Here is a 1114579-nt window from a genome sequence, read left to right on the forward strand (position 1 = left end):
GTCCTGTAAATCTATATTTCCTCAATATTTTTAACTAGCACTGGTAATAACTCACCATTAAGAGTTTTTTGTTTTGTTTTTTCATGTTGCAGGTATTATGGATGAAGGTTATTTAGAGGAGAAGCATGGAGGTACTCAAACAACTGTACAATACAGCTCTATAGAGCATCTTATTACATAGGAACATACTTCATATTCAATATTTCTTCTTGATCATCCTACATTGCTGCTGATCGTTTCTGGATTGACAGCATGACTATTTTACTATAAATGCTCTGTTATCCTATATTGAAGAAAGAGTCAAAGCATATTTTGCTCAAAGGGAAACACTCAGTACAGATTCTAGCCAAGGAGTGTGGAGCCTAGGATTTTAGGTGTATATCATGAACCAGGATTCTAGTTTACTGAGTAAAGGTCTGTTTTTGGCACAGTTCATCCAATCTGAACTTCCTGATTTAGTTTGATGTCATGTCAGGAAAAAAGCAAGTCAGAACAATACAAAATTACTAATGGCAGTGATAAAATTCTACTTGGCTACTAGTGTAAAAGGTAAAATTGCAAAAAGATTCATAGACCACAAAATTAAGAATTAGCTTTAAGAAGATGCTGCCTTTTGCCATCCCATGTCAAGGAGAAGTAATGGAATTAAGGTCCAAGTTGTGGAGCATGAGGGCTAGACACCACATTTTAAATTTCTTCAATAAAGCTTACTGAAAACATGAGGTTTTATTGTCAGTTGCAGGATCTTCCTATCTAAAGATAGTACAGTTAATAACCCAGAGCAGAAAACCTATAATAAATCACGCCTATTATCTTAGGGTGTATAGTAATGTAAATTAAATGTATAATATATTTAAATACAGTACAGTGATGGTTTCTCACAGTACGGGGTTGAAATGACTGTCAGATTTAGGGCTGGAACGAAGTTAATACATTAACACCATATTTATGATAGAATACATTTGTCCCTCAGAGAAAGTGCTGACAGCAGTTTCTTTAACACCTGGGAACAGGAATTCAGTTTAAAAGAGAAGATGGACAGAGCGTGCAAACTCTGCATGGATTTTCCTCTTTTTGGACACTTAAGACTGTTTTTATTTAGAAAGACCAGATTGTTCAAACCTTACTCCCATTATACAGTAAACAGTCTCAGTGGCACTACTCACAGAATAAGGTACCATTCAGCATAAGGGTGAAAGAATTTAGCTCTCAAGCTGGTGTGACCTAAGGTTTAGTGAGGCCGGTTTGTAAATACTCAGACTAGAAATGACCAAGTTCTAGCTGTATGCCACAATACTATGTACCATCCTGAACTTATTTGAATCTGTCAGGGTGAACGTATTTATTCAAACGAGATGTGAGATTTAGTATGAATGAGCGCTGAGAAAGGATAAGTTAGCAGAGAGTGGCTAAAGCTATCAGGCATGCAGTTTAAAAACTTCAGCTAAATTTATTCTTTGTTAGCACCTGGAGTCTGCTGGCGGAATGACACAATGTGTTAAATTGGGCTAATTAGTCATTGAATCACACTGAGGAAATTTGTGGGGCCCTGATTCCAACACTAAAACAGCTTCGGAGGGAGACGGGATGAAGACTGTCCTTGGCTGACAGCACTGTTGCAATGAAATGGAGTATGGTTTGTAGAAAATCTATGTAGCTGATTCCTGAATCTTCATGAACCAGAGCCTTTACTGTTCAGGTTTTATAAAATGAAGTGAAATAAAAAAATCACTATGACGGTAAAACTCTAAATATTGGTGTAACATTATCTAATCCCATCACTATAGTATTAATACCAGAAACAGTTGCCTTCTCCAGCAATCAAGAGTTTCCAGTAAAAGCCTAATGGTTTACAACATTTAGATCTGCTTCTGTACATTAGTAATTTATTGAAGCCAATTAAATTTATTCACTTCGTCTTCCAAGTGTTTTTCAGACATTTTTATGAGATAATAGGAGACTCAACAATTTGCACTTATATACCAATAAGCACCTTAGTTTAATCTTTTAATTCAGATTTTTTCAGGGGTCCAAGAACAACTCTGCCCATTTGCCCATAACAAGCTCATTTTTCCATCTGGATTCCCAATTTTCAGTCCATCTACCTGAGTAAGAAGGAGCAAGGGAAAAGGCGATGGTCACAATAAACAGGACTGGTGAGTCTTACATGATAAGCAACGTTGAAATGTTACCTGGCTGTGTAACTGCACATTTATTTTCCATTCTTGGATCCCTGCTCAGAATAAATTTTGCTACAAAGCAAGAATTATTTTGGAAAATTATAAATGACCCTAATCAAGGCTGTGATGCTAAAAACTAAAACTTTTTCCCATGTAGCTTTCTCACTTGCCAAAAACAAAGTTCCATATTCCTTGTCACCGCAAGTTGCAGTCATATCACATCACATTCACCCTTCAGCAAGGTCTGCCTAGTTTACCAAGGTTTTTGTTGACTGAATGATATCAGGTAACAAAATGCAGTTATCTTGAAATGCACACCTGTTAGGCAGTCTAAGCATTGTGTGTGCGTATATATATTATTTTTCTCCAAAGATCACAAACTGTCCGAGGCATTTTTCTCTGATAAAGACGACAAGCTGAATGAGGTATCATCAGGCTCTGGAGATGCGTGATTGAAATCCATCTCTTCTAATTCAGGAGGTAAATCTGACAGCAGTGCCTATGTTAAAAAAAAAAATTTTAAATTAGTATTTGGACACATTTTTCAAATTTCATGTTAACTCATTAAGTACTTTGTATAGTAAAGGATCACTTTTTATGATTTTTTCACTGATAATGGTGAAATTCCCAATACTAAAGAAGAAACAGAATGCTATCCAGAAATGATGTAACCACTGTACTATTGCCAGATAACAAGTTTACTGCTTGCAAGCACAGAGGAAAACAGTGATATCTCAGCTATAAAATGAAGACATAAGTAGTGATGGCAAATTACCATATTTCAAAATAGAAACTACCGTATCCTGAGATGCATACAGAGGAGACTATCCAACGGTGAACCTCCCACCATCAGTAGTTGAAGAGGGAAATTAATAATTTCATCTTGGGACACAAGAAAAATGCCTTAATATACTGGCAAGTGACTCCTTTCTACTCCTGCAATGTCTGTTCATCACAGTGATATCTTTTCTATTGTAGTTCTTCCATTAACAGTTACACTTTTCTAGTTTGTATGATATATATTTATTTTAGATTTTCTTTGTACCTTAGAGTGAATACATTCAAGGACAAACTAAAGAAGTTTAGCCACTACATTTTTTTCCTGAATAAAGACATTTTTAGGATGATTATATTTTACAATATATATGCAGACTTGCTAATTGTTTCAGTTACAAGAAATACTACAAACCATACCCTTTGCCCACAAAGAAAAAGAAACTACATATATGGAAGGATTCCCAGAATGTTTTCATGAAATTAGATCTGTTCTATGGTTTATATGCTGTAACAAATGAATAGCTTGACTCTGCACTATTGATTTATAGGTGCGTCAAAAGCAGAAACTATAATTTTTTAAGAAATACTGACAGTTGGCTTATGTAAGATAAATGTCTGAACTTACTGTTTAAATGTGGAGTACTTATTTTTATTGTCAATATTTATATTAAAATAGCACCAGTTGGGATTGGGGCCCCATTGTGCTGGGGTCTATACGAACACAGAAGAGACAATCCCTGCCTTGGAGGGCTTACAGTCTAAAGATTTGCAGACAGGTATTTTCTTGGTGCCTTGATAGCTCCAGATGTAGGTAATAGGTTATAGGTTATGAAGCCTTTGTAGATAACTGGCTCAAATCCATCCTTGAATGGTAATGATTACCTGTCATCGCCAACTGACAACTGCTTGCTGTTTTTACATGTAATAAATTGGTGGCCTCATTCTAGTCCCTAGTGAATGGGTATCGTCTTGATAACTGATACTTGCATCCTTACTGGCAGTCTCTGTAGCAAAGCCAACATTAAATCAGCATGTAGAGATGGTTCCTCCTGAACAAGGCAGACACACATTTGCAGAGCAATATAGAGGAAACTTGCCCTGCTGCTGCCAGTGCTAGTCCTGTTTTGTGAGTAAACTCATCTCAGTTATCAGAACTGCCAATCTGGCACATTTCACAAATGGGAAATGAAAATAAAAAAATAATATTTTAGGATTTACATTTTACTTTAGTAATCGTTTTTTGCAAAGCATATTCTGTTTATAAGATCATTTTTAAGACCACTAGTACTCCTAATCAACTTCTAGGTTACTGTGGATGCAGATTTAAATTAACTAATGTAAGTAATATTTGAGTTTTAAGATTACATGGTTTTCATATCACTTTATATCTGAAGTGATTTAGGAGCTTAAGTCCAATTGAATTTCAAGTGTCAGCCTCTTTTGAGAATAGGACTTAAGCTCCTAAATCACTTCAGATCTTATGAAAATTCTACTAGAAATATAAAGTGATATGAAAACCATGTAATCTTAAAACTCAAATATTACTTACATTAGTTAATTTAAATCTGCATCCACAATAACCTAGAAGCTGAAGTCCCAATCTCAAAAGAGGCTGACACTTGAAATTCAATTGGACTTAAGCTCTTATGAAAATTTTACTCCATATCTTTAATTTCCAGAAGGCAGGTAGGTTGATTCCTTTTTCTGATTGTAAGTTTGACACAAATGTAAATATAAGGGTAACAGATTTAAAACGTGTACATAATTCTCTTTTAATATGCATCCAGATTTTTGCATCCTTCTGAAAGGAACTGTACTGAGTTGCACTGACTTCAAAAGCAGAAATGTCCAATGTTATTTCTAGTATAAAATTCATTTGAAAAATATGATTATTTTAATGCAAAATTTAAAATTTTCAAGTAGGACAATTAATTACTACATTATAATGAATATATAAAAAATGGAATATATAAGACCATCTCTACGGATCTGATCCTACATCATGTGCATAAGCGATATGGGACTGGGCCGTATGTACAACGTCATTAGTAGTTTGCTGTAATTGATGTTTCAGTTTCATAGTTTGTGACATCTCCAGGACTCCAAATTAAGCTTTATTGTACATTGTCAGCTGTGCTCATTCCTTAAATTAAATACTGTAATAAACAAGGAGCATTATTACTTTAAAAGAAGTGATGATTAGAATGTATAAATTTAGCTTCAAAATGTTGCACTATTTTTTAACATCAAAAACTATGTAACAAGAAGAGATATTGGAGATTTGATATTTTTTGTACAGCAGTATTCATTTACTGTATGTGGACAATCCCCACAACTTACAGTTTGTGACTGGAAAGCTGAACAAGCATACACACACTCCTCAATCACTATTCAACCTGTGCACATAAGCCCTGATCCAACAAAGTACCACAGCATGTGCTTAAAGTGAAGTAATGTATTAAAATGTTTTGCTAGATTGGGGCCATAGTTCCACCTAACAAACTGAGGAGGAAAATGGTAAGGTTTTTATGAATGACTAGAAGAAACCGCACTATCTTACTGGCATCACATTATGCATTACCACAGAATACCAGATCCTCAGCGGGTATATGTCTGCATTGACATCCTTGGAGATCACACCAGCTTACATCAGCTGAAGATCTGGCCTTCCGAAAGCTACTTGACACGGTACAAAAATAATGATTCCTCAGAGCAAACTAAGACTAAAGAGAGTAGTTAAGGCACTGGCAGGAATTGATGAGATCTGGTTTTTATTCCTGGCTCTGCCACAGACTTCTTATGTAACCTTGGGCAAGTCACTTATTGGTCTGGGCCTCTGTTCCCTCACTGGAAAATGAAGATAATACTTTCGCTCTCTTATCCTTTGCCTGTATTGTCTGTTTAGACTGCAAGATCTCAGGGGCAGGAACAGTCTTACTGTGGGGATGTCCACACTGCAATTAAACACCCGAGGTTGGCTCAGGTCGTGAGGCTGTAAAATTGCAGGGTAGACATTTGGGTTCAGGTTGGAGCCCGGGCTGCGGGACCCTCCCCCTCACAGAGAGTCCCACGAGTGTTTAATTGCAGTGTAGACATACCCTGTGTGTTCATACAGTGTCTATCACCATAGGGCCCCAATCTGAGTTGGGGCCTGTAAGCACTACCATAATATAAATAAGTAAGAAAATGACAAAAGACAAAGAAAAAAAAAAAGTCTGACATAGTTGCTGCCTACTTCTTAGACTTACCTGCTGCTGTTCTTTATCATCTGATTTGATAGCAAGTATCAAGCTCCTCGTGAATGTCTGTAGTTCAAAATATTTCTGTTTGTGATTCTCCAATTCATTTTCAATGAACCTAACTTCTTCATTCTGAGGGGAAAAAATAGATATAATTCTCCAAATAAGAATTAGTATTGGATAAAATTATGAATCAAATGTACCTATATTCAAATAAAAGGGAATAACAGTGAGTTTCTTATTGTTATGATAAAAGTAAAATAGGGTAAAATCAAATAATTCTAGAGAATAAATATTCCCTGTGAAAGTATCATCATGGAAAAATTCCTCAGGGTTAGCATTGTCTGACCTTATTACTTTGGTTTGATAATTAGGCACTAAGACAGAACAAGGCATTTTTTATGAGGCTTTAGAAATTCACACAATTGGGGCATTCTAACTGGCTGTGAGTGATGTCATACTAGGCCTATAATGCCCAGTAAATGCATAGACCAAACCATTTCTTCTGATCCTATATAAACTCCATTTATTTATTTGGCATATGCAATCGACGATGTTCAAGGCACGAAGACCTCCAGGAAGCGGAGTCATTTTGCATATTAACTCCATGCATAATAGCAATCACACTAGAGACAAAGCATTCAGGGGAATTATTGTACACCTCTAGAGCACTTTTAATAAGCACTGTCTTTTGGTCCCATAGAGGAGAATCTCACCTTTAATATCACCTTAAAGGAAGTTTCTACCTCTCTCCCTAGCAAAGATACTCTTGAAAATGTAAACCAACTGTGTGAGACAGACAGCAGCGAGGCGCCACTATTGCCGCAGGAAGCTTGAAATGGAAAGAGGTGAGGGAAAAATCCCTAAAATTCCCTAATTCCATGGCACCCAGAAACACATATGTTATGTGGAGTCAGCTAAGTTTGTACACCAAAGGATCACCTCAATAACCTTCCTCAAAATCTTAAGGTCAGCCATGTAAATAGTGATGCATTCAAGGTAATCTGTTTTGTTTGGAGAATGGGAAGGAAATTTTTTCAAAGGCCCGGCCAAAATACTAAAGCTTGTCTGCTTCTTAACTTTCTGAGGTTGGGTCTGAGCCAGACACTGCTCATTCAGACAGCTACTGAGCCACAAGTTGGATCCACTATTGCTGCTCCTGGCACCAATCCACCAGCTGCTCCAGGAGAGTACAAGGAGAAGAGCTGGGATCAAACTGGTGCTACACAGAGTGGAGGTCTTGAAGCCTGCCTCTCTTCCGCCATTGTTTGCCTGCCCATAGTTTGGGGATAGTATCGTAGATGTGATCACAGGATATGTGGGTGAGGTATTTATTAGTCCAATCACAGATATTACTTCATCCACCTTGTCTCTCACTGTTTACAGAGACAGTATTAGAGAGGAGTCTATAAACTGTTTTTCCCTACCAACCCTGACTCCTACCCAAGAAAAACCTCTTCTTTATCTGCTTCTGCACTAGTTAGGAGACACCAACCTACCTAATTCAAAAGCCAGAGTACTCATCCCTAACCAATAACCTAGCCCATCATTGGAAGGGACCTGCTCATAATTGCCAAATCATTCCACAGCCGATCTATTGCCACCAATGCCGATACAGGTGATGCCAATGATTCTTTGCACATTTAACTCCCCTTTCCATGCCTCCAATAGCTATTCCTTGGATAAGTGAAATCCAACCTAGGAAAATAGTGGCTGGAAATTTTCATCATCTGATTGCTTAAAATAGCCTATATGAAATGAGCTGGTGGTTTCTCATTCCCAGTTTCCACTATCCACATCACCTCAGATACCACAGTGACAGGCACACTGTAAATACCCAAATAGAAAAGAAAAACCACCACAACTGACATCCTCATTAACAGGCTCAACAAAACAGCAGTGTACTAGTCTCTTTCTCTCAAGATGGTCCCTTCATGTCAGATTTGTGGCATACTGGTAAGGGAGTGTGGGGAAGCATTGACAGTGCCAACACGGTAGATAAACAAGAGGGCTTCAGCCAGGCATTTCTCAGCCATTCTATAAACAATGAACAACATATATTATTGGATTTACAAAGCACAAGTTTCATATCTAGATGGCAAATCTTTTAAATCAAAAGTTCAGATTTAACTTCAGGTTCAGTAAGTACTTCAGCTAATTCCCACATACACCTTACTAGACTTACTGCACTGTATATATTCTAAGTTAATTTCTTGAACATAAAAATATAATTTCCCCATGGTATTTCCCTTTGCAAAGATCAGGTTATGTGAAGATTATATGTAGTTAACTACCTGTGTTCTGTTTAGATTTTCAAGATTAAGAAAATGGTGTGTCTGCAAAAGGTGTCCAAATGATGGCGCTGAACACCAGTTTTCCACAGGATAACAACAGATAGCAATATGCACAAACTACATCACAGCCAGTGCAAGATTTCTCCCATACATAGTCTTCAGCCCTCCTTGCCACATGTGCCTCAATTCTGTTCTGGAAGACTCAGTTTTAGGGATGAGAGGGGAATTTGGTCTCCATGCCAATTTAGCATTTTCTTTTTGCTGTGACTCCCAAGAGATTGTCAGCTTTTGGTAGCAGTTTTTGGGATATAGATTCACGTCTGCTAGAAACTGAACTGAGAACATCAAATTATTTTGCAACCATGTTTTTCTCTTCCTACATTTATTCATTGCCTAGCTAAGAATTTCTGAATGCAAAGTTAATAATACTCCACACATACACACAAAGTGCTTTCACGGTTATGCTGTTCATTAAACTCCTGGGAGAAATATGTATAAAACTTCACAATATAGAGCACCTAGAAATAAAGAATTAATAATTAGCACTAGGAAGCTTGAATGCTAGTGCCATAATAGTGATGTTACAAAGTAATTCTTTCAACAAACATTGGACTTAACATTCCATTAAAATAAACACAGCAAAACATTATTATTTCAGTTAACATTACATGTTCTTTTCTTTGAAAAAAATTTAAGCCTTCCTAAATTAAAGGAGTGTAGGTAAACTGCATACACTATATATTTCAACAACCAGACATGATTGTGTTTTTCTTATTGGATGGATAAAATGCAAATCAGAACTCAAAGTGGCTCTTTTTGATCTAATAATTTTTGAAGGCATATCCTAGTTATTTGGCTCAAACTGTAAATTAATTTGAAAAATCATCTTCTGTGAATGTATAAATGTGCATGTTTGCAGATTTGAGATGTGGAATTGTAGTTTGCTACAGATACCAGAATTTGTAGCTGTTTTGTACATTCCTCCTGTGCATAACTTATGATGAACAAATTATAAAGTACAACTATTCTAACAGCAAGAAATTAAGGAAATTGTGTTAGCACGATTTTATTTTTCCCTTTATTATTCAATATAAAAAGCCAAATTTCAAAATCATTTAAAATTAGGTCCACACATCTGTTCACATGATCATTTGGGCCTGCAATGATGCATATAAACCAATTCCTACAGAAACTTTCAGGTTTTCATGGTAACAAATGATTGCATGTGCAAATTTAGAAGTCTAGTTAAAAGGCATCTGAAAACTTTGCCAAAAGAGTGTGCAAAAAAGTTCTGCAGAATAGGCATTCATTTATTTTATTGTATTATTTTAAAAACCTGTGAGACTTAATAGTATGTTCTGGACATGAACGTTTTGCATACAGATTTGTTACAGACTGGCTATCATTTCACATTAATAAAACCTGTATTTCAGTTAAGCTTAAGTGATAACCAATTTCCCGTCTATGCCTAACAAGCAGGGATGAATTTTCAGCAGACCCAATCGTGGTTGATGTAGCTATTTTTGTGTACAAAACACATTTTCCATGAACAAAATGGACAGTTAAACATGCATTTGCCATTATGCAAGCCCTAATGCAACTGACAAACATTGTGAGCTGACTTTTAGAGGCTTGCCAAAGAGTTGGTCCTAACAATACATTTAATATAGTAGCTTAAAGAAAATATTCTCTTTTGGTAGGAAAATCAGCTTACTGGGATTTGTTACTGATGAAAGCTTGCAAGTCAGCTATTTACTCAGGGCTTTGGTCCAGTAAAAGCTAGCATGCATATTTATGCAGAGAACATGTGACCATGAAGACTAATAGTTTATGTCAAAACGTAATAAAAACAAACAAGATTCTGTAGGGCATGCTGTCACAACAAGCCATTCAGTTCAGTGACAAGTGACATTAAGAAAAGGTCATTCGCCATCCATATTCATCCTGCATTGCCCTTACCCGGAACACACTGCCCAGAGGATTCATTTTTGTGCCCCAAAGGGTATAGTCTGTTTTACTTTTTAAAATAATTTATTGTTTTAGAAACAGGTTCTATTCTAATAAAATCTGTATATTTTACAAACAAGGAAGTTACAAATTTGTCAGTTTCACACAGAAAACACAAAGCATAAAATGAAGCCATATAATAAAAGTATAACCTTTACAATTTTGGCAGAAGATCCTGAATGTCAGGGTATCCAGCATTTTTTTCATGTTCCTATTTCAAAGACAACTCTATATAGTCATTTTATAACCAGAATGGGCAGCAATGTTGTTATACTGTGGTCTACATTATTAAAGCCATTGCTTTCTCGGACCTGCCTGCTTTATTAGAGGACTCTAGCTGCTTTGTTGCCTCCCAATTCTGGCAGTATTAGGCTATATATTTAAAATAAAGCCCAAAAGAACAGACTCCTAGCACAAAGAAAGTTTGTATTTGATGAAAACGCAGATTTCTCTTAAAAAGATAAATGAAAAAGATGGTGTGTTTTAAATGCTAAATAAATTGCCTTGGTGTGAGACACCCACTGGAAGCTGCTAGAATCATAGTAATTTAGCTGCTATGAAGGACTGATGCTGCTGTTTCTTTCTGTATTCCTTTCATTTTGCAGAAACAAGGATCCAGTGGCTAAGAACCCACAAATAGATGATCGAGCTACTATCACGGCCTGAATGCGGAACAGAGGCCTTCTTGTGGTTGGGGTGAATTCCACCCTTCCATGCTCCTCCCTGCAAAAAACCTGTTTGAGCTTTCTGTGTAAAGGGAACGTCTCTCTCAGCATTACAAGATCTCAATCACTTACCTTATAATCCAAAAGAGAGCTCATCTGATCCACTTCGGAATTACTAATCATATCACTTTCTTCATCATCTATAATTTCAATTTTCTGAAACAGAAGTGAAAGGTATTTCATTCAGAAAACTAAATTCTTGAATTTCTAGCTTACTAATAGAAGTCTCTACGTTACTCTACTATTAGACCTAAGAAACAATAATTGCACCTCTCAAATTATAATGGAAGGAAGAGTCCTAAGTGTATTTCTTTTGCCTATTTACAAATTATTTTGAATTTCTGAGTACCCATTAGATGGCGATCATGCACTCTGTTCATATGCAAAGCTCCAGGGAGGAAGCTACCTGAGGCAGTGTACACTCAAAGTTAGGACAATGTTGCCATGGTGACTCACTTTGTTTACTGTGGAGGAGCTAGCTGCTGCCATATTTTTGTTGATTAAATTGCATACTGCATTCTCCTTGCACCCTGCACAGGTGGCCTTGGGGGAAAATTTATTTCTTCCACAGACTCTTTGTGGGAGATGTCATACCAGCCATGTGGAATGTTTATTCCTCTAGAATCAGAAGGCAAGAGACACTATGATGAATGACTGCAAACCAAGGGATTTCCTACTGGCAAGTCTTGCCTGGTTTAATTCTTGCCCTTCTATAGTAAAATCTCTCTTTTTTAAAAAATGGTTCCTTGTCTAGTCTGTTTTAGGACTTTGGCAACAATATTGTGATAGCTCCAGGAATTGACCCAGTCTTTTTTGAGTAAAATGATCTGACAGGGATGAGACTCAAATTTCCTATGCCTCTTCTCCCTCTTCCAGCACCATTAGAAACAGAGAAATTAGTGGTAGGAAATTAGGGAGTTCAATTATATATTGTGAACGAAAAATACATTTGTCTCCACCTGTTGAAACTCTGAGTCTAGATGTATGGAGACTAAGAGAAGGGTCATCATCCAAGAGGAAGAACATCCTCCTTTTGTAAACATTCTAAGACAATAAACCTCTGTTAAGGTAAAGACAGGTTGAGAGTACATATAAGTGATTTATGGGTAGAGTCCAACTTGTGGGCAGACGGAGGTGTGTAGGTGAAGGGATTCCTTCCTGGACACCATATGATGTTTCCAGTGAAGGTATAAAGGGGACATGAGGACAGTAGGGAGATTTTGAGGGGATAGCAAATAGGGGGATTCCCCCTTCATTTCCTGCAGAAGTCTGCATTAGAAGAACTCCAGGCCTGATCATAGCAGTCCCTTCCAATGCTCCACCTCCCATAAGCATTTGGGGGCTTGCTGGGGCCCCCTAACATCTACTGCAGGTACTGGCATGTTCTTTGGGGCCAACCAACTCCTCCCACAACAAATCTCAGGAGACAGGTTCAGGTTCTAACAAGCTAAACTTGTTGTCCGATGAGCCTACATTGGATCTTCAGCCTTCTGAGGAGCCTCTATTGGTTCATCAGGGGGCTGGCTGACTTAATTCCCCCCCCCCCCCCCAACAGATCCTGATTACTATCTGAGCTCTAACCATCAATCCTGAAGCCAATATTCCTTGGTTTGTGGAATTCAGATTTGGGGAGGAGCAGGAAAGCTAAAATCCAGTTTATGACAGAAACTCAATTGTGACTAGGGTGACCAGATGTCCTGATTTTATAGGGACAGTCCCGATTTTTGGGTCTCTCTCTTATATAGGCTCCTATTACCCCCCAGCCCCTGTCCCGATTTTTCACACTTGCTGTCTGGTCACCCTAATTGTGACTTAACTATGGAGATCTCACACATCACTGATTCTAAGGTATTTAAATTTTACCATAAAAATTAACACATTTTCCCTAAATTCTATAACCTACTGCCCTTTTTATGTGTTTATTTTTATACCCTAATCATTTGAAAATGATCTAATTTAAACACTGTTCTATTAAACAGCAATAAAATTGGTTAAATTTATTATACCTTAGCTCACAGAGATTAAATACTGATTGAAACAGTAGAATAAAAGCCTGCCCTACACCATTATCTTCCTCACTGATCGCACCACCTTCAAAAGCCGAGAAATATACAGATTCAGTAATTTCAGTTTGCAGTTTATCTCCTTGATTTATTGGCAAGAATGCCAGCCTCCTATCACAAACTGATTTATATTCATTCCATCTGCTGGAAATCTAATTTAAATATGAATAAAAATAAAAACTACCTCATGGGCACTGTAAAAACCTATAAACGTGACATGCTTTGTTCTGTCATAACACACTTTCAATATCATTCTTCTCACCTCACTGAGTTTTTTCTCAAAAATATAACACATTGGAAAATACCACATAAGTGCTAAATACTGTCAAAATAAACATTTTTCAACATGAAATATGGTAGCAATACTGTATTGTGATTGAAAGAATTTATGTTTAACACAGGATTAACACTGGCCTTTTACATTCTTAATTAGATCTATGTTTGAAAAGTGTAAATCCCCCAATTTTTCACAGAATTAAAGGAAAAACACTCAGACAAAAATCTTACTACTTGACAGAATTAAAAATAAATTGATAGTAAAAGTATATGAACCAAATTCATCAACAGCAGAAGTAAGGCTACCTCAGTGTAGTCAATGGAGTTGTACCTAATTACTCAATGGTGAATTTGTCCCTATATTGTCATGCAGTACACACTGGGCTTTCCAAGACACAAAATTATTAAACACATTATAGTGAGGCATGTACCGAGGACACTGGGGCATCTGGTCTCTGAGGTTCACAGAACATCTCAGGCTAGCTGTAACCAAATAAGGCATCAGTACTCGGAGGAGCTCCGTATGGCACCTCTGCAACCACACAGAAGTTCCTTGCTGGCTCAGGGCCTAACCATTCAACCTGAATTTAATTGTTTCAGGCCTAGCTAGTACACCAGAACTAAGCAGGACAAAACACTGTTTCGGCACTTCCACATGTCCCTATACACAGAGCATAACTCTACTGAAGCGACAATGTTCCAGAGCTGAGTAGAGTGGAAGAATTACTCAGGACTTCGGAGATGAGAAAGACTAGAATGTAGTAATGCAGTTACACTAAGTAGCCTCCTAAAACACAAGATTTCTACTCATTAAATTATATGGAAAATATTTTTAATTTTTTGATTGAATATGCACAATTCTATCAATAACTGCTTATTTTTAGTATTCAAGTTATAAAACAGGGTTCTTTTTAACGACATGAAACTGAAATCTTCACTAACTTAGAAATACTGCCTTTGGAAGACAGTTTATACAGTAATAATTAAGAAGGTCTAATTGGTAGGATATGGAAAGTGTACATACCACATTATCTGCAGATAATGTATTTTGGTCCTCTTCTTTGTGACCAATTTCTTCATTTTGAATAACTTCACTGGTTTCTTCTGCAGAAATAAATGAGCTATTATATCTTTCTCGGAGTTCTAGCTTTAGTACCCTAATGCCCTTTTTATGGAATTCCTTTAAGATATATTTATGTGGTGATGTCTTCTTTGACTTCTAAGCCAAAGTTTATTTGTAATTAAGAAGATTGCATATAATTAATGTTTGACACAAACATTTCAAATCACATTTATACCAATCACTGCCTAAGACAGACAGACATTATTCTTGTCAGTTACTCTCCTACATTATACACCAATTTCTCACTGCTCATAGCTTCAGGCTTGGGTTTTGAAAGGAGCTTAAGGGAGTCTGGCACCCAACACCCACTGAATTTCAACAGGAGTTGGGTGTCAAACTCCCTAAAATCCCAGCCTAAAAGATTAGGGTACATATATGTGTGGGTTTGTCTGTCTGTGTATCTCACTCACATGCATGCATACACCCCCATATTGGTGCACTGGAACCACTAAGCCCTGGTCTACACTACAAAATTATTTCGGTATAACTACATCGCTCAGGGGTGTGAATAATCCACACCCCTGAACAATGTAGTTATACCAACCTAAGCAGTGGTGTAGAAAGCGTTATGTCAGTGGAAGAGCTTCTCCCACCAACATAGCTACTGCCTCTCACGGAGGTGGAGATATTAAGCTGATGGGAGGGCTCTCTCCTGTCACCTTAGAATGTCTTCACCAGAAGCACTACAGCAGTGCAGCTGTGCCACCGCAAGTTTGTAGTGTAGACCTGCCCTGAAATTAATCCTGAAAACTGAAAAAAACAATATAGTGGGATCAGGATTTGGCCATACTGAAATCAGTGACAATACTCTCATTTATTTACTTAATCTCATTTTTGACCTATGCTATTTATTTCCTCTCCACAGGGTTTCCCTCACACAAGGAGTACAGAATCTCCCCTCCCGCTTTTTTTCCCCCCAAAGGTCCCCATTGTTCTAATCTAACACTGGGAATTTATATAGGCAGAGTTACATCTCTCAGAAGTGTGAAAAATCCACACCCCGGAGAGACATAGCTATGCCGACCTAACCCCCAGTGTAGACAGTGCTAGGTCAACAGAAGAATTCTTCCATCAACCTAGCTACCATGTCTTGGATTACCTATGCCAATGGCAGAACCCATGTGCCACTGCAGCGGTTTAAGTGTAGACATACCCTAAAACATTCTGCAGTTTGATTCTGTCCTCCTACACTTTTGATATCTTTCCAATTTTAACATCATCTACAAATCTAATCCTGGTTGAATTTACATCAAAGAATCTCTTGAAAAAGACATTAAATGGTGCTTCTTTGTTTTGTTTAGTTGGGGCTTGTCTACACTTAGAATGTTGCAGCAGCACTTCAATGAAGATGTTACTTATGCTGACGGGAGGGGTTTTCCTGTCGGCGTAGGTAATCCACCCCCCTGAGAGGCGGTAACTAGGTCGATGGGCGATTCTCCTGTCAACCCAGCGCTGCCTACACCCGGAGTTAGGCTGGTTTAACTGCATCGCTCATGGGTGTGGATTTTTCACATCCCTGAGCAAAGTAGTTATACCAACCTAATTTCTTAGTGTAGACCAGGGCTTGGTCCCAGTATCTCCAGAAATTCAAAGAGAATCCTGGCCAAGGCTATCACTAACAGGAAGGGCCACTGAATGAAGACTGACAGTTGCTTCAGCAATGTGATTAAAGAATCTCTTCCAACTACCTGGTAGTTTTCAACAATGCAGCGATCCACGGATTCCAGACTGAGAAACCACTGCAACAGATATTGATCTGAGGTTTCATGTTGTAATGCAATGACTGTATGCCTACATGTGTTTTAATGCTGGGAAATAATGTTATAGAAAAGGGGAAAGAGCCTAACTCATTAAACTACATAAGCAAAGCTACAGATTCAAGTACAGGAAATGTCATCTATAAGAGAAGGAACAATTTCTAGCTTTGTAATTATACCAAGCCACTTTCATCAAACACAGGATGTTAAAAACATAGGTCATATAAGTTAGCCTTTGATAGTTGCACAGGTTATTAATTAAGCAAATAGCTTAGTATATTTCAGAAAAGGATTAGACGTTAATATAAAACAAGAACAAACATCTGCAACAGTAATATTTAGAACAAAATTAGAAAGGTTATCAATCAATCACACTTCAGGGCACAAGCCAATTTCCAGCAATTCCACAATATCAGAAAGAAATCCTACCAACTGTTTTTATATTGTATACCGAGGTGTATTAGCAGGATTTCTTGCCTTTCTTGGTGGCATCTGGCTTGACTATTTTTAAACAGAACAGCTGATTGGATGGCTCCTTGGTTTGTACCTGCATGGCAATCCCTATATTCCCAGTTAATTCATACTGCTCTAATTGCAGAGACATACATTCACAGTAACTATGAATCTGTGCAAGGCAGCCGCTTCAGTTCAGGAAGCCGCATAGCTCCTTTGGGGCCCTGAATCACCCCAGGGTCATTGTGGAAAACAAGGGAGACATCTGTATTATTTTATATGAATAGGATATGTATCTCAGTTTTACCAGTTGGATATTTAATTGGCTCACAGACTTTTGTTGTTTGAACTCACTTCTCTGACTGCAATGTAGCATTAATGTTTTGTTTTGATGAAGCTGTTTTGTGTCATTTCAATCGCCTGCTTGTCACAGGCTTCTGGAGAAAGTTCTTGCAGGTGCTGAAAGCAGTTGAGCCTGTCAATTTACCACTGGTGGTAAACAGTTGGGCTGCAGTCCAGAGATCTAGTCTAAGGGTGGTAGGACCAAGTGGTTCCACCCAGAGAAGGGTGAAGGAAGCAAAAGCTGTCACCAGAGGGGTGCACATGAGGGGGGACTGAAAAAGGCTCTAAAGCGTAGCTTGCCCTGTAATCTCAACAGTCACCATTTGCTTAGTTTGACCAGTGAATCCAAATTTCCAGCATGAAGAACCAGTTCTTCAATTAGTGTAAATTGGCACAGCTCACTGACCTCAGAGCTGCACCAATTTACACCTAATGTGGATATAACTAACGTAGTATGGACAAAAGTGCCAGTTAATGTTACTAGTGAACCCTAACATTTTCCATTTTCTGATTTTGATAAAGTATATACCCTTAATTTTGCATCAAGTTATGGTTTTGATTTTTGTTTTTTCATCAGCTACTTTTAAAGAGGAGCAGCCCTCACCAGCTTCATTCCACTTATTTCACTTACCTAGTTAGTTCTTTTACTTCTGGGGGAATTTTGAACCATTGCACGTGCGCCCAATTCATGTGCCACGCATATATTATTTTTTTTGGGCAGAAAATAGCTTCTCTAGAAAGTTACTGAAGTTCTGCCTTTTGCCCACTAGAGGGCGCTATGGTGCTAGCCCAGAGCAGCCTCAGCAGAAAATAACTTCGGCTTGAAAGTTGATGCAGTTTGTGGCCTTTTTCCTACCAGAGGGCACTGTGGCGCTGGAACAGAGCCACCACTCCTGGCTAGCTAAAGAAGAGAAAGACCCTGTAGTGCCTTCTTCACAGCACAGGGGTGAGGGAGGTGCAGGGCCACATGGGGATTGGGGGAGGGGGTGCCGGGCCACATGGGGATGGGGGGAGTGGCGGGACACATTTGGGCAGGGGGTTCAAAGACACATGGGGGTGCAGGGACACAGAGACGGGGCAGATGTGCCTGACTGAATCGGAAAGGCTAGGGGTCAGCCAGGATCTGCATGGGGGACACTCCCTAACAAACCCTCCCTGCCCCCCCCCCCAAAATCTGTTCCATACTTTTCCCACCCATAACCAACAACCCCAAGTTCACACCCAGGCTCCTTCCCAGCAATTACACTTCCCTCTCCCTCAGCTCCTCTGTTACCCCTGACTCCCCCAAGCCTTTGCACGGCTTCTGAGCAGTGCAGGAAATATAGTTCTGTATTGTAGTTTAAATGAATTATTACTCAGAGTTCTGTATTAATATGCCTAGTAAGGAATCTATTTGTCAAAAAACATTTCCTGAATCTTTTTTGTGGTCTCTATTGTTATAGACATACTTGCTGATGGGTATTTTGAAATAAATGACCAAAAATAACAAACTGGTGTGATTATATGGTGTTATTTTGGCAAATAAAATATGCAGAATATTAAAATATTGTGTGCAGAATTTTTAATTTTTTGGTGCAGAATTCCCCCAGGAGTAGTTCTTTTCAACTCTCTGAATGTCCTTTTGGAACCTATAGTTGTATTTTCCAAAGAAGTTAAAAGGGTGATTACACAGTTCTGACAAAACAGCTGCTGTGTGTAATTCTGGACTACTTATCTTCTCCAGGAGTGTCAGCTCTTTTTTCAAACCCTCATTGATATAATTAGCCTCTCTCTCTCCTCTCATAAAGTCTTTATTATGGGTTTAGCAGACTGGAGACTCAAAGCTAAGTGACAGTCAGTGCCAATAGAAGAAATAATGTCTGCAACCCAATAATAAAACTGAAATAATCATTTTGGCATACAAATAGATTCCAGTTTTAAGGATTATCAGAGTCAAAGTCCACTACTATATCTAAGGTTTTAGTTGCAATTTAGTCCAACAGCTTTTCCACAGACTTGGGGAGGGTCTAATAAAATAGTTTACTTATTCTTAATGAATCCATTTTAATTTTCCATAAAGGTTCTCTTTACTGCCTCCTAACCTATTTTGAACTACTTTCTGGTTTGTGGCTGGTAGGAAAATAATCTTTATGTTGAATATAAAAATCTCTCATTTTTGTTACTAAGGAAATCCTGTGTTTGTCCATAGCTCCATAAGCTTTATTATAATCATATTCTCCTTGCCCGGATCCCTTACAGCTCTGTGTTCAGCTTCAAAAGGCCTAGCTCAATAAATATTGAGTCATCCTTCACTTTAAATGGCATAACATTCACTTTTTTTCTTTTAAATAAACATCCTACTGGACCAGTTCCTTCTCCCTCAGGCAAGTTAAGGATTCTCGTACTTTGGCATCTTCCTTGGATTTCAATCAGTTCTACCCAATTCTGTATCATCTTATTCTATTTATAGTTGAATTTGACAAAGACATCACAAGTTTGTTCCCAACAGTTCTCAATGTCTCTAACTCTTTCCTCTATACCATTCAAACAAATTGACAAGATCATATGTGGCATACAAAACTGCAACAGTGTGCACTAAAACAGACTTCCTTTTAGTTTAGCGAGCCCAGGGTTTATTGATCACTTCTAATCAGAAGCGCTGGGAGCAATTAGTTCAACTTTTGAAGCCAGTGAAACGTGCAAAGGTGGCAGTTCATCTCCTTTAGGGCCCAGAGTTTTAATTTAAAAAAGTGACACAGAAGACTGGGTTTGGTCATTCTATTCTGTGAGACAGAGCAAATGAGTTGATCGTCTAATTCCCATTTAACACTCAAACTCATGAAATTGCAGGGGTGGGAAAACAAATTCACACACACACACACACACACACACACACACACACACACACACACTCTTTAGGTGCCCTCTAAACAGCCCAGTGCTACTGACTTTACTGCCTAATTCTCTGCATTGTTACCAGGCTGTTTAAAGAGGCTTTAATACTATTGTAGGTATGTTTGGACAGGACCTGTTTTGGTTGTGTTGTAACTCTAGTTAAACAACATGATTGTGTATTTGAGTTGATCTAGAGCAGGTATTCTCAACCTACTTGCAGCCCAATCAGCACACAGCTGTGGCCCATGTGACATTCTCAGGGCCGTAACTAGGGCGGAGCGGGAGCGGCACCCGCCCCAGGCACAGAGTCAGCAGGAGGGGAGTGCAAAAATGGGGCAGTGCAGGATTAGGCCCAGCGTCAGCCCCCTCCCTCAGGATTGGGCCCAGCAGCATTGGCAGGAGGCCCCCCAGACTCTGCAAGATTGCAGGTCCATTGACCCCCAGCTAGAGTAGGCTCCCCAGCACTAGGACCACAGTGGCAGGCGGGGAGGGCGGGCTGGGCAGTGGAGCTACTGCTGAGGTAGGAGACCAGCCTGCACAGAGAGGAGGATGCAGAGGGGTAGGACCGCGGGGAGGGGGGTGCAGCCGGTGCATGGGGGACAGACTCTAGGTTGGGGACTGCTGGCTGGGGGCAGTCCCTGGATGGGGGGCTAGATACTAGGGCACAGTCCCTGAATGGGAAGGTTGAGTGCTGGGGGGCTGTCCTTGAGGGGGCTGGGTGGGGAACTGGATGAAGGAGGGGACAGTCCCTGGGAGCGGGGGAGCGGTCAGCACTCAGCACTGGACAAGGCACTCTGTCTCTGCAGGGCAGGCACGTGTGCCAGCCAAGTGTTGGGTGGTGGTGGGGGGGGTCTGGATGCTGGGGGTACAGTTCCAGCTGGGTTGGGTGATGGGGGGCAGTCCCTGGCTGGGGGTTCAATGTGGGGAGGGGCTGGGGGGCAGTCCCTAGATGGGGGGGCTGGGCGCATGGGGAGAAGTCCCTGGCTGGGGGGGGCGCCATCTTTGCAGGCAGGCTCCGCAGCTGTGCTGCCAGCAGCAGCGAGGAAGGGAGGGTGGCAATACACCATACCATGCCACGCTTACAGTAAATTAATTCATTTTAACAGTTAATGTTTTGACTTATTTTGCTAATTTAAAATGCTCTTGGTAAACATTTGCCAGTGTTGAAATGAAAGGTACTATATCAGTTTGAATCATACTGCTGTCATTAACAAATACTAAACCTTATTTTATTTTTTTTAGATCTACTAGTAGTATATATATATTGTGTGGATGTGGCCCACATAACACACAGAGAGCTGCATATGCGGCCCACAATGGTAAATAGGTTGAGAACCACTGATCAAGAGGAACTGACAGGTCTACTTATTTTAGTGTTTTAGAAAATAAATTGTTAAAGAGTGCTCAGAGCGCTGAATGGGTGCTCTTATTACAGTTTGTATAAATCTACATAATAGCTCAAAAACTTGCCTCCGCCACCTTGGCAAGGACAATGCCAAATGACTGTAATTTTAAAAATACTAGTTTGAGTTTCAGAAAGCTGTTCATTTCCTAGGTAAAAAAAGCAACTGTTTCAAACACTTCAGAATGTACACACCAGAGAGGGATGAAAAGCACACAAATTGCAAAATATAATTAACAAAACAGTGCAATTGCAGTTTCAAATACCTTGTGAACTTCCTTCAGATAAGCAGATTGATACTTCATCATTCCTATCATTATCATCTCCCACTTCAGTAGCAGTTTCCTCTCCTGGAGTAAGTGCTGATTTAGCACCAGATTCAGGACGGTCACAGAAATCAGCAGGGCCTCCTCTAGGGGGTGGGACTTCAATCCCCATTAAACGATATTTTCGTCTTCGATTCCCAATCCAAGTCTTACAGAGAGAAATACAAATGGATGATATCAGAAATAGTAACAAAAGTCACAGTCCTAAAACCATGTGTAATGAACATTTCTGTGTGACAGGGAGAGGGCAAGATCCTTGGCCCAATTTTCCCTGCTTTACCACATGCCAGTGGAACAAAGCAGCCCAAAATATAGTGGAGCTGGCCACCTTGGGATTTCCCACAGCATATTGTAAATCCTCCAGTGGTATAGCTCTATCTCATTCCCCTCCACAAAGAGGACATAGCCAGAGAAAACTGGGCAGAGCCAGAGCACCACTATGCTTTGGCTTTCCACTGTTGTAAAAATAGCCTTTAGGAGGAGTTGTCAGTGAAACTGCCCAGGGAGGTTGTGGAATCTCTATCATTGGAGATTTTAAAGAGCAGGTTAGATAAACACCTCTCAGGGATGGTCTAGATCAGGGGTGGGCAAACTACGGCCTGGAGGCCGCATCTGGCCCTTCAGACATTTTAATCTGGCCCTCAAACTCCTGCTGGGGAGCGGGCTCCGGGGCTTGCCCCGCTCCATGTGTGCCGTGGCTTCCCACGGCTCCCAGAAGCAGCAGCATGTCCCCTCTCTGGCTCCTATGCACAGAAGCAGCCAGGGGGCTCTGCACGGTACCCCTGCCTCAAGCGCTGCTCCTGCAGCTCCTATTGCCCAGCAACCGTGGCCAAAGGGAGCTGCAGGGGCGGCGCCTGCGGATGGGGCTGTGCGCAGAGCCGCGCCTGCATGTAGGAGCCGGAGGGGGACATGCCACTGCTTCTGGGAGCTGCTTGAGGTAAGTGCCGCCCTGAGCCTGCACCCCTGACACCCTCCAGCGCCCCAACCCTCTGCCCCAGCCCTGATCCCCCTCCCACCCCCCAAACCCCTCGCTCCCACCCTCCTGCACCCCAGAGCCTGCACCCCCAGCCAGAGCCCTCACTCCCCCACCTGCACCTCAACCCCCTGCCCCAGCCCAGAGCCCCCCCCCGTACCCTGAACTCATTTCTGGCCCCACCCCAGAGCTTGCACCCCCAGCCAGAGCCCTCACTCCCTCCACATCCCAACCCCCAATTTTGTGAGCATTCATGGCCCGCCATACAATTTCCATACCCAGATGTGGCCCTCGGGTCAAAAAGTTTGCCCACCCCAGTCTAGATAATACTTAGTCCTGCCTTGAGTGCAGGGGACTGAACTAGATGACCTCTCAAGGTCCCTTCGAGTCCTATGATTCTGTGTGTGTTGAGAGCAACCTTTAGGCCACTCCAAACTATGCAGGAACCTGGACAGTCTCAGGGTCAAGTAATCTTAAAGGTGACTTAAAATCAGACAACACAACTTTACATTCCTTTCACATAATCCAAGCCCTGGTCTACACTACAGGGTTAGGTTGAATTTAGCCGCGTTAGGTCGATTTTATATATTTTATATAGAGCTACACAAGCAACTCCATTCTGTCGACCTAAAAGGCTCTTAAAATCGATTGCTGTACTCCTCCCCAGCGAGGGGAGTAGCGCTACAATCGACCTTGCTGGGTCGAATTTGGGGTAGTGCGGATGCAAATCAACGTTATTGGCCTCTGGGAGCTATCCCAGAGTGCTCCAATGTGACCGCTCTGGACAGCACTTTCAATTCCAATGCACTAGCTACATACACAGGAAAGGCCCCGGGAACTTTTGAATTTCATTTCCTGTTTGGTCAGCGTGGCGAGCTCAGCAGCACAGGTGACCATGCAGTCCTCCCAGAATCGTAAGCAAGCTCCACCATGGAGCGAACGGGAGACACTGGATCTGATTGTTGTATGGGGAGAAGAATCTGTGCAGGCAGAACTCCGATCAAAAAGAAGAAATGCTAATATATATGCCAAAATCGCACAGGGCATGATGGACAGAGGCTACAACAGGGACACACAACAGTGCCACGTGAAAGTCAAGGAGCTCAGGCAAACCTACCAAAAGACAAAGGAGGCAAACAGTCACTCTGGGTCAGAGCCCCATACATGTTGCTTCTATGATCAGCTGCATGGCATTCTACGGGGGGATCCTACCACTACCCCACCACTGTCCGTGGACACCTGCAAGGGGGGAGTCTCACGCAACACGGAGGAGGATTTTGTGGATGAGGAAGAGGAGGAGGAGGAGGAGAATGCGCAGCAGGCAAGCGGTGAATCCATTCTCCCCGGCAGCCAAGACCTTTTCATCACCCTGGAGCCAATACCCTCCCAAGGCGGGATCCCCGAACCTGAAGGCGGAGAAGGCCCCTCTGGTGAGTGCACATTTGTAACTACAGTACAGGGTTTAAAAGCAATAGTGTTTAATGTTTGATTTGCCCTGAAGACTTGGGATGCATTCGTGGCCAGTACAGCTACTGGAAAAGTCTGTTAATGTATCTGGGGATGGAGCGGGAATCCTCCAGGGACATCTCCATGAAGCTCTCCTGGAGGTACTCTGAAAGCCTTTGCAGAAGGTTTCTGGGGAGGGCTGCCTTATTTCGTCCTCCACGGTAGGACACTTTACCACACCAAGCCAGTAGCAAGTAGTCTGGAATCATTGCAGCACAAAGCATGGCAGCGAATGGTCCTGCATTTTGGTCACATTGAAGCAACATTCGGTCTATATCTTTCTGTGTTAGCCTCAGGAGAGTGATATCATTCATGGTCACCTGGTTGAAATAGGGGAATTTTTGTAAGGGAACAGTAAAAGGATCCCATTCATGCTGGGCTGTTTGCGTTTGGCTAAAAGGGATCATCCCTGAGACTATCCACGCAGCGGGGAGAGGGGTGAAGGGATCATCTCAAATAGCCACGCGGAGGGGTGGGGGGAGGAGTGTGCTGCACATCCACCCGAAAACCACAGCCCCTCCTTTTAAATGGCAAACCCAACCGGCATTGCTTGCTATGGGAAAGGAGGGCACTGCAATTTGAAAACATTCCCACATGTTATGAAGGCGTTAGAAGCCAAATCCGCATATCCTTTGGCGTACCATGGCTGCCTGGAAACCGAATTCTGTTGCCCAGCCGTGTGTGATGTGTCACCATACCAGCAGGCACTCAATATAAAAGGCAAAATGCAATCTTGTACCTAAAGCACATGTGCTGTCTGCTGTGAATTGCTTGATTCACTGTGAAAGAGTCTCACTTTTGTTCTCAGAAATGTATCATCTTAAATTTTACCCTCCCTTTTTATCCCCCCACAGGTGCAAATGTTTCTATGCTCCCCCTATCATCTCTGTCCCTGAGGTTATCGCAGATTAGAAGGCGAAAAAAACGCACTCGTGATGATATGTTTTCCGAGCTCATGCAGTCCTCCCGCACTGATAGGGCACAGCTGAATGCATGGAGGCATTCAGTGGCAGAGTCCAGGAAAGCATTAAGTGAGCGCGATGAGACGAGGCAGGATGTAATGCTGAGGCTAATGGGGGAGCAAACGGACATGCTCAGGCATCTGGTGGAGCTGCAGGAAAGCCAACAAGAGCACAGACCGCCGCTGCATCCACTGTACAACTGCTTGCCCTCCTCCCCAAGTTCCATGTCCTCCTCACCCAGACGCCCAAGAACGCGGGGGGAGGCTCCGGGCACCCAGCCATTGCACTCCAGAGGATGGCCCAAGCAACAGAAGGCTGTCATTCAAACAGTTTTGATTTATAGTGTGGCTACAATAAGCAATGTGGCCTTGTCCTTCCCTCCTCCCCAACCCCACCCTACCCCACTCGGGATACCTTATCAGTCATCTCCCTTTTTTTTTTTAATTAAGAAAGAATGCATGGTTTCAAAACAATAGTGACTTTATTTCCTTTGCCAGCTGTGATTGAAGGAGGGAGGGTGCTTGGCTTACAGGGAGTTAAAATCAACAAAGAATGCGGGTTTACATCAAGGAGAAACACATACAACTGTCACACCGTAGCCTGGCCAGTCATGAAACTGGTTTTCAAAGCCTCTCTGATGCGCAGCGCGCCTACCTGTGCTCTTCTAATCGCCCTGGTGTCTGGCTGTTCAAAATTGGCAGCCAGGCGATTTGCCTCAACCTCCCGCCCTGCCATAAACGTCTCCCCCTTACTCTCACAGATATTATGGAGCACACAGCAAGCAGTAATAACAATGGGAATATTGGTTGCGCTGAGGTCTAACCTAGTCAGCAAACAGCGCCAGCGAGCTTTTAAACATCCAAAGGCACATTCTACCACCACTCTGCACTTGCTCAGCCTATAGTTGAACTGTTCCTTACTACTGTCCAGGGTGCCTGTGTATGGCTTCATGAGCCATGGGAGCAAGGGGTAGGCTGGGTCTCCAAGGATAACTATTGGCATTTCAACATCCCCAACAGTAATTTTCTGATCTGGGAAGTAAATCCCTTCCTGCAGCTGCTCAAACAGCCCGGAGTTCCTAAAGATGCGAGCGTCATGCACCTTTCCCGGCCATCCCACTTTGACGTTGGTGAAACGTCCTTTATGATCCACCAGTACTTGCAACACCATTGAGAAGTACTCCTTGCGGTTTATGTACTGGTTGGCAAGGTGGTCCGATGCCAAGATAGGGATATGCGTTCCGTCTATCGCCCCACCACAGTTAGGGAAACCCATTGCAGCAAAGCCATCCACTATGACCTGTACATTTCCACATTTCCCAGAGTCACTACCCTTGATAGCAGAACGTCAGTGATTACATTGGCTACTTGAATCACAGCAGTCCCCACAGTAGATTTGCCCACTCCAAACTGATTCCCGACTAACCGGTAGCAGTCAGGCATTGCAAGCTTCCACAGTGATATCGCCACTCGCTTCTCAACCGTCATGTCAGCTCTCATCTTGGTACTCCTGCGCTTCAGGGCGGGGGAAAGCAACTCACAGAGTTCCAGGAAAGTGGCCTTACACATGTGAAAGTTTCGCAGCCACTGGGAATCATCCCATACCTGCAACACTACGCCATCCCACCAGTCTCTGCTTGTTTGCCGGGCCCAGAATCGGCGTTCCACTGTATCAACCAGCCCCACTTCCGCCATGATGTCCCAATTGCAACAGCCCGTACTTTCAGGAACGTCTGTGTCCATGTCCTCATCACAATCGTCCTTGTGCTACCGTCTCTTAGCCAGGTTCTGCACATACTGCAGTATAATGCACAAGGTGTTTACAATGTTCGCAACAACAGCGGTGAGCTGAGCGAGTTCCATGCTTGCTGTGCTATGGTGTCTGCACAGCTAACCCAGGCAAAAAGGCGCGAAATGATTGTCTGCAGTTGCTTTCACGGAGGGAGAGGAGAGTGACGACATGTACCCAAAACCATCTGCGACAATGTTTTTGCCCTATCAGGCATTGGGAGCTTAACCCATAATTCCAATGGGCAGCGGAGACTGCGAGAACTGTGGGATAGCTTCCCACAGTGCACCACTCTGTGAGTCCATGCTAGCCACGGTAGTGAGGACACACTCCGCCAACTTAATGCACTTAGTGGGGACATACACAATCAACTGTATAAAATTGATTTCTAAAAATCGACTTCTATAAAATCGACCTAATTTCATAGTGTAGACATACCCCAAGTCACCACACCTCTCAGCAGATAAAGATTTACACTTAAAAGTATACAAGTATGACCAGATAGATGGTAAGAGACATGCTTATTCTTTTTCCTAAATTACATACAAAAACATTAAAAGAACATTATTAAGATTGCAAAGTTAAGCATTCAAAATTTAAAAATGCCAAAATTAAGGTTGCCCGTGGCTTCTTGTCTGATCTGTCTCTTCCCTCCCCACCCACATTGGCTCTCAGACTCAGTCTCTGACCCAGGCTCTGCATCCAGTGTTGGTCATCCCTTTACAACCCCTCCCTATCTCAATGTTCCAGCCTCTTTGCCCAGCCAGTCTCAGTCTTTCTTCCCACCTAATCTCCCATCACCTCCATTCCTCCCCAAACTGGTTCCTCATCCCAGTCTCATTGCCCAACCAGTCCCAGCTTCTCCTCGAGCTCAGAGTCTTGGTCTCCACATCCAGCCAGTCCCTGTTTCTTGCCTCTCCAGTCCCAGTCTCAACCAAATTTCTTATTCCAATCCACTCCACTCCTCTTCTTCCCCTCCAAAATCTGGCTTTTTGTTTCCTCTGTATTCAAATCAGACAACTTCTTCCTCCGTGCTACCTGGGTGTCATCAGGGGAGTCACTGAAAGCACAGAAGACACAAGGTCTCTGGGATTAGTTCCCATGCCCAGCTCCATCCTGACTTTGGGATGGCACAGGCAGAGTCTGGTCAGATGTATGAGCTGTGAGGGAATGGAGCACGCTCAGTTGCTTTGTGTGGAAGGCACAGGCAGAGTCTGGTCAGCACTAGGAGCTGAGAGGCACTGTAACATGATCAGTGAAGATAGAATCTTCAGATATTTTTAGCAGCTATAATCAAGAAGTCTCTAATGAACATGTGCAATTGGGATTTACTTCAAAGGTTTATTATTTGTCCAAAATCGGGCAGATTTTCACAGAGATGGAAAAGGCACATCCCATGATAAATTTCAAGTCCTGGCTCCAAAGCATGGGGGTACTAAAGCGTTAAAAAAAAAAGTTGCCAGAATTTTTTAACATTGGCAAAACAATGTATTTTTCCTTGCCTCATTCTCAGAAACAGCTCAACTGTTTTGGCTGAAATAAAAAAAAAAAAAAAAAAAATAGAAAAAACCTGAAGAAGACACCCAGCATGGAAAATTTGAGCCCAAAGTGTTAAAGTTTTACAAAGATATAAGACCCTATTTTCAGTTTCTTATAATGCAAAGTGTCCAGCAACTTTAATAACAGACAGGGATACCAGCTTTACCTACAAGACTATGCCATGCTGTGTGTAGCTTTTTTCAAAATTAATTACCTTTGAAACAAAACTACTTTAAAAAGTTAAAATTGTTTACTCTTCACATTGTTTCTGATGATCCCTTGCTCTTGGATAATATGACCCTTCCCCTAATCTACATTTTCATATTAAAGAACGTACAATAGTTTCAAAAATGGGCAAATTAGAGCATTTTAAACACAGTGAGTATAATTTGAAGTTAAGGATTTTCTCATAAAATAATTTGCCATATCTTTAACTTCCTTATGCTTATGGCAGCAATGCATGGTGCTAACTACTGTAGGGTTTCTGCAACATTACCACAATTTATCTTTCCTTTATTTAAGAGTGAGTCTGCCTCTTTATTCCCTATCACAGTGAATTACTGAAAAAAATCCAGCAAGAAGTTATTGGAACATATGGACAAGGCAGACTGTTTATTTTTCTTTTTGATGAGTCATTTCTGCTTTCAAAATTCTGCCAAAATAGAACCGTGCATTCACTACTGTACGTTGAACATGCCCCTTGAAATACATGTATCTACTTCTGTGGAATCCAAACTTAAAATTAGAAAAGAAAATATATGCCATGTATTTACAGGCTTTCCTATAGCAAACACCACTCTATAATGAACATTTTGGAGCAGTGCATTGAGAAATGCACCTAAATATATACATTTCTCTTTTCCGTAAACCAATTGGCTTCACCCCAAGGAGGAATACTGATCTAAACAACATATTCTAATTGAATTTCTTCATTATACTATCTCCTTGAAAAACTCAAATCAACACTCTACAAAGAATGCAAACTTTAATTACTTACAAAACCCCATTGTCATGCATCTGTCCTCTATTCCTCAAATTATTTCGGATTATGAAATTGTGCAAAGAAGGTTGTTTTTTTTTTTCTAGTCATCATCCTTGTGCTCCAAGACATTCAGATGTCTAAGAGCCCAGGTCATCACCATGAAAGCTCTTCTAATGTAAAACACTGAACTTTGGCATGAATGAATAAATCAGTCAAGAGAAGGAGGATTAAAAACAAACAAACTTCTAATTAGACTCAAAAAGCTAGGTAATTAATCAAAAAAGAAATTAAATAAGTATTGGACAATTTAATGAGGCTTTGGTACAGAGTTCATGTGTCTGAGAATACCACAAAATAACCAGCATTGCTTCTGGTGCCTTGAAAATCCATGAAAGGCCATCTGGGGGTGTCAAAACATATGTAAGATTAATGTACAGCCTGCAGTCACTCTATGTGACCACAATCGCTTTGGAAGCACTGGAGCCAGGGGACAAACTAAACCATTGAACCTGAAAGGACTAAATCTGATGGAATTTGATGGTGCACAGGGGTGAAATGTCATTCTTATGTGAGAAAGAAAAAGCAATAGATTTTCCTCATATTCTTTGCACTAAAGAATTCTAATTATATATGGGGCCATGCTTATAGATCACCTATGTGTGCATTTCCAGAACAACAACATTTCTTGTTGGGGACAAATCATTAAGAAAAAATGATCCCCCTTAAAAACCTACTGCAAGGGGGTAAAGCTGTGGGGAGGGGAACTGAATACAATTAAAACAAAGTAAAATGAAAAAAAAGACATAAAATGTGAAAATTGTGTACGTACATTGAACCATTAATTTTGATCACACTTCTTCACAAACTGAAAGAACATAGGGAATATTTGTTTTAGTTTCATGTAACTATACCTGAGTGCTATGATGCAAGTTTGGTACTTACTTTTTTGAAACAATGTAACCAATTAAATTATTAATTCATTGATTACAGGAATTACTCCCAAATAAAATCTTTGTTAGCCAATAGTTAAGGCTGAGAAGTACTACTCTAAACAATGTGCTCAATGAAAACAATATTTTAAAAAACAAACACGCAGTCACCAGCTAAGGTTAAACACATAGTTCTGACACCCGACTTAAACGAAGGCATAGACCGCAAATCTGTGTCTGTTAAACAATCTTAAAAAAAAATCTCTACCCTTGCAGTGCTGCCAGCCTCCAATCTTTCATGATTTGTGCCTTTCATAGCTAGGCCCTGTTCCTGAAAAAACCTCTAAATGATAACTTCTGTTGTTCTGATATGAAGGACATTTGAAAAGGGCTTTCAGAAGTTTGCTGGTTATGGTGAAAGTCTTCTTCCATTTTAAAATGTCCATGTATTGACCCAGTAGCAACACCACATCAATTGCCTTATCTCCTTTTAAATTTGGAGAGTGGTGTACTGTTAGGCCTAGAAGATTTATACACATAGGAACACTAGCTCTGTGCTGAAAAATACTTGTAATTGTCACATCAATTATACTGGTGTTTACATATCACAGCACCTTCAAAACCCTAACACATATAGACACATTTTTTTAATGAGGAAGAGGGACTGATAGCCATCTCAGTCCTACTGGTACAATCAGGAATTGGTAAAATATACATTAGTTTGTTTATGGTTGTAAAGTAGAGCAGAGTTTGCTCAACTGTTGTATGATTAAGAGCAGTGCATTCCAGATGTTGTTACCCCAAAAACAGATTTAGGGTACCCCTAGAATAGCTCACCTACTAACCAATCTGTTTTCCTGACATATGGGTCTCCAGGGTGGCTAAGGAAATACCTGGAGGACACAGCCACAGGCTTCTGATAAATGACTGACACAAAGACAGTGTTCTTTTCAAAACAAGGCACCTTTTTATTGGTGCAAATAATAATCCCTAATACAATAATAATCTAAAACACAAATGTCTTATAGCAAGTTAAAGAACACCCCAAACCATACTGCCTTACAGTTGAGATGATCCTAAGTGATGCGCCCTGCTTACGGTGATCAGTTGTTCAGAGGTTGCTGACAGCAGTTTTAAATGTTCTTTAAATCTTACATATATACATTCTCTTTACAAATAGCACAACACAAACACACATCTTTATTAACCCAAGCGCACACATACACACTGTTACTCACTACACTATATTATTCTGTAATATTGTCTGACAGACTTACTCCACGCTTGCTGAGTGTTTCTCCTGAACTCTCTGTTTGCTTCCCTCTGCTGCTGTGTTGTTTTTACTTCTTCTCCCACTGCTGCTGGACCGGGCAGGATACTCTGCTGTTGCTGTCAACAGACTGCTCAGGCAAGCTTTGCTCTTCTTCTATGTCCTTCTTGCCTGTCAGCTCCTACTCTCTCCTCCTATCAGCCCACTGACACGCTGACTATCCTGCCAGAACTTTTTAGACACCTTTGATAATATCTTCCTGTAAGATCTTTACTGCACATGCTCACTGCCAACATTCCATCCATGCTCACTGCCAGTTCTATTTTTAGCATGCAGCTGTTGTTTACCTCAGGGTTATGATCTGCTGACCTTTCCCCTACTTTGGTTTTTCCACCAATTCTATGTTGTTTACCTCAGCCGACCTTTCCCCTACTTTTGAAGTATCATGTAGGGTGACCAGATGTCCCGATTTTATAGGGACAGTCCTGATATTCTGGGCTTTGTCTTATATAAGCTCCTATTATCCCCTATCCCGATTTTTCACACTTGCTATCTGGTCACCCTAGTGTCATGTAGCCTGCAGTTTCCAACGGTGGAGTGACTCTTGCTTATTCAAAAGGAGGTCAGGAATACAAAATGGAATCTGGGGAATTTCTCTGGTATCAATGTGATTACTACTGATGGGATTGTTTGTCTTGACTATATAGGGACAAGGGTGAGGCAAGAAGCGGCTTTCTTCCATCCAGACCCATCTTTTACAGTCAGTGTACTGCTGCCCAATTACAAATGCCATAGATGGTAGTCAAATACACTAGACAATTTCTATTATTGAACATGCTCTTCTTATGAACACAAGTCCTGATGCTGAAAGCAAAACCACACAGCCAGACCCCTGCACCCATACAATACTCCACTGAGTTCAATTCACAGGCATCCTGAGGCATATTATGACTTGCAGAACTGAGGGATCAAAGGGCTTAACCCATCATACTCTATCCAAGATGTCCTATTAAATAAATAATTGGGCTCATAATGCCTAAAAAAAATATTGATTTACTAATCTCCAAAGCAGTGGTTCTTAACCTGGCGTGCACACACCCCCTGGGGGTGCGAGATGCCCTTTCTGGGGGTGCGAGACATGCCAGATTTTTTTAGAAGGTAAATCATCGAAAACACAAATTAAGCACAGGCATGTAAGTACAACTACTTTGTTTCATCAAACCTATGTATTTATTAACATTATACATTTTTTAACAATTACTGGAATATACAAACAAAAAATACATCTAGGTTTAAAGAACTGACCTACTTCAATGATTTTTGATAAAGGGTGCGAGAACATATTTTGAGAACCAAAGGGGTGCAGGCTGCAGTAAAGGTTAAGAACCACTGCTCCAAAGAGTGCAGTACCATGCTCAGTATCTGATCATTTCCATATACCAGCGTAAAACACCCAAATATTTGAGAAAGGATAATACTTTTGCAGTAGCCTAAATCCCAGCGTATTATGTATTACCTGTCCCTCTTTTAGCACCTCCAGGCTCAAAAAAATCCCAACACTATTAAATGTGAATGTAGAGAGCTGTCTCAGTAATTAACCTTTCAAAAATGAATTAATGTACATGACTATATTTTTCAGTTCTAATGTTTTCTATTTTAACAAGTACTGGTCTGTACTTAATATGACACTAGAGTGCCTCCAAGGGCACAAAGGGATTTAAGTAAATTTACATAAAAGGAAATAAAAATGTTTTGGTCACATAATGGTAAAAAGCCTTTAATCCAAAAATTCAAGAATTACAACAAATGAAACATTCCTTTAAATGCTTGTATATATTTCAATTTATTACTGATATGATGAAAATTTCATGCACGCCCCCCCCCCCCCCCAGTTTATAAACACTACTTAACTAAATAATAAATATTTTCATTATTGTGGTGCTTAGTAGAGCACCTAAAGAAAGATGATGAAACATCAAGTTAACTAAAATGAAAGATCATCATACAGTTAGCTTGGACTCAAGATAAAAAAAATAATCCTGTGACTAACACCTACTTGTCAGAACCATGAAAAGTGAAGGTCAAAGTAACTTGTCACGTCCATCTTCCTGCTAATAAAAGACTGTTCTCTACACTATATTGTCCTGCATTTTTCTCCAATTACTCTCAAACAGTCAGGCAAAAGAACTTCCACCACTTGGTTTGGCAAACTAGTTCAATATTTGTAAACTGTTCCAACTGCGCTCCCTCTTAGTCATCACACAGCCAAACTAAACACATTACATTTTTTGAACTCTTCTCAGAAGTCAATTCCTCTATCCCTAATTGCTCTAAATTCCTCCCAACTTTCTATTAGTCAGGGCTCAGAATTCTAGGCTTTACTTTAGGCAGAGTCTCATTAGTATTGAATGAGGAGATTATCACTTTCCTAACCCATGGGCATGATGCATCTGTATAAACTCTACCCATATGTGACCACCATGTTGATCACAATTCTGCAGCTCTGCCTTCTGCTGTAGTATCCAGATTTCAAGTTCAAGGTAGAACAGATCCTGAAATCCAGATATTTTAGAATACCCCCAGGATTGCAATCTTCTCTACACCTCTGGAACATCTGTCCACTGTGTCCAGTATCATTTTAGTATTTTCTTCAGTTACATTGCATGGCTCTCTAAAATGATCAACCACATCAACACTGTATTCATTTTTCTTCCCTAAGGAAATCATTGATGACTATGTGGACTACTAAATGGAAATTCCCCAGCATCCCTCAGGATATCCTTTGCCCTCTTTGTCACATCTTATTCTGGTTCCTACAAAGTATTTCCCCCCACCCATTTTGATCAATTTTTTTCCACGTAATTTTTATTTTACACCAAAAGCATTCTCTTATCCCTAGAGGCACTTCGTATTTTAGTCCCATCATAATTGCTAGTTCTTTTCAATCTGCTGGGATACTCCTGCTCATTTAAAATCTTATATAAATTCCACTCTAAATGGAATGTCAAATGTTTTGTAAAGCTGCTCTTGCTGATGATCAATAAAAAAAGAACAAAAAAAAAAAAAACCCAAAACACCTCACCTGAGGGCTTTTATCTATATATAGACTGGTGAAAGAGCAAGAGTACATCCTAACAGGCCATTCATTATTTAATATGTGAAATATATTTCTGGCTACCTCATGCAATTTTAAAAGGTTTTTTATCTGTGCTATTTTTGCTTCTGAAACAAGATAACGGAGAGACTGTACATTTCTTACCCGCACTATTTCACAGTCAACATTTAATTCTGCAGCAACAGCTTCAATTTTTTCTCTGCAGACTGAGCCCAGGCTGGTCATGCCATTGTCCCAGTATTTCTTGAGAGTGGCTAAATCTCGGTCACTAAACTGCGTGCGGTCCTGTAGCTGTAAGACAAGAAGTTATGATTATAACAAGATATAAAAAAAGGCTTTCAGGTGATACTGCCTTGTTCACAAACGAAGTACTTTGGAATTACAAAACCAAAAATCACTTCATGGCCTTCCATTTCCTTAGCTTTTCTGTTCTTTAAATTCTCTCATATTGGTTTCCCTGAAGATGTCAATTTTTCAATCTATTAGATTGGCACAGAGTTCTCTGGGATTCACCTCTGTTGGTGGTTTTAGAACCAATGGAAGTTTTAAATGTGTTAGCATTGTTTAATTCTACCTTATTTGATTTGCTTTATTTCACTTTTATAAGGTTTCATGAGTAATCATGGGGTATTTTTTGCTTCAGCTGTTTACTTTCTCTTCACCCCATTATGCGTATTATTTCTTGGGGCGGAGAAAGTTGCCTCTTTTTTTTTTTTTTTTGCCAGAACCCTTTTATCTTACTGAAACCTACAATACATGCATAATTCAAAGGATTCCAAGTCCCCTAAAGGGAATCCTTTTATGTTTATATGGTAGGCTCTGGAGTTTAAATTGTTTTCACTATTTTATTTATGATTTACCAAATGTTGTGTTTTGATAAAACTGCACATGATAGTTGACAACAGATATAAACAAGGACATTGGAAAATGATTTCGAGGTTACCTGCCATTTCCTTGATTTGTATGGTTGTGTATTGAAAATGTATGTATGTCGTACTGCACTGCAAGTAAAACCATTAGCTCCAGTAACACTTGTTAGTCCAACTATCTTAATCATTGTTTCCACTTCCTCAAATAGATTTGCCAACAAATAGATTTGCCACCTCTTGCTGCGAAGAATCCATAGACAGCTACTTTTGAAGTCTACATAAAGAGATAGCAGAAACACATCTGCAGATGCTTAGTTACTTATTATTTACATCAATTACTGGAATTATATATTTGAAACCAAGATTTCTATGTCAGAGGAAAAGAGAATTTTCAAATAAAAAGCTATTAAAACATTAATTTTAAAATGAGTCATCAAAATTAGTGGAACCAAAATTATCACTAAGATTTTTGATAGAATCCAATATTGTCATCTGCCTCTTTAGTTATAAGTCTCTGTTTTCTCCCTTTTCAAATAAATGCTTAACGAGCCATTAAAAGAACTTCAGCGCTAAATTAATATAAAATAGGTGTGCCAAAATATAGTCTGTTTTCTAGAAAAATAATGTCCTGTTTAGAGTGATTATGTAATTCAGCATATGTGTAGTGTAGTATTAACAAATTATATTTACTACCAAAAAAATACTCCAAATACTCCCTTGCTATGTACAGTTTCATCCATCTAGGTACAGTCAATTCAGAACCTTTCTTCACAATCTACCATTCAGAAGTGAAAGGGAAGAGGAAAGCCAACTTCCTAACGGACTCTGTTCTGAGACTGAGGGCTCTGCAAATATCTGAACTGTTCCATGTTTTCCCTGTGGACTTAATTTGAGCAAAATGACAGAGTAGATACTTCCAAGCCCATTGATCAAATACCCCCTTTTTATACCTACTAAGATGGGGTGTTTTGGGCTTCTACAAATGACTGGAGGTGTTCTGCCACATTCTCATTCTGCCTGCCTGGAACTGTGGGAGGATAAGGGGCAGCCCAGTGACTGAAGGAAGGGAAGGATCTGCTGAAGGTAAGAGGAGGTGCATGATGGAAGACATTTAAGAACGTTTCAGGAAAAACATGGGGACATATAGACAGCTCATAGCTCAGCGGTTGTCAAACTTTTGTATTGGTGACCCCTTCTCACACAGCAAGTCACTGAGTGTGATGACCCCGCCCCGCCCGTAAATTAAAAACACATTTTTTATATTTAATATTATACATGCTGGAGGTGAAGCAGGTTTGGGGGTGGAGGCTGACAGATCACGACCCCCCCAAGTAATAACCACATGACCCCCTGAAGGGTCATGACCCCCAGCTTGAGAACCCCAGTCATAGCTAGTTCAACTTCTACGCTGATTTTTTTTTAAAAACCTTGATGGTAAAGTAGTACTGCATCTGCTCCTGGGGATACCATAAGAACCATTGCTGCAGCTACTTGCCACTCAGGCAGTTCTACATGGTCTTTGCCTGAGAGTTGGCCGACAGCAGAGGAGAGGGAACCAGGATTTGTGGATTGTCTTCTAAGTGATTGGACCCTCTGGCTGCTGGAGAAAAATCCCTGGGAGCAAACCATGCAGCTGTCTTTCAATGTAAGGATTCAGTTCATGGTCATGAACTGATACCACTTCACTTTCTCCCCTATACTGTTGTTACTTGGGGGTAGAGAAGAGGGAAGCCACTACTGTATCTCCACCCTCCTCTTTGAGATAAAGGAAAACCTCCAGGAGTTAAATTAACCAATTCCAAGTTGTAGCAAGGCTCAAAGTCCAGTTTAGATATCTGGTTCCCAATGTTTCACAATATTCTAGGAAGACAGTTCTCTTGCTGCAAGGAAACAGAGCAATATGGCAGTTTTTTCAAGGTGAAGGTGCTAAAACACAACCACTGCAAGACACGTCAGGTTCTGTCGCTAAAATTAAACCACCTAACAGTATATACCTACAACCTTATGCCAGCATTCTATTACCCATAAGAACATAAGAATGGCCCTACTGGGTCAGACCAAAGGTCCATTTAGCCCTGTGGCCAATGCCAGGTGCCCCAGAGGGAATGAACAGAACAGGTAATCACCAAGTGATCCATCCCCTGTCGTCCATTCCCAGCTTCTGGCAAACAGAGGCTAGGGACATCATTCCTGCCCATCCTGGCTAATAACCACTGATGGACCTATCCTCCATAAATTTATCTAGTTCTTTTTTGAACCCTATTATAGTCTTGGCCTTCACAACATCCTCTGGCAAGGAGTTCCAAAGGTTGACCACCAACACAACACATAGCTAGACCAAACATCCACTACTAACAGTGTTAGCGGCGGTTAATTTTGCAATGAGATGTGTGGTGTGAAGAATTGGGGGCAGAGTTAAAGTTGCAGTGTATAGTAAATTGTGAGAACAGTAGGATGATTCCGGGGGGAGGGAGAAGAGAGAAAGTATAGAGGGTAAGTTCTGTTAAGTAACCTAACTTTTCATTTCCTCGCTTTTGTGGGTTTGAGCCAGGTAGGTTATGTGTGTAGCAACCCTAACTACATACAATGGTGTTTTGTGTTTTAAAATATGAATGAATGAAGTAGGGAGTGTTAACTCTCTTTCCCTGGATAACTTGTGACAGACATTAATAGTGTGCTTTCCCTCTGACAAATTAAGAAACACTGAAGTAGCAATTCAGCCCAAGTACCGAATCTTGTTTTAATTTTTTTACATTAATAAACAGAATATTTTAAAGTGATGAATGTATCTGTGGCACTGACATTTCCCACAGCGCATTTTAAAAAAAAGCCCTGCTGTTGTGACCACAATAGTAGAGATGGGCAAGCCAAATAAGACTCCAGTCTGCCTTGAGCAGAATGCTTGGCTGTGTGTCAATGAAAGAGGAATAGTAAAGACAGACAAGTGAGAGAGAACATTTTGGCATTACTTCCTGGGGGCCACAATGACCTCACACTTGTCTATTGCCTGTCCTTCAGTGCTTATACTTGTACAGCCAATGCCATCTCCTTTTGCCCTACCCATATGTACAGTGACCCTTTCTAGCTATATAAGCACTCTGCATGATGTGTTAGCAATCTCCTAGAATTGTTTTTATAGAATTTTTATTAGAGAAATCAAATTACTGTAGTTTGCTCCCTGTCACTGTTAAGCACCACAGACAACAGAAACAAAGTACCTAGTGGGCCGCTGCATGTGTGTTGGGGGGTGGGGGGAAGTCTGAACGGACTTGATCAAAGAAAATATGTCTTAAAGTAAAACTGGGGGAAATGTCCTTTGGCAACATCCCTACAGAAACCTTGTTTTTCCCCACTTACTGCTGCCATGCAAAAGAAATTTAAGACAGTTTTAGTTTTACCTCCTTGTCAGAAAAAAACTCTAGTCTTTAAGCTGCCACTAGCCATATAACATTTTGCTTCATTTACATGTCAAATCAGGTATTTTAAATTGCTACAGTACATCTCCTTCAAGAGCAAGTATAAGGAAAAGCATGCTGATATTGCTTCTAGGCAGAAGAAGGGGGGACAAGTTTCTTCACCTGACAACCAAAATAGGAAATAAAAATCACTCTAAGGATTCCAGATAGCACAGGCAAATCTGAGGGTGGAGGGAAAGAAATATATTTAAACACAAGACAGTACTCAGATAGAAAATGGTTCTTACTAGGAAAGTTTTACATCACAATGGAAATACACGTTTCTCTCAAAACCTTGAAAGGGGAAGCCTCATCACAAGACCCTAGAACCCCAGTTCTAGCAAGACCTTTGCATGTGCAAGCCATCTCTTGCTTCTCTTCTGCTTTAACTTTTGTTTCCTCCTCCTACATCTCTGTCACTTTTTGGTCCAAGTCTTTGCTTTATACTTCCAGGTATCAAATGATGGCTAAATATTTACCCCCTGTAATTAAATTTATCAATTTTGTTATCCATATTCTGAAAAGCAGATTGTGAGACAGTTTTCTGGTGAAAAGCTTCAAAATTAGCTTCAAAAAGCAGTCCTAGTGAACAAACTGAGTCAACAACTCTGCCAGACTCTGCGTTATATGCTGCTTATACCAGGGGTTCTCAACCTTTTTCTTTCGGCGGCCCACTCAACATGCTATAAAAACTCCATGGCCCACCTGTGCCACAACAACTGTTTTTCTGCATATAAAAGCCAGGGCCAGCATTAGGGGGTAGCAAACAGGGCAGTTGCTTGGGGCCCCACAACACAGGGCGCCCCCACAAAGCTATATTGCTCAGGCTTTGGCTTCCACCCCGAGTGACGAGGTTCAGGGCCCTGGGCTTCAGACCCATGCGGCGGGGCATCGGCTTTCTGCCCTGGGCCCCAGTGAGTCTACCACTGGCCCTATTTGGCAAACCCCCTGAAACTTGATCGCCCCCCCCCAGGGGGCCCCGGACCCCTGGTTGAGAACCACTGGCTTATACAATGGCCTTGTGTGTGTAAAGGCAACATTTTTTGTAAGAAATGATCCAGTTTGCATATTATGGCACTGCTAGCATTCAGCCAAGTGTCACAGAATACTCACAACATATCTAAAAGTTTTGGTGCAAAACTAATACCTAAAGTTGGTAAGATCCATTAAATTTCAATGGCACTTTCCTACCATGTTACTGTCTTTTGAGCACTGGCTCTGACTTCCCAACTTTTATGCATTTGTTGAAGATGTTTCAGAGCAAATGTACCAAAGCTATACAGGATTAGTATAACTTCATTTTAAATACTCAAGTTATTAAATAAAATCAATATTAAATAATTAGAATTTTTAAATATCAGTGTAATTACTTCTGGATATTATATGTTGGTAGCTTCCATAAAAGGAGATGTTTACACCTAAAAAATACCATTTACCCAAGTTGGTTTCTTTAAAGTAGGCTGAATTTGCATTTATTGCCTCTGAAATTCACTGTAATAAACCATATTAAAAACCTCCACCTCACTAAAATATTAATTTCTTTCTTTTACCCAAAACGTACATATGATAATCCAGAATTACCTTCCTATTCTTTAAAGATACAATCTACTTCATTCTGATGTACAGATCAAACCTATATCCTGAGAAATGAAAGACTCAATTGAACAATTTTATGAAGTTTCTATTAGGAAAAAACGGTTACTTACCTTCTGTAAAAGACGGTTACTCACCGTTGTAACTGTTGTTCTTCGAGATGTGTTGCTCATATCCATTCCAATTAGGTGTGCGCGCGCCGCGTGCACGATCGTCGGAGAATTTTCTACCCTAGCAACACCCGGTGGGTCGGCTGTGGAGCCCCCTGGAGTGGCGCCTTCATGGCGCTGGATATATACCCCAGCCGACCCAGCGCCCCCTCAGTTCCTTCTTGCCGGCTACTCCGACAGTGGGGAAGGGGGGTGGGTTTGGAATGGATATGAGCAACACATCTCGAAGAACAACAGTTACAACGGTGAGTAACCGTCTTTTCTTCTTCGAGTGCTTGCTCATATCGATTCCAATTAGGTGACTCCCAAGCCTTACCTAGGTGGTGGGGTCGGAGTGAGACATTGCTGTGTGCAAAACTGCTGACCCGAATGCAGCATCGTCTCTGGATTGCTGCACCAGCGCATAGTGAGCGGCGAATGTGTGGACTGACGACCAAACTGCAGCTCTACAAATGTCCTGGATCGGGACTTGAGCCAGGAAGGCAGTCGAGGAGGCCTGGGCCCTCGTGGAGTGAGCGGTGAGGCGCGGCGTCGGGACACCGGCCAGGTCGTAGCAAGCACGAATACAGGACGTGATCCAAGAGGACAGGCACTGTGAGGAGACCGGTGAGCCTTTCATCCGGTCGGCCACTGCAACAAAGAGTTGTATCGTCTTCCTAAACGGCTTTGTACGGTCAATATAGAAAGCCAGGGCCCTGCGTACGTCCAAAGAATGCAAACGCTGGTCTTGGCGAGTAGCGTGCGGCCTAGGATGGAAGACCGGGAGAAATATATCCTGGTTCACGTGAAAAGGTGAGACTACCTTGGGAAGAAAGGCAGGGTGGGGGCGAAGCTGCACCTTGTCCTTATGGAAAACAGTGTATGGGGGCTCGGACGTAAGCGCCCTGAGTTCAGAAACGCGCCGTGCTGAGGTGATGGCTACAAGGAAGGCTGTCTTCCAGGATAGGTACAGGAGTGAACAGGTAGCCAATGGCTCGAACGGAGGCCCTGTGAGCTTGGAGAGAACCAGGTTGAGATCCCATGTCGGAACCGGCTGGCGTTGCTGTGGGTACAGTCAGTCTAAGCCCTTGAGGAATCTAACGACCATCGGGTTAGAGAAGACCGAGGAAGCGAGTTCTCCTGGGTGGAACGCCGAAATAGCGGCGAGGTGAACCCTGATTGAAGATATCGCCAAGCCCTGCTGTTTTAGGGATAGGAGATATTCAAGTATGAGAGGAATAGGCGCCTGCAAGGGGGATGTAGCTCGTTGCTCGCACCAACAGGAGAAACGTTTCCACTTTGCTAAGTAAGTGGTCCGTGTAGAGGGCTTTCTACTTCCCAGCAGAATCTGCTGGACGGGCTGCGAGCATTGCCGCTCTGTCCGATTCAGCCATGGAGCATCCACGCTGTGAGGTGGAGCGATTGCAGGTCGGGGTGACACAGTCGGCCGTGGTCCTGAGAGATGAGGTCGGGGCACAAGGGAAGCGTGATCGGTGCTTGAACCGAGAGCTCTAACAGTGTGGTGTACCAGTGTTGCCTTGGCCAAGCTGGAGCGACTAGAATTACCCGTGCCTGGTCTCTGCGTAGCTTGAGCAGTACCCTGTGGACCAGTGGAAATGGAGGGAAAGCGTAGAACAGGTGGTCTTTCCAGGTTAGAAGGAACGCGTCCGACAGAGAGCCCAGAGCTCGCCCTTGTAGGAAGCAGAATTGTGGCCCGGAGATATGGACCGGTGCCGAGTCCCTTGTGGCGGGTGCGGTGCCGAAGGCGGCCAGTGCCGTGAGGACTTGTCTGAATCAGCTCGCGGTGCAGTACCAGTGGGGGCCGCCGGGGCGCTGCGCACCGAGGCGCTCGGCGCCGGGGCTGGGCGCGCCGAGGGAGGATCCGGGCTAAGTGCCGCCTCCATTAGGAGCTGCCGAAGTCTAAAGTCCCGCTCCTTTCTTGTTCTTGGTTTGAAGGCCTTACAGATCTGACACTTATCTGCCTGATGGGATTCTCCGAGGCACTTCAGACAGGAGTTGTGCGGGTCACTCGTCGGCATAGGCTTAGCGCAGGACGCACACGGCTTAAAGCCAGGAGCCTTGGGCATGAGCCCGGCTATGCGCCGGGGGAAAAAGGGGGGAGAACAACCCCCTTAACCCCCTGCTAACTATATACAATTATCACAAAACTAAAATGAATAACTATCTAAAGAGTAAAAACAACTATAACTAGAACTATCTACAAGAATTGAAGAGTAAGCTAGGGAGAGTGGAGAACAGCTATGCCGCGCTCCACAGTTCCAACGACCGTCAGGGGCGGTAAGAAGGAACTGAGGGGGCGCTGGGTCGGCTGGGGTATATATCCAGCGCCATGAAGGCGCCACTCCAGGGGGCTCCACAGCCGACCCACCGGGTGTTGCTAGGGTAGAAAATTCTCCGACGATCGTGCACGCAGCGCGCGCACACCTAATTGGAATCGATATGAGCAAGCACTCGAAGAAGAACTGTTGTTCTTCGAGATGTGTTGTTCACGTCCATTACACATTAGGTGTGCGCGCGCCGCGTGCACGAACATCGGAAACTTTTTCCCTCAGCGACTCCCGTCGGGCCTGCAGGGTCTCCCCTCCCGCCAGAGCGGCGCCCCACTCGAGCGTATATATATCCCTGCCGGCCCGACCCTCCCTCGGTTCCTTCTTGCCGGTGACTCCGACAGAGGGGAAGGAGGGTGGGAAGTGTAATGGACGTGAACAACACATCTCGAAGAACAACAGTTACAGAAGGTAAGTAACCGTTTTTTCTTCTTCGAGTGATTGTTCACGTCCATTACACATTAGGTGACTCACAAGCTTACCATTGGAGGAGGGTAGGAGTCAAGGAATAACTGATTGAAGCACAGCCCTGCCGACAACCGCATCCTCTCTGGTCTGATGATGGATCGCGTAGCGGGCTGTGAACGTATGCACCGACGACCAGGTGGCTGCTTTGCAGATTTCCTGGAGCAGAACCTGTGCCAAGAAGGCCGCCGAGGACGCTTGGGCCCTAGTTGAGTAAGCCCTGATCTCCGGGGCTGGTACGTTGGCGAGCTCGTAGCACGTGCGTATGCAAAGCACAATCCATGCCGACAAGCGTTGCGTTGAAATAGGTTGGCCTCTCATTCGCTCCGCAACGGCAATAAACAGCTGAGTCGATTTGCGGAATGGCCTGGTGCGGTCTAGATAAAACGCCAAGGCCCGACGGACATCCAGGGTATGCAGGCTGCGGTGGCTGGGGTCCGTATGGGGCTTGGGGAAGAACACCGGTAAACAAATGTCCTGCCCCATATGAAAGTGCGTGACCACTTTTGGAAGGAATTTGGGGTGCGGCCTCAGTTGCACCTTATCCTTATAAAAAACTGTATAAGGAGGTTCCGAAGTGAGGGCTCTCAATTCCGATACCCTCCTAGCCGATGTGATGGCCACGAGAAACGCTACCTTCCATGAGAGGTGCAGGAGGGAGCAAGAGGCTAGGGGTTCAAAGGGCGGCCCCATGAGCTTAGTGAGGACCAGGTTGAGGTTCCACGCGGGGACCGGTGGGCGCGAGTAGGGAAACACCCTCTCCAACCCCTTGAGGAATCGGACTACTGTGGGGTTGGAGAACACCGAAACCCCCAACTCCCCAGGGTGGAACGCCGATATGGCAGCCAGATGCACCTTAATTGAGGCGGGGGCGAGCCCTTGATGCTTGAGGTGTAGCAAGTAGTCTAGAATTGATGGGGTTGAGGCTCACACCAGTGGGAGAACCGTTTCCATTTGGCAAGGTAGGTCGCTCTTGTGGAGGGCTTTCTACTACCAAGGAGGACTTGCTGGACCTCATGAGAGCACCCGTGCTCCCTATCGTTTAGCCAGAGAAAAACCACGCCGTGAGATGCAGCGACGGTAGGTTCGGGTGGAGCAGGCGACCTCGGTCTTGTGTGATGAGGTCGTGATGGAGGGGGAGGGTTATCGGAGTGGACACGGACAGTTCCAACAGGGACGTGAACCAGTGCTGACGTGGCCACGCCAGGGCAATAAGGATGACTGTCGCCTTGTCCCTGCGGGTTTTGAGGAGGACCCTGTGGATGAGCGGGAATGGGGGGGAAGGCATACCCCAGGCTCCCGCCCCACGGGATTGCGAAGGCATCTGCCAATGAGCCCGGACTGCGGTTCTGGAATGAACAAAACTGGGGGCATTGGCTGTTGTCCTCGGTGGCGAAGAGATCCACCTGGGGAAACCCCCACCTCCGGAAGATTGAATGCAGGACGTCCTGCTTCAACGTCCACTTGTGCATGAGATAGGACCGGCTGAGGTGGTCCGCTAGTCCGTTTTGGACCCCCGGGAGATATGTCGCTAGTAAGTGGACTGAATGGGCTATGCAAAAGTCTCAGAGGCGGAGTGCCTCGTGACAGAGGGGAGAGGACGGGGACCCGCCCTGTTTGTTTATGTAGAACATGGCGGTAGTGTTGTCCGTCAGAACCGACACGCTGTGGCCTTATGGTAGCGTGAAAGGTTTGGCAGGCGAGGCGAACCGCCCTTAGCTCCTTCAGGTTGATATGAAGCAACTTTTCTTCCCTGGACCACAAGCCCTGAGTGCGCAGGTCCCCCAGGTGCGCCCCCCAACCCAGGTCCGACGCGTCTGTTACTAACGTCAGAACGGGCTGTGGGGCGGCGAAAGGGACTCCCGCGCAAACCTGCTGCCGATCAAGCCACCAACGGAGGGCGTTCGACACCCGAGCCGGGATAGTCACGACCAGGTCTAAGGGGTCTCTGTTGGGGCGATATGCTTGGGCCAGCCACAACTGCAGCGGCCTGAGTCTGAGGCGGGCGTGTCCGACTACGTGGGTGCAGGCCGCCATGTGCCCCAAGAGTTGTAAGCAACATCTGGCCGTGGTTGTGGGGAATTGCTGGATGGAGCTCACGGCCTTCTGAATGGCCAGGAACCTCGACACGGGGAGACTCGCCCGTGCCGCCACTGAGTCCAGGACTGCCCCTATGAAGTCCAGTCTCTGCGTAGGGACCAGTGATGACTTGGGTACATTGACCAGTAGACCGAGTTCGTGGAACACCTGTAGCATCAATGCCACATGGGAGCGAACCTCGGCCTCCGACTGGCCCGCTAGGAGCCAGTCATCCAGGTATGGGTAGACGCGCATCCTTCTTTTTCGAAGAAAAGCTGCTACCACGGACATGCATTTCGTGAATACGCGCGGGGCTGTTGCCAGGCCGAAAGGCAAAACTGTAAATTGGAAATGGCGCTGGCTGACAGTGAAGCGCAGGAACCGCCGGTGGGCCGGTCGGATAGCGATGTGAAAATAGGCATCTTTCATATCGAGGGCAGCGTACCAATCCCCCGGATCCAGGGATGGAATGATGGTACCAAGGGAGACCATACGGAAACGTGGTTTGAGCAAGTATTTGTTTAGCTTGCGTAGGTCCAGAATAGGACGAAGGCCCCCTTTTGCTTTGGGAATGAGGAAGTATCTTGAATAGAACCCTTTCCCTTTGAGGTCCGGAGGAACCTCTTCCACTGCTCCTATTGTGAGGAGGGCCTGCACCTCTTGCAAGAGGAGTTGCTCGTGAGAGGGGTCCCTGAAGAGGGACGGGGTTGGGGGGTGGGAGGGAGGGGACGAGGAGAACTGAAGGGTGTATCCTGCCTCCACCGTGCGTAGGACCCAGCGGTCCGATGTTATACGTGACCAAGCACGGTAAAAACGGGACAGGCGGTCCCTGAAACACAGGGGGGGATCTGGAACAGAGGTTGGTACACTGTCCTCGATCGCAGCTTCAAAACCCTTGTTTGTTTCCCGGCTGCGGTTTGTTTTGGCCCTGATTTTGGCCTTGGTTGGGCGTGTTGTTGCGTCTACGCCTGTTATCCCTGCCCCTCCTGCGGTACGGCTCCTGTCTAGGACGAGGGTGGTACTGCCTCTGCGGAGGTTGGGGCTTGAAGGGCTTCCTCTGCGTCACTGGGGTGTGCATCCCCAACGACTTGAGGGTAGCTCGAGAGTCCTTAAGGCTGTGTAGTCTGGCATCCGTTTGGTCCGAAAACAAGCCTGAACCCTCGAACGGAAGGTCTTGGAGGATGTTTTGCACCTCTGGGGGAAGGCCGGAAGCCTGCAGCCATGCCAAGCGTCTCATTACCACTCCTGACGCAACTGTCCTAGCGGCTGCGTCAGCGGAGTCAAGTGAGGCCTGTAAGGAGGTTTTGGCCACCGCCTTCCCTTCGTCTACTAAGGCAGCAAACTCGGGTTGCGAGCCCTGAGGCAAGGCTTCCTTGAACTTGGACACCGATGCCCAGGAGTTGAAATTGTGCCTGTTCAGGATCGCTTGTTGGTTCGCGATCCGCAGCTGGAGGCCTCCGGACGAGTAGACCTTTCTCCCAAATAAGTCCAAGCGTTTTGCCTCCTTGGCCTTGGGGGCCGGGGCCTGTTGGCCATGTCGCGCCCGTTCGTTGACCGCGGAGACGACCAGCGAACATGGGGTTGGGTGGGAGAATAGGAAATCAAACCCCTTGGATGGGGCGAAGTATTTCCTCTCTACGCCCTTTGCCGTAGGCGCCGCGGAGGCTGGTGTTTGCCATACGGTCTTGTAATTAGATTGGACCGTTTTTATGAGCGGGAGCGCAATCCTGGAGGGGCCTTCCGGGCTTAGAATGTCGACCATAGGGTCTTCCTGCTCTACGGTTTCCTCTGCCTGCAACCCCAAATTGAGGGCTACTCGGCGGAGCAGGTCCTGGTGTGCCCGATGGTCAATCAGGGGAGGACCGGACACTGTTGTGCCCGCCACGGCTTCGTCTGGTGAGGAGGAGGAGGTCATGGCCTTTTGTGCGTCCTCTTCCTCCTGTAACTCCTCATCAGCAGGGTGCTCCTCCGGAGTGCGTTCTCTGACGTGGGCCTGAGACGGTGCCGGGCTCGGTGCCGAGTCGGCCCTTTCCCTTTCTGGCGGCCTGGATACCGTGGACTCCCTGCGGGAGGGTGGGCGCCACCGTGGGGAGCGGGACCGGTGTCCTGAGGGGCCCGATCTCGAGGTTCTGGATGGGGGGCCTTGTTGATGGTAGGCCCAAGGGGTCCAGAATGGCCATTGCCCTGGGTGGCCCCACTGTGGTTGCCAAGAGGCTTCGTGCTCCCTACTGGCCTGCGCTCTGTGGGCATATTTGCTGGAATGGCCCGAGTCCACCTCCGAAACTATGGACGGTGATCTAGAGGGCCACGGCGGTGCCGTGGGGCGGTGCCGGTCCGGGGTTGGAGAGCGGTGCCTTTGTGACCAGGACCGGGAGTAGCGCCGTGCCGACCTGGACCTGGACCTGGATCGGTACCGGTGGCCCCGGGACCGGGAGCGGCTGCGGGAGGACGGTCTCAGGGATCGCGCGACCGAAACGTCCCGGTGCCTGCTCGAGCAGGGCTGCTGGGCCGGTGCCTCGCGTCTGCTGGCGGAGCTCGACCGGGATTGGCGCTGCGAACGGTGCCAAGATGGTGACTGTGATGGGCGCATCATCGCCGGCTTGCCTTTGGACGGCAGTCTCGGCGGAATGTCCTTAGCGCGGAGGGTGCCTTCAGCGGACAATTCAATGAGGTCCTTTGCTGCCTCAAATGTGTCCGGGGTGGAGGGCTGTTCCAACAGTTCCTCCAGCCCTTCCTCCTCACTCGACGCGCCTATCCCGGGGCTCGACGGGCCTTTCGGCACCGGAGCCACTGGCACCGGGATCTGTGTTGGGACCGCAACGGCTTTATTGGCACTTGCGGTCTTCGCGGGCGCTACCCTCTTGTGCGGGGAACGTCCTCGGGCCTTGGGTTGGCCCTTCGGCTTAGCCGGCGAAGAGGACCGGTGCCGGGGGTGTTCCCTCCGAGCCGGTGCCATAGGCTTAGGTTGCCCCGCCGGCATCGGATCCCGAACCGATGCCGGGGCACTCCGCACCGAGGTTGACGGTGCCATAGAAGTGGAGGGCTGTAACGCCGACTCCATGAGCAGCTGCTTAAGGCGAAAGTCTCTCTCTTTCTTAGTCCTGGGCTTGAAAGCCTTACAGATCTTGCAGCGCTCCTTTTGGTGTGCTTCCCCCAGGCAACGGAGACACGATTCATGTGGATCACTCAATGGCATAGGCTTGCGGCACGTGGCACAAGCCTTGAAGCCTTGGGCGCGCGGCATGCCCCGCCGCCCAGGGCCGGTGCCGGGGTTAGCCAAACACCTAACACAAAGAGTTTAAGCCTTTGTAAAGAACTGATAACTGCTAGCTTAACACTAACTACTAACTACTAACGAACTGATAACTGTAACACTAATTACTATGCTAAGGGACACTCTCAGATGAGAGACAGAGTTGTTCCAACGTCGCCACGGACAGTAAGAAGGAACTGAGGGAGGGTCGGGCCGGCAGGGATATATATACGCTAGAGCGGGGCGCCGCTCTGGCGGGAGGGGAGACCCTGCAGGCCCGACGGGAGCCGCTGAGGGAAAAAGTTTCCGACGTTCGTGCACGCGGCGCGCGCACACCTAATGTGTAATGGATGTGAACAATCACTCGAAGAAGAATCTATCATTCATTAATTTTGTCTCATTGTATTTGCCATGATAACAAGATGGCTTTTATAGAAGTTATGTCTTCTTTCATGAAAATCTGAAATTTGATCAGTATCAGAGGCAAGACCTGATTTAATTTAAATTAATGAAATTGCTTAAAAACAAATACGCTCTCTGCCCCTCATAAACTCTATCACTGAGACTTAGAGGGGAAAAACAAATACTTTAATAAAACATTTTATTAGTGCATGCAGATTATCAATCTCAAAACCTACTAAAATAGTCTTATTTCAATGTACTTTTTTACTCATTTCAGACAACCGAATAATACAATGTACCTGTGTTTTTATCCATTATTTCTTCTTGATTTTAGGACACATACCCCTCCATGTTCTCATGTTGTATCTTTAAATACTCCATAAATTATATTTAACCATAGTAACAGAAGTTACTGCCTGTTTCTTTATAAAAGGGATAGCTCAACTTCTGGCCATATGTATTACTCAAACCTATAAAATTCAATTTTTACTTTATTTCATTCCAGAAGTCAGAATGCCCTCCCTTTTTAAACACAGGAGACATACTGACCCATTAGCGCTATGCCAGATTAGCTTCATTATTACACATTCACAAAAACCTAACAGCCTTGTTCCAAGTGTTTGGATTAAAAATCTACATCCTTTATAGGATTCCTGTAATGGATAGCTATATCTGGAGAACAGATCTATAATTCTGTACTACACTCAGAAGTGAAAGTAAGCCGGTACGCCCCGGTACGGCATACCAGCAAGAGCCGGTTTGCCGTAGCAGGGGCTGGAACCCCAGGCCCTTTAAATTGCCACCAGAGCCCCACTGCTGGAGCCCTGGGGTAGGGCTGCGGGGCTCTGGGGGCTATTTAAAAAGTCCGGGGCTCCCGCTGCTTCTATCGCCTCGGCCCTTTAAATAGCCGCTGGAGCCCCACTGCCACTACTCCAGGGTTCCGGCGGCCATTTAAAGGGCCGGAGCGGTAGAAGCAGTGGGAGCCCCGAGCCCTTTAAATAGCCCCCAGAGCCCAGGGGTAGCGGGGGGCTCCAGGGGCTATTTAAAGGGCCTGGGGCTACAGCTGCCTCTGCCGCCCTGGTCCTTTAAATAGCCACTGGAGCCCCGCCGCTTCCCCGGCTATTTACAGGGCCGGGGCGGTAGAAGCAGGGGAGCCCCGGGCCCTTTAAATAGCCCCCAGAGCGCCGGGCTGCTGCTGCTACCCGGGGGGGGGGAAATCGACTTACCTTACAGGGTGGGCTGGGGCTGGCTCTGACTCCCTCAGCCACGCCCCTTCCGGACTTACTTTCATCCCTGACTACACTTCTCCCTCAGAAGCCATCATACATTCCAGCCCCCATTAATAGGTAAATTAGTGGGGACACTCCACCCGACCCTCACTATGAAAGTGTGGGTGTGGGAGTGCATTTTATTTTTAGAAATGGAGTTACTGGTTAACAACCACCACAAACAACTTCAGCGTGTGGGGGAGGAGATTGTCCACTTAGAATCCACACATACCTAGGGGAGCACATTGGACTAAGCGGCTACTAGGTCTTGACTCTCCCTAGAGTTACATAAAACCTAAAACCTTATAGAACCTATAAGGTGGCAGTTGAGCAGCCTCTGATGAGATTGGAACCTGATAGGTGGGAGAGGCATGCAAGAAGTCTGGGGACAGCCTGGAACAATAGGTCAAAAATAGTTGTGAACTGCCTATCTTCATTTAAGAATGTTGATATACTGCCAACTATTTCACTGATGATTTTAGAACAGGGGTGGGCAAACTATGGCCTGCGGGCCGCATCCGGCCCATCAGACCTTTTAATCCGGCCCTCGAGCTCCAGCTGGGGAGCAGAGTTGGGAGCTTTCCCCACTCCAGTGCTCCTGCACCCCAAACCCCTCATCCCCACCCCAGTCTGCACCCCCAGCTGGAACCCTCATCCTCCCTGTGCGCCCCAATCCCCTGCCCCTGCTGTCCCTCCATACAATTTCCATACCGAGATGTGGCTCTCAGGCCAAAAAGTTTGCCCACCCCTGTTTTGGGATAAGCATTCAACCAGGATACTCATCTCCTAGTCTCAGGGCTGGTCTACACACAGTTTTTGCACTGATTTGGCTATACTGGCTTAGAAACCAAGCCAATGCAGTTATATCAATATAAAAGTGTTATCTAGCCCTAACAATAAACACTTTTATATTTATAGAACTGCATCCATACTAGGTCATTACACCAATGTAACTGTATAAATTTCTAATCCAACATAGTTAAATCAGTGCCAAAAAAAAAAAAAAAGGAGGTACTGTCTATAAACAAACTGCCTTCTGGGCTTCTTGAAGGCTATAACTGCCAATTGTCCCACTACAGAGTTTCCAAACCCATCAACTTCCACCCCCATCTGCCAACCCCATAACTATAATTCAGTTATGTGTTTTCAATACAAAAATTTGCAAGATACTGAATGCTGAAAGTTCAAGGTCAAAGTAAAGTAAATACTAAAAAAAGCAGGTTGGGGAAATAATGAGGGACTCTATAGAGATGTACAGGAATCTTCGAGGAGGAAAGAAGAGTTAATAAGTGATCCAAAGATTACAGCAAAGAACCATAAACCCGGAGAATCCTAACAGTAATTCAAAATATATATCAACCATTGTGACATTCTATTCAGGTTCATACATGGCACTCATTGCTGTGCAAACATAAAAACCTTCTCCTACTGTTGTTCTTCAAGGTGTTTTGCATGTGTCCATTACATTAAGTGCGTGTACATCCCATGTACCTGTGCCAGAGGATTTCACCTTGCAATACGCAAAGGGGCAGCCATGCCTTCACCCTGGTGTTACTCATGCACCAAGTTGAGACTATTAAGGGGCAGAGCTGCCCTGTGTGTCCTCCAGTTCCTTCGTACCGGACTTTTAGATGATAGACTCCGCTGTATTGCAGAAGGAGGGTGGGTCAGGTAACGGACACATGCAACACATCTCAAGGGTGACAGGTACACCAAGATGAGTAACTGTTTTTTCTTCTTCGAGTAACTGCATATGTCCATTACACCAGATGACTCCCAAGCAGTTTCTGGGGGAGCTAGGAGTCTTAGTGGAAGAGAGAACTCTTTCCTTACGTTAGCATCTTCTCTTGATGTGATTGTAATGTCTAGCAAAAGTGTGGACTGAAGACCATGTTGCCGCTCTATACAGACATCCACGACAGGAACATTTCCCACAAATACCATAGAGACTGTGTGTGCAGAGAGCTTTTCAACAAGCATGATGCCCTGGATCTTGTAGCACATAATTCAGCTAGTGATCCACTTGGAAAGTCGTACTGTTACAGGATGCCTTCTTATTCATTCTGAGTAGGAGACAAACAACTGGGAGGAGACACAAAAGGCTTTGTTCTTTTCAGATAAAAAGCTTGTGCTCAGCAAACATCCAGAGTGCAGAGCTTTTGCTCATCTTTTTGAGTATGAGGCCCTGCAAAGAAGATTGGTAAATATATATAGATAGGTTGGGGTGGAATCAGATACTACTTTGGAGAGAAACTTAGGTTTAGCCTAAACTGTACAGCATTCTTGTAAAAAAACTATATGGACAGTCACTAGAGCAGGAATCGGCAATCTTTGGCCCGCGGCCCGCCATGGTAAGTACCCTGGCGGGCCGCAGGCCAAAGGTTGCTGATCCCTGCACTAGAACATGTAATTCCCCCATTCTTTTTGCTGAGGCAATGGCTATTAGATAAGCCACCTTTGCAGAAAGGTGTAACAAATGGTAATTAACAGTTCGAAAGGGAGCCCATAAGGGCTAATAACACTAAGTTCAAATCCCAGTATGGAGTGGGGTCCCTGATAGGAGGGAACAATCTTTCTAGGCCTTTAAGAAACCGTTAAGGTGGTCATAAGGTTGGAGAACGCAGTCCCATGACGTGAGGGTGAAACTCCAAAATTGTGATCAGGGTGCACTTTTATATAGAGCTGATCACCAAAACTGACTCTTAAGTGTAAGAAATAATCAAAAATCTTTTGAATGGTAGATTGCATAGGAGACCCAGGGGATATTTATTTTGTAATTAAATGCCCCAGGTCTAGCCCATGTCAGCTGGCTCAGGCTTGCGGCACTCAGGCTGCGGGCTATAAAACTGCAGTGTAGACGTTCAGGCTTGGGCTGTAGCCCAGGCTTTGTGACTCTGCAAGGGGGGGAGGGTCCCAGGGTCCAGCCTGGACCCAAAACATCTACCCCACAATTTTACAGCCCCACAGCCCGAGCCCTGTGAGCCTGAGTCAGCTGATATAGGCCAACCACAGGTGTTTAATTGCAGTGTAGGCATACCCACCCAGATAAAGAAATGTTTCTATTTACTAAGGTACGTGGCACTTGTGGATGGTTTCCTACTTTTTAAGTAGGACTAACTAAAACGTGCACATTCACTGCAATCTCCACTGAAGGAACAAACAGACAGTATGCTCCGATCGACCACGGGTGGTAGGAAGGACCTGAAGGATGAGCAGGACGGCTCCACCCCTTTATAGCCTCGGCTCGGAGCAAAGGAACATCAGTGAGCAGACATGGCCACCGCTAGAGAAAACTCTGGCACCATTGCATGAGATGCACACATCCGTGGTGTAATGGACATATGCCATCACTCTAATAACTTTGCATACAGAGCATGTGATTGTTCAGTCAAGAATTGGTCAAATCAAAAAAATTTCACTGGAACACTTAAAAGCATTTCTCTTCAGTGAGGGTTATATTCATGCCACTGTACAGAGATGTAAGGCTGAACTACACTTACATATCCAGCTAACTCAGCCACATAGGGTAAGTTTTTAAGACCAGAAAGAATGAACAGAGAATAGGTTTTCAGGTAGGATGAGGACAAATCCCATGGGTACACTTTGGCCAAAATTTTCGAACCTGAATGTTTAAAGGTAGGCAATTCAGTCCATAGCTAGGCAAGGCCACAAGTGCCCTGATTTTTGAAGGTGCTGAGCACCCATAATTCATTAACTCTGTGCCATCCACTCCCAGTCTCCTCTCCTCATAGGAGACTTGTCAGGAATGTGTCGAGGAGGCCCTCTGGCAATCTCCAGCCAGCAGAGCAGCCCCCCTGGGGCCACTGCATCCAAAGCGTGTAACAGCAGTCCTGAGGCTGCTCTTATTGATGCCAAAGGAGGACAAAGGTGGCTTTAATCCATATTTGCTTTCCCACATGGGGTCCTGAGCTTGAAGATCTGACTATATATGTCATTTCCATTTCTCCTTCTGAAGACTTGTTACAGATGGAAACCTAAAACCATACTGAAAGACTTGTGAATATTCTTTTAGAATGAGTGCAATTTATGCATCATGCCATTCAATTAAAATGCAAGCAAGAAACCAAGTATGTAGGAGTTACTTCAAAATGAACCCTAGTATCTGCCACAGAAAATCCTAGTTTAAAAGCTGATGAAGTGGCTAGTGTTAAAGCTGTATATCATAAGAAAAAATTAGTTGTTTAGATGAAACTACATTTCTCACCTCAATTCCCAGGGTTTGTTTTCCATACCAGGTCCTCCACACGTGCACATACAAACTTGCCACTTGTGTACACAAATGACAGAAGCATCAGCATATATAATCCACGCATTGAATTTCTAACAGTTTTATTTCTTTTCTTCTGTAAATTGCCAATTACTTATATTTATTGTTAAAACTCTCAAAGGAAACAGATCTCACAGGAAGCACCAATATGATTTCCTATCTACAGCAACAGGTATGGAAAAAGACTGTGGTTTTGACTCTAGAACAGTTCCTCAGAAGGGCCTGTGGATACTATTACAGATAGCAGAAAGTCAAATGACATAAGTCTACAAGGAAACTTCACAACAACATTTTCTATTTTTGCTTTCCTTCCTCATTTTTTATCAGTAAGAGATTGTTGTTTTTTAAAGGTGATCTACCAAGTATGTGTGTGTGTGTGTATACGGGCAAGTATCCTTTTTGTGATTATTTCTTTTAATTTATAATGACATGAAGAGGAACCCATCTGCTACTCGGGGCACCTTTCACAAACAAACAATGCATTAGGGTTTTTTGCTTTCTTTTAAATAAAAATTTTCTGTCTGAGACACACGAGGAGCGTCAATTCTTCTCTGTCCTGGGAGGTCTCCTCGGAGGACAGATGCAGATTGTAAACTTTTCTTATCCCTTAACTGAAGGGATCGGGTGTTGGATGTTTAATATATTACCTCCCAAGTGTTTCAGATATTTGAATTAAACAGATGTTATATATAGCCTACTATTTTTCTTGATTGCAAAGTCATTTTTTTTCTTTAGAGATAAACTGAGGGTTTGTCCACACATAGACTTGTTCCTGAATAATCAGGAACAACTCCATGTGGAGACAACCCGTAAATTTAAAGGCTGCCAGAAATACCACTTCAAATGAAGTTCAACTGTACACCCTAAATACCTATCTAACACTGTACAGCTTTCTATTTTTCTCCAATTTCTCTCTACACAACTCTATTTAGAACCCTTCCCTAGATTATTCTGAATCACAACACAAAATTAGATATTTTGTTTTCCTACCACATGTTCAGAAAAATACAAATTATTTTGTCCTTTTCTTGGATCTCATTAGAATACAATTTGCCTTGTGCAAATTGAGAGATTATGTGAAAGATGGGAAACTGCTGTCATTCATTAGACTAGTAAACCTGCAACAGTCAAAAATGTACTGATTCAGGCTATTTAACAACACAAATTAATATCAAGATAGTTAACCAAGATTACTAAACTGCATTCTTGGCACACACATTATTGTATTTCCAGAGCAGATTTACAGTTACTACATAAGCTAAAAAAGTTATGGATCTACATCAGCACATTTTAGTTCCTGTACATGACAAGCTAATCTACAATCTAAGATTTCATTTCATGTAAATTAAAATGATATAAAGCAAAATAAATAAAAACAGAAGTATATTTCAAAGCTTATTTAAAGGATTATCTAAGATTTAGGAGAACAAGAACATTCTAAAATTAGTTTAAAAGTAATGTAAACTGTAGGTAAAAAGTTTCATTTTGAGAGAGCTCACTTGGAGCGGTCTTCATTGCTCTTTCCATTAGCAGGGCTTTTTTTTTTTTTTTTTTTAAAATGAAAACAAAGTCTCAGGCCTGGTCTACACTAGGCGTTTATGTCGAATTTAGCGCCGTTAAATCGAATTAACCCTGCACCCGTCCACACCACGAAGCTATTTAGTTCGACATAGAGGTCTCTTAAATTCGACTTCTGTACTCCTCCCCAACGAGGGGAGTAGCGCTAAATTCGACATGGCCATGTCGAATTAGGCTAGGTCTGGATGGAAATCGACGGTAATAGCTCCGGGAGCTATCCCACAGTGCACCACTCTGTTGACGCTCTGGACAGCAGTCCGAGCTTGGATGCTCTGACCAGCCACACAGGAAAAGCCCCGGGAAAATTTGAATTCCTTTTCCTGTCTGGGCAGTTTGAATCTCATTTCCTGTTTGGACATCGTGGCGAGCTCAGCAGCACTGGCAACGATGCAGAGCTCTCCAGCAGAGATGGCCGTGCAATCCCAGAATAGAAAGAGGGCCCCAGCATGGACTGATCGGGAAGTCTTGGATCTGATCTCTGTGTGGGGCGATGAGTCCGTGCTTTCCGAGCTGCGCTCCAAAAGACGGAACGCAAAGATCTATGAGAAGATCTCTAAAGCCATGGCAGAGAGAGGATACAGCCGGGATGCAACGCAGTGCCGCGTGAAAATCAAGGAGCTGAGACAAGGCTACCAGAAGACCAAAGAGGCAAACGGACGATCCGGATCCCAGCCCCAGACATCCTGTTTCTACGAGGCACTGCATTCCATCCTAGGTGCGGCTGCCACCACTACCCCACCACTGACCGTGGACTCTGAGGATGGGATATTGTCCACGGCCGGTTCCTCGGACATGTTAGCGGACGGGGAAGATGAGGAAGGAGATGAGGAGGACGAGGCAGTCGACAGCGCTTACCAAGCTGATTTCCCCGACAGCCAGGAGCTCTTCATCACCCTTACAGAGATCCCCTACCAACCCTCCCCAGCATTTAACCCGGACACAGATTCAGGGGAAGGATCAAGCAGTAAGTGTTTTAAACATCTAAACATTTATTTTTAACAAAACTGGAATATTAAGAATAAGAACAATGTGTTCTTCATGATTTCTTTACCCTGGGCGCTTAAGTATTCAGTTCCAATTATTTAAAAAAAATCTAACAGTGTCCGGTTGTGCATGATTCTGCTGCCCAAGCTGCTCCACTCTTTAGTCCCTGCCACTGCAGCTATATTAAAATGCGGTCTATATGTCCGGGGATAGAGCTGAAATCCTCCACGGACATCTCGAGGAAGCTCTCCTGGAGGTAATGGGAAAGCCTGTTCATCAGGTTCCTGGGGAGAGCGGCCTTATTGGGTCCTCCGAAGTAGGAGACGTTCCCGCGCCAGGAGATCCTCAAGTACTCCGGGATCATTGCCTTGCACAGCATGGCGGCATAGGGCCCTGGTCTTTGCAAGCTTTCCCGAAGCATCCTTTCCTTATCGCTGTCCGAGATCCTCATTATTGTTGTGTCGCTCATGATGACCTGCTTTGAATTAGGTAGGGGACTGTTAGTAGTGGGACTGCTTGCAAGTTCCTTTACAGAACTGTAACCGCTGGTTTACAGCCACGCGGTGGAGGCGGGAGAGGGGCAACATACAGGGATCTTTCCCTGGGACATCCGCGAGGGGGTGGGACAGGGCCAGAGTTCATGCTTGGCCGATTGCTGGCAGCAGAGACTGGCATTGCTTTCAATGTGAAAGGAGGCCAGTGGTACTACTAAAGTTTTAAGCAGCCACAAGTCTACGGCTTACCATGTCTGCCTGCTACAGAAATTCCGGTGTCCTGCCCCACTTCCCAGATCGGCAGTGCAAGACCCCAGGCACTGAAGGCGAGGTCCGAAAATTCGACCTTGTCCTGAGTGCGCATGTGATAGGTGCGGTGCATGGTCTTGTTCACAGAGAAAGACTATGTTCTTTGTTCACAACTACATTTATGTTTCGGAGGAATTCACTACCTTTTTCTCATTCCCACAGCCACATCTGCAACTGTCTCCCAACCCAGCCTGGCATCACACTCCCAGAGGCTAGCGCACATTAGGCGGAGGAAGAAGAAGACGCGAGAGGACATGTTCTCAGAACTAATGGGCTGCTCCCGAGCCCAGGCAGCACAGCAGAACCATTGGAGGGAGAATTTGTCCCAAATGCACCGGACACACATGGAACGTGAGGAGAGGTGGCGGCAGGAAGACCAGCAGGCGACTCAAACGCTGCTTGGACTTCTGAGGGAGCAAACGGACACGCTCCGGCGCCTTGTTGATGTTCTGCAGGAACGGAGGCAGGAGGACAGAGCCCCGCTGCAGTCTATCAGTAACCGCACTCCCCCGCCACCAAGTCCCATACCCCCCTCGCCCAAAGTCCAAAGAAGGAGGGGCGGCAGAGTCCGTGAAAACTCTCACTCGACCCCTGCAGACTGCTCAAGCACCAGAAGGCTGTCATTCCCCAAAATTTGAAAAGTCCTTTCCTGCCCGCCTCACCCAAGCCCCCGTCCAAGTTTCACCCCCCAGTTTCATGTGTGGTTGTTAATAAAAAATACGTTTCTGTTCATTTCTGTTTCAATCATGTTCTTTTGTGGGAGAGTCTGTCTCAAGGGGGGGGAAGGGGCTTGGTAATTGGACAGGACAGTCACCTTTAGCAGGGTACAGAGGCGGGGGCAGGTCCAGAAGCAGGGCACATACACAGTGCAGTGACTAGTTACCCTGGTCAATCTGGGAGGTGGTTTTCATGTTCTGTGCGTGGGGGGGGGGGGGGGTTGCTCTGTGACTTTGTGGCGGGGGAGGGCAGTTACAGATCTTATGCAGCGGTTCTTGTCCTGGATCACAGAGCCACGCAGCAGGGGATCTGTAACCCTCCTCCCCCTGCCATAAAGTCACATAGCCCCCACATACACGCAGTCCCGCTCAGGAGGTCTGGCAGGCTCCGTTGAAACAACCAGTCCGCCACTGCGAATCCTGTCATTCCTGGAGTTTAGAAGGATCATTTGCATCAGTACACTACACCCGCTCCCCACCACAGTCTGCGTCCCAGGTTTAAAACATTCCCGCGAAAACAGTAATCAAGACAACGGTGTTCATTAACAAAATAAAACTGATTTTATTTTTTTTGGAAGGGGGTGGAGGGGGTCTGTAACTGGAGAGGATAGTCAACGTTAACTGGGTAAAGAAACGGGGGCAGGTTCAGCTTCTCTGTACAGAAACTTAAAAGTCACTGGTTACCCTGCTCACTGTGGAACCTAGCTTTCAAAGCCTCCCGGATGCACAGCGCGTCCCACTGGGCTCTTCTAATCGCCCGGCTGTCTGGCTGGGCGTAATCAGATGCCAGGCTATTTGCCTCAACCTCCCACCCCGCCATAAAGGTCTCCCCCTTGCTCTCACAGAGATTGTGGAGCACACAGCAAGCTGCTATAACAATGGGGATATTGGTTTCGCTGAGATCACAGCGAGTCAGTAAGCTTCTCCATCTCCCCTTGAGACGGTCAAAAGCACACTCCACCACCATTCTGCACTTGCTCAGCCGGTAGTTGAACAGTTCTTTTTCAGTGTCCAGGGCGCCAGTATAGGGCTTCATGAGCCAGGGCATTAGCGGGTAGGCTGGGTCCCCAAGGATCACTGTAGGCATCTCCACATCCCCAAGACTTATTTTGTGGTCCGGGAAGTAAATACCTTCCTGCAGCCGTCTAAACAGACCAGAGTTCCTGAACACGCGAGCGTCATGAACCTTGCCCGGCCACCCGACGTTGATGTTTGTAAAACGTCCCCGATGGTCCACCAGTGCTTGCAGCACCATTGAAAAGTAGCCCTTTCTGTTAATGTACTGGCTGGCCTGGTGCTCCGGTCCCAGGATAGGGATGTGAGTTCCATCTATAGCCCCACCGCAGTTTGGGAATCCCATCGCGGCGAAGCCATCTATGATGACCTCCACGTTTCCCAGGGTCACTACCTTTGAGAGCAGTACCTTAACGATTGCGTTGGCTACTTGCATCACAACAACCCCCACGGTAGATTTGCCCACGCCAAAGTGGTTCGCGACAGACCGATAGCTGTCCGGCGTTGCAAGCTTCCAGAGGGCTATGGCCACTCGCTTCTGGACAGTCAGGGCTGCTCGCATCCGGGTGTCATTGCGCTTCAGGGCAGGGGACAGCAACTCACAAAGTTCAAGGAAAGTCCCCTTCCGCATGCAAAAGTTTCGCAGCCACTGGGATTCATCCCAGACCTGAAGCACTATGCGGTCCCACCAGTCCGTGCTTGTTTCCCGTGCCCAGAATCGCCGTTCCACAACATCCACATGACCCATTGTCACCGTGATGTCCTCGGCGCTGGGTCCCGTGCTTTCTGACAGGCCTGTGCTACTCTCAGACTTCAGGCCCTCACCGCGGTGCCGTAGCCTCCTCGCCTGGTTTATCTGCATCTGCCTCTGGTAAAGGTGGATGATAACCTGCGAGGCGTTGACAACGGCCACAACTGCAGCGATGGTCGCAGCGGGATCCATGCTCGCAGTGCTGTGGCGTCTGCGCTGGCACTGACCGGAAAATTGCGCGAACTGATTTCCCGCCGGCGCTTTCAGGGAGGGAGGGAGGGCGGTAGTGACGGACGGATGACGACAATTACCCAAATGCACCCTCGACCCTTTTTTTTTACCCAGAAGGCATTGGCGGCTCGACCCAGAATTCCAATGGGCAGCGGGGACTGCGGTAACTGTGGGATAGCTGCCCACAGTGCACCGCTTCCAATGTCGACACTTTCCCCGTTAGTGTGGACTCACAAAGTCGAATTACTGTCCTTAGTGTGGACACACACGTTCGACTTTGCAATATCGATTCTACATTTTCTATTTAAGAGAAACCGAACTACCCTCGTAGTGTAGACATACCCTTATTCTGCATTTCTAAAGAGCTGTGCTGAGCTATTTTTCACTCCACTGGGTTTCCCAGTTGCTCTTTGTGACATCAGTCTGTCACTAGAGTTATTCTACCATTGAAAATATACTGCATTCTGACTTAGAGGAAGGACTGCTAATAGCGACTTTAAAGTATCTTACTATTACATTGTTTCTGAAACTGACTGCTGTAAATTATGCAAACTGCTGTAAAACAAATTAGCTTCTCTGTACAAAGCAGTAATGAAAGCCAAAGAAGGGACATACAGACAAGTTAAACCTACAGTATAAAAGAACCCCTCAACTTTCTACCCCTGATGAAGTAGCCTATCAGAAGACAGAGATCTTGCCATGGGCCCCAAACCCACTTTTTTTTTTTTTTTTTTAATATATATATATATATATATATAAAAAACATGAGTTTTTTGATTAGATGGGAAGTGAATGCCAGAGCCAAGCACCTCACCACCAACCTTGTGATGCTTAACTCTAGGGACTGTAACTCCATTCTTCACAGTGGTACATGAGGAAAACAATGGTTTCTGAGGCCATTACACAAAACTAATCCATCCTGACATTGTATTTATGGAACACGACTATTCCCCAGGAAAATAATGCCAGAGAATATGTGCACATTCCAGCAGTAGGAAATCAGGAGAAGAACTACTTCCGTTTTGGTTTCATTCAGAGAATTATTTTTTAAAAATATGTACATACACGTGCACACATGCAGTCAGCGTCAGCTCAGGAGACCGAGGACTTCTCTACACTACAGTGTTAGCTAGAAATATAACTTGAGTGCTGCCCCTAATCAGATTCCCACTCATGCACAAAAATCTCCAGCTCAAGCGCTGCCTGGCCCATCAGAGAGCATGTGAATTGTTAATCATGCCTATTATGGTAGTGCCAACCAACCATGAACGGGGCCCCATTGTTGTAGGCACTGTACAAAATACAGAGTAGTACATGGCTCCTTTCCCCGAGAGCTTACAAAAAAGCTTGAGTCCTGCTAATGATGCAGCTACTCTGTGCTGCTCATACTACCACTTGGTGCTGCTCAGATGTTGTTTTGCAGTGTTACCATGCTCATTTGAACTAAGCAAACTCGAGAGTAGTTAACTGAAGTGTAGATAACTCAGGCTAACATTGCAGTGAAGACAAACCTTGAAGCAAAAACATTCTTGTGACAAGAGTAGTAAAGAGATGAAACATGTGTTTATGAAGCCATGTCTGAGATAAATGGGCTGTGGAAATTTCCTCCTGTAGGTGCTAGCAGCCACTACAGAAATGAGCCAGCTCAATTTTGAGTTAATTAAATACTTACTCTATGTGGGAACACTGGATGCAGTCAAATTGGATGGGTCATTAACAGCAAACAGGCAAATACTTACTTGTCTTTTATAAAAAGTGAGGGATGGGGAGAAAATTAAGTTAACCGTCCTTTCTGGTTTGACAGACAACTTTTTAACTGTGCACTCTCACATCCCTGACCATCCTATTACATCCCCAAAGCACCTTTATAGCCTCATACGGTATCTTTTCTACATTTCTAGTATGAGCTATGTTCCTATATAAAGTACCCTTGATACTATCCCATACTCTCCATATTGTGGTACTCCACAACATGTGCAACCATTATCCACCCACACCAGAACACACTCTCCTCCAGATTGCTCTCCCTTTGTATCATTATCTCATCTCTTATCCTTCATATATTGGCTAAGAACGATTACTCTCATATCTTACCTTCTCACTAACGAGATCACAACATATCTATCTTACCCTCTATGTACATTCTATAAACACCCACCCTTCCAACCACTATTTCACTGTGAACCACAATACATCCCATCGCCTGAACATTTCGAAGTCTAAAACATTTCGAAGTGACATTTTTCTAGAGGTCATTAAAAAAAAATTCTAATGTTTTTCCATGCCTTTACTTGGCCCATTTGCTGCTTCAAGTGAAATGTACTTACTGCTCTTTTTCTGGAACACCCTGTAATCCAAGGCACAGTAAGGTTTCCTGAAATCTGTGGAAGCAAAAAAACCAATTATCAATAATGCACATGCTCAGACTGCTGGTATGGCAAATAATACTATGCATACAGCTTTTGCATGACTTGTGCAAAATAATCCAGCTTCAAGAGTGTGTATTCATTGTGATAAGTGTCTATCCAGATCTCAATACGCTTCCTTCCTGCTTAAGAAAAACGTTTGCAAGATTTTCATAGGCGGGGCGGCTCTATGTTTTTTGCCTCCCCAAGCACAGCTGTCAGGCGGCTTTCGGCAGCACGCCTGCGGGCGGTCCGCTGGTCACACAGATTTGGCAGCATGCTTGCGGGAGGTCCGCCGGTGCCGTGCCTTCAGCGTCCCCGCCGCTGAATTGTCGCCGAAGCCGCAGGACCGGCGGACCTCCTGCAGGCATGCCGCCGAACGCAGCCAGACTGCCGCCCTCACAGCGACCGGCAGGCCGCCCCCGGCACGCGCTTGCTGCGCTGGTGCCTGGAGCCGCCCCTGTTCATAGGGGGCCAAATTCTGTTTGTGTTATTGATGTGAGTAGCCTGATTACTGTGGGACTTCTCTGACGAGCTAGGTGAGCAGAGTTGCTCTCATTGACCTAAAGTTTCAGGACTGACTTTGTACTATATTATAGTAACACCAGTCCTTAAACAATTTTTTTTTTACATGTTGTGGAAATCAAAACATTTACAGAGCTCTTACTGAAAGAGTATCAAATTTATTCTGTAGCACTGGCCAAAATACAGTTTTTTATTATAGTCTGTGGAACAGAACTACTAAATTAGGATAATATCCTAAATCAGCCAGCCAATCTCCCATTAATAAAAACGACCACAATACTGAGTGCTGCTGACTACCTACTACTATCATTGAGTTACAAAGGTTTAGCACCTCTTTGGATCAGGCCCAGTGGGAGATTTGCACAAAGACTATGGGTAGAATATGGTCCTTAGTAATAACTATTGTTTTAGAGCCAATTTGCTTAGTCAGAAGTAACACCTCAACAAGATGAAAGTAAAAGTCAAAATTTGGAAAATAGTTGCTTCAAGCTAGACAAAGTTACACCGACACATTCAGAGGGTTGTATCTTCGCAACCATGAAGCCTAGAAATTTGAAATGAAAACTTGAATTCTATATCATTTGAGTTTGTCATAGGCCCATCAAGCAGGCTGGATCTGGCTCATGGGCCAAGTGCACGAAACCACTCACTGCCAAAACATACCTTCCAATTGTATCTGTTTATGTGTACTGCTTTTCATGTAATGTGCCAGGGACATTAATAAATAAACCAGATTCAAAACAGTTGGTTTTCAGCATCAAACTTTTCTAGATAGCAGAATTTGCATTTTAGAGTAATAAGTGATAATTTTCAGGGGATCTCTCTTCTTGATCACCACAGATTCCCACCCTTCCAAAGAGGTATTTGCTTACATAAACCTGAAGTGTACTTCTTTCTCTCTCGGACTCAAACATGCAGGGTATGAAATAACATTCTAGGCTGGTTTTGGATTCTGGTACAAGCATTTTTTATGCACAACAGAAACTGAAGAGACTCTCAAACAGTTTAATAAAAGGAAGAAAAGAAAGCCATCATAGATTTAACTCACCTATTTCAAAATATGGTAAATATAATACTTCCCTCTTTGAATTATATTCATCATTAAAAACATTTACTAATTTCTGAACAAATGCATATCCAAAACTATAATTATATCTTCCACAGCTAAAAGTTGTCCTTTATACTTGCTACCTAAGACACTTTTGTACAGAAAATACCCTTTAAGAGTTTCCAAACTTCCTGTTTAGCGAGCCATCTTCTAGCTCAGTGGTTCCCAAACTTTAACAACCTGTGAACCCCTTTCACTAAAATGTCAAGTCTCACGAACCCCCTCCTAAAAATGAATATTTCCAGGGATTTTCTCCTTTACCTGAGTATAAATTATAAAAGCAGTGATCTTGGAAGTGTAAAATTTGTTTTTATGACATGCTTATTACACACTATTTATTAATTTTTATCATTACAGTATTTTTATTACATTATGAAAACGGCAACACTCTTCCAAGATCTCACTTTTGTAGCTTGTATCACTTTGAATAAGCCTGTTATAAGACAAGGCTCCTATGCTTCATCAAGGAGTATCAGATGTGTGACAGTGCGAAGGTATTTAAGAAGCCAACTTAAAGAGTTCTTCCTACACAAGCATTCAGGACTTGAGCAGTCCAGGCAAACAACGCACGTTACAACAAAGCTTAAACTTGTTCTTCATAATAATTTTAAAAAACAATACTAGCTGCCTATTTACTTTAAAAAACAGCAAAAAATATCCACCTCCCTTTCCATTTCTTATAAGGAGTTTTGAAGTTTAAATCTCCTCAGTGTGATAGATGTGCTTGCTTTGATCTGCTTAGCTCTTGGAAGTCCAGGGGCTCCAGGCTGCTGGCCCCATGCTGCCCAGGGGCCCTAGGGACAGCTCTGTCCGCCATTAGGGAATTTTTTCACGGGAACCCCCTGTAACAGTTTGCAAACCCCCAGTGGTTCACGAACCCCAGTTTGGGAAACACTGTTCTAGCTTGATCAGGATGCCCTCTCACGTTGGACCACAAAGGAATAGGGTTGCCAACTTTGTCATATTTAAAAAATGGACACTCCTGCAGGAGTGCTGGAACCCCCCTGCCACCTCTTCCCCATAAGGTCCCACCCGTCCCGTCTCTTCCCCCAAGGCCTTGCCCCCATTCACGCTCTTCCCTCCGAAAGGGACTCACCTGCAGAGCCAGGGCTGGGACCTGCAGCTGCCCAACACAGGTAGGAGGCGGCCCTGGCTGAGTAGGGGCTGGTGCAGGTGATGACCCAATGCCTCCCCATCTGCAGTAACTGGACTTTGGTTACTGCAGATCTGACTGGACACTGAGGAGGTCCGCTTTTCAACCGGACTTTCCGGTCAAAACCCGGACACCTGGCCACCCAAGGCACTGGTTCTCAAACTTTTCTACTGGTGACCCCTTTCACATAGCAAGCCTCTCAATGCGACCCCCCCTTATAAATTAAAAACACTTTTTATATATTTAACACTATTATAAATGCTGGAGGCAAAGTGGGGCTTGGGCTAGAAGCTGACAGCTCATGACCCCCCCGTAATAACCTTGTGACCCCCTGAGGGGTCCTGACCCCCAGTTTGAGAACCCCTGCTATAAGGGGAGGGAAACAGGAAAGTCAACATCACCAGTGTTTTTGTCAAAATACCATTCTGTGGTTGCTGCAGGCACACATTGTCCTTTTCATAGTTTCATAGATTCTAAGGCCAGAAGGGGTCATTGTGAACATCTAGTCTAACCTCCTGTATAGCACAGGCCATAGAACTTCCCCAAAATAATTCCCAGAGTGTATCTCTTAAAAAAATAAATCTTGATTTAAAAATTGTCAGTGATGGAGAATCTACCGCAATCCTTGGTAAATTGTATCAAATGATTACTTACTCTCACCATTATGAAAGGTAAAGGCAATGTTTGTATTTACATAGTATCTGCAGTTTATTAGGCAGAGTTTTCAATTACAAAACAAGAAAAAAAAAATCAAGAATTTAAAGATACTATGTATATTGTTAACATTTGTCCACCAATTCATTTTAACATACTTTTAAGAAACTAAACCAAACTGTTACACTGCTTATGTGACTCACATTAATTTTTAGGGGCTGGACTGCAATACTCATACTCAAGAAGAACAGTATCTAGCTCCTTGTGCAATCACACTGGATTTAAATGGGACTATTCAATTTGAGTAAGAGTATCAGAACCTGGCCCTACATTAACACAGTAATTCAAATACACAAACACACAAAAGCTGATATTTACAAAGAATTGTCTTAATTGACATAAATCACGTTAGACAATAAAAGGCCCCACATCATACTTAAAAAAAAAAAAAAAAAAAAAAAAAGTAAAACAAGCACCATTCTCTACTACAGGTGGTGGTAGCAATTTCTACATCTGTTAGTCTATTATTAATTTCAGATAAATCTAGAATTTCTATCTTGACATTTTCATGTGTTCAACAACTCTTCATAAGAGAAACAAAGTAGGACAAGTTCCTTTTTTCAAAAAGAATGTAGAAAAAACATAACCCATAATTGCCATATCACTAAATAAACTAATGGCTTTATAACTAACATTTTAAAAAGGTATCCCAGCCCTCGTCTGTACCTGGCTGCAATGTTTTACTTTTTCATGTACAAAATAAGGGCAAATTACAGACAGCACAGTACAGTATTAACAATAATGTTTCCAAACAGGGAAAGCTAATGTATTAAACAAAAAAGTACCTCATGTTCATTTAAATTTAACTAAAATGAAATCCTAATATTTTCTACAAAGAAGCTTAAATACATAATTTCACTTTACCTTCCCCCCCCCCCACAAAAAAAGAAAAGACAGACATTAATTTAGCCCTGCAAGTCATGCAACTTGGTAAAATTGCCTTGCTCCATGATTAAAAAAGTCTTAAGACACTGATTATTCATTTTTAATAGTTTGAACAGAAAATTGCTGATGAATAAATAACTGGATAAATAATTCCAAAGAACCCCTTTGTGTCATGAAAATTGATTATTAAATTTGTTCTTGTGTTAGATTAACATAAATTTGATTAAATGATTTCAATTGGGGAGGTTATGACTAATTGCTAATGTTTAACAGTAATGAATTCATCAGGACACAAATCATCACTTCTTGCTCTTAATCACTATCTGTTATAATAACTGAGCATTCAAACAATTCAGTAACTCAAGCTTCATAAATTTCTGAATCCGAAGGATTTCCCAGGAATTTAAGAATAAGGATATTCATTCCCAGGTTGATGAATTAAATTATACTACACTCGAGCAATAATATGAACAGTAAATGACAGCATATGCTAGAGTGTCAGACCACTAAAATCTAAAAGCTTTTTCTTTTTTCCCAGGTTCTTTCTAATGCCTCTCCAAAAGAGCAATAAAAGCCGACACTGAAAAACCATTACCAAATATTCTTTATGTTCCCACAAGCTCTTAATATGTAAAAGCATAGTATGTCACAAATATTCATGGCAGTAGATTCTCTTAATGGGATACCATCCTGGCTCTTAGCCAAAAAGCCAGCCTATCTTGACAGTTTTCTCATTATGAAATTATTGCCCTCAAGAAACACCCTATGTGGGGAAAGGGTCAGAGATGGAATTGGTTATTGGCTTGTTGGGGTGCTCTACTATATAATAATGCATTTGATTTTGAAGGATGATCAGAGCTTTAGACACGTGTCTTTTTGTTTTAGGTATTAAAAACAAATCAAATTTAAAAGTGGATCCTTGCCACATACAAAAATGTATATAAGAAAATAATCAACACAACTTAACTTATGCACTACAGTAATTTAAGTGGTAAATATTCTAGAAGCCCCACTTGAGGAAGTGATAGGCTGCTTGCGACTCAGGAACCTCTTGGTGCCAAATGGCAGAAGGCATAGGGCTTAATATGGTTTGGGATCCCCTGGGTCTAGTACCTACATACTTATTTCAAAGAGTGTCATTTAAGGTCTCTACTGAAAGCCTCTTTCACAATGATCATCACTGAAAAGTGTATGTACAGTAATATGTATGGAGTTATGTATATATGCTGAAAACTGTTTTTAAGGCACACAAGACAGGTCACCAGAAGGTGATAAACTGGTTCTGTTCAGGCAAGAGATAAGAGACACTTATCTTCGTGGGACACATTTGTGTGTCTTACAATAGAAGTCTGATGGAACATGGTATCACCAGCTAATCAAGATTGCAAAGTTTACAAGAGACCACAAAAACTACAGGAAGAAATACACGACAGCAGGGTTTCCAGTTTATGACTAAGAACAAAGAATTAGTTTGGTATATCAGAAGAATGCAAGGAGTCATGATAATTTTCACCTAGTGAGTACGCTGACAGTGGGCTTGCTTCATGAACAAAAAAAAAAAACACAACCCTGGCTGTAATACACTGGAAGGATGTTGGGTGAGCTTTTGCTCTTATGACACAATGTCTTATTAGTTAAGTTTAGGCTCTAGTAGGCAATTTTATTTTATATGTAACCCTCTGTTTCCAGTATTTGTGCTTGCTATCATTGGAATCTCTGTTCTTTGTTAAATAAACTTACACTTGCTTTCTATTAGCATTGGAGTGAATTAGCCTGCTGCCTTGGACTGAGCTGGCAACCTGCTAGGCAGCATCACAGGGGGAACAGCTGTTGTGTTTTTTATTTTGTTTTTTTGTTTTTTTCATGGTGCCTTTGACCCTGCGCCCATTAATTAACCCTAGATCAGACGGATGTATTAGTGTGTAATAGGGATATAAATATCATTTAAAAAGTTAACCAGTTAAACCATTAAAATTATATTGTTTAACTGGTTAACCGATTAAAGGGAGAGGGGCCGGGGGCCCCTGCTCCAGCTGGTTGGTGCAGCTCAGGGCTGCTGCTGGGGCTGGCCCCGCTAGCACGGGGCTCAGGCTCCTCCATCAGACCGGGCACTGGGGTTGGCAGGCCGGTGCAGCTGGGGCTGCGCCAGCCCGCCCAGGGCTGGGGGTTAATGGTTGGGCTGCCTTATCCGTTAAGACTAATGCTTACCAGTTAACCGTTTAGTATTTTACATCCCTAGCGTGTAGATGAGAATTTATTTAATGTGTGAAACTGCATGAAAACTAATGAAGGATTGTTTCTGGCTATCACATTGTTCATGAAAACTAATGAAAGATTGTCTGGATTGCTGTAACTGAATGCATTGTGCATGTATGTGCAACTGAATTGCCCATCAAACGGGATTGAACTGTAAATGAAGAAGCACGTTAACTTCAAAGTATAGGTCGTTATGTTCAACAATGGAAAATCCTTTGTTGACTAAACACAGACAAAGTTTGTGGGAGGGCTCATGCTATGATGGGAAGTTGCCAGATTGCCTTCCGGGGAAAGCAGCTATAAGAAGAAACCCTAGGAGTGATCCAGTATCTCTGGACTGATGGATTCTGACAGGGGGGAATCCTGAGTGATTGGACAGAGATCACCAAAGCCATTTTGGGTAACCCTGAGAGACTTATGGAGGAGAACTAGCATACTACAGCTCTGCCATCATTTGGCATTCAAACTCTAACTCACCTGTAATGTATTTTACCTGCTTTAACGTCTCAATAACTCATTTCTTCTTCTTAGCTAATACATCTTTAGTTAGTTTACTAGAGAAATTGGGTACGGCTTTGACTTTGGTGTGAGATCAAGAACATCCAATGACATGGGGTAAGTGACTGGCCCTTTGGGGTCAGGAGTGATCTAATGTGCAGTGACTTTTGGTTTTAATAACCTTTTATCACAAATTCCAGTTTGTCTTGGTGGTAAAGTAGGGGTTGGAGAGCCTAAGGAGGACTGTCTGCGGCTCCATGCTAAGATTAATACAGTGATCCAGGAGTTCACAGTTGTTACTGGCTTGGTGAAATATAATAATAAAATATACCACCAGTTTGGGGTGTCTGCCTTGTTTTCTGACAGTCTGACCTGAGATTGGCACACACATCTATGAGCCATACTAGTCACAGTGACACCCCGATTCCTGGCCTTGCCAAAAACTGCACGTTGCAAAACATTCATGAGGGACATACACAAAAGTCAGAGGAAATACAGAGGCAAAACTGGTCCCTTTCTAAGGCCCACTGACTAGGATACACCTTGTTTTCATCCCACTAGCCATAGAAACAAAGGGAATGAAAAGGAATGCCTAATGAGGAGCCAGGTTTGATTGTAATAGTTCAATTGCATTTGTTAGTTTTTCTGACACAACTGTAATAAATCTGTACAAGTTATAATGATTGGGATGTTCTGATCTGTATTATACCGTATCTTACCATACTGCAGGCACCATGAACTAGCATGAGGAGTCTCAACATCTTCCAAAAGGGGAAACAAAACAGACCAGGTGGGTGAGGTAATATCTTTTATTGGACTTCTGTTGGTGAGCGAGACAAACTTTTGAGCCACACAGAGTTCTTTTCAGGTCTGGGAAAGGTACTCCCAGCTTCACAGTAACATGCAAGGTGGAACAGATTGTTTAGTGTAAGTCGTTAGCTACTATGATCTCTTACAATATGTTCTAACTACTTACGCTAAACAATCTGTTCCACCTTGCTTGTTGCTGTGAAGCTGGGAGTACCTTTCCTAGACCTGAAAAGAACTCTGTGTGGGTCAAAAGCTTGTCTCGCTCACTAACAGAAGGTTGGTCCAATAAAAGATATTACCTCACCCTCCATGTCTCTCTAATATCCTGGGACCGATATGGCTACAACTACACTGCACACAAAGGGCAAGTCAGTTTTCATTCAAAAGGGATGCATTCCTAGGGGATATACTTTGGAAAAGAATATACTGAACCACTGGTAACTAGTACAAAGCCATACTATTAAGACTAAACAGAAAGACTCCCTTTCCCAGGAACAAAAGAATCCTTTGAAATAGGCTGATACTGTATGAAGTCTTCTTACAGCAATATGAGGAAGAACTGGTCTATTTGTGCAGTAGAAAAAAAACTGACTCAAGCTTCCTGATTATAAAATAATAATGGAGATGCATTTTATGGGAAGGCTGGTTACAGGTTTGCTAATTTCTCAAGTGAACAGCTGGCCTAATGCTTAACAAGTTAATGAGGACTTTTGATATCTAGTTTCTAAGACCAATGATGAGGAGACACCAAAAAGAATCTCCCAGTGCCACCATGTCATGAACTAAACCAAGAATGCCATTGGCTTGCAACAAAGTGAAGAAAAACAAGAAAATACATTTAGATATGTGAAGTTTCAAGTTACCAATTCTTAAGCTGTACAGCCTGCACTTTTGCAGCTTTTAACAGCTCACGGCTAGACAAAAATATGTTTACAGGCTTTTCTTCATTTTCACAAAATCTGTTTTTTCTTAAGTAAAGGCACTTTGTTTAAATAACATTCTGATCCAAATTTGCACTTTAACAGCAAGTGCTAATTGACCATCTCTCGAGAGGAGAAAAGCTCTATCCATTAAGGGAGAGAAAGGATAAATAAGCATAGCACATGCACCCAAAATGGCAAGGAGATTGCTTGGGAGGATTTGCAATTCCTATTCATAAAGGTCACAAAAACTATGGACAAGGTCTATGCTAGCACATAATGGGCCTTCAAAACTTGCGACTGCCACAGAACTGTGACATTCCTGGTAGTATCTTATGATGAAAAGTGTCATTTATTTGAAGAGTTAAACTACAGTAGTGAGAAAAGTATTTAGAAGAAGGTGTTGAACTTCTGGGATGCCTCAGCTTTACCATTAGGAGACTACAGTTCCTCTGAAAGAGGAACAGCAACCAATGTCATGTCAGGAGACAATGCTCAAAGCTATCTCCTCATCATGATCATCAAGAGCACCTTAACTCAGGCTCCAGGCTCTGCGCTATGCTGGAAAGCACAGCAGTTCTGCCACTTTCAAACCAACTCTGATGCTTCCTGCAGTTTCTCTTCCTCCAACAAATGGATCCACAATGGTTTGCAATGCTCCAGCCACTGTTGGACACAGGTCTTTCTTCTGCCCCCCAGTAACCTGCACTCACATTTCTCTTCTCTCTTTACCCCTGTAAGCATATTTTATGGACATGAGATGCAACCCAGGTCCTGGAGATGCCCTCATTACATCTCCTGTAACACAAATGGTGCAAACTAAACTGCAAGGGTGAAGGACTCACACCTTTGCAACTGGTGTCTGCCAACACCCTGACTAGTTGGAAGGAGATCCCAATCCCCATAAAAAAAACAGGAAGCAAAAGAGTAGATGGTAGCTTGGTGAGGGGGGAAGGAGGAGGAACTGATGCTTACCATTTCTAACAATGAATCCAAAACTTTCATTTCAAGGAGAGGGGATGGGTGCACTCAAAAAGGAGGGAGTGACTGATATGATTTGCCCTACATGCCAAACTCAGCTCATAGCACGTAGGAGAAAACCTGAAACAGTGCCAAGGAACAGGGTAAACTTTCATCAATGGATCAGGATATATTAGTCTACATTCTCAGCTTTCACAGAAGAAGACTGTCTTGAAAATCTGAAAGGCAAAAATAAATTTACAGATTACCTGGTAGTTGTTTTGGTTTTGCGACAGCCTCAGTTGATTTGAAGATGTAAAATGAGGAGAAAAGTTACTTCTTGATGGATTAGCACTACTATACAGTGTACTGGATGGTGTATGTAATGAGGTCCGTGGAGGCAAGCGGTAGTCTCTGTTATGATATAATACATTGTCAGGCAAGTCCCTGGCATTCACCATCTGTGAACTGCAGCTCACATTTCTGCCTGGTCCAGACAAAGCTGTGCTTTGGTTCTCCACTCGAAGGGAACTGCTATTTTCACAAAATCTTGAATAACTTTGTATTTGTGCTCCCATAGATGCAAGCTCTTCCTCTCTAGCATATTCATCATCAGCATCTCCTGTTTCCATTGCAATGGACAGGCAACTGCCTTCGACCGAACAAGGCTTCTGTGTTGTATTTCCTCCCATAATTCTTTGAGGTTGATCAGTAACTGCCAAGGAAAAAACTTCACGAATTTCCAAGTTTTGTGTGCTACAAGAAGGGTCTCGAACATTAGCTCTTTGTCCAGATGGGATGTGTGATGCAAGGGCTGTGTGTTCTGGTTTGTGTAACCTCTGACACCCCACTGGTTCAGCTTTACATGGTCTGTGGCATATTATTGGCTTTTGAGGTAACACTAACTCTGCAGTCTGGACTGATGAACCACCATAATTTTTCTTAGTATGATTGTATATGGAGTTTGCAGAATTCAACACACTTGTTTGTCTTGACAAAATAATAGTTTTTTCCCCCAGGAGCAGCGAAGCACCTTTACAATGTGGTGCTTGTCGTCCTATAGGGATATGCTGCTGCTGAAATTCTGTATCACTTTTTCCAGGTGGTCTCTGAATAGAGTTTTTATGTATCTCAGTCATTGAAGCATTAGTCTGTTTCGTGGATCCCTGCCTGCTGGATGAACTAGCTGGGCTATATATACCAGTTACTATTACATCATTGTTAGATGATGTCCAAGAAGACTGCTGGCTTTGGGATCGAGCAATGTTTACCACATTTCTGACTGCTACTTCTGGAGGCACTGTAGGGGTGCTAGGAACAGTTCTGGGTGGGGTGCCTCCAGATTCTGCAACATTCTTGCTGCTCATCTTTCTTCTTTTATTGCCAACCCAAGTCTGCAAATACAAAATATTAATATATAAGAATGTTAGCCACAGTCCGTTTTTTAATATTCAAAGCCTCAATATGGCAAAGACTTCAGCATGTATATAAGTCTTTACAATTAAGATTTAAATTACTAATATATTAGAAATGGGTAGCAATCAAAATTAATTGTAGGGGGGAGGGGAAAGAGACATGTCTTGATTATGCAAAAATCAAAACCACAAATGATGGGGATCCAGGTCCCATTTTATCCAAATGCCTTCAGTTCAGTAGAGTGAAGATTTCCAATTCTGGCCCACCTCAGAAAAGAATATACAACCTGTTGCATCTCCCCTCTTGTCCCAAAATTATCTTTGCATAAATATGGCAGAAGCTTGTGGTTTTCTCCTCCACATACTTGGACTTGGTTTTACCTTTCATTTATTATTGTGAAGAAAAAACAAATAAATATACACTAGGTGTTTAATTCCTTCCCCTTCCCAATTTCAACTTTTACATCTAGTGAAAATAAGGTACTCCTGAAACCAGTAACTATACTGAGAGATTCAGTATAATCAGTATCTTTACTATCCAATAGCTGAGGAGATGTTTTCAAAATTGCCATACTACAGACACTTCTATCTTCTCTTATTTTTTAATTTAATAAAAAAAAAAAATACAAGTGTAGTCCTCAAAGTACCAATGAATCCCAAGACAGGGGAAAACTTTTCCAATAGAAAGGGACTGAACTGAAGATTGGTCAAAAAAGAATTGTAAAAATGTTTGTCTTTTTAATTTAACTTTTTAAATCATATACCTCAAGAGCTGCTTTTAGTGAGAAATTGATTTGATTTCACAAATATAATACAGACTAAGGGGATTAGGTTCAACAGACAGAATAATTTCCCATTACAGATATTACTGTAACGAACAGTGAAAATATATGGAATTATATACAAGATATTTAAAACAGTGGAGGCGGTTTTATGCAAAAGTCTCTTTTGAAGAGAACAAGCTAGAGCTCTTTAGTGATTTTGTACTTAAGTTCCAAAAAACCCATTACTGGTTTCAAACAAAATACGTCAAGTAGGAAAACTTGCTCTGAAGCTAATGAATAAAATATATATTTAAGAAAGGTAGTGGGGAACACTAACTTCAGCATTTCAACAAAGTGTTGCTAAAAGAACAGGAGTACTTGTGGCACCTTAGAGACTAACAAATTTATTTGAGCATAAGCTTTCGTGGGCTACAGCCCACTTCATCGGATGCGTAGAATGGAACATATAGTGAGGAGATATATATACATACAGAGAACATGAAAAGGTGGGAGTTCCCCTACCAACTCTAAGAAGCTAATTAATTAAGATGAGCAGGAGAAAAAACACTTTTGTAGTGATAATCAAGATAGCCCATTTAAGACAGTTTGACAAGAAGGTGTGAGGATACTTAACATGGGGAAATAGATTCAATGTGTGTAATGGCTCAGCCATTCCCAGTCTCTATTTAAGCCTTAGTATCTAGTTTGCATATTAATTCAAGTTCAGCAGTTTCTTGTTGGAGTATGTTTTTGAAGCTTTTCTGTTGCAAAATTACCACCTTTAAATCTGTTACTGAGTGGCCAGAGAGGTTGAAGTGTTCTCCTACTGATTTTTTAATGTTATGATTCCTGATGTCAGATTTGTGTCCATTTATTCTTTTGCGTAGAGACTGTCCGGTTTGGCCAATGTACATGGCAGAGGGGCATTGCTTATTAGAAGCAGCAGGTGTAGGTGCTGGCTCTGTGAGTACTCCAGGGCTGAAGCACCCACGGAAAAAAAAAATGGTGGGGGCAGTCCCTCTATCAGAGCCTCCTCCTCCCCCCAGTGCCTCCCGTCAATCAGCACCTCCCGCCCGCTATGGAACAGCTGATTCGCGGCGTGCAGGAGACACTGTGAGGGAGGGAGGAGGAGCGGGGGAGGGGCGGGAAGAGGCAAGGTGGCGGTGGGGCCTTGTGGGAAGGGGTGGAGTACGGGCGAGGTGGGAGGGGAGCACCCCTCTGACACATTAGAAAGTTGGCGTCTATGACAGCATGTATGATGTTACAATATCAGTACTACACAAACAACCTTTACCATGAAAGAGGTGGGATTAATTTATAAACTCATAAGAGTTTCATATTAAGTTGTCTGCAGTGTTGTTGTAGCCATGTTGGTGTCAGGATGGGTGAGAGAATATCTTTTATTGAATCAACTTCTGTGCTACACTGGCAATTTACAGCGCTGCAACTTTCTCGCTCAGGGATGTGAAAAAACACACCCTTGACAGCAGCAAGTTTCAGCACTGTAAAGCGCCAGCATAGACAGCGCACCAGCGCTGCGAGCTGCGCCCTTCGTGGAGGTGGTTTTTTAGAGTACTGGGAGCATTGCCAGGGTAGACTAACCCAGAGCTCTTCAGGTCTGGGAAAGGTACTCAGAGTCACAGCTAAACAGAAGGTGAAACAGATTGTTTAACATAAGTAGTTATCATGTATTGTAAGAGACCATTTAAGGTGAAGTGGCCACTTAACACCTCTGCAGTCATAGAACCAAAAAATAATAATAATAATAATAATAATAAGGTGTTTAATAGGTTACAGATTGTAGTAATAAGCCATAAATCCAGTATCTTTATTAAGACCATGATTTTTACTGTCTAGCAAAGTTATGAATTCAAACTCCCAGGCTTAAATTAAAATGTAGACAAAGGTGCTGAACATGCCTATCACAACATGTGCCCCAATAACAAGTATGTGGGTGAAACCAGACAATCACTATGCTCTTGAATGAACTCTCACAGAAAAAATTGTAAAAGACAAAGACACAATATCACAATTTTCAGACCACTCCATATCTGACCTCTCAGGCCTCATCCTCAAAGGAAACATGCACAACACATTTAAAAGATGCTTAAATTTATAACTTTGCTAGACCCTAAAAATAACGGTTTTAATAAAGACACTGGATTATGCCTTATTACAACAGTCTGTAACCCACTAATCCTCCTTTTTTTGTCCTATGACTGCAGCGGTGTTAATTGTCCACTCCACATTGAATGGTCTCTTACAATATGTTAACTACTTATGCAAAACAACCTGTTCCACCTTCTCTTTAGCTGTTTCAGAGTAGAAGAAGTGGGCTGTAGCCCACGAAAGCTTATGCTCTAATAAATTTGTTAGTCTCTAAGGTGCCACAAGTACTCCTGTTCTTTAGCTGTAACATTTTTGTACCTTTCCCGGACCTGAAGAAGAGCTGTGTAGCTCAAAAGCTTGTCTCTCTCACCAAAAGAAGTTGATCCAATCAAAGTTACTACCTCACCCATCCTGTCTCCTGCCTATTGATGCCTAGTCTACACTAGAAAAATCAGGTTGGCTTAACTATGTTGGTCAGGCTAAAAAAAATCCACACCCCTGAGCAGCGGCGTTAAGCCACCCTAAGTCCCCATGTAGACAGCGGTAGGCTGACAGAAGAATTCTTCCATTGACCGAGCCAATGGGAGAACCCCTCCCATTATGTAAGTCGCATCAAGACTGAAGCACTACAGTGGCACAGCTGCAGTGGTCCAGCTGTAGCACTAGGGTAACCAGATGTCCCGATTTTATCGGGACAGTCCCGATTTTGGGGGGGGAGGGTTCTTATATAGGCACCTATCACTCCCCACCTCCTGTCCCGATTTTTCACACTTGCTGTCTGGTCATCCTATGTACCACTAGCATTTTAAGTGTACACAAGCTCTAAGTTGGACTTCAGATTTGTAACTGTCGATTTCTGCTAATTTATATGCTCCAGTATAAAGAGGAGAGTTATGGATATAAGGAACCACCAGAAAATAAGGGCTTCCTTCTGCTCACATTCAAGTTAGTGACAAAACTCCTTAGACATCTATGGATGCAGGATCAGACTGTAAATGTGTACATAGAGCATATAGTGCAATTTTTTTTGCTGTGCCACTTCACTGATCTTTGGTGTGAAGCAAAATGGTGACCAGTTAACTCAAACAAGAGCTGAAAATTTAACAAAAACAAGTGATCAGTTTTACACAGAACAAAAGGGAGGTTTTATTCTGTACTTTGGATTTTATACAAGTATTTAAAAATAAAAATAAAAAGGCAGCCAACCGCACCTTACATTCTGATACACCCACATAGTTGTTTATGGTTTTTTAATATTTGAACCTCATATCTATGGAAATTCACTGGAAATCTCACCCCAATACAAAAGTAGTCTGACGCTCATGTTAACAGAAGAGAGCAGTTTTCTGCATTACCATCCATCTACTAGCATATATCATGCAAAATACAGAATGATACCAATGATGACGTCTCATTTTACAAGTTCTAATGATCAGTATAAAAACATAAATTTAACAATTGTAATGATATGTAGCCCCCGATCCAGCAAAGCACTTAAGTTAAGCACATGATTAAGCATGAAAATCATCTCATTGACTTCAATAGTTACATATATAAGTGCTTGGATTAGCAAGGGCTTATATTCCTCGCATAATGTTTTTAGTTCTGCTCTCTTCTTAAGAGGAAAAAACAAAAACAAGCAGCCTACAACCCAAACATGACTAGCCACAAGTTTCAGGAAAAAGCAAATTAATCTCTCCCCCAACTGGCTCACAATCACAGACATTAATTTGAAATGGAGATCTGAACACTTAATGCATCCTGTGGTACTATTTGTTTTACTACTACTCAGATAATATCCTTCTCAAATTGAAATTATATCAAAAGAAAAACTGTAAAATATATAAAAAAACCCAGCTTGGAACTAATAGAAAAATCACCTCATCATTCAGCAAAATTAATACTCAATTGTCAAATCAAACAGTTATTTTAAAACATATACAAGAAATTGAAGTAAAACTGCTTTGGTAAAATACTTTACAGCTACAGTTATGTTAACTATTAAAGAAATAGCTTATTTCTGAACTTTCTGTGTTGGGAATGTCCAAATCCACTTTGGTTTGAATGCTTAAATATCTCAACAAAGAAAAAAATTCTCTTTCTTTCCAGTACTGGCTGTACAGGTCCTAATTTGGAAAGAAACAATATATTGCATCATCTACTTTTGTGATAAAGCTTGTGCTTGTTTTTAAAATGGTATCATGACGCAAAAGAAGTCATTAAAGAGAATCTCAGAATAAGTCTTTACCTTATCCCTAAGCCAATTCAAGAATTTGTCAAGATGGCAATATACTAACACATAAAACTGATCAAGACTCAATACAGAGATTAACATCAGAGACACGATTGTATTTTCTGTATGACTTTTACATTATTTTTTTTCCCCCCAGTACTGTGTTAGCATCTGTGCATCCCTACTGAGATCTAGGTCCTACTGTGCTAGGCACTGTACACAGTAAGAGATAGTCTTTGCTTCTACAATCTAAACAGACAAGTTAGACAAGGAGGGGTGGGGATTACAAAATGCCAGCAGAGCAAGAGGCATGTTGGTCTGCAAATGGCATGTTACTGCCACAATTTTTGTGGAAATGCTTTTGTCAGGAAGGCGATGGCTAAACAGACAGAAAACTGAAGGAAGAATGGACCTGCAGGGAACAGAGTAAAGGGGATTGGAGAAGAAAGAAGAGGGATGGAAGGCAGGGAGTAAGTACTACAGGTAGAGTGAGGCAAAGAGACTGTGAGGGACCTGAAGCAAACAGCCAGTCAGCACAGGGGAGAGAATGTCCAGAACAAAAACTATTGAAAGCATCCAAAGTTCCCTACTGCAGCTATTTGTCTGCTCCTGCCAATCTGAGTTTCTGGTGGGCTTCCTAGGGTTTTTTTTCCCCCCCTTTCCTGAGCTCAGGTTTCTCCAGAGAGGCAAGGATACTTAGAAGCTGGTGCCCCTGGAAGGGGGGATGGGGCACGATGGGAGGGAAGGAGCGCTCCCCTACATGGTTCTGGGTCCACGTGGTTGGGAATAACTAAATGGGTCTTATCTCCTTCCTCCCTCCCACACAGTGTTGTAGATGTACCCACTGCAGCTGCTTGTATCTGCTCCTGCCTGCTTGATTATTGTATCAACTTCTCAATTATTGCTTCGTGATTTCTACTTCCTTGTGAAACATTATATAACAAAATGGCTCTTCTTTCATAGGGGGAGCATTATCCCACTCCCTTGGAATTCAGTGTCTTCAGAAGAGACCCCAGAAGCACTAAGCTACTCAATGATATTATTGTTTAGTGATAACTGTGATACCAATAAGCAGCAATGCCATCTATTTATGACAAGGAACACAAACCTGGGAAGACAGCAGTTTTATAGATCTCTTTCAATGTCATTTTTAAAGGATACAAAATTTCTATTCTATTTCAAAGTGGTTTCCTGATATAAACAGCATTCACTTTATGTGATATATAATCTAGGTTTTCAGCAGAAAAACCCTATTGGAATTTAACTTTCTTGAAGGGATCCCTGCTGCTTGCACAGCATGAAAGTCCCTACTAATACTTCAATAACGTAAAAGTGTTCATAGGAACACAGACTACAAGCAGCCCTCTCTCAGGAAAAAATGAGCATATATTACAGCTGAGGATGGAAGCCTTTTTTAAAAAAAATAAAGTTAATGATTCCATCCCCTACAGATATTTTATGTAAACAAATGTACTTGTTAAATAATTATGTAAATTCAAGTGTGGAAGGCCTCAGTACTTACCCTGACTACACTGAAGTCCAGCTTAGTTTCTTGTGCACACTGTAATATGAGCTGAAAGCAATTTTTACTTTGATTTGTCATTCCATTTTCATAATAACGCTGTAATATCCTTTGTTGTTCTACAGTAAATACAGAACGCAGATTCATCTAAAAATAAAAGAAGATACTCTGAAAGTTGGAATAAATATTTTAATACTTGTAGAAATTACTCATATATCCAAACAATCATAAAACTAGTGTACACATCTCACTTTTTTCCTAAAAAAAAAATTCATCCATACTGATATTTTTATTTACTTTTCAGAACTTCTGATACGAACTATGTTAGTGGTTTTCCTTTATGAGATGGATTTAACCTGAGCTGTTAAACTATATAACCAAAAAAGGCTGTCACCTTGTTATAGCAATACTAAGTAAAAACCTCTTCTAACTAATTTCAGTTAAAAAGGCTTCTTCCTGAAGATGCCAATGTGGCTTGTAACAACCAGTAAATTCTCTACGGAGCAGCACAAACTATGAGATGAAATCAAACTGTCACCTTGGGGGCAGTGAAAACTCATCAAACATTTAACCAAGACTGTAAAGGTCTGGTCTACACTTAAATGCTATGTCACTCAGAGCTGTGAAAAATTTCACATCCTGAATGCAACAGTTAGATCCACCTAACCCCTGATATAGAAGCTGTTAGGTCAATGGAAGAATTCTTCTGTCAACCTATCTTCTGCTTCTCAGAGAGATAGATGAACTACACTGACGGAAAAAACCTTAGTCGACGTAGGAAGTGTCTACACTGTGGCACTGCAGCGTCATAGTGTGCTGCTGTAGTGTAGACATGCCCTAAGGCAACTTTGCTAAATCTCCATAAAAACGTACTAGCCCAGGCATAAAGTCTACATGTTCACCTTTTCCATAAAATTAAGAATATACACTCCACATAAACCTAATGCTATTTTACATTATCATCCAAAAAACCATCACTCCTGGCAAGATGAAGTTGTTATCTCAAAGGATATTTTCACTTTATCACCATTTAACATTTTATGGCCTGATCCTACTATCCTTATGCAGCTAAAACATTAGTGGGAATTTTGAGTGCACATGCAATTCAGGACTGGGCCCTTTATTTGGTTTTAAACAAAAGGTGGCAGCGGGAGAAGAGCAAGATAGCATATGATGGCAGTTTTGGAAGTAGCTGATATAGTGCCTCAGGAAGCAAAGAACACCTGACCATACAAATTCTTTTTAAATTTTAAGTAAATGCAAAACACAGTAAAAAGAAAAACAAAACAAAAAGTCCATCTTGTGGGAAAAGAGAAAAAAAAATCAATCCCAGATAGTGGGATATTTTAGGGAGAAAGTTGTTACAATAATTTTTGTACATGAATTACAAAATAAAATTTAAAACATCTAAACATTTAAATTGTTTGTAGATATTAGACAGAATCTTCACTATGACCACAATCAATCATTAGTTTCCTATAAAGTAAAAAAACTTCATGTAGAAACAACAAATTCAGCTTGTTTTATACAAAACAGAACATTAGACTCTGACATTCCTGAACAAGAGAACAAACTGGACCCTCAGCAAAATAAGTCTTTAAAATAAAATAATAAAAAAAAAATAATCATGTTACATTTAACTGAAAACACTGTGCCTTTACAAACTAGCAGGCTGAAAAACTATAGATTTATTTTCTTTAAATGTATGTGTCAAAACAATACGATTGGAATTTTTTTTAATACTGTGATCTGAAATCTGTCCAACTTCAGCAGGGTGCTTCACCACCAATATTATCAGTCATTAATGTTTAGGACTCGTGGTAAAATTCTACTATTTCCCTAGGCCAGAGTATATTTTCCTCCAAATGCTAATAATGGGAAAAAGAGGCATTTTCACAAAGATTTTGTATGTGGCTTTCAAAAATTAGGTGATTAATTCCTTTCCTTCCAACAGTGCATGCTGAAGATGATTTGTCCATACCATATTTCACCTCCCCTCCCATCCCTTACCTCAGACTGTCAGTCTAACAGAAGTTATGTTGTTTACAGCACTAACAGACCTGCCAAGTGTCATGCATTTTTGCACTGAGGTCTATCATGCACCAGGCAGAAAGAGTAAAATGTCACACACTGAGGGGGAGGGATAGACCATCCCTCCCAATACTCTGTAGCCTAGAGGAATGTACAACAAACTACAAGGCAAGAGATATGAGAGCCATCTCTTCCGCTAATAATGAGCAAGACTTCACACCCTTTTCATAAGAGAGGCAACTATCATTCATCCATTTTACAAATAAGGTAACAGAGTTTTCATAAGGCCACCACAAGTAGAGCTAGAAATAGAACCCAGTTCTCTGATATGACAGACCTAAATTTCATCCACTGATTCACACTGCCTTTCTGAAGAAGTATTTGTAACCCTGGGTCTCTTTGTCCCTATCTGGAGGCTAGATCATGTGTACAAGTTTATGAGTCTTCTGCTGCCTCGATATGAATGGAACTCAAGTGATGGAGATCCCAGGTTCAGTTCCTACAGATGACCAAATTGATCTGTTAGACTTGGTGATGCTGGCTCTCACAACTAGAACCGACTCTCATCACAGAGCCAGAAGCCAAATCCTTATAACTCAACATGCCACTGTATGTCGTACTCCTGAGGGCATTCTGTGCAAAAAAATTAAAAATTCTGCAAGTTTTATTTGTCAATAAATAAATGCAGAGGCTCCAGCATGGCAGTGGGGAACACAGGCCACTGGCTGCACGAAGGTGGAAGATCAACCTGCAGGTCCCCCCACCCCACCCCTGGGACACAGACTCAACGGCGAGGCTGCACAAAACCCTGACACAGCACAAGGCTTGGACCTGCCCCAGAAACACCCTGGGGCCCTGCCCCTCTGCGCCAGGTGTGGGGAAGGCAGGCTCAACCAGGCAGGATCCAAGTGTGAAGGAGCTCAGTGTGGAGGATGCAGGTGAGGGGATTCTGTGTGGGACAATCTGAGTGCAGGCAGCTCAGTGGGGGGTCTAGGTATGGAGAGGATCTGGATGCACAGAGGCTCGTTGTGGGGGTTCCAGGTGCAGGGGTTGAGGTTCAGTGGGGTGGGGTTTGGGTATGGAGGCTTAGGGAGGTTCTGGTTGTACAGGGTAAGGCTTGGAAGGGGTGTCTGGGTATGGGAGATCCAGATGCACAGGGGCTGGGTGGATGGGGGAGCAGCTCCCCATACAATGACCCCTCCCCCCCACAGCTGATGAGTGATGGGGGCAGGAAGCAGGGGAGGATACTGAGCTTCCTGCAGCTTGGGGAGGTTTCTGCGGGTGGGTCTGACACAGCTCCAGCCACTCCTTGCAGGGGAAGAGGAAGGCCTGTCCTCTCCTGCCTCCAGCCCAGCCAGGACTAGCAGCTGATCCCGGCTCAGGATAGGAGCCACTGGCTTGGGTGTCCCCAACCTCTCTGCTGGCTGCTCCAGGTGCCTGAAATGATGTACCTGCACTGCTAGGGAGTGGTGCGTGACTGCTCTTGTAGCTTCCCTGTCACAAAGTCATTTTTCTGCAGGGAGGCAAAGAAATCTGTAGCGGACATGAATTCTGCGCATGCGCAGTGGTGCAGAATTCCCCCAGGAGTAATGTCACAAACAGTTGTATAACTGGAAAAGCATGTTATGTCTCCTTCTATGGGCTGCTTCACTTAAATGATAAGAGCATGCTTGCCCTAGCAGTTCCTCTTATAAAGCATGTAGAAGAGGTCTCTCTGTGGATCTGAATATCGTGGGGTCAAGTCCTGATGATCACCTATATGGGAAGGGGGAGGGAGAAATATAAGTTTGTGTGAGGACCCTAAAATAGTTTTTGAAGTAATTTTATATTGCAAAATGTTGCATTTAGAAGTGAATTAAGATCTATGCTAGTATTTGTTTTATTCTTTTTTTTAGTACCTGTATATTTTAGATAACGGTAGATATCTCTAGGATGTAGCATTTAATTATAGAGTTTATTCTTGCTGTTCTCCGAACAATGTGGGAGATTTTGCCTGTGAGTGCAGAGTTGGTGACCCTGCCTATGTAATCCCCCAAAGGGTAAAAATGTACTAAAAGAAACATACTTTCAGGAATTCTACCTCAGTCTCAAAATGGCCATGGAGTTGGAACTACCTGTTACTCTTAAAAGAATTCTCCCCCTCCCAACATATCTGTGCTGGGATATGCTGGCAGCCGGAGTGTGTAAGAAGCTTGCCCCTGCTTCTGCTGCAGTTGCTCTACTGAGAGAGAACTTCATCCATCAGGGTTCTCAAGCACATGCCTCTCACCTGCACTGAACTTGTACAATTTTTATGGTGTTTAATAGTTATATGTGAATTTCCGTACACATAAGTTAGCCTATTTAAATAATTTGCATAAAATATCATACATGGTGCTGCACAAATGTGGCAACTGTACACTATGCCCTAATCCTGCCAGGACAAGCAGTACGCGGACCCTTGCACAGAACCCCACAAAAAGTCACTAAATGATCAAATGAACCCCCTCTGCAACGGTTCTTGATAATCAACAGACATAACAAACAGAGTAAGTCAGGAGGCTTTCCAAGGTGGGTAGGATTCTTACTCCTGATATTACTTTCAACAGTAGCTTTGCAGGATTACTATCTGAACAGATTCACAGAACATACTTCCTGCCAGGAAGACTATTAGATAACCCTAGAGATATTTCGGAATCAAACTATATAGCAGGGTTATGTTTTGAATCATTAACTTACTTGGAGGTTTTGGTTGCCCAAGGAATGCAGGATCCAGCCCTAAGAGAACAGATGAGCATTAGTTCACTTGAGCAATTTGCATCTAAGGTTTATTGAATAAACCCGCTAAGAGCAAGAACCAACAAATGGGTCTGCATTGATTTCTCCCCCTTAATTTTAGTATCTTTTCATTTACTAAATTTCTATGGATGACAAATCCATTCATTCAAAGACCTATCCAATGATACTCCTAGTCAATGGAGAGAGAAATAAAGACAGAATATCCACTTTATCCACACCACTCTGCCAATTAATCTGTCCTAATTTTTAAATACTGTCCTTTTCCAGAGGCAGAACAAATTTAGGCTTAATCTCATTTAATATAAGGTTCTTTAGAGAGCAGAGTATTATCTAAATTAAAAATTGTGACATTACAATACAGATTTCAGCTGAGACCAAACTTATTTAAATTTCAGAAATTATATTAAATTGAACGGAAATCTTAGAAACGAAAGAGCAGTGATTTTATCCCTTTAGTTTATATATATATATATATATAAACACACACACACACACACACATACATTTAAGTTTATATATAATGTTTTAAACTAATAGTACAACAACTTAAATTATGCATTATCTGGATATTTCCCCCATGTCCATTTTCTTGTCCAACATATATCTAATGTGGTTAGTGAATGACAGCTGCAGATGTGAAGACTTTTCTCTAGGTTATCCTGCAACTTAGTTTGTTGCACAAGCAGTGTTCCACTTGACTCTGAGCTGAAATTTTCAGTGATAAAACTCTGAAAGAAAACCAGATCAATGAAAACACAAAAAAGTCTCTCAAAATTATTTAAACCCAAAGGAAATTAACAGGATGGCGACAGGACTGCTGCTTTGTTGAGCCATTCTGATATTAGTGCTTGAATATTGCATTGTAGTTACCGCTAAGTCATACTAGCAAGTGGATTTTTTTTAGTTTCAGCCATGATACAAGAAGAGTTGTAGCATCTCACTGAGAAAAATGAACCAAGATCTGGGATGGAGGTCTTAGGAAAAACCTAGAAATGACCAAACAGGAGAGAAAGCTTAAACTGAAGTTCATAATTGGTTGTTATTTGAGTTAAAAATAAAGCAAAACTGAGGAATGAGGAAAGTTTGGAGTCTATGTTCATAGCAAAATAGAAAATACACTGTCTCACAAGACAGTAGAAGAGAATTTAAAAAAAAGTTGCACCCGTCTTGCTAGTCTCAATTTAGGAACTGAATAGTAAGCAAAAATAAAGTTTTCCATTTGGAGATCCTTTTGGCCATGAGCATAATGCCAAAAAGCGACACTATTTGTGACATTAACAGGAGGAAGCCCTGAACATTCAGTCATACAAGGTATGCCAGTTGTCATTCTGTTTTAAAAAGTATCCAAGGTGCAATCAGCAATATTTCTTTTCCAGTTATTAAAATAAGTGTAGTTGGAAGTCAGTTTACACCTAGTGCTTTTCACACTGGATTTTTGCCAGTAATTCACACTTCAGAAATATAGCAATGTAACTCATAGCTAGAGACTCAAGTACCTATTTAAAATGTTAAACTTTATAAAAAGTTATCAGATTTGAGGGAACTATATTAACTTTCAAGAGCTGCACTGAGAAAAATGAGAAGCATTTTCTTTTAAATACCTTAGTTAAGTTAAATAGACCAAGTGAAAGTCATCCTGCAAAATACAAGAGCTGCAGTGAGTCAAATTTCACATATTTGGACTAATGAGGGTTTCAAAGTACTGACATGGAGAGGGAAAAAACCCCTAAAACCCACAAAAATAAGTATGTACAGAATGTCTATGTTATATCAATAAATGCTGAGTAAACAAACACCATATATGTACAAGCCTAGCAGCTATTGTAAAATAAGCCAACATTAGTTACTTAACAATATAAAAATCCATAGGTTCTTGTACACAGTGACAGCTCATTAGAAGTGCAATTTTACTGCCTTGGATTTTTTCATAAACAAACATCCAGTTTTATTTGGAAGTCAATAACTGCCCTTAAAAACTGAGCACTAAAATAAAGAGGCTCCCAAGTACTGTCAGAAAACAAAACTGAAAAATCAATATCAAATATATTTGCTGATACCAAAACCTCACAAAATTTAACTGTTTCCTGTCTCCAATACATGTTCTAAAATGCATCATTTAGATTGGGCACTACCTCACTATTTCACAATGAAGAAAACTTCAGTACACTGTAATAGAGTTCTCCAGCAGAAAACTTTAAAATTTCAGAATACCCTAAACCATAACTCCCACAACTATGTTTATGAAGAATAACCCATTAAATGAAAACAATTTCTCTAAGATCTTTATGGTTTCTCAAAGGTCTGTATTTCACTTATTTCCTTTTGAGAAATATAATCAGCTTGTATTAACTAGATAATTGCTACAGATACATAAAAGTCTGAGGTGTTATTATTTAGCCTCTAACCTTATTCGGGAAGTCCACTGATAAGCAGGGGGAAATGTGTATACAAATCCATGTACAAGACATCTTTAACTTACAGTTAAGTTTGCTTTAGTGCATTTCCTATCACTGCAATAATTAAAAAAAAAAAAAAAAAACTCAGCAGTTAAGACAACATTAACACCCAGATCAGCCTCAAATACAGACTCCTCAGTTTAAACCCACTCCATTTCCAATTACAGCCACCCACAAAGCACATATCCAATTCCTCACAATTTCACCTTAACTTGGATCTCAGACTTTCAAGTTAGAAACATGGGCTTTTGACTTCAGCAAGATTAAAATAACAATGTTACTGTGAAGTGTGCATCTGAAGAATTGGATGTCTGTATTGTTGGTAGTTGTAATTGAAAGGGAGTTTCTTCAGAGCAGAAGAGTCTGTGAATTTGGATATTATGTTTAGGTGACAAGGCGTGAGAGTTGAGGTTGCATTGGTTATTTTTTCTTGAAGCAGGATAACGATAATGAGGAAATAATTAGAACAGTTGCACCATTTGCTTATCTTGCTAGTAAGATAAGACAGTTTTCACCAAGTGTGATGTTTGCTAAATGTTATGGTGTCGAAGCACAATTGATAAATACCGTAATTATATTTCACACCATTTATAATCTGTTTTAACATTGTATTATAAGTGTGGAATTTAGAACTCAGTTTTATGTCTAACATGTCAGTGCTGACATACTTGTTTGTATCTGTATTTGCTTTCCCCATGTTTGACAAAAGGTGATTGACCTAAACAGTCAATATAAGCTAGGTAGTGGGTCTCCCTACTGGTTCTGTAGCCCCTGCTGCTCACTTATCCTGAGCCTGGATGACCAGCCCCACTACTCCCCTTGCTTCATTTAGAGAGGCTTTTTCTAAATGTAATAAACACACAAAAAAACAGTCTACAGAGAGAGGTTAAGTGAGGGGATCTAAGTGAAACCAAAGAACCAGTGAGCCAGGCACCGGGGCCAATGAACTGACCTAGGCAAAAAGGATGGTGAGTATCAGGGGCCAGAAAGTCAAGCTCCATCCTCTTGCAGTTTCTCTGAAGCTATGTTTAGTATGAACATTAAGAGTCAAATCTAAATGTTTTTGTGAGGTCTGCCCAAGCAGTACCCAACCTTTCATGAACCACAGTAGGTTCTCTACATGCAGAAGCTTCCTCTGCAGCAGTACTGAAACTTCATTTCTCAAGCATCTTCGGCTACAACTCCCCCCCTTTCTCCAACTATCAATGTGCCCTATTTGTAGCAGGAGCTAGGACAGGTGGGAGTGGGGGAAAAAGAGATTCAGGTAAACTGGCCTGAGAAACAAAGCACATAGCTACTGTTGGAAGGTAAGTTCCTAATAGAGTGAATCTCCTATGGCTTGCCTGAGCAGACCACCACTCCCTCCACTTTTAGGCTACGTCTATACTATGGACCTTACAGTGGCACAGCTCTACCGCTACAATTGTCCTGCTGTAAGGTCTAAGGCCTTGGCTACACTTGCGAGTTACAGCACTGTAAAGCTGCCCCCAGCACTGTAACTCACTCCCCGTCCACACTGGCAAGGCATTTGCAGCGCTGTATCTCCATAGTTGCAGCGCTGCATGTACTCCACCTCTCCAAGAGGAATAGCGAGTATTGCGCTGCCGCTGCAGCGCTGCGGCGCCAGTGTGGCCGCCCAATGCGCTGTGAATGGCCTCCAGAATTATTCGGCAGTATCCCACAATGCCTGTTCTAGCCACTCTGGTCATCAGTTCAAACTCTACTGCCCTGGCCTCAGGTAACCAACCATGTGACCCACCCTTTACATTTTAAAAATCCCCTTCCTGTTTGCTCAGCCCCGCGTGGTGTGGAGTGCTATCAGCGAATCTTTATAGGTGACCATGCCTCCACGCGCCAAGCGAGCCCCAGCATGGAGCAATGGCGAGTTGCTGGACCTCATCAGTGTTTGGGGGGAGGAAGCTGTACAGTCCCAGCTGCGCTCCAGCCGTAGGAATTACGATACCTTTGGGAAGGTATCAAAGGACATGACGGAAAGGGGCCATGACCGGGATGCCCTGCAGTGCAGGATTAAAGTGAAGGAGCTGCGGAGTGTCTACCGCAAAGCCCGCGACGCAAACGGCCGCTCGGGTGCTCCCCCCGCGACCTGCCGATTCTACAAAGAGCTGGATTCAATACTTGGGGTTAACCCCACCTCCACTCCGAGCACCACCATAGACACTTCAGAGCCGGTGGGGGGGGGGAGGAGGAGGAGGAGGAAAACGGGAGTGATGGTGGTGGGCCGGATGGAGACACCCCAGAATCCCTGGAGCCATGCAGCCAGGAGCTCTTCTCAAGCCAGGAGGAAGGTAGCCAGTCGCAGCAGCCGGTACTTGGTGGAGGACAAACAGAAGAGCAGGTTCCCGGTAAGCGGTTTTTTGTTTTTTTTCGGGAAGGAATTTTTTCGGTGTGGGCTCTTTGGGAGAGGAGGGTTAGGCATGCATGCCTAGATGCGGAATAGTGCATTGATGTGGTTTATCACATCGCGGTAATCGGCCTCAGTAATCTCCTCGAATGTCTCATCCAGAACGTGTGCAATGCTATTGTGTAGACCCTGTGTGTTTTCTACTCCTTAAGTGCGGGGGGAATCATTACTCTGTCTGGTATAAACAATGCTGCCTCTGTTAAATGTTGCATTTTGCCTATACAACTGCATCAACCTTGAGACTTCAGCCGTCCCTCTTACCGCCAGCTCAGAGACTGCAAAGACTCAGGAAGAGACCGCGAAAAAGCAAAGAAGACATGCTGCAAGAAGTGATGCGGCAATCTATTAAAGAGAAGAGAAAGCACAGAACTGGAGGGAGAGAGAAAGCAGGATCCGCCAGGAAAATGCAGCGCACCGGCGGCAAAGCACCGCGCACCGGCAGCAAAGCACTGATAGGCTCATAAGCATCCTGGAGCGCCAAGCAGACGCTATCCAGGAGCTGGTAGCCATGCAGAAAGAGGAGCAGTACCGCAAACGCCACCCCCCCTACAGCCCTTGTCCCAAAACTCTTTCCGTTGTGCCCCACTGTCACCTCCAACCCACTTTCCCCAACTTCCGTGTTCTTCACGCCACCCGCTGCCTCCAACACCAGTATCTTCACCACCCAGCCCTGAAAACCACGACCCTTACCCTCTGCACTCAACCCCCATCACCATGCAGTATAGCTATCCTGAAGTGCAGCACTCACTGCACAGCACACCAGACAGGACATACGCGAATCTGTGATTGCACTGTTCCCCACTCCACCCCCTTGTTTCTTTTCAATAAATGGATTTTTTGGCTTTGAAAACAGTCTTTATTATTGCATAAAGTAAAAGACTCCTTAGCCCAGGAAATAAACAGGCACTGCAAGTCTGCTTGTCTGCTTAGCAAACACTGATTCCTAAAGATTGGAACTACTGCACTTCACTCCCGTGCAGGGCACCAGATATCACTGCTGGTTTTCAGCCTCAAATTGCTCCCTCAAGGCATCCCTAATCCTTGCAGCCCCGCGCTGGGCCCCTGTAATAGCCCTTGCTCTCTGGCTGTGCAAATTCAGCCTCCAGGTGTTGAACCTCGGAGGTCCATGCCTGAGTGAAGCTTTCACCCTTCCCTTCACAAATATTATGGAGGGCACAGCACGCGGATATAACCGCGGGGATGCTGTTTTCGGCCAAGTCCAGCTTCCCATACAGAGATCGCCAGCGGGCCTTTAAACGGCCAAAGGCACACTCCAGTCATTCGGCACCGGCTCAGCCTGTAGTTGAACCGTTCCTTGCTGCTATCAAGGCTCCCTGTGTAGGGTTTCATGAGCCACGGCATTAACGGGTAAGCGGGATCTCCAAGGATCACAATGGGCATTTCAACTTCCCCTACCGTGATCTTCCGCTCTGGGAAAATAGTCCCGGCCTGCATCTTCCTGAACAGCCAAGTGTTCCGAAAGATGCGTGCGTCATGCACCTTTCCGGGCCAGCCTGTGTTAATGTCAATGAAACGCCCACGATGATCCACAAGCGCCTGGAGAACCATAGAGAAATACCCCTTCCGATTAATGTACTCGGATCTAGGTGGGGTGGTGCCAGAATAGGAATGTGCGTCTCATCTATCACCCCTCCACAGTTAGGGAACCCCATTTGTGCAAAGCCATCCACTATTTCCTGCACGTTACCCAGAGTCACGGTTCTTCTGAGTAGGATGCGATTAATGGCCTTGCAAACTTGCATCAACACGATTCCAACGGTCGACTTTCCCCACTCCAAACTGGTTTGCGACCGACCGGTAGCTGTCTGGAGTTGCCAGCTTCCAGATTGCAATAGCCACCCGCTTCTCCACTGGCAGGGCAGCTCTCAATCTCGTGTCCTTGCGCCACAGGGTGGGGGCAAGCTCCTCACACAGTCCCATGAAAGTGGCTTTTCTCATCCGAAAGTTCTGCAGCCACTGCTCGTCATCCCAGACTTCCATGACGATGGGTGCTTGTTTCCCGAGCCCAAAAGCGGCGTTCCACGGTGCTGAGCATGTCCATGAATGCCACAAGCAATTTCGTGTCGTACGCGTTACGCGGCTCGATAGCATCGTCGGACTCCTCACCCTCACTCTCACTTTGGATCTTAAGGAATAGTTCGACAGCCAAACGTGACGTGCTGGCGAGACTCGTCAGCATACGCCTCAGCAGTTCGGACTCCATTTCCCGCAGACAGATCGCGCTGCACAGAAACCATTGAAAGATGGCACCAAAGGTGGATGGAAACAAAGGGATTTCTGGGATGCGAAGCGATGCATCACGGGGCATTGGGACAGGACCCAGAATCCCCCGCACCCATGCCCCCTTCCCATAACCCACGGCGCCAGAATGGGAAAAGGTGCTCTGTGGGATAGCTGCCCATAATGCACCGCTCCCAATAGCGCTGCAATTGCCGCAAATGTGGCCAGGACAGTGCGCTGGGCAGACTGCAGCGCTTTCCCTACTCAGCTGCACGAAGTCAGGTTTAACTCACAGCGCTGTACATCTGCAAGTGTAGCCAAGGCCTAAGATGTAGCCACTCTTTGACAGCAGCAGAGAGCTCTCCTGCCAGCATAATGAAACCACCCCCAACAAGTAGTGTTAGCTATGTCAGCAGGAGAGCCTCTTCTGCTGACATAGTGCTGTCCACAGCAGCACTTTTGCCAGTGACACTTATGTCGGTCAAGGGTGTGGCTTTTTCACACCCGTGACCAACAAAAGTTTTACTGACAAAAGTGGTAGTATAGACAAAGCCGTAGATAATCTTATTTGGTATATAGGACTAGGGCTCCCTTTGTGGAAGGTTCTTGTATTTTGTATAAGGGAGACTGGGTGGAACCTAGAGACATATAATTAGGAACAAAGGTGTGTATCTTGGTGTGATTCTATAGAGGTTTTTAAGGTCAGGCTTGACAAAGCCCTGGCTGGGATGATTTAGTTCGGAATTGGTCCTGCTTTGAGCTGGGGGTTGGACTAGATGACCTCCTGAGGTCCCTTCCAACCCTGATATTCTATGATTCTATAAAACCACAGCAGGAGGGCCATCGAAAAGACAATAGAAAATGGGAGTCCTCCATGAAGATTCACTCAATGGCAAAAGATATATCAGTTACTACAAAGCAGTCAAATGACTGTTTGTATTTTAAGGTGGTTATTTTTTGTTTTTTTTCCCCCCAGAATTTAAATGGAATTCAGTTTTTCAACTATGAAGCCTTGTGCGTAATTTCAAGTTTCTGACTTTTGAGATTGGGATGTTATAGGAGCCCTAAGCATTAAGATCTCTAGATGGTTTTAAAAATGTTAAGCCTTTTAGGATAAACACACTGAAAGCTCAGAGTTTGAAAAAAATGCCTAGAAAATTAAAATTTGTCCTTCTTCAAATAGTCCATTGATCAGATTGATTTCTCATAATTATATTTAAAAGGATATACACTTCAGTGCAAAACTCAACACAACCTTAACTATGGAGCTGCTAGGAGCCTCTATAGTCTTAAACAAAGAAATCATAATTTAAAAAGAAAACACAGGTTAAGTTAGTGTGTTGATAGTCAAGAAAAGAGAGTGTTACCATTAATGGACATAATGGAAGCATCAGGGCTTGAAGTACAGTACTCATTCCCTGCCATTACTCCATACATTTTAACAGGTTAACCTTAACCCCACAGAATTCTTCTTTCTTTATTACAATTTATCTTTTCACATGCCATATTGGCCTGTAAATATTCCCTCATATTTATTATAGTCTGGATACACAAAGCAGATACAGTAGATACAATGCCACTCTTTATGCTCTACTTTTGACAATGCAGATTTCCAGAAGTGATACTGATCTCCAAAGAGTCTGATATAAAAAACCTAAAAATGAGACAATTGCAATCAGTAAAACGTATTTAAAGATACATACATAGACAAAATAAATTGCCAGTACAGATGCTTAGTATCAGCCATAGAATTAGAGCCCTGCATTTTAAAATTATATTCATTCGCTTCCCTTTCAATTCCCAGTCAACAGTTCAAAAGTTTTCTGTTCTACGTTTGCCATAAAATCAGTTAAAAAAAAAAAAAAAACACAGGACACACAGTCTGTATGCAAGCATACAAGGGACCAAACTTACAATAACGTTCAATAGAACCTGAATATTATATATTCTGTGAGTTACATAAAGGAGGGGCAGCAGTTATCTATAATAATCAGAACTCCAAATAACTAGAAACTAACATGTGGTATTCTAATTGATTTGATACTGTTGCTTTTAACTACAGTAAAAGCTGTTTTATCTGGCACTTCACCAACTGGAAAGCTCTATAAATTGGCATTTCTGATCTTCATTGAAATTCCGATTTATAGTCCGGCTGGCCAGCAGGAAGTTGGGGCTGAGGGGTGGGGTGCGGGGCATGGGTTCTGGGAGGGAGTTTGGGTGCGGGAGGGGGCTTGGGGCAGCAGGTTCAGGTGCAGGAGGGAGTGCGGGGTGCCAGATAAGGGGGATGCTCAGCTCAGGTGGCTCCCCACAAGTGGCGACCTGTCCTGGCTGCTCCTAAGCCAGGGGTGGGCAAACTATGGCCCGCAGGCCACATCCGGCCCGTCGGACCTTTCAATATGGCCCTCGAGCTCCTGCTGAGGAGCAGGGTTGGGAGCTTTCCCCACTCCGGTGCTCCAGCCGGGGAGCGGGGCCGGGGGCTTGCCTTGCTCCGCTCATGCAGCAGCTCCATGCGGCTCCCGGAAGCAGGGGCAGCCTCATGTTGCCCTCATGTTGCCCTCGCCCCAGGCGCCAGTTCTGCAGCTTCCATTGGCATGGGAGCCGGAAACGGGACGCTGTTTCCAGGAACCACTTCAGGTAAGGGCCGCCCGGATCCTGCACCCCTGAGCCATGCCCCAACTGCCTGCCCCAGCCCTGATCGCCCTCCAAACCCTTTGATCCCAGACCGGAGCACCCTCCTGCACCCCAAACCCCTCATCCCCAGCCCCACCCCAGAGTCTGCACCCCCAGCCGGAACCCTCATCCTCCCTGTGTGCCACAACCCCTGCCCCAGCCGGCCCTCCATACAACTTCCATACCGAGATGTGGCCCTCAGGCCAAAAAGTTTGCCCACCCCTGTCCTAGGCGGAGGCGGCTCTGTGCGCTGTTCCCACCCCAGGCACTAGCTCTGCAGCTCCCATTGGCTGGGAACCGCAGCCAATGGGAGCTGTGGGGGTGGCACCTACAGGCGGAGACAGCGCACGCCTGCGCCTAGGAGCAGCCAAGACAGGTCGCTGCTTGCGGGAAGCCGCCCGAAGTGAGCACCTCCCGGATCCGGCACTCAGCTCCCCCTCCTGCACCCCAACCCACTGTCCCGAGCCCCCTCCTGCACCCAAACTCCCTCCCAGAGCCCTCATCTCGCACACCCTCCTGTGCTTCAACCCCCAGCTCCACACCCAAACTCCCTCTCTCTTAGTTAACCAGCATTTTTCACTTACCGGCACCCGCCATTTCCCCAACAAGCTGGATAAAACAGCTTTTACTGTATATTGACTAGGAGTATAGAAACATCTTTTTTCTCTACCTAAAGTACTCACTGTGTAATAGGCTACAGTCACTGAACTACCAGCATTTTAGCTTTTAGAACTCAATCCTTTATCGAAGCTGAGCATGTGTGGATCCAACTAGAGTTGGCCCCAATCCTGCTAACACTTATGCATGTACTTAACTTTACTCATGAAAGTTCTAATGACATCAACTGGATTAGTCACCTGCTTAAAGTTAAGCTTGTGCATAAGTTTGCACCATCGTTGCCTACTTCATAAAACTACGATACTCCAAACAAGCAAGGAATAATTAACTACAATTGCTCCAAAGGTGTAGGTTATTTTAAAAGGTCACCATCAGAAAAGGTCTGCCTAAAATTTCGGTTTTATAAAAAGTTCTAAGAGACAATTTACTAAATGTAGATACCAACAGAATTTTTTCCATGAAAACTGTTTTGAATAATACTACCAGAAGTCAGAAAGTTCTCATGGTAGACTAGCCTGTTTTCATTTCCAATCTGAGAGAAATGCAAAAAAACATACTGTAGTAAGAAGTATCCTGCAGACACTTAGGCAAATGCTTACGTTTAAGCATGAGTAGTCCCATTACGTCCACTAGGCGTATCCAAGCTATGTACATGCTTAAATCTTAGCAGGATCAGGGCCTACATGATAAATCCAAGTCAATCATGAATGGTGTGGAGAAAGTGAATAAGTGTTATTTACTCCTTCATATAACACAAGAATCAGGGTCACCCAGTGAAATTAATAGGCAGCAAGTCTAAAACAAACAAAAGGAAGTATTTCTTCCCACAACCCCGCATTGGCCTGCTAAACCCAGGGTTGTGAGTTCAATCCTTGAGGGGGCCACTTAGGGATCTGGGGCAAAAATCAGTACATGGTCCTGCTAAGTGAAGGCAGGGGGCTGGACTCGATGACCTTTCGGGGTCCCTTCCAGTTCTATGAGATAGGTATATCTAACCCAGAGTCAACCATGGCACTCGTTGCCAGGGTATGTTGTAAAGGCCAAAACTATAATAGGGTTCACAAAAGAATTAGATAAGTTCATGGAGGATAGGTTCCTCAATAGCTATTAGCCAAGATGGTTAGAGATGCAACCCCATACTCTGAGTGTCCCTAGCCTCTGATGCCAGAAGCTGGGATTGGATAATAGGGGATGGATCACTTGATGATTGCCTGTTCTGTTCATGCTCTTGGAAGCACCTGGTATTGGCCACTGTTGGAAGACCGGATACTGAACTAGATGGATCATTGGTCTGATCCAATATGGCCGTTCTTACTTTACTCATTACTCAAAATAGTGGTTGTACTCATGTGCAAAGCAAAAAGTAATTGGTTCTTAGTTTACTCTATCTGCAGGATTAAATATTTGTAAATAAACTATTTGTAAATAATTTAAAGGAGCATATGGGAAGATAGCACACTCAGTGCTATAAACCTTTTAAGAGTCTAACTGCTAAGAGCCACAAAACAGGATCTTCATTTAGAAACACTAATAAATATAAAGATTGACATTCAGCTTCTGCAACAAAGTGTTGGTAAAAAAATAGGTAATTAATGGCAAATCTGATCAAAACATTTTAAAGTAAACCATGCTTGACAAAACAGGTATTTCTTTAGGCCTGCATCTTGCAACAATTTGAACATATCCATGACACACGAGTACTCCTTCTGAAGCAAATACAGTACTCAGACATTTCACAGCTCACCTGCACAGGGAATGTTATAAGCATAGTTATACAGTAATAACTCCCCATGTGGTCACTCGATTCCTTATGTAGATTGTGCATATTCTTAATACATTACAGTATCAAGGGCCTTATTAAACAGGGTGACATATCTCAGGCTTCTAGGATGCAGCATGAAGCAATTTTCTTTATCCACTGCCTATTGATGCTCCTAAACCAAGGGTCACACTATCAGCACCTCAAAACACAGGCTAGAAAACCTGCATGCCACCCACCATCTCCCTTCACCAGCAAACACCCAAGGACTAAAATGTCACAACAGCAGCAATTGGAGCAATGTTATTTGCCCAGTCTCTCCACCACCATCACCCCGCCTTCTGCAGGTGCTCTCTTACACCTCAAAGAGAGCACACAGCACCCTCCACAACCCCTCCCGCCCCAAGACAAGGGAGAATGAGTTTCAAATTATTCTCTTGCCACCCCCACCATCCCCACTGTATGGCCCCAGGGGGCTTGTACACAGCTGCACCCCACTGCCTAGGCTGCCATGCTACCAGCAGTAACTATTTATACAGCCAAGCCAGAAAAGGGGATCCAGGCAGGATGGACACCCCCAATCCCAGCCCACGCACCCTGCCCTGACACTAGACGATTACAGCTAGAAAACAGCCTCAGTGAGTCCTAACAGCCCACTACAAGGCAACGCAAGTAGCCCTCATTGCGCATGCGCAAAATTTTCCAACGGCTTAAAGACGCCTTCACTGTGCAAACGCCCATGGCCCAGCTACTAGGACGCAGTAACGTGCGCGGAGTTGCAATCAGTGCCTCGCACTCCGGCCGGTTAAAGTGAGAAATCACTCAAGCGAACGTGAATACGCATGCGCAGTCAGTCCAGCAGCGCTCAACAACCTCAGAGCATGCGCAACTGTCAGCCCATACGAGAATACATCGGTCGTACGCATGCGTACTTCCTTCGCAACGCCGAATGGGGCTAGCCAGCGTCTGCCGCAGCAGAACCGAGCCGTAGTGCGCATGCGTGCCTGAGTTTGCTCTACGAGCACCAGCCCAAGCGGCCGCCCTCCCCCACATCCAGGCCCCCAGCCAAGGGGCATCTTCCCCAGCCCCAGCCAGGGCTGGCTGCCCTGCCTGCCCAGGCTGAGCGCTTCGGCGCTTCCCCTCCCTCCGTGGGGGCTCACACACATACCCCGCCCCCCGCGCACAGTGCCGGACTTACCGTGCTCTGTGGGGCGGGCGGAGTTGGTCCGGGGGGCTCCGGATTCAGCCGGTTTCGGCTGGGTCGGTCCCGGCGTCACACAATGAAATCAGCGCCTCCGATCATTAATTCTCATCATGATCGTGACGTCAGCGCAGACAGCGGCCAATGAAAGCCTAAGATCAGCGCCGGCCGGGACAGTCCTTGCCCCCGCCCCTCCCGCCAGGGGGAGCGCCTGGTTCAGGGAACAGCCCGCCTGAGGCGGGAGGGGAGGGGAGGCTAGTACAGGGAACAGCCGCGCTGCTGCGGGTGGTGGGGGGGGGTCTCCTGCCTCAGGAAACAGCCCCGCCCAGCTCCGGATCGGAGCGCGAGGCACAGCGAAGAGGCGGGGCACAGATGAACGGAAGGCAGCGGGAGCAGTCTGCCTCCTCCCCAGCCTACGGGGGCCGGGCTGCGCCCCTCGCCTCCTTGGGGGAACGCCCCTGTCCCGCAGCACCCCCAGCGGCCCCGCTGCGCAGCTGCCGGGGGACTCTTCCTACTGCCTGCCTGCCTGGGCCGCGGGCGCTTCCGCCGCGCAACCTGTGCGCAGCCGCGCTCATCACCGCGTGTGAGTGGCAGTTTGGCCGGCGCGCTGCTGCCGCCTTCGCCACGCGTGTGCGAGCCCGGCCGGCATTGCCCTCGACCCCTCCCCTCCCAGGGAGCAGCCCCGCTTCCGCCGCGTGGCGCTGTCATGGGTGGGGGAGGAATTAAGTGTTTCACGCGCAGAGGTTAGCCGGGGATGGACAGGACTGACAGCCTTGCAGAGTTCTCAGCCCTGCTTGGCTTGGGAGAGGAGCCTTGCACGGGGGCAGTGGTGGATATTCCTCCCCTGTTACTCGCCCCCCTCCGCGCCTTGGGGCAGTAAGTTCTCCTGAACAGTTGGGAGGGCTGGCTCAATCATGGAGTCTGAAATACCTGGGCTTTCCTAACGACTCCTTTGCCTTCTAGTAGGGGCAACTGACCCCTTCCTCCACCTGTGAGAGAGAAGTCTGGTATAACGTTTTGTGTGTATCTTTCAGATGAGACTCAACGTCAAAGCCCTGCCTGCTTTATGTGGGCATCAAAAGTCTTGTGGTACTTCTCATACAAGTGAAGTGTTTTGTCTCACTATTCTCAGCCACCCCACCGCTTAAGGTTTCCACTGTTGTTAAGGTGATGTTTCACCATCCCTGGGGTGGCTGTATTCCAGTGCTGTATTCATATAAACCCTGAACCTGCGAAGACCCACACTGATGCAGACCCTCACCTTCACCTGAAGACGCATTGAAATGACAGGAACACACTGCAGTCAATGAGACCACGCACAAGCATGAGGCATCTTACCAGCTCATCTGTTTGCAGGATTGGGGCTAGAGAAAAATCTTTAGAATCATTGAAGGTCATGTAAAATTATTATTTGCGGCTTATATCGCAGCAGCCAGAAGTCCCAATCAAGATTAGGAGCCTATTGTGCAAATTCAGACAGATACAGGCTCCCTGCCTCAAGAGCTTACATTCTAAGGCCTGGTCCACACTAACCCCCCACTTCGAACTAAGGTACGAAGTACCTTAGTTCAAACTTACCGCGGGTCCAGACGCGGCAGGCAGGCTCCCCCGTCGATGCCGCGTACTCCTCTCGCTGAGCTGGAGTACCGGCGTTGACGGCGAGCACTTCCGGGATCGATTTATCGCGTCTACACAAGACGCGGTAAATCGATCCCAGAAGATCGATTGCTTACGGCCAGACCAGGAAGTAAGTGTAGACCTGCCCTAAGACCCTGATCCTAAAAAGATTTATGCAGGGGCTTAACTTTATGCACATGATTAGTACCAATAACTTTAATTGGAGTACTTGGGCATAAAACTTTGCAGTAATGGGGCCAAAGAAAGCATGTCTTATATGTAGGGTCAGTGTCAGGTTTGCATATAGATTACAAATTTAGAGATCATACACATTCAGAATTTATTTTTAGTGCATGTTAGTGAAAGAAAGTTTTAAGTACTCAGATATGATGTATAAAACAATAATCATATAAAGAGAAAAATATTTCCAGACTTGTGGAAGCTGTAATAGACTAAATGTCTTATTGGAACACACACTGAAAAACCTTAAGATATATTTTAAAAACTGTCTTGCAATGTATTCAAAATAAGGGAGCCTCTGATAAAGGGACAAAGCTGCATCTCAGAGTGGGTTCAATTCTGTACTTGTTATGCAGGCAAAACTCATTTAATTTAATGGAAGTTTTGCCTCCGAGGGCTGCAGGACTGAGTTCATATTGATTTTTCTGTGGGGTCTCAAATGAACAACTATTATATAGCTCCTAAAATAACTCTAATTTTAATGAACCTTTCAACATCTAGCAAAATTTTAAAAGGGGTGAATCCATACAGAATTCTTTTATATGGAATGGAGAGTCTATATGATTTTTTTTGTTTGTTTTTTGAATGTATGATTGAGTCCCTTTAGCTAATAAAATATTTTGCTGTTTTAATGTACATTTCTAGAAGATGTAATAGCCCATACATCAGTATGCAACATTTCCGATGGCCCAAACTGGGACCTAGGATGACAATCATCTCTATATATACCCCTTTCTTAGGGTTAAATGGAGTTTTCTGCTTGTGTAAGCAGAGGGAACTGTTATCCAGTAGATAGCTTTTCTCCCACAGGAGAGAGAGATTTGTAGATTTTATTTTGTGAAAAGCTGGAAGGTTTTTCAGTTGCTGTAAGATTGTTCTGTGCTTCAACATTTCAGAGACCTTTACACAAAATCAATCATTTTAAACCTGTTAAACACAGATGCAAAAAATACTGACAATATACTTAAATATAACTTTTATAAATATAATCACGTTTGAGACAGTTGAGAGAGACAAAATTTCATTTTAATGAGATTATAAAACATAAAAATATAAAAAATAAAAATCATATAAAAGGCAGTACAAGGCTATGTGTAAAGTAAGCATTTTTATGTGTGGGAAATTCAAATTATTTTCTGCTAGTTTTTCTATTGTGAGGATAATGAGAATATTTCCTACTGTGATATAATAAGATAATATGCCATCTGCTGGCAAACCATGTAATATCTTAGCTGCATAAATTTAAACACTGATTTTGAGATTTTGCAACTATATTTTCATGCTACCTGAAGTTTTTCGAAGAATAATTTTACTGTTTCTAATCATAAGTTTTTGGCATATGTATGCCAAAGTGTCCAGTACACTTGCTTGAGCACAAAATATCTTTCTAGAGGTATTAAAATACGTCTCTTTCAATTTTTCAGCAAAAACAAGCACTCCCCTACAAGTTAAGCTTCTGTAAAAAGCTCCATCATATCTTCCTTCAAATCCTTCCTCCAGACACCCCTCTTCTGCCACACCTATAGGGAATTAGCCAATTAATAAAGCCTAGTTGAGCAGATGGGAATAGCTGAATTCACTTTATTTTATGTATTTATAATTTCAAGAGCCAGATTCTCCAGTCCCCCAGTATCATTCTGTGCTACATACACTTATACAGCATAAAGAGAACCTAAAGCACCTGGAGATTCCCTTTGGGTGCATTACTGCTGGGATAAAACTGGTGATGGTTCTGCTGCCTCCTACACCAGAACCATCTCCCAGTATAAGGGAACAGGGCAGGCATAGTAGGAGAGGAAATGAGAGGGGGCATGATAAGCAAAAGCTCCACTATGGCTAATTCTCCTCTGGCTTAAGGTACCTGAAGAACCTCATGGCATCTGCAGCTGAGAATCAGAGAGCTGGGAATGGTTCCCTGAAAGCCTTCCTTCTCCATTGAGACCAGGCAGAGAATCAAGCCCCAAATGTATATAATTGTATATGTTTGATAATCTCCTCCCCCACTTTTTGTATGTCACTTGTTTTCTTAGGTCCAAATCCTGTACTACTCTGGGCTGACAATCGATGCAGCAGGGATCAATTTAGCGGGTGTAGTGAACACCCACTAAATTGATGGCAGAGCACTCTCCCGGTACTCCAGCTCTCCAAGAAGAGTAAGGGAAGTCGACCAGAGAGCGTCTATTTATACGTCTATTCACGTAGCTGGAGTAGCATAACTTAGGTCAATTTACCTCTGTAGTGAAGACAAGCCTTAAGTGTAGACTTTGCGGCAAAAGATTCTGATCCTGCAAACAATTATTTATGTACTTAATTTTACATGTCCCCTTTGGGAGAAAAATTAAAATTAAGGACATCTGTGTTTGCAGGTGGAGGGTCTAGATTACAAATGCTTTGAGGCAGGGACCATGTCTTTGTATGTGGTGATAGTGTCAAACACAAAAGGACCCCAATTTGATTGGGGCTCTTGGTACTATGCAGTATAATTATTAAATCATAATAATATTCCCCTTTCTTTCTAGAGGTTTGGATCTGAGTTGTAGAAATTCACTACACGTTTGGCATACCAATCTATGTCCAAAGTTTGAAGTCTTTTCATTCAAAAGTCGTTTGCTTAGTCTTTGTTGTGAGAAGGACATCTTCTATTATTTTAAAATCTCTATAAGATGTTTGACAATATACATTTAATTCACTCCTCCTTTAATAGTTAAAATATTTGTTTGAATATCTTTTGCAAAAGCACAATAGCACCTCTTCCCCTCCTCGCCTTCTCTTAATGTGTAGTGAGAACACTTTTCATGTCATTTTCACAAACTGTGGTCAAGTGTTATACCTGGATCTTGACCCTATGCTAGCCAAAGGAACTACCTGATTGCTGAAGAAAGGGAGGTACTAGCTAGGAAAAGGACACCAAGATGCTTCCATATTCTTCAGCTACCACAATTCTATTAAGGAAACATTTACCCCTTTAAATATAATGGAAGGCTGGAGTTCAGATCTATGCCCCCTCCAATTTAATGTACTCTGGATAGAATAAGGTACTGCTGCCTTTTCTTTTCCTGACAATTTGATAATCACTCCCAAATTCTACTGGCCCTAGAAAATCTTGACTTGGTTGGCAGGATGGCACACAAGCATATGTTATTCAGCTATCTGAATGGAAAGAGGATATAGTTAGAGAAAACATCCAGTAGGGGGACAATATAATTATTCACTTCTGTAGTGCTTTCCATCTGAGGATATCAAAGTGGTTTACAAATTTTAATTAAGACTTATAACAAGCTTGTCACCTTATTTATTGTCTATACATTTTGTATGTAATAATCCTTAATCTTTTATTATGCTGCTGCTTTCCCTTTATATATTCCCCTTCCTTCTCCAATGAGCTTTTAACACTTGCTATGAAAAAATAAATAAAACAGCCCCCATAAAAACCTCTACACTTGAGGACATCACAGAAAACTTTGTTTGGGAATTCCTTGTAGTGCTGAGCCAGAGAGCCAAGAATCCAAATTTTGACACATTTTGTCTCTTATTACCTGAGGACAGGGGAACCACAATGGTTTTAAAATGTATCATATTGTATAAACATCTGTGATGTTCCCCTCTGGTGTTGTCTGGATCAGTGATCTGCTAGGTGACTCCAATCCTTGACTCTGGGAGCCAGCCATACCCTGCTCTGCTGTGAGAACCCCCACTCCTGGGCTGTTCACACGCAGCCTCTGGCATGTAAGCTGCTCCCAGCTACTTGCAAGTGAATGACACTAGCCAATATTTCTGGTCCCAGACGCAACCCTAGAAACCTCCATCTTGCAGTGTCCAGTTATGCCCGCTGGATGCTGCAAGGTTATATGAGTTTGTCAATTTAACAAAGAAATTGATATGTAGCAGGCTTGTTATTCCAAGGGGAGCCTCTGACACACTGAAAACCAAACGCACTGCTTCAGGTAGAATAAACAAACAGATTTATTAGCTATAAAGATAGATTTTAAGTGATTATAAGTCAAAGCACAACAAGTCAGATTTGGTCAAATGAAATAAAAGCAAAATGCATTCTAAGCTAATCTTAACACTTTCAATGTCCTTAAAAACTTAGATGCTTCTCACCACGGGCTGGCTGGTTACTTTTCAGTCAGGTTCTCCCCTTTGATCAGTGTTTCAGTCACTTGGTGGTGGTGGTGGTTTCTGTAGATGTAGGTGGAAGAGAGAGCATGGCAAAATGTATCTCCCTTTTATCATGTCCTTTCTTTCCTCTTGGCTTTGCCCCCCCCCCTTCAGAGTCAGGTGAGCATTACCTCATCGCAGTCCCAAACTGATCAAAGGAAGGGGGTGACTCCCTCGAGGGTCTAACAGATTCTTTTGTTGCTGCCTAAGCCAGGGTCCATTGTTCCTGTGAGGCTGGGCTGGGTTTGTCCCATCCATGCCCTGACGAGGTGTGAACTGCCTCTCTGTTCTTGGAGAGTTTTTGCATGGGCTTGCTTTAAGCCATGAGGATACATTTTCAGCCTCATAACTATATACATGAAATTATAACCTATAACCTTACTATAACATTACTGTAAGAATTACTATAATATCACTATAACAACCATGCTCAGTGCATTATGAGCCTTTCGAAGACACCCAACATGACAAACTTGTATTGGATACCACACAAGCATTTTATAAAGATGAACATGGTAGGGTGTTCCCCCGAGGTACAGAGCATCACATCATCACCGTGGTTTTCTGCTTTGGAATGATACAATATCTCTTAAATTCCCTGAAGAAGAAGAAGAAGATACAATGTTCTTTGATAAAATACTCTTCCTTAATACAGAATGAAACATGTCAAAGGTCCTTTCCTGTTCTGGACTGAGAATAGGTTCACAGCTGCTATTTCTATACTTCGTATCAAACAACCAGAAATATATTTAATCTAATATGCACACTTGTGGCCACATAAAAAAACTATACTTCACAGTAGTAGAAGTTTGCCGAGGTATACAAGTTCATGATGGAGCTGAAGCTTAAGAGGTCTGTATTCAATAAGTGGAATAGAAAAGTGTAAAGGGGAGGAAAGGCAAAGAAGAAAAAAGGATCAGTGAATTTTTAAAATTAACTAATTGTGGTAATTTTTTTCTTTCACTATAGACAGTCCCTGGGCTTTGTTTTACAGTGTAAAAAAGCAAATTGAGAAGCATAGACTCTGGGGGAGGGAAGGCAGGAGAAGGGGAATTAAGAGTAAAAGCTACCTATCACGAAAGCCTTGAGACATCCTTGAAGCTAGCAGCTATAGATCATGATTTTTGTTTTGAACTTCAACTTGATGCTTTGGACAAAAATGCATATGTAAATACACCTCTACCTCGATATAATGCTGTCCTCGGGAGCCAAAAAATCTTACTGCATTATAGGCGAAACCGCGTTATATTGAACTTGCTTTGATCCACCAGAGTGCGCAGCCCCACCCCTCGGAGCACTGCTTCACTGCGTTATATCCGAATTCGTGTTATATAGGGTAGCATTATATCAAGGTAGCAGTGTATATACAGTGCGCTTGGTTGCTTAAGACAGGAGCTGAGTGACTTACTCCAAAGGACCGTTTATGCTATTTACTCACATCCCTGGTACTGCCTCTCATGGGAACATAAGCCCTCTGTGACTAACTGTATTAATTATTGTGACACAGACATGCTCTGGCAGGTATATTACGTCTGTGTCTGACCATTTTCTTGATATTACACTGAAGGGGGTAATACCGTGTGTTCTCTGCTGAGAGCTAAGAACTAGCTGGTTGTCACACTTACTGCGAGATGTTTGTATGTGAAACAATTTTAGTTACATAATATGTATGATATTATTTTCCAAAACTGGAAGTGAAACTTACCACCTGAGGCAGAGGAGTCCCAGAGTTAACCCAGTCAGCACTGAGAAGGAGGGATGTCCTTTGCTTGCTGTTTGGACCAGGTGGAGACTTGAGCATTTACAAAAACACACCCCAGGAGAGCTCTCTGAAGAGGAGCCCCCCACCTTGGCTAAAAGACAATGCCAATGTATAAGAGCAGAAGCAATGGGCCAAGTTGTGATCCTTTATAGGTGGAGATTCTCTGCCAGTGAGGGTAGCTCATGAAAGAGGGATCCCAGCTCTCTGGGCTGGACAAGTGCTGCAAGGACTAACCTTTGGGTGAGAAATACCTTATTAGACTAGGAAGTAACTTGTTTATAAGTATAGGCTATAGATTGTCTTACATTTTTGTTTTACTTGCAACCTTATGTTTCAAAACCCTTATATTTGCCTTAATTTGAATCTCTAACTCAAGCTTTGTTAAATAATCTTCAGTTTGGTTTTACTATAGGCACATCTAAATGCCTTATGCTAAGGAGAGTGCTGAACAGGCATGCACCAGGGAACAGGCATGTACTGCTTCCACAGAGGCTGCAGATCAGTACATTGCAGGTGTCCAGAAGAAGGATGTATGCATTGCTAACCTGCATAGGGAAAGAGTGGGGGTTGTGGATCTCAGAGCTGCATACCTGAATTTCTAGTTGTCAGAGGCTGGAGCACAGGTAGGACTCCCTCCTGCTGTAAGCAGGTGGTAGTGATTGCCCTTGGCACCTCAGATAACCCCAGAATATGTCTCACTTATTACATGAGATGAGGTGAAATATCTGTTCTTCTACTCCATCCAAACCATACACTTGCCAATTTATTATAGCACAGCTAGGTGAGAAGTTAGAAAAAGGAAGGGTTGTCCAGTGATTAATGGCACTAGTCTAGGAAGTGGGTTCAGTTCCCTGTTCTGCCATAGACTTCCTGTGTAATCTTGGGCAAGTCATTTAGCCCCTCGTTGCCTCAGTTTGCCATATGTAAAATGGGGATAATAGCCCTTCCCTTCCTCACAGAGGTGTTAGGAGGATAAATACATAAAAGATTGAGATGCTCAGGTACTGTTTCTACCTACTTGTGTCTCAGACATAAATAGATACAGTAGCGATTCGGAAGATACGTATTAGGTCACTGAGCCCATTGCCTTGTAAGGGTACGGTCCTTAAAGAGAGAATTTTAAAGCAATGGCAAAAAACTACATCTCTTTTTCCAAATGTTGGCACTTGCCCACCTGTTCTCAAAGTAATTAGTTGTGCTGGGCTTCTGCTAGATGCCTCTTTTCTCTGAACTTTCAGATAGCCCAAGTATCAAGAAAATTCCCTTTTCATCTCTGTTTGGCCAAGATAGTATGCCAATTCTTTCTAGATGGAGGCCTAGCGACCATCATCAATGCCTTTGTTATCTTAAAGTGATGCCCACTCCAACTTACTCTATCTGGGACTAACTTTGATGCACTTAAAAGCTTCAGGTAGTGTAGAATGTAGCTGTCTGCCTTTCAGATAGGACAGATCAAAAGGATCATGTTGCTTCTTTGCTCTATATTCTACACTGCCTGCCAATTCACTTCTGGATGAAATTCAAGTAACTTTCTACTGTCTGTAAGCCTTAACGGGCTTAGGGTCCCAGTTACTTCACAGATGAGCTCTTTTCCGGAATGCCACCATGACAAGGGTACTCAGAAAGAATTGTTTTAGCTGACTATTCTAAGTAAGGTTGAAACACATAGCAGGCAACATTGGATACATTTGCCTCCGGAGCTTGACCTCTCTGAAAAAACGTGATGCTGAACCTGGATATATTTACAGTAAAAGGCTAAACACATCACCTCGTTCAGAGTTTTGCACCTCAAATGCCTATATGGGTCTTTGAATCTCCAGGCACTTATTGTTCAAGTTGCCATTTGCCATCTATAGTGATTGCTGGGGAGCTGGACCAGCTACTGTGGAAGTTTAGGAAGTTATATTAAAGATCTTTATGGAACCACTTTAGTATTGTGAAATGCACCCATATCACGATACTGGGCATCCTTGAACTTAAAAATAAAATAAAATAGACTCATAGACTCATAGACTTTAAGGTCAGAAGGGACCAATATGGTCATCTAGTCTGACCTCCCGCATGATGCAGGCCACAAAAGCTGACCCACCCACACAGAATCTACCAGCCTGCGACCCCTGCCCTATGCTGCGGAGGAAGGCGAAAAACCTCCAGGGCCTCTGCCAATCTACCCTGGAGGAAAATTCCCCGAGCATACAGGCAAGATTCAACAGCCGGACCCTCATTTTAGCAGCGATGGCACGTTGATGCCTAATTGACTAAAATCACGTTATCCCATCAAATCATTCCCTCCATAAACTTATCAAGCCTAATCTTGAAGCCAGAGAGGTCTTTCGCCCCCACCGTTTCCCTCGGAAGGCTGTTCCAAAATTTCACCCCTCTGACGGTTAGAAACCTTCGTCTAATTTCAAGCCTAAACTTCCCCACGGCCAGTTTATATCCATTCGTTCTCGTGTCCACATTAGTACTGAGCTGAAATAATTCCTCTCCCTCCTTGGTATTAATCCCTTTGATATATTTAAAGAGAGCAATCATATCCCCCCTCAGCCTTCTTTTGGTTAGGCTAAACAAACCGAGCTCCTCGAGTCTCCTTTTATAGGAAAGGTTTTCCATTCCTCGGATCATCCTAGTGGCCCTTCTCTGTACCCGTTCCAGTTTGAGTTCATCCTTTTTAAACATAGGAGACCAGAACTGCACACAGTACTCCAAATGAGGTCTCACCAGCGCCTTGTATAACGGAAGCAGCACCTCCCTGTCCCTACTAGAAATACCTCGCCTAACGCATCCCAAGATCGCATTAGCTTTTTTCACAGCCACGTCACATTGCCGACTCATTGTCATCCTGAGATCAACCAGGACTCCGAGGTCCTTTTCCTCCTCCGTCACTTCCAACCTATGCGTCCCCAGGTTATAACTAAAATTCTTGTTAGTCATCCCTAAATGCATCACCTTACACTTCTCACTATTAAATCTCATCCTATTACTATTACTCCAATTTACAAGGTCATCCAAGTCTCCCTGCAGAATATCCCGATCCTTCTCCGAATTGGCAATACCTCCCAACTTTGTGTCATCCGCAAACTTTATCAGCCCACTCCTACATTCGGTTCCGAGGTCAGTAATGAATAGATTAAATAAAATCGGGCCCAAAACTGAACCTTGAGGAACCCCACTGGTGACCTCCCTCCAACCTGACAGTTCACCTTTCAGTACCACCCGCTGCAGTCTCCCCTTTAACCAGTTCTTTATCCACCTCTGGATTTTCATATCGATCCCCATCTTTTCTAATTTAACCAATAATTCCTCATGCGGCACAGTATCAAACGCTTTACTAAAATCGAGGTATATTAGATCCACCGCATTTCCTTTATCTAGAAGGTCTGTTACTTTCTCAAAGAAGGAGATCAGGTTGGTTTGGCACGATCTGCCTTTCGTAAACCCATGTTGTAATTTGTCCCAATTGCCATTCACCTCAAGGTCCTCAACTACTTTCTCCTTCAAAAATTTTTCCAAGACCTTGCATACTACAGAAGTTAAACTAACAGGCCTGTAGTTACCCGGGTCACTTTTTTTCCCCTTCTTGAAAATAGGAACCACATTAGCTATTTTCCAGTCCAACGGTACCACCCCTGAGTTTACAGATTCATTAAAAATTATCGCTAAGGGGCTTGCAATTTCTCGTGCCAGCTCCTTCAATATTCTAGGATGAAGATCATCCGGTCCGCCCGATTTAGTCCCATTTAGCTGGTCAAGTTTGGCTTCCACCTCTGATACTGTAATGTCAATCGCCCCTCCTCTATTCCCCTCTGTCCCGCTCCCTCTATTCCTAAGCCCTTCATTAGCCTTATTAAAGACCGACGCAAAATATTCATTTAGATATCGTGCCATGCCTAGATTATCCTTAATCTCCACTCCATCTACATTCTTCAGCGGTCCCACTTCCTCTTTCTGTGTTTTCTTCCTATTTATATGGCTATAAAATCTCTTACTATTGGATTTAATTCCCCTCGCGAGGTCCAACTCTACCCGGCTTTTGGCCTTTCTCACCGCATCCCTACATGCTCTGACCTCAATAAGGTAGGTTTCCTTGCTGATCTCTCCCCTCTTCCATTCTTTGTACGCTTTCTGTTTTTTCTTAATCGCCCCTTTGAGATGCCCGCTCATCCAGCTGGGTCTAATTCTCCTGCCTACTAACAGTTTGCCCTTTCTCGGGATACAGGCCTCGGACAGCTCGTGCAACTTGAGCTTGAAATAATCCCAGGCGTCATCTGCCTTTAGATCCCTAAGTATGTTAGCCCAATCCACTTCCCTAAGTAGTTGCCTTAATTTATTAAAGTTGGCCTTTTTGAAATCGTAAACCTTAGTCACAGTTTTATTTGTGTTAATCCTTCCATTTAGTTTAAACCGAATTAGCTCATGGTCACTCGAGCCAAGGTTGTCCCCTACAACCATTTCCTCAACGAGGTCCTCACTACTCACCAGCACCAAATCTAAAATGGCATCCCCCCTCGTCGGTTCAGCTACTACTTGATGAAGGAATTCATCTGCTAGCACGTCTAGGAACATCTGAGCCCTATTATTGTTACTAGCATTTGTTCCCCAATCTATGTCCGGGAAGTTAAAGTCCCCCATGATTACACAGCTCTTATTAGTTTTTACTTCCTTAAAAACATTAAATAGTTCTCTGTCCGCATCCATGCTAGATCCTGGCGGTCTATAGCACACCCCAAGCACTATCTCAGGGGAGGCTCTAGTAGTTCTTTTTCCCAGTGTAATTATTGCCCATACAGACTCCGTCTTATCCATTCCATCACTTATTATTTCTTTACATTTCAGCTCATTATTGACATACAATGCCACACCCCCACCTTTACCTTTTTTCCGGTCATTCCTAAACAGCACATACCCTTCCATACCTGTACTCCAGTCATGACTACTGTTCCACCAAGTTTCGGTTATTCCTATGATATCCGGTTTTATTTCTTGGACCAGGAGCTCCAATTCCTCCATTTTGTTACCTAGGCTTCTCGCATTCGTGTATAAACATCTAACTGTATGCTGTCTATCCTTTCTCCCATTAGATATGCAATTTGGTACGCACCCCGTACTGTCCATCCGCCCCCTCTTTCTCATGTCCAATTCCCTACCCCTACCTATATCTGTGCTTATCTCTTCGCCCTCTTTTTCAGTGTTGGAATCTGGCGTGGAGATTAACTGGACATCTCCCAACCGTCTAAATAATAATCATAATATAATAACCGTTATTTATTATAAATAAATAAATAATATCACGTATCAGTGTAATGCCCAACTTTGATCTTTTTGTAGAGTTTAAGGACAGAAGGAGCCATTAGACCATCTAATATGACCTCCTATACAAAATACCCCTATACTAAGCCCAAAGACTTTAGACTAAAGCATTTCAGTCCTCAAGGAACTAAACTATGTGTCACAAGTAGAAAACAGGAGACACCAAGCTGCCATGGCAGGGAGTTGATTAGATGAGGTATGCTCAGAGGATCCCAGCAGATGAACCATATCCCAAGCTACAAAGAAAGGCCAAAAAAAAAAAAAAAAAAAACCAAACCCCACACAAAAAAAACAAGGGTCCCTGCCAATTTGTCCTGGAGAAAATTCTGTCTCAACCCCAAATCCAGTAATCAGTATGAGCATTAAAGCAAGACACACCAACCAGGTATCTAGAAAGAAGATTCTCTGTAGCACCTTAGCAAACTGTTCCACCTGGTCTGGTGTCACATCTCTAGTTGTGGCCAATCACTTATGCTTCAGAGGAAAGTTAAAAAAAATCCAAGAACACATCTAGTCAATTGTGCATCAGGGGGGAAAAATTCCTTCCTGACCCCTGTAGGTAACCTGCTCAAGCCCTGAAGCATAAAGATTTAATTATTCTCATGATCTTAAACGAATAGCTGCAAATGTTATGAGCATGTTGAGGGTAATGCAGACAACTACAATATTTTCCAAATATTCTAATTACAAAAATCCCAGCTATTATAAAATATTACTTAATAACAATAATACTTCATACTTATGTAGCTACTTGGATATAAGAACACAATTTGTCCCAATATTCCCCTGTCCCCAGAATCTTTTGCCTAGTGTAAAACAACCCTTCATCAATTATTCTTATCCCACCTGACTTATACTGTCCTTTCAGATTTACCCTTGCCCTCTAAAATTTGTAAGATAAGTACATGCAAAGGTCAAAATAACATTACTAGAAGGTTTTAAAATCCAGTTTCTTATTCAAGGGTGCAGTTTTCAATAAGCTCATAAGCATTTGTTATTTTGACCTTTGCATATAATTTTGCAAAAGTATTGGGGAGTGACTCTGGGCAAACAGAACAGCTGTTAGGCAGTTGTGACTCAGGGACCCTTGGTGACAACTGGCAGAGGGCACATGGGTGTATAGGGTTTTACAGGGGTCCCCAAGGTTGGATATCTGCATAACAGTTCACCAAAGGGTGGCATGTGAATTCTCTAGCAGGAGCCAGTTGCCCACTGATTATCATAATCATTTGCAAAATGTACGTACAGATAACATTAAGGAGTTATGTATGTATACTGAATGTTGTGTTCTTAAGGTGTTGGTGTTAAGGCAGGTCACCAAGAAGTGACATGCCTTGGAAATGTTCCTTTCAGGGAGGAGGTAACCACCTAATCCCTTGCTTGGCCATTTGTGTATTGTATGCCTATTTGCATATTGAGCCAAGTGAGAATTGACAGGTTGCAAAATCTACAAGAGAGGAAATCTACAGGAAGAAACAAACAGCAGGGGGTGTCCTGTTTATGAGCAAAGATAAAGAATTGATCTGGTATATCTTGCAGAGTAATGAGACAAACTGAATCCTTCATCTAGGAGGCAAACCGACAGCATCCATGTCTCATGAAAGAAGGATCACAGCCCATCTAGCTGTAAAGCACTGCAAGCATTTTGGGTGAGCAATACTTTATTAGACATGAGAGTAGCTTGTTACGTAAGTCAAGACTCTAGAATGAACGTTATAATTTGATTTTCTATATAATCATTTGTTTCCAATACTTCCACTTGCTACTACTTGAACCTCTATGCTTTGTTAAACAAACATATTTGTTTTCACTATAAACAAATCAGGGTGCTGTGAGTTAAGCGGAGCAGTGATCTGAGGTGTACTGCTTCTTTGGAAGCAGTGGATTTGTGAAAACTGAGAGTGTGCAGTTGAACTAGGGGTTAAATGTTCCAGGGAGATGCTCAGGAGGCTCAAGAGTTGGAGTGTGCCTATTGCTAACCTATAGAGTAACAGCAATCCTATGAGGCCTAGAAGGGAGTACTTGTATTGCCTGAGGCTGATGGAGTTGGGGAGCTGACCCACAGCAGGAACAGACAAGGCTTCCTCACGCTAAGGGCAGGTGGTAATCAGGTGGTAAAGGGCAGGTGGTAATGTCCCAGCATTCAATAATGTCTCTGAAATAGCTTTGGATATTAAAATATGTTTTACTGAGACAGGAAGTATTAGCCAGGATATGGGGTTTATTCCCTGTTTTCTTAGTGAAGCATTCAATCCAATATTTAGATCCAAATGTCTAGCTCCCTAAAGTTTGGGACAAGTTTTAGACACTGAGTTTTGGCTTTTCCCCATATAAAGACCAGAGACATTTGCAAAATGTGGATCTAACTCTCTGTTTGGTTTTCAAACATCTCAAAAATATAGGGGGGTATGGATCCAGGGGCTTACTTCAGGGGCTCCTCCATTATACGGGTCACCAAGGGATCTTTAACTTCCACCTAGACAGCTATCAGAGGTAGACAGAAAGGAACTCAGTTTAGTATCTTACCTGAAAGTCTGAACAACCAACAGTGCACTCCATTGCACCACAGAAGAGCTTTGCATGTTTTCCATATAATTTATAATTGAGGCCAAATTTTCCAAAATTGTAAGCGCATATACCATATTTGAACATGCAAACAGACATTTGCACATGCAAACAGACATTTGCATGTACAGAATGGATTGTCAACTGCTTGAGTGCGTATTGAATATTGGTATTGACAATCACACGTGTAATCGTTCAAATGCAGAATTCAGAGACATCAGGTCTGGAGAATTTTACTCGCTGCTTGAGTAAATTGTCTGTGTACATTCAATTATAATAATTAATTTGGACCAAGTTAAGATCCACATTGCCAGGATTTAGGAATACAGTACAGACCGTGTGATTGGTTTCATTTAATAATTTTTGATAGAAAGCCCACACAAATCCACTAATCACCCAAAAGCTTTCTTAGGGCACAGTAGTAATACATAAATTCATTATGGGAATGCTTGGTAAAGGCGTCTCAGCTCACCTTGGACGACTTCAACAATTACTGAAGTAAGCAGAATCAGAAAAAGGATAATAGTTGGTATTTGGAAAGGGCACACACATAATTACATACTCTAGTCATGTCTTTCTAACATAATAGTGAACATACAGCGGTACTGGATATCTCAGAGTACAAATAGCTGAGTGGTAGGAAGCTGATAAGAATCTTGAGTTTTACAAACAGAAAATAATCTATTTGGTATAATTTGGGGGAAAGAATAACACTGCTCTACAGCCAAAATGCTTCTGAAATAAATGTAGTCAAACTTTACTAATTCTGGGTCACTGAGAAAGAAAATGATGCTTAAAATTGTTGATTGGCTCTAGTTTTCAAGATATGCTATTGGGTCAGTATATACGACCCTTGACTTGGGAATGGCAGAGGATAAGTGAGTTATAAAGGGAAGGGATCTCAATTTAAACCAGAAATGACTAAAATACATCTTTGACTGGATCTATGAATAAATCTATGACTGGGTTTGGACAGTACTTGCTTTTTAGGCAAAACAATGAATGATGCAATCTGAAGCTGGTATTGCGTCATACCTGATATGAATTGCATCATGTTATTCCTAGAAGTCATGGATGATGCAATCATAACGAAGCTTACATCTCTCTGCTGAACAAATTGCCCTATATCAGCTCTAGAAAGCATACAGGGTCGTGCTCTCTTATTTGTCAGTGTTTGATTTTGCAAAGGGACACATTTCTGTTTAGCCAAAGTGAGCAGAGATGCCTCGTACTTGTGTGAGCAGTGCAGATAACTTCTGCTATGTTTGTGGTGAAGTGACTTTTGCATTACAAAAGCGCAGTATAACCACTATGGTTAAGAAAGCCTATCACCTTTCTTTTGGCTGCAAAATTGGAGATCAGGACAAGAGGTGGGCCCCACACATATGCTGCAACACTTGTGCAACAAATCTTCGCCAGTGGTTGAACAGGAAAAGGAAATCTATGCCTTTTGCAGCGCCAATGATTTGGAGAGAGCCAACAGATCATACCAGCAATTGTTACTTCTGCATGGTGCCTCCAGTTGGGAAAGGTGTGTCAAAGAAGAAAAAGTGGACTGTGCATTATCCAAACATTCCATCAGCTATACGCCCAGTACCCCACGGAGAAGGACTGCCGGTTCCTGATGCACCAGAATCATTCTCACTTGAGTCAGACGAGGAAGAGGAAGAGGATGAAACTTCTGGTCCTGAACCATCAATGTCACAGGACCCACATTTTCTCCCATCCTCCTCCTCTGAACCACACCTCATAACACAAGGTGAACTGAATGACCCTGTCAGAGATTTGGAACTACCCAAGAGTAAGGCAGAGCTGTTGGGCTCCAGACTACAGCAGTGGAATCTCCTGGCAGGTGATGTTAGGGTTTCCATGTTCCGTGACCGTCAAAAGGATCTTGTCCCATTCTTCTTCATGGAAGGTGATCTTGTAGCCTGCAACAACATCGATGGTGCGATGGCAGCCCTCAACATCGTTCACGATCCAGATGAGTGGAGACTGTTCATTGATTCATTGAAGACGAGCCTTAAAGCTGTTTTACTGCATAATGGCAATGTTTTGCCATCAATTCCAGTTGGTCATGCAGTCCATATGAAGGAAACCTATGACAACATGAAACAACTTTTGAGGTGCATACACTGTTGTTGGTCATAGTTTATGCACCTCAAAAGTTGTGGCACCTCAACATCAGTGGCAGCTTTGTGGCGATCTGAAGGTTGTTGCTCTCTTGCTTGGTCTGCAGACTGGATACACAAAGTACTGCTGTTTTCTCTGCGAATGGGATAGTCGTGCAAGAGATTCCCACTACATCAAGAAAGATTGGCCACTCCGACAGTCATTGGAGCCTGGGAGGAAAAGTGTTCAGCATCCACCAATTGTTGAATCAAGGAAGATTTTGTTACCACCCTTACACATCAAGCTGGGTCTGATGAAGAACTTTGTCAAGGCCATTGACAAAACACAAGCAGCTTTCAAGTACCTCCGTGGAAAATTTCCAAGGTTAAGTGAAGCTAAGATAAAGGAAGGTGTCTTTGTTGGTCCTCAGATTCGTGAACTTCTTCGAGATGATGCATTTGACCATGCACTGCGTGGCAAGGAAAAGGCGGCATGGAAAGCCTTCCAGTTAGTGGCAATAAATTTTCTCGGAAACAACAAGGCAGACAACTACAGGTTGTTGGTGGAAAACTTCCTCAAGGCATACAAAAGCCTTGGTTGCAACATGTCACTAAAGATACATTTTTTGCACTCTCATCTAGATTTTTTTCCACCGAACTGTGGAGCAGTGAGCGATGAGCACGGCGAGCGATTTCACCAGGACATTGCAACAATGGAGAAACGCTATCAGGGCAAATGGAGCCCATCAATGCTTGCAGACTATTGCTGGACAGTGACAAGAGATGCTCCATTTAATGAATACAAGAGACAAGCCAAGAAGCGCCGAGTAGACACTGAATAGGACTAAACTATGTACAGAATAGTTTTTTGCCTTTTGTTTCATAATAAATTTTATTTATATAACCCTTTTGCTGATTTTTAAAGTGTTACATAAACAGGACAGGTGAAATATTATCATGTAAAGCAACCATAAACACATGAAAAGACCTAGGTTTACAATTTATGATTAAAACTCTACTATCTACACAATATACATAGACATAAAATGTAAAAACTTAAATATCTTAGAAACAGTAGCCAATCAGTTGTTTTAATTGTCATATTTGAATTCAGCACATCAAAATACATAATAAATAGCACATTTTATCTCTGAAGCAGACGACTTCTCAAAAATTGTAGACCAGTGTAATCAATCTCCTTCTATAAATGTCCAAAAGCCAAAGCTATTACAACAAACAAGAAATGCATCCCAGCAAGCCTCTGCTTGATGTATTTGCCTTGGAGCACCTGCATTACTGTAATTGTCTGGGCTTCATAATTAATGAGAACTGTTGGAGCATATCAAAACCCCCAAGCTTCAGCTTCCACTGACTTTGATATAGCTAACCTCTAACTCAGGAAACACAAAGACAGACAGCGAAGTATTGGTAAGCAGTTGTGTATTAGACAATCACTTGCAATTCTGGAGGACATTCCATTTACAAGCCCAAAATACAGGGTTGTGCAAGAGCAAACATAAAAAACAGACAAAATCATTTGAGATTCTAGAAAGCTCTTTGTTTTTGTTCACTAATGTAAAACACGACATTGAAATAAGCAAACGAGAAATAATAACTGTGTTAGTTCAGTAGGCAAAGAATAAAACAGGAAAATAACTGTTCTTTAATTAACTTTGGCCCCAGACCCCATGTATGGACAGGATCTCTAGCTGTGGTTGAGATTAAGTTAATGCAGCTGAGGAAGATGGGGGTGGGAGGAGGGGCACAAAAGTGGCTTCATGATTTCTTTGTGGCTTCATGATACTGGAGTTCAGGGGACTGAATCAGCCTCCAGCTTGACTGTGAGCAGCCTCAGACTGCACATTTGCTGAATTGGTAAGCATTAATGTTTTAAGTCACTTTATTTAAGATAAATATTTGTAAGTGAACATACTCTGTTTTTTGTTTGGAGTCTTGCTGTAGACATGTTGGTCCCGTGATAAGAGAGAGGAGGTGGGTGAGGCAATACCATTTACTGGCCCAACTTCTGTTGGTAAGAGAGACAAGCTTTCAAACTTACACAGAGCTCTTCTCCAAGTCTGGGAAAGGTACTTAGAGCAGTTCTACACTTAAAACACTGCATAGGCACAGCTGCACTGAGCAACGTAATTATACCATAGTAATTCTGTAGTGTAGACCAGGGCTTAGAGCAGTGGTTCTCAACCTGTGACCCAATCAGCACACAGCTGCGGCCCATGTGACATCCTCAGGGCCAAACAGGTAGTATATATACACTGTGTGGATGGGGCCCACATAACACAGAGAGCTGCATATGCAGCGTACAATGGTAAATAGGTTTAGAACCACTGGTTTAGACTGTCAGGCCTAAATACAAGATGGACCAGATGGGAGTTCATTTTGAATGCTCTCTTGTACTATGTATTAAGTGGTCAATTAACACTTCTGCAGTGATAGGACAAAGGAGGGTAAGTGGGTTACAGACCTTTCTAATGAGCCATAAATCCAGTGTCTTTACTGAGTCTATGATTTTTAGTATCTAACAAAGTTATGATTTAAGGTCCCAGGCTCATCTTTTGAAAGTGTGCAGATTTCCTTTGAGGATGAGGACTGAGGAGTCAGCTATGGTGTTATGGGGGGGAGGCTGTTGATCATCCTAGCAGTGGACATATGACTCTATTGATCCAAAAACTACCCCAGACATACCAAGAAATCTTATCTACAGCCAGGCTCTCAGATACCACAGAATATGCTCCAAAGAGAAAGTCCAGGGTACACACCTTAACGCACTTAAAATCACCTTCAGCAAACAAGGACACACCACCAGAGAAGTAGATCACATCATGGAATGGGCCACCCAAATACCCCCAGAGAGCCTGTTTTAATACGGCGCAAAAAACAACAAAGAACAAACCTCCAACTGCACGCCCCTTGTTGTCACCTATCACCCCTCACTGCAATCCCTAAGGGGTATCATTAAACAATTACAACCCATACTCAATGGGGAGCACATCCTGAAAGAAATCTTTCCTGAACCCCCCCTTTTCTGGCCTTGAAACAACTCCTGAACTCTGGAGCTTATTTCTGATGATGAGCTTGTCTACAGACCAGGACACACCAACTCAAAAGCAGCACCAAAACCTATCCTAAGAAAAGAAGCAAAATCTGCAGACATATCTCCACTGCTATCATGATCAATATCCCTTCAAAATGCACCTTTCAAGATCCATGGGTCCTATACATGTCTATCACCACATGTGCCATACCTCATCCAGTGCACTAAATTTCCCAACAACGTGGGTGAAGCCGGACAGAGGCTACATTCTCAAATGAACAGAGAAAAATGATAAAAGACAAAAACACCATGTCACCCAGGAGCAAACACTTTTCACAAAAAAATCACTCCATATCAGACCTCTCAGGCCTCATTCCCAAAGGAAATCCCTTCAAAAAACTAGCCTAAATTCATAATTTTGCTAGATACTAAAAATCATGGACTCAGTAAAGATACTGGATTTATGGCTCATTACAATGATCTGTAATCCACTAACCCCCTCTATTTGTCCTATAACTGCAGGAGTATTAACTGCCCACTTTACCTCAAATGATCTCTTGCAATATGTGTTAATTCCTTATGCTTAACAATCTGTTCCACCTTGTATTTAGCTGTGATGCTCTAAGTACCTTTCCCAGACCTGAACAAGAGCTGTCTGTAAGCTTGAAAGCTTGTCTCTTTCATCAACGGAAGTTGGTCCAATGCTTCACCTACCTTGTCTCGCTGAGGCCTTGTCTACACTACAAAGTTTTGTCGATAAAAGGCAGCTTTTGTCGACAAAACAGTGGATGCGTACACACTGTGATGCAACTTTTGGCAGCAAAAATGCCCTGTTTTGGTGACAAAATAATACCACCCCAATAAGAGACATAAGGCTTTTTGTGCAAAATTTCTGTCGACAAAGTCCCAGTGTAGCCACCACACTTGATTTTATTGCTTTCATTGGCCTCCAGGAGGTGTCCCACAATGCCCATCCTGACCGCTCTGGTCAGCAGTTTGAACTCCACTGCCCTGCAGCCAAGTAAACAACCATCTGCCCCTTCCCCTTAGAGACCCCAGGAATTTTGAAATTCCATTTCCTGTTTGCTCAGTGTGGAGAGGTTTCATTGCATCTTCCCAGGTGACCATGGCAGGTTATCGCAGCAAATGCTCTCCTGCTTGGACCACTGTGGATCTGCTGGATCTGCTCAGTATATGAGGAGAGGAGGCTGTGCAGTCCCAGCCGTGCTTGAGCAGTAGGAATTTTGATACCTAGGGGCGGACTTCTCGAGGCTTGTGTGAAAAGGGCTATGATCAGGACATGCTGCAGTGCAGAGTGAAGATAAAGGAGCTGAGGCAGGCATATCAAAAGGCGAGTGAGGCAAACCGTCACTCCAGTGCTGCACCTAAGACCTGTCAGTTCTATAAGGAGGTGACCCCAGCTCCACTGCCAAGAGCCCCGTGGATACTTCGGCGGGCCTGGAGGTGGCAGAAAGAGGACCTAACCTGGAGGACGAAGTCATCGACGAAGAGGTGGAGTTAGACGATGATGTGGAGCTCCCAGTGGGGTCACCCAGTGGGGCAGACAGCCAGGAACTGTTCACCACTATGAAGGTGTCTAGCCAGTCTCAGCAGTTGCTCTCCGGGGAGCAAGAAGCAGGAGAGGAGATGCCTGATAAGTGGCTGTGGCTTGTGTAGTGTGGAGGTGGGTTCAGGGTATAGAAATGTGGGAGGATGGTTGTGTTTCTGTGTGCTGGACATTCCCCTGTGTAGCTAATCAGTATGGCGGAACAGGGAGTTGCTGCACACTGAGATCTCATGGGAATCCTCCAGAGAGATCTCCAGGAAAGTTTCCTGGAGGTACTCGGAAATCCTCTGCCAAAGGTTCCTTGGCAGAGCTGCTTTGTTCCTTCCCCCATTGTAGGAAATTTTCTCACGCCATTCGGCAATAACATGTGCAGGGACCAAAGCAGCACACAGGCGAGCTGTAAAGGGACCAAGGGCAGAAGCCACAAGCATGTAGTAGATGTACCCTCGCTTCCTTGCTTACCCTCAGCAGTGAGATATCTGCTACAATGACCCCCACCTGTGGAAAAGTGTGGGAGAATTTTCGAATTTTTTCCCTGGTCAGCTGTACTGCAATCCTTGCAGAGTGCCCTTTTCCCCCACCTTGCTTTGGGTGTTCGCAGAGATGTGTGCTTGCCAAAGGTCAGTGAGAAAGTGATTGTTATGTTACAAATGGTGTACTTTACTGAAATGTTTTAATGTTATGCATGAACTTAACTATCATGCTTCTGTGCATTGTTCCTTCTGCTTCGGCAGATGTGGCTTTCAGGAATACCGCCCCCCACACACCGTCTGAGTGTTTCCGCCAGATAAGAAAGTGCCCAAGACACAGCAAAGAAGATATGTTCCAGGAGGTACTGCACTTCTCCAGTGCAGAGAAAAGGGAACACAAGGGAGTGGAGGGAAGCTGAAAGGCAGAACAGAAAAGAAAATCAGGAGTTTGTTAAGGACGCTACTGAGCGGATGATTAAAGTCATGGAGGAGCAAAAGCAGATGCTGAAGTCCTTAAAAATGCTGCAGACTGAGCAAATGCATGCCCATCCTCCCCTGCAGCACATGCCTCTCCAAACTCTGCCCACACAGTCCTTTCTGCTTTCCGGGACTTCTCGGTTTCCCCTTCACTCCACTCCCTCGGACAATTTTCAAAATGATAGCTGGACCTACACACAGCTCTGAAAGTCTGCTCTTCCCTGGTACCTCCTTTCCCACCAAGCATATTTGTGTGTGTGTGTGTGTGTGTGTGTGTGTGTGTGTGTGTGTGTGTGTGTGTGTGTGTGTGTGTGTGTGGGCAGGGTGTGGTTTCTTGTGCAATAAAAGCAAAGTTTTTGAATGGTAACATCTTTATTTGTGTCTTACAAATTGAGATAGCAGGCACTACCAATACATACACAGGCAGTTTAATCATTTGCTTATTGGAATGTAAGGTCGCAAATGTCACCATTGCTTCCTACGAAAACTACATGTAATGTAACATTGCAGCACCAGTCACAGAAATAAACATTACTGGTTCTCATTTTCAAAGTGTTGCCTCAAAGCCTCCTTGATTCAAATTGCCCCCCTCTGGGGCCCTCTGATAGCCCGTGGAATCTGGCTGCTCTAAATCAGCAGCCAAGCAGTCTGCCTCAACACTCCACTCTGAATAAACCTTTCACCCTTAGCTTCACAAAGATTATGCAACATACAACACACGGTTATGACCAGGGGAATATTATCCTCACTGAGGTCTAACCTGCCATAAAGGCATTGCTAGCGTGCCTTTAATCTGCCAAGGCACATTCCACTGTCATCCAGCATCTACTGAGCCTGTTGTTGAACCGCTCCTTACCATCATCCAGGTTTCCCATGTAAGGTGTTATGCGCCACAGCTTTAAGGGGTATGCCGGGTTTCCCAGGATCATTATGGGCATTTCAACATCCCCCACTGTAATCTTGTGGTCTGGAAAGAAAATCCCCACTTGCAGGTTACTATACAGTCCGGTGTTCCTGAAGATGTGTGCATCATGCACCTTCCCAGACCACCCCACGCTGATGTCAATGAAACGGCCACGGTGATCCACAAGCACCTACCACACCATGGAGAAGTATCCCTTCCTATTGATGTACTCCGTCACAAGGTGGTCTGGTGCCAAAATTGGAATATGTGTGCCATCTATCACCCTTCCACAGTTAGGGAAACCCATTTCTGCAAAGCCATCCACTATTTCATGCACGTTTCCCAGAGTCACGGTCCTTCGTCGCAGGATGCGATTAATTGCCCTGCATACTTGCATTAACGCAGACCCATCGGTCAACTTCCCGACTCCAAATTGATTCGCAACCAGCTGGTAGCAGTCTGGAGTCACCAGCTTCCACACAGCAATTGTCACACACTTCTCTACCAATAGGGCAGCTCTCGTTCTGGTGTCCTTGTGCCGCAGTGCTGGGGCTAGCTCCGCGCACAGTTCCAGGAAGGTGGCTTTCCACATCCAAAAGTTCTGTAGCCACTGCTCATCATCCCACACCTGCATGACGATACGATCCCACCATTCAGTGCTTGTTTCCTGAGCCCAAAAGCGACGGTTCACCCTCTGCAGCTGTCCTGTGAATGCCAAAAGCAATCTAAAGTGGCTCCCTATCCACATCATACAGCATGTCAGTCAATTGGGAGTCTTCTTCAGTTAGGAACTTTGCAATGAGCTGCACTGTCATCCGCAATGTCTTCATGACAGTTATCAGAGCATAGGAGAGCAGTGCGGGATCCATCCCTTCTCACAAAGATGCCAGGGTGCACAGCAAACTAGAGCAGTTGAAAAATGCCACGAAAGAAAGCCAGAATCCCATGGAATGCTGGGACAGAAAGCAATGCATCATGGGACCTTGAGCCCAGTCCCAAGATGTGCCGCAATCCACTCCGCCTTTCCGCAAGACCTAGTGGCAGAAGGTGTCGAGCTGGACTGTAGGATAGGTACCCACAGTGCACTGCTCACACTGTCGATGCTAGTGCCCCAAGTGTGGATGCGCTCTGCTGACAGAGGGAGTGAGTGTGAACATGCAATACCGATTTTTATTATAGCGCTTTTTGAGTGTCGACATAACTTTTGTGGACAAAATTCTGTAGTGTAGACAAAGCCTAACATTATTTTTGACATGACTTGAAAAAAAATCTCACCAGCAATACTGTTATCTGTGCTCTTCAGAAACATTTAAACCTTTCATACTAAGTATCAAGCTGTTCCTTTTGATTGAAATTCTGGCAAATGTAGGGAAATTAGCATAATCCACTCCCCCAGTACAAATAGGCACATATTGACTGTTCAAGTGATGTTAATATGTGACCATACTCTGGTTCAGACCAGCCATACACATAGTCCCATCATCCTTTCTATTTTTGCTATGAATAAAAATAACATGGTGAGGGAGAGGAGTGGAGTAGGAAGCTGTGAGCGCAGACCATTGCTTAATGTAAATGTAATGCCAACAGACCCCGGTCGTCATTGGGCAGGTTTGAACCTGGGACCTCTAGAGCTTAGTGCATGAGCCTCTATCGCATGAGCTAAAAACCAACTGGCTCTTAGTTATGGTTGTAGAGCAGAGTCATTTGATCTCTCTCTCTAAGTGGTCTCAGTGCCACTAGATGGGACAGAATACCACACCCTGGAGATGTGTGGGTTACATAAACAGCTACATGTGTGTATGAACGTTAGAGCTGTTTGGGAAAATTCTGATTAAATATTTTTTCATTGCAATGTGCAGTTCATGGAAATCTAAACAGTTTGATTTTTATGAAGTTCCAATGGAACTCTGCCTGATTTTCTGCCAACTTGCCTGCCCACCTGGCTCCCTGCCAGCATACCTGCTAGACTGCTTTGGAGTCAGGGCCTCAGGGTTTCCCTGGTCCGTGACTGTAATTCAGGCAGTGACAGATAATGCTTGGAAGTAGGGAATTCCAGGGCCATGGCTCCAAGGCTGGGGTTCATTACCTTTCACAGAGGATTTTGAAATTGTTGGTTTTCATTCTGCATCTGAACAAAACCAAATGTTGAAATATCAAAATCCTCCATAAAATGGAATTACCTTTCTCCAACAGCTCTAATGAAAAATGTGTATCACACCTACTCATGGTCTTGCCTCATTGCACCCTTCCACGATATTTGCTGCGGACCTAACTTCTCCATCATTTTCCAGAGGAGGTAGAATCAGGACACCCAACTTCTGCTGCACGCCCAAGTGTTGTCTACTGATCTTCTGCCATGCATTGCTTACCGGAATTTGGCTTATTAATTTCAAGCTTTCAAAGTTGTTTCATGACCAGCATAAAACTGATTCTCTTTTTAAATATAAGTAGAGTCACTTGAATACCTGGATTTTCAGACAGCTTAGTTGTGCAACTGCATACATAAAACATGTGCAAACTTTGTGAATTCAGGTACAAATTGGTAACTGAGCATGAATACATATAATTAGCTGTTTATACACTCAGTTACCCTATTTGCACCTGTAGTCATAGTAATTGGACATGGAAATTGCACACACATTTTGTGCCATTAAGCTGTAAGAAAAACAAGGACTGTCAGTCTCTCCCTGCTGTTGGGTGCCTTCTGAAATCTGTGTGTCTTGACAAAAATGCGGCTTGAAATTGCATCCGAAGAAGTGGGTTGTAGCCCACGAAAGCTTATGCTCTAATAAATTTGTTAGTCTCTAAGGTGCCACAAGTACTCCTGTTATTTTATCAATTTAATGTACATCTCCACAGATAGATAAACCTTCCATGTGTACAAAATACATGAATGCTTGATTGGAAGTAGATTTTGTTTTGGAAACTGGAGGCCATGGGAGCGTAGATGGTTCAAGTGACTGGTAACAAGATACAGAGCAGGTTTACCCCACAACATTTTATTGGATTAGACAGGACTAGTACAAGTAACTAGGAGGGGAAAAAATAGATATGGGTGAAACTGAAATGTTGCCACAGTAATTATTCTTCATAATAAAATAAACACAAATCCTGATTGTACCACTGTATTTCAGGATTATTTGAGGGAAATACATCTATTTATATTTTTTAAAAACATGGAAAGCATCACTAATACAGAACACAAAAGTATGATGGGAGATAATAAGCAGGCTGAAAATGGAACAAGAAAAAGATATCTGTGAAAGGTTAAAAAATATAAGGGACCTAGTTCTAAACTTGGCCTTAACACAGTCTCTAATTTTGTACCCACAGTTATGTGCTGACACAATTACTTTCCTTTAAATGTTTAAATCCTGATTTTTCCAGGAATTCGGGTACTTAGAATTCCAAGTGATAGTAATAATAATAAAATAACAGATTGCCAGCTCTTGTAGGCATGCTCTATAATAGGCATACTCAGCATGTAGGTCCCAGATCTGCAAAGTATTTAAGCACATGCTACAGTCTATCCCTATTCAGCAAACCCTTAAGCATGTACCTAAGTCCCACTGAAATCAATAAACTTAAATATGTCCTAAAGTGCTTTACTGAACAGGGATGGGGCCATAGTGCTTATTTATATGTTGGCTTTGTGTGGTTTTATTGCCTGCTCCAAACCAATGTAACTGAGAATTCTTCTAGTGTCTGATGCTAGACATGCCAGTGATGTAGAGATTTTTTCTTCAGTCCACAGTTGCAGTGATTTCTGATGTTTTTTTCAGGTCAGTTGGTCTCAGAATCATAATTTGGAAGGATTCTGTAGTGAGTCATGTAGCTCATCTTCTCTGCGTTGTGGCAAGAGCACAAAGCATAATGACATCCATCCCTAACAGGTGACTGCCTAGTCCAGTCCTGAATTCTCTAGGAATGATAATTCTCCCACCTCCCTTTTTGGGAACCCCAGATTTTCAATAAAATGAGTTGTTAGCATGCTGAGAAATCTATTGCATAAAGCAGTGGTTTTCAACCTCTCTTTCATTTGCAGACCCCTAAAAAATTTCAAATGGAGGTGCAGACCCCTTTGAAAATCTTAGACATAGTCTGCAGTCCCCCCCAGGGGTCCACGGACCACAGTTGAAAACCACTGTTCTATGGTAATGACAATCTTTCGTGAGTCCCATAGGCATAGTCTGTGGACCCCCAGGGGTCTGCGGAACACAGGTTGAAAACCACTGCCCAACAGCATATGAACAGAAAGAATGAAAATCTAGTGGCACCTTAGAGACTAACAAATTTATTTGGGCATAAGCTTTTGTGGGCTAGAACCCACTTCATCAGATGTATGAAATAAAAGATACAGGAGCAGGTATAAATACATGAAAGGATGTGGGTTGCTTTACCAAGTGTTAAGTCAGACAAACGAGATAAATCAATTAACAGCAGGATACCAAGGGAGGAGAAATAACTTTTGAAGTGGTAAGAGAGTGGCCCATTACAGACAGTTGACAAGAAGGTGTGAGTAACAGTAGGGAGAAATTAGTATTGGGGAAATTAAGTTTAGGTTTTGTAATGACCCAACCACTCCCAGTCTTTATTCAGGCCTAATCTGATGGTATCTAGTTTGCAAATTAATTCCAGTTCTGCAGCTTCACGTTGGAGTCTGTTTTTGAAGTTTTTTTGTTGAAGAATTGCCATTTTAAGGTCTGTTATTGAGTGACCAGAGAGGTTGAAGTGTTCTCCGTTGATTCCTGATGTCAGATTTGTGTCCATTTATTCTTTTGCATAGAGACTGTCCACTTTGGCCAATGTACATGGCAGAGGGGCATTGCTGGCACATGATGGCATATATCACATTGGTAGATGTGCAGGTGAACGAGCCCCGGATGGTGTGGATGATGTGGTTAGGTCCTATGATGGTGTCCCTTGAATAGATATGTGGACAGAGTTGGCACTGGGGTTTGTAGCAGAGTTTGGTTCCTGGGTTGGTGTTTTTGTTGTGTAGTTGCTGGTGAGCATTTGCTTCAGGTTGGGGGGCTGTCTGTAAGCGAGGACTGGCCTGTCTCCCAAGGTCTGTGAGAGTGAGGGATCGTCCTTCAGGATAGGTTGTAGATCCTTGATGATGCCCTGGAGAGGTTTTAGTTGGGGGCTGTTACTTTCTTTGTTGGCCAATATGTTAATCACACCTTCTTGACAACTGTCTGTAATGAGCCACTCTCTTACCACTTATTTCTCCTCCCTTGGTATCCTGCTGTTACTTGATTTATCTTGTTAGACTGATTTAACACTTGGTAAAGCAACCCACATCCTTTCATGTATTTATACCTTCTCCTGTATCTTTTACTTCATACATCTGATGAAGTGGGTTCTAGCCCATGAAAGCCCAAATAAATTTATTAGTCTCTAAGGTGCCACAAGGACTCCTCATTTTTTTTGCTGATACAGACTAACACGGCTACCACTGAAACCTGAAAATCTAGTGTCATTCAATTAAATTAGCCACATATAGGCATTGAAACATAACCCATTTTCAAACTTGTTTTCCTGGATATTAAAACAGCCAGAAACAAGAAAAGAGGAAGCCAAATTGAGGGTTACATTGTGTGCATGGTTTGTCTTTTTTTAACTCCTTTGGGATTATTTGCTCTGTTTGAACCATTCTGTTTTGATTTTAGGTTTCCTTTCAACCTCTGGCAAGTGGATTACGATATCGTTTTGGGGTTTCATATACACAGGACTCTTTCAGTAGTGGAAAAAGGAAGGTGCTTCTCTTTTCTAATTTAGATGCTTTTTTACTAAATTTCTCGACAGAAAGCTCCCTACATTTAAAAGCAGTTACCATGCTTTGCTTTTTAGATATGTTTTACTTTGGTGTTTTCAATCTTTCTTTTTTAATTTTATTTAATAAAGAACAATACACACACAGTTCATTAGTAAGTCAGACCATTTCTACTGCTTACTTTTTTGTCTTACACTGGAATTCATAGACTGTCTTGGATTGTGACAGGGTATATTATTCATGTGGCTCCCAGAACTATCAGGAAGGAGGCTGGGCCAGGATGCCCCAAGGTTTCAGTATAAGGCTATATGCCAGCAGGCAAAGGTTAATGGACAAGGACCAAAGTCAGCTGGAGCCCATTAACACTTGCCTTCTAGCATATGGTTCTAGTCTGGAAGGGGGTTTCTTAGCCAGGCTTCTTTCCTGAGGATCCCAGGCCCCAAGCTGATAACATACTTTGTTACATGGCCCAAAATAAACACATTTTTATTTAGAGATTTTTCCATGAAAATATCAGTTATACATAGGAATATTTTTCCATTCATGAAATGTGACTGATTTTATTTTATTTATTCTTTTCAGGCTGTGCTAGTGTTTTGACCAATCAGTTATCGGTGGATGACTTATTCAAATGAAATAAGGAACAAAATATTTCTATCAAGAATAGCATGTTTTCCCTACTCTTCTGAACAGCTTTCAGCAGATTGAGAGACTCCATAAAACAGTTTGGAAATCTGTTTGTTTTTAAAAATGATACCAAATGTTCTGTACTGTACTCAATAACTTATGTTAACAGATACAAAGAAATGGATGAGCATATCAACTAAATTATATATTTTTATTGAAGATTAGATTTCCCCTTGTCTAAAATGCATTTGTGGGATACCAGCTAAATATTCCTGACCCTGGGCTTTAACTTGAACATCATTCACCTTTTGTTTTTGTTTAAGATGGTACCAAAAAGGCTGGGCCAAAATTTTCAGCTTGGATGTTTAAAGTTAGGACACCTAAATCCACATTTAGGCACCTAAGTCATTTGCCTGATTTTCAGAGAAGATGGGCACTGGGTCTCAAACAGAAATAAATTGATTTAAATACCCAATTGATCACGACTTTGTGAAATTTAAATGAGAAGATTATATTTTGTTGTTTGTCTTTTGTCTGTTTAATGGAATATAGGAATTGCCATACCAAATCAGAGCAACAGTTCATCTAGCCTGGTATCCTGTTTCTGACAGTGGTGAATAAAAGAAGCCAAGCAATGGAATAACCTTCCAATAGCAGAAGTTTCTTCCTAACAATCAATTTTCTCCCATCAATCAGTGGTTGCTTTATGCCCTGAAGCATGATGGTTTATAGCTCTTATATTTTTGTTTTATCTCTATCTAAAGTATCTGTGGACGTTTTCATTGTCCATATAAATATCCAATCCTTTTTTTAGTCCTACTAAGCTCTTGGTCTTAAGATATCTTGTGGCAATGACTTCCACAATAATTGTTGTTGTATACTTTTATCAATTAAAAATTGGTTATCAAATTTGTTGATTTCACCTTATCCTTTTACTATAGGAAGGGTAAATAGGGTGCCCATTTATCTTCTCTACACCATTTATTTTGAATATCTCTATCATATCCTTTTTATTCCTTTCCTGTCTAAACTAAACAGTTCCAATCTTCTCTCCTCATACAGAAGTGTGTCTGTGCCTTTCTTCATTCATCACCCATCTCTACACTTCTTCATTTTGGTACTGTATATATTATATATTAGAGAAAGAGAGAGAGAGACCAGCACTGAACACAGTACTCCAACTGAGGACATATCATCAATTTATATAACAGTATAATCATATTTTCAGTATTCTTTTCTATCCCATCTATTCTAATATTTTGTTTGCTTTTTAGATCACTGGTGTACACTGAATAGAAGTTTTCCTTGAGCTGTCCACTACAACATCCAGGTCTTTTTTCCTGAGCAGTTGGTTAATTTAGAACCCAGCAATATGTCTGAGTAGTTCAAATTATTCCTTCCAACATGCATTAATTTGCATTCGTCAACACTGAATATCATTTACAATTATGATACCTATTTCTCTAGCTTTGTTAAGTCCCCCTTGGAATTTTCAGTCTTCTCCGGTCTTGACTGTCCTAAATAATTTGCCCCTAAATAACTTTACCTCTCACCTTTTGACTATTTAGTTTAATAATCTCTCAGTATTTTGTCAAAGACTAATTAAGGCATTAGATTAGCACCTTTGATAATCTCGTAATCAGATTATGTAAAATCTAAATATTCTTTGGCTTCCCACAGACCAGCATGTCATGAACATGTTTATTCTGCAGGGTACTCTGCTGGCTGGCATGGAAAGCATATGAGTGCTGTTGTGCCAGATGAACACGCATCTGATTTTAGAACACGCTGTACACATGAAAGGCCTCATCCTGCCCCCACGAATGGTAATGGCAACGTTTTTCTTTATTTAAATGGGTACAGGATTGGGCCAATGCTTGCTAGTCCTTTTCAGAGAACCGACTCAAAACTACGCTGTGTAAAACACTGCAGTGAAATCCAAATCCTTGTGACTTTCATTTGGTTTTGGGTTTCAAGTTAATCAAAAAGGTTAAAAAAAGTCTTTGTGCTGTAATGCAGTACTGTTTCAAAGCACACCAGAAGGGTCTAATGTGGTGCTGTTTGAAGCAGTAATACATTAAAGCGCATTAAATAACCTTTAGTGCACACCAGCAGGGTCTACACAGACCACTTAATGTACAACTTGTTAGTGTGCTTTAGAAATCACATTCATGTAGATCACATTACCCCTCTGTGTAGACAAACCCTTGGTCCTGGCTCTGGTAACCTGGCTCATTTGACTAATGTTGCTTCAGCCTTGTGCTGCTGTCTCCAGATTCATTTTACCTTCACATCTAAACCCTATGAGATTTTAGTGGAAGCAACAATAGTTGTCTACTGTCCTGACATTAGGCAAGCTTATGATAAACCTACTCATGAACTGTAATGAGTAGAGATTACTAAAAAATACATTTCTTTTATCAGTTACTTTTCACATTTTTAACCTCTTCATAATTTTATCAGATTGTATGTGGGCATGTAGTACACAGTTGGTCTGACATACTGAATACTCCAAATGTCCAAAAAGAAGTCAAACCTGTTGTCCAAAATAAGGACCATTTATCTATGTGTAATAGTCCGGTGAGGGGGTTTGCGCCCTCTTAAGGGCCGTCGGGTGCCAGGCCGCCTCACTACACGGCCGAATCAGACCTCGGTGCGGGAGGTCTCGGGGTTCCTCCCCTTAGGCAGGGGCTAGACAAAAGGCTCCCTGCCGCTGCAAGGAGCTCCAGCCCTCAGTCAGGGCTGGGCAGTATACCAGTCCTAAGCTCCGGGTCAGGCAGCCGGAGCTGAGCACTTGCCCAGTCAAATAAGCCCGTATGCTAGCTCAGGGCGGGGTAATACCCCAGGGTTCAAGGGGCTCCGGTCCTGGTAGCGGGAGCGGAGCGGAGCGGAGCACTCACAAAGTCAGGAAGCCCCGGCCTTTAGTCGGGGCGGGGCTACAACCAATAGTTCAGGGGGCTCAGGTCCTTGCAGCAGGAGCTGAGCACAACAAAGTCAGTAAGCCCAGTCCCTCAGGGAGTGAGCAGGCAGGTAACGGCACCCCAGGCCCTGGGTCAGGGCGGGGCAGCAAACACTCTGCCTAGGCTCAGGCCCTCAGGCAGGGTTGAGCAACAAAGTCAGTAGTTTAAGCCCAGGCCCTCAATCAGGGCGGGGCAGCCAAAACAGCAGTTCTAGGCTCAGGCCCTCAGGCGAGCTCCCTCCCACCCGCGCTTCAAGCCATCCGGTGGAGCGCGGGTCCGCTGCTCTATCTCGGCGTCTACCTTTCCGCCACGCATCCTTCTCCGCCGGAGAACTGGCAGGATTTGGAGGCCAGGGTGGGTGAGCGGTTGCGGAGCTGGACGGGACTGCTCCGGTGTCTCTCCCTGCGGGGGAGGGCGCTGGTGCTGAACCAGCTCGTCCTGTCCATGCTCTGGCACCGACTCAACACCCTGAGCCCTACCCCGGGACTCCTGGCCAGGCTCCAGAGGTTAGCCCTGGAGTTTTTCTGGCCGGGACTGCACTGGGTCTCTGCTGGGGTTCTGAGTCTCCCCCTGGAGGAGGGGGGACAGGGCCTGGTCTGCCTTTGTAGCCAGGTCCATGTCTTCCGCCTCCAGGCCCTGCAGAGGCTCCTTTATGGTGCAGGTAGTCCGGCATGGAGCACGTTGGCGCACGCCTTCCTCCGCCGCCTTCGAGGGCTCCGCTACGACCGGCAACTCCTTTTTCTCCACCCGAGAGGTCTTCCGCGAGACCTCTCGGAGCTGCCGGTCTTCTACCAGGACCTTCTCCGGACCTGGAAGCTTTTCTCGGCGACCAGGTCCACTGTGGCCACCGAGGGCGCAGATCTCCTCGCGGAGCCCCTGCTATACAATCCTGATCTCCGTGTACAGGTGGCGGAGTCACCCTCGGTGAGCCGGAGGTTGATCCCGGCAGGAATCACTAGGGTCGGAGACCTCCTGGACTACGCCGGAAGGGACTGGGTGGATCCCCGCGCGCTTGGTCGGCGCATGGAGCTCTCCACCCTCACGACCCCTCTGCGTGTGCTCCAGGAGGTGGGCGCTGCACTGTCGCCTCCCGCTCTCAGCTTCCTGTGGCGGGCCCTGCGGGAGGGCGTTCCCCGCCCGCCCCTCACCCCGGGCCCTCCGGATCTTTTTATCGGGCCCCTGTTCCGTGAGCCCCCCCGGCTCCCACGCTCCCACAATCTGAGCCGGCTGCCTGCTCTGCAGCCAGTCCAGTTTTGAACCGCGCCCAGAGACCACCTGTACACGCTCGTGCTCCACACGTTGCATTTTCTCACCCTCGTGTCCCGCCCCGACACCAAATGGCGGGACTATTTGATACCTGTGGAGGGTGAGAAACCCCGGTGGGCCAGTCTTTATTCCACCTTGATTCCACGGCCCGCCGGGGATGTTGGTTGGCGGCTCCTCCACGGAGCCGTGAGCACGGGCGTGTACCTAGCGAAGTTCACCCCCATTCCCGAAGCCTGCCCATTCTGCGGCATACGGGAGACCCTGGCGCATGCTTACCTTGAGTGCGCCAGGTTGCAGCCCCTATTTCGGCTCCTCCAGAACCTCTTGTTGAGGTTCTGGCTGCATTTTTCCCCTCACCTGTTTATTTATGCTCACCCTATTCGTGGCCCCACGAAGTCGCGAGACCTTCTCGTCAACCTCTTCCTGGCCCTAGCCAAGCTCACCATCTATAATACCAGGGAGAAGATGTTGGACGAGGGGGTGCTCTGCGACTGTGGGGCCTACTTTCGTACCTTTTTGGTTTCACGTCTCCGGGCGGAGTTCCACTGGGCAGCGTCCACTGGCTCCCTTGCCTCCTTTGAGGAGCAGTGGGCGCTGTCCGGGGTTCTTTGCTCGGTGTCCCCATTTGGTTCCCTGATTTTGAACCTTTGATTGTCACCTCACTTCCTGTTTTTTTATTAGTTGTCCCACGGAATTACTTGGTTCTGGGTCCAGTGGTCCCTCCCGCTGGGCTGGGGGAGGGGCCTTTAGTAGTGGGCGGGTGAGCCCGCCCACCTCCCGGTCAACCAATATGACCTCACTACACTATGGTAATGATTTGTATGGAAGAACAAGTTCTGCAGGATGTTAGTGATGATGGTACAGGTGGGTCTGGGGCTGAACAAACTATTATAGAGCTGTGATGTAAAACAGAGTTTGCCACTAATGTTCAAAGAGTGTGTGGAGGGCATCTGAAAACATTCCCCAGCAATGTTTACTTGCACATGCAATGTTCTCTGGCCAAGGAGAGGGATGTAGGGTAGCAGTGAGTAACTCCATTTAGCACACATATTGTAAAAGTTATACCAGGCAATTGCATTGCATTTTAAAATTGTTAGGATTTAGACCACTGAAAACATTGGTCTAGAAAACACTCCAGGAACATAAAAGCTCCTAAGTAAAGTTCTATTAATTGCAACTTTTGTTCTGTATTTTACTGCAAAGACATCAGTCCTTGCCTGCCCCAAATCCCAACTACATTGCAGAAAGTTGGCCCCAGTTACATGCTCAACCTCTGGGCCCTGGTATAGTCATGCCTCTCACCTCCAGAGTGCCTCTTAGTGTCCAGGTGTGGTGTTTCAGGGATTTTCTCAGACTAGTGGCCCCTTTTATCATTCTGTTACCACAACAGTCTGCCATTGACTGTGGCCAAGCCCTCCAGCCAGGATAGTCTCCGTTCATTCTCCTTTCAGGGTTAACACAAAAGTCTAAAAAATAAAACCAAAAGTCTAATATTATTTTAAACCCAGCCTTCAACCCCCATATGGGGCTCACAGTTCTCAGCCTCTTCCACTTCCGGTGCTCAAACCTTCCCTATTGATCTGGGGGAGGGCAGACCTTTGATCCCTCTGCCACTTCGCTGAGCTGCTCTGACCTTCACCCTACATGTCAATGTCTTCACTAGGTATCTCGACTCTGCCATGCCACAGTTTCTCCTTAACCAGCTATGAAGGTACTTTCTCAAAGACCACTGCCAACCTTTTTCTGCAGCATTTCGGCTGTATTGTGAGCAGTCCCTCGGTCTCTGGCCTTTAGAGCAGTTGCTATCTCCCTCCTCTAGACAGGAGTTTCCCCTCAGCCTTCTCTCTGGGGCTGACAGTTGTGTTCCATGCAGTCTCCAGCAATATCTCCCTCCTCCAAGCAGGAGTTCCCCCTCAGCCTCATTCCTGGAGCTGGGGTCTGTGTCTCTTGCCTTGCAATAGTCAGTTTGGGTATGTCTACACTGAAATAAAACATCCGGGGCTGGTCCACATCAGCTGATTCGGGCTCATGGGGCTTGGACTGCAGGGCTATAAAATTGCAGTGTAGACATTTGGGATTGGGCTGAAGGCCAGCCTCTGGGACCCCGGGAGGAGAGAGAGTCCCAGAGCCTGGGCTCCATCTGAAGCCCGAACATCTACACTGCTGACATGGGGCAGCTGTGGATGTTTTATTGCAGGGTAAACATACCCTTACAAGGCTTTCACCATCTCCCTTCAGATGAGCACTTTCCAGTCAGGAGGGTTCAGCAGGCCAGCCTTCTCCTGCCAGTGTCTGCTTGCTGTGAAGGAAGAGATGCTGGTCCCCTTCTCCCAACTCCTTCCCAGTTGATTGGGTGCGAGATGAGTCTTGCCCGCCCTCTCAGCATGGCTTCAGTCCCTTATAAGGTACAGTGTCAGGATTCCTTCCCCAAGCACCATTCATTCCCAGGACTATTAGGTCTCTCACTACATCTATTGGACCCTTCCAAACACTTAAAGGAGTCATTCCAGGTGGCAGGGTGGGGCTATAGCCCTCCATGGCAGACTACCCCATCACAGTTTTCTTCTGTTCATTGCAGAAATAGAGAGTTTAGAGTCTGGGACTTCCTAGACCGTGGTATTACAGACACAATGGACCAGATTCAGGCCTGGTGTAAGCAGGTGTGACTCCATTAAAACCAGGCCTGAGTCTCACCCAGTATCCCTTTCCGGACAATAGATTATGTCAAGACATTATATGGACCAACAGGTTGAGCATATTTATAGAACAATATATTTAAAATTGGTCAAATTATGCAAAGGGAAATACTTGTAAAAATTACAGTAACTAAAATGAGAGAAAATACAATTAACATTTTGATTTGTCTAGGAGAGCATTTATACTGTAGAAGGCATATGTGTAATAATTTACAGAAATAGTTTGAATCACATCATCTTTGCCACTGAACATATTCAGACGCCTCTGTCTGCATGCTCTCCCTCTCCCTGGCTCAAAGCAAGATTGAAAATCCTGATTTGACATCAGAGACAAGGCTCTTCTGTAAATTAGTAATTTTGATTGGACTATCTTTGGTTGCCAAGGGAACCCTTTTTCTCAATGTTTACCTAATATAAAGAATAACACAATGGGGATATTTTCCAATTGTCCTGGAGACTTTCCTAAAGAGTGTGCACAGAATGCCCTGAGCATTCACACAAATGGTCCTGCTGGATGAAAAGTTTATAGTTTTCAGTACCTTACCAGAACATTCAAATGAATGCTGAACCCCAGGAAACAGCACAGGATTTCTAAAGGCAGAATGTTTCTTTCAGGTGCGACACTGATTTCAAAGAGAAGGGCTTTGTGGGGGTCAGCCTACCTGACTCAGACTGCTGCAATGGAGAATATTGCAAAGAACCCTTTATCTGCTTCTGGACTGAGTTTCAAATACTGTTTCATGATATATAATAAATGTGAAATACACATTTCACATTACTGATTTTTTTATGCTGAAGCCTTCTTATGAATCATCATAATATTCTGGAGCAACATTTTTTAGATTAGTTGCTTAAGTTAAAGTAACCATTGCTTTTTTGACAGACATTATGGTATTTAAAACAAAACTGTCAGCTATATTTGCTACCTGGCACACTTCCCCCACCACTCCAATATTTTAAATTAAAATAAAAAGTTGTAAGTCATGAGAGCAGGCCACAACATACCACATTTCTTGTGCACCCAGCACTCATTTTTTTACATGGGTGTATGAGGAAAGCAAGATTGGACCAAGACTAATTAGCTTTTATTTTGTTTAAATTAGTGATGCAAAGGGCAGCCTGGTGCCTAATGGATGTGTTGGGAACTGCTGCTTGGGGAACCTAGATTTCACTGTCATTCCTGATCTTACGTTTTCAGGATGGCAGGGACTGGGAGCACTGCAGAAGTAGTACGCTCACCCCCTGAACCAAGGGAGTATTTCAAGTTATTTCACATCAACTCCACATGTTTGGGGGCTTTTAAAATGAGGATGATAATTATTACTATTTGTATTACATTAGTGCCCAGGGCCCCAGATGAGTTCAGGGCCCCAATTAGGCTATGTGGTGACCATGCTCATAGTAAGAAAGTCCCTGCCTTATAGAGTTAAAAAACAATCTATATGACAAGACAAAAGAAGGTGCTATTATCTCCATCTTACAGATGCGGAACTGACACAGAGATTAAGTGACTTAGCTGAGGTCACACAGGAAATCAATAGCAGAGCTAGGAACTGAACCCAGATCAACTGAGTCCAAACCCTGTGCCTTAAGCACAAAACAAATCTTTCTTTCGAGGGGATCCAGCCCAGTATTTCCTAGCCCGAAGGAAAGGTATATAAATATTAGTATGGGCCACATCTACCAAGGCCCTTCTTAACCACATCCATAATATTTGCACATGCAACTGTTTGCAAATTAACACATTATTTGTTTGTACAACATGCGCTCTTGTGTTGACAATAAATGTGTTGACCAGTTTCAAATGATTTAAATCAAGGAGCTACATATAGTTGCTTGCTCACTTAGATAATGTGAGAATCTGAGCAATGTAGTATACACGTGCTGGCAGAGTAGGGCTGTAGATGATTAAGACTCAGAGAAATAAGTCTGCTGCTTTGATATTTTTAGAGAGTGCCATTTAACCACGATACAGTACTCTATTTTTGGAACCTTTTTTTCTGACAAACCCTGCAAAGAATAACTCTGGGTTGTGAGTTTAGAAGCGCTCTTAAGCAGTAATGCAGGTGACATATTTAAACAATATTATACTGGAGCCCTTTGAAAGACTTAATTCTGTTCCTTCCAATCTATTCTAGTGATTAAGCAAGAGACTGGGAGATTTGCATTCTATTCTCTTCTCTGCCAGTGATTCTGGAAATTTTCTAACCGCTTTTTGGTCATCTGAGTTGTCTGAAAATCTCGTCACATGTTAAGGTACAGGAGGCGTCCGGATTCTTAAACCTCAGCTGGGTAGTCAGCCATTGGACTTTTCAGAACCCCTCTCCCCAGTGCATCCATGCCATTCTCTGAACACTATTTTGTGTGTGGACAAAGTGCTCCAGGTGAGAGTATTCAGACAACTTCCTTGTGCTCAGCCATAAGCTTTGAAAATTGCCTCACTAGGCAGCTTCCACTTGTATTTACAGGTGGACAGTCAAATGGTTGTTTGTACCCACAGAAGTTTTTTAAAATGTAGGTGTAACCCTGTGCTTTTGGTTCCCCCATCATAGTCTTGAAATGCCTTGACAGACTTGGATAAATGCACAAGATAGGTGCAGAGTATTATCAATAAATATTAATCATGATGCAAGTAAAATTGACATTGTAGGTGTTTGTGTCAATTTCAAGTTAATTCCAGTTAATGACCTTTGAAGGTATTTCTCCATAGGACATTCGGATGACTGTGTCAGTTGGAGACATGTTACTGGCAAGGAATATCCCCAGAATAACAAGCAGGATTCATCTACTTTGTAGTCAAATGGTGGTTTGGAATTAAGCATTTAATTTTAACAGTTTCTTTGGGGGACTTTAAGCTTACAGAAAATATTTTATAGAATCATAGAAATGTAGGACTTCAAGGGACCTCAATAGATCATCCAGTCCAGTCCCCTGCACTGAGGCAGAACTAAATATTACCTAAATATTGTTTAATCTGTTCTTAAAAACCTCCAATGATGGAGATTCCACAACCTCCCCAGAAAATTTGTTCCAGTGTTTAACTATCCTTACAGTTGGGAAATTTTTCCTTATGTCTAACCTAAATCTCCCTTGCTGCAATTTAAGCCTATTACTTCTAGCCCAGTCCTCAGTGAATAAGGAGACCAATTTATCACCCTCCTCTTTATAACAACCTTTTATGTACTTGAAGAGTGTTATCATGTCTCCCCTCCCCCCGTCTTCTCTTCTCTTGACTAAACAACCCCTTTTCCCCCCAATTTCCCCCCATAGATCATGTTTTCTAGACTTTAATCATTTTTGCTGATCTCCTCCGAACTTTCTCCAATTTGTCTACATCTTTCCCAAAGTGTGGTACCCAGAACTGGACACAATACTCCAGCTGAGGCCTTATCAGTGCTGAATAGAGTGGAAGAATTATTTCTCATGTCTTGTTTACAATACATCCCAGAATGATGTTCACTTTTTTCTTTGCAACAGTAATAGGTTGTTGACTCATATTTAGTTTGTGATCTACTATAACCCCAGATCCTCTTTCTGCATTATTCCTTCCTCAGCAGTCATTTCCCATATGGTACAGTAACTCCTCACTTAAAGTCATCCCAGTTAACGTTGTTTTGTTGTTACGTTGCTGATCAATTAGAGAACATGCTTGTTTAAAGTTGCGCAATGCTCCCTTATAACGTTGTTTGGCAGCCGCCTGCTTTGTCCACTGCTTGCAAAAAGAGCAGCGCATTGCAGCTGACTGGTGGGGGCTTGGAACCAGGGTGGACCGGCAGCCCCCTCATCAGCTCCCCACTCCCCTAAGTTCCCTGTGCGGCAGCTGCCCAGCAGGCTATCAATTGCCTGCAGTTCAGCTGTCCCTCCCCCTCCCCACTGCCATGTGCTGCTCCTGCCCCCTGCCTTGGAGCTGCTCCCAGAAGCCTCCCGCTTGCTGTGCAGGGGGGGGGGGGCTAATGTCAGAGGGTCCCTCTCCCCCCTGCTCCTGCCCCCTGCTTACCCCATCTCCATAGAGCAGAGAGGGGCAGGAGGACAGGACAGGGCTCAGGATGGAGGGAGCTTGCTAGCAGCAGCTGCTGTCTCAACTTGCTGATCTACTTAAAAGGCAATGTACTTAGAGTGGAGTCAGCATACTTAAAGGGGCAATGCACATCTCTTGCTCTCTCACACACAGGGTGTGTGTCTCTCTCTGCCATGCTGTCTCCCCTCCCTCCAATTGTGCTGCCTTGCAGAGTGTGAGGCTACATTAACAACGTGTTAACCCTTGAGGGCTCAGCCGAGTGCTAGTTCATCATTCAGCACTAAGGCATTTCCTGGGAAATATTCCACCCTCTGACTCCACCACCTCAACCAAGCTTCACAATCATCATTGCTATGTACAGTATTCAATTGTTTGTTTAAAACTTATACTGTATATATATAGTCTTTTGTCTGGTGAAAAAAATTTCCCTGGAACCTAACCCCCCCCTATTTACATTAATTCTTATGGGGAAATTGGATTCGCTTAACATCGTTTTGCTTAAAGTTGCATTTTTCAGGAACATAACTACAATGTTAAGCAAGGAGTTAGTGTATTTGTGCAATTGATTATTCCTTCTTAAGTGCAGTACTTTGCATTTGCCCTTATTTGTGCTGATATATTTACAGCTTTTAAACTGAAGCAAAAGATTTTTATTAGACTTCTAATAACTGTACCCAATAGTTTTCCCCTCTAGGTTTGTTTAAAAGTTTGGAAGCAAATTAGTGTAAGCTAAGTTTGCTCCAGTTAACTTTCAGTACTGAGAGAAGTAAGCTGAACAGCCAAATTCACATAGATTTTACACCATATTATAGGGTTACCATACGTCCGGATTTTCCCGGACATGTCCGGCTTTTTGGGCTACAAATCCCCGTCCGGGGGGAAATCCCAAAAAGCTGGACATGTCCGGGAAAATCGGGACATGCAGGGCCGGCGGTGCTGGGCCGGGGGCCGGGCCGGGGGCCGGCGGTGCCGAGCCGGGGCCGGGGGCCGGCGGTGCCGAGCCGGGGACCGGGCCGGCGGTGCCGAGCTGGGGGCCAGGGGCCGGGCCGGCGGTGCTGTGCCGAGCCGGGGGCCGGGCCGGCGATGCTGGGCTGGGCCGGCGGTGCCGAGCTGGGGGCCGGGGGCCGGGCCGGGGACCGGGCCGGCGGTGCGGTGCCGAGCTGGGGGCCGGTGCCGGGGGCCAGGCTGGCGGTGCCGAGCCGGGGGCCGGGGGCCGGGGCCGGGGCCGGGGGCCGGGGGGTGCTGAGCTGGGGGCCAGGCCGGGGACCGGCAGTGCTGGGCGGGCCGGGGGTGCTCGGCCGGGGGCCCGGGGGCCGGGCCGGGGACCAGCAGTGCTGGGCGGGCCGGGGGTGCTCGGCTGGGGGCTGGCCCGGGGCCGGCACCCCAGAGCCCGAGCCGACCCAGGCTAGAGACGCCGGGGGGGCCAGACTGGGCCGCGCCTCCTCCCCCCACACCCCCCTTACCTGCTTCAGGCTTCCCGCGAACATTTGATTCGCGGGAAGCAGGGGAGGGGGCGGAGTTGGGGCGGGGACTTTGGGGAAGGGGCGGAGTTGGGGCGGGGGGCGTGGGCGGGGCGGGGCCGGGGCCCCGTGGAGTGTCCTCCTTTTGGAGGCTCAAAATATGGTAACCCTACCATATTAAACAGACATCAATCCTGGTAGTAGGTCCTTGAGGCGGAAAGTGTGACAGGTGGGAAAGTTGTGGAGGAACAAAATTATCAAAACATCTCTTTTTCCTGGGGTGGGGTGGCCAGGGGCCAGTGCCATCCAAATAATAGGTGGCTACCGCTCGGAAGATGCTCATTACAAGAGCATCTTGGAAGTGCTGAGTTAAGTTCTGATCAAGTGACTACCGAAGTGAAAGGAAAGACTCCCACTGATTTCAGTGGTCATTGGGTCAGGCCCTTAGAGCACTCCTCAGCAGCCTCTACTTGTCGGACCCCCAGCTACTAATTAAATCTGCCCAGACAGAAAGAAAACCCCAAGAAAGAGCAGCAGTAATGGAGGCACCACTACTTGCTCTCCCTCTTGATGACTGCCCCTGGGATGAAGGGGCCTAACTGTTGCAAGGAGACAGTGTACATATCCATGTGCTACCATTCGTAAGACTGGCCCTTCAGGTTTAATGTCTGTGGGCCAAATGTCTTTTAACTGTGCACACCAGAAAACGTGCAGGAAAACTTAATGCTGTTGCTCCAGCTCACAGCACAAGACCTCAATCCTGTCTCCACTACTTAGAAGCACTCCGTACTTTTCAGGATCGTGCGCTATATGAATACTGTATGGCTATATAACAACTGCCTTTTATATATGTTACACACACACACACACACCTCTGCATTTACCTCTGTAGGATTTGATCCCCCACCAGTGAAATAAAAGGGAGTTTTGACTTCAGTAAGAGCAGGAGCAGGCCCTACGTCCTCTAGTCTAAGAAGCTAGCTGCCAAGTGGTAGATTCTATTGCTGTGCATATCATTAAACAGCATTTAGGCTACATCTACACTATGAGCTGGGATGTGATTCACAGCTTGTGTACATATACTTGTGTTAGATCTCACTGAGCTAGCTCATGTATAAATAGTAGCATAGCCACAATAGCATGGGCAGTGGCACTGGCAGCATGGCGAGTACGTACCCATCAGTTTCAAGGCAGGTTGTACTCAGCATGGCTAAGCTATGCTGTTGTTGTTGCTGCTTATTCTGCTGTGGTTACACTAGTATTTATACTAGCACAAGCTCAATGAGAGCTAGTGCAAGTATGTGTAGGTGAGCTGGGAATCACACCCCTCGCTTGTATCATAGATGTACTCTTAGTGCGTGCTACACTGCCTGTCTGTTGGATCTCTATTTATAAAAGTTCACATGCTGTTTTTCTTAATTTCAAAACCATTTATATTTTCATTCTAAAATGTACATTACAATTATAATGAGATATGTATCCCACTGGGGAAGTGCATCAAAAGATGTATCAAAAATTAGTTTATTAATTTGCATTAAATTAGCATATTTCAAAATTTCCAATATATTAAATAAACAGACAAACCAGAAAGACCATCTCCCTAATTTAGTTTTGTACAACTCCATCCACTCCCATTTTTATGTATAGCCTTGCAAAAAAGTAGCAAAACTGGAAACAAATTACTCTTTTAAAACAGATTATAAAGATCTTTATATAAAAGGGGAGAAAGACTAATATTTTTCATCTCAAATACAGTTTAAGTTTCACTATGATACTATTGGAAGTAGACAATACAAACCCTGAAATTGTAGTGTATTACAAGTGCTACCGTAACTTTAATTAGAAGACACATAATATGATACATAAATTAGGAAAACTTGGCAACTCATCAGAAAGGACTGAAGCCAGTACTTAAACAAAACAGTATCATAAAAATTGTAATTCTAAATGCCTGAGTCTAGAAATACAATGGAGAATGAATTTAGAGATAATAGCTGGCAGTGATGAATGTTAACACTTTTTATGGATAGATTAAATTATAGTCATTTCAAATAATTTTTCCAACATTTTCAACTGACTTGAAAGAAAAAAAGAAAGGATTGTGTGGTCATTTCCTTTCATCCAAAATGTAAGAAATTCTTAAATGAATATCTTACATGATAAAAAATATTAATGGCTCTCAGGCTAACCTTTGGGGAACTTGAATGAGGCATCAAAGTAGAAAAGGCATGTGGTGGATTGAAATATGTTGCTAAGTTTTTTTACTCAAACTTGATCCATATGACACAGGAGAGAAAGAGAGTGCTTGTAACAAGCAGCTATTAATCCTGCTTGGGAGCGTTAAGTGGGTTCTGCTGACTCACTGAGCTAGGTAGCTCATTACCCTACCAAGATATAATAAGGAATGTGGCAGTAGTTCTTTAGTGAGAGGGGATCTAGAATAACAACTGAGTGAGCAGTCAAGTGGGAGGCACCTTTGTCTCAGCCAAGCCCAGGGAGAAGGATTGAGCTAAATTTTGTGTGACCTTATTTTTAATTTCTGTGCTAATCAAACCAAACCCTATATAGGAGTGAGCTTGGACTCTACATGGTGTCTGAACTGTATTTGAGAGCAGGTTGGGAATGGTGCCTCTGAACAGTAGTCATCGGAGTCAGTAAATAGCCCTGCCATGCAGCAGGCACATGATAGCCTTTGTTACCTTCCCCCATGTTGTGTAATTGAGAACAGGAAATGAATATCAGTTTCTTAACTACACTCTTCTTTGTTTCCCCTTTATTGAAGCACCTGGTCACAGTGCTAACCCTGTGAAGAAAGGCTTTTTAGCTGAAAGTGACTGCTGCTGCTACTGCACTCTAAGCTAAATAAAACTTCAGGAGACTCCCTACCTCTCCCCGCCCCTTTCAGATAAAGTCTTTGTGTTCCAAAAATGTGGATTCTGCTGGGAAACTAATGGAGAATATTAAAAATAAAAGAGTGGGAATAAGTGGCTCAGGGAATTGGTAATGGACACATAACAGGGCTGTAAGTGCAAGGCCAGGTCTGACTAGTACCCCCTGTTACAGGGTCTTGTCTTCTTGATAAGGTCACCGTTCTAGTACTTGTAGTCACTAGGAAGAATGTCCAAGCATGCGACTAGGCAGAGAGCAATATCTGCTAGAAGAGGCTAGAAATAAAAAAGGATGGCTGTTGCTCAGCCTGAAGGTAGACCTGGGGAAAAGCAGGGAGCCTCCATGTGGAGACCTGACAGGAAACAGATGTGTTGTTAGGTCTCTCCTGGCAAGGACCTGGGAAAGTAGCCTGTGTCTGGCTATGGTCAGAAACTGGTAAGTGTGCCAAGGACTGCCTGGAACTATTGCAGACCCCTGAAGCCAAAAGGAGTGACATGACTATTCCCAGTCCTTAGTGGGATGACTGTGGAGGATTGTTGGGCAGCTGAAGCCTAAAAAGAGTGTTGTGAATCTGACACAGGAAATGAAAGGACTACTTCTGCGCTCTGGAGAACTATGGTGATGCCTGACATAAGGCTGGAAGGTCTATATGCAGGCCCTAGTTTGAGGGCTGTGGAAGCCTGAGGACAACTGATTCTATAAAACAGACCTCTGAAGAGGAGATTATATTTTGGGACTCTAGTCATGTGCTATGTAATTATGCCAGAGGGACAGGAAGCGAGGGGAGAGAGATTAAGAGGACTCTGTAAAAGAAACAGTCTCAGCTCTTGGCCACTAGTTCATATCTACTTTCAGCTGATGTAGATAATGTTATTACCTTGTAAAGCAGGGCTAGTCTATTTTTTGCCAAGTCCAAATTTCTTGGTCAAGGTATAGTCAAGGTCCAGACTCCAGAGAAACATATTTCACACCATAATAATAAATAAATAATAATAATAATTAATAAAAGTAAATAAAATATTTTGTGGTCCATTCAAAAGTGTCTGCGGTCCAGATTTGGCCCTCGGTCTGCCTATTGACTACCCCAGTGTAAAGGCTTGTGGTTATCTGGGTGAGTTTTGAAAAGAGAAGAAAGAATTAACATTACCTGTTTTAGAAAAATGAGAACAAAACTATCACTACCTGTAAGAGATGAGAGTGAGTAGAATGATGTGAAACTAAAGCAGCAAGCTCTGGTTGAAGAATTTGGATGAGGGGAATAGCTGCTCAGCAGTGAAACAAAACAGAGGTGCTTGGGTAAGAGAGCAAGCAGGAAAGAATGTAGTCATCTTCATAGCCTGTTTGGATTTAGAGCTGATACATTCTGGCAGAAAGGCAGAGGGAAAACTCCAAACACTCAATTTTACCACTGTCTTTCTCAGCAGTGATGCAAGTGGTTCCCAGGTTACCTTAACCTGTTAAGAAAAGTTCCAATTCTGCATTTAAACCAGAAGATTCAGTTGGTAGCCACTTATAGAAATATTAACACAGTGAAGAGTTCCAGGAGTGAGCATGACACAAGGTTGAGATACATGACTAGAGCAAGGCCAGATTAGCAGGTACAAGGAGCCTGTGAGATAATCTTTAGGTTGGTAAAAAGTTATTTACTGCCACATCTTGTCAAGTGACTACTGAATCTGCGTGTCTACATTTCTGAACACTCCACTGAAACAACAAAAATCTCCACTTTAGTAACCTGCTGGGAGAACTTTGTAGGCCAGAGCTCATGCAAAGCAGGGAACAAGCCATGCTGATAGCCTCGGAAAGCTGCCAGTCGCTAAGCAAATGCCTACTCACCCAACAGCTCGTTTTTGGCCTGACTAGATGTGACTAATGTTTGAGTATAAAGTGGAGGTAAACATCTTTGGACACTTAACTGAGACACCACAAAGACCCAGTGGTAGCAATGATTGGAGGAGAAGCCAGAACAAAGCAGGAGGCCATCTCAGAGATGCTTTGAGAGAGACTATAAATACTGCTGTGAACAGCTACTTGGAGACACGAGACACAGAGGTTTGGTCTGAGAAGGCAGGGAAGCAGTGTAGATGGCATAGTTAGGACTCTTTGTGCACCTAACACACAAATCTCAGACTTCACTTGCCAGCTGCCGCTTATTGCCATCTAAACAATTCCATCAAAAGTCTTTGCAAGGCAAAATAGCTGTTTAATTTTGAAGCCACCACTGTAATATGGTTTTGAAGTTACTTTAACAAGCTTTGCAACTGACTGACACAGAACAGGGTGAAAGAACTGAATGTCATTTTCTCTTTATACTTCTGCAAAAGAACCCTTCTTTAAATCAAGGGCCAGATTGTGCCCTTGTGCTCTCCTGAGTGAAGAGACTGCTGCCCGCTTGTTTCCTGCCCTCAAAGTAGGTTTACCCATTAGTGTCAAAATCAGTCCCTAATATTGTCACATGGCCCAAATGCTATAGCCAATATTGGGGGCCATGCTGGGTTGTTTCCATTAGGAAGAAAATTTGATAATGAGTCACATATCTCTAGTGCAATCCTGTTTATTTACAAAGACTGTACTCAAAGTCCTGTTTTCCTGAACAGAGTAGGAACAGACAACAGCAGGCAGTTTCTTTTCTTACTGTTCCCAAACCTGCCTTTCCAGCCAGTCCTGTGCCCCAAGGAGCTCTGTCCATGCTCCCTCTCAGGGCCATGTTCACGACTGCATCTCTCACTGTCTGCTGGCATTCTGGTTACTTTCTGCCCCTGACACCCATACAGACAGACAAGGCTGCCACCAACCAATGCCCCAGCCCCTGCATTTGCAACTGGTCTTCAAAGAAACCCTTCTTATTCTCCCTGAGTTAGTTCTTGCTCAGGCCCTCCCATGTGGCCCAGTGCCCTGGGCAGTGGCTTCTATTGTTTCAGCTATCTAATTCCATAAGAGAATAAATTGCTTTTTCCATTTAGCATGAATGAAGTGTGGCTACCACCCCCATCATCTTTAACAAGGCCTATGATTGCCTATAGATCAAAGTAATGTCTTCTGGCAGCCATTAATATCTTTCCGAATAATACTATTTTCAGACTAACAAACTCCTTGCTCATTATTTAGGAAAGAAAATGACTGAGGGTTTGATTACTTGGGAGTAACTAGGGAGTTTCCTGTTAATAGTTAGGAACATTATTAATGTTGTCACTAGTTAATAATTGCAATTGCCTTTTCTGAAGTAATCTGATTGGTTAATCAAATCCAGTGACAGACAGACAATTTACTGATTGCAAATGCTTAATGTCCCGGGGCTAGGTTAAATGATTCTTGTGTAGTAAATGTACTGATCTTGTGCAAAACCAAAGGGATTAATACTTTCCATTCATTTACGGCAAAGGTAAATGGCAGTTATGTTCAAAAATTAATACTGCAATTGATGATAAACAGGAACTGCTGTTCCTGTTTACAATGTTGTATAACAATGTTGTAAACTTTTTCCTACAGAGAATAAAGTTAATGGTCACTCAGTATTTTAAAATTCATAGATTCACAGATTTTAAGGCCAGAAGGAGCCATTATGATTATCTAGTCTGACCTCCTGTATAACACAGGCAATAGACCCTCACACAGTAATTCCATCATCAAACCAATAACTTCTGTTTGGTTATAGCATATCTTTTAGAAAGAGATCCAGTCTGCACTTTAATAACTCCCACTTTCACCGCCACCAGCACTTTGATCCTGGGACTTCCGGTACCATAAGCAAGAGCCCTACCCCCATGTGTAGGCCAACAGGTAAACTAGAGTATGTGAGTTAATCCTTTCTGCAGATTTATTATGTTAACCTAGTTTGGCAACCATCTGCTACTCAAAATAAGTGTGCACATGCTTAGCTGCCCTGGGGGCTAGCAGTGATGCAAGCTTCATAAATCTCCATGTAACTGGCCTCTAACTCTGGTAAGACTGATAATTATATAACTGTATGAAATTCAGCTCCAGGTCAGTTCCTAGTAGATTAATACCTACATTGTACTTGGCAAGGTTGCAATTTAAAGTAAGAGGGGTGGGGAGAGCATCTGGGAACAAAACTCTCCCTTCTTCTGCTCAAAGCGGAGGGAGTGCTCTCCTCTCCTCTCCCTTTCTCTGGCTCGGGCTCCCATTTCCTCATTGAATGAGAACTCATGGGGAAAAGGACTCTTAGATGGAAGCAGAGGAAGAAGTTGTTCTCAGTCTAGATACTTTCCTTGGACTCTCATCTTCGCCATTCGTTTTTGGAGAAGCAGAAACATTTGACTGGAGAAGAGCATATTTGTTCCTTGTTTGCTCTGCTATGTAACCATTCTGCCATGTATTATTGGTAATAACAAAGGCTGGGTTCAAATAGCTAGGGATTCCTCTTAAAACTGACAGACACCCACACAGAATCTATGGGATCAATAATACCTTCCTTGGCATCCTTACTAGGCAATGCTGCCCCAGTGGCAAACATAGAATCTGCGTATGAAGCAATGAAAGCTTTATAAGGGAGGGGGAAGGGAATACAGCAACAATATTTTTATATAAAGGATAAATGAAACCCCTGCCCCAGTAACTTTGGCAGTAGTCTATTCACTCACTTCCCCACGCACCAGTTCAATGTCCATCCAGCACATCATTTCCCCCTCATCTCCCAGTAAACCCCACTCACCTTTGGTGTCAGCAGGTATGTAGTACCAGAGATGTACAGCAGCAAGCTACTCTCCAGGCCCTTGAGAAGTGCTGTCTGGTCCTGTTCTGAAATTCCATCACTAACTCAGCTATCGAGATTTCAGTTGTATGTAGGAGGAGCCTCACCCAGGTTCACTGATTTCTATGTCTGTCCTCTGCAGACTCACCGAAGTGCCCTCCTAAAGGCACAGGATCTTCAGTAGAGAAGAACTAATAGTATATGGAAAATGTGAGCAGAGTCCTTGCCCCATGTTTAAGGCACTCTCTTACCTCAGTTCTACTACCCAACCAATTCTGAGTTTGTGTACTGATATGGTGACTCCCATAGTGTCACTAAAAGAATTCTGGGTAGAAATCTTATACCAAAGACGCTTTCTCTATAGCCATACTTCCTTCTGCTCACCAAGAGCTCCCCCTCTCCCTGAAAAGAAGAGGGAGGTAATGAGAGTACAGATCTTTCTGTAGGTGTGGCCTGAAGCTCTAGAGGGAACAGGAACTCCTGAGAGATAATTTCTTGTCTCCATTTTTTCTCCATCCTAACAATTTTTATATTCTTTAACCACTACACACGTTAGAAATCTTAACAGAGTGTCAAATCCCAATTAAAAAGGAAAGCATGTGTAAAATGAATTAGTTTTAAAAAAATCCACTAAACATCTAAATTCCACCCCAAACCCCCCTACTAAAAAGTTAACTTCTTTGATGATTTTTAACTTACTTTACCTTCACAATGTTTGTCTTATTATCTTTGGTTCTAAGCTAAAAGCAAGAAAGCCCTATGGCAAGCAGCCATCATTTTGTGTCCCATAGAAACACTGGACCAGAGACTGAAGTTTGGAACTGAAGGACCAGACCAGGAGATCTAGTTAAAGTGGACCAGGAGATCAGAAAGCAACTACTATTATGGAAAGTGGAAAGACTTTCTGGTGGCCTGGAATGTGGTAACTTGGCCCCTTTACCAAATCTGTCTTGTTTGCCTTTTATTATTTGTATGATACAAATATATGTCCAGACACTATAAGTGACAATAATTGTCTGAAATAGTATAAATTAAGGTGAAAATTGAATCTAAATTGGATAGACTTGTGACTCAGTTTCCCAACTTTTACCCCCAACACAGACCAAGAATTAAAGAACTAATCCTGCTCCCATTGAAATAAATGGAAATATTCATAGGCTGTGCACTGGTAGATAAGGTCCCGTGGAAAAATCTAGCAGATAGAGGAGTTCAGGAGAGCTTGCCATTTCTTAAGGAGACAATATTAAAGACAGCTGCAAACTATCCTGATGCCAAGGGAAGATAGGAAGAGTAGTACAAGGTCAATATGGCTCCATCCAGAGATCTTTGAAATAGACAAATTGCTAAGAAGGAGTACAAAATCACAAGCATGTAGGAACAAAAGCACAAATGTGGGAAAACATCAGAAAGGCTAAGACTCAAAATGAGTTACACCTAGCAAGGACCATAAAAGGCAATGATAAGAAGTTCTTTAAATACCTTTGAAGCCAGAGAAGAGTGAAGGAAAGTATAGGTCCTCTACTTAGTTGGGAAGGAAAGCTAGAAGGCTAAGGTGTTTAATGCTAATTTTGCTTCAGTCTTCACTAAAAAGGTTAATAGTGATCAGACATTCAATATAATTAATATTAACAAGCAGAAAAGAATGCAAGCCAAAATAGGGAAAGAACAGGTTAAAAGTATTTAGATAAATGTGATGTACTCAAGTCAGCAGAGCCTGATGAAATTCATTCTAGGGTACTTAAAGAACTAACTGAAGCAATCTTGGAATGGTTAGCAATTACACTGCTCTACAGCCAAAATGCTTCTGAAATAAATGTAGTAAAACTTTACTAATTCTGGGTCACTGAGAACGAAAATGATGCTCAAAATTGTTGATTGGCTCTAGTTTTCAAGATATGCTATTGGGTCAGTATATACGACCCTTGACTTGGGAATGGTGGAGGATAAGTGAGTTATAAAGGGAAGGGATCTCAATTTAAACCAGAAATGACTAAAATACATCTTTGACTGGATCTATGAATAAATCTATGGCTGGGTTTGGACAGTACTTGCTTTTTAGGCAAAACAATGAATGATGCAATCTGAAGCTGGTATTGCGTCATACATGATATGAATTGCATCATGTTATTCCTAGAAGTCATGGATGATGCAATCATAACGAAGCTTACATCTCTCTGCTGAACAAATTGCCCTATATCAGCTCTAGAAATCATACAGTGTCGTGCTCTCTTATTTGTCAGTGTTTGATTTTGCAAAGGGACACATTTCTGTTTAGCCAAAGTGAGCAGAGATGCCTCGTACTTGTGTGAACAGTGCAGATAACTTCTGCTATGTTTGTGGTGAAGTGATTTTTGCATCACAAAAGCGCAGTATAACCACTATGGTTAAGAAAGCCTATCACCTTTATTTTGGCTGCAAAATTGGAGATCAGGACAAGAGGTGGGCCCCACACATATGCTGCAACACTTGTGCAACAAATCTTCGCCAGTGGTTGAACAGGAAAAGGAAATCTATGCCTTTTGCAGTGCCAATGATTTGGAGAGAGCCAACAGATCATACCAGCAATTGTTACTTCTGCATGGTGCCTCCAGTTGGGAAAGGTGTGTCAAAGAAGAAAAAGTGGACTGTGCATTATCCAAACATTCCATCAGCTATACGCCCAGTACCCCACGGAGAAGGACTGCCGGTTCCTGATGCACCAGAATCATTCTCACTTGAGTCAGACGAGGAAGAGGAAGAGGATGAAACTTCTGGTCCTGAACCATCAATGTCACAGGACGCACATTTTCTCCCATCCTCCTCCTCTGAACAACACCTCATAACACAAGGTGAACTGAATGACCTTGTCAGGGATTTGGAACTACCCACGAGTAAGGCAGAGCTGTTGGGCTCCAGACTACAGCAGTGGAATCTCCTGGCAGGTGATGTTAGGGTTTCCATGTTCCGTGACCGTCAAAAGGATCTTGTCCCATTCTTCTTCATGGAAGGTGATCTTGTAGCCTGCAACAACATCGATGGTGTGATGGCAGCCCTCAACATCGTTCACGATCCAGATGAGTGGAGATTGTTCATTGATTCATCGAAGACGAGTCTTAAAGCTGTTTTACTGCATAATGGCCATGTTTTGCCATCAATTCCAGCTGGTCATGCAGTCCATATGAAGGAAACCTATGACAACATGAAACAACTTTTGAGGTGCATAAACTATGACCAACATCAGTGGCAGCTTTGTGGCGATTTGAAGATTGTTGCTCTCTTGCTTGGTCTGCAGACTGGATACACAAAGTACTGCTGTTTTCTCTGTGAATGGGATAGTCGTGCAAGAGATTGCCACTACATCAAGAAAGATTGGCCACTCCGACAGTCATTGGAGCCTGGGAGGAAAAGTGTTCAGCATCCACCACTTGTTGAATCAAGGAAGATTTTGTTACCACCCTTACACATCAAGCTGGGTCTGATGAAGAACTTTGTCAAGGCCATTGACAAAACACAAGCAGCTTTCAAGTACCTCCGTGGAAAATTTCCAAGGTTAAGTGAAGCTAAGAGAAAGGAAGGTGTCTTTGTTGGTCCTCAGATTTGTGAACTTCTTCGAGATGATGCATTTGACCATGCACTGTGTGGCAAGGAAAAGACGGCATGGAAAGCCTTCCAGTTAGTGGCAATAAATTTTCTCGGAAACAACAAGGCAGACAACTACAGGTTGTTGGTGGAAAACCTCCTCAAGGCATACAAAAGCCTTGGTTGCAACATGTCACTAAAGATACATTTTTTGCACTCTCCTCTAGATTTTTTTCCACCGAACTGCGGAGGAGTGAGCGACAAGCACGGCGAGCGATTTCACCAGGAAATTGCAACAATGGAGAAACGCTATCAGGGAAAATGGAGCCCATCAATTCTTGCAGACTATTGCTGGACAGTGACAAGAGATGCTCCATGTAATGAATACAAGAGACAAGCCAAGTAGACACTGAATAGGACTAAACTATGTACAGAATAGTTTTTTGCCTTTTGTTTCATAATACATTTTATTTAGATAACCCTTTTGCTGATTTTTAAAGTGTTACATAAACAGGACAGATGAAATATTATCATGTAAAGCAACCATAAACACATGAAAAGACAATTTATGATTAAAACTCTACTATCTACACAATATACATAGACATAAAATGTAAAAACTTAAATATTTTAGAAACAGTAGCCAATCAGGTGTTTTAATTATCATATTTGAATTCAGCACATCAAAATACATAATAAATAGCACATTTTATCTCTGAAGCAGACGACTTCTCAAAAATTGTAGACCAGTGTTATCTTTGAGAACTCATGGAGGACAGGTGAAGTCCCAGAGGACAAGAGAAGGGCAAACATAGTACCTATCTTTAGAATGGGGAACAAAGAGGACCCAGCGAATTATAGAATGGTCAGCCTAACTTCGATATTTGGAAAGATACTGGCACAAATTATTAAACAATCAATTTATAAGTATCTAGAGGATAATAGGGTTATAAGGAATAGACAGCATGGATTTATTGAGAACAAATCACACCAAACCAACCTAATTTCCTTCTTTGACAGGTTTACTGGCTTAGTGGATGCGGCAAAGCTGTAGACTTATATATCTTTATTTTAGTAAGGCTTTTGAGACAGTCCTATATGACATTCTCAGAAGCAAATTAGGAAAATGTGCTCTCGATGAAATTACTATAAAGTGGGTCCACAACTGGCTGAAAGACCATGCTCAAAAAGTAGTAATCAACAGTTCTCTGTCAAACTGGGAGGATGTATCCAATGGGATTCCTTAGGGGTCAGTCCCGGGTCTGGTACTATTCAATATTTTCATTAATGACTTTGATAATGAAGTGGAGTGTATGCTTATAAAATTTGTGAATGACACTAAGCTCAGAGGGGTTGCAAGCACTTTGGAGGACAGCATTAGAATTCAACCAACCTTGACAACTTCCAACTGTAAAGGTAGTTAAACACTGGAACAAGTTACCTAAGGAGGTTGTGGAATATCCATCGTTAGAGGTTTTTAAGAACAGGTTAGACAAACACCTGTCAGAAATGTTCTAGATAATACTTAATTCTGCCTCAGTGCAGGGAACTGGACTAGATGGCCTATTGAGGTTCCCTTCCAGCCCTACATTTCTATGATTCTATAAAAGGGAGTCATAATCCAGCCTTAACCTTTAGTTTGTAAATTCATGTCAACATAAGGTAAAAGTATTTTGATTAAACAAGCATGCCTGCTAACCCCAGTATTGTCAACTCGCATGATTTTACCATAACTCCAGCAATTTGGGGGGCATTTTTAACATGTTTTATGAAAGGCTGCCAACTCACAAATTTTCCCTTATTCAAAATAACCACCATCCCCTATTACTGTCAATGGGGCTGAAGCCAGCAAGATGGCCACCGTTTCCCTACAATCTATCTGCATGTGGAAGTGAGGCTGACCTTAATAAAGCTGGCTGCTACCTCCCACTCTTTTCAATGAGACTGAGAGGGGTAAACAGTGAGGTGGCAAAGTTTGCAGATGATACTAAACTGCTCAAGATAGTTAAGACCAAAGCAGACTGTGAAGAACTTCAAAAAGATCTCACAAAACTAAGTGACTGGGCAATAAAATGGCAAATGAAATTTAATGTGGATAAATGTAAAGTAAATGTACATTAGAAAAAATAACCCCAACTATACATACAATATGATGGGGATTAATTTAGCTACAACTAATCAGGAAAGAGATCTTGGAGTCATCATGGATAGTTCTCTGAAGACGTCCCCGCAGTGTGCAGTGGCAGTCAAAAAAGCAAAGAGGATGTTAGGAATCATTAAAAAAAAGGATAGCAAATAAGACGGAGACTATCTTATTGCCCTTATATAAATCAATGGTATGCCCACATCTTGAATACTGCGTACAGATGTGGTCTCTTCATCTCAAAAAAGATATACTGGCATTAGAAAAGGTTCAGAGAAAGGCAACTAAAATGATTAGGGGTTTGGAACGGGTCCCATATGAGGAGAGATTAAAGAGGGTATGACTTTTCAGTTTGGAAAAGAGAAGACTAAGGGGGGATATGATAGAGGTATATAAAATCATGAGTGGTGTGGAGAAGGTGAATAAGGAAAAGTTATTTACTTGTTCCCATAATATAAGAACTAGGGGCCACCAAATGAATTAATGGGCAGCAGGTTTAAAACAAATAAAAGGAAGTTCTTCTTCACACAGCGCACAGTCAACCTGTGGAACTCCTTGCCTGAGGAGGTTATGAAGGCTAGGACTATAACAGGGTTTAAAAGAGAACTAGATAAATTCATGGAGGTTAAGTCCATTAATGGCTATTAGCCAGGATGGGTAAGGAATGGTGTCCCTAGCCTCTGTTTGTCAGAGAGTGGAGATGGATGGCAGGAGAGAGATCACTTGAGTGGAGGGATAGCTCAGTGGTTTGAGCATTGGCCTACTAAACCCAAGGTTGTGAGTTCAATCCTTGAGGGGGCCACTTAGGGATCTGGGGCAAAATCAGTATTTGGTCCTGTTAGTGAAGGCAGGGGACTGGACTCAATGACCTTTCAAGGTCCTTTCCACTTCTAGGAGATAGGATATCTCCATTAAAAAAAAAAATTACCTGTTAGGTTCACTCCCTCTGGGGCACCTGACAGGATACTGGGCTGGATGGACTTTTGGTCTGACCCAGTACGGCCTTTCTTATGTTCTTAAGCCATGCAAGCAGGCAAAATGGCTGCCACTGTATGGTTCAGTAGGCTAGGCAGGACTCAGACTGTGAGGAGCAGCAGAGACTCTTTTAAAGGTAGATGGTGAGAGTGAGAGGGAGCAAGCAGGCAGATTAAGGGGTTGCAGGGGAATGAGGTGCAGGAAAAGAAGTCCCCTCCTAGCAGCCAGGAAAAGGCAGTGACACAGTATTGCAAACAAAGCATGAGTCCTGGGATTTTGGAGTCTGCAGGAGGAGCTCTCACAATGACACAAGAAGCTCCTCCAAAGCCACGTTTTCCAGGGCTGGGCAGAGCTCTGTGAAGGAGCTTCAGGGCTGTGGACACAGGCCTGCCCTGACACTGAGCCTGACCTTCAGCAAAGACAGTGTCCCAGGGAAGCAGAAGGCAGGGGAGTGGGGAAATCAGGGAAGTGGTTCATCTGAGAGCTGGGCAGAGGAGAAGCCCTGGGGCAGTGGAAGGCAGAGTGGGGAGATAGGGAAATGGGGCTGCTAGATCCAAGGTAAAGAAGTCCTGGGGCAGCAGGAAGCAGAGACGTGTTGCTGTAGGGTCAAGAGAGTAATAAGAAATAGATGGCACTTTCCCTATGTTAGGGGTGAGGAAAGGGTAAGCGGAGTCTCCATGTGAATAGCCAGGGAGAGGTGTGCATTTTTGTGTGCATTAAAGATTGACTTTTCAACTGATATTATCATAAACACATTGGCAGAGGAGAGTTAAAAAGTCAAAAGACTAAAAAATGTTTCCTTTCTTTAAAAAAATTTTTTTAGGTCAATCTCATGATTCTTGAGGGTCTGACTTATTTTTGATCTTGTGAGGTTGGCAACACTATGGGGTCTATTCTCTGGTAAGCCACAAAAAATGCAACATGATTTTTTTTCTCTTCATAGCACAAGTTTTGTGGCTCTGTCATACCAAAGATAGATTTCTGCCCTTCCAGATCTGACACATTCAACTCCTCAAGAGTTATGGGGAGCAGAAAAGAGACTGCAGTAAAGAGTAAAGAATGGTACAAAATAGGTCAGGACTGACCCAAAGGAATAACTCAGCTATAATCTGTTTTTTTTTAAAAGAACATTTTCCAAGAAGCGCTGTGTAAGATGGAGCAGATGCTACAGCCATGAATGTCACATGATAAGAAAGCTTTAATGATAGCCGAAAGGCCAACACTGTCATGTCCTTACAGCATTGGCTTTATATTTGCATTATTAGAGTAAATAAATACCTTATTATAAAATGTCTTGATGTATATCATTACATAACACCTTTTCAATAAAACTGAAACAGGGCATTCATGATTACATGGAACCTTAAACAAACATTGCATATCTATATTTGTCATAACAGCTATGAAATAAAGTGCTTGAGATTTGCATGGAATAATGTATTTGTATTTATTTATTTATATATTTATAGGATTTTATAAAATATGGTGTAATTCCTATAGAGTGATTACCAGGACAATTACTACCAGATGAAATACATGAGAAATATAAATGAATAGTGTGGGTGTCATTTTAACTAACTACTGAACTGCATTCAAGCATAATCCTTAATTGGAACGTTATCACCTGCCATGAAATCTACAAGAACATTTAACTACTTAAAGGTGTGACCAGGAAGACACAGAGAAAAATGTTAACTTCATTAATGACATCACACATACAAGACAGTGTTCTCAAACCAAAGGTGTACCAGCATCCCTGGATAGATGAGAGGGTCTGAAACTTCTAGACATGCCAGTGCACTTTGGCCTCTTCACTAAGATTGCTACCAAGGGTGCCAATGGTGATCCGAAACCACCAACTCATTCCATTCTTACAGGACATGGTGTCAAAAGTCAAGACTTTTGGAACCAGCAAAATAAGAGAGAGAGAAAATGCCAAAGTTCACCCTTCACAGGAATGTCAGTGAATAAGCCCATGAGATGGCTTGAAGAAGCACTTCACCGAGTTCTGAACCACAGTGAAGCTTATCACTGTGGCAAAATTCAGGTCAGATCTTTAATTTATGCACTGGAGATTGAAGTTAAAATGATTTTTAAATATTTTCTCTTTGCTGAGGAATGAGATAATAACAATGTCATTACTCTTAAAAACTTTAAGCATTTCATTCCAATGAATAGTATGTAAACTAGCATGCTTGTATCAATAGTTGCAGAAACCCAGAGAAAGGGTGGAATCCTTTATAAAGACTCTATATGAACAAGCAGAGCATGGTGATTTTGGCATCACTAAGGAAGATGGCATAAGAGATTATCTAGTAGTGAGCATATCAAACAAGGCACTTTCAGAAAAATTACAGGTATGTCTGAGCTAGCACAAGAATGGGTGGTGCATAGCAATATGAGTTAATGAAAATGTCAGTCACCCAGGAAAAAAGCAGCAGCAGAACAGTGCAAGAATTCCCATGGGGGAAGTTGAAAGCAGCATTTAAAAAAATGCCTTTGAAGGCCTGATCCAAAGCCTTCTAAAGTGAATGGAAAGAGATCCATTGGCTTTGATGGGCTTTAGATCAGACCCTCAGGTCCTTAGGAAGAAATACATGTCAGGTGTGGCAAGGAAGAACTCAGGGCAGACAACGTCTCCCAGACAGTGGAAGCATGTGTAGGAAATGTAAGATAAAAGGACATTGGGAGGGTGTCTGTCACATTAAAGAAATCAGGGAGACAGTCCAAGCAAGGGTGACTAATGCTTATTTCCTGTAAACTCTTGTCCAAAGATACCATTCACACACAAGCATGAACTGTTAATCTAAAGTTTTGCAACAGTGCTTTTAAACTGAAAAATGATTCAGGGCAGAGTGACTGATTTGTAAAAAGTCTTTTAAAGAGATGCCACCCTAGCCCCAAACTGGAGCAGCCTGGGATAGCATTTAATAGCCCAAAGGAACATTTATGTTGCTGGGGAAAAAAAACGAGGAGTCCTTGTGGCACCTTAGGCCTGGTCTACACTAGGAGTTTATGTCGAATTTAGCACCGTTACATCGAATTAACTCTGCACCCGTTCACACCACGAAGCTATTTAGTTCGACATAGAGGTCTCTTAAATTCGACTTCTGTACTCCTCCCCAACGAGGGGAGTAGCGCTAAATTCGACATGGCCATGTCGAATTAGGCTAGGTCTGGATGGAAATCGACGGTAATAGCTCCGGGAGCTATCCCACAGTGCACCACTCTGTTGACGCTCTGGACAGCAGTCCGAGCTTGGATGCTCTGACCAGCCACACAGGAAAAGCCCCGGGAAAATTTGAATTCCTTTTCCTGTCTGGGCAGTTTGAATCTCATTTCCTGTTTGGACATCGTGGCGAGCTCAGCAGCACTGGCAACGATGCAGAGCTCTCCAGCAGAGATGGCCATGCAATCTCAGAATAGAAAGAGGGCCCCAGCATGGACTGATCGGGAAGTCTTGGATCTGATCGCTGTGTGGGGCGATGAGTCCGTGCTTTCCGAGCTGCGATCGAAAAGACAGAATGCAAAGATCTACGAGAAGATCTCTAAAGCCATGGCAGAGAGAAGATACAGCCGGGATGCAACGCAGTGCCACGTGAAAATCAAGGAGCTGAGACAAGGCTACCAGAAGACCAAAGAGGCAAACGGACGCTCCGGATCCCAGCCCCAGACATCCCGTTTCTACGAGGCACTGCATTCCATCCTAGGTGCGGCCGCCACCACTACCCCACCACTGACCGTGGACTCTGAGGATGGGATATTGTCGACGGCCGGTTCCTCGGACATGTTAGCGGACGGGGAAGATGAGGAAGGAGATGAGGAGGACGAGGCAGTCGACAGCGCTTACAATGCTGATTTCCCCGACAGCCAGGATCTCTTCATCACCCTTACAGAGATCCCCTACCAACCGTCCCCAGGCGTTAACCCGGACACAGAATCAGGGGAAGGATCAGTCAGTAAGTGTTTTAAACATGTAAACATTTATTTTTAACAGAACAGGAATATTAACAATATTAACAATGGGTTTTTCATGATTACTTTGCCCTAGGCGCTTCACGTTTCAGTCCTTGGCAGTGCAACTACTGAAAAAAAATCTAACAATGTCCGGTTTAGCATGATTGTTTTGCCCTAGGCGCTCTACTGTTTAGTCCCTGCCAGTGCAGCTACAGTAAAATCCGGTCTATATGTCCGGGGATAGAGCAGAAATCCTCCTGGGACATCTCCACGAAGCTCTCCTGGAGGTAATTGGAAAGCCTTTGCATCAGGTTCCTGGGGAGAGCGGCCTTATTGGATCCTCCATGGTAGGAAACGTTTCCGCGCCAGGAGACAAGCAAGTACTCGGGGATCATAGCCTTGCAGAGCATGGCGGCATACAGCCCTGGTCTTTGCAGGCTTTCCCGAAGCATCCGTTCTTTCTCTGTCTCTGAAATCCTCATCAGAGTGATGTCGCTCATGGTGACCTGCTTTGAATTAGGTAGGGGAATGTTAGTATTGGGACTGCTTGCCTGTTCCTTTACAGAACTGTAACCGGCGGTTTAGAGCCACGCGGTGGAGGCGGGAGAGGAGCAGCATACAGGGATCTTTCCCTGGGACAGCCGCGAGGGGGTGGGACAGGGGCAGAGTTCATGCTTGCCGGATTGCTGGCAGCAGGGACTGGCATTGCTTTGAACGTGAAAGGAGGCCAGTGCTATTATTAAAGTTTTAAGCAGCCACAAGTCTACGGCTTACCATGTCAGCCTGTTACCCAAATTCCGCTGTCCTGTCCCGCTTGTCTGATCTGCACTGCAAGACCCCAGGCACTGAATGCGAAGGCTGAAAATTCGACCTTGTCCTGAGTGCGCATGTGATAGGTGCTGTGCATGGTCTTGTTCACAGAGAAAGACTATGTTCTTTGTTCAACCAAAAATTTATCTTTCTGAGGAATTCACTCCCTTTTTCCCATCCCACAGCTGCGACTGTCTCCCGAAATACCCTGGCATCACAGTCCCAGAGGCTAGCGCAGATTAGGCGTAGGAAGAAGAGGACACGGGAGGACATGTTCTCGGAACTTATGGGCTGCTCCCGAGCCCAGGCAGCCCAGCAGACCCAGTGGAGGGAGAACTTGTCCCAAATGCACCGATCACACATGGAACGGGAGGAGAGGTGGCGGCAGGAAGACCAGCAGGCGACTCAAACGCTGCTTGGACTAATGAGGGAGCAAACGGACATGCTCCGGCGCCTTGTGGATGTTCTGCAGGACCGGAGGCAGGAGGACAGAGCCCCGCTGCAGTCTATCTCTAACCGCCCTCCCCCGTCACAAAGTCCCATACCCCCCTCACCCAAAGTCCCAAGAAGGAGGGGTGGCAGAGTCCGTGAAAACTCTCACTCCACCCCTGCAGACTGCTCAAGTACCAGAAGGCTCTCATTCCCCAAAATTTGATAAGTCCTTTCCTTCCCGCCTCACCCAAGCCCCCGTTCAAGTTTCATCCCCCAGTTTCATGTGTAGTTGCTAATAAAAAATATGTTTCTGTTAATTACTGTTTCCATCATGTTCTTTTAGAGGAGAGTCTGTTTGAAGGGGGGGGAGGGGGTTGGTAATTGGACAGGACAGTCACCTTTACCAGGGTACAGACGCGGGGGCAGGTTCAGCAGCAGGGCACACACACATTGCATTCACTAGTTACCCTGGTCAGTCTGGGAGGTGGTTTTCAAGTTCGGGGGGGGGGGGGGTCCTTATCCTGGATCACAGAGCCACGCAGCAGGGGATCTGTAACCGTCCTCCCCCTGCCACAAAGTCACATAGCCCCCACACACAGAGTCCCGAACAGGAGGGGTGGCAGGCTCCGTTGAAACAACCAGTCCACCAGTGCGGAGCCTGTCATTCCTGGAGTTTAGAAGCGTCCTTTGCATCACTACACTACACCCGCTCCCCACCACAGTCTGCGTCCCAGGTTCAACACTTTCCCGCGAAAAGAGTAATAAAGAAAACGGTGTTCATTAACAAATTTCAAGTGATTTTATTTTTAAACGTGTGTTGGAAGGGGGGGAACAGGGTGAACGGGGTATGTAACTGGAGAGGATAGTGAACATTTACTGGGTAAAGAAACGGGGGCAGGTTCAGCTTCTCTGTAAACAAACTTAATAGTCACAGGTTACCCTGCTCACTCAGGAACCTAGCTTTCAAAGCCTCCCAGATGCACAGCGTGTCCCACTGGGCTCTTCTAATCGCCCGGCTGTCTGGCTGGGCGTAATCAGCAGCCAGGCTATTTGCCTCAACCTCCCACCCCGCCATAAAGGTCTCCCCCTTGCTCTCACAGAGATTGTGGAGCACACAGCAAGCTGCAATAACAATGGGGATATTGGTTTCGCTGAGATCAGAGCGAGTCAGTAAGGTTCTCCATCTCCCCTTGAGACGTCCAAAAGCACACTCCACCACCATTCTGCACTTGCTCAGCCGGTAGTTGAAGAGTTCTTTTTCAGTGTCCAGGGCGCCTGTATAGGGCTTCATGAGCCAGGGCATTAGTGGGTAGGCTGGGGCCCCGAGGATGACTATAGGCATCTCCACATCCCCAAGAGTTATTTTGTGGTCCGGGAAGTAAATACCTTCCTGCAGCCGTCTAAACAGACCTGAGTTCCTGAAAACACGAGCGTCATGAACCTTGCCCGGCCATCCGACGTTGATGTTTGTAAAACGTCCCCTATGGTCCACCAGTGCTTGCAGCACCATTGAAAAGTAGCCCTTTCGGTTAATGTACTGGTGGTCCGGTCCCAGGATAGGGATGTGAGTTCCATCTATAGCCCCACCGCAGTTTGGGAATCCCATCGCGGCGAAGCCATCTATGATGACCTCCACGTTTCCCAGGGTCACTACCTTTGAAAGCAGTAGCTCAACCATTGCGTTGGCTACTTGCATCACAACAACCCCCACGGTAGATTTGCCCACACCAAAGTGGTTCACGACTGACCGGTAGCTGTCCGGCGTTGCAAGCTTCCAGAGGGCTATGGCCACTCGCTTCTGGACAGTCAGGGCTGCTCGCATCCGGGTGTCCTTGCGCTTCAGGGCAGGGGACAGCAACTCACAAAGTTCAAGGAAAGTTCCCTTACGCATGCGAAAGTTTCGCAGCCACTGTGATTCATCCCAGACCTGCAGCACTATGCGGTCCCACCAGTCCATGCTTGTTTCCCGGGCCCAGAATCGCCGTTCCACAACATCAACATGACCCATTGCCACCATGATGTCCTCGGCGCGGGGTCCCGTGCTTTGTGACAGGTCTGTGCCACTCTCAGACTTCAGGTCCTCACCGCGCTGCCGTAGCCTCCTCGCCCGATTTCTCAGCATCTGCCTCTGGGAAAGGTGGATGATAAGCTGCGAGGTTTTGACAACGGCCATAACTGCAGCGATGGTCGCAGCGGGCTCCATGCTCGCAGTGCTTTGGCGTTCGGGCTGTCACTGACCAGAAAAGTGCGCGAACTGATTTCCCGCCGGCACTTTCAGGGAGGGAGGGCGGGAGTGACGGTTGGATGACGACAGTTACCCAAAACCACCCTCGACACATTTTTTTCCCCAGAAGGCATTGGGGGCTCGACCCAGAATTCCAATGGGCAGCGGGGACTGCGGGAACTGTGGGATAGCTGCCCACAGTGCACCGCTTCCAATGTCGACGCTTTCCCCGTTAGTGTGGACTCACAAAGTCGAATTACTGTCCTTAGTGTGGACACACACGTTCGACTTTGTAATATCGATTCCACATATTCGATTTAAGTAAAATCGAACTACTCTTGTAGTGTAGACATACTCTTAGAGACTAACAAATTTGTTAGTCTCTAAGGTGCCACAAGGACTCCTCGGTTTTTTTGCTGATACAGACTAACACGGCTACCACTGAAACCTGGCATTATGCTGCTGGGTCATTCTAATTCCGTACTAGGTACACAGACAAGTAGAATGTGTTTAATATCTTTCTCCACTGTATATAGCCTTCTAGATGGAACCAGTACTATTGAAAGTAGACTTGCAAAACTCAGAGGATGTTGAAATAGTGCTCAGTGAAAATGTCCTGCTTGAAGGGCAGATTCTATTGAAAGAGACATCCGTATCCTATGGACTCAATACACATTGTAAAGTGCCAATCCCACTGCGTCCAAAAGTGAAGGAAGAATTGAATGGGGTGTAAAAGAATCATATAATAGAACACATCAGTGAACTAAGAGTGGTGTGCCCCTCTGGTGACTGTTAATGAAAATAATAGGTATTTCTATGTCTGCGTAGACCTAAAGAAGCTTCCTGAAAAAATAAGGAGGGAAAGCTAAAGTCTTTCCACTGTGGAAGATACAGGGGCCAGATGGTCAGTTTGGGTAAATTAGCATAGCTCTATTGAAGTCTCCGCGCACCCTCCCCCCCGAAAAAAACAAAAACTCTACAAGGGTAAAAAGAATGCATGCATGAGTCCAGCAGCAGAGTGGTGGCTATCCAATTTATTGCACTGAATGCAGCATGTATGATTACTTACTTCATGGGAAGGTGGCATACGAGTGCACGCAGTGCAAGCTGCTCTTGGCCCTCAGAGACACAGTATGGCTCATGAGGCCAGAGTGGCTTAATTGGAGGAGCTAAGGAGACAGAGGTACATAGATGAGACTTTCAGGAACACAATAGAGTGGTCCCACCCCAACTCTGACAGCCTCCATGCTGTTAAGGAGGATGAAAGTCTCAGGGAAGGAGAGCATCAGCCTGGAGCAGAGAGAAACTATCCTATAGTTTTCAGTTTCCTATAGTTGGGACCCTCCTTTTGGATGATGTCATGGAATCCTCTTGCACTGAGGATATCCTTCCAGGGGATGGAGCTGAGGTTACTAGGAAGAGCCAAGTAATAGTAATAGGGGATTTGATTATTAGAAATATAGGCATCTGGGTTTGTGATGACCAGGAGAACCACATAGTTAATTGCTTGCTGGGAGTGAAGCCTGCAGATGTCACTAGATATGTAGACTCAGACATATGTGCAGTGCAGGTGAGGAGCTGGTCATGGTTAAGGCTATGTTTTAGTCACGGGTATTTTTAATAAAAGTCATGGACAGGTCACGGGCAGTAAACAAAAATTCACAGTCCGTGACTTGTCCATGACTTGTACTATATACACCTGACTAAATATTTGGGGGAGCGCTGGGGGGTGGCACCCAAGGGGCACCACAGGGAAGGGGGAGGGGTGGCCCGGGGGTGCCATGAGGAAGGGGGCCGGGGCAGTGGCCTGGGGGTGCTGCAGGAGGGCACGGCCTGGGTGCGCCACGGGTGTTAGGGGGAAGGCGTGTGGCAGTGCGTGGCCCGGGACCTCTGCTGGTGCTGTGGGGCGGGCGGTGGCACATGACCAAGGACCCCCGCTGGCACTTGGAGGGGTGGGGGAGTTGGCGGGGCTGGAAAGCTCCCTACCTGGCTCCACACCTCCCTGGAGTGTCAACATCCCCCTCCTTCAGCTCCTAGACAGAGGTGTGGCCAGACAGCTCTGTGCGCTGCCTCCGCCCTGAGCGCTGTCTCTGCAGCTCCCATTGGCCAGGAATCGATTTAGATAATGGCATGGAGAGTACACTTATAAAGTTTGCGGATGATACCAAGCTGGGAGGGGTTGCAAGTGCTTTGGAGGATAGGATTAAAATTCAAAATGATCTGGAGAAACGGTTTGAAGTAAATAGGATGAAATTCAATAAGGAAAAATGCAAAGTACTCCACTTAGGAAGGAACAATCAGTTGCACACATACAAAATGGGAAATAACTGCCTAGGAAGGAGTACTGCGGAAAGGGATCTGGGGGTCATAGTGGCTCACAAGCTAAATATGAGTAAACAGTGCAACGCTGTTGCAAAAAAGCAAACATCATTCTGGGATGTATTAGCAGGAGTATTGTAAGCAAGACACAAGAAGTAATTCTTTCGCTCTACTCCACGCTGATTAGGCCTCAACTGGAGTATTGTGTACAGTTCTGGGCACCACATTTCAGGAATGATGTGGACAAATTGGAGAAAGTCCAGAGAAGAGCAACAAAAATTATTAAAGGTCTAGAAAACATGACCTATGAGGGAAGATTGAAAAAATTGGGTTTGTTTAGTCAGGAGATGAGAAGATTGAGAGGGGACATAACAGTTTTCAAGTACATAAAGGTTGTTACAAGGAGGAGGGAGAAAAATTATTCTTCTTAACCTCTGAGGAAAGGACAAGAAGCAATGGGCTTAAATTGCAGCAAGTGTGGTTTAGGTTGGACATTAGGAAAAACTTCCTAACTGTCAGAGTGGTTAAGCACTGGAATAAATTGCCTAGGGAGGTTTGTGGAATCTCCATCATTGGGGATTTTTAAGAGCAGGTTGGACAAACACCTGTCAAGGATGGTCTAGATCAGTGGTTCCCAAACTTGTTCCGCCACTTGTGCAGGGAAAGCCCCTGGCAGGCCAGGCTGGTTTGTTTACCTGCCGCGTCCGCAGGTTCGGCCGATCGCGGCTCTCTGTGGCCGCGGTTCGCTGCTCCAGGCCAATGGGAGCTGCTGGAAGCGGCGGCCAGTATGTCCCTCGGCCCACGCCGCTTCCAGCAGCTCCCATTGGCCTGGAGCAGCGAACCACGGCCACTGGGATCCATGATCGGCCAAACCTGCGGACGCGGCAGGTAAACAAACCAGCCTGGCCTGCCAGGGGCTTTCCCTGCACAAGCGGCGGAACAAGTTTGGGAACCACTGGTCTAGATAATACCTAGTCCTGCCTTGAGTGCAGGGGACTGGACTAGATGACCTCTCGAGGTCTCTTCCAGTTCTATGATTCTATGATTTTTAAACTAAGGACTGGGGGAAAGTTGACAGGTGCAGAGGATCACTCAGTTTGGGTGGAAACATCCCTTAGGGATGAATTTATTAATGGGGGGACACCCTATCCTAATAAAGAGGATAAGAAAGAAAGTAAAGTACAGGTAGGAGCTAGTGAGGAATAATCAAATGTAAACGAGTCCCACTTACATATAACACGTGAAGGCAAGCAACTGCATATTGACAAAATGTATAGGTGTTTCTATATAAATGGTAGTTATCCAAATACTAAGATAGGTGAATTAGAATGCCTGACATTAAATGAGGATATTGATATAATTGGCATAGAGGAAGCTGGTGAAACTAATATAATCAGTGGGACATGATAAGATCAGGGTACAAAATATATAGGTATTAGGGCTGTCGATTAATCATAGTTAACTCATGTGATTAACTCAAAAAATTAATCGTGATTATAAAAATTAATTGTGATTAATCGTAGTTTTAATTGCACTGTTAAGCAATAGAATACCAAGCAAAATGTATTAAATATTTTTTTATATTTTTCTACATTTTTAAATTTATTGATTTCAATTACAACACAGAATACACAGTATACAGTGCTCACTTTATATTATTATTTTTGATGACTAATATTTGCACCCTAAAAATGATAAACAAAAGAAATAGTATTTTTCAATTCACTTCATACAAGTATTGTAGTGCAATCTCTTTATCATTAAAGTGCAATTTACAAAAGTAGATTTTTTTTTACATAACTGCACTCAAAAACAAAACAATGTAAAACTTTAGAGCCTACAAGTGCACTCAGTCCTACTTCTTGTTCAGCCAATTGTGAAGACAAACAAGTTTGTTTATCTTTACGGGACATAATGCTGCCTGCTTATTATTTACAATGTCACTTGAAAGTGAGAACAGGTGTTCGCACTTTTGTAGCCAGCATTGCAAGTTATTTACATGCCAGATATGCTAAACATTCATATACCCCTTCATGCTTCAGCCACCATTTCAGAGGACATGCTTCCATGCTGATGATGCTTGTTAAAAAAATAATGTGTTAATTAAATATGTGACTGAACTCTTTGGGGGAGAATTGTATGTCTCCTGCTCTGTTTTACCTGCATTCTGCCATATATTTCAGGTTATAGCAGTCTCGGATGATGACCCAGGACATGTTGTTTGTTTTAAGAATACTTTCACTGCAGGTTTGACAAAACGCAAAGAAGATACTGTGACTCACCACTGTGGAGTCTCCTGCTGGATGTCCCAGGGATCAGCTCTGCTAGCCAGTGCGCCCTCTTCTGGTGCTGTCTTGCCCGCTATCACCTCCAGTCCTAGACCCGTGTCATCCCAAAAACTGCGGCGTCCTCTTCAGCTGTGTCACACTCAGTTCTCCCCCCCTTTCTGGTGGAACAGCAGTCCACTGTCCAGCCACTGTCCAGCCACTTCCTGGGTGGCAATTGGGGGAAAGTGGAGGAACCCAGGCCCGCCCACTACTCTGGGTCCCGGCCCAGGGACCCTGTAGATGGCAGCCACGTGCTGCATCCCCTACAACTCCACAGTCTACTTTCCTGGGCTACTTCCCCGCAGCCCCAGCACTTTCTTTGTCTTTGTCTTAGGGCCTCAGCATGCCAGCAGTCAGCCGGGAGCTCGCTCTTGCTCCCCTGATCCTGCCTAGCACTGCCCTGTCCAATGTGTTAGCTGTGTTCCGCCTGCAAGGCAGCCAGACCTCCTCCCTTGTCGAGCTCCAAAGAGTGACTGACCTGATCTGCCCTGCGGCTCTTCTTATATGGGTTTGCCTGGTCCTGACTGGCTGCTCCCTGCAGCCCCTCTCCAATAGGCTATCCCCTGCACAGCCTTCTTAGGGTCCTCTCCAATTGGCTGCCCATTGCACAGCCTCCCTAGGGTTCTATTAACCCTTTATGGGCTAGGGTGCGGCAGACGCTGCATCACAGGTACTAATGTGAGATTTCTAAAGCTAGCTACCGCACTCAACCCAAGGTTTAAGAATCTGAAGTGCCTTCCAAAATCTGAGAGGGATGAGGTGTGGAGCTTGCTTTCAGAAGTATTAAAAGAGCAACACTCCTATGCGGAAACTACAGAACCCAAACCACCAAAAAAGAAAATCAACCTTCTGCTGGTGGCATCTGACTCAGATGATGAAAATGAACATGCGTCGGTCCGCACTGCTTTGGATCGTTATTGAGCAGAACCTATCATCAGCATAGACGTATGTCCTCTGGAACGGTGATTGACGCATGAAAGGACATATGAATCTTTAGGGCATTTGGCATGTAAATATCTTGTGACGCTGGCTACAACAGTACCACCATGTGAACAGGGCCGGCTCCAGGGTTTTTGCTGCCCCAAGCAGCAAAAAAAAAAAAAAAAAAAAAAAAAGCGATTGCGATCTGCGGAACTTTGGCAGCAGCTCTACTGCCGCCGCTTCATTCTTCGGCAGCAATTCGGTGGCAGGTCCTTCACTCGGAGAGGGAGTGAGGGACCCGCCGCCGAATTGCCGCCGAAGAGCCGGATGTGCCACCCCCCTCCGTTAGCCGCCCCAAGCACCTGCTTGCTGAGCTGGTGCCTGGAGCCGGCCCGGCACATGAATGCCTGTTCTCACTGTCAGGTGACATTGTAACCAAGAAGTGGGCAGCATTATCTCCTGCAAATCTAAACAAACTTGTTTGTCTTCACGATTGGCTAAACAAGAAGTAGGACTGAGTGGACTTGTAGGCTCTAAAGTTTTACATTGTTTTAGTTTTGAATGCAGGTTTGCTTTTACGTATTCTACATTTGTAAATTCAACTTTCATGATAAAGAGATTGCACTACAGTACTTGCAATGGGGGAATTGAAAAATACTATTTCTTTTTTTTTTACAGTGCAAATATTTGTAATCAAAAATAAATATAAAGTGAGCACTGTACACTTTGTATTTTGTTGTAATTGAAATCAATATAGTTGAAAATGTAGAAAACATCCAAAATATTTAAATAAATGGTATTCTATTCTTGTTTAACAGCGTGATTAATTGCGCGATTAATCACGATTAATTTTTTTAATCGCTTGACAGCCCTAATAGGAATGAGAATGAGAACGAGAGTAGGTTGCACTGATGTGAGTGTATCACTATATGTGAAAGGAGTCAAGGCAAATAAAGTAAAAATCTTAAATGAATGAATTAAATGTACCGTAGAATCTCTATGGAGAGAAATCCCATGCTTGAATAAGAGTATAGCAGTAGGAATATACTACTGACCCCTGACTATGAAATGCTCAGGGAGATTAGAGAGGCTGCAAAGGCAGAAAATGCAGTAATAATGGGGGATTTCAACTAAATTCATATTAACTGAGTGTATGTCACCTCTGGAAGGGATGCAGAAATAAAATTTCTAGACACCATTAATGACTGCTTCTTGGAGCAGCTTGTCCTGAATTCACAAGGGAAGAGGTAATTCTTGATTTAGTCCTAAGTGGAGCACAGGATCTGGGTCTAGAGGGTGACTATAGCTAAAATGCTCAGTTATAGCGACCATAATGCAATTAAATTTAACATCCTTGTAAGGGAAAAAGTGCCAGAGGAACCCACCGTAGTAACATCGAACTTCAAAAAGGGGAACTATACAAAAACGAGGAAGCTAGCTAAATGGGAATTAAAAGGAACAGTCTCAAGGGTTAAATGGCTGCAAACTGCTTGGAGACTATTTAAAAACACCAGAATAGAGGCTCAAATTAAATGTGTACCCCAAATCAAAAAAACAGTAAGAAGACCAAAAAAAAAAAAAAAAAAAAGCCATCATAGCTAATCAGCAGAGTAAAAGAGGCAGTTAGAGGCAAAAAGGCATCCTTTAAAAAATGGAGGTCAAATCCTAATAAGGATAATAGAAAGGAGCATAAATTCTGGCAAGTCAAGTGTAAAAGTATAGTAAGGCAGTCCAAGAGAGAATTTTAAGAACTAGCTAAGGACACAAAAACTAACAGCAATTTTTTTTAAGTACATCAGATGCAGCAAGTCTGCCAAACAGACAGTGGGGCCACTAGACGATCAAGGTGCTAAAGGAGCATTCAAGCAAGACAAGGGTCATCGCGGAGAAGCTAAATGAATTCTTTGCATTGGTCTTCACTGCAAACGATGTTGGGGAGATCTGCACACTGGAGCCATTCTTTTTAGGTGAGAAATCTGAGGAACTGTCCCAGATTCAGGTGTCAGTACAGGAGGTTTTGGAACAAAATGATAAATTAAACAGTAATAAGTCACCAGGACCAGATGGTATTCACCCAAGAGTTCTGAAGGAACTCAAAAATGGAATTGCAGAGCTATTAACTGTGGTATGTATGCTATTGCTTAAATTAGCCTCTGTATCAGATGACTGGAGGGTAGCTAATTTTTTAAAAAGGCACCAGAGGTGATTTATAGACTGGTAAGCCTGACTTCAGTACTAAGCAAATTGGGTGAAACTATAGTAAAGAACAAAATTATCAGACACTTAGCTAAACAGGATAATTTGGGGAAGAGTCACATGGCTTTTTAATAAGGAAATCATGCCTCACCTATCTATTAGATTTCTCTGAGGGAGTCAACAAGCATGTGGACAAGGGTGATCCAGTCAATCCAGTGTACTTGGACTTTCAGAAAGCCTTTAACAAGGTCTCTCATCAAAGGCTCTTAAGCAAAGCAGACAGTTATAAGAGCAGGGGCAGGCCTGACGGCCGCATCGGGTTTCATAAATTGTATGGAGGGCTGGTTGGGGAGGGGGTCCTGGCCCAGCCACTTCCTATCTGCCCCCCCCCCGGGACTCCTGCCCCATCCAACCCCCTCGTTCCCTGACGGCCCCCCCCGGGACCCCTGCCCCATCCACACACCCCCGCTCCCTGCCCACCCCTGGACCCCCATCACCCCATCCAACCCCTCCTTTCATTCCTGACGGCCCCCCCGGGACCCTGCCCTCTTACCATGCTGCCTGGAGCACCGGTGGCTGGCAGCGCTACAGCCGCACCGCCTGGCTGGAGCCAGGCCACACCGCCGCCACCGGGTCAGGCCAGGCTCTGCAGCTGTGCTGCCCCAGGAGCTCACAGCCCCGCCGCCCAGAGCATTGCGCTGGCGGCGGAGCAAGCGAGTGAGCGAGCGAGCTGAGGCTGCGGGGGAGGGGGAACAGCAGGGGAGGGGCCGGGGGCTAGCCTCCCAGGCCAGGAGCTCAGGGGCCAGGCAGGATGGTCCCGTGGGCCGGACGTGGCCCGTAGTTTGCCCACCTCTGGATAAGAGGGAAGGTCCTCTCATGGATCAGTAACTGGTTAAAAGATAGGAAACAAAGGGTAGGAATAAATGGTCAGTTTTCTTAATGGAGAGAGGTAAACAGCAGGGCACCCCAAAGATCTATACTGGGACCTGTGTTGTTAAACATATTCAAAAATGATCTGGAAAAGGGTGAACAGTGGAAAAATTTGCAGATGATACAAAATTACTTAAATAGTTAAGTCCAAAGCCAATTGCAAAGAGTTACAAAAGGATCTCATTAAATTGGGTGACTGGGCAACAAAATGGCAGATAAAATTCAATGGTGATAACTGCAAAATAATGCACATTGGAGAATATAACCCCAACTATACATACAAAATGATGGGGTCTAAATTAGCTGTTACCACTCAAGAAAGATCTGTGAGTCATCATTGCTAGTTCACTGAAAACATCTCCTCAACATGCAGGGGCAGTCAATAAAACTAATAATGTTGGAAACCATTAGGAAAGCGATAGATAATAAAACAGAAAATATCATAATGCAATTATATAAATCCAAGGTACACCCACACCTTGAATACTGCATGCAGTTCTGGTCACCCCATCTCAAAAAAAAAAAAAAAAAAAAAGATATAATAGAATTGGACAAGATGCAGAGAAGGGCAACAAAAATGATTAGGGGGATGGGACAGCTTTCCATATAAGAAGAGATTAAAAAGCCTGGGACAGTTCATCTTAGAGAAGACATGAGAGATTATGATAGAGGTTTATATAATCATGCACGGTGTGGAGAATGTGAATAAGAAAGTCTTATTCACCCCTTCACATAACACTAAAACTAGGGGGTCACATGATAAAATTAATAAGCAGCAAGTTTAACACAAACTAAAAGAAGTACTCACAGTCAACCTGTGGAACTCAGTGCCATAGGATGTTGTGAAGGCTAAAACTATAACTGGGTTCAAAAAAGAATTAGCTAAATTCATGACTGATAGGTCCATCAATGGCTATTAGTCAAGATGGTCAGGGATGCAACCTCATGTCCTGGGTGTTTCCAATTCTCCATCTGCCAGAAGCATCTTGCACTGGCCACTGTCAGAGACAGGATACTGGGCTAGATGGACTGGCCCAGTATGGCTGTTTTTTATGTTTTTAACTCAATGGGATGGAGTATCTTTGGAGAGAATACCATTTTCCTTATGCTAACAAAGTTCCTTGTTCCATGTGAGGAGAAAATAATTTAAAGGGACTAAAACTGTCCTAGCATTGTGCATTTGTTCCTATTTTGATTCTTTCTTTATAAAGAGAAATAAAGAAAATGCTGATGAGATAGAATCTTTTGCCTAATGGGCCTGTTTTACTTAGCCTGATGGCAGGCCATGAGGGAGGGCATACACCCTCCCCACAGCCCAGCAGGGAAGGTCTTACCTCTGTCCTTCTAGCTAAAGACAGGACCGCAGTTGCCTAACCTACAGGGATTTTCTGGCTGGCAGCACTAGGCCAGCTGTGTGGAATTAATGAATGTGCCCTCATAGGCTATTGAATGTGGCAAAGGGAATCAAAAATGAAAGATCTCTGAGAAGAGGGCTGGAGCTTAGAGAAGAACTCAGAGGTGAGGTGTCCCTTTCTTTGACTCTTCCTGGAGCCTAAGCTAGTCCCCTCCTAGCCAGTGTGGCAGTACCTCAGTATATCTCAGAGTATCAGACAGAGCATGCACCTATTCAACCACATGGATGTGGGATATTTGCTATACGAGATACAAAGGGCCTGAGAAGCACCATTTGGCACACCTGAGTGAGGTTAATCCATGATTGAGACTTCTTACCTTTATCATTTTTAAAAGGTCCCAAAACTTTACCATTATTCCTCTCTCCAATAAAAGGTAAATGAATTAACTGATCGTTCCAGTGCTACCTCTTGGCTGTTTTTATTAGAATTAATGGATTATGGTTAAAAAAAAAAGGACCCCAACATGGTAGGCTGGCATTCCTTCACTATAGAAAGGAGAGACTCAGAGGGGGAAAGGTACTGGCCCTGACCGGGGCCAGAAAAAAGATGTTTCTTTAGATAGTGAGTTTTACCTTGGTAAGACTCCCTCTACTGTGTTTGACATTCTGAATTACATGATTATATACTACAAGATTCCAGCAACATTTTGTATGGTAAAGATGGAGATGCTCAGTATTTTGCCAGATGCCAAGTGATATTATGATATTTCTATCTTCTCTTTAATTTGAACGACAGCATATTTACAATAAAGCCAAGACAATCTGTTATCAAGTTACAGTAGTGATATTTCCCCCTTATGAAGATCCCAGAGCTGATTGGAATCAAGCTCCATAAATCTGTGAGTCTGGAATAACGTGAGCCTCAATTGCTCTTAGAGCACTATAATTTTATATCAGTCTAATAAGTAGATCATTGGGTATAGGCTTTTGTAAGTAAGTATATACATACTGCACCATTTCCTGATTCAGTGTGCTCCACTGTGTTGCAGGCTGTGTGCAGTGGGGGAGGTGCTAGAGCTGATCAAGCAGTGTAATTTTATACATTACTGAATCAGTGCAGGAGAAACCTGGAGGGACAAAGCATCATCTCGTCTTTGGACTGCATTGTAAAATCCTACAGCTCTCTCATCCCGGCCATGCTCTGATAGATTTTCCCCAGTCTTTTTCTGATTTTGGTGTGAATGATAAAGTGATCTGATGATGGCTCTCGTTATGGAACCTATTAGCAAGTGGACGCCCAAGCAAGTAGTGGATTGGATGAAAGGTACGATCATTTATTACCATGTATTATCTATGCTTTGACTCTGAAATTTACATTTCTGCTTCTGTATTTTTTATTTTGTCAAGAGTTAGTTTAGTTCTAAAAATCCATATGCTGTTTGATACAACAGTTCTCAGAGCTCTGACTGAACACAAACCTGGTATGAGCTGCAAAACATGCTGTTGGAATCTCTGCTGAGAACTGAGTAGTGATCTAATGCATTTGTGGATAAATGCAGGCATAACTATAGTGTTTGTGCCTTAAGACTCCATTATGCATTGCAGTGTGATGATATTATGTTTGGTTGTCTTTAAATTTTCCCTGATTAGCTTTGTTTTGCTCATATCAGGTGACTTCATGCAGTGGTTGTGCATGTATGCAGCACTCGTGTGTAGTTTTTAGGGTGATACACAGAGAAGGCAAGATACCAGTGACCGAACTATGGAATTCTGATTATTTTATTATATCCTGATTTGTGCAGGCTTCCCAGCTTCTCTTGTTAGTATCTCTATGTTTTGTATAATGCATACGCTTCTCTGACAATCACTAGTACCGTGGACAGTGCAGTCTTTGCCATATATGGAGAGTGCAAGAGGAAATGAGAAGAGCTGCTTGTCTGTGAACAGCTTAGAAGAGTTTCCCCAGCAAGATAACTTGACAGGGATTATGATTTCCCTGCACATTTGCAGTTTCATAAACACAGAAATAAGATGGGAAATGTTTTCTTTTGTGGTGCTCTGTTGTATTGCAAACAGATTGATTTGGATTGAAGAGTGAAGAATTGTTCGTGATAAGTGTTTTAAATTTCTCCTGAATAGGAAAAAGTGTGTTTACATAGCACACACATTACCATAGTTATACAGTTTCTAATGAGGTTTTGGTCTCACAGACCAACTAATTTCTGCTATAAAATGCTCTCCCATTATGTACGGGAAATAGCTGCAATTTTTATGGTTAAGGTATCTGTGAATATATGTTTTCTGTAATGGGATTTTAAATATAGGGTTAAACTGGATGGATGTAGTTTTCTTTAAAGCCTTCACATTCATAACTGTGACTGGCTTTGATTTAATGATGCTGAAATATATCTTCACACTTAACTGAAACTGGGCTAAGTGATCGTCACTTATCTTACAATTGTAAACACCCTACTCTCTCTACAACCATACAATATCATAAGGCAGATGGCATCTATGGAAATGCATGTCGTTTGTTTCTCAGGTGTCTTCAGCTCAGGCTAGTTGAGAGGCTAATTATCATAAACCAGTCAGCAAGGATGGATCTTGAAATCACCCGATATATGATGGATAGCCATGCCCAATTACATTAATTGAAATCATACGCTGGTGCTGGTGAAAAGAAGAATCTGATTATATAGATCTTTGCCAGTATTTAAAAGGTTAAAAAGTCGCAGAGAATGTTATGGTATCTAAAATTATGAGTTAGATTGTAATGTAATGCAACTAGTAATATTTAAATAATACTTGTTGCTGCATTTCAGAATATTCCCTGTTACCTCTTCGTCCTTTTGATATAATCTGACTACATCTTGGGTAACAGACTATGATAGTAGCATCAGCAACTTTTCCACAATGAGCAAATAGTTTTAGTGCATACAAACAGGAGATTTTTTTTGAATGTGCCATTCAGATGTTCACCATGTAGTCTCCCAATATTAAATTGCCTGTTTGATGGGGGACATTTTATATATTTTAAAACCTGCTATGTCTGCCAGTATTTTTATATATAGACTGCATGTCACATATCACACAAGAAACACTGGGGTATCCTCATGTAACATTTGCCTGGTTTTGTGAATTCAAATATAAATAAGTATAGTGCACCGATGACTGAAATGTGTATAGAATTGAGGGATTTTCTTTAGTAATATGAGTGCTGTGTGCATGAAGATAATGCAAGCTACGTGTGTATCATTACCAAACAAATATTACACTACCATATTTTACCTTAATATTTGCCCTGTGCAAATATGTGCTTCAGATATTATTGAACGCCTCATGTAGTCAAAGAAAAGGGTTCTAACAAATACAATATCATAGCTGACAATGTAATATGGTAACAATTAGTTCAAAATCAGCTGGAAATCCCTAACTTTACTACAATTGAGTTCATCATTGTCACTGTTGCATTGTAGCTTCTTTTGTATGCTGTGTAGCAGTTTCACTAGGTATAGTTATTCTGCTAAATAGATTTTAATACATTAGTCAGGATGAAGCTGCAGACTGCTAGTGGCGTTCAAGTGATATGTAACTTATCTATATGAATCACCCACACTGAAGGATTTACCTCCGAAAATGCTCACATGACAAAGCCTGACACGACAACTTAGCTACTTATATTGTGACATATTCTGCACCTCTTGCTTAAATGTATTTATTTAAAAAAGGATCAGAAGTTAGAATTTGTAACAAGGACCTAGATGTGGAATTTAACTATTACTAGTACCCCAAACTGATATAGCCTGGCTCCCAGTTCCATGAAACCACATCATAACTACTCCTATTATAACACTACCTCTCTGTGACATTTGCAGTAAAATCACTATGTTCTGAAGGTAGAATTTAACCTCGACTACAGAAAGCAACACATTACAACTGTAGCATTTTAACATAGTGTTCAGTAATCAGACTCTGTAAAAATGTACCCCATTTGCCCTTTAAAATACATTCTTAATTAATTTAAATATTAAAGAGATAAGGTGGGTGAGAAATTCAAGTTTTTGAGCTTACACAGAGCTCTTCTTCAGGTCTGGAGTCTGTGTAACCTCAAAAGCTTGTCTCTCTCACTAACAGAAGTTGGTCCAATAGAAGATATTTCCTCACCCACCTTATCTTGCTAATATCCTGGGACCAGCATGGCTACAACAACACTGAATACAACAATGTTAAATATTAAAGGTTGTTAGTCACAACACATTTCACAGTAAGGTGACCACAGTAAGAGTCATTTTTTAACTTGTGTCTTTTATAACTTTTATTGTAGCTACTGAAAGTTTTTTTTTAAATCAGCTAATAAATTTTGCAAACTAATTTGTGCTGAGTATCAGCAAAATCAGAGTAATGTAAGAGGTCATGGAAGAAAGCCACAAAACAGATGTTAATATTTTAAGACACTTGAATACCCACAGTGCATCTCACTCTATGTCATACTGTTGTAAGAGGTAGCCATGCCCTGAATTGCAACCCAAGGACAATCCTTCTGTTCCTTCCCTTTAAGAGGCATTATTTGCCACAATGTATAAATTAATGGCCTCTCAGGAACAGCATTATAGTAAGGTGGCATTCTTCCTGTCAATAATAGACTGTCTGGATTTCACATTGTGGACGCCCAGGGAAGGCTGTGAAAGACTTGAGAAACTGATTTTTGAAGCTTGTTCTGGATCTGGCAATGAGGACTCTGGATAGCTTTGTATTATTGAATTTGCCTTTAGGATACACACACATATTCTGAGAGGATTAACAAATAGATTGTAGAAGTAGTGGTTTTTTAAAAAAGAGGTATTTTCAAAGAAGGATTGGTATGTGTGATTTTGAAAAATTATTTTTTGGTATTTGTAGTGAGTTTTTTCTATTACTCTTGGTTCAGTTATTTCCGTATTTCAAATGTATTTCACTTTCTTTTTTCTCACACAAATCATTGATGCTTTATTTATCCTGATGTGTATCCTTTTCTTACCACAAGCAAATACTTTAATTGGAATAATATATCTCCGTGGACTGAAAACATTAATATAAGAGGGTGATCTTTACCTCATTTTATTTAAATTCCTTGGTCACAATGTTGGGGAAAATATTTTCCACAAGCATTGTAGAATGTAAAATATGTTAAACAACATGGTTTCATAATTGTTCTCATGTATTTTTCTTCTGTTTAGCTATGTGAAAACTGAGCATATTAAAATGAGTACTCGGTGGCAAAGTGTACCTTAATGTTTACTCCTGTAATGCTACTACCTGGAGGCTTCTAATGCATTTTAACCTATTAACAATCAGCACCTCTATTTACTGTACAATCCAATGAAGCTTTGCAGTTAAGTCCACATTTTATCAAAAGTGCACTTCTAAACTGAAAAGTCACCCATTTTCATATGTATGTAAATAGCACAATGAAAGACTGACACTAGCCCTATACAGAAAACAGTTTTGGTGTCTGCAAGTTGTACTTCTGAATCTCTATTGCACTTACAACTATAAAATTCAGGCTGCTTAATTTTAAATTTTTAAAATAAAATACAAAAGGGTTATTACCTAGATTTTAAAATAACAGCTCTGAGGCTTCCTGTGCTTCCTGAATTAAGTAGTTTACATTAGTTTCTTTAAAACGTTTTTGTATCTAATTGGCATATTGTGCAAATAAATTTAAGCTTCTACACAACAATTCACTGTTTTCATAAAACAAAAACACAAATAGTTGGGGCTCTGAGGAGAATGGGATGTTATTAAACAGCTGGAAATTAAAATAGGAAATCAGCTATTTCTTAAGTGTACCTTTAGCAATAACTTCACATGGAGTCAGCTATTCAAAGTCCTGCTGATTGAAAGTAATGTTTGTCTGCCAAAACAGCCTGCAGTAGAGGTTCCTTTCATAATGAATGCTCAGATATAAATACCATTTCACAAATGCAACCAATTTTTCCCCTTAAATCTTGAATTTCTCCATTCTCCACAGGAGATGCAGACATGAAAAAAATAAAAATTAATTCAGTTGGTAAACTGATTAACTGTGCTGCATTGATCCTGTTCAGAATAATTATATGTTTATCTGAAGGGTTTTCCTTAGCATGTAATTCCCTGATTTCAAGCTGGCTCATAAAAGAGAGAGGAAGGATGGGAGGGAGGGGTGAAGAGCAGGGATGCTGATGACGTGACTGTGCTTGTTAACATTCACATCACACAGGGATCTGGCAAACCCCTTTTCAGTCTTTTTGCTTTTCATTAAATCACTACCTGCTTGTAGCAACATGTCAGAAACAGTGAGTCTCCCACATTTACCAAATGCAATATGTAAAATCTTAAAGCATGTTGGAGGTACTCTGCTAAATATTATGATCTGCCACAAAAGCAGCCTTGCATGCACTGAGCTGGATGATACTTAGCCTTTCCCCCCTAAATCCCATATTTCAAGAACTCTACTTCAAGAAACACAATCGGATACTTGAGTGGATAACCTTGGTGCACATATTATTTACAAAAATGAGGGGTTCACCCCATGCTTTCAATTCATCCTGTAGACAAACAGATTTGGAAAAGAAGAGAGCACCCACAAGCACAGACTTCCTTAGAATTAGTGCTGGATTTTCAAGCAGAAACTAAAATAAGTGTCTTATCATTGCCCTTGCAGGCTCACCAATTTCAAAAGTGAAACAAACAATCAATTTATTGTTATGGCTCCCAAGGAACCTTTGGGATATCCAAGTCCCACTATTTCCCCATTTCAATTTCTGACTCATCATTGGAAAAATTTGAGTTGAGCCAGAACTGTCCAAAATTCCTCTCTGACTCCTCTTAGTGGTTTAAAACTGCATCTAATGATTTTTGGCAATAATCCTTTTGCAACAACTAATCTATTAAATGTTGCTAAGGATCCCTATGTTTTCTTGCCAATCATAACTGTAAGTTTTTAAAAAAGATTATTATAGTGAAATCACAGCAAGGGTTGGTCACTATAAATACAAGACTCTGATGAGTAATCTGGCCTCATTGCTAAATCCTTCATCCTCATAGAACAATTAAACTAGCGTTTCTGATTATCAGTGAATTGAACCAAAGCACAAATGCTTTCTCTTTTTTTAAGAATTGGTTTACTGAATGGGAGAAGCTGAAGAGTACAGATTGGGGTCCTATATATACAGTAAGTGTAGGCATCGATTGGGACTACCTGCCCTGGGTTATAGAATACTGTCACAGAATTATAAATCATAGTAATGAAGATGGAAAATACCCAATATGCCACCTAAATTGACCTTTACCAGTGCAGGATTATTTCCTATAACACACCTACAGCAGTTTTGGACAGTTGTCTGAGAATCAGAATCAGATAAGTTAATTAAAGAAAAGCAATATTTATTATGATTTGAGGACTAGGTTTATCCTCCAGTGGAAATCCCTCCACCCTCCTGTTGACAGAACTAAGGGATTGAATAGTAGAAAGTGAAAAGGGGATGCAGGAGTCTGAGGGTCAAGCCCAAGATCATAATAGAAAGTGGTAGGGACTGTGGGCAAGACTGCTGAGAACTAAATTTTCACCCATCAAGGAAAAAGGATTATGAACTTTATATTGTGACAAGAAGGTGGGATTTAAGGTGAAATTCAGTCTTGGACAAAGGTCCTGCTCCAAGACTATGCCCCACTTAAGCCCTCAAACTAGGCCTCGTGTTGGCCCTCTGCACATATATGAACTTCATCCTTAATACATACAATGCCAGGCCCAAACCAGATCTGGTTTTCTGCTTCAGATTTCATGGTCTTTCCTTCCAGAATACCAGTATGAAAGGACATTCCCAAATGCAGTGGCAGTTTAAATTGAGGCCTTTGTGAATCGGCATTTCAGACAATGCCGCAAGGCACCCAGTTTGAAATAGCTGGATGATAGGGGGAACAGCCTGAGAAGGAGAAAATATAAAACAGTCTAGATTAATAAAATTTTGAGACTATAATCTGGAAATTCAGGACCTCAGCCTACAGCTCCTTAGGAAAAGAAGTCTTGAAATTTTTCCCCAGAGAATTTCTGATGTGCAGGTAAGTGAGTTATCCTTCCAGGATGAATAAAAATGTGTGGGGTGGTCTGAGGAACATCAATATCTTTTAATTCTCCCTCTTCTAAGTTTTTCTGTTTAATTCTTGGTTATTAGTATGTCTAAAAGTGGTTGGCCAAAACGTCAGAGAGGTATGTTATGGTTTTGTAATCTTTTACTCTAAGGAGCTTGAAAACATTGGTATTCTGTATTAAACAGAAATTAGAGCAGTAAAATATATATGTGCATGGTGCTTATTCATCATTGGTACCGTACATGGATAGATACAACACATAGCATTGAGAATACTTAAAACTCCAGTTAAAACCTAGCAAAATCACTACACTGTGCTAAATGCCTTAAGAAATAAAGTCTTAATGTCTTGTTATAAGAAGCTAAAATGACAGCCTTTCTGAGATCAGAAGGCAGGGCATTCTCTGCAGATACTGAGCAACAGAAACAAAAATATACCCATTCTACTCCTACTAACCCTGCGACCAAAAGCCCTGTTCCTTTTAATCTAAAAGGGCAAGATGGTACAGAGCGTGTCAGAAGACTGACAAGATAATTAAGACCCAGTACATTCAAGGCTTTAAATATTAAAAGCATCACTTTGAATTCAAGTCTATATAACAGCAGGCAGTCAGTGAGACAGCAAAACAGCTGGTCGACTGAATCCCCTCCTCCCTTCTCCACCTTCCCTAAGAACACACAGCCACATTCTGCTCTATCCTTCCCTCTGAGTCGTGACAAGTGGATCATTCAAGACCGACTGGGGCATTCTCAGTGCTATATCCATGTTTAAATTCAGAGCAATTTTCCATGTTGTTGAGATGTTTCTGCACCTATATCACACCACCATTTTTTTCTAGGACCTAGCAAATAGAAACTGGTTTATGTACCTCCCCAGAGAAAACCGTAAATTTGCACTAACTGCATAAAGAAATGTAGCACTAGCAAATTAAATGCTCCCTAAATAGTACCTGCAGATTTACTGCTAAATTCTCTAATTTCCTCATTTTGTAAAACATAAATTCAGATTATTTATAGTAAAATGCGACTGTTTGCAGAGAGGAGTATGAGTTGATGGAATATGCCTCTATTAGCAGTTGCCAAATGTTACTCACTTTTAGTAGGTTATTATCTATAATTAAAAATATCTGTCCATTGTTTGGAATCTGAACAGACATCTGAATAGGCAGCCAGATCCATGATTAGCATGCATCTCTAGAATAACTTGTTTTTCGCTCTGTAATCTTACCCCGCACATGACTCATGTTATACATGACACATCTTCTTCCTTACAATTTTGGTCACTTTGGATAATACAGCAGAGTCCTAAGAGGCCACCCCTCTGCACCTCTCCCTGTTGCACTGTTACTTTAGGTGGAGAAATTGGGTTCAGAATTCAAACTTGGACCTTGAAAACCACACTAAATAAGGCAGCTCATACTCAAGGAAGTACAGAGGGATCCACAGTAGCATACACTGCTATCTGGCATATAGAGTGGTAAAGAATGAGAGTATCACACTAGTGCTCTTTCATCGGCATAGTGTTGGAGACACTATCTTCCCCCTCTAACCCATGACTCTGAGTCACTAACAGATTCTGTTCCTTTCTTTACAACTGGGTGGGAGAATGTTTTGGCAGGAATGAGATTGGCACAGGTACAGTAACATTCAGAATCTACATGTAACACCTGACACTTATTTTTAGAATAGGTTTATAACAGTCTGATTCTCAGAGGAGGAGGTGTAAGAGAAAGTGGGTGCTTTTATAGTTTAATAGTACAGTATTTCTGGTTACTTGGTTTGTAAGTCAGTATTAGAAACAAGTTGCTCTACAGGAGAACTCCATTCTGGGTGGCATTTGTACCAATGTGCATGCCAAAAAAGCCATGGACAAATAAGGGGCGTGTGAGGCAATTCTGACTAGCTCAGATTTCACGGAGAAGCTGTCTCCAATTCATCCTCAGGAGTAGACCCTCACAGTATTTTCAGGTACATAGACTATGGTTCCTCGTGTATGATCCATGTGGCTTGGCATGTAAATGTCTTAACTCAAGTGAAAGCTTGATTATTTCTGTCAGGAGCAGGTACATAAAGCTGCATGTGCAGTGACAGGGGACACTGGATGCCTGTGCATAAGGCATGTCTGTGCACAATAAACACTGCTTTTCAGTACCAATATATGCCAGTTTGGGAGTAAAACTGAATGATCTTAGAATTTAGCCTGAGGTATCTTGGTGGGTAATACAACCCCACACTGGACCTAACAGCAAAAAAAACCCAACCAACCAACCAAACAAAAAAAACAAAGGTAAGAAATAGTATTAACAATGTGCCTTTCTAACTTCAGTCTTGTTGATGACCCCTGACCTACGAAGCCTGCAGGAGTGGGACTTGCAGTTCTGTTCAGAGCTACTAAATATCTCTTCTGAAGTTTCAGCTTTTTAATTAAGTCTGAAACTTTTCTTTGTTCCAGGTGTGCAAAGATGAGCATTAGCACAGGATAAAGAAAGTGTGACAAATTGTAAGGCTGTGTTTGTGAAGTGCTACAGTGATGTACCAAAATAAAATTATTCCTGATTAAGCAATTCCCCACAGGTGCATCCAGAAGCCAATACAATGCTTGATATGGTTTTCTATTCAAATTCTCAACCAACTGCTTTCCAATAAGTATGAGTTATAAAAGAGATATAGCACTTTCTAGCTATTCTGTGAATGGTTTATTGAAATGAAAACTCATTGTACAGTGACTTTACAGAATAGATTCAGACTCATAGACAGAACAGCCTTTACTCTAGCCTTCTGTGTACCGTGAAGAGGTTTGCCTCTTTCACTCTGAATGTCATCTGGGGATTGGCTAATTTTTTGTAGTTTTGGGGAGTCACAGGGATGTTATCCTGGGAAAGAAGGAGATTCTGGTCACTCAGAGGTAAAGCCAGGTCAGGATTCCTGCCTGGAAATTGTTCTGCTTGGCTTTCCCTTCCTCTTGACTTATTTTTTGCTTTAAGATGTGTAAAAACATAAAAAGAAGCACTTAGCTCAAAGTGTTGTGCTTATGAATTTCACATGGCAGCAGTGTACTGGCCATCTTTGAATTTTGATTCAGTCACAAATTCTTGCTTTTAAACTCTTGAATTTTTAGTTTATTATTCTTGTAAAGGTGTAATAGATGTTTCTACAAGTCCATCAAAATCTCCTCGCAATTTGTGATAAATGAAGGGGTTGGGGGTAGCTCTCTTTTATGGACACCCAGCCAGCCAGTTAGCTATAAAGTCCCTCTGGGTGGCTGCTTGCTTTACCTGTAAAGGGTTAAAAATTCCCCCAGGTAAACACCTGACCAAAAGAGCCAATGGGAAGGCTAGAACTTTTTAAAATGGGAAAAAAGCTTTCCCTTTGTCTCTGTTGATCTCTCTGGGCAGAAGAGATGGGTGCAGCTGAAATGCTGTGTAAAGTTTGAACCAGGTATGAAAATTCATCATCCATACCTAGAAGAATTCATTGGGACAGGGAATGTTTAGATAGACGCAATTAGGGTTATTTCTTTTATTTTCTGTAAGGCTTGTGGATTTCTCTGTGCTAACCCCAGATGCTTTTGTTTGCTTGTAACCTTTAAGCTGAACCCCCCAAGAAAGCTATTTTGGGTGCTTAATTTTTGGAATTGCTCTTTTAAAATCTAGCAAAAGCCTAAGTTCCAGTTGTATTTTCTTTCTTTTTGTTTCTAATAAAATGTACCCTTTTAAAGAACCTGATTAAAAGGTCTGTGCATGTTTTTCAATTAGCTGGTGGCAATAGCTGGGTTTCCCTTTTGTTGTTTTCTTTCTCAGCTTCCCTGAGGGAGGGGTGGAAAAGCCGAGGGGCCTCAGGGAAAACTTCCCAAGTGAATTTTTCCAGGATTTGCAAGAGGCAGTTTTTTACTTGGGTGGTGGCAGTGTTTACCAAGCCAAGGTCAGAGAAAAGCTGTAACCTTGGGGGTTTAATACAAGCCTGGAGTAGCAAGTATTAATTTTTAAAATCCTTGCGGGCCCCCACCTTCTGCACTTGAAGTGCCAGAGTGGGGAATCAGCCTTGACTCCATTCTTGTACCATTTTATATCTATTCATTGTTGTGATACCTGTGTCATCCTCTGTAGTTTCAGTATATCAAAAACAAGTACATGAATGTCATCCAACCATTAGAAATGTTGAAGACTCCTTTGTAATGGCAGGAGTTGTCTTTTGTTAAGATAACTATCTATCCAGGTTCTTATACGGCCCTCCTCACTGCAGAAAGTGTAAATTATGTACAAATTATCTTCCCGCTGAAGACCTCAAAGCAGGGGTGAAAGTAACTTAAAGGACTTACTGGTACGCCGGAGTCCTGAGCGGGGGTGTGGCCTCAACCGGAAGAGGTGTGGCCTCAACCGGAAGAGGCGGGTCCTTTCAAGATTTAAAGGCCCTGGGGCCATTAAATCACCCCAGAGCTACCAGCTGCAGAGGCGGCTGGGAGCCCCGGGGCTCAGGGGCGAATTAAAGGGCCCGGGGCTGTGGCCGCTGTGAAGCTCCGGGCCCTTTAAATCACCGCGGGAGCTCGGCTGGAGCACCAGGCCCTTTAAATCCCTGCCCGAGCCCGGCTGCCAGAGATCTGGCAGCGCTTTAAAGGGCCCGGGGCTCCCCGCAGCGGCTGGAGCCCTGGGCCCTTTAAATCACTGCTGCGGAAGCCGATCCAGTCTGGCACGGCGTACTGGCTTTTGCCGGTATGCCGTACCAGACCGGACCGGCTTACTTTCACCTCTGCCTCTAAGCTAATTTAATTGTTTGCACAAAGCTTACTTTTCACTGAATGGTACTGTGCTGGTTGGGTGTGACACACTCCATTCAGCCTCATAATAGTAAGAGGCAAAACTTACTATTTTGTTGACCATTTCAACAGATCTCTGACACTTCAATTATGCATCATCCTTGAAAGGACCACGTAGATGTGCTTCCAAGGATTCTCAGACTATGACCACAGATGCAGTTCCACCATATTCCTTTTTCTCTCAGAAGAACAAGGTTTGCCATCTTCTCCATGGTGTAATCCAATCCCTCAAATGTAAATTTGGGCATGTGTACCACTCCACAGCACCCATCCTAAAGCTAGTCCATTTTCTGATGTCTTAAAGATGATGAAATAACCCTGATAATAGATGTCTTTCTGACAGGCTAGATCCCCTGGCTGTTATTACATATCTTGAGAGAAAATGAGGATTGGCAATGTAATCCTCTAAAGAAACAAAAAGTATTTTCTGTTCCTCAGTCAGATCAGTGGTTACCATTGCCCAAATTTACAGTGGCTGGTTAGAGGGTACATATGTAGACAGTTAACCACTCAGGCTGCGGGTAGAGGGGAAGGACCAAATTCATTCTAGACCATTATTTCCCCATATCTCTGCCTCTGTTTCCATAAGGATTTTCATTATACAGCTGTGTTTTATGTGAAGGTATGGCATTCAGACTTTCAACTCTACTGAAATCAATTATAAATACCTTCTTTATATTATGCATTTCACTGTTATACAGGGATTCTCAAACTGGGGGTTAGGACCTCTGAGGGGGTCACGAGGTTATTACATGGGGGAGCTGTCAACCTCCACCACAAACCCCGCTTTTCCTCCACTATTTATAATGGTGTTATATATATAAAAAGTGTTTTTAATTTATAAGGGGGGGTCGCACTTAGAGGCTTGCTATGTGAAAGGGGTCACCAGTACAAAAGTTTGAGAATCACTGCTGTAATTAAAATGTGTGAACAACTTTGGGCAGGGATATAATATCCAATTTTCTGAGTCTGAAAGTAGAAAAGCAGTCACCCTGAACAACTGTTAAAGCAGCTAACTTACTCAAAATACTAACAGACTGGTTATGGAACCATTATGGCTCATTGGGTAGCCATAAGCTAAAAAATATAAGGATGTTCTACTATAAAGCAGTCTTTGCTCAGACAAAAAATGAGCAGTATGTGTCCGTTACAGAGAAGCAGGTGATACAGAGAAAAGAGGGTAGCATCCATTGTGGAGTTCTCTAAATTTGTAGAACTAAAAAACTTTTTCCTACTTACAAATCATGGGCAGAATCTATTTCCCCTGTAACTCAACTGAAATCACTGCAGTTACACTAGCGATGAATTTGGCCCATTCTCTTTTTAGTTTATACAGAAAACCATTTTCCATTTGGGTTAAAAAAAAGTGAACTACAATGGGCAATAGTGACCATCGGCCTGCAGCCTCCGAGATTATACTAGACCTGCCACAATTACTACTTGAAGCAGAAGTATGCCACATATGTCCCACTTCATTACCCTAACCATGTCTCCTCCCAGCTTCTCTTGTCCTCTGTTGCTTATTCAGGCTATTCTCAGCCATCTGTTTCTTGCCCTTATTTCATGATCAGATGGGAATTGAGCATGAATTCAGAGACTAGTCCTTGTTTTGTTTAGTACTCTGGCCTTGTGTTTCCAGGTGAGTGGAGTGCTCTACTGGTTTGCAGATGTGCAGCACTCTGGTACCACCAAAAGAACTAGAGAGAGATAAGGAATGAGGAGAGATGAGCAAGCAAATTCAATGAGATCAAGGCATAAAAGAAGGAAAGTAGGAGTGACAGGATCCTTTTCTTTCTCTCTAGTTTTCTCCAGCCAGGCTCTTGCCTTCCATGACAATTATTACCACCATATAAACTTTACATTCACTTGAGTATGAAATTCATTTGGTACGATCTAAATAACACAAAGCTCAGCTGCTGTGCCCTGCTATCTATCTTTCAGATGCAAATATCTTAGCTATCACAAAACATTTTGTTTTCAAAAAAAGAAAGGAAAAAAAAAAAAGACATTCATATTAAGCATTAGCAGTCTGCAAAACTCATTCATTTTAAATGACATTATCAGCAAGTTTTGCTCTAGTGCTTGGCAAACCATTGATAGTTCTGTATCTCACAAATGACTGATTAAATGAAAATTATTTTTATACAAATAAATTTGCATCTGGGCTGTTATTTCTATAGCATCAAAATTCATTAGAGTGGGCTGAAACCACCACCTGTTTTTGGATTCCAACAGTCCCCATTGTGAAGCTTTGCCAACTTTGTGATGTATTTGTAGCACAGCCGCACCGACTGTGCTACAAATCGCTGTGGATATTAAGGATGTGTCTAACTTCTGCTCTGTGGGGTCTAAATCTGGCCCCATTAAAAGCAATGGGAGGTTTGCCATTGACTTCATCGGGGCTAGGTTTCACCCTTGGTGTCTATTTGTGTACCCCTGAGAGTAGGCAGGAATGTGTGGCAGTGGGCATGTGGCCTAATAGAATAGAGAACAGGAAAAACACGTATGGGCATCTTCTATGGATTACCCAGCATAGGAGAGTGAGAACTGAACATCCCTGAGCTAATCTTCAGGGTATCCTAAATTGTAAGCCGCTGTGGGGGAATTTTATATGTTCAGATTTCAGCTGGGCTACATTGAAAAACTCCTTAGTTATTCACAAGACAACTTTATGACTCAGAAAGAACATATACAAGTAGATGAGAAGCCATCTTGGATTTTCTATTCACTGGTAAGGAGAACTAATAGAGAAAGTGAGAATAATGGGAAGCTTGGAACCGTGAGCTACTTGAATTCTGCATAGTAAGGAATGGGATCACTGACTATAGCAATTCATAGATATATTTCAAGAAAGCAATTTTTGGGAAATGAAGAAATCCAGCGAATAAGATGCAATGGGAAGATATTAAAAATTCACCAACTACAATAATACAAAAGGACCAGGAGAAATTAGAAACATTAACAGAAAACACCAAAGTTACATTCTCATTAATAAAAAGCAGCTGGAATACTGTGTCCAGTTTTGAGCACTGCTCTTTAAGAAAGATGTGAACAAACTGGAGAGAGTCCAGAGGAGAGCAACATAAATGATAAGAGGTTAAGAATACATGACCTATGATGAAATGTTGAAAGAGCTGACCATGCTTAGAGGGGGGACATGATAACAATCTTCACATATGTAACAGGCTGTCATAAAGAGGACAGTGATCAATTGCTCTCCATCTCCAGTAGAGGTAAGACAAAAAGTAATTGGTTTAGTTTCAATAAGGGAGGTTTAGGTTAGATATTAGGGAAAACTTTCTAACAATAAGGATAATTAAGCTGGAACGATTTACCTAGAGAGGTTGTGGAATCCTCATCACTGAAGATTTGTAAGAACAGGTTAGACAAAGACCTGTCAAGAATGGTCTAGTTATATTTAATCCTACCTCAGTATGAGGGGATGGACTAGATACTTCTTGAGGTCCCTTCTGGCCCTACATTTCTAAAATTCTTCAATCTGAAAAATACTTACTCAGTGGGAAGGAAAAAGTCTGCTGACCTAAGAATGACAATGAGCAACAATGAGTTTGCAGTTGAATAGTCTGCAAAAATGTCAAAGCAAATGTTGGTATTAATGTGCAGATACATCCCTGCCCTGTGATTCAATGTAATAACTTCTTTCTTTACAAATCGGCAAATTATAAGTGATCAAGGACTAGAGGAACTGTCCTATAAGGAAAAAATTAAAAGCTAATTATACAGAGCTTGGATGAATAATGATTAGGAAGTTACCTGTCACTAGTTTACAAATGTCTAAATAAAGTAAATACTGAGGGTAAAGATACATGATTATGAGTAGTGGAAAGGGAAAATTTTGACTGAATGCCAGTGAGATATATCAAATTGTGGAACAGTTTTCCAAGGGAAGTGGTAGAAACCTTACCACTTGGAGCTTTGGTAAAGAAAACCATCCTGCATTGACAGAGAGATGGACTGGATATTCTAATTTGTCTATTCCATCTCTTGCTTTTATAATTTTATGAAGTATAGAAAATTATTTTGGGGCATTCATTAACATCAATATTTTTTCATAGTACAATGTAAATGTCCAACTCATTGTTATTAGCTTTCAGAAAGCAGAGAATGCTTTAACTAGTGACTAAATTGCTCAAATAATAATTTGTTTGGCAGAAGTGTTTTATCTGAATCTCTGAATCCTCATGATGTCAGATGTTGCCTAGGGCACAAACCAGGCTCCACTATTCCTGTCTGTCCTGGGTCACTCTTTGCATGACCTCTTTATTGTTAAGTACCATAAATTTCCCCTCTCTAAGGGCTGGCCTACACTGGGGGTGGGGGTGGGGGTGGGGGGATCGATCTAAGATATGCAACTTCAGCTACGAGAATAGCGTAGCTGAAGTCAATGTATCTTAGATCGACTTACCTCCCATCCTCACGGCGCGGGATCGACGGCCGCAGCTCCCCTGTTGACTCCGCTTCCGCCTCTTGCCCTGGTGGAGTTCCGAAGTCGATGGGGAGCACGTTCGGGGATCGATTTATCGCATCTAGATGAGACGCGATAAATCGATCCCTGATAGATTGATTGCTACCCGCCGATCCGGCGGGTAATGAAGATGTACCCTAAGTACTGCTCAGTGGAGAGATTCTTTTGGTCAGTTCCTTTTATTTGTTCCTCCAGCTGCCCAATGTGGCACATCTGCCATGGCAGACATTCTGGCTTCATTCTTAATGTGTATCTCAGATATTTCAATCTTCTTTTCTGGATAAATTTTAGAGATAAAAAGTTGAACTCTGATAAATCTCAGCATTTCTTATAAATTCATTCAATTTAAGATGTAGTATTTTAATGTGGTGTTTGCTTTTGAAAGCATTTAGACATATATCTATCTTTGGTGGATTTTCAGCTTTCACAGCCATATATTAAAGTGGAAATAACATTTGAGTTGAAGTTTCATAGTTTGGTTTTTAAGTTGTAGATTTTTGATGATCAAATTTTGTTAAAGTTGGTGGATGTAGTTACAACATTATTTGTAAAATTATTTTATTATGAATATCCCCACTGGTATGCATGTTAGTGCCAGAGTATGTGAATTGACACACCTCCTGTATTTCTTTGCCTTCTAACCTAAAGCCTGAGTTATGAGTTGCTGGAGTTTTCATTAGCTTGCTTTTTTTTCATAACTACTTACGAAGCCTGTCTTTTGTGCAATGCTAAACAGTCTTTCAGTCTTTGCTTGCGTGTTGTTTGAGTTGTCATTTAGAAGAGCTATGTCATCAGCAAAACCAAAAGCTTCTAGTATGTTAAACTATGTGATGCTTGTGTTGTATTCATCTACACTCATAATGAAGTAAATATCAATGCCCAACAGGAGGGGTGAGAGAATGCATCCTTGTTTGATACCAGTATTATATTAAACCATTCATTCTAGTCTGTGTTCATTTTATATCAAGGTGGAGTTTGTACAATTAAAGCTTTGGTAAAGTTAATTATTTACTGGAATACGATAACACTTCAAGATATTCCATTGAATCATGATGAATCTACAATTTTTCACAGTTCTGATTTTGGGAACCAATGCCCATTGCTTTCTCCACTCCATTGCTGTCATCCCCAACTTTGGTGATGAATCCCCCAATTACTAAGAAAACGTCATGCTTGGGAATATTGTCAACCAGAGTTTGTAGGCAATTGTAGAACTGATCTTTGATCTCATCAGCAGAGTTGTCTATTGGTGCATAACACTGTATGTATTATGTATTCATGTATTATGTTTAAAACCTAGCTTGGAGCAGTTGGCTGTTAATTGGCTCTCAGTTGAAGTGTTTTTTCAGCTTTGGAAATCATAATTAATGCTACTCCGTCTCGGTGGTAACCATTTTGCCTCCTCAAATATGTTATGACTTTATTTTCATTTATGAATATCTTTTTATCAATTCCTGTCCCACTGACTTCTGCTTACTCCAAGGACTTCAAGATTATATTAATCCATTTCTTTCATCTCCTGCAAAGCTTTTGTCATTGCAGCCATTGTTCTAGTGTTCCAGAAACCTGCTTTTATGGTTTGTTTTACCGTTAGCAAAGTTCTTCTCAGCCTTGTCCTGATTGCTTGCACAAAGATTCATCATTCCTGCTGAGACAGAGTCCATTACTTTGGCATGCTGTTTCTCAGAAGGGCTAACTTGTTGTGTTTCTATAACTTCTTTGAAAAATGATGATAGTCATAGTTCTCAGGGTCTTCAAAGCACATGAACATTCCCACCATATCAAGGTGCAATCCCCATGGAAAAACATGCTTGATACACGATATTTTGCTGGGTTTTAGTCATTAATAACTGCAGTGAATGTGTGTTGCTGTCTTGGCATAAATTCTTTCTCAGCATCAATGTTTTAAATCCCAGATTTGAGGTCCAATTCTGATTTCATTTAGACCTCTGTAAATCAGGAGTTATTCTACTAGTGCTACTGGTGTTAAGTAAGAGTAGAAACTCCCCTTAATATCTGGTTGAAAAAAAATTAAAGTTAGAAGTTTATGGGATGAAATCAAATTCTGTTGTTTCTCCCCAAGAAACAGAGGATGTTCCCAGCCTCACTCTATAGGGGTATTTGTTTTACCATTTGTTGTCTTTCTTGCATTACTTGACACATTCTGAGCGGAGACAGCCACATCTCTTCCAGGATCAATGGCATAATAAATGGCATACATTATCCTGTAGGTTCAATGAAAACATATTAGAGCTAGCTCTGCAGATACCAATTCTGTAGGCTGCAAACTAATCAGGGTTTCTAAGTTACATACTAAAAATAAAAAGGAGACTATAGGTAACCTTAGTTTACTTTGTTTCAGCCTGAAGGTCAAAGTATACCACTTTTTATTTCCTATAGGTAATTTTACTCAGTAAACTTAATTCGCAAGTTTATAAAGCCAAATTCTGCCCTCAGATGAATTCATCTGACTTCCGTTGAAGTCAATTAATGTTATGTGTGTGTTGAGAACAGAATTTGGCCCTCTTTGAGGTCCATTTGGTATGCTTTAGGCCAGGGGTTTCACAAGAAATTTTTTGATTGCCTCAGAGTGCAGCCACCAACTCTTGCTGGTGGCCGCGCTGACAATTTTTCCTAAAATACTTAATTAACTTTAGGGAAAACAAATAAATATGCACATATACATGTCCAAATCATTGTAATTTATTAATGTAGGTTTTTATTGCAGACTCAATAATAAAAATAATGTACAGTTGTCTCTATTGTTTACTGGACCTAAATAGAATAGAAACAAATAATGTGCTTTGCACGTTCTTGTCTTTTTTGTTGTTGTTTCTTTTGCTTTTTGAGACTTGCTAGCTTGTAAGTTTCTAGCTCTGCGTTGCTTCTCCCCGCCCCCCCCCCAACACCGCCCAGGAGGCTGTGGCCACATGAAAAGCCCCTGGTGCCCTCAGGTGGCCACGGTGGCCGCATTTGAGAAACACTGCTTCTAAGCATTGACGATCTTTGTCCATATCATTCCTTTGTGCATTATCTAAGATTCTTACTTCTATTGTATTTATAAAGATTATGGATGCATCATCATCTATCTTTCCTGCAATCTGAATGACAGTCAATAGCTCTTGTACAATAAACTAGCAGGAAACCAAGACAATCTATTATCAAATTTTCCATGGTGATAGAAAATTTTAGAGCTAATTGGGATCAAGCTCACAACACTGAGGCTTGCATACAATTAGTTGGACTTGGTCTATGATCATCAATCTAGTGAGTAGATAGTTATGCATGTGTAAAAATAGTGCATATGTAGTATATCAGTCTTGATTCAGAAGATTCAGTGTATGTTACAGGCTGTGTGCCATGGATGAGCTGGTAGAACTGATCAAGCAGTGTAATTAGGAGAAACCTGGAGGGATAAAGCCTTATCTTGCCTTTGAGATGAGAGAATTTACAATGCAGCCCATCCATGCTGTGATAGATTTTCTGCTTTTGATGTGAATGATAAAGTGATCTAATGATGGCTGTTGTTATGGAACCTGCTAGCAAGTGAATGTCCAAACAAGTGTCAGACTGGATGAAAGGTTTTCTTGTCTGGAGTATTTATCTTCTGTTTTGCCTCTGTGCAATTTATGCTTTCAGCTTTTGTATTTTAATTAGTTGATTCAGTTCTAAAACTCAATAAACTGTTTCAGCCTGGCAGGATGTTAACATGAGCAATGCAAAATATTCTAGGAATCCCAGTTTAGGAAGAAGTAGTTACTGAATATAGTTAGGGGTAAATGTAGGTATAATTGCTGATAAAATTTAAACAGGAAGGCATGTCATTGCAAAAGGCCTCGTTTTAAAAAAGTGAAACAGGTGCTAGTAGCTTATATACAGATGGAAATGTTTAGTGTAAGCACTGTTTTGCTCAAGTCTTATATAATAAAGTGGAAATGCATTAATCTTGAAGTAGTGGTAACTTTGGGTAAGTATAATGGTGATCACTGTAGGTGCTTTAGAGAGTTGTGTTGATGATGCAGTAGGTGACAGTTTCCCCTCTGAGTACATACTAAACCAACTCCTCAGCACAGTCTTTGTGTTGCTGAAAGTGCAGTCTCATTTAAATGACCAAAAATCATGTTTCTAATAATATGCTGCCATAAACAGCCCACGAAAACTCTTACTAGAAAATGATGTTAACATCTGTGCTCTCAAATTCCTTCTCTTTGTGCTTCCCTAAATTTTCACTTCTTTTCAGCTGGAAAAGGTAGTTTGCACTCCTGTTCTCAGAGGCTGCATTGTGTTGCTGTCTCCTGTTAAACAGCTGTCACATTTCAGCCCAGCGTTGGCTGCATTTCAGTTGAGAATAAAGTTATTCTTGTGTAGATTTTTTTATAAAATGTTTTAAAACACATTGAGATCCTTGGAAATGAAAAGGTCTATGTAAATGTACAACTATTATCATCATCCTGCTGGCTGCTAGGTTGTTTTCTTTTGTAAATACATACCCAGGGACAGAGTGGCAGTCAAGCCATGTAGGGAGTAGTATTTTGAGGCTTTTGTTTCCATGCGCTGTGCTGTAGCGAGCAACACGGGTGTTTGTACATTTCCCTAAGTTTGTGCACAGAGCTGCCCCCTGGCTGGAGGCACAACCACCTCTTTATTACCCTACAGAGCTGTTACTCCCACCTTCTCTGATCAAATGTCACATTCCAACTGCCACAGAACCTTTGCATTCCAACATTCCATCTAGTTCTCACAAGGCTCAGTGATGACTGAACTGGGTGATATGCTGAACAAAAAGAGCTCTCAGCCATGCTTGTAGCTGTTTCCCTCACTTCACACTGATTCAGAAGACATTTTGGACTTCCGAGTGACACAGAGTGACTGTGGTGGGCCTGGCACCTCACTGCCCCTTTGGGGCGGCCGGGGGGGGGGGGGAGGGGATGGGGTGTCAGAACCTTGCCAGTCCCAAGTTCATGTGCTCGCCTCTCTGTGGGTGGCCTGATGCGGCCTAATAGCCTCCCTCCACACGATCACCCCTTAGTCGGCGTAGTGTGCCCTAATGGCCAGAGTCCATATAAATCACTCCCAGCATCCAAGCAGTGCGGCCCAGTGACCAGAGTCCATATATCCCCCCCTTGCAGGCGGGATAGTGTGGCCTAGCGACTGGAGTCCGTATAACTCACCACAAATGTCCGGGCAGTGTGGCCCAGTGGCCAGGGTCCATATAAATTGCTCCCAGTGTTGGAGCAATGCGGCCCAATGGCCAGAGTCCATATGACCGGGGGAGGGGTGGGTGGATAGGTGGCTGGGAGGGGTAAGGGGACCCGGTCCCGCCCTCTCCACTGGGTCCCGACCCAGGGCCCTGGTAGTAGCAAGTTCCCCTTGCCACCGGCTCGGCGGGGATCCACCCGAAACATGCTGAGCCTCTGTGTGGCTCCAACGCTGTTTTCCTCTAAAGTTCCCCTGGGTCACTTCCTACCATAACCTCTGGGTCCTCTGTTTCGGGGGGTCCTCTGGTCTGTTCCCCTTCTGTGACTTACTCCGTCTGGGCATGGGGGCGCATCCCAGCTTGGCTGTCTTCAGGATCCTGGAGCGCAGGCTGTCCCTTATCGGGAGCTGGCGGCGTGCCTCCTTCCCCTCCGGCGGTCAGCCTAGACTGAGCAGCTCTGCAGGCTTTTATACCTGTTCTCCAGTTGGAGCATGCCCAGCAGAGCCTCAGGGGCATGGCTTCCTCTGCTAGGAAGTGGTACCAGTGCGGGGCCGCTCTGCCCCGTCACAGTGACATTCCTGGAATCTTACTATATAGATAGTAACAATAATAGAAAAGGGGGACAGGGAGTCAGAGTAAAATGCAGAGGAAATGGCAACTGGTAACAGAAACACCCCTACAACTGGCACTACATGAAAATTATCAACATTTCATTTCTGGCACTTGCACAAGAACTGAATCACCATCACCATCCCACAATACATGGAGACTGCTTCAGGAAATGAGAAGGGCTGTCTCTCTGACAATAGCTTCATTGGGGAAATAATGTCTTCAGGATAAAAGGAAATATTTCTGTACACACAGCTTACTAAATAAAGGAGAAATCTGGAGTATATTTATTCATTAGATTCTGCTATGTCAAGATTTTGACTGATGAAAATTAAAATAATGGTTTTGATTATTATTGAGTACTATAAAATGGTCCATATGAAGGGAGAAATTTGATTGGCTAACAAAGGTTGAGACATCTGGTATAACCATATGGGTTGGGAATCATTAGTTAATTGTTACAAAAATATAACAAAACCATCATTTTATGACAGCACTAAAGTCCTTCAGGAAGTGAAGTCATATTAGCTACCTGCACAACTGAAGTTTTTCAGCCTTCACTGTTATATCTCACATTTCACTGCAAGCATGTGACCAGTGCAGTTATACTGCTTGTCATATTTAGCATTGCACATGTTTTTAAACATTCAAATTAGGGAAAAGTCTATATATCCATTAGCAGAAGTTATTTACAGAATGTTCATTACTATGGGGGCATAGTTGTTGAGAGGCAAATGACTTTCAAACCCTCATTTGAAAGGGTTATTTACTATTTATCAAGACTTGAACTGATACTTTTGGACTCTACTTGCATTGGCATATAATCCGTAGCGGATATGTTCAGGTGCACATTTGCTGGATGGAAAGAGGTTAGCAGTTAGCTAATGAATGAACGAAAAAAAATTGTAAGTGGGTGGGAAGACGAGAGGCAGGACAGTCCAGCTGATAGGATACTGGAGTGGAAATCCAAACACCTGGGCTCTATTCCTAGCCTTGCCAGTGATCTGCCAGTGATCAAGTCACTTCCCCTGTTTCCCTTTTCACCCTTTGTCTATCTTGTCTGTTTAGATTTTTCTAAAGATCTTACAAGGGACCCAGCTCCATCAAGGGACTTAGGTGCCTAAATCCTAGATGTAGATACTACTGTGATCCACAAAACCCCACTCAGCTGCCACCTAACTTTGTATGCACCTAATTTCTGCCTCTGGGCATGCACACTGCTGCCTCAGGCAGGTGCTTGGACACCTATCTCACACCTAAGCCCCAATGCAACCCTCAACTCCGATGAACGTAGCTGGTGGCCCACTTATCTCACCTGTGGGCCCAATCAGGTATGCCTAACTCCACATAAAATGGCTGGAGGCCTCCCATATAAAATTTAGCCCACTGGATAGAGCGCTCACCCAGGATGTGGGAGACTCTTCTTCAATTCCTTTCGCTGACTAAGAAGATATTTGAACATGGGTTTCTCATCTCTCGGGAGAGTGCCCTAACCACTGGAATATATGACATTCTGATGAGAGTTTCTGACTCTGTGCTGTTGAAGTTGTTCCACTTTGTATTAAATAATTATATACATTGGCCAGAAAGTGAGAATGGCTTTATAGCCCAGTGGTTAGGGCACTCACTAGAGATGTGGGACACCCCCCAAATGCCTTCTCCTCATTATGCAGAAGGGGGAATGAAGCCAGGATCTCCCACCTCTTCAGTGAGTCCCCTAGCCACTGGGCTAAAGGTTATATAGGAGGCCACTGCCGCCACCTTCCCACTCGTTTTGTGTGTTGTTAGTAGGGCTGTCCCTAGGGGGGAGCAGGGCCCAGGACAAATCAGCCCCCACTGGTTTGGGGGCCCTGCTCTGCATTGGCAGCTGGGCAGAGCCCTCGTCGTGCGGGACTGGTAGCCAGGACCCCGGTCACGTGGGGCTGGCAACCGGGAACCCAGGGGTGCTGCAGCACTCCCCACACCCCTAGTTCCCACGTTTATGTCTTCCGGGACCGACCGAACTGGCCAATCGCACCGGCCCACAGGGCCCCCCAAAGCACGGGGCCAGGAGCGGTTGCCCCAATTCGCCCTACCCAAGGGATGGCTCTGGTTGTTAGGCATGCACCACTGCCTTTCTTGCAAGAAACAACTTAGTTGCATAAGGCGCCTGACTCCAGGAGAGGGTTTCCTGATGTGGATCCCAGCCAGAAAATGGCAGGGCTTAGGACACACCTCTCTCCTTGCATCTGCTATGGGCTAGCTTTGGTGACTCCCCGGGCAGGCGGGCGCTCTCTTTCTCTCACTCTCATAGGGAGCCTAACACAGGATTTGTGGAGTCTCCTTGATGGCTAGGTGCCTAAAAGTTACGCATTGCAATGCTGAGCATTCCAACATCTAAGTCCCTTTGTGGATCTGGGCCATGGACTGTCTCTTACTATGTTCTCATTACTGTACATACACAATGAGGCCCTGATCATGATCGGGGCCTTTAGGAATCTACTGTGTACTACTACTAATACAGTTGATGGCTTTTTGCCTAACACTGCCATATTTGGTAAGACATAAGATTAATACTCCATTCTTTTCTGTTGTTCTGATTTGGTCTTTCATTCTGTAAAACTAAAACATTTTCACAATTTATTCAACAAATCTGACTTGTGGCAGACCTTCTTTATTCTATAAATTTACAGAAAAAAGCCTTGGGCTGGATATCATTATTGACATTGAGAATGCCTGCTGTTTCTCAGGTAGCTGTCAGTTCAGCATAAGAAAGATGCTAATTATCCTAAGCGCAGGTCACTCAGTGAGTTAGAAATCTGAAATTGCTAGATATGAGTAAGACACCAGTGCCCATGGATTTAAACTGAAATATCACACTGAAGAGGTATGTGGATGGGAAAGAATGTGCAAGGATAAATCCTTACTGTCAATATTTAATATTGCTATCATGTCAGAGTTGAAATTATAGTACCACGTATAAAGGGTACAGACACTTAGATGTGTATCTAGAGGAGGTTGAAGAGTAGGATAAAAAACAAGAATGTGGGATTAAGAGAAAACAAAAAAGGAAATGTTGAGATAAATGTCTTCTTTCTTGTCCTAAAAATGTCAGATCTTTGTACTAAGTAAAATGGATAAGAAATATACACACACTTTTTAATATCCTCCATATGAAAAAGACCTACAAAATGAAATAGAAATTTAACCAGTAACATTCTAGGAAATTATTCTAAAACTATAGAATTTAGGAGAATGATAACATTTCTATAGCTTGTTTTAAAACTTTATAGAATTTTTATCATATAACTTTCTGTTAAACTCTGTGGGAGATGTAAAAAAAAAACCTTTAGAAAGGTTAGCATTGTTGTTTTCATTCTAAGACTTCTCCATAATAGTAATTATTTTGGCCTGTTTGTGATTTTACACCTGTGTAACTCCTTTGACTCTAAATTAATTGATTCTCTTTTTATTGGTTATGTAGCTAAAGTCAGTCAACAATAATCTTCCCGTAATTTTTTTCAGGATTTTCACCTTGAAATTCCAGTAAGAATGACTTAACCTGTTGTTGTACAAAGCATTGTTGTTTTTAAAACTGTGAAGTACTTATTATTAGAGATAGATAAATCAAACTAAATCTTCTCTCATAATATAGATTACATCCAGATGGTGGACTAACATGTACCTTATACAGTAACTATCACCTCTTTATTATGGTAATTTGGGGTTTTTTTTAGGTTTTTTTTTTTTTAAGATCTTACTGTACACTACAGAGATAATTTCAATTATCTAGTTATTTCCCCCTTCTCTCCCCCACCCTCACTTAGGGAGTTGTGATTAATGTTTGTAAACTGATGAGACTAAACTCGTTCAGGCAAGGACTGTCATTTGCAACACTGAGCAAAGCAGCCCTTTCAAATAATAATTAATAATGTAACACTTATAAATGCTGAGTATGATTATTAAACTCATTTGTTTTTCATAAGGTATAATTGATAAATTTAGCAAATATTCCCAAACTTGATTCTATTTGCCAAAACTAATTGTTTTACGCTTGTCCATACTGAGCCATGACAGGTAACCCAATCACCTGAACAATCCACACTGCTGAATCTAGTTACAAGGGACACAATGCTCCACACCCACACTAAGTGACCGGAAGGGGACAATATATCGATGGCTTTACTGACTTTCTAAATTCACCATAGCAGCATGAAATTGGTAGAAGGCATGACTTACTGAACATGCAGAGACAGTCTTCACAGGAAAATCATGTCCAAAACATGGCTCGTGCATATGCAGTGTCCCTTCCTCAGTATCTACCATACCTACCCCTTGCTGGCAGTACACCTGGCTGCAGGGGTCTCACAAAACACCTATTTCTTTGTGATCCTTATAATGGGGTTCACATGTCATGCATTGCAATTACATACTATATGAAGTGGTATGAAGTGCAATGGTATCCATTTTTCTCACATTGGCTGAAGTTTATCCCTATGCAGAGGGCCCACGTGCCACTCAGGTCTCACTTAAGCCCTATTTTGAAGACTTAAATATAGATTTCACTTGTTCAGAGTAAAGTAAATAAAAAGAAAGGAAACTCTTGCAGGAACTGCAGCTCCCAACTTCTAGGCTGGCACTATGAACAACTAGTACCCAAAGTCGAGACGCTGTGTTGGCAGCTAATTAAAAAACTTAGTTGTTACATACAGTAAATGAAAAAAGTGATCTATAGGTTACTCAGTTTAAATGTTAGCTAGTGATTGCCAGTATTATTACTGAGTTCTTTTAAATGGGAATTTGATTGAATGGAAAAATTGCTGCAACTTTTTTCAATTGACTCTAGGAATTCTGAAGTTTTCCCGTCTTCCTCACATTCTTCTCCTCCTCCTCCTAGCTACCCCACAGAAGCCTCTTCCTTTTGATGATCACAATTCCTTCTTGAAGCCACTAATTCAGTACCATATTTCAGAGTTTTGAATGTGTTTTACAGTTAAATGTAATCTGCAGTGTTAGGAATTATTACTTTACAAGAATTACATCTTTTATTTATAAAAAGGCATTGTTCCTTTGAGGCAGAACCACCATTATATTTTAATTCACTGTTTATATGGAATAGAGTGTAGTTAACATTTATATAACTAGTGGCACTACAAATACATAAAGACATGCCAAATCTTGAAGTCCTTACTCATGTCTAATCATAAACTTAACTCTTTCCATCCAGAGGTCTTAACTTTCCATCCAGAGGTCTCAAAGCATGCTGCAAAGGATGTTAAGTATTATTATCCCGATTTTGTTCCTGCCTGAAGGAAGACTTTAGGATTTTACCCCAACTCCTTTTAATATGCATGAAGATGCATATCCTAACCCTTGACAACCCTAACCCTTGACAAAGCCCTGGCTGGGATGATTTAGTTGGGGTTGGTCCTGCTTTGAGCAGGGGGTTGGACTAGATGACCTCCTAAGGTCTCTTCCAACCCTAATCTTCTATGATTCTAAGATACTAACACAAAAACAGAAGAGGAACAGATAAAGTTACCTTCCTGACACATTAAAATATCTGACTTTTGTTTTTTTTCCAAATGCACTATACTAACATAGCCATCTCTAAAAACTTGCTAATTGCCTTAGATAACTAAGTATTGCCCATGTATTTGCAGTATCCACTAGGTGAAAATGTAAGGAAGTATACAGAATGCTACAAATACTGAGATACCCTGATCTAGGCAACTGGCAGGTTTTTAAGGTTAACCACCATAGGTACATCCCTTGGGTTCATAGCACTTGGTGCCATAGCAATATGGCACTTGGTGCTGAAAAGCTTGGCCAACTTGTCTTTAAAAATATATAATAATGTTTAGAGCTGCAAAATAAAATAAAAGTAACTGATAGGACTGTATATTGATCATGAACACAGTTTCCAGCTATATAATTGGGAGGTCAGCTGCATCATGAGGGTCACAATGTCTAATCAAAACACATAGGGCCATCCTGTCAGTTTGCCTTCATTAATGTGCCTGCAAGATTTGCAGGCATGTCCGTTTGCATGCACAAAACACCACATTTATATATGCAGTTCAGGTAGTGAAGCTGCAGTTCAACTCTGAAAGTGACATGGGGGTGTGGGACAAGAAGTTCTATAGTTTTTGTGTCTCATTGATTCCACATAAATTTGCTCAGTTTACAAAAGAAGATTGTCACTCCTGCCAAGTCACAAGAAAAGCTGGGGTCTTTACTTGAAGTTGGCGGGGATCCAGCTCCCTCCTCCTTCTCAGTTCCCAGACACAGTTCGCCAGAAAATAACAGTCCAGAGTCCAGTCTGCAGGCAATTTGATGGGTTTACTGGGGCTAAACAAGCCAGCATATTTTGAAGCCCTTTACACCAGTCGGGCTATTTCTATACACCAATAGAGTTTAATTCCAAAGCCTTTTACATCAGCTGGGCTTATTTTTATATGCTGATAGAGTTTTCCTTTTCCCCTCCCCCAACTATTGTTTTATACATCGATAGAACCCTCTTCTTCTCCTGACCCCTAGCTCTGCACATTGACAGAGCTCCCTCTTCTCCTCCCTCTTCTTGGCAAAATTAATTATACTTGTAGTGCCCCTCCCCTGGTACCACCCCTTCCAATATATGGTCATGTTTTGTTCTGGGGGGTTTTGAGTCTGGGGTCAATAAGACCACCTCTTTTGTACCTGATAGGAGGGGTAAGGAGCAGGGTTACTTTTGGCCATGGTCACTTTCTTGCAGACTTTGCATCTTTTCCTTACACCCTCCCCTCCCCTCCAGCTGCTTGGTTACCATAGCAACTCCTTGCTCCATTAGCCCCTTATCTTCAAGGCTACCAGCTGGGGTAGGGTGGGGAGGGGGAGAGAGTGAAAAGGGGGTGCATTCTCTTGCTTGCTTATGCAGCCTGTTTAAACTAAAAGCAAGGCCAGAAACAAGATTATTATTGTTTAGTTTTTAACCTATTTACTTCACAGTCTCGTAACTCTCCTCAATATCCGCAACAGTAGTTAAGATCCTACAGGCCAAATGGTTCTGTGACAGCTCTCCTGGAGCAAGGCATCTCATGCTGTGAGTTTTTACTAGACCTCCAATAGTGAATTAAAATTAAACTTAAAGAATTGGCCACCTGGGCCTTTAAATTTCAAAACAAAAATAACCAATTGGTCCCAGTTAAATGAAGGTGCAGTCTGATTATTAGGCCCAGGCCCAGGGTTAGGACTGTGAATCTTCTCTCCTGTCTCAGCTTCACCCAGCACTCCTCCTTAGACAAAGCAGGCAAGTGTTCTTGATTTGCCTGACTGGCTATATCCTCCTCTTGGCCCTTCTAGCCAATGGAAGACCCAGTCTTTTGGTTCCTGAGTTTGAGTTGCTTTTTCAAGGCAGGGGAGTGTCTGGGTATTGATGAAAGAAAGTTTGGTATACAGTATCACACATGCCCTCAGCAGCTTCTGTGCTACCCATTTATCCTCAGTGAGCCTAGGAACTGACCTAAACAGCATAGCTATCACTTAGAAATCTAATTTTAAAATTAAGTTGTTATATATTCTACATAGTATTAACATTCTTAATATTGTGTGGAACTTTAAAATGCTGTTTGTATCTACCACTCCACAGAGCTGTTACAGCTTTCCTTGTGCAGCAACACAGGAAGTGGGTGGGTCCTTGACTTTATCCCCACAGCACACCTGGTGGTGTAATTACGCCAGTGTGCCAGGAAACATACGTTGTTGCAGCTTACTCCCTTCTCTGAGCAGCAGGGAGTCCAGGAGGGAGACTATGACTCGGGCTCAATCTCCCTGCCAGGCTGGTCCAAGGATAGCACACATCATGGTGCCCCTTACTATGGGCTAGACTATAATGTTACAATTCAACCCTCAGCAAGATGCTTTTATGGCAAAACTTCCTTCCCCTTCCTGTCTCCCTCGTAAATTCCTCTATAGGGCTACTCAGAGTAAGGTACAAACCAGCATGAGAAGGGTATCAAAATCTGGCCCTTTCAGATTATTCCACTTTTTCATTTTTGGTCAATCGCTGCTAGTTCATTTCAGTTATAAAATGTTTGACTCAATGAAGCTTGTATTTAACTAAGGTAAACATTTGTTTTTATAGAAACTGTCATTGTTGGATTGTATATATTTGCCAGAATCATTGTACACTTATGCACTTAGACTGTATATGTGATGTAAATATTTACATACTAAGCTCAAGGAAGTAAAAGGAATAAACTTTTGCTTATATATGCACCTAGTTTACATTACAACATGCACATGATGCAAGGTATTGGATTTACTCATTCAAATGAAAACCAACCAAGTACTAAGGTAGGGCTGTTGGTGGACAAATTATGCCTATAGTAATGGCCTCTCTGAATCATCATGGAATCCCCCATGTTCAAGGATTTACTCTCTAATGTATTTGTATGAGTAAGTTTGACAAGCAGCCCAACTAATTATACTATGACATCTATATTCTTATGAAATATATTTATTTAAAGGGGCTTAGTTTACACTCTGGAGTTTGTAGTTTATGGTTATAACATATGCACAGAGGGAATTTAAACAGCTATAATTGTGCGAGTCAATTTACATATGTTAAAGAGACACTCAGGTTGAAAGCTCAAATAGTTGTATTAAAACATTAAATTTCGGTGTCACTATTATTACCTTGTATTATTACATGTAAAGAATTGTACAAATCTAATTTACTTTTCACAATGCTGCATGTTTAGTTTTTGCATTTCGCTTAACTTGGAGAATGAAAATAGCTTAAGCGAGTTCCTTTTGCTGCAGTGTTTGGCCTGGAAATACTGCAGGGGAATGTTTACATGCAAACTAACTATTTTCATTAGCATTAAAAAAATGGAAACATTTGTGTTCATCTTAGGTTTTGCCAAAGCTTGTTTTAATGAAACCTAAATATGGAGACTGAAATGGCCTGACCGTGTTAGTCTGTCATTTTTATCTACTTATTTTAAATAGGGTTGTGTGAAAATTATTCCTAGGAGTCTGATATAGTCTCCTACTCATATTGCAGATTAGCTTTAGAGAGAAAAATTGCTTCCAGCACTTTTCCATGTATTATTAGTAAATAGGGGTCTTATAGATCCCTCCTTATAATAATCCAACAGTCTAAAATGGATCCTAGTTTCTAAAATAGAAAAGCCAAGTTAGATTTCTGGGTATTACACTGAATATGATAGTAGAAAGTATAGATTTTTGCTTTTAAAATCTTCATTTGACTAGGGGTATATGACAGAATGTGGGCAATTACTCATGTGTATGAATCTTTCACAATAAATGTATCTAATATGTCAAAGCTCTTAAAAACACGGTTATTGACTATCGATGTCTGCAAGATAATAAATGATTGCTCTGACATTATATAGCAACTTCCATCTGAAGATCTCAAAGTCCTTTATAAATATTAATGAATTCAGCCTCACACCAGCACTATAGTATAGATACAACTTTGTATTTTACAGTAGTCACTACTTAGCATTGCTACTGGCAAAAAGTGGGGACAACAAGGAATGGACCCCAAGCCATCTTCTAAAAAAAGTCATCACATAGTGAAGTTAAATCAGCAGTTCATTAATATTCATACATATTCAAGCAAATATATACTGAAATAGATAGAGATAATCAATACATCCATACAGAAAACCAGTTTTAATAATATAGATTCTGATTCTTCTCTTACTTCCACCACTGTAAATCAAGAGAAATTCCATTTATGTCAATAGATTTATACTAGAGTACACTTGTATAGTCAAGAGAAGAATTGACCCATAACCTCATTCCGAAACAGAAGAATTTTTCTCTCTCTCTTGTTAGAGATAAAGGAAATTGCACTTTTAATCCCTTGTGCTTCAGTGTTAAACAATGTCATTTAGTCCCAGACCATGTCATAACTATATCATTCAGTTTCATATGCTGCGTAGTCCATTCACAATCATGGGGACTACTTGCATAATAAGATACTACTCAATGTTAGTAAGGCTGACAGTATCTGGTCCTCAGTGAATAAGTCTGTAGCAGGCTGGCAGAGTGTGCCTGAATTCTTGCACCCTGTTAAAAGGCGTTCATCTTGCTGGGAAAGGGTTAAGTGAATTCTGCAGACTTACTGAGGCAGATGATGTGCTGACATGGGGGAGTCAGGAAGCTGTGCTGAGGTACAGACTTCTGAGTGGTTAGCTCTTTCTTCCTGTGTATCTCAGGATATCTGCAGGTTTCCATGGCTGTAAGCCAGTGACTGCCTGTTTTGTAGGGAGGCAGACCCTGTCCCATAGGGAATGATCAGGCAGAGACTCCTTGAATCTGATTTCCTTTCACTTGATACTGGTTTTTCATGACTATAAACTATTTATTTCAGGGAGGTTACTCCTGATTTACTCTCATATAAGAAGAATCAAGCCCCTTGAGTCTAAATTTGAAGTTTTCAGTCCCATCTGTAAGAATAACCCACATAAAAGGACTTTTTGGTGCTTAGTTATTTAAAAACACACTCTAAATAAATATCTGTATATAGAAATAATAAAAATCTGCTTTTCTTTTTAGTCTAATAATGGAAACAATTTCCCAAATACAAATATATTTTCAGCATATGCTACATTTCTCCAGTCTCCACAGGAGATGTGGACATAATACAAATAAAACTGAATTCAGTTAGTAATCTGATTAACTGTGCTGCATTGATTCTGTTTTGAATAATTATAAGTTTAGTTGAAGGGTTTTCCTTAGAGTGTAATTCCCTGGTTTCAAGCTGGCTGGAGAAGGGGAGGGAAAGCAGGATGAAGAGCAGGGATGCTGATGATGCAAGAGGGCTTGTTAACATTCACATCACACTGGGCTCTGGCAAACCCCTTTCAATCTTTTTGCTTTTCATTAAATCACTACCTGCTTTGTAGCAGCTTGTCTCAAACAGAGATTCTCCCACATTTACATAACATAAATGCTAGCACTGTGCTAAGTATCATTGTTTGATTGACATACATGCAGCCTTCTTCAATGTTAGCCTTTTTTTTTTTAAATCACATCGGCCTAAGACTCTTCTGTGGGGGGACATCAAATACAAAACCGACAGACAATCCTAGAACATTGTGTTTGAACAGCCTATTCATTTGGAAAGGAACCGTCACGGCTGTGACAGATATTGCAAACCCATGCACTATCTTTGGGGTTGACTGTTTTAAGTTTATGTATGGTTGTGTTCTACTCCATGTGGGGGAGGACTACCACAGCTCTTCCAGGAACAAAAAACAGTCGGTGGGGATTAAGGTAAATCAGCCAGATTGTAAGCCACCCCCTCGCCCCCAAGAGAGGTACTAGTTCCTGGGGAGGCTTGCGTATACTAGTTCATACTGAATTCACCATAGACCAAACAGAGGAAGAAGGGACCTTTGGATAAATAGCCTGAGTTTAACCTGACTCAGGGCCTTTTTTCTGATCCAGCAAATGGAGAGGACCTGCTGTCCGAAGGGTGGGGGGGTCCCAACTTTTGCAGAAGGGTTGGAAGGACTTTAGCTTACTGGGGCTCCTAGGACTGACAGGTGAACTCTGGTAGCACACATATAGGAATGTTTATTGTTTGTTTTCTCTGTAATGCTTTTACCTGATGAATAAATGTGCTTGCTTAGAAAGAGCTGTGTTTATGACTGCTGGGAATATACTGTTCATAGCTAGGGCCCTACCAAATTCATGGTCCATTTTGGTCAATTTCACAGCCAGAGGGATTTAAAATTGGTCAATTTCACATTTTCAAACGTTTACATCTTAAATTTCAGGGTGTTGTAACAGTGGGGGGTCTCGACCCAAAAGGGGGCTATGGGGGGAGGTCACCCTCACTTCTGCACTGCAAATGTAGTAGTGACAGAGAGAAGGGAAGGTTAGAGCCAGTCTGCAGGTAACAAAGGAACTGATGCCTGAGACATCCAGGAAGGAAAGAGGAATTTCCGACCCACCCCCCTATGACTGCCCAATGGTCTGTGACAAAGTAAATTACCCTAAGCCAGGTGGGAGAGAAAATTCTGCTCACCTTGACTCAGTGTATGGGGAACAAAAGGCCATCCCAATGGGGGGCGGGGGAGGGTCAGTACTCTTCCTCCTCCCCCCAAAGAAGTTGAGGTTATGCCACAGGGATCCCCAGGCCACAGCCTTCAAGGAGATGGGACAGAGAAGGGTCTTTCTGATTTACTTTGTTACCCTGCAAAACATATTGGTTTAGAATTGTGATGATTTTCACAAATAAAATGCAAAGCTCAAACAGATACAAAATTAAAGGAATATGCCTCAACAGGTGTAAGTGCATTACACCATGTGGGAAGGGGTGAAGTAAGTTTAGGCACCACAATATAGAGAATTATAGCAAAATGAAGAACCAGCTGCCCACCATTCGTCCAGAGTATCACATTAGTACGGGGAATCACAGGATACCAAATCCAGCTAGAGGGTTGCTAACTCTTTCATCTTCTAAAGGCGAACTTCTCCTTCTCAGCAGTATGTTGAATCTCCAGCTAGAAAATCTTCATATATGGGCAACATATCTCCTTAGCCATTGTAAGACACCAAGAACAACTGCTGTTGGGTTATAGAGCAAGGGTGGCCAAAGTTACTGACCCTCTGAGCCACATATCACAATCTTCAGAAGTTCGAGAGCCAGGGCTGAAGCCCTGAATCCAGCCCCACTGCTGCCAGAGGCGATGCATGGGGGAAGGCACGTGGGTCACATCCCCCTCACCCGATTTTTGCCAGGGTTTGGTGGCTCAGTCACATGGTGCCACCGAGCCCCATCCTTGCATGGCAGCTGCTGAAGCTGTCAAGTTGGGAGCGTGTGGCTAAAGCAGCAGCCGCTCCCTGCAGCTTCCCGGTGTTTGCCCCTGCCTCTCCACGTGGAGCTAACCCCTGGAAACTGCAGGGAGTGGCCACTGAGGGTAAGAGGCAGGGCCGGGGTGAAAGTAAGTTAAAGGACTTTCCGGTACGCCGGAGTCCTGAGCGGGTGCGTGGCCTCAACCGGAAGAGGCGGGGCCTTTCAAGATTTAAAGGCTGTGGCTGGGAGCCCCAGGGCCTTTAAATCACCCCGGAGCTACCAGCTGCAGAGGCAGCTGGGAGCCCCGGGGCTCACAGGAGAATTAAAGGACCCGGGGCTCCGGCCGCCGCGGAGATCCGGGCCCTTTAAATCCCCGCCCGAGTCCGGCTGCCGGAGCTCCAGCGCGGATTTAAAGGGCCCGGGGCTCCCTGCAGCGGCAGGAGCACCGGGCCCTTGAAATCCACGCCGTGGAAGCCGGTCCAGTCCGGCACGGCGTACTGGCTCTTGCCGGTACGCCGGACCGGACCAGCTTATTTTCACCTCTGGGCGCGGCGTGCCTGTGGGGGCATGACTGAAGATGTTGGGGGTGCCAAACCTTTAAATTGGGCCCCTCCACTCGTCGTCTCTGGCAGAAGCACCTAGCCTCTCCTCCCCTCCCAGTCTGGTAGGCAGAGAATGGGGAGGGTGTGGGGGGCTCCGCGAGCCGCACTTTAACTGTAAAAGAGCTGCATGTGGCTCACGAGCCCCATATATAGAGATTCTCTGGAAGATCAAGAGATTCTCATTGCAAAAATTGGTTTTAAGATAATGGAGTTAGAACAAGCATCAGAGAAAAGGGATCTCAGAAAATATAATTAAATAGAAAGTTAATATATCCTATCTCCATCAAGGAGCTGAAAATAATTGCTTATTATACATCCACAGTGGACTGGCATTTTTAGATCTAGAACTGTGTGTGTGCATGCAGTATCAATTAACAGAATAATTTTTGTAGCATGTTATTAAATAGTGTAAAGGGATATTTTCTCATTCATATATTAGGATCTTCATATGTAATCTTACAACATGAGAAGTAAGGGCCATTACTTTAGTACCATTCTGTATAGAAAGATATTTATCATGTATTTTAGGACATTAATGTTCTAATTGTAAAATTCACTGCTTTATTTCCTTCTAGTCCTGTACTGTACAAATCTCTCAGAATAGCAAATTTGACATATACTGTGTATTGTGCATTTACTGCAGATACATAGTTTGCTTACATATATTCCCTGCAAATTTACTTTGTCTGTGCTTTTCACACAGTTTATATTTAATTAGCCTATGAAATCTAGAGAAGTCAGGTATTTTAAATTCTAATCTAAACCAATGCCACAAAATCTATCTCTCATTTTTTGTGAACTTACACAAAAAAGCGTGTAGTTTTTTGTTTGTTTGTTATTCCTCTCTTTTTTCTCTTTGTTTGTGATAAGCATACTGGGGAAGATATTGCCATTTCACAAAGATTACAACAGTCTAGCCTGGTCACGTGACTACTTCCATGAGTCATAGGAGAACTCCAGGCAATCCTCTGTGTGTCTTCTCCTTTTTCTTTATAATACCTTTAATCACAGAATAGATTTTATGGGAATTTCCATCATCGCTCTCTCTCTCGTTTCTGTTTTATCTGGCTGATGTCGTTTGATATGGCTTCTTTGCCCTGTGCAGATAGGTTCTTGGCAGAAAGCCAGGGGTGGGAGGAAGGAAAGTTGTTTTGTTTTTTGAGGGTTTTGTGCTACTTTTCTTTTCTGCTACTAATAATTAGCATATATGGTATATACACAGAGTGTATGATTCATACAATTTTCACTGTGTTGTTTGAATTTGAGTTTCCAACCCAGAATTTACAGGTTTTAAAAGTTCCATCACTAGAGGAAAAGTAAGCAACAGACAGACAAAACCCAGGAATGAACATATACTTTAATATATAGTCCCCTTTTCATGCATGTGCATTACTTCTAATGGGAATATTGTGCCTGAATGAAAGAAGTATATTGCTTGTACAATATAGTACTTATAACAGCTGCATGAAATTTGCTGTTGACACTAATAATGTAGTATTCTTCAAATTATGCACAGCAGGATCATTATAAAATTGGGTTTAGTGTGCCAGAGGAGAGACTTGTCAAATGCATTACCTTTCCCCCCAAAACATAAAACAGGTATTATCATTTGTCAGGTAATTACTAAAGAGAGTTTATTGTCTTCTGAATATTAGATACGGGAGAAAATTGCACTGGTTGGCATATATATCACAAAGTATTAATTATAAATCTGCTGCTGCAACATTTCACCTTTAACTGCATCCCAAGGTAAATTATAACACAAAGTTGATTCTATTAAGTATAATTTTTTTTTAAACATACATGCTCATCTGAGGCCCTCATCTCTCATTGTTTATCGTCTCACAGGACTTGGATGTTAAAAAGGTTTCTCTCTTTCACTTATATAAATAACATCTGACCCAGAGGGTAATAGTGGTAAAATGTTGCCCAGAGGTATACACAATTCTTGAAACTCTGGCATATTACAGAAAGGGAAACACGAATGGAACTATGTATCACCAAACTACTTAATTTTACACGAGGACAATTTTTTTTAAACTGTGGTCCTTGGAGACTGTCAGAGTGTATATATTTCTAAATTATCCTTAAAATGCAAATAGATGCTAATATTATGAACAACTGCTCAGGAACAATACAGTTGGACATGCCAGAAACTGTCTTCTGAATCTCTTTGCTGGTTTGCTCATATACTAGTGCAGATAGTTGTGGCTATCTCCCTGCATAGCTTGTTTCAGGCTGACAGTTGGCAACTTCATGTGAACCTCATTGCACTCCTTTATCTTCTGGCTCATCAGCGCAAAAATAGTTGCAGGACACTTCTTTTCTAAATAGTTAGGGTCTTCTGCACCAAATTGCTTCACCATTTGTCAAGACCGGATGTGCACATTGGCCCTCCTTGTATCTTTCTTACACCCTGGTCACACCAGTAGGTATAGTGCAGGGGTTCTCAAACTTCATTGCACTGTGACCTCCTTTTGACAACAAAAATTACTTCACGACCCCAGGAGGGGAGACTGAAGCCTGAGCCCACCCAAGCCCAGTGTCCCTATGTGTGTGGGGGGCAATTCCAAAGCCTGGTGAGGCCAAAACTGAAGCCTAAGGGCTTCTGCCCCAAGTGGGAAGCCTGTCACCTGAGCCTCCTGCCAACCAGGGCCGAAGCCCTTGGGCTTTGGCCCTGGGCGGTGGGGTTTGGGCTTTGGCCCCGGCCCCCGGACTCCAGCATGTCTAATGCCAGCCCTGGAGACCCCAGTAAAACGAGGTTGTGACCCATTTTGGGATTCCAACCCACAGTTTGAGAAGCACTGGTATAGTGAATAGCATACTTTAAAGTAGCGTTAGGCAAAAAAACCCCAAACTGTCTCTAACAAGCACTAGCAGGGGGAACATATGATGCTGCTGTCTCCTTTAGTCACATCTTACTTTCATTGTGACACTCCCTCTGCATGGTTGTTGCACTAGTCTTGAACACAGCAATCTTGCAATAATGGCAACACCCACCAGGGCTTATCTTCACGCCTGTGTTAATTCAAATGATCTACACTCAAGTTTACTCCTCTCACGTTAACCTAGCTCAAGAGAGAGCTCTCACACGGAAAACTACACTTCAGCTGCACAGAGTAGCTGAGTTTCCACGGCATTACTAGCTCAAGAATCAGCAGCACTGGAGCTTCAACCCACAACCCGTTCATGGGACAGCCAGATTGAGTTTAAAGCATCACTTAATTCGAGCTAAAGATTTGTTTGTGTGAATGGGAATGGGATTCAGGGCAACACTCAAGTTATACTTTGAGCTAACAATGCAGTGAAGACGCAGCATACCAGAGCACCATTTCTTGTGTCTATTGCACTTCTTTCACTTGAACCAATTATATGTTTTATCTTTTCCTGCACATCTTATTGATCAATAAGGCCAAAAAGTCATCAGCAACTAAGGTCAGTTATATAAAGACTGCTCCCTAAGCAGGAAATGTTGAGATTGCCCACTGACTACTCTTGGTGACAGGAGCCATCTGACTCTTCTCATCAGCAAGAGAAATTGGGTAGAATGTGCCATCATATTGGCAGACCTCAGCGTGTCTATGTTGGACAGGACGTATTTAAAGAGAATCATTTTCCAGAGAGTTTCACTGAAGTTCAAATGTACATTTCCAAGAATTGCACATGATTTCCTGTTTTAGATAAGAGTTTTTATTATGTAATATATGTGATCCAGGATGACTTCAGACTTGGAAGGACTGAGCACCTACATATGTTGTATTTTGCTTCCCAAACTAAATTTAACTGCCTAATATGTGCAAATACTTACCAATCATCATCAAAACTGCTATTTTACCTACCAAGTATCTTTAAAAGAGTTAATACGTATTTTCATTCCCCATCGCCTATGCTTTCCTAATTTTTCTCATTTGCTTTACATTTAATTTTGGAAATACCTCAAGGCTAGATTCATTGGATGTGTAAACTATATCCCCTACAACAGCTAATTCTCCTTTTCACCAGAGGGCATCACCTCACTGGTGGTGAGCTTGTGATGACTGAGGTTATCTGCTTGGGAAATTAAAGCAGTTTTCAGTTATAACTTGGACCACCATGGACACCAAATTGGTGAGAGCAGCTGAGTTATTATTTCAGTTGCACCATTCCCATCCGGGTCTGCTGCCATCTTGGAAGGACACCTTCAACAAGGAGAAGGTTACAGCTTATTTCTACTTTTGCAACCTCTTTCTCAGACAGACTTTTCACTGCCAAGAAGTCAGGCTGAATCTGACCTCATTTTTAAAATAATCTTGTACCTTTAAAACCTTTTTAAAGGAACCACGGTTACATAAATGCTGTAGATCTAAAATTAAAAGTATAAAATGATGAAAGACTTTTTTAAAAAAAACCACAGTTTTGAAAACTGTGTCTTTAAAAACTTCAGTAGTGCTTGAGCAGTCAGTCAATTTGTCTTGACAACTCTTGGGGTCACATTTAGTTTATCCCCACAGATGCATTATTCTGTGGCAAAAGAAATTATATTTGTCTTGTCTACTAACCTCTGGTTTCCACATTCACGTGAATAACATCAAAACTAGCATAATAAAAAATAGTCTGGAATAAAATGTTTGTTCTTCCCTGAAGGGCTGCCTGAAAGATCACCTGATGAACAGAGAGGAATCACTGAGTATAAAAACCTCTGACAGCTCTGACCTTCTTACTGCAGTCTTAAAAACTGGAGGTACCTTCCCTTGCTTCATGCTCATGCCAAAGAATATTCACAGGAATAGATATATCTGCATTTGGGCTTTTTCTGTGATTCTCCACACAACATACTGTGCCCCCAGAGAGAGGCAGAAGACAAATGGATATTCACAAAAATATGGATATAGCACTATTGACTATCACAATCTGATTCAAGCCCATGTAGGCAGAATGTGCTATGCCAGGTTTATTCCCCGCCCCTCCCCGCACATGTTGTCATAGCCTTCAGATCCTCTTTTTAAAGAGAAAAAGACATATAACCACATCATGTCTATTACTCTAGCTCTTAATGCCTCATATTTTAAAAACAAACACCACTAAGTTCTATAGTTAGAACAATGTGAATCCAAACAGTCAGACTTGTAGCAAGAAAGAAAAAAAGAATGGGTGGAAAATGTGGGAAACACCCATTGCATGGGTCCCCCCGAAGTACTGTAACCTATAGTTCACATTTATAAACTAAACTGTTTATTTCAAAGCTCATACACTGTTTAAAAAATATCTAAAATACTAAACAGCAAAACACATTGGAGACAAATCTTTCCAAGGCCCAAGAAGCTTCTTTTCAGTCCAGATGCAGTGGGTTTTTCATACTGAACATCTAGCACTACTCTCTCTCTTTGAACATGGCAGCCTTTGCTATTACCCTTACATTTACTTCAGCTCACTCCCACATCCAAAAGATGGAATGTTCCCCTCAGAAGAGCAAGCACACGCAAGTGTATGCTATGCAGAGCAACATTACCTCACACATCTCATCATCTACAGGAAGCTTCAGCAAACAATAGTGGAGCTTATCCACAATCCCCAGGCATGGGCCTAGTTTTCAAGGGCCCTGTTGGGGCAACACTAGAGTTGCTAATTTTCTAATTGCACAAAATGGAACACCCTTGTCCTGCCCCTTCCCCCAGGCCCCGCCCATTCTCTGAGGCCCCGCCCCTACTCACTCCAGCTCCCCTCCCTCCATTGCTCACTCTGCCTCACCCTCACTCACTTTCGCCGGGCTGGGGCAGGTGGTTGGGGTGAGAATGCTCCAGCTGGGGGTGTGGGCTCCAGGGTGGGACAAGAAATGAGGGGTTCAGGGTGTAGGAGGGGGCTCTGGGCTAGGGCAGGGGTGTGGGAGGGGGTGAGGGCTCCGGCTGGGGGTATGGACTCTGGGGTGGAGCTGGGGATGAGGGGTTTCTGGGGCGAAGGGGTTTGAGTGCAGGAGGGGGTGTGGGTTCTGGGAGGGAATTTGGGTGCGGGAGGAGGCTCAGGGCTGGGGTAGGAGTTTGGGGTGCAGGAGGGGGTTCTGACCTGGGGCAGGGGTTTGGGCTCCGGCCAGGCGGCCCTTACCTCAGGCACAGGGCTGGCTCCAGGCACCAGCTGAGCAAGCAGGTTCTTGGGGCAGCCAAGGGGAAGGGGCGGCATGTCGGGCTCTTCGGCGGCAATTCGGCAGAGGGTCCCTGTCCCTCTCAGAGGGAAGGACCTGCCGCTGAATTGCCGCCGAAGAAGAAAGCGGCGCAGTGGAGCTGCTGCCGATCACGATCGCAGCTTTTCTTTTTTCCCCGCTGCTTGTGGCGGCAAAAACCCTGGAGCCGGCCCTGCTCAGGCGGTTCCTGATTGGTGGTGGATCAGGACTAAGGCAGGCTCCCTGGCTGCCCTGGCTCTGCGCTGCTCCCAAAAGGGCTGCCATGTCCGGACTCTAGGCGGAGGCACGGCGAGGCGGCTCTGCACATTGCCCGCAGGCATCGCCCCCGCAGTTCCCACTGGCTGCGGTTCCCAGACAATGGGAGCTGTGGAGCCGCCAATGGGGCAGCACGCAGAGCTTCCCTGATCACCCATGTGCCTATGGGCTGCAGGGACATGCCGGCCACTTCCTGGGAGCTGCGCAGAGCCCGGGCAGGCAGGGACCCTGCCTTAGCCCCACTGTGCCGCTGACCGGACTTTAAACGGCCTGGTCAGTGGTGTTGACCGGAGCTGCCAGGGTCACTTTTCAACTGGGTATTCTAGTCAAAAACTGGACTTCTGGCAATGCTGGGCAACACAGTTCTCTACATGTCAGAGGTAGATAAAGGGGATTTGTATTCCAATCTGACTGGATAGCATTTCTTTTTCTGAATTTCTCTTTATACTCTGACATAAGACACTTACAGATTTCTAGTGCGTGCTAGGGAAGGCCCCATGGTTTCGTATATACTGATACCAGTGGCATAGGGAAATGTAAAAGAAGCCCTGGGTCCTAAATTTAGATTAATAGGAAAAAAGACTTCAGTCCAGGGCTTTACTGTAGCTTTCTCTGAAATGCTTCCAGTCCAAGGGATGGGCTCCAACTCAACAAAAATATAACCATGTCAAACAAAATTAATATAGAGTTTTGGGGAAGTACTTAAACTAGAAGCTAGGATAAGTAGGGTGAGTAGGAGCACTCAATTCAAATAAATACCTCTGTTAGGGATATCAGTGATACTAAGGAACGCATCTAAACATAAAAACAATAAATATCTCTATACCAGTATTAGAGAGAGACAAGGTGGGTGAGGTAATATCTTTTATTGGACCAACTTGTGTTGGTGAAAGAGACAAACTTTCAAGATACACATGTTGGTCCAATAAAAGATATTACCTCACTCATCTTGTCTCTCTAATATCCTGGGACCAAGATGGCTACAACACCATCTCTGCAAACAACATATATACCTATATGAGAATCTTAATAGCAAAAATAAGTGAACCAGAATGCCTGGTAGTGGAACCTACTGGGCATTTCTGAAACACAGGAGAATGGCAATCTATGAGATACTGTCAGACTTTGCTGTAAACGATACTGGAAGGCCAGATTACACCACCGCATTGGGACTGCAGCAATATACCTAAAGATTATATAGAATTAAAAGAGATAAAATTTCTAAGTGGAAAATAGCACATTTGGCTACAAAGTCAAAGTCTACAATTATACCAGTAGTGTTATATATTACTAGTCTCTGGATTGCAAAAATGATAGAGTGCACAATATTGAGGGAGAGCAAAGAGGCAACTAGATTTAATAAAGCAGTAATAGTGGATGACTTCAACTGCCCACATAGAGACTGGTCAAGTATCTCATCAGGGTGTGATTTAGAGAAATAATTTCTCAGTACTTTAAACTATTGCTTCTTTGAAATGCCAGTTCTATAGCACACAAAATAGGAGGCTATTCACAGCTTAGTCCTAAGTAAAATTCAGGAATTCATTTAAGAACGATAGTTGATCCACTTAGTACAAGTGTCTGCAGTATAATTTATTTCAATATCATCATCTGACTAATCATACCAAAAACTGAAAACCAGGGCTGAAATTTTAAAAACACCTAAATATTTTAGGGGCCTTATGTCCCATTCAAAGTCAATATAGCTATGCTGATTTACACAAGGTAATGATCTGGGGTAAAATTTCCAAAAGCATCTAAGGGTATGTCTACAGAGGGATAACAAACACCTGGCATGGCCACAGCTGGCCAAGTCAGTCGATTCACGCTTGTGGGCTCAGGCTGCAGGGCTAAAAATTGCTGTGTAGATATTTGGGCTGGAGCCTGAGCTCTGGGATGCTTGGATGCATAAACGGGACGCTCAGGCCTGGTCTACACTACGAGTTTAGGTTGAATTTAGCAGCGTTAAATCAAATTAAGCCTGGACACGTCCACACGACGAAGCCCTTTTTTTTGACTTAAAGGTCCCTTTAAACCGGTTTCTTTACTCCACCTCCGACGAGGGGATTAGCGCTAAAATCGGCCTTTGCGGGTCGGATTTGGGGTAGTGTGGATGGAATTCGACGTTATTGGCCTCCGGGAGCTATCCCACAGTACTTCATTGTGACCGCTCTGGACAGCACTCTCAACTCAGATGCATTGACCAGGTAGACAGGAAAAGCCCCGCAAACTTTTGAATTTCATTTCCTGTTTGCCCAGCGTGGAGAGCACAGGTGACCACGCAGAGCTCATCAGCACAGGTAACCATGATGGAGTCGCAGGATCGCAAAAGAGCTCCAGCATGGACAGAACGGGAGGTACGGGATCTGCTCGCCATATGGGGAGACGAATCAGTGCTAGCTGAACTCCGTACCAGTAAACGAAATGGCAAAATATTAGAAAAAGTCTCAAAGGCCATGAAGGACAGAGGCCATAACAGGGACTCACAGCAGTGCCGCGTGAAAATTAAAGAGCTAAGGCAAGCCTACCACAAAGCCAGAGAGGCAAACGGAAGGTACGGGGCAGAGCCGCAAACATGCCGCTTCTACGCGGAGCTGCATGCCATGCTAGGGGGTGCAGCCACCACTACCCCAACCGTGTGTTTTGACTCCATCAATGGAGAATCACACAACAGGGAAGCGGGTTCGGGGTTCAAGGAAGATGACGATGAAGACAATGAAGATAGCTCACAGCAAGGAAGCGGAGAAACCGGTTTCCCCAACAGCCAGGATATGTTTATCACCCTGGACCTGGAACCAGTAACCCCCGAACTCACCCAAGGCGTGCTCCCAGACCCTGAGGGCACACAAGGGACCTCTGGTGAGTGTACCTTTGTAAATATTACACATGGTTTAAAAGCAAGCGTGTTTAATGATTAATGATTAATTTTCCCTGGCAATCGCGGCCAGTACAGCTACTGGAAAAGTCTGTTAACGTGTATGGGGATGGAGCGGAAATCCTCCAGGGACATCTCCAGAAAGCTCTCCTTCATGTACTCCAAAAGCCTTTTCAAAAGGTTTCTGGGGAGGGCTGCCTTATCCCATCCGCCATGGTAGGACACTTTACCACGCCAGGCCAGTAGCACGTAGTCTGGAATCATTGCATAACAAAGCATGGCAGCGTATGGTCCCGGTGTTTGCTGGCATGCAGACAACATCCATTCCTTATCTCTCTTTGTTATCCTCAGGAGAGTGATATCATTCACGGTCACCTGGTTGAAATGGGGTGATTTTATTAAGGGGACATTCAGAGGTGCCCGTTCCTGCTCGGCTGAACAGAAATATTCCCTGCTGTTAGCCACGCGGTGGGGGGGAGGGGTGAAGTGATCATCCCAGAGAATTGGGTGTGTGTGTCGGGGGGTAGTTGGGTTTGTGCTGCATGTTAACTCGGAAACCGCAGCCCCTCCCTTTACATTGCAAACCCATTTTAAATGGCCAACCCAATGGGTGCTTGGTATGGGAAATGAGGGCGCTACTGTTTGAAACCATTCCCACATGTTAAGAAGGTTAAAAAAGCCAAAAGACTGTGGCTTACCATGGCTGCCTGCAAGCCGAAATCTGTTGCCTGGCACTGCGTGAGTGATCTCTCACACCAAACCGGCAGGCCCTCAATATAAGAGGAAAAATGCGACCATGTAATGAAAGCACATGTACTGTGTAATGTGAACAGCAAAATTTAACGTGAAAGAGTGTACCCATTGTTCTCTAAAATGTGTCTTTTTTAACCACCTTTCCCTTCTCCTCCACCAGCTGCAAATGTTTCTCCTTCACAGAGGCTAGTGAAGATTAGAAGGAGAAAACGGCGGACTCGGATTGATATGTTCTCGGAGCTCCAGATGTCAGCTCCCACGCTGACAGAGCACAGCAGAATGCAAAGAGGCAGTCAATGTCAGAGTGCAAAAAAGCACAATATGAACGAGAGGAGAGGTGGCGGGCTGAATCGCGGGATGAACAGAGCAAGTGGCGGGCTGAAGAGGATAGGTGGCGTCAGCTTGCTGACAGAAGGCAAGAGTCGATGCTCCGGCTGCTGGAGCATCAAACTGATATGCTCCAGCGTATGGTTGAGCTGCAGGAAAGGCAGCAGGAGCAGAGACCGCCGCTACAGCCCCTGTGTAACCAACAGCCCTCCTCCCCAAGTTCCATAGCCTCCTCACCCAGATGCCCAAGAACGCAGTGGGGGGGCCTCCGGCCACCCAGTCACTCCACCCCAGATGATTGCCCAAGCATCAGAAGGCTGGCCGTCAATAAGTGTTAAAGTTTTAAAGTTTTAAACTGCAGTGTGTCCTTTTCCTTCCCTCCTCCCCCACCCCTCCCGGGCTACCTTGGCAGTTATCCCCCTAGTTGTGTGATGAATTAATAAAGAATGCATGAATGTGAAGTAACAATGACTTTATTGCCTCTGCAAACGGTGCTCGAAGGGGGGAGGGGAGGGTGGTTAGTTTACAGGGAAGTAGAGTGAACCGGGGGAGGAGGGGGGAAAGTTCATCAAGGAGAAACAAACAGAAGTTTCACACATGGGATATGGATTCCGTCTATCGCCCCACCACAGTTTGGGAATCCCATTGCAGCAAAGCCATCCGCTATGACCTGCACGTTTCCCAGAGTCACTACCCTTGATATCAGCAGGTCTTTGATTGCGTTGGCTACTTGGATCACAGCAGCCCCCGCAGTAGATTTGCCCACTCCAAATTGATTCCCGACTGACCGGTAGCTGTCTGGCGTTGCAAGCTTCCACAGGGCTATCGCCACTCACTTTTCAACTGTGAGGGCTGCTCTCATCCTGGTATTCTGGCGCTTCAGGGCAGGGGAAAGCAAGTCACAAAGTTCCATGAAAGTGCCCTTATGCATGCGGAAGTTTCGCAGCCACTGGAAATCGTCCCACACATGCAACACGATGCAGTCCCACCAGTCTGTGCTTGTTTCCCGGGCCCAGAATCGGCATTCCACGGCATGAACCTGCCCCAGTAACACCATGATTTGCACATTGCTGGGGCCTGTACTTTGTGAGAGGTCTATGTCCATGTCAATTTCCTCATCACTCTCGTCGCCGCTCTGCAATCGCTGCAATCGCCTCCTTGCCTGGTTTTGCTTTGGCATGTCCTGGCTCTGCATATACTCCAGGACAATGCGCGTGGTGCTCATAGTGCTCATAATTGCCGCGGTGATCTGAGCGGGCTCCATGATCCCAGTGCTATGGCGTCTGGGCTGAAAAAAGGCGCGAAACTAGTATCTGACGCACCAGGGGAAGGAAGGCGGGAGAGAGGGAGGGAGGGGCGAGTGACGACATGGCGTACAGGTACAGGGAATTAAAATCAAGAAAGGTGGCTGTGCATCAGGGAGAAACACTAACAACTGTCACACAGAATGGCCCCCCCAAAGATTGAACTCAAAACCCTGGGTTTAGCAGGCCGTTGATTTCACGGAGGGAGTGGGAAGCAAATGAATACAGAACAAATCTGGTCCATCTATTTTTTCCATCTTAAGCTGGCAGCAGACGGTGCAGCATGACTGATAGCCATCGGCATCTTCTGGGTGCTTGGCAGAAAATGCTGTATTACGACTGCTAGCCATCATCGTCAAGACGGTTCAATAGGACTGCCGGCAGGACTGAGTCTCCAGGAGACAAAACATGTCTGCCCAGGTGCCTCTGACCGAACTCACTGAGGAGTATGACGACGACGGATACCAGTCGTAATACACCATCCACTGCCAAAAGGCAAGGAGCTGCTGCTGTATAGCAATGCAGCCCCACGTCTGCCAGCACCCAGATAGCCGATGACAGCTACCAGTCATACTGCACCGTCTACTGCCAAAAGGCAATTAGCTGCTGCTGTGTAGCAATGCAGTACCACGTCTGCTGGCACCCAGATGACATATGGTGACGGTGAGCTGAGCTGAGCGGGCTCCATGCTTGCCATGGTATGTTGTCTGCACAGGTAACCCAGGTTAAAAGGCGTGAATCGATTGTCTGCCGTTGCTCTGACGGAGGGGGAAGGGCCTGACGACATGTACCAAGAACCCCCCATGACACTGTTTTTGCATCATCAGGCATTGGGATCTCAACCCAGAATTCCAATGGGCGGCGGAGACTGCGGGAACTGTGGGATAGCTACCCACAGTGCAATGCTCCGGAAGTCGACGCTAGCCTCGGTACTGTGGACGCGGTCCGCCGACTTAATGCACTTAGAGCATTTTATGTGGGGGGACACACAATCGACTGTATAAAACCGATTTCTATAAAACCGGCTTATATAAATTCGACCTAATTTCGTAGTGTAGACATACCCTCAAGTAGGAGTAGAGAGGTTATTTTACTTCTGTATTTGGCCTGGGTGCAAGCACTGCTACATGGGTGGCAGGTAATGGAAACTGGGGGAGGTTAATCTCCCCTCCCCACAAACCTACACTAATGCTCCCTGCCACAGCCCCGGAGCTGGGCCGTTGCAGGTCTCAGAGCTCCTCTGAGTAGTCCAAGCTCAGGACTTGGCTCTGGCTGGCTGGCTGGGCTAAGTTGGCCAGCCAGGGTTTGGGGCTGCTCCGGACTCCTCCAGCGGGTCAGCTGGGGTTCAGGGATGCTCCAGGTGCAGTCGGGCCAGCCAGGGTTTAGGGCTGCTCCGGGTATCGCCTGGGCTTCAGGGCTGCACTGTCAGGCTGGCCAGCGAGAGCAAGGGGACGGAAGGGGCAGAGTGGGGGCCGGGCCTTGGGTAGAAGGGGTGGGGCAGGGGGCTAGGCTCCCCAAATGGGGAGTACACGTGCCGCCCAAGCATTGCTGGAATACTGTGTCCAGTTCTAATGTGCACAATTCAAGAAGGATGTTGATAAATTGAAGAGGGTTCATAGAAGAGCCATGAGAATGATTAAAGGATTAGAAAACCTCCCTTGTAGTGATAGACTCAAAGAGTTCAATCTATTTATTTTAACAAAGAGATCATTAAGGGGTGGCTTGATTACAGTCTAAAAGTATCTACATAGGGAACAAGTATTTAATAATGGGCTCTTCTATCCACCAGAGAAAGGTATAACGTGTTCCTGCGAGGTTGGAGGGTCCCAGAGCTCAGGCTCCAGGCCGAGTCCAAATGTCTACAAAGCGATTTTTCAGCCCCAGACTCCGAGACCTGTGAGCCTGAGTCGGCTGACCTGGGCCAGCCATGGGTGTTTTATCCCTATGTAGACATACCCTTGGTGATTTCAGAGCCTAAGTTCCCTTGAAATTCACTTTTGAAAATAGGGCTTAGGTGCTTTCAAAAATTTTACCTCAATTATCTTTTGTTTAGTTTTAGGTATGAAGAGCATCTTGCAGGTTTTCTGCTAGATTAAAAATATAAAAAAGTGTAATTACTTGAAGTACCTAATCTAGGGGATAGAAACTTAAAATTTGGCAAGGACATAGTCTCCTGAAAATATTGAGATCTTCCAGTTCACCTGTCTTTTGAATTCACAGAGGCAGGGAACAAGGTGTATTGACTTAAGATTGAAAATTGGTGAATTTTACATCATTTTGATTTGTTTCGCATTTGTACTTTTTTGTTATTTTCATGAAGAAACATTGATTCTCATTGGTTGGTAACAATTAAAACATGTTGTTTTGTGACTAAATATAGTCTTCACACTACATTTGATACTTTTTGTACTAACCAGGAGGATACACTATATTGATAAGCTATTTAATTGCTTAAATTAATGTAAAAAGCAACAAAGAGTCCTGTGGCAGCTTATAAACTAACAGATGTATTGGAGCATAAGCTTTCTGGGTGAATACCCACTTTGTCAGACGCAGATGCGTCTGACGAAGTGGGTATTCACCCACGAAAGCTTATGCTTCAATACATCTGTTAGTCTATAAGCTGCCACAGGACTCTCTGTTGCTTTTTACAGATCCAGACTAACACGGCTACCCCTCTGATACTTAAATTAATGTGTAACACACATTAAGATTCTTAATTTTTTGAATGTTAGAAAATTGTAAATTATACTTTTCTTATTTAACCGATGATTAATTTTTTATTCATTATTTGTTCCAAGCTGTAGCTGGCTGGATATTAGAACTCAATTAAAAATGCACAAAAACATCATTTTCAAATTTTTTTATTAATTAAATAAAAGTATCTTAAATGTGCTAGATTCATAAGAAAAAAAGTAAGTTTATCAAAACATTACTTGCACTTAAAACTGTTTTATTAAACAAAGGAAATATTATTTGTAGTTAGCGAATTGAACTGATTATTTCTGGTCATTGTGTCCTTCAGGATTTTAGGACTAGTAGATCTTATTCTTTCTGAACCTTCAATGAGCATCAGCAGGATCTACACGGACAAATTAATGGACAACACATTAGTGTGCTTTAGAAATCACACCCCCATAGAGCAAATTACCCCATGATGTAGACAAATCTTTAGCTATTTAACTGAGCTAGTTGAATAAATTGAAATGAAGAAAATATTCTCTCTGTATCTGCATAAGAGGTTACTGCTGCCAAAAACTGGTTGAGCACTTCTACAAACTCTGATTCCAGGTGCTTAGCCAGAGACTTCTACCTGTTCAGTGGGGTGACTTTCTTTAAAAATTGATGTACGTTCTACTTGAATATTATTATTTTAATTTTTAAAAATAATTATAATAAGTTTAGGCCTTAATATAGGTTCTCATAATTTCTGATTTAAATAGATAAATTTTTAAAAAGAAAAATATATTTAATTCAAATTTTAAAAATATGATTTTCAATGTTTTAATCATCAGTTTTTATCCACCCTCAAAAGGACTTACTGCAACCACTGACTAAGAGGTGAACGTTATTACTGGCACCAGTAATATTTACATAAAATATTAGAGGCAAGTGTGGAAACCTGCAGCAAGGGAGAAGAAGGAAGAGCTGACAGAGTCTACATTGGTCTTTTCTGTCAGCATTCCAGGTGGAATTAGTTAATGTATTGATGTAAAGTCTTAAGCTCAGTAGAGAACTGACTCATTGTGGTGTGTTCTCTTTGGAGACTACAAAAAGAAAAGAATGCATACTGGGTTTTCAAACCTACTTCTTACTGTAGATGCTCTGCACACATTTTAGCAAAATTCAACTACTAACCCCCAGTTGGATCCTTCAATCAGTGCATATTGCATCATTTTAGGTAGCTTTCATAGGTTATTTAAATTCAACCCAATAAGTTACATTCTGCTACAGCTTGCAACAGCTCTGTCACATCATAATGCCTCAGCTGTTAGTTTCAGAATGTAGGTAATGACTAGCAATCAGTAATTTGATCAGTGTTCTGTGCATGAAGTGCATTTTATAAATGTCTTTCCAGTAGTGTCATGTATTTATACTATACCAGCTGTTAACATATCAAATTATCTGATCATCCAAATTGAGTGGTAAATAACTGAAACAGAGCATTCTAGATCACTTGATAAGCTGGGCACAAGCAAAACAATATGCTAAACATTTTAATAGGGCTAAATGTAAATGCATGCATCTAAGAACAAAGAACGTAGGCCGTATCTTGGGAAGCAGTGACTCTGAAAAAGAATTGGGGTCATTGTGGATCATCAGCTGAACATGAGCTCCCAGTGTGATGCTGTGGCCAAAAGTGCTAATGCAATCCATGGATGCATAAACAGGGGACTCTCGAGTAGGAGGACAGAGGTTATTTTGCTTCTGTATTTCATAGAATCATAGGACTGGAAGGGACCTTGAGAGGTCATCTAGTCCAGTCCCCTGCACTCATGGCAGGACTAAGTATTATCTAGACCATTCCTGACAGGTATTTCTCTAACCTGCTCTTAAAAATCTCGAGTGGAGGAGATTCCACTACATCCCTAGGCAATTTATTCCAGGGCTTAACCACCCTGACAGTTGGGAAGATTTTCCTAATGTCCAACCTAAACATCCCTTGCTGCAATTTAAGCCCATTGCTTCTTCTCCTATCCTCAGAGGTTAAGAACAACAATTTTTCTCCCTCCTCCTTGTAACAACCTTTTATGTACTTGAAAATTGTTATGTCCCCTCTCAGTCTTCTCTTCTCCAGACTAAACAAACCCAATTTTTTCAATCTTCCCTCATAGGTCATGTTTTCTAGACCTTTAATCATTTTTGTTGCTCTTCTCTGGACTTTCTCCAATTTGTCCACATCTTTCCTGAAATGTGGCACCCAGAACTGGACACAATACTCCAGTTGAGGCCTAATCAGCACAGAGTAGAACAGAAGAATTACTTCTCTTGCTTACAACACTTCTGCTCATACATCCCAGAATGATGTTTGGTTTTTTTACGACAGGGTTACACTATTGACTCATATTTAGCTTGTGGTCTACTATGATCCCCAGATCCCTTTCTGCAGTACTCCTTCCTAGGCAGTCATTTCCCATTTTGTTTGTGGAGTACTTTGCATTTGTCCTTATTGAATTTCATCCTGTTTACTTCAGACCATTTGTCCAGTTTATCCAGCTCATTTTGAATTTTAATCCTATCCTCCAAAGCACTTGCAACCCCTCCCAGCTAGGTATCATCCGCAAACTTTACAAATATACTCTCTATGACATTATCTAAATCATTGATGGATATATTGACCAGAACCAGAACCAGAACTGATCCCTGCAGGACCCCACTTGTTATGCCCTTCCAGCATGACTGTGAACCACTGATAACTACTCTCTGGGAACGGTTTTTCAACCAGTTATGCACCCACCTTATAGAACTGTAGCTCCATCTAGGTTGCATTTCCCTTGTTTATGAGAAGATCACGGGAGACAGTATTAAAAGCTTTACTAAAATCAAGATATACCACGTCAACCACTTCCCCCCATTCACAGTTTGTTATCCTGTCAAAGAAAGCTATCAGGTTGGTTTGACATGATTTGTTCTTGACAAATCCATGCTGACTGTTACTTATCAGCTTATTATCTTCTAGATGTTTGGAAATTGATTGATTATTGGCTCCATTATCTTTTCGGGTACAGAAATTAAGCTGACTGGTCTGTAATTCCCCTTGGTTGTCCTTATTTCCCTTTTCATAGATTGGCATTATATTTGCCCTTTTCCAGTCTTCCGGAATCTCTCCTGTCTTCCATGACTTTTCAAAGATAATCGCTAATGGCTCAGATATTTCTTCAGTCAGCTCCTTGAGTGTTCTAGGATGAATTTCCTCAGCCCTGGTGACTTGAAGACATCTAATTTGTCTAAGTAATTTTTAACTTGTTCTTTCCCTATTTTAGCCTCTTCTGATCCTATCTCATTTTCACCGGCATTCATTATGTTAGATATCTAATCACCACCAACCTTCTTGGTGAAAACAGAAACAAAGAAGTCATTAAGCACCTCTTTGGCATGGGTACAAGCACTGCTGGAATACAAAGACTAGTTCTGGTGTGCACAATTCCAGAAGGATGTTGATAAATTGTAGGGGGTTCACAGAAGAGCCATGAGAATGATTAAAGGATTAGAAAACCTGCCTTATAGTGACAGACTCAAAGAGCTCAATCTATTTAGCTTAAGAGAGAGAAGGTTAAGGGATGACTTGATTACAGGCTAGAAGTATCTATATGGGGAACAAGTATTTAATAATGGACTCTTCAATCTACCTGAGAAAGGTGTAACATGTACCAGTGGCTAGAAATTGAAGCTAGACAAATTCGGAGTGGAAATAAAGCATACATTTTTTAAGTGAGGGTAATTAACCATTGGATCAGTTTACCATGGATCATAGTGGATTCTCCATCATTGACAATTTTTAAATCAAGACTGGATATTTTTCTAAAAGAGATGTTCTAGGAATTATTTTGGCCTGCGTTATACAGGAAGTCAGACTAGATGATTGTATTAGTCTCTTTTGGGCTTGGAATCTATAAATCTATTAAATGAACTTTATTTTTTTAAGTGTATATTTATGCTAGTCATCAAATACCTGGCCAAATTTGTGTGTCAAAAATTCCTGCTCAGAATAAGCCCTCTTTTAATTCTTGGATTTTTGTTTTCTTTAGTGAAACGGCTCAACATTTAAAGGTCAGATTAGCTTGATTTAAATGAAAGTGACATAGTCACCTTATTTTTCAATTCCTTTTTATTACTCTGCCCAATGATTTGAGATACTATTTATAATATAACAAACAATCATGTGGCTTTATCACATCACTCTATAAATAATTCAAAAAACTGGAGAGAGAGGCCTAAATAGGATATTTGTAGAAGAAGGGGGGAGGGAGGTAGATGGACACAGACAGGGATAACTTACAAGGAGTGATGTACTAAAAGTATCACTAGCTTTAGCACTTTGCAAGTTCTGACTAGTTAACCATATACTTGATTTCTGTTATTTTCTTCCACCACAATTAATTGCCCGAGGAAACCTCTGTAGACATCAAAATTTCAACACATTTTTGGTCTGTGATGAGAATGTCACTTTAGTGGTTGCATTTCATAAAAACCAACACAGGTTAGTATGTATTCAGAATATGTATGTCATACTGTTCCAAAACAAGATGGAGCTCGAGCTCTGAAGCCTAGGAATGGGGGTTGGAACTCCAGCCCAAGCAGCAACTTGAAAGCAGTGTTTATACAGCTATTTTCAGCACACTAGTGTGAGCCCTACCAGCCCAAATCTGCAGGTCCAAGATGAAGACTCACCCTCTGTCCTGAACCTCAGGCTGGTGGGAGCTAAGAAGATTGCAGACCTGCACTGAGAGATTTTGCCTCTGCCGATTGAAGAATGTGAAAAACCTCTCTGCTGCCCTCCAGACCCTGGCCCATTACTTCTCCTGATTACAGGCACTCTCTTTCGAGCTTCTGAGCAGATGCCTGATCTCCTGTCCTTCACTGGAGGAGCCACTGGGCTATGTAGGGGGGAGACCCTCTAGGCTGCATGTGAATGGTTAAGAGTCCTGGAGGAGGTGCTGAGCAATGTAATGGATAAAGCAGCACTATGTAGTATAACACTGCAGCCCTGTATCTTTGACCATAGGCCCACTCGGGATATTGCTCTAAGCCGAGTCTCTATGGTTTGAGTCGGAGGGGCGGGGGAGGAATCTGCGTGCAGAGCAGAATGGCATTCTAGGCCCTGGTCTCTGTGTTCCAGTGTGGTTGCTAGGCAACGTGGAGTGAGGCTATAGGGACACTGTCCATGAAGTTGACTGCTCTGCTGTCCTACCATAGCAGACTCCGGTAGAGAAAAGGATTTATGGTGCAGGTCCTTAGGGTGATACAGCTGCCACCATTCTGGATATATAGAAAAGGTACTGCTGCTCCGGGAGGGAAAGGGTGGGGGATTCAAGGTGGGACAGAGGTAGCCAGATAGGGGATATGGAGAAACACCAGAGGGGAGCCAGCAATAAGGACCTATGGGAAAGTTGAGGGGAGAAGTAGTAGACTTGAGGGAATAATCACTGCTGGCCAGAAAATAACAATGCTGTTTCACAAAAAATGACTGCTGTCAAAATTGGTTTTTGTTCCAATGCAGAACAAAACTGAAACCTTCAGAACTCTTTGGGGGGGGGGGGGGGGGGGGGAGAAGAGAAAGAAACCCAGCCCAGAATTGACTGGTGGCTAGGAAACTTGCCTGTGATGTGTGAGACCCACATAAGTGCCCTATGTGCTGAACTATTGGCTTTTCCGGGGTGGGTTCACCAGATATACAAATGAGGGCGTTGGGTTATTTGCATAACATCTCCAGATTACCATACATTCAGCCTTCATAGGTATGCAGACTGTAAGGCCACTGCTCTTTGGTAGGCTAGTGTTTGTAGATACTGTATTTTGCTGTCAGACAATCACACGTGAAGTATAAAAGCTAAAGGACCTTCTGCTGGTTAGGCTCTAGAACTGATTCACAACTAAGACTGGTTAGGTGCAATGGACCTAATGTGTTAGAAAGTCAGGAGGGTAAGTCAGTGGAGAAGCCAAATAGAAGTTATATTGGATTGGGAAACCCCACAACTGAATGGAGATGTTAGTATCTCTATCTTCTGAAAACTCATTAAAGCTAATAAGTAAGACCCTGTTGTTTGCAGGTGTAATGCAGATTTACAATGAAGCTAAGCATGGTATCTCAAATTGCCTTATGTAAATGTGGGAAAGCAAAAAATATGTTTTTGCAGCTGCTTTAAAAATGACATCTTGAAGCTTTTTATGCCTTTTTTATTGCTAAGAACTCTAAATATTGTAATGCTGTCATTAAGCAAACTTGTAAACAAATGCAGTTTTGCTTCCAAACCTTTAAAAAAAAAACCCAAACCTACACAAACAAACAAGAACTGGCAAGTGCTAACTTGTCTTGCACCTGTTTTTCAGTAGCTACATAACCTAACAGAAAACAAATTAGGGACCAAGTAATCTTAATTAAAATAACGTCAATGAAAGCAGTTTGGTGAAAGCTGTTTGCATGGGGAATTCCTCACCAAATAAAAGATGAAAAACGTTATGGACAATTAACAGTGAATTGTGATGCACGTCCATGTCATTTTGTATTTAAGTTTTATTTACAAAAAAAAACAAGCTTGGCTGATGAAAATAGAGATGGATCTCTCTCCCCATCTATCTTTCGTAAGTGTCTCAGAAACAAAACATGAGAAAGCTAAAGCAATGTGGTACACTGCACAAGATATGTACCACTGAAGAATTACATTTTATTAATTTTTACTGTCCCTTCCTGGACCACCTTCTGCTATATATCGCTGGACAAAACGATTACATTTGTAGAGACAGCCTACGAAGCAGAAGAGGCATCACAAAAGATATCAAACAATATGCTTCAAAAGGCCCAAATTCAATGAAGTTCTTAAGTACATACTTAGCTATTTTGCTGAACTGGGACCCAAGTGAATCCATATGCAGGGCAGAAGGACTAGAAGATCGCACCTGGAAAAGTGCAGCATTATGGAAGCACTATGGAATAAAAGCAGATTGGAGAAGCAGTCCAAAATAATTCTTGATATTTCAGTACTGTAAAAAAATTCTAAGAATTTTTTATTTGTAATTTTATGAGCTAAAATCATTCTCATATGCAAAAAATAAATTGCCTGATTCTCCTCTCACTTGCACCAGTGTAACTGATTTGACTCAAGTGGTGTTACTCTTGATTTACAAGAGGATGAATGAGTAGAGAAAATAATTAGGGAGCACAAACACAGACATGGGAATGCTGAATTGGTGAGGTACATTAAGTTAATCTATTTCTTACTTTATTTTCCATTTGGAATAATAATATAGAGGGCCCATACATAGGCTCTGAACACCGTGACAGTTATTTAACATTACAAAAACAAATACAAATTTCTATTTGAAAACTTTTAACAACTAGCAGCTCTAAATGCAAATATTAATACCCCAAGACATGTGGCCATTTTTCTAGGTATCACTTCTTGATATGGCTGATCTACTACTTTGCTAATTGAGCTTTTGGGGTTTAGGGATTTCTGGGTTTTAAAAAGTGGTAATAATTAATCTATACTTACATTGATAAAACCAGTTAATAGTTAATAATTAATGAAAAAAATACAGCCAACAAACTTGAAGGGAAATTGTAGGTCTAAAAATCTGACAGATTTTTAAATTGAATACCTAAAAAATTTAAATTTGCTACAGCATTCAAATGAATTATTAATGTACATTTGTGTATTGGGGACACACAACGCCCTTGGGAACATGTTTCTAGACTCAAGCCACTTTGAGGCAAAACTTCTTAAGAATCTTGCCAATCCTCTGTTTTAGAATTAGACTGTTCTACTTCTGTGAGCCAAATTCTGCTCCCTTTACTCACATGGTTAGGTGTAAGAACACAGAGAAATAGTATCAACTGATGGCCTGATTATCCCAACCTTACTCAAATTGATTTCAGTGGAACTACTCATGGAATAAGATACTGCTTAGTGTAAGTAAGCATGGCAGAATCTGGCCCATGGATATTAAACACATTTTCACTACCAATTTAGAATGCCTCTGGGCAACTTAAATGACTAAAAATTAATAATAATAATAATAATAATAGATTTATACAGCACTATAGACACAAATAAGAGACAGTTGACCAGATCCTCAGCTAGTGTAAATCTACATAGCTCCACTGAATTTACACCAGCTGATGATTTAGCTTGGTATTTTAAGGCACCTGCCACCTTCATATCTAAGCTATTCAGCAGAGCACTTAGGCACATGTATAATATTAAGCCCGTGTGTAGTCCTATTGATGTCAGTGAGGCTACTCAGGACATGCTTAAGTGCTTTGCTGGATCGGGGTGGTCTAATTCCCCACTCCTGCACTCACCACACAACTGGATGCCTGTAGTCGGGGGGCTCAATGTGGCACACCTTACAGGATCAGAGCCTAAGTGAAGTACAAAAATGCATTATGTCTCATTCTTTCATGAATAGTAACATATGGATTCAGGGCCGGCTCTAACTTTTTTGCTGCCCCAAGCAGCAAAAAAAAGCGCCGCCCCCCCCGCTGAATGCCACACCGCCGGAGCGCCCCCCCCCCCCCCCCCGCGGAATGCCGCGCCGCGCTGCCCCCCCCGCCACTCCAAGATTGGCCGCCCCTTACCAGGTGCCGCCCCAAGCATGTGCTTGGTTGCCTGGTGCCTGGAGCCGGCCCTGTATGGATTTAAGGAAGATGTAATAAGCTAAGTGTGACCTACTGAGAGAGAGAGTTAGAAAAAAAAGGGATAGAGTTGAGGAAGGAGATTAACACAACATAAAATCTTGAAGTAATCTGAATGCTGGTTTCCATTTTTTTTAAAAAATATTTGTTTTGTAAATCAGTGCCTGGTATCACTGTTGGAAAATCTACTTGAAAGAAGTGGGTCTATAGAAAGCTTTTTATATTTGTTTTGACGAAGAGAGAAATTATCTACAGATTGGTATTCGTCATACAGACAAACCAATCTCATTTGCTCAATAATGACTTTAAATTTATGACTAAATGAGAGCAACTCACTGGCATAATATTGTGACAAGAATCATTCCATCTGGGTTACAACAGCTTTGTGCAGCAGGGCTGAGATAATGATGAAGAGAGAAAATTACTAATCTAATTCTTTATTCTCAGTCAGATAATGAAAAACTTTGCTTGTTTCTGCTAATGTGGAAATAGTGTTATGAACAGACTGGTACTTTGGCTTTGATATACTGTGCAGATATTTTAATTAACTCAGGTTGATTTTAATATTAAACTATTTCTTTGTGTTTTGGAGAAGGCAAGGAAGTTCACATTTTATTCTTTTTAAACAACGTATTAAACCTGCATGGAGGCAATGACAGGGGAAGCTATTATGGGTCAGATTTTCAGCCACTGGCCTTCATTCAGTTGCAAATAATTGAGGGCGTAAAATTACACCTATAATTATCTGTGACCATAAAGATGAGACCCAGCTAAGGCCAGGCTGAAAAAAATGACTCAGTTACATATTCCATAATTCACAGCTATGAGATGTTGATTTATAAATCCTAGGAAAAGAAGCAAATTAGTCCTAACAGTGTCTTATTTAATTTGACCTTTTAAATAGCGTATTCTTTTCTAAAATTACTTTTTAGAAAATCTTGTATCTCTACAAGTTGGCTGTTTACTCATGAACTATATTGGGTCAGATTTCTTTCTATTTCTACATAAGTAAAATCGGAGGCAAGAGGAGAGATGACATAGCCACTTTTAAATATAAATAGAAGTATCTGTAGTTTAGCCTTAAACGCTATTTACAAAATTTGAAACAGACCTGTACAGGGTGCAGCATACATATGTGTATGTATTTATACACACACAGACAAAATTCTGATAGATGACATAATTAATCAGATTCATTACTTCATAACAGTCTTTTCACCAAGAAACACTATTTCATATATGAACAGCAAAGTGATGCTTTCATATTTGGGTGGGATGGAGTCATTGATATATTCTATGGCAGATCATCAGTATTTAGACAACCAAATCAGTACCAAATCATATTGCTAAAATCACACAACCATTCTCATTTCACATACACACAAATATAGCTAAAGAAATATTTTGCTCATTACTCTGTGGAATACATGCAACTAGAGGTGAATATTGTTGAAATGGATGAAGAAAAATGGGTTATTTAAGACTGTGGTGTTGTGGAAAATCACCAGTTGTAAGTTAATGATGTTACTGTAGTTTAAAAAAAAATGACCGGGGCTTAAATAGCTTTCTGAAACTATAGTAGGAATTGTGACTCGTAGCAATGCTAAACAAGAGGCTTTTGGTTCTAATTTAGGACTAAACCACAAAGTTTGGCAAATAACCGCACCTTAAGCAGGGGATGGGGGCACAGTCTGGCTTGCCAGTGGAAGGGGTATACCTCTTTAAGGGCAGAGAGACAGTTGCTGCAGAGGCAGGTGACCAGAAGAGAGGGGAGATTATATCGATTCGAGCAGGTAGATATTGAAATAATCATGGCGTTACCTGCACTGTACACTTCTATATGCCGATACTCCCAGACACTTAATAATAAAGTTGCAGCCTAATTAAACCACATCCAATGTCTCCTATCGTTCTTCTGGTATAACTGGACAACATGCAGATGTCATCATGTTGCAAAGATAGCCCAGAGAAGCTCAGAATGGACTTCAGGTGACAGAATAGAACAGTCATTGTATGGGGAAATGGTTGGCTTCTCTTTTTCCCTGTACCCCATGGATGGCTTCTAAGTGTACAGCACTTTAGAGGATATGTATGAAGTTACTGCTATGGAACTGTCTATGTAAGTGAAAAAACATATGGAAAGTATGGGAGCAACTATCTAAAAGCTTCATGTAAAAACAATCGATAGCTGCAAAATTGCTCATTTCACTGCATGAAAAAACATTATTGCCTTGAACTTAAAGTCCTTTCTCTGCAGTTTCCTTGGCAATGGGGAAAATATCAAACTGGCTGTTTAAATGTATATTATTTTTTTCTCCAAAGTTTCCTTGCAAAGCTAGTAAACTTGAAGTAAGTAACTACTCCACCTTTGGTTTGATATAACTGCTGACACAGTATAAATGTTGAATAAGCACTCAGGAGGCAGGCTGGCTGGCGAGGAGGTCCAAACACTTACTAAATGCATGAGCACTCAACTCAGTCTGTGTCTATGCAGCGTTCTACAAAAATCCTATAACAAATCTAATTTACACTGGGCATGCTCAGAGGCTTAACACAGATAATAGCCCAGTCATAGTAGCATGGGAGTGACAACATTTCATTTTCATAATCTTGCCTGTATTAATAACTTGCTACATATCCTTACAATTTTGGTTTCCCAAAACAGGAACTTTTTGACTTGGTGCTGAGATATAGATACCCCTTTGATGTGTTGTGATGCTGCCACACTGTTTGAATATGCCAAACTCAAAACCAAGAAGCTGGATTTTCATTCTGTTACTACAAACAGTGCTGGTCCAAGTGGGTTTGTATTTGCTCCATGCTGTTCACCCATCTTCAGTACACATACGTACTATAATACTTTATCTTGTAGTTTTTTACTCTTCATCTCTAATGCTGCAGTACAGACCCTGTTCTGATATGCTAGGAAGATGAAACTGAAATTGCAGCTCTTTTTTTCTTTTCTTTCTGTATGTTCTCTGTCAGCTCTCTGGTGCAGTCTGTTTTTCCCCAATTTATGTGAAATCAAATGAAACAATATGTATGTGAAATAAATAAATGCCAGTCTTCATTGCTTCCGACTTCAGTGCATATTGGGAAAAAAATATTTTTTTTAAAAACCACATACCAAATGATGTGATGTGTAGAAAATCTGTGTTTGGAGTCCAGCAGGTGTTCCAAATGTAAGTCTCCATGTCCAAGTAATGTTATAATTAGAACTAGAAGCTCTCTGGGTGAGGCACTGTCTTTTTTTAGTTCTGTTTGTACTGCACCTAGCACAACGGGGTCCTGACTTGGTTGGCCTGCATGCACTACCATAAATGCTAAATAATAAGTAGATATTGGCAAACTATCACAATAGAGAGAAAATACAAAACAGAAATGGAGATCAACACAACTGGTCAGATAATGTTGAGCTGCTGCAAGGGAAGCATGAGCAACCTACTGTAGGGCATCAGATCCCTTTAAGATCCCAGCTCTCTGGCAGGTAGAAAGACTCAGAAAAAGCTACCGAAGGAACAATATGTGCAGGAGAAAACTCTAAGGCATATTAACCATTCTCCACTGGTCTCTTGCAGGGACGCCAGGCCCCAACAGTCTCACCACTCCCCAGTCTCGTGAAGCCACTTGCTAGTGGCCAGTCCTTTAGAACTCCAGCTTTCCACGAAGCAGGACTCAGCAGCAGCCTCATAGCTCTCAAAGTCCTTTTATGGTTTTAGTCATCTGTGAATTTTTACCTGTAAACTGACATCAGCAGAACTACCAATATGCATCTGGAGACTATTCATGGACCATACACAGGGGTAAGGATAAGGGATAGCCTAGCCAATAATACTGGTAGTCACTGGTACTTGTAACACTATTGCAAATAACGTTACAAGTTCTGTTTAACTGAATATATAGGCAGTTAGATCCTAGAAAAAAAAATGTGTTAGTTGGGATGCAATTCTTTTTAGAATCTGATTGTTCCTTGCCTCATTCTCTCTAACTGGAATAACTGATTATGATCAGACATGCGTACAGGATACCCATACATAACAAAAAGCATTACATGATGTCAAAGCTATTAGTGTGAAATAAGGATATGTAAATAAAGGAAGGATATGTAAAAACAAAAATGTAAACTATAAAAGGGACAGGTTGGGCAGTTTAAATTATAAGCGTAAATATGTCAGAAAAAGGCATTTTATTGTGTCCATACTTTAAATTTTAAAAATAATAAAAAAGGCCAAAACATAAATTCAGCAAAACCATAACATTAAAAGACATACAGAGCTATATTGCTTTTATTTTTTATTCCTTCTTCCCTCCTGCCACTTCCAGTCCCTCATCCCTTTTTATTTAATATACTGTAAGATCTTTGGGTCAGGGGCTTTTTCTTCTTTTATGTCTGTAAAGCACCAACTTAATGACTTCTTTGTTGCTTAATGACTTCTTTGTTTCGGTCTTCACCGAGAAGTCTGAAGGAATGCCTAACATAGTGAATGCTAATGGGAAAGGGGTAGGTTTAGCAGATAAAATAAAAAAAGAACAAGTTAAAAATCACTTAGAAAAGTTAGATGCCTGCAAGTCACCAGGGCCTGATGAAATGCATCCTAGAATACTCAAGGAGCTAATAGAGGAGGTATCTGAGCCTCTAGCTATTATTTTTGGAAAATCATGGGAGACGGGAGAGATTCCAGAAGACTGGAAAAGGGAAAATATAGTGCCCATCTATAAAAAGGGAAATAAAAACAACCCAGGAAACTACAGACCAGTTAGTTTAACTTCTGTGCCAGGGAAGATAATGGAGCAAGTAATTAAGGAAATCATCTGCAAACACTTGGAAGGTGGTAAGGTGATAGGGAATAGCCAGCATGGATTTGTAAAGAACAAATTGTGTCAAACCAATCTGATAGCTTTCTTTGATAGGATAACGAGTCTTGTGGATAAGGGAGAAGCTGTGGATGTGGTATACCTAGACTTTAGTAAGGCATTTGATACGGTCTCGCATGATATTCTTATCGATAAACTAGGCAAATACAATTTAGATGCGGCTACTATAAGGTGGGTGCATAACTGGCTGGATAACCGTACTCAGAGAGTTGTTATTAATGGTTCCCAATCCTGCTGGAAAGGCATAACAAGTGGGGTTCCGCAGGGGTCTGTTTTGGGACCAGCTCTGTTCAATATCTTCATTAACGACTTAGATATTGGCATAGAAAGTACGCTTATTAAGTTTGCGGATGATACCAAACTGGGAGGGATTGCAACTGCTTTGGAGGACAGGGTCATAATTCAAAATGATCTGGACAAATTGGAGAAATGGTCTGAGTTAAACAGGATGAAGTTTAACAAAGACAAATGCAAAGTGCTCCACTTAGGAAGAAAAAATCAGTTTCACACATACAGAATGGGAAGAGACTGTCTAGGAAGGAGTACAGCAGAAAGGGATCTAGGGGTTATAGTGGACCACAAGCTAAATATGAGTCAACAGTGTGATGCTGTTGCAAAAAAAGCAAACATGATTCTGGGATGTATTAACAGGTGTGTTGTGAGCAAGACACGAGAAGTCATTCTTCCGCTCTACTCTGAGCTGGTTAGGCCTCAGCTGGAGTATTGTGTCCTGTTCTGGGCACCGCATTTCAAGAAAGATGTGGATAAATTGGAGAGGGTCCAGAGAAGAGCAACAAGAATGATTAAAGGTCTTGAGAACATGACCTATGAAGGAAGGCTGAAAGAATTGGGTTTGTTTAGTTTGGAAAAGAGAAGACTGAGAGGGGACATGATAGCAGTTTTCAGGTATCTAAAAGGGTGTCATAAGGAGGAGGGAGAAAACTTGTTCACCTTAGCCTCTAAGGATAGAACAAGAAGCAATGGGCTTAAACTGCAGCAAGGGAGGTCTAGGTTGGACATTAGGAAAAAGTTCCTAACTGTCAGGGTGGTTAAACACTGGAATAAATTGCCTAGGGAGGTTCTGGAATCTCCATCTCTGGAAATATTTAAGAGTAGGTTAGATAAATGTCTATCAGGGATGGTCTAGACAGTATTTGGTCCTGCCATGCGGGCAGGGGACTGGACTCGATGACCTCTCGAGGTCCCTTCCAGTCCTAGAATCTATGAATCTATGAACTGTAATTTGGATGCAAGATAAACAAACAATATATGAAAATCATCACGTGGTGTGCACAAATCGTATTATAACATAGGGAAATAGTACCTGCAGCGTGACAAAACCTTCCACTTTCATCACAAAAGAATGCCTCCTACTGTGAGATCAATCTGCTTCCTTGGTACCAAGCCTCAGGGTCATCGATCCCAAAATTCTGTGTCTCGGTGTTACCGCAGAGCCTGTAGATAGAACGTGTGCATGTTGGTACTTAAGGTTTCCATAAGGATGCTACTATTACATCACCACAGATCAAACACGATAGTAAAAGCCTGTTTGAGTCTAGTAGCTATGGCTTCTACCTTGTTTTCACTAACATGTATGAATATTAGGCAATATCATTTTCAAGTAGACCCTTCCAATATCCCATTCAGTCTTAATGATTATCTAATAAAACACTTGAAATGGGCATTTTGCCAAATTGGGGACCAAACAGGCCCCAGGATTGAGAGGGTAGGGTGACATAAAGCTATCTTTGTGTGACCCAGGTGTACTGAGCACCGCTCCAGTGCACAATAAGTTAAACTACTAGGCAAGACTTGTCCATACATTTTTACAGATCTGGGTATTTGGTGTGTTGTTTTTTTTTAAACACATTTATATCAGGCGTGCAGTTGCAGATTTTTTTTAAATGGATTTAAAATATATTCAATATCATTTAAAACATTTTGACTGTAAAATAAGGTTATTTTTAAGGTTTTAAGGTTATTTTTAAGCAAAATATCCATGACCTTTATATATGTTATGACTTTCATTTTCCCCCAGGCAAGAACATGATTTTTTTCATAATTCCCTTGCTAAACAACTCAATATGAATTGAAATAATGTGTCATAATGTTTCTTTTTTGAAAAAAAAAAATTAAAACTATTGCATTTTTTTTTTTTTTTTTTTTTGCTGTGCCACTTCTGGTCACCTTTGCTTATTGTAAATATAATCCCCTCCATAAATGTTTTGTACACAACAGACTATACAATAAAGAGATATACTACAGTGCATTATGTCCCATTGCAAAAGCTTCCCACTGTTTGAAAATCTGAGAATCCGAAGAAACTATTCCTCTGTTTTTTAGCTAATTTGGTTACAGATAGTCTAATTAAACTGTTTTATAACAAAATATTTTAAAAACATTATAGGTGATGTAGAGTTTCGTTTTCCTTCCCTAATAAGAAAGGTACTTTCAGTGTTTAAGGTATTTTACTCCCCTATGATGCACATACTGTATTATCTCATCTTGCAGTTAGGCATACTGAGGCAGGGAGTTTATGTGGTCTGAAGTCACAGGTACCCAGAGTCAGGATTAGAACTGAGAAATTCCTTACTCCCAGCCCTAAACTGAGACCATAATCTATGTGTCTCCCCTAACAGAAAGCTATATAAAATTCAAAGACAAACAACTGGGGGTACAGATAAGCACCTTTCTTGGTATATTAATAACACTGCAATTATTATTAAGGGGAGGTTGTGTATTGATTTCTTTAAAATAGTGTTCTGAGTTTGCCACTTTATGCCAATAATTCTAGAAAATAAAGAGCATGATGGTATAAACTAACACTTGAGCATCCATTTGATATTTTTAGCCTTAGGATTTTTTCCTCCCTCTTGTAAGACTTAAAGTATTTTTTTTTTAAATGGCAAAAAAAAGTTCTAAACATTTTGAAAAGCTTACTAATTACACAATTATTCCTTTGGAGTTACAATAGACTCTGCAATGAATCTCTAATTAGAAACTTTAAAAATGTACTACCCAGGAGGTTATGTAGATTACCTTGGTAATGTTTGTAATGTGATAGAAGATTAAAAGCACTATATAAATGCTAAATATTATCATGTATTATATTCATTGTCTTAGGACAATACACTACTGTAAACAGCTACTTAACACAGATTTGGTCATGATAGCCCTTTACTGCTCTTCAGAGTCATATACTAACAAGACCTACTTATGAAATGTTTCATGCACATATGATTGATCTGATGAACAGTCACTTCTAAATGATTAGGGTCATTCATGCAGTGAGGGTGACAATGTTAAAAACACCTGTATTCTAACAACATTTTAAAACATCATTATAAACTCATTTCTGGCAAAAATTCACCTTATTTTAAAAGCCCTTTCTAAATATTGTTTTATAAGGTTAAAAGAATAATACAAACAAACATATTTCCTTTTAACTCCACTATAAATAGTGGGATCACGAACAAGACCAGCAAAAGTGGTGTGTATGTTATCTCATTTGGTGCAGTCCCTTACAGACACAGAGGTAACTGTAACCCCTAGAAGGATTTTCCAAACAATAGGCCTTTATTTCAGTATAGTCACAACTTACATTGCATGGACCACAATTGAATCCAGGAAGGCTGTACCTCCTGCTGCTAACCACTTGCAAGCATATTGAAGGCACAGTTCACCACAACACTTAGAGGAAAGGGAAATTTATAATTTGTCAGCATAAAATGGAGAGAAGATATGTATAAACTAGTGTAGTAGTTTAGTTAAATAATACCTCTGCCAACCCTAGGTTTTCCCCAGACTAATTAAGGAAAATTCCCTCTGATTGGCTATCCCTTCCCACTCACTCACTTCCTGGAGAGTCACCCACAGCTGCTACATAGGCTGATAGACACTCAACACAGAGCTCCACCTCCTAGCAGGGTAAAGAAAGGGCTGACCCTAGTAAAGTAGAGAATCCTTTGATCTCAGAGCCTGCAAGCAGCTTCTGTTACCCAACTGGTTCTGTAACTATTTATGTGCCCCACTCTCCATACCTCTGACCTCTTTTTGCCTTCCAATGCCTCAAGTACCTTTTGCCCTCTCTTTGCCCATCCCCTGACACCAACCCCCAGCTCCCTCTCTTACCTCAGAGTCTTCTGGGAGGAGTCTTGACTGCCTAACCTCCCCCCTGGCTTCAGGGTTCATTGTCTGTCTACCTACCTCTGCATCTGCAGTTGTGGGGTGGTCCCTACCCTTATCCACAGGAAGGCGGGAGAGTGTGTACGCATCCCAGAATGGGCAGGGATGCAGGCTCAGATCCAAAAAGGTATTTAGGCTTTTCACTTCCACATTACACCGCACCCCACCCCCCTAACCCCATTCACAAACAGTTCCACAGGGGTGCGTACGAGGGAGGGGTTTGCTAGTGCTGGTGGTAGGGAGTTCCCCAGTTTTAGGTAGGGGAGAAACGCTGTCAGGGGTGCTGGGAACCATTGAACCAAACTGTAAATCCTGTATATGATGGAAACCACTTCAAGCCAGGGGGTGCGGCAGCATCCCCAGCACCTCAAGTTCCTGCACCTATGAACACTGCATAAGAGTTGGAGGACCTGGGAAGTGTTATACTCTCTGACAGACATGCTGTTTTAAACTGCAGCATTTTATTAAAACACTTGTCAGAATCTGTCATCCCCCAGCAGCTTGCACAAGCCCCATTGCTGGAGAGCTTTCCAGGAGCACCAAACTCCACTGTAGTCATGTCCCCCTCTCACCTTTGTAGAAGAGTTCCAAACCTTAAAGAGACCATATGCTGGCAAATGTAGCCTAGTGTTCCAGCTAATTCTTACACCAAAAATAGTCTAAATTTATACTGAACCTTATAGAGTGTTAATGTACAAAGGGATCAGTCTGCAAATGAGGTCAGGCCCTGCCTGGTGGTGGAAACTGAGTCCCTATCCTGTAGATCATGGCTAGCACCTGATATCTGTGTAGGGAAGGCCTATGACCCCAGAGGACTGGAGATGGAGGGCATTCCCTAAATTTAAGGGTACAGGGGGTGATATTGAGGATTGTGCCTTTAAGGGCTGAGCTTTCCAGACAAAGTTGTGGGTGAGGGAAGGTCTTATGCACAATTAGAATGGGACACAGAGATCTTTTGCAAGCACCTGAAGCATTAATGATCACTGAACACCATGTGGAACCTTGGGTCCCTTCTAGAAGTCTCTGCAGTGAAACTGCAGGCGTCAGAAGGTAAGTGGTGGGGATTGGTGTGGGGTTAGAGACACTTAGTGGGAATTGGGGAGGGCAGCAGAGGCCTATGAGGGGAACTGAGATGTATGAGAGAGAGTGTGTAGTGGAGTGGGTCAGGCACATCAGGATTCAGAATGGCAACACAGGCACATGGAACACTGAAGAGGATGTTCAGAGGTATATGGAGGGAATCAAGTGTTGGGGGTCCCTGGCACCAGTCACTTCCAGATGGGGATGGAGGACTCTGTAGGCCTCACCCCCCAGGTGTAGGCCTTGTTGGTAAAGTCTAGGAACCTCCAGCGTGGATAGAGTAGAGCAGTTGTTCTCAACTAGGGATATGTGTACTCCTGAAGGTACGCAGAGGTCTTTCCGGGGGTACATCAACTCATCTAGATGTTTGCCGAGTTTTACAACAGGCTATATAAAAAGCACTAGCGAAGCCAGTACAAACTAAAATTTCATACAGACAATGATTTGTTTATACTGCTCTACATACTACACACTGAAATGTAAGTACAATATTTATATTCCAATTGATTTACTTTATAATTATATGGTAAAAATGAGAAAGTAAACAATTTTTCAATAATAGTGAGCTGTGACATTTTTGTATTTTTGTTTGATTTTGTAAGCAAGTAGTTTGGGGGGTATGCAAGACAAATCAGACTCCTGAAAGGGGTACAGTAGTCTGGAAAGGTTGAGAGCCACTGGAGTAGAAAGCAAGGACTTTGTGGGAAGTGGATGTTGGGGATTTGGGGAGGAACCAGGCTGAGCTGACCCCTTGATTAGAGGGAAAACTGGAAAGTTGGGGATTTTGGAAGGATGATTGGCCAAGGAATGGGGAGCCAGGCATTAGAACTGGGGGACCAGGTATTGCAGGAGAACTGGTGACATGAGAAGCAGGGAGTGCTCAGGGAAAGAGAGTGCTCAGGAGTAGGAGCAGGAATGAACTGCGGATGCTTACTAGGAAGAATGGGGCTTCACTGAACACTTGGAAACCCCATCCTTCCTCTAGGCCAGGGGTCGGCAACCTTTAGCACGCGGCTCGCCAGGGTAAGCACCCTGGCGGGTCGCGCCGGTTTGTTTACCTGCCGCGTCCGCAAATTCGGCCAATCGCAGCTCCCACTGACTGCGGTTTGCTGTCCCAGGCCAATGGGGGTGGCGGGAAGTGGCGGTCAGCACATCCCTCGGCTCGCGCCGCTTCCCGCCACCCCCATTGGCCTGGGACAGCGAACCGCAGCCAGTGGGAGCTGCGATCGGACGAACCTGTGGACGCGGCAGGTAAACAAACCAGCCTGGCCCACCAGGGTTGCTTACCCTGGCAAGCCGCGTGCCAAAGGTTGCCGACCCCTGCTCTAGGCTTTACCTGTAAAGGATAGGTCATATGGCTGTGCTTTCCCTCCCTGTGTGTAGCTTGGGATTTGGTTTGATGGAAGCAACTGCTGAACTGTGCATTGGGGTGATGGGATTCATGCACAGAATTAATGGGTGTGAAGTAAATGTGTGTGCACACATGAAATGAATGGGGAGAGTGGAGTGGATATGGGAGCATAGATAAGATCTGGGTGTCAGGATGGGGGTATAATATGAGTGGCTATATGTATTCAGTATGTGCATGCTGAATGAGTGGCTGGGTGGGTAAATGTAGAGTGGATAGATGTAAGTAGTGGAGTAAGTTATTTCTGGGTAGTATGTGTGGAATAAGCATGTGTGTGGAAAGGCAGGATGGAGAAAAAGCAGGTGTGGAATGAATGCATGGAGTGGGCATGAGAAGGACAAATGAGCAATGTGTCTGCAAGTTGATGAAAATGTATGCATCAAATGTATGTAGCTTTTTTCTTTGTTTGCAAACGTTGGCAGGTAGAAAACAAACCCATAGAGTCAGCCAGCCATGTCCCTTTCCCAGGGACAACTATATGTATTGTGGCAAACCCAGGACAAACAGCTACAAAGGGGGTAGTAACCAGTCCCAGGGGGTTAAAAAGGCCTCTCCCAAGCCACTGAAGAGAGAGAACCATGGGGAAATAAGGTTCAGCTGGGCAAGGGGTTACTAGGGAACTAATTAGGTTCAGCTGGCTCCAACTGCTTGGGACCTTTTTAAACCCTCCCCGGCGTGGAAGGAGGGGGGACGAGAGAGTGAGAGAACCAGGGAAGCTGCCAGTAAGTTAGGAGCAGCAAGGCCCTGAACCCTTCCTGCAAGGAAGGCTGCACTCTGTCCCCAGAAGGGAAGATAAACAAGCACAAGGGGCTGACTGAGAAAAGGAATAGCCAAACCCTGTGCTACCTGCAAGGATTTGCCTTGCCCAAGCCTGTGTCTCCAAGGCTAAAAAGGACTGAGCCTGCTGAGGAGAAGAAGGTACTTTGCCACATTTGGTGTCAGGAGTGGGATCGAGTGAGGCGTTGTGGCAAGCCATCTCAGGGCAAGGTAAATCGCACACACACACACACACACACACACACACACACACACACACACACACAAAAAATGGAGGACGTAGTGAAGGCGTTGATTCAGGCCACTGCGGCCCAACAAGAGGCTACCAGAGTACAGATGACAGCCCAGCAAGAGTCAGTACGGGTCCAACAGGAGACAAACCAATTGCTGATGAACCAGGCGGCCCAAGATCGAGCCACCCTGAATGATGTAGTGAACCAGTTGAAAGCCCTGACCGCGCTGACGCACGGGCCCCAGGGGACCCGGCCGCTACACGCAAGCAACTATTTACAGAAGATGACAACGGATGACGATATAGAGGCGTATCTCCTTGCATTCGAGAGGACGGCACTGCGGGAGGCTTGGCCCCAAGATCAGTGGGCAGGCCTCCTGGCTCCATTTCTGTGTGGGGAGGCTCAGAAGGCCTATTTCGATATGACCATAGAAGCAGCTATGGATTACCCCCAGCTGAAGGCGGAAATCCTGGCGAGGTCAGGGGTGACGCCGGCCATAAGGGCCCACCGCTTCCACGAGTGGAAGTACCGGGACGACAAAGCACCGAGGTCCCAGCTATTTGACTTGATCCACCTCGCCCGGAAGTGGCTCCGCCCTGAGACCCATGGGCCGGAGAAGGTGGTGGAAATCCTGGTGTTGGACAGGTACATGAGGGGGTTGCCGCCGGGCGTACGAGGGTGGGTCCGCCAAAATGATCCCTCCTCGTATGATGAGCTAGTTGCCCTCGTAGAGAGACACTTAGCAGCCCAAGAACTTTCTCGGACCCCCGGGGAAGGAAGGCGCCAGAATCGGAGACCAGTCTCTGCACCGAGGCCCCGGTTTGCCCTAGCGCCAGGCCGGACAATGGAGGGGAGGAAGGAGGCAGAAGAGCAGCCCGCGGTCCCGGAGAGACTTGAGGACTGGGGGAGAAAGACTCGAGAGATAAAGCCCAGCAGCCCGAAAAATAGGGGGCTGCCCCGAGCGGGGTACCGATGTTATGCCTGTGGCGAAATGGGGCATATCGCTGCCCAATGCCCGAATCTAGGAGAGCCTATACAATGCGAACTGGGAGATATAGGGGGACCATGTGATCTAATAAGTCTAGTCGGGGTTGCGATGGTCCCTCATAGATACACTAGGCCAGTTAAGATGAATGGTATAAAGACCACAGCCTTAGTAGACTCGGGAAGTGCAATCACGTTAGTCTCGGGGAAGCTGGTCGGGCAAGACCAACTATCCCGGGCCAAACGCTCGGGAATATCCTGTGTGCATGGGGATGTCAATTATTATCCAACCATCCCCGTAAAAATAGAAGTTCTCGGAAGCCCCACTAGGTTGACGGTGGGAGTAGTTCCAAAACTCCCCTACCCTGTCCTTATCGGACGAGACTTCCCGGGGTTTGATAGCCTACTCCCCGGGGAGGAGGTAGAAGAAAATAATGACCCTGGGACCCAGGGCGTGGCCCAGATTGTTAACCCTCCCCCGGCCTTCCATGAATTTAGCCAGGATTTGTTCTCCCCGCCGGGGAAGTCCAGGAAGACGAGGAGGGAACGGAGGGCGGATAAAAGGAGGGGGACGAGGGTCCTGACCCAGTGCCAGAAGTCCATGCTTGTAGGGGAAAGAAGGGGGTCGACTGACAGTGGGACTGGGTCGGCGATCAACAACCCTATCGCCGGACCTGGTTCCCCAGGGGCTTTCCCCGAGGGGGAGACGGAGGTAGACCCCCCTGAGTTTAGACAAATGGGGACCGCACGTGGGAATTTTGGTCAGGATCAGGCCAATGATCCCATATACCACAATATTCTCAAAGAAGTAGTCGAGGTAAATGGGGTACCCGTGGAGGGGAGAGTTAAGGGCGCGGGGCCATATTATTTGATTAAGAATGACCTGCTATACAGAGTAGTCCGGGTCCAAGAGCAAGTCATACAACAACTCTTGGTCCCACGGAAGCATCAAAGAGCCGTAATGGAGCTGGCCCACAGCCATCTATTCGGGGGCCATCTAGGGGTAGATAAGACCCTGGATCGGATTCTACAGAGGTTTTTTTGGCCTGGCGTTTATGCAGCGGTTCGGCGATATTGCACATCCTGTCCGGAATGCCAGATACATGGGCCCCGACCCCACTTAAGGACCCCTCTGGTACCTCTGCCAATTATCGAGGTCCCATTTGAGCGTATAGCTATGGACATAGTAGGGCCATTGGAAAAGTCAGCCCGGGGCCATCAATACATTCTGGTAGTACTAGATTATGCCACCCGATACCCCGAGGCCGTACCCCTACGGAATACCACGTCCAAGACCATAGCCAAAGAATTAGTCCAGATTTTTTCCAGAGTAGGAATACCTAAGGAGATCCTGACGGACCAAGGGACCCCCTTTGTGTCTAAGCTGATGAAGGACCTGTGTACAATGCTCCACATACGGACCCTTAGAACATCGGTCTACCATCCCCAGACCGATGGCCTGGTCGAACGCTTTAATAGGACATTGAAGAACCTGTTACAGAAAGTGATTAGTCGTGACGGGAAAGACTGGGACGCCCTGCTGCCTTACTTGCTGTTTGCTGTACGGGAGGTACCTCAGGCTTCCACTGGATTCTCCCCCTTAGAGCTGTTATACGGTCGCCACCCCAGGGGCATACTGGACCTGGCTAAAGAAGACTGGGAAGAACAGCCAAACCCTGGGAGAAACGTTGTTGAACATGTGTTGCAGATGAAAGACAGAATAGCCCAAGTCACCCCCCTGGTGCGCGAACACATGGAGAAGGCCCAAGGGGCACAACGGACAAACTACGATCGCCGAGCAACGACCCGGAAGTTCCAGGTGGGGGACCGGGTGATGGTGCTCATACCCACGGCCGAGAGGAAGCTCCTGGCCAGGTGGCAGGGGCCGTACGAGGTAATAGAAGTGATAGGAGAAGTCGACTATAAGGTCCGACAGCCAGGCCGCCGGAAGCTGGAGCAGAACTACCATATAAATCTCCTGAAACCTTGGCACGATAGAGAAGCTCCGGTGGCTGCGCTGGGGGCGCCATCCCCTAAAAGCAACCAGCCCGACCTGGTGGGGATATCCCCGGAGTTGACTCCGGAACAACGATCAGAAGTGATCAGCCTGATCAAACGCAACCAGGATGTGTTCTCCGAAAAGCCGGGCAGGACTACGGAGGTTCACCATCACATCCTCACGGAGCCTGGAGTGAAGGTGAACGTTAAGCCATACCAGATCCCAGAGGCCAAGAGAGAAGAGATTAGGACAGAGGTCAGGAAAATGCTGGCCTTAGGAGTCATTGAAGAATCTCATAGCCAATGGTCCAGTCCCGTGGTTTTAGTGCCTAAGCCGGATGGCAGTATGAGGTTCTGCAAAGACTTCCGCAAACTCAATGAGGTGTCCCAATTTGATGCCTACCCTATACCCAGGATAGATGAGCTGATTGACAGATTGGGAAAGGCACGGTTTATGTCTACCCTTGACCTTACCAAGGGCTATTGGCAGATCCCCCTGGCCAAGGCCGACAAGGAGAAGACAGCCTTTGCAACGCCAGAAGGTCTATATCAGTACACTGTTCTCCCCTTTGGGTTGCATGGGGCCCCCACTACTTTCCAACGGCTAATGGACAAACTGTTGCGACCCCATGGAAAGTACGCGGCAGCCTATCTCGATGACATCATCATATATAGCCCCGACTGGGAGACTCACGTGGAGAAGGTGGAAGCGGTCCTGGACACCCTGAGGAAGGCAGGGCTGACTGCCAATCCCTCCAAATGTTCGATCGGGTTAGCTGAGGCTAAGTACCTTGGGTATATAGTGGGGAGGGGCGTGGTGAAGCCCCAGCTCAACAAGTTAGAAGCTATACAGAAGTGGCCCCGACCACTCCGGAAGAAACAGGTCAGAGCATTCCTGGAACTAGTGGGGTACTATAGGCGGTTCATTCCCCACTTCGCCACCAGCGCATGCCCATTAACGGTCCTAACAAAAGCTCGGGGCCCTGACATAGTAAAATGGTCTGCTGCGGCCGAGGGCGCTTTTGCGGATCTGAGGACGGCCCTCTGCACAGACCCCGTACTAGTAGCCCCAGACTGGGGGAAGGAGTTTATTCTACAAACCGATGCCTCTGAAGTAGGGCTGGGAGCGGTGCTTTCCCAAATGGTCGGAGATGATGAACACCCCGTCCTCTTCCTCAGTAGGAAGCTCCTACCTATGGAACGGAAATACGCCGTGGTGGAGAAGGAATGCCTGGCTGTGAAATGGGCCATAGAGAGCCTCCGCTACTATCTACTTGGACGGAGGTTTACCCTTGTCACGGACCATGCCCCTTTGCAGTGGATGCACCAAAACAAGGACAAAAACGCGAGAGTAACAAGATGGTTCCTGTCGCTTCAACCCTTCCACTTCACAGTACGACATAGGTCTGGGACCCGACATGGCAATGCGGATGGCCTGTCGAGAGTGCACTGCTTTCCGACCCAAGTAGCCCAACCCCGTAGTGTTGAGCGGGGGGGGGGGGGGGAATATGTGGCAAACCCAGGACAAACAGCTACAAAGGGGGTAGTAACCAGTCCCAGGGGGTTAAAAAGGCCTCTCCCAAGCCACTGAAGAGAGAGAACCATGGGGAAATAAGGTTCAGCTGGGCAAGGGGTTACTAGGGAACTAATTAGGTTCAGCTGGCTCCAACTGCTTGGGACCTTTTTAAACCCTCCCCGGCGTGGAAGGAGGGGGGAGAGAGAGTGAGAGAACCAGGGAAGCTGCCAGTAAGTTAGGAGCAGCAAGGCTCTGAACCCTTCCTGCAAGGAAGGCTGCACTCTGTCCCCAGAAGGGAAGATAAACAAGCACAAGGGGCTGACTGAGAAAAGGAATAGCCAGACCCTGTGCTACCTGCAAGGATTTGCCTTGCCCAAGCCTGTGTCTCCAAGGCTAAAAAGGACTGAGCCTGCTGAGGAGAAGAAGGTACTTTGCCACAGTATCAAGTATCAGAGGGGTAACCGTGTTAGTCTGGATCTGTAAAAAGCAACAGAGAGTCCTGTGGCACCTTTAAGACTAACAGATGTATTGGAGCATAAGCTTTCATGGGTGAATACCCACTTCGTCAGACACATGTAATGGACATATATGTATCAAGCAAAGCACATCAGTTGAGTAAACACTAGAAATTTAACAAAAAAAACCCTGACATCCGTTTTGGAGTTTCTGACCTAACTCCCACAGCCTGGTTTCCAAGCCCTGCCTTCTTCCAGGCAGTCTCATCCTCTTGTTCCCAAAACAGCTGATTATGTGTTCCTACTCTGGAGCACCTGTGTAAACCTGAGTTTTTATTAACCTCAATAATTCTGTTTGCCTTGGACAAGGTGGTCTCTGTGCCGGGTCACAGGATCCTCTCTCTTTAGCTATCAGATTAGTCAGATAACATGTTTACTGAATCATACTCTCAAGAGTTCAATAAAATAATAAATTACACATGGTTTGTAAATTTATGTATATGTTTGCTGCACAGCACCTCCTAGGGAGAGGAGTGATGCTTTGGGGGGGGGGGGAATTAACTGAAACCGGAAAAGTGCCCACCCATTTTTTCCCTCATCTCCTTCTATAGTCTCTTAAATCTAAGCTGCATTGAATTCAGTTAAGATTTTTGTGATGAATGTCTCCACAGAGAGGTAAAAGCTTTTTTGGCTCCCTTGCTGCCAGCCAGTTGGGTTTCTGGCAGGTTGGTGTGGTTTTGGAACAAATTTCATGATTACTTTTCACTGAAAATCTAATGTGAGTGCTCATAAATGTTGGAGTTTTTACACTGAAGGTTAGAGGGAATTGAGACTTTTCATTAGAGATAGAATCTATGACAATAGCTTGTTAAGAATTAAATTAAAATCTTTACCTTGGATAAATCTGAATGATGTTGAGACACAACATGCTGCCACTCACCAGGACATGATGGTGGGAAAAGGATCTTGTTTACAAGCCAGTAATATTTACAAATTGTTCTCGCTCCTTTAAATTTTTTTTTAAATCCTCTATCAGAATAAAAGAAAACAATGTTCTGCAGAAAAAATATTTGTTTAAAGTAAGCGGGCTATTAATAGACAGCAGTATGTGTTACTGTGACTGCAGCAAGTGATACAGATATTCCTGGGCTGAATCAGACTGTACATATGCCAAGAATGACTTGAGGAGAAGATATGCTTGAACACCAACCTATTTGTGGTACACTATTGTTATCTGGTGTCTGTTGTGTTATAGAGGCATTGGTCAGGACTCTTTAGATAAGATTGAGTCAGGTTTGAATTACCAATCCTATTTTTTGCTTTTGATTTGATAACTTCTGTTACCTTTTCGATTTGTTTATAAACTGGAATGCTTAGATTAGGGCAAGAGAAGAACTTTTCCTGAGAATTTGGAAAATGTAGGATAAAAGATGTTTATATGCTACCTATCAAAACGTAGGTGTGAATGTTAATACTTCCCCCCCCATCTGATGATATTTTGGCCTACATGTTCTCTGCAGTAGTAAGTTTTTAGGGGGTCTGAATGTCACAGAGGTGCAGACATGTTTAATTCATGGGGCATTTTCAAGAACAGAATTATCAAGGAACGTTTGTCTTCCGACACTGGAGGTATGGGTTGCCAGCAACTGATCTAAGGAAAGACCATAGTGGGAATTAAAGAGGAATCAGATATGGTCAGAGTGATGGTATGACAAGGTATTGTTAGTAGCACCTGGGTCACTGGATTTGTTGAAGCACTGGGAAGAGCAAATTGAAGCCAAATATACATTTTCTGTTGGGGGGGATGGTGAGCACCTGGGTGGTAATTGCTGAGCTAATCAGGTAATTGGGGGGATATAGGTGGGAGGAGCCAGCAGCAACAGCAGCTCAGTAGGAAGCTCCAAGGGTGAGCCTGGGCTGAGGGAACCCACCCCTTGCTGTAAGCCTGCATTAGTCTTTGTTTACCACATATCACAGTGTAAATACATCATGGTGAAAAGGCAACAACCCAGTATGTGTTGGTGACTGTGAAACCACATGAACTAGCTAGGTAGAGTGGTTCACTGGGTAGTGACAGAGGTGCCCTATGAGACAGGTGATTTTTTGGCCCTACTTTGGACAGATTGAATGGGAGAGATTGTTTAAGATCTACTGATTGCACACTTATAAAAGCAAAGTGCATGTTGTTTGGAAAATTTAAACATTTAGAGAGGCACTCTAATAATATAATTTGTGCAGCATTAAACTTCTACCCTAAAAGTGCATACTGAGGTCAGTAGAAGAAAATACTGGAGCATTCTGCAGGAAGTCATCAGTGCTCTTAGTTAGTAGGGTCATCAGTGGCTGAAAACAAAATTGAAAGCAGATGATATAAAATAGAGGTTAAAAAAAAATCTATGAATTAGCCTGTTTAGGATTGTATTCCTAATGTGTATTTTTAAGGGCTCCTGATTGCATAGTTATAAAAACAAATTGTGTGCTGGTTTTACTTAACCACTAAAGGGAAAAATTCCTGCAACAGAATTTTAAAAGTCTAGAATAAAAATGCATGAACAATACCCGTAATCCTTTAAAAATGCTGTGCTCTTTGCTGTTAACTTATAAGAGTGGAAAAAAAGAGGGAGGTTGTAAATCTTCCTGCAAACCATGATTTCAGTTTCTGACTCCCACGCTAACTACAGCAGGTTTTCGGATCTGAGGGCACCAGACAAGGAGCTCTTCTTTGAAACTCAAAGGGATAGCTTTACAGCAGTGATGTGCCTTGAAACTGGAACATTTATTCACAGATCAATGGGTGGCATTGCTTGAGAGAAGCTAGCAGCCTTGCAGTCTTATTGCTGTCAGTGTGTTTTGATGTTAGACTGGAGGAGATTTGTCTAACACTTGAAAGGAGACTTGGGAGGAAAAAAGAGAAAAATGAGATCAAACAAAAGCTCTAATTTACATACTGACTAAATAGCAATTTTCAGTGCACATATATTGCTGATTTTAATAGTGAACTCAGCTCCACTAAGGCATTGTCTACAACACACAAAACTTGTATCTCTTTACTTGTATAATTAAGGCAACATAACCACTGCAGTGTGGTATTAAAGTGTTATACTAGCCTACCTTATAGTGGTATAAAAGTGTTTTTACTGGTACAGCATATTCCTGTATGGGAATGGGAATAAGCTTATACCTACTTGTCTATGTGCTTTTACATTGATATAACTCTGCCCACATTAGGGGTTGGACCAGCATAAATGTTTCATTAAAAATAAATCACACTCCTAACCAAAATAGTTATACCAGTTCAAAAGCTTTGGGTGAACCAGGTCTTAGGCTAAAGCTCCTGCAAAGGGTTATACTCAGAAATTATGTATCAGAAATTACATGTGACGTAACTGATCAGCATTTGTCTTGAAATAACCCTTTCAGTCAGGGATTGGACTGAAGTAAGAGCAGTTATGCAGAATTTAAGCATTATTAAAAAAAAAAAAAAGCTGTTGTGATGAAAATCTCCAAAATGTGACTGAATACAGTGCTATCATACTGAGTCTAAAACCATTCAACTTGAAACAATAGCTCTTAGAAAGGTGGAGACTACCCAATTTGTCTCAATAAAGTACTAACTCTGAAGCCTTGTGAACCCAAGTTAAATCTCAATGTTAACTATATCTAGTGATCGTTTTAGTCATAAAAAATCCATCTATTCTGGGATTGTGAGTAGAGTTAGAGATTATAAACAAAGTATAGGTAGCATACTGTAATAAATCCATGTAATGCAAATAGTTACGTAAATCATCCATGTGTGCCCAGATGATAGGGAATCAGGACTAGACTCCTGATTCATCAGTTCTTAAAACACAGGCCTCTACCACTTGAATTAAAGGAGAACTCCTTTAGCTTACCATACTAGTAGGTTTCACATCCTCCCCGTGGAATAGTCTCTAGAGCGCAATTTTACTCAGTCATGGTCACAAAGCCAGTACATTTCAGTTCCACCACTACCAACCCCTAGCTGACTTATGCTTTCCACTTATATACATTCATTTGGAGTGGAATCTCACTAATGTAAAAATAATGTTCATGCTCTGATGTAGACTGGAAAATTATCTTGAACAGCATCATTCTATCAGTACTATCTCTCTTTCATCTAAATACTTGTCCTCAGAACCTCCCATAAGTTAAAAGATGACAAACACTTTCTCTGTCTTCCTTCCCTGCCATCAAGTGGTACAATGTCAGAATCTTTGTATAGTATCAACTTTGCATCATGCTACTTGTGTTATCATTTTCGTATTGAATATGGCTGATTATGATGTAAGTGAAAAATGTGCTTATTTTATGTACATAGTTACATAATAGAGGTTTAAAGTCGTATTTTAAAATGAACGTTACAGATATTCTTATAGAGCTAGATAGAGACTAGAAGGATCTTTTGGAATTGACTCAAGACCAGATTTGTGTCAATTAAGGAATAAAATTTGCATACTCAACATAACACAACATTTCTAATTACAATATAAATTATATGCTTCCCTGTAAGGAAAATAATTTACATCTCTGTGGGGTTTGGGGTTTTTTCGTCTCTCAGTATGTTTAAATCCCTTTTTTCGGCTGGAATCATAACCCAATTTTTGTCTCTAGATTTTTGTTTGCCTGTTTCATGCTGGGGGGGAAATGCATAAAGTATATTAGTTTTATTTTAATTCAAATAAAATTGTACTGTTGGTACAGTTTAATAGAGACACTTAATTGGGACATACGTTTGGTAAATTATTTCCTGCAGTACATTTACCCTGTTTATTCAATGTTTAATCTGATACTGGTGAATTATGTATCTGTAAATTTTACCCTGTAGTTCAAAAACCATTTGAAGTAAACTTTCTAAATGTCTAAAGAAGAAAGCATTCAGGAAGAAATATAGGTAATGCAGAAAACTGCTTAGTGACTTGTGTGGAGACAAACACAGATCAGAAAACAAGTGACTGTGGACTTAATACCTATTTTAGGTATGAAATGTACATGTGTACCAAGATATATAACTGGGCACATTTTATAAAGAAACATTAATAAAAGTTTTAAAATAAATAACTCTAATTAAAAATGTGTATAAAGCAAGCAGCGTAGCTGAGGGTCTGATCCAAAGCAAACTGAAGTCAGTGGAAAGACTCCCATTTACTTTGGTAGGCTTATGAAATCAGATCCTGACTCAAAGATACACACCTACATATCTGAATGAGAACTGAGCCCTACATATTGAGAGAAAGTGAAAGAGAATGGAAGATGGGAAAAGTACGTATTCTTTTATATGAAAATCCTGTAGAATTTAACAGGGAAGAAACCAGTAGGATTCTTTAGAAATTAATCTTCCATCCCATGTAATTTAATAGGGAATTATATCCTTTCTAGAGAATATTTGAACAATCATATAGAATTGGATAGAGATTTATGTCCTGCTTTAGAATTCCATACGTTCCTTTAAATATTCTAATAAAAATAGGACTCTTCCATATAGTAAAAGTGAGTGAATCTTAAGGGCCATAACTTCCCCTTCTGCACAAAATCCATGATTCTCATGTCTCACAAGCTTCATTGAGTCATCTCTTTGATGAGTAGGAGCTGTGGTGGTATATGTAAACCACGGAGTGGGGGCAACAAAACATTCACAGATTGAGAATCCGCAGGTATATACAATACAAACTCCACAGATGTTGGCAGTGACAGATTAGCCTTTATGGGGCCAGAGATGACAAATATTGATGATTCCTACCCCACTTACCAACTCCACCTAAAGAAAATTTGTGAAAAAACACTTCTATAGTCTGCTGGCACCAGATTTGGCAAAGGGTTAAACCTGCAAGTGTATGTGAGAATATTATGTATTACAGTGTCAAACCAGAGTTTGCAGGCCTAGCACTTAGAAAAAAATATATATTTTTACTTGTATGGAATTAGTGAGATTCAGCAAACATGGAACCCCATGATGCCATTGTTGCAGAGTCACTTTTAAGAGCAGAACAGCATTTTAATTATTCACTAGGTTCCAGGTGCTAAAAAGATTTAATCCTGTTACGTTCAGAAGCATAAACCTTCTCACATTTATACGTGAAGGACAGAATACATCCAGTGATAAATATGTAACCAGAAAGCCTTTCTAGTTTTATAAAATAATAGTATTAGGTGTTATCAGTTTATTCCTTTATAGTAATTAATTTCGCTCCTAATCTTGCAGTCTTTGTGTGTAAATTTGTTTTTGAATAATCTATAACTTGCTTCCAGAACAGTCAAGTGAAAGGTAGTTTAGCAGAATCTGAGCAACTGTACCCTATGCTGCTTGATGTATACAGCAACAGTCCAAATTTGACAGACTTGCTTTAAAATATTTTAACTGGTATCCAGAGGAGCTTTGTGAAGTAAGGAATTGGAAGTCTGAAGGACAGATGCTGACCTATATGTATTCTGAAATTTGCTCCCGGTTAGTAGATGATGGAGATGTCTTAATGGCTTTTTGATTCTAAAAGAGTTATTCATGCTCCAATTTTTTTCTCCTCTGTCCATGCCAGGCAGCGTAGCATAAGTATTCTGTGAGCAGGGGTTTTCAGCAAACACAAGTATCTGATTAAACGTAGGTCTGTTTGGAGCAGGACTCTATTGTAAGAGATGACATACCTCTACATTTTGTTCTATCTGTGATTTTTAAAATATTTATAGACAGATATAAATTTACCTAGTAATGGAATAAGAGACCAGATGAGTTTTGTATAGCTTTGTCAACATTTCACATATCTCGGTTCATTGTACCTGATCCATTATAGGAGGGGAGGGAGTATTCTGTATATTTTGGCTTGAACCTGTAGGTTTAAGAGATTCTGGGATAATACCCTTGTGAATATGTAGTTGCTTCTATCATTTCATTTTCTGAAAGTGCTCCTATTTAAAACTTAAGATACAAAGTAAAAACATTTTATGAAAAAATATATTCATATCAGTCACCCTAGGACTAATGCCCATATAAAAACCTTCCTGCTTCACCCACATTAAAGTTCTCCCACCACCCTACTTGCTCTCAGTCAAGCCATCTCCAGTGAAATCCTGAGGAAATTGATGGCTTTTGATAATGAAAACAGGACATCTGGAATGTTAAGGGATTTTGTTGAAAAACTGATATTAAAAAATTATTTTAAGGTGATGTCTGCCCTTTTAATTACAGTGCACATTTGGAGCGCAGAGCAGATGGCTTACTGAGCCCAGCAGTATGTTGATGGAACTTGAATGGCTGTATTTTTCAGAAAATTCTTAAATACTAGAGTCTAGAAATGTTAGGCTTTGATCTGAATTCCTGGAATATGAAAAGGTGAAAAAAGCTTCAATAGCCATAATGTGTATGTATCCTGAAAGGCTGTTTGAGTCCTGGAGGAGTCTGCCTCCACGCAACTGTGTTCCTAACCCAAGCATACTAATGTGCTGCAGGCCTCCTATGCACCAGTTATTTCACTTGACTGCTATTATTATGGTTAAAGACTGTTTTCATAGCAGCATTACCAGTGCTCCACTCCAAAGCCTATAGTGTGGATCTATATTTATTAGGACTTAATGTAGGAATTTTTATTTTATTTTTGTGCTACTGGAAACAATATTACATTTCCTTTGTTATAAGATTCGTAACACAAGGCAGCATCAGTCTTAGATAAATCATTTATACCAATCTGGAAACACTGCTAACGTACCACAGTATGTTAATAGCTCTTTACAAAATAATACTTTTGAGTTCTACCACCTCAATAGCTCTGGATATAAGCTACCCAATATTTCTGTCAGTGTAAATATTTCATACAAATCTTTGAGTGCCTAGTTACAGACTCATTTACTGTGGCCCTTAACTTTCACAGAATGTAAGAATGTACAATTTATTTTTATGAACATACATTATACTGCATTGTATTTCCATAGGGCATTGAAGAAATTTTAATTTTACTGGTATCAATTAGTTCTTTTAAAATCAGGATAGAATAATTATGCTATGTGGTTTTTTGAAAAAGCTTTATTGGTTTCTTGTAGCAATGTTAGCAGTGCAATATTGTATTTTCCACAAGGTAAAATTATTATAAATTAATATGCATCATTGGATTACTGATTGTCTCCTCCTTTTACAGTTAGACGCGAGAACTACAAAGCTTAATGACCATGAACAAAATATACTTCTTGAAATGTAACAGTAATGTTTGCTTACATGACTAAATATAAATATGTACAATGGGGACAAAATATACTGATTGATCTGAAGGCCATAGGCAGTTTTATAACAATACTAACAAAAATCATCTGTATACTGTAGGATCTACAATCATAACTTGATTAGCTGTAAGTAAAGAATTCTGATCAGATCTAATGAAATAATGAGAAATTATAGTTGGAAATTCAGTTCTCTGCAAGGTTTCTGAGAAATTGGGGTGGGGGGCAGACAGCAAAACATGGGGAATTTTGCTATATATTTTTTTTAAATGGCACAAGATAGGGTTCCAGTGTAACTGATTTTTCATGGCAGCCTTATATGCCATTTTACTACATGATTGCAGGGCCAACAGACATCTGCAGAAAATTTTGGCAAAATCCGCTGACATTTATATCCCAAATTTGTGGAAATTTGCTGGACGTTACTTTTAACTCATAAGCTATAAAGCATTATAGTTTGGAGAATTATACAATTATGTGTATACAATGTTTCCCTCCATAATTAGGAGGATCATGTATAATTTACCAAGTGCCTCATTATATTACATATAACTCCTTTCTGTGCTTTTTCAGATACAGAACTGAGCCTTGATTTGTTTTGAATACAATAACCACTCTTTCATGTTCCCACTGATCTTTTGTCTGTTTATCTTAGAAAAAATGGCAAAGTTGGTTTTGCACACGGTTAGCTATAAGGATGCAGCCATAAATACTGCAGCTGCAGAATGCAGTGGTCCATTATTGATCAATCTGCCACTAAGAAAAGAAAAATATGTTCCTGAAGTGTTAACAGAAATAATCAGTTTCCTAACAATGCAAAAGAGAGGCTGCTTGCCAAGTTGATACACACCCTTTCTATTAGAAGTCTGGGTAGGATTTTTTTAGAAGACCTGTTACTTCATTAATTTTGTGAGAGGTGGTATAGTAATATCAAAATCCTTTTATCTGCTTTGCTAGGCAGATCTCAAATAAGAAATAGAAATAATCAAGAAGGATTAACTTGTTTTAAAGGCGATTTTTTTTTGCTCCACTATATGTTTATAAATTACCAAATATGGGTTTAGGCCACCTGTGCACTCCTTCCTCATTGCTAGATCACCCACAAGGGGCATCTAGCCTACTGCATTAAGGGCTCCCACCTGCAAAATGTTGAACAATGTGATCCTGATCTAGCAATGACTGGTGATTACTCACCTGAGGCAAATTAAGCATGTGCTTAGGTGGACTGGGGCCACCGTGCTGAACAGCTTGAAGTATCTTGCCCTAAAAGTTGTTTCAAGTACAAAGATACAGTTTTGAAAAGCATTTTCATAGATAATCTGTTATGCGGTAAATTTTCAAATCACCTGCTATCCTTTTTACTTATGCCAGGGGTTGGCAACCTTTCAGAAGTGGTGTGCCAAGTCTTCATTTATTCACTCTAATTTAAGGTTTTACATTTTAACGTTTTTAGAAGGTCTCTTTCAATAAGCCTATACACCTCTACCCCGATATAACACGAATTCGGATATAACACTGTAAAGCAGTGCTCCGGGGGGGGGGGGGGGGGAGAGGCTGCGCACTCCGGTGGATCAAAGCAAGTTTGATATAACGCGGTTTCACCTATAACGCGGTAAGATTTTTGGCTCCCGAGGATAGCGTTATATCGAGGTAGAGGTGTAATATATACCTAAACTATTGTTATATGTAAAGTAAATAAGCTTTTTAAAATATTGAAGAAGCTTCATTTAAAATTAAATTAAAATGCAGAGCCACCCGGACAGGTGGCCAGGACCCAGGCGCAGTGTGAGTGCCACTGAAAATCAGCTTGCGTGCTGCCTTTGGCACACATGCCAGAGGTTGCCTACCCCTGACTTATGCTATTCAGGACTATATTATATAAATACAAGCTCTAGAATTATTATGGAGCACATTCTGTCTTCAGCAGCTTGAACAAAGTACTTTTTAAACCAATAACACATGGTAAAATAAAATGTAACATCTAATATGTGAGGCCTGGCTATTGTTTTTTTAGGTAATGTAGAGCTTTAGGCTCCTCCCAGAATAGAATCCTCATTTTAGGTAGAAGAACATTGGATTAGCTTCTGCTGGCCTGCTTGTATACACAGATGTGTTCTTAAGTAGGAGATCTGTATTCCTGGGACAAAACGATGTAGCTCTTACTCTCTTGTTTCAAATGCCACAAATGACTTTACCTAAGCTTATGTGGGGTAATAATTATAAATCTGCCTTTAAATGTTGGCAATTACTTCCCAGACTCCCGCTAAAAGAAGAAATTAGTATATACTACTTCCAGAAAACATTTTGTTTATCACAGTAACCAATGTATTACTTGTGACAAGTCTCACACACATAGTATCATATTTGAGTGCTTTAGCATGGCTACTTGCATCCGTTTGCAATTATTTTGAGTATTTTAACAAATAAAAGTATAATTTGTATTTTTTTTATTGTTTTAAATTGTATGCTGTGATGGAAAGATTAAGCTGCAATATAATGTTTTGTCACTAGGTGGCATTGTGTGAAGAATACTGGAGCACATCTTTAGGGCGTGCTGGGTACAGGCTTTTTTGTACATATTTTTACAATAAAGTTGTTGTTGCTAGTGTCCATTTTGCCTCTGTCTTTGTGGCTAACCTGACGCATGCTAAAGTTATTAAATAGTGCTGTGTACTATGGGCAGTTTTACACAATCATATCACAATGGATGCCTACCTTACAATAGAATTGCCGGGTGTCCGGCTGGTGGCGCATCGGGACTAAGGCAGGCTCCCTACATGCCCTGCCTCCACGCAGCTCCTGGAAGCGGCTGGCATCTCCCTGCAGCCCCTAGGTGCAGGTGCGATCAGGGAAGCTCCGCGTGCTGCCCCCACTGCTAATGTGGGCAGCGCCTGCAGGTGCGGGCAGCATGCACTGCGCAGAGCTGCCTGACCGTGCCTCCTCCTAGGGGCCAGACGTAGCAGTTGCTTCCAGGAGCATCGCGGATCCAGGGCAGGCAGGGAGCCTGCCTTAGCCCCGTTGCGCCGTCGACTGGGAGCTGCCTGAGGTAAGCACCGCCTAGCCAGAGCCCACACCCCAGACCCCCTGCACCAGGTCGGAACCCCCTCCTGCATCCAAACTCCCTCCCAGAGCCTGCACCCTGAACCCCATCCACATCCCAACCCCCTGCCCCAGCATGGAGCCCCCACCCGAGCCCACACCCCAACCCCCTGCCCCAGCCTGGAGCCCCCTCCTGCACCCTGAATCCCTCATTTATGGCCCCACCCCAGAGCCCACACCCCCAGCTGAAGCCCTCACCCCCTCCCACATCCCAACTCCCTACCTCAGCCCAGTGAAAGTGAGAGAGGGAGGGGGGCTGGAGTGAGTGGGGGCAGGGCATCAGTGAAGAGGTGGGGCAGGGGTGGGACCTAAGTGAAGGGGCAGGGCATGGGTGTTCAGTTTTGTGCAATTAGAAAGTTGGTAACCCTACTTTACAAAAATCTGGTGCATAATTTCTTATATAAAATGTGGAAATTTCATGACCACTTAAACTTGAGGATTCACTGTGTGTCAAATATTATAGTTCTATGGATCAGTAGCTACCTCTACATTATCAACTAGAATTAATTCTACACAGAATCATTCAAGCACTGAAATTTGGAACATTTTAAAAACCCAACATACGATATTCTGAATAACATTCTCAGTTGGCTTGTGGGTCAGAGAGACAGCTCATCATTTTAATGAACATACAGTCATCCTGCTAAATGGAGACTCAGTCTGTTCTTTTGATGAGCACACATACAGTAACTCCTTTTGATGCTGATACTTATTTATGCTTGTAGAGAAAAGAGAACCTCTTAAAGCTGAGACTTAAAATAATATCTAAGAATTCTATTTAATCACCATTGTAAATGTCACTTTTCAAAACCGGAGTGACTGCTGATTTTACTGATTAAATTAGAAACTGAGTCTTCATTTTACCGTAGGCAATATATCACTTGCACCAAAATGACCTTTCTACTTCAGTAATCTATTCAATAGCCAACCAATAGTTTTTCAGAACATGTACGTGCTCCTTACTGTTAATCTGGTGCTTCGCTGTGGGAGTGCGGTGGCTTACGTAGCAATTATTAGTAACAAATGGGTCAGTACATCATGACAGAAATATAAAACATTCAACTACTTTCTGGCACCCATCTTTATGGTTTAGATTTTCCTCGAGAAAGTCTTACTGAAACTTCAACTAATTTTGACTAAATTTGATTTTTTTTTGGGGGGGGGGAGGATTAAAACTGTGATACATTCTGCTGCTATTGGTGTTTACCCAGGGCCGTAGCAACAAAGAACGTGGCCCCCTCCGAACGGTGGCCCCCTCCGAACATATGTCCGGGCGGGGTCCCTTACAATGCAGAAACTGGAATGCGGTATTTATTTTGCCACTTTTAGGGGCCCCCTTCCTTGCGGGGCCCCCTCCGGTCAGAGGGTACGCCTCTGTGTTTACCAAAGCACAGTCTCTGTACTTACCATAGTGGAATCGCATGGAATCCTAAGAGCTCGTGTTCTATCCCACACTTTAAAAAAAAAAAAAAACATTTCACTGGCATGGGAAATCCCATATGTTGATGTTACAAACTCCACCAAATCCTTTCCTTTAAAGAGGTTAGCAAGATACATTGGGTCCCTAATGTTTTACATTGGTTACCAATATGTTCTCAGAAATTAGTATTGCATTTCAAGGAGCAACATCAGTACATCACACAATTCCAGCTGTTGGAAGAAAAAATATTCTACAGAACCTTCACATTTTTGGCATCACCAATGTTACGACATCTACCTGAGCAAATAATTACAGTGAGATGAGAAATGGAAGAATCTAATTGCAACTCAATCCCATCCCATTGTCAACCAAAGTGTGGATCCGAATCTGAATCCTAACTTCACCAGAGTATGTGATGGCTTTTCTAGTCCTGGCATATCTCAATTTGAAATTATAGTCATGATTGAATAAACAAACTACAGAGTGGATTTCTTTTTTTTTCTTTTTCTTTTTTTTTTGGCAGGGATTTGGCACTTATCAGGAATTTAGTTTGCTTACTAATCTCTAGGACCAGTAATGGGGATATTCTCCACATTTTCACTAACTGCAAGTGACAAGTGAACTGGTGTTTAGAAGGATTGTAACTCCTGACTGTTGGACTTACTGGAACTTAATGTTCAATATCTTCTGTTCAGTTTGACTGGAGGATTTTATTTCATTTATTGTTGCTGCAAACAGGATATGGCACATAGAAGCATTTTTTTCACTTTAGTGGACTGAAAGCTAAATTAAAATGCTGACAAAAAGAAAACCAGCCAAGTGGTGTGAGGGCTGATAAAGTAGGTTGGTTTTATTGGAGAAGTACAGCAGAGTTAGAAATACTGAAGAAGCAAAAATCTGTGATCTGGCACTTCCCTTTCTGTCACCCCAAATGAAAATTAATAGTGTACTTACGGTCTAACATGACTCAATGGCTATAGTGTTCACAAAAATAAGACTTCTAGAAGCTTATCTGCTCACCGTCATTTTATATTTTTGCTTTAGTTGCTCAGGCTTTTTTATTTGGGGGAGGGGGAAGAGGGCTAATATTTCATCAGTCTCAGAAAAGCCACTTCCAGAAGTATAAATTCACAACCCTAGTTATCTGTGATGTCATTGTGATGACACCCTAGCAAGTAATACTTCTGTATATCGTGCTTTTGGGACATCAGAATCCAAAAAGACCACCCACAATTCTCCAGATAAGGTTTGGTTGGATAATAAAAATATCCACTCAACCCATATATTTCCAATTTTTTCTCTGCTTCTAGAGATATTAAAATCATTTTTCTAACCCACCAAGCCTGTGTCTGATATAGAATTTTTTAAGTCTTCCAATTTTCTAACTGTTCTTCTATAAACTCACTGGGTTCTATTATGCCCTGACTTAGATCCGGCTCAACCCGACTGCTCTGTTCAAACATTTAGTCTTAAGTCTCTAAATCATAGATGTAGCCAATTATTTGAATTAACTTTATTTTTAATTTGATACAGTCTTTTAAAAATTATTTTGCTTCCCTGAAGTCCAGCGGGGGAGGGAGGCGCTGAGGAGGAATAACACTTAAAGCAGTTACTATTAATAATATGGTAGAAACAAGCACAAATTTGCTGAGCCAATGTTTTTCAGATGAATTGCCAGTTTGGAATACTTTCGTTGCAAGCTGGAAACTTATATCTGATAACAGAAAACATAGGAAATATTTCCTAAGATCTTTCTATGAACAGTATAGCTATTACTCATATTATATAAATGTCTCAGGGACATCCAAAACCTTGAGATAATTAGAGAGTTGGATAACTAAAACTAGGGGGAAGATCTTCAGATGGCATAAATTCTCTTAGTTCCAATTAGGGTGACCTGTACATAGCAAGTGTGAAAAATCAGGATGGGGATGGAGGGCAATAGGAACCTATATAAGAAAAAGACCCAAAAATTGGGACTGTCCCTATAAAATCGGGACATCTGGTCACTCTAGTTCCAATGAAGATATTGGATCTACACTGATTTTCATCATCTGAGGAGCTGAACCTAGGTGTGTAAATTAATTTTAGATTCAAGGGCAGAAATATTTTGGACAATCCAGATAATCAAGTTTACCTATATAATCACAGTTCTCTTTCATGTTCGCATATGACAGGGGGTTTTATATCATCAGTTCCTGTGCTTTCAGTGCTAGATCCTGCACCATTTTAAGTCAATGGTTAAACTCCCATTGACTTCAGTAGGGACAGATCAGGCACATATAGAGATTGCAGTGTCTAACACTACATTTTAACCCAGAGGTAGCGGCCTTACTAGTTATTTAATGAGAATTAATGCTACACTTTTTTATGGTATTTTCTTGGCTGGCTATGGGATATGTTCATGGCAGATGTGCAGGATTTACTCTACAGAATAAAGGTGGTGCTATAGCAATTAGATGCTTGTAGTGGGGCGGCTGCCCCACTCCCTGAGAGTATGGGCTGCGGCAGGCCAGTGGGCCTGCGCAGACAGGGAGCCAATGGAAGAAGGGCTTATTGGGAGCCAATCAGGGCCCACATTGGAGGCAGCCAATCAGGACCAGGCTCAGCCTTATAAAAAGGCTGCTCAGGGAGAGGAGAGTCAGTCTGTCCCAGGCCTTTGACAGGGGAAGGTCTGTCTCCAGAGCAGGGAGACTAGCACCACGGACAGCGCAGTGCTGGCCAGGCTCGGGGAGCAAAAGGGAGCTCTAGCCTGAGGCCTGCCAGGCTGCAGGCCCTGAAGGGAAGGGCCTAGTGGGTACAAGGGGCCATAGGGGAAGCGGCCCAGGGAAGTGGACAGATGGAGGGGAGAGAAGGAGGACAGCAAGGCTGCTGCCAGAGGGTCCCTGGGCCGGGACCCAGAGTAGAGGGCAGGCCTCGGTCCCCCCCCTTGCAGTACACCCAGCCATTGACAGTTGGGAGTGGCCATTATAGACCACGCCAGATCCCTGACGGGAGGGATTAGACTTTGGGGTGTGTGGTTGACCACGGTGGCTGGACACAGAGACTGCTGATTGACACCCCCCCCGGAAGGGGGTGTGGAAGGACTAAAGGGCACTGCCGGAGGGCAGAGGTCCTGAAGAGGATGCCGCGAGTTGGTGAGTGACGTGGGCTCAGAAGCCAACCCGAGGGCAAGACAACGGGCAGGATACCACCGAGAGGGGACGCTCCACTGGACTGAGCTAATTCCCGGAGTAACCAGTAGGAGGCGCTGCGGTGGTGAGTCCCAACCTTGTTACAATGCTATACAAGTGAATGACAAAGGTAAGGCAGAAGGGCATTAGATACTGCTGACTTCATAGGAGTCAGGAGTCAAACCGTTGCACTGAAGAGAATTTTTTCTGTTTCCTTTCTCAACTTTTTCATATTTTTCAATTTTTAGACACAGTTTAGGTCAGGGGTTCTCAAACTGGGGGTCAGGACCCCTCAGGGGTTGCAAGGTTATTACATGGGGGGGGGGGGGTCATGAGCTGTCAGCCTCCACCTCAAACCCCACTTTGCCTCCTGCATTTATAATGATGTTAAATATATTTTAAATTGTTTTTAATTTATAAGGGTGGGTCGCACTCAGAGGCTTGCTATGTGAAAGGGGTCACCAGTACAAAAGTTTGAGAACCACTGGCTTAGATTGATTTTGATTTTACAGCATAACTTCCAAATTATTCTAAACCACAGCCATTAAAGAGTTTGCTACTTCACTTGTTCTAAGATCTAAACATCATCAGCATTATAGGAATGCTTGTTTACAATTGAACATATGTTTCCTGAATCTTTCTTATAAAGTAAAGAAGATCTTGTTGCTACTCTTAGTTTATGACACACACATGCACTTCTGAGCAAGCACTGCTGTAATGGAGATGATTTTAGGTTTCATAGCCTCCTTATTACTACACTTATTACGTTCAAGTCTTCTGTGAACAAGTGTGAATCACTAAATCAAACCACTTCATAATAAAGTATGTGTTCAATGTAGTTACATCTAGCTACATAGCCAAATCTTGCTCATTTCACTCATACTGGTAGTCCTGTACGTGAGTCACACTAGAAGAAATTGGCCAAAATCTATTGTTTGATATTTCAGCGTATTTCACACTTCATAAGTGAAAAATGTGCATATAATCTTTTACTGAGAATGTGCCTAATAATATTTCAATTGTTGTTGTAAATATTTTAACACTTAGCATTTACACAGTGATTTATTCCGTCTTCAAACTGCTATACAAATACTGTATAAAATACTTTCCATTCTAATTATCTATAGAAAGTAAGATGAGAAATTGTTGTCTTGTGCATTTTTGTGTGTATTAAAAAAAGTCCATTAATCATTTTACTATATGCATATAATCTAAATATTCTGAAGGAAAGTTTGGGTGAAGCTAAGCGAAAGAATTTCTTAATATTTCCAAAGTTAGGAATCTGATTAGTTGCCTTTTTTAGACAGCCTAGTTACTGTACCATAACAGAAATAAGGCTAAATTCCATTCTCAATTACACATCGTCCCATTGTAACTAATGGATTTTAGGTGTGTGGCTGAGCGCAGAACATTCATGGAAAAGCCTATTGGCATTCTCTCTCTAATAAACCAATAAGGGAAACACATTTCAAAGCATGTAACATTCATTGATCATGTGACTGTTCTCTGTTGTAGTGATATTATGTTATTAATTAGAGTTGTTAGAATTACATTAATTTAGATTGTAGGGTTTCAGCTCCATTTCAATGTATTGGACTGTGACTCAGAATTCCAAAAAAAACAATTGACTACTTATTCATGGAGTTGGGTACCATCTACAAAGGCAAGGATGATAGTCCTACAATAGTCTGGGATGATAAAATACTCCAACCAGAGGTTTGGTGTTTCTTTTCCCTAAAATTTTATTTGTGCATGGGTTAATGCGGCCTGGATATTAAATAGGAATTTTTTCAAGACATTGTGGGAGGTTGGAAAAGGCAGATTTTGCCAGAGAAAGCACCATATTTTTGAATCCATTGAAAGCATCATCTGACTTTCTTTTTTTTTGTGCTGTGGTGTAAATTTTTTTTTTTTTACACAATTCTTCTTGTCAACTGATATTTCTACACAATACCTGAGGAGTTAATTATAGGGAAGACTGTCCACTTCAGGAATTTTGAAGTCTATGAAATTGCAGGCTGCATCAGCAAAACAATTTCAAGCTACAACTTTTTTAAGCAGGAGGCTCCAATTCAAACCATATGGCAAATTCTCTCTGAAAAAGTCAAATCTTCAGCAAAGTATGTAAATAGTGTAGATAATACACTGATATCTGCTTGCTAGAAATTGGAACCCCACTTAGTTAGCATTCTGGGCTCTTTAAGTAGAGGTTTGACAAAATAAGTTTCTAGGCACCAGAACTGGAATAAGCCCCTATTCTGTTGGAAAGCAAACTAGGGACTACTACTATCATACTACAATGGTAACACAAGCAGAAAATTCATCTTTTAAAATGTATGTAAATGATAATGAGTGAAGAAAAAATGTTTTGATTAAAAAATGGACACATTTTATACTTCAGTCTGTTCTTCCTTCTTTGTTCTCATTTTTGGAGAAGTGTGGAAAAAATAAGAAAATAGCAAAGAAGATTTTTTTGATTCTTCACTTTCACAATCGCTTGACACATTAAATTACAGATTATGCTAGCATGAACATTGAAAATCTAAATTCTTAAACGTCTTTAAATAAAATAGAGGTCAGCCTCAGAATATTTCAGAACTGTGGAGATCAAATTGGCATAAGAAAAAATCTAATATTTTCTGAATTGATTGTGACAAAAGAGGCTGGAACACCAAGGCCTACTTCCTCTCTGAAATCCGGAGGCTTCTTTTAGACACTTGGGATGTCCATAGGTTTTAGCTAACTGTTTTCTTATTGGGCTCTGTCATAACCAGCGACGACATTGCCTGCCTAGTCATAACTATGTCAAAGTCTGTCATAGGGAGAAGGGTGTTTTTTTTTTGTTTTTTTTTAAATAGCACTGGGGGGAGTTTTCCAGAGTTGAGGAAACTGGTCAGAAGCACAAGTGAAAGGAGAAGACAGAGTTTACTTAACTTGCAGTGTGGTGTAAGCAAAATAAAATGTTTACAAAACTAAAAAAACAAAACCCAAAGTGGCACTAACCAGAGGTGTGCCAAACACCACCACTCAATCATTTATTTGTATCCTGCACCTCTTATCCATCTCCCTTCATGTTGCATCTGTTTTTCCTATTTAAATTTTAAGGTTTCCAGGTCTGAGGCATAGATTAATAGATTTTTTTTTTAAGCCAGAAGGGACCTGTTACCAGTCTGACCTCCTGTGTAACACAGGCCATAGAATTCTCCCCATTACCCTACTGAGTCCAATAACTTGTTTGACTAAAGCCTAACTTCCAGAAGAAATTGAGTCTTGTTTTGAAGACCTAAAGAATCCACCACTTCCCTTGGTAGTTTATTTCTATGTACCATCACTGATAAAAATATGTACTTTATTTCAAATTTTAATTTGTCTACCTTTAACTTCCAGGCATTGGTTCTAGTTATGCCTTTCTCACTACATTAAAGAGTGTTTTATTATCTGGTATTTTTTTCCCTGTGTGGGTGTTTATGTATTGTGATCATGTCACCTCTCAGTCCTCTCTCTGATTAACAAAACATATCAAGTTCTTTAAGTCTCTCACTGTAAGGCATTTTCTCCAGCCCTTGAATCAATTTCTGTGGCTCTCTTCTGTACCTTCTCCAATTTTTCAACATCCTTTTAAAAATGTGGACACCAGAATTGTATGCAACAGTCTAAGTATCACTATTGCCACTCACAAAGGTAAAATCACTTCTTCTTAGGATTGCCTACCCTCCAGGATTCTCTAGGAGTCTGCAGAAATTAAAGATTAATCTTTGTCATGTGATGAAACCTCCAGGAATATGTTCAATCAATATTGGCAACCCTACTTCTACCTCTATTGCCATCCCTGTAGTCATACATCCAAGAAGCCTATTATCTCTTTTTGCCGCAACATTGTACTGGGAGCTCATGTTCTGTTGCTTGAGTCACAACTTTCCAGAATAGTCTTCCATTCTGGAGGTGAAGTCTGTGGTGTTTTTTGTTCCTGGATATACATCCTTGCATTTGGCTATATTCACATGAATTTTGTTTTAATGAGCCTAGCTTACGAAGCAATCCAGATCACTCTGTATGACTGCCCTGTCCTCATGATTATTTACAACTCCACTTACATTTGTGTCATCTACAAATTTCATCAGCAGTGATTTTATAATTACTTCCAGATCAGGTTTTAATTAAGGATAGATTAGAAATAAGGAAGAGGGGAGCTTTGCAGACAGGAAGACTGTTCCTAGGGTAGGGTTGCATCAAGAAGCATATGTAAAAATGAGTGTCTAAAGCAATTGTGTGCAGCTGGCCCACTGGCCACAGGTTGCCGCCCATCAGGGTAATATGCTGGCAGGCTGTGAGACGGTGTTTACATTGACCGTCCGCAGGCATGGCCCTCGCAGCTCCCAGTGGCTGCGATTCGTCGTTCCCAGACAATGGGAGCTGCGGGAAGTGGTGCGGGCCGCAGGGATGTGCTGGCCACCGCTTCCCACAGTTCCCATTGACCGGGAACGGCGAACCGTGGCCATTGGGAGCTGCGGACGGTCAGTGTAAACAAACTCTCTCTCAGCCCACCTGCAGATTACCCTGATGGACCGCAGGTTGCCCGCCACTCGTCTAAAGGGAGCAGTAAGAAGAGAGGATTGAGAAGATCATAGTGGGAGGAAAAGAAAATTTAAATTAGTGTTACAAATAGGCAAATGTGCATGGCCTTGATGGTAAGAATAAGGAATTTGAATTTGATGCAGTAAGAGACAAAAAGCTTAAATAGATGATGATATTGGAGAGGAAAGCGACTTCAGTGGCAGTGTTTTAGATAGACTGTGGAGCAGAGAAATAATTAGATAACAAACATCCTTTGCTTGCCCTTTTCTGACACATACACATTGTAATGGAGTACTTTGCTGCTCGTCCCAAAAATCAGTCGGAGACCGCTTGATATGCAAGCACCAGTGCCCTTTTATTCAGTTCCCACTACCATTTATATACAGTCCATTCCAGCCAGCTCCCTGGGAGACAGCTAGCTTCTTTGGCCAGCTGGGAACTACAGCCACAGGCTCCTCCCTTTCTTGTTTTCCCCCCCTCTGCTTCCTTCCTGCCAGCTTTATATAGCCTCCTGGCTAACAAGGCCCGCAGGTGTTTTTCCTTAAGCCCTTTGGCGAGCCACACTCAGCCAGCACCAATTAATACCCCTTAATTGGAGCTGGGCTAACAGGGGCCTGGCCACAACCTTTTTGGCTAGACCCTGTTTTTTATACACACACACACATATATAAACTTTATGTAAGCAGCGCTTTAGTAAATATGTGTAAAAAAAATTAAAATAGGCTTCAAAAGTCTGTAGCTCTTGAGGTCCATCTTGTTATCCTGCTTCATTGTTGTTTGAAAATATTTTGCAAGTCTTTGTGCATTTTGATTCCATTATTCTATAGAGAGCATTAGATTATTTGTTCCCCAATAATGAAGGAACACCATCTCCTGTTCATGGGCCCCATCAGCTTATTCTTTACCTTTATGAGTTTGGTAGGTGGTGAAGAGAGAGCTTTTTTTTTTTTTTTTCATCTCTGAATTTGAATCCCATATTGTAGTTTAAATATATTTTGAATCTATATACTAACATACAACTATAACTTATTTTCTTACTGATCATCTCATTCTAATTTTTTTCTTTTTTTATAAATTAAAGTAGTATGAAAGCAAACATTTCCCCTGACTTTTGCAAAGAAACTGAGTAATTGTATTCTATTTGCAACAAAATAGGAAAGCTTTCTGCATTGTTTGTAAGATGCAGTCTTGGTTTCCTAGAGGTGAAGTTTGCATAATGAGTCTGTAGCATTATCATTCCAACAGGAATACCCTGGCTTTGTTTTGGAAGTTAATTAGTCTGTCCAGGGAACGATTCAGACTAAATTGTATGGTTGAGTGAGAGTGCTGGTTATACAATTTCAATTCATACTAATGGTTTCTCTTTTTTTACCATTTAATGTTTTAATCAGAAACTTAAAGCTGTGAAATCTGAACTTAATAAATACTTTCTATAAAATAACATTATCAAAAGAAAAAAAATCTATGCAAAGAAATAGTTACCTGCAGGCTATGATATATTAAAACTGTCCATATTGTGCAGACAGTTACTTCAATCCCTGTACTGGAGTGAGGTCTTTGTGGAGGTTGAAAAATGTTCCACTTCTGAAATGTTCATAATGTGAAGTGGTGGTGGTGGGGAGGGTTTGTTGAAGATTATTGAATTTGGATCAAAATAGTTTGCAGCTAATAGGAAGAAATCTTTTAAAGATGCTTACATTAAAAAGCATCAGTGCTCAAACTAGTGCGGACAAGCATTGTGCTTTGAACCATGGATCTGAAGATTTGCAATTGGGATAAGAGTGGACCATAAATAAATAGTGTGCTTTTGTGATTTCTTTTCTCCCCTCCTGAAAAAAGCCCAGCAGAAGTCTTTTTACTGTACTGGATGGGTTCGGCTTGTAAAAACTGTCAGCAGGAGATTGCTGACTGAAAGCGGAACATGGAACACTTTGGAGGTTTCCTCACAGAATGCAGATTTTTTTTTTTTTTTTTTTTTGCAGCAAAATCCTCATAGGAAGATTTTGCTCACATTAATAATGGTTCCCATAACTGAGACAACTGAAAGGCTCTCTGTTATTATCCAAAGATTTATTATTCCTCTGATATTTCTTCAGAGATGTTTTACTTTCCATTGTGTAGTGTTTCTTTTTTGAATTTGTCATTTTCTCCCTTGTATTGATGCCAGCTACCAGCTGTGATTCTAATTACAAGGATTTGTGTGTGTGTGTGTGTGTGTGTGTGTGAAGTACATTATTAAAATTGATTTTAATACACTACATGTGCCCAAGACATGCTTATGTGTTCTCTAGAAAGCTGAGCATCTCATTATATGATACAACTAATATGCATATTACTCAAGTGTTTCTATACCGATAACTGCTGAACTTTCTTTTTACCCAATGAAAGTTTCTCATCAACATGAAACTTGAAATATTTGGGCCCAAATCCTACAAATGGTTACCAACAAGAGTTACTTTACACAAGCCCCTCCATAATGAACTCACATGCATAAAGTTATTCATGTACATAGGTGTTTGCAAGACTGGGGTCTTGTGGAGTATCAATACCTTTTAAAAATCCTAACCTACCTTGAAGAATAATGCAAAGTGCAGAGTAGTCTAACATACCTTTAAAATGAGCAAATTAAACACTTTTATACTATATGTTGCTCTCTGTACTTGACATTGTCTCTCTTTCTAGTTAGACTGAGTCACTTGAATGCCACTGGAGCAATTTGGGATATATGTAACATTCCCATATGCTATAAAACAAAAACAGATAGTTTTTTAAAAGGCTTATTAAAAACTTCATCATCAACAATTGTCATGGGCAAACTTCTGATTAATGTAATTCCAGAATCCTTACTCAAGCCTTACTCAGTATATACTGAGTATCAGAGGAGTATTTTCTGGCTAATTTATTTGAAGGACATGATCTAAGTTCTCTATTTTTTGTATATGTTAACATACAATCATGCAAATTCTTCTACTGGGAAATATACACACAAGTCAAGAGGTGCCCTATTCAAGAGTACCCAATTGATTTAGAAGCTGACATGCCATTTCAAAAGTGAGTTAGGTATTTAAGAAAGTCAATGAGACTTGCATAAAATTTTCAAAAGCACCTATGATCTCGTATAGAAAGCTACTAACAGGTCACTAAAAATGGGGTAGGACTCCAGGGAGAATATGGGGAGTTTGTTCATGTAAGTTACTCTGATGGTACTATGTTGCCTCATAAATGGACAGTATGTTTTAATTGTTCTTGTAAAGATGGCACCAATCATATACTTGTAGCTGTGAACCTGACAGACATTGCTTCAAATAGTTTTATATAACTTACCATTTTATTATAGTCTCTCCAATTGTGCATTTTATATATATATATATATATATATATATATATAATTAGTACTTTTTTATTCTCATTCCATACAAAAACACATTAAAGGAATGTTAAGTTTGCAGCGTCACACACTGCAGTGTTAGAGGATGTCAGAAAGAAGGATGTTATATGCAATATTATTTTTGCCCCCATATATGTCTAGTCAGTTTTTAACTATGTGGTGTGGTGGTCTTTTTGTTTTTGTTTTAATTTTCACAGGGCCTCTGCCTCACTCATTATGCAAGATGAGGCAGCTCTTTGAGAATTAGGTAAATTCAGAGAATTTTCAAGTGATCTTTCACCTTCACCTGCCCCTGCACTTCTTGGTCCCTTCAGGCAGTGTGAGTGTTGTAGAACCCCAAATAGGCTGTTCTTGCAAGGTGTTCGGCCTGAAAGAAGGCAGAAAGTGTTAGTAATGTCCTGAGAGAGCCTAATCCTTCAAGATTTTCAAACCAGTTTTACCAACTCGGAAGGTTTAGATATGCATCTAAAACAAACCTTTTGTGATTAATTTCCCCCTGTTGTTATGTAGCGTCTTAATGTTCAGAGCAGTGAGTGTTCAGAGAACATAATAAATGCTCTGGTTTCTGGTGGGATGGGAAGGCGGAGAGTCAGGGTATGTCTACACTACAAAATTAGGTCGAATTTATAGAAGCCGGTTTTATAGAAATCGGTTGTATACAGCCGATTGTGTGTGTCCCCACATAAAATGCTCTAAGCGCTCTAGTCGGCGGACCGCGTCCACAGTACCGAGGCTAGCGTCGACTTCCGGAACATTGCACTATGGGTAGCTATCCCACAGTTCCCGCAGTCTCCGCCGCCCATTGGAATTCTGGGTTGAGATCCCAATGCCCGAATGATGCAAAACAGTGTCGCGGGGGGGTCTGGGTACATGTTGTCAGGCCCCTCCCCCTCCGTCAGAGCAATGGCAGACAATAGATTCGCGCCTTTTTACCTGGGTTACCTGTGCAGACAACATACCACGGCAAGCATGGAGCCCGCTCAGCTCAGCTCACTGTCACCATATGTCATCTGGGTGCCGGCAGACGTGGTACTGCATTGCTACGCAGCAGCAGCTAACCGCCTTTTGGCGGTAGACGGTGCAGTATGACTGGTAGCCTTCATCGGCGATCCGGGTGCTGGCAGCCGTGGGGCTGGCAGCCGTAGGGCTGCATTGCACCAGCCCCTTGCCTTTTGGCAGTAGATGGTGTATTACGACTGGTAACCGTCGTCGACATACAGCAGTGGCTGGAACTCCGTATGTCCCCCAGTCCCCCATCCCCTCCCAGTCATATTCTGCTGCCTTCACAATGACGATGATGGCTATCAGTCGTAGTATGCCATTTTCTGCCAAGCGCCCAGTATTTTCTGCTAAGCACCCAGAAGAGGCCGAGGGCGATCTGGGTGCTGGCAGACGTGGGGCTGCATTGCACACAGCAGCAGCCCCTTGCCTTTTGGTAGAAGATGGTATATTACGACTGGTATCCATCATCATTATATTGCAGTGGCTGTCGATCAGGGGCACCTGGGGAGACACGCTCATTCCTAGCGAACAGTCTTGACAATGATGATGGCTATCAGTCGTAGTATGCTATTTTCTGCCAAGCGCCCAGTATTTTCTGCCAAGCACCCAGAAGATGCCGAGGGCTATCAGTCATGCTGCACCGTCGTCTGCCAGCTTAAGATGTAAAAAATAGATTTGTTCTGTATTCATTAGCTTCCCCCTCCCTCCGTGAAATCAACGGCCTGCTAAACCCAGGGTTTTGAGTTCAATCTTTGGGGGGGGGGGCATTCTGTGTGACAGTTGTTTGTGTTTCTCCCTGATGCACAGCCACCTTTGTTGATTTTAATTCCCTGTACCTGTATGCCATGTCGTCACTTGCCCCTCCCTCCCTCCCTCCGTCCGTCAGATACTAGTTTCGCGCCTTTTTTCAGACCAGACGCCATAGCTAGCACTGGGATCATGGAGCACGCTCAGATCACCGCGGCAATTATGAGCACTATGAACACCACGCGCATTGTCCTGGAGTATATGCAGAGCCAGGACATGCCAAAGCAAAACCAGGACCAGCCGAGGAGGCGATTGCAGCGCGGCAACGAGAGTAGTGAGGAAATTGACATGGACATAGACCTCTCACAAGGCACAGGCCCCAGCAATGTGAAAATCATGGTGTTACTGGGGCAGGTTCATGCCATGGAACGCCGATTCTGGGCCCGGGAAACAAGCACAGACTGGTGGGACCGCATCGTGATGCAGGTGTGGGACGATTCCCAGTGGCTGCGAAACTTTCGCATGCGTACGGGCAGTTTCATGGAACTTTGTGACTTGCTTTCCCCTGCCCTGAAGCGCCAGAATACCAGGATGAGAGCAGCCCTCACAGTTGAGAAGCGAGTGGCGATAGCCTTGTGGAAGCTTGCAATGCCAGACAGCTACCAGTCAGTCAGGAATCAATTTGGAGTGGGCAAATCTACTGTGGGGGCTGCTGTGATCCAAGTTGCCAGGGCAATGGAAGACCTGGTGATATCAAGGGTAGTGACTCTGGGAAACGTGCAGGCCATAGTGGATGGCTTTGCTGCAATGGGATTCCCAAACTGTGGTGGGGCGATAGACGGAACCCATATCCCTATCTTGTCACCGGAGCACCAAGCCACCGAGTACATAAACCGCAAGGGGTACTTTTCAATGCTGCTGCAAGCCCTGGTGGATCACAAGGGACGTTTCACCAACATCAACGTGGGATGGCCAGGAAAGGTACATGATGCTTGCGTCTTCAGGCACTCTGCTCTGTTTCGAAAGCTGGAGGAAGGGACTTTCTTCCCGGACCAGAAAATAACCGTTGGGGATGTTGAAATGCCTATTGTGATCCTTGGGGACCCAGCCTACCCCTTAATGCCATGGCTCATGAAGCCGTACACAGGCAGCTTGGACAGGAGTCAGGACCTGTTCAACTACAGGCTGAGCAAGTGCCGAACAGTGGTGGAATGTGCATTTGGACGTTTAAAAGCGCGCTGGCGCAGCTTACTGACTCGCTCAGACCTCAGCGAAAAGAATATCCCCATTGTTATTGCTGCTTGCTATGCGCTCCACAATATCTGTGAGAGTAAGGGGGAGACATTTATGGCGGGGTGGGAGGTTGAGGCAAATCGCCTGGCCGCTAATTACGCGCAGCCAGACACCAGGGCGTTTAAAAGAGCACAGCAGGGCACGGTGCGCATCAGAGAAGCTTTGAAAATGAGTTTTGTGACTGGCCAGGCTACGGTGTGAAACTTCTGTTTGTTTCTCCTTGATGAACCCTCCACCCCCCCCCACCCGGTTCACTCTACTTCCCTGTAAACCAACCACCCCACCCTCCCCCCCCCTTCGAGCACCGCTTGCAGAGGCAATAAAGTCATTGTTTATTAATTCATCACACAACTAGGGGGATAATTGCCAAGGTAGCCCGGGATGGGTGGGGGAGGAGGGAAGGAAAAGGACACACTGCAGTTTAAAACTTTAACTCTTATTGAAGGCCAGCCTTCTGATGCTAGGGCAATCATCTGGGGTGGAGTGACTGGGTGGCCGGAGGCCCCCCCCACCGTGTTCTTGGGCGTCTGGGTGAGGAGGCTATGAAACTTGGGGAGGAGGGCTGTTGGTTACACAGGGGCTGTAGCGGCGGTCTCTGCTCCTGCTGCCTTTCCTGCAGCTCAACCATACACTGGAGCATATCAGTTTGATGCTCCAGCAGCCGGAGCATCGACTCTTGCCTTCTGTCTGCAAGCTGACGCCACCTATCATCTTCAGCCCGCCACTTGCTCTGTTCATCCCGCGATTCAGCCCGCCACCTCTCCTCTCATTCATACTGTGCTTTCCTGTAGTCTGACATTGACTGCCTCCACGCATTCTGCTGTGCTCTTTCAGCGTGGGAGGACATCTGGAGCTCCGTGAACATATCATCCCGCGTCCGCCGTTTTCTCCTTCTAATCTTCACTAGCCTCTGTGAAGGAGAAACATTTGCAGCTGGTGGTGGAGAAGGGAGAGGTGGTTAAAAAAGACACATTTTAGAGAACAATGGGTACACTCTTTCACATTAAATTTTGCTGTTCACATTACACAGCACATGTGCTTTCATTACAAGGTCGCATTTTTCCTCTTATATTGAGGGCCTGCCGGTTTGGTGTGAGAGATCACTCACGCAGTGCCAGGCAACAGATTTCGGCTTGCAGGCAGCCATGGTAAGCCAGTCTTTTGGCTTTTTTAACCTTCTTAACATGTGGGAATGGTTTCAAACAGTAGCGCCCTCATTTCCCATACCAAGCACCCGTTGGGTTGGCCATTTTAAAATGGTTTGCAATGTAAAAGGAGGGGCTGCGGTTTCCGGGTTAACATGCAGCACAAACCCAACTAACCCCCCTCCCCCCCCCACCCAATTATCGGGGATGATCACTTCACCCCTCCCCCCCACCGCGTGGCTAACAGCAGGGAACATTTCTGTTCAGCAGAGCAGGAAGGGGCACCTCTGAATGTCCCCTTAATAAAATCGCCCCATTTCAACCAGGTGACTGTGAATATCACTCTCCTGAGGATAACAAAGAGCAATAAGGAATGGATGTTGTCTGCATGCCAGCAAACACTGGGACCATACGCTGCCATGCTTTGTTATGCAATGATTCCAGACTACGTGCTACTGGCCTGGCGTGGTAAAGTGTCCTACCATGGCGGACGGGATAAGGCAGCCCTCCCCAGAAACCTTTTGCAAAGGCTTTGGGAGTACATGAAGGAGAGCTTTCTGGAGATGTCCCTGGAGGATTTCCGCTCCATCCCCATACACGTTAACAGACTTTTCCAGTAGCTGTACTGGCCGCGATTGCCAGGGCAAATTAATCATTAATCATTAAACACGCTTGCTTTTAAACCATGTGTAATATTTACAAAGGTACACTCACCAGAGGTCCCCTGTGTGCCCTCAGGGTCTGGGAGCATGCCTTGGGTGAGTTCGGGAGTTACTGGTTCCAGGTCCAGGGTGATAAACATATCCTGGCTGTTGGGGAAACCGGTTTCTCCTCTTCCTTGCTGCTGTGAGCTATCTACATTATCTTCATCGTCATCTTCCTCGTACTCTGAACCCGCTTCCCTGTGTGTTTCTCCAGTGAGGGAGTCATAGCACATGGTTGGGGTAGTGATGGCTGCACCCCCTAGAATGGCATGCAGCTCTGCGTAGAAGCGGCATGTTTGCGGCTCTGCCCTGGACCTTCCGTTTGCTTCTCTGGCTTTGTGGTAGGCTTACCTTAGCTCCTTAATTTTCACGCGGCACTGCTGTGCGTCCCTGTTATGGCCTTGGAGACCTTTTCTAATATTTTGCCATTTCGTTTACTGTTACGGAGTTCAGCTAGCACTGATTCATCTCTCCATATGGCGAGCAGATCCCGTACCTCCCGTTCTGTCCATGCTGGAGCTCTTTTGCGATCCTGGGACTCCATCACGGTTACCTGTGCTGATGAGCTCTGCGTGGTCACCTGTGCTCTCCACGCTGGGCAAACAGGAAATGAAATTCAAACGTTCGTGGGGCTTTTCCTGTCTACCTGGTCAGTGCATCTGAGTTGAGAGCGCTGTCCAGAGCGGTCACAATGAAGCACTGTCAGATGGCTCCCGGAGGCCAATAACGTCGAATTCCGTTCACACCGACCCGCTAAGGCCGATTTTAGCGCTAATCCCCTCGTTGGAGGTGGAGTAAAGAAACCGGTTTAAAGGGCCCTTTAAGTCGAAAGAAAGAGCTTCGTCATGTGAACATGTCCAGGCTTAATTCTATTTAACGCTGCTAAAGTCGACCTAAACTCGTAGTGTAGACCAGGCCTTAGAGCTTTTTGTTGAAGAATGATATGAAGAAAGGTTAGACATGCAAAGACCATGTCATTTTAAAGCAAAAAGCGCCATACCAAAAAGTGTAATACTGATTTCCACAATACTTGTCTTGGGGTATGTCTAAACTGGCAGAGTTACAGCACCGGTAGTTATAGCACCGCTCAGAGAGCGCTGAAGAGAAACAGCTGTTGTGTGTTCACACTGTTGCTGCCTGCGCAATAGCGTGTTCCCACTTGCAGCATTTGCAGCAATATTCAGAGTAGTGCACTCTGGGCAGCTATCCCACAGAGCATCTCTTCCTCTTCTGCCGCTAAGAGTTGTGGGAAGACAGAGGGGGTCATGGGGTACCCTGGGTCCTGTCCCAATGCCCCATGATGCATTGCTTCACACCCCAGCAATCCCTGTGCTTCCGTCCACATTTGGTGCTATCTTTCAACGGTTTGTGTACTGCGTGCTCTGCCTCTTCGGTCTGCAGGAATGGATCCTGAACAGTTGACCAATATGCTGCTCGCTCTGACCAACACATCATGAGTGGCAGTGGAGTTATTCCTTAAACTACAAAGGCAAGAGAAGTGAGACATTGATCTTGCCATGCGTACTAGCTACGAAACCAGATCGCTTGTGGCATTCACGGAGGTGCTGACCACAGTGGAACGCCGCTTTGGGGCTCAGGAAACAAGCACTAAGTGGTGGGATCACATTGTCATTCACAGAGCCGGCTCTAGGTTTTTTGCTGCTGTCAAAACTATAAAGGGAAGGGTAACAGCTCTCCTGTGTACAGTACTATAAAATCCCTCCTGGCCAGAGACTCCAAAATCCTTTTACCTGTAAAGGGTTAAGAAGCTCGGGTAACCTGGCTGACACCTGACCCAAAGGACCAATAAGGGGACAAGATACTTTCAAATCTTGGGGGGGGGAGGGGGAAAGGGTTTTGTTTGTGCTCTTTGTTTAGGGGGTTGTTTGCTCTTGAGACTGAGAGGGACCAGACATCAATCCAGGTTCTCCCCATCTTTCTAAAGAAGTCTCTCATATTTCAAACTTGTAAGTAAACAGCCAGGCAAGGCGTGTTAGTTTTCCTTTGTTTTCTCAACTTGTAAATGTACCTTTTACTAGAGTGTTTATCTCTGTTTGCTGTACTTTGAACCTAAGACTAGAGGGGAGTCCTCTGAGCTCTTTAAGTTTGATTACCCTGTAAAGTTATTTTCCATACTGATTTTACAGAGATGATTTTTACCTTTTTTTCTTTAATTAAAAGCCTTCTTTTTAAGAACCTGATTGATTTTTCCTTGTTTTAGATCCAAGGGGTTTGGATCTGTATTCACCAGGGAATTGGTGAAAGGTTTCTCAAGGCTTCCCAAGGAAGGGAATTAATTTTTGGGAATGGTGGCAGCGGACCAGATCTAAGCTCTTAGTTAAGCTTAGAAGTCTTCATGCAGGCCCCCACAGTTGTACCCTAAAGTTCAAAGTGGGGATACAGCCTTGATAGCTGCCCCAAGCAAAAAATTTTTTGGCTGCCCCCCACCCTAGCCCTGGGCTCTCACCGCCCCCCACCCCCACTAGTGCCCTCCCCCACCCGCAACCCCTGCCACCCCAGCCTTGGGCTCTCCCTCCCCCCCGCACCCCCTGCCGCCCCAGCTCTGTGCTTCCCCCCCCCCCCCACCAGTACTGACTCTGCCCGCTCCCCCCTTGCCTCCAGCTGGTCTGGCGCTGGCAGGGTCGGGGTAAGCAGTGGGGCTTCCGGGCCGCGCCTCAGCCCAGGGTCCCTCCAGCCAGGGCTCCCGCCTCCACGACCGGCCGGGACCTGGGAGGGCAGAGCCGGGGGACAGCCCCGGCAGGGGGCTGAGGAGCCGGGGCAGGGTAGCCCCAGAGGGAGCGGAGCCCCGGAGAGCGGGATGCCGGCCCCGTACGGCAGTGCCCCGCCCTCTATGGTCCTGCTGCTTCTGGCTGCCGTGCCACAGTCCCTGGGTGGCTCGGGCCGCTTCGCTCAAGCCCCAGCTGTGACACTGGGGAGCGGCCACCCTGCGGCATCTGCAGGTGGCTCCATGTGCCCCAAAGGGCGGCCCCCAGCCCGAGTATCCCCTGCTAGGAGCCTTCCCGGCCCTGGTGCGGGCGCTGCTCCCCTGTGGCGCGAACCGCAGCGGCCCCAGGGTGCGACGCGCTGCTGCTGCCAGGGCCGGCTCTAGGCTTTTGCCACCCAAAGCAGCAACAACAACAAAAAAAATCATGTCCAGAATGCCGCTCTTGAAAATGTGGCGCCCCAAGCACATGCTTGGTTTGCTGGTGCCTAGAGCCGGCCCTGGTCATGCACATATGGGATGATGACCAGTGGCTGCAGAACTTTCAGATGAGGAAAGCCACATTCATGGGGCTGTGTGATGAGTTTGCCCCAGACCTGCGGCGCAAGGACATGAGAATGAGAGCTGCACTGCCATTGGAGAAGTGTATGGTGATTGCACTGTGGAAGCTGGCTACTCCAGACTGCTAACAATCGGTCGCTAACCAGTTTGGAGTGGGAAAGTTGACCGTTGGACTCATGTTGATGGAAGTGTGCAGGGCCATTAATGGCATCCTGCTCCAAAAGACCGTGACTCTGTGCAATGTGCGTGACATTGTGGATGGCTTTGCACAAAATGGGTTCCCTAATTGTGGAGGGGCGATAAATGGCACACATTCCAATTCTGGCACCAGACCATCTAGCCACCAAGTACATTAATCGGAAGGGGTATTTCTCAATGGTTCTCCAGGTGCTTGTAGATCACTGTGGACATTTCACAGTCATTAATGTCGGCTGGTCCGGAAAGGTTCAGGAAGCTGCAAGCAGGGACTTTCTTTCCGGACCAGAAGATCACCGTAGGGGAAGTCGAAATGCCCATTGTGATCTGGGAGACCCTGCCTACTCCTTAATGCTGTGACTTATGAAGCCCTACACGGGGCACCTTGACAGCAGCAAGGAGCGGTTCAACAACAGGGATGAGCAAGTGCAGAATGACTGAGTGTGCTTTTGGCCATTTAAAGGCCCGCTGACGCTGCCTATATGGGAACCTGGACCTGGTCGATTACAATATTCTTATGCTTATAGCCATGTGCTGTACACTCTACAATATTTGTGAAGGGAACAGTGAAAGCTTCACTCAGGGCTGGACCGTGGCGGTTGAGTGCCTGGAGGCTGACTTTGAACAGCCAGAGACCAGGACTATTAGAGGGGTGCAGCACGGGGCCATAAGGATCAGGGATGCCTTGAGGCAGCAATTTGAAGCTGAAAGCCACTAATATTTGTTGCTATGCTCGGGAATGCAGTGCTTGTAATGCTAGGAGGTGATTGTGATTGGTGCAGATGATCCAATATGAAGGTTTAAGATAATTGCAGGCTTCTGTTTGCTTTCAATTAATAGAATAAAGGTTGCTTTCAAACCAACACAATTCTTTTATTAAAAAACAGGAGGAGAGAGTCAAACAAAAAAACACATCAGCACTGAGGGGGATGGGAGAAGGAGGAGGTGGGGTCCCGGGGCAGTTAAAGATTTGTGTACGTCCAGGGATCATATCCAACCTTCTCCTTTGGAGTACAGTGCAGTGGGTACTGTACTTCAGCAGAGCTAACCTGCAGAGGGATGGGTATTGAGTGCAGTGGGTACTGGGAGTCCACAGTGCTGGACAGTGACGGGGGAGGAGTGGAATGCTGCGGGTACAGACTGGAGCCAGGAGGTTGATAAGAGTATGTTGGCGGTGTCTGGGGGGGCTCATGGGGAAGAGTTTTGTGACAGTGGCTGTAGGAGAGGGCGCGTGCGGAGCTGCTCAGTTTGCAGTGCTAGTATTGCCTAGAGCGTGTCCGCTTAGTGCTCCATAACATTTAAGAGCCTCTCTGTGGCTTCATTCTGGCGTGGCGTGTTCTCCTTTCGGTCCCTCTTCTCGCTGTCCTGCCATCCCTTCAATTCCTGTTTTTCGGTCGTGGAGTGCATAGAAAGTCTTCCTTAGTTCTTTGTGGCCGCTTTCTAATTCTGCGCAGTTGGTTATAACAAAGAGGGAGACTGGGCTCCCAAGGTCATCTCAGTGAAGCCAAAATGCAACATTTTACAGAAGCAGTATTGTTTGCAACACACAGAACACTGATTCAGTGGTTTAAAACACAGCCAGTATTCTCATATTTGTCACTAACTGGCTGACCCCAGGCAAGCACACATGAGCCGCAAGACCCCCAAAATGGTGAGTAGCTGCAGGGGCAGGGTAAATCAGTGTTCCTAGACCCTGCTGTACACTGGGCACATGGCTCTTGGGGAGAGCCAGCACTGTAGGGGGGGTCTGATAATCATTCCTATCCCCACATTTTCCACAGGCTGTGTTCATACTCACTGCTGAGGGTGAGAAGGGAATCAAGGGAGGGTCTTCTCGAAGACTGCGGCTTCCTCCCTGGCCCTTATGTGGCTCACCTGTGTGCAGCAATGGTGTCCCCCCCCCCCTCCCATGACGGCAGAGTGGCACGGGAAAGTTACTGTTAATGGGCGAGAAACAAAGCAGGCTCTGCCAAAGAACCTGCGGCAGTGGATTGCCCAGTATCTCCATGAGAGTTTCCTGGAGATCTCTGAGGAAGATTCCCATGAAGTGAGGGAGTCAATCAACAGCCTGTTCTGTGGCTCAGAATAAGCATGTGGTAATACGCACACGTCATACAGACACAACCCTCCTGTTGACCCTTTCTGTCAACCCCCAACAACTCACTTCAGCGATTCTCAAAATCAAATCCACTTACCAGGGGCCTCCTCTCTTGTTTGCACTTTGCCTCTGAGTTGTCCTCTGCCTCTGCGTCTCCCTCCACATCCTTGTCCAAGATTTCCTCCTCCTGGCTTGGTCCACTCTTTACTGGCATGCAAGCTACCAAAGTATCCACAGTGGTGGGGTTGCCACCAAGTATTGCGTCCAGCTCTTTGTAGAACTGGCAGCTCGTGGGAGCAGCACCAGTGCGGCGGTTTGCCTCCATGCCTTGTGGTAGACGTTCTGCAGCACCTTCACTTTGACCCTGCACTGTAGTGTGTCCTGGTCATGGACCCTTTCTGTCATGCATTGTGAAAATCTGTCCATAGGTATCATAATTCCTACAGCTGGAGCGCAACTGGGACTGGACAGCCTCCTCTCCCCAAATGCTGATGAGGTCCAGCAGCTCGGCATTGCTCCAAGCAGGGGATCAGCTGGTGCGTGGAGCAGGCATGGCCACCTGGAAAGATGTGTAGAGACTACTGCACACATCACCAAGCAAACAGGAAGGAGACTTTCAAAATTCCAAAAGAATTTACGGGGTGGAGATGACGCTTGGTCACCTGAGGGCAGGGCAGTAGAGTTCAAACCAATGACCAGAAAGGCAAGAACAAGCATTGTGGGACACTTCCCAGAGGCCAATCGCAGTGCTATAATCGACCAGGGTGTTTACACTGGCACTGCAGCACTGTACCCCTAGTGCAGAAAGCTCTACGCCTCTTGTCGGGGTGGCTTTTTTTACAGCGTTGCAACTGCACAGTTCCTGCTTGGCTGTGTGTACACCTCGGGAGTTACAACGCAGAAAGCTGCTTTAATGCGCAGAAACTTGCCTGTGTAGACAAGGCCTTAGATGACACTCAAACATCTAGAGTAGCTCTTCATCTGAATGATGGACATAAACTCAAGACAATTGTTTATGTGAGAGAAGCAACTTGCACAGGAATTATGAAAAGATGTTACCTGGGAAATTTGTATATTTCTTTAAAAATACTATCTGATCTTTTTTGTGTGTGTGTGTGTATACACATCCTAATATTTTCCAATGGGATATTTGGACATTAGAGCTGGTTGCATGATGGAAACATCTTTGTGAATAATTATTTGATGGAAAAATGCCTAAATTTTCAAGGAAAATTGCTCACAATAAATAAGCTACAAAGTTCTACTGGGCAGTGAAATATCTTGTTTTAAAACCCCTTGATGACTTGCCTCTTGCATTTATATACCCTCTCCCCATATGGGCCCAATCCTGGATTTCTTATTCAGGCAAAATTCCTGTTTAAGACAACTAATGCCTAATTTTATTGTTAGTAAATTCCTCTTTGAGGAATCTCCTCCACACAGAATCATAGGTTGCCCTCAGAATCCAGTAAAATGAAAGCTTACATTTTAAGAACACTATGGTGCTTTGGTGAAATTTGAAAAATTGCTTCAGTGTTAATTTGGGACAGAGGTAGAGATTTTTGTCGAGGGAAGTTATTGTGTCTCAATTTTAGCTGTGGCACTTGTGTAACATAGATGTGGACTATTTTGGACTGAAGATTAGTGAGAGAAAAGAGTGAGGAACTAGTAAATTAAGGTCAGTAACTTTAAGCCACCACAACATAAAAAAGAAGTAATGAAAAATGGAACATCTCCCAAAATGCAGGTGCACAGCATGACAGTCTCTTTGCCAAAATGACAGATAGTAGAAAACTGCTGTGAATAGCACCAGCAGCATAAGACTTGTGAGCCATTACTCTCCAAGTACCCATTAGTGTCACTAAAAGTGACTAATAAGAACTCTTGTTAGCAGTCTGGATGTTTGTTTTTTTCATACTGACATTCCTGTTGCTCTGCTTTAGGTGAGTGGACTATGCTGGCTCTTTGTCCCTAAAGCCTCTTACTCCATATAGCAATGAGATTATATTGAAGGAATGACCTTTGATTACCCAGAGGAAGTATTTGTGTACGAGGGCAACAAACACTGAGATGCATACTTTCTTCTTCTTCCTGGTGGTGACCTAGTAAAATAATTTGAGGAGTAACTCTTTTGAAATGACACAAGTTTAGACAGGAAATAAATCTTTTAATGAGCTGTTCTGTGCTTCACAGAAGTATTACTTGTGCTACATAAATAAACTGTGATCAGGATGTGACACTATGCCCCATATTCTTCATAGAGATATTGTTATGATATGATTATGGCATAACTATGATGTATTTTATACCAGATGGGTCATGTGAGGTATCATTGAAAAGGTTGATTTACTGAACATGATTATCCTATTTGTATGCATGTATCATTTTTGTATCTCAAGTTAGGAATATTGTCTAAGCATCTATTACAAATGTGTTTACACCTGGGGAACGCCCACTAGACAGAATGCAATCAGTCTGTATGCCGGTTGGGAAGGGCCATTAGGGAAAACAATAGGTCTTTGAAGATGCTAATCACCCACTGAGAAGTCTTCCTGGGGATGCTACAAACAGCCTCTGAGTTATGGCTGCAGGGTCATGTGATCAAGTCACCTGGTACTGGACTCCATGATAATACTAGTATTTTTCCACTAACCGGGGGTGGGAACCACACTGGGACACAAAGGATTCCCGCCATATGCAAAAACTATTTAAGGCAGGGAAGTGACATCATCGTGGTTTGTTCTTCACTAACTCCCCGCCCAAGAAAGAAGGCTGCTGGAAACACCTGATAAACAAAGAGACTGAGCTGAGGGGCAAGAGCTGAGCCCAGGCTAGAGGATGTCTGGCTTGTGAAAGGAATAGCTGGAGGTTTTTAAGCTTGCCTTCAATAAGCTCTGCAATCTGCCTAGAACAACATTTAGGGTGAGAATTTGCTGTTTATAACCAGTTTCTATAGTATATTAAACTTAGACTGGGTGTTTGGTTTTATTTTCTAGGTAATCTGTTTTGATCTGTTTGCTATCCCTTTTAATCACTTAAAATCTATCTTTTTTTTTAAGTTAATAAACTTGTTTTTGTTTTGTCTAAAATCCAGTGTGTGGAATTCATAACTGGGGCCAAAAAGTTGTTGCATATCTCTCTCCACATTGAGGGAGGGGGCAAATTTCATGAGCTTACTCTGTACAATTCTCTGTGCAGCGTAAGACGGTATAATTTTGGGTTTGCACTCCAGAGGGGGGTGGGTACTTGAGTACTGGGCTGTTCCTTAGCTGAGCCATCCCATGCAGAACTGATCTCAGCATCTGTGTGTAAAGCTGCAGCAGGATGTGTCCCTACCTGTATGTGTGTTTGGTTAAGTGCAGTCTGAAGCCTGAGTGAGGGCTTGGCTGGCTTGCCTCTTCAATACAGTATGAAGGGAAACCAGGCTGGTGGGCCAGGTGGGCTCAGTGGTACCCCAGTTCCAAGTGGCACACAGGAATATGTCTGTTAATACAAAAATTAACATTTAGAAGATGATACAATACATGGATGAGCCTTGGAATGACTTGAGTCATGTAAAAGAATCTAATTACAGAATAAATTGGTGAGTAGAGGTCCTTGATAAATATAATGCAAAGGAAAGATGGCAGGTCATCTAGATTAATTATTATTGGATTTCCCTGCCGGCAATCAGTTGAGCTACCCATTTTTCATTTGTTGATAACAGAGTTGTACTTCGCTAACCAGTTTGTTTAATCTGCTGATGAATCAATTCAGCATTTGGGCATCTACATCTATTTAGGAAATTCTGGCATAGAGAATCTAAAGGAGAAACAAGCATGCTCTTTGCCACTAAGTTATAGCGCCAAGTTCATCATAATTATTTCAGGCAATGATTGGCTAATATCAGGATTATGTATTCCTCTTTTAAACTGAATTTTCGCACATTTTTCATTTGTCTTATCTTGTGAAAACAAGAATTTTGAAGCAAATAGCTATTCAACACAAGAAAAATCTTTAATCACTTTGTGGAAGAGTAAATTGTGTTTTATTGGGATTTGGTTTAATTAGCAGATGCATATAAAGCTACTTCCCAGCCTCATTCTTCAGGAATGCCAAAAGAGACATTTCTATTTCTTCAAAGCTAGCTCTGAAACTTTAATTTTGTATTTCATGTCTTTTACTGGTTTTGAATGGAAGACTCGTAAACCACAAGACTCTCTTAAATTTCACTTCCCCCAGGTGTATACATCTGTTTGGGGGATTCTTATGTTTAACTTTAACTTTTGATATCTGATATGTCTGTATATGTTAATGAGGTTTGGGTGGCAGTGTGTGGGAGTAAACATGAGATGAGATTAGTACAAGACTTGACAGTATTGATGAATCTCTAGGCATATTCAACAGTAGTGCTTTAAACTACTTTTTCCTAGAGATGAATGGGCATTAAAATCTTGAAATATTACCCGTTGTGTAAAAAAAAAAAAAAAAAAAAAAAAAAGTGCTTGCTTTCTACAAATCCTCCAACTGAATCTCCAGTTTGGCTCGCTACTGCGATCATATTATTGGATTGTTACATACTGCCAATGAATGATTTTGGCAGGGTTTCAAAAGGAAATCAGCAGATAAATACTGAAAGGCACATGCAATAAAAGAACAGCTTCAGACAACTGTGAGCTATTGACAGCACCAACCATTTAAGCATGTGTCTGCCATGGGATATTAAAAAAAGCTTCACAGCCTTGGCTTGGAAATAACTGAATTCCCTCATGGAAACCATTCTATAGGAAGGCTTTTGATGTGTATTTGCAGATAGATCACAGCAAGTACAGTTAATGATTAGCTGTTGGGGGACTGTGCCAATAGTAGTTGAGTTCTTCCCAACAATTATATACTGCCAGAGAGTCATAATTTTATCCTGTTGTCTTTCATAAAGATGAAAGGAGGAAAATATGTAGAGTACCTAAGATAGATAGTTTGTCATTAAATAAAGATTTCTCAGCCTTTTGAGCATTTGGTAGGGTTCATTGGTGAGTTATAATGTTATACAGCATGGATTTAATAGGGAAGTCTGATACAGAATAGAGCTGTTTAGCAAAACAGTGTTTTCCCCCCGACACTAAACTTAAAGCTTTGCTCCCTGATTTGAGGCACCCACATTTCAGTATCTCCTAGAATTACATTTCCAGTGGCCCTGCTTTCCGACTATGTAGTTACTTTTTGTTGAAGTGGGACTTGTAAGTTTCTGATGATTCTGCATTTGTGTCTCGCTTTCGTTTTATCAGGAATTTACTTTGTCTTTGACTCAGATCATTAGTGCTTGTGTACCCTCACTGTGATTTATCTCCTTAAGGAAAGGATCAACATGATTATTGTTACAAAAAAAATGCTTCCCTTGGAGATGTCTGTGCAACTATCTGAAATGTACATAAAGTTAAACAAATGATCATGCTCTCAAAGGAGTAGTCAATGTCACAACTGCATCTCTTTCTGTCTTTGAGTGCAGCCAATTACCATAGCAGTAAGTGCCAGTTCCACTCTCTACCAGCTTTAACATTCGGTTCTATGTAAGCTACATTGCCTACTTCTCCTTATCAGTGGAATGTAAAATAAGACTGAGGGGAGAATTTCAAGAGAGACAAGGTGAGTGAGATAATATCTTTTTACTGGACCAGCTTCTGTTAGTGGAAGAGACAAGCTTTCGAGCTTCAGAGCTCTTCTTCAGGTCTGGAAAAGATTACCAGAGCTAAATATAAAGTGGGACAGATTGTTAAGCATAGCAAGTTAACACATGTTGCAAGAAACCGCTTACAATGAAATTTGGCAATTAACACCTCTGCCGTCATAGGGCTGTTAGTAGGTTACAAATTGTTGTAATGAGCCATAAAGCTAATGTCTTTGTTTAGTCTATTTATTGTCCAGCAGAGTCATGAATTTAAGCTCCCATGCTTCTCTTTGGAAGGTGTTGTGCAGATTTCCTGTGAGGATGAGGACTGACAGCTCAGATATGGAGTGATCACTTTGTGAAAAGTGTTCACCCACAGGTGATGTGTTTTTTGTAAACATCTTGGCCACAAGCCCACTATAGAGTTCACTTGGCTGGTGGCTCCAGCCAAGAAAAGGCGCGCGCAGGAATGCAGCAGGGAAACTCCTCTCCACCCCAGGGGCACCTACCAGAGTAAATACACACACATGCTCCAGAATAGTACAATGAATATAGGAAAGGGAAATATTTATTTACAGAGGGATTAAGAATAACAATATGGGGATGTATAGGGAGTGGGAAAACAGGGCTACATCCAACATGAAGACCAATAGGCCCAGTGGTACCACAATATGAAAGGGCAGACACTGAGCAGTGTTCAGGAATCCTCAGCAGAGTTCCAGTTCGACAGTGAGTCTCGAGTGCTCCTGGTCATCTTCAGCACCAGTAAACTTTCCCCAACAAACCCCTCCAGTGCCCTCTTCTGATGCTGTCTGTAAACTCATACAAGTGACACCCTCTCCCCATTATTCCCAAAGCAGTCACAAGCCCCAGTACTCACCGCCCCATACAACTCTGTGACAATATTGGGTCTGTTTTGTCCTTCTCAGATTCCTCTGTAGCAGGGTGCTCCTGCTGGCTCCCAGCCTGGGGCATCCCCTGTTGGCCACTCTCCCTCCCAGGCTTCGGACTGGTTCTTGGCCATTTCTTTCTAATTCTTGGCTACTTCACTCTGTGAGGGTCTGCTCACTGGAGCTACAGACACCTCCTCCCCCTCCCCCACATCGTTCTCCCTCTCTGCACTCCCCTCAACAACCATCATTTCCTCTGCCTGGAACAATCCATTTTGCTGTGCAAGTTCATTCAAGAGTGTAGTGATTGTCTGGTTTCACCCACATAATAGATGTTGGGGCATTTGATGCATTGGGTGAGGTATGTCACATGTTGTGGTAGGCATGTGTAGGACCATGAATATTGAAGGGTGTGTGTAGGTAGGGTTGCCAAATTTATATTTGCACAAAACCAAACACCCTTGCTCTGCCCCAAGCCCTGCCCCTCCTCTGAGGCCCCGCCCCTTCTCCAAGGCCCCATTCCCCGCTCACTCCATCCCCCTCCCTCTGTCACTTGCTCTCCCCACCCTTACTCGCTCATTTTCACTGGGCTGGCTCTGGGGGTTGGGATGCGGGAGGGGGTGAGGGCTCTGGCTGGTGGTGCAGGCTCCGGGGTGCGGCTGGGGATGAGCGGTTTGGGGTGCAGAAGGGGGCTCTGGGCTGAGATTGAGAGATTCAGAGAGCGGGAGGGGATCAGGGCTGGGAAAGGGGGTTGAGGCATGTGAGGGGTGAGCGCTCCAGTTAGGGGGGGCAGGCTCCGGGCGGTGCTTACCTCAGGCAGTTCCTGGAAGCACCTCCCGGAAGCAGCAGGGTTCCTGGCCAGTGGGAGCTGCGGAGCTGGTGCTTGGGGCAGGAGCAGCACGTGGAGCCCCTTGGCTGCCCCTATGCCTAGGAGCCGGAGGGGAGACATGCCACTGCTTCCAGGAGCCATGTGGAGCCAAGGCAGGCAGGGAGCCTGCCTTAGTCCTGCTGCACTGTGGACCAGACTTTTAACGTCCCGGTCAACTATGCTGACCAGAGCCGCCAGGATCCCTTTTCAACCAGGCGTTACAGTCCAAAACCGGACACCTGGCAACCCAAGTTGTGTGGGATATTGATCATCATAGCAGTAGAGATATGTCTGCAGGTGTTGCATCTGTTCTGGCAGGGTCTGGTGCCACTTTGGTTTGGTGTATTCTGGTTTGTGGGGAACTTCCAACTGATGATGAGAATGGTGAGGTTTAGGGGGTCGTTTTGAAGCCCAGAAGAGGGGATTTGTAAGAAATTTCTTTCAGGATGTAGCCCCCATCAAGTATAAGTTTTGTAGTTGTTTGATAATACCCCATATGGGTTCCAGTGAGGGGTGGTAGGTGATAAGTAGGGGTGTGACATCAGTGAGGGGTTCTTTTTCCTGTATTGAAGAAGGTTCTCTCCAAGTTGTGATCTACTTCTCTGGTGGAATGTCTTAAAGAGTGTTTCCCCTACTTTCTCCTCGGAGCATATTCTGTGGTTTCTGAGTGTCTGGCTGTAGATAACAGACTTCTTGGTGTATCTGGGGTGGTTACTGAATCTGTGAAGGTAAGATTGATGATCTGTGGGTTTCTTGTATATAATTGTCTGTAGAGTTCCATTATTGATGCTGGTGTGGGAGTATTCTAGAGAGTTTGATGGAGCTTGCTGAAGTTGTAGTGCAAATGTGTCCAGAGGATGAAAATATCATTGATGTAGCTCAGGTATATCATTGGTTTTGTGGTGCATTTTTGTAGAAACTTTTCCTCTGAGGTGGACCATGAAGAGATTGATGTTTTGGGGAGCCATCCTAGCACCTGTGGCTGTTCCCATGGTTTGGACAAAGTGTGAATTTGTTAAATGTAAAGGTGTTATGGATGAGAATGAAATGGATGTGTTTGGGGTGGATATGAGTATTGTCCATTGTCTTGTAGAAGTTTGAGGTGGGCAGTGATGACATCATGGTGAGGGATGTTAGCATATAGGAAGATGACCTCTATGGTTGCAAGGATGGTGTTCTGAGGGATGTTAATAGAGTTTTTGGAGGAAGTAGGTTGTGTCCTGGAGCAAACTGGCCTTATGTGCAGTGAGTGGTTTGAGAATTGTTTTTGAGTCCTGATATTCCTGTGGCTAGATACGGTGGTTCTGCCTGGGTTCCCTTGCCTGTGTATCTTGGGAAATTATGTAGAAGTCCCTGGAGTGGGTTCAGAAGGGATGAGGTTATAGAGTTTCTCTAGGAGTTGCTTGGGGAAGGATTCAATGACACCCTTAAATTCCTGTGTGAACTGTGCTTTGGAGTCTTTAAGTTCTTTATAGTAGGTGCTGTAAGAGTTGTCTGGCCTTTGTTGACAGTCATCACAGTTGAGGACTATGATGGTTCCCCCTTTGTCTGCTGGTTTGATGGCTATCTGGTCATTGGATTTCAGGGGCTGCATAGCTATGCTCTCCACAGTGGAGTGATTGTGGTGGATGTGATGTTTAAGGATTTCACAGTTGATTCCCCGCTCCCTCCCTGAAGCAATCAATGTGTGGTTTCATCCATTGGGGGTGTTAAGTAAGATTTTCTTTTTTTTCTTATGACTGTCAGTAGGGGGGTGGTGTTTGTGGGTGGTGTCATCCTTGTTGCGGAGTTGGCAAAATAATTATTTTAGTTCTCCACATGTTAGTACAGCATCGGTTTCTGTGGTAGGGCAGAAGTTCAGTCCCTTGGAGAGTCCAGATAATTCTGTCCTGGTTAGAGGTAGTCTTGATAGTATGATGATAGGGTGCCATGTATGTTCCCTGTGTTTGGTCCTGGTGTCCTGGTTTCTCCTGGAGGTGGTGTTTTGTGGTGGTGTTTGTAGTTGGTTCCACTTTTTGTTTTTGTATTGGATAGCTGTCATCAAGGTAGGGTTTTTTGTTTTGTTTGTTTGTTTTTGTTGGATATTTATTCAGGAAACCCAAAACAATCTTTAAGTAGGTTTCCTGATATTTTCCCCCCCCCCCTCCCTTCCAACATGTAGGAGGATGTGATGATTTCATGTTTGTTTTTAGCCATTTTGCTTGTTTTAGTGGCACTGTTCCAAATGTATTCTTAGAAACTGGTTTCTAAACATGCCTCCTTTGCTTAGAGATGAAATCAGCATGGAGATCTTTAGTAAAGTAACTCTGGTACAGAATCACAGCTGTAGCAACAAAATATTGCATTAATAACTAACTACTTTTTAACTGCTTTGCATTATTTTCCTTGGGGTGTGTGTGTTTTGTTTTGTTTTTATTTGAGGATTTATTATGAGGTTAGATATACCAAAGAATGTGATATATTTTCATTTTCCCAGTAAAATCAACTCCTTTGCATGTAAACTCTATAACTGATAGCTCTGTATCTTGAAAAAAATCTATACATTTGTATCTAAGACCAGGACAGAATCTGTTAATTGTTAAGATTCAGCAGTACGGGAAAATAAATCAAACCGTCTAACATGTAGTTTCCCTATGGCATGCAACCATACTACTTTCGGCTGATACCCCATCAAATTTTGTAGTCTTGGCAGGATTCCAGCCACTTTGCTGGGAAAGTTCCATGTTGTTAATTATTCAATAGGTGGAACTACTCTCTTTGACTCAGCAGTAGCGGATTTACCATGGAGCCACTGGCTCCATGGAGCCGGGCCCACACTCCAGGGGGGCCCCAACCAGGCCCACTCTTCTCCATCCCCTGTTCTCTCCTGTGGGGGCAGAAGCTTGGTGCTCCTAGCACTGAGGCTCCTGCTGCAGTAGGGCAGCCAAGCTCCCCCTTCCCTGCCTCTTCTCACAGATTGCTCCGTTCCTAGGGTTACCATATTTCAGCAAGCAAAAAAGAGGACGGGAGGAGCCCCGCCCTAGCCCCGCCCCCGTCCTGCCCTAGCCCCGCCCCTGCCCCTTCCACTCCCTCTCACTTCCTGCCCCCCTCAGAACCCTCAACCCTCCCCCCGCTCCTTGTCCCCTGACTTCCCCCTCCTGGAACCCCTGCCCCTAACTGCCCCCCAGGACTCCACCCCCTATTTATGTACAGGCGTGACTACCTGCCCTTTCCTGGTTATTATACGCGGCCAGTCCGCATCCACATCCAGTAATTAAAAAACAAAACAAAACAAAAAAAACCCTAATAATTTAAATTGGAATTTCATCCATTAATAAGTATTTATTATATAATTAAAACCATTCTATTGAAGGACAGATATTAAATAACACTAAATAAATTAATGTTCAAAACAATATTAAAAATTTGAAAATTTAGAGCATGGAAACCAAAATAGCTAAAATTTAGTTTTGGCAAGATACACGGAATGGAAACTCCGGGATCTTTACCTGTCACTGAATATAGCCATCATACCAATAGTGGAATATAAAACAAGTCTACATATACTCTCCTTAAAATTTTTACTTCTGTCCATTCCCAATAATTGTAACAAATCATTATTACCTTCACTCCACTTGCCACGCGCCCCAAGCACAAAACCAAAGAAGTGAATATTTTTACCTCCCGTTAAGTTTTTAATTTCTTCCTCTAACTCAAGATAATAAGCCACCTTCTCACTGTGGGCTTGTTCCAAACTTCCGGCATTATCCTCCCATCGCACTGTAACATCAACCACCACTGCTGTATCTCCTTTTATAAATATAATATCCGGCTTTCTTAACACACCCTTACTATTTCTCAAATGGGGCTCTATCATTGCCTTCCACCCTAATTTACCAACCTTATCTACAACTGCAGACACTACTCTATTATGCCTTTTTATCCTAGCATTCTTAGTCTTATAACATTGTCCTGAGATATGGGGAACAGTCTCCCGCACTTTACCGCACCATCTACAAAGAGCATTCACACCTCCTCTTCCTCTTGCTAATGTCTCCCTAGTAGGATAAATATTTGCCCTAAGCTGCAATGCTGCGATATACGCTGACGATTTAACTTTACTAGAGTTTCTAAAAATCGAATTACTAATTAAATCATTTTTAAAATATTTTATCCCTATTCCCTGACATCTCAGTTCCGACCATCTTAAAAATTCCTCTTCCCTCCATTTCTTGGGATGAGATGTTACTGCACTAAATGACAATATTTTATCCACAAGATTTTCTCCTGCATATAGATAAGATAGGTCCATCCAATCATCTCTCGAGACAATATGTCTCCTCCATTTACGAATTAACATATTTGGGATTTGCACACTAAACTTAGTGAGAGCTAAACCACCATCCCTACCTCTAGAATAAAATATCCCATCTGTGGTACACTGAGGTAAATGTAAAATCTCTTTAACTATTTTTCTAACTAACACATCAAGATCGTCTAAAAGATTAAAAGGGGGTTCTATTAAAAGAAGATTATAAAATAGCTTCGGTAAAATATGTCTGTAAAATTAATATTTTTGGGGCCGGTTTTAATGGGGCCTTAATTAAATTCTCACTCCAATCTTTCAATTTTTCTTTAAGTACCGGTCCCCCTACACCTATCCAGGGATCTATTCTAGCTCCTAAATATTTTTCAAAATCCCCTGGTTGAACATATTCAATCTCCTCTGACCCTATCTGCCAATTATCCTTAGGATTAACTACATAGGTTTTATGTTTAGTTAAAATATGAAAGCCTTTCGTTTTCTTCACATTAACAGAGAGATTAGTATTTTTACAAAACTCCTCTAAGATACCCAAATTTTTAATCATTCCTTTATATGAGCTACTTAAAATTGCCACATCATCGGCAAAAGCCAATGACGTGACACCATTACCCTTAACATCAAAACCACTTCCTTCTACTTCTAATCTAGTTAAAAGGGGATCCATAGCAATATTAAACAAAATTGGGGACAACGGGTCACCCTGCTTGACCCCCCCTCCTAATTAAAATAGACTCAGTAACTTCATCACCCACCCATACCCTAGTTGTGCAATTATCATAAAGGTCCCTAATAATATCTATAAAATGTTCATCTATACCAAATCTTCTCAACCCGGCTATTATATGTCCGTGTCCCACAGAATCAAAAGCTTTAGCCAGATCTACGAACACTATTGCAATTTCATTCCCATTTCGTTTAGCCCCTTTAATCAAATTATCTAATATAGCAATATTTTCCTCACACCCAGGGGTGGATATAAACCCTTTTTGTCTACTACATATCTTAACTGTTTCCACCAGTCTTTTTGCTAATATTTTGGTATAGATTCTAATCCAAACTGACCCAATTGTCAATGGTCTCCAAGATGTTAACTTCTTCATTTCCTCCTCATCTTGTGTCTTTGGTATTAAAATCGTTCTATTTTTCTTAAATTCATCTGGTACCTGTCTATTTAGAAACCATATATTAAAATTTTTTGTAAGTATTAAGGAGTCTAAATTAAAAATATCCCACAAATTGCTCACTTTTACTTTATCTGGGCCAGGAGCACTATCTTTTCTTATTTCTCTTAAAGCTATTCTAATCTCATCCACAGAGATCGGACTCATTAATATATCATTATCCGCATTCTCTGTGGATGATGGCCACCCTATCATATTACCATGTCCAATTGTTCCCAAAATATTCACATAGTATTCCTCAATTTCTTTCATAGGGATAGCACACTTAGCCTTATCTGGCTCTCCCATTATAATGCGAGTCAATCTTCTTCTATCCTTATCAAATAATTGTTGATAAAATTTATACTTAGCTTTCTTTGTAGCATATCTCCTAATTGCATTAAATTGCTTCCTTCTCCCCTCCTTTCTCATCTTCCCTTTTCCTTTATTCCTCAACTCTATTTGACTTTCATTTCTAGGGTCCTTTCCCTCTACTAATGAATAACAATTTTTCCAACATTGCCCATCCGAGAGCTTTTGTTCAATCCTCCTTTAATAATCCTTCAATTTCCCCTAAACTATTTATTATTTCTCTTCCCTCCCTACTTTGTTTTCCCCGTTTACATATTTTCTCCACTAAATCCACTTCTGGATGTCCTTTTAGTGGGAAAATCCTCTCTTGGGGGCGGAATTTCTAATATATTTACTCTAATGTCCTCTACCTCAGTCACTTCCTCCCTATCTCCTATTACCACTAACTTCTTCTTTGCTAATTCTCGTCTTTTATCTGATATTTGTTTATTCATTTTGGTCCTCATCTCGCTCTCAATACATTTATTTATATTCCTTTTCCCAATATATTTCCTTTCCAACTGTATAAGCTGCGCAACCTCATCTTTGGTCCATATACGAGATCTAGTCGATCCCTCTTTGATCTTACTTTTAGCAGCCATATCTTCTTTTCTTTGCTCATTCCTCACAGCAGGGTGTCTATGTCTACAGTGTTGGCTCAATCCAGATCTAGTATGAAAACCAAGCCCACAGACCGAGCACGTATGGCTCTTCATTGGGGTATCCGCCTTCTTGGGTATGCACTTGGGGTAGTGGCAAGCTATATTATGATATTGAGAAGATTTTCCACATTTACTACATACAACTCGTATGGCTTTACTTTTATGAACCACATTAATGTGTTTGGCCCATTTACCAAATGTTGGTAATATCTGGGGACATATTGGACAATTAAAACTATCAACGGGATACTCTAAATAAAAAACCCCATCCTTCCACGAACTACTTTCTAATATATTTATATTACTACCAGTACTGTTAAGATCCTTATTACGATCCCTATTAAAATCAGTACTTGGTCTAAAACTATTTAATAAACTAGACCCATTAACTAAATGAGCATTAAGATATCCCGATTCGCTAACATATGGATCATCAAATGTACTTAAATACTTAAAATCTGGATTAAAACTTTCCATAGTTAAATCATTAAAAGTGTCCCTTGTAAAAACCATCGGTAAAATAGATAAAATCTCCTCACCATGATCATCACAAACAGTCTCCTCTACCTCCTCTCCATGCTCCACTGGGAGGACTTGATTCTCACTCTCATGCTCATGAGACTTCATTATAGTCCACACCATTTTATCCATTGGTCCAGCGACCCTAATCACACCCCTAATATATTTAACACTGTCAGCCGGGGCATCAAAGCCAACAGCGGGGGCGTTATTAACCCGGTCCAGCGCCAATCCGGTATAAAAATATAAATTACTTTTTTCCATAGCTAAAAGATTTACCCTTTCCAGGGGGAATCCAACCCTTTCCAGGGGGAATCTAACCCTTTCCAGGGGGAGGCTACCCTTACCAGGGGGGCATACATGTGGCACCATATGGGGCTGCCCAACCCCGTCCCACACCCCACTGAATGTGGGATGTGGGTTCGTCCTCCACAATCCGCCTGCCTCTTGTCCCCTGACTTCCCCCTCCTGAGACCCTCCCCCCCATCCTAACTGGCCCCCGAGGACCCTACCTGTACCCTGACTGCCCCAACCCTTATCCACACCCCCACCCCCAGACAGACCCCTGGGACTCCCACGCCCCATCCAACCACTCCCCACCCCCTGACAGCCCCCCCAGAACTCCCGACCCATCTAAACCCCTCTGCTCCCTGTCCCCTGACTGCTCTGATCCCTCTCCCCACCCCTGCCCCCTGACAGCCCACCCCAGAACTCCCAAACACCCCCTCTCTCCTTGTCCCGACTGCCCCCTCCTGGGACCCCTGCTCCTAACTGCCCTCCGGAACCCCACCCCCTACCTAAGCCTCCCTGTTCCTTGTCCCCTAACTGCCCCTTCCTAAGACCCCACCCCACCCTAACTGCCCCCCAGGACCCTACCCCCTACCTGTACCCTGACTGCCCAAAACCTTATTCACACTGCCCCCTCCAGAACCTCCCTGCCCCTTCTCCGACCTCCTGACCCCCTTACCCTGCCGCTCGTCCCGGCAGGCTGGGTAGCAGGGGAGGAGGAGCGGGGGAGGAGCTCCAGACTGCCGGAGGCGATCTGCAAATGCAGGGAGGGAGGGACGGAGTGATCTCTGCTGAAGGGGAAGCGGAGGAGGGGCTCTCTCTGGCTGTCGGAGCCCCATGTAACTGGCACCATCCGGCCGGCTGCCCTGTTAGCCGTGCGCGCTCTGCATGGGGGTGGGGGAAGTCCGGACATTTACAAATTCCCCCCGGATGCTATTTTTAGCTCAAAAAGCCGGACATGTCCAGGGGAATCCGGACGAATGGTAACCGTATCCGTTCCCACCCTCCCCCTCCCTGCGGTCAGCTGTTTGCCGGCAGGAGGGTGGGGGATGAGCACAGCCGCAGCATGCTCACCTGGGGAGAGGAGGCAGAGAAGAGGCGGGGGTGGGACCTTGGGGAGTGGGGTGGAACGAGCATACCTACTCTGACTGCAGAGCTGCACAGCCAGGCTGAAAAAAGAAGGTGCTGCTCAGCTCCCCAGACTTTGCAGCTGGATACCACCTTCTGGGTCCTAGTGCTGGTTGAGCTCCCTTCTGTGTGCTGGGAGCCATCCTTCATCTTGTACAACAGTGAGTTCCCATGGTGGGGCAGGCAGGGCACGGGGACAGAGGCAGTGGGGAAGGAAGGGGCATGGGATGGGGAAGAGAAGGGGATAGGGCAGGGATCGGCAATCTTTGGCACACAGCCCGCCAGGGTAAGCCCCCTGGTGGGCCAGGCCAATTTGTTTACCTGCCGCGTCTGCAGGTTCAGCCGATCGCGGCTCCAGGCAAATGGGGGGCTGCAGGACGAGGGATGTGCTGGCCGTGGCTTCTCGCAGCCCCCATTCGCCTGGAGCGGCAAACCACGGCCAGTGGGAGCCGCAATCAGCCAAACCTGCGGACACGGTAAGTAAAGAAACCGGCCCGGCCCGCCAGGGGGCTTACCCTGGTGGGCCACGTGCTGAAGGTTAGCGATCCCTGGGATAGGGGAAACGGGGGCCCAGCATGCGGATCCCCTTGACAGCAGCTGGGGCTCCCCTGTTAAGCAGGCCCATCAAACCCTCACCCTGACAAGCCCCACCTTCCCTGCATCTGTACCAACCCGATGAACCCCCCCAGACACCCTCCCCACTGAGCCCCAACCACCTACACCTAGACCCCCACCCAAATGAACCCTGTAGATAAATCTCTGTATTAAGCATCTTCACATAACTTTCATATGACTTTGTATTATGCCTCTTCATATAACCCTGTATTAAGCTATTTTCATACAACTTTGTATCAAGTCCTTTGATATAGGACCTTTGTATCAGATCCCTATGTAGAAAAACTTAGAAAACTTTGTGTTAAGCCTTGGTATAATGTTATAGCCCCTAACGATAGTTAAAGTAGAAGAAAAATGTCTTTTTGCTAGGAGTAGAATAAGATTCCCCCTCCCCACACTCCCTTAATTGGCATGTTGAATGAATGAGGTGTGAATGACCAAGGCATGGAAGGCAAGTACCTCCAGACAGCTAGTTGGAGAGGGGATGGAAGCCAGACCCAAGGACAATCAAACTTGTCAAGTGGGCTCACTAAAGAAGAGCAGACATTTTGAGGCCTAGGTTTAGAATCAAGCACCTTCTTTTGGAAATACCCTCTTTGAACAGTATTGGGACAACACCCAGAAGAAGCAGCACAAAGGACCAACGGACACAGATTTTGAATCTGGTATAGATTTGCATGAGAGGGAAGCTGCTATAAATGTGAGGTGTCTTGCAGAGGACCCTGGGTCTTGTCAGCATCGGAGCATTGATCCAGATCGGCAGAAGCCCGGCTCCACCCCTCCCCTATCTAACTCACCTGGCCAGTGAAGTTAAGGAGAGCAACTAGTTGGTAACAACAACAAGACGGAGTGTGTTTGTGTGTATGTATGTGAGTGCATGAGTGTAATATAGATCATATGCATATGATACAGTGTTGATTGATGCATGTATTACCAATGAATGTGGCGTTTGCCTTATTCCCCCTGAAAAGATCCTGTGCAGTACTTTAAGTACAACCCCACCTCCCCTGCACCCAGTCTCCCCCCTCCCCACCCCCCCGCTGAGCTCCAACCACTTTCACTTGGTCCCCTCTGCAGACTCCCATTGCCCCTGCACCTGGCACCTCCCTGTGCATCCAGATCCCCCACTGAGCTGCCTGCACCCTCTTACCCCCATCTGGATACCCCCACACTAAGTCCCTCTGCACTTGGATCCTGCTGCCGGGCTGAGCCTCCCTGCCCACATCTGGTGTGCCTGGCACAAAAGGGGCAGGGCCCCAGGGTGTTTCTGTGGCAGGCATGGCCCTTGTGCTGTGTCAGGGTCAGGTTCAGTCTCACTGCCAAGTCCCTGTCCCAGGAGAGGGGGAAGGCTGCAGGGTGATCTCCCACCTCCATGTAGCCAGTGGCCTGTGCTCCGCACTGCCATGGTGGAGCTTCCACATTTATTTATTATAAAAAAAAAAAAAAAAAAAAAAAATCAGAATTTTAAAATATTATTTACAGAATTTGATGCAGAACTCCCTCCGGAATATGGGGCGCTGTACAGCTGTGATGGTGGGACTGTGAAGGGGGGTGCTGGACAGTAGGGGATCTGTGGGTGGGGGAGCTGGGCAGGGGGTATGGTGTGCAGGGTGCAGTGTAGTTGTGGTGGGAAGTCAGCGGGAGGGGTCTCTAGGCAGGGGGTGCTGGGCATAGGGATCTGTGGGGGAATTCTCTGGGTGAGGGGGTGCTGGCATAAGGGCTGGGCAGGGGGCAGTGTGGAAGGGGCACGCTGGCAGCACAGGGCTGGGCGGGCCGGTGTGCGTCTAGCAGTTTGGGGTTTGTAAATAGTGCCCTTGTGCTGGGCTGAGTGGGGCCACTCCTGCTGCGCTGCATCTCATTGCCACCAACCGGCCCCTCGCTCTGTGGACTGCCTCCCCATCATATGCCTTATTTCCCCAATGGGGGCCCACAAATATGTTTGGCGCCGGGCCCACAAAAAGTTAATCCGGCCCTGTGACTCAGTACTGAACTGATGCCAGCACATTGTGTTGGGGGCACCCCATCCTGTTGGGCAGAGGGTGCCACTTTTTGGATAACATACAAAAGCAAGGTCTGGAACACTCCTGTCACTAAGAATCCTATGCTAACATTTTAGGAAATATGTAATTTCACTGCTGTAATATTTTAATGAACAATATACTCTTATTCCAGGACTTGTTTTCATTGGGCTGTGATGATTAAACAGTGATCATTTTTGTTATATTTTGCATTAGTTTGTGTCAGCCTCAGAATGGAAGTCTCCTAACATCATTTTAGTTCATAAATTTGTCTGTTAAATCATGAGATTCTGCTCATGGAAAAATGTGTAAATATTTAAAAATATTATATAGTGGCAGAACGTATAATTGCAGATATTCTCCAAAGTCTGCAAAGCCAGCAGCATTTTGCCCCAATCCACAAAGGGACTTAGATCCCAGGTTTGGGTGCTGCTGCAAGTAAAATCTGCCTGCTCCATAGCCACCTAACCCTGTAGCTGCCTAAACTCACTTGGTGCCTACATTTTCAGAGTAAAAGTTCCCTAGCACTTAAGTTTCTGCCTCTTGGCTCATGCACTGCTGCCTCGGGCAGGCGTTGAGACACCTCTCTCATGTCTAAACCCTGTACAGTCTTCAAAGCAGGGGAAGATAGATTGGTGTTCCCCCATCTATCTTGCCTGCAGGGCCTGATCTGGTAGGCATGAGTAGCACTCATAAGAGAATGTCAGGATTATTTACTGCCAGGGTAATATTTATCTGCATCCTGTCCCTTAAAGGATTTGGAGCTGAAAAGAGAACACAGCGTGGGAGCTGGAAGCAGGCTCACAAGGGTTTTTGGTGTGCTCTGGTAAGACTGACTGGTGTGAGGCCTACATGTGCTCAAAGCATGCTCGACTCCATACAAAATGGCTGAGGGGGAAGAGGTAGGAGCAGGATTCATTATAACCTTTGGTGAGAGCACACCTCTGGGATGTGCGAAACACTTCTTCAAATCCTTTGTCCTCACCAAACATCCCAGGTGGGTATCCTAATCACTGGGCTAAAGGTTGAAAAGGGAGCCTCTGCTGCTGCCATTTTGTGTGGTGGTGAAGTTAATGGAGCTACACCTATTTGCACCAGCTGAAGATCTGGCACTTTGAGTTTTCAAATGCAAAGTCTCAACTTCTGCCTTCTTGCAACTAATACATACAGGCCGTTATTGTTTCAGTGGTGGTTAGGAGATAATGTCCAGACTTCAGATTAATTGGTCAGCTGTTGAATGTTCTGATGATGTAATGTTTCTATCCTGTGTCTTGGTGATTGAGTGTTTAAGTATCCAGTTGAGAGTGGGTGGGTGGAGTCTCTCTGAAACAGGTCTCAGTCAGAACAGTCCAGCTCTCTTCCACAGTTTGTTCTTGTAGTTTAGCTCTTAACAGAGAGCAATACTTAGTCTTCAAACTTACCTGCTGACTCTCATTTGCTATTACCCCGGCACAAGAGCAAATAGCTGTGTCTGGCTGCTCAGAAATTGCTAGAAGAAAACAAAATAGGTGTGCATGGCCAAAAGAAATCAGTTATGAAGAAAACTAATGTGAAATATTTATTTGTATTTTGAAAAATAAAACCACTCTGGTGTGGTAGAGTACTAAATCACGTACGCAACCAAAAGAGTCCAGATACATTAAATATTGATAGTAAAAAAGGTTTTCTGAAGTGCTGTAGCAGTTTGAAAGCATTTAAGTGCAATTGGCACACTTACAAATCATAAGCTATGCTGGACAAATCCATATTTCGTGCCAAACTAAGGCTTTTGCACTTCTCAAGAGAGATGAGTGCTAAATTTGTCTCAGGACAGGCTTTTGTGGAGCTAGTGCATGAATAGCATTTTTTCCCCAAGTGATGTGAATGACCACAGAATATTTTTATAACACATCTCCAAGAGAAAATGGAAAGTTGAGAAAAGGAAATGTTCTTTTAAGGTGTTTCTGTGATAGCCTTTTATCTTAAAGATATGTATTCAAAATTGGGTCTGTTGAATCAGAATCTACTTTGCTTGTCATTCAATGCATTATGTTTCTTCCTCTGAATCTATGTTATGTCTTTACAACTGTATATGCAGCATTAGTGGCAGCAGTTTATCAGTTATACTGTTAGACATAAAACTCATTATATTCAGCCATTGCCCCAAAAAGGAACAATCATATGAACATTCGTGATATATTTGAAACTATATTTATGAAAAATGTGGGTAATAAATAGTGTCAGACACATTTGCTCCTGTGCAGTCTTCCAATCTGAATTAGATATTTACATATTGACCACATTTTTTTCTTTTAGATGTTGGGGGAGGGGGGTGTGGTGGTGGAAGGTCGCGCTGACAGCTCTGGAGGTAGAGACCAGTCCCTTTTCCACAGAACAAATATGTAGAGAAGCTTGGCAGTGCAAGCTTACCCAGCCATGCTGCCAAAGTGACACAACCTGTTCTAGCGGACTGCATCTAGAGGCGAGAGTCTCCATGACCACTTATCTCTTAACTGTTCAATGGACTGTGTCTCTTTATCTCAGGGATTCTCAAACTGGGGTTGGGACCCTCAGGGGGTCACGAGGTTATTACATGGGGGGTCATGAACTGTCAACCTCCACACCAAATCCCGCTTTGCCTCCAGCATTTACAATGGTGTTAAATATATAAAGTGTTTTTAATGTATAAGGGGGGGGGGGGGGTCACATTCAGAGGCTTGCTATGTGAAAGGGGTCACCAGTAAAAAAAAGTTTGAGAGCCACTGAGTTATCTGGTAGTAATGTATTTTATCATTGTGAGCTGGATTGAATTGGTAACAACAAATAAAAATTTCCCTTTCTTCATTGTTTTCCTGAATTATCCAATTCATTCCTTCCCCTCATAAAAATGTTAGATTGTTTCTATAAAACAAATAGTTAATCATTTAAAGAAAGCAGCTATGATTACAGTAAACCCCATAATACTGTATGATAGTTCGACTAAACATGGCGCCTTTCAGTGGGATCTCATTGCTAGATACATAGTGTTTAGGGGGCAAAAAGGACCCCGATGCCACTGGGGCATAGATTAGCTGTTATTAGCAGAGCAAAAATGCTAGCATGCTGGGCTGAAGGCATAGAGTTACCAAGAGACACTGATGATGCTGGCAGGTAATAAGGTTGGGGGGTTGATACTTCACTTGACAGTGATAGTGAGATGTGTCTTTCCTCCATGAGAGCTGCTGGTGTGTGTGTGAGAGAGAGAGAGTGTGTGAGAGAGAGATATGGATGGATGGGGTTGTTGCCAGCTCAGCTTCCACTGACCTTAAAGGTTCTGGGTAAATACCCCTTGCACTCATTAGAAATAGTATGAATGGGAACAGTAACACAATGGTGCTGGTATCAATAAAAACATTTCACTTTCTGTGAATTACTTTCTACAGTAATATTACATTACTATTTAATAGGGCTGTCAAGTGATTAAAAAATTAATCATGATTAATCACATGGTTAATAATAGAATACTATTTATATAAATATTTTTGGATGTTTTCCACATTTTCAAATATATTGTTTTTAGTTACAACACAGAATACGAAGTGTACAGTGTTCACTTTGTTTTTTATTATAAATATTTGCACTGTAAAAATAAAATAGATGTATTTTTCAGTCAATACAAGTACTATCATGATAAAGAGATTGCATTAAAGTTGAACTTACAAATGTAGAATTATGTCCAAAAAAACTGCATTCAAAACTAAAACAATGTCAAACTTTAGAACCTACAAGTCCACTCAGTCCTACTTCTTGTTCAGCCAATTGCTCAGACAAACCAGTTTGTTGACATTTGAAGGAGATAATGCTGCTTGCTTTTTGTTTACGTCACCTGAAAGTGAGAACAGGCATTTGCATGGCACTGTTGTAGCCGGCGTTGCAAGATATTTACGTGCCAGATGCACTAAAGATTCATATGGCCCTTCATCTTCAACCACCATTCCAGAGGACATGCTTCCATGCTGATGACACTTGTTTAAAAAAATATCCCCTGAAGGATTAGGGTTTATAAGCCAACCTCTAACAGATGCATGTGAGAAAGAAGCCACCACTATGGAAAGGTTATTCTATAATTGTCCATCATAGAATTTCTTCCAGCTTAACCTGAAGAATATGGTAGTGGCTATTGTAAAGAGACAATTTTCTGGACTAGATGGACCACTGGCATGCACGGTATGGCAAATTCTGTGCTGCCATGATAATAGATGCAGACAAATATAGATTCCTAGTTTATGGCAGCAAAACATGGCTTCCTGCTTTGAGACATTTATTGTAGTCTGCTCTTTACAGATAGTGCTGCCAGAGGTGACGTGTGTGGGTATTGCAGGGGTCAAGTGCCCCCTCCCCTGATTGGCCTACTGGGGGCAGTGAGGGAGAGGGGCTCTGTCCTTCTGTCCCTGTGCTTACCCCCCTCTCTCTCCACACACACACTCGGCCGCTCTCCCTGGCAGCTGGGCGAGGAGTGGAATGGAGACGCTTCTGCCGGAGAGAGCCTGGCTAGGAGGTGTGTGTGTGTGTGTGTGTGTGTGTGTGTGTGTGTGTGTGTGTATGAGAGTGAGCCTCCTAGCCAGGCGCTCTCAGGCAGAAGCGTCTCCATTCCACTCCCTGCCCAGCTGCCAGGGAGAGTGGCTGAATGTGCGGGCAGGGTGTGCGGGGAGTGGGGGGACACAGGGAGAGGACAGAGAGCTTTCTCCCCCCTACCCCCCATTGCAGGTAATGTGGGGTGGGAGAGCACTGTGGCCCCAGGCTGGGCACATGTCAGGATCACTGGGAAGGGGAGACATGTGGGGCAGTCATATGTCCTCCCCTTTAGCCTACTGGGTAGGCACCAGTCATCTGTGAGTGATGCAGAGTTATTATCTATATAATAAGGTCCAGCAGTGTCATTGTGGGTCATTATAAAGCCTAAAATGTCTGAGTCAGTGTGAAATGATCAAGCAGCTACACGCATGGTTGAATGCTCTTTTGGTTCAGACTATCACCAGGTTGAATCTGCACTTGGTTTTACGGGTCTGTTGCCATCCAATTTTTAAATTCTCAGCCATTTTGCCTTTATGAAGTATACTCCTGTGACAGTAAGGCATCTATCTATGCCAGGCCAAGAGTCATACACTGTTGTGATATCACCACCCTTACTCTACAACTAATTTGCGTGCAACCATTTCATTGGTTGTATGAGGGAGACTGCACAGATGGTGGATTACTTGGCCCAACTGCCAGAGTGCTCCAAAACCACCCACACAGCAACACAAGCAGCAGATATATAACCCGAAGCGCGCACACCTCCTCACACCAGTCAGTACACACACCTCGTTTGGCACTTGCACTAATCAACACGAATTTCCTAGCACAACATACACATTCACCCACCATTGCTCTAAACTTGAATGGCAAAGGCATGGGTCCATCACTAGTTTGTTTCATAATTCAGTAAGTTTCTCAACAATGTATATAGTCCATTGAATAGCTCTTTCTGAAATTCCTCTGGGCATTGTCTCTTAACACTGCAGTTATAAATCTTAACCATAACTTTAATTCTGTATATACGGGAAAAAACACCAATCAACCAAACTATATAACACAGCCTTAGACTCTATAATGCATTTGTGGAATATACTGTATTTGCCTCTTCATGTATAATGCTTGGAGATCTACAACTTTGAATTGTTTAGCTGTCTACAAAAGTCCAACAGATGTATATAATACTTAACTCACATTGGTAAGAGGAAATCTTTTTTTCTTTCCTCCCCTCATTCAAATGATTAAAACTAATTATATATAAAACACTTGGTAATTCCTTCTGATTCTTGTTTCACAGCACTCTGCAAACATTGGAGATGTTCCACTATGCATGCAAATTGCAAGCCATAAATTCTTAAGCACTTTGCTTCTGTGCAAACACTAAACCCTATAGTCAAAGTTAATTGCAAACTCAACAGCTTTTGCCTTTGAGTTTGCAGGATCCCACTCTCATTAATGCAGAACCATAGCCACAGCATTACTCACTCTGGCCAGATTGTCACAGATATGAAGAAGAGTAAATCAAAGTTAAATAAAATAATATTTGGCAACAGCAGATGGTCTTCTCAGCAGTGGATTCTAGGGACATTTCAAGAAAAAGAGTGTTGTAGTGACAAACTTGTGTGTAATGTGTTTGAAATGGCCCTCAGTTTGTGGAGAAGTTGGATTCTAGTAACTGGATCTGAACCTGTTCAACTGGTTTTGGTTTGATATCAGATGCCATTTGGATGAAGCCCATCATAATTATAATTATTATTTTTTATTATTATTATAGTGTAGTGTTTATGTAGAGTGGTTCTCCTTTGCAGCCATTCAAAATGCCTTAGATATTTGAATAATATTACCCCAGTATTTGTAACAGTTGCTAGTATTCCTAGGTGTTCCCTATACTTTACATAGTGGTGGATTGTTTATATTCTAGGCAGAGATGGTTGGGCTGCCTATAGTTAAGGTTGCCTGACACTTCACATTATAAAACCCTGTTTTCAGTTTCTTTTATCAGTGCTAAACTTTAACCGTTACAGCTGAAATTTTGCATGCTGTCTGCCTCAGACTGATTTTTTTTTTGTTTTGTTTTTTGGAACATGTAATTAAACATTATTATGATGCATGCACCCAAGAGAGAGGAATTATGTTTGCGTGAATATCCTTAATTCTGGCATTTCCTAACTTTTGAGTGCTTGACTTAGCAATGTCCTTTTACCATCCTGTGTGTTTTTCATGTAAGTGTAGGGAGTACGCAGGGTGCTGCAGATGTGCAACATTATCTAGGTATCCAAGCATGGACTGTGCTGCTGAGCAGACAAGCTGCTTTCTTTGGCTGAGGGACTGGTCTGCTCCCTCTGCTACAAGTAGGGTTGCCAGGTGTTCGGTTTTTATCGGAACACCTGGTCGAAAAGGGACCCTGGCAGCTTTGGTCAGCATCGCTGACCAGGCTGTTAAGTCTGGTTGGTGGCACAGGCAGGCTCCCTACCCGGCTCCATGCGACTCCCTGGAAGCTGTCAGCATCTCCCTCTGGCTCTTAGGTGGAGGGACAGCCACAGGGGCTCTGCGTGCTGCCCCAGTGCCAGCTCAGCAGCTCCCATTGGCCAGGAACTGCAGCCAATGGAAGCTGAGGGAGTGGCACCTGCAGGCACGGGCAGAAAGCAGAGTCATGTGGTTGCACCTCCGTCTAGGAGCCGGAGGGAGATGCCAGAAGCTTCCTGGGAGTCGCCTGAGGTAAGCGCTGCCTGAGGCCGCCCCCCCTCCCACACCCCAACCCCCTGCTCCAGCCCTGAGATCCCTCCTGCACCCTAAGCCCCCGACCCCACCCCAGAGCCCTCACCCCCAGCCGAAGCCCTCACCCTTCTTCCCCAGCCTGGATCCCCCTCCTGCACCCCAAACCCCTCATCTCCGGCCCCACCCCAGAGGCTCACACCCACAGCTGGAGCCCTTACTCCCTCTCGCACCCCAACCGCCTGCCCCAGTCCAATGAAAATGAGTGAGTGAGGGTGGGGGAGAGTGAGCGACAGAGGGAGGGGGGATGGAGTGAGCAGGAGTTGTAGCCTTGGAGAAGTGGGGCAGGGAGTGGGGGAAGGGTGTTTGGTTTTCTACAAATAGAAAGTTGGCAACCCTAGCTACAAGTGCACTAACTGCAAGTTGCTGAGAGCAGCAGGAGTGTAGACTTACCCAGGCTCCATGTAATAGCATTCCTGGTAACATCTATTCATGTGCATTATCTGTAGGGCTGGTCAAAAATTTTCTGTCTTACCTGGTTTTGGATGGAATATTGGTTTTTTCAACTGAACATTTCCATGGAAATTGTCTGCTTTAAGCTAAAACTTTGATTTTTTTTCATCAGAAAAACTGAATGTGGGGGCTGAAAACCAAAATGTTGGGTTTCGTTGGGCAATTTTCAGCTGAATTTTTTGTTGAAATTTTCTGTGGGGGAACCCCTCCCATTTGTCTGCCAGCTCTAACAATTTCACTGCTCACCATATATATGATATATATGTGCAGGTTGATGGGAAAAGAATGTCAGGGCCCCAGATCTGCAGAGTGGGGGAGAGACAACCACCTTGCAGATTCTGAGACCAAATCCTGGAAAATAGAGATTTTTTTTTAGTGCTATTTTACCTACTCAGAGTTAAGGTTTTAGCAACTGGAAGTTTTTTACTTCCAATTTTTTGTTGTTGCACATCATGTGATTAATCATGTTATATTGTAAGCATTACGATTTATTGGTACAATGTGATGACACTGAAAATTGAACATTCCATTTTCCTACAGTTCGTGTCCTCACATTGTATTCGTAATGTGTACTAGCATCTCTTTAGTCAGTACAGAACTCGTACTAATAGTTACTTAAGTGCCAAATTCAATAGAAGCCAATTAAATCTGGCCTGAACCAACTGAAACCTGACATAACCAAGGATAGTCATTATGGAAGCTTGTATAAAAAAATATCGTAGTAAGAAAGTCATGTTGCCCGCACAGGGCACCTTTCTTAATAAATGCCACTCCACTGTATGATATAACTATAGGTAAGAAAATCTTAAAGAATAATCTGCTAATCAACAGAGCTGAAGATTGACACAAAATGTGGCACTTACTCGGTTGTATTTGTTAACCTCTTAGTTGTTAAAACAGGCGGCAGCTTTCTGACAGCCTTGAATTGAAACAGAATTGCAGCTCAGTGAGCAGAAAATGAGAGTGCTTTCAAACATAATTATCTAAGTCATTATTTTCTCTGGAAAATGAGAACCTGAATAAAGGTGATTGAGTGATCCAGTGGGTAAGAAACCTAAAGGCAGCACTCATCATTTTTCTAAATGGGAATTGTAACAAAGGTATTCTACTGATTTGATTTTGATCTCCAAGATCTAACAGGTCAAATAAATAATTAAATGTTTCACATCCTTCTAGCAAAATTATATAACTTTCTTAACTTGCAGGGGAATAAATAAATATACACTAGTGACTTTGCCACTCAAGTTTATTATTTTATGGTAAGCATAAATGAGGGTGGACTAATGTGCGCGTGTGGTGTTGGGAGATTTGTGTTGATTTGTGCAGGTGACAAATGAGAGGGGTGTGTGTGCTGCAGTGAGGGGCTGTGTGTGTTTGGGTTATTGTGTATGCTGGTTATGAAATGAAGAAGTTTGAGCAAGATCATATAGTGCCCTAAATGTGAGAAGGAGCAGTTTTGGTTGAGTGGAGAAGACGGCAGAGGTCATGCTGAAAGATTTAGGAGAAAGTTAGTAGAACGGAGGTTTAGGCAGGAGGAGTACATAACATATAGTAGGATTTGGGGGACAAAGTGGAGGAAGAACTAGGGTCATAGTAAAAGAAATAGGTAGGGTCAGAGGTGTGTGTGTGTGTGTGTGTGTGTGTGTGTGTGTGTGAAACTGAGGGAGGTGGATGCTTATGAAGTTACAAGGGGACAGAAGACTGGGATGGAGGAGAGGGTGGAGCTAGAAGTGGGAGAAAGGGAGAACTTCTAACTGATTATCACTTCAATTTTGTTTCTTTAATTGAGGAGTTTAAGGACACAGATGGAAGCTAAAGCAACAGAGAGGCTGTGGAGACTCAAAAGTAGAGAAGATTAATTGTAAATTGGCACAAGAATCATTTAGGGAGTATGTAACTGCTTGGCAGAGCTCTTTGATTGACCTCTCAGGTTATCAGCCACTGAAGCCCTACAAGGACATGCTGAGTCCTGCTGACTCACTATAGCGGGTGCAACTCCTTAAATATCCTGGCTATAAAGGGAGTGGGAACAGCTCACAAGAATCTAGGTTTTGGGGCTGATACTAGGAATGGAAAATCTCAGGTAAAGGCATAGGCTGGAGTATGTTTCTGTTGCATTAACTTGTTAACAAAGCCAAACGTTGAGAAAAGGATGCATTTTGAACTAACCTAGCATATTCACTGTTTGGAGAAAAATGGAAACACCACAGGCTTTCAGAGTGGAAATAAAATTGCTTAGAAGGGAATAGAGCAGCCTTGAAAAAAGAGAATGAGTGGAAATTGGAAGACGTTGGTATTGTTACTAGGCTCTCCACATGCACTTAGCAGTACAGCAATAGGAATAGAGGTAGCAACGGCTAGGTGGGAGCAGATGATGGACAGCCTGGTATGAGACTGGAACAAAGGAGTCAAACAGAAGAGGGTAGACTTGGAAATAAGGACAATGAAGTTGACAAAAGGGAGCAAAGGCTGAAAGCAGCAGCAGCAGAGAGAGAGGTTGATAGAATAGAGATCACAGAATGAATAAGAGGAGAGAGGAGAATGGGAAAATGAGCAATGTTGAGAGAGCTGGTGAATGCTAAAAAGCATTAATACACAATGAATAAACTACTTTAGGATTTTCTGGCATGAAAGATGCCATTTAGATGTAAGAAATTTATTTAATCTGTGCAATTTCCCACATCTTATTTACAATATTTGGTTGAATTGATCTTGATCATAAACATATGTGAACTAAAGAGGCATCAGGTTCTAAAAGACCTTATTTGGAAAAAAAATAGTGCTTTTTCAGCTAGCCTTGTAAATATTTTTACATAAAAAAATGTGATTTCACATGACTGATGAAAATTACGTTGTCACAGTTTCAGGATAACTGCACCTCTATTCCCCTTCCATGGTCCCTCAAGGGCACCCACTTAAAGGTCTCTGGCTCCCCACAATCACCTCCCCTGGGTGGAGACCCATGTCTCACCGCTAGGCAGTCTTTGTCTCTGAGTATGAAGCAAGCATCCAGTTTATAACAAAGCAATGCATTTTGCAACTGGGATTGTCTGCCTCAGTTTACCACTAGGTTCAACACAGATGATGGTGAGATATTATGGAAAATCAGTAACTAGGCATACACTAGTATCATATATTGAATGACCAGACAGAGTACATATACCCTGATCCTTGGGGTCTGATTGAGGTGCAGGATCTGATTGAGATGCAGGGACTAGGGGAAGAAGTGTTTCTGTGCTCACCCAATGCCTGCTTTGGCTTCCAATATAAATTAGAGCAGCTGCACATTTTCTCTAACTTTTGACTGCCTCCAACAGCCTCCAAGGTCCCGCTGCAGCAGTTGGGGATTGCCAAAGCACCGCATGTTCCGGCCATGCCCATGTCCCCCTACCTGACACCTGCCCCTAAGAGGGAGTGGAGAGGGGTGCATAGCTGGTTCTATGCCCCTGAAGGTAGGGGAATCCCTGCTGGGGTACTTAGGCCAGTTTTAAGGTTGCTTTGTGCCATCAGAATATCACAAAGGAGCCACGTGAAGGGCAAAGATCTGGCCTATACTGTGCAGGAGGTAAGTTGTCTTATGGAATTCAACAAAAAAGAGGCAGCTGGAAATTCTGTTTCCTTCCATTGTACTTATTTTTTTCAAGCATTGACCTCCAAAGTAGCCCACTTTAAATTAAATGCAACTGTAGCCCCTTTTGGAGCAGCAATTAAGTAATGAATCACAGACTACTTCCTGTGCCACAAGCTAAGCAAAACAGAGTGGAAAAAAAGCATCTTGAATAAATACTAACCTTCATTAACCCCATTCTGGATATTTTTTTAAATAAATTATCTGAAACATACTATAGACCATCATACTTAACATTTTAATGTGCTGCTTCTGTTGTGAAAACACATCTGCTTGTACAACCATAATAATTATTGCAAAATGTTTGCTGGGTATTAGATAATATGTTTTCATTCCAGGATCTCAGAGCATTTTAAAAACTTGAACCCTCACAATACTCCTGTGAGATAGGTAAGTATCATTATAAAAAAATTTATAGATTGGGAAATGGGGGGGGGAGGGGAGAGGGAGGAGTGACTTGTGCGAGGTTATATAGCAAATCAATGGCAGAGACAGGAACAAACCCAGAAGTCCTGATTCCTAGTCTCCTGCTCAAATTGGTAGAATGCTAGGTTACTCTCAAGATTCAGAAGATGCTACTTCAGCTCTTTAGGATGGAGCTCCAAACTCAACAACAAACCAGAAAGTTGGCCTCTTGGCTTCTGACATGCAGTCCTTCAGCCTTAAACTCCCTCCCCTTCCTTAGTTTTCCAAGTCTGGGGTTTTTCATTCTGAAACCGAGCAGGGGGCACCGGGAACTCACAGAATACAGGAGAGTGAAAGGATTGGACCTGCGATTTTGGTGCTTCTTGGGGAAGTGGAGACGCAGGAGCAGGGTGGAGTCTGCGGCTCCCTGGAGCTGCCTGGCCATAGATAGGGATGCTACTCTTCTGGGTAAGAGCTCAGAGCTGGATGTGGGGCAGGGAGATTGTGGGCCTGCGTGCAGGGGGGACAGCTCAGAGCTGGATGAGGGGCAATATGGGGAGAAGAGCTGAATATGGGGCAACAGGAGGGGAGTGTGTATGGAGCTAGGTGCAAGGAGTAGAGTGTGGGTCTGGGTGTGAGGGCAGCAAGAGTGTGTGTGTGTGTGTATGTATAAGAGTGAAGGAGGGGGGGGGAGAGCTCTGGGCCCCCTTCTTAGGAAAATTCTGGTTGTGCCCCAGCATCACCTGTAGAAAAAACAAATGTCCACATAAAATCTGAACTTTTTTGTTTTCAAAAACTTTCAAAGTTTTTAGTTAAAAACAGGTAGTTTCAGCAGAGAGGCCAAGAACTATATGGACATAAACACTAACCCATCATGCTTATAATGGCCCTGCCATGGCAGAATTACTATATTGGCAGGGCAGTAAAGAAGACCTTGCAGTCCTACTGCCCATGCTGTACCCATTTTGTGGATAAATAGAAGACTTTAGTCTCCAAGGCTAATAGCCTGGAATTTTCTCAACAGCCCTAAATCCATTCATATTTAAAATAAGGCAATTTACGCACATGCACACCAGTTTTTTTTCTTGTGAAAAGTTTCCCGAAGGTGGGGTTTTTACAGTTTATTGTGTGAAAACTATATCTGCTGCTGAAAATAGCACAATTTTGCCTTTATCTAAATTCACCAATACTTCTGAAAATCTGTGCGTTTTCATAAAACGAAAATCAGTAGTGTGAAACAGAGGCCTGATCCTGCCCTCAGTAAGGCCAATGATAAAGTTCCCATTAACTTCAGTGGTGCAGTATCAAGACCATAGAGAGCAAGGCTCAGAAGGAATATGCTCTCTGATCTATTTCTGATCCTCTGACTGAAATTCTCATTCATCAGTTGGTATACCCACACTGCAGATTCACGCAGTGAATTTCTCACACAGCTTCAGTTTATGTGGGTATAGTTCTATTGACTTCCTTGATTTCAGTGTAGTGCCATCCATACACTCATGGCTGAATTCAGCTCTATAGGTTACAAATGAATAGAGCAAGTACATAGCATAGCCAGTTGCCCCAGAAACTGGAGCTTGTGTTTACTCACAATTCAGCTTGTAATTGTAATTTAGCTTGTCTTAACTGGGAAGCTGCCAGAATCAAATCAAAATGTGTTCACAGTAGATCCAAAATATGTCATAAGTGCCAGGCTTATAGTAGCAAAATGTACCTCCATGTTTTCAAAATATTTGACATGAAAATCTCCCATGGTTTAGGATTGCACCATTGTGACATTTTGGGGATATCACACACAACCTAGGGCGCTAGCATTTGGGGGGTGGCATTTCGGGTCCTTCGGCAGCGGCTGGATCTTCGGCCGCCCTGGTCGTCGTCAGCATTTAGGCGGAGGGAGCTGGGGCAGGGGGGCACAAGGAGGGCTGCCTGCAGCAAGTAAGGGGGGGGGCGGCACGCAGGGGAACTCCCCGCCCCAGCTCACCTCTGCACCGCCTCCTCCCCTGAGCATGCCGCCCCGCTCTGCTTCTCTCCCTCCCAGGCTTGCGGCGCCAAACAGCAGCTGGGGGGAGCTGCCGGGGGGGAGGGGGGCGCCACAGGGCAGGGGGGGGGGAGCTGCTGCAGGGGGGGCATCTCAGGGCAGGGGGGGAGCTGCCGCGGGGGGGGCGCCTTAGGGCAGGGCGGGGTGGAGAGCTGCCACAGGGCTCGGAGGGTTGGGGGCCGCAAGGTGGAAGTTTCGCCTAGGGCGCGAAACATCCTTGCACCCGCCCTGCCCAGGCCAGTCCCATCTGTTTCACGGGTCTCTTATCGTAGAGTATATGTATCTTTAGACAAAAATTAGGGTTTGGATGGGCTTCTTTGACAAGGGAGATAGATATATTTTTCCCCTGAATATATTGTCATTGTATTATTTAGGTGCATGGTGTGCTACTTCTATTGATTGTTTCTATATGCCAGTTGAGGATGGAGAGGCCGTGGAATGGATGTTAATAGCAGAAAGTACCTGCTCTGCCAGTATGGAAAACACAATTTTTTTTTCTTGCTTTGCTGGCTGATTGCAAATGAATTTCTGAGATTTGATTATTTTGTAGCTTCTGGGCCAGAAAAAACAGGTCCACTCTAGAGCCCTGTGTAGGACTATTTTTTTAAATCCTGCTCCCATCCCACCCCACAATACCCACTCCCATATTGTTTCTTGCAGTTTTATCCTGCTCTCACCCACAAAAACCTTAGATCCCGCAAATCCTACAACAGAGACAAATGCCTCCATGCTACTTTAAAATAAAAAAACCACCCACCACATTCAGTTAATATATTATACATCTCTACCCCGATATAACACAGCCCGATATAACACGAATTCGGATATAACGCGGTAAAGCAGCGCTCTGGGGGGGGCGGGACTGTGCACTCCAGCAGATCAAAGCATGTTCAATATAACGCGATTTCACCTATAACCCGGTAAGATTTTTTTGGTTCCCGAGGACAGCGTTATATCGGGTGTATGTATAAATGGAATTCAGATACCATTTTTACCACTAAAAGAATAAAACAAATCTTGTATTAAAAAACAAAAACAAAAAACAACCAAACAAATAAACAAAAAAACCACAACTTTAACTCCTGTTTATAATAGACATCAAATCTTTCTAACCTTATTTAAATTTAAGTATTAAAATCTTTATTTAAAAAAAATAGTGTTTTCCTGCAAATCACTGCAATTTTTTTTTTTTTTTTGCCCACCCAATCCCATCCACAACAAAGTACACTTTCCCCTCTCCCGCTATCATGGCAGTGGGTCCTGCGGGGCTCATGGGATCTCAGTCCTGCTGCAGGGCTCTAGCCCACAATTCTGTGGCAGGAGCAAGGGAAGGCTCTAATCTCACCCTGGTAGGAGAGATCATCTTGACTTTGTGAAAGATGAGCATAAAAACATACCATGGCAGGGATTCTGCCCCTCCTATGGCCCCAATGTGCTGCTCTGACATGATATAGTGGCCAAAGACAGCTTGCAAGTGGCCAAAGGAGAATTTCCCCCTTGTGCAGGTACTGCGTTAGGCCCCAGCACTGGGGCATGGTAAGGTGTAGCACTGCAGTGCATGCAGCTAACTCCATTCTGGCTTGCCCGCACTGGCTGTTGTAACTCAGAGCAGCCCTCTGGACTGCCTCAATCATGCCAGAAGCAGCCCAGAGTCAGGACGGAACAAAGGGGGCTTAAAACCTTTCCCTTGGGTGGCATCTTCTGTGATGTGCCTACTGGAGGTATAGGGAATAACCTGATTCCATATTGCCAGTCTCCCTTACCAAATATAGAGCCAGAGTTTACCTGTTGATGTGAGTTAAGTCTAAGATGGCTTCCCAGGCAATTGAGACTATGACAGCCTGAGTCTTTGAGAGACTTTAATACTACACTTGTTGAAAAATGACCCTAATGTACAATTTAAAAAGGGTCCATAACACAAGCAATAAAACCCACTCAGAGCAGGATTAAACAATTATCAGGAACAAAGAGAGCCTTCGTACAAGCACTGAGGAACTTTGAATGAGAATTTCCCTAAAATGATTATTTATTACTTGTTTAGCACCTGAAATCTGATCAGTGCTGGATAGTGTGCAAAAATAAGGACCGGCTCTATTTTTTGAGTCAAAGAAATTGCTGCATACAGTATTTTGTGACGTTAGCACAGGAATGGGGTAGAAGCTGTGATATCAACAAAACATCTTCCTATTTTGAGGAAAAGAGCACAGATAAGTCCTGTACCATCAATGCAATATCATAGGTGAAATTACTCCGGTGCAGAAAGGCCTCTTAAATCCTTTTAATAGAATGTAAATGGGAATTAAGTGACATGTAGACCTTGTGCTATCCCTTTCCGTAGGTGTGAATTGTAGTCCGTAAGCCTCAAGGGCCCAGTTTGCAAACTCTCACTCATTGTGGGCTCCATCTTGCAAGCTGCAGAGCACTCTGGCCCTGATCCATCAAAGCACTTAAATATGTACTTAACTTTACTTATGTGGGTAGTCCTGTTGAAGTCAGTGGGGTTATTCACATGCTTAAAGTTACACAAGTACTTAAGTACTCTTCTGAATCAGGGCCAGAATGCTTAGCACCAGGCCGCATGAAGCCCCATGTGAGGAGTTCTGACTCATACAAATAGCCTTATTGAAGTCAATGAAGCTTCTGAACTGAGTAAGGCCTGTTACCATGAGTGAAAAGTTACAGGATCTAGTCCAAATTTATTAAGACTTTTATTTAAAAAACTCTCTACCAATAATCTACTTTTAATATAATTTCTGATAGCTGGCTTGATTTATACTTGAGAGTTGATATTAAGAAGCAAATAACCTAATGAAATTTCCGCTGTCCTTTTTATACGATCACAGTGAAAAAGGAGAATATGAATAATACCTCCAATCCAGATAAGTTATAAAATAGGTTTAAAAAGTTATACTGTAGGACGTAACGAACATCATTTAGCTGACAAAAACCCAGCTCATTTCTTAGTGGCTTGGCCAGAAAAATGTCCCAATGTCAGTCTTTTGGTACAGCTGCTATCTATGAGGCCTGAAGGGTCCTATTTTGATTCTGAAGTCCACTAAAGGGTAGTAGCACTTAGCAACTCTAGGCTTCATATGCTGTAAATTAGTTAAAACCTCTTCATGTGGTTATCAGCTGGTAGACACAGTGGTAGGGTTTGTTATCTATGGACGGAACCAGACCTGGGAAGATTCTTTTTAAGCATTTTCACAAAGGAGAAAACAAAACACACACAAGCCACTTTCTGTAATTCAGTCATGCCTCATAATTTATATTTGTTTAATCATTTACATGATCTTAAAAAAGGAAATGAACAAGCAGCTTATTATGTTTGCTACTAGTAAAATAAGTATATTTATCAATTACTTTTTTAGTAATGAAGATCTGCAACTGTGACCATTTAAAATTATGGTGCAAAATAAATCTGCTAACGCAGCTGGATTCATCTTCCTGACTTTCAAGTGCTAAGTTTCTTTTTCAGAGTCAATTAAGGTGCAACTTGTAGAACAACCGTTTTTTTTATATCCATGCTGAGGCAAGCTGTGAAGTGTGGTATGCTTTTCCAAATGATCCATAATTAAAGTGCAGACTGTAACTAAAGCTACCTGACAAATCCTCTTATCCCTCCAAAAAAAGTGTTTAGGGTCCTGGCTAAAATGAAGATGCAAATTGCTACCTACTCTGCCTATACAATCCTCTTAGCATAGAAGTACTGGGCTTCCATTTCTGGATAATTAAGAGGCAAGTTGTAACTCACTCTTCGTTAAATCCTCTTAGTGGAGAAGCAGTGTGTGAAATTTTGCTGTGGTCTGTAGAATTAACTACTATAAGCTACATATGCTCTTTGCCTTGCCTTTGCTTGAATTTGCCATGGGCCTGTGGTGTAATTAATTACTCCAAGCAGTCCTGCTCATTTAGCACTTCCCAAGTCTGCAGCGTCCACTAATAGGAGATCTTTGTAACCACCTAATCCATTTCACACTCACTTCAGTTCATGAGGATATTAATTTGTGGACTGGAAGCTGCTGTTAGAGAAAACATTTCCTTTACAGCTTTGTCACCATGATACTTGCCTAAAAGCTGTTGGTGTTTTCATTGTCTATGACAATATATATGACTGGGAAGGAGAGAGGACATTTACGACTGGCTTCTGACCAACATGGAGTGGTTATTTGCAGATACATGTTCAGAGAGGTGGAAGCAGCCATGTTTACATTCTAATTCTGTGAGTACTGTCACTGGGAGGAAATAGTTCCAATCACAAATGACACTACGCATTTTCATCAAGCCTCAGCCAATCAATAACATCCTACTTCATTTTGCTAAATGTATTTACTCTCAAGTTATCCCTATTCTGATCTACTAAAATTACAACATTGCTGCATGTTTGCAGCAACTAAAAATACAAATGATTAGCAAATATGGAAGCAGCTCCTTTAGAGGTAATACTTGCAAGATTGGGAACGTGAAACAATTGTTAAAAATAGGAAGAGCCCACCATGCCTGGTTCTCTTTGAAATATATTAATTCAACTTTCCTCCTTTTCTTCTCCTCTAGAAAGAAAACTGTGTTGATTAACTATATTTGTTGTTTGCTTTGCTCACTCCTCTCATAACTTATTTTATCACCCTTTGCATAAAATAGTTCTGCAAAAGTTTCCCATTTGATCTAGTTTTTTCTTTTTAGAAGGTTCCTTGGATTTTTTTTTTTAAACCCCAAAGATAGCATTAGTTATTTTTATTTATTGTTTCCAATCGTTTGTGTGTATCAGTTAGGATTGTGGTCCCAGGTCTGATGAGTGTGGTTCCCAACTGCTTGGCCCTGCTTGGAGGTTAGCTGTAAAAAGCTTCAGTCCTCTGGTGAAAACTTTAACTGTCTTAGTTTATGAAAATTTGATATTTCAATGCATCCTACTTGTAACACACAATAGTTTTTAAAGTATTTTACAATCTGTTGACTTTATCCTTTTGTTCTGAATTATACTGAGTACTCTCAAAGATTACGGGTCTGGTCCCTTAACTGGCTGAAAATAGAAAGATGAATGCATCTCATGCAGCTGTAAACAAATCCAAATCTATTCAGATTGAAACACTATACGCTTTGGTTTTTTATTAGGAAATTCTTGCTAGTTTCTTATTTCCTATAAATATTTAGGCTCACGCAAGGGAAGTTCAGATCAAATGCCAACATATTTGCAATCAAGATTCAAAAGGCAAATATAAGAATCTAAAACATGCTAACAACACTTCTACATCATGCAGTTTTATTTAGAGGTTTAAACCATGTGAATCTAACACTGCACTTAAGGTGGTAGGCAATAAAGATTTCTAACCATAATTCCATTTCAATAATGGCAACCGTAATCATTTTCTTTGGCATCAACATATAATATAAACCTGACAGAGTTCAGAATGAAGCACTGGTTTCCCAGAGGCCATCTTACTTGCCTTTAAGAAGTAGGATAAAACTGGGTCACTGTAAACAGAGCAAAAAAGTGCTTCTCTCTCCATGGAACAGATACTGGTTGTTTCTTATTTCTTCTGTAATTACTTCATATTGTCTTGATTTACTGATTTCATTCAGTTTATAACAACAATAATTACTACTGGGTTAAGGATTTTTCCTAGCAGTTAATGACTTTTTTGGAGGAATCTTGACTCATAACTGAGCCAATCATTAACTGCCAGAACTAACTCCACCAAACTGCTTTAAGTAAAGTATGTAATCTAGAATTACCCAGCCTTTGGGATCTTTTATTTATTATTATTATTTATTATATTTTACAATTTGAATGGTCATTAGTGACATGACCTATGGCTGTATGCATTATATCCTCCATATTTCACTGAAATCAGTGGAACCGCATCATCTGTAAGCAGGCATCACATTGCTAATCATACCAAAATGTTAGCAAAATTGTAGACAAGTAATTATTATAAATAAAGTTGCAGGCAGTCTATAAGGACCAAATTCTGGCTGTTTGTGCATCTGTGGTACAGATACTACAACAGCTTCCTAATAGCCTCTGAAGCTGTATAAGCAAATCTAAGGAATTGTGCATTTGGGGGTGAAGAATGTATGAACTGTGTGGAATCCTGTGCGCCTCCTTGCTGAGGAGAGTCTCACAATTTCTGGCCTTCTTGGGCAGTAGGATTGACATCTAGGTTTCCTAACGTGAGCTCCTAGATACAGTGGTGAGTGATAGAATATAAGGATAGATACCTTGTCTAGAGCAGAAGGGCAAAATCTCACTCCCTTTTGGTAAGAACATTGAGTGGGTTTTACTCTCCTTCTGACTTTTAGGGGTTTTTGTAGGAATTGTCAGTAAAGTCAACACAAAGATTAGTAGTTTGTGGCATCAAAGCATTTATAGTGATGTTGCTTTTTGATCCCTCTGTCTGCTGTTCCTATTATCATACAGCAGAATTTGCCAACTATTGTATTGTTCACCTGCTAATAGAAAACATGAGCTAGGTTTAGACTATCCTGTTACAGGTTTGTTTTGCCCCAGTGCTGACTGGTGTTGCAATAGTAAATCCGGCTCAGCATAAGCAATGTAGGTTCCGATGTCTGTAAGTTCTTGGCTGAGGTGCCAGTAGGCTGAATCCACCGTCTGTGCCTTTTATGGCTGAACCCCTCAGCAACTGAATCCCATCTAAATTTAACACTGAGCCTCAGTGCAACAGCATCATGAAGACTTCAGAAAAATCTGTTAACTGGCTGCCCACTTTCCAGTGGGCATGGTGCCATTTTTCTTGGAATTGAAATATGGACAGAAGATTTGCATCTCACCTATATTCCATTGCATGTTTGTGGGAAGGCTGGTGCGGAATCACTTGTAAGTGGCCTGATTCTTGGAAGACACCAAACTGCAGTTTCTTGAGTCAGGTCTTGACACAGTCAAGCACAACCTTCTCTTGGAATTGTGAGGTAGAGAGAGAGGCTGAGGCCAGGAGAGGAGAAGCAACCATCAGACCGACCTTATGTCTTTAAAAAAGGCTTGAATGTAACCTTTCAAGTCTGTTTTAACAAAAACAGCCATGGAATTTTTCAGTTTTGGGGGGGGAATGGGCAGGGAAAGGGGAGGATGGTGGTTTGTTTTAATAAACCAGTCATATTTCAACTTCTAAGACAACTCTTGTCTCCAAGGACATGTAAAGTGCTTCCCACCTCCTATACCGAATGTATTCTCCCCCTCCTTGTCTAACAGGCAGCTGAGAAGAGTGAATAGACCAGTATGGATCTCCTGGCTTCCAGTTCTGAAATGAAGCTATCATTTGGGAGCAGATCCAAGGCCCATTGTGCCATATAACACTCTCCCCCACCACCTGGGTTTTGGAGTGATGGGAGGGAAATGACACGCCTTAGCCTTCCCAATTCTTCCTCCCACCCAAATATGACTTTTAAAAAAATACTTAAGTACTTCTCTCACCTGAGGCAGTAGTGCAGTGGCTAATGCCATATCTTTGGCCCCAGGAAGGTGAAAGAAGGAATCAAGGTCTGTGGTGATCAGCTCAGGGAGGAGGAGCAGAAAGCCCATTTACATGAGCTCCCCATTGGCAAGGATATCCTCACCTCACTTCTCCTCTCCTCAGGAACCAGGTTCAACCACCCTCAGAACTGGTCAGCTTTGTTTACATTATCATATGGGGAACCAGTTCCTTTTATAACAGTGTAAACCGGGCCCATGATTTTCTTTAGTGAGCCTATATTTTGTGTTGGACCTGAATCAAAACAGTGGATTAAAAATGCCCATAAATGCTGGCAAAATCTGGATCCAAGCTATTTCAATTCAATTTACATTTCTGATTTTTTAAAAATTTTTTTGAAAGATTTCAATATCTACTTTCTAAGAAAAGTGTTTGGAGTGTAATCTTAAAATGCTACCTGGGTAAGTAGACGTGAAAATGGAATAGAGCAGTGCCCAATGTGGCTCTCTGAAGAGACAGAGCTGTGTGTGTTGTGAGTCAGGCGCAGCGTGAGGATACAAGTGCTTGCCTCACAGTTGGCAGAAACCTTGCCCCTTTAAAATAAATATCATAATGACACAGAATCAGTGCCAAAGCAGTCTCAACTCTGCCACAGTATCTCCTGGAACTTGAAAGCACATAATCAAGTAAATGGGAGCTAGATACGTGCTTGCTTTTAAAATCATCTAGCATTGCTGGCTCATGCCTCAGCCACACTTGTTTCAAATATGGCTGCAGGCCGCTGTTATATCTCTATCAAAGAGAAAACGAATGTAGGTTCTGAAAGTTTAAAAACCTTTATTATTACGAAGGGCAAGTGCAGCCCCTTCTGTATTTCATCATTTGTATGGAAAATGCAGCTGGTACAACAGTAGCGGCACCGCTCACAAAACTACAGATTAAGATTGCTGTGAAATGTGACTCAGCAAAGGGTATGGACTTGTATCTGAAAATGTGATGCACCCTGTACGTGACATTTTTCTTCCAGAACCAGCTTTAAGATCAGTTCTAGTTTCTGGCAAACTTTCTGGAAATGATATTCATTAATCTCATGATACATCACGGCCCAACAATTCAGAATACCTGTAGCTTCTTCCTCTTGTCATTTTGATTTTAAAAAAGGTAGGATTTCATTCACTTCAGTCTTCATTTTTTCACGTATATAATGCCAGGCAAATCACTTGCCTGTTAAATGACAGGAAATTGTACAAAGTTGTTTCTTACACAACTTAAAATTGACATTTGTATATATCAGACTATTAAAAGCAAATGCTAGATTGTAGGTGGGGCTGGTTACACCACCCCAACAGGTTCCATTATAATCCTGTTTTCAATTGCTTATGACTTAGACAAAAATGGCCATGACAGGGCACTGGAACTGAGAACAGGGAGCTTGTGTTTCTTACACTTCCAATGATGCCTCTGCTGGGCATGGATAGTATGGATGAGGAAGCTAATTCAAATGCAGAGAAGATAAGGGCTGGACCAGAGGCTGGAAGAGAGTGGAGGAAGTAGACTGGGACAAGGAGCCTGGGGGTGGGACTAGAGCTGGCAGGGGGTGGGAGACTGGGAAATGGGCAGCGAAGATTGGAGCTGGTGATGCAAGGGATTAGGAACCTGTGGGTGGGAGGGAGGAGGAGACGAGCTCTTGAGGAACTAGGGTCCTATGGAAGAACTGAGACTGGCTGGGCAAAGAGACTGGGACAAGAAGCTGGGGTGGAGAGGACACTGAGATTGGACGAGGAGGCTGGGGAGGGCAGTGGGTCTGGTTGTCAGTGGGGATGGGGAACATGTGGTAGAAACAGAGGGCTGGGAAGAGGGGAAAGAGATCAGATTAAGGGCCAGAGGAGTAACTGGGATTAGCTGGGCAAGGAGATTGAGAATGTGGGGGAGACTTGGACTTTCTGTAGTGGGACTAGGACTGGAATGAGAAACTGGACTTGTTTTCAAAGAGGACTAATGCACAAAAAGCAGAAGTTTGAAAGATGAAGTTTAGCATGGCCATAATCCTCACTGAGTATTTGTGACCTTTCTTTGTTTGAGAAAAACTTATTTTGATTTGATGAATCTTATAGCCATTTAATATTATAGCTTGAATACTCATTCAGTATTTTTTATTATTAGGAGGTAAGTACTTAAAGATAGGCACAATGGACCTTATCCAAGGCCCACTGGAAATCTTTCTATTGACTTCAATGGACTATACATCAGGCCAAATGTTCATGCACTTAATAAAAATGCATTTTTAAAAAGTCTTTTCTAACCTACTACATTCTACCCAAATGCTAGCCAATTTATCTCTTCTTGTTCCTCCAGTAATCTATTTTTTAGGGAAAAAAATTAACCGAAAACTATTCTAAAGCCTTAAATCAGTTTAAGATTGATCTAAAGTTGTAAATTTAAACTGGGGGAAAAAACCCATTAATAACTAAAAAAGGCATAAACATTCAATTGTTCCCTAGTACACTTTCCTGAAACGTATATTATTGAAAATATCTTTTGATTGGAAAACAGTTTTCACTTTATGTAATTGTCACCCATTGGACACTGCTGCCAGATATTAGGCACTGATCATGTTTAAGGTTAGTTGCAAGAACAAAATGAAAATTAAGATAAAATCAGAAATATGTGCTGAAATCCCCCACTAACCAGATGATAGACTGCTTTCAATGAAGAAATTAAAATATGTTTTTTAAATTTAGTTTTTCCCTCCTTGAAACCTAGTATACTTCCTGGATTGCTAAAAACATCACAGAATTCACCATTCTGTGAATGTAATTGCTACAATTACAGGTTTCAGAGTAGCAGCCGTGTTAGTCTGTATCCGCAAAAAGAACAGGAGTACTTGTGGCACCTTAGAGACTAACAAATTTATTAGAGCATAAGCTTTCGTGGGCTACAGCCCACTTCTTCAGATGCATATAGAGTGGAACATATATTGAGGAGATATATATACACACATACAGAGAGCATGAACAGGTGGGTTCATTAAAGGGGTATTCAGTACCTATTTTGGGGCTAACCTTATAATCAAATTGTGGTCCCCCTGAATCAATGGAAATTTTTCCATTGACCTTGATAGCAATAGGGTTAGTCCTTTATTCTGAAAACACCAGCATGTGAGTAGTCCCACAGAAACGCCTAAGTGTTTGCACGATTGGATCCTTAATTTTCAATGTAGTGTTACATTTCACCTTAAAATTAAAACAAACAAACAATCAAAGTCCTTTTTATGGTTGCTAAACATCCTTTTCACTGCTCACCTAGACTCTTCCTGAGTATGCTTCTGACTTCTGTCATGTCTTGGTAGATTAGTGGTGCTGCATAATCTTAACATATATATTCAGAATAAAGTTAAGATTTATAAAAACACCCTGATTTAGAATAAACACAACAATGCAACCATCCTCTCTGTTTCCACGTTACAGAGGCTGGTTTACTTTAAACTGTAATGACAAAGTGTGGTGATTTAACAAACGTAGACACTATATTTAATGTTCCATTGAACAATTGGGTATTTCACTGCATTAGAAAGGCGGCATTGCTTTAATATCTAGGTGGTTTGGTATTTTAGTAAAATAGAGCGTATGGTTGTCTAGACATTTGTGTTCTGCAAATTGTGTTTATTATTGATGCCCTCTCTCCTCCCACTGCTGCGTTTTGCTTGGATGCTGTAACTGGACTTGGATATTTCCTGGCATCAGTGCTAACTTGGGTAAACCAGAAGCTGTAAATACAGTTCCACTGAGCAGCTTCCACTCTCTTTAAGCACAGACACTGAATGCAGGCATTTTAATAACAGAACATATCATTTTATAGGCAGTTTTCTATCAGCAAAATCACCTCCAGTGGGAATTCCTGTTCCTTAAATGTCATACTTTTACCTAGGACTTTGTTTTATAGAGTTGATATCCCCACGCCCCTTACTTCTCAGTCCATCTCCATTGGTGTCCTAGCAGACAACCTAAGGTTTTATTGTCTACAAGAAGACACTCAGGAAAACTAATCCAAATTAGTTAAAGGTGTGAATTTAAAGTGGATTAGTTAAATCACATTAAATCCCTGTGGATATTTTTATTCAGAATTGAAGTGGCCTTAATTTGATTTTGCTTAACATTAAAATAAATCTAATTTAAGGCAACTATAATTCTGAATAAGAGCATCCACACAGGGGTTTAATGTGGTTTACCTAATCCACTTTAAATTCACACCTTCAGTTAATTTTCCTGAGTGTCCCTATGTAGACAACTCCTAATTTCTTTTGTTATGAATTTGCTTTTCCTCTAAGGATTTGAAGATTTACTCCATTCATCTCCTTTGTTTAATGCCAGCAGGAATGTCTGCTTAACAAAAAAAAGTATTCATTTTAATTGTCTAATTTCATTTTCAAAGTTCTCTGTAATGCCATCCCCATTAACATTTTTACCCATTATTCCTGCAATCTGTTCTGCTCCCTGTTTCTCACCTGTCATCTCCTATGCATGTGCCTGGTTCATACCTATTTTCATGCTTCCCCATAGCTTTAGAAAATGCTTCTTCCTGTTAACCTATACAAAGTGCCTTCCTCCTCTGCTTTCAAAAATTCCTTAAAATCTCTATTTAAAGTGTTCCAGCTGAAATACCCATTCTGTGATTGTTCTGTTTGGTTTTATTATACCCCATATGCTGTTAGACTGCAAGGTCTTCAGAGCAGGGACATATGTTTGGCACATTTCACCTACTGTACAGTGTACAGTCAAGTTTCTAAATGTATTATTTACTGGGCCAGGATATCCCTCTCTCTTTCATTGGAGCATATCAGCTTCATTACAGCTAATCTCAGCCTCTGGTTTGCCTCCTGGGTGCAGACAAACTATACTGATTTGCTAGACACTGGGTAGAATTTTCAAAGCACCTAATTGATTCAGGAGAGTGAGTCCTATTTTCAAAAGTCAGATGAAAGTAAAAGGGCCTTAGGCTTCTAAGTGCCTAAGTCACTTTTGAAAATGGCAATCTGGTTCCTTAACCACTTAGGCATTTTTAAAAAAAATTCCTCTGTCAAAATGTCTATTCTGTAAACCTGGCATCATGCTCATACCAGTCTGAGTTATTGCCATCACATTACAGTCCACACTTCCCTCTGAGACCCTGTCTGGCTTTGCTTCCACCATCTATTTAAGGTCTTCCCTTACAGAAGTCAAAAGCTTATGCTTATTAAAAAAAAGTAGTTTTTGGAATTTTTTTTTCAGTATCCCCATCTTAAGGAACTGTATTTCCTTCCTGATTTATGTGATGTAAGGATTGTACATAGGCAGGGCCGGCTCTAGGCACCAGCAAAACAAGCAGGTGCTTGGGGCAGCACATTTGCAGGGGGTGGCATTCCAGCCATCCTTTTTTTTTTTTTTTTTTTTTAAACTCACTTCCTCCCCTCTCGCAACGCTGCAGAAGCGGAGAACCCATGGGACCCTGGGAGCTGTAGTTCCTTGCCTAGCTCCCTGCCTACAGAGCCAGCCCTGGAGCAGGGAAAGAACTACATTTCCCAGCAATCCCTTGGCAGCTATCAACTGGAAAGGGAGGGGGAGGGAGTGAGGTAGCTGAGCCATGCTGCAGCTTGCTGTGAATGGAGAGCTGGCTGCTGGAACGGGGTGGCACTGTGAGTGGGGGACAAGTGTGCCCAGCCCAAGGAGTACAAGGCTTTGCCCCAGATATCCCCTTCAGAAGACTTCCCCAGATTGGATTAGGGATACTGGTGTGACCTCACCTTGCAGCCCCCAAAGAAGGAATTGGGTGGACTAAAGGGACAGTGCACCTCTCTATCTGAAGCCTAGCAAGGGAGGTACGTGGATCCCACTAGAATTTAAAATGAAAAGTAAGGGAGGGGAGGCTCTACTAGGACCTGGGCAGCTTTAGATACAGTACCAGGCACGTAGGAGGATTTCCACTTCTGAGCCATGGAAGCAGAAATTGACTTTTCCTTTCCAGATATAGCTAATATTCAGAAAGGGAATCTAGCACCTGCCTTCCAGATTTGAACACCCTCAAAATTCAGGAGTGCTCAAGCTCAATTTGGGCAGCTGTTACTTCATTTCTCCCAAATCAAATATACTGATCCACTGTAACTTGCTGTAGAAAAAGTAGGATAAATTGAGCAAGAAATGCTTCCCAGTGATTTTTTAGGACTGGAATTGCTATTTTCAACAGCCATTGCTTCCCCCCCCCCCCAGTTTTATTTGTTTAAAAGGAATACAGTGATTGCATTGGCAAATTCCCCCTAGAAACAAAGAGTGGAACAAAAGAATAATAAAGGCACCTCAACTTTTCCTCATTTATGTAGGACAGTCTTACAATATGCATCCAGACATCCTCCAATCACACAAGCTGAAAATTGTTCCACTTTACTGCAGTTCTGTAACCATATGGGAACCAATCCTGTCTGTGTTCTGTGCACATCCAAAATTCCTGCTGAATGACCCGCCCTGGGAGCGAGTTACCAGTGACCCAGGGCTGGGACAGCAGGAGGGTGCAGGTTGGGGGGGGGGGGGGAGAGCCCAGGGCTGGGGTGGGGGCAGCCAAAATTTTTTTGCTTGGGGCGGCAAAAAACCTAGAGCCGGCCCTGTTTCCCCAGATGAGAGAATGAGCAAAGTCTCCGTGCAGATAAAGTGGAGGTAATCCTCTTTGATTGGGGGAACCACCTAAAGAGTCACAGAGAGTCCTGTGGCACCTTTAAGACTAACAGATGTATTGGAGCATAAGCTTTCGTGGGTGAATACCCACTTCGTCACCACGTCTGACGAAGTGGGTATTCACCCACGAAAGCTTATGCTCCAATACATCTGTTAGCCTATAAGGTGCCACAGGACTCTCTGTTGCTTTTTACAGATCCAGACTAACACGGCTACCCCTCTGATACTTGACAACTAGAGAGTGTGGCAGGAATTTCTTCTGGCCCAGTGAGTGCTGGAACAAATCATTTTGATGACCCTTTGATGAGCGATAGCAGAAATTGGGGTCTTGCACATCAGTTTCCTGTTTGGGGCAGAACTCAGTGATGCAGAGGCAGGTGAAGGTCAGTGCAATTTGCTTATACACAAACTAAGTTTCCTTGAACAGGGACAGTTGTAATAAACAACTTACAAGCAACTCCTTCGTGCAGGGATCTCAGGGAAGCACCTCTGCCCTATCCCCAGAAGCAGCTGTCTTGTGTCTGGTCTCTTTCCAGGCCCTCATCCAAGCATCATAATAGCTTAACAAATTCTGTCTCTTTTCTTCCCACAGCCAGGGCCGGCTCCAGGCACCAGCTTAACAAGCAGGTGCTTGGGGCGGCCAAGGGAGAGGGGCGGCACCTGCGGCAATTCGGGGGCGGCAGGTCCCTCACTCCCTCTAGGAGCGAAGGACCTGCCGCTGAACTGCCGCCGCTGATCGCGGCCTTTTTTTTTTTTTTTTGATTGGGGCAGCAGAAATGCTGGAGCTGGCCCTGTACATAGGCCTGGTTTATACATAAAACTTAGGTTGACTTAACTATATCACTCAGGGCTGTTTTAAAAAAAAAAAAAAATCACATCCTTTGCGACATAGGTAGGTTGATCTAACCCCTAGTGTAGAGAACTAGCTACTGCCTCTCAAGGAGGTGGATTTACTACAGTGATGGAAAAAACCCTTATGTTACTGTAGTGTCTACACCACAGCAACATAGCTACAGTGGTGCAGCTTTGCTGCTGTGGTGCTTGTAGTGTAGACGTACCCTCAGATGGAATAAAGAACCCAAAGAATCAAAGGTGTTACCACAACCCTGTAACTGTCCAACATGAAACAGCTTTAAACAAGGTTTCTGGTTTGGTATGCAGAGACCTCAGCCTGCTTAGTACCATGGCAAATTCATGATAAATCCTTTTTAAATCTTTTATTAAAGATACAGAAAAGAAGGAAAAACAGTTAAAATATTTTAAATGTAAAGTGTTAGCTAAGGCTTTCATTTTAACATTCCTTGTTCTTTTTCCCTGTAGCTGGAGAGTTTTTAGAAGGGAACCAGTGCATTTAACAGTTGTTCAGGTGGTAATAATTGTCCCTGCTGAATTTCATTGAGATGGGGTGGAGATACTGCTGTTGCTGTTCAAGTCCAGTCCCATTTCCTAGACAGCAAAACAAGACAAACCCATACAAAGGGGGGAGAAAGAAAAGAATAGCAAAGGTAGATGCTACATTTCCTGTCTCTCGTATTGACTCTTACTTGCAGTCTCACTGCTGGAAAAATATAGGCATAGCCACATGGTTTTATCACTCCAAGACCTGGTAAACTTGTACCAGCATTGAGCTGTTTAAAGCATTGCTTTTAGCTGCCTCTCTGGTCAGAGGTTACAGCAGTGTTGCAAAATATACAGTCTTTGCTGGCTACGCCAGACTTTTATTTAGACAGAAGGCAAAAGGAGAGGGATAGGAAAGAGAAATAAAGTGGGAAAGGAAAAGAACAAAAGTGTGTGTGTCTGTCTGTCCGTCTTTCTCATATCCCAGGTTGTGTGTGGGATTTAGCTGGAGCCAATGAAGTGGCAATGTCCCCTGGGTCCCTCTTTTTGGCCTGGGTCGGTCAGAACATGTCTAAGGATTAAGATGAAAGTCTGGGGTCACAGGAGATGGGTGTGGCAGTCAGGGACGGGGCTATGTTCTGTCCCAGTCCTCTGATGCCCCAGAAACTGCTCAGACCCACTTTTTTAGTGTTCAGGCTGCATTTTATTCTAAACCCTTCCACCCACACCAGCACAATGCTACACTATAGTTTTAAATCCTTACATCTTTCAGCCCTTCTGGCTCTAGGAAGCTCTTTCATCTTCCCCTGGACTCCTCTTCCTCATAACAAACATGTCCTTCCTGACTTCTACCAGGTTGTTCAGCTCAGGGCTCATCAGTTGCTTACCTTCCCCAGCTTCTCCTTCTGATTAGCTAATTATTCAACCAGTCATCACAGGGGGAACCGAGGTGACAGTGATCAGGGTGCTGACCCACCTGTCAGATCTCAGTACTCTGTCACACTGCTGTAATGGTAAAACTCGCTGCAGCAGTTGTTGGCAGACAGCTTTGTCTGTTGCTAATTTCCCCCAAAAGATTTTGATTGATCTATCTATCTATCTATAAAATAACCTTTCAGTCTCTCTTGCTGCTTTTCCCATCAACACTTATTGTGTTAGGTTATTGTGACACTTTCTGACAGCTGAGGCCCAATTATCGTAGCAGGCCTTTCTTTTGAAATAGCTCTCCTCCTGCTCACTTGTGTGTGGCTCAGGCAATCACCATTGCCTGAGCTGGAACTAACCATCTTTTTTTTTTTCTTTTCTGTTTCTTCTCCCGTGACACTCATCCACCTGTCGGACAACTTCTCATACTCACAATTAGTAGTGAACATGCCTGAGCTAGAATTCTTTTCCCTCAGATTCCACTTCTTTGAGTCAAGGACACAGTGCAGCCCAAGTGCAAGGGAGAGAGAGAACTTTTTTTTTTCTGGTGCAGTTAAAAATAGAGAGGAAGACAGTGCAGCAGATTTCAGCACATGGTACTATATCTCATCATGGGCATTAGTCCAATCTTTCAGACGACATGTGCAAAGTTAAACCATTTTATGCCCTTCACTGGTTTTAAACTGCTGCTAAGAAATATACAAGCCTGTTACAGAGTGGAGCCAGGGTGTGAAACAACAGAACTTCAGAGTACAAGGAGTCAGGAATTGCATGTGTGGGTTTCTTAACTCTGTCCCTGACTCCCTGTGTGACCTTAGGATAATAATTTGATTGTTTACCCACATACAAAATAGGGGGCATTGAGCGTATTAATAAAATAATGTTCAGAAAGTTCATGGATCATTGCATGAAAGCACTATAGGGCCTAATGCAGCAGTCAATGAGCATACAAAACACCGGTTTGCTTCCTCTTGGTTTCCTTTGGACCAAATTATATTCTCAATCTATACTGTCTAAGCCTATCATTATTATTATTTTATTATTCTCAGCACTGTCTCCCCAGTAATTCAGTTACTTGGAGGAACTAGTGATTACCACAATAATAAAGCACTAGTTTACTGATAGCTGAATTCTTAATTTTGCTAAAACACCATACTCAGAGAAATTCATATCAATACAGGATAGAAAAAACTGGAACTCAAACTCCAATCCCTAGGTGAATGGTTAAAGCAGAGAGCCACCCAAACGAAATTCTTTTTTGTATGCTTACTACATGCTGTCATGTTATGAGACAGCTTGGTCCTTTGACAGTGAATTTCTGTATTCTTCCATTGTCAGCTGCCATACTGTTTGCACCATTAAGTAAATGTCTTCCAAACCATGCCCCAGGGAGCTATTACAGAGCAGTATGCGTCATAAAAACAGCAGATTTTGCTTTTCTGTCATAGAGTGTACCTGGCATAAAGGCACATTTAGTGCAACCAGCTACACAATTTCCTTATCATGCCGTGTCACATTTGTTCAGTATTTCCTAGAACAGAGCAAGTGTAGTGTGTGCAAAAAAACAACACCCCCTCCACCTTTTTGTGACCATTGATTTTTTTTTTTTTTTTTTTTTTTAAATAAAGTTGCTTAAACTGCGTTCACCTCGCTTTTGTTTTCAGCACCTATTTTAGTGACCTTGTTTCCTGGCAGGCTTGTCTGCAAAAAGAATAAGTTTTAAGCAAATATTCTACTTAACTGAAAGCATATTTGGAATTTACAATTTCAAGTGTACAGATAAGAAATCTAGTTTTAAGTTATCCAATCAGGGAACAGAAATATCACGTGACCTATGTTTTCAGTTAAAAATGTTTGAATTTTGAATATTTAATGTTCAGTGCAATATTTGCAGTGAATACTTTGTGAGCAATCCACAGGCTGAAATATGTTCACATAAAACGTTGATCAGATATTTTAGAAGAAGGAACAAAATAAATGAAAAATATTATTTGTTTGCAGACATTTCAAGAACAGAAATAAAAGCTTATTTGCTACTAATAATTTGTTGTGAACAGTTTACTAACTGTATTTGTATAGTGCACAAACCCTTCACCACTTTCCACAAACATGAAAGAACAAATATTGTAAGTCTTGTTGTGCATGCCACGTAAAAAAATCTGATGTTGCCTATAATAAACTTTAGTTGAATTTGAATGACAGATTTCATCCGAAGCTTTGTTCAGTAATTACTGTTATTACTATTCACTAGTAGCAGCTACTAGCATTCCTGAACCCAAGGTCATGGTAGCATTTTTACACAAGATTTCTGGTTTCAGACTCTGCATACCTGTAATTTAAAAATAGATTTTAAATAGTAGATTCATAGATTCCAAGGCCAGAAAGGACCATTGTGATTATCTAGTCTGAACTTCTTGATAACACAGGCCATAGAATTTCCCCAAAATAATTACTAGATCATATCTTTTACAAAAACATCTAATTGGATTTAGAAATGGACAGTGATGGTGAAGCTACCATGACCATTGGTAAATTTTTCCAACGGTTAATTACTCTCATTGCTTAAAAAAAATTATGCCTTATTTCCGATCTGAATTTGTCTAGCTTCAACTTCTAGACATTGGATGATGATATACCTTTCTCTGGTACAGGGGTCGGCAATGTTCGGCACGCGGCTCGCCAGGGTAAGCACCCTGGCGGGCCGGGCCAGTTTTATTTACCTGCTGACGCGGCAGGTTCGGCCGATCGCGGCCCCCACTGGCCGCGGTTCACCGTCCCGGGCCAATGGGGGCGGCGGGAAGCGGTGCGGGCGGGCGATGTGCTAGCCGCGGCTTCTTGCCGCCCCCATTGGCCCGGGACGGCGAACCGCGGCCAGTGGGGGCCGCAATCGGCCGAACCTGCAGCATCCGCAGGTAAATAAAACTGGCCCTGCCCGCCAGGGTGTTTACCCTGGCGAGCCGCCTGCCGAACGTTGCCGACCCCTGCTCTGGTATATTGAAGAGCCCATTATTAAAAATGTGTCCCCCATGATACTTGTAGACTGTAATCAAGTCACCTTTTACCCTTCTCTTTGCTAAGCTAAATAGATTGAGCTCTTTGAGTTTTTTGTCTTGAGCCTCTTTGGTGTTTCATGTAGAATATGGTAAAGGAATCGATCAGCATCTTTCCTAGGAAAATAGTGGAAGGTGTATCTCCTTTCTGTGAACCTGTAACTCCAAGCAAACCCATAAATATAACCAGAAGGATTAAGTTTTTGCAGCTGAAACTGTAGGTTTGATTATTGCTCTAAATAGAATTTTTTAGTGATAACTGAAAGTTATTCTAAGCATTTGATTCTGGCTATCACAAATTAAGAATAAAGTGTGAGTAGACGTTAAAGCAGTGTCCTGGGAGACATATTCCCCATCTGTAAAATGGGAATAATGATAGGTACGTATCTCATAGAAGTGTTGCTAAGCTTAATTGACTATTATAAACTGGCTAGGGGTCCTCAGATGCAAGGCACTATATAACTTATCAATTATTTTTATCAGTGGTAATAAATACAATTAACTACACTCACTTTTCACTGTTCTTTTTTTCTTTGTCTGCTTGCATTAAAGACAGGAGGTCCCCAAGGAGAGAAAAACAAATCCTACCCACCTTAAACCTCTGTTACCATGGTGCACATTTTTGCTCTTTGTGGAGCAATGTTAAGGTTGCATAAAACTTTCATTATAAATCAATCTTCAGATGCCCATTATTTTGATACGCTTTAATTGTTTATGCTGAAATTTTCCATGCTTCTTACCTACCTCAGGTGCATTTTTATTTTTAAATTTGAGCACAAGATAGTGAAGCCATTTCTATGATGAAGTTAATGGAGAAATAGGTGGCTCTGTCAACGTTTTAACCGGTCTAGGCCCTGATTCAGCAAAGTACTTAGGCATGTTTCTCCTAACTTTAAGCACATCACTAATCCATTTGAACTGAATGGGACTACTCATGTATTAAAGTTATACTTGCGTGTAAGTCCTTTGCTGAATCAGGGCCCTTGTGCCTTCCAGGTATGGAGCAGGAACTTGCAATTTGCAATGAAGATATTGCTAGGGTCAGGAAGGTGCCTTTCACTGTTTCCACGTAAATCCAGCCAGCTCATTTATAAGCCACAGGCCACCTCAACTTCTAGCATTTCCTAACTTTTGAGAGCAACTGAATATTCTCTTAAACTAGTTTTCTGTATGGAATATTATTTATATCCACAATGAAAGAACAACATATAACTTTGCCTGCCTCCCTGTTCTTCCCCTACTCACACACTTTCTTTCAGTAATGGAGCAAAGTAGCAAGAGATGCCAGTTCAGCAGTAATATCACACTGAATTTATTTTCCCTCTAAAACCACCAATTTAATGAGCATAATATCACACATAAGAGATCTTAAAAAGAAATGTAATTACAAAAATCTAAAATAGGAAGTATTTACAGAAAATACATCACATTTACAAATAATATGAAAGATAGCATATTACTTCCTTAAAATAGCCTTAGATAAGATACCATAATAGCCCATTTTAATGGTTTTTTTTTTATTGTTATACTGAAAGAAACTACCTCTCCTTTCCAACTCTCTCATTTCCCTACATTTCCTCCTTGTGGTCTTCAGGGCTGAGAACGCAGGTCAGCAAGCAGGATTATACATAGAGAAAGAAATATGAAAATATGTGGGGTTTGCTGTCAAACAAATTAATTTGCTCATTACACTTAGTTTTCTCTTACAGCTTACTCCACAGGAGGCAAAATCACTGCCCTGTATGATCAAACAAATGGTTTGCAGTGTTGCTGAGCTTATGGAAAAAATCGCTTTTTCATGATGTACAACATAAACCTGCAATAAGACTGCTTTTATGACCGATTAAGTCAATAATGTTCTATATTCTGAGTCCATCTTTTCTTCTATATAGCTTTCAACTGAATAATCACCCTTCTAAAATAGCTTTGATGAAAGCTATCATCTGATTGGCTAAGTGTTCCCATCCATTTACATGTGTACACACACACACACACACACACACACACACACACACTATAATTTTGTGCGCATTATTTGATTAGTGACAACTAACCATTGTAGCTGAACTTTCAAAAATTGATCAGTCTATAAAGATTTTTTTTAAAATAATTAAATTTCAATAATAAATTCAAAGAAACTGTGATATACTGGCACACATTTAGGAGGCAGCTAAATTTGTCAAATATTATGTTGTTTATTATATGTTTAAATCTTGTGTCACATCACAGACACATCCATAACAACTTGTCCTGCCTGGGGTATTCTTGTTAAAAATTTCACAAGACCAATAATGGAATGTGCAGCTGCAGTTCCCTCAGGATAGGCTTCCACCCTACTGGTGTGGTGGTATTGCCAGCAGCCAGTACCTATATTATCCATGGTGTGTGGATAAATAAAGAAGGTCAGTCGCCTGGGCTGTCTCCCATTCACTTTTCACCGGTATTAAGTCTGACCTGAAGTTTTTAAAATTCATGTATATTTGGAAAAGTTCAATACGTTTAAATTACTTAACACTTATGTTTACTGTTAACGTTAAAGATGATTTTTAAAAAAAGACTCTGACTCTCAGATCTGCCCCTTTATAATTGCTCTTGTTTGGGAGGGAAAATTTAAAACTGATTTTAGTCTTTTGGTATTTGAATGCTGGGCTTGCCCTCATTTGGTATTTTATTTAGCTCTTTGAGGTAAGTTTAAATGTCTGTTTGAGCTGGCTGCCATAGTCCAATTTTCTGAGAAAAATCCATCCATAACTGTCAGGTCTCTTCCTTATATAAACATTATGTAACTGTAGGGCCTCTTCCTCTCTCACTGGTTCCCTTTACTGACACGGACATCACTACCATTCTGAGTCCTGACCTAACTCAACAAAGGAGCAACAAACTACACCTAGGAATAGGGCTGCACCTCACACACGCACTACGAAGGAGAAGATAGATGAGAGCTCTGCTCCTAGAGCATATTCCTGGCCATCTTACCCCCTACCCTCTCCCAGCTCCATCAAAATGGGGCGTGGGGGGTCACTGGTGAAATTATACTCTTAGGCAATATGGGGTACAAAGGTGTGTTTCAAGTTTAGTATTTTTTATTCTAAAAAAATAGTAAAAATGTGTTGTCTAGAGAAACAAGACTTGGTATCCCAAATCTGAATAACTCTCTCAATGTCAATTTAGGAACATGACTCCCACTATTTTAGTCACATGGGGGTCTTTGCCATGGGGACACTGTGATTGGGGGGAAAAAAAGTTAACTATGACTACTCAGTTAAAGAAAGGAAAAGACAATATGAAATAAAGCAAAACACAAACAAGCGGTAATGGTTACCACAGTCACAAACTCTTCTGGATGCTTCTCCGAGGAGAGCTTTTAACACAGATTACACTTCTGAGAGTGGGACTGCCTCTGGTGGGGGACTCTTCTCTTGGTAAGGTTAAGACCAAAGGCTCAGATCCACCAAAGGACTTAGGCACCTACAGTGGGAATTAGATGCCCAAGTCCAAAATTTAGGCACCACTGATGTTTTCGGACCCCCAGTTCAACTGCTAGCTTACTCTGGAGGTGCCTAAAATCCTTCAGTGTCTACATTTCTCCAGATGAAGTCCCACAGGTGCCTAAGTTTCTGCCTCTGGGAATTGGCACTGCTGCCTCAGTTTAAGCACCTGGGAGCCTATCTCATGCCCAACCCCAATGTGATCCTTAGACCAGGTAAAGATAGGCATTTCCCCGCCTATTTTACCTGCAGGGCCCAATCCGATAAGCATACTCAAAGCATGCCTAATTTCACACAAAATGGTGAGGGTGTGTGTGTGGCAGGGGAGTGGAGGTGGCCTCCCTTAAACTTTTAGCCCAGTGGTTATGGAACTCCTCCTCAGCCTTACAAGGTCTAAGTCCCTCTGTGGGGGTTTTGCCAAAGTGGATTGAATAATAGTTAATCCTGTTTCAGTGCATCACAAATACTAAAACACTTTATAGATGGGCAAAAGAAGAGCTGAGCCCAGGCTGGGAAGGCGTCTGGCCTGTGAAAGAAATACCTGGAGTTTTAAGCTGCAAGCAAGAGCAGCTTGCCTTGAAGAAACTCTGCAATCTGCCTAAAACAACATTTAGGGTGAGAAATTACTGCTTGTAACCAGTTTCTTTAGTGTTAAGCTTAACTTGCGTGTTTGTTCCATTTGCTGGGTAATCTGCTTTGATCTGTTTGCTAACCCTTATCATGTAAAATCTATCTTTTGTAGTTAATAAACCTTGTTTTTGTATTCTCTGAAACCAGTTTGTGGAATTCATAACTGGGGGGCAAAAAGCTGTGCATATCTTCCTCCCCATGGAGGGAGGGAGCGAATTTTATGAGCTTACGCTGTACAGTTCTTTGTGCAGTACAAAACAATACAATTTTGGGTTTACACTCCAGAAGGGGTGTGCACTTGAGTGCTGGGCAATTCCCTAGCTGAGCCTTCCCATGCAGAGCTGATGTCAGTGTCTGTGTCTTTCTGCAACTGGGTGTTTCCCTAGCTGTGTGTGTGCTGGAGGAGGCTTGAGGGGCTGGCTCAGCAAGACAGGGTAAGGGAGCCCAGGCTGGTGGAACAGGCGGGCTCAGTGGTACCCCAGTACATCAGGTGGCACCCCAGGGGGGAGGAAGAAACCCATCATACAACTTTCTCCATCCCATAATGCCATCTGTATCTCATAATTTTCATGCCTTTTTTAAAAATTGCACACTGTCTGCCATCTCTGACAGAAGCATGGAGCTCGCACAGCTCTGCTCTATTGTCATGAATATTGCAAACATGGGATGAACAATCTTCTGGTGTTTGGAGAGCCACAACAATGGGGGGCCGTGATGATTTCTTCAAGGATAGGTTGCTGAGGGACCTAGTGAAAAACAACTCAAGGTTGTTGGTGACAATCAGGAAGCAGCTGCAGATGGTGGCATGCCACTTTGGGGCCCAAAAGTCAAGTACTGACTGGTGGGATTGCATCATAATGGAGGTTGGATGATGAGCAGTGGCTGCAGAACCTTTGGATGTGAAAGGCCACAGAGCTCACGCCAGCCCTCCAGCTCATGGACACCAGAATGAGAGCTGGATTGATAGCTGAGAGATCAGTGGTGATCATACAGTGAAAGCTTGCAACACCAGGTTGCTAATATCAGTGGAAAATGACTTTGGAGTTGAAAAGTCCACAGTGGGGGCTGTTGTCATGCAAGTGTTTAGGGCCATTCATGGGGAGTGGTTAGACTGCTTTGGAGTTTCAAACAGATCCTGGCTTCAGGCATAGCTGGACCTTCCTGCGCTCCACTGCATATCCCTCCTCCTCACTGTTCATGGCAGAGGTCTCCATCTTGGGTTCCACTGAGGTATCTGCAGTGGTCTTCAGGGTGCTGGTGGGGTCTCCGCCAGCATACATCTCACTGTAAAAGTAGCAGGTCTGCACTTGGTATCAGATCAACTGTTGGCTCCCCTGCCTCAGTTCCTTCACTTTCACACGCTGCTGCTGTTGATTGATGCCTGTCATACCCCTTCCCCTGCATCCCCTGGGCAATCTTTTCATAGATGACCCTGCTCCTATGACTGGTCCATAGCCATGCCTGGGCAGCCTCTTCTCCCCACAGGCTCAGGAGATCCAACATCTCCCGTCTACTCCAGGTAAGAGAATGTCTAAAGCTTGTAGTCAGCATGGTTGGTTGGGCAGTTGCACACAACAAGGGAGAGTTGCTAAATGAGCTCGCTAAGCTAGGCAATCAGGAAAAGGCATCAGAAAAACACGAGGGCTTTAAAGGAGGGGAGCTCTTCCGGGCTATATGACCGTGGGCAGTGGAGTTCAGAATTGTGACCAGAGCAGTCATTGTCAGGTACTGTTGGACAGCTAACTATTGGAGGACTGTTAGGGTCAATTCAGGACTCACAGTATCTACAGTTGCACTGTGTCGACCCTAGTACATCAACCATGGCTTAGCACTGTTCGGGGAGGTGGTGTTACTGTGCCACTGCAGCAGGGTGCTTATATGGGTAGGAGACAAATTTTACTGTAGACACATGAACAAATAAACCGATGCAAAGCAAAATACATTGACCTAACTTGGTGGAGTAGATCAGACCAAATTTTCAGAGCATTTTTAAGGATGGGGTTTTAACTTTTTCTTCTCTTCAGTCCATTTTCTGAGACATCCCTTTAGTTTCATCAGGGTTTAATAGCAGCTGAAATTCTGCTTCCAGTAAGTCTAAGCATTCTTATATCATATATAAAGATTTTCCAACACTCAAATTAGTCTTTTTAGGTTTAAAAACTCTAAGAACTATTTAACTTTAAAGAGTCCTTAGAAGTTTGTTTGCTTTATTTTTAACAATTCTTGAGAGGTGATTCTTGTCTTTCTGTGTTTGGTAAGGAAACTGCTTATGTATTGCCAGATAACTAATTAATTCCCCTATTAAATGTCAATAATTTTATACACAAATGGCTTCTGGTATTGGTAACCAATCTAGCAAGGTTATTCAATTCCATGTTAGTACATAAAGCATCTTTTCATTTATATAGCAATGATATTAGGAAGTTATTATATTAGAAGCTTTGCATTTGGATAACATTTGCAAATATACATCTCAAAAGAAGTTGGTGTGACCTTTTAAACACTTAGGGAATAAACAAAGGCTTTTTCTAAAATATTTCTCATTTATATGTATTTTTGTTAAATGAAGATTTTAGAATATTTATAAAAAATTACTTTCAATAGGGAAATTTTTTAGCACCTTTTGAGTATGTTTACCAAAGACTCTTTTCTTGCAAAAGGGGGGCAAAAAAGACCATTTTTACAACATAGTTTTATTACTTCTGATAACATCTCTACGTTCCTCTTTGTCCTAAACAGAACATACTTACATTTTTTTTTAAGTCAGGACTTCTTTCTAAAACATAAATAGTTTGTGAAGTCTTATACCAGACTAGTGTGTCTTCAGTTTTGATAAGGCAATCATATTGGTTGCCTGCTCTTTGAGCAACTGGTTTTCATATTTATAATCTACAGTTTATAACATTTACAACTTGCAGTTCCTATCCAATATCCATCCAAAGCACAGTTACAATAACTAATATTTATATACGCCTTTCAAAACAGCATAAAAGAAAATCATATGTAATGTTAAAGCAAAGTAGAAGTTACAAACTGCATTTCAGAGCCTGCTAAACATTCTTTGGGGTAATAAATATAGTGTTATCTCCCTTTGACACTTGAAGTCTGTACCTAGATGACAAAGAAGCAAATTTCCTAGCAGTTCCTTTAAATTAGCCTGAACATTTCTTTTAATAACAAACATGTTATCCTCTAAGCATACTGTATATGAAAATACTTGTATCTCATTCAGTGAAGGTGCAAGTAAGTTTGTAATGACCTAACATTATCAGAATAAATTATAAATGTATGTAATAACCATTTTGGCATCAATACTGAGGTTTTCCACATAGCAAATTTATTTTCGTTATTTCATGAATTTTGGACATCAGATCTCCATACTATTTTCAGCCTTTGATTATGAACTCTGGCTACACATATACAGACAATATAGCTGCCAGAGGGGATTGAACTGGAGGCCTTTTAGCATCAAAATATATTTTTTTTATCTAAGATCTGAAAGGCGGTCGATTCTTGACTACTTTGTTTTTGCACTTCAAAAATAGTACGTTTGTTTCTAACTTTCCTCTTTCCTCACCTTGTAGTGTGAGTAGACTCAATCACATACGATTAAAATAATGTGACCATAACAGCATCCGAAGGCCAGAGGGCAAGGGGCTCCCTGGTATCTGGCAATGAATTTCAGCTGTCTTGACCAGTGTACACCAATTCATTGGTTTCATGATCTGTATTTAAAATGTGCCCTGTAATATATCATTGGAAAACTAATGACACACTGGTGATTAGTATCATTGTGAAATATATGTATTAATACTATATGTGGAGTTATAGATGTTCTCTTATAATGTTTTGAAGTATGTATTTGAAGTCGATAACAGGTCTGCCCAGCTCTTGAATACAAATGAAGCAGGTTTGATAAGTGACAATGGGATTGCAGTTTAGATGGTAAACAGAGCCATGAAAGCTCACAAGGTAGCTACAAAGTCAGCATGTCCAGGTCACAAAGGAATGAGTATTTGCTTGTCTGACCAGCCTGGTCATCAGGCAGAGACAATGATTAATACATGCAGGGTAAACAAAGCCACCAAGAGAGCAAGTGGGGAAAGGTGGCGATTTAACAATCTCCACTGGGGATGGAGATGGCACCCACAGGAAGCCTTCCTCTTGCAGCAGGCTCAATGAACTTTTAGAGAGATGCTTTTCAAAAACTAAAGAGGCCAGAGCTCTTGAGGTCACAGAAGGATGGGTCCTTCAGCCAAGGCAGATTGAAGTCTCTGGACATTGATTATAAGCAAGAAATCTGCTTAGGCAAAGATTGTAATTGGCTGAAATTAAGTTTTATTCTTAAAAGCATATTCCTACTTTGGTTTGTTTGTAATACTTTCTGACCTTTATTTCTTCTGCTTGGTATTACTTAACCTATAACTTTTGTTTAATAAACTTGTTTTACTTCTTACTGTAAACCAATCCACTGCTTTGATTAGAATGAGGTGTTAGTTAACTCCAGTGAGGTGGTAAGCTGTTGATGTATTGTTACTTTAAAGGAAACAGCAAAGTTAATAATTTCTCTAAGTGTACCAGGAAAGGGCTGGATGCTTTAGGGCAGATGGTTTTGGGGAAATATGGGACTGGGAGTGTGTTTGGGGTCACCCCTGCATAAGGTAACTGGGCAATAGACTAGAATGAGTCTGTTGTGTTGTAGGCAGTTGCTGGGGTCTGAGCGCTGAATCAGAGCTGCAAAGCATGCAGATGCTCAGGGGACTGCATGCTTGTTTACTGGCTGTTGGTGTCCAGGCTGTGAGCCACAGCAGCAGAACATTTAAGGCACCCAAGGTTATAGGGCAGGAGGTGTCACAGCCCCTCACTAGTCTGGATTGCACCTCAGAATGTGACAAATAGACATAGAATCATAGGAGATTAGGGTTGGAAGAGACCTCAGGTGGTCATCTAGTTCAACCCCCTGCTCAAAACAGGACCAACCCCAACTAAATCATGTTGCTTTGAAGATTACTTTTAGTGGAAGTTGTTGTCTCTTATCGGTAATTCAATAAATATAAGGATTTTGAGAAGTGTCTGCAGGTTGTCCTAGTTTGGATTAGGGTTTTTCATTTTAGGAAGAGCAGTAGCTCTTTCGTTTATTTATGGAAGTCTCTCCAGGTATAAGATTAACATACAAGCCATACTGCACCCTTGATTCGGACTGAGCCTCTAATTCTGCAATTGTCTGCATTCACGTATAGATTTCTGGCCTGATTTTTTTTTTAATTAATTTAGAAGGCCTGGTGTATAATCAGTCTTGCATGTTGACTTTGCAGATTCCTTATGCTACAATATGTCTGGATGAGGTCACATTTTTATTTGCTAATAAAATAGTACACTATGATCTGGTATGATACTGTATGTGAAACCACTGTATGTTGGGAAACAATGGAGAACATGAGCTGTTTTTGCTGAAAGGAGATATGGAGATCTAGATTTAAACTTCAGATTTCTACTAATATTTTCAATAGAAGATCCCTCTAGATCATAACTTTGTTTGTAAATTCTGAGCAAATGGTGATGTGATTTCAGGGGAAATGGCTCTTGGTAAGTCAACTTACCCTGATATTTGGTCATGTCTTGGTATTATATTGCACCTTGCAACAATGTTTTATGCTAATAAGTATTAAGATACATGTGGTGCATGGTAAAAATCTGGAAATATGAACTAGAGTTTACTACATTTAATTAGAGCTATTATTTGAAAGGGGTTTACTGATTAATAGACTAATGAACAGTAATCAATTGCTGGAAGCATTCTAGGAGGTTCATAAAGAACTGTATTCATCATTCTATTCAGCACGCCTGTCCTGCCGCAGAGGAATGCGTGTCTCTGGTTATCATTGCCAAACTGCATCTTCTGATTTCTAAAATAAAACCACTTGCTTAAAAGATTAGTTTGTTGTTTATGGGGAAAAAAGGGGCATCTAAAAAAATGATACCCAAAAGCATGGTAGTTACAGTTTTGCATCCCTTTGCATGATACATCATGGAACTGAAGCCTCCTGTAACTTCTTTATTTCTTTTATATTGTGTTAGTGAGAGAGTTCAAAGCATTTCTACAATGACAGATAATGACTCATATTTGTTACTATGCTTTTTCAGCCACTATTTATGTATGTTTATTTTCTCACCTTCATATAGTCCTCCTTGATTTTTGCCAGTGATTTTCCTCTTCTACTTAGAACCATGCTTCTGTGGATTCTATGGGACCTGGAGGGTAATGCAGAGAGATACTTTGTCTTCCTTAGATGCCCAGGACCTGCTGGGGTTTTTTGTACTGACAGGTTTGATGGGTTTTGACCCTGCCTGTTCCATTGTAGGAGGAAGGCATGAGAAGCAAATATCCTCTCAACTTACTGGAGAGATCTATGGTGAACTCTGCTGGTTGAAATTGTTTTGTGGACTTTGGCAAAAAAAATAAAAATAAAAGATTTGTCTAACATGGGGGAAATGTAGGCCAATGTCAGTGTACCATTGCATCTGGCCGTATTCTAAGTCCAGGCCTTGAGGCAACTCTGATACTTGAACTTTCACTAGATGAGAAATAGGTCTGATTTATACTCCGAACATTTTACATATGCACAACAGCTGTTCTGGCCTCAAATTTAAAGCACATGTTGCTGTGAAACCGTTTTTGGAGGATTGAGAGGTATTTATGCTTAGATTCAGTTATTCATTTCTTGCTGGTATAGGCTTTAGAATACCATGGCTACTACTAAATCCATTACTCTTGCTAGATGAACTCTGAATTTGGAATGGAAACATAATTCTAGGCATGTATATTTTCTTACGTATTTGTGTAATTAAAGAATCTAGGTCTTTGGCAGAGACCTTAACATTTAAGTGTTGCTACTGGAGTTCTGGTAAATGAGTCTGTTGAACGTTAAAGCATTTCTGAACACCGCAGATAGTGACACTGTTGTATAGGCTGAGTATGCATGATGGGGTTCTTCCTAACACCGTCTCAGGAACAGAAAGACGATTCAAGTGCAAACTATTAGAGAGCCTTAGAAAAGAGATCCCAGGAAGGATATGCCTCTGATTTGGCTTAGTCTTTGGATAGCCTGTTAGGTCTCTGAAAGCCTACCTTCAGACAGCATTTCCTCCAAATGTTAAATGTTTACTTTAATAGCATTATTATACTTGAAAATTATACTTCTGGGAGTAATGTAATAGAACTGGCAAATACTATTTTTGAATACTGTGATGTCATTATTGGTTTCCATTAGAATTTAAATTGTTGATTTTTATCCATGTACCCCAAGTGCCTTTGGGTGAGACTGACTCTCCCTATGTGATACTGAGACAGAAACAGTCAGCAGCAGCATTGAGCTGGAACTCTGTTGGTTCATAAGAGGAAGAACTTCTGGCAAAGTGTCCTCCATAAAGGGCCCTCCATTTTGGAAATGCTTTTCCATCATTTGGAAAAAAAATAATAGTTCGACCTCCAGGGCATGCTACATTGCCCATCTGCTTACTAAGACACAAAGGTCCTATAAAAAATGATGTTTAATGGAGGAAAGGAATAATTTCTGAGCTTAATTTTTTATTTGGTCATTTTCTCGTTTGTAAGTTAGGAGTAGCTGCTGGTTTTGCTTTTGATTTGATGGTCATTTTAATTTTGGGCTAAGGTGCCCATAGCCCACGATGGATATTTTTCAATTATATCTAAATAAAAATTAAAATGGTGGAAGTATTACTGGCTGAAAAACCATGTTGGCAGCTGGTATTCACCATGCTATAGGGTCAACTAATCACCTTAGATTTATAAAGCACTTTCATCCTTAAAAATCTGAAAACTGTAGTGTTTCTCAGCACCAAAGAAAATTTGTACATTGACTGAATTACAGATTTGACATTCTTAGCCATCATTCTCTGAACATGCTTTTTTTTTTTTAAAACTAGGCCTTGATGACTGCCTCCAGCAATACATTAAAAATTTTGAAAGGGAAAAAATCAATGGAGAACAGCTGTTGCACATCACTCATCAAGAACTTGAAGAACTGGGAGTCACTCGCATTGGACACCAAGAATTGATCTTAGAAGCAGTTGATCTGCTCTGTGCATTGGTAAGTAGGCTGTTTTTTTGGGGACATTCATTTTAATAATATAGGTTTATGCATCTCCTAACCAAAGCTAAGATAATGAAGACTGCATGAAATACAGCACCTTCACCAATTCCTGCCTTACTTAAATATTGTTCCTTATTGCTTCAAAATAGGATGTATTTGCAGATGCTTCTGTAAGTACAAATGAATTAACCATTTTCCTTCTGAAAACGTTAATATTATTTTTAGTCTTTTTCCATAGATTGTCTTTGTCTTCTCCTTTAGCTTCTTGAGTGTCATATTCATATGCCGTGCATGATCAGCACTGGCATCCTTATGGCCCAATGATTGTATACCATATGCCCTCACATTCCACTGAACTTTACCATAGTACAGTAAACCATATAGTTCCTCCATGTGCAAGGCATGCCAGCACTCAAGGAGTTAATGCAGAAATTGTGGAGGATGTGTTAATTAGACTGGAAGATGATTTTAAAATTAATTTTAAACCATTTTTGCAAAAATCACAATAGACTTTACCCTAAACATTAAATACTGACACCATGTGATCAGTTTGCTAGCTTTGTAGTAGCACAGTTTTAATGTGCAGAAGAGTCAAGTTTGGAAGCAAACTTATTTTCTGGCTGGTGAAAAGTTACTGAGTTACATACGCCCTGTTCAAGTTGTCTGGGTGCCAGTAATGTACTGTACTTTTTTTTTTCTCTTAAAATGCCTCCTACCAGTTGATAAAATTAAATGTGATGGCACCAATCTTAAAAAAACACCACCACCACCACCACCAAATGTTGTCTGAAGTTGTCCAGGTAAGGCTCAGAGGCAGAGGGACTTGGATAGAAGAGAGTATAAATTGTAATTAAAAAGAGGGGGATGTTTTATATGTGATGAATAGTCTGGGAGCCCAGGCTTCAAATATTTGGCTATGTAGTACCTCATATACAGAAAGCAACAACTGTTTTTTTGATAGAAGTGTCACTTCGGTACTTATCAAGGCTGGATGTGGTGGTGTAAAGCTGGAGAAAGGTATGCCAGTGCAAGATTTTTTTCAATATGTATAGCCTCATAAAATGCCAAGACACTGTAGTCTTGATGACAAGTGTCCTAGACACCTTGCTGATATTCTTCATTACAGTAAAGACTGTACTCCATTCAATAGGTGATTCTGGCAGCACTGGATGGTGCTATTAAAATATTTTCATTAGGGCTATCAAACGATTAAAAAAATAATCAGGATTAATTGCAGTTTTAATTCCACTGTTAATAATAGAATACTGTACCATTTTATTTAAATATTTTGGGTGTTTTCTACATTTTCAAATATATTGATTTCAACTACAACATAGAATACAAAGTACAGTGCTCACTTTATATTATTATTTGTATTACAAATATTTGCACTTTAAAAAAGAAACAAAAAATAGTATTTTTCAATTCACCTCATAGTACTGTAGTGCAATCACTTTATCATGAAAGTGCAACTTACAAATGTATAATTATTTTTTTTTACATAACTGCACTGGGAAAAAAAAGTAAAACTTTAGAGCCTACAAGTCCACTCAGTCCTACTTCTTGTTCAGCCAATCGCTAAGTTCATTTACAGGACACAGAAAGTATTAGAATTTCTCCATGTTGTTTCTATCTTAGATCTCATTTCAAGGGATAAACATAAATGATTGATTGGATGTGCATGTGATTACAATCTAGTTGAATTATGTGTGGTGAGGTTCTATGGCCTTTGTCATGCAGGAGGTCAGATTAGATTATCATAATGGTCCCTTCTGGTCTTAAATTTTATTAATATTAATCATATTGGGAGCAAGTTGAACATACTGGGAGTAGCTGTAAGAAAAACATTAACGAACATACAGAATTTTGCTTTGATTATGGTCGTAATCCTTTTAATTAACTTTTTTTGGTGAACATTTTGGGAAGTTAAGGTTTATTTGTATGGAAAAACCATTTGGACCTGTATCTGAGATTAGTTTAATCACAAAATAAAACTTTAGGGGCAGAGACAGATGTAGTATTTAGATATTATGTTATCCAGTCAAAGAACAGTAACACTAGTCCATGAGCTAAATGAGCAATCATACAGCTCAAATATTGAATGTACACCTCTCATTCCTGAATTCATTTGGACAAGAGATCATCTTTGTGCTAACTGGAATAAGGCAAGTTGTTGGAAGTAGAGGGGTTGTTTGAGAAGGAGATGATGGGAGGAGGAAGTAGGAGCCAGGAAGTTTGGTATTGCATAATGTGTGCTCTCATTATGTTTCTAGTCTTAATTTGACATCCTCCAATTTTTTTCTGAATTTTGTATACACTGCTAGCCTTTTAAAGTAGGAAGGGAAGAAAAAAATGGAAACTTCATCAAAAGCTCCAGAGGGAGATGGCCTGGAGCAACTTTGTCCTCACTTCATCAAAACGACAGAACGTCTCTGTTTTAAACACTTCAGTAAGAGCTCTGTAGAGTTTCAGGTCAGAGGGATGAGAGTATTGAGCTGGGCAGCTTCTACTGTATTCTACAGTATATTTTAGGAAATCCATGCAACATTCAGGAGATTTTCCACTGGAAGTTATGATTGCTCATCACAGCATTAACGTCATATGCTCAGCTGATATCCTCCTTGGAGATGGAGGAGGTACAAAGACTCCTTGAAGATTGCCAAGATAATGACAGTAGTGCTCTTGTGTGAGCCATGTTGCCAGTAGGAAGAGGGAAACCCCATGGAGGGGCTGGCACTTTGCATGGGTGGTCTCAAATCTGCTTATTTCCTTGAAAATTTGGGAGAATCAGAACATGTACAGGGCCTTTGCGGGGATTGCCCTTGGGGGGAATGATGTATCAGAAAGTCCAGGTTAAGTTTTCCCTCCCACTGACTTTTTCACATGATTGGCTGATAGGCCTGCATCCTCATTGTTGAATAAAATGCTACATGAATTTCATTTTAGTATTTTTCTTCCAGTGTATAATTTTAGGGGTTTTAAGATAGGACTGACAAATGTAAACTTCTCATCATGTATCTATATTTGTATTGGATTGTACTGAGTTATGAAATCAGCTGAGTGCCAAGCACACTTAGCTGAGAGGGAACTCAGTGATCTGCATAAAAAGAGGCAGTCAGTCATGCTAGAGCCAAATTTTGAATCATGATCTCATAAGTGAACGGATTTGATTCCCAATAACTTTCTTGCAATGTCAAGCTTCATATGTTAACATTGCAACAATTACAACAATTAGAAGCTTCTTATTGATTAAAATCTCTTGTTCACATTTAATACCTTTTATATGTGGGTTACAAAATGCACTACAGACTACTTGATATAAATACGTGGAAATAACACTACTAGCAGTGAAATCTAGTAGGTTGAGATCACAACTTATGAAGCGAAAACTGTGACTGTGATGTGGTGGTATGCATAGCATATACTGCCAACTCTCCTAATAAGGGAAGTTGAATTTGTCCTGAACACTACAGGGGGAAAAAAAAGACAAGACATCAAGAGTATGGTTTAATTAGGCAGCAATTTTATTAAGCAACACATCTGGCAACTATCTGCCAATAATTCATACAGTGCAGGTCATCCTATTGTAATATGTTCTGCCTGGTTTCAGCACCATTTCTGAGATCCCACCACCCTGCCTCATCAGAGTGGCAATGGATGGGGAAGAGAAGGTTGTCTTTCCACTGTATCAATCATTAGGGGCTCCAACCCCATTCTCACCTTCTTCAGGAGATGTCATCCTCTAATCTGCTTCCAATTCCAGTTTATCAGGTAACTGGACTCTGCTGATGCCCAGTGCAGGTAATTGATCAATAAGAGTTGTGAAAAAAGTGAACTTGACAACCGAATTTACCGATCGTGACCCAGGAGTAAGGCCAAAATGCCACAGTGTCTAGGCCAATCTGGTAGTGAGGAAAAATTCCTTCCTGGCCTCAAAAGGCAACTAGCACGATGCCCAGAGCAAAGCCCAAAAGACCTGGTCCATCCTTAATCCTGAAGGGGAAGCTTTTCTTCCTTTGCACAATGGTTCCCAGGGCTGGCAAAAGGGTTATAAATAATCCCATTAAGTGTACAGGGGCCACCAGGCTTTGCTACACCCGTTTGTCCCACCAATCAGCCCGGAGACCCAGCTCCACAAGACCACAAGAGCACTGAATGCCCACAAGGTGGGGAGTGGTGTGTACAATTTAATGGAGACAAGGGTTTTCTTTTCCCCGCTGGCCCAGACATCCCACCTCCCCCACCCACTTCTGAGTCTGGGAGAAACGGGGGGACATTTTCATTGTTCCAGGCCCAGTATACTTTTAGCTTTCCTACTCCTGCTTAAACAAAAGGTTTCTGGTGTTTGATGCAGCTTACTGAACTATCATTTTCTCCTGCCTGTTTCCTAGCTTTGGCTTTAAGCAGAAGTAGTAAAAGGAAGCACAAGAGGTTATTTCTCAGAGTAGTTTTGACCTGACTTCTCAGCTAAAAGGGCTCAGACACGATTGATTAAATAGTGGAGAAACATCCAAACTTTGGGATACTCATCTGACTGCATCTTTTCAGGTTTGTCCATCACTTTAAAAAAATCACACTCTTACTGTAAAATTCTACAGCTACAGAGGGAGGATGTGTTAGATTAAATAAAATCCACTTTAGCAAAATAAAAATGACATTATGTTATGAAGGAAGACAAAATACACAATTCCAAACTGAAATTCTGAATATTAAAACTTCAGCAATACTATAAATTCCTGTTGGAAAAGGATGAAGATATTAGGTAGCTGGGTGATCAACCTTCTAGGGGCAGATCCTCAACTGATGTGAATTGTCAGAATTGCAGCTAACTGGGGATCTGCCTCCTAACATGTAAGTTTTGTATTAATTTCTGTGTGTATAATGGAGACTTTTGGCTTCTGAAGCTCATGTAGTGTTAAGCATCAATATTTTAATGTGTTTCACAGTACACGTTTCTCATTCATATCACTGCATGGATGGGTTTCAGTAAGAAAATTCATTAAATCATTTAAAAGCTATTTCCCTTTCTTACATTAAGATATAAAGAGGGAACAGAAATGTTACTTTCTGTTGACTGAATTCAAGGATATTGTTGACTCTTTTCTGACATATGGGAAAAAATCAATTGCATCTCTGTGTGACCTACCTAGTCAAACATCTCCTTATGAAACATGATGTGAAGAAACAAAGTGACATTTCCTCATCCGGGAGTTTGTCAGTATACGTGTACAGGCAGTCCCCAGAAAACATTTTCAAATGAATAAAGCTGAACAGTAGACCTTTCAGAATCAGAGTGGATCACACTTTAACCTTAAGATTATGAACGTACTCTCTTCGGACGGTGCCAAATTATTATGAATTATAATTGATATGAATGAATGTGGTGAACATGAGTTTGGTATGGCTTGGTACCTCTGAATTTACTAGAGGATTCTGGGAGCAGGATTCTCTTAGTATCAGGTAGTTGATATGGAAATTTACTGAGAGTGCTGAGATTGCACTTAAATGATTAATTGAGATTCTATCTCTGTGTGTGTTTCAATATGAAACTTTGGAACATATCAGCCGATGACCAGCTCACCAAGTAAAGAAAACGCAAAAACATGTCATCAGTGAGCTTGGCACAGACTGACTTGGGTCAAAATGACCCTTTTGGATGACACCACGCTAAGAGCTCAAGTGAATGATTGATGAGAAGGTAAACATTGACTGATCTTTGGTCTCTGTTTTGCAGTCCCTTCTAAAATATTAATTAGAAAAAAACAGTAATGAAACGCCTCCCGGGCATATTTCTGGGACATGTGACTCCTTTGAAAACAAGAGGTATATATGCTAAACGGAGTTAGTTAGTTCCCCAATTAACATCTGAAGAGGTCTATGATGCTGTAAGACAGAGGGCCTCAGGGTAACCAAGTCCCTGCTTCCGGGGACATTTGACAAACCAAGTACTTGAGAGGGGAAGAGAAGAAAAGAAATCGCTCTCTAGGACTGGTAGCTATACGTGCTTTGTTTGCCAATCAAGATACTGTGTAAGGCCAACATAGTTACCGAGGGTTTACACTTGGGGAATTGAGGCTTATTAGGGAGATGTATTATATAACCTCTTACTGCTTGTGTAATTCTTTCTTAAATAATCTGCTGTGCATTGAGGAAATTGAATCCGAATTTTCACCGGTACTGGTAACAATCCACCCAGCTGTGGGCCATTAAAGATTTTTTCAACATCCTTTAATGGCCGCAGTTATCTACAGTCAAGGAAAGAGCCAAATCCTACCATAACCACAGAAACTAAATGTTGAAAACACTTCTTTTAACTTTTTCCATCCTGCGGATATCCAGGGGAAGGTAGGAAGAAGTTCAGGGCATTGTCAGAGATGAAGAACCACGACCCTGCTTATCTAGCTCGAGGGCCCTGAGCTGCCACCCAGTGGAGTGGGTGGCCTGGGTTCCCTCCTGATGGACTTGGTAGTTAAGGAATGTTTTTTTTTCAGACTCCTGGGCACCAGGAATAGACTGACAGCCCCACTAGGCTACGTGAGCCCAGCCTCGCCCCCAACAGATAAGCCTTTATGGCAAAGATTGCCCCCATCTTACTGCCCACCCCCATCTTCTCTCTGTTTTTATAAATCTTAGTTAATATCATTATATCCTATGTAATTTCATGGAGCTGTTACCAAAGAAAAGAAAACCTCTTAACCTCTACAGAAAGATGCTGCAGGATAAAGAGTTTCTGTAAGCTACATGCTCCTCTGTCTCAATCAAGCGGCATGGACAGAGGAATCCACTGTCTGTAAGTTTGTTGCCATCTGACTGCAGTGGGCAGACACAATGGGAGAGGAGGAGATGAGAGTTGGAGGAGGTGTGGACTGCAGCAGAGAAGAGAACAAATATATTCTCCGGGAAGGACTTAAATGAATATTTAGAGTCAGGAAACCTGGGTGGAGGCACAGTTGGGAAGGAAGCAGAGACAAGGATGAAATTCCCTGACTTTCTTCACTATTCCCCACCTCCCTATCACAATCAATGGGTCTGCACAGCAGTGTATAGATTAGAGCAGAATTTGGTGCCATATATTTACAGAGATTTATTTGTATTGGACAAGATGTGGCCTAAGATCTTCAAATTATCAAATTAACTTTTTATTGGTCAACACTGGATGCGTATCTAATTGTTGCATGGAATATTTTCACCACTGCTGTGGAGGACAGCAAGGAATTCCTATTATGTACATTACTTGTTTTAATTTATGTGGGCTGCTTTATAGATAATAGTGCCATGGAAAAATAAAGTTTTATAATCTCATACTCTTATTCTTTGTGCAGTCAGAACTCTGTTTATGATCGGGAAGGAATTTTAGTTTAGATTAACAGAATCACTAATCCGAGGCTTTGAAAATATGTATAAACTAATGTGGTTTCTGTATAAAATATTTTCAAAGCATTCAGTGTTTGAAGGATGAACACTAAACATTGTAAGATACACGTGTATTGTTAGAGAAGGGCCATTTTTGTTAACATATGAAAAATGCTGCTTATTAACCTCTTCTACCAGAAGCACTTTTGTTTATTTAACCAATATTGCACATTGAGTAAGGTGTATACTGTAGTAGTCCTGCTTGATACATGACCTTTTAATACCATCAGGAATCCAAATTATTAGTAGCTCAAGAAAATAGTCTAAACTATTAAGAACTTCAGATGACCCAAGGTTATAAAATAAGTGTTTAGATCAGGGGTAGGCAACCTATGGCACACGTGCCGAAGGTGGCACGCGAGCTGATTTTCAGGGGCACTCACACTGCCCGGGTCCTGGCCACCGGTCCGGAGGGCTCTGCATTTTAATTTAATTTTAAATGAAGCTTCTTAAACATTTTAAAAACCTTATTTACTTTACATACAACAATAGTTTAGTTATATATTATAGACTTATAGAAAGAGACCTTCTAAAAACGTTAAAATGTATTACTGGGACACAAAACCTTAAATTAGAGTGAATAAATGAAGACTCAGCACACCACTTCTGAAAGGTTGCCGATCCCTGGTTTAGATGCTCCTACCATCTGCATCTGGATCAACTCTCTACTGTTTAAAATGAGTCATTGCAATGTGTTTATACACAGGGCTAAGATCTTTTGTATATTATGCGTGGTTTAAGTTTCCAATAAGCATCAGGAAAAATGGAAAAAACTATGACGTGAGCATCTCAAAAGTAGGAGTCTTCACTGATCTCTGTATTTTTTTTCAAAAGTGGCTATATGTGGCACTTCAAAGGTGACATACTTGATGCAAGATGTTGCAAGAAAAAGTACTACATAAATGCCTAAAGATAAAGAGATATAAGGCATGGCAACATTAAAAATTGTAAGACTCCTTGGTCTTAGGGAATACCTGCTGAGAGCTAAAAATATCGATGTGTCACAATGATTAAACCATCTAATCTAATTCTTCTGCAAGTTTTGGGAGCAATAAACAATAATACAACAGTTAAAGGTGCCATTCTCAAGCAAAAAGGCCCAAAAGGTGACTGGTAATTTCAGAGAAATCTCATTTCTCTCAATTGCAAACAAAATATTGACAAGTGTTCTTAGTCAACCCATGGACAAATCACAAACACTGTACTCCCAGAGTTATGGGGCAATCTTTAATCATAATGAACAACTACTGATATGAATTTTTGCTATTCAAGAATATTATGGGAATGTTAGAAAAATGCTTACATAGTCTCTACTGACTTGCCAAATACCTTTGCTACAATCTACCATCCTTGTTTATTGTAGCTTTTGAGAAACTGTGAATGGTTGGATCAGATGGCCAGCAGTGTCTGACAACTCCATTAACATACAGTTGGGCAAGTGTGTGCAAACTGAAGAGACTGATTCTTTCATCATTGTAAATTGTATTAAGCAAGGGGTGCATCATCCTCCAATCTCTATTTGGCCTTTTCTTTGCAGACCTATTATATTCAGCAACTTGTAACCTGCTCTTGGGAGTAAAGGTTAGATTTTTCTCATACAAACTCTTTCATGCAGACAAGAGACATTAATCAATGAAGGCGTTGGAAGCTTTTATTAAAGAATTGCTCTTTGCAGATGACAGTGAACTTCTAGCCCACTTAGAGCAAGATAATTGCATCTCATTTTGCTGCTATCTCTGTAAACTTTGGCTTGAAAATGAACGTTTCAAAAACCAAAGTTATGTACTAACTAGCATCAAACCTTATGTTAAACCATATATCAGAATTAATAGTACAGTGCTCATCATAGTGACAAAAGTTAATCACCATGGAAATGTCTGCACAAACAGTGTTTTAATATAGAACTAAAAAGCTAGCTTTGTAATATGCATCTGCTTTTTGAACACGTGTGAAAGCAACATGACACCTTCATATAAAGATCAATCTGCATAGTGCAGCAATACTCTCCCATACTATGATAGCACTGAGACATGGGCGTTGTATGGATGTAATGTTAAGTGTTGTACATCTTCTGTATGAGGCATCACATGAGTATACAGTAACAAATAGCTATCATTAGAAATGTATTTTGGGTTTTGCACCAGGTACATGAAGCAAATTAGCAAATATTACACTTAACTCTTTTAGTGACCGGGTCTTACAACTCCTTTGGGACCAGAAGGCGTTTGGGCCTGTTCCAGTGTCACCTATTTGGGAAGTACTTCTGAACCAGACAGTTCAGAAGTACTTCAAGGAACAGGTGGGAGAATGAAAGGTCACCTGCTATACCACATAAAGTTGTGAGGGAGAGTTAAATTCCAACTATATCACCTAATTAGATCTACTGGGATGCTGATGTTCTTCCTCAGCCTATGAAATTAGAAACGGAAAGTAACAGGGTTCCTAACTAAATCTCAATGTGTAACACACAGGCTAAGTGTGTTCTTCCACTCTCTATTGGGTAGTCCATATAAAGGAAAAGAGCTTACTGCTGCTACCAACTAAAAGAGGTAATCTTGTAGGTAAAGCAATAATCCTGTGCTTTTGGTACTGAAGGTCCAAATTAAATCATTGCTGGCAACTTCCGGTGAGAATCGTTACACACACAAAATGTTAGACCTTCTCTTCAAGGGTAGGTGACAGGAAACTTATCCAAAGAGAAGCTGCAGGGGAATTTCTCCATAGCCTCACTGGTGCTTGTTTTGAAACAATATAAGATATGGGTAGCAGCAGTCCACATTACTGGAGCCCTATTGCAGGATTGGGGCCTTAATGTCTACATACTACAGGTAAATTGTCACACATGTTTTTGCCTTAATACACTTTTATAATGTGAGATTGTACACTTCTCTTTGTTCTGTGGTTTCAGTTTAACTGCTGCCTCAGTAGAACACCTGTGCATTGATGGTATTTTTGCTGTGAATTAACAAGAACTTGGGAGCTAAGCTATGCTATGCTTTATAGGTTATTATACAGCCTTCATGACCCTAGTATCTGAATACTGTAAAGGTGTAAAGTGTGGATGAGAACACCATCTCCCTAAAAATAGAAAACTCGTTAACCAATTAAGAGAGACCTTGTTAAAAGCAGCCTGAATCAAAATTTTGGGAACTAAATTTTGCAACTTGTTTATCACTATATAAACAAGAAGTAGGTCAAACAAAAAAGTATAGAGAAGAGATTGAAGGAATGTGGAGTAAGGACTATTATATAGTACATTATAAAGTAACAAGGTGAGCAGGAGAGAGTGGTGGAATTAGAAGTGTTGGATCAGATCATCAGCAGATGTAAATAAAATGAAGTATAGGGAACTATGCTGTTTTATCATGCTGACGATCTGGCCCAATATGTGGGGATTGAACTAAATATTTATGCAGATAGGCAAGGATTTTAAATCATACAGAGGAGCATGCTGGCAAAGGGACAGGATGACATTTTCCACTTCAATCATCTCTTTAGGATTTAAATACAAGGCAAACTGTCAAAAGCTACAGCTATGTCAATAATGGCTGGAGGACAATGGAAAATTTGTATTCTGATGGCTCTAGTCTAATCTGAAATGTCTAGGTACACTTTGCTGCCTATCTTTGAAAAATAAAACACCCTTATGACATATGCACAAATACATTACATGATTTTTCTAAATATGCTGCATTGCATGGCTATAGAGCCTGAATTAAAATAAAGCTCAGAAAAGCATACTTACAAGTGTTATTTCCCGTCATTTATAAATTTAACTACTTACAGGTAAATAGTACCACATTGCTTTTTGAATAATGGTATCTTACACTACCTTAATACTAAAGAACATAATATATATAATCCTTTAGAAAAGAGAGAAACAGAATAAGAAAAACTAATCAAACAAAAAAAAACCCCATACATTTTGTGCATAAAACTTCCTTATATTAGACTGTCATTATCAATTTTGAGTACTCATGTACATTCTTGCTATTTCATTTTTAATTCATGTAATCATTGAGGGACAGATTCTGATCTCAGTTACATCTGTGCATATCTTGAATTACTACATTGACCTTAGAGAGACAAGGTGGGTGAGGTAATATCTTTTAATATCTTAGAAGTTGGTCCAATAAAAGATATTACCTCACCCACCTTGTCTCTCTAATAACCAGGGACCAATACTGCTACAACAACACTACATACACTGACTTCAGTATAGCTACTCCAAATTTACAGTAATGTAGCAGAGTACAATCTGGCCTTAAAATTCCATGCATCAATAAACATCCATTCTACTTTATACTCTGCACATCATCCATTCAGTGGGCCGTACTGTGGACCATTGAGTTTTTTAAAGATGGAATTCTTCATTGATTTCAGTGGAGATTTCTGCTTAAAAGCTGGCAGTGCCCATGCTATGTGATTCATAGCTTGCAGTCTGCATCTGTGTGGCATTCCATTCTGTCTCTACTCTGGCACATTGTTCAATATACTAAACAGAAGAGACTCAAAAATACCTAAATTTATCTGAGACTTATTTAGGGCCAAATTGTGCCTCATAGGTTCAGCTCAGCATTTGCAATGTGGGTCACCGAACCAGAACTTTTGCAGTTCCCTGGAAATGCACATTACAGAGGCATCTCTTCTGCATGCATTCACCTTGGTGTTTGGGCAGCACCCCACCCTTCTCCCTTTTGAAAGGCTATCATTAACAGCGAGTGTTGGTTTCACTCCCATCTACACCATGGCAGGCCCTTGCACAGGATCACGAGGGGTGTGACACCCTCTTGTGTTCCTCACTAGTTCACCTGCACAGACATCTAAAGTCTGGCCTTTAAGTTGTAAGTAACCTAAGGGAAAAACAATTTACATGTTTCTCCACTGCCTTGTATCTTGTGCTGTTATACCTGTACTCTCATTCTGATAGAATTTTACATCCACTTTGCATTTAAAAAGGATTGCAATAGCTGAAAGGTAGTGGGAAAAGGTAGTGGGTGGTCTTCCCTGTGTCATCTGTGTCTTGCTTAAGATGATAATGTATCATTTTCAAATCCTAAATAATGTCTGGTTTAAAACTGAAAAGCATCACTAATATACATGATCATGGAACATATTTCTCCTTTAAAAAATCTAAACTCAAAAAATCCATAAGTACATAAGTACTTCTGAGAGTCGCACCTGTAAAGGTGGAAGGTGAAAATAAGATAAAGTAAAGGAGGAATATAGAAGGAAATTAAATGTGGGGTGGAAAGGGAATCTGTTTGATACAGTTATGAAGAGCCCATGTGATAATATGCTGAATTAGAAGTATACAATCTGTATGTAAAAAAATGAGAGAATTTAAAATACTAGGATTACAGTGGTTAGGGAGAATAAATGCATGAGTGAAAGACGGAATGCCTGAGGGAGTTTAGGTGTGCAGGGAGAACAAAGACCATTTGCGCTGAAGTTAAGTACAGTGAGAGGTGATGAGGTGACCCATGGCCTCAGCTTTGGTTCTTTCTCCATTCTGAAAAGACAGATCATGAGAGGATTTTATAAAACCAAGGAGCTGTTTTAATTACTCAGATAACTGGAATGATAGCCAGGGGAAAAAACTAAGGGAATCTGCAAGTTCCTAGAGATGGTGTAGGATTGCTTCCTTATCACAGCTGGCTGAGCAAACCTCCATAGTCAGGCCCTCCTCTGGACCTAGTCACTGGAAATGAGCCAAGTATGATACATAGGCTTGAAAGTGGAGATCATGTAGGGCACAGTTGGTAATCTTTATGAGATGTAAATTGCTAATAAGCCTATGTCCTGGTGGGGACAGTTGCATGAAAATATTTGACTTTAAGAAGGCAAATTGAAGGAATACACAGTGTCTTGGGGAATGGAGTTCTATAAAATGTATAAAAATCAGTAGGGGAAAAATGGGATGTATTTTAGCAGCCAGCATAGGCTGCAATTAAAATTCATACATGTAAAGCCTAAGCAAGTGAAAAGATATTGGAAGCCATTATTTTTATGATGTTGCAGACAGCCTACAAGAGAAAATATAAGCAGTCTATTGAGCAGCAGGAGGAGGAGAATCAGAAGTAAGTGAAAAAGAAAATAAATAATACTTAATTGCAAAGAATATTTAATGTAATTAAAATATACTATGTATTCATAAACTTCAGCTAAGTGAAAGAAACGATCCAGTGAATAATGATTAATGGCTAGATGGAAACAAAAGATTAGAAAGTATCAGAAATACATCTAGCAGCACTTAATGAATGGGTTACTAATTCTCTTAATTTTGAGCATTATGTTTTTTACAGTGGAAGACACTATAAAAAGACCACTAGGACCATCAGTTAGTAACAGATGGCAGTATCTTTAATTTGCACATTCATTTCCAATTTTTTTCTATTTTTAGGACATAGCTGCCAAATTAAATGAAATCCCTTTGCACTCAGCATTTTCTAACAGTCATCTCTTCCTTTGCCATAAATTGTTTTCTAATCTGACCAGTGTAAGGTAACATTGATGTAGTGATTTGCAATAATTACTTCTGCAGTAGCACATATTGAACATGAAGAATCTGATCTCCATATGTTTCCACTCCTCTCCATCATTTCTTCTTCATGAAAATCTATTCTTTTGCATTAAAACTGTTCAAATCTTTATATAAACTGAATTTACTCATTTATGCCCATATCTGGAGTAATACATTTTTCTATTTTCTAAATATCTTTAAAGATTTCTCTTTGCTGACATATTCTTTGATCTGAAAATATTGTGAATATTTAAAATCGTGGGAAATGTATTTCCTTCTTAATCTGAAATCTAATCAAGTTCAATTTCAGAATAAATCCTTGAATATGTGACATACCTGGTGTTTTGTTGTTTCTTTCCCTAGTCTTCAAAGTTCCTTTTTACTAGCCTAGATTGAAATCCTAATTTACATATATCAGTGCTAGAAGAATGTGCTAGAATCCCACATCTTTACAGTGACAGTAGTAGGTCAATAAAACTTATATAATTTTTATGTCCCAATACTTTTCTTTATCTTTTCAGCAAGAGAATCCAGGTATTCCATGACTATCCAGAGCTGCTGCTTATGTTGTGCCTAATCAATAAACAGTTAATCATCAGGCCTGGAAATTATTTTCAAATATTAGGGAGGGTGGTTTTTTTTTTATAGTTGATATATAAATTATTTTAGGCTTACTGTGGAAGGACTTTTTTTTCCAGTCTTTTCAAATAATTCACGTGTTAGTATTGCACAAAAAGAGACACTTATTTAAATGTAGGGTTGCCCCTTCTTCTAACACCACTGTCCGATTCTGACACCAATGCTGCCCTTCTGCCAACCAGTAGGAGATGGCGGGGGGGGGGGGGGTAAGGTGTGTGTGGAGGGAGAGGGACTTGTAGCTTGGTTTCCCAGGGGAGGAGAAATCAGTGACACTTAGTCTGGGTATATTCTAAATGTTACTTGTTTTATTTACAAATAAACGCCAGTCCTGTAATGGAGAAACAAACAGCATGCAGGCAGTCCCTTCTTCTAGGAGTCACAGCCCAGCTCCAGGCCCAGTTCCCAGAGAGCAGCTCTGCTGCAGAAACTGACTCTACTCAAAGACTAAAGACAAAGACAGCAAACTTTCCTGCTGCTCACACAGCACCATATCCAAAATCCCTGCCTCAAAACAAAACCTTGCAAAAACTAATGACGTTACACCATGTCTTCCCAAGATTGAATACTTGCTTGCATACTTGCATAAACTGGAAGAGTATGTGTGTAGCAATGCCATGGGGTGATGCCGGTTATGACAATATGAAGTGTCTATTGGTAACATTTCAAAAAGTGCCTCCATGACTTAGAAGCCTTTGTCTTGTTGAGTGTCAGTGAGACTTAGGCTCTGTTGTGATAACTGGACCTACACATTTATTTCAATTGTAAGCTCAATTACAAAAAGTACATGAAAGTGTATACATGAAAGTGTATAAGATTTTACACATTATACACATGAAAGTGTATAAGATTTTATAACAATGTATAATAACAAAAGTAGATGGAAAGTAGGTAAGTTGCTTTTAACAATATAAACAGGTGCAAAAAACTAGATAGACTACATTAGTCTCAGCAAAAAGGCCACATTAATATAATTTAAGGACTATGTTGAAATTATGCTTGCCAAAACCAAATGATGTGCAACCAGAAATTAATGAATTAAAATTGATGTGTCAGATATTAAGCCTAATTGGTGGACAAAGTAATGAAGGGATAGGATATTTTACCCATTACTCCTTTTTGGGGTCTTTAAAGAAAGACTTTGGGAAAAGATAGAGAAGAACAGACTGAAGTTTACTGAAGCAAGCTTTACCATCCTGGCTGCCACTCCCACCATATTTTGGGAACCCTGAGCTTTTATTGTTTGAAGTCTGAGAGATGTTTTGATTTCACTGGGCGAGAGACAGAGATTCAGATGACATCACTACTTTTACTAGCTTCAACTGAACTCCAAACACCATGTGAGATGAAGCAGGATCGGAGTTTAACAGCAGCAGCAACAACTCTAGCTCATTTTGACTAATTTTTTTTCATTTATTTAAAAGGACAGTTGTTATTTTGATACTATTTAAGAGACTATTATACAAAGCATTTTTTAATCTTTTTGCTAAAGGAAAAGAGAACAAGGAATATTGTTAAAATGAAAATCTTGCTAAATATTTTACATTTTAAATGTTTTAACTTTTATAGTATTTTATATTTAATAAAAGGTTAGCAGAGATGTGCACAGAAATTTAAATTTTACAGCTTTTGGGGGGGAGGGAGCCAGTAGGGGATGCAGAACTCCTCTGGCGGAGTGGGGGGGGGGTGGAGAGCAAACTCCTCCACCCCCAGAGCCCTGGCAAGGGGTACAGAACTCCTCCTGCTCCTGGGCTGTGATGGGGAGAGCAAGAGAGCTCTTCTCCCCAGGGCTGGAGACGTTTGCTCTCCCTGCCGCAGCCCGGGGGCGGAAAGGGAAGCTCTCTCACTCTCCCTGCAGTAGCCCAGGAGCAGGAGGAGCTCTTCAACCCTCGCCGATTATTGTGGGGCTTGTGCTCCTGCTTGCCCCCACCCTCCGCATGCCCCTGAAGGTTAAAAGGGATGTTTAATTATCTTTGCCATGATACTAAGCGGGCTGAAGATTTTGTAGATTAAACTCCAGGTATTTGGGTTATGTTAACACCTTTGGGCTTATATATTTCATCTAAATTAATACAACAGCCCCTAAGTGCCTAAGTCACTTTTGAAAGCGGGACTTGTGTATTTTTTGAAAATTTTAGCCTATATGAATTTACTTTTCCTGCATAATATCAATTGCTAGAATTTCAGTTTTAGTATAATTTACTTTCAAATCAGAAGCTTTTCCAAATTCTTCAATATTTTTATTACTAATTCTGTCAGAGTTTTGCAGGTCCAATAATATTAACATAACATCACCCATATACAAAGACAGTTATGGTGTGAATTTTCTGTTTTAATTCCTTTTATTGTTGAATGCAAATTGTGTATGTGTTAAGAACATTTTTGACAAACTAGTGAAAGGCAAATGGATTTCTGTTTTGTATTATATGTGACACATCTGAAAGATTTCCCAGTCTCATAGTCCTTCTTTGAGACAGTTTAAGGAGACACATTCTCTACAAGTGTTAAAGTCTATCAGTAGAGATTGACAGTTCTTCCAAATGAAATTGATGCATTCAAGTAACTGTGAACATGAAGAACCTACAGTACCTGCAAGTTATGAAGGTGATAAGTCACCTCAAGGAAGAGTAGCCACTTTTGAAAAGAATAAATAAGCTGGACTAACACAATCCATCACTTCATATTATATCCTGTTAAAACTCAGTGGGATCTCAGTCGCTCAGTATGGGTGTTACTCCCATTACTAATAAGATTTACCTGCACTCATTGATGGGGAATAGCAGACCATAGTGAATGCTTGTCCTGTGTTGCTGCTTTAGGGCAGGGGTTCTCAACCTTTCTGAGGTCCCCCCAAACATGCTATAAAAAGTCCATGGCCCATCTGTGCCACAACAACTGGTTTTCTGCATGTAAAAACCAGGGCTGGCGTTAAGGAGTAGCAAGCAGGGCAACTGCCCAGGACCCCAGGCGGCACCATGAAGCTAAGTTGCTCAGGGCCTCAGCCCCATGCAGTGGGACTTTGGCTTTCTGCCCTGGGCCCCAGCAAGTCTAACACTGGTCCTGCTTGGCAGACTCCCTGAAACCTACTCGTGGCCCCCCAGGGATCCCCGGACCCTGGTTGAGAACCACTGCTTTAGAGAAATGCTGTAGCAGAAATGTATATAAATGAGTAGGGAAGGACTATGTGGTAAAGCCCTGCAGAAAACTCCACATAGGCTGATCCAACATCAGTGTCTAGAGCTAGAGGAAAAAGACTGGATGCATTGAATCCACAGGCAAAGTCTAATGTCTGTATATGTTATAGTTTCTGTGTATTCTTTTGCATATGTTCTGGGGATTTCTTGAGGCATTTGTTATAATATCTGAATTAGGATTTTTAGACCTTTTTGGAAGGTCTAAAAGTAGGTTTGAAAGAACTTTTTTTTCTTAAGAATTTCAGCCTTTTCAACTGAAATTGCTGATGCAGTAGGCTCCATCTCTGCAGTGTTGGATTAATGGATCTGCAGTGATGGTGATCTGGGCATTGATGACTTGTGCATAGTCTTTTCACAACCACTGCTAGGTTTCAGGGAATGGAGTTGGTCTCTTCTCACTCAGATAAGGGAGGGGACTGTGATGATCTTCAAGCTCATGGTCTGCTGTTGTATCCCCAGCAACACCCAAAGGCTCTACTAGTGGCTGGATAATTGGGAGCTCTAAGGCCTTACTCTCTACTAAAGTAGAGGGACCTGAATGGAGGTGCTCCAGAGCCTCTGATTGGACCAGGTACACTATTTAAGCCGGAAAAGACACAGGAAGTTGTCTTTGCAACAAAGTGGATCCTGGCTTGGTTATGCTACAGACCCTGCCATCTGCTACCTAACTCTCAGCCTCATCCCCAGTTCCTGACTTCAACTCTGCCCTCTTGCCATGTCTTGTCCTCAGCCTCATTTTGGTCTCTAAACCCTCTCGTCCTGGTGTCTGACTACTCCAGGTCCAACCTTAGCTCTGACCTTCGTCTCCTGTTTCCTGTCTGACCCCAGCTCTTATTTCAGCTCCCACACCTTGCTCCTGACCCTGGCTCTGCCCATTAGCCTTGGGTTCCTGAATACAGCACAGATCACCAGGCCAGACTGTCCATGTCCCGGTCACTGGTACCGGTCCTCCACAGACCCTGACAAGGATTGTGTGGAAGCACCACTACCCACACTTGATGTTATAAATGTCTGATGGGATCAACGGCCTCAATGCTACCCCATGCACCATCATCCTACTGTTTGCTGTCTTTTGTGCTTAAATTTAGTACAGTGTTTCAGATCACACCTCATTGCATAATAGAGTAGTGTGCCACATTCAAAAACAGGAAGCTACAGAAGGCAGCCAGGGCCAGCTCCTGCTCCTACCCAAATCCCCATTATCCCTGCCTCAATCTTCTCCACTGGTGGGGTCTCAGATAGCTCTGTGCCATAGGTTCTCTTGAGCCCTGGGACACATGCAAGCCAGGGCCTTGATCCACAGATCAAAACGTAGGCCACAGAGTTTGGAGGGGGCATGGCCCAACCCCTTCTTTTGCTGTGTACATGTGTGGCCACACATGCAGTGATCTTGTAATTAGCAGCTGCACACATTACAGCTGGGAGCATGCTCTAGCTGGCACCTGAGTCCCACTCTGTGTGTGCTGCGGGGCAGGCCCTCACCTGCCGGCTGCCAAAACTGCACTGGCTTCTCTCAGTGCTGGGGACTGGCTCAGAAGCGAGATGACCCCATCACCTGAGACTGAGGCTCACCAGCAGGGAGGGGCAAGATAAAGAGCAGGAAGGGGGAAGCTTGATCTTCTGGGAGGGGATGATAGTGGGGGTTCTCTCCAGTGCTGAGGCCCTTGGGAGGGTGTATGTGTAGGATGTTATTGGCCAGAGGAGTCAGGCTGTTGGTGGGGAGGGGGCCATTGAGTGGAGAAGAGAAGAGTCAGGTGCAGTTGGGCAAATCTGTGGCCCCCCACCCCACTTTAAATGGTGCTCCACAGCCTCTGAATCAAAGAACCTATGCTTTATCTGCTGCTATTTTGGAGGTATCTTTGAATCTCCTAAAGAAATTTCTCTGAGCCCCGTGGGCCAACTTGAGCTAACAGCTGTAATTAAGGTCTGTGAATCAGTGTTAGCTAGAATGAGGTGTGTATGTTGTGGGGAAGGGAGGCACATATTTCCTTTTTCATTATTTCTCTCTGCCTGGAAGGAGGAAAAAAGAAATACCTGTAATGTTTCGGTGTCCTGTGTCATTAGTTGGTAGATGATATATTGCTACAGTAGTTTGCTTTGTTTTCTGTAGTGATATTGATAGTGGAAGTGATGCATTTGCTAAAGGCTTTCCATAAACAAGACTATGAAAGATTATAGTCAGAACTGGAACAAATGTTGGTCACCATGAAGCAAAGCAGTGCTTTATTTTCCATGTTCATATTCCCATACCATATATTTACTTTTTGAAAGACATGAAAACGAAAACTTGCTGGCTGTGTTATCTAGAGGGTCTAGCAAAGTACTTTTTGTCCTGAAATGCCTCGGTCCTAGTCTGAATTGTGGTGTATGATTCCAGGCAAGTCGATTGACCTTGTTTAGATCATCCTGGCTTTTGTTATGGCATTGATTGTATTAATTATAGTATTAATTGCTATTCTGTAATGAAAAGCACATTTACCTAACAGGTCAGCTGCCTTTGTTTGTTATGAGTTCCTACTGTGACATAGGACCTCATGAATATCTGAGGCTACATCTAATCCTTTGAGTAAATGTGCTTTTATGCCATAGTGTTGCAACGTGTGATATTTAAAAAGGAGTCTACATTTTTCTTTGTTCAATATGCTATAATTAAACAGGTGCCAATAATGTTCTACTCTTGTGCTACTCTTTTTCTTATTTTTATTTAAAAGAGGAACGGTCCTGAATCCTTATCTAGGACTCCACTTTGTGTTTCCAGGGCTTTGCAGCCAACAACTCTGATTATGAATGTAAATGTGTATGCCAGAAATATAGCAAATATAGTGGAGCTTTTTATAGCAACTAGTTTAGATAATTGCCTCTTGGCAAATGAAATTTTATGTGAGTACTTTTTCATCTGTGCAATACAGAAATATCATTAAGCCTGGACAGAACAGAAACATCACTCAAGATACAGAGCTATAATTCCAGTAAACAAGGCACCCATTTCTGAGGTTTGATGGTGATCTGTTTGCAGTGTATGTGGACTCTTGATTAGTGAATTAAGTTCTATAGCTGATAAAGCGTTAGCAGTTCAATGTAATGCAGCTTTAGTGCTGTAAGCCTGCCATTCTATTTTTCTTTGTTGGCTGACATAAAACTTGATTACTGTCTGTTGATGCATGTCCAAATTAATTTACTGAGTCCACATTGCCAGATGTGCACTGACTCATATATAACCAAGAATTATTATGTCAATGCTTTAGATATCCTTTCTTCTTTGATAGTGCTCCTTCTTGTTGGATGCCTGTAAGTATAAAGAGAAGGTGAAGTAGCAGCAGTGAAAAATGATTAAAATGCAGTTTCAGTATTAATAACTATTGTCCAATTGCATGCTTTATTGGTAGATACATTATTGCATCTTCATGGTTGTTCAATATCAAATAGTGTGCAATTAATGCAGATTGTAAATCATATAATTATATTCATTACAGTGAATTTGCCTGGAAACTGGTGGCCCTAGTCATGACACTTAAAAGTTCAGTGCTGCATTCAATAAAGTATAAAAGTACAAATCTTTCTGAATGTGCTTCCTTTTCATGAAGAACAGGTTAAATCTCCAACCTTGTGCAGAGCAGAGAAAGAAAATGGATCAGTGAAGCAATCCCACTTATATAGGAGTGGTTCTAAATTCTGAAGTGCTCAAATTTAATATAATTTGTGCTATGTACTACAGTGCAGATTTACAAATGTGGAGTTAGCGAGCACATTACATAATAAAAAAATCATTATCTTTTGCCAGAATGTCCAGGTTCTAGAACATCTCAGTCTGTGCTAGATTACTTTTAAAAAATAAATAAATGAGGATTTTTGTGGCTTTTATCAGAGTCCACTATATATTTTGTTAGTTGCTATACTATGTATTGTTAGACTACAATAAAATATTGTTAGATACCAAGTACCTCATTAATTTATCTATGTGGAACAATTTTTTTATGTTAAAGTTAAAACACTTAGGGCCTGATTCAAAGCCCATTTAAGTAGATGGGACACTTACTATTAATTTCAATAGACTTTAGATCAGACCTTAAATTATTTAGATCCCCATCTAATGTAAACAGTCATTTCCTAGGCACTAGTGGTATTCTTTTGGTCACTCATGGGAGATAGCCAGACACCTTGTTACAGTATAGTTAATGTGGGAGCTTTATTTAGTTAACAATGCACACTTTTTAATCTCCCCTTCCCTCCCCCCCAATTTTATACAACATGTGTAGGTATCTGAATTTGGTTACCAGTATACTAGCATCCCTAAATTCCATCATTAGTGAATTCAGTTATTGGTGGTTTAATAAACCAGTGGCTTGTCAGCAATCAAAGGCTCACAACTGGAGTACACAGAGGGTGAAAGTCACTGTATTGAACGGCTCCAGCAAATGGAATATTGATTCAGCCATATGTGTCCATATCACATAGTAGAAAAAAATAAGTCAATTTAACTAAGAGGATACAGAACTTGATGTCTGGAGCAAAAATAAATAGAGCTGATCTCTTTCCCATTATATCAAAAATAACTATTCTACTACTAATTGATAATGTAGTTTAAAAAAGAATATACTTGGTAATAGTATATAGACTATTTCACTTTTTGGTCACTTATTCAACTCCTTAACTCTCCACCCCCCAAAAGTTTACCATATGTTGTCTGTTATGTGGCCTCTGTGAAATGAGTTGATGGTTCTTCTTTGAAAGGTTGCAGACTTACTCTGGCAATTGCATGTCCAGTACATCGAAGCCAGAGAACTTTTGTTTAGCAGTACCCGTCAGGGTGGACCACATGACCTGTGGCCCTCATAGCCCCTGCCATAGCTATTTTAAGTGTGGTGCCATTCTGACTGCCTCAGTTCCTTGTCACCGACCATGGTTTGAGTTGGAGCATTCTGTGTGGTATCTTACCTCACACTTTACTGTCATAGTGCTTTGTTGTGAACTCGTGTGTACAGCTGGCTAGTTGTAGTAGTACCTGGAGTGTTTAGTTAGTTATTTAGTAGTAATTTAGTTCAACAGGAGTTAGCCTGCTGTGCAGAGGTGGATTTACAATGAAATACACAGTGCCCTGGCACAGGACCCCCCCAACTACAGGGGGCCCCCAGGCCGGGCAGCCCAGCACCGTCCAGCACCCCCTGCGGGGTGGGGAGACACCACCACTATGGGGGCAGAAGCTGTGGGGGAAAGCAGGGAGGGAGCCGTTTAAGAGCCGTGCTGGAGGCGCAGCGTGCGGTGCGCTCTCCCAGTCAGTAAGCCAGGCTCCTGCTGGCTCCTGGGGCTCCTGCTGCAGCCACAGCAGGCAGCCAGGTGAGGCAGGCAGGTGAGGAGCCGACTGGGGGCGCGCTGTGGGGGAGGTGTGAGCGCTCCCCTGGTGGGGCGTCGTCTGCGCCTGTTCTGCTGCCCTGCTCCTCTTGATACTGGGCAGCGCAGGTGCAGTCCCTGGTGTGCACTGCTGCTGGCAGCCCCGGAAAAAGGCCAGGGGAAAGGAGCGGCAGGCCAGGGGGTCTCAGCTCTCATGTGCTGCTGCCACCATAGCTCCCTATGGCAGCGAACAGGAGCAGCGGCGGAGCAGGTATGCTTCCACCAGCCAGCCAGGTAAGGTGACCCAGCGACTGGGATTGCCCCAGCACCAAGGCCCCTGAGCACCAGCGCGCACTGCCTCCTACACACACACACACCCCAGCCCCCGACCCTGAGCTTCTCCCCTCAACCTCCCGCCCTCACTCCTGCACCTCCCCACACTCCCTGCCCCACCCACACCCCCTGCCCTGACTCCTGCACCCCCCCATCCCCACCCCCGCCCTGAGCACCAAACGGGAGCTCCTGCACCCCACCCATCCCCACCTGCACCCCTTGCACCAAACAGAAGCTGCCCCAGGTAAGTTCTCCACACCCCCACCCTCTGCCCCAGCCCCCTCCCTCACCCTAACTCCTGGCCAGACCCTGCACCCCAATGTTCTTTTAGGTTTTTTTTAAATAAAGCACTCTTATCCAAAGCACTTTACAATAGTTAGCTAATGGTACAAACAATATTTGGAAAGATCATTAAGTGTTCCGCCGAGACCCTTAGCAATTTTCAAGTGGTCTGTGATTAAAAAGTTAGACTACAAAAACAATCAAGGTACCTCACTTTATTTTCATTTACTTCCTATTACTTATAATATAGGAGGAGGATGAAGAAAAAAAGAATGAAAAACAGGGATGGGGGAGCTAAGAGAGAATGTTCTTTTTCTTGGCTGGGTACCGAGGGGGGGCCCCCCAAAAATGAAGCTGAGCACAGGGCCCCACTAACTCTAAATCCACCACTGCTGCTGTGATGTCCTCACAAGCAGGGGCGGCTCCAGGCAGCAGCGCAGCAAGCACGTGCCTGGGGTGGCAAGCCGCAGGGGTGGCCTGCCGGTCACTGTGAGGGCGGCAGGCAGGTGGCTTTCGGTGGCATGTCTATGGGAGGTCCGCCAGTCCCGCGGTTTCGGCGGCAATTCGGCGACGGGTATGGCAATGGCGCAGCACCGGTGGACCTCCCGCAGGCATGCCGCCGAATCCACGTGACCAGCGGACCGCCCGCAGGCGCGCCGCTGAAAGCCACCTGCCTGCTGTGCTTGGGGCGGCAAAAAACATAGAGCCGCCCCTGCTCACTAGGGTTTAAAAAAATTGCTCGCCTCTCCCCACAATAGGTCCAGTCCCTCAGAGAACTTTGGAGCTGGTTGAGTCTGTTCCATAGCCAGACTCTGATGTCCGTCTTAGGAGGAAAAGAGATATTTTCTTCTCTGTGGTCTTCCAAGGAAAAGGACTCAAAACAGATTGAGGTCACTCCAAAGCTTGGAGAGATTCTTCTTTCTCCTCCTGTAACAGAAGTGCAGCCCAGCACCAGGAGTCCTTCAGTATGCAGGATAGAGATGGGTCATTTAACTGCTCTCTGGTACCGAGACAGGAATAAGAGACACTGTATCATCTATCTGGTATTTCCAGTCCAAATGAGAGCAGTGTCAGCACTGACTGTTTCCGCTCCACTGGTGTATTAGGCAGTATCAGATTTGCTCTGACTCTCTGTTCCTGGCTCTCCCTTCAATTCAGGAGTTGTGGTGATTTATTTTGTGTTCTCAGCACTTAAAACTCAGGATGAAGAGCTAACTTTGGCTTCCTCAGTACTGAGGGGCTTGTTGGAACAGATACTGTCTTTGGTACTGATGGCTGTTTTTGATGCAGATCACAGTTGCAGCATCAATACTCATCTTGATGCAGTTACTTTTCCTTCTTTCCTTTCCACTATGGAGCACATGCCAGAATGGATTGTGTAGCTTTTACTTCCTTATATCATGATCTTTGCTGATAATTATCAATGGTGTGCTGGCATAGTTCTTGAAACAGGATCACGTTCTGCTCTCTTATATCAGTGTAACGTCACTGACATGAATGGGATTGATTAGTGTAACTGAACAAATTTTGGTCCAGAGGTTTTTAACCTGTGATCTTTCAGCTCTCGATTTAGTCTTTGCAGCAATAGCATAAAATTATTTGACTTGTAGTTGAAATTGATATTTTTTTAATTTAAAGAAAGAAAGAAAGAAAGAAAGAAAGAAGGGAGGGATACTTCAGATTTTAGAATCAAGATATATCTCAGGTCTGGTCTACACTACAGCTGAAAGTTGACCTCAGTTATGCTACTTCAATTACGTAGGTAACATAACTGAAGTCAACGTAATGTAGGTTGACTTACAGCGGTGTCTAAATCTCCCTGTGTCTATAGGAGATGCTCTCCTGCCGACTTCCCTTACTTTTCTCGGGGAGCTGGAGTACAGGAGTCGATGGGAGAGCACTCTGCCATCAACTTAGGGGGTCTTCACCAGACCCGCTAAATCAACACTACTGCATCGATCACAGCAGTGCCGATCTAGCCATAAGTATAGACATGGCCTAAGTGACCCAATAATGCTCATGGAAATGCAGAAAAATAGTATATACTATGTCTTATCTGGAGGCCTTTTTATTAATGGGAATGGTTTGCTGTTTACAAAACACTAAAGGTCAGATTCTTTAAACTTGCACAGAGTGTAAAACAGGGCATAATTTGCTTTTAGCAGTGTACATAGAGATGGGCCATATTAGTGTTTTTTCTTTCCTTAATGAAGAGCAGAGCGAATGAGTTTCATGTAATGAATTAATTAACTGATGCACCTGGGTTTTTTGGTGTATTCTGGCACAGTGATCCCAATTTAAAATCAGAATAAATTGAATTGTATGAGTTAGTATATTGGGATTTTCACAACACAATACTTTCTTATGATACTGTAACAGTCATTATAATAATTCCACCAGACAGTTGCTACAAAATGATAAGTTAAATTGTGTGGAGGTAGGTTTCTGTGATAAAGCCATCTGAAAATTAGGTCATGTTGGGTTCAATTGACTCTTATCTCATTCCTGTGACCACAGAATATGTGATTAGGATCATTAGTCAATTAAAACACTACTGTGCAGTGACAAGACTGGCATTGTGTGAATTATACCTGACACGGGGCTCCTTCAAGCTCGCTTTTACTGTTTCTTAGAGTTTTCTACATCTCATTAAGCATTGTCAAAGCCTGCCTTTTAATGTAATAATCATCCTCCCATTTCTGCCATGTCAGATTTCATGTCCAGATCTCTAGTCCTGAATTTTAGTTTCCGAGTGAATGATCAATGTTGGATGTGGATTTTTTCGTTCTGTTTTTGATGGAGGGGCTTCTCAATCATCAGAATAAAAGCTCTTGCCCAGTTTGTCAGTCTGAGTGTCTTCAGGTCATTCATATGAATCTGTTGCCATGGTAGCTTTTATTTTCACTGGGATGTTGCTAATCAGCAGGTGGGCCGGGGCAATAATGCATACTCTCTTACCCTAAGCCCCACGATGGACCAAGCATATCATATGTTTGGTACACTGCTTCAAAGTTTTTGTTAATGGTAGCTCTCTTGCAGTGGAATAGAGAATACTATAATTATTCTGCTGTGGTGACCCTGGAGGCAGAGTACGGGATCAAGTAAAAATTTCCATCTTCATGCCATTCCAGGAGAGTTTCAGAACAGACATATCTTTAAATAAAAAGATCATGCACACAACAGTAGTTGAAAGGCTCATAAATTGTTCTTGTCTTCAGCTCAACTTGTGTCAGCTTTGCTCATGAAGAATACCAACCCTAGATCTTTCAGCACTTTATGTGCACTCTGGGATAAAGTCTTCAAATGGGTTATATTTTATACTAATGCTCCATTGCTTGATGCAAGGAGTGACATGCTAACTTTAGTGTTCAGCTATAGTACAATCATATCAGAAACTTTGAAAATATTTAACAGCTGATTCACCTAATTAAGCCACATAACAGTGATAACTATAGGACTATTTACAGAGAGCCAGTTCCTTAATAGAGACATGCGGGGAATCATTTTCCTATCCCGCAAAGATTTGCAAGAGTTTGAAAATTGTTACCATCTCAAATTGGGACCAGAAGTCAATCTCAAAAATGTTCGTGTATTAAAGAACCAATTTTTTTTTAAGTTCACAGTAAAATGGGAATGCTGTGAGAAGAAATTCACTGTTGTTTGTAAGACACTCAGATACTATGATGATGTGGGCCATATAAGTACCTAGACAGAAAGATATTACTGAAGAGCAATTTTTATAGTGAACATCTTTGCCTGTAGTTTTGTTTCTGTTAAATTTTACCCTCATATAGTATGTCATCCTCCTTGTTAAACCAGATGACTGTTTTTTCTCATAAAAAGAGAGCATAAAAAGTAGCCTTCTTGTCCTGAACAGTGGGAGGAGACTATTTTCTCCAGATAGTCCTTGAAGTGAAATGATAAAGAATCCCTATCAGCACAATAAGAAGTGTGTGTGTGTGTGTGTGTGTGTGTGTGAGTGTGTGTGAGAGAGAGAGAGATATCTGATGAACAATTAAATATTTAAAATTATGATTCAGAATTGCTTTGAAGCGTCTCACTGTATAAGTTAAATAACATTGTGATGATTCTTTAAATACATACATGAAATGTAATACATTCTAAAAGTTTGGCTAGCTTAATATTTAAATTCCTACTTTAAATATCATGAACTTTATATGATTATGGATGAAGATGTTTGATCTTCAGTCAGGGATATGTTGTTTCCCTTAACCTCATCAATCAGCTCTATTACGCTGCTCTTTTATTTCTCACAGCTCAGTGAAAACCATAACATGCTCAAAATATCACATATAGCAGAAGCCAAATATGCATCCAAGTGCTGATTATGCAAACTTTGCTTTTCACTCTGTTACTTGCATGACAGCATCAGGAAACACTAACTACTGTATTTTGATTAAAAATAAGTCTGTTAGGATGAATCCATTTATTTGGAATTACATGATACAAAATACTTAATTAAAAATTGTGTCCTATACCAAACACAAATCTCATATTTATTATATGCCAATTGTGTAACATATTTTACCTCGTTCAATATACTGTTGTGGAAGTGACTTCATTGTTCATAGGTCAATACCCAGTAATGCAATGTATTTCTTCTTGCTATAAAACTAAACTAACCTTCTCTTGTAACACAGGTATTTCTTGCATTGTTTTCTTCTTCCATGTCACAATAACAGTTTTTTCTTTTCCACTTGTACTGACTATGTTTGATCTCAAAGGATGCTCTCTAAAAGACTATATATCTATATAGACATATAGATAGAAAAAATTGCACTAGCTTGGGAATTCCCAATCAACACCTATTTTGAGAGAGGATGTTTCTCAGCAACCTCTTTGCTACACTTCTATAGCACAATATTAAACTCTGCCAAATTTCTAACAATGATTTTACATATAGTACAGGATGTGCAATGAAGATTATTATGAAAAATACATTAAAAATTAGACCTTTTGCCTCATTCCACTGTCTTAAGTATGCAAGCACAAGAGTTATTTTTATCCCATGATCAATTTACTCTTTCTACAAATAGAGCAATTGAATGAATTTTAGAAGAATGCATTTAAAGAAAATAATCCCAGGATAGTACCTCGCAAGCCAACTTTTATCTTAGAATAAATATACAATAAAGAACCAGAGAATGTGCACTTTTCCACTGTGCTTTTTTCAGCCATGTTTTAGCAAGATAACTAGTTACGCAACCCTCCACTTTGGGATTTGGCAGAGAAATAAAAGACGATTTTTCTGCTTTTCAAATATGTTCTTTTAGAAATATGTCTGTCATTTTTACATTTACCCATATTTGTTGTTAATGGTATTGAAAGGTTAGGTATTCAAGATTTGTTTCATAAAAGTGCTCTGTCATTCATCTTTAAAAGCAAATAACCCACTAATAAAGGCTATAATTTCTCTCAAGTTGTGCAAATAACCTGTTGTCCACCCATATTCTGTGCTGTTGTCACACATCTTACAACAGCTACCTGTTATTTCTTTACTTTGAAAAACCTATCAACTGCAAAAGCCCTGGAGTCACTCAATCCTGTCACTTCACTATCCATAGCTGCGTCCAATGACACTAACCACTTGAAAGCATGAACAAACTTTGAAACAGACATCTCAAAATTAATTGTACATGGGACTTGAACTAAAAACCTCACTGATGTGTTTAAAAATAACAAACTGTTCATGGAGAATAAAACCAACCAGTACTAAAAACCAAAGTGCAATATATATATATATGGAAACACCTTTGTCTTTTCCAGGTCAAGCAAGCATATAATATAAACCCTCTCTGTGATTAATATAATTCTAAGTCAGTAGAGCATCAATACTAGACCTATTAGGAAATTTTTCACTGAAAAATGAAACACTTTGATGCATTTCACCCACTTTCTGCATTACACTGTTTTATTAAAATACAAACAGGAGATGCTTGACCTGGAAAAGACAAAGGTGTTTCCACCAGTACTAAATAGGAGCTGCCTTTAATGATTTTTAAAAAGAAATAAAAACAACAGACCTATTATGCTATGATATGGCAGTAGCAGTTGTGCAATATGCCCTATTACTACTGACGTCGTGAAATAACATAAAAATATAAGCTTGAAAATCCCATAAAATAACATTCAAAATTAAATAAAAAATTTCACTATGAATTATTAAATTTCTAAAACAACATCTTTCCCAAAACAAAATTTTCCAAACATTCTGTTTCGCAGAAAATGTAGAATTTTTTTTCCTGATTTGGGACAAAAAAAAATTCAAAATGTCAACTTTCCCCATGAAACAGAAATATTGAGTTTTGATGAGCTCTAGACAATACAAACATAGTTAGACGCTTTGCCTTATCATTAGTATAGCCCTTCTGTGATTAAACCCCTTAGTCATTGATTGCATTTAATGTAATCTCCACCTCATGAAACTATCCTCTCTAATCCTGCCATTGCTTCTCTTTAAACTGCCAGTGGGACTTGAAACCAGGAATTTCTGAGCTCTAATCCTCACTCTACCCAAGTCACTGTGTGAATTGCTCATGATCATTTCTGTATTTCTTTCCCCATTTCTTAAACAGGGATGATAATATTGATTTTCCTAACTCTCAGGGATATTGGGGCAGATTACTGTTACTGTTCATATGGTGTTTGCATATAAAGAGTTATGTTTAAATATTAATATTACCAACCATATCACCTCCTTACACATTCCCACTCATTATGGCAAAATCCTATTCTGGATTTTCTTTTTCTATTTTTTCTTCTCTACTTTCTGCTATTCTTTCCACAGTATATCTATTAATCAAAGCTATTGCTCTCTTCAAATTTAAAATCCTCAGTAAGAGCACCAGTCTTTGACTTTGTACCCTGCATTTTGTGCAGTGGGTCTTGCAAGCCAAAATTTGAACCAGCTGTTTTCATTATAGCTTTCTTTTTTAGATCAAAGTCCTTGCACTCATACAGCTCTCTGATTTTCTGTCTTGTGGATGGATGTGATATTTTCAGTTTGCTTGTGTCCTTTCATTATAAATGATCCTGCTCTGTACTCAAATGTCAAGAGAAGAAACATAATTGTATATGCTTTCACCTTTCTCATACACCATTTGGGGGATAAGAAAAGAATAGTAGAAAATGCAGGATTTTTTCTCCCAGGTTAGACCCATTGATGATAGGTTTGTTTGTGTTTTTACCATTCAAATATATAGCTTAATGATGGTCCATGCACACTATATTCTAATAGCTTATGCATGCAGATGAAAAACAAGGTTCTTAACCAAGTTTTCACCCTTTCTGGCCACCAGTGCTTACCTTCAGTTGTCTCCACAGGAAGTTCTGCATCTGTTTTTGTAATAAATGAGAATGTAAAATTTGTGCCATGGTGAATGTGCTGCCAGTATCAAGCCTACATTTCTCAGCACTTGGGAATTTAGAAAAGCACTTGGGACTTAGAAAGGCCAATACATTCCTATCTCAATTGCAACAGCCAAAGATTGTTTCCTTTTCTTACCTGATGGCAATAGTGGCTTTTCTTGAGAGAAAGTTGGCAATCTCCCAGATTTTCTACATAGGAGTGAGTTATGGGCAGGCACCGTGGTTGGCCTGTTAGCACAAGGACAGGGAGATATGGACTCTGAAATACAAACAGGAGGAACTGGCTTATGCTCCTTAATATGGGTTACTGAATAGGCAAAATCAAGCTCCTCTTGAAAGGGAGAACCACAAGACTCTTCCTTACTAACTGTTGTATAGGCATTTTAGTGGGGCCACTTGCTTATTGTCCCAGTACAAGAGAAAGGGAGAGAAAAGGGGAGGAACACATATACATATTTCAATGAATAAATGAGTAGCTATAAATGTTAAGCAGATGACAAGTTAATATAAAACAGCCTGCTTTTTAACAAGGATTTCAGCACTCAAATGTATTAGGTAAGTAAAACTGTCAAACATTTCCTGTATAATGCTCATTTAGGGGGAATGAAGGAAACTGTTTTCCATGTCAAACACCATGGGTAAGCCTAAGCTGCAATTAAAAAAAAAAAACCCACAGCAGAGAGTCTCAGAGCCCAGGTCGATTGACTCGGGCTTGTGGGGCTTGGGCTGTGGGGCTCAAGAATAGATATTTGGGCTTGGGTTGGAGCTCAGGAGCCTGAATATCTACAGGCCTATTTTTAGCCCTGTGAGTGTAGCTCTGCAAGCCTGAGTCAGTTGACCTGGGCTCTGAAACTCAGTGCTTGCGGGTCTTTTATTACCAGGGCCGGCTCCAGGCACCAGCTTGGCAAGCAGGTGCTTGGGGCGGCCACTCCGGAGAGGGGCGGCAGGTCCAGCTATTCGGCGGCAATTCGGCGGACGGTCCCTCACTCCTGCTCGGAGCGAAGGACCTCCCGCCGAATTGCCACCGCAGATCGCGATCGCGGCGTTATTTATTTATTTATTTTTGGCTGCTTGGGGCGGCCAAAACCCTGGAGCCGTCCCTGTTTATTACAGCATAGATATACCCCATATTTTATGTACATCTTCTGCTACCCACTTCAAACCCATTATGCATAACAATCTAACCCTCAGCTGCCCACTTCAACTCAGGTGACTGCCTACAACATGCATTACCCCTTATGCATAACAATCTGTCTCAACTTGTAGTTAGCTCAGACACTCTGATTTCTTTTCCCAGACCTGAAGTAGAGCTCTGTGTAGCTCAAAAGCATGTACCTTCCACCAACAGAAGATGGTCCAATACAAGACATTACTTCCCCTACCTTGTGTCTCATATCGTGGGACCAGCACAGCTACGTCACCACTGCAAACATTTTTTTTATTTGTCTATTTTGCTAGTTAGTCTTTAATTTTTATCCATATCCTGTTGTGTATTTTGACATTCTTGCAGGGTAGGTCTGGGTGAAAAGAATGCATTCTGTCCCACAACCATTTCTGTTTTTTTTTTTTTTTTTTTTAAATCAGAGCACATTGCAGAAAGCTGACTACTAAGATAAAGTATTTCCTCTCCATTTAGATTGCAGTCCACCCCTGCAGTTCAAATCCCTCTTCTAACAGTCAAACTTTCTGAGGAAGGATGGTCTTGCAGTTAAGACACAGGCCTGGACCTCAAGTAGTTGAATCTTACAAAACAGTGTTCACAAACATTTGTTCAGATTCCACGTGGTTGTTTGGTCCCTAGCTATGAATAGTCACATAAACAGGTTTCTCTTCTCACTAATGTTTGGGAAATAGCTGTTCTTTGTATATATGTCTCTATTCTCATGCAAACAAGCTATACATTGTTAACTATTCATTAGCATCTGTATTCATGGTTTAAAAGTTTGTTTCTGCTCTCTGAGTGGATGATAATGCCACATGACATAGAGGACCAATCATACACTATAAATGATGAATAGTTGAAGTTAACAGTGGATAATCAATCAATGTTCTGAAATTTGTTCACAAAAACAGTTTAAACAGTCTTGAATAGCAAATTAACTTGTAAGAATAAAAGTCTGAATGAATTACAACAAAAAAGAGCTAAATTCATCAGATTATTTACAATGAGCAGTTTAACCAGCTGTAGTGTCACATACAAAATGGGAAATGACTGCCTAGGAAGGAGTATTGTGCAAAGGGATCTGGGGGTCATAGTGGACCACAAGCTTAATATGAGTGAACAGTGCAACAGCTGTTGCGAAAAAAGCTAACATCATTCTGGGATGTATTAGCAGGAGTGTTGTATTCAAGACACGAAAAGTAGTTCTTGGGCTCTACTCCATGCTGATTAGGCCTCAACTGGAGTGTTGTGTCCAGTTCTGGGTGCCACATTTCAGGAAAGATATGGACAAATTAGAGAGAGTCCAGAAAATAGCAACAAAAATGATTAAAGGTCTAGAAAACGTGACCTATGAGGAAAGATGCAAAAAATTGGGTTTGTTTAGTCTGGAAAAGAGAAGACTCAGGGGGTACATGATAATAGTTTTCAAGTACATAAACGGATGTTACAAGGAGGAGGGAGAAGAATTGTTCTTCTTAACCTCTAAGGATCGGACAAGAAGCAATGGGCTTAAATTGCAGGAAAGGAGGTTTAGGTTGGACATTAGGAAAAACTTCCTAACTGTGAGGGTGGTTAACCACTGGAATAAATTGCCTAGGGAGGTTGTGGAATCTCCATCATTGGAGATTTTTAAGAGCAGGTTGGACAAACTCCTGTCAGTAATGGTCTAGATAATACTTAGTCCTGCTGTGAGTGCAGTGTACTGGACTAGATGACCTCTCGAGGTCCCTTCCAGTCCTATGATTCTACCTTATGTGATCCTGAGTAAATCATTTAACATCTTTGACCCTCTATTTCCACCTCTGTAAAATGGGAATAATGCATTTATTACTTACCTACCTTGGAGAGAGGCTGTGAAGGGCTTGGAAAGGAAGGGCTCTGAAAGGTCAGCTGTTAAATACTCATTATCTACTGGGACAGTTCATCAATTCCTGACTTGTCTTGACTTTTCTGTGTTCAAGAATTGAGTGAATCAAAGCAAGCTGCAAATGTTTCAGCTCAATATTCTGTGGCTTAGCTATCTGCTTTAAACGTGTTGTGTGATGTATACTTTTTTCTTTCAGAATTATGGTTTGGAGACAGAAAACCTGAGAACACTCTCTCATAAGCTGAATGCCTCAGCCAAAAATCTTCAGAACTTTATAACGGGTAGAAGGAGGAGTGGCCATTATGATGGCAGGGCCTCCAGACGACTGCCAAATGATTTTCTTACCTCTGTTGTTGACCTGATTGGTGCTGCAAAGAACTTGCTAGCCTGGCTGGACAGGTAATTTAGAGCTTTTTAATTCTTGCGGGGGAGGGGGGAGGGAGAAGAGTAATTCTTTTGCCCTGTTTGTTTCTTTTTCTCTTTTTTCTCTTTCTCTTATTCTAGTATTAGAATTGTAATTATAGGTTTTACTTTGTAAATTTTGTTATATACTTGAGTTCCAGGCTGAATAGGCCTGGGTCAGGGGCCGGCTGTGGGATTTTTGGAGTCTCTTTTCTGTGAAATTAGCAATTTCAGTCTTGTTCCTAGTGAATGGCAAAAATTGCCACTACAGATGGCAGGATCGTTTCAATTTCAGAAGGAAGGATAAGGGATAAATTAACATAGAAACTGAGCTGCCCTAAAACCAGAGCAAAGAGTGGTCCTGACCATTCAGGGCTGACGCAAATTAAGAGAGCAGTGTAGGGAAATTTGACCTGCTGCTATCCCTGCTGCATACCTGTTCTTGGATAATTTCTAAAAGAAATTATACTGCTTGCTTATCTCTGGAAACTCAGAGCTTACTAGTTGACTTTTTGTTAACAGTAGAGGGCAGGTTCATACATTAGTCACTCTTGTCACATTAATTACTGCTTGATGAGAGAATGCTATGATTTCTCATTGATGAATTAGGAATCAGTTTACAAAGTAACTCTCTGCATGAACTGTGTTAAAATATTGATTATGTATGAACTACTATTTTATACATACACTGCATTTCTCTATAGAAGTGAATAGCTTCAGTTGAAATCTGAAACTATTGTGCATATAAATGAATGACATGACCATTCTTCACAAAGCTTGTTATGACCCTGATGACATTCTCTGACCTAATGCTAGCAATCAAGCTCTCCTGGGATGTAATCTCATCAGTCTTTATAAGCCAAATGGGTCAGATCTGAACAGTACTTGGAGACTCCAAGGAAAACCCAGGTCCTGCAGGAAGTTGGGTTAGTAGCTCAGTAAATGGCACTCATCCCTCTTAGTTAATACTGAACTAAGGCTATAGTTTGCCCCTAAGGAGCAGAGTGCTGCTTGATGTGCTATCTTTTGGATAAGCCATAAAACTAAGGACTTGACTGCTATACTTATTATATCTGCCCAGTGCTGAGGCATATCAAACATCTAAGGTACTAGAAGTATGCCAGGTACATCCTGCAGTCACACACTGTTCTACATGGGGTTCCTCAGTTTCTATACAGCCTGCACTGTGGGATAGCTCAGTGGTTTGAGCATTGGCCTCCTAAACCCAGGGTTGTGAGTTCAATCCTTGAGGGAGCCAAAAAAATAATAATTGGGGATTAGGTCTTGCTTTGAGCAGGGGATTGGACTAGATGACCTTCTGAGGTCTCTTCCAACCCTGATATTCTATGATTACAGGAAGGTACAGCTCAGTAACACAGATTGCTGAGGTCTCCTACAAACTTGTTGTCCTTCTCTGGCAGGTCTCCATTTGTCAGTGTGACAGAATACTCACTGCTGAAAAACAATATTGTTCAACTGTGCCTGGAATTAACAACCATCGTGCAACAGGTAAGAACAGGTTTATTGTATACCATACCTAAATCACTTCCACACTGCTGAAGAAAGAGTAAAATATTACAAAAATTGTTAGAAATGTGTCACCTCATCAGGAGAATTTGTGTGCGTTTTGGGGGCTGGTGGGAGTGGAGGGAGGAGGTGTGTGTGTGCAACATCTCAGTTGCAACTACAGTAATTATTTACTAGTAATATTAGGAAAGAATGTTTGTATTTTAATTGTTTTCAAGGATATTGATGGGTTTTCTCTCCAAAAAGTAAAAACAAATTATTGCAGTATCTCCAGCTGATCCTCACTTCATCATCCCCTTTTCCTCCCCCAACATATTCTATTCCCCTCTTTCCCTGATTTCCAGCATATGATTCCTTGCTGTATGCTTTCTTGTTGCTTACCCAACTGATACATATTAGACTTGAAGTTTTTCATCATAAATCAGACAGCCACCAGACCCCTAATCATTTTGTTGTTCTCTGAAGTCCCTGAAATTAGTCAATATATTTCTGATAATAAGGTGTCTAGAATTTAACACACAATATTCCATGTTCCCTGCTAAATGTTGTCAAAGATAAGCTAAAAGTGGATGCATAGACAAGAGCTAGACAAATACAATAGAAGTATATATTTATAAAAATAGTTGTGAATAAAACCTGCCAATTCACTTCATTGGTATCCATGACCCTTTCATTTGCAATTTGAAGTATTACTGTGAGCAAGACTAAATTTCCAAGAATGTTCGTAGAAAGTGAAAGCATCACGATTACTAATGCAGCATCACAAGAGCAGGCAGAGAGCACAGATAGCAAAGGAGGATGCAGTTTTTGCCTTGTCTATACCTGATTGGACAGGGCAAAGCAGCTGCAGAAAAGAAGATGAGTGGGCTATACTGGCAAATGGACAGCAAGAGATTGTCACTTGGAGCCTAGCAGTTCAAAAGTGTCTAATCTAAACTAAATAAAATTGGCAGAAAAAGGTATATTTCTGATGTAAATCTACAGATTTTAGAAAGGGCCTCATGTAATCTTAACCTTTGAGATTTATTTAATAAAAATGCACTATTGACTTTCTCTCCTTAAAATTCAAATCTATTAAATAAGCAAGAACAGATTTAAAGAATTGTGCTGCTAAAACCACACAAGGAAGTCATCTGACTGGGTGATACAACAGCTTTTCAGACACACTGATAAAATTTGTTAGTACCTAGTTGACATAACCTAGGATGTCATGGAAAAAGTAATAAAACTTACAGAAAATTAAGTTTGTTTGTATACAAGGAAAGTTCTACAGTCATTCTGGAAGTGATTAATAAAATGTGGAGATCAACAGTAATTATTTAAGCTTAGAAAATATGTGGATTGCAATGTTGTGCCTTGTTTCCATGGCAATCATATGATTGCAATTCAATGGCTGTGTTTCCTCTGAAAATAATTGGTATCCTCTTGATATACAAGTGCAGCAAGAATACTGAAGCTCTAGAGCAGTGGTCCCCAAACTTTTAACCTCATGCCTACCCCACACCTCCCACCACCCATGGAACCGGGAGCAGGGACAGGGCTCCGGGAGGGGGAGACATGGATGGGGTAAGGGAGCCCAGGCTGGGGCCACAGTTGGGGTGGAAGCGGACCCTTGGCTGGGAACCGAGGCCTGCAGCTGCAGCCGGGCATGGAGCCCTGGGCTTGGGGCCATCAGCCAGGACCTCAGGCACAGGGCTGGCAGCCGTGGCCAGGAGTAGATCCCTGGGCGCAAGGCCAGCAGCTGGGACCAGGGCCAGGAGTGGAGCTGGGTGGTGCTCCCTCTCCGCCCCCTGTGGGAGTTGGTCTGGGCCCAGCTGTGCCACCCCGAACGTTTCTCCACACCCCCTAGGGGGGCACGCCCCACAGATTGAAGACCTCTGCTCTAGAGTAAAGTCTGAGTGCATAAGTTTGATTTAGAACTCATCTCACTCTTCCTTGGTCTCACTAATTCCCTATTAGCACCAAGGAGGAGGGAGATAGTGGAAAACGGCATTGCATAGAGCCACAAAATAATCATAGCTGAATATCTTAATATTGAGATCCCATGTTGCGTTAATATGTGAAGATGATGCATCAGAAAAACACAATCTTATATCATAACACACTTTTAGGACACAGTGTTGATAATATTTTGTGGCTCTCCACTGACTCAGTTGGATGATAAAATGGCACTTTAGCTTTACAAAGCAGACTGCCATTGCTCTAGAAAAATGAATACACCAAATTAATCAAACCTGTTGGCGTACTGCAAAGCCTATCTATTTTTTCTAATGTTGGTGAGGGACAAGGGTATAACAGCTCATATTCTGAGGGAAGGGAGGGTATTTATGTATTTTTCCATGGTCTGGTTAGTTAATTTTCCTTTGGGCTTTGTGGTGAGACTAGGTCCAACTGGATCTGGTATAATTTTGTTGTTTGTGTATGGTAGTAAGATATCTTAAAGATGCTTAGAGCCCGTGATAGGTGCTTTTCATGTTTATTTTAATCAAAATAAACAATATAATTTAATTTTAACATAGTGCTGTTTGAAATAGTACGATGTTAAAACACACTAAGGAACTTTTAGTGTACACCAGGAGGGTCTACACAGAACAATTAACGCAGCACGTTAGCATACTTTAGAAATCTCACTCCCATGGTGAGCATTACCCCACCCTGTAGTAAAGCCCCTAGATAAGCTAAATAAATTGAGCTACTTCAGTAACTGGTGTGTGTGTTCCATGTCATGAATCATTCATTTAGCTCATTGTGTCTCTCCAAGTTGCAGCTTTTATTTTAAAAAAGGGTGGATACCAAAACTGGACAAGTATTCTAGTTGTAGTCTCAGGTAATATCACTTTTGTACACCTACTTAATATACCCCTATTCTATACATGCAAAAATTGTGTTAACCCTCTTAGCCACAATATCAAAGTGGGAACTCATGTTCAGTTGATTAACAATGAGCCCTAAGTTCTTTTTAGAGTCACTGTTTTCCAGGATACAGTCCTCTATTCCGTAAAAAATGCCCCACATTCTTTATTCTTAGATGAGTGACCTGGCCTTTGGCTGTATTAATGCATGCTACTTGATTGTTCCAAGCTTGCAAAGGGTCTAGAGCACTCTATCAGTTGCCTGTGTTTATCATTATTTATCACACAACCAGGCTTTATGTCATCTGCAAACTTTATCATCAAAATTGTACATTTCTTCCAGATTATTGATTAAAAAAATTTAATAGCATTTGGTTGAGCATCAATCCTTGTGCGCCCTATGAGGACCGCCACCCCCCCCCCCCCCAGACACTCTTGTTGAAGAATCCCCATTAACGATCACATTTTGAGATCAAAAACATTTTGTTCTAAGTATGTGTATTTGTATATTGAGGGCTAAATAGAGTTCTTCGTCTTATATTTGTAACTTGCCTTTTCTCTATTTATTTAAATAAATTCAGTATTTTAATCAATTAGAATGGTAATGGCATGAGGTACGTTGGCAGGGATATTCTGGATGATGCAAGAGCTGGTTGGTATCTTGTTTGAATGTGGATATGTAACACTACTACTACTATTTTGTAGTTCTCTTTATTTTACCATTATATAGAACAGAACTAAATAATGGGTATTCTATAATATAAAAGCCCCAAGTTAAAATCCACCTTTAAACATGTCACTAATCATTTTTTTGGCAAGGGATAAATGTGACACTTTAGCTATCATGTATTTCCTAAGTAAAATAAATAGACTGAAACCCTATGCATGTTAAACCTTGTGGTCTTCTTAACGAGTTTCCCTAATGCATACTACATATCAAAATGAAAATAATTCACCATAGTATCCTAAGTGTAATGCTCCTAGTGGTCTTAAATGCTTATTTAAACCAGACAGATATAGAAAAAACCTTATACGTATATCTTCTAAATTGTATCCCAATAGCTATTAAAAAAAGAACATCTTTAAATTATAATATAAACTTCAGTATGCAACATAAGCATAGACCCTTTTCTCTAAAATTAATTCATTCTGCTCTACAAAACAGAGAAATTTCAGATTTACTATACATACGAGTCCTTTATTGTTTGACCTGAAATAATTAAGTTTACTCAGAATGAAGCTTACATTTTAATTTAGGTGTCCAAAATACATAATTTAGATTGGAACATTAGCTCTAAAGTACTTGTGGCACCTTAGAGACTAACAAATTTGTTAGTCTCTAAGGTGCCACAAGTACTCCTGTTCTTTTTGCGGATACAGACTAACACCGCTGCTACTCTGAAACCTAGCTCTAAAGTGAAACTCTAAGCCTTGCTCTGATCATTTTATTGTCTTGGTACTTGAAGGGTTAAAGGGAGGCAGTATTTAATAAAATGGATATTCTGTTTGAAGTATGTTAAACTAGTAGGAAAAAACTGCCTTAGGCATTGCCAGCCACACTAATTGAATACTTTTTGTGCTGTGGGAAAAAAAGCTAGTATGAATACAGAAAAAACATCAAAGGGATACTTGACCATGGAGTGCAAATAGAAATTCTTCTATATCCCTAAGTTCTTTGGTTCTCACCATCTTCCATTTTAATCTTTTTTTCTTGTACTGACACTAATTTTTTCTCAAAGCTGTGTCCATAGAGAAATCAATGTTTGTAAAACAAATCTGATACTCTAAAACAAACTCCATAATGCAATACCTTTAAGCATAAATGGTGAGATTCTTACTCCCTGTACACCAGGTAAAAGGGCTGCAGCTGAGTAAAGAGGCTCTAAAAGTCCAAGGTCTAGCTAGGAAAAGATTCCCGCAGCACAGGAAATGAGGAAGACAGCAATAGGCTGCCTCCCAAGGTTCTCTTTTCAGGGCCATGCAAGAGGTGTTTGGTGGGGCAGAGGGGCCACAACATACTGCACTGGTGAAATTCTTGGCAGTCCAGGGAGGCTGTAACTTAGGCAGGTCTACACTACAAATTTACATTGGTGCAGCTGCGCCGATGCACCGCATCTGGTGAAGCTGCTCTAAGCAGACGGGAGAGAGATCTCCCATTGGCTTAGTAACCCCACCTTCATGAGAGGCAATAGCTATGTCAGCAGGAGAAGCTCTCCTGCTGACATTGTGCTGTCTATGTTGTGGGGGGGGGGCAGTAGGGGCGGTATAACTACGTCGCTCAAGGATGTGGATTTTTCACACCCCTGAGTGACATGACTATACCAAAGTAAGTATGTAGTGTAGACCAAGCCTTAGACAGGCTTCCATGGCTGTCCCTAAACTTTGCAGGGGGCTTCTGTGGTCCCTGGAGCAGCCCAGAATTGGGCAGGTGCATAGGTGGCTTATAACCACCTTAGCTGTCTGTGCTATGGTTTCTTTGCTGTGCCTCATAGGTCTCAGGAATCTAGATAAGTAAGAGAGTAAGAGGTTTTAGCTGTTTGTTATTGGAAAAGAGGAAACTTTAAACTAACCCAACAGAAGAATTCAAAATTTGGAAAGGAACTAATGAGGAGGGAAGTTTTTGATACTAACAGGTGGAATATTATTATATTATTATTAGCTAAGCTATGGAATATTATCTAGATATTTGGTCTTGATAAAGAAATTATTTTGTGTCAGAGCTGGTCAAAAATGTTCATGGAGCATTCTTCTGTTGGAAAATGAGTTTTTGTCAAAAACAAACTTCCTCTGCAAACATTGATTTTTGACTAAATTTCATTTTATTTTTATTTTTTTAAAATGCATTTAAATGAGGTTGAAATATTAAATGTTGACATTTTTGGAATGGAACTTGTTGATTTTTTTCATTTAAAATGATCTTTTGTTTCATTTTTTTATTTTATATTACAATATTTTAAAGAAATGTAACATCAAATCAAAAGAAAATATTTTGATTAACCCAAAACAATTCAAAAATGCAAAGTTTCCCATGAAATGAACATTTTCCTTCACAGGTCTAATACTAGGTAAATCAGTTCAAGTATAAGTGAATTTCATAGGCATCTAGGTTAGTTTCTTGAGAAGACAGTGACATTGGAGGTTGAGAACAACCCAGAAAATAGGATTAAAATAAGCAAACCAACCAAATCTATAAGTGTAGGTCCATAATGACATTTTGCTGTTCCTAAAATTTCTGATGTTTTTATGATGTCTTTAGCTGTGTAAATAGAGGGGGTTCACAGACGAGATACTAAATTGGAGCAAGGCATGGGGCGGTACTGGGCCAGGGAGACCCCGCCTCTCAGCAGTTGCGGGCCTGTTCCAGTGGTGGGACAGTTTAAAAGGGCACTGGAAGCCCAAGGGCATGGGGAAAAGCAGTTACAGGCTGCACCAGCAAGTGAGTCTAACACCTGGAGCTATGGGAAGAGTGAGTACAGACTTGGTAAGGCCACTCTGGAAGCTGTGATCCATATTCCCCCCTGCCTCCCGGTTTGAGTTGGGAATCCAAGAGTGACCTCCAAGGAGGGGATGTTGTCCCCCTGGCAGACTATGCTGATACTGAAAAAACTGTGACCACACCCCTAACAGAGCTATATCCCAGAAGGAAGTGACCCAGGGGCGTGTAACTTGGGGTGGACCAACAAGTAGTCCAGACACTGCAACATCTCTTTAGGGTCCTGGGTCAGGACCCAGTGGAATGGGAGGGCCCTACTCCCCCTCAGTGCTGTCATGACAGAACCCCAATGGGAGAAGAAGGAATACACAGGAGGGAGAGGCTCCCCTGTATATGACTCAGCAGGGCCCATTCTAGAACAAGCCAATGGAAAAGAACTGAGGAGCCACTGTATGATCACTAGACCAGCTGGCTGTTGAATTGACCCATTTCGGGGAGGTACTGAACTTGATTCTTCTCTCAGATTGGTTTGACCCTTGTGCAACTCCATTGAAAATAATGAAGTAATTCCTGATTTCTACTTTCTTTGTGCTGCACTTTTAAATGTAGGGAGCCTTCTACTTGCCAGTTGGGAGCAATGCGGAATGCCAGTTTAAGATGACTACTACAGAAAGTAATACATTGCGTGCTCTCTCTTTGTAACAATCATTTTAAGTTGCCTGTCAGTACTGTTTCCCTTCCCCACTTCTGGGCAAGCAAGCAGAAAATTTCCTGCATTTAAAGGTATAGTAGACAGAACACAGAATCATAACATTTAATAACTGAATACACCATACTTTTATTCCTTCTGAATCTGGTTCCACAGCATAGCTAAATACTGCCTTGACAGCAGACTGGCCATAGAGCTACATGTTTCAAAACAATATATACTAAGACAACAGAAACTGTTGAAGGAGAATGAATTTTCTAATTTAATCGTCTTGGATAATATTACAATTGTATTTATAATGTTTCTGTTCCATGCTTGCTTGCATATAGGTGGTGTCCTACTGAGCTCTTTTAATTTCTCAAACAGTACTTGGATTCCCGCCAGAAAAAAACAGACCCACAAAAGGAAATGTCAGTGAAAAGATGCAAACGAACTGCATGAATGCAATGGTTTGGTTTAAATGCATGGTTTGGCTTAAAATAAGAGCCTCCTAAACTGTTGCTCAGAATTCATAGTGAGCTTTTTTTGTAGTTTCAAACTGTGTGCTTGAAATTAAAAAATAATCACTTTCATCTATGCTCACAATTCCTGGTTCAGGCTAGAGCCAGGAGCACATATAGTAAAGTACAGACCATGACAGGTGGCTGTTCTTGCAGAATTTATGCTCTGACCAAAATTGGGAAGAGGTGGAATTTTAATGACGGTTTTCATATTCTTTCTAGTCCAGTTTCTTTGGCTAAGAAGCTTGCCTGAGCCTCCCACTACTTAAGTCTTCGTGACATGCACAGTCATACAAAATCAATGATTCTCACAGGGTTTCTTTCATTTGCAGAACTATAGAGGGGAAAAGCAGTTGAGTTAAGACAATCACACCAAATTTTCAATAAATATAAAAAATTTAGCAGGCCTATTTAAGATATATAAGCAGAGTACAAATCAAATATTTTATAGAAATCATATTGTAAGGTATAGATTTGGGACTGAATGAGAAGTAGGCCTTTTTTTAAAAAGTGCAATTAATATGAGTCAAAGCAGTTCTCACAGGTGATTGTTAATTACATAAATGCTGTGTGAGCTTCAAAACAAAATGGTAGATTTCTTTTAAAAATATGTATTCGCCATTGCACTTTTAAATGGACAGCATTTTTATTTTCCATAAAATTCTCTGCAGTTGGTGCAGCCCCATAAAGCTATGTTCAAAACATATATTTGATTGCCTTCTCTCACACACAAAATTGACAGTGATTATGTCAGGCTATTGGTTCATTCGTAAGAAAAGTGCTCACATTTCAACCCGAAGAATATATCATTTAAAGTTTAAGGAAAAGTGAAATGTTATTTAGAAATTTTATGTTTGAGGCAGGTGTCTTGGCAGGTACAACTATTTGAAATAACTCTTTATATGGGAGTTGAAATAGACTCTTTTGGAATAACTGCATTCGCACAAAAGCCTTCGTTGTACTGAAAGGATGTCATAGTGTGTTAAGATAGTAAGTTCAAAGATTCAGTGAATACAGCCTTACTTCAGTTTTACTGTGCATAAAAAAACATGCTTGTGACTTCTGCTAGCAAGTGGGGGCATCTTCCCCAGGCACATACAATCCTGAAAAATATATATTTGGTCTCAAACCTTTAACATAGAATTTACAGGCTGCATGAATAAGAATGTAACTTCTCTTGCTATAACCAGCAGTGTCACCACTATAATTAAGTATCAGAGGGGTAGCCGTGTTAGTCTGAATCTGTAAAAAGCAACAGAGGGTCCTGTGGCACCTTTAAGACTAACAGAAGTATTGGGAGCATAAGCTTTCGTGGAGATTTCCATTACTTGCATCTGAAGAAGTGAGGTTCTTACCCACGAAAGCTTATGCTCCCAATACTTCTGTTAGTCTTAAAGGTGCCACAGGACCCTCTGTTGCTTTTCACTATAATTAAGGTTGTCCCATTTTCCCCTTTAAATTCTTTATTAGAAGGTAGTGGGTGCAAACACATTTCTGTAGTGTTTTGATTGAAATGTAAAGCTTGAAGCTAAGGTCTATAATAGGGATAATATTGGTATTTTGTGGAGAGTGGTCATAAGTTACCTAGCTATTATATTTTTAAAAGAATCAATTGCATATAGCAATTTTTTAAAACTGTGGTCTAAAAACTAGACATATAACTGTATCTTTTCCTCCTGAAGGATACCAAAGCACTTAATGCCTGATTTTGACTGGCCCTTGTGTAGCAAAAGGGGAGAGTCCCCAGAGCAGAGGCCAGCCACAGTGGTCATCGTTGCATTTGTAACCCACATGCCTTCTGGGTGTGGTGTCACATCTAGTGGCACTGAGACCAATTAGAGTTAAATGAGTCTGCTCTACAGCCTTAGCTGAGAGCCAGTTAGCTTTTAGCTCATGCGGTAGAGGCTCATGCACTAAGCTCCAGAGGTCGCTGGTTCAATCCTGCTCACCGATGACAGGGGTCTGTTGGCATTACACACTCACTAGCAATACAAGCCAAGCCAGGATGGGCAGGGGGAAAATATCCCTTTTTACCGTACTCACACCACCCAGGGGAAGGGAGCTCAGGCTTCACCTCCTGCTTAAGGGGTGCAGTGGTATCCCCACATCACCTTCCCACTTCGGAGCTCCATAAAGAGCTGTGCCCCAAAGCAAAGGGTGTGCTACCACTAAACTGATTATACAAAGATCCACCAATGAAATACTGCCATCTCTGTGTCAAAATATGGCAGCTGTTTACTAGAGCACAGAATCCCTACACAGTATGTCAGAACAAGAAGTGAAAAATAATGTCATTTTTCTATGGGGATTTGAAATGTGTATTAATACCAACTTGAGAGCTGCACAAATTCCTCTGCAGAATAAAGGACACTAATGAATAGTTAGTTACGTAGATCTCCCAAGTAAATAACTTTGATTTAAAATATATATATATATATACATTCATTGTTCTAAAAGATGAAAAACTGACATTATTTTAGTGTGACAAAGAAACACAGCTTAAAGTAAACTGTTCAGGTCTACCGGGGGGTATGTGTAAAATTCTTTTTAAAACCAGCATTTTTCATGCTGTCCATCTGTTCCAACAAGTCAGTTCATTAATATACATACTTTAAAGGTACATCATTACCTCTGTGAGTCAGACGTGGTATATTATGATATAAGCATGCATGTGGATATGTAGTCCATCATGCATACTGAATATTTATTAAAGCAAATATAGGTAGTACACACTTGGAAAAAAATGCTATTGATTCACCAGTGAGTTCCAGCTGCTTTGTGCTGCTCTAGCAAAGCAAAGCAAAGCAGCCATAAACTCAGTCTAACCATCTAGGCATATGGCTCCTTTGTGACCCCAGAGCATACTGATTAATCTAATACAAGACTGCAAAAATTATCCACTGTAATTCCAGGTATTCACGTTTTCTGCAACATTAGCCCTTGGGCTGCAATTTTCCATCTTTGGGCTTTCCCTATTTTTTTTTTTTAAGTTTGAGCAAAACATCTTGAGTCATTTTTGAGTCATAGGAGTGTAGGAAAAGACTATTATTATCATTATAAAGAAATTCTAAGCATATATTTTGGAAGAGGACTACAGAAAAAAATGATTGCATTTTGAAACTTGAAATTTTGCACAATCACACATTGAAGTGTTTGCATTGCTTAAATTGAATAGGGTTGGAGATGGAGATATTAATTATTATAAACTGAAAAAAACAATAGTTAATATACTCACTAGGCAACTGCTGAGTATTTGGGGAGTGGAAGAGGTTGTTTGTTTTTAAGTACCCTGTCTTCTCTGTGAGAGCACAGTGCACATTCTCCCTGTTTGATGTGACCTAAGGTAGCTGTTTTGCTTCTGGGACAAATTAATTTTAACTTCCCTCATGCATCTTATTGAAAGACACCTAAATCCTGCAAATGTGAAAACCAGCAATGTCACAGATAGGAGAAAATCATAGGCACTGAAAAAAATTCCCTGGATCCTCTGTTTTAGGTTTCATTTAATTCTGCCAGTTGTAAGCTTCATTTAGTTTAAAAAAAAAATCAAGCTTTTTCCTTTTCCGTATCCTAATCTAACCCTGAAAAATAGACCAATGTGTTGCTGTACTGTTTAATCTAACTTTGCAGAAAACTCTATCCAGCCAAATAGCAGTAGCAAAAGTGATAGCTCCCTCTGTCCCCACTTCAGTGATGAGTGAATTCTGTGCCCTTCCCACCCATTCACCCATTTTGAAACCTGCCTGAGACACGAAGTGGAGCATCTTCTACAACTGGGCACAGTAGAACCATTCTGGTCCATTACAGAGGGAAAGGCTTCTAATCCCATTATTTTTTCACCTGAAAGAAGTCTGGAGGATGGAGACCCATCCTCGATCTCAGGAAGCTAAACAAATTCATCAGAACACAATGATTCAGAATGGTTACATTAGCTACAACCATTTCAGCACTGGAAGAAGGGGATTGATTTGCAGCCCTCGACCTGCAAGACACATATTTTCACATTACTATACACCCTATGTACAGGAAAATTCTTCAGTTTGTACTGGGACAGGACCATTTCCAATGTACAGTACTACCCTTTGACCTCTCCACGAACCCACCGAGTGTTTTCCAAAGTCCTTACTGTGGCGGCAGCCCACCTTCGCATGCATGGGGTCATGATATACCCCTGCTTACATGACTGTCTGATCAAGGCTCGCACTCGGGCAGAAACCATTGCAGTCACGCACCAGACAATGTCGCTCTTCACCAGTCTCGGTCTACAAATAAACGCCCAAATGTCCACACTGACTCCAGTCCAGAAACTGGACTTCATTGGCATGCACCTAAATTATCTAGAAGCATCAGCATCATAACCTCTTCAGAGATTCACCACTCTAATGAACCTCATCAATACCTCAGTGCACAGCCCAAGGATATCGGCCAGGACCTGTGTTCAGCTACTAGGTCACGTGGCGGCGACCACATATGTGGTGAAACATGCCAGACTGCACATGCACAAGATGGTGTTCACACCATACAAACACAATTTGAACAAACTTCTGAGTATGCCAATGAAGGTCAAGGACTCACTACTATGGTGGACTCACCCGCACAATGTCTGCGCTGGTGTCCCTTTCCTTCAGCCTCCTCATGAATTGATAATCACAAGGGATGCCTCTCTACTGGAGTGGGGTGCCCACCTAGGAAAGCTCAGAGTACAGGGAAGAGGGTCTCCTTCTGAATCAACACTCCACATCAATGTACTGGAACTACGCGCAGTCTGTAATGCCTGTGCACATTTTATGCCTCCGATCTAAGATAAAAACATACAGATCATGACTGACAATGTTGCCTGCATGTTCCACATAAACAAGCAGGGAGGAGTGACTCCATAAAACTCTAGACATAGTGCATCACCATATCAGACACACATCATCACCATATCAGACACCTACCTGCCAGGGTCTCAGAATGTCATGGCTGATGCGTTAAGTCGAAGGTTCTCAAATGACCACTAGAGGGAAATCCAGAGCATATGCATTATCCAGAGCATATTTCAACTATGGGGGGTCCCCGCAATAGACCTATTTGCCACAAAACAAAACATCAAATGTATGGTTTTTTGCTCCAGAGTGGGTCTTTTGGGATCAGGATCCAGTGACGATGCATTTTTCATTCCATGGCACGCATCCCTCCTGTATGCTTTTCCTTCCACCCCATTGCTGTCCAGGGTTCTGCACAAGATCAGAATTGTGATCAAGCCAAAGTCATGCTGGTAGCATCAGCATGGCCCAGGCAAACCTGGTACCCATACCTGAAACAGATATCATTATGCCCCCCGCGTCTCCTCCCACTTCTTCTGAATCTGCTCTCTCAAGACATGGACCAGACTCAGACTCTGCATCCAAACCTGAAGTCACTCCATCTCACAGCTTGGCTCCTCAATGGTTCCAGGGCAAGGAGATAACTTTATTCTGAGAACATTAAAGACATCCTGCTAAACAGCAGAAGGCCCACTACATGGGCTACATACATGGAAGAGATTCCACACGCGGTGCCTAAACATACAAATCAATGCCATCACCTCTACCATACCAGTGGTCCTGGACTACATGCTCTACCTTAAGAAATTCGGCCTTTCAATTAGTTCTCTGTGGGTGCATCTGGCAGCCATTACAACATTCCATGACAAAGTGGATGGCGTTTCAGTCTTTGCTCACCCAATTACCAAAGATTCCTCCAGGGAGTGTGCAGCCTCTACCCAGAACCCCAACACCCCAGTGGGACCTGACTTGAGTGCTTTAATCTCTCACAACCGCCCCCATTCAAACATCTGGCCACATGTTCTCTTCTACATCTTTCCATGAAGATGGCCTTCCTAGTTGCCATCACATTTGCGAGACGCGTGGGAGAAATTGGTGCTCTTATGACTGGACCACCCTATATGGTTTTCTCAAAAACAAGGTCACTCTCAGACCTGACCCCAAATTTTTGCCTAAAGTCCATTCTTCCTTCCACATCAATCAGCATATCCATCTTCCCACATTCTCCCCTAACCCTCACAAGGACAGGCAAGAAGCTATTTTCCACACCCTGGGCATTAGAAGGGTACTAGCCTTTTATCTTGAATGGACTAAACCGTTCAGGAAAACTCCTAAATTGTTCCTCTCCACCACGGACGGCTCCAAAGGCAAACCCATCTCTAAGCAGAGACTTTCCAGATGGATTTCATATTGCATTCAGCTCTGTTACTGACAATATGAACTGCAACCCCCCTCATGGGTTAGAACACACTCCACAAGAGCTGTAGCTACGTCGGTTGCCTTCCTGCACAATGTGCCTATTACTGACATATGCAACACAGCTACTTGGACATCTCCTCCCACATTCATTCAACACTACATCATTGATCAGGTCTCAGCCTCTGACACTTGGCTGGGACACACAGTCTTATCATCCATTCAGACCTAACTCCGAAGCCCCTCCTTTCCCCTGAGGGGCACTGCTCTACAGTCACCTAAAATGGAGCACTCACAGGGACTCCACTTGAAGAAGAAGAGAGGGTTACTCACCTTGTGCAATAACGGAGGTTCTTTGAGATGTGAGTCCTTGTGGGTGCTCCAGTACCCACTCTCCTCCCCTCTACTTCGGAGTTCTAATTAATTCCTCCTCGGTAGAGAAGGAACTGGGGGGTGGGGGCGCACAGCACTGCACTAGTTAATTGCTGCTGCAGGCGTGAGATGAGGAGAGCGCATGTGCGGCCCAGCCAGGTACTGCTGTCAAAATTATCCAACTTAGGGTGACCAGATGTCCCGATTTTATAGGGACAGTCTTGATTTTGGGGTCTTTTTCTTATATAGGATCCTATTACCCCTCTCCCCCACCCCGTCCTGATTTTTCACACTTGCTGTCTGGTCACCCTAATCCGACTAGAGGTGCAGGGTGTACAATCACCTAAAGTGAAGCACCCACATGGACTCACATCTCAAAGAACCTTATTGCACAAGGTGAGTAACCATCTCTTACCTACTGAATCTACAGTCTGCTCACAAATTTATTTCTATCAAACCTACTTCCAACATTCTAAACCACCAGAAGTTTCAAGCAGCTGCCATTTAAAGAAAGAAAATACTATTTTCCCAAATCATGTTACTGATGTGAAGTACAGGATGAACAATAGCCACATCTTGACCAGTGACAGATTTAAGGGCCCACGTTTAGTGAACCATCAATGTTAGTAATAAGGAAGTGGTAATCTCCCCTTTCTAATAGGATACAGCAGTTTGGGCCTACCACTTGTTTACACTGAAGGTCCTTTACACCACCCTCCTAGTGTAAAGGGACCTTGAAGTGGGTGTCAGTGTAAAAGAATAAAGTTTACATTCAAGGAAATATATCTGACTACTTTCAAGAAATTATATGCAGAGCTGATTATGTAACTGTTGGACTGACTTTTTCTGCTGGAGAATGAAAAATTCAGATGTGTTGCCAGCTATGTTGAGGCATCCCAGGCCCCTTCATACTTCCCCAGCATCCCTATTGTACCTCAACTGTGTAGTAGCAAAATTATTTCTTTCTTTTTCTCAGATTTTATTAAACACTTAAGATACTCTAAAAGAATCTCATCTAATTTCTGGCCAGGAAATCATAATTAAATGTTATCTATGCCATCTTCATTCCACAATTGCTTCTCTCTCTTTTTCAAAACTGGTCTAATTACACCAGAGGGGAAAAAACTGGTTCTGAAACTTGTATAGTCTTATCTGACCCCAAATGTTTTGCTTGTTCTATCAGTAGGATATAAAATGGTATTTTATGGCTTGTGCAGCATGCCTGTGTCCATATACCTTTATGCCATGCTGTTCAACATTACTATCTAAAACCAATGTCTTCAGCTTCACAAGCTGAGCACGTAACTGCCTGGTATTAATATTGTATGTTACTCTGTTGGGCAGAAATCTGGTTGCTCTGAAGCATATTGTCATGAAAAGAGAGATGAAGACAGGGCTGTTTCATTGTTGTGGTGATGGATAATTTGATCTGACCTGCAAATATTCAATATTTAATTTTTTTATAATTAGGGTTTATGTTCTCCCTAAGCTCTATTCTTGGAAATCAAAGTATGTGCTTGGTCTAGTGAAAAACACTTAACAGACCAACCACCTGTAATGGAATTCAATCAAAGTGCGAACTGAGGGACTAGTAGCCTTTGACCAAGACTGACAAATTTCATTATCCTTGCTATGATAAATGAGCTAAGAAGTGTGAATGCATTTCTTACGTATTTAGAAGTCTACTGCCAATACAGATTTTGATCCAGATTATGTTATTCAGGCCTTTGTTAGAGTAACACAGAGCCACTTTGTCACAGGGAGCTTGGGGAGGGATTGCTCTTCAGGAGGCCTGATCCCTGATGCGTGCACATGCTGCACTAGCCCTTAGGATGGAGAAGCCTGCTCCTTTCTGTGGGCCACAAGTGATGGGACTACAATTGTTTCTGATCCATGCAGAGGACACACAGAGAAGAGGCGCCACAAGCCCTTCCTGTATAACTGCACAAGAGCCAGGAACATTTTGGACCTTTATTTTCTTTTAATATCTAAGATAATCTATTCTCTTCCTGTAAGCAACTTCCATCCATCCAATAAATAAATAAATAAAATGTACCTATGTCTTTGTGGTCAGTTGCAATTATAACATCTTTGCACTGAATAAAGCCGACAGTCCCCTTCTTTCCTATCCACTTACCATTTAAGAGTCAATGCCAAGTAGTTTAATTAGGGTCCGCATTTCACTTACCTTAAAATAAGACGGTGGAGAATTCATGGATTCTATTAGAAAAAAAAATCTGTCAACAAGAAATATGAAAACTAATCCCTGTTGTCACTATTTTCAGTGGCAACCTCAATTCCAGTGTGAGCAAACCCTGCTGGATTTGTAAACCATAACATCTCTGCTGTCAGGGAAATGACAGAGAAATGCAACTCTCTTCTAAATGAAGAGCATCACAAATCCAGGTGCATGTAATTCCATTGTGCTATGTTTATGGTTGAGTGCTTTAAGGGTTTTCTTTCTGATTTTTTTTTTTCAGAATAAAATTGATGTAACCTATCATAAGATAGTATGGTTGTGCTACTTTTTGGCTTGTAAGAGCAATATTTTCTAAGTAGAGTAAGTGTGTCATCTAAATGTGTGCCCACAACTTTGCCTTCACAAATATTTATTTTGCAAAAGACAGAGTTGTTCACACAAACAGTTTTAATATGCACAAACCACATAGAAAACTGAGAGCTAGATTTGGAAGAACAAATACGTTTGCACACAAATTTTATCTTTTCCAGGAGCAAATGATTGTGTTTTAAATGCAAAATGAGAGGCCATTAAAAAGAGTCCCTAAAAGTAATCTATTTTTATGTACTTATTACTGTTATCTCAACAGTGTCACATGTCTTTACACCATGATTTGCCTCACTGTATGCTAAACTCAAGATTACATAGTTACTGTGGTCTGTGAAGAGATATCTGTGAGACAATCTCTCTATTAACATGTAGTTCTTGCTAAGAAAAAAGGTTGAGAAACCCTTATGTACCCAAAATTATAGGCAAAATATTACGGCTTTTTTGAAAAACTGAACTTTGAAGTAATGTGTTTTTTTATATTGTTACTATAGTATCAGTGGTATGAGTTTCTTTGACATAATTCGGTTATAAGATCTTGGGGGTAGGGGTCATCTTTTTGTTCGGTGTTTGAACAGTGCCTAGTATGATGTGGTCCTAGTCCCTAACGAGGGCTCCTAGGAACTATGTTAATATAAATAATGAATAACAATAATAATCTGCTTTTGTTTCACAGAAATCTGTAAATATACCTCAAGATGGGATATCTGCCTTTTCACATGTAAATGTCCAAAAATATAGCAACTTGCTGTGATATATTGCATTGTGATATATAATGCATTTAAGCTCAAAGAAGAAGACCCCTGATTGTCAGATATGGTACCTGTAATCTGGTGAAGGTCAAGCAAGACTTAAAAAAAAAAAAAAAGACATTAAAATTATGTCTATTCCCTGAAACACCTTGTCTTCTCATCATTCAGTCATGCCATCCAGTACATAAGTAGTAAAAAAAGGGGGTACTCCCTGGCTGTGGACCTGACACTATAGTCTTCACTCAAGAAAAAAATAATATTAAAGTCAACAACCTTTTTTGCCTGATTGAGAATTTTAGGACTAGGCTATGTCTATCTAGGTCTAAATGGCCATGTATTCCTAACATTTACATGATAGTGCATTTCTACATACATATCTCTGCTTATATTAATGATCTGTTCTCCCCTGATACAGGTGCATAGTTCCCATTACAAAGAACAAGAACTATAGTCCTATAAATAGAATAGACCCCTAAGGTTAATAAGACGTTACTGCAGTGAAGTTTCCCAGAGAAAACAGAATAACCTTTAGACATTCATATAAACCCTGGAGAGATGACTTCGCTATATACATGTGTGTGTGAATGCAAGAGACATATTCTAACAGTATAAAGTGTTATTTTTTTCTTTTTAATAATAATTTCATTCATGTGTGTAGGGCTAAGATTTTAAATCTCACACATTGTTTCTTTCTTTTTTCTTTACTATAGGATTGCACAGTATACGAAACAGAAAATAAAATTCTTCATGTGGTAAGTAATCCTATTGTTCCTGCTTTTAAACTATGTACAGCTATATACCTCTTCATTTGCAAGATTTACAGTACATTTTTTAATCTAGTGTAGGGAAATAAGGTTCCTTAGAATTTGGCAGTGGCAAATGGCAATGGATGACACTAGTCACTAGGAGCTAAGAGTTTTGTAGATTATAAAATCAAAAGGGATCGTTGTAATCATCTCATCTGACCTCCTGTGTAACCCAGGCCATAAGATTTCCCTAAATTTCTGTTTGAACTAGAGTGTATCTTTTATAAAAACATGCAATCTTGATTTTAAAATTTCCATTGGTGGATAATCCACTACAACCCTGGGTAAATTTGTTCCAATAGTTACTTACCTTCACTGTTAAAAATTTGTACCTTATTTCTAGTCTGCATTTGGCTAGCTTCAGCTTCCCAGAAATTGGATCTTGTTATATTTTTGACTGTTGGACTGAAGAGCCCTCTGTTATCAAATTTATATTCCCATATAGATCCTTACAGTCTGTGACCATCTCACCCATTAATTTTCTCTTTGTTAAATTAGACAGATTGAGCTCCTTAAGACTATCACTGAGAGGTATGTTTTCCAGTGCTTTAATCATTCTTGTGGCTTTTCTCTGAACTGTCTTTTTCACCATCATCTTCCTCTGCAGTATGGGCCATGGGTCACTTGCAGTTTTAAATTAGTGTAAGTGGTAGACGCTCTGTAACTTGAAGTCTTTAAATCATGATGTGAGGTCTTCAGTTACTTAGCCAGAAGTTAAGGGTCTATTACAGGAGTGGTTGGGCGTAGTTGTGTGGCCTGCAGTGTGCAAGAGGTCAAACTAAGGTCAGAAGGCACCATCATGACTATCTAAAATCTATGTGTGTCCAGTTTATCAACATCCTTCGTGAATTGTGGATGCCAAAACTATGGACACAGTATTCCAGTAGCAGTTGCACCAGTGCCAAATACAGAGGTAATATAACCTCTCCGCTTCTACTTGATATTCCCCTATTTATGCATCTAAGAATCACATTAGTCTTTTTGGCCACAGCTCATGTTCAGCTGATTATCCACCAGGACCCTGAAATCCTTTTCAGAGTCACTGCTTCCCAGTGTAGACTCCCCCTTCCAATAAATATGGCTGCCATTCTTTGTTCCTAGCTGTGTGACTTTACATTTGCCTGCATTAAAATGTGTATTGTTTGCTTGTGCCCAGCATCCAGATTGCTCTTTAACAGTGATGTCATCTTCACTATTTACCACTCCCCCAATCTTTGTCATCTCCACACTTTATCAGTAATGATGTAATGTTTTCTTCCAGATAATTGATAAAAAAATGTTATAGGATAGGGCCAAGAACTGATCCCTGTGGGACCCACCAGAAACACTCGATGATGATTTGCTATTTACAGTTACATTTTGAGACTTAATAGTTAACCACTATTTAATCCATTTAATGTGTCACACTGATTTTTGTATCATTCTATTTTCTTTATCAAACTGTCATGATACCAAGTCAAATGACTTACAAAACTCTAAGTGTATTACATCAACAGTATCAGCAAAATTTGTAACCTTATAAAAAAAAAGATAGCTTGACAAGGTCTGTTTTCCATAAACCCATGTTGATTGGCATTAATTACATTATCTTCTTTGAATTCTTTATTAATTGAGTCATGTAACAGCCATTCCCATATTTTGGCTGGGACCTATGTCAGGCTGATGGGTCTATAATTATCCAGCTTTTTCCAGTTATCCTTTTTAAATATTGGCACACATTAGTTTTCTTCCAGTCCTCTGGAACTTTCCCAGTGTTCCAAGACTTATTGAAAAGCAACGCTGATGGTCCACAGAATTTTGTGGCCAGTTCTTTTAAAACTCTCAGATTCAAGTTATTCAGACCTGCTGATTTAAAGATGTCTAGCTTCAGTGAGTGCTGTGTATCAGCCTCTGCAGTGACTGTTGAAAAGGAAAGTATTTTATCCACAATATATGATATGAATATATCATCTGACTTTTTCCCAAATACAGAACAGAAATATTTATTGAACAGTTCTGCCTTTTCTGCATTATTATTGACAGTTCTACCATTTCATTTAATAATGGACCAGTAGCATTCCTATGGTTCTTAACTCTGCTGGCCATAGGTTTCTCTTTGGGTCGTTTTGCTTCCATTGTCAACTTTCTACTATTCCTAGCTTCTGATTTATATTAATCACTATCTACTTCTTCTTTCTTCCATTTGTTATATTTAAAAAAAATTATTAGCTGCTTTCACTTCCCCTGTAAGCCAGATTTGTTGGGTTTTTTAATCAGTGTGGCCTTCTTTCTCAGTTATGGGATCATGCCTGTTTGGGCCTCTAGTAAAATGTTCTGAGACAGTTCCCAATTACCATTCACATTTTTTGGTTTAAATTCCTTCTCTCAACTGATCTGCTTATAATTGTTTTCAGCTTTATGAATTGACCATTTTAAAGCACCAAGTATATATATTATGGTTTGGACTTTATTCTGTTTGCACATTACAAGTGTAATCAAGTCACAACCACTGGTACATAAACTGCCACTAATTTTTAGTTTTGTGATCAATTCCTCTTTATCTGTCAAGATGAGATCTAATGTAAAAGTCCTCCATGTTGGGTACAACACTTTTTGAGTTAGAAAATTGTCATTTATAAATTTCTGGAATTCATACTGGCAGCATGAGACTTACAGCATATGTCACTCAGATTGAAGTCTATGGTAGTGCAGCTTTTTTTCCTACCCCCATAATAAACAGGTGCTTTAGAGATAGGTCATCTTATTCTCTAGTGTGATTTAGTGGTGTGTAGCAGACACCAACTAACACTCCATCTTGTAATGTATCAGTTAAAAGATTGATCCATAAGCATTCAACGTCATTTGCTTCCAAGTTGTCAGGAACTTGGAAACAGGTAATGCAATTTTTGACATAGAGTGCTATTCCCCCTCCTCTTTTGCCCACTCTTTTCACCCTCCCCTTTTGTTGTTAGTTTTATGTCTTCATAACTAATCTAGCAAGCCTGTCTCCATGAAGATTGGTTTCCCTGCTACTGAGATGGAAGCCATTCAAAATTTTCTCTTCCCACAGAAGGTGGACTAATGTTCCACAAAACCAAAATCCTCCACCTGACACTGGTTACCTCGCCAGTGGTTCACTTCCAGAATCTTCTCTCTTTCTTCACTCCCAGGACAGGAATTATCTCCAAGAAGATCACTTGGACGTTCTTCTTCAGCACCATTCCAAGTTCCCTTAAAGTCATCTGTAATCTGTGAGGTATTCTGTGAAGCAGCATCATTAGTATCCATATTCACCATCACCAGCAGATTCTTACCTCCCCACACACTTCAGAAGGCTGTCCAATCTTAGTCATGTCTTGTGTCTTGGCTCCAGGAAGACAGCGCATTGTTCTGTTGTCTCCTGTCTTTTGCAGAATGTTTTCCCTTTCTTCTTGATATAGAATCTCCAACCAGTATTGTCTGTATTCTTGAATGGTTGGATATCTCTTTGTGGACATGCTTGAATTTTCCTGTGGGTTAGACTTACTAGTCACCCACAGGTGTGTGTTGCACGTTTCTCTGTTCCAGTCAAACAGCTGGATTGTCAGAGATAACTTCTGTAGTTTCCACATTGAGGACATAGTAAGGATTGGAAACTTCTGGCTGTTTGGAATTCCTCCTGGTTTTTTTCACTCTAGTTGTCACAGTCTGCCCATTCTTGTCTGTCTCCAGCCATGTAGAATGGTTTAAATGTTCTATTTTAAAGGGCTGGAAATAATCAACAGTGTTTACTTGATTTTTTTTAAAACAATCCAGAAAATAACAAGGGGTAATACCATTTATATAACATTTTTGATACTAGAAGCTCTCAGAACATTTTTATATAACTTAATGACCTCAGCATGCAAATGCATATTTTCTTGTTAATTTTATATATTTTAATACAAAAGCATACATGGAAACAAATTAAAAATAATTAGAGCTGGCTAGATTAGTTAGGAGCAGATAAGAATCAGACTGAACAATTTCCTATTCTTTGAAGCAAATCAAACCCAAACCTTTAGATGTTTCGAAAAGTTTGATCCTAGAACTAATCACCAATACTTAATTTTTGGTGTCAAATATATTTAGAAGTATCACACAGCACTGTAGGCTAGTGGGGCTTCTGAGCATAGGAGATTTAAACATAGTGTCATGGAAGCACAGAAGATAATCTGTCAAATCTGGCACTTTACCTGTTGATACCTTCCCAATTAGCAGGTAGAATGCCCCATAGGTTCTACCCAAACAAGTTTAATGGCTGGAGAGGCATGGTGGGAAGAGACATACAACCTGTGTGAAAGTCTGCTGATTAAAGAGAGTACATCATCTCCCCTAAAGATGCATGATGCTCTAGGGGACAAGGGTGCATGCTCTCTCTTTCCTCAAGATAAAGGAAGAGGAGAAGTTGTGCTGGCACAGAAAAAAAGTTGCATCCTATGGATTAGGGGACATTTTCAGAGGATTTGAAGGCTTTGGTATGCTTTTGAGAGGCTCTAACCAAAAGGCCTGATTTTTTTAATCCTCTTTCACGTACACTATTTCCAACCAGAATTAAAATATGTAGTAAACCATTGATAGCCAGTTAGATTCAGAAATTCTGCAATGACTTCTTAGAAATGAGCTTACCGTTGCAAACCTGTTTCTGGAGGGGGACTTTTAAGAGGACCTAAAGTCTTCTCGAGTTTGAAACGTGTCTCTCTCTTTGCCTGCAATTTGCAATTCCAGCTTCAGGTGCCTTCCAAATATGCTTATTCAGCAGAAATATTGCATTTGCTGCTTTTGTCACTCCTCAGATGGATGCTTGGGCATGTAGAAAAGAATGTAGAGAAGGCTGCTACTTTGTAACCACAGTTCAGTGTTTACACAGATTATATAATATCTGCTGCATTTCCACCACCTAGGACTAATTTTCCACAGGTTTTATATTTCTTGGTTAGAGTATTGGTCAATCATGTGTAAATCCAATCTTCTGTCTTCTACCAGTGATCAGTCCCTGATAAATTGGAGTAAGACAAAACAAAAAAGCCACATAATACTCCAAGGCAATTGTGCAGTGCTGTACGATGGTCAAAGGAATTAGCTTTTGCATTGAAATCTGAAATCTGATTTACCTTTTTTTAGTTTACGTAATTAGTTATTATAATGGGGTGGTAACACCATTATAGTTAAGGTTAAGATGAACTTGCTGTTTAACAGCAGATTTTTCTGAGTATTCTAAATTCATGTGCTTCCTTCTATTGTCTTGAAAATTGCAGTGCACTAGAGGGTCTGGAGTAAGATTAGTGGTCCAAATGTGGGGTTGTTTGAGCATGGACTTCCTGAGATACAGCCCACGCTCCCCCTCCCCCAAAAATCACCGGAGCTAAATGCTAGAATGCAAATCTGTGGAATACAACACAAACAATGGCACGGTCTCTTAGGGTATGTCTACACTGCAATGTAAGCCCAGGGCAAGTCGAATTTGAGTTAGCAGATCCTGCGTTTGTTAACCTGTGGCATGAACATCTACACTCATTTGTAAATCCAGGTTAGGAATTTTTGAGCCCTGGTTCCCAACCTGAGGCTCCAGCATCTACACTGCATTATGAGGGCCTGAGTCCAACTACCCATATCCCAGACTTCCTTGCACTCTCCTAAAACATGCTCTAGCCCTTTGTTCATGGTGCAGTGTGGGAAAACTTGACTGTCCACCAAACTTGACTGCTCAGAGGACAAAGAAAGTCAGTCCATGGGATACTTTTGGCGGACTCCCAGAGCACAGGTTCAGTGTGTTGGGAGTGAAGACACATTTAGGGCTGACAGAAGCCTGCTGTGGATTTTAAGAGACTGTTATGATAACATTTAATAGTGTAAGCATAAGTAGAACTGTGTACGTGTAAAAATTGCAGAATAATCATGTTTAGTGTTGCACATGTGTAAAAAATTTTACAATAATCATGTTTGAGAGAACAAGAAAAGATAAAGTAACTAAAAAGCTAGAAAAGACTGGTTTGAACTAATTCTAAACCTGAACTGACAGGGGAGGAGAGTTAACATGTAAATAAGACTAATATATATGTGTAAGAAAAGATAACAAAAAGTTATAAATAAGTTTGCGTAACAAACGGAGGTTGAAGCTATTTTGTCCAGTGCTGGAGGTGAATGTGATGAGACCGTCCTGATACGTTTCCCACTTGTGAGTAATTGATCACTACTCAATGAGTGTTTTGCTTTAATAAATATTTGTTAGATCCATCGGCTGAGTAAGTGAACCTCAATCCAACATTCTGGCAAGCCAGGAAGTTTGCAGATTGGGCTGACAGCCAATATTCCAGGGACCATTACCTAAGAATATTGAGAGGTTTAAGGCATTTTTAAGAGACAATGGAGTCACTGGGGAGCTATGTAGATAATTATCTACATAATGTGGGTCCTCTTAAGGTGTTGGACATCCTAGGAAGCTGGAATCCACTTGCGGTGGTGGCTTAACTGCTGGAAAGCAACTTTCTTGGCTAAGAAAAGGGTAAAAGCTGTGGTTGTTCAGGGTTTGATAGTAGCAGCTGGAGCTTTTGTGGAACAAATGAAGCACTGAAACTAGAATGTAAAATATAAAACTGAACTCAAGGATTTGCAGGAGGGTGAGATACAAGAACTGAGAGACAAGGTCACTGAGCTACGAGCACAGTGTGTTAGGTATTCTGAGGCATTGATTGAGAAAGCTCAGGAATGTGAACCTCTCAAGGAGCAGTATGGTGTTCTGCAAGCACAGCTAGAAGCAGTACAATTGGAGAATACAGATCTGACAAGCACTCTTAATCAGACAGTGAAACTTTTGGAAAGAGAAGCATTAATATTGTCTGATGAAACTCTACCTCCTTATAATCCATTTTTTCCTTCCTTGAGCAATCTGGACTCTGAAGCTGCCCCTATGGAGCTTATAATCATGTCCACAGTCCAAAACAATCAGAGTGATACGCATACAGAGATGAAAGTTAAAAACCTTTCACCAGAAGAGATATCAACCAAAATGAAAGAAATAGGTCCTTGTCCCAGGAGCAGGGACACAGAGGAAGTGTTAAAGTGGCTTATGAAAACTAGAGAGCAGGTTGTATTTTGTGAACTGACTAGAAGAGATTGGGAGAGAATTTTGCAGAAGGGAATTGGCTCTGGGGTTTAGCTGCATATTCCACAGGGTTATATGGGTCAGGGACAGTGGCAGTCCCTGTGTTACAGGTTATCTAAGTTTTATTTGGGTCTGACACAGCAATCACCAGCATCAGTGCTGTTAAGCAGAAGCATAAGGAGCCCCCTGCAGAAGATGAAGAGTGACTTTTTCTTGCTTATTCTCTGGTCACGAATAATCCTGCCCCGGATGATTGAGGCTCCCCAGAGCTTGTTATAGATGGGCTACTTCCAGAGGGGAGAGAGGCAGTTAAAATGGTGTTTGATATGGGTCGTCCTAATGTTCATACGTTGATTGAAAAAGCAGAGTGTGATTTTCACCATGCCCTGGAGGATAAGAATAAGGACCCAGTGGATGAGGCTAAAGCATTCAGGGTTGAAAGTGGCCAGGAACCCAATTCTAAGGATAGTGCAGGAACCCCTGGGTATCTTGCAGAGAGCGTGGCCGAGGGAAAGGAGGAGGCTGTGAGCGCACAATGGATTCTCAGAGGTGTGATGAGTAGAGTGACCAGATGTCCCGTTTTTAAAGGGACAATGCCTTATTTAACCCCTCCTGCAAGTATCCTGACTTTTTTTTAAAAATGGGCAAATTGTCCCGTATTTTTTGTCTTCCCACCACCAGTACTGGCAGGTCCTGCTGCTGGCTGGATCCCTGCTCACCAGCCTCCCACCCAAGAGTGGTGAGTGCGGGGGTCCAGTGGTCGACGATGGGGGTGGGTGTGCAAGGTTGTTGGTGGGGCAAAGCTGCAGCGCATGGGGCCAGCCGCTCCCTCCTGCTGGTCCGTCAGTGCAGCCCCTGCTGTGTGCCGGATGTTGGCCAGCAGGGCCTCGCCTCCTGTCCTGTTTCCGGCTGGCACTGGCTGCGTGCTGCGAGCTGCAGGGCTGATGAGTGCGGGCAGGGGCCAGGCAGCAGCCGGTTACATATAGCCTCTGCTGTCCACCCATCGGCCTTTTACATGCTCCCCCTCTCGCTGTCCTCTCCCTGCTTTGCCCCTTCACCCCCCAGGCTCCACTGGTCCTCCATACCCCCTTCCCCGGTGGGACATGTCCCGATCCCAGCACTGTGTGGAGAACCAGCCACTGCTCGGAGCGCTCAACTCACCAACAGCATGGCCAGCAGGCTCCTTCCTTCCCCCACTGCCGCTGGCTGAGCTGGCGCCTGGGGAAAGCCCAAGAACCTCTGGCCCGGTGCACTGGCCAGGAGAAGCCGAGCCCTGCATGTGCCAAAGCCCCGCACAGCACTAGAACGGGGAAGCCTCTCCGCCCCTCAGCTGAGCTCTGGAGTGATGTGGTGGGGAAACGATTTCCAACCTATTTGCTCCCCAACCCTGCAAGCTCCCCAGCAGGCCCCCGGGCAGGGGCTTAGCACCCTCTTCACACACACTCCCCTCCCCCCACCCTGTGTCCTGCTGCCAGGGAGCACAGGGCAGCTCTGTCCCTTAGGCACCCTCCCCTGCTGAGCCACCTCTCTGGTGGGGTTCACTGAAGCTCCTGCAGTCAGGTTCCCTGGGACCTGGTGCACAATGTATCCTTAGGGCTTAATCCCTTCCTGCCCGCCCTGTAGCTGGGGGACAGGAAGCAGCTGGGTTATGTCAGTGGCCAGCAGCAGCCTGGAGGTGTTAGCTGGCTTTCGACACTGTGTGGGCAGGAAGGGACAAGCTGCTTCCAGTCACAGGGAAGGAGTGGGGGAAAGAGATGAGCTCTGCAAAGACATGGGCCAGGTCATCCCTTCCCCTTCATTCCTATAGCTCCCATCCCTTCCCTCCCACACAGTGCCGAAAGGCCGCTGCTGGCCACATTCTGGTGTGAACCCTGGCAGAAAACGGAATGACCCCGTGTGCACATGTCCCCCCTCCACCCCCCCCCCAACGTGTTGCATCGAGAAGACACAGTGCCAGGTACCAGGAACATGAGAGAGGTGTACGGGAATGTGTGTGTGTGTGTGTCTCCTCTCCCCGTGTGAACCCTAAAGCCTTAAAGATAAGAAGGTAAATAAAAAGAATCCAGCTACACAGTATTTCTTTTTAACAGGGGCTCAGTCAACTTGATGTTAATTTGAACATTTGCACTGCATAGTTCTGACTGATTGTCATTGAACTCGCTTGAATACGAGTAATTTTACCAGATATCCCGTATTCAGCATAGGGAAATATGGTCATCCTAGTAATGAGGAACTGGAGGAGGAGGTTGCAGAGGCTTCAGGAACTGACCTTGGGGAGGGGAGCAGTCCGACAGCTAGAACCACTTCCTCCATTCCCCAATAGAGATAGTGAGCCTCTCCTTCCACTCATCCAGGATTATCTTGGATGAGTGGGGATACCCCAATGTGTCATCAGTTATAGGAAATGTTCCTAAGCAAATTTGCTTGATAGTGGGATGTCTGTCTCTGTAACATCTAGAATTCAGGCAGGGGATGTCACACACCAGTATATTACCATGGCTGAAGTGATGGGGCAGTGTCTACACTGCAAAACAATAGGGCTTGTCTCAGACTCAGACCCTCCACCCCCGTGGGGTCCTGGAACCCCGGGTCAGCACAATTTGTTTATAGATGAAATTGGGGCTAGTTTAAGCCTGAGTTCGAACCCTGAGCTTATACTGCAGTGTAGGCATAGACTTAATTGTTCCTCTTGTCTACTTATTCTGGCAACTGAATTGAACCACTTCCAGTGGCAATTGCCAGCTCAAGACAGAAGGGGAAAGACAGTGTGAGGGGACAGAGCAGAACCAGTAGGAGGAAGAGGCATGTGGTAGAAGCCCATTTTAGCCAGTATGACTGGGGTGATATGACAGAGTGCAGTTCAGGTGAGAGGGAGGTGGGAGGGACAATGTGTGGGGGCATGTAACACAGGCAAGACAGAATTTGAAAGCTTATAGAGGGAGTATGTAGAAACTGAGCTTACTGTGCAGGCAGGGAAGGAATTTGGAGGACTCAGATCTAAGGGGGAGTGGGAGGACCCTATCCTTACAGGGAGAATTCAAACGCTTCCAGGCAACATGCTACAACTACAGGTATGCTTAGGCAAAGAATGTCACTGAGGAATACAACATTCTCTTGACATGGACATATAAAGCCAAACAAACCACTTAGTGGCAAGTACACTAAAAAAGTCAGTAAAAACACCAGTCACACCCACTAAGTCTGTTTCAGCAATTCCCAAGGACCTAGTGGTTATACCCAACCTTTAACTACCTCACATACAGGTGCCACACAGAACACACTGGGCTGAACTATCTCACAGGGTACACCTACACCCAAATGAAGATGTAATTGTAGCATGGATAGGCATACACATGCTAGCTTTAATCTAGCCAGCATGAGTAACAAAAGGAGTGAAGACGTGGCAACATAGGTTTCAGCCTGAGCTGACCACCCAGGACAAGCCTGCTGGGAACTCTGGTGTACATATTCAGATTGTTAGCCTCTGCTGGGGTCCATGCTGCCGCATCTTCACTGCTATTGTTATCCCTGCTAGTCAGATTAAAGTTAGTGTACCTGCCCATGCTGCAATTGCACCTTAATTTGAGGGGTAGATGTACCATCAGGTAAACTCTGAGTAGAACCAAAAGACGCCATACAGGGACAACCAGGTCCACCAAAACACATACTCCAATCAGTCCTTCACACTCCCTTTACCGCCAGCACACACATAACCTGTTGTGCCTTCGTATACCCACTTCAGCCCCCACTAAAACATGCCAAAATCATAGTTAATGCAAAGTTAAGGTTACCCAGCACTGCCTTATGCCTTCGTTGAGTGACACCCCAACACACCTATAATACACATACTAGCATGCTACCCTTACTGATGCCAAAAGACACTTCAGGAACAGAGCATGTGAAGAATATAGGATAAAGTCTAAAACCTTCGCTTTGCTATGGCAGAATATGGGTGTAAGAACAGGAACTACCTACACCTGGCCTACACTCAAACACTGAGCCTACTCTGAACAAACCATCCCAGATTTGTTAAATGTTAACACTCCTTCACTTGTGTCTTGAGGAACGGCACAAGGCAGCACTGGGCAACCTTAACTCTGGTAAATCTTTTGGGCAATTAATTATTATTAGGGCTGTCAATTAATTGCAGTTAACGCATGTGATTAATTCAAAAAAATTAATTGTGATTAAAACATTAATCGTGATTAATCGCAGTTTTAATTGAACTGTTAAATAATAGAATACTAATTGAAATTTATTAAATATTTTGGATACATTTTCATATATATTGTACTCTGTGTTATAATTGAAATCAAAGTGTATATTATTTTTGCTTACAAATATTTGCACTGTAAAAATGATAAAATAAATAGTATTTTTCAATTAATCTCATACAAGTACTGTAGTGCAATCTCTTTGTCGTGAAAGTGCAACTTACAAATGTAGATTTTTTTTTTTGTTACATGACTGCACTCAAAAACAAAACAATGTAAAACTCAGAGCCTACAAGTCCACTCAGTCCTACTTCTTGTTCAGACAATGGTTAAGACAAACAAGTTTGTTTACATTTATGGGAGCTAATGCTGCCCTCTTCTTATTTACAATGTCCAGAAAGTGAGAACAGGCAGTTGCATGGCACTTTGGTAGCCAGCATTGCAAGGTATTTATGTGCCAGATATGCTAAACATTCGTATGTCCCTTCATGCTTTGGCCACCATTCCAGAGGACATGCTTCCACGCTGATGATGCTCATTAAAAAAATAAGTGTTAATTAGATTTCTGACTGAACTCCTTGGGGCAGAATTGTATGTCCCCTGCTCTGTTTTCTGCCATATATTTCACGCAGTCTCGAATGATGACCTGGCACATGTTGTTCATTTTAAGAACACTTTCACTGCAGATTTGACAAAACGCAAAGAAGGTACCAATGTGAGATTTCTAAAGATAGCTACAGCACTCAACCCAAGTTTTAAGAATCTGAAGTGCCTTCCAAAATCTGAGAGGAATGAGGTGTGGAGCATGCTTTCAGAAGTCTTAAAAGAGCAACACTCCAATGCGGAAACTACAGAACCCGAACCACCAAAAAAGAAAATCAACCTTCTGCTAATGGCATCTGACTCAGATAATGAACATGCGTCGGATTGTTATCAAGCAGAACCCATCAGTATGGTGGTTGAAGCATGAAGGGACATGTGAATCTTTAGTGCATTGCACACATAAATATCTTGTGACACCAGCTACAACAGTGCCACGAGAACGCCTCTTCTCACTTTCAGGTGACATTGTAAACAAGAAGTGGGCAGTATTATCTCCTGCAAATGTAAACAAACTTTTTGTCTGAGCGATTGGCTGAACAAGAAGTAGGACTGAGTGGACTTGCAGGCTCTAAAATTTTACATTGTTTTATTTTTGAATGCAGGGTTTTTTGTACATAGTTCTACATTTGTAACTTCAACTTTCATGATAAAGAGATTGCATTACAATACTTGTATTAGGTGAATTGAAAAATAAAATTTCTTTTGTTTTTTTACATTGTGCAAATACTTGTAAATACTTGTAATCAAAAAGAAATATGAAGTGAGCACTGTACACTTCGTATTCTGTGTTGTAATTGAAATCAATATATTTGAAAATGTAGAAAACATCCAAAAATATTGAAATAAATGGTATTCTAATATGGTTTAACAGTGTGATTAATCACGCAATTAATCGTGATTAATTTTTGTAATTGCTTGACAGCCCTAATTATTATAGATTACAGGTTATAAAACAATGTACGATAGACCCTCAGATTTACGAACATCAGAGTTACGAACTGACCAGTCAACCACACACCTCATTTGGAACCAACAGTACACAATCAGGCAGCAGCAGAGACCATAAAAAAAAAAAGGCAAATGCAGTACAGTATTGTGCTAAACATAAACTACTAAAATAAAAGGAAAGCAGCATTTTTCTTCTGCATAATAAAGTTTCAAAGCTGTATTAACTCAATGTTCAGTTGTAAACTTTTGAAAGAGCAACCATAACATTTTGTTCAGAGTTATGAACATTTCATAGTTACGAACAACCTCCATTCCTGAGGTGTTCATAACTCTGAGATTCTACTGTAGCCTTTTAAAATATGCAATCATGTTATCTGACTTAGTGACCTTGTGCAGCAATGAATTCCATGGGGTGATGTCCTATATCACCTTTATTTGTTCTACAATTCCCAACCATTCATTTCCTCGACTGATCTCTTTTTTTGCATTATAGGCAACATGAAAATGAGGGACTGAAGAGTAGTCACCATAGCTTTAAACATCCAAAGTAAATCCCCTCTAACTCTTCTCCTTTCTAGGCTAAATTATCTTGGTTTTTGCAATCTTGCGTCATCCATAAACCCTGCCACATCTTAAACATTTTTGTTGTCCTTCATCTATAGTTGAAAAAAACAAAAAGGTCCTTGGTAGGACAATTTTGATGGTGGTGGTAGTGTTTTGCAGATGTTGACAGATGGCAAAATTTAGCGTGGTTTAGCTTAAGAAAGTAGACCTTTACAGGGTTTTCCTCACCCCCAAAACACTTTAAAAGACCCCATTTCTTTCTCTGCTTCTAAAATGCCATCTCCCTGTTCCCTAGAAAGCATCACATGTTCTTTTCAGTGTGCGGAGGAGAAAAAATACTCTGGAAATATTATAAATTGAGAGTCAGCTAGGCAAGAGAGATGTGGCCCTGGATGCAAGGAATTAAAATAATTCATTGCAGATAATAAAAGTCAAATACATTACTATCCTATCATTAGGTACATACTTTAATGATAGCAAAGAAAATGTGAACATGTCTTATGAACTACAGTATTAGATTTTTGTTTGTTTCTTGAATTGTAATCTCTTTAGTATTCAGTTATAATAACTTGGCATTTGAGGAGGATGCATTAAAAGATAATATCCTGATTTGATAATGGCAGGCCCCCTTTTTTCCTTATGGCTTCACCAGAATAACTTCCATAAAATGATAATACCTTTCTAAAGAAAATGATAATAAATTTGAATATATATTTGCTATTCTTTAAGCAGCCAATTGAATTCATTTTCTGTATACATTGGCTTTTGCCCATGCATTGTAGGGATATAGTAATTTTGGATTTTTCATCCAGGCACACAATGTCAGTAAATTACACTGGTCTACAATTTTTGAGAAGTCGTCTGCTTCAGAGATAAAATGTGCTATTTATTATGTATTTTGATGTGCTGAATTCAAATATGACAATTAAAACAACTGATTGGCTACTGTTTCTAAGATATTTAAGTTTTTTACATTTTATGTCTATGTATATTGTGTAGATAGTAGAGTTTTAATCATAAATTGTAAACCTAGGTCTTTTCATGTGTTTATGGTTGCTTCACATGATAATATTTCACCTGTCCTGTTTATGTAACACTTTAAAAATCAGCAAAAGGGTTATATAAATAAAATGTATTATGAAACAAAAGGCAAAAAACTATTCTGTACATAGTTTAGTCCTATTCAGTGTCTACTCGGCGCTTCTTGGCTTGTCTCTTGTATTCATTAAATGGAGCATCTCTTGTCACTGTCCAGCAATAGTCTGCAAGCATTGATGGGCTCCATTTGCCCTGATAGCGTTTCTCCATTGTTGCAATGTCCTGGTGAAATCGCTCGCCGTGCTCGTCGCTCACTGCTCCGCAGTTCGGTGGAAAAAAATCTAGATGAGAGTGCAAAAAATGTATCTTTAGTGACATGTTGCAACCAAGGCTTTTGTATGCCTTGAGGAGGTTTTCCACCAACAGCCTGTAGTTTTCTGCCTTGTTGTTTCCGAGAAAATTTATTGCCACTAACTGGAAGGCTTTCCATGCCGTCTTTTCCTTGCCACGCAGTGCATGGTCAAATGCATCATCTCGAAGAAGTTCACGAATCTGAGGACCAACAAAGACACCTTCCTTTATCTTAGCTTCACTAACCTTGGAAATTTTCCACGGAGGTACTTGAAAGCTGCTTGTGTTTTGTCAATGGCCTTGACAAAGTTCTTCATCAGACCCAGCTTGATGTGTAAGGGTGGTAACAAAATCTTCCTTGATTCAACAAGTGGTGGATGCTGAACACTTTTCCTCCCAGGCTCCAATGACTGTCGGAGTGGCCAATCTTTCTTGATGTATTGGGATTCTCTTGCACGACTATCCCATTCACAGAGAAAACAGCAGTACTTTGTGTATCCAGTCTGCAGACCAAGCAAGAGAGCAACAACCTTCAAATCGCCACAAAGCTGCCACTGATGTTGGTCATAGTTTATGCACCTCAAAAGTTGTTTCATGTTGTCCTAGGTTTCCTTCATATGGACTGCATGACCAACTGGAATTGATGGCAAAACATTGCCATTATGCAGTAAAACAGCTTTAAGACTCGTCTTCGATGAATCAATGAACAGTCTCCACTCATCTGGATCGTGAACGATGTTGAGGGCTGCCATCACACCATCGATGTTGTTGCAGGCTACAAGATCACTTTCCATGAAGAAGAATGGGACAAGATCCTTTTGACGGTCACGGAACATGGAAACCCTAACATCACCTGCCAGGAGATTCCACTGCTGTAGTCTGGAGCCCAACAGCTCTGCCTTACTCTTGGGTAGTTCCAAATCCCTGACAAGGTCATTCAGTTCACCTTGTGTTATGAGGTGTGGTTCAGAGGAGGAGGATGGGAGAAAATGTGGGTCCTGTGACATTGATGGTTCACGACCAGAAGTTTCATCCTCTTCCTCTTCCTCATCTGACTCAAGTGAGAATGATTCTGGTGCATCAGGAACCGGCAGTCCTTCTCCGTGGGGTACTGGGCGTATAGCTGATGGAATGTTTGGATAATGCACAGTCCACTTTTTCTTCTTTGATACACCTTTCCCAACTGGAGGCACCATGCAGAAGTAACAATTGCTGGTATGATCTGTTGGCTCTCTCCAAATCATTGGCATTGCAAAAGGCATAGATTTCCTTTTCCTGTTCAACCACTGGCGAAGATTTGTTGCACAAGTGTTGCAGCCTATGTGTGGGGCCCACCTCTTGTCCTGATCTCCAATTTTGCAGCCAAAATAAAGGTGATAGGCTTTCTTAACCATAGTGGTTATACTGCGCTTTTGTGATGCAAAAGTCACTTCACCACAAACATAGCAGAAGTTATCTGCACTGTTATCACAAGTACGAGGCATCTCTGCTCACTTTGGCTAAACAGAAATGTGTCCCTCTGCAAAATCAAACACTGACAAATAAGAGAGCACGACACTGTATGATTTCTAGAGCTGATATAGGGCAATTTGTTCAGCAGAGTGATGTAAGCTTCGTTATGATTGCATCATCCATGACTTCTAGGAATAATATGATGCAATTCATATCATGTATGACGCAATACCAGCTTCAGATTGCATCATTCATTGTTTTACCTAAAAAGCAAGTACTGTCCAAACCCAGTCATAGATTTATTCATAGATCCAGTCAAAGATGTATTTTTGTCATTTCTGGTTTAAATTGAGATCCATTCCCTTTATAACTCACTTATCCTCCACCATTCCCAAGTCAAGGGTTGTATATACTGACCCAATAGCATATCTTGAAAACTAGAGCCAATCAACAATTTTAAGCATCATTTTCGTTCTCAGTGACCCAGAATTAGTAAAGTTTGACTACATTTATTTCAGAAGCATTTTGGCTGTAGAGCAGTGTTATTAGCCTGCAGATGTCCATCCCTTGCTGTATGTAGCTCTTTGCAAAAATATGTAGTATATAGCTAGCCAGATATGCAATATGGAAATGTCCTATAAGCTTTAGTAGCATGTAATAATTTTTCCATAATTAAAAAAAAATAACGTGTAGAATTCTCTATAACAGAGAGATAACTATCATTTAAATTCTATAGGATGGTTTAAAATCTTCTATAGAAAAATGTATTCTCTTGTTAAATTCAATAGGTTTTTAAAAGTAATTTCATATTAAATTTCTGTGGACCCTATTGTTCTGATCTCAGTGAAATTCTACAGGACTCTTCCATAAGGTGTGCTAAGGTGTTTTTAATTAAATAAGATTTTTTTCTTTAAACTGACTTTCATAGAAAAAAAGCAAAGGCATATGTAGATAGAATAAGTCAAGCAGTATGGCAAGAATGAGCCATGAAATGAAATCCGATTACAATCTTCATGCTTATTACTTTGTGGAGGAATAGGACAGGAACATGGAATGATATATAATTCTGATCTTCCGTTACAGGTGACTGGTTATACATAAAGGTGGAGCTGAAGTGTAAACATTAATTTCAGTGTGCACTGTCCTTCTGTTTGATTTGTTTGACTCTGGGGAGTCAGCAAATTGTTAAATGCCCTGCAAAAACCAGTACCTACATTGTTATATGCCTTTTAAATGATAATGCTCAAATTTGCCCTGTGAAAATTGTGCTAAATCATTCTCTCTCTATTCCCTGCCTTAGTAAAGTGTTTTGGTACTCTGCACATGCCCGACCTAAATCTTAGTATGAATGATATTATACTAGAGGAAAGACACTAGTCTTACTACAGTTAAATTTGAAGCTAGCTTTTCTTTATAAGCCACATAATAACTCCATATTAACATGACCAGAACTAAACCACTCCACCTGGAAATTGAGATGGAATGTGATCATTCAAAAGTAGAGGTGTGATTGATTTTTTCTAAATTGGAGATTGTACTGGGTAGTGCACTGGGATGAGAAGGAATCTCTCACAGGGAGCTCAGCCCTCCATCCCCAAGAAAGGGTGCACTGACTCCTCTGCCACACCCTGGGCAGGCCACCCTAACTCTCATGATAGTTGGACAAGGACTATGTTGTAGACTGTGCAGGGCAATATGGGGAGTATCATGGGATTATGGGTTGTATGCGGTTGGTGGACAATTGTTAGGTATGTGTTGCATTACAGGGCACAGAAGGGAAGTGCATCATGTAATAAATAGGGCAGGCAGCCATGGGGGTGTACCATAGGGACTGTGTGGGTATACCAGAGGGCACTGAGGGCATATAATGGGGATGGTGTTGCATCACGGTGTAAAGGGGCTGATGGCATGGGGGCACATCAAGCCATGGGGCAAAGGGAGCAGAAGGGGTGCAGGGGGTGCATCATTGAAGAAGGCATTATGCACCTGAGTTGTGTGGGGATAATAGGCATGGGCCATGTGTCATAACTGTGTGGTAAAATGCACCTGAGTAGTTTTGATGAAGAGTGTATGGGAGAGCATCGTGGTATTAAGGGCAGGTGACATGGTGTATGCGTCTCTTGATACAGTCAAGGATCAGCAAATCAGGAATGTGGGGTGCATGTGGATTACATAGTGGAATTAGTGTGAAGTGTCATGTCCATAGGGCATTGCAGGATGCAGAGGTTCACATGAGTCTCATGCAGTTTAGTGAATGAATCATGGAGGTACAGGCGAGTGCCATGGCTATGGCACATGGTTCACCACTGTGCGTGTAGCTGTATTTGTTGAAAATAGAGCTGTGTGGAGGATGGTGTATCATGATCAGTGAAACTTGGGTCATGTTCCCTGGATGGGCTATTATTGAGGGGACACCAGGGGAACAGGGAATGGGTGAAGTTAGTCTGGAAGCAACTCAACCACATTGAGCAGTGTACAGGGTTTAAATAAATGACAGTACCAACTGAAATTTGTGGTTGTGGATGGTAAGCATTACAGAGCTCTCTTCGGCGATATGGCCATACCAGCCAGGGATCTGATCAGGGTGCAGCATCAGAATTTTATAGCTGCAGTGTAAGAAGCAAAAGAGAGAGATGCAGATAGAGATAATTTTAGAAGCACATGGGGATGTTTTCAAAGGTGGCCAGTGCCTCGAAGGAAAACTGCAACTGGAAGTAGACTTCACAGTGCAATCTGTGTGCTTGCCGTAAAGGAAAATTCCAGTGGCACTATGCAATCCAGTACTCAAGGAGCTCAAAACTCTGCAGAGGAGAGGAGGTATAGCACTTGTAGAGATCAGTACAGCCTGGGAAAGCAGCATAATAGTGATAAAGAAGCCATCAGGCAAATTACACATCCACATAGCCCAAAGCCACTGAACCAGGCATTGAAAAGATGCCAGTGTTCACTGCACACCATTGAAGACATCTTGAAAGAACTTTCGAAAGGAAGAATCTTTGAAGTTTGTGATATGAGAAATGGGTTTTGGCGCATAACCCCGGATAAAGAGTCCAGCATGCTGACAACCTTTGCAACACTATTTGGTTGCTACAGATGGTTGCACATGCAGAAACCCAGCACAGAAGCCAGGGCCGGCTCTAGGCACCAGCGTCCCAAGCATGTGCTTGGGGCAGCACTTCTCAGGGGGCGGCATTCCAGCCCTTTGGGGCGGCACCTTTGCTTCGGCGGTGGCACTCCGGCTTTTGTTGTTGTTGTTGTTTTTGTTGCTTGGGGCGGCAAAAAGCCAAGAGCCAGCCCTGACAGGAGTTGTTCCAAAGAAGAGTCACCCAAGGGCTGTATGGGATGAAAATAATTGCAGATGATATCGTCATTGTAGGTGAAGGTAGCAGTGATACAGAAGCCAAGTGAAACTACAACTGAAAACTACAAGGTTTTCTACAGTGATACAGGGACAAGAACGTAAAATTCAACCCAGAAAAAATGTAACTAAGTCAGCGTGAGGTGACCATACATTGAACATCTACTCACAGCAGCTGAACTGCAAGGAGATCCCAAAAAGTATTACCAGCCAGAAGAGCCACTGACACTCCAATGTGATGCATCAGAGAAAGTATTCGGTGTAGCTCATTTGCAGGAGCAGTGGGTAGCTTATGCCAGCAGTCAGAGCCCTGTCAGAGACTGAACAGAGGCATGCCCAAATAGAAAAGGAGCTTCTGGCTGTGGTATTTTTGGAGTGGAATTATTCCATCAGTTCACCTATGATCAGCTAGTAATAGTGACACCAGACCACAAACCTCTAGAGACAATCAAGGCAAAGCCCCTTCTTAGTGCTCCAAAGAGATTGCAGCACATGTTGATGCACCTGAAGCGCTATCAGGTAGAGATAAGATATTGTCCAGGACAATCATTGGTGGTAGCTGACATCCTGAGCAGGGCATATATACCCAGCATCAGCGAGTTGGGAGAAGGGGATCAGGACGTAGTGCAGCATGTTAATGGATTTAATCCCCTAGTTTCAACAGCGAAGCTGCTGGAAATCAAAGAGGCTATGGAAAAGAACATCAAAGGACAGGCAGTCAAGAGAGGGCTATTAGGAGGGTGGCTAAAAGACAAAAGCCAAGTACCAGTAGGAGCAGAACCATGTATTCAAATCAAAGATGAGTTGAGTGTGAAGGATGGAATCATATTTTAAGGACAGAGAAGTGATGTAGTAACCATTACAAAATATTCCAACGGGGGGGAACGGGGGACGACAATGTTTATATGCGTATGAGAACTGATTTTTTTATTTCATTGATATTTGATTCTCTCTCTCCCCCCACCCCCCCAACCTTTATTATGCCACTTTCCCTCTTTGGCCCTGATCCCGTGAAGTGCACTTGCAGGAATCAGGGCTTTAGACTGCAGCCTTTTGTGCCAGGAACTGTGTCATCCTGTTCTGTAGAGTGCCTAGCATAAGAGGGAGCTACTGCAATAGAAATAGAATCATTAAAGACTATTAATCCAAAACATTACATTTTAAATTTCTACTATGGTTTCTTTAAAAAGTCGTCCTTAAAGGACCATAATCTAAAATAATGGTCTTGGAAGTGTGCTGAACCAGTATCACACACAGACAGCTTTGATCTAAAACATGAAAATGTACAAGATTCTATTCTGTCATGTGGCCTAGTGTCTTTTGAGCTCAGAGTATTAGAAAAAAGCAAGCCTGCTGAGAAATTCAAGTTTAAAAATGGCTATTGTAAATGCCCATTAACTACCTTCTTCATATTATTGCTTACTAGGTATAAATATTTTCCTTTGTGTTGTAATTAAGTGGATTATAAAACATTTTTAAAGTATAATATATGAACTTTCATTGTCACAATTTACTTTAGAGGCTATTTAACTTTGTAACATATCAATAATCCACAGGTTTAAACTCCCAAAGTAGGTAATGACTCAGTATAGACTGTATCTCCAGAGAAGTTGTTGTGGATTTTATATCTATCTATGGATTAGGAGTTTCCAAAAACACATCACTTCGATGCTTTTCAGATTGAAAATTCCCTGAGGGATCATTATGTTCTCCTGTATCAAAAATTCATGGTAGATTTATAATCTCTAATAAATTGTACTGACAATAGTCTTTACCAGTCTGTCATGTCAGTGATATGGAAGGACTGTAATAGTTTAAATGGCAGTTTCTCATACATACTTGCAATAATGTTTTTCTTCAGTTGAGAACCAAAGCAAAAGAAATCAAATGCTACAAACTGTGAATGGAATGTGAAGTTATGTATTTTTAATAAGGTCAGAAGCATTCTCCCTCCCTCCCCACTCCACTCCCAAATTTAATTTGTACACTGAACTCTCCAATTCTTCATTTAATGAAGAAATGCTGCTGCCAGCAACTGTAGCCATGGATTGTTCTCACTTTGTGGGATAGGTCCATAAATTCAGTAGTGATGGATTCTTCAGTCTCCATTTTATAGCAAGCAGAGTCGGATGTTTTGATTCACAGGGCTGAATCTCTAAATAACTCCTACCTCTTTCCACAAGTTCCATATGGACACTGCTCATGCTCACCATGGAGGCTATCACCCAGGGGATTTCCTCATCTCTGTGGACCTGAAGGAGGCGTATCTCCACATTCTCATCCTCTGGCCACAGACTCTACCTGAGGTTTGCTTACAGCAGTCTGCACATGAAGTCCTTCGTTTTGGCATGGCCACTGACCCCAGGTAGTCACACATCCTGGGTGTAATAGCCTGTGTCTGAAAGGGGTACATCTGTACCATTTTTCTCAATGACATTCTGATAGCCCCCTTCCTACAGAAGTCAGTTGGGAATACCCAAGTGATAGTACACATCCTTCAACAACATGGTCTTATAATCAATTTGGAGAAAAGCCAGCTCATCCCTGCACAGACAATAGAACACCTGGGAGTTTGGCTGGACACCATGCTCTGCAGGGCCTTCCTCTCCAGAAACAGGCAAACATACAAGATCCTCCCCAGTCCACACTCCTGCATGAAGGTTTTACTGTGACTTGTAGGCATGTTCATTTCATGCATATACTTATTCTTGTGTGCAAAATTTCATCTCAGTTGCCTGCAGTACTGCCTACTGACCTTCCCTCCTGACATTTGCAATTCCAACTCTCACACTGTAAGTCTTCCCTCCGCAATAAAAGGTCCGTCAGGTGATGGTTACATCCGGGATGATTCATGGACGGTACCTACCTGGCAGAACTGTCGAGAGACACCAGCTTACAGGCTGGAGAGATCACACATCTCGACACATGGTAAAAGGTCAATGGCTATGAACAGAATCTCACTGCACCATAAACTTTTTGGAACTGTGGGCAATTTGGCTAGCCCGTTAGGCACTCATCTCCACCTTAAACTCCAGACACATACTTTATTCACAGTCAGCATGACTGCCATGGCATATGTAAATGGATGGGGGGGGCACACAGTTGAGCTTGTTACAAGTGGAAGCTGTATTCCTCTTCAGGAGGGCAAAGAGAAACATTTTGTCAATTAAAACCATATGTATCAAATGGAAACTGAATGCCACAGTGGATTAGCTCAGCTAATCCAAAAACACAGACGAGGGGGTATGGTGCCTCCTCTAGAGGTATTCGACCGCATATCCCAGACCTCTGGGAAACCAACATGGGATCTCTGTGCATCCAGCTCCAATGCCAGGAGGCGATTATCCAGCCAAAGGAATTGACCGCCTTTTCCCAGGTATGGCCAAGAGCTCGACTATATGCATTTCCTCTTTTCCCCAAGATAACACACACCATCTAATAGATATGAAGGCAACAGATTCTGATTGCTCTGCACTGGTGCAGACATCCCTGGTTTTCAGACATCAGGGATCTCTGTGTCCCCTCCACCAACAGTACGATCCACTCTGGATCTACTTACAGGGCCATCTGTTCCATTGCAACCTGCCATCTCTCAACCTGGCTCCCTGGTTATTGAGAGGTCACTTAAAAACAATCCTCAAACCTCCTGCCTTAATCAGACCTCCTTCCATTCACAACATAGCTCCATGGGATCTTTTCTATCGTTATATACGTATTCAAGTCCTCTTTTCTAACCTCTTTCCAAAATGTCATTATATTTTCTAATAATTAAGGTATGTAGTGGTCATAACTCCTGTGTGAGGGGTATCATTGTTGGGAGCCCCCTCTCTGTCCTCCCTCAGAATTGTGTGTGTGTGGGGGGGGGGTATTTCCCCATAATGAAAGGGTGGTACTACAGACAGACCCTTCATCCATCCCTGCAATAATTATCTTCCACCACTAATCCCAGGAGATTTCGCTCCCTGCTTTTTGCCCAAATCCAGCCCATCCGAAAGAAAGGGTTTGGCACACCTTAGACTTGTGGAGGCCAATTAATATCTGTGTTAGAGAAAAAAGTCCCTCAGTAAAACTTCTGCTTTGTTTGTTCTAATCACAACAGGGTTAGGGGACAGAGAACTTCCAGGTGCTCTACATCAAGTTATATTGTGGGGCTTGGGGGAGGTTGGCAGTGCAGGAGGGAATTTCCAAGGCATGCAAAGCTAAGGAATAATCTCCCCCCATTCAAGCTTACAGACCATTCCACTAAGGCAACGGCAGTCTCATGGGCCAATGGGTCCAGTGCACCATATGGACAGGTTTGCTGGGTGCATATGTTCACGGAATTCTACAAGACTGATAGTCTTCAGTCTGGTGAAGCAGACTTTGGCAGGAGAATTCTGCAAGCTGTAGCTCACCCTTAGCCCACCCAACAATTGATAATTGATGGCAGGGGTACTGCTACAGAAATCCCATCACTACTAAATGTATGGACCCATCCTCTGTAGTGAGAATGAGAAAATTTGTATCACTTACCAGCAAATTTTTGTTATGGGTAGAAGAATGGGTCCATAAATTCATCCCACCCTGTACTTTCTTTATTCCTTCTGTGGGGTGACTGCTCAATGATATGGTGTTGTTTTTTAGGGAAGAACTGATGGATAACCGTATTCTTACAGTTTATCGATGACCTTCAAGGTTATCCCAGTTTATATGTTTTTGTCAGGTTGGGCAATTCTGCTTCTTAGTTGCTGGGCAGATTTTCTGCTATTGTTAATACGTGAAAGAGTGTGTCATTCAGATATAACAGCAGCTTTGGAAGCGACTCTCTGGAGGGGCTCTTCAGTGAGAGGAGCTATCTGGACAGTTAGCCAAGCCAATCAAAATATCTGATTCTGCCTCTTGTAGCAGTCTGTATGGAAACTGGAGAACCTATAGCTACTGAATTTATGGACCCATCCACCTACCCAGAATGAAAATTTCCAGGTAAGTAAGACAGATTTTCTCCTTCCTTTGTTGTGGATTAGGGAGAGGTAGGTAGAAAGGAAGGTCCTTCTGTTTGTTCATTTTTAATAAATATAAGAACGTCTGAATGTAGAGGGAGGAGGTACATTGGTCATATTGTAGTTTAACCAAAATGTCCCTGCCAGAGCTACCAGTTTAATTAACATCTCATTGCTCTGTGTCTGGTCTGCAAATATAACAAGTTTGCTAATTATCTATAAATATAAGTGTATTTAAAAAAAGTGAAGGCCTTTATGGTTTTAAATGAGTTGTAATTGATTTTGTATTTCAACAAATTAAATAAAAACTAAGTTATTTAATAGCGTATATTTATCTAGCTACATTTTTCCTTTTTAAATTGGTTTGATAAAAATTGACCTATAACCCACAGAGAGTAATCTTACAATGAAATAAAAAGTAGATGAAATTATATTTAATGTATATTAATATATTTGTTTTGTCAATGAAAAACATTCAGTAAAAATCTTATATCTTATCAGTACATTTTAATTTTGAGTTGACAACAGTATAAAACCCTACTCAAAACATTCATGGTCCTTGGTTTTGATTCCCTTTGCTTTTATGGATCCTGTGCATGGTCAGTTGCTAATGTATTCACACTGGCTCATCTCAGCCTGTTGAAAACTGACTTCATGAGTATGCCAAGCTCCTTTCCATTGTAGTTTATGTACATTTGAGATCCACAATGGATTTGTTCCCACTCCTGTTGAAGTCAAAGTCAAAATTACAATGGACTGTGAATATGAGGTTACTGCAGTGTATGAGCAACTGAAAAATTATTCTGATAAACTAAGGCGTTGTCTATACCAGCACTTTTGTTGCCAAAACTTTTTGGCAAAAAAAACCCTGACCAACATAAGCTTCACCAACAAAAGTGCTGGTGTGCACGAATTCGGCGGCATGCCTGCAGGAGGTCCACAGGTGTCGCGCCTTCAGCGTCCCCGTTGCCAAATTACCGCCGAAGCCGCGGGACCGGTGGACCTCCCGCAGGCATGCTGCCGAAGGGAGCTTGACGGCCGCCCTCACAACAACCGGCAGGCCGCCCTCCGCGGCTTGCCGCCCCAGGCCCGCGCTTGCTGCGCTGGTGCCTGGAGCCGCCCCTGGTTGGTGGGAGAGCATCTCCAGCTAACATAGCTACTGCCGCTCGTTGGGGGTGTTTAATTATGCTGGTGGGAGAGCTCTCTCCCACAGGCATAGAGCGGCTACTCAGGAGATCTTACAGCGGCGCAACTGTGCTGCCGGAAGGCCGGTAGTGTAGACATAGCCTAAAGGTTTTACAGATTTTTTTCTTAGTTTCAATGTAAAATGCCAAATTTTACATGGTCATAGCTGGAACAGTGAGAATTTGGAAACATCCACCTGAAGAACAAATTCATTTAAAAGGATAAGGTTGGCAGACTAGGCACAGCTTAATTAAAGTTTAAAGCAAATTCACCAAGAAACATAATTAAACATCTAGTATGTCTAAGTGCATAGAGTAACTTCTGTCTAGACTCAAAAAGGCTTTCTCTAAACATTCTTACTCTCAGTTAATATAGAAATGGGCATAGTGTGGGAATATTAGCAACTTTTCAGTTTGCTTTTCATTGCTAGCCTGATGTGATGCTATTAGCCTTTGATGTTTCCTTTATATCAGCTTGAATATTCATTGTGTTTGTCATAAATTACAAGAGTTCACTTAAAGGAATATTAACATATTAATTTCTGAAGATTTGAATACATTTTCAGTAGCAATTATAGATCTTGACCCAGATGATATCTACAGTACATAACAATTACAAGTCCAAAGGTGATGAATGTTTATATGGAGAAGATGAAGGGAAAACATACTTGCGTGCACTGCATCATGCTGAAATGCAAACTAAACCTAAAGGTCTTTTTTCAAAGAACCATAATGAAATAAAACACCAGTCAGGGCATTAGTGACTTATACATTGACTTTTTTTCATAGAATCATAGACTTTAAGGTCAGAAGGGACCATTGTGATCATCTAGTCTGACCCACTGCACAACGCAGGCCACAGAATCTCACTCACCCACTCCTGTATCAAACCTGTGTCTGAGCCATTGAAGTCCTCAAATTAACCCACTTTTGCATGAGATCTGAGTGAAAACATAACTAATCATTGATCTTTTGAACTGCTTTTTGGTAAGAACTATTTTTAAATCCGAGAACACTTGGGTTTGCATTGAAAGTGCAGAATTAAGTGTGTAAATAATTGTGTATACAGAAAGAGGTTGGGCTGAGGCTACTTTGACTACTTATACCATTTCTTTTATAATAGAAAGTCAAGATATTTCATTTTTATATTTTCATGAACTGTATGAAATAATTTGGGGGACAGTAAAATCATAGCTGAATATAATGAGGTAAATGAGAATGTTTCCCTTGACTTCAGTGGGGCCAGGATTTCAGTCTGAGTCTCTATGCTGAAATCTCTCTCTTAGAGTTATCTCATAGTAACATGTCAGTGCCATATTAGTGCCAGTGAGGAGCTTAGTGGAAGTGAGCTCATAGCACCTTTGCATAGTGTAACAGGTCTGGTAACTAGAAAATGCCCACTTCTGTCAGTGTGACACCATTGGAAACCATTGGCTTCAGAGAAATTGCAAAGTACATTCTTCCTCAAGTAACTGTCCACACATTTTCTGCTTTTGGTACCCGTGTGCCTGAGATTGATTTAATATAATATATGGAGATATACCTATCTCATAGAACTGGAAGGGACCCTGAAAGGTCATTGAGTTCAGCCCCCTGCCTGTACCAAATACTGATTTTGCCCCAGATCTCTAAGTGGCCCCCTCAAGGATTGAACTCACAATCCTGGGTTTAGCAGGCCAATGCTCAAACCACTGAGCTATTCCTCTCCCCCCCCCCCTTGCCTCTTTCCATGAGGATAAAATGTGTTTGCAGAAGTGCAGGCTGAGCCCCCTGCTGGCTTCCAGCACTAGGACCACCCCTCCTGCCATCGCCCCTCCAGCTACACCCTACACCTAATACTCCCCGCAAGGCAGCTCCCAGCCCAATCCCGTATGCTGCCCACTAAACCCACAGGGCTATTTATTTGGCTAGCAGTATCTGCTGCGGTCATGCCCGTTCAGTAGGTGCCTTTGTACCCCCTACCCGAGGGTATAAAGGGTAGAGTAGGCCCAACTTTCCCTCAGTTCCTTCTCACCATCCCTGGTTCCAAGGCAGAACCTTTGGCAGTGTCTAGTTCTCTTAAATCATTTTTTGTCTATGTAGTTAGTATAGTGCTGAGTGTAATTTTTCATATTTTTTCATGTCCATTGGCTCTAAAAAAAAAAGAACTTTTAGTGTTATGGAATTCCCTGGTACTTGAAGCTAGCTGAGATGGCTGAACCTAAGTCCCCAGGATTTAAAACATGCTCCTCTTGTGATGCAGCTATTCCTCTGAGCAACAGGCATGCAGAAGTGCCTTGTTTGCCTTGGAGAGGGCCACATACTCAATATTTGGTTCCATCTGCCATACCTTTTCTAAGAGGATGCAGAAAGTGAAAAAGTCTCAGCTTAGGCTATTTCTCCTGGAGTGCTCAATGAGAGCTTCCTCAAAGCAGGAGAGGAAAAGGGTCCTGTCAGGCTTCTTCCCTGCATGCTCCTGTGAACAGTGGCTCAACTCTGAGCTCAATCTTCAAAGAACACATCACTTCCTGAGACCAGCAGAGAGTGGCTAAGTCTGCCTCTACTCAGTAATCTGGAAGGGATAGAAAGGAACACCTTTCCCACAGTGAGCACAGGTGTAGATCATGCTCTCTGTGATCTAGTAAAAAGAGGGATAGATTTCCTTAAGCTACTCAACCAAAGGGTTGTTAACAGCCCAAATCAGGTCCCTCTGACATCCTCAGAAAGCCTGGTCACCGAGCAAAAGCACTGTCCCACATGGAGCTCCATACTTCACGATGCATCCGAAGAAGTGGGCTGTAGCCCACAAAAGCTTATGCTCAAATAAATTTGTTAGTCTCTAAGGTGCCACAAGTACTCCTGTTCTTTTTGAAGATACAGACTAACACGGCTGCTACTCTGAATACTTCACATGGTACCTTGGTATCAACAGTAGGGTGATGTCTTCTATAGAACTTCTGTGCTGAATGGCAGATACTCTTGACATACTTGTGGAGGTAGCACAGGAAAAATCACACAAGCTGATTGACGTCTTATGCACGTCAATGCCTGGAAAATTGTCCATGCCAATTAATGAGGGATTTTAGAGCCAGCAAGACCTCTTTGGCAGACCCTATCATCTGTGGCTCCTACTTCAAAGAACACAGTCAGGAGCTATCAATTACCTTCAACTGGTTTCAAACATTTCTACACACACCCAGTCAAAGTATCTTGTTAGCAGCCCTGTACCTGAATGATCCAGAGAGCAAGGGCCACTGAAAATGACTCCAAAGGACAAAGACATAACAAAATTAGATTTATTTTCAGAAAGAGCTACTCTTCATCAAGTTTACAAATCAATATTGCTAGTTACCATGCACCCCTAGCACAATATCTTCACTGGAACATGGTGTTGCAATTCGTCAAAAAAACTCTGGGTCTTCCACAGAGCCAGATTAACCTTTTGTGGGCCCTGGCACCTGAACTGTGGCCATGCTCTGCCCCGAGGCCCCATCCCTACTTGGCTTCTTCCCCCAAGGTCCCAGTCGCTGCTCGCATGGGGGGGATCAGTGGAGAGGCCGAGTGGGGGCGGGGGCTCAGGGAGGAGTGACAGTCCGGGCACCAGGGCCACTTCTGAGTGTGGATATGGCACCATTGGCACAATTGTAAATCTGGTACTGGTCTCCCATCTCCCAAATGAGTTGCATAACCACTGGGCAATAAAGCTAATTTCTCTCTCTTGGCCAATGAGCATTTAATTATTACAAAGTGGAATAACTCCAATGGAAGGGACCCATCCCAGTATAGCCAATAGCGTTGTCATTAGGGAACTCGTCTAGTATAAGAACATAAGAACGGCCGTACTGGGTCAGACCAAAGGTCCTTCCAGCCCAGTATCCTGTCTACCGACAGTGGCCAATGCCAGGTGCCCCAGAGGGAGTGAACCTAACAGGTAATGATCAAGTGATCTCTCTCCTGCCGTCCATCACCATCCTCTGACAAACAGAGGCTAGGGACACCATTCCTTGGTATGTAGGATACCAAGATATTCAAGTCCCTGGTCTTACTCAGGCAGAGTAGGGACTTGAACCTTGATCTCCCACATTCTAGGCAAGTGCCCTAACCAAGGTTGGCCTCTTTTTCTCTCTCCCTCTGGTTTTGATGAGAAATTCCATCCTGGAACTGTGAAACTTTTCACAACAGAAGTTTCACTGAAACTGGTATGTTCCTGGAAAAGGTTTCAGTTTCAATGGCTCATCATTTTCTGATGGAAAAACTGTGTTGTCACAAAATTCCTGACCAGCTCTAATTGTATGCTCTTCAGGGCAAGGACTGTCTCTCGCTCTGTTTGTCCAGTGCCTAGCGCAATGGGACTCTAATCTTGGTTATAGTCTCTAAGTGCTACTGTAATTCATATGATAATAGTAATAATCTTCCTTGTGCAATTTGTTGCATGTATTATAAGTAGGAAAGGGCGTGTCACAAATCTGAATTAGTGTTTTGGATACCAGACAATTCCATGTAACATAAAAATTCAATTTAGTGAAATTAAGATAATTGTAGATACAATTAATTAGTAGTAGAATTTTAGCAATATATACATTTGTTAACATAAAATACTACTTTGAGAATTAAAGCAACAAAGGAGTAAACATGTTTTAATTAATTTTATTTCACAAAACTTAAAATGAAGACCTAAAAAAAAGCCATCAAAACAGTTCTGTTGGGGAAAAACAAAGTTATGAAGGAAACAGTAAATACATATTGTTCCATTCATCACTTTCACAATTTCAAGGGCAATTTCTCTGGCTGCACCTGATTGGGGATCCTAACTAACAAAGCACTAACCATTTTACTCTGTGAAAGCACCTCTCCCACTAAGGCCTTGTCTACACTACGAGAGTACTTCGATTTTAGTTAATTCGACTATGTGGAATCGATATTACTAAGTCGAACGTGTGTGTCCACACTAAGGACAGTAATTCGACTTTGTGAGACTTTGTGAGTCCACACTAACGGGGCAAGCGTCGACATTGGAAGCGGTGCACTGTGGGCAGCTATCCCACAGTTCCCGCAGTCCCCCCTGCCCATTGGAATTCTGGGTCGAGCCCCAAATGCCTTCTGGGTAAAAAAATGTGTCGAGGGTGCTTTTGGGCGCCTGTCGTCATCCGTCCGTCACTCAAGCCCTCCCTCCCTCCCTCCCTGAAAGCGCCGGCGGGAAATCAGTTCGCGCGCTTTTCTGATTACTGACAGCGCGGACGCCACAGCAGTGCGAGCATGGATCCCGCTGCGACCATCGCTGCAGTTGTGGCAGTTCTCAACGCCTCGCAGCTTCTCCTCCACCTGTACCAGAGGCAGCTGCAGATCAATCATGAGAGGAGGCTACGGCACTACCGTGACGGCATGAAGTCGGACACTAGCTCCGACCTCTCTGAGAACATGAGACCCAGCGCCCAGGACATCTCGCTGTCACTGGGTCTTGTTGATACTGTTGAACGGCGATTCTGGGCCCGTGAAACCAGCACGGAATGGTGGGACCGCATAGTGCTGCAGGTCTGGGATGAATCCCAGTGGCTGCGCAACTTTCGCATGCGGAAGGGGACTTTCCTCGAACTGTGTGAGTTGCTGTCCCCTGCCCTGAAGCAAAAGGACACCCGGATGCGGGCAGCCCTGACTGTCCAGAAGCGAGTGGCCATAGCCCTCTGGAAGCTCGCAACGCCAGACAGCTACCGGTCCGTCGCTAACCAGTTTGGCGTGGGCAAGTCTACCGTGGGGGTTGCTGTTATGCAAGTAGCCAGGGCAATCGTCAAGCTACTGCTATCTAAGGTAGTGACCCTGGGAAACGTGGAGCTCATCAGAGATGGCTTTGCCGAGATGGGATTCCCAAACTGCAGTGGGGCTATAGATGGGACTCACATCCCTATCCTGGCACCGGACCACCAGGCTAGCCAGTACATCAACCGGAAGGGCTACTTTTCCATGGTGCTGCAAGCACTGGTGGACCATCGGGGACGTTTTACCAATATCTACGTTGGATGGCCTGGCAAGGTTCATGACGCTAGGGTGTTCAGGAACTCTGGTCTGTGTAGACGGCTGCAGGAAGGTATTTACTTCCCGGACCACAAAGTAACTGTTGGGGATGTGGAGATGCCTACAGTCATCCTCGGGGACCCTGCATACCCGCTAATGCCCTGGCTCATGAAGCCCTACACTGGCGCACTGGACTCAGGGAAAGAACTATTCAACTACCGGCTCAGCAAGTGCAGAATGGTGGTGGAGTGTGCTTTTGGCCGTCTCAAGGGCAGATGGAGAAGCCTACTCACTCGCTGTGATCTCAGCGAGACCAATATCCCCATTGTGATAGCTGCTTGCTGTGTGCTCCACAATTTGTGTGAGAGCAAGGGGGAGACCTATATGTCGGGGTGGGAGGTTGAGGCAAATAGCCTGGCTTCTGATTACGTCCAGCCAGACAGCAGGGCGATTAGAAGATCACAGCGGGACGCACTGTGCATCAGGGAGGCTTTGAAAGCCAGGTTCCTGACTGAACAGGGTCTCCAGTGACTTTTTACTTTGTGGACACAGATGCTGAACCTGCCCCCGTTTCTTTACCCAGTTACTGTTGACTATCCTTCCAAGTTACATACTCCCTTCCCCACCTTCCCAACAAATAAAATCTGTTCTGTTCTGTTAATGAACAAGGTTCTCTTTTTTACTGTTTTCGCGGGAATGTTTTAAACCGGGGACGCAGACTGTGGCGGGGGGCGGGCTTACTGTTTTGATGCAAATGATGCTTCTAAAGTCCGGGAATGACAGGCTCCGCAGTGCTGCATTGGTTGTTTCAACGCAGCCTGCCAGCAGTCCTGGGCGGGACTGGATGTATGTGTCGGCCAAGTGACTTTCTGGCAGGGGGCGGAGGGTAACAGATCCCCTGCTGCGTGGCTCTGTGATCCAGGATAAGGACCGCGGCATAGGATCTCTAACTGCCCTCCCCCGACACAAAGTCACAGATCAATCCCCCTCGCACCCCAGAACAAGAAAACCGCCTCCCAGACTGACCAGGGTAACTGGTGACTGTGCTGTGTATGTGTCCTGATGCTGGACCTGCCCCCGCCTCTGTAGCCTGCTACAGGTGACTGTCCTGTCCAAGTAACAAACCCCTTCCCCCCCTTCAGACAGAATCCCCTCCAAAAGACACTCTCGGAAACAGTACTTAACAGAAACCGATGTTTTATTACGAACCGCACATGAAAAGGGGGGGGGGGGGAAGGAAACTTGGACATGGGCTAGTGTGAGATGGGTAGGAAAGGACTTTTCAAACTTTGGAACGAGAGCCTTCCATTGCTGCAGCAGTGTGCAGTGGCCGACTGACAGTTTTAACGGCCCTTGCCGCCCCTCCTTCTTTGTACTTTTGGTGAGGGGGGTGTGGGACTTGGTGGCGGGGGAGGGTGGTTAGAGATAGACAGCAGCAGTGCTCTGTCCTCCTGCCTCCGGTCTTGCAGAACATCCACTAGGCGCCGGAGCGTCTCCGTTTGCTCCCTCATTAGTCCAAGCAGGGTTTGAGTAGCCTGCTGGTCCTCCTGGCGCCACCTCTCCTCCCGTTCCATGACTGCTCTGTGCATTTGTGACAAGTTCTCCCTCCACTGTGTCGTCTGGGCTGCCTGCTCTCGTGAGCACTCCATAAGTTCATAAAACATGTCTTCACGAGTTTTTCTCTTCCTTCTTCTAATCTGCGCTAGCCTCTGGGAGTGTGATGCCAGGCTGGGTTGGGAGACAGTCGCAGATGTGTCTGTTGGAATGGGAAAAAGGGAGTAAATTCCTGAGACAGATAAATGAAGTTGCTAACAAAGAGCATAGTCTTTCTCTGTGAACAACACCATGCACTGCACCTTTCACATGCGCACTCAGGACAAGGTCGAATTTTCGGCCCTCGCCTTATGTGTCTGGGGTCCTGCAGTTGCGATCAGAGAAGCGTTGCAGGACACCTCTACTTCTGCTGCGGGAAAACATGGTAAGCCGTAGACTTGTGGCAGCTTAAACATGTAATAGTAGCACTGGGCTCCTTTCGCACTGAATGCAAGGCCACTCTCTGCTGGCAGCAATCAGGGAAGCATGAGCTCTGCCCCTGTCCCACCACCTCGCGGCTGTCCCCGGGAAAGATCCCTGTATGCTGCCCCTCTGCCGCCTCCACCGCGTGGCTGTAAAGCAGTCCAAATACTAACATTCCCCTCCCTAATTTAAAGCAGGGCGTCATGTGTGACATAACCCTCATGAGGATCTCGGAGACCGAGAGGGGAAGGATGCTGCGTGAATGCATGCAGAGGCCTGGGCCATATGCCGCCATGCTGTGCCGCGCACTGATCCCCGACTACCTCATGGACTCATGGCGTGGGAACGTGTGCTACCACGGGGGACCAAACAAGATTGCCCTGCCGTTGAACCTCGTGCGCATGCTGGAGCGGTACCTCCAGGAGAGCTATGCGGAGCTATCACAGGAGGACTGTCTGTCCATTCCCGGGCACATTGACCGCCTTTTCCTTTAAGTTGAGCATAACGGACTACAGAGTGGAGGGGCCGTGTTGTGGACTAATCATGAATATCCGGACAGTACTTGATTTTCTATACATAGTTAGTAGAAAAAAGTTTACTAAGCCAACTAAATCATGAACAACAAATTACTGATATAGTTATTATTCCTGTTTTGTTATTAATAAAAGTTTCTATGTTTAACTGAGTGACTGAAAAGCCCATTCTTAACAATATAAATATTCCACTTATGTTAAAATGAAATGTTTAGATGTTTAAAGCACTCACTGCTTGATCCTTCCCCTGATTCGGTGTCCGGGGTAAGGGCTGTGGACGGTTGGTAGGGGATCTCGGTAAGGGTGATGAAGAGCTCCTGGCTGTCGTTGAAATCAGCGGTGCAAGCGCTGTCGACTGCCTCGTCCTCCTCATCTCCTTCCTCATCTTCCCCGTCACCTAACATTTCCGAGGAGGAACCGGCCGTGGACAATATCCCATCCTCGGAGTCCACGGTCACTGGTGGGGTAGTGGTGGCGGCCGCACCTAGGATGGAATGCAGTGCCTCGTAGAAACGTGATGTGTGGGGCTGGGATCCGGAGCGTCGGTTTGCCTCTTTGGTTTTTTGGTAGCCTTGTCTCAGCTCCTTGATTTTCACGCGGCACTGCGTTGCATCCCGGCTGTATCCTCTCTCTGCCATGGCTTTAGAGATCTTCTCATAGATCTTTGCATTCCTTCTTTTGGAGCGCAGCTCTGAAAGCACGGACTCATCGCCCCACACAGCGATGAGATCCAAGACCTCCCGATCAGTCCATGCTGGGGCCCTCTTTCTATTAGATTGCACGGCCAACTCTGCTGGAGAGCTCTGCATCGTTGCTAGTGCTGCTGAGCTCTCCACGCTGTCCAAACAGAAAATGAGATTCAAAGTGGCCAGACAGGAAAAGGAATTCAAATTTTCCCGGGGCTTTTCCTGTGTGGCTGGTCAGAGCATCCGAGCTCAGACTGCTGTCCAGAGCGTCAACAGAGTGGTGCACTGTGGGATAGCTCCCGGAGCTATTACCGTCGATTTCCATCCACACCTAGCCTAATTCGATATTGCCATTTCGAATTTAGCGCTACTCCTCTCGTTTTCGAGGATTACAGAAGTCGAATTTAAAAGAGCTCTATTTCGAACTAAGTAGCTTCCTGGTGTGGACGGGTGCAGGGTTAATTCGATGTAACGGCGCTAAATTCGATATAAGCTCCTAGTGTAGACCAGGCCTAAGATGTCAGGCATGGTTCTTTGAAAGTGCTAAAACAGGAGCTCTATTATTTTATTTTATTTTATTTATTATTGGTGGAGTTGGTAGTTAAGGTTGCCTAACACTTTCCAAACTTTAACCATTCAGGCCCAAATTTCCCATGCCAGTGTGGCTCACACTGAATTTTTTAAAATTTCATATAAAATGCTTCAGCTGTTTCTGAGAACAGAATTAAGGAAAATACTATGTTTTGTCCATTTAAAAAAATTCTGACCACTATTTAAGAAGCTGTAGCACATACATCCTTTGCAGCAGGGAGTTGAAATTTTGCAGGGAGGTCATCCTAGTTTCAGAGATGGGCTTTTTATCTTCCCAAATTTAGCCAAGTTATAGGCCTATGAAAAAAATCTCAGTTGGCACATGATCAGTAGAGGCTTGTTAGAGTTTGGCAGCAATATTGTCAAAAAGGACCACCTGTCAGCTTGGGGCTCCAGGGTCTGAGCAGGCCTTTCCCTACAATTGCTTTTCCTGGTTGCCTGAGGCCATTGTGGCATTAGGCACAAGAACTGAGAGCAGGGAGATGGTCTCATGTGCTCTGGTGCCAAGTCAATGTGGAGGAAAAGAAGAAGCCACCTTACTGGAATATGAGGGGTGAAGGTGAAAGGGGAGAGGGATAGGAAGGAATAGCAGGGGAAGAGATTTCAGGAGTTGGTGGGTGGGGCAAACAGAGGGAGACCGGATCTGGGGGAAGGGGCAGAAAAGGGATAAAGGTGTAGGAGAAAGAACTGAAGCTGAGCTGGGACAGATAGGGATAGCTTAGGAGGAAGGTGGTGGTGGATAAGAATAGGGAGGGGGCCACAAACCAGAGTGTGGGGGCAGGAGTGAGGAGTCCTATAGGTGAGTGCTGTGGGGCTCAATTACCTCAGAAGGGGATGGAGGCAGAAGTCCTAGGTAGGAGAGGGGGGACAGAAACCAAGGGGAGACTGTGGCAGAAGAATTATAACCACTAGAGCCTACTCCCCTCGTGAACCTGGAACTGAATCCAGGATTCCTGAATATCAACATTCTGTGGTCAGCAAATACTGTGACATCCATTGACAAAATGTTCAACCTATGCTGGACCACATAAGGTTGTCTGTGCAACCTTAATTCAACATCCCTGTGCATGTTCATTATGATCATCTTTAATTACATGATCACATGGGATGTATATCAATGGGTTCAAAAAAGAATTAGGTAAATTCATGGGGCATAGGTCCATTCATGGCTAATAGCCAAGATGGTTAGGGACCGAACCCTCTGTTCCCAGTGTCCCTAAATTTCCAACTCTCAGAAGCATGTGGCACTGGCCATTGTCAGAGACAGGATACTGGGCTAGATGGACTGTTAGTCTGACCTGGTATTGCCATTCTTGTGTTATTATGTCCCTAGTATTTTTCCACAGGACACCTACCTCATTCATTGCACAAGATGGATCTTCCAACTTCTGCAAGAAATGGGGCAAGGGTCTTACAGACAATACATTCACTAGACAAATCTGATTCATTCCTTGGGCATGATCCACTTTTGGTATTTCCTAACTTTTGAGTGCTTGACTTTACATACAAAAAGCTATATTAAGAATGTTAAGGTTGCAATTATTATTTATATTGTCATTATACCAAGGGGGAGGGAGGAATTATATAACCTGCAAGCAAAATGGTCTGGGTGATGATGGCCATATACGTTATTCGTTTTTTATTTCTTTGTATTGTATGCATTTTTATTTGCCCAAACAGTAAACATAAAGGGAATCCTGTTTGCTTATCATAGATAAATCAGATAGTTCACTAATTGCAGTATCCAAAATTAGTTATTTGAATAAGTCACAGCTGAGTCACCCAAAAGGTTACAGGCTTTTACAGCAGAGATTTATTTCAGTTACTTCTTAAGAAAATTATTCTAAAGATATAAGAAACTCAAGCTTTTCAGTGAGTCTAGTTCTTACCAAACTCCCTGTGAAGTAGAAAAATGTAGAAGTATTGCTAATTCTAATCCCTAGTGATCACAAACATTCACCTTTGTTATCCTACTTTCCCTCTCCTCTCTATTTTGGGTTAAAATGGAAGAAATTAATTATAGAGTCTATTCTTTGTCTCAGTTTACCAAAATAGAGATAAGGGGCCAGATCTTTAGCTTGTGTAAGGAAGCACAGCTCTGTTTGAAGTCATTCAAGGATTCCTTGCTTTCTAAGTTAAAGCAATTCTGGATTCACAAAAGGAATTGTTACTTAAAATTCTATGCTAATATCAAATCAATATTTAAATGAAGCACTTTGAACAGTACTTAACATAGATGGTTCAGAATTCCTTTGGCATTTTTCACAACCACAACTTAATTAGGATATCATATGTCTGTGTGATAGAATTAGATTTATATATTTTTTATAATTTCTATGAATAATCATAGAATAATAGGACTGGAAGGGACATTGAGAAATCATCTAGTTCAGTCCCCTGCACTCATGGCAGGACTAAGTATTATCTAGAACATTCCTGACAGGTGTCTGTCTAGCCTGCTTTTAAAAATCTCCGATGATGGAGATTCCACAACCTCCCTAGGCAATTTATTCCAGTGCTTAACCACTCTGACAGTTAGGAAGTTTTTCCTAACGTCCAACCCAAACCTCCCTTGCTGCAATTTAATCCCATTGCTTCTTGTCCTATCCTCAGAGGTTAAGAAAAACAATTCTTCTCCCTCCTCCTTGTAACAACCTTTTACATACTTGAAAACTGTTCTCATGTCCCCTCTCAGTCTTCTCTTTTCCAGACTAAACAAACTCAATTTTTTCAATCTTCCCTCATATGTCATGTTTTCTAGACCTTTAATCATTTTTTGTTGCTCTTCTCTGGACTTTCTCCAATTTGTCCACATCCTTCTTGAAATGTGGCACCCAGAACTCGACACAATACTCCAGGTGAGGCCTAATCAGCGCAGAGTAGAGCAGAAGAATTACTTTTCGTGTCTTGCTCACAACACTCCTGCTAATACATCCCAGCATGATGTTCGCTTTTTTTGCAACATATTTAGCTCGTATAGTGGACCACAAGCTAAATGACCCCCAGATCCCTTTCTGCAATACTCCTTCCTAGGCAGTCATTTCCCATTTTGTATGTGTGCAATTGATTGTTCCTTCCTAAATGGAGTACTTTGCATTTGTCCTTCTAGAATTTTATCCTATTTGCTTCAGACCATTTCTCCAGTTTGTCCAGACCATTTTGAATGTTAATCCTATCCTCCAAAGCACTTGCAACCCCTCCCAGCTTGGTATCATTCGCAAACTTTATAAGTGTACTCTCTATGCCATTATCTAAATCAGGGGTCGGCAACGTTCGGCACGCGGCTCGCCAGGGTAAGCACCCTGGCGGGCCGGGCCAGTTTATTTACCTGCTGACGTGGCAGGTTCGGCCAATCGCGGCCCCCATGGCCGCGGTTCGCCGTCCCTGGCCAATGGGGGCGGCGAGAAGCCGCGGCCAGCACATCGCTCGCCTGCGCCGCTTCTCGCCGCCCCCATTGGCCCGGTACGGCGAACCGCGGCCAGTGGGGGCCGCGATCGGCCGAACCTGCCGCGTCAGCAGGTAAATAAACTGGCCCGGCCCGCCAGGGTGCTTACCCTGGCGAGCCGCGAGCCGAACGTTGCCGACCCCTGATCTAAATCATTGATGAAGATATTGAACAGAACCGGACCCAGAACTGATCGCTGCGGTACCCCACTCGTTATGGGAAATTATGGGGGTAATTAGGCAATAATTATTTAATGATAGTAGACATTGAGATTCAAAAAGTTAAGGCTTTATAAACATTAAAATACAAATGGTCAACATCACATCAAAATATACAAAGTAAATATCCTTAAATCAGACATTCATAAGTTCTCAAGCAGAATTTGTCTTACTTTGCCTATCTGTAAATTTCAATTATCACTGGAAATATTTTTGTTGATTTGTGTGTGTATGATGAAATTGGCATTTGCTGATAAAAAATCCTTCGAAGCCTAGTCATTTGGTATTATGTCTCTAAATGTGAATTTCTAAGTAACAGATTTATTTCAATTAATTTTTTGGTCTGGAATTTTGATATCTGAACCTTATAAAATGTTATTTTTGTCAAATATGAATATTATCATTTAAAGGAAGACTTTGGTTTTGAACTTTGTTAAAAATAGTTTCTGAGACATACTTTCTTCTGTGGTCTGTCTCTGAACTGTGATAATTGCTCTAATTCCACAATTTAAATTTTGAATTTAAAATAATTTTTACCAGTTCTTTATCATAAAATAATAATTCATCATATATAACAGGTACATCAGATCGTTTGTATGTTTAATTTTGATAGGACAAAAAGGAGATGAAAATATATAACTCAGTGTCATTTTCTACTGTTGAAGTACATTTCAAACAATGTTTTAAAGCAGTAGTGAATTGTATTAAGTCATATCTTCAGTCTCCGGTTTTAATCTTATGGACATGATTTAAATTAGCCTGCAATGAAGTATTTTTCTTTTATATACATTAGTTAGTATAACTGACACAAATATTACTAAAATTTGTAAGGTACAGTCCTTCTCTAGATTTAGCTACAAATTCTGTGATAAGCTGTGTAGTTGTACCACTGCCCTCTACTGGATGTGTCATAGCAACTATACTACTAATACTTTGGGGAGATTCTCCTCTAATTCTAATAAGGACCTGGCCTTCATCTAGATAGATCCAAGTTCTATTCTTGCTATCTGAGAGAAGGTCTGGGTGGCCATGATGTGCCACACAGTTACAACCTTGCAGATCTTCAGTGTCCACAAATTTGTTACTTTATAAACTTCCGTTAATCAGTCTGATTGGCTGCAGAAATTACCAACTTTTTAGCTCTTTGTTCTAGTCACAGTGTAGGAAGGAAAACTGTTTGGGAAATCATTCATAGTATTTACATTTTGTTCAACAGAAACACAATGTAAAATCCTTTCATGAGAAATAAACTCAAGGTATAGAAATCAGACTGTTTCAGCTCAGTTATATGTTAATTCTAGATCTATCTGCATCAAAGAAAGAGAGATTTGTTTAGATATTTTAACTAAGCAACTGCTAGTGGTATTTAGGTTAATAGATGGTAACTAGTTTTAAGGTGAATGAGAACCCTTTGTATTCCCATTAATTTAATATAAAAAACCAATGACAGCATGGGTGAAATCATGGCTAGGTTGAAGTCAGTGACAGAAAAAAATGTCATTTACTTCAATGGGACAGGATTTTACCATGTTCACAGACAAAACTTTGAATGAAATTTTTCTATTTGTTACTGTAGTATGTGGTTTACATTTTAAAGTCTGTGGTGCAAAATAGAATTTACCTGTGCAAAAAATCTTTGTCCACTTGTTAATTTTTTCTCACTCTCTACCCTTGCATTTCAAAATGTTTTTAAATGAGTTTATTTTTAGTTGTATACAACTTGTTGTCCTGTGTCCTGCTTGCTACCCTAACTGTTTGCACTGGATATTTTGGGATTGTGAAGACTGCTTTGTGTTCATTTCACTTCACAAAAAGACTTGCTGGGTGCTTGCAGTGATATGTACAAAAAATATGTTCTCTCATGTATGTAGGTTATACTGCCACTTTTATCTTAATGATTGTGGCTATGGCATCTGCTTTTAATTTATATATTGCTTACGTGATTTGTGCACTTAAATTGCTTCTTAAGGGAAAAAGTCGAAGGCAAGCACTATACAGTATGCTTTCTCCAACAAAATGTAATCAAAACCAAAAATCTTCATTGAAGATTGTGGTGGGGTGTATGTACCCCACCAGCAAGCAAAGGTCGAAGGGGTTCCTCAGAGGAGGAAAAATACCTTCCCTACCATGAAAAGAGTGTACAATCTTTCAGTCTTGATTTTGGGATGTTAAAATGCATCCACTGAGCAACTAGTTATCTTGGAATTTCTATTTTGTATTTTGTTGTTGTTAATGCGCTCACTACAATAACTAGTATAAAAGCAACCAAATCAGGCAGAAGAATATAATAATGTTAGATGCAAAGATCTGGGAATCATGATGAACTATTAGAGAATTCTTAAGTGTAGAGATTCTGTCTTTACTAGAAAGCTAGCTATTAGAAAATTGTGGATTTAAAAATAAAGTTTTGAAATTAAAAGTGGCTAAAATAGGGGTTTTTTTTAAAGTTCTTGTCTAAAATCTTGGATTATCCACCCAGCTCTGCTCTGGGTGAAAAGTATGCTAGAGGACTGAAACATGTGGTGAGAAGGTTGAGAACAGATATTTGTAGGAATGAATGGTAGATAGAGTTGATTTAATCACCTTTACAAACAACCCTTGTAAAAACAAACAAAAACCTTCCCCCTTAAGAGAAGTCTGATCCTCACTAAATTGTAAAGAATGTTATGACGTATCATTATAAACTGAGCAATAGTAAATGTTAATGAAAGGATAATACAAATTGAGAACCTTAAGCACGGTGCATATACACATACATGAAACAGATTCAATCGATGAGAAAATAAAAGAAAAAAATACTTGCATCTCTTTATAGAGACTTTGACACATGTTCTGGCAGATCTGTTAACCTTTTCCCCTGGCTAGCTGATGCTGCTGTTAAGAAAATTCAAAACACTGCCACAACTGTCAAACTGCGTGGAGCCAGGTCAACTGAAATAGTTTTCTATCTCCATTCTGTAGTTCTGTAATACACAAACACTATATGAACTGTTACACACTACTGAGATTACCAATATGCAGTCAGATGTGGAGGCTTGCTAATACGATTTTGAAATCTTGCCTGGTTTCTCAGAGTTTCATTGTCAGAGTGTCACAAATCCATAGGAACCCCTTAAGATACTGCATCTGTTCTCTTAATACAGTGGTAATGACAATATAACCCTTACTGCTGTGCTTGCTTATACTATGTGTTTTAAAATGAGGAAAGTGCAATGACATCAAGGTACTTGTCTGTAGGAGACTGATCTATATTAATAGCTTAAAGAGTGACTCTGTTTTGATAAGTGACTCTGTACAAATGGCATTATCAGGTCCCATTCTTAATGATCTCAATGATTTCCATATGCACTCAATTTACAAATAAAATATTTCCCCCTAAGTAACGGCCCTGCAAACTCAACTTGGGGCCTGGTAGTCAATCTGGGTCTTCCCTTTTAGCATATCACTAATAATGAAGGTTCTGCATGCCAAATTATGTCTTTGGTAACACATGTTCATCTCTGACCATCAGTGGGTTTGCATGACTGTCTGGAACTTAGTAAACAATTCTACTGATATCACGTGAAAAGGAATATAAACCAGTTCACTCTATACTGGTTGCGTTGGCTCTATAGGGTTACAGGACTAAAAAAACAGTAAAAACTAAAATCTGTATATTGTATATGAGTCCAACTAATATATCCAGGGTGAAATCCTGGCCCTATGAAGTCAATGGTCAAGATTTCACCCACAAGGAGTACGTCCATTGTGTAAGAGAATAACATTGTTACACCTACAGCCCCCTACTGTAGCGCATCATCAAGGATGTACAACCTATCCTGAAGAATGATCCCTCACTCTCACAGACCTCGGGAGACAGGCCAGTCCTCGCTTACAGACAGCCCCCCAACCTGAAGCCAAATACTCACCAGCAACTACACACCACACAACAAAAACACTAACCCAGGAAACTATCCTTGCAACAAACCCCGTTGCCAACTCTGTCCGCTTATCTATTCCAGGGACACCATCATAGGACCTAACCACATCAGCCACACCATTGGGGGCTCGTTTACCTGCACATCTACCAATGTGATATATGCCGTCATGTGCCAGCAATGCCCCTCTGCCACATACATTGGCCAAACCAGACAGTCTCTACACAAAAGAATAAATGGACACAAATCAGACATCAAGAATTATAACATTCAAAAACCAGCAGGAGAGCACTTCAATCTCCCTGGACACTCAATAACAGACTTAAAAGTGGCAATTCTTCAACAAAAAAAACTTCAAAAACAGATTCCAACAAGAAACTGCAAAACTGAAATTAATTTGCAAACTGGAAACCATCAAATTAGGCCTGAATAAAGACCTAATAAGCTTTCGTGGGTGAATAGCCACTTCGTCAGGCGCAGTGGTTATTCACCCACGAAAGCTTATGCTCCAGTACGTCTGTTAGTCTATAAGGTGCCACAGGACTCTTTGTTGCTTTTTACAGATCCAGACTAACACGGCTACCTGATACCTGAGAGCCAAGTTTTCCCACATTTAGGTAACTACTCAGTGAAATGCTATTACCTGGCTATTATTCTTAATACCAGATCAAGACACCTATTGATACCATACTCAACACCAAGACACCCCTTTCTCTGTGCACAATAATTGCAGATACCTATGGTACCAACCTGGAAGTGGCTATTAGTTAAAAATAAAAACACCCTATGTGTCACATGCTGAATTGTATGACCAGGGTTTAAAGTGGTTTTGAGGAAGTGCTGTTCTTGTCAAGACCCAGTGATAGGATTTCAATAAATTGTTTATAAGAAAACAAAGTCTTGGACAGCTTAAGTGCATGTAGTTTCTCTCTGCAGCAATTACTGAAATACCTGAAGTATCAAATTTTTTTGGCCAATTTTGTGATGTTGTTCAATCTAGCTTTCTGTGGTGGCATTAGCCCATCCGGAGAACGAGTCTGTTATTTTAATATAGTATTGTGACTAAAGCACAGGGATCCTAGATCCTGTTGCTGGTGGTGCCTGACATGGATTTGATGCATGACCATGTTCAAGTCACTTTAAATTCTATTTCTCAGTCTACAGTGTCATCTCTAAAATTTGGTTTATACTTCCCACTCTCACAATGACTTATTTGTAGAATGCTTTGAGATTTTTGGCTAGAATGTGATACAAGAACAAAGTATTATTAATTATAATTTCTTGATGGTAGTTTGGAAAGGTGACCCTTTAGAAATGACAAAATTTGGAGCAAACTTAAGAAACCTTTCCCCCCTCTCTATTTGCCTTTAATCTCTCCTTGTTTTTATCCAAAAGATGCCGCAACAGATGCGGGTACAGTTTGTATTATTGATAGTGCCAGACAGAGCATTATTTGCTCTCTCATTGTTGTCTCCTGGGTGTTCTCACATGACAAGTCCCATCCTTTGCAGCCTTTGCATCATTTATTATGGGCATCTGGTCTCTCGGTTGTCTGTTGAGCTACTTTAGAGTGGCCAGGTATTTCTTATTATTTTATTTATTGCTCTTTAATATTTTTTCCTGATGTTAAAATTCTCCATTGATTGTAATTAGGTTTCTGAACCTTGGTGGGGACTTGGTGAGCTACCATCATAATCTTGCTCATTGAGCACTTTTTCCTAACATGTATTTAGTTCTATCCTTTACTTATTAGATTCCCCCACCCCCACCCCCATTAAACAGTGGTCAAGAGGAAACCTTACATGTGTCTCAAACAATACAAAGGATTCAATGTGAATTGCTTCTGATACCTAGTCTGTATGTGTGGCATAAAAGTAATTTTATGGGGTAGGGTTAGGCTCAATTCTAAACCGTAATTGTATAGGGGCACTGAAGCATCGAAAAGTCAGGTTGGAACATAGTCACATGACTAATACGTCCATACTACAGATCCCAAGAAAGGGATATGCTTTGATTAAATTTTTATTCTACATGCCAGCCACATATGCATATGTAAAGTATCTGAACAAATTTAATGTGTAGGTTATAGGTGGAATGAACAATGCATATATTCCTCTTCGAGGCCCTGATCCAAAGCCGACTGAAGTCAATGGAAAAATGTGTTTTCTTCAGTGGCCATTTGATAGAGGCTCAAATGCATAGTCAATATGGAGCTGCATGCATACATGTGATTTTGCTCATGTTTCAGCTGATACAGAGGTCCAAATGCAACATCCAGGACTCCAGAGCTTTACCCTGGTTTCTAAATGACTAAAGATGAAGTGATTCTGAACACTGTTTATGTATTTAGACAAAGGAGTTATTCATTGTAACAACTTTGCTTCGTCTGCTTATATATGTAGTGTCAAATGGGATATTAGAATTCATCATGCATTTGAAAATATATGAAGTATAACTTCCCTTAAGGGATTTCACCACCATTTAATGTAATTAAAGTAAATGACAGTGTAGTCCCTGAAGAAAAATGAGAGCATACAACAGAATTCCCACCAGAAGAGCATTCTGAAATGCATCTAAATGGATGGTTGCAAATTAAGTACAAATATTTTTAGGCATACTACGTCTGAAAGAAAAATTTAGAGAACATGAAAAAAATATGGGGACAAATCCCTTATTTGGGAAAACTGCCCTTGTTTCAGGTGGTCTGGGTTCTGTTTCCTTCTGTTGTTTTGTTTGACCCGGGACAAATAACTTTTATCCCTGTATCTCACTTCCCCATTCTGTGAAATGACCTCACTATGTTTTTGTATTGGGGAATTGACACCTTAAATAAACACTTGACTTTATAAATTCCCCTTCTCATTTGTTGGTCAAAAAAGTGATTAAATTAATGTGTAATATAATTACTATTTACATATTTTGCTTTAATTCAATCTGTGTTTAATAATGCCATGTACAGCAACAGGTAAAATCAAGTTTACAGGCATGTTTGTTAGGGGTGGACGCTTGAATGAATAAGGTAATTCAAGCGCACACACTTCGATTATTATTTCACAAGAAGGTTCCTTTGGGCTTCTGTGCTGTAGATTCATGACCACTAGTTATGGCATTGATAGGAATTTTATTTTCCCTGCCCCTCTTGTAGTTGGCCTTGTGATAAATATAGAACTTCAGCTCTGTGTTCTATAACAGTAAGAACTAAAAGCTACTGCTGCTCAAATATATATACAATGTAAAGTAAACACAATGTAAACAATATTGCCCTTGAATTGTGCTTTAATACCAACAGTTTATCACTTTAACATAAGTGCTTATGATTATCTTTGTTTGCTTTTTCTAGTGTAAAACTTTGTCTGGAATCTGTGACCACATCATCTCTCTCTCATCTGACTCTCTGGTGTCTCAGTCAGCACATCTTGAAGTAGTTCATCTTACTAGTGTTATGCCCAGTGAGGGCTTGGTAAGTAAGAATATAGCTAATTCCTTTTGAATATTAAACTCAAGCATCTATCCTTTAGAGTGTTTTCTTTTTTTTAACTTGCCAAGAAACCAAAGTGCATTTGTTTTATGCAGTTTCCAGCTTTTTGTACTAGTGCAAGCTTTAGCTGATTTCTATAAGTGGTTTAACTACAGTCTTTATCTGTATTAAAATAAAATATATCTACAGTACTTAAAGCACCAGAGGTAACCAGAAAACATATTGGCAGCAAAAGTAGAGCATTGTAATCTGTAGTGAGCTGTAATATAGCTGTTGGACAACAGCAATATTATTGATTTTATTTTTATGTATAAAAAATGTTGGGCTCCAATATAGAAGTTAATCAGCTGCATAAAATAATGTGAGAGATGGTACCACAAGTTTAAAGGAAAGTGATCATATTGTTTTTCTTATATTTAATTTAAAGGCTTTTATGGATTTTACTTCAAATTTCAGCAAGATTACTTTATTAAGGAAGACCAAAACCAACCAACCAACCAAAAAACCCCAAAGATTTGTAGATGATATTTACAGAACAGACACTGGGACAGATTCACCTATATGTGCAGCTGCATTGCACCATTCCACAGTTACAAATCAGCTGTAAATCCAGTTTATCTGGTCAGTTAAGCCAGGTCTTAAGCCAGCTATCTTGCATCCAGAGAAGCACAAAAGCAATCAGAGTATACTAGTGAATCTGGGCCCATGTCTCTTTTTACAGATTGTATTACATTTCTCAGTTATAATCCAGAATTCCACATTTCTTCCATTTCCGCTAATAATAAAATATTAGTCTCTCAACATCTTTGCATTTTGAAGCCTGATGCTGAGTAGTAATGATAACCTGCAGATTCTATAATGTGATTATTGTGCAGGATGTGGGGCCGGTGTGTAGTCATTTATGAATAATATATGGATATATTGGGTTATGAGAATGTTTGCTGTATGGAGTTAATTCACTGTATGCATGGACTGGTTTAGTTAATAGGGATCTTGGGAATCAAGCAGGAAGGTAAAACAATGAATCCAGATAAAACACCTTCTGGTTAACAGATTAGGAGGTTAAGAAACAATACCTGAGCTATTAGCTGTGAAGATGCTACTTCCAGGCTCCAGCCAAAGTTACACAGCTGTTTTACCAAGGCTGAGAACACACAGTTCAAAAGGATGTTAAACAGTTAAAAACTCTGTCAAGAGCGGGAGGCAGTTGTCAGGGGCTGTTATCATGAGAAACAGGGGCTGACTCAGACACTGGTCCTCTGTGTGGGGAGGGGATTTGAAGGAGATGGACATGGGGCTGACTCAGACACTGGTCCTCTGTGTGGGGAGGGGATTTGAAGGAGATGGACATGCCTAAACTTCCTGGGGATTGATAAGCCTTGGGAAGATATACATTCATATAGACTGTTTAATTGTTTGCAAATCCTTTTGCTCTTATGATTTCTGTTCCTACTGCTAAGATTAAACAATACTTTTCTTTCAGAAAGCTGCCTGGTCACTGTATTAACTAGAGGTCAGTTTCCTAAGGGAAGACTTTAAGGTGCCAAGCCCAGTCAGTCCTGCTGAGCAGACACTGAGGCAATAGTCCGAGACCTAGTCTAAGAATGGGAAAATCACAGGATTCCCCCCAAACGCACAGGACAGGTAAAGGCTAGAGGTCTAACACATGAGGGGCATGCACTCAGAGAGACTGGAGAGGGGTCAAAAGTGCAGCTAGTCCAGTGACCATGACAATTATAATGCCAAAAAAAAATTAATTGAAAAACTATATATAAAAGATACCTTATATTGCAATAATGAATGATTGGGAAGGAGATCATACTGGATATAGAAACACTGTCAGCAAGATGAGACCACTTAGCAAACCTCATACTGGCTGATTTAAGGATCAGACAGGCTTATCTGATTGCATCTCTTGTGCAAGAAGGCTGCTTATATACCACATGGGTCCAGCTATAGGAGTGAGCAGGAGAGACCCATACAGTCTCTAGGTAGGTAATTCTTCTAATTGGTTGAGTCCACTCCTGTATCTGGCTACCAGCTTGCAAGCTAAGCCGCCATTACTGTTTTTGTTAAATGCTTATTTCATGTAGATCTCTTAATGCTACAAAACAGCCATTCAGTTTCTCTGTGGCTCCACTGTGAATAACTAATTTTCTGCTGGGCCCAAATCTACTCTGTGCATTTCAGGCCACCCCTTTCCTTAGGGGGAATTCTTTAACAGCCAAGTTTTTCAAAAAAGAATTCTTTAAAGTAATAATTTTAACTGGAAGTGTTTTTTGGATACACTGATGATCAGCTTGACAGCTATGTGCATATTTAATATTTCTCATTCCAAATAAAAATAAAGAACTACACAATTTGGAAGAACTCAGTATTTTAAATTTAAAAATAGAAAGCATCTCCCCTCATATGGTAATAGTACACATTAGGGAATTTCGGCTGGGTAATTATCAGCGTTTTAAAGTATCACAAAAATACTTTTTGGTTCATTTTCATTGCAGAAATGTATTTTATAAGAAATTTAATTCAGTGAATTGCTGCTGGTGTCACAAGTTGGTTATTTTCCAGTTGAAGTTAAATAAAAAGCTATTTTAAATAAGTATGATTCTTCTTACAGGTGATTTTTGTAGAGGTCAGCGTGGAGTAACAAATTGGCTTTTTCACTTCTTGAAACCTGAATTCAAATCCTGATTTGGCAGTTTCATTATTATCCCTGTCATTTACCTAAATTACACAGCCACCTCACAATATTGTAGGATGGTAGTTTCTAGCAAGGAACAGTGCAAGTCTGAATTAACAAATATCATATTTAAACCAAAACAATTCCAAAGATTTTTTTTTTACAAATGTTATAAACAAAAAACACTTCACCCATCACTGAAATGCAGCCTTCTATATGGTGAAATCATTATTAGGCACAACAATACAATACATACTTTAGGTGAGAAGGTGAAGAATGCTGTAATCAAAACAACTAGTGAGAATATAGGTAGGTAAAATGTAATTACCATGGATGGTTGAGCTTATTTTGCCTAATTCTGAAAGTGCTGGAATTATAGGTTTGGAAGTTCCTTGCAAACGTCAACATTCCTGGGTCCATATTCTTCTTAGAAAAGATCGGAAAAAAGGAACAATGAAAGGGCAGAAAGGAAAAAACCTTTAAAAAAATATAGGATGAAAAATAGAGTAGAGAATGGATTACAAATTATTAGAATCTTTAATTACATAGTCACATTGTATTTTCCACAGGACCCCTGCCTCAGTCCGTGCACGTATGCATATGGGTTCCCAGACACTATTTACTACATATTAACCAAGTTCTGTACTGCAGTGGATTATTAATTTCTTGATGGGCATTTTTATGGCACTCTTCACTGTAGTATCTGTATGCTTCACAGACATTAATAAGTTTATCCTCACAACACCCTTGTGTGGTAAGGTGGTATTATTATCCCAGTTTTATAGGAAGTGAACTCAGGCACAGAGAGATTAAGGTTAAAATTGTCAAAAGTGTCCATTAATTTTGGATGCCCAGCTTGAGATGCCTAGGGCTTGATTTTGCAGAGTATTTTACATTTTTATAGACCTATTTAAAGCACAGCGTCTATTGACTTCAGTTGCAGCTGTGAGTGCTCAGCACTTCTGCAAATCTGACTCCAGGCATCTGAGCACCCATAAAATTAGTGGTCATCTATGAAAAATATGGTTTGTGACTTGCTCAGCCTCTCTTAGGACCTCTGTGACTGAGGCAGAGATGGAATTCTTTTCTCGAAGGTGACTCTGACATTTTGGGGATTCACCCAGATTACTAAGAGGTTGTGTCATCACCTGTCCTGTAACCCTGGGAGTTTCTGTGCTGTGCATTTTTGGCTCAGATCCCTGACACCAGTAGCCTGCTTACAGCACAATGACCTCACCCTGGCTTCCACCAGCCTGGTTATTCCTTGCAGGGTGACACCAACAGTTCTTCCAGCCTTGAGTTGCCCACAAATCATCTCCCCTGCAGGGCTCAGTTCCTCTCACTATAGCTCCTTATCAATTTCGCTGCTCCTTTAAAGAGACAGTACGCAGCACCGGTCCAGCCTGTTAATTTGGTTGAGGGTTTTATCCTTCAGTTTGAAACACTGCACTTCTTCTTCGTATGGCTGATGTGGATGTAGAGCAACAACTGTAATTTTATATTTAGATGGTTAAGCCAGACAATTGCATCAGGAGTAGCGGAGCATAATGCTGTGATGCCTCTTTCATATTTGGGAATCAGCCATTGAGTCATTATATGCTCCATGGTCTGTTCTGGTGACCACAGTCGCACACTGGAGAGTTTTTAATTTTCCATTTGTGCATCCAGTACCCACATCAAGTAACACTGCACTGAGATGGCTGTATAATAAAACAAGGTAAAATTTATTAATAAAGAACAGATATTTAAGTGATACCAAGTAGAAGGAATTGAGATAGAAATGGTTACAAACAAACCAAAGTAAAATTACGATTCTAAAACAAAAATCTAGCTTAACAAACTAGAGCACTTTGTTCAACATAGATTTCTCATGACAATTGTTCTTCCAACATGGCGGGTCAGTTCTTAGCCAGGGTCCAATACAGACCTTAAAGTGCTTGGTTTCTTTGTCTCTTCAGGTGAAGGATACCAAAATGGCTTTTTCTCTCTGCTCAGATCTTCAAAGTTTTATCTTTGTTCTCAAAGACAAGAAGCCCTTCTGAGGCCTCAGCTTGCTATTTTTACGAGAGAGCTGATGCCAGGTTAATTTTTGCAGTCTCCTCCCCCAATAGTTACGTGGCTGCCTTCCCCACTCACTAATTTGATGGCTTTAACTTTTATGTAAATGTAATTCTATTGTGTCTGCTCAATTTACATAGGAGACACATTCAAGCAGGCAGGACCACATTCCTTTGTCTAGGGCAGAGTGACTTAAGTCCTACCTGCCCAAACGCATTTTAAGAACATATTTCCAGCTCATATTTATAACTTTTCATATATATCATACATACATACACACACAATAATATTAAGAGTCCAGTGTGTTACTCAGTTCATATGTGATACCCTGCATGACACCTTGTAGATACAGATTATGACAACAGTGAGTTGGAGTACACTCAACTGGTCAGGCCTGCTGAGGCTCAGTGCTAGACACCAGAGAGCCCTCGGCACTGGGGTGCTCTCAAGGCCACAGTGATATTAAACTGTATTAACCATGAGACCATCCTTTCTCTTCCTTCAGTCCCCTATCTCCTTTCCTAAAGGCCTTTCAAATTCTGCACCAAATGAGACAAGGGTCCTACAGACAACAGCCTTCTTCACAACACAGCCTTGATTCATCCATGTTGTGCACTGAATGAGGCAGGGGTTGTGGGGAAAATAGTATGTGCTTATGTAATTAAAAGATTGTATCATAATGCACATTCACAAGGAAGCTGAACAAGACTCACAGACTTTAAGGACAGAAGGGACCCTCATGATTATCTAGTCTGAGTTACTGAAGTCCTCAAATTATGGTTTAAAGACTTCAAGGGTCAATAGGCACCTTAATTCTGGTATTTCCTAACTTTTGAGTACTTGACTTTACAACCTTAATGTTCTTCTAACGTACTACTTTTAAAAGACATTTCCTACACTTTTAAAAAACAAACAAACTGAAAAAGAAATGTTCTCATATGGAGCCATATTGACACCTGGAGTTGGAGCCTTTAGATCCACAGCATAGATATCTACCACTTGAGATAATGGAGTAACTGTAGTAAGCCCTGTGGGTTTTTTTCCTTCTAAATGATCTTCAGCAAGAGAGACTTTTTAATGGATGTGCTTTTTTGTTAATATAAACCTGTTTTTGTGGTATTTTAATACCCTGACATGTGTAAGGGAAAGAGTATTTTAAAAATATATATACCATATAATCCCATTTTGCTAGCTTTTTCTTAGCAAAGGTATTCCTCATAGGCTTGCAATTGGAGAATGGCATGGTAGTAATTAACTAGCTAGCACTGTGAAGAAGCTGTCTCTAGTTTTTTGATCAATTTTTTAAAATGGCATTTGCAATTCCCATTTTAGGAATTATGCATCTAACTGGAGTTCTTCTCATGCAAACACATTTTTCTTCTATAATCCCAATTTTGTTGACAACTAAATTGTCAACAACCTGAAGCCATACTTTACGTTGTCAATAAAATTACACCATTGTCTGCTGATTTGGGGCAAAGAGCCAGTCATTTTCTGCCTCTCCCCATGACAGTTACTTCACTGCAAGCTTCACTTTCCCAAAGGTTATGGGTCTGTTACAGGAGTGGCCGGGTGAGGTTCTGTGGCCTGCAATGTGCAGGAGGTCAGACTAGATGATCATGATGGTTCCTTCTGGCCTTAAAATCTATGAGTCTATGAGGGTGGGACCAGGTACCAAAACTGGGACCAGGGAGATCCTCTCTCTCCTATGCTGAGTGACGACTCCTCTGGCTAGCACCCTGGCAGCATGGAGGAGGAGACTGTCTGATTTCAATAAACTAAGGGGAAAAGCTAGACTGGGAAATGAGTAGATTGGAACAAGTTGTCTGGTGAGACTGGGAATGAAAATGGGATGAGGAACTAGTCAGGGGGAGTGGAGACTGGGAACTGGTGGGGGTGGGGAGGATGTGACTTGTTGATTGGTGGGGACTGAAACTTGAAGCCTGTGAGGGAAATGACAGAGGGGGTTAGAAACACTGAAACTGGATGAGAGTTGGCACTGGGTAGGCAAGGAGAATGGGAGTGGGACCAGGAACCAGGGATGGGGAAGAGACAGAACTAGGACAAGGACAGGTTGGGGGGATGGGACACAAGGAATCAAGCTTGGGGAGGACAGGCAGAAGAGACTGTGACCAGAACAGTAAATTATCCTTCAGAACCTGAAATGGAACCATTAGGAAAGGGATAGATATTATGACATTTTCTATATTATTATCACTATATAAATCCATGGTACACACACACCTTGGATGCAGTTCTGGTTGTCCCATCTCAAAAAAGATATATTAGAATTGGAAAAGGTATAGAGAAAGGCAACAAAAGTTATTAAGGGTAGGGAACAGCTTCCATATGAGGATAGATTAAAAAGACTGGGACTTTTCAGCTTGGAAAAGAGATGACTAAGGGGGGATCTGAAAGAGGTCTATAAAATCTTGAATGGTGTGAAGAAAGTGAATAAGGAAGTGTTATTTACCCTTCACATTACAGAAGAAATGGGGGGTCACACAATGAAATTCATATGCAGCAGGTTTAAAACAAACAAAAGGAAGTACTTCTTCACACAACACACAATCACCTTGTGGAACTTGTTGCCAGGGGATGTTGTGAAGGCCACAACTATAACAGCTTTCAAAAAAGAATTTGATAAGTTGTTGGAGGATAGGTCCATCAATGGCTATTAGCCAAGATGTTCAGGGATGCAACGCCATGCTCTGGGTGTCCCTAGTCTCAGACTGCCAGAAGCTGAGAGTGGACAACAGGGGATGGATCATTTGATGATTGCCTGTTCTGTTCATTCCCTCTGAAGCACCTGGCATTGGCCGCTGTTGGAAGACAGGATACTGGGCTAGATGGACCATTGGTCTGCCCAGTATGGCCATTCTTATATAAATGGAAGTCAAAATTCTTGAGTCCCACCATTCTTCTATGGACAACTTGTGGGCTTCATCCTCATCTGTTGCTGGTCCACACAGGAGGATGACAACCTACTATGTTAGCAGTTACTCAGTTAGCTCAGTGTCCGAGGTTTGTGTGGTGGATCCAACCCTGCTGATGACTCGTGGGTGTCAATATGCTACATGATATTTTTTCCAGTTTTGATATTTAAAAAAACAAACATGGGAAACGATATATATAAAAGCTACATTAAAAGAACATTTTTAAGGTTGCAAAGTCAAGCACCCAAAAGTTAGGAAATAGCAGAATTAAGGTTACTTATGCAACCTTAATGTGTCACCCTTGTGTATATACATTATGATTTCCAGAGCAGTGTAAGAAGTCCTTAGTGTGAATAAGGGCATCATAGAAGTTTATATTTTGTTTGTTTATGTTTATATCCATCTATCTCAAGCCCCAAATTAATAGTTGGGAGAAAACCAGACTTTCTGAAAGATTCATCAAGCCTGTTTTTTCATTTTTATTGGATCTGAAATCTCTCAGTCCACACCAGAGGCCCCCAACAATCCATCCCGCAAAGCCAGGGAACACTATGAAGAAGAAAAAAAACAAGCCTAACAGAAACATGTTCTATGGGATTTGAGGCTCTACTGGAGGGGATGACTTACAGATCTAAATGCTAGTTTTGGAGCATTTTGTTTTCCTGGAGCAGAGGTTCAAAGCTATGGAGGATTTGCTCATTTCTGCATTCCTCAAAGGTTAATAAACTGAGCTCCAAGCTGTTTACAGTAGATTTTTCAGGCAAAATCTCAACTATAAAGTACTGTCTGCTCTCTGTAGACATTAATGAGCCCAGGATGCATTTTGAAAGAACAGGGATTTGCACCAGTGTCGTATGAATATTCCCTTCCTGTTACTGCTGTGAAGAGTCCTGCATTCTATGAGGATGTGTTGCTGCTTCCATTAAAAAGCATAACAAAACTTCTATTAACTATAATAATGCAGGACTGGGTGCCCTCTGTATGAAATTTATAAAGTGTTTTAAGATTAATCTTTTTCTGTATAAATGTAAAATATTATCGCAGTACACTCAATTTTGGATTACTGAGTCAATATGGCTGCTTTAAACCTTGCTTACAGTAGAAACATTTTACAAAGAATTTCCACCATTGTTCACACTTCTTCAACTCCAGCAGTATTAGCAAGAGTTACAGTGAGATGTACAAAACAAGCAAGGTCTGGGGGAAAAAGGATGATTGATGATTCAATTTCTCAACTATCATATTTCATTAACACTATATTTTGGCATGGGATATATAGGTATTAATTGTAAGAATTTTTTAAAGATATATTTCTGTTTTAACTAGGCTTCTTCATTATGGAATGTGCTTTATGTGGGAACATCTCAGTGGTAAAGTAATAAACTCAATGAAGACAGATGGCCTGTTACATCTAGAGCAAGGTCCAGCTGTTCTGACTAATTCTACCTGTGAATGTCAGTTTAACTAGGTGCTTTCTATTGGGTTTACAACATGTTAACAGAGGGTTTCTCGGCAGTTCTGTAGTCCTTAAAAAAAGAAGTGCCTGAACACAGGGCAGTCAGAAGCCCTGGGAGGGAGGGAGGGAGCGGGGGGGAGGGCGGGGCGGGCTCCTGCGGGACGCCTATGGGAGCAAGGAGTGAGAGAGTGAGCAAGGAGTGCAGAGACCACTTCTTCCTTGCCTTCTCCCTAACTGTGTCTGGCTCCTGCTTCCCGCACAGGACAGAAAGGAGCCACCTGGCCCGGGACCAGCAGATGTACTGGAACACCATTGTGGCTTGTTAAAAAAGCGCCAGCACGGAATTTCAGTGTGTTATGGTATGATTCAAGCACTGTGTCTAAGAGACCAAAAATGTTGCAGTCATATACAAACTTTCAAATGGAGCTACACTCAGAGCCAAAGGTGGATTATTCTGCCTTTAGCAGATAGTGGAAAGAAAATTCTCTCTGAAAACCTTTTGTTTATCTCTGGCACACCTTAGGATCCATGTTACAAACAGGAAATTTGGAGGCTTGGGATAAACACATTTCAGTATAGTTTAAAATTGAATGTAGAAGTTCAGTTCTTCCTCTTTACAAAACTTGATTTAAAGTAATGCAGAGCAACCCCTAAAGTAGTATCGCCTTAAATTGTTCTTTACAAACAGTATATTTCTAAATCTTAGTGTCATCTTACACAGAAGGGTAAATGGTCCTTTGAGGATCTTCCTATCAGAGAGAGCAGCCAAGAGCTGAACTGAACTATGTGTTCACTGCATAGCAGGACAGGCAATCACTGACAGTCTGCATATCAAGGACAGGGTATTTCATGAAAAATGTTTATAGTACTGCAAAGGGTGATTTGAAGTGCCGTCTTTTAAGTGGAACACATTTGATTTCTACAATACATGCCCTGGACAAAAGAAAGAAAATTACTACAAAAGAGGCTGGTTTTTTTCAGTGTTCTAGTCAAAACTTTCTCCCCAATGGAAAAATACAATTGCACCTATCATATTCTACATACCAAAGTATGTAAAAAAAGAAAAGCTGAATAAAAAGATGTCTTTTATGGCTTTACTAAGTGAAAGCCCGTGTTGTCATATGAGTGTAATTAGTAAAGTGTATAAGCTGAAAATGGCTGTGAACTTAAACATTGGACAGTAATAGACCATGAATCCCAGAGATTATTGAACCTGGTGATGTTCTAAACAAAAAGAGCTCTCAACCATGCTTGTAGCTGTTTCTATCCATACTCAACAGACATTTTAGGCTTCAGAGTGACACACACAGTGACAAGTATCAGGGGGTAGCCGTGTTAGTCTGTATCCACAAAAACAACAAGGAGTCCAGTGTTCACCTTAAAGACTAACAGATTTATTTGGGCATAAGCTTTCGTGGGTAAAACCTCTCACTTCTTCAGATGCACACACAGTGACAATCCTAGAATCTTACTATGTAGATAAATAGGTGCCATGCATTACTATACACAAGCTTATAAAAATAGGTTGTCATGATAAAAATGTTGTCCTTTGTAGTTTAATTTTATTCACATTTGTCTTATTATTTCTGAAGTACAATTTAAAAAATTCTCTTTGTCTTCACATATTGTGATAATAGTTTACAAAAACAGGTGCAAGCTCATTTTTCTATTGTGAGACAAGGGATCAAAACTTTTTATAATACAGCCTCATTTCAGTTTTGGGGGGTTCATGCATGTAACTCCTCAAGCACAGAGAAGAGCCTGTATTCATTTATTTTATTCCCAGACTCACCAAGTTAAAAAGAATTGCATATATCAAAAGATACATTCTTGTTCTACCTAGCCACACAATTAGTCCAAATTTGTGCAGATTTTGTAGCAAGAACAGTATATGCAAGGTATAAAAAAGTCAAACAAATTACCTCTGACTCACATGGAATTGATTAAATCTAGCTGATAGGTATGGAAATGTAGAGGTGCAGCAGGCATGTGCATAATGTCTGATGTTTGTATTTGGGAGTTTGACATGCAAATGTATTCAAATTCTGGAAGAGCAATTTTTTTTAAAGACACAGATCCATGAAAATAAAGAGAGGACAATAACAAGATTTTGTGATGCTTTACTTAATGTCAGGCAAACATTGGAATAATAAAAACAGTATCTACTAAGTTTTAAATTTGCAAGACTGAATAACTTGTACCTAAGAGTTTCAAAAGAATTCGCTGAGGAGCTCTTTGAACTATTGCTGCTGATTTTTAATAAATCTTGGCATGCTGGAGAAGTTCCAGAGGACTGGATATAAGCAAACGTGACAATATTTTTAAAGAAAAAGCATAAATAGGATGATCAGGGTAATTATAAGCTGATTAGTCTGACTTTGATGCTGGGAAAAATCGTGGAATGACTGATACAGGATTCTATCATAAACAATTAAAGGATGGTAACATAATTAATGTGAATCAACAGTCAACAAATTCAGGCTAGAAATAAGGCACACATTTTAATAGTGAAAGTAATTTTACTTTTGGAACAGCGTACTTAGGGATGTGATGGATTTCCATCACTGAAAGTCTTTAAATCAAGACTGGATGTCCGTCTGTAAGATGTACTTTAGCTCAACAAGAAGTTATGGGTTTGATGCAGAAACTACTGGGTTATATGTATGGTTTATGTTTTGCAGGAGGTTAGCCTAGATGATCAGAATGGTATATTCTGGCCTTTAAGTCTGAGAGTCTGTGGACATAGTTCTATGGGAAGTAGGTCTTGTCAAACAGACTTTACAGTATATCATTTTTTGATGAGATTACAATTTTGGTTGATAATGGTGTGTTTAAGGGTATGTCTACACTACGAAATTAGGTCGAATTTATAGAAGCCGGTTTTATAGAAATCGGTTTTATACAGCCGATTGTGTGTGTCCCCACATAAAATGCTCTAAGTGCTCTAGTCGGCGGACCGCGTCCACAGTACCGAGGCTAGCGTCGACTTCCGGAACATTGCACTATGGGTAGCTATCCCACAGTTCCCGCAGTCTCCGCCGCCCATTGGAATTATGGGTTGAGATCCCAATGCCTGAATGATGCAAAACAGTGTAGCGGGGGGTTCTGGGTACCTGTCGTCAGGCCCCTCCCCCTCCGTCAGAGCAACGGCAGACAATAGATTCACGCCTTTTTACCTGGGTTACCTGTGCAGACAACATACCACGGCAAGCATGGAGCCCGCTCAGCTCAGCTCACCGTCACCATATGTCATCTGGGTGCCGGCAGACGTGGGACTGCATTGCTACACAGCAGCAGCAGCTAACTGCCTTTTGGCGGTAGACGGTGCAGCATGACTGGTAGCTGTGGGGCTGGCAGCCGTAGGGCTGCATTGCACCAGCCCCTTGCCTTTTGCCTTTTGGCAGTAGATGGTATATTATGACTGGTATCCATCGTTGTCATATTGCGGTTCGATCAGAGGCACCTGGGCAGACATGCTCAGTCCTATTGAACTGTCTTGATGATGATGGCTACCAGTCGTAGTATGCTATTTTCTGCCAAGCGCCCAGTATTTTCTGCTAAGCACCCAGAAGAGGCCGAGGGCGATCTGGGTGCTGGCAGACGTGGGGCTGGCAGACGTGGGGCTGCATTGCTACACAGCAGCAGCCCCTTGCCTTTTGGTAGAAGATAGTATATTACGACTGGTATCCGTCGTCATCGTACTGCAGTGGCTATCAGTCATGCTGCACTGTCGGCTGCCAGCTTAAGATGTAAAAAATAGATTTGTTCTGTATTCATTAGCTTCCCCCTCCCTCCGTGAAATCAACGGCCTGCTAAACCCAGGGTTTTGAGTTCAATCTTTGGGGGGGCCATTCTGTGTGACAGTTGTTTGTGTTTCTCCCTGATGCACAGCCACCTTTCTTGATTTTAATTCCCTGTACCTGTACGCCATGTCGTCACTCGCCCCTCCCTCCCTCCCTCCCTCCTTGCTTCCCCTGGTCCGTCAGATACTAGTTTCGCACCTTTTTTCAGACCAGGCGCCATAGCTAGCACTGGGATCATGGAGCCCGCTCAGATCACCGCGGCAATTATGAGCACTATGAACACCACGTGCATTGTCCTGGAGTATATGCAGAGCCAGGACATGCCAAAGCAAAACCAGCACCAGCCGAGGAGGCGATTGCAGCACGGCGACGAGAGTGATGAGGAAATTGACATGGACATAGACCTCTCACAAGGCACAGGCCCCAGCAATGTGGAAATCATGGTGTTACTGGGGCAGGTTCATGCCGTGGAACGCCGATTCTGGGCCCGGGAAACAAGCACAGACTGGTGGGACCGCATCGTGATGCAGGTGTGGGACGATTCCCAGTGGCTGCGAAACTTTCGCATGCGTAAGGGCACTTTCATGGAACTTTGTGACTTGCTTTCCCCTGCCCTGAAGCGCCAGAATACCAGGATGAGAGCAGCCCTCACAGTTGAGAAGCGAGTGGCGATAGCCCTGTGGAAGCTTGCAACGCCAGACAGCTACCGGTCAGTCGGGAATCAATTTGGAGTGGGCAAATCTACTGTGGGGGCTGCTGTGATCCAAGTTGCCAGGGCAATGAAAGACCTGGTGATATCAAGGGTAGTGACTCTGGGAAACGTGCAGGCCATAGTGGATGGCTTTGCTGCAATGGGATTCCCAAACTGTGGTGGGGCCATAGACGGAACCCATATCCCTATCTTGGCACCGGAGCACCAAGCCACCGAGTACATAAACCGCAAGGGGTACTTTTCAATGCTGCTGCAAGCCCTGGTGGATCACAAGGGAAGTTTCACCAACATCAACGTGGGATGGCCAGGAAAGGTACATGATGCTCGCATCTTCAGGTACTCTGCTCAGTTTCGAAAGCTGGAGGAAGGGACTTTCTTCCCGGACCAGAAAATAACCGTTGGGGATGTTGAAATGCCTATCGTGATCCTTGGGGACCCAGCCTACCCCTTAATGCCATGGCTCATGAAGCCATACACAGGCAGCCTGGACAGGAGTCAGGAGTTGTTCAACTACAGGCTGAGCAAGTGCCGAATGGTGGTGGAATGTGCATTTGGACGTTTAAAAGCGCGCTGGCGCAGCTTACTGACTCGCTCAGACCTTAGCGAAAAGAATATCCCCATTGTTATTGCTGCTTGCTGTGCGCTCCACAATATCTGTGAGAGTAAGGGGGAGACATTTATGGCGGGGTGGGAGGTTGAGGCAAATCGCTTGGCCGCTGATTACGCGCAGCCAGACACCAGGGCGGTTAGAGGAGCACAGCAGGGCGCGGTGCGCATCAGAGAAGCTTTGAAAACGAGTTTTGTGACTGGCCAGGCTACGGTGTGAAACTTCTGTTTGTTTCTCCTTGATGAACCCTCCGCCCCCCCTCCCCGGTTCACTCTACTTCCCTGTAAGCCAACCACCCCACCCTCCCCTCCCCCCTTCGAGCACCTCTTGCAGAGGCAATAAAGTCATTGTTACTTCACATTCATGCATTCTTTATTAATTCATCACACAACTAGGGGGATAATTGCAAAGGTAGCCCGGGATGGGTGGGGGAGGAGGGAAGGAAAAGGACACACTGCAGTTTAAAACTTTAACTCTTATTGAAGGCCAGCCTTCTGATGCTAGGGCAATCATCTGGGGTGGAGTGACTGGGTGGCCGGAGGCCCCCCCACCGTGTTCTTGGGCGTCTGGGTGAGGAGGCTATGGAACTTGGAGAGGAGGGCTGTTGGTTGCACAGGGGCTGTAGCGGCGGTCTCTGCTCCTGCTGCCTTTCCTGCAGTTCAACCATACACTGGAGCATATCAGTTTGATGCTCCAGCAGCCGGAGCATCGACTCTTGCCTTCTGTCTGCAAGCTGACGCCACCTATCATCTTCAGCCCGCAACTTGCTCTGTTCATCCCGCGCTTCAGCATGCCACCTCTCCTCTCGTTCATATTGTGCTTTTCTGTAATCAGTCATTGACTGCCTCCACGCATTCTGCTGTGCTCTGTCAGCGTGGGAGGACATCTGGAGTTCTGTGAACATGTCATCCCGCATCCTCCGTTTTCTCTTTCTAATCTTCACTAGCCTCTGTGAAGGAGAAACATTTCCAGCTGGTGGAGGAGAAGGGAGAGGTGGTTAAAAAAGACACATTTTAGAGAACAATGGGTACACTCTTTCACGTTAAATTTTGCTGTTCACATTACACAGCACATGTGCTTTCGTTACAAGGTCTCATTTTTCCTCTTATATTGAGGGCCTGCCGGTTTGGTGTGAGAGATCACTCACGCAGTGCCAGGCCACAGATTTCGGCTTGCAGGCAGCCATGGTAAGACACAGTCTTTTGGCTTTTTTAACCTTCTTAACATGTGGGAATGGGTTCAAACAATAGTGCTCTCATTTCCCATACCAAGCACCCATTGGGTTGGCCATTTAAAATAGGTTTGCAATGTAAAAGGAGGGGCTGCGGTTTCAGGGTTAACATGCAGCACAAACCCAACTAACTCCCCTCCCCCCCCACACCCAATTCTCTGGGATGATCACTTCACCCCTCCCCCCCACCGCGTGGCTAACAGCGGGGAACATTTCTGTTCAGCAGAGCAGGAAGGGGCACCTCTGAATGTCCCCTTAATAAAATCGCCCCATTTCAACCAGGTGACCGTGAATGATATCACTCTCCTGAGGATAACAAAGAGCGATAAGGAATGGATGTTGTCTGCATGCCAGCAAACACCGGGACCATATGCTGCCATGCTTTGTTATGCAATGATTCCAGACTACGTGCTACTGGCCTGGCGTGGTAAAGTGTCCTACCATGGCGGACGGGATAAGGCAGCCCTCCCCAGAAACCTTTTGCAAAGGCTTTGGGAGTACATCCAGGAGAGTTTTCTGGAGATGTCCCTGGAGGATTTCCGCTCCATCCCCATACACGTTAACAGACTTTTCCAGTAGCTGTAGTGGCCGCGATTGCCAGGGCAAATTAATCATTAATCATTAAACACGCTTGCTTTTAAACCATGTGTAATATTTACAAAGGTACGCTCACCAGAGGTCCCCTGTGTGCCCTCAGGGTCTGGGAGCACGCCTTGGGTGAGTTTGGGGGTTACTGGTTCCAGGTCCAGGGTGATAAACATATCCTGGCTGTTGGGGAAACCGGTTTCTCCACTTCCTTTGCTGCTGTGAGCTATCTACATTATCTCCATCCTCATCTTCCTCGTACCCCGAACCCGCTTCCCTGTGTGTTTCTCCAGTGAGGGAGTCATAGCACACGGTTGGGGTAGTGGTGGCTGCACCTCCTAGAATGGCATGCAGCTCCGCGTAGAAGTGGCATGTTTGCGGCTCTGCCCTGGACCTTCCGTTTGCTTCGCTGGCTTTGTGGTAGGCTTGCCTTAGCGCCTTAATTTTCATGCGGCACTGCTGTGCGTCCCTGTTATGGCCTCTGTCCTTCATGGCCTTGGAGACCTTTTCTAATATTTTGCCATTTCGTTTACTGCTTCGGAGTTCAGGTAGCACTGATTCATCTCCCCATATGGCGAGCAGATCCCGTACCTCCCGTTCTGTCCATGCTGGAGCTCTTTTGCGATCCTGGGACTCCATCACGGTTACCTGTGCTGATGAGCTCTGCGTGGTCACCTGTGCTCTCCACGCTGAGCAAACAGGAAATGAAATTCAAACGTTCGTGGGGCTTTTCCTGTCTACCTGGCCAGTGCATCTGAGTTGAGAGTGCTGTCCAGAGCGGTCACAATGAAGCACTGTGGGATAGCTCCCGGAGGCCAATAACGTCAAATTCCGTCCACACTACCCCAATTCCGACCTCCTAAGGCCGATTTTATCGCTAATCCCCTCGTCGGAGGTGGAGTAAAGAAACCGGTTTAAAGGGCCCTTTAAGTCGAAAGAAAGGGCTTCGTCGTGTGAACGTGTCCAGGCTTAATTCGATTTAACGCTGCTAAAGTCGACCTAAACACGTAGTGTAGACCAGGCCTAAGTCTATTATGTGTTGACATAATATACTGAGACTTCGGTAAGGCATGTGACTTTAAACTGCCTGATGTTCTGATTAAAAAAATTAGCAGTGTACAAAATCAATGTAGCACTTACTAAATGGATTAAAAACTGTCTAACTGATATAAAAATAAAGTTGTTAATGGAGAATCATCATAGGGTTTCTAGTTGGGTCTCACTGGAATCTGTTCTTGGCCCAATGATATTAATGATCTTTATCAAAGATCAGAGAGGAAATTATAAAGTCTTTGCTGGTAAGGTTTGCAGATAACACAAATATTAGTAAGGTGGTAAATAATAATGACAGGTCAGTTATATAGAATGTTATGGATTGATGATGAACTGGGTTCATTCAAACAACATGCATTTAATATAGCCAAATTTACAGTCCAACATCTAGGAACAAAGAATGTGGGTCACACATACAGGATGGGGGACTGTATCAATAGGCTTGCTTATTGAGCAGGGCATCTCACTGGGAGCACATGACACCAGTGCTCTGGGATCTGCACTGGCAGCCCATTGGTCTCCGGCAGAGGTAATCCCGTGGGGGGCATGCTGGGTCACGTGCCCTCCATATTCATTGCTTGGTTTGTACTGAGCTTGCTCAGTAACGCTGCTGAAGCCAGCTGCCCTCACTCTGCCCCACCACTATCAGCAGGTACGGGTCATTTCTGGTCTCTGGATGGAGTTTAGGATGTTGGTTTGTGACCTATAAATGGCTAAATGACACGTAACTGGCCTTGCTGCTAGACTGCCTCTCTCCTCAGGCCATACTGCTCAGCCACGGTCAGGAGGGGCACTTGAGCTGGATCTTCCTAGTTATCAAAGAGAGGGGCAGATGGTAGGGAGCTTTCTGGGAGAGCTCTGAGACTCTGAAAATTGCTCACCCATTGTTGGGAAATGGCCGAGGGTATATTTTTTAGATGATGAAATGGATAGGTGGCTGGCTGGCTGTATTCCTGTGGAACTGATTTTATTTAATTGAATATACTATATAATTAATTATGTTAAGACACCTAGAGTCTTGGATAGGCATCTTGACTAAATCTAAATAAACAAAAAAAAATCCTAGAAAGCAGTGACTCGTAAGAGGACTTAGGGGTCACAGTGAATAAGCAACTGGACATGAGCTCCCCATGTGATGATGTGGCTAAGAGAGCTAATGTGAACTTTGTAAGTAGAAACAGGAGAATATTGAGTAGAAGTATGGTGAAGTTATTACCTTTTTATATGGCATTGGTCTTTAAATCCTTATTTCATGTCTTTCTTAAAAATATGCTTTAGTTGAACTTGATCAACCTTATAGGCTTGATGTAGAAATTAATGGGTAAAATTCTGTGTGTTATGCAAATGGTCAGCTTAGAATAGATGATCATAATGGTCCTTTCTGGTCTTAACATCTATAAATCTTTGTAGAAAATGTCAGTTTCCATTAATTATATCAAAACTAAGCTTGGCTTTTAAGCTTCAAATGAGTGATGTCCAGTAAAAATACATGATGCTATTCATAAAGAAAAAAGAAAAAAGAGGAAATAAAATTGACCTTATTGCCTAAGAAATACAAGAGTATTAGAAGTAGATAGGTTGACTTGTCTGCTCTTGTTCCTAATAGCTATCTATCTAGCTGCCATTTGTGAGGTGGTGTACTGCCCTTCCAGGTTTCAGCCACAGAAATCATATGGACTTGAAGTATTCCATCCCAAACTGTTCTCAAGGGAAAAAATGCAAAACATTACAATTATATCTATGTGACGTGACGTGAAAGATTGTCTTCATTACAATGCCTTAAGCTCAACAGCCTGCTGAACTTCTCTTGGAAGAGCAATGGGAGGTCAGAGGCACAAACTTCAGAGCCTAGAGGAAGGTGTCTTGTCCAAATAGGTGGAGGGAGTATATCTTTTTATCTTTTTAAACACTTCCTGTCTTATTTTTCTTTCTACTCTTACTGACAGAAGGAAGCACTAAGCATTGAACCTAATATGTTTTAGTTGCATTTTGTTCTTTAAAAGATCTTTTAAATATAGAACCCCAAAAATAGGGAGACTTGGCTGTAAACCAGAACCCAGAGTTCCTGGTGTCTGTGGGTACATCTCCATGGGGATAAAAGCCACACGGTACCGCCATAGCTGGCCTGGGTCAGCTGAATCGGGCTTGTGGGGCTTGGGCTGCGGGGCTAAAAATTACTCTGTAGATGTTTGGGCTCAGGCTCACAGAGTTCCAGAGTTCGGGCTGCAGCCCAAGCGTGAACATCCACATAGCACTTTTTCAGCCCTGGAGCCAGAGCCCAGTGAGCCCAAGTCACCTGACCCAGGCCAGCTGTGGGTTTTTTATCTCCGTGTAGACACACCCTGTTTGTACAGCTAACCCAGGCAGTGCTAAACCATCCACCATGGAACTTGCAGTATCATAGCAGTTTTTCTTGGGTACATCCAGGGCCGGCTCTGGCTTTTTTGCCGCCCCAGGCAAAAAAGCCTCCGGCCGCCCCCCCCCCCCCCCGCGGGGGGGGGCGGAGCCTGGGGGGGGGGCGGCAAAAAAGCCTCCGGACGGGGGGGGGGCGGCGAGCCCCGGCGGGGGCTCCGCTCTCCCGCCGGGGGGAGGGCGGCCGGAGCCCCGGGGCAAGGGTGGCGAGCCCCGGCGGGGGCTCCACTCTCCCCCCGGCGGCCGGGGGCAAGGCGCGGGGGGGGGGGGGCGGCCGGAGCCCTGGGAGGAGGGCGGCGAGCCCCGGCGGGGGCTCGGCTCTCCCCCCCGGCGGTCAGAGCGCCGGGGGCAGGGCGGCGAGAGGGCGGGGAGCCCCGTTGGGGGCTCGGCTCTCCCCCCCGGCGGCCAGAGCGCCGGGGGCAGGGCGGCGAGCCCCGGCGGGGGCTCGGCTCTCCCCCCCGGCGGCCAGAGCGCCGGGGGCAGGGCGGCGAGCCCCGGCGGGGGCTCGGCTCTCCCCCCCGGCGGCCAGAGCGCCGGGGGCAGGGCGGCGAGCCCCGGCGGGGGCTCGGCTCTCCCCCCCGGCGGCCAGAGCGCCGGGGGCAGGGCGGCGAGAGGGCGGCGAGCCCCGGCGGGGGAGGGCGCGGGGGCGGCCAGAGCGCCGGGGGGAGGGCCCGGCTGTGGCCCCGCTCTCCCCGGCGGCCCGAGCGCCGCGCCGCCCCCCTCCAGGTGCCGCCCCAAGCACCAGCTTGGTTGCCTGGTGCCTGGAGCCGGCCCTGGGTACATCAGTGGTCTGCAATGTCTGCTAATAAGGATAGCGGTCTCAGAATCACTTTTTGGAACCCACCAATTTTCGTCATGTTCTAACTGTATGTTGCAACATGTTGACATTTATGCTGTGATGTTCCAAGAGAAGAATTGGTCTCAGTGAGAATTGATCCTGAAGCAGAATTCCAAACACCAGAGCATTCTTTCTACTTTTTCTTTGTCAGTAGCCAAGCAGAGGAGTTGACAGTCTATCACAAACGTGAAACGGAAATAGTGTTTCTGTGAATCACAGTATTTTGCAGTACCAAATCCATATATATTTAACCCAGTTAAATTAACAGATTTCTTTCATTTTTAAAGAAAGTTTAATACAAAAGAATATCATCCTTTTTGTGGTGTTCATTTGTAGTTTGAGAGTGAATCCCCAGTTCCTGATCTGACAATCTTTACTATATTGAGTAGTCCTTACTAATGAGATTAGTTCTGTTGGAGTCAATAGGACTACATAAGAGAATAAGAATAAGGTCTTGCCATAGTGGATCTTGGATAGCAAAGCAACTATAATTCTTAGTCTTCCTAAGCAGGACATTCAATGGAAAAATTGCAGTGTCAGGACCCTAGCATTGAACCCAGGTCTCTCAGATAGTATCTTTAGCCATTGTGCCATGGCAATACATCAAACTGCTGCCCCAACCAACAGCCTTAGTGCTAAAGACCTACAGGCCCACAGCAGCCAGGCACCTGATTGGATGGACAGGCAGTACTCTCATTGGGTGCCTGGGCTATATAAACCTCCCAACAGGAAGAGGAAGCTGTCTGAGTGACAGACCATTGCCTGCTGATTGCTGCTTAGACCACCTTGTCATGCTTCTCTGCCTGAGCCAACCTTGCTGCCTTGCTGTTTAAAAGAAAAATGCTGCCATGTTGCCTGACCTCGACTCCCCAACTCACTGACCCAGCCCCTTGGATTGGATCTTCTGGCTGCTGATCCCTGTGAGAATGATGACAATTGCCCCAGACTGCCTCCAATACAGATTGACCTGTTGGCTACCCAATTACTCACGCACCCTTGACTACGGCTCTGGACTGCCCCCTAGCCCGCCTTGGCCACTGGGCATTACAAGAAGTTTGCAAACTGCATCAGTTGGCAACAGTTCGGCTGCTGTCAATATAGTTTCCTTCCCTAAAAGTGTAACTTGTGATTAATATTTTATGCAAGCAGAACTTCTTTGACAAAAGTATCAAATTCATGATCGACATCTTAGTAAACTATGAACTGTTTTTGTTTTGTTTTGTTTTTAAAGCAAGTAAAATATCCTAGGTACTTTAGAATGATTTTGCAATATTTATGGAGAAAATTGATTTCCCCCCTCCCCTTATGTCATAATGTTGGTAATGTATAGAGTGGAATAGAATGGTTTTCTAGATTGATTTTCATACTCTGAAAGAACTTTATGAAGCAATAATTTTGTTAATGGCAATGCAATAGTAATGAACTACACCCAATATGGCAGCTATATATTATGCATTCATCAATAACTTAAAAACATCCTTGAAAACTGTAACCTATTTATTGGGACTGGAGAGAGGGAATATTGGCTAGAAGGACACACAGGTTATCCCTTTTCAAAAAATGTGAATACATCTAGTTGAAAATTATCCATCTAAGTGTTTATCAATGGAAATTTGGGGTTTGACTAAATTAAATACTTTGGCCAAAAAAACCCAAAATATTTTGATTTGGGTGTGCTGCTGCAGTGCCTCATGGGACTTGTCCTCAGTTGTCTCATATTCTCTATGGGCCAGGTTTCCCAGACCGACACAATCCCCCTATTGGCCATGTGACTCCCATGATGCACTGCTTCCCCTCACTAAGAGAGAAGACCATTGTTCATCCTGAGAGATGTAGTCCCAACAGGGAGCCCAGCCTATAGGGAAGATCAGGGGTGAGGGGGAGGCATGAGGCACCCAGACTTACAACTCTTATGAGGCAGCGCAACAACATATTGGAATAAAATTTCTTGCTAAAGTATTCAGATTTTTATTTATTTGTTTGTTTATTTAAACCAGCAAGTCTAAATTTTCCATGGGGGTAGGAGGGACATTTTTGACCTCCTCTGATTGTGAGGCTTTTAACTTTACTTGGACAGCAGAAGGGACTTCAGAATCCTTCAAAATAGGATGATTTAACAGCACATTTCTACTTTGTCAGCATTAAGATGAAAGCTCAAGTCTTGGGGTGGTACGTGACACTTTTATTAAGAGGCAAGAGTGCTAGCTGCTGAACCTTCCTGACACACCAGGCTTTATCTAGTTTTATTTTTTACAGAATCAATAGACCTCTGGAGTATGGGCTATTTAAGTTTAAAGCCTCTATTTCTGCGCTTTACCTGGGTTCTGACAACTTTAGTTCTTTTTTGAGATTAGTAAAGTAACAAACTACTGTGTGTTTCAGATGCCAAAATGAGTCCAGCTTCTCCTATCATGTTAGTTGTTAAATCCTGTCCAAAAGATTTCTTATCCGTTGATGCTGGAATTAATGGAGGTGCATTCAAAGGGAACATGTATTTTTATATTGACTCTTAATATGTTTTTGTTTTAATTTTGTTTTGTAAATTGTATTCAACCACAGTTTGCTCTAATGCCATTGACTTTAATCCAGAACAAGCGTTCTTCCAACATCATTTGTTTGTTGCAATATTAAAGAGAGCTAGTTTTTTTGTAGCAGTAACTACTCACAGATACTAATTATTCCTTCTCTTGCCATTTCTTTAGGGGATGTATATCAAGTCAACATATGATGGGCTGCATGTAATCACTGGGACTACTGAAAATGTAAGATCCTTTATTCCAATGAGACCTGTTTATTACACCTACAGTTAGCAAGAGACATGTATACACAGTATATTTCATATTATGAAGATTTGTTTTAAATCAAGCCACTGTTTATTAATGCTTTAATTTTTTGAGTATCTTCATTATTATGTAAAAAAATATATACAGCAGATGCTGCTTAATAGCAATCCTGATATTAACAACTTCTAGTTAATAGCAATGTTTTGCTGGGTGCCAGTCCTGTCCCATTGACTTTAATGTTAGTAGGATTTGGATATTGGCAACAGGCATGCCACTTATTGATAGCTTCCCTGGCTGGAGCCCCACACACCTGTCTACAGCTGGGAGGGGAGTCTTTGGCGAGGGGGCAGCAGCAGGAAGGAGACTGCAGCCCGGCTGCCAAGGCTTTCCATGGGGAGCAGGGGCACTGGGGGCCTGCAGGGCTGCAGGGTACCTCTCCTGGTGCTCTCCGGGTTGTGCCCTGTCCTGGCACCATCTCAGCGCTTCCTTCCTTGGCTGCAGCCCCACAAAGCCCCAATGTTGCGGAGCGGCAACCAGGGCAGGAAGTGCTAGGATGTGCTGAGCACTATCCGTAGGCAGGTTTGGAGGGCTGCAGCCTGGGAAGGCACCTCAAATAATAGCAACTGTTTTCTGAGAACCAACAGGCTGCTAATAAGCAGAATCCACTGTATTTCTTCCATAAAAGAAGTACATCCATAGTATCTATTTACTGATTTTAAAACCATTAGCATTCTATACATAGAAACAAAAAAAAATAATGAAGAGCAACAAACAAAGGCTTTAACAAAACAAAATCCCGCCCATTGGCCCCACCACACTTCCCTAATGAGCTTGTGTACACAATTTTCCACTAGCAAATGTTTGCTTTTATAGGAGATAATTTTTTCTCACATGACGTTCATTGTTGTCATTAATCTTATATAATTTCTGTCATGTCAAAATGTCAGTCTTCTAAATCATGACTAAAGAGATCTTCTGCCTGTTCTGGATCAATTTCTATGCATAATCAAGGGCAATTGCTATCCATTTTTAAAGATTTTGTTATCCCATGTGTTGACAGAAAATCATGTAGTAAATATAAGTCAGACTCGGTAATTTCTGATTCTGTATTTTATAGACTTTATCAAGCTAGGCTAGAAATGCCTCTTAGGTAATTTCTTAATATGTCCAAATACTATAACTGTCCAAGCACTGATCATCACACACCTGGATTACTGTAATCACCTCCTCTGGCCTTAATGTCTGCATTCTTCCCCCCTTCAAGTCCATTCAACAGGCTGTTAAAATCATTTTCCTAATCCATCATTCTGACTGTCATCCCCTCTCTCTTTCACTACATCAAAAACAATTTTTTGTCCCAACTTACAAAGCCCTCCACAACTTAGCTCTCCCCTTCCTATCCTACCTTTTATATTATCATAAGATTGACTCCTGCCTTCAGTTCATTAATGGTGTCAGCCTCAATTATCCAGTTCTCCAGTTCTCTTACAAGCACCTTCACATTTTCTCCCATGCTGCTCCTTACAAATGAGAGAAACTCCTAGTCAAAATCGATAAAGCCGGCACCTAAGCCTCCTTCAAGTCCCTCCTCTAAACCTGCTTCTTCCGTAGTGCCTCAGGAATGGCTTGGCAGGTGGAGAGTTGTGATTGTTGCTGCTGATTGTCTGAGAATCATTGCACACATCCTGCTTTTTTAACCCTTTCTCTCCTGCTCCACAACCTGACCCACTGTTTGTCATCTCCACCTATTATGTGTTGTCCTTTGGATTGTAAACTCTTTGAGGCAGGGACTTTCTACATGTTTGTACAGCCCATAGCACAGTAGGGCCCTAACCAAAAACCTAGACGATATGGCATTAGAAAGGTTAAAATATTAATGATATATGAAAAATATTCTACTTAGTATATTCAGAGCATTAGCTAAAATAGAGTGGAGTGGATCACAAACTTTTCATATTAATATTTAGTACATTTCATACATTGTCCATTAGTTAATTTTCCCAGTGAATCTCTCCTGTGAGTGTTGTGTAAGTTGGCTATTTTTATATAGAGACTTCATGCTAAGAATTTGGCATGTGTCTTACTCTATATTTAGTAGTGATGTACTGTAGTCTAGTATTAATGTATATGTTTTATTATATCATAATTATTTCTACACTTAGTAGAGATATACTGTAGACTAGGGTTGCTAACTCTGACTGAAGCTATTCCGGGAGATTTTTTCCCCAACATGACATAATGTAATTTTCTTAAAATATCCTATTAAAATCTCCTGGATTGCTTTCAATAGTTACCAGGAAATTGATGCCAATTCCAGGAGATTCCAAGCCAATCCTGGAGGGTTGGCAACCCTATTGTAGACTGGTACTTTCCAGACTACTGAGAAAAGATAAATGAGTATCTCTCTCTTTCACAACTAAGATGAGGCACAAATATATCTTTTCCTGGTCTTTAAGAAGGCCAACTGTAATATGGAGCAGTCACAGGGTGACACTGGCCCTTTAAGAGGGAGCAGCACCAGAGTACCTGTGCCTAGTCAGCTGACCCCAATTAGGTTTAAAAGCGGGCATCTGGGCCAGAGGAAGACCCAGCGAGAGACTGTCACCTGGTGAGTGAGAACTAGGAAGTTGCAGGGTGTAGAAGCAGCAGGACTTCTAGAATTTTCTGGGAGGGCAGGCAGTGAGTGCCTGGGAGGTACTGCAGAAAGCAGGAGCAGCCTAAGAGGTGAGCCAGTGAGAACCTGAGAGGAACTGTTCATAAAATGGTATCCAGGGAGAAAAGCCTTGGGTGATGGTGCTCAGAGAACAGGGCACAGAAGCAGGCCCAACTGCCAGAGACCCTGGAAAGGGTAGGCAGTGAGAGCCTGAAAGATAAAAGGGGGGGGGGGGAGAAGTCCCCTGGGGACTGTAGCCCAGGATGAGTTGAAAAACTGTTTTTGTTCGCTTTGCCTGTGTTTGAGAAATAAAACTCCCCAGAAGAAACTGTGGGCATGCCAGTGGATGCATTGCCGGCTGGGGAGAAGCCCTGCCTTTTTACAGGCAGTTTATTTGTGAATGTATAGTATTAGGTATGCTCCGATCCACCTAATACCTGTTTAGTTGTTGCCTCAGATGCAACAGGAAAGTTTTGCATGTACATACAGTGTCCATGAATGATGCTGAAAAGTGCCACGCACCTTCAACTACCAGAATTGGGTAGAACAGACATTCATAACATTACGGAGTGAAAGATGAGTGCAGTTGCTGTTTGGCAGCTCTTAATATACTACAATGGTGCTATTTATGTACTAAAATTGCAATGCAATGGTGAATAATTTTAGTTAAATGTTCGTTTGCTTCCTTGTGTAATCAGAACGGATTGTAAAAATGTGCTAGAACTAGTCTTAGCCAAACTAATCTAATCTAAAGGTTATCCGGCTTTATTAACAATGGCAGAAAAATCACCATTGTAGACTTTTGGAGGAGTTATCAGGCAAACGTGTACACCTTTCACTCTGTCATGCTACATTTGTTAGGATTGACTCATAGAAACTGTATCTCAAACTCTTTACATAATTAGGTAATAAAAGAAATCTAATAATAAAAGTGTGTGTGGTGTAGATAATTGAAGCAAACAGACATATGCCCAGAGGAAAATTTGACAGACATAGGGAATAGTGGAAGATGCATTTAAAGAAGAGATTTGAAAAGTGGTCAGTGATGCACAGATATAGAAGGAGGTCTGAGGTGGTAGGCACTGCTGAGGAGAAAACTATCACGCTAACAGTGGAAAGATTGTGGGAAAAGGCAAACTGAGACAAGGGCTATATGAGAAGGGAGAGTTGGAAAGGAATAGGAAAACAAAAATCTATGGGGAAAAAATAAATACAAGGCAAGGCAATTTTGAACTCAATACAAAAATAGATGGTTAGCTAGTACACTTGTTTGAGGGTGGAAGTGGGAATTCCCACTCTTTGGTATATGTGAGAAAGAGGCCTGCAGAATTCTATACGTTCTGGAATTTAAAGAGCTGAGGCCTGTGGAGGGCATTGAGGAGCATGTTACATTATCAAGAAGAAAGGAAATGAAGGCATGAACTGGGATTGCAGCAGGGAGGGAATCAGGTCAGTTGTGTACCCAGGCAATGTTGTGAAAGTATTGAGGCATATTTACAGATAGAGGAGAAGGTTCAAGGTAAAGTAGAATGCTAAACTGGTTGATGTTTAGATTAGGGTTGATAAAGCATAAAAAGGGTGAGACTTGGTGTATGTGTCTGTGTAGGAGAGAGGTAGAGAGAGTAGATGGAATTGGTTTTGCTCCTTTTTCCTGAGAGAAGTATTTCTGTTTTTGAGATGAAGCCATAGTTTCTTTGCCATAGACAAGCAGAAAAGGTGTATAAGAATGAATTATTTAAGGCATTTAAATATATGTAAGTTGAAAGCTATCCATGTACTCAAGGTAGTTAAAGTTTGAAGATCATGATAAGATGACTTAGGGAGAAGGTAGACTGAGAAGTGCAGTCATGTGAAAACTGAAATTTATGGGACTCTAAAAATCTTTATACAGTTTATGAAGTCACCACTGAAGACTGATAAAGAGTGCATGAAAGGAATGGAACTATTCAGGAGGGATGCAGAAGATGTTATAACAAAGTAGGATGATTCTGAATTGAATGATGGAAATGAATTCCTCACATTTGTCATTGGAAAGGCTGTGATAAGATGGCAAATTGTATTGGTGGAGAAAATTGTTGTTTAATTGCTTACACAAAGTTCAAAGGAAATTTTATCTGCAGTAAGCTGTGTGTAGTTCCTTTATGAAGTGAACCATTCCTGATAAAATTGGATTAGGTGAGGTGAAGTATTCAAACTCTATAAAACAGATATTGAAGTTATGCCTTACTAGTGCTCAGACTGGAAAAATAAAAATGCTGCTAATAATTAGCTGAAGACAGTAGGGCAAAGGCCAGAGTGGCATGCTGTCCCATACCAGTAATTCTACCCAGCATTGGTTAATTTTTAATGTGACATTAAATAATGGATTGTCAGAGAAATCCACAAGAGCAAAGAAAATTGTAGTTTAAAGATTAAATTGTCACTGTTTACCCATAACAGCACTCTGTGTACTGTGCACCTATACCAGCCTCCCCCATTACCGCAGCATAGAGGGTGTGTCAGGAGGATAGTTCTTAGTTGATGCATGGTCCCTTAGGAAGCAGAGCCAGCTGTTGTCTCAAAGCTGCATGAGAGCTGAGGTCAGGGCAGCTTGAGAATCAGGCAGCTATAACCAGCTTCTTCCCCAGCCAGGTGCCCTTGGCAAAGGGAAGAAACTGGCTCCTAAAATAGGGAGGAATTATTTAGGGTGGATGAAAGGAATAGAACAAGTAATTAATACAACGAAAATGAGCAAAGGAAACCTTTGACAGTGTATCAGGAAAATTTTCCTAATGGTGTGAGATTTAGTCTAACATTGGATAATCTCCCAAGGGAAGTTTATCCCTTTTTTGCTTTTAAATGACTCAAGCCTCATTGCTTGAGTCATTTAAAACTGGACTGAACAAAACTGTAAGAAATTACTGTACTGTGCACTAGTAGGGAGATAGACCATATGAACTAACTGGACTTCTCCATCTCTATTTTCTATTACTCTGTATTTTATGGATTAATTGTATATTGCTGTTTAATTGCTTGGACCTAAAAATGCATAATTAAGCTAAATCCAAAGACTCTGAGTTTTATGACAACTAACATTAGAATAGATTTTAGAGCTAAAATATAGGGTGTAGGGAAATCATAGTAAGCTTAAATGATCCCTGTCATTTTGGAATTTTTTAAAGAAAAGCCTTTTATATTTAAAATACATTTGTTAATGTAAAATTAGCAACTTTCTAACAAAAAAAAGGCTAAAGAGAAAATTCCTCTGTAAGCAGCTTGTTGTTTGTGATATAATCAGTGGGGGGAAGGTGGGGGAAAGTGGTGGGGGAAGAGATAGTAATGAAGTTTTCAAATCCTGCTCCTTGTTTCAGCTCTTCCCTCATGATAGTAGAGTAACCTGCTTCAGAACCTTACACTTCACTAGTTAATGATTTTTCATTAAAATAAGTTTTATATTCACACACGCAAACACAAAATATTAGTGCACCTTGGCTGGAAAAAGGCAAATTTCAGAGGCCTTGCAGCAGCTCAGTTTCCATTGTTGGAAATATATTGATATCATAGAGCCTGTATGGTGTAATTTATTTATACAGTGTTCTAATCTACACTGTATGTATGAATCCTATATGCAGTGTTGTTATAGCCATATTGGACCCAGAATATTAGAGAGACAAGGTGGGTGAGGTAATAATTTTTTATTAGACCAATTTCTACTGGTGAGAGAGACAATCTTTTGAGTTTACATAGAGCAACCTGAAGAAGATCTCTGTGTAAGCTCGAAAGCTTGTCTCTATCAACAACAGAAGTTGGTCCAATAAAAGATATTACCTCACCTATCTTTTCTCTCCATATGAATCCTGTAATTCTTAAACTAAGAAAGACCAAACAGCACACTGGCAACTCTGAATCTAACTCAGGCTAATGGGAGTACTGCCAACAGTATACTTCATTATTATTATTATGAATAACTTTTAATTTATTTATTACTTGTCAAGTTCCAAAAATTGTACCTGGCACCTCACAAAACAAAGATTTGGGCCCTACCTTGAGGAGCATACAGTCTAAATTTGACATGATACAAGAAGTGGGGGTCATCCACAGACAAGGAAGAAGGGCATAAGAGAAGGCAAATGTGACAGTAAGATCACATGGTGACTCAGGAGGTGATTTGTTTTGATGTTTTAATTATATTTTCTCCCCCCTACACTTCATAGAGGGGAGACAGCAGAGTTAGTCTTTAGGAGTGATTTAAATAAGGCTTGTCAAGCAGAACATAAGAACATAAGAATGGCCGTACTGGGTCAGACCAAAGGTCCATCCAGCCCAGTATCCTGTCTACCGACAGTGGCCAATGCCGGATGCCCCAGAGGGAGTGAACCTAACAGGTAATGATCAATTGATCTTTCTCCTGCCGTCCATTACCATCCTCTGACAAACAGAGGCTAGGGACACCATTCCTTACCCATCCTGGCTAATAGCCATTAATGGAGTTAACCTCCATGAATTTATCCAGTTCTCTTTTAAACCCTGTTATAGTCCTAGCCTTCACAACCTCCTCAGACAAGGAGTTCCACAGGTTGACTGTGTGCACTGTGTGAAGAAGAACTTCCTTTTATTTGTTTTAAACCTGCTGCCCATTAATTTCATTTGGTGGCCCCTAGTTCTTATATTATCGGAACAAGAAAATAACTTTTCCTTATTCACTTTCTCCACATCACTCATGATTTTATATACCTCTATCATATCCCCCCTTAGTCTCCTCTTTTCCAAGCTGAAAAGTCCTAGCCTCTTTAATCTTTCCTCATATGGGACCCATTCCAAACCCCTAATCATTTTAGTTGCCCTTCTCTGAACCTTTTCTAATGTCAGTATATCTTTTTTGAGATGAGGAGACCACATCTGTACGCAGTATTCAAGATGTGGGCGTACCATGGATTTATATAAGGGCAATAAGATATTCTCCGTCATATTCTCTATCCCCTTTTTAATGATTCCTAACATCCTGTTTGCTTTTTTGACTGCCGTTGCACACTGCGTGGACTTCTTCAGAGAACTATCCACTATGACTCCAAGCCTATGAACTCTTTTTCCTGATTAATTGTAGCTAAATTAGCCCGCATCATATTGCATGTATAGTTGGGGTTATTTTTCCCAATGTGCATTACTTTACATTTATCCACATTAAATTTCATTTGCCATTTTGTTGCCCAATCACTTAGTTTTGTGAGACCTTTTTGAAGTTCTTCACAGTCTGCTTTGGTCTTAACTATCTTGAGCAGTTTAGTATCATCTGCAAACTTTGCCACCTCACTTTTTACCCCTTTCTCCAGATCATTTATGAATAAGTTGAATAGGAATGGTCCTAGGACTGACCCTTGGGGAACACCACTAGTCACCCCTCTCCATTCTGAAAATTTACCATTTATTCCTACCCTTTGTTCCCTGTCTTTTAACCAGTTCTCAATCCATGAAAGGATCTTCCCTCTTATCCCATGACAGCTTAATTTACGTAAGAGCCTTTGGTGAGGGACATTGTCAAAGGCTTTCTGGAAATCTAAATACACTATGTGCACTGGATCCCCCTTGTCCACATGTTTGTTTGACCCCTTCAAAGAACTCTAATAGATTAGTAAGACATGATTTCCCTTTACAGAAACCATGTTGACTTTTGCCCAACAATTTATGTTCTTCTATGTGTCTGACAATTTTATTCTTTACGATTGTTTCAACTAATTTGCCCAGTACTGATGTTAGACTTACTGGTCTGTAATTACCAGGATCACCTCTAGAGCCCTTTTTAAATATTGGCGTTACATTAGCTATCTTCCAGTCATTGGGTACAGAAACCGATTTAAAGGACAGGTCACAAACCATAGTTAGTAGTTCCGCAATTTCCCATTTGAATTTCTTCAGAACTCTTGGGTGAATGCCATCTGGTCCCGGTGACTTGTTAATGTTAAATTTATCAATTAATTCCAAAACCTCCTCTAGTGACACCTCAATCTGTGACAATTCCTCAGATTTGTCACCTACAAAAGCTGGCTCAGGTTTGGGAATCTCCCTAACATCCTCAGCCGTGAAGACTGAAGCAAAGAATTCATTTAGTTTCTCCGCAATGACTTTATCGTCTTTAAGTGCTCCTTTTGTATCTTGATCATCCAGGGGCCCCACTGGTTCTTTAGCAGGCTTCCTGCTTCTGATGTACTTAAAACATATTTTATTATTACCGTTTGAGTTTTTGGCTAGCTATTCTTCAAACTCCTTTTTGGCTTTTCTTATTACATTTTTACACTTAATTTGGCAGTGTTTATGCTCCTTTCTATTTACCTCACTAGGATTTGACTTCCACTTTTTAAAAGATGCCTTTTTATCATCCCACTGCTTCTTTTACATGGTTGTTAAGCCCCAGTGGCTCTTTTTTAGTTCTCTTACTGTGTTTTTTAATTTGGGGAATACATTTAAGTTGGGCGTCTATTATGGTGTCTTTGAAAAGTGTCCATGCAGCTTGCAGGGATTTCACTCTAGTCACTGTACCTTTTAATTTCTGTTGAACTAACCCCCTCATTTTTGCATCGTTCCCCTTGCTGAAGTTAAATGCTACAGTGTTGGGCTGTTGAGGTGTTCTTCCCACCACAGGAATGTTAAAAGTTATTATATTATGGTCACTATTTCCAAGCAGTCCCGTTATAGTTACCTCTTGGACCAGATCCTGTGCTCCACTCAGGACTAAATCGAGAATTGCCTCTCCCCTTGTGGGTTCCTTTACCAGCTGCTCCAAGAAGCAGTCATTTAAAGTATCGAGAAATTTTTTCTCTGCATTTCATCCTGAGGTGACATGTTCCCAGTCAATAAGGGGAGAATTGAAATCCCCCACTATTGAGTTCTTTATTTTGATAGCCTCTCTAATCTCCCTTAGCATTTCATCATCACTATCACTGTCCTGGTCAGGTGGTCAATAATAGATCCCTAATGTTATATTCTTATTAGAGCATGAAATTACTATCCATAGAGATTCTATGGAACATGTGGATTCACTTAAGATTTTTACTTCATTTGATTCTACATTTTCTTTCAGATATAGTGCCACTCCCCTACCCCCGCACGACCTGTTGTGAGCTTCCGATATATTTTGTACCCCAGAATGTTTGTGTCCCATTAATTTTCCTCACTCCACCAGGTTTCTGTGATGCCTTTTATATCAATATCCTCCTTGAACACGAGGCACTCTAGTTCACCCATTGTATTATTTAGACTTTTAGCATTTGTGTACAAGCACTTTAAAAACTTGTTACTGTTTATTTGTCTGCCCTTTTCTGATGTGTCAGATTCTTTTTTATGTGAATGTTTCTTGTCTGATCTGGCCCCTACTTTATCCTCTTCCATCCTCACCTCCTGACTAAAACCTAGAGAATCTCTATCAATAGACTCTCCTCTAAGAGAAGTCTCTGTCCGACTGCTGCAGAGGAGCACGTAGATTGGCTTTGAGTAGGGAGTCTAAATCAAAGGGACAACATGAAAGAGGGGCTTGTGTGTAACTGTAATATATATTATGGAAGCACCAGTTATGGCTCCATAATTAAGGTGGAGGTGAGTTTTATACTTCGACACCTTGAAAAAATATATATATTTTTAAAAATCTGTTTAAACTAATCTGGGACTACAAACACCAAATATTGCCCCATCCCATTAATTGTGGATGTTTGATGTATCTAATCAGACATGCTGTAGTCCTGAAGCAGTGAGAAATAAAGGAAAGTAGAGGAGACTCTTATCTAAGGAGACTTTGTAAACTAAAGACTACTTACATGTTACAGAACAGCTAAACATTATGAAGAAAGTGCCCTATCCAAATCCACTCCTAAGAATCAGAGAAAAATCCTGGCTCATTTATTCAGTGACTGGTATTTGGGGTTGACTTTATGTAGCCAATAAGATGTACAGGAAATCCTCATTTAAAGTCATCCCGGTTAACGTTGTTTCGATGTTAAGTCGCTGATCAATTAGATAACATGCTCATTTAAAGTTGTGAAATGCTCCCTTCTAACATCATTGGCAGCCACCTGTTTTGTCCGCTGCTTGCAGGAAGAGCAGCCCGTTGCAGCTAGCTGGTGGGTGGCTGGAACCAGGGTGGACCAGCAGCCCCTCTATCAGCTCCCCCTATCAGCTCCCCGCTTCCCTAAATTCCCTGTGCAGCAGCTGTCCCTCCCCCCACTGCCATGTGCTGCTCCTGCCCTCTGCCTTGGAGCTGCTCCCAGAGACTCCTGCTTGCTGTGCGGGGGGAGGAGGGAAGAAGGGGGCTAATATCAGGGTGTCTCCCCCTCCCCCCTGCTCCTGCACCCCACTTACCCCATCTTCCATAGAGCGGGGGGACATACGACGGAGGGATGGAGCTTCTAGGCAGTAGCTGCCACTCAGGTCTCAGCAAGCTGATTTAATTAACAAGGCAGTGTACTTAAGCCTGGGGTCAGCTACTTAAAAGGGGAAATGTGCATTTTTTCTCTCACTCCCAGGGTGTGTGTCTCTGTCTGCCCTCCCTCCTTTCCTGCTGCCTTGTAGAGTGTTGTGAGAATTAACCCTTGAGGGCTCAGTCAATTGCTAGTTCATTTAGCAGTAAGGCATTCCCTAGAAAATATCCCACCCTCTGACTCCTCCACCTCAACCAAGCTTCATAATCATCACCACTGTGTACCGGTATTAAATTCTTTGTTTAAAACTTATAGTGTGTGTGTGTGTGTGTATATATATAAAGACTCTCTCTCTCTTTATATATATATATATATATATATATATATATAAAGAGAGAGAGAGTCTTTTTTTCTGGTGAAAAAAATTTCCCTGGAACCTAACCCCCTCATTTACATTAATTTTTATGGGAAAATTGGATTCGCTTAACATCGTTTCTCTTAAAGTTGCCTTTTTCAGGAACATAACTACAACGTTAAGTGAGGAGTTCCTGTAATAATAAAGGACCGGACAATCTCTGAACATAAAAAGAGCTATGTTCCCATTATGACAATACCAAACCTTTAATTTAGTCTAGGTTAGATGGTTTGCCATATCGTTCTTAGATCTAATAAGAGCAGATATTTACTGAAGTAAACAGACTGGACAACCTATGCAGCAGTGGCAATGGTGCTGTAAGCTAAGTCAAAGAAATATACTTTTGTAAAATAATGGAATTATTAGATGGTGAGTGGTAATCTGTAGGGCTAATATAGTGGTATTATGCAAGAGGTCTCTGAGCTGGTGAAGTGCTGGTTCAGCAACAAATTGTTATCAGTCCACAAATTTTCTCCTCAAAGTTTATTTTTGAGGTTTTTTTTAGAGTGCATTGATTATAATAATAGCATTGATTAGAGCGCATTGGTGGCTGCCAGTAGGCAAATTTTGATCTATAGGCAATCACATACCTTGTTGAAGCTGATTGGGGTGGGCGCGGGGGGGGGGGGGGTACTAGCCATTCTTTATTCAGGAAAAATATAAGAAGCCTGTAAGCTCCTTTCTGGAGTAAGATAGTTTGAAACAATAGAAAACAATGCCCAAGAGACTAAGCCACATGCAAGGTTGATCAGAACGTGATTTATCTGGGTGGAGAGGTTTTCCCTGGGGGCTGATTGAGAATGTAGGGTCTGTGTGTGTCAGAAACATCCAGAATAGAAGCATAAATTAGCAGAAAGCCAAGAGAGAGTTGCCAAAAAATCCAGGAGACATCCAGAAAAGTACTGGTAACATAGCTCTAGGAGGAAGCCCAGAGAAAGAGCTTCTTTTGGGCAGCTGAAAAGAGCCTAAGAATTTTGAGCAAGGAAACTGCCTCCTGTTGTTCATTTCCACTGTGTTCAGGGAAACAGGACTTTGTGTACCTTCTTTGTAGAAAATAGGTTTGCACCAAAGAAATGCCTGACTCTCTCATCAATTTCTCCTCTTAACAGCAACAAGACCCTGAATATTGGCTAACTGCTCAGGCCAAAAGGGGGAAAAATAGAAATAAAAAATAAATTAATGTACATAACCAAAATCCTCATCTCCCAGCATCTCTTATAACCCATTCCCGTCATAACTAGGTGTGGTGAGTTTTACCTTCTCAATAGTTTTCCACTTTCAAAATATCAGTTAGCTGTTCTAATAGAATATTTTGTTAGTCCCCAGCTATGCCTTATTGCTTGCCCTCATCACTTATGGGCGGTCTCAGATACTGGATACTCAGATAGTATGGTGATAGGCATGGTGTAAAAACTTGAATAGAAAGTCTGTGTTAACAAGCAGTTAACTTTCTGTTTGCTGAAAAGCAAGTATGGCTTCCATATGCTAGCCAACTCCTACAGTGATCACCCTTTATAAAATTTTCATTTTCACCTTAGATGATAAAGTCACCCATTATTTTGCAGTTTTATCTTAAATTCTGTGCATATACTATAGAGAATACTACAGATACTGAGGTAATGCTATTTGTTATCTAAGGCAATTGGCAAGGTTATAAGTGATGACTAGTATCTTGAGTAGATCCTGTATCTCTTACAATGAGGTCAGCCTAAATGACATAAATACAAAGTTTTTTGTCATGAGAACTCATACTGAATGAAAACCACATGCATATGCACATACAAACTCTGGCAGCCAAATTACAACACTAGGATAATGGAGTTGAATATAATGAATTCTCTCATTTTTCTTAAGACTTAATGTTGCAAAGAGTCCCTGTCTTCGTGCCATCCCCACCAGTTTTCCTCGAGGGAAAAACTGAGAGTGAATGGATACCACGTAGGATTTAATTAGAAAGGGAAGGAAACCCTGTTTCAAAGAACAAGATGAGTGTACAAAAGCACCCTGGATTATGTGGGGATGGGAACCACCTGAGTGCCCATGAGCCATTTACTAATGAATAGATAGATCATCAAGAGCTGTATGGAAGGATGCCAGTTACTCTAATTGGCAGCACATCGCTGATGGGCTAGGGGGGATATAAAACAGCCAAAAGGAGCTGAGAGGGAGAGAATGAGATGGATTAATTAGTTCTGAAGACAGACAGGTGTTTCCCCATACCTGGCTAAGTCTGTCTTCTTCCCATCTGAATTCTAATTAGTCTGAAGCATAGATGAGAAAATTACTCATTTTTTACTTCTTCATTGGGACTTTAGATCCTGCTTCAAGACAGCTTTGATTCCTCATTTAGAACTTATTGCATCATCTAGTGCTTATACTCCTTTTTTCAGTGAGTTGTATATGTGTTGGCCCCCAAGAAATTGGAGACACAAAACTTCTCTTTTCAGTTGCTTGTGTTCTGACCAGACTATCACAGGTTGGTTTTTATAGGTATTATATTTTGTGAGTAGTTTCTTTGAGTCTTCAGGGGTTTGTGGGTGGGTGGGTGTGGTTTAAGACCTTAATCCTGCAAAGAACTCTCCCCAGACAGATCCATTTACCTATGCAAAGCTCTCTGCAAGTTCAGGGCCTAAATTTGCGTATATTCCAAGCGGAGCTGCTTAGATACTACAGCAATGTTCCATCTAGATTACTGATGGATACACAATGAAGAGGATTTGGTTAGGTTTGCATCATTCTTGTCTTCAAATAATACAGAAGGCATCAGTCTGCAAATAACAGAGCAAGCATATCAATAAACCCATCCAGCTGGGTTAGTTTATGTACCTTTCTCTCCCTTTTTTTAATGCTTCTGCTTTATTTTTGGTGGCAGATTTCTCTTTTTGCTGGATCTGCCTCTTTAATTGAAGTTGAAACTTGTTCATAGAGAAGAAACACTTAGTAAACCATGGTGGTGTGTCTTTTCCTGAGGGTCAAAATATGTTGTATACCCTCTTCCCATGTGTAAAAACTCTATATTTTTTTAATAAGTTTAGCCATTAAATTGCTATGTTCATTTCAAGCTTTTGGTCTGTGCTCTAAAACATTTTGTTTGGCGCTTTTCATAGGATTTGCCCTTGATGAAACTTGATGTACTAAAATCTGTCACTATGTCGGCATGAGTAATCACATATCATCTGTATTCACCTAGGTAGAAAAATGAGTCCAAATTGTAGTTATTAACTAATGCCATAGAAGAAAGCAGTACATACAGCAACTTGAGCTGGAAGATGTGAAATATCTTGGTAAATTATCTAATGCTTACCATGCAAGTCCCAAATGATGGGAGAAAATCTCTGATATGTGCTGCTGCTTCATCTTCAAGTGAGGCACATCCTTAGAGAAAGAGAAGTTTAGGAGCAAACTATCCTTTGTGCAAAGCACATTGTTGTCTCCGGGGAGTTGCAGCTTAAAGTGCAGGTTTTTGCAAAGTGATGCCAACAAGCTTTCACTCTCTTCGTTAGCTTTTAATGTTTTGGGAGACAAATCCATGAGGAAAATGGAGGTAGACGTAGAAGAAGCACGAAGATGTTGATATTTAAGGGAGACTTTCAGGATGTTATTTTTCAGCATAGAACTAAAAGGGACATTTTCACTGGAAATGTATCTAGTTCACAACAGTTTCTGTATTTTTATGTAAAACCACATTAATGTGCATCCCGTTGTACTGTCAAGAAATTAATGGCATCAGGCCAATTTCAGTCTTCCTTGGATGGTTCATAAAATATTTAGGAAGTATTTTTCAATTTTTTAGGAGGAACATGTATAGCTAGCTATGCAGAGATGAGACAGTTGTACTTTTTAGTACAGAAGGTCAAAATGATCTTTTTATTTTCAGTAAATGTTATATTTAATAATATGACTATCAACATCCTAAGAGAGAAGAATTATTTACAGTGAGGTGCTTGTTTGAGGTGTGAAAAGATGAAAGAATTCATAATACTTTGAGTAATGAAGTAAGAAAACTGAAGGTTGATATCACAGTCATTTTGAAAAATAATTTGGTAATCTCTCTGGACATAGTCAGGAATGCTGGGTAAATGAGGAATTAGTGTGCAAGAGTTTTCTATGCCTGCTGTTTTCATTCTGCTTGATGAACAAGAATTCTTGTGATTGAATTAGAACACACCCTTCTTCCCTGCCCCTGAAGTTTCCCTCTTCTCTGTCCTTGAAGATCCCCTTTTCCAATCCCCTAAAATTTCTGATTCCCTCTCTTTCTCCTCTTAGCCCATGAGCTCCTCACCTCTCTTTCTTCTCTACCTTTCTAAAGTCTAGTTCACCTCAGTGTGCCCACAGAAGGGGAAAGAGACTGGTGTGCCAGAACAGAAGATGGACGGTTGGGTGGTTCAGAGGGGAACTCATAGGAAAGACACAACTGTGTTGGAGACACAGAAGAAGGAGTTATAGTGATAAGATCATTAGAGTACTTCACTTTGTGCACATACCATGGTGAATACAGTTATGTTTTCTTTAGTTTAAAATATGGTGTAATGAACTAAAGTGGTTAATGGGCTTTATTTGGGAGTGCAGGAGGTATTGGAGAGCATGAACACATGGGCATGGAAAGATAATGGACAGCAGTGCAATGGAAGAGTTGAATAGAGGAAAAGTAAGGGATGGGGCAGAAATGGAGTGAGGGAAGGAGCAGAGTGAAGGAAAGTGAGAGGTAGATGGAGAATAAGGGAGGTAGGAATTTGGGACGGGAAAGAAAAGGAAGTTGTGATAGAGGCACTTATTTGAGTCCAAGAAGAGAACAGCCAAGAACAGGTCTATTCTGATATTAGGAGGTTGATGTCAATATCAAAATGTTGATTCCTACCTCTGATCAGCCTACGATGTCCACCTCCATCATTCACTTTCAAACAAGCACCTTCGTGTTTTCTCCCACACTGGCCCTCACATTTGGAAAAAGTTCCCCATAATCCTCAACAAAACTAATTCACTATCCTCCTTCAAATCTCTCCTTAAAAATCTTCTTTGCTATGAGGCCTACAAAATGCTTGACAACAGGGAGGCTGCTGGTGTGCTGAGTCCACCGCCTAGCATACAGACCAGTATTGTTTGTGTTCCCTTGTACTCTCCCATTGTTTGTCTGTATCCATCTGTTGTCTCTTGTCATGTACTTAGACTGTAAATTCTTTGGGACAGGGACTATCTTTTTGTTCTGTGCTTGTACTGCACCTCACACAATGGAGTCCTGGTCCAGGCCTGGGGCTCATAGGCACTATGGTAATACAAATAATACCTAATGATGTTGAAATCAAAACAAACACAAGCTATATAGGGTTTCCATGGCCATAATATAGACCATTAAGCTTATGCCAGGCCCAAGTTGCTTTTCATCATGGAAAAGGCAGAATAAACAGACTTTGTGTAAGAGAACTATATGAGGTTTTGGGGGATATAATACATACCCCAGTGTGTAAACAGACCCTAGGTTAACTCAGCCATCCTCTGCAGCCACTTCTGCATCCCCTGCTATGAAATGGGTGCTATCTATGTAGAGGATTAGTGGACATTTGGATATACATAATCATGTACCCAGCAGCCCTTCATGGAACTCTTGTGAAATACCTCTCCTCGCTGGCAATTGCAACTGGAATGAAACTCAATTCCATTGTGTACAGTGGCTGTGGATTTCCCCTGCAAGCCTCTTGTTCAGCCACCTGCTCCCAATGTAGCCCTTATTATGATGGATGAATTTTCAACCTATGTGCGTAACACATCTGTGAGCTAGCACTTGTAAGCCCTAGCAATGCAGCCAAGGTGAGTAAGTGGAGAAATAGGACAGTTCCTAGTGCTGTTGAGCTGAAATCATCTGACTTATCATTTCTGTAGTTTGGGCCATGGCCTGTATAGTGTATACTTCTAATGTGGCAAATGTCCTAATTCACATAAAATATTTGATATTTCTTCTATTGCTGTGATGCCGTTCCTTTCTCTGATTTATTTTCAGTTAATTCAGTGCCTCTGTATGTATTGTTTCGCTGTTGTTTCAATATCATCATTCAAGTCAGTGGTTTCTAGTCAAGTATTGTACTGAATTTAAAAAATCCCTCATTAGTTAAAATTCCTCAGTGATCCTGTTCTTCTTTCATGTCTTTATTCTTTATGACTTGGTGTTTAGTTTGTGAAGCTTGGCTCAGATTTTTTTTTTTTTTTTAACAGTCTGTCTTTTCGTGTTTAAGCTGTGAACCAATTTTCTGTGTCTTCTGGTTTATGATAAACGTAATAGCACTGAGATGGCTTCTCAAAGCATTTCCTGTTAGTGATATGCTGTTGGTAGCTGAATGTAGTGCACACTGTCTTTCATGAACTAAAAGAAATCATTTGTATATTTCCTTATTACAGAATATTTTTTTAACAAAAGTATACTTTTAAAAGGGAAGGGGGAAAGCATTTCTTATTAAAACAAGGCACAAGCTCTTTAAAAAGAAAAAATTGTCAGTAGACCAAGTGAAAACCATAAATATTTTAGAGGCTAATTTCCAATTTGCAAATTGCTGTGTTGCTAGCATAAGGAAGCAGGACATCACCAAGAGTTGCTTTTTTGTTTCTGCTAAAAAATGTTTCATGAAATAAAGCAACTTCAAAGACCTTCATTCCCAGCATTTCAGTAAATTGATTTATCATCCCTTTTGAAGGGATAATTGACCCCAGAGCCACAATTTAATTTTAAAAGAAAATAACTCAGCTTTTTCAAAGTCAGAAAAAGGACCTAAAAGGAACAAGAGCCAAATCTTAACTTTTACAGCTAATGTTAATTGAAATCTAATACATTGAGAACAATAGTATTTCTGTCCCTTCCACATGTACCTCCTATTCATTGTGGGTGTAGCAATTTAATACACAATGACTTTATGGTTTAGAAATGGAGATGAAATACCCTGTACCTGCAAATGTCCTAAAAGCACTTATGGGTGACCCAGTAAGTAGACTAATAATATTGTTACCCCTTTTGATTTGAGAAGTTAGCCAAAATCCAGGATCTAGCACAATGGTTCTCAGCCAGGGGTACATGTACTCCTGGGGGCATGCAGAGATCTTCCAAAGGGTACTTTAACTCATTTAGATACTTGCCTAGTTTTACAACAAGCTACATAAAAAGCACTAGCAAAATCAGTACAAGCTAAAATTTCATACAGACAATGACTTGTTTATGCTGCTCTATATCAGTGGTGGGAAACCTGTGGCCCGTCAGGGTAATCCACTGGCGGGCCACGAGATAGTTTGTTTACATTGACCGTCCGCAGGAATGGCCGCCTGCAGCTCCCAGTGGCCGCGGTTCACCGTTCCCAACCAATGGGAGCTGTGGGAAGCAGTGTGGGCTGCAGGGACATGCAGGCCGCCACTTCCTACAGCTCCCATTGGCTGGGAACGGCGAACCACAGTCACTGGGGAGCTGCGGGGGGCCGAGCCTGTGGCTGGTCAATGTAAACAAACTGTCTCGTGGCCCACCAGTGCATTACCCTGACGGGCCGCAGGTTGCCCACCACTGCTCTATATACTATACAATGAAATGTAAGTACAATATTTATATTCCAATTTATTTTATAATTATATGGTAAAAATGAGAAAGTAAATGATTTTTCAGTAATAATGTGCTATGACTTTTTTTTTTTTTTTGTCTGATTTTGTAAGCAAGTAGTTTTAAGTGAGGTGAAACTTGGGGCATACACAAGACAAATCAGACTCCTGAAAGGAGTACAGTAGTCTGAAAAGGTTGAGAGCCACAGGTCTAGCAGATAGTATCCATTCAGAGGAGAAATTGATGATGGAATCAGGTATTTATTTGATACAATCCTGTTTATTTACAAAGAATGAACATAAAATCTTGTTTCCTTGAACACAGTAGGAATCAAATAGCAGGAGGCAATTTCTTTGCTCGCAGTCCCAAGCCTCTTTCTAGCCATGATTTACCCAAAAGCTCTCTCCCCTAGCATTTTGTTAGGGTCATGCTATTCAGGGTTTCTCTGGCGGCATCTCGGGCTTTGCTCCTGTCTCTGTGCTTTCGTGGTGTTTCTGCCGCTTCTCTCTCATACACACAGCTTCAGTCAAATCAGTCCTCTGCTCTTGCTTTTACATTGTCGACAGTAAAACCAATCCGTCCATACAGTTCAGATTCCTTAGCAGCCTTACATACCATCTGTGTTTTGGGTGGTGGCTCTTATTGTTTCAGCAATCTTTAAAAAATATGTTATTTAATTATTTCCTTGGGCTTGTCTTCACTACTGGGGTAAGTCGACCTAAGTTACACTACTCTAGCTATATGAATAATGTAGCTGGAGTCAATGTAGCTTAGGTCAACATACCTCTGTGTCTTCACTGCACTGCATTGACAGGAGACGCTCTCTGGTCGACTGCCCTTACTCTTTTCGGAGAGGTGGAGTACCGGGGTCGACCACCGGAGAGCGCTCTGCCGTCAGTTTAGTGGGTCTTAAGTAGACCTGCTTAATTGACCCCTGCTGCATCGATTGCAGCAGCGTCGATCTCCCCATAGTGAAGACCAGCCCCTCATTTTGCCTGAATGGCAGGTGCCTGTTATATCCACCAGCTCTAGCGAGTTTTTTCCTAACCCTCAACATAACAAGATATAGAAACGGGATAGTTGAGTACTCAGAGTGATTACTAGATAATGCCTGCCTAGAGATGGATTACATTTTGCCTCAGCATTCAGAAAGTGGGAAGACTGGTGGCCCAGTGGTTAGCGCAGTAAGAAATCATGGTATTCTCTCCTTGGCTGCTATCAACTTGGTATACAAGCTTTTGCTCAAATTTGCTTACAGCCTTTTTCTGTCACCCTAACTCATTGAGTAGCTTCTTATTCCTTTAGTAGTCCCACTGAAACCAGTGCAACTACACACAGAATAAGCTACTGCCCAATGTAAGATGCAGAATAAACTCAGTTTCCATTCCACATTTGTAAAATAGAAATATTTACCTACATATCTCTCCAGGATATTGTGACCTTAATCCAATAATACTATAAAGTGTTTTAGATCTGAAATATTATATACTTGTGAAATATAGAAGTAGCAATAAAACCCATAAACATGTGCTGTCAATATTTTAACAGTGGGCTCCCATAAATATATCCTCTTTTAGTTTGTGTTTAACCTTGTTTAGCCAGCTGTGCATGTGGCTGCAGAGAGGAAGTGTGAAGGACTGGGATATTAATTCATTTGTCTTCCTACTTAAATCATTTTCTTATAACCACAACCAAAAAAGGAAGTAACACCATATGACACACTCTTATTAAATACACTTCCCTTAAATGCTTATTCTTCACTCCTGAAAATTATATCAAGTGTTTTATCAAAAATAAGCATCATAATACTTGCTCATGCCTGTAACTCCCTTGACTGATGAATGGAAATGCCTTTTGTTCATCCACAATCAGGGCCGGCTTTAGGCACCAGCACTCCAAGCATGTGCTGGGGCGGCACTTTCCAAGGGGCAGCACTCCAGCTCCTTTTTTTGGTTTTTTGTTTTGTTTGGGGCGCAAAAAGCCGGGAGCCAGCCCTGAGCGGAGGTGAGCTGCGGCAGTGGGGGGCGCGGGGAGGGCCGCAGGAAGTAACCCGGGGGGGGGGAGCAGAGGAACCGTCCCCCACCGCCGTAGCTCACCTCCGCTCCGCCTGCTCCCCTGAGTGCGCCACTGCCGCTCCGCTTCTCTCCCCCCCCCCCCCAGGCTTGCCGCGCGAATCAGCTGTTTTGCGGCAAGCCTGGGAGGGGGGGGGGGGAAACGGAGCGGCAGTGGCGCGCTCAGGGGAACAGGCGGAGCGGAGGTGAGCTGCGGCGGTGGGGGGGCGTGGGGAGGGCCGCAGGAAGTAACCCTGGGGGGGGCAGAGGAACCGCTCTCTTCCCCCCCCCCCCAGCTCACCTCCTGCCTGGGAGGGAGGGGTAGGAGGGGAAATGCGGCGCGCCCGGGGGAGGAGGTGGGGCTGGGATGTGGGGAAGGGGTTGGAATGTGGCAGGGCCGGGGGGGGGGCACGGGGAAATTTTTTTGCTTGGGACAGCAAAAAACTTGGAGCCGGCCCTGTCCACAATAAAAATATAGATTTGTTCAGCTGTCACCACACCCTGCAGTAACGCTGAAAAGGTGGCTCTAAACAGCAGTTTTTTAATCCATGTGCTGAATATGTCACTTAAACCACACAATGTCTACCTTAGTTAGTATGTTTAGTTCACAAGAATTTTACTGAGAGAGCCTGTTATGCATACTGGTGACATTAGATCAAAGGCCAGGTTTCTCAGGGAGAAAGGATTGGGATTCAATGATGTTTGAAACTCTGTATAAATTATGGATTTTCACATTTTCTGAACTCTTGGCTGCTATATACCATTACTCTCACTGAGGTCCAAGAGCATATGACTGTCAACACCTGAAGCATGCAGCGGTAGGCAGGGTATGGTAAAATAGGGCAATTTTAAATTGTTGAATGCCAATTAATTTTTTTTTAAAAAAATACTAAAAATTTAGTTTAGTTAAGCAAGGAATGGTAAGCCAGTTCTTACTAATTGTTTCTCTAACTGCCACCTCAGCGGTGTGACTCCCAGTATTTTAGTCATGGGTTCTTTTCTGTTCCTGTTCCACCTCATGGGACATCATGATTGAGATCAAGAAAAATAATTACAGTTAACAGCCATGGCTATTTTAATATTAAAGAAAGAAAACATTTAAAAAAACCAACACAAATGACAAACTGGTTACATCCATTACAGTGTCTTCTGTACATCTCTGTGTAGAGCTTTTAACAGGGTTTACACCTCTGAGAGTGGGCCTGCATTTGCTGGGGCACTTTTCTTTTGTTAAATGGAGACCAAGGTCTTATTTCCCAAAATTATTGTGAAGCCAGTCTTAGTCTGTCCTTAGATAACTTAAAATATTTATGAATGGGCAAAATACTTCTGTTTAAGGAAAGGTGGCTCTTGTTGGTTATTAACAAGAACAACGAGACAATTTATAATTGAGCAAAGCTATTTAATTAAATTCTATGAAATGGAAGAAAATATCTAAATCAGTAACTTGGAAGAAGCCATTTGCCATGCAAGGCAACATGCCAATTAACGAATATTAAGAATTTTTAATCAAATTAATTAATTTATCAATATTTAACTTCCATATCCTCTCCAGGAATACATGTTCTAATCATTTGGTGATTAACAGGAGATTAACATATTTAAATTAATTCTATTTCAATATTCCAATAAAATTATTACAAGAGTTTTTAAATCTAATCCTTAAACATTTTACCATTTACATAGGAATGATATTAGGAGCTGTATTAGGAGTTGAATGTTTATAGAACATCTTTGCAAGTATGCATTTCATAAAGGTATTTGCCATTTAAACATTTAAGAAATAAGGGAGTTAAAACATTTCCAACTGCACATGTCCTAGGTGCTTTTCTGAATGAAGTTTTTAGAGTTATTATAAAGTTTATTTCAACAAGGATATTCCTAATATTTTTGAGTAGGTTTACTTAGAAGTTTTTTGGGGGAAGTGAAAAAAGCTCACTTTACTTCTAGATTTACTGCTCTGGTAACACAACACTACATTTCTTTTCATAATCAGGGATCTTCCTAAAGTAGCCCCCATCCCACCCCTTTGTTTTTATTTAATTCAGAAGATCTGGGTCACAACATGCTGGTTTTCTTTGTACTTTTAGTCTAGTTTTTAGTGGTAGAATTAATCTTGTTTCTTTTTTAGGCCCTGCTTCAGCAAAGCACGTACACAGATGCTCAAGTCCCTCCATATTTCTCAAAGGACTGAGGCACATACTTAAAGCTCACTGGAGTCAATGAGATCTGAGCACATGCTGAAGTGCTCTGTCCAGTCCAGAGCCTTAGTCTATATTTGCTTTATTGTAAACTCTCTGGGTTACACTTAAATAAAGATATGGTCCAGCCCAAAGCAACCAAAGTTATGACAATTTCATCTTGAAGGTCTAGTCTGAAGTAGATGAAGTTTAAGAAAATCACCTATCAAGGCCATTATCCACCAGTGAAGAACAGAGTCAAACTCTCAAAGGATACTTTTAATTTCAAATCACGCTTGTCAAATGAAAGAAGCAAACGTATTGATATTTCGGGTATCATACTGGCTGCAAACCTAAAATTTCAGTGAATCATTTGTTTGGCTAGCTGCTTTGTTTTCTTGGCTATATTTTTGGTGCTCTCCAACATTTTTGGGCAACTGTATTGATTTAATAGCGCAAGATCTCAGCTGTACCTGCTGGTGCCTGGCACCTTCCATTCAGCTGTGTGCACTTGCACCCATGGAGTCTGGACTGCTTGACACCCTAATCTCATATTTGCAAGAACAGTAGTACAAGTTAAATTGCATGGGAGGTGAGCAATAGAGTGTACCAGGGCTCAGTGGAGAAGATGATCACTAGTTTAGGTTTCTCATCCCTACAGTACCCAGTCACAATACTGGTATGTATACTGTGGTTGGAAAAGGAAACACAGCACCTTATAAATACAATTTACTATTGTTATTAGAATAGAGTTTCCTTGGGCAGGGCCTATTGTCTTTTTTCCCCTACTAGTTCTTAGGTCCTTCACAGTTGCCAAATTAACTGTTATCTCTTGCCTCTAGTCTCCTGCAGACCAGTGTAAGAAGATCCATGCAGGGGATGAGGTGATCCAGGTCAACCATCAAACTGTGGTGAGTACTTAGTAGATACTGCAGTGTGGGTTTGTTCTGTTCCCAGCACTATGAAAAATATTCCACTTAGTGGTTAGCTTTGTGCAATCTAAATTACTATTTATGCATTTAAAAATATTGAAAGAGTAAAAGTTATCCAGAAAACGTGAAAGCTGTGGTCTGATTGATTGATCAACCGCTCCTCTAGGTATTGAGATAAGTTTGTACATTTCTATATTTGCTGTGTGCTGTCATATTATATAGGAAGATCCAGAAACATATTATCTATAAATATATGTATTGCAAAAACTCTAATTCTTACACTTTGGTTTTCATAATAAATAAACCCACTAATTTAATACAACTGTTTAAAAATGGAGTTTAAATTGTTTATAATCTAGGATTTATACTCAAAATGTAGAAGTAGTATAAAAGTGAGATACTGAATAATCTCTTCCACAGGAGCCAGTGACAGGCAACTGGCTAATGTAACTCAAAAACATCTTCAAAACAAAGCTTTGATTATTCACTCAAGCAGAGAAAAGGGATAAAACACCAAAAGGCCTGTACACCAAGTGCTTACATAAACTTTATTCTTTCTTTGCAAGTTTTGGGTGAATTCTACTGAGCTCCTGGGCTGGGAGAGTCAGAAAGCCCCTGTGGCATTCTTTGTCTATCAGAGACTCATCTCCAGCTACTGCTGCCCATTCAATCCATTCCTCCCTAGTTTGGCATTTTAGGGTTTTAGTATCCCCTTTGATCCTAGGTTTGGGCCTGGGAAGAATAAACCTTGCTAGCCTAGCTGGAACCAGGCAGGTGGCTATTCCCCAATTAATAGCTTCCCCAGTGTTTCCTCAAGGAACCTTATTTGTCATTGTTTCATTTTTCTGTTTTTCCTTCTAACAATCTCCTTTGATTTACTCCTTGCAGTCAGGCAGGATAATATTAAGCAGGTAACCTGAGTTGCATATGATATTTATAATAATAGACATAATTCCCTCATTCTTACCAGGGGTTAATTGAGTTAGCGCTGCAAATGGCTGCTGGAGCCAGACAACCATCTGCTCTAGGGTTCCCAAGGTTGGCAACCATATGGGTATGGCCTAATATTGCCTAGTTAAATTAACTATCCCACCTCTGTCATTGACTTGCTGAATGACCCAGTGCAAGTCACTGCACCTCTGTGTTCCCCATTAGTAAAATAAATGTTATTTCTCCACCTTTGTAAAATTTGTTGAGATCTACAGAATAAAAAGTGCTATATAAGTGCTAAGTTTTATTTTTTGTTATTAAAAAGTCATAAAATGACCCTGATGTCATGGTGACTCTAGGTCTCTGGATTGCCTTTATCTGGGCTTGACTACAGTACATACAGGCTGTGTAATGGAGCCAAGTTAACATTGCTGTTGATACCTTAACTTTTGCATTTCCTGAATTTTTGTGATTGTAACTGAACAACCTTAACATTGCAGTAACTCAGTTGCATGTCTTCAATTAAGTTCAATACATAGATTTCTAACTAGTTAGAACAGCTCATTCCAGTAAATGGGAAGCACTCTCCAGAAAGTACAGTTTGAAAGCTCAAGCGTAATTTTATTAATTAATTCACCATCCACATTTTGGGAAATTCACTAACCATAAATTGGTATAGTTTGGAGTGTTCTCCAGATATGGTATTTTCCTTCCTAATTGGTGGTTGTTACCCTTCATTAACAGATCTGTTTGAGCTTGCAGAGTAATGATTTTTTGTTGTTGTTCCCTCACTGTATTTCCCTACACAACCAGTCTTTTGTTCCAGTTTAATTTCTGTTCAAATCTCCAAAATATGAATAGCATCCAACTTCTGTTCCAGTCTGATAAGGGCCAAATATGGAGATTCTAGTAAGATCTCCCCATGCTGATTGTTAGTATAGACTATAGAGTGTCATTCCAGAGCCTCTTGCCTTCGGAGTCTGTCACTAATGTCTCTTTTGATATCATTCTTTCTGCCATTGCCCAAATTTGAATTTCCATGGGTGCCCATTACCAGAGAGGTGAAGTCAGTCTAAAGAACTAATTTTGCACTGCTTTGAGTTACTTAATACATTGGGAAAGGATTAATCTTCTGTTTTTCATCACTTTTCATGCCAATAATAGCTTAAAATTTTTAATAAGCAAATATATTTGGAACAACAAAACTCCACTAAAGATTTTCAATTCAAGACCCTGCTATCCAGGATAAGATGCATTATATGGAGCAGTCACACACATCTGCCAGCAAGCATACATTGCCTTCCACATTGGTTTATATTTTAAAATACAAAAAAGTTGCAGTTTTACTGTAAAATAGATACTGAATCTGGAAATGATGGTCTCTATCGGGGCCGATTATATTGCAATGAGTGTTTAGCAGTGTGTATTGTATTGTACCTGTAGCCTGGATAATACAATGGGTCTCTGTTTTCTAATTCTTTAATGAATGCTATAGTTAATCATTTCATTCTTTCAATGGATACTAATAAACAAAAGGAATGATAACCAATGGAGTGATGTGAAATAATGTGCACAGCAAAATCTCAGTACAATTTATTTAGTAACTAAATATTGACAGCTAAAATCATATTCTCTTACTCTGTGCTTCACTGATGTGGAGTGGATGATAGTCTTAGGCCATCTCTAAACTAGGCTCATTTTTGCTAAAACAGCACTGTAAGTCTGTGTCCATACTTGAGATTTTATTTTTATACTAACATTTCCCACAGTTGCTAATACCAGCACCACTCCACTGCTGGGAGCAACATTAGATGTGCTAATGTAGACAAAGGAGCTGGTAGATGCTGGCATTTTAAGCACCAGGGGCCAGATCCTCGGATGGTGTATGTTGGCATAGTTCCATTTTCTTTGGAGGAGCTGATTTACACCAAGTGAGGACTTGTACCCATATCATGTAGACCTACTCTGGACAGTGTTAGACAATAAGGTGATTGAAATGTTAATGGCTGTCTGGAGCCCTTTCTGCTCTAGTGCACCCGCTGTGGAGTAGTAGCATTGTTAGCAACTGTGGGAAATTTTAGCAAAACAAACTTACTGATCACTCTTAAATGTTTGACAGTATTTTCTGCTGCTGGATAACTAGTTCCGAGGAAAATTCACACCGGCCTAAATAGGATTCTGTATTCCTAAAATAAATTTCTATGACTGAAACCAGATTATTTTGACTCAAATACTTCTCATTACAGACCTGAGCAAAAAACTCAAATCCCCTGTTTTAATCTGGTTTGTGATTTTCTCTGAATGGTTAAAGCAGAGGAGAGGCTCATGGCAAAATTTGAATCTGTATTTCAAATGTCACAAAGTGTGGGGTTGTTTGGATGTGGGATTTTGGATTGGGTCACCTGTATGTAGTTTAAAGATGCATCAACTCAGCCCTAGCACTTCTCAAAACCCTGGGTTCTTCTGATGGTTCTGATTTTTGGGCTTCCAGGTTCCTGCATTGGAGTCAAGGCCAGATTAAGGCAGGGGCTTTAGAGACTGCAGCCCAGGATCCTGGCTCAAGGGGGGGCCCCGCAAAAATAAATCACATGCAGCGATTTCCAACTCTGGGCCGCGAAAAGTCCCCAGCTATGGGGGCGGCGCTTGTGGACGCGGGCAGTGCACGGAGACATGATGTCTCCCTCCCCTCAGGGGCCCTGGAGACGTGCTAGCAGCCTGCCACTTCCGGGAGCAGCACGGGGCCACGGCATGCAGGCAACCTGCTTGTGCCCTGCTACACCTCCTGGCCGGAGCCTGCATCCCTTCCTGCACCCCAATCCCCTGCCCCAGCCCCCTCCTGCACCAAACTCCTTTCCAGGAAAAAGACTTGTATACAGGGGTCCCACAAAATCTAATAGCCCTGGGCCCACAGGAGAGTTGCCTGTTCATGGATTTACCAGTTGGCTGCAGCATAGGAATAACAATTATTGTTTCACTGCTTTGCTTTCTCTGATTGAGAAAGATAAATCTAGTTGAGCACCCTTGTACTGATCAGTGCTCTTCTCTCTCTCTCTCACTTGCTCTACCTCAGGGATCGGCAACCTTTCAGAAGTGGTGTGCCGTGTCTTCATTTATTCACTCTAATTTAAGGTTTTGCGTGCCAGTAATACATTTTAATGTTTTTAGAAGGCCTTTTTCCATAAGTCTGTATTATATAACTAAACTCTTGTTGTATATAAAGTAAACAAGGTTTTTAAAATGTTTAATTTTAAAATTAAATTAAAATGCAGAGCCCCCCCGGATGGTGGCCAGGACCCAGGCAGTGAGAGTGCCACTGAAAATCAGCTCGCGTGCCGCCTTTGGCACGTGTGCCATAGGTTGCCTATCCCTGCTCTACATTGTTTCTTCTTTTTGCAGCATTGGCTGCTATCTTTGGTAGAATCAGGAAGAAACACTGGCTATCACAGGATACATTTAGCTAGTGATGGGTCTGGTCAGGAGAAGAGAACACCTGCTATGCAAACAAGGAGGTGTAGGAGAAATTCTGGGAATGCCATGTATAAAGGAGTACCATAAACTGATGGGAGCACGGGGAGAAAAAAGAGATGATGGAAGGAAAAGACAAAGAGTTGGACAGCGAGAGGTAGAGAAGAAAGTGTTAGGGGAAAATGAAAGAAGAGAGCAAGGAAATAAGAGACTGTTTTAAGGGATGTCCTTTATTTGGTGCTAAAGGAAACATGAGTTGACTGTTGTGTTTTAAAGCTGCTAAGAAGTATTTGATCAGAAAAAGAATGTTTCCAAGCAATTATTGTACAATATACTCACGTAAGCATTCTGACACACATGATTTTATGCCAGGAATAAAACATTATAGATAGCAGTACCTTAAACGTGTGCTTTTTCATTTATATTTCAGATAATTCCTTTTTTCTTTGAAACATGAATGGTCATCTTAATAGGCACAAAACCCCTGTTCATGTTTTTTCTGGAGAGAAAAGGAAAGGGAGAGGCCTAGAGAAGAAGAGGGTGGACATGAAGCATAAGAGAACAGTACACAGGAAAAAAATGCATATTAAAGCAGCTGAAGTAAAATTAAGAGGGGGAAAAATAGTGGGGGTGAGAGATGAAAAAAATAGGAAACTTGAGGGAAAACAAAGGGAATAAAAAAAGAAATAAATCTGTAAGAAGTGATTAGAAGAATGGAGTTACAGTTGAGAAAATCCAGCTGTTTTAAACAGTTATAGAAAACATTTATATAGTAGAAGGGAAGAGAAAGAAAAGACAGGCTTTTGTTTTAATTTTTTTTTAGAGCTGATCATTATATTTTCTCTTTTTCTTGATTTCAATTTTGCAAAACAATAAATATTTATACTTTGTGTGTGTATGTATAATTGGTTAAGTACATTGTATTAATAGTTTGTGAAACATGCACCACTAATATTTTGGGCATTCTTTTTTATATATTGTCACATATTTAGCTATTTAGGATGCTGGTATGATGTAGAGTCTGCTGCATTACCTGTAATTGGAAACACAGAGAAGAGTTTGTTTTTTTTGTCTGTGTTTGTGTGTGTGCAATAACGTGATTTATAGTGGACAGTTTAGACCAATACCATATGCACTCCCAAGCAGACTTTTGTTTGGTACTAGGAATTGTCTGAGCCAGTTCTGAAGATCTCTAGTTGCATATGAAATTATCCATTTTTGGTGTGCACAGTGGGTGCCGGTGCATTTTGCATACACATCTATAAACTGCTGAAACTGGGAGAAAAAAATCCACTTCAATAAACTTTTTGTTTTCAATTCCATTGTATGAGAGTAATGAAGTTGGAATTTGTGCCACTGTTTAAGACACTGGTATAATTTCTTTTAAAGTCTTGTGGCTTTCTAGACCATTAAAATTCTGATGCTAGAAGCTAACTAGAAATAAACAGGACCAAATTCATGCTTGATGTAGTTTTGTTGACTTCACTGGCATTATGCCATAGATGAACTTGGTACTTTTAAGTTTTTTTAAAAATATTTTTGCAAGACTTTATTGTGACAAACAGGAATAACAAAATGCATGTACGTAGTGTCCTTCACAGGGATATCCTGGGATGCTTCACATAAACATAATTAAAAGGACAGAATCGAGTCCCATTTCAGTTAACAGCTACATTCGAGTTTGTTTGTTTTTCAGAAGTGATAGAAACCCTCATGCTTAAGGGAACTACTAAATTAGGCAGGTTAGGAAGTAACTTCCCCTATGGATAGGTGTTGTGGGGACTAGCTGTGCTGTAGAGCCCCCTGCTGGCAGAGCATGCAATGGCTGGGGGCTCCCTGCCTTACTTCCCTTGCCTGAGGTTTGTCTCTTCAGTTTTGCAGACACCAGTCTGTGCTGGAGATGTGGCTTAGCCCTCCAGCCATATAATAAACAAGTCCCAAACTAAAAAGTCCCAAACGAAAAGGTCCTTCTGTCCTTCAGGACTTCTTTTCAGCCTACCTTTTGGGCCCTATTCCTGTTCCTTTCCTGAGCTACCTATACCAGTCTTTCTGGTCTCTGGGATAGAGCACTGGACCCCCAGGCTGGTTCTCCTGGAGGACCCTTTCCCCTGAAGACTGTGTCAGTCAGGGCCTTCCACAGGAGCCTACTCACACCCAGAATTCTCTGTACTTTTATAAGGCCCAGGTGTCCCTTAAGATATCACCTGATCCTCCTTAGTCCTGCCCCCTTAGGCTGAAATCAGCTAATTATTTATGGCTCCATTTCCTCTTAAAGGGGCTAGTCATCCTTTGACAGTAGGTTATTCCATACTTGCTGATTATGAAGTTTATGCTGCTTTCTTTGGAACTGGTGACTGTCAGAGACAGGGTACTGGATTAGATAGACCACTGATTTGAGCCAGTATGTCATTTTCTATGTTCCAGTGCAGAAATATTCAGTATGTGGCAGATGTTCCTATAGTTTAGATTTGAAGGTTGGAATAGACTGAGCACTTGGCAAACTTGAGGGTCTTTCTGAAGGGTATAGTATAAATTAGTCCCTCCATTCAGTCATCTTATCTCCACTCATCACATAGGGGATATTTTCCTTACCAATCAGAATACTATTCATGGTCCTGGCTGTAAACCTATCTGCATGCTGAGCAAATCTTCATAATGCTCTCAATTGTGACCCTTCAACTGTCAAATGTATGGTTGTTCATAACAGTAGTGCTTGAATAATACTTACCTGCTGAATAATTTATCTTGACTGTCCAAGCTAAAGATATGTCATAATTTGAAACCTTTTGCTACTTTTATAAATTTAATTATCAGTATCGTTATTGGACCTATTTTTAAACCAATGTAAAAAATATATAACATGCCTCATACATTGGTACTTGAAATATTATAGACTGCTGCTCTTGCTTGTTTATTTAGCAGCTCACTTTAATGGCCACCCTTCACAGCTATCTATTTTTCCTAATTTGGTTGATATTTTAACCTTCAAGAAACCTGAGCGACATAGTTACCACAGATGGCTGAAAACTAAAATGACCAGATTTTTTTCATATAATCCTTCTGAGGCAGTTAGCCCTCAGCCTGTGGAAGCTTTATGGAGCCATTTCTAAAAATTTTTAATTTCATTTTTAGGTCCTCAACATAATATCCTCTGGTATCTTTAGCATAAACTATTGCCTGCTTTTTCAGATAAGTTCTACATTTTAGCTACAATAGTCTGTTTACTATAGCCTAAAAAAGTTGTTTTGTAAGTATGAGTTGATATTCACTGTGTAGATAGCAAAGTTACCTTTTTTCTTAAACAGTAATATAAATTGCAGTAGAATGATACTTTTTTCCCAGAGGAAAACTATATAAGGGAAAATCTTAGGAATACGAGAGAGAGAGAGGATACTCAGTGAGTAAGGTCTTTAAGTGCTAGATTGTGCTTTAGGGGTACACCCTTACATTGATTTACCTACTTTCCCTTTCATGTTGTAGAGTCCTCCCCTTTTCCACAGGAAGAGAATAAGGGAGAAGCACACAGTGTGAGAGACCCTGGCATCTTGGTTCATGAAGCTAATTTGTCAAAGGTCCAAAGGAAGCCAAAGAGACGTTGCTGACCTCTTTCATGCTGCCCCTAATTCTCAGACACCCTCCCAATTCAAGTTTGATGTCCAGTCCCTTTTGGTCTGTGAAGCATTCCAACCAGAGAAATCACTCCCAACACTGTCTCTCCTGTTTGCTTTTGGATGCTATTGTACCTTCTTGTGTCTTTAGACCAGAAAGCTCTTTTGGACATGGACTCTGTCATATCTTTAGAGCACTTTATAACACTTCTGTATAAGTACTGAATAACTCCACTGATGCATGTTGTTTTATTCCAGTTTTCAAATTCAGCAATTATTACTAAAATTAATAAGTGTCTATTTGAATTTTAATGAACAAGAATGCTACTTCCCTCACAGAAATTTATGTGGTGGTTTAAAAAAAAAACAAAAAAAAACTACCTGTTACCTTTCAGATGGATTTCTCCCATGGTTCAAATCCTGCTAGGATAACAAATATAAAAATGAATGTGGTGGTTTTTGTCTTGTGCCCTGAAAATATTTATTCACATAATAAAATTACCAAATATCTAGTTTATTTAATCTTTGTATTTTAATGCACCCATCACTGTGGTATTTGAGCGCACACACAATTACATGAAGTAGTTGGTAGACTTTTTTTGGCACTATCTGTATAGGGCAGTCATTGGGGGGGGGAAGCTAATGTAAAGAGAGATGATTTATTATATTTTATTTTGAAGCTGATGAGATCTGTGGTCAGTCTGATATCATGTGGAAGGGAGTTCAGTAGCATAAGCCAGCTGCTAAGAGAGCCTAATTTCCTGAACTTAGTTGCAAGTCTTACACCCTTTGAACATTTAGCTCCAGTGTCTCTGAATATTTCTGCCTCACTCCAGGCATGACAAAACCCCATGGGGAATCCTCTTCACAAGCCCTCTGTGAATGCAGCTGCAGAGGAGCATTCTAGAAAGGGCACAGGAATGCAGGCCAAATCAGCATGATTTTGCTGATACAGTCAAAGGCACCTACATCCAATCCTAGGCAGTTGTCTCAAGCTCCTAACAGGAATAATATGCTTGGGGACTATGTGAATTTGGTCTTTGCCAATCAGAATATAGTTGCATATTTATGTTGTTTACACACGGATCTATTTAAGGACATTTCTACACAGAGGCAGAATTTAGCCTTGCGCCTGGTTATCGCTGGTATTATTAGCCTCTCACTTCATGAGCATCACATGAATTTGTGTAGGAATTGCCCAAGTGGAGTGCCATTTTCCCAGCACATGTGATCCCTGCCTCAGTTAACCCACCTCTTTATAATTAGCTCTTCCTGCCCCCACACCCACCCATCATCCACCTCTCTCCCCACCGCTCATTCATTCAACTCTCAAAAACATCCCTCTCTCTCCTTCAGCCACTCCACATACATGAGGATTTGTAGGTCTGAGCAAGAGGAAATCTTCAGTTCCTCTCTTCTCCCAAGCCCGGAGGAGGAAGGAGGGGCACTAGAGAGTAAAAGGAAGGAAACAGGGATACTTGGGCACAGGCTAAACAGATAACTTAAGGCCAGTTCTAGGAACAAAAGTAATGCTTAAACTTTCATTAAATGTATATATGAATTCATTCTTCATTAAATATATTTAGCATTTGTATAAAGTAAGTCTATCTTCTGAATTAAAGTGCCATGATCATGTAGACTTCTACCAGTTTCAACATCATTCAGTATCTAATTACCTAATTGTAAAAAAGCCAGGATTTGGTTATTCTTTTTAATAATGGGACCTAATTTCATGCTGTTGCACCCATATGTATTAATTAACAATCTGTTTCCTTTCTTGCATAGAAAAAAAATTGAAAAAGCCAGTACATGACCTTCAGAAAAGCTTATTTTTATCTTCTTAGAGCAAGCTCCAATTCACTGCTAAGTAAATGGAATTTTATCCTTGACTAGTTTGAAGGAAGAAACATTCTATTATTTACTAGAGTGTTGCTGAACTTCAAAGCCACATATAGTACTTTATTACTTTTTTAGATATAAGTTGGCATGAATCAATATGGGCCTTATAATTACTATTATTTCCATTAGTGAGCTAGAATAATTTGTTGGTTACAGCTCAGTAAATTCCTATATAATCAGTATATTCACTAATACTGACACAAGCAATTCACGTAGTGAACTGCAGCTTTCATGTATAGCACCAAGGCTCGCAGGAACAAGAAATCTTTACTGGATGTATTCCTGCTGGACTGAAGCAATTACTTTGTCCATACCTTCTCTCCCTGGATTCCCAGAGTCATAAGGCAGATCAGCAAGGAGAGGGCCAATATCATACTATTAGCACTGATGTGGCCTCAGAATTATTGGTACACAAATCTTCTCCAGCATACTCGAGAAATGTCAGTTGGTCTTCCGCTGTGCCCAGACTTCCTCTCTTGATGGCAAGGGAGAATATTTATCTGAATCCATTTAGCTGCATGGGGGATAACCTGCTGACCACACACCACTTCTGTTCACAGAGAGCTGTAGCCCAGAAAGAACTTTACCTTTACAGACTGTAACAACTGGACACAGTTTATGTGCTGGGTGACAAGTACTAGAGGACCTTTCCCAGCTTGGGATTTGATTCTAGTTTTAACTGTGCCAATGGTTCCATACTCAGAGCCCCTGTCTGAAGCTTCCTTAAAACCCCTGTCTATTAAAATGGCATTTTGAGTAGCCATCACTACTTCTGGGAGGTTTAGTGAGCGCAGTGCCATCATGGCCTCTCACACTCAACAGTAGTACATAAAAATATAGTCATTGAGACCTTGCCCCTGCTTTATGAGTGAGACTGTGACAGATGAAAATCTGCAACCATATGTTTACTCTCCCCATTTTCTGTCCCAGGCCACATGCTCACCCAGGGGAGTCCTGCCTGCATACCACACATGTGAAAAGAGCCCTGTGCTGTTACCTGGGCAGCTCTAAATCCTTCAAAAAAATGAACAGGTAGCTTGTTACATACAAGGAGAGGCTGTTAGTAAACTCTTTCCGACTAGATTAAGAGATGTATTGAGCATTGGTCTACTTTAGTCAGAAAACCAGTACCTCTTGAGTTAAACACTCTACTAGGGCCACAGCTACGTCGGTAGCTTGTCTGAGACAGGTTCCCATTGTAGAGATTTGCAAAGCAAAACATGAAGTTTTGTTGATACTTTCACTAAACATTGCCCATTGCACCTGACACTGCTCTGATGCTCAGTTAGGCAAGGTAGTGCTACAATCCATTTTTGCCTTGCACACTGTCCTCTGATGGGGGTCACTGCTTGCTAGCCTCTCATAAGTGGGAATGCACAAAGACCCTCAAAAAAGGAAGAAGGGTTACTTTCTCATAAATGTTGTTCTTCAAGAGTCATCTGTGTGCCTGGACACTACTCACCTGCCTTCCCCTCAACCTTGGAGTTTTATATTTCAGGATTCTGTGGGCTAGGGAGAAGGAAGTGATGTGGTAGTGAGGGGGGGAGGTTGCACTCCTTTATATAAATGGAGCTAATGGCATTCACAAGAGCTCTCCTGCACCCCCCTCCCAGCAGACACAGGTTTGCTATACATTTCTGCAGCTCAACACTAGAGGTTCTAGGTCCTATAAATGTGAATGCACAGAGGCAACTCTGGAAGAATAGCTATTCCTGATAAGTAACCCTTAATTTTCCAATCATTTAATCATTCTCTTGGTTCTTCTCTGAATCCCTTCCAGTTTACAACATCCTTCTTGAATTGTGGACATCAGAACTGGACACAGTATAGTAACTCCTCACTTAAAGTCGTCCCGGTTAACGTTGTTTTGTTATGTTGCTGATCAATTAGGGAACATGCTCGTTTAAATGCTCCCTTCTAACGTCATTTGGCAGCCGCCTGCTTTGTCTACTGCTTGCAGGAAGAGCATCCCATTGCTGCTAGCTGGTGGGGGCTTGGAACCAGGGTGAACCAGCAGCCCCCTTATCAGTCCCCCTACCAGCTCCCTGCTCCCCTAAGTTCCCTGTGCAGCAGCTGCCCAGCAGGCTAGCAATTGCAGCTGTGCCCTCCCCCCACTGCCATGTGCTACTCCTGCCCTCTGCCTTGGAGCTGCTCCCCGAGACTCCTGCTTCCTGTGCTGGGGGGAGGGAAGGAAGGGGAGGCTAATGTCAGGATGTCCCCCTCCCCCCTGCACCCCACTTACCCCATCTTCCATAGAACAGGGGGGACACACCAGGGCTCAGGACGGAGGTAGCTTGCAGCAGCTGCGGTCTCAGCAAGCTGATCTAATTAACAAGGCAGTGTACTTAAAGGGGAAATGTGCATATCTCCCTCCATTCCTGCTGCCTTGCAGAGTGAGAGAGTTAACCCTTGAGGGCTCAGCCAATTGCTAGTTCATCATTTAGCAGTAAGGGAAATATCCCACCTTCTGACTCCTCCACCTCAACCAAGCTTCACCACCATCATCAGTATGTACCAGTATTAAATTGTTTGTTTAAATATATATATATATATATATAGTCTTTTGTCTGGTGAAAAAAATTTCCCGGGAACCTAACCCCCTCATTTACATTCATTCTTATGGGGAAATTGGATTCTCTTAACATCGTTTTGCTTAAAGTCGCATTTTTCAGGAACATAACTACAACGTTAAGTGAGGAGTTACTGTGTTCCAGAGGTCTAATCAATACCAAGTACAGAGGTAATATAACCTCTCCATTCCTACTTAATACTCCCCTTTTCATGCATCTATGGATTGCATTAGCCACTGTAGTCATGGGATTGTACTAGAAGCTCATTTTGACGGACTCTTTCATGCACTCTGTGCAACTGAGCTATTGTTCAGTTGTTCCTTGGAGGAGTAGGGTCCTGCAGTGCCTGGAAGCCCTTGGCTAACTCTTTCAGTACTGGAGGAGATTTTTTTTTTTCTATTCTCATGATCAGATTTCTACTCCAGAAGAAAGACTCTCCTCTGAATGCATCCTGTCTGACTGCATGGTCAGGGTGGGGATATGGTGTAATGCTTGGGTTAATCTGTCTGATACCATAATAACAAACTAAATTAGAAAAAAATATCAGTCTAGTACCTGCTATTGTGATGCTGCTACCTGGATTTTTTAGCCATTTCCATTCGCAGGTTCTGCTTCAGCTTTGTTTACTGAACTCATGCCAATCATGCCCATCTACCAATATGCTTCTTGTCATCTTCTGTTCATTCCCACTTTACTATTCTCTGCCTGCTCAGGCCTGAGTGCATCTGTGACTACTGCCATGACTATCTCCTGAAAATATATATCTCCATAAAACAAGTTAGGAAAAATTGAGTTCTTGTGTCCTCTCAGCCTGCTCTTGTGTTGTTGTTTTTGGTGTCAGTCCCCTGTCCATTGCTGTGAACTCTTCAGATCTATTTCCATTGTATGCAGCTTCCAAATTCAGAATATTTTCAGGAATATTCAGATAATAGGACCTCTGATTATGGAAAGGATGTGGCCATCTGTCTCAAAGTGCAAGTTCATACACAATTAATACTTTATAAACAATCAATATGCAATTATATTTATGCCTATTTTACCAATGGGCAGACTTTCAGCTGCTGCTCATTTTCTTCTTTGCTTATAATCATTGTATGAATGAAAGGAAAAGGTACAGTTAGGAACTGTTCTCACAGTACAAATGAGGCAGAAATAAGAATGAATATAGCTCATAATGAACAAAAGGTGGTTGCTAGTGTGCAATTTAGAGCACACAACCTTTTCCATGTTCTGAATATATTTTTCATGTAGAGCACTGTATCTAACATAAGTTCACAATGTGTGTTTAGTGTGTGATCCAAAATCTCAGATTAAAGGAAATAATAAAAAAGTTGGACTTTTTTAGTGCATGCAGTTTCATGCTTACTAGCACCATACTTCATGCTTTAAATGCTCTCTTGGAAAATTTGGGTTTTTATGTCTAAAGAAAGGGATATATTGAAAACAGTTAAGAAATTCATTCAAATGGATTTTGTTTGAAAACTGTTGTATTAGCTACAGTTTGCATACTGGATTTCTTAAATCTTACTTCTATCATTTATCTTGAAGATGTGCTGAATTATGCAAAAGTAGCATTCATTGTGTGCCATCTGGCACCACATTCCCTTCGGAGGTTCACCAACTGCCAGTGTGGCCCAGCGTAACAGACCATAAGCGAATAAAGTGATGTAATGAAGCATGACTGCCAAAGTTTAGGGGACATACTACTTTCTTCTGATTGGTTGTCAGTTATTAGTCTGAGCTCTATATATTCAACCTGTGCTTTTTATAACACATAAATGCAACTAAATTCACTAATTCTCAAAGCAGCCCAAACCAAAATAAGGTTTTTAAAACAATTTTAACACATAAAATACACATTTTTAACCTCAAAATATTAACAACTTTAAGAAAAGGTGTTGAGAAGGGAACATAAAGTGCAGTTTTAAACTCTGAACCCAATTAAATAAACCCTTCACTGGATTTCTTGTAACTAGTTTCAGAAATAGTAGGTTTACAAGTCCCATTTCCTATCTGCACTAGAAGTATTTTTATATTTATCACTTTAGATTGTAGTTACTAAAGTACTTCTAATGTCTGAACCCTACTCCTATTTTCTCATTTATTAAGAATGTTCTGTTTTGAATAAAGATGGTCCCAAATCAAAATCCGATATCCAAATACCTTCAAACTTGGGAAAATTCAGATCCAGATATGAGTTTAGTCTTGGGCCCATGTCTGATTTTGAGTGAAACATGAAATGCAATGAGTATAATGTTTTGTGTTAAGGGGTACATAGGACAAGACAATAGTGGTTGCAGACAAGACAGACATTTTAAGAAGGAGTTAATAATATATTTGACAAATAACGTATTGCACAAAATGCTCTACCTAAAGGAAAAGAATGAAGAGTTTTTTCAGAGTTTAGGGAAGGCTGGATACGCTGGCTACTAATTTTTAAACTCACTTTCTGTTCTTCAAGCAAAATATGGAGATATGAGAGAACTTTTAGAGCTAGGTATCAAATACATGTTCCATGTTTCTCCCTGCAGGCAAGTGAAATTGACAAGATCCTTCCAGGCGGGCAGCCAGGGAGCCATTTTGACAAAAAAAAAATCAAAACTTTTCAGCAAAATTCAGCAGAATAGCTGAAAACTTAGTTTTACAAAAAGGGCATTTTTTCCATTAGAAAATCATTTTGAAACAGAATTCCTGAACAGCTCTTCATTTAAAAGGAAAAAAATCTTTCTCAAAAGAATGGAAGGGGAATTGATTAGAGGGAGGATGTGCAGAAGTGGTGATGGCAGGGGGAAAGTGGCTGCACTGCTCTGCAGTAGGATGGAGGGAGATGGCTACTCTCCATCATTTGAGAGCATTTCTCTGTGGTTGTAGGGAAGCCAAATTTGGATTCCTGCATTCAAAGCAAGGGGGGCAACTTTAATGTATTAGCAGGGGACAGGAATCAGGCATCAGTACCCTGGGGAGGCTGGAAATATCTGGGTGGTACAGAGGAATGCTGCAAGCCCCTCAAGGAGCCACCCCATTCTCCCCACTAACTATATTGAAAACTCCACCAAAGAGCCTTAGTGTTCAGTGGCAGAAACACGAGTTCCAAATCCCTCTTCCTGCCCCTAAAAAGCCCAGTAGTCCTACCCCACTGGCAGAAGCTCAGACCCACACTGTGTAAGGCCTGGCCAGTACTCTTATGTATTGTAAAGTCCAGCCAAAGAGCTGCAAATTGCAATGGCAAATCCATTTCAAAGACTGGAGTACAAGAGGGAACCCACAAACAGCCGGCCACACAATGTATCCCAGCCTAATCCTAAACTCCATCCCAAATGGAACAGCAGTTCATCCTCTGTGATATGTGGGTCAGGTGCACCAGATACATGCTCTCCCAGTATTCTTGGTAACACTCATCCAAATATGGAACACTTTATGGCAACATGTGACAAAACTCAGTCACCAACCAAAAATTAAAGTGCACCAATCACAACTTACAGAATGGAAAAAAGAATTTGTTTTGTGAAATTTAAAAAAGTCAACAAATTATACTGAATGTTTTTTAAACAAAAAAAATTTGATCAGCTCTAATAAGAAGTAACTGCTGAAATCAGGAGTTACTGTGAAGACTTGTGTGAGATGAAATTGGGCCAAACTGTATATCCAGCATTCTTTGTCAGCAATAAATTTACATTTATGCTTAAAAGTCTAAAACACTAAAATTAGCTCAAACCCCTGCACCTGTGTGGAATTTCACTGAAGTCAATTTGACTCCATGTGGGCAGAAGGGTCCATATTAGCACATCTGTTTGCAGAGTTTATGAATTTTATATTCTTTAACTTTTCATGTAAAACCTAATCTTACAAATATCTTTACTATTAAACCTTTCATAATAGGGCATTGTTTTCTATATGGTCACATTTGTGCAGCTTGGGCCTGATCCAAAGCCCATTGAAGTTCTTTTTGACCAGATTGTCTCGCCTATAATTTTAGAATATCTATTACTATTTAGGACTTACATTGTTCTTTATGTCCAGAACACTGTCTACACTAGCTAATTAATCCTTACAATAACTGTGAGGTAGTTGTATTAGAATTGTCCTAACAAGAACAGCAGTATCTAGAAATAAGGAAAATTAAAGATAGAGCAGCTGTTGTACTGTTCAAAGCAAATAATTTGTCAAGAGTGTTTGAAAAAAAGCTGTTTCTAAGAAAAGCACAATGAATCCCCATTTTGAATTGTATCCTCAGTTTCATGACCCTATATATCCATATGAAGCAACAACTGAAATAGCTGGGGTGAGGAGGGAGATACTACGCTGTTCTATTGATCTGACCAAGGAATTTGCTGTAATACCATTACAAGGATCAAAGAAAGAAAAAGTAATACTTTAGGCTAGAATTTAGGTTCAGTATCTGCTTTTCTATTCATTCTTCTTGCTAATTAGATTTTAATAGAACACCCTAAAAGCCGCTTCCAAAGATATAAACTGTATGTTCCAAATTTCCTTCGTGCCAACTCTGTTTACTGACAGTAACAGCAGGATGATCAGTTCTGCCAATAATGCGGAGAAATTCCACCTCTTTATCCATTTTTACTTCAAACCATTCTCAACACTGGTACCAAAACCTCTCTGAGGCATTGAGCTAGGATTGCTAACTATGCCACAATGTACTCAGCTAAACATTATATTAATAGTTGTACCAGGCCATCCACAGTACTTGTTATTTTTGGATATCATTTTATTTTTAATATATTCCAGGTACAGATATAATCTTACAGAGATAATCAGGACAGAAGAAACAAAACTTTTAAACATAAAAATATATTTTTAACAATAAGTAAAGAAAATTAAATAGCCAAAGAACTGTCTAAAGCATTCCATTAAATGCTGCCTTCTTTGCTCAGTTTAACAGAAAATCAATTAAAATGGAAATGTAAAGGCCATTCTGCCTAGCCCCAAACATTAAAAAGTCATAATATTTGAATCTACATAATATAAACTGTCTTAAAAATCATAATTAAAAATAATAAATTATAGGGTTTTCTGCCTTCTAATTTTTGAGTCTCCAGCCCTTCTTCAAAAATGATCATTTCTGGCTCAAATTCAACCTTTAAGCATGCATGAAAATGTGAATCTTTCCCATTGGCTGTTTGGAGGGGGGATTCCATCTGCCCTTTCTTATGCCTGGGATTAAGTGATATCATTCTATCCTTTCCCTTTACCACTATCCTTTCTCCTTTCCTTCCTAGTCTCTCTTTCCTCCCACCCCCACCCCCACTCTCCTGCCCCACTCACTTTCTCCTTATATGCTCTGCATAATTTCTTGTCATCCACACGTCCACATATGTTCCCTCCCTTTTTCTCTCTGTATTCTGCCTCTCTCACATTCTCCCTCTGTTTCACCCTTAACTCCCTGTGCCCCACTCCACCTTCCTCTTATTCACTTGAACCCATCTCTGTCTGTCTCCTGCGTTATCTTGCTGACATTCTGTGAGCCAAGAGTGTCTAACTTTTATTCTGTGGAGAGAGTCAAATTCCTTTTTTAATTATGATCAGTGGGCCAGGGAGTAAATTTAGGTCATATTTCTCTCAGTCATCTTGAACCATTTTGAACTTCAGAAAATTATCTAATGGATTCACTCAATGGCTGTGAAAACTGAAGTAAATCATGGCATATTTGTATTGCAGCTTTGCATGAAAAGGACAACAAAGAGTCCTTGGTGTTTTTTTTTATCTGAGTTGATGTTGTGTTGAATATGCCTGTTGCTTAAAATGCTGTAAATCATGAGACTTTTTCCATTACAGGCAGCTTCTGTATTTAACTTGCTAAATCTATTTTACATAGATAAATATGGCCTCTTTATCATATGTTTACCTAGAACTAACATACAAAGTACAGTTAGGAATTTCCTTCATTTTCCCTTTGGGATTATTTTTTTTTCTTTGTAAGGGTCCTTCTTCTAAATACAACTTTTCAAAGTATTTTAGCAATTAAATGGATTATTACAGACATTTCTGCTATAATTTACAATAATATTTTAAGTCACATTCTTTTAATCATGGGTTACAGTGGCATGAAGTTCAGATTCCTAGAGTATGGTTCACTGTACACCAAAATGCAGACCAAATAAGTTGGTGATGCTTATTTATTTTCCATTTGAAAGTACTGATATTTTGGCCACAAACTGGATTTTAAGATGGAAGATAAATAAGCTTTGCAAACTCGTTTGGTCTGGTTTATTGTATTCTACATATCTGTCCAGTTTTCTTAAAGAGCCTTTGAGAGGCATTGGCAAATAATCTTGTTTAAGTCTATTTTAAAAAAAGGTGTGTTTATACTGTCAGTCTTTGAGTCTTTTAAAGTCCCAGCTTGAATGGAAATTGAATTGCAAATATGCCTTGAATATTTCATTTGAATTCTTAGATTTGTAGTTCCACCGATTTTTGCAAAGTCCTGAACTCTTTTTTTTCCCCCCTTCAGTCTTGACTGTATGGACAGTAGTGCACTGTAACTGAAGTGTAAATCTACAGCACACTACCTGGCCGCATGTGTGGACCCAGCTACCACTCACTAAAAGTTCCATAATGCACTCTGCTTTAAAATGGGAGTAGATCAAAGTGGTCTGTGGAACTTTTAGTGAGTGGCAGCTGGGTCCACATGGCCAGTAACTGTATGGCAGGCTAGTGCACTATAGATTTGCACCCATCTTATTGTGCACTGCCCATATAGACAAGCCCATATTATGTAAATTAGTGAATAGTCTGACACTATATAACCTTGTGCTGTCATTCAGTAAGCAGGTACTATTGGGAGAGGTGATGATCATTCAGTAGGTGACACTCTTGCCTCTTAATCAGTATCTTAATTAAGACAGAGGTTAGACCACTGTGCTGATGGGTAAGATGCAATAGCAAGGTTCTGACTGTTGTGGTCAATGAAGATTGCATTTTATGTCTACACAGCAAAGAGAAACCCACAAACTGGCCCATGCCCGCTTACTCAGGCTTGCGAGTCTCGGGCTGCTGTGTAGACTTCTGGGCTTAGGCTGCTGCCCGAGATCTGAGACCCTCCCACCTCAGAGTCCTAGAGACTGGGCCCAGCCTGAGCCTGGAAGTCTACACAGCAATGAAACAGCTCCACAGCCCAAGTCCCATGAGCCAAAGTCAGCAGACATGGTACAGCCATAGTGTCTAGTGCTGTGTGGACATATCCTAGATGTGTTTACCCTGTGTCCTAGCCTAATTCCTACTTAATTAATTAGATTCTCTCTACCTAAATTCATTTTCCTGTAGTTTCAGTTGGAAAGATGTTCTTTGCTTTTTGTTCTAAACTTTTGTGTATTTATAAACAACTGCTGTTTTCACCTGAGATAGTTGTGTTTTCATGATTGATAGAGATCCTTGCTGCTGTTTGTGAAGGCTTTGGGATTCTTTCAGATGAAAGATGCTGTGCAAATGCAAGATCAGCTGGTTAACTCTTTCTTAATATTCATTGTGCACCTAATTGCATACTTAAAATTACAGTTCAGTGTAGGAAGAACCCTGACTTAATGAAGTAATTGTCACAGCCTTAATATTTGTTGATATGGAGTTTATTGCATTAATATGAAGTATGTTTAATGAACTGTCAGTTTGAGTCCTAATGAGTGTTCAACTTAAAAGTAAAGATAAAACGATAAATGTAGCACCAAACTGCAACATTTCAGAGCTGTTTCATAGTAGCTAATCTAACAGGACTTTAGCTTCACTTTGGGTATTGGGTATCAATGGAAGAAAGGTAGGAAAAGGAAAGATAAAGTCAAAGGGGATTTGAGGGGTCGGGGGGGGAAGGGGAAGGGAACTAGTGTGAGGGGCAACATGGGATCATATTAGATTATTAAACTGCTTAAGATAGTTGGTGAATTTTACTCTGCTGAATAAAACTGTGCCAGTAAGTTGAGAAGCCATGGGAGGGGGTGTACATAGATGACTGTACATCTCTCTAACACCATCCTCAGAAGAGGCAGGAAATAGTGTTTTATCACTATGTTGCTATATTTGGTGTTTTTCTTTAAAGCTCCAACTCTTGGACTATTTTGATTACATTTGATTACTTTGTAAGAGCTAGGTAATAATAATATAATATTATATGAGAATTTCAGCTTAAAATTAAAGTGAGTTTCTAGCCCTCGTGGTTGTGGAGAAATGCTTGAAAACATGAACCTTACAGCTCAAAATCTAGAAGGCAAATAACAAGATCAAAATGTATTATTTTTTAAAATCTCATGATTTTTCAGGGCATAACTCATGAATTTTGATCTCTTAGATTTGGCAATGCTGAGAAAAGGACAGATGGTATTACAGTTCCACATGCTAAGAAGCAAGGAGGGAAAAGATTTCTGAGTTAGAACACCAGTCAGATCGCTCCCAGATCATTTTATCTTCTTTACCATCAAATAAACAGGGAATCCTTCTGCACTGTTCCTTCCTCCTCTATTTCTTCTAAACCCTTTTCTCCACTCCTTACTAGGCCTCAGAGGGAGGAGAAGAAGAAGAGGAACATATTGGAGAAGATCAAGGCTTTGGTTATCCCCACCCCAGTGGTTCAGGGGAATTTCTTGCAGAGAGGATGCGGATGACAGAGCTTTAAGCTCTGCCATTGAACCCCTTGCTGACAGCAAAGCTGCTCCTGCATCTCAGGAGAGACCTCTGGATCCAGTTATCTCCACATCTCATGGACCTGATACTGGCCATCCTAGAAATCTGACTTCATATGTATAGGAAGTGGGTTTCACTGGGCCCTCTTCCCTCAGCATTATTGCCACTATTTGCTATTTGTCCAACCTGGAGACAGCAGGCATTTCCCAATAAGCTCCCCCTCTCTGTCTCTCCTGCCAAACTGTTGGTATTTGCAGATGCAGCTTATTTATGTTCCTTGCCTGTCAGCCATACCCATCATCCCAGACTGCTGGTAAGCTCAGCATTTTGGGAATTCTCTTCTCCTCACCTCACCCTCCCCTGCATAGTAGCACTTCTAGCACTATAGTACTTCCTTTCTTCTCCGGACTGGTACAGTCCTTGCCACTAGCATCAATTCTGCTCACTCTATCCTCACTCTATCTGGGCTTCCAACAATCTCTTAGGTGCTCAGGCAAACTCTGTACCTGCTTTTATGCAAACGTACAGCTCTTGGAATTGGGTTTCCCTTTTTTCTGTCAGAGTCTCTCCTCCTGGATGTAGTCTCATTTGCTTTCCCTCCAAATAACGGTGGAAGAAAGACAACTCTCTTGCAGACTAGCTCAGTCATCAGCAGTTAGTTGCCTGGGAGAGGAGCCCCAGTATTCAGGTTTTTCAGTTAAATATAGTTAAAATTTAATTTCAACTCAGTCTGACAAATGCCAAACTTTCTTGTTTCTGCTAGAGAAATACCAAACCCAAAATTCTGGGACTGGAGCATGAAGCGACATCTTGCCTCCCCTGATCTCTCTCCACTCAAAATGTCACTGAAATAGCAGGCAAGACAAGGAAGTGATGATTATTTTAGCTTCTTAGAGGCACATGGCCCTTTATTCTCCTATTTAATTAACCTCCATGCTGGCCACTTCTCAAGACATCCAACCTTTTTTCTTGGAGTTCGTTGTTCCAGGCCTAATCCAGTCACTTGAGATTAATATGGAAATTGAGTAGTGCTGGTTCCAAGAAAAGACTGCCGTGGAGGTTGCAGATTGTCTTCTTGAATAGGAAACCTTCCACTAACATGATGGCTCTTTCTGTGGTTGTGCTTCTGATCAAAACATCATGCACTGTTCTTCTTCTATAAAGAATATTTTGGATTTTTATATTAGCAGGATTTGAGGGGGCTTTAAATCAGAGTACTCTGGGTATAAGATTCTGCTATTTTGGCCTTTGAGGGCCCTATTACTGACATGGATTTTAGCTTATTTCAAATAGCTTTTCCATTTCCTTCTCTCACAGAAACCTTTACTTAATCCTATCACTCCAAAATGTTCCTTAGCACAGAACCTCCTATTGATTCTATAAGCCAGGTTTCATATTCCTGACTCTGAAAGTGACTTTGTTTATAGTTATTTCTGAAAGGAGGACTGGAGAATTAAGTTCTTTGGTTATTTCTCTTCCTTCCAGTTTTTGTCCAATAAACTGATCTCTGGCTTCCTTTGGAGCTTATTCCCACAGTGAACGCCGAGTTACACCTTAATTGTTTTAGCTACCTTTTTTCCTCAGGACAAGTGTTTACATTCTTTTAGCTGTTAAAAGATTTCAGATATTTTACTTGTCTTGTTCCCAAGACTTCAGGAAAGTTAACCAGTTGTTCTTTGAAAGTGTTGCCACTGCATGGTCCCATTTTTGGGATTGGTGCCTGGAATCAGTTGACAAGTGGTGTCAGTTCGGACCATTCACCAACCCCTTCCCCTCCTCTGTCATAGAAGATTCTATGGTCATAAAACCACTCTGGCCATAGTTGCCCTTCAGTTCCTTCTTAATAGATATCGTGCAGCAAGCTCACATTGTATGCAGTGTCCTTGACACGTTTCTCAACAGGTGGTTTGGTTTGGGTTTTTTTGGTCAGTTACTCGCCTTTCCTTAATTTCAGAAAGGAGAAAAAGAGCCTGTCCAGCATGGGCATCATGAGGATCTGCACAGAACAGAATGGTTGCCACACTCCTACTGACCAGAAGGCTCCTTAAGCCCAGTCATAAATGTGTAAATCCAGCATTGTCTTTGGAGATTGACTTGTAGGAATGGGCAGACCACCTAATACACCTTTACTGACATGTTGGCTGATAAGGTCCAGTTGAATAAGTCTGGTGATGTACGTCCAGCATTAACTTTTGAGATTAGCTCTTCAAAATGGCTCTATGCCTTGCTTAAACAGAGTCCAGTTTCCTGGTCTCCTCTGTCTGATGAATTCTGGTGCTGTTGATTCTGAACTGCAAATGATGGAGTTTGATGATCAAAATAACTGGTAATAAGATCATAAATACATCTAAATCAACCTTGTCCAGTGCCAAGGATTCAGCACCATGGACCATGGTGGTTTGGTGCTCCAGTATAATCATTGTGAGTGTCCCTGATCTGGTTAATTGAGTATGGTGCTGAGGACCCAGCACTACGGACTCAGAAGATTCACATGCAGAGTTATTACTGCAGTTATACGGTTATCGGCAAGTACCCTTCTTCTTCGAGTGCTGTCCCTGTGGGTGCTCCACTCTAGGTGACGGTGCATCCCAGCGCCGTTGATCGGAGATTTTCAGTAGCAGTGCCTGGTCGGGGACGCACGCACTCAGTTGGTATCTCCCGTCTGGTTGGAATCTTCCTGAGTGCATGCGTCCCGCACCCTCCTCAGTTCCTTCTCAACCGTCCTCGGCTGAAGATGGGACTCAGGGCAGTGCTGCCTTTTCTTTCCTGGTCTCTATTGGAAACAGTAACAAAGAACATAGAAATAGTTATTAGTTACATCCCAGTCATTTCCCTTCCTTTAGTATAGTTACATAGTTAGTTACTTAGTTTAAAAAAAGGTGTGTTTCCTGTCAGGACTCCATGCCACGGTCAGATGGGCACTCACATTGTGTGAAGTGCCTCGGGGACACCCACGTCCCCACGAAGTGCCTCCATTGCACAAGCCTCAAGTCTAGGGCTCGGCGCGACAGGGACCTGCGGCTTAAAATGCTTCTGATGGAAAAATCCCTACAGCCGCCTCTCAGTGCCACCTGAGCCTAACTCTCCGCTCCTAGATACACAGGGCCCACTTTTTGAACAGCCGCTCTCTCCACCTGAACTGGCTATCTTTACTGACAGTGAACTCGATTTACAGCAGCAGGCGGAGTTCTCCCCTCCTGCTTCTCCTCCGCCACCGGAAACTCTCCCACATCAGGTCACGGCTCAATGCCACCAGCCTCAGTTTCCCTACTTTGCCCCCCCTGTGGGTGGCACCTGGATTCTCCTACCCTATGCCTTGGCCTCAGTGGTTGCCTTGGCCTCAGTAGTACCCTTGGCCACATCCTCCTACCAATCATCCTCCTTCTGTGCCTCGATCTCCAGCTCCGTCCATTTCAAGGGTGCCTGAGCCCCCTCCTGAGACTGCGAGCTATGCACCATATCCTGACTCACCGACCTCTAACTCTCTCCATCAGCCCCGGACTGAGCCCGCTTCCCTCCGCCTCCACAGAACATGGACGACTGTAAACAATTTCAAGAACTTTTCAGGAGGGTGGCACTCAGTCAAGATATCCCCTTAGAGGAGTTTCAGGAGACACAACACAGACTCCTCAGAATCCTTCAATCGTCTGCACCCCCAAAGATCATGCTCCCTATAAACGAAGCGCTCCTGTAACCAGCTGACACTCTCTGGCAAACTCCAGCTTCTTTAGTACCAACTTGCAAAAAGGCTGAACGTAAATACTATGTCCCTGCTAAGGACGCTGACTTCCTATTTTCTCATCCACCACCGAACTCTCTTGTCATGGATGCAGTCACACAGAGGATGAAACAGTCACAATATTGGCCCACCCCACAAGACAAGGACCTTAGACATCTTGACGTCTTGGATCACAAGGTTTATTAGTCGTCCACTCTACAATTCAGAATTGCGAACTATTCTTCCCTATCCTCCCCAGCTACGACTTTGATAATTACAATAAACTTTTTGAATTTGCCTCCTACATTCCAGAGGATAGGATAGCAGACTTCAAATCAATCCTGATTGAGGGCCAACTGATTTCCAGAATGGCCCTACAGGCATCTCTAGACACAGCGGACACAGCAGCCTGTACTAAAGCAACTGCTGTGGTTATGCGCAGATCTTCATGGCTCTCTGCATCCGGCATCCCTAAAGAACTTTAGACCAAAGTGGAGGACCTCCCCTTTGATTAGGACAAACTTCTCCAAAAAAACTGATGAACTCCTTCACACCATGAAAAATTCTAGAGCGACACTGCGCAACCTGGGCATTCACCCATCTTTTCCCAGGAGACGATACCAACCCTACCAAAGACCATGCACACAACAGTATTATTGTCCTCAACCCAGACCATATGACATAACTAGGAATTGCGCTAGACTCCCTAAGCGCAGACAAAATGAAACTCAAGCAACCACCTCCCGTTCATCGGGGAACAAACAACAATTTTGAAACGTTGGTCGAGGGTCTGCATGACCACCCCTTGATTCCACCGCCTACTTGCCCATTTGGCCACTGCCTCCAGAGTTTCCAACATGCCTGGCAGTGGATTACACAGGACCGCTGGGTCCTCAAAATAGTTCAGTCCGGTTACTCTATCCCATTTATATACTACCCTCCTACCCTTCCCCATCCCTCTTCAGGGACTCTTCTCATGAGCACTTACTTCGCACAGAAGTGGCGCACCTTCTACAACTAGGTGCAGTGGAACCTGTGCCAACCCAACATCAAGGGAAAGGTTTCTACTCCCATTACTTTCTGACTCAGAAAAGGACCGGGGGATGGAGGCCTATACTAGTTCTACGCCGACTGAACAAATTCATGAGGATACAAAAATTCAAGATGGTCACACTGGGCACAATAATTCCTGCACTGGATCAAGGGGACTGGTTCACAGCCCTCAACCTACAGGATGCTTATTTTCATATATCAATTCATCCAGCTCACAGACGCTTCCTACAATTCACAATCGGTCATGACCATTTTCAATACAGAGTTCTTCCTTTCGGACTCTCCACAGCACCGAGAGTTTTTTCCAAGACACTAGCCGTGGTCGTGGCTCACCTCTGCAAACATGGGATCACGCTGTTCCCCTACCTGGACGATTGCCTCATCTATGGCGAGACACTTCAACCTACCCGTTTCACCATCTCCCTCTTTCACAGCCTAGGCTTCCAAATAAACATCCAAAAATCCACCCTGACACCTACACAACAGATCAAGCTCATCGGAGCTCATCTCGACTCAATCCAGAGCAGGGCCTCGCTCCCATATCACAGATTCCTCACTATCACACAGCTCATACACACACTTTCTATTCGTCCCAGGACACAGGCAAGAATCTGTCTACAGCTCCTTGGTCACATGGCAGCCACTACCTTCGTGGTTCAGTACACCAGGCTACACATGAGATGTCTTCAGGGCTGGCTCAATTCCAATTTCAAACCCAACAGACACACCTTAGGGACGCTGCTAACTCCTCCTCCCAATGTTATAGCTTCCCTACATTGGTGGGCAAGACCAGAAAACCTCTGCACGGGGGTTTCCTTCCAGCAACAATCCCCAATGCTCATGCTCACCACGGATGCTTCCCTAATCAGTTGGGGAGCGCATCTAGGGGGACGCAGGGCACAAGGCCGGTGGTCCGCATCAGAGACGCACCTACACATAAATCTCTTAGAGTAGTGAGGCGAGCATGCCTTCACTTTCTTCCCCTCATAAAGAACAAATCTATTCGGGTCTTAACAGACAACATAGCATGTATGTACTACATCAACAGACCAGGGGGAGCCCAATCACATTCCCTTTGCATGGAAACCATCCGACTATGGAATTGGTGCATACAACATCAAATACAAATCATCGCTTCCTACCTACCAGCCTGCCACAACACTACTGCCGACGCACTCAGCAGGCACTTCTCAATAGAACACGAATGGGAGCTGCACCCCGCAATACTTCAACAGTTCTTCTCCCTCTGGGGCACCCCGTCAATAGACCTCTTTGCCACAACCCAGAATCGAAAATGTCCCCTGTTTTGCTCCAGAGCAGGACTCGGGACTGCATCCCTAGGAGACGCATTCCTCATCCCGTGGAACAACTCTCTCCTGTACGCCTTCCCACCAATCCCTCTGCTACACAGGGTTCTTCGGAAGATCGTAGATGACAAGGCCTGGATCATCCTTATTGCCCCGGCTTGGCCGAGACAGATGTGGTATCCCTACCTACTCCGCATGTCCTCCCATCATCCACGGGCTTTCCCCAACAGGCCAGATCTCCTTTCCCAGGACAATGGACGGGTTCTTCACCCCCAGCTCCAAAAGCTCCACCTCACAGCCTCATTCCTTCATGGTTTCAAACCCATGAACTAGCCTGTTCCGAGCAAGTCTGATACGTCCTCCTGCATGGTAGAAAAGACTCCACTCGTAAAACCTACCTGCAGAAGTGGAAGCGTTTCGCCCTCTGGTGCTCACGTAATCACTTAACGTCCAATATGGTGACCCACCCTAACATTATAGACAACCTACTGAAACTAAAACAGGACGGACTTTCGCTCAGCTCCATCAAAGTGCACCTGGAGGCGCTTACCACCTTCCATGACTTATTAGAAGGTTATTCACTCTTTACCCACCCCACCATAAAACAATTTCTCACAGGCCTGCAAAATCTCTACCCTGAAATCTACCTAACGGTGGCTCCATGGAATCTTAACCTCATTCTTCACGCTCTGATGAAACCTCCATTCGAGCCCTTGGCTACCTCCTCTCTTCTCCATATGTCCATGAAGGTAGCTTTCTTAGTTGCAATAACATCGGCAAGCAGAGTAGGTGAAATAAGCTCCCTGATGGCCCATCCTCCCTACACAATCTTCTCCAAAGACAAAGTTACTCTGAGACCACATCCTAAATTTCTCCCTAAGGTGGTATCTACCTTCCAACCTATATACTTATCTACTTTCCTTTGCCACTTACACCAGCTTTCTGAAGTACTTTCATCCCAGGTGTCACACACACACCATCTTATGTTACTATAGCAGTCAAATCACTAAATAATTTGGCTTTTTAAGTCTCTTTATTCCATTATTATAAACACTGAATTGTATGAGCCTATAGAATTTGATTCTGAACAGTTTAAATGTGATCCATCAAATAACCTAAAAGGTTTGCCTGGCTGTTACCATTTATGGGATAGTTTTTCCATATTTTTGTAGGATTTTCCATGTTTTTACTTTTAAACATGTAGAAAATGTTCTAGTTAAAAGTACAAGATGGTTTAAATACTTTTATCCAGCAAGGCTCACATTACTTAAAATCATGGTGTTAATATGGTTGGTAGCACTTCTCACTGCTGCCTCCTCAGTATACCTTGCATGATCCCTGAATTGCCTGTGAAAGCAGCACTGCTGCTCGTATGAGACTATCCTGGTACTGGGGCCCTGACCAATGCACCCTGATTTTGGCATCCTTTTCTCCCATTTGTGAAGTGATAATTTCTGCCATACAAAAAGATGCCATAAAAGGGCAGATCCCCAACCAGTGCTTTGGTGATTGAGGTTGGAGTGTTGGCTATAATTGTTAACTCTGAAGCCTAATAGGAAAATTGAAATGTCAACATTTTTAATAATTTCACTGTTAAACATCTCAGCAGAAACACCAGACCGATCGGGGATTGTGCCTGGTTCTTGATACCATGGGGGATTGTGAATAAAATACCTCAGCTTTTGTTTCCTAGTCTTTCCCTACTCAGATTCCTTTTTAGGAATGGGAAGAACACACAGATAGAAAGTTGGTGCACAGTGTCATAATATATAGATATATCTAGCTGAGAGCTTAACAAAGGCTCAGTTATGCTGTGTAAAACAGATACAATAATGTTCTGCTATATTTGGTGATACGAGTGCAGTGGTGGTTCTAATTGCTGTAGTCTCATTTATGCAGACAGACATTATTAAACATCCTCACTGGTCTTTTCTGTTCCATTAGAATCATTTTAATGTTAGCTTTCATTATTGTGTGAATTACCTTTAGTCTGTATTATTAAATCTAATTAACTGTACATACACCTTAGAAAATCCAGAGGAGTAGCATCACTTGTGTAGGGATGCATGTCTTTTAAAATGGCACTACACCATAGAAGCTACACAGGGTTTTTTAAGGCTGAAGACTTTAAGAAATGACAAAACCTTTCTTAAGGACCAGTTCTTAGCTAGATTTCCAATGATATTTTTAGTAGTTCAATTTATAATAAAATGTCCACATTGCTAAGAGCCTTTTATCATTGTCTACTGATAATGATTGCACATTGTCCTCAATAACATATATTCTCAGTGTTTTAATGGGTTTGTCTCCTGCGAATAATTTATCATTAACAAGTTAATTATTTATCATTCTTCTCTAAGGAGCTCATGAAATCAGAGGTTTCTGAACTCTAAAGGTATACCCATTTATGAAAATCAAAAGTAATTTGTTTTTCATGACATAACCAGGTGATAATAAAACTAGCCTTCGTCAATTTCTAGGCAATCCACAGAGATATAACAGTTCATATGGAATTACAGTTAGTTTGCATAGAAATCAAGTACACTATCTGGTTTTAAAAAATGTTAAAAATGTCCTTATCTTTATAATTATTTTTAAAATGTAATTTACTCGAGAGCTCTGTCTACAAATAGTTTTGTAAACTGAGCCCAGTAGTTTAGTCTGCAGGGGTTGAAAGTGAACCAAACAGCTAAAGGGTCACTTGGAAGGTTCGAGTTTGACCTCAAACCACAAAGAGAAACGCCCAGCAACAAACTTGCTCCTCTCGCAATGATCCTCTCTACCCACCCTTGCTATCAGAAGCTCAAAGTCACTCCAACAAGACCCTGGCCCTATTCCCTGAAAATAGCCAACACGGTAAGAAGAGGAGACCACATGGCTTTTGGGGGACAGAAAGGAAGTGGCTATTAGAGAAGGAGAGGGGAGAGCACTATAGGAAGTTTCCTTGCTGTGCAAGCCACCTCCACCCAGGTTGCAGAATTTTTTTGAGCATAGACTGACCGTCACAGACTCAGATGTCCAACCCAATACTCAGTTTGAGTAGCGTGAGATTTGATGTAATTAACACTAACACAGCCCTAGTGTAACTGTGTAGCCAGTTGCTCAATTACACTTTTGTTCAGTTTTGATTCACTTTTGATTAGAGGCCAAATAACCAGGCTAAATGATGCCAGTATGAAAAAGAGACATATATACCCTCTTCTCTGGGAAGCAATTCTTATCTCCCCATGTTCACCTTATGCAGGTGTGCTTCAAAGATATGCCCTCAAAACAACTTATATTTAATAGAATCATAGAACTGGAAGGGACCATGAGAGGTCATCTAGTTCAGTCCCCTGCACTCAAGGCAGGACTAAGTATTATCTAGACCATCCCTGACAGGTGTTTGTCCAACCTGCTCTTAAAAATCCCCAGTGATGGAGATTCCACAACCTCCCTGAGCAATTTATTCCAGTGCTTAACCACTCTGACAGTTAGGAAGCTTTTCCTAATGTCCAACCTAAACTGCCCTTGCTGCAATTTAAGCCCATTGCTTCTTGTCCTATCCTCAGAGGTTAAGAAGAACAATTTTTCTCCCTGCTCCTTGTAACAACCTTTTACATACTTGAAAACTGTTCTCATGTCCCCTCTCAGTCTTCTCTTCTCCAGACTAAACAAACCCAATTTTTTCAATCTTCCCTCATAGGTCATGTTTTCTAGACCTTTAATCATTTTTGTTGCCCTTCTCTGGACTTTCTCCAATTTGTCCACATCTTTCCTGGAATGTGGCGCCCAGAACTGGACACAATACTCCAGTTGAGGCCTAATCAGCGTGGAGTAGAGCAGAAAAATTACTTCTCGTGTCTTACTTACAATACTCGTGCTAATACATCCCAGAATGTTTGTTTTTTTTGCAACAGCATTATTCTGTTGACTCATATTTAGCTTGTGATCCACTATGACCCCCAGATCCCTTTCCACAGTACTCCTTCCTAGGCAGTCATCTCCCATTTTGTATGTGTGCAACTGATTGTTCCTTCCTAAATGGAGTACTTTGCATTTGTCCTTATTGAATTTCATCGTGTTTACTTCGGACCATTTCTCCAGATCATTTTGAATTTTAATCCTATCCTCCAAAGCACTTGCAACCCCTCCCAGCTTGGTATCATCTGCAAACTTTATAAGTGTACTCTCTATGCCATTATCTAAATAATTGATGAAGATATTGAACAGAACCGGACCCAGAACCAATCCCTGCGGGACCCCACTCGTTATGCCTTTCCAGCATGACTGTGAACCACTGATAACTACTCTCTGGGAATGATTTTCCAACCAGTTATGCACCCACCTTATATTAGCTCCATCTAGGTTGTATTTCCCTAATTTGTTTATGAGAAGGTCATGCGAGACAGTATCAAAAGCCTTACTAAAGTCAAGATATACCACATATACCGCTCCTCCCCCCTCCCCCCCACAAGGCTTGTTACCCTGTCAAAGAAAGCTATCAGGTTGGTTTGACATGATTTGTTCTTGACAAATCCATGCTGACTGTTATTTATCACCTTATTATCTTCTAGGTGTTTGCAAACTGATTGCTTAATTATTTGCTCCATTATCTTTCTGGGTACAGAAGTTAAGCTGACTGGTCTGTAATTCCCCGGGTTGTCCTTATTTCCCTTTTTATAGATGGGCACTATATTTGCCCTTTTCCAGCCTTCTGGAAAATCCCGTCTTCCATGACTTTTCAAAGATAATTGCTAATGGCTCAGATATCTCCTCAGTCAGCTCCTTGAGTATTCTAGGATGCATTTAATCAGACCCTGGTGATTTGAAGACATCTAACTTGTCTAAGTAATTTTTTACTTGTTCTTTCCCTATTTTAGACTCTGATCCTACCTCATTTTCACTGGCTTTCACTATGTTAGACATCCAATCGCCCAGGGGCAGCTCCAGGCACCAGCGCAGCAAGCGCGTGCCTGGGACGGCAAGCCGCGGAGGGCGGTGTGCCGGTTGCCGTGAGGGCGGCAGTCAGGCAGCCTTCGGCAGCATGCCTGCGGGAGGTCCTCCGGTCCCGCGGTTTCGGCGGTGGGTAGATCACCCGCAGAAACGCTGCTGAATCTGCGTGACCAGTGGACCGATGCCGAAAGCCGCCTGACTGCCGTGCTTGGGGCGGCAAAAAACATAGAGCAGCCCCTGCAATCGCCACCAACCTTCTTGGTTTCTTTCAGGTTAGAAAGACCGTTATATGTCACCTTAAGATCCAACCCAACCCCAGTTTTACCAGTTCCTTAACTTCTTGTTCTGTACTTTCTCTTATCTCAGTTTCAGACACTACATTTTAAACCAGTTGCCCTTGAAGGTACCTGTACTGGGACATAGAACGAATATATCTTGCCTTTGATAATTTGTCTAATTTCTTTACAGTCATTAATATACAATGGTACTCCACAACCTTTACCTTTATTTCTGTCTTTCCTGAACAGCACATGCATCTGCAAGTTTGAGGTTTCCCTTCAGCCTCCTCTCTCCTTCCCTTCATCATCCGCTCAAATCCCCTGTGAAACTCAATCATAGTTTCTAGCTGCATATTCAAATCTCTTCTCTTCTATTTCATCAGCTCTATCAGGCAGCACTTCATACAAATGAAGCACCTTTCAGGTACCCTCTCCAAAATAATGTACATCCCATGGCTTCCACATCCAGTCTTTTTCATTGTTTCTTCCATTCTTCAGATCACTACCTCTGTAGCTGGCATAGCCTTCCCTCCTAAACTCCTGTCAAGAAGGAAAAAAAAAACCACCACACCCATCTTTCCTCAAACTCTCCTGTTTTCAACTCTGGTTGCTGGCTCCTGTGCTGCTAACTGGCCAGCAGCCTGCTTTTATAGCCCTGCTGATTACGGATGTCCTGCCCCTAATCAAGGTTCAGCTGTGATCAAAATGTCTGCTTCTTGCACAATACACTGCTCCCCATCTGACTTTACAAACTGAAAGCAAACCAGCAAGCCAACACATTGACAAACTGAAATCCACAATCATTCGGCACAATTTGGATGTTCTTTATTTTGTGTGTGCGTATGTGCATGTAGAAATTCAACAATACTAAAAGATTGTTTAAAGGAAAAAGAATTACTGCTTTTTCTAGCGAGATAGGAGAGCAGGTAGTCATACTGAACTGCCTTAATGCTTAGAGCTTCATTTGTGCATCAGGAATAAAGAACTAAGAGGCAAACAGCAAGGTCCTGTGAAGCTAAATGAACATTTAGCAGGTGAGTCATAGAATAGAGAAATGGAAAATTCTCCAATTTATTATCATTAAAACAAACAACAGCCTGCATTGTAATTTTAAAAGACTCAGCTAAAAGACTCAGCACTGTTGACACTGTCAACATGGCAAAAGAATCCTATTTTTAGTCCCCCCCTTTGCTGAAATTTGCATGCTGATGTGATCAACATACAGTAGTTTCCAGGTGTATGAGGTGATGTGATGATCCATGCTAGAATGTGTTTTGCTTGCCTTGTAAAATAAGGAGAGGCAAGGTTTAGAGAACAATGTTGTGCAAAAAAAGGTAATTTTGAGTGTAGAATAGATGACTATACCAAACATTTTCCTTCAGAGTAAATAATGGTGAGTAAATACTCAAGCTAGCTAAGGAAACTTGAGAGAATTCTTGAAGATCTCTTTTTATTTCAAGGATACTGTACAAACGGTACAACAAGAGTCTTTTCTGTAACCTATGTATTTTCTTGGGCCTTAAATATCCTATGGTCTGAGTGTCTAGGTCATTGTTCTTCAGAAGGTCCCTGCTCTTTTCTGCTGTGTTGTTCAGATACATTCCCCTCCAGCTCTTCCCCTGAAGAGTCCTCCTAGGATTTTTAAGGAGATTGTTTCTACAGAACTGGTTTTTGATGGGGAACACAACATGTGGCTATCATGGGAATGATAACACTGACAGCGAAGACAACAAGATTAACAGTCTCAATGGAATTTGGAGATTTTTAGCCTTTCCTGGGAAGAAAATATGCTCAGAATCTCATTTTCTTATAAAACGCTTACACTATCTAACAGAAATGATAGCATAACACAAACTATGGTAATTGTGGAGTGCTATAGTACCTGTTACCCAAGCATCTCAAACATACATGCATTATGTTCCATAATACCTCTCTGAGGTAAGTAAGTATTGTTATGACTATTTTACAGATGGGAAACTAAGGCCCAGAGAGGTTAACTGACTTTTGATTAGCTTTACACAACCAGGTTGGTGTCAGAGCTGGGAATAGAACCTGATTCAAAGTTGTGTGTGATAGCCTCTAGGCAGTGTTCTTTCCTGATCTAGTCTGTTTGACATTCATTAAGAACTACTAGGAAATAGAAATTCAAAATATTCAAGGGATATTTACAGTACAGTAGCAACCTTAAACATAAATAACAATCATATAAATTAATGCCATGCAGGCAAAGGTGCTCAGTACATCAGATATTAGTTACATTTTGTAATGTATTGGAGGAAAAACAATAGCTTATACTATATATGTGGATCTGAAACCACAGCCCTATATTTGGCTTCATCCAATCTCCTACTTTCACTCCTTTATGATACTTCATGCAGAGGTCCCTGCTGGCAAACAGTGGATATTGATATACTGATAATACCAAAAAAATGTTCTTTACTTGTGTGTGCGAATTCATGCTTCTTTTACTGCATAAAATCCACTAAAAATTATGTAAACAGTACATAAATATTTCAAAAATTCTATAATACACTTTTTTTTTGCACATTGGGACCATTGTTTACATTATATATAATTTTTAAATCCCTTTAGCATTTAGCTTTATAGGATGATAAGAGGTATATTCATAAATATAAATTGAAAATTCATAGCTTGTTTTTTAAACTTAAATGTTCAAATGGAAAAGCAGAAAAAAAAAAGTATGCAAAATAACCAAGAATCCTGAAAAATATCTCTAAGCAGTTTTCAACAAGAGACACAAATGAAATCCCTTCAGATTTAGTGATACTGTTCTTTGTGTTGTAATTATCATTTATAATAATTTGGGAACTTCAGTTCCTCTCAGTGGAACTATTGGTAATTCAAACAAATGATATTTTATCTTTAATTAATCCCTCAAAGAAGTCACATTATTGTTGTCCAATGATATTCTCTCTCCTATGCCCCCAACCCAAAAAATTAAACAGCTGCAGTTATAACATTGAGGATGCAGTTTGTAATTATTCCACGACTATTATTTCTCTTCCTACAGAGAAATGCAATGATAATTCAGTGGCAAGGATAATTAAAAATTATCAATTTTGTTTAGAAGACAAGAAAAATTATAGCATTACATTAGTATTTTCAAAATCCTCTGGTTACTCTATACCTTTAGGAATAAAATAAGCATTTCATCTCCATTAAAAAAAATTAGCAACAGAAAAAAAACACCAGCATCAGCAGCATCATTTCTGTCCAAGAGAAATCAAATATAATTTATAAATGATGCTCCTATTTGCAAGGAATGGACTGTAATGCAGTTCCATTTTAATAGACCATTTCAGTTTAACACAAGACTTCCTTCACGTTTAAGTAAGTTAAGTGGAAATCTTTCAAAGTTCCATTATGGGCTGTCTCCTCAGGTTGGCTGGCAGTTAAAGAACCTTGTAAATGCATTGCGGGAAGACCCAAATGGAGTGATCTTAACTTTGAAGAAACGTCCTCAAAACACCCTGGTTTCTGCTCCTGCACTTCTGAAGAATGTGAGGTGGAAGCCTCTAGCACTTCAGGTAAGAAGGTTGTTGAAACTGTACTGTGTTATGGTAAACGCTACCTTTTGTTAAAGAGCAAGGTGGTAGAGTGGTTATTCCTTCCAAAGAGAAGCTACAGTTGTAACTATAGTACAGTTCATAATGACTGGTACTGTAAGCCTGTGACAAACAGAAAATTAGTGAAATGGTGCTGGGACACGCTCATGGCCCAAAGATCAGCACTCTGGTACGATCAGGCTAATTGTTTTTCCTCCATATCTTTGTATGAGTGGGGACCAAAGGAGTCCAAAGAGACAGAGAACAGCTGCAAACAATAATATATTCAATATATCTAACCATTCTGACCCAACTCCAACTCAGTTGCTTATGTCTCCAGCAAAAGCAATACAGCCCTTCCAATCATTTCCATCATATCCCAGCAAGTCTTTTGTAATCTTTTCAAGGGGATTCCAATACTTTGGATTTCTGACATGGTCTATTTATTTTCCACATTTTTGGCCAACAGAATTATGCTTCTCCAATAAGGAGGAAATATTACAATGAAGGAACTCAGTAAAATTGTACATTGCTATTTTCACATTTTTTCCAACGTAATGCCACTGTTCTTCATGAGTACCCTCTAAGAGCAGATTTTTGTCAAACAAGATGTCTTAGCTCTTTTTTTTTTTTTTCTCCCAGCATCTTTCTTCTTTTAGGCACTCAGATGCCACAGTGATGAAGACTGTATAAGTGCCTAGATAGACACAATCAAAAATTGGTATCTTGAAATCTATCTTTTACAGCAAGGAGACACCAAAAAATGCCAGACCTAACTTGTGATAGATTTTCCAGGCATTTGATTTATGCACATGCAAATGTTTTATGCATATGTAAATTAGGTAATTGTGCCACCAGGGTAACTTCCCAATCTGAACATAAATGACGACTTTTGTACACAAATGCAGGCTTTAAGTGCAGAAGTGGATTTTGAAAACAAAATTACGGTACACTGGCTGAAAATCTGGCCCTATACACTATGTCTTTAGTATTGAATCTCTCATGAACTGAAGAATTCTTTGTTTTTTAAAGCATACCTTGCTTCCCTCCCAAGATTCACGGAAATTAAATATTATGCAGTGAGATTCTACTGTAGAGATAATCTCTCTGCCAAGAAACTGTTTAATGGAGATTCATGGTCATGTTAACAGGAATGCAAACAAACCTCAAGGCATAAAAGAGATGATTTGTTTATAGAATCCTGTGACAGATCCGGATGAACACTCCCGCTGCAGGACACAAACTGCTGTGAGGGGATCCAGCCGCTGAATCCCTGGGTGTTTTAAGCCACTGGAGCCTGTACAAAGTCCAGGCACTGCCCTGGCTTTGGGGCTTCCAGACACACTCTTGAGGTGCAGAGTATCCCTTTATGGGAGCTGTGACTATGTGGCCCACTGCCTAGCCCCTGGGATCAGTGCTGACTCCTCAGGCTTCCTTGTAGCTGAAACTCACCTTCTCCCAGAACTCCATCTGTATGGATGTTCTGGGCCCATAGTTTACCTTTTCAGGAGGCATGTGGTGGTAGGTGTAACACATATCACACACAGACTTACTTCACACGGGATTCTAAAACACAATTGCTCTTTACTAAACCCAAGAAATACACCAATCATCACAGAGCCCTTTTGTCAATCTCACAAAAGGAATCCGTTTGGGAATTCTTTTAAGCTACTGCAGTGATATATAGAAATCTGCATTTCCATCATGAAACATTATGAAACCATATCATGGATTTACCTACACTTGGCCCAGGTACTACTCCTTTCACAGTGTACCACAGAAAGACGAATAATGCAGTGTTACCAACTCTCAAGATTTTCTTGGGAATTTCACAATAACTAATGTTTTTCTTAAAGCCTGAGCTCCTGGAGGGATGTGGTTAGGTGAAAAAAATCTCTTCTTACATTTAAAAAAAGGAAGTTTATAGCTCTCATGATTGTAGAGAAAAGCTTGCAGACATGAATCAAATGTATTGGTTTTTTAAAAACTTACGATTTCAAGCATATCTAAAGATTTTGGGGAGCCTTACTCAGATTTTTGAATGCTTGAGATTAGTGACATTGATATTTAACCTACATGTTCATTCTCACCAGCTCAAATAATCTCCCCCAGAAATATTTGATTTAACATATGTGCATTTACCCCATTTTTGGTCACAGTGGGAGCTGTATCAGGCTCTACATGAATGAGGTAATATTTGGAAGTTTGGCATTAGCTGAACAGCTTACTGGCTATCACTCTTTACTGGCTGCAAGTGGGTAAGGTTGGTGGGCTGTGGCCCTATATAATTGAATCAATAAAATTATATACACTTATGTGTATTGGCACATATGTCATGTGAATTATTTATGTTTAAAGTCAGAACATCTAAAAATATTAGAAATGTTAAAACCTTTTTTCACCTAAATTTCCATTAATTTAAAAGCTTTATATTTTATGTTCTCAACACAGAGTCATGCTCCCATTGAAATCACTAACAAAATTGCAGGTGAATACATTGGAATCGGAAGCTGGGCCTTAATTATTAACCACTGGCAAATGGGCTAGATAAAATGAAATGCCACCTAAAAAGTACCCTTTATAATATATAATTTATGCCATATTCTTCTGTTTTCTCTAAGCACCAGAGCCTTTTTGTTGAGTAGCACAGTAAAATACAAATTTTGTGCCTATTCTCCCAACTAGTACTTTATCTAAGAGATAATTACTTAGATTTGATGGGTGGAATTGAACCTTGTTGTCTTGTTTATTTCTGTACATCTGCAATAAATAAATGATGTAAAAATTTGTGAGCATTTTTCAGTCACCTTAATGTAATAATCAATGTAAGAAGTCAGTGAAACCAGAGGCCTTGAATTTAAAACTTTTACTGCAAGTAGACTAAGTGTGAAAAGTTGAACATTTATAAAATATACTTTAAAAGTCGTGTACTTGTAAGTTCATCAATCAGTGCAGTAGCTATCTCTGTCTAATGAGTCCCCCATCACTATCATATCTGAATGCCTAACATACTGTTTTCATATTTTCACACTGTTGGTTATTTACATATATGAAATGTGTTTATTTTGGGTTCTTGAGACCCTTAACACAGCCCTCACATACAAGTTCTGTTTTGATTGGTTGAGCTTTTAATAAATGTTTGTTTTGTGTAGAGAAACTTTATCATGCTAATTTCCCATAGCTTATTCCCACAGCTGTTTTAGCTGTCCTTGTTATAGGACTGCAGGAGGTTCCCAGTACAGCAGAACCTTTGCAATTCTGCATAATGGGCACACAGGGAGATTCTGTACTATCTGCGACCAGTTCTACATAGGCTGTCATGAAGAGGATTGGGGAAATGGTTCATGATCATATAGATCCAGTAGCCACATACACCCACATACAGGACAAAGGTGGTTATTTTTCTATACGAATCCAGGATCTGAATTAACGAACATGATGCCTTGCCGATGAGTTAAAGGGCTGGATTCTGTCTCCCCAACCCTTGTTCATTTTCCAGTTCGCTATTGTTTTATGGGTAGTGGACATGGTAGACATTACACATTTAATGCACTGAAGAATCCTCTGAGCAAGTTGGTATGCTTTTATAAACTGACCACTGGCTTTTGGAGCCAGGAAACCCTAGGCTCTAATCCTGAGTCTTGACACTAACTCTTTCTGTGGCTGTGGCTGACTCACGTGACCTCTCTATGTTCCATTTCTGTTTGGGCCTCTGACACTCAGAGGCGCTGTAGTGGGATGTTATGGAGAGTAATTAATCATTGGAAAATACTTTGCAGGTATAAAGAGCTATATGAGAGCTCATTATTTAAAGAATGGATATACTTAAGGGGAATTGTCAAAAACTCATTGTGGAGATCAGTATTTTTCCCCTGCCAATGACTACATCTGCTTTATTTAATGAAAAAAATCAAAAGATGATTTTCTTAAAATTGCCAACAATGCATACTTATCCTAGTATCTAAAATCCAAAATGTTTATTTTGCATCATCTTAGTTATTTTATCATAACTATAATGGAATCATAGAACTATTGTCTATTTACATAATGTCATGTGCACATAGTGCATCACAGCTGTAAACAATGGCAGTGTTCTTGCCCAAGGAATTCACGGGATCATTCATAACAAAACAATGACAAAAGTGAGGGCAGATAGCAACACAGAGGCATGGACTGTCTCTCGCTGTTTGTATAGAACCTAGTATAATTAGGCTCCAATCTCAGGTAAGGCATCTAGCCAGTGCTTAAATACAAATAATAATTGAGATGGGGAGACCAGAACTGCATGCATTATTCAAGGTGTGGACGTACCATGGATTTATATAGAAAAAAATCATAATGCCACTATCTTATTATCTGTCCTTTTCCTAATGGTTCCTAACATTCTATTAGCTTTTTTGACTGCTGCTGCACACTGAGCAGATATTTTCAGAGAATTATCCACAGTGATTCCCGGATCTCTTTCTTGAGTGTTAACAGCTAATTTAGACCCAATTGTTTTGTATGTATGGTTGGGATTATGTTTTCCAATGTGAATTACTTTGCATTTATTAACATTGAATTTCATCTGCCATTTTGTTGCCCAGTCACCCAATTTGGTGAGATCCCTTTGTAACTCTTTGCAGTCTGCTTTGGACTTAACTATCTTGAGCAATTTTGTATCGTATGCAAATGTTGCCATCTCACTGTTTGCCCCTTTTTCCAGATCATTTATGAATATGTTGAACAGCACGGGTCCCAGTATAGATCGTTAGGTAAATAGTGGGGTCCGCCCTCTCCACTGTGAAAACCGTCCAGTTACCCTTTGTTTCCTTAGTTGACAATTTTGTTGGTGTTGCACAAAGCATAACTGAGTCCTGCTTACTCTTCCATAGCACTGTTACATTTGTCAAAAAAGATGAAAACCCCTAAATTTTTACCTGATGTTTGTAGTTAAACAACATGTAAAATGCAATTTTGAGATCTTACATTTCTTGACTATAAAACGTGAAACAGTGACTTTAGGCCTGAATTGTCCCCAAAAGGCATTGATGGTGGAAAGTTCACCTGCAACCCAGTGACGCTCAACAGTGTAGTCTGCAAAGCAGGGAGGGCCAGGGTCCAGCTTTTCTTTTGGGCAGCTTCTGTCAGGACTGCTCCTATAATGCTGCTGCTGCTGCTTGCCATCCTCCCTCAGACACCATTACCTACATACAGGTAAGGTACAAGGGAATGCAAATTGCACCCATTCTGCCTTCAAGGCTTAATCGAGCCCTAAGTCTGTGCACTTAAAATGTATTAAGTGCTGTATAAACAATAAGCATTCTTATTATTTATCATCATTAGGGGTTTTCCCTATATATGAAGGAATATGTGTTTTTAAAAGCAAAGATGTTAGTTTCTCAATTAGCATAACATTTTAAAAAGCCGCATGTCTCTCATATGTCTAAGAGGAAACCAAAGTTATCAAGATGTGCCTCTTGAGTCTCAATTTATTTCAGGAAGATCTAAAATTTCACAAACTAATGAAGAATTTTTCTTTGCATTCACATGCTGTTTCCCTATTGGACCCAAATTTCAGGTGCTTCAGCTCTGTGTTTATCAGGAAAAATAAGACAAATACTTTTTCCTGATAAATATTTTTTACTAAAAATAAACACTGATAACTTCACTCAGTTTTAAAACAATATTTAATATTTTTTTAAATGTAGAGGGTTATTTCTAAGTGGAATCATCCTTCCTATTGCAGGCAGTAGGCCCAGCACACAGACCTTGCTGTCAGTTGTGATTGAAATATAGAACTCCATATTGCAGCCCATTGTCTGACTAGTAAAACTTGCAGCAAAAGGGACAGTTACATAATGAAACTTCTCTGTTACAAATAGTTAGTTCCTATTCTATGTAATATGGTAAGCACTTAGGGATATTCTAAGTCGTATGGCTTAATTGGCTGAATATCCTTAACCATATGCATTTGGATACAGGGTGCCTTGTGTAATGGATAATTTCTGCAATGTTGTAAGAACAGGCCTGGGAGCAATGTGGACGGGCAAATGACAAGTTGATGGTTCTTGTGCAGCTCTCTGAGATTACTTCCTCTTTGTATTAGGGGATTTCTCAATTCACTGTACAGATACCGTATCCTGATAGCTTTACTTTGCAATCATATAGTCTGTATATTTGCCCAAACTTCTCTCTACCAAGGTAAGTAGGCAAAGAAGGAAAAAGCAAAGAAGAAAGGCCTGTTCTACATGTTACTATGCCTGAGAACTCTTGCTAGCAATTGCATTAACAAGCACAATGCTGAATACCATTTAGAAGTCAGTGTGGACTAGGATGAACCCTGTTCAACATTGTGTCACTTGACGTGACTGTTCTGAGCAGTATTCAGCCACAGTAACATTTTGTAGTGGAAATTTGACCCAAAGAAGATGCTACTACATTAAGCATTGATGCTTGGGTTTTTTCTCTCCAGATGCCCTCATGAATTTCCTCTCCTCCAAACTGTCCCTGTTTTATGATTATGCAGTTGGAGAAATTCTTTCTTAATCTGTGGAGGTATAAGACAGGAGCTAGTTTCATTCAGTGGCTGCCGTAGTGAGGTTTAATACAACTTGTCAGGACACTGGTAGTGCCCAGGAGCGCCACCAGCTTTTTTGCCACCCTAGGTGGCGGGAGGTTCCGCCCCCGAAATACCGCCCCCGAAATACCGCCCCCGACAGAGGCGGCATAAGGTCCCGCCCCCGAAATGCCGCCCCGATAGAGGCAGCGGAAGGTTCCGCCCCCGAAATACCGCTGATGACCGGGGCGGCCGAAGATCCGGCTTCCGCGGTCGCCGCCCCCCAAATGTTAGCGCCCTAGGTGACCGCCTAGGTCACCTAATGCGTTGCACCGGCCCTGGTAGTGCCCCAGTAGTACTTAGTGTGGTACTATAGATTATTTTACAATAGAAAATTTATTCTGTCTTCATCATGAGACAACCTGTACTGTGATGCCAACTGTAGAAAATTGATGAGGGATAATGGATATATATTGTTAAACATATCTTAGGTGAAAATATTTTTATGGAAATCTTGCAACTAATTGAAAGTGGTTGCTTAAAGGAAAATGCTAGCATAATGAAAATGAATTTTAATTACTGCACATAACAAAAATAAGAAGTGGTCTCAACTACAGATTTCATTGTGGGTGGGTGAATATGGGATCACAGAAACCCCCTTGGGAGCTGCCACCTGATGTACCAAGACTACCCCTGCTCCTGTTTTCCCTGCCAGCTCAGGACTCCAGCACCCTGTCTTGCTGAGCCAGACACTCCCTTCTGCTCCAACACAGACCCAGGGTCTGAATCACTTGCCCCAAAGCTGCAAGTTTACCTGAAAACAGCTCACAGAAGTGTGCTTGTCTTTAGCACTCAGATGCCCAACTCCCAATGGGTCTAAACCCAAATAAATCCGTTTTACCCTGTATAAAGCTTATACAACTCATATAAAGCTTATACAACTCACTTATACAACTCATAAATTGTTCACCCTCTATAACACTGATAGAGAGATATGCACAGTTGTTTGCTCCCCCAGGTATTAATACATACTCTGAGTTAATTAATAAAACGAAAGTGATTTTATTAAATACAGAAAGTAGGATTTAAGTGGTTCCAAATAGTAACAGACAGAACAAAGTAAGTCAGCAAGTAAAATAAAATAAAATGCGCAAATCTAGGTCTAATCAAACTAAATACAGATAAGTTCCTCACCAGTTCCAGAATGCTCCCTTTTACAGGCTAATCTCCTTTTAGCCTGGGTCCAGCAATCACTCACACTCCCTGTAGTTACTGTCCTTTGTTCCAGTTCCCTTCAAGTATCCTGGGGGGGTGGAGAGGCTCCTTCCTTAGCCAGCTAAGACAACCTGGAGGGGTCTCCCACGGGTTTAAATAGACTCTCTCTTGTGGGTGGAGACCCCCCCTCCTCCCTCCTATGCAAAGTCCAGCTCCAAGATGTAGTTCTGGAGTCACCTGGGCAAGTCACATGTACCTGCATGACTCAGTCTTTACAGGCCGAAGCCATTGTCCACATGGTATCTTGCATGTCTCCAAGAAGACTTCTTATGTGGATTGGAGCATTCCAAGATGCATTGTTCCCCCAGTGTTTCCTGATCAGGTACTTAACCTGGCGAATTCCTTCCTAAAGAAGCTGACCAAATGCCTCACAAAGCTTACTTAGAAACCAAGCAAGCATACAGCCCATATTCTTAACCTCAAGTAGAAAATGATATATATGTACAAATAGGATGAATAGATATAGTAGACCATAACCTTTACGGAGATATGTTACCTGGCACAGGCAGCACAAAACATATTCCAGTTATATCATACATACTTTTATAAACACCCCCCCATAAAGCCTTATGGGGTACACCTGTCACAAATATGTGCCAAGGTAGGGAAGAGATGAGTTTGCTCTCTTTGGGTTCATATATTGGTCTCATTTTTGTTTAAAGCTGAAGCACTGTTAAGCTAGTTATGTTTACTGTTAATTCACAGAGTTTCAATATTGGTGATAGAAGTTATTGAAGACAGTGACCAGATCATCAGCTGGTGTGAATTAGCATAACTCAGTTGATATTAGAACACTAATTTACACAAGTTGAGGGGCTGGCTCAGTTTCTATCATTTATTTTATTAACATACAAATATAAATGTAGAAAAAAAGAACTAATTAAAATAAAAGTTTGTGTTTGTTGAAAGCCACATAGCTACATGGCACCTCAGCAGTGCTTAAAGCCCTAACAGCCAACAGGGTTTTTTTTATACTTGCTACACAAGAGAGTGGAAAGGGATCCACTGTTTTAACTTCCATCCTATTGGACATTTGTAACTAGTGAGACTTACAATAGAAAGCAGCTTTACGCCTTAATATTTCCTCTACCAGAAAGCCTTTTTCCTAATTTTTGATCAGTGGTTTCCTCTTTAAACCCTTACTTCTATGTGTAGCTCTTACCCAAGTAGACCCATTCAATTCAATGGGACTACTCACATGAGTAGGGTTTACTGGACCAGGCCCCATATTAGTAAAAGTAACAAATAACTATACAGAAAGAACACCCGTGAGTAAGGATTAGAACACCTTATGAATATTGCTGAATCATTCCTTTGAAGCTGGTAAATATTCATTGATGTAGTACATGACTGAAAAACAGCAGGTATCATGATAATATTTGCAAGTCCTATGCTTTTATAAATCTCCGCAATTTTAAGTATATGCCTTTTTATGAGTAAATATGAATTTGGTCCTTAGATTAGTTGGCACTGAGAATGCAATGAAATGCAGCAAGTAAATAAAGTAATCAAAGAAAAAAAAAGTAAATATTAATGAAGTGCTGGAATAATTGTTTGATTATTTAATTGAAATGTACCAGTAGACTCTGAACATATTCCCAGGAGAAACAAAAAAATTATATTCTCTGTGCAGAAACTCTCTTTAAAAAAACTTGCAAAGAACTTTCCATCTCAAAAGGTTTCAGACACTCAGAGTCACTCTGTCAAGTTAAAAAAAAATACACCTCTACCTCGATATAACGCTGTCCTTGGGAGCCAAAAAATCTTACCGCATTATAGACGAAACCATGTTATATCGAACTTGCTTTGATCCACCGGAGTGCGCAGCTCCCCCCCCCCCCCCCGGAGCACTGCTTTACCGCATTATATCCGAATTCGTGTTATATCGGTTCGCGTTATATCAGGGTAGAGGTGTATTTTTAAAAAACAAATTATTTTACCTCTGTTATTAATACCTTAACAGCCCGGATATAATTTTCAAAATCTAATTTAGCACCATTTGTGCTGCTAATTTCCTTTTTGCTTTAGTTGTGGTATGAAAACTTACAGATTCCATTTCAGTTAAGTTTCACAAATCTTGCTGTAGTTTTGCAAAATTTGAGCATGAATATTTAAAGAAAAACCTAAAAATGAAGAAAAAAGGAGGGTAGTTTTGTATATCTTTTTGCTAACATAAAACAAACTAGTAGGAAAGAAAATGGTTGATTAGGAATTCTGTACTGTGAGTAAATTATCAGAAAACTCACCGTTGCCACTCCTCTACATTGGTTGATTTACTCATGAAGGAGTTATGTTTATCCCCAAGGAAGAAACCAGAGATTCAATACCCCACCCTAAGTTGTCATAACCCCCCACAAAAGGTAAGGGATAATCCTGTCCTCTGAAGTGCTTGCAACCACTCCCAGCTTGGTGTCCTCTGCAAATTTTATAAGCCTACACGCTATCCAAGTCATTAGTAAAAATATTGACTAGTACTAGACTCAGGAGTGACCCCTGCAGGAGCCCACTAAATCCTCCCAGTTTGATAGCAAACCATTGATAACGACTCTGAGTATATCTTTCTACCAGTTGTGCATTCACCTTATAGTAAAAGCACTGCAGTGTAGGGTCAGCAGGAAGCTGGTAAAGCCTAGTAGTAGTGCAGAGACAAAAACCTTGAGCATGATTATCCCTTACCTTTTGTGGAGGGTTATGACAACTTAGGGTGGGGTATTGAATCTCTGGTTTCTTCCTTGGGGGTAAACATAACTCCTTCATGAGTAAATCAACCAATGTAGAGGAGTGGCAGCAGTGAATTTTCTGATAATTTACTCATGAGGTCCCAACTGGCTAGGAGGTAGTGCTGCTGAAAAGGATTTGGGGGTTACAGTGGATCACAAATTGAATATAAGTCAACAATGTGATACTGTTGCAAAATAGGCCAATATCATTCTGGGGTATATTAACAAGAGTGTTGTTTGTAAGACATGGGAGGTAATTGTTTCGCTCTATTCAGAACTGATGAGGCCTCAACTAGAGTATTGTGATCAATTCTGGGTGGCACACTTTAGGAAAGATGTATATAAACTGGAGAGAGTCCAGAGAAGAGAAACAAGATAAGAGGTTTAAAAAACCTAACCTATGAGGAAAGGTTTAAAAGTATGGGTATGTTTAGTCTTGAGAAATGAGGACTGATGGGGGACCTGATAATGCTTTGTCAGATCAGGGTATAAAAAACTGAACTGACAAAACTGTTTAAATTTGATACAAACACTTGGTTGTAATTATAATTTCCAAGTTTTCTCTAATTTAAATTGCTATACAGTACATTTTTTCACTGTATAGCAACATATGCCAAGAAGCAAATTCTCATACTATAATTTTCCTTTCAGCAGATTTTATTAAAGTCATATTAGTAACAGGAAGGCAAATTCTCTTTTGGTAGTTCCAGGGATGGAAACACTGATTTCATTGAAAAGAATCAAAGAGTTGTGTGGATAGGGGAAGAAAACCTCTATGGGGATATCTACACTGAGATCAGGAGTTGTGACTGTAGCTCATGTAGACATACCTAGAAACATACCTAGATCAAAGCTAGCGTGAGTAATAATAGCAGTGTAATTGCAGGTTAGCTTTCTTTATACAAGCCCCCACCCGGATCCCAGGTAGCCCGTGCTGCTGCCCATGCTGCCGTGGCTACACGGCTGCTGTTACTAGCTAATCAAAGCTAGCTCAGGCATGCCTACACAACCTGCAGTCACGCCTCCTGATTGTAGCGCAGGCTTGCCGACAGCAATTCCGGGCCCCAGAGCAGAACAGTCCATGGGCCCCCTAGAAAGGGATGGCTGAGGTTTACAACACTACTGTTTATCTTATTGATAACACATTAGAGCCCACTATACGTAAGTTGTGGCGTTGCTTGATGTAGTTAAATTTTTTTTCCAGTTACAGCACCAGTATTAAACAAATTGTGAGCCTAAATAGAAGATATAGAATGAGCATGTGACTTATGAGGAGAGGCTGAGGGAACTGGGTTTATTTAGTCTGCAGAAGAGAAGACTGAGGGGGGAGTTGGTAGCAGCCTTCAACTACCTGGTATGAAATTAATTCTTTATAGAATATGAAGGATCACATACGGTACATGTGCTATGGAAGAGGAAGTTGAAATAAAACATATAACACACATTTTCATTGCTAGGAAAAATATTGGACGCCCAGAGGATTCAGGGGGCCTGGGGTCGAATTGCCGCCGAAGACCCGGCACTTCGGTGGGGGGTCCTTCCGCTCCGGGACCTGCCACCGAATTGCTGCTGAAGACCCGGAGTGGAAGAAACTCTGGGGGCCCGGGCCCCGCGAGAGTTTTCCGGGGTCCCCGGAGCGAGTGAAGGACCCCGCTCCAGGGGCCCCGAAAAACTCTCGTGGGGGCCCCTGCGGGGCCCAGGGCCTGGGGCAAATTGCCCCAATTGCCCCCCCCCCGGGCGGCCCTGTTGGACTTTATCTGATCTTGAGAGGAAAAGTCATTTGTATGCATGTGCTGAATGTGGGGCTTTGTATCTTTGGACAGAGACCAATCTTATTGATAGTGATATACTGAACTGTCTGAAAACAAGCCAAAGATGCCTTCCTGAATATTGCTAGATATTTTTTTAAGATAAAAATATGTGAGGTGACAATGGCATTCACTGAAGAGTGTGTGTGTGTGTGTGTGTGTGCGCGGTGCTGCGCCTGCGCTGGCTGGTGCCCAGCAAGCTGCCAGCTGCGCTGCTAGGCATGCTCTTCCAGCATGGCCAGGGCTTCCACATGCCCGCCCGGCTGCCTTCGGCACCGCTGGTACCATCCCTCATGCGCCTAAGAGCCGTGCGGCCTGCCCAGGCAATTTAAAAGGGCCAGGGGCCCCTGTCAGCAGGCCTGTTGTACCATAGACATATCCAATCAGACTGATTCTTCTCTTGCTTACAAAACTTCTAAACCAATATAACCCCATTGATTTCAGTTGAGTTTTTCCTGATTTACACTGAAGTGAGACCAAAATCAGGGTCTATATCCATAGATGGTGTTTTGGAGATGTGAAATCATGAAAATATTGGCTGCCCATCTATATTCATGAGTAACCCCACAATCTTTGTATATGTGTGATGACTTCCTTGATTAACCCATCACTGATAATTATTGAATGTACAACACCTGCTGCTCACAAACAGGGAAGAATTAGTAGGGGAAGCAAAAGTGGATGGGAACCTGGGAGGCAGTGACCATGAGATGGTCGAGTTCAGGATCCTGACACAAGGAAGAAAGGAGAGCAGTAGAATACGGACCCAGGACTTCAGAAAATCAGACTTTGACTCCCTCAGGGAACAGATGGGCAGGATCCCCTGGGAGAATAACATGAAGGGCAAAGGGGTCCAGGAGAGCTGGCTGTATTTTAAAGAATCCTTATTGCGGTTGCAGGAACAAACCATCCCGATGTGTAGAAAGAATAGTAAATATCGCAGGCGACCAGCTTGGCTAAACAGTGAAATCCTTGCTGATCTTAAACGCAAAAAAGAAGCTTACAAGAAGTGGAAGATTGGACAAATGACCAGGGAGGAGTATAAAAATATTGCTCAGGCATGCAGGAGCGAAATCAGGAAGGCCAAAACACACTTGGAGTTGCAGCTAGCAAGAGATGTTAAGAGCAACAAGAAGGGTTTCTTCAGGTATGTTAGCAACAAGAAGAAAGTCAAGGAAAGTGTGGGCCCCTTACTGAATGAGGGAGGCAACCTAGTGACCGAGGATGTGGAAAAAGCTAATGTACTCAATGATTTTTTTGCCTCTGTCTTCACGAACAAGGTCAGCTCCCAGACTACTGCACTGAGCAGCACAGTATGGGGAGAAGGTGACCAGCCCTCTGTGGAGAAAGAAGTGGTTCGGGACTATTTAGAAAAACTGGACGTGCACAAGTCCATGGGGCCGGATGTGCTGCATCCGAGGGTGCTAAAGGAGTTGGCGGATGAGATTGCAGAGCCATTAGCCATTATTTTTGAAAACTCATGGCGATCGGGGGAGGTCCCGGATGACTGGAAAAAGGCTAATGTAGTGCCCATCTTTAAAAAAGGGAAGAAGGAGGATCCGGGGAACTACAGGCCAGTCAGCCTCACCTCAGTCCCTGGAAAAATCATGGAGCAGGTCCTCAAGGAATCAATTATGAAACACTTAGAGGAGAGGAAAGTGATCAGGAACAGTCAGCATGGATTCACCAAGGGCAAGTCATGCCTGACTTACCTAATTGCCTTCTATGAGGAGATAACTGGCTCTGTGGATGAGGGGAAAGCAGTGGATGTGTTATTCCTTGACTTTAGCAAAGCTTTTGTTACGGTCTCCCACAGTATTCTTGCCGCCAAGTTAAAGAAGTATGGGCTGGATGAATGGACTATAAGGTGGATAGAAAGCTGGCTAGATCGTCGGGCTCAACGGGTAGTGATCAATGGCTCCATGTCTAGTTGGCAGCCGGTTTCAAGCGGAGTGCCCCAAGGGTCGGTCCTGGGGCCGGTTTTGTTTAATATCTTTATTAATGATCTGGAGGATGGTGTGGACTGCACTCTCAGCAAGTTTGCCGATGACACTAAACTGGGAGGCGTGGTAGATACACTAGAGGGTAGGGATCGGATACAGAGGGACCTAGACAAATTAGAAGATTGGGCCCAAAAAAACCTGATGAGGTTCAACAAGGACAAGTGCAGAGTCCTGCACTTAGGACGGAAGAATCCCATGCACTGCTACAGACTAGGGACCGAATGGCTGGGTAGCAGTTCTGCAGAAAAGGACCTAGGGGTCACAGTGGACAAGAAGCTGGATATGAGTCAACAGTGTGCTCTTGTTGCCAAGAAGGCTAACGGCATTTTGGGCTGTAGAAGTAGGGGCATTGCCAGCAGATCGAGGAACGTGATCGTTCCCCTTTATTCGACATTGGTGAGGCCTCATCTGGAATACTGTGTCCAGTTTTGGGCCCCACACTACAAGAAGGATGTGGAAAAATTGGAAAGAGTCCAGCGGAGGGCAACAAAAATGATTAGGGGTCTGGAGCGCATGACTTATGAGGAGAGGCTGAGGGAACTGGGATTGTTTAGTCTCCAGAAGAGAAGAATGAGGGGGGATTTGATAGCTGCTTTCAACTACCTGAGGGGGGGTTCCAAAGAGGATGGAGCTCGGCTGTTCTCAGTGGTGGCAGATGACAGAACAAGGAGCAATGGTCTCAAGTTGCAGTGGGGGAGGTCTAGGTTGGATATTAGGAAAAACTTTTTCACTAGGAGGGTGGTGAAGCACTGGAATGCGTTACCTAGGGAGGTGGTGGAGTCTCCTTCTTTGGAGGTTTTTAAGGCCCGGCTTGACAAAGCCCTGGCTGGGATGATTTAGTTGGGAATTGGTCCTGCTTTGAGCAAGGGGTTGGACTAGATGACCTCCTGAGGTCCCTTCCAACCTTGATATTCTATGATTCTATGATTCTATGAAAGCAGTTCTTCAGGGCAGTCAGTTTTCTAAAGCTAGAATATCAGTTCTAAAAGTATGGCTCTCATGGTGTTAATTCTCCTTATGACATGAAAAACCTGATACCTCTTGCAGATAAGCAGTGGCAATAAATATTAATTACATCTATTTATCACCAGGGATCCTAGAAATCAGTTTGTCACAGAAAAACATAGAATTTTCATTTTTACAGAGAAAAAATAAAAACATATATTAAATATTAACTAAATTTTAGTGGAAGTACCAGTGTCACTTATTCAATGCCTGGCTGGGGCTCAGGCGGTCAGCCCTGGGCGGCTGGGGCTGGGGCTGAATACCCAACTTCTGCCAGTGTCAGCCCTGGGTGACTGGTGGTTCAGTTAGTACAAAGAGCTGGATAATGGAGACCCTGATAAATGTGGTTCTACTGTATATCAATAAAACATTGTGTTCAACTGATACCTATATATATTGTGGCTAGAGAAACTAAAGTTCAGCATTACATTTTAATCATGGAAAAACATGGATTTTTTTTGTTTTTTTATCAGAGAATTCTGGGGGTTTTTTATCACAGAAAATTAGGATCCTTGTTTATCACCTTTCATCTTGATGGATCGTAACATGCTTCACAATCCTGCAAGAATTACTGATCATAGTGTGTACAAACAAAGCCATTGAAATAATGGTGGCGTAGTAAACATAAAATCTGGTAGTGTTTGCAGTGTGTGTTTTAGGCTGCACAGCAGTTGGGATGTGGGGGGGACATTTTTGGCTAAGGACACAGGGTGAAATCCCCACTCTTGTGCAAAGTGTTATAGGATTAGGGTGACCAGACAGCAAGTGTGAAAAATTGGAACGGGGGTGGGGAGTAATAGGAGCCTATATGAGAAAAAGACCCAAATATCGGGACTGTCCCTATAAAATTGGGACATCTGGTCACCCTATATAGGATCTTTTATGATTACTAATGGGGGATGGAATTTTTAGCATATCATTGAAAATACTCCCACAAATGAAACTGCATGGTATTCAAATTATCTATGTCTGAAAGACTAAGAGCTTAGTCAGGATTTAAAGATGTGGTTCCAGAGAATTCTGGTATTCCCCACCTGATTCCTAGATTCACTTGGTTTTCCTTCTAGCCTGCTAGAAAACTAGCTGCATATATTTAAACACATTTGTGTGTCTTCAAACTGGAGGCTTCCACATAAATAATCTATACAACCTGCCTAAATATATGATATTTATCCATGCCCTAAATACATATACAATGGTCTATAGATAGACATACTGTATTGCATCTATGAAAAACACAGTTACAATGAAAATGTATCCTTATATCTAGGAGCCAGAAATTGTTTGATTAAAATATGTCCTTAACTTTTTATACTTTAAAATTCATTTATATAATATTTACCTTTTCCATAGCCCTTCTTTCTTCCTTTTTTATTAATTAATTACCTAAAGCAACACCCACAGAGTATCAATGGGTCAGTCTTTGATGCTTCTACTGCAGGTGTCATGTAAAGTTAGGACATTAACATAATATCTCAATTCAGCATGATTAGCTCATTTTAACTACTTGTAATCATACCATCCTGTTAGTAATATTATTGCAGAGCGTGGCTCCCAAAGCAGATGTGAGAAGACAAGTCATTGCTGATTACTGTGACTGGTAGTAACCTGTACCTTTTCATATTGTGAATAAAAAATTTAGCTTGGTTTCTCAAATAGTGATTTATATCACAACATCAGCTGAATAATGTCACAGCTATGAGTGGGACCTTTGCATAAACGTTTGTAATATGGTCAGTCCATTATTTAACATCATATTGTTTGTTCATTCCTATATTTCCATGTTCTAATATGAGTCAAATTGTTTTAGACAAGAGCTTTGTAGTTTACTGTGTTTGCTAGCTTCATGTTACATTTTTGCCTGTGTTAAACCATTTTGCATCATCTATTATCAGTGTCTGTGAAACAGGGGCAAGTAGTGTAAGTAGCCAGATGTCCTAAGCCTAAAAAAATAATAAAAAGTATTAATAAACATAAAAAATAGCATAGTCCTAGAAAAGCTAAAATTAGAAACAGAAAAAACACTTCTAGACAAAATTACAATTTTAAAGACTGCAGGTTCCACATTAATTTTTTTTAATTCTCCTCCTATCTCCAGCATTGCTCTAAATTAACTTTTGGAGAGAGAACTGACAAGAAGAATGCTGACATCCTCTGTCTGTCTACATAAAGACTAATATGAACAATCATAGTCAGAGTTTTCTAGAGTATACCGCCAGTATTCCTGAACACTAAGCTGGAGGGGCCATTCTTTTAGGGGTGAGAGGGTAGTTCAGTGTCCAGGCTAGTGAACTCTTAAACCTTTTTGGCAGAGAAATTATCAATTATGATGGTGGTTTTAGTTATGCACACATCTGTCCACTAGCAACTGGAGTGAAACCATCAAGAGATTACTCAAAGCAGCAATCTGCTAGCAGTAACCAACAGTCACTAGTGATCTGGTATCAGGGGGTAGCCGTGTTAGTCTGAATCTACAAAAACAACAAGGAGTCTGGTGGCACCTTAAAGACTAACAGATTTATTTGGGCATAAGCTTTCGTGGGTAAAAACCTCACTGTGAACTAATGAATGACCACATAAGTGACTGGTGTGTATTCCATTACCAATCTCCTGAGCCCTAAAGTCCTCTCTGAAAAGTTCTGTGTAGTGACACATCTAAATAGTTTACAGATCTATATAATGTCTGTATTTCTCTTCCCTTTTTATATTGTAATAAAAATATTTGCATGAAAACAGTACCTTTGGATGAAATTGATTCCATCCACCTAGAGCCCAAGTGTCTGGGCTCTATGCAAACATAGTGAAGAGCGGTAAGGAAGGTGTAATCCATCTCCCCAGCCCTTAGGCTGGACTAACAGCTGTAGACCTTCCATGCCAATTGCATGGGATACAGAGGCCACTGGATCAGCATAAACACAAATCCAGGGATCCTTCTCTGGCTCATCTTGAAATGCCCTGGGACTGCTAAATGGCCTCTGTGCATCAGTCTATGCATGGGTGGTGCTGAGCCCATTTCTGTGCCATGTAGGACGTGTGCAGTGCCCTATATGGGCATGCAGACAGTTGACCTCCCACAGAGACCCCATTCAGAACATTATGTGGTACTATCCTTCCAACCAGGGATGAACTTCACTTTTTTTTTTTAAATAAGATGTGTGCTGGTGGTGTTTCTGCTTATTCCTCAGATTAATTTATATTTCATTAATTGTGGCCTCACAATCAGTTGGTATGGAGCCACAAATGTCACAAACAGGATTATGCTTTCAGATGAGGAATAAGCAGCAGCTGGAGTGGATGGGCCAAAGATCCGGTTTTCATAGGAATCCTGTAATTATGTCCCAAAGGGAGAGGTAGGAGCAGTAAGAAGTCTTCTCTCCCCCTACCCCAATATTATGGTTCTGAACTCTTTCATTTAGCATCTGTATTGTACACTCTATAATTAAATACAATTAAAGCCTGGGATACACTATAGAAATTCCCTCTTCAGATACAGCCAAGAGAAAATCCTATTTGGAAACAACTAGCTTCTGTATATAATTAATTCCATTCCCATTGACAAATCCCAACTTTTGGAGCAACTCCACACCTTTTAGCAGGGAATACATACTATACATTAAACTTATGGGTGTTGTGTTCCCACAGGAATAGAGAGGAGAGCTATTGAAAGTGCAGAAATATCTGCTTGAATTAGTAATAGGCAGGCCATTCCTCCAGTTCTAAGCCAGACTGTCCTGTTTTTTTCCCCCAAGGTTTGTCCCCTGTCCAGTACTGGTATAAAACTGGATTTGGTTTTGTCTGATATTGCCTCATAGGATGGAGGCTGCCATTTTGAAGACCACGCCACTGGTGTGACCTTGCACGAACCATGCGTGCAAGATCTTGACAGCAAGGGCGGGGTCATGAAGACAGGGGAGGGCCGATGCCGTTTTCAGAAGTACCAGAATGTCCAGTGTTCTGGGCATACACCAGTAGCCACCCTAATCAGTAGTGGGGAAGGGGTCAGTTGGAGAACATAAACCATGTGCAACTTTACTTTCATTTTAATAATGGCTATCCTGCAGTCAGGGCCGGCTCTGGCTTTTTTGCTACCCAAAGCAAAAAACGCCCGGCCGGCCGGAGCAGCAAGGGGGGGGAGGGGGGGGAGGAAAACAAACCTGCCCCCGGCCGGAGCGGCGAAGGGGGGGTGGGGAGAACAAACCAGCCGGCCGGAGCAGCAAAGGGGGGGGGGGAACAAACCTGCCCCCAGCCGGAGGGGGGGGGGAGACAACAAACCGGCCGGAGCGGCAAAAGGGGGGGCCCGGGAAACAAACCTGCCCCTGGCCGGAGCAGCAAAGGGGGGGGGGGGAACAAACCTGCCCCCGGCCGGAGCGGCAGGCAGGGGGGACGACAAACTGGCCCGCCTGCCGGAGCGGCGAAGGAAAGAAAAAATAAAAACAAACAAAAAATACCTGCGGGGCAGGGACTCCCAGCCCTGCAGACCCCGGGCAGTGGAGTGCGCACCCCGGCTAGCGGGGGGGGAGAGAGAAGGGGGGCGGCCAGGGCTTCCTTAAGCGGGGCGCTTGCCACACGGCCCCTCCCACTGCGCCGCCTGCTGGGAGGGCTCCGCGCCGCTCCGTTCGGCAGGCAGGGAAGGACGTGGGCTGCCCTACCGGGCTTGATGCAGGGCGCTCCCCTCCTCCACCCCCTACAGGGCGGCGGGAGCAGTAAACCAAAAAGAAAAAACCTGCAGGGGCGGCCAAAGCGGTGAAGTGCAAAACAAAACAAAACCAAAAAAAAAAAAAGGATTAGATGGAATGCTGCCCTTTGAAATCTGCCGCCCCAAGCACAACCTTGCTCGGCTGGTGCCTGGAGCCGGCCCTGCCTGCAGTCCAGCATCGGGTGGGTTTAACATATCCCAGTGTTCTAAGTATTCTCTAATCTGTTGCTTATTGTTTTGAAGTTTAAAGATCATACTTTATTGAGTTATGATTTTTAAAACTTTCCATATGACATCTTTAACACTAATACAGATATGTTTGCTTTAGTTCAGTCTCTTCCACCAAATAACTTTGGCCTTGCAATGCTTACAAAAGCAGGGGGAAATTTCAATAAACATCCCCTTTGCAAGAAGCTGTAATTATGGCTAATCCAAAAAAGAGAGCAGCCAAGAGAATGGTGATCCCGCTAGGAAAACACAGTTCAGCTTTGTTAGAGCACTGCTGAAATGTAGCATGGAAATGGTGAGTTTCATTTTTAATTTGTTTGTTTCTCTTTCGCAGCCTGTGATTCCAACCAGTCCAACAAGCAGCTCCACAACACCAACCAGCACAATGGGCATGTCCACAAAAATTGACAGCTCTGCTCTTCAGGACATTTTCATCCTCTCTCCCATGTCAGGACTTTATGGCCCAAGGTAAATCTCCCAATGAATTTGAGCATATTCAGGCAATATTTTACAGGTTAATTGCTTCAGACTTGAAAACAGAAACAATTTATTCTTCCCTTCCACTTTATGTATAATCAAATATTTCAAGATGTTGTACAAGGCATTTAATTAAAATAAAAAGCTGTAACAGAGTGGCTATGTGTAGAAAATGTCATAACTATCATCCTCTATGCAGCCATGAAAGTCTAGCACTATTCTGGATGGCCAGTTAATGTGCAGTGGAATTAAGAGGAAGGAATATATTAGCCAGGATACCAAAATTTTGTTTTTAATAATGTCATAGCACCTTTTGTTTCCACTTAAACAGCTGACTGGGAGATGACACTAAAACCTGTTTTAGACCATGATTCAGCAAAGCACTTGAGCAGCTGCATAACTTTAATCATGTGAGAAGTCTCATTGACTTTGGTGAGACTACTTCTATCTTATTCTGAGGCTTGCACTTCTAGTAGTGATGTAGTAGTCCCTCTACCCGTCTGCCACCTTTAAGGAGGCAGCCAGATAATCCCTTTCTGACTTTTCAGGGATGACCAGCTGGTATGATTCCTCATCTTTTGTTTCCGGGGAACCAGGATGGGAAATCTCCGTTTCCCCCTCCAAAGGAAATATCTTCAAATAGTACCAGTGCCTTCTAAGGCATCTCTCAGCTCTAGAATGAGTTAGAAGCCAGCTCAGTCATTAGCAGAAAGATAAACTTTCAGTGTTTAGGATCCCACTGTTTCTGAATTGCACTGGGCAGGAAATCTGATGTTCTGCAGAGGTTTCCTATGGATTGTAAGAACCAAAGCTTTACTTTGATGCTCTCCCTGAAGATAAAATATTAGGAGTAGGTCAGAAGAGTGAGAAGCGTGAGAGAGTTAAGTGAATTCTGAAGTTGTTGGAGGGTGTGGAGTGGACATGACAAACCTGTGTCGTGAGGAGGTGGTCCATTTGGAATTGAGCAGGGCCAGGCTTGGTTTTGGGAGAAAGTTTTGCAAGACTCAGTAGCTTTGTGCACTTTTAACCTGACACAAGGTGAAACCTAGTCGTTTCAGTTGAGTTGTGAATTGAGGTTTTTGACTTTTCAAAAACCTCAACGTGAAATCCAGAGACCAATTCCCTTTCTCCAAGCCCCTCTCCCTCCACTGGGACAAGAGTTTTAGGGTATGTGTCAGTAAGAATCCCACTGCAAGCACACATGCATGTAGAAATTGGTATCTTTTGAATAGCAGTGTCTGTCCAGGTCTCACGTGTGCCCTGTGCCTCCTTGCTCTTCCATGAGAGGGCTTAATGGGCAGAGCAGCCACGACCATCCCTCAGTTCCATGTTACTGCGCAAGGCAGCAAGACAGAACCTAGTGAATGTCCAACCCACTACTCTCTTGTGAGCTTCAAAACCTGTATTTTTCACAGAAAACTGTGAAGAACTTCATATTCTCAACCCTTCCCAATTGGACATTTAAAAGAAAGAAAGAAAAAAAAGAAAACTCATCAGCAAGCCCTTAGACAACAGGCTGAGGCACTTCTCACCAACCACCATGTCTCATGGCAGACTCTAAGTCTATGTCTACACAACAAGCTAGGGTTGTGGTTCCTCTCATCAAACTGGCATGAGTATAAATAGCAGTGTAGCTGTGGTACCACAGGTGTCAGCAGAGGAGGCAGGGCTGAGCTGTGTCAAGTACATACCCACCAGTTTCCTGTGGGTTTGTACTCCATACGGCTCAGCTGGGCCTCCACTACCACTACCCGTGCTACCGTAGTTATGCTTCTGTTTATACTCATGCTAGATCAATGAGAGCTAGCATGAGTGTATGAACACAAGCAAGGGAAACATACCCCTGGCTTGCAGTGTAGACAAAGCCTAAGCTGGCAAGGTTCAATCCCTACCCATCCTGTGACAGCCTCATTCATCTCAGAGACAGACATAGGTAATGCTTTTTCTGCTTGGGAGAGAGCCACCTCCCAGACAAATCTCCTCAAGGACTTAAAGTCCAGGGATTCTCAGCTCAAGTTATACCTGTTCTGACTCTGAGGAAACACTAACAGCCAGAATGAAGAAAAAAAATCATCATTGACCAGTTATCCTTCAGGAAGACCCCACACCCCAGAGTCCAGGAAGAAGAAAGTACCAACAACATCGGCATCAATAACCTCAGCACTGACAACTTCAACCCCAACAATCTTGGCACCAGCATCCTTGGCACAGACCCCAATAGGTCCAGCGGCTGCACCCCGGACAGTGTAGGGTGACTCTGAGAGGCAAGGCCAGATGAAGCATAAACATGGCTCCAAGCACCACACAGGACTACTCAACAAGGATTCTAAATGCCACTCCTGCAAAGACAAAGGCTCGATCTCTTATGAGTCAGAAGAGGGACGCCAACCATGCAGGAAAAAAGATCTGGTACTGACCTCACTGCTGAGCCTGTTAACAGTTTGAGCTGTACCTCAACAGAGGAACCAGGGACATCTATCATACCAGAACAGCAGCTAGCACCAGCACCACCTGGCAATGGGACCACTCCCCTCTATGGCTATACCAGTTGAGGAAACTTACTCTTCCTCCCCCTCCCTAATCTACTTGTTCTTGTTGGTGTCAAGTAAAGATCCCTCTATGCTATCATTGGAGAGTGACCTCAAGGAGGCTTCCGGAAGCCATCCATTCTGGGACCCATCTTAGGCAAAATGTGAATGGCACTGGGCCAGCCAACCTCAACTGGGCAAATACACTTACAGCATGCCACTTCAGTCATATTGGCCATATTGGGGACCAGCATAATATATGTTCCAGAACAGATCCTCCCCACCTTTGCATACATCAAGAAGTGGGGGACATCCCACTTCCCAGCATCAATAGCCAGGCCACCCACACTAGAGCCAGATGTCAGCATCTAGAAGCAGGTGGTAGTGGAGGGACAGCATTAATCTTTGTCTGCATCTCAGGAATCATGATCATCACCAAATGAAGTCATGGCTCCAACACTGACAGCAACTTTAAGGCTTTCCATGCCTTCCTGTTGCAGATTGTGGAGACCCAGGCCACTGAAACCAAGGTGATCCAAGAAAGATCTCACAAGCTCTTTAGTGTACTGATCTCCACAACCCCAACCTGATTTGCCCTCTCAGTAAAGTAGGGCACACTCAAGCTGGCAAAAGGGCTGTGGCAGATCCTCACCACTCAGCCCTCACGTGTCACCATACAGGACGTGCCTTTTGAAGGATGGAGTTCTTTAGTAGCAGAACTCATGGAACATTCCATTCGCTAAAAGACTCATAGGCCACTCTGCAACCTTGGTATCTACAGATGTTACATATGCTAGGTGTTTTCAGAGGCTTACATCAACAGAACCCCACTGCACCCAGCCCAAAACATTCCTCTGTGCTCCCCAGTTCAGGGACCACTGCACTATGCAGTGGACTTACCACCAGGGTAGATGCCAAGTTCAGGAGGATGGTACTACAATATCTGTTTGACTAATGCAGCTGAAACTCCTCACCCATCATCCAGAGGGGACACTACTTGCCAGTCACCTACAGTAGGATCCACACTGACATATACTTGAAGAAGAAAGAACTATTACTTACCCTACAGTAATAGTAGTTATCCAAGATGTCTTGCATGAATCCCTTGACCCACCTCCATCCCCACTCTCTGAATCCTCAGCTGTTACAGGAATTGTGAGGGACCTGAGGAAGGGTTGCATCACTCCACTCTTTATGCCCTTGCATATGAGCGTAAGGATGCACACGTTGCACGTATGGCCACAACAGACCCTGCTGTTCAAAAGAATTTGATCTTGGGTCTTCGAGGCACCTGCAGATCTTTAGTGGGATCCACACAGACTGCAAGATCTTGGAGAAACACAGTTAATGCAGGGTAAAAAACCATTCTTATTCCACAGTGACAATGTTGAGATTTGTTGCCTCTTTAACTTGGTGTAAAATTTGAGCACAGAGTCTTTGATGATCAGCACATTAGGAATTTATATTGGAAACGGTGTTTTTTCTTTTATGATTATAGTCAATGCCTATACTATGTTTTGTAAAAATGAGTACTACTTGTCCCGTAAGTCTGCTAAACACTGAAAGCAAAATAATTCATTTCAGCTAATTATTTTAAAGAAAATTGGAAAAAAATGCTCAGCACTGCTTTCTATTTTGGCTGCAGGTACATTCACTTTCTTTTTCAGTTGCTGACAAATAGTGCAAAATATCAAATTTCTCTTTCACATAATAAATTATATCCTAATAACGACGCACCATTGTTTAGAACAGAGTGGGAAGTGGTAGGTCCACTTTAGGTCTTCATCATTCAATGATCCTTTTCCCTATATCTCTTTGGATTATTTTTATGTCAATATCTTTAGGGATGAAATTGGAATAATGTCTTGTGATGACATCAGCAAATATGGAAAGTCTGGAATGAAAGGCTCCGAGTCACCTAGCTACTTTCTGGAGCATGAAAGTGGAAAGTATTACACATTAATTGAAGATGAGGGCCATCCAATGGGCTCTGAGTATGAGAGAGGCAGAACCACAGGAGTTCGGAGAAGAGAAAAGACACCCACTCATGGTATGTTTGATTGCTTTGGTCTTCAGAAGTTGACTGGATTAACAAATTGTATCACTATATTATTTACCAACTCACAGTCACTCTGTGACCTGTTTGGGACCAAAAGGTGATAGAAATATGCTTTTGCTTTGAATAGTAACTGGACGTTAGTATTATTAAATGTTCAGGATCAAGGTGCAAGATTTTTTTTAATACATTATCTACTTCAAACCCACAAGATTGTGTGTGAAAATTCTTTTTAAAAATTTTAATGGATGGGGAGATAGATGCCACTTTCACTTATTAGTCTCTACCTACAGTCTCTTGGAGAGATTCCTACCTGCAACTTGCAGAAATACTAAAATATTATGGAACTGCCTGAAAAGGCATTGGTAGAAGATGAAAGCATCTGCAAAATGAAATGTCATCCCTAATTTAACCTTGTATTAAAGTGTATAATCACTTAGTACCTTGAAAGGTATTGTGAGGATTAATTAGTTAATGCTTACAATGCAATTTGAGATCCTAGGATGGTTAGTGCTAAATATGAATGCAAGATATTGTAACAATAATAAACTCTGTTTTTATGTAGAAATCAAATATTGTACATAATACATTGTAAAAGAGTTGCTGAGCTATAAATATATTTGTATCTATTAAAGATGAACATTGATGATCAGTGAACTTTAGAATAACATTACTGAAACATACTGGAAGCCAATTTACTCTTGTATTTGTGGTATTTTTCTTTTCAGTGCAGTAGAGATTATTTTGTTGTGAGGGTCACACACCTTTAAGATGGTATGTGCTGAGCATATTTATAAATAGATATATATTTATATGCAACTTGTAATACAGTATATTGATTTTTATTTTTGTTTGTTTGAGAGAGTGACAACATTTCCCTGTCATTGTCACCAGTGAAAAGAATTACCCTTTCTGTCAGATAGGGCACTCCCTAAGAGACTGGTTCTGTCCTCTGATACATGCATATACCTCCCACTGAAGTCAGTCAGCAGCCCAAAAGCATGTTTGGGGCTCAATTTGATCCTTAGTCTTTTGTTTCACTTGGAATAATTCTAAATAATTGCACCGATTACTGTCAGGAATTAATCACAAGTATAAGGTTTGTCCCTTCGGCTTCAACTTTCTGACCTCCACTTCCCAACATGCATTTGAATTATTCTTGAAAGAAATGATGGTAAATACTGTAAGAAATGGCTTCTGGCAGACTCATTAAAAGCAGAGTTGGAGTCTGTGCAACGTACTTGCATTCCTCTGGGAAACTGCAAAAACACAGGAACCTTCCGCTAATGATTTTTTTAGGTGACATATATAACTTTGTAAACATAAGCACATGCTATTCTTTACCTGATGACAATTTTGCTGCAGGAGAACTAACTTTAATAGTAAATAAGGTGTACACTGTGCATCTTGGAGAGGTTCTCTTCTGTGTTGTTTCTCTCCTACTGTACTTATCTTATACTACTTAAGTTTGTGCAGTCCCCATGTAAAGCACTAGGAGAAACTAACAGCAAAGTACTCAATTTTAAATGAAATTCCGGAAAGATGCAGTTCTGGGACTTAATGCTGCCACCTCTTCTTCTCCATAGAAAGCATTAAACCAATGCCACTCATGAAGATAATCCCAAAGTTAATGAAAGAGAAGAGTGGATCCAATATGGCCTGCTTTCCCTAAACTCCTAGCATTCCTGCATATTTGGGGCTTGGTTGGCTGTTGGGAGGACACAGAGCCTGGATGCAGTCACTCTATGTGACTTACTCCCATAGGAAAAAACATTAGAATTGCCAGCGAATTTGCTTTTGGAAATTAAGGATGCTCATTGGTGAATCCGGTTGATATGTGGCATTTATTTGTAATATATGGACAAAGGACTAATAAGAATATGACCACATAATTGGCTACACTGCAGAAGCAGGATTGTTGCTACAAAGTCAGTGGATACCACAAGCCCTCTATGCTTAATTATAAGAACTGGTTTCTATATAAGCCTGAGTAACTGCACAACTGGTATTTCTAAAAATCCTTAAAATGGGACTGGAATATCTCCAAGTATGTACACGATCTCTTTAGAGACAGGACTAGGCAGCACAGAATTTACTAGGCTGTTGAGGGCAACCTTGAGAAATTTCTCTTCCTGGACTTTCTCAAAGAGAGCAAATCTGGAAAGTCCTTAAATCCAAGATGTTTGGAGGAGAAACTTAAACCTATAGAATACTACTTTTTAAAAAAACATTGTTTCATGTTCTCATTTTTCCTTCCCTCAGAAGTATTTCCATGCCAAGTTAGGCTTCTAGGATAATAGGAAAATATTGATCAAAATGCATCTCCTTTTCTGTCTCACTCTTAATCTTTGGAAGGTGTCTTCACTTGGTTCCTCGAGAAATTTCAGAAAATATCTTAGTACTACTCTAGTTTAAACTAGAGATAAGCCATAGTGGCAGAAGTCCAGATGGAGATTTCAAACAACTTTAAATTTGGAGATAATTGGACCTGAGGTTTTGGTTTGGCTCATTATAAAGATAGGGTTCATTTGCAAAATTTAGTTTTGTATAAGAAATACCACCCAAAGATTAGGGAACTTGATCTAGGTTTGTAATATTTCGTGAAGTAAATTTACAAGCATGTGAGAAAAGCTTGTTTCATTTGGTGTATTGTTGTAATGTGAGTGAAAAGTTGTTGCAGAATTCAGATATGTTCTGATAAAGATTTAAGCATCACATCCAACTTCTCAGTGAAATAAGTTCTATGATCACAATTTCTGCATAACTAAATATGTATATGCTATATTTTTTCTAGACTTCACAAGTTTAAAAATGAGTGAGGGGGATTTTGTAAAGTGCTTTGAGACACTCTGATAGAAGGCAACAGTTAGAGAAGAAAAGAGTATTATTATTAGGTGCCTCTCTTTCTGTTTATGTTGAGTTCATACCAGCAACAATTTGTAAGCATGATTTTCTCTTACCAAGGGTATATTTTGCCTCTGAAGAGCATGTTACAGTCATGTTATAACTCCATTGTATACTATACCTAGAGAAGCAGGTTTAGGTCCTTAGCTGCATCAGTGGTCTTCTCAGTGGAACTGCACAGAGAAGAAGGCAAGCTATCTTTGCATTCCCCAATGATTCCTGGAACTACAAAAGTCACAAAATGCCACACTTCAGTGATGATCCTCAAAGGGATTTCAACAGTTGGGACTTGCTGAAGTATATGATGTCATGACCACATCCCTCCCCAGAAATGTTCCCAGTATGCCCCCTACATCAGGACTGGGAGTGGGGAAGACACAGAGCCTGCTAATCTCTGCTATCCTGAGATTCCCCAGGCAAGGGGCATTCCGGTTTCCAAATGCTTTGCATTGCTTTTGTTTCAAGAAAAGTCCTCAGAAAAAATTCCCAGTCCATGCTAATCAAGTCAACAGTACTAGGGCTTGCCAGCAACAATGGTATTTAAATATGGTGGTAGGTAGCACAGTTTCAACCATAGTATGGACAGGGCCTTAGTTAAATAACATTCTGTTTCCTGATAAGATTGGAGAAACCTTAGTAGATCATTTGTCTCTGTAGCATATTTCCAGTATACTGTAAAATCAGACACTATAACCTGCACAATGCTCGAAAGAGTAGTCACCAGATTAACACTGAAGAGTAAGACTCCATCTTAATACTGTTATCATTCAGTTTTTATCATCTCCCTGAGCAAGTAAATCCCACAGGCTTTTACCTTACTATAGAATCAAAGAGAAATTTGAATTGTGTTTGAAATGTGAGCCAGTAATATGAATTTGGCTTGCTTTCATAAACTCATACTGTTCAATGACTTGTAGTTAAAACATCAGGCGCTGTGTGTGTGGGCCTGATTCCAGTACCATTTAAACTTTCTTCTTATGCTCCTGATGGGACCATTGTGTCTGCTTTCCACAGCTTTGAGAAACTGTTTGAAAACTTAGAATGAAAATTTAAAAAATAAAATAAATAAAGCAGCAGCACAGGAAAAGGCCTTGCAAAGTAAAGAGAAAGTGAAAACGAACATAAAGTTTGTATTTACCTCTGGCACTTGTAGGAGAAACTAGTAAAGCAAGAAGTTTTAAACAAGTGTTGTTAAAAGAAAGCTAAGCTTTCTAACCCTGAGAAGAACTTTTTAGTTTTATTTTTATAGTGTGTTTTAAATCTCTTGTTTTAAAGAGCCACTTTTGCAAGCCTCAGGAGTTATGATAAATGATTGTGTTTATGCTGCAAGCTGTGGTTTATCTTTGGTGCAATATCTAGAAGCTTGGGACTGTTGCGGGAGCTGAATACCCAGGGTAAAGAGGAAAAAATATTATTTTAAAAATTACGTATATTTTAAATCACTTTCCTAGTCGAATGGTCTCTTCTCAGTGTTTGTGGGGTTCCTACAAACTGCAGTTCAGAAATTCCTACAGGGGATTTGCCAAAATACGAATGATGGTCATAATCTAGTGCCTATCACAGCTGGTAGATTTAATGAATCCGCCATAAAGCCTTGCAGATGAGACTTCCTTGATGTTTGTAGCAAGTGCAAAAGCCAAGCAAGAAAGTAGAAAATCATGTCCCTTTAATTTCTCCTTTTCAAAACTGTGAAAATATAGCTTAGTACCATGATGAGACTTTATCCCAGTTACAATATATTTGCCATTTGCTTTTTCTAAGACTTATGGATCATAGTTCTGAACTCACATGCTGGCAGATAATCTCGTCTCTACTTTTGACTGTGTACTAAAAACACACATACATAGTGAAGCACAGTTGGTTTTCTTGGTATTAAATTATTCTTTTACAATATCTATTTTATTTGGGTTCAGTAATTTTCCAGTTCAGTAATTTTTCATGATGACAAATGGAGTTGTAGCATTCCTAGATGTTGTTCCTAGATGTAATGGGTGAACATGAAGAGGGAGCTCAGAGGGTGTGTAAGGGTGTATAGTAGAGAAAAGGAATGTGTAAATATTGCAACCCAAAAAAAAGACAAGATGGCAGTTTTCTCTATTTCAGGAGCAATAACCTTCTCTGTATTGCTGTTACAATAGCCCTATCTGAGCTATACATTTACATGCCTTGCTTTGCATTCATTACTTTTTAATACACTCTGCAACCTGGCAATTTCAATGAAATTACAAAGCACATACAATTAACATCTGAATCATACCCTCTTATACATCAAAATAAGGTAATCATTATATATATACAAGTGGGATGTTCATAGACAGCATCTGCAGTATCTGTATGTGGCAGATGCTGTCTATGAACATCCCACTTATGGCACAGCTTGGCCCTGCAGGCCCTCTGCCTTTTCTTCCTCTTTTCTTGCAATGGTTTACTCCCAGACCAGAGGACTCAGATCAAGATTTCGCCTTTGTGGGGCTTATTGATTAACTCTTGTGGAGACTGTAATGGAATGCTAACCTGTATTATACTGGCACCATGTGTAATATACTTTATCTGTTGGTCATATTGTAGCCATGTTGGTCCCAGGATATGACAGAGACAAGGTAGGTGAAATAATATCTTTTTTTTAATTGGACCAACTTTTGTTGGTGGAAGGGACAAGTTTTCAAGCTTTATAGAGTTCTTCCTCAGGTATGGAGAAAGTAGCCAGAGTGTTGGAGCTAAATACAAGGTGGGAGAGATTGTTAAGCATAAGGGTTTCACACATACTGTAGGACACGACTTCAAATAAAGTGGGCAGTGAAGTTTAGCCGGTAGTACGATATATTGCAAATTGTTGTAATAAACCATAAAACTTTTAAGTCCATGGTTTTTAGTGTCCAACAGTTATGAATTTAAGTTCCCATACTTGTCTTTTGAAGGTGCTGTGCAGGTTTACTTTGAGGACTAAGACTGAGGTGAGATATGGAGAGTGATCATCTTGTGAAAAGTGTTTACCCAGGGGTGATAGGGTGTTTTTGTAAAAACAACTAGGAGTCCTTGTGGCACCTTAGAGACTAACAAATTTATTTGGGCATAAGCTTTCGTGGGCTAAAACCCACTTCATCAGATGCATGGAGTGGAAAATACAGTAGGCAGGTATAAATTTGTTAGTCTCTAAGGTGCCACAAGTACTCCTCGTTGTTTTTGCTGATAAAGACTAACACGGCGACCCCTCTGAAACCATGCAAGGGTGTTTTTGTGTCTTTTATCATTTTTATGTGAGAGTTCATTCGAGAACATAGTGATTTTCTGGTTTCACCCACATAGCTGTAGCTGAGACATTTGATGCACTGATATGTAACACCACATGTTGTAATGGGCATGTGTAGGACCCATGGATCTTGAAAGGTATGTTGGGGTGGCGTTGATCATCACAGCAGTGGAGATATGTCTGCAGGTTTAGTATCTGTTGTGATGGCAGGCTCTGGTGCTGCTTTGAGTTGTTGTGTTCTAGTCTGTGTGAAGCTTGCTTCCGATGATGTGCTTGGTGAGATTGAAGGGTTATTTGAAGGCCAGAAGAGGGGGTTCAGGAAATATTTCTTTCATGACATGGCTGCTGGATCTGTGGAGGTTGTGTGTGGTGATTTGTGGGGGTTTTTGTGTATAGTCATTTATAGGGTTCCATTGTTGAAGCTGATTGTGGTGTCAGGAAAGTTGACACTGGTGAGGGAATGTTCTAGAGAAAGTTTGATGAATGGGTAGCGATTGTTAAAGTTGTGGTGGAAATCTATGAGGGAGTTTAGGTCGTCTGTCCAGAGGATGAAAATATCATTGATATACCTCAGATTTATCATTGGTTTGTGGTAAGTTTTTCCAGAAATTCTTCCCGGAAATGGCCTTTGAAGAAGTTGGCATAATGAGGAGCCATCCTAATACCCAAGGCTGTTCCCATGGTTTGGACAAAGTGTTTGTTGTTAAATGTAAAGTTGTTGAGGGTAAGGATGAAATGGATGAGTTTGGCAATGTGTTTGGGGTAGATTTCTGAGCATTGTTCATTATTTTGTGAGTATTTGAGGCAGGCATCGTTGCTGTCATAGTGAGGGATGTTGGTGTGTAGGGAGGTGACATCCATGGTGGCAAAGCTGGTGTACTGGGGGGATTGTTAATGTTGCAGAGTTTCTGGGGAAGTTGGTAGTGTCTTGGCGGAAACTGGCCTTTTGTGTAGTAAGTGGTTTGAGGACAGTTTCTATGAGTCCTGATATTTCTTCAGTAAGTGTGGCCTGATGTGATCAGTCTGCCGTGGTTCCATCGTTTGTGTATCTTGGGAAGCATGTAGAAGGTCCCTGGGGTGAGTTTGTGAGGAATGAGGTTGTAGTGTTTTTCTTGGAGTTACCGTATCTGAGCATACAGCAGATGCATAGAATCTATGAGCTGTGATGCTGGGGTCTGTAAAAGAGTGTCTGTTACTAATGGATTTTTCCCAGGAACATAAGTTAAATCCATTAAAGCTTATCAATAGAGGTTGGCATCTCAGCGGCGCTTGATCTAGGTCTTTTCTGTTGGTGAGGGTTATAAGTGGTTTATGGCCTGTTATCAGTATAAAAGAATCCAGTCTTCACAGATATTTGTAAAAGTTCTGACATGCCCATACACTTTCCAGGCACTCATTTTCAATATGTGTATATAGTTTTTCTGTTTCTGTGAGCATGCAAGAGCAAAATGTAATTGGCTTCCACTCAGATCCTTGTTGCAGCAATATTCCACCTAGACTATAGCTGCTTACATCCACGGTTACCATTATGGGTTTGTTCACATCACAGTACTTGAGAATTAGAGCTGTTGAGGTTATTTCCTTCTTGAAGTCAATTTCTTGATGTGGCCCCATAGCCACAATGTGTTGGACTTTAATAGTTCATTCAGTGGTTTTGTCACTATAGAAAGATCTTGTGGGTATCCACCAAGGTAATTTACCAGCCCAGTACATGTCTCAGTTCTAGTATATTTGTTGGTGCTTTCAACTCCTGAATTTCTTTTACTTTCTCAGAAGTAGGACTGATTCCACGTAGTTTTGTTGTCTGTCCCAAAAACTCAATTTGGTGTAGACAGAAAACATACTTATCCTTATGTAGCTTCAGTCCAGACTGACTGATTAAATGTTAGGGGTTTTGTTGTGCTCTTTGGTTGATGATCCATTTATCAAAATATCGTCCATGAAAACTACAACTCCATTTGAGTTTATTAACAGTTCTACCATCTTTCTTTGGAGAATTTCAGGTGCACTGGTAAACCCCAAAGGTAATCTTCAGAAGCAAAATATCCCAAAGGTTGTGATAAATGTTGTCAGTTTAGCACTTCCTTTGGCTAAAGGAATTTCCCAAAATCTACTCGAAGATGATGGAAAGGTGTACATAGATGCTGTGGACGCATACCAACCAGTGTCAGAAAAGAGACTGCATCAGTTACAACAAGCAACCATCACAGATACACAACTTCAAGAAGTTCTAAATTACATTTGGACCAACTGTCCCAAGTATCTAAAGGAGACGAAGAAAGTGAAACTAACTAAATGCCATTAACAGGCTAACCAGTCAGTGTGGTGGCTGGGCATCAGCAAGGACATAAAGAATAAAAGTTCTGCAATGTTTACATGAAGATATATCAGACCAACACAATGTAAAGATTCTTTAATTACAAAATCTCTACCAGACAGACCTTGGAAAAGACTAGCTGCAGATTTATGTGAATTCAGAGGACATTATTACGGTTGTGGTGAACTATTTTTCCAGGTATATAGAAATAACTTATCTGAAAGACATAATATGTCTCACAGTGTTATCGAGAAACTGAAGTGCACTTTTGCCATTTCTACCATTCCAGAACAACTAGTGAAGGACAACGGACCACAATTTACTGTCTTGTAATTTGTCATTCCAAACTAAATATGATTTTGGTCGTATTATTAGCAGCCCACAGAAGAGGCTGAGAGAGCTGTACAGATAGCTAAGAAAGTCCTATAGCAAGAAGATCCATTCCTTGCTATTCTGAGTTACATATCACTGATAACAGTTACTGGATATAGCCTAGCCCAACTCCAGATGGGAAGACAATTCAGAACTACTATTCTGTCTTTGGAAAATAATCTATCTCTAAGTGTCCAGACATGAAGAGAGTAGCCAAATCAGATAAAAAGGCAAAAAGAGCTTATAAACACTTGTACAACAGACATCACTCAGTTAGAGAACTGACAGGTCTAGAATATGGTGACAGTGTTTGTGTCCAACAGGATGGAGAAACACTCCAGGTGTTGTAAAGAAAAAGAATTCATGACCCAGATCATATGTAATTGAGACGGACAGGTGAGAGTTCAACAGAAACAGTTTGTTTGTCAGAAAGAACAATCAGCAGAGCAAACTCTACAGATGGCAGATGCAGAACAAGAAGATGACTCAAGGATTCCAAACCAACCACAGCCTGTTTTTGTAACTAATGGACAGCCAAATGGCCAAATTGTTAGGCATTCAGGTGGTGTAATTAGAAAATCAGTACAATTCAGAGACACTTAACTGACTGGTCCATACTGAACTTTTATTGGACCAACTTCTGTTGGTGAGCAAGACAAGCTTTTGAGCTACAGAAAGTGTGTCACAGCTAAATACAAGGTTGAACAGATAGTTTAGCTGTGACGCCCTAAATACCATTCCTGGACCTGAGGAAGAGCTCTGTGTGCCAAAACGCTTTTTTTCTCATCAACAGAAGTTGGTCCAATAAAAGATATTACCCCATCCACCTTGGGTTTCTAATATCCTGTGACCAACACAGCTTCAAGCAACACTGCATACCTTATTTGAGCATACAACAGCTATACCTGGCAGTTCATTAAAGGATCTTAAGGGAAACAAATCTGGTGTATCTCTCTGGGTTGGAAGCTCTGTAACCAGTCCGTATCTGGTATATGACTCCATGTACGAAGTTCTGTTGCCCCTTCTGATGGGAGCCTGTGTGCTAATTCAGACAGGCCTAAATTCTAGAGTCCCACAGCCTCCTTCTGGACCTGTGTAATAATTCAGATAGAGTTGTATTCAAGAGTTCCACAGCCCTCCTTCTGGGCCCTGTGTGCTATAAGCCACACAAGTTTCTCCTCCTAGGATCAGGATTCTCTCAACCTTCGTTCTGGGGCTCTGCTAATTCAGGCCAGCTGCAGTCTTAAACCAGCATCTCCCAGCTGGCCATTTTTTCAGTTCAGTCCTTCCATCCTTACATTGGGAAAGCTCAGCAGGAAGCAGTCCTTCTCCTGCTAGCGTCTCTCTTATGAGGGAGGATGCAGCCTATATGCAGCCCTCCTTCCTAGGATTTGTGCCAGCTTTGCTCCCACCGTGTTCTACACGAGTTCCTGGGACTTAAAAGAAACCAGAGCATGACTTTTCCCCAAATACTAATTCCCTCTTTCCCAGTATCTGCCTCTGCCTTTCACTAGGCCCTCAAATACCCCAAAACTCCTGGAACCTTAAAGGGTCATGCCATGGGTTGACTGACACCTAGTTTCTACTGCCCTTGAAGGGGACAGACCACCCCTATTACACTGACGTTTAAACTTGCCTCTAGTTGTGCCTAATGCTCCTTACTTGTCATCTGTCTTGGGTTCCAGGGCTGCAGCCCAATAAAAAAGCATGCTTAACAGCTGTAGGGGCCAAGGGGTGGAACAGGGGTGGGCAAACTTTTTGGGCCAAGGGCCACATCTGGGTGGGGAAATTGTATGCAGGGCCGGGGCAGGGGGTTGGGGTGTGTGAGGGAGTGCGGGGTGTGGGAGAGGGTGCGTTGTGCAGGAAGGGGCTCAGGGCAAGGGATTGGGGCAGAGGAGGGGTGCTGGGTGTATGAGGGGGCTCAGGGAAGGGGGTTGGGATGCAGGAGGGGTGTGAAGTGAAGGAGGGGGCTCAGGGCAGGGGTGCAGGAGGGGTTCGGCGTGAAGGAGGGGGCTCAGGGCAAGGGTGCAGGAGGGGTGTGGACTGCGGGAGTGGGCTCAGGCCAGGGGGTTAGGGTGCAGGAGGGATGCGGGGTGGGCAGGGGGCTCAGGGCAGGGGGTTGGGGTGCAGGAGGGATGCAGGGTGTACGAGGGGCTCAGGGCAGGGAGTTGTGGAGCAGGAGGGGTGCGGGATGTACGAGGGGGCTCAGGGCAGGGGGTTGGGGTGCAGGAGGGATGCAGGGTGTACGAGGGGGCTCAGGGCAGGGAGTTGGGGAGCAGGAGGGGTGCGGGATATACGAGGGGGCTCAGGGCAGGGGGTTAGGGTGCAGGAGGGATGCGGGGTGGGCAGGGGGCTCAGGGCAGGGGGTTGGGGTGCAGGAGGGATGCAGGGTGTACGAGGGGGCTCAGGGCAGGGAGTTGGGGAGCAGGAGGGGTGCGGGATGTACGAGGGGCTCAGGGCAGGGAGTTGGGGTGCAGGAGGGGTGCGAGGTGCAGGCAGGGGGCTTAGGGCAGGGAGTTGGGGGGCAGGGGGCAGGAGGGGTTCAGGCTCCGGCCTGGCGCCTCTTACCTAAAGCAGCTCCGGGGTGGCAGCGGCACGCACCAGGGCCAGGCAGGCTCCCTGAATGCCTGCCCTGTCCCCAGCCCTGCGCCGCTCCAAGAAGTGCTGTGGCCCCTGGCGGGAACAGGGGGGCGGAGGGCTCTGCGTGCGCTGCCCTTGCTGCACCTCCTGGTACTTCCCCCGAAGCTCCCATTGGCCGCGGTTCCCCGTTCCCGGCCAATGGGAGCTGCGGGGGGCGGTGCCTGGAGGCATGGACAATGCATGGAGCCCTCTGCCCCCCCACCCAGGGGCCACAGGGAAGTGGTGCCGTCTGCTTCTGCAGAATGGCACGGGGCCCGCAGCACCACGGGGGACAATCCCGTGGACAGGATCCAAAACCCTGAGGGGTCGGATCTGGCCCATGGGCCGTAGTTTGCCCACCCCTGCTCTGGAAGGTTCTGTAAAGCAGCCTGACTGTCAAAATGCTGCTTTTCTCCCCATGCTGGATGGCTTTTCTAGATGCAATTTTCCTTTCACTTTTAGTTTCTCTATTAGGATGTATTTTATACTTAGGAATAAAAACCTGAGCATTGTTCCTAATATCCCTAGACAATCTGAACCGAATTCAGAATGGAATCTAGGCAGCCTTAACTGGTGTAACATGCACCTTTTTCCAAACCCTATTCCAGCAATGTGTATTTTTGCATTCATTCAGACAGACTGATTTATTTACATTGTGCTAGCTAGTTTTCTGGCCCCTTTGTGCTGCCAACTAACACAGAGGGGCCAGAGCAGATCTGGCCCATAGTCCTGAATGTCCATTTATGTCCTTTTTATAACTCTCTTGGAATTAAGAGTAAACCAAATGTATTCGAATCAGAGAGAGATTATGGCAATACTGCTCCATCCCAGAATCTTCCGGATAGAAGCCTGGCTTCACTATGGAACTTAAGGATTTTCATGGCTTCCCAGCCACAGTTGTTTCATCCAACAAAAGGTCAGAAACAATTGCCCCTCAATGTATAAACTGGAAAGAAACTCAAAATTCAACCTTGCATTTTCAGGACAATCCAGGCCTCTTTTGCAGATCTTCTGCATAGGGCCATTTTTATGTTGTAAGCTGGTATGCCACCCATACCAAATAGGAGATTTAACCTAGGTAAAAATGTGGAGGTTTTATAGTAAGTTGCTATGCTTTTTGCCCCATAAACAAAAATCTGTAAGTATGTGACTCAGAAGCATGAGCATGTAATTGTTTTTACTTATATTTGTCATGATTTGAGAATCAGCTATAGCAGAGCATGTCCTTTTACACTGTCAGTTTATATCCTATTCTACATCATTACTGGAGGATTTTTTCAATAGGTAAATGTCCTTTTTATGGGGAGAGTATGTCTCACAATTTTAATCATCTTTAAGTACAGATTTTTGCCCAATGCATTTTATCTGACATGAGAATTCTAGTATAAAAGTTAAATATTTTAAAAATCTTTCTATTTGAGTTGTGCAAAACAACTGTAATCTGACAAAACAATAAGTATCACTTTTTCCATCTGTAGTTTAAATTTAAATTTCATTTTGTTTAAACCCACATTGTATATCCTTGAAGTAACAATATAGTTTTACAGTTCTTTTATAAATAAGGGGTAAGCCAAAATCAATAGATCTGAACCCCTTACAATTTCAGACAAGAGTCCTGATACAAAACCATCGCTACAGTTTTGGTACCAGTTCAGATCCAAAACCAGAAGGGACCTGTCTAATAATTCTGCATAAAATTTCCCCAGAATCTCATATAAACAAACCTTCTCATAAAATTTTAGCTCAAGATGATAGAAATCTTCTGATAACAGTTGGCATGGTGAAATGTCTTCCATTTTGACTCCAAATTTCATAATATTTCTGTACTCCTGACTCTGAACCCTACTCATGACTTGTTTACCAGAACAGATCTATATCCAACTCCCTCCTCCTGGACAAACTGTTAAATGCAAAATGTATGAGACTCCTAAAGTCCATAAAAAGGGAGTATGTATGTATTTGGAAGGAAGAGGAGAAAAAATTAAACTAAGAATTGTCCGGTTCCATTTTAAAAGCTATCTAAGGAACAATCAGCTCCTTCATACAGCAGCCTGGTGTCCTGTCTAAATCAGGAAATGTCTGATTTTATTTTTAACTGCAGAGCAGTGCCCTGGCTCCTTTGTGAATGTCTAATACTAATGTTGGCTGATACACATGAGATAAATAAGTGAAGCCTTTTTAAAGTCATAGCTAGGATTGCTATCAATCCAGTATTGACTCCTGGTATTCAGAGAACATTTCAGCATGACTTTTTTTGTACACGTTGACAGTTTTTGCTTGTGTTTGGAGCAGAGCTTTGTATTATGAGAATTAGTATGCAAAATCAGCAATTTGTATTGTTTGGGCTGTGTTTGTCTCCCATCACAAGTTCCTGTCTTTTATGCTGTTTGCTCTGTGCTGGTTGGCACTAATGCTCTCCAAATCTCAGCATGGGCTAGCTCAGCAATAAATTGTAGGTCATAGTCCTTTCCTCTTTCGCATTCTCTCCAAGTCTAAATAACTTATATTTAGTGAAAGCTGAGAGACCATATCGGACAAAGTTTATACACAAGTAGAAATGAGCAGATCTGTGGTTTTATGTTCTGCAAATCAACACTCACTATTATTTGAATATTTTTATGGGTGCTATACAGATATTAAAGAGAATAAGGTCCTGCCCTACGATATTTACAGTCTCATGTGGCAAAGATAATACAATGAGAAATGATAAGTGTGGAGAGGAAAGAAAAGAAACTAAAAGGAAAGAAATTCTGTTATTGGGAGAATATATAGGGATCCCCATTTTAATTTAGCTTGCCTGCACCTAAGAAATTACAATCTGTCTTTATCAGTATTGTAAAGTACATGCACATTGTGAGAGTTATCTGGTGCTTTGTGGGGTTGGATCCATTACAGGAGGTTTCTGTAGTTTATAAGACTCTTGTGTTGTGGAATGATTAAGGGACTGAATGGGATACAAATAGAGTATGAAAAGATTGTCTTGTTTTGTCTTCCCCTCACCCTATTATATTTGTGTATGCTGCAGCATTTTTTTATTCTAGTTCCTTTCATGCTTTCTTCCTTTCAATTGAGCAGAGCAGCAGAGAATGCTGACACCTGGGAATCAGTTGGGTTGCCTTAACAACAATTAGGCAGAAAACTCAGGGGATAATTGGCCTGATTTACTTTTGCAGTGTTGTGGTAGCCATGTTGATCCCAGGATATTAGAGAGACAAGGTGAGTGAGGTAATATCTTTTATTGGACTAAGTTGTTAAGAAGGCAGAATCTGGGACCAGTCAGAACAGGAGATGGGCCATTAAAAATAGTTCCTGGGTTTGAGTGTGGGTAATTTAAACACTGGAAGCTTCAGGTGGCCTGAACCTGAATGCTAAGATCCATGTCTTGGGGCGAAACCTGTGAGGAGAGCATGCTGAAGACTCGGTCTGAAAAACAGCAATTTTGACTGTGGCTTTGTGTTTGCAATGTTTTGTGCACATCCTTTTCCATCTCACAGAAGGATCAATAAAACATTTGTTTAACCCTTGAGAAAGTGAGGTACCTGTGAGTCTGTTTATGAAAGTTAGATCTACCCCTGGAGCAGGGACGGCAGGTTTGTATAATTTTTGGTGGTGCCCAGAACGAGACCAAGTCCCAGCGCCCCCCCCCCACACACACACACACACCTACCTAAGGCTCTGGGAAGGAGTTTGGGTGTGGGAGGGGGTTTGGGGTTCAAGCTATGGGAGGAAGTTCTGGTGTGGGAGGGGTGCGGGCTCTGGGATGGAGTTTGGGTGCTGGGTGCGGGTTCTGGGCTGGGACAGGGGGTTGAGGTGCAGGAAGGAGTGTGGGAGGGGGTTTGGGTGCTGGGTGTGGGTTCTGGGAGGCTGTTTGGGTGCTGGATGTGGGCTCTGCGCTGAGACAGAGGGTTGGGGTGCGACAGGGGGTGTGGGGCTGGGCCGGAGATACGGCGTTTGGGGTGCAGCAGGCAGGCTGCCCCAGGGCTGGGGTGGGGGTCCAGAGAGGAGGATTCCCCTCAGCCCTCTCCCCGCTGGCAGCAGCGAGCTCGGGGGGAGAGGGGGGCCCCTCCAGCACGACACTCACCCAAGCCCCCCCCTCCCCCCAGGCTGTTGCTCAGGAGGTCCAGCCAGGATAAGCCCCTTCCACCCCCCGGAGTCGACTCAGTGTTGCCTGCTGGGGGGGAGGGGGAAGGGCTGCCATGCACCTCCTCCCATCCTCACTCCGCAGGCGCAGCAGCTGCCTCAGCCTGCCCCTGGTGCCGCTCCCTAGGTTGTAACTGGCAGCAGCCAGCGAGGGAGCGCAGCGTGGAGCTGCAGGGGGCAGCCGCCTGCTGCCCAGGGCAGGCAGGGACAGTCGGGGGAAGTGCGCGGGGGTGGCAGGTGGGACCGGGGGAGAGACCCAGCCCTGAACATTGATGAAGCCGTGCCCCCCCGGGCCCTGAATTTGCTGGAGCCTGGGCACCACGGGCCCATATAACTCGCCGCCCCTGCACTGGAGGACTACCTGTGACATATGGTACTAGATAAGAAATAATATAAATCATTATCACACAAGTTTGACACTGCATTCATAGTATCAGAGAGGTAGCTGTGTTAGTCTGGATCTGTAAAAAGCAACAGAGAGTCCTGTGGCACCTTTAAGACTAAGGCCTTGTCTACACTACGAGAGTACTTCGATTTTAGTTAATTCGACTATGTGGAATCGATATTACTAAGTCGAACGTGTGTGTCCACACTAAGGACAGTAATTCGACTTTGTGAGACTTTGTGAGTCCACACTAACGGGGCAAGCGTCGACATTGGAAGCGGTGCACTGTGGGCAGCTATCCCACAGTTCCCGCAGTCCCCGCTGCCCATTGGAATTCTGGGTCGAGCCCCAAATGCCTTCTGGGTAAAAAAATGTGTCGAGGGTGCTTTTGGGCGCCTGTCGTCATCCGTCCGTCACTCACGCCCTCCCTCCCTCCCTCCCTGAAAGCGCCGGCGGGAAATCAGTTCGCACGCTTTTCTGATTACTGACAGCGCGGACGCCACAGCAGTGCGAGCATGGATCCCGCTGCGACCATCGCTGCAGTTGTGGCAGTTCTCAACGCCTCGCAGCTTCTCCTCCACCTGTACCAGAGGCAGCTGCAGATCAATCATGAGAGGAGGCTACGGCACCACCGTGACGGCATGAAGTCGGACACTAGCTCCGACCTCTCTGAGAACATGAGACCCAGCGCCCAGGACATCTCGCTGTCACTGGGTCTTGTTGATACTGTTGAACGGCGATTCTGGGCCCGTGAAACAAGCACAGAATGGTGGGACCACATAGTGCTGCAGGTCTGGGATGAATCCCAGTGGCTGCGCAACTTTCGCATGCGGAAGGGGACTTTCCTCGAACTGTGTGAGTTGCTGTCCCCTGCCCTGAAGCGAAAGGACACCCGGATGCGGGCAGCCCTGACTGTCCAGAAGCGAGTGGCCATAGCCCTCTGGAAGCTCGCAACGCCAGACAGCTACCGGTCCGTCGCTAACCACTTTGGTGTGGGCAAGTCTACCGTGGGGGTTGCTGTTATGCAAGTAGCCAGGGCAATCGTCAAGCTACTGCTATCTAAGGTAGTGACCCTGGGAAACGTGGAGCTCATCAGAGATGGCTTTGCCGAGATGGGATTCCCAAACTGCGGTGGGGCTATAGATGGGACTCACATCCCTATCCTGGCACCGGACCAACAGGCCAGCCAGTACATCAACAGAAAGGGGTACTTTTCCATGGTGCTGCAAGCACTGGTGGACCATCGGGGACGTTTTACCAATATCTACGTTGGATGGCCTGGCAAGGTTCATGACGCTAGGGTGTTCAGGAACTCTGGTCTGTGTAGACGGCTGCAGGAAGGTCTTTACTTCCCGGACCACAAAGTAACTGTTGGGGATGTGGAGATGCCTACAGTCATCCTCGGGGACCCTGCATACCCGCTAATGCCCTGGCTCATGAAGCCCTACACTGGCGCACTGGACTCAGGGAAAGAACTATTCAACTACCGGCTCAGCAAGTGCAGAATGGTGGTGGAGTGTGCTTTTGGCCGTCTCAAGGGGAGATGGAGAAGCCTACTCACTCGCTGTGATCTCAGCGAGACCAATATCCCCATTGTGATAGCTGCTTGCTGTGTGCTCCACAATTTGTGTGAGAGCAAGGGGGAGACCTTTATGGCGGGGTGGGAGCTTGAGGCAAATAGTCTGGCTTCTGATTACGTCCAGCCAGACAGCCGGGCGATTAGAAGATCCCAGCGGGACGCGCTGTGCATCAGGGAGGCTTTGAAAGCCAGGTTCCTGACTGAGCAGGGTCTCCAGTGACTGTTCACTTTGTGGACACAGATATTGAACCTGCCCCCGTTTCTTTACCCAGTTACTGTTGACTATCCTTCCAAGTTACATACCCCCTTCCCCACCTTCCCAACAAATAAAATCTGTTCCGTTTTGTTACTGAACAAGGTTCTCTTTCTTACTGTTTTTGCGGGAATGTTTTAAACCGGGGACGCAGACTGTGGCGGGGGGCTGGTTTATTGTTTTGATGCAAATGATGCTTCTAAACTCCGGGAATGACAGGCTCCGCAGTGCTGGATTGGTTGTTTCAACGCAGCCTGCCAGCAGTCCTGGGCGGGACTGCATGTATGTGTCGGCCAAGTGACTTTCTGGCAGGGGGCAGAGGGTAACAGATCCCCTGCTGCGTGGCTCTGTGATCCAGGATAAGGACCGCGGCAGAAGATCTGTAACTGCCCTCCCCCGCCACAAAGTCACAGATCAACCCCCTCGCACCCCAGAACATGAAAACCGCCTCCCAGACTGACCAGGGTAACTGGTGACTGTACTGTGTATGTGTCCTGATGCTGGACCTGCCCCCGCCTCTGTAGCCTGCTACAGGTGACTGTCCTGTCCAAGTAACAAACCCCTTCCCCCCCTTCAGACAGAATCCCCTCTAAAAGACACTCTCGGAAACAGTACTTAACAGAAACAGATGTTTTATTATGAACCGCACATGAAAAGGGGGGGAGGAAACTTGGACGTGGGCTATTGTGAGATGGGTAGGAAAGGGCTTTTCAAACTTTGGAACGAGAGCCTTCCATTGCTGCAGCAGTGTGCAGGGGCCGACTGAAAGTTTTAACGGCCCTTGCCGCCCCTCCTTCTTTGGACTTTTGGTGAGGGGGGTGTGGGACTTGGTGGCGGGGGAGGGCGGTTAGAGATAGACAGCAGCAGGGCTCTGTCCTCCTGCCTCCGGTCTTGCAGAACATCCACTAGGCGCCAGAGCGTCTCCGTTTGCTCCCTCATTAGTCCAAGCAGGGTTCGAGTAGCCTGCTGGTCCTCCTGGCGCCACCTCTCCTCCCGTTCCATGACTGCTCTGTGCATTTGTGACAAGTTCTCCCTCCACTGTGTCGTCTGGGCTGCCTGCTCTCGTGAGCACTCCATAAATTCATAAAACATGTCTTCACGCGTCTTTCTCTTCCTTCTCCTAATCTGCGCTAGCCTCTGGGAGTGTGATGCCAGGCTGGGTTGGGAGACAGTCGCAGATGTGTCTGTGGGAATGGGAAAAAGGGAGTAAATTCCTGAGACAGATAAATGAAGTTGCTAACAAAGAACATAGTGTTTCTCTGTGAACAACACCATGCACTGGACCTTTCACATGCGCACTCAGGACAAGGTCGAATTTTCGGCCCTCGCCTTCAGTGCCTGGGGTCTTGCAGTTGCGATCAGAGAAGCGTGGCAGGACACCTCTACTTTTGTTGCAGGAAAACATGGTAAGCCGTAGACTTGTGGCAGCTTAAAAATGTAATAGTAGCACTGGGCTCCTTTCGCACTGAATGCAAGGCCACTCTCTGCTGGCAGCAATCAGGGAAGCATGAGCTCTGCCCCTGTCCCACCACCTCGCGGCTGTCCCCGGGAAAGATCACTGTATGCTGCCCCTCTGCCGCCTCCACCGCGTGGCTGTAAAGCAGTCCCAATACTAACATTCCCCTCCCTAATTTAAAGCAGGGCGTCATGTGCGATATAACTCTAATGAGGATCTCGGAGAGCGAGAGGGGAAGAATGCTTCGGGAGACCATGCAGAGGCCAGGGCCGTATGCCGCCATGCTGTGCCGTGCCATGATCCCAGACTACTTACTGGACTCATGGCGTGGGAACGTGTGTTACCACGGTGGACCAGTTATGTTAAAATTACATGTTTAGATGTTTAAAGTACTCACTGCTTGATCCTTCCCCTGATTTGGTGTCCGGGGTAATGGCTGTGGACGGTTGGTAGGGGATCTCGGTAAGGGTGATGAAGAGCTCCTGGCTGTCGGGGAAATCAGCGGTGCAAGCGCTGTCGACTGCCTCGTCCTCCTCATCTCCTTCCTCATCTTCCCCGTCCGCTAACATTTCCGACGAGGAACCGGCCGTGGACAGTATCCCATCCTCTGAGTCCACGGTCACTGGTGGGGTAGTGGTGGCGGCCGCACCTAGGATGGAATGCAGTGCCTCGTAGAAACGTGATGTGTGGGGCTGGGATCCGGAGCGTCGGTTTGCCTCTTTGGTTTTTTGGTAGCCTTGTCTCAGCTCCTTGATTTTCACGCGGCACTGCGTTGCATCCCGGCTGTATCCTCTCTCTGCCATGGCTTTAGAGATCTTCTCGTAGATCTTTGCATTCCTTCTTTTGGAGCGCAGCTCTGAAAGCACGGACTCATCGCCCCACACAGCGATGAGATCCAAGACTTCCCGATCAGTCCATGCTGGGGCCCTCTTTCTATTAGATTGCACGGCCATCTCTGCTGGAGAGCTCTGCATCGTTGCCAGTGCTGCTGAGCTCTCCACGCTGTCCAAACAGAAAATGAGATTCAAACTGCCCAGACAGGAAAAGGAATTCAAATTTTCCCGGGGCTTTTCCTGTGTGGCTGGTCAGAGCATCCGAGCTCGAAGTGCTGTCCAGAGCGTCAACAGAGTGGTGCACTGTGGGATAGCTCCCGGAGCTATTACCGTCGATTTCCATCCACACCTAGCCTAATTCGATATTGCCATTTCGAATTTAGCGCTACTCCTCTCGTTTTCGAGGAGTACAGAAGTCGAATTTAAGACAGCTCTATGTCGAATTAAATAGCTTCGTGGTGTGGACGGGTGCGGGGTTAATTCGATGTAACGGCGCTAAATTCGATATAAACTCCTAGTGTAGACCAGGCCTAACAGATGTATTGGAGCATAAGCTTTCGTGGGTGAATGCCCACTTCGTCGGATGCATGTAATGGAAATTTCCAGGGGCAGGTATAAATATGCTGGCAAGAATCAGTCTGGAGATAACGAGGTTAGTTCAATCAGGGAGGGTGAGGTCCTCTGCTAGCAGCTGAAGTGTGAACACCAAGGGAGGAGAAACTGCTTCTGTAGTTGGATAGCCATTCACAGTCTTTGTTTAATCCTGATTCATTTGCAAATTCATTTGCAAATTTGACACCATCAGATCAGGATTAAACAAAGACTGTGAATGGCTATCCAACTACAGAAGCAGTTTCTCCTCCCTTGGTGTTCACACTTCAACTGCTAGCAGAGGACCTCACCCTCCCTGATTGAACTAACCTCGTTATCTCCAGACTGATTCTTGCCAGCATATTTATACCTGCCCCTGGAAATTTCCATTACATGCATCCGACGAAGTGGGCATTCACCCACGAAAGCTTATGCTCCAATACATCTGTTAGTCTTAAAGGTGCCACAGGACTCTCTGTTGCTTCTTACTGCATTCATAGTTGTTATTATTCAGTTTCTAGTCCATTTTACTTTCGGGATCTTATGCACTTAGCATAGTGCTGCCGTGTTTGGGTTGCAAACCCTGGAAGAGAATGATTATTTGTTTTTTTAAAAATGTTTGCAGTTAGAATGATTTCTTGTAACTTCAAAGAAGGATTTTTATTGATCTCGAGTTTTGTAAAAGTGTATTGCTACAAAATCTAAAGCTTGCTGTCAAGTTTGGCCTACCTGTATTCTTTTAATTAATTTTGATGGACAATCTTCTTAATCTTGTTCAGTTCTTCTAAGGTGCAGTGCCCAATCCAGTCTTTACAAATGTTGAAAGGCATTATACATAAAACTGAAACCAAAGGTATTTAAAGAAATATAACAGAGGCAAAATCCAAGTCAAGGAAAATCCAAATAAGAAATACTAAAAATGCCTTTTATTATAATTATATATATATAATTAATGTATATATAATAATTAATAAGATACTATTTACCTTGCTCCATTGTTCTAATGGCACTTTTCCTTAACCATCATTTTAATATATATTTATTAAAATGATGGTTAAGGAAAAGTGCCATTAGAACAATGGAGCAAGGTAAATAGTATCTTATTATTTATAGGACAGGATTATTATGAAAGAAATCTTCCTATAAAAATAACTTATGTATGTAGTAATATTATAAATTAGTGCCAGCTTAGTTAAGATATAACACTCAGTGAAGATGTTTCACATATCTGTAAATAACAAAGTCCATTCATCCATCAGTACAGTAGCTATGCACCATAAGTGCTTTTTTTCAGTAACGAACAGTAGAATTGAGGAAATGAGCTATTGGAAACAAGAAAAGAAACTTTTATGCATAGTGTTTTCGGATATGTGATTATTTTAGGAACAAGATTGTTGGGCAGTGTTTAATGTTTCAGAAAATAACTTGATTCCGAAACAAGCAGACCACAGAACTAGACTCAGTTTGGCTTTTGGAATGCTTTTTTTGGATGAATATTTCAGACAGGAGTTGACTCATGATCTAGAGGGTGGTTCTGTGTGTTCACTGATGATAATCAAGGTCAAAAAAGATTATCCCTCCGTAGTCAGTATTCCTAGTTTAATGGCCTTGCTACCATAACTACTACTGGTTCCATAGTATAGAATGAGGCTTACAGGTTCATTCAGCATGGTTGTAATGCAGATATTACAGTAAAGGTAAGACTAGTGGAAACCATCATTTCTGAATCTCTGTTTTTCACAAGGTGTCCTTTGTTTTCCTCAAGGCTTTTGCAGTTAGTCCATTTTCTATGTGGGTAAAAGATGCCCACATCAGCCAGCATGTAACTTTCAGAGCCAGATATATGTTACAGGATTGATGTTACTATTTTTAGACTGGGAGTTCTGAATTATTGTGGGTGAATCAGTGACATTTCTAATTTTATCAAAGCATGTTAACCACTTCAGAAAGCTTTGTTTCTTCCATCCAAAATCATCTACTTGCTGAGCTGGGAACTCTCTTGCAGGAGATAGCTATGCAGCAAAACTCTAATCTCAATTACAATAAGGAATAACTGCACTGAAATCAGTGGAGTTTACATTTAAACCATCATAACAAAAAGCAGAATCTGACCCATGATATTTAAAAGCTTCAGGGAGCTGTAACCTTAATAATAAATGGATGCTAATAAAAGGCATTACACTGGAGGGCGATTTTTCTAACCAGTTTACAGGCATTAATTATTCTACCATACAACAACCTTTTATTAATGAGTTGCAAAAATTAAATTGGTTCTTCTTTGATTGTTTCCAGGTGACTTGAGGCCTGTTTCTATGCCTACAGAGTTCAGCTGGATAGGGGAGTCAAAAGAACCAAACATGTACAAGAGAGGCAGCCGAGGTGAGTACCTTCTCCACTGCTGTGATCCAAGATTTTTCAATCTGTTCTTTAAAAAAGATGAAAATGTGCATCACAGACACCTGCTGTAATTCTCATGAGTGCAATGGAGAGTACAGAAGAGTCTGTCTACTAACTGTCTTGTTACTTCTGCTTTCCTGAAAATTAAAATAAAATTATGTCAGTTAAGGTGTTTTATTCTCTTTAATTGTAATAAACAATAAAAAAAAAAAAAACCTTTCCAAATGCCCGAGTGACTATATGGCTCAGATAATTGCTAATGGTATATAAAACTTTTAAATATATTCATTCAGTATGATTCCATACCCACATTATACAAACTGGTGTACTTAGAGTCCACTTTGATGAGTATTTTACACCTAGTCATGAAACTGCAACATCAAGGCTCAGTCTGGCAGTCACTGAGTGTTCAAGCTGCCACTGATTTCAGTTTTGGAGTCACAAGGATTCAGGGTTGGGCCTTTGGGAAGAAGGCTGGTGGTAGAAATAGTACCAATAGCTAAAAGAATGTATTTGTCACAATTCAGCTTTGATTGGTGGTGGATAAAACTTGCCAACTGTTCCTCATCTCTCTTAGCTGTTAGTGGTAGGGTGACCAGATGTCCCATTTTTAATGGGACAGTCCAGTTTTTAAGCCCTCCTGCAGATGTCCCGACATTTTCTTAAAAGTGGGCAAATTGTCCCATATTTTCTGCCTCCCCGCCATGAGTACCGGTGGGTCCAGCTGCTGGCTGGATCCCTGCTCACCAGCTGCCCGCCCACCAGCAGTGAGTGGGGCAGTCCAGTGACTGATGATGGGGATGGGTGTGCAGGGTTGGCGGTGAAGCGAAGCTGCAGCGTGCGGGGCTGGGCCGCTCCCCCTGCCAGTCTCTCAGCGAAGCCCCTGCTGCGTGTGGGCTCTCAGTAGGATTGACAACTTTCTAATCGCACAAAACTGAACACCTTTGCCCCGCTCCCTGCCCTGCCCCTTCCCCGAGGCCCACCCCACCCCTTCTCTGAGGCCCCACCCCTGCTCACTCCATCCCCCCTTCGTCGCTCACTCTCCCCCACGCTCACTCACTTTCATCAGGCTGGGGCAGAGGGTTGGGGTGTGGGAGGGGGTGCGGGGCTCCAGGGTAGGGCCAGAAATGAGGGGTTTGGCGTGTGGGAGGGGGCTCAGGGAAGGGACAGGAGGTTGGGGCGTGGGAGGGGGTGAGGGTTATGGGAGGAAGTTTGGGTGCAGGAGGGGGCTCAGGACTGGGACAGAAGGTTGGGGTGTGGGAAGGGGATGTGGGGTGCAGGCTCTGGGAGGGAGTTTGGGTGTGGGAGGGGGTTCTGATCTGGGGCAAGGGGTTGGGGTGCAGGCTCTGGGAGGGAGTTTGGGTGTGGGAGGGAGCTCAGGGCTGAGGCAGAGGGTTGGGGTGCGGGAGGGGATGTGGGGTGCCGGCTCTGGCCAGTTGGTGCTTACCTCAGGCAGCTCCCAGAAGTGGCCAGCATGTTTGGCTCCTAGGCAGAAGGGGCCAGGTGGCTCTGCACGCTGCCCGCACCCACAAGCACAACCCCTGCAGCTCCCATTGGCCGCAGTTCCTGGCCAATGGGAACTGAGGAGCCGGCACTCAGGGCGGGGGCAGCACGTGGAGTCCCCATGGCTGCCCCCCAGCCGGAGGGACATGTTGCTGCTTCTGGGAGCCGCGTGGAGCCGAGTAGGGATGGGAGCCTGCTTTTGCCCCACTGCGCTGCCGACTGGACTTTTAGCAACCCGGTCAGCAGTGCTGACTGTAGCCACCAGGATCCCTTTTCGACTGTGCATTCCAGTTGAAAACCGGAAGCCTGGCAACCCTAGCTCTCAGCCAGCAGGGCCCCGCACCCCATCCCCTTTCTAGCTGGCACTGGCTGCACACTGCGAGCTGCGGCATCTGATGAGTGCCAGGCAGCAGCTGGTTAGGTGTCACCTCTGCTGCCCACCCATTGGCCCCTTATGTGCTCCCCCTCTGGCTTTGCCCCTTTGTCCCCTCCTCAGCCCCGCTGCTCCTCCATATCCCCACAGCGGGTGCGTCCTGCTCCCAGCGCTGAGCAGAGAACCAGCCCCTGGTCGGAGCACTCAGCTCACCAGCAGCTTGGGTTCCTTCCTTCCTCCACTGCCTCTGCCTGGGGTGGCACCTGGGAAAGCCCAAGACCCTCCGGCCCGGGTTGCTGGCCTGGAGTAGCCAAGCACTGCATGTGCCAAAGCCCCACGCTAAGCTCTGAGTGGTGGGGGGAGAAACGATTTCCAGCCTGTTCCCACCCCGAACCTGTAGGCTCCACAGCAGCCCCTTGGGCAGGGGCTTAGCACCCTCTTTGCCCGTCCCCACCCCCACCACCCTGGGTCCTGTCCCCAGGGAGCACGGGGCTGCTCCATCCCCTAGGCACCCTCCCCTGCTGAGCCACCTCCCTGGCCAGGCTCTGTGGCTGCTGAAGGCATGGAGGGCGGAGAGCATGGGACAAGGAGGATCAGTCAGTCGGTCACCCAACCCTCCTCCGCGTGTGAGAGTGGGATACGGGTGGGTGGGTGTGTCACATCTCCCTGTGTGTGTGTCGGGGGGGGGGGTAGCAGTGTGTGTGTCACCCCTCCCTGTGTGAACCCTAAAGCCTTAAAGATAAGAAGGTAAATAAAAATAATCCAACTACACAGTATTTCTGTTTAATGGGGCTCAGTCAACTTGATGTTAATTTGCATATTTGTACTGCATAGTTCTGATTGATTGCCATTGAACTCGCTTGAATACGAGTAATTTTACCAGGCATCCCATATTCAGCAGAGGGAAGTATGGTCACCCTAGTTAGTGCCATATGTGAATTGTACTAGTAGTGTCTCAACATTGTATTGGGAAGCCTGTATGGCTTGTACCTCTGATGTAGCACTATCTCTGAACTGCATTAGTTGGATGCCCATGTTGTTCAACTCTATCTGATCCCAAAATTGCTAACATTATAGTGCTTCTTTGAAAACATTTACAGATACGTATTTGACAAATAAACAAGGAGGCTGTAAAAATCAGTTCTAGTCTTCCAGGTAAATATATTTTAAAACTAATATCTATAGACTTTCACAGGCCTCTAATCTGTTACAAGAAATGTGAAACTTCTACAGAAGACTGACACTATTAATCAGCTTCTTAAAGTATTCCCAAACATATTGAGTACAGTTCTGCTTCACCTTTCTTATGGAGTGTACTGTAAAATGCATTAAAAATAAAACAGGTGTCTAGTATTGTGACCTAATGATATTACCCTGCACTGCCATGTAAGAAAAAAATTAAACTTTCCAGGACTGCTTTCTTATTCACTGGAAGGGCATACAAGTTCTGTGCATACAGCAAACTTGTCCTTGGGCAAAGGAGAGGGAAATACAGGGAAGTGTCTTGCATGGCTCATCAACAACCTCTTTGCATCATTAAGAATCAGTGATAATGTGCTCACCACAGCTCATAAGAACAACCATACTGGCTCAGACCAATGGTCCAACTAGCCCAATACCCCATCCCTGACAGCAGCCAGTACCAGAAACTTCAGAGGGAATAGACAGAACAGGGCAACATCAAGTGATCCATCCCATTGTCCAGTCCAAGCCTCTGGCAGTTGGAGGGTTAAGGACACCCAAAGCATAGGGTTGCGTTCCTGACTATCTTGGCTAACAGCCATTGATGGACCTATCCTTCATGAACTTATCTAATTCTTTTTTGAAGCCAGTTATATTTGTGGCTGTCACAACATCTCTTGGCAACGAGTTCCCAAGTTGACTGCATTGTGTGAAAAATTTCTTCCTTTTGTTTGTGTTAAATATGCTACCTATTAATTTCATCAGGTGACCCCTCAGTCTTATGTTCTGTGAAGGGGTAAATAACACTTCCCTATTCACTTTCTCTGCATCATTCATGATTTTACAGACCTCTATCATATACTCCCTTAGTCATCTTTTATCTAGGCTGAACTTTCCCAGTCTTAATTTCTCCTCACATGGAAGCTGCTCAATACCCCTTATCATCTTCATTGCCCTTCTGTGCATCTTTTTACAATTCTAATATTATTTTTGAGATGGGGCAACCAGAACTGAACACAGTTTTCAAGGTGTAGATGAACCATGGATTTATATAGTGGCATTATGATGTTTTCTGTTTTATTATCTATCCCTTTCCTAATGGTTTCTAACGTGCCAATGCACATTGTGGCTAGTTCTCTGAAAACATATGCTCAATGACTCCAAGATCTCTTTCTTGCGTGGTTACAGCTGTTTAGATTCCATCATTTGTATGTATAGATGGGATTATATTTTCCAATGTGCATTACTTTGCACTTATCAACATTGAATTTAATCTGCCATTGTGTTGCCTAGTCACCCACTTTTGTGAGATCCTTTTGTAACTCTTCACAGTCTACTTTGGACTTAACTATCTTCAATAATTTTGTATCATCTTCAAATTTTTCACCTCATTGCTCAACCCCTTTTCCAGACCATTTATGATCATGTTGAACAGCATAGGTCCCAGTACAGATTCTTGCTATTTACCTCACTCTCTTGTGAAAACTGACCATTTATTCCTATTCTTTGTTTCCTATCTTTTAAGCAGTTACTTTCCTCTTATCCCATGACTGCTTACTTTACTTAAGAACCTTTGGTGATGGACCTTGTCAAAGGCTTTCTCTAAGTATACTATACCCACTGGATCAATCTTGTCCACATGTTTTTGACACCCTCAGGCATTCTAATAGATTGGTGAGGCATGATTTCCCTTTTTAAAAAAAATGTTGACTCTTCCCCAACAAATTGTGTTCGTCTATGTGTTTGATCATTTTGTTCTTTACTATAGTTTCAACCAATTTGCCTGGTACTGAAGTTAGGCATATCGGCCTGTAATTGCTAGGATTGCCTACAGAGCCTTTTTTAAAAATAGGTGTTACATTCGCTTCTCTCCCGTCATCTGGAACAGAGGCTGATTTAACTGATAGGTTACATACCACAATTAGTAGTTCTACAGTTTCATATTTGAGTTCCTTTATAACTCTTGGGTAAATGCCATCTGGTCCTGGTGACTTATTACTTTCAATGTATCAATTTGTTCCAAAACCACCTCAATTGATGTCTCAGTCTAGGACAGTTACTCAGATTTGTCACCTGAAAAAGAACGGTTCAGGTGTGGGAGTCTTCCCAAGATCCTCTGCAGTGAAGATTGATGCAAAGAATTCATTTAACTTCTCCGCAACGGCCTTGTCTTCCTTGAGTGCTCCTTTAGCACCTCAATTATCCAGCTCTTTGCAGTGGGTCTTTGTCTGAATGGCTGGAAGAAAAGAAGTTGTTGATCCTTTAAGGGTTCACTTGGCAAGTGATAGCAGAGGGCGAGGGTGGGGAAAGTTTACACAGAGGAATGGAGTATGGAAGAGCAGGAGAGCAGGAAGCAGCTGGACTTGGGGTGGGGATGTGAGGCACTGCCCTTTCTGCTGATGAAGAGTGAGTGTTGGATTTCTACCCTGTGCCATGCTGGAGAAGCCCTCTTTCACTCAGATCAGCACCCACCTTCCCACTCATAAAATCTGTAAAAGGACCATGTTTCTTCATAACCCCCTATGGACATTATGACAGTAACCCTTCTTTCCTTGGGAGCTGGGAAGGAATTTTTTCCTCACCACACATTAGCTGAGGTGGGGTGTGGTTTGTCACCTTTCCCACAGCAAGTCTGGGACCTGGTGGGGTGGTGCAGAGGGGTTAGGTTATAATGTAAAACTCATGGCAGATGTCCAGGGCAGGTACTCATTATAGAATGGAAACAGTTATCAGGTAAAATGGATTGGAAAAGTATTTGAAGGAGAGCATTTCATGAGGAATAGGGATTCGGGGCTCCTATATCTAGTACAGTGGGGATCCAATCCCATTTCTGTTTTGCTAGTCCCAGCTAAGGGAGCTTAGGAAAGGGGATTCAGGGCTCCTACCTCAAGTGCAGCAGGGGAGCTGACCCCTCTCCTTTTTTCTAGTCTCCCTTTAAAACTCATGCCGAGGAAGTCACAGCAATGGGGTGCCTGCAGCCTGGTTGGGGATGATGTGGAAATTATTACGGAAATGATGATGACCTGCACTGGACAATTTATTGCAGGATATTGCCAAATATATTTTAAGTGAATAAAGTTGTGGCCTAATTAAACCATATCCATCGCCTTCTATCTTTCTTCCGCTGTGTCTGAGGAATATGCTTCAAGTGAAGATCTGTTCAAATCCTCTTTGGCAAGAATGATGGTGATTGTTATGTTGAGCTTCAAAGATTCTTTAAGTCATGAGTGCAGTATAATTATCTAGATAGATAATAAGGAGTCTCTCGGACACAGGATTTCCATTATCATAAATGGAGTTTCTGCATGTAGAGGGCTCACAGGAGTGAGAAGTAGCTGTCTGTAGCTTAATGAAACTCAAGGATATAATTGAAAGCTAATATAAAAAGTTTAAAAATACTTTTTGATAATATTTTTCAATTATATTTAACTTCTTCCATTCCAAAATACAATAATTCCTATTTAACTCTGCAAAACTCTTAATTTTCTGTTCATTCATACTAGACCATGATTTCATACCAGTATTTGAAAAAATTTCCTATTTTATTATAAATATTAACATTTAATTTTATTTATCTAAAATTTTACTTGTTCTGAAATTATAAGTAAAGACGTGATTGAGCTAAAATTATCTGACAAAATACAGCATCCAATCAGATCACTCAAGATTTTCAATCCATATTATTACTGTATATTAGGAGTCTAGTGTTACTTTTCTTAAAATCAATATCAAAACTCCTGTTGACTTCAGTGGAAAGAGGTTAGGACTAGAGCTCTGGGAGGGGAAATGTATTTTCTGTTCCATGGGAAATCCACAATTTCAAAAAAATTTCCATTCCAAAATGGAACAGCAACAACAAAGTTCAAAATATCATTGAAATGAAATTCTGAAAAAAAATCATCTGGGGTTGATCAAAACATTTTGTTAAATAAAATCAAAAATTCATTCCTGTTTTGACCTTTTTATATTTTTTTAAATGTTTTATATAAGTATTTAATTTTGTTTCAAAAAGTCATATCAAAAACATTCTTAAAATGTTGAAATAGGATATGTTGACATTATTGAAATGCTTTGTTTTGTTTTTTAAACAAAATTTTCTCAAAATTGACACATTTTCTAAATGTTTTCATGTTGATAAAAACATCATTTTAAGTTGAAAAACAGTTTAGATGAAAATTTTCTAGTTTGGACCCTCATATTAATCATGTATACTTCAAATAATTTATTAATATGTTGGTAAATAAGAACCCAATCCTTGTGTAGAAGAGCATTGACTTCAGTGGATCTATGTGCATTTGTAAGGCCACTCATGTACAGTAAATAAGATTAACAGACCCCTGATGATAAATTACTTTTAATATATGAATTGACACTTTATTTATTGGTGATCAATTTAACTGTACATAGACAGCACATATTATTGGTGTACAACTGTGGGCATGTAGAGTGAAACCCATCAAAAATCCCCTTTTCTGTAAACTGTACCAATAAAATCATTTGTATTAATAAAAGGGGGGATTTATGGTAGATGACAAATTCAATATGAGTCAACAATGCAGTGATGAGGCAAAAAGCACACCAGCTAAGCATCAGTTGGTGTACCCATTCAGTTTTGGGCACGGTTTTAAAAAACAATGGATAGCAATGAAACTGTCAAAAGATTTGAAAAATAAGACGTGAGGAAAAATTAAGAAATGTGCAATGTTCATTTTAGGGAAAAGAAGATTTAAAGGAAATATGGTAACTTTCTAGAAATATACTCTTTAAAGCAATGCTATGAAGTGGTTAGGGCTATATTAAATTCATTTACAGTGAATCTCAGAGTTACAGACACCTTGGGAATGGAGGTTGTCTGTAACTTTGAAATGTTCGTAACTCTGAACAAATCACAGTTCCGGTAGCCTACCTTTAAGATGCAATACAGGCATAGTACAGTATTTGGTTTTTCTTTGTTGGGTGGTTTTTTTTGGGGGGGGGTGGGGGGGGTCTCTGCTGCTGCCTGATTGGTTACTTCTGGTTTCACATGGTGTCCGGTTGACCGATCAGTCCATAACTGTGGTGTTTGTATCTTTGAGGTTCTCCTGTAATATGGAAAGAACAAGAAGTACTGAGGTTAAATATATGGGGAAGTATTTTCTAACATTGGATAGTGGAAGATATTTTGAAGGGATTTGGTGGATTTTTCATTATAGGAAGCATTCACACTTAGATCAGACATTCGTAGGATTTTTCAATTCAGGTAACTTTAATAATTAAATTCTGCCTTTGGAAGCACAGATTTCATATGCAAAGATTTCAGTGGGAGCGCCATACAAAATAAATTAATTATGCATATTCCAGACATTAATGATACATACATAAACTATTATAGCTGCAGTGCATCAAGGATGATGATTAGGATAGGTAGGCATTATGGAATTCAAGAATTCATGAACTATTTTTGAGTTAGAAAATAGTCTGTGTTTGGAAGACTTTTTACTCATAATTTCGTAATTTAAATCCATGGTTTTCCCCCAAGGACATCAAATTATTTTCTTAATTAAAGGGAAACCTACAGTATGTATTAAGGATAGATACTGCACCACCCAACTCCCCATAAAAAGCTACAGTGGTGTGAGTGGGTGGCCTATATAAACAGATAAATATTATTTTTTGTATTCAGTTATTCTCTCATTTGATTAAGTCCTTACTTTCCTAGGTCCATGTGCCCATGTGTGTTTGGTGTTGTCATTTTGTTTTGGTTTTGGTGGTGGTTTGTGTGGGTTTTTCCCTTGCCAGAGTTTACAAAGCCTCCCAATTTAGAATCATTTATGAGTAATTATTGTTTATATATTGCCATTACACCTAAATCGCACCTAACAGACAAACAAAAGACAGGTTGTTGCCCTGAAGAATTTACAATTTATCTATATATAAAGAGAGGGTTTGCATATATGTTCATGAAAATGGGAACTGCAGGTGCTCTGATAGTTAAATAAGAGATCTGATTTTCACAATCTAAATCTAGATTTGGGGCTTGTTTACACAGTGACATCCAGGAAAAGTAATCTGAATTAACTAGGGGCTTGTCTACACAAACAGTTAGTTCACAGCAAAATGTGGATCTATGCTGTGCTAGCCTGCCATAGACTAACTGTCCATGTGGACCCTACCGGACTGTTAATGCACTTTGATCTAGTCCCTTTCAAAGATGACTAGATCAAAAAGTGTATTAACCAACTGTTAGTGCAGATCAGCAGGGTCCATGTGGAGTCCACAGCAGGACAGTGTGAGGTAGATTCATACCCCGATTTGCCACAAACAAAATATTTGTGTAGACAAATCTTAGAGGTGTGAATTTAAATAGTTAAAACACGTTAAATCCCTGTGTGGACGTTGTTATTCAGAGCTAAAGGGGTCTTAATTTGTCTTATTTTAATTCACTTTGGCAATGAACTAAACTAAATGGAATTAAGGCCACTTCAGTTATGGATGAGGGTGTTCACATAGGGGTTTAATGAGGCTTAACCATAGACATCCCTATGTAGACAAGCCCTTAGTTATTTACATTTAGGCACCCAAATTTGAAAATATTTTCCTTAATATACAATTATTGCTCATTAACTATTTGCACTCTGGTTCGCTGAACCAATTCCTTTTCAACATAATAAGAAATAAACATACAGTGATGGTGCAGATCCAAGGATTCTGGCTGGCTGGGGTGTCGTCATTAATCAGTCAAAGTACAGAAATGGATGGTTTTATGGCTAACACATAGAACTGGAAGTCAGATGATCTGGGTTCTATTCCTAGTTCCTCTGCTGTTTTGTGTGTGTGTGTGTGTTATTTTCAACAGTTCAAGCATATTTGAACCTAAGCCTTGCATGTGACACCTATGATAAGATTAATTTGGAAAAGGCAGCTTTAAAAAACTGCTAGAAACAGTAATTGACCAAGAAGAGTTTTTCCTGATTATGAAATTTTTCTATCTGGGAGGGCCATTGATTCAAACACTTACTCTGGAGGAACTAGGATGGAAGTCTGTGGAAGCCTATAGAATGATTATTTCCTCCATGCACAGTTATTTTAAACTCAGTTACTGTTCTGATTTACTTGTTAACTTTTATTAATTACTGTTGATTCAAGTACAGCAAGCCATACTTTTCCAAAACACTAGAGCTGGCAGGCATTTCACAGGTGAATCTGCATTATGAAACATAAAGAAAACAAAAATATTTAAAATTTCCTGAAAAACAAAATTAAAAAAACAATTCATAGTGACTGACTCTTTTTTCATTGTATATTATAAATTAAAAAATATTGAAATGAAAAGTCATTTCAAAATGGAAAATAGAAACATTCCATTCTCAAGAGGTTGAAATGGAATATTTTGATCTTATCAAAATCCTATTGTCTGTTGTTCTTTATCAAAATCGAAATATTTTTGCAAAACATGTCATTTTTGACCTATTTGCATTTTCCAGCAGAAAAACATTCCATCAGAAAACTTCTGACCAGCTCTACAAAATACCCTTCTCAAAATCTTGTAGTCAAATGTCTTCATGACCAACATTCTAGAATCCGCTAGGCAGGATTTTGGATCTGTCTGCTATACAAACCTGCAAAAGAACCATCAGAGAACCTCATTGCTATGTGATGGCACATTTGCTTTCATTAGAGTATCTGTGGGCATATATTATGCTGTACTCTAAAATGTACTGAAAGAGTTAACTAAATTGCATAGCCAAAAAAATCGAAAAAGACAGGGCTCCAGAATTGTGCAGCCAAGTGCGATAAGGGCTTACAGTTTGAGAAAAACTATTGGAATAGGAGTCTCAGTGGTTCACAGTTTTAATGCACAAAGTCCAGCGTATTTGATAATTCAAAAAAAGTCAAGATTTTTTGAGGCTTTGTGCTGTAAATGAAACAGCAGAATCAATTGCTGTTGTCTCCATCTGTTTCCAGGGGGGAAAGAAACAAGGTAATGTGCACTTGTAGTTACCGTGCCATATAGAACAATGGCTTCATGTGGCCCCCTGTATGCTAGTGAACTCTGACTTAGCAAGGACGGCTTTTCTCAAGAGCAGCAAGCATTTTGGATCAAAGGGCTATGAAAGACTGAGATAATAGCTATGTTCCATTTATCAGGTCTTAGTAAAACATTCTCCAGACAACACCCACGTGAATAAAAGACTGTGGGTTGCAGTCTCCATATGAAATATCATATTGCAACTCCCATTATTACCCTGTTTAAGGTGCGGCTTTATTTTTGCACAGATGTGTGCTTGAGTGGTTAAGTATAAACGTGTAGCCTGATTATATTTTGTGTGTTTGTTTTGTCTTATTCATATTTCTTTTCTTCTTCCTCCAACAACTGACTCGGAGAATTCACTCCTACGATACCTGAGTGATGACAAGATCTTGGTGATCCAAGAAGAGCCTTTGACACAGAAAGACAACAAGAGAGACACAGGCCGCAGGTCAAGGAAAAAGGGCAAAAACACAAGTAGTCCGAACTATCCAATTAGCCCATCTATGTTAACATCTACTGTTAGCGTTAGGCTGGAACCTGGGCAGCAAGATGTCCTGAATTTCTCATTAGCTGAAAGCAACACTGTTCCACTGTACCACGTAAGTTCATAAAAATTTGAAGTTTTAATTCTTTTTTCTTAATACCCATTGGAACTAGGATTGGCACAGCAGAAGTATGATCTTATATCTTACAGTATCATGTTGCATGGCAGGGTTCTACGGTTCATTTTTCACATCCATACCATAAGATACAGAGCTCATCTGAAAACCATCTGGATATTATGAAAAAGTTCAGTCCATAATACAGAGAACACTTGTCCACTATGGGTAGGTCTATATTTGGGACAGCATGTAGACTGCAGACGCTGCTCACCCAACTAGCATGGGTATAAATAGCAGTGTAGAAAGTGAGGCACAGCTTAGGTGAGTATCAGGGCCGGCTCTAGGATTTTTGCCGCCCCAAGCAAAAACAATTTTGGCCGCCCCCTCCGCCCCCCGTTTTTTTCTTACCCCACCCCCAGCCCCACCTCAACTCCGCCCCTTCCCCAAATCCCCAGCCCTGCCTCCTCCCCCCAGGCTCTCAAGCCTAGGAGGGAGGGAGGGGGAGAAGCGGCGCGTGCGCTGCGGCCACTCGGAGTCTCCCCCTCCCTCCCAGGCTCTCAAACCTGGGAGGGAGGGTGAGCAGTGGCACGCGAATCAGCTGTTTCGTGCGCCGCGGCCGCTCGGGATCTCCCCCTCCCTCCCAGGTTTGAGAGCCTGGGAGGGAGGGCGAGCAGCGGCGCGCGAATCAGCTGTTTCGCGCGCCGTGGCGCGTGAGCAGCAGCAGCGGAGGTGAGTTAGGGCGGCCAGGGCACGTTTTTAGGGGCGGCAGGGGCGGCATTCTGGCGCCGGCCATGCCGCCCCTAAAAATGTGCCGCCCCAAGCACCAGCTTGTTTTGCTGGTGCCTAGAGCCGGCCCTGGTGAGTATAGTAGAGAGAGGCCAGTACCCTGCATGGATCTCTGCACACTCAGTAGTGCCTCCCATATCTACTCTAGTTTTAGCAGTGTGGTGTCCTGGTGCAAGAGCCTTTCTATGCCACAGTGAAAGACTCTGGCAAAGGGGAGGCAGTGAAGGAAGTCTGTGACAACAGCTCCCTCACTCAAAGGTCACATTCTCCTGTATCTTGACTATGGTTAGTGAGTTGTAGTTTTAACATGTTAGATGGTGAAGGTAAAGCATAGACGAGAGTCTAGGGTTTCCTTCAACCAGATAACATGAAAAAATATTAATTGCCTTGTCTTCACTAGGATTTTTGCACATTAGTTGACTTCTATCAGTTAGCACGTTAAAAACACACCTTTATTCCTAGTGAAGACAAGGCCAGTGTGACTCACTTGGTGGGATCTCTTCATTTCCAAGTGGATTGGCTCAATCCCAGACTCTGCTCCCAGGACAATTGATGCCGAACCAGGAGATTTTCAGTTTAGTGTGTAATCATTAGGTGAATCCAATAATGGACTTTTTGCAATATCAGAGAATGTAAGCCTCCCCACGTTCTGAGTTTCTGCAGTCTATACAAGGAGCTCATTGCTTGGACCATGAAAGCATCCTCAATCATAGTGGGTAGAGAGGCATGTCCCCTGACATACACGTTACCTATCTTTTGAGGAAGGAAAAATTGGTCAGAGGATCCCTGACACTAATTGCCTACTCAGGTCGTGATTACTCAGTGCTGTTAACCTTGTTGGCTGGGTCCCTTTGAACCTGCTCCAAATTGCAGATCTGCTGTCCTGAGACCCAGTGGTTCAGTCATTCAAGCAAGCTCTTTCTAAAATCTTGGGGTGTAATCATAGCCCTATTAAGTTTAATGGAGAAATTCAAATGTATTTAAATGGTGTCCAGATTTCACCCTGGAATTTAAGTACAAGGAACATATAAATTGTTCTGCTGGATCAGACTGGAAGTCCATCTAGTCCAATATCCTATTAACAACAGTGGCCAGAACCAGAGGCTTCAGAGGAACATATAAGAATTTCAGAGTATGCCCCCCATAATAGATCTCATGCTTATCTTTTGTAGTCAAAGATTGGCTTACTCCCTATAACATGGGGTTTAATATGCCTTCCACAACATTTTTGTTGCTGTTAATTATGGTAACTGTGAATATTCTTGATATTTATATAAATGCCCAGTCTCTTTTCAAATCTTGTTAAATTCCTGGATTTAATGACTTCATGTGGCAATGAGTTCCATGGTCCAATTACACATTGTGTGAAAAAGTATTTCCTTTTATCTGTTTTGAATTTCTCGCCTTTTTATATTATTGACTGTCCCCTTGTTCTTATATTATGGTGCAGGAAGAACAGGGTACTGCTACTTATAGCCCATTTCAGACTGCTTTCCAGCTTAGCAAAACAGGCATTTTTGTTCTTACCTTTTAAATTGAATTTCTGCAGAGTGAGACCAACAATCTCGAAGCCTCAGCCACATAGATATTGCTCAAATTGTGGTGGTTTTTCCCCCGAGTTATTTGATAACTTTATTTGGATCTATATTAAGTAATCAACTGGTTCTTTAGTCAAGCTGTTCTACATGGGAGGAGGCTAGAACCTGAAAAGCCTAACAACTATTTGGGTGGGGCTCCCTGTTGGAGATAAGGAGGGAGAAGCCCATTTCAGATTGGTTAGGCCACTATGCAGAAACTCAGTATTCAAGGTAAAACCAAAATCTCCTTTGTTGTACATGTGTCTGAGAGAGAAATTAGTATATCCAGAGTGGACCACACTCATCACTGATTTAACCTCATTGATATCAGTGAGGATGTACCAGGGAGAAATCTAGCCCTGTGTTAAGTAATGTTGAAAGTGAAGTTACTGTGGCATTATAACTTTTTTTTTTTGTAAAACTATTCTCCCAAAACACTATTTCAGTTAATATATTTTCATTTTATTTAATCTTAACTCCATTACATCTACCTACTTTATCAAATTCCCAATATATTACTCTGAAGTGCTCCAGCAGAGTATTCAGTATTAGTGGACTGTTTTTGTCAGCACAAATAAATACTTTTGCTCACTGAAACTGGGCAAAATGGTTACCTCTGAGACATAATTAAGTTGTTATGCATTGGATTTAGCTTTGTTACACTTCATTAGTCTTGGTAAACAAAAGACATTTAATTCAGACTATAGTGTCTATATGCATGAATATGCAACTCAAAATTATGTTTTTATTTTCCACTGGAACATGTAATTGTAAAAAATGTTTAGAACCAGAGTGCAAATGGCTTTTGTTTTTATTTTGTTTTGTTTTTTTGGGGGGGGAGGAGGGGGGATGGTTACCACTTCTGCTCAGATGCAAAATTGACCAGGATATTTTCGAGTAATAAAAAACAGTTATGCTGCTTTTGATGTTTGCAAACAGCTATTTCTACCTGGAAAAAAATGACATCAAGGCCTGACCATATGTGCTTGGGCCCAAAGAAAATAATATGAAAGCTTTTCTAGAAGGCTTTGTATTGTGATGTTCAACCATTCACTGGGATTCCACCATATTCATTGTATACATTTCCATCTACCTCATAGCTTAGTGGAAGACTTTCACTATAGAATCATTGAAATGTAGGGCTGGAAGGAACCTTGAGATGTCATCTAGTCCATCCCCCCCATGATGAGGCAGGACTAAGTATACCTAGACCAGTGGTTCTCAACCTACTTATCATTGTGGGCCACATATGCGCCCCCCCAACACACAGACCCCTATGCCCAGCACCCGCCCCAACCCAGAAACCCCTCCACAGAGTGGGGCCAGGAGCGGACCCCAGTGCAGGGCTGGGCAGCAGGGCAGCCCCAGGCCCCACCACACGGCAAGGCAGAGCAGCCCCAGGCCCCACCACATGGCAAGGCAGAGCAGCCCCAGCAGCCCCGGGCCCCACCACGCCGGGCTGCCGTGGCGGCCCGGACCCCAGCCATGCGAGCCCTGCGGCCTTTAGCACACAGCTGAGAACCGCTGACCTAGACTGTCCTTGACAGGTGTTTGTCCAACATGTTCTTTAAAACCTCAACTGACAAGGGTTCCACACCTTTCTTGGTAATTTATTTCTGTACTTTTCTATCCTTAACGTTAGAAAGTTTTCCTAATATTGAATCTAAATTTCCCTTGATGCAGATTAAGCTGATTACTTTCCCCAGTGGACATGGAGAACAACAGATCCAGGATCAGATTCACACGCAGGAATTGGATCCAGTAATGTTACCCAAAGTTCAACAAACTTCCCTGAAGCAGGGTTTTCCACCTTAGATGGACACTCCAAGACCTTTTATGCAACAGGCATATGATATGATGCTGGACTGGAGCAATTGGCAGGACTGGCACATGCCACTTTGGGTGCCTTGGTCATACTGACCAATTCCCACTTATCCTTGCCCTATAAGAAAGTCTGATTGTTTGGTTCCAGATCAAGGACAGCCTAAACCTGTGAATCTGAGGTGATTGGGTCCTATACAATCAGAACCAATACATACAGAACATTCTTGTAACTTAGTACAAGATACACTTTTGGAAGAAGAGGGAGATACATCTCCTCCAGTTGAATTTAAAAAACAAGCAATTGAATTAGATAGTGGTTCATCTTTGGCCAAGAATGTAGGAGAGTCTTCTTCAGAAAATGCTATTCAGTTCCATGAACTAGTAGACAGAATAGTGTCAATTTTTAAATAACCATCCTGGTTTTCAAAATATTAGGTTTTACTACAAGAAATAAAATATCTTTGCCAATATTAGAAGGGCTTCAACAACCAGCAAAAACAATCTGGTCCAATCCATCTTCATGTCAGCCAAAAAAGGCTGACAAATTATATCAGATTCCATAAGCAGGGTTTTCTTGTTTTCATGTTCACCTCCCTCTGATTCACTTGTTGTGGTACCAGTGCTACAAAGATCGAAGTCCAGGTCTCTTACACTCCACTTCAAATGAAAGAGAAGGAAAAAAGTGAACACTTTTTAGGAAGAAATTTTTCTTCAGCTTCCTTGAATATGAGAGTGGCCAGTTACCAAGCTAGATATCAATTTCTACTTTGGGAAAAGATTTCACTTTTCACTAAAAACCTCCCAGAATTTAAAAGAAAATGAATGGCTGCCCTTATAAAAGAAGTCCAAAATGCTGCTAAACATGAACTTGAGGGCATTTTTTGGCATTTCAGATACTGCATCCAGATCTATTGCTTCATGAGTAGCTCTCCATAGACATGTGTGGCTAAGATCATCGTCATTACCTGTGGAGACAAAATCTAAAATAGAGGGTCTTCCCTTTGAAGGAGATGTACTCTTCATTGCTAGCACTGATGAAGTTTTAGAGAAAATGAAAGAGACATGTTTGATGGCTAGATCTTTGGTTTATGTCAACCTTTTAGAAGAAAGACATCAATGCTTATGTTCAGATATCATAGACAGTACTACCTGCCTCCTCCTTCTTTGTCATCATATTTTACACAAATAAGGCAGCAACACTGGCAGCAACAATACCAACAATAATTGTCTCAGGCTAGGAAAAAGGCCTATAAACATTGAAGGGGCGGTAAAAATTCTTCAGGTATATCCTCATTACCCAGCGTCAGACCAAAGGTTTGACATACCAGTCGAGAGCTTTGAAGCAGTCTTAGAAAATTCTATCTGTATCTTTAGAGACCATTTGTCTCATATTTACAATGTGTGGGAAACAGTTACCTCAGATAGATGCATTTTAGACACAAAGAAGAAAGATTATACCATTCAGTTTGAATCCCTTCCTCCAAACAATCCCCTTCCCCCCTCCTTTATCAGAGACCATTCTCACAAGAAGGTACCCAGAGAAAAATAAAAGCTCTATTACCAGCAGCAGCAATAGAGGAATTCCCAGTAAGTTCCCAAAACAGGACCGCAGCCCCCCTATCAGCTCCCCACTCCCCTAAGCTCCCTGTGCTGCAGCCGCCCAGCAGGCTAGCAATTACAGGCTATCAATTGCAGGCAGTTCAGCTGTCCCTCCCCCCACTGCCATGTGCTGCTCCTGCCCTCTGCCTTGGAGCTGCTCCCAGAGACTCCTGCTTGCTGTGCAGGGCGGTAAGGGGGGGGGCTAATGTCAGGGTGTCCCCCTCCCCCCTGCTCCTGCACCCCGCTTACCCCTTCTCCATATAGAGCAGGGAGGGGACACGGACGGAGAGAGACATAGAGAGCTTGGGGCAGCAGCTGCTGTCTCAACTTCCTGATCCACTTAAAAAGACAATGCACTTAAGAGTGGGTCAGCTTACTTAAAGGGGTAGTGTGCATCTCTCTCTCTCTCTTTCCCACACACAAGGTGTGTGTCTGTCTCTGTCTGCTATGCTGTCTCCCCTCCCTCGTGTTCGTGCTGCCTTGTGTGAGAGGCTACATTAACAACAATGTGTTAACCCTTGAGGACTCAGCGGAGTGCTAGATCATCATTTAGCAGCAAGGCATTCCCTGGGAAATATCCCTCCCTCTTCCACCCTCTAACTTCACGACCTCAACCAAGCTTCACAATCATCATAGCTGTGAACAGTATTAAATTGTTTGTTTAAAACGTATACTGTGTGTATATCTATATAATATATAGTTTTTTATCTGGTGCAAAAATTTCCCTGGAACCTAACCCCCCCCACCCCCATTTACATTAATTCTTATGGGGAAATTGGATTCGCTTAACATCGTTTCGCTTAAAGTCGTATTTTTCAGGAACATAACTACAGCATTAAGCGAGGAGTTACTGTACTCATTATTTTCTAATCCCAAAGGATGGAGGACTCAGACCACTTCTGAGTCTTAGAAGACTGAATAGATACATCAGAAAGTTTCAGTTCAGAATGCTAATCTTTGCAATCAATTATCCCTTTCCTTTCTACTCTAGTTTGGCTTGCTGCTCTCGATCTCAAGGATGTGTACTTCCTTATTTCTACAAGACCTTCTCATCACAAATATCTTTGTTTTACACTTGGTCAATATCATTTCCAATACAGAGTGTTGCCATTTGACCTCTCCACTGTACCCAGAGTCTTTACCAATGCCTGTCTCTTGTAGCAGCATATCTGAGGAGACAAGGAATTTTCATTTTCCCATACTTAGATGACTGGATTCTAAAGACTTCCTCTGAAGAGGAATTGAAAAGTCTCACTCAAATTACTGATTTTCTGTTTGAGAAACTGTCTTCTAATAGATGAAAAGAAGTCTCTTCTATCTCATTCTCAAAAAATCCCCTTCATTGGGGAATTCTCAATTGGGAAAAAAAGGAAAGATTTCCTCCCAGAGGAAAGGTTCATGAAGCTACACAACAATATTCAGAAACTACTTCATGAACCCTCTCAACAACTTGATTCTACTAGGTCTCATGGCCTCAGCAATGTATATGATAACCTATGCCAGGTTCAAAATGAGGCTGCTTCAACATTGGGTTTCAAGAAATCTCAAAGCCAGCCTGGGAAGTGTGTTAAAGATATTCACTATTCTGAGAAAAATATGAATATCTCTAAGGTGGTGGCTCAAACCAGAGAATGTTGTCAAAGAAGCTTTTTCAACCCTGTTTATCTCTTACTGTGTCAAACTCTTCCAGAATGGGCTAGTGAGCACATCTAAAAACAGTTTTTCATTTGGAGCCTTTGGAGGCACCAAGAATCCCTTCTTCATATAAATGTGTTAGAACTGAAAGCTATTAATCTTCCTATCCTTCCTTCCACATTTACAGAATTCAAGTAGCAACAGACACTATGTCTGTAATGTACTACATAAACAAACAATGTGGAGTTCAGTCACCTCAGCTCTGCAAGGAGGTGATAAAACTTTGGAACTGCTGTATCTTATATAACATTGGATTGTTTAGAGCATGGATCAGATGAGCAGGGATGCTCACAGATACACAAGTGGTCTCCAAAACATTTGGTGATTCAGTACTTTTTTAGCTGTAGGTCTTTCTGGCCATAGACCTGTTTTGCAGTCAGGTTCAATACCAAGTGCCCCCAATTTTGTTCAAGATGTGTTCCTCCTCAGTTGGAGAGGGGCCTAATGTATGCCTTTCCTCCATTCCCACTAATATTAAAGGTAGTTAAGAAAACAAAACAGGACTTGGCCAAGATGATCGTACTTGATTCTGTGTGGCCAAAATAGCATTGGTACACCACTCTACTCCTATCCAAGGGAATATTCAAGTTGCTTCCAGTGAAAATTAATTAGTTTCCCAACAGGAAGGGAAGGTCTTTTACCCAGAACCCCAATCATTTCACCTAGTGGTTTGGGCGATAGAAATTTTACAGATTTAGAAAATTCTTGTTCTGTTAAGGCGCAACATGTTTTAATTCTAGGAAGCAGACCACTAGAAAATGTTATATCTTGAAGTGGAAAAAAATGTTATTTGGGTGTCTAATAAGGGCGTTGTCCCAGTCTTGGCTTCTATTCATTACACTTTAAAATATTTATTGCACTTAAAAACTATGGGTTTGCCTGTCTCCTCACTTAAGGTCCATTTAGCAGTGATAGCTTTTCATATTCATATTGACAGTAAATCTATTTTCTCACACTCTTTAGTCAAAAGATTTTTTAAAAGTTTATTGAATTTGTACCCGCCAGGATGAAACCCAGTTCCTTTAAATTTGTCTCCTCCCTTTGAACCTCTCTGAGTGTTCCTGGTTTCATCTTTCTATAAAGATAGCATACATTCTAGCAGTCATATCTGCTAGAAGGATTAGTGAACTACACACTCTCATGGCCACTCCCCCCTCCCCGTACTGTTTTTATAGGACAGAGGTCTTTGGGCCTCACTCCAGATTCCTTTCTAAAGTAATTTTGGACTTTCACGTAAATCAGTGTATTAATTTATCAGTATTTTTACCCAAACCCATGCACATAAGGGTGAATCCAAGTTACCCAGCTGTATCCATAATGGACCAAAGCAGAATCCCAGAAACAATTCCAAACTTTTTGGAGTTTGAAATTCAGATTTAGTGGCTCAGGAATTTGCCTTGTTATAACCAGTGCTGTAGTGGTCCTCCTGCCTTACCATAATGATGGTATTTTGATCTATTCTCCTTTTCACAGTTTTTGACAATCTTTAGGTTATATAGCTCCTGTCTCTTTCTTCCTGCCCAATCCCTGAAATGGAGCTGGTTGGTACTGTAACCAGTATTACTGGTTGGTACATTAGCAACTCCCTTTCCCAGCAGCACAGTCCCATGAATGGTAGTGTGGTAGGGTGACCAGACAGCAAGTGTGAAAAATCGGGACAGGGGGTGGGGGATAATAGGAGCCTATATAAGAAAAAGACCCAAAAATCAGGACTGTCCCTATAAAATCGGGACATCTGGTCACCCTACAGTGTGGTAGGGAATTACATGAGTTTTATCTGAATTTGAGGGGAAATAATTAAGTGGTGATGACTTGTTTGAAAAGTTTGCAAGCCATACAAACCCTTTAAAGCAACCAGGGCTGAGTCAGTAAGAACCCTTGAAATATGCTGTGTTCTTGAGTCATTTATTCTTAGATACAAATACCAGAATGTTCCCAAACAGAGAGCTCTCTTATATAATGTTTTGTATTAGCAGGTGTGTGTTTGTACTACTGCAATCTGCTCAGTGGGATCAGAACCGTGTATCTATGTGACACAGGCCCAGTCATACTTCTAGATAAAAGCTTATGGCTTTAGGGGTCAGTGTTTATGGAGCAGGGAGGAGTTCTGGATTTCATTCCACTTTGAAGTTCCTTGTGTCCATAGTGTACAGGAAAGTGACAACCATGTTATGGGTTTAAATTAGATTCTTATTATTTGAAAATAGATTTTTATGATTTAATATATCAATAGGCATGTACTGGAAAAAGTCATATGCAGGCTGGTACATTATACTAGATCTGGAAGGTTTTAAGAAAAGCTGTCACGTACAGCAAGTCATTTTAAGTGAATGACCACTAGAAAGCCTTCATATTCCAGCTGAGTTTCTTTTATTCCTTCCTCTGCCTCTTTATAGTTTGGCCTTTTGGAAATCCCTGTTTTCATTACATTCATAGTGAGAAATGTTCTGTAGTTAACCAAAGCTGGGCAATAGTATATTAAGAAAATACACTGAGTAAATAAGTTTACAGCAGTTGGTTAGAAGCAACTGTGCACTGCATTTGGAAGCCACAGTTTCCTAAGTTACACAGGTTAAAAGTTTAAAAAGGCAATTTAGCAGTGGATATAGAAATCCAAGAGTAAATTCATTTTCACAGTATAAGGTTGTGATTTGATACAGCTTGAAACCATGCACAAATAACTACTTGTCACTAGTATGCATGATAGTCATCTTGTGTTTATTCAAACCTAAAGGGACTACATCATTTTATAATCCTGCCACACTGTGTCACCCAAACTGTTTCATATATAATCTTACCAATTACTGTAATAAAAGGGAAAGCATCCACTGGTTATAAAATGATTATTTGCTAATGGCCTGTAACACTATATAGCAAGTTATAGTGTTAGATGGTTACAATGGAATATTCTTTTACTTCTAGGGCCAGAACAATCATACGTACAGTAAAATGTCCATTTTCAGTATCATAAAATTTTTGCTGATTAACTAGCTGTCATTTTTATAGCATGCAGAACTAAGAACTCCTGTGGCTTGGTCCCTGCAGCCTGGTCTACACTAAAAATTAGGTCAATCCAACTACATTGCTCAGAGGTGTGAAAAATCCACACACCCCAAGTGACGTAGTTAAGGTGATCTAACCCCCCCCCCCAATGTAGACAGCACTAGGTCGGTGGAAGAATTCTTCCATTGAGTTAGCTACTACCTCTCAGGGAGGTGGATTACTAGAGCCCTGCACGGATAAAAATTTATATCTGGGGATGCAGATATCTGCGGATATAAATCGGTATCCATGGAACCGCCGGGCTCTCCCGGGAACCACAGGGTTGAAAGGAGCAGAACATGGGGCCGCCGCTCCCAGGAGCCAGCGCCCCGTGCCGGCAGCTCTTCCGGTGTGGCTGTATCGCCTGCAGCCCTGCTCCCATCCCTTCCACGCAGCTGTCTGCATCTCTTGACTGGGGCATGAGTGCCGCTTGAACACAAGAGTGCAACCAGGGACACGGTCTGCTCCTCTTGCCACTGCACTTCCTGGGAGAGCCCTGCGGTTCCACGGAAACTGATTTATATCTGCGGATATCTGCATCCGCGGATATACACTTGTATCCGTGCGGGGCTCTGTGGATTACCTATACCAATGGGAGAACCTCTCCCATCAGCGTAGGTAGTGTGTACACTGAAGCGCTACAGTGGCATGGCTGCAGCTTGTTGCTGTAGCATTTCAAATGCGGACAATGGCATGAAATTTATGTCAGACATGGAATTCTGTCACACCTGCTTGGATTCACTATGTGTGAAAACTATTCATTCACTCTATCCTGGCCACCTTAAAAGCTTTCAATGGTTTTATTTTACAGTTATTTAAAAAAAAAAATTAGAATGGTAACAAAATTATTTTGCTGTGACTGACATTTTGGATTCATTCCACCTAAGGTGTGAGTCCTTTGAAGGCGTTGATAGCTTTACAAGTCCTGATTTGCATTCTAAAGCATATTTGACATTTCCAAAGCTCACATACTTTTTCAACACAAAACATTTTTACATATTTAAAAAAGACATGGGGATTCACTCCTTGAGTAAAAAACGGTGGCCTGCACTTTGTACTGCATGGCTAGAACAATTTTAAATTAATAAGATGATAAGATAAAGTTTTGTCAACTGTGAGGTAGAATGGGGTGGAAGAAATTGAGGAAATTACAGGCAATCATACTACATATAGCGCTCAGGTCTATTCATAAGAATCACAGTAAGAACATAAGAATGGCCATAATGGGCCATTTAGCCCAGTATCCTATCCTGTCTTCTGACAGTCGTCAATGCCAGATGCCCCAGAGGGAATGAACAGAACAGGTAATCACGAAGTGATCCATCCCGTCACCCATTCCCAGCTTCTGGCAAACAGAGGCTAGGGACACCATCCCTGGCCATCCTGGCTAATAGCCACTGTTGGACCTATCCTCCATGAACTTATCTAGTTGTTTTTTTAACCCTGTTATAGTCTTGACCTTCACAACATCGTCTGGCAAGGAATTCCACAGGTTGACTGTGCATTGTGTGAAAAAATACTTCCTTTTGTTAGTTTTAAACCTGCTGCCTATTAATTCCATTTGGTGACCCCTAGTTCTTGTTATTTACTCCTTCTCATAGCACACTTCCTTTTTTACTTTTCCCACACTGGTCATGATTTTATAGACCTCTATCATATCCCCCTTTAGTCATCTCTTTTCCAAGCTGAAAAGTCCCAGTCTTATTAATCTATCCTCATATGGCAGCATTCCGTACCCCTAATCATTTTTGTTGCCCTTTCCTGAACCTTTTCCAATTCCAATATATAATATCCATATACAGAACCCGTCATAATGTGAAGAAAATATCTGGAAGATAAACATTCTAGGACTGATATAGCAGTATAAATCAGCATTATATCAATGTAACTCTCTCCTTGAAGTACTGCCTTCTAGAGACAGAACTTTCCATCCCTCAGAGGTAAATGTACATGAATGAAAATATCCAAGCCATCTGCAGCTCTGTTGATTCCCTCCTGTTGTGATGTTCAGAAGTAACTGAATTCTCTGCTGTATCAGATTCTGTAGGTTCTTACCAAACAGCATGGTGTGGGTCACCCTGATCTTGCCACCTGGAGCACTGACAAGAACCCTGGCAAGACCCTTTTGATTGAAAAAACTGCCCGGAAATATAGGTATCCAAAGGGACCTGAAAACATTTAATGGCATTTTGGTGTCAAAAAGAAAGGGGAAATTACACAAGGTTATATTTCTGAATAGAGGCTTAATTTCTCTGAGCAGACTGTCTTCTTTCCTTATTGTATAATAATGTTTTGTGAATTTTTCTTCTGCTTTTTAGTATTTATGCTACATACAGCCATCTATATAATGAAACTTCAGGTTAGCAAGACTCAGTGTTTACAGTAGACTGTATAAAGAACAACCAGATGCTGTGACTATGAGGTTTTACCAAACCAAATTTGTTGTGAAACGAACATGTGCTACTGGCTTATAAAAATACATAAATCATTTGTTTTGGATACTGCTAAGTGGTTCTTCTCTCGCTCGTTTGTCTCTCTGTCTGTGTTTTCCCAGGTGTCTGAAATGTTTGACGGTGGCAGGATCAGGCCCTAAATAAGATTTAAAAAAAATTAAGGTTACTGAACTCAAAAACTGCTGAAACAATATTGATCAAATTTACATTCCTGCTTTTCCTCTCCCTCCACCCACGCACACATTCCAAAATCACTTTTAGACAAAGACCCAGATTTAGAAAATTTCAGTCAAGGTAAATATTTTGGAAAGTTGGAATGACAGTGTGATAATGGAAACTGTTATGCACCCTTAATGAACATGGGTGGTGGCCGGTGTTCTGTATAATAAAATATAGTATGATCAAATAAGAAAACAAGGGACCCAGTATTATTTGGCTACCCCGTTATCACCTCCTTACTACATTTACATAGAAGTAAACAAAATGACACTTATTTAACAGTAGCTGTGATTACTAAGCATAGATATAGTCTTACAAAATTGATAATTACACAGGCTGATCATGCCAGATAAATGTTTACGAAGCTATTTGGTACTGGAACCTAAACATTGAGTGGTTTCATAAAATGCTGTGAGGATGCAGAGTTAGCTGTATAGAATGGATATGTAAGTAATACAATATTGTAGGATGCCCAGATTATAAAATGGTGCGCAGGATTGTGCTAATTGGAATATGTCAGTAAACACTACCCCTTCAATGCAAGTTTAGAATTCTAATTTCAGGGTTTTACAATGTGTGCTTGGATGGAGGGTTTTTTGTTTGTTTTTATTTGGGGTTTTTTAGTGTCACTATATTCCTCCTTCAATAGACCTAATCAATTTATTTAAATCAGTGCTTTGAGAAGTTTCAGTATCTTTAAAGGAAACCTGCTATGTGAAATAAAAGACTTTCTAATCATTACAGTTCATTAATTATGAATATTAAATGCCTAAAAACATGTTTGGACTACCTGCTATAACAATGACAATGAAAGAGGAAGTTCCCACGTTGACAGTTTGACATAGTTTGAAACAGAAAAAATGTTGAGCTAATTGTCAAGAACAACTGTCATTACCCTGGACTTCCTGGAAAGAATTACAAAATGGAGGCTCACACAGAAAGACAGCAGCACCATTTCTAGCTATGAAGATATTAGAAACAGGGGCAGAATTTCTGATTTTTTTCTGAAGAATGACTTTAAATTATATTCTTATTTATGAATTAATTTTATTGAGTCTCTCAATTCTACCAGGAAAACTAAAAGAAAGGTATGTCTCAATTGGAAGTCGGTCTTTGCGTATCTTAAAGTAGTGATCAGTTCCTTGATTAATTGGATCAGCTTTCGAGATGAGCTAGTTTTGAAGGTCTGAGTACTTCATATTACTTAATTATTTTAAAACTGTTTCATCTCCTTTAGGTTAAAGTGTGTTTTAAGAACACAGTGGTCATGCTGTGGTTCTGCAGCAAAAAGATTAGTAATAATGAGACTGGGCTCCAGAGACTGGGAGAAAGCAAAGATATGCAGCAGTCCAGAGCATAATAGTGTGGCATCAAGAACCAGCAAGTAAACAAACCGCAGCAGAAAGAAAAATGTGCCGGACAAAAATTTGAACAGTAAGACAGGGCAAGAGTACCCTAGACAGAGAGAGCACAGACAGAAGGTTAGCCACAAAGTGAATGAGTACCCTTTAAAACATTTATATTGGAATTGCTGAAGTTTTTTTCATAGATTCACAGTTTAAGCCCAGAAAGCACCATTATGATCGCCTAGTCTCATCTCCTGCATTACACAGGCTATAGAATTTCATCCAGTTGTTCTGGCTTCAAGCCCCTAAATAAGAAGGTTGAGAGGTCACAAGTTTTCATTTCACAATACAATATCTGTGCTCAGTATCCACTGAGTAACAATATACTTGTATTTCATAATAAAGAAACCAGCTCCTAAACAATGAAATCTTCCCATGTTTTTGATTTATATATGTAATGTGTGGAAGATGATCTTGGCTGCTGACAGATTTTATGACAGATACTTTCACTACTATACTCCCTACACAGTGAAATTAAGAGTATGTCCATTCTAGGGCAGAGTCACCGTAAATCAGTGGTTCTCAAACTTTTTTACTGGTGACCCCTTTCACATAGCAAGCTTCTGGGTGCGACCTCCCTTATAAATTAAAAACAATTTTTTATATATTTAACACCATTATAAATGCTGGAGGCAAAGCGGGGTTTAGGGTGGAGGCTGACAGCTCGTGACCCACCCCCCCATGTAATAATCTCGCAACCCCTTGAGGGGTCCCAACCCCCAGTTTGAGAACCCCTGCTGTAAATAGTACATCAGAGATGCCTTTGTTTATTGTTTAAGTGTGTCACAGTATTAAAATGGTATAGGGCTTATCATTGTTTCACTGCTCTTGCTTAAGTTTCAATTTATTTTCTGTCTGCTGACCAAGCAGAGCTGTTAATACATGCCCATTAGCACAGAGCTTTTATAGATGAATGGAGTAAAAGCTACAAAACTATTTCTGGAGCTGCCAGAAGCCAATTTGACAAATGGTACATAGTTTAATGGCACATGTTGAGAGCTAAAAACATGTGCAGTAAAATACTTGAACAGAAAAAGTAGAATTAGCTCTTGTCTTCACACGTGCAATTTGGGATGTTCCAGCTGCAACAAACATCTCTTTTGGGTGATAGTAACCCTGAGCACTACCATAATATATATTATAACAATAAGATGGGCTAAGGAAATCACATATTCATGTGTTCAGCTCCATGTGACTGGAAAAGTGCTGGCCCTTCATTTCTTACTTCTTGTTTCACAAAAGAAGGGAGAACTGTCTCCTTGTCAAAGCATGGGACTGAGAGTCATTTCTAAGTTTTATTTTCAGTTTAATTGGGAACTTGTTTTGTGGCCTCAGGTAACCACTTAACCTTTCTGTGCCTTAGTTATACTATCTGTAACATAGATTCATAGATTCATAGATTCTAGGACTGGAAGGGACCTCGAGAGGTCATCGAGTCCAGTCCCCTGCCCGCATGGCAGGACCAAATACTGTCTAGACCATCCCTGATAGACATTTATCTAACCTACTCTTAAATATCTCCAGAGATGGAGATTCCACAACCTCCCTAAGCAATTTATTCCAGTGTTTAACCACCCTGACAGTTAGGAACTTTTTCCTAATGTCCAACCTAGACCTCCCTTGCTGCAGTTTTAAGCCCATTGCTTCTTGTTCTATCCTTAGAGGCTAAGGTGAACAAGTTTTCTCCCTCCTCCTTATGAAACCCTTTTAGATACCTGAAAACTGCTATCATGTCCCCTCTCAGTCTTCTCTTTTCCAAACTAAACAAACCCAATTCTTTCAGTCTTCCTTCATAGGTCATGTTCTCAAGACCTTTAATCATTCTTGTTGCTCTTCTCTGGACCCTTTCCAATTTCTCCACATCTTTCTTGAAATGCGGTGCCCAAAACCGGACACAATACTCCAGCTGAGGCCTAACCAGAGCAGAGTAGAGCAGAAGAATGACTTCTCGTGTCTTGCTCACAACACACCTGTTGATACATCCCAGAATCATGTTTGCTTTTTTTGCAACAGCATCACACTGTTGACTCATATTTAGCTTGTGGTCCACTATAACCCCTAGATCCCTTTCTGCCGTACTCCTTCCTAGACAGTCTCTTCCCATTCTGTATGTGTGAAACTGATTTTTTCTTCCTAAGTGGAGCACTTTGCATTTGTCTTTGTTAAACTTCATCCTGTTTAACTCAGACCATTTCTCCAATTTGTCCAGATCATTTTGAATTATGACCCTGTCCTCCAAAGCAGTTGCAATCCCTCCCAGTTTGGTATCATCCGCAAACTTAATAAGCGTACTTTCTATGCCAATATCTAAGTCCTTAATGAAGATATTGAACAGAGCCGGTCCCAAAACAGACCCCTGCGGAACCCCACTCGTTATGCCTTTCCAGCAGGATTGGGAACCATTAATAACAACTCTCTGAGTACGGTTATCCAGCCAGTTATGCACCCACCTTATAGTAGCCCCATCTAAATTGTATTTGCCTAGTTTATCGATAAGAATATCATGCGAGACCGTATCAAATGCCTTACTAAAGTCTAGGTATACCACATCCACAGCTTCTCCCTTATCCACAAGACTCGTTATCCTATCGAAGAAAGCTATCAGATTGGTTTGACATGATTTGTTCTTTACAAATCCATGCTGGCTGTTCCCTATCACCTTACCACCTTCCAAGTGTTTGCAGATGATTTCCTTAATTACTTGCTCCATTATCTTCCCTGGCACAGAAGTTAAACTAACTGGTCTGTAGTTTCCTGGGTTGTTTTTATTTCCCTTTTTATAGATGGGCACTATATTTGCCCTTTTCCAGTCTTCTGGAATCTCTCCCGTCTCCCATGATTTCCCAAAGATAATAGCTAGAGGCTCAGATACCTCCTCTATTAGCTCCTTGAGTATTCTAGGATGCATTTCATCAGGCCCTGGTGACTTGCAGGCATCTAACTTTTCTAAGTGATTTTTAACTTGTTCTTTTTTTATTTTATCTGCTAAACCTACTCCCTTCCCATTAGCATTCACTATGTTAGGCATTCCTTCAGACTTCTCGGTGAAGACCGAAACAAAGAAGTCATTAAGCATCTCTGCCATTTCCAAGTTCCCTGTTACTGTTTCTCCCTCTTCACTAAGCAGTGGGCCTACCCTGTCTTTGGTCTTCCTCTTGCTTCTAATGTATTGATAAAAAGTCTTCTTGTTTCCCTTTATTCCCGTAGCTAGTTTGAGCTCATTTTGTGCCTTTGCCTTTCTAATCTTGCCCCTGCATTCCTGTGTTGTTTGCCTATATTCATCCTTTGTAATCTGTCCTAGTTTCCATTTTTTATATGACTCCTTTTTATTTTTTAGATCATGCAAGATCTCGTGGTTAAGCCAAGGTGGTCTTTTGCCACATTTTCTATCTTTCCTAACCAGCGGAATAGCTTGCTTTTGGGCCCTTAATAGTGTCCCTTTGAAAAACTGCCAACTCTCCTCAGTTGTTTTTCCCCTCAGTCTTGATTCCCATGGGACCTTACCTATCAGCTCTCTGAGCTTACCAAAATCCGCCTTCCTGAAATCCATTGTCTCTATTTTGCTGTTCTCCCTTCTACCCTTCCTTAGAATTGCAAACTCTATGATTTCATGATCACTTTCACCCAAGCTGCCTTCTACTTTCAAATTCTCAATGAGTTCCTCCCTATTTGTTAAAATCAAGTCTAGAACAGCTTCCCCCCTAGTAGCTTTTTCAACCTTCTGAAATAAAAAGTTGTCTGCAATGCAGTCCAAGAATTTCTTGGATAGTCTGTGCCCCGCTGTGTTATTTTCCCAACATATATCCGGATAGTTGAAGTCCCCCATCACCACCAAATCTTGGGCTTTGGATGATTTTGTTAGTTGTTTAAAAAAAGCCTCATCCACCTCTTCCACCTGGTTAGGTGGCCTGTAGTAGACTCCTAGCATGACATCACCCTTGTTTTTTACCCCTTTTAGCCTAACCCAGAGACTCTCAACACTTCCATCTCCTATGTCCATCTCTACCTCAGTCCAAGTGTGTACATTTTTAATATATAAGGCAACACCTCCTCCCTTTTTCCCCTGTCTATCCTTCCTGAGCAAGCTGTACCCATCCACACCAACATTCCAATCATGTGTATTATCCCACCAAGTTTCAGTGATGCCAACAATGTCATAGTTGTATTTATTTATTAGCACTTCCAGTTCTTCCTGCTTATTACCCATACTTCTCGCATTTGTATATAGGCATCTAAGATACTGGTTTGATCTTTCCTCCCAGTTTTGTCCTGACCCTCCTTTCTCTCTGTCAATATAGCCCACACTCCCTCTCGTTTCCGACCCATCTCCCAGGTCTCCATGTTCCCCACTTACCTGCGGGCTTTGCTCACCTGTCCCCGTCAAACCTAGTTTAAAGCCCTCCTCACTAGGTTAGCCAGTCTGTGTCCAAATAGGGTCTTTCCCCTCCTCGAAAGGTGAACGCCATCTCTGCCTAGCAGTCCTTCCTCAAATAGCATCCCGTGGTCTAGGAAGCCAAAGCCCTCCTGGCGACACCATCTTCGCAGCCAGGCATTCACCTCCAGGATGCATCTGTCTCTGCCCGGGCCCCTACCTTTGACCGGAAGAATCGAAGAGAATACCACCTGCGCTCCAAACTCCTTCACCCGTACTCTCAGAGCCCTGTAGTCACTCTTGATCCGCTCAGTGTCACACCGCGCAGTATCATTTGTGCCCACATGGATGAGTAGCATGGGGTAGTAGTCAGAGGGCTGGATAATCCTCGACAATGCCTCCGTAACGTCTCGGATACGGGCTCCCGGCAGGCAGCATACCTCCCGAGATGAAATGTCAGGGCGACAGATGGGCGCCTCCGTCCCCCTCAGCAGAGAGTCTCCGACCACCACTAATATCATGGCTAATATCACTTTCCTAAATTGCTGGGATTATGAAGTTCATCTATCCACCATATCCCATGTGTTCTAGAAGGTGGTTAGGAGCCTGATCTATAGCCCATTGAAGTCCATGTGAGTTTTTCCAGCCCCTATAACTACTAGGTGACTCTTAGGGCACGTCTTCACTACCTGCCGGATCGGCGGGTAGCAATCGATCTATTGGGGATCGACTTATCACGTCTAGTGAAGACGCGATAAAATCGATCCCCGATGGCTCTGCCGTCAACTCCGGAAATCCACCACGGCAAGAGGCGGAAGCGGAGTCAACGGCGGCACGGCAGCGGTCGACTCGCCGCCGTCCTCACAGCCAGGTAAGTCGACCTAAAATACGCAACTTCAGCTACGCTATTCACGTAGCTGAAGTTGCGTATCTTAGGTCGACCCCCACTCCCCGTAGTGTAGACCTAGCCTTACTGGCTGTTTTGACTCTGAGATGATGATCCTATTTTACGTTTGTAGAGCACCATGACTGTGTCAAAGAGAGCTTGAATTACCAGGCATATAAGCCTTCAGAGATTTGGCTCAATTTAGTAAGGTGGTACCTTCACTCAGCCTGTCCCATAACAGTGCCCCCCTGTAACTTAGGGCACGTCTTCACTACCCGCCGGATAGGCGGGTAGCAATCAATCTATTGGGGATCGACTTATCGCGTCTAGTGAAGACGCAATAAAATCGATCCCCGATGGCTCTGCTGTCGACTCCGGAAATCCACTGCGGCAAGAGGCGGAAGCGGAGTCGACGGCGGCGCGGCAGCGGTCAACTCGCCGCCGTCCTCACAGCCAGGTAAGTCGACCTAACATATGCAACTTCAGCTACGCTATTCACGTAGCTGAAGTTGCATATCTTAGGTCGACACTCCCCCCCCCCCCCGTAGTGTAGACCTAGTCTTAGCTAAAAATGTCATTTTATTAATCATACTCTGCATACAATTACAAATGCATAGACATGAAAGGGAAACAATTTTCACCCTTTATAATATTAGGGAAAGGAAAGAGAAGTAAATTGATTAGGGCTAGCTGAATACAATCAACAATCTTTAAATGTCTGCATGCATTCATTTTCTTTTAGAGATCCTTGATGAATTGTATGGTAGAAGTGAAAAGTATAATTTTTAATCAATGGCAATTACCGTGATATTATATCTGTAAAATGGTCAGAAGTTTGATCATCATTATCTGTCCAGTGAGAGAAAGCCCTAGACAATGCTAATTCAGAAATATACCCATCCTTGACTTCAAAAGAAAATAGTTTATTTGGACTGAGTTATTTTCTTTTGAGCAACAAAGTGGAAGGTCACCTGCTTTGGCCACTTTGTTACAAAAATAGAGGTTATTTAGTCTTCCTTATTTTCAGGCCTGTAGGATATACCTTGTTTATCAGGCATTGCTAACCTGGAAAAATGCATTGCAACACAGAAAATGTGAATCTGCCTAGATCCAAAGTTATGCTATATTTTCATAAGTAATTTTGCTGTCTTATTTCATCTTCAAGACATTTAACGTTCAGTTATTCTAAAATCTTCGAAAAAAAGAAAGCAAACGAGGATGTTAGAGCTTTTGCAGGAGACACACTTGACCTCAGATGAGGCTGCTAAATTAGAATGTGACTGAGTAGGAAAAGCAGTATCTTGTTCCTTATTATCCACATCCAGAAGGTTAGCCATCCTTTTCCATAAAGCACTGATGATAACCGTCTCTGAGTAAATTTGAAATGATCAGGGCAGATTTTTAATCCTTAACGTCACTATAAATTGATCTTAATTAATCATTATGAATATGTGTAACCCACACACCTCCTGGATGTGGTGTTCTGAACCACCTAGTGGCACCGAGACCACTTAGAGAGAGAGAAAGAGATTAATGAGTTTGCTCTACAGCCTTAGCTAACAGGCAGTTGGCTTTTAGCTCATGCAGTAGAGGCTCATGCACTAAGCTCCAGAGGTCCCAGGTTTGATCCCGCCTGCCCACAACCAGGGTCTGTCGGTGTTATAAGTGGGGGCTCGGCCGGGATTTCAACTGGGAAGTCTCTGAAGCTTGGGACGCACTTCCTCAGCTAGGGGAAGTGTGTAACCCATACACCTTCTGGTGTGGTGTTGTGTCCCATCTAGTGGCACCAAGACCACTTAAAGAGAGAGATAACATGAGTCTGCTCTACAGCCTTAGCTAACAGCCAGTTGGCTTTTAGCTCATGCAGTAGAGGCTCATGCACTAAGCTCCAGAGGTCCCAGGTTCAATCCTGCTCGCCAATGATCGGGGTCTGTCAGTGTTACATATGTATGAGCCTAAGCTTGATGATCCTGAAACTTTGCATAGGATTCTTACTAAATCTTATGGAGAACCCCATATCCCCACTGTGATTCCTGGGGATTTTAATGAGGTGCTTGACTTTTTTGTGGACAAATCTTGGCTGCAGAATCATAAACCAACCAAAACTAGAATGGGTCTAGAGTTGCACATTAAAGATCTGGGACTATGTGATATCTGGCAGCTTGTACATCCAGTGGGTAGGGGTTATTCATATTTTGATATATGGGTCCTATTCCCATATGGATTTCTTTTTGATCTCCGGGGACTTGGTTAATTCTGTAATTGACTCCCCCATGAATACAAGTGCTGACTCTGATTGTGCCCCTATAACTCTTCAAATAGCAACAGATCTGGCTGAGAAATGGCCATATAGATAAAGATTTAATTCTTCACTTTCATTAGATTTCCAATTCAAATTATTTTTGAAAAAGAAATTGGGCTATGTCTGGAGGTAAATGAACCCCCAGAATCTTCTAGCAGGTTATTGAGGGAGACACTCAAGGCCTATTTGAGGGTTAGAATTATAAGTTTTGTATCTGCCAAGAAAAGGCAATGGAGAAAATATGATAGCCCTTCAGAAAAAAGTAAAAGAACTTGATTTGTCTTATGTTACAGCCTCATTTCCAGATTTGCTGCTATCCCTGATTAATTGTAGATATAAACTCAGTAAGCCTTGGTGTAGGCTGAATTTGTCCTATTTTGACTCAGGTAGGACTTCTAAGAGTCAAGTGAAAAAGATGGCAAGTTGCTGGCATACTGCCTAAGACAAAAGGCTTCTGCATGTAGAATTATGGCCACCCATGATAAACATGGTAAATTATGTATATCACCTAAAGATATTAACAAAGAGTTCTTTAATTTCTATAAAGATCTATACAAATTGAACACAAAGTTGTCCACAGATGCTTTAGATTAATTTTGCAAAAATATTACAGTACTACAAATTACTGCTGCCCAGCATAGAAACCTTGATGCACCTGTAATAGAGGATGAGTTAACTGAATATGAAAGTGGGGAAAGCTCCGGAGCCTGATTGCTGATTTGACCCATGACAAATTCTATAGACACTTCTTTGACCTCCTGCCTGACAAAATGCTTTAAAATGTTTAATGAGTCAGTCATAAAGGGCACCCTTCCCCCTACACTGAGTGAAATCCTAATATCCGTTATTTCTATCAGGAAGAGATACTATACTACATTCCAATTACAAGCCAATTTCATTTATTAATAGTATTGTCAACAGTCAAAATATTGGCAAAAGTTCTGATGATGAGATTGGAGAATGTTTGGGGTTCTATCATACACCCGAATGAAGTCGGGTTTGTCAGAGGCTATCATGGCTCTGATACTCTTCAACAACTTATTGATTTCGCAGTGAAATATGATGACCCAAACCACAAGTCATATTAGCCTTAGATGCAGAAAAAGCTTTTGATAGAGTGGGCTGGAGGTACATGTTTTATACCCTACAGAAATTTGGATCTGGGTCCAAATACAAGTTTCTCTATCTAACTGTTATTTTATCACTCAACCGCTCACATCACAATCAACAATGTAACGCCAGGGTGCTAGGCAAAAGTGCCCGCTGTCTCCATTCCTTTTTGATTTGGCTCTTGAGCCCCTGGCAATGATTATACAGGCTCATCCAGATATCCAAAACATACAGCTTGGCTCTATGGAGTATAAATTGAAGTGATATGCAGACCATGCAATATTTGGTTATAACATAAATTGAGAAAAATTGAAACTAATGGAAATTTCCTGGTTTTCATGAAGCTCTAATGCAGATTTAATGACCAGATCTAATGCATCCAAGGGTGGTGAGGGAGTTGGCTGATGTGATTGCAGAGCCATTGGCCATTATCTTTGAAAATTCATGGCAATTGGGGGAGGTCCCGGATGATTGGAAAAAGGCAAATATAGTGCCATATTTTTAAAAGGGAAGAAAAAGAACCCGGGGAACTACAGCCCAGTCAGCCTCACTTCAGTCCCGGGGAAAATCATGGAGCAGGTCCTCAATGAATCCATTTTGAAGTACTTGGAGGAGAGGAAGGTGATCAGGAACAGTCAACATAGATTCACCAAGGGCAAGTCATGCCTGACCAACCTGATTGCCTTAAAAACCTCTAAGGCAACCTGATTGCCTTCTATGATGAGATAACTGGCTCTGTGGATATGGGGAAAATGGTGGATGTGATATAGCTTGATTTTAGCAAAGCTTTTGATACGGTCTCCCACAGTATTCTTGCCAGCATGTTAAAGAAGTATGGATTGGATGAATGAACTATAAGGTGGATAGAAAGCTGGCTAGATTGTCGGGCTCAACGGGTAGTGATCGACGACTCAATGTCTAGTTGGCAGCTGGCATCAAGCGGAGTGCCCCAGGGGTCGGTCCTGGGGTTGGTTTTGTTCAACATCTTTATTAATTCTCTGGATGATGGGATGAATTGCACCTCAGCAAGTTCACAGATGACACTAAGCTGGGAGGAAAGGTAGATACACTGGAGGGTAGGGATAGGGTCCAGAGTGACCTAGACAAATTGGAGGATTGGGCCAAAAGAAATCTGATGAGGTTCAACAAGGACAAGTGCAGAGTCCTGCACTTAGGAAGGAACAATCCCATGCACCGCTACAGGCTGGGGACCGACTGGCTGAGCAGCAGTTCTGCAGAAAAGGACCTGGGGATTACAGTGGACGAGAAGCTGGATATGAGTCAGCAGTGTGCTCTTGTTGCCAAGAAGGCCAATGGCATATTAGGTTGTATTAGTAGGAGCATTGCCAGCAGATCGAGGAAGCGATTATTCCCCTCTATTCGACACTGGTGAGGCCACACCTGGAGTATTGTGTCCAGTTTTGGTCCCCCCCTACAGAAAAGATGTGGACAAATTGGAGAGAGTCCAGAGAAGGGCAACAAAAATGATTAGGGCTGGGGCACATGACTTACAAGGAGAGGCTGAGGGAACTGGGGTTATTTAGTCTGCAGAAGAGAAGAGTGAGGGGGGATTTGATAGCAGCCTTCAACTACCTGAAGGGGGGTTCCAAAGAGGATGGAAATAGGCTGTTCTCAGTGGTGGCAGATGACAGAACAAGAAGCAATGGTCTCAAGTTGCAGTGGGGGAGGTCTAGGTTGGATATTAGGAAACACTATTTCACTAGGAGGGTGGTGAAGCCCTGGAATGGGTTACCTAGGGAGGTGGTGGAATCTCCATCCTTAGAGGTTTTTAAGGCCTGGCTTGACAAAGCCCTGGCAGGGATGATTTAGTTGGTGTTGGTCCTGCTTTGAGCAGGAGATTGGACTAGATGACCTCCTGAGGTCTCTTCCAACACTAATATTCTATGATTCTAGGTGGTCTTTTTTCTCAATGGAATTTCCATGGGCAAACAGAGGCAATTAAATACCTAGGTATAAAAGTAACAAGAAACATTAATAAACTAGTGAAGATAAATTTAGGTCCTGTACTCTCTCCTATAACTAGTGATATAAATAGGTGGCATCCTCTCTTCCTGAGTCTGGGGGAAGGGTTACTACAATAAAAATGGTTTTAGAGTGGTAGCCGTGTTAGTCTGTACAAAACAACAAGGAGTACTTCTGGCACCTTAGAGACTAACACATTTATTTGGGCATAAGCTTTCGTGGGCTAAAACCCACTTCATCAGATGCATGGAGTGGAAAATACAGTAGGCAGGTATTTATATTGGTTCCAGCATGCTAACACTCTTATACCTACATGGGTGGAAATTGAACAGGTATTAATGCACCAGTTCCCCCTGTGGGTCTGCTCAGTTCCTCTATTTGTCTGATGGAGAAAAATAAGATGCCTATAGTGGTGGCTGTGTGATGGGTTTGGGCTGTCCTAGCTAAGAGGTACCAGTTTCATCCTCACCATGATGCAAAAGCATCAGAGTAACCCAGACTTGCAAATTGGGGGAAGAGGAGGGAAACTGTAATTTGGAATATCTGATTGAACAAGGGCATCACATGGATTTCCCAATTAGTCAAGGATGAGGGCGCTGTCTCTTTTCTAACACTAAAGTAATGATATGACCTGCCACCCTCAGCAGAGTGGCAGTACTTATAACTAAACCACTTGCTAAGGTATCAATTTGGTCCGGATGCCCTAGTTGTGCCAGAGGCCTCAGAACTCCTGGGATCCTTAGAAATGCTTCATAAACTCCCCAGGCCTATGTCAACTATGTATGGTTTACTAATGATGAGGCACCCTGTTGATCTGGAGTTCCTTGTGAAAGCATGGGAAGGGTAGTTATTACAGCCCTTAAAAGAACCACTGTGTCAGAGCATATTAAGGAATATTAAAAATGCTTCTGCAGATCTCAGGCTATACATCAAAAGATTCTATTCAAAATGTATTCGACATCACAGAGGTTCTGTAAGATGGGGTGCCTTTTCCTCTGATATTTGTTGGTGCTGTAATAAAGAGATGCATATGCTATGGGACTGACCAGCAGTCGGGCAGCTGTGGGAAGCAGCAGATACAAGAGTTAAAATAGTGCTTGGCTGCAGCAACCAAACCTCAGCTGAAAATAATACCCTAGGTTATTATATACCTACTATGCTGGGTTTAACTACACCACAAAGACTTTGGTTTTTGAGGGCCGCAATGATTATCAAGTACATGATTTTACAAAAATGGAGGAGTAGATTTGTGCCCAAAACAAAGTGGTGGTTATACTTGGACCTTTCTGACTTAGCAGAGAAAGCAAGAATAGCTTATCAGCATAGAAAAATTATATGAATTTGAAGAAATTTGTTCTGCTTCTTGATATATTTGAATAAAGATTTCTGAGGTAGCTCAGAGAATACCAGACTTCCATTCTACCTGACTGTTCTGCTTTTTCTTCCCCGGTGCACTGGTCCCCTCCTTCCCTTTTTTGCCTAATTGTGTACGTCTTTTATTTTTATTGTTACCCCCACGCTACCATGGTATTTTTGTGTGATGATACCCGATTTTGTATTATATGGGTTTGAGCTTTGATAAGTTGCATAATTCTATTGGATAGTGTGTGAAATGTGCAGTCTTTAGTAACATACAAGCTGTAAGTGGTTTACCTTTTTATATTTTCGATTGTTTCTTTATGAAAATCAACAAACAAATCACAAAAATAAAATCTGTAAAAGAAAAACTATCAACTAATGTTAAAAATGAAAGTATTCACTATCTTGTTTTATATATTAAATGTGTCCATTTAATAGTTCAGACTTATGTTCTGTTTTAGCATATATTCTTTAGATTCCTTAATGCAAGCATTGCAGTCTGTGAAAGCTTTCAATCTCTGCATTCTTAGAATTAAATCTTTTTTAAGCAGAAAAACCTTTTTGTAGCTTTTATAAATACTCCTTTTTGTAGAGGTGATAGGTGATAAACCCTTTCCCCCCCTCCCCCCATCTGATTTAATGTGCTGGGAAAGTCTACATTTTAAAAATGACTGTGGCACCAATTCAGCAAAGCACTTAAGCATAGCACTTTGCTTAACTTGAACATTTAAGTAGTCTAATTGATTTTGCTGAATCGGAGCATTAAAGACTAACTTGAGGATAAGAGAAATACAGTGCAATACAGATTGAGAAAAGATCTTTCACTTTTTCTAGGTTGAACACAAAACTGTTTTTGTGGATGCCTATAATATGTTGATTTCTTAAATGGCGAGAAATTCTGTGGCCGATCTGATTTTATAATTGTTCTTTGCTTCCCATCCCAAACTGTAGAGCAGTGTTGCTGAGCAGTGTCAACAGTTGTTGTATTCCTCCCTAGAGGCAAGCATTCTAGAGCCCTTTGGGATGAAAGTGTCTATAGATCTCTGGGATTTACTGTATATTATATTAGCAGGCTAATAAAATGTTTAATCAGTTTTATTATTTCCTACCTCAGGCTACAAAAGGCAAGCTGAAAGTGAAAGTATACATTTGAACTTCACTATCTATAAACAGGCTAAAGGGCAGCCATACGCCACATGAAGTAATCTAAATGTTTGTTAATAATACTTAAATTACAAGTACAGGCACACTATCATTCCCCTGTAGGTCTCATTTTACATATGTACCTAAAAATAAAACCTGACATTGCAAGTGATGAAAATCCAGACACTGTAGTACTTTTAAAATTGTCCTAAACCTTAAAATCGAAGAAAGCAAATGCCAGCTATCATATGGATCTAACAACAAATTTCAGTTTCACATTTTGATAGATGTATTCATTTTATTTTATCGACTGATTAATTCATGAAGCATTCAGTGGCAGGGACAGCATACACAATAAAATTAAGCCAAAATGGGCCCAAAACCCAAAAGAACTAGAAGTATTACTGCTGCGTGTTTGGCTCTCGTTAATCCCATTCACAAGGTAAAATGCATGTTTCTTGCAAGTGTGATAGTGTGAAGGTGCAGTTCAGGGGCTTATTCTATTTGTAACAGTAAGTATCAGCAACATCCCACGTGACTGAGCTACCAAGAGCACTCTTTACTTAGAGCACCTATATGCTCAAGGTTCCCATGTCTGGCGATAATTTCTGTTGAAAAGCTCTGCACTCCTTTTTCCACGTGTAATATCTCTCTTCCTTCAGCTTGTATTCTCATTTTACTGCATCTTACCAAGGGCCACTAAATTCCACCTGTTAACTTTTCTCTGATCAAGCCACAGCCTGTTCTTTAAATTCTGGTGAATATTTCAAATGAGCACTATAAAAGTGTCTTTTGGCTTCCATCTACAGATTCAGATAATTTGTTAGGTTTTCAATTAAATGCAAACATCCATGGCTTTCACCAGGGGTGAATGATCTTTATTTTTCTTTTCCTCCTCAATCTTTGCAGGGATTTATGTTGATAATATACTCTATTGATAGATTGTGAATTCCACAAAACACTGGCACATTGCTGAATTTGCTGTAACACAAACATGTCTCATATCTATTCCAATCATGTTAAAGAACAGACTGGAGACCTGTGGTTCAGGTTACAAGTTATTGTGCCATTTCCAGCTGCCCAAAACAGCCCAGCCTGGCATGTTGACTATTATTTGAATGCATTCATTATCATTGGTCCCTGAAGAAGGGAGGCAAAACCTCATGTTTCCAGACTTCAGATGCACATGAATTTGTTTAAAACAGTGTTTCTGGTTATCAGTGACTAAACTAAGCTTTTGCTTATTGTAAAATGAAGTTTAACCATTGCTGGGAAGTGTCCTGTCTGTTCTCTCTGTCTTATTTTAGGCATTTTTTCATGATTTGCATATATTCTACTGATTTGAGTAGGCATAGGTGTCCACTCCTCCTTTAACCCTTTTTTAATCATTGTTTCATTTTCCATATCCATACTTATTATTTCAGATCATATCTATTTGTTTCAGAGTAGCAGCCGTGTTAGTCTGTATCCGCAAAAATAACAGGAGTACTTGTGGCACCTTAGAGACTAACAAATTTATTAGAGCATAAGCTTTCGTGGGCTACAACCCACTTCTTCGGATGCATATAGAGTGTTGCCCATGTACTGTACCAACTTTTCCTACCATGAAAAAATATAGCAGGTAGTAGGGTGGATCATGATGTGATGTTTCAACATAAAAACTATTAAGGGGAGACCTAGATGTGTCACAATGGCTTTGCATGTTAGAATCAGTGGATTGAGGTGAAGAAAATGCAATATAATTCTAGCAATGACCTTCCAAACCAAGGTGTTCTGAACTCTCAATGGACAGCACCCCCTTCATAATGAAGGTTTGAAATCTTTTTGAGGGCATATTCTGCCAGAAGTGAGAGATGCAATCTCCAGCCACAAAACAGATGCTTGGAATCTCCAGGTACATCTTAAATCAGTGTAACAATGGAACAGAGGTGGGAAATTTTCAAGGATCTCCCTAGCCCAGAAAAATATTTATTTATTTTGTAGGAAGTGCTGATGAATAGTAGAATGCAATCAAAACCAGACATATGAGATGATATTTTGTGGTGTCAAAGAAAAGTTTTACTCCATTACTCTATATCCCTGTGAGAGACAGTGATAATTGCCCATCATCTGGGGCAAATTAATCCCTAGTTTAAGTGTGATAAGGTTGGAAGCTGTGTGTTCTCAGTGAGGGGTCCTTGGCTGTGTATTGCATTTCCTTCTTTGGTTCACCAAAGCTCTAGTTTGTTGTTATAGATCACATTGTGAATCCCATGTGTTCTTTCATGCTTTTCCTGAGATGTAGGGGAAGAAGGCTGAGCTAGTGGATGGGGTGAAAGAATTGGCGGGGGAGGGGGTGTTATGGGAGATATGGTTATTGGGAATAATTAGTTAACTGGACTTTGATCCTAAATTGTTGCTATGCCATTTAAGAGTGAATTTACCGAGAGAACTGGATGGAGTGCATTTTTAAAAATCAAAAGAAATTAAATGTTTCTCTTTTGATGCTTCTGTCTGGTGAATCTGTTACCTACTGTATACTAACATAATATGTATAAAGTATCTGATAATTAGGAATTTTGAAATGGTCCTCTTCTTTTGTTCTTTTCTTAGTTCTTTTTGATACATTTCTGTTTTTTAGCATAGAAATTAAGTGCCTCTTTGAATTGTAGATATATGCAGCTTGCGGGAAAGTATCTTCCTGTCTCCACCCCCACCCCTCTACATGAGCGAGTAGAAGAAAAACCTCAAAGGCAGCTTTTATTTTTAGCTGAGCATAATAAATTTGCCAGTGTTGTATCTTTGATGGGTTAAGCATCAGCTTACTGAACTAGAGAGATATGTAAAGCCTCTGGGACTAAGGCTGCTGCTTCACTTTAGAACAAGTCTACTGTAGAAAATGCTTAGGATAAAGTATACACGGGTTTCAAAGCAATAAAAAAAGTATTGCCCAAGTGTAGCAGAACAGTGACTATAATAAAGATGTAGGAAAGCTACATCTGCATCTAAAGCAAAGGACATATCTAGATAGAATATATTGCATTTCAGATTGTCTGTATGGCATATCAAGATGCTTTTTGCTAGCAAATTCTCATTTCCATAGAATTCTAGTCTTTGTGAGCAGGGAATGGACCATGAAAGATTTCATGCCATCTCCAAGGTTCAGCTCTTTATTTTATGATGGGGTTACTTTTTTATTTCTTAGCATGGACATTTATTTTTTTCATAGAAATCCTTGTAATGTAAGTGATGAATGTAAGGGATGTTAATCATTTACAGATGTGTCGGGCAGATTAGAATTCTCACAGGCTTTGATTAGAATGCCACAAGCAACTCTAGTTGCTAGGCTCGCCTAGAGGAAAATTTATTTTGCTATAGTGAGTTATTTTTGCAGAACTTTTAATATTTATTAGGGCTGTTGATTAATCGCAGTTAACTCACGCAATTAACAAAAAAATTAATCACGATTAAAAAATTAATCACAGTTAATTTCAGTTTTAATGTCACTGTTAAACAATAGAATACCAATTGAAATTTATTACATATTTTGGATATTTTTCTACATTTTCATATATATTGTATTCTGTGTTGTAATTGAAATCAAAGTGTATATTATTTTTATTACAGATATTTGCACTGTAAAAATGATAAAAGAAATCGTATTTTTCAATTCACCTCATACAAGTACTGTAGTGCAATCTTTTTGTCGTGAAAGTGCAACTTACAAATGTAGAATTGTTTTGATTATATAACTTCATTCAAAATGTAAAACTTCAGAGCCTACAAGTCCACTCAGTCCTACTTCTTGTTCAGCCAATCGCTAAGACAAACGAGTTTGTTTGCATTTCCAGGAGATAATGCTGCCCTCTTCTTATTTACGTCACCAGAAAGTGAGAACAAGCATTTGCATGGCACTTTTGTAGCCAGCATTGCAAGGTATTTACGTGCCAGATATGCTAAACATTTGTATACCCCTTCATGCTTCGGCCACCATTCCAGAGGACATGCTTCCATGCTGATGATGCTCGTTAAAAAAGTAATGTGTTAATTAAATTTGTGACTGAACTCCTTGGGGAAGAATTGTATGTCCCCTTTTCTGTTTTACCCACATTCTGCCATATACTTCATGTTATAGCAGTCTCAGATCATGACCCAGCACTTTATTCATTTTAAGAACACTTTCACTGCAGATTTCACAAAATGCAAAGAAGGTACCAATGTGAAATTTCTAAAGATAGCTACAGCACTCAATCCAAGGTTTAAGAATCTGAAGTGCCTTCCAAAATCTGAGAGGGACGAGGTGTAGAACATGCTTTCAGAAGTCTTAAAAGAGCAATACTCCAATGCGGAAACTACAGAACCTGAACCACCAAAAAAGAAAATCAACCTTGTGCTGTTGGCATCTGACTCGGATAATGAAAATGAACATGCCTCAGTCCACATTGCTTTGGATTCTTATCGAGCAGAATCTGTCATCAGCATGGACGCATGTCTCCTGGAATGTTGGTTGAAGCATGAAGGGACATATGACATCTGGCACATAAATAGCTTGTGACTCTGGCTACAACCATGCCATGAGAACGCCTGTTCTCACTGTCAGGTGACATTGTAAACAAGAACCGTCAGTATTATCTCCTGCAAATGTAAACAAACTTGTTTGAGCAATTGGCTTAACAAGAAGCAGGACTGAGTGGACTTGCAGGCTCTACAATTTTGCATTGTTTTATTTTTTAATGCAGTTTTTTTGTACATAATTCTACATTTGTAAATTCATCTTTCATGATAAAGAGATTGCACTATGGTACTTCCATTAGGTGAATTGAAAAATACTATTTCTGTTGGTGTTTTCACGGTGCAAATACTTGTAATCAAAAATAAATATAAAGTGAGCACTGTACACTTTGTATTCTGTGTTGTAATTGAAATCAATATATTTGGAAATGTAGAAAACATCCAAAAATATTTAAATAAATGGTATTCTATTATTGTTTAACAGTGTGATTAATCGTGATTAATTTTTTAATCGCTTGACGGCCCTAATATTCATATTAAAATGTCACTGCCTCCCTATCACCCAATGGTCTTATCCCACAACCATTAAAGTCAATAGCAAAACTCCCATTAATTTGGATGGTGTGGGATTAGTGCCCTAATCCTCATGGCATCATGATTTATGCAGGAATTGTGTTGCCATGGGCTTCCTGGTGGCCCAGACTGATCCCCAGACTGGCCTTTTTGGAAAGATGGGTGGAGTTCAAAATACAGTGGGGGAACTAGGATAAGCTATTTCTTATTTTCAAAAGATCAGAAATGTAGGACCACAAATAAAAATGTGCTCACAGTTGCTCACATAATTTGGGCATACAATTAATGAGATTGCAGACAGATTTCTAATTGGTCATTAGTATGTACAAATACCAAATTTGTGCATGCTATTGCCATAATTACACATGTAAATTAAGTGTATAATTGTACACACACATTATTTGTGTAAATATATTTGGGTGGATGTATGCACATGTGTAATCAGAGGCCATTTCTTTATATGGTTAGTAGTTTGTGGGTTAACAACTGAATCAGAATCCTCTATTCAGGTACAGAAATATAATTTCAGAATCCTCTGAAAATACATGAAAATATAGTGATGGAAATTTAGAAGCCAGTAAAAAAGGTAGACTCAGTTATGCAAATATCAACAAAAATACAAGGGTATACTTATAACAGTCACATCCACCATATGTAACATCTATTGATTTATACATAGTCTTTGTCTTTTAAATGGCAGAAGTCAAATAACCAGATATAATTTAGTTTATACCATCAATGCCTTGTTCAAGAACAATCCCTGAGTTTGTTCGGGATCTCTTAAGCAGGGCCAGCCCCAGGCACCAGTCCACCAAGCATGTGCTTGGGGCGGCGCCTGGACGGGGGCGGCGCGGCGGTGCCCGGCCGGGCTCGCCGCCCTCCCCCCGGCGCTCCGGCCGGTCAGGGAGAGCGGAGAGCCCTGGCCCGGCTCTCCGCCCTGCTCCCGGCGCTCTGGCCGCCGGGGGCTCTCCGCCCTCCCCCCGGCGCTCTGGCCGCCGGGGAGAGCGGAGAGCCTCAGCCGGGCTCGCCGCCCTCCCCCCAGCGCTCTGGCCGCCGGGGAGAGCGGAGAGCCCCGGCCCGGCTCTCCGCCCTGCTCCCGGCGCTCTGGCCGCCGGGGAGAGCGGAGAGCCCCGGCCGGGCTCGCCGCCCTCCCCCCGGCGCTCTGGCAGCCTAGGGCGGCAAAAAAGCCAGAGCCGGCCCTGCTCTTAAGAGCAAAAATGTAAGTTACAACGATTAAAGAGATTTTCTGCCCCCCTCCCAATATTATTATTGTACAAAAAGTAGGCTTTGATTAGAGAGGCAAAAATTTGGGATTACAATAAACTAAACATTTTATTTTATATGTGTTACAGTATTTACAGGACAAACAGCAAGACTTTATAATTCCTTGGTCATATTTAAAAATAAAACTTTAACTTTCAATAAACCAGAGGAAACAAACTGAACAAACAAAACCAAAGGGAATACGTCCTGATTCAGCATGCAAAAATCTATCAAATTACAGCAAGCATCAATGAAGTACAAGAGGCAACCATCAAAGATAGGTGTAGTAAGCCCTTGTAGATGGGGGCATATTCTTGTGCTTTACTTTAATCCATAGTGTTGCCATTGAAGGTCATGGTTCTTTGAAGACTGGCTATTAGTTTTTCCAAAGGTCAGACCTTGTACCATTGAACTCAATGGGATTTTTGTGATTGCATTTAGTGGGAGCAGGATCAGACCCCAGGTCAAATCTCTGTCTCAGAATTCTAGAATAGAGCTATTTCTCGTTCCGTAAATTAGCTGAGCAGTAAGCCCTTTATTCCAAATGGCAGAACTCTCTTCTGCTGTTATCCTATCAATAAAATCTTTATCTCCCTTCTAATTTTACCTGATCTTGGGACCAGGATGACCAATGGTGGTACAGTATATACACATTTACAGGCCTACCAGCAAGTTATTGGGTAATTTTAATTAAATTTCCTTTGGCATACAAGATATCTGAATGCACTTTGCAATAGACAGAGAAATAATTGTGCTTCCAAACACACCTTCTTGAGCATCTTCCCAGTTTCTGGACCAGTCTCCTCAAATAAGAATTAAGCTCCCTATTCTATTTTCTGATACATGTGTGAAGACTTGTGCTCTTAATTAACACTTGGACAAGAATTATCCTAATGTTGGAATTATCCTAATGTTGGCAAAACAAAAAATTATAAAATGTCATCTTGTAGTCATTGGGTGAAATTTTAATCTCAGCTACATACCATCATAACTCTGTTAGAAGAATTACTCTCAATTTACGCTAATGTAAGTTCATTCAGAATCTGACTCAACTGCCAGTTAGAAACTCAGCAATTTAAAGCTTAACTGTGTAGATCCGTGATACAAATAGTATTTGCTTTTTCACGGAATTCTTATCTAAGGCAAGAATAACCTTGCAATACATTTTTAAAATAATTTTCCTTTTTATAACTGATTTGAAAAAATTGGTTTTAAAAAAAACACATATTTCCTTCCACTACTTCTAAAAACCCATTTCCTTATACTAAGTCTGTGATCAATGGTCAGATTTGAGAGAGAATATGTTCATGCAGAAGACTATTAGGTACACATGAAGAAGTCCTTGTGATGTACGCACAATGCTCCTTATTCCAGTCAGGAAATTCTGCTTCATTTTTTCTCTGACCACATATAGTCTTTTGTGCCTCTAAGTGTCAAGTGATTTATAAGACAATCAGTGCATTCTATATTTGGTACAAAGGATGACATCACTCTCACAAACTATTTTCCAGTTGCGGCATTCTGTTAGGCCTTTTTAATGGCCTACATACTGGTGCACCCACTCCTGAGTAGTAGAAGAGTGGAGTCTCTAGGCCAGGGGTTCTCAAACTTCATTGCACCGCCACCCCCTTCTGACAACAAAAATTACTACATGACCCCAAGAGGGGGGACCAAAGCCTGAGCTAGCCTGAGCCCTGCCACCCCAGGCAAGGGATGGGGGCAAAGCCAAAGCCCAACCCCCACCGCCCCGGGTGGCAGGGCCAAAGTCGAAGGCCAAGGGGTTCAGCCCCAGGCAAGGGGCCTGTAACCTGAGCCCTGCCACTCAGGGCTGAAGCCCTTGGGCTTAGGCTTCGGCCCTGGCCAGTGGGGCTTAGGCTTCAGCTACAGCCCCGGGCCCCAGCAAGTCTAACGCCAGCCCTGGCAACCCCATTAAAACAGGGTCACGACCCACTTTGGGGTCCCGACCCACAGTTTGAGAACCTCTCCTCTAGGCTTTAAGAACTAGTCATCTTTAAATACTCAAATGTATACAGACTTGGACCCCAGTCTGTGCTTTAAGCACCATGAGAGCTTTTAGTTGGCCACATAAATCCATTTTTAGGTACCTAAATAAGTGTCTTTCAGAGGCACTGAGACTCTACAGGTCCTATTGAAATCAGTGCACATTGTGAGGGCTCAGCATTCATATATTTAGGTGGAAAATGTTGGCTTCGGTACTTCTCTAGCCAGTTTTTAATTAAATTACACAATTCAAAGCACCAAACATTTTTAAAATATTTGATCTTCACTATGAAAAGATTACAAAGAGTCAAAGGAAATACTTGTTAATATCAACACATTTCATATTACATTCTGTCTTCTGCATGTCTAAATTCTGTTACTGTATCCAAAGAATTGGTTAATTATCCTAAGAATTTAATATCTTTAGTCAAACGGATGCCTGGAATTGCTATGTGTAGGTGCTCTTTGTAATTAAAAAATGAACTCAGTATAATGGCTCAATTCACAATGGCAATGAACACTTCTTCCATGTAAATAGAGGAAGCTGGCCAGCCCGGTACCAAGGGAGAGGAGCAGGTTAGCCCTGTCTGGAGAGTGGGGCTGGAAAAGTGCTGTCTGGGAGAGAAGGGGAGGAGGTCAGCCAAGGCTACCTTGGAAAGAATGGGAGCAGACTCACTGGGTAAATATGGGTCAAAAGACTGTTGAAGAGAACCAGTCCATAGGAGGGAGATGAGCCCTTAAGGAAAGAATGTTAGTGGTGTTAGGTTATCAGATCATCTTGACAGCTAGCAAATAGTGTTCAAAATAGCCAACTCATAGGTGATACATACATACATACATTCTGCCCCACTCATGGGGCTGACATCTCCCTGGTGAACTACAACTGTGGAGGGTCAATTATCCCAGCTCTCTTCTCTTTTAAATTCTAAACGGGAAGTAGAGCATTCACTCAAATCCTTTTGAAATGCATTAGCTTGTGTCTGGAAACCTGGACCAATCTGACTTGAAACCCCTTGATCCCTCAATGTAAATCTCAGTATTTTTGGACTAAACTCACATGACTGTAATTATTTCCAAGTACAGGTGATACTCTTTCAATTTACTGCCATGGTTTACAGATCAAAGCCATACTGCTTAGATCTAATATCAAAAGACACTGTTTAACCTTTTGAAGCTCATTACCCTAGTAAATTACAATTTAGGCTCAATTCTGCCCTTACTGAAGCAAAAGGGTTTATGCCATTGAGTTGAGAGAGAGCAGGATCAGGTCACTACATAATTATTTTAAATGCCAACATTTCTAACATTAATGCGCTGTCAAAAACTTTCAGTGCAGTAATCTTTCTCAAATGATAAGTTAATAGGAAAAATCTGGCTTTTTGAATTTAAGCACTATAAGAACTGTCATTCTACTTTACTGACAAGATCACCCATGTTTGGGAAGATTTTGCAAGACTCCTTGAGTTTGGTCCATTCACTCCACAAGACGTATAGGGCATCTAAAGAGGACTTGATCAAACACCTGTGAGTCTAAACTATATATACCCTTGCTGGTTGGTGAAAGAGAGTCAGAAGCAACTTTGGTCACTCATGACTGAAATAGACAGTGCCTCATTTTGTGAAGGAATCTTCCTTCCCTCCTTCCAGCAATAGTCTGACCAACACTTAAGAAATTCACCCTGGATATATTTGACCTGGCTAATTAATGCTCACAAACCTCCCATTCTTAAGCAAACTCTCCGAGAAGCTGAACAAAAGCTACTTTCAGACTCATCTTGCTACAGAAAATATCCTAGAACCAGCACAATTCAGACCAGGACATGGAATGGAAATAGCATTGGTGGCACTAATGGATGATTTCTTATATCAGTGGACAAAGAGCAGAGATCAGTTCTTATATATTTGGACCCCTGCAGCATTCGATACAGTGCATTATGAGATATTGCCTTCCCGCTGGAGGTAGGTAGTAGGGTTCCAGAAGAATGTGATAAGATGGTCTGAGTCCTTCCTGTAGGCAGATACCCAAGGAGTAGTGATGGGAAACTCCACTATTAGACACCCCCCCCCTCCACACACACTGTCGAGTTCTACAAGGATCAGTTCTCTCTCTGGTTCTATTCATAAGAATGGTCATACCGGGTCAGATCAAAGGTCCATCTAACCCAATATCCTGTCTTCTGACAGTTGCCAATGCCAGGTGCCCCAGAGGGGATGAACAGAACAGGTAATCATCAAGTGATCCATCCCTTCGCCCATTCCCAGCTTCTGGCTAATAGCCATTGATGGACCTATCCTCCAGGAACTTGTATAGTTCTTTTTTAAATCCTGCTTTAGTCTTGGCCTTCACAAGATCCTCTGGCAAAGAGTTCCACAGGTTGACTGTATGTTGTGTGAAAAAATACTTCCTTTTGTTTGTTTTAAACCTGCTGCCTATTAATTTCATTTGGTGATCCCCAGTTCTTGTGTTATGAGAAGGAGTAAATAACTTCCTTATTTACTTTCTCCACACCAGTCATATCCCCCTTTAGTCATCTCTTTTCCAAGCTGAAAAGTCCCAGTCTTACTAATCTATCCTCATATGGCAGCCATTCCGTACCCCTAATAATTCTTGTTGCCCTTTTCTGAACCTTTTACAATTCCAATATATCTTTTTTTGAGATGGGGCGACCACATCTGCACACAGTATTCAAGATGTCGGCGTACCACGGATTTATATAAAGGCAATATGATATTTTCTGTCTTATTATCTATCCCTTTTGTAATGATTCCTAACATTCTGTTCACTTTTTTGACTGCCGCTGCACATTGAGTGGACTATCCACAATGACTCCAAGATCTCTTTCTTGAGTAGTAACAGCTAATTTAGATCCCATCATTTTATATGTATAGTTGGTATTATGCTTTCCAATGTGCATTACTTTGCATTTATCAACATTGAATTTCATCTGCCATTTTGTTTCCAGTCACCCAGTTTTGAAAGATACTTTTGTAGCTCTTTGCAGTCTGCCTGGGACTTAACTATCTTGAGTAGTTTTGTATCATCTGCAAATTTTGACACCTCACTGTTTACCCCTTTTTCCAGATCATTTATGAATATGTTGAATAGGACTGGGCCCAGTACAGACCCTTGGGGGACACCACTATTACCTCTCTTCATTCTGAAAACTGACCATTTATTCCTATCCTTTGTTTCCTATCTTTTAACCAGTTACCAGTTCATGAGAGAACCTTCCCTCTTATCCCATGACAGTTTACTTTGCTTAAGAGCCTTTGGTAAGGGACCTTGTCAAAGGCTTTCTGGAAATCTAAGTACACTATATCCACTGGATCCCCCTTGTCCATATGTTTGTTGACCCCCTCAAAGAATTCTAGTAGATTTGTGAGGCATGATTTCCCTTTACAAAAACTATGTTGACTCTTCCCCAACAAATTATGTTCATATTCTCCAAGAAGCAGTCATTTAAGGTGTCAAGAAACTTTATCTCTGCATCCCGTCCTGAGGTGACTTGTACCCAGTCAATATGGGGATAGTTGAAATCTCCCATTATTATTGAGTTTTTTATTATAATAGCCATTCTTATCTCCCTGAGCATTTCACAGTCACAATCACCATCCTGGTCAGGTGGTCAGTAATATATCCCTACTGCTATATTCTTCTTATAAGAGCATGGAATTACTATCCATAGTTTCTATGGTACAGTATGGTTCATTTAAGATTTTTACTTCATTTGATTCTATGCTTTCTTTCACATATAGTGTCATTCACCCACCAGCACGACCGGTTCTGTCCTTCTGATATATTTTGTACCCTGATATTACTGTGTCCCATTGATGAGCCTCATTCCACCAAGTTTCTGTGATGCCTATTATATGAATATCCTATTTAATACGAGGCACTCTAGTTCACCCTTCTTATTATTTAGACTTCTATCATTGGTATATAAGCACTTTGAAAACTTGTCACTTTTTAGCTGTCTGCCATTACATGATGTAACTGAATGGGACTTTTTTTCATTTGACTGTTTCTCATCAGATCCTACCTGTATTTTATCATCTTCCATCCTCTCCTCCTTACTAGGACATAGAGAATCTCCATTAATAGATCCTCCCCTAAGGGATGCCTCTGTCCAAACCACAGTGCTCCTCCGCACCTGTTGGCTTCCCCCAGCCCTTAGTTTAAAAACTGCTCTACAACCTTTTTAATTTTATTTCAACATCTAAATCCAGCCACTGAGAGAACTGGGTAGAGATTGTGAACCCAAGTGCCAACAATATGCAGATGACTCATAGTTCTACCTATCCTTGACAGCATATTACAGCACCATTGTCACTAACCTGGCATAGTGCTTAGATGAGATCAGTTTATGGATGAAAAACAGCTGGCTAAAACTGAATATAAGCAAGATGGAAGCACTTTGAGCAGTTTGCAGACGTGGCACAGTTTCCATTGGTTGAAGATGCACAACCACAATTTGTCAGTTCAGTCTGCAGTTTGCGTGCTCCCACATTCTTCACTGATGTGTATCTGAAAGTAATGCATTCTGTCATCTACAGCAGACCAGGACACTGCATCCCATCCTGGCAGATGATGACCTAACCTCAGTTTATATCCACTCTTGTCACCTCTCATCTGGACTACAACAATGCTATTTACCTGGTCATGAAACCATCCACCCTCAGAAAACTCCAACTAATACATAGATTCCAAAGCCAGAATGGACCATTGCGATCATCTAGTCTGACCTCATATGTAACACCAGTCATAGAATGTTCCCAAAATAATTCCTAAAGCAGATCTTTTAGAAAAACATTCAATCTTGATTTAAGAATTGTCAGTGATGGAGAATCCACTGTGATGGTTGGTAAATTGTTCCAATGGTTAATTACCCTCACTGCTAAAAATTTATGCCCTACAGAACATGGCAACCTAGTTCCTTAATAACTCAGGCTACCATGAACACATCATATCTGTCCTCTGCTTTTTACACTGTCTTTCCTTCCCAGGTCAAATTCAGGGTGTTCATTCTTATCTTCAAGGCATGCAGCAGTCTGCATCCAGGTTACATAATTGCTAAAGCTCCATGACAAGGACCACAGATGACAACTGTGCTCCTCAGGCACATTCCCCCCTCCCTAAAATTTGTCCATTGTAAGGACAAATTTTGCCTGTGCAGGAGACAGAGCTTTCTCTGGGGCTGGTCCAAGACTTTGGAACAAACTCACACTGGAAATAAGGACCATTGCAAACCTGATTACCTTTTGCTCAAAGTGCAAGGTGCGTTTCCTGGACTTTGCTTTTGCTAATGTAAACAGGTAGCACACGGTATATATAATATATTAAATTATAATTTAAGAAAAATTTAAATGAAATAAAACTCCAAACAAACCCCACACAATTTCTTTTTGGGGAGAGGATGAGAAAACAAATGAGACAGGTTAGTCACATTGCTTATTGCACTTCTTCAAGACTTAGGGTACGTCTACACTTACTTCCTGGTTCGGCGGCAGGCAATCCATCTTCTGGGATCGATCCCGGAAGTGCTCGCCGTCGACGCCGGTACTGCAGCTCGGCGAGAGGAGTACGCGGCATCGACGGGGGAGCCTGCCTGCTGCGTCTGGACCCGCGGTAAGTTCGGACTAAGGTACTTCGAATTCAGCTACGTTATTAACGTAGCTGAATTTGCGTACCTTAGTCCGAAGTGGGGGATTAGTGTGGACCAGGCCACAGAGATGTTACAGTGCTGGGGCTGTATAAGAACCTGATTAGAACAGAAGTTTAAATTTTTAATTAATAATAGAATAGTAATATTAATATTAATCAAGACTAGTAGTATTTTATTTAAAAATCTGAATGTATGTTAAAAATGTAGTATCATATTTTATTTTTTCAGTGGCTGAGATTATATGAAATAAAAACAATTCACTTGCAGTGGACTGGAGAAGCCAAGTTAAGCAAAGAGTCAATCATCCATATGAAGAAGTAGTATCTAAAATATCAGCAATATTAAACAAGTGGGAGCCACTTAAACAAATAGAAATAGACTGATTCTTTTGACAATAAGATAAAATATTGGCTTGATTTTCAGAGTTGTAGTGTGCCTTTGGCTCTGACTTCAGTGTGTGTTGAGTTCTCAGGACCTTTTGAAAATTAGACAATATATGAATAATAAAAATATACGACCCACCACAGGGTTTGAAACCACTTCTCTTACAATCCTAGAATCATAGGTCCATGTTCTGCCAAACCACAAGGCAATTCTGTTTCTACTAGCATGCATCATATTTAATTTTCACTTGTGGGAAATTACATATGTTAAATGAGTTATGGGAGAACTACTCTGTTCTCTAAACTCAATAGAAACATAAATAAAATAATCAAGATAAAGTTACCATTATTTATGTTTTAATTTGTGATCAAACAAAGTCTATTTCCTAGTTCATACCAATGGAAGAAAGGTAGACTTTGTGGGAAAGACACAACAGTGGGAGGCAGGAAGGTTCTTTACCTGGCTCTGCCTTAACCTTCCTGATAATCTCTTTCTGTGTCAGTTTCTTCACATATAAAATTGGAATATTTTCTTCACAGGGCATCCTGGGGTTAAATTTCTAGTATCAATAAAATGTTTTTGGATGTAAGATGGAAGGCGCTCTAGCAATGCAAATTATTTTGATAATATTCATGTGCATCTGAAGAAGTGGGTTTTTTACCCACAAAATCTTATCCCCAAATAAATTTGTTAGTCTTTAAGGTGCCACCAGACTCCTCATTGTTTTTGTGGATACAGACTAACACGTCTACCCCTCTGATACATGTGCATACAAAGTTTCATACATATTTAACTTAGTTTATTTTTCTCATTTAAATAGTAGAAAATTGAAAGCCTAATAATAATAATAATAATAATAAAAGCCTAATCTACTGTTTTTGTCTATTTCCTAACATTTTACCTATTATTCTCCACAAATAATGTACTTATTAACATTAAAATGATTTCTTTATGTAATGTTAAGGTGATTAGGACTATGCAGAACAACCAAAAAAGCTTGGTGTTTTGAGTGTAATGTCCCAATTTCTGCTACACTAATCTCTCTTTAAAAGAGAGTTTAGTACTTGTGAAAGGTGACAGATAGTGCTGGAAAATGAAATCTGTTCAAAAAAGATTACAGCACAGGTACCTACAGTGCCATCTACCTTATGCTGAACCATCAATGTGTCTCCATCTTGTTCTGGGAGGACTATCTCTAAGCATATGTCTGCACTGCAAAAATGGTGTCTTCTTTACTCGGGTTAGCTAATCCAAATTAGCCAAATCCAGTTAAAATAAGTTAATGATAAGTTCATGAAGGATAGGTACATCAATGGCTATTAGTTAAGATGGTCAGGGATTCAACTCCATGCTCTGGGCATCCCTAAGCCTCTGACTGCCAGATGTTGTGCCTGGATGACAGGAGTGGATCACTTGATGATTACCTGTTCTGTTCATTCCCTCTGAAGCACCTGGCATTGGCCACTGTCATAAGACAGGATACTGGGCTAGATGGACCATTGGTCCGATCCAGTATGGCCATTCTTATGTTCCCCCTGACTCTCCTGTAGTTCAGCACAGCCTGGTAATGACTTAATATAGCCATAAGAGCTCAATTCTGTACTCAGTTAAACTGGTGGGACAAATGATAAAACTAGGCTCTTAGATCTTTATTAACATCTTTGAGCCCAGTGTGCCAGACCGAGTGCTGGGAGCTAACAGATGAGCCAGCACTCTGATCACTCCTCTGTGGCTTGGTCATTGGCTGGCTCTGGTAGCACTGGCCAGTCCTCAGCTCCACAGGGGTCTGCAGTAGTCTCCCAGATTGGGAGCAGCCGGGAGGCGTCTGTCTCCTTTGATGGATGCAGCCCGACTGAGCTCCAGGCCCCGCCTTTAATACTTCCTGTTCTGCTCTCTGACTTCTGAGGGGAGGGGCAGGCATGGCCTGGCTCCGCCCATCAGGATTCAGAGTTGTCCCTCCCCCTCTGGCTCAGTGGGAGGCCACTCCGCCTCACTACAATCCCCATTGGCCTCCTGCCCCTCAAATTCTGCTGCTGCCTCCAGCTCCCCACTCAGTCTCCCCATTCACATTTTACAGTGCCCAGCCTGCTTCTTGTCCTAACAGTGTCCTGTCTAGCCCCGACAAAAATAGAGTGGCAGCCATTTTGCCTGTGGGCATGGTTTCTGTCTCATTGAAAAGAGTAGTCAGTGGCAGCCATCTTTATTAGGGGTAGCCTCACGTCCACATGCAGATAGATTGTAAGGAAATAGCAGTCATCTTGCTGGCTTCAGCTTCATTGAGAGTAATGGGAGATTGCAGCCATTTTGAATAAAGGAAAATCCACAACTTGGCAGCCTTTCATTATGTTTTCATGAGACAGATAAACAAACAACCCAACATCACTACACTCAAAAATATCATGAGAGTTTGCAATGATGTGTTACAGTCTTGAGTGTCTAAAGTTAGCCAAAATGGATTTGGATGCCTAATATGTTTTGCATTTCTATAACACCTTCTACTTGAGAATATCCATATACTTTTCAGACTTTAAATAATTTAGCCTCACAATATTTCAGTGAGGTAGGTAGTATTATTTCCAACTTACAGATGGGGAAACTTAGCCACAAATAAGTTAAGTGATTTGCAAAAACTGGAATAAAACTGAGGTATCAAAACTTCTCATTCTCACCTTCAAATCTCTTCTGTCTACATCTCATCTCCCCTGTTCTCCTAACTTGTCATGCCACATTGCTCTACTCCTCCCACCAGCAACGACAACTTTCTCATGCTATTCCCTATGCTGGTAATATCTTTTCAGATCCTTTGTACCATTCATTTTCCTTCATTCTTCAAGAGTCACTTAGCTTTCCAAAGCTAACCTCCTCTCCACAGCCCCTGCCCCACTTTACTCCCTCAAATACAAACATAGTATATTAATGTACAAAAAATAGGAAACTACAATATCTATCCTCATAAAATTCTAAAATGTTCAAGTAAAAAAAGCATGTAACACTTGTAACTCTCTTTGTTCATATAACCCATCATCATCCCACCCAACCATCCTTTGTTTGTTACCCTTTACTGTGCCATTTCTACTAGTAAATTTTAGACTAAGTTGCTCAGGACAAGGAACTTTCTTTTATTATTTATCTGTAAAGCACCATGTTTATCTACAGTCCTATGTAAGAAATAAATAGCAATAAATAATAAAAAACTACAAGACTGTCCTTCATCCCTGTATGATACTGTTTTAAATTTCGATGAAACATTAAGAAATGGAAATAAATCAAATACGATTCTTGAGCCTGAGTTAGAAATGTGTTAATATTATGTTATGAATTCAATATAGATCCAGGCTACAGATCTGTAATAAATTTTTTTTAAGGAACACCAAAGTTTAAATGCATCCTATGTATACACTTTCAAAAAAGGTCATTCATTCTGGTGATGTTCAGGTAGGGTTTAAATATTCCAGACATATACTACAAGCTGTGACTATCTAGAAATATATCAGTTTGAGGCTATCCTGATGTTACATGTAAGAATTTGTATACTATATCTATTAGAATTGGGTGTCAATTAGATTAATTAATTTTTCTTCCTGACTGTTTACCTTGGTAAGGTTTGAAAGATTTCTGTTGGGAGATATTTGCATTAGATATATTTTTTTGCAGTGGCTCTACTCTCCACCATTTTTGTTAATTACTCCTCTTGTCATGTCCATAATACTTCAAACAGCCAGTCTCCTTCAATAGCAAAGTGTGCAATGAATACACGTATAAATGGCACTTGCTATCACAAAGGTATTAACGACAATGCCATTGCACTTGTTTAAAATATGAGAGCTGACGGTCCATACCAAAGTCATGCTTGGGGTACTAAATTAGCATGTGAAGTTTCACAAAGGTCCCACAAAGTTTATCAGGATTAATAAAATGTATACATCTTGGAAAATTTACATCTTTCCAAGTTGGAATGTTCTCTTAATGATTAGCACACAGGACTGGGAATTAAGAGTCCTGCACACTATTGCTGGATCTGCCACTGCTGCACTCTAAGACTTTGCATAAGTTATTTATGCCAAAAATATCAAACGTTTGGTGTATAAAGTTAAGCACCTAAGACATTATTTAGGCACCAAAATAAGTCGCCTGATTTTTACATTGACTTCAGTTACTTCAGTGGTAGCGGCAGATGATCAGCATCTCTGAAAAAAGAAAGACATTTATTTAGGTTCTTAACTATAAGTACACAGTTTTAAATTTTCAGCCCTGAACTCTGTCCTTTGGTTTCCTCGTTTATAAAGTGGGGCCAAAAAAACTACCTCCTTACCTCACAAAAGTGTTATTAAACTCTATTAATGTTTGTAAAGAGTGCTTGGAGATCCTCAGATGAAAAATAATACATAATTGCAAAGTATTATTGTCATTCTGTACCTACATTTAAATAAGAAATCATACTCACCCTTTGATAAAGTGTCCATTTCACAAAATGAGAATGAGGATTGTGCTATTAACCTTTACATAGACAGTGCATTATGGTGATCAGAAGGATACTTTTTGCCACCTGCATGCTACATGTATAAAGCATTTTAAAAAGTCTTAAATCTTTGTTCAGTAAAGCAAGAGAGACAATTTTGCTGAACACTCCAATGATGCCAAGTCACATGTAAATGTCTCTAGAAATGTTTTTAATGTTAATTTCTTGTACATCTATTTCCATTGATTGACACAACCACCTTTGAGAGAACAAGCAGGACGATTGCAATCAGTGACTGATACTCTATATTTCAACTGCACATTCTGCTTCAGATGTGATTGACTGACATTCAAAATACACGGTAGTGACAAATGTAGCTGCATACTTTGCCAAGATGTTTCAAATATTCTGCGGAGATCCTGTATAATTATTATACATTAGTTTCCATATTTGATTTATGGAATGTCTTTTGGATTAAAATGTTGCCATGGTAAATATGTATTTTTAATCAAAACCAGCGTACATGCCGGTATTAAAACATCTCTAGTACAATATAAATGGCAAGACAGTAAGTAGCATCTTTATTTTATATCCTTTCCCCTTCTTAGCTTCCTAGCTATTTTGCATTATATATCGTTCAGAGTGATGGGTCTGTTTCCTCTTGTTGCTGCACGCAATGCCACTCTCTCTCACTGATCGAGTTACCATAACTTATCTAATGCTCCTCCCTTCAAATAAGATTTTATAGCGGATGAAAAGTACTTCTATGATAACAATGTTGCACCCTTGCCCTAGGAAGTGAGGGAATTTCATCATCTGAAATGATTGCATTCAGGCTTAGTAATAGTGCATGAGCCACCACTCAGCATAAAATTCTTTAATAGCGTTTCCATTTTAAGCAGGTGAATACTAAAAGTGACTTCATTCTTCCCCCCCCCCCCCGCAAGTAAATTAGGAGGCACAAGCCTCAGTGCCTACAAGAAAAGAAAACTTATGTTGGAGCTATCTATAGGAAGAGTAAAGTATTCATCTACATTTTCTTGAAACATAATGTGAAAGATCATTCAGCATACCATACCTGTCAGCAGCACAGTATCAGTTAAAAGGGTCACAATAAAATCCTGATTAATAAATGTCAGAATTTCTGCTGCAGTAAAGTGTTATTAAAATATGAATGAACCAAGCTGATCTCCGTAGAATTACACTGGACAGCTAAAGCAACCTAGTAAAAGAACTTTTAGAGACAGACACATCATCATTCCAACCATACTACTGCCATCCATATATGATTTATTCATATTAAAAGACTAAATGATTTTTTTCTCACATGCCTCTTCATTCTGGAGTTATTAATTTGAGACATTGAAAAATGGAAAACTCAGTCCATTTAACTGTTTCCTGCATGTTTTCCCCAGAAGTGTTCCCAATGTACACAAAGCATGTACATGCTGGGATGGTAAAGTCGCAGCAATGCATTGGCTGGGGGACCTGGATGGAAAAAGAGGGGAGCTGGCGGAAGCCCCCTGGCTAGATACTGAATGAACATGGGGTACCTGTGTTTCTAGATTTAGAAACACACTGAAATAATGAACAAAAAATTAAAAATATTACAAGTTATGAGGACGGCCTCAGTGAAATAGATCACCCTGTAGCAAACCACCTGTGATAAATCAACTGACATGTGGGGTGTGCTGCTGATATAGCTACAGTGGAACACACAACTGTACACAAGCAATGTTTTCTGCACCTGCAATATGTATGTATTTCTTATTTATTTCGGTATTCATATTTTTTTTAGCGCAATAAGGAGCTGATCATACACTCATTGACATTGATAACAACACTCCCATTGATGTCAGTGGGTAAAGGATCAACACCTACATATGAAATATGCACCTAGCTTTCAACATAAGCACCACATCACTACACCAAGTCTCTCTTTACTTTGAGATAAGAATTTATTGTCATTTTGGTGAAGCACTGCTTTAAACTGTAAATGAACAATCTATCTCAGTGCACAGAAAATGATGGTACAATAAAGTGCTGGCTGTACTGTCCACTACAAATAAACAAATGTATAAATGGGCCCAGACTAGAATTCCTTTGAACTTTTGGAAAATTGAATCTGCTTCTGAGCTTTGCAGCTCGGGCTAACCTTTCAGAAATTGCTGTACACTAGACCACACCACACCTTTAAGCAGAGGGGGGAGGCGCTGTCCGGCTTTCAGGGGAGAGGGAATAGCTCCTTACAGCCAGGAGGGGTGCAAGGCTCAGAAGCAGCTGCAAAATGGGGGAGTGGGTCAGTGTGGCAAGGCTGACTCATCCCCAGGGACCGGAATGGCTGGGGAGTTCAAAAGGGGCAAGGCCAAGCGGGAGAAACCCCTTTTCCCCGGACCAGGAGGAGCAGCACCCACCTTCCCTTCCCTTGAGGTGTCAAAATAACAGGTTTGGTCAGGTCCTGCTGTGGGCATTGTGCTAGCCACTCCTTTCTAGGGGGCTGGGAAGGAATTTTTTCCTCACCACCAGATTGGCCTAGGTGGAGTGGGTTTTTTTTCCGCCTTTCCCACAGTGGGTTCAGGGAGAGCTTTGTTATGGTGAGTAGGGAAGGATGTTAAGTTATGATATCACAACTCATTATTTAAGAGTGTGGTGGAGGTCCAGTGCAGGTACTCCATAGAGAAGGGATACAGTGACTGGATAAGTGTCTTCGTTAAAGGACTTCAAAAGGTGTTGGTTAAAGGAGCAGAACGGGGGATGGAGGGATAGGGGGGTTTGGGGCTCCTATGACTGGTACAGCAAGGAGCCAACTTCCCTTTCTTATAGCCTATCTTAACCCTTGTTTGGGGTCGGGGGTTGGGGAGGGAGAGGAATGGTAAGGTCCCAGCAATGGGTTGGCTGGGGGGCCTGGATGGAAAAAGAGGGGAGCTGGCAGAAGCCCCCTGGGTAGATACTGAATGAACATGGAGTTACCTGCACTGTACATTTTTATCTGCCAAATAGTCCCAGACATCTAATAATAAAGTTGCCCTGATTAAAACCATATCTAGTGTCTCCTGCCCTTCTTTCGGTATAGCCGGACAATGAGCATGCATCCTCTAGCATAACATACATTTCTTACCCAGGTATTACCTGGTCTAAAATTTTGGAAAAAAATCCTGCATAAATTATGTTTTATTTCCATGATCCAGAACTAGTGATCTAATTGGTGACATTCAAAGTTTACATCAGATACAAGAACGCACTGTAAAATTTAAGTCAATGGATGTGCACCAATCTAACGCATGATTCTCTTGCATTGAAGTGCTGCATGCATATGAAACCCCTTTTCTCCATGTGCACAAAACCAAATTGAATTGGTGAAAATCCAGGTAAAAAGGCCTACATTTCACAAGAGTGGGTGTTTTGAAGTAAAATTAGATATGACTAGCTAAACCTATAGCAACCAGAAAAAAAACTTCATGTAATGCACATGTGAGCTACTAAATGTTTGCTTCACAATTACTAAAAAGAATCTGCTCAGAATTACTTTAAATATTTTAACTAGCCATATTTTAGATACTATTATATAGTTGTTATTACATTAATCAGCCTCTCTATTATTCTGTCTACTGAATGTCTTCATATTCTGACAAGGAATAAATATAGATGTATAGTATGTATCCTACACAGGCTGAGTTTAGTAACAGATTAATTGTCTGCTTCCAATCCACAGAATTTTCATGTATCTTTTAAACTATAATTATGTAAACTGAAGGCAGAAAATTAGTTGTCAGCATAAAGCTGAGTTTTCCCCCCAATTAGAAATCTGAATGTTCTTTTCTTAATTACATTAAAATTAATGAAGCACAAAAATGCCTTGCAAATAAAGGAATAATAGCATCTAAGTACTAGTAAATATTATATCAGTACATTTTTTTCTGTATTTTAAATGAGTACTTTCTGCATTTTGGATCTGGTCAGAACACTTTTGATGAAACAGTTTTTCATTTGAAAATACTGTATCAATTAAACATATTTTTTCCCATGAAATCATATTGATTTTTATGAAATTTCCCACAAAATAATTTCAAAATGAAGAATGAAAAAAATTTCATTTCAGAAAAATATTTTGGAAAATTTTGAAATTTCATTTTGGAATTTCAATTTTTTTCATATTTTATTTTGTGAGGTTTTTATTTTTATATTTATTTTTTACATTATTTCATGACATATTAGCTGTAGTTATATGCACTACTAGTGGCATGTCATAATATGACATAATATAATAGTTGAAATATTCTATTCTATTTTATTTATTTTTAAAATAATTAAGGGCATCTGAAACTTAGTACTGATTGAAACATCTTATCTTTTTCTTTATCAAATTGTTTTCTGTTTAAGTTGTAATGAAACAGTTCACTGAGAAGTTGTGGTTAGCCAACTGACTTATATTCATTGTTACATTATAATTACCTTGATTAAAACTAAACAACTAAATAAATGTTCCAGGAAATACATTACACCAGACATAGTACTGCTTTATATTAGAGTCCACCCAAATGAAGTAAAATGTGGACTAGCACAGAATACTAGGTTTCTGTCCCACAGCAAAATCAGCAATCAGTGTACCGACAGTAATAGGAGCATATACAAAATATGAATCAAATGATGAAATTTTAATCCCATGCAAGTTTCTCTACAGCAGATGAAAGATCAAGACTGACAGTAGGGAAAGCAAGTCTGTGCAGGGAAAATTGTGTTTTAAAATGCACTCTACTACTTTCCCTTGAGATACCAAATGTTCTAAAGGGCACACTGTCACCTAATTCTAATCAATCTTTTAAACTAGAATTGAGTACAAATAACTTTTTCACAGCTCACACTTAAAGTTTCTAAATTCTGGGGAACAAAATAGTAACTAGTACCTAAGCTTATAGAAAAGTCTGCAAATGAAAACCATCAGTTTTACTCAGTCAGCAATCAATGAGATAAGTTTGAAAATGAACATGGGGAGCAGGACTGGTAACAATACAGTCTTTAGTCATGCGGTCACCAGTTCAAATACAGCTAGTGGTAATTAGGGCCCCGTCCTGCAAAGAAGTATGCATGTGCTTAACTTTACACACTGCTTGTTTGCATACTTTGTGCTTAACTTTATATGGCTGTGAGCAGTATGTAAAGTTAAGAACTTGTTTAAGTCTTTGCAGGATCAGGGCCTAAAAATTATTGTAATCAAAAGTTTGTTTGGTAGCTTATACAAATCAGTCCATTTTCTATTGGTTTTGTAATCTGGTCACATCCACCAGCACAGCTGACACTAACAAGAATCCTTTTTGGTCACGGCTTGACTGAATTTGGAATCCTCTATCATTTTAGGGTGTGTCCACACTGCAAAAAAAAGCGAATTATTAACAGGGGTTAGCTAACCTGAATTAGCTAATTTGGGTTACAACAGAAATGAAGACATGTCAGCTCAGATTTTAATTTGGATTAGCAACATGCATTCACCCCAGGCTGATTTACAGGCTCTCTCTCACACTGCTAATCTGCTATTTTAACCGGATTTGGCTAATTTGGATTAGCTAACCCGAGTAAAGAAGACACCATTTTTGCAGTGCAGACATATGCTTAGAGATAGTCCTCCCATGAATTTATCCAATTCTTTTTTGAAGGCAGTTATAGTTTTGCACTTCACAATATCCCCTGGCAATGAATTCCATAGGTTGACTGTGTATTGTGTGATGAAGTACTTCCTTTTGTTTGTTTTAAACCTGCTGCCTATTAATTTCATTGGGTGACCCCTGGTTCCTGTTCAGAGCACTTTTCCTGTGAGAGGCTTGGTAGGCATTGGCCTAGATTTTAAGCTGCATCCAAAGGGTGCTCAGCACAGCTCAAGGTGGTAGGATAAAGTTGGCTGTATGTCACCCTTGTATTCCCTGGATTCTGTGGGTAAGTTACAGCAGTCTGAAGGCTCTTTTAATGTATGCTTGGCTGCCTCTGGCTCCAAAAAGCCATTCCATCAGCTGGGAATGGCTGGAGTGCAGAGGCACTCGGGCAATTCCCCTATGCCAGGGACAAGGACAGCCACTATATCTGCTCTGCGCTTCCAGGGGAGTCCCCTTATGTAGAGTTTAAGCATGCTTTCCAGAGCACTGCACAGCATTCAAATCAGGTGGCCAGATGTGGGCCAGCTATGCCTATAGAACCCAGATCAGACATAAAGGAATATCTTCATATCTAAGATACACCTGTGTAAATCCAGAGTAACACTGTTAATTCAGTGGAGTTACTCCAGATTTATACTGGTGTAACAGAGGTCAGCATCTGGTCCAGCACTTCCAGCATAGCTAGGTGAAAAGAACAGGATTTGTCCCTTTAGAATTTTGTATCAAAATCCTGTGAAACTTTGTGTAGTTTCAACACAAAACTAGATTCTCCTGTAATGTGGTGTAGGTTTTATAGCATGCACAAATTCCTCAACTTTGCTTCTACATATATATATATATGAGCAAGGTTATCATTTAAAAATTCTCTTTGACATTTTTGTTCATAATCTAGATAGTTAAAGAAAACCAACAGACTTTGTTTTATTCTGTGTAGGTTGTTATGCAGCGCTCATCACCATAGCATGTGAGTGCCTTCCAGTAAGGCATTTAGCAACATGACTACACATCTGTCACTTGTTGTTTGTTCTCTCTTCTTCTTCCCACTGCATATGCAGTGGAATGTCTCGTCTTGGTAGGTTGGTTTGGTTTGTTGGTTTGTTTTTTAAATATTCATATTGCTATGTATTTACGTTCAAGAAGGCAAGGTCAAAGAAATATGCCTTGCACTTGAAGACTTCCTGTCTCTACACTTGAAATATGCACCCAGGACTGATCAAAAATCTTTTTCCTCTCTGAGCCCATGTGTGCTTGATATCGTCATGGTAAAACTTTAATGTAGTGGTATTTATATGCATACACATCTTACTACATAGGAAGTTCAGAGGAAGAAAACTAGTACATGCCTAGGTTCTTACAGTATACTGCTTGTTATTGTTGCTGACTAAATTGTAAAAGTTTTCAGGGTTCATTTTTTAAAACTTTCACACATTTATCTGTTTCCAAATACATAAATGGTATGAAAATTTTAGGACTTATATGGTTGTGGTTTCAAGCTGTTTGGTTGATTTCATGAGAATAAATTATTTCATTGCTTTCTTAACTGGTGAGAAAACTTCTTCCCCCTCAGGGAAACTTGGTTTAAGTTATTCATAAACAAAACATTTTGCAGAAGGTGTTCTTTTTAATCCATAGATCACTTACTTCTGGAATATATTTATGTAAATGCTCATATGGATAATTTCTGTGCAGCAAAGTAAGTTAAATTGACAGTTTCCTCCTTTTCCTTAAAATCCCCACTCAGTTCATTGGAAATGCAAATATTATAGTATATGCCCTATTCTGAAGAAAATACAATTTCTTAACCCTAAAGCACACTATGTATTTTAAAGAGCCTTCATTACAATAACCTCATCATCTGAGGATTATTTTATAAATGCAGATTTTTTTAACATTATATCTCTGTTGTGAAATCACTTTTAGTTGACATTTAACTAAGTTTTCAGTTTCCTTTCTCTTAGAGTTACTGAGCTGCTATTATGGTTTATATCTGTGACCTCATTTTCCTACAGATAGTGTGGTTTTGATGACATGAGGAAGTATTTTTTTTTAAACCAGATACTAAATACTACTTTTTATTCTTCTCTACAGAGAGCAGGGGAGACAATCGGTGGAGATTCTGAAAGGTAATTTCTTTTTTGTCATCTTGCATTTGAATGTACAAAACTGTTGCAGTTCATATTCATTATATTTTAAGAAATTAGTTGTGCTTTTCACTTTTGTAGGGGTATATTTTGTTTTGTTTTTCTGAGAGACTGAAGTAATTTCCAGATTTTAGTGAGAAAAACATTGATCTCAGTGAATATATTTAACGGCTTCCCCTGCTGATTGCTTCAAGTATGAACATGGTTTTTAGACTTAAAGGGTTTTTTGAACTTTTTTTGTAATTAAAATAGTTTCAGATATAAATGAAAATAAATTAAAGCAGTAATACAAAGTTGGGAGAGAAAACGTCTTCCCCTTTCCTTTTCTCATTTCTTATTTATAAGGATTAATGTTTCAAAAGCACTTTGAAGATGAAAAGTGTCACATGAATGTTTAGTAGTAGTATTTTTGGAAATCAACAATGAAATAGTCCTTTTTGTGAATATTTTTGTTCCATCAACACAAATATGTGAACTAATGTTTATCTTTCTTAGTATCTACCAGGGATAAGCAATTATTGTTCAATTTTGTTCTTTAGTGTTTGTATTTGGTCAAATAGAATACAGAGAAACACAAATAATAGTGACAATAGCTTTGATTCATTTACAATTAGACTGATTATGCACAAAATATATAACCGATTACATCCAATAAACTACATTAAAAGAACATTGTTTGCAAAGTCAAATACTTGAACATTAGGAAATGCCAGAATGAAGGTTGTCCATGAGACATTAGTTGAGGTCCCCTTCTGCATATGCATTATGATACAGTCTTTAATTATGTGATCATAGTTTTTTTTTACCATGAGCCCTGTCTCATTCAGTGCACAGAATGGACAGTGCTCTGGAATGAAGCAGGATTATGTAGTGAATGAGATTCTTGTCTGTCCCATTTGTTGCAGAAGTTGGAAGACAATGAGGCAGGGGATTGCACGAGAGAAGGGACAGTCTCCTAATTAAGGAGGCTGAATGCCACCTTAGAGAACTGGAGTCTATCCTTGCCACAGAGTTCCTATTTGATGCTAGACATAACCACTTATGCCAAACATTTACACCACAGTTGGTAACAGATTATGTGTTCTTCCTTTTATGAGTGCGTAATGTGAGACTGCTGAGGCCAGGCTTGCAGAAGTGCTAAGTGCTCATAAAGGTTGCACAGGCAACCTTTATAGTGGCATTTCCTAACTTTTTGGTGCTTGACCTTGCAACCTTAACATTCTTTTAACATAGCTTTTTTTGTAATGTGATTTTTTTAAAAACAAAAATAAAACCTCTTTCACATGGAACCGTATTGACCCCCAACTTGAGTCATTTTATAATGGAAAGTGTCAGGCACCTTAACTCCCAGCAGCACTACCAGCTCCTCCAATAATTATTACAAATGACAAACCCATTCCCAAATATATTCAAAACTACCTGCCCAGATGCTATACAAACTATGGGTCAGATCTTTCAAAGACAACTGTGTGATGAGACCCATGCTCCTTGGGAAAGCACCATTGACTTCACTTGGGCTCTGCGCAGTCATAGACATCTGCCCATGCAGATCTTTGACCTTTATAACAAATTTTTTATAATATATAACAGAATAGATACATATATAAAAAAACACACGCAAATATGTTGAAAAACACTCCTGTTATGTGCAAAATATGAGACTCATTACACTATAGTGCACTGTATATCCATTAAAGAAAACAACTTCAAGTAAGTAGGCTGTCAAGTGAGCCTAAGTTGCTTATTTCCCTTGACAAGAAGGGCCTGGGAAAGTGCTCAGACTCTTTTGTTGCAATTTCTTGTAGCTTTGGAACCCTATGTGTCAATGTGTGGATATCTGTATAATAGCTGATTTGTGGAAGCCAGAGGCTCCAGGGAGAAGGTTGCAGTTCCTTGTGGTTGATCCTGGGTTGCCCTTTTTTTCTAGCTGTGATTGTTGACAGAAAGAGGTTGCCAAGCAGTCTGATGCAGACATGAGGCCACAAAATAATCTCCCTGGGAAAAATCTGTGGGAGGGTAAAAACCCAGTAGAAAACACTGAATGTAACTCACAGTTCCTGCCTACTTCTTTTTTCAAAAGGGAGAAATTTGCATGTCCATTGAGAGGATAGGGAATGGAATCCTCAGTTTCTGTGGATCCTAGTGATCTGCGAGCAATGTAACCACAGAGCCATGCCATCACTACAAAGAGTATAGGCAAAGAGCCCTTCAGAGCTATCCTGCTTGTCTCACCTGTTAGGGTTATAGAAGGCACAGAGGAACAGTTATTTCTACTTAGAGAAATAAAAACTATTGAACATTTCTCACTAGGAATTCCTTCTTGTCTCCATTCCCTCTTACTCCTAGCTCTACCATTTCACCTAGCTCCCCATTCCACCTATTGAGAGGCTTTCCTGCCACGTTTTACTGCTCTGTGCAGAGTATAGTGGAAAGTTACATCTGGTCAGGTTTTTTTATGTCTGGATCGTCGAGACTATGATTCTCCCCCCTCCTCCTTTCTTCCCCATCATCATTCTCCTCTGTTTCTTCATGCTGCTAAACACCCAGGTAGAAAAGCAGAAGAAAATGCTCCTTTATTTGTTGCCCAAGTATTCAAACCAAAAGGAAAGAAAATTATATTGTCCATCAAATTGCATGGGGATGTTACAGCTCAATATAGCTGCAAGTAACAAAAGTGCAGTGGAATCCCCATTTTCCAATTTCAGCCACAGTATTAGATGCCACAGTCTCCACAAAGCTCTCATGAACTGTCATTCCGCACACAAGGAATCTTGTTTAGTGGGGAAGGGAATGCTCAGTTCTGTGGGGAAATTATTGCCAGCACAAAGTTCCATAGCAACTGTTCTTAGTGTTTTTATTCAGTGAATATCAGTAACTACTCACTGGTGTTCATCTAAAAATGGTATTAATCATATCCTCAGTAAATACTGCATGCTTAAAAAAATAAGTTATTTCAATCATTGTAATTAATGTTCAGGAGAAAAACAAGGAGAAATATTTTGTAGACTTTTTTTACGTGTGCAGTATTTTCCTATATTTGCATTTAAAAAATGAGATACTTTTGCTATTTTATGTTCCTCTGAGCAAGAAGTAAAATTTCATATACAGTACAGTATCTCTCATTACAAACATTTATTTGTATAATGAAATTTGAAGTCAATGGAGTCGCACCAGTAATGAATTTGGTCCCTTTTGTCTGTACTTTAATGGGTTCCACTTTACCACTTTAGAATGAGTGGTGCAGTCAATCATAAATCCACTAAGGCAGAAAGAAAACATTTGGTATCAAGTGCTGTGGGCAATATGTTACTACTTATGTTCAATGTCAAAAGTTGAAAACCTGAAATATAGGCTGCAATGAAGGTTTTAAATGACAAAGTTGTATCTTCTATGTCCTTTCAGATATTTTTAGCAGTTTTAAATTATTTAAGATTGTGCTTGTGACCAGGGCCCTAGACCAAATGGTGCCCCAGGTGAGGAATATCTTCGGCGCCCCCTCCCCCCATTTGTTAAACTTTTGAATACCTTATTTTTATTGCATTTGTAGCCCATTTCATGACTTTGATGCATGATTGGCATGCATGATCTATCCCTGTCGTATAAGACGATAAATTTACACTTTCACAATTACACAATAAAACAAGGTTCACAATATCGCAGCTGGGCTCTCACTTCACTTCACTTCATTCTTATATCTCACTGACTGAGTGCCAATGCCCTGCCCCTTATATACCCACGAGGGCACGGCTGACAACATTTTAGAAGGTTCAAGGAAAATGTAGTTCTCAGAGTCTGGAAGGTTCCACAAGATTCGATATAGGTCTAGAACATTCTAGGAGGATAGTGAAAAATTAATCCACATACGGAATACCGGAAACATTTTACTTCACACATTCTATTTTCCCTTTTGTCGCTAACAACAAAAACAGCACTCCAAGCCCGGCTCCCCAAGCGGTTGCCTTGGTCACCTGCACCTAAATCCAGCAATGCTTGTGACTTCTGGCACAAATAAACCTAATGTTAAAAGGTTAGTTTTTCTTCTTAGCTCCCTTGTCAGTTTTATATCTGAATAGAGCAAACTTTACACAGGAAATGAAAAACTGAAAGTGCGTAAAAACCTATCTGTACATCTCTTAACTTATATTTAAGAGTCTTAATCTTCAGCTGGGACCAAACTGCACTTGGCATAACTCAGGAGATGAGGCACAAAAGCTGGAGAATGCTTTTGCACACACATCCTTATCCTGGGGCCATCTGGTCACAAGTCTGGTCCCTGGTATAAAAGAGTACGCTCAGAGATGCAGAATTTTACATTGGTTTCTGATAGCCCCAAGGGAGTGGGTATTCTGGCACCAACGGATCACCAGGGCTCAGAGACAACTCAGCCATACCCATCTTATGGTGACTGTGTACCACTTAAGGATTCCCATTGATGGGGAATCCTGAACTGCCAGTTAAGCCAGCGTAAGTGTTGCCTTTTGCCCTTGAAATGGCACAAGCAGCCTTACCGAACCAGAGGATCCGTCCCAGAGATGTATATTGTCCTGCCAGTTTTAATGCAGTTCAGTTTTTCCACATCATACATAAGTAGATACTCTGATTTTCCTTTGCTACAGTTTGTTTCCTGTCACTTGATTTTAATTTTCATACCAAGTTAAAGGGGAAAAACATTGATGTTCATAGATAATATTGGTAAATCCTAACAACTCCCCATTGCCAGATCAGAAGTCACATTGCACCATTTTGTTCCCCAATTTGAAATTTAAAGCCTACCTTCTGTTGGTCACCAGCATTTAACTTGCTGGCCATCTGATATATATTTTCAGATCAAAAGGCAAGTTTTTATTTCCAACTTGTATTAGCCTTTGATATGGCTGATCTCTTGTAGAGAAGAAAAACACATAACAGCTATCTGCATACAAACAACAGGAACACGTGCAAACCTGTTCAGCAAGGACCCATGAACTTCTTCACTTAGTGAAAGCCTGTAGGTGGAATGTACTGAATCCACCATTGGAGGAGATTGTCATTGCCTGTCTTTGGGAGAACAAGATGCCAGTATCTCTTAAAGAAGCAATTATTAGGTCTCTTCTCAAGAAACCATCTCTTGACATTAGCTTTTTATTGGCTCTGACCTTTGTTTTTTGATTGATCCCAGAGTAGTTTTAGGCAATTAGTCACCTGCCCTAGAGGTTATCCTATGGTGGGTTTTACAGGAATCTGTTCTGTAACCCTTCCAAGTCAATGACAATATAAGGCTATTATGGTACAAGGAAGTGGTTCTTCTGCCTTCAATGTGTGGCTGTTACCCTTTTCAACATCTCTATTTTGTCTGTCCTAGATTGTGTAGATGGTCCAGATTAGGTCTTGGATGGGGGTCACTTGGTTGAGACTCAACCTGGATTAGACCGTGATAAAGTTTGTAGTCTTATTTTACCTCCATTATTTGAGGAAGTTTGTCCACCATGTTTTAGTTCTTTAAATGCCCAGGTAGCAGTTGTGACCCAGAATCCATATTCTTTCAGATGCAGCCCTCACTACAGTCGACCATATTTTACCAATAATATCCAAGTCTTCCTCTGAATCATCCATATCTTACCATTGCGCTATGACTCTTCCTGTGAATATTTTTATAGCCAATTCTATTATCAGAGACTGGTCTGAAATGATTGCCTAGTTGTCCATGAGAACTTGAACCCCCCCTTCCCTCCCCCAGTACGCTATCAGATCTGGAAAATGTTTAAAAGTGGGCACTGACTCCATTTTTAAAAATTACTGAACTCTCTTAATTCTTCTATTCAAAAACCTTTTCGGCTTCTATCTGAAATTATTGCAGCCACACCTAGATATGGTATATCTGTCTTTAAGAACATAGAATTGTGTAAATAAAAGCTAGAAAGATGATGGGTCCACTGACCCAAGATTGCTTTTTTACCAACATTGCCCTTAGAAACTCTTTCAGTTTTGTGTGCCAATTTTCCATTCTCTCTCTCTTCCAACAAATGACCCCTGTACTATAGTGTTGCCATTCAGAAACTATGCAACAAAACCAGTCTCTTTAAAAAGCTGATCATTTAAACTTCTATCCATTACCAGTGGAGTAGGCAGTAGCTAACCAGAGGTATAAAAAAATTTATATTTCAACAAGATACATTGCTGCCATCATCCAATCTATATACCACTACTAGATAAATGGTAGAACTGAATTAGTAGTAGGGATGTTTTTCAGACTTCTGCAATATTATGTGGAGAATAAGATATAGTAGAAGAAAGCTAAAATCATGCTGATTTGACCCAAATTAGGCTGTCATTTTCTCTTAATCACAGAAGCTCAGGAGGATCCTCACAACTTTTTCCTTTTTATTAGTCCCTTTATGGCTTTGTGTCCCTAATTATTCCGTCATCTCAGAAAGAATGGAACCATCTCAGAAAGAATGGAACCAATTGAGGCCCATCAAATGCTGTTATTTAATCAGCCAAACAGGTGCCTGTGGAGTGATGTGATGTCACAATATTCAAGGTAATGTTCTTATCTTCTAGACCAAACTCATGGCCATTATTTCAAGATTTGTTAACTGCAGCCTGTCAGCTGTGGAGAAGCCAAAATGATAGCAGTTTTACTAGGAGTTAGAAAGGGGGTTAGGTTGCTCTGGCACAATTGTGACTTTTCCTTTAATGATAGATTTAATGACCTTGTAGGTGATACAAAGAGAAATCGGATGATAAAATTAGGTGAACTAAACTTTGTTCCCTGGTGTGTGTGTGAACGCCAGCTATGAGGCTCCACTTCTTCAGCAGCTAGTCACATGACCAAGGAATACTTAACTTATTAGCACAAATCCTCAGCTGGTGTAAATCTGTGCAACTCCTTGGATTTCAATGGAGTGATGCTAATTTATGCCAGATGAAGAGCTGGCCCATAATAATATTTATAGGGCAGTTTTATTTATTTATATATTTATTTATTTTTAACTTTTTCTCTATTGAAAAATGAAAATCATGTTCCTAAAGAGGAATCAGAGTGGACTATGAATTTATCTGAATGACACCACATGTAGAACAGCTCTTCATGTAGCCCTTATGTGGTGGTTCTGTATTAGCAGTTGCATTCATTTGGTGATATCTAGTACATGCAGAAATAACAAATTATTTCAATTTGTTAGAGGAATTGTTGTAACTAGGATTTTTTTTTGCATAGATAGAAAATGTGGGTTAATCACTGTACCAGTGATTCTTCACTCATAAATGGATATACTTGTCTTTGACATCAAGGATGCTTGGATTTTTGCAGTTCTATCAGAGAGATCTGGAATGTTAGAGATCCATCAGTGGATGGATGTAAAACATCACATCACTCTACAGGCACCTGTTTGGCTGATTAAATAACAGCATTGATGGGCCTCAACTGTGTTCCATTCTTTCTGAGATGAAGGAATAGTGTCAGTGACACAAAGCCAGAAAGGCACTAATGAAAGGGGGAAAAGTTTGTGGGGATTCTCCTGACCAGCTGTGATTAAGAGAAAATGACAGCCCAATTTGGGTCAACTCAGCATGATTTTTGCTTTCTTCTACTATACTGCACATAATATTGTAGAAGTCTGAAAAATCCCTACTGTTATTAATTCCGTTATATCTGATGTTTTACAGGTGAAAACTCAGATGACTGGAGTCATTTGAGCTAATCCAGTTAGCAACTTACATAACTATTTCTGACTGTTTACTGCAGCCTTCATTAACCTGCCTCAGGGATGTGCTAACTTTTGGCTCACAAAGCAACAAAACTACCATGGATTAAAGAGGACACATTTGATAGAATAATTTTGAAATCATCAGCATTAAAAACTGCAGATCCAATCCTGCACTCATTACTTAGGCAAAACTAAAACTGAAGCCAAATGTGATTGTAGCACTGTGTCCTGTGTGTTTATAGAAGCTGTGGACTAAGTTACACCCTTCCTTTTTAGGAGAACCGCATGTAACTTGGTCTGTATGAAAACATCTATATCTAAGGTCGGCAGTCTAGCTCCTGGATTCAATATGTTTGGATATATTTATTAGCAATGGGTGAAATTCAGATGGTTTGGATGTACCGTTCTAATAGGTCCTGTAAAATTGTGGGTGCTTATCCAGTAATATATCTATATCTTTTGAGGCCTACTTTCTGCTTTTTCTCTTGTTTCTGACATAATTATTTGTATGACCTCTTATCTCTCCCTCCTCACCTAACCACTTCCTTCTCCCATCCCTCTTCTTTCCTCTGCTCCCATAACACTTTTTTAAAATCCCAACAAACACGGTTCCTAGAACTCTACTGCCATCATTGATGACACTGGTGTTGTCTATAAAACTGGTGGCAATACACTAGAATAAACTTAGTGAATTAGTGGAGTTTCCTTTACGACTAGCCTCAGATCCATGTTTTAGGGGGCTTTCCTGTACTGAACATTCAAAACATTTAAAGCTCACCCAGCAACTTGTACTGAAAGATATCACCATTGCCTGAGTTTTTGGAGGATTATGTGAAAAGTGTTTGTGGTATTAGTCCAGTCTGTAGAGGACAGGGGTCATTACCAAAGCCAACAGGCATACGCAGACTAAGCAATTGCTTAGGGGCCCCAAGCAGCTCAATGGGCCACCATTAACTTTTTATTATAAGAACTTGCCTGTTTTAGTATTAGGGGAGCAAAAGTATTCCTGTTTAGGGCCCCCAATGGGCTAGCACCAGCACTGGTCATCATCAGAAATAGTACCCTTGTAAGTCTCAGCAGAGAGGCCCAATAATAGAGACTGAACAACAATCTGTATAGAGCAGGGATTAGGCACAAAGGGAAGCTTTTATTGCTCCTGCCCAAGTTGTATTAAGTTCAGTGAATACGTGGAATATTTCAATCCCCTAACTAGTTAATTCAGTATCTTTCCATGAGTATTTGCTATAAAAATGAAAGATTAATTTTGTGACTAATTGGATTTAGGACATTTTGTTTAAAGTTACAAAATTCTGTTCTAAACTATTTACTTTAAAAATAGTACTTTGTAACTGGATTTAATGTTATTATATGACTTTCTAATAAGGATTATCCTCTGCTTCTGTCCAACCTGCTTTTAGTACACCTATGAGTCAAAATGTTGTTAATTTATCAAGTTTAAATATCAGAAATAATTTTCCTTTGACCTTTGTTCCTCTGCTTTTCTATTTTCTTCAGCTTATCTATGGATGTTTTGCTTGAGAGTATGTGAATTTTACATAGTGTGAGCGTTGTCTCTGCAATTTGCCTTACATGTGCTTTCTTTGTAAGCTACACTTATGTCCTATGTAGCTAAGCTTCTGACATTTCTATTTATCTCACCAACACATTACATATGCTTTCAGTTTCATTTCCAAAGTGTTGGTTTTTTCTTACAGGGCTCTCTACACTTTGATATTGACTCTTCTATAGCTACTAATTACTTTTAAGCCTCATAATAATCTGAATTTAGGAGAGAAGATAGTCACAACACTGCTTATAGTGAAAACAGCACTAAGGAACAGTTACCAAAAGAAAAGAAAAAACAATTTGAAACTTCACCCACGTAATTGTACGTAATGGTAAATTTTCAGGACTTATGTAGAATTCATGCTACATATGTTTTTGAAACTGTTCACCATGGTCGTTAAAGTGAATGACTCTCTTTGCCACTGAATGTGAAAAGAAATTACTTTTAATCAGTGACATAGCTAGGAATGGAAAATTAGGTGGGCCCCAATTTATGGTGGATGGGCAGTGACCAAAGGTCTGATATCATAGCAAATCATTTATGTTGCAAATTACTTAAAACAATTAAGTCTCCACATGCATTAAATATTGTCCGTGTACAGCCATTTAACATAACATAAAGTAGAGTCTACATAAATCTGCAGAAAGAACAGGAGTACTTGTGGCACCTTAGAGACTAACAAATTTATTTGAGCATAAGCTTTCGTGGGCTACAGCCCACTTCTGTAGCCCACGAAAGCTTATGCTCAAATAAATTTGTTAGTCTCTAAGGTGCCACAAGTACTCCTGTTCTTTTTGCGGATACAGACTAACACGGCTGCTACTTTGAAATAAATCTGCAGTAAATGTACTTAGAAAAGTCAAGCAAGCGGTGTCACCAAACCAACAAAAATGTAATAATTTTAAATTTTAACCAATTACTAAATGAAATGAAAGTCCATAAAGAACTTATCTTGCCTAGCTAGTGTTCCTCCCACCACATCACAGAGATGGACAGGGACACACACACACACACAGCTGACACACGCATACAGGGAAAACATGCACACACACACACAGGGACAGCTGTGTCTCACATGCAGGTGAGTGCGCACACACGTACATGGACAGCTCATACACACATGCTTACAGGGACAGTGCATTCACACACACTGCCTACGAGGGAGGGAGCAGCCAGGGTTTGCTGCCAAGGTTGTAGCTCTCCCTGGGCTCCACACTGCCAAAGGATTCTGTGGGTAGGAAGGATCTGGCAGAGCTGACAGATCGTAGCTTTCCGAAGGACTGGAGCATATCTCCATCCTGGATTTTAGGTGCCAGAGCAATGCTCCAGACTGCTTTGGAAGCACTGCACCCCATCAGGGTGCATTGTTCAAAAAAAAAAAAAAAAAAAAACCTGTTAATGAATGTTCCACCCAGGCATACTCATGGCTATACCCTGCTTTTAACATGGACAATATAAACTATTAAGGAGTGATTACTCCATGTGTGAATTGACTGTTTTTCAAAGTATTTTATCACATTAAGTTTTCAGATGTAAAATGATTGTTACTGTAGGTGGAAGCAAAATTACAAGACTAAAGGTTAGCAATGCAGTGTGATGTAAGACTGACTTCAGTTGTGAATGAGGTGTCCTTTGTGAGATCTCAAAGAAACATCTTTCAAGTATGGTTCTACTCTGAAAAGTAACTTTATTAAAAACCTGCTCCGTGAAGAGAAGTGCCAGTTTTGCAGATTCAAGCTATAATCTGAATGCCAAAATGAGTTCTTTCTGGGTCATGCATTACCAACACTAAAGATTTTGCAATCAGAATTTTGTTAGAAATACTGTTGATATGCAAGCCAAAAGAGAATCTAGGTCAGTCAGTAGAATTAATTAGTAGTCAAAATTATCTTAATCATAATACAAATAATTATAAAATAGGTAGATATATTTCTAAGTATGCACAGAGAGCAGATTGATTAGGATGGGGCCATCTTTACATAGTCACTTTTTCAGGGAAAAACTGTACTTTCACATAACAGAGTTTTTTAAACACTTCCACTGAGATTATCATAACTCCAAAGTCAAAAAGGAATTAAAGGAATGGAATAGGACTTCATTATCAATATACTCCTGAAGGTATAGGTTAGATCCACATAAACTGTCTCCAAAGGCGTCACACAATTAAATACATTGCAACATGTAAAAACAACTAGATGAGATAAAGGTGAAGGGACTAATTCTGTTCTCACACTGGTGGAATCCCACTGAATTCAGTGAGAGTAAAATTTGGCCCTAAGTTTTTATTCCAGTTTCTTATATAACTTGTGAGGCTGAACATGATCAAAGATCTTCCAAGGAGTTCAAGCTGAATCCAGTCAAGAACCTAAGAAAAGATTCTTAATCTCCACATAAGACTGTGTTGCAGAATGGTATTTTTCCTGCGTAAGGCAAATTTATGTCTGTGCTTTATGTAGACTAATTGTTTTAAACATTTGTAATAAATGTTTAATATAACAATAATTAATAAAGACACTATTTTGGAAACCAAATTTAACAGTACAACCTGTGGGAAAAATTCACAGCATGTATGGCTCCAATTTTTCGTGCACAGAAATCCACCAAATTAAAAGCCTATAGTCTGTCTCCTCAGCAACATCAGACTCAAGAGGAGCAGGAACTAACTTGGAGGAAAAGAGCTGTGGCAAGCACATCTGGGTTCCCTCCACTAATGCCTCAGGCTCATAACCTGAAAGAGCATTGGCTGCAGCCAAGTCAGCATCAGGCCAGCTCTTCAGCTACTGACTCCTTGCTAGGGGAGAGAAGTGGGATGCAGACTTCTTGCATTGGCAAACCAGCTTCCCCTCTTAAAAAATGTCTGACCTAATTCTGGCTTATTATGCCCCAGTACTCCCACCACTGCAATCAATGGACCCACTTAAAAGGGAGACATTTTTGCTAGCCACAAGTAGAGGATGTGCCTCCTGCAGGAAGACATATACTATTGAGAAGTCTTTCTGCAGCTTCAAGACCAGGGGATATGTGTCTTGTCTTTCATATCCCTTCTGAGGCTTCAAGATTAGGTCTATCTTTTACCCCTGTGAGCCTCCATCTTTCTCAGCATCTCCACTCTTCATCCCATCTCCAGTTCCTTCCACTTTATCACAACAGATCCTTAGCTGGACACCGCCCCTTCTGTACCATTGGTATGCTTCAATATTTGTTTTTGTTTTTGTTCAGAATTGGAACCAAGCAAAATACTTTTGAAATTTTCTGCAAAATAGAAATTTTAGAAAATGTTATTTCAGAAAAATGTGGAAAATTCATTTTAAAACCATTCTTATTTTCATTTTTTTAATATTTTATTTTTACATTATTTCATGCCATACCAGTAGTAATAATGCATAAGGAGATATCATATGATGTTCTGATTACTTTATTTTTAAAATCAATAAAAGCAGGTGCTACTTACTACTGATTGAAACATCTGATGTTCTTTTCTAGATCCAAGTTCTCCCGTTTGCATTGTAATTAAACAGTTTGATACTTTGAACAAGAAAGGAAGTTAAGCACTCAGCTGTTTTCAATACCCTAGAAAAATGATTCTAGTCTAAAATAAGGATATCTCCCTCCTCAACTCTTCCTCCTTCTCTTCTTTGACAACTGTCCTCAGAAAAAGGAAGACTAAGAAGAACTCAACCAAAATGAGATTATATAGATTACTTGGATCTGGACTAGTTAACATAGTAGGGCTCTTTCATCTCTAACTTCCTTGATTCCCTAACTTCTATGGAGAGAATTTCCTCCTCTGAAGTGAAGGAGGAGATAGGCTGCCTCTTCTTCCAATGTGATCACTAGATAAGAATGTCTGAGGAATCATTTTAATTGGAGGGAAATTATTTCATGCACATAAGACCTTAAATAATTATCCTGCAGATTATTAAAGCCCTAGAAATTGACTCTGAAGGCAAATTTGATAAGGTACCAAAGAAGACCTTTCAAAAATGAAAATAAAAAAAAAATAAGGTTGGCCAGGCAGAGGCACTGACTGTAATTGACCGGGGGGTGCTCGACTCCCCACCCCCCCGCCCCAGGACCCAACCCCACTCCACCCCTTCATCCAAGGCCCCACCTCCACCCTGCCTCTTCCCACCCCTGCCCTGCCCCCATCCCACCTCTTCCTGCCCCCACTCTACCCCCACTCCCCCTTTCCCCCCAGTGCCTCCTACATGCCACTGAACAGCTGATCACAGTGGGCAGAAGGCGCTGGGAGGGAGAGGGAGGAGCTGATCGGTGGGACTGCCGGTGGATGCTGAGCACCCACTATTTTTTTCCATGGGTGCTCTAGCCCCGGAGCACCCACAGAGTCGGTACCTATATGATGACCAAGTATTCCTGAACCTGAGAGGATATTGTAGACCCTGGACAGCTAGCACCAAAAAACATCTGTTTATAGATTTGCCCTAAAACTTCACAAGGTGCCTTAGATAATATTCCTAAAATAGGGTGACCAGATGTCCCGATTTTATAGGAACAGTCCCGATGTTTGGGTCTTTTTCTTATACAGGCTCCTATTACCCCCCACCCCCTGTCCCAATTTTTCACATTTGCTGTCTGGTCACCCAATCCTAAAATCACCCTAAGAAGGTACAGCTTTATTTTCTGTTGTATGACACTGTAAATCTTTACTTGAACAGGACTCCTCAGTTCAAGAAAGCAGATTCATTATTCATATTGTATGTTGCCCATAAAAGAGGAGATAAAATATTGACACTGACATTTTCCAGATGGGTCAAAGCAGTGACTTAAAAAAACAGTCCAGAAGTCAGGAAAAACTTTCCCCAGCAGGACTGAAGTACTTTATAGCAGTCTCATGGGCAGAGAGAAGGAAAGCATTTTAAGACAAAATGTGCTGTGCGCTGTTTGGGCTCCTGCACATTCCTTATCAAACAGTACATGTTGAGCATTTCCTCATTTTCCAGGTGCCTCTTTCAACCCCCAAAATCTGCAGGCTGCTCTGATCTCCTAAGCCTTTCCTTTAAACTTCCATTTCTTTTTATCACTTCATCAGATGTATAGAATGGAACATATAGTAAGAAGATATATATACATACAGAGAACATGAAAAGGTGGAAGTTGCCATACCAACTCTAAGAGGCTAATTAATTAAGATGAGCTATTAGCAGGAGAAAAAAAACTTTTGTAGTGATAATCAAGATGGCCCATTTCAGACAGTTGACAAAAAAGGTGTGAGGATACTTAACATGGGGAAATAGATTCAATTTGTGTAATAACCTAGCCACTCCCAGTCTCTATTCAAGCCCAAATTAATGGTATCTAGTTTGCATATTAATTCAAGTTCAGCAGTTTCTCGTTGGAGTATGTTTTTGAAGCTTTTCTGTTGCAAAATTGCTACCTTTAAGTCTGTTACTGAGTGACCAGAGAGGTTGAAGTGTTCTCCTACTGGTTTTTGAATGTTATGATTCCTGATGTCAGATTTGTGTCCATTTATTCTTTTGCATAGAGACTGTCCGGCTTGGCCAATGTACATGGCAGAAGGGCATTGCTGGCACATGATGGCATATATCACATAGACACTCTCTACGCAAAAGAATAAATGATCCTGAATACCAATCAGTCCTTTTAGTTGTTCCTAAGTGTGGTAATGTCAATTCAGCACACCAAATTGTTCACATAAAGCACCTTATGCAGTAGGTAACATTGCTTTATTCAAATATGCTACCTGTAATTTGGCAATGTGTGAGTGCATAGGGAGGCTGTGGGGGGAGATGGGCAAGAAGTCTCCCCCTGTTTGTACCAGGGCCAAGTACAATAGTGATCTCTATGAGCATGGATTGGTAGTCTTGCTCCCTCTCTTCACTGACTTGCCAAGCAGGATCAGTGCATCAGGGCACTAACTGATGCCATCTTAATGGATGGTGCAGAGTGTGCACTAGCCCCAGAGAGATTCTGCGTCTTGAAAGGCAAATCCTCCTGATGCTTCCCCAGTGTGATGTGGCTCCAAGCTGCACCCTACAAAAGGCTGTCTGCAAATTGTACCACAGAACCTGTGGGAAATAACAGCAATAGCAATGAGTTCAATACCAGCAGGAATAAGGGCCTAAATAGAGATTATGTTGTGGTAGTTAATTCAGTTTTCATTTTCAGTTTCCCTGTCATAGGCAGCTTCTGGGTCTGGAAGAACTGGCCATGATGACCACTGTTTTCTGAGGGCAGGTGTTACATACCATGTTTGCCAGCCAAGAATATAATGCTAGGTCATTAGTGGTAGAGTATGTTTGGGGCTTTCTGAATCTCTAGGTTGTTCTTCCCTCTCTGGACTTCCTTATTTTGATCTCTCTGGAGTGTCTGTTTTATATTCTTGCCGATTTCTCTATCAAGGAGATGAGAGGCACACACAGATTCTTGTTTATTTACTATGAAAATGGAGAGAACAGAGAACCTATTTTAGGTATGTGTCAATGCTTTATATGTGTCTTGTTGGTGTGATAATATGATTCTCTGAAAAACTCAGACGGAAAGATTTAGAGAGGAAAAGTCAGAGAGGTCACCATCTGTGTCATTACATGTCCTACTAAGCAGTGTTTTAGCAGCTATAACGTGAGGGAAGAGTTGCTGAATGGCACGTTAGAGAAGTATCGACTGTCTAACAGATTATGAGGGCTCATGAAACAGTGTTAAAAATTCTGATACAGGATGATAAGAATGAGAGAAAAGGTTTAGGATCTCCTCTCAGTGACAAAAGTGTTACCTACCAGTCCTGTCAAATTAGTCTTTTGGCACCACAATTGCTAGTATCAGTGTATATGTAAGTGTCCTTACATGTTGCTAAAATAAAGGCACAGGAAATAACACAAATTATCCCTGTTATGACTGTATAATTATACGGGAGAAAATGACAAATTTACACAGCTTAGTGTGTTGAATAAATTACTTGTACAGGGCACAATTGAAACACATGTCTACAGACTAACACATCATAAAACATAGGTGACATTTAAAGCAAAACTCACAATTTTAACTGATATTACTGTATTTTTTCTGAAGAAGCCAAGAAAATGCTGCTTTATGTGAATAAAAATGTTCTATCTACCTGTCATGATGTCTGGAGTAGTTCATAACTGAGAGTGCCAACCTCAGGGCAGACTGTCAAAAAGCAGGACAGACACCCCAAACTGATTGCATGTTCTATAATTAGATTTCACCAACCCAGTAACAAATGTGAACTCCCAAAGTACTACAATAGCCTTATAATGGAGTCACAGACAGTCCCCTTTGACACTCCAGGCTATCTTGCCACCCAGGTAAGATGGACTATGTGATAAATTGTCACTTACACCAAAGATCACAAAATGTTCAGATTGCTCCCAGTCCCAAAGATCAGTCACTTACCCCAGGTCAATTTGTACTTTAGATCTCACACTAAAGACAATGCTTGTAGCCAATCCTGTGGTAAACTAAGTAAAAGTATATTAACTAGGAAAAAGAAAAAGTTATTTATAGGTTAAAGCAAGCAAGCATATATACACAATGAGTTTCAGTCTGTGATTCAAAAGGTGACAGTTGTAGTAATCTGTCAGTTCAAAATTTATTTCAGGACTAACCCATACCAAGCAGCATGGGGATCTCTTTGCTTATGTCTAGGAATCTTTGCCCCTCACAGTACAGACAGCATAAAGGAGATTCAGTTTCTCCTTGTCAGGGATTTTTATCCCCTCCACTCCAGGGGCCAAACTGATGGGATGAGTTCATGCACAGCTCTGTCCTCCTTGGAGGTAATTAGGAATGCAGTCAACAGGGATTCTCTCCTTTGATGCTACACCATACCTCATTTGCCTTCAACAGGCCATCTTGTACGCAGGATGAGCCCTTTGCATTAATGCTTCATTTCCTGTTTGGTGAGTTACACAATAACAGAGATTTACAATGCAAACACTCAATATAACTTTACACCATGGGCTATAGGGTTACAAATGAGATTAATGCATGCAGCATCCTACAAGCATTTTATCAAGTCTAAACACTGTTACATTGATAAGAATGTGTTTATCTAATATCTATTTTAACAATGCTAACACACAGGTAAGGAAGACAGGTTTCCAGCTATGCATTTGCAAGTGTTCAGTGAGGCCTGGGGCCTTGTCATGAGCTGGAACCTGGTCTGTCAGCATCACACTAACCAACCAACCAACCAACCAGCCAACTATATCTTCTGGTGCCCTCTTTTGGCCTGAAGGTTGCAATGGCTGGTATGGCCCTCTTCCAGCCATATAAAGTCCCATTGGTACAAGTCACAGATATCAAGGTGATGCATGCTGCAAAGAATTTACAACCTAGTACATACAAGACTCACTAAAGACACAGAGGAAAGAGTCACTTCAAATAATTTTTTTTAAATCTATTTTTGTCAATATTTGCATTAGCTAGACTTCAGTTAATTAACTTTGAAGATTGTTAGGACAAAGACTTGCAAAAGGATCAGACTTTCTTACACTGAATTTGTTTCTTTGTAAATCAGAATGTTGAAGATGGACCTGGATTCGTTTTTAATACTTCAGTTGTATAAACTGCATATATTAGCTATATTTTCAAAGTGCGGCACAGAAATTTAGCCACATGATTTGCATTTACCATCACTGGGAGTCATGCAGTTAAATCACTAAACATGCCTGAATATATGTCATTTTTATTCACATTCTGTTTGTTTTCATTTACATTCTAAAATCTTCTTCATCTCTGTCATAGGTACGCTAGTACTGCCAGTGACCGTCAAGGGAGCACATCCATGAGGAAGGTAAATTATTGCACTACCTTAAAAACAAAAATATTCCAACCAATCTAATTTCATTATTACATATTATTTATTTGTTTGTTTGTATTATAATAATGCTTAAGAATCCCAGTCATTGTCCAGGACCCCATAGGCGCTATACAAACCCAGAAGAAAAAAGCCGGTCCCTGTCCCAAAGAGCTTACAATCTAAGTTTCACTGTTATATCTTGATGTAAAGGATACTCGGGGTATTATAGTCTTTGAGTTTTGTCTATACTGATGAAAGACTTGAAAAGTCAAGATTTCTCAAGTAATACAGAAACGATGAGCAACATTATATTTACAAAAAATGAGTAGTCCAGGGCATGCTTTAAAGCTCAAAACATTGAAAGTGCATTCAAATTACCTGCAAAGATGGTGGATTAGGCATTGGAAGGAAACTTGTAAATTTTCCAAGGCATGCATGAGTATTGGGAGAGAGGTTTACTTTATTTTGTCCTTATATTTCTAAAATTCTCCACTGTGTGTGATTTTTAAACAATGCCAGGATTTTTATATCAAAATGTCTCCATTCCCTTCTTTAGGCCAAAGTTTTGGCTTGCCCTGTATGCCCTACCAGGGACTCAGGAAATAAAAAGGACCCCTCAATCTCCTACGCTGTCTATCTGCCTTACAGATTACTGTGCAGGGCTGGGGAGCAGCTCCTGCAAGACCACTATTCACCACTCCAACCCCATGCAAAAGAGGGTTGGGAGTAGGAGGAACCCTAACTCTTCCTCCTAACACACCAGCTGGCACATCTGTGCCCAATTACTTCCCCCAGGAGCAATGGAGAAGAGGAAATTTTCACTTTGCATCACAATTCAGTTCCTAGTCTCTTTCTGGGTTAATGTAATTATGCTGCCCCATATCTTGTGGTAACTATACATTCAAGCCCTACATTGTTTATTTTGTTTATTAATTACTTAAATGTAATAAACAGATAATAAGGTTGAATTTAAATAATGGTACTTACTTCATCTGTAAATCTCAAAGTGCTTTACGAAGGAGGTCAGTATCATTATCCCATTTTACAGACAGGGAAACTATAGAATGGCACAGAGCAGTAAGGCAACGTGACCAAGGTCACCTAGCAGATCAGTGGCAATTCAGGAATAGAATCCAATTCTCTTGATTCCTAATCCAGTAATCTGTCCACTAGGCCACATGTATTCTTTTAAAACACTTTAGCTTTAATCCACCTAAATATATAGCTTTAAAATTATGTCTACATAAGAGAAAATTATATTTGATTGTCTTTGTTGATTTTTGTCCATGGTTTCTTTGGTCAGAATTCAGCCTTCAGATACAACATGCAAAAATTCTGTTGAACTCAATGGAAGTTGGAGCCACATAGCTGAGGGCAGAATATAGTCCTCTGCCAGACTGCTATGAGTTTTCATTTCCTTCTGGTTATGTGCTGCGTAGCACACATACTTAATAAACAGAACTGAAGTGCGCTGGACAAAATGCCTTGGTGTCTAATCACTTTTTGCTTATTATTGAATTTGCATTCTGTTCAAATTAAGATCAACATTTATAGCAAATTGGATAAGCAAGTGGATTTGGTGATTAAAGTTTTCTTCAAGCTTTGAAACAAGAAACAGACTTTTAAAAGCTAAGAATTGATTGATAACATCACACCTTTACATCTTAGTCTAGATAAGGCCTGTGAAAAGGTATAAAGGGCTAGTCCCTGGTACTGGGATTTTCTGTAAGAATGATGACCATTTATAAGAATGAAAGACTTCCCAATTAAACTCGTTGTTGCTTAAAATCTATATCTCAGAATGAGGATTAGAAAAACCTGAGAGAGGACAACATGCCATCTGCAAGAATAGGCATGTATGCAAGTAGCTAGAAGACTGCAAGTAGCTAGAAGACTATGAGTAGATGACATGTTTTTTGTGGCCAGATTTCCAGTTTTTAACAGCTAAACATGTGAGGCCTTATGTCTTCACCAGATAAAAGATGCTTTTTTAAATCAAGACAGCTGACTCAATGTTGCTGAGAGATTAGAGACTGCTAGGAGTGAGCAGGCTCTATCAGGGAGTCCTGGGAGTTAGGAATCAGACTCCAGCCAGGTGGGGCCTGGGAGTGGTCTGCCAAAGCAGGCGAAGTCCAGGCAGGAAGGAGAGAAAGAAGCTCCAGGGAGAAAAAAGAGGAATCTTTGTTTGTGTGGACTTTTGGATAGACTTAAAATCTTTATTTTTAATGTTTGTTAAAGTAATAAAGCACAATCAGAGAAGGGATGGGAATAGACAAGTGATTTTTAGTTTCTTGAACAATCCAAGAAGGGAAATGAGACAGGCTGCCTGTAGGCCATGAGGGACGCACTGGACACTTCTGGCCCACTACAATGACATATTCTGTGTGTTTTTCATTGACTTACAGAAACAGTGTCACCATTCTTATGGACCACTGTAAATAACTATTTTCCTTTTTTGTCCTAGTCTGACATTTCAGGGCATAAAAAACACATTACCTGCTGAACAAATGGAAAGATAACATGTCATTTCCAAGAATTTCTGTGCTATCTGGCATATAAAACTAGTGATCATTTGCAAAAACAGATGCACATATATATATGTATGTATGTACACACAAATATCTGTGTAATGTTACTGTTAGTCTGTGCAACTTTAGTTTAAGGACGATCTTTTATTGCCTGATTCTAAAAATAGTTACTCTAGGTAATTCCACACCACTATTTAAAAATCTTTAATTTTTTTCTACATGATCATACTCTCAGATGGACCTAACGTTGGTAGTTTCAGGCTAAATAATTTCACGGAGAAACAGGAAGGCGATCCTGAACAATGTAACATGGTTCACAAATATCTTTTAATGGATGAGGAACAATAAGAAAAGAAAGGGAATAAATCAAACAGCTATAATTGTAGCTACTACTTGGATGTTTTCAGGTGACAGTAAGAATAATTGCTTAAAGAGGCCTGATGTAAGTTCCTAGCATTGGCCTTCATCTCTGATACTGGTTGTTCGTTATAGTTATTTTCAAAATGGGAGCTACGCCATTTTAAAATGTACTCATCATCGCCTTGCATAAAAAATGAATTTTAGGGTTTAATCTTCAATTCAACATTTTTTTTTCTTATCCTGTAACCAATATAGATAACCAAGATGGGGAGTATCTAGACTATGTTGGGCCTGATTCTCCACTGCTGTATGTCTTGTATAGTAATTTACCTCAATGCAAAATGAATATCCTAGTGGGTAACAAATATTACAATTCTGATCTGATAATGTGTCTCCCACTGTGCAGTGTAATTGACTACACAGGTGCCAAGGAGTAGAGAATCAGGCTTTTGCAGACAGGTCCTCTGCTAGTGTAAATTGGTGTAGCTCCAGTAAAGCTGAGGAGCTATATCTGAGTATCTGTCCCCTTGTGTCTAGTTCATGACAGAAGCTGCTCAAGCTGCTCCATATTGGTTAAATGTAAACATAATTCATAGATTCTAGGACTGGAAGGGACCTCGAGAGGTCATCGAGTCCAGTCCACTGCCCTCATGGCAGGACCAAATACTGTCTAGACCATCCCGGATAGACATTTATCTAACCTACTCTTAAATATCTCCAGAGATGGAGATTCCACAACCACCCTAGGCAGTTTATTCCAGTGTTTAACCACCCTGACAGTTAGGAACTTTTTCCTAATGTCCAACCTAAACCTCCCTTGCTGCAGTTTAAGCCCATTGCTTCTTGTTCTATCCTTAGAGGCTAAGGTGAACAAGTTTTCTCCCTCCTCCTTATGACACCCTTTTAGATACCTGAAAACTGCTATCATGTCCCCTCTCAGTCTTCTCTTTTCCAAACTAAACAAACCCAATTCTTTCAGCCTTCCTTCATAGGTCATGTTCTCAAGACTTTTAATCATTCTTGTTGCTCTTCTCTGGACCCTCTCCAATTTCTCCACATCTTTCTTGAAATGCGGTGCCCAGAACTGGACACAATACTCCAGCTGAGGCCTAACCAGTGCAGAGTAGAGCGGAAGAATGACTTCTCATGTCTTGCTCACAACACACCTGTAATTGATAGTCTGCTGTCTGAAATTCCTAATTTAGGCAGCAATCCTGCTCATATGGTGAGTGTGTATTTGACTGAGTATTGTTATGTATCTGCTCACAGACCATAAAGTTAATCACATGTGTAAGTCATTGCTGGAGTTACTCAGGCACTCTTGTCTCTAGTACCAATGAGATATTAACTCATGAATTTAGGAATAATAACCCTACATTAAACTAGCCATTTTAAAAATTGTGTAAAACCTTAGCCTCCAGCATGTTCTTGACACTTTATGCACCAAAGACGACACTGGGAGAGAAGAGTACTACCTCTTCTGCAAGACAAAATTTAGGTTCCTCAAAAGAGTATTGAATAGACAATCAGAATGGCAGATTATATCAATTTGAACCCAACTCCACATTTTTCAAAAACTCAGTGCTGATTGGCTTTCACAGTTATGAATGAAATTGCTTACCTGACATTGGACAGCATCATACTGGACTCCTCTAACATGAAGATGTCCAGTGAGTCTCTCTCTCTTCGGTTAGAGGTGAGATGCCACTTCTGGTAAAATAGGGGGAAAGCTAGGAAAACATCAAAGGCTAACAAAGTAATTAAAAGTGGGTAGGGAGCTAAGAAAAATACAGCATCTAGAGAAGTGAAAGAACAAATGGGGAAAGAAGGATCCTGGAGAAAAATTGTTTGGAGTTTAAATGCCAGATACCTGATTTTTTTGTTACCAATTTTTGTTATTTTAATTAGTTTATGGTGATAAAAGAAATCCAAAAGCAGACAGCTGTGAAAAATTGTTATTTTAATTGGTGAAGTGTTAGGCAAGAAAATCCTCATATGACCTGATTCATCACATCAGACTGTGGACAGCTTCCTCATGACCAAAGAGAGAGAACATGACACCAACATCTTAATGCTAAATTAAAGAGTGTTCTTGTTCTTACAGTTCCGGCTGCACTGTTAGCGCCTACAATTTGAACACTTCAAATTTTTCTGTCAGCTCCATGGCCTGATTTTTCAACTTGCTATTTATTACAAGTTTCAGTAACAAATGGCAGCAAGCTCATGAGACCAGGGCTGGCTCCAGGCACCAGCCGACCAAGCACGTGCTTGGGGTGGCACCTGGTAAGGGGCGGCCAATCTTGGGGTGGCGGGGGGCGCTCAGGGTTTTTTGGGGGGGGGGGGTTCGGTCGGGCGGTGCGGGGGGTGGGGTGGGTTGTTTTTGTTTTGGCGGCTGGGGGGGGGATTCGGCAGCGGCGCTCGGGGGAGGTGGCGGCGCGGCGGGGCGATCCATGGGAGGGGGGTGTTCGGCAGCGTGGCTCGGCGGTGGGGGTGTTTAGCGGTGCTCGGCGGGAGGTGTGTGTGGCGGCGGGAGGGTTCGGCGACGCGGCACTCCGCGGTGGGGGGGGGTGTTCAGCGGCGCTCGGCGGCGCTCCGCGAGGGGCTGGGGGGTTTGGTGGCGCTCCGCGGGAGGTGTGTGTGGTGGCGGGAGGGTTCGGCGGCGCGGCGCTCCGCGGGGGGGGGGGGTGTTCAGCGGCGCTCCGCGGGGGGCTGGGGGGTTCGGCAGCGGGGTTCGGCGGCGCTCTGTGGGGGGCTGGCGTGTTCGGCGGCGCGGCGCTCCGCGGGGGGCTGGGGCGGTTTGGCGGCGCAGCGCTCCGCAGGGGGCTGGGGGGGGGATTCGGCGGCACTCCGCGGGGGGCTGGCATGTTCGGCGGCGCGGTGCTCCGCGGGGGGCTGGGAGGGTTGGCGGCGCAGCACTGGGGGGGTTCGGCGCTCCACGCGGGGGGGGGGCAGCAGCGCGGTGCTGAGGTGGTGTGTTATGGCGGCGCTATGGAGGGCAGCACTCTTTTTTTTTTTGCTTGGGGTGGCAAAAAAGTTAGAGCCGGCCCTGCATGAGACTAGACAGACTTGTTCTCCAGAAAGTCATATCTCCAGTGAACATCTGATTGTAGCACTGTTCCATGGAAGTTACTTCATAATTGTCATTTATATGCAGGGGGGAGGGGCGTTTCATCACTTGCCTCTACCATTAGATGCAAATAAAGTAAACCACAAAGCTCTTAAGGGGACTCGTCATAAATTTAATATGTTTATAAAAAAACTTACATCAGTTATTAATATCTCACTTCAAACACCTATTTGTTTACTTCTTCCTTCAGTTGGACAATTAGATTTAATGAAAACTTTTCTATCAATACTGTTGTTTGATAAGCCTATTTTTCCTCCTCCTGTTTTAGAATATATAAAAATATTCCATCAAAATAAATGCTTGTGGGTATATGAAATATGGCAATAATAAAGTATTGAAAAACTTGCAGACATTTTTATGCTTTTCTGAGCATTTAAGTGCACTAAATGGAAAACAAACTGAACGTCTGAGAGACAAGTGAGCATCACAAATGAATTATACCACTAGAAAGGACACATCCCTGCCATTTCTAATCTAACACTAAAGCTGTGTCCTACCTAATTACATGGCCATTCAATCCCTTTGTGTGTCCCATTTCATATGAATCCCTGCAAAAGATTTATGAAAATAGCTTCTTGTGATTTGCTTTTCAGTGGGCACAGCCTTCATCCCCTCAATACAAGTATCCTGCCTGTGACACTCTTCCTCTAAATTCTGCTTATATCTCTGGCCTAGTGCCACCCCCAATGTTGCCACCAAATATTCTTTCCCCTGCTACATCCTCAGTGACTCTCCTGTACCCCCCAAAACCCTTCCTTCTTCCTGGTATCTCCAGTAACCACACGCATATACTTTTCTGCTTACTCCCTATTCTCCTTAACCTGCATTTGCCTCAGCCCATTCTTGCCCATTCCATACCTCCATGCTGGCCAATCTGTCTCTAAGCTTTCACAGCGAATCAACATTTTAAAAATTAATAATATCTATTTTCTTGACATTTCAGAAGTGAAATTCTACAGTTTCATGTCTTGGAAGTTTATTTCTTAAGTTTGCCTATGTATTAAAGAAAATAATTTAACTGGTTTTTTTTAAAAAATGTTCTGGAAAAGGAAACCAATAAGTCAGCTGCAAATTAATGACAAGATTCACCAATATATGGGCTGCTTTCCTCCAATTTATGGCTACTTTATACTACTACAGTGGCACAAAGCAGATAGTTCTTTTGAATCTGGCTCTAAATTTAAAAAAAAAATAGATATCTTCAACTGGTTACAGACAGTCTCAAAGCCGCACTCACAATGTGGTTCTTAGTTAGTGTTCAAGGATGATGTTTTAAATAATTTTAAAAACAAAGAAAATAAATTCCCAGGCAGAACTATGTTAAAAATAAGAAGGGGAGCTAAGGTTCAGAGTACAAATGTAAGAATTAAGCAAAAATTGAAAAAACAAAAAAAACAAAAAACAAAACTTGTAGGCCTTTTATAAACATGAAAAATAAGTAAAACAGGGCACAGCTCCATATTTTTCCCTTTGTGGATTACTTTTAAACTGCATTGTAGACAGTTTAATTGTTGTTAACTAGAATGGAGGACACTAGCCTCTGCCTTTGCTGGTGCATAACTATTTAGCATCTTCTCTTTCCTTGCACTCTCATTAGCCTCTCTAGGAGGGTTGGAAATATGTACCCACCTTTTATTACAAAGAAACACTGGCCACAACCCTGAGATACAGATGTAGACTTTATTCTGAAGGGCAAGACTGAACCGAGGGCTGGAACAGTAGTTACGGGTCTGGTTCCCTTTGCCTGTATTTGCTGTGGAGTATGATTTCTGTGCTATGGACAAATATTGTGTGCAAGGTAAAAGAAGAGACGAGGGAAGGTTTTATTGGGAAATGAAAGGTTACATATAGGGTAGAAGTTAGGCTGGCAGGAAAGCTGTTTAAAAGAGGGTGGATAATAGCAGATTTTACAGAGCTGAGGAGAGTAGCAGAGGGGAAAATGTTGTTGATGATGTTTGAAGTGTATGGAGTAAGAGTGAGGACACAGAACCAGATGGGAGGAGGGGAAAGCAAGTTTCTCAGGGAACTGGGTAATACTGCAAAGGTTCAGGAGGGACAAAGTAAGGAGCTAAAAGGGAGAGAAGGAGTCTAAAAAAGTTGAGAGAATCACAGGATTTCTGGAGAGACATCTGTGGAAAATGAGATTGTTTGGCAAACTGACTTTGTAGAGAGATGTCCTAAAGTACTTGGATAGGTTCTAATTAGTATGCCAACTGCTCACATTCTGTCCAGGTCACTTGAGACATCTCCTTGCAAAATTAGATTAGTGGAAAAGGAATGTGCTGAAACTAAGATAATATGATCATAAATAATGTGGTATAAATGTAAATTAGCTAATATGATGCTATTCAGACATTTTCTGTCCTCCTTTCCCAGCTTTCTTTCAGCATTGCATGTATGAACAGGGAGTTGTGATTCATGTGTTTGTCAATATAATTCCATATGTAGTCTAAATGTGACCATAAGGTACATGTAAATAACAGAATCACAGAAATTAGAGATGGAAGACTCCAATTCATTTGCATTCCCCTGAAATCCACTTTCATCCCATTACTTATGGAGCCAAATCCTACTCCTCTTACTCATCCTAGTATTCCATTGGCATTAGTGGGAGTACTTAGATGAGTAAGGGAGCAGGATTTGACCCTTGGATTATTTCCCTCAACAGTGTTTCTTCTTTCTTGGTGTTTGCACTATTCAGATATTTGTAAAACATTCTCATATCTCTTCCTTATTCACTGCTTTGCTAAGCAGTACACATTTAGTTCTTTTAATCTTTCCTCATAATTCAGTCCCTCCAGTCACTTAATCATATTAGCTGTATATCCCTGAATTTCTTTGTTTGTTGCCATCTTTCAAGTACTGAGGTACCCTAAGGCTGTTTCTCATATTTTAAATATCAATCTGGGAATTATCCTTTAAATCTCCTTCACCCATATCATAGTTTACTGGGGCATTGTTTTTAGTTTGTTGTGCTTTTGGTTTTCTTAATGAAGAGTAGGGTGGGTCCTATCCACTGCACTATTAAAATCACATTCTTAATTAAGCCTTTTCCGAGCCTTGTTTTATGAAAAATTAGGTGTGCTTAGTCTTGGTTTGTCACAATATTTAAATTACAAATCAATCTGTATGGTTACCCTTGAGGAAATTTTTTTTTAAATAAAAAGGCAATATTTTCTAAAAGGTTTGCAAGTGACACACACAGATGCTATATATATATATATATATATATGGGGGGGAAAGGATTAAGTTTCAAGATTCTCAAAGGCTGGTGATAAAAAAAGTACCAATTTGTTAAAGATCTTTAAAATAATGGAAAATATCTGTATATTGTCATTTTCTACAGTTTTGTCACTTTGGTAATTTTATTATTTTGTACATTAGTTCACAAGGGCAAGCAACACTTTTGTGGAATTATCTTCAGATGTGGAATTAAGAGTGGGTCAAGAGAATCCACAAATCTGCTCACTTACACCACTTGTAACCATTTCAGCATTACCAGATGCACCATTTTGTATGTGGATTTCAAGATTCAAATTCCTGCCCTCCGGTGTGTCCTGTGTCTAAAATAAGAGATTTGTAAATTAGTTTAACACCCTTCCAATAGATATATACTCCTTGGGGTAATTCTGAAACAGATATCATAGCTCTGCCATTTTAAATGTAGAGGGAGCCTATTCTTTCATTGCTCAACCTATTGGAAGCATCCTTAATCCCCATACCCCCCCCCCCCCACACATACACCAGATTGTTCTGACCACATGCCCCCTTTTACCTTTTCTCCTTTGGATACAGCAAGCATGAGTTCCATAGTGGCCATCATAATAAACATTAATTCTTGAATTTACATGTAGAGGAAACACTGACCTTTCATGAAACACTTGTTCTGTTGTCTGAGATGGGAGATAAATATGTGATGAGAGGTAGTTGTGATTCCTGGACCTGGTAGGCCACTTGAACTTCCTCCAAATGGAACTCTCTCAGCATCATATGCCTGGCCCTTGATAGATGCTGGAGCACTACTTACTGGTACTGATCTGTCCCCACTGATTTGTCCCCCGGGTAGCTGTGCTGTTGTTGATATAGTAGCAGTAGAGGCTCCCTTCTACAGTGACAGCTGTGCACAAGCTATTGGTACACATAATGAAACATCCATTCCAATGAGTGAGAGAGCACACAAATACCGGATGAGAACTAATTGCTGAGATTTATAGGCCTCCCCTTGAAGTACATGTTCTTAGAAAATCTGTTCCATGTGGAACATGTTTCAGATAGGTGGGAATGATGGGTTGACCTCTTGCACCCTCTTTTTTTTGGTTCTCTCTTCCTGGCCCAGAAGCCCATTCCTGCTGCTACCTACTGCACTGAGGAAATTAGACCTCTGCTCACTAAAGGCATAAACCTGTGCTATTGACAAATTGTTTCCAGGTGTCACTTATACCTGCTTGCTATCTCCCCAGTCAAGCTAAGGAAAGTAGGAGATGCTGGAAGGAGCTACTCTTGATGGTGCATCACTACCTTCCATACAGTCTACGAAGAACTCTCACTACACCTCCTCCTTACTCCAGCTTAAATATCACCACTACTGACAAACACTTGATCCCCCACTTCTACTGCTGCTCCCCAGGAATATGGCACTATAATCTAAACATACTTACTCTAAGGCTACACTACAGGTGGGAGCATCTACTTGTGTGTTTCAATGTTTTTATTGCGTTCAGTTATTGGATTAAGGTAAAAACCCTTGGGGATGAGAATAGCTGAGGTGCATACAACCAGATTTTCTTCAATGTGTTAGTTTCCTTAAATCTTTTCAGCTAGTCCAAATCACTGATCTCTGTAGTATTATTTAAACATAGGTGCAACTTTTCAGTGAGGTAATTTTGTGTCAGCTAAACATTATGTTCCTCTCTGTGGTTATGCTGAGGTTTGTGTCGCTGCTGGAACTTCACGAATGCAGTCTGTTGTCAGCCCTGTATTTTGTGCTGCTCTTTTAACATCACACTTCATGCTGTGGTTTTGAGAGGAGGCCATAACTGCTGACAACCATGGTACATTCTCTCATCTTCCGGCTGGTTCCCATAGCCACAGTATGAATCATTTTGAAGTTGCAAGTTTAAAATGTTTACTTTTACTGTGTAGCATAAAGTGGATTATTTGGCTCCTTTGCATCTTAAAATTTGAATCTAGAGTTTTGCAAGTTACCAAAGCATTCATTGCTCAGTGTATTTGCTCATGCCCTTTTTTCTTTGTTCTTTTGCCCAACATGATTTTATATGCTGTTCAGCACACAGAAAAAGGAAAATGAGGCTGATTGACTCATAGTTTAAAATTGCAAGTCCCTTCTGTTCTCTGATCTGTTGTGCTTCTATTCTCACCATATTTTATGTTGAATCAGATCTAGAGATTTTTAATGGATAATGAATAATTTGATATAGGCATTCTCCAGCTTATTCTAAGGTACTACTACTCTACTTCTCAACCTGTTCTGTTTGAATTTTTAAGGAATTGTAAGCAATCAAGCTATTTCTAAAAGTGTTCTGAAGATATCATTTATTTATTTTAGATGTCATGTCTTATCAATGTACATTTCAGCTCAAACTGTGTAACCGATGCTTACAGAGTGTGGTTCTTTCCCCCACCCCCTGACTCTGGTGACTAGACCACTTACAGATTTATATGTCTGCTACAGACTTTGAGATAAAAGATGTAGGTCTTTTAACTCAGGCGTAGAGGCTCTTGATTATAGATTCAGAAATTTCAGGTTCATTCCTTGCTATATATGACCCACCCAGGGTCATTATGTCACAGCTGCATGGCTGTGAAAAGGCTTCTATAAATAGCAGTCATTGTGCTCCCAGCACTCTGAGGAGTGGGGATTGCACACTCTGGATCCTGAAAATGGGATGGAGAGGAGCAAGGGCCATGACACAGTCACCTGCAATGGCCCACGGAGAAGGGACAGTGTATTAGAGCTGGAGTTCTCAACCTTTTGATTTCTGAGCCGCTCCCCCCCCCCCCCCCCGCTCTAAAAACTCCATGGCCCATCTGTGCCACAACTGTTTTCTGCATATAAAAGCCAGGGCCAGGATTAGAGGGTAGCAAGCAGGGCAATTGCCTGGGCCCCCATGAAGCTAAGTTGCTCAGGCTTCTCCTTCAGCTCTGGGTGGCAGGGCTCAGGGCCACGGGCTTCAGTCCTGTGTGGCAGGGCTTAGCCTTTCTGCCCTGGGCCCCAGTGAGTCTACCACTGGTCCTGCTTGGTGAACCCCCTGAAACCTGCTTCATCCCCATTCACAAGAAGCATAACCAGAGAGTGTGTCTCTTTGGGCAGTCTGCTTGCACAGCACCTTTTACTCACTGCTCTAGTTTAAAATAAATACATAAAAGCCACAATACATTGTTTAATTTTTTTGCCACTTTTTCCCATTTAACATCCATTCTCTGTCCTTGTTTCCAATATTTCTCCTACAAACAGAAACATACTGCTGGTCTTTCTCTCTTCAATCTTCCATACATGCTTGAAATACAGTTCCCCCATCCAGCAGATGGAGAGAATTTACTAAATCTTTGCATGACATCATACCCGTTACATTTATGGATTTTGTCAGTCTCAGAGTTCAACTCTGTCTGTCTGCAGCACGTCAAACATCGTACTGTTGTTGGCTGGGAGAGTGGCCAGAACAAAAGAGAAAATGGAGCAGGCCTAGAAAAATGAGAGAATGACTCAGAGCAGGGGTAGGCAACCTATAGCACGCGTGCCGAAGGCGGCACGCGAGCTGATTTTCAGTGGCACTCACGCTGCCTGGGTCCTGGCCACCGGTCCGGGGGGCTCTGCATTTTAATGTAATTTTCAATGAAGCTTCTTAAACATTTTTAAAACCTTATTTACTTTACATACAACAATAGTTTAGTTATATATTATAGACTTATAGAAAGAGACCTTCTAAAAACATTAAAATGTATTACTGGCACGCAAAACCTTAAATTAGAGTGAATAAATGAAGACTCGGCACACCACTTCTGAAAGGTTGCCGAGCCCTGACTCAGAGGCTAGAAGGATTTCTAGACACACGTTAGTGTACAGCTGCCTCTGGAGCACTGCTATAGACAGTGGCAGCCTGTGGGTATTTGGTCTGGTGTGCAATGAGCCAGGCTTCACAGGAGTACAGCGTAGCTGATTCCTGCGAGAGATTCAGGGCCAGAAAGTGCTCATGCTGCCAAATTGCAGGTCACTTCTGGCTGAATTTTAAGGGGACAACAAGCAGGCCTATGGTGATGCTGAGAAAATCCCTCCCATCCACCACTGTCATTTAAAATTATGCCTGGCTTAAGCCTTTCCAGCATTCAGAATCCTATCTTCAGATGCTGCTATTATGTGGTATGCTTGTGCAGTGTTTAAATGATAACCCTCGTTAAATATTTTTAAATTAATTACTATACATTTTATAATCTATACTCCACCATTCAACCCTTACTTATAAGAAGCATGTTCCTTAATGAATAATAATTAGACTATGCACTTATTACAGAACCTTCTCTCAGAGAAACTGAAAGCCCTTTACAAAAATAAGTATGGTGAGCATTCTTCTGATTTTACAGATGGATAAACTGAGACACGTAGAAAAGTGACTCATACAAGGTTACACAATGAGTCACTGGTAGAATCATCAGTTGAACCCAAATCCCTTATGCCCTGTCCTCTGCTCTAACCACTAAATTGCAATTGCCTCTGTACCCAAACCCCTCTCTAACTAATACAATCATAAATTTTTAAAGTGGTAAAAAATAGTTGCACTTATTTGTAACTCTGTAACTGCACAATTTTTTTCAGGTTCTCATTGTTATTTCATAGCTCCAAAGGACTGTTGGTATTTACAGCTTCCCTCTGTGGCCCAAACTATAGTCACAGTCTAATAATGCCATCTTGTTGGGATTTATACTTAATCTTTGCTTTGTGCTGAGCTAACTCAGAATATCTGATGTATCTGCAAACAGTCTTGCACTATTGAGTAACTTTTCAGCTATTTTTGTCTCTCATTTCAGGCTAGACTGTCAGGGGAATTTCTGATGAAAAGAACAGCATAATGGGGTGTATTTGCAGTGATATTTGTTGGCCTTTTACGTGGTCTATTTATTCAGAAAAATGCTACTTTTACAGAATGTCCTCCCTGAACAGAAAGATCTTGCTAAGCTAATAGAGCACTGAATGCCCATGTCTCATTTTATACAATTTTTATAATACAGAAGAAATGGTAATGGAAGGAATCTGGGCCAATATAATTTGAATTCTGTCAGTTTTCCTGTAATAAATGTCTATTTTCAGGGGGAAATAACTGAACAGTAAGAATTTGATCAAAATTGAAATGCAGCACAAAGTTTCAACCCAAAAACAATATTTTTGCAACAAATTTAAGAATACTCAGTTTTGTATGTTTAAATTGGCTGTGTGGAAATAAAAATATAAGTTCACCAATTTAGAGTACTATCTTAAACTTTTCACTGTGGTCTAAAACGGTAAGCAGATAGTCTAAATTAAGCTGCCATCCCACATTTGTTTATTATTATGATCTAATATTATATTCAGGTGTTCTGCACTTCATGGCTACGGAACTTGCTGCGCACAACTGAGCTTCAGAATCTAAATTTTCTTTTTTTAAAAAGCCCATGTTTTTAGCCCATATTGGTTGCAGAGATAACATTGAAAACAGGAATGGAGTATAAACTAATGTCTGCCTGCATATGCATGTAGGCTGAAACAATAGGTCTTAGGTAATATCTGCCCCATGTATTCCACTTGGTTGTTAACTCTGAAGGATAACATTTTAATATTAACAATAACTGTCTCACTGATTATCATTTTAGCAGAAATATCCAGTTAATGTGCTTTTCTCACAATCTCAAACTTCCTCCCATACTTCTCTAGGGACCAGAAGTCATAGCCACGTCCTACCCATCTGCAAAAATGTTATCTAGCCCTATGACAATTTCCGAGATGAAATAAGGCATTATCAATTCAAAAATATACAACATGTTGAAAATGAAAATGTGGAGACATAAAATGAATTTAATATCAAAATAAATAACAGGGCTGGGCTACTGTACTGATTATATTATTCATGTCTAGGCATGCATATCATGGTCATCATCCTGATATCTGAGTCTTTCTTCCTACCCATTCCCCTTCTCTCCCTTTAGCCTTCAGCAGATCTTTTTTCCTCTCCTCACTCCCTTTTCTTTCTGTGTTCCCGCCAGGCTCTTCCCCTCTCAGATTGTAGTATATTTTGTTTTCATTTTGTTCCAGAATTGAACTAGGAGGAAGAGATTATGTAAACCAATAAGAAGAGCCCTGCTGGCCTGGAGGGTGAGATGGGAATAGAAATGAGATAAAAGACCCAAGGCTGCTCCCACTGAACAGTAGCAAAACTCCCATTGACTTCAGTGGGAGCAGGATACAGCCTGAGGGAGGGTAATGATTCAAAGGGATTTGGGGTTTGGTTTTTAAAAATGTTTAGAAAACAGTTTCCCTTTAAACAGTTTCTCAGCCCCACTCTCTTTGCATTTGAGGGGTTTCTTTGTTTTTGGAAAAGGTGAATTTCTTTGTTTTTTCTGCTTTTCATATCAGTAGTGACGTTTTTCTGTTTCATGTGAAGGAAATAAGAAGCTAAGGTGGTGTCATTTTTGCTGGTAATCAGCTTGAAAATCCTGAGAACAAGAACCAGTCTGGGCAGAAAGGGATTATAGCAGCAAACCAGAGCAAAGAGCAGTGCAGTGTGGTCATTGAGAAATAACTACAGTGGGATTATGCAAATACCTGCACAGTTGACAGGAAGGGGTGTCACCCATTAAAGGGATTCACATACTGTACGGTTATTGAGAAATAGCCCTACAAAGACAAATCAACCCCTTGGAGGCAAGCAGAGCCAAAGAATCGTACTAAAAGGGGAAACAACCACTGTACAGTTAAGTCTCAATGACTGTACAGTTTCTTGCACTCTGATTTGCTTAGATTATTGTATCTATTGCTTATGGTTATGATCTACTTCCTTAAAAAACCTGCTGCTTAACCACAACAACTTCTTCAAGTTACTAGAGTGTTACAGATATATGTTTAATATGGTAAAAACACCTGAAATACTTGTACTTTTAGTGATGGATGTAGACATTATATTATTTTTTATTTATTTGTATTATGGTACCACCTTGAACCCGCTGTTAAGGATCAGGACCACAATGTGCTAGGCACTATACAGACAAATAGCAAAGATGACAGTCCCTGATCCAGAGAGCTCACAATCTATATGTCAGACAGGACAAAACGGATGAAAAAGACGGCCTTTCATTTACCACGCGACCCTGCCCTACATATGTGTCTGCGACACCATGAACTCCTTGCCTTTGCTCTGCCAGTGACTACAGCCTCAGCTGCCAGCAGTCCACTTATCCCTCAAGCTGGCCTGTTCTTTCTCCCGTGCCATTCCCATGCATAAAAAATCTCCCCACTCTCCATTAAATAATACTTATGCTTTAAAATGTATAAAAATGACTTACTTTCTATTGTTTTCAGAATTAATGGTATATTCTGCGGTCACAAAAGAATGGTTGTTATTCACACTCTAAGAATAAAATGATGCTCTGTTACTAAATTTTGGGTGACATTTCATTGCTACAGCAGACATGTACATGGATATAATTAGAGGACGTGTATACGAGTTCCCACTAATATGGCATTAAACAAAGGCTAAGATCACGTATTAACTTTATAAGATTCGGGACAGAAATTTCTCCTTGAATTGATTAGTTGTGGTGTAACAGTTTAATTTATTCTTAAAATGAATGAATATGTGACTTTTTGTTATTATATAATGCCTGTGAAACCCTCATGAAATTATCTCCTCACTACTGCATAAGGATTCAGTCAGAGAGCTCCTGTTGACTTAATGGGGAGGCATGTGGCTAAATACCCCAGGTAGCTCTGTGAAAATAGAGATGTATGCTTATTTATTTAGCATTGCATTGTTCTGCTTGTTTGTTGTTTGTTTTTATCCTCCTATTATTATAAAACAAAATAACACCAAAGGAGATTATAGTGATTGCTCAGTACCGCCAATTATTACTACCGTTTTGTTGCTGCCTAATAACTGCAATTTGTGTTACTTTTGTAACCATATTTTATAATATGATTATTAAAAATTAAGATTTTCTCATGCTTGAAATGGCAGAGATAGGAAGATCGTGGGCACAAACAATAATTAATGAAGAGATTACAGTATATCAACATAATAACATGGTTTAATATTGCATGCACTGGTACTCATCCATACTTTTTTCTCTCCTTATAGTCTTTCCACTACGCTTCCCTGAGGGTAAAAACCAAAAAATGGTCCAAAGGTAAACCATTGGCGTTAATAAATATTCAGAATTTAGAAAATGAAGGCCCTATTATGGCAATGGGGAGGTGTGTGGGTCACGTATACAGATCCACTCTTGGGATCAGACCTAATTCATGTATTTCCAGATATCATATATATTTATCTACATGTTTGCTAGTAAATACTCAAGGGAACCGTACTATGGACCTATTATCCCATTAAAATCAGTGTTCAAACTTCCTTTGATTTCAGTGGGAGAAAGACATATATTATGCCATTTCTTACTACTTTATTCTTTAAAAAAAAACATAAACTATTTGAGAATATCAAGAAAACAAACTTTTGATAAAAAGTTATAAAATAAAAAGGCACTTCTTTTGTCATTCTATAATATATTTAGGGAATTAAAAATAATCTGGTATAATTTATATATAGTACATGCAAAATGGCCTTTTTATTCTGTTTGTAGTTTTAACTCACTGCCTAAAGACTTCTCCTTTACTCAGTCAATAAATTTGTAATATTTCTAAAGCTGATCAGGATGCAGTATCTTATTTTGAAAAGAACAAAATGTTAAGATCAATGGAATACTATCAAGAAAAGGGTAGTAATTTAATCTGATCTAACCTTCTGGCACTGCTTCACAGCTGTCAGACAAATATAATTTATGTAACAATGTAAATTTGATTTTTCACAGTAAAGCATCTAATGTTTTAATTAACTTTGCCGTGGGCTTTTAAGGAAAAATTATACAATACTAAGAAAAAATTCTGTTTGATAGTGATATCTGTAAGACAGAGTGACATTTCAGGGTTATCAGCTAGGATGTGTTTAAACTAAGTTCAGTAAATCTAAAATATTGTTGATGAATTAAAATCAGAATACAAGTATTGTGGGCATATACTGTTCCATGATTCCTATGGAATGATGATAAACTTCCTTACCAGAATTTGACTTATTTTAGGGCTGCTAAAATTAAGAACTAAAAACGGACTGAGGAAGTGGTGTTTGGATTTGGATCAAGATTTAAGTTTATGCCACTTAAAGGCCAAATCAGGACAAGGTTTTTGGTTTGGATTTGATGATGCCAAAATATCACAAACTATTCTCATGAGATTTTGGCCCCATATGACAGAACTCCTTTGAGATTAAATAATCGGATACGATTTTATTCAATCCAATCCAGAATTATAAACCATGCCTCTTCTATTTTTGCATCCATCTGGAAACCAAAATCATAGGACATGTCTAGATTCAGGAATTATAATCTGAACCACCCTTCGCCCTGAAATTTGAAGGGTTTCAGTTTAGAGGTTCCTGTTTTGGCTCATCACTAGTTTTAAAAAGTAAGTTATTGTATTTATTTTTATAGCAATAGGATCCCTCAGTCTCTCACGTTATCTTCCCATTTACAGGGACCTCTCTGACTAGTGGGAGCAGGAGGCGGATTTCCTGCAAAGACTTGGGCCATGGAGATTGTGAGGGCTGGCTGTGGAAGAAAAAAGATGCCAAAGGTTACTTTACACAGAAATGGAAAAAATACTGGTTTATTCTGAAGGATTCTTCACTGTACTGGTACACAAACCAGAATGTAAGTATATGCTACACTTGAAAGAAAGAAAGAAAAAACAGCCTACATTAAATTTTGCTACTTTTTAAATAAAGGAAGCTAATATTTACCAATTAGTAGTTAAATACGCAAAGTTTACTGTATTTCTGCTTGGACGTGAGTCTGTGATACATGGGTCTGGACAGGAAAAAATTCAGCTGCAATGATTCAGTTGAAGTCTTCAATCATCTATGTGTGAGTCTAACAATAAAATAGCAAAAAAGCTACATGGCATTCTTCAAAAACTACAAGTGTCAGCAATAAACAGTACTTCTTTTCCATATTTGTTATTAATTAGGTTAACAAGATGTTCGCTGTCATCTTGCCCTATTATCAACAGTGTGGGGAAATTCAGCCATGAGTTACACCTGGGATGAGTTCATTCCTACATTCTAAAAATTAAACCAAATGTGAAAACCTGACTCAGGAGAGCAGTTGATTTGAGTCATGGAGACTTATTTTTAAAATTTGGTTTTCTTAGATTACGCTGGGGGTAATAATAAAACAGTATGAGTGTATGCTTGTATTGTGTGTATATTGGCTTACTGATGTGTCTGCAGATGTTTGATGGTGCTCCTTATGTGTGCCAGTGGTTCCCAGGCTGTGTGGTACATGAACCATCAGTGATCTTCGCAGCGCTTATGGGTGGTCTTCAGAAAGCTGGCTGGTCAAATTGTGCTGGTCTTCTTCTTCCACTGTTAAATCACGTTTAAGGAAATGAAAATTACACGAAATACTTTCCTAATATTACTTTTCCATGCAAACAATTGTTGAAATTGCCACAGTAATGTTTTCAGTCACCATTAGGAAGGGAATTGTCCACAATACAATCACTGTTAAGATGTAATATACTCTTTAAAAAAATCTGAGAACCTCTCTGTAGAGTTATTAATAATGGGTTCAAATACCTGGTATGATGTTGAAAGTAATTTTCACATTTGAATGTTCTCTGTATTGTCTTTAACACAGAAGGGCTGGTGTTACTGTGGCATGGTTAGAGAACTGACAAGTCAGTCACTTTATAAAAAACTGTCAACAGCATATGTTTAAGTAAACTATCTTCATGAATTAACGGTATGGGAACAATGTATTCTTTATCTTTATTAATTTGACTTGACCTGGCTTTGGACCATAAGTCACAGCTGTACAGTTCTCACCTCTCATTTCTCTCTTTCTCAATAATGTACTCATTTTCATCTGCACTTCCTCCTCTCTTGTGATAGGATGAAAAAGCAGAAGGATTCATCAGTTTACCTGAGTTCAGGATAGATAGAGCCATTGAATGCAGAAGGAAACAGTGAGTATGAGTCAAACTGTTCTACAAATGAAAGGACCACCTTTGTAAGGATATTGTGTAAAGTATGGCACTGGAGAAAGTGGTCTGTCTGTCTTTATCTGCAATCTGTACTAAGAATGCAAAAAGTTCCAGAAAGGGAGTTATATAGAAAACCCTAAAACAGACCGATATTGTTTTACAGCCTCATGGGCACCAGTGTTTCTTATTTACTTTAAAAATGTAACTTGGACTAAGTGGCATAAGCTGTAATGCAAATACAAACAATTAGAAAATTCTTTTCTTAGCTATCCAGATACCCAATTCCTATTTTAATTAAATGAAAGACTCTGGGGGGGGAAAGTATATTAATTAGGAAGTAGATAAAGATTTCTTACTGTGATGGGATTTACAGAACATAAGAACGGCCATACTGGGTCAGACCAAAGGTCCATCTAGACCAGTATTCTGTCTTCTGACAGTGGCCAATGCCAGGTGCCCAGAGGGAATGAACAGAACAGGTAATCACCAAGTGATCCATCCCCTGTTGCCCATTCCCAGCTTCTGGCAAACAGAGGCTAGGGACACCATCCCTGTCCATCCTGGCTAATAGCCATAGATGGATCTATCCTCCATGAACTTATCCAGTTCTTTTTTTAACCCTATTATAGTCTTGGCCTTCACAACATCCTCTGGCAAGGAGTTCCACAGGTTGACTGGTGCGTTGTGTGAAAAAATACTTCCTTTGTTTGTTTTAAACCTGCTGCCGAATAATTTCATTTGGTAACTCCTAGTTCTTGTGTTATGAGAAGGAGTAAATAACACTTCCTTATTTACTTTCTTCACATCAGTCATGATTTTATAGACCTCTATCATATCCCCCCTTAGTCATCTCTTTTCCAAGATGAAAAGTCCCTGTCTTATAGCTGGGATTATGTTTTCCAATGTACATTACTTTGCATTTATCAACATTGAATTTAATCTGCCATTTTGTTGCCCAGTCACCCAGTTTTGAGAGATCCTTTTGTAGTTCTTCACAGTCTGCCTTGGACTTAACTATCTTGAACAATTTTGTATTATCTGCAAATTTTGCCATCTCACTGTTCACCCCTTTTCCCAGATAAGTTATGAATATGTTAAATAGGACTGGGCCCAGTACAGACCCCTGGGGGACATCACTATTTACCTCTCTCCATTCTGAAAACTGCCCATTTATTCCTACCCTTTGTTTCCTATCTTTTAACCAGTTACTAATCCATGAGAGGACCTTCCTTCTTATCCCATGACAGCTTACTTTGCTTAAGAGCCTTTGGTGAGGGACCTTGTCAAAGGCTTTCTGAAAATCTAAGTACACTATATCCACTGGATCCACTGTAGTTTCAACCAGTTTGCCCAGTACTGAAGTCAGGCTTACTGGCCTGTAATTGCCGGGATCACCTTTGGAGAAGAAGGACTAACAATTTTATCAATTATTTGTTTTGTGGTTTCAATTTATTTCAAGTAAACAGAAGAAAAATGGTCTAAAAAGAGTTCTTAGTGTTAGTGTATAAATAGCTCTAGCTGAAATTATAACACTAACTTTGTTTCCTCTATCTCAGAGCACAGCCAAAACTAGTAGGGTCAGTCATTTAGGGGCTGATCCTGCAGTTCTCTCTCAAAGCACCTATTGCCATAATGCAGAGTTTTCAAAGAGTAAGGAGTGCAGGATTTGGACCTTTGTTAATTGAACAAAGGAAACTTGGTTCCAACAGCAAAAATAAATAGGTGTTTCTCTTTCCAGTATTCTTATCAATCATGGAGAAGCTGATTTACTGAATAATTGTTACTGCTGCCCATGTTACACACTGAGTGGAATACCCTTGAGAAACTTTGACAAAAATGCATAACTATTAGACTACTGTGTCCTATGTGGTTTGAATAGTTGTCTCACTTATACAATTAATGAAGGTACTTAATTTTATAAATAGGAGTCATGGCATTATCTCACCCAGGTTTAGCTCTACTCCAGAGTTAAAGTAAACTCTATATTTGAGTGTTAAAATGTCCTTGGTGCTACCAATGGAGGTTGGATAGCTAATGTCACTGAAAGATGTTCCATTGATTTTAGCAGTATCTCCATCATCATATTTAAAAAAAACATTTTAAGAGTAAGCAGAAATATAAGAACCCAAACAGAAATGAAGTAGTTTAAATCTTCATATGAGGTAGCACAAATATCACTTGTTTAAATGCTCTTTTTTCAAAGACACGTCAATTCTGTGGTTATCATACAATGGTAAATGCATAAGGCTGCCTGATCCTACATTCATGAAAATCAATGACAAAAAAGTTAAACCCATTGCCTTCAGTGGGGGCAGGATCAAGTTCTAAAACTTTAATAACATTTAATTCTAAACATAATATATGCTAGTATGCTAGTCATTTAGTTTGCCCGGTATGCATCATTCATATATTCATGTTACTTTTCCAAATATAAACACTTCATCAGATTTATTTTGCACTTTTTCCACCCAGTTTAATAAAAAATGTACTTCTCTATTCACATACGACATGGAGTTTGTCAATGTATGTGAATAGAGACAAACTCCAGCAGTTTGTCTCAGCAGTTTCTCAGTTATATGTTTCTTGTAAATAATCTAAATGTGCTGCTACTTCATGATGGCCTTTGATCAAACTAATTATGAGAGCTGGGATTAGTGGGGATCCATCTGTAATGAATCACTGTTTATCACGCAGGGGCGACGGGGGGGGGGGGGGGGGAAGCCGGTACAAATTACCGGGACCTGGCGGTCCGGAAGCCCCCCACCCTCCACCCCGCATTGGCCCTGTTTAACCGGTCCGCCCTTGCTGGGGGGCCCGGAAAAAAATTTTCACCAGGGCCCAAACCCGCTCTCGGCGGCCCTGTTTATCAGAATAATGCTAAAACATTGGAGGTCTCAATCTAACATTTCCTGTGCACCCAAAAGTCCTGCTCAATTCAATATGAGTTCTGAATATGTAAGAATTTCAGGTTTGGGCCATTTATCTAATGGAAGTTTATTGCCAGAGTATTTTTGACACCTCAACGTGAAATAGTACAGTCAAAATTCTATTTAAAATTCCACCTATGTAACATAATAAGTAAAAATATACACCTTGGATGCCACACCAATGGCTTTTCATACCAAGAGACTCTGAACACAATTCTAACAGACACTGATTTCTGGCACTGCACTAACCTGAAGCCACAGAATGAAAAATACCCTTCTGCATTATTCAAACCCTGCTCTGAAGACAATTATTAATTTCCTCATGGACTTCTCTATGGTGCTCACCACTAGAATATCTGAGTGCTTCACAAACCTGAAGAAGCGCTGTGTAAGCTCGAAAGCTTCTTTCTCACCAACAGTAGCTGGTCCAGTAAAAGATATTATCTCACCCACCTTGCTTCACAAACATTAATTTTTCTCCACATCACCCCTGTGAGGTGAGGGAGTGGCATTATCCGCATTTTAATGACCATTCATTGTAGATTTTTGAGCACCACTATGTATATACACATGCATTTGATATCCGGACCCCAGTGAGAGGCACAAGTCCCATCTATCTTGCCAGAGATGCATAGGAATTCTGGTAGTCATTAGTCATGGAAGAGAGTGAAAGATATGGCCAGGGATTACTAAACTGGACACTTCCAGTGCTCTGAAGCTAGGCCACCTGCCACTAAAAATATTAAATTAAAAACAGCAGCAGCAGTCAACAGATGGATCACAGGCCACCTATAATTTCTTATATGTAACAACGAGAACCAAAAAGCCATTGCACTGGAACCTTATTTTTAATATACAGGGAGTTCTCGGACTTATAACACAGTTTGTTCCTCAGGCTAGGTCTACACTACCCGCCTGAATCGGCGGGTAGAAATCGATCTCTCGGGGATCGAATTATCGCGTCTCGTCAGGACACGACAATCGATCCCAGAATCGACGCTCTTACTCCACCAGCGGAGGTGGGAGTAAGCGCCATCAACGGGGAGCCGCGGAGGTCGATTTTGCCACCGTCCTCACAGCGGGGTAAGTCGGCTCTGATACGTCGAATTCAGCTACGCTATTTGCGTAGCTGAATTTGCGTATCTTAAATCGACCCCCCCCCCGTAGTGAAGACCTGTCCTCAGAATTGCGTTGTAAGTCGAAATGTAGTAAGTCGAAACTGCTTTTCCCATAGGATTCAATGGTATGAAGGTGGGATTGGTTCCTAAACCAAGGCTTGATACACCGTTTTCACCACAATAACACAGATTTTTGTACTAAATGAATTATAGATGACTAATGTTGCAACCTCAATGTATTTACTATACACTGTATTTTGTAAACAGCATTCAAATAAACATATAAACTCATATATGCTGCTCAGAATGCCGACAACACAGGCTCAGAAAGCCAGGGAGAACGGCACACATGCTGAGCCTCAGCCAATCACTATTCAAGCTTTCTGATTGGCTGAGCCCAGGTTCAGGAGCCAATCAAAAACAAGCAGCAACCCTACCTGGCAACAAGCTACCTTGCTGACTAGAAGCCAATCAGAAGCGACCCCTTCCAGCTCCATACCAGTATAACACAATCAGGAAGTGATTTCAAGCAAACTTTATGCAAATCGAGCATTGTAAGGGCGAAACAAGCTTCGGTAGGGGTGAAACAGGCAGTCAATTGAAAAGTGTCGTAAGTGGCATCCGACATAAGTCGGGCGTCGTAAATCGAAGGACTTATAATAAATATAATTAGTTAGTGTGCGCCATCTAGTGGGCACCATAAGAATGTTCCATTTCTTTTAAGGGGTTGTTCGTTCTCGAATTCACTATTTACATTTGCAAAACAGAATTTTTCCAGTTAATTCAATTCGCAAGTAATATTTATAACAATTACAATATTAACAGTGTTTTTGTACTTTTGCTTATTTACTTTAACTTTTACATCATCTCCCCAACTGGTATTAATAACTCATTTCTCTTGGATATTTTGTCCTCATAACTTCATTAAACATCAAATTCTGGTCATAACAGATTGTGATACAATTGAATCATCCACAAATGACCGGTAATCAGTCAGTGAGATAAGAGTATAAAATGTCTATGGGTGAAATTAACATTTACTACAAGGCCAGCTCAAGGCCTGTAAGTAACTTTAGTCCTGTTTCATGGGCTGAAGTGAGACTTAAGTGGGCTTTATGCTTAGCCATTGCCCAGGGGTGAATTTCACCCCTAATGAATAATTAATTTGCCAACAGAGAGGAAACTGTACAGGCAGAGGATTCTGTATTCTTATGCTGTTTCCACATTTACCGCCTTTGAATGCATTTGTCTTGGAAAATTCTGTTACTGTATGTATTAATGTTAATGATGGGGTGTAGAAGAAATCAGTGAAACTGGGATTTCCATAGCTTTGATTTGTGTCTCTGAAAGTCAGAATAAATCATAATGGTAAATATTACAGTGTGGTTTACATTAAGGATATTAATAACACTAGTGTTCATCTCAGCTTTTTTCATAACTATATATTTACTGTTTACTGAGTCAATTCTTACATCTATTAATTATCATACAAGGCTGGGTATTCTAATTCAGATATTGCAAAATATTATTAATCATGGAATATATCATAAGTAATCAAAATAATGGATGCCTTCATTTCCTGAGGACTTTGTTTCTTTGTTAAGAATATCCCCTATCATACAACTATGGACATGTGAGCTACACAAAGCTAGTATCGCTCTCAACAGCTATTTTATTGCAAAAGAGGATGACTAAGGAAAAGCAGAGGATTTTTTAAAAAAAGATGCATACCTATATGTACTGTATTGGGCCAGTCTTGCAAGGTGATGAATGTTCACAATTCCCATTGGGCCTGATTGTGACCTCATGAAAGTTATTCCATTGAAATCAATGGAGTTAAATCCACCTGATGCCAGCATGATATGAGAATCAGGCCTACTGACTACAATCCTTGCCTAATATAAATCTGTCAATCCACTGAAGTCAATGAAGCATGGCTGAAGTACACTAGCCAAGGAGCTGGGGCCATTTTCTTTAATGGGAGTTGAGAGAGCACTAGGAATATAGGACAGAGCCTGTAATCTTACGGCTGCTTTCCCTCATGCCATTCTAGGCATCTCACGGTAAAACAGTGCAGCCAAGATTCTATTTAAAATTGCACTTATATAAAACAAGTACAAATATTAAGACACTCCTTTGATGCCGCACCAATGGCTTTCCCAAACAAAAGAGTTTGGCACACACTTTTAAGAAACTTGTTCTGTAGCTCTGCAAAGACCTGGGAATTGCACACTGCACAAACCTGGACTCAGAAAAAATACATAGCCATCACCCTTCTGCCTGAGGAAATCCTGAGGCCAGAATTCAACCTCCCTCAGAGGGCAAGAGGATGTCTATGATACCAGAAATTCAGTAAAAAGACATGAAACTCACTATTATGGTAGTAAATTCTGTGATAAAACCCGTAATAAATTATAATGTCACTATAAAGTAATAGTAATTTCATTTTGTTTGCTTGGCTTTTTACCATATTTATTAAAGGACCTTTTGCTAGATACACTACAGTACAGATTATGATGAACCATTATAGGAGTTCAACAATGAGCATATATATTTGCTAAAGGAATAACACCACATAAATATAGCTGCAGCAAAATGTACACGTGTGCATGCACATAACCCCCACACTGATACTGGAAAACTGTTAATAAAAGAGGCTAAATATATCTGGAACCATCAAAATGCATCATAAATGGCATTATTGCAAGGCCGAATCCAACTCCCCTTGGTGTAAATGAAATAACATTGGAGGTATTTGGAGGTAACAAATACGATATCTGATATAAGATCAGATTCTAAAGAGGACAGAAGAAAAGGAGATTTCCTCTTGTTAAAGTATAAATAGACTGCTTTGCTTTTATAAAAAAAATTATTCAGTTAATTGTACAAAATACATATGTGATGGGTCAAATTATTCCTTGGTGTAACTCCATTTATTTCAGTGGTAACATGAATTAGTCCCCTTGTGTGTTTTTTGGTTTTAGCCATCTTTCCACATGTGCAATATTACTGGATCTTCTAATCAGACTAGGCCTGATTAATTTCACATGCATTTTCCTGCATATCTTATAACATTAAGTTTGTATACATACAAAAACTTCTGGTGTTTGTGAAAACATACCTGCAGACGTAAAATCAAAATCATGTCCTTGGACATCTTACTAAAAATAAAAATGGGGAGCCTAATATTTATACTTTTTAAATATAAAATTAATTCTGGTCCAGATGTAGAAACAATTTTAAAGCCATTAACACAGAATCCAGCTATTAAAGATAATCAGTAATGAAAGAATTAATATGAAGGAAGTGGGACGATATGTGGGTATGACTATGATAAGAGCACTTAGGACTTATATAGCACTTTACAAATGTTATCTAATTGCAACAACCAAGTGAGGTAAGTATACCTTTTTTGTAGACAGAGAAACTGAGGCAGAGAGATTTGTGATTTGCCGAAGGCTGCATAATAAATGGCAGAGAATGAATTAGAACTAAGCAGTCTTAGCTCCTAGCCTTGAACACCATGTTACCACCAGGGTTTGTCACATTTTTTCGTAGTGTGAATGACAATGTCTTGTGAACCACCACTGCTCCCATTCAGACGGGCACCTCACCTCAATTTTGTGCAAGCCACCTGCCCCTTAACTTGGGAAGACCACTTACCTTCCAATTTTTACTGTGCAACATCCCTGTGGTAACAAATAATAGAGTATTTAGCTAATTGTTATAGTCCCACGGGTGGCTTTGCTTCCTGACAGCAGTTCCTCTTTCTTTGCATCCTCTTACACCGCAACAAATACTAGGACTCCTTCTTCTTTCCAGCTCCTTTTATAGGCATCTAAGCTGTTCTTTCAGTGAAGTATATGGACAAGTGAAGTGGGCCACTTCTAGCCTGTAAAAGCAGCTAGAAAAAAGGAGCGCCATGTAACCAACCAGCTCTCTGCAGACCACCAGTGCTCCGCAGACAACAGTTTGATAAATGCTGTTGTGGAGCATGATGCTTGGCTTTGACTATGCTGGATGGATCAGGACATTGGCAGAAGAACATTTTTCAAGTTAGGGAGCATATCCAAAATACATCATTTTAATGGGTGCTTTTAGATAAGAATCCATTAACTTTGAAGGACTAAGCCTCCCCATGGTTTTCCACATAATTGATTTTGAAATTAATAATAGAATACAAAGCCATTCATCTCTAGGTTCACAGTCTACGTATTTTCATCAGATACCTGTTTTAAGGACCTGCATGGAAAATAATTTGGGGTTCTCAATCCAATTCTTGGTGGACAGCTGTCCATATCATTGGAACCCATGCGGGCAGTGTCAAAAGATAAGCCAAGGACTGAATACGCAAGAATAATGAACTACAGGCCTACTTCAAGAGATGATCCCATAGACCAGATCTGAGACATATTTGCAGTGCTGGGTGCAAGAAGCTTGCCTGTTCTGTAGATAATTAGAGGGTGTCAGTCTGTAACATTGTCAGTCTTGTTTCTTTCACAGCACCACATTAACTTGAGTTTCTATTAAAATAGAGCTAAGATAATGTTTTAAAAATGAATATATCAGCATGATTCTTTGCCTCTACACACACTTTTTTTTATAGGGGGAGGCACATATTTTAAGGGGAATTTTATGGAGTATCATACAGTATATAGTATTGTTAAGACAAACACACTTCTGACATTTATTCACTATCATGAACAAAATGTTACTTCCACAGTTTATTGCATATGAAGTCCAAAACAGGATTCACAGAAGTCCTCATCAACTGAATCCAAGATCAGTGCTTGCATGGACTGTTCATAATGATGCCTGAGACTTGTGCACATTGTATTGATAATAATAAAATGAGATTATGTTTTCTGTATGCATATCCCACGTGCTTTAAGTACATAATACTGTTAGCAAAGTATGTAAACTCAACAAACATATAGATAACTGAAGATAGGGTTAATAAATTATGTAAAGTACAGAGTTTTGTCTCTGTAGTCACATACTCACCTGCAGAATCATCACCTATTCTACCCTCCAAAGTTATTTTGGACAACTCTTCATCTTATCCATTTTACCAGTCAAAACTACAGACTAAGAAATTTCTTTCATTTTTCTGCTAACTAATGCCAGAGCAATTGTAACAGAGGAAGTGACTTTTTTACATGAACAGTGGATATTTACTCTGAAATGACAGCCTTTCAGGAAATGAAAGATTACACATTGTGGGATATTAGCTGTAGCTCTGCAGTGACCTGGGATGAGTTCTTTAGTGAAAGAACAGAAAACTGTTGGCTGAATGCCTTCCCAGGAGTTTTATAAGAGAATGATGCTACAATAGATGCAAAGAGATATACACATCTTGAACCACTAGCCAGAGGCTGGTCCCAAAACAGAAGAAATGGTAAATAATCTAGACAATAAAGCACAGCAAGAAAATTCAGCTGTGAAAAAGTTGTATGTGAAAGATAACACATTGACCACACAGCTGATGACAGCTTCAGAAATCAAGTCAGATTCACCCTTGATGTAACTTCATTGACTTCCATGAAGTTACATCAGGGGTTAATTGGGCCCATTGTGACTACAAGAAACAAACAAAAATTATCAAAGCTAGAAAATTACAAACCCCAAGACCACTTGAGGTTTGGATGGTTTAAGTTTCACTCTTAGAAGCTGTTTCTGAACTCAGGGGTGAGTGGCCCCCACTAATGAGAGCTTCCACATTTTTGTTCACTTGTCAGCAAAGCATATATTTCTTATATCCCCCCAGAGTAACAAGATTGCTGCCATCAAGTTCAATTTGAATGAAAAGCCCCTGATTAGAGAGACAAAACAAATGCAGAAGTGAATTGGTAAATTTATCCTGGGTGCTACCGGATCTTTTTTGCAGTGTTGTTGTAACCGTGTTGGTCCCAGGATATTAGAGAGACAAGATGAGTGAGGTAATGTATTTTATTGGACCAACTTATCTTGGTGAAAGAGACAAGCTTCCAAGTTTACACAGAGCTTTTCGTCAGGCCTGGGAAATGTACTCAGTGTCACAGCTAAATATAAGGTGGAACTGTTTAGTTCCACACATTGGAACCATCAGTAGTAGTAAATACATATTGTAGGAGACCATTCAAGGTGAAATGGCCAGTTAATACTTCTGCAGTCATAGGAGGGGAAGGGTGATTAGTGAGTTACAGATTGTTGTAATGAGCCATAAATCCAGTGTCTTTATCAAGTCTATGGTTTTTAGTGTCTATCAAAGTTATGAATTTAAGCTCCCAGGCTCATCTTTTGAAGGTGTTATTCAGGTTTCCTTTGAGGATGAGGACTTGAGAGGTCAATTAAAGAATGATCACTTTGAAAAGTTTTCATCCACAGATGATAAGGTGTTTTTGTCTTTTATGATTTTTCATTGAACTCACATAGAAAAATGTATGTGTAACTCTATAACATTCTGAAGAACCCAAGAGCAAGTAAGTCTGAGGAGGACTTTTCAACCTCATCATGTAAATTTATCAACAAAGGGCAATAAAGTCATTATAGACAAACTATTTGAAAAGAAAACTAAATTTTTCTCCTTTGTTTGTTTTACAGTGCCTTCAAAGCATGCCACCCAAAAATTAAGAGCTTTTACTTTGCAACTGACTGTCTTGAAGAAATGAATAGGTAAGTTACTTCTGTTCTTCATAGGACTACCCTAATAATTTTACTGAGATATGTGGAATAGCACAATATAAGGAAAATATAATATATCAGCTCTTCTAGGAACACACATGTCACTGAGGGAACATCATAATATGCAGATTCACAGTGCTTTCAATATATGCTCCTTACTTTGCAACTGATTTATGTGACTTCATGCCTTTGCCTATAGTGTTATAATGTATGCCTAATTCTTCAGTTTATTCTATATGTGGTGATTGAAACAATACATGTGAAATGGTCTTTGCAATGCCACAGGGCCCGATCCTGTAAATATGCATGTTAGTAACTCTGCTCCACTGAGGTGATCTCATTTAAGTTCATGAACCTTCTCACTTGAGTAAAGTTTCTTCTGTGCATAAATTTTGCAGGATTAGGCCTACAAATACTAAGGCCGACATTTGAAGGCCAAATGCTTCCAGTGCGCAAGAGCTATATATCTTAAACCAAAACTGCACACTTAGTAACCATACCACTCCATAACTGTGCTGCTATTATCACAATTATAGAAAGGGGCTGGGATTTTCATATTTGAAAATTTCACCTACAGTGTTTAATGTTTTACCTAGTTTTAAAATACATAGGTGCGTATCTGAACTCAGCTGTCAGTTTCATGCATACAATCTGGGGCTACAAATGTGTACCTGAAAACAAAATTTGCACTGTGCTCTAAAAGCCACACATTTCAGATCACTTGTCAGCAAATGTGATTGCTTCCCCAACAAATGCTATTTTATAACTGTTTTAATGTCACTTTTGTCCTCCCTAATCTTTACAGCTGACACTTAACAATTTAGAACAACATATTTTGATCCAAACTCTCGAAGGTGAGTTTGCCTTATGTGTGTGCAGACCTTGGTGTACACATCCCTGGTGCATGCACAACAGCTGGGGGTTGTTACTGCACATTCTGTTGTGTGTGTGTGTGTAATCCCTGCTTGTTTGCATACAGTAAGGATTCATATGCCAGATTGGATGTGAGCACTTAGACATGCACATCTTTGAAAACTAGGGCCATGTATATTACAGATACTGACTCTTCCATTGATGTCCATAGACCAGGACTGGGCCAATAATGTATTATACCTTTATCTGCCTGCAAACTATAGATACAATGTACCCCAGGTTCTTCTTTGAGTGGCCTCTGCATATTCCCACTCATGGGAATGTGCCACCTGATGCAGACTAGACGGTAGAACCTTCTCCGTCTTATCCCGTAAATGACATGGTAATGGGATATGACAGCCTGGTACAGTTTATCAGCTTTCTTAGAAATGAGTGGACAAGAAGCTGAATTGGCCCAACTAGTTTTTGCAGGCTGTTGTTGTTGTTGTTGTTTTGTTTTTAAATCCAAAATAGGGAAAGAAACTATTTTTGAGGGAGTTCCCAAAATATCAAACACGAGATGAGAAGCTTCCTTCACAGCCTCAAAAGGTAACTTTATTGTTGAAACCACACTAGCTCACACAATTGGAGAGCATCTTCAGAAGGAGAAAACATAGAGGATATGCCCCCATTTTCATTTGGGAACAAATCAGAACAATCTTAAACTGCTGATGTTCCATATGCTCAACTATTTCCTCATCTTCCTCTGACAAACATCACCTATTACAGTAGCAGCAGACTAACGGATCTGGGGCTACAGAATTCAGAGGCACTGATATGTTCTCATTCTTAGCAACAGGAGCCTCTCTTTATCAGTCATATTGGGGAGATCCCATACATTTCCTAGTTGGAGGCCAGTATGGCCATGGAGTTCAAGGCTGCCATTCTTGCCAAAACCACCCGTATGGAAACATGCCCATGGGATAAGGAGATCCAAATGATCCATAAACCCTGACCTAGGTAGTTGAAACCTAGGCTGTCTAGGTTGAGCAGATCTGTCCTGATCCTCTTCTATTTGTAGATCCAATCTTGGATAGGTAACAGAGCTTATAGAAGATAACATTGGAACCAGAAGATGGATAGGTCTGAATTGACAGAAAGATTTGCCTGGTGATCTCATAGGAATCTTAGGCGGAGGCCATGACAACTCTGGAGTAAAGCTCAGAATGTCCTCCAACCTGCACCTTTAATGAGGAGTAGAAGATTGAGAAATAACCACTGTTGGAACCTCTCTCTTCTTTCCACAAAAGATATGACGCTCTGATCCAGAGGCTGATTTAACTGCCTGTGATGGACCACTCACAGTCTTTCTCAGCTGTGATACTGGTGTCAAAGCTAATAAAACTACTGGTATCAATCTGATACTTTAGATGTTTTCAGATCTGGGGAAATTCTTGTATCTGCAGGTTCAGATCCAAGGATGGGAGTGCTTCATGGACCCAATCCTGATCTCTGTCATGGAAAGAAGGAAGATGAATCCAAGTCAGATGGATCTGATGAATTGCCTGTCTGAGATCAGGCCCTGCTAACAGTGGCTCTTTTATCAGCAGCCTTCTTCTTCAGAACCACAACTGACTGATCCAAAGGCGTAGTCTTATGCTTGCTCAACACCTTTGAAGAAAGTGCTCCAAGCACTTTAGAACCCTTGAGCAGATCTGAAGTTCTGGCCTCTGAGCATGTGAACATACATGGAGGCAAATCCAGTGCCAATTCAACATTCTTCCTAGGCACTTTAATTTTTTCAGGTGCTGAAGATAGAACCAACATAGGTCTCTTCCCCTTATGCACCAATTTCTCAGATCTGGAAAGGTTTAGCTGATGGGGTTCCTGAAGTAAGAGTGCCTGAAGTCTATTGAGTTTCTCCTAGCATACTCTAGACATAAATGTAGAATATATTGTACATCTAGATGAATAATGTTCCTCGTCGACACATGCTAGGTACCTTACTTAGTCATCCAATGCTGGGGAAACTGACAGACAGGAAGCACATCTTTTGAAACCTGCTTACTACTTCTTCAGATCCTCTTCCGAAAGGAACTGAGACAAAACTTATACTAACTTTACCTGTAAACGGCTAACTCTAAGAACAACAACAAACTACCCAGAAGAACTAACAACTATTATGGTAATAAGAGAGAAGCTCCATGTCCATTGGATCCAGAGGTTCACTTCCGTAGTGTACTGTGCTGCAGTTGAAAGGAACTGAGGCAGTAGAGGGCTCTGTGCCTTCTTTTATAGCCTCACCCTCAGAATGTTCATGAAGGGTAGGAGGTGGCACGCAGGCACTCTGATAGGCACTGCTTGGAGAAAGCTGTACCGTCTATGTTACACCGATTGGTGCATTCCCGTAAGTATGAATATGCAGAGGCTCATCTCAAAGAACTCCAATTACAAGTTAGTAACCTTCATTTTTATTGTGTGTGTGTATGTGCATAATATATAATATGAACACACTTGGGTAGTTGAAGCTTCTCACTTTTTTTTAAATAAGAGTTAATTAAAATGAAACACATTGCATACTGTATAAAATTTGTTTTAATTATCTTGGTATTTATTATTACAGAATATATAGAAAGACATTTTTAAAAGGCAGTGAGAAAGACATTTAAAATAATGCAATGATATTTGAAAACCTCAAGAGTCAGGGATACAGACAGATGAATGTATACTATATATATTGATATTTTGTGTTATAATTCAGCAACGTTTTTTACACTCATATATACAGCATAAGACTTGCACATTGGTAATAAGAGAGGTGAGCTCCAGCCTGGTTCCTGGCTCCCACACAAATGAAGGCACTTCCATGCCAAAACTGTCTGTCAGTTCCAAAGTTAAACAAACACATGAAATAAATATAAAAATATAATCCCAGTTAGATAATAGTCTGCAATAGGCAAGTACTAACAGCAGAGCTCTTCTACATAGGCCTGCCTGATGTTCTACTCTCACTGCAAATGTTCAGAGTATAGTGACAGCTTCTGCCATTGTACTTCCATTGTAATGGTCACATTCTTATAAGTAGTGTCTGAAAAAATCTCCTGTTATTAATGAATTTTTAGCAAAGTCATCCAAATGAAATTGTATGTATTTGATTATAATTGTCTATAGAAAGCTCCAGCTAAAAGGTCAAATGGCACTTTTTGTTCAGGAGATTAAAAGAATTTAAGTTAAAGGTATTAATTATGTCTGCTGTTTTGTATATTTGTGATTGTATCCATATGTTAATACCTGTCTGCATGTTGATTTTGAAATGTGGGTTGTCCTATATGGGCTTTAATATTACAATTGATAGATTGAAGCTAGTGAGTGCTGTAAGTTATTGTAGTATGTCCAGGTTATATTAAATACATGTCTTTTGTCTTGGGAGTTTTGAAAGGTGTTCCAGCTAAGAGAAGGCTGGTAATTATTTAGTTTTCTGTGTTGATTACTGATGGTACATATTCACTTTAAGTGTAACTGTGTTACAGTGTATGTAGAATGCTAGAGAAGTAGCATTCCTCTGACATATCATTTGTATTTTATCTGAGAGATATAACTTCTTTTGTGGCCAAACAATGTGTCCATTATGGGCCTAATCCAATCCCATTGAACTCAAGGCAGTGGCGGGGGAACACTTTGAATAGTGGGGGTGCTGAAAGCCAGCCCCCTTACCTCTGGTCCCTTCCCCACCCAGGAGCCATTAGCTGGGATCAGGGGGCCAGCAGCTGAGACCTGGCGGCTGGTGGGCTGGGACCTGGGCACTGGGGGACCGGCAGGCCGGGACCCGGCTAAAACCTGAGGGTGTTGGAGCACCCCCTGCACCCCTAGTTCCTGCGCTTATGACTCAAGGACAATCTTTCCATTAGCTACAGTGGGCTTGGATCAGGACCTCTGTTGTTTCTCTGAATGTTTCAATTTTCTTATTGTTTTCTTCACAATAAATGTGCTCTTCTTTGTACATACATTTCAGGCATAGAAGTACCTGCTAACATACAGTATGGGAAGAGTGGGATGTTTGGGAATCTCTTGCATAAACAATAGTCATCATTTAAAAGTCATCATTTTGTCAACAGTTATACAATAGGATGTGAGATACCATAATTATTTCTCAGTACAGAAAATAATAGTTGTCTGATATATTACTATATATGGTAACAATAGGTAAAAACTGATCTTTTAATAGAGACCACTGTAGCTCACTATAGGTGGGGTGGTGGTACCATGATTACTTTTACTTTCTCTTGCTACACAAATTTACAACACAGTTCATTATCAGTACATCACACACTTGTATGGTTTCTTAAAACTCTACTTGATAATGAAGCAGGTCTCTAGCTCTTTAAGAATGAGTTCCACTAGTGTTAAAATGTGCTTGACACTTCATCTGAGAATGCTTTAAAAAAAAAAAAAAACCACACACACACTCTTTATAGACAATTCTGCCTACAAATTACATTGTGGAAGGAGGCGTATTTATTTTCCCTTGCTTTTTTAGTACTAAACTTATATTAAAATAGCAGCTTTGTTTTATAAAAGGTCATTTGTTCATGTGGCTTATTCCCACCCTGAAGCTACAATCTGCAGTCTGTTGATGACATTATTACCATAGCCCCAATTGTGAGGTCAGAAAAAGAGAATTGTGATTTCAGGTAGAAGGTAAGCAGCTACATAAATGGATAAACTAATAAGGAATAAGGGTGATGTTTCTTATGCAGATATTCTTATTAATAAAGGAAAAGGCAACAGAACTACAAACATATACATTATATTAACAGAATTCTCTCTAAATTGAATATGACTTAAAGTTTCCCATGAGGCTTTAAAAAGTCTCTAAACAGCTGCACTGTATAAGTTATTAAAATGTCAAGCCTTTCTGTTATTTCAAGATCTTTACTATCTTCCTAATTCCCAGTATAATTCCAAATTTTGTGGTAGACCAAATGTTTTGTTTTCTTGTTTTGCTGCTGTTTTTGTTGGTATTAACACTAAAATTCTAGTCTCACTTTAACAATCACGCTTAAAATAGTAATGCTCAAGGAATCTCTGCATGCTGTGGTTGAAATTTTATGTCAAAACTTGAATTCACTGTTACTGCTTTTGAAGTTGAAATTTCAGACTCAGCTCCTTTGATAGAAGCAGTGGGATCAGTTTTGGGGAGGAAAATGATAGTACTCTGCTCAAACTCTATCCACGTTCCCAGGATAATGGAAAATTTCAGCTGGAGTTAAGAACAATGAAATAGTTAACAATGTTAACATGTAACTCATCTATCACTTAACTGCCTTCAGAGTTGATACACCCCATCTTAGAGTTATTGGATCACATGCTAGCCCAGGCTCTGTCCCCATTATGCCAGTTTGAGAATTCCAACTATGGACAAAAACTGGCTTAGGTGACTCTGCCCCCACCTCACTCTTCACCACAGACTTAGAGGGTATTCTTGAGAGGGCTTGGGGCTGACTAAGGACAGTGCACAGCAAGTACCTATCCCCTCGACTCTATTCCTTCACCATCAACAAAGGGATTCCGTGAAATACGAGGAAGTTTTATCTTACAGAGGTGTCACTACTCACTCCTGCTATACCTGTAGGATTCCATTGAGTTTTCCATGGAGACAGAGGGAACAATCTGACCATATCATTGGAGATTCTCTTATCCAAAACATAAAAATACATCCACTTTAGTCAATGGCATTTAGTTAATTTTACTTCAGGTTCTCACTCCAGATTCAGCATTTATTCACTTGAAAAGCAATTAATTTATTTTTTACACACGGCAATTATTCAATTTCTCTTTAATACCATGTCCTAATTTCCTGAAAGAGTTAAATACTGATCGGTAATGATTGACTTGTTTGCAGCACATACAGTTGTTCTGTTGCTGATTAATTGTTCCTGCTGTGTTGCTTGTTGCAGACAGACTTTGCTTTGCAAAATTAATGTGCATATGCAGTTTTGTCAGGTCTACATGAGTACTCTTGTGTTCTTAAAAATGAATTAATGAAATTAATTAACTCATCTCTCACTTGGCTTGGTTACTTGGTGGCTTATAAATTGATAAAAGCCTTGTGCCACAGTAATGTTCGAGGGTGCAATCCAGATCAGTGAGGGGGTTTTGTCACCACTAGCCCTGTAGTCCTGGATGCTTCACAATGCTTTGCTGTTGTAGCTCCCAGCCTTGGATGCAGGGCTGGCTCTAACTTTTTTGCCGCCCCAAGCAAAAAAAAAAGAGCACCGCCCCACCGTAACACATACCCCCGAGCGCTGCGCCGCCCTGCCGAAACACCCCCCTGAGCACCGCGCCGCCGGGGGGGAAAAAAAGCCTGAGCGCCGCACCGCCAAAACACCCCCCCCCCGAGCGCCACGCCACACCGCCAAAACAAAAACAACCCTCCCCCCAAGCGCCGCCCGGCCGAAACAAAAACAACAACAAAAAAACCTCGAGCGCCACCCCGCCAAAACAAAACAAAAAACAAAAAAAACCCTGAGTGCCGCGCTGCCGAAACACCCCCCCCCCCCCAGCGCCACGCCATGCCGCCGAAACACAAACAACCCACCCCCCAGCCCCACCCGGCCAAAACAAAAACAACAACAAAAAACCCCGAGCACCCCCCGCCACTCCAAGATTGGCCGCCCCTTACAAGGTGCCGCCCCAAGCATGTGCTTGGTCGGCTGGTGCCTGGAGCCGGCCCTGCTTGGATGCTCAGAACTAGCTTACAAGTGTCTGTGTGCTTAGACAGCCCTGGTTCAGCAGCTCTGACCCAAGCAGCCTGTCTACAGCCCCTCTCTGGCTTCCACCAATGTTGGTGACAACCAGCAAGGTGACCCCAAAATACTGCCAATCCCAAATTTTTAAAAACCATGTGCTCTATAATGTCCAGCCCTTTCCTGGACAGTTCAAAGACATATAGTCCATTTGTTCCTCTAGAGACACAAACTTATTAACTTAACTTTCATTTAAAAAACAGCATTGACTTGGTTTATAGTAAATATAAAACAAATTTATTAACAATAGGACATGGGTTAAGTCAGAGGTTCTCAAACTGTGGTTATAATAGTTAGCTAACAGTGCAAACAACATCTGGAAAGATCATTAAGTGGTCTGCCAAGACCCTCAGCAATTTTCAAGTGGTCCGTGGAAAAAAAAGTTTGAGAACCATTGGGTTAAGTGATGCCAAGTAAAAGGGTTACAAGCAAATAAAAGTGAAAATGTGCATCTAAAACCTGATATAGCAAGATAAAGGCTTTGTTCAAGATGGCTTCTCACCTATATTCAGTTTCCAGAAACTTCAGTCCCCCTCTGGCTGAAGAACCCATCTTTCTCAGCTTGCAAGATTTCTGTTCCCTTGAGTCTGTCTAACGATAGATGCCAAAGATGGCTTCTGTCTTTGCTTATATCTTCCAAAGTTCAATGACCACATGCTGTTCTTCTCTTCCTGTGGGCTTCCCATCCCACTGTATGTAAATTGGGTTTTGATTCCCCCACACTTAATATACATAGAAGACAGGTAAGTAGCTATCTCTCTACTGTCTGGAAGGGAACCTTCTTCTCCCAGTTTGGCCAAAGACTTTAAAACATAATATCATTAAGTATTCATATTTCCTCATATAGTGTTAATACATAATATCATTGTGAACTGTAATCATGTGTGTCATTAGCTTTCAGATATCTCATTCTATATACTTTTATAATACAATAATATTGTATACAATAAGTTGCTTAGTTATCACTTGAGATTGAGACCCTCTGTCTTCATAGACCAGTAAACCTTTAAAATTGATTCTTCTGAAGGTTACCCCTCACAATACAGTTTATTCAAGCTGTGAGGAAGGTGACATGGAGTCTGTGGTGAAGGAAGCTCCATGCTCTTTCTTCCCCCACTTGTGATTGCTGAAATGCAAATTGTTCTGTTTCCTGCCATCACCCACTGCTATCTTGATGGTCCTGTTTACATGTAAATTGAGGGGAACACACATTCCTTTGTTTAGGATAGACATGTTTACCAACTCCCCCTCACATACCTGGTTTACACACACGAGTCATAATGCCAGCATATATTCATAACTCTTAATACACCTTGTGTGATGTATGTGTGATGGGTTCCCCTCGGGGTGCCACCTGGAACTGGGGTACCACTGAGTGCTCCCGGACCACCAGCTTGGACTCCCTTTACACTCTACTGCTGTGACCAGCCTGCAAAGCCCTCTCCCAAGCTCCAACCTGCACTTTAACAGCACACATACAGGTAGGGATACACCCAACTGCAGTGCATACAGATTCTCAGCTCTGCATGGGGAGGCACAGCTAGAGCATCTCCCGGTTCCTAAGGAACACACCTCCTTTATGGAGGGTAAACACAAAATTATACCGTCTTTCGCTGCACAGAGAACTGTACAGCATAAGCTCATGAAATTTACCCCCTCCCTCAATGTGGAGAGGAAATATACAACAGCTTTCTGCCCCGAGTTATGGCTTCCACACACACTAGTTTTAGACAAATCACTGAGCAGCATCCTGGGTGTATCTTCTTTTTAACTCAAAATTTAGTGTATTTATTTAGATGTGCTGTCTTAGTAGCCTGAACATTAAGTAGCACCTGCAGATATTTATTAGTGCTCAATTTAGCCCTACTATATTGGAACTGAGATTCTCTTAGGATTGCTAAATGAGCTATTTTCTATGATATTTCATTATATTCAGGATGTATCCCTGTGACCGGGATCCCAGGGAGCTACGCTGATGTCACTCAATTAGGATGAACTGCAAAGAATGGGGCAGACCATCTCCAAAGCTGGTGTATATTCCAATACTTAGATTTACCAAGCCAGCACAAAACAGCTTCACTGGTTACCTCACTGGTTACCCAGAAGCCAACAACACAGTTCCCTCAAAGCAACCCAGCCTCAGGCCTCCTCCCAGACACCCAGGTCAAATATGATGAGGATTACTGAAAATCTTATTAATCATATAAGAAAGTTCTACCAATCCCAGAGGATCGGACACATTACCTCCCAGATTAATAAATATTCCAGATCTTACCCAAATACACGCTTACAGCCAAATCTTACTAATTAAACTAAAATTTATTTAAAAAGAAAAGAGAAAGAGATCAGTATACATACAGACAAGAGTACAGTTCTGAGATCAGATTCATAGTAGAGATGGTGAGCTTTGTAGTGGCAAAGAATTCTTACAGAATTAGTCTATAGGTTATAGTCCAATGTTCATTTTCAGGGTGATCCAGATTAGGACTGTACATCTCAGTCTTAGGACTTAAGCTTCCCATGCATGAAGCATCAGGCAGATCTGAGATAAAAAGGATCAGGACCCAAGACATTTTTATACAGTTCCAGGTGATCTTTGACAGCTAGGAGTCCTGAGGTGACCAATAGGCAATCATGGAGACTTTGAAGTAGACCTATTTCCTAAGCATAACCGGTAATTAGCTACAAGGATTAACATAAGACAATTGCCCATTTTCCACCATTCTCAGGGGATTTGCTATACATTTCAATGAGAGATGAATACAGTGATATCACTATGTTTACAGTTCATTTAAATGTTAATATTTCCTTTTGATCTCTGAATTAACAGAATACAGCATAGACAGGAAGTGTTTGATTACATTGTTAACCTCTAACAATATATATGTAAACACACAAAACCACAAATATTATCTACTAATATGTTCCTAAAGGTTGAATCTGGGTCAATTAGCCTGCAAGCTTCAAACCCTTTCTGGCCACAAATCACATTTTGTATAAGATTTGTTGCAATTATATAACAGTGGTAACAACAATGATTTGCATGGTCATACTCTAATCAGATAAATCTACTCTGTAAAATGAACTTACTGAGTCAAATTCTGCTCTAAGGTATACAAGTATAAACCAGAATAACTCCTTTGGAGTCAGTGAAATTACTCTGGATTTAATAGATGGCAATAAATGGACAGTATTTGGTGCACTGTTTGAATGATAACATAGTATATGAAAAACTGAGTAAAAACTGTACCAACAAATGGAACCTGGGTTGAAATCCATCTTAAAATTCAACCTATAATTTCTACCCCGTCCTCTGGATATTTCTCCTAACCAACCAATTTCATCTCCATCTTTTGTGGATTGGATATTGGCTACCTGCCTCTCATCCCAGTCCCAGACACTGGGAAAGTAGAGAGACATTGGCTGTGAGTATTATTAGCATATTGGTAGCACTACAGCCCAAGCCTTCTAGTGACCTGTAGAGGATGGGAGAGCCTAGAGCCAGATGAGCCACTGCCCCAAACTGGATTTCATAATAGTTCTGCCATTGATGCTAGCATTCATCACCCACTAGTCCAATTTTTATTCAAGCATATTTGTGTTTTCTCCTACACCACTGCTTATGCATGGAAGCTTCCTGTAAAAATCCATAATACTACAACATTATCTTCCTTCATACCCACTTCTTTCTTAGCTGTATTAGTATTAGACTAGTGAGTCTGACACTGGAAGGCTACATGATCACACACAATGGAGCAGGTCTAACATTCTATCCAGTAAAAGGGAAGTGGTACATGTATACAGAAGCTAATACTTGGCAGTAAAATGAGACACAGAGAGTTTAGTTGAGGTCCAAATTAACATACAAGTCAATAGAAAATCTGGGAATAGAACCAAGGATTCCTGAGTCCCAAGACCCTTTCTAGCTGATATCACTGATTGTACATCTAGTAGTATAAACACATATTAGTATTACAGATATGTTCTATTAAATTGATTTGAAGCAAATATTGGAAAACACAAGCCTAAATTTAGTTTAATGTTCTGATCTGAGTTACTATAAACACTAACTACCAAATATCTGTAATCAGAAAATATATTATGGTCTATGAGATTTTTTTCATTTAACGATATATCGTTGAGTGATTTCATTGGACATAGTGAAAAGAACAGGTTACTATATTGTACTGATTAAGACCGCAATCCTGAAAATATTTATGCACAAAAATGACTATACATGTGAGTGGTCCCAGTGAGCTCATTTTCACTATTTGCATGAACAAAATTACATGTGTTTAAAGTATCAGGCCCTAAAATTGAAGTCCTAGTCTCTCCAAAAAAAAAACAGACTGGCAAATGAGGGGTGAAAGCCATAAGGAAAAGATATCTTTCACAATTCTAGGCTGAAAAATAATCAAGTTGCGTATTTGTAGACAACTAAATCATGAAGTTTTAAATGTTTATTTTCCTTTGTTGTATTTATTATATTATTGGTGTGTGTTACCCTTTTCCTGGGTTTTACCCTTTTTATTGCTTTGGGTTTCTTAATTTGAAATGAAAATAAATTCCAAGGCTGAATAGTTTTGAGCCCAGCCTATGGTACTATATTGTGCAATTAATTTTTAAACAGAACTCCCTATAATTTCAAGGCTTACTGAGTTAACAGGAAACACATTCTGATTACTATATTGTTTTTATTAAATATGCAAATGTTAAATGAAACGGAAGGGAAAACTCCTCCACAAAAACGGAAGGGAAAACTCCTCAGTGAAAATGCTGAATTGTAAGTTGTTTAAAAAATATGCAAACCTTTATGGCCTTTCCTTCTCCACTCCGTTATAGCATCTCTCCTACGTTTTCCCCATTTCCTATTCCCCTCCATATAGTTTGGCAACAATCTTCTCTCCACAATAACTTTAATATATTCTGGTTAATATTTATTTTGTTTCAAAACTAAGTTGAAAAAAAGGGAAAACAGACTCGCAGTACACAAATATTTAATGTTTTGGAACAAGGTCCCTGCCTAGCTTGTAGAGAGGAAAGAAGGATTGTGTGTGGAAGTAGAAGGATAAATAAATAAATAAAAAATTAATGGAGATATCCCATCTCCTAGAACTGGAAAGGACCTTGAAAGGTCATTGAGTCCAGCCCCCTGCCTTCACTAGCAGGACCAAGTACTGATTTTGCCCCAGATCCCTCAGTGGCTCCCTCAAGGATTGAACTCACAACCCTGGGTTTAGCAGGCCAATGCTCAAACCACTGAGCTATCCCTCCCCCCCATGGATGATAAGAAAGGTCCTATCCTGCTTCCATATGAGAGCTGAGCTGCATACAAAACTTGCACTGATTTAACTAAAATCGTTTTTTTAATCGATTTAATTAAATCACCACATATCCTGTTACTGAATTAAGCTACATTGATTTTAATCAGTTTACAAATGGCTTCAGTGTGTCATAACGGGGTTTGCACCAGTTTTATGTGTAGACAAAACTCCCATTGACATCACAAGATGTGTGATTAGGCAGGGAGAAGAGAAGTGAAAAAGTCTGAGTTTTTGAACATTGTTTTATAACCCTTTTTCTTTTTCATGCAAATGTTGAAGTCTTTGCTGCTTCAGCTGAAGGAAGTGAGAAGCTGAGGTAGCATCTTTGTTACTGGCAAACAGTTTTAAAGAACTGAATACAGGAAACAAAGCTGAGCAATTATAATAGTCAGAGAAGAGAAATGTGTATATTCAGAATATAGTTACTGAGTAGTAACCATAGAGTTATTTTGGGATCCAGTCATAGTAAACTGCATAGATATTGAAGAATTAACTGAAAATAAAACAAAGTGATTAGATAAATAACACCCTAGAATGAATGAGAGGGCACAAAATTGCATAAATAAGGAGAAAATATAGCTATGTTTCTGTAACTAAACAGTATCTCTGCATTCTGAGTGCCTGAAAGAGTTCCATGTCAGTATAATGAAAAAAACCATATGGAAGAATTTTGTGAAAGGGACTATGTCAGGTAGCTTAAACCCAAAATTTAATTTTGGTGCTTTGGTGAAATAAAATAAAATGGGGTAACAGAAATATTTAATCAGGTGAAGGGTGGTGGTGTTTGTTTTTACTTGCACTGAATACTATTGTTTTTTTAAATTAAGTATTTCCCCTATTGTGTTAATGAAAATCAGAATAGAACTGGTCAATCTAATCAAAGTGAAATGCAAAACCATATAGAATAAACTATGAAATTCTTTTTTCATTTTTAAAGCTACTGTTATTTAATTGTCCAAGTTGTTATTTAGGAGTACAGATAAGGACTTTTAAAAATATAAAAAAAATTATCTTAACAAATTCCTTTTAAGGAACAGCTTATGTTTCTTAGAGTCCTGCCCCGTGGGGCAGTGACCATTCTTTCTTGGATGTCTTGAAAGTGCACAGAACATTATGAGTTCTACCAAAACAAATATATAAATATTATTAATAATAATAATGAGTTCCCAGTTGATTTAGTGCCGTGTGACTGTTTTCAGATTTTTGAAACCACAATTTGTTATAAAATTACTTTTAGTGTATTTTCTGTGGCACACTTGCGATTTTTGTGCAATATGAAGATGTTTTTCTGATTTCAAAGCAATGATTTCCCCTATAGAAATAATGGGCTTAATAGTGCCAGCAGGGCAAGGAAAACAGGCTTCTGACTAAAACAACATAACTGTGCCTTCATTTGATAGGGTGACGTTTAAAAAAGATTCCCATTTAATGCATAAAATAGATGCACACACAAAGAGACCATGAATTGTTATGGTTCACTTGTCATCTGTTAAGCTGTCTAGGGCTTATTCATCTGTTGCTGGCCTGACAAATTTAAGTAGACACTGCATGAAACAAGATCAACAGACTCATGTCAAATTATCAAATCAGAGAGAATACTTAGTTTTATCCCATGAGTGATTTTACTTATCAAAATCCAGCAACTGTGACAGACACAATAGCAGAAATGCTGCATACTAAGAGTTGATGTATTTGGATACGAGCTCCTTAATGCGAGTCTGTTTACCCTTTTATTTCTGAGTGGAAAGTCAGTTATGATTTTTTTTCCTTCAAGGAAAACAAAGGACTGAATGTTTGTAAGACATGTGTCCAGTTTAGCCTTACATATTACATGAATGCTAATTCAACCAAATGTATATACGACCTATGCTACCTTAGAAAATGGTCAAAATAATATTTGCCTAATTTCCTGACATGCATTTGTTGAATATACATTTTAATCTCACGTAAAAAAAAGAAAAAAGAAATTTTTAGTGAAAAGCCAGCAGACATAATACACAATCAATTAAAGTGCTACTATATCATATAGATCAGTGGTTCTCAAGCTTGGGCTGCCGCTTGTTCAGGGAAAGCCCCTCGGCCCGCGTCACTTCCCGCAGCCCCTATTGGCCTGGAGCGGTGAACCGTGACCAGTGGGAGCCGCGATCGGCCGAACCTGCTGACGCGGCAGGTAAACAAACCCAGGGCCCACCCAGAGGATTCAGGGGAAATTGGGGAAATTGGGGAACAAAACACATGGGTTGAGAATATACAGATATGTGGTTACTTAGCATGTCTTGGCATCCCATGATATGTATCTATATGTATATAGGTACTTTTACAAATTATATTAATTTTTAGATGTGAATGTTTTGGGGAGAAAGAATTATGGTGCTATGAGTGAGGGAGTAGGGGGAAAGTGTGAAAATAGGAGATAGCAGACAGGGATATGCAGGGGGTGTGAGGAGGAAGAGAAGGGCGTGGAGGGTCAGGGTAGATGGAGATATAAAGGTCAGGAGGATGAAGCTAGGAGGCATGATGATGTAGAGGTATTTAAGGCTAGTGAGTTTATGCTTAGATTACATACCCCAAAATTTGATAGACTATTTATTGACTGAAATTTTATTTCAAGGCTTCCATTCTGAATAATTAGCATTCTAACAGCAAGAAGCAATTAAAGGAGGGAGTATTTCTTGAATTTAGCTCTTTCTTGAATTTATGTCCACTAATTACTTTATTTAGCTGAGTTAAACTGTTTCTTCTATATCTCTACTATCCAGTGTTTAATGTAAGTACATCCAAAATTGGGAAAAATATAAAATATCATTAATTAAAATTTTCTTTGGTCAAAAAATTGCTTGAAGCAGGGACTAGATGGTGTAATTGTTAGTACTTTTAGCCTTTCAAGACCCAAGTGTCAACTCTGGAAACAATACAAGTGTGCAGATTAGGACTGATGGGCAATGACAGAACAGTCTTTAGGAGTTAGATGGACTGACTCAAGTTCACTCAAATGTAAAACTTCTTGGATATTCTAAACCATGCAGTTTTGAGTCTACATGACCTCTCCTCTGTCAAGACTCTGTCCCACCAATTTATAAATCAAGATCGGATGTCATTCTAAAAGATATGCTCTAGATCAATCAGAAATTATGAATTAGAGCAATAATTAGTGGGTGATACTCTAGATCTGCCAGGTAAAGGCTAATTAAATGCTTACTTCATTTGTTTAAATAAAAAAGCTTTTATTTATTTTTATTGGATTCGACAAGTTTTCAGTAAAGCATAGTAGGACTTGTGAAAATGCTTACTTCATTTTGATAATAGTCTAACATTTTCCCCTTCTTACAACTAAATACTCCACAAATGAATTTAAACTTGTCCTCTGGTTCAGCTTATAGCATTGCATCATACACAAACATGGAGATTTTTGGGAAACTGCTCCTCAGTTCAGTGATTGAAGGTATCCAGAGATGATTCACTCTCCAAGGGCAAGTATATGGATTATTGTCACAACTAACTGCACTTCTGACCACTCCTGGACTCTTTAATGCACCTCTCAGGTCTCTATCCACCACCAATCTTTGGGTGAAATCACACAATTCTCCCACTCTCAGACCAGGCCTTGGCTGCTGTGCTCTGGTACTAACCATGACTAGTTCAGCAGGTCTAACTTAGGTTCAGACCCTGGAGCTGTTCCCTCCATGAGCTATGATAGTGGAATCCAGTAACCAAACAGCCTTCTTAAAGCAAAACGTTATTTATTTAGAACCAAGAGAAAACAAATATAAGAGAAAACAAATCACCAGTATATGTGCATGCCTGGCTTTCCCTAAGGCTTACTGTTCCCTGGATCTGGAGGGGGGAAGTTCCAACTTCTTAAGATTCCTTCCACAGATTCTCTTTGTGAGCCTGTCTTCTTGGACAGCTCCTGACAATTGATCCCTTCCCCTTTCCCTGCAGAGAAGGGCTTTTTAACTGTTTAGTGTTCCATTGGTCTCTGGGCTCCCCAGCTTGGCAAAACAGGGCATGTATCTTCATTGGAGACAGGATATACAATCGTCATAATTTTGTTTGTTTTGGGAAAAGATTTTATGTATTGCTATCTTGGGTAATTTACAATGAAACATTGCAATTATATTGGTCTTGACACATATAGGTACATATCTTAATACAGAATTACCAATATTAAGTAACATATTGGTAATGATATAACAATATATAGTCAATATACATTTTCCTTTTTTCCAAACATTATTTAAACACAGCCTATATATATGTGTGTGTGTGTATATATATATATATATATATATATATATATATATATATATATATATATATATATATATATATATATATATATATATATATATATTTAAGCAACTCATGTTAAGGTAAGGGGATTGGAGAGGGGGGGAAGAAAGGAGGGGAAGCTGAGTGTTTTCCTAGGGCAGGGGGAAAGGAGGAGGCAGGAAGAGTCTCAGGAAAATAGATAGAAAGCAAAGCTAAGGGAGGAGGGGAGATGTAATTCAATTATTATCCTCTGTGTGTATCTGTCATAGTCAGGCTGCCCCAGCATGTCACTTTGCAGTCAGGCATGATGCTGCTTGATGAAGCCTGCCTCAGTTTCCCTTCACTCCAAGTATAAACAAGTCCAAGCAGGCTTTAGAAATTAAGGAGGACCCTCTTTGGAGGGTCTCATTTATTTAACAGACAGTCCACCACAAAGCTTAAACAAAACCTTCATCCCAGCTTCCTAGCTGAGACCAAATCAGTCCCAGTCCATCTACTCCACTACTCATCTCATCCAGGCTCTTCACCTGGGGTTCACTCAGCTCAGGTCACCAACTCTGGAGTCAGGTCTCCTGCTGCTACTGGGCTAGAGTCTTCGTCCAGAGTCCGGGGTTTATGGAGGTCTGTCAAGAGTAGCTCTTCCCAAGGACAGCTCTTCCCCAGGAGACCTCATACTTCTGGCAGGCCAGACTTCTGGCTATTGCTTGGGGACACCAACTGCAGCTCTCTCTGTAGAATTCTCCCATTTCTAGGAGCATCCCTTCTAGGCTCCCAGAGAGCTCTCTGTCTCTAGGAGCATACCTTCAACTTAGCTCCCCTCCTCAGGAGTTTCCTCTCTCCTCAGGAGTGCCATCTCTAACTGAACTTGGGTGACCTTTATTAGACCCAGTGTACATTTACTAATTAACCCTTAATTGGCCACGTGGGCAGTCATTTCCCCTATGTGGGTCTTCAGAAGGCAGACACGACAGACTGATGACCTGAACACAGACTGTATGACTCAGAGTGGCATAGATATAAATTCTCAGTAGCATAGAAAAGTGTGTGCCCTGCATGGTACAAGGTGTATGTTGTAGTCTGTCTATCCTGTGGGATGAAAAGCGAATCAAAGAGAACAATAAAACCCAACTAGCTTTTGTGGAGGAAGAGAGGCGTAAGGTAATGCTCTTCTCTTCATGTGCCCATTTATCTATGCCTGTATCTGTAATTTTCACTCCATGCATCTGAAGAAGTGGGGGGTTTTACCCACGAAAGCTTATGCCCAAATAAATCTGTTAGTCTTTAAGGTGCCACCGGACTCCTCATTGTTTAGGTGAAAGTCTGTGCTTCAGAGAACTGATATTCACACAGACACATGTATGTTTGACATATGCAGACCTGTCAAAACACTTCTCTTCTTCCTGTGATCACATAGAATTCTGGGCCTAGTGGAGAAGCAGCCATATTAAGCAAGTGGAATAAACTATCTCCTGGTTTTTCATTGTGGCTGTTTGACAGGTATGACATAGATAATTTCATTGCCATGCAACCAGCTATCCCCGAGAGATTTGAATTCTGACATATATTCCCTCTGTATTTTTAAGACCTGCCATTTGTCTATAAAATGTGCAATGAAGAGAGTTTGAAAACAAGACCCCTAAGCTTCCAAACTTCCAGAAAAGTTCAAACTTCAGTAAGGAGGAGAGCCAACACAGCTGTCAAAACCAAAAGATAAAAATGACAATGAGATCATTATATCCTGACTTTATTCTGAATCCGATTATTTTTATGTTTGTTGTTTAGAAGAGGAGGGACTGATTTTACATTCACAACTGGGTTGTGTCAGAAACACAAAGAAAGTAATGAAAGAGACTTAGCGTGGAGCAGAACTCCAAAGGGAATACTTTTTTGGAACAGTGTTTCCCACACAGAGAAGCAAGAATGCATCTACTTCCTCCTACTTTACTGCCTTCCCCTATGACCTGTATCACAACAGTAACATAAATAATAATTATAGGAGATATCCTATCTCCTAGAACTGGAAGAGACCTGGAAAGGTCATCAAGTCCAGCCCCCTGCCTTCACTAGCAGGACCAAGTACTGATTTTGCCCCAGATCCCTAAGTGGCCCCCTCATGGATTAAACTCACAACCCTGGGTTTAGCAGGCCAATGCTCAAACCACTGAGCTATCCCTCCCCCCCTTAACATTGTAATACAAGGATGACTCCAACAGCTCACCATATAGTCTCGCCCCTTTCTTCCTCCACTGTGTGTTCAATGACCTGCTGGGATTTGGGACATTAATTCTCTCATTCCATTGATAAACTGTGACTTAAATTAAACCAATTCCCAGCAGAGGAAACATCACATCATTGCATTGGCTGGGAATCGAACCCAGGTCAACTGCTTGGAAGGTAGCTATGCTCACCACTATACCACCAATGATGTTATTGGATCTGGGATTCCCCTGTTAAATTTTTCCACTAGTTTGAAGGGAAGTACACATAGGAGCCTGAATTTGGCCCAGAGGAAACCAATGATTTACTCAATTAATTTTTTCCAAATACAGTTTATTTTTTAATTTCCAAGACACATCAGCCTCTCTAAAATTCTTCAGAATTCTGTTGTTTTCATGCTGTAGATTCCAATGCCCTCTAGGTAACTAACATTACAGTGGAAATACACAATACTGGTATTCTAGGAAAACTTTAATACCATTCACATTTAAGACTGTGTATTTGTTTCCTGTAGCGGCTTGTTCCTGTAACATATCCGTCAAACATACACATTGCAACCCTAGATTTACTGACTGAATTCAATGGACTAAGGGAATGAACTGATCCTGTCAAGAAGATTAAAGGCTATTCGTCAGCTGTGTTACATAAAGGGCATTCTTTAACATTGTTAGGAAAAAACGATGCATGTGTGAGGTGAAAGAGTTAAAGAAGCTCTTATTGACCTATTCAATAGGTAGTTTGAGCTGATTTTGATTTATATTTATTGTGAAAGAACTAACAAATGTTAGCAGTAGAGTCAAATTTTCTTTGCAGCATTTGCCTTAACTTCTTATATATGTTTATCTCTTTAAGGTATTAGCTATATGCTTTTTAATAGGTTAAAATACTAAGGAAAAGCAAAGCTTGTACCACTTTTTGTCCCTTAAGAGTCTGACAATTAATTATTTATAATGAAAGACTGATGCTGCCTTATGTTAGAAAACAAGCTATCATCTCTGTGCACCGTATGTATTTGAAAAAAGAAATGATAAAAATCACTGTGAACTGCTGTCAGGGACTTTATAGTTTAGGAATCTAACAATGACTAGCACAGGGTATTTTTTACAAATTGTATATTAGTACACTATATTTTCCAGTATTATTTTACAGCTTTGTGTTGCAGAACTTGAATCTTTACTTAGACTGAAATAAGAAATTTACCACACTAAAGTCATCATGTTGTATAAGCTTTCCTATTACATAAATGATTCCATCTTAAATTATTTATCTTTGCCGTTCATATGTGTGTGTATGTGTTGCTGTTGCTTTGAGAGCCTTCTGGTGATCAGATATTCTCTTTGTTCTGATTCACAGGCTGCTGCTTTCAAAATATGCAGAAGGTGCAATATTTTGTTAATTTATATTGTTGTCTTGAAATCACTCAAGCAGCATAATAGGTTGTAAGCTAAGCTTCTGAAAAAACCTTGATGTATTTTGTAGTTATTTTTAGTTATATTCCTTTGTGAAGCAATAATGTTTTGTGATTATATGCAATCAGATTTTGTTTTTTTCCGGGTGACTTACTACATTATGCAATATTTTAGTCAATGGGTCAAATACAGCCTACAAACCATTTTACTCTACTATAGTGTGATGTGTATAAATAATGCTTTTGACAACAAATTGTCCTTCGTTACTATGAACCTTTAAAAATAAGAGAACCTGGACAGAATCTGTTAAATCACTTTACTCTAAGGGTATGTCTATACTACCTGCCAGATTGGCGGGCAGCGATCGATCCAGCGGGGATTGATTTATCGTGTCCAGTCTAGACACGATAAATCGACCCCGAACTCTCGCCCGTCGACTCCTGTACTCCAGCGCTGCGAGAGGCACAAGCAGAGTCGATGGGGGAGTGGCAGCAGTCGACTTACCGCGGTGAAGACACCACGGTAAGTCGATCTAAGTACGTCGACTTCAGCTACGTTATTCACGTAACTTAGATCGATCCCCCACCCTAGTGTAGACCAGGGCTAAGTCTCTCTAAGGTAGTGGGGGGGGGGGAAGATTCCCAGGAGACTTCTTATGAAGAATATATATTTCTATAATAAGAAGGAAAATATCCAGCATCTCACATTTCTTAGCAACTGTGTAATTGGTGAAGAATATATATTTCTATAATAAGAAGGAAAATATCCAGCATCTCACATTTCTTAGCAACTGTGTAATTGGTGTTGAAGGAAACCCTTGTAATCAGAAAATGTTTGTTTTTTCTACAAGTGATTGTCCATCTATATTCTACTCTTGGTTTGCATGTGGCCCATGTATCAAGAGTCAGCAGTGTCCGTTGGACCACACCTGCATGCTGAGTGCCTTTATGCCACTCACCTGCATAAAAGGTAGAGCAGGGTCAACATCCTTCAATTCCTTCTTACCACCTGGACCATGAGATGGAACTGTGAGCAGTGTTTCTACTCTTGTGCACTTGTGAATTTAAAAAGTTTTGTAAATAGTTGTTCCTTTAGACTAGTTTAGTACTTGGGTTAGTATAGGATTTTTTGTTAAGTTTCTATTTGAGCACTGTTTTTTCTGTTTTTTGGTTACCAAGCTTCTTCAGCCTTCATGACTGAACAACAAACTCCAGATTCTAAGTATCACATCTCATGTGAAGCAGGTATGACCCTCAATGACCGTCACTCAAGATGTTTATTTTGCCTTGGTAAGGGGCACATCATAGACAAATGTTCAATTTGCTGTTCATTTTTTTTAAAAAACCACAACAGACAAGAGAGACTCTCCTGAAACTTTTTCTTCTGGACAAGTCTATGAAACCACTTCTAATCTGGGTAAACAAAGGGCTGGTCTACACTGGGAGGGGGATCGATCTAAGATATGCAACTTCAGCTACGAGAATAACGTAGCTGAAGTCGACGTATCTTAGATCGATTTACCTCGGGTCCTCACAGCGTGGGATCGACGGCTGCGGCTCCCCCATCGACTCCACCTCTGCCTCTCGCTCTGGTGGAGTTCCGGAGTCGATGGGGAGCGCATTCGGGGATCGATTTATCGCGTCTAGATGAGACGCGATAAATAGATCCCCGATAGATCGATTACTACCCGCCGATCCAGCGGGTAGTGAAGACGTACCCAAAATCTGCCCAGATCTGAACAGTCTTCCTCCAGAATTGCCATGATAAGCACTGGCTCTGCAGCCAGTACCAGGATTCCAGCTGCTTCAAAACATTCCTTTACAGTTCCTGATTTCAAATCCTCTTCACTGGCTGACAGGGTAGGGCTCAGCACCACTCTTCTAAAAAGCACAATCACAGGTCAGCATCTGAGATACCTAGCAATAAAAAGAGGGAGACATTGCCTCATCCTACCTCAGTTAAGGGCAGCACAAGGACTGACTTAGGTCCCTCAGGCATTAGAAAGAACTTCAGTAGCAGCTAAAGACCAGCTTCACTTGGTCTCTGGTGCAGACCCTGCATATTTTTGTAATGAGTAAACTAGAAACAGATTCAGAAATTTAGTAACCAGAAAGGTAGTTTATTTTATAAAGTTTCAAGGAACCCATTATTTTTTAAACTTGGTTAATAAAAGGTACTAACTGCAAATTTCAAATAGGTCATTATAGTTAAGAATACCACACCTTCTTCAAATATAGTAATACTGTTCTTGGAAGTTAGTTTTGTTTCTCAGTAGAAGGTTTGTCATTTGAAAGAATTATTTATTTCCATTTTTAAAACATACCTAACTAGGAGTGCCCATCCCATGATCTCCCAGTATTTAAAACACAATAACCAGCCACTACACTGAATCACTAAGATTCACTGCCAAATACACTCATCATTCCTTCCTACTCTAATGAAATTGTCACAGCCTTCCATGTTATAAAGTGACTATGAAACATAAAAATGATTATTTCAAAGGATAGTATTATCGGAAGAGGACACAGTGTATAGTACTCCTAGCATCCTAGACTATATTTATTCATTATGATTGTCAAAATTTGCTGGTAATAGCTTTTGCTATTCAAATTTAAAAGAAAATAGCTCATGTTCAGATATGTACCATTAAAATATTTGTTTTTTAAACTTCTAAAATTTTAGCCCAATGTTGTCTCTTCCCAGACCAAAAGGAACCATTTCTAGTAGTCAAAAAAGAAAATTTCTAATTATTCAGATTTTATTTCCATTCGCTTATTGGCTGCTATTGAGAAAATGCCCGAAAGTATGACAATTGGTCCCAATGGTGATGGTCATTTTTATGACAACTTTCTGATGTTTTATTTGGTTTTAAATTTTCTATTTTATGATCATTTACCTTGTATTGTATCAGGAGTATTGCATTGTATCTGGTGCTCAGATACCATAGGAATGAAAATTATAAAAATGTAGAGAGATGGATTTTATTACTAATGTAGCATCTTGAGTGCCCTTGAAGTAAAAAGTGCTGAATATATGGATGCTTTATATATAAAGCTATCCACTAAGGCCTGGTCTACACTAGGAGTTTATGTCGAATTTAGCGCCATTACATCGAATTAACTATGCACCCGTCCACACCACGAAGCTATTTAGTTCGACATAGAGCTCTCTTAAATTCGACTTCTGTACTCCTCCAAAACGAGAGGAGTAGCGCTAAATTCGAAATGGCAATATCGAATTAGGCTAGGTGTGGATGGAAATCGACGGTAATAGCTCCGGGAGCTATCCCACAGTGCACCACTCTGTTGACGCTCTGGACAGCAGTTTGAGCTCGGATGCTCTGACCAGCCACACAGGAAAAGCCCTGGGAAAATTTGAATTCCTTTTCCTGTCTGGGCAGTTTGAATCTCATTTTCTGTTTGGACAGCGTGGAGAGCTCAGCAGCACTGGCAACGATGCAGAGCTCTCCAGCAGAGATGGCCGTGCAATCTAATAGAAAGAGGGCCCCAGCATGGACTGATCGGGAAGTCTTGGATCTCATCGCTGTGTGGGGCGATGAGTCCGTGCTTTCAGAGCTGCGCTCCAAAAGAAGGAATGCAAAGATCTACGAGAAGATCTCTAAAGCCATGGCAGAGAGAGGATACAGCCGGGATGCAACGCAGTGCCGCGTGAAAATCAAGGAGCTGAGACAAGGCTACCAAAAAACCAAAGAGGCAAACGGACGCTCCGGATCCCAGCCCCACACATCCCGTTTCTACGAGGCACTGCATTCCATCCTAGGTGCGGCCGCCACCACTACCCCACCACTGACCGTGGACTCTGAGGATGGGATATTGTCCACGGCCGGTTCCTCGTCGGAAATGTTAGCGGACGGGGAAGATGAGGAAGGAGATGAGGAGGACGAGGCAGTTGACAGCGCTTGCACCGCTGATTTCAACGATAGCCAGGAGCTCTTCATCACCCTTACCGAGATCCCCTACCAACCGTCCCCAGCCGTTACCCCGGACACCGAATCAGGGGAAGGATCAAGCAGTGAGTGCTTTAAACATCTAAACATTTAATTTTAACATAACTGGAATATTTATATTGTTAAGAATGGGCTTTTCATTCACTCATTTAAACATAGAAACTTTTATTTATAACAAAACAGGAATATTAACTATATCAGCAATTGGGTGTTCATGATTTCTTTGCCTTAGGCAACTATTTAGTCCCAACTATGTATAAAAAATCAATTAATGTCCGGATTTTCATGATTAGGCAACCACAGGACGCTCCACTCTGTAGTCCCTTCCAGTACAGTTACACGAAAAGACGGTCAATATGTCCGGGAATTGACAGAGAGTCCTCCTGGGAGAGCTCAGCATAGCTCTCCTGGAGGTACCGCTCAAGCATGCGCATCAGGTTCCGTGGCAGGGCGATCTTGTTCGGTCCACCGTGGTAAGACACGTTCCCACGCCATGACTCTATTAAGTAGTCCGGGATCATCGCACGGCAGAGCATGGCGGCATACGGCCCTGGCTTCTGCATGCTCTCCCGAAGCATCCGTCCCCTCTCGCTCTCCGAGATCCTCATCAGCGTTATGTCGCACATGACGCCCTGCTTTAAATTAGGGAGGGGAATGTTAGTATTGGGACTGCTTTACAGCCACGTGGTGGAGGCGGCAGGGGGCAGCATACAGGGATCTTTCCCTGGGACAGCCGCGAGGTGGTGGGACAGGGGCAGAGCTCATGCTTCCCTGATTGCTGCCAGCAGAGAGTGGCCTTGCTTTCAGTGCGAAAGGAGCCCAGTGCTACTATTAAATTTTTAAGCTGCCACAAGTCTACGGCTTACCATGTTTTCCTGCAACAAAAGTAGAGGTGTCCTGCCACGCTTCTCTGATCGCAACTGCAAGACCCCAGGCACTGAAGGAGAGGGCCGAAAATTCGACCTTGTCCTGAGTGCGCATGTGAAAGGTGCAGTGCATGGTGTTGTTCACAGAGAAAGACTATGTTCTTTGTTAGCAACTTCATTTATCTGTCTCAGGAATTCACTCCCTTTTTCCCATTCCCACAGACACATCTGCGACTGTCTCCCAACCCAGCCTGGCATCACACTCCCAGAGGCTAGCGCAGATTAGGAGGAGGAAGAAGAAGACGCGTGAGGACATGTTCTATGAACTTATGGACTGCTCACGAGAGCAGGCAGCCCAGACGACACAGTGGAGGGAGAACTTGTCACAAATGCACAGAGCAGTCATGGAACGGGAGGAGAGGTGGCGCCAGGAAGACCAGCAGGCTACTCAAACCCTGCTTGGACTAATGAGGGAGCAAACGGAGACGCTCCGGCGCCTAGTGGATGTTCTGCAAGACCGGAGGCAGGAGGACAGAGCCCTGCTGCTGTCTATCTCTAACCGCCCTCCCCCGCCACCAAGTCCCACACCCCCCTCACCAAAAGTCCAAAGAAGGAGGGGCGGCAAGGGCCGTTAAAACTTTCAGTCAGCCCCTGCAGACTGCTGCAGCAATAGGAGGCTCTCGTTCCACAAAGTTTGAAAAGTCCTTTCCTACCCATCTCACACAAGCCACCGTCCAAGTTTCCTCCCCCCCCTTTTCATGTGCGGTTCATAATAAAACATCTGTTTCTGTTAAGTACTGTTTCCGAGAGTGTCTTTTAGAGGGGATTCTGTCTGAAGGGGGGGAAGGGGTTTGTTACTTGGACAGGACAGTCACCTTTAGCAGGCTACAGAGGCGGGGGCAGGTCCAGCATCAGGACACATACACAGTGCAGTCACCAGTTACCCTGGTCAGTCTGGGAGGTGGTTTTCATGTTCTGGGGGGCGGGGGGGTTGATCTGTGACTTTGTGGCGGGGGAGGGCAGTTAGAGATCTTATGACGCGGCCCTTATCCTGGATTACAGAGCCACGCAGCACGGGGGTCTGTAACCCTCCGCCCCCTGCCAGAAAGTCACTTGGCCGACACATACACGCAGTCCCGCCCAGGACTGCTGTCAGGCTCCGTTGAAACAACCAATCCAGCACTGCGGAACCTGTCATTCCCGGAGTTTAGAAGCATCATTTGCATCAAAACACTAACCCCGCCCCCCACCACAGTCTGCGTCCCCGGTTTAAAACATTCCCGCGAAAACAGTAAGAAAGAGAACCTTGTTCATTAACAAAACGGAACAGATTTTATTTGTTGGGAAGGTGGTGAAGGGGGTATGTAACTTGGAAGGATAGTCAACCGTAACTGGTTAAAGAAACGGGGGCAGGTTCAGCATCTGTGTCCACAAACTAAACAGTCACTGGAGACCCTGCTCAGTCAGGAACCTGGCTTTCAAAGCCTCCCTGATGCACAGCGCGTCCCGCTGGGATCTTCTAATCGCCCGGCTGTCTGGCTGGGCGTAATCAGAAGCCAGGCTATTTGCCTCAACCTCCCACCCCGCCATAAAGGTCTCCCCCTTGCTCTCACACAGATTGTGGAGCACACAGCAAGCAGCTATCACAATGGGGATATTGGTTTCGCTGAGATCACAGCGAGTGAGTAAGCTTCTCCATCTCCCCTTGAGACGGCCAAAAGCACACTCCACCACCATTCTGCACTTGCTCAGCCGGTAGTTGAAGAGTTCTTTCCCTGAGTCCAGTGCGCCAGTGTAGGGCTTCATGAGCCAGGGCATTAGCGGGTATGCAGGGTCCCCGAGGATCACAGTAGGCATCTCCACATCCCCAAGACTTATTTTGTGCTCCGGGAAGTAAAGACCTTCCTGCAGCCGTCTAAACAGACCAGAGTTCCTGAAAACCCGAGCGTCATGAACCTTGCCAGGCCATCCAACGTTGATATTTGTAAAACGTCCCCTGTGGTCCACCAGTGCTTGCAGCACCATAGAAAAGTATCCCTTTCTGTTTATGTACTGGCTGGCCTGGTGGTCCGGTCCCAGGATAGGGATGTGAGTCCCATCTATAGCCCCACCGCAGTTTGGGAATCCCATCTCGGCAAAGCCATCTATGATGAGCTCCACGTTTCCCAGGGTCACTACCTTTGATAGCAGTACCTTGACGATTGCCTTGGCTACTTGCATGACAGCAACCCCCACGGTAGACTTGCCCACACCAAAGTGGTTCGCGACTGACCGGTAGCTGTCTGGCGTTGCAAGCTTCCAGAGGGCTATGGCCACTCGCTTCTGGACAGTCAGGGCTGCTCGCATCCGGGTGTCCTTTCGCTTCAGGGCAGGGGACAGCAAGTCACACAGTTCGAGGAAAGTCCCCTTCCGCATGCGAAAGTTTCGCAGCCACTGGGATTCATCCCACACCTGCAGCACTATGCGGTCCCACCAGTCCGTGCTTGTTTCCAGGGCCCAGAATCGCCGTTCCACAGTATCCACAAGACCCAGTGACACCGAGATGTCCTGGGCGCTGGGTCTCCTGTTTTCTGAGAGGTCGGAGCTACTCTCCGACTTCATGCCCTCACGGTGGTGCCGTAGCCTCCTCTCCTGATTTATCTGCAGCTGCCTCTGGTAAAAGTGGATGAGAAGCTGCGAGGCGTTGAGAACTGCCACAACTGCAGCGATGGTCGCAGCGGGATCCATGCTTGCACTGCTGTGGCGTCCGCGCTGTCAGTAATCAGAAAAGTGCGCGAACTGATTTCCCGCCGGCGCTTTCAGGGAGGGAGGGAGGGCGGTAGTGACGGACGGATGACGACAATTACCCAAAAGCACCCTCTACCCTTTTTTTTTACCCAGAAGGCATTGGCGGCTCGACCCAGAATTCCAATGGGCAGCGGGGACTGCGGGAACTGTGGGATAGCTGCCCACAGTGCACCGCTTCCAATGTCGATGCTTGCCCCGTTAGTGTGGACTCACAAAGTCTCACAAAGTCGAATTACTGTCCTTAGTGTGGACACACACGTTCGACTTTGTAATATCGATTCCACATATTCGAATTAACTAAAATCGAAGTACTCTCGTAGTGTAGACATACCCTAAGAATTGGACTGAGACCATCAACTCATTGTGGCCCACTAAAACAGCTATGAGATGGCAATGGCTATTGGTCACTACCAGCTGGAGCCAAATATGAACTAGTGACCCGTACATAGAGGACTGTTTCTCATCATCAATCCCTTTGGTCATCCAGTCCCCTGTTGACAATTTAATAGCTTATATAGTGAATTCGTTCAAACCCCAAAGGAAGAAATGAGGATTCTAAAAATGTCTGTGGTAGTTTGTTTCCATGAGATTGCAATGGTAATTATGTATGTCAGCAACTTTCTCATTCTGCATTGTAACCTGAAGGTGGGATTTATCCCACCAGCGTTAAAGCTCCAGGTCACTGAGCATTTTTTTGAATCAGGAGAGAGAACCATCTTATAGTAATTGATTTTGTCATAACTCCCCTTAAGCTATGAAATGACATAGTAAAATTTCCCCTTAATTCTGATATCTCTTTTAGGACTGAATAATTGGACCTACCAGAAATTGTTCATTAAATGTCTCTACTTATCTCTACTCCATTGTTTTCTTTTGATTGTTAGCAAGGCCATTCCTTGCAGTCTTTTTATGACCCTTAACTTAGAAATTGAAAAACCAGCTGCTGAATTAGTGTATCTTAAAAGCACTGCTCTTACATCAAGGCAAGTGGTCTCCTCCAGCAGAATTGAGAAGCCTCCAGGGGCTGGATCTGAGAGCCATAGGGATCACACTTACTCCTCTCCTCTTTTCCAACTTCCTTGTTTTCTCTTTATCTGTTTCTCCTCTAGTGGGGCACCATTAAAACTGAGCCAAAATATCTTTTAAAAATGGATCTCTTCTGCTCCAGACACCAGAAGAAATATTTTGCAACCTTCCTACATCTCATTCAGATGGACTGGCCATCTAATACATGATTTGACTTTCTGTGCCAGAAAAGACAATAAAATCAGGTGAGGTAGGGCAAGGTGAATTCTTACAGCTCTCTATTGGCTCTGGTTCTCTCATCTACAAGAGATGCCTCTATGTGTTCCTGGGAAGCTACACCTCAAAGACGATCTTAATGTGCAGGGTCCAAAAGTGCAGGATCCAGTCAAATTCCTGTTGACAGATTGGAACTTGAGAGGTGAACCTCCAGGAGTGTGGATCATATCTGGAAGACCTTCTGACTCTTTCAATCTTACTTTTTAAAATGCAATCATCTTCACCAGAAGGGTCAGTGAGTTGTTTGTATTCTGTATCAAAACACCTTTTTCTTCAACTTTCTTCACATCATGTAGTACACAGGTCTACCCCAGAATTCCTGCCAAAAGTAGTTTCTCTTTACAATTTCAATCAAAAAACCATTTGCCTAAACCTGCTCATCCTCAAGAGTCCCAATGGCTTTGTCTGGTTGTCTACAGAACCATCAGATTCTTTCTAGACAGGACAAAATCCTTTAGGAAGTCAGATGCCATGTTCATCTCTTAATGTTGGCATGAACAAAAGTCTCAAAGCATCTAATACAACCATTTTCAAATGAATAAGATATACTAATTTAGAAGATTATATAAAGACTGGAAATACACCATCTTCAACTCTCAGAACACATTCAACAAGTTTTATCTCTATATCTTTTCAAGAGATCTGCAGAGTGGCCCTGGGCACCCTTTGCTCTGGGGGAGGAGTAAATTACTTCACTCATTTCCATGGAGCAGCTTGCTTTCCCCCTGAGCTATTCTAGCTGGCAAGTGGGCTGAAAGAAAGAGGGAGTCTGGGCCCCTCCCACTTCCTGCTTCTCTTCTCTACCTCCCCTCCCCCACTTGCTTGCTGAAAGGAGTAGAAGGCAAAGAGTCCCGGCTCTCCCCATCATGGCCAAAGTCACAATCAGAGCAGGGGGCCTAGCAAAAGAATAATGGCAGCCTCATTCACCCCTATTCCCCTGTGCAGCTATGTAAAGGCTTTGACAGACTAGCCATAGTAATCTAGTACTTCGTGTCAACTGAGGAAAGTTGTATTGTTTATAAGAATAACAGAAATACCTAGAATATTTCAGATGTATGCATTATGCACCTTTGTTCCTAGAATTTACTGTATGTTTAGTTCTTCTTTTCAACCACCTCAGGCTATATAATATTATGAGGCATGGACAATGTGATAAATTTGGCAAGAAGAATTTTTAAGTGATTAATAGATTCCAAGGCCAGACGGAACCATTGTGATTATCTAGTCTATCTGACCTCCTGTATAACACAGGCCATAGAACTTCCCTAAAATAATTCTTAGAGCATATTGTGACTTTACACCCCATATTCTTCATGGAAATATGGTTATGATATGAATATGGCATAACTAAGATATATTTTATGCAAGCTGGCTCATGTAAGATATAATTGGAAAGGTTATGATTTACTGAATGTGATTATCCAATTTGTATGCATCTACCATTTTGGTATCTAAAGTTAGGAATATTAACTACGTAACAATTACAACTGTGTGTGTACTTGGGGGGAACACCCACCAGACAGCAGACGATCCTCCTGAATGACCCATTTAAGAAGAACAATAGAACTCTGAAGATACTAATCTCTCTCTTTCCTGAGAAGTGTCATGGGACATAGCTGTGACACTACCAGGTCAGATGGTCCTGTCACCTGGTACAAAATACCACCTTGGACACTGCTGGAACTTTTCCTCTGTAGGCATATGGGAATCAAACAAAGGTTTCCCGCCTTAGCTAAATCCTTTTCAAGACTGGGGAGGGGGTTAATCTGGACTCTCCTCCATTGCCTAACCAAGAAGAAGGACTGCTTAAAGAGTCTGAAGGGACAAAGGAACTAACCTGAAGGGAAAGGCGGGAGTGAGTCCAGACTGAGACAGAAAAATAACTGCAACTCTAAGCTATTGAAACTCTGCAATTTACCTAAAATAACATGTAGGATAATAAATTACTTCTTGAAACCAGTCTCTTTAAGAACTTAAGCTTAGTATGTGTGTTTTGTTTTATTAGCTCAGTAATCTGCTTTGTCCTGTTTGCTATCCCTTATAATCACTTAAAATCTGCCTTTTATAGTTGTTAAATTTGTTTTGTTTATTATTAAACCCAGTTTGTGAAATTTCTAACTGGGGGAGGTAAGAAGTTGTGCATATCTCTCTTCACTTTGAGGGAGAGGGTGAATTTTTATGAGCTTGTGCTGTGCAAATCTTTTTATACAGCGCAAGACAGTATTATTTTGGGTTTATTCCCCAAAAGGCACGTGCACATGAGTGCTGGGTGAATCATCACACAGAGATGATTTCAGTCTGTGTCTGCAGCTGGGTGTGGCCCTATCTGTGTAGTGTGCTGCAAGAGGCCAGAGAACCTAATTCAGCAAACAGGGAGAGGGAATACAGGCTGGTGGAGCAGGAGGGGCTCAGTGAAACCCCAGTACATCAGGTGGGAAGGGTAGGAGGTCTAACCTGTCACAGTGCCATAGTCAAGCAGGGTAATGTGCACAGCTTATTGCTTTGAAACACTGGTGTAGATTTTAAGTGAGTTTTAAGTGTGTTGGCTGGAGACCAGACAAAGTGGTTACAGGTTTGTTATTTTCTGTTTGCTTATTTTGGGTAAGGGAAATAGGGGCAGAAAAGTCAGTAACTGAATGAAAGTGAAGCTACCAAAAAGTTGGAGCTCTACAGATTGCAAGTAGAAGAAAATGAAAAAATGCATAAGAGACAGGTGGAATTAAAACAGATGGAAATTGAAGCAGAAGCAACCAGGCAGAAGTTAGCTCACAAGAGAGCCATGGAACTGAGACAGCTAGAGGCTGAGGAAGCCCGAGAACAGAGAAAGCTGGAGGCTGACAAAGAATGGGAAGCATAAAATGCCAGACAGGAAGCAGAAAATACCAGACAAAAGACAGCACATCAGAGAGCCCTGGAACTGAAAGACAAAGAACTGGAGGAAAAAGAAAAAGAGGGAAAGCATCAACTGGCTGTAATGGAGTGGAAGAGACAGATCCCTACACCAGAGAGCTCCACCTCTCCAAAAATCCATAAGTGGGAGCAGTTGTGCTCTCCTGTGATGGGGTGGCTGCCCCTCACTGGTAGGTAAGAGGTTAAAGCCACCCTGGGGAGGCTGCACGGGAGGCAGCCAACGACTAAAAGGCTTATAGTGCCAACCAATCAGGAGAAGCTTTATTGGAACACCCAATCAGGGCCAGGCTGGCCCATATAAGAAGGGGCTGCTGAGCAGAGCAGAGGGCAGTCACTTCCTGGAGTTTGAGGGAGGAGGATGACTGGCTGCTGAGAGGGCTGGAGCACCCTGGACAGAGCAGTGCTGGGTAGTGTCAGCAGAGTATGAGAAAGCTCCTGGGTGATGGCTGCCAAACTGAGGCCCTGATACAAGGGCAGAGGAGGTGCTGGGGTTGTTGGGGAAGTGGAGTTGGAGGAGGGGCAACACATGGCAGCCAGCTATAGGGTCCCTGGGTCGGGACCCGGAGTAGTGGGCCGGCCTGGATGCACTGCGGGGAGTGGCCAGTGAATGGACTGTAGTTTGCCACTGAGACGAGCAGCTAGAATCGGGACTGCAGTTTGCCACTGAGGCAAGTGGTTGGACTAAGGACTGTCGGTCCTTCGTAAGGGGGGAAAGGACTGACTGGGACACCGCCGGAGGGCTGTGTCCAGAAGAGGATGATGAGGTCCAGGGAGTGACACGGGTCCTGGAGGTGGAGACAGATGAGATGATGGGCGAGACATCACCTGAGAAGGGCATACTGGGAACCGAGCTAATTCCCCAGACAGACAGCAGGAGGTGCCGCGGTGATGAGTCCAGCCCCATTACACCTCCATACAGTGAGTCTGGGGACATTGCTGACTATTTCATCACCTTTGAGAGTCTGTGTATGCTCCATGAGATTCCTGAGGATCAACAGATGACCACTTTGGTTGCAAAGTTGACTGGGAGAGGTCTGGATATATTCAATAAGATGCCAATTGGTGATGCTGCCGATTCTGATAAATTTAAGGAATTGGTTTTAAAAATGTTTCAGATTACACCTGAAACTTAGAGTAAAATTTAGAAGATTTAAGGGAGAGGCTGGATTAAGTAATGTGATTTATGTGAACCAAATGAGAGATCTACTGGATAAGTGAGTAAGGTGAAAAGGTATTACAAGGTTTGAAGCAATGATTTGGTTGCTCAGGAACAGTTCCTGAATATGTCTAATGATGATGTAAAACAGTGTTTATGGGATAAAAAGATAGAGACGATCGAAGAACTTGCAACTTTTGCAGATAAATTTGAACAATCCCAAGCACCTAGTAGGAATAAATCACAGGCAGAGGCTTTTAAGTTTAGTGGGAAGCAAGGTTCCCAATTTGCCCCTGGGAAGAAGGAGGGTGGATGGGAGGCTGGACGCTCACATCCCCAAGTTAACTCCTCCAGTCCTCATCCCAAATCTCCTGTAAAAGCAGAAGAGCCCAGAAGGTGCTATCATTGTAATTCCACTGAGCACCTGAGGAATAAATGTCCTATGCTGAGTGAGAACAGGCAGCAGGTAACTCATGGAAATGCTGCTACCCAGAGCACAGAGGCACCTCAGGCAATTGCCACTTATCATACACGTTTTGTAAAGATTGCCACTGCACAGCCAGTTTGACTTAGTTGCTAAATTTTGGAACTAGGGATTTTGTGGTGTAATAAATAAATAGCATTCCATCAGTTCAGTAACCTTTTCTTATTGCGGAGGATGGGGGAGGTTGATAAAATCAGATGCTGAAACACTGTCTCATTAATAAGAATTATGGAGATTCCCCTTCATGTTTACTTTTGACACTGGTACACACTGCGTACTAAGGAAGTTAATCAGACTGAAGCTATAGTCCACTTTTACTAACATTTTTACCACAAATCTAATGCATGTAGCTAGCAAATGATAGACTACTCCTTGATAACATTTTTTTTCTAATTGCTTTTCTTAAATTCTTTCAATTTTGTAATTCTGTAGTACAAATAAAACTGAATTATGCATAATCCTCTTTAGAAAGTTCCCAATTTTCTTTGGAATTATATACAGTGATATGGTCTGTAATAGAACATATCTAAATACAGTACTTTTGATAAACCTGATGGTCATACTTTCTTAATTCAAATAAGTCCCAAAATATTAAAGAAATTGATATATTCTATGATATCAAATAATGTAAGTTATTTCATATCTACTCATATTGAATCTAAAAACCTAAATTTTTGCAGATTACAAAAGAATAAAATGGCAGTCCTTCCAATGTTTAGATTATTGAGGCGGAATGGGATAACATCTGTATACAAATACAGTTTTGCCTCTGTCAATTGAAGAGAAAATTTTTCAGTTTTCTGTTTTTTGGGGAATTTTAATGCCTCTGCATGATCTTCACTATCATCATGTTTGTAGCCTGTGATAGGGCCTTCCATGGCTGGGCAGCCTAGCGGCTGGATCATTGGATAGGACGGGACCTGCCCTCCTTTCCCTCAGGTCCTGGCTCAGAATCCTGGGCCACTCACACCCCTAGACAGGGGTGCGGGATCTTGCTCCCAGCCGTGAGGGGGAGGCTAAGGACCTGTTGTCTGAGCTGCTCCCTATGCAAATCCTTTAGTTTGGGGCGAGGCCTTGCTAGTCCAGTTTCCCCACAGTTGGTGCTTGGTGGTAGATTCCCCTTGGCAGGGGAAGACTTACTTGCTTCCAGTGGCTGCGCTGGCAGGCAGGTTGTGTCTGTGCCTTCAGGCAGACACACCGAGAGCTCCTGCCTCTTCACCAGTCAGCCCCTAACTGAGCCAGGCTCCCTTCTTTTCTTCCCCTTCCAGGCCTGGCACTAGCTGCAGGTATAACGGGGTGGGGCTAGCTGAACCCACAGGTTTTCTTTAACCCCTGCTGTGCCTGGCAGCCACCTCTCTGCTCCTTCACATAGCCAGTTTTGCATAAATAGACTCTACATATGCATACTAGTAACTTTGTTCAGTACATTCAGGGTGTTCCTGTGAATTTAACTTAAGTTTGAAGTTTTGGTAAATGTCAACAAAAATAAATTATTATGCGTTTGTGACCGAATAATCTTCCGTCTCTGAATCATATCAATTACATTCCTGGTCCTGCAGTCCTTATTCAGGTGAAACTCCAACTGAAGTCAGTGGTTATTTTGCTTGAGTATGGACTGATGGATGAGGTCATAATTTATACTTAGCTCGCAAAGAAAATGAGATCAGTATCAGGTCATAAGTGTCTAAAGACAAACAATAACATAATAATAATTTTTCTAAAGCAAGACACCAATAAAATGTTTCTAAAGGAAAAGAAACATGACAAACCTCTCATATTTAATTACATAAGTGAGAACTTTATATTTACAGCCAGTGCAATATTATGATTTGGCGATTCAAGAACACAATTTTAAAATTACCAACACATTATTAGTAATGAACAAGGGGAAATGAGATTTCAGTTACTTGCAATAAATAATAGGTTTTGTCAAAAAAAGCAAGTATCTCACAAATTATAAACATGCCTTTTGTTGAATGAACTTATATTGCTGGGTATTATAGTGGAGAAAATGTTAAAGAACTGTTCATTGTTTAAAAATAACTTCCTGTATGTTCTTGAGGTCAGTTGTTTGGGATGGCAAATCACATAAATTAGATGTCTGTAGGCAGTTTTAACATTTGCATCTGATGTTTGTGAAAAGTGGTCTGCATTTTTATTCCTAATTCTAAATGTCCCCCCTTTTTTCATTTAATAACAATAATAATTAGTGTTTTAATAGGTAGTTTTTCATATCTTCACAGGTTTACAAATAAATTAATTCTCACAACACCCCTGTAAGTCTGAAATTAAGTTGGTCATTGTCCTTATTGTACACCCGAGAAAGCTGTGATTCAGCTAAATTACGTGGTTTGCTGAGGACCACATAGAAGTCAGTGACAGATCCTGTATTAGAACAAAAGCATTCCAACTCACGAGTCTTTGCTTAAACCATTAGACCATTTTATCTCACTTCTACATTGCCTTCTTTTTATGGTAGCAATGACTTTTCCCTCATTTTATATCCCTTTTCATATGCTGTACCATCAAAATACTCACAAATTCAGTGAGTTAGAAATGTATTGCTGAATATTGTTCTCGTGTAAGTAGTTTAATATACATCTTTCCTATCTTCATGTAACTTACACAAAAATCAATGTTATTGTAATACATATACAAGAAGTGGAAGAATGGACAAATGACCAAGGAGGAGTATAAAAATATTGCTCAGGCATGCAGGAGTGAAATCAGGAAGGCCAAATCACACTTGGAGTTGCAGCTAGCAAGAGATGTTAAGAGTAACAAGAAGGGTTTCTTCAGGTATGTTAGCAACAAGAAGAAAGTCAAGGAAAGTGTGGGCTCCTTACTGAATGAGGGAGGCAACCTAGTGACAGAGGATGTGGAAAAAGCTAATGTACTCAATGATTTTTTTGCCTCTGTCTTCACAAACAAGGTCAGCTCCCAGACTGCTGCACTGGGCAGCACAGTATGGGGAGAAGGTGACCAGCCCTCTGTGGAGACAGAAGTGGTTTGGGACTATTTAGAAAAACTGGACAAGCACAAGTCCATGGGGCCGGATGCGCTGCATCCGAGGGTGCTAAAGGAGTTGGCGGATGTCATTGCAGAGCCATTGGCCATTATCTTTGAAAACTCATGGCGATCGGGGGAGGTCCCGGATGACTGGAAAAAGCTAATGTAGTGCCCATCTTTAAAAGAGGGAAGAAGGAGGATCCGGGGAACTACAGGCCAGTCAGCCTCACCTCAGTCCCTGGAAAAATCATGGAGCAGGTCCTCAAGGAATCAATTCTGAAGCACTCGGAGGACAGGAAAGTGATCAGGAACAGTCAGCATGGATTCACCAAGGGCAAGTCATGCTTGACTAACCTAATTGCCTTCTATGAGGAGATAACTGGGTCTGTGGATGAGGGGAAAGCAGTGGATGTGTTATTCCTTGACTTTAGCAAAGCTTTTGATAGAGTCTCCCACAGTATTCTTGCCAGCAAGTTAAAGAAGTATGGGCTGGATGAATGGACTATAAGGTGGATAGAAAGCTGGCTAGATCATTGGGCTCAATGGGTAGTGATCTACGGCTCCATGTCTAGTTGGCAGCCGGTTTCAAGCGGAGTGCCTCAAGGGTCGGTTCTGGGGCTGGTTTTGTTCAATATCTTCATTAATGATCTGGAGGATGGCGTGGACTGCACTCTCAGCAAGTTTGCAGATGACACTAAACTGGGAGGAGTGGTAGATACACTGGAGGGTAGGGATAGGATACAGAGGGACCTAGACAAATTAGAGGATTGGGCCAAAAGAAACCTGATGAGGTTCAACAAGGACAAGTGGAGAGTCCTGCACTTAGGATGGAAGAATCCCATTCACTGTTACAGACTAGGGACCGAATGGCTAGGAAGCAGTTCTGCAGAAAAGGACCTAGGGGTTACAGTGGACGAGAAGCTGGATTTGAGTCAACAGTGTGCCCTTGTTGCCAAGAAGGCTAATGGCATTTTGGGCTGTATAAGTAGGGGCATTGCCAGCAGATCGAGGGACGTGATCATTCCGTTCTATTTGACATTGGTGAGGCCTCATCTGGAGTACTGTGTCCAGTTTTGGGCCCCACACTACAAGAAGGATGTGGAAAAATTGGAAAGAGTCCAGCGGAGGGCAACAAAAATGATTAGGGGGCTGGAGCACATGACTTATGAGGAGAGGCTGAGGGAACTGGGATTGTTTAGTCTGCAGAAGAGAAGAATGAGGGGGGATTTGATAGCTGCTTTCAACTACCTGAAAGGGGGTTCCAAAGAGGATGGACCTAGACTGTTCTCAGTGGTACCTGATGACAGAACAAGGAGTAATGGTCTCAAGTTGCAGTGGGGGAGGTTTAGGTTGGATATTAGGAAAAACTTTTTCACTAGGAGGGTGGTGAAGCACTGGAATGGGTTACCTAGGGAGGTGGTGGAATCTCCTTCCTTAGAGGTTTTTAAGGTCAGGCTTGACAAAGCCCTGGCTGGGATGATTTAGTGGGGAATTGGTCCTGCTTTGAGCAGGGGGTTGGACTAGATGACCTCCTGAGGTCCCTTCCAACCCTGATATTCTATGATTCTATATGTTGTTCATGAATGTTTGTCTCTTATGAGAAGCCCTTGAAGGGTGATCTTGTCACATAGCTAATAATTTTATCCTTGGTTGATTAACTGTATCAGCTTCAAGTTGTGCCATTTAAAAGAGGGCAGAATTGATTCCAAAAAGCATGTAATCTCACTGTATAAGGAAACTGTTATCTTTTAGACAGATGTTAAGTCTTTGTTGATTAAGGAAATATTTGAGGCTGCAGCCTGATTGTTCTCAATTTCTATTATAAACACATTTTTAATATTTCTGAATGAGAGAATGCTTTTTTAGTTATCAAGAGAAATCTGGCATAGAAAACACTGATGTTCATATTAGGGTTTTTTTCTTCATCCATTGTGATCTTGATGTTTCATTGTTGCTGAAAATTGGCTGATTCATTCAGTGTAACATGATCGTTCTATATGCAGGCAAAAGGAAATGAATTACCCTTGATAGACTTCCTTCTGGAGATTTCTATTTCAATCAAGTATCTTTACCTTCTCTCTAATTTTGTTCATTTTCTTCTTTTTGTATGATTCAAGTAAATACATTGTAGAAATACAAAATCAGTGTATTCAACAAGGATGGGGTTTGGGGAATTAGTCCCAAAATATGCTTTATCTAATGGTCTGGTTTTGAAAATACCAGATCCTCTTGTCAAATAAGGAGCAGCTCAGGGATAAAAGAGTAAATGTGTGTGCAAAATTGTAGCATGTTGTCAGGGTAATATCCCTTTATAGATTATATTATAGATGTTGTCAGAGTATATTCCTTTCTAGATAAAAGCAAGAAGATAACAGAGATCAAAATTTGCTTCCATGACTCCAATAGTATGTACACCTAGACTAATACTTCAGAAATCATATACTACAGTCTCATTTCAACTTTTAGCTTTCTGATTCGATAAGTACAGAATTTTCTTTCATAATTTATGTCTGCATGAAATCATGAGCATCTTTCTGTTTTTATTTTAATACTGTCTTGTATTATCACCATGAATGTACAATGGATGTCACCATGGGAAATACTGTTGTTGGTTTCTGAAGTAATTATTACTTTGGCAGTAGGTGCACCAGCAATTGATCTGTCTTTGAGCCAGTTGTGTGGGGCCATAAAGGGATGCAAATGCCTAGAAACAAGCAGAGGGGGCATCAGAACCAATGTAGTATGTTCCCCTCCCCGAAACCATGGAAGCTCTTCCACACCAGCACTGTGCAGTTAGGGTTCAATGGATATTTGATTGCACTTGAAGGGGGAAAACCTTAGGAAGCCTCTGCTCTATACAGCATGCTCCCCTAAGTATCCAATGGAAATATCCGTAGAAAAGTCAGTGTTAATTAATTCTGCTATTTGCAGTATTAGCAGGTGTGCTTTGCGTTTGCTGCTCCACTTTGGTGACGTGATAGAGGGAACACTGGCATCCTGGCTCTTAACAGTGTTAGGCTGACACAGAGTGAGTTACAGAGAGAAGCACAGAGGGTCTGGTTCTCCACATGGATGCTCCACGAGCTGTGGATTGAGATCAGATTTCTCCATGGCTCCTCGGACTCTGTGTACTTCAGTGGCTGCATCCTCCATGTAACCTCATTACTCTGATGAACGTATGAGACAGGTTTTTCTCAGCTTGAAAACCATAGGTTTTTACACTACTACTTCTCTTCCCTCTGTTTTTTCCGCATTATAAGAGAATATAGGCCACAGCATTTACAACTGGAGTGTGCTTTAAATATTCTTCTTCCTTGTCTATTATTTTATTAGATGGATGAACCGTCTGGGTCTTGCAGCCATTGGTTATACACCTGATGAGAAGAATATTCGGCCAGATGAAGGTAAGGCTTCTGTGATTTTAATCAAATTGACTTAGAGAGGTCTGATAAGAAAGAGAGGCTCCAAAAATGTTTCTGTTAACTGAGTCATCTCATGATTTGGACATAAATCACAGGTATCTCACAATGAGTTGATTAACGTAGGCAGTATCTTTTAACTGTTTGTTTTCATAGATATGTGTAACCCCTTAGAAAATATATTTAACTGTGCAAACAGAAGAAAAAATGAAGTCCAGAACGATCATTTGAAAAAGCAAAGAAAACATTTTTAAGGCACTCTTTAGAAAAACAAGCATGATGAATAGAATTACCATTTTACATTTAGTATAAGAATGCTAAGTGAAAGCAAATGGCTCTGCATAGGTCTCTGTTAGTGCCATCAGCTGTGCTAATCCCTAATGGGAGAGTGACATGGGCATAGGGCAAGTTGCAGTTTAAACCCCTTTTAGTCCCTCTTGAGTGCACTCTTCAGGTGACAGGGTTGGCTTCCTTCACCTCTCTCGGGGTGGAACCCCAAAGTCCAACCACCCTTGGACTGGATTTCTGGATTGCACCCTGATTCCAAACTATGTTAACATAACAGGCCCAAATGTACTTGGCACCTGCAAGAAATTTTCTCTTTAGGAGTCTGTGACCAGCAACTGATTAAAGAGAGTTAAAAAGTTGTATCAAAACAAACATATTTTTGTTCACCCAAAGATACATAGTAAGAAGGTAAGAGGGATAAAACAACAAAAGGCCTATATGCCTCATTCTTACATCACTTTATTCTTTTCTTGCAAGTGTTAGGTAAGATCACTCAACCCAGCCATCCCTACTCCTGGCTGGGAGTGATAGACGACAGGCTCTGCAGTATTCTCTGTGTGTCTCTCTCTCTATCAGAGGCTCACCTCCAGCCACTGCTGCCACTCAACACCCCCTTCCTCCCCAGGCTGGGAACATTAGTGGTTTAGTATCCCCTTTGATCCCAGGTTTGGACCTGAGAAGAATAAACCTTGCTCTCTGACAGTACCTTATTTTTGCCATTGTTTCATTTCCTGTTTGTTTCCCCCCTAACAGTCTTCTTTGAGTTAACTCCTCAAAATTAGGCAGGATAATATCAAGCCAATAAACTGAGATGCAAGTGCATATGATGTTCATTAAAAATAATACAGATAACTCCCTCATTCTCCACAGAGAAACAGGGTAGTAGCCCTGCCCCCCATTTCTCCACCAGCCAGCAGAGCAGATCACACACAGCTGGGGTGAGGAGAATGCACTCATTTAAAGAGAAAATAGTAAACAGGAGAGAAAAATGAACTGAGAAAAAGTGTACTTTGTTTTTACATTATGCAGTCCAGATACAGTCTTTTCTATCATCACATACAGATTATGATAAAATACCCAGATTATGATAAAATACCGATTTGGACAATAGAATGACTTGATGATTAACTGAATATTTTGATATTGCGGTTTGTAAATGCTTTTGTCTTCTGTGAAGGAATATGCAACTCCTTTCTGATTATTACTGTTGGGGAAGAGAATTCTTCTATAAGCACAACACGGAATGCCTGATTTGATAGGCTACTGGTATACTCCTTGGGTGAGTTTTGAGGCATTGAGCTGAAAGCGAAGTGCCTTTCAACCATCCAGGAAGTATGTCCATGAAAGTCAGTGGGACTGAGGTTCCTAAGGTTATGCCTGCACTGCAAAAGAAATCCCATGGCAGCAAGTCTCAGAGCCATGGTCAACTGACTTGGCTTGTGGGACTCATGCTATGGGGCTAAAAATAGCAGTGTAGACATTCCTGCTTGTGCTGGAGCCGGGGCTCTGAGACCTGGCAAGGCAGATGGGTCTCAGAGCCCAGGCTCCACCCCAGGCAAGAACGCCTACACTGCTATTTTTAGCTCTCTAGTTCAAGCCCCCAGAGCCCAAATCAGATGAACCAGGCTCTGTGACTCACTGGTGTAGGGGATTTTTTGCAATGTAGATGTGCCATAAATGTCTAAGTACCAGATTTTCAAAGGTACTTAGGGGCTTGAAGATGCAGATTGGTAACTAGTGGGATTTTCAAAAGTGCCTGAGTGGGTTAGGCACTTAACTCCCTGTGAAATCAATGGACTTAGATGCTTAACCTGCTCAGGCTTTTTTGAAAATCCCACTAGGCACCTATCCATGTCTTAAGGCAATGGTCACCAACCGGTAGATTGTGATCAACTGGTTGATCCTGGAGCCTCTGACAGTCTATCACAATCTCCGGCTGCTAAAAGTCCGGTGGTGCAGCGGGGCTAAGGCAGGCTCCCTGCCTGCCGTGGCCCCACGCTGCTCCCAGAATTGGCCAGCACACTCCTGAGGCCCTGGCGGGGGGATGGGGTCTCCGTGCACCGCTCCTGCCTGCAAGCACTTCCCCCACAGCTCCCATTGGCCGAGAACGGGGAACTGCGGCCAATGGAAGCTGCAGGGGCAGTGCCTGCAGAGACGGGCACCATGCGAAGCCCCAGGCCCCCCCACCAGGGGCCACAGGTGCATGATGGCTGCTTCCGGGAGCAGTGTTGGGCTGGGGCAGGCAGGGAGCTTGTGTTAGCCCTGCTGTGCCGCTGCCTGAGGTAAGTGCCACCCGGGTGGGAGCCCACACTCCTCCCACACCCCAATCCCCAGCCCTGAGCCCCCTCCTGGAGCCAGCACCCCATACCCCCTCCTGCACCCCAACACTCTGCCCTAGCCCAGAGCCCCCTCCTGCACCCAAACTCCCTCCCAGAGCCCGCACCCCCTCCTGCACCTCAACATTCTGCCCTAGCCTGGAGCCTCCTCCTGCACCCAAACTCCCTCCCAGAGGTTGCTTCCTTCACCCCCTCTTGCACCCCAACACCCTGCCGCAGGCTCATCCCAGAGCCCCCTCCTACATGCCAAACCCCTCGCCCCCAACCCAGAGCCCGCACCCCTTCCTGCACCCCAGCCCCCCTTGCCCCAGCCCAGTGAAAGTGAGTGTGGGGGGGAAGAGCGAATGACAGAGAGGGGGGGATGGAGTGAGCGGGGCGGGGCCTCAGGAAAGAGGCGGGGTAGAGCCTGGGTTGCACTTAAATTCAAAAAGTGATCTTGTGCATAAAAAGTTTGGAGACCATTGTCTTAAGGCATCTAAATATCTTAGAAAATCCAGCCCTTAGACGCTTCAGAGACTGGGACTTACACCTTGTCTATATCAGAGAAAGTGTCAATTATGCTTTGAAAATGTTGCCAATACTATCTTATGAGTAAATATTTCAATGAAACAGAGAACATTTTGTTACCAGATTACTGGAGTGAAAGTGACCAGGATGATATTGATGGCTCTTTAACCCTGAAACAGGAAGGCCCTTCAACACGATGTGACACCTATCATCGAACACCCTCAGTAAGTCATGAATAGTACATGCTGTATAAGGCCAAGAAATAAATGTCCATGCTTCTTTGATTAGTATTTTGCTTGTTTTGTAATGGCATCTAATTACATTATGAGCAGAACAGACATGGTTCTCAGCTGTAAACTCTGAGAATATTATCATTTCTAATGGCTAAGAGCTGGAGTGAATGTTCTGAAAATAAGAAATGGGAGCACATAGGAAGAAGAGGCTACTGCCATTTTACTCTGCCTTGTTTACCTAGTGTGATCAAGCCAATTTTTTCTTTAAAAAAGAAAAAAATCCAATACAAAAGGAATACATAGATTTTTTTACTCCAGTATGAATAAAATGTCTTGTACTTGGGTCATCTCTATTACCTGAGAGTTTATACTGTATCTATAGTGTTCCATATTTACTGGAAATTAAGAGTTTTAGATTATATTCATATAATAGTCATGATCTGGAGGAAAAATACTTTATTTATAAGAAACATATCTTTAAAGACAAGTTTCTTTCAAAATATAGCATTGTGTAAAATACCCATTGTATCTGCAATATTTTTCTTAAGTGCTTTAAAGCAAAAAATAGCTTATAAAAGTTGTTGTGTACAGTGTATGGGCAGGTTCTGATAGCTGATATACAGTACATGGGTAGGCTGTGATATTTAACTTTTGTTTCTAAGTGCAGATAGGACTGTTCTCTATTTTTCTTTCAGATTTTTCTTCAGCGTGAATGACACGATCCTCACACAACCAGAACCAAAGAAAGAAAGACTGAGGCAACAGCATCACATGGGTGAAGTTCAGACTGATTTTCACCCATGTGATGCTGTTTATCAACCGGGATACAGGTTAAGCCCCTCCCTTTCTGTTTTTCCACTTTTTTGCCTTTCTCTCTATTTTTAATTAAAATAATACAAAGACCAAGCAGAATTTAATTAAAATAATTTGGATAAGCTCAGCAGTCCCCTAAAATTTAAATGTTTTCTTGGGTGCTGAAGTGTCTTTTTTTTTTTTTTTTTCTTCCCTGTTTGGCTGGAACATCTGCCTTCTGAAAAGAAAGGAAATCCAGTTATGGTTTCTTTCGGGGGCTTCCATGTCTTCCTCAAAACACACTGCTGGACTAGGTGTAAGCTGGTTAGGTCTTTGCAAAACCTATACCAGTGCTATCCTGTCCTTTCCAGCAGGAGTTGTTCTTGGGCAGAGAATGTGTCAAAACAAGAATAGGGAGTGGTTAAAAATGTAGTGCTTACATAAAGTATTACACAGTTAGTTATGTCTTGCTCACTAAGAGTTTATAGTGTGATATACCAAACTATACAAATCAGATCATTTGGTTAGTACTAACATATACTGAACTGTATCTGTTGTGGTTTGCCAATGTCTAGTCACAATTATGTCTTTATAATCAGATATTTTCATTCCTTCTTAGGTGAATTCTTCAAGTCCATTCCCTGAACCCAAACATGGTCGACACTTTTCAAGCGAATCTACCTACTCTTATTCTTCTGCGGAGGATTCCCGACAAGATGCCACAGGAAGTACACACTCGTCAGGATGCAGACCTCCCTATCGAGAAAGGCGCTCATGGCAGGACCTGATAGAGACCCCCTTAACCAGTTCTGGCCTCCATTTTCTTCAGACTGTTCCTCCTGACCCAGAATACATGAGTGGCCGACCTGGAATGTCACCAGAGAGGCGAAGACAGGCAACATTACCAGTCCAAAGACGTCACAATCATGAACGAGATGGACCTTTCCCTTTGGTGGAGTGGCAAAGAGGATATAGTTCTCATAACAGGCCCCAGAAGCAACGTAGTCAAAGCCTTCCACGAAACAGAGATGTCAGGGTCAAAGGGCATGTGAAGTCTTCAGGCATAACAGAAGAGAAGCCTGAAGAGAAGCTTCTTATAAAAAAGCAAAATAGTTTCTGTGAAGAAGGTAAGATTTTGAAGGGACTGTGACACCAATACTCACCATTGACCTCAATGGGAGCTTTGCCATTGACCTCATTGATGAGTGATCAGGCTTTATATGAGTATCTTTGTGGCAGAATTATAATTTCCAAGAAAGCTGAAAATATGGAGATTGCATTAGTTACTACACCATCATTTTGATTCAGAAAGTCTATGTATGTTCTGATTCCAACTTTATTGTTGACTAGAACAATTGATTTTATCAATTCTCAAATCAGGAAAAGATATCAGGTGGTTATTCCATAGGCAAATTTCAGAATTCTTGAGCTTTTCAGGATCTTTCATTACCCTCCCATCCAAAGTTGCCTGGATTGTTAAAAAATATATATTTTTTTTTCCAGAAAACATAAAGGAAATCAGGGAAAGTACAGATGGTCTGCAAGAACTGTACAAGTCTTTGGAACAAGCCAGCTTGTCAGCCTTTGGAGAGCAGCGTCCTTCTACCAAGCAGGAATTCCGGAAGTCTTTTGTAAAGAGGTGCAATGATCCAATTATCAATGAAAAACTTCATCACATCAGAGTTCTCAAGAGCACTTTAAAAGTAAGCTGTTACCATTAATGTTTATGTTCAACATGAAATTGTAACAGTGTAGCTTCTTAAAATTTTCAGTGTTTGGACTTTTATTTTAGAGAGAGAAGTAGGTCACAAGGAAACTTTGGCAGTACTAAGAGAAACAGAAGGTAGGGGACAGTTGCCAACCTCACAACCATTGCCAGTATTTGGCACTCTTGTTACCTGTGTCATGGAGGATACCAAGGACTGAATTGTCAAGAAGACCTAATTTACTACACTTTTACAATTAGAGATGGTCACTGAAAGCCACTGTGGAATCATGCCAACGGATATAGGGAAGACTGCATTGCACTGTGTGAGCTGTAACAGTTCTGTGTATAGATAAAGGACCTTAGTGTGCATTGCAGTTGCTCTAGCACCTTTTGTTAGCACTCAAGGACAAATAAAAGGCCAAGTATAACATGTCGTTTAAATTGTATTTTTGAAATGTGCTGTGGTTTTTTTGGCATTTAACAGGCAAAGGAAGGGGACCTGGTAACTATCAACAATCTTCTGGATGATCCCAACTTGACATCAAAGAAGTTCAAAGAGTGGAAGATAAAGAACTATGAATTTTTCCTGGACATTTGTGAGTACAGCGCTGCTCTGAAACCTCAAAATGGAGCCGCTGAACTTGTAACCCCCGCACCACTGCTGACACACACACATTCATTCATTGAAACACATGTCTGACAGGACTAGCACCATGAACACTTGCTGGGTGCCATGAGAAATCCAATATGGCAAACTCTGTAATATTTGTAAATGTACTCAGCAGTACTGTAAATAACTTGGATAAGAGAATAGTGCCACAGGATGCCTACTACATTGCATGATAAGTATTATTCTGTTCTGAATTATTTTGTTTGATATTATCAACCAACATGCTTATCAAGTTCTGCATTAGAAAGAAGCAGTGCAGAAGTGTAATGGAAAATATATACCAGTATATTTATTTAAGGACTGTACTAAAGCTAAGCTTATAGTAATGAGTTCTTACAACCATTTTATATATTTAGATATATATATTATATGTAAACATATCTACGTATATAAAATGTAACATGGTAGTTTATATTTATTTTTTAAAATACCCTAAAATTCACCTTTTCACAAGTTTTTCTTAAAGGAAATATATAAAAAAAATACACTGGCCACTCTTAGGGGTGCACATTTTTTCCAACCTTTCCAAGCAGTGGTAGCTACCATCTTTATGAAATTACAGAAGACCAGAGTAATAAAAAAAGTAAACTTAACCACTTTTGTGTGCCTTACAATGTATAGTGTATATATCCAGCAAATAGACTCTCCTTTGGCCCTATGGGCATACTGTACATGCCACTTTGATGTTGTGCTTATTTTTAAAAGAATGAGCTTGCCTTTAAAAGCAGTGGCCATAGGCATGCAAGTGTGGCACAGAAGAGGTTAAGATACAAATAGAAGAAACCTGGTTGTTCACCGATGCTGTCACTTGAACTGACTTTTCTATCTACTTTGAAGTATTTCATGGTAAAAGAAAAACATCTGCTTCTGAAGATGGTAGCTATGGCAGTTTTCATAATCACACCACTGTGAATTTAGTGCCACAAACCTGTGAGTCATAATTATTAAAATATTGTTATCTGAGGCGTCAAGACTGAGAATTAAGTAAAAGATTATTGAACTGATCAATTGTTTGTATATCAGACTGTCATAGAGCAGGGTAAAGAATTCATACTGTTCAAAATTATTCACCATATAATTCTTTATCTGTAGATACTTCATGAACAAGTTAATTGCAAGTATTCAATTCAGTATTTGAAATTCAATCTGTATTAGTTAGTTTTAAATGGATGCATAAAATCACATGGTTTCTTTCTGTTCCCTGCTTAGAAACTTGAAGAATCAGGTTTTTGGAGTGAATAGTTGCATTTATGAAAACAAAATCTGCTTTCCATAAATATTCTTGAATATGCACTTAAAACTCAAGTTCCTGCTAGTAAACTTATTTTTTAGAATATTCTCAGAAAGCAAACAGAACACTCAAAGCAATTTCATATATAAATTCGAATAAATATTTGCAGAAAAATGTTTTTGCAGTATTTGCCCAGTTCTAGTTTCACAGAAGAAATCAAATTGTAAAGTTCAAATTATTTGTGATATGAAATGAAAAAAAAAATGGCTCAAGGAGATAAATTTACTTACTTTATAGAGACAAGAATTTAGTGAGAAAGCATCCTTTTGTTTAGTTCATTTACGATACAGTACCTGAAAAAAAGGAATGCTACTCACTTATTTTTCTGTTATCGCTATTACACCACCATTTATTTGAACCACAATGGACACAGTGGTAAAAAAATTCACCCTGAAATAATTCCAAGATATAGTTATATTATTAGTAGAAGAGTATTACTGACCGTTATATTGGGTTCTCTGCATCACACCAGCTCTTGAATCATGAAATCATTGCACTACAACTATAATTACATTTGGATAGAACATACAAAATAAGTGCATTTAGGTTCCTAATTCGGCAAAGCAATTAAGTCCATGCTAGGTCCCATTCAGGTCAATGGGCCCGTAAGCATGGGCTTAAAGGGGTATGATCCTGCTGCTGCTTAAATTAATGGCAAAATTCCCATTGACTTCAGAGGAGCAGGATTAAACCCTAAGTGCTCTGCTGAATAGTGATGGATTTAACCATGCACTTAAAGTTAAGCCTGTGCCTAAGTGCTTTGCTGAACTGGAGCAATAATGAAGGTGCAGGGAATAGACCGAGAAAAACTTGCCATCACACATTCACCAAAATCAGAGTTGCGATATTCATGCAAACAGTAAACACAAATCTGAATGTATTTACTATGTGAACATTTTAATTAGTGCACCACTGAATAGAAAGAGCATGAGAAGAGGTATCTTTCTAACTTTTGTTCATATCAGATCTATAAATATTATAGATATAGATATATATCTCACTATTTTTTTATTGCTGTCCTCCATATGGTGTGGAAGGAGTATTATGTATTGAAATAAGCAATGGTGTAAGGTGGAAAAGCCACTTTGAAATTGTACTGCATACTGTATGTGCATTAACAAGAAGCTATAGATAGTCACAGAATACTAATTAAATGGATTGTGCTTTTGGTGTTCTTACTGAGATTTAAACATCTGCATTTTGTTTCAAACCCAAACCACAGTCTGTGCTTTTGTACTAAGATTTTAAAACAATACTCAAGAAGGATTCCATTGTATTGTAACCCAAAGATGAAAAAATGCCACTTGACTGGAGAACACGTTAAATGAAGTTTTCAGTAAACATTAAAAAGTGAATTTACACTCTTCTTCTCAAATATTAATTGGATAGAGCTAAAATAGAAAAATAATATTTTTTCTTAGTGGATATGTGCCTCCAAAAATAAACAAAAATGATAGCTAAGAGACTGGATCGCAACCTTCATTTCTCAGAGGGTTTAGTATAATTAAAAGAATAATAATCAAAGGTATTTCTGAAAGATAATGAGTGGCTGAGATTAGACTAGGCCATAAAACTAATCCCTCCCATGGCTAAGAGATCACAACTTCTTTTGATCATATTTTCTTAAAGCTTTCCTCGGCATGAGTCTATTCATTTTGAAGTTCTAAGTGATATGAGTCTATATTTTACTCTTGGAGAGCCATCCCCATCAAAGAAGCTAAAATGTGTTTTGGTTATTCAGGATTTTAACAAGTGAGCTAATAAGGAAAATGAACTATTTTTCCTTTTAGTATACTCTGGAGAGGTTTCTCATGGCTGGGGTTGAGACAAACTGGGAGATAGGTTTGGAGCAATGCTTAGTCCCTAGAACAAGGAAAAAAATATTTCTAAGTCCCATAACAGTATTTTTATTCTTTTAGCTTTTACAAATATCACTAACATGTCAATAAAGACAAAGAATTTTGACACATTTACTTACATGCATACAAAATTCTGTACAATAAATAAGAATCAGTTAAAGCTGATTTGCTAAGAAACTGTCAACCAATGTATGCCCCTCAATTTCTGTTTAATATTAGGAGAAGCAGAGTTTTACTTTCTAAACCAAACAAGACAAGACTTTCTGTATTTAGGTTTAAAAAAAAAAAACACTTCAGAAGAAAGATGTGGAGTTCTTTAAGTTAAAATAAGAAATTGTTTTTAAAATGTGAATTATACATCCTACATTTTAAAAATAGCCTCCATCTTTTCCACTGAATAAAATAAATTACTAGGCTGGTTAATACAGACATTTTGTTTGACATATGAGGTGAGATATTTGGCTCTGCTTCTGCCTATTTTGCCTTCTCAGGCTGTGCAAGGAAGTCAAAAAGCTGCCCTAAAAGAGGCTGTTAGAAATGTATCTTGGCATATAAGAATCTCAGAAGAAAAGAATATAGACAGATCTACTCCACCAGTTCTTGCTCCCAGTGTAAAAGGTGTCATAAGGGCAGGGCTAGGGAACACAGCATTCCAGTGAACCTTGTGGCATAATGGCACTGAGGCTGTTCAAATTTGTGCTCATAGTTGGCTCAGCTCCTAGCCAGCCCTGAGGTTCAGGGAAGACAAAAGACTTAGAGCCATCTGCCTCCCCACTGCTTCAGCTGTGCAAAGCTCTGCTCCAGTGCAATGAGGTTTGGAGTCCTGATCCAAATTTGCTCTAACACCCCATATAGTCCTGCTGAAATCAATATGGTTGCATATGAGTAAGGGCAGGATTGGCTCTCTCTTGACTTCAATGGTGGCGCAAAATCAAGCCCAGAATCAATATATAATATTTATTATTTCAACAGAATTCCTGCCTGAATATTCAGATAAATCCTGTATTCTTATCTTCAACCACATAAACAATATGTTTGGATGTATTTTATTTATTCAAATGTTTTCAAAGTTATCCAAACACTTTGAGCCTTTATTCAGACTTTCTGCCAGTAATATTTTTAACCAAAGATGTCACTCAATCAGCATGGCTTTCCTGCGACTCCACAAACTTCAGTATGTCTTTTTGTTGCTAGATGCTCTTTTTGTAACTGATTGTATGCTTTTCACCAGCCACCCTCTTTTTTTATTATTGTTATTCTTCCATTTCCTCTAAATACAGATCTTTGATCATCCCGATGTCTATCTATCTCAGTAGCCTGAAGGGTTTGAGACATTTTTTATTTTGTCATATTATCAAATGAAAATGTCCCTGAACTCATTCTGTTTAATAAAAAGAAATAATCAAAGGAAAAGAGAAGCTCTAACAAGTTGCAACATCAGTATTCTTTAATATAATCATGGAGCACAGATGTTGAGTCAGATTTTATCTCTTATCCCAGTTCCTACATGCAAAAGCAAATACGAGCCATAGCTGTCACACAAAGGGGGAGACAACAGTGTAGAGCTGTCATCATGGGTATCAGAGGCATTATCTCCATAGTGCAATGAAGATTCTGGACTGTGACACTGCCGCTAGACAAGCCGTCAGGAGGCTCCTGTAAATTAGAGTAGCTCTTGGCAGCTCTAATTTGCTTTGGGGCCTGCACTGACCCCTCAGTAACCTGCAGTCCTGAGGGTTCAAAGGTGAATTAAAGTCATCTTTGCCCCCCCCCCCCCAGGCTGCACTTTCTCAAACATTGACAGGAGATTCTTTCTTTCTCTTTAGGCCTAAGAACCATCTTGTCTTGTGCCAACTTTATGGTCCTTCTTTCCCAAATAGCCCATAAGCACCTCTTGGATTAGGATAGGTCTTACTGCCACAAGGCAGCCCTGATCATTTGTTATCAAAAGACTCAGGTAGCCACTATGCCAAAGAGAGAATTTTGAACTTGGAATGTTGATCATCAGTCCATTGTCAGAGCCGGGCCACTACCCATTTGTATATTAACTGGAAAACTGGCGCATCATTTGTCTTTTTTTTTTTTTTTGAGTGGGGGGTGACAAGAGAAGCGGGAGAGGGAGTGGCATCCATACAATTGATGCAGGGAGTTCTCAGGTTTTGAAGAACCTTAGCTGAAAAAAGCAACAGAGGGTCCTGTGGCACCTTTAAGACTAACAGAAGTATTGGGAGCATAAGCTTTCGTGGGTAAGAACCTCACTTCTTGCATCTGAAGAAGTGAGGTTCTTACCCACAAAAGCTTATGCTCCCAATACTTCTGTTAGTCTTAAAGGTGCCACAGGACCCTCTGTTGCTTTTTACAGATTCAGACTAACACGGCTACCCCTCTGATACTTAGCTGAAAACTTAACTTTACCCCAACTTCTCCTCTTTCATTATAGTTTTCTAGGTCAAAGTATGCATGCTGTATGTGTCAAAGTATTGCAGTTTGGGGAAGGGTACCATTTGAAAGCTTTTACTAAGGAAGGTTTCAGAGTAGCAGCTGTGTTAGTCTGTATCCGTAAAAAGAACAGGAGTACTTGTGGCACCTTCTCTAAGGTGCCACAAGTACTCCTGTTCTTTTTACTAAGAAAGTTCTCCAGTTATTCTACAGAAATCTTGAGTCCTGACCAACCTCTTACTGAAGTTGATGGGTGTCTTACTACTGACTTTAAGGGGATTTAGATTGGACTGTTGAAAGGGTAGAGACTGGGAATGTTATCAGTGGTGACGAAAGTGTTGACATCAAAATTAAGATTCTGGCAGAAATTCCATATCGTGCTTAAAGTACAGTACATCTCTGAGGAACATTATGAAACTCCAAGGGCCATTAAACTCCGATCCATTAAATCTGCTTTTGTACTTCTCCAGTGACACAAAGCACACTTAAGACCATCTGATCAGGGTCTCTGAGTACTATCTCAACATGCAATCTCCTGCAATCCTCCAGTGGCACGAAGCCACCATTCTGTGTAAAGCCCTCTCACTCACCAACACAGTGCATGTGCCTATGAGAAAGGGAACATAGCTGGGGTTTCCTTACATTCTGGCAAACCCTGGCTGTCAGCCCCTTGGAGCTGTTGGAAGTCACTGTGAGACAGAGCTGTCGGAATGCCTAAGGTTTGGGCCAACATTTAATGGCAGGAGTCACAAAGGTGACTTAAAGCAATTTTTGCTCCCTTTAAACACGCTGGACTTGTGCCAGGTGCCACTCAGCTGCTCCAGAGAATTTGAGCCCAAAGGCTTAACTGTCCCATGACACAAGTGTCCCAGAAAGACTTGTGAGACTTGAGACTGTATGAGGTCAATTGACCTCAAAGTATAATTTAATTTACAGACTAAATGCCAATTTACTGATGCGGGTAAATCAGAAAACTGGGCTACTACCATGAACCCAATCCTGAAAAGGGTCAGCAAGGATATCAGGGATCTGCCTGCATGGATTGTTCTGCAGGATTGGGGACCTGTTCCTCTAAAATGTCCGCCACAGCACACCACAATTCAAACTGTGCAAATGTTAGTGTAGTATCTACAAGGGAGAACTTCCTAAAGTGGCATTTAATTGGCTTAAGTTTCAAAATATGGAAACTAGGCATTTGTGGGGAAGACATAAGGGGTATGTCTACACTGTAATAAAACACCTGTGGCTGGCCCATGTCAGCTAACTTGGGCTTGCGGGGCTCAGGCTACAGGGTTATAAAATTGCAGAGTAGACATTCAGGCTCGAGCTGGCAGGGCCGCCCAGAGGGGGTGGGGGCAAGTGGGGCAATTTGCCCCAGGCCCTGGGCCCCGCAGGGGCCCCGCGAGCCTTGGCCGAGAATCCCTGTCTGGCTAGAGGCGCCTTTTTAATTTTTACTCACCCAGCGGGGGGCCCTTCAGTCACTCCGGGTCTTCGGCAGTATTTCGGCGGCGGGGGGCCCTTCAGTGCTGCCGAAGACGCGGAGCAACTGAAGGACCCGTCGCCGCCGCCTCGGAGTGCCGCCCGGTAAGTACAAGCGCCACAGCGGGTGGTACCTTTTTTTAGGTCCGCTCCCCCGCTTTGCCCCAGGCCTCCTGAATCCTCTAGGCGGCCCTGCGAGCTGGAGCCCGCACTCTGAGACCCCACAAGAGGGGAATGCAAAAACTGGATAACTATGGCGATAGCAATATTAACTCAGCTAGGGATAACTTGGGCAAGGTGCTGAGCATTCTAGCCCTGATCTATTAAAACATTTAAGCAGGTGCTTAACTTTTAGCACATGCAAAGTCCCACTGGAGTCAGTGGAACTATGCACTTGCTTAAAGTTTAGCCTGTGGTTAATTGCTATGCTGGGGCCTTAGATTTTTTGTGGACTGTTACTTTTATGTGAGGAGAGGCATTATAGCTCCTTTTTGACCCATCAGATCTTATTAAACTGCCTCCTTTTACTTCTTCGTCTATCAGATTTTTCTCGTTAAACCTCAGCTGTGAAGAAGCTTTCATAGGTGTCCTAGATTTCTCTTTGCTTTTATCTTTTATCTCCTTTTCCACCCAAATAAATTTACATACTGTAGCGTAGGGCCTGCAAAGATGTTGTTTTAACACATACCACTTAGTATCTAAATCTAATCTCAGCCATGTTATCCATTAGTGAATGGAAATTTGTTTTATATTTCATATTATTTAAGTAACAGCTATTGAAGTATAATATTTTTATGGTTGATTTTTAAAAGTTATTTCCTTAGCTTCTTATAATCAGAACCAGTATTTTAATTATGATCAGCTCTATTTATTAATGTATAGGCATCTGATTCTCTAATAGAATAAAGGAGCATTTTTTTAAAAAAAACTTATTTTCTACATGTTACAGTTTATGCCATACTTCCATATTTGGAAGGAAGATTAAAATTAATATTGTTTAACCTTTGTCTGATTTTGAGATGGCTGATATACTATTGCAATCTGGTGTTAATGAAAATGTTACACACCTCATTAAAAAAATACTGACTGTATATTCACTGTATTCAGAAAATTTTTATAGTCTTTCTTAATACAGGCCAGTGCTGGAATAAACAAATTGAACTGTCTATTTTTATTAAAATATGTACGCACACTGCATGCATTAAATGTGACAGTTGAGTACTGTACAGTGTGCATTACAGCCACTCTATATGCAGTACTTGATGTAAGTGCTGTTGTTATACGAGAGATAAAATAGCTAGAAAACTATGTTACTTGACTGGAAATGCCCAATAAACTTCTGTCCCCAAACTTCTAGAATATTATACAGTCTGAGGCATTTGTGGGGTCTCAATACAGCTGTTTTTACTTATTGCAAATGCATCTGGCAGAATGTTGCAAATAACTTACATTTCCATATTATCTTGATTCTCTCTTGCATTTTGTCACTAGCAACTATAAAACACGTCTTAACCAACAAACTCTGTTCACTGGTCAAAGTAACAGTGAGACTTGTTATAAATGCTAAATTAGGCTTAGTATCCAGTAAGGACTTCTGTTTTACCAAGAAACTGAAGCAATTCAGTCTAAGAAGCTAGGAAGAGAAAAGGATAGACAATAAGAGGAAAGCACTAGTATTAAGGGTCCTTTTGCATTCGACACTGATGCTGTATTAATTAAAAAGAAAATATCCTCGTAACACCATTAATTGCTGGGTCATAGGTGACATCTGTCTAGTTTACTAAAGTAGATATTAAGACTTGTACAAATAGAGAGCCTATTTTAGATAATGCTTAAATGTATGACACCCTTGTACTATGGCTTGCACTTTACTTGCATATAAACTGTGAAGTAGGCTGTAGTAATAATGTCTTTGTATATTCAGGGGTTGAAATACCAAATCACTAGAGTATTACACTGCTGGTGTTCAACCTGTACTGTTAATCAAATCTGAACAAGCTCACAAAGTGTATTTTGAAAATCCTGCTAACTTAAGATCATTAGCAAATAATGCTATGGAGTCTCCATGGTCTTTCTTTTGTAAATATGAACATTCTTACTATTTCTGTAGCAATAGGAGGTTATAAACCAAACTTTCACTAGGACTGTTTTCAACAACAAAAAATTCTATAGCGCCTTGTATAAAAATCATGGAGACTCCATGATTTATGGGCATTTTTGTTTACAGACAATATGTATATATGTATTACAGGCAGAACTGTTATTTATCACAAAGCTACGTTGTGGTTGATTATTTCTAAAAGAAAACGTATGTTTTCTGTCATAAAGAGAAAAAAGGTATTTTAGTAGGAGACATCCTGAAAAGAAGTTTGAAGATTCAAAGCTTCACGTACCAGTATGTTCACATTACAGGTGTTTCAGCCCCACCTGCTGTATGTTTTCATAATTAGCTGTGAAATAAAACTGAGGTGATGATAAAATGTCTATCTGAGCCAGGGAAGAATCCTGGATTGTATTCCAGTTTATACATGGTTGGATATTTTGAGACTGCAATATAATAATTAGCATCATATTTATATCTGAAGGTCCCTTTTATGAGTAGACACCATTTAGATTCTGTAGTAGATAAAGTCCTTCAGCTCACTGATGCTACAGAGACAGAAAATGAATTACTTTAGACTCATACAGGTAAAAATAAATTTCAACCCCTGGATAATACAGTACTTCTTCAGTTTCCCAACAGTATACTTAATTTTATATTTGTCCTATGTTGGGAGGTGATCCACTAATTTATATAGGCTATGAATGTTAGTTTATTTTTCTTTTCTCTTTTCAGATTAGTTCTGTGTGAATTATTGTAATTGGCTGCATTTTTTCTATCACAGGTTATCTTTTTGTGTCTACAATGAGAATTTATGAATGGAAAATTTCACTGTGTGTTGCTCACTGGGCATATACCTCATGGTACATTGCACAGACATGTAAGTTGTAAGTTGCACTGCAACATTAAAAAAGGAACATATTGCTCTTTTTTCAAAGATATTAACTTATTTAAAAGATATAGTCTGTACATTATGAAAAGGACATTTATTCCTCCTAAATTCAAAAGTAGCTTTTGTTTTGGGGGAAATAAGTTGTAAACTTCAGTTGTAAATTTGGACTTCAATAAACTGAATTCTCTGCACTTAATTTTGTGCTTCTCTCTTCTTTTATCTTTGTGTCCTATAATGTAATTTAAATAGGTTACTCAACCTAGGTCTTGGTCCCGCAAGGATTTGTGCAGGCGTAAGGATCCTGTGTGGATTCAGGTATAGCACTGAGCCTCATTTTGTTAGCTATTATCTGAAACTTTGTGTGGTTACTATTAGGCACCCCGAAGGCAGCTGTTTAAACAAGCTTTTTGGCCAAAGCAATTCTCATTTAATCAGCTTTTCCATTCCTTTCAAGTGAGAGATACTACCCACTTACTTAAATTGTGAGCATCAGCATTTGCACCAGCACTCAAGAAGTTCAGAAAAAAAGCCATCAAACGGTCTTACTGCATGCTCCAGCACAGAAGGGAAGAAATTTTATATATGAAAAATACACCTTAATGTTTACTTTGGTGTTATCTAAGGGCCTGATCCTGCAAACAATAAAGCACAAGAGTAGTTCACTAAGTACAATGGAACTATTCTGGTGAGTAAAGTTACCCGTGATTGTCAGTTGTTTCCAGGATCAAACCCTACAACTATTAAAGGAGAAAGAGAGAAGAAATTTTTTAAGTATGAGTGATGGTGGGAAGAGACCATAAAAGCATATTAGGTCTGCCACCTTAAAGGTCATTGGGGAATACTAAAGCATATTTTCAATTTTACACAAAATTGCAGCTCACATTAATCAGTTTCTAGTTAACTTTGATATTGATTAGCATGACACCAGATTCCTCTCGTAAGCAAGGTGAGTTAGCACATTATTAATTATTTATTGTTATTTTCTATTTGTATTGCAGTAGCAGCTAGACACCCCAGTCAAGGTTGGAGTCACATTTGGCTATGCCCTGTTCAGAAAGAAAGACAGACTCCCTAGATACATTACTTTAAAACAAAATGATACACAACTTTTATCGGAGAGAAGGAAGCAATCTCCCCAAGCAGTGCCACCAAAGAACATTGAGAATTAGAACATCTCAAAGGCTAATGGAGCACAGAATGCTGTCCTTAAAATGAAGAATAGTCAAAGAATGATAATCTGTGTGAATAACAACTTCAATGTGGTATAAACTCCCTTGGAAAGGCAGTACTACTTAACTCCCATTAACATTAATAAAAAATAATGGGTGACATTCTAGCCCCATTGAAATCAATGGCAAAAACTTCCATTGACTTATATCGGGCCTGGATTTCACTCTATAGAAGGAGCACATTGAAAAGCAGAGTACACAAACCACGATAAAATCTTTTAAAAGCCATGTCTTATGTGCACATTTGGAAACAGTACAAAACACTGAGATTTGCCACTTTATCAATTAGGGCTGTCAAGCGATTAAAAAATTAATCGTGATTAATAGCGCAATTAAAAAAATTAATCATAATAAATTGCGCTGTTAATAATAGATTACCATTTATTTAAATATTTTGGATGTTTTCTACATTTTAAAATATATTGATTTCAGTTACAACACAGAATACAAAGTGTACAGTGCTGACTTGATAATTATTTTTATTACAAATATTTGCACTGTAAAAAACAAAAGAAATAGTATTTTTCAATTCACCTAATACAAGTCCTGTAGTGCAATTTCTTTATCATAAAAGTTGAATTTACAAATGTAGAATTATGTACAAAAAAAACTGCATTCAAAAATAAAACAATGTAAAACTTTAGAGCCTACAAATCCACTCAGTCCTATTTCTTGTTCAGCCAATTGCTTCAGGCAAACAAGTTCATTTACATTTATGGAAGATAATGCAGCCCATTTCTTGTTTACAATGTCACCTGAAAGTGAGAACCGGCGTTTGCATGGCATGGTTGAAACCAGCTTTGCAAGATATTTATGTGCCAGATGCACTAAAGATTCATATTTCCCTTTGTGCTTCGACCACCATTCCAAAAGACAAGTGTCCATGCTGATGACTGGTTTTGCTCGATAACGATCCAAAGCAGTGCAGACCAACACATGTTCATTTTCATCATCCAAGTCAGATGCCACCAGCAGAAGGTTGATTTTCTTTTTTGGAGGTTCAGGTTCTGTAGTTTCCGCATCGGAGTGTGGCTCTTTTAAAACTTCTGAAAGCATGCTCCACACCTCGTCCCTCTCAGATTTTGGAAGGCACTTCAGATTCTTAAACCTTGGGTTGAGTGCTGTAGCTAGCTTTAGAAATCTCACATTGGTACCTTCTTTGTGTTTTTTCAGATCTGCAGTGGAAGTGTTCTTAAAACGAACAACACGTGCTGGGTCATCATACGAGACTGCTATAACATGAAATATACAGTATGGCAGAATGCGGGTAAAACAGAGCAGGGGACATACAATTCTCCCCCAAGGAGTTCAGTCACAAATTTAATTAATGCATTATTTTTTAATGAGCGTCATCAGCATAGAAGCATGTCTCTGCAATGGTGGTCAAAGCATGAAGGGGCATATGAATTTTTAGCACAGGGGTGGGCAAACTGTGGCCCGGGGGCCGCATCTGGCCCTCCAGACGTTTTAAGGGGAGGAATACGTCAGTGGTTTGAGCATTGGCCTGCTAAATCCAAGGTTGCGAGTTCAATCCTTGAGGGGGCCATTTAGGGATCGAGGGCAAAAATCTGTCTGGGGACTGGTCCTGCTTTGAGCAGGGGGTTGGACTAGATGACCTCCTGAGGTCCCTTCCAACCCTGATATTCTATTATTCTAATCCGGCCCTCGAGCTCCCCACCGGGCAGCGGGATCCAGGGCTTGCCCCACTCCAGCTGGGGAGCAGGGTCGGGGACTTGCCCCACTCCGTGCAGCTCCCGGAAGCAGCAGCATGTCCCCCCTCCAGCTTCTACACATAGGAGCAGCCAGGGGTCTCCACACACTGCCCCCGCCCCAAGCGCTGCCTCCGCAGCTCTCATTAGCTGGGGACTGCAGCCAATGGGAGCTGCATGGGCGGCGCCTGTGGATAGGGCAGTGTGCGGAGTTGCCTGGCCACGCCTTAGCGTAGGAGCCGGAGTGGGGACATGCCGCTGCTTCTGGGAGATGCTTGGGGTAAGCGCTGCCTGGAGCCTGCACCCCTGCCCCCCTCCCATGCCCCAACCCCCTTCCCCAGCCCTGATCCTCCGAACCCCTCCATCCCAGGCTGGAGCAACCTCCTACATCCCCAACCTCTCAGCCCCACCCCAGAGCCCGCACCCCCAGCTGGAGCCCTCCTCCCTTGCACCCCAACCCCCAATTTTGTGAGCTTGCCATACAATTCATGGCTACCATGACTCTTCAATTATTTGTCCAAAGTGGAACAGCTTTAACAGCAGAGATTGAGGGCACCATCTTCCCCTCTTCAGAATATACCATACCCCAGTCATTAAGGTACTCTCCTGAGAGGTAGCATCTCCCTTCTCTCTCTCAAGCAGAGGAGGGAATTGAAGTGGGGGGGTCTCCCATATCCCAGGTAAGTACCCTAATCACTAAAAGTTATGAGGAAGGTCCTCCTCTCCCATAGCTTACTGCAAGAAACACCTTAGGCACCTGGTTTTGGGTTCACAGCTGAGAATCCTAAACAGAGACAGGCAACTGCTTCAAGCCTAGATTTAGGGACTGAACTCTCTGAGAGGGGTGGGGCTTACCACACACTCCTCCCTTTGGCATCTCCTATTAGCTAGTTTAGGCAGGGTGCCCCCTAGCATTTAGGCTTTTATGAATCTCATTCTTAGGTGCCTATCTCCCGACATTTATTTTGTAGGAAACCTGAGGCTTTGTGAATATTACTGATTTTAAAGGTGCCTAAAAGTTAGGTGTGGAAACACTGAGCATTGCTATGCCGAAATCTATTTATGCTAGAGCAGGGATCTCAAACTCAAATGACCAGGAGGGTCACCTGAGGACTAGTACATTGGCCCCAGGGCCACATCACTGACACCCCCACTCCACCCCTTCCATGAGGCCCCACCCCCATTCCAACCCCTTCCCCAAAGTCCCCACCTCAACTCCGCCCCCATTCCAACCACTTCCCCAAATCCCTTCCCCTGCCCTGTGGCTTCTCCTCCTTCTCCCCTGAGCGGGGGGCTCCCCGCTCCTTCTCCCTCCCTCCTGGAAAGTGCTAAGCACGCCAAACAGCTGTTTGGCGGCAGGAAGCACTTGGCGTAGGCAGAGGAGCGGGGACGGGGCGCGCTGGGGGAGCTTAGCAGCCGCAGGAAATAACTCAGGGGGGCGGTGGAAGCTTGACAGACTGCAGCAAATAATTCCAGGGGCTGCATGTTTGAGACCCCTGTGCTAGAGGCTGGGAAGGGGAGTGGCATACAAACCAAGTCATTACCGCAATCTTACCCCATCTCAGGATTCCTACACAGATTAAGCTGGTTTCCTGGCTGTTTTGCTTCCTTGGCTCAGCACAAAGCAGCCAGATCAGACTGGAAGATCCAGTTTCCTTTTTCTCTGATTAATTCTCTCCAAAAAATCCCCCCCTTTGAAATGATACATGTCAGTAACACATCACTTCTTAGAAGCCTGAAAGGGCTTTTTCTACTTTATTCCTTCCCAGAAGCTTGAATTATATTTCCAGCTCTGTTGCTCCCCAGAAACATGAATGATTAAAGTTTCCTATTTCAATGGGAGAAGACACACTGATATTAATCAGTCCAGTCACTTTCATAGCTTCTGCCACCATGTCTCAGGGTCATAAAGTACTTGGTCAACCTGTATCCCTGCTCTGGGTTATCTTTCACAGTTATCTTTGAGGACATACGTTTTCTTTCCCACACCTGTTTTGTTTTGTGTCAGAAGCTGTCCTTCATTTTCCCGTTAGCTTCTTTACCTCAGCTGGAAAATATTGTAGCCAAACCCCATTATGTTTTAGGTGTCACTCTGAGCCCCTGCAGCTTGTGAATGAGCGTATTGTGTTGCTACATAATCTTTTAAAGTTGAAACTTAGATGGCGAACTCCTGGGGAACGGCCAAGCTATTAGAAATTATGATCAAAACCTGATTACAGTCTCTCGGGAAGAAACGTTGAGCTCGTTGCATTGGCGCGCTTCATATTCAAATCTGACAGGGAGGCTCTGATGAGTGGCGTCTCTAGCCCCGCCCACCGTCTCTCACGCTCAGGGGGTGGAGCGCCAGGCCAGCCCCAGAGGCCCCGCGGAAGAAGAGCACTGGTTTGGCCTCCTCGCTTGCCGTACGAACTCGTTGGTGGGGGACTGGACAGGAGGAGGGGTCACTAAAATGGCGGCTAAGGTGAGCGTCCGTGCCCGCTCCAACTGCCATGGGGCGGGGGCAGCGGTTTTGGCCCCGGGACACGTTATAGGCGAGAGCAGATCGGGTGGGGACACCAATTCCCCCCGATTCCCTCCCACCGCCGTTGTCTGCCCCCAGCTCTCCCCTCAGGGCCACGGGAGGCGTCCTCCCGCCAGGGATCCTAGCCGGCCTGCTCCGCCGACACTTCCCCTCGGGGTTCCTGGCTGCGCAGGGAGCCGGACGCTCCTTCCTACGGTGCTGCGGGGCGGGGCCCCCAATCGACAGGGGCGTGCGGCTGGGAGAGGCATTGCCATTGCCCTGGCTGGTCTGCACGGCAGTGGCCTGGGATGTTCTCTGAGCCTCCAGCATGGGCAGAAGAGGCACATGGGGGCTAGGTCGTACCGATGGCCCAGAGCCTGTGACCGGGTGGAGTACCCACCATGGAGACTGTGGGGCTCTGCACTGTAGGCCGCGCAGACAGCGTGACATGCGTCTGTGTAGTCATAGTCACCTCACTTCTTCATTGGCTCTCTCCACACTCCTATTGTGTCTCCGCCTTGGCCACTTGTAGCCCCTGCCTTATGGTGGTTAATGTTGTCTTGATGACAGCTGTGTGGGGTTCAGTATTGGAGACTTGTCCTGCTCATTCATGATTAAGGCTACGATTTTGTCATGGACATTTTTAGTAAAAGTCACAGGCAATAAACAAAAAGTCACGGAAGCAGTGACCTGTCCCTGACTCTTACTAAAAATGTCCATGACAAAATGGGGAGAGGAGGGTCCAGCACCCTGTCCTGCTGTGGCTGGGAGCTGCGACCCCTGCTCAGTGGTTGGGAGGGACCCCTGCTGTGGTTGAGGAGCTGCAGGGGATTCCCCATTGCCCATGGGGACTGGGGAGCTCCAGGGGAGTCCCCCTCTTCCCTCCCTCTCTCCCCCCAGCTGGGGAGCTGCAGGGTGCCTGCCATTCCTGGTGGCAGGGTTATCCTGCATCTCCCAGCCACCATGGGCGGTGGGGGTACCCTGAAGCTCACAGCGGCTGCAGGCTGAAGTCATGGAGGTCTGCAAAAGTCACGGATTCCGTGACCAAATCATAGCCTTACTCATGATTACCTGTGTATCTCTTAGGGTGTGCCAAAAATATCTGTTGGAGTCACTGAGTCACATTTTTTTTCTTGACATTTTAAAATGTGACTCTGCTTCTAGGTGTCTTGTATTCACCTAGAAGCAGAGTCACATTTTATAGCCATAGGGAAATACTGGGTTTCCTCTTATGTTCTGTTTAAAAATGCATTGAATGCAGCATTTGTACACACACCAATTTTAAATATTAGTGATTTTAAAAATAAGTTGACCAAGTCATTTCAGATAATCTTCCTCCCATTGCCACAAGAAAAGAAAAATGAAATTCAACACCCTTATATTGCATCATTCGACCAAAGCCTGATTAAATGGCTAGTGGAAACCAATGTTATAGTTTTTTCCCTATGAATGCTTGTATACTAACTTTACAGTAAAAAGATACCTCTGATCTTGCACACCTCTATGTATATACTTAAATTGGTTTGTAAGATATTGGGTGCTAAAATCATGTCACAGAGTGAAGTGGGGGAATTAAGATGGACTTAAAAATGTTATTTAAGGTCTAGTGTTTAATGGCTGATCAGGTATAAAAGTAATAGGTGTCAAATACAAATGTAAGCCCTAGATCCTGCAGTATATTGCATGGGGATGGACTGCTATGCCCACATGGAGCCCCTTTGACTTCAGTGTGGGTTGCATGTGGGTGCCGCAGACTCTTCTTTTGTCTATGTCTATGGCTCAGCTCCTAAGGACTAATACTCCTAGGTAATTGTTTCTTTAAAAATGCCCTACCAATTAAAACTTCACCCTTCATAAGTGGGTAAGGATCTGATTCTTGAGTGTGAAGTTTGAATCTACCAGTACTGTGCCAAAAAAGTCTGAGGCACTGAGGAAGAACGTAAAACATATTAATTTTTTGATTAAAGAGCAGAAAGACTCCTTCAGTTTTCAAATTCTCCAAAAAATAATTCTACCCTCCTTTTTAAACATTCCAATTTGTATGAAAATCAGTTACTTCTATCAAAACTTAGAGCAGGGGTCTCAAACATGCGGCCCATGGAGTTATTTGCTGTGGCCCACCAAGTTCCCCCTGCATCCCCCCAAGTTATTTCCTGCAGCTGTCAAGCTCCTCTCACCCACTGCCCTCCTCCTCCCCCCCCCCCCTGCCTACCTCCAGGTGCTTCCCGCCACCAAACAGCTGTTTGGTGGCGCTTAGCGCTTTCCAGGAGGGAGTGGGAGGAGCAGGGAGCCGCGTGCTCAGAGGAGGAGGCAGAGAAGAGGCAGGGCAGGGGTGGGGATTTGGGGAAGGGATTGGAATAGGGGCAGGGAAGGGGTAGGAAGAGGTGGGTGGGGCGGGGCCTCATGGAAGGAGTGGAGTGGAGGTGGGGCAGTCGGGGGGGGGGGGGGGGTCAGTGATGCAGCCCTCAGACCAACGTACTAATCCTCATGTGGCCCTCGTGGTCATTTGAGTTTGAGATCCCTGACTTAGAGAGCAATGCAAAATAGAGCTTAGAACAATGTCTAAACCTAACCATTAAGTGGAGTTGAGACAGAAGCTTCCATAATGAAATCATGGAGCATCACAACAGCCTGTAAAGTAGATAAAATATTCTAATGCTGTTTTGTTTTTTTTGTTTTTTTTTTGAATTGAGGCATCAGAGAGGTAAAGTGACACGACCAAGGTATAACAAGACAATGGCATCTCTGGGTATAGACCCAGGAGTCCTGATTTCTAGAAATTTAACTCAACCAGTAGATACACATTCTAAGTGGAGGGCAGGAATAATGTTATCAATCGATGTACTATTGTATATAATTAGTAATGCTGATGTTCTTGCATCATAGACGTTTAACAAAGAGTAATATTCCCGATACCCGACATTTTTTTTTCCTTTTACTAAATTACTTCATGTTTGCTCTGTCCTTAATAATAGAACATACATTGCCTGTCATAATGTTCCCTTGTCACAAGTATACAAAAGATTCTCTTTTGAATTGCAAAGGTAAACTGAAAGTTGAAATAAAGGTTTTAGAACAGTAAAAATATCAAAGTGATTCTGAAAATTCTTAGAGGCTTAGTGCTCATTTCTCTCTAAACACTTTCTATGTTTTACTCACATGGAAGAAAACAGGAATTTTAAGAGAATTTAGAAATACTATTTGCTATTTTGGAATCAGATCCTTGATACTTTTGACAGGCAGGTTTCATTTAATGGATTATTTTTTAAATTTTGTTATTGAGAAAATTGAAAAGAAAAAAATCCTCTATATTAAAAATATAATAACTGCATCTTGTCAGCCATGTTTCATATAATCGTATCTAGCCTTTAAATGATATTTACTATTAATAAAACTTGAAGCAAAGTACACTTACTTATTGGAGGAACTGTGGGAGGAAATGAACTTACAATATGCAGTCTGTTACTTAATGGGAATGTAATCTGACATCTGATTGTAACTGAGGCACTTTGCTTCAATGGAGTTATTCCAGATTGACATCAGTAAAGCTTTGATTACCCTTCCCCTCTCAAGGGTAGAGTTCCAGCTATTAGCTAGCCCCTCTTATCTGCTCAGTAGGATTGGTTTCTGCTCTCTGAGGGCTGCTAGCCTTGCTTCTTGACAAAAGTGAAGTTGTGTCTGATTAAAATATGAAAAAAGATTGAAAAGAAAATTAGTTTTGTTAAATTATTTTTTTACAGTCCTTTTCATCTTCACATTTTGCAGATGTTGACTAAATTAATCCCCACAACACCCCCGCGAGATAGGTGAACTCAAAGCAGAGGTTAAGAACTTGATCATGCAAGATGCTGATACTTTGCAGAGTCAGACCCAATATGCCTTGCCCAAAGCTACAGAAGAAATCATTCTAAGAGCCAGGTTTGGCACTCCAAAGTTCCTGGCTCCCACTCATATGTTGAAATAACTAGACTGCAACCTTTTAACTTTGAAATTAGAACGCAGAGTACAGTGATGTATTAAGAAATTACAAACATTATTTTGATAAAATGCTTGATAAGTAAATAACAAATGGACTATCAGCAAATTTAAGACATGTCTGTATGCCATTGAGCAAGTATAATCACACATAATTTTACCAATAAGATTCTGTTTCACACCATGGCCATTCCCACCTGTTATGCATTGCCCTATGCAGCTTGACTTTTACTTAATTTAAAAGAGATGTACAGTACCATGGAATAACTACAGCATTTCACAATTCACTTTGCATTCATAAAAGTATACAAACAAGATGAATATTTTTATGAATAGCCTATAAGTAAAATAGAAATTGATTCCTTATAAATAGTTGAAGTAATGTTTGGAAGATGCAATTATACATAAGAGAACATGACATTAAAACATGCTATATTATAAGTAACTAAATTTAATGTTTTAAATACATTCAATATATTGTAGATAACAGATGTTAAATGCTGCATAATTTTAAATGAGACATAAACCATACCTAAAGGCCTCTACTAGTCTTCCGTTCAGGTGTGCAAACAAATGTGTGCACACTTTCAGTACAAGCATGAATCAAACTGCTGAATAGGTTTTGTACCTGCTCATGTGCAAGGGTTGTTTGCCCCTACAAAATAATTGAAGCAAATGTGTGCACACATACTTGCACCCTTACTGTGCACATTCATACAGGTTGAGTCAATGGGATGAAAATCAGGTTTGTTACCTAAAATTCAGTTAAGGTGCTTTTTCTTAAAAAGGATCTGTGTACAGCTAGCCTGTGTAGATGGGTTGTGTTGTCTCAATAGTATTTGGTATATGAATATGACTGAGGTGCAAAGTCTGCTTATGTGACTGACTGTTTAGTGGTGCTTTGTGGAAGGATCCACATTACATCATAAGAATGGCCATAGTGGGTCAGATCAGTGGTCCATCTCGTCTAGTATCCTGTCTGTCTTCCTGCAGTGGTCAGTGCCAGATGCTTCAAAGGGAATGAATAGAACGGCAATTATCAACTGAGCTATCCCTTGTTGTCCAGTCCCATATTCTGGCAGTCAGAGGTTTAGGGATACCCAGAGCATGGGGTTCCATCCCTGACTGTCTTAGCTAATAGCCATTGATGGACCTATCCTCCATAACCTTGGAGCATTGGTGCTCTAAAGTTTGCTCTACCTTCTTATTTGTTTCCATATGGAATTCAAGATGTTGGTTTGAATCACAGAACGCTAAATCAGTGGTTCTCAACCAGGGGTCTGGGAGGCCACAAGCAGGTTTCAGGGGGTCCGCCAAGCAGGGCTAGCGTTTTATACTCGCTGGGGCCCAGGGCAGAAAGCCACAGTCCCACCCCATGGGGCTGAAGCCCAGGGCCCTGAGCCCTGCCACCCGGGGCTGAAGCTGAAGCCTGAGCAATGTAGCTTTGCGGGGGCCCCTCTGGCATGGGGCCCCAGGCAATTGTCCTGCTTGCTACCCCCTAACACTAGCCCTGGGTTTTATATGCAGAAAACCAGTTATTGTGACATAAGTGGGCCATGGAGTTTTTATAGAATGTTGGGGGGGCCTCAGAAAGAAAAAGGTTGAGAACCCCGGCCCTAAACGATCTGGCTATCTGAGAACAGTGGAAGAGCACAAACTTTCAGTCCCTTGGTTAACCTGGCTAGGATTGTAACGGAAGGTCTCTTGATTTCTGCTTCTTCTGATCCTCTGACTTTCCTATTATCCCAGGATATTTAGGAGTGAAAAGATTACCAGGGTGTTTGGGAGTAGCATGTACTACTAATCTAGATGGATTATTGTTCATGCTAAAGTCTTTCACTTTTTATTAATTTACCTTCTATAATATTTGTAGTAGTTATATTGTGCAGACACACAGAACATGTGGATATGCATAGTTTGAGAATTCAGATATGTAAATACTATGTTGGCAGATGAAAAGATTCATTATAAAGGAAAACGTTTGCTTTGAATTTCCTTTTATTTGTCAAAGATCCATATAAGAATGATAACTTTTCAGTTTTTGTCAGTAGACAATGTGCCTCTGACTTTATTTTTCCAACACAGCTTCCAATTTTGCAGGTGCAAGTGCTGTGGTAATTAAATATCTAAAGGCTGTCATGTTCACCTGAGGTTAATTCCAGATGCAAAATTGGAGTCTTTCTGAATATAAAATCCTCTGGGCCAAATTTTGTGTGTGTGCGTGCGCGGTGCATCTTTCATGGAAGTCAGAGGGTGGTATGGGATTGTGTGTAAAGGCAGAATTTGGCCCAGAGTTCTGTTTTCTTTATTTAAAAGAAAAAGTTAATGTACAGGATGGATTGATTAAAATCAGTGATTTAAATCACTGATTTTAATCTTGTTTAGCATTAGTATTTTTTTTTGCTATTTTCCTAAAGAAACTGATTCATAACAATTAAAACACATTGATTTGCAGCTAAATATAGATTTTACACTAAATGTGTGCTTTTTTGCTGACCATATACATATTTATTTAAGCCATTAGATTGCTTACATAAGAACATAAGAACATAAGAAAGGCCGTACTGGGTCAGACCAAAGGTCCATCTAGCCCAGTATCTGTCTACCGACAGTGGCCAATGCCAGGTGCCCCAGAGGGAGTGAAACCTAACAGGCAATGATCAAGTGATCTCTCTCCTGCCATCCATCTCCATCCTCTGACGAACAGAGGCTAGGGACACCATTCTTACCCATCCTGGCTAATAGCCATTTATGGACTTAGCCACCATGAATTTATCCAGTCCCCTTTTAAACATTGTTATAGTCCTAGCCTTCACAACCTCCTCAGGTAAGGAGTTCCACAAGTTGACTGTGCGCTGCGTGAAGAAGAACTTCCTTTTATTTGTTTTAAACCTGCTGCCTATTAATTTCTTTTGGTGACCCCTAGTTCTTGTATTATGGGAATAAGTAAATAACTTTTCCTTATCCACTTTCTCAACATCACTCATGATTTTATATACCTCTATCATGTCCCCCCTTAGTCTTCTCTTTTCCAAACTGAAGAGTCCTAGCCTCTTTAATCTTTCCTCATATGGGACCCTCTCTAAACCCTTAATCATTTTAGTTGCTCTTTTCTGAACCTTTTCTAGTGCTAGAATATCTTTTTTGAGGTGAGGAGACCACATCTGTACACAGTATTCGAGATGTGGGCGAACCATGGATTTATATAAGGGCAATAATATATTCTCAGTCTTATTCTCTATCCCCTTTTTAATGATTCCTAACATCCTGTTTGCTTTTTTGACCGCCTCTGCACACTGCGTGGACATCTTTAGAGAACTATCCACGATGACGCCAAGATCTTTTTCCTGACTCGTTGTAGCTAAATTAGCCCCCATCATGTTGTATGTATAGTTGGGGTTATTTTTTCCAATGTGCATTACTTTACATTTATCCACATTAAATTTCATTTGCCATTTTGTTGCCCAATCACTTAGTTTTGTGAGATCTTTTTGAAGTTCTTCACAATCTGCTTTGGTCTTAACTATCTTGAGTAGTTTAGTATCAAATGCAAACATTTATTTGGATTCTTAATTTTCACACTTTTATAATGTTTGAAAATGTTGAAGGATGCATTTCTTATTTACTAGCTGATTACCGGTAATTGTTTTACTAGTGTTTTGTGTCAAGCTCTATTTGGATGGAAATTCAATTTAAATGCACAAAAACAGCATTTTAAAATGTTTTTATTTGTTTAAAAAAACTCCTGGATACATTAAACCAGGGGTCGGCAACGTTTGGCACGTGGTTTGCGAGGGTAAGCACCCTGGCGGGCCGGGCCAGTTTATTTACCTGCTGACGTGGCAGGTTCGGCCGATCGCGGCCCCCGCTGGCCGCGGCTCACCGTCCCGGGCCAATAGGGGCAGCGGGAAGCCGCGGACAGCGCATCCCTCGCCCGCGCCGCTTCCCGCCGCCCCTATTGGCCCAAGACGGCGAACCGCGGCCAGCAGGGGCCGCGATCGGCCGAACCTGCCGCATCAGCAGGCAAGCCGCGTGCCAAAGGTTGCCAACCCCCGCATTAAACAAAAATTATCAAAAGATGTTTTGAATTTAAAACTAAGGAAGTATTACATGTTAGTGAACTAAACAGTTTGTGGTCACCATGCCCTTCAGGATTTTAGAACTAGCAGATCTCATCCTCTCACACCTTGTTTTTATTCAGAGATTAGAAAACAATCTTTTTTTTGCCTTTTTTTTTTTTTCAACTCCCACTAATTTCTTAACTTCGAATTTGTCATTGAACTGAACTAGCTGAATAAATGGAATGAAGAAAATATTCACTCTGCCCCTGTAGAAGAGGCTATTACTGTTAAAAGCTTGTTTAGCACTCCAGCAAATTCTGGTTCCAGGTGCTCAGCCAGGGACTTCTACCAGATCAGTGGTTTGGCTTTCTTTTAAAACTTGGCAGCAAATGTATTGCTTTATACTGTTTGTTTGATTGATTTTTATTACAGTATAGTAAGTTTAGGTTTTAAAACAGGTCATAATTTCAAATTTAATTTAAATGGGTTTATTTGTAAAAGGAAACTTGTATTTAATAAAATCTGATTTAAGATTAAAAAATCCATTATTTTTTATTTTGGAATTGATTTTTATCCACCCTGTTAATGTATTTTTGAAGAGCCTGTCACCATAGTATTTAGGCATGTCATATCTATGGCTTACATGTGTCTGTGTATTTTTTTTTCATGGAGCAGATTGAATGCATTGACTGTAGGCGCTCTTAGCAGTTAGCTCTTAGTTTACTGTCCTAACCAGAGGGCCTCAAGTAGTGTGGTGTGCAAGGACTACTTGAATGCATGGTAAATAAGCTGCCGAACTGTCTAGTTCATTGTTTGTTCTCCTGTCTCTACCACTCCCAATTCCTGTAAAATTTGCTCTCTTCCACATGTACTGCTGGTGTCCATATGCATTGTATGAAGATGGGAACATCATGAGACATTCTGAATCGATTTGCCTTCAAAAACACAACTGCTGTTGGTAAAATAATAATAAATCATATCATTTGTTTTATTGCACTGTAGTTATTAAGAGAACCAAACAGACCTCATATGGGTGTGGAATAACATCTTAACTCTGTTGTTCTCCTGAGATACTTTCAAAAGGATAAGGCGTTCTGAAGTGTTAGATTTTTTTTTTTTTCCACTAAGGCCACTCACTACTCTGCAATTGATCAAATTGTGGAATCCCTGTTTAAAGCAGCAAGATATCTGCACAGAGTTTAAAGCTGGAATATGGTTGTATGTTATAGAAAACTAAGTGGTCATGGAAGGCATCTATGCTTGATATCAAAGATATGCAGCTTTAAGGAGGTCTGGTCTACACTAGGCTTTTATGTCGAATTTAGCGCCGTTACATCGAATTAACCCTGCACCCGTCCACACCACGAAGCTATTTAGTTCGACATAGAGCTCTCTTAAATTCGACTTCTGTACTCCTCCAAAACGAGAGGAGTAGCGCTAAATTCGAAATGGCCATATCGAATTAGGCTAGGTGTGGATAGAAATCGACGGTAATAGCTCTGGGAGCTATCCCACAGTGCACCACTCTGTTGACGCTCTGGACAGCAGTCCGAGCTCGGATGCTCTGATCAGCCACACAGGAAAAGCCCCGGGAAAATTTGAATTCCTTTTCCTGTCTGGGCAGTTTGAATCTCATTCCCTGTTTGGACAGCGTGGCGAGCTCAGCAGCAGTGGCAACGATGCAGAGCTCTCCAGCAGAGATGGCCGGGCAATCTAATAGAAGGAGGGCCCCAGCATGGACTGATCGGGAAGTCTTGGATCTCATCGCTGTGTGGGGCGATGAGTCCGTGCTTTCAGAGCTGCGCTCCAAAAGACGGAATGCAAAGATCTACGAGAAGATCTCTAAAGCCATGGCAGAGAGAGGATACAGCCGGGATGCAACGCAGTGCCGCGTGAAAATCAAGGAGCTGAGACAAGGCTACCAAAAAACCAAAGAGGCAAACGGACGCTCCGGATCCCAGCCCCACACATCCCGTTTCTACGAGGCACTGCATTCCATCCTAGGTGTGGCCGCCACCACTACCCCACCACTGACCGTGGACTCTGAGGATGGGATATTGTCCACGGCAGGTTCCTCGTGGGACATGTTAGTGGACGGGGAAGATGAAGAAGGAGATGAGGAGGACGAGGCAGTCGACAGCGCTGGCACCGCTGATTTCCCCGACAGCCAGGAGCTCTTCATCACCCTTACCGAGATCCCCTACCAACCGTCCCCATCCCTTACCCTGGACACCGAATCAGGGGAAGGATCAAGCAGTAAGTGCTTCAAATATCTAAACATTTATTTTTACAAGAACTGAAATATTTATAATATTAACAATGGCTTTTTCCTAAAGTGCTTAAACATGTAAACAATTATCTGCAAAAAAAGTGGAATATTTACAATAGTAACAAAGGGTTTTTCATGATTTGTCTGCCTTAGGCTCTTCACAATTTAGTCCCAAGTATTTAAAAAATATTTTACAATGTCCGGTAAGTCATGATTATGCTGCCCAAGACGCTCCACTCTTTAGTCCCAGTGCACCTACGCGAAAATCCGGTCAATATGTCTGGGGATAGAGGCGAAATCCTCATAGGAGAACTCCTCGTAGGTCTCATGAAGGTACATTTCCAGCCTGTTCATCAGGTTCCTGGGTAGGGCGATCTTATTGGGCCCTCCGTGGTAGGACACGTTACCGCGCCACGACACCATCAGGTACTCTGGTATCATTGCCCTGCAGAGCATGGCGGCAAACGTCCCTGGTTTCTGAAGGCTTTCTCGAAGCATCCTTTCCCTCTGGGACTCTGAGATCCTCAGCAGGGTGATGTCGCTCATGACGCCCTGCTTTGAATTAGGGAGGGGAATGTTAGTATTGGGACTGCTTTACAGCCACGCGGTGGAGGGAGAGGGGCAGCATACAGGGATCTTTCCCTGGGACAGCCGCGAGGGGGTGGCACAGGGGCATAGTTCATGCTGTCCTGATTGCTGGCAGCAGAGACTGGCATTGCTTTCAGTGTGAAAGGAGGCCAGTGCTACTAGTACAGTGTTAAGCAGCCAGAAGTCTACGGCTTACCATGATTGCACGCTACAGAAGTTCAGGTGTCCTGCCACGCTTCTCAGATAACTGCAAGACCACTGCAAGACCCCAGGCACTGAAGGCGAGGGCCGAAAATTCGACCTTATCCTGAGTGCGCATGTGAGAGGTGCAGTGCATGGTCTTGTTCACAGAGAAAGACTAGGTTCTTTGTACACAACTTCATTTATCTGTCTCAGGAATTCACTCCCTTTTTCCCATTCCCACAGACACATCTGCGACTGTCTCCCAACCCAGCCTGGCATCACACTCCCAGAGGCTAGCGCAGATTAGGAGGAGGAAGAAGAAGACGCGTGAGGACATGTTCTATGAACTAATGGACTGCTCACGAGCCCAGGCAGCCCAGCAGACACAGTGGAGGGAGAACTTGTCACAAATGCACAGAGCAGTCATGGAACGGGAGGAGAGGTGGAGTCAGGAAGACCAGCAGGCTACTCAAACCCTGCTTGGAATAATGAGGGAGCAAACGGACACGCTCCGGCGCCTTGTGGATGTTCTGCAAGACCGGAGGCAGGAGGACAGAGCCCCGCTGCAGTCTATCTCTAACCGCCCTCCCCCGCCACAAAGTCCCACACCCCCCTCACCCAAAGTCCAAAGAAGGAGGGGCGGCAAGGGCCGTTAAAACTTTCAGTCAACCCCTGCAGACTGCTGTAGCACTAGAAGGCTCTCGTTCCCCAAAGTTTGAAAAGTCCTTTCCTGCCCATCTCACACAAGCCCCCGTCCAAGTTTCCCCCCCCCCCCCTTTTCATGTGCGGTTCATAATAAAATATTTGTTTCTGTTAAGTACTGTTTCCAAGATTTTCTTCTAGAGGAGATTCTGTCTGAAGGGGGGAAGGGGTTTGGTAATTGGACAGGACAGTCACCTTTAGCAGGTGAGCTACAGGACTACAAAGCATACAGTGGCTTACTACTCAAAGATTTAGGGCTCCATTATGCTTTAATCTATATTCCACATTTATGTGACTCCTGGAAGACTGTTCGTCAAGTTTTCATGAGTTTTAATGAGAAGTTCTCCCTCCAAAAATGTGGTGTAAAGCTAAGGAAACAAATCCAGCAGGTTGGGATAAATCTCAAAGTGAGAAAACATAAAAAAGACTCAAATAAGCAGGTTACACACTGAATTCCTAAAAGTTACTTTAAAAAAAAAAAAAAAGTGTCTGTTTTTAATAAAGTTGCCTTCAGCAGCTTTCTCTCACAAAACGAGTACTTAACAACCAGATCAAGATATGTCTAGTTTTAGCAACCGTTGCATGGGTCGTAATTTCACATAGGTGAACTCTCCGGGTATGTCTACACTACAAGAGTAGTTCGATTTCACTTAAATCGAATATGTGGAATCGATATTACAAAGTCGAACGTGTGTGTCCACACTAAGGACAGTAATTCGACTTTGTGCGTCCACACTAACGGGGCAAGCGTCGACATTGGAAGCGGTGCACTGTGGGCAGCTATCCCACAGTTCCCGCAGTCCCCGCTGCCCATTGGAATTCTGGGTCGAGCCCCAAATGCCTTCTGGGTAAAAAAATGTGTAGAGGGTGCTTTTGGGTACCTGTCGTCATCCGTCCGTCACTCCCGCCCTCCCTCCCTCCCTGAAAGCGCCGGTGGGAAATCAGTTCACGCACTTTTCTGATCAGTGACAGCGCGGACGCCACAGCAGTGCGAGCATGGATCCCGCTGCGACCATCGCTGCAGTTGTGGCCGTTCTCAACGCCTCGCAGCTTCTCATCCACCTTTACCAGAGGCAGATGCAGAGAAATCAGGAGAGGAGGCTACGGCACCACCGTGAGGGCCTGAAGTCAGAGAGTAGCTCAGAGCTCTCAGAAACCACGAGACCCTGCGCCCAGGACATCACGGTGGCAATGGGTCTTGTGGATATTGTGGAACGGTGATTCTGGGCCCTGCAAACAAGCACGTACTGGTGGGACCGCATAGTGCTGCAGGTCTGGGATGAATCCCAGTGGCTGCGAAACTTTCGCATGCGGAAGGGGACTTTCCTCGAACTTTGCGAGTTGCTGTCCCCTGCCCTGAAGCGCCAGGACACCCGGATGCGAGCAGCCCTGACTGTCCAGAAGCGAGTGGCCATAGCCCTCTGGAAGCTTGCAACGCCAGACAGCTACCGGTCAGTCGCGAACCACTTTGGTGTGGGCAAGTCTACCGTGGGGGTTGTTGTCATGCAAGTAGCCAAGGCAATCGTCAAGGTACTGCTCTCAAAGGTAGTGACCCTGGGAAACGTGGAGCTCATCATAGATGGCTTTGCCGCGATGGGATTCCCAAACTGCGGTGGGGCTATAGATGGGACTCACATCCCTATCCTGGGACCGGACCACCAGGCCAGCCAGTACATTAACAGAAAGGGCTACTTTTCAATGGTGCTGCAAGCACTGGTGGACCACAGGGGACGTTTTACAAACATCAACGTCGGATGGCCGGGCAAGGTTCATGACGCTCGCGTGTTCAGGAACTCTGGTCTGTTTAGACGGCTGCAGGAAGGTCTTTACTTCCCGGAGCACAAAATAAGTCTTGGGGATGTGGAGATGCCTACAGTGATCCTCGGGGACCCTGCATACCTGCTAATGCCCTGGCTCATGAAGCCCTATACTGGCGCCCTGGACTCAGAAAAAGAACTTTTCAACTACCGTTTGAGCAGGTGCAGAATGGTGGTGGAGTGTGCCTTTGGCCGTCTCAAGGGGAGATGGAGAAGCTTACTCACTCGCTGTGATCTCAGCGAAACCAATATCCCCATTGTGATAGCTGCTTGCTGTGTGCTCCACAATCTGTGTGAGAGCAAGGGGGAGACCTTTATGGCAGGGTGGGAGGTTGAGGCAAGTAGCCTGGCTGCTGATTACGCCCAGCCAGACAGCCGGGCGATTAGAAGATCCCAGTGGGACGCGCTGTGCATCAGGGAGGCTTTGAAAGCTAGGTTCCTGACTGAGCAGGGTATCTAGTGACTGTTTAGTTTGTGGACACAGATGCTGAACCTGCCCCTGTTTCTTTACCCAGTTACTGTTGACTATCCTTCCAAGTTACATACCCCCTTCACCACCTTCCCAACAAATAAAATCTGTTCCGTTTTGTTAATGAACAACGTTGTCTTTATTACTGTTTTCGCGGGAATGTTTTAAACCGGGGACGCAGACTGGCGGGGGGCGGGTTTAGTGTTCTGATGCAAATGATGCTTCTAAACTCCGAACATGAAAACCACCTCCCAGACTGACCAGGGTAACTGGTGACTGCACTGTGTATGTGTCCTGATGCTGGACCTGCCCCCGCCCACAGTGCACCGCTTCCAATGTCGACGCTTGCCCCGTTAGTGTGGACGCACAAAGTCGAATTACTGTCCTTAGTGTGGACACACATGTTCGACTTTGTAATATCGATTCCACATATTCGATTTAAGTGAAATCGAACTACTCTTGTAGTGTAGACATACCCGGAGAGTTCACCTATGTGAAATTACGACCCATGCAACGGTTGCTAAAACTAGACATATCTTGATCTGGTTGTTAAGTACTCGTTTTGTGAGAGAAAGCTGCTGAAGGCAACTTTATTAAAAACAGACACTTTTTTTTTCTTTTTCTTTTTTTAAAGTAACTTTTAGGAATTCAGTGTGTAGCCTGCTTATTTGAGTCTTTTTTATGTTTTCTCACTTTGAGATTTATCCCAACCTGCTGGATTTGTTTCCTTAGCTTTACACCACATTTTTGGAGGGGGAACTTCTCATGAAAACTTGACGAACAGTCTTCCAGGAGTCACATAAATGTGGAATATAGATTAAAGCATAATGGAGCCCTAAATCTTTGAGTAGTAAGCCACTGTATGCTTTGTAGTCCTGTAGCTCTTTAATTTTCATACTTTTTGCAGAATCTGTATTTTTGATCTCTGATATTATTTTCAACACTTGGAAGTAGATTGTTTGAAATGCAGAGACTTAAAGCCCAAATTATGTAGGTATATTTTGACAGCTTTATTATTATACTTTGATGTGTTTTACTCCGGTTCTATTACTGTAGAAATTATGCTTTTTAGCAGAGTTTTTCCTGGAAAATATAGCTATGCCAGAATTTTTCCACTTAAGCAAAATATCTGCTATTCATGGTTCTGTGACCAAAAATAATGTCAAGACTGTTAGTCTGTTTTATAAAACTGGTTTAGTCCTTTGGGATGAGATGGCTGATCTGCTTTTTATCCATATAAGAGACTTCTAGAGCCCTGTGTTTTTTCCAAATGCAAAATAACACAAAATGAAATAAAAACAACCTATAAAATGAAAAAACTTATCCTGCAGCAGCAGCTCCTGTCCCACAGGGCTGGGCCCAGTCCCCCATTCCCCCATTCCAGGCTTTGTGACCTGGTGCACAGAGTCGCAGTACCACTCACTCAAATTTGGCCCATCTGACCCCTGCTCCACTGGTCATGAAGGAGAGGTGGCTGGGCCAAACTTGAGCAGCGCTGCAACCCTGTGTATCAGGTGGGGGTGGTGTCCCTAGCCTGTGTTTGCCAGAAGCTGGGAATGGGCGACAGGGGGATGGATCACTTGATGATTATCTGTCCTGTTCATTCCTTCTGGGGCACCTGGCATTTGCCACTGTCGGAAGACAGGATACTGGGCTAGATGGACCTTTGGTCTGACCCAATATGGCCGCTCTGATGTTCTATGTTCTTATGCAATGCCTGGAGAAGGAGGCTAGGACAGGAGCCGTTGCTATGGGTTGAGTACAGGCAGGCTCACTCTGCAGACCCCTCCTACCCCCCGGGCACAGGACCCAACTATCTCCTCACCATGGCTTCCCCCTGAGTCCCCTGGGAGTAGGACCCCGATCCCCCAAGTATTTCCCCTCATCTCCTCTCAGGGACAGGACCTGCCTCCCAAACCACCACCACCAGGGGGCAGGACCCGACCTGATACCTCCTCTGGGCTTCACCCACACATTTCCATAGGCAGGACCCTTTACCCTCCCCAAGGGTCACCCCCTCCACCCTGGGAGCAGGACCTGATCTCCTCTCCCTTGCACACACACCCTGGGGGGCCACCCAACTCCCTTCCCACAGGCTCCCACAGGCCCCCACTCCCAGAGGCAGGACTCACCGCTGCTCCCAGCCCTCCCACAATAAAACAAAATCCCCCCCCCCCCAAATAAAAAAATAAAATAAAAGAATTTCATGCAGGCTAAGAAGAACACTGTGATGTACTACACAGTACTGATGTCTCCTTTTGCCAATCCTTCTGATTGTTTTCAGTGACCAGCTTTCAGTCTAGAATGCCAAAGTCACTGAGAAACTCCGGAACCAAAAATTCTGGCTCTGAATACCGTACAATTCGAGTGAAATCTGGATCCAGACTCACCCTGGATTCATCTCTAGAAAATAGTCTTTGAATTCATTCCTTTTATAAAGTGTTGCTTTAGGAACAATTAAAGGTTGTTTATTGTGAGCAATACCTGGTGCTGCTTTTCATTTATGGCCTGATTCGGTGTCCATTGAAGCCAGTGGGAAGATTTCCATTGACTTTATTTGGGTTGAACCAGATCCTTAGTAAAAAATAAAAAAGATCACACAAAAATGCATTGCAGATATTGAGTAACTGAATTCTTATTCTAGAATTTCATGCTCTTCCATGACAAGGGATATTTTTCAATATAAAAATTGTTTAAAATGCATTTCTTGGAAGTTCTTGTGATTAGTGCTTTGAAATAGAATAAAACTCTGGCGTAAAATCAGACACAGACACTTTACTGATTTTTCTGAAATCCTTCTCCTGATTAACAACAAAATTCCAGTTTGATTTTTATGGCCTTGAGCTTGTGTACAGAAGTTTCCCTCTGTACTACTTTTAGCAAGTCTGCAAGAGCTGAAGAGACTTCATGATCATGCTTTCTTTCTGTCTTTAATAACTTATTATAGAAGAAGATGTAAAATCCTAAAGAAACCAGAAAAAAATTGACTTTACCCATGTAGTAGGAAAGTTCTAGGGCTCATTTGCATATCTTTCTCCATTTCATCTTAATTGTTTTACTTTGTTTAAATTAACTATGCTTTGAAATTATCAATAAATTTTATTTTACTATGTTTGACCTAATTATTAGGCTTCAAGAGGAGGACAAACTAACCAGTGGATATGGTGAAGTCTCTTAAATGTAGCACAAGTGTGATGATGTTTTTTGCTTTTGTCATTTGAGTCAATTATTCATAATAATTATTAAATTATTGGACAGTAAAATGATGATTAGTTGCATTTTGTGAGTCATTGTACAGTTAATAGGCATCCAAAGTAAAGCAATTAGTGCATTCAAGAATTGGACTATTTTCACCATTCACTATATAAATCTTTCCTTTTTATTTTACCACAGTAAATGCAATGGTGTACGTGCTGAATTAAACAAAGCTAGCTTTATTTAATGAACAGTATCCTCCCTACACCCTTCTCACTTACGTTAATATTTGACTGTGGTTCCCCTTTTCCTATATTGCAACCTAGTATCACTGGTGCTGGAATAGAATGTCACAATTAAGACACATTCTGAGAATGTTCCACTGGTAATGATAAATACACCTCTACCTCGATATAACGCTGTCCTCGGGAGCCAAAAAATCTTACTGCGTTCTAGGTGAAACCGCGTTCTATTGAACTTGCTTTGATCTGCCCGAGTGCACAGCCGCGCCCCCCCGGAGCACTGCTTTACCGCGTTATATCCGAATTCGTGTTATATCGGGTCGTGTTATATCGAGGTAGCGGTGTATAATAATAATGTAAAGAAAGTTTGTTTTAACATAGCATATCTTCAAATGGCTGAATAGAAATATGTATACACTTCTTAGAGGTACACATCCTTTCATAAATTATCTTCTGTATCTCAGACCAGGGCATTTTATTCCAGGACCTGTTATAACAAAGACAGTTATTCATGTGTTAATTGTTTCCTGTTTTGATTGCTGCCATCCTCTCTCTTGATAGTCTCCCTAAATCTTTACTCTCAAAACTTCACAAGGTTTCAGGAAGTGAGACCATATTATTTTCTTCTCCACCACCACCACCACCACTGTCTGTCATTGGAACACAACTGAAAAAGGCTTACTGTTTTTTTTGTTTTGTTTGTTTGTTTTAATTTCCTTGAGCTTTTACCATCCTTTAGCTCTCTAACCTTAAATCCTTCTTGCTCTCTCTGCTCACTATACACTTTTAACCTTTGCATTCTTCTTACATTTGCGCCTGCCTCATCTGCCTAGCAGCTCTCTTTACCTGTCTTCCCATACAGTGAGTCAATTCATGTCTTTATCTGTTGGCTTATTACTTTGCTTTTTGTTCTGGATATATTGACTCTTTCTAAAGTGGCTTGTGTAGCATACTATACAAAAATAGATTGTGCTGTATTGTAAGCACTGTGTTCTGTATTTGAATAAACAGTTGTCCAAGTTAATTAAAATTGTTGGCTTTGTGCTCACAATCAATGTGAATTCTTAAACTGTTTTCCAAATAGCAGTTAAAAAAAATACTGTGGAGCAAATCCATGCTATTGAAAATAATTGTGTTGAATTATGCCATTTGAAATTCAAGACAACAGACAAGGAGTATGTACTATTAATTTATTTTAGGGAATTGAAATCAGACATTTTGCCACTACTCACAGCATCTAAGCATGTATCAAATGTCTTAGTTGCCCACTTCATTTAAGTGGTCACCTACAGCACGTGTGAATCTCTTATGCTTAATGATCTGTTCCACCTTGTATTTATCTCAGACCCTTTGGTTACACTTTAGGTGCGAAGAAAGTAACTCAAAAGTTTGTTCCTTCCACCAACGGAAGTTGGTTCACTAAAAGATATTACCTCACCTACATTGTCTTTCAAATGTAGATGTCAGGAACACTGCATATTATGTTGTCATATTTTTCTTCATATTTATAAAGAATCAAAAATGTTTTTGGTGAAAGGCAGGACAGAGAGCAAACCCTTTTACAGAGTTGGGGAAAGTGACTGGTAGAAGAAAAGAAAATGGAGAAGTAAAAAGATCCAACACAAACAAAAGTATAGTAAATATTATAGCAGACAGTTTACAGTTAGGTGACAATGAAAGGATGCAATAATGAAAAAGAAAGGGAAAGAAAAGATACTTTAGATTTAGAGTTAAAATTGGTTAAATAATGTGTGCTGTTATAGTACCATTGTGATCTAAACGTTTCAGTTTTAGAATCGGAGTTCTTTTTGTTCCTTAGATTTCCTCAGCTATCTTGTATTATAAACACCTTGAGACACGGACAGTGTCATTTTATGTTTGCGCAGTACCCAACCCAATAAAGCCCCAGTCCTGATTGTATCCTTTACGTGCTACTGCAGTACAAATACTAAATAATAATACTCTTGATTATTAGAATATTCAGCTGTATTTGGACTTAAGATGAGTGCAGTGTATATTTTTCAGAACAAATTGTCTTGCAGTTCTGCTCAGATGATCATATCTATAAACAGTTTCATGATCTGGAGGAATGAGCATGAAATTGGAAGTCACACAATCCTAAATTCAAATCCTTGCTCTGTCATTGATTTGCTAATAAAAGGCAGCTTCTTCAAACCAGCAGTATTGTAGCTCACTGCATAGTGGTGTGAGAAGAAGAAATTTTTTCCAATGAGAGAAATCTCCTGTTCTTACAAATAATGCTATGGAAACAGAATAGAAAGGACCTCATGCACTTGAAACATCCATACAGTAAATTGCATAGAACATAATTTACCTGAGAAGTCTAAAGGAGAAATCTGCCTTGTTTTGATTTGATCATGATGTTCTGGGATCTCTAAATATTTCAAACCTGAGTGTTATGGTTTTCACTGATGTCACGGAAAAGTATATTACTAGTTTTTCCTCTATCCATGATTTCTAGAGAGATGCTCAAGTCAGAAATACGTTTACTTGCAAATTATTGTAAAATCAGATTATGGGCTAACTAATAAAAGAGCAGTGGAGTATGAAAACTTCTGTTAAGGCACTAATGACTGCCTCACTTGTAGTATTTTGATGACTAATTGCAGTTTGTCACTGGCTTGTGTTATAATCAGAAACACATGCTAAATTTTAGTTAATGTTAAATTCAGATCTACCTTACGATTAATCTAGTAGACATAACATTGCTTTTATGTAGATCAAAATAATAGTCTTGAAAATATATATATATTTGCAACAACTGAGAGCCTTGGGAGTATGGAAGGAACATTTTTCTGATGGTTTTCAGGAATGACAGCAAAACTTTTGGGCCTTTGGGTTGCTCTGCTGGGTGAATTCTCTTAAGCAGAAAACCAGTGATAGGTAGACTGTGGAAGTGGTACTAGAAGGTTACAGGCTCCACTGTTTTTCAAACTACTTTTCCATTAGTATAATATTGATGGTGCCTTGGGATAAGGTCATGCATTATACCTTCAATTCTGGAAGAAAATTGATATGATTATTAAAAGTGGGGGTGGGAGAAAGAAAATAAATTAATTTAAAAAAAAAATCAGGAACAAAAAGGTGGAGTATTTAATTCACTTCCATGCCAGATTTCTGTTAGGTGTAGGAGGATGGGCATCAAGGAGTTGGTTACAGCTTTCCAATCCTGTGCTGCATGGCCTTTGTCTAATTTATACCACTAGTATAAGGTCTTTAAGGGTATGCCTACACAGGGATAAAAGCCCCACAGTATGGCTGTGGCTGACCCGGGTCAGCTGCAGGTATTTTATCTTCATGTAGACATACTCTAGTGACCTTAAGCCAGTGGAGGATAGGTGTAGTTCTGCTAGGCTAAGCCCCATTTGTCCCTGTACTCCAGAAGTTGGGGAAAGGGTTGGCACAGGAGGTGGCTATGCCAGCAGAGAGTCTCGGGGGAATTTTCTGGCCAGAATATGCCACTTCATCCCAACCAAACAGTGTAGAGCAGCCATAGCAGACCTGTGAAACTCCTATAGTAGAGTTTTAAAATAGTCAGAGAATGTCTATATTGTAGAAGAATGTACATGAATAAGATTGAACAGTGATTAATTATTCTTCATTAGACTGATTGGATCGTAAAATATAATGAGAGGGAAGATCTGTTTGTTCATCAGTCTGTTCTCTTGGAAAACACATCACAGTTTATTTTAAGATCAGATGTATTATCATTTTAAAGTTATGTTCTAAAAGTGATCATATAAAAATGACACTTCTTAATACAACAAACTTATGTGTGACTGTGTCTATGCCAGCATTTTTCTTCATGTTTCCCCACCATTACACTACTATAAAGTGGACAATAGCATTTTAACCAACATCCTAACCCTGCTCAGGTTAATCACATGGTGGTTAAATTGCTAGCAGCCTCCCTATACTAGTGCTACCATCTTTGGAAATGTACTAGTGGAAGTGCAACTGTGTGAAACTTTAAGAAAAAGGCTTGTACCGTATAGATGAGGCTTTCTGTGTTCAGAGTCATAACTGAAGCCCTGTGCAGATACAAAATTTGTATCTGTATCCGCATCTGGTCCTCAATCCGCAAAAATGGTCCACAGATATCTGCAGATTTGCAGGGCTTTAGTCATAACTGCTGACTTTACTGATTACTACTCCTTATTTTCATTAATCCTGCACAGTCAACACAATTTATGGGGATTTTGTTTTGGTTCATATTTATCAGAATCGCTCCAAATGAAACATCTTTGAGTGAACCAGAAAGAATGCATTTTGAGTGTTGGTTTCCTGGTTGAATTAGCAAAACTGGCAGTTTAAAAAAAATATATATATATTTTACATATAAACTGAAAAGATCTGATCTGGAATAATTGTAAGATAATAAAATTGAAACCCACTGATTCATTTTTACAAATGTAACCAAAACTCCAGGTCAGAATCTCCAAATGAATGCTACATTTACTGTTTATTTCTTGCTGTACTCTGTGTCCTTTGTATTGTGAAGATTTCTATTTTAGGGTACTATTATTTAAATATTATTTAAGAAGTTGGTAGTGACACTTTTTCATAGTTAAGTTTGCATAACAATTTCCATTACAAGCCCCCATTCTCATTTGCTTATAATGTTGCTCAAATTTTCCATGCTTGGTCTCTGCCTCAGGTGGAATTTTTATTTTTAATTTTTTTAAGTTTCAGCAAAAATTCAGTTGCAGTTTCAGAAAATTAGGTTAAGGGAAATATGTGACTTTTTGCTAATGTTAAAATTCTTTTTCAAGCCATTTCTATTAAGAGCTCTAGTGCTTTTGTGATTTGAATTAGGAGCTTGAAATTTGGCGGTGACTAATCCTGGGACGTGAGAGGCACTTATTTCTATCCCCATGAAAATTTATCCAAATGTGGCCAGGTTATAAACTGCTGAAAATGTTTGTTTGCATATACTCAACAGAGCTTTGTAGAGGCTTTCAGCTAATACCTCTTAATATTCCAGCTGGACTGAGCTCCCCAGGCCCACAGAGCTTGAGCTCCATACAGGACACAGCAACAGATGCCATCCCTTTGGCTTATGGCACAAAGTGCCAGGCTAGGAGCCAGGAGGAAACCATCTCTTCTAATTTCGGTTGTTCTGCTTGCTCGTGTTAATAATTCTGTGCACTTCACAGCCCTTATTATTGAGTAAGGTTTCATACCGCTAACTTAAGTATACTGTCCCTACATTTTACAGATGGAGTAAAATGCATTTTTGTAGGTCAAGTGATAGTCCTTTGTTTTTAGAGCTAGAGGATCAAGATTTCAACCCCAGCTTTGTTTACTTCATCACACCACAATAACGTTAACCAAAATAAATACTATTCTTTCTTCAATAATCTCAGTATACACACACGACACAAACTTTTGAAAAAGAACAATAGCAATTATGTATGCACACAGTAGTGTCACATTGATCAGCATTAAATGCAAGTTAACATATAATTATGCTAAATTGATTTTATATACTTTCCCCATTAAACTACATAAACAATCTTATTAGAAGAAACACAATTTGTAAACATTTTCAATAGATTTTGTTAAATGGAAAATATCAGTTAATATTTTCATTAACAGAATCACTTAGAAGGAAATATTTAGAGGTAAAGTTGTTGTTATGATGAATATATATTTCTGTATACTTAAGAATAATGTGTTCTCCTTGGAGTGATGATCTCCATGTATATTCCACTGTGGGGTATACATGCTTCTGAGACTGCAGAATTCTTGCAAGTAGTGTCCATTGCTCTATGCCTGCTCCCTTGCTCTCCTCGTGTTCTGTGCTGAGGGAAAAGGGGCTCTGTGGACCAGTGCTTCTCCGGTTCCTTCTTACCAGTACATGGCCTGAGTCTCCAGTGTCTGGAGCTAGCTATTTCAAAGATTTATATGTAGTTAGCATTGTTACTAGTTTTACAAGTTTAAGTAGCAGTTAGTTAGAACCTCAATCCCAGGGAATTCTCTGATCCCCGGCATGGGACTTAGATTATGCCTGGGCTTCAGGAACCACATCTGCTGCTCCTTCTCAGTCAGCAGTGACCACCAGGGCTGCCTGTACTTCCTCAAAAAGCTCATACCTATGTTAAATTCAGTGTCTGCCTCGCCTTCCCCAGCTGAACATGGCAGGCATAAGAAGTTCAACTTCAAAAGCACCTATAGAACACCATGAGGCCTCACTCAGATCCCAGGTTGCAGAGATCCTCTCCCCTCCCCCTCTCCCCCCCCCCCCCCCGTACATTGGCCTGAGCCCTAGAGGAGTACTCCTCTCAGCTTGATGTTTGACTCAGGAATGTGATGACTAGAGTGAAGGACTCTTTGTCTGGGCTTTTTCATAAGAGTAAGGGGCTCTCATAAGCAGAAGAGCAGATCCTCTGCTAAGAGAAGAGATCCCTCCCTGATCCTGTCCAGGTAAAGCGAGACTTCATGCCTAGAACACAAGGATTTAGGTCCTCCTAAGCCTCATGACTGATTAGAAGGTGCATAGGAGCAAAGCTGTTTCAGTACCATTCCTTGCATCGTCATTGATGCTGACCATAGTACCAACTAAAACAAAGCATCGTAGCTGAGGGACCGGGAAATGGTTGGTACAGACAAAGACCATGTAGTCAGACACTTCTTTACTGGAGGTACCATCACAGCCCTATAAGGATTACTAAGAGTCCCTTTACACTGACTCTGATGGTGCAAATCGATGTGATACTGGAACCTCTGAAAGCTGTATCTTGCAGAAGAACTCCAGAGGGTATCTTCATCCTTCCAGACCTGCAATCTCCCTTGTTGTTGGGACCAATCCTAGCACGGAGATTCTGTCAGGAGAGGACATGGACTTAGGGAGAAGCCCATCTCTCATCCCATCCCTGGTACCAGTGTTGATTCCATCTCCACCTGATTCTGAGATATGCTGTGGTGGACACCTAGCACAATTTTCCACAGTGACTGTGGACAGGTGGATGTTGGCTATCATCCATTCCAGCTATATGATCGAGTTTCCTTCCCCACACCTCCAAAAACCCCTTTCTTGTCCCTCTTCAGGGACCACTCTCATAAGGAGATCTTCCTTCAGAAGGGAGAATCCTTTCTCCAGTCCCTGCAATGGAGTGAATACATCTACAGCATCAAGGAAAAAGGATTTTATTCCAAACATTTTCTAGTCCCCAAAATGACAGGATGGTAGAGATCCATCCTTGATATGTGGTGATTTAGTTGGTGTTGGTCCTGCTTTGAGCAGGGGATTGGACTAGATGACCTCCTGAGGTCTCTTCCAACCCTAATATTCTATGATTCAATGTTGTTATTCGCAAGCTAAAATTCCACATGGTTATATTGGCATCAGTAATACCATCCCTAGAAAAAGACACGTGGATCACAACTCTGTGTGAAAGATGTGTACTTTCATGTTGATATTGCCACAGAATTTACTCAGATTAGTGGTGGGTCCTGACCACTGACCATACAGTGTACTCCTGTACTAGCAACTGTACCCAGGGTCTTCACGAAAGTGTTTTCCATAGTAACAGCACAATGGGGTGTTTCCACCATCTTGCCATATCTTGATGACTGGCTTCTCACAAGCAGGACATGTCCAGTCACTGCTCCATCTCCTAGCATCCCTGTGAATCTCTGTGAACGTGTAAGAGTCTACCCTGACTAGGTTTTATAGGGGTGACCATAGACTCAATCAGAACAAGGTGGTATCTCCTTGTGTATAGATTCCAAGCCATGGGAAACTTGATAGATCAGGTTATATACAACCTTCGGACATGGGTCTGGATCTGATGCTGGGTCACATGGTGTCATGTACTTATGTAACGCCATTTCCCACACTCCATCTCTGCTGCCTGCAGGCTTGGCTTCGAACAATACACATGAGTAAACCCAGCATGAACACTATAGTGACCTTTCCCATCAAGATAAAGTCTTCTCTGACTTGGTGGAAAGCTCCTGCACGAGTTCCTTTCCTGTGCTCCATGCCTGATAGGACAGTAATCATGGACTCTTCCTTGTTAGGTTGGGGCACTCATATGGACAGTCACACAGTACAGGGTGACTGGATGCTCTGGGAAACCAGAATGCATATAAATATCCTGGAATTCAGAGCAGCCCAAGAAAGATTCAGGGCAGTCTTACCATTAATCCAGTCTCACCACATTCTCATAATGTCAGACAATATGATAACCATATCTGATGTAAACAAACAAGGAGGAGCAAGATCCATTTCTCTGTGTATAGAAGTGGTCAATTTATGGAACTAGTGTATCAAGAACCACATCACCCTATCAGCAGTGTGCCTCCCAGGAACCTAGAATTTGCTGGTGGACAGCCTCATCAGGCAGTTTGTCACTGACTATGAGTGGAAGTTACACAGTTTAGTCGTGAAGAACATCTTCACTCAGTGGAGAACATCTACCTGGGACCTGTTTGCCAGGAAGTGCCATACATACTGTTCCAGGGGAGCTCAGGATCAGTACTCCAGAAGCGATATTCTCCTACTCCCTTGGACAGACTGCTTGAACTATGTCTTTTCTGTTATCCCTCTTCTTCCTCGATTACTGCAGAATATTCGACAAGACAGAGCACAAGTCATTCTCATTGTGCCCAAATGGCCCAAGTCTTCTGTGTATGTCAGCCCAACTCAGAAACTCTTCATATCAAGGTATGGTATTTGAATGGGTGTGGGACCTAGAACATTCTTGTTCCAAAACAGTGTAAGCAGTCCTTACTAAGACCAGAAAGGACGGACTGCACCCCAAAAATGTTATCTAAGAAAGTGGAAGCGTTTGTCTGGGCCCAGGAGCTCAATGTATCTCCTGAGACAATGAGTATTCCTGATATTTTGGATTATCTCCTTACCCTCAAGATGACAGGTCTTGTTCCTAGCTCTATATAGGTTCACCTGGCAGTAATCCGTGCACATCACCCTCCAACATTTAGCAACTCCATGTTCTTATGAGGATTAATTAGAACTTTCTCACTTGTAATAAGACCAACTCCTCAATGGGACCTTAATTTAGTACTTTTAACTCTTACTCAGCCATGTTTCAAATCCCTGGCTACCTGTTTGATGACTCACCTGTCAAGACAAGTAGGTGAACCAGAGATCCTGATGGCAGACCCTCCTTACACAATATTTCATAAAGACAAAGTCTCGCTATGATTACGTGCGCAATTCACTCCTAAAGAAGTTTTGGAACTTGACATACCTGGACTAACCACTTACCTGTGTTCTTCCTGAAGCCCCATGCCTTACAGAAAAGACTTCATTCTCTGAATGTGAGATAAACTTTGGCATTGTACCTACAGAGAATGAAACCAATCAGAATGTCACCTAGGCTGTTTGTTGCCCTAGCAGAATGAGCCCGAAGGCAAACTATTTCCTCACAGAAGATCTCCAAGTGGATCTCTGTCTGTATTCTACTTTATCAGCTGGCACACTTTCCTCCCTCACATGGGACACATGCTCACTCTACAAGAGCACAGGCAGCCTCTGTGGCATCACTTCAAGAAATATCTCTGCTTGACATCTGTAAGGCAGCAACATGGAGTTCCATCCTCCTATTCATGAGACATTATGCCTTGGTCCATGCCTCCTCCATCTCATCTTTTGATGAGATGATTTTGGGATAGTGATTTTACAAGCAGCCATATCACTACCATACTTGCCCCTCCTTCTCTTTGAGTGCCTCTTGTCAATCTCCCACAGCGGTATACACATAGGGACTAGCACTTGAAGAAGAAGAAAGGGAAGTTATCCTTCATAGCTGGATTTCTCAGGATGTGTCAACCCTATTTGTATTCCACTACCTGCCCTCCTTCCCCTCTACTTCATATCATCTCTGATTTGCAATAAGTGGAGGTACTGGAGAGGTGTCTGACCATACCGCACCTTATACCGTCAGCACAGAGCACAAGGTGAGCAAGAATGTAGACACGAACCAGCAGACACTACTTTGAAGCATTCTCTGGTCTCAGGCACATGGAGTGCCTTTTTTTTTTACTGTTTTAAAACAATTATAGAAATAAACTGAAAAAGTAAATTAAATGTCTTTTTTTTTTCTGTTCTGAAATGCTTTATCGAAATGGTCCATAAGTTATAAAGAAATTGAAATCCAAAGCCTTTTCCTGTTCCTTATACTATGGTCAATGTAGTGTTGCTTGTATTAGGTAGGTTTCTGCTTGCAGAGCTGCACCCATATTTGAGTGTGTGTTTGTATAGTGACATCTGTATTTTTTTTTAATTTTTTTTTTCAAACTGATTTTTCAAAGAAAGTACATAGGCTGACTGAACCAGACACATCAACAGAGTCATGTGATGATGAATATCAAATGAAATAAATGCTAAAGTAAAAATAGAAAAGGATAGTTAATAAACTAAGCCAGTGGTACTGAGCATGATCCATATTCAAGATGCTCTATGCACATTCCTTTTTTCTTGCTGTAAACAGACTATACTATTATCTCCCAAGGGTCAGTTGAAAAGATGTTGTATTTGAACAGAATTATCTAATATCTTCAACAACATTTGCAAAAAGAACACATTGTATCTGTTTGCTTATGCCACCTTCCATATTTTACTTAAGCATTAAACAAAACCAGGCTGATAGGCTACTGGGAGTGGAGATTACAGCAACCCACTTTGAGCTACATAAGCCAATGTTTAACACGTATCTAAAACATTAAGCCACCCAACACAAATGTGAGACAGGCAAGTATTAACCTTTTACTGTTAGAGATTTAAAGCCAAAATTTTCAAAAGTGGCCAGTGACTTTTGGATATCTGTCTTGGATATACTGCACCTGATTTTCTGAAGTGCTAACCACTTGCAAGTTCCCATTGGCTTACATTGGAGATGTGGGTTTTCAACACCTCTGAAAATCAGGCCTAAACTATACGTTTTGGCCCAAGTGATGTGCCCATGGTCACACTGCCAGTATACGGCAGAATCTGAAATAGAACTCAAAGATAAAACATACCTTCTCCATAAAACTCTTCTTAGTATTTACTTGTGTATGTATTATAACACTGAGATTTACTAGTAAAATCCAATATTTGAGAAGCAGAATTTATTAATATACATGCTATGAGCTATCTTTAAATAGAAAGCCATCGTGGTGAGGGAAATGCATACTCTTTAGCACCACCTCTTTCTTCTTTGTTTAAACAGTGCATAGCAAAATGAGACTGAACCATGAGTGGGTCTCCTAGATGCTATTGCAATACATATTCTTTCTGATGTATTATTTATTTTGTTTGACAAAACCATTCTATCAATATTACTTTAAATAAAATGAGTGTAGTCAGAAGTACCCAAACATAGCATTATGGTACTGGCAGTAATAATATCTGTGGGAAACAATATTAATTGCTGCTTTCTGAAATTGAACTAGCAGATGTAATAGTGCAATCTTAGACTGCATCTCAGAGGTAATTCTGATAAATAAAAAATTACTAAAAAACTAGTAGTAGGGCCATACCAATACAGTGGACTGCACTTTTCAGGCTCTGGAACTCTTTCAAAGTGAATGCTCTTGTACTTTTGTTGTATCAAAAAGGTTTCTGATGGTTTTTGTGTGATAGAAGTGAATTTTAAAAGGTACTTTCTTAACCTGATTTTTAATTTAAAATCATTTGACATGCTTGGTCTGTTAGATCAGTCACATCAGTGTTACTGGAATGACCTCTGGATTTTAGTGAAGAGGAGAAAAGAGAGTTTCCTAATTAACAAATAAAGATTCTTTTTTTATCTCTGTCTCTCTCCCAGATGGCAACGCTCGCAGCTATCCCTGCTGGTCTGGCATTTGTATCTATTAATGTATATGCTGCGACAGAAGAAGAATCAAAAGCCCAGTCAGTGAAGCCAAATCAGGTAAGATTCTTGCTATTGTCCCATACATTTTTTTTTTTTTTTAAACAATAAGTGAACGTATACCAACACCAATGAATCTTTTCTGTAAACTATATGCTACAGAAAACAAAGAATAATATTTAGAAGATGTTTTGGAATGCTATAGCACTGCTTTATATGCTATTACAAATGATCAAAATATAGACAGAATTACAGAAAAAATAGTTTTAAAAGTTTAATATAATAATAGATTTTACAGATGTAGGCCAAGCAGGCGGGAATACAGTTGTCACAGATCCTAGCAAGTGACCCCTCCTGGCCAGGATTGCTGCGAGGAAAATCCAAGCCTCTGTGTCCTTGGGTCCCCAAGTTGCATTAAGCCTCTGGAGTCTGAGCAGAGTCCAGCCACTGCCCCAATCTTGGGAAATTTAGTCACACTGTCAGGGCACAAACCTTTTATGTGGCATCCCTTTCAGAGAACAGGAAAGCATTGTCCATCTGCCTGGCCCCTTGGACCAATAGCGGCTCTTCCAAATTCCCTTGTACTTAAACACATCCTCTCCCAAAACTCCACCCAAAATGTGTGAAGCTTCTGGTTTATGGTTAATTCTCAGGGGGATGCAGCAGTTGTGAAGCAGTTAATTTGCACGCACACTTTTGTTCTTAATCATATAAAACAAGAGAACAGCTCATACAGAACAATAAACATCTTAAACGGCAGTGTCCTTCACTTTCTAGCAGGTCGTTGGGGATCATAGATGTTCAGAAAAGCAGGCAGGCAGGGTGTCTCCTGCTTCATAGAGGCTCTCTCCCTCTTGTGAACTCCCTTACTCAGCTTCTGTGACCTTGCTGTTTCCTGCCTCCCTGCTTCCTCTTCTCATTTGGCTCGCTATTTAACCTCCCCTGCCCCACTACCTTTGTTTTGTCCTTTGCGTAACTTTCCACTGCTCCTATCTTCCCTCCCTTCCTCCCCCCCTTTCAGAGGAGTCCACTAAACTTGATTTCCAAGGGTAAGCTGTGCTTCTCTATAACCTTTTGATGTGGTTGAAATACTGTCATTAACCTCAAGTATATTCCATTGTCCCTATCTTGTGTGTACAAGCTACAGGACCTGTCAGCATTGGTGGAACTACATACATATAGGCTCCCATTTTTTCATAATATAACTTCACAATATCAACCAGAAGTCATAAGTTGCACAGCCGTAGCCTCAATTCATCACAACAGTATTTACTGAGACTTGCATGTTACTATTGCTCTAAAGTTCAATTTTAAGTAATATCACACATTTAGATATTTGTATTCATATTAAAAAGACTGGTTTTCCAATTCTTGCCCTCATTTTATTTTCTAAAGTAGAAGAGTGTGTGTGTGTGTGTGTGTGTGTGTGTGAGAGAGAGAGACTATATCCTTCTCAGTAATAATGCTACTAATTAACACTTATATAATGCTTCTCATCTCCAAGAACTTTATATGAATTAATTAATCCTCACCACAGTTTTGTAAAGTAGGTTTATAGATACAACATGATATGAAGGCTTTGTTGTCTTATGGGAAGAAAGAACATTTGCTATTTTCTTTAAAGTTGTTTCTAAAATTTGGTATTTACATGTAATGACTTTTATATGTTTCTGAAACAAGCTCGCTAGAATAGATTCTTTTCCTTTCAGCTTCCCATTTATTGTGTGCCGCCTCTGAAATCAAGATATGTTGAAGAAGACCCTGGTCATTTGCAGGTGGGGTTTTCTACATTAAGAAAGACAACTAGTCATTATGTTGAGTGGTGCAAGGTAAGAAATATAGTTTGATTAATGCTTGAAGACAAAATGTTCAGGAATTCCTGAACAAACACTTGTGTACAACATTAAAGAGCAGCATATTCCATACAATTTGTTGGGCACTTAATTAAATCAGAATTGCCATGGTATGTAGGGGACAAGTATGAATGATATTCTTGTCCTGAGCTTAGCAGGGAGCCAAGAAAGGTGTGTGGAGAGTGAGATGACCTCTTCAATCTCCCTGCAGTCCAAACCAAACAGCAGTGACCCCGAACAGGTCCCTTTCCGTCTACCCCTGGATTTCACAATTTTGACAGCATCTAATGGCAGCATACAAAATCACTATTTGGTTAAAACAAGAGTGGAATATGTTAATATGTTGTTTTTTTTCCCAATGCTATTACATTTTATTTTTTGTCACTTTATTTTTAAAAGTCATTTAAATTAAAGAATTATGTCCACCCTCACTGAATAGGCATATTCACTGAGGCATAAGTCTTTGCTGGAATGGGGCCCAATTTTGAATTGACATTGTAATTTTACTTTTCCCCAACTGCACTGGTTGAAATGGATTGATGGAAAATTTGAACGCCCGGGAATATGCAAGTTCTAGGTCTTCCCATGGTTTGCTTGATTAAATGATTCAAATAGCAATATTTTACACAATGAACCCAGTCATTAAATAGTAATACTAACTCCTAAGACCACCTGGTCAGTTCCATATTTTTAAAACTTCACATTTTAAACTACAAATGCCAATTTTAAGAAATTTAGAGTAATAAGAGTTACTTCAGCATTGCAGATTGTTTTAGCTCAATAAAGTAAAAGGAACAAAAACATTTCTCTTGGTTTTTTTTTCATTAGAATAAAACCTGTTTTCCAGTTTAAGAAGCTAATAATTCAGATTTTTAATTGGATCCAAAGAACTGTATTTAATACCATAGTTCTTTCAGCTGCCATTGTTAGTACAGTTAGGCTGTGTGATTTCTTATGATGTCTGCCTTGGAGCTCTTGACATTTAAAATTATTTTTCATCCATTAACCTCATGACCTCACTATTTAAAGAATCTGTGTTATTACCATATCTTTGCTATGGTCCTCATCAAACTAAGATATATTTTTGCACATTCGTACACTTTATGTAGAAGATTGCCAGGGCTTTCATTTTCGTGTACACTCCATTCCCATGCTAAATAAAAGTGCAATGTTAGCTAACAAGGAAAAAAAGATTTTAAGAAGGGAAGGAAATTCAATGATGCGGAGATTGTCTGGATGAGCTGAATGATCAGTGGGGTAGGTATGAGGTCCTGAAGAAAGAGTACAGTAAGTCCATGGGACACACTTGAGGGGTTACTCAGAGTCAGCTAAAATTTCATTACAAGATTTGTCAGTCTACATAATATGGAGTTCTAGCTTTACATTTCCTAAATAGTTTTGTCTTTGTATAGCATCACAGGAGGACTGCAACTGTAAGTTACTGGTGGTGCAAGTTGTATATCTGAGTGCCCAGCTTTCACCCAGTCACTTTTTATTTGTGTGGCGTAGGGATGCTTCTGTGTCTTGTTCTTTTCTATATGTTAGTGTCCTTTGTATGTCTCTTCAAGGGACACTGACTTAAGTATTATACTCTGGCTAATTTTAACACCTCGCTTATAACAACTAAGAGTTAGCAAAGATGTATCTTTTTTTGGACTTAGGGTTGCCAACTTTCTAATCACACAAAACTGAACACCCTTGTCCTGCCCCTTCGCCGAGGCCCCGCCCTGCTCACTCCATCCCTCCTCCCTCCGTTGCTCGCTCTTCCCCACCCTCACTCACTCGCTCATTTTCACTGGGCTGGGGAGGGTCCCTTTTTGACTGGGTGTTTCGGTTGAAAACCGAACATCTGGGGTTTGTTTACTTTAGGAATTTGACAGCATTTTGTATATAGCCAACTTTACAATTTCCCCCTGTATAGTCAATTTGTTTTCCTTTTTGTTTGTGTGGACCTTTCATATAGCAAGAGGGAAGAAAAATATTTACAAACAGGAAAACATGATTATAAAATACAGAAACTGGCAGAAGTAGTTAAGGATGAGTGTAGTACCTGAAAATATTTTAAACACTTTTTTTTTAAATTGATTAGATTTCAAGCTGACTGTCCCTTGAAGAGGAGTGTCATCAGTCACTGGATATTGCTTTTTTTTTTTATTAAAAACAAAACAAAAACTTCACTCTTTTTGAAGGAATCTGGAGATGGCGTGTTATTACAACAGACGATAACGGTGATACTCCGATTTGACTTGATCACCTTGTCATTTTCATCTTTAACATTTAAAAGCAACTGGATTTCACATACCCCTCCTGAATAATTCTCTGTTGCTGCCAGTCAGTATTGCACTGGTTTATATAACTTAAGAAACAGTGACAGAGGGGGTTATGTTGTTAGAATTCCTGAAACATGTTGTGATTTCCAAAACAAAGTTGTGATTTGGTGATAAATACCACATAGTTACCAGAGCTGCTTAATATTTTAAGTATAGAGCAACACTGTGGTATCTTAGCTATGACTGTCTCATAACTGTTAACAAATAATAACTCTTAATGGTGAACACTGTTATTTTGACATTCGTCGTCATATTTTCCTTTTCTTTTACCTTAATAAGAGGGCTTTCTCTAGCCACTTCGAAACTTGCCTCTACTGTTTAGAATCTAGATCAAAAAGGAACAGTCATTTGTGCAGCAAGGCATCATATATATAACTCTGTCAGCTAAAGCATGGCCTGCAGGCATTTCAAGTGAGTGTAGTGCTCATAAAATACATCAGGTTGATAGTCCTGGAAATTAAAGTCCTCTCATCAGTTAATCCATATAACAGTTATAGCATGGGAGGTACCTCGGTATGAGGCCCCCGCCCGGTTCCTTGCAGCCACTTCTAGAAATGAAGGTGTCAATGAACCACAAAGGTGACAATTTTGATGGCACTTTTTCTAAAGTGCACTCTGGTCCTGTAGCAGCTAGTCTGAAACCACCAATTGATCTTGGATAAAGATATTGAACGACTCTCAGAACTCCTAATATCTTTTCAATAACACTGACCAGAGTTGGATCTAAACTAGTGACCCAGGCCAGGTGTACATTTAAGGTTTTGCTGCTGTGGAAATGTTGTTTGGGTTAATTATTATTATTATTATTTTTTTTTAATGACACTTCTGTACTGGGAAAAACTCTACTGTAGATGCAGTTATTCTGACAAAAATGTGCATTTGCTGGCATAGTTTATTTTGCTTGGGGAATCAGCATAAGCTATACCATCAGAAGCGCTCTTTTGCTGGTATAAGCTGCATCTCTATTAGGAGGTTTGCCAGCATAAAAATGTAATAAAAAGCAATCACATCCCTAAACGACGTCATTATACTGGCAATAATTCCTAGTGTACACCAGGTCTAACTCACAGTGAATCCATGTAATCCTCCATAATTTGTAGTTTTCCCATAGATATAGCTGTAGCAGGGGTCGGCAACCTTTCAGAAGTGGTGTGCCGAATCTTCATTTATTCACTCTAATTTAAGGTTTCGCGTGCCAGTAATACATTTTAACCTTTTTAGAAGGTTTCTTTATATAAGCCTATAATATATAACTAAACTATTGTTGTATGTAAAGTAAATAAGGTTTCAAAATATTTAAGAAGCTTCATTTAAAATTAAATTAAAATGCAGAGCCCCCCGGAGCGGTGGGCAGGACCTGGGCAGTGTGAGTGCCACTGAAAATCAGCTTGCGTGCCGCCTTCGGCACACGTGCCATAGGTTGCCTGCCCCTGGTCTATAATATATAACTAAACTACACCTCTGCCCCGATGTAATGCTGTCCTCGGGAGCCAAAAAATCTTACCACGTTATAGGTGAAACCGCATTATATCAAACTTGCTTTGATCCGCCAGAGTGCGCAGCCCTGCCCCCACAGAGCGCTGCTTTACCATGTTATATCCGAATTCATGTTATATCGGGTCGCGTTATATCTGGGTAGAGGTGTATTGTTGTATGTAAAGTAAATAAGGTTTTTAAGAAACTCTCACTGCCAGGACCCAGGCAGTGTGAGTGCCACTGAAAATCAGCTTGCGTGCCCCCTTCGGCACACGTGCCATAGGTTGCCTACCCCTGAGCTATAGGGTGTTTTGCTGAGCACAGCACTCCTTGCCTTCAAGTTGTGTACAATGCATGCCGAAAGGTAAAAAGCTGATCAAGCTTTAAATCGGTTCCCTCATGCCATTTGATGTGGGAGCGTGTACTGTGACGTGGTCCCCGGGGTGAAACCTGTATTGTGGGACCGCTGAGCTCTGTGTCCCACCAACCTGGATTGCTTCTCACACTGTGATGCTGATGTCAAGCTACAAGCCTCTGATGGGCAATGCACTTACACAGACATTCACAGACAGGGACACACCCAACTGTGTTGCATGAATGATCTCCCAGTCACTCATGAACCATCAACAGAGAGGCTCCAGCCAATTTCCTCCAACTCCCCAGTCTTGCACCCCAGAATTGTACTGTCTTGCACTGGTCAGAAGCATGACCAGTTTAAGTTCATAAGTTAGTTTGCCACTTCTTCATAGGAAACTGGACATGCACCAGCCTTTGTAATTTGAGCTGAAAATTCCCAGGCACTTTAGACAAACTCACTGGTAAGATAAAACATTAAAAGAAGTTTATTAACTACAGAAAGGTAGATTTTGAGTGATAAGTGGTAGGCATAAAGGTCAGCGATAGTTACCTTAAGACCAAACTTTCCCAGTTCAAAGTCTTTGTCCTGCAGACGTTCTTCCAGGTGTTGAGGGGGGAGAGGCCAAATGATGATGTCACTGTCTCTCTTTTACACTTCTAGCTTGCTGAAAAGATTCTTGCTCTGATGTGGGGGTCAGGCAATCCCCATTGGTCAAGCAGTCTCTATTGTGTACGTGCCTTCTCCAAGAAGCCTCTGGGATAGCGGATTGTGTGCCGAGGAGCCATTAACAACCATCTGGCTATTGATGGCTATTCCTTTGTAACTGAAACGCTGGTTGTGGGTATTCCCAACCTCATAACGTATTTCAGTAACACGTATGGAAATACTTCATAACTTCACATACAATGATAGTACGTACAATTCAACAGGTTATTATTGTTCAACATCTCAAGACTTGCAAAATGATACCATACAAGGCATACTTTGTTCAAAACATAGGATGATATCACAGCGGTGAATATGGGGGTTCCAGGGTACTACTTTGAGGTACAGAGTGTCACCGTATCCCTTAGCCAAATTAACAGTGGGTGTTAACTTTGGCAATCTTGTATGATCTCATGTGATCTTCTAGTGTAAATATACATTAAATGTCAGTATATTGCTTATTTTATAAAATATGTTCCATTTTCTCATCACCACAGAACTGTTGTCATGAGGATTTTTAATTAATAGTTATAAAGTAGTGCAAGATTATTTTATTTAAAGTACATAAATTTTGTTTGCACTTATAGCACAACATGAACTACCTCTGATATGCTTTAAGTATGATATTTTAGTAAAATTCTATTTTTAAGACAAAGATTCCACAATAAGTAAATCACCCAAAACAATCTTTGATACTAAATAATCAGGTTAAAGGAAGGGAAGTAAGCAACCTGAAGAAACTGTGCAAAGTAGATTTTTCTTGCATTTCATAAGTGTTGCTACTTTTAAGCCCCAGTTGTGCAAACACGTACACACTATTGAGTATGGTTATTCATGTACATAGGGATAATACATAGATTCCAAGGCCAGATTGGACCATTCTGATTATCTAGTCTGACCTCCTGTATAATACATGCCTAGAATGGCCTCAAAAATATTGCTAGGGCATATCTTTTGGAAAAAATCCAATCTTGATTTAAAATTTTGTCAGTGATGGATAGTCTGCCAAAGCGCTTGGTAAATTGTTCCAGTGGTTAATTACTCTCACTGTTAAAAATGTACGTTTTATTTCCGGTATGAATTTGTCAATCTTCAGCTTCCAGCCACTGGAACATGTTATACGTTGCTCGGTTAGATTGAAGAGACCATTATTAAATATTTGTTCTCAATGTAGATATTTATAGACTGTAATCCAGTCACCTGTTAACCTTTTCTTTGTTAAGCTAATTAGAATGAGCTCCTTGAGATGGTCACTATAAAGCTGGTTTTCTAATCCTTTAATCGTTCTCATGGCTCTTCTCTCAACCCTCTTCCCTTCTGGAATCGTGGGTGCCAGACCTGGACTTAGTATTCCAGCAGCAATTGCCAGAGCCATATAAAGAGGTAAAATAACCTCTCTACTCCTACCTGAGATTCCCCTGTGTATACATCCTAGGATTGCATTCGCTTTTTTGGCCACAGCATCGCACTGGGAGCTCATGTTGAGCTGATTTTCCATCATAACCCCCAGATGTTGTTCAGAGTCATTGCTTCCCAGGATAGAGTCCCCCATCAAGTAAATATGGCCTACATTCTTTGTTTAGAGGTATACATTTACATTTCACCATATTAAAACACAAATTGTTTGGTTGCGCCCAGTTTACTAAGTGATCCAGATTGCTCTGAATCAGTGAGCTGTTCTCTTCATTATTTACCAGTTTTTGTTATCCGATTTTATTAGTGATGATTTTATTTTCTTCCATGTCTTTGTTAAAAATGTTTAATAATATAGGGCCAAAAGCCACTCCCTGCAGGATCCACACTGGAAACGATCCTACTTGATGATGATTCCCCATTTACAGTTACATTTTGAGACCTGTCATTTAGCCTGTTTTTTAATCCATTTAATGTGTGCCATGTTAATTTTACATCGTTCTAGTTTTTTAATCAAGATGTCGCACAGTACCAAGTCAAACCTCTTAAAGAAGTGTATTATGTCAACACTATTACCTTTATCAACCAAAGTTGTAATCTCATTTAAAAAAAAAAAAAAGATATTAAGTAAGTTTGGCAGGTTCTAGTTTCTTTAAACCCATAACGATTGACATTAATTACATTACTCTCCTTTAATTCTTCATTAATCGCGTCCCGTATCAACCACTCCATGATCTTGCCAAAGATCAATGTTAAGCTGACTGGCCTGTATTTACCTGGATCATCCCATTTACCTTTTTTTAAAATGGGTACAACATTGGCTTTCTTCCGGTCTTCTGGAACACCCGTGGTGCTGCAAGACTTATTGAAAATCAATGTTAATGGTCCAGTGAGCTGCTCAACTAGCACTTTTAAAACTCTTGGATGCAAGTTATCTGGACCTGCTGATTTAAAAAGTCTAACTTTAGTAGCTTCTGTTTAACATTCTCCCGATATGCTGGTGGAATGGAAAGTATGTTATCACTATACAATGAAACTGTGTCATCTGTGTTTCCCCAAATGCAGAACAAATTTGTACTGAACACTTCTGCCTTTTCTGATTATTGATAATTCTACCATTCCCATCTAGTAATGGACTAGTGTCATTGTCAGATTCTTTTTGTTCCTAATATATTTTAAAAACTCCTTATTGTCCCTAAGTCTACTGGCAATACATTTCTTGTGTCCCTTGACTTCCCTTATCAATTTTCTGCAATTCCTAACTTGTGATTTATATTCATTACTATCAACTCTCCCTTTCTTCCATTTGGTATTTATTATTTTTTTATTTAGACCCTTGGAGCAAAACTTTCAAAAGCATCTAAATGACTTGAGTCCCATGTTCAAAAAGCCTCTAAATCACGTAGGCACTTTGGAAAATGTAACCATAATCATTGTCATCAGTACTTACTCAAGGTCAAATCCTGATTCCATTTAAATCAATGGGAGATTTCACTGAAACAAGGATTTGGTCCTAAAGCATTCACAATTAAAGTATCATACTTTTTCTATATATTCGCTTAAACAGTTTCTAAAGTGGTTTTTAGTATTTCAATGCTTGAATAGCAGTGACCCCTTGTGGTATAAATTCAAAAATTGATTGCAACAAAATTTCTCATAAAAGAAATAGAATTATACCTTTATAATCTGAAGTAAATAGATGTTCTGAAGCATGTGCGGTATACTAATTCTTGCTATGCTTAGTAAGCCTCACTGTGATGATTCAAACTATAGCCTATCATACTATATCTTCCCTTACTACTTCAAGAAAAATGTTAAATATGACTTTTGACCAAGCTGAAATTTTGCTGTGGACTAGTACATTTGAATGGTTCTCTTGTTGGATGTCAATAGGATTAACTGGTAAATTACTTTCTGAGGCTAGGTTGCACATCTGACTGAACTAGATCACTGAACACAAATAACTCAATGCAAATCACTATTGTACATCATGTAATCTTTACGTTTATAGAGGAGTTAAACATTAAGTGTAACTGCACATAGAGAAGTTGGGCTTTTTCCCTACCAGCATAACTTTACTATATGGGAAAAAATATTCAAAATTGATATTCAATAATATTACATTAAATATTTCAGATACAGTGAAGAATAACTTTTTACATTTGGGTGCTCTATTTTTTGCTCCCTAGATTATTATTTTTTAAATTACTGTACAATTTTTTTTCTTCAAGGAATGCCATAGTTGTATTGAAATTTGGAAACACTTTCAGTATGTACAAAAGCGATTGGGGGTGGGAGTTAAAAGGTACTATCTGTCACGGTTTCAGGGGAACTGCCTGTGTATCCCCCTCTGTGGTTCATTCCATTAGTGCCCAGTCAAGTCTCTAGCTGTTACCTGTCTCTGGGCAGGGACCCTTGTCCCACTCCTTTCTGACTGTGGAGTTTTAAGCTGCACAGCTCCCTGCTTTCTACTGCAATATCCCCAGCATGCCAGTCACCCTAAAGGCCAGCACTTGTGTGTTGTTTTCTCTCTCAGGGCTATGAACAGGGTATTGCCAGCCGTCACAAGCTACCACACAGCTCCTTCTAAGCAAGTATATTTATTCTTAAGGTAAAAGCATAATAAAAATAATAAATAGATTTAAGCACACACTAAACATACCAATCGTCACCCATCAGCATTATGGGGCCCGCATAGGCCAAAGTCTTTCTAACCTTACCACAAGGATTAGAGCCCCTACAGGACAGTAGGTCCTGTCAATTTGCTGGATCAGAAAGAAAGTCCTGGGTCTGTTTAAACACTGCCTTTTTATGCCCAAAACTCTTTCTTTCTCTGTGGGTCTCTGGAAAACCCAGTTTTAACCAGTATGTGGAAGCCTTACAATGGGTGGTACCTCTCTGGAGATGTTTATAAACTGAGTGATTCACCTTTACCACCACCCCCCCACACACTGTTCTTAGCTAAGAACATAACAGCCATACTGGGTCAGACCAAAGGTCTATCTAGCCTAGTATCCTGTCTTCCAGCAGCGGCCAATGCCCGGTGTCCCAGAGGGAATGAACAGAACAGTTAGTCGCCAATTGATCCATCCCCGTCACCCATTCCCAGATTCTGGCAAACGGAGGCTAGGGACACCATCCCTGCCCATCCTGGCTAATAGCCATTGATGGACCTATCCTTCATGAATGTACCTAGTTCTTTTTTTAAACCCTGTTATAGTCTTGGCCTTCACAACATACTCTGGCACAGAGTTCCACAGGTTGACTTCCTTTTGTTTGTTTTAAACCTACTACGTATTAATTTTATTTGGTGGCCCCTAGTTCTTGTGTTATGAGAAGGAGTAAATAACACTTCCTTATTTACTTTCTCCACACCAGTCACGATTTTATAGACCTCTATCATATCCCCCCTAGTCATCTCTTTTCCAGGCTGAAAAGTCCCAGTCTCATTAATCTCTCCTCATACGGCAGCCGTTCCATACCCCTAATCATTTTTGTTACCCTTTTTTGAACCTTTTCCAAGTCCAATATCTTTTTGAGATGGGGTGACCACATCTGCATGCAGTATTCAACATGTGAGTGTATCATGGATTTATATAGCGGCAATATGATATTTTCTGTCTTATTATCTATCCCTTTCTTAATAATTCCCAATGTTCTGGTCACTTTTTTGACTGCCGCTGCACATTGAGTGGATGTTTTCAGAGAACTATCCACAATGACTCCAAGATCTCTTTCTTGAATGGTAATAGCTACTTTAGACCCCATCATTTTATGTTTAGTTGGGATTATGTTTTCTAATGTTCATTACTTTGCATTTATCAACACTGAATTTCATCTGCCATTTTGTTGCCCAGTTACCCAGTTTTGAGAGATCCTTTTGTTGCTCTTCGCGGTCTGCCTGGGACTTAACTATCTTGAGTAGTTTTGTATCATCTGCAAATTTTTCCACCTCACTGTTTACCCCTTTTTCCAGATCATTTATGAATATGTTAAATAGGACTGGGCCCAGTACAGACCCCTGGGGGACACCACTATTTATCTCTCTCCATTCTGAAAACTGACCATTTATCCCTACCCTTTGTTTCCTAACTTTTAACCAGTTATCATAGATTATCAGGGTTCAAAGGGACCTCATCTAGTCCAACCCCCTGCTCAAAGCAGGACCAGTCCCCAGACAGATTTTGGCCACAGATCCCTAAATGACCCCCTCAAGGATTGACCTCACAACCCTGGGTTTAGCAGGCCAATGCTCAAACCACTGAGCTATCCCTCCCCAATCCATGAGAAACCCTCGCCTCTTATCCTATGACTGCTTACTTTGCTTAAGAGCCTTTGGTGAGGACCTTGTCAAAGGCTTTCTGAAAATCTAAATACGCTATATGCACTGGATCCCCTTGTCCACATGCTTGGACATGCTCTGTTCCTGGCAGAGCTGTAGCAGCCCTTCCCCTCTGGAGCTATATACAGTCCCTGACCCACAGTGATGTATAAACCATTCATATGCTTAATACAATGTGGTCCTCAAAGATTTTCCACATGGTTGCAATATCTGTCACACCATCCATATATAATTTAAACATACATTGTATGTACTGGGAGCAAAGTAGAAATGTATCTCTCTGCATTTTTTGTTCTAAAAGCTTTTTGCCTGATCTGTTTCTTTTACTTGTTATGTAATTACTCGATTCTCTTTGGCCAGAGTGGAAAAGTATGTAGTCCAGTGTGTTAGTGTTGTATCCATGGCATTGAAGACTTCAACTCAAAAACAGAGTTCACTTTATCTAAATTTTCTTTTGTGTAGGATGCCTATGTCTTTGTTAAAAACGGGATAATGGATTCAATACAGTTTGGAAAAGGTAGGTGAGTCATATAGTCAAAATTTAAAACTAGTCTCTTCTTGCTCATTGTTTGGCTATGAAAGTTACAAAGCTGGTTTATACTGGAGAACAGCAAATTCTATCAAAAATATTGATATTGTACTAGGGCAAACACAAGAATCAATAAAACAGAAGGGGTACAAATGCCTTCCCTAGAAGCTGGCTTCATGCTATTTACCGTAGTCTCTTGTTTGAAAATAAAAAGGAAGCTCTATTCTCTTTTTGTAATTATGACTCAACCAATTTAGCTAATGTTTGTAATTCCTTTGATTTTAATATTAAATGACATTTTGAGGCCAAATGCTACCCAAGCCCTCAGTAGGTTCAGAAGTTTCTAAAGGTCAGAGAACTGTCATGATTCTACCACAGGGTTGGATAAAAGGGGAATGGAGCAAGAAGCTCTACATCCCGAGTGTCTCTACGTTCCCAGTGCGCTACATGCTGTAGAATTTTTCTCCCTAGTGCTTTCTCTTAGCAGCACAGAGCATGACTTGGGGAGTGGCATCACATGCTTAAACCTCCACATAGGTGGTGCATAGGTAGTCCAACTCCTATTACAATCTGTAGCTGTGGTAGCAGCAGTAGGGTTGCCAACTTCCTAATCGCACAAAACTGAACATCCTTGCCCCGCCCCTTCCTTGAGGTTCTGCCCCCTGCTCATTACATTCCCCGTCCCTCAATGGCTCGCTCTCCCCCACCCTCACTCACTTTCACTGGGCTGGGGCAGAGGGCTGGGGTGCGGGAGGGAGTGAAGGCTCTAACTGAGGGTGTGGGCTCTGGGGTAGGCCCAGAAATGAGGGGTTCATGGTGAGGGAGGGGGCTGCAGGCTGGGGCAGCGAGTTGGGGTGTGGGACAGGGTGAGGGCTCTGGCTGGGGTGCAGGCTCTGGAGTGGGGCTGGGGATAAGAGGTCTGGGGTGCAGGAGGGGCCTCCAGGCTGGGAGGGTGGGGCCGAGGGATTTGCAGTAGGGGAGGGGGCTGCGGATTGAGGCAGGGGGTTGGGCTGTGGGTGCGGGCTCTGGGCTGGGGCCAGGGATGAGGGGTTTGGGGTGTAGGAGGGGGCTCCAGGTTTGGGGTGGCCCAGGGCTGGGACAGGGGGTTGGGGCTCAGGGTTGGGGTGCGGGCTTACCTCAGGTGGCTCCCGGTCAGCGGAGCAGTGGGGCTAAGGGAGGTTCCCTGCCTGTCCTGGCTCCGCGCTGTGCCCCGGAAGCGGCCAGCAGGTCCAGCTTCTAGGCGGGGGGGCCAGGAGGCTCCGTGCACTGCTCTTGCCCATGGACACCTCCCCTCCAGCTCCCATTGGCCCTGGTTCCCAGCCAATGGGAGTGCGGAGCCAGTGTTCAGGGCTGGGGCACCCTGCCACCTAGGAGCCGGACCTGCTGGCCGCTTCCGGGGTGCAGCGCAGTGCCAGGACAGCTACAGACTAGTCTGCCTTAGGCCTGCAGCACTGCCAACCGAACTTTTAATGGCCCGGTTGGCGGTGCTGACTGGAGCTACCGGGGTCTCTTTTTGACCGGGCGTTCCAATCGAAAACCGGACACCTGGCAACCTTAAGCAGCAGGGAGGAGGCTACACAGCTGCTGTACACATAACTGCTGTATAGGTGAGAAGAATTCCTTTCCCTTGCTTCCTTATTTTAGTTCTCATTTACACTTCACAGTTTGGTCCTAATTCTGGCATTGAAGATAAAAATACTCTTTGTATTAAAGATGCATTTCTGAAATTACCAGTGGAAAATAAGTTTCATTAACAAGAAACAAACAATGGTCCAGTGGTTAGGGCACTAGCCTAGGATTTGGATGAGTACAGTTCAGTTCCCTGCTCCACTGTGTGACCTTGGGCAAGTCTCTCTGTGCTTCAGTTCTATAAAAATGGGGATAATGAAACTTCCCTATGTCACAGGGGCATTGTGAGAATAAATATGTTAAAGATTGTGAAAGATTTTGAGATCTACTGATGAAAAGCGCTATATACGAGGAGTAGTAGTATTAAAAAAATCAAGAAACACCAGCATAGTCGCATCTCCTTTCACCCATTTTTAAATTCCTTTTTAACATGCATTGAAAACTGAAAACTTGCATTAGGAACAAGTGCTAACATTTTACTAAATACAAAAAGGTATCTAAAGAGCATGATTGTGAACTTTGTAAAATGTATATTTTATGAATGACACATCAGAATCCTGCTACTGCAGTGCTGACTCCCATGTATCCGCCTTCAAAATAAGTCAGTGGAGCTTGACATGGATGCAGGTATCCGCAGTAGCAGATCCAGTTGTAAGATAGGGCCTACCTCAGCATTCAAATTTTGATAGACATGACTTTACTGCTCTCTCTTAAAATGGGGGGGAAAGAGAGAGAGAAAATTGACTAATCTTCCGTTACTATACCATAGCTGTTTTGATTTTTTTTTTTTTTATAGATACATATGTTTATCTGAAGAATCCACCTCCAGAATTTCTTCCAAAAGTTGCTGTACTTACAATTTCAGGTCTAGCTGGCTTAGTTCTGGCAAGAAAAGGTATGTTCTTTGTTTGTTTGTGTTCAAACGCTGTCACATTGGTAATTGTATGACACGTCTTTAATTTAACATACTTTATTTTATGCTTTCTGCAATTTTGACTTAAGTTTTGGTAAAAACCTTTTGAACACTTGTGAACAGTTGTTACATAGTTTTAAAAACAAACAAACCAAGATTTCAGATCATTATAGTATGTAGAGGGGATACCAGCAGACATTTTTCTTTTACAGCTTTGTTTAATTTACTCATTTAAAATAATTGTATATGTAATTCTATAATTTAATAATTATTTTATTAGAAATATAGGACCCTATTGTGCCATCAGAAATGCCTTAATTTTCTTTGGTAATTTATTACTTGATGATTAATTTAAATCAGCACACAATGTAAATGATCATATTCAGTTTCTACAGTCAGGGGAAAGGTATGCAAATCTAGATCCACATGAAAAAGATTCTGTCGTGATTCTGCCAGCAAGGGGATAGGGTTTGAGGAGGAACTTATCCAAATTACTCCTGTACAATACTCTCTGCCTCAGAGTACCTCCCCCATTCCTTAAAAGGATCAGCATAAGTTGTAGGTGTCTTCCTGGTGGAAGGAACACCTCAAACCTCTCAATGAACCTCCTGGCCAATCGAGAAGTATTTCTAGTGAACACTGAAGAGTCTCTCAGTGCTCCTGGACCAGAGTGATGGTAGTTGTGACATGGAGTGTTGAAATGGAGCTGTGTAAGACAGTGGGGAATTGGGTGCACTGACACAGGAACAGAGATGTGCTTGAGAGAAGTGATGTATTCAAAAATCATTGGATTTAATTTTCATAAAATTATGAAATAAATATTCAAAATCACCAGACTTAATTTTTGTAAAATTATGACATCATATTGTAGGCTTTGTATTTCATTATATTACTATAGAATTTACAAATCTTTCCTTCTGAAATTTTCAAAAGAATAAATGTCAGGGAAAATCATAATTTAAATGTGATTTTTAGGTAAAGCCACCAACAAATTGAAAGAGAATACTGGGCATAATTGGAACATCACATTTGCAAATGATCTTTATTTCCTTGGATTTTTAAATAGCCCCAAATCTAAATCATTCCCCACAGTTTGGATTATACAATGGTAGTATAGTAAAAAGGAGGGATTTAAATGCATTAGGCACTACAGAATGAATTGGGGAAAGGACAGACTAGATCTAAGGGAGGGATTCCCGAGAGGAATCAAATATGCAGAGGTTAAAAGCAAAAACTGGTGAACCAAAGTGCTTGGTAATGGAAGATGACCTTGGAAAAATGGGCATTTTTGAAACATGATAGAATGACAATCAATAGGTAATAAAAATGAGCCACTGTGAGTGTTTGAAGGGTCAAAAGAAAAAGTGCTGGAACAATTTGATAAATTAGACCCTGATCCACGTGAAACAGCTGGCAGGATTGAGTCCTTAAAGGGCAACAAATCACTGGGACTGGATAGTGTAGATCCAAGGGTGAATTGAAATTGTTAAGCTGCTAGCAAAAATATGCAGCCTCACTAATGGGAACTCACTAATGGGTAGCAAATACTTACTTTTACAACAGGTGTTGGGGTGCGTAACTGACAAATGATTTTTACTTCAGTACCAGGTAAAATGCTTGAAACAATACTTACATAGAGTTATATGACATCTACCAGTAGGTGAATATAATACAGATAAAACATCACAGTTTATTCAAGAAAATGTTGTCCTTCTGTTGTCTGCTAGATTTCAAGTGTGTCAACAAAATAGTGGGTAAAAGAGAACTAATAGATATAATTTATTTGGGCTTTCAAAAACTCTTTGCCAAAGAAACTTAAAGTAAACTTAAATAGTCCTGATATGAAAGAACTGTCATGGATTAGAAACTGGCTAAGAGACTGTAAACAAAGAGTAGGAATAAGTGATCAGTGTTAACAATAGATTGCCTCAGAGATATGTAATAGGACAGATGTTTAATACATTCATTAGTGATCTGGAAAAGGTGGGTAAAATTAACAAATAACACAAAATTATGTAGGCTAGTTAGAAGCACAGAAGGGTATGAGTATTCATAAAAACCTGAGAGAGTCTGGCAGTTGGGTAGCATGATGGCAGAGGAAACTCGTTAATAAATGCAAGATAATACACACTGGAATTTGAATGAGTTATATAGAAGATTTTAATAATATTTCATAATTGAAGATATATCCTCATTTTTTTTAATTCAGTAAATTTTACTGAAACATCAGTTGGCCCATGGGAATACAGACCCTAACTCTACACCAATCATACCTGCGATAGATTTTGATCTAGGTAGTTGCCAAGAGTCGGAGGTTAAAATTATATAGCTATCCAATACTATGTTTCATTTGTAGCTAGTACCTGTTAAAATTATTTGTGTGGTTTACACAGGTTCTAGAGTTAAGAAAATTGCTTACCCACTGGGGCTTACCACTTTAGCAGTATCCATTTGTTACCCAGCTCAGTCAGTAGTACTTGCTAAGGTAAGTTTTGTTTTGTTCTTTCATAGGGTGAAAATATCAACGTTTTAATATTTAAACTGAGTGAGACTGAAATTTTCAACACATCTGCAGTCTTTAATTTCCAGGGATATGGAGCTGGCATTAGTTTATACACTGTGTGTGTGATGCATCACTGGTGTTAATTACGTGTCCATCAGAAACGAATAAAATGGCTGAATTTACTTGACCAATACAGTGCTATTTTCCATATTTAATTCTTACTTGGAGAAAGGAGAGTTTCATTTTTAGATACTATACAATTCAATTTTTAGTTAACAGAAAATTAAATTTAACAGCTACTCATTTCAGTGCATTAAAATAATACTGTACAAGAAACTGCCCAATGGATACACAAGTGGCATTTCTGAAGCTCTTTCTTTTAATGCACATCCAGTGCTGGATCCATGTGAAACAGGGAATCCCCCTCACTATTTTCTTGTGAATATCATCTTGAAGTTTACTTGTTGGCTAGCTACTTAAAATATTGATTTTATGGGCTTAACTATGCTGCCCCGCAGTTCAGCTACAAGGGTGTGAATAGCAGTGTGCACCAAAGTGCTGCACTGTGATTCCCCTGTGTGGATGCTGTAGGCGTGAACTAAAATGTTCCTAGTTTGCATAAATGTAGTCCTCTTTAGACAAGACTATGTTAATGCAAACAAAGAACCTTTTAGTTTGCACACGCAGTGACCACACGGGGGAGTTTCAGCACAGCACTTTGGTGCACACTGCTATTTACGCTCTTATAGTCCGAATGGCAGGACACTGTATACATAACCATAGTACCAGAATGTTGTGCATAGTTCTCTGTGAATGAGGAAATAGAATCCTCCCTGGCTGCAGCTTATCTACAGAGCCACTTCACAGATGTTATTGCAACCTGACACAGTTTGAATAATTACAGGCTGAATAAGAATTTACAAATTCAGACCTTTGTGAAGCAAAACAGCAACGTTTGCTAATTTCAGTCAGGTCCTTTTATTTCTTGGTTGTATCTTTCCTCACCATGGGATTTGTTTTAACCGGGCATAAATTTTGCTATGATTGTCTTTGCATGAATGAAAAGAATCTAGCTAAAATGAGTCACATTTTTGTTTCAAGTTTGTAGCATATGATATGTCTGACTTTTCTTGCTGTTCCAGCCTCCAGTGCATTCATTTATTCAAACCACTATTCCCTGGTTAAGTTTTAAATCCATTTTGTGTAAATGGATGCACTGTAGCAGATTTACAATACCAATTTAAACATGATTTATAATATAAGATTGGGAGTGGGGGGAGATCTGAGATGCATCAAATTTGTGAAATGCAGATATTCTGTCTTCCAGTATTGGAGCGAATATACAGTTTATTAAAGGAGAATATTTGCTTTACTTGAAATGTTCTGTGAACCCTACCATTTTTAAAGCTTTTTGTTAAAATAATACATTTTAACTAATTAATTAAATTAGATAACAGGGAAAAAAGTATATGCTGCAAGCCATCAAACCTATGAAGCAATAGGATCACTATGGACAAAAAACTCCTCTATGAAAGAAGTGCTACTCACACAGAAAGAAGATTCCAAGGTATGTTTTTCCAAAGAATGATCAGTTAGTCATTCAGTTCAATACCTTGGATTGGTTTTTGAAATGCAAATTTAAACAAAAAGATACAGGTGTATTTGTTGATACTATTTAATATCACAATGAAGTGTATTCTGAGGCACAAAGGTCCTCATTTTATTGCTATTGTTATTTATTATTTGTATTCTTGTAGCACCTAGGAATCCCAGTCCTGGACCAGGATTCCATTGTGCTAGGTGCTGTACAAACACAGAACAAAAAGACAGTCCCTGCCCCAAAGAGCTTACAGTAGAAGTGTTGGGTTTTTTTAATTTTGTTTGAATGTAGTGTTTGTGACAAATCCCAGATTGATAGACCTTGAGATCTGTTTACTTATACAACATATTCAGCATGCACAACAGCTAGGTGAGCTTCCCTCCACTGCCTTTTTAATACGCCTCCTTGATCTGGAGATGCAACCATAAGAAGATAGTTCATTTTCCTTATTCAGGCCATGGACCTGCAAACACTTAGACATGCTTATCTTTTCTATCTATGAGTGGCCTCATTGATTTCAGTAGGACTACTCATGGTAACCTAGTTAAGAACACGTGTAAATGTTTGCAGGATAAGTCCTTGGCGCCTCTGTTGATATCACTAATTTATGAAAAATGTGATGCTTTTTAGCATGTGGATACCTATCAAGTGGCGCTGGCCAGAAAATACCTATTTTATTGTGATTAAAAAGTGTAAATAGGACATTTCATTTTACTGAATAAAAAATATATAGATTTTCCATTGGTTATGATGATTCCAGGTATTCATGAATTTGACTTACTCTAGTTTGGAAACATGAGTGTTCTGAATGCCAGTTTACAATTTAAAAAATCTTATGAGAATATGGCTGTATATCTGAATAATAATAATTAATAAATAATTAGATATGAGCAAATATTGGAATTTCTATCCCGAGGGAAATGCTAATATTTCAACATTTTAAAAAAAAGAAAAAATCCTGTATTAGGATGAAAAGTTGAAAGCAATATTTTTTGCAAACGGAAAGTTAAAAACAAATTTTTGATTCAGAAATGGTGAAATATTTCATTTCAGCATTTTTGATAGAAACAAAACATTTTGAATCAGTTCAACGTGAAACTGCATTTCCCTATGAGAACACAGACACCGGAAACTTATAGTTTTGGACATCTCGTGCTCCATTTTCTGCAGTGCACCCAGCTCACTGGCCAGACTACATTTCCGCTGATGCACCACACGGCTCAGTCAGAGGAGGAGACCACACTGCATCATGGAAGATGAAGTCTGGTTAACAAGTATCAGAGGGGTAGCCGTGTTAGTCTGTATCCACAAAAACAACGAGGAGTCCGGTGGCACCTTAAAGACTAACAGATTTATTTGGGCATAAGTTTTTGTGGGTAAAAATCCCACTTCTTCAGATGGTTAGAGAGCCAAGCCAGTAGGAGAAAGTGAGGGCACAAAATGCCCAAAGTACAACTTCCATGAGGCATCGAAGCACTATATGGAAATACAGTTTAATGTTTAATCGATTAGAAATTAAATATTTCGGTTTACTCCAGCAAACAAATATTTTGATATATCTATTAAAACACTGATATATTTTTGACATTTTTGTTAATCCTCAGTTTTATTTCCATTGACAACCATGAACAGAATTCTGACTGAAGCATATTTTATTTCAGTTGAATAATGAGAAACTGTTAGGGAAATAAGAACTGGCGTGGTAAGAAGAATTATAAACTGTCAGAGTTTTGCTAAATAAAGTCTGTTGTTTCCTAGGCTATGTCTACACTACCGCGGTAAGTCGACCTACACTACGCAACTCCAGCTACGTGAATAACGTAGCTGGAGTCGACGTACCTTAGGTCGAGTTACCGCGAGGTCTACACCACGGGGGGGTCGACGGGAGAAAATCTACCATCGACTTACCTTACTCTTCTTATCGGGGGTAGAGTACTGGGGTTGACTGGAGAGCGATCTACAGTCGATTTGGCGGGTCTTTACTAGACCCGCTAAATCGACCGCCGGTGGATCGATCTCAGAGCATCAATCCCTGGCGTAGTGCAGACCTGCCCCTAAACTAAACAGTTGCTCATCACTAATCAAGAATAATCTGCAGGAGGTTTGTTAGATCAAGATAACTAAGTGGTTAGTGATAATTCAAACTCCAAGTCTCTTAATAACTTTGGTAAGGCTGGCAATTCTGTAAATGCACCTGTTGCTTTAACCTTGTTCTGTGCTTCAGTTTCCCCATCTGTAAAAGGGGATAATGACCTGTACCCTTCTTTGTAAAGTCTTTTGAGTGCCTTGGATGAAAAGCAGTATATCAAAACTTAGTAGTATTATTCATTAACCATTAAACAAGCTTCCAGACATACAAATTGAAGTTCCTTGTATCTTGATAGTATTCAGAAATGCATCTTCTGTACCCTTATTGTGGTGCCCATTTTATGCAAACATCCTCAACATCATCAGGGAATATTGTCAATTATTTGAATCTAACATGAAGTGAACTGAGGCATATGGTACACTAATTTCTTCTGGCATATTTCTGTGTATCCAGTATGAAACTTTGTACACACACAATGCATATCTGGAAATACTTTATTAAAATGTGACAGCTCTTTTGTAATTTCCTTTATCAACAATATAATAAACATACACATAAATATTGTTCTGTTTTGTTTGGTTGGTTCATTTGTAATTTAGCCTGGTTCACATCTGCAACAAGTTCCGGAACCAGCTGTGGGAGACGATAAAAGTCCAGAGATTAAAAAAACAACCCCTGAATCTGAGGTTAAGTCAAAAACACTTGCTGTAACAGATTCTCCTGTAATGAAGATTCAGAGTTCAAAAGCTCTGGTGCCTTTGCCAGCAGAAATAAAAGTGCCAAATGTCATTTCAGGTACGAAACGTAAATTAGCATCAACTGCAGTGAATTGTGAATTATTTAATGTTATTTTCATTGTTCTTTTTTTAAAAAGCAACTCTAGCAGGCTTGTCAAATTTAGCTTTCTAATGTGGTAAACTCCATAAAATTTAGTATGCTATATCAAGAGCCCAAAGAGGTGATAGGTCCCACAATGTGGACCACACCTCAATAAAGAATAAATATGTATTATGGACCACTTACCTTCCCATTCCCAATCACGTGGACCCTTCTTGCTGTCAGTTGCACATCTTCTCTATGGAAACTGCAGCATTTGCTTTTGTAAAAAGATAATATTGCTTGAAGGTAACATCTGTTTCCTCATATGTAACATCAGCTTACTTGTGAAGGCAACTAGTGTGGCTTCTCCTTGTTTCCCGTTGCTTTTACAGACATCCTGGTTCTCTTGTAGTGAAATATCTAGGTATCTGTAAAAGCAGCTGGAAACAAAGAGGAGATCCAGCACCAGGTGATCAGCCATCTGTCTAGGGGCTCTTTCTTTACAGGTTAATGATGGGCACACTCCAATCTCTGAGTCCTCCGAGCATCTCCCTGAAATGCCCATCCCCTGGCCCAGTGGATACTTACAGAATCCTCTGCTCCCAAAGGAACAGTACACCCAGTTTACCAGTTATACCCTATCAGAGCTCTGCTTAACACACAGCACTTAGATATGTTTATGGTAAACACAAGACGTTTATTTAACAAAGAGCAAAGATTCAAGTGATAGCAAGTAGAAATATTGGAGACAAATGGTTACATATAAAACAAAATCCTAACACGCAATCTAGAGCCTAGATTTCATTAACACACACACACACACACATACACACACAAACCCTTGTCAAATCAAGTTTAGCTCACCCCAAAGTCTTTCCAGCATTTTTCAGCCAGACTTGGTTGTGATCCTTTTTTCATGAAGCAAATACACTGTCATAGATTACTTGGTAATTGTGAAAACAATTTAGTGATGAGTTTGTAAGAGACTGGAGATCTTTCAAATGTTTTTCTTCCTTCCTGTGATTTTCACTGCGTGGCAACAACTTGCCTGCATTATTCCCACTAATGTAATTTACAATTAATTTATAACAGTAGAGCACTTTATTTTAATGCTTGAATTTTCACACTATCAATATGTATAACTTCTGAATAAGCATTTTTTAAAAAAAAGCTTTTATGCCTTTATCATTTTATTTCATTTTAATATCTTTAACAGATGTAGTGAAGACAACAAAATTTAAGCTTGACCCCAGGCTTATGGACCATGGTCAGTCCAGCCCAGAGGATGTGGATATGTACAGTACTAGAAGCTAAGGCACCAATTTACAAATATTGGGAAGTACTAACAATAGCAAAGAAAAATGGAAGGATTATGCAATGTATGATTGTACCGAATGTGGTATAATTTAATCAGGTATTTTCTTAAATCCCAATATGTACAGTCAATCTGCTTTGTCCTTGTTGTTTACTGGGTACTGTTTCTTACTACCTATAAGCAATTAAATATTTTAATTTCTTTGAACAATAATTAGGTGTTTGACACTGAGAATTATATTTCTCTCAATATGTGCTTGCAATGGGGTGTATCAGGATTGTCAGTGTCAAGTTGTTAATAAACATAAATCACCTTTATAAGGGATGGTTTGAAAGTGTAAATGTATTTCTGTCCTTCAGCTCCTTAGTTGTTCAAAGGCAGTAAAAGAGTAATCTGGTCATCTTTTGATTGTTGTCCCCCTTCTCACTCACTTCCAGCTCTGGAATGTTATGGGCAAATGATAGCATTTGGCATCCATGTTGGCTCAAGTATCTTATTAGTCTGAGCACTCATAATATAAAAGAAACCAGCTGTGATTGTTGTACTCTCTCAAATTCAGTTGCTTTAAGATTTATGTAAGCTAACTCCTTTTGTAAAAATCACTGCTGTTAACCTGTTCCACCGAGGTAACTAGAATAGAAAATAAATTTTGTTCTGTATGTGTGTAGCTTTCCTGATTTAAAAGTAACATTTAAAGTGAAAAGGAAAAATTGGAGCTAGTCTTCAAAGCATCCCTTGTAGACCACACATTAGTTTTCAGTCAACCTTTAATAACATAGACTGATATTTATTAAGTTACTTTTCAGCTCCATCAACTCTAACCCATGTTACTGGTACTGTTTGTGCTAATGTGGAATATATTAGCAAATTATGGCAGGAAAGTTGGGCGTTTTAGTGACACAGAGGTTAAAACAGGCAGTTATACTATTGGATGAAATTGCTCTCACAGCTTCGCTTAAAAAAAGAATAAAAAGTTGTGGAGGTTAGTAGGGATAAAACCAAGGTCCACAGTCTGTTTTGAAGCATGCATACCCAGAGCCCATTGACTTCAATGGGATTTCTGTGAACGTAAGAATGAGCAAATATTTAGAGTCAATTTTTCATTCTGGTAAAATTTTGATATGATAAAGTGCTTTGAGACAAAATGGAAATCCTTTTTAAGGACTGTTTGTTTGACTTATGAAGAATAGCATGTTCTGGCACAATACAGTTATTGCTATCATTTATGGAGCAGAACATATACACAATTCTTTGCCTCTTGAAGTAGTTATTAGTAGTTATGCCAATGTCACATGTGTCAACAGTTTAGTATCAACATACAGTTAAAAAAATGTAAAAAAAAATTGTGCCTATGGCTAGCAGCCTCTTTTTAAACAAACATGGCTGTTTCAGTAAAGAAAACAAAAACACCTAAAATACTGAGTTCCTGTTAAGTGACTAAGGTCTCAATCCTGCAAACTGTTTTGTGTGCATAATTTACATAGCCTGAGTATTCCCATTGAATCCAACATGAAAGTGTAGTGATTTCAATATCAGGCTAGGCAAGGATCAGATGAATTTATTGGGACTACTCAAAGTCATAAAGTTATTCATGTGACTTTGCATGCTTGCGCTCTAAGAGTCTACAACAGTGGGACAATACAAGATATTATTGTTCTTCTGAAATTGAATCTCACCTAAATGAGGGAAATAATAGATTAGAAGCATGCTAGAAATGCAGTTCAATTTTCTATGTGAAACTTAGAGGTAAATTTTTAAAGAGATAGTGATTTAGCCACAAGATATCCATTAGTGTCACTGGGAGTCATATGCTTATGTCCCCAAATACCATGTAACACACACACAAAAGACACTTTGAAAGTTTAGCATGAATCAAATCAATGGCTTGTGCGGAAAGAAGTTGCATTTAGATTCTACACAGTTAACCATTATTCACTTCTTAATACTTTTGGTTATGAAAAAGTGGTAAGCGAACACAAAGAATTACAGATTGCCTTTTCTCTACAAATCTTATTTTAAAATAAACTAAGAATATCTTAAAAGAAATTGGGAATCCTAAACTGAAGTTCAGTGATATAGTGTTGGAGCCCAAGATGCAGAGTACTAATGTGCAGTTATTGAAGTTTCTGAATTTGATTCTTGCCAAGACAGACACTGATCTTATTACAATTCCATGATTCATTCAGAAACCATAAAATAATGCTTACAGAAGTGTTTTAGAAAGAGAACCTTGAAGTCTGTGTGTTTTCAGGGAAAAAGCTGTATGTTTATAAAACTTTATTAAAACCTGAATATGGTAAATCTTCAGGTTCCAGCAGTTTTCTTAGCTTTTGTCATCTGCACTGACCAATTTAAAGTCTTGTCTTTCCTACTAAACTCAATGCATTATCCAATTGTAAAAGAATTATCTGAGTGTTTTGTAGAATTAGGTAAAAGGGAAAAAGCAGAAAGAAATCAATGTCTTCCTGTTGTCATAGCCACAGAGTGGCTGAGATGGGTCCGCTTAATAAATACTCCCTCCTCAAAGCTAGGGATTTCCAACTGGTTTTGTGTTGCCTCATCTATTCCTGAAAGAAGAGTGGTATGTCTGCTTATTATAGCTGTATGGTCTGTCTTTTTCCTAGTATTGCATATCCCTTGGGATCTTGACCAGGAAATCCAATATCCCTTCCAATCAGGAATTCTTTCAGAATGGGTTTGACAAAAGGTTCTCTACTAGCTGCCCTAGGGTCCAGGCCTCCTCCTGCAATGGCCTCAGAAGTTCCATCGAAGGGTTCCCAGTGGGGTCCAACCCTCTGTTAGCCAGGTTCCTGAAAGCAGTCTCCTACTTTAAAGTCTACAGTTCCCCTCCATAGATCATCTACTCTGACCTGTTGGAACACAACTTTACCATTCTGAGTGGTTTTCCTGACAAGGAAAGTGGCCTTTATGGTTGTCATGCTCTCAGCCCAAAGAGTCAGGAAACTTGCACGTGTAGCTTGCAATCCCTCATATGTAATCTTCTACAAGGGGAAACTAATTCTCTGAATGTACCCCTGTTTTCTCCTCAAGGTGGCCTCTCAGCCTTCATCCTTAGCAAAGAGATCTTGCTTCCCAACTTCTGCCATGACCCCAAGACCAGACTTGGTGTGGTGGCATTCCCTGGATCCCCCTAGAGCTTGAGGTACGCATTTCCTCATCTAAAATATTCCCCAAATCCAGGTCTATGTTCATGCTGTTCGGAGGGGCTCATAAAGAGGAGAACGTGTGTAAATATATCTTTTTCTGTAGGATCCAAACTTGCATGCAGCACTTCAGCTCCCTTCCATGCCTCACTTCTTACCCCAGAGGAGCTTTGAGCTCACTGTATCCTAACTGTGGCCATGTCCTGGGCAGAGTTGGGGGAGGCCTTAGTTGAGGAGCTTTTCCATGCTGCTACCTGTTTGAGACAGTACTGGCTGGATTTACATCTGCTGAAGAGGTCTTTGATCAGCAAGTTCCGATAGGGGTTCTTCCTCAGCAGTTTTAAAGAGGCTATCTTCAGGAGGTTTGATCATCTTAATAGGCTCTTCATGGTCCCCTTCTCCTCTTGTCACTTTAGCCTAGTCTATCTTAACTTCTCCTTAGTTACTCCTTCCTCCCTGGTAGCTGGATCCAGTCATCATTCATTAATGGTAGCACCAGCATCACAAGAAAAAAAAAATGTGTCTCACCTTGCTCTCTGTGATGTAGCAACACCAATATGAAAACTGCCTATGAATGCCACAGTGAATGACCAGTCTCAGACAAAGTGACTAGCTTAGATGATGATCATATTCTCCAGCTACATTGCTCATTAACAGGGAATGCCTACTTGCACTCCCGAGATGAGGAAGAACTAGGTGAAAAATTCTAATCCTGATTGGCTACTATCTGCCTGAAAGATGAGGACACAATCATTCATCATACTGATAATGTCACATCGTGGAAAAGGTTAGTAACATAAGACTTATTTTTGTAGCAGGCAGGATTACTTTAAATATAAATCAGCTTGTGATACAATGCATACAATACAGTAACACTTTTTAACATACATCTATTTGTTAATGTGACTGGGGGAGATAAAACATGGGGTCTCCTTGAATAGTGTTCAGTTATGTAACAAACGATGAAAGAAACTTTAGTAACTCTAATAGTACCTAATAGTAATAAAGGCTGCTGGTCATAAAACAAAGCAGTTACATAAACTTGATTAATCTTGTTAAATTCATAACAAACTGGAACTCCAGGGTGTAAGCAGCAGATGTTCTATTGCGCAGAACTGAAAGCAGGACAAACATATTGCAGATTAATAATCTAATCTCTCACAAATCTTGGAATGGTGAATGGGAATTTCCTTCATTCTCCAGATGCCATTCTGAGAAGATTCTCTTTGTCAAATCTGAAGAGATGCCAGCCCTCTTCAGTGGAAAGGTCTAAAGCTCCACGTCTCACATAGTACTCTATAGATGGCTTGTTCCAAATGACTACAAGGAAATGCATGCAGCTACAGTTTGTTTTGATTGCTATCTGTTGAAAAGTAAACATTCTGTATTACTTGCAAGGCATTATTTTGGAATGCCTTCTCCAATACTAGTTCGGATATTCATCTACAAATAGAGCAATCTCCAGTGGTACCATTTCAAAAGGCCACTGCACATACAGCAGATGCCAGAGCAGTTCATGTTCTCTAACAAGCTAGTCCCTTTTTGTACATGGTATCGTGATGAACTCAAGAAAATAGCAACAATTTGTGCCAAAATTCTCCGCAGAGATGTCTTACCCTCTTTTGTCATCATGACATTCACAGGATGAACAAGCAAGTTGCCTGCTAGATTAGATCACTCTTAGGCCTGGTCTACACTAACCCCCCAATTCGAACTAAGGTACGCAACTTCAGCTACGTGAATAACGTAGCTGAAGTCGACGTACCTTAGTTCGAACTTACCGCGGTCCAGACGCGGCAGGCAGGCTCCCCCGTCGACTCCGCGTACTCCTCGCGCCGAGCAGGATTACCGGAGTCGACGGCGAGCACTTCTGGGTTCGATTTATCGTGTCCAGACGACGCGATAAATCGAACCCAGAAGTTCGATTGCCTGCCGCCGAACCAGCGCGTAAGTATAGACAAGCCCTTAGTTAAACTGAGGGGGGGAAAAGGCAGTGTAACTAGTCTACGGCCAAATTTCTGGAAACTCTGCAATACACTAGTATATGGGCTTGGCAGAGGGATTCTCAGGCGGCCAGGGATGGTGACTCCAAGGGTATATCTACATGACAGCTTGGAGCAAGCCTCCCAGCCTGGGTAGACATGCTTGTGCTAGTGGGGCTTGTGCTAGTGTGCCAAAAATAGCTGTGTGGATGTTGAAGCACTGGTGAAGGCTCAGGCTAGTCACTGGTGCTGCAACATCCACACAGCTATTTTTAGCACACTAGTGCAAGCCCCACTAGCACAAGCATGTCTACCCAGGCTGGGAGGCTTGCTCCTAGTTAGTGTAGGGACATATTCCAACATAAGCCTTGGAGCGTATCCACATCTATTACTGCAATAGGAAGGCTGCAGCTGCTCTGCTGATTTCCACAGGAATGCTTAGTTTACCCATTAAACTCTGCCTAGTCTCCTCTTTAGACACATATCTAAGACCCCTCGTTCTGCAGACCAGATCATTGGAACACAATAAATGGAGACACCTTGAAGGGTTCTTGTACTCCAGCATAATCACACAAGCTCTGATGACTACTGGGATATTTTTACACACTGAGCAGGGGGTAAGATTTTCCCCCTAATTATTTGAAAGTAAGTATGAAGGTCAGAGAAGAATTACTGTGTTTCTAAAGAGGTACAACAGAGTATATAACAATATGAAATTGAGCATAGGGAAACTTAAGCAAAATATCAGAAGGATTCTCCTAACTGAACTGTGAGAGTATTAAGTTAAGGGAAAATCTCCCTGTAGAAGATGTAGAAGGCCCACTGCTTTAAGAGTCCATTTACAGAGTCCAGAACAGACTTGCATTGGCAGGAAAAGAAATCTATATGAAAACAAGTCTACATGTTTGTGTTACATTAATTCATCTCATATAGTAAGCATACTGTACAGAGAAATTATGAATCAAAATCTTACACTGTCATAGGTTAGAAAATGACCATTAAAATTATGCAGTGTTTGTAAATCTTTGTTTTAAATGATACATACCTGGCTTAATGTCTTTAAGATTTCCGAGCCAATGCCCAAGCCTATTGAATAGTGCAAACATTAAAAATATCAGTACACACACACAGTTTCATAGCAAGATGTATTTTTATGAAATTGTAGTTGCACATTTAAAATATTTAACGGGAAATTCAAATGAATGTAACTTTTATATAGAAAATAAAATTACTTTTCTAATAAGGTCATTGGAAGTGAGAATATACATTTTGTATCATTATAGATTTAATTTATATAATATAAATATATTGAACTAAGTTATGTGTGTTTTGACTGGATCATAAGGAAATGTTGATTTACAGTGAAGTAGTACTACTTTTAAACTATTGCATAAAATATATTTTCATTTGAGATTACTTGTACTATTATGAAATTTTGGAATTTGTTTAAATTTGTTGATTTTTTTTTTATTTGTAATTGTGATATATTTTAGCACCTTCATAAGTACTTAAAATAAAGGGTTAACATGGGAAATTTTTTAAAAAGTTAATTATTTTATATTTTGTGTCAATATCACTTCTATTGCAGGTCAAGTTCTTGATCCTTTTATTAAATTAAATTTAAAGACATTAAAAGTTACTTTTAAACATGATTAGAAATTAAAATATACCTATTTCACTGACATTAGAAAACAATATTAGCTTCACCTTTAAAGTTTCAAAATTCTGCAACATAATTTCTTGGAAGAGTTCTCAAAATCATGCACAGAATGTATTAATAATAGTGTTCAAGTATATTATGTTTCAGAAGACAAAGTCCTCTAATGGTTGGAAACACATTCATGCTTTGTTCACTTATAAAACTTGCAGGATATTTATTCAGTATTGCCTAGAAGTATGGAAAGAGAAAGCTGGAAGCTAATTCATACTGAAAGAGTAAACGAGTAATTATTTGTTGTTTTTATCAAGAGTGAGGCTTGTTTGTTTGTTTGTTTATTTATTACCTCTATATGGTTCCATGACATAGAAGTCTTCCAGGTAAAGTAACTTGCCAATCCAAGGGTCATATGTAAAGTAATACATAGCATAGCCTACAATGCAACTACCTGAAAAGAAAGAACATAAAAAGTGAAATAACTGGCTAGCTTATGTAAAGTATAATATCAATATGATTATTTTATAGCTATCCTTCAACCTTTTAAGGAAACTTTTGATATAAACACAGGTAGTGCTCAGTGAAAATTCCTGTGTACTGAATCATCTTAAAATGCAGCAAATATAGATTTCAGACCAAACAAGCACCACAAAGCCAATATTTGTTTTAGTAATATCGAAAGACATGCACTCCAAACTGCAGGGTTTTTTTAAAGTCTTGGGTATTTTTCACGCAGAAGACACTTGTGAAATCTTCGCTATTAGGAAGAAAACCTCAGATACTTGCTGATACTAAGGTGTAATCAAGAAGGCAGAATGTATTATCAAAAGCATTAAAATTATCTGGAGGTACTGGGCAAAGGGGTTCTGCATAAGGAACTGGTTTCAGATTAAATTTATTTGCCTTACTAACAATAGTCTAATCTCTATTATCATTTGATCATATCCACAGAATTAGTTCCACTAACTGGCACACCTGTCAATCTCTAAAGAACGACAAAGTGGAATGTGCATTATGGATGAACATCACATCACCATTGTGTCTCAACAATGACCGTCAGGGAACACCTTTTAGATAGAGAAGATAATTCAGTCTCTGTTCATTCATCCATTGATGGCAGTGAACTTTTTATTAAAATATCTAAAAGAAAAATCCATGAAGTTCCCTTGCTGTGGTCAGCTAATGGGTCCATATTGGAGCTTCAGACAACCTCAGCCTTCTCAGTCTTGTTATCCCTTATGTCATTCTTTGTGTAATCAGGGATTGCTAGAGGTAATCAATAGATAAATATTTGAAATATGTTTAGCTTACTTCCTGTTTGTCCCTCCTTTGGCACCTCTGCTATTAGACAGTGGTAGAAAGGATGTTCTCCAAAGCCATCTTCAAGCAAGTCTAAAATTAAAATTAAAACCTTTGAGTTAATGGCAGGCTTACTGCATTAAAAAAGAGTAAATAAGAATATTTGTAAAGTAGCTTTCCATTTGAGGGAGTACTTGCAAATAGTTATTGATGGTTGTACAATTACAGTCCATCAGCCTTTTCCAGAAGAATGCATGGAGTGTTCAAAAGGGGTAGATTGGAATAAGAGGAAAAAGAAATAGGTATGGTAGGGTGAGAATAAAAGCTATTTAGGAGCATGAGTCAAGATATTAATGCACTAGATTGTATTTGCAATAATCTTTAATAAAAAAGCATAAAGCTAAAGAAAAATTAAAGGTTGTGAAATGGAAAATGTTCAAACATCAATATTTGGGGGGGATAGTACTAAAATGTGTCTGCTCTTGAACTATCAAAACATACACATGAGAAACCATCATTTACAGCTGAACTGGCCCTTCCACGAGGCCTGATCCAAAACCTATTGAAGGCAATAGGATTCTTTCTGTTGATTTCAGTGGGCTTTGGATCAGGCCCACGATGAGCAGTTCCAACTCTGCTGCAACAGTGCTTCAAAGAAGCATTCAAGGGTCATGATTTTGGGTAGTTTGTTTAGAGCAGTAAAGTGTTAAATATAAAAACTCAATTTTTGCACTTCACTTTTGATCTGGAACTGGAGCTTTAAGTAGTTTGATTATTTCACCTAATGTTTCAGTTAGCAACTAAGTTGGAAGAAATTTTCCTAAACCAGTGATAACAATGTTGAAGGGACTGATCCTGCAACCCTTGCTCACATGAGTATTCCTGCTGATTTCAGTACAACTCCTCACATGAGTAAAGACTACAAGATCAGGACCCTAGTTTGCTGTCCTCTCCTTTAATCAAAGCCAGAAATAACTAGGCCGAGGCAGATGAAGAAATGCCATTTGTCACACAACATAAAACTTAAATTTCTGTGTTTTAAAAGTTAGCATTCAATTTTTATTTACAGTTCTCTCAGGGTACAAATTCAGTACAGAACCTGACAGGAAACAAAGCCAATTGCAAGAAGAAAAGTATGTGAAAGGGATAAAATACTTTACACTTATGCAGCACTTTTAAGAATCTTGCAGCTGAAGATCTCGCAGCTTTTAAATGAGGTAAGTGTTTTTCTCCATTAAGATGAGGAGACAAACTGTGTGATTCTAAAGCTATGGACATAAAGAGGAAGGGTAGTGTAGATACCAGTCTAATAGGTGATACTGGCGGTAGAATGTCTGTGCCTAATTGGGTAAAGAATGTGAGAGAAGCCAAACAGCAAGAATTAAGATGTTTGTACACTAATGCGAGGAGCCTAGGTAACAAAATGTAGGAACTAGAGCTATTGGTGCAGGAAGTGAAACCAGATATTATAGGGATAACAGAAACATGCTGGAATAGTAGTCACGACTGGAGTACAGGTATTGAAGGGTATGTGCTGTTTAGGAAAGATAGAAATAAAGGCAAAGGTGGTGGAGTAGCATTGTATATCAATGATGAGGTAGACTGTAAAGAAATAAGAAGTGATGGAATGGATAAGACAGAGTCTGGGCAAAAATCACATTGGGGAAGAAAGCTACTAGAGTCTCCCCTGGGATAGTGTTTGGGGTGTGCTATAGACCTCTGGGATCCGATTTGGATATGGATAGAGACCTCTTTAATGTTTTTAATGAAGTAAATACTAATGGGAGTTGTGTGATCATGGGAGACTTTAACTTTCCAGATATAGACTGGAGGACAAGTGCTAGTAGTAATAATAGGGCTCAGATTTTCCTGGATTCGATAGCTGATGGATTCCTTCACCAAGTAGTTGCTGAACCAACAATAGGGGATGCCATTTTAGATTTGGTTTTGATGTGTAGTGAGGACTTCATAGAAGAAATGGTTGTAGGGGACAACCTTGGTTTGAGCGATCATGAGTTAATTCAGTTCAAACTAAATGGAAGGATAAACAAAAATAGATCTGTGACTAGGGTTTTTGATTTCAAAAGGGCGAACTTTAAAAAATTAAGGAATTAGTTAGGGAAGTGGATTGAACTGAAGAACTTGTGGATCTAAAGGCGGAGGAGGCCTGGATTTACTTCAAGTCAAGGCTGCAAAAACTATCAGAAGCTTGCATCCCAAGAAAGGGGGAAAAATTCATAGGCAGGAGTTGTAGACCAAGCTGGATAAGCAAGCATCTCAGAGAGGTGATTAAGAAAAAGCAGAAAGCCTACAAGGACTGGAAGATGGGAGGGATCAGCAAGGAAAGCTACCTTATTGAGGTCAGTTCATGTAGGGATAAAGAGAGAAAGGCCAAAAGCCATGTAGAATTGGACCTTGCAAAGGGAATTAAAACCAATAGTAAAAGGTTCTATAGCCATATAAATAAGAAGAAACAAAGAAAGTGTTTAGCGGTCCCACCTCTTCTGAGGATGGAGTGGAGGTTAAGGATAATTTAGGCATGGCCCAATATCTAAACAAATACTTTGCCTCAGTCTTTAATGAGGCTAATAAGGAGCTTAGGGATAATGGTAGGATGACAAATGGGAATGAGGATATGGAGGTAGATATTCCCACGTCTGAGGTAGAAGCCAAACTCGAACAGTTTAATGGGACTAAATCGGGGGGCCCAGATAATCTTCATCCAAGACTATTAAAGGAACTGGCACATGAAATTGCAAGCCCATTAACAAGAATTTTTAATGAATCTGTAAACTCAGAGGTTGTACCGTATGACTGTAGAATTGCTAACATAGTTCCTATTTTTAAGAAAGGGAAAAAAAGTGATCCGGGTAACTACAGGCATGTTAGTTTGACATCTGTAGTATGCAAGGTCTTGGAAAAAATTTTGAAGGAGAAAGTAGTTAAGGACATTGAGGTAAATGGTAATTGGGACAAAATACAACATGGTTTTACAAAAGGTAGATCGTGCCAGACCAAAAGATGGGGATCAATATGAAAATTGAAAGGTGGATAAGGAACTGGTTAAAGGGGAGACTACAACGGGTCATACTGAAAGGTGAAGTGTCAGGCTGGAAGCAGGTTACTAGTGGAGTTCCTCAGGGATCGGATTTGGGACCAATCTTATTTAATCTTTTTATTACTGACCTTGGCACAAAAAGTGGGAATGTGCTAATAAAGTTTGCAGATGACACGAAACTGGGAGGTATTGCCAATACAGAGAGGGACTGGGATATCCTACAAGAAGATCTGGATGACCTTGTAAACTGGAGTAATAGTAATAGGATGAAATTTAATAGTGAAAAGTGCAAGGTCATGCATTTAGGGATTAATAACAAGAATTTTTGTTATAAACTGGGGACGCATCAGTTGGAAGTAACAGAGGAGGAGAAGGACCTCGGAGTATTGGTTGATCACAGGATGACTATGAGCCGCCAACATGATATGGCTGTGAAAAAAGCTAATGTGGTCTTGGGATACATCAGGCGAGGTATTTCCAGTAGAGATAAGGAGGTGTTAGTACCGTTATACAAGGCACTGGTGAGACCTCATCTGGAATATTGTGTGCAGTTCTGGTCTCCCATGTTTAAGAAGGATGAATTCAAACTGGAACAGGTACAGAGAAGGGCTACTAGGATGATCTGAGGAATGGAAAACCTGTCTTATGAAAGGAGACTCAAAGAGCTTGGCTTGTTTAGCCTAACCAAAAGAAGGCTGAGGGGAGATATGATTGTTCTCTATAAATATATCAGAGGGATAAATACCAGGGAGGGAGAGGAATTATTTAAGCTCAGTACCAATGAGGACACAAGAACAAATGTATGTAAATTGGCCATCAGGAAGTTTAGACTTGAAATTAGACCAAGGTTTCTAACCATCAGAGGAGTGAAGTTCTGGAATAGCCTTTCAAGAGGAGCAGTGGAGGCAAAAGACATATCTGGCATAAAGACTAAGGGTATGTCTACACTATGAAATTAGGTCGAATTTATAGAAGCAGGTTTTATAGAAATCGGTTGTATACAGCCGATTGTGTGTGTCCCCACATAAAATGCTCTAAGTGCATTAAGTCGGCGGACTGCGTCCACAGTACCGAGGCTAGCGTCGACTTCCGGAGCGTTGCACTGTGGGTAGCTATCCCACAGTTCCCGCAGTCTCCGCCGCCCATTGGAATTCTGGGTTGAGATCCCAATGCCTGAATGATGCAAAACAGTGTCGCGGGGGGTTCTGAGTACATGTCGTCAGGCACCTCCCCCTCCGTCAGAGCAACGGTAGACAATCGATTCGTGCCTTTTTACCTGGGTTACCTGTGCAGACAACATACCACGCCAAGCATGGAGCCCGCTCAGCTCAGCTCACCGTCACCATATGTCCTCTGGGTGCCGGCAGACGTGGTACTGCATTGCTACACAGCAGCAGCTAATTGCCTTTTGGCAGTAGACGGTGCAGTATGACTGGTAGCCTTCATTGGCGATCTGGGTGCTGGCAGACGTGGGGCTGGCAGAGGTGGGGCTGCATTGCACACAGCAGCAGCCCCTTGCCTTTTGGTAGAAGATGGTATATTACGATTGGTATCCGTCGTCATCGTACTGCAGTGGCTGTCAATCATGGGCACCTGGGCAGACATGCTCAGTCCTATCGAACTGTCTTGACGATGATGGCAATCAGTCGTAGTATGCTATTTTCTGCCAAGCGCCCAGTATTTTCTGCCAAGCACCCAGAAGATGCCGAGTGCTATCAGTCATGCTGCACCATCGTCTGCCAGCTTAAGATGTAAAAAATAGATTTGTTCTGTATTCATTTGCTTCCCCCTCCCTCCGTGAAATCAACGGCCTGCTAAACCCAGGGTTTTGAGTTCAATCTTTGGGGGGGGCCATTCTGTGTGACAGTTGTTTGTGTTTCTCCCTGATGCACAGCCACCTTTGTTGATTTTAATTCCCTGTACCTGTACGCCATGTCGTCACTCCCCCCTCCCTCCCTCCGTCCGTCAGATACTAGTTTCGCGCCTTTTTTCAGACCAGATGCCATAGCTAGCACTGGGATCATGGAGCCCGCTCAGATCACCGCGGCAATTATGAGCACTATGAACACCACGCGCATTGTCCTGGAGTATATGCAGAGCCAGGACATGCCAAAGCAAAACCAGGACCAGCCGAGGAGGCGATTGCAGTGCGGCGACGAGAGTGATGAGGAAATTGACATGGACATAGACCTCTCACAAGGCACAGGCCCCAGCAATGTGGAAATCATTGTGTTACTGGGGCAGGTTCATGCCGTGGAACGCCAATTCTGGGCCCGGGAAACAAGCACAGACTGGTGGGACCGCATCGTGCTGCAGGTGTGGGACGATTCCCAGTGGCTGCGAAACTTTCGCATGCGTAAGGGCACTTTCATGGAACTTTGTGACTTGCTTTCCCCTGCCCTGAAGTGCCAGAATACCAGGATGAGAGCAGCCCTCACAGTTGAGAAGCGAGTGGCGATAGCCCTGTGGAAGCTTGCAACGCCAGACAGCTACCGGTCAGTCGGGAATCAATTTGGAGTGGGCAAATCTACTGTGGGGGCTGCTGTGATCCAAGTTGCCAGGGCAATCAAAGACCTGGTGATATCAAGGGTAGTGACTCTGGGAAACGTGCAGGCCATAGTGGATGGCTTTGCTGCAATGGGATTCCCAAACTGTGGTGGGGCGATAGACGGAACCCATATCCCTATCTTGGCACCGGAGCACCAAGCCACCGAGTACATAAACCGCAAGGGGTACTTTTCAATGCTGCTGCAAGCCCTGGTGGATTACAAGGGACGTTTCACCAACATCAACGTGGGATGGCCGGGAAAGGTACATGATGCTCGCGTCTTCAGGCACTCTGGTCTGTTTCAAAAGCTGGAGGAAGGGACTTTCTTCCCGGACCAGAAAATAACCGTTGGGGATGTTGAAATGCCTATCGTTATCCTTGGGGACCCAGCCTACCCCTTAATGCCATGGCTCATGAAGCCGTACACAGGCAGCCTGGACAGTAGCTCAGCCTGTAGTTGAATAGGTCCTGACAAGTGCCGAATGGTGGTGGAATGTGTATTTGGACGTTTAAAAGCGCGCTGGCGCAGCTTACTGACTCGCTGAGACCTCAGCGAAAAGAATATCCCCATTGTTATTGCTGCTTGCTGTGCGCTCCACAATATCTGTGAGAGTAAGGGGGAGACATTTATGGCGGGGTGGGAGGTTGAGGCAAATCGCCTGGCCGCTGATTACGTGCAGCCAGACACCAGGGCGGTTAGAAGAGCACAGCAGGGCGCGGTGCGCATCAGAGAAGCTTTGAAAACGAGTTTTGTGACTGACCAGGCTACGGTGTGAAACTTCTGTTTGTTTCTCCTTGATGAACCTTCCGCCCCCCCCACCTGGTTCACCCTACTTCCCTGTAAACCAACCACCCCACCCTCCCCTCCCCCCTTCGAGCACCGCTTGCAGAGGCAATAAAGTCATTGTTACTTCACATTCATGCATTCTTTATTAATTCATCACACAACTAGGGGGATAATTGCCAAGGTAGCCCGGGATGGGTGGGGGAGGAGGGAAGGAAAAGGACACACTGCAGTTTAAAACTTTAACTCTTATTGAAGGCCAGCCTTCTGATGCTCGGGCAATCATCTGGGGTGGAGTGACTGGGTGGCCGGAGGCCCCCCCACCGTGTTCTTGGGCGTCTGGGTGAGGAGGCTATGGAACTTGGGGAGGAGGGCTGTTGGTTACACAGGGGCTGTAGCGGTGGTCTCTGCTCCTGCTGCCTTTCCTGCAGCTCAACCATACGCTGGAGCATGTCAGTTTGATGCTCCAGCAGCCGGAGCATCGACTCTTGCCTTCTGTCTGCAAGCTGACGCCACCTATCATCTTCAGCCCGCCACTTGCTCTGTTCATCCCGCGATTCAGCCCGCCACCTCTCCTCTCGTTCATACTGTGCTTTTCTGTAGTCTGACATTGACTGCCTCCACGCATTCTGCTGTGCTCTTTCAGCGTGGGAGGACATCTGGAGCTCCGTGAACATATCATCCCGAGTCCGCCGTTTTCTCCTTCTAATCTTCACTAGCCTCTGTGAAGGAGAAACATTTGCAGCTGGTGGAGGAGAAGGGAGAGGTGGTTAAAAAAGACACATTATAGAGAACAATGGGTACACTCTTTCACGTTAAATTTTGCTGTTCACATTACACAGCACATGTGCTTTCGTTACAAGGTCGCATTTTTCCTCTTATATTGAGGGCCTGCCGGTTTGGTGTGAGAGATCACTCACGCAGTGCCAGGCAACAGATTTCGGCTTGCAGGCAGCCATGGTAAGCCACAGTCTTTTGGCTTTTTTAACCTTCTTAACGTGTGGGAATGGTTTCAAACAGTAGCGCCCTCATTTCCCATACCAAGCACCCGTTGGGTTGGCCATTTAAAATGGGTTTGCAATGTAAAAGTAGGGGCTGCGGTTTCCGGGTTAACAAGCAGCACAAACCCAACTAACCCCCCCCCCCCCACACACACACACACACACCCAATTATCGGGGATGATTACTTCACCCCTCCCCCCCACCGTGTGGCTAACAGCGGGGAACATTTCTGTTCAGCAGAGCAGGAAGGGGCACCTCTGAATGTCCCCTTAATAAAATTGCCCCATTTCAACCAGGTGACCGTGAATGATATCACCCTCCTGAGGATAACAAAGAGCAATAAGGAATGGATGTTGTCTGCATGCCATCAAACACCGGGACCATACGCTGCCATGCTTTGTTATGCAATGATTCCAGACTACGTGCTACTGGCCTGGCGTGGTAAAGTGTCCTACCATGGCGGACGGGATAAGGCAGCCCTCCCCAGAAACCTTTTGCAAAGGCTTTGGGAGTACATGAAGGAGAGCTTTCTGGAGATGTCCCTGGAGGATTTCCGCTCCATCCCTATACACGTTAACAGACTTTTCCAGTAGCTGTACTGGCCACGATTGCCAGGGCAAATTAATCATTAATCATTAAACACGCTTTTAAACCATGTGTAATATTTAAAAAGGTACACTCACCAGAGGTCCCCTGTGTGCCATCAGGGTCTGGGAGCACGCCTTGGGTGAGTTCGGGGGTTACTGGTTCCAGGTCCAGGGTGATAAACATATCCTGGCTGTTGGGGAAACCGGTTTCTCCGCTTCCTTGCTGCTGTGAGCTATCTACATTATCTTCATCCTCATCTTCCTCGTACCCCGAACCCGCTTCCCTGTGTGTTTCTCCAGTGAAGGAGTCATAGCACACGGTTGGAGTAGTGGTGGCTGCACCCCCTAGCATGGCATGCAGCTCCGCGTAGAAGCGGCATGTTTGCGGCTCTGCCCCGGACCTTCCGTTTGCCTCTCTGGCTTTGTGGTAGGCTTGCCTTAGCTCCTTAATTTTCACACGGCACTGCTGTGCGTCCCTGTTATGGCCTCTGTCCTTCATGGCCCTTTTCTAATATTTTGCCATTTCGTTTACTGCTACGGAGTTCAGCCAGCACTGATTCATCTCCCCATATGGCGAGCAGATCCCGTACCTCCCGTTCGGTCCATGATGGAGCTCTTTTGTGATCCTGGGACTCCATCACGGTTACCTGTGCCGATGAGCTCTGCGTGGTCACCTGTGCTCTCCACGCTGGGCAAACAGGAAATGAAATTCAAACGTTCGCAGGGCTTTTCCTGTCTACCTGGTCAGTGCATCTGAGTTGAGAGTGCTGTCCAGAGCGGTCACAATGAAGCACTGTGGGATAGCTCCCGGAGGCCAATAACGTCAAATTCCATCCACACTACCCCAATTCCGACCCGCTAAGGCCGATTTTATCGCTAATCCCCTCGTCGGAGGTGGAGTAAAGAAACCGGTTTGAAGGGCCCTTTAAGTCGAAAGAAAGGGCTTCGTCGTGTGAACGTGTCCAGGCTTAATTCGATTTAACGCTGCTAAAGTCGACCTAAACTCGTAGTGTAGACCAGGCCTTAGCTTGATAAGTTTATGGAGGGGATGGTATGATGGGATAGCCTAATTTTGGCAATTAATTGATCTTTGACTATTAGCGGTAAATATGCTCAATGGCCTGTGATGGGACGCTAGATAGGCTGGGATCTGAGTTACTACAGAGAATTCTTTCATGGGTGTCTGGCTGGTGAGTCTTGCCCACATGCTCAGGGTTTAGCTGATCGCCATATTTGGGGTAGGGAAGGAATTTTTCTCCAGGGCAGATTGGCAGAGCCCTGGAGGTTTTTCACCTTCCTCTGCAGCGTGGGGCACGGGTCACTTGCTGGAGGATTCTCTGCACCTTGAAGTCTTTAAACCACAAGTTGAGGACTTCAATAGCTCAGACATAGGTCAGGGGTTTGCTGCAGGAGTGGGTGGGTGAGATTCTGTGGCCTGCGTTGTGCAGGAGGTCAGACTAGAAGATCATAATGGTCCCTTCTGACCTTAAAGTCTATGAGTCTATGTCTACAGTAGAGAGCTTACAGTGGCACAGCTGTACCGATGCAGCTGCACTGCTGTAAGATTTCTCGTGTAGCTGCTCTATGCCGACGGGAGAGAGGTCTCCCGTTGACCTAATTAAACCACTCCCAATGAATGGCGGTAGCTATGTCAGCGGGAGAAACTCTCCTGGTGACATAGCACACTCAGGCTTATGTCAGTGTAACTTACGTCGCTCAAGTGGGGTGGAATATTCACACCCCTGTGTGACATAAGTTTTGCCAATGTAGGCGCTAGTGTAGACATAGCCTAAGTGTAACTGCAAGTAGCAGTAAGCCAATGGCAGAGTTGGGGATAGAACTCAGTTCTTTCTGTATGTCCTAACTACTATAACACATTGCCTCTAACAGCAATATTCATCATAATCTTTCAAAAATATACAGTACGTAGTTCTTTTATATACAGTCGAACTTCAGAGTTACGAACACCTCAGGAATGGAGGTTGTTCATAACTCAACAAAACGTTATGGTTGTTCTTTTGAAAGTTCACAACTGACTATTGACTTACTACAGCTTTGAAACTTTACTATGCAGAAGAAAAAAATGCATCTGAATCTTAATTTAAATGAAACAAGCACAGAAACCGTTTCCTTACCTTGACAAATCTTTTTTTTAAACTTTCCCTTTATATATTTTTTTTAATAGTTTACGTTTAACACTGTACTGCTGGGGGTTTTTTGTGGAGTTTTTTTTTTTTTCCTCTGCTGCTGCCTGATTCTGTACTTCTAGTTCCAAATGAGGTGTGTGATTGACTGGTCAGTTTGTAACTCTAGTGTTCGTAACTCTGATGTTCTACTGTATAATGTATAGGTTTCCATAGGTGTTTTTATTTAGAGTATAATCTTACCTTTTTCTGTTAATTTTACTGCATTTGGCATATTTTCATATGCAGCTAGTTCCTGTCGGATGAACAAATCGGAGTTTGAGGTTTCATCAATAGTTGCAGTCTTTACAGAATACTATGCAAAGTATTAAGGTTTATGCTAAACTTTGATCTTGATGCAAAATGCTACCTTAGGCCCCAATCCTGCAGTGAGCTCTGCAAGTGAGGTAGGCAGAAACTGTTGCTCTATATCTGCTACGTTCTAGTTCACTATGGAAACTGGGGAAAAAACTGCAGCATATGTGTTATTCTATAAACTGAGCACAATCTGACCATAATAATACTTTTACACTTACATAGCACCTTTTTATCAGAATAGTAAAGCACTTTTTTATCATTAAAGGCTGTCAGCTTGAAATCTAGTCAACTTTAAAAAGAGAAGTAGTTTCATACACTACCCCATCCCAAATCCCCCTTCCAATTTTTGTGATTTTACAATTCCATTTTTATTTTTTTGTTAAACAAAATCTCCCTTGTTTGAAAGACATAAAAAAACAGGAGAACTACATATAAGAAATAGTGATACTGACTATACACTACCTGGAAAAATAAAGAAAATACTTTTCTTTAGTCAGTTTTATAGTAACTTTAGGTGTCGCTTGTACGGCATGTAGGTGTTTAAAATGTCGTGTGTGACTTTTTTTAACTAATGATGCTTCACAACACTTGTGAGACAGGTGAATGGAAGCAGAGAGTAGTTGTTACACCCAAGACTTCCACGGTCTTGAAGTAAGTTGCGTAGTAAAGCTAGAAACAGAATATGGGAGTTCTGATTTCCACTAATCTGCTCCAACCGCTAGTGATACTTTTTGTTCGTTATTAGAAAGAACATTCCTAAGTATTTTGTGAAGGATGTAGCATGCTGTCTTGTCACATCAGCAGAACTCTATAAATTATGATGAAAAATTGCTGCTGTTAAGGCTGGCTCAGTATTTTCCAGAAAACTGCTGCCATATTAGTGAAAATTAACTCCAAAAGATTGCAGTATTTTAGCTACCCCTGCAGAAGACCTGAATTTCAGAACTGATTAGAAAACTCTCTTCTTGGACCATTGAGGAATGAACCCTTTGTAAAGGTGGTGAAGATTTTATCTGTGGGAAGGATTGCTGTATCACTTGCACTGACTTCATACGTCTGAATACTGTTCCAACAGGTGTAGGAGCATATTAGCTTAGCCTACAATTATCTGGGTGTATTTTTTGCATATTTTGCTTGTTAACCTTACTAGCCCTTCATTGTTTTGTGGGTCCATGATGTAATACCCTCCCTGACTTGCAGGTGAGATGCAGTCAAAAACTAGAGAGGGAAGACAGGGAATAAATACAAAAAGTTAAAATGGCAACTGGAGGATCCCAGTTTGGGAACAAGATCAGGTTTTTTTTTTTTTTTCTAGATGTAAGTCTTAGACACATCACCTCTAGAGAAGAGGATGTCTTTAAAGGCCTGATAGGGAGAGATAAATATGAATAGTAAGGGCCAGATTGTGCCTGTAAGCCACTGGCCACATTGTGGGGATTGTACTTGGGCTATTGTGCAGTGTTTATCACTGTGAGAATTCTACCTAACTCCTGCTGTGGCTCAGGGGTAGCGCACACTGAAGTTGAAGTTACTCCGGTCTTTGAAATGGGATAGTATAAGCTTTTGCACCCACAATGGGTCATCTCAACTGGCAGGAAGGGACAGGGACATGGTTGTGTCCACACCTCAGCTCTTCCCACAGTGGCCAATTCTATCCACGATAACTGTGACTAGCCCTTCCAGAGGGGCACAAAGAGGGTGGGGATATTGCAGGCTCTCACTTCTTAATGCACCAGTCAGGACCTGCCACAATCTTAAAGTGAAACTCACCACTCCGTGCCCAAAGCCAGAGTATTAGTACTACTAATTATTTAATTATTTATCAGCAAAAATGTGTTAGGAACTTTACAGATGAGGAAGAAGACAAAGTCTTTCCCAAATAGTTTGCAATCTAGTGAGAAAATGTGCAACTAAAGGATGGGAAATGGTATGAAACAAGAAGAAAAATGGTTGTGTTTGAAGCTAACCATGACTCTTGTTAGTGCCCCTTTTGCCATTCCTCTTTTCCTTTTTTTTTTTTAATGTTTCTGTCAGAAGAACACAATAGCTTTCATGTTGAAAGGACTTTTAAAGAGGTCTGTGAAGAGGGTGCAGGCATTTCTGACCAGATATGGGAGGTAATTGCAGGTGTCATGGAGTAAGGCACAGAGAAAGAAATGAAGGGCAGTTTGTTGTGCAGCATAGGTAGAATAACCATGTTCAGGAGTGATCAAAAAGAAAGGGGAACAGAGAAGTAGGCAGGGGAAAATATTTTTTGTGGGCATTGGGTATTGAGAAATGTTTTTATGGCATTGGTAAACCTGAATAGATTTTTATTTTTTTTTTATATATATATATATATATATATATATATATATATATATATATATATATATATATAGCACAGATCTTAGGAAGGGCAATTTAAAAAAAATCAAACTCAATTAAATTGAGTACATTGTGCAGTCTTGAAGAGAAGATCAATGCAGAAGGTGAGTACACAAGCTTTTTAGGGGGAACTAGGTGTGGGATTGAGGACATGAAATCTATCATCACCTCCAGCACATGGGCAAGACTCAGAGCTGCAGTGCAATTTGTTGGCGCTTGGTAATTGGTCCTATCTACTGGTCCACATAAGCGTGGATCCAAGAGGCACGCCCAAAGCCCAGGCTGCTTCTCTATTCTGGTATGTTTAGAGTTGTCATGGAGCCCATCTGCATGGTATACAGGGGATAGAGAGGGACTCCTCTGAGTCACTTTGCCTTCACACACAGGGTTAACATGGGACATTGACAGCACAGAGGGGCTGGTATAGGCCATCCTTGAAGAAGTGAATTCCATCCTAAGGGCTTTATCCAGTCTGCATTTTAAAATGCCGAGTGATGAGGTTTCTATTACTTTCCTTGGGAGACTAACAACTAATGAATCTCACATATGTAACCTTTGATTTATGTGTTCCTAATTAGTAAGTTTAAAAATAAGGAATAAAATCAAACTGAATTCTTTAAGGTTCAAGCCTCCAGGGTGGTTACAGAAAATCTAATTTAGCAGCGGACTGTGAATGACACAATGAGTGATAAAATTAAAAACTTTATTTAATATAAAATAGTTAAGCAAACAGGCATTACATTATGAGTATAAATGCATTGCAGGGTTATATTCTAAAGTGAAATGATGCATTTAGGGTGATTAGTCCCTAAACGAGGCATAATCCTTTCTGTAACCTTGATGGAGGATGGGTACCTCTAATATAAAATTAGTGTGCTGTCAACATAATAATGGGGCTTAATTAATTAACATTAAATCCACCTTTTACCCTATCTGTATTTCCGCTACTATAATTAAATATTTTCTACTTTCTCACTTGCTAGTTAACATGAAGCATCGTTTTAATTAATATCTGTGTAAATACCATACCCATAACTAACTATATAGATCGCGTTGTTCAAAACATTAACATTTCATCTAAAATACTTGTAAAAACCAGTTGGAACCAAAATACGTTTACAACATGACCTAGGTTTATGCCATAACTTATCTCCAGCTTGCTTTTCTAAATTGTCTCACTTTACTTCACTCGTATTTTACCAGGCCTTGCCCAACTATCATCAAGTGTATTTTTAGGAAATAGATTTTTGGGCCAACTTACATTTCAACAAATTTCTATATAAACTTAAGCAAACATCATCTGTAGTCTACATGTCAGGGAAAACTGAATTTCTTCCCATTCTTTATTCATAATTGATTAGAATATTTGTACAGTGCCAACAGTGTGCTAGGTGTTTAGAGACAAGGCCCCTATCTCAGAGTTTACAGTGTAAAGATATAGCATACTAATCACTATAAGGGGCCGGATGTAATGAAAAGCAGTGTGAGTGAGTGGTGAAGTTTAGCACGGGGCTGTATGTCTTGGTAGCTCCATGATTATAGTTTGATTTTTTTCCCCAGTCTTGTTACCAGGTCACTTATCTTGTAGGGAGGTTTATGGTCTTTTGAAAGAAATGAAAGGAGCTGAAGGCAAAGAGGATTAAAGCGTGGCAGACCAGGACCAGAAGGGAGCAGCATGGAGGAAGGATGGGAAATAGGACTGAGAGAAAGACATGAAGGGGGCAGGTGGTCATGTGCTTTGGATGGAGTTAAAAGGGGAAATGGATTGGAGGAACAAAAAGACAGGGTATCAGAGAGGTTAGGCAAGAGTTACGTCTACACCTCAAACGTCTACTTCTAACTGTCTGAGACATCTATCTAATTTGTCTTATGTACCATTATCCACCAGCACATTAACAGTAGTGCCTAGCACAGAAAATAGTAGTAAGCTTTAAAAAGGAAACTTGGAAAGACACTGACTGAGGGAAAGATGCCTGCACACTTCATTGTCCCTCTTACTTTGATGAGGCGCAGGATTTCAGGACAGTCCTGGGGCTCTGCCGGGCGGATTCGGAAACAGCTCATGGCGCCAGCGCCAAGGCCAGACCTGTGGAAAGCAGGAGGCAGAGGACTGATTACTTCCCAGGAGGGAGATGGAGCACTGCTGGGCTGCTGTTTGGGAGATATTCCTCCTCATTCACCATTTCAAAAAGCACTTTGGGGCAGGGAAGAAACAAAAATGTTTCTTCCTCCTCCTCTTTCTTTCTTTCCTTCCTTCACTAAAGTGGTAATTTAGCCTCCACTCCTTGCCTCTGCCTTAGTTACATCCTACCCCTACTTATCCTTGTGACCTACTACTTTCTTTTAAACCAGCAGCCCCTGAGCAGATGGGTAGTCACAATGGAAATCAGCATCACAATACTCACATTTCCCCATCCTCAGGTTCATGGCATAGCAGGCTGTTGGGATCACTGAAATCAATCATTGAGACTGGAAAAAGAAAGACAGAGGGGAGCTAAACACAGTTGATTTATGGGGAGCAATTGCTTTCCATTGTACCAGCTCTATGTTCTCTGCCCAGAAGGGGATACCGGAGGGCTGTCCCCAGTGTTCTCTCCTATAATTTCTTTGGGTAGGGGATGGACTCTGTCACAAAGATAAGTGAATTGGGAGACATGCCAGTATGTTGGGAGCATTAGGCATGACAGGGAGAGCAGTGGAAGTCTTGGGTGTGCAAGATGATTCAGGGCTCGGAGAGGAGGATATGTATGGAAAGGGAGAGTATGGCTGGTCAGGAGGCGTGGAAGGAAATGGACAATAAGGGCAGTCCAACAACTGTCTTTCCTCACTGCAGCCTGATCAGGCAATTAGCTTTTCTCGGTCTTAAAGTTCTCTGCTTGTTTTCCTCTCTTCTATTTCATACCAAGTATACATCTTTCCATGTGTCTCTGTGCACTTTTTAGCTTCTGCTTCCTCTATTTGCTGCAGTGTGCACATTTCTGCAACTTTTTTTTAATTAAGGGAATTTGCCCTTCAAGAGATTTTTCAGCCTACGAAAGGGTCTCTACCAAGTCTTGATAATTCTCTGCACTTTCCTGGTTAGAGCAGCTTGCATCATCTGGCCAAAGTAAATGTATTTCTGAATAGTTGCTGATTTCCCCCCCCCCCCCCATCAACTATATATTTTTATTTCTTCTAGAGCAGGGGTGGCCAACCTGAGCCTGAGAAGGAGCCAGAATTTACCAATGTACATTGCCAAAGAGCCACAGTAATATGTCAGCAGCCTCCTCATCAGCTCCCTCCCCCCCCAACCCCCAGTGCATCCTGCCCACCGGCAGCCCCACCGATCAGCGCCTCCCTCTCCCTCCCCATGCCTCCCACCCACCACAATCAGCTGTTTCACAGCATACAGGAAGCTCTTGGGAGAAAGGGGGAGGAGCAAGGGCACAGCAGGCTCTGGAGAAGGGGCAGGACTCTTGGGGAAAGGGGTGGAGTCAGGTCAGGACCTGGGGCAGAGCTGGGTTGAGCAGTGAGCTCTACTGGCACATTGGAAAGTTAGCGCCTGTAGCTCCAGCTGCATATTAACTTCTGAAGAGCCGCATGCGGCTCCAGAGCCACAGGTTGGCCACCCCTGTTCTAGAGAGACTTAATTCCACAAATTTAGAAAACAAACTCAGTCTAAAGGACACCCAATCAATTCCCATTTGTGTTGTGATCCCATCAGACCTCACATATTAAACCACATTGAGCTGGCTCAGTTCTTGGATAAGAGGCCTAACAGGAATGCCAGGAAACCGCAGGAAGTAGTGTTGGTATAGTCCACACTATAGCTAGCACATTTTCTCTTATTTGCTATTGAACCACTGTGCTGGGATGGAGGTTAGCAGGCATTGTGCAGCAAGAGAAATCAAGTTCCTGACCACTTGTGACCATTAAAGATTCCATGGCATTTTTTTGTCATGTAGGAATGTTAATCCCAGAGTCTAGACCAAATTTCACTTAAGGATGTTACATTGGGTCTGATCAGACTTCTTTGGTTATGTCTACTGTGCAATAAAACACCTGCGGTTGGCCTGTGTCAGCTGACTTGGGCTCACATGTCTCAGACTGCGGTGCTATCAAATTTCAATGGAAATGTTTGGGCTCAGGCTGGAGCCCGGGCTCTGGGCTGGACTGAGGGTTCAAGACCCCAGGTTCCAGCCTGAGCCCAAACGTCCCCACTGCAATTTAATAGCCACACAGTCTGTGTCCTGTGAGCCCAAGTCAGCTGACACAGGCCAACCACAGGTGTTTAATTGCAGTATAGACATACCCTATGAGGACGCTTGCATTGATATCTTTATCTTTCTTGGTACAATTCCCTTGGCCCAAACCCTGCATTAACTTTTCCAAAAGACCAACCCCAGGAAAACCATGATAGTGTCCTTGCAGTTTTCCTGCAGGTGTATCTGGCTCCGTTCTGCCTCCTTGCCTTCCCTCTGCACTTCTGGCTCAGCAGTGGTCTACTACCACTCACTTTTATATAGTGTCTTTGTGTGCTGCTAAAATCATGGCTGCATTTCAGTGCTGGATAAATGATCCCTCTCTATAGTTTGCATGTCAGTTTAAGTGCTATGTGAACCTGTGGGCTGAAAAGCATATTATAAGTGTAAGATCTTTGTTTACTCCACTGAAGTCAATAGAGCTACAGGGTTGTGACAGTGGCCTGAATAAAGCTAAAGTTCAGTTCGAAATAAATCTAAGTTTATTTCCTCATATACAGAAAGAATAAAGTTCAGGGGAAATTTCTGTAGTGTAACAATTATCAGCTTGTCTTACTGGAAACTTGAGGGCAAAGAACATGGAATTGTAAATACCTCCCTTCAGAAATAGAATTGAAGATGTATAAACTTGGACGATAGTATGTGCATTAGAAAGTAAAGATGTAGGTGTTTCATTTTAAACTTTGGGAGAAGTGATGGTAAAATCAAAGTGCAAATACTATCAGCCATAGAAATCATAGCAAAAAATTGAATATGTCATGAACATGTTTTGTAACCAAACTATGGTATGGCCAGGGGAAAGAGGTATGGATAGAGTGATACTATATTCCAATAATGCTTGGCATCCAGAATGGTCCTTAAAGGACCTTTACAGTAAGGTACATATGAGAGCAACCTTGAGCTGCTCTAAGTTGTGCTTGGGGCCAAAATGAGCTCGGCCAACCAAGATTGAAAGGAGTGTGTTTTAAAAGGTAAAGTAAAGCCACCTTTATTTCCACTGGGTATGCATCAAGCAGAGCTCAATTGCACCTAAAGAGAGAGCCCACTTCCTTTACATAAAATTACATGAAAATGTCTCAGCATTTCTAAACTCCAAATGGGAAAATGTTTGGAAGCCATTATTGGCCTGACAGCATGTTAATAAATGTTAGTGCATTTATTCCTGAGTAAATGGCTTTTTGATCAATGTCCTCCAGAATCACCTTAGCTCTATAGCTAACTGATATCAAGATGTCTTGACAGATGCAGGCCACAATATTCTTTCAGTGTTCTCCCTCTTCCAGTCCAATGAAATGAAATATTACAGACTTTTTGGGTGCTTTTGTGTCAATGAAGTAAGATACATGAATCTTTGCTGTACAAATATTAATCATAAAATGAAATATTAGATACTAAAATGTGTTACTGAATGTTTTAGGTTTGACATTTTGGTTTTTTCTTTTTCTCTTCTCTTATTTGATAACTGTTACACAGAAGTTGTGTCAAATAGGAAAAAGGTAGATTTTTTTTTCTACAGTCATTATACATCTTTTTGTTAATTCTAAAAATGTTTACTAATTAAATGCTTTATATTCATTGTGTTAATAAGGCTTCAGTTTCATAGATTTCATATAGTTTAAGGCCAGAAGGGACCATTAGATTATCTATTCTGACCTCCTGCATATCATAGACCATTAAATTTCACCCACAGTATTTCAGTCCTCAGAAAACTAAATTATTGTGAAAAGCTACATTAAAGAAAGAACAGAGCTAAACAAATAAATGTTCTTATTGAATCTCTTTAACCCTTTATGCCACTAACGTGATTTTATTTACATGATTACAAGAGTTCAGAAAGAAAGGGGTTAATAGTAAAGATTTTTATAGATATATTTAGTAACCATAGAAGATTTATATGCTAATAAAAATGCCAGGAAGTTTATTAGAGAGGTTAATTAGTAATTATGTGCAGGGAAGGATGCCATAAACCAAGTTCAAAATCCATGATCTTTGATCTGCTATGATAAAAGCAAAAGTAATAACTGTTACTTTTAACAGCTGTTCAACAAATAGAGGAGAAGAATTTGAGTCGTCTCTTACTGTAACAGCTTCACAATGTCCAATTTCAGCGACTTCTTACCTCTCATTGTCTTACTGTCGAGTGTTTTGCTGACCGAACAGGCTTCAGAACGTAAGAAATATTTAGGTTTCTTTGCAATATAGAAAAATGATGTTTTCAAGCAAAGTCCTGCTTACCTATTCACACTTTGTCCTAGTGGACAACATTCTTCTCTTGTGCTAGGTGGAAATGATGTTGAAATAGGAAAAAAGCAAAGATGTAAGGATGCTTTTATGATAACTAACTGTGTATATGTTGTTATTAGACATTCTAGGCTTTTTGAATTCTGCAAGGTTATGATAGTCTATAGAAAAGTAGGCATGTGAGATATAAGAATACCTGTCACTTTTGTTGGTAAAACTTTTATCAGTCAGGGGTGTGAAAAAGCACACCCCCGTCTGACAAAAGTTTCACCAACAAACGTGCCAATGTGGACAGCGCTTTGTTGGAGAGAGACACTCTCCCGTCAACATAGCTACTGTCGCTCATTAGTGGGGGGCTCATTATGCTGGCGGGAGAGCTCTCCCGCCGGCATAGAGTGGCTACACAGGAGACTTTACATGGTCTCAGTCCTACAGGGTGCTCCAATACTATGGTCCCTAATCCAGCAAAGTGCTTAAGCATATATTTGTTTTTAAAGGAAACCCATCCCACCTCTATCTACATGTTAATGGAACTGCAAATCAGTTTGTTTGTTTATTTATTTAACTCCCTTAATGTTTTCTCATGACATCTCTAAAAAAACAAAATCCAAATGTACCTTTACCTTTCTTTTTTTGTTCTCTAGGAGTCACTTCCATTTGTGCTGTCAGCTAATATAAGTTTGCTGTAGAAACAGTATTAGTCTTCTCCTTTGTTCAAATGCTCCCAAATTACTTCCTACCCTTCTCAGAGATCTTTGATGAGAAATTTCTGGTCTGTTGGAAGAATTGTACTTTGTTGGGGGACCCTCCCTTCCTTTTGCCTCCCCCCATGATATCTTATGTCCTCTCTCTTAATTTCCTACTTACTCTCCCTAAAGCAATGGAATAGATGTTCTTATTGCCTCTCTGGAGTCTGGAATCTAAGGGTATGCCTTCACTGCAATTCACCTGGGTCTGAGCAGCAAGGTATGGGAAGCCTGGATGTGGCGTGTACATGATGCTAAGCGACACTTTATCTGTGTCCACATTGGCACTGCACTAACCCAGGCTAGATACTAGTATTTCTGGGGGGATAGCCCATGGTTCTTAGTGCTGCACTAAGCTGATCCGCTTTATGCATTTTTTCCCAGTGTATTGTGAGAGAACTTGTATCCTCCCTGGGCTCCTGGGCATAAGAATTCATAGCCCACCAATGCAGTAAACTAAAGTACTTCCACCTCTGTATGATCCTCACTTCTGTCAGCAGCCACCATTCCAGCAGATGCCAAGGCATGGCTCCAGCTCAGGACCATGACCTATTCTAGCTGTTGGCATTAATGCAACACCTGTTTTTACAACTGGAGGCAAAGAGAAGGCATTTCAGCAGTGACTCGTTGCCTGAGAAGGAAGCAGAGATCTTGGTTAGGAGATCATGCAGGCTGCATGCAGACATGGCGAAGCAGAGACATCTAATGTGAGCTTAATAGCTATGGAATTCCCATGCTGACCAGTGGTTCTGGAGCAGAACCACAGGCACAGAGTGGTTGGGACTACCTTGTCATGCATATGGGGATCACCAGCAGTGGCTCCAGAACTTCTGCATGAGGAAGGACACCTTCATGGAGCTACATGAGGAGCTTGCCCTGACCCTTCAGCACCAGGAGACACATGAGGGCACCCATACCAATCCAGAAGTGGGTTGCCATTGGCATCTGGAAGCAGGCTGCCCCATCCTGTGATCTATCCATAGCTAGTGAAGATTGCTAATATCCCTGTGTCCTGGGGTTTATTTACCCTACGCTGGACTAGTGACCAAAGGGTTAATACAGGCACTGCTGGCCACTGCTGATTGGAAGTCGCACAGTAGCTGGGAAGCAGAGTGGCATGGTGGCTACCAGAGGAGTGAGCAGACTGAAAGGAGCTCCTGCCAGCAAGCTACTCAAGAGCTGCCCAAAGACAACATCCCAGGAGGGGACAGGCAGGAGAGCTTGCAGAGATCCAGGAGAGGAGAGGAAAAGAAGCTCAAGGTATTGTCAGAGTCAAAGAATCCTGATTCTGCTTACCTAGCTCGAGAGCCCTGAACTGGAACCAGGAGTGCAAGTAGGGCGGTACACTCCAGTACGCAGTACCAGCAAGAGATTTTTAGTGGGTATGGGGTACTGGAAAGATTTGGGATGGCTAGCCCCCCCCCCAGAGGGGGGGTGGGGTGGAGCTGCACTCTGCTCCTTAAGGCTAGGGAGGGCATTCATTCTTTATATGGGTTTAACAGCACAATACATATGCTAACAAACTTAAACAAAGGCTTTGTTTAAGTTCGTTAGCATATGTATTGTGCTGTTAAGTTGGTCAGGAGTCCTCAAGAGGGGAAGAGGGGGCGGGAAGGTGTTTAAACAGTGGTTTTGATTCCTGCTCCAGCCTCTGGACTATGAACATATACTGATGGGAGCATGCTAACCAAGGGACTGAGGACTTTAAGGTAATCTGGAGCCTTCATATTTCCTTGATCCTTTGCAGATGGACTTATGAGTTGTATATGGTACAAAGACTGTTCTAGCCTGAAAAAACACACCCCTGAGCGATGCAAGTTTCAGCGCTGCAAAGTGGCAGTGTAGACAGTGCACCAGAGCTGGTAGCTACTCCCCTCATGGGGCTGGGTTTTTTTTATAGCGCTAGGAGAGCTCTCTCCCAGCACTGGTACCGCGACTACACAGCCATGTTGAAGCGCTGCCGCGGCAGCGTTTTAACGTTGGTAGTGAACGTACCCTTAGATAAAGGTAAGCTGGCAGAACCTTAGTTTGGACATAAGGGGAGGCACTGATAGTGTGTTATGGGAAAGTGGGGTGATTGTCCTTCCTATCCTTCTTTCATTTAAGAAGTTTTCAATTTCGGGTGCTGCTGGATCTTCAATGACATCTGGAAGTACAGGTGCCAGCAGGGGCCAAAAGCATTATTTTGCAACTCCATCTGTTTTAGAATTTTAGACAGGTAAGGGGGGTGTCAGAGGGGATGGGGAGAGCGTGGGGGCCCCGGGATGAGGGCGGGGTGGGGAGGAGTCACATGGAGGGTCACGTTGGGAGGTCACGTGCCCCCACCCCCTTGTGTCCCTCCCATGCGTGCAGTACCCACAAGAAATGACAGCATTGACGGAGGTTACTGAGGAGCAGCAAGAGGCTGCTATTTACAGGGTCCCTGGCCTGGAGCCCAGAGTAGTGGGTGGGCCTGGGTCCCTCCCCACTCACCACAGGGGAAGTGGCTGGACTGTTGGACAGAGATACCTTCTCCCCCCAACCCCCCGCCAGAAGGGGGAAACACTGAAGGAAACCTGGATGGTGACACAGCCAGAGGGGTGAGTCGCAAAGAGGACGCTGCAGTTCTGTGAGCTGAGAGAGGAGCCATAGGCTGGAACAGAAACAAAGTGCCGGTGTGCAGACAATGGACCTGGGTGTCGGCCTTGAGTTAATCCCCAGCATGACCAAGAGGAGACGCTAGTCCGGCAATGAGGGTGACACCCCATGACATCATTACTTCTGCAGTCAAGATATACCCTAAGTAGCCATTCTCATTGTGACATCACTTCCTGCCATTGATTCTATACTTAGATGAATTTAGTATGCTATTGCAGTGTCTTGATTTTGTCAACTGTCAGCCAAAAATCTAACTAAAAAATTCTGTAATAAAGGTAAAAGTCTGATCCTCTAACAGGTTTTGCAGGCCTCGTGATTTCTGGTGTCTAGCAAGGTTTAAATGACCACGTTGAGATAAATTCAGATATGGCAACACAGTTATTAAATCATAATACTTACATCTGATGGGTATGATTTACTGGCTAATGGAGGACAAATGAGAATGTAGGATACGGATTCAGAATAAAATAACTTGTGGGGGTAAGGCTTCATGTTTAAAAGGAGGAAATAATGAGGCTTCAAAGTGGTTCACAACTATCAAACAGCAATTCTTATTCACGGGGGGGAGGGGCAAGACTTACAGTTTAAAGATTATTTCACATAAATCCTGAGTTTCTGATGCAGACAAATATCCAGCATGCTCATCTGCATTACTTTACAGTTGAAGTGTTGGTTGTGTTTGTCTTTTAATTTACAGCCAATTGCACTGACATTGCCGACTTCGGTAATTGCTTGGGTAATACAGAAGGCTTCTGTCCAAAGGATATTGTTTGCGGGTGTAAAGACAACAAACCTTTTTGCAAGTAAGTATTTTGGATGTGCTGTGTAAGTGAGGCATCTACAATATATTATTGCTGATAAAGTAAACGAGGACCCTGCAATCTGATCCATGAAGGTTGACCCCTGTCTTCTTTTGGGCTCTGCACAGGCACAGATGGCTGTTCACAATAATCAGATTCAGGATCAGGTCCTAACATTGCTATATTTTACAGCATATGTAAGCCATACACTTTATTGTTAAAGTTGCATAGAAGACATATAACCCGCCATTTTCTCATGCTAATAATTGCCTCAAATATGTTCTGTTTTATCTTAAGCTTGAGCAAAATCTGTTTAAGTACAAGAATTTAAGATGCTTTTTTTTGTGGGTGGGTATCTCAAAAACAGAAGAACTTGAAGGCAGAGGCTTTAAAATATAGGAGCCTACAGTTAGGTTTTTACATCAACATTTAGGCTCTCCCAAGTGGTCTGATTTTTCAAAAGTGCAGAGCAACCATTGGTAGGAGTTGCTGAGTGGTCAGAACTTTTGAAAATTAGGCCACTTATTTGGGAGCCTGAATGTACATATAGACGCCTAAATTTAAGTTAATATTTTTTAAAATCTTGACCCAAACTTCAAATGCCACATGTGTTTAGTCTTAATTGTCTGGGATATTGTAGTAAAAATAACAACTGAATCATGCACAGTACAAAATTTCTGCTAGCTTAGGCAGGGCCGTCTCTAGCTATTTTGGTGCCCTATGCAGCCCCCCGGGCCTCCATGGGGGGAAGTGGGGAGGGCTGGCCCCAGGCCTCCATGGGCGGGAGCAGGGGAGGGGACTGGCCCTAGACCTCTGGGGGGGGCTGTGTGGAGCCTCACCCCAGGCATCCACGGGGGGGGGCTGGCCACTTCCTGCGGGAAGTGGAGTGACCCGGCCCCCAGCCTGCTCCGCTCCCCTGACTCCCAGCCGTGCCGCCGGCGAGTGCTGGGGGCGGTTTCCTCCTCCCCCCAAGCCTGGGAGCCAGGGGAGTGGAGCAGGCTGGGGCCAGGTCACTCTACTTACCACATGGTGAGTGCAGGGCCCGGCCTGGCTGCAATCTTCAGGGGAGTGGGGGCGGAGCAGGGGCAGGGCTGGGGCGGAGCCGGAGCAGGGGCAGGAGCAGCACCCAGCTGCGCAGGACACCCGGAAATTTGGGGCACCAAATTTCCTGCTGCCCTACGCAGCTGCGTGCTTTGCGTAAGGATGGCCCTGAGCTTAGGAGTGGTGTTACAGTACTCCATAGTGACAGAATTGTAAATGCATAGTCAGGAATGCTCTTTGTGGGTTCAAGGGTTTGCCTGTATGGAGCCAGTTGTAGGACTGAAGCCTTAGCTTCCTTTTAATTCTGTTTTCTGCCTGCTTCCTCTAACCCCACCCTCAAAACCAAACAATTAAACACAAGAAGACATTGCCTCTCCCCATCCCCCCAAAAAGGCAAACTACATGCCAAAACTTAGGTTAATGCAATATTCGTTACAATTTTAAATACATAGGAAAAACAGAAGAAAGTTTCTCAAACAGTAATAACATTAACTCCCCCATTTTGCATAATTTTATGTTCCTAATTTATTTTGATTTATGATATCACACAAAAGTGTGTACCTAAGGCACTAAATGCTTTTTACATCCATTAAAATACACTCTTTAAATGAGACTAAAACTAGCGTCCTCTTCTCATCCTCAAAATCATCTTTCCTTTTTAAAGATATCTAGCCATTTGAGCTGAAAATATAAGTACCAAATTAATCTTTTGTATCCAGCATATTAGTCCTTTATGTGGCATATACTGTAGTCAGTCTCTGAAATGTTTTGCTTCAGAAAGTTATTAACTCAAATACCAGAGTAGGATAACTTTATGGCCATGAATCACATTTATAGCTATGCAAATTGAGATATTAATAATGATAATCTAATGCCATGTATTGGGGCACAATCTGATCACCTACAGGATTTGGGAAAGAATTTCTCCCATATGCAGTTATAGCATTGCCCAGTTGATTAAACAAATGAAATGGGGCAACTCCTGGAGGTAGAATACCTAATTAGATGGATCAATATGGCAAATCATATATGCCTACATTTCAGCTCAATGCAATTTGAAAATGACAATATACTACATTAGAGAGACAGGATGCGTGAGGCTACAGCTAAACACAAGGTGGAACAGATTGCTTAGCATAAGTAGTTAAATATGTAAAATGTGTGTTAACTATTTATGCTAAGCAATCTGTTCCACCTTGTGTTTAGCTGTGACACTGAGTACATTCCCTGGACCTGAAGAAGAGTTCTGTGTAAGCTCAAAAGCTTGTCTCTTTCACCAACAGCAGTTGGTCCTATAAAAGATATCACCTCACCCACCTTGTCTCTCTAATATCCTGGGACCAACACAGCTACAACAACACTGCATACAATATACAACATTGTGAAAATTGATATTTATAATGAAACATACAAATCCACTTTAATCTAAATTAAAAAGTATGGCTAAGCAAAGTATTCTCAGTGGAGGGGCTCCAACTATGGAACAAACTTCCAGAGAGCATTAGGCAAATCCAGAGTCTGACTCTCATTAGAAAATGCTGCAAAATCTTCAAAAAGGCATTTCTACCACAAGCATGACATTCATCACACTGACCCACCTTCTACAGAAAAAAAACTGTAAATAGCAAGCAAAACCCTGAAAGAAACCAGCTTTAAAAATAAAAGTAAATTAATTAAAAAAAAATTATAAAAACCCTACCCCAAGCAGGGTTTTTACCCTGGAAAGGCAGAAGAGCCAGAGACTCCATGAAGTTCCCTATGGACTTTGCTATTGCTGTTGATTTTACATGGAAAGTGCACAGATACGACAGTGGTGGACAGCGGTATAAAACTTTAAGATCGATAATGCTTCATAAAAGTAATGGATCTGTGGACTCCTGACATACTTCACTCAATAACAGAACAAAATGTTTTCTTTTTTCTGAATTATTGAAGGGTTTTTTTTTAATTAGAATATTGTTCCTTTTAAGAAACACACTTCTTTTTTTTTTCTTTCTTTTTTTTTTTTAATTTGGCAGATGTCCTTACTTCCGAGGCCTCTGGGGAGATTACTGGTACATGGGTCACAAATGTGAACAACTCTGGAATACTTTGGACTTGATTTTAGTAACTGTACTTCCTGCAGTAGCACTGGCTTTCCTAGTTGGTGTAATAATACAGTGTGTCTACTACTGTAAAAACAAGTCAAATAAAAGTGTTAAAGGAGCTAGGTAAGTTATTTTTTTACATAATTAAATGTTTTTGCTGATCAAAGAAATGAATCTAGAAATAATTAACTCCTTATTTTATGTATATGTTGGACGATTTCAATAGAGGATCATAATTTTTTACAAATCAACTCAAAAGAATTGTGTGGAAGAGTTGGTCTCAATATAATGGAACAGATACCCAAACTTTGTGTGACGTGTAAAGCAAAGAAAATTCTGGTATTTGAATTTATTTGTAGCTTCTGGTGATTTAAATTAACAGTGTTTACAGTCAAAAATCTCCACCCACTTTGTATCTGATCTAGTTTAAGACTAAATCAAAAAACATATCAAAACTAGGGTTGTCAAACTATTTTTAAAAATTGCGATTAATCGTGAGATTTTAAAAAATCTCCATTTTGATTGCACTGTTAATAGAATACCATTTATTTAAATATTTTTGGGTGTTTTCTACATTTTCAAATATTGATTTCAATTACAATACAGAATACAAAATGTACAGCGCTCACTTTATATTATTTTATTACAAATATTTGCACTGTAAAAAAGTAAAAGTAATTTTTTCAGTTCACCTCATACAAGTACTGTAATGCAGTCTATATCGTGAAACAGCAACTTACAAATGTAGATTTTTGTTTGTTTGTTTGTTACATAACTGCACTCAAATAAAACGATGTAAAACTTCAGATCCTACCAGTGCACTCAGTCCTACTTCTTGTTCAGCCAATTGCTAAGACAAACAAGTTTGTTTACATTTACAGGAGATAATGCTGCCCACTTCTTATTTACAATGTCACCTGAAAGTGAGGACAGGTGTTCACATGGCACTGTTATAGGCGGCATTGCAAGATATTTACGTGCCAGATATGCTAAACATTTGTATGCCCCTTCATTCTTTGACCACCATTCCAGAGGACATGCTTCCACGTTGATGACGGGTTCTGCTCGATAACGATCCAAAATAGTGTGGAATGATGCCAGTTCATTTTCATCATCTGAGTTAGATGCCACCAACAGAAGTTTGATTTTCTTTTTTGGTGATTCGGGTTCTGTAGTTTCTGCATCGGAATGTTGCTATTTTAAGACTTCTGACAACATGACATCGTCCCTCTAAGATTTTGGAAAGCACTTCAGATTCTTAAATCTTGGGTTGAGTGCTGTAGCTATCTTTAGAAATCTCATGTTGGTACCTTCTTTGTGTTTTTAAATCAAACAACATCTGCTGGGTCGTCATCTGAGACTGCCATAATATGAAATATATGGCAGAATGCGGGTAAAATCACAGAGCAGGAGACATAATTCTCCCCAAGGAGTTCAGTCACAAATTTAATTAAAACATTAGGTTTCTTTTAAGGAGCATCATCAGCATGGAAATATGTCCTCTGGAATAGTGGTCAAAGCATGAAGGGGCATACAAATGTTTAGCATGTCTGGCACGTAAATACCTTGCAACGCCAGCTATAACGGTGCCATGTGAATGCCTGTCCTCGCTTTCAGGTGACATTGTAAATAAGAAGCAGGCAGCATTATCTCCGTAAATGTAAATAAACTTGTTTGTCTTAGCAATTGGCTGAACAAGAAGTAGGACCGAGTGGACTTGTAGGCACTAAAGTTTTACGCTGTTTTATTCTTTAGTGCAATTACGTAAAACAAATCTACATTTGTAAGTTACACTTTCACTATAAAGGGGTTGCACTACAGTTCTTGTACAAGGTGAATTGAAAAATACTATTTTTGTTTTTTTTACAGTTGTAAATATTTGTAATAAAAATAATATAAAATGAGCACGTACACTTTGTATTTTGTGTTGTAATTGAAATCAATATATTTGAAAATGTAGAAAAACATTCAAAAATATTTATAATAAATTTCAATTGGTATTATTTAAGTGTGATTAAAACTGCGATTAATCAATTATTTTTATAATCGAGTTAATTTGTTTTGAGTTAATCCCTTGAGTTAACTGTGATTAATTGACTGCACTAATCAAAAACATTTAAGTTATTAGGCATTTTACCTAACATAACCACCCAAACAAGACCTTTGTTTCCCTCCCCCAGGACTGACCATGCAAGCTCCTTTAATAAGTCCCTTTAACTGACTTGCTAGGGTAAGCTGAGCCTACAATATCTGTCCTGCCTGATTTATGAGAGAATGCTCATACAGCCTGGTTGCCTTTCCTCAACCCAGGGGCAGCTCCAGGCACCAGCGCACCAAGCGCATGCCTGGGGCGGCAAGCCGCGGGGGGCGGCCTGCCGGTCGCCGTGAGGGCGGCAGTCAGCCTGCCTTTGGCGGCATGCTTGTGGGAGGTCCGCCGGTCCCACGGTTTCGGCGGCAATTCGGCGGCTGGTACGCCAAAGGCGCGGGACCGGCAGACTCTCCCGCAGGCATGCTCCCGAAAGCCGCCTGACTGCCGTGCTTGGGGCGGCAAAATACATAGAGCCGCCCCTGCTTCAACCTCAAACAGACTCGAGAGATCTGACCAGGATCCTGCCAATTAAGCACTATTTATCCCAATCATTGGCATTTTGAGCAGCTACTTGTGCTCTGTAAAACTTTTTGTGCACTGTCTATGAGAGCATCCCCAAGTATTTAAAGAATGAGGGGCATCTCTGCCCTAAGAAGCCATTTGGTTCATGCCTGCTGTCACTAAGGCGTGTATGTGCATCCCAAAACATAGCAACTAAATCTCACAATACTATGCAAGAGCTAACATTTTTATATGGCTGCCATGCTAAACTACAGAGCAACACAGCCCATTGTAGAAGAACCTTAAAATATCTGCAAATTCAGTACAAGAGCCATTATCTAAGGAGATGTGGGAGAAGTCGCACCAAAAAAGCATTCCATATCCTACACTGAAAAGAAAAACACTATAAATTACTAAAGGAAAATTATAGCAAGTTAATACTGCACTACCTCAGTGAAAAAATAAAACCTGTTGTGGATGTCTAAGCATACAGGGGCCATCTGCAAACACCGGAGAAGGGGAAAGTGGGCTTCATTTCAGATTATAAGGGGCTTGGAAAAGTTAACTATACACTTTATATGATCTGGCCCCTTACTGCAGAGTCTCCATCTTATTTATTATTAATCATATGTGTAGTACTGTTGACTTGCACAGTGCTTTATAAACTGTATAATACGTTATCTGCTGTAATGAGTTTCTAATGTAAGGTAGACAAGACAAATCAACAGCTGAGGGAAAGGAGGGAATACTTTCCTCAACCCAGGGGCAGCTCCAGGCACCTGAGATTACTTGGGAGAATGAGGAAATTTTAAGGAGGAGCTGAAGCATATGTGGAGCTTGAGATAGAAAATGGGAGACTGTTCTAGGTACTGAAAGTGGAGTACACAATATCTCTATTGTGGAGATATAGAATGTTGCATTAATGCAAGTCTCCTCTCAGTCCTCTCCTCTCCTCTCACCCCCCACCCCCTTCAGTGGTGAGAGGAGAGGAGAGGACTGAGAGGAGACTTGCATTAATGCAACATTCTATATCTCCACAATACAGCAGGCTCAATTTTGGCCTCAGTTAAGCCTCTGCAGCACAGTCCATGAAGGTGTAAATGAGAGGGAAATTTGGCCCAACATTTGCAATTTACTTCAGCAAGTGTTTTTAGTTAACATCCACGGCCACTGAGTACACTTTTATCATGATTAATTGGCATGGTACATACTAATCTATGCAGCTGAGGATTGTAATAAAGATTCAGTGTTCTTAGTCTATATCAGGGGTTGGCAACCTTTTAGAAGTGGTGTGCCGAGTCTTCATTTATTCACTCTGATTTAAGGTTTCGCGTGCCAGTAATACATTTTAATGTTTTTAGAAGGTCTCTTTCTATAAGTCTATAATATATAAGTAAACTATTGTTATATGTAAAGTAAATAAGGTTTTTAAATGTTTAAGAAACTTCATTTAAAATTAAATTAAAATGCAGAGCCCCCCGGACCGGTAGCCAGGACCCGGGCACTGTGAGTGCCACTGAAAATCAGCTCGCATGCCGCAGGTTGCCTACCCCTGGTCTATATTGTACCTGTGTACAAGGGAGAAGGAGGACCTAAGTTTTTCATAAAAGACATGTTCATGAACATACTCCACATCATGGTTTGTTTTGAATTTCAGGAAACAGGCAAGACAAACAAAACTCGAGTCACAGCATAACCCTGTGTTTGTTCCTGAGCTGGGTGATAACTCAAGATATGTTTCTCAACAGCAGTGGGCTAAGGTAAAAAAGTGAAATATTTGCCATCTAGCTTGTGTCACATGCGCCCATTTCAAGTGGAAATCCGATGTGATTTTGTAATGTTCAATGTATTGGTGAATAGTATTTGCAACAGTATTTGCAATACATTTTGAAGGCCAGTATGTTAAACAATCAGGGCTTAAAATCTGAGTTTGTCTTCATTCACCCAGTGCTTGATGCTGCCTTGCATCCAAGCAGTGCAGGTGAGAGGAGGAAACAAGCCAGCATTAAAAGTGCAATGAATACAGGCAAGTATGTGTGGTATGTGTGAATACAGTGCTTGTGAAAAACAGATCCTCAGTTTATCTACAGAACAGGTACTGCGTGGACAGCAGTAGTGCAGATTTCCACTGCTATGGTCTGCCAGTGTGTCTCAACACTGACCTCTAACAATAGTCAGCTCAGGTTGCTGAGAAAGTGCTTTGCTTTCCTATTCACTTTACTTATTGCTTTCCTAACAAACATAAATATACCCGTATGCAGTGTTGTTGTTTCCATGTTGGTCCCACAATATACCTGTCATGTTGCAAAATGAGGCACACACCTGCATTGTCATTACTGTAAATACAAAGTAAAATTGTTTGCCTGCAAATTTAAAAAACATGTTAAGTTCCGCATGTACAAAATAGATATGTTTACAAATTTGATGGGCGCGTTTAAGGAAGCCTAGCAAGGATTTGTTCCATACCGCCTCTCTTGAAATATGTATCTAGAGACAACAGCTCAAGCTCTATGGTCGTGTTCTGTTGTAATGAAGATATATCAGGGCAGATTCTTAGCTGATGTACTAGAATAACTGCTTTGAAATTAATGAAGCTATACTAATTTATACTTGCTTAGGGCCTGGCCCATCATGAAAAAAGATAATGTAATGCCTTAAAATTGGATACAATGAAATCTTGGACTTGTATATAAGCTATGAATGTAAGTATTTCTTCCAACTGTATTTAGTTTGCCTTTCAATTTATTCTAGGTGAAGGGCTAACCTCTGGGTAAAACTGTAATAGTGTGGCCCTTCTTTCTCCTGCCACGTATGTTGTGAGACTTCTCATCTACAGACACTTCTGTGGGGTGGATTGGTTGGTTTTGGCTAGCCAGCAGAGTATGGTTATGCATAATGTAATTTTCAGTTTGTCTCTGTTCTTCATTCCCTAGATGAACAGTCAAGCTTGTGATAGGACATATGTACTACATACTAAGAAGTTTTACCATAATTCATAATACACTGTGTATTTTAATTTAATTTATATCACTGAATTAGTATTGAGGCTGGAATACTTTAAACAACCACTTCCTGTTTTATAATTTTATATTTGGAACAAGGATGAGTCAAATCCTAAATTCACATTGAAGTGAACGTGCAGCAACGTCTTTTACTAGTTGGCTAAACTGACCTGAAGCACAGAAGTTACATAAAACTGGCCCAACGGCACACTGTGAGTCAATGACAGAGTCCTGCCTTCATTCTGGGATACATTCTTTAGGATAGTATCTAAACATTTATATGGCACTCATCACCATTGTGTCAAAGCGCCTCACAATCATTTTAATGAATTTTATCTTCACAAACTCCCTGTCAAACAGGGTAAATTAAAAGAGTAGCCCAAGGCCACAAAGGAAATCTATGACTGAGCTGGGACTTAAACTCCTGAGTGCCAGTCTATAGTGTCCTACTCACTAGACCATCCCTCCTATGCCAATATCCCACTCCTGACTCACAACTCTGTTCTCTGACCATAGACAACATAGTTTCAGTAACAGAGATTGCCACTTGTACTAGCCAGCAACATAAAGAAGAAATGGCTATATAAACTTTCCCTGTATGAGATAAGGGACAGACAGGAACTCACTGTAATTTCCATATTCTCCATTTCTTCTTCGAGTGATTGTTCATGTCCATTCCAACCAGGTGTGCGCGCACCGCGTGCACGCCAGCCGGAAGATTTTTCCCTTAGCGTCCGTAGGGTCGGTCTTGGCTGGCGTCGGTGTATCAGCCAGCCCGAGACGTTCTGGACAGCATTGTAACCCTCCCCCGCCCGGTGTTGGACTCCCTTCTATGGTGGCTCAACGCGCGAGTGGTTTGTGCGGGAGTGCGTTTTGCCAGCCCTCAGCCCTCTCTCTCTTTGGTGACGGACGCCTCGGACCTGGGCTGGGGAGCTCATCTAGGGGACCTCAGGACTCAGGCCTCTGGTCTCAGGCGGACCTAGCTCAGAGAGCTGAGAGCGGTGCGCCTGGCATGCCATGCTTTCAAAACCCGCATAGCAGGCAAGCGCATATCAGTCCTCATGGACAACACCTCGGCAATGTTCTATATCAACAAACAGGGGGGTGCACGCTCCTCTCCCCTGTGCCGGGAAGCCCTCTCGCTGTGGGACTTCTGCGTAGAGCACTCAATCCACCTGCAGGTGTCATACCTCTCAGGGGTTCAGAACGCGCTGGCAGACAGTCTCAGCTGGACCTTCCACTGCCACAAGTGATCCCTCCAGCCAAACGTGGTGAGCTCAATCTTCCATCTCTGGGGCGCTCCCTAGATAGACCTGTTCGCCACTTGCAGCAACAGGAAATGTCAGCTATTCTGCTCCCTCATGAGTCACAGCCTGGGGTCCATCACGGATGCCTTCCTCCTCCCGTGTGGGGGGGCTGACTGCTCTATGCCTTCCCACCAATTCCGCTGGTTCACAAGGTGCTCCTCAAGATCCGCAGGGACTGGGACCGAGTCATACTAATAGCGCCGGTGTGGCCACGCCAGCACTGGTTCACGTCGCTCCTGGGAATGTCCGTAGCGGCACTGCTTACTTTACCGCTGGTTCTGGATCTGATCACGCAGGACCATGGCCGACTCCAACACCCAAATCTAGAGTCACTCCACCTAACAGCCTGGATACTCCATGGTTAAACACCACGGAGCTGGCCTGCTCGGACCAGTCCAAGTCAGACAGGTCCTCCTTGGTAGTAGAAAGCCCTCAACCAGGGCAACGTACCTTACCAAGTGGAAGAGATTCTTCATCTGGGCGGGACAACGCAGTCAGCCGCCATTGCTTGCCCCCATACTGTTCATACTGGACTACCTCCTTCATCTAAAACAACAAGACCTGTCCCTGTCATCGATAAGGGTCCACTTAGCCACCATCTCCTCCTTCCATCCGGGCACTGACGGCTTCTCGGTCTTCGCAAACCCTTTAGTCAGTCATTTCCTCAGGGGCCTGGACAGGCTCTTCCCCCATTCGCATCAGCCTGTCCTTTCCAGACTTAGGGGCCCTCCATTCGAATCACTGGCGACATGCTCCCTGCTGTATCTCTCATATAAGGTCGCATTCCTCGTGGCAATCATCTCGGCTAGACGGGTATCGGAGCTCAGAGCCCTTACGTCCGAGCCCCCTTACACAGTTTTTCATAAGGACAAGGTCCAACTCAGACCTCACCCGGCCTTTCTCCCCAAGGTTGTCTCCCAGTTCCACATGGCCCAGGACATCTTCCTCCCAGTGTTCTATCCCAAGCCACACTCCTCCGATAGGGAGCGCAGGCTGCACTCACTGGACGTACGTAGGGCCCTAGCCTTCTACATAGAGAGGACTAAGTCGTTCCGGAAGTCCGTCCAACTCTTCGTGGCCGTGGCGGACAGAATGAAAGGTCTCCCTGTCTCTTCTCAATGTATCTCGTCATGGATCACATCCTGCATTCGGGAGTGTTACGGCCTGGTGAGAGTGCCCGCCCCGCCAATTACCGCCCACTCTACCAGGGCCCAGGCCTCCTCAGCGGCGTTCCTGGTGCAAGTCCCTACTCAGGAAATCTGCAAGGTGGCTATGTGGTCATCGATACATTCATGACGCACTATGCAATTACACAACAGGCTAGAAACAATGCGGCCTTTGGACGTGCTGAGCTCCAATCAGTGCATGACTCTGACCCCACCTCCTGACCTTTGGCTTGTGAGTCACCTGGTCGGAATGGACATGAACAATCACTCGAAGAAGAAAAACCAGTTACTCACTTTCTTGTAACTGTCGTTCTTCGACATGTCCATTCCAATACCCACCCTCCTACCCCTTTGTTGGAATAGCCGGCAAGAAGGAACTGAGGGGATGGAGTGTCGGTAAGGCCCTATATTGGGTGCCATGAAGGCGCCACTCCAGAGGGCACTCAGGCCGACCCTACGGACGCTGCTAAGGGAAAAATCTTCCGGCTGGCGTGCACGCGGTGCACACACACCTGGCTGGAATGGACATGAACAACACATCTCGAAGAACAACAGTTACGAGAAAGTGAGTAACCGTTTTTTCTTTCATTTGGACCTGTGCATGCAAGTAATCTCATTTACAAACAACAAATCTGGCTGCCTGAGAAATGAAAGCAGATATCTGCCATGATAAATGCATTTGTAAAATATTTTAATAGAAAATCATTTATTTTATCACTTAACAGAAATACATAAGGCACAGTTTTTCTTTCACCAGTAGATGGTGCTGTTTGATTTTTTTTATAATTATTGCTGAATTTGAATCACAGAATATCAGGGTTGGAAGGGACCTCAGGAGATCATCTAGTCCAACCCTCTGCTCAAAGCAGGACCAGTCCCCAGACAGATTTTTGCCCCAGATCCCTAAATGGTCCCCTCAGGGATTGAACTCACAACCCTGGGTTTAGCAGGCCAATGCTCTACTACAGATGCTAGCTTTATCTTTTCTTACTGAAGTAGTAAATAACCTACCTGTCGAATGAAAAGTATAAGTGCTACAAATTAGGGGTCCACTTCTGCAGCCCTTACTCGTGTGAGCAGTCTCACTAGAGATGTAAGGGCTACTGCATTATGCCCTCGTTCACCTCCATGGTATTATCTTATAATGAAATATTTCTTCAAATTGTTAGTTTCTAAAAACCAAAAATATTACGTTAATGTGTTAACTATTTTAAATTAAGTTATTACAGCAAAAGAAGGCCAAATCCTAATCTATGCTATGTCCTTGTTATGATACCAAAGCAGTAAAATGGCCCTATAAAACTGCCATAAAGGAGAAGCTAGCTGGTGAGTTTCCCATTGTGGGGAATACCCAGGTGGTGTAAAGATGGCATAGGGGGCATGGCCAATGTGCACTGTAGTCCTGAAAATCCCTGCTACTGTAATAGCCCTATTGCCCTGAGCAATTAGCCAACATTTGGGGCCTCGTTGTGTTGTTTACATTGGGAGGAGAGAGTGATGATATAAGTCAGGTGTTTCTTTGGTGCAATCCTGTTTGTTTACAAAGAATGGACACAAAATCCTGTTTACCTGAACACAGTAGGAACAAACAACAGGGGCAGTTTTCTTGCTTATTATTTGCAAGCCTGCCTTTTCAGCCAGCACTTTGCTCAAAAGAAGCTCTTTTGGCTTCCTCTCTGGGCCATGCTACTTGTACTTCTCTCACTTTCCTGACTGCTTTCAGTTGGCTTTCTGCCTTTAAAGGGGAGAGAGACACACCCCCTTACCTACATACCTACCTGCAATCCAGTCAATGCCCCAGCCCCTGCATTTGTAATCAGTCCCATGGAAATCCCACTTTTTCTCCCTTAGTTCATTTGTGCTCAGGTTTTCCATGTGGCTGATGCTTTGGGCAGTGGCTTCTATTGTTTCAGCTATCTTATTCCATAAAGGAGCTTACTTGCTTTTTCCATTTACCCAGAATGAAGGATGGTCAGCATGCCCATCAGCTGCAATGAGATATTTTATTGCCCACAGATCAGACTTGCTTCCTGGAAGCTACCAACACCCTCCAGCACAACAGCCCCATTGGGGTTACGAATTAGAGTATCCCTAAGTAACTATGCCTTTGGGTGGTGATTCTGCTGCAGCTGCTAACACTCCAATAAAGAAAATATTGACAGTCTAAGAAATAGAGAAAACTAAAAGGATGGTGCCGCTGACATTAGTTGGATATTTGCCTAAATAAGGAAACCAGAACCAATGCTTTCATGCATTAGACAAAATTGGACTAGTCAAAACACTAGAAACTATACATTTAGGGACACTGGCAGGGAGATGGGCCATATAATTCTTCCCTCCAGATGCTAGTGTGTTAAGTTAACAAGTTGCTGATGATCCTGACTTGTTGTAGCTTTAGAAGAGGAAACATAATTTGAGCTTGGTTGCCACTACAGAGTACATATTTTGATTCTTCAGATTGCTCCCTTTCCTGCTGCATGAAAACGATGCTCTGGTGTTTTGTCATTCCCTTTTTAGGAGAGGATCTCTCTGCAAAACAAAAAGATACTGCATTAAAAAGCAGCGACTCTACAATTACTCGCACATATTAGACCTCCACTCTACATCCTCTTCCTTCTCTCTTTCCCCCCTCCATAATACATTTGATGAAAAAGAGAAACACTTTTTTTTTAAAAAAAAACCTACCATTAAAATGACCCTCACTATCAGAGTCATTTTGTTGGCTTATTTGTCTTTCATTTATACTGGGAGTAAATTAGGAGTAACTGATATCAGTGGAGTTGCATTGTTATAATACCGGTTGAAGAGGAGCATCAGGTCCATTGAGCCTTATTTGTTATGTGGAATTTACACCTATTATAATATTAATGAATTGATAGTGACAAGGGTGATTATACTATCTTCACAACAAATACACCAAAAGGGAGTTTTATAATTGGTAAACGAATTGATAGAATTATACAAGTGTAAACACTAAATTTTTAAAATCAAAGTCAAAGTTGCTAGCAAGTTGCACCTGATGAGTTACTTTTGTAAACATACTGTTGTGTTCTTGGTGTGTAAAGCCTTCGCTTCTCATCTTTCTTATACAGGATGACTGGACCACCGAGAATATTAAAATGCCAAAAATTCAACTGCAAAGCCAAAGTTTTGCGCAATCACAGTCACCTGGTGAAGTAGAAGTTTACAGGTATGCTGTGCTTTTGTCAGACCTTCTTTTCTCATTTTCTCTCCAGACTTGGTCCTTGGCTTAGAGGGTGAAAGAATCACTATATAACTTTATCAGTGGTATAGGAATTGCCATACAGGATCAAATCATTAATCCATCTAGTCCAATACCCTACCTGTAACAGTAGCCAGTACCAGATATTTCAGAAGATGCAGGAAACCCATAGTGCACAGTTTTGGAAAAACCTGTCCAAAGGGGAAGTTTCCTCCTTACTCCCATCCACCCAGGATTGGCATCTGCCTTGAAACCTGAGAGTTTCTCTCTCTCTCTATAGATTGGAATAATGTGACTCTTCTTTCTCTTGTCTGGTGTATAAATGTCCAGTGCTTTGTTGAATCCTCAATGGCATCTATACGTGATAAGTTCCACTGCCTAATTATGTGTTGTATAAAAAAGTATTTCCTCTTATCAATTTAGAACCTTTCAATTTCATTGAATTTTCCTTATTCTTGAATTACGATAGGGTAAACAGAAACACGTGATTTATCTCCTCTAAATCACGTATTATTTTGCATACCTCTGTTATCTCTTTTTATTCATCACTCCTCTAAATTATATTGTCTCATCATACTAAAGTCCCTCCATGCCTCTCTAATCATTTTCAGTGCCCATTTTAGAACCCCTTCTAGTCAGATATTTGATCAGATTAAATTTATACTAAGAACTGATGTAAACTAAATAAATTTTATTTCTAATCACAATTGAATTCCATTTGCTCAAGTTATGGCTTTGCACAAACATCTGAACAAATATTCTTTATTGTTATAGTCCTTCTTTTACATCCTCATTGCCTGGTCCAGTGGCTCTTCCCCTCATTACTCCACTACCTGCTTTTTCCTTCTACTCCCAGCCTGCACTCCCCTGTACCTCTCCAGCCTTTTTTCTTTTTTTTTAAGGCACAAAGCAGAATCTAACAGTTCTGTGACATTTTCTTTTAAGGATCATTGAAGTTCTAAGATATCTAAGTGTATTCAGGGGTTGCTATTATACCTGTTGCATTAGCATTAATTGTACTTTTGAATCTTTATATGCATATTATAATTTAGCAGCTACTGACTAGGTCGGTCAGATACATTGTTTTAGAATTGTGAGACTTTGGGAAAACTGGTGGGTTTTTCTCCTTTTGAACACTGTTCTTTGTCCTCTCATAACTCAAACCTGTTGTTGCAAATACTTCAGGATTGTTCTGTACATTAATGTTCCATGAGAACTACCACACAGGACTAAATTTACCAAGTTAGAGTCTAAATCTTCAATTACTAGGTAATCTTAGTGTTTTCCATATATCTATGAGGTTTGTCAAATGTTAAATTTTGTTCCACCTAATCTAAGCTCTCGTTAAAAACAAAAAGTTAAGTTTCTAGCCCTTTTCTTTCTGAAGCTAAATTCCAAAATAGATCACTAGACTTGTAAATTAATAATGGTGACTTTTCTCCAAAAATCATAGGTTTATTTGTGATTTTTTTAGGGAGGAAAAAAACAGAAATCCCTCAGTTAGCTATGCTCTCTCCCCTTCTTCCTCCTCCCCCACAACTGCCAGACACCAGAGCTCCTACCTCCAGGTTCTGCAGTAATAGAATCTTCACTCCCCTAACATGAGGTAGGCAACTGGCAGCACAATATTCTCCCCTTGCAGGATTAACAGGTAGAGGTATCTCTTTTCTTCCATCACTAATTGAGTGGAAAGATGAGGAAAGTCAAAAGACTCAAAAGAAAAGCATAGAAAATCCATGACACTTGTGAGCATGATGACAAATTTACTTCCCTATCCATCACTTAAGATTAGGGTGTATCTGGATTTAGAATACAGCTGAATAGGACAAGATGATAGCAGTGCATTACCAGAGCCACGCATAACTGCAACTTCCTTTAAGGAAGAGGAGCATAGTTATCAGCCTTTTGGTCCTTAGTACAGGCTTGCTCTCGTATATAAATATACCAAAATCGTCAAGATATACTTATCAAAGATTAACACCTAGCTAAATTAACCAGCTACATCAGTTCATTCTGTGCCCTGAGCATATTTATGATACTTAAGAGAGAGAGAGAAGCTTCCAGTACAAACACTGTCAAACCACATAACCCAAATTTGTGGTATATACATTTTACATGGCTAGACTTGCATTCATTTGAAAAATGTTGTGTGGTAATGGCCTACAATATCTCTAGCTGTCCCCATTTTTTCTCAAAAAATTCATCTCTTCTCATTTTTGGCTAAATTATGTAAAGCCTATATATTCCAGGAGAAAACCTCCTGTATAACTTTTAAACAACATTATCAAAATATTAAGTAGAATTATTCCTGAAGAAAATTTATTGTGGGTAAGCTGGTTTTCTTACCAGAGAGCCATTGCTTTGGAAATCGAATGTCACAAAAGGTTATTAGTTATTTGACTAGATCATCTAAAATTGCCAGATTATACTTTAAGTATCTTTCCATTCAAATGGCAAATGAGAGGAATATAGAAAGATTTGGTCAGTGTTTCTTGAGCTCTATGGTTAGTATTCTTGCTTTGATTTTATATTTAGTCTAATATGGACCATATTTAATAAGTATTATCTTTGTGAAATTTTTATTGTGTTGATTTTTAAAATGTGATATTAATAAATCATTATATATATCAGGGGTGGCCAAACTTGCTGACCCTCCAAGCCACATATGACAATCTTCAGCTGAAGCCCTAAGACCGCTCTCCCAGATAGGCAGAAGCCAGAGGCAACATGTGGGAGGGCTCATCAGGTCATTTGTCCCCGCCCCAGATTTTTGCAGGGTTTGCTGGCCCTGCTCAGTCACATGGTGCCTCAAGGCCCCCTCCCTGCACAGCAGCGGTTGGAGCCAGCAAACTGGGAGCTGCGGCTGTGGGGAGAGGCAGCGGCAAACAGCTGGGAACTGTAGGGAAAGCTGCTGCTTTTGCTGCTGCCTCTCCCTGCAGCGCTAAAGCAGCGGACCCCTCCCTGCAGTTCTCAGCAGTTTGCCACTGCTGCTCCACCTGGAGCTAACACCTGGGAGTTGCAGGGAGGGGCCACTGAGGGCAAGAGAGGAGCATGCCTTGGGGGATGGAAACCTTTAAATTATGCCTCCCTACTCTCAGCTGGCACCAGTCATCTCTGGCAGAAGCCCGTAGTCTCACAACCCCGCCACAGGTCAGAAGCCCCAAACTTCCCCCCCTCACTCCCCACAGAATGGGGAGGGTCTGGGGGGCTTTGCGAGCCACACTTTAATGTAAAAGAGCTGCATTCAGCTTGTGAGTCACGGTTTGCCACCCCTGATATGTATTATGGTAGTACCCACAGGCCAAAATTGGGATTTGGGTCTCATTGTGCCAAATATAGAGGTAGATATGGTCTCTGCTCCAAAGAGCTTACAGTCAAAGGGAACTACTCACATCCATAAACGTACTTGTATGCTTGTATGCTTAAGTCTTGGCAGGAATGGGGCCTAAGAGTGAAGTGAAATGTCAAAAATAAAAAAAGCTTATGGTGATTGTTTTAACTCAACACATACAAATACTGTGTCATCATTTACAATTATTTATATTTTGATTAGACATTGCAAATATTTTTAAACCCTGTTTGTTTAATTCTGATAGCTATATACCACATCAGCCATCAGGAAGACCAGTTCCAACAGCAGACAGTTCTTTCAGCCTCCAATCTCCCCAGCGTAACCAGTTTGGCTATCAGAACAGTCATATTCCTAATGTGGATTATGAAGAGGACAACCCCATTCCAGCTATGTCTGGGAGGCAATTTCCTGTACGTACAAACTATCTCAAGCACACATGAAAGGTGTCTTATACAATCTTGCAACCTGACACTTGAGAATAAGCTGTCATAATCCTGTATACATTTTATGTGGCTAGACTTGCGTTCATTTGAAAAATGTTCTGTGTGTTAAAGGCTTACATCTCTAACTTCTGTGTTTTTTATCTCAGAAATCTTATATCACTATTCAGTCTAGGCTAGATTGTGAAAGCCCCATTTTGAGGGTTTTATCCTTGTGTGAGCCCTCTCCATATGGGTAAATTTGAGCTATTGTTGAGGTCAGTGGGACTACTCATATGAATAAGTGCTTAATAAAGTGAGTAACGGTTGCATTATCCAGCCTTTTGATAGAGAATCTAGAGGACCAAAAGCATATCCATCTGCTGCTATGGAAACTATAATTCTACGTTGCTGATATTCTACAATGAGGGGAATTTTTAAAATTTATGTGAAACACAAATGCCTAACAAGCTCTGTACCTGATTCACCAATGTGTTACACTTGTTTTGTGCCAGCATCATTTATTGATTTGGTTGGAGTTACACCAGTATAAAATTGGAGTAATGTAGTGACTTTGTTTCCAGAGTCATGTTGAAATCTTCAGTGGTGGTGATGTACAAATCTAAAATGGGTGCTGTAGACACAAAGCTCTTAGTATAACTATGGTATATTGAACAACTTCCAAACTGACTCATTATCTACTGTTTAACTAAATTTCCCCTGAATTGTCAAATATATACTTTCTCCTTCACTTTTTGCCCTAAAATGTTGTGTTATTGCTAGCACTGTTAAACAGCTAATAATAGTAATAACAATAGTGCTGCTAATATTTAACTCTTACACAGCACCTTTCATCCAAGGATCTCTAAGTGCTTTACAAACATTAATACAAAAGCTTCATGGCATGCTTGTGAAGGTAGGTAGATATACATACTATAAAAAAGTAAACGTAGGCACAGAGAAATTAAATCTCTTTTTCCAATACACAAAAAGCTATTTGTAGAACTGAGGGTAAACTATGACTCACATTCCCTTTCTCTAGCCACTGAATCATGTGTAAATGATTATTTAAAACAATGTAAGGACTCCATCAGCTTCAGCAATTAATGTCAATTAAAAATTCTAAATAAATAACCTAACTAGCACTCCCTTCCTGCCCCGTAGCTGTCTCTTTCAGTGGTACAGTGAAGTGATTTGTGTGTCCAAACAATTTGGGGTCTTTCCATATGGAAGGTCCTATGCAAGTAAAATAGGCACAGCTCTTCATAACAGAGTCAACCAAAAAAAAAAAAAAAAATCAGAAGGGGAAGAGTTTAGTGTAAAGATTCTAAAAAACTTGTTACAAAAAAATTAAGAAAAATTAAACATTCAGAAAACCTCAAATATCTAATTATTTTCCATTAGACACTCCACATACTCATCATTTATGTATAATTTATGTTTGAACCTCTGAGAAACATTCTTAAATCTGACAGAAATCCCACCATGGATCAGGCCTTTAGAGTAGGTGCAAAGTAGAATTAATGACATAAAAGGGAGCTAGGTTGCCACCAACCAAAAGGTCCCCACCACTATCCTTAAGGACACCAGACATTTATTTTGCTATATAAATTTGTTGTCATCAATGCAAAAAATTAGGGTCTGAAAGCTGATTCAGCTAGTTGGAATTCTGGAGGAGTTTTTCTTTCACTCAGGCATAAGTTTCATGTAATTCCCATACAGAAAATATTTTGTTGATACAAAAATGTTGCAGGCATCCCATGAAGTCCATTTTTTTCAGAAGCCTGTATTCCTATTAAAGTATTGTCTTCAATTAGTTGTTCAAAGGTTTATTGCAAAAGGGGAAAATGGTAAGAGAATGAAAAATAAGGTGCCTTTTCCTCTAGAGTTTAAACCATGTTTTAAAATAATTCTTGCTAGCCGAGTGCTGAACTAATTTACCTAGCCCTGGCTGGGGAAGGTAGGATCTATTCTGTAGCATGATTTTGTAAAACTGTTGCATATGTGATCATGAGTACCATGTGAAATTATGGAGCTTCGAGACAGACAGCATTTCTCATGGACTTTTGATCAGGTGCTTACATACTGCCCAATAATTAGGGCCCTACCAAATTCATAGCTGTGAAAAACGCATCACGGACGTGAAATCTGGTCTTTTGTATTCTTTTATCCTATACTATTCAGATTTCACAGAGGAAACCAGCGTTTCTCAAACTGGGGCTCCCAACACAATAGGGAGTTATGGGGGGATTGGAAGCATATTGTAGGGGGGTTGTAATATTGCCACCCTTACTTCTGCTCTGCCTTCAGAGTTGGGTGGCTGGAAAGCGGTGGTTGCTGGCCAGGCGCCCCGCTGTGACAGCAGCACTACCAGCAGCAGCACAGAAGTAAGGGTGGCAATGGGCAGCCGGAGAGCGGTGGCTGCTGGCCAAGGGCCCAGCTCTGAAGGCAGCAGCACAGAAGGGTAGCAATACTATACCATGCCATCCTTACTTCTGTGCTGCTGCTGGCAGTGGCGGTGCCTTCAGAGCTGGGCTCCCAGCCAGCAGCTGCAGCTCTCCGGCCACCCAGATCTGAAGGCAGCGCCATCGCCAGCAGCAGCAGTGCAGAAGTAAGGGTGGCAATACTATGACCCCCCTACAATAACCTTGCGACCTCCCCACTACCCCCTTTGGAACCAGCACCCCTATAGATACAACACCATGAAATTTCAGGTTTAAATATCTGAAATCATGAAATTTATTATTTTTAAAATCTTCTGACCATGAAATTGACTGAAATGGACCATGAATTTGGTAGGGCCATACCAATAATCTATCTTGGCAGGATATAGGTGTAACATTCTAAGCTTTTGGAGAGCTTCAAAAAGACACACAAAAGGAAAAAAACCACTGCCAGGGAAATGTTTTCTTCTTTCCCCAAGTGTAGAATTTCCTCCCTAAAATTACATCAGCCCAAGGTCAACAACAGGCAAAATTCAGTCCCAGAGCAGTGACAGATTTAAGGTACAATATCGCAGAGCCTTGCAAGGACAGAAATGGGAGCTGTTGGAAAAGGTGATTTCTAGCTCTCCAATGGGACACACTTGCTTCAACTCCTGAAATTTTCCAGGATATCAAGATATTAGTCTTAAAATTGTGATATTTTATATATAGTAGAGCAATTAAGTAACTTTTTGATTCTTAAAAAAAAAAAAAAAATTTTAAATGGGTTTTTTTGTCCTTTCCCTCTGGTCTGTCTGTACAGCAGGACTCATGGTACTGAGGGAAACCTTTTTTTTTATTTATTTATTTTTTTTTTATTCTTTAAAACATTTCTAAAAGTTTTTTTCTGTTAAGATGGTGACATAAGCATAATACACCATGATGTGATCTGCAGGTTTTATTGACCCTTTTTTTGGATAACCTACTTGTAGTCTCACCAGTGATGAACAATACAGCTATCCCAAATTCATACTGATAAAACCTATACATCATATCATACCTCTATTAGCTCTTACTAATATGGTTTGAACTCCAGTGCACACAGGATCCAAATCTTTTGCAATTTATATCAGAATGATCTCCAGACACTCCGGATGGCTAGTGTTCACAAATACAGAAACTAGAACTTAAAATGTACTTAATGAAACCTAATTTGACATATAAATATGAACAGCCAGTTTTAAGAGGAAACACAGTAGGAAATGTCTTATTAAATTACCTTTATTTACATTTTAACTTCAATCTCTTTACAGAAATCTGGCATACCGGAGTTTTCTAGGTCTGACAGGTTTCAGAATGTTGCTCAACCACTGGATAATCCAAACGCTGGAAGACCAGTAAGGCCTTACGAACTAGGACGCTCACAAAGATATATGTAACTACAAGAAAGCTTTATAAGAAAGGGATCATCTATAGAATATTATTCATTATAAAACAAAATTCAGGTTGTTTCTGAAAATCTTATTTTGTTTCCTGATTGATATAGTCCTAATTTTCTTTCTGAAGACTTGATTATGCAGTTGGATAACTGTTTCTAAGTAGTGCCCTAACTGTTGCATATCTGTCAAAACAAAAAGATCTTTTGTGTTCATTAAATACATTTTGTGCATGTGTGACAGGAAAGGCCACATGCTCCCCTCCTACAGAAAAACTCATGAGAAAGAAAAAGGTGCTTTTAGGTTAACCTAAAAATCCATGGGAAATCCAACATTCTTCCTTTGAGAGGAGGATCTAGAGTAACATGCAGGGCCGACTCTAGGTTTTTTGCTGCCCCAAGCAGAAATTTTTTTGGCTGCCCCCCCCCACCCCCCGCCAGCCCTGGGCTCTCTCTCCCTCCCCCCCCCCCCCCGCCCGCCCCCAACTGCACCCTCCTGCCGCCCCAGCCCTGGGTCACTGGTAACTCGCTCCCGGGGCGGGTCATTCAGCAGGAATTTTGGATGTGCACAGAACACAGACAGGATTGGTTCCCATATGGTTACAGAACTGCAGTAAAGTGGAACAATTTTCAGCTTGTGTGATTGAAGGATATCTGGATGCATATTATAAGACTGTCCTACATAAATGAGGAAAAGTTGAGGTGCCTTTATTATTCTTTTGTTCCATTCTTTGTTTCTATGGGGAATTTGCCAATGCAATATCACTGTCTTCCTTTTAAACAAATAAAACTAAAACTAAAAATAAAAATAAAAAAAAGCAATGGCTGTTGAAAATAGCAATTCCAGTCCTAATAACCACTGGGAAGCATTTCTTGCTCAATTTATTCTACTTTTTCTACAGCAAGTTACAGTGGATCAGTATATTTGATTTGGGAGAAATGAAGTAACAGCTGCTCAAATTGAGCTTGAGCACTCCTGAATTTTGAGGGTGTTCAAATCTGGAAGGCAGGTGCTAGATTTCCTTTCTGAATATTAGCTAAATCTGGAAAAGAAAAGTCAATTTCTGCTTCCATGGCTCAGAAGTGTAAATCCTCCTACGTGCCTGGTACTGTATCTAAAGCTGCCCAGGTCCTAGTAGAGCCTCCCCTCCCTTACTTTTCATTTTAAATTCTAGTGGGATCCACGTACCTCCCTTGCTAGGCTTCAGATAGAGAGGTGCACTGTCCATTTAGTCCACCCAATTCTTTCTTTGGGGGAGAGCCCAGGGCTGGGGCGGCAGGAGGTGCGGGGAGGGGGGAGCCCAGGGCTGGGGCGGCAGGAGGTGCAGGTGGGGGCCAGAGCTAGGGCAGCAGGGGGTGTGGGCAAGGGAGAGTCCAGGGCTGGGGCAACACGGGGTGCGGGAGGAGCCCAGGGCTGGGGTGGGGGCGGCAAAAAACCTAGAACTGGCTTTGTCTCTACCATTCACAGCAAGCTGCAGCATGAGGTTTCAGTTCCACACTCCTTCCCCCTCCCTTTCCTGTTAATTGCGGCAAAGGGAATGCTGGGAAACGTAGTTCTTTCCCTGCTCCAGGGCTGGCTCTATAGGCAGGGAGCTAACCAAGGAACTACAGCTCCCAGGGCCCCCTGTTGGTTCTCAGCTCCCATGCTGGATTCTTGCGCCCCTGCAAATTTGCTACCCCAAGCAACTGCTTGCTTCGCTGGTGCCTAGAGCCGGCCCTAGTCACATGGAGGAGACAGGGGTCATGGCGACCAATCAGCCCATTGTTCCACAAGAAATTCTGTCACTAGCTAGGGAGGTTGGAGCAGACACACAGTGGTCTGCATCTCAGTGCTGCTTTCCATCCCTCTCTTTCCTTTGTAGAGTTTGTTCCACAGCCATGGTGTCATAAGGTGCATTTCTACTCCCCTAAGGGGGACTGAAGACATTGATCAGAAGTTAATGCTACTGTGATGGGCATTAACTCCCATAAGATTTTGTTTTCTGAAATTACACAGGTTCCTCAGGACAACATGGCATGTAGAATGGCTGCTCCCAGACTCTCTCCACATTCCTCATTTCCCTTACAGCAAAAAACCTAATTACAATTTGGGATTGTAAATTAAACCTTTAATTTTGTACATACTGACTACTTACAGAATTGGAGGGCCAAATTCTGTTCTTAGTTACCACAATGCAACCCTAATGACTTCAGTTAATTTTGCATGAGTTTATGCGAGAGCAGATTTGGCTAGAGATTTCAGTAAATGCAAGATGAAGTTCCACCAAAATTCTGTGTAAAATCCCCACTTTGTTCCATGTTTATGGATCCATTATTCCTCTCCTGGTCTGTCACAATGGGCAGATGTTTCTATAATCCGACCACTGCTGTGATTTTTAGGGCCATATTCTTCTCTCCACCAACATGAAGCTATTCATTTCAGAACCCCGGGCAGAGTTTCCCTCTACTCAAAATCAGTGATGTCAGACCTCCATAGTAATTTGGGCATAGGACAAGGAGAGGGTAGAGTTGGGGAACATGTTATGCTATAGCCTCTACCGCTATCTATTTGGAAGTTAATACTGTTTCAGAGTTGACATTAGCTCTGTCTGGCTCCTCTCTATGGTTGTTACTGCACAGCCATGAAGGAGGCAAGTAATTATGGTCCAAATGCATGATGGCATGAGGAAAGCATCATGTTGAGACACTGAGCTTCCAAGTGTCCTAAGATACAGTCAAATCTTGGGACATCCACTAATTTAGGGAGCTGAACCATCTGATGTTCCATTGTGCTGCCCAGTCTCTCTTGTACGGTCTCCCTGACATCAAGTCAATTTCCCTGCTCCTAAATGTTCAACTCAAAACTCTTCAGTTTTCCCTTTAAAATATGGCTTGATTTTATTTGTAACTTGTATGAAAGACATCATGAAAATATAGTAGTGTGATTTCAACCCTTTGTTTTACCCTTTATAATAAATCATGCTCTTCATTAACTTTATGAAATCAGTAAAACCATAAGGTAAATAAATAAACTGCAGATAAAAATGTTGACATTTCTTTTGTGTAGGCATAGTGCTTTTCTCTCAACAGCATACACTTGTCTATATTCTGGCATCTTGTGTGTTTTCTCTCAGCTTTCAGTTATGGCCCAGTTCGTGTGCATTTCCCTGCAACTGCATAAGTAACAAAGCCAGAGGCATATTCAGAGTCCCTCACTTCATTTCCTGCTCACTTGAAAGAGTTTAGCTGAATAGGCATAGTTTCCTATAGGGGGGGAAAAGAAGAGTGACCATGAGGTTGGCAGCTTTTCCTGTCCATGTGATGCCTCTCCCCTTTTAGCTGGCAATCTCCCCTGCTGCTATTGTTTTCTCTCTTCCCCACACTTTTCTGTGCTTCATGCGCCATCAGCTGGGGCAGTGTCAGTTTTGCTATTCCTGCTTCTGCTGGTAGAGCAGACAGGTGATAAAGGATATTTAAACAGCATCTTTTACGCATCACCTACCTCTGGGAGGCAGACTGGCTAATGCAGTTGAAACAAGTCATCTCATGGCATCTTAGTAAAGCCAGTACTTCTCTCATGTGGCTGCAATCTCATGCTACAGAATCTAAGATTCCATTAAAAAGAAACCAAAGTCTCTAGCCCTTGTGGTTGTGAAGGAAACCTTCCAAATGTGAAATGAATGTAAACCAATGCTGCAATGTCTGTTTGAGATTACAGATAGCCTGAAATAATAGCTTTGCATGTCAACATTAACAATTTCAATCACTGCTGATCAAAGTACACAAGAACAGAGAGGATCATATTGCTTAGATCTGCATAGACTTTTGAGAGAGGTATTTTGTATTGGCATCCCTAAAGGGCAGAGCTTGGTTAGGGACAGAGCTTGAATGAGTGTCGCTGCTTTTAGTTTTGTTTCCGGTCTTTGCTGGCCAATCTTTGCTGGCCACCATATATAACTAAAACATACTGATGTTAGCCACTTGCACTCCCAACTCCCCTTATAAATAAGAGAAAAATAGACATCTTTCAGAGCTATCAACATTATTCTTGGATGTGTACAAACAAGGCAAGGAAATTTGGTTTTGGTATATAAGTTATATTTGGAAAAAATAATTGAAAAAGTAAGGCGATTTGGCAGTCCTCACCACATAGATTTTGGTCAAGCAACAGAAACACAAATTGTCATGACTCTAAAAAGTCAGGTCCTAATGTGTGGGTGAGTTTCACATCTGTTTGCCCCTTTTTTCCCTCTCATTCCTCTAAACCAGTGGCTTTCCACCTATGGTCTGTGGACCCCGGGGGGTCCGCAGACTAAGATTTCCAAAGGGATCCACACCTCCATTTGAAATTTTTTAGGGGTCTGAAAATGAAAAAAGGTTGAAAATCACAGCTTTAAACAGTAGAGCGATCTGCCCATTAGCCTGCAAGCAGCCAATTGCTATTCCTTAAATTCATGAACTCTCAAAATGCCTCCAACCAATGAGCTGCTATTGGCCTTCAGATCCACCTACCTGTGGGTAACAGTTGGGACAGTCAGGCTTTTTCAGCCCCACCACTCAGTTGAGAAAGAGACTGACTAAGTGGGAGGAGGAGACACTGGGTAATCCTGCCAAAGGAAGGGTAAAAAGGAACAAATCCTGAGGGGTTAGTGCACATGATGATCCACAAGGTTGAGAAAGAAAAAGGGCTAGGAGTAACAATGATGGAAGGTATCTGGGACACAGTAGTGAGACTAATAACAGGGTGAATGTAGTTTTCCACAGAATGAAGTTTTCCTCATCAGACTTCATCTCTTGTCCAATATCCTTAGGCAGATCAACAATTGCAGGACATCAGTCCTGTGTGTAAGTACTACTCCAGAGAAATTTAAATACTCAAGGATCATCACGGGTGAGAGAGATATTAATATGAAGAAACTGCATGAAATACTGTGACTGTCCCTTTTAATACTGAATAATAGTTGTGGAAAGATTCCAATTCACTGAGAATCTCACTCTTGATCTTTGCCTCTTAGTTTGAAACCAAGTGAAATACTATAATTCATTAGGTCTTTTGCACCTCAAGTAGCAGGGTGAGGTGCGATCTAGGACCTCTAATGGCTTTTATATGCCACATCCCTGCCAACCATAAATGCTGCACACCACACATTACTGTCAGTTCCTTCTTGACTAGGTTGGTCAAAAAGCTTCCTGAAGGTAAGTAGTTCTCATTGGTTATTGTTCCTGTTCATCCACAGATTTCAATGAAACAAGCAAGCTGTCCTTTTATCTCTGTACCCAGCCATCCAACTAGACCTGCTTGGTTGTTGAGGTGTTTACCTTGGGCACTTTGTCACATTTCCCATGGCGCTCTGGCTTGTTTTTTCTTGGGGTGCTTCAGAAACTTTTTTTGGTATTTTGATGCCTTTCAGTGCTTTTTCCTGTGCCTCTTGCCAATTTTTGCATGGCATTTTCCTCTGTTTGCTGTCTGACTCAGCAAACTTGAATGTTGTCTTATGTTGTATTTTGTGTCACACTGTTGGCAGTAGCCTTGTTGCTGCTGTTCATTGCAGCTTTATGCTCATTTTGCTTTTGAGGCATCCCTTGAGCTACTTCTCCAGAAATGCGAATACTGCACAGATGGGATTATTTTAGAAAGAGATAATTAATCATTTTGTAATTGTGCTCCTCTGAAAATATCCTCTTGCAGGACTCTCACTCACCTGCCCAAATATCTTCAGAATTTGGAGATTTACCTATTTTTGAGGTGTTTTCTTTTAAACCTCATTTGCTGATCACTTTGAATTGACTTTCCTTCTGGGATCTTTGTCTTCAGCCTAGCTGACTGGAACATTTGTAAGGTAGGGTATATGATGGTCAGTTAGCTCTACCCCACCACTGCTACCCTCCAGGGTCAAAACAACTTCAGAACTAGAAGAGTTCTCCTAGATTTGCACTAAGAAGCTAAAATCCAGAAGTGAGAATCTTGCCAGATTCTCTTCAGAAAAGGAAAACTACATAGTAAGTAATGTTCCCATTTATTCTGTAACTATTTTTTTAATTGTAAATTAAATTAAATTGTAGTTTTGTAGTAAAAGATTAAAGAGATATTAAAAACTTACATTTGTTCCAAAATATAAGCTTTTTTTATAAAGACAAGCTTTCACAAACCTTAAAACCATTACAAATGTTTCCATGATTAAAAACAAAAAACACCTCTTCCCTCCCCTTCCCAATTAAAACAGTTCATTAATAATTCCTTCCTGGGTTGAAAAATAAACATTGTACCACAGGGCTGGTTTATACACAGTTTGTGTACTGATTTTAACTAAATTGGCTTAAGAAACTGATTTAGTTAAGTAGGTGTAGCCCTTTTGCCTTAAATAAAATTAAACTAAATCATCATAAGGCATTTTTTGAACTATCACCGTTTTTGAGATAAAGGTACCTCTGACTCTTTTGTTGCCTCTATCCACAACCTTTTAAAGGGCAGAGTCCCTCGATTCTCTTCTTCTAGGCTGGGGATTTAGGGTGCAACTTCCTCCCACACTTCAGTGTGATCTAACAGACACAGTCACTGCGTCTGACTTAGTTCAGCATCTGCAGTCTGTTCTGTCAGTGACAATGACAGGGCTAACCAGTGACCAGACAGCCTTTATTAAGCAAGTATTATTTGTTCAGAATAAAAGCATTACAGAGGAAACATTTATTTAAAATTATATAGAACTTACATGCAGGCCTTAGCTTACCAGGCAGTCATTTATCTTCCACATGGAGATCCTGATAGGCACAAAGGGCCTTTCTACAGGGTCTATGTCTCTTGGTCAGTTTCATGTCAGTTCTTGAGTGAGTGTGAGCTCCCTTCCTATGTCAAGCTGATCACTTTTATTCAGTTTTCAGTTCTTTGGGCTTCAGATTTCCTGAATCAGGTTAAATAAATACATGCAATTTCCTCCAGGAGCTAAGACTCCTTCAGACTTGCTGCCTGCTTAGGGATTCACACTGATAATCCCTCCAGCCCCTGCTCTCAGTGATTTTAGTTCCTTCTGGAAACACCTGTAAGTCCCTCATGGACCCAGAATACAAGCCCTAGCCTATAATGATACATACAACATTTATAAAATTGATACAATAGCCTTTGAATATTCCATATTGCAATATAATCTGTTGTATAAACCAATTTAAAAGTGTCCACACAAAGGGGGTTGTTCCAATTAAGTGAATTGGTTCTAAACCACTTTAGTTAAATCAGTGCAAAACACTGTGTATAGACTAATCCAGCGTTTCCCAAACTTTTTCGGACACGGAACACTTTTTAGCCTATTATGGAACACTTACAATATTATTTTGTAGTTATTTGGTTTTCAAATAAAAAATTGTGTTATTTATGCTCAAATATATTTTATTTTATAAAACAAAGCAAAAATACAAATTTAAAATAACTTGAACTAACAATTTTTAACTGGAAAGCGTGTATAAAGTAGCACAAAACTCAAGTGCAAGAGTCCAAATTAAAAAGTGTTCTACTTAAAAAAAACCTGTGTTTATATATACACAAACACCAAACAAATTAGATTTTTACTAGGAAAATCTATTTTTATAAACAGAAATACAAATTTGGATTTAATGGGATTGGTGTTTCTGTGTTTTTCTATCACAAATTCGCTTAATATTAGGAATAATGCTGGAAAGTTGAATCCTCATGTTAGGCGCAGCATCAAGTCTATTCCTATATTTGGTTTTTGTTGTAGTATAATACGAAAATCCCGTCTCACACAAATAAGTTGTAGCAAAAGGAAGCAGCACTCGAACTGCACATTTAGCCACATTAGGGTACTCTTCTATTCGGCTCCTCCAAAAATTATTCAATGGAAGATCCTTAAACTTTTGTTTCAAATCAGAGTCAGAAATTAAGTCAATTAGGCTTTCATAATTGTGCGCAGTAAAGCCGACTGGTTTGGCTGTAATTACAAACTGATTTTGAACCCAAGCATTATCATCAATAGTTGTAGGAAAATATTCTAATAAAGAGGCCTGCAAGTCATGTAAGTGCTGTAAAATGGTGCTGGAAACTTCTTCATGGACTGTAGAATTTATTTCAGTCAGAAATTCATGTACTGTAGGGAAGCAGTCGAAGTTATTCTGTTCTACAGAAGATGCCCAGAATTGCAGTTTCTTTTTTAACGACGAAATTTTATCCATTGTAGTAAAAATAGTCACATTCTTTCCTTGCAGCGACAGATTAATTTCATTTAATTTTGCAAAAATATCTGCAAGATACGCAAGTCTCATTAGCCACGAGGAATTTGTCAGACAGTCATTAAATTTTCATCCTGAATTATCTGAAGTGAAGAATACCAGTAGTTCACTACGAAGCTCAAAAAGCCTCACAAGCACTTTTCCTCTGGATAGCCACCTCACTTCCATATGTAAAAGAAGCGCTTTGTGCTGACTACCCATTTCCTGGCACAAAATTTTAAATAACCTGGATTGAAGTGGTCAAGGTTTGACAAAATTAATAATTTGTACTGCTTCATCGAGCACAATTTTCAGATATGCTGGTACACCTCTACCTCGATATAACGCTGTCCTCGGGAGCCAAAAAATCTTACTGCGTTATAGGTGAAACCATGTTATATCGAACTTGCTTTGATCCACCGGAGTGCGCAGCCCCGCCGCGCCCCCCCTTCCCGAGCACTGCTTTACCGCGTTATATCCAAATTCGTGTTATATCGGGTCACGTTATATCGGGGTAGAGGTGTATTGTTTTTAACTGCAAGTGCTTGTCTGTGTAGAACACAATGGCTCTCAGTGCTTTCTGATGCCACACTTATGATTTGCGTTACAGCTCCCGTCATCTTCCCAATCATTGCCCCAGCACCATCAGTACATACATCAATACATTTTCCCCAACTAATTTCATGCTTTCTGATAAAATTGTTGATGCAGTTGAATATTTCTTCTTCAGTTGTGTTGCTTTGCAGAGATTCACATAAGAGCAGCTCCTCTTCAATAATATTATTAAATCTATATCGGACAAATACTTGTAGCACAGCAAGTCCTGAAACATCAGTGGACTCATCTAGCTGCAATGAATACTCATGGCAAATTTTCATTCGGCAAACTAGCTCTTTTTCTATGTCATCAGCAAGATCTTTACTACGGCGTGCAACAGTATTATTTGACAACTGTACAGCATCAATTTTTTTACCAGACTGCTCGCTCAACATGCATGTTACAGTATCTTTCGCGCAAGGCTTGATAAGCGTTTCTCCAAAGCTTCTCTGGCAAGCGCTATACAGTAACTTACTCGATAAGATGCCTCTGTTGCACTTTCGTTGTCTGTTTTAGCAATTTTAATCATCGAAAGTTTACAATTTCCAAGTGAGTCACGCTGCCTCTTGAAAAAACTTATATCTTTGTCTTTGTATTCAGCATGCTTGGTTTCCAAATGCCTTTGAAGTTTAGCAGGAGCCAATGAACTGTTTGCTAGTATTTTGTTGCACACGACGCACTGCGCATCAGGAACATCTTTATTTCCAACATATGTAAAACCAAAAGACAAATAACTTTCATCATACTTTCGTTTCGGTCTTTTAACACCTGCTTCTTCTTGTTTTTTGATATACTTTGGTGGAAATTCTTTCACCTTGGATAACTCACTAGTACTAACAGATTTTTCGGCAACAAAAGACTGCAATTGTTCATCCTCACTTTGAAGTGTCACAATATTTTGCTCGTTTATTTCGGCCACAGTTGGAGTACCAAAAGAACTTGCTTTTTGTTTCAAAGTTCCTTCTTTTAGCCACAAATCCATGGTGATTAGGTTTAGTAATAATATTTAGAAATACTGATTTTTGTCAAATTTTGTTTGTCACAAATATTCATATTGTTTTGAGCGAAGCTAGTTTAGCTGTGCTTATCGCACACACAGTAAAGACCCACAGGTTTGAACGTGTTGAGTGAATATGTTATATTCACTATGGCGTAAAGAGAATGGTGTGTGCATACCGCTGCAGTTCGCGCAGCCTCGAGCGGAAGGGGTTCGACATCACTAACTGAAATGTGCCCGAAAGGGGTAGACGTCAACATGCTTGCATGCCACTTTCTCTTTACGCCATGATATTCAATACGAGATCTATCAATAACTGGAAAAAGAGTTTTATGTTAAATTATAGTCATTCAAAAAGTTGTAAACTATGCTTCAAATATGCCAAATTTAAAATTTTAAAGACCCTTTTTTTTTTTAATTACGATTCTTTCACGGACCACCTATTCACATTGTGTGGAACACAGTTTGGGAAACACTGGACTAATCCTAAAGACTTATCTACACTGGACAGTTTTACCAGTATAGTTATAGTTATGAGTGGCTGTTTTTTTTTATTTTGTTTAAACCCCTTCTTAAATGACATAACTGAAAAGAGGAACTCCTATATTGGAATAAGAATGTGTACATGAACTATGGCTACATTTACCCTATGAGTTAAGGATGATTCCCAGCATGCATACACATACTTGCACTAGCTTGATGAGAGCTAGTGTGAATAAAAATAGCAGCGTCACCAAGGTGGCATATGTTCCGATAGGGTTCGGGTGGGTGTGTAATGGGACATCTATCCTGTGCCACTGCTGCCTGGTCTACAGAGGCTACACTACTATTCATACCCGTGCTAGCTTTCATTGAGTTAGTGCGAATATGTGTACACGAGCTGGATACAAATCAGAACTCCTGGTAATGGGAGAATATGGCACTTTCTATAATTAAAATTTAATTATTTGTTCAGTGCCTTATTGTCTAATTCAGTGGGCTGTAGCCCACGAAAGCTTATGCTCAAATAAATTTGTTAGTCTCAAAGGTGCCACAAGTACTCCTGTTCTTTTTGTCTCATTCAGTATCACTCAGTGAGAAAATATGTTCCGCTTTAGGCCTATCACTAATTTTGCCCTTTGTTTCTCTTCCATATTCTCCTTTCTCTTTAAGTTTACCTTTGTTCTTTTATCTGTGTTTCCTTCTTTGCAGCAATTACATGTGTGCTTTGCTTCTATCACATTTTGTTTCATTTGCTAAAATGATCAGCAAAAGGCTACTTAGTGTTGACAAGGAAGTGCCATTACTGGGGGTTAGAGATGACACTATGTTAAAATAATAAGGATCAGGGAAGTTCACACAGCCTCTGAGCCACTATTTCACGTTGTCTACATTGTCAAGCAGACATCAGTGAAGTCACACATGGACTCCCATTTGTAAGCTTATCAATGCAAACATGACAGAGATTTGGAAACTTGAGTTACCTAACAAAAGCTGAGGTGCTGCAGCATGTGCATGCAGCCTCCAGGTCATAAAAATGCATCTTTGATACCCCTGCGTCTGTGTATGGCTGTAGCTTTAATGCCACATCCCTGTGGGGGGCAGCACAGGGCCACACTATGCACCCACGACCAGAAGCCTGCTCTGCATTGCCCCTTTCACTCTGTCCCCCGCTCTCGCCCCTTTTTCGGCTTCTCCCATTTATCCTCTCTCCGCCTGACCCATCCCCCCCTGCGCCCCAACTAGCCTTTCTCCCCCGCGGCTTCCATCCCCCCGCTTTGCTCTCGGGGCACGTTTGAGAGTAAAGTAAGGGCACCGACTTCAGCTGCGGTTCCTGCGCATGCTCACATCTCTGGGGCACGCTCCGGCTCCCAGTGACGTGCGTCAACAGCGGCAGGGCTGGTCGCGAAGCCGGTGGGGGGAGGGGGTGAAGGCCGCGCGCGCTCGCGCCCCGTTTCCTAGCCCAGCGCCTGTGATTGGTGCAGGCCCCGGACCTGGCGGCCCCGAATGCAAGGCCCCGGCGGCGGCGGAGTCCTGCGGCCCGCCCGACCCTCAGCCGGATCCGACCCCGCGGCACGGCGCAGGGACCCGCACAGGTGAGCGGAGGTGCTAGAGTTGGGCCGGCGGGGGCTGGGAACAATGGAGGCGACTAGGCCTCAGCGCAGGCCGCGCCCGGGGCCTGCGCGCTTCGCTACCGCCGCCGGGCTTGACCGCCGCCTCCCTGCTCTAGGCGTGTGGGCTCCGCCCGCCGGCGGCTGTTCCTCAGCTGGGCCGGCGCAGGACCCGGATCCCGCGGCCGAGCGGCCTCTCGGGCGGCCATAAAATGGCGGAAAACAAGATGTCGGCGGCCGGGGCGGGAGAGGCTTCGCTCGCGCGCGCCCCGGGCTGGGCTCTGCCTGCCCGCCCGCCCATCCTCCCCGCACCCTGGACTGGGGGCTGAGTGGCGACGGCTCCGGTGCCGCAGCTGCCTGGGCTCTGAGCCTCTCGGCGCCGCAGGGGAGGAGTGGGCCTGACGGCCCGGGAGTGTGGGGCTCTGCACGGGCCTGGGGAGCGCTGCCCCGTCCCCTGCGGCGAAAGGGGGAGTGTGGCTGTGGAGGTGCGGTGCCTGCTGAGCTGCAGCCCTGACTCATCACGAGCTCCTTTGTCTTCACGGCTTTGCTCTCGCACCCCTCCCCCCACAGGCACACGGCAGGGGGCGCTGGCGCGCTGGTACAGCCCCGCGGATAGTGCGTCCCGCGCCTGCACGCTCGGGAGCTGGGGCTGCAGTTCCCGTTCTGAATTTCTGCTGTTTGCTCCTAGCGTGCCGGGATCCAGGGCCGAGAGCTGTGCACAGGTCCCCTTTGCGCTGTCCATCTATTATTGCTGCAGTGTGTGCGCCAGCCCTCTGCGCGCGCACTCCCGTCTGTGGCTGCAGTGCACTCGCAGGTCCTCTCATGTGCTGCCGCTATTCAGCGCGCACACTGCTGTCTGGGATGCACATGTATGCACCATTGCTAGTACCCATCACGCACCCTTGCCAGTGCTCTGACCACACACTGATGACTTGTCTTTGTGGTGTTCATGAGCAGGCCCTGTCAGTAGTTAGCGCACACACCTCTGTCTTTCTGGTGCCTAGGCACATGCCCTGACAGTGTTTAGCATGCACACTCCTTTCTGTTATTTTCATATGTGCATTTATATGTCCTTCTGGTACTCTCACATTCAATCCCATCTGTAATTGTGGATTGTCTCATGAACATGCCTGTCTCCTTTTGTGCATATGCATACAACCTTCTTGTTTACACTGTGCTCTGTCATGGTCTGGAGTTTTATTATTTCTTTAGTTGTCATATGTATTTAAAATATTCAGGAACTATATGTAGACCTAAAAATTAATTTTTAGTACTTCTTGCCCAGGTGGGCAATTTTTTTATTTGGATGGGCGATACAATTTTTTTTAAATTTTGTTATGGTAAATGAAGGTGAGGGAAATAGATTTCATACCTAACTGGTAAATTTTCATGACTATTTTGCAGGCTGATATTACATATAAGACTGTGTTCCAATATACATACTAATTTTTATACTGCATCCTACATTGCTGGGTAGGGTTTATGTTAAGCTATGCATTGTTTGGGGGAGGAATAGATCAGTGGTTTGAGCATTGGCCTGTTAAACCCAGGGTTGTGAGTTAAATCTCTGAGGGGGCCGTTTAGGGATCTGGGGCAAAAATCTGTTTGGGGATTGGTCCTGCTTTGAGCAAGGGGTACGGACTAGATGACCTAGTTCTTAAACTTTTGTATTGGTGACCCCTTTCACACAGCAAGCTTATCAGTGCGAATCCCCCCCATATTAAAAATAAAAACACATTTTTTATATTTAATGTTATTATAAATGCTGGAGGTAAAGTGGGGTTTGAGGGTAGAGGCTGACAGCTCACAACCCCCCACGTAATAACCTTGCAACCCCCTGAGGGGTCACAACTAAAGCTGTGCTTCTGAAACGGAAGTCATGGAAGTCACGGTTCCGTGATCTCTGTGACTTTCGCAGCTGCAGTGGTTGGTGTGGCTGATCCCAGAGCAGCTAGCCCCAGGGCCAGCTGGTCAGGTGCCCCACGGTCAGCCGCACTGGATGCAGCTGGAGCTGTCCCGGGGGCAGCCACACCAGCCGCTGCTTGGGCAGCTGGCCCCGGGGAGTACCCGTGCAGCTGTCCCAGAGCCAGCCGCTGCTTGGGCAGCTGGCCCCGGGGAGCACCCGAGCGGTGGTCCCGGGGCAGCTGGTCCCGGGGAGCACCCGAGCAACTGTCCCCAAGGCTTCGGAGCAGGGGTGGCACGGGGCAGCCCCCGTGGCCAGTGCAGGGGCTAGCTCTCAGCCCCCAGACCCTCATAGCAGTGGTGTCCTGGGGCCCCCCAGAGCGACAGGGTCCAGGGCCTCAGGAGCTGCTAAGTTTTAGTCAGGGGTGTGTGTGTATGTATGTGTGTGTGTGTGTGTGTGTGTGTGTGTATATATATATATATATAGCAGGGACAGGTTACAGGCCATGAATTTTTGTTTATTGCCCGTGACCTGGAGCCTGGCCTTTAGCACACAGCTGAGCTGGGCTGCAGCTGTGTGCTAATTGGGCCACATGCGGCCCACGGGTTGAGAACCACTGGTTTACACTGAAGTGCTACAGCAGTTCAGCTGCACCACTTTAACATTTTTGGTATAGACCAGGGTTAGGCAACCTATGGCACGTGTGCTGAAGGCGGCACACGAGCTGATTTTCAGTGGCACTCACACTGCCCGGGTCCTGGCCACCGGTCCAGGGGGCTCAGCATTTTAATTTAATTTTAAATGAAGCTTCTTAAACATTTAAAAAACCTTATTTACTTTACATACAACAATACATCTCTACCCCGATATAACGCGACCTGATATAATGCTAATTTGGATATAAAGCATTGGATATAATGCTAATTTGCATTAGTAAAGCAGCGCTCGGGGGGGGGGGGGCTGTGCACTCCGGCGGATCAAAGCAAGTTCGATATAACGCGGTTTCACCTATAACACGGTAAGATTTTTTTGTCTCCCGAGGACAGCGTTCTATCGGGGTAGAGGTGTAGTTTAGTTATATATTATAGACTTATAGAAAGAGACCTTCTAAAAATGTTAAAATGTATTACTGGCACACGAAACCTTAAATTAGAGTGAATAAATGAAGATTCAGCACACCACTTCTGAAAGGTTGCCGGCCCCTGGTATAGACAGTCTGCTTTGGAAATTGCTCCAGTTTCAACAGTTGATGGCCAGCCTCCAGTGTAGTTGTGCCAATGAAAGCCCCAAGAGAAGATAAGGAAAACTAATTTGCACCAGCTTAAGCTCTTTCACAGTGCACATTGGTGCAAATCACATTGGTGTCCAACCACATTGTTGGCTGGACACAAACTGGCAAAATACCAACGTACTTAAGGCCTGAGTGTCATCAGTTCTCTTTGGGTACGTCTACACTTACCGGAGGGTCCAGCGGCAGGCAATCGATGTTCTGGGATCGATTTATCGCGTCTGGTTTAGACGCGATAAATCGATCCCGGATCGATCCCGGAAGTGCTCGCCGTCGACGCCGGTACTCCAGCTCGGCGAGAGGAGTACGCGGCATCGATGGGGGAGCCTGCCTGCAGCGTCTGGACCCGCGGTAAGTTCGGACTAAGGTACTTCGAATTCAGCTATGTTATTAACGTAGCTGAATTTTGCGTACCTTAGTCCGAAGTGGGGGCTTAGTGGGGACCAGGCCTTTGACTATAGCGGAAATTGAGGAAGCTCAGCATTCTGTTTCGTTGGAATCTAAATCTTACTCTTCCTAAACTTTCTCAACTGTTAACAGGATTGGAAATTAGTCTGTCTAGCCTGGACTTTCTTCTGATTTGTCTTCATTTCATTAGTTAACTTAGTTCTAGGCAGTATTTGTACTGGGGAAGTTTCTGTGTGTGTGTGTGTGTGTGTGTGTTTGTTTTTAAGCACCTTCCCTATAATCTAGTCAGCTGTTATTTAAGGTAATTGGTGGTTTTTTTCATCCAAAACTTTTCAGGAGGTGGATGGAAAAGTATGGTCAGGTAATTGCCAGGATATTATATTAATTGTCATTGCCATTCCATTGGCAAATGCCAATTGCCATTTATAGTCTAGAATTAAATCTGATTTAGTTATAGCAAGTATATACTGTAGCATCTGTCATAAAAATAGTTTGTATGACTTTAGCTTACTTTGAGAATAATTTTTTTCAGTCAAAAATTGGAAGATGTAAGATTCCATATCTGTTTTTTTTATTTAGAGAATAACTAAAGGACCTAATCCTGCAGTTACAACATTCAGAATTACCACTGAAGTCAGGAGAAGTTGTAGTGTGAATTGATTGCAGGATTGGATGCTTAAATATTTTTATTTTTCCATTGAGACTCTGTGTCTTATTATTTTTGATAGTATTGTCGGTGGTGCTAGGAATCTGGGTTGGGGAGTTGTGGGGGCCAGGCCTCCTTACTAATTTTAGGGGCTGCCTTAGTTGTTTAATTATAAGGCATCAGGGTGCTGTGTCTGGCCCCCTTGTTTCTCACCTGGGTGTTGCTGAAGAAGCACCCTGACACTTGAAATCCAGGATAGAACTACAGTGCCGCACTTCAGAAAACTATGCTTTGGCAACAGTGCTCTGTCATTTTCTAGCAAGGCCACTGACTGGCTGCAAGGCAGTGCTGCCAATGAGGGGAGGCTGGGGACATTGAATCCTCCCCCACACACACCCAAGGCTTTTGCACTTGCTCAGAGTTCAGTGGGAAGGAATGTGTGGCTGGACCACTTTTAAACTGAATCAGTACAGCTGCTTCCAGAGTGGTCTGAAGCATCACTCCAGTTGCAGTGCCACTGAAATTTGACCCATCTGCTCCTCTGAACAGATGGAGGGGTGGCCTGGCCAAGTTTTTGTCAGTGGTGTTGAGATTGAGCACATGGGGTCACAGTATCACTCAAATTTGGCCCAGCTGCCCCTCCTGCTAGATGAAGGGGTGGCCAGGCCAAATGGTATTGCAGCCTGGCGCACAGGAGTCTGTTTCTGTATGGTGGACTGCAGGTGAGTCTGCCAAGAGCTCAATTTCTGGTGGCACTGGCTCATGCACTGTGTGGGTAAGAGAGAGGGCAAATCTGAATTGGCGCCATTGCTGCAGGGTGTTCTTTCCTGTCATCTGTGATTGGTAGGGGGTGAGCGTGGGAAGGATTGAAGCTGAAGCAAGGGGATTCAACCCCTGATCCCTGAGGTCCAGGCAATATTGTTCTCTCTCCCTCCCTTCCCCTCCTTTCCCCCCCGCACATGGAATGGGATGGGAGGCATGGCCTGCTCCCTGTGGGATGGAGGGGATTCCAAAATGGGGTCAGTGAGTATGTTCCCTATGAGAAGGTCCCTTTTCACTGAGGTGGTCATTTGGGGAAGCTATGGAAATTCTCCACCATGAGCTCTCCTGAGGCCGGGGATGGGTATTGATGGGAAGTATGTTGAGCCCCTTGAATATCCCCCCTCATCTCTGGTCTTGGAAGGGGGGATGTAGGGGGAGACCCCTGGAATATTCCCCCTCACTTCTGGTCAGGGAAGTGGCGGGAGACTTCTAGAAATACCTTCCTTCCTTTTCCTTTCTAGGCAGTGGAGTGTGTAGGAGGGATCCTCTGCAATACATGCATTCGCAAATACGCACACCTTTTTCTAGGCTGGGGGAAGGTGTGTGATGTGAATACAAAAATAAATAAAAGCAAATAGGGAAGTGTTATACCCCCTTCCCCAAAACACAAAACAGCCCAAAAGGTATAGCTGGGAGGGAGCATCAGTTCCAATGTTAATATTGGCACACAACTTTTTGCTATTTTGTCAATATTGGCACAGAACTTTACTATTTGTAAATATAAAAACCAAAAACACATTAATTGAAAGTGGAGTTAAACAAGCTGGGGACGAGTATCCATGCTCATTCCCTTGGCTGTATCCCTCTCCCTGAGCCTTCATCTGTGTCTCTGTCTATTTAGATGGGAAGCTCTTCAGTCAGGGACCTTGTTTTTCCTACATAAAGAAAATTTAGCAAGCTTTGGGCATGATAAAAATATCCCTCTTTGACGTAAGGAGAGACTCACCCCTTTTCTGAATATATTTGGGGGAAAGCCTTTAATCCTGGGGGAGTTGATTGTTGCTTTTGGGAGGATATGGGTAGGTTGTAACTTGAGGATAGCTTTTTTATTTATTTATTTATTTATTTTGGTAGCTTCTGCTGAGATTGTAGATGTTTTATGTTCCACAATTTAAATAAAAAATGATGGCATCCACTCTAATGAGCAAGAAATCCAGGGTAGGATCGTAGGAAATTCTCAAGGGCCATTATCCTTTGCTACAGGAACTTGAGCCTTTCTTCTAAAAATAGTTCCCATCTTTCATTAAGGGCACTCCTAAAATTTCCCAATGATTCAAGCACTGATTGTGGGCCTATCAAAATATTATTTCTGTTATACACCTAACGTTCCCGATCAGGATTGGCACCCTGTGGTGCTAGAAGTTGTACAAACAGAATACAAGAATGTCTGTGTGTCTGAGACTTTATAATCTAAATTTAAGACTACATGCAACAAGTTGAGTTGAACAAATGGTAGGAGTGATAAGGGAGAGAAAGGATATGGGTGACATTGTTCAGGTGATATGGTTATATTCAATTGGCCTCTGCATATTCCCACGTGTGGGATCGGTGCCTCCTGGGGTTGAGCTGCAGAACCTTCTGGTAAACACCCTCTATGGGGCCACTTAATCCTCCCTCGCTCTTCACCAGTATGGGCCTCAGTCACCCCTCAGTTCCTTCTTAACCGCTGAAGGTGCAGTAAACTCGGATTGCATGTGGTGTCCTCAAGACTTTTTGACAGATTCTTTTTCTTTGGCCCTTTCATACTATTTTTGGTTTGGTTAGTTTGCCAGTTAGTACAGATTTCTGTATTTAAAAGAACAGAAAATACATGGTACCATCTGTCACAGGTATCTGGACCTGCTTTGAGCAGCAGAGCTGTCTTATCAGTTGAAGGGGAGTCTCCTCACATCTGGTCAAATAAGTCTGGCAAATGTAAGTCCAGTATTGACTTTGGAGATCTGCTAGCCTACGTTACTCAGTGCCCAGATTGGGCTGCATGTAGTTCCCCAGTTTTAACTGGCTTATTGAGCTCAGTGCCAAGGGTCTACTACAGTAGACACAGCAGTGCTGCCCCTGGATCTTTCTGGGTTTACTTAATCTGACACCAAGATCCCTGGATTCTTCCATGTTAACCCAATTTAGTGCGGAGGTCCTGGCATTGTTGACACAGGACTGAGTCCATGGATCCCTCCAAGTCAACCTAACCTGGTGCCAAGGTTCCAGCACAGTCAACTCTAATGAACCAGAAGCGGCTTAATGCCCACTCTAAATTGCATTACGGTCCCCTGATCTATCAAAGTCAATTTTCTTTGATCTGGTACTGTGGTCTCTAGTGAACTGCTTGATGAAGAGGTTCAGTGCCCACTATACCATTAGTGTTTCCACAATAGTTTGAGTCATGTGAGTCCAATACCCAGGTGTCTACACCATTGACTAGTGAATCACTTGCTTGAAGTATTCCAGTACCAATCTAAGTGATTAATCTGGTTTAATCTGTATCAACAAAGTCTGGTGCTGAGCATCCAGCACAATTGAGACTGAGCCATTTGCTTGAAATGGTTCAGTGCAAAGAATAAGCAGCCCAAAGGTCCAATATCCTTGATGAACCATCAATTTAGGTGGTTCTGTACCTAACACAAGTGGCAATAAGATGCTTGGATCAATGTAAGTCAACACAGGGGGTGATGAAATACATCCTAGAATACTTAAGGAACTGGATGAAGAAATCTCTGAGCCATTAGCAATTATGTTTGAGAATTTATGGAGGATAAAGGAGATCCTAGAGGACTGCAAAAGGGCAAATATAGTACCTGCCTATAAAAAGAGGAAGAAGGACGACCCAGGGAATTATAGACCAAAGCTTAACTTTGGTACCCGGAAAGATAATGGAGCAAGTAAATCCATCAATTTGTAAACACATAGAAGATAATAAGGTGATAAGTGTCAGTCAGCATGGATTTATCAAGAACAAATTATGTCAAACCAACCTAATATCCTTCTTTGGCAGGGTCACAAGCCTTGTGAATGGGGGAAGCTGTAGATGTAATGTAACTCAAATTTTAATAAGGCTTTTGATACTATCTCACATGACCACCTCATAAACAAACTAGAGAAAAATAGCCTAAATTAATCTGCTGTGAGTTGGGTGCAAAACTGGTTGGAAAAGCTGCTCTGGAAAACTCAGAGAGTAGTTATTAATGGTTCACAATCAAACTGGAAGGACATATCAAGTGTCCTGCAGGGATATGTCCTGGATTCAATTCTGTTTAATATCTTCATAAATAATTTGGATAATGCCATAGAGAGTACACTTATAAAGTTTTCAGATGATACCAAGCTGGGAGGGGGTTGCGTTTTGGAGGACAGGATTAGAATTCAAAATGATCTTGACAAACTGGATAAATAATCTAAAATAAATATGATGAAATTCAATAAGGACAGGCAAAGTACTACACTTAAGAAGGAAGAATCAGTTGCACAAATATAAAATGGGAAATGACTGCCTGGAAACAGAGGTGGTGCTAGTCCATTAGGTGTCCTAAACAGGAATATTCCCGCCCCCCTCACTCCCAAACACAACACATAAAAAGCGAATAGGGAACCCCCTTGAGCTGCTTTGAGCCCTAAGCAATTGCTTAGTTTGCTTATGCCTAGCATGGGTTCTGCCTGGGACGGAGTACTGCAGAAAAAGATCTGGGGTTTATAGTGGTTCACAAACCTAAATATGGGTCAGCAGAGTAATATTGTTGCAAATAAAGCAAACATAATTCTGGGATATATTGGCAGGAGTATTGTAAACAAAACACAAGAAATAATTATTCTATGCTACTTAGCACTGATAAGGCCTCAATTGGAGTTCTGTGTCCAGTTCTGGCCACCACACTTTGGGAAAGATATGGACAAATTGGAGAAAGTCCAGAGAAGAGCAACAAAAATGATTAAAGGTCTAGAAAACATGATACATGAGAAAAGATTGGAAAAACTGGGTTTGTTTAGTCTGGAGAAGAGAAGACTGAAGGGGGACATGATGATAGTCTTCAAATATGTAAAAGGTTGTTATAAAGAGGAAGATGGTAAATTGTTCTCCTTAAACACTGAAGACAGGACAAGAAGTAATGGGCTTAAATTGCAGCAAGGGTGATTTAGGTTGGATTTTAGGAAAAACTTCCTAACTGTAATGGTAGTTAAGAACTGGGACAAATTACCTAGGGAGGTTGTGGAATCGCCGTTATTGGAGGTTTTTAAGAACAGGTTAGACAAACACCAGTTAGGGATGGTCTAGATAATACTTAGTCCTGATTCAGTGCAGGGGACTGGACTAGACGACCTGTCGAGGCCCTTTCCAGTCCTATATTTCTGTTACAGTTTGATGCCAAAGATCCAGCGCTGTTAACTTAGAGTAAGCCACTTGTCAAACTATTTGACATTGGGTTTTATATTACCTCTTTTTATAGGACAAACTCTAGACCTGTTGCATACATTTTAAAGTAAAAAAAAAAAAATAGAATCCTGATCAAGTTCCTTAATAGCATAACTGGATGATAACTATCCACTCTGTTTGTGGCCTCCATAAGACTAATTACAAAGATACTACTCTTTCTTGACACTTCTTACACCACTTATGTCTCCGCTCATACAAGATGCAGAATGGCAAAGTAACAAGTGCCCATCAGAGAATTTCCATCTCATTTTCTTACTATCGTAATATTTCCAAAAGTGGACTGTAATGTTCACCTTGTTTTCCAGACTTTCCAAGGTTTGTGGATTCTGTGGGAAATGAAATCTCCCCATCAGGGCTCTAGGGGTGAGAGCCATTTGTGTAGCCTGAAAAACTTTAATCAAGGCCAAAGACTTATTTGCCAGAGAAAGTGTCCAAGCAGGTTCGAGGTTTTGTACAACAGCACAAATGTCTTTCTTAGGTCTTAGTCTGGCCTTATGTGTTAAGCAAGGAAGAAAGTCCCAACTAGGACTGTTTATTAGAGAACACTCCTTATGTCCAGTGTGATCCTGAAGCAAAACAGGACCCAGTGTCATTGGCAGACTGCCCTATCTTGAACTGGAATGGGGAATTCCTGTGTGTTCCCTTATTTTGTTGGCGCAGGAGATCTCTCTCTGAAGGGCAGTTGGAATGGAGCCAAGATGTTGACGATAGGTGTAACCAGGTCTTTGCAATTTTATCTTCAAACTACTTAGGTCTCATGCTAGCATCGCTTTCCAGTTTACTAACAAACTTCTTTCTTTAATGTTGCTATCTGTTACAACTTGAACATTAAAAACTGCATTTTGAATTTCACCAGGCTGAATGGGTTGTGATTTCAGCTTCCACCCTCACAAGCTCTGTCAGCAGTCTTCATTTGCCTTACAATAACCTAGTTTATGGATGGGTTGCTCCATGTGCCGATAGCTTGATGGCTGCACTCAAATAAACTGAATTTTTTCTTAGCAATACACTTGGTTGTGCTGTGAATATATTCACAGTGTGAATATATTCGTTTAGCTGCCCTGGGGTTTTCCTCGGGTGCATGTATCTCTTTTCCTTTGGGGTCAAGTCTTGTATCGCAAAACTCTTGGGACCTCTGGTCTGCTATTTGCAGAGTATCATCTGTTAATAGGGCATTCATCTTAACCATAGATATCTTAGTGAGATACAGGCCAAATAACTAATTCTCTATATAAACGGTAGCCCATATGGGAAATGTGATTTGGTCAGTGTCAGACTCCCCACTTTCAATCTCAAGTCATCTCTGTTTCCATTTTATCAGGCCTTTATTATGTTTGTGTTTCCACAAGTCTCTCCTACATCCTTGTTATGACTCATCTGGTCTTCAGTCATTTGGAACTATCAAAAACTAATCCAAATGTAGCATCCCTGTCTCTTTCATGGAATTTGTAAAGCTGTTGCTTGAAGCAAAAAAATTGTCCTTGGGGAAGTGAAATTGCACTTCCTTCTAAGTCTCTCTTAACTTTCCATTTAGAACTCCTCCTTGCTTTTGTAGTTTTTACAGTCCTTGTTCATCTAGAACTCCTCGGCCAACTTTCCTAACAGTTGTACTGCTCTAGTCTCTCACAAGTAGTAATGTACTTGGGGCCACTAGAAGAAAAAAAGAGAAATTACTTACTAGTATCTGTTCTTCAAGTGTGTTGCTGCTACATATTCACACTCCTCACCCATCTTCTGAACCTCTTTGGAGTCTCCGATCAAGAATTCTGAAATTAGGGAAAAACTGAAGGGCGGTTTGAGCCCCTGCCCCTTTTATACTATTAAAATCCTCTGCAAGGGAAGGCGAGAAGGAGGGTTGAGTGGCCTCAACAGGCACTGTTCTCCAGAAGATTTAGCAGCTCAACACCAGAAGGGGCCAGAATATGCAGGTCAACACTCACAAAGAACAAGGCTGTGTCTAGACTGCCACTTTCAGCGCTAAAACTTTAGTCGTTCATGGGTGTGAAAAAACACCCCCCTAAGCGACCAAAGTTTTAGTACTGAAAAGCGCCAGTATAGACAGCACTTTATCAGCGATAAAGCTACCACCCTCATTCGGGGTGGTTATTTTTTGTTGCCAGGAGAGCCCCCCCCCCCCCGTGATAAAATGGGACTACACTGCCCGTGTCACAGCACTGCCGCGGCTGCGCTGTAACATGGGCAGTGTAGACATATCCCAAGTTATTGGTAAGTAAACTCTCTTTAGTACTGCACAACTTGATAGCTTCTGATTATGGTGGTTTTTAAGATTTTTGCCTGTGATTATTTGTATATTTATAACTCAGCTGTTACTGAACTTTGTAATTAGGTGATAACCCTTCTCAAGGACCAGGAGTTACCACCTGTCCTCCAGTTAGATTACCTTTAAAACAAACACCCATAATGGACAGTAGTGAAGTCACTGGGCTTCTGAAGCCTCCTGCCTCTCCATCAAAGTCCCTTACAGCCAAACACTTCCATCAGCAAAAGTTCAGAAAGGGTGGAGTATATGGATATCACAGGATTGTGAAGGTAGTTTCTGCGTCCAGTGAGGTAGTATTGGGGCCCCTGACTACAACAGTTGTCCTACCCATGATACTGCTGTTCTGGAGGAAGTTTTCCAGTATGGTACTAGAGGAGTAGGCTAGAAGCCTACTGCCCAATTGCCTTTCCCCTTAGTATCTGGATCCAGGAGGCATTGTGGGCAAAAAAGTACCTAATCTAATACTGAGGTTGTGGTGCACACAAAATGCTGTGGAATCAGATTACTAAGCAGGATCATTATTGTCATTGGCCCAAGAATAAATTTCAGGAATGACAACATAGCATTCAAATGAGATCCTGTCCTCAAAAAGTAAGAGAGACTTCAGTCATAAGATTTCAGATATCCATGCCCACAGAGGCCCCGTCTTGAAGTCCTTAAAATGTTCCTAACTTGGACTACATCTGCTCAGTTTCTGCAATATGTTTCAAATGGGTGCTAGCCAAATTATTTATTATTTGCATTACTATAGTATCTAGGAGCCCTAGTCATGGATCAGGACCCTGTTGTGCTAGGTGCTGTAGAGACAGAACAAAAAGACCATCCCTGCCCCAAGCAGTGTACAGTCTAAATCAACAGATGAATACAGACAGACAGAGTAGAAGGAGTCAGCACTGATAGGCTGTGGTCTCAACACACTAAAACCATTCTCAAGCTTTTTGTAGGCTTCACAGCAAAGGAGATTTGAGAAGGGACTTGAAGGTGAATAATGAGGTAGCTTTGTGGATGCTAATGGTGAACATCTCTCAAGTATATGTCAGCAGTGGAGAAAGCACAAGGGGGTTGTTTGAAAATGTTATAAGGAGAAATGGATGCTGGCATCATGGGTAGATTAGAAGTGGGCATTGATAGTGAATGAGAGAGAGAGAGAGCGTGGGGATTGATCCTGAAGGGCCTTGGAAGTGAATACAGGCAGCTTATGGTTATTGCTTTTTGTCCTGACCTGAATAAAAATCCACTGTACATGGTGGATAAGTGAAATACCTCTGAGTTGAATCAATGGCATCAGGGGCTTGTAGTTGCTATCATCTTTTTGAACTTAAACCATTAAATTTGTTTTCCAAATAAAGTCCAAATTTAAGATTGTGTAATATTTTTTTGAGATCCAGAAGTCCCGAACTCTGGCAGGTGCCTCCCATGAGACTGAAGCCCCGAGTCCCAGCAGGCACTTCCCACAAGGCTGCAGGCATGGCCTGGCTCTCAAACTTCTGAAGATTGTAGTAGCAGCTCGGAGGGTCAGTAAGTTTGGCCACCCCTGCAATATAGCTACATTAAACAATTTGTGAGCCTATTTGAGCCAAACATAATCCTTCAAAATTTGAAAATCTGACCTTAGTGAAACCAATAGACAGGAACACAAACTGCAGCAGGCAATAGATGGGAAAATAGAAGGGCCGAAATGGATTTCAAAGAACAGACCGTTAAAGGTGTAAGAACAAAGAGATTCTTTAAGTGCATTGGAGGCAGAAAGTCTGCAAAAAAATTTGATGGGTCTGCTGGATCACCAGGAGCTAAAGGAAGCATTTAAAGAAAATGAAGATTTCGCTGAGAAGCTAAATGATTTCTCTGCATCTATCTTCAGTGCCAGGAATGTTGGGAAGATACCTACCCCAGACTAGTTCTTTTCTGGGAATAAATGTGAGGTGCTATTGGAGATTAAGATGTTGGAAGAAGGAGGTGCCTGGAGGAAATTGATAATTTAAAAAGCAGCAAATCATCAGACCCAAATGATCTGCAGAATTTTAAGTATTAAGTAGCTGAGCCACTAACAAAAATATGAATTCTCTCATTAAAAACAGCCATTGTTTCAGAGGATTGAAGGCTATCAAATATACCTATGTGTTTAAAAGTGTGTAGTGTTGAGTAGTGAGATAGAAAATTTGTAGACAACACCAACTTATTTAGGTTAATCAGAGAAGATGGCGAGGAATTCCAGAGATCTAAAACAAGCTAGGTAAATGTGCAAATTTAAACTATTCGTACAGCTTACAGGATTCTAAATTAACTGAATCAGCTCAAAAGAGGACTCTGGGTGTCATTATAGACAGCTCTATGAAGAGCTCCTCAATGTGCAGTTGTGGTCAACAAAGCAAACAAGATGCCTTAGGAATGGGATAGGGAATAATACAGAAAATATTATAATGCCTTTTGTATAAATCAGTGGTGCAGTCTCATCTGGAATACTTTGCAATACTGGTCACCCCATCTCAAAAAGATACTGCAGAATTGAGTGGGGGTCAGAGACAGGCAAGAAAAATGATCAAGGGCATGAAAAAATTATAAATCGAGATTGAAGAGATTGGGATTATTTACTTAGGAGGGGGATTGAGAGAGGACATGATAAAAGTATATAAAATAAAGAATGTAGATCAAGAATGTTTTTCTCCCTGTGTCAGAACACAAGAACAAGGGGACATTCAGTTAAAAGGTGGGAAATTCAAAACCAGTGCTGCTTTACACAACATATAGTTAGACTGTGGAAAAAATGACATAGGAAATCATTGAGGCTAGGAATTTAGCAATATTCAAAAGGGATTGGACATTTGTATAGATAATATCCAGAGTTGTTACAATTAATTATAATTTTGGAAGAGATATTAAAGGTTATGCATCAGTGCCTAAACCAGTCTCTTATTATTGGAGACCTAATGTGGGAGGCAGATTTTCTGATCTGCCTACAGAAGGGTTCTTACACTTTCCTCTGAAGCATCTGAACCCAGGGCCACTGTCAGAGAAGATGTCTGTTATTTAGATATATTATTGTAGCACCTAGGAGCTGTAGTCACGAATCAGAATCCCATTGTGCTAGGTGATGCATAAAGATGGGCCTTTCCCCCCCAATAGTTTATAATCTAACTATAACAGACCGACAGGAAAGTACAAGAAAATGATGAGACAGAATTGGTCATCATGATAGATAGTGGTATTAGCAGACTAGTGACCTAACCATTGCCAAAATTTTTTGTATGCATCTAGTTGTCAGCTCAAGCTCTAAGCGGCTAAAACAGCTCTTAATCCTCCCTTTCATCACCACTACTCAAACCCCAGGTTATGGGCAAGAGTATCTTCAACTAGGCCCTCTCCTTTGGTACTCGCCTCCAGGCTATGTCTAAGTTTTGCATATTCTTTATGCTTAACTTCTCTAAGATACAGTCTTCCCTATTTATCCACAGCTAAAACTTTTGTCCAGATTCTCATAATCTCCTCTCTCAATTATTGTGACATCCTTTTCTCTGACGTTGGCAAATGCAATCTTGCCCCGCTGATATCCGTTCAGAATGCTGTTTCAAAGATCATTTTTCTAGCCTGTCACTTTGACCATGTCACCCTCTCTTTGCATCACTTCACTTGTTCCCTCTTTATTATATCAAACTTGTCTTCATTTTCATGGTCTTTTATGACCTATCCTCACCCTACTTATCTTTCATTCAGTATCAAAATGTTGACTCCCACCTCTGACGAGCCCATGATGTCAGCCTCCATAGCTCACTTGTTTAATTTTCAGACACCTTTGTGCTTTCTCCCATGCTGCTCCTCATGGTTGGGAGAAGCACTCTATAAACATCTGCAAAACTAACTCATTTTTCTCCTTTATAATTCTTCTTAAAACTCCTTTTGACACAAGGCCTACAAAAAACTTAATAATGGGTTGGCTATTGGTGCGCTGAGACCATTGCCTGTCATGCTAACTATGAAGGGGCACACCCACACACTGATAGAGGGGACTAAGGAGCTCCTCTGGGCCTGTTCAATGGCAGCAAAGCACAGCTGCAAAGCTTGTTCTATCTGGGGGTGGGAGCTTAAAAGGGAAAACCTGCCACAGGAAGGTTCCCTCCCCAACCCCCACCATCCAGACAGGCCTGCTGAGGAGACAGCAACAAGGCTCACTGCTCCCAAAGCTGCATGAACCAGCCTCCAAGCAGCAGGCCCTAGAGGAGGGGCTGGAGGTGGACCCTGTGTAGGCTAAGCCAAAAGGTCTGACCCAGGAAGACTGCCTGAGTTCCAGGTCACCCTTGCTTTTTTAAAAATTCCCACAGGCTCCCTTCCCCCATAAGGGAGGAAAAAAGGGAGAGGACTTTTCTTGTTTGTTCGTATGCTCCAAGACTCCCTTGGGTGTCTGCCGGAGGTGGGGAGGGCGGGGGGGCAGGGCAGGAGAAAAGACAGTATAAGGACCTGAAGCAGAGACTTGGGGGGACCCTGACCCCCACCCTGACCTATATTGTGTTATTGTTGCCTTGTGCTCACCCATCTGTTTGTATCCATCTGTTGTCCCTTGTCTTATACTAAGGCCTTGGCTACACTTGCACGTTATACCGCAATAAAGCTGCCCAGAGCGCTCTAACTCATTCCCCGTCCACACTGGCAAGGCACGTAGAGCGCTCTGACTCCCTGGCTAGAGCACTTCTGGTACTCCACCTCCCCGAGAGGGATAACGTCTGATGCACATCTGATGCGTATTGGGTGAGACGCTGCAGCTCCAGTATAAACGAGAAGTTACGTTACTACGCTCTGATTGACCTCCGGAAACGTCCCATAATCCCCTTAACTGAAGTGGCCTCTCTTGTCTCTGTTGTGAACTCGAGAGGAATGCGGAAGTGCCCTTTTGGAGTGCCTGCTGCTTATCTGGTCCGAAAGAAAAAATAAACAGCTACTGTTGGCTTTGAGTGAGTGAGAGAGAGGCGGGGGAGGCAGAGGGGTCTGAACTTACAAGATAGCATGCTGTCACACTCTCAGCACCCCAAAAACCCACTCTTCCCCCCCCACACATACACACAACACACTCCCTGTCACACTCCACTCCACCCCCCCATTTGAAAAGCACGTTGCAGCCACTTGAATGCTGGGATAGCTGCCCATAATGCACTGCTCCCAATGCAGCTGCAAGTGCTGCAAATGTGGCCACGCCAGTGCACTTTCAGCTCTCAGTGTGGACAGACTGCAGCGCTTTCCCTAGTGCACTCTCCGAAGGCTGGTTTAACTCAAAGTGCTCTACATCTGCAAGTGTAGCCATACCCTTAGTCCCTGCCTATATGAACTTTCAGTCTGTCTTTTTGTTCTGTTTGTATGGCGCCTGGCACAATGGGATCCTGGTCCACAACTGGGGCTAGACACTATTGCAATTCAAATAAAAATAATAATGCCTGTTCGGCTACTATTCGTGTTAATAACTTACTGTCTTCCCTGCAACAGCTAAATAGTTAGCTCTAGTTGGTACACTAGAGTTACTCCATTGGAGCTAGCAAGCTGGAGTGAGAGTGACCACACTGCAAAACAACACTATGCAGAGTGATTTGATTAGCAGCACAGAATGATTGAATTAGCGGGGTAGTTGGATTAGCCATTGAGCTGTTATAACTTCATTTCCACAGCATTACTAGCTCCAACTTCATCACCATTTGAACTTCAACCCCTCATGCAGCCCCTCTCCAATCCCCTCCCACATCTCTGATGGATGAGTTAGTTTACATCTTAAAGGCAGTAGTCTCCAAAGTGGGGTGCGCGCAAGAGGATCCTTGGGGGTGCGCGGCAGGAGGAGCCCTTTTTTTTTTTTTCCTTTTGCTTCGGCAGTTCGGGCGGGAGTCCAAGCGGCTTTTTTTTTTTTTTTTTTTTTTTTTGCTTTGGCGCGGCAGGGGGTGCATGCTCAAAAAATTTTTACTGAAGGGGTGCGTGATCAAAAAAGTTTGGAGACCACTGTCTTAAAGCACCACTTAACTCCAGCTAGATATTTTCTTTGTGGACAGAAGTCGGGTTAGGGGCAAAACTTGAGTTATACGGTATACCTCCAGCTAACAAAGCAATGAAAACAAACCCATAGGAGCTACACTTTTGTCAGATTTTATTCTACAAGAAAAGGGTTAATGTGCAGCGACTGACAGATTTTTATTTTAAAAAATCCCTAAGAAAGTTATACAGACGCTCCCTGACTTACGCAAGCGTTCCTTTCTGGAACGCCTTGCATAAGTCGAATTTTGTGTAAGTCGGGAACGTATCTCCAACAATTACGCCCCCTCCCCCCCCCCCCAAAAAAAAAAAAGCTTACGGAACTTTTTCCGTAAGTGCGGATTTCCGTAAGTCTGGTTTGCGTAACCCGGGGAGCATCTGTATATAAAAAATTTTGTGAAGCGCACATAACCTACTTGGCAAACTCTCAAAAGCAAAGATATAAAAAGTCTCCTACAGTACAGACCTCTGCTCCACCTTACTATTATTACAATTACAATATGCCACAGACCATGCCCTGATAACTTAAACTAGGATTCCACCTGGGATGTGAGCTTCCATCCTCCCCTTTAACTGCCTTTACAGCCACAACCCTTTCCCAGACTACCCTCTCTCATCACTACCTTTTGCTACACCAGCTGTCTACATGTACTAGTGTTGGGGAAGGGAAGAAATAATCAGGTAAAAAGTATGTACAGAAGGATGGAAATGGGGCAGAGTTCAGGTTTTGGTGCATGATCTGTAGTATATTGCAGTTGTAATGTTAAAGTGTGTGCTTGTGGGTTGAATGTGTGTTGTTAGGTGGCTTACCTTTGATTTCCTTATTTTTGTGGGTAGGTAAGTTGTATTTGTAGCAACTCAAACTGCTTCATAACAGATTTTTGTGTGTCTAATAGGATCTAGGTAACTGTCTTCAGTTGCTAACTAATACTTGGCACATAATTGGTTGCTATTGTCAGTAGTGCTTTTGACATTTTAATGAGCTGTCATTAGTCATGCTATGGAGAGAATTTCAGAGCATATTTTTATATTCTACTCCGAACAGAGATACAAAAAGTTTGGGCTCAATTAGTACCCCTTGGGGTAAAGCTATGTGTCTGTCTGGAGTTCTGAGTGTTAAGGATGTTCTAGTAGCACATTCTAGGTAAATCCTTACAAGTTGTAACCTAACCAGTGCATCACATAGTTTTTACTCGTTTGTTTTTGTAACTAAGATCCAGTCCAGCAAATACTTGCACTTGCTTAATTTTGCTCATTTTGTCCTTTTTGACTTTATCAGGCTACTCATGGATGTGTTTGCAGGATTGAGATCTAATACAGGATTGTAAAACGATATGACAGTGAATTGTGTAAGGTAGCATCTTTTATTTATTTTTTTTTCCTTCAGCTTTTCAGGGACACATTTCCATGTCTGCACGCATGGACTTATACAGAGTGAATCAGACTTTAGTCCAGTAGCGCTAAACCAACATTAATGTAATATGCATTTAATATAAGTTACAATTTTGTTTTCACAGCTATTTGTGAAAGAGCTTAGCTGACTATGGATCCAGGTGGTGGAAGTCTTGGATTGCAGACACAAGAGTCCAAAATGCCTCACACTATGATTATGCAAGATTTTGGTAAAACATTTTATTTTTAAACACTAATGCATAAAATGGGAGAGATCTTTTAAATAAAACATATTTTCTACATCATTGAATGTAGCTCATGCTCAAATGTAAGGTTAATTAACAGTTTATAATAATATTTAGTATGTATTTAATTTTGTCTTCACAGTGCCATACAGAGGCAGTCCTCAGGAAACAAGCTATCCATATTTGAATTCCCACTTTTATCAGTGTACACTTTAGTTGCTGATGTTGGAAAAAGTCTGCATCAATTTTTAAAATTGCAGCATTAATTCTGGATGAAGTAGAACTTCAGTGAGTTGACTAAGGGGCAGTTTGTAAAAAGTTCTGAACGCCTCCTCTGTAGCGCTGAGTACCCTCAATCCTCATTGATTAAATGGTAATCAAGGCTTTCAGTAGCTTACAGTATGAGATCCTTAAACAGAGAGGGTGGTTCAACAAGATCTTTATCTTAAAAGGCAGTGTGACCGTTTTTTTCTTGTGTGCTCAAAAATTGCTGTTTCCTTCTGATCTGTTAGGATGGTAGAGGGACAGGATTTAGCCTTTCTCCCCCTTGTGGAATAGACAAGGCCTCTGTGCTCCATGAATGGCCAGCGATCTGTACGAAAATCTCTTAGATCTTGGGCTTCCACATTACATCTTAGGCCTTCCTGGCGCATAAAAGCTTGAGTCCCTTTAGATCAGGGGTGGGCAAACTCTTTGGCCTGAAGGCCACATCTGGGTATGAAAATTGTATGGCAAGCTCACAAAATTGGGGGTTGGAGTGCAGGGGGGAGGCAGGAGGTCTCCAGCTGGGGGTGCGGGCTCTGGGTTGGGGCTGAGAGGTTGGGGGTGCAGGAGGTTGCTCTGGCCTGGGATGGAGTGGTTCGGAAGGCGGGAGGGGGATCAGGGCTGGGGAACGGGGTTGGGGCATGTGAGGGGGTCAGTGGTGCAGGCTCCAGGCGGCACTTACCTTAAGCAGCTCCCAGAAGCAGCGGCATGTCCCCCCTCCAGCTCCTATACAGAGGCACGGCCAGGCGATTCCGCATGCTGTCCTGTCCGCAGGTGCTACCCCTGCAGCTCCCATTGACTGCAGACCCCGACTAATGGGAGCTGCGGAGGCAGCGCTTGGGGCGGGGGCAGCGTGCGGAGATCCCTGGCTGCCCCTATGTGTAGGAGCCAGAGGGGGGACGTGCTGCTGCTTCCGGGAGCCGCGCAGAGTGGGGCAAGCCCCCGACTCCGCTCCCCAGCTGAAGTGCCGGAATGGGGCAAGCCGGTGGGAGTTCGAGCGCCGGATTAAAATGTCTGGAGGGCTGGATGCAGCCCGTGGGCCGTAATTTGCCCACCCCTGCTTTAGATCCATGTTCTTATGGCCTCCCCGCTGGCTGCTGTCCTGAATTCCCCCTGCATGCATGCCTGTGTAATTATGTTCAGAAGCTCCTAAATTGAAATGAATGTCCATCCAAGATGTTGCATTGATTTAACTAAAGCAGTTTCTAAACTAATTTAGTTAATTTGCTACTGTTTTCTCATGTAGACAGGGCAAAAGTAAGATAATAGTGACTGCACCAGCCTTAGGTATTTGAAAGGAATGGTACAGTGGGCAGTCTTGACTCTCTCCTGGACCTGCAGGTCCCTAACTCTGCCATCTATCAATACAGGTTTTTTTTTATTCCACCTCTACCCCGATATAACGCTGTCCTCGGGAGCCAAAAAATCTTACCGCATTATAGGTGAAACCGTATTATATTGAACTTGCTTTGATCCGCCAAAACACGCAGCCCTGCCCCCCCGGAGCGCTGCTTTACCGCGTTATAGCCGAATTCGTATTATATCGGGTCACGTTATATCGGGGTAGAGGTGTATTATTATTTGTATGGGGAGGACCATTCTGCAGAGCTAGTATTAATGGCATAAGTCCTTTGACTGTGCCAAATTAATTACAATAAAAATGGAAAATATTATTTACCACCTTCATTTTAAAAGGGCTTATGTTCTTGAATATTTTATCCATAAAGATTAAAATTATTGTTTTTATTTAGGCTTTAAATAATTGGATATTTCTAACATGGCTTCTCTTGCAGCCCAGATCCCTGTCGGCTATGTTTCCTAGAAAGGAAAATTGTTAATATTTACTAGAGTGAATAATTGAAACCTCTGGCATAATTTGATACGCAAGTAAAACAAGTGATATTTTTGACAGTTTGAACTCTACAGTTTTTGATATGTTTAAAGAAACTGTTATCTTGTGTCACAGCAAAGCCACCCAGCTTCATGCTGTTTAGTCAGCTTTGCTTTTCGGGCTCTGTTGCACTAACAAAATAATGCAGCGTTCAAGTTGCTAGCATAATAGAAAAATGTTTTAGCTTTTTTAGAATACATATAATGGAATCATCTACTGACCTTTTGGTTTTTAAATCTCAGCTTTATTAAATCTAAATTGGGGGGCAGATTTGACCTAATGTTTCTTTTAAAGAAAGATTTGGGTTTTTTTGTGCTTTTGTTTTGTTTAATTTTAAAATCATAGACTATTACAAGATGGTGTTCATTCTTATCTGGAGGTATGTAAAATGTAATGAAATTTGTTAGAAGGCAAGGGAGCACTCTTCTATGCATAGCTTGTACCTTAGTTATATTTCTTAGATACAGTACATGTGATACAGTAGTGTGAATGTTAACATTTTCTCTCATTCACAATTGTTTCACAGTGGCTGGAATGGCTGGCACTGCTCATATTGATGGCGACCATATTGTTGTATCAGTCCCTGAAGCTGTATTAGTTTCTGATGTTGTCACGGATGACGGGATAACTCTTGATCATGGCTTAGCTGCTGAAGTTGTCCAAGGACCAGATATCATCACTGAAACTGATGTTGTAACAGAAGGTGTAATTGTTCCTGAGTCTGTGTTGGAAGCTGATGTTGCTATTGAAGAAGCTTTAGATACCAGTGATCATGTTTTGACTTCTGATCTAATAACGGAAACTGTTAGAGTTCCTGATCAGGTTTTTGTGGCTGACCTTGTTACGGGTCCTGATGGACATTTGGAACATGTGGTGCAAGACTCTGTGTCAGGAGCTAACTCACCCACAATGGTTTCAGAAGAAGTTCTTGTAACTAATTCAGATACAGAAACTGTGATTCAAGCAGCCAGTACTGTTCCTGGTTCTACGGTTACAATAAAAACTGAAGATGATGATGATGGCAAGAGCACTTCTGAAGACTACTTAATGATATCTTGTAAGTGAAATAAAGGTAGATATAAATAGGAGATTATTTCAACTAGAAGTGGTCCAGTAGGGAGAAGTTATTAAAACTGAAATCTTGCTAACCTGTGCACCTGAACTCTCTGAAAGAACAGTCTCTTGCCACATTAATTACTTGGTGCCAAGAGTTAGATTTTTCGTGTGTGTGTAATTTCTGAACAATGAGTGTTTAAAAAAAAATTAACCTTGCAGTGATACAGTAAATTTAAAAAAACATAATTATCAAATTATGGAAATATGTGCAGAAAATAGCATTTTTCGAGTTTCATCAAAAGCATCAAGCTAGAAAAAATAACATAATGTAAGAATGGCCATACTGGATCAGACCAGTGGCCCATCTAGACCAATAATCCTGTCTTCTGATAGTGGCCAGTGTCAGAGGAATGAACAGAATGGGGTAATTCCCCTGTCATCCAGTCCCATCTTCTGGTAGTCAGAGGTTTAGGGACACCCAGAATATGGAGTTGTGTCCCTGACCACATTGGCTAACATAAAAACATTAAAGGCCATACATTTGTCTGACAAAATAAAAAGATAGTAGCCAGTTTGTTGTATGTACCACTGCCTGGTCTGAACTAAACTTAAAAAAAATATGCATTTATTGACTGACACCTCTGATCTGAGGCTGAAAATGAAAACTGGCTTCTTGCCCTATATTGCACTGTGGGAAGTGCACATAGATTATTAGCTACCTGCAATTAGGGTACAGCTGGCTGAGTGAGAGCAACTGTGGGAAAACTGCAGACTAGGCAAATAATCCTTTTTTTCTACAATTAAATGATATTGACAATTGGATGTCTGGTACCAGTTTTCACTCTCACCCACAGGACTTCCATGTAGGTTAATTGGTATACAAAATATCTGTCAGTGAAAACTTTTCGGAATTACAGCTAGTGAAATTTGACTAGGCCAGAATAGGTTTTGATTGTCCAATAAGCATTTTATATAGCTGGTAGCAACCCATCTCAATAAATGATGGGAATGCCAAGTGTGTCAAAACTTCAGAGATCTATTTTCAATAAACTGCTTTTTTTTTAAAATTTTCAGGATAAATACAAATCACTGTATTCAGATATGTCTTATCAAGTCTACATTTTGAAACATGGCTGTGATGCTGTTTTCCAAAACATTTTTAGAAGTATTACATGTTTAGCTTTTTTTCCAAAATTGTGGGAGAGACAGAGCTACAGTTTTCATCAGTCTGTCCTTAATGTAATGTCATGTGCTGCATGCAAGGGCACTTTAAATATGTCACTTAAACTAGTGAGGGTTTTTGAACAAGAACACAAAGAAACCATTATGAAAGCAAATCAAACTTTCTACAGCAGTGGTATTCCTGTGTATGTTTTATGAGTAAAGGAACACCATTATAATGCTCAGTTGTTTTCACTGAAAGAATTCCTCCTTTCTAACAGAGTACTTATGATGAGTTGTGTTCTGTAACTGCGATATTTCCAACTGCATCCTTGTAATTGTAAGTAAAGTCATCTTTGGAATTCCTTCTAAGGTAGATAACTATAACTTGATGGTAGTTGTTGTGACTGTGTTTTAGGCACATCATGGTCTGAGTAAACACAATTGCAACCTGAGTTATAAGAAAATCTGGTTTTCTGAAGAGTCATTATTAGGCTTTAAAGTCATCATCTCATTTAGACCAGTAGGACAGTTCTCACCACTTATGGGGCTTGATCCTGTAATGTGCTGAGCATTCCAGTTCTGGTGCAACAAAGTATATGCTAACTTTAAAATTAATCGTAAAGTTAAGCATGTACTTAAATGTTTTGCTTGATTGGGACCAGAGTTCTCATCACCTTGCAGAATCAGTCCTATGGAGCTGTTTTTTCAGGTTTTATAAGATGGTGCTGAATTGGTTATGCTTCTGAAGATAATATGTAAATCTTTACAGCTAGATAATGGTTCTTTTTGTTTCCTTAAAGAAAATGAGAACTTGTATTCTTCAGAATCTGACTCTGTCATGCTGAGACAGATAAATATGTCTAGTGAGCCAGGAGTTTGAAACCTCGGATTAGTATAGATGTTTTACTGTATAGTTAAATATGCAACATATATTAAAGGAATATAATTGTATGCTATGATTCCCCATGATATATTACCAGGGTTTTCAAACTTTTTTGTAGTGTGGACCACATCTGAACAGAGAGATTATCGCATGGACATTTTTCTGATTCATGAACGCATAACATCCTTTGTCAACAACAGCAATTGTTTATATGGAACCATAATCTTAGAAAAGTATTTATAATATTTGTAAAGCTGTCTTTTAATGAAGTGTAACATCTTGAAACAAAGAGGTCTTATATCATATGACCTGCTAGCTCTTCATGGATCACCACTAAGTGCTCTGTGGAACACAGTTTGGGAACCCCTACAGTATACAGTGTTCTGGGACAAAAAGCTGGGTTAAAGCTTGGAGCTTTATTTCAAAATTACCTTATCTTGTCGCTTTGTGTTACAGTGTTAATACTGCTTAAATGTAGTTTACACCATTTTAAGATTGTATCTCCTTTGGCTATGCTACAAATTTATAAGGAAAAATCTTTATTTTAATGGTAAATGTTACCTGGAAACTAATAAGTATAGTCTGATCTTTTTGCTCAGAAGTTGATATGCACAGAAAACTTTGTAATAGTCAAAGTTTTCACTAGAAGTTTGTCACCATTGATCTGTTTTGTTTTGTGCAGATGAATTTAACTTCTTACATTAAAGGAAGCATTATGAGCATATCAGGTAAAAAATCATAAGGTTGAAAACTCAATTCTTAATATACTTACAAATCAAGCCATGGCATATTGGATATGTCAAATCACAGTTTCTGGAGACTTAAAATGGCCCAATAGGACACGTTAATGTCACCAAAAAAAAAAAAGGACATTTAGAAGTTAAGATAGAAAGTTTGTTTTAAATATAACCTTCTTTTAGATTACTTAAAACAAACAAAATGAGATTTTAATCTGTATACTGTACACACTAGATAACCAGGGTAAATGGGACAACTGGCACACTTGTAACTTAAAACATACTTTTTTGTTTGTTTGTTTTTCAGGTTTGCGATATTCAGACCCACAGGGGATTGCCAGCTTCTGGTCTATGTGTTGGCCCTGTATGCACTATGCGGGGGACCTCATACCCACCAAAGAACAACACTGGAGCTGGCCTTTAGGGGTAAGGTAATGTTCCACCACCACCTCCTTTTTAGTATATTACAATACAGTGTTGCATAGTTTGCTAAAATATTTTAATATATATTTCCTATATTGTACCATATGGTATATAAAGTAAACATATTGAACTTTAGAAAACTTTGCAAAATTGTAAAACCATGGGACTTATATTGCCCTAATTTCATCCCTATGGGCTTCTTTGGTGGGTGTGGTATCACCAGCATAGTGCATGCTGAGATATCACATGAATTGGGAGCTGGCAATCCACAGTGAATCTGGACATCACACACCTGAAAACAACTAAAAAAGGTAAGATTTAAGTTATAAGTGTGCTGAATGCTCCTCTTATTGTGCTTATTTAGGAGGATTCAGCATATATTTCTAAAGCAATCTGTTTGTTTTTTAATAAATGGGGAAGCAGCGTTATCTAATGTTTATAGTGGAGAACTCAGAGCCAGGAGACTTGTGTTCTGTTCACCATTTTTTACTGACTTACTGTGTGATGTAGAAACTTTTATTCCTGACTTAAAACAAATACTGTGAATTTAGTATTCCTAAAGGCACTGGATTAACAGCCTATGTAACTGGAGTCCTTTTAAAAAGTCCATGTATTGTGTATGGATGGTGTTCAAGCAAGCATCTAGACACTGCCTATCATCAAAGAGGAAATCTCTGGGAATTAGAAATTAGTTCAGTTCTCAGTCTCTGCTAAGACTGCGGACAAAAATTAATTAGTGCTAACTATCTTGATTTTTTTTTTCTAATATCATTGTTTCTGAAAAGTGGACTTATTTCATGTAAACTAGCGAAGTAGATGGTAGAACTTATAGTTAACTTTTTAATTGCTACTGAGGTTGAGCTAGATATGTTTCATCATTCTAGAAGTGAAAACAACTATATTCCATTACCATTCCCTCAAAGCATCCAATTTCCCTAAATTTATCTATTATGTTGCAGATTTATTTCAGGAGTTGACTCCAAATTTTGTTACATTCAGTTTAAGCATTTTGAGCATATTTCAGCTCCACTTGTTAAAAGAGGAGCAGCTTGATTTTCAGAGAGTCTAGGTATATATGGTTTAGGACAAACTTGTTGATTTTTGGTTTCAGTTCTATGTGCTTAGCCCCTCTCAGAATCAGGCTGAGGATGTTTGTTGGTTTAGAAATACTTTTAATATTTTAGTTATTGCAATAGTTGCCTGCTAGAGCAGGGATTTAGAATTTTTAACAGATGTAGTTAAAAGTAAGTTGTATATTAAGAGATAAGATACAATATACATCAATATACACTATATGAATGTTTCACTTTATCCCTCACTGAAAATATTTATTTATTTATTTTACAATGAAGTATTTTTTTAACAGGGTCTTTGTTTCATTGGCATTGGTGCTCTGATAAAGCAAGAAAGCAATCAACCTCTGAAATATTATATTAGTTCTTAGAATTATATCAACAGACACACAAGGACATTTGGTCATTTTCATCACTCCATACCTTGAATATTTTGAAACTTTTTAAAGAAAAGTCATGTAATTGATTATTCCACTGTTCTTGATAGGAGGAGGCCTCCACTTTTGAACAATCTTTAAAGTATTAACATGTTTATTTGTCGTATTTAAATTAATTTTGTGTAAAATCTGTAAATAAAAAAACAGAAAACTAGATGATGCTTAAAGTCATCATCTTGAAATCACATTTACCTCAAAGTTTTATACCTATTATACTTACAGGTAACCGCTTAAATTAGTGTAAATTTTTTTATAGTTTTGTTTTATTTTGTACATCTAACAGCACTTTGTGTAGTCCGTTTCATTCTTCTCCTGTATAGTCAGTTTCCAATACCGCAAAGATTTACAAATGGAACTACTCACTTTGGTAGAACAAATCATGTGCAGAAAGCTTTGCAAGACTGAGGACTTAATTGGAAAAACATCAAAAATGGAACAGAAAAATCCTGTGATTTTTAAAGGATTTTTTTCATGAAAAGAACCAGGTCATTAAAGATGCTTTATCAGAAAATTAGTCCATTCCAAGATATTATAAAATAGTCAGATTCAAAATATTTAAGTTGATAGCACCCTTTAATAGACAAAACATTGGTTGTCTAGCTCTCCCTTCCTTCCTTTCCTTTAAAAGGTACATGGATAGTTGGATTTACTTTTATCTCTGAAACACCATTCTGATAACATGAGCATGCTCTAATAGTACATGCTATAGCTGCTTCGTATAAAAAATTTGTATTAACAGCCTGATACAGGTAAACTTATTAATCAAAGGTAGTTGTAGATTCCTTTCTAGTTTTGCTATTCTTGGTATTCGTTTTCTTGTTATGTTGGATATCATGCAGTCATCTTGGGTGGGAGGCGGTAAATGTTATACAGTACATTTATTCAGGACATCTTTAACAAATAAGGGCTTGATCCTGCTCCCACTGATTTCAGTAAAGCAAGATCAGCCATAAATGCTTTAAATTAAAAGGAAAAAGACCCTGAAAGGTTTAAGCTCATCCAGAAGAAGAGAAACTTAAACTTGGATCACTGAAAGCAATTGTGTCTTTCGCAAACTCCCTTACCATTTACAACCCAATCTTTTTTTTTAAAAGCTTGAAATATGCAAAAGATTATGTAGCCTCCTATTATTTCACATTTTCTTTTTTTAATCTATATTAAATTACAGAAATTTAATTTTGCAATACTTTACATTAGTATTTGTTGATTTTTAATGTTAATCAATTAGCTGCTTTATGTCTATTTAGTTCTGTTTTCAGTAGCTCCAGTATTGTTCTGACTCATTCAAAGACTTCTGAGATTCACAAGTTTCATCAGTGACACCAAAAAAACCTGCTGCAGTTGAGTAGGTATCATTAAAATGACTTTCAGAGTAGATTATGCCAAGTCATAAAGAAATAACCCACTGTCATATCTTTTAAAAAAAATTCTCACAGCCTTTGTATTTCTAATATAATACACATATTTTTTTACGTGGAAGATGATCCAGTATGGGTTACAGCTTATTTCAAAGTGTGAAATTCATTCCTCATTTGAGGGCTTTAGTGGGTATTTAGTGTTGCATTAACCTTATGCTGCCCTGGGCTAAGGGAGTAGGTAGTGTTCTGTCAATACATGAGTAATAAAAATGCTTTCTGTTGTGTGCCATTCTGATCAGGCTTTAGTGTCCTTTGCTATGAAATCAGCCCTATATATGTGAACATTTACTTTATCAAAACTCTGCTCTTCCACTTAATAGTAGTTTGAATGTAATGATTTGATTATATTGATAAAAGTACATTTTGAGTAAGTAGATTGAGTAGTAGGTGACTTAATCCTTTAGTTATAGACATGAAGGATGGCGGGTAGCTCAACTTCAAGTAGTTGGACATAAATCCAAATATTACTATCTCAACTTTTAACTAGCAAGAGACAAAATCTCACAAATATGCTTGCCCGGATAATAACTGACCCCAAAAACTCACAGCCAAACTAAACCACATTTGATAAGAATAACAGCTGTTAGTTATTAGTAATAGATATTTTGGACAGTAGAGAATTTGAAAATCTCAGAAGAATTAAAATATCAGGTTCTGGGTTTGTTTTTTAAATTATATTAGATGTCTTATGTTTTTACTTTTTGATCAATCTATACCTTCTAGGCTTAATAGTTTACAATAGAATAAATATCAGATACTTTGTAATTACTTAATGAGTCTGCTTCCTGTGTGATTCATTTTACAACCATGTTTGTCCTTCATTTACTAAGTTTTGATAATGAAATTGAATACTGGACTTTACTAAAATAGACTAAGATATAAAAGGAAAAGGAACCATCTGTATAACTGCTTTTATAATAGTAGTTCCATTGGATCTTACATATTGAATATGTGAGGAAAACTTGCTAGAGATCACTTCTTGAGTCTTAACAAAATTTGTGTGTGAACCTCACTGTCCTTTTTTTATTTTTACAGTGGATGATGTTGGAGAAAAATTAGACCATATTGGAAGCACACCTTTAAAAATCAGCACTGAGGTTTCACACGATGATGTTTCTAAAGACGACGGGTTTGGTTCAGAAGTTATAAAAGTGTATATATTTAAAGCTGAAGCTGAGGATGACGTGGAAATAGGCAAGTTCTTACGTTCTGTTTATTGATTCAGTAGTTTGAAAATGTTTGTTAGTTTTGTGTTCTTTAATAAAATCTACTGTTTTGCAGTATGTGAAATAACATTTTTGTAGTGGTCTGTTGGGTATGTCAACCCAATTTAACTATTCCTTTCTCAAGGAAGAATCTCAAGTCTGTTTTTTGCCAGCACAATATTCAAAACACGCTTAAAATAGAAGCTTTGGGGGACACAATATTTCTGTTCATATTTAACACACTGTTAGCATGCAAAAATTGACACCGTTTATGCCTATGATATCACCCGAATAGTACTATCCAACTGTTCAGCCCTGATTTTTGTCAGGATACTGGTGAGAAAGGAGGGTTTTGTCTATTGTGCCACTAATGAGTAACAAATTTGAAATTTATAATGGCAAGAAAATATTTATTTTAAAGCATTTAATCAGGGTTTTACTAAATGTCTGTCTAAAACAGAAAAAAATACTGATATAAAACATTTTTCTAATTTAATTCTCATGAGATGATATTCTAGATTATCTTGTTTACATTGACTGTGTTTTTCTTTTTCAAGGAGGAACAGAAATTGTCACAGAGAGTGACTTTCACAATGGACATTCTGTAGCTGGAGTAATTGAGCAGGGAGGTGTAGGCAGAATGCAGCGAGAGAAGATGGTATACATGGCTGTTAAGGACTCCTCTCAGGAAGATGAAGATATTAGTAAGAATTCTTTTTTAAAAAAAGTACATTTAAAAAATAGTACCAGAAATGAAAACGGTGTGCTTAATATTGGTCACTTTCTAAAAGGAATTTTTTCATGTTTGTGAATAATTGTTCTCAAATTTCAACTAGTAGAAATCATATCTTGTCTTGCCCACAAATAAGAGTAGCCTATAATTCCACAAATAAGAGTAGCCTATAATTATTATAAAATACATATTGTGCCTATCTTATACAAGCAGTTGATTATTTGTATTGAATTTAATATGATCATTGATTGAGTCAATGAATAAGTAATTGATTTTTGCAATTTGCTAATTTTTCAGTTTGCCTAACAAACTAACTTGCTAAAATCTTTTTTACCTCATTTAAACAGCTTTATTATCGAAAGTGTCAAGACCATTTTAGATCACTTTTTAAATTTTATTAAGTAGAGCAGAACTTATTCTGGCAAAGTGGCAAAGAACCATCAACAGTTACACATTTACAAGGTCCTTTTGGTTGATAGTTATTTTTCCTATCTCAGGTCTAGCAATGTATATGGATAAAGCAACATAACCCTGTACAAATATTTTGGGGAGGGAAGAGAATTGTTCAGTGGGTATCACTACTAATCAGAATAATCATATGAAAATAAGCAAAGGAAAATTTAGGCTGAACATACAGTAACATTAATTCAAGAATCACAACTTCTCCTCCTTAAATGTAGGTTGTGCTGAAATAGCAGATGAAGTTTATATGGAAGTCATTGTAGGTGAAGAGGAAGCAACATCACTTCCCGATACACAACTTGAAGACACTGGTGTGAATAAAACTTTTGTTCCTGTTGCTTGGGCTGCTGCTTATGGTAGGATGCTAGATTCTTCTTTTCCTGGGAATCCCCTCCTCTTATTTTTTCCCTAACTTAGCTCCCAAATCTTTTAGAACATGACCTTCCTACCTCTCAGCTCTGTCTAAGGAGAGTTGTAAACAGCTGTCTCTGGAGCCAGTCATTAACTTACAAGAGTCACACACTGGGGTTGCTCAAAGTGATATTTCAGCAGCTGTGCATACTTTCTCTAGAATGCCCTCAGACTCTTCCAACTAAGGACTGAAGGAAAATGCTAGTCCCAAACTCTAGCGTTTTGTTTCACTAGCCTGCCAGACAGCCCTTAAATTATTTTAATATCTGTTTTTTCTTAATCATAAAAAATACCTTGCTTAGTGTTGTGTTTTATACAAGGAAAAGCATAGTAGTTTGTAAGGTTTTGATACTGTTGTTCCAGGTACTAGTTGAGGGATGTCTAGCATGCAAATTTCCCTTGCATATCTTGAAGTCAGCTACTGAGCATTATAGAATCTTGCATAAGCTAAAGGAATTTGTTTAATATACATGAAGCTGGCTGGTGAAAGGTTCACACAAGTTTTATCTGAGAAAAGGAAAATGAGTGTGAGAAAATAAGCTTAGGGTTTGTCATGCAGACCTCTTTCTCTCTCAGTCCTAGGCCATGTCTGCACTAGAGAGCTTAGAGTGGCGCAGCTGTACCACTGTAAGGTCTCTAGTGTAGCCAGTTTATGCCAATGGAAGAAAGTTCTCCTGTCGACATAATTAATCCACCCCCAACAAGTGTCGGCAGGAGAAGCTCTTCTGCAGACATAGTGCTGTCCACACTGGCACTTACGTCTGTGTAACCAGTGTCGCTCGGGATGCGGGGGGGTTATTCACACGGGCTGAGCGACATAAGTTATACTGACATAAGTGGTAATATAGACTTAGCCTTACACTTCATAATCAAACTCTTCAACCTCTGACAGAAAACAAATTGTGTGGGGTTTTTTGGTGGTTTTTTTAAAGTCTTTTGTATGTCTAAATAAGTTGATCGTTGAATAGTATGAACATTTTATTAGGACGTTTTAATGGTGCAAATTCTGTATATTCTATTAATATCATATATATTTACTATACTGTAAGGTTTTAACTTATAAATACATCATATTTAAGGGAATATCCTCTCAGATCATCTCTGAGTCATGAAAGACAGTGTCAGTTGTTTAAGGACGGAGTTCTAACTGGAGTTGGCTGGAAAATGGAAATTCCTTCCTGTGAAAAACTTTGCAATTTTGAATTTTTTTCCATGCTGAATCAGGATGAAAAGTTAAAACTGCTTTTTTAAAAAAAAAAAAAAAAAGTGGGAAGGGATGAAAAATTCCATTTTGAAACAACAAGAAACATTTTCTGCTTGCGGGCAACTCGCTTGGAAGACTCTTGTTAATTTAACTTTCTCCCTGCAGGCTGAAAATGAAATTGACGAGCATTCCAGGCAGGCAGCCAGAAGAGCCATCAATTTTTTTCTTGAAAAATTTGAATGTTGTGAAAAGGGCATTTCCATCAGAAAATTAATCTGACAGAAAAGTCCTGGCCAGATATACTTCTAACCCCATTAGCTGGCAGACAAAAATGTGTTTGAACCATAGAGTCCAAAAGCATAGCAAAAACTTTTTCAGTCCAGAATGAGAAAATGAGAATACTGCTAAGATGTAGCCCATGTCATCCCATAGAGCTTCAGCATTCTTTGTGCAAGTGCTGAATGACCACTGTATCAAGACATGGTAAAGTAGTCCAAAACTTATCATGCACCAAGTTCTTGATAGGGAAGTAAGATATTTGAACCTGCTCTCATGCAAAAGAGAATCGCGGAACTTGGTTATTTTGTACTAGGTGGTGTTTACCAGAACCTAAGAAGAAAGCAAGTTTGTACAGGTATATGTACAATATGGTCATTGTCTGGTTTGGCATCTCTGTAGAGAGTGGTCATGATGGTGAGGACTCTGCAGTAAATAAAGTTTACTAGCTAGCTAGCTGTTCTCTCACACGAGTTTCAAACCATCATTGTCAAATACAATTTCAGTTTATGAATTAGTAAAATATTGTGTTCTATAGGAGATGAAAGAAGACTGCCCAGAAGGTATGAAGACTGTCAAGCAGCAGGTGAGAACATATAATTACATTTGATGCAAGAGCTACATTTGCTTTCATATTTTTTTGAAAAAACACAGTTGTATATCAGATTTTCCACTAAGAAATTCATGACTGTCTCCCTTATTTCATGGAATATTGACAAATTCCTGATCCACAGCTGTCCTGGTCAGTGAATGCTACCAAACTTTTCAGAATGCATATGTGTAAGGGTTCTATACACTTGGAACTCATTTCTTCAAGGAATTGCAGTTACATAAACATTGTAGAAATAAGAACAATCCTAAATGCAACAGAGGCCCTCAGAAATGTACATCAGTATCTTTTAGTATAGTTTTGGGTGATCAGGGAAGGGAAAATGAGGCCACTGGGGAGTAAAGGACTGCTAGGTTGAAGGAAAGAACAGGCATAATTAGCTGAATGTTAAGGGTTTGGGAGTGGAGGAAACAAAGGTCCATAACGAGTCCAAATTTAATGAAATTCTTATATAATGCCTTATCAATAACTATGGTAAATATTGACCCTTTGAAAAAAAAGCTTGCCCATTCCTTTCTACAGTGAACATTTATTTTTAAGGTAATGTAAAGTGACTTGCTCCCATGTGATTCCAGTCATCTAGTCCCAAAGAAAAAACTTGCTTATAGTTTTTATGGTGTCTGATCTTTGTATTCAGGAAATAACTTGGATACACGATTAGAAAACAAAAATGGTAATGCAGCACAGTACCTGCAAATCTGTGATAGCATTAACACAAATAGAGCGCTTAAACAAAAAGCCAAGAAGAGGAGGAGGGGAGAAACCAGGCAGTGGCAAACAGGTAGAATATTTTTCATTGTTTATTGTATTGGTTTATATGGAAAGATCCTTTTTCCTGCAACTATTTAAAAAAAAAACCACACCTACCACCACTGAAATTGTGTAGTGCAACTGTTCTAAAACTGTTGTCCCTGGAGAATTTGCTGATGGTCCACAGATTGCTGACTGGTACATCACGCTGACTCTCTTAATTTCCAGCTGGCAAATTGCATTAAAAGACATCTAAAATACATTTTTTCTAATATTACTTATCCACATAAACAATTCCTGTAGTTGTCACGGGGATGTTATGTGATCATGAATGGGAGGTGAAATATACACAATTGGGAATGGGAGAAAGGTTGATTAACAAGGCAATCTCTCCATTAATTTGTGGTCCATTCAGTAAACAAGTGCCACCAGTGCCCATGCATTGGGGTAGCATTGGGGGTTTATGCCTTGCTTCAGTCAACTCTTTTAACAGTATTTAAAATTGTAGATATCTGGGATTTGGTTGTTTAAAGCTACTAAACTATTTGCTCTATCTGTGAAGTTCAAGTAAATGTTCTTGAACAGTTCTTTTTAATTCAGCACTTTTATCAGTTTTCTTCATAACGTCTTCTGTTTGTTTGAAAACAGCTGTTATAATAGGTCCTGATGGACAGCCCTTAACTGTCTACCCTTGTCACATATGTGGGAAAAAATTTAAATCCAGAGGATTCCTGAAAAGGCATATGAAGAACCACCCAGATCATATGATTAAGAAGAAATACCAGTGTACGGACTGTGACTTTACAACTAACAAAAAAGTAAGTTTCCACAACCATCTGGAAAGCCATAAACTTATAAATAAAGTTGACAAAACCCATGAGTTTACAGAATATACAAGGAGATACAGAGAGGCAAGCCCATTGAGTTCTAATAAACTGATATTGAGGGACAAGGAGCCTAAACTACACAAGTGCAAATACTGTGACTATGAGACTGCAGAACAGGGACTGCTGAATAGACATCTGCTTGCAGTTCACAGCAAGAACTTTCCTCATGTTTGTGTTGAGTGTGGGAAAGGATTCCGTCATCCATCTGAGCTTAAAAAGCATATGAGGACCCACACAGGGGAAAAGCCATACCAGTGTCAGCACTGTGTCTTCAGATGTGCTGATCAATCCAATCTGAAAACACACATAAAAACCAAACATGGGACTGATTTACCATTTAAATGTGAGCATTGTCCCCAAGCATTCACAGATGAAAAAGAACTTCTTCAGCACACAGAGTTATTTCAAGGACATAAGACTCATCAGTGTCCACATTGTGACCATAAGAGCACCAACTCAAGCGACCTGAAACGACACATTATTTCGGTTCACACAAAGGACTTTCCCCACAAATGTGAGGTGTGCGAAAAAGGCTTCCATCGTCCATCTGAGCTCAAAAAGCATAGTGAAACCCACAAAGGTAAAAAGATACATCAGTGTAGGCACTGTGACTTTAAAACTTCAGATCCTTTTGTACTTAGTGGGCATATCCTCTCAGTTCACACCAAGGACCTGCCTTTTAAATGCAAAAGGTGCAAGAGAGGATTTAGGCAGCAAAACGAACTTAAGAAGCACATGAAGACCCACAGTGGAAGAAAAGTGTATCAATGCCAGTATTGTGAATATAGCACTACGGATGCATCAGGCTTTAAACGACATGTAATATCAATACACACAAAAGACTATCCACACAGGTGTGAATACTGCAAAAAGGGATTCCGTAGACCATCAGAAAAAAATCAACATATAATGAGGCATCACAAAGAGGCCATAATGTAATATATGATGTTGAGAAGGAAGCAATTTAGAAACTGTGATATGCTAATTGGGGAAAAAAATCTCATGAACTGTTTCTCCTGGTTTCAAAGCTTGATATTAAATCATAACTTTACATTCTTTGTATTAAAAGTCTTAAAAGTATTAAGGTTGACAGGGATCTCATAGTCCTATGATTGTGGCTTATCAGAACCTAAAGAGCACTATAGAATGCAGAAAGATGGATGAATGTTTGAAAGGTTGCAGAAGGATTGCTGAATGTCTTCTATTAATAGTATTATACATTGTTAAGCTACAGAAGAGAAAATGAAGACGATTATGTTATCCATTTCATCAGTAACAGCATTTGTCTCCAATATGAAAACTGTTCAGTTGTGGTGGGGTTATTTACAAACTTTTTGTCAAGGCAACCAATTCAAACTTCTTATTCAGTTTTGAAAAGAATATAAGTCAATCACTTGGTCATTATGTTTTTAAATTGTGCCTGGAAATTGTATTCCAGAATTGGTCAAATTTGGGGGTTTCTCTCCCCCCCCCCTTTTTTTTTTAACATTTCATTGGGAAACCTTTTTGTTTCCTTTATTAGTCTAGGTTCAGTGAGTAATTTTTTAAAACTATTTTCAGAGCTGCTAACCTATTTTATGGCAGGATATGATGTTAAAAATATTGCATTATGTTATGAGCTCAAAGGTGGTGTTCCGGTGCTAGGGTTAAAAATATGTATGTATATAATTTCCCTTTTTTATCTGAAACTGCAGTTGAATGTTGTTCAGTATGGCACATGACAAATACCTTTGAATCTCATTTTTTTAAAAGGAAAAAATGAATGCAGCTGATAGTGTTGTCTCAACACCGTTTTTTTTTTTCTTGCTACTTTAAGATCTTCTCTAAAAAGAGTATTAAAAAAGATTCAAAGAACACAATAGTTTTTTTGAATTAAAATACAAAATACTTAGAGGTTCTTTAGGGCAGTGTTTATAACAGGTATGGCTATTCTAGTCCTACCTGCTAATATAAAATTTTCAGTATAGACATAAAATTGCACCTTTTAATCAATTCTTTAAAAATCTCTACCATACTATAAACATGCATTTTCAATCTGTAAGAAAGTATATATGCAGTATTTAACCAGAAAAATATGCTGCCACTAGAGTTTGGAGGTGGATCTTCAGTTTACAGTGTATACATTTAAAATATGCATCCCTTTAAACAATGCTTTGTGTTAGCATGCTGCAAATCAAATGGCGCTTAATATAACAAGCTGGTCTAGGGCTATTTAATGAAAAACCTGTTCATAAATGTTATGCATATAATGTGTACTTTTTTACTTTTAGTTGCTTCATGTTTGCACACAGCTGTTCACATGATAAATTGTAACTTTACTTCATGCTATATTGTGGCTTTGTGTTTCAGATAATGTTCATATTTTGTTTTTGCACCAGATGAGAATCAGTTCCTTGAGAATAAATTTTTTTTATATTTCGAAATTTCAGAAAGCTAAATTGGGAAATCTCTTAGAAAAATAAGTGTTTTATGTGGCTGTAAAAAATGATGTACACGCTGTAAAATAAGATTGTCACTGTTACGTGGGATTATTATTTCTAAATGTGTTACTCATCGTAATGAGCATACAATAAAATGCATCTCTTGCACTCCAAGTTTCTTTGGGGTCTTTGTTTCTCATTTATGCTGATTCTGGGAATGTTCTCCTTGACTGAAAATGTGCCTAATATTTTAATTTCATCGTTCTTTTCAGCTTTGTATGAGTTTAATCATCTGGACTGCGGTAAGCCAATTAACTAACAAGTGTTCAAATAGGCTACCACTTTTTTTATTGTTCCGTTTAATTATTTTCATTGTATAGTGTTAGCATTAGAGCTGGGTGAAATTTTTTTGGCTAAACCTTTTTTGCCGAACAATGCAGGTTCAGATCAGCCAAAACATTTCACGAATTTGTGTTGACTGTGACAAATTGTTTTGGTCGAAACTCCTCCCATCAACCCTCCAAAAACATTTCTTAAAAAATAAAAATGTTTTGTTTTGCAATTTAATTAATCAAACTATTTTCATTTTTTCTATTCAAAATTTCTTTTTGTTTCTAAGTATGCTTCAATTTTATTTTTCTTTAAAAACTCATAAATTAAGTGTTTCATTTCATTCAGAACATTTTGTTCAACCCCAGGTGTTTTTTTTTTTCAACTTCTGTTGGTTCACCAACAATTTTGGGGGGGAATTGCTTTGATTGGCCTGAAGTGAATTTGTTTTTTAATATTTTTGGATCAGCTAGCAAACCAACAGATCAGTTATTTGTGCAGCTCTAATTAGCAGTGAGACTTTGCAGTAAATTTAATACAACATATGTACTAAAATAATCAACAAATATGGACAGTAATTGATGTTCCTTTGAATTTCCTTGTTTGGATTCTGCAAAAACATAATTTTCCACACATTGTGGAAAAACCACAGGTAGGTTTAAATTTTTCATAAGAAGAACAGTTCACAATTTAAAATACTAAACCCTTTTTTCTTAATTGAGTTTCCTCCCTCCTAACTTCATGTTTTTTCAGTGGAATTATGTAAACTATAATCAAATATACAAAAATATATAATTGAATCAGAGTTTCCTGTGTGGAGATGTTTCAAAACAAAACAAAAGCCTTCAAGTAGTGGTATCTTGTAAATACTTCAAAGGAATTCCCACCAAAATGTTCCCCCTTGGCTTGTTACAAATTCAGTGTATCCTGTGGGCATGTGCTCACAGATATGAGAGATGGGGACTGGAGAGTCTCTTTTCTTTTTCTTTCCCATTTAAACCAAATACCTTCTCGTAACCATTCCCTAACTAATCTAAGTTAAAATCTAGTTAATTGAAAATGTTTATATTTTTTGTTCCTAAAAATTATACTGACTATATTGACACAGCATGGGTTTTCCCTTGTACCGGGATTGAAGATCTACCCCCAATAGACTGAAGATCTTGCCACTGTCCTGGTCTGACCATCTCTTCTACCAGCAGATATCAGCGCTTCTCATCTAAAAGCTGGACCATTCAGGTAACTTGGAGTATCATTGAATTTATACTATATAAAACTTTACAAAGAGATTCAGTCCCACACAGGAACAATTTTTTGTAGGTAAAAATGTCACAAAATTAGTCTGACATCCTCACAGGTGATTAGGGCTAGAAATAGGAGCACTTATCCTCATAGAGAAATATTTCCACCCCCTCAGTGGAAGCCAGCATTTGCATCTTGCATATAACCCTGGAAGGGCCTAAAATTCTGGATTTTAGCATTGTGACTTTTCATATACAGAAAAAGTATTTGAAGTCGTTTTTATGTCTCCCTCTAATCCTGTACAGTAGCACTGTTGGTAGCTAAAACGTTCGGCTTTACAAACAGTGTCCTTTGGTGCACACTGGTGCCCCTGCTCTCCTCATGCACTGCACTGAGAGTTTAAGGGGTGGGGCAGACCAACCACTTCTCCAGTTCCTCCTTACTGGTGCATGGCCTGCATTGGAACCGAATCTAAATATTTAAATTTTATCTTTAATGTAGCTAGTGTAAATAGTTTTAATAATATAAGTCATGTTTAATTGGATTTCCTACCCCAGGGAACCCTTCTGACTCCCTTTATGGGAATTAGATTATGCCCAGAACACTGGGCTTTTAAAATTGTCTCGTCAATCCCTGCTCGTTCTTGGTCAGCGACAGCCACCAGCACTGCCTTTTCGGCCTTAGGAAAGTGCATATGTCGACCAGGTGAAATATTTGTCGTTGCTTCCCTAGCCGTGCCAGCCTGTGCAGGACTTCTTGCTTAAAAACCACCTAATGGAAAAGACTGTGAGACGCCAGGCAGACCCAGCCTGGGGAACCCTTTCCCTGGTACATTGGCCAGAGTCAGTGAGGTGCACTCCTCCTACCACACGGCTGATTTAGGAGCAAGGGAAATCAAATCTCTAGAGTTCATCAGGAGAACAGGAAATGTTCTCAGAAACACAAGAGCAGATCCCCCTGTAAGTCCACGCCAAAGAAGACATGTCCAGGTAGTACAATCCTCCATGCCCAGCCCCCAAAGATTTAGAATGTCCTAAGTCACAGAACCATGATAAAAGGAGGAGGGCTTTATCGGAACCAGACTCTGCACCATCAGTAACAATGGCAGCAATACCACCTAGGTTGAAAGACCAAGAACTGCTGGGCTATGGGATAAGTCCATCTGCCATCCTGTCTGTTAGCTGCAGCTTTGGTCCGACAGAACCGTTGAGACTGCTGATTGACGTGGATCTGGCCTTTTTGTCATTGAGGAAATCAAAGGAACCGTCATTGCCTCCTCCAACGGAGTTGTCCACACAGGCGATCAAGAGCTTCCTGGAACCAACCTGTACGTAGACACACACGCCTTAGAACTAATGGTACCCCATGCCTTGGGGCTTCCATGATGCACCTTTGATCCATCCTACTGGGGCTAGTGGGCCCCATACATGATACCCATGGTTGGTGGGATCTAATAAGTAATCATTCCACTCCTCCCCTCCAAGAGAGCAGCCAGAACTTATATAAGACTACAAGCTGGATCCACTGGTTCCACCAGTACTGGCAAGGCTATCCTTAGTTCCCAATGAGGCAGTTACCCCAGCTTTGCCATCCCCTCCAGATTATTACAAGCAATTTCAAAAGCTGCTACGCAGGGTGGTGGAGGAGCTCCTGATCTCCCTGATAGAGGTCCAGGATACACAACACAAGCTCCTAGCTATCCTGCAACTCACAGGGTTCAGCCCGATAGCACTCCCAATGACTGAAGCCATACCAGAGCCAGTAAGAGCCATATGCCATAGACCGGGAACATGCGCCCTTACCCCAGAGGGCTGAGGTGTGTAACTTTGTCCCGGTTAAGGGAGTGGAGTTTCTATTTACCACATCAAATTCCCTGGTTGTTAAGGCTGCCACGGAAAGATCTAGGCAGCAATATCCACGAGCCAAACCCCCCCAAGGAAGCCAAGCATCTGGATCTGGTGAGAGACAGTATAAACATCTAGTAGCCTCCAGTTCTAAAGATATAATGATCAAGTGCTGTCGGCTAAGCATGATTTTCTGAATTATTCAAAGTTCTTAGATTTTAAGGGCAAATTACTTCATCAAGATGGGCTCTGTTTCAGGCCCTTATTGATGAAAGCAAGTTCGGGGCCAAAACTGCATTACAATTTACTGCTGATGCAATGGACACTGCGTCACGGGCAACACTGACATGGTTACACTTATGGTTTCTCAGGGAGGTGCAGAATGCAATGGAGACCAACCTTTTCAACTAAAAGACTTCTGAGTCTTTGCATTCACTAAAGGACTCCAGGACAGTCCTCGCTCCCTGGGTATATAAACATTAGCTCCAAAGAGGAAATACCACAAACATCCCTACAAACCCAGGCCTATACCTCAACTATTTTAGCATCAGCAATCCTATGAACTGTCTCGTAAAGGACAGAGGGTACAAAAGCTGTAATACCCTGCACCTTCCATGTCAACCACATGAACCCGGATTCCCCCCCAGCCAAAGATACTTTTAATGGGATGCTCAGGAGTTGCGAACCATTGTTAATGACATCTCCACCCAATGCTCAAATATCCTTTGGTGTTTAGCACTCTTTCCCACAATTGAAGTGCAATAACAGTGGACAAGTGAGTGCTGGAAATCATCCATTCTAGCTATGCCATCGAGTTTCTTTCCCTTCCCAGTCCCTAATCAGGGACCATTCTCACAAGGAGATCCTCTGCCAGGAGGTAGAATCTCTCTTCCAATGGTTATACTGGCATCAATACCATCCCTGAAAAAGAACACATGGCTCACCGCTCCTAATATAAAAGATGCGTACTTTCACTTGCGCATTCACCCTGCTCACAGAAGATTCCTCAGGTTTATGGTGGGTCATGACCACTATCAATACAGGACACAGGATGCTTCCATTCGGTCTAGCAACTGCACCTAAGGTCTTCACAAAAGTTTCTAGTAGTAGCAGCGCCGTTCAGATGAAGCTTCACCATCTTTAGATGACTGGCTTCTCATTGGCAGGACACATCTAGAAGCCCTCACGTCAACATTTTAGCTGCTTCAGCTTCTATCATCTCTAGGAGTCTGTGTGAATTTGGAAAAGTCTATCTTGACCCCAGTGCAGACCATAGAATTTATAAGAGAAACCTTTTGACTCAGTCAAGGCAAGATCTTATGTCTCAATGGAGAGATTTCAGACCATGACCAGCCTGCTAGACCAAGTTTTGTGCATTAGTTGGGATTTGCCTTTCTGCCTTGGGGCACGTGGTGCTGTGTGCTTATGTGACACTGTTTGCCAGACTCCACTTCTGTTGCCTGGAGGTTTGGCTCCAAAAAATATATAGAGACCAAGCAAACTTGGTATGAACACCATAGTGACAATCCCTACCAGGGTGAGGACCTCAGTAACTTGGGGAAGAGATCCAGGTCAAGTGTGTGTGGCTGTTCCTTTCTTATCCCACACGCCTGACCACATGATAATTATGGGTGCCTCCCTAACAGACTGGGGAACGCACATGGATAGTCACACAGCACAGAGCAGTTGGACTCTTTGAGATACCAGAATGCACGTCAATCTTCCAGAACTCAGGGCAGTCCAAGATGCTTGCAGAGCTTCTGCATCATTCGTTCAGTTTCACTGTGTACTCATAATGTCAGATGTTACAACTGTATTCTACACAAATAAGCCAGGAGGAATGAGATCCATCTCCCTGTGTATAGAAGCGATTATCTTATGGAACTGGTGTATCAAGAACAATATCACACTATTGTCAGTGTACCTTCTAGGAATCCAGAATTTGCTGGCAGGCAGACAGGCATTTAGTCATCGATCACAATGAGTTACACAACTCAGTAATGAACAGCATTTTCACTCAATGGGAACCCCCCACTTGGTACATGTTTGCCTTGACAAACAGGAAATGCAACATGTAATGCTTCAGGTGAGCTCAAGGAAAGTACTCCAGAGGCGAAGCTCCCCTACTACCTTGGAACTATGCCTTCAGTCTCCTCCCACTATTACCTTGGGGTCTATGGAAGATTCAACAAGACAGGGCACAAGCCATCCTCATTGCCACTGGGTGGCCCAAACAGTTCTGGTTTCCAAGGCTCCTACAAATGTAATTTTGTCCACCAATCAGCATTTGGTCCTTCCAGAATCTCTTGACCCAGAAGAATGGCAGTGTCAAGCACCCAAACCCTGAGGCACTTACCTCACGGTTTGAATTTGGAAGGACATCAAGCCTAGAATCTTCCTGCTCTGAAGCCACAGAGACTATTCTTAATAATATCAGAAAGGACTCCACCAGAAGATGTTACCTAGCCAATTAAAAATGTTTCTTTATCTGGGCCTAGCAAAATCATATATCTTCAGAGACCGTGGATATTCTTGCTCTTTTAGTTTACCTTCTTACTCTCAAGGCAATGGGTCTTTCCCTTAGCTTGCTGTGGGCTCACCTGGTGGCAATCAGTGCATCATCTGTCATCGATGGTTATTTGATCTTTACTCAACCAGTAAGAGAGAGATTCTTGAAAGGTCTGATCAGACCCTTTCAACCAAAAACCCGCACTTAGGACCTTTACTTTCAACACTCACTAAGTCAACCTTTCTAATCGCTAGCTATGTGGTCTGCATCTTACCTGTCGATGAAAGTTGCCTGCCTTATTGCCATCACCTTGGCCAGAAAAGTGGGTAAACTTGGGAAAACTTGCTATGACTACACCCAAAATTCACTCCTATGATAGTTTCAAAATTTCATCAGTCAGTTCACTTACCTGTTTTGGGGGTTTTTTTGGTTTTTTTCCCAAAGCCCTATCCCTCTGGCAAGGAGAGGAGACGTCATTCCCTTGATGAGGATTGGCATTTTATCTGCTAAGAATGAAATCGAACAGAAAGTCCCCTAGACTGTTTGTTGCAGAATGAGTCTGAGGTCAAGTTACATTTTCTCAGAGGATCTCAGAGTAGGATCCAGCTAGAGATCCACTTAATCAGTTGGGCACACACTACAAAGGCACGAGGGGCTTCAGTGGCATCACTGCAAGAGGTACTCCTGCTCGATATTTGCAGGGCAGCCATGTGATGTTCTAGCTGCTTAGTCATGAGACATTATTCCTTGGTCCAAGCCTTCTCTGCTGACACATTGTCTGGGCAGCAGTTCTACAAGCAGCCATACCACCTGCATCCTCACTCCGTCATCCTCTCTGAGTACTGCTTGTCAGTGGAATACACGCAAGGACCAGCACTTGAAAAAGAAAGGAAAGTTACTTACCTTATTGCAACTGGAGTTCTTCTTCGAGTGCTTGTTCATGTCCATTCCAATCAAGTGTGTGCGCACGCATGTGCACAGTAGCCAGAAGATTTTCTCATAGCAGTATCCATCGGGTCAGCCTGGGCACCCCCTGGAGTCGCACCTTTATGGCGTTCAATATAGAGCCCTGCCAACCTGACACCTCCTCAGTTCCTTCCGCCAGTGACGGTTAGCTTGAACTTCCCTATGCTCTTGTCTCGGCAAGCACATTTAGCAGTATATATACATAGTTTTCATTAGCTCTATAGTGTTAATTAAATAGTTAGTAGCCCTTATTGTTAAATTAAGTTTCCTTTGGGGTGAGGGGTTTTCCTCCTGTGCTCTTTTGACGCCGGGGCATGCCGGGGTCTCCGGGCTTCAAAGCCTGCGAAGCCTGCGGGCAAGTGAATGCCCAGAAGCGTTCCTCACGCTTCGTGTTTGAAGTGTTTAGGAGAGAGCCATCAGAAGGGTCATTGTGCCATCTGCAAGACCTTTCGGCCCACGACATTAAAGGATAGAGATCAGTCCCTGAAGGTGCTGTTAATGGAGGCTGCACTCTGTCTCCAGTCCAACCACGGGTCGACAGACCCTGCACTGAGTACCTCTGCCTCAGTGCGGAGAGCTCCGGCACCGTCAGTACGAGCACCGGGGGCAAGTAAGGACTCATGGCACCATCCCGGTTCCACTCATGACTCACATGCCGCACGCAGGCACCGTTCTCAATCACCGGTGCCGCAGAAGAGGAAGAGGCCGGAGAGGGGTCGTTCTCCCCCTGCTAGGTCTAAGGAGCCAGCTGTTGTGAGACCTGAGTTAGGCCACGCTACTTCCGCTCCACCACTGGTGACTGTCACATTGACTCCTGCCCGCATGGAAGGGCGGTTGAGTCCAGACCCTCCTCGTTCGCCAAGGCCAAGACGGAAGCTGCGCCTCCCTTCGACTCCAGAGGCATTTGAGGCAGCCCAAGAACTGCTCTATCTCACAGCGCTGTTCTCCCCTGCTAGATGGGGCAGGTTGCCGGCACCAGTTGCTCCCTGTGCACCATCCAGGGGAAAGCCCGCCATGATGCCCCTCCGATCTCCAACCCCGGCGCACCACTCTCCAGCACCGGAACAGACCCAGCAGCCGCACCGGTCCCTAAGCCCTGGGCGCGAATGGTCAGCACCTGGAAATACCGCTCTTCCATGGTCCTCTTTTTCAGACACATCGGAGTCGGACTCCTGTCGGTCCCGTAGGAGCAGGAGCAGACGCAGACGGTCCGCGTCAACACAGGACCGGTACCCTTACCCGGCACTGTGGCCCGTGCAATGGCAGCTTCTTGCGCAATGGCCCTTTGGATTCCCTGGGCTTTTCATCAAAGCCAAGGTCAGAGTCAAGGGTCACATTGCAGGGTGACGTCAGTGGCCGCGGTCCTGTTCGTACCCCCTCCAGCATTGTTGGCATCAGCAGGATCTGGAGTAGCCCCATTGCCACCCGGCACGTCCATCCTGACGCCGCCGGCCCCGGCCCCAGTTGTTTTAGCTCCAATGTCTCTGACACCAACGACGGCTTTGGCACCAACTGCAATTCCGGCATTGACGATGGCCTCAGCACCGATGACACTTTTGGCACTGGCGGCGGTGTATGCAATCCCGACACCGAGGGGCATGACACCATGCGGGTTGGCACCAGCCCAAGAAATCCAGGTGCCACAGGACCCCTTGCGTGCAGAAGGAAGGGAGCAGCCACCTCTTACGGGAGTCTCTTCCTCGTCCTCACCGGACGAGGCGCTGCCAGGCACAGCTACGGCCCCAGTGCTGGAGGACAGCAGGGTGCTACAGCAGTTGCTGCAGCGGGTTGCCCAGGGCCTGGGCATTCAGGCGGAGGAGGTAGTGGGGGACACAGATCCAATGGTAGACATTCTTGCCCCCTCTGGACCTGCACGTATTGCCCTGCCTCTTATAAAAGACCAACTCTGACACCACAAAAACTTTGTGGCAGACCCCAGCTGCATTGTCCCTTACGACTAAGCGCAACGAAAGGCACTACTTTGTGCTGTCCAGGGGCTACGAGCATTTGTATACCCCACCTAATTATCTTGTCGTTGATGCTGCCAACCAACATGAATGCTAGGGCTCCAGGGACTCTCCCTGAAGAATCGGGAGGCATAAGAACGGCCGTACTGGGTCAGACCAAAGGTCCATCTAGCCCAGTATCCTGTCTACCGACAGTGGCCAATGCCAGGTGCCCCAGAGGGAGTGAACCTAACAGGTAATGATCAAGTGATCTCTCTCCTGCCATCCATCTCCACCCTCTGACAAACAGTCTAGGGACACCATTCCCTAGATGCAAAACAACTCGACCTTTATGGGAGAAAGGTCTATTCCACTGGCAGATTGCAGCTCCGCATCTTTAATCAGCAGGCCATTGTCAGCAGGTACTGCTATAACACATGTGGGGCAGTGGCGAAGTTTGCGGAGATGATGTTGCAGGACTCCCGCGCTGAGTTTTCGGCTCTGGTGGAGGAGGGGAAGCTCATTTCGCGAGCAGTCACTACAAACCGCACTGGACGGAGCGGCTACCCGCATAATGGCTATGGGCATAGCCATGAGACGGGTCTCCTGGCTCCAGGTCTCAGGCCTGCTGTATGAGGTCCAACAGACTATTCAGGATCTCCCATTCGAGGGTTCAGCTCTTTTCTGAGAAAACAGACAAAAGGCTACACAGCCTAAAGGACCCGAGAGCCACTCTCAAATCATTGGGCCTCCATACTCCCGCTACACAGCGGAAGCATTTTAGACTGCAACCTCCTCCACGCTTCTACCAGCAGAACTATCAGGACGGTTACCGGAGGAGGAACGGTAGTGGCAGGAAAAAGTCTCACCCATCCTCAGGCTAGGCTCTGGCCAATCCAAACCACCTTCCGGTCCCAAACTGGCCTTTTGAAGGTGCAGTTGAGGACGGTGCCACAGAATAAAAACTGGATCTACCCCACCTTACCTTTTCCTCCCAACTGTCCCCTTTCTACCGTGCATGGTCCCGTATCACTTTGGATCGCTGGGTGCTCCGTACGGTAGAGAGGGGATACTCCATCCAATTCTGTGCCCTCCCACCCCTCTTCCCCGTCCCTCTTCAGGGACCCTTCCCCCGAGCAATTCCTTATATAGGAGGTGCACTCACTCCTTTCGCTAGGGGCAGTGGAAGAGGTTCCTCAGGAACAGAAGGGCAGGGTTTTCTATTCTCGGTATTTCCTAATACTGAAAGCCAAGGGTGGGCTCAGGCCCATACTAGACCTGCGAGAACTCAACAAATTTGTGAAGAAGCTCAAGCTCTGCATGGTCTCTCTGGCCTCCATCTTCCCTTCATTGGATCCAGGAGACTGTATGCCACCCTCGACTTGGAGGACGCATACTTTCACATAACGATAACTCAGTCCCACAGGAAATACCTCAGGTTTGTGGTGAACAACACCCACTATGAGTTCACAGTACTCCCGTTCGGCCTGTCGGGCACCTCAAGTATTCACCAAGTGCATGGCAGTCGTGGCCACGTTCCTCCACAGGCGACAGGTACAGGTCGACGACTAGCTGATCAAAGGCCGATCCAGGACTCAAGCCTTCATAAGAGCTTCTTTCGACAAACTGGGTCTGCTACTGAACAAGGGGAAATCAAAGCTGTCCCTGGTTCAGAGGATAGGATTTGTGGGGGCAATACTGGACTTGACACACACCAGGGCATTTCTTCCAGAAGTGAGATTTCGAGCCCTGGGTGACATTATTCGAGGTCTCAGACAATTCCACAGCACGGAACTGCCTGAAACTTCTTGGACATATGGCAGCTTGTACCTATGTAGTACAGACTCACACTTTGACCTCTTCAGTCATGGCTGGCGTCAGTGTATCGGCCAGCCCAGGACAATTTGGACAGGATTGTACCCCTGCCTCATCCGGTACTCGACTTCCTCCTGTGGTGTCTCGACCCGCAGGTAGTATGTGCAGGGGTCCCTTTCACCACCCCTCAGCCATCCCTCTCGCTAGTGACAGACGCCTCAGACTTGGGCTAGGGGGCACATTTGGGAGACCTCAGAACACAAGGCTTCTGGTCTCAGGTGGATCTTGCTCTCCACATCAATGTCAGAGAGCTGAGAGCGGTATGCCTGGCATGCCAGATTTTCCAAGCACATCTAGCAGGGAGACGTGTATCAGTCATGACAGACAACACCACGGTGATGTTTTATAGCAACCAACAGGGGGCTGCATGCTCCTCTCCCGTGCCAGGAAGCCCTCATGCTGTGGGACTTCTGTGTAGAACACTCTGTACACCTGCAAGCATCGTACCTCCCTGGAGTACAGAACGAGTTGGCGGACCATCTCAGCAGGTCGTTCCATGGACACGAGTGGGCCCTTCGCCCAGACATCGTGAACTCAATTTTCCATCAGTGTGGTATCACCAGATAGACCTGTTCACCACGCGACGCAACAGGAAGTGTCAGCAGTTTTGCTCTTCTTGAATCACAGCCCAGGCTCCATCGCGGACGTGTTCCTCTTCCCATGGGGAGGCCGTCTCCTATACGCGTTCCCACCCATCCCTCTCGTTCACAAGGTGCTCAAGATACAGAGGGAAGAAACTTTGGGATTCTGATAGCTCCAGCCTGGCCCCGCCAACACTGGTACGCATCACTCCTGCAAATGTCTGTGGAAGCTCCAGTCACCTTGCCGCTCTTCCCGGACTTACTAACACAGGATCACGGCCATCTCCAACATCCGAGCCTAGAGTTGCTGCACCTCACAGCGTGGAAGCTCCATGGCTGAAACCAGTGGAGCTCTCCTACTCAGACTCGGTTAGGCAAGTCCTCCTGGTCAGTAGAAAGCCCTCCACCACCAAGGCTACCTACCTTGCTAAATGGAAGAGATTTTCAATCTGGTCGGCGCAGCATCATCCATCCCCGACGCTCGCCTCTGGGCCACTTATATTAGACTATCTCCTCCATCTCAAGCAGCAGGGGCTGTCCATGTCGTCAATAAGGGTTTACTTGGCCATCATCTCTGCCTTTCATCCAGGTGCAAAAGGCCTCTCGGTCTTTGCCTACCCTATGGTCAGCCGTTTCCTTAAAGGGCTCAATAGGCTATACCCGCATGTCCGGCAGCCTGTCCCGGCTTTGAATCTCAATCTGGTCCTTTCCAGACTCATGGGACCGCCCTTTGAACCTTTGGCGACGTGCTCCCTGCTCCATCTCTCATACAAGGTAGCATTTCTGGTAGCGATAACCCCAGCCAGGAAGGGTGTCTGAGCTCAAGGCCCTGACTTCATAGCCCCCTTACACTGTGTTCCATAAGGACAAGGTCCAGCTGAGACCTCACCCAGTTTTCCTCCTGAAGGTTGTCTCCCAGTTTCACATCAACTAGGACATCTTCATCCCAGTATTCTATCCTAAACCGCACTCAAGTGGCAGGGAGCAAAGACTTTATTCATTGGATGTCTGCAGAGTGCTAGCCTTCGACAGAACGAAACCTTTCCGAAAGTCGGTGCAGTTATTCATGGCAGTGGCGGACAGAATGAAAAGTTGTCTTGTCTCTTCTCAACGGATTTCGTCATGGATCATGTCCTGCATCCGGGAATGCTACAACCTGGCAGGGGTCCCTGCTTCTTCGATCACTGTGCACTCCACCAGAGCTCAGGCCTCTTCAACAGCATTCCTGGCACGGGTTCCCACTCAGGATGTCTGCAGAACGGTGACATGGTCCTCCATTCACTCTTTCAGCATGCACTATGTAATAGCCGAGCAGACCAGAGGCGGTGCAACCTTTGGAAGAGCGGTGCTCCAATCAGTGGACGACTCTGACCCCACCTCCTGAACTTGAGCTTGTGAGTCACCTGATTGGAATGGACATGAACAAGCACTCGAAGAAAAAACGGTTATTCACCTTCTCATAACTGTTCTTTGAAATGTGTTCATGTCCATTCCAATACCCAGCCTCCTACCCCTCTGTTGGAGTAGCCATGAAGAAGGAACTGAGAGGGTGGCGAGTCGGCAGGGCTCTATATTGAGCGCCATAAAGGCACGACTCCAGGGGGCGCCTAGGCTGACCCGACGGATGCTGCTATGGGAAAATCTTCCAGCTGCCGTGCACGTGCGCGCGCACACACCTACTTGGAATGGACATGAACAACACATCTCGAAGAACAACAGTTACGAGAAGATGAGTAACCATTTTTTCTTCGAGATGTGCAGGCCTTTTCTGTATTCCACTACCTGTCCTCCTTCCCCACTGCTTCACATAATGACTAGATTTGACTAGAGAAGCATCAGTCTGCCCCGTCCCACCCCTTATACCCTCCATATAGAGCATGAGGAGAGCAGGGATGAAGGTGCAGACCAACTACTTGTAAGAATTCTCCGGTCTTAGGTCAGTGCAGCGTAGGAATACCCACAGTGGAATACAGATAGGGACTAGACATCTCGACGAACTCCAGTTACAACAAGGTAAGTAACGTCCCTTTTCCATTATAACTTTATCAATATAATTTTTTTTTTATAACCCTAATTTTGACTCTGTTCATGAGGTTGGGACTCTTCATATGTACTCTTAAAGCAAGAGGAAAATTTTGGGGGCAAGAATTTTAAATCAATCTGACAAGCTAATTTTGAATCATGACTGCTGAAAAACTGAAATGATTTGGAGAGAGGGGGTGGGGGAGGAATTGACTCTAGGCCTCATGTCAGTCTGTCATTCTGAGGCTATGTAGTCCAAGGAAAAGTATAGCAGGCATATTCCATAATAAAATATTTTTGTTAAAGGCTGTTGGGGAGACCCAAAAAAGATATGTGATGTTTACAATATATCACTGGTCAAAGCAGAGCCAGAGGACTGATTGATTGACAGGATCCAGTCACTGCTTTTGCAAGTTGTTTCTTGACTAATTTGAGATCAAGACAGGACGAGCTGGATAGTTCGAGGGGCTGAAGGTAATGGAAGTTTTTTCACAACTAGCATGTTGAGGTAAAGGCCCAGGTCCTCAAAGCATTAGGTGTTTAATTTCTTTTGGGAATGGGAGTTAGGTATCTAAATAACTTTGAGGATCTAGGCCAAGATGTCTTTTTCACTAGCCATCGCTCCTCAAAGGGCATGAAAACTTTCTGCGATAGGGGAATTCTGTCCTGTCTCATGCTGGGAGCACCCGACTCAGCTGAATGAAAAGGTTGTAGTCGATGTATTTTTTAAGGGAGAATTTTACTACCTTTTGATAATTAGTTGGCCATAATGTGGGTATTTTAAAGTATTGGCTACTTTGGAGCAAGGCTCTCCAACTGGATGGGACAGTGGTCTGTCCCGCTATGTTCAGTGTTGTGTAAATTGTTGAGATTAAAGTTAATGTCTTAAATCTTTAAAAAATTATTTTACCAGATGTAGTATATTTTAAGTGTTTAAAATTATTTTTTTAGGTATTATATGTCTGTACAGGTTCAGCTGCAATGTGATGTGATCAATATCCCATGTCCTAAACAGTCTTTTCAGGCCTCAATACAATTCTTCCTAAATATTTATTTATGTTTTATAATATCCTCTCCTGTATAATCTAGGCTCCCACTATTTGTAGATGAGATAAAAAATAGCAGCTGAGAAACAAAGTAAATAAATTAAAGTTATATCAAATTATTATTTATTTAACAGGGAGAATTCAAAGGAAGGAACAGAGCTTATGTCCTGGGATTCTTAGGTGAGATTCCATATACAGCATACTGATGCTCAGTTGTCTTAAGTATAAGATTATTACAACTAGAAAGGGAGTCGTCCATCTTGTCCTATTGTCTTATGATTAAGTGAACAACATAGTTTTTTCTTTAACTATTGAAGTGTGTTTGCATGAGAGAGAGAGACAGAGCGCAAGAGCAAGTTGAAATAGTCAAATTAGAGCAGCAGAAGTGTTGAGTATAGTTCCTGGGTTCCTCACCAGAAAGGAATGGTTGCAATCTGCTGATTAGCTAGAGGTACACCTCTACCTCGATATAATGCTGTCCTCGGGAGCCAAAAAATCTTACCGCGTTATAGGTGAAACCGCGTTATATTGAACTTGCTTTGATCCACCGGAGTGCACAGCCCCGCCCCCCCGGAGCACTGCTTTACCGCGTTATATCTGAATTCGTGTTATATCGGGTCGCGTTATATCGAGGTAGTGGTGTGCAAGAAAGTATCTCTTCTTGTGTGACTTAAATACTTTAGCAAAAATAAAATATGAAAATATTAAGTATATAAAAACTGTCAAAATGTGATGAAGCAAATAGTTTGCAATCTAGCAGGCTCTTATGTTCTCAGTGCCTCAAATTTCTACTTTTGAGTAGAACAGTGACCCCTAGTAGGAGATGTTAAAGTAAACAAACAAACAAAACCACTGTATCAAAACTATCAAAAGTAGGGAATGGGTTATTACTTTAGCTGAAACATTACATAGCTAATAAAACTTTCAATTGTTTAAATTTCTGCACAGATTATAACATTCACTTGCAAATACACACTCCATGATTCATAATGTATGTAGCCATTTTGCCACAGTGAGCATATAATTAATTGCATTTAACACAGTGCAGTTTAAAAATACCAAGAACAGATTATTGATCTTTATCAAAACATTGACACAATTACAATAACTAATTTAGGGTTTTGTATAGTCTGTCTCATCTACCAAAAATTAGATTTAAAGTATGGAATTTTGATGGAACATTGAGTGGACAGATACTGTCCATCAGTTTAGAGAGCTGAGTTTTGCATCTCAAGCTAATCCCCAGATCTCTTTATCTTAAATGTCTTGGAGTTTCAGCACTTTCTTCATGTGTTAAAGTTTTAAAAATAAAGCATAAAACCATTTTTTGTAGTGGGAAACGGTTCAGTCCTTCATACATTATATACAAGCAATTTTCCCCTTGGCAAGTCAATATTAAAGAACCCTCAGCAATCATCCTTAGTTATTCTGTCATTATCCCAGTGGCAGCTGGGCTAGCGGTGGGGTCTGTCAGTACTACTTGCTGCAGAAGTAGTAAGGCTGGTGCAGGTAACCTCTTGGGTTATTCTGTGGGAGTGTAGCCAGACTATTTTATGAATATGCTTTACAAGATAAGTTTTAATTTCATCATCTAGATGTACTTTTACATTTAGTCCTACAGTTTATTTTCTACATATCCCCATAATAAGGTGCATAAATGGTGCCAAACATTGTATGGTCTGCAGCACTGCATATAGAGTGTAATGGGATATCTGCATCAAATAAATTTTGAGAAATCGGCCTGATGGCAGAAAGTATGTCAAACCGCCTATCTTCAGAAAAGTAAAACATGTTTCATAACAGCTGAAATGAAATACAAAGTGGCAGGACAAACTTCTAGTTACAGAAAATGAAATCAGGACTAGGATTTAACAAATAATGAACACTCCATATATATTGCATTGTGACTAGGTAGCAACGAAGAGAAAGTTCTAAAACTGTTTTTGTTAAATCCTACTTGCAACAAAATTTTAAAACATGGTTAATGAACACATTTTTCAGCAAGAGAGCTTACCTTAGGAGGGAGTGGTTCTCAACGTTATCAGAACAATCATTTCATTTGCAAATTGAGTTCCTACTGCCTATGAAATGCAAATATTAGAATGGGGTGGCGGGCTGGTAGGGTAAGTGCTGATTGTGATACTCCTTTGTGTGTGGGCTCTCATATGAGGCAAAGGTGATGGTTGGAGGAATTAAGGTGTGGTGCTTAGACCCATGGTTGGAGGAAGCTTCTCCTGTTTTTTGATAGTGCACTGGACTGTTGGACCCTGAGGTGATGGCTTGGTGACCCTACTTTCTCCTATTTCTAGGTTAATTTTTTTAAAGTTGGGGCCATTGCTTTACCTGTACCTGTTGGTGGCTGACTTATTCCTGGCTGTGCCTGGTAAAAGGAAATCGGTTTAGAAGCAGGCTTGTGCAACTCTATCCGACAGATGAATGTGTTACCTAGATTCTTTGTCTTCCCAGGATTCTGATCAATATATAGGGTATGGTCAGATTTCCGTCATATGGGAAATCAAGCTACTGAACGTTTCATTGCTTTAAAAAATAATCTAATACTAAAAATAAGGGTTTGGAGCATGTGCACTTTAGCTGAACAGCTTTTTAGAAACTGGGAGACAATTTTTATTTTAATGTGAGCACTTTAATATTGTCATCTGACCTCCCAGGCTCACAGCCCACTTCCCTCACCTCCAAGAGCAGGCTCTGTCATTGCCCAGCTCTGGCCAGCAGAGCAGACAGTGCTGCTGCTCTCCCAGCGCTACCCTCCACCAGCTCCCGTCATCTGGCTGTGAACGGACACGGGGACAGCATCTGGCTCACCTCTCTTCTGAGTTGCTTGTTGGATGTGCAGACATATTCACGGGGCAGCAAAGGTTGGGGACACAAGGGGGACCCCAAGCCCAGTAGAACAGGGACAGGCACAGACCTGGGGAAGGGTGGGAAGTAAATGGAAGGACCACGTGGAGAAGAGTGGGAAGGAGCCAGGAGAGAATAGGCTCCCAGGGTGGGGTGGGAATCCTGCAGCAGAAGGAGCAGAGTGGGATTCTGGAAGGAGAAAAGGGAGTGCTGGAATTGAGCTAGGAGGAAAAAACAGGGAAGAGAGAAAAGAGCGAAATCTAAGAGCTGAGTTTCTCTTAAAATTCATTTATGGAAATGAATAGGCCAAAGTATTCCAGAAATTACATGGATAGATTGCTTCTGTAGGATGAGATGAAGGCACTGGCAGACCAAGTTGTGAATGGAGGTGAACAGGGCAATCCCACAGTTCACTGTATGGAAAGGAAATACACTGCTCTTGTTTGCTGCTTATTTTTACTCTGCTGATTGTGGGCATTCTGGATATTTGTATGTAACCCTTGTGTACTACTGGAGAGTTCAGTTGTTTTTGCTGGGGTTAGTGTGCGCACTTATTGCTAGTCCAAAAAAATGCTCAGCTGTTCGACTTAGTCCAGTATTCCAAATAAGTACCAGGTGGGCATTCACTATTTTGGGGATAAACTTTTTGCTATAAATTGTTTTAAAATGCAGGATCCATGTTGTCACTCCTAATAGAAGTACTATTCACTAAACATCTTTATCTTTCAAGAAACAAAAATAAGGAAGATTTAAGCTTTTAAAAAAAAAACACAAAAAGGAGTTGTGAACAGTTTGACTAGCAGGGGAACATGGATAATGTGCAATCCAGGCATGTCAAAAAGTTGTTGGTGATATACAGTACTTATGCTTTCTGCTAATTCAAGAATTGCAGATGGTATTCTTAACAAACTGTCAGTGAGTATCACACAACAAATATGGTGACGTTTTTCTAAGCAAATTTGATATGACACTATCCAAAGTAGCACACTGTGTAAAGTGAGCTCTGCTGTAAAGCTGTACTCCGCCCTGTGTCATAACACTAAGGTGATGCAAATGCTATTGGCCATGTATATGCTTCTTGTGTGCCTGTTAATATAATGTTTGCTCATGCAAGAAAGGAAACTTATAAATACGCAGATGGGGTTGCTTTAAAATGTCAGACTTTTTTATTGTACTTTATTGATTAAATGATGTAAATTTAAAAGTGATTTGTGTTTATCTCATAAGTTTTGTTGGCAGTTAACCATATTCAGAGAACCTTAATATTACATGATAAATGAAATGTCAAATACTATAATCAAAGGTGGAAAGAGCCACAATAGAAAAGACAAAAGTCCATATTCCCGTTTCCCACGCTCATGGTATTTGAACAATGGCTTGAGTACTTCCTACACCTTTAACTGTTAACAATATTGGCATATGGTCAATACACAACAAAGTTTTATGTCTGAATAGAAGACACTCCTACTAAGTAAGACAATAGCTAGTAACTCTGCTTCAGTAAACAGCATATACAAGCATGGTATTTTTGCCACCAAAACTATGAAATTTTGTTTAAATGAATTTTTGTTTCGCAAATTTTAAATGATGTAAGTAAGGGAAAAACTAAAAGCTTGGTGGCATGATAATTTTTCTTGGCCATGTACTGTAATTTAAAATGGGCTTCATAATAAATATAAAGTTAAATCTGGAAAACAATTATCCCAGTGTTGCATCTAAACGTTTGTGATCTTTTTTAATAAACTCCACAGCTATAGAATTAACTAAAAAGTTAAATAAGTGAAAAACGCCTTTTTGGCAAAAGAACGTCAATTTATTTTTAATATGTACTTCCTTTTTATCTACCTTTTTATCTACTGTTGTTTCCTGTACATGTTTTAAAATTCATGTTTTAATAAAAATAGTTCTGTAAAAATATAACAACTTTGAGTGAATTATATGCATTTAAAATACACAGTACTTAGTTAGTTATCAGGAGGACTGTCAATTAATTGCAGTTAACTCATGTGACTAACTCAAAAAAATTAATCGTGATTAATCACACTGTTAAGCAATAGAATACCAATTGAAATTTATTAAATATTTTTGGATGTTTTTCTACATTTTCAAATATATTGATTTCAGTTACAACACAGAATACAAAGTATACAGTGCTCACTTAATATTTTTTATTACAAATATTTGCACACTAAAATGATAAATAAAAGTAGTATTTTTCAATTCACCTCATACAAGTACTGGACTGCAATCTCTTTATCATGAAAGTGCAAGTTACAAATGTAGGGGTTTTTTGTTACATAGCTGCACTCAAAACCAAACAAATGTAAAACTTTAGAGCCTACAAGTCCACTCAGTCCTACTTCTTGTTCAGCCAATCGCTAAGAGAAACCAGTTTGTTTACATTTACGGGAGATAATGCTGCCCACTTCTTAATTACAATGTTACTTGAAAGGGAGAACAGGTGTTCGCATGGCACTGTTGTAGCTGGCGTCGCAAGATATTTACGTGCCAGATGCGCTAAATATTCATATGCCTCTTCATGCTTCGGCCATTGTTCCAGAGGACATACTTCCATGCTGATGATGCTCATTAAAAAAATAATGCGTTAATTAAATTTGTGACTGAACTCCTTGAGGGAGAATTGTATGTCCCCTGCTGTTTTACCCACATTCTGCCATATATTTAATGTTCTTGCAGTCTCAGATCATGATCCAGCACATGTTGTTCGTTTTAAGAACACTTTCGCTGCACATTTGACAAAATGCAAAGAAGATACCAATGTGAAATTTTTTAAGATAGTTTCAGCACTCGACCTAAGATTTAAGAATCTGAAGTGCCTTCCAAAATCTGAGAGGGATGAGGTGTGGAACATGCTTTCAGAAATCTTAAAAGAGCAAGACTCTGGTGCAGAAACTACAGAACCCAAACCACCAAAAAAGAAAATCAACCTTCTGCTGGTGGCATCTGACTCAGATGATAAATATGAACATGTGTCGGTCTGCACTGCTATGGATCGTTACCAAGCAGAACCTGTCATCAGCATGAACGCATGTCCTCTGGAATGGTGGTTGAAGTAGCAAGGGATATATGAATCTTCAGCGCATCTGGCATGTAAATATCTTGCAACACTGGCTACAACAGTGCCATACAAATGCCTGTTCTCACTTTCAGGTGATATTGTAAACAAGAAGCAGGCAGCATTATCTTCTGCAAATGTAAACAAACTTGTTTATCTGAACGATTGGCTGAACAAGAAATAGGACTGAGTGGACTTGTGAGCTCTAAAGTTTTACATTGTTTTATTTTTGAACGCAGGGTTTTTTTGTACGTAATTATACATTTGTTAGTTCAACTTTCATGATAAAGAGATTTCACTACAGTACTTGTATTAGGTGAATTGAAAAATATGATTTCTTTTGTTTTTTACAGTGCAAATATTTGTAATAAAAATAAATATAAAGTGAGCACTGTACACTTTGTATTCTGTTGCAATTGAAATCTATATATTTGAAAATGTAGAAATCATCCAAAAATGTTTAAATAAAAAGTATTCTATTATTGTTTAACTGCGTGATTACTTTTTTTAATCGCTTGACAGCCCTAGTTATCGGTTATGGTTCTGTTATTGGACAGTCTCATTAATTGTCCATTTTTAAAATAAAAATACATATAAAACTATAGTAATATAATGAGGAGTGTTAATAAAAACAAAGGAATTCAGAGAGAATGATAGATTTTTATCCATAGCTCCATCTCTTGTGGATTCTGTATTATAAGTGTGGCTGCATATTTGCAGACTTCTGCAAATAAAGAACAAATGAAGATTACGGAAAGTTTCTTTCTTTAACTTTGAATTTTCTAATAATTCTTGTTTTAATCCAAACTATCAATTAGTTTGGTGGGAGTTTTTTTAACCTCTGAATTATTTTTACATTTCTGCTGTTTGTATCACTATGGGGAAGAGCATTCAAATAGATCACAGATTGGCTTTTGTAAACCTGAAAGACTTTTAAACGTTATTGCTATAAACATGTCAACATCTCATATTTGATAGAGTTTTAGTAATTTTGCATATTTTTTGTTGTTTTTTTAAGGTGTCTCCTCTCTGCATGAAGTATTCAACAGAGTGTTGCAAAAGTCTGGATGTACTATGGAGCCTCCAAAATATTTTTTACTGTAAGTTTTGAATATTTTCTGTTAACTCTCTTGCACTATTTACTGTGGTGTCTAGAAGTATTTGGTCTATTTATGCTAATTTGACAATCTGTAAGAGAATTGTTTTGTTTAGTAGTTTTTAAAGGTTCCATTTACTGTAGCATCTGGGCACAGTTTATATAGGTAAAAACAATACCATACAATAGCATCTCCAAAATGAGGAAAATATACTTTGACTATATAACAATGAACCCAGCAGCAGCAGTAGTCTATGAGGAGATTCCAAGGACAGCATTAATGGAACACTTTGCTTCTCTGGGGTCAGTTTTGGCATGTATCTTGTAGGACTGAATTTCAGGGGTGACATTCTGCTACTAGGAATGCCCTGTACCTGCAGACTTTACAATAGAGATTTGATAGCCTAAGCTTTCCTTCCAAATGCTTTTATCATTGGTAGGCACTGGGGGAAGAAGGGATACCAATGCTGATGACCACTAGGAATCAGGAAGGGAAATTTCTTCCTGTATAGCAATGCATGGTTGGATACATGCATAATCACGGTGGGAGTTACTCCCTGTCAAATTTCAGGGTAGTGCTGGAGGCAGACTAGCAGAGCAAACAAACTTATTCCTAGAGCTTTAAAAATTAGTTTAGCATAAAATAAACTGGCAGTAAATCATGATTTTAAGAGTTTTATATCCATAGACCACTGACACCACTCATTTAGTAATCAGAAATGTTTGTCCAAATAAAAAAACTACATAATCTCATAGTATGTGTATTCTTGTTCTGGAGCAGACTAAAAAAGGACTTGATCAGTTGTCACTCTGCGTCTAATTATCTTACATCTCAGTCATATCTCCTGTATCCTATTCCAAGTGAATTGCTTTCGGGTGTGTGTGTGCGCGTGCAATATTTAGCTGTTGTATGGTGCTTTTCATCTGTAGAGCTTAAAGTGCTTTGCAAAGAAAGAAACTCTCTCTGATATTGTAACTGGAGCAAGGTCATGCAGCAGGTCAGTGTCAGAACTGGAGATATTTGGCTCCACGCATTTAGAAGATTTGCAGACACACTAGGTAGAGCTTGCAAGTTTCTTGAATCAGACTCTTTGGTCTGGTCTACACTATGAGTTTAGGTCGAATTTAGCAGTGTTAAATCAAATTAACCCTGCACCCGTCCACACAACGAAGCCATTTACTTCAACATAAAGGGCTCTTAAAATCGATTTCTGTACTCCTCTCCGACGAAGGGAGTAGCGCTGAAATTGACATTGCTGGTTCGAATTAGGATTAGTGTAGACAAAATTCGATGGTATTGGCCTCCGGGAGCTATCCCACAGTGCACCACAGTGGACAGCAATCTGAGCTCGGATGAACTGGCCAGGTAGATAGAAAAAGCTCCGCAAACTTTTGAATTTAATTTCCTGTTTGCCCAGTGTGGAGAGCACAGGTGACCACGCATAGCTCATCAGCACAGGTAACCATGCAGTCCGAGAACCGAAAAAGAGCACCAGCATGGACCGTACGGGAGGTACTGGATCTGATCGCTATATGGGGAGAGGATTCCGTGCTATAGCAGAACTACGTTCCAAAAGACGAAATGCCAAAACATTTGAAAAAATCTCCAAAGGCATGATGGAGAGAGGCCACAATAGGGACTCACTACAGTGCCACGTGAAAGTTAAGGAGCTCAGACAAGCCTACCAGAAAACCAAAGAAGCAAACGGAAGGTCCAGGTCAGAGCCGCAGACGTGCCGCTTCTACGCTGAGCTGCATGCAATTCTAGGGGGGGCCGCCACCACTACCCCACCCCTGACCAGGGATTCCGAGGAGGGGGTACTCTCGGCCATGCCTGAGGATTCTGCGGACGGGGAAGATGAAGAGGAGGAGGAGGAGGACGAGCTTGCGGAGAGCACACAGCACTCCGTTCTCCCCAACAGCCAGGATCTTTTTCTCAGCCTGACTGAAGTACCGTCCCAAACCTCCCAAGGCAGTATCCCAGACCATGAAGCCATGGAAGGGACCTCTGGTGAGTGTCTCTTTGTAAATATAAAACATGGTTTAAAAGCAAGCGTTTTTAATGATTAATTTGCCCTGTGGACTTGGGATGCATTCGCGGCCAGTACAGCTACTGGAAAAGTCTGTTAACGTGTCTGGGGATGGAGCGGAAATCCTCCAGGGACATCTCCATGAAGCTCTCCTGGAGGTACTCCAAAAGCCTTTGCAGAAGGTTTCTGGGCAGTGCAGCCTTATTCCATCCTCCATGGTAGGACACTTGACCACGCCATGCTTGTAGCAAGTAATCTGGTATCATTGCATGACAAAGCCTGGCAGCATATGGTCCCGGTGTTTGCTGGCATTCAAGCAACATCTGTTCTTTATCTCGCTGTGTTATCCTCAGGAGAGTGATATCGTTCATGGTAACCTGGTTGAAATACGGGAATTTAATTAAGGGGACAGAGGTGGCCATTCCTACTGGGCTGTTTGCCTGTGGCTGAAAAGAAATCCTTCCCTGCAGTTAGCCAAGCGGGGCGGGGGGGGGAGGGACATTGGCGCTGAGCTTTTTGCGTTTGGCTAGTAGGGGTGGGGGGAGGGGTAAAGCGATCATCCCAGAGAATTGGATTGGGGGGAGGGTTAGTTTGGTTTCTGCAGGGATTTTCCCTGAAAGCAGCCACGCGGTGGGGGGAGGGATAAAGCGATCATCCCAGAGAATTGGATGGGGGGAGAGGAGGGGTTAGTTTGGTTTCTGCTGCTGCACGTTAACAGGAAAACCGCAGCACTCAACGGGCTTTGCTTGGTATGTGGGAAAGGAGGGCACTGCTTTTATGAAGGTTGCAGAGGCCGAAAGACAATGGCTTACCATGGCCGCATGCAAGCCAAATTCTGTTGCCCGGACCTGCGTCTGTGATCTCTAACACCAAAGCCGCAGGCATTCAAGATGCAAAATGCGACCTTGTACCGAAATCACATGTGCTATGTAATGTGAATAGTGTTGTTCACCGTGAAAGAGTATAAGCATTGTTCTGTAAAATGTATCTTTTTAAATACTTCTCTCCCTTTTTTCCCTCCCTCCCTCAGCTGCAAATTTTTCAAGCCTCCCTTCTCCGTCCCAAACGCTATCTCAGATAAGGCAGCGAAAAAAACGCACGCGAGATGAAATGTTCTCGGAAATCATGCAATCGACCCGCGATGAAAGAGCTCATCTGAATGAGTGGAAGGACACCGTCTCAAAGTACAGGAAAGATGCCAGTTAACGTGAGGCCAGGAGGGACCAACGTGAGGACAGGAGGGACGTTCGAGATGAGAGGTGGCAGGCTGCAACGCTGGGGCTGCTGCGTGAGCAAACGGACATGCTCCGGCGTCTGGTGGAGCTTCAGGAATGGCAGCAGGATCACAGAGTGCCGCTGCAGCCCCTGTATAACCGCCCTCCCCAAGTTCCATAGCCTCCTCACCCAGACATGTAAGAACGCAGGGGGGAGGCTCCGTGCACCCTGCCACTCCACCCCAGTGGACAGCCCAGGCAAAAGGCTGTCATTATTTTGAACTTTTTTAGTGGCCTTTTCCTTCCCTCCTATCCTCCTCCCAAACGCCACCCAGGCTACCTTGTCAGTTCTCTCCCTATGTTTATAATCAATTAATCAAAAATACATGGATTTTTAAACGATAGTGTCTTTATTTCCTTTGAAAGCAAGCTGTGATCGAAGGGGGGAGGGTGGGTTACTTACAGGGAATGAGTCAATCAGGGGGTCGGGTTTTCATCAAGGAGAAACAAACAGAACTTTCACAGCCTGGCCAGTCATGAAACTGGTTTTCAAAGCTTCTCTGATGCGCAGCGCTTCATGGTGTGCTCTTCTAATCACCCTGGTGTCTGGCTGCACGTAATCAGCGGCCAGGCATTTGCCTCAACCTCCCACCCCGCCATAAAGGTCTCCCCCTTACTCTCACAGAGATTGTGGAACACACAGCAAGCGGCAATAACAATGGGAATATTGGTTTGGCTGAGGTCTGAGCGAGTCAGTAACGTGCACCAGCGACCCTTTAAACGTCCAAAGGCACATTCTACCACCATTCTGTACTTGCTCAGCCTGTAGTTGAACAGCTCCTGACTGTATGGCTTCATGAGCCATGGCATTAAGGGGTAGGCTGGGTCCCCAAGGATAACTATAGGCATCTCAACATCCCCAATGGTTATTTTCTGGTCTGGGAAGTAAATCCCTTGCTGCAGCCGTTTAAACAGATTAGTGTCATGAACCCTTCCCGGCCATCCCACATCGATGTTGGTGAAACGTCCCTTGTGATCCACCAGTGCTTGCAGCACCATTGAAAAGTACCCCTTACGGTTTATGTACTGGCTGCCCTGGTGCTCCGGTGCCAAGATAGTGATATGGGTTCCATCTATTGCCCCACCACAGTTAGGGAATCCCATTGTAGCAAAGCCATCTACTATGACCTGCACATTTCCCAGAGTCACTACCTTTGATAGCAGCAGCTCAGTGATTGCTTTGGCTACTTGCATCACAGCAGCCCCCACAGTAGATTTGCCCACTCCAAATTGGTTACTGACTGACCGGTAGCTGTCTGGCGTTGCAAGCTTCCATAGGGCTATCGCCACTTGCTTCTCAACTGTGAGGGCTGCTCTTATCTTGGTATTCTGGCGCTTCAGCGCAGGGGAAAGCAAGTCACAAAGTTCCATGAAAGTGCCCTTACGCATGCGAAAGTTTCGCAGCCACTGGGAATCATCCCACACCTGCAACACTATGCGGTCCCACCAGTCTGTGCTTGTTTCCCAGGCCCAGAGTCAGCGTTCCACGGCTAGAACCTGCCCCATTAACAACATGATCTCCAAAGCGCCGGGGCCTGCGGTTTAAGAGAATTCTGTGTCCATGTCCTCATCACTCTCGTCCCCGCGCTGCCGTAGCCGCCGCCTCCTCCCCTGGTTTTTCAGGTCCTGGTTCAGCATAAACTGCACGATAATGCGTGAGGTGTTTACAATGTTCATGACTGCTGACTTGAGCTGAGCGGGCTCTATGCTTGCCATGGTATGACGTTTGCACAGTTCACCCAGGAAAAAAGGTGCAAAACGGTTGTCTGCCATTGCTTTCACGGAGGGAGGGGGAGGATGTACCCAGAACCACCCGCGATAATGTTTTTTGCCCCATCAGGCATTTTGGGATCTCAACCCAGAATTCCAATGGGCGGGGGAGACTGCAGGAACTATGGGATAGCTACCCACAGTGCAACGCTCCAGAAGTCGAACCGCCGAATTAATGTGCTTAGTGTGGCTTTATACAATCGGTTGCCCAAAATCGAATTCTGTAAATTCAGAGTAATCCCGTAGTGTAGACATACCCTTTGTCTCACCGAGTTTGTAATCTCTTGAAATAAAATGTATTCATATACATTTTTCAGGGCTTAATGTTGGGTGTATCTGTAAAGCTTCTATATTTCTTAAAGCAGATAATTGGGAGTACTGTAATATACCCATAGAGATGATACTCCCTGAACAACAACAGATGGAAAGGAGTTTGAGAAATAGAGGCACATAAACATTGATTTTGCAGGATAAAAACATCTTGTTCTCTGTGTGTCATACAATTTACTAGAGGTATAGAGCAAGAGAAATGTACCATCCACATCCAGTGTGGTTGGGTGGAAAAAAATCACCCATTGCAGTGGGATCTTTGAAGAGAAATAACTAAGATTTGTTTGGTTTTTGCTTTTTTTTTTGCCCCAAAATATTTTTAAAGAGTGAAAAATTGGTGGGATTTTGCTTTTTGCAAAATTACTACACAAAAATGGCATAGTAACTTCTGATTCTCAAAGAAAAACAGTGCTGCTCTTGCCAAACAGCAAGTAGAATGGGAACCAGCAGCTGCTTCTTTGTTGTGTTTCACATTCTCAAGTAGTTCAGCCAGTACACAGCATCATCAGCTGCAAGGTATCAGCAGTATTCAAATGTGCAAGTAAATGGTTGCAACTTGTAAACAAAGACAACTCTGGTTCCCCATGCAAATAACATTAATGGTGTCGAGATTTCATATGTCCCAGATATGTTCTATGTTGTTGCTGTTTTGGCAGTGGCTAGGGATCCACATCAGTGATCAGCCTTTCTACTAGATCCTGTACCAAGACAATTCCTGCCCCAGTGGCATCCTTTCGACAAAATCCTCAGTGTCCCCATGCACACGAGAGGTGCTGTTTTGTTTACATAACGTCCCCTTGTCTCAACTGTCATATCCTCCCTTTCCAGCTCCCATCCAGTGTTAGGGGGTTAATGATGATCCCCTTTTGAGAGGGCTTTTGGAGTCAGCAAAGGGAGCCTACTGATTGTAAATAGGAGGCACAGGACCTTAAGGTGGGTGGTTCTGACCAGCCAAGATTTACTGCTTTTGAGGATGAATTGCATGTGGCTGCACTACTCAGGGAAAACATGGGCACCTGTGATAGGATAATTTGAATTACTTACATGACAGTAGTTCTTTTGGGGGAAATGTGGCCCTTAATTATTACAACTGCAAGTCAATAAATCCTACATGCTTTAAAATGTAGAATACACCTTTCACGGTAGCCATAGCTAGCTATACATAAATAGAGATGTACAGCTGTATATATACAGTGCTCTCTCATCATAGACATAGATCTGTGTATATATATCTCTGTAGATGCAAATACATACCTATATAGACATAGCAATCTTTTCTAGCTAGAGATACACTGTGGATGTCTACAGTGCTAGATGTAGATAGAGATCTCTGGCTGTAGTTGGCTATCTATGGCTTCAGCAAGCTATATCTTTAGATAGCCATCTTTGTGTATGCCTATAGAGAGCTACGGATAGAGATGTTAGGTATAGATACATATAGATTGTAGCTATATCACTATGGCAATAGATATTTGTACATAGCTATGTACAGAGATTTAGCTATAGATCTAGCAGATTGAGTTGTCAAATGATAACTCAAGTCACAAGGCATACTTTGTACAAAATTTATCCTAGTCCTGTAAAAAAGGGTGAACATAAGGGTACAGACTGTCACAATGTGCTTATATGGGTGGGAGGGATAGCTCAGTGGTTTGAGCATTGGCCTGCTAAACCCAGGGTTGTGAGTTCAATCCTTGAGGGGGCCATTTAAGGATCTGGGGCAAAATCAGTACTTGGTCCTGCTAGTGAAGGCAGGGGGCTGGACTATAATGACCTTTCAGGGTCCCTTCCAGCTCTATGAGATAGGTATATCTCCATATATCATCTCTCCCCTCCCCCCCTCCCCCCCCGCCATCTAAAGCATTCTTCTTTTACTTGTGTGTGCTGCCTGTTGAATTGCTTCCAAGGTAGTTGAGCCAGAGCGAGAGACTAAAATGATGCCAGCGAAGATAGTTAGCCATACCTATTTTTAAAATGAAGTTATTTTCCCCTCCTGTTGACTCAAAGTAACTGTTTTTATAGCTTCCCCAGAGGTGTGTTTTTGTCTTTTAAACAAGAAGCCATTTTATTCAGGCTTTCATTTTACTAACCCTATGGTTCTGGCTGTTTTGCTTCACTTACAAAAAACAGGAGACTGTTTTAGGCCAGCAGAATTATGCCATGGCCATTAGGCAGACCACATTTTGACAATCAATTTCCCACCTTTTCATGTGAATATCTTCTAGCATCACCACTTACTCTGGAAATTCCTTTACTTTGGCAGGGAAGAAGCCCTGTGAATGTCATATTTGCATAATAACTAAATGAGAATTTTTTTTTAAATGGTGTAAATGTCAGTGTTGTTTAATAATTTGCAGAAAGCTATTTTGTCAGACATTCTTTAATTAACTTAAAGACCCTATTTCTACAGGGAGTCTGCTTGGCCCCACAATTTCTTATGGCTAACATATGCATTAGATGTCAGAATTTGACACCAGTGTCTGATCCTATTCCCCATTAAGATCAGTGACAGAATGCCCATTGAAGGGCTGAAACAAGCTCTAAATAGGAAAGTTGCTTTAGAATGAAGGAAATATTTGAGTTCTGGCAAATTAAAGCTTCAGTGAGTCTGTAGTTGCGATATCATAGGTAATGTCAATGGGCAGTTTGCCTGACTAAGGATGGATGGATTAGTCCCTACTGAATGGTCAAGTTTTGAAGTTGCCTTCAACGTTTTTGAGAGATTTTTGCCCCACCTGACAGTCTTTAGTTGTGTTTTGTGACTTCGGGGTGGAGAGGGGACAGTAACTGTTTGATAGTCTCAAAATTAAAAATATTGATAATTTCTTTGTGCTTACTCTGGTGGTGCAAAGGGCCATAAACCAGTAGCAGACTATAGAGCAAGCATAGCTTTATGCCTGGCTCTCTCCCCTGAGTGCCTTTCAGCGTACTCTGCCTCCTCCCCTTAGATCCTGCATGGAGGATTTGGGGGTCTAGTAACAGTGTTAAATAAAAATGTAGCATGAAGTAGCCTAGCCGATTAGAGCAATTAATGTATCTAAAGAATTAAACAATAGGCATTAGATGTTTTCTAAAGCAGATGGGCGCATGGCTGTAAGGTTTTGTTAACAGGAAATTAAACTTGCACACGATATTTTATTAATAAACAAAGAATGTTTATTTCCCAGCTATTATCACCCATAGGTCCCAAGTACTCTCACCAACATATATATTGACCATCTGTATGGATATAAAATGGACTCCAAGTTCCTATAACTAAATCAATCCACAGAAAAATAGAAAAGGAAAACCTTTACAAAAGCATTTAAAAGCTAGCACCTATTTAAGTATTGTAGATCCCTTAATTCCTCTCCTTCCAGTATCTTCTTTTATATATATATATTTTTTCAAACCTTACCCCATTGCTTCAAATTACTTCTTTTTCTATTTTATCTCTTACACCAAAATCATTGGGACACATTCTGTGGTCCTGAATCAAGTGGGAATTTTGCTCCATTAACAACAGAATATAGCCCAAGCACTATTTTCATTCTACTTTTCCCAATATAAAAAAAATGTATACGCCACATTCTTGAAATTTTGATTTACAAGTAAATTTCAAGAATCTTAAACTATGCCTGGTACAAATAGTCACAGCTGTTTTTCAGTTTATAAAGGTTCAATCAAAAACTTATTCATATGATCTTTAATGCACTTTTTAAAACTTAGTTGCCTTAAATTTAAAAGTTTACAAGATTATTTTGCCAAATTATAGATGTTGTTTTTCATAAAATATATCTGCAAAATTAGTACTCATCACTTATGGCCCAGCACTGAGGAGCTGGATGGAGGGAGTTTATCTTGGATGGAGTTGCTCCCAAGTTAAAGCATTTTGGTTAGTTTATGTAGAGAAATTTTCAGAGAGGTAACTTTTACTTCTAGAATTTCTCATGCCATTTTGAGATCATAATTTTTATGTGTGCTTTTTTTTATGTAAACTTCACTGATTAAATTTCCATTAGTTCTAGATACACCTCCTGGCTGCACTTAGCATTTGATCTCAGTATGGACAGATGAGAAGAGATAAGTGCAGGATTGGAACCAATCTAAGACCTGGTCTACACTAACCCCCCAATTCGAACTAAGGTACGCAACTTCAGCTACATGAATAACGTAGCTGAAGTCGACGTACCTTAGTTCGAACTTACCGTGGTCCAGACGCGGCAGGCAGGCTCCCCCGTCGACTCCGCGTACTCCTCGCGCCGAGCAGGATTACCGAAGTCGACGGCGAGCACTTCTGGGTTCGATTTATCGCGTCCAGACAAGACGCGATAAATCGAACCCAGAAGTTCGATTGCCTGCCGCCGAACCAGCGCGTAAGTATAGACAAGCCCTAAGATCCGTGAAGTAATAAAGTAACACTTTAAAATAGTGGTACCAGTTTCTACTGCTAGAAAATCTTGTAAACACTTAAATGTATCAAAATCATGAGTGCCACCCTTGCAAGAAATGCTGACGTGCTTACCACAGAGATATATGTCAAACTTTACCCTGTCATTTGTAATCGATGTAATTTTGTCTCTACCGTTCACAACTGTTATGACAATTATTCTTCACCGTGCATGCAGAGAAAAAGCCAACATGCAATCTAAATATAGGTGGGGTTTTTGGTCCTCTCCTTAGTAATGCAGCAAAACAGACAGAGGAATGGAAAATACCCCTTTACTCAATGTGGTCTGGAATGACTGAACGTCATAAATGGTATGTTGCTTTTCATCTCCATAGAGAATGTAGTGTCTGGGATTTAACTGCACGTAATGCTAGTATTGTGTGTGTTACGACACAGTGGTTGTAATGGGCAGACTATGAAAAATGCATGTTCTTCATCAGATAGAAGTTAATTGCTTGCTTTGAGTAAGGCCAGCCATTGCTTTTCACAATCCATTATTTCCCACTGTGTGTCTTTAACACATACACCTTAGACGGGTTCAGGGAAAGGCCTGGTTCTAAATATTAGACTGAACCTTTTAATGATGAAAAACAGCAGCAGGTAAAGCAATGATACAGTCATTTGGTATGAGCGCCTTTGAACAGATCCAGTGGCGGTCCCAGCTGCTCATTCCTAAAAGAAATAAGCAGTTAATTGAGTGGAAGTTATTCCTGTCACAAAACAAACATCACATTAGATTTCACATATGTAAAAATTTTGCTGTACATGTACAAGTGTTTACAAATAAGTCTATGCAAGGAACATGGTGGTTTTTATATAATAGGTATCTGACTTTCCAGGGGACTCAGATACCAAAGTGAATAGCCTTAGTTCCCATTCAATGCCTAACTTTAAGCACCCAGGTTTAAATATTCTGGTACTCATGGTAGCATGCTACTCAACTGCTATTTATTTTTAAAAACTGCAGTAATGAGCACATAGGTGCTTTTGAAAATTTTACCTATACCCACCACCACATTTCAGTGACAAAAACTTGCTTAAATGCTGATAATTTTTTGTGGTAACTGAAATACACTGCCTCATCTGTTGTTACAGTAGCATTTGTAATGTTACAGGTGAAGTTGAAAATAAAACACTACTAGTATAAACCTATATTGTCGTAGGTTTGTAACTTAAGTAAAGTAATTTCTTTTCAACTGAAACCTGCTACAGTAGAACCTCAGCGTTATGAACACCTTGGGAAGGGAGGTTGTTTGTAACTCTGAACAAAATGTTATTGATATTCTCTCAAAAGTTTACAATTGAACATTGACTTAATACAGCTTTAAAACTTAACCACGCAGAAGAAAAATGCTCCTTTCCCTTTTTAAAACAAATTTTTTTTAAGTAGTTTACATTTAACAGTACTGTATTTATTGGTCTCTGCTGCTGCTTGATTGCATACTTCCGGTTCCAAATGAGGCATGTGGTTGACTGGTCAGTTCGTAACTCTGAGGTTCTACTGTATAAAGATCTTGGGTGAAAACCTGGTGCCGTTGACTTAAGGGGTGAAATCCTGCTCCCATTGAAGTGTGGGAGGGATTTTTCATTTAGGGAGCTGTTCTGGTGTTTGCAGGAAATAAAAACTCAAAATTTCTCTCAGCTTATAGTACTCGCTCTCTCTCTCTTGTAGTGAAATAAACAAACATGTTTAACTTTCAAACAGGCTCCAACTCCCCCTTGTGACTTCTTTAAACGTACATCTTTGCGTACCCAGGCTTGAACTTAGTTGCATGCCCTGTTACATCTGGATTTCCTTTAGGCTTGATGATGATTTAATAAGTACGAAAAACCTAGTCTTCCATTATTACTTTCCCTTTTTAGAACTACTCCCCATTTTCTTCCCTCATTCAAATTTGCTTTTATGTCCAGCCACCATCTCAAACTCCGTCTCTACAAAATTAACTTGTTAATTTTTCCCTCTAATCCCACTTCCTGCTTTCATCTTCACTGGCAACTCCTCTGGTCTTTCTGTTTTTGCTGCTGCTTCCATATTCAGTTACTAAAATTCCCTCTTGTTTAAACACCTGACTATACATTACCTTATGCAAAGTGAGAGATGATCAATCTCTACCTGTGTGGTCTCTCTGCAGGAGTGTTTTGGTGAGAAGGGTTAGAAACACTTTCACCCTGCCCACCTCAAACATCGGACTCTTATCTTTCATTTCAAATTCCATCTCCCTGCCCTTATCGATTTAAAAAAAAAAAAATTCTACACCTCTACCACCACCTTTCCCCTCTCAATCCTCTCTTAATCTCCTTGTACTCAGAATTGAGTTTACTCCTATGGTGTCCCCTACACAGCCTCCCAGTTCTCCCCTACCATGCTCTCCACTCTCTCTTTAAAACCCACTAATCTTTCCTACCTGTCATGTGTTTGTTTCTTCAGTGAAAGGAACTGGTTTGTCTGTGTGAAGTGCCAGCTAAGTTTACGGTGCTGGGTGTATATTTATTATTTATATTCAGGGTTAAAGTACTGCTCCCCAGGAATCTTTGTCTGCAAACTACTTGTATCCAAAAGCAAGCCCTATGCACTGCTCCACCTATTGTAAAAGGGCCCTAAAACCAATGCTGATTCCAACTGGTGGAGGACTCCTCACGCACTGTGTAAGGCTGGCTGCTGAGGATCCCCTCAGAAGCCCTGGAGATTATATGTAGTGGGAGGGGTGGGGGCTTTAGTTTACAGCAAGCAGAAATTCCAGGCAATGCTGTGGGGCAACCCTGAAGCTGCTTGTAACTGTCTCAGTTACACCAGACTCCAGTGCCAAAGGAGCAGCCCAGACTTCAGAGGGCATAAAGATGGTTTGAAGCCACCAGAGTCCCTGGGCTTTGAGTTTTGTACAAGAGCCTCTTATTCACTCACCCTACTAGTTTATTGAGGGTGTGGTACATCCTATTCGAGAGAACAGAAAATAGAGCACATTTTCAGTACTTCTTATGGTGTAATATCAATAAAAACTGTAACCCTTTCAAAAGCTAAAAGTAGGGTTGTAAGATATGAGGTACAAGTAAAGTAAAGGCTGTTTCTATTTATTATTCTTCACCAACATGCATAGACCATTTTTAGAAATGTCACTGTACTTGTCAATTATGAAACATTCTCAAGGCTGTTCTTACTGACTCATTGCTCATTTTGCTACTTTATTTACTGAAATAGAAAAGAAGCCTCCAAAATAGGTTTTGTTGAAATAATGCTTTTTACAAGCCCATTTTTGGCTTCTTTAGAGTACTGAACCTGCACATCGACAACAAGAAATGGTATATAACTAACATGGATAGCTTACATGTTTCTACATTGCTTCAGTCTTCTCAATTACAATAGTCTCTGTTTGTCTAACTGGTGATGAAACCATGTAGTCATCAGACAGGAGACCAAGGATTGGATATTGGTTCATGTACCTGTATAAAAAGTTGTGCAAAACTGTAAGTGGAATACTGTATGTCTCTGTTAAGCTTTCTAAACACCTATGTCCAAAGCAGTATCTTGCCTTGGAGGACCAAATTCTACCTTTCCCCCACAATACTCATTTCTAGATTAGTTATCGCACCCAGATTTGTTTAAAAAGAGTTAAGTAAATATTTAAAACATAGTTTTTAAAAGGCTTTAGTTAACTGGTTACCAACCAAAATTTTCTTTCTCCTCAAAGGCATCCACTTTAGAAGTGTTTCCACACGTATTACCTTTTTTTTTTTTTTTAAAGCCAAACACTCATTACTAATTACAAACTACTATATGCCATGATTATGTCCAACACCCATTAATTAGCATTAAGGGATGCTCAAAGACACAGGCATACAGTTGCAGAGGCCAAAAAAATAAATGGCAACAGTACAGACTGTTTTTAACTGTTTACTGTTCTTTTGACATATGTGTTCCTAGCCTTGGCAAAACAGCTGCAACTTTGGCTGGATCCTGCATGCTGCATCATCATAGCTCTCATGTTGTTTCTTAACTTTCAGATCAGTTTGCCAGGAGGTGTTTTATCTGAATCCACTCTGTTACCTTCCTGCTTGTTTCCTTAGAGCACTGCTATTAACTAAACCAATGCATGCTTAGAGTAAACATTCCCATAACCCAGTGTAGCCATTCAGTATTCATAAATTAATACAGATCGGTCTCCAGCCTTCACACCCATACACAAACAAGGTATACTTTAAGATTAATAAAAAAAAAAGGCAAAAAAAAAAAAAAAGCAGTGAGGCCTTTAAAGTTTATTGTTACACAATTCAGAAGAGAGCCCAGTTCACTCAGGTCGACTTAAGATTGTAGTGTAGACATGTCCTATGTTATGGCAACTTACAGCCACCACAGTAATTACCGCGGTGGCTGATGTCCACACTACCCTCCTCCTGTCAGTGGTGTGCATCCTCACCAGGAATGCTTCCACTGACTGCAGAGGGGCAGTGCCTGAGGCTAAGAGGCAGGGATTTCAGCTCCATGCAACTCCCTGCCAGGAGCGGGGGGAGGGCAGCCTCCTGGGGCTATTTGTCTCGGGCAGGGAGATCCGCACCCGGACTCTTGTCAGTTGCTGTGCTCCCGGGGAGCAGCCTGGTTGGGGAGCCAGCTTTCTTGTGAATTTCATGGAGCCGTGAAATTGACAAGACAGCCAACGTCCTAACTACACCAGCATAAGTCCTACGCCTCTCGTGGAGGTGTAATGGGGCCCTTGCAGCTTATGTCAGTGTTTACACTACAGCCTTGCTCCCACCGATGCCTTATGTCAACCTCTGAAGAGCAAAATAGCAGTACATATTTTTTATCCCTAAAGCAAGCAAATCTAAATCAGCATTCACATAAGGATGGAGGTTGCCATATTTATTCTGATAGTTTTCTGGCCATAAATACACGTTTTGAATAAGAAGTGCAATAGGATAGAACACTGGTATTTCTCAGACATATACAACCTTCTAAGGTTTAGTTTATCAAGTGAGATTCAGAAGAAGGAACACACTCATTTATCTTCACATCCTCCAAACACTTCATTAAAATGGTCAGTGGGACTATATAAAGCACATCCTCTTCAGACATTTTTCTGGAGTTTTTTCTAAGCAGTGTTATTAAATAAACATTTTAAAAGAGAATCTTGTAACCTGACATTTGCAGGCAACTGCTTCTGCGAAAACCAGTATAATTACTGAAAATTAAATGAAATTTAAATGAAATGAAAATTAAAAAACATTTTAAAAAAGAATTGTATTGCTACATTACTTTTTTGTGATGATAGACTTTGTTACACCTGTGGATTGATTGCATGATAATCTTTCTTGCTTCAACCTAAAGAGTTCCTAGGGAAAACAAAAATAAAAATGGTAATTCTGAACTCTTCACTAAATGTTAACTCTAAAGTCACAAGAAAATACTTAAGGTTAAACACCTTTTAACCTTAAGGTTAAACACAATGGAATAAAGTTTTATTCCAATAGACTGGGTCACAGAAAGGCCTACAGGCTCTACCTAACAGTCAATGTTATTACTAGGGGTTGGGCAAAAAATTACTCCTGTTTCAGGAGACACAAAGGTTGAACAGGTGGCAGAACTCCCCTCTCTATGAAGCATGCTCATAGAGTCCACTGGCATCCACTTAGCATGGAGGAAAGGAAGGGGCAGCTGTTGATAAGTATTAAAGATTCTTACAGAGGAATTTTATAGTTATAGATGGAAGAAATGTCCTGCAAACCAAAGCCTTATAGTTTACATGTAGCAGAGCAATTAAAGGAAACAGCACCACTGATCTCTTATCTTGGCAGATCTTCTCTACCCCACCCGCTCTCTCTCTTCCACCTTAAATTCTAATGATTTACACAGTTAAAATTTGAATGTTCTTATGGTCCGCAACAGGGTAAGAGTTATAATAGACTTTATAAAACTGCAGCACAAATGAACACTCTTTTACCTCTTGCTGCTGTTTAATAAAAGTCTCCTTCTCTTCTAACATTGAAGTAAGTTCATGCAGCCTCATCTGGAAGTCACTGTTACTTCCATCTCTTCTTGAAATATCTTGCTGGAACTGGTTTAGCTGCGACTTTAAAATAAATAGTTATACACATGCTAAGGAATCTAAGGAAAAGAATAGCTCTGAAGTCTACATATCTTAAATAAAGCTGACCCACAATGAACAAACAATGGAGTTGTGCCCCTTTTTTTTTTTTGCTGCTTTATGTTTCAGAAAGATCTGAATTTTAATTTATTTATTTTGATGGGAAGGGCGGGGGGGGAGAAAAGAAAAGGAGGAAGTTCAAGTTTTTCTATGTTGTTTTTTCTGAAAGCTGCTACAGGCAACTGGAGAACCGGTAGAATTCCGATAATTAAACTTGATTGACAGGAGAAGCCAATTTTATTCATATGTTTAAAACTGTTCGGTTTGTTTTTAGTTAACACCTTTTTCTCTCACACACCTGTACAGGAGAAAAGATGGCTTAGTTAAAAGTTAGATCCCCAACAGCGTCTTCTGTCAAAACTGTGGAACACTAAACTTGAATTACTGATATTATGTTATTTTTAAAAAGGAAAAGGTAAAAAAAAAAACAAAAAAAAACACCAACCAAAAACACACACAAAGCTTTTCAGGTCTTTTCAATATATAATGAAGTAAAATGGCAAAAAGTCCAACTTTTTCCTCCTTTGCTGGCCACCTTTAAACTAGAATTAAGCTAATTTTATCCAGTTTTTGGATTTATTTTATTTAATGCACTACTTCTCCCATGTTTTACTGCTGTTTGTTTTCTGTTACTTTATAATTATTTAAGATTTGTATTATGGTAGTGTCTAGAAGCCTAAATAACGATCATGATCCTGAATATATGAATACAGAAAGTATGGTCCTCTGTCTGTGTGACTAGTCCTGGACACGACTCTGAAAATGAAGGATTTTCATCAAGTAATAAAAGGATAATACACTTAAAAATCCAAATTGTATTTAAAAGTTTTAAATAAAGGTTTATATCTGCTATTGGTACAATACCTTGGAGTACTCTAACAGAAATAAAAGGGAAAAAAGATTTGTATTTCCAGTTTGTCCACTTGGTACATTTGTCAGCGCTTTAGATGTCATCCCCTTATGTTTGTGTGGATTCTCACACAGCAAGAAACTACACTAAAATAACCAGATGAATATTAAAAAAATGTTCAGGGAGACTCAAGAATAGGTCAACTTCAATTAAATGATTTTAGCTCCTTTTTGGTGCAATGGAGTGGTTCTGAGTTAACACTATTACTTTAGTAGTTCATTGGTGCTTTTATTTTGTTTGGTATCAGTAGGTTTATGAAACTCAGCATGCTCTGGTAAATTCTTTTGGTTATCAATTACAGCACAAGTTAGAATGATCTCTAGGCAGGCCAAATATAAATACAGTACCCTTGGTGTGATAGAGGTTTTATAGGTACAATTTAAATCAGGATCTGTCTTATTTTATGAAAGCTGCCTTTCTGGTTAGTTTTTGCATCCCCTCAAGATACGTGAATCTTTTGTTTATGCTCAACTCACAAGTCTCTAATGTGTAGTAAAACTGCCAACCCAGTTTGGAGTCTGTAAAATCTGCTTCTGGAGAGTGAACTTTTAGTTATAAACCAAACACAACGTGAACAATAAGGCCAGGATTTCAATGGGTTCAAAACGGAAACCACTATCTCTAATTTCAAACCACAAAATACCTGAAGTATGTATAGTTGGTTGGTATAAGCTTTTTCCATTTTGTAATTTTGAAAATGGAACCTGCCACTTTCCTATATCCATACTTTGCTCAGAAATCCATATATGATTATGAATGTATATGTTATAAGATAACCAACATACCCTAAGATTGCGGATCTCTCTATCTTTATCCTCTCTCAGGTTGTTAATCATCTCCACGTAACGACTAGAGAGCTCATCTGTGGTGGTTTGTATCACTGGATTAGAACAGGTCTATGCAAAACAAAATTATAGCACTCTTAATTATTATACAGTTTAATACAGTTATAAGGATATAAAGTATGTATCATCAGATGAGAAAACAAGTTTGCTCTGTATTAAAATTATCTTTACATGTCCACCTTCTAAAGAATTCTAAATCTAGTGCAGCTGGATTTTTGAGGGAAAAAATATTGACAGGAACATAAAAAACCCATTACCTGCATTCTCAGGTTCTGGATCTCTTGTTCCAAGGCACGTTTGCAGTATTCCAGTTCTTTTAACCGACAGTCCTTCTCTCCCTCAGCATACCGGAGAGAGATGATCTGTTCCTCCAATGAACGACATTTTGAAGCACTGTCTCTGAGTCCTTGCTATGAAAGCAGCACACAAAAAATTCTTAGATATGGTCTGTGAGGTAGTCTCAAGGATTGTCTGTGAGCAAAGCTCAGTTTTGGGTATACAGTTACTTATGGGGAGCCATTTTTTAACTTCTTGTCCTACATAACTTTATTCATAGCTGATTCATATCAGCTGGAGAGCCGGCTGTGGGGAGATGCTGCACATATTTAACTTTTGTTAAATCAATGGGAATTAAAAGGCAGTCAGCACCTCCCTGCACCAGGCCTTTAGTGTATAAACTGTATCCAGTGTTGGTGTAAGCATGTGTGGCAAGAGTTTGGCCTACCTCCTAGAATGCCCAACTTCACTCTAGAAGAAGCTATGAACCTTAGCACTGGATTTTTCAAGCGAGGAAGTTCGTCAAAATCACTAGTTTTGGACAAAATTCCCTACCCCCAAAAGACTACCCAATCTTTATTTGATCTAGTGGGCTAAATTCTTAATTGGCTTTCACAGGCGGACAACAACTTCAATTGTACATGGAACATTACTAAAAAAATTGTAAACAAATTACTAGCAGCCTCAACGTATTGCTTCTGCTAGAATGGCTATGAATTATGATATTTTTGGCAATTACCATATCCTACACAGAACACATTTCCAGATCTCATTCACATGCAACTGACAGATACAAATTTTTTAAACACATACAAATATATTTTTAAAAATTAAAGTAGAAAAAATTATTTGGATCCATATTAAGGCTTCATATCATGGGCAGAGCAGCATATGGGGCTTTAGTATAAATGAGAATTGGACCCTTTATTTTCCTAGCCAGAACCCTATGTGTTAGATGCCTGAACATCTCCAGCAACAGTACTGTACAAAGTTGTTCAGAACAACACATTCACATGTTCCAGAGAATGCTGATCTCTAACTTATCTCCTTTTTGTTGGAAGGTGTTATACCAAGAATAGATTTGTGAAAGTTGTTCATAGAGCTCAGTATTTATTCTAAGTGTGAATTCTTGGGGGATAGTAAATTTGTTCAAAATAAATATATGAATGTACCTGCTGTTGGCGATTATTCTCTCTCACAGATGCCAACAGTGTTTCATACTCCTTCACCTGAGATTCTTTAAAAGCCAGATCTTTCTCTAGTAACATCTTGTCAGTTTCCAATTTCTATGAGACAAAAGTACTTGTTATGAATAGCTTCTATAATTTGTCAGTATAAATAAGAAAATGATCCCCTTATTTTTAAAAGAAATAGATAAATTATTTTAATTCATCAGCTCATCATAAAGTCAAACTAAATGAAACAAAACCCCAAAATGTGTACTTAATTCTAAATCTGTTTTGTTGGATACACTTTAAATACTATTCTTGATTTGTTTGCTCTGTTACAATACGGCACACTTAGCCCAAAGTGTCCATGGTTACATTATTTTCTATATAGATTTTCATCTCATGATAGTAGTGCATTAAACAACATGACTAACATATGTCACGTTTGTTCTCTCATCCTTCCCCCAGGGGAAGAAGTGTGTGTGGTGGAGTGTTTTGGATTTTTTTAATATATGTTAGAGAAGGCAAGATCAAAGAAATACACCTTTCACTTAGAGTGGAAGGTGGTGAGGTTTGCGATGGTCCTTTGTTCCTTTCGAAGTTCATTCCTTGGTCTTTGGCCAGCCCCTGGGAAAGCTCTGGCTCCTTTCTCGTTCTGTTCAACAGAATACTTTGGGTTCTGTTTTTTGTATTTCTGTTCTTTATAATTTTACATGTGTTCAAGTTAAGCACCATCAAGTAAGGGTAGATATAAATCCTCCACAGTATATATAGGTTTATTATTTTGCTGTCCTGTCTTCCACATCATCCTGGTATCAGAGTATCCTTCATCAAAACAGGTAATTACCTATACAGCTAATTATTAAGGGAAAGTCATCATGCAACAGTGGTAACTGCAGTGGAGTTTGCTGCTGGGACAAGATACTAGTCTAGTCTAAATTTTTCTTTATGTACTAAAGCTGATTCTTGCAAATACTTCAAACAATGTAATGTAACAAACTCAGATCTGAGTTATGCAGGAGGTCAGACTAGATGATCATAATGGTCCCCTTTGGCCTTCAAATCAACCAACCAAAGAGATTAGGCAATGGAATCTAAATTTTGCAATGACCTACCCCTAAGTCATCTTGTAGATGGCAAAGCTCCTCGCGCAAACTACCAAAAGTGGAAAGTACAAGTCGCAGTGATTTATCGGATGTTACTCTCATCTAGAAAAAAGAAAAGGATTGGTTTCAGCTTTTTTGTGGGATATAATCTTTGACAATAACTGAAAATAACAAAACAACAAGAATAGTAAAACTGATTGTCTTTAGTTTAACAGTATGGGATTTATTGCAAATCTGTTTAGAGACACATGTTAGATAATTGCAAACTTAGAAATTACATTACTCTGCAGCTAACACAATTCTGTTTCTATAATTAAAGAGCTGCTAATGTCACTTGTACTTTGAAATCTGAATCCATGTCTACAAGGATGAGACTTTTTCATTCACTAAAAACAACACTATCTGTCAGTTACACAAAATTATTTAGATTATTGCCTCATAATGCAGGACAAAATAAACATTCCAACTAAGAAAGAACAAGAGAAATAAAGAAGAGTTTCATATATGCACACAGTGGGAAGGGAAAAATAACATTGATATTTCCGATTTTCAGCTATATGGTGAGTTTAGAGCATTCAGAATTAGAGCAATTACCAAAAAAAAAAAAAAAAAACCCAACAACATTAGTCACCACTCCTGGGAAAGCACACACCAGTGATTCATCTTCTTTGAGATATGCCAAACTAAGCTTTCACCCCAAGGACAAAAACCATTAGATAAAAACACCAGGTCCTCCCTTTAGTAGGGAAAAGCAAAACAGATTTAAAAGGAGTCAGCTATATGCAAAAAGAGACGCAGTAGTGCTTAGTAATGCTGTATTGGCGGTCTTTTTTAATTGTTAATACACTCAAGTGGTGGTGCTCTGGGCCTGTTCATATTAAAACTATATGTTGTTGCAGTATCTCATGGTGCAACAAGTCTGTTTTAAAGTTATGGTGAAGAGTCAAATTGTTTTCCTTTAAAGGATACAAAAACAGCTCTAGTTACCGGTAGGATCAATGACTCTTGGGATTATCACTGAAGGCTTGGCATTTATATAGTAAAAATTGTAATCTGGTCTTTTTCATGTCTGGATCAAAATGGATTATGTTTCCCTGTCTACTTTATTTTTCTTATTAATACACAGCACATTTGAAAGCTTCTTTCACAGAATTCCCAACATCTCTTCTTAGTTCAAATTAATAAAAGTGTTTTGTAACACACAAGATTAACGCTAGCAATTTTAATTGAAAGAAATACTTTTGTGTAAAATAAAAATCAGGATGGGCTGTTATTTTGACTACAGGTATCAAAATAGTATTTTAAAGTAGCATCCACGAGCACATGGTACTCCCGCATTACTCCACCTGCTGCCCCTGCAGCAGCTATCACTAAAAGGGGGCTTCAAACATAACATTTATACTACAATTCCTCAGCAGTGCCACGTGAATTAAGCTGGAGTTCCAGTTCTGACGGAGCACATTTCACAACAGTGGTCAGAAAAGCATACTACTAAAATGTATAAAGGATGGGAAAGAAAATACTGAGAATATTACACCATTATGTAAAGATAGCATGCCTTCATTTGGAACCTTGTGTTCTTTTCTGATCACCGCATATCCAGAAACATCTGGCTAAAGGGATCCAAAGATAAGTGACAAAAGGAGAGACTGGGACTGTTAGAAGAGCTTACTAAGAGAGAACATGATAGAGGTATACGAAAAAGTGAGGCACACTTTATATTAAGATTCACTTACAAATGGTTTATAAAGTGTAAGTTATTAATAGATGTCATAAGCAAGTTACAGACATGAGTAGTACGTGTTATAGATGGTCATCAGATGATGTTATAGGTGGTTACAAAACATGAGTGTAAGCAATCAATAAGATCTACTGAACTATAACAATTAACAATTTAATAAAATATCTATTAATCACTTCTTAATATAAAGTATGACCAAATAAGGAAAGGTACAGACAAGGTAATCCAGATGCTCCTATTTAATCCGTCCTCATAAGGCAAGGAGACTTCCAATGAAACTGAAAGGCAAGAGATTTAAAACGGATAAGAGGAAATGTGAATAGTGTAAAAAAAGTAATTAGTCTGTGGAAATGACTGCCACAAGACATCAAGGCCAAACCCTTAGGAGGATTCAAAAAAGGATTAGATGTTTATAGGAATAATATTCATAGTTACATTAGATAGAATAAAAATGTGTAAGACATCTGTGGTTCCAGGTGTAAGGCAAACAATAACTGCCTCAAATTAACTATGTTTTTTGTAGATTTGCAAGTAATATTTTCCATTTGCATACCTGCAGGAGATAGCGAATTTGCTGCTTTGTCAACTCTGACAGTCCTTTGGGAATCAAACCTTCAATATCTTCTACCTAATAATGAAGATAGAAAAACAAACCAATTTGTTGGCTTCGACATCTTAAATAAGAATTCTTCCTGCATATCACAATGTGATCTCTTTATTAAATTACTCTACTGCTTGGAAAACACGAGAAAGACAGAAAACTCTGAGAACTGGCATGCACACAGATCAAGTTATATCCAGAAAACTTCCAAAATTTATATCTTATATTGTATATAAAGCTAATTTAGATGGAGACACATTAGTTTGAAGCATATTTATTTTTTTGCTGATGAATAAGCAAAAAGTGTGTCAATTTTAAAATGTGTATTATTTTAGAAATAATAAACAATTATTTTCCTATTCTGGAGAAATAAAAGTTACACTGAGTTGCAGCTACACTAGCATGTGATGTCATCTGATCAAATCAAATCCTACATGCTAAGTATGGACAGACTTGGTCAGTAAGTCGATGGAGACTAGAATGACCTACATGCTGCAGGACATGCTATACATGATTTAATAAGTGGCACTCTTTCCACCAAGTTAGTACTGAACTACAATTTCTTCCCGTGATCCACTTGGCCAAATTCCAACAGAATCACAGCAGTTAAAGATTGTAACTCACTAATCTGTCTGTCTGCATTTGTCAATCTAAATTCCCTTTAAGTTCTTTTGGAGACAATATTACACTTCACTTCCTGTGGAGAAAGACTGCAGTGTTGTTAAAAACAGCTGCTGCATTTGTGGGAGGATGAAAGTGATATATGATTAAGTAGTTACAGTGGGAAGCTTTTTAAGTGACACACATCTTATCCAGGTTTTTACCTATCTGGTCAGTTTTACAGGCAAATACGCAGGAAAAAAGTTTTAATGTTTGCCCCTCACAAGCTACTAAATAATGGTACAAATTATTTAAATGTACATGTTTTAAAACATCATATTTAAAACCATATTGCTATAGATATATTTAGGAATCCTACTGTTTACTAGGAGTGCACAACTATCAAAGATTGTCCTCCTTACATTACAGATTGGGCTAGATCCTCAGCTGGGGTAAACTGGCATAATTTCATTGAGTTCAAAACTGAGAATCTGCCCCATTGTTATTACCAACAAATAGTGACCATTTGGACTGGATTGCTCCAAGTGCTTACTTGACGTGTAGATTCATTGTCCTGTGTCCTGTAAAACACACACACAAAAATGACAGATTAACAGCAGGTCTCTTGCTGATCTGAAAGGAATGAAAAAAACCGCCCAATCATGAGAAGAAATATGGGGCAGGCTTTTGCTCTCCACCACATTTTTAATTTAGGGATCAGAACAAAGGAGGGTTATCGTCAGCCCAACTGGCCTCTTATTTTCCCAAGCAACATCGGAGAGCCTTTACAATTGCTCTAAGCACTTTCAATGCCAGTGCTCAACCAGTACCTGGATGAGTTAATTCCTCAGTATTATTAAAATCTTATTATTTTCTACAGACTGGGCGAAATTCATTCCTGGAGAACCTTCACTGCTTGAACAGGAGGCAGATATGGCCCAATGAGTCCAAGAAAAGAAGTGGTGGGGAGGAGAAGAATGAGGAATTTTAAAAAAACTTGTAATTTGTTTTGAAGATAGCTGCAGCCTGAGAGGATTCAGTATCAAATTATTCTTTCAGAAGTGGTTTATAATACATATAGAAAGCAGCTTAATTTGCCTATAGATGCTGTGCATTATGGAGCACATAACCTGTCTCTGAATCCAGAGCATGCCACTTAACATTGGCATCAGGGTAGTTTCCTTCTTTGCATCTTCAGGCGAGTACAATAATGTGACTGTGTCTTAAAGCAAAATGTCAGAGCATGCAGTATATTCACTGCAGTATGCACTATGTGCTGTCTAAATTATCTTGACAAGGGAGATACATAGTTGTTTAACTCTGTAAAGTGCCTTGACCATTAGTCAAACAGTTTGAAATACTCATTGCATTCAATAAAATAGCATGGCTTCTGACATCTTGAGACACTCAAGGAGTTAAGTTATTATGCACCGCACTCTATGAACTTTAGCTGTCTGCAGAATGCAGCTCAAACAAACAGCACTGCTTTCTCTAACATAGTATACATTCCTGAGATTACTAGAACACCACAAGGAGTGGGGGTCTACAATACCTTCTTCCTATCTTTTCCACATGCTGCAGTAAACAGCTGTACAGGTCATTGCTCTTGCGGTTCACTTCAGCAAGTAGCTCGCCAAAATATCTGGAGTCCAGCTGCCCATTAGCTTCTTGAAGACTGTGTACCTGGAGGGGAAAACAATATTATCAAGGTTAACAAGAAAGACTTCGCTTTTTTTTAAGGTGACAACCAGGGGAGTGTAACCCAGAGACCCAGATAGAGAGCAGTTGGACTGGGGGTCCCACCCAAAGAAGAGTTGGGCCTGTCACTTGAAAGGGGTAAACTTGGGGGACTGAAAAAAGTGTCTCAGAAGAGGCAGCTTACCCAGGGACCATGACAGAGGGAGGAGGAAGTAATCTGCCCAATTTTCCCCTAGTTGGCAGCTCAGGATCCATAAAGAAGCAGACAGCAGTGAGATTTCAACTTAGGCATGCAGCCCCTTTAAGGATCTTTACTAGCATACAACAGATCCTTTTACTTCTTAGCTATCTGTCTAAGGCCTTGTCTACACCCAGCCGCTGGTTCGGCGGCTGGGAATCGAAGTTCCGGGTTCGATTTATCGCGTCTGGTCTGGACGCGATAAATCGATCCCGGAAGCGCTCGCCGTCGACTGCGGTACTCCAGCTCGGCGAGAGGAGTACCGCGGAGTCGACGGGGAGCCTGCCTGCCGCGTGTGGACCGCGTCTGAACCGCGGTAAGTTCGAACTAAGGTATGTCGACTTCAGCTACGTTATTCACGTAGCTGAAGTTGCGTACCTTAGTTCGAAGTTGGGGGTTAGTGTAGACCAGGCCTAACAGCGTATTGCCCAGCATTCTCCCCAAGGCACTTGCCACAGGCACTCTGAAAAGGCAGCACAGACACTCTGCTTCTGGGAAGATGGGCTTGAATGGCTGCGTAAAGCTGAAGTTGGCTTTAAGCGGCTGTTTCTAGAAGAAAGAATCCCCGCAAAATACAAGGCAGCCTCTGTAATCGTGGAATTTGGAAGACACTCGGGATGGAATTCACAAGGGGGATTCAGGCTGAGCATTACAGCAAATAACTTTTAGGTGTGCTGCTGCCAAGTGGCATTCACAACCCCAAAGACAGGCACCTAGGCTCTGGAGACAGGTGTGTTTTGTGTTGGGCTTGATCCGATCACTAGGCTCTAAGGCTGCCTCTGAGCATGTCTACCAGTTTTAGGGTGACCAGATTTCACAATTTTATAGGGACAGTCCTGATATTCTGGGCTTTGTCTTATATAGGCGCCTATTACCACCCATCTTGATTTTTCACACTTGCTGTCTGGTCACCCTAACCAGTTTGCACCCCACAGGTGAAACCATCTGGGGAATGCGTATGGTGAACCCTGCTTGGAGCTGCTCAGTGGTGTCAGGACCGAGGAAACCAAGCAGATGCCCAACAGCAGAAATTTAGGGGCCTAGCAGACTTCACCCATGGAAACTTAAGTACCTACAGGGATAGGTGGCAGCTGCACGGGAATTTTGAGAATCTGAATTTTGGACTTAGATGCCTAAGTCCCCTGGGGGAATCCCCCCTTCAGGACCTCAACACACTATGTAGCGACAGACAATTCAAGTTAAACAGCCCAGCGGAAGTAGGGGAGAGAAAAATGATTGGAAAAAAATCTTTTCAGCATTCATTTGGGACAGGGGAAAGAAACCACACCAAAAAACCGTCACTGAATAAATACAAAAATGAAAACTGTTGATAACTTCCAGATTTTCTTAATGATTTTTGCTTCCACTGTATTGTGTATGGAAATGTCTTTCAAGTATCCATAGCTACACTAACTCAAATCATGCAATCTAACATACACATGGACAGTCTGGAATATATGCTTTAAGGATTATAGGCTCTGGACTCTTCATCAAGGAAATTAAACTGCAATTTAGATGAAGAATGACAGAACCAGAATCTCAAATAAGATCACTTATTCCATCACTGTGGTTTACAATACACTTGCAATCTGGAGAAAGAGGAAACTAGTGGTGCTAAAGTATCAAAGGAGTTGGAGAAGTAGAACAAAAGGAAGGATCCACCAAAGTAAGCTCTAAACAACAAACAAGTAAACAACAAAACAAGAACGATATGCAACAGACTAGAACACTCTCTAAGGCCTGGTCTACACTGGAGGGGGGGGAAATCGATCTAAGATACGCAACTTCAGCTACGAGAATAGCTTAGCTGAAGTCAACGTATCTTAGATCGATTTCTAATCACTTCGCGTCCTCACGGTGCGGGATCAACGGCCGCCGCTCCCCCGTCAACTCCGCTTCCGCCTCTCGCCGTGGTGGAGTTTCGGAGTCGACGGCAGAGTGATCGGGGACTGATTTATCGTGTCTACACTAGACGTGATAAATCGATCCCCGATAGATCGATCATTACCTGCCGATCCGGCGGGTAGCGTAGACGTACCCTAAGAGCGCAAAGGAACAAGAGTTCTGACTCAGGCCATGCGGCAGTAAGAAGGAACTGGAGAGGTGTTGACCCGCACGGCCTATTATAACCTCGGCTGCGAGTACAAAGGAGACACACATGCAGGTCAATGGACACTGCTAAGAAAACATAGCAGGAATGCGCACCCACGATTTGAATACTTCTAGGGACCCACCATTCGAAGAAGAACCTCCTTTTCTTTATTACAGAATTTAGTACACATGACTACAGTCACCTAGACTGAGGCTGTTTTCCATAGACATCTTTCATTTATTCTGTGAAGCAATCAAATAGCCTTTTTGACTGCAGCAGCACTGCAAAAGCAGTCTTTATGGAATGCTGAGGCATCATTCAACTATGTCTTCCTAAGCACAAATGGAATGTGTCTCAACCTCAGAGATGCCGGTTTCTTTTTACATACACACAAATATTAACCTTAATGTGCTATGAAAAAACTTCTTCTCTAACTTTTCCAAAATTCTCCATAGGTTCCGATTTCACTCATTACAATTGGCATGCTCCTATTTAACTCTATATACGAAAGCACAGCACATTGAAAGGGAAATGGGAGGATCTGGAGGAGTAGGAGTGAAGGCACTAGTGGCTAGGGACAGGTAACTTCTCTCTAAAGCTGTAGATTAACAAGCAAGGGTTAACTTTCATTACTGTCCTAAAGAACTGTGTTTCATTTCCTGTATAATTCTACGTGGAAAATATATGAGTCACCAGAGTAAACTTCTGCCTTTTAAGTTTGTCTCCCTCCCCTTGCTTTATCTGTTCCACACATCTTTGTCATGTTCCCTGCTCTTACATAATTTATATTCTTTTTTCCTACTCACCTTGAAGTTACCTGAGCCACTTATCTGTTCTTGTTGAAGTGCTTATGCTGACTATGCTCAAAGATTAACATCACATGATAAAACTATTATGTAATAGATCATTAAAACTAATTTTAATAAATACAAAAATATGTTAAATGTCCAGTTTAAACTGATTTTAAAATGAAATCAGTGAAGGAGATTAAGAATGCAGGGAGACACTCTGTCCTTACTTCCTTAAATTCAGCCTTGGAATTATAAGCATCTCAGAACAGAGAGCACTCTTACAGCTCAGAAGGTAATAAAATGTCTTGCCACACAACAGGTGTCGGTCTACTAAAGAAGCCCTGGAGACCATTCAAACAACGACTATTGCTCTTTTTTGTTTACAGTAAAATGAATTCGAATATACTGACCATGTGTGACTAAGACTGTGGTGCATTTTTAGGCTCTAAAAGTGAAATTCGAGTTAAAAATTGCTGAATGTTAGTTCTTCTTTTTTGAAACCAAGTAAGATCTCTATTGGATCACTACTAGAACTCATCTTGCCTTTTCCTTTTGTGGCTAGTTATCTCTTCTCGTTTTAGCTTTCTATTAACTAAAGCTCAAAAATTACACAAAGAAAATCTGAGGATTTAATACCTGTGCTGCATCAATGAATTGATTATGCTGAATCAAGATGTATAATATTGCATTAGAACTCCCTGAGGCCTGCCACCGACGATACAGAAGCAGGAAGCCTGCCAAACGATCAGTAGGGCCACTGGATGATCAAGGTGCTAAAGGAGCATTCAAGGAAGATAAGGCCGTTGTGAAGAAGCTAAATGAATTCTTTGCATCGGTCTTCACTGCAAAGGATGCAAGGGAGATTCCCACACCATGTCATTCTTTTTGGTAACAAATCTGAGGAACTGTCCCAGATGGGGATGTCAATGGAGGAGGTTTTGGAACAGATTTATAAATCAGTAATAAGTCACTAGGACCAGATGATATTCACCAAAGAGCTATGAAGGAACTCAAATATGAAATTGCAGAACTACTAACTGTGGTATGTAACCTACCACTTAAATCAGCCCCTGTACCAGATGCCTGGAGAATAGCTAATGTAATCTGATTTTTTAAAAAGGCTCCAGCGGTGATCCTGGCAAGTACAGATTGGTACGCCTAACTTCAATACCAGGCAAACTGGCTGAAACTGTAGTAAAGAACAGAATTATCAGACACATAGATGAACATGATACGCTGTGGGAAGAGTCAACACAGCTTTTGTAAAGGGAAATCATACCTGGCCAGTCTATTAGATTCTTTGAGGAGGCCAACAAATGTGGACAAGGATGACATAATGGATATATAGTGTACTTGGATTTTCAGAAAGCCTTTGACAAGGTCCCACCAAAGGCTCTTAAGCAAGGTAAGCAATCGTGGGATAAGAGGGAAGGTCCTCTCATGGATCAGTAACTGATTAAAAGATCGAAAACAAAGGATAGGAATAAATGGTCAGTTTTCACAGTGGAGAGAGGTAAATAGTGGGAGCCCCCCAAGGATGAGTACTGGGACCAATGCTGTTCAACATATTCACAAATGATCTGGAAAAGGGGGTAAACAGTGAGGTGGCAAAGTTTGCAGATGATACAAAATTACTTGATATAGTTAAATCCGAAGCTGACTGCAAGGAGTTACAAAGGGATCTCACAAAATATGGTGACTGGGCAACAAAATGGCAGATGAAAGTCAGTGCTGATAAATGCAAAGTAATGCACATTGGAAAATATAATCCCAATTATAAATACAAAATGAGGGTGTCTAAATTAGCTGATACCACTCAAGAAAGAAAGCTTGGGGTTTCTCTAGATAGTGCTCTGAAAACATTGGCTCAATGTGCAACAGCAGTCTAAAAAAGGTGGCATTTGAGGAAGACCGAGAGCCAGTATTTACACTGGGTTATACTAGTCTTTGGCCTTTACTGATTTTTCTCTGATTACTAATATATGTTGCTATGTTTTCTTTGTAACCTTTGCTCAATTACGGTTCTTATGGTAGCTCTGCAAGGGCCAAATCCTGGTCATGTTAAAATCAACTGGTGCTTTGCCACTAATTTTAGTGGGATAAGGGTTTGGGCATAAATGAATAAAATGTAATGTACTTTGCCTGTTGGATGTTTAAACATGTTAATTGAGTTGCAGCTTGTTACCTTTGCCAAATAGAGGCATCAGTTTTCTTGTCTGCTATCTGGCAGAACTGGTAAACAAGGTGGAGTAGGTAGATACTCCCTTACCGTATGTTGCCATCTTTTGCCAAATGAGTAATGATGGGAACGCACGTTTCAGAAATTTCTGTGAAACAAAATTCTCTTTTGGTTTGCCACCTCAGTTTTAGAAGATAATTACAGTTACACTTAGCAGCTCCACAGCACTCTATGTCACCAATGTGCTGCACAAACATTAACTGACATTTAATTACTGGAGAAAAGTACATTTTCATATTTTTAATCATTCTGGTAGCATGTTGAGGAATATTAATAACTAGTAGGGGCACCATAAAATGTCTAGTCCACGATTCATGCCTAGACATACTTGCATTTCTTTGTCTAATTGTTACAGCCAAAGTTTTGAACAGTAAGTTAAATTGTAATGGTGAAGGGAGACAGCCACTGCATTTGCTTAGTGGGTAGGATGAAGAAATACAACTTCAGCTTTATTATGTGTGTATAAGTGTAGTTTGCTCTATGAGCAAAATCCAGAACCAAATCCACTTTATATATATAACAAGTAGTAAATAATTCCAACCTGCTCTCTGTTTAAAAACAGTGGTGGTTCATTTTGATTTTTACCAAATTTAGAAGATCTGTTGTCTAATCTTTCAGGCTTACCTATTTGGAAAAAAAGGCCTCTCTTTGTTCTATGAAGAAAAAGGTATGATGGGGGGGAAGAGAGAGAGAGAGAGAGCGAGCGTGAACATAGGACCACAGTCAGAACCTTAGAACCTGCAGCAATAGAAAAAACGCTAAGAAACTGTTCAACCATAGCACTCAAGGCCGGCTCCAGGCACCAGCGAAGGAAGCAGGTGCCTGGGGCAGCCAACAGAAAGGGGCAGCACTCTGTCCGTTATTGGGGTGGCACGTCCAGGTCTTCGGCAGCGGGTCCTTCACTCCCTCTCTTCCTCTTTGGTGGCACTTCGGCGGCAGCAAAATCGGGGGGGGGGAGAGGGGGGAGGTTGTTTTTTTCTTCACCGCTTGGGGCGGCAAAAAAGCTCGAGCCGGCCCTGATAGCACTATGTTTTATTCTTGTTTAAGAATTATAGAGATATTAAGCAAAGTATCTTGAAAGCACAGAGTCCAGTCCTGTAAGATGAATGGAAGTTCAGGGCCCAATCCTATAGCTCTTACTCAACTGAGTACTGACAATGTCCTCAGTGGAATTACTAATATGAATAAAGATTTCATAATCAAGTCCATAACTGCTCAGGGAGATTTTTTTTTTTAAACGTACACACACTATTATGTTATGTACTTTTACAAGCCATGAGCCAAATCCTGCTGGTCTTAACTCATGCAAGTAGTTCCATTAACTACAATGGAAGTTAGAAGTATAGAATTATACACATTTCCTGTTGTATCCATGTATACACGATATTCTTATTTAAAACAGAAACATAGAAATATATCCGAGGAGCTAACATTCAAGTCTAAACAACAGCTCAGTTTGTGATTTGATCCTGGTTTGTGTCAAAAATACAAGATAATATTCTAAAATATAACAGAAAAAGAAATAATTTAGTCCTGAAACTTTAAAAAAAAAAAAGATTTAAATTTATGTAATAAAACTACTATTATCAGCCCTAAATGCAACACTCTTATCTATGAATGGATGGTTAATCTCTTCAAAGCATTTTGTTTACATTATATTGCTATATCTTGGGGAAATAATTCCAAATATTTCTCAGGTAGTGTATGAAACACAGATGTCTCAAAAGTTGTTTCATTCCTTCTCTTTGCTCTGGGGTATTACAAATATAGTATATTATGCTAACTCAAGAGTAAACAGAATCTGATCTCTATTAAAACCACTGGCATTTTAAAGAGGTACGAGATATTACATTTTAAAAAATTATTATACAAATATGCCAACTAAGTCATAGAATATAATAGTGTACACTCCTCCACATTGAATTTTAAATGATAGAAACTTCTTTAGTACTTTCTGGAAGGAAGCAAAACAAATACTCTCAAAATGAGTACTATACCTTAATTTTAAAAAAGAACATGAAAAGGAAGAAGTATTCCAGCTACAAAGACCACTCCCACTTCTGTAATGTTTTATTATATTGTACTGTCAAATGTTTTTAGATGTTACATTTTTGGGGACAGGAACTGCTACATATATCATCCAGTAGGATCTCATAAAATGGGGGAGAGGGATAGCTCAGTGGTTTGAGCATTGGCCTGCTAAACCGAGGGTTGCGAGTTCAATCCTTGAGGGGGCCACTTAGGGATCTGAGGCAAAAAAATCAGTACTTGGTACTGCTAGTGAAGGCAGGGGGCTGGACTCAATGACCTTTCAGGGTCCCTTCCAGTTCTATGAGATAGGTATATCTCCATGTATTATTAAAATCTTGCAGGCAGACCAAAATAACCTCTGTTATTTCTCAAAAAAGAAAATGCAATTCACAATGCTAAAATAATTGTAGAGAAAGTCCTAGAATTTATTAATTCCTTAATTACATTGGAAGAGCATGTTTAACATAGTAAGTTTATTACGTGGTAATTTTTGCTACTAAATAAACAATTCAGTATATTTCCACATTAATTTAACAATTTATTGGTAAGTGCAGACAGAAAGTAATCTGACAGGGCACTATGGCTCCTTTGTGGAGGACTTCTGACTGTTTCAGAGGTTGAGGATGAATTAATTTCTTGTTTATTCCTTTAGGCAAAATATTGATTTAAGAGGTATGACTGCATGACTGGTTAAAGCCCCAAAAGGATAAACAGTGACTAAACCAACAAGTCAAACTTTGAGACACCTAAGTTGCAATAGAAGAATGATCAGTTAATAGATGAAAGATCTGATTTACAAACTAGAAAGATAAGTAGTAGTACACAGTACTTAATAAAGACATTTATTTGGGAGTAATGTGATTTAAGGTGTGAAATATATATATATATATATCATGAACAAAAGAACTTTCTTAGAACCCATGTTCAAAAATTAAATGGTTGAAAGTCTAGAAATTTAGAGTTAAGGTTCCACAGCTATTTAAGTCTGCCCCTCTTATGCTTCATGGAACATACGTATATTGTAAAGTTTTGTGAAAAAGGAAAGGGAGGGCACCTGACATATGTTGAGAGGCTTTTCCAAATGGTATGGGAAAAGGTATGAAGTTGGCAGAGCAAGGGGACAAAGAACAGTCCTAAGGGAAGCCCAGTGAGGCAGCAGGAGGCGATGTAGGAGAAAATGAGGACAGAGAAATAGGATAGATTTATGAAGGGCTTTGAAATGAAGCAGGAGAAAGGATACACTAGTGCAAAATTTCAAGAAGGGGTAGAAAAAAAAAAGATATGGTCAAAGACACAGGGAAGGGTAAGTAAGCATAATAGAGGGTCTTCCTTTGCACTTTCCCAGTCAGAATCACACTGGTAACAGTGGATGGGACTAATATAGAAATGTTGTTAATTTCAAGGAAAATATTGTCACAGTTAGAGAAATCTGTGCTGGAATGATTAGCTTGACAATATACATTAATAATATATATTCATTTGGCACTACTCCAGTTAACAGCCAAAACCCTTCATAGGTGAAACTGAGTGCTGCTGAGACTAGCTACAGTTAAACAAATTAACCATTTGGTTGGCTAAGATCAGTGTATGGCATACTGATGGATGAACATGGGTGTTAGTCAAAAAGCTAAGTGAATGTTAGGAACCACTAGGAAAGGGATAGATAATAAAACAGAAAATATCGTAATACCAATTTATAAACTGGTCATGCACACCTTGAATACTGCGTGTATTTCTGGTCACCTCATCTCAAAAAAGATATATTAGAATTGGAAAAGTTACAGAGAAGGGCAACAAACGTGATTGGGGAATGAAACAGTTTCCATATGAGGAGAGACTAAAAAAGACTGGGACTGTTCAAGCTTAGAATAGAGACGACTAAGGGAGGATATGATAGAGGCCTATGAACTCATTAATGGTATGGAGAAAGTGAATAGGGAAGTGTTATTTACCTCTTCACATAACACAAAAACTAAAGGTCACCCAATGAAATTAACAGGCAGCATGTTTAAAACAAACATAAGGACGTTTTTCACACAATGCACAGTCAACCTGTGGAATTGTTGCCAGGTGATGTTGACAAAGGCCAAACGTATTACTGGGTTAAAAAAAAAAATTAGATACATTCATGGAGCATAGATCCATCAATAGCAATTAGCCAAGACGGTCAGGGACGCAACCTCATGCTCCAGGTGTCCCTAAACCTCTAACTGCTGGCAGCTGGGATTGGCCCTGTTCTGTTCATTCCTCCTGAAGCATCTGACACTGGCCACTGTCAGAGACAGATACTGGGGTAGATAGACCATTGGTCTGACCCAACATAGCTATTCTGAACAGCATGTAGAAGGTAATGTATATATTGACCATAGTTGTTAAAGAAAAATGAGTCTCTTTATTGGTTTCTCTGTAGGAGAGGATGATCAAGTGCATACAGTCTCACTGATGAGGAAAAACTATGATCAATTCCTACCAGATGTTCAGAACCAAGTCAATCTACCTACCTTACTCCTGAATATAAAGAAGGATTCACCTATTGAGGGGGGATACATTTTCTAATCTTTTCCATTTTAGGCATAATACTATACTCAAGGGCAAAATTTTCAGCTGCTTCATAATGATTGTGTTCCTCCTGTAACTACCTATTGGCATATGCCAACATGGGGTTTTGCAAGTGCAATGGGCACACACAATTTTTCGGAGGCATTCACTCCACACACAATTGAAAAATTAGCCTCCAAATGCCACAATCTGTATATTGAGAGGAAAGTATCTATTTAAAATTCTCATCTCCATCTGCAGGTGACATGATTATAAAGCATGATTATTGAAAACTGCTCTATCGCTCAGATTCCAACCAAAAAATGCCTTCCATTTGGGCCCCTAGAAATTACAGGGTACCTGAAACAATTTTACAGCAGGATCCTTTCTAGGTCAGAACATTGCCAGTTCAAACACTCTTAACCAAACATTTCACATACTGTGCTGACAGTACAAGAAAATGGAAAAGTTGAGATTTGCAGCAATAATAGCTATACATATACATTTTGGCTCTTAATTTAACTTATTCTAAGCATTTTCAAAAAGGATGTATAGAACATAATCGCCACACTATATAATTTAAACTAAGCTCCCATGGACCTTTAGTTTAATTTCTTGGTAAAATGCTGTGCACTATGTACAATATTAATATGCTGTGAAAAGTAAACTATTAAACAGGAATTCTTCTTACTGGTTCTTCTTCGCAGCCTCGGATTGTTACCCTCTGCACTGTGTTCGTTCCACTTCCACCATCACTCACAGAGATTGAGCTTATTTCGCAGGGACTGCAACTTTGTGTTTCTCGGCACTGGTGGATGATTTGGGGCTGTTCAGATTGCTGGCATACCTGGCTAACCTGGGATTGGTTGGACTGGTGGGAAAACTGGTATTGTTTCTCCTTTAAAAAAAATACATAGGGAATTCAACATTATTGTAGAACCAGAGAACATTACTCTCTCTCCAGTACAAAGCCTCTGTATAAATGAATAAAATGAATTCTTGCATGGGAAAACTCAAATGGTAGTTTATGTTGATCAGCTAGGCAAATATTTTAATTATATTATTGAAAATGCCACAAATACATGCTTGACATTTAGCATATTACAACATTAATGCAGTATTTGAACAGTGTTGTTGTAGCTTTGTTGGCCCCAGGATATTAGAGAGACAAGGAGGCAGCGCTGCCAACTCTCATGATTTTGTCATGAGTCTCATGATGATTATTGCTTTCCTTTAAGACCCAGCTCCTAGAGTCAAGTGGATATGTAATGATTTCAGCTTTCATTCTTAAAGAAAAAGTAAGTTTTTAGCCCTTGTGGCTGTGGAGAAAGCTTCAAAATGTGACCCCCTGTGCACCTTAAAGGTTCAAAAAGCAGAAGGCAAATAAAAAGAACACCACATCTATTATTTTTACATACCCATGATTTTTGGTGAGCCTGAGTCATGATTTTTGAACATTTGGGGTTGGCAAATACTGCAAGATGGGTGAGGTAATATATTTTATTGGGCCAACTTCTGTTGGTGAGAGAGAGATAAGCTTTCGAGTTTACACAGAGCTCTTCTTCAGGTCTGGGAAACACACTCAGAATATCACAGCTAAATACAAGGTGGAACAGATTGTTTAGCATAAGTAGTTAACACATTTTTCAAGGGACCATTCAAGGTTAATAGGCCACTTCACCTTGAATGGTTCCTTGAAATATGTGTTAACTACTTATATTAAATAATCTGTTCCACCTTGTATTTAGCAGTGACACTCTGAAGTCTGGTCTACACTACAGAATTAGGTTGACACAGAGCAGCTTACGTCGACCTAACTATGGAAGTGTCTACACTTAGGCTATATCTACACTAGCAATTGAACGACAAAACTTTTGTCTTTCAGAGGTGTTTAAAAAAAAAAAAAAAAAAACCTGAAAGACGAAAGTTTTGCCACGACAAGTGCCAGTGTGAACAGCGCGCTGTCGGCAGGAGAGCTCTCCTTCTGACAATGCAAATACCACTCGTTGGGGGTGAACTTTTTTGGTCGGCAGAAGAGCGGACAAACAGCAGCCACACTGCATGACTTTTAGCAGCACAGCTGTAGCGACACAGCCATGTCGCCAAAAGCTGTGTAGTGTAGACGTAGCCTTAAATTTTGCTCCCGCCAACGTAACTGCCCTGCTACGCCGACTTACTAACTCCACCTCCATGAGCGGCCTAGAGTTAAGGTTGATGTAGTTAGGTCAACGCAGTGTCAGTGTAGACACTGTGTTGCTCACATTGACTGTTACTGGCTTTCAGGAGCTGTCCCACAATGCCCCACACTGACAGTATAATCGATAAAAGCGTTCCTGTTTCGGACGCGGACCACCAACACAAGGAGCCACGTGCAGATATGCACAAGCAATGTAATTACTGCAGCAACTGTATGCCTACGTAAGTTAGGTCGACTTAATTTTGTAGTGTACACTTGGCCTCAGTTAGTTTCCCAGACCTGAAAAAGAGCTCTGTGTAAGCTTGAAAGCTTCTCTCTCTCTCTCTCTCTCTCTCTCACCAGCAAAAGCTGGTCCAATAAAAGATATTACCTCACCTACCTTGTCTCTCTAATGTTTGAACACTCAAACACAAACTCCTCAGAATCTTAAGAGTTGAAAATCAAGGGGCTGTGTGATTTGTAATAAATTTTTATATTTTACATATGAGATAAATATTTCAATGAAGTTAGCATTCTTAACATACCCATTCATGAAATGGTACTTCCACTAGTTTTTTATATTGATATTTAGATTCTATTACTATTCTAACATATGTTCCTTTGACATATCCTGTTATTGTAAGAACCACAGAAGTTAGGAAAAGAGATCAAGTTTGAAAGACTTCTATTTTTTGGCTTTTTCACTGTAGCACAGTTAGTAAGAAAAGTATTTGGAACTGAATTTAATCTGGAGATGGGTCAGTAAATTTGCTTCATGAATTTTCAAGTTTTTGATTTTCACAGTGAACAATGCAAAGTGACATCTGCAACATTTTTCACATACACCTCTACCCGATATAACGCTGCCCTCGGGAGCCAAAAAAATCTTACCGCGTTATAGGTGAAACCGCATTATATCGAACTTGCTTTGATCCGACGGAGTGCACAGCCCCACCCCCCCGGAGCACTGCTTTACCGCGTTATATCTGAATTCGTGTTATATCGGTTCACGTTATATCAGGGTAGAGGTGTATTATGCAGACTACATGATGCCACATCATTTATGTTTTTATAATGCAGGAAAAATGCAACTTTTTTTAATTTATCAAGCATATGAGAGTGACAAGGAAATTGTAAGTAATCTAGAAGCTAGTTTAGGCCACGACTCAACAAAGCACTGCAGCATACACTTAAGTCCCATTGAAGTCAATATACTTCAGCGCTTTGCTGATTTGGGGTCTTATACCTGCAAGTCTAATTTAAATAAATAAGTAATTAAATATTTCCACATATAATGCATTTTAAAAATCACCAGCCCTAGATGCTATGGTTTGTTGTTGTTTCTTAGTACTTTAAATGGAACATTTGAGTTTGTGACTTTTTTTGTAAAATATATATTTTTTTAATGTCCAGTTTTTGTTTTCCTCCTTTTTTCTAGTTTTCCTCTTAAACCATCACTTAAAAAAAAAAAAAAGTCCAAGCATTCCCTCCCCCTATTCCACTCAAAACTTCTCCAACTTTGGAAAAGTTATGCAGGGAGAAGAGACCCTTTATACATACGGTAGTTCTACCGCATTCAGTGGCAAAAAAAAGAGGAAGAAAACAAAAATCCAAAATTTCACAATTTTTTTTCCAGTTTTTGACCAAGACAAACATTTCATGTTTAAATTGCTATCTTGTTTCAAAGTTTTCTGAGGAAAAATTAAATTAAATCTAATGAAAAATATGATTTTGATCAAACCCCATTTTTTGGTGGTGAATTTTTTCAACCAGCTTCACCACAATGTAATTGGCCAGAAACAGAGTAAGATTCCAAACAATACCTTTCCTTATAGTCTTGTTTTTCTAAAATTCATGCAATTTGGAATTATTTCTAGAAGTCAGTGGGACTATCCCCATGCTAATATAGTTACCAATAAGGGTAAAGGTTCTACAGTCAGGCTCAAAATTATAGTACTAGCAAATAAAGAGGCACAGCAACTCTCAGCTTCAATTTAAAAGGAAGTTTGGGGGGAAAGTTTAACTAACAGGCTGCACGCTTTGTAGTTTCTGGAAGGCCAAACTCACTGCAAATCCCAGGGGCTCCTTGCATTGTTCCCTCCCCTCCATAAGCTCCTCATGTGCTACCCCATCATCTCCCTCTATTTCATGGACTCCCTGCAATTCCCCTCAATGTCCTTCCTGCCATGGGTTCTGTGTGCTCACTCAGTTCTTTCCTCCTCCAATACCAGGGACCCCATTCTCTCCTCCATGTCAGTTGCTGTGTGCCTCTTTCCCCCACCCCCCATTCACTCCTTGGCAGGGGCTCTGTTTAGCCCTCATTCCCATTTCCTTCCCCCATGCCAGGAGTTCTGTGTGCCCCCCACTCCCTCCATTCCAAGGTCCCTCATTCTCCCCTCCCCATGACAAGAGCTCCCTGTGGGCACCCATTCCCCTGACCATCTGGGAGATAGGTCATTCACTGGGTCAACATCTTAACTCTACTGGGGTATTGTTATAATGGAAGGCATTAATGGGTGCCATCAACCAGTTGTTTGATCTATAGACAACTGCAGAGGTGCTTGAAACTGTTGATCTGCTAAACAGAAGATAGGGGTTCCACATGTACCCCATTTCTCCCCTTTTGATTTCCCCCCAAAATAACAGGGTTCTGGCCACAACATTCCCTGAAATTTTGGAACTGATCAGATGTGACATTCAAAAGTTATTGTATTATATACAGACAGACATAGAAATGCCATCACATTGAGTGTAGGCCATCGTGAGCTTGGCCAATAGATGTTCCAAATCCTGCTCACCTTACTCCTAAAAGAAATTCCATTGATTTTAAGTAAGGATTTGGCCCTTACGTGTACTAAAACAATTCCATCAGATTTGCTTTAATTTCCAAGAGAAGCAAAAACTTGAGACAGTAGTAGAAAAGTGTTTGTTTTCTTGCACAACAGATTAATATAAATGATATAAGAAATTATTCACCTGTTCAGGATTTAGCAACTCATATTTTCTTATTGTCTTTTCATAGATAACATTATTCCCTGGGCAGTAACTTCCTCCTCTCAGAAATGGAGACAATGGCTCCTGTAACTGTAAAACATTTAAAAAAAAGTGTTAATATACAATTTTGTGGCTATACCACTCCTATTTAGAATTAGCACTATTTTGAATTAAAACTGTTGGGGTTTGTTTTTTTTCAAAGGAAAGGACAAGAGCAACATATTTAGGCATGATACAGTACTGTGTACACTGAAGTAGTAGCTGAGACACTAAGGTCATGTTAATTTTACATGGGGAACAAATATTTAATAATGAGCTCTGCAATATAACAGAGAAAGACATAACACAATCAAATGGCTGGAAGCTGAAGCTAAAAAAATTTATACTGGAGGAAATAAGGCATGAATTTTAACAGTGAGAGTAATTAACCATTAGAACAGTTTACCAAGGGTCCTGGTGGATCCTCCAGCACTGACAATTTTTAAATCAAGATTGAATATTTTCTTAAAAGATCTGCTCTAAGAATTATTTGGGGGAAGTTCTCTGGCCTGTGTTATACAGGAGGTCTGACTAGATGATCACAATGGTCTCTTCTGGCCTTGGAATCTATAATTTGAGCTCCATAAGGAAGTGAGTTGAATCAGTGGGGCTCAGCTTGTTTCCACTAAAGTCAACAAAAGACTCCCACTGACTTCTGTGAGCCTTGGATCAAGCCCTTAGAGAGTATACAAGATTGGGCTCATTATTATTATCATTAATAAACTGTGCAAAGACAGGCAGATTATAAAGTGCTAAATCAACTCTGTAGGAGAGAAACTGACCTAAAACACGTGTTAAGAAGACGACAACTGTTCAGAGTAGACCAGAGCAGAGCACAGATATATAAGTAAGAGGAAGGAAACGAAATACAGCATGGTGACGTATTGCCTTAGCAGAAGGAAGTCTGATTTTGGTTCCTTTGGATGGTCTCTTGAGATACGAGCAGTAATCCTCAGAGCGGCTTGGAGGGGGAGAGCAAGGCAAAAACAAAAAGCATAACTCAGATGGATCCAAGTATTGACTGGTCACTGGGTTTATCTATATAAACACCCACTTCATGGCAAGCTGGGCTGTAAATCTACCTCACACTAGCCTGGTGCGCACTAGCTGTCCATGCTCCATGGCATGCTCTGATCTACCCCTCTACAAGTAGATCAGCACTCCCTTTGGAACTTTTAGTGCATGACGGCACGGTCCACATGGACAGCTAGTGTGTGGCAGGCTAACGCACGGCAGATTTACCCCCCAGCATACCGTGAACTATGTGTTTGTATAGGATATGTCTACACTGCAGTATAAACCCAGGGTTAGCAGTCTCTGGGTTTGTTAATCTAGAGCATCTACACTTATTTGTAAACTCCAGGTTAGGAATTGTTGAACACGTGGCCCCAAACCGGGGCTCCAACATCTACACTGCATTATGCAGGCCTGAGTTCAACCACCCATATCCCAGACTTCCTAGCACCCTCCCAAAATGGCCACTCTAACCCTTTGTTTGTGGTGCAGTGTGGGAAAATTTGGCTATCCACAAAACCTGACTATCCAGAGAACAAAGAAAGTTTGCCTGTGGGATTGTGGGATACTTTTGGTGGCTTCCCAGAGCACTAGTCCAAAAGGGCGTGAACTCTGGGTCCAAATTTGACTCAGGCTCTGACTCTCCACCCCTGTGGGATCCTGGGTTAATGCAATGCGTGTGTAGGTGGAAGGGGGATTATGTTTGAGCCTGAGTTCAAACCCTGGGCTTACATTGCAGTGACTAAACTTGGGCACCCAACAAAAGGGCACTTTTGAAAATCTGGACCTATTCAACTTGCCCGAAGTCAAAACAAAATTCTGTGCCAACGCCATTAATAGAACACAGATCTCCAGTCCTAATCCAGTGCTTGACCGAGATCTTCCTTCCTTTTCTGAGCTAATAAAAAAATATGTTGAGGGTTCCCAGGGTTCTGGGCTAGCAACAATACTGTGTCCAGCATATTTTAAAGAACTGGTTGTGGGAGATACTGTTTAATGTAAAGAAGCAGCATTTCTATGGCTGCGGCAGCCACTTTTGAGAGCCAGCCACAGACATTCTTTATCCTAAACACAACTCTGCCACATATTTGGGTTAAGCAGTACTTTAGGGTGGTCTTTAAATAATGAAAATGGCTACACACGTTGTGCTCATGCTAAAACATCTAGGTCCTATTGCCACAATAGTGCACATCTGCTTTCACCCCCAATCACCAGTGCTAGGTTTCATGCAGGTAATTAGGTTTTTTAGCATTATTGAGCATTGTGCACTTTTCCCCACATTATACAGAAGACTTGGGGGCAGGGGCATACATCTGCTGGGCAAAATTAGAATGCTCAGTGCTAGCATTTTCTTTTTTTCAGTTCTTTCATTTGCATATAACACATCAATGGAGTTAGCCTCTGTGCCTCGTCTGCAAAATGCGGGTAAGAATCAAAGCTTATGCAGACTTAATGGGACAAAGCTTCAGCTAGTGTAGATCAGTATAACTCCATTGAACTCAACAGAGCTACACCAATTTATACTAGCTGAAGATATGACCCATAAAGTACTCTCATCTCTCCAAATGAAAAGCACTGTAAATACATTATTTATTGTTTTCTTTTCTCAGTCCCTCCCTTCTGAGATGAGAAGCAAAGAAAATCTGTATTTTATTTAAATAGTGAAATGATTGGAACATAAAAATTGCCAGATCAGACCACTAGACCAGTGGTCTCCAAACTTTTTTTGATCGCGCACCCCTATCAGTAAAAAAATTTTGAGCATGCACCATCTGCCGCCGCGCCGGCTCTACCATTTTTGCCAAAGCAAAAAAAAAAAAAAAAAGCTCGGACTCCCACCCGAACTGATGAAGCAAAAAAAAAAAAAAAAACCACTCCTCCTGCCACGCACCCCCAAGGATCCTCTTGCGCACCCCACTTTGGAGACCACTCCAGTATCCCATACCTGACAGCACCAAGTGCTCCAGAGCATAGTCCAATGACAACTGTGAAATAAGATGTTCCCAGGAGAAGTTTCTCCTTTTGATTCAATCATTTTCATTCTCTAAATTCTATAATTAAAAAAAAATTCCTAATAATTGTGTTTGCTTTCATTTGGCAAGTATTTGTTTCCACTTCTTCTTCTAGAGTAGCATCCACATAAATTGACAACTTAAATTCCATGTGTGCACTAGCAACATTTACAACATCAAGGACAGAGCTACAGCCCAAATCTACATTCCTCAAGTAGAGAGATAAGGTGGGTGAGGTAATATATTTTATTGGACCAATTTCCGTTGTTGAGAGAGAGAGAAGCTTTCGAGCTACACAGAGTTCCAAACCGGAAGAAGACCTCTGTGTAAGCTCAAAGCTTGTCTCTCTCACCATCAGAAGCTGATCCAATAAAAGATATTACCTCATGCATCTTGTCTCTCTAATATCATGATACAAACATGGCTACAACACCATATTTCTCAAGTAAGCAGAATTCCCACTGAGGTCAGTTTGAGGATTGGGTCTTTTGTTAGTTAACTGTTATAGAGCAGCAGGAATAACTCACAGGTCATGGTCACTTCCTCCCCTAACAACTCAGCAATGCCAGGAAGATCTTTGTTGCTGTTATCAAAATTTTAAATCGAAGGGGCATTCATCACTAGATAAGAGCAATTCCAAAGTAGGTCAGATATCTAGTTTGGAACTCCCACATCTGTGTTGCACTGTAATAAACAGCCTGCAGCAGTTTTTCAATCCTCCTCCTAAAGAGTGAATCATAACACCAGGAAAAAGAAATCAAAGTAGAAAAGACTCTACTCTAGCTAAGCATCAATTATAGTAATTAGAGAATGTCAAAGTTATGAGTACTGCTGAAGACTTGTCATAGTCTTGATCACATTTTCTCCCCTTTGCATAATTAGGGCCTGATCCTGCAAACTTTCATCATGCAAGTAATCCTATTGAAGTCAAAAGGACTCCTTATATGAGTACACAACATTCAAAAGAAAAGATGATATATAGTTTATAAAGCATAACCATGTTTCCAAATTATCCTAATTTTTAAAGGATCTGGACTATAAACTGAAACACCTACAAATTAACATGTGATTGATTTCTTCACACAAATTTCCCTTCCCAAAGACTGCACACTTTATAGATATATAGTTTTGTTTCTCAGTCTTTGGCTCAAGATAATTACTTAGGTTGAGATTGCCTCTCTGAGGCAGGGAGCTTCTTTTTTGTTGTGTGTTTGCACAGAGCCCTGCGCAAGAAGTTCTGGGCCACTCCTAGGAACTGTGGTAATACAAATAAACAATCGGGAAAAGTTTTGGGTTTTTTTTTTTATACAGAGGTACATACTGTAGTGTGGTGCACTGAAAAATGTATCCTTTTAAGAAACTGGATTATATTTAAAGTAAATAATCTGTTAAAGACCCTTCAAACCTGCCTAAACTAAATCCACTGCCTCAGGGCTTTGGAATACATCACTCATGCTATTAAGCTCTCTCGCTTGTAACCAGACAGGCCAAACACGCAAAAAAACCCACAGAAATTGGGCTTGTTTTTGGCTTAATTGGCTTGTGAGTTGCTTGTTGGCTAGTTTTTGGCTTGTAGCTTGTTTGGCTTGTAGCTTGTTGCTTTTTTTTTTTTTTTTTTTAAATCGGCTCCTGGCATGCAGGGGCAATGGGGGGCGGGGGGTGCCAAGCAGGGGTAAGGGGGGGAGAGAGTATGGGGTGCACAGCAGGTCCACCACAGTCCCAGACTGCACGCAGGGGGGATCTAGTCACTTAAAGTGTTGGGGTTCTTAGGGATTGGCTTGTTTTGGCCTTGTTTTGAAATGGGATTAGCTTGATTTTTTACTTATTGTGAAAGTCGGGGTGCTTATTTACCACTTGAAAGTTGGCAACTTTCTTGTAACTTGTAAAACTATTTTACACTAATAAAAAGTACTGAAGTATTCTCATAGGTATAAAGACCAGGAGACTATTAAGGTAGAATACATATCTCATCTTCTAAGATTTAAGGAAAGATTCTAAACTCTACGTATAATAATATATTTAGAGCTCAGCGGGATGTTTTACTTTCACAAGTGCCAGGGGGCAATTGAATTCCTTTCTTGCAAGAGATAGAGGTCGGCATAGAGAACATCCCATTCATGTCCATTATTGGACAAATTTCAGTGACAAGATTGTAGGGTGACCAGACAGCAAGTGTGAAAAATCAGGACGGGGGTGGGGGGTAATAGGAGCCTATGTAAGAAAAAGACCCAAAAATTGGGACTGTCCCTATAAAATCAGGACATCTGGTCACCCTACAAGATTGGGCCTTGGACTTGCACTAGTGCAACCAAGCAGGTTTGGGCCCCATACTATTAAACTTAGGAGGACAAATTTAAACATGAACTGGCAAGCAGAAAAGATTGTGATTTTGCCCTCTAAGGTTTCTTTAATATGTGTTAAGGTGACTTCATGGGTTTTTGTTTTGTTTCGGTCCCCCCCCCCCCCCCATTATAATTATTTCATTGAACTACTCAGCCAAGGAAATTTGTTGCAATGAGATTCACGTCTGGTCTAACAGACTGTACAAAAAAAAAAATCACTAAATAAACAGACAGCTAAATGCCACAATCTCAAACAGGACAGAGTAAATCAAAGGATGGATACAGCAAACAAATACTAAGAACAACATATTAATAAAGTAGCTGCTTTCATCTGTGACAAGGCAATACAGTCAAATAGATCATAAAAGACATTATCCATTTCCAAATTTTCTTACTCTGTAATGTAATCAAAGTATACATAAGAATAATCATAATGGAAAACACTGATTCACTGACAGAGTAAATGCTATAGTAGAAATGTTTGATTTATACACCCACACACCCATTCATTATCTTTTATGTCCTTAATGAACATACAGAATCTATCCAGAAGTAATTTTTTTTTAAGTATCACACAAGAGAATCCTCTTGGCCAATCAGCAGTAGCAAACAATATAATATTTCTATATCACTTCTTATCTGAGAACTCAATGAAGGTTCACAACATCGATGTGAAGCAGGTATACCTATGTGATAACTGGATAAACTGAGATATGCAGAAATTAAGCAATCTGCACAAAGTCAATAGGAGAGTGAAGAATAGGGCTCAAGAGTTCTTACTTCTAGTCCCCTGAATTTCCAATTGGACAACTCAGCCTCCCAAAGAATTATATACTTCCCCATGTAGGGGATTGAACAAACATTAAATTCCACCTACTCTCCCTGTCACTCTTCATACTCCTTCCAAAATTCTTGCCAACCACTTCTTTTGTTTCTTTCATCCACTTCCAACTACACGCCTTCTCACTTGCTGACACTTGATCTTGAGAAACCTCCTAAATTAATGTTTATTAAGCATCCTCCCTCTCCACCTTCCAAAAGTTTATGACCAGTATTCCAGCTACAGAAACCACAACTCACTCTATGTCTGACCTTTTTGTGCCTTTAGAGCCTGATTCAGCAAACACTTAAGCACATACTTAACTTTAGGCACACAAATACACCTCTACCCAGATATAATGCAACCTGATACAACACGAATTCGGATATAATGCGGTAAAGCAGCGGGGAGCCCCGGGCCCTTTAAATCACCGCCCGAGCCCAGCTGCCGGAGCTCTGGTGGTGATTTAAAGGGCCCGGGGCTCCCCGCAGTGGCTGGAGCACCGGGCCCTTTAAATCACCGCCGGGGAAGCCTAACCGTACCAGCTTACTTTAACCTCTGGATATAACGTGGTTTCATCTATAACATGGTGAGATTTTTTGGCTCCAGAGGACCGTGTTGTATCGGGGTAGAGGTGTAGTCCCATTGACTTCAACATGACTACGGTACATGCTTAAAGTTAAGCAATCTACTGGATCAGCAATTTAGAACCTCAATTGTTTCAGGGTAGGAACTTCTTGTTTGTTTGACACACTTAATTCATGTTTCCTAATATGTCTACAATACTACACGGAGAGACAAGGTGGGTGAGGTAATATCTTTTATTGGATCAACTTCTAAAAAAATACCACCTTACCTCTCTAATATCCCCGGACTGACACGGCTACAACTACACTGCGTAGTAAAGTACTACATATTACACCTCTACCCCGATATAACGCTGTCCTCGGGAGCCAAAGAATCTTACCGCGTTATAGGTGAAACCGCGTTATATCGAACTTGCTTTGCTACACTGGAGTGCGCAGCCCCGCCCCCCCGCCCCGCTTTACCGCGTTATATCCAAATTCGTGTTATATCGGGTCGCGTTATATCGGGGTCGAGGTGTAATTAATACTTAACATTTTCTTCTCTAGATTTCAATGCACATTACAAGTTTGGGCATATATCTCTATTTTACAGACAGGGTCACTGAAGCACAGAGAATTTAGCTGACTTGCCTATGATCACAAAGCACAGTCAGTGGCAGAAGGGTAACTCTTGCCTCCTAATTCTCAGCACAGAATTCTGTCTAAATGCCACTTGTAAAGTTCTGACAAGCAGCGTTAATACTTGCTTGTCAAAGTTTTCCTTAAATTTGTTCAGGATTAAAATTCTTCATTTCATAAACTGGAGCTAAAGCCACAAAAAGGAATTTTCTTTGCTCGATAGTCTTTTTTATTATTATTAATTAATTATTATTATTATTATAACAACAACCCTCACAGGCCTGATTTTGAAAAAAGTTAGCTTAAACAATTATATATTTAATATGCTCACACACTTATTACCACTAGTAATGGAAACTAGACAATTGTGCACAAAAAAGATAATTTGTACAGGCAATAACCCAATTTGAATGCATAATCAAAGTAAATGCTGTGAGTAAATAAATAGCTGTGAGCACATTGTGTGTGAAAATCTGCACATTCACTTATCTGAAAATACGGCCCTATAGCAGGATATTGTACTATGAAGATAGGGATTTTACAAATGTTTACCTGTTGAAACACATATTATTACTGAGTTTTATACTCTTTTGCTCAGTCTTAAATAATTTTTCAAGGTCATACCAAATTCAATTTTTGAAAAGTCATTCACAGTGTGGTAGTCTATGAAAAACTGCAGATGCCACAAAAATAAAGTTTTCCTCAGCTTCCATGAAGCGAAACACTGGAGACTCGGAGGGAAAAGTCCTGTAGTCTAGAGAGCATAATAGGGATGAAATCAATAGAGTGCTATAGAAATTTCTCAGCAATCCTAAATACGGTAATTTAATAGAGAACGATATCCTTTCTAAATAAAAAAAAAAAGTGGAGGGAACCAATAATCTACAAACTATCCTATAGAATGCTGTAGCAGGATATATTTTCTATTAAATATTCTGAATTCTATACGACGGTTCAGAAAGCCTATACAAAGTCTATCACTTTCTATCTGGTAAAGTACTTTTCTGTAAGGTCATTTTTTTAATTGAATCAGACAGATAGATATTAAAATAGTTTAAAAGTTAATATAATTACGGTTAAGAGATTTATCCAAGAACACCAAAATTCCTACCTAATACCCTAAATACATTACTTTAAAAAGTTATTTTAACAGTATACAAAAGTCAAATTTGACAATTATTGTACTGCAGAATTATGGAGAGGAATGTGTGCCACTATAGTTTAAGTGTTGTTAGTGTTTCTATTACAAACCATAGATGATGCCTGATCCAATTCCTATTGATCCCATTAATATCCGCCTATTGGAAAAAGCGCTACAGCTAATAGTCTGATCTATTTAAATTGATTTGTGCATTTTCAACTTCAAGTAGAATTCTTTTACAGTTTCATTTAATCTGTAAGTTTTTAAATAAAGCTTCTTGTTATAGTTCATTTAAGATGGGTTATGGAACTAATGTTTTTTCAGTAGTCCCTATTCTTTTTTATATATTGTATTTATTAAACTTTTTTGTATCAAAAGAAACAAAAGCCACAAATAAAAAGACAATAAAAAGATGCACTTAAATATAAGGATTACAAAAAATAGGGGTGAGACAACATTTCAAAAACACCATTTTTAATTGTATTGGGACACAGAGAGATGCAGAAAATTTTGTAACAGGATGGAATATCTGCAAGATCATAGAATCATAGGACTGGAAGGGACCTTGAGAGGTCATCTAGTCCAGTCCCCTGCACTCATGGCAGGACTAAGTATTATCTAGACCATTCCTGACATGTGTTTATCTAACCTGCTCTTAAAAATCTCCAATGATGGAGATTCCACAACCTCCCTAGGCAATTTATTCTAGTGCTTAACCACCCTGACAGTTAGGAAGTTTTTCCTAATGTCTAACCTATACTTCCCTTGCTGCAAGTTTCTTGTCCTATCCTCAGAGGTTAAGAAGAATAATTTTCCCCCTCCTCCTTGTAACATCCTTTTATGTACTTGAAAACTGTTATGAACCCTCTCACATTTTCTCTTTTCCATACTAAAACCCATTTTTTTCAATCTTCCCTCATAGGTCATGTTTTCTAGACCTTTAATCATATTTGTTGCTCTTCTCTGGACTTTCTCCAATTTGTCCACATCTTTCCTGAAATGTGGCACCCAGAACTGGACACAACACTCCAGTTGAGGCCTAATCAGCACGGAGTAGAGCGGAAGAATTACTTCTCATGCTATTTTTTACAACACTCCTGCTAATGCATCCCAGAATGATGTTCGCTTTTTTTGCAGCACTGTTACACTGTTGACTCATATTTAGCTTGTGGTCCACTATGACCCCCAGATCCATTTCCTTCCTAAGCAGTCATTTCCCATTTTGTATGTGTGCAACTGATTGTTCCTTCTTAAGTGAGTACTTTGCATTTGTCCTTATTGAATTGTGTTGAACTGAAATGTTGTGGGAGTTTATTTGTTTGTAGCCCTGTAGTCAACAATAGTAGGTAGGAATTACTAAAGCGTTATATATAGCTTTTCACACATAGATAATAAACAGGTTGCTTAGCATAATTTCAGCAATGCCCTGTGTAAAGATGAAATTTATAATGCTTTTCTTTAATACTTTAATACTGCCAATAGTAATTTTTTATTATATTAATTACATTGTAACACAAAAAGAGATCTTAAAGTACTATCTGGTTTTGATCTCATTCCAAAAACAGTCACTAGCTTTTATGAGGTTCATCTATCCAATTCATAATCCATTTATCTTAACAGTACAAAAATGATATATAAATTGCTTATATAAGAACAAGAATAGAAATCCCAGGACAGACTGCAAAACACTTTTAAACCTAATGATTTCACCTGTTACAGTTCTCCACTCAGATAATCATCAGTGCTCATACATTAAATCAGTCCTGTTTACACCACATTCATAAAGCTGTCACATGTATTCAGAACTCTTTTCTAGATTAGCTTTTTTCTGTATGTCAATAGCTCTATGGTGAAAGCTGAACACACCTCTCCCACACTGGTGAATGCCAGCAAAGAAAATTCTCTCCTATGCAGCTTGCAAATCTGTTTAGAAGCGTAGTAGCCCTTGTATGACTCAGTTCAGGAAGTCCGGCCATATACAAGGATTTTTCAAGGGTAGCCAGTCCCTCAGCAACAGTTGTGTAAATGGGCCTGTGCATCAGTGATACCCCCCACCCACAGTGTAACCAGTCAATGCCTCCCCCCACACTGTAACTAGTCAATCATCCCCCCCCCCCACATAAATACTCTGTAACTAGTCAATGACACCCCCCCCCCCCCCAGCACACACACACACCCAGCAGGGAGTAGCAGAGGTCCAAGTCCACAGAAGCACAAGAGGGGAGCCTAACGAGCCCCCGGCCAAGTCCCGAGGGCAGGAGGGGAGAAGGGGAGGGAGGCCCGTGTACCTGCTGAGGCGGGTCGCGGCTCCAGATGACATGCTGGTGGCCTGACGCGTTCTCCAGCGGGGACACCGGCCTGGGGGAGCACGGAGGGAGCTCCAGCACCTGCACCCGCTTGCCCCCGGGGCAGCTATAGGTCCTCACCCGCTCGTACACCACGTTGCCGTCCTGATGCTGATGCTGCTGGTGCTGGTGGGGCAGCGGCTCCGGGCAGGGCAGGGGCCACAGATCGGGGCATGGCTTGGGCAGCGGCTCGGGGCACTGCTGGGGCCTGCTCGGCAGGGGCTCGGGGCACGGCCGGGGCCGGCTCTGCAGGGGCGGCGGCTCGGGGCACTGCTGGGGCCAGCTCGGCAGGGGCTCGGGGCACGGCCGGGGCCGGCTCTGCAGGGGCGGCGGCTCGGGGCACGGCAGCGGCTCGGGGCACGGCCGGGGCCGGCTCTGCAGGGGCGGCGGCAGGTCGTGGCACGGCAGCGGCTCGGGGCACGGGCGGGGCCGGTTCTGCCGAGGCGGCGGCTCGTAGCACGGCAGCGGCTCGGGGCACTGCCGAGGCCGGTGGTGCGGCAGAGGCAGTGTGTGGTAGCAGGGCTGGGGCCGGTGGTGCTGCGGCCGGTGATGCTGCAGGTGCTGGGGCAGCGCCTGGGGCTGCAACTGCTGCTGGCCGCCGTACATGCTGCCCGCGGGGCGCCCACCCCGAGACGGGGAGCTGGGCACGGCGGAGGGGAGCTGGGACGCGGGGCAGAAAGTGCGGGAGAGCTGGGCCGGGGTGGGGATTAGTAGCCGCGCGGCAGCGCCCAGGACTGGACACGCCTTGGAGCGGCAGCGGCTCACCTGACTCCCCGCAGCAGGGAGCGGCCGCGCCGCCTCCGTGGGCAGGCTGCCAGCTCGGCCTGGCGCGGACGGGGGCAGGCCAGGCGCTGGGAGCCGCGCCGGGGGAGGGGGAGTAGCGCAGGCAGGTGCGCTGCGCCCCCGTCGAAGAGCCACCACCGCCTGCAGGCCAGCTGCGGTCAGAGGCAGAGCGACAGCGACCTGGAGGAGAAGCCCCCAGTTTCCCCACGAGTTTAGCGTTGTTCGCTCCAGAGTGGGAAAAGGCAACAGAGGGTCCTGTGGCACCTTTAAGACTAACAGATGTATTGGAGCATAAGCTTTCGTGGGTGAATGCCCACTTCGTCAGACGCATGTGGGTATTCACCCACGAAAGCTTATGCTCCAATACATCTGTTAGTCTTAAACGTGCCACAGGACCCTCTGTTGCTTTTTACAGATCCAGACTAACACGGCTACCCCTCTCAGAGTGGGAAAAGTAATTTTAGCCTTTAAAGGTGCTGGAAACGCGGTAATGCTGTCACCCATTCCTCTTCTGTTAAAAACAGACTGTGCCATTGCTGCCAATATCAGGGTGACAAGGAAGGAATTAGTATCTATGAGCTGAGGGATGAAAACATTTAAATAATGAAAATACAATGAGTGAAGGAAAGCCTAGAATACATTGTTAACATTACTTATAATTTATGGCCTAAACTAATTTCTGTTACAGGCACAGCATACAAAGAGATGTTAGATTAAAAAAAATACTCTTGCTGGAAAATGCAACATAACTTTATTTCTTGGAATTCAGAATAGTAACACATGCACAAACCAGAGAGAGACAAAGCAGACTGCTCTGAAAAACAGGCCACAGCTTACCTTGGTCTGGCTACTGCCAGGCCCAGATCTCATGCTTCATTACAAAGACCCATAGGGGCAAGCAGGGGCAGGAAATTTGAAGACCTTTGATAATTTAAAGTAATAAATCACAATTTTAACACAACTTTCAAAACACCACAGTTTCCAATAGAGACAACCACCCTATTTTCAAATAGGAGCCTATGTATATTTGTGCAGAATAATCCCTCTATATACTCATTTTCAGTTGTCATCAGCCTTGGCTCAACATTTCCTGCAGCTGTAATAAAGCAAAATGAATTAATTTGATTCCTGATATGAGTCCACCTACACTTCCCCTTTAGTGTCTTAATGTGTTTCCAGGTTGGGTTGAAGGGAGGGGGGAGTGTAATCATACAGTTATCTGCTACTTAGTCACAGCCAGTTAAATCACTCAAATTCTATGCTAGAAGTAAGGAGGTTGCAAAACTTTTACTATGTTGCAAACCACTTCCCATTTGTAATCATAGGGACCACCTTCTCACCCATTCACATAACAACCTTTGGCTACTACAGCAATTGCTTATATAGAAAAGTGATATTAGGCAATCATTTAAATATATTTGCAGCTATTTTTAATACAGTTTGGGGGTCGGTGTCAAGGAAGAGAGCCAGCATCATGTGACCAGCTTGCTCTTTAGCGATAGACCACCAGCAAGTTCTCTGTTGATTGTTTGGGAGTCAATAGCCTAAAACTTTACTCCATAGGAAAGAATGTATGTTCCACTGAATTCCTCAATCCAGAATACTTTCTCTGGAGCTCCCTTTTCACATTCAATAACCAGATGGCCCTGTCCCCTCTTCTTGCAAGTTAGTGCACAGGATAGTAGCATTACTATGTAAAATATTGTATAAAATCTCAAACATATATATGTATCATCCTCTGATGCTCCAGATTGGTGCACCGTCACCCTATAAGCTTACTAGTTGCTTTCGGGTCCCACAAGATAAAGGTTGTATTATTATTAGTACATACTGATGATGATTTTATGATTAATATTAATTGTAGCTAGGAGTAGCTTCAGACACATGAAAGAACAGTCAGACAGATTGAAATAACTGTTTAAGAGGCCTTTACCTCAGGAACCCTGGCTTACAAGCTCCTCAACTCAAAGTCCTCAAGCAGTGTCTCTGAGCCTGGTCAAGCTAGTCTTCTGGAGCCTGAAAGAGAGATGAATGTTCTGATAGTAATCCATACAGCCAAAAGGAGAGAACAGAAGGAGCAAGGATTTAGGAGATGTTGATTATCCCACAGGAAGCACTTGAGAGAGCTAAGATTTTCAAAGCAATGAACAAAAAAATTGAATTATCCACAGAACTCCCATTCTTATTAACAGGAATTTTGTCTGTAACTTCCTTCTTAGTTACAGTATTAAGTGACCTTTTTTTACTAGAGGTTATGTTTATTGTAGAAAACCATTTGTTTCTTTTGTTGGCTAATGGAGGAGGATGTTTTCCTAAATTTTTCTAAAAGCTAAAAAAATGAGCAGCAGAAAAGGATGTAGGAGGGTCTTCAGCTCCAAAATCTACAGCAGAGTTCATCATTTGTGAGATAAGATAATGGAAGAGATTTGCTGTTGTGCCACAATATTCAATCTGTACTCATAATACTGATAAAAAATGTTAAGACAGCAATCACCATTTGAGTGCTATTATTACCTCTAACAGTGGCCACTCATAAGTGAAGCTATGGTCACTTTGCATTGCTACAACCCTATGTCCCCATTTTCCACAGCAGGGCACTCTGCTGTTTTTCATGTCAGTTAAACCAGTAAACAAATATGGCCCAATGTATTTTAAAAAGCAGCAATACATGTCATATGCATAATTTGGAACTGTAATTCTTCAGTTATGATTAATAATGCTCTTTGTCAAAAGTGCAGCAACTATAATTGCTGTTCTGCCTCTCCTGGCAGCTCCTTGCACCACCTCTTAGCTCAGCTTACAGTATAAATAAGCAAAGCAGTGAGTCAGTACACCCGGAATTTTGCTTTCTTTCATCCCTGCATATATCATAAGTAGTATTTGTTCCTTTGATTCCAGACCAACAAAAAATCTAGTGATTAACAACTATTTCTTGTTGTCTTTCAGATGTTGCCAGACATAAGGAGGTTGTTTAAAAAAAGATTTAGGGCCAAGTTCATTCCTAGTGTCCAGTCACTGACTCCAATTGTTTTTCTGTTGAGGCATTTTACTGAACATTTTTCTGTGAATCCAGAAAAATGTGACCCAGGTATTGTGAAAGTAAGCTTGAGTATAAAATCAGATGCCTTTTAGAATGTTTACTTATAGAAGAATTTAATAGGACACACATCATGTTGATATTCCTAATTTCCAATATAGCTGAACTCTATAAAACCACCATTTGGGATAGTCCAGCCACTCTCAATAAAATAAAACATTGGATCACTTGCAGTATAAAAAAATTAAGACTCTTTATTCCATATAATGAAAGAAGAGAAACAAGTACTACGAAAAATGGGATTTACATATTTCAGCTTGAGGTCTTCAGTAATATCCAAGCTGAGCATAAAGAACCTGCGTTAAGGTCTTTGCACATTTATTAATGAACATTGGTTAGTTAGCTATCCTTTAACATTAAATAAAAAATCAACATATGAGGGTTATGTGAATCAAACAGTACACAATTTCTTCCCATCTCCCCCTCTTTCTCCCTTCTGTCTCATGCTATTTTTCAGCAGGGTTTTGTCTCGCTTTTTGTGTTTATTATTATATATTGTCTGTTATGATGATTTAATAGCAAATAATAAACACCACAAGCATAATAGCTAATGTGCATACATCGTGTCTAGTGTTGGTTTCACCTTTCTCCTTTTGGAATCGGGATTCTGCAATCATGGATGAGGATATCATTTTTGTTTGATTTATATGTTGATTCTTAATCCAATAAAAAGTGGGTGTTTGCAGGAGGTGGGAGGAAGGAATCCTTTACTATGTAACTGATGTGACCATTCAGTTTCTAACACATTACAATACTGATTTCTGAGTTTTAGTAGTTTTTAATGTTCTCAGAAGAAAATGCACCATTGGGGCTCAAATCAAAAAGGTGCTGATCACCGTCTATTCTATGAGCACCCTCATCTCCTAATGTCAGTGAGATGTGACACATCTCACATATAACATATGCCGTAAATATTCAGCATTTGAGGGCTGAATCCTAGATTTCTATGAAAAATTAAGGACCATTATTTACCAAACCTGATAAGAGTAATAAATAAAGAACTTTATATTCCACAGCGAGAAAACAGCTTAAACCTTCAACATAAAGTAAGTGGTAAACATGTTGCTGAGTCTCTTATTTTATGGTACATGAATGTAATTTGAATACATACCACTGTTTATGCCACCTAGTTTTAATTTACAGTCCCAAGCTGTCCTAGGAAAACTCGTAATGAAAAAGGGCCTGCAATTATCTGGAACATAGTAGGGCAATTGTTAAGCTAAAAAGCCTGGCACTGTAATGGGGGAGTTTTGTGCCACAGAGTGGCATTATGCTTATTGTGACCTGAGAACAGAAAATGAGCTCAACCTCACAACAATAATTTGCTTTTCCCCTCCCACACAGGTTGTTTGATGAGCAATTCACATATTGTTATTAGAGTTAAGGAAGATGGCACATGTTTTGGCACAGATGCTGGTACCATTGATTTCCAGAGGAACAACATCAAACCTTTAAAAATATTTTGTATACTTTTCTTTTAATTTATACATTATACAGGGAGGATTATGTCAAAGAAGCAGCAGTAGTGTCATTTTTTTTTAATTACTCTTTTGAAATCATTAGTCAAATATCTTTTACTGTGATCCTTTTGAATGTACCTAAAACTTTAAAATCTGGACAAAACTACCAGAACGAAGTAAACAAACAAAAATCCAAGGTGTTATTTTTATAGGCTAATTTTGCTTTTTATTTTCCCAATAAGTGGAAAGAATGGCTTAAAATAATACTTATTTTACATGCTTCTCTGTACTATTGCATTCACATGATTCCACACTACAAAATCAACATGGTGATGTATAACAGATAGTAGTCATTTAAAATCACAACAGTAGAATTAATGGGCCAGATCCTCCACTGATCTAAATCAACTAATTTACAACATCTGAGGATCTGGCCCAATATATTAAACAGGTTATGGGTTATAATAAGTATACATATATCTGTTATAAAAGTTATAAAAATAATTTCTTTTCAAATAGTGCTTTCCACTTGGAGTTGCATCAACTTTGTTGTATTCCTTTATCATGTATATCTAATGCTTTTTAAAAAAACAGCTTATGTAAGATAGCTTATGCAATTCTGTTTATCTTTAATGTTTCAGTCATTAATTTTATTGTATTTAATATTTTTCCAGGTTATATACTTTTTCATTCTCATATTTAACTGATAAAAGTAAACTAGTATATTTTGGCAAATAATGAAGAAATTTTTGTAGTAAATTTTCAAAGACCAAAATTTACTCATTTTGTTCTATAATTCAACAACAAGAGTTAGGGGTAAATTAATTAAATTCTCTAATTAAAATAAATCTTTGCCCTTTCCTACCATCTGGGGGTGAGGGGAAGAGAAGGCTCAGATTTCGGGTCAGTGGCTGATTGATGACACAAGAAACAAGGGGCCAACTCTTGTTAGTCTATAGTTAAACTACAAAGAGAAGGAAGAAGATGCAGAACTCATCGTGATGAGCTGTCTAATCCTCCCACTTTAATACACATTTGTTTCATCAGCTGATTGAAATTAAGATCTACTGCAACACAACACATTTTTGGCATGTGGGAGTTGCTTCAGCCAACACCCTTTAGCTGGGGAAGAACTTTATGCAAGATTAGCAACTTGACATCATAAACAACACACAAAAAAGAGGACCTGACATTTTGTTTATGAAAGTTCCTATCTGATGTAAGAATTTATGGCCTTGAAAAAGCCTTTAAGTAGTCTAGGTTTTTGTACCTTTTAAAATATCTTTGCAGCAGGGAATCTGTCTCCATATGTGTTTGTGCATCACCTAGTACAATGAAGTCCTGAGCCTAACTAGACTTTAATATAATAAAATAATGATAGCGGATAATGTAGCATTTTCCCAGATTGAGTGATAGGCTTTGTATATGAAATCTGCAGAAAAGTCTCCTGTTTTTAACTATTTTCCCAGCCCCAAAATACATTAGGGCTTTCAACTTGTTCTGATTTTCAAAAAATCAGGTATGCTGCTCCTTACATAGTTTGCAGATGCAGTTACCACAAGTTCACATGCAAATTGGTATTTGCATGCACAGTGTAATTGCCTGCACAAAATTATTAATAGTAGTAGCACTACTACTGTAGCACCAAGGGCCTCCAATCAGGGCCCCATAAATGAGTAGGCTGCCCTCATACCACCTTGTGACTGGAGTGCCTCTGCACTGCCCTGATCTTTATTCTGTCCTCCAGGCTCTTTTACAGATGCCACATCCTTGCTCATCCAATCACCACCCTTATTGGGGGCTGGGTTTATTCAGACAAAATGAACTCGAAAGTCAGGCCATGTCTACACTACAAAATTCAACCTAACTTAGGTCGGCATACTGCCAGCACAGTAATTACTTCGATTGTGTGTGTCTACACTTTGCTCCTTGTGTCAGCCATGTGCATCCTCACCAGGAGCACTTGTATCAATTGTACTGTTAGTGTGGGGCATTGTGGGAAGGCTTCTGAAAGTCAGTAACAATCAACATAAGCAACGCAGTGTCTACACTGACAATGCATAAACCTAACTACATTGACCTTGACTCTATGCCACTCAAGGAGATGGAGTTATTAAGTCAGCATAGCAGGGCAGTTACATCGGCAGGAGCAAAATTTAAGTGTAGACATTTCCATAGTTAGGTTGATGTAAGCTTCCTTGTGTCAACCTAACTCTGTAGCATAGACCAAGCCTAAAACTCAAAGTTCCAAAAGTCTGTCCTGGCGCACGGCTCTGACCTCAGAGCCTGGGTAAGTGAAAGAGATCCTGTACAGGGTCCTTTTATCTGTCCTTCAGAGGTGATCCATTCTGGGTTCAGCGTGCAGCTGCCCTACTCAGAGCTGACTCCCTAACAGACTTCCCAGAGTCAGCCCTCTTCAAGAACTGTTTCTGCTGTCTTAAAAGGAACCAGCTGCTTGAGGTTCCCTCCCTGCATCAAATGTCTTTGGTTAACTCATTTAGCAAGCCTGCTCCAGGCTTTGTCTTCTGCAGGTAGCTCCCTCACTCCCTCTGCTCTCTCATCATATGTCTACACTGCAATTAAAAGCCCACGGCTGGCCCGTGCCAGCTGACTTGGGCTTGCAGGGCTTAGGCTGTGGGGCTGTTTAAATGGTAATGCTGTCTTGGCTTGTGCTGGAGCCCAGGCTCTAGAACCCTGGGAAGTGGGAGGTTGTCCCAGAGCTCAGGCTGCAGCCCAAGCTGGAACATCTATACAACAATTAAACAGCCCCACAGCCAGAGCCCCACGAGCCTGAGTCAGCGGGCATGGGCCAGCTGCAGGTATCTAATTGCAGTGTAGACATACCCTCTCACATACCGACTCTGCTCTGCGCAGGCCTCTCAGGGAACTCACCGTGTGGCTCACAATCTTCATTCCTCCTGGACAGAGTGGTTCTTGCTGGGACTATGCTCTGTATGAAAACGAAAGTGCTTTAAGGCAAGGTACATTATAGGTAACCCAGATATTTGAATTTTTCATTATCTGGAGCCATTGAAGCATTGCGTGGTAATTGACGAGAAGAAAGGATGTCCCAAACAAATAATAGTGCAGGGCTTTCACCACCCACTGTATTTCTAGACACTCCTTCTGGAGGACCAAATACCAGGTTTCACAGTCCAGGAGTTTCCTACTCATATTCATAATAGGATGTTCTTGAATGTGGAATTACTGGGACAGTACCACCCCCAGGACCTGGTGCGAGGGATCCATTTGTAAAATAAATTCTTGTGAAAAATCACGGCTACACAGTACTGGTTTATTACAGAGAATTCTTTTAATGTCTTGGAACGCCTGGTCACATTGGAGAGATCAAGGTACCTGCCAACGAGCTGCTTTGTTAATGAGATCTGTAAGGGAAGCCGCTAGAGATGTAAACTTGGGTACAAAATCACCTATAATACCCCTCCAGCTAAGAAGTGCTTAAACTCGCTTTTTTGTTTTCAGAATGGATGTGTTAGCTAGGGTTCCACTTTGACGGCAAAGGGTTGCACTTTATCATTCCCCAAAAGATACCTTAAGTATGTGGTAGCTTACTTAACTAATATGCATTTCTTTGGGTTTGTTGTTAAATTGGCATCCCATAGGGCCTAAAGAGCTGTGGCTAAGTCCCTGAGGTGGGTTGGCCAATCCTAATTATAGCCTACCATGTCTTCCAGGTAGGCCGCTGTGTAGGATTGATGTGGCTGCAACACCTGGTCCATTAGTCTTTGAAAGGTGTCAGGCTCCACGTACACCAGAGGGCATATTAAGAAACTGAAAAAGGCCTATGGGGATCAAGAAGGCTGTCTTGGCACAGGACTCAGGGGAGAGCAGATTTGACAATAGCCCTTAGTTAAGTCTAATGCAGAGATGTGTTGACCTTAGCTAAGTTGATCGAACAGGTCATTAACTTGGGACATCTGGTAGGCATTGATGTTAGAGTTTGCATTGATTTGGTGGAAGTCTATGCAGAACTGAATAGTCCCCTTCGATTCAGGGATGAGGATCTCTGGACTACACCAGGGACTTCTCGATCCTGCAATCATGCCTAGCTTTAACATCTTCTCCTGTGTGAAATGGGACTTCAACCCCTCGAGGATTGGATAGGTCTTTTGACTGGACTTGGTTCTAGGTTTTATATGAATTTGATGTGTCACTAGGGAGGTTTGTCCTGAAAATGGGGGGAAATACATCCTGATATGCTCACACTAGGCTCTCTAATTGACCTCTCTGGCCTTTCAACAACCACTCCCCCAGTGGGACCCCTTTAACTCCTATCTCAACCAGTTCCAGGAGCAGAGTCCTAAATCTTCATCATCTCCTTCTGGATGGATAAAGTGTGCCCTCCTGGGCTTTGGCAGACTTACATAGTAGATCTGCTTTGTTCATCACTGCTCTGAGCAGTAAACCCTATAATCATTGGACCTACCCTTTGAACGACTTTATAGGGGCCCCGTCACATGGCTAGACATTTTTCTCCAAGCTAGGAAGCAGTAGGACAACTTGGTTGCCCAGCTGGAATACCCTCATCCTAACTCCCTGATTATACAGCTAGGCCTGGCTCTATTGGGACTGGAATAGGTTGGCCCAGACGAAGTAGCCGAGACACTCCAGCCTGTCCCTCATTTGCAAGAGTTAGTGGAGGACTTTCAATGAGTGGGTAGGCTGGGTGTCCCATGACACCTTGACCAGATCTAAGATATCCTGGGGTTGTCTCCTGTAGAGAAGTTCAAAAAAGGAGAAGCCAGTAGATGCCTGCAGTACTTCGCGTACTGTAAATAAAAGGTACAGCAGCAATTGATCCAGTCTCTGACTTGTTTCAGAGTAGCAGCCATGTTAGTCTGTGTCCGCAAAAAGAACAGGAGTACTTGTGGCACCTGTCCCAATAAACACATTGACTTAGGGGTTTTAATAAACCATTTGACTAGGCCATTGGTCTGAGGATGACAGACCAAGGTCCAGAGTGGTCAAACCTTTAAGAGGGACCAGACCTGTTGAAGCAGTTGGGACAAAGTTTGTCCCCTGATCAGTGATCAATTCTGAGGGGAGACCTACCCTGGAAAAGATGTGCAGGCACTCCCATATGAGGGTGGGCATGAAGGCGTTCCATAAGTAAACAGCCTCTGGGTGCTTTGTGGCATAGTCAACTGGTACTAAAATAAATTTGTGGCCCCAAGCACTCTTCTCAAGGGGCCCTATGATGTCAGTCCACACCCTTTCAAGCAGGGTTGTTATGAGGAGGAGAGGAATCAAGGGACCCTGGCCTTGTCTACCTTCTTGCAGTCTGGGCAGGACTGGCAAAAATCTGCCCAAAAAATTCCCAGAAAAAAGAATTGGGCCAGTAGTGTCTCAAGCATCTTTGCCTTACCCAGATGTCTGGCCATCAGGACAAAATGTGCTAGTCTCAACAGTTCTTGTCGAGCAGGCTTGGGAACGTGGAACTGGATTCTGGCTCTTTCGCATAAGGTTGTTACTCCACCCAGTAAAGAATTTCATTGCATAACTCAAAATAGGGAAATTGTTGGGTGGAGTGTTCCAAGGTGGCTTCCCCATAGATTACAGCTACCTGGTTGAAGCATTCCTGGAGGGTCTGAGCAGTAATGAGATCAAAGATGTCATCTGGAGCAGGGTTTCTCAATCCGTGGGTTGGGACCCAAAATTGGGTCACCAGAATGTTTCAAAGGGTCACGTGGCAGCTCCTGTGGTTCCTGTTCCATGGGGCTGGCTGGGCTCACCTCCCTGCTCCAGGCACTATAACCTCTGGGGTCCAAGTGCCACTCAGGTTTGGCCCAGCCTTTGTGATGACAGCAGTCCAGGTAGGCCAAATTTGAGTGAGTGGCACTGCAACCCCATGAGCCAGGTCACAACTCCACTCACACAAATTTGGTCCAATCAGGGGGGTAGAGCCAAACCTGAGCAGCGCTGCAACCTCGGAGGTTGCAATGCCTGGAGCGGAGAGCCAAGCCCAGACAGCCCCATAGTACAGGAGCTGCCACTGTGGGGTGAGTGCTGGGCAGGATCCAACCCCTCCACCTCCAAACTATTTACTGGGTTGCAACAGGCCATAAAATTACAAATGGGTCCTGAGCTCAAGAAGGTTGAGAACCATTGATCTGGAGAATAGTAGTCTAGGGTCGGTAGGGTCTTTGTCTCACTTGTGGGAGGAGATGGATCAGAAGCGTTTTGCGAGGTCCCTTCCATGGAGTCCTCTTTTGGGGATGGACTCTCTTCTGACCCCATGGGGGTACCCCAGCACAGGCCCAAAACAGACTCAGCCCTTGACAGTTGCCTTTTGAAAAAAATCAAGCCTTTAAACAAATACATCAGTAGTAACAACACTGAGCCAGGTGTAACTAGGCAGTAAAGGAACTTTCTGATTAAAACAGTTATAAAAAAATCTCAAAATAGGGAAACAAATATAGTCCATATAAACACATTAAACAGGTTAATGTAACTATGGTATGGACCATGATACTCAGACAAAATGGTTGTAATATAAACGGATATTTTAAAACAACTATGGTATACAGCAAACACAAGGATGTGATAGATAAATGAATGCTGCTTTTTGTAAAATCTCTGGCCAAGACAAACCTCGGTGCCTAGAATTAGGCACCTAAATCAATGTATAGACCTATGGCCTGAACCAGTCCCTGCTGAGGTCAATGGAAAGAGTTCCTTTATTACTTTTTTTGGAACAGAATGTTTGATTTTCAATTTCAAAATGACATTCATTTCAATTTTTTAAAATGTGTATTATGATACAATATAAAATTAGGTCAAAATCAAAATGAAATATTCTGACCAACCTGAAACACTTTTTATCTAAAATTTTGCTTCACAGAAAACATTCAAATTTGTTTTCATGCCATTTCAGAACAGAGATTATTTTTGAAATCATTGAATTTCTCATGCGACAGAAAATCCAGTTCCTGCCCAGCTCTGCCTATTTACTATTCTTAGGTTTAGTTTGTTCATGCAGGCTCTTGCATTTTCTATTGCTACATCTGTGACCTTTTATTTTGCCACTCTAAACACACCAGAATTCAAGAATGAATAATGGTCAAGGCAAAATTAATCCCATACTAGGTTTGGTATAAAACTAGTCATTGCCTCTGGCCATTAATTTTTATCCATTGTTAAAGATACAAGCTTTAGGAGGTGGGTGGAAGGCTTAAAACCCAAATACTAGCATTCTATCTTGCTTCATTTTTTCCTCAGTATCTTGCCTTCAGCATGAGCTTGTGAAAATGAAGATCAAAAGCAGGATGATTAATTACTGTACTGGATTAGAGATGTAAACACACGTGTATCACAGAAGAAAGAATCAAAGCATCCCCAAGAGAAAGGCAAGAATCTATTCTGTTATGATACCAAGTACCCAAATGTCATACATTTGTTTTGGTGTTACCTCTCTGGGAAGAGCACTAAATTTCAGAATTTATAATAAATTTTACTGGATTATCAAACCTAGTCTTCCCAGTAACATTTCAGAAATTATGTGGAAGCCCTACATGTTGTTAGAGGATTCACCACTTTGATAGTACTGTAAACCTGACCAAGAGATAATTTGCTAAATTGAAATGTCATCAATCTCTTCTTAAATTCTATATACTCCCTTGTAGGTCATAGAATGAAATATGTCATACACAATAGCAATAACTTATTTAAGACCATAAGTGTTTGCAACTTCCCTCAGATACCTTCTTTTAAATACTGTGCCTAAATTCAATCTGCTGGTAAATGATGGTCTTAAAAAAATAATCAAAAAGGCATGAAGGGTTACTTTTCTATAGAACATGATGTTTTATTTCCCTTTGTTAGTTCTATTTCCAAACATATTCATTCCAGTTCCCCTTGCCTCCCCATATTCAGCTGTAGAATATGAACAAAACTCACAAAGCAGTTAAAGGTTAACATCAGTCATGACTTTTGCCAATATCACGTCTATTCCCTCATTTAAAAAAAGCCTGATTAGCAGATACAAATTTCCTAAAGTCACTGGTAATAATATTAAACTCTGTAAGTACCCATCTAAACGGGTCTTATGTGGCGAGAGATACTTATAGTTCTGGGATTGCAACCCAACCATAATGATGATCTAATCAATGGATGGCTTTGTGTTCCTTTTGTTCACAGATTGCATTTTGTTGACAAATTAAACTGAATGGAATTTTGAAGGAGAAGGTGGGTTTTTTTGTTTGTTTTTTAAACCTATAAGTTAGGGGACTATTTGCTATGAATAAACAGAGGGTCCTGTGGCACCTTTAAGACTAACAGAAGTATTGGGAGCATAAGCTTTCGTGGGTAAGAACCTCACTTCTTCAGATGCAAGACATCTTGCATCTGAAGAAGTGAGGTTCTTACCCACGAAAGCTTATGCTCCCAATACTTCTGTTAGTCTTAAAGGTGCCACAGGACCCTCTGTTGCTTTTTACAGATTCAGACTAACACGGCTACCCCTATGATACTTTGCTATGAATGGCACTTTTTGCATACAAAGGTGAAACTAAAATTACAACTGCAACCTGCCTGGATGTTACCAATATGTGAAAGATCAGAACTGAATTTTCCCCTAGACTATTCATAGAATATAAAACTAGATGGGACCATTATGATAATCTAGTCTAACATCCTGCATAACACAGGTCTTTGCACTTCCCTGAATTAATTCCTGTTTGAACTATAGCATATTTTTTTAGAAAAAACATCCCATCTTGATTTAAAAATTCCAAGTGAGGGAGAATCCACCACATCCCTTGATAAATTGTTCCAAGGATTAATTACCTTCACTGTAAAAAGTTTGCACCTTATTTCCAGTCTGAATTTATCTAGCTTCAGCTTCCAGTCATTGGATCTTGCGATACCTCTGCCTGCTAGAGCTCAACTGAAGAGCCAGTTATCAGTTCCCCAAGTAGGTACTTATGCATTGTGACCCTGTCACCCCTTAATAATCTTCTTGTTAAACTAAACAGATTGAGCTCCTTGAATACATCACTATAAGGAAAGTTTTCCCATCTTTTAATCATTCTTGTGGCTGTTCTCTGAACTCTCCCCAATTTATGAATGTCTTTCTTGAATTGGGGACACCAGACCTTTACGCAGTATTCCAGTAGCTGTTAAATCGGTGCCAAATACAGAGGTGATATAACAGCCCTGCTCCTACTTGATATTTCCCTGCTTATACACAGTTGTCCAGGGAGACAGGTTGACACAAAGGCCAGGTCTACACTACAGACCTATATCAGTATAACTACATCGCTCAGGGGTGTGAAGAATCCACACCCCTGAGCAACGTAGTTATTCTGACCTATCCCCCCGTATAGACAGCGCTATGTCGACAGGACAGCTTCTCCCGTTGACATAGCTACCGCATCTCAGGGAGGTGGATTAACTACGCTGATGGGAGCAGTTCTCCTGTCGGCGTTGGAACGACTTCACTAAAGTGCTACAGCGATCTGTGAAGACAACAGAGTACACACACACACTGTGGGAGGAATCTGAAGGAGCTGGGCCTTCCCAGATACAGGGAATAGTAAGCCTTAGGGAACGGCATGCACACATGTAGACTGGTTTATTGTTTTTAAGATTTGTTTTCTCTTAAATGCTTTGATTCTAACTAAATATTTTGTTTTAAGAAGACTGGTTACAGTCACAGCTTCCTGAGGGAACAGAGCTGCAGGGTCTGAGCCTAAGGGTATGTCTATACTACCCGCCGGCGATGTATCGGGGATCGATTTATCGCATCTCGTCTGGATGCGATAAATCGAACCGCGAATTGATGCCCGTACTCCATCTCGGCAGGAGGAGTAACCGGAGTCGATGGGGGAGCCATGGCAGTCGACTCGCCGACATGAGGACGGCCAGGTATGTCGAACTAAGATACTTCGACTTCAGCTACGCGAATAGCTAGTGTAGCCCAGGCCTAAGTCAGACCTGCGGAGATAACCACAGTTAGTACCAGGGGGCTGCAACCCAAGGCCCAGTTTGAGAGTGGGAGAATCACAATCCCACCCTAAAACAGGTGATTGCTCAAGCCTCAGACCTCACAGGGGTGCGTTTGGAGAGACCAGGAAGGGTCAGAGGTGCAGTTAGCCACAGTAACTGACAGTGAGAAAACTCTGTTCTTAGCCCTGGTCTACACTACAGGGTTAGGTCGAATTTAGCCACGTTAGGTCAATTTTATAATGACTGTGTCTACCCAAGCAACCCCGTTCTGTCGACCTAAAGGGCTCTTAAAATCGACTTCTGTACTCCTCCCCGGCGAGGGGTTTAGTGCTAAAATCAACCTTGCTAGGTCGAATTTGGGGTAGTGTGGATGCAAATCGACGTTATTGGCTTCCGGGAGCTATCCCAGAGTGCTCCAATGTGACCACTCTGGACAGCACTCTCAACTCTGATGCACTAGCCAGGTACGCAGGAAAAGCCCCGGGAACTTTTGAATTTGATTTCCTGTTCAGTCAGCGTGGCGAGCTCAGCAGCACAGCACTACTGAGCATGCAGTCCCCACAGAATCGCAAACGAGCTCCAGCATGGAGTGAACGGGAGACACTGGATCTGATTGTTGTATGGGGAGAAGAATCTGTGCAGGCAGAACTCCGATCAAAAAGAAGAAATGCTAATATATATGCCAAAATCACACAGGGCATGATGGACAGAGGCGACAACAGGGACACACAGCAGTGCCGCGTGAAAGTCAAGGAGCTCAGGCAAGCCTACCAAAAGACAAAGGAGGCAAACGGTTGCTCCGGGTCAGAGCCCCATACATGTTGCTTCTATGATCAGCTGCATGGCATTGTAGGGGGGGATCCTACCACTACCCTTCCACTGTCCGTGGACACCTGCAAGGGGGGAGTCTCACACAACACGGAGGAGGATTTTGTGGATGAGGAAGAGGAGGAGGAGAATGCGCAGCAGGCAAGTGGTGAATCCATTCTCCCCGGCAGCCAGGACCTTTTCATCACCCTGGAGCCAATACCCTCCCAAGGCGGGATCCCCGACCCTGAAGGCGGAGAAGTCCCCTCTGGTGAGTGCACATTTGTAACTACAGTACAGGGTTTAAAAGCAATAGTGTTTAATGTTTGATTTGCCCTGAAGACTTGGGATGCATTCGCGGCCAATAAGCTACTGGAAAAGTCTGTTAATGTGTCTGGGGATGGAGCAGGAATCCTCCAGGGACATCTCCATGAAGCTCTCCTGGAGGTACTCTGAAAGCCTTTGCAGAAGGTTTCCGGGGAGGGCTGCCTTATTTCATCCTCCATGGTAGGACACTTTACCACACCAAGCCAGTAGCAAGTAGTCTGGAATCATTGCAGCACAAAGCATGGCAGCAAATGGTCCTGGGTTTTGGTCGCATTCAAGCAACATTCGGTTTATATCTTTCTGTGTTAGCCTCAGGAGAGTGATATCTTTCATGGTCACCTGGTTGAAATAGGGAAATTTTTGTAAGGGAACAGTAAAAAGACCCCGTTCATGCTGGGCTGTTTGCACTTGGCTAAAAGGGATCATCCCTGAGAATAGCCACGCAGCAGGGGGAGGGGTGAAGGGATCATCCCAAATAGCCACACAGAGGGGGAGGGGTGAAGAGATCATCCCAAATAGCCACGCGGAGGGGTGGGGAGAGGTGTGTGCTGCACATCCACCCAAAAACCGCAGCTCCTCCTTTTAAATGGCAAACCCAACCGGCATTGCTTGCTATGGTAAAGGAGGGAGCTGCAGTTTGAAAACATTCCCACATGTTATGAAGGCATTAGAAGCCAAACCCGCGTACCCTTTGGCTTACCATGGCTTCCTGGAAACCGAATTCTGTTGCCCAGCCGTGTGTGATGTGTCACCATACCGGCAGGTGCTCAATATAAAAGGCAAAATGCGACCTTGTACCTAAAGCACATGTGCTGTCTGCTGTGAATTGCTTGATTCACTGTGAAAAAGTCTCCCTTTTGTTCTCAGAAATGTATCATCTTAAATTTTACTCTCTCTTTTTATCCCCCCACAGGTGCAAATGTTTCTATGCTCCCCCTATCATCTCCGTCCCTGAGGTTATCACAGATTAGAAGGTGAAAAAAACTCACTCGCGATGACATGTTTTCTGAGCTCATGCAGTCCTCCCACACTAATAGGGCACAGCTGAATGCATGGAGGCATTCAGTGGCAGAGTCCAGGAAAGCATTAAGTGAGCACGATGAGAAGAGGCAGGATGCAATGTTGAGGCTAATGGGGGAGCAAACGGACATGCTCAGACGTCTGGTGGAGCTGCAGGAAAGCCAACAAGAGCACAGACCGCCGCTGCATCCACTGTACAACCGCCTGCCCTCCTCCACAAGTTCCATATCCCCCTCACCCAGACGCCCTAGAATGTGGGGGGGGGGAGGCTCCGGGCACCCAGCCACTCCACTCCAGAGGATGGCCCAAGCAACAGAAGGCTGTCATTCAAACAGTTTTGATTTGTAGTGTGGCTACAATAAGCAATGTGGCCTTGTCCTTCCCTCCTCCCCAACCCCACCCGGGATACCTTATCAGTTATCTCCCTTTCTTTTTAATTAATAAAGAAAGAATGCATGGTTTCAAAACAATAGTGATTTTATTTCCTTTGCCAGCTGTGATCGAAGGGGGGAGGGTGGTTGGCTTACAGGGAATTAAAATCAACAAAGGGGGCGGGTTTGCATCAAGGAGAAACACACACAACTGTCACACCGTAGCCTGGCCAGCCATGAAACTGGTTTTCAAAGCCTCTCTGGTGTGCAGCGCACCTACCTGTGCTCTTCTAATTGCTCTGGTGTCTGGCTATTCAAAATTGGCAGCCAGGAGATTTGCCTCAACCTCCCACCCCACCATAAACGTCTCCCCCTTACTCTCACAGATATTATGAGCACACAGCAAGCAGTAATAACAATGGGAATATTGGTTGCGCTGAGGTCTAACCTAGTCAGCAAACAGCGCCAGCGAGCTTTTAAACATCCAAAGGCACATTCTACCACCACTCTGCACTTGCTCAGCCTATAGTTGAACTGCTTCTTACTACTGTCCAGGCTGCCTGTGTATGGCTTCATGAGCCATGGGAGCAAGGGGTAGGCTGGGTCTCCAAGGATAACTATTGGCATTTCAACATCCACAACAGTAATTTTCTGGTCTGGGAAGTAAGTCCCTTCTTGCAGCTGCTCAAACAGCCTGGAGTTCCTAAAGATGAGAGCGTCATGCACCTTTCCCGGCCATCCCACGTTGATGTCAGTGAAACGTCCCTTGTGATCAACCAGTGCTTCCAGCACCATTGAGAAGTACCCCTTGCGGTTTATGTACTGGTTGGCAAGGTGGTCCGGTGCCAAGATAGGGATATGCATTCCGACTATCGCCCCACCAGAGTTAGGGAAACCCATTGCAGCAAAGCCATCCACTATGACCTGCACATTTCCCAGAGTCACTACCCTTGATAGTAGAACATCAGTGATTGCATTGGCTACTTGGATCACAGCAGCCCCCACAGTAGATTTGCCCACTCCAAATTGATTCCCAACTGACCAGTAGCAGTCAGGCATTGCAAGCTTCCACAGGGCTATCACCACTCGCTTCTCAACTGTCAGGACAGCTCTCATCTTGGTATTCCTGCGCTTCAGGGTGAGGGAAAGCAACTCACAGAGTTCCAGGAAAGTGGCCTTATGTATGCGAAAGTTTCGCAGCCACTGGGAATCATCCCATACCTGCAACACTCTGCGGTCCCACCAGTCTGTGCTTGTTTGCCAGGCCCAGAATCGGCATTCCACAATATCAACCAGCCCCGCTGCCGCCATGATGTCCCAATTGCCACATCCCGTACTTTCAGGAAGGTCTGTGTCCATGTCCTCCTCACAGTTGTCCTCGTGCTGCTGTCTCTTAGCCAGGTTCTGCACATACTGCAATATGATGCGCAAGGTGTTTACAATGCTCGCAACAGCAACGGTGAGCTGAGCGGGCTCCATGCTTGCCGTGCTATGGCGTCTGCACGGGTAACCCAGGAAAAAAGGTGCAAAATGATTGCCTGCAGTTGCTTTCACGGAGGGAGGGAGGGGAGACTGATGACATGTACCTAAAACCACCTGCGACAATGTTTTTGCCCCATCAGGCATTCGGAGCTTAACCCAGAATTCCAATGGGCAGCGGAGACTGCGGGAACTGTGGAATAGCTTCCCACAGTGCACCGCTCTGTGAGTCGATGCTAGCCACGGTAGTGAGGACGCACTCTGCCGACTTAATGCACTTAGTGGGGACATACACAATCGACTGTATAAAATCAATTTCTAAAAATCGACTTCTATAAAATCAACCTAATTTCGTAGTGTAGACATACCCCTTACAAGTTTGAAGCTAGATTTTCAGAATGTTCCAGTATGTGTTTTATCAAATTGATGTGTGATCCTATTTTTACTAACAGTTTGAAGAATTGTCAGTATTAAAAATGTATCATGATAACCACTCACAGCATGTAATTAGGAGACTATAATTCTTCAAAATTATAAAATTGAACATTAAAGAATTCACAAGAAAAAAGGGAGCTGACAGGCTGAGGACTAAACTAAGGAGCATTCCCACCACATGTCCCATATTAGGTACTGCTGATTTCAACACCATAAGGTTCCATGTTCCTTCAACTGCCTCTGCCCTGACTTTGCAAGTGTAAACATAATTGTTCACACTATAAGCACTATAACAACACTACAAGAACATCAGACAGCCTGTACTGATCATACAAAAGGTCTTTAATCTGTGTAAGATTTGCTGGAAAATATCTATACTCAGAAGAATACAAATTTTTAAACAAGCCTACATTTGATCAGTCCAAATTTTGCTAAGTGATGCAAGTTCCAAAGAATCTGGGCTTTTGACTACTTTCAGTTTCTTTTCCCCCACAGCTACAGACACAAATAGGTAATGCTCTCATTCAAATGTCTCAGAATAAAACAGTTAAAGAGCTTTAGAAGCCTACTGTGTGTAAGATCACATTTCTTGAAATGCACTTTCAGTACTCAAAGTGAGATTTGACTCTTGAATCTCACGCACAGAGAAGTTCACACACTGCTAATAAATAATAATTCTTTTGGACCTCATAAACAATCTAATTTGGTTAACCAATCCTAACTCCACGTGGAAATAAGGCAAACCCTGGTTTGACTGTTAATATCAATGTTTTGAACAGTGTTTAATCCAGTAAATAAATGGTAAGGAGTATTTCCACTGACTTCGTTGAGTTTTGGATAAGACTACATGTATAACTTTTAGCTACAAATGTCTCAGAAGAAGGTCTGAGAGATGTCAGTATGGACAGATAGTACTTGTTCATTGCAATAAAGAAATCATTGACCAAGAAACCAGCACCTTCTCTGTACCATATGCAGGTTTTAAACCAGATTAAAAAGGGGGGTGTCCAAGGATATCTGAGGACCCCGGATAATACCTGATGTGATTCACCAAAAAAGGACGGTCAGAGACAAGTTGATATTTGATGCATTTGTCAGTAAAAGAGAGATATTCCTGCTCATGAAACTATCAGTTTCTCTTTTGAGAGATGCTGGGTCTTTGTTCTTCTCAAGGGAAGTATTGATGATCTTCAGCCATAAAGGGATTCGTTCTAGAACTCTGCATGGAGATGCAAAGCTATTTTGCAAACTAATCCTAGCAGCTGGACCAGGGTATGTCTCAGAGAATAAAAAAGCAGAGTGTCTGTAAAGCTGGAGAGAAGGTGTGTGTGTGTGTGTGGGGGGGGGGTGAAACAGGTCATTCTGGAAGGAAAAACAGTTCAACAGTCATCTTAGGAGGAAGCTAAAGTTACAGGGCCAGATCTCCAGCTGGTGTAAATTGGCATAGCTCCTGTGAAGTCAATGGAGCTATGCTGATTTACATCAGCTGAGAACCTGCGAAAACATATTTGGTGGCTTAAACTAAGAATACTGGAAAAGTGTGTGTCTTTAAGATAAGAATAAAGGAACAAGTTAATAATGAAATGGACACTAACAGGATGTGTATGTGTGCAGCGCACACGCATGTGCACACGCATCAGTGGGACAAGGATTCCTCCCGTTCCTACTAGTTATGTTTTTCCTGCCATTGACACAATTCCCAGGTTGCAGCCTGATGCTCCCCAAGCACCTCTGTGAAGGATACTTGCCAAATTTCTATTAGAAAAGATGTCACATTACCCCTCCCTATCATGGAAGAGCAACAACAGAAACAGCCCATCCTCTGAATGTGATCAAGATTATCCAAAAGTAGAATGACAGTTCTTCATAATGAGAAACACTCGACTCTGTATCAAAGTGGAGATGATAACCTAGATTATCAACACATAGAATAGCTGATTGAGGTTTTGTAGACATTACAGTAGAGAAAGAAAATTTTCTCCCCTTTCACCACAGAGATGACATACGAAGTCACAAACTATTTATACTGCGATCAATCAGATTCACAGTGCCATTTCGAGCATTCTAGCCTTCATTCATGTGTCTCATTTATCTCAGGTCAGCTGAATATCCAGATGACCTATGAGGATGGCACAGAGCAACCTTTCATTCCCATAGTTGAAGACACAAGATGATCATGATGTTCCTCAAGCTATTGTTAGATGGCCCATTGGCTGTATAACATTAACATAATTTTCAGAGAGCTCTGAAATCCTAGTGGGTGCGTCACTATCCAGGTTAAAGCATATAAAAATCAGGAAGCACACGACACAATCAACAATTGTGTTACTAAGAAGTTTTTCCAACTGTACAAGAAGGAGAAATGTAAACAGGAGTCACCAGTTCAAACTGGTTTCACAGCAACTCCACCCACTAAAGATTAAGGAATAATACTAATTTGCAATCATTATACAGACTAAGAGCCTAAACCTGATCTCAGGTACGTGATGCACATTTCTTGATTTCTATCTAGTAAACTGATTTCTCTACACCCACAAATTAGCTGATTTTACAATTTAATTACACACTACTGGGTTGAAATTGAAAAGCGACTCCCATCTGCTGTAACTCAGGACAATATTTGGACTGAGTAGGCTATTTTGCCTGTTGCAAACTTAACAGAATGTGCTGGTATTTGTATTCCCACAAAAGCTGTTCAGTAAACAAGAACAAAGACCTCTGATTTCACTGCTCGCCTAGACCTGTGAAGGGAAGCTTATTCTGCAGTCTCAGACATGAGATATACTTGAATATACGTAGCCATGAAAAAAAAAAAAAACTTCCTCAATTCAGCAAAAGTTTATGACAGGCATCATGGGTGAGAAGCTAGAGCTCTGAGGGGGCACCCTCAAAGTTTACATTTGGAATTAAATAATTCAGGGGAAAATATACTTTAGCTTCTTAAAGTCAACAGTTTGTTTTTTTCTTTTAAAGAAGAGAGGTAGGACAGTTTTTGAGGCGCAGGACTCAGAGTTAGGAAACCTGGGGCTTGCTCCCTGCACTGTTACAAGGTTGCTGTGTGACCCCACAGGCAAGTTACTTAACCTCTTTCTGTGTCTATTTTCCCACATGTAAAATAAAGATAATATTTTCTAGTGTCATTGTTTGTAAAACACTTTGCAATTTGTGGACAGAAGGCACTAGAGAAATGCAAAATACTGTATTATTATTAAAACCCTCTTGGTTCTGTATGATTGCGGTATCAGCTACTGTGTGCTATACGCGGAAACTGAATGGGAAACAAACCTAAACACTGAATAAAAATAGGTGGACTCAGATTATCCCTTTTGTCTTGATGGCTGGAGGGAATGAAAATTCAGAGCATCCTTACCCAAGGAAGGGTGGAGGGGTGGGGGGAAGAGGGAGTGCAGAAGAGAAGTGCTGTCTCTTAACGTTGTTTCCCACTTCTGCTAGACCCCACCGTTAGCCCCTCAGCTCTGCAGGGTTTGGGATTCACATGTGGGAGACAGTATGTTGCTGCTGTTGGCACATTGCCTTTCCCATTCCCGCCCAACCAAATCCTAGGAGAATTCCTTGCCTAAGAGAGTCTTGAAGTTATTAATTTAGGTACCCTCCTCTGTGATGCAGACTCCTCCACATATATCTTTAGGGAGGTGCTGAGGTGTGTGGAGGAATACTTGGCTGGATTGTTTAATTGAAGCCATGGTGACCTCAGAAGCACTGTATCAGAGGGGTAGCCGTGTTAGTCTGGATCTGTAAAAAGCGACAAAGAGTCCGGTGGCACCTTATAGACTAACAGACGTATTGGAGCATAAGCTTTTGTGGGTGAATACCCACTTCTTGCCTCCATATTTATACCTGCTCCTGGAAATTTCCACCACATGTATCTGATGAAGTGGGTATTCACCCATGAAAGCTTATGCTCCAATACATCTATTAGTCTATATGGTGCCACAGGACCAAAAGCACTGCATGCCCCAAACCTCTGCACAGATGGCCTTTGCTTCTAGAGGATCCTCAAGTAGAGCTGTGCAAAGAATAGATATTTTGGTTTGCTGGCAATTCCGATTAATGTTTCAAAATCTATTTTGTATCGAATGAAAACTGAAATTGTTCCAACTTTTCAGTGACTCGAAAAGTAAAAAAAATTAATTTGGGGTCAAATAAAATGTTTTGTTCAAAATAAAATGCTTGTGTTCGATTTTGAGCCTTTTAAAAATTTTTTGATTGTTTTAAAAAATAAAATGAAAGGAAATTTTGAAACAAGTCATTTCAAACTGAAAAATTTAAACATTTCATTTTTAAAATGTCAAAACAAAAGGTTTGAATTTTCTTGGATTTTTTATTTTTTTTTTAAGATTGAAACAAGTTGGCAAAACTGCACTAATTTACAAAATGTTTCTGTGGCACCACATCTGCATTTTTTGCTGGAAAATAAAATAAAACAAAAAATTTTGCTCAGCTGTACCCCCAAGTTTGATGTGAATCTTAGGAAAGCCATGTGTCTGGGGGGCCAGATTTCTTGGTTGTTCTGTAGAGGAATTGCAGGGAATGATCCATAAACTGTAAGGGAAGCTAGTGGCGTTTCCTAGCTCCTACATGGGAAATTGGGCACTGGGCAGATTTTGCTTGCTCACTTTTTGCTCCCCTTTAACATGCTACATGCAAAGGGAAGCATTCAAACAGAGCATAGAAAAAGTGACCATGTTTGTATTCCACATTATGTTCCCCTATCTCCTTCCTTGTGGTGAGAAAACACAGTAGCATATTCTGGGTGTAACTCTCAATGTTCTGAGAAGCCTGGGTTTACTATTTTCCCTTTCTAACAGATGCATGCTGCCTGGACTCTCCACAGGGCCAGCAGTATCCAAAGCATACCCTTCACTAAAGGAAAATCAAGCAAACAAAAATTGCCACCAACATGAGTCCTGTTCGACTCAGTTGCTTCATGTCTCCCAGGCACATACAGGTGTGAAATGCAAGGTATTTCCCTTACTTCCCCAAAGGCATAGGACTTTCTCCATGCTATGCAAAAGAGATTAAAATAATTAAAATTTACTATTGGTTTCATTGCTGTGCACTGCCATAATGAAGCTCATTCTCATGAAGTAAAACAGACTAGCTTTTCCCCCTGGCCTTGGAAGTAGCCCTGCATTTAAAATGAAGAGTAAGAAGAGAAGAAAACTATCAAGATCTTTTCTGGCAATATCCTGGAAGAAAGTCTTCCTTATGAAAGAATAATAAGAGGAAGGAAAATAGATAGCAGTTTTGCTGACTGTGTGAGGGGGACAGTTGGGATTAGGTCCTGCTTTGAGCAGGGGGTTGGACTAGATGACCTCCTGAGGTCCCTTCCAACCCTGATATTCTATGATTCTATGACAGGGAAAGAGTTTCAAAACTCCCATTCCATGTTACCCATACAGATACAGTAAGATTTCTCTCTTGCTCTCATACCCATCTCTTTCAGGTGGCTTAACAGTAATGAACGAGAACAGTGTTGCTGCGACACCAGTTCGTCTTACCATTTCTTATCCAAGAAGGATAATTAGATACCTTTATGGATATCTAAAACAAAGCCTTATCCTGCTCCTATTGAAATCAATAGGAGCAAGAGCAAGCCTGTGCTCTGTGAAACTCTGTATAGTTTGTAACAAAGAACATCTTACTAATGCTTATATTTAATGCTGTGCTAACCATGCTATGGCCCACATCACATTTATCAGCCTGATCTAACTGGTCGGAGATATATATTTGCTGAAAGAGGAATCCTTTTAAAGATAGATCTTAAAAAATATTGTTGTTATAGAACATAGAAGCCATTACCTCCAAAAGTAGTTGAGTCAGTAAAAACTTGACTCATGCAGTAATTAATAAATTGGCATCTTTATTATAATTTCAACATTTTATAGCTCCGCTTATGTTATTGGTATTGCAAAATGAACAACAAAGTATAAAAGTTGTGGATCTCAATGTTCCTTTACGCTCGCTAAACACTACAAATTACAGCTTATGCTTTATGTTCTAGGCCTTATTTCTCACATTTGGATCAATTTTCCATTACAGTCTTCTGAAATTATCTGGCTTTGTGGTAGCTCAATATATGGACAAAATTTTAGACAATAATAACATCATTTTTAAAAAAGATCTTCATTCAGAAGTGGTCTTATCACTTTGTGTTTTTTATTGCCAATAACTGACTTGGAGTTACAATATAAGGAGAAAGTAAATGAACCAAGAGAAGAAATAATAGTAAAGATAAGCACATTATACAGAAAACAGAATAGTATAATGAGAGAATGACTCAATATATTCAAAACTGTATCCAATTGAATAATTTCACCAAGATATTTTAATTTAATTTTGTAATTTCAATTTTGTTGCCTAACGGCACTGGAATAGTAACCAAGTCAAATAATTACATTTCTCTTGTTTGCCATGAAAGAATGTTCAATAGCAGGTTATCATGCTGCAATGTATTAATAAGTAACTAGATAATTTTGGTTTGACTCAGATTGATACAGTTCTGGTGTGTGGTCTTGTTTTTTGAATTTCTGTTAATTTCCATTAATCTTGTGAAAATACTTTATAGAATGAATTATGAGCTTTAGTCAGGAAGAGGGTGCTTTGTAAGGTGGAGCTAAACTTCAACGAAAGCAGAGCATGGCAGAGTATTCTAGAGTACAGTCATCACTACACATAACAGCCTGAATTTGCTTTGTAATTAAACAGAATATTCATTTGCAAGTGTTGTTATAATTAGAATACAGTAATCAAAATAATTAAGGGGACACACCAAGGTTACATGCCTAATATTCAATTTACTTTATTATATGGGAAGTCTTCTGTATTCTGCACACCAAACAAACCATTTTGGTGAGAGGTAGGGTGGTTTCCTGCCTATATAGGACAGCTCACTATGAATGTTTCCACTTCTGGCTCATTACCTTTCCTTAATAATAAATAAAATAGTGATGATGAGAAGAATGACATCACTTTGCATTTATATAGCACCTTTTATCCAAGGACCTCAAAGTGTTTTTTTAGAAGCAGCATTTAATTGATTAAGCCTCACAACACCATGCAAAGCCAGCATTATTATACCACTTTATAGAAGGGCAAATTAAGCACAGGGAAGTTAAGTGACTTGCCCAATGTCATAAAGCAAATATTGTAGTTGCAGATGCAGAAATGGAATTTATGGTTTTACAGGCCTGAATCTTGTTCTCTCATCACTAGACCAGTCTCTCTTCTCCACAGACCTTGAGTGGGATGGAAGGAACTACTAGTGGCTCACATACTACTTTCTTCTGCATTATGGTAGGATTTATTTTGTTATTCTAAAATCCATCCTTAATAAATGGGCATCTTAAATATCTACAATCCCTTTAATTAAACCCCCCTACTAGGAAGTTTAAGAAAGATGAGTAGAAGGCGACTTAGACAAGCACAGCTGCTGTAGAATTGCTGCCAACCAGAGGTCACATATGCAGAAAAAAATCTAATAAGTGCTATAATTTAGGGTTTTTCCACATGGCCAGTGCTTTAATGGGCCAAATGGAGATCATTTCCCATCCCCATATTTTATTTTACTTACAAAACATGTGCCTGATTTTCTCTAGGACAAAACACTACCAATATTACCAAACTCAAGCATTCAGACCTCCCCCAAAAAACTCTCATGATTTTTAAACCAATTAATAAACTTGGGGTTCTTATTATTTGCCTCTGCTTTCTGAGCCATGAAGGTGCACATGCTTTACATTTTTGAGCTTTTCTGCACAACCATGAGGGCTAGAAATTTACTTTAAAAAGAAAGCTGATATTCTCATACAATCTCTTGATTCCAGTAGGTGGGGCTTTAAGAAGAATACCAAATCTCATGTAACGTTTTAGAGACTAGTTTAATTTCACAGAAACACTGGGGATCATAGAAATTAGAGATGGAGAAGAGCTATCACAAACCTGAAAGGCTGACCTGGGGGGTGGTACCAGACTTCTATAGGGGGACAGGGCAGAGGAGAGCAGCAGAGCAGAGCAGTAGACACAGGAAAAAACAGGTGCACCTCACTATTCATTGCAAACATGTTGAAAGGTGTTGCTATGCTGGGAGAATCCTTAGCTACCTGTCTGAAGGAGTTTTAAGTCCTCTTTTTGCACTGCTGGAGTTGTGTAAAGGGGATTGAGGCAGGGCTACGGATTTGGTCCTTCGAGAGTACATTAGCTGCATTTGAGAAGAGTGGACAATCCTTTAGGCCACCATGGGGAGCTCATGCCTTTGAAAAGGAAGGTCTGACCAGACTTCTTAAAAGGGTGAAGATAATAACTACAATATCAATCATTAAAAGAAAACATCCCCTGAACTTTACTGACGAACATGAAGATACAGTGTAAGCAGCCTTCTGAATCCTGACAGTTACCTTACAGAGGAGCAAACTCAACCCTAGAAGAAGCAGTGAGAGCAGTCACAGAGAGTTGTATGCACATTCATCTAGACTGAATTTGGCCCAGAGAACCTACCAGAACAGTCCAAGCAGATAGGAAGCTTGCCAGTCAGTTCCAGGGTCACAAAACACCAACTAGTTCAACAACCAAGAAACACCAACTCCTAAACTTAACATTCCTCCTTCCAAAATGGTAACCTCTTATCAGAATTTTTTTCTCCTATAAGAGCTAATTAACATCTCAATGTACTTTTCCTGACAAGTGGAATGACAAAGAGATTATCTAGTGAGGCTGATCTCTTGTCTTTGGGCTACTCAATCAACCAATTATCACTAGCCCCTTCCTAACCGTCTCCAGGTCATTTAGAATTATTTCCTGTTTTATTATGTGCATAATACCCACATGACACTCCATTGATAGAGAACATTTTTGCTGGATGCTATTTCTCACACTTTGCACTGATGCTGTATTTGTTAATTAGAACAAACCTATATTGTTCCTGGAACTGTGCCTATAGAAACTAGTGCAGTAGTTTGTTTATGTTACATATAATTATGTGCATGGTGTAACCTGTCCACAGTCACTGCAGAACAAGTTGCAATATCAAAAACATAAATCAACTCCTCAGTTAATCATTCTGTTTGGCGAACCTCCCTGTCTTTAGTGGCTAAACCTCTGAAGACAGACTGGATGCACGAAAGCGAAATTTTCAAATTTGGATGTATAAGACTAGATAGCTAAACTTATCTTTAGACCCCTAAGGGTATGTCTATACTCAAATAAAAGACCCACAGCACAAATGCAGCTGGCCCAGATCAGCTGACTCAGGCTAGCAGGGCTCAGGCTGCAAAGCTATAAAATTGCAGTGTAGGCATTTGGCCTTGGGCTGGAGCCTGGGATAGGAGACCCCAGAAGGGTGGGGGTGGGGTGGGGACTGGGCTCCAGCCCAAGCCTGAACTTCTACATTGATATTTTAAGCCCTACATCCCGAATCAATTGACCCAAGCTCTGAGACTCGGTGCCGCAGGTTTTTTATTAGTGTGAACATACCTGAGATTCAGAGTTACTGAGTACTCACAACTCACCACTGATTTCAAGCCAGCTTCACTGAGATTTGTGGATGCTCAGCACCTCTGAAAATCAGGCCACTTGTTAAAGTGCTTAACTTCAGGCATGTAAAGTTTGAAAATGTTGACCAAAATGAACATAGGAAACATAGGCGCAGGATGGCACTGACTACATATATCTGAGTGAATCATAGCATTCAATTAATTTAACCTACCAACCCAAATCAAATGGTAAAGTTTAGTTATATTCCAAGACAAGCCTCATCTTATTATAGTCTTTGATCTAAGTATTGACTAACAAGAATTTTAGTTATAAGCTGGGGACGCATAGGTTGGAAGTGACGGAGGAGGAGAAGGACCTCGGAGTCCTGGTTGATCGCAGGATGACTATGAGTCGGCAATGTGATGTGGCTGTGAAAAAAGCTAATGTGATCTTGGGATGCGTTAGGCGAGGTATTTCTAGTAGGGACAAGGAGGTGCTGCTTCCGTTATACAAGGCGCTGGTGAGACCTCATTTGGAGTACTGTGTGCAGTTCTGGTCTCCTATGTTTAAAAAGGATGAACTCAAACTGGAACGGGTACAGAGAAGGGCCACTAGGATGATCCGAGGAATGGAAAACCTTTCCTATGAAAGGAGACTCGAGGAGCTCGGTTTGTTTAGCCTAACCAAAAGAAGGCTGAGGGGGGATATGATTGCTCTCTTTAAATATATCAAAGGGATTAATACCAAGGAGGGAGAGGAATTATTTCAGCTCAGTACTAATGTGGACACGAGAACGAATGGATATAAACTGGCCGTGGGGAAGTTTAGGCTTGAAATTAGACGAAGGTTTCTAACCGTCAGAGGGGTGAAATTTTGGAACAGGCTTCCGAGGGAAACGGTGGGGGCAAAAGACCTCTCTGGCTTCAAGATTAGGCTTGATAAGTTTATGGAGGGAATGGTTTGATGGGATAACGTGATTTTAGTCAATTAGGCATTAAAGTGCCATCGCTGGTAAAATGAGGGTCCGGCTGTAGAATCTTGCCTGTATGCTCGGGGTTCTACTGATCGCCATATTTGGGGTCGGGAAGGAATTTTCCTCCAGGGTAGTTTGGCAGAGGCCCTGGAGGTTTTTCGCCTTCCTCCGCAGCATAGAGCAGGGGTCGCAGGCTGGAGGATTGGGTTGTGGCCGGGTCAGCTTTTGTGGCCTGCATCATGCGGGAGGTCAGACTAGATGACCATATTGGTCCCTTCTGACCTTAAAGTCTATGAGTCTATTGTGTCAAGAATAGTCATTTACGATTGTAGCACATACATCTAGGAAGGAAAAACCATTTAGCTATAGGACTTTCTAAATTAAATGGAATGGTGGCATATATAACAGTTTAATTTTTGTAATACTTCACAAATACTTTACATCTCTTTCATATATTAAATATGTTACATTTTTCTCACATCAAATATCTAAACAACTGCTTGGCAAAAACTGTATATAAATATTTACAATAATTTTCTATTTATTGTATTATTTAATATTTTCTTATTCTTTTATCTAAACTCAGTACATTATCAAGGGGAACATTATAAATTAACACAATATTTTTAAATACTTTATTACTTGAGATTTCAAATATCTGTTTCTTAATAATGTGATGAAGATGGACACACCTGATATACTCCACTTTATAAAGCTTTATCACCAGCTGCTATAACATTTAGTAAATATTTTTTAATATTTTATACATTACGGTACAATCCGTTGCAATACATCTTATAACACTTAAAAGGGATTTCCATTCACTATTATGTATTTATAAATATTATCTTAATTATATGTTTAGAGACATCAAATCACAACATTGAGTGGAAACTCCTTTGAATTTTGCTGGGGGCAGTGGAGGAGGATTTAATTTGAATCCTCAGAAACAATTTTGCCTCAGGGTTTTTGTTCTGGGTTGGACTCAAACCCGAAGAGACACATTTTGAAATTCTGGCTTGGATATAGCTAAAACATCACAAGAATGTTCTCACAAAACTCAGTTAAAGATGGCAGAAAACCTGCAACAGCGGATCTCATGAAATTTTGAAGAGAAAGATATATCACCTTGGATCTTCCCTGCCAATCCATTGAGAATGTACTCCTGAAACTCTGGGTTTGCAGTTGATTCCTGCTCCCACATAGCTGTCAAGTTCTAAGTTGCTACATACATGAATTTTTTGCAGATGTGTGTGAGAAAAGTAAGCTTTTTCTGACTCAGCCTGTCTTCTCTTTTCTAATAGCTCATAAGGTACTTTCACCTTGCTGAGAGGTATGTCAGGATTGTCCCCATTTTACAGATGGAGTAAACTGAAGCACAGAGAGGTGAAAGTCACCTAAGATCACACAGCAAGTTAGCACAAATTGATGCAGCTCCAAAAACATACAAGCCTCATTTTGGAAGGGAGGTATGGGGGTTAGGTGGGAGATGTGATGTTGAAGTGCCTCACCTGGATAGCCACCACTAGGGAGCTCTGTGGAACCCTACTTGGAATTTAAAACTACTCTTGGAATTTAAAACTAGGAAATGGAATTCTAGGGGAGTGTGCCAGCAGTACTGCTGCTTTCCTTCCATGGGAGTGACTCCTCTGGTGCAGATATCCCCATGGATGCAGATACTCCCTTGTGCCTGATGGGGTGAATGTAGTCCAGTGTCAAAATATTGGAATTTAGATTTAATTTGTAGCTCACTCCTGGAACTCTCATGCAATTTATATAAATTTTGCATTGTCTAGACTAGGCTAAAATTTTTTTGTTAGCATGTGTTAATACATGCTAATTAAAAGTTACCTGAAAGTCTGGTGTAGAGAACACTCTGTACAATTTAACAATCTCATCTAATCAAATTAAGACCTTGCTTCCTCCAGACTAGCTTAATACTTGCAGAGAGCAACGTGCATTTCCCATCTTCTTCTTACGTGGCACCTCCATTACTGGAGGTTTGCAACCATAGTAGCCCATTCTGTATGGCCCTCTGATAATCTCTTTGTGGATGAATAATCCTTTTGATCCAACAGCTTCTCTTTCTGCCTCTTGTTCTTCTCCCATCAACTTTCCCTTCCGGTGCCTGTAAACATGCACTGCCCTCTAAACCTCCTAAAAAGTGCCCTGTAAATCAAATTGTTCTTTCCATAAGATCCCTGACAACCATTTGCTGAGTTGCAATCATCTCGAATACTTTTTTTGTTGGTTACTCAGTCTATCCAGGATATTTTCAGAATTCTGATACAACACCATAATTTGAAATAATAGGATTCCTTTATTATCGAGTGTTTGAATGTCATTTCACAGCCGTAATTTCATACAGACCAAAGGACAATTTTCAAGAGTTGGAATTTAGTCTTCTTATTTATGTCCCTTCTCATCAGGTGTTTATTCTTCCAGACTGTCTCTTTTGCCCTAGCTGTTCTGGTGCTGACTTCTGTATCCGATCTTCCATCTTCTGTAATGATACTTCCTAAGTAGCAATAATTTCTCACTTGCTGTATGGCTGTGCCATTCACTTGCATCTTGCATGTTTTCCCAGGATCCTAGCATACCATTACAATTCTTATCTTGTATACATATAACTCTAGACCATATTCTTTGCCAGGTCTTTGAGAGGTCTGATAAAGTAAGTGGAGCATTGTCAATATTAGACTTTTACAACTTGTTAGTTAGCAGGTTAGCTAACGTGCCAACATCACATCTTTAAATCTTAACATCAATAAAGCTTGAATGTTTCCTCTGCTTAGACCATTATGGGCTGGATTGTCATACCCTAACTCACACTTAGTACCCCACTCAGCAAAGTAGCCCCCCTGAAATCAATAGTAAAATACTAATCAACATGAGTAAGGGTCAGCCTACAGTGAATTATTATGGTCAAGTTATAAAGCACTGCGTGCTTACACGCTCATCTTCATTGCTCGAACGACACTCTCCTGTAAAGCAGTGCAAATATTCCTCTACTCTGTAAACATATAGGGCCAAATTCGTCCCTGATGTAATTCCATTGCTACCTTCTGCATTGGGAGAAGGTACAAAAACAAATGTCGTGCTGGATTCATTTGAGATTGTATTAGTACTGAACTGAGCTGACAACTGGTATTCAGGAGATTTGGATTATATTTGCAGCTGTGCCACTAATATGCTTTGTGACATTGGGTGTGTGGCACTTAGCTCTTCTGCTTCACATACCCTGTCTGCAAAAACTGCATAATAGTGCTTATTCGCTTTTGTAATGTGCTTTGAAATCTATGGTAGAAAGGTGCTATATAAGGGCTAAGTAAAAATAATGAAGTCTGCAGTTATGTCATATTTCTTTCCCTGTTAGTTAATTTAGAATAATTCATTATTGAAATTAACCCTTTTCATGTTTGAAACTTATAGGAGAATCCTAGATTGAAATTTTTGTCTCTTTGAAACAGACTAATGGACACATTTTCAAAATGTGAACTCTTTCTGTGTACACAACTTTAGATGCAGTTATTTTTGTGCACATGTATTATTGCTAGTGTAACCCACACACCTTCTGGGTGTGGTGTTCTGTCCCATCTAGGGGCACCAAGACCATTTAGACAGCAATTAATGAGTCTGCTCTACAGCCTTAGCTAACAGCCAGTTGGCTTTTAGCTCATGCAGTAGAGGCTCATGCACTAAGCTACAGCGGTCCCTGGTTCGATCCCGCCCGCCAGTGACCGGGAGCTGTTGGCATTACACTAGCACATACAAATGATTCAGAAATGGATGCCAGGTAGAGCCTTCTGCAACTCTGGTCTGAAGAATGGCCCCCTGCTGAAATTATCCTGATATTTGGAGCTTTCTTCCTTCCTACAATCAGTAACTATGGTAAGAACATGGAAGGAGATTTTTCAAAAATTTACCTTAAGAGAAAATTCCCAATTCTGGTAGCGAACAGATTTTTTTTGTCTGGAAAAAAAAAAAATCAGAATTTGTATTTCGGGGGGGGGGGGGGGGAGGGGGAGGGAAAAAGGAAATTTAATTCACTCTAAGTCCTTCTGACTCTGGCATTGACCCCAGGGCCGACGAGAGAGGGGGGAAGCCGGTACAAATTACCGGGGCCCGGCAGTCCGGAAGGGGGCCCGGCTTCCCTGCTCTCTCATCAGCCCTGTTTATCCAGTCCGCCCTTGCTGGAGGGCCTCAAAAATTTTTTTTCACCGGGGCCCAAACCCGTTCTCGGAAGCCCTGATTGGCCCTGTCTGTCTGCCACTACTCCACAGTTTCTTCCATTTCATCTCCACCACTGTCTAAGGCTGTAGCTACCTCATATGACCTATGTCCCACTGCAGCTTGGACTATTGTCTTTTGCTACTGTTTTGTGTGGCTATTTGATAGTTGGACCCAGACCTGCTCAACTGTGCATAATGGCATCAGGTCCTTGGATCTTCTTTTGTATAATCCTGCCTGCTTAGCTCGGGATTCTTCTTAACCTCATCTGTGTACTCTCTGTCATTACTCCACCAAGTTGCAGCAGACTACCTCTTCTGGGAAGCAGAATCGTGATTCTCCAGCCCATCAGTCCATGAGCTGGGCTTCTATCTAGTCTCTGGGAGGATGTATTGCAGTGGTGTTTTCCTATCTGTTTTGCTTTTACCATCTGTCTCTTTGCTGTCTTTACTACCAACTTTGCCTTCCCGCTGCTTTGTGAGTACCTGGGGGGGAAGATGATGTGTGCTCAAATTCACATTTAGTGCTGAACTGCTTGAATTCTGCTACAGTGTACTGTGGCTCATTGTCCGAGGATAGTGCGTCAGAAATGCCATACCTTGCTCCTTCAGTTTTCTGAACACAGTTCTTGCCTGACTATCCTCCATATAGTCCACCTGGAGTAGTAATCTGCTGTGACCATGTAGTACAGGTCATTAAAAGTGAACAGGTTTGTTCTGACCTTTTTTCAGGGTCAGGTAAGGATTTCATTGCAGCGTCTCCTTCTGTTGTAGATTACTATGCTCTTTGCACACGTCCCACTGTTCCATGTACACTCTCAATTGGGCATTCATGCCTGGCCAGTAGATATACTTCCTGTCTCATGTCAGTCGATTGGCTTATTTTGCAAAAACCAATTGCTATGCAGCAGAAGCTGTCGATGCATTGCCTATGCTGGACCTCTTCTTCCCCACCTCTCTACATTCCTGCCTTATCTTGTTCATTGTTATCTTGTTTGTAGTAAATGGTTCCCTGGGTGTCCTCCCTGTTATCGTAGCTTGTTCAGATATTCTGTTTTTTTAGCCCAATGATCTATTTACCTGCCAAATTCCATCTTTCAAGAATGGGGCCTCCCTCCATGTTAATCACTCATGTTAGGCCAGACCTCAGCTACAGTTGATAGACTCTAGCTACTGTTCCACAGAGCCACCTGCATTGTACTCTGGAAGGTATGCCCTGCTCAATGTACCTGGGCATTACCTTAGCCTCACCTCACAGTGCTACAGTCTCAGCAACAGGCATTGCAGTCGCTTGGGCACACTCACTAGTGGATTCTTCCTAATGCTTTCTGACGGCTTGTGATCAGCCTGCATGTCCACCTTATGCCCAAAGGTGAACTGATGGAATCATTCCACTCCAAAGGTCACAGCCAGTAGCTTCTTTTCTATCTGAGCATATCCCCATTTGATATATGTCAAAGCTCTACTAGCAAATGCTATGGACTGGTGGCTTTGCATCAGTGCTGCTCCTGGGGCCCCATCTGAGGCATCACACTGTAGCACTAGCAGTTCCACAGGGCTATAGCACTTTAGGATTGGTGTTTCTTTCTTTCTTACTTCATTTTTCCAAATGCCTGTTCTTGGCATGCCTCTGACCATTCCCATGCTACATTAGTGTGTTAACGGTCTCAAGGGTTCACAGGCTTCTGATAGGTGTGTACAGAGTCTGGAAAGACAGCTGGCCCTCCTTCTCAGTCACTGCACTCCCTTCATATCTTTTGGTTTGGGCACTTCCCTAATGTCTGTTTCGGCCAGAGTCCCTCAAGAGTTAACAAATATCCAGTATAGGGGACTTCAGTTCTCCTCAGCTTCAGCTGTCTGCATTCAGCCTAATATTCCAATCCTGGCATCTATTTAGGAGTTCCTGCAGCCTTGGTACTGTAGTCCAGGATTACCCCTTCCTTGTTAGCTCCTTCTATAATAAGAATGTCACCAATGGCAACCTTGATGCTTGGGAATACTTCTAGTGTCTGGTTTAGTTTCCACTGGAACACCTCTGGGACTGAGCTGATGAACATTGCAGGTATTCATCCTCAGCAGTACCTGGCAATGCAAAAGTTGCCAGGTGGCTGGATGGCTCATCTAGCTCAGTATGCCAGAACCCAGTCTCAACATCACAAAAAGCAAATGCTTTTGCCTTAAATAGATTGGATAGAATATTCCTCAGTCATCAGTAATGCAGAGTGACTTCTTTTCAATGCTCTGCTACATGATTTTGGATCAATGCAGCTCCTCTGCTTATGTAGGTTCCCTCATAACTACTAGGCTTCTAAGTATCAGAGGGTAGCTATGTTAGTCTGTATCCACAAAAACGATGAGGAGTCCAGTGGCACCTTAAAGACTAACAGATTTCTTTGGGCATAAGCTTTCGTGGGTAAAAACCTACTTCTTCGGTACATCCGAAGATGGGTTTTTTACCCACGAAAGCATATGCCCAAATAAATCTGTTAGTCTTTAAGGTGCCACCGGACTCCTCGTGGTTTTTACTAGGTTGCTGGTTCACTCTGTGCTCATTTCAACAGCTGTTGTGATGCCTCTTCTTTTCAGGCTTGCCAGTTTTTATTCAGTGGTTCCACCAAAGCTAGTGGAACTCTGTTTCTGTAGTCTCACGGACTGCACTCCACAGTTTATTTCTAACTTCAGCTTGCCCTCTGGGTGTCCTGAAAGAGGATATTGTGGCATTGTACTGCAATCAAATCCACAGCTCTCACTAGCCTGCTGCCCATCAGTGGGTGGTACTCCAGTGTAACAGCTACTATAAACTCCAACCAATCATGTCTCTCATTCTGTGGGTTTTTTATCAACAGCCTTTATCTGCCCACTAGTCTCAGAATAATTTTATTGTATATCAACACCACTTGGTCACATTTCTCCGCAATCCATCTGGGATTGAATTGATGCAATAGCATAGTTGCAAACATGGGTATGGAATGACAGTCAGCCTTTTTTGGCAGTGTACTTATATTGAGTGTCTTTGGATCTGTTAGTCATATCCTCCATCATTGCATGTACTGCTGCTTTTTTCTTCCTGGGCTAGCTGCGGCATTGGGATATAAAGTGGCTCTATTTCACACACCCCTTGCACCGTTGCCCAATGGCTGGGTATTTTTCTTTTTGCCTTTCATAGTACATCCACTGGACCATAATACCCACATGCCTGCATTCTCAGTCAGTCTGTCTCCTGGCTTCCTTTAGTTTCATCCTATGTATTGGCTCTGTACGAGTGGCTATCATTGTTGTGATGCTTTCCCTGGACAATTCGCTGCACTTCTTATTTGGAGACAGTATTCTAGGGATACAGGGAGGTCCCTCTATACATTGGGGTTGTGTTCTTGAAAAGAGCGATGGATACCGAAACGACATATACTGGGGAATTTTTCCCCATAAGAAACAATGGAATAAGGAGGAGGAATTCACAACTTCACCACACTCACCTATGACAATGCTCTTTTTGCCTAAACAGTGTACCTTTTTACACTGACAGGTTATAGAATACACATTTTACACATAAAACATTGAATAAAATAATGTAGAATCCTATTAACACCGTTCAAACACATTTTAATACAGTAAATACAGTACAGTAATCTAGTATAAAACAGTGTCAATTACACTAAACTTAGGTAAGGGTGGCGGCTGGGTTTTCTTGGGCTGGCTTTTTCGTGGCTGGCTTTTTTGGTTGCAGAAGTCTTAAAAAAGGATTTTATTGATGTCTGCTCTCCTGCATGAATCTTTGGACGATAGACCTCCCTGTAGCAAGCCACTGCATCATTGAGAGCCCTGAAGACTTTGGTAGACCGTTCACGAAAAGGATCACTGCTCTGTATGATTTCCGTCATCTCATCCAGCAATCCAAAGAAACGGGAGAGATTCTTTGTCATCAGACTCCTGGCTTCCTGCCCTACGTCATCGTCATCATCGTCCTTGCTTTCTTCGGATATCCGTAGTTGGTCCAGCTCAAATTAGTTCTTCATTTTTCAGTTGCTCAATGTCCTCCATAGGTAATAAGCCTTGAATGTGGCCGGCGGACACAAGTACAGAACTGTACTGTACAATAGGGGAACGTGTTCCAATTCACGTCTGTCCCGATCCATGCAATTGATTGATATGCTGATCAGGACCAACATAAATCGGAATGTGTTCCCCTGTTGATGAGCGACAGATATCTGAAACAACGGATAAGGGGGAGATGTATACCGAGGACCCCCTGTAAGTCTGTTTTTCTCAACAACGTCTCCTGTAAGCGGGAACCATGTGTTCCTCAAAGAATCCTCTCTCTAATTCGTGAGTCTTTTATGTCTCCAAAGTTAAATGTGGACACCAGAGTTCTCAGCAATGTAAGTTTCTATACCCTATTCTGTATCTTAGTTTGGGGTTTAAAAAATTCAGTATCTCTGTATCGTTTCATACTTTCTGGAGTCACAACATGCCTGATGCACCTTTATGAGGTGTTCCAGGGTTTCAGGTATTAGTCCTGGCAGTAATATCTCTCTCACTTCTCATTCTTTTTTCTTCAATTCTTTTTTCTTAAATTTTTATCTGCCATGGTCAGCTCTATATACAGAATTTCTTGCTTCCATGCTTGTGCAAGGTTTTTTGTCTGAAAATCCAGCAATCCCCATGGTCTGATTCCCTCCTTGCTGCCTGTTTGCTCTGTTTCTAGCTGCTGCTTTGTCTTCCTGTTAATCACACACTTTTCCTTGCTCTGAGTCTCACTGCTGCCTCCATGTTTCATGTACCACATCCTAGGTAATAACATGAGGACCACACGTGCTGACTTTTGTTTTTGCTGATGGGTGCTCCTCTCTGCTCCTCCCCCCGTGCAATTGGTGGGCAGGGCCTCAGGGGAAAGAGGCTGAGGGGGGGCAAGGCTTCAGGGCGGTGCATGGGCAGGGCCTTGGAGAGAAGAGGCCGAGCATGGGAGGGGCTCGGGGTGGAGCAGCAGGTGGGGGGTGGGGCCTCAGCGGGAAGAGGCCAAGACGGTGGAGTACATGTAGTGGGGCTATGGTCCAGGCATCTGGGCTCACAAAAGATTAATCTGGTCTTTTGGGTGGTAAGCACCCACTATTTTTTTCGGTAGGCACTTGAGCCCCGGAGCACTCAGAGTCGGTGCATATGGAGAGGACCAGGCCCTCTCAGAGAGCCACTTCCAGCTTTTGAGGCCCCCCAGCCATAATAAAAATAAAATATGATGACACATGGTCTAATCTTGTGCCATCAGAACCAATATATTTTTATTAATATTTATGAACATGTTTAACTCTTTAATATGACAAAATCTATATCAGTTAACAAAAAAATTGTCTTTTACCAAATCACATCTCTTATTTGCTTAAATTTGCAGCTCTAAGCTGAGACTGTGTCACATTTTGGTCCGATAGGGATGTGCATAAAAACAAGTTTAGAAAAACGTATAAAATGCCAAAAAATTAACAAGTGTCTAAATTTGAGGCCCTCTTTGAGCTTGAGGCCCAGGCCAAATGGTCCTCCTGCCCCCCCAACTGGCCTTGGAGAGGACTCCAGGCTTGTAAAATTAAATGGCTCTTTATTAAGAGAACAATTTACAAAGGTGCTGCTACTGCAGCTAGGATTCAAGCCATGTGCAAACAAGCTAACTTTTTGGTGCCTCCTCCAAACTCTTCTCTTTTGCAATCTGTGCTCCTCTCTACAAGTTCCATGCAGTTGCTACAATATTACAGATATAATGTGTATCAGTCTGAGAAACCCCCTTTTATAAATCACTTTTTAAATTTCACCTTTAATGTGCATGATGACATGAATGGTGTTCTTTTGAAAATGGCTCTCAACTTTCCCATAATTATAATATATTCCTAACAACTTATTTAATCTTAAATATGTAGAAAAATGTAATTTATATATTTTTCACTGGAAAAATGTATTTTTCAAAATTATTCTCAAATATAATAATACAATACCCCAGGAGGTTAGCAAACAATGAGAATTATTTTTATAGCAATTAAAAACATAAACAGTATGTACTTGCTAAATATTTTTCTGCATATTTTGGGTATAACCAAAACTGTTGCTTTCTTTTGGCAAAAATTAGGATTACAAGTAAAAGGCTCCATCTAAAAGGAAATATATTTCATTGAGTGTGCAGATCCTTTTGAGGGATAGATCCATTAGTAAAATAATAATATACAGGGCTGCTCGGGGGGGCGGGGGAGGGCAAGTGGGGAAATTTGCCCCGGGCCCCGCAGGGGCCCCCCCAAGAATGTCGGAGGCTCCCCCCTGCCTCCGCCTTCCCCCATCCCCCGGCGCCTCAGCGCGCCACGTCCAGGAGCAGCCCTGGACAGGGCTGCAGCGGCGTGGCCTGAGGTCCTCCTGCTTGGAGCCGCATGGTCAGGGGGCGGGGCTGCGAGCTCCGGCGGGCTGAGCGGCAGGGGCTCCTGGATGCGGCGCGCTGAGGCGGGGGTAAGCAGCATGGTAAGCCCGTCTGAGCTGGGCACCCCTCGACCCCCAGCTCCAAGACCAGCCCCTCTGAGCCGGGCACCCCCTGACCCCATCCCCCCCAGCCCTGACCCCCAGCTCCGAGCCCAGCCCCTCTGAACCGGACACCCCCGACCCCATTCCCCCCCCAGCCCTGAGCCCAGCCCCTCTGAACCGGGCACCCCCCGACCCCATCCCCCCCCAGCCCTGACCCCCAGCCCCTCTGAACCGGGCACCCCCTGAGCCCAGCCCCTCTGAACCGGGCACCCCCCCGACCCCATCCCCCCCCCCAGCCCTGACCCCCAGCTCCGAGCCCAGCCCCTCTGAGCCGGGCACCCCCCGACCCCATCCCCCCTGTAACGATGCAGTTCTGGCGGGACCCAACTGAGAGTGCCAATTCAGGACAAACTGCTAAAACAGGGCCGTCACAGCCCAAGGCTGGGGGTTTTCCACCTCTAAGGCAAACCAAACCAGCCAGACTAAGAGGACTTTGGTCTCACCCCACTGGCTAACCACAAGTCACACAAGCAATTCCCTTAGACACTCCAGTTTCCCAGTATCACCACCAGTGCCACTCGTTATGGGGACAAATGGTTATGAAAACCAATACCCCAGTAAAAGAAAAAAAAAGGTTCTTCTGATCCCAAAGGATCAAGCCCCAGACCCAGGTCAATATACAAATCAGATATTACCCACAAATCACACTGTTGCCAATCCTTTAGAATCTAAAATCTAAAGGTTTATTCATAAAAGGAAAAAGATATAGATGAGAGTTAGAATTGGTTAAATGGAATCACTTACATACAGTAATGGCAAAGTTCTTGGTTCAGGCTTGTAGCAGTGATAGAATAAACTGCAGGTTCAAATCAAGTCTCTGGAGTACATCCACAGCTGGGATGGGTCATTCAGTCCTTTGTGTAGAGCTTCCATTTGTAGCAAAGTCCCTCCAGAGGTAAGAAGCTGGATTGAAGACAAGATGGAGGAGCTGCAGCAGCCTTTTAGAGTCTTTTCCAGGTGTAAGAACACCTCTTTGTTCTTACTGTGGAAAATTACAGCAAAATGGAGTCTGGAGTCATACGGGCCAGTCCCTGCATACTTTGCTGAGTCTCAAGGCAAATTTGCCTTCTCTCTATGGGTCCATTGTATAGCTGATGGTCCTTAATGGGCCATCAAGCAGGCTAGGCAGAGCTAACACCAGCTTGTCTGGGATGTCACCCAGAAGCATAGCATAAGTTTGAAATACAGACAGTAGAGAGCCAATATTCATAACTTCAACTACAAAATTGATACACACATATAAACAGCATAATCATAACCAGTAAACCATAACCTTGTCTTAGACACCTCATTTGACCCCCTTTATACAAGATTTGGTGCCACTACAGGACTTTGGTTGCAACCATGTTCTATATGGTCCCAGTTTAAAATCAATAACGTGACCCGCCCCCCCCCAGCCCTGACCCCCAGCTCTGAGCCGAGCCCCTCTGAGCCGGGCACGCCCTGACCCCTAGCTCTGAGCCCAGCCCCTCTGAACCAGACACTCCCCCAACCCCATCCCCGACCCCCAGCTCTGAACCCTGCCCCTCTGTGCCAGGCACCCCACAACCCAGAGCCAAGTTCCCCACCCAGCCCTGGGCAACAGTAGCGCCACCCCCAGGCAGCGACAGCCCATTGGCACCAACCATCACCATCACCCAGTGACAGCCCATTATGTAATTGCAAATGTATACATACCATTAAAGCATTTAATGTTTTTAAATAATGCATTTCATGTATTTTCAAATTATTAAAAATTAATTTTTGAATGTATTTCACTGGTTATTTTTTACATTTCCAAATACATGTTACTATAGTATTGCAACTTTTTTTTATGGAAGGGGCCCCCGAAATTGCTTTGCTCCAGGCCCCCTGAATCCTCTTGGCAGCCCTGATAATGTATGTGTGATTCTTATCCTATGGTGAAATGGCTATATGTGACGATCCACCTCTCCCACTAAGGTTTTCATTGTTACAAATTTTAGTTTACCCAAAGGCAGACTTTGGGCTTCATTGCCTATATTTTATTGCCAAGATCAGTGTTTTGTGTCAAAATGCTTTAATATCACATCATTATGTCTCAGGTCATATACTCACCCTTCATGTATATATAATTCACAAAATAGACTGTAATTAAATATATTTTCCTGAAGTATTCAAAGGTTAGGATCAAAATCACTTATGCCTGGCAGAACCACACATAAAACTCCTCCCCTTATGAACCATATGGGGGATTATACAGCAGTATTTAGTAGTGAAATAGTGTACAGGATGTGCCATATGTTAATTTTCAAATTAATCATCTTAATTTGGCCTTGTATCTCAAGGTTTCTTATGACAGAAGGTAATTCAGGGTAATCATTGTACTTACGAACAAGTAAATAAAAGGCTGTTCAATTGATTCTACACTTTTTATAATTATGTATTAGTTTTAATAAGATGTGTTTCTGGAAGTTATTTTCTTTGATATATTTATGACTTGTGGTTCTACTGTTGATTAAAGCATGCTAAGATTTGCTAATCAGGATAATACAAGGGCGTACAAATTTGAAACTAGTTAGGTGGAGTGTCTCTAATATCTATGAAAACAGATTTCTTGTAGTTTGCAATTAATTTTCTGACCCCAAATTATCTGTAGTTAGGTCCCATATGAAATGAAATTTGTTCCATGTATAATCTGGACTTTCATGGTTTAAAAATCCATTCCACCGAAGACTGTGCTATCACTGGGGTCTCAGAGCATCAGGCAAAGTTTTATAATTTCTGAACAAAAATATCACAAGATTAAGCGGAAGTGTGTCATGACCAAGCCATGTCAATGATGTTATCAAATCAGTGTCAGCTTGTTCATGCGCTTGGCACAGGTGATGGATGAAGCATATAAGGAAATTACCTTTCTCTCCTTGCACATCCCATGCTAGTACCAGTGACAACATGATTTTTAAAACTTAGTGCTTATACTTAATTAGAAACTTTACAAACAAAAGGCAAGATATTGTAATACAAATACATAACTACAACAATGACTCAATTCAAACTGAGAGTCAATTATATTGATAGATATTTAGATGGAGTTGGTAAATCAATAGAAAAAAATCTTATTAAAAATTGTGTTTTCTAACACCACCACCTAAAACATTCCCCTTTAACTTATCTTCAAACAATTATGTCCCCTCTCTTTAATTAATCTGACAGAAAAATGTGCCCACTTCCCAAATTAGTAACATTATATAGGAGAGGTGGATGTATACAAAATTATAAATTAAAATACTAGCTAATTTCACATGCCTTAGTGTACCCATTGACCCACATCATGGTTGGTGCTTCCAGGAGTCCAGGCTTCCAGAACAGTAAAGACCAGAATATTTATAATACCCTTGGATCAGTCTGTCTCCTCTCTCTGAATGTCAGAATGTTCACTGGGGGAAGGGGCTGGATGGTTCACAAGACTGGAGACAGGATATGGAGCCATTCTTATCAGGTCAAACCAGCAGTAGTCACCAATGATCAAAAAAGATATTATTTGATGGCTGTGTGGACTGAGCAGAGCTGTGAAAAAAGATATACCCTTTTCAGGAAATTTCAAGCCGAAATTTGTGTCATATAACAGATCCATCCTTTCAGTTAATTTAATGCCCGACATTTAATTCTGAGCAATGATTATTTTTCCACTTCAGAACATTTAAAAATGAAAGCAACCCCCTTTGCTTATAATGTTATGCTTACAATATTTTGAGTACAAATAGAAATGGCACCATATAATAACCATTTTCACAATTTGGCAAGGCATGGGAAGAGAAAGAGAAATGTATCACACTGCTGGATGATAGTATTGATTCTCACCCCAAATCCTGCCTATAGTTCTTCTCCCAAAGCTGATCTGGTCAGCGTTCACATGCATCACAAACCTAGCATACACTAGAAAACATTTGCCAGTATAGCTGCCAGCGTAGATGCAGCAGGTACCGTCTTTTGCCAATATAGCTTATGCCAGTTCCCATTCAGAATAAGGTATACAGGCAAAAGCATTTTTTGCCAGTGTAACTGCATCTACAGGAGGACTTTTACTGGATTGAAGGTGTTGTAAAAAAACCAACTCACATTCCTAACCCAGCCTTACTATACTTGCAAACCTTTTAAGGGCAGAGTTGGCCTAAATCAGTGGTCTCATTATTAGCAAACATGTCTGGTGCATGTGTGGATTGCCAACATTTTTGCCAGGTCAGCATTCAGGAAGAGGGCCATGGGGTGTATATGGAAATTAAGGCAGGCAGCAAGAACACAGAGATAGATAACAGTCAACATCAATTACTAGCAGCAAGATTAAAAAAAAAAATAAGGCAGAGTTTAAATAAGTATATTCACAACTATATGCAGAGACCATAATCATCATCAGCAGTAGCAGCAGCAAAGACACAGGGAACCCAAAGCATTACTGATTTATGACCAGTGCACCGGATACTGAAAGTCTTGGGAGTAATAATCCTCATCACCCGTAACAACTGTGATAAACTCACAGGAAGAGCAGAATGAAACTGACTTCCTGGCTTTGTTTCCCACTAGGATCCGGTTGACTATGTAAAGTTACAGGACTACTGAATTTGACCTCTATTCTCAGTCATTTATGAGCTGCACTGAACTAACATCTTAAGTACATAGTGAGGGTTGAGTAGTTTACATGCCCCACAGAGTTACTTTTATTAGTGCTGGCTTTAATATTTCCTTGCTCAATTTTGAGTTCCATATTGAAACATGATGATGCTGAATGGCACAAATACCAATAAAATAAATAACTTTTAATTTTCCTTTTTTCTCTGGACCTATAGAGGCTCTCACCAGTTCTCTCAGCTTTCCATCCCTTAAAATCTCAGTGCTCTCCCAAAACTCTATGACAGATCTACCTAATAACTTCTGTCTCTCCTCTGAGTTGTTTTCTTGTTGAGAAGGACCACGGACTGGCCTTCCTTTGGCAAATGGCAAGCCTGCTCATACTTTCAAAGTCCCCTCCCCCTCCCCCCCCACCAATCAACCTCAAGGGCAACCCTCGGCTTACAGCATGCCCTGAAAGACAACAAACTCTGCTCTGACAGAACTTATGGATCAAGCAAATTCTAGAGCATAAAATCCCATATTGAGAATTCTCCAGACATTCAAATATAGGGGCTGTTATCAAAAACAGTCCAGCTCAGCTCACTTTAGTTGTGGACTTCTCAAGATCCTTCTACACTAGAGAGAAAAGCTGTTATTTCCATCAGTTTAGGGGCCTTCTAAACAGGGAAAACAAACACTTGGATCCATATGCTAAAGTTAATGGTTTCACAAGCATTGCCAGTCATCTTTTGAATGGATCTTTTTAGAGCAAGACTTGACAATGACTCCACCTGTAGTGATTCAGCTCACACTAGTGCATGTGTGCGCCCAAGAACAGTCATTGCAACAAAATCATTTCAACTGTTCCTTTCACATTCATCCTACAATACTGGGATCCATACCTTTTAGGGGACTGCGCTGTCCCTGCTGCACTCAGCAAATCCCAATTCTCTCCTCCTGCTTAAGCAGAACTGGCACCAACTAAAGCACTCAATTGTTCAGGTCTCATCTTCAACAGTACTCTAAAAACAGATGTAATGCACTAAATGTAATAACAAATGTTAATAAAACAAATGTGATAAAGAGATGATTAAAAACTCTGGCCTTGTCATCTTCTCCAAAAGTAAAAAATTAATATGTATAAAAACAGCTCACTCAAGAGAAATATTTTACAAGAGGAATACAGAAGGAAAACTTTAATACATACCCTAGACCAGTGGTTCCTAAACGTGTTCCACCGCTTGTGCAGGGAAAGCCCCTGGCGGGCCGGGCCAGTTTGTTTACCTGCCACATCCGCAGGTTCGGCCGATCCCAGTGGCCGCGGTTCACTGCTCCAGGCCAATAGGAGCTGCTGGAAGCGGCGGCCAGTACGTCCCTCAGCCCGCGCTGCTTCCAGCAGCTCCCATTGGCCTGGAGCAGCGAACCGCGGCCACTGGGAGCCGCGATCGGCCAAACCTGCGGCCACGGCAGGTAAACAAACCAGCCCGGCCCACCAGGGGCTCTCTCTGCACAAGCGGCGGAACAAGTTTGGAAACCACCCCAATCTACCAATCCCCCCAAAAGAAATCTGGAACCTCAAATTTATCAGGTGATGCTCCATCCATCATTAGCTTTCACACAACTTCTGAATAACTGACAAAGGTACTGCAGGGGCAACTGCCACTTACATGGCAGGGGAATGTGGAAAACTGGTTGGTGTAAAGGGCCTTTCCCAGAAGGACATTTTCCTTCTGGATGCAAATTGCTAGTACACACAAATTGTATACAATGTGTGCAAATGCAAATACTTATTTGTGTATGCAATTATCTGACTTGTATAGAGCATCTGGTTAATGCATGCCTAAATCAAACACTCTTTTGCACACCTAATTTGTCTGAAAACCTGGCCTTGGTGTTTAATCAATAATCCTTGTTTCACCAGGTCACTTGGCAATCAAATATTGTGGGAATTTTTCTGGTTTCTCTAATGCTGTGAAGTTAATATAATGCAATGTTTTAAATACGATGACACAAGCATCCACTCCCAAAGTGGTACTTTAAGTTCAACAGGAGACTAAGCAGGGCCTTTAATCACTCATGGATATTAAAAGCAAAGGGACAACAAGAAGAAAACCCTTTTCTGTACAAACAATACCTTGTACATGCAACCCTTTGCATCACTGTAACATTTCGCTCTCACAAAACATGAGAGAGATTTGTTCAGATATGCTGACGGATGTACATATCTGAATGTCAATTAGAGATAATTCATAGTGAGTCATATTTTTAAATGTGATTGCGGAATGAAACTTTATGCTGATTTTACATGTTTTGATCTTAAAGAGAATGAGAGGTACATTCTTAGAGTGGGATTTCTATACCTGCATGTCTAGAAAAGAGGTAGGAGCACAAAATCCTAGATGTATGTGTTCAAAAAACATTCATATGAGAAGTGATTCTTTTCAGAAAACCAATTTATAACTAGGGATAAATATAATAGCAAAATAGAGTTTGATGAATAAATAATAGCAGCCTGGCATCCATTGAAAGAACTAAGCAATGATGATAATTTATTTGGTAAATATGTGACTAGAATAAGTACTTCCATAAGTAATTCATTATAATACTATAAAAACAACAAAGAGTCTGGTGGCACCTTAAAGACTAACAGATTTATTTGGGCATAAGCTTTCATGGGTAAAAAACCCACTTCTTCAGATGCAGGCATTATATAATGATACATGAAGAGAAGGGAGTTACCTCACAAGTGGCGAACCAGTGTTGACAGGGCCAATTCAATCAGTGTGGATGTAGTCCACGCCCAATAATAGATAAGGAGGTGTCAATTCCCAGAGAGGCAAAGCTGCTTTTGTAATGAGCCAGCCACTCCCAGTCCCTATTCAAGCCCAAATTAATGGTGTTAAATTTGCAAATGAATTTTAGTTCTGCTGTTTCTCTTTGAAGTCTGTTTCTGAAGTTTTTTTGTTCAAGTATAGCTACTTTTAAATCTGTTATAGAATGTCCAGGGAGATTGAAGTGTTCTCCTACTGGCTTTTATATGTTACCATTCCTGATGTCCAATTTATTGTCCATCCATTAATGTCCATTTATTTTTACGTAGGGACTGTCCAGTTTGGCCAATGTACATGGCAGGGGGGCATTGCTGGCATATATAACATTAGTAGACGTGCAGGTGAATGAGCCCTTGATGGTGTGGCTGATGTGGTTGGGTCCTCTGATGGTGTCGCTAGAGTAGATATGGGTACAGAGTAGGCAACGAGGTTTGCTACAGGGATTGGTTCCTGGGTTAGTGTTTCTGTGGCGTAGTGTGTAGTTGCTGGTGAGTATTTGCTTCAGGTTGGGGGGCTGTCTGCAAGTGAGGACTGGCCTGCCTCCCAAGGCCTGTGAGAGTGAGGGATTGTTTTCCAGGATAGGTTGTAGATCATTGATAATATGCTGGAGAGGTTTTAGCTGGGGGCTGTATGTGATGGCCAGTGGTGTTCTGTTATTTTCCTTGTTGGGACTGTCCTGTAGTAGGTGATTTCTGTCAATCTGTTTCCTCACTTCCCCAGGTGGGTATTGTAGATTTAAGAATGCTTGATAAAGATCTTGTAGGTATTTGTCTCTGTCTGAGGGATTGAAGCAAATTTGGTTGTATCTTAGGGCTTGGCTGTAGACAGTGGATCGTGTGATGTGTCCTGGATGGAAGCATGTAGGTAAGTATAGCAGTCAGTAGGTTTCTGGTATACGGTGGTGTTTATGTGACCATCACTTATTTGCACTGTAGTGTCTAGGAAGTGGATGGTCCAGGATGAGGTTGATGGTGGGGTTGAAATCCGGGTGGAATTCTTCAAGGGCCTCTTTTCCGTGGGTCCATATGATGAAGGTGTCATCAATGTAGCGCAAGTAGAGGGGGGCGCTAGGGGACGAGAGCTGAGGAAGCATTGTTCTAAGTCAGTATGCCAACATAAAAATGTTGGCATACTGTGGGGCCATGCGGGTACCCATAGCAGTGCCACTGATTTGAAGGTATAAATTGTCCCCAAATCTGAAATGGTTGTGGGCAAAGTCACAAAGCTCAGCCACCAGGTGTGCTGTGGCCTCATCTGGGATAGTGTTCTTAATAATACTATGACCATTAGTGAGCTATTACAGTTGATACTGGGTAATTCAATTAGATACCAATATGACCTAATCTTTTGTGTTAATCTGGAATAAACTGTTTGCCAAGATCAATTACTTGTAAAGAAGTATAATTTTTGTTGAATGAATTTGGAAAAAATAAAAGATCAGCTAACACATACTATCTACCTGATTAGAACTCATTTACCTAATCACAAACCTCGGGCCCTTTTTAGACACCGAAGTTGCACCTGTTTAAGTGGTTTAAAAATGCTTTTGTTAAAATGGTACAAACCCATGTGGGCACTTTTATGTTAGTCTAAAACTAGTTAAATTAGTTTGTACTGTAAGTTTACAGATTCTAGCTACACAGATATAGGTCAGGCTTAAAAATGATTTAAGAGTGTCAACATAGACTTTTACACTGGTTTAAACTAAAATCAGTTTAAAAAGAGAACTTTGTAAATAGTGCAATTCTGTGTTTAGACCAGGTCTATGGAAAAGAATTAATATTTCTAATTATGGATGCACTGATAGTTGGTCCATAGTTAAAGTTACATCAAGCTTTTTTCCCTTTGATTGGAACTTAAAACCTCTCTAGAGCTGAAACATTAGCTTGATTTAAAAAATGAAAATTGAAGCTACTTTTTAAGAGCCCTGAATTTTTTTAGGGTATTTTGGTTACTGGCAAGTGTTCTTGGAAAATGAAGGAAACAGCCCAAAGTCACTTTTCAGAAATGTTGCATAGGGTTACCATACTCAAAAAATAAAAAAAGAGGACACTCCACGGGGCCTTGGCCCCACTCCTTTCCCACCCTGGCCCCGCCCCAACTCCGCCCCTTCCCCACCCAACTCCGCCCCTTCCCCAAAGTCCCCGCCCTAACTCCCCCTCCTCCCTCCCAGCCTTGCGAAAAGGGCTGCCCGAGCGCTACCGGCTTCACGGTTTGCCGGGCAGCCCCCAGACCCTGCGCCCCTGGCAAAGTGTAACAACACGAAATGCAACCCTCCCGTTTTGCAACTGGGTGCGGTTTCTGCCATGCAACGTGACAGTTTGTGAAACAGTTTGTTAACTTGCTACCGCCTGTCCATGGGGTTGCGAATCAGGAGGGATGGGGTATGTGGTCAAAAACAGGGGGAAGTGGTGCAATTTGCCCCAGGCCCTGGGGGCCCCGCAGGTGCCTCCATGAATATGTCGGAGGCTCCCCCTGCATCCATCTTCCCCCATCCCCCGGCGTCTCAGTGCGCCGTGTCCGGGAGCGGCCCTGGCGCGCTGCAGCTAAGCAGCTGGTATACATACCATTAAACCATTTAATGTTTTTAAATAATGTATTTAGTGTATTTTCAAATTATTACAAAGCAAAGCAATTTTGGGGGCCCCTTCCATAAAAAAAAGGGGAAATACTATAGTAACATGTATTTGGAAATGTAAAAAATAACCAGTGAAATACATTCAAAAATTAATTTGTAATAATTTGAAAATACACCAAATCCAGTATTTGAAAACATTAAATGCTTTAATGGGATGTAGACATTTGCAATTACATAATGGGCTGTCGCTGGGTGATGGTGATGGTTGGTGCCAATGGGCTGTCGCTGCCTGGGGGTGGTGCTGCTGTTGCCCAGGGCTGCGGGGGGAGCTGGGCTCTGGGTTGGGGGGTGATGGGGTCAGGGGGTGTCCGGCTCAGAGGGGCTGGGCTTGGAGCTGGGGGTCATGGCTGTGGGGGGGACGGGGTCAGGGGGTTGTCCGGCCCCTCCCTTACCATGCCGCTTACCCCCTCTACCGGAGCCTCAGCGTGCCGCATCCAGGACGCCGGGGGATGGGATGGGGGAAGACGGAAGTGGGGGGAGTCTCCAACATACTCCGGGCCTGGGGCAAATTGCCCCACTTGCCCCCCCCCCCCTCTGGGCAGCCCTGCTGAATAGTGGTGACTGGGAATGGGGGGGAGGGGGGAGTGTAGCAGATGACAATTTGAGGTGAATATTCTCTTGGCCAGATTCTACTGGGTTTATGGTGCTTTGTGCTATGGACTGGAGCAAAGTGGCTGGTGAATAACCAAGAATCTGGTTAATAATTATTCTCTAAATTCAGCTTTCTTCTTTCTCTCTCTGTGAATTATCACTAATTCAAAATAGTAGTGTGCAAGTTGACTGGATAATGATAATAGCATAATCTCTTGTTATAACATTGTAAACCCTACTACCTGATTTTTATATAATACACTCACTATACATAATACAAGAAATCCCTGATGTTAGAACCTGGCTATGCCGCTGCTGTAGGGGGCTCATCACCCAGCAGCTGGGGGCCACCATGTGGGCTCGGCAGGGCTGCTGGCCATGGGGCCAATGGGTGTGGGTGGGATCTCAGGAGTCATGTCCCAGGGATATGCCCCACTCCCCAGCACTGCTCCAGCTCTGAGCTGTCTCCACTGCCACTGCCTGGGACCTGTGGGGCCCCACCTGCCTCCCCAGGGAAAGAGCCACCTGGGATTGGTGCAGAGGCTGGGCCAGTCTCAGCCAGTCACAGGGGACGGCTGGGGGAGGGGGGAGAGTGTGGGAGGCTCAGCTGGGTCCTGCCAGGCATGTGGGTCCTGAGGGAGCCTGGCCCGGGTAGGCTCTGCTCCTGCTGCAGCCTGGCTGATTGCACCCCCAAGGGGCCGGAGTTATCCAGCCCCAGGACAAGCTTTGGCTACGCTGCCGGCTGAGCCTGGCAGACAGTCACCTCCCATCAGGGCCGGGTATTGTGGCTGGGGGTTAGGGTGTGGGAGAGTAGGTCTCTAGTGGGTCTGGGGGGGTGCTGTGCAGTGGGGGGTGGGGAGATCTGTGTGTGTTGGGGCGCTGGGAAGTGTGCAGGGGTCTGGGTGGGGCACTGTGCAGTTGTGGCAGTGGGGGGCACTGGGCAGTGAGGGAATCTGTGGGGGGGCTCTGGGCAGGGAGGGGCAGGGCACTATGCAGTTGTGGGAGGGCTGTGGGGGGTCTACAGCTAGGGGGCACTGGGCAGTGAGAGGATCTGGGGGGGGTTCGGAGTGGTCTGTGGGAGGGCACTGGGCATGGGAGTTTGTGGGGGTCTTTTCACGTATTCACACACAAAAACGTGAAACAGCGCGCCTCAATTGTCCAGTAGATCAATTTGGCACATTAGCCAGGAGGAAGCAGACCGTGAGTGTTTTTGACCACAAACCCCATCCCTCCTGATTCGCAACCCCATGGACCAGTGACAGGTGCATGAGCAGCCAAGTCACTGGAAATAAGGAAGGAAGAAGCCAGTGGAAAAAATGAAAGGGGCCACTCTGGTCTCACCTTGGGCTCAGGGGCATGCTCCGTACCCCCAAAGCTTACCTCCCTTTTCACGGACTCACACACAAATACGTGAAACAGCGCGCCTCAATCGTACAATAGATCAATTTGTCACATTAGCCAGGAGGAAGCAGATGGACCAAAGGGGCCACTCTGGTATCACCTTGGGGTCATGGGCCTGCCCCGAAGGGGAAGAAGCATGATGGGAGCACAGGGCCGGGCTGGCCAGTGTGCATCTGGCAGCTCCTGGTTTGTAAACAGTGCCATTGTACTGGGCTGGGTGGAGCAGGGTTGTCCCTGCCGTGTCCCATCTCCCATTGCCCCCGGCCAGCCCGTCGCTCTGAGGACTCTGCCCCCCCTGCCCCATGTCCCTATTTCCCCCCTTGGGGACCACAAATATGTTTAGCACCAGGCCCACAAAAAGTTAATCCAGCCCTTTTTGGGGTGCAGGCTCTGGGATGGAGTTGGGGTGCAAGAGGGTTGCAGGCTATGGGGAGTTTGAGTGAGGGGTGCAGGCTCTGACCTGGGGCATGGGATTGGGGTACAGGAGGGGGTGCAGACATGTGGGCTCTGGGAGGGAGTTAGCAACTCAGCACGTTATATAAGAGAAATGAGCTGCAGTGATTTCATATAGGCATAGAAACTGATAGAAGACACTTTTACATATTCAAAATGTGAGAGGCAGAGTTGGAGGGAGGGAGTGTCTGTACAATATTTCACCGCATTCAGTCTCCTGGCTGGAGCAGTAACGTAGCCGTGTACGGGGCCGCCCAGAGGATTCAGGGGGCGTGGGGCAAAGCAATTTTGGGGGACCCTTCCATAAAAAAGTTGCAATACTATAGTAACATGTATTTGGAAATGTAAAAAATAACCAGTGACATACATTCAAAAATTAATTTGTAATAATTTGAAAATACACTAAATACATTATTTAAAAACATTAAATGCTTTAATGGTATGTATACATTTGCAATTATATAATGGGCTGTTGCTGGGTGATGGTGATGGTTAGGATGGGGTCGGGGGGGGTGCCCCACCCCTTACCATGCCGCTTACCCCCTCTCCTGGAGCCTCAGCGTGCTGCGACCAAGAGCGGCCCCGGACAGCGTTGGAGCCACCGCGCTGCAGTGTGCCAGGGCCGCTCCCGGACGCGGCACGCTGAGACACCGGGGGAAGACTGAGGCGGGGGCAGCCTCCGACATATTCGTGGGGGCCCCTGTGGAAAATTGCCCCACTTGGCCCCCCCCAGCCCTGCAACACTTGTATAGGATAGAGAAGAGCTGCGGTGATTAAGCTTCGACAGGCTAGGAATTGGAGGCCTGTGCCTTTAAGACCCCAGTCCCAGGAACCCGCCCCCTGCTCCGAGGCTGACATGCAGGTCCTGTGAGAAGAACAAAAACAGCCTCTGCCCCCCGCACACCCCTAGATTAGTGAGCACAGTGGGTGGCTCATCCCACGGGGTCACTGTCCCCCCCCCCGCCTCTCCCCGGGTTTTGTACCCGCACGGGGTCTGGCAGTGTCTCTCCCCCCCCCCAGCTTAACCCCGGCTCTCACCCCCCACCACCGATTTTTCCCCTTCAGCCCCTCTTCTGCCGCTAGCTACAGTAGCTTGAACCCCCCAGGCCAGTAAAATTCTGCTCCCTGCTCAGACCCTGACAGCCCCCCGCTGCGATTTGCCCCCCTTAATCCTTTTAAACCCCTCCAAAGCGGAGGCAGCAAATCGTAAGTAGAAGTAAGGGCAGAGAGAGGGCAGTGGCTACAGCGAAGGTTACTGGGCATGCTCAGTTCGAGTGAGCATGCTCAGTACACCTAAAGTAGCAAAACGGGAGCAGGAGCTGTTTGTGCCGCTACACCGGCACGTCCCCAGCGCAGCTGGAGCCCGGGAGAGGAAGCGCCCAGCCGGGGGCGCAGGGTCTGGAGGCTGCCCGGCAAACCATGAAGCCGGTAGCGCTCCGGCTTCGGGCAGCCCCCATGCCTCCGGACCCTGCGCCCCCGGCCGGGCACTTCCCCTCCCGGGCTCCAGGCTCCGGCTGCTGTGCTCCTCCACTGACTCTTCGGCTCTGTTTAAGAGCCGAGCTGCCCGAGCGCTCCGGCTTCGGGCAACCCCCCTTGCCTCCGGACCCCAGCCGCCGGCCAGGCACTTCTCCTCCCCGGCTCCAGCTGCTCTGCTCCGGCGGCTGGGGTCCGGAGGCAAGGGGGGCTGCCCGAAGCCGGTAGCGCTGGCTCGGGCAGCTTGGCTCTTAAACAGAGCCAAAGTCTGAGAGGGGAGGAGCAGAGCAGCCGCGGGAGGGGAAGTGCCCGGACGGTATTTTTCCCAGACATGTTCGGCTTTTTGGCAATTCCCCCTGGAGGGGGGTTTGATTGCCGAAAAGCCGGACATATCCGGGAAAAACCGGACGTATGGTAACCCTAATGTTGCATGGTGTATCTCATGAAATTTTGTATCCATTTTACACAAAAACTGTAGCATCCTCTGACTTCAAAATTTTCAGACTTCAACATCCACCTTCTTTTATCTATAAATCCCACAATCATTTAGCACTTCTTTTTGACAATTTCCACTTAAGTGAAAAGAAAAATATCACATGAAAGTCACCAAATTTCAGCAATAATGGCATATGGTTCTCCAGCTGGGAAAGCGCCTCACCCTCTGCAATTTGAGAGAGAGACAGACATCCCCATCAAAATACCCTTTGACCAAGAGACAAGCACACTGGGCTGGGAGCCAAGAGTCCCTGCTTCACAGCTATTACTGAACATAGGAGGGCAGCAGATATAATTCTCTCCATTTTACAGATGAGGTGACTGCACAAGGAACACTTTTGGAGAAGCTGGGAATAGAACCTGCATGCCTATTATGACAGAACCAGTTTTCATGTGCTCAGCTACACTTCCTCTCACAAAGATTAGTCCAAATCTATGTGCTTGGCTATGCAAGGACTGCCAATCCTCACAAACTTCATCACAATCTCATTCTTTTTGGTGGGTTTTGTTTTTGGTTTTTAGAACTTCTCATGAACGATTACAGTTTTCTAGTGAATTTTTACTACTTGGCTACTCCCTCCCCATTTCTCTCAAATGTTGCCCTTAGATTTAGGCCAGCACTGAGTACTTTTGAAAAACTCACCATTAATCTATTTCTATTCTGTTGCCCTTAGACAAGATGGCCACTATTTCCCTACAGTTCTTGCATGTGAAAGTGATGCTACTGCTCCTGAGATGCTACACAGCCTCTTACTGTGCCCATTAGGATAGAAGCCAGGTTGCCGCCTATGTTTTCCATTAGAAAACTGAGGGAGAGAAGGAAATACAGAAAGAAGAAGGGAGAGAAGAGAATATGAGTGAGTTTGACGGAGACCGAGGGGGACCACAGGAGTTTGGGAAGTCATGAAGAGGCTGAGAAATGCAGTGGAACGTGAGAGGACAGACTGAGAAAGGCAGATGAATATGAAGGTACAGGGGACAGAGTGAGGAAAGAACAAGAGGAGATGAGGGATGGGAAATGTGGGGGTACAAAGCAATGTTGGGAGCAAGGAAATAAGGGTGGGATAGAGGAGAGGGGAAATATAGGGGCAGGTTAAAGCAGGGGCATGTAAAGGAAGAGAGGCTGTGGGGGGCTGTATCAAAAAGAATGTTAGTAGGACAATTGACTGAGTAGGACAGAGAAAGAAACGGAGGGGAGAGAGACAAGGTAGAGATAAGGAAGAGGAATATAATGATAGCTGACTACATCGTAAGGAATAGCAAAAGATAAGCAGAGGAAGGCCTGCATTTTTGTATATGCATATAAAGGTTGAACTTGAACCTGAAATAATCACACATAAATTGAGGGTGAGTGAGTGTCTTCTTCCTGGAGGCTCAAAACTAAAAAAGCAGGCCAAAAATAAATCTAATAAAATATGATTTTTAAGAGAATCTCAGCATGATTTTTGAATGTGTCAAGTTAAAATTACCTTTTCTACAGTGTGTGCTCTCTGTAAGTGAATAGGAAACAATCCATATGCATATAAATGAACAATAAAAGTTGAGTCTCAGAATATATGCTAAGCATATTTGACATTTTAAACATACACTTTCAACTCAACTGCCTTCAAATCTCTCTTAAAATGTAAATAAAACAATTGATTGTCTTTAGTTATCCTTCAAATGTTAAGAAAACAAATTATTTTGATATCTGGATATAATGGAGCATATCTGTTCTACCATGTAAGAAGCAGAGATGTATGGGGCATCATGCTGTAATAACTTTGCAGCTAAAAGTCTACTGGATAACATTTCAGAAACTATAGTGAACAATTCCCCTGTGTGTAGGGGAGTTGAGTTTAAGGCCCTCCCAGAGAACATCTTTTTACCTGAATAAGTTATGGTCTATTCAAATTGTGCATTTTTCTGCAATACATAAACGATCATTTTGGTTCCAGATTTTTAAAATAGCAACAGATAGCAAGAAAGTAAGAAAACAGCTCCCTCTGCTGTTTCTTTTTTTGCGTGTTTTCAAAATGTGCCTTTTAATAATTTTCTTAGGTGAAAAGCTGCAAATACAAATGTGTTCAGGACCACATCAAAGTACTCTACATTGTTCATTTGAAATATGTTAATGGTGAAAGTATGCCTTTTTAAAGCAACAACACATTACAAATGTTCACATCTCAGGATCATAGGTTAAAGTAAAGTTAGGGGAAAAGTGATCATAAAGTGGGTTGAAACGTGTAGGAAGGAGAAAGAAGATGAATCTGAGAAATGGTGAGGAGTGTGTTTGGAATGTGTATGTCTATTAACATAGTATAAATGATGGAGATTCCCAGATGAGGCTGCAGTTATCTAGCTTGTATTTTATTTCATTAGTCCCAATCTTTCCAGACTACTGTAGCCCTCTCAGGAGTCTGATTTGTTTTGTGTAACCTTAAGTTTCACCTCACTTAAAAACTACTAGTTTACAAAAACAGACAAAAATAGAAAGTGTCACAGCATTCTATTACTGAAAAATAGCTTACTTTCTCATTTTTACCATTTAATTATAAAATAAATCAATTGACAAATATTGTCTTTACATTTCAGTGTATAGTATATATAGCAGTATAAACAAATCATTGACTATGAAATTTTTGTCTATGCTGAGTCCACTAGTGCTTTTTATGTAGCCTGTTGTAAAACTAGGCAAATATCTAGATGAGTTGATGTAACTCCTGGAAGGTCTCTGTGTACCACCAGGGGTATGTGTGTGATGTTACACCCCATATTCTTCATAGAAATATGGTTATGATATGAATATGGCATAACTAAGATACTTTATGCAAGATGGCTCATGTAAGATATAATTGGAAAGGTTATGGTTTGCTGAATGTGATTATCCAATTTGTATGCATGTATCATTTCTGTATCTGAAGTTAGGAATATTGACTATGTAAATTACAACTGTGTGTGTACTTGGGGAAACGTCCACCAGACAGTAAGCAATCAGCCTTAATGGGCCATTAGAAAAAGACAATGCGTCTTTGAAGGTGTGGGTCTCCCATCTGCCTGGAGTTCCTTCCTGTGGACATTGCAAATAAACCTGGTTTCATAGTTGCTTTGACACAGCAAGGTCAGGTGATAAGATCACCTGATACAAAATACCACCTTGGACACTGCTGGTATTTTTTCTCTGTAGGGGGATGGGGAGCAAACAAATCCTGCCTTAGGTAAATCCTTTTTAAGGCTGGGGAGTGGGTTAATTTGGACTCTCCTCCATTGCCTACTCAAGATGAAAGACTGCTTAAAGTACCTGAAGGGACAAAGGAACTAACCTGAGGGGAAAGGCAAGGGTGAATCCAGACTGAGACAGGGGTCCAGTCTGTAAGAAGAAATAACTGGAACTCTAAGCTACTGAAACTCTGCAGCTTGCCTAAAGTAACATTTAGGATGAGAAATTACTTCTTGAAACCAGTCTCTAAGATCTGAAGCTTAGTATGCATGTTTTGTTTTATTTGCTCAGTAATCTGCTTTGTTCTGTTTGCTATCCATTATAATAATTAAAATATGCCTTTTATAGTTAATTTGTTTGGTTTATTATTAAACCCAGTTTGTGCAATTTCTAAGGGACGGGGGGCACAAGAAATTGTGCATCTCTCTTCACATTGAGGGAGAGGACGAACTTTTATGAGCTTGTGCTGTGCAGATCTTTCTATACAGTGCAAGACAGTATTATTTTGGGTTTATTCCCCAAAAGGGATGTGCATGTGCATGATTGGGTGAATCCTCTCACACAGAGCTGACTTCAGTCTGTGTCTGCAGCTGGGTGTGGCCCTACCTGTGTGTGCGCGCGCGTGCAAAACAAGAGGCCGGAGAGCCTAATTCAGCAAAACGGGGAGAGGGAATCCAGGCTGGTGGAGCAGGAGGGACTCAGTGAAACCCCAGTACATCAGGTGGCATCCCAGACAGGAAGTCTAACCCATCACAACGTGTACCCCTGGTTGAGAACTATTGGATTAGTCCACACCCAGCTAAATTGTTACAATGGTTAAGCACTCTCACTGCTAAAACTTTGCACCTAGTCAAATTTGGACTAGAAATATCTTCAGATTCCAGCCATTGGATTCTATGAGTCATTTCACCATCTGTACTAGATCACCATGAAAACAATGCTTTAAGAAATAACTAGTGCAATCCCCAGCTGGGTCATGTGGAAAAGTAGTGTTTACATTGTAGCACACACAAAAATAAACCCCACTTATCAACAGAATACAGGTAGGTGCATGTTGTTATCTTCCTAAACTGAAGAGGTCAGGGCTTTTTTTGTTTTTTTTCCTAAACATTTGGAGCAAATTTTATGCCGGTGACAGGTGATGGATAGAAAACTCTGTTTTCTTTATTTATACACAGAACAGGTATAGATACTTAAATAGTCTGGTAAAAAATGTGTTTTGTTCGGTTTTTATTTTATTTTATTTTAAATTTCACCTGCCTGAACTTCAGGTATCTCCAGGATATCTGAAATATAAGCCTTTATGGACACATTAATAGAAGCTAAGCAGTTAGGCAATCAAAAATTTTGTTTCAAATTCACACATTCTTATGTGAATCAAATTATTAAATTTTGTCCTCACTTAATTCAGCTCCTCACTTAAAAGGAAATTAAACCATTCCAAAATCTCCTATCAAAGTTATACAATAGCCTGTTTAAACAACCTTTTGTTAACCAAAACTGCCCATTAAATGAAGGATGATATCCTTTGATAGCAATGTTTATTACTGTGTGTTACTCCCCTGTTCATTTCAAACCTAGTTTTCCTTCAGATCTTTCGTTAAATAGAACTATACTGTTATTAGTAACCTTCCCTTTCCCAAGCATACTGAAATGCTTTTACTACTGTAAAACCACTCTGGTGGTAAACTGAAATCACTCAGAGGAGCTAAGAGTTATAGAATTATGTTGCCCAGCTCAATTCTGAACATAAACTAAAACTTAAAATTGCTAGTACATTCTCAGAAAATTCATTCCTTTTTCAAAGAGTTAAGTGTTGTAAGCCTGGTGAGGGTATACAATATTATTCATAAATAACAGAGGTCCAAATATATGATTTCGGGGGAGGGGGGGGGAGGGAAATCTATGCAACTTTAACTATGGAGCTACTACTGCACATAAGCAATTCAAAAAGAAATACAAACAAGTGAAAGTAACTGCTGCCTAAATAAAGCACCAGTGAAGAATGTAGCAAGTGTCTACACAGTACAGCACTAGGCAGGCATAGCTGCAGCACCACTGCTGTGCCACGGTAGCACTTGTAGCTTAGAGTCTAAGCCTTAGACAAACCCTAAAAAAAACAAAACACTGGAATTGTAACAGCAGCTGACATTTGGGAAGAGGTTTTGGCAGAGGTTTCTCCTTCTGGGATAGCACCTTCACAGGGAGGGTTTCAGCGCTCACCTTGATTTGTTTTATTTATACAATAATCAAAATGTGGACTTGCTGGAAATATGCTGATGGGCAAACCATTTCTGATAAAATGAAACTTTAAAATATTGGTCATTTCCCTTCCACCACTCAATACTGCATACACCATTTTTAAATACATCTGCTTGTATCAGAAACAATGAATTTCCTTGAGTGTATTTCTGCTCTCACTAAAAGCAAGTTGTTCCAGAAATCTCATAATATAAATCCCAGCTTTATAAATTACTAAGGTGAAATCTTGGCTCCATTGAAGTCAAAGTAAGTTTTACCATTGACTTCAGTAAGGCCAGGATGTTATCCCAGACGTTAAGATAATTTTAAACTAACTATTTTATCACAACACTTTGGGTGATTTTCCAGATCAAATTAAAGCTTGTTTTGAGTCTTACCATGCCTGTCAAAAGATGAAAAATAAAAGTTACAGCAGTAATTTCTTTCTTGCTGAAAGGCTAGGACATCTATATATCCCATAATCAATATAGGGCATTTGTTCCTTAAACCAAGATCCAAATATGTAAGTTCAGAATAAACTACCTTAAGCACTATTTAATTTCTTGCCTTTCCTGGTGTTAAAATGACCTAAAAGTATTTTACATGTAAAACTATATTTTATCTTGAATCACATCAAATATGTAAAAAGAAATATCAGAATTTTAGATGTTATGAAATGGTTTACACATTCCAAAGGGGAAAAATCTGTTTCCTCCCCCCGCCGCTGATGCAATTGCAGTTCATACTCAGGAAAGATTCGCTTTGACTTCAGTGTGAGTTTATCTTGCATTAGGATGGCAGGAATGAGTTTAATATTTTACATGTAATTTTTATTTTGGAATCCCAGTCTCCAAAGCAAAACTTACACATGAGATGAGACAAAGGTGAGTTTCCTAGTCAGCTATCTTCTCTCTCTCTCTCTCCCCCTTTTAAAAAAACTTGCAAATCCATAAATGCTATACATGCAGTTTTGAAAGATCTGTATCCAATATGCCTAGCATGAACGCCACACTTTCATCAGCTGCAATATCTGCAATCACTCAATTATGCTACTAACTAGTACGTCATAACAGAACAGATTTTGGTTAAAGTGAAGTGTAAGTATTAAGGCGGCATCACTTCCACAAGTGTAAGCAGGCTGATTTTTGCTGCTCTCAGTTTTCCTAAAGTAATTTTAAAAAGCAAGCACAAAATCATAGGATTTGCATTGCACATTCAAGGGTGGAAATGACTTATCTGAAGAAATGTATCAGTAGTAGTTATGTAGGTGGTTCTCATTCTGCTTGACAGAAAACTTCCTCTGGATAGCCCCCACCCACTGAAGTCAATGGTAAAACTCACTGATTTCAATGGGGACACAGGCCCATCCTTGATTGTTTTTGAAAATTTCACCTTTAATTTATTTCTTTACATTCAAGAAATATGTTAAAGATTTTCTTTTGCTGCTACACTTCTCCTGTTTTCTTGGCCAAGTTACACAGGGAGTGCACGTCCAATAATCTTTGAATTTATTTGTCCATGAGGCAATAGGGAATCTTTTCCAACACCATTATGTTCAATTAGTAGCATTCTACAAATGCATTTTTTGGGTCACTTCAAAGCCACAATCAATCATTGCTGCACTAAGGGCCAAATTCCAACATCACAGGCATGTGGTTCCCACTGACCTCAATAAGAGCTGTATATGTACACCTGTTGGGGGCCACTAGGCATAGCTACCAGGTAACTCGGGAGAGCGGAAGGCCAAAGTGTCGATGAAACTCTCTTGCTCTGGGTCTATCTGAACCCCCAAACTCCATCTTGTGAACTCTCCCTACTTCTGTGTTCACTGCTTACAGGCTCTGTAGCAAGCTGAAGCAGAAATGTAAGGGTCAGCTTTTCTAGCAGGCAGCTGCTGTAAACAGGCCTTGCAAGGCCAAAAGATAAGCAGACGAATGGGAACTATTCTAATTGTAACGGCTAGAGAAGGGAGGGGTGGGAGTAGTAGTAAGAGGGAGTAACAGACAAAGGCTTACACAGAAACTGTTTGGGGTATAAAAGGTAAAAGTTATTTGTATTTGTTGCACTGGATTTGAGGCATGCTGGTCTCCTAGTGCCATTTCAGAGCTCTGAAATAAACTTGGCTTGCTTTCTCCCCTCGGTGTCTTTATTGGTGCCAAGCACACCGGGCAACGGACCTTTGATGTCCCCTCGAGCCCCTCGAGCGGCCAACACACCTAAGGGAAGAATTTGGCTCAATTTAAAAAAATTGATTTAATACCTTTTATCTGTGACAATTACAGAGAAATCTTAGGCCTAGTCTACACTGGGCCTTTCATGGAGTTGCTGGAACCATTACAAATTCATCTTAAATACAGTTACGGGGGGAGGGGGGAAACAAACCCATTTAACCCTATCCATACTGGCCAGCTAAACAGTATCAAAACCATTTAGTTGAAACTATTTGTATTGTGAGCTTTAAAACAGTGTGTCTACATTGGTTCAAGGCCCAGTGTAGACAGAGTGAAATACTCCAGGTTGTTCCTGATCTCCCTAGTGAATTCTGCCATTTTCCTTAGAAACTGCCATAACCATAGCAACCAGTCACTCTGATTAAGTGAGATATAATAAAGTTCTTCATGTATCCAGTAACTGGCAAATTGCAAATATAGGTCACTCATAATTAATGCTTAATTATCAGAACTTCTACACACTGAATTAAAATGTAAACAAACTGATCTATAAAAGTTATACAAAAAAAAACTATATAGAAAGCAAATTGGTCTCTAAAAACTTTGCTGATGTTTATGGAGTTAAGCCAGCAGAGAATTTGCCTCCTATCTGTAAGCCTCCATGGTTTTCCATACATATAACACATATCGACTATGTTTTCTTTCTAGCCTTTATTTATTTTATTTCTTTGGACTTTACAGGAGAAGCCTAAAGCTACAAACAGTAAGAGTCCAAAAGAAAAGATGGCAAAATTCTAGAAAATTCCAGTGTACCATTCTCCTCTGGCATTGAAAGGGATGTAAAATAAAGCAGTGGGCTTACAGTTGAAGTTAATAGGATGCATAGTATGAGTCAGATAATCTGTTTACTTCAGACAGGTCTACAGAATGACAAGACTGTACAATGTACGCAATGTTGTTGTAGCCGTGTTGGTCCCAGGATATTAGAGAGACAAAAGTGGAGAGGGCAAGATCTTTTACTGGATCAACTTCTGTGGATGAGAGAGAGCAGCTTTGGAGCTTACACAGAGCTCTTCTTCAGGTGAAGACTGTACAAGAAAGTTAACATCCAGCCCTTCCCAGCAGGTGTCAGTATAAGGCAGTGCTGGTTAATATAGGAATTAACATTAAAATACAACGTCTGAATCACAAAACAATGTTTAAAAGCTGCTTTTTGGCAACACCATGCCTCTATTCATTTGTATCCTCAATAGTGTCATTTCCTGACTAAAGTGAGGGAAAGGAATATACAGAACTTCAGTAGGAGATTTGCATCTCTAAGTCAAAGATAAGTAGTACAGATCATCCAAAAGATATTGTTCCAAGAATGTATTTAGGGCCAAATTTTCAGAGGGACTCAACCCAGCCTCTATAGTTCTGCACAGAATTCTCCAAGGAATTCAGTCAGTGAATATTTTATTTAAATAATAGGAATATGAGGCCCTGAGCACAAGAACACAATTATTAAACACACACATTATTGGCACATGCCAGCTAAATAGACCCTAGTAATCAAAATGAATGTCACTTGCTCACAATCAGACCCCTCTTGAGCTTATCTTTGTACCAGAAAAAACAGAGGCAGTTTAGTGACTCAATTTATTGAAATTAAAGGAGTATAAGCATTAGTCACCACTATTCTTGTTCTATATTATATTACATAGAAAAATATTAAAATAAAGTTAAGTTGCAGAGTCAAGCACTCAAAAAACAAGAAAGATCAGAATTAAGGTCATACACATGCATTATCATGCCATCTTTAATTCCACAACACACACTATTTTTTCCACAGCCCCCCTGCCTCATTTAACGCACAGTGGCGCTCAGCTAATGAGGTAGCTATTAAATATTTTTCTTTTAATCCTCCTCATTCAGTGTGTGGTCCCATTCTTTATTTTCTGCAAACACATACACTGAAATCAACAGATTTAGTCACTTCCTCAGGGTCTTTTCTATGGGGCTCATCACCACATTTTCTACATGTCTCACAAATGAATCTCTCTTCTCAACTCCCATAGGAGATAAAATAGCATTGTGGTCCTCCATTTTAGAAAAAGGGGAAACAAACAGAAACAAAGTGATGTGCCTGAGACCAGAGTGAATAAATTGGAGCTTTAAGATTAGGGCTCAGGACCTCCTAACTCATTCCAGAGGTGCTGAGCATCCACTACTCCTACTGACTTCAGCTACAGTTGTAAGTACTCAGCACACCTGAAAATTCAGCACCATGCATCTTAAGTTAACCATGAACTGTGTTCCTCTTCCTGGGTGACCACCCACCCAAGTTTTGGTTTAAGTGACTTGCTCAGCTTCGTATAGGAAGTCCATTGTAGAGGCAAGGCCAGGATTGAGATCTCTTATCTTCCCACAGTTCCCTGCCTCATTCTTTACACCCCTTCCAACTTTTGGAGTAATAAGGCAGGGGTCCTAAAGATAACAGCCTCACTCACTACACAACCCTGATTCATTACCTGTGTGCATAGTATATCTTGTGTGCTGAATGAAATAGGAGTCCTGTGGAAAGTAACAAGATCAAGTAATCATTCACAAATGGGCAGATTTAAGGTTGCCTGTGCAACTTAATGCTGGCATTTCCTAACTTTCTAAGCTCAACTATGCAACCGAAGTAACTTTTGTTTAACATGATGTAATTTTCTACAGGTTTGGGTTTTTTAATTAAGGAAAAAGATCATGCATGCATTATCAGCTCTGCAGCACAGGCTTCCACAACTTTCAGCTACTGGACACTAACTACATTAGGGGTAGCAGAAGAAGGCTTTGATCCTCTATGAGTCAGCCACTAGAGGATAACACAACACACAAATAGTGAGTAGCCCTGTTTTACAATATACCCAAGATCAAAGCTATGGACAAGTTCTGTCTAAGAGGCAGTGGGGCTGAGTGATGCAATTTGTCTGCCTCCCTAATCTTAGAGACCTAGGTTCTATTCCCAGTTTGAGAGAGTGAGAGGAGGCATTGCTTAATAAGCAATAATAGAAATGTGTAGGATACAGTATACAACATCAGTTAGTAAAAGGAGTCCAGAAATTCATGCTTTCCTGTTTCCCTGCTATCATTTGCCTCTGCTCCAGGCACTCTCATTTTGTTCCTGGGAGATGGGGAGGCTCCAGCTCCATGTGATGCCCCTACCCCCTAGCAAGGAGATTGGTCATTGGGGCTATGTGGTATGTCTCAGCTGGGTTGACTGCCAATTCTCTCTTTTCTCCCTTCCCCAAAGGCTGCAGCTGCTCAATCAACAGCTGGGCTGGCTCTGCTCCTGAGGGTTCACAACACAGTATGCTGCTGATGCTGCGATGGGAAGCCAACTTTACAATAGTTCTGAGATTGACACATTACCAAAATTATACTGAGAGATGCAAGTCAGAATTGGGAAATGGTGATTTTCAACACCTTATAACTCAGCCAAATCGGAATAAAATTTCATGGAACAAACAAAAGGCAAGATGCTAAGCCCCAAGGCCATCACCTCAACATATTTCAAAGGCCTGCTGCAAACCACAGAGGTATGAGAGCTCCTCAAAGATAGGGTTACCATACGTCCGGATTTTCCCGGACATGTCCGGCTTTTTGGGACTCAAATCCCCGTCCGGGGGGAGATCCCAAAAAGCCGCACATGTCCGGGAAAATCCGGCGCCGCTGGGCCGGGGCGTGCCGGGGGCCGGCACCCCAGGGCCTGAGCCGAGCCAGGCTGGAGACGCTGGGGCCGGGGCCGGCCGCCGGAGGGGACCAGACTGGGCCGCGCCTCCTCCCCCCACCCCCTCCAGCTTACCTGCTGCCTGCTTCCTGCTTCAGGCTTCCCGCAAATCAAATGTTCGCGGGAAGCAGGGGAGGGGGCGGAGTTGGGGCGGGGACTTTGGGGAAGGGGTGGAGTTGGGGCGGGGCTGGGGGCGGGGCCCCGTGGAGTGTCCTCTTTTTGGACACTCAAAATATGGTAACCCTACTCAAAGAAAGATCACAAGACTGTTTCATAATGGGAAGCATTAGGTAACCTAAATAAAGGTATTGCTTCCAGTACCCCCCATATAATCTGCTTATGAATTTCTAACCTGTCCATCATTGTATCTAGGTACCATATTAAAAATTAAGAGTAAAACTATTTCTGTTTGAAAAAAACAAACTTACTTTCTACCTTTCCCTCATTTTATGCTGCTCTCTTAACTGGGGTGGTTGCTTTTTAGCATATATGTCAGGCTATTTGGCCTGAGGGAAAACTTTTTTTTTTTTTTTTTTTTTTTAAAGTCCTAAACATTTAGTAGAAACACACAAATAAGTTATCATCTGTGTCTTTTTTTACCCAAGGCTATGGCCTAAAGTAACTCCCTTACTTGGAGCCTACTCCGTGTTGGGTGAGAGGAGGGTGAAGTACAGAAAGTTGCTTTTCGCTACCTGAAATTTTTTGAGAGCAATGCCAGACATTTTTTAAACGAAACAGAACAGAAAACAACAATTGTTTCAAAAGGTGTCCGGCAGGTTTTGCTACAATGGATCTTCAGTTCAGATGATCCTGTCCAAACCAGCACTGCAATAATTTTCAACATTATTTGAGGAGGTGCATAGGGTGTGTTTGATCTCAAAGAATCTGATTTGAGGGTTTTTTGGTGCCTTGATTTTTTATTGTTAGTACCAAGTGTCATGGTTGCAGGGCTAGCTGCACCTCTGTCCCCTTCTTGGTCCCTCTGAGTGGGCCTCCTCACATGTCCAGCATCATGCATTTATCTCCCTTGAGGTGGAATCAGACGATTTTCCCAGTCTTAAACCAGGTTATGGTCTACAGTACTCAGTATATCAACCATGCTTACCCAACATGGTCTGCCTGGGTTCAGCCTCTACAGTGCTTTCCTTCGGCAGTTAGAGAACGGGTGTATACAGTGACCAGACAGCCCTCTTAAAACCAAAACTATTGTTTAATTTTAACAGTAGGAACAAAGCCTTTAGAGAAAAAGGCTTTTACAAGAAACAGTCTTCCCACATCTTGCCATATCTTCTTGTGATTGCGGCCTAAACAAGTCAAACAACTGCAGACATCCCAGCAGGTGCCTGGGTCAGTCTGGTTTCCCCAAACAGCACTCAAACATCCCCAGCCCAACTTTCTTTGTTCCTGTCAGTACCCAGGCTTCAACCCAGTTGCTCAAAGCCAGTTCAGAAAGTTCTGTAGGAGCTCAAATCAGATCCTCAAAGCCAACGGTTCTTCCATTATCCCATCACCAACTTAACTGTTTGCTGAAGGGTGTCTTGAGCCATTGTTTTGGTTTTCTGGTTGTTTCTTACAACACTCCTATTTAACTAAACCAACATTTTCATGCAGTAAACATCCCAATAACCAGGTCACATACAATATTCAGAAATTATTACAGAGCAGCTCCACTTCTGTCACACCAAGTATGGAATTATTTGGCCTGAGATGATATAGGCATTTTGGTCTATTTATAGTATTATGAGATATTGCTTTTACCAACTTAACACAGCCCACTGCATTTTACTGAACTTTTACAAGTGATATTCTTTTCAAAAAGCTATTTCAGGTTTATATTAAACTTTTTACAAATTATTTTGACAATATAATTTAATTAGTTCATGTAAATTCTGCATTCTTAAGATCGCATTATGTTTCATGTTAAGGTGATTAGCAATTTAACTAAAGGAAAATTAGAAAATATTTGGAACATCATTTGTAAGCATAATTTTTAAAATGGTAATATGTTAATTATTTTTAATTAAATTAATGTGTGTGATTACATTTGGGAAGAAAATTATGACCGCTGATTTTGGATATTTTTATATATATATATAAATAAATAAATAAATAAATCTTTTGTACTTCTCCGTGTTAAATCTATATCCAATACATTGCACTTGCAATATGAGATTGTGGTGGTGATATTCTAACCCTCATTTTCATGGAAGTATTGATAATTTTTGCTGAAGCCTGTAGACAAAAAATGATTTTTTCCTCTGAAATGTACAGCATATATTAATGAACAAAATAATAATGTAATTTTGTGCTCCTCTTTTTTCTACTTAATAACCTAATTCTATTTCTTAAAATTCAGGGCAAATTAAGTTTTACAATGTCATTTTAAATTTATGGAATATGATCTAACATTACCCACTACTTACCACAGGTAGCAGATGACAGAGTGAATCTAGTGAAATGTTCATTCCTTGAAACCTTATAAAGTGAGCTTGGTTTCTTATTTTAAAATGCCAAGTTTTATGTAACATTTGCAATTCTGTGTGTGCAACTGACTATTTTTGGCATTATACTGCAATAAAACTCTAGATACACATTGTAGACCAGACTTTCAGACCAATTAGGCATGCAATTACATGTGCAAAAGGCATGCACAATTGTGCAGTTAATTTGTGCATGAAATTACTGTGATTGCACATACTAATTGAGTAAATGTGTGTGCAAATGCCAGTAGTCATTTGTGCTAGCAATTATCCAATTTTCATATACAGTCATAGCATTTGCATGAATAAATTAGGCGCACACTTGCACACCAAACGGACCTTGTTTTTTAATCAGTAATCCTTGTTTTATTAGGTCACTTCCCCCAAAATTTGTTGGCTAATTCCTTTGCTTTTTTTATGCTTTTCAGACAAAACAATGGAATGGTCTACATAAACGAAGCAGGTCCTTTGATTGCTTAATGAAAGGCACAGGGCAAAGAAGGAGAGAACCCTTTTCTATTATGTGCAGCAGTATGGTTCTTCTGTGAATGAAGGGTAAGCTACAGGAAGTTTGCATATTCTTCATGCTGGAGAATGCATTGCTTTAATATCTCTCTCCTATAAAGCATGAGGGAAACTTCCTCAGGTACACTGGGACTGACATACACATCTGAATATCAATTACAGAGATAATTTATAAGGAGTAATTTTTAAAAGTGAACATGGACTGAAAAATGATCCTCATTTTACATTATTTGGTCTTCATATAAACAGATATGCAAGGCATATCAATAGGATGTGATTTCCATGTTTGTATGCCTAACTGAAAATGAAGCACTTACATCATAGTTCTCAGTATATTCTGCTTAAAGAGAACCTTTTCTATTTATGGACAACAGGTTCCAGTTAAAGTTGATAGCAGGTCAAATCAAACGAATCAGTTCACAAATCATATAAATGATATATTTTTTTAAAAGTGTCAGTTTCTTTGATAATCCCAGCCTAAAGAGATAATGAGCAGGATGGTCAAATTAAGAAGTGAAAAGCTATCATTAATACCATACAGCGTTGCTACAGATCAGCGTCAGGAAACTTAAATAGAATTTGTTTCTATGGTAAAACAACTTCTGTTTTGTTATGAGAAAGTAAATTATAATTCTATTATGTATATCAATGGTATACCCTCCCTTGGAAAATCTGTTCAGTTCTGGTCAAAAATCTCTCAATAACATACAGCAGAAACCAAAGGGGTCCAGAGAAGAGTAACAAAAATGATCAAGGTGTGGAAAGACACTTATATGGGGAGAGACTGAAAATAATGGGGCTGTTTGGTTTACAAAGGAAATGAATTAGAGAGGACATGATAAAGGGAGATAAAACACTGAATGTTCGAAAGAAGGTAAATTCAGTGTTTCTATTTACTTTATAATACAAGAACAAAGGGACATTCAATGAAATAGAAAAGCAGCATTTTAAAATGGATAAAAAGGAATATATACATAACACAACCTGTGAAATTCATGGCTACAATGTATCATTGAAGCCAGGAACTTAGAAGTATTAAAAAAGATTTATATGGATAACGAAAACATCCACAGTTCCACTGAATAAGATTATTTATTTTCAAGGCATATAAATCCACATATTTCAGAGCATAAGCCAAAAAATTAAGGGCTTGTCTTCACTTAAAAATTAGGTTATATTAGACTATGACCTTGAGGTCATGGTAACTAAAAAACAATAACGTGGCTTATAAGAGTTCTTAGAGCTATTTTGTCCACACAGATCCCACTCTGAGTGCACATATCGCATGACCACGAGATCAGATTCCTTTGGGCCAGCAGTGTCTACTGGTGATGAGCATGCACCTTGTATGTTCTTGAGTCCTTCCCCATAAGGCATAAACAGCAAGGTGGCCTCAACCATCACTCAGTTCCGTAGCTAATACGGCATTCCAAAGGCTAAAGGACTCCATGTTAGTGGGGAAAGGGCCCAGGTTGTGGGATCTGTGTAGTCAAAGCATCTTGACAAACCAAACAGTTACTATAAGGTAAATAACCATTTTTATTTCTTTGAGTATTTATCTACATGGACCCCACTCAAAGTGACTGGCAAGCAGTTGTCTCTCTAACGTAGTAGGTGGCAGGAGTCCTATTTAAACAACTACTGTAAGATTGCCCTGCCAAACTGTCCATCACATCTAGAGGCTGTTACTAGAGAATAATGCTTTATAAAATGCATGGAGCTTTAAGGTCTTGTCTATATGAACAGTTAAGATGCCGCAAACTGAGGTATAAATCTATTTCACACTAGCCTGCCAAGCACTAACTGTCCATGTGGACCCTGCTGTCACGCACTAGACATTCCCTAATGCACTTTGATCTACTCCCATTTCAAAGCGACATAGACCAAAGTGCACTAGGAACCTTATAGAGCACAGCAGCAGAGTCATTGACTTATAGACTTTAAGGCCAGAAGGGACCATCATGATCATCTAGTCTAACCTCCTGCACATCGCAGGCCACACAACCTCACTCACCCACTACTGTTATAGACCCATACCTCTGGCTGAGTTACTGAAGTCCTCAAATCATGATTTAAAGACTTCAAGTTACAGAGAATCCACCATTTACACTTGTTTAAACCTGCAAGTGACCCGTGCCCATGCTGCAGAGGAAGGCAAAAAAAACATCCAGGGTTTCTACCAATATGACCTGAGGGGGAAATTCTTTTCCGACCCCAAATATAGCAATCAGTTAGACCCTTAGCATGTGGGCAAGGCCCAACAGCCAGACACCCAGAAAAGAATTCTCTTTAGTTACTTAGAGCCCTCAATATTTGCTGCTAATAGTCACAGATTGGCTACATTCCATTGTAAGCAGTCCCACTATACCATCCCCTCCATAAACTTATCAAGCTCAGTCTTGAAGCCAGTTAGGTTTTTTGTCCTCCCACCCCCAGTTCTCCTTGAAGACTATTCCAGAACTTCATTCTTCTGATGGTAAGAATTTTTCATCTTATTTCAAGCATAAACTTGATGACCAATTTACATCCATATGTTCGTGTGTCTACATTGGCACTTAATTTAAATAACTCCTCTCCCTCCCTGGTATTTATCCCTCCAAAGTATTTATAGAGAGCAATCATATCTTCCCTCAGCCTTCTTTTGGTTAGGCTAAACAATCCAAGCTCTTTGAGTCTCTTCTCATTCCATTGGATCATCCTAGTAGTCCTTCCACATGGACAGTTTCTGTACCAAATGACTGGAGGATAGCTAATGTGACGCCAATTTTTAAAAAGGGTTCCAGAGGTGATCCCAGTAATTACAGGCCTTACTTCAGTACTGGGCACACTGGTCAAAACTATAATAAAGAACAACATTGTCAAACATAATTTGTTGGGGAAGAGTCAACATGGTTTTTGTAAAGGGAAATCATGTCTCACCGATATACTAGGATTCTTTGAGGGGGTCAACAAGCATATGGACAAGGGGGATCCAGTGGATATATTGTACTTAGATTTCCAGAAAGCCTTTGACAAGGTCCCTCACCAAAGGCTCTTAAGCAAAGTAAGTTGTCATGGGATAAGAGGGAAGGTCCTCTCATGGATTGGTAACTGGTTAAAAGATAGGAAACAAAGGGTAGGAATAAATTATCAGTTTTCAGAATGGAGAGCTATAAATAGTGGAGTCCCCCAGAGGTCTGTACTGTGACCAGTCCTATTCAACATATTCATAAATGGTCTAGAAAAAGGGGTGAACAGTGAGGTGGCAAAATTTGTAGATGATAGAAAGTTACTCAAGATAGTTAAGTCCAAAATACACTGCGAAGATTCCAAAGGAATCTCCCAAAACTGGTTGACTGGGCAGCAAAATGGCAGATGAAATTCAATGTTGATAAATGCGAAGTAATGCACATTGGAAAACATAATCCCAACTATACATATAAAATGATGGGGTCTAAATTAGCTGTTACCACTCAAGAAAGAGATCCTGGAGTCATTGTGGATAGTTCTCTGAAAACATCCACTCCAAGTGCAGCCCTCAACCCTCATTAAGAAAGTGATAGATAATAAAACAGAAGATATATTACCTCTGTATAAAACCATGGTACGCTGTAGAGGAGCGGACTCACCCCTGCAGCACCTCCTGCTGGTCGTCTTGGGAATTAGCTCTTCCAGCATCCTGGAGCACCCCCTGCAGGCCGGTGATCCACCTGTCCTCTGGCCCCCCATGTCCCTCCCAGACCCCAGTGCCCTTGTATCTGGGGTGCTGCTCCCTGGCAGTACACCCCTCAGTACTAGGGTCTCCCCTCCCTGGGGAACCCCCACCCACTATCCCTACCTCACCTCAGAATAAGGCCACTGCCAGTCACCAACTAGCCCCCGCTCCCTGGGGCAGACTGCAGTATAGGCCACTCATCACAGGCAAGGTTGGGTTTGGACCTGCTGCCTTGGCCTACCCATGGGCTGCCCTCTGCAACCCCCAGTACCCCTTGGCCTCCTACTAGGCCGCAGCCTGGGGCTATCCAGGCTGGAGCTCCCCAGCTCCTCAGCCTTTCCCCAGCCCTGCTCCACTACAGGTACCCTAAGTCTAGCTCCCTGCAGCCAAGCCCTTCTCTCCCTGAACAAAGAGAGAGACTGTTTGGGCTCCTGGCTCCCAGCCTTCTTATACAGGTCAGCAGGGGCCTGATTGGGGCGTGGCCCAGCTGTGGCTACTTCCCCAATCAGCCCAGTAGCTTTTCCCTTTGCCCCAGCCCTCTGCCAGGGCTGTTTTAAACCCCTCAGGCAGGAGCGGGGTAACCACTCCGCTACATACGCCCATATCTTGAATACTGCATGCAGATGTGGTCACCCCATCTCAAAAAAGATATATCGGACTTGGAAAAGGTACAGAAAAGGGCAACAAAAATGATTAGGGGTATGGAACAGCTTCCGTATGAGGAGAGATTAATAAAACTGGGACTTTTCAGCTTGGAAAAGAGACGACTAAGGGGGGATATGATTGACTGGTGTGGAGAAAGTAAATAAGGAAGTGTTATTTATTCCTTCTAACAACACAAGAACTAGGGGTCACCAAATGAAATTAATATGCAGCAGATTTAAAACAAACAAAAGGAAGTATTTTTTCACACAACACACAGTCAGTCTGTGGAACTCTTTGCCAGAGGATATTGTGAAGGCCAAGACTATAACAGGATTCAAAAAAGAACTGGATACGTTCATGGAGCAATAGGTCCATCAATGGCTATTAGCCAGGATGGGCAGGGATGGTGTCCCTAGCCTCTGTTTGCCAGAAGCTGGGAATGGCCGACAGGGGGTGGATCTCTTGATGATTACCTGTTCCGTTCATTCCCTCTGGGGCACCTGCTATTGGCCACTGTGAGAAGACAGGATACTGGGCTAGATGGACCTTTGGTCTGACCCAGTATGGCCATTCTTATGTGGTCCTGCCTTTAGTGCTTGGATTCTCACACAGCATGCATTGGAGGGGAGGGATAGCTCAGTGGTTTGAGCATTGGCCTGCTAAACCCAGGTTGTGAGTTCAATCCTTGAGGGGGCCAGTTCGGGATCTGGGGCAAAATCAGCACTTGGTCTGGCTAGTGAAGGCAGGGGGCTGGACTCGATGACCTTTCGGGGTCCCTTCCAGTTCTGTGAGATAGGTATATCTCCATGCAGTGGTTACAGTCACCAAGAATGCTGTCCTAATAGACAAATGATACAAAAACCAGGAGCACATAGATTCAAACAGAGGCTCCATCAGAGATAGGAGGACTATGTTTAAGACCCCAGGAAGGGAAAAGTTCTTAACAGGTGAAAAAACATATTAAGCCCCTTCAAAAATCTGGTTACTGTAGGATGTTCTGAGGATCTTTCCCCCAGAGCAGTGAAGAAAGGATGTCAGGAACAAGCGTGGGCAGATTCATGCTGCGTCTGGCTTGCTGGCAGACTGACTTCAGCCAGCCAGGGAGAAGATGAAGGCAGAATCTGGCATGTTGTGTCACCTAAGTGCAAGAGGACATATGACCCAATTGAGACAGACCTTCACTGACATCTTGGTCAAGTCTGTAGCTCCAATAGAAGATGACTCATGGTATCTAATCTGTCACAAGGAAGCTATGTCCTTATTGACACTGGATCTAGAAGCATTTCTATGACACTATTTACTGAATAGGAATAAGGGCCAATTCATTTTGATTTATCTTGTGTTCTACTGAGGAAAGATGAAGTATTCTCACTGTTTAGTGACTTGTTGCAACAACTCTCCTCATATCAGCAAATTGTTGAATTAAGGATAAATGTGAAGGTCTTGCCTGTGTGGGTGAGCTGCCATGACCAAGAGACATGTCGTGAGCACCCTTGTAGCTGTAAAAAGGCCTAAGTATAATAGTCTGAATTGATATTGAGTTTTTCCCCCTACTATAAATTGCAGCTACATCCTAGGAGATTAAATAATGGAAATAAGGAAGTATACAACCTGTAAATTGAGGGCTGCAAACCAATCCATGGGATCTGGGAGGGGATTATAGAAGCATGGTTGACCATTCGGAACCAGAAATAATGAATGATCTTGTTTAGTTGTCTGAGGTCCAGGATAGGATGCCATCCATCTTTCTTCTTTGGAATAAAGAAGAAGTGGGAATATAAACCTCTGCTCAGGAATCCTGAAGACAACTGACTATTGCACCTATATGAAGGAGAGAGTCCGCCTCCTGCTGAAGAATGCTCTCATGAGTGGGGTCACCAAAAGAGATGGGACTGGAGGGTGAGGAGTAGTCAGAGACTGGAACTGACCCACACAGCATAGGCACTGACTCCACTGGCAGCCAGCTTCCCCTCCCCCTCCAGCGCCTCCTGCCTGCCTGTCGCCCCACCGATCAACTCTTCCCCCTCCCTCCCACCGCCTCCTGCCTGCCGCGGATCAGCTGTTCCACGACATGCAGGAGGCGCTGGGGGGAGGGGGAGGAGTGGGGACGGGGCACGCTCATGGGAGAGGAGGAACTGGGTGGGAAGAGGTGGGGTGGTGGTGAAGCGAGGCGTGGGGGAAGAGGCAGGGTGGGGTTGGGGTGGGAAGGGGTAGAGTGGGGGCAAGGCCTGGGGCTGAGCAGGGCTTGAGCACCCCCAGAAAAAAGAAGCCGTCACCTTCAGAGCACATGCATTGAAGACAGGCATTTGCCAAATGGAGGGAGGAAACTGTATAGATTTGAATGAATTTGTCCAGCACTCTTGTCAATATCAAATCACAGTGCAGTGCAGTATTGGGGCAACTGAAATCAGCAGTACAGAAGATGACAGTATTGATAGACATAGAAGTGATAGTTGTAAAGGTAGAATGGTACTGAGTTGTTACCAAAGTCGTCATCAGATTTAGAAGGCAGAGGCTGCCCTCAGGTAGATCTTCCCTCTCTTTTTAGCTGGTGCCAGGGATAGTGACCAGTGCCAGAATAGTTTTAAAACTATGCTCTTTCCTACTATGGGCAGCAGGAGTCACTGACTGTCCCAAGGGGATCTGTACTGGAGGATCAGCAGCGTTGACGAGGTGCTAGGTCTCTTTGAACCCGAGGAGACTCAAGAACCATTAGTGATCTTGTGTGAAGGCACCCTCTCTGGTGCATCTAGAGTTACATAGATGCTCTAGGTACAAAGTCGCAAAGGACAATGACTCAGTTCCATCTCATTGCCACGAGTGGTGAGAGAAGGAACTAAGTGGCAGCTGGGGTGGCCTCACCCTCACAGCTTCAGGGGAGGGAACTGAGGACACGCAGTGCCCCAACAGACACTGCTGGTCAAAAAGAATCCAATTTTTTCCATATGGAGCATATGAGCACCTAGAGTAGTATCCATGTGGACAGAGGTAGCCTCAGAAGAACACAATGTTAAAAATTACTGCGTGTCACTTTGCAGCCTGTGCAGACAGAGACACGTCATGTTTAACATCATGTCAGGTGGACAAGCGGGTTTATCCATAATTATGAAACATGATGTTAAACATGACGTGTCTCAGTTTATGCTGACTGCAAGTTGAGTAACTGGGTATATCTAGACTAAGAAAATGTATGTTTAACATTTGCTAATTAAAACATGTTTGCTATCATGTTTCAAAACACCATCTATTGTTCCAGTGTACGCTGCACCTTAGTTAACACTAGTCTTCATGGTCATGTTCTAACATGACCTTATTCTCTAGTGAAGAGAAACCTAGTGATGGAAGCTAGGAAGAAAAGTCTCCTAAATGCCACCCACCTTTCTCAATGGGTGGGGGAACTTGATGGGTCCAGCCATAGACGCTAACTCTCTGGGTGCTCCAGGGCTGGAGCACCCATGGGAAAAAATGGTGGGTGCTGAGCACCCATGAGCAGCCTCCCTCCATCAGCTCCTCCCCCTCTCCTCCAGCACCTCCCACCAGTGGCCCCACCGTTCAGCTTCTCCCCCTCCCTCCCAGCACCCCACCGCCCGGCGTGCAGGAGGCACTGTGGGGGAGGGGGAGGAGCGAGGGTGGGGCACACTTGGAGGCAGAATGGGGCAGGGCTTGGGGGAAGGAGTGGAATGGGGTTGGGGTGGGGGCTTGGGCAAGGGTTGGAGTGGGGACAGGGCCTGGGGCAGAACAAGGGGTCGAGCACCCCTCGGCACATTAGAAAGTTGGCGCCTCTGGGTCCAGCAGTGAAGGGGGACAGTCCCAGCAGCAAGGGAGAGAGAGAGAGAGAGAGAGAGAGAGAGAGACTCACCAAGGGACATGAGGAAGCTCCTCCCCTCAGGAGTCCCTGGCACACATTGACCAGCTGGGGGAAAGGGGTGCTGATTGGCCAGCATTCCCCAGCTCCCAGGATTTAACCCAGCCTGGGGGCTATATGGAACCTCTTTTGGTGCCATTCCAGCAGCCCACCTTCACCCACCTGGACTGGAAATGGGAATCTGATCTGACAGATGCTACTGGTCTAGCCAATCACCTGATGGAGGGTCGGGAAGGAATATTTTCTCCCATAGGCCAATTGGCAGAGGACCAGGGAGTTTTCTGTCTTCCTCGCAGTATCTTAAAGCCGCAGACTGTTAAATAGGAATGTGTTTAGTACCTAACTGAGATACTTGGGTTGAGTTGTTTATTCATCACAATTTACGGACAGTTTCCAGCGCAGTTAAAAGGATAAAATTAACAGTTCCCAGAGGTAAAAGGCCTGGAACTGGGGTGATGGGCCTTGGGCCCATGGATGAGACCTTGTTGCCTTCATAGACCGCGGTCCCTACACTTCTGCACCCTCTGTTCCCCTCATGGGGAGGATGGTACTAGAACTCAGAAAGCTGAGTCCTGGGGGGGTAGGCTGAGGAGAGTCTACCCCATGTTATGGGTTATATGGTAAGGAGCCCTGTAACCCCCACACTTGAACCAATTAAATGCCTGGTATAGGAGAGAATGGGTGATGGGAAAGTAGTGCCCATCCCCTGTGCTAAAGTTTAATAAAAGTTGAAGCCTTCCATTTAGTTCCATGCATGTGTCTGCCCTCATTTTGCCACTATGTGTGCATTAAGGACAAGTTGTTCCATAACTGCCCAATGTGAGGTTTCTTGCCCTGTCCTTGGAAGCATCTGGTACTGACTACTGTTGGATACAGTATACCGGAGATATGAACTCCTAATGTGGACAGATAAGGTAATTCCAGTGGTCTGCTAGCAGTTTCCCTTCCCAGGTTATTCTATAATGTATAAGTTTCCTCTTCCATTTTAATGTTCCCTTTCTGGTCTTGGGATTTTTCTCTGCGTTGCCATGCAGAATCCCACTAAGATTTTTCCCTTTGAGAAGGAGATCAGTATATACAATTTTGCTTTTGGCGCTTCCTCTATGGATGGAAAAGGATCAACAAGAGAATCTAAGAAAGATCAGGTGAGGTTAGCTTGGGTTACATTTGGACATCACACAGATCCTCACAAGACTGGATAGTAAGAATCCTAAAGTTATGCCTAATTCTTGTGGCAGTTTCAGAGGGACTAACAAAAGGCAACAGATTAGATTAGATTTTTGTGAATTTGGTACATTTCCACCATGATATAAACTATAGCTTTGATCATTCACCTTCACTTTAAAGAAGATGGAGATTGATGTGAACGGAAACAAAGTCAATCTTCTGCATCTCTCTCACTAAATATAGAGTTTCAATGAAAAGTCCTTTTAGCAGTAACCAAATATGTAGAGTGACTAAAGATCCTAAGAATTCCATGTAAACACAGAAAACCTTTGCCTACATGAAATAAATATCAGGAGAAAGTGACTCCTTTGCCACTTGTTGACACTGAACTTCAGCAGTTTCAATTTTTTCATTGCCTAGTTTAATAAAATAATGGTGACATCGTGCTGGCAGCCATTGAAAAAGCAGTGATCATAATCAATTTGTTTGGTAATCATGTGGCTGTAATAAATACTTCCAGAAGAAATCGATTATAATGCTATACACCATTAGTGAATTATTACAGTAGCTAGTGGATACTTAAATGAATTAGATACCCTAGTGGGCTAATTTTGTGTGTTAATCTGGGATAACAGTTTGTCATAATCAGTTACTTGCAAAGAGGAGACTGTCATTAAATGGATTTGGAAAGTCTGATTAGGTAGTGATCATTGAGAGAAGTGATATTAAGATATCACTTTATATCTTAACTAAACAGTTAAAATTCAAACTTAATCACACAGGGTTCCAATCCTGCACCAAGTGAAGCAAAAGGGAATTTTACAATTGATTTAAATGGGAACAGGTTTGAGTCCCCTGGTGTTCTTCCCCTTGTACTCTCCATACCCGCCCCTTCAAAAAAAAAAAAAAATATATATATATATATATATATAAACACAAACTCCTGATCAAAATTATTTAAAATTGGTTGAAAAGAAAAAAAAAGGAGCTGTCTAGTGTTTTCTTTAGATCATGCCTCAACATTTCATTCCTAAAGGAAAGAATGGCAAGGGGGGAAAAAACAGCTCAAAAATAAGAATTAGCAAAATACACAAAATAATCTGTATGGACAATGCTCATCTCCAGGTTCAGACACAAGAATAAAGCGGAAAGACTTAAAGGCCTCTCTAATCATATCCTCTTGCTTGATCTATGAACATAATAGCAGACACTACTTTTCAGGAAAGCTCACTCCAAAAAACATTTTATCCATATGAACTAAATCACACTGACTAGAAATATTTTTTCAGAAATTAGTATATTTACCTCTATGTAAGAGAGAAAGGATCGGTGGTCTGAGTTTATTGATGGCCCATAAATATATACATCTGTTTTGCAGGCACGCAGTAATTTACCTCAATTCTTTATAATTAAAAAACATATATACAAGACTATATCTCTAAAGCAATAAAGCAACAAGTATGAGGTTATAATGTGATCACACTTCCTCAAGATACTACGATATTGTTATTTATTTGGATAGGTTTAGTTTATCCACATAAAAGATCCCAAATGAAATGATTTGTTGTGTAAATTCTATAAAAAAAAGAAAAGAATCCATTAATATCTTGCAGAGAGATAAGAACCTCTAGAGGAAGGATGATACAGTGGATAACCTGCTAGCCTGGAGACCCAGGTTCAATTCCCTGCTCTGCCATAGTTTCCTGTGTGACAGTGTGCCTTAATAACCCACCTGTAAAATGTGGGTAACAGTATGCCCTATCTCACAGTATAGTCATGAGGCTATACTAAAGACTGCAAGGCACAGATCCAGTCATGATGGGAACCATGTAATTGCTTAAGACAGATAGCAACCTCTAGTGAGTTTTAGCCAGAAAGGGGTTTCCCCCCTGAAGTTAGAAATTCCTGATTTTGTAGAGAAGGCAGTGGCAGGTATGTGGATTGTGCAATGCACTGGGAATCAGAAGATTCTGAGCTCTGATGCGGATTCCTTCTATGACCGTGGGCAGATCACAATCCCCTTGTCCAGTTCTGTAAAATGGGGATAATACTTACCCTACATATAGACCATGTGTGTACAAATTCAGTTCACAGATGTGTACCAGCAATAGTGTTATAAAATGCCCTTGGACAATTGGCCATGGTTTGCAAATAAGCTCCTTCATGTTAATGGAGTGAAGGGGATATTTTGATTTTCTATGATAGATTATATATGATAGATAAAGATGGAGGGACTGTAGTTTTGGTACTTGTTGATATGCATGGAACTTCAGGATCTCCTGTTATTTCATTGCCTTGCATCTATCACGGCTATTCTCTTCCAGGGCAGAGAAAAATGATTCAGCAGAAATTGAACTTCCTCATTGCTATGCTGCAAGAACTCATACTCATTTTCAGGGCTGTTCACTGCTTCAGAAAGATAGTTATTGTTAGCTTGGACTCTTCTTGAATCCTGACATGCCCTGGTGAGGACACTCCATCAACAAAATCACAGTTGTACTGGGCTCGTGTAAGTGATACCCTGCTGTCCTCATATCCTATTAGGCTGCTCCAGGAAAATGTGTCCAGTGTCACTTATGCCTTCACACACTGAATTTTTACTTGTCTGCTGTCCTCAGTTGTAAGAAGTCCCTCTATTTTGCAGATGGCAGTGTTCTTTATGAATAGTAAAGTAAAAAGCACCCTAAAATATTCACTCTATTGATTACATCTCCATTTTTAAGAGATAAACATTACTATAAAAAATCCCTTAAGGCTCTTGTCTCTTTGATTGCCTTGTCTTTTTGTTTATATCTTTAAAGAAGCATGATATTAGTCTCCTGTTGCAGCAGAAATAGTTGATGATGAGAGTGCAGAGACTTTATTGTTCATCTTAGCTCACAAGTGACTGGTTGGTTTTCTGCACATTGAATACTCATACTCAGATTCCTTTTACTGAAATGATGAGCAATAGATACATCTAAAGTAAAAGAGCTCTTTCTAGTGATCATTTACAGCTATAGCTGCAGTGAGCGGTTTTCCTGGGAATTTGAACTCTGAAGAGAGTCCTGATAGTTACAGATAAAAGATTTGGACTAACCCCTTAGGCTCAATCATAATCTTTTGCTTGGAGTTCAATTCATTGCTTCAGGCAGAGGATATGGAGGTTTCTGCTACAAGGGAAGACAGTGGGAACCTGTCATGCTTACAGGGCTAACTGCACCTCTGTTCCCTTTGTGGTCTCTGAGTGCATCCCCCTCAGATGTTTGTCCTTGTGCCTTTATCTATCCCTTCGTGGAATTTCACAGTTCTCCCACTCCGAGACCAGGGCCTGGAGTACAGTACCCTGTATATTAATCATTATTACCCAGAGGTCCAACTGAGTTTGGGCACATATGGGTCTTCCCCCGGGAGTCCGTGATCAGTAGCATAATGTGATAAAAACAGCCTTCTTAAACAAGAGTACTGTTTATTTACAAGTAGAAACAAAGCTTTTAGAGAAAGGATTTTAAAACAGTCTGTGTGTCTGTTTTACCACCCCGAGATGGCAACTTAGGTTGGCCTAACGTCTACAGGCACTCCCAGTGGGGTCCTGTATCTCAGCGTGATTCCCCCCCCCCCCCCACAAATGACTACCACCTTTCTCTTTAGAGAAAGTTCCTTTTAATTCTTCCAGAGTTCTTTTGTACTTCTGTGTTCACTGGCCTTTTCCTGTCCTGGCCAAAGCCACTTTTGCAGGTTGGCTGGAAATGAGGCTAAAATCATCAAAGCTAATAGTTCTGATACTGTCCCTTAACAACTGTTAAGTGTTTGCTGTGAGGGGCTCTCTTGAGCCATTCCTTTCCTTCCTGCCTGATTTCCAAGACAACCCTCTATTGAATTAAACCAATATACTCAAAGTATACATCCCAACACCAAGTATTGATAAATCATCACAGGACAGCTCCAAATCTGTCACAGATCCCCACCACCAAATACACAATCACAAATTAGAACTAGAATCTGGCAAACAAATAGAAGCTGGTACTTGCATACTATGTTAATCACTGGTCAAATACCAGAATAAGGTGATAAAATTAATACATTATTTAAAAAGAAGGCAAAATGTATAGAACAGTGAATAATATTTAACAAGCTGTAAATAGCAGTGATAAAAATGCATTAGAAATACCATAGATTAGACAGATTAGGTGGGATTAAAGAGAAATATCACTGTGCAAAATACTAAGTAATACGTGAAAAGAAAGTACCATTAAAAATTACAAATGACTTCCTGCTAAAAAGTGCAGAAGGAAAACTCTCTATACATTTCAGAAGTATGGAAAGGCTTCAGAAACAGGCTCTCAAAAAGTAGCGACCTGCCACAGAATCAGAATTGGACAATGAAATATTGGATCAAAATCTACTTTCAGTCACTTGTGTAAATAAGAGAAGAATTTGAACCTTGATGTATTAATTCTTACAAAACTTGTACACACTTTGATATCCAAAGTAAGGTTATTGTAATTGAAAACATTAAATTCAACATACTGAGGAAACTCTGCATTATTTTTAGAAACAAACCTGTTTCTCTCAACCATACATTTATCCCATTGAGCTACTATTGTTGTTTAAACTGTTTTATGCAATGAAGTAAATTTGTCAATGTGTACTCAGCACTGATGGATGCTGTTTTGGTATTGATGAATAAAATACTGCATTTGTGTCTGAGGATTGTGCAGTATTTTCCTACATTTAAAAATATGATTTCTTATTCCTTTATCAGAATACATATGAAATTTCTGCTGAAAAATGTTGTTAGCCAAACCCCACCAAGATGCCAATAAGCATCCACACATTTTTGTCATTCCCTTTGATGAACACCATGCAGACAACACAGCCATCTGGCCAGGGAAAGAAAAATTGTGTAAAAATGAGATATGCGTGTGTAAATAAAATATTGATGAATGAAGCCCTGGAAACTGAGATGAAAGTGAAGCAGAACAGACAAGTAAATCATTCTGATACTTATGTTCGTGCTGAAATTATGTTCCTCTACTTTGTTTTTTTCTGCTGACAGCAGTGCAGGTGACAATACTTTCAATTTTGCTGCTTGACACAAGTGTTGGGGATTTGCAGACAGTTTTAGTTTTGCTGCTGAGAAAGCAAGCTTCACTCAGGAGAAAATGAAAGAAGTTTTGTTACTTCCTTTTTAATTACCAGGGAGGCACTCAAATACCATGCTAATGATAGCCCTATAAGTAGATAGATGAAAAGCTTCAACTTCAGATTAATTTACAGTGGAATCTGGGATGGTTTGTGTTTGAATTGATGTAGTTAAAGAAAGAAATAAACCAAACTTTCCTTCATAACTCAAATGGACATGAACTTTTCGAGGTTCAAAAAAGTTTATGCTAACACTCCCCCTTCTCCTCCATGATGTCTCTATATTTCTTGGTCTTAGGCATGGGGAGACAATAACAAAGAATCTCGTATTTCCAGGCTAAATAAAATCAAGAAGTAGAAATCCCACAAGAAAGCCTTATCATGCAAGATTCCTATCCCTTTTTTACATACCAAGAAGGTTTAGATAAGCTTTGGACAAGCATCTGAAATTTTGTACACACAGCAAAATTTAACTTCCAAAGCTTTTATAGCTTGACCATCACTAGAATTTTGGTATGCTAGTTTAATGTCATTGCCTATGTTGCCCTCTACACTACTGCTTGTTTCTCAATTTCCTTTTTAGGGGTAGTAGGAAAAACCTTCAAAATCCTTCTATTCTCTTCTTTTATTCCTTCTTCAAATGTCAGTTTGTCTTTTCAGCCAGTTAAGACTGACTTGAGGGAGAAGCTGTAATTAATTTTCATTTTTCCTGTAACATATTTACTGCTGTTTCTGTAACAGACGTATAAATTCAAAGATTAAGGACAGAAAGATAGAAGAACAGTATAAGATTGTATTGCAAGTTCTCTGGAGAAAAGAACAGACTTTTCCTAGACTTTTTCTGAATGGGTGGATTGAGGAAGGAGAGGGTTTTTTTAATGGATTGGTAGTACTTTACCAGTGGACATTGAGTTGAGATTCTTTATATGTATTTCCAAAATAAATTTATGTCCACATATAACTAGAAGAGGTAGATTTTACAAATCAAAAATTAATTAAATACAAAGAATGTAAACAAAACTTGGATTTTAACAATTGGTATATCTAACTGTGAAATGTGAAAGTCTCCGAACGTGCAGTACCATTGGGTCCATATTTTCCAAAATGGCCCGAAACTCACCCCCACAATTTTCCACATGTAATATCCAAATGAAAATTGCACACACAAACTGGTAGTTAGACATTGCACAGACTAGTGTATGCTCAAAACTGTGGGCTTATCTACATGGCGAGTTAGAGTGCAGAAAGCCAAGGTGTGAATCTACAGTGCACTGGCTTGCTGTGCACTAACAGGCCATATAAACCCTGCTACCGCACACGAAAAGCTCCTTAGAGTGCTTTGATGTGAAACAGGAGTTTAATGATACAGTCAAAATATACAAAGAAAAACCTGTCATGGAGACCTCAACATATTTGCAGAAAGTTAAAGGGACAAATGGAGAAAACTAGGATTATTAGGATAATCCACTATAACCTTTGAGTACTTATTTGTATTTTAAATCAACAAACCTTTGAGAAAATTCATTGATAGGTTCTTAATATTTTTGGGAGGATTTTAAACACCAAATTCTCTCAACACAACTGGAGTCCACGAGAGAGATGGAGTAATGGCCTAACCCAATCTCCAATGACTTTAAGAGGGGATGGATTGGGCCTTGAAAAAAATTGTGGCCATTATTTAACATATGGGAATCTCTTCAGTTTATATTAAACATGCCCTTCCTCATTTTTTCTGTGATTAGCCTGCTCAGTTAAGACACTTCTAAACTGGGACCACGACCTTTAGGTAACTAAGGAAAAGTGTTGATGGGCAGGCAACAAAGCCATCCTCCCTCACATTTTACATAAATGACGCTGATGTTTGTTATTACATGAAACTTCTTGATTGGATCGACATCATCACTATATAAAGAAATAAATGCCAAATACTCATCTCACTTCTGAAATATTTAGTGTAGGTTTCTTTCTGCTTATTTCTTTGTGTATTTGGGTATCATATGAAATTAAATTTCAAAGCTGAAAAAAACCAAACCAAATAAGTCAATCAAATTACAATAATTTGTTTGTGAAGCTTTTCACATGCTATAGTAACCTAATTTTAACAGTTCAGTAACATTTATGCAACACTCATTTTACAGTTCAATAATTTCGGTCCTATTTCTGGGTTTATTGAATGTCTCAATATATTGGGTTGGAGTTTGGTATAAACTGCATACCCAATGTCAGCTTATGTAAAATGTTAAACTTTTTGTGAACAATGCTTTCATACACTGTATTGATTCCCTTATTAATTTGAGACACAAAACACAAAATAAAAATAATTCTAAATGGGAAAACATATATATTATAACAAAACTGTTGCCACCTAGGATTGGACAGTTATTACTATTCTGCACAGCATGGCACTGAAAACTTCAGAGTAGTAGAATTCAGATCTTCCTGCTCCAAAATCAGAGACCTTTACCACTAGAGCTAAAGGAGACTTTCTCCTAGTTGTCAGCAGCATAGCACTTCTGACGCAGCTGAACAGTTCTGATTCTATCTAGTGGATGACTTTGGGACACGTACAGATTAGTCCATTACACTATAGTTTTAGGAGGAGATTTTCGACGGCAGTAATAGGAATTAGGTGCCAACTCTACATTCAATAGGAGTTGGGCACCTAACTCTTTTGGGCTTTTGAAAAAAAAAAATCTCTCCTTCAATGTGTATGTGTTAAATGATCCATTCACATATTAGATTATTAAACTACAGTCTCACTTTGACTTTGATCATGATGTCACAAACCAGTACCAAGGAGCAAAGCTAAAAGGTAGAACTGAGGAAAAAAGCCCACTGAGCAATACCACATACCAACCAAGAATAGACTCAGTGTCCCTTGTGGTCAGGAAGAAACTGTACACTGTTGTGAACACAGAAGATTCCTTATAGAGGAAACTGAAGACAGAATAGTAATCCCTGGATAACATTACTGACTTAACATAGCCTGTCACCAAACAAGGTGACTAATTTGTTAGGAAAGGGATAGCTTTATACAATACCCAGGATAAGTATTTGCCAGTTGAAGAAATACACCAGATTTATCTGTAAGATAAATCTATTTATCAAAATATTAATGTCTTAGCTATGTAATATCAATGTACGTTCACATCTTATGTAGAGAGAGGAGACAACTGCTAAAAAATTCTAGGTGAAGGGAGATAATTTGGCATGTTTGATGGCAGGTGTTTAAAAGAAATTATGGAGATAGGTAGAAGCAATAAGAGATTTGGACAGAGTGCAAAGCAGCCATGCAGTATGGGAGACGAGGCCCATTTTGTGACTCCTGAGTTTACCAATATACTTGTTGTGGGTGGAGAAGCAAATGAGGAAAGCACAATAGATGGACTATTGAACATGGCAGATAAAGTGATGGACATCAAGTGGTTTAAGATCTAGATCAAATCCAAAACACATTCATGTGTCTCTAAAAGTAAAATGAACTTGACTGTAGCCTGAATCAAATTGTCATCTGTGGCATTACCTATCAAAGAGAGAACACTGCATAATCCTGGAGCAGCAAAAACTAGTGATAGGAAAGTGGTCCTGATGCAGTACCATTGCTACTGATAGGAGAACCTGGGCTGCAAAGTTCAGATATGAATTAAAAAAAAGTTTTCCAGAACTTGGGAATGTTCAGATAGGGTATTTAGGCTGACTCAAAATGTAGACATGGGAGTTAATTGTTAAGTTTGCATGCAGTTGCAAAACTTTCCCAAAGTTTGAAGGTGCTCTGTGCCAGGATTTTGGTTCATGCCCATTTTTAGTAAGGAGAATTCTACCAGTATTAGAAGAAATAATTTAAGATTTTGGCCAGAAATTGGAAAACAGACTAAAGTACTGTAAGTTAGAGATACTATGCCTCGGCTCAAAAAGATACTCAATAAATGACAAATGCCCATATGAAAGCAGTGGATAATAAAATTAGATATTTAGGCATCATTGTATCACCTAGATTGGGGGAGATGTTTAACTTAAATATTGAGCCACTAGTACAATTATTTACAGTAATCTAGAAAAGTAGACATTATTGTCATTGACTTTAACAAGTAGAATTTCTGTATTTAAAATGAATATCCTGCCAACATCTTTGTATTCTATTTCCGTGATTCCCTTTACATCTCCCAACAAATTCTTCAATAAATTAAAAAATTCTTATGGTTAAATCAAAAGCCAAGTATCAGAACAGAATGGCTGCAACATCCAGTGGAGATGGGAAGTCTGGTGCTACCAGACTTCAGGAGTTATGTTGCCATAGGTACTGGAATGGATTGCTAATAGAAAGAATCCCTCATGGATATCGATAGAACAGAAACTGGTAAACCCATATCATTCTATAATTCTGTGCTTGACTCCTATCCCAAAATTCTGGCACCCATGAAACATCAGCTGCTACATAAAACTGCTTTTATTAGTTGGGCATCCATGAGGCACCTGACCAAACAAAAAGAGCAGATCTTGGTAATATAAAAATTAATAATAGTACTTTCAAACCTGGGCTGAATAAGGAAGTCTTTAGATGTTGTGGCAAATATCACTATAAGCAGAAGAATTTCTTTAGGGATGGATAACCCTTAAAACAAACAGATGTAGCTAATATATGGGGAAAAAACACAAAGAAAAGTATGCTCAATATGAGTTTACACAGATTGCTTAATTTATTTAAAAATGCTGGAAAGGAACAAAGCTATCTGTATTAGAAAATTTTATACACAGGCTTGAAGTTTCAGCAATCAAGATTCTATCTAGAATGTATAATCTCGTGACTGTTTTTAAAGGACAAACAGCACAAAGCTATTAAGGTTCAGAGCACAGACTGTAAATAACAGCCAAAAAATGGAATCAGATAATGCAGACAATAAATACCAGCTCTAAGACTAACTAAATAGTGCAAGTTTAGTACTATTTAGTTCACAGAATGTAGATTTCTCCATCTTTACATATTAAAATAGGTAATATTGCCCCTGATATCTGTATGAAATGTAAACAGCCAGGACATCCTTTATACACGATATGGGCTGCTGGATGGCGAATAAAAAAAATGGAAATTTTATACTATTTATAAGTCAATTTATAATATGGATAAGTACATCCAAAGATCAATGAACTTGTGTTTCATCCACTTCAGTTAACTGAATCCTGAATTCTATGTGTAGATTAGCGAGGTTCAAAGAATATATCAGTGTTTAGGGATAGGTTTGATAGTTATCAGGGAAAATAAATTGACGCAGGCTACTAAGCAAACCTAACTCCCAAGCCATCACCTTTTTCTATAGCTACTTAAATTATACACAATTAAATTTTAGGATCCACAGCTGTAAATCTTTCCACTTTTGTAGCTTATTTTGTTTGGATACTCACTAGACATCAATGTATCACATTTACGAAATGGCATATGGTTAAATTCTTTTGAAATATAGACTAGTGGAAGAATTAGTAACTTTCTAGATCTTACAATTTATAATACTGGTATATTTGTTAACAATAAGTAGAATTAATGTGATCAAAGTCACAAATGCACTGTTGCAGCAAAAATGGTGGATTCATAATGAGACTACCTGGAGGATCACATGATTTTGTCATGAAACCATGACAAAATAATGTAAGTATTTTTTATGTGCCCAAATTGGACCAAAAACACCAAAAGAAAGATTGTATATATAAAGAAGGATTAACTAAGCATGTTTTCAACATAGCAATTCCAGTTGCATCCATTATAAAGTATGTGCACTATATTACACATCTCTAGTGACAAAGCATAAACTTCAGCACCTGGATCTAGTATTTCAGTCCATCCTAAGTCATGCTATTTTTACACCAGTCAGCTGTATGCTAAAACAATTAAATTTGAAATTACTGTTGGCCTATAGGATAGCCAGTGCTCTGCATTACACACCATCTTTGCTCTTGAACTCTGCAGAAGCCGAGAACAGAGTTATGTGTTTAGAGTGCTTAACTATAGAGTCCTATAGAGTAACTATAGAGTGCACACAAGTTAATAGAAACCATGTTTCCTTACTGTGATATTCAGACAATGCAAAGGACTCATGTAAGACACAGTATAACATCTTAAATAGTGCATGTAGCCTTACTCAGGGACGTCACCACTGGAGTGAATTCCATCCTTAAATAGAATTACAGTAACTCTTAATTATGAACAGTTCCCTATGAGTCAACAAAATCACAATGTACAGAAGCTTTGCTGAATAATTTTACTCTATAGAATAGTGAATCAAAGCCATCATATCATATAACTGACATTCAGCAGCTGGTTGTGGATGAAATCAATAGAATGAGTTTACCAATGCATGAAATGCCAGATCCACAAAAAAAAAAATGATTTGAGCAGATGTTTGTCAGTTATTCTGTCTGCGTATTTGTATATTCTTCTTTGGATATTTCTTTATCCACAATGCTACATTACAGTAAATATAAATATTATTGCTACTTTTCGGATGCTACATGCATATTCCATTTATACTGCAAAGTGTCACTAGAGAACACATGTAGAACATGGCAAGGTGATCATCAGAAAATAAACTTGTGTCCTCATGAAAATTATGTCATCTCAGAAATTGAGGATGGACAGCTATCAGGTATGAGAGAAGTCTAAGCCATTTTTGTCAAAATTCTTTACTACTAAGTTCTTTAGTTCTTTATGTATATCTAGGACAGAGAAAATGTGCACTCATGCATATGCTCCCCCTACCCAATGACAGACGCTTGGAAAGCCAAAGTGTTACACTTCATTTCCTATTGCCTCCACAATCCTAATACATTAATTCATTTTTTAAATAATCCTGTGAGGTAGAAGAACTGGATTCTATTCCCAGCACTCTCACATACTGTGAGAGAGATTTGGGCAGCTGCTAATTCTCTCTGCGCTGAAGTTTCCCCATCTGTAAAAATGGGATAATGATACTTCTCTATCTCACAGGGTGTTAGGAAGATAAACTATTGGTGTTTGTAAAGTGCATAATAATAATTATAGAATCATAGAGTCATATAGGGTGACCAGATAGCAAGTGTGAAAAATCGGGATGGGGGTAGGGGGTAATAGGTGCCTATATAAGAAAAAGTCCCCAAAATCGGAACTGTCCCTCTAAAATCGGGACATCTGCTCACCCTAGAGTCATAGGACTGGAAGGGACCTAGGGAGGTCATCTAGTCCAGTCCCCTTCACTCATCGCAGGACTAGAGGTGTTTGTCTAACCTGCTCTTAAAAATTTCCAATGATGGAGATTCCACAACCTCCCTAGGCAATTTATTCTGGTGCTTAACCATCCTGACAGTTAGGAAGTTTTTCCTAATGTCCAACCTAAACCTTCCTTGCTGCAATTTAAGCCCATTGCTTCTTGTCCTATCCTCAGAGGTTAAGAAGAACAATTTTTCTCCCTCCTCCTTGTAACAACCTTTTATATACTTGAAAAAACTTATGTCCCCTCTCAGTCTTCTCAGTCTTCTGAGCAGACTAAACAAACCCAGTTGTTTCAATCTTCCCTCATCAGTCACGTTTTCTAGACCTTTAATCATTATTGTTGCTCTTCTCTGGACTTTCACCAATTTGCCCAGAACTGGACACAATACTCCAGTTGAGGCCTAATCAGCGCAGAATAGACCGGCAGAATTACTTCTTGTGTCTTGCTTACAACACTCCTGCTGATACATACCAGAATGATGTTCGCTTTTTTTGCAACCGTGTTACACTGTTGACTCATATTTAGCTTGTGGTCCACTATGACCCCCAAATCCCTTTCTGCAGTACTCCTTCCTAGGCGGTCATTTCCCCAGTTGTATGTGTGCAACTGATTGTTCCTTCCTAAGTGGAGTACTTTGTATTTGTCCTTATTGAATTTCATCCTATTTACTTCAGACCATTTCTCCAGTTTGTCCAGATCATTTTGAATTACAATCCTATCCTCCAAAGCACTTGCAATCCCTCCCATTTGGTATCATTCACAAAAATATTGTTTGTTGTATATAAAAATAATTACCACAAAGAGCCTTCAAATATTCAGCAGCACTAGAGGTTTACTGTGTTGGCCATCCCTGTGCTCCTTCCAACTATGCCTCAGCATTCAGATCAGAACAGGGTCCAGCAGAGAGGCAGTCAACTCTCTAACTTTAGCAGGAAGGACAGAGCGGTCTTATGGGGTGAACAAATTCAAGAATGTTTTAATGTGCTCTAGCACATATTCCTTCTATGGCCTTGGTTAAGTCAACTAAGCTCCTTGCCTCATTTTATGGGGAAATTTGTGCTGATTACACGGAGGTAAATTAGATAATGATAAATGTAGATTGCAAATAGTAGCATTATTAATCTGGTAAAATGAGAAGGGAAGAGAGCACTCCCTAATACCATGAAACAGATATAAAAAGGATCATTTCCTTAGAGAAATGAAGTGACAAGGTATGTCCTTGACTGGCCTGTGATTAGCTGTATGAAGAACCTAAGGCATATATTATTATTTATCACAGTACCCAAAACTTTGCTGGGCACTACCAAAACAGAAAAGGATATGATCCCTTCCTTGAAGAGCTCACAAGCTATTATGAGACATGATGTAAGAAGGAATTAACAAGGCAGAAGGCAGGGCGGGAATGGGATTGGAACGACAGGGTAATATCCGTAAAACAACAATGTTACTTAGTGAAGGTTTAAACATAGCATGGAGGAGTAAAGAAGTCTTTTTTTCTGTTTGGAAATGAAATAAAAATAAATGTCTTAGTTGGCTAATTTATTGGGTCTAGAATGGGGGAGGAGGGGAGCCTAGCAGCCTTTCAAAGCAGCTCAGGATGTTCCATGCATAGGAATCTGCATGGAAGAAAGCTCAGAAATGGTTGTGGAAGAAATGGACAGAATAGCAGGCTGGTGTCATTAGCAGAGAGGCAAGAACATGAAAAAACCAGAAGAAAGGGAAGGGAAAAGTTGCAAAGGGTCTACAAGGGAAGTATAAGTAGCTTGAACTTAATGCAATGAAGAACAGGAGCCAGTGGAGGGATTGAAAGAGGGTAATGATATTAGCTCAATGGGCAAGGACTATGATCTGTTTTGCTTGCACTGCAGGGTGTGATGTGGGCATCGGGGAGGGCAGAGAGGAGGAAAAGGTTAAGTGATCAATCTGAGCAATGATCAGGGCACTGATATTGTTTTTTACTGTTTGGACGGAAAGAACAAGTCAGATCTAAAACTTGGAGGAAGATATGGCCATTTTAACACATCCTGGATGTGAAGGGCAAGAGAAGAGTATTGTTCATGTTCATGTAGCGCTTGAGGTCTCAGTGTGCTGGATGCTGAACAAGAAGGACATGTGGTCACAACCCAAAACATATTATGATCTATGTGGGCCAACAGCTTATGAGCCTGAATAATCAGGAGGATGGTGATATGACAGTGAAGGGTATGTATGGAAAGGATTTTTGAAGAAAGACATGGAATTCAGTTTGTCATATTAAGTTTGAGCTGATGGAAGACATCCAGGAGCAAATATTGGAGACACAGGCTGATATGTAAGACTGGAGAGAGGAAGACAAAAAAAAATTAATGGAGACTTAGTCTTTTTAAAAGTCATCATGTGATAGCATATCTTGTTATAAAATCATGTACAATAGTGAGAAATATTGAAAAACGGAACCACAATTATTTGAATCATAGGTAAAATATCCCCCTCTCAAACGCTGTATGTGTATTGTAAAAGAAACTAGTGTAGTGAATGAGATGTAAATAAAGGGCATGAAAAAGGAAGGAAAGCATGGTTGAACAGACAAGCTGCAAACAGAATGTTATTATGGGGGAAAGCATGTAGGTTATCATGGCAATACAAATATTTTAAATTTAACACTGATATGAGAAAGCATATATGCATTTATATTCTTACATGAATTGAGCAGGAATGAGTAAGCAGAAAATTTGATCTTGTTTACTTACTGGGATATCTTTTTCCTCCAAACAATTAGCACATGTGCAAATCTTTGATGCCATAGAACTTCTCAAACCACTTTTTTTTTTTTTTTTCTGAAAAAGAGACTTTCCTTACTACTCTTTTAACCTGTGGGCATTAATGAAAATCTGACAGAGTATTTGTACGAATCAGGCCTTTCATCTCTTTAGTGTGAGAAAAGTATACAGCTATGTTTGAGGCAGAAGAGGAATGAATTCAGTCTGGTGGACTAGTGGGCAGAAGACCAAATAAGGAGATGAAATCACTGACTTTCACTTCACTGGACCAAAACAAAAGCTAAACTATTAGTCTGACACCACACACACTGTCAGATAAATGTTTTGATGACTTCAGGAAATTGCTCTAAAAATAAAATGCATAGCTGCAAAGAAGATTGTAGAAATATAACATTTTACATTGAAAGGTTTTGTGAATTTATTTATTCTAAAAACTGAAAAGTTTGGCCTCTGCTTCCTTTCTTTCCTTCTCTTTCTTCATAGTTATTATTGCCTCATTATACAGTCATTTGTACAATGTTTTGGCAGACATTTACTATTGCATAAATTAAAGTCACTGAATCTAGTTTTGCCTACAGGTCTTTATGAAAATACCAGCAGCATTTTTATTTGAATGTCAAAGTTTGTCAACCATTAAACTGATTGATTTTTCATTATACAATTCAATAGAAAAGGCAATCTCCAGTCTGTATGCAACATTACTCTGAGAAAAAAATACTCATCTTTGTAAAATCCTTCCTGCTTATGCTTAAAAAATTATATTCTCTTCACAGAAAAGCCTAATGTTTTTAATCTATCTTTACACATTAATTGTTCTGTTAATATGCCAGAGAAAAGAACAATCCTGTAATCCAATGAAAATGAATGAATTCACATGGTATAATCCCAAAATTCACTTGCCCTTTAAAAGACTTATGTGGTTTTAAAGGTAAAATGTCTACTGACTTCAATAGGTACAGGATCAGGCCCTTAAACTGAATATACCATAGTGCTCATAAAATGAACCAAACTAAAAGCTCCAAAGAATTATGTTCTCTCTTTTTCACAGAAAAAGCATGGACAGCAACAAAGTTTTCCCCTTGGTGATAGTTTATCTCAAAATCCTGACCTACCAAGTTGAGAAGAGAATTTAAAATTCCACGTGTATTTAGTTCTCAGCCTCTTCATGGATACTGCCAATAAGAAAGGCAGTAATGGTGGTGTTTTGTGGTACTGATAAAAGTCCTCTAGAAAACAGACTGAGATCAAACAAATTTAATAACTTCCTCCAAACATCCATCTGATGCCAAAGAAGCTACCATTAGCTAACATTGGCCAGATTCAAGCCTCAATGCTCTTTAATGCCGCCTTGAGCCAGGCCTGACAGCAACCATGAATTTCTGGAAACAAGTTCCACATTTCTAGCTTTTTAATTGTAAGCATTTGCAAACCCACAGGAACACTTCTGATGAGTGACATCTGTCTGTTTTTGAAATAGGTCACTTCTCTTCGTGATTTAAAAAAAGTGATACTGTGCCAACCCTGCTACTTTCCAGCAACACTTTATGCTGCTGCAAGGAGATGCACCGACAGTGTCCCAAACTCACTCCTGGCTCTCTGGAATAGAAGCATTGCAGAGGCCATACCTCACATTTAGGGTTCCCACCTTGCCAGTCTTTGACCGGCCTGGCCGAGTTCTTTTATGGATTTGCCAGTCGCCAGAAAAAATAATTTAATCCGCTGGGTTTTTTTTAAATTGGGTCTAAAGATTTGCATTATCATCACAATTCACTGGGATATTTAACATTAAAAGTTTGTGTCCAGATAAAGCTGCTGCAGTGTTCCCACTTCCACAGTTTAAGCACTAACAGATCAAAACTGCTGAAAATACAGAATCTGTCTGCCCACCAACCCGCAAGCGCACTGTGCATGTATGTGAGAGAAGGTTTGAGTCACGCGAGAGGAACATGCGATATTTTCAATCTTATCTATATGTATTATCTCTCTAGATACTATAAGTGGCAGTTGCGGAGTTGCCCTGTGGTTGGGGTTGTGGTGGGCTTGCCTTTTGGGGGAGGGGGTGGCTCGATTTTTTGCATTTCAAAGATGGTAACCCTCCTCACATTGCACCTCAATAATTCTCCATGTCCAGAAGGGGCCTCGAAAAATTTTATATGGGAGCACGGGGGAGCAACATCTGTTCAATAACACTGGGCTTATAACTTTCTTTTTTGTGTATAAAAGACTAAGGAGGACAAAATGAAGGAATAATGGAGGAAGAGCCTAAGGGAGTTTTATGTGTGGTAAGTTCTCTCTTACCTACTGCTTATTTCATAGTTGCCTGATCAAGAACTTATGGAAACTGTGGCATATCAAGTTCAAATCTATAAATAATGTGAGAAGCTCAAGTATTTTTGAAAGTATTCCTATATTTACAAGTAAAATAAAGACTCATATCTTTGAAAAATGTGTTTCTGCACATCGTTGTGGTTGGAACCACCATAGTTCCAAAACTAAATAGCTACAAAGAAATAAGCACTTTACAAATACTAGTGGTTATCTTTTACCTGTACTTGATCGCATTCTGTAGTTTCTAATGCTACAGAAAACTGTTTTCCAATTAAACTAAAGTATCCTGCATCAAAAGCTGCCATCATTTGTAAGGTTCATATAATTTAAAGAATATTCATGGGATTTAGAAATGGCAAGTACTCATTTCAGCCAGTCTTCTACAGAGTAGGGACACATTTATTCAGAAGCAATAGTGTTTTAATCTTTATTTATGTGCTCTGATTAGGAGGTTCATGAAAAATAAAGGGAATCTGTAAAAGAGAAAGCGTGTGTAAATGTATTTCCAATACAAAAAGAACAGACAGTGTGCACAAGCAATTGTCAGTCTGATATATGGATTTGAAAATATAGAAGCGAGCCTAGCCCAATCTAACAGGTAACCATTTTTCTGTAAATTCTGTTAAGATATAGCTGTTAAATATTGGTTTCTTGGCAATAAAAATAAGTTTGTATTAAGGAGAGCATTTATTACAATGAAGGGTCAAGTCTGGCTACATGATCCAGTGGATAGGGTAATGCACTGGGAACCAGATCTGAGTTCTATTCCTGGCTTGGCCACTAACCTGATGTGTCATCTCAGGCAAGTCACTTCTCCTCTCTATTTATTGTCTGTTTAGCTTGCAATGTCTTTGTGACAGGGATGGCCTCTTACTATGTGTTTGCAGAGCACTTAAGACACTGGGGTTCCATTGTCTGTCAGGGTCTCTAGATGCTACTTTAATACAAACAAATAGTTGCCTTTCATACAGTTACTTGTCCAGGAACTACTACAAAGTCAGCTCTGTTTAAGAAACAGTGCTATATACAGCTTCTCCCCTGAAGAGTTCACAATCAAAAGGAAGGCAAAAAGAAGAAAGGAGGAGAGAAATATCTGTTACACCTGTGCAACCCATTGGCTTAGTCAAGCACAGAGTTAGACCCAAAGTGTGCGCTGCACACCTTTTCTGTATGGACAAAGCGATTGTACTTTGTGAAACTCGGTGTTCATGATTTTTATTAATAAGTATGTTCAAAGGTGCAAGACAGCAGGGATCAGTTTGTGGGCAAACAAAGCACTGACTGTGGGACCAGTGTCTTTGGCTGTGAAATATTTACAGAGTAAATTACTATAAAGGTTGATGTCACAGCCAAAAAATGAAGAAGAGGTCAATATGTTGTTAAGAGTTTTTCCCAGTCCTCTTCACTTTTCTTTTTTCCTTCCTCCCTCGCTCCCCTGCTAGTGTCTATAGAATTGCCTCTGTGACCCCAAGCAGATGAAACCATGTGTGCGCTAACTCTCACCACTGTCAACAGCCAAACCTCTCCCTTCTCCAAACAGGGTCTCTCCCCTACCCTCGCCTTTGGCAGATTCTGCAGTTCAGTGGCAGGCCTGTTCCTGGCTTGGTCTTAGGATATCCAGTAGCTGTGAAGCAAGCAACAGGAAAAAAAAGTCCAGATGGCGCTCTCCTTCAGGGTCCAACTCTCCCTGTCCATGCCCAGGTCACATCCCCCTCTGCCTCTTAGCACAGCTCTATTCTGCAAACTCTGAACAAAGCAGCTCAAAGGCAAGACTGGTTTGCACTGACAACCACCACCCTATCCAAAAATTTCCTCCTCCCTGCCTGAAGTCTGCTCTCTTCTCCTTTGTTCCCTCCCCCATTCTATTCCTCTCTCCTCTCACTCCTGAAAGCTGCTCCTTCTCCCTCTTACCCAATCTCATTTCCTGAAGTCAGTTACTCCTTCCTCTCACTTTCTACCATGAAAACTGTTTCCTCATCTCATTCCCTTCTCCTACCCACTTTCAATTCTCCAGCTGCCTGCCCATTGTGTGTCCTGATCCTACATAGTCTCCTGGAATTTCATATTGCAGTGAGTTCTCTTGAAATTCCTGCACGGCAGCTGGTGTGAAAGAGGAGAAAGAGGAATGAGGGACAGCACTTCAATACAAATAATTTTGTTGAAATTTTTACTGGTTCTCTCATTATTTAAGTATTATTCATTTGTCTGTTGCCTGGTATCATTAGACAATCCCCTTGATCAGCTTCTGTCTGAATCTGAAAAATTAAAGACTTGTGGAACACCCAATCAAAGCACATGTTTAATCAAGCTGGGTTACAAGGTGTAGAAAGTAAAGTCTTAAAACAAAAATTATTCAGGGTGTAAGAAATATGAATTATGAAGAGAACTACAAAAATTTGACCGCTCTGTGGGAATGTGGGAAGAGGTCAGGAAAGAAAGGATGTCAGAGGTAAAACACTATTTACAACAGGCTCCTAACAGAGCTTTAAACACCTTGTAAATTACAGTTATTTTATTAATAGGCATATCCATCCTGCTCATGACCACAGTTACAAAGTTAACAATGTTCTACGGCCTTGAATTCTTGTTAAAAAGAAAAAAAATGATTTATGCAAATAAGATGTTTACAAGAGCTACTCATTCTAAACCATGCTCAGGAAACAATTGTGTAGAAATAGTAGGAGAAAGTCCAGGCAGAATGTCTTTACACAGACGTGCCTAAGACAGGGAACAAAGTCAGCAACAGAAGCAAACTCTGCAAGTCAATTCCAAACAGATATCCATGCTTGAATGAAGGGGCGCAGATATGAATTCAGAACGTCTGGTTTAGAGCAGTGGTTCTCAAATTTTAGCAACCCGAGGACCCCCATTTTGATATAATTTTTTTGCGGACCCCCCCAAGCCAGCTTTTAATTTTCCGTGAGGGGTGCTCAACCTCCGCTCTGCCCCTCGCCACACTCCCACTCCACCCCTTACCCCAAGGCCCCACTCCACCTCTTCCCACCCCCGCTCCACCCCTGCCCCTCCTCGTCCCCACCTCTTTCCGCCCTTCCCCGCTCCTCCCTCTCCCTCCCAGCACCTCCTGCACACTGCTGAACAGCTGTTCCGCGGCGTGCAGGAGGCATTGGGAGTGAGGGGGAGGAGTTGATCAGCATGGCCGGCGGCCCTGGACAGGACTCGTGGACTCCCTGGAATACCTTCACAGACCCCAGTTTGAGAACCGCTGGTTTAGATGATTAAATATAGGTTGATGGGTATTATCTGGATTTATAAGCACTATCCTAGAATAGTATGCATTTGATTAAATCCTCAATCTAGTGAACTCAATGGCAAAACTCCCACCGACTTCACTGGGGTTAGGATATTATCCTTTGGTTCTCAGTTTTCTGAGATGTCTGTGCAATGCAATCCATTTCCTATTCTTCCTTGAGGAAAAGTTTTACACAAATAAAAAAAGCATTTAGTGCATATGGCAATAATTTTCAGGAAAACATTTGACCACATTTAACACAGATAAAAATGAATATATCAGATTAGAACAACTTTAATATTATGTTTAATTAATTTGCATCGTCAGAAGTCCTTTGCTACAAAAATTGATGACTTTCTTCTTTACCTTGCCATAAATAGGTGACTTTATGAATTATCACACAGAATGTTAATGACTTTAGTATTAAGTCATAACTAAACAATGAAGCAATACACATTCCAATCTGTCAGCAAAATATACCCACAAGCAAGACATGTTTCAATAAAATGTCATTTTGTTACACTTAAATTACTTCTGTTTTTATTAAGCACCAAAGTAGAGTTTCAGGAGGTCAGTGAAAGCTACTACTAAGTACAGAACATGTTAATTATAGAAAATGGAACTTGGCCTGCTGAACATCTGCTATCCCATCATATATCATTACAGTTATATTTGATTTTCCACACAGAAAATTGTTTGCACCTGTCCTCATCTGTTTACTGTAAATATTTGCAGCATATCAATAGCACTTACTCCCCTAAACAACACTTCATGCTGTTGAATTGGTGCTGCTATTTATGTCAGAAGAAGTACTTTCCACCATTTATCACTGTTTTAGAAGTGTACATATACCTACGTTCAGGTATCATTCAAAGATAACATTGGAGTATGCTACCTGGACTAACTGTTGTCAGCCAGATTTTTGAATTTCTAAGTGTTGTAAACATTCTGGAGCTCATCCTAACAGAGATGAGAGATGAGATCCTAATAGAGCTGAACATACCATCTGCAGACTACCAGTCAGGAAACCTGAGGTTCTGTTTCCCACTTTGCCATTCACTCACAGTAGGATCTTGGACAAGTCACTTGAGCTATCCGGGCCTCAGTTTACCCATCTTCAAATAAGGGTTAATGGTACTTACTCATCTTTGTAAAAACATTGAGATCTTCAGGTCAAAGTGGAGGAAATATTAAAATAATATATTAAAAGCTCTATTTAGTAGTTTAAAACCTTTGTAACAAGTATATGCATGTTCTCATTTTTTTTTCCAGAAATGACCATACAATTTCAAAAACTAGTTGTGCATTATTTTGCTTGTACAACTAATTTATTGTATCATACATATACACGCACAATTTTCTTCTTTGACTCATTTTCCATTTTGCCTCTCATGGCTCTTCTGGGTGAAATTGACATTGCAATACAGGAATATCAGGTCATTGAACACCACGGTTTTTCAAACTCAGCACAGAAAAAAGTCTCTAGTATCTACAAGATTATAATAATTCAGAGAGTATAATTTATGAAAGCTTTACATGGGCTCTTGGTAAGGTATTTCACTCAGAAAAAGGCATTTATGCATGATTTATTGATTTTATTACTATATTTTTTTCTGCTGATCTCATCTACCCAATAAATGCACAGTTTCTCCCAACTCATGATCTCAGAGGAAGGTGGCCAAAAAAAAGCATTCCCATTCCAAAAGGCAGTTCATGCCTACTGCAAATAATTCACAAAAACGGAAGGGTAGCATTTGCAGCATACTGTTGCCTTGTGCAGCCATGCATAGATTTTACTGTGGCAGTGAGTATAAGTATTGAAAGCTTCAATTTGTGTTTATGGAAGGATGATTAGAGATTTTAAGGAGGCTGTCTTACTTCCCCTGAAGAGCTGTCATGCCTAAATGTTTACCAGATGCAGGAAGTAGAGTAGATTTTCAAATTCAATAGTTGCCATGATGAAACAGCCGTTCAGAAGTCACAGATTTCCATATTCTTACAAATTCTGCAGAGCGACAGTATACCATAGCCTACAAATGCCAAATCCAATTCTTCTACTATGGCTCCTTTAATGGAAAAGGAACATGACCTCTATCAACCATAAAAGCATTTTCTCTACTCTTTTGTCATTAAAATTATTCAGAGACTACACCTAATAAGTAAAACAATAGAATAATGTTGTTTGTTTTGTACTGTGACAACCTTTAATCCCCAGCCATACATACAATTTGGTGGATCTTTTCAACAGAAAAAGTAATAAGAATAATTTAGTAATAACAAAAATGTAAATTTAAGAGTTTACATTTTCCAGTTATCACTCTGGATCCCTCTTGTTATATTGGGTGATATGCTTAAAAGGTGGTCATATCAGACTATTTGTACTTTTTAGTATATTACTATTGTTATCTTTATTAAAGTAAATAAACTTCCATTCATGGTAAGGGAAATCAGCCTCCGATTCTTATATAAATTTTATTTTTCTTTCAGCCTGATTTACTTTTAGAAAAAGCTAAAATAAATCAGACTGAAAAAAAAATTATATAAGAATCACAATTTAAGCATACAAAGGGGAAAAAAAAACCTAAAATATGTTGAATGGGTAATCAGGTCCTTAAATAAATATAAACGACTCTCTCTTACCCAATGTCTGCCTTAAGAATTGGAGTTTCTATTTATTTGTAGTCTCAGTCAAGCCTATAGCCTAACTTGAGTTTCCTTAGCATTGGCATGAGACCAACAAAATGTTTTCTGGTACCTGCCTATTAAAACTTCTGATGCACACAGTACCATAATACAATAACTATAACAACCAATAATACAGGAACACACAGGCAAATGAAATAGATATGTTTGTTTAACCCAAAAGTAGGAGTCAGGAGAGCTGAATTTCAGTTCAGACTCTGGCATTGACTTGAAATGACACTAAGGTCTGGGCAAATCATTTAACCTTTCTCAAATCTAGTTTCCATATTTATAGAATACATATCCACAAAGCATTTCAAGATTTTTTGGAAGAAAGATGTTATATATGGGTAAAGAATAACGACTAATGATTTCAGAAGAGGAAAGAAGGAAAGCACAAACCAGAAAATATTATTAATCATTCCCCGTTCAACCCTAAATCCTAGAATAGAAAGATCATGTGAAATGTGATGTCCAATTAAAGGGAAAACCATCCCAGATTCTCTTCTTTATTAATGTTAATTATAATAGTTACTAGAGCTGGTAGTTTAGTGACAAAACAGAAATCACAAACATTTGTTTCTATTCTGGACCGCTGACTAGTCTACCAAATTTGTTCCTTATATTTGTTAAACATATTTTTGTTCTCACAAATGTTTGGAGAATGGCTGTTATAATACTATATGGAGATATATCTATCTCATAGAACTGGAAGGGACCCTGAAAGGTCATCAAGTCCAGCCCCCTGCCTTCACTAGCAGGACCAAGTACTGATTTTGCCCCAGATCCCTAGGTGGCCCTCTCATGGATTGAACTCACAACCCTGGGTTTAGCAGGCCAATGCTCAAACCACTGAGCTATCCCTACCCCCCATAGGAATATTTGTATTTACATATGAACAAAACTATTTCTGTACAAACATTCTCTATTCATTATTTGCTATATGTTTTTCTACTATTCTTTATTCTTTGTCTACTTAAACTTTTAAGCAGGCCAGGTACAGAGGAGAAAACAACATGAGAGTCAACTAACCAATCTTGTGCAACAAACAACAGTCATAGCAAACAGTCTATGATTAAGCTATAGGCTCAAAATTATTTGCCCAGTCTATTCAGCAAACGCTTATGAGTATACACATCTACAGAAACAAACAGAAAAAAACCTGGCTAAATTCACTGTCTAGTTTATTCACAATAAATGATTCAACCATGACTAGCAGTGATTTTCACCCTGGTGAAAAGTTCCCAGCGCCGAAAAATATGTTTAGCTACAATGACCTGTCAGCAGGCATCTCGTCATAATTAACCAGTCTTCTCCAGAGTGAAGTCAAGGAATGCTTGGGCTGGAAGCAGTACAGCATTTAAATCCCACAGTGGCTACTATGGAGCATCTAAGGCAATGGTTCTTGACATTTTGGGGCTCAGAACCCATTTGTAAATCTTGATGGCCTGTTATGACCCAGTTAATAGCTTTAGTGCAAAAAACATTTGCCTTACTATATATTTCTTACCAACAGTATACACATTAATGTAATAGGCACTAAATAAGTACACTGTGCACACTGTAGCGGGGGTTCCTGCAGCTCCTGTCCTGTGGGGCTGGCTGGGCTCGGTTTCCTGCTTCAAACATGAAGACCACCTGAGTTGCAGCACTGCTCAGGTTTGGCCTGGCTCTCCTGATGGGAGAGTTGGCCAAGCCAAATTTGTGAGAGTGGCATTCCAATTTGGCGGATGGGGATGCAGTGCCTCTCATTCAAATTTGGCCTGGTCAGCATTCCCGTGACATCATGACAGAGGGGAGCAGTGCTGCAACCCCGTGCACCAGGTTGCAAAGAGTTGGGCTGGGAGCCAAACCTAGCCAGCCTCACAGGACCAGAGCACAGGATGGGTTTTGCAACACACACCCCCTAGGACCTCCCATGCAACCCTTGGACACATTCCCTTAACCCAAATTTGTGTCACAACCCAAAGGTTGAGAAACCCTAATGTAAGGGGACATTGAGCCTAGAGCAAAGTCTAGATGGGACCAATACAGAAGTAATTACTTACCTGTAACTCTGCTTTCTGCAGATGATCTCTCACAGGATTCTCCTTCTTGGGATCTCAAGTGTCCGGCATGAGACTCACCAGAACTGAGGCATCTATGCTGCAAGCTAGGGACTTGACTGGGGTATTACACCAAGCTGGCGTTCTCACAATGTAACTAGCTGATGGCCTCTGAGCATGGTCTTGAGGCATCAAGGCACACAACTATCCAGATGCTCTGTTGCTACACCAACAGGTTGTATCATAGAATCATAGAATATCAGGGTTGGAAGGGACCTCTGGAGGTCATCTAGTCTAACCCCTTGCTCAAAGCAGGACCAATTCCCAACTAAATCATACCAGCCAGGGCTTTGTCAAGCCTGACCTTAAAAACCTCTAAGGAAGAAGATTCCACCACCTCCCTAGGTAACCCATTCCAATGCATCACCACCCTCCTAGTGAAAAAGTTTTTCCTAATATCCAACCTAAACCTCCCCCACTGCAACTTGAGACCATTACTCCTTGTTCTGTCATCTGGTACCACTGAGAACAGTCTAGATCCATCCTCTTTGGAACCCCCTTTCAGGTAGTTGAAAGCAGCCATCAAATCCCCCCTCATTCTTCTCTTCTGCAGACTAAACAATCCCAGTTCCCTCAGCCTCTCCTCATAAGTCATGTGTTCCAGCCTCCTAATCATTTTTGTTGACCTCTGCTGGACTCTTTCCAATTTTTCCACATCCTTCTTGTAGTGTGGGGCCCAAAACTGGACACAGTACTCCAGATAAGGCCTCACCAATGCCAAATAGAGGGGAATGATCACATCCCTCGATCTGCTGGCAATGCCTCTACTTATACAGCCCAAAATGCCGTTAGCCTTCTTGGCAAGAAGGGCACACTATTGACTTATATCCAGCTTCTCATCCACTGTAACCCCTAGGTCCTTTTCTGCAGAACTGATGCCTAGCCATTCGGTTCATAGTCTGTAGTGTACTGAAGTGGTGGATCACAGGACATAGGGTTAGACACACAGATTGAATCTGACACAGTATCATTAACTGGCCTAACTCCATGTTCAGAAAACCTAGAGTGATAGAGCAGAACATAAATGTAAATCTGTGTGATGCTCCCAGGCAACAAGATGAAACCTTATGTCTCTAGGGAGTTGGAGCAGCACTGACTGGAAGTCTGTAGCTGAAAAACATGCACATTCTAGCAACTTGGAAAAGTTACTACTATTTGTACTAGTAAATGAAACCTGGTCTCCTGGCTCTCCCCATCCCTGCTCTAATCACTAGGCTACGCTGACTCTAATGGAAGTATTAGTTTCTGCCTACCCTTTAGATTAATAACTTTAAATAAATATTTGCCTATTAAGAGAAAAACAGAGACCAGGTAAAAACTAGAAATCCTAATAAATTAATCAGTTTAAAAGAAATGAAATATCTGTAAATCATTTATCCCAAAGATTGAGAAGACATCTCACAAGGATCCTGACACAAGGAAGAAAGGAGAGCAGCAGAATACGGACCCTGGACTTCAGAAAAGCAGACTTTGACTCCCTCAGGGAACAGATGGGCAGGATCCCCTGGGAGAATAACATGAAGGGCAAAGGGGTCCAGGAGAGCTGGCTGTATTTTAAAGAATCCTTATTGCGGTTGCAGGAACAAACCATCCCGATGTGTAGAAAGAATAGTAAATATGGCAGGCGACCAGCTTGGCTAAACAGTGAAATCCTTGCTGATCTTAAACGCAAAAAAGAAGCTTACAAGAAGTGGAAGATTGGACAAATGACCAGGGAGGAGTATAAAAATATTGCTCAGGCATGCAGGAGTGAAATCAGGAAGGCCAAATCACACTTGGAGTTGCAGCTAGCAAGAGATGTTAAGAGTAACAAGAAGAGTTTCTTCAGGTATGTTAGCAACAAGAAGAAAGTCAAGGAAAGTGTGGGCCCCTTACTAAATGAGGGAGGCAACCTAGTGACCGAGGATGTGGAAAAAGCTAATGTACTCAATGATTTTTTTGCCTCTGTCTTCACGAACAAGGTCAGCTCCCAGACTGCTGCACTGGGCAACACAGTATGGGGAGAAGGTGACCAGCCCTCTGTGGAGAAAGAAGTGGTTCAGGACTATTTAGAAAAACTGGTCCATGGGACCGGATGCGCTGCATCCGAGGGTGCTAAAGGAGTTGGCGGATGAGATTGCAGAGCCATTAGCCATTATTTTTGAAAACTCATGGCGATCGGGGGAGGTCCCAGATGACTGGAAAAAGGCTAATGTAGTGCCCATCTTTAAAAAAGGGAAGAAGGAGGATCCGGGGAACTACAGACCAGTCAGCCTCACCTCAGTCCCTGGAAAAATCATGGAGCAGGTCCTCAAGGAATCAATCATGAAACACTTAGAGGAGAGGAAAGTGATCAGGAACATTCAGCATGGATTCACCAAGGGGAAGTCATGCCTGACTAACCTAATTGCCTTCTATGATGAGATAACTGGCTCTGTGGATGAGGGGAAAGCAGTGGATGTGTTATTCCTTGACTTTAGCAAAGCTTTTGATACGGTCTCCCACAGTATTCTTGCCGCCAAGTTAAAGAAGTATGGGCTGGATGAATGGACTGTAAGGTGGATAGAAAGCTGGCTAGATCATCGGGCTCAATGGGTAGTGATCAATGGCTCCATGTCTAGTTGGCAGCCGGTTTCAAGCGGAGTGCCCCAAGGGTCGGTCCTGGGGCCGGTTTTGTTTAATATTTTTATTAATGATCTGGAGGATGGTGTGGACTGCACTCTCAGCAAGTTTGCAGATGACACTAAACTGGGAGGCGTGGTAGATACACTAGAGGGTAGGGATTGGATACAGAGGGACCTAGACAAATTAGAGGATTGGGCCAAAAGAAACCTGATGAGGTTCAACAAGGACAAGCAGAGTCCTGCACTTAGGACGGAAGAATCCCATGCACTGCTACAGACTAGGGACCGAATGGCTAGGTAGCAGTTCTGCAGAAAAGGACCTAGGGGTCACAGTGGACGAGAAGCTGGATATGAGTCAACAGTGTGCTCTTGTTGCCAAGAAGGCTAACGGCATTTTGGGCTGTAGAAGTAGGGGCATTGCCAGCAGATCGAGGAACGTGATTGTTCCCCTTTATTTGACATTGGTGAGGCCTCATCTGGAGTACTGTGTCCAGTTTTGGGCCCCACACTATAAGAAGGATGGGGAAAAATTGGAAAGAGTCCAGCAGAGGGCAACAAAAATGATTAGGGGTCTGGAGCACATGACTTATGAGGAGAGGCTGAGGGAACTGGGATTGTTTAGTCTCCAGAAGAGAAGAATGAGGGGGGATTTGATAGCTGCTTTCAACTACCTGAGGGGGTGGTTCCAAAGAGGATGGAGCTCGGCTGTTCTCAGTGGTGGCAGATGACAGAACAAGGAGCAATGGTCTCAAGTTGCAGTGGGGGAGGTCTAGGTTGGATATTAGGAAACACTATTTCACTAGGAGGGTGGTGAAGCACTGGAATGCGTTACTTAGGGAGGTGGTGGAGTCTCCTTCCTTGGAGGTTTTTAAGGCCCGGCTTGACAAAGCCCTGGCTGGTATGATTTAGTTGGGAATTGGTCCTGTTTTGAGCAGGGGGTTGGACTAGATGACCTCCTGAGGTCCCTTCCAACCCTGATATTCTATGATTCTATAAAACCACCATTTGAGCATCATTATAAGCACTGGGAGTCAGCCATTGTCTTAGAAAGTGTTTACATAAATACATACAGTTGGGTTTGATATACATTCAGGATGATATCTTCCATCTTTTTTGTCAACGTATGCAACTAGCTTAAAGTTTGTCTTTAAGAATTATGACATGAGGAGTATTTTCTATTAAAGTCTCCTTTGATTAGACCTCCCATGCAGTCAACAAGTGTATCTTCTTGATACTTCACTGTCAATTTTCTAAATCTCAAATGCCACTGAGATTTACAATATACCTGCAGGCTCCCCATGAAGATTTTGAAGAACCTATCCCTGTTATAAACAGAGACTGGCAGCCTGTAAATAAAGATAATGGTGGAATTGCTAACAAGCTCTACTTCCACCAAATGTAATTTTATTGCTAAATCTGAAGCTGTATTCATGAATTCCATATGGTTGACAATTTCCTACTTCTTATAAGACAACGGGAGGTGTCTAAAATTTGTTTGCAATAAAAAAAGTTGGTTTTGAAGTCTGCTCATAAATAACTGAGTATTTAGTTTCTATATCACATTTTCCCCTTGATTATTAAACCACCATTAAAAAGAGTTGAAAAATATTAATCAATCTCTCATGTTGGTCAGCCACATTTCCAATGTCACAGATGCTCCCACTTTTCAGTAAAAATGCTTACTACTACCTCTTTTAATGAGAACACAAACTTCTCATCACCAAAACTGTGAAATACATTTGGGGTGGGAGGGAGAACTCCTTGTCTTTAGACCTAACAGATTGCTGCATTTTACTGATTGCAATATTATTTCTTTAAATTATTTAATAAACTTTCATGAGGACCCAAATGATGGAAGACAAACAACTAAAACCAGAACACATATTGATATAAGCAGGATCTGAATAAGTGATGAGCTGGGGTAGAAGACTTCAGGAACTGACCTTGTTTGCATAAACACACCCACTCTGCCGAGGTGCACAGCATAATGGAGTTGCTTTGCCCGAATGATTATTTTTGGCAGGTGCTGGATTGCAAGTCACTTTGTTATCAGGTACAGGGCTACTAAAGTGGTGTAATCTTTGTTGTTTGAATAAAGGGCAGCCGAACTGTTCTTGGCATGGCCTGGTTGAGGAGTTCACCCTCAATTGAACTGTGCTCGCTAAGCAGGGACTTGTAGGGGTGCCAAAGTCCAGTGGAGACAAGAGAAGGTGAGGACAGGTGTTCCTATCTGGTGGTGTGGGCTCTGGTAAGAGCCCTAAATGCCACTTGACGCTTCTTCCCTCCACTGTTTAATGGCAGAGCTGATTAGACTCAACTGAGAGTCTTTTGTTATGGATCACTAGAGCTGAAATCACTGGTAACTAGGTCTAAGTGCTAAGCCTTGGGCCTGCTGTGGGACAGTGTCTCTGATGAAAAAGACTGCCCAGCCTGTACTAGCAGAGACACTCCCCCACTGAGCTGAAACAACGGAGAGCTGTGCTAAGTGGTGGGACCTCAAAACATCCCAGAGGTTGCAGTAGAGAGGGCAGCGTTTGAGTGAATGACAATGGAGCAGCTGGCAGCAGAGTGAGCGACAGCGGAGTGGCCGCCGCCAAACCACGGCAGAGTGAGTGACAGCAGAGCAGCAGTGACGCAGAATGAACAGCACAGCAGCAGCTGAGGCATTGCTCAAAGCTCCCTCCCCAGGTTGGGAGTTGAACTCACAAGAATGCACGGTGCACCTCCGGGTCTTTGCTGACCAAGGACAACAACTGTGAGTGGGGTGCGGGGAAGGGAGAGGGGAGTGGCATGTTAAATGGACATTTGTTTTTCAGACTTTCACACTGCAAGGCGAGAGACTGAGGAAAAGAACAATGCCCAAAGTACTCTGGGGTGGGTGTTTTGCTCATGGTCATGTTTTTTGAACCATGCTTGCGATGTTTTTCCAAATTAATGCCAGGTTCCTCTCCTCCTCTATTAAAAGTTTTCCTTTCCATACACACACACAGTGCTTGCGAGTGTGGATGTATTGCCTCTTAGTGGCACCCAGAGGTGGTGTGTAATTCTCCCAGATTACTGGGTTGGGGTTTGAGCTGGTTCTGTTATCCCCTAGATAACCCTAGTCCTTGTTGCTGCCGACTCCATCTGACAGAAGGGTTATACTAAGGATATCCCAGATAGAAGAAAAATATTTACCTAGAATTCTGCTTCTTTGAAGGTTTCACCTCACAGGATTCTCGTTCTTGGTCTCAAGCCTCCAGCTTCTGTGCAGTAGAGGAAGACCATGCTATAGTACAAGTCAGCCTTTCTGCCAGAGAAACTCTCAAGCCAGGAGAGCGGACACAGAAGTGGTCTCAGAATTGCAGCATTATGAAGGGAGGTGGAGGGAAAGGAGGAAAGATGAGGCCCTGCATAGACCACCTCAACCTCCCAGTGTCCCCTGGACCCACAACTATGCAGGGGTGGCACCCCTCCTCTCCAGTGGGACTAAGACCCATGCAGGCACCCATTCCCCCTGTGGCTGGGACAAGGACACTATTCCAGAAAGGAGACAGCCCCCAGACAAGCCAAACTCTCAAGCGGGCAGAGAAGCAGCCTCAGCAGGTCTCTGCAGCAGGGATCTGAGAGCACTAATGATGTCATCAGACTGTGTTCTACAGAATTCTCGGTTTTCTCTGCCTGCACTGACTGGCTGTGGGTGCTGGCCTCCTCCCTCACAGCCTCTTTACCTCAGCCTCCCTCTACCTGCCTGTCATCCTCTCCTCATTCTGCCCCCCCCCTTCAGCCAGGGGCACCCTCAATCCATGTGGAGCCATTCCTGCCACAGCCCACGCCAGGCTCAGCTCCTACCTCCCAGCCCAGCCCGCCAGGTGCAGTGTCACTCCCCATCCCGGAGAGTAGACATGGGCAGCTGGAAGAGGGACAAAGCCAGGTGGGCCCCTGGGGTGAGCCTGGTACAGGAGCTGGCCTCACAGCAGCAGGAGGGAAGATCAGCCCTGGCCGCCCCACTACCTACTCAGTTTTGGCCCCGCCCCTGCTCTGTCATGATGGGGAGTGTGGGACCAAAACTGAGGGAGTGGTGTCGCGACCTGGTGTTTGGTGTTGCAACTGGATGTGCACCAGGTCGCTAAATTTTGGCTCCAAAGCTCCCACGCCATAACAGAGGGGCCACAGAGCCAAACCTGAGCAGCACTTGGACCTCCGGGCACCAGGTCGCAACGCCACTCACTCAGTTATGGCCCCCTGATCACGACGGCTGGACAGCAGGGCCAAATCTGAACGGCAGTGGGGGAAGGGGGACAGTGCTGCTTCTCCTCACCGCTACCAATAGTACTCACTGTGCATAACCAACAAGTGTACAGCTGCAGGCAACACTGCCTTCAATGTTCCCTCTCCCTTCCCTTGGCTTTCCATTTAGCTAATCTCTTCCTCACTAAACTCCACCCAAGAAATTAACAAAACAAAAGAAAAGCATGGAAGTAATATACTGTTTACAAACCATCACTCTCCTTTTGTGTTAGATCCCTTTTCCCCATCCTTTATCTGTCATCTATTTAGACTGTAAGCCCTTCAGGGCAGCGACTGTCTGTTACTCTGCTTGTACAGTGCCTATTAGCATAAAAGGGCCCTGGCTGGTCTCTAGGCACTACTGACCTAAATATAAGAAATCAAAATAATCACATTCTCTGAATTACTCTTTTAATTTCCTCAATAAAAGAGAGTGCCTAAGCCTGCCTTCAGAATGTTATGTTTCATAGCATACAAACAGAGAAGTTAGAAAAAAACATAAAATACTCTTGCTGGAAGGTTGCAATGTAACACTACATAATTTCTGAGAATTCAGAACTATAACACATACAAAACAAAGAGACACAAAGCAGGCAGCTTCCTTTAAAAAAAAAAAAAAAAAAAAGAGGAACCTCTCACCCCACCTTAGTCTAGACTGTCTGTCTGTAAAGTGACTCTTATTAGGCCCAATTGCATGCTTCCCCATAAAGCCCCCTAGCCTGCAAGCAGGACCAGGAAACCCCCCAGGGTACATACAGTGATGGAGCACAATTTTAACACAGGTTTCAATATACTACAAAGAGCATATGAGGCTCTTGTTCCCTGCTCTTGTAGCAGGGGTCTTTTGGAGCCCACAGTATAGATAGGGTGACCAGATAGCAACTGTGAAAAAACGTGACAGGGGGTGGGGGGTAATAGGCGCCTATATAAGAAAAAGTCCCCAAAACCGGGACTGTCCCTTTAAAAATGGGACATCTGGTCACCCTAAGTATAGATAGGGCCTCTGTGCAGACTGGCCTTCATGCCTCAATACGTATAGAGCTCTTGGCACAAGGGTGGAGCTGGCCTTACTAGAGCAACACCTCTTTGTTGGGATCAAGGAGACGCGGAGTCAAGAGGTTTGTCAAGCAGGCGTCCCAAGCTCTCTTGAGCTGGGGTTTTTATTAGTAATTAGATCAAAAGGCATGAGATCATAGTTACTTGTAACATATTGATTGGTTCACCCATAGCCATCTCCCCTTGTGCAATAAATCATGATTGGTGAAGGGGCTACGTGAACTATTCAAGGGGACTACGTGAGCTATTGCCTAGTCTATGCTTAATCAATAACCTGAGCATAGTTTTACCTTGCATTGCTTACCTTGAGAATAAGCCAGGAGTAAATGTAATAAACACGTGTGTGGTTTGCCAGCACAGCATGTTTCACTACACCTCCCCCTTTTTGTTTTTAAGCAATTTGCAGGCATAATGAATGCTCTGTTTAGTATTAAGTCGTTGCCAAGGGCAGCCTTGGACAAATAGGCTAATAAGGGAAGGAATACACTGTAATATACAACAACAAACTATTAATCCTATAACTATAACAATAACATATGCAAACATTTGCTTTAGCCAGTATAGGTCTGGCAGCCACCCAGTAAGCCAGTCCCAGAATCCTGAAAAACCAACATCCATTGTAACTTTTTTTGTTAAAGTATGTAGTTTTACAATTTGGTTGTCCACTGCTTTTTCATTATTGCTTAGGTTAAAGCAACACATACCATCCAATTTTTCACACCCATAATGATGTTGCATTAAAAGATAATTTATGGCCGCTCTGTTTTGCAAAAGTCCATGTCTTAATTCGCTCTGTTCCTCATTTAACAAGGCTAGAGCTCTAGAAGTTGTATTTAAGGCTTTTACTGCTGAGCAGGTTTTTCCAACAGTTGTTCAGCCTGATTAGCTAGGTTCTTCACTTGGCCCCATGTGGCAGGTGCATTTCGTTGGCCCCCTTGTTTTCGGCCCGTTGTCACTTTTCCTTGTTCATCATATAAGTGTATGTTGAAGTCAGGGATGGGGTTGCTCAGTCCCTGATGCCACGCCATCCTTGTATGGTCGAACATATCGTGCAGGTACCCAGAGCGGGCCGCTTGGTGTTGATACAGCTGCGTAACCGCGCCCCCAGGTGATTAGTGGCACAGGTTCGCTCCACTCCGGGCCAGGTAGCTGACGATAGGTTACCTTTGGAGCAGGAAGAACTTCGGTCGTCCGATAATGCCGTTGTGCCCTGGTGAAAAATTGAGAATTGAAAGGTAATAGATTTAAATGATTGAGTGTAAACAGTACTTGAGCCAGCCATTCTTCCTTTTCTGTCAGGCTGCCGGGGACAATTCCCCCTTTCTGTTTTTGCCGCAGGAGAGCATTTTTTAATGTGCGATTAGCTCGTTCTACAATGGCTTGTCCTTGGGAATTGTATGGGATGCCAAAGGTATGCTTGATTTCCCATCGCGTGCAGAACGCTGCCATTGCTGAAGAGCAATAGGCTGGGCCGTTGTCAGTTTTTAAAGCTGATGGCTTTCCCATCACTGCAAAGGAACGAATGAGGTGATTACAGACGTGTTTTGCCTTTTCCCCTTTTTGTGGCGTTGCCCATATATATCCAGAATAAGTGTCTATGACTACATGCAAATAGGACCAGGGAGCTAATGGTGGGAACCGAGTGACGTCCATTTGCCACAATTGGTTTGCACCTAGCCCCCGAGGATTTACCCCGATAGCGGGTCCTGCGAGGTTTCCAGTACACTCAGGGCACTGCTGAATAACAGCTTTTGCATCAGATAGTGGTATGGAAAATTGCTTGGCCAACGCCCTAGCATTTTGGTGATGTAAGGAGTGACTTTCCATAGGAGAGCAGGGGAAAGCCTTTAAGGCGTTATCAGCATAGGCATTGCCTTGCGAGATTTCTCCGGGGAAAGGCTGATGACTTCTAACATGTGCGATAAAAAATAGATGTCGTCTGTGACGTAATATCAGTTGTAGGGAAAGAAATAAACCAAGCAAATTATTATCCAAAGATGCAGTAACACAACTAGAAGCAATATTACTAACAACATTTGCAGCATACAAACTGTCTGTTATGAGGTTAACTGGTTGATCAGAAAATGTGTTAAAGGCAAGAATTAACGCAGCTAGCTCCGCACGCTGAGGAGAGCGTTGCGGTAAGGTAAACTGGGATTGCCACTGGTCATTTTTTTTCCAAGCGACCACCCCTCTGGAGGGGCCACCATCGGTGAAAATGGTAAGAGCTTCTTTTATGGGAACGGGAGATACCAAGTAGAATACTTTCAGTGGAATATGTTGAGCAACTTGGAGACGAGGATCCTTTGGAGTATGGTAAGTTACGCACCCAACATAATTGGCTAGTGCTATTTGCACCTCCTCCGAGTGCATGCATGCAACTTCCCAGGTGGCGATGGGGATGGGTATAATAATGTTTACTAAATCCATGGCAAACAAGTTTAATGCTCGATTGCGTCCTTTAGTGATTAATTGAGCAATCATTCCAGACAATGGGACGAGTGTGTTTTTGTGTGTGTGTGGTAAATACATCCACTCGAGGATAAATTCTCTTTCATTTGTATGTTGAAGTAATGCCCCCATGAATTGCTTAATGTCCCCAAGAATGATTAAGGACGGGGGCACATTAGGTACTGCTCTATCTACCCACCTTTCTGCCATGGCTTTGTTGACCTTATGCACTACCTCCTGTTGTTCGTTTGTCAGTGATATTATATCTCCTGGTTGCTTTCCTAATTTTAGGGCATTAAACAGTGGAGTCAGCATAGATGTGGGAATCTTGTAATACGGTCTTATCCAATTTATGGATCCCAGAATTTGCTGTAGCACTACATATGTTAATTTTTTTGGCAAGGTAAGTTTTGGAAGTATGGGCATGGAGTATGCTGCAAGCATTTTATGACCTAAATATTGAAAAGGTTCGGCTTCCTGTATTTTTTCCGGGGCTACTACCAGACCCGATTGACTTAAGATATCCGTTAACTTACTTTTCCATGTGGTGGGTAGGGGCCTACCGGCTATTAAGATATCATCCATATAATGGTAAACAAGTAGCTTTTTGAACTTATTTCTGAAAGGTTGAAGAGCAGTGTTTACAAAATACTGACACATGGTAGGGCTATTTAACATGCCCTGGGGTAACACTTTCCAATGATAACGTGTTGTGGGTTGGGCATTGTTTAGGACTGGCACTGTGAATGCAAAATATTTTTTATCCTTTTCCTGTAATGGTATCGTAAAGAAACAATCCTTTAAATCAATTATTGCTACCTGGTAGTCATATGGGATTAAATTTGGATTGGGGAGGCCACACTGCAGGGGGCCCATTGGTTCTAGTATTTTATTAATTTCACGCAAATCATGAAGGAGCCTCCATTTTCCTGATTTTTTCTTAATTACAAAAACAGGAGTATTGTACGGGCTTGTAGTATGCTCAATGTGTTCATCTTTTAATTGTTGCTCAACTAATTGCTGCAAAGCTTCTAATTTCTCTTTAGGTAATGGCCATTGTTCTACCCAGACTGGCTTATCAGTTTTCCACTGTAACGGAAGAGCCTGAGGCTTACTCATCTTCCAAAACCAGTTTTGCCCCTATCTGTTCTAACAAATCTCTTCCCCAAATGTTAAACTGTAAAGGCAATATGCAGGGTTGAATATATGCTATTATGGGGCCTTGTTCCTGGGATTTTACTGGTAACCATTGAGAGCTCTTTTGAGATGCTTGGCTTCCTCCTACCCCGAATACCGCAGGGGCTAGCTTAGAAGGCCATGTAGGCTCCCAATCCTTTTCAGCTATGACAGAAACATCTGCCCCTGTGTCCAACAAACCGGTCAGCCACTTACCTTGGAGTATATACTTACGTTGAGGTTTTTGCAGGGATATTCGGTGTACCAATGCTGCCACCTGTGGGTGAAAGGAAGAATCGCTGTCGCCTTCAGTACGGGTGGATCCGAATCCTCCTGTGCGTGTTACCTGTGATTTTTCTCCAGGGAGCTCATATGGCAACAGTATCATCTGTGCCCAGGAGTCCCCTTGTCTTAAAGTAAAAGGCAGGTGACTCCAATACTGAACATATATTTTTCCCTGATAATCAGCATCAATCACTCCTGGAACTACCATAATTCCTTGTTTACTTGCTGATGACCGAGGGAGTATAATGCCCACCGTCCCTTCAGGAAGGGGCCCTTTCAGTTGAGTAGGCATTAAAAGAACTTCCCCCGGTAAGAATGAGGATTTTTCTTCTTGATTATACAAGTCTATTCCAGCACTGCCGGTCGTTGCCGGTTGTGCCCTAGTCAATTCTTCCGCCCCCGTTGTTTTTCCGGGGCCCGGGGAGGGCCCGATTACTGGTTTCCCTGCCCTAGTCCTGATCGACATTGATTTGCCCAATGATACCCCTTGTTGCATTTAGGACATTTTTTGGAGGGCCTACCCCCTTCCTGGGGTCTTCCTTTATGTGCTCCTCCCCCGGGTGCCCTACACTGGCTTTTAAAGTGTCCCGGTTTTTTGCAATTAAAACAATTTCCTGCTGGTTTATTACCTTGTCTTATAGCCCCCGCCAAAAGAGCCATAGCATGGGTTTGACTACCGACATCAGCGCAAGCCTGAATCATGTCCGCTAAAGTGTACGAGGGGCGATGTATTATAGATTGCAGTACCTTTTTGCAATCAGCATTAGCCTGCTCATAAGCCAGTCGCCGTAAAAGCTCTGTCTGCGCCTCCTCGTTATCGATCTGCCGCTGTACTGCTTCCTTGAGCCTATCTATGAACTGCGGATACGGCTCTGTAGGCTGCTGCCGGGTGGCTGTGAAAGACCTAGTCGGTTTCCCACTTACAGGAACCCTTCTGAAAGCTCTCATAACACTAAGTTTAGTACGAATATATGTGTCTGGGTCTAACTCCAACTGTCTCTCTATAGTGCTAAATTGGCCTGCTCCATAAATCTGGTCGGGTATGGCAGCTGGGGTTGAGTAACCTACAGCAGCTAACCTGAACTCACTATCCCACACCATATACTGGGCGGGGGTCAGCACCATACGAAATAAGTCTTTCCAATCTTGTGGAGCCATTGTGTAGCCATTTCCAATTCCTTCTAAGATGCCTGTCACGAAATTAGACCTGATGCCTGTCTCCGTGATAGCTTTTCTCACCTCCCTCAGTACTGTATACGGTAGCGCCGTCCACTGTCTGACGGCATTGCCCTGTGCATCGACTTCTGCCGTTATAGGCATTAGCATGGGCAACTCCCCCTCCCACTGATGTTCTTCCTCCAAACTCAATTCCCCTGTCTCACGCGCCAACGCAACCGCCGCCCGGACGCAGCCCCCACGATTCCCCCGGAAACAAGGCTGATCAGTTCCTTTATCAATGGGGGGATCCGAGGGCCGCTGCCCCGTATCCGACACCGCAGGCGCTGGTGGTAGCACCCGCGGGTACGGAGGCGGTGTCGTCAGCGTGAGAAGCGGGGCGGCAGTGAGAGACGCCTGTAGCCCCAGTTTTCCCACTGCCTCAGTACAGCGCTGCCACATGAGCAGGTGCTGCACTGCTGCTCTCGGTTTCTCAAAGAGCTGTGTTCCTATTTTTTGCCAATCTTCTTGCTGCAGGGACCCCTCTTCGGGGTACCAGGGGCATTGACATTCTATTTCCTTAACAAAATCCTCTACATGCCGCAGCGTAACCGCTGGGCAACCGCTCCCCTCAATGAGCTTAAATAATTCCTTAGCATGAGCCTTTTGTGGCACTGATAAATCACCCCCCATACTCACGAGTGGCTGTTTCCAGCGGGTGCACCTAGACTATTCCAGTCGGATGAGCAGGGGTCCTCGGGATCCGGTGTATCACGTCGGGGTCACCAGATGTTGGGATCAAGGAGACGCGGAGTCAAGAGGTTTGTCAAGCAGGCGTCCCAAGCTCTCTTGAGCTGGGGTTTTTATTAGTAATTAGATCAAAAGGCATGAGATCATAGTTACTTGTAACATATTGATTGGTTCACCCATAGCCATCTCCCCTTGTGCAATAAATCATGATTGGTGAAGGGGCTACGTGAACTATTCAAGGGGACTACGTGAGCTATTGCCTAGTCTATGCTTAATCAATAACCTGAGCATAGTTTTACCTTGCATTGCTTACCTTGAGAATAAGCCAGGAGTAAATGTAATAAACACGTGTGTGGTTTGCCAGCACAGCATGTTTCACTACACCTCTTCACTACTCCTTAAAGGAATTTCAGTATAGGGGAGGGAGTGCTTCAGAGTACAGAGATACTGAAAACTTCTCAGGGTCAGAATCAGGCAATGCAATCAACTCAGGCTTCCTTCTGTCCCATGACAACTGGAAGTGGTGAATCTGGATTCATTCTAGAATCCACTCAACTCCAAGGCAAAATTGACACTCAGGTGGTCCAGCCTATGGCAATCAGATTGCAACATAGGTGCTGGCTTGAAGTGGTTTCCATCATATACAGGGTTTACAGTTTGGTTCAATGGCTCTCAGCACCCCCACTATACAAATTGTTCCAGCACCCCTGGGTTGCAATGGATCCTCTACAGTCCAAAAGCGCTTGCATAAGTCAGTCTATGAAAGCTCCAACTGTTCAGCCACCTAGGGTAAGGAATGGGTTTGAATACAATTTGGAAACAGGAAACTCTTTTGCCTCAGGGTAAGCCAACATGGGACCCTCTCCTGGGTAGTAGCCTGGATAACCCTCAGAGGAACTGAAGTCATTGTAGAGGGCAGAGAATGGGAACCAGACACAAAAAGAAAGGAAAAGAACCAAATGGCAAGAGGAAACAGGAGCCTCCTGGCAAATCCCAGAATACTTATTATCATAGCACACTGCCAGAAGATAGATTGCAAGACAATTACTAATGTAAATGCATTTAAAATCCTGTGGCCAGCCCAGGACTAAGGAGAAAATCATGCAAACAGCTGAGCAGAGAGGACCGCTTGCAGCAGAACTCAGAGGGAGCTCTCCTCAGCAGCAGATAGCATCCAGAAAACAGAGAGGGAAGCTATCAGATTGTACCACTCACATGGTAGGGTTGGAATGTTCCACCTGTGGATATTAGAGGGGAAGGTAATAGCCCTCCAATAATCTCTAGTTTTTGGAGTTGTGTCCTGTCTTACGTTGGAGTGAGATTGGGAACCTCTTGAAAGAGCCTGTTACTTTTTACAGTTAACAGCACGCTGCTGCAGCCAGCCCTGATTAGTAACAGACAACTTCTATTTTGATAATTAGGAATTAACAAACAGACGAAGGGTCCTGTAAATTTCTGCATGCCTCCAACAATGATTGAAGTCCTGGATACTCTCAGACGCTTGCAAGAACAGCCCTTTTACCTATTTAGAAAAATACTGTGCATTAACTCATTTTTCAATTTCCCCAATATACGCTAGTAAATCCTTCCTTCCAAGACCAAAACTTTCCAGAGAAATGCTCCTGAAGTGTCTTGAATGCATACCAGTAATGACAAAACGAAAGGTGCAAAAATCGTGAATCAGACCCCCCCACCCAATCAATAATTTTTTTTCTAAAGATTATATTTTGTTTTTTGGTTGGTTTTGTGATTTTTGTACTCCTTCTGCCCATCCCCATGTGTACTCGTGGGACAATTACCGTTGCCCATTCTCCCATATTTATTGGGTAAGGTGATTTTGACATGTTGCAGGAGCTTTCAGCCCCACTGTTCAATGTATAGCAAGTAATCTTAAAACTGCAAAGGAAACGGGAGAGGTTATGGTCATTAAGAATAAACAGGAGGTCTAAAAAGGATGTAGAAGCATGCCCATTATTACCTATTCCAGTTTTTAGTCTCTCTCCTTTTCAGGTAGTACTAAAATAGTCACCCAAAGAGTATAGGTTGATATATGGATTCCATACTCAGATGGTCAAATTCAATGATCTAGCCTTTTCTAGAATCTGTGACTCATCTTTCACATCCTCAGGTTAGCTCTGTGAACCACCTGTTTAAATCTGGCAAAAGTTGTATTTCGGTTGTCATAAAGATAAGAAAGCACAGGGTAGGGGCCTAGAGAGCCCAATTAAATATCAGACTGGCCTTCTTAACACTTATTAATGTTAGACATTTTGAATTTATGCATTTTTCCTTCTATGGTAAATTCTATTTTACTAATGTGTTGCTCCATCTCAGACAATGCATCTGAGAGCTTCTGCAGATTCCTGGAATGAGCACTGGTCAGTTTGACATTGATCACTCTCAAATTACATAAAAAAAAATTGTTACTAGAATGTTATTTAGGTTGCAAAGTCAAGCACCTGAAAGTAACTCAGTTGCCCTGTGCAAATTATTCTGCCCACTTGTGCATCTATCCTATGGCAGTGAATGAGACTAGGATCCTGTGGAAAAATAGCATGTGTTTACAAAATTAAAGCCTATTACAATACATACACATAAGGGGGCAGATTTAAGGTTGTATGGACATGCATAAAACTAGCACTCAACTTTTGAGTGACTGATGATGAAACCTGAATATTATTCTTTTAATGTATTTTAATGTAATTTCTTAATATTTTTAAATGGAAAAAAGGTAAAAACAAGTTATGTACAACTAACAGCCCCCTCCATTCATACATCAGCAGAGTTCAAATCCCAATCCTCCAGCACCACAGCATAGACTGATACTACTTGAGCTACATGATGAACTGCTTTAACTGGCAGCAGCAAAGGGCTGTTATCCCAGAGTGGAGATTGACTGCTGGGTCCAGCTACAGGGTCCTGGTGGTGGCCTACACCTGTCAGCTCTCCCCTCCCCCAACCTGGGAGTTGTGTAGCACTAGTCCCATGGTGTGGGGAGAGAACAACTGCTGGGTCAGGGAGGCGTTCGTAAAAGATCAATCAGACCCAATTTCTACTCATGTGTTACACCCAGAGAGGGTGTAGGCCATGAGGGCCAGATGCTAGGTTGGAGGAGGGGAACCCAGCCCGGCTCCCTTTCGCTTCCCGCACTACAGGTTCTCTGATGGCTCCCAGACATTTCCCCTACAATGTCTGCTGCTGCAGGAGTGGTGGTTATAAGCTCAGCGTTAGAATGTTGGTAATCAAGTTATTTTGAAATGGTGACAAAATTTTCCTGATGAACACAAACCAGAGAAATAGTAATTGTTAACAGTTTATATCTCAGCAAAAGCTGAACAAAATATCATAGTAAAAGGGCACTTGTATATTTTGAGGTTATTCCCCCTGTTGAATATGAAAGGGCTATTGTAAGATAGGGAGGTGAGAGTTTCTAAAAGGAAAGATTTATATATAATAGAAAGTGTTAGGCAATCTAAATATAGGAGTTCTCCTACTTCTCCTACAACTACTTCCTTTGCATGCGGGCACAATGTACCAATGACTGGAGGGCATTCAATAGCTGTTTGACCAGCTCAGAAATTCCACTTATTCCTCGGAAAACAGAAAGTCCAGGTAAGAGCCCTGATATTCCTCAGAATTAAGTAGAACATTGCAGCATATCAAGTCTGTCTCCCCATGGCTAATGTGAAGGATATAAGAGTCTGTCATGGATTCCCCAAAATGATGGAAAAGCTGCAGTATTAGGAAATTATTTTTTCTTAGTTGTGGGAATCACTTATTTAAATTGTCCATTTTGTTAGCCTAGTTCCATAGCTCCACTTGCTTCCCACATACTTCTGAAATGCTGGACTAGTTGAGATACTATATCCTCTTAAAAATAAATGGTGTGCCTTGGCCTTCTATGCCTACTGAAATATAAAATCAGGTAAAAAAATGTCCATTTTTAAAGAGACCAAATATTTTGAATAGCTAGGGTTTTTTTTTTGTTTTTTGTTTTTTTTTTAAAAGATCACTGCACCGCTGATCATTTAGAAAAACAAAATGGCCAAAACTTCTGTAGAGTCTACAAAAACAATGTTTAGTGCTCCTTTTGATTGCTAGTCAATGGATTACTTACACACTATTCCTAAAGCTTTCCTGACACAAATGACATTGCTCATGTACAAAGATTTTTTGGCAGGATATAAGGCACCATGAAAGTTGAAGCTGTTAAGCAAAATCAGCAATTTTAAGATGCATAGAAAAAAATCAATGTTCGCTACATGGAAAAAAGACAAAATTGCTAGAGGAAATCTGTCAGTATGCTACAAAAGTATAACAGAAAATTAAAAGTAAACATACAACATTAGAAATTCCTTACAAAGTCAGAGTGGTGGCATGTCTCTCAAACTTCAGGACTTCATCCAGGAACTGGTAATTCTTGAACACTTCTGCATCAGCAAGTCTAATACAAAGGGGATTTCTTTTAGGGGTCAATTTTCCCATTGATACAAGAAAGATTTACATATGCAAGTCCATTAGCATTAATGGGAGTTACCCACATAAATCCCCTTGCAACGATAGGAGGAAAGACCCCATAGTCTGCAAAGATCCAAGTTCTAATGATTACCTGTCAAATGGCCCTAAGCATCATCACCACCAGAAAAAGCAGACACAGCAGATTCTTGGTGGAAAATACTTCCCAGGAAAGGGTAACTGATTGCTGTCAGAGATCAGGCAATACAACACCAGGAAGGAAAAGTGGCATCAAATTGCAGGTTTGAATATTAAGGGTTAATCCCATTAACCAAAGTTAAAAAGAAAGTACTCATTAAAAAAGGAATTCAAACATATCAAAGCACTTGTTAGAAAAAAGGTGTGAATATTGTATGAGCTCCAAGGTGCTTGAAGGATAATACAGCTACTTGTTTAAAAATTCAATTAACCTTATCTTTCTTTAACTTGATTTATTAATAATCCCACAGATAAATTGCTGGTTCTTAAAAAGTCGTGTTATCTTTTGAATACGTCCTGTCTGACAAGCCTTAAAAACTACTTCAAATAAGCCTAACCCTCACTTTGTAGGCTTAAATCATTTAATTTGAGAACAAACCACAGTTCAATACATGATTTCCATATAATAAAAGAACATCAACAGTCTCGTCTATTCCTATTCCAAGTGAGCTATTGGGTGCTCAACTACCACAGGAAAAAACAGTTAAGATTTCATTCACTATATGAAGAAGACATGAAAAGAGTTTTTAGGCAATCAATGTAGTGTAAAATCATAGCTTATGACTTGTAAGTTGCACAGCCCTTGTTTTATCTAAAAATCAAATGTGTAACATACAAACCTTTTACTTTACATTGACATGAATGCATGAAATATATTTATTAAGTAAATTTCTTAGAATGCACGTAAATTTTAATCACATCACAAATAGCAATGTGACAATAAACTGACATTAAACAGTTCGGCAAAACTTTAGAAGCTAGCAGTAAAGTGCTTTTCTTGCACAACTGAAAGAAAATACAGAAAGAAATGCACGTGCAAGCAAACCTTTAAATTTCAAACAACAAATGTTACTTTCTTGTAAACATAAAAGATGAAAACTCAAACATGATTCCTGTTACTGAAAGGCAAATAGAAACCAGGTTTTTATCTGAGTTCCTTTACAGATTTGTAAATGTTAACTATAATTAACCTACATTCATGCTTTTTGATATATACATAGGAATGGTAGCTGAGAATGAAAAGGAAGGCAGGCTATTTGTTACCATCTGTAATTAGCTGCTTAATTGCAAGCATACCAAGGATCACTATTATTTAGCAATCAAAATGGATTTCAACTACATTTTTTCTGAGGACTTTACAATTACACAGCATGATGCCTATCTAGTAAAAACAAATGTGACAGAATGCAAACATTAACACACATTTAATAAATGCAATCTGGATATTGTATTATGATGTACAACAGAAAATAATATTCTACATTGTGTTGGCTATGTTGTAAAAAAATAAATAAATCGACCTTTATGGCACAAAGCCATCTCGAAGGCAGGCACATTTACTGAAAAACTGTAGAAAATCCTAGCTGTATCAATAATTTCAGTCAATACCAGACATCAATTATTTGATGGCATTATTTGTATTGATGTACAGTATTTAAAACAGTATTATAATTTGCTGTATAATGGTATAATCATATCTAAGCTTAGGTAGCAGTTTAAACTCTGACCATCATCAAAATTTGTTCACCGTGTATATGTATAGATATTGGTGAATTATACTGTATATATTTGACTTCAGGTAAATGTTTAGATTTTTTGGTAAAACTTCCACCACTCAAATTTCAGTTTTTTGTAATTTAAAGCCCATATTTACTTATTTCTTTCTTTAGCTAGAGTGTAGAATTTCAAAATATTATTTAGAAGAGAGGTGAAAGCCTATTTACTATCATTAACCTTTTCAAGATTTTTCTCGTTTTGTAATTCTGTACACAAACCAAGTTTATAAATACATTTACAAATTCTCTTGTATAAATATGCTTTATGATTTATCATTACAAAATGCATAATTTACAGCTATCTCACTACTTTTAGACGCATTATCTGGGATGAAGACAATTGTAATTATAACCAGTCCAACATTTTCCCTCCAAAACTATGGCCAAAATTTTTTATTTTAACTATTTAAATTGCAAACCCTTATGTACGTGCAAGTTTGGGGCCTTAATCTTGTTTAAACAAAATATTTACAGAGACTCAAAACATGCTGTATTTCTGGTGGTTCTTAATTATGTAAGAATAATTTTAATTAATGTAAGTAAATTTAAGTAATTTTAAGTAATTATATTTTCTTCCTGACTAGACTGTAAAAGTCACTGGCAAATATAGATAAATTCTTGACACCAATCAAAAAAGGAATGTATTAAATGTTTTTAATGTTTTAAGTACTAATATACATGGTTTCAATTGAGAC

At 41.7% G+C, this 1114579-nt stretch overlaps 6 protein-coding genes, 1 non-coding gene and 1 pseudogene across 13 annotated transcripts; 3 read left to right on the forward strand and 5 right to left on the reverse strand.

The window, feature by feature from the left end:
- Nucleotides 1-2334: 2334 nt before the first annotated feature.
- On the reverse strand, nt 2335-99653 carry HDX (highly divergent homeobox). The gene is made up of 11 exons (XM_065411143.1): nt 99599-99653; nt 86175-86213; nt 81426-81572; nt 73652-74776; nt 63476-63529; nt 35047-35193; nt 21779-21986; nt 14586-14665; nt 11295-11378; nt 6206-6328; nt 2335-2679 (listed from the first exon to the last, which is right to left on the reverse strand). Exons 3-11 carry the CDS (start codon nt 81570-81572, stop codon nt 2554-2556), a joined length of 2094 nt encoding a protein of 697 aa, XP_065267215.1. The 5' UTR covers nt 86175-86213; nt 99599-99653; the 3' UTR covers nt 2335-2553.
- A 75993-nt stretch (nt 99654-175646) lies between these two features.
- On the forward strand, nt 175647-744947 carry LOC135883552 (connector enhancer of kinase suppressor of ras 2-like). Of its 5 annotated transcripts, none has more exons than XM_065410741.1 (23): nt 175647-175710; nt 349661-349824; nt 384151-384353; nt 385778-385865; nt 404002-404043; nt 450625-450744; nt 473839-473898; nt 498012-498080; nt 533891-534037; nt 554663-554796; nt 559178-559383; nt 582381-582467; nt 588136-588140; nt 593908-594153; nt 683942-684003; nt 685403-685562; nt 686804-686877; nt 697523-697594; nt 738298-738368; nt 741638-741738; nt 743159-743666; nt 744043-744242; nt 744732-744947. In XM_065410741.1, the coding sequence occupies exons 1-23, from the start codon at nt 175647-175649 to the stop codon at nt 744945-744947; spliced, it is 3099 nt and encodes a 1032-aa protein (XP_065266813.1). The 5 variants fall into 5 exon arrangements, with proteins under 5 accessions (XP_065266813.1, XP_065266814.1, XP_065266815.1 ...); XM_065410742.1 differs by having other exon boundaries at nt 743159-743651; XM_065410743.1 differs by lacking the exons at nt 582381-582467; nt 588136-588140 and adding an exon at nt 560803-560804 and having other exon boundaries at nt 743159-743651.
- On the reverse strand, nt 717211-717282 carry TRNAG-UCC (transfer RNA glycine (anticodon UCC)). Its single transcript has one exon. It is a non-coding gene; the product is annotated as a tRNA-Gly (tRNA).
- A 15356-nt stretch (nt 744948-760303) lies between the features above and the next one.
- Nucleotides 760304-814284, forward strand: APOOL (apolipoprotein O like). Its single transcript, XM_065411018.1, has 9 exons — nt 760304-760377; nt 789716-789820; nt 791470-791589; nt 802700-802754; nt 805192-805290; nt 807702-807793; nt 809262-809378; nt 812100-812295; nt 813536-814284. The coding sequence occupies exons 1-9, from the start codon at nt 760366-760368 to the stop codon at nt 813631-813633; spliced, it is 894 nt and encodes a 297-aa protein (XP_065267090.1). The 5' UTR covers nt 760304-760365; the 3' UTR covers nt 813634-814284.
- A 3706-nt stretch (nt 814285-817990) lies between these two features.
- Nucleotides 817991-846273, reverse strand: SATL1 (spermidine/spermine N1-acetyl transferase like 1). Its single transcript, XM_065410943.1, has 5 exons — nt 846269-846273; nt 821746-821867; nt 820784-820885; nt 819826-819866; nt 817991-818161 (listed from the first exon to the last, which is right to left on the reverse strand). The coding sequence occupies exons 1-5, from the start codon at nt 846271-846273 to the stop codon at nt 817991-817993; spliced, it is 441 nt and encodes a 146-aa protein (XP_065267015.1).
- A 28598-nt stretch (nt 846274-874871) lies between these two features.
- Nucleotides 874872-877065, reverse strand: LOC135883230 (zinc finger BED domain-containing protein 5-like; annotated as a pseudogene).
- A 1908-nt stretch (nt 877066-878973) lies between these two features.
- ZNF711 (zinc finger protein 711) lies at nt 878974-917054 on the forward strand. 3 transcript variants are annotated; one of them, XM_065410315.1, is made up of 8 exons: nt 878974-879155; nt 898459-898563; nt 901260-901790; nt 908960-909118; nt 909687-909833; nt 912754-912801; nt 913463-913606; nt 914224-917054. In XM_065410315.1, the coding sequence occupies exons 2-8, from the start codon at nt 898485-898487 to the stop codon at nt 915399-915401; spliced, it is 2286 nt and encodes a 761-aa protein (XP_065266387.1). In that variant the 5' UTR covers nt 878974-879155; nt 898459-898484; the 3' UTR covers nt 915402-917054. The 3 variants fall into 3 exon arrangements, with proteins under 3 accessions (XP_065266387.1, XP_065266388.1, XP_065266389.1); XM_065410316.1 differs by lacking the exons at nt 878974-879155; nt 898459-898563; nt 912754-912801 and adding exons at nt 909459-909465; nt 910543-910680 and having other exon boundaries at nt 901579-901790; nt 908960-909108; XM_065410317.1 differs by lacking the exons at nt 878974-879155; nt 898459-898563; nt 901260-901790; nt 908960-909118 and adding an exon at nt 910543-910680 and having other exon boundaries at nt 909697-909833.
- A 34382-nt stretch (nt 917055-951436) lies between these two features.
- POF1B (POF1B actin binding protein) lies at nt 951437-989813 on the reverse strand. The gene is made up of 14 exons (XM_065411214.1): nt 989488-989813; nt 989151-989415; nt 978272-978379; nt 973811-974017; nt 963045-963175; nt 962046-962073; nt 960845-960919; nt 958560-958652; nt 957448-957561; nt 956257-956409; nt 955940-956050; nt 954041-954169; nt 953356-953432; nt 951437-951545 (listed from the first exon to the last, which is right to left on the reverse strand). The coding sequence occupies exons 1-14, from the start codon at nt 989811-989813 to the stop codon at nt 951437-951439; spliced, it is 1926 nt and encodes a 641-aa protein (XP_065267286.1).
- Nucleotides 989814-1114579: the final 124766 nt, after the last annotated feature.

This window comes from Emys orbicularis, chromosome 9, assembly GCF_028017835.1.
Source record: "Emys orbicularis isolate rEmyOrb1 chromosome 9, rEmyOrb1.hap1, whole genome shotgun sequence".
Classification (NCBI taxonomy): domain Eukaryota; kingdom Metazoa; phylum Chordata; order Testudines; family Emydidae; genus Emys; species Emys orbicularis.

What these genes read in the sequence shown, in the direction of transcription:
- APOOL (XM_065411018.1), top strand. An exon ending in CACAGAAAGAAGATTCCAAG is followed by an intron (nt 809,379 to 812,099) that starts GTATGTTTTTCC and finishes TTTGTAATTTAG; the next exon opens with CCTGGTTCACATCTGCAACA. An exon ending in AGTGCCAAATGTCATTTCAG is followed by an intron (nt 812,296 to 813,535) that starts GTACGAAACGTA and finishes TATCTTTAACAG; the next exon opens with ATGTAGTGAAGACAACAAAA.
- ZNF711 (XM_065410315.1), top strand. Translation starts at nt 898,485, where the DNA reads ATGGATCCAGGTGGTGGAAGTCTTGGATTGCAGACACAAGAGTCCAAA. An exon ending in TGAAGACTGTCAAGCAGCAG is followed by an intron (nt 912,802 to 913,462) that starts GTGAGAACATAT and finishes CTTTGTATTCAG; the next exon opens with GAAATAACTTGGATACACGA. An exon ending in AACCAGGCAGTGGCAAACAG is followed by an intron (nt 913,607 to 914,223) that starts GTAGAATATTTT and finishes GTTTGAAAACAG; the next exon opens with CTGTTATAATAGGTCCTGAT.
- SATL1 (XM_065410943.1), bottom strand. An exon ending in AAAGGAGGGACAAACAGGAA is followed by an intron (nt 820,886 to 821,745) that starts GTAAGCTAAACA and finishes CTTTCTTTTCAG; the next exon opens with GTAGTTGCATTGTAGGCTAT. An exon ending in TGTCATGGAACCATATAGAG is followed by an intron (nt 819,867 to 820,783) that starts GTAATAAATAAA and finishes ACTATTCAATAG; the next exon opens with GCTTGGGCATTGGCTCGGAA.
- HDX (XM_065411143.1), bottom strand. Translation starts at nt 81,572, where the DNA reads ATGAATCTGCGTTCTGTATTTACTGTAGAACAACAAAGGATATTACAG. An exon ending in TGGACTTCAGTGTAGTCAGG is followed by an intron (nt 74,777 to 81,425) that starts GTAAGTACTGAG and finishes TTGTATTTGCAG; the next exon opens with ACTTGGGTTGGCAATAAAAG. An exon ending in CATTATCTGCAGATAATGTG is followed by an intron (nt 11,379 to 14,585) that starts GTATGTACACTT and finishes CTTCTGTTTCAG; the next exon opens with AAAATTGAAATTATAGATGA.
- POF1B (XM_065411214.1), bottom strand. Translation starts at nt 989,813, where the DNA reads ATGTACGGCGGCCAGCAGCAGTTGCAGCCCCAGGCGCTGCCCCAGCAC. An exon ending in AGTTGCTAAATCCTGAACAG is followed by an intron (nt 974,018 to 978,271) that starts GTGAATAATTTC and finishes TTTTTTTTAAAG; the next exon opens with GAGAAACAATACCAGTTTTC. An exon ending in GAGGCTGCGAAGAAGAACCA is followed by an intron (nt 963,176 to 973,810) that starts GTAAGAAGAATT and finishes TTTCCCCTCCAG; the next exon opens with GTACACAGTCTTCAAGAAGC.
- LOC135883552 (XM_065410741.1), top strand. Translation starts at nt 175,647, where the DNA reads ATGGCTCTCGTTATGGAACCTATTAGCAAGTGGACGCCCAAGCAAGTA. An exon ending in TAACAACCATCGTGCAACAG is followed by an intron (nt 385,866 to 404,001) that starts GTAAGAACAGGT and finishes TCTTTACTATAG; the next exon opens with GATTGCACAGTATACGAAAC. An exon ending in ACTGGTACACAAACCAGAAT is followed by an intron (nt 685,563 to 686,803) that starts GTAAGTATATGC and finishes CTCTTGTGATAG; the next exon opens with GATGAAAAAGCAGAAGGATT.